The sequence below is a fragment of the Ambystoma mexicanum genome, chromosome 3p, assembly GCF_040938575.1.
Source record: "Ambystoma mexicanum isolate Mex_15411 chromosome 3p, UKY_AmexF1_1, whole genome shotgun sequence".
NCBI classification, from domain to species: domain Eukaryota; kingdom Metazoa; phylum Chordata; class Amphibia; order Caudata; family Ambystomatidae; genus Ambystoma; species Ambystoma mexicanum.
Genome location: NC_090925.1, coordinates 253,570,965 through 254,724,397, shown reverse-complemented (window position 1 = coordinate 254,724,397; position 1,153,433 = coordinate 253,570,965). Strand labels below are relative to the sequence as shown.

The window sequence follows — 1,153,433 nt, the reverse complement described above, 5'->3', positions numbered from 1 at the left end:
GCCTTTTCGGTGGCAGCCCCCAAACTATGGAAAACACTTCCTTTCATCTTGAGAGGTAATCTGAACCATCTACACTTCAGGTTTCTCTTGAAAACGCTCCTCTTCTGAAGTATAGCAGACTGTGTATTTGAGCTTGATGCTTGAGCGCCAAGATGCCTTTGGGCCTACTAGTGCTCTATAAAACATTTTAAGATAACATAACCTACAGTGATGGTTCATGCATCATCATTTTGGCTCCTGAAAATTACTGAAGTCATGTTTTATTTTTTTCTCTACTGTGAGAAACCTTAGGGTATCCTCATGCCTAGCCCCCTGGATCCTCTGTTCAGGTGGTCAGGGAAAGGCCATCACTCTTGGAACCCAACCCTGGGGGTGGAGTAGCAAGGGACGATCACCTGGGTGTATGCAGGGTCCTAGGAGATTGGGAGTGAGGCGCTCATAGGTGGGGCAAGTTATCCCCCTTTCCCTATTGTTGAACTAGCCCTCCGCTGACCTTTATGGGCTATTGCAAGATCTCTCCCTTCAATTCCCCACACTTGACAGTTGAAAGTACTGGGACGAGGAAGAGGAGACTAAGAGTAATGAACACTGCACCTACATTTTATGGTAATGTACGCATTTACCGAGTTTAAAAGTCCGACCCCACCAAAAGACCTAAAACACACATCACGAAAAGTTCAGAATACCAAAAGTCAGAACTTTTCATGTTATGTGTTTAGGTGTTTCAGTGGGGTTGGACTTGGGGCTGCGGGGGTGTTCCCCGCAACACCCCGCTCACTATGCTATACAGTATAGTGGGGGGGGGTTGCGGGGGACACCCCCGCAGCACAACTGAGGAAAGAGGAAAAAAAAAAAAACTGGCCTGCGCGGGTGTCCCCCGTATACTTTACAGTATAGTGAGCGGGGGTTGCGGGGGAAACCCCTGCAGCTTCCGAAAACAAAAAAAAGAAAAAAGAAAGGACCCTGCAGCTCCGGTTCCCGATCACGGAAGTGAAAGGGAACTGGCGCTGCAGGGACACAGCGCGTCTTTGAAGGTAAGTAGGGTGGGGTTATGTTGGGGGCGTGGCTGGGGGTGTGGGTGGGGATGTGTGTTGTGGGTGTGTTGTGGGTGTGGGTGGGGGTGTGGGTGTGCAGGGGTTTTAAATGTGTGATGGGAAATGTACAAACCTTTTGTGGTTCGTACATTTCACATGCAAACTTTTCCGTTGCAGACTTTTACGCGATGGAAAAATCACATAGAACCACATTTGATCACTCTGGTACTGGGACGATGAAGAGGCCTGTAGAGTATGGTGAGAGCCAGGCATATGCCTTTAATCAAAGTCAGGCAAACCTAATGAAGGGTTTATACCTGCATCTTGTTAGAGGTTTTCAGGTGTATAAAATGAGAGACGGAGAAGGGGAGAGAGGAGAGAAGCAGGGAGACATGTGGGAAACCATTTCCAGGAAGAGGCAGCCATGGTAGGACCTGTGGAGGAGCCAGGATGCCGTCCAGCAGCCCAAAGAGGGAGACTCTCTGTTGCTGAACTGTGCAGGAGGAAGGAGAATGCCGTCCGCATCTCTATTGAGGCAGCTGAGCCACCAGCGTGTGGGAGGCGGGCCCTTGTATGAGAGCAGAGCTTGCAGGAGCTGGCCCGCTGACCTACAAGGAAGAAAGAAGCAGCGGCAGCCATTTGGGAATGCTCGCCAAGTACCAGTGAGTGTCTCAGAGAGGCGCTAAGTGACCGGGCGTTCCAACGCGGACTGCTAGTGGGGAATGAATGCATTCCAGTTACCGAACTGCACAGACAGCTGAAATTAAGCAAAATTAACATTTATTGAATACCGAGCTAAATAACAACTTGAAATTAAATCATACCAAGTGTATATTGAATACCAAATTGAAGGAAAACTTTAACCAATGCATATCTATTGAATACTGAACTGGAAAACATACCAGATGCATATCTAAACATGAAAGTGAAGGAAAACTTGAAATCAAGTATAACTACTGCACATTAACCATCAAACTGAATTAAAGCTTACAAATAAGGAAAGTGAATATTTGTTGGATGTCGAACTGAATGCAGCCTTACACTTTCACTTATTGAATATGGAATTGAATAAGACTTTTTATGGGCAAAGCAGAGGACAACCAAAGAGAATGTGTCCATTGGAAAATAGCACATAGGAGAGAGTGCACGTGTGGAAAGGTGTTATAGCAAGGTGGGACATGAGCATGACCACCACAATGTGAACTTTATGGACAATTACAGTGTTAAAGACTGGCAAGAGGTGTGTGACACTTTGAGGCAGAGCCAAGAGGCTAATCAGGAGAAGCCAAAGGAGTGTGAACATTGCACACAAGCCAAGGGGCCACCAAGAGAGACTATCAGAACACAACTCTGTACACAAGAATAAGCCTGGAGAACCTGTGTGCAGCAAGGAACCTAGGGATCCCGGTTGCGTGACTTGTGATGGGTGGACCGTATGGTTTGATAACTGCACCTAGCCCCGTGAGCCCAGAACTATGTGAATCCAAAGACATTAGCCATAGCCATAGCAAGGGAGCCTGAACCAATCAAGAGGGGATCATTTATTAACTCACTATTTAAAATATTGGGTTAAAATGATACATTTTAGAGCACACTTTAAAAAAGAATTGAGTAAAAAGCCAAACAAGTTGCAATTGGCACAGGGGGCGGCTTGGTATTTTTTACTGGACGCGATTGACAGTTCCTGTATTTCTCTATGATCCATTAATGTTTTAAAAATTGAGAAGGCCACTGACACACAGTATGCTAAGGAACAGTTCCCTAGGTTACTAGAACATAAAGAGACTGAATGGAATGTTTCACTATGTCACAAGTGTGCAGGGTATGATGACCCTTTTACTCAAAGAGAACAGTATTGGATATACCTTTAAAACAGCCACAGCAATTTAGTGGGGTTTGGAATATCAGGAATCCATTGGGGGCTGCTGAATCCAAACACTGCAGGTTGCGTGCATGCTAGCCGTAATACTGCGGGAGTCTGTCCGAGTCTCGGGCGCATCTTATTGAGAATCAGTTCGCAATTATATCTGTTTGTACTTTGCTGTTTGTGTAGCACTTACACACTGGATATCCAAGTGCTTCCATCTTCTGTGAGTGGCTAAGATCGTGGCTGAACGCCAGGTGTTCGAAGTCCATGACAATTCACTGTCAGAGCAAATTCTTCATTGTTGAATCAGGCAAAAACCAGTCTGCGTTTTAGTTTTGTAACATGAACCTCTGCGTTTTAGTTTTGTAACATGAACAGACCATTATTTTCATTGCAATACAACAATAAAGTCTTTTATACCATTAAGTTTACTTTGAAGTAGGACATTTTATTACAAAAGATGTGTTCTCATAAGCAAGGAAATTTGTTCTCTTATCATAGGAGAGCAACCTCTCTTGCTTACACCTTCTCCGCATTTGGACAAGTACTATCACAAGCGTGCACAATTTGGCCATGTTCTATAAATCGCTCTATGATCCACCTCTCCGCTTCTGATCTCAATGATTTGTGTCCTTGCTGCTTCCCAGTGCCAATAAACCTGGCTACCCTTATAATGATTTAGAAATGTAGAGTTAGACAGTCTGTTTCCCGAATTCCCCTTTTGTACTTTGAGCAAAAATCAATTATAATTTACATTTCATGTCATTTATTTGTAAATGCTTACAAAGCTATTCTGTTTTCCTTGGTCTGAAATCTTCTCCAGAAACTTTGGGAAGCACTGGGGTACCTGGGCTATCCAGGCTTCAGGACTCTTTTGCGACCTCGGAGACACTCTTGCTATTCTTCTCTCTGGCCCGACTGGCTCTGCAGGGCACACCTTCAATGTTCTGATCTCCTCAGACCTTCCCCTCTCTAACCCTCTCACCACCCCTCTCTCTTGGAGTGATCACTTTCTCCTTTCCTCCCAGCTCTTTCTATCTATCCGTCAGGCCAAGCCGACTCCAGCATTGCCACCTACCTTCTTGGTCATTTGACCCAGGAAGCGGGTGGCAGTTGAGGCTTTCACCACTACTTTCTCTCCTCCTGCACCTTGTCTGACTCACACCCTGACACAGTCCTCTCTAACTTTCATCTCTCCATCTCTAACACTCTGGATGCCCTTTCCCCTGTCATGAGGATCCTCTTGAAGCCCAAATCCAAGTGCAACTCTTGGTATGATTCTGACCTCACCACCATTAAACGCAAGTGTAGGGCGGCGGAGAGGAAGTGGAGGGCCTCAGGCACACCCCCTGACAAACTGGCAAACCGATGGTCCAAAGGCAGTACAGACTCTCTGTCCTCTCTAAGAAGAGAGCCGACATCTAAGCCCGCGTCTCTGTGGCATCTAACAGTTCGGCCAAACTTTTCAAAATCTGAAAGAAGCAGTCCAATCCTGCTGCAGTCTCTACCTCTCCTGTTCCCTCCCAAGCCTTCTGCATAGCCTTGGATTCTCATTTCACTGCTAAAGGTCAGGACATCCTGTCCACCGTCTCTTCCTCTACTTCTTCATACTGCTCCTCTACCATTCCTGGCCCGTCTGAGGCCGTCACTCCTTCTTTCCCCTGTTCGCCCCTGACAATGTTTCTAGACAAGTCCGATCTATGAAAGTCTCATCAAAGCAGGTTCTCCCCTGCTCATCCAGAACAATCAAGGACCACATTGACACCCATGCTCTAGCCTTGGCCGATTTCTGCAATCACTCCTTTGCCACTGGAACTTCCCCTCCCCCTTAAGTACTCCCTTGGGCACCCCCTTCTAAGAAGCCCTCTGCCAATCATTCCTCTCTGGCTAACTATCGCCCTATCTCCATCACTCCTTTCCTGGGCAGACTCTTGGAAAAGCTGGCCATCTCACAACTTAATCTACATACTGAAACTGTTGGTTGCCTCCATGACCACCAGTCTGGCTTCAGAGCTGCCAGAAGCATGGAAACTGCTCTCCTGGACACATGTGAAGACCTGCTCTCCAATCTTGACTCTAATCTTCCTTCTCTCCTCACTCTCCTTGACATATCCTGTGCTTTTGACATGGTCAACCATGCCATCCTTCTCAAACGCCTCCGTGACAACCTGGGTATCACTGATCAGGCCCTGGCCTGATTTACCTCCTTTCTCACTGACCAACCCTCTCAGGCCCAACTGGGGTCTTTCCTCTCTTCTATCCCTCTCTCTACTTGTGGTGTTCCCCAGGGGTCTAACCTCTCTCTCTGGCTGTACAAACAATACCTGGCACCTCTTGCCCACAGCATTGCTACTTTCTGCTCTAATTCTCAGTGTTATGCGGATGACACCCAGCTCTCTTTCAGGCTCCCCTCAGCCACCTCTGCTCCTTCTCTCATACCAAACTTTCTGGCCGCAACTCAGGAATGGTGTGCCACCAATGGGTTCTTCCTTAATGCCAGTAAGACTGAGATTCTCCTCATTGGGACACCTGCTCCCTCCTTTCCTCTCTCTCTCTCTCTCTCTGGCCACCCACTCTGAGCCCTCTTCCTGCTCCTTCCTGTGAGGCTAAGAACATTGGTGTCATCTTTGATTCAACCCTCTCCTTCTGTGCTCACATCTCTGATGTCTCTAAGATGTCAAATTATCAGCTGCACCTCCTCAGGGGTATTCTTCCTTTTCTCACTTTCCCCCAGAAGCTCACTGTCTCTAGAGCTCTGGTCCTCCCTAGGCTGGACTACTGCAACAGCCTCTTTCTAAATATGCCTGCCTCTACTCTTCGACCTTTACAACATATCCAGAACAGGACTGCGGGACTTGTCCTTGGCCTCAAGCCCAGGGACTGTATCTCTTCAGAAATGAAATCTCTTCCCTGGCTCCCTGTGGCTGCAAGGATCAAGTTCAAAACCCTCTGCATTGTCCACAGGCTTTCTGGGGCCTGGGACCACTCTATCTCCAACGTTCACTTTCAAAACATCTTCCTTCTCAAGCCAAGCTCTCCGCTCATCCACCTCCAACTCTCTGAGGGTCATACGCTTCTCCAAGCAGAGTTGGGGGAAGATCTCTCTCCTCGGCTGGGGCGTCCCTCTGGAACAGCATCCCACCCTCTCTCAAATTTGAGCAGAACCACTTCCGGTTCCAGAAACAACTCAAGACCTTCCTTTTTGCTTCCGCTTTCTCTTTTCCTCTCACCTGCTGATGTACCTGACTGCTGCGCGCGCTGGTCACCTGGATGCTCTCTGAACTCAGGCCCAGGCTCCTGCTTATCCAGTTGCCCTTGCACTACATCTGGGCTCCCCCAGCACTTAAGGGTCTGCATTCCATCCTCACCGCACTTATGAGCCACCTGCTGGCTGCACTTATTGATCTACCTGCACTTCTCCCTTCCCCTCCCCACCGGTACTTCTCCCCTTCCATCTTCCCCGTTTTGTCCTCCCTTTCTTTCCCCTGCCTTGTCTTGTTGCGCCTAGAAACACTGGGCACGTTATAAATGCCATATCATATCATATCATAGTGTAAACTAAAGTCTTGGGGAAGGGCACCCTGAGACTCAAGGAATTGTGAACCTTCTCTTGAGAACAAGGTCTCAAGACCCTTTTTGCTTTTGACCTGTGTTGCTTGGAACGTGGTGAAGGGGGAGCTGGAGAAGAAGCTAAGAGCTGGATGAAGCTCAGAGCTTTATGTTGATCACCATTACTTTCATTGTTGACATCCCTACACACTGTTTAGCTTTAGTTGTGAGGGCAAGAATAGGTTTTGGACACAGACAGACTTTTAAGTGGAACTCTTTGACTCGGATTATCCTTAGTTTCAGTCAGGTAGGGAAATCCTACCTTCAACCATCCTGACATTTAAGTTAATAAATATCTTTTGTTTGAACTTTAAGTCTGTTGTCTGTGTCTTTCTTCATGATGCCTTCACACTACCCATTAGCGATATAATGGATAGGTCTGGCTACCATGGGCAAACCTTGGGAAGGGTCTATTTGAGGCGCTGCAATTGTTTTTACCTACACAATATTTAACTGTGTTTTGTTTCCTGGGGGACCAGCCAGCTTCCATGTAGAGAGGACGTGCCACCCTGGAGCTCCCGACAGATCCTTTGGTTTCATGTGTTTCCTGTAATTTTGAATCCTACATTGACCCTCAAGATCAGTGGAGCCTAGTGCACCTCCCAGGCTAGGCTTGTACTGAATAACAACAGCATCTGGGTGACTGGGTTGTGTGCCTGGAGCCCTGTAGGTGCTCCTAAGAGATACAAAATGGCACCCAAAGCAGATCCTGGGCACCAACGCACCAATGCTGAGGAGGAGTCTGCAGCTCACCCGGTACAGACAGAAAGCGGAATGAGAAGATTGGCTGCTTGACTGATGGAAAATGCAGAAATAGCAGAATGGCTGCAGAAACAGTTAAGTGGCTAAGGATGGAGGGTACCAGCAAAGGTTGCACCCTGAGACTGCCTTGTGAGGCCAAGAGAGTCGGAGCCCCGAGTGTTTGCTGATTGAGAAGGGATGCACTAGCAGTGCACGGTTTCAGCTGTGTGACATTGGGTGCAGCAGGAGAGAGGCCGGGTAAAGCCATCAAACATTGGCACAGGGATTGATGCGGAGCCGGGGGCGGACCACGGCCTCAGGAGGACATCGGAATCATATGCCAGGGTGCTGCTGCAATCCGGGGGAGTGGGAGAAGAGGAAGTTGGCATAATATCCGCACTGTGTTAATTCTGCTGGCGCTGCCTCTCCTTCCCAATCGCTCGCGGTCGCAAACTTCTTCGCTCACTCTGCAGCCTGCCGTTTTCCTTCTTCTTCAAGCCGAAGCTCCAGCAGGGCTTCAATCCTCCTGTCAGCGCTTGCACCATTCTACATACGTGCCTTACAGCTCATGTGTCTTGCTCAATCAGCATTCACCTTGGAAATACCCGCTTCACCTTTTGCCTCATCTGCAGTCTGTGAGGGGAGAAGCACCTTTCTTCCTCTAGTACAGCTATACTTTATTCAGTGAGAGATATCTACCTGCTTATCCTTTCCTCCGCATAATACACAGCGACTCAGGATTCAGGAGCACTCCTGTACAGCATTATTATTTTGGACTTGTCCTTTTTTCGCCAACTTCAGAGACCCTTCATCTGCATCAAAACACCCCAGGGATTTTTCAGCTGCAAGGCTTTTTCCCTGGTTGGGGTCAGCTCCTCTGAGTCCTCCTATGCCTGAGGTGTTTGCCACCTGGGAAAGTTGGCCTTCGGGGGAGCTCAGCCTTATCTATTCGACAAAAATGGAAGAAAGACAAGAAGACCTATGACCAGCAGAAGAAAGCAGAAGACAGAGTCCTCAGAAATCTCATCCGAAGAGCCAGGTGAGGAGGATCAAAGGGAAGGGTCACCAGTTTATGACAGAAGTACGCTCCCTAGCCACAAGGGTCAGTGAGACAAGAACGAAGGTAGAAGATGCAATGACTGCCAGGAGGGAATTGAGGTTGAAGATCCAAGGCCTACCATCGAAAGTGAGAACACTACTGGCGAGAGAGGAGGACAGAGACCATACCACCACCCTCTTCTGGAAGCAAGCCCTGGTATGATGATGCAGAGATTTACTGTGGAAAGGGTCCACAGGTCCTTGTCCAAGAGACCGCCTGTCAAGTTCCACAAGTTCCACTGGGTAGAGGTGGTATGAATGACAGATGGACCAGAATAGCATGGTACTATTGGGTCGAATAGTCATTGTTTTTTTTGTTTTGGAAGATTACATTACAGAAATGCTTGCTATCATATTGGGGGTCAAGGCGAGTGGGTAGTCAGAGCATCTGCACCAAGAATACACTACGACTCACCGTGGCAGAGGAGAGTCACTTAGAGGAGTGGCTGGTAGTAGCACACTAGACACTACGTTCCTGGCTGGCTCCATATTGGGGGATTATGTGGATCTGGGGGGGGGGGTATAATTGTACATTGAACCCCAGATTAGACAGATCTGACGACAAGCACATAAAGCCAGCACCACCAGCTAGAGTCCTAAGGAAGCTATAAGAGGACCTGGAGCTGGTGGATATTTTGAGGTGGTTGAATGGGAACAGAAGGGAATATTCACATTACTCAGACCTGCATAAAATCAACACACGTATAGATTACTGTTTTACCGGTCTCGAAAATATAGGGAAATTTGCAGGTGCCATATACGAGGGTAGGACACTTTCAGATCACGCACTGTTGTTTGCGAGCTGGGGGGTAAGCACGGGTCCTCCTCCTGTTCCCGCATGGAAGCTCAGAGCTCAGATGTTCAAGGATGGTCCCTTTCTGGGTCATATGGCTGATAAGAGAGAGGAATATTTCAAGGTTAATATGGGTAGTATGGGAAGAGGGAAGAGGTGGGACGCGTTTAAGGTGGTGATAAGGGGAGACACAATAGCCAAAGTGGGAGGAGTTAGGAAAGAACTACTAGGGCTCCTATCAATATCAGAGGCTTGTATTCAGCAATTGGAGAACTCACAAATTAAGGAAGGCAATGCAGAGGGTGAACTTCTAATACTTTTGCAAAATTGTATGGCAAATTGGGAGACGCTGCATAGTTACGACTACGCAAAATACACAGAAGGGTTTCACATAAAGGGGGACAAGCCTAGTAGGATGTTAGCCTGATTTGCACATGCTCTTTCCCCTTTCTGTAATGGCTTGACAGTCGAAGAACGATGGTCTGGAGGGTTGCCCAGAGCAATGCCAGTGGTTGAAATTCATTTTAAACCTTCCAGCCATCAGCTTTTGTTTTTCTATAGTCACCCCAAGGGGGACGGGTTTGCTCAGACATGGACCGGGAGCCTGCTGGTCCTAGAGACCCAAGTTACTCCTCACTGATGACATCCAACGAGACAGAAACATGTCTTGGGTTGCTTGTGGTCTCATGCAGAAGGGATGTGACAAAGCAGTTCTGGCTGGACTGCCCTTTTTGGGGTGGGACCAAGCTTGATTTGCATATGTCCTTACCCTTTCTGTAATGTCTTGGAAGGGTGAGGGAGGTTGCCCAGGGCAATGCCAGAGGTTCAGATCAAAACCTTCTGGCCGTTTTGCTTTAGTTACCACCAGTGGGACAGGTATGCCGAGACGTGGGTCACGTGCCTGCTGGGCCTAAAGAGCCAAGCTTTACATGCACATTTTACACATTAATTGAGTACAGCAACTGCTCAGCTATTTATCGTATTTAAAACAACTTATTCTTTTAACACTTTAAACATGAAGTTACACAATAAACTTGACACATTATGTTAAGGCTCACAGCTTGATTGCATACATGCTAGCTTTATCTGCATATTGTAGCTTAAACAGTACCATTTGTTTTGCACCCACATTTTTATTTGCCAGCTGCAGACAATTTTTACTTTGGAAACCCATATGTATTTAAAAAATGTGGAATTTGCTATGCCAAATTCAATTAACCCCATACTCATTACTATAGTTAGCAAACCAAGTTTTGTCCTGATCCCAGACAATGGTCATATTGGTTTTAGGAAGTGAAGTCCAGGGTCATATAGAAGAGGGAATGTGCCAAGCATGTTGTAAGGATGAGTATAGGTTCAGCTGAACAATGGCTCTTCCCGTTTAACGCCAATAAGTATTATAGCCTTGGAACCTCCCCCATACAGAAATTAAATTCATGATGTCGTACATGGGTGCAGGAAAGCAAATCAAATAACCCTCAAAAGCAAATCTGTTTCATATGGGATTTAGTTGGACAAGCTGCTGCAATTTGAATTTCCACACGTATGGGTTAGGGAAGCAGGATGCTTGGTAAGGGTTTCTTGGTTGGGGGTGCTGGAGAGGCAGGACATCAGGTATAGAGTTAGTGTTGTGGTGGGTGCGGAGACAGGACACTGGATATGGGTCTTGTTTTGTTGGGTTGGGGTGACTACATGCAGAGGTTGGGTCTTTTGATGAGTCGGCACATGTTTCCCTTGGCAGGCCAGTCCGACTGATAGGCTTGTCTATAGGTCAGCTCACCCCGTTAGGTATAAGCCCGGTGCCCTATCTTCTCCTTTCTCACAGCTGGGCATGACTTCCCTACCACCCGCCACCCACACCAGTATCCCTTTCACTTCCGATTTCATAATTTTTCTTTCATAACTGCTTTGGCATATGTTAACAGTGGGTGACGCCATCAGGCCCCTCCCCAACAGTCGTCATTACCTGCATCTATTGCATTATCCGTGTAACATTAAATTGCACTGTGCTTGCTGCTCTCATGCCAGGTCCCTTAATCCTATTTCCACCTTGTAACTTGCCATTTCCTGGAGTCTTCCAACCTTTTTTTTGTGGCCAACATAGGACAAGTACACTGAGGATATTTGGGATAACAGGCTTTATTGCCAAACAGGTGTACAACTAGGACACAGTTGCCTCACTGTGTTCTACTCTGGTAGATTACTGTTTTACTTGTAGTGAGGGGTGACTTACAGGAAGGACAATGATGCGGTGTTCATGCGGAGCGCCGGGGCTGCCGTGGCATCTGTCCGCTGCCTGCGCTCAGAATGCGCTTCTCGGGCCGTCTACGTCTTCCGGGTCGCGTCATTTTGCGAGAGATTGCGAGAGATTTGGCGCGACTTCTCGCAAGCTTGTAATCTCCACACTTTTCTCAATCATTAAAAAGATATCATTTATTTTTCAAATTTTGTTTTTTATGCGCACCCAAACTGATTCCAAGAGCAAATAATGGCAAGTTTTACGAACATTGTAAAAATCAGCCTCTCGATGGTGATGGAATACTCTTCTGGGACCTGAGTTACAAAGAGTTTTTCAGTGGGGAAATCTCGTTGAAAAATCACATTGTATATCACATTGTATATCAGGCCCTTGGTCTTTCTTTCTGTTTGGACTTTTGCTTATAAAACTCATCTACTGTTTCCTTTCCGTAGTCTAATGGATTGAGGGTCCCTGCACGATATAAGGCGCGGCTTTGCCTACTGATTCCTTCACCTTTTAATAATCAAAATACTATCTTGGGCGTACCAATAGGAAAAAACTGCAATGGCACCTTTGGCACAAACTGTTTTTGAATTGGGGAATATTTTCTGCAAATGCCCTGCTGGGGAGAAGAGCAGACCCTGCTACCTGGTCAGATGGCACTCGTACATCAACAATAGAATACATTTATATTAGAAAAAGCACTTATACTGGTTGCGCTCCTGGTATGCATGGTTTGATCACACATTTGTTGTTTTTCAAAAGTTTATTTGTTCGTATACATTTTCAATCTCATAATTGCATTAATTTTCATGCAGTTTTTAAATTTTCTCTCAACTCAATTGCATTAATTTTCTCTCAACACATGTTTCCCCACAGTGCTTAACCGTGGTTCTTCAGGAGAGATGCTGTTTGTGAATCAAAAAGAAAAAAGGAAATAATTTTTTAGAAAGTGAATATGAGAATGAATAGGAAAAGGATCCAGATAAATTTGGTTTTAGCCACTATCAGTACTCCTTGTTGACAAGAACAATATAAGAAATAATTTACTAACATTTTGGGCTCACTCATCCTTTTGTTCCATAATTTTTTCTTCCTAATGTGACATGTTGGTATTCATCTTAATTGTTGGCTTCATATATGTTCCCCATAAAGAATTGGTTTGGAGTTTCTTACTTTTTGTGACTAGTCTAAAATATAAAGGCGAGAACATAAATAATAATAATTTATTTTCTAAAGACTAGTTTTTCATCTTTCTAGCTTTTTGTATGAGGCAACTTCTGTTTAATTACAGTGTGTGCCTTCCTTCTAGCTAACAACAAAAAGTTGTATTTTTTAATTGAAATTGTTTTAGCTGAAACATCAACTTTTTCTATATATCAAATCTGTGATCACATATATTTTTTTCTTTTTTAGATATAGAAAAACAGACAGCTCAATAGTTTAAAAGATCAACATTATACAATTTAAAATAAATGATATAACTTGTCTTAAAACCACAACTAAAATCAGTTAGATTAAATCATTTGTCATATAAAATCATTAAGATAAATTGTGCAAGGTCACCAGCAATTATCAAGGTATCTGATTATTTTTCAAATTCAATTAATTAAGAAAGTGTACAGTAGCTATAATTAATGAATCCTTTGATGCATTAAATATGTCATTCCATAGTTGATCTCTGGTCAGCATCACCCTATTCTTAAAATACTTGAAGGAATGTTTTTTCCTTAGTTCAACCAGTGAGTGACACTCCGAGATTAGATGGTAAGTAGATTCCTCCTTCTTAGGTATGCTACAGAATCTACAAGTGGAGCTTAGTGTTGGAACTTTAGAATATTGTGCAAGTTTAATTTTGGTTGGGAGTAGGTTTAGCCTAAAACGTAAGAAAATATCAGCATAAGATTTGTCAGGGAAGGTAAGGATATCTTTGGGTATATTGTTCAGTGCTTTGATCAAGAAAGGACCTGCTTTGAAGACTGAGTAATGGAGACACTTTTCTCTTGTATTGATCCAATCATGTCTAAAAAGCTTAAGCTCAGCTTTGTGCGGAAATTCCAAAAGTTCCTTGAGAGAAATATCTGCATCAAAGAGTAGTTGTTTGCAATGCTCTGACCAAATCGATAGCGCATTATTGTTTACGGATTCAATCATATCTTTTACAGTAGGAAATATATTTTTTGAAGGATCTGTAGCAAGGAGCGCCTTTCGGTATAATGACATCATGGACCAAAAAACAACAATAGATAGGGATGACAGGCCTAGTTCATAACGAATTATGGCTATTGGACAGGTTAATGGAACCGGCAGAATTACTTTCCAATATACCCCTCTAGGTAATCCCAATTTACTTGCTTGGTCACAATTTTGGTCTGGCTCCCATAAGTGATTATAGGAACGGCTTTCTGTAAATAAAACATTTGAGCTGGCATCAGAGAGAACAAACCATACTTTCTTTGTAATGCTTTAGCTTGGGTTATTAGGAGTTTGATCCTAATAATGAGTTCTTCTTTATATGGTTTGTCAGCCAAATCTGTGTTGATATTAACTCCAAGATATTTGTATTGTTTTATTTTATCAAGAGGGTTTTTTGAGATAAACCAATTAAATTTAGTATTTGTTTTTTTCACTGAATGGTGAAAGATGAACATTTTCATTTTTTTGGTGTTAATTTCAAGTTAATTAACTTCAGCATATCGTGATAGTGCGGCTATTTTCCTCTGTAAACCTATTGGAGTTCTGTCAAAAAGAACCATATCATCTGCATATAATAAGTAGGGGATATTCAGAGACCCTACGCGGGGTGAAAAAAACTTGACTTCTTAGCTAGATTTTTAAAATAATATATGCCAGCTTCTTAGCTAGTTTACAAATAGTTTTACCTTAGAGATTCTTCTTCTGCTGCCCGGTACGATTGCCGGTAGTTCCGTGCGCCAGGATCCGCGCTGTCTGCTGTCCTTTCTGTTGCTATTTTTATAGTTCAGTATCGGCAGGTCATCAAGCATCATGCGTGATGACATAATACGTTCCGAAAAACGTATAGTGGCCATTTTGAGAGTATGTGCTGGGACACCAGTCATTCCTTCAGGATAGTTGGGTATTCGGCAGCCATTTTGAGGTGTTAATTCAGTCTTTAATTCTTACGGTGGCCATTTTTAGAGTATCTTTTTTAATTCTAAATGATCTTTGGCTGTAAAAGTACATACAGCGAGCATTTTAAAGTTGATATTGGGTCGCAAAATTAGATTAGGATAATTCCCTTGCATATCTCCTCAAATATACTGTTTCTACGTGTCATTCTGTATAAGGATAAATTAGGTATTAATCAAAAGATAATTACCAAGTTCATAATTGTTGGAAGGGAAATTCGAAAAAAGAGCAAAAACAAAAATGTTTGTAAGGTAAAAAGAAGGAGAAATAAAGACAATTTAAAGAGATTATGTACAGAACAGTCCCATTGCGAATAGAATAATGAAATACATATAGAAATTACATGGATATAAGCCTAAGTTCAAAATGTTTTGTGAAGTGAATACTACATTAAAGTATTGGTACGTATAAAGATTTCATTAGTACAGAATATGTTCCTTTGACAGTTATAGCCAGTACGACATCTCATTTTCTGTGTTAAGGCCAGAGTGGCATGTGTCCAGTGAACAAATCCGTTTTGCTTCTCTTCTTCGTAGCATTAATTCTCTATTTCCTCCTTTCCGGTATGTCCACTTTTTCTAGGCCCAAGAATTTGATGTTTTTGGTGTCTGACGGTTGGTGTTCTTGACTGTAATATATTGCCAAGGGGTATCTGGTGTCTCAATTTGATATGGCTCTCAAATGTTCTATAAGGCGAATGTTTAGTGCTATCATAGTGCTTCCTACATATTTTTTGCCACTGATGCAAATTATGGCATAAATTACATATTTCGTATTGCAATTGATGTATTTTGTGATATTTTGTTTTCTTCCATTGGGTAAACTTATTTCTCTTGTTCCATTTGTTATTTGGGTACAGATTGTACAATTGCCACATCTGTATGTTCCTGTTGGTGCCGGCACTTTTAGGAACTGGCTTAGACTGTCAGTTTTTTCTTCTTTGAGATGGCTTGGACTTATCTTTTGTTTTTAAAGTCTGTGTTTTTCGATAGACCATCTCTGGTTTCTCCTCTATGGTTTGCTTGATTGTATCATCTGTTTGTAAGATGTTCCTATGTTTTTTCAGAAGTTTCTTCATAACATATGCTTCACTGTTGTAAGTGGTGATGAAGTTCACTTTTGTATGTTTATTTTTCATTTTCTGTTTGTTGATTAGTAAACTTGTTCTGGGTATTTTTTCAGCTTTTCTTATTGCTCTGTCCACATCTTCTGCTTTGTAGCCTCTTTTTATAAACTTTTCTTTAAGATTCTGTACATGTGCTTGAAATTTCTCCTGTTTGCTACAGTTCTGTTTTATTCTTAGCATTTCCCTGTAGGGGTATTTTTTATAATGTGTCTGGCATGGTTACTTTCTGCATGTAGCACATTGTTAACCGCATTGGGTTTAATGAAAAGAACGTCAGTATTTTTTCTGATTTTGTCTGTAAATTTGATATTATAATTTTTGGTATTCAGATGTCTGATATAGTCTTGTAATTTAATTTTGTCTTCATTCCATATCATCAAAACGTCGTCAATATAGAGACCCCAATACACATTGTGTCTTTCATTAAATGCCGGATGTTGCCACGCATGATTGATCTCAAAGTGTCCCATAAACAGATTAGCATATGCAGGTGCAAATTTGGCACCCATCGCTGTGCCCTGCTCCTCAATAGGAACTCAAAGCCGACAAGGACTGTAATTCTTCAATAAAACAATAGAATACATATTTATGTCCAAAGCACTTATTGACATTGTTCAAGATTTTCACATAAGAAATACTGAGATGAGTGACCATAAGATGCTAGCACTCACTATGTTAATGACTGCGGAGAGGACTAGCAGAAACTATTATAAGGTACCTCTTACTGTGAACTGCATAAAATCGAGAATTGTCTGTCATGAACCTAAACTCCTTATTCATGTTGGATTTTATTGGCCAAATATTTAAAAGTAAACTCTCTTTATGTAAACATGACGGCTTTGGATCATATGTTGATTCATTAATAGAGAAATATGTTAAAAGACCTCCCCCTAAAGTTAAAAGTGAAACACACAAATTTGGTTTCAATAAAGATGTTCAAGGGAGGAAAAAAATTTGCCGTAAGGCTGTTTGCCAGATAATGAAAACCTGTAACTCTCTCGATGCAAAGCTTAAATTGGTCAGGAGGAAAAAATAAAAGCTAAAAAATTGGCTAAAGGGGCATCGCGTTTTTATTTACCAACATGACAGTGAACAAATGTTTGATGCTTTAAAAGATTGTAGCTCTAGGCAATTCTGGGTTCTCGTCAATGCCATGGAGTCGTCCCAGGCTCCGGAACAGACCTACTCTATTCCTGAGGAGGTGTGGGCAGTCATTTTGGATCACTATATGAATGTTAGACACAGACACAATTAGATCGGGAAGGCATAAAAAATTGTCCCTGGGAGGTAAGGTTCACAATTGAAGAAATTAAAAACCTCATCATTAGGGCCTGTCCTTCTAGAGCAGCTGGTCCAGACCAGCTAACGAACAAAACCTTTAAACGCAACCCTGTTCTGTGGATTAAGGGCCCGTATTTACAATTTACGGATATTATTTGGACTAGATGTATACCATCTTCCTGGCAAGTCTCATTTGTGGTTTCCATCTATAAAAAAGGTGACAGGTGCAGTCCCCAGAATTATCGTCCCATTGCACTGTTGGATTCTGACTCCAAAATATTTTCTGCCATATTTTCTGCCATTGTCCTAAAGTACATAGGGTACTGGAGTAATAGCAATGATATCCTCAGTTTGGTTTTAGGAAAGAAGTGGGCATGGATGTAGGAGGGTTCCTTGTGAGGGCATTGCAAGAGATTGCATGGGAGGAGAGTGGTCTAACAATTTATTTGGCTGCTATGGATCTCTCAATTGCTTTCAATTTAGTTGATAGAGCTACTCTTTGGCGCAAATTACTTCAATTGAGAATGCCGGGAGGATTACTATCCCTATTGATTCACATGCATGAGGGCTACCAAATCAAAGTTTTCCTAAATAGAGAGGCTCGTTTATCGTATTCTATACATTTACAATGGCCTCCACCAAGGATGTGTTTTTGCGCCAGCCATGTTTAATCTTTATATGGCAGACACGGGTAAAATACCGGAGGAAGCTACTTTTGTGTCACACAAGATTGAGGGGATTAAAGTCTGTTGGTCTGCCTATGTGGACACTTTTCTTTTTCTGGACCACACCCCTAGAGGCCTACAACATCTAATATCCGTATTTAATTAATATATCTTCTCGAATTGCCTGAAAGTGAATTCCAAGAAAACCGTTGTTATGCGGCTAAGCAAACGTTCCCAACCAATAGGTTAAGCCTGGGTTTTGAATAAAGAAAAACTTGCGACTAGGGCTTCCATGGTTTACTTGGGGTTACCTATTTTTGATAAACCAAAGAAATGCTATTATCGTAACTATCTACATGAGAAAGCACTCAAACAAATAGCCCAAATGAAAAACATGGACTATAAATATGGTACATTTTCATTGGTGCCACTGATGCAATTTTATTCGGCCAAGATCATTCCTCAGCTGATCTATGGCCTGGAATTATTTCCAGCATGGCCTAGGGCTGAGCTGAACAAATTCGAGGCCCTGATCTGGTGTTCTATTCTGTTCTGCCTACCCAAATCTGTCCCCTTAGCAGCAATTAGATATGAGCTGGGGCAATAATACATTGAAAGTTTGGTATAATGGCAAAGATTATACCTATGCCAAAAATTATACACTACTCCGAATAAGTCCATATATGCATTATTAGGCAAGGGACCATGGTAAGGTGGTGCACAGACTTGCTTTATATCAACGTTAAAGGAAGATAGCGTTCAGTCCCTAGCAAAACTGGGCTTGTCAATGGAAACCCTAATACTGCAACCTCAACGAGTAAAAAGATTCTTGCAATATAATGATTGAGCTAGAACAGTGGGCGCATTACTGGTCTCGAAACTGTATAACCAATTAGTGTGACCTCAAAAGAAAATGGGCTGTCTGGAACCCTACCTCAGGAGAATTCCAGATAAGATTCAGTGTCATAACTTCATGAGGCTTAAATTCAATGTTCTCAGGACTAGAGAGATCTTCGTAATAAGGGGTGAAATGAATATGGAAAATGTCCTTCTGCAGATTTTGTAAGTGTATTAATTGTAAGGAAACGCTCTGGGAACCTACTAACAGAATGCACAGCACTCAAGAAGGAGCAGATTGACTGTTTTAAAATGCTTTTAGTAAATTTAGACAGAGTCAGTTAAACAGAGTCCGTTCACTCGGGATCCTCAATACAGTTGGGTGGTTGAGCACATCTCAAGTACATCAAGCAACCAATTGCACTACATCTGAGTACAGGTAAGTGGTAGTACAAGTTATGCCATCTAGAAGACACCTCTAAAGTGACCACCATCTCAGCCCTACACTGCTCATCTTTTTGCACTTCCTCTTGCACGAGTTAGCCTTGAGAACACATCTGCACACCCCCTTGCCCACCTCCCACTGTGTGCTTCTTCCTCTTGCTTTCACCATCTCCCTCGTGTTAGGTAAGATTTTCATTTCAGTGATAAATCCTCCCGAACGGTGTCTTTTTGCTGTACTTTGTGATTATTTTTCCCTTATTCCTTGGTGAGTGGGAATCTTTTTCCCCTCTCACCCAGTCTTTTACTCTTTTTATGGGTGATCGTTTTATGTCGCTCCATAGTGTGTGATTGGAATTATATAGTTTCCCAATAACTTTGGACTGACTGTAATGTACTATGGCAGCACACGGCATTTTAAATGCAGTGGCTGCCATTTAATTATCTTATTATTTCTTGGCAGAACTACGGTTACCAAGGGGTAAAGTGGGATTTCATGTAGTGAGCCAGCACTTAAATTGAGTGCTGGGGAGATACCATGTATCCCCTTTCTTACTAACCTGGTAGAGTTTTTGTTACAATTACCAGTTTACTTGAATGGCTGGTGGCAGTGAAACTACTTTTATGGCTTTTAGTCATTATTACTTGCAGGCTGTCAAATCAGCCTCAGTAATGCACAGAAGGGCCACCATTCTGCTATAATGGTGGGCTTCTTCTTTTTTTGCCATTTCTCTTTTGCTTTTTGTTTCCTAGGTATTCTTCTGCCATTCTAGGTGGGAACGACTCAGTTGAAGTTTTGTCTTCGGCGAGAATCCTTTGTATTCTCTGCAAAGGCTCCAGAGTTTCTGAGAAGGCAGGAAGCGAGGGTGGAGTGCAAAACTCTGCAGCATATCGTCTTTTACTTTGCCTGAAAGGAATCAGTTCCCACTGGGGGGCTGGCGTCCTGATTGGACAGCCAGACTGCCCCTTTCTGTAAATGGCAGGGAGAGTTTGCAGAGGTTATGCTGTAGTTCCTGATAAAGACTCTGATCCTGGAAGCTGCTGACAAGTCAACCACTGGAGCTGAATCCAAAGAGGAAGATGGAGAAATGGCATCTGTAGCTATTTTCAGTGAACGGAGAGCCTGCAGTGACTCTTACCCAGAGGCTGATGAGCTCCACTAGTCATAAGAGGATCTGTAAATCGAGCCATCCCTCGATGTGCTGTGACCTTCCTGGGCTGATAAACGCCAATACCACAGGACCTCACGCCTGAGTGCAGTGCATGGTCTTCCGAAGTCCGAATCCTGCTGAAAATGTGATGGACTCCTGCTTGACCTCCAGAGACACAATGCAAATCCCTGAAGTCACCTCACCAGAGTGCAGGACCGAGAGAGTGAAGAGAATCCCACAGGTGATATTCATCCTTGACCTGGTTCCTGTAAAAAGGCACCAAATCCACATAGCTGTGATAAACTGGGAAGAATCCTTTGCTGGACGCCTTCTCTGGTGACTGCTGTTGCAAGTTCCCATCCAGTGTTCAGTTCTTCAGTCTCCAGACCAAGAATCCAGTGACAGGGTCCTGTGCTGCTGCATCCTGAAGGCATCCACCCAGAAGCTCTTCTTTTCTCCTAAGGTACTGCATTGGCTTGGGAATTACTTACCTTAAGCATTGTGTGAATCCTTTGAGGCTGAGTGGGTGATTTGTGTGGTTTGGAGTTTGCCCATACCATTCACCCAGGCCTAATGCAGGAACACATATAGGGAGCCTTCTGTGAAGTTCCTGAACACTTTTACCTAACACTAAAGCTAATACTTACTTGTTGAAGAAGATATCCACTGGAACTCTGACTTTCCTGCATCTGAACGCTATCCTGACCTGCCTACAGCCAGCTCCCAAACCACTAGTGTCCCTCTTCTGCCTCTGAGAAAATCATGCTATCAACTAGCGAATGACTACAAAAGATAAGGCGTCTGCCTTGAAAACTATAACAAGTGTAAAAGTTCTTACTTGTAAACGAGTTAGTTTTGCAACTGTATCTCTGGAATAGAATAAGTAACAAAGTGTCACACAAGTTATTCCTTACCTTTAAGTTGCTGGTTGCTCCTTTAGAAAGCATATAACTTACTTTGAGTAGTAGCACACTCTTCTTAAAAGTAATTTTGTTGGTACTGTTTTATTATTCTTAACTGAGTGTTAAAGCTTACCAATAGGGTTACCTACCTTGAATAACCTATTGTCATTCATGAAAGTGTATTATTGGGTTTTGCTTTCCCTGATCTGCTTAGTGCATTTCTAAAACAGTCTTGTCTATGCTTACCTATGCATTGCTGAATGCCCTTCTTAAAAGTATACATTACTTACCTTGAAATACATTGGGCCTCATTAGGACCCAGGCGGACTTCGCGGTGCTAAATGCACCGCGAAGCATGGCGGAAAGCCGCCGATAGCGCCATGGGGGTTGGCGGATTTACCGCCCCATTCCGACCTCGGCGGAGCGGTAAATCCCCAATCCCCATTCTGCCCTTCCCCATTCCCATTTTTGCCCCATAGGGTATAATGGGAGTGGGGAAGGAGTTAATTACGCCACCGTAAAATACGGTGGCGTAATTAACAACGAGGTCCCGTAGCGCCATGGTTTTCTCCGCCTGGTAAAACCAGGCGGAAAAGGCCGCCATGGCGCTACGGGAACTCGTAGTATGGCGGAGAGGTACGCCATGCACTACGCTGGCGTAACACCCTCTCCGCCAGGGTCCTAATGAGGCCCATTGTGTCATTCTAAAAGTGTATAACTGGGTTATGTTTTTCCTGTACTGCCCTAGAGCACTTCTAAAATAGTCATGAGTTCCTACTGACCTTAGTATTGTATAGCACACTTCTGAAAAGTATCATTGACGAAACTGTCTATTCCTATGCTTAGTAATAGTGTAATAGTTTAAACCTCAATAGGTTATACTGACCTTGAAGAGCTGCTGCCCTTCTAAAACTGTAATACTGGGTTGTGCATTCTCTGAACTGCTCTAAGGCCCTTCTAAAATTGTTTACTGTATTCATACCTATTTCTGAGTAGCTGTAGGCCTCTAGGTAGTGTACAGGTTAAGTTTCTCCCTTTAAACCGTGTTCTTAAAAGTGACATTGGTATTGTAACGTTATCCATTATTGAAAGAAGAAAAGTTAGATGTGTTGTAAGAGATATTTCTAGCCAGTGTTGGTATAACTAAGTGACTCTGAAAGTGAACAACACTATGTTTTAACCCATAGGGTTTACTACCCTTGATTTACTGAATGTAACCTAAAAGTGTGGTTTTACTCCCTAAGAATAGCTGAATGCCATTCTGAATGTGTTATAGGTTTGACTCACCTTGAACTGCTGATTGCTATTCTTAATAAGGTTATACTTTGGTTTGTATACCCTTAGTATTCAGTTGGGTTTTATAATTGGGGTTATATGATATGTTATAGTACTTACTTACCCAAGGGTTATCTTGGCCTACTTGTATTTAAATAAACCATTAATTTTTACAATACATAGTGTATCCGTTTCCTTTGGACCGTATGCATGCTACAGTTTCTTTGTACCCTCTCTTCCTCCTAAAATAAGCCTAGCTGCTCTGTCTACACTACCAAATGTTCTCAGTTGGTACAGCCTTAAGAGTGGAGTTTTGTACTGCATCAGATATGGTTTTATGAAGCCCTTAGATGGACTTTAGAAAAACTGTTCTAACACCTTTACAGACCAACGGCTGGAAACCCAGAAAGCCTCAGGGCCAGAGTTACACTGCAGTGGTAACTGGCACAGTTAGAAACATTTCCACTGATTGCTAAAACCAGGCACAATCCTTTGTAATCAATGGAGGCATGGCGGCAATTCTGATTCTGCTGGCATTCACATGGGCACGGCGGATTTCCTCCCAGGTTCACCTCATTGGTTGTGTGGTGCAGGGCATGGATATCTGGGCAGATATGCGGTTTCCGCACCCCTTAACCCACGCATGCATTGGACCACTGCTTCATCTATGCCATACGCAGCCATGGCTCAGAATGCAGGCAATGGGCCGCAGCGGTGGCTGGATCCTCCCAGCGGCCATTTCACTCAGATGGGACTGACCTGCATAGACCACAACAGTTTGATTGCAAACGTTTGCAGTTGGATGCCATATCTGTTATATGCAAACAGTGTGACTGTGCATGGTGAATGTTAGCTGTGGTTTCCCATCAATTCATGAGGAAGTTCCCCTAGCAACTGCACAGACAAACGCCCCTGCTATTGTATATGAAACTTTTCCCTTGGAAAATGTGTTTTGCAAAATCTTTGTATAGCACATTTTTCAATGCAAAAATTGTGCACCAGGCTAGACGAGGGATCAGTACTTTCCGTAACTATGAATTACCGTTTCGAATTGCGCACAGATCTGTGTGCTCGCAAATAAACACATTCAATGAACAAGGTCATGGTCTAGCAACTTGCTGATAAGTGAAAAGGCGCGCCCTGTGCTAACAGAGACAAGCAGGGCTCTTCCGGGGGAAGGGGGAACCGTTCAGATAATGAGGCCCAGCTTGACAAGCCTCGTAGACAGGCAGATCTGGAAAGCGGCGGTGTGCAGGGAGGCCTGTGTTGCAAGAGCTTTCAAGGGCAGGCTGGGCCCCTGCCAGGTAGGCCGAGCCATGAATGGAGCACCTGTCCTGCCTTTGTGAAGGGGCGCCGTTGCAACCAAGGTACAGTCTGACCTCAGAGTTAATTGAATTCCTTGGTGCAGAATGGAAAGCGCGGCGTCGGTGGAATTGTGGGAATGGCTTTTGATCCTGGGGCCTACGGGGGGGAAAAGACAAATAGAGTGATCGCGTGTGAAAAGCTATGAGAAATGAAAGTCAGAACTGGCATCCAGCAAGGAAAGGGCGAAGAGTCACAATGGCAAAAGGTATGGGAGAGGAAGACGCAAGAGTCCCAGAAAGGAGAATGAGCAGTCACGATGGCACACGGCAAGTGAGAGGAGCAAGTCAGAGTCACACTGTAGGAGATCGAGGAGTCACAATACGGGCAAGCCATTGGAGATGAGCATGCAGGAGTCACAAAACAGGAGATCGAGCAGTCACAAAACAGTACAAGCACGGGAGAAATTAGCACTCAGTACAGGAGATTGAGAAGTCACAATGCAGCACAAGGCATGGGAGAGGAGCAAGTAAGAGTCACAGTACAGGAGAACTGCAGTCACAAAATAGCATCATGCATGGGAGAGGAAAACTTAAGAGCCACAGTACAACAAGGCATGGGAGAGGATAGCGCACAGTACAGGAAATCGAGAAGTCACAATACATCGCAAGGCATGGGAGAGGACCAAATGAGAGTCACAGTACAGGAGATCACAAAGTCGCAATACAGCACAAGACGTGGGAGAAGAGCAAGCAAGAGTCACAGTACAGGAGATCAGCAGTCACAATGGCACACGGCAAGGGAGAGGAGCAAGCACGAGTCACACTATAGGAGATCAAGCAGTCACAAAACAGTACAAGGCACGGCAGAGGATAGCACTCAGTATTGGAGATCGAGAAGTCACAATACAGCACAAGGCATGGGAAAGGAGCAAGTAAGAGTCACAGTACAGGAGATCGGCAGTCACAAAACAGTATCATGCACCGGAGAGGAGCAAGTAAAAGCCAGCGATCAAGCAGTCACAAAACAGTACAAGGCACGGGAGAGAATAGCACTCAGTACAGGAGATCGAGAAGTCACAATACAGCACAAGGCATGGAAGAGAAGCAAGTAAGAGTCACAGTACAGGAGATCGGCAGTCACAAAACAGCATCATGCATGGGAGAGGAGCAAGTAAGAGCCAGCGATCGAGCAGTCACAAAACAGTACAAGGCACGGGAGAGAATAGCACTCCGTACAGGAGATCGAAAAGTCACAATACAGAACAAGGCATGGAAGAGAAGCAAGTAAGAGTCACAGTACAGGAGATCGGCAGTCACAAAACAGCATCATGCATGGGAGAGGAGCAAGTAAGAGTACAGAAGATCGGCAGTCACAAAGCAGCACAAGGCCTGGGAGTAGGAATATCATTGTGATCATTGTGATATATGCCTTCAATCAGCTTAGAATATAGTGCTTAAAAAGCAACTATGTACTTAAAGTGCTCAAAGAGTGTTAATTAATTAATTTATTTATTGGACATTTGTATGGCACCTATACACAAGTGTTTCTAGTCGCCACAAGGCAAGGAAAAGGAGGGGGAACAGCAGAGAAACAACAGGGCTCCAGCCTTTCTCCCTGGCTCTTTAGCATAGATCTTGCTCCGCTTGCACACCTAATTTCCACCTTCTCCCCTCACTTCCAGTGTTATGCAGATGACACACAACTCTTCTTCAAACTTCCCTCTCATCCTCTCCTTACCTCCTCCATCATTCCTGACTGCCTATCTGCCATCCAGTCCTGGTGTGCCTCCAATGATCTCTGTCTCAATGCCAGAAAGACTGAAATCCTTCCCATTGGAACTCCTGTTCTCTCTTTCTTCCCCTCACTCTGGCCACCCACTATGGGCTCTCCCACTTCCCCTTCATCTGAAGCCAAAAACTTTGGAGTCATCTTCGACTCCTCTCTTTCCCCCTCACATCCAGGATCCTGCCTAGAAGTCCCACTTTTAACTCCACCTCTTTGTTAAGATGAATTTCTAAACTCTGACCTGGTGGGCAGAAGTTTAGGAGGCCACCCTGGTTTAGTGGAACAGAGGAACCTTCTGGACAAGCGAGACCGATCAATGTAGCTTGGGGGGCGGTCAAGACTAAGTCTCAGGAGTGGTGAGAGAGATCGGAAGACCACAATGAGCACACACAGTAACGAGCCACAGAATACTCTTAGACAGGTGTGTATCAACAATACATATACATTTATTATAGGCCTTATAATCAAACACGAATAACCACAGTAATAGAGAAACATTCACCACACAAGCTTATCACTATTTGACATATATACAATCACATTTAGCCTAATGCAGGATGGGGGGGGCACATTCACAACCTTTAACATAAGGGGGGTTAACATAATTATTGCATTGTGCAGTCTTCAGAATCCAAACCCTAACTTAAGCAGTCCAACACTACAAATTGGGGAGCCTTGCTCTCAAAAGTACAGCAGTGCATTTAAAACGTGCTGTTGTGTGTAAGAAGCAAAAACAGTACCTCTTCATGGGTTGTAGCAGTTCAGGAAGGGGCTTCAGGTGATGAAGAATAAAGTCCTAATATTTGAGGAGGGTCTGCCCTTGCAGGCAGAGCGACTTTTGAGGTTTGTGAATCACTAGGGAGCGCAGGCTATCCCAGTCAAAGTGGGGATCTTAAAGGAATCCTTTTGCGTAAAAGTACAATGGATGTGCCAGGGGCCACCGATAAGTTAAGCAAGTACTTACCACCCCTCGGCACACTCTGGACCAAACTTCGACAGTGCAGTCCAGGTCGCTGGTAGATTTAAACACTGCAGTTGCTCGTCATTCCGGCTCTCATGGGCTGTAGAACAGGGCTGTCATGCGTGATGGGACAGTAGCCTTTACTCCGCTCATGAAGGGAGGATGAAGACAATTCTGGTGCAGCAGAACTCATGGCTAAGAGGAGCAGGCAGGTAAGACACCCAGAGTGATCGTCTCCACAGCGTAGTGACACAGAGACCGCACAGGCTTGAAGCATGGTGCACTCTCCTAATTTGCTACCCAGAGGAGCTAGGCCTTTGAAATTTGGCGGATGGGGCCGAAGACCACAAATCCCCAAATTCTAAGTTGCAACTCGGGACGGCGGAGCTCTTATGCAATATCCCAGGGTAAAGCTGGTCAGTTCACTGGACAGCCCTGGAACACTTCTGAGAAGGATCTTTTGGCAGGAAAGCAGGAGTTGCTGAGAGCAGCTGTTCCCACTACTCCAAAGGCTCGAAGTGCCCTTGCAGGCCTTCTAAGATCGATGACAAAGCAGGGGTCGGACAGGACAGCAGCAAGCTCTGGGTGGCAAATGTTCCAGCGTGTCTCCGGCAGATCCACGGGTCTGCTTTGGCTTACAGGATACTTGGCTCCTTTCGTAGTTCGGTGTGAACCATGGTAGATTGACCTGGAATGGATGCAGAACTCCTTCTCTTATCCAAAGTTTGGGCCGTGCTTGGATTTGGACAGCCAATGGAGGATCTGCTCTCTTGCATACACACCTGGCGTGGACCAATCATGGCCCACGGTGATCTCAGTCATTCAGGAACACCAGACATACAGGCACCAGTAGTGCTTCCTGGATACTTGCACACGTGACATGCAGGAGCCAGCGAAAAATGCGGTTTTCGCGGGAGGCTGCATGCCCAAATAAGGATGTCCTGGGTAGCTCGACATGGGGGAAGGCTAAGGGACAAGATGGCCAAAGTACAGAACAAAAGACTTTGTGGCAGGGCCATTTTTGGCACCGTCAGAGACCAAACGCGATAAAGGAGGTATGGTACGATGAAAAGAAGTAAAAATACCAGTAAAGTAAACTGCTGCCACCAGTTCCTTCTAGGCCCACTTGTCTCACCTCCAACAATTCCTTAGAGGGTGTCTAGGGCCATTAAATGAAAAAGACCGCTGTGCGCGGTACAGTAAGGTATTTGGCGCACAGATAAAAAGTTACCAAGAAATGGCAACAAAGTCAAAGACTAAGGGAGACAAGTGTCCGTTTCCTCATAACAAATTAGCAAAAACCCAGGCTGTGCTCCACTGGAAAAAGTCAGGTTAGGTCAGCCAACCGAAAGCAAAAGGTTTGGGGGGTCCATAATATGGAGGGAAAATTGCACTTAGGAAAGATTTCTCTAACACTCCTCAAAGCAATCCTTCCGTTTCTCATTTTCCCCCAGAAGCTCAATGTCTCTAGAGATCTGGTACTCTCCAGACTAGAGTACTGCAATAGCCTTTTCCTTAATCTACCCTCTTTCTCTCTACGACCGCTCCAGCTAATCCAGAATAGGGCTGTAAAACTTAATCTTGGCCTTAAGCCCAGGGATTGTATCTCTCCAGCCCTAAAATCTCTCCACTGGCTCCCGGTTGCTGCAGGGATAAAATTCAAATCCCTCAGCATAATCCATAATGCTGTCTGGGCTGGGGACCATGCTATCTACAAAAGGCTCTCACTAAATACTCTCCCTCCAGATCTTTACATTCCTCCGGCACCAACTATCTGCGTGTTAGGTGCTTTGCTAAACAGCAAGCTGGTGGCCGATCTCTTTCCTCGGCTGGCTCCCTCCTATGGAACAGCCTCCCCCTTCATCTTCGTCTTGAGCTGGATCTCCTCAAATTTCAGAAGCTCCTCAAGACTTTCCTTTTCACCTCCCTCCCCCTTGCGCTAAACCCTACAGTCACTGAGATTGGTGTCCAGGGCCCTTATGTGCCCACCAGTCACCTTCAGCCTCTGTCCGTCTCCAGCACTTGCCTTGCTGCCCACTGGCCTGTGCTATCACAGGCCTACACTTATTATTGGCAGTTGACCACTCATACCAAGTGATCCCTGCCAGTCACTTAACAATTGCTTGCAACTTACTCCTTAGCACTTCCCTCCGTAACACTCCTAGCACTTAACCCGCCCACCCCTTCCCACATCCCTTCTCTCTCTCTGCACTTGCACGTTCCGAATGCGCACAAGGCCTAGTAGGACGGCCTCTCTCTTTCATTCTCATGTTGCCTTTCATTCCCATGTTCCCTCCCCGTTGCCATGTGGGCGCTTTGAAACACAATTTACTTGCTGTATAAGTGTCTTACAAATGCACAATAAATAAAATAAATAAAAACGGTCCTACAAGGCCTTGTGACATTCGGACCGTGCAAGTGCAGCGACAGTAAGAGCAGCTGGAGGGGGCAGGTCAGCACAGAAGTGCTAGGATATGGGAAAGGGGATAGGAGAAGTGCAGGAAGGCGAGGGCTCGAGGGGCTGGGTAAGTGCTGATGGGAAGCCCAGGAGAGCAAGTGCTGGGGGAAAACAGGGGTAAAGGTTAACTAGTACAAGGACTGGGTGTATCTGATTCAGGTTAGTCAGGGAAAGGTGTCCGAGGGCAAGTGCTGGTTAAGGGGTTATGGGGGTAGAGTGGTCGAGAAGGGCCTGGCCCCTGCAAGATTCATAAGGGACCAGGCCCCAGTTGCAGTGGCAGGGGGACATTAGCAAGGGAGGGGGAAGGAGGAGGAGAAAAGGAAAGCCTTGAGAAGTTTCCGGAACTTAAGGAGATCCGGCTCAAGTCTGAGAGGGGCAGGGTGGAAGGGATTTGTATATGTATATGATTTGTATATGAACAAAAGAGGTTCCTATAGGAATATTAGATTTGTAGTGGAAAGCGACTTTTATACAGATAGATGAGGCTTTCGGATGTTATGTTTCAAACACTGAGAGAAGTGCTTTGAGTTAGCATTCATTTAACCATGTAGCTCATTGACAATAGCGAGGAGCTAGATAGTTCAGCCTGCAACATATATATCCACATATATGTAGTTTAGCTGGGATAAGGGTGTATATTTCAGACAACCCTTATTGGTATAATGAATGGCTTTATTCAGAATGCCAGCAGAGCAGGCTTAGGCCTCCTATTATATTAGACAGCTAGAATCACATTCAATGCCCATTATACATCTTGCTGTAGTATTTTATCAGTCACCTGAAGACCTTGGAAAGACCTTGGAAAGGGAACATGATAGCCAAAGTGGCGCCATATACCACAGGATTGTTGACACATATATCCAAAGATTACTGTTACATGCATGTGGGGAATATGAGGCATTACCAAAGACACTATTGTTGTTATGAATCTCAGTAGAAATAAGGACTCTGGAGTTAGAGGCTTGAGGTGGTTTGTCCGGCACTGGGTGACCTAATAGACATTCATATGTAAGAAGGGGTTTCCCCGGATTAAAAACCCTATTAAAATCCCTTCCTCCCTCAGACATGGGCTGATGCTGATTCTGAAAGCAGAGAGAAAGGGTGTTGTAATCTTTCGCTGTTTTAAAGTCATGATGGGTAATGAATATACAATGTTATATTTTCCATGCTGACTTTGATTTGCGGGATGTGTGATATTATACAATTAGCATTGTGCCTTGTTTTCTTATATTAATGTCCATTCTAATTCTGATGCTTTGAATTTATGAATTGCTATAGAAAGGTTTGATTGCCTTTCGCTGTGAAATGACTCTCCCTACGGAACAGTTGGGAGGTAATTACTAGCTGCCAGTGGATGATGTCTTCTTTAAGGTTTGGCCATTGAAGAAACCACATATTTTGTGATATAAGTGTTTTGTGACTCATCTAATGTGAATATCTGAGTTGTGGATATATTTAATTCTGTTTTAAAGCACAAGGCATGGGAGAGGAGGAAGCAAGAGTCAAAGTACAGGAGATAAAGCAGTCACAAAAATACAGCACAAGGCATGGGAAAGAAGGAATCAAGGGTCAGAGTAGAGGAGAACCAGCAGTCTAAATGAAACATTGTTGGCAGAAGATGGAAGCACAAGTCAGAGTATGGAAGAATAAGGAGCCACAATTGCAGAGGAGCAAGCTAGAGTCAGATTAGAGGAGAATGTGACACAAAGTGGGAGAGAGGGAGGGTTAGAGGGAATGGGGGAACACACACAAAGAGGATATGAGCAGATACAGGGAGTTAGCAGAAGGCAGGGTTAGAGTTGAGCGCATAAGCAGTGCAAGGAACACTGGCATAGAAGGGGAAGCATGTGTTGAGGTACAGGAGATGAGCATTCAAAGTGACACCAAATACAGGCATGGGAATAATCAGGAAGCAGGGGTACCAGAGAATAAGCATTCACAATGGCACAAGGCATAAGGTAGGCTAAGAGCACAGAGTCCGGGGTAGAACAGATGACCAATCAGAGTGACACTGGACACTGAAGAGGTGAGAAAACAGAAGTCAAGGATAGAAGAGAGCACACAGTCACAAGACTATGCATGAGATGGGAAGAAATAGGAGTACAGCGGTATAGAGGAAGAGCACTCACATTTAACCAGACATGAGAAATGGGAGGAAGGATATAGGAGATCAATTAATTACTTAATATTCTGTTAAATCTAGCTACTCCTCTGCATTGCACAGCTAAGGCCTGTCTCCTTCAATCTGTCTCCCTGCCAGAAGGATCAGATGGCAGTCCGGAGAGTGAGTTGTGTCCTTGCTCATAGAGATGGTCAAACTGGGGCATAAAATTGCCTTGGGCACCAATGAAAAATGTGTCCCACAGTTGCAGACTGAGTAGTACCCAAGGGGGTATTTCCTGGTGAAATGTTAAAACACGCGGCAAGACTACTAGCTTCACAGTGAAGTAACTCATGGAACTGGACCACTTTGGGCAAAACACTGGCACACTTTGACCCAAAAAATGGCCCCAAACTAACATGTTGGGCCTGCACTTTGGGCATTCCAGTGTTAGGGAGAATTCTCTGTAAGGCTAATTTCCCAAACCTAGTGAGTCTCCCAGCAGCTTTGCTGGATTTTTGGGGTTTATTTTTTTCTCTCCTGCTAAGAGTGAGATTCTTTTGCTCCCACTCTAAGACATGATTTGAGGTGTTCCTTTCACTTTCCATGCGTTTTATGGGCTATGGGGTCTTTTACTCCATAGGGTCTCATGTGTTTTTTTATGTGGGTTACACAGCACCCTCCGTGCCGTAACCCAGGGGTGTCGTAGCGACCCCCCAACATAGACTCCATACCCTGGGACTGACTACTGTCTCCCAGGGCATGTAAAGTCACCATTGGCTTTACTAGTCCCAAATTATGAACAGAAACCAGTACAAACCATCATATTGTGGACGTACTGGTCGGGGCAATTCGATTGCCCCGGGGTCTGTTGTTCGAGGGGGCACGTCTCCGTCCCCCCTGATCGAGTTTTGGCTGGTGGCAGTGGATACTACTTTTTATGTTCGACCGCGAATATATCTCTATGGGATTTTACTATTGTTCGAGGCTACCAACTTTAATTATTTAATTCTTATACCCTCGAACATACCGCCAGTTTATTTATTTAATATTAATTCACCGGTTGGTATTTTATGCCAGAACTTGATTCTAAAATGGCGTTTGTGTTCTCTTCTGTGACTCCAACCCGAGTCGAGCCCTTTGTTCCACTTTTTGGCATGCTTCTCCACAGAAGCCTCCAAAAGTGGTGCCACTCTGTCTGGGTACCACATGGGGTGTGGGAGGGGGTTTAGGCACCCTGGACTGAGTTACCTTGGTAACTCACGTCGCACTCTTGTGTGATTGGCCCAAGTGGTGAGCCGGCCGGCTCACCACTTAGCATGTTTGATTGACAGCTAGGCTGAGTAAATGGGGGTTTGCTGCATAAAAGCAGGGCTTTGGGGACTGGAACTTCAGAAGTCGCCACAGGACCTAAGAATCTGAGGAGGGAGAAGCTGAGCCGACCTGCAACGATGATACCACCGGTGGAGCCCTGCTGAACCGTCTCACCACTTTTCCCCGACGACAGAGGAGATCTCCAGCCCGGAGAGTCTTCTTCCTTTGACTGGTGGGGATAACCAGTTTCGCCTTCTTTTCACCTTCCTGGAGCATCTCGTGGCCGCCTTGCCCGTGCCAAGCACCCCGGCAACCGGAATACCACAGTTTACCACTACCGTGAAGAGAAGGGTAGTGCCTTTTAACCGGAGAACTCCGCGGCTGGTTTCTTCCCTGGCAGTGCAACAACCTTCATCTTTCCTCCACGGCGAGACCTCTTCTTCCTCTGGACGAAACACTGACTTGCACCTGCTGCCAGGAACAACTTAAGGTACTGTGTCCCGCCTGGCTTCCCTTGCGACAGATCGTTCGGGGTGACAGTAAAGCCTCGACTTTCTAACCTGGGCTGGCCTGGGACAACCTAGCTAACTTTTCCTGACTTTAATTTCATCCTTTTTGTGCAAACTATCTACAAAGACTCGTTGGGCATAACCCCACTGGTGAACCTGGACCCCTTCTGCTTGCTCTCTCCAAGACTGGGCCTTGCAATTGACTGCCTTGCTCACCAGTAGAACTCTGCCTATCCTGCCTTACTGTGGTTCTTTGAGAAAGTATTGAAACGTGTGTGCTTCTTTAACACTTCCTTTTTCCCTCCCTTTCTTTACAACTTATTAGTGTCATCTTATGTTAAGCGCTCACCTCTGTCTGAAAATAAGTGGTGTTTCTCACTAAGACTTGTCTAATAAGTGAATAGGGTTGCATATGTGATAGTGACTGTGTGCCGAAATTACTTATCTCTTTTTTTTGCTAGTGTGATTTACAAGTGTGTTTTTAAATAAATAATTATATACTTTTACACCAAAGCTCTGGTCAGTGTTTGTTTGTACTACTGTGTCTCTGTACCTATTGTGTATACTCTGCATACTGCCTTACACTATTTGAGAGAGGTCTGACTGCTCAGCCACAGCTACCAAGTGAATCTGTGTGGTACAGACTGCTAACAAGTGGGTTTACTGCCAAACACCTGTAGTCTTAAATCTTTTGCAGTGGTCCCTAAGGGAACTGCACAGGTTTCTGCCTAACATCCAAGCCTGCTCATAGAGTAAACAGAGACTGCTTGCAGGAAAGTGTTACAGAGGAACTGTGCACACCATGTGCGAACATCTGCTTAAAGCATACCTACAACTTCTTTTGGACAGTTAGAATTCCTGTTTCCTTTGTGGGGTGTAATCAAAGGCCCCAAACCAACGGAACTGAAGTGCCCACTGGGCAAATTACCTTCCAGTATTCAGAAACCTGCATGCTGAAAAGGGTCCTATTTAGGCAGACTATGTGGGTGTCCTTGTGCAGTTGAAATCCAGAGAAAGCTAAAACAAAATTGTAATCCAAGTGCAGATTGGAAAGACATCACATTACTGGCTGAGAAATAAATGGAGCATTTTCACTGCAACTGCCAACCATCAACAGGTGGTGCACTGTGACTAACGTTTCAGCAGAAAAAAGAACAGCAGATACTTAAATGTGTATTTTATTGATGACTGAAAGAAACAGCCCTGTACTTTCAGTGTGAAAGCAAAGTGAACCCTGATCCGTAAAACACACTGCATGTCAAAGATGTTAGAAGGCTGATGTTAGAAAATGCAATATGGGAATTCCTTTCATCCAAGGACAAATGGTGGGCCTCTGGCCAGAATTGTAATATTTGCAAGATAATCTTTACAACATGAACTCAAAGTTTGCAAACACCAGTTGAAGTGTAAATCCACTGACCTGTTCTGACGCTTATTTCGTGATGACTATGAGAAGCCCACCTGATGCACCCCTTTCTCTTCCACGGCTTAAATGGCCGGAAGGAAAGGAGCGTCCCAGCGAAACCCTCTGGCGAATAAAACCCTGTCAGCTCCGGAGTGTTGTTCAGTCCGTGATGCAGTGAAGAGCCGGGCATGGTTCCAGTGGTGTTTCAGGAATTCAGTGTCTAACACAGAGTAGGGAGATAAGGAAAATAGTTTAGTTTATGAAGGGGGTACAGAACAAAGTAAGATAAGAGGAAGGTAAGAATAGCTACAATACCCTCAAGGAGAATGGCACATTAAGGAGACCCCAGGTTTCATGCATTCTGCATTCTTAGCATACAAATTTGTGGCTATCGACAAAGAAGAGAGATCGGACCAATAAGTGAATATGGATTCAGATGCGTTGAGATGAAGGACACAGAGCTTTCTGTTTACCTGAAGTTGCGACTTGTTTTGACGGGACAGAAGCAAGAGTGTTGTAGGGGCAGCGGGAGAGTCTCGCAACCGCTGATGGCTGCTGGGAGTTGTGTACCGCTACACGGTGAAAAGAAAGGCAAAGAAGGGTAAATCCATAGAGAGATTAAATTCCTGGATTTTGTAAAGCTAAGAGCCTCAAACTCACGTACATCAACGGAACTGATCTCTCTGTGACTGAAGTGTAGGAGCGAAGCTTGGAGAGGGACGCAAGTCAGGTTGGAAGCGTGGGAGAGTTCCAGCGTGACTGGGGAGGGGTCGCGTGTCGTAAAATAAGCAGAGCAGGATGCTTAGAAAGAGGGAGCAACAAGAGGGTGAGGATTTAGATATTAAGGACAGAAATTAATGGTAGGCCTAGGTACAAACTTACGAAGTGCTGGTAAGGTACAGTAGCAATGCATCCATGCGTTGTCCAGGGAGACTGAAAAGCTGTTTCCTGCAGAGGGGGTGGAGCCCTGGCGTATGCGACGCTCTGCAGAGCTGGAATGCTGCATCAACTAACCCCTGCCATCTTGGAGGCAAAAACTTGTGCAGTGCAGATACGGGACCAACGGGGCACAAAGACCACTGCCTTCTGAGGGGTATAACAAGAATTCACAAATGACTCAACCAATGAAAGCCTGGCTTGTATGCCCACTATTTACAACTACAATAAAATGTGGCCTGCCTGAAGAGTGTCGAAAACCAAGTTTCCCTAGACCTGCTGTCTCTGAGGGCCGTTCTCTGCAGGTCAAATGTTGCAGGCTGCATGACCGGAATGTAGGGGGGAGGCGTGAAAACAGGGGCTGCAATCAAGGCTGAGCTCTGAATTTAAACAACAAAGAGGCTAAAAAGAAAAAAAAGACTCTGGTCACAGACTGGCTAAGAGTGGCAAATGGCCTGGAGGAAGGGAAGCTCATATTTACCCATATGAAGATTCCCTTTGTTTAAATGGGCGATCACAGTTGTTGTATTTCCCCAGAAACCACAAGTCACACTGATTACATATAGGTCTCATTTTTTAGATAATTTCCAGGCGATTTTGGTGAAATGAAAATTCATCCACCTGCTACTTCGGGAATTGTACTGACCAGCTAAAAATTGTTCCTGGAGGCTCTAAACATGTTCAGAATTTGAGAGTTGGGGAAGTGGTGGAGGGTAGAATTAGGAATGTGAGGAGTAAGTTGCATATGCATAACTATTATGCTTTTTGTTAAAATGGTGGAAAATTGACAAATGCTCGTGCAACATGGTGCGGATCCGGCTGTCCTTTTATTTCATTCCCCATGATTAGCTAACTCAGACAAAATATATATATTATGGCAGTTATAAGTAAATCACAACGTTTTTGACACATAACTAGATTTTTACCAAAAGTTCACATAAAAACAAAAAGAGGATTGCAAATGGGAATTGCCATATGTCTGCTCCAGACTACAAAACCAATCCTTAGAGAGAGGCTGGACATGGGAGTAGAGAGACGGGTAACTGTCTAAGTTCCGGTTGTGGGAATTCTTGCAGGGCATCGTCAAGTATTGAAATCTTGATGGTGTCATCACTGGTATATTAAGTCAATGCACTATGTGGAAAGGGGGGGAGCTGCTGAAATGTACCATCTGACAGCCACGGGGAAACACCAAAAGGATACTTTGCTGAAATTGCATCTGGTGGAGTGGTCTATTGCTGGGAAGGCCTAAAAGCTGACTAGTTCCTATGGTGAAGAGCTTGGGACCACCCTTGAGAGTGGAGTGACCAGAGCCCTGCCCTGTCCTCCAAGAGGGTCCTGGAATTCAACTGGCTTTCCTGAACTTTAAACAGAGATTTTAAATGTAAGTAGAATGGCACCATTTGAAACCAAAAGGTGGGGAAGTCTGCTTGCCTTAAATCCTTTTCCCTTTATAGGGGCCGGTGGGGCGTGGGGGCGGGGGCAAAACTGTGTAGATCATTAGCTTATTTAACTAAAAACATTAATTAATTTCCCATTTGGCAGAACACCACAGGATGATTTTGGTTAAAATTCCTAATTAACAAAGCTCAGTCACAGTGCTGAAAACTATAGCCTGTAATTTAATTGGGCAATCTTTCTGTTCAGCTTCCCCAACAGAGGCCTTTAAGTGGAGGGGGGGTCTGAAATCCAGAATTCTCAAATCATCCGTTTTTTCTTTCCAGCTTCCCCAACACAGGGGTGGGGGGTGGGAGAGTGTCTGAAAACAAACCGCTGAATCACCATGTGTTTATTTTAAACCAAAAGTGTGGGTGAAATCATAATGGAAATCATAATTTGTACCAATCTATAAACCAAACTGCTAGCCTTGTAAGTATACAGGAAAATCAAAATTCCACAGCACTACATATGTGAATTGCTTTGTTCCTTGACCAGTTTGATTATTTCGTGAAGTGAAATCTGCATAAAGTGTTGTGATTTAAGTTTTCCCAACTAACTTGCGTGATTTATTTGTGTTACAAGAAGTTTAATTTTGAGCCACAAAGACGGTACCTGTGTCATTTTAGAGGGATCTCTATTACCTATCTTCCAAATAAATACAAATATATTTCCTATACTCCGGTCTGGTTCTTGGCTCACTGTGGGCACAGGGGGCGGGGTGGGGAGGGAATTTGTGTGACTCTATATGAGTCTTTAGTAAAACATAAGCGAGTACTGCAGGGCTCCTTCATTGGGGGTGCGAAGGAACTCCCCAGGTTAAGGGTGGTCTCAATATAACACGACACCTTGAAGACATTAGCTTTGCACTCCCAGATCTTGTGTTTAGGCAGTCTGCGAAAAGCAGTTTCCGAGGTTAGCCTCAAGATGTTCCTGTGTCTGAAAACCTCACTTTGTACAAAGAAACGTGGATACCTGGCAACTGCACCCTGCCACAAAGAACAAATGCACACATGTAACTGCACCCTGCTACAAAGAACAAATTCCATACAGGCAACTGCACCCTTCCACAAACAAAAAATGCCACACAGGTAACTGCACCCTGCCAAAAACAACAAATGCCACAATGGTAGCTGCACCCTGCCACAATCAACAAATGCCATCCAGGCAACTGTACCCTGCCACAAACAACAAGTAACACAAAACCAAATAAACCATCAGCTACATTATAACATTGTCATAAGTGATTTATTTTCCCTAGTCACTGGGTGACCTTACTTGTCATTTTGTGCTTCTTTTCTTCAACAGTACAGTTAGTGTTTGCATGTGTTTGAGCAGATGCAAAGCATGCCATCTATGAATGTATATGAATGGCAGACCTCAAAGGTCAGACATTGATGTCTAGTAACTACTTCCAGGTTACGGACTACAGAATGGCAGGACTAACTTCACTGTTTCATTAGAATACGATTTCCTGACAGCAGGTGCATGCTTGTCTTGACAGTGCCTTGTGTGGAGTCATGCTTCTGCTTAACGACTGCAGTGCAGAACATACCTTCATTGTGGAAACTATAGCTACCTTATTTCAGTTCAGGCATAGCTCTGGGGCTTTGATGTAAGCTTGCAGCCATTCTGTTCCTCAAATCCACTGGAAATATAGATTTAAGGTATGTTGATGAAACTAATATGGGTAGTCTTTTGGGAAACCCATGTTTAATCTATGCTCTTTAGTGTTGTGCCAACTTAAGCTATTGGGTGTTATGTATCATGACCTTTGCCTTTTGAATGGTCACTTATCACTTTGGGTCCTGCAAGAGTGCAGCGTGCAGCAGAGCAATGTGGTTTTTGCGTAAATTGCGGTACAAACCAGATCGGAGAATCGGTTCACTGCTGCGTGTAAGCGTCTGTGTATTAAGAAACGTGGTCGTGTATGTGGGTTCCCGGGTGAGAACTCAAGATGGCCAAGTTGCTTCATGCCAGGCGGTGCCCATGGGCATATGGCCATCTTGTGTGAGCCTCATCATGAAGGGGTGTTCAGTTGCTGGTCGGGATATTGTGTGGAGGTGAAGGAGAAGCTGTTGGGGGTGAGTGGTTGTTGCTATACTTCAAGGCGATTGTTGCTGGGGTCACGGCACCTGGTCGCTTCCCTTAGTCATCTGCCCGGTGACACCAGCAGAGGCCGCTGCAGTGACCCGGGGCCCCCAATGTGTGGGTGGAGCACCAGCGAAGAGATAAAGATTCAGCCTGATTTGGGAATACCAACTAGAGTTACATGTAATGACCATCGTGCCCAGTATAGAAAACAGCTGCCCAAAAATAACATAATACATCAAAAAGAACGAATACAAAACATGGAATGAGAAAATAATAAGATGGAAAATGCTTCCCTGTAGAGCATATCCATTGCCAGGTCAGCACGAGACTGGGGACCGACCTGCCCTTTGTACCTGTGGCTGAAGGACATACTACTCACTTTGCCTATTATCCTTCCCATGTATGCAGCCATTTGACATGTGGCAGTGGCACATTTAATGTATGCGTGAGATTTTTGGGGTGTAAGTGGATAGTGCACTTGCTATGAGTGTGGCATCTGTCTGTTGAAGAGGGATAGCACCCTGACTACGAGAGTGATAGGTATTTGATGAAGAATGAGTGCTATGCTATGAGTGCGATATTCGCTTGAAGAGGCACCTCAGTGTATTATTTGTTTAGTTTTTTGGTTGGGTTTTTTAATAGGTCATATATTATGCGCCTATAGACCTGTGTGTCTCAAGGCACACACAAGGCAAGGGGGAGTGGGGTGAGGGTGGAACGATCCTACTAGGCCTGGAACATTCAGATTGTGCAAATGCAGGTTACTTATACAATGCGATTGGTTTCAAGCGCAGATTCGGGATTCGAACCTGTGTAGCTCAGCATGGTCTTGCTTCCAAGGACCGCCACAGAGCTATCCTCCCTTCACGTTAGGTGTATCTAGGTGGGGCACATCCTGTAAATGTGATGTTTGATTGGTGGAGAGCTCACGTGCACTGGCAATGGGTGTGGGATGTGCACTTACCCTGAGCATGGAATTGGTTTGGAGACGAAATATCTGATACTAGTGTACAGGCACACGTACACGGGCCAAAGTGCAGGTATTCATTGACACAGTAGGACCACTATATATCCTAATCCAACAGCTCCCTCTAGCGGTCACAGCAGGCGAAGCTAGGACCACATGGACAAACATACATCTGACCTTTTATTATATTGTTAGATTAGATGTGTGATAATTGATGCAGATGTTTAGTGCACATGTGTGTTTCAGGGGTAAAATGTGTTCAGTAAAGAAAGATGGGCCTCTTGTTAAGGGTGGGATTTGTTTGGTGAAGAGGGTGAGTGCACTTCCTATGAGGGTGGTGTTTGATGAAAAGGGGGCATGAAATTGCTAAGGGCACAATACTTGGTGAAGAGGGTGAGTGCACTTCCTATGAGGGTGGTGTTTGATGAAAAGGGGGCGTGCAATTGCTTTGGGCATAATAATAATTGGTGAAGAGGGTGAATGCAATTCCTATGAGTGAGGTGTATGATGAAAAGGGGGAGTGCAATTGCTATTTTTGTTTCATCATTGTATAGCACCTTTCACCATGGGTATGGCCCTAACACGCGAAAGGTTCGACACCCTCAGAGGGACCAAAATCCAGAGTATGGGACATTTGTAGGTGCTATAATGCATGTGTGCATACTTGCCCTCAGCGGCTATGTGGGTGGCAAGTCCCTACTAGCCACCAATGTTTAATTGGCATTTGAAGGGGTAAACTAGAGAAATAGCTTGAGGACGGAGTGCAAGAGGATAGACAATTATGTGTGTAGCTAAAGTTTGATATTTTTCTCGTGAAAAGTAGCTGCGTTCTTATGGAAAATTTTTAAACAAAGTGGCATTCCAGTTGTTTGTGAAAGCAGATGCATGTGGGAGTGTGTCCTCACCGTTGACTAATTCCATAGACGCGGAGTGCGAGGGGGAAAATGCACTTGTTATGCACAAAGGAATGCCTTGGATCGTGCACTCTGTGCATTCTGTGCTATTCACTTAAGTTTCGTGTTTTTGACTGTTTCTTTTCCTATTAAACTGTGAGTTTCAGGTTCACGGCACAGTTGCTGTACACAGCGGTACATTCGGCAAGGTTCTAACATCTGGGTTAAAATATAATGTGGCATCACTCTTTGTATTTCTTTTATTTTTATAGGCTTTATTGGATTGTGATTAACAGACCTTTTGCCTTTTATGTTACCATCAAATTGGTTCAAAAAAGAAAGTCTCAGATCAATTACAATCAGCAGCAATAGAACATAGAAAGAGAAGAAAAAAGAAATAAATACATTTTTCATTTATCAAGTTCTGTTAAGTTACTTGGTCGGTAACTTGTTGGTTTTTAAATTGTTGATTTTTTAAAAGATTTTCAACAAGAGTTTCACCAACGCTAAGGTAAGTCGTATTCGTTCTCCTCTCAGTAACTCAAGCCATCAATCTTCTGCTGTCCGTCCTACAGAGATGTTAGTAATCACATCCATTAGTTGTGTTCTTGTTGCGTCCAAGTCTGGACAGAATAAAACCAGATGCTTTAGCGATTCATTTGTTTCGTCGTTTTGACACAGTCTACGTTTTTGAGGCTGTTTTGATCTTGCGTTAAGGATATCTCTGGTGGGAAACAGATTCAGCCTGAACCTCAGATATTGATCTCTGAACAGCGCATTTGGGAAAATGTCTAGGTATTTTGGTATTGTATTTAGTTTTCTGCTTTCAGGAAATGATTTGCCATATAGTTTTAACTTTTGTCTTTCGTTATGTGTGTTGATCCAATCCATCGCATAAAGCTTCCTCTTGATCTTGTTGGGGTTCTCCATGAATGATTGGTCAGTTTCATTTAGGTCTGCAATAGTTGTTTGGCATATTATTTTCAATTCTTGTAATGTCAGGTCATTGCTTTTTGTGAGCGCGTTTTTTTTGCAGTTAATTCACTTTTCACTGGTGGGTCTAGACATTTGCGATACAGTGCTAGCAATTTCCATGTAATAATCGCCTTTAATGAGATTAAGCCCAATTCCATACGCAAGGCCTGAATTGGTAAGTTAAGAGGTATTCGCAACAATCTTTTCCAAAACAATCCTTTGATGACCGTCCAGCTGTCGGATCGAAATGTGAAGGCTGTTTCAGGACCATATGTTAGAATGGGAGTTGCTTTAAGCCGATAAAAGTCTATCAAGGGAGAACTCGCAATATCTTTTCAACAAGATTCTACCTTGACTAGCAAGGTTAATAGCTTTTGCTCTTAGTGAGTCCAGTCTCGGTTTATCGATCTTGCTAGTTTTGAGACTTACTCCTAAGTAAGTAAACGTTGATACTTGTAGGATCTTTGCTCCATTGATATGCCAGGTGTTATTTTTTTTCCACTTCAGCATTCCTGTTTGTTCTCCAAAGACCATCACTCTGTATTTGAGCGGATTGATTTTTAACCCGTTAGTTTGAACATAGGGTTGCAGTGCATCCATTTGGCGTTGTAGTCCTACTGGAGTTTGGTCCAGCATGACTACGTCATCAGCATACAGAAGACGACTTATTTGTGTGCTCCCAATATTGGACGGAAAACTTCTAATATGCTCAAATGCTTGGTCGATGTCCAAGATAAACATGGTAAACAAGTCTGCTGCCAATGGGCAGCCTTGTTTTAGATCTTTATTTCTTATTATTGGTTTAGTCAACATCCCCGGATGATCTAGTCGAATCTGTATTGAAGTGTCCGAGTGAAAGTCTTGAATTGCATGGAGAATAGGAGTCAGACAACCCCACTGTTTCAGTTTCTTCCAGAGTTTGGGTCTGTCAACTGAGTCAAACACTTCAGTGAGGTCGATGAATGCTGTATAGATTATGTTCCCGTTAGATCGTTCAGTTTGAGCCTTCAGGATGTTAATTGTGAAAAGATCTAAAGAAGTACCCACTCCATCATTCTGCATGCTATCAGCTATCATGAAGTGATACTTTCTAGAAACCCGAATTGATTTTAAAGGCAGCAATCTGCTGATACCTGGATTACCCGCAATAGACAGCTGTCAATAAATAGTGTCATAGGCTTGCTAGCCTCAAAGTGCAAAACATTGTTGTGAAGGCATCATGATGCAAGACACAGGCAACAGTATCAAAGTTCAAATAAAAGATCTTTATTAACTCAAATGTCACGACGGTGTAAGGCCTAACTTGCCCTATACTAAGGTGGGATTTCCCTACCTTAATAAACTAAGGATAGTCTGAGTCAGTAAATTCAACGTAAAGGTCTGTCTGTGTCCAAAACCTATACTTGCCCTCACAACTAAAGCAAAACAATGTGTATGGATGTCAACAACCAACGAAACAGTGTTCTAACTAATGTTCTGAGCTTCTTCCATCTCCTGGTTTGCTGTTAGCTCCTTTCCCCAAGTTCGAGACAGTTCCAGGAAAATGGCCTTGGGGTTCCCTTCCCCAAGTTCAACACAGCTCCATAGAATAGGCTCGGGGTTCCCTTCCCCAAGTTCAACACACTTCCACTGAATGATCTTGGGCTTCCTGTTCAACACAGTTCCACAAAATGATCTCAGGGTTCCCTTCCCCAAGTTCAACACAGTTCCCCAGGTTTAAAATTCACAGTCACATTCACTTGTTTAGTTTGCCTTCTGGTTTTGTCACTTTATAAGATATGATAAGATATGGCATTTATAACGCGCCTGTACACAAGTGTTTCTAGGCATGACAAGACATGGAGGGGGAAACAAAGGGAGGACAAAACAACAATCTTACTAGGCCTGTGTCATTCAGATCACGCAAGTGCTGGGAAGAGAGCAGGGGAGAAGTGCCGGGGAGGGGGTGAAGAGAGAAGTTCTGGTAACTCAATAAGTGCAGCCAGCGAGTGTCTCATAAGTGCAAAGATAACGGACTGTAGGGTTGCAGGTACAGACCCTTATGGCAGTGCAAGGGCAACTGGACATGTAGGAACCTGGGTCTGAGTTCAGAGGGTATCCATGTGACCAGTGCGCAGAGTAGTCAGGCATTTGAACAATCTTAGGCCGACCAGCGTCAGCCTCTAGACTTCTCTTGGTCTACTCCAAGTAAGTGCTCCTCAGTCTAGGCGCAGTTGTCAGACCACATGGTCTACCCATCACAGGTCGTGCAACCAATAACCATTGGCACTTTACAACAGTTAATTCTTTCTCATAGGACTTCCTTGACACCACAGGTTTCCTTTCTGAACCTTTGTCATAAGTACAAATATGCTTCTTGTTTACTTTAGCTGCTTCTTGCCTTTGCCAACCTGTGATTCTCACACACCGTCCTTTGTGGTATTTCTCCTGGTTTCCACCTTGCTTCCACACTATCCAGTAGTGTTTTGCGTTTTACTCATTGTACTTTGTTCACAATTGCTGTCCCTTAAAATTCACTCTGTTCGCAAATGCACATCACTTTTTGTTTCATTCGAGTGATATTCTCATCTCTTTTACTTTGTTCAGTATTCAATTCTCATTACGTTCTTGACAACTTGTTCAGTATTCAATATTTCACATTGGGTCTCGGAACCCCTTTTCCATAGACTTTTGCTTGACCGGCATCAGCCGTTACCCACACAACGCCTGTGGATCATCCGGGCCTGAGTGAAGCTTCCCTGTCACTCACCGGTGTGCGGCCGCTGCTTAGGGTGCTCTGGTTTTGATCTCGGGCTCTCAATATCTCTGTTCTCTCTACCGCGGAGCTCCGGCGAGCAGTGCTTGTGTCATCCAGACCTTCCGGCAGTGTTCAGCGGCTTCTCTTTCCCACTCCCAACAGGGAACACTCAGCAATGGGCTTCGCTGAGCTCCAGACCCTCTCCTTTTAACCGGCCCATACTCTACCTGCTCCAACTCAGCTTGCCGTGTTCTCCTGCCCCACTAGTTACCTGCTCTGCTTCTTTCCTCCTCTTTTATACACCTTCAACCATTTAGCAGATTGCAGGTGGAGTTCTTGATTCTCATTGCCTGACAATGGTTATTGTGACATGCCTGACCCTCACAACAGTCCTCAGACCTCCTCCTCGTCTCAGTACCAGACTGGTGAAATAACATGTAAGTGTGCACTACTCTTCCTTGTCCCAGTACTATCATTGTCTGAATGGGGAAACATGGCGGGAGATGGTTTGCAACAACCTATAAAGGCAGGGGGTGGGAAAGTTTGGTTCTCACCAGAAAAGGGGATACCATGTTTCGCCTGCATATATTCTCTCCCCAATCCCCAAGCACCCTCTGCCCAGTTGATCCTACCTCGCATCTCCACCCCCAAGGGCAGGATCCAAAAACGATGGCCTTTCCCCGGCACCTGAGAAGAGGATCCAAGGGTGTAGGTGTGGCGATACCATCAGATTTCTCACATTGCCCCTACTCCAAATCCATCTCAGGGCAAAATAAAAGTTAAGTGCAAAACATTAGCTACCCTTCACATTTCCTCCAATGTGCCATAAATCGCCTGCCCTGAGTGTTCATCTAAGTGCGGTACTCTGCCCACTCTCAAGTCTGCCCAACTGCAATGCACTACCCCCATCAGACAGTTCAGGTGCAGAGAGAAAGTCCAGCTCCACATTCATTAAACAGTATTACATTGTCCACCCCTAAAAGGTCCAAATGCAACTCATAGTACAACCTCAGATCCATCCAGGTGCAACACATTTCCTGCCCTCACGATTCAATCTCAGTGCAGTGCATTGTCCATCCTCAGTGTTCATCAAAGTGCGATACTCTTCCCACTCTCCAGTCCGTCCGACTGCAATACATTACCCTCATTATGACAGTTCAAGTGCAAAGACAATGCCTCCCACCTAAAATGCATTAAAGGGTAGTACACTGCACACGCCAAAACAATCCCAATGCAACAGAATAGTCCATCTGCAAATCCATCCAGGTGCAAGACATTGTCTGCTCTCAGGAATTGTCTAAGTGCAATATAATGCCCACAATCAAATCCATACAGGTGCAATATCTAGCCCTCTTCAGAGTTCTTACAAGTGTGGGGGGCTAGGCGTCCCAAGACTCCTCTGGGCGCCATACCGTGGCTACACTGATGCGGGGGGCGGTGGCACAGGCGGAGAGGGTGAGTGAGAGGGGGGAGCAGGACTCAGAAGAAAGATAGAGCAGTGGTGCAGGGAGGATTAACTGCTGAAGGTCAGTGTGTGTGTTTGAGAGGTGGCAGCAGGGTTTCAGGTTGAAGGGGGCAAGAGCCAGGTTTCAAGGGCCTTCCTGGAGGAGAGGTGGCCTTCTATGAGGCGGAGGGCAATAGGGAGGGAATTTCAGAGGGTGGATGCAAGGACGGAGAAGGAGGAGCCACCTAATATAGAGAAATTGAAAGGGGGTACCACCAGGAGGTGAGCAGAACCAGATTATTAAGATTTGGTTGGGGCGGCAGCATGTAAGTTTGTTTTGGAGGAATTCAGGGCCTTTCTTGTGTAGGGTGTGGTGTGTAATGCACAGGGTTCTAAAAGAGGCCCGGCGGCTGATAGATAGCCCCTGGAGCTCCCTTAGAGCAGGGGAGATGTGTTCTCTGGGGAAAGTGCAAGAAGGAGCCTTGCTGCAGCCTTTTGGATCCATTGGATTTTTCTCAATTGAAAGGCAGGGTAAGCCTAGATAGAGGGAATTGGCTAGTCTAGCGGGGTAGGATGATGGCCAAGATTGCAGAGATTCTTTGAGGGTAGGACAGATAAGGAAAGATCGGCTTGAGCATGCAGAGGTGGAAGTGGCATGATCTGGAGACGGCATTAATGTGACGGGATAGGGTTAGGTCTGAGCCGAGGGTGCAACACAGGTTTTTGACTGAGGATGATGCAGCAGGTGGGGGCCCTAAGGAGGGTGCCAAAGGGTGGGTTGGGTGAGGAGAGCAGTTTTGCCACAGATAAGGATTTTGTTTTGTCAGGATTGAGGAGGAGGTGGTTGTTCGTCATCCAGTGGTCTATGTCTTTTAGGCAGGCAGCAAGTTCTGGGAGGGGTGAAGAGGGGATTTGGGGACCTTGAAAATTATCTGTGTGTCATCGGCGTAGTTGTAGCATGTGAGGTTGTGGGAGCGGATGAGTCCGGGGAGAGGGGATAGGTAAAGGTTGAAAAGAAGAGGGGAGAAGGAAGCTCCCTGAGGCACTCCATGAGGGACTGGCGGGGGTGGGGGCTGATGAGAAAGGGTATTGGGTGGTGATTTGGGAGTGGTCGGAAAGGAAAGAGGATAGTCCCTGATGCCTAGGGAGAAGAGTCTGTTCGTGACAGTAGTGCAGTTGATTGTGTTGGCATATGAGCATACTACTTGGTGAAGGGAGTTAGTGCACTTCCTATGATCGTGGTGTTTGGTGAAAAGGGGCAGTGCAATTGCTTTGGGAATGATACTTGGTGAAGTGGATGAGTGCACTTCCATTATTGTGGTATTTGTTTGCTGAAGAATAGTTGTGCACTTCCTATGAATCTTACATTTGTTTTCCCAACTGTTGTAGAGCTCTTGCTCTGAGAGTGGTATTTGCTCTTTTAAGTGATGTAGAGCACTTGCTATGAGTGTGGTATTTGGTGAAAAGAGGTTGTGCAATCGCTATGAATGTGATAACTAATGAAGAGGGAAGTGCATTTCCTACGAGGGCAATGTCTATTTAGTGCCATATGTTACTTAAAGGTGTGACTTGGTTGTTGAATGTGTAAAAATAATTTTAAATGTTACAGAACATTTTGATCATCGAGTAATGTAAATATACCAAATTAAATATAGCAAAGGAAAAAGTGCCTTTGCATATGGGAGCACTTTCCTGATGTACCTCGCATGTTGTCAACAAGCCACTTGGTGTTGCGAGGGAGGTCCAAGGCACTGTGTTAGCCAGACCTAAGTGAAATGCATCTCATGCACCATCATTTCCACTCAATTGGTGTTAGTCACAAACCATGGAAACACACATTCACTTTTGACCCAAAAACCCTCAGACTTCACTTCAGTGGCAGCATGAACGGTGTTTTACATTTGCAGGATGAGCATTTCGCCCTTTCCACAAATCCACCTGCCTTCAAACACAGCTGGAAAGATCACCAAGGCGCACCGCAAGCATGCAAACTAAAAATGCAGGGTAGGCTTAGAAGTCTCAGTAGGCAATGCCATCAAGAGGGTGCTCCGACAAACAATATATTTATGTTTGGAGGATACAATTTACATCAATTTGAAACATGAAAAGCCTGAGTGTATCATGAATAGGCCCATATCAATGTTAGGGTAGTAGACTTGTATACATTGGTACCGTGAGAAGAATAAAGGGTGTGCACGGCTAAATGCAGCAGCTGAAGACATGCAAAAGGATCCAAGCTCAAATCATAACATGCGTGAAATAATAATGGTGGTTAAAGGATGGGTGTGCCATGCACTATCATATATCTGAGTCTTGCATTGTAATGTTAGGCTGCTGTGTTTGTCTGCTTTGAAGGGTATAGTTCGCCAGGGTCGAAAGGCACACTAGAGACTATAACGCGTGCCCTTACTTGTGGCATGCACCAGTAGGGGGTGGCCAATTCTTGAAAAGAAGATGGCGTCTGATAACTCATAGATCCTACTTTGCCTCAGCATGTTTTTATTGAACACATCAAAGATTGTTTTAAGCAGACATATGTTTTTGCACCTACAAGTGCTTTCTTAGGGCTATTATTTTCTCATAGACAAAATAAGTACAGTGGCCACAGCCAAAGGCCGTTCCTACTGGGCCCAAAACAAACCTATTGGTGCAACATGTACAGGGGCCACGGCTGAAGGCCATGGGTATTGTGCCCAAAAGAAACATGTATTTTCCACACACCTTCTTGCTGCGCCACAATTATGTATGAACAAAGTTCCACAATCACATGTGTTGGTGATCCAATTAGTTTTGTTTATTGGCCATGACTATGCCTTTTTCAAATCAGGGCATATCCTTCAGCGTTATTCATATATGCATGTTTGTAGAGATGTTGAGATAGTACTGGGGTAAATCCCATCTGCTGAAAATGTTTGTTTCTTGCAGCTCGCGTCGTGTAATCGGAAAGGACCAATGAGCAAAACTAATTGGATCACCAACACATGTGATTGTGGAATTTTGTTCATACATAATTGTGGCACAGCAAGAAGGTGTGTGGAAAATACACATTTCCTTACAAACAAACGGCGTGGGGGATCTCTTAGTCTGCGTCTTTCACACACCAATGCGATGCCTACAAATCTAAATTAAAATACTGATCGCGGGGGTTTCTTATCACAAAAAAAAACGTTTCCCTTAAAGAAACATATTGGTGCAACATGTACAGTGGCCCCCAAAGAAATTGATTTGTACAGTGGCCAAGGACAAAGGCTGTGGCCACCCGTGGCTAGTGTGCCCAAAAGAAACTATAGTATAACAAAACCCTTGAAATTCTGTGAAAAAAATGTTAGTTAAGAGAGTTAGGGAGATCAGATTTAACATGAAAAAACATAGCAATAAAAACTTTGAGTTGAAATTCAGTGAAAAACATTTGAGAGAAAGTTAAGGTGATCAGAGCTATCGCAACAAAACCCATGAAATTCAGCACACGCATTTGAAGCAAGTCCACCTTAACTTTGTGCCGCTTGTTGTGCAGCATATCACCACAATGATGACATCACTGGTGGCATGACTAATTGCATCATACATGGCATAAATGATGACATGAATGATGGTGTCACTAATGACATCATACACAACAACAATATTGAGCTCAATAATTACATAATATGTGACATTACTGATTATATACATTCTTTTGTTGATCACTTTTGATACATATTTTAATGTATTACAGTTAACAATACTAACAACATGACATAGAACAATGCAGTCATACACAAGTATCATATGATTACGTGTGGAGCATTCCTATGTAGTACTTATCAACTCACAACATTTAAAATAAAAATATGTAATGTTATAAACATGGTTTGAATTTCATATATTAGTAAGAAATTACAATACTTAATTGCAGGGAAAGTACTTGATCCAGCTAAACCTATTTCTGGTATTTCAAAGATAATATAATAAGTAGATGTAGTAGTAAAGAAAATAAGAAGAATAGATACAAGAAGAAACATATTTAAAAGTAATATAAAAATAGTCAATGTTAATACCTACATTTACAACTTTCCTTACTGTAATACTGTTACATGAACACATTTTTTCTAGATGTCAGGTTTTATAAAACAATAATCTCAAGTGAAAGAAAGTATGTGTCAATGTGCATTGTGATAGTATAGAATCTATGCATATGAAGTTTGGTTGATTTCCAACAATCATCATTTACTTATACTACATAATGGTATACCATATGTTACATTTAAAGAAACAAGGGCAGACTACAATGTACTGTGTGAGTATACAATATGTACATATATGGTATGTATCAAAGTAGAGTTGTCATATTTCAAAATATAATGACTCAAACCAGTGATATCAGTTATGTATGATGTAATTAATGATGTCACCAGTGATGCCATCACTGATGCCATTAGTGATATGAACATTGTGGTCATATGTTGCGCAACAGAGGGTGCAAAGTTAAGGCCGACTTGCTTCAAATGTGAGTGCTGAATTTCAGGGTTTTGCTGCGTTAAATCTGATGACCTATACTCTCTTAAAGTTTTTTTCACTGATATTCAAAGGATTTGTTGCTATGTCTTTTTCACGTTATACATATTCAGTGAAAAACCTTTGTTAAAGAGATGCTAAGGTGAAAACTTAATGCAACAAAACCCTTGAAATTCTGCAAACAATTCAGAAAAACCCACCTTAACGACTGGCTCCCTGTTGCGCAGTGTATGACTTCAATGATGACATCACAGATGACATCACGGGTGACATCACTGTTGGCATAAGTGATGGCATCAGGCATAACATCATATATGACTTGACTAACTAAGTTTAAAAGGTTTTGTTGCAGTGTATTGCTCATCTTATCTGTTTTCAAGCTAAATGTTTTTTCTGTGAATTTCAAAGTTTTTGTTGCTGTGTATTTTTATACATTACATCTGATCATCTTAACTCTCTATTAACTAAGGTTTTCTTCACTGAAATTCAAGGGTTTTGTTAGGCTATAGTTTCTTTGGCACCCACTCGCCATGGCCTTCGGCCATGGCCACTGTACAAGTTGCACTAATAGGTTTCTTCAGGCCAACTAGCCATGGCCTTTGGCCTTGCCCACTGTCCATGTCGCATCAATAGTTTTTTTTTGGGTCCCACTAGTCATGGCCTTTGGCCATGGCCAGTAGCCACGGCCTCACAGGGTGAGGTGGAGGGTATTTACACTAATGTTCTTTTAGCAACATTATGTATGCGTTTAGTCTGGTTGCATTTGTGTGATCTTTCTTTAATTGATAATCACTTTTTCGTGTGTATATATGTATATATATATATATGTGCATGTAGCAGGTTTTGTGTGTGTTATGCCGCATTGTGTGTGACATTTCTCTAAAGGTTTCATAAAACAGACAAGTAAAAAAAGGTTTTAAAGAAAAGACATTTATCTATGAAACAATAAACATATATATTGTTTTCATCATTTTTTGACCAATGAGATTTATACTCAAGTAACAGGTCTTTCGGCGTTCTCAAAGGTTGTGCCATGAAGTAAGGGGATCCTTCTGTGTAGTTGTCACTATATATGTCGCACCAATAGGTTTCTTCAGGCCCAAGAGCCGTGTCGTTTGGCATTGACCACTGTCCATGTTGCACTAATGCCTTTCTTTGGGGCCCACTAGCCATGCCCTTCAGCTGCAGCAACAAAAACTTTGAAATTCACAGAAAAAAACATTTAGCTTCAAAACAAATAAGCACCAATAGGTTTCTTCGGGCCCACTAGCCATGCCTTTGACCTTGGCCACTGTCCATGTTCCATCAATAGCTTTCTTTGGGGTCCAGTACCCATGGCCTTTTGCCATGACCAGTGGCCATGGCTGTCGGGAAAAGTCTTCTTTAGAAATAGGGTCAGAGAGGCCTTTTCCCAACCCCTTATTTGTTTAATAAAGTGTCTTTGTTTGAAAATATGATAACCTTTTGTCTGGCTCTCATTTCTGACCCCTCACAGCGTGTAGCATGGGAGAGAGGCCTGTCTCTTCAGAGGAGTTCCTCGGAGCAGCAATGGATTTGGAAAAAGGTATGAACGTGTTTTTTTGTACATGTGTGTGAGTGCGTGCATGCATGAAAGGGTGTGTGTGTATATGTGTATTATTGTAACATGTGTGAGTGAGTGCATGATGTATGGGTGGCTGGGTGTTGGAGCAAATGGTGGGTGGGTGCAATGTAAATGAGCAAATGGTGTGTCTGTGTTGAATACCTAGATTACTTACCTGTAATCTTCATTACACCTAATCCTACTGTTCCTTGTCCCAGTACTTGCCTATCTGTGGGGGATTTTAAAGCCTAAGGCAGACCCCACTACAACAAAACTTCATTTAGCAGTTACCAAGAAACCACGGTGGTGCTGTGTTTACTGAGCACCTATTCCCTGGCATCACAAAACTGCATTTAGTAGCTACCAAAGTAATGGCTGCACTTTGTTTCTTCATTCAAAGAAATTAAAGTAAATGAAGAATGGCTCTGCACTGCAATTGTCCTCCTTTCATTTTAAATCATCCCAAAGCTGTGCCCTTCATGGAAACCTACCCTGGCACTTGTGGGGCAGGCATTGTCAACACTGTAAACAAAAACGGGCCTGCATGGCCTCAGTCCCCTGAATGACAAACAGTTATGGGCGGCTTTGAAAAATGACATGCATTCCGGATGACTTCGCCCTGGTGACATTTTTGTTTTAAAAACAGCACAAAATTAATTTGTGTCTTGCACCCGAATGCCATGCAATCAGATAAACCCTGTAGAACAGCATTGTTTTCATTTGAGCAAGTCTGTGAAAGGCAGGAGTTACATTTCCGCTCGCATGGAAACAGTTTTACTTTTGCAACAATCTAACAGAGTCCAAACCCTTCAAGAAAAGCTCTCTCTCCTTTTGATTGATATCAGTTTCAGAGAGCCCTTGTGTTGGACAGATTTCTGTGCATTAGAAATTAACTAGGGCTATAAATAATGTTCAGACTGTAGATGCGAGAAAGAGCTGCATTTTGTAAAAGTGACCTCCAAGAAGAATTAACCCACGTGCAAAAGTCTGCTTTTGCCAAACAAGAAAATGACTTTTAAAAAGGTGAAATGTTAAACTAAGGCTTTGTGTTTGGATAGAAATGAAATAGAGATTTGCTTTATAATATATACATGATATTTATTTCAAAAGACTTGCTTTCTGGTTAAAGGAACAAAATAAATAAATTACTTTGAGGCCAGCATGGAACAAATCACCTTCCCCAAGTGGACCAGCCCCCTGGAAACTATGAATGGGCCAAGGGCGAGAATCTAGCACCTTCGTCAGACGAATCAGCAGTGTTCTAGCATGAGACAATGGACTGCCATGGCACACAGGTGTGAATTCCTGGTGACACTGCCCCTCAACTCAAGCTGAAAGACTTCAAAGGCGAATCCATGGCAACACAGGGCTAAAGCTGACCAGAGCATGACATTTGGCTGGGGGGTTTGAAGGAATGCCCATATTTGGAAAAACAAAGCCAGCCCCTTTGATTGCAGAGTGTTCAGATTATGTCATTTATTTTAGTAATCAAAAGACATATTAATTTGAAATTATGACCGTTTAAATGTCATGATTGCGCCATTAAAATAAGATGTTGTACGTGTTCCTAGCATTTTGGGGACGCAAACACCAGGAAATTGCCTTTTATGGGAAACACACACATGGTACAGCTTTGAGAATTAATGAAAATATGCCCTGTGGTAATATGTATACATATATAAAATGGTAGAATTTTAGGTGAAATGGTTCCCACTATAAATTCCAAAAGATTATTAGAAGGACTAAACAACATCGTACAAACTTGGGAGTTGAAATGGCAGGTCCTGTGTAAAATATGGAATCTGCCTATGTGATTTTTAAACGTGTAACAATTGTAGAAAAGGTGCATTTTTGGGTCATAACTGATTTTGGCAAAGGTAACTGTGGGATGGCCCGGTACATCATAAAGCACACACGATAAAACTGATGTCATGTCCCTGAATCCAACCGGCTAACAGGAAAACGGTGACATCCAAAGCTGACCTATCCGATTTTAAGAGGTGTGTTCAGCTTGAGTCTGCCCCATAGTAAAATCCTGTGATGTCATGCTCCTTATATAAAGGGGAGGGATAAGGAGCTCTGGACTCTCTTCTGACTTTTCCAGCTCCGGCGCATCCAGGGATCCAGACATTCCATATTCACCCTGCAAGATTCCAGATTACAGAAGCCAGGCCAGAGGTTGCTGATCATACCCAGACTGAACCTCTAATCCAGAATTAAACCCTACAAAAATCCCAGTAATTCGGGGAGAAGGGGGAAAGGCTGTGGAACCCTTTTTTGGGATGATCCAGTGACAGATGACTTTTTCCCCCCGTGACCTGCTTGCACAACTGATGCACCTCGCTGTCTCCAGTGACCAGACTAGGCCCAGCTGTCCGTTCTAGGAGAGTCCGCTGCTGCGCACAGACCAGATCTTGCCTCGCCGTCCAGAAACCCGGCTCGCTGTCCAAACCATCAAGTTCTTGGTGTCAGTATTTCCCTTCCCCAGTATCCACAAACTGCATCCCTTGCTTTGGTACCTTGTATTAGGTCCAATCCCATAGAGATCCTATAAGTATCCTAGTAAGAACCTTAAAATTGTCAGAATCGTCTGTGTATCCTGTCCTTTAATCTCCATGTGTTAGCGCTGTTCCTTCCCAATCATTTCAGTCTGTTGTATATGTCCTTAGCACTATTTTGAATAAATCAATTAATTCCCACATAACGAGACCCACTGCGTGAGGGGGTTAAAACTGCAGCTTAACCCTTTTTCACAGGCGGCGTTCCTCTTTTCTAGCCACTAAAATATGGTCTCTGTAAAACTTGCCCTTTCCTTTTCAAACCGATTTTCCCTGTGCAACTGCTTTCATTTTATAAAACGATTTTTCCTTGCCCTTTAAGAAGCCCATCCTGTCATCCATTCAGAGTTACCCTTTCAATCTCATATAATACCTGTGAGGTGTCTTTGTACCTTAGCATAAAAACTGTGTTCCGATTTTGCCTGTTTAGCCTAAATTCCAAGCGGTTTTGTCATTTCAAACCTGTGAAAATAAGCAATTGCATTTTCTCCACGTGTGCTTTTGCTGCACTGTGTTTCTCCTTCCAAAGTCGATTTTCTGAACCGTATGCCTGTTGTTAATACAGTGCCTTGTAGTTTGCTAGTGTTCTTACTTCTTTGATACAGTCATACTAATTTCTATCTCATTCATTCAACCGCACATGTAAAATAACTATTTAGTAATTCCGAGTGCTATTTTGCTCAATTTCAAGGGCTTTCAATCCGATTTTTGCCTCCCATTCAGGGGTGGAAGGACGGATTTTTATTCTGTTTGTTGCCTACTATACCTGACTCCTTGCTACTCCTTTCTACCCACACAAACCTCGGTTAACAGAGGTTTGAGGGAGTGTTGCACTGGGATATATTAACTGTCGTGCTATCAGAAAATACCACCCAAAAAGTAATCTTGCCTTTATTCATTTGTGCATTGTATATCTTATGTAAGAAAGTCAAACTAAGTGTATTCTATCAATTTACAGTGTAATTATCACCAGACTGGTGATAGCTGCCCTATATTACATTTGTGTGATTTTCATTGGAATTTAAAAATAAATAAATATTGTATTATTACACACCGGCTTGGTTCATGGTCCATTGCGATATGGGTATTTGTGAAGGGGGATGTGAGACAGGTTGAGTGCCTTCTCAAACTGAATTCGTAATAACTAAAATAAAAGTGTTTTTAATTGTGCGCTGCATCCTCGCCCAGTAGAAATAGTCCTAGTCTGGAGTGTACCATGCCTTTGAAATCCTTAACATATGAAGCACCTTGCTTCATACATAAGTACTGGGATGAGGAGATGGATGTGGAGATAATGCTGGGCAAAGGGACAGAGTTTGGGGTTGGGGGAGGACGGTTGAAGGGATAGGGGACGTGAGGAGGGTGGGGCAGGTGGTGGGTGCACCATCACATAATGGGCATCCATGATAAAGCAGGCATGACATGCTTTATTAGGGTCTAGACTCGCATATTGGTACAGTGAGTCTAGTCATTTCTTAATGTGGCATGTTATTTTTACAGGCCATCTATGATAAAGTATGCATGAAAAGTGTCTCTTACCTGTCTAGACTGGCATTTTGGTGCAGCCAGTCTAGTCATTTCTTACTGTGGCATGACATTTTTACAGGGCATCTCTGATAAGGTAAGCATGATAAGTGTTTATTACCTGTCTTGACTGACATTTGGGTGCAGTCAGTTCAGTCAAGTCTTACTGCGTCATGGCATAATTCTCAGGGCATCTTTAATGAAGTAAGCATCATAAGTGTTATTACTTGTCTAGACCAGCATTTTGCTGCAGCTAGATTAGCTATTTGTTATTGTGGCTTGACATTTTGTGCTGGGCATCTCTGATAAAGCAATCATGATAAGTGTAATTACCTGGCTAGACTGGCATTTGGGTGCAGCCATCCTTACTGTGGCACTGTATATTTTTCTGGGCAGCTATGAGAAAGTAAGCATGATAAGTGTAATTACGTGGTGTGATAAATCTGATGGTGTCATCACTCCTTTCGCGGATGTAGCCTCTCCTCATATGGCCAGGGGATGGCAGCCACTCCCTCATCCTGACAGTGTGGACCTCTATTTGAGGGAGGACCACATAGGGGGAGCTGATCCTCAGGGGGGAAATTAGGCATTGTCGGATGAGACATGGTATCCCCCTTTCCCTTTTTGGGATATCCCCTCTAATCCACATGCTTTGATGGCATATTTCTTCACTTCTAGCCTGGAACAAAGCTTTGTGGGACAGAACATTGCCACGGAACACCACCTAGTGCTGTAGGAGCAGCGTGTGCACTCCAGCTGATGAGGTAAGCCTAGATGAGCCGCATCTTGCAAATAACAACAAAATACAAATTTCTAACGACGCGCGCTCCTCTCACACTGCATTTTTCTGGAAGATCCCCTGAATGCTTTCTGTGACAACGCTAACCGTGGTGTTTACATTTTAAGTAACCTTACTGAGGCCAGTTGGGTTGTTTGAATCGATTCTCTTCCAACATGGCCGTCTCCTCCTCGAGCAGAGGAGTGCTCTCACTGCCACCACAGCTGCTTCACTGATTGGCCACCCTCACCCCAAAACAGGCAATCCATGGAGTCAGCAGGCAAAAGCAGGCCCCTTCAGCCATGACCCTCTCCTTATGCCCCTGTCTGGACCTTCCCGGAGCTGGAGGTTGCTCCTCTCCATGCCGCCTTTAAGTCGACAGGCCCCCTGGGCAGGCCATTCAAAGACTTAAACTGACAGTGATCAGGCACAAACGATTACAAAAAAACATATTTTTTCCTGCCTCAAGGCTACAGCCAACATGATAAGTGTTATTACTTGTCTGTACATTGTGCAGCCAGTTTTTTACATGCTTTCTTATGGTGACATTGCATTTTTAAAAGCAAAGTGGTAAGATAGTTCAGCAGGTTGGGGTCGAGCACGCGCTGCTGCGATCTGTGTGTGAGCTGCAGGTCGCAGGTTTAAATCCTGTTAAGGCCTACTCAGCTTTTCATTCTTCTGAGATTGATAAATGAGTACCAACTTTGTATATGAAAATGAGCTACAGCGCTTTGGCAAAAGCACTATATAAATAACAAATCATTATCTTTAAAGCATTAATGCTCCTGTATACGGACAGTGACTTGCATCTATTAGAGTTTTGGATACTGTATTATCGCAGCAACTGGCAATGTAGGGGATGTACTCTTCATATAATGGCAATAGCCGACATGCAGCTATAATTGGCATAATATGAAAGTAACTGGCCATACAATGCTGAAGTGGCCTATTTATGTTTTGTGTTCATAGTTTATTAAACACGTTAAGACACTTATAATCATATACTACACAACTCTTGCATTACAATGGCAACAAATTACTTCAAGCACAGCATTCTAAAAAAACATTGCAGACATGAATTCATTCAACACAATGCAATTTAATATCATATACTATATACCTATCAGGGCCTCCCATTCTAATCCCAAAGATTACATTTTCCACCTATTCCACAAATTACTCCCTACTTCATTATGATGGACTAATCGAGAAAAACATGTCCCCAACCTTTTGTGTGTCACTATTAAAATATTCACAAAAGCAATGGTCATTGCGATAGAGTATCCATACAAGAGCTAGCCCCCTTGACTTCACTGTTGAAATCCTCTAATCTCCTCATGAGCTTTCCCAGCCACATTTTCCTCAGCCCTAGTGTTGCGCCACAACTAATCAGCCAATGTTTTTAGCGTTTCTGCCTCCCCCGGCTTTCTACAGATCCAACAATTTCTTGCCAAGGGATCCCTCTAATGAGACCCCACCTTTGTAGGAAACCTAGTAAGTTAAGACAAAAGCACATTCTCATGTATCAATATTTTGGCCCTAGGAATCTCATCACGGAGGACTGGATCTCTTTATATGTCCTTGATGGGACATGCAAGGCCCTTCTCAAAAAGTCACCAGAAGCCTGGGCTACAGTACTAGAGCCACTGTTCAATAAAATAGGCAGTAGTGGCGCAATACCCGTCTCATGGAAGGGAAACATCATCCTTCCCGTTTACAAAAAAAGATCGTGGAAACTTCCCACAAACTACAGAATGCTAGCGATGCTGGACATTCCCGCAAAAATGTTCACACGTGTCCTACTTAAAGAACTAAATGAGTGGATTGATACCAATTCGATTCTTCCCATTAACAAAATAGGTTTTAGAATTAATTCTAGCAAGTCATAACTTGATATGTCTTGTCTCCACAATAGAATACGCGTTGGGATCGCTGCCAACTTCCAGTATATGCTGCATTTGTAGATTTCAGTGCAGCATTTGACGCGGTCATGAGGAACAAACTGTGCAACAAGCTTGTTGCATGGAATGTTCCTCATGGCCTGTTAAAAATGATCCAGCTGCTGTACACTGATACCAGGGTGAGAGTGAGAACTGCTGATAATTCTGGCCACCTTTCAAATCCTTTCAAAACAGTTTGAGGAGTAAAACAGGGATGTTTATTAGCAGCGACACTTTTTAACCTATACATGGCGGATTTGGTGACAATCTTCAACTGTCCAAATGCTTGGCCGATTAAGTTTGGGGCCTTGAAATATAGTTGGCTAGGTTACGCAGATAACTTGCTCAAAGCCGACTATGCACCCAAGGGCCTTCAGGTTTTGTTAGACGCCTTGAGTGAATACTCGAAGTTGAATGGCTGCATAGTAACATAGAAAAAACTAAAATGTTAGCCTACTTACACAAAGCTACGGTGCGGAAAAAACCCAAGGCAACATGGAAAATCGATGAGAAAGATGTCGAACAAGTAAAAAGCTACCGTAACTTCAGAATTATAATAGATGAGAGATTATGCTGGAAGGAACAATTGCGAGCCACTGAGAGGAAATGTATGAAAATTTCACAAACGTTGAGCAATTGTATAGGTCGCAAAAGTGGTATCTCAATTAAGACGACGCTATTGTTATACTCCTCAGAAATTGCATCATATATGGTATATGGGGCAGAAATATGGGGGCACAAATTTACGTACGAATTAGGTAAATTAGAAGCAAAGAATATGAGATTGCTTTTTCGGATGTCTTCATCTCTCCCCATTGAATCTCTTATTAGAAATGTGTCTTATGAAAATCACTGGAGTGTTTAAATACAAAATGTCCATAATGTATGATAAATTACAATGTCTAAATAACAAGACTATCAGGAATGTGATGGTGGATAGCTTTATGAAAATGTCTACCCCTGCTCAGACAGGGACTTTGGGTTTGCTCTTGTGAAACACAAGAAATGGGTTACTGAAAATCTGTCCATTAATAATACTATGGGCCTCATTACGAGTATGGAGGCAGCCATGCCCTAAATAAGGGCATGGCTTACTCCATACTGGGCTCCAATACCGGGTTCCTTCAATGAGGAATAACAGGGTCATTCCAACATTGGAGGACCCGGTAATTCCTCCTTGAAGGAACTGATCCCCATTCCCATTTGAGACCCCATAGGGCTCAATGGGAATGGGGGTGGAGCTAATAACGGGCCTGTTTTTAACAGGCCCGTTATTAGCTCCTTGGTCCCCTTGCAGGACCCGGAAAGGACGTCTGGTTTTACTAGATGTCTGTTCGAGGTCCCGCAAGGGAACCTTGTAATTGCGCATCCCGTAATGAACGGTACCGGTCCCGTACCGGCACCCTTCATTACGGGAGCGCAAGCCTTGTTATGAGGCCATTTGTCACTAGGACAAAAAAAATCATTGTTGTAAAACCACAATAGACGAACATTATCGTGAGAGAGACATAGTTCATTTAGCATCTCTGTCCATCAGTGGAACTTTTATGACATATTGGCTAGAGAGACCAAATCGAGGTGCTTATGTTGACGCATACAGTAATAGTGAAAGCATGAGGAATTATCTGTTGTGTAAGTTTAATCAGGCCGGAGTAATGGAAATCATAGGAGCACGTGAGCACTTGAAACGTGAGGAGCGTTCATGTCGTCTTTGTGGCAATCATTTTTTGGAAACTGTAGAACATATTTTATGTAGTTGTGAGAGCTTGGTAATCCTGCGAACAAGAACAATGCAAGCACACACAAATAGAGGTGATACCTTATCACCAACAGAGATGCGGTTTGAGTTGAGTTGATGTGTGGAAATTATATCAATTTAATCCATCATGTTATGCGCCTTTTTAAAGAGATCACTGTAATTTTTAAATTGCTATCTGTATGAGCTATTCAGTGATATTTAAGTCTTTATATTTTAAGGCAGATTGGTTTTAATTCATTATATTTTAACCTCCAGCTGTCATTTGATGATCTACGTAGACAAGTCATTATGTGTTGTATGTTATGTACGTAGCCCATTGTGGCTATATGTATTGAAAAAGAAAACATATGTTCTTGGGTGTGTGATTAACTCCCACTGCAGTTTATACAATGACAGTCTCTATATACCTTTCCCCGTGTTATAATGTTCCTTTTGTTGTACATCTACACCAGATTTTCCATCAATGTAAGCTTGCCCGAGTCCCTTTCAGCAAGAATCTGGTCCATGCACTCCCCAAAATTGCTCAATGTTTTGTTATAATTATTGCTTAAAGATATGTTAAAATCTTCAAATGGTGAACCCTATGGTGGAGCCAATATGTCCTCTGCCTATGTTGTACTATTGGGTCTAACCCTATTATATCATGACCCCATCCATGACATATGAAGGCAGCACCCTTGTTAAAATGTGGTTGGTATCTAAAATATTATTGACTGCTTCAGTACATCTTTTGCATGAGATTTTTTCTTGGCAGTTAAGCCATGAGTTTACTATATTAATGTATTTACTTAATGTATTGTGATTTTGGTTTTAATGGTGTTTACCAAATAAACTCTGTTTTATTGACTGAAAATGAATTCCTGCTGTAGAGGAGGTGCCAAGCTCGATTCGCACTCCAACCACCCATTTTGAAGTACCAGGAATGTTCACGCTGAAATATGTGACGTATGATGAACAAATAAACCAGCAGAGAGCCGCAGTGGGCCTCTGTCCAGTACTTATCAAATGAACAGCACCTGTTGAAGTACCGACACCTAAGAAAACCTGGACAGTGAGGTACCCATTGAGAAAACCATATCGACAAGTGAGACAGAAAGACGATTGTCAGAATACAATGCCTGAAGAAGTTAAAAAGATGCTGAAGGAAGGCGAATGATGACGTCATAAGAGCCCGGACTGACTCACATATAGAAGATATGATGACCTATGAACGATTAAAGAGACGAAACACCATGGATAAGTGACATCCTGAGCCTTACGAGAAATAAGTGATGTCAAGATGTCAGAAATTATGCCATATGCACAATGAAGATATTCAGTTAGTTTAAATGTGTGCATATGCAAAGTGACCATAAGAAGCACAGAAATCGTGAGGCTTGCTTATGCTTAGTAGTAAGATAGATTGCGGCAAGCGCCACCTATACATACATCTACCTCAAGGAGCACTTTATATAAGTATACTTCCACTATGCACAAGAGCAGAATCAACCAAAGGTTACTAAAGGTCTCACGAGAAGAGTTTTGAAGCAAACAAATCGAGAATTAAAGACAGAGACAAACTCAGACGAAGGCAGCCATGCCAAGAAGCCAAGGTCGTATCGTCTGAAATAGCCCAACAGAGGATACAATAAATGAGAAGAAGAACAGACTATCCTGTGCAGAAAGGTCAAGATAAGCCACAGATGGCAGACAACGGGCAGAATTAAATCAAATACACGAAATTGCATGAAGAATAAGACGATTTCATGGTGTCTGAATCACGTGACCAAGCAAGCAGAACGGATGAAATTTTCACACCTACGCATGGACCTTGGCCATGCAAAGATGCCTTAACTTTCCCAGACCAAGAAGCAGACTCGAGGCCAACCACAAGGAAATGATTGACACATGACCACTGAAGTGATGATTGATTGTAGCAATAATTGGAGGGAAGCTGGGGGTGCAGACGAACTCCGTGCACCTGACCGGCTATTCTGCACGCAGCTAAGCAAGTAGAAAAGTATAAGTGGGGTTGATGCCAACCCAATCATAGAGGACCATGTAATCTAGGGTCCTATAGTTAGTAGAACCAATGAGACGTTGTACTTTTAGTGATATTTACAGTATCCATTTTGAAGGAAGGGCTTAGTTGCCCCACCTGACATTATTTATTCAATTCCCTCTCTCCGTTACCATATAGAGATATAGTGCCTTTATTAAAGTTACCTTCCTAGAACAAATCAAGTTGCATGCTATGTTTTGAGAGTTACACGTCAGTGATGACGGGTTTTTGGTATAAATACTATGTTTTTCTGAAATTAATTGGAGTTGAAGTGAGAGAAGATCAAGCGATTGCTGATATTCATGAACTCCCCGTTTTTTGTACTTCTCATTAAAAGGACTGCCTTTGCCAAACTATTGAGTTGTCATTATTGATTTGATGCAAGAGTATTAGTGCCTCATTACACGGTAGGCGGTAACCATGGCGCTATTATCGCCATGGTTGCTGCCGGTATTTTACCGTGTCCGCCTTGGTGGATGGCGGAATTACCGCCCTACTCCAAGGTGAGCCGGGGCGGTAATTCCCCATTCACCAAGGCACTTCCCCATTCCCATTTTTACTCCCATAGGGCTCAATGGGAATGGGGAAGGCGCTAATGACGGTACCGCAAATTGCGGTACCGTAATTAGCACCAAGGTCCCTTTGCGGCATGCTACTTTAACGGCTGGTAAAACCAGCCGTTAAGGTTGGGTCCCGCAAAGGGAACTCGTAGTAAGGCAGTAATGAGGTCCTTAATCTGCATCCCCATCCATCTCAAGAGTGCTGCTACTCATCTTAAAGTGCTGTTGGGAACCCCCCAGTCCTATGGGCCGGCTGGGGTCCCTGCTCCACACTTGGTAGCAGAGATTGATGATTCGATTAGAATCGATTAAATAAGACACCCATTGGCCGTCGACATAAGTAAATCCGGGTCCTCGGCAATATCACAAGTCCTTTGCCATCCGGCTAAGTAGAATGAGAGGCTCCCCGTAGATAATAGATAGTCTAAGTAAAAACCCTGCAGGTTGAGGTCTGAACAAACCTGTGCTTTCCCCCACAGGCCCCTTCTCACTTCTACGAGCAGCTAATCGGACGAACGGTAAGGAGAGGCGGTAACGAAGCCGGTGATCCTGAGCATCCAGACAGGAAAAAAATGCGAAGGGTGAGTGAAAAAGACTAAATGCTTTGGCAAAAAGTTTCATACCTTAGAACAAGTAAGGGAACATAACGGAGGGAGGTGGGACAAAAATAGCGGCAGAATAAGAGTATAATATATATATATATATATAGGGAAAATATTGACTCAAGGGTGGCTGAGCAATAGAGAGATACCGGGAGGATACCAGAGAATAGAGAGAGATACCGGGAGGATACCGAGAGATAGAGAGATAAGTATACGCCCAGATACCTAGGTTAAAATAGCGCTAGAAGAAGCGTGCATTTAAAGGCCTGAAAAAAATAGGACGCTATAGGAGACCAAAACGATTAAAGACGTTTCTGAAAGAAATGGGCTTACATTCCATGTCAGAATAATGATGGGGGCATGAGATTTATGTAGCCGGCCGGAGTCTGTCTAGTCCATCGTGTCTGTCTTATGTTTTTTTTTTTCTCTGACGTCACGAGGTAAGAACATTTTTGGGGAAATAGCATGAAAATTGTGCGATTGCATAGATAACATGTTGTATGACATGAATTGATGATTGTTGTTTGAAAACGTAAAAGTACATTTTTTGTGAAAAAACGGGATTGGAGCTTGCGACGATTGGTGTTCGCTCATATTGTTGATTTTGTTTGAGAACCGTAAAGCATAACAAAGTGTTATATGAGGAGAAGGTAAACCGATTTAAGCATGGAAGACCTTACACCGTTAGTACACTTGTGCACACAGTTGCCAAAACATGCACCTAAACTGAAACAGTACAGTGCAGAATGGGTTAAAGGAACCGCCCACAAAATGTTTATGCCATGGCCCCAAGGCGGATCGCTAACTAAAATGGTCCTGCAACACATGACGACATATTTGCACGCCACGTATACTGGCAAAATGTTAGATAAACGCCTAGCTAGTTTAGAGCTTTGGAAGATGTACCAAGAGGTAAAGGAGGAGGAGCCACCATTAGATTGGATACTTAACATATGCACAGAGGGGGTGAAATGCCTTCTGCGCCACCCGCCCCGTCTGAAATGAGAAGCAAAGCCAGTAAAGACGAAGGATTATACCCGTTGAGGGAGCTTAAAGCAGCCACGGGATATAGCAACCCGTCATATGAGTCCCCTACACAAAGTAGTGACGAAAGCCCAGAGAAAAGCAGAGAAAGAGATATCACCTCCAATGTCCCGAGGGACAAGGAGAGGCACGAAAAAGAAAAAGGAGATCAAACACAAGCAAGTACATCTCTAGATACGAGTAGCGAGGGAAAGAGATGGAAAGGAGATGAGGACAGAAATGATGAGATGCCATTCACACAGAACAAATGGATGGGAGGTCAGATTTTATTGAAACTCGATGGTAAAGGCATTGAGGATGTGAGACAAAAGGGAGAGTCAGACGATTCAAAAAGGAAAGAGAAGGAAAAGGAAAAAGGATTGAGAGATGAAAAAATCAGAAAAAAGATAGAGACGAGAGCAGTTGTATCATGAAGAGCAAGAAAGGAAACGTGATCATAAGCCAAGAGCAGCTAATGATCAGGTCAGGCAAGAACAAAAGAGAATAGAAGAACAACAAAAGATATGGGAAAAGAGAATAAAGAGACAAAGGGATGAGGAAATACGAAGGGCAAATGAACGTAGAGATGCGAGGAAACAGGAAGAAGATAGGGTCAGAGAGGAAGCGCACAGAATTCGATGACGACATAGAATGTAAGCGAAGACAGAGAGCACAAGATCTTGAATATCTGGAAAGGGAGGTTAAAAAACCTGATCGAGTAGTATACTGGGAAGATATAGAAGAATTCTTTCCTGAGTATGATTCATACCAGGCACGTCTAGGGCAAATATGGAAGATGACTTTGACACCAGAAGCATCGGAAAGACGTTCGATAGAATATATGATGAAATGGGGCTAGAACAGGTACCCAAAGGGAAAGGAGAGGACGAGCGTCTGGAGATCACTCTGTTCTACGACACTGAGGACGCCTCCCGAAGAAGCAGAAATAGAGAACTGTCCCTAGATAGGTTGACGCTAAACAGGAACGAGAAAGATGAGAGGAGTTGCACGAGATGCAGCACAGACAATATCAGATGCAGAAAGAGAGGAACATGAGGAAAAGCAAGATGAGAAAAGACATGAAAAATGCTTCTCTAGAGGAAAGGGAATAAGGTCAGATTCTAGTGAGTCTGCACCTAAGGCATCAATCAGCCACACAAAGGAGTATTTTACGGTCAGAGGGAGTATCTCCACCACCCTATGTGAGCAGACTAAGGACATTGCAAGGTAGACGGCGGTGCAGGATTATTACCCATGCAGTGGATAGGAAAATGATAAGGGAAGAAAAGGAGTGCCATGTGTTACAATTCCCGTTACTCGAAAAAGGAGGAACGAGGCCACAGTATATACCCTGGCCACACACGGATCGAGAAAATCTGAAAAATAAGCTTCCAATGTTGACATCGGGAGCTGGAAAATGGATACATGAGTTTGAAAGAATGACGGGAGGGAACATGTTAGCTATCGGGGATATTAAGGGTCTTTTAATCACCATACTTGGTGATAGAGCTGACGATGTGTGGACATGTGCAGGTTACCCTGGCATAACTACAGTTAATACTGTACAAGATGGTGCTCTGTTTAACAATTGCAGAGCCGCGGTATGGAAAGCATTACGATTGCTTTACCCGGATACATCGGACATGGGAGCTATAATGACACGTAAAATGAAGGAGTCAGAGGATCCTTTGCTTTACATCCAGAATTTCCAAGATGCATGGGTGTTGGAAACTCACGAATCTTGGGGGAAGTCCATACCCGTGTTTTACCAGATATTATGCCAAGGGCTGCCAGATCAAGTACAGAAGCAGCTCAAGAAATTGGTAGGAATTGAGGCCAATCTGTCGTCTGAAATACAGTTGACCATAGCTCACTATTGCAGGCTGCTGCAAGAAAAAAATCACAAAAAAGAGGCTGCATGACAGTCTCAACAGTCACCGATGCAACTGTTACAGACAACAAGTACAGGACAGGTACTGAATTCTGGAATAGGAAATAACACTGGTGATGGAGGAAGTGCATTCACTCAACATGGGACATACATGGACTAGGACAGCACACTGGGAAACCTGATGTGTTTTATCCTATCAGTGACACCAAACCCTCACGAGGAACCAAGGGTAGATGTCGTTATAGGGGATAAAGAATATTCCTTCTTAATTGACGCAGGTGCAACACACTCGTGTATACGTGAAGGCAGGTTTTCCTTGTCCGCCGATGCCATAAATACTCAGGGCTTCACAGGAGCAACAAGTCATGTTCTTTTTACAAAAGAACTTCCAGTTTCCATAGGAGAATGTGACAGGAATGTGCCACTGCTATATTCAAGGCAAACCCCAGTAAATATATTTGGACAAGACCTAATGACGAAGTTAAACATGATAATCTCGTTCACGGAGAAGGGCATAGTATGTTCAACTCCAGGAATCCATCATTTGAATGTATGCGAAATGATTAGAGCATACGCAGGACAAACGACTATGAGAGCTGTTCCATTGGAACCAGAAATATTCACGTATGGAGTGCGTATATTAATGTCATGGCTACCAGGCATTACAGACAAACCAATGAGAACCCCAGATGCGTTTTTATTTAGACCAAGAATACCTATGAATGAGGAAAAGGGACAAGTGTTTCCCTTGGCAATACACACAGCCATAGTGCAAGGAAAGATGGCACTGATCGACGGTTGTGATGACGAAGGCAGACAATGGTGCACAGTAATCGCCATTGAGGAAGGATACAGCTTGACTGACGTCACTGATGACGATCTGCTTGAAGAACAAACAGGTGTAGATGAAACAACAGTTGGGGTTAATCTAATTTATTGGTGGAAATGATCAAAAAGAGAAGTGCCCCAGAAAATGATTCTGGCACAAAAACGTCATGAATATTTTGATGACGACATGGCAAAGGTGCCTGTCTCAGTGTGGACTACCGTCCCTTATGACGTAGCTTTGTTGAAAGTAGTGGGAGAAGTAAAGATTACATTGAAACCAGGAGCAATTTTACCAAAGGCACTACAATAGCCCATGTCTAGGGAAGCAGAGGAAGGGATTTTTAAAACAATTTCTGCTATGCTGGAGCAGGGCATCGTAGTGACATCAGAGTTATCATGCAACACCGTGGTTTATCCGATTAAAAAATCAAAGGGAGGGTCTTGGTGTTTAATCCAAGATCTAAGGCTGATAAACGATATTGTAGAGGCCGAGTTCTCTCTAGTCCCTAACCCGTCCACAATCCTATGTAATATACCTGTTGAGGTGAAATATTTCACGGTGATTGACTTGAAAAATGCATTTTTCTCAATCCCATTGCACACAGACTCACAAGATTTGACGTCATTCTCATTCAGACAAATGCGTCTGAAAAGTACAAGGGTACCTGAGGGGTACTGCGAGCCTCCGTCAATTTTCAACAGAGTACTTCAGATGGACTTAAGCAATATTGCATTAGAGAGTGTTGTCTTGCAATATGTGGATGACATCTTAATTTGCAGCACGACAAAGGAGACGTGCAGACATGATTCTATTCAGATATTGACCATATTAGCTGAGAAAGGATATAAAGTTGACAAACAGAAGTTACTATACTGTCAACAAGAAGTGCTGTACATAGGCCAACTGATCTCACATGAGGGGTAAAGGGTTACCCCTGTAAGGGCTGAAGCCATATTGAACACAGCTAAGCCACACACGATAAAACAAATGCAGAGTTTTCTAGGATTACGCAATTATGTCAGGGCATAGGTCTTTGACTACATCTCTTATACCAAGCCCTTGTTACAAGCCCTAAAGAAAGCACAGGGGACGAAAGAAAAAAACTGAATGGACTGAAACCATGGGAGAAGGGTTTAACAAACTAAAAAAGGCCATTTGCACGGCAGCAGTTTTAGGGATTCCCAATTTTGCAGAGGAATTCTACCTGTTTTCACACACGAATGGCAGTGTTATGACAGCAGTACTCACACAGAGAACCACATTGGGGTACAAGCTCCTGGCATACTACATTGGGAATTTGGACCCAGTGATGGGAGGTCACTTCCCGTGCGGACAAAGTTTAGCTGCCACAGCGTTCGCCATAGAGCAGGCCACAACCATTGTGATGGGATGCTCAATGACGTTGTTCATCGAGCATGCACTATTTGCCATACTGGAGAAACCGAAAGGCACATTGACATCTAAGAGAGCTTCTGCTTATGAAGTGATCATATCAAATCCGTTGATTAAGATAATTCGATGTAAGATAGTGAAACCAAGATATGTGTATAGCAGAGCCAGTCACTGAAGGAGAGCCAATCCATGACTGCGTGACTATGAAGAAATGTATGATGAGATTCCCAGAGTGAAAGAAAATGCATTGGCAGAAGGAGAAATTGTCTTTGTTGATGGTTCTTCGAGAATTAATCAAAATGTTGGGCAGAGATATACAGGCACCGCTGTGATGAAGCACACGGCAAATGGAGAATTTTGAGTACTCATTAGTGCACGATTACTATCTCATTATTCAGCATAAGCTGCAGAATTATTGGCGTTGATACTCGCACTTGAGAATCACGCAGGCCAGGAAGTGACGGTGTACAGTGACTCCGCCATTGGGACATCAACAGTGCATGCAGGCCTAGCACGCTGGAAAAGGAGGGGCTTCCTCGGAGCAGACAGCAGGCCAGTGCAGCATGCAGCCTTATTGGATAGGCTCATTAAGGCACTACAACTCCCAGTGGGCAAAGCTGTCATGAACTGTGCCGCCCAAACGAAAGGGACAGATTTTATCTCACAAGGAAATCAAGCAGCAGAAACAGAAGCCAAACGTGTGTTGACCAAAGGCGAAATAATACTGGATGTGGAAATAACTGACGTGCATGAGTGTTGTACGAAGTGAACCTGAGGGTATAGCAATATGGAGAAAACCCAATTAATGGAACTCCAAGGGGAGGCACCACAGGAAGAAAAGAACCTCTGGAAGTGGCAAGGGTGTTCTTAAAAACCCTCCGAGAGCTTGTGGTGACAAGACAGCACTGGAAAACCGGTGATGCCTATAGCCCTATTGAAAATAGCACTGGAACAGTTACACTATCCAGCACACATGACAAAAAAAAATCTAGCAGGGACAATTGCTGAAGACTGGTTTATACCGAACTTGGCAGAGCATGTTGCATTTTTTATGGTGAACTGTATAATCTGCCAAAAAGCCTAGTTAGCTAATTGCGCTTTCCAAATAGTCTCTTGTGCACATGTGTTGTGCTAAAAGACACATGCTCTACCACATTGGTTGTTGCATGTGTTGGCTGTCATCCAGATGAAAAATGAACATTAGTTTTAATAGGTTTTCTCTGGATGAACAGGTGCAGGTTAAAATTGAAACAGCAATGAAGAATTTTTCTACAGCTTTATTCTCTCTGAAGATAGTTACTGGGAAGACCCCTGAATATTTAGGCAGGGGGTCCTACATCCGAACGAGCATAACCTGTGTAGTTCATATTGTACACTAGGTGTGGTCGTTCTCTAGCCAACCTGTGTAGTTCATATTGTACACTAGGTGTGGTCGTTCTCTAGCCGACCAGTTTCTGTGGAACAAATTAGTGGGCCACATTCATCAGGGCTTCGCAGGGCATCTGGATACGTGCCTGCTGGGAATCACGTCTGTGTCTCTTCAAAAACACTCCCCGCTCCGTGAGAAACACACCTCTCGTGCGCGGCTCGTCACACGAACAGAGACGAACGCTCCAAGGTTCCGGGCCGTCTCACCCATCGTGCTAAGTTACTAGTCCACACGGAGCGGAGAGTGTTTTTGAAGAGACACAGACGTGATTCCCAGCAGGCACGTATCCAGATGCCCTGCGAAGCCCTGATGAATGTGGCCCACTAATTTGTTCCACAGAAACCGGTCGGCTAGAGAACGACCACACCTAGTGTACAATATGAACTACACAGGTTGGCTAGAGAACGACCACACCTAGTGTACAATATGAACTACACAGGTTATGCTCGTTCGGATGTAGGACCCCCTGCCTAAATATTCAGGGGTCTTCCCAGTAACTATCTTCAGAGAGAATAAAGCTGTAGAAAAATTCTTCATTGCTGTTTCAATTTTAACCTGCACCTGTTCATCCAGAGAAAACCTATTAAAACTAATGTTCATTTTTCATCTGGATGACAGCCAACACATGCAACAACCAATGTGGTAGAGCATGTGTCTTTTAGCACAACACATGTGCACAAGAGACTATTTGGAAAGCGCAATTAGCTAACTAGGCTTTTTGGCAAACTCCTCCTCACTCGATATAACTGTGTCCTCCACAGTGTGAAAACGATTTTGGGCAATACACAGTTGAGATACCCATAAGTAGTCCCCTTTGACTTTGTTGAGAACTGTATAATCTGCCAACAGTTCACAGCTGGACATACACTACATGTAATTAGAGGAGTCATCCCAAGGCCCGAATGGACCTTTTCAGCACTTGCATGTCGATTATGTCGATATGATTCAAGTATGTAATGGGTACAGGTATCTAATTGTTGTGGTGTGTCCATTCTATAGATCGATAGAAGCAGGTGCATGTACACACACCCAGACTCTACCTGTGAGGCCAAATTTCTGGTGAGGGAGGTATTTCCCAGATGGGGAGTATATGAGGTCAGATAATGGTCCTCACTTTGTTAATGCAGTATTTGAACAGATTAGCTTCTTGCTTGGTTTAAAGCACAAGATTTATTTGGCGTATCATCCCCAAGGAAATGGGATATGCGAGAAGCTCAACGGCTTGTTAAAGGAAAGGATATCCAAGTTGAAGCTTACTCTAAAGAAAGGATGGCTGCACTGCCTTCCACTGGCACTGTATGTGCTCAGAAACTAGCTTGGTTCTGACCACCATATCACGCCACACAAAATCGTTACAGGCAGAAGGATGCACACGCCACTAACATCCCGAAATAGAGCTAGATGTGATGCTCAGCCAACACGGTAAGTGTTAGGATCAGAAATGCAAAATTACTTGAATTAGATGACATCTTGTCTTACTGTAATTTCAAGACAGCTGCAGCGACGACAAAAAGGGTGCAGGGCAGCACAGAACACAGAAGGAGATACTTCAACAGACCATGTTCAGGGTTTACATGTTCCACAACTGTTCCCTGGGAAAACGGTCCTGGTGAGAAACCAAATGAGAAAAAAGTGGGACGAGCCAATGTTCAACTGTCCCTTCAGAGTGGAGGACAGCACTCCCTCTGCAGTCAAGTTACAGGGAAGAAGAAATCTGTTTGGGTGACATCAAGCCATATATTGGAGAAGACCCTCTGCCCTCACCCCAACGCGTAGATACTACAGAGGATGAGGAAGAACCACAGCACATGCAGACGAGATCCATGATGAGGAAGAAGGACACATGATCAGCAAAACAAAGGCAAAGAACTTTTGTGCAAAGTTGTAGCTTAATTTTGGACATTTCCCATGAGAAAAAAAGGGGATAAGGACATACACACGAACACTCTGTGTATCCTAGTTGCAGGGTGAAGAAGAAAACCACACATATAAGCCACAACATAATCTGTTGACTTTGAATTTTGGACTGAGGCACACTGAAGCCTTGATAAGAAAAGGATTTGCCAAATTTTGACCGAGGACACATAAATTGGAAGAAAATACAGTATCCAGACTCTTTCAATACATAGACTCTATTCAGACTCGCTTATGGTGTCGCAAACTAAATCCATTTCGAGTTAGTATTGAGATTGTACCCATCGTTAGTGGCAAGGCTCACTAATGTCACTGAATTTCTTCAAGATCCTGAAAATGAAAAGACAATAAGGAGGCTGCTCACTGTGATTGCAGAGCAGTTCCTTTTGCTTTCGGAATACAGGGAGAACCAGACAAATGTCCCTGTTGCCAGAAGATAGCAGATTAGCAAGAAACGTCTTCTTTCGCCTAATTAAGGACTTTTCAGAGCTTGTGGGGAGACCTGCCAGTGTTGACGTCCTCACTTTCATCAGAGACCCAGCGTACTCTACACAGATGAGCATGCTCCTGCATGGTATTGTGATTCAGGTCAAACCTTCTAATTATCATCAGAATTTTTGGAGAAGATTGTAAACTTTCCACCGAGGGACAGATCGAGGAAGTGTTGCCAGAGACTTCACTCTTGTTTATGCTGACAAGGACACAACATGTCTTCTGGAGTGAAACAAATAAGAGGCATTGACTGGGAGCTTGTTTATTTTGAAAACGCACGTTAAAGACTTGCTGAATTGATTACCTTATTTGACATTCTCGTAAATGGAAAAGAGAACTGTTTCCAGAGACAAGAGACAATCTATTATTCAGGCAAAGAAGGACAATCGTTCCAGTATCTGCAAACTACAAGCAGAAACAGCAGAATCCATAGATAACAACGGAACCTAGAATGGATTAAAGAGTTAGTGTTATTTCATTCGATGATCAAGATGGGCAACCAAAACAGCAATCTTGTCATCCCTCAGAAGGAGAGGCGCTCGTATTGTCCTGGAACTAAGTGTTGTTGGTTAACCTATAGAGGAATAATATACCTATGCATTGTATTCATCATTGTTTTACTGTCACTGACAATTCGAACTGCATTTTTTATTGGTGCACAAAGCGTTTGTTTCGATTCCAGTGCACCCACCTAATGATGTAAGCATGAAACCCACGAAAAGGCACCCGGACCTTACTTAGTCATTTCAGTCCCTAGAAGGTCTGACAGAGGAATGAGTGAACTTGAGATTGATGTGATTAGCAATGACACACACACAACACTTTTGGTAACAAGCAAATTGAAAAGCCAGAGACAGGGTCAGCAGGGCAAGCATGAGAAAAGGTTAATGAAAGGCACATACACGCAAACGATGAGTACACATACACCAGGTCTAGTGTCAATAACTGCAGAACCACAGTCCAAAGAATGTGAGAAGTTTGGACAACCTACAATAAGAAGTTCCACGCCAAGTGAAGCCAAAGGACAAATGGAGAAAACTGAACTTTTAAAGAGACAAGAGGAGCTGGAGAATACACAAACGGAGCATTGCCAAGCATCCCCAATCCAGCAATGAAAGGGGCAATTGTATAGCCTACAAAACTGTCACGTGCAGAGATGATAGCAGAATCAATATGGCCATTCATAGCCAGAGCCAGGAAAAAGACAAGAGGACAAGGAAAGAATTGCCAGACTTTCTCCTACTCAAATGGTACAGATGAAAATGCCTGGCCCATGGATGGAGATACCTGAGAATCCTCCAGCGAGAAGAAGCTATATGGATGCTATTAAGGATGTAATGATAGCCAACTACATGAAAACCTTGAGAATCAGGAGCAGCACACAAGAAGACAACAATGAACTAAATGACTACCTGGACAGCACAGCACACTTGGGAAATAACATCTAGTACCAACATATGAAAGAAGTTGGAAGACGAAATTCTGAGGAAGAATGCTTTGTTTGTGCACTTTCACCATACATCATGGGGAAGTCGAAGATCTTCGTAGCTGTGGCAATTGATGTCCAGACATCTCAATGTCTATCACACATAGCAATGTGCAAGACCAGAGGCCAGTTCAGGGGAAGTGATGCTTCACTCAAATGGGCAACGGAAGCAACTGATCCAAATGAAGACAACTATGTCCAGGACATAAAGACAAGAAACAATGGAATAACAAAGAACATTGTGTTCGGATATGAGAAGCCTGGAGTTAAAGGAGCAGAGATCAGAAGAGAGGCAAACCAAAAACTGAATGTTCAAGGGAAAACTCCAGAAGAAGCTTGGAGTTGGAAGAACAGAGGCCAAATACACATTTGGGGAACAGTGCTTTCACCAGATGGATGGGAGAAAGAAGTAATGAACTGCAGAGCATGGATGGTCATTGATCGTTACCAGGTTACTATTGACGTAGTACAAAATGGATGCAAGCCATTATGGCCAAAGCTTGCAAGACTGCTAACATAGGTCGAGGACAGAGGAGGACCCTTGCAGATAGTACCATTGGAGAGCCCGAAATTCTGCTTCAGAAATAATGGTACAAGAAAAATGGGAGAGAAATAAGAATTGTGGCCGAGTCTTTGACGCTTCAGGAATGGTACATGGTACTGCAGTGATCATGGATCATTATTGGGCATGTGGATCCAAAGCATATATCAGATTGTGGAAAAATTGGGGCGGTATATGCACACTGGTGAATGTCCATGTTCCAGCGTTGATGATTCCAAAAGGTGATTTGAATATTGACAGTTTTCCGAAAGCAGATGCTCACCTGAGGAAGAAGAGGCCTGTGGAACTGATGAGGCGAATGAAGAGAGAGAATTACTTTTCTGCTAAATCAGAAGAAGCCTTTCATGTGATCCTGTATGAACACAGGTTGTTCAGCCTAACCTCATCAGTGTTCACGACAATTCTGATGCCAAGAGTTCAGGTTGGAGCAAATACTAAATGGTTGCAGATAACCAGGTGGGAGTTACTGCAGACCATCAACATGACCATAAAAGGATTCAATGCAATCAAGGAAGAGTTAGGAGCGATTCGACTAATGACTCTCTAGAACAGATATGTCCATGACATGATCACAGCTATGGATGTAGGTGTTTGTGCAAAAATAGGAGAATCGTGTTGCACATTTATACCATCTCACCATGACGAAAATGGAACCTTAACAGAAGTCATAGGTATGCTGACGAAACTACAGAATCAGATGATTGATGACGCTGACAAAGTTGACGATAACAGCTGGTTTGGATCACTATTTTCATGGATTCCGCAATGGATGGCAGATGCATTTAAATTTCTAGGAGCCCTGCTGGTGATGATATTGCTCGGATTCTGTTTTATCAAGATAATGATATCTCAGTGCCAGAAAACTGCAAAAAAGGCCATAGGGATGAAGATAATGATTGGTGTTGAGTCAGGATGGAAGCCTAAGGACCTGACTGATGAAGAAATAAGAGACTTTGTGAAAGCCAGCATTTATGCACCAGAAGGAACAAAGTTTTGATATCCAAGGAAACATAGAAATTATGAGGGAAGATGGGTCTATTGTAGCCCAAGTGGACAATGTCAACTAATGACTTGGGACAAAGATGAGCATGTAAGAACAGCATGAAGCTTGAAGGGAGTAATAAAGATATGGACCCCAAAGAGATATTTCTTTAGACCTCTATATGTGTACCCAGAGGATGAAGTAAAAGTGGACCCAGAGGATGAAGTAAAAGTGGATCCAGAGGATGAAGTGAAGGTGGATAGAAAGGAAAATGTGAAAGTGGTTGATGAATCGCCCAGAGGGGAAAGTGTAGAGGAGGTGCCAATCTCGATTCACACTCCAACCGCCCATTTTGAACTACTAGGAACGTTCACACCGAAATATGTGATGTATGATGAACAAATAAACAAGCAGATGCCCGCAGTGGGGCTCTGTCTAGTACCTATCAGAAGAACAGAACCTATTGAAGTACCGACACCTAAGAAAACCTGGACAGTAAGGTACTCATTGAGAAAACCATATTGACAAGTGAGACAGAATGACGATTGCCAGAATACAATACCTGAAGAAGCTAAAAAGATGCTGAAGGAAGACAAATGATGACATCATAAGAGCCCGGACTGACTCACATATAAAAGCTGTGATGACCTATGAATGATGAAAAGAGACGAAACACCATGGATAAGTGACATCCTGAGCCTAAAGAGAAATAAGTGTTGTCAAGATGTCAGAAATTATGCCATATGCACGATGAAGATATTCCGTTAGTTTAAACGTGTACATATGCAAAGTAACTGCAAGAAGCACAGAAATCATGAGGCTTGCTTATGCTTAGTAGTAAGATAGATTGCGGCAAGCGCCACCTATACATATATCTACCTCAAGGAGCACTTTATATAAGTATACTTCCACTATGCACAAGAGCAGAATCAACCAAAGGTTACTAAAGGTCTCAAGAGGAGAGTTTTGCAGCAAACAAATCGAGAATTAAAGACATAAGAGAAACTCAGACGAAGGCAACCATGCCAAGAAGCCAAGGTCATATCGGCTGAAATAGCCCAACAGTGGATACAATTAATGTGAAGAAGAACAGAGTATCCTGTGCAGAAAGGTCAAGATAAGCCACAGATGGCAGACGACGGCCAGAATTAAATCAAATACACAATTGCATGAAGAATAAGATGATTTCACGGTGTCAGAATCACGTGACCAGCCGAGTGAGAAGGGATGAAACTTTCACACCTACACATGGACCTTGGCCATGCAAAGATGCCTTAACTTTCCCAGACCAAGAAGCAGACTTGAGGCCAACCACAAAGAAATAACTGATACATGACCACTGAAGTGATGATTGATTGTAGCAATAATTGAAGGGAAGCTGGGGGTGCAGACGAACTCCCTGCACCTGGCTGGCTATTCTGCAAGCTGTTAAGCAACCTGGCCGGCTATTCTGCAAGCTGCTAAGCAAGTGGAAATGTATGAGTGGGGTTGATGCCAACCCAATCATAATGGACCATCTAATCTAGGGTCCTATAGTTAGTAGAACCAATGAGACGTCGTACTTTTAGTGACATTTACAGTAGCCATTTTGAAGGAAGGCCTTAGATGCCCCACCTGACATTGTTTATCCAATTCCCTCTCCCCGTTACCATATACAGATATAGTGCATATATTAAAGTTACCTTCCTAGGACCAATCAAGTTACATGCTAAGTTTTGAGAGTTACACGTCAGCGATGACGTGTTTTTGCTATAAATACTATGTTTTTCTGAAATTAATTGGAATTGAAGATCGAGCAATTGCTGATATTCATGAACTCTCCGTTTTTTGTACTTGTCATTAATTGGACTCCCTTTGCCAAACTATTGAGTTGTCATTATTGATTTGATACAAGAGTATTAATCTGCATCCTCATCCATCTCAAGGGTGCTGCTAATCATCTTAAAGTGATGTTGGGAAACCCCAAGTCCTATGGGCCGGCTGGGGTCCCTGCTGCACACTGCCAAATGTTTGCTGCTACATGCTCATTGAAGTGTTGAACATTGTCTATGTTCATTGTTTCATTATTTCTAAACTTTATGTGCATACTTCTCATTAAATACACTATTTCCTGAGCACCAGGCCATACACACTGAGAGCCTGTAGTTATTATGATCTGCAAAAATCAGTCCATGATTGGTATGTATATGCATCCAGAAGTGACAACATACCACATTGCATTCAGTACACTCTAATTGAACTCTGTTTTATTCTTTGTATTCTGGTACTTGTAGTCAGTCCTGGATTTCCAGATTTATAAATCCAGGACTATGCATCTTAGTATGCAAAGAAAGAAAAATCTTGTCTGGTCTTGCAGCTCCAAGATGGAATGAGGCATATTGCATTTGTGTTCCATGTAAAGAACACATGCATATTGCTGCTTGTATAATACGAAAAACCCCAATGTTTCTGCCTGGAGTAGACAAGGGGGGGTTATGAGGGTTACTTGTTTTTAAACTTCCAACCAGCAGTCACAGAAAGACCTGACAATTCTTACAAATACCCAAATTCAATGTCCTTTGTAACAACTGATGAAACGGCAAAGGTACTTCTCCATTGAATCTGCATGAGGTCGACCCAATTCAAAATAATTGTGCCTCGCCCCTAGAGACCACCAGCAGGGCCAAACAGCCATATTAACAATGAATCTTGCACTGTTGAAAAACTGCCTAACACAACATAATCCCCTACTCTTCTTCAGCTACAAATCTCGACATCATCTATGACCCTTCTCACACCTTCTCTACTTTCATCTCCAAAACCGGAACAACAGCTCACGTCAACCACCTAAATATTAGGAAAGTCGGGCACATCCTTCCTTTCAACAGCACCAAGGTATCTCTTAACCACTCTTGTCTTCTCTAAACTGGACTACTGTGCTGCATATGCGTACAAAGTTCCTATAAACCTCAATCTTTTTTATTCTAAAACAAGCACTCAATCTTGGATCTTTATTTATTTTTATTTTTTTGTATGTGGTTTATAAAAGAAACCTTTACAAAGAAGTTAAGAAGAGGAAAACATTCATTACAACTAAATTTCGGATATACATGGTGTTTTTTCTTTAAGGTAATACATTAAAAACATAGATCCAATTTCCAAAAAGTAAGGGACACATTTTAAAAGAATCAGTGCAATTACAATTTGACATAGTAGTTTGAAATATAAAATACCCAATATATCTTCAAATAACTAAAAAACAGCTTATACCAGAGAGATAGCACACATTGAAAATTTCAAATAGACAGGCATAATCATAAAAGGGGGGCATACAAATCTAAAGCTTTAATAAAACCCGCCACAGCAAGCCCATCCTTAATGTTAGTAATAGCAAGACACTGTGACCAGATAAGATTGTCTGCCCCCAATTGACCAATCATATTAAATCTAGCTAAATATTTGTCCCTTAGAGTTATCAAAGCAGTACATTCTAGAAAAAGATGCTGAGAGGACTCAGTCACCCCCAAAGTTTTACAGAAGCGACAAGTAGGGTCTAAATCAGAAAACTCCTTCCTTTTATGAAGAACTTCCCTGGTGGGAAGGAGATTCCATCTAAGTTTGAGGAGAAGTGAACGGTAATATCGATTAGGGAATTGAGTCAGAATAAAAGACAACAAACCTCTTTTCTTATGATCAAATTGAAGGTCACTGAGAGAGGGATAGGAATGCGGTTTTTCAATTGTATTACTCCAGTCATAACTAAATAGACACTCCTTAACCTTATTGGGATTCGTTAACAAAGTGTCCCTATCAGTGGAAATATCTGACAGGGTCTTGTCACAGAGATCACTGAATGCATTAAGATATAGATTACTATCCAAAGGTCCCTGGGAGAGAATCGTATGACCCACGTCAACATAGAGGGTATCAGGTTTAGGAGAGAGCAGGGCTGAAAAAAGAGTAAGGACTCTCCAAAGAATCCTGGCTTGCAGTGAAACTAGCCCTAGTTCATATCTTATGGCCACTATTGCAATAGTATTTGGCAGTTTCAAAATTTTCCTCCAATAGATACCCTCGAGAGAGTCCCAAAAAGTCAAAAGTGCCGAATAGTGAAGTTCCATTCCATAAAGTAGCTTTGGGGTGACCTTACCCTTGTAGAAATCTACTACAGGTTTGAAAGAGAACATGCAATATTTATTGTCTAATCTTATGGATTGGGAGATGAGCGGGAGCAGTTTGTGTCTAAGAAATCATCTAAGTTCAATAACCGATGGTTGGGCCAGAATAAGAAATCCCAGATAGACGATTTTGTGTGCTCTGATGATATTTTCACCCCCTATTTTCCATACTTTGTTATTCCCTTTTCTCCCCTTTGAGAGGACCATGGTACGGGTTTTGATCGGCTTAATCTTCAGCCCATTAAGAATGGCGTATTCTTCAAATTTGCAGATGAGCCTCTGCAAGCCAACTTTGGTGTGATCAAAGAGAAGAAAATCATCGGCATATGCCAACCATGAGAGCCTGAGATCCCCCAATTTAGCGCTCACCATGCCTGTATTTCCCAGAAAATCACCCACATCTGCCATATAAAGGATAAAAAGAAAGGGAGCTAAAGAGCAACCCTGTCTTACCCCAATACGGGTCCTTATCTTTCTGGAAAGAGTTCCTGCCAAATCGATCCTAATATGGACCCCCAAGTTCTCATACATTGCCATGATAAGAGTTAGAAGACCAGCCGAAATACCCCATTTGGTTAACTTTTCCCAGAGTCTTGACCTAATTACCAAATCGAAGGCATTTGACAGATCGATTGAAGCAACATAAAGAGAACCGTCATATTTACCCCAAGTAGAACTTTGTAGGGCAGTAATGATGAGGCTGTTAAGATTAGTTGAATGGCCCACCCTGAAACATGTTTGTTGTTTCGGTAGAATATGATTTTCCTTGATCCAGACGTTAAGGTGGGAAAGAAGCATAGAAGCAAAAAGCTTGCTGTCCGCATCGATAAGAGAAATAGGTCTGTAATGTTTGACCAAAGTACGTAAACCTCTTTTAAAAATGGGAACAATGTGAGCGGTCTGCCAGCTAATGGGTACATTCCCAGAATTAACAACGTCTTGGAAAAGTAAGGAGAGGAGGTTGGCCCAAAGTGCTGGTTCAGCTTTGAATGTGTTGTTAGTTAGGCCATTAGGCCCGAGAGCCCTAGATTTCTTAGCTTTAGAAATAAGTCCAAATACTGTCTCAGAATCAATTACAGGCTTCCAGGAATTCTTTGACACATTCTTCCCCAAAGGACATAATTCTAATCCCTCTCCCCCGGTATCAAACAATTCAGTGTAATGCTCTACCCATTGAACCTCTGGGATAGCATTCAACTGATCGGCCTCCGCCACATCATCTAGGCTGGCCAAAGTAACCCAGAATGCCCTCAGGTCTCGTTTTATTAGTACTACAAGCATATGCTCTGCGTCGTTTTGTAGCATAGTGGCTTTTCTTGACTTACAGTAATTTTTATATTTTTGGCGGATAGCTTTAATTTTTATTTTTTATCAACCCACTCAGTATCTAGAGCTTGTACACCTCTAATAAGTTTCCGAGTGAGGGCCTTTTCATTAGCCAGCTCTTGATCGAATCTATGAGGATGAGATTTTTTGAAGATGCCCTTCCTCAGCAGGCCGTGAATACTGCTGTGAAGAGCATTAAGAAAACTGTCAAAGTGAACTGTATTGAAAACTGCTAATTTCCAACAGAAAGGGTATGATTAAAGGAAGAGATCAGTTTACAGTTAAGTAAACTAATATTTGTAGATGTCCAACGTACCCCTGTCCCTTGTCCCACAGTTTGGAGATGGCATGGTCCCCCAACGGGCAGAAACTTCATGGGAAAAGGACAGAGAAATGAAACCCACAGGATACCATGGTCACTCCATGGGTTGAAAAAGACCTTGACTTCAGACGAAAGAGGAGTCAGCGAATGATCTACATAGACATAGTCTAAAGTAGATGTTGACAACGATCTGCACCATGTAGGGCAAGGTGAGTTAGTGGCATCATAATAGCCATTAAGACAAATTAGACCAACCGAATCCAAAGCGAAATTCCAAAGACGACCTCGTACAAATTTCAGGCCTAGGTGAGAGTCATCCTCCATAGCCAATCCCAAGTCATCATATTTGGATTCAGAAGAGATAGAGCAATCAGAGTTAAGATCACCAGCCAGAATCAATTTCCCCCCAGGGTGCAGAGATCTCCAAGAAAGAAGCGTATCCGTAAGCCTTTGCAGAAACGGCTCAAGTGCAGAGATGCCCTTGTGCCAATATACATTAATCAGAAGGAGACTAACCATTAGATCAAGAGAAGTCACCTCCAGGGCCAAGATGCCAGAGGGAATATCCGGAAGAACCTTATTCCTAAAGCCTTCAAAAAAGGTAGCAGGCGCTCCTCTCCAGAAAGAACATGGCATGATAACCTGTTCTGAGATGAGAGTTTGCAGCTCACGCCTTTTGCTCACTGTACCTTTCACAGATAGGAAATATCAATTTGCATATCAGTTTTTGTCCCGCCCACATGGGCAGTCCAGCACCGAAATGCTATGGCAATTCCTCTCTGAACAAGAGTACCAAAAGCAACCCCATACACGTGTTTCAGCCTTGTTGGGCCTCATCAGTGAGGTGAAGCTTTGTCTCTCTGAGCACAGTGAGCAGGGAGTCCACATCTGGTTGCCCCCAGGTAACTCAGGGTGACCAACCCCAAGTTCCTTTGAAATATTTCAAAAAAGGTAGCAGGCGCTCCTCTCCAGAAAGAACATGGCATGATAACCTGTTCTGAGATGAGAGTTTGCAGCTCACTCCTTTTGCTCACTGTACCTTTCACAGATGGGAAATATCCATTTGCATATCAGTCTTTGTCCCGCCCACATGGGAAGTTCAGCACCGAAATGCTATGGCAATTCCTCTCTGAACAAGAGTACCAAAAGCAACCCCATACAAGTGTTTCAGCCTTGTTGGGCCTCATCAGTGAGGTGTAGCTTTGTCTCTCTGAGCACAGTGAGCAGGGAGTCCACGTCTGGTTGCCCCCAGGTAACTCAGGGTGACCAACCCCAAGTTCCTTTCAAATATTTCAAAAAAGGTATTCCTAAAGCCAAAGGAGGTTCTAATTCCTATTAGAAGGCCCCCAGAAGCCCTCCCTCCCAGACTAGGTTTAGCATTTTGAGAAAAGATATCAAATCCATCTAGAACGGGAATTGAAAGCATCCAGGTTTCCTGCAGAAAAAAACAGTGTGAAGCCCTAATCATAGTTACAGTGTCCAAATTCATAAAGAGATGGGAATTACCTCTGGAGTTCCAGGATAGAAACGCAAAGCTGTTCAAAGGGAGAACCTTAGTAGGAAGTTCCGATCAAATCGGATGATACTCATTTCCACAGACCTGAGCCCAGTTTCGAGAGTTTCCATTAAATCTGGGCGTAAATTGCCTCTGTTGGGGCTGAGGAGCTCTTTCCGGATGATATACCATAGTAAGGTTTCCCCTATACTCTGCACCCCCTCCATTATTACTGGGAAACTGAGTGGAGTCTAGTAGGTTTGCTTCAAAACCAAGCTGCATTAACCCTTCCCTGTGCCCCATAATCAGTTCCAGTACCACTCTTGATTTAAGAACGATATTACTCACATCTACGCGACCCTGAATAGGAAAAAAAATACTATCCATATCATAGCTAGAGATGAGTGAGAGCGAGGGTAATTGATGAACATTTTTTAAAATATTACCACTGTTAAGACAAATTGGCATGTCTTGACCCCAGAGACTGGTAAGCTGCAAAATATCAAGAAGATCTTTCGCCTGTGCTGGTTGAGGTAGAGAATCAGTGATCTTTTTAGTGAACTGAGTTAAGGAGTCAACCTCCAAATCAGTGCCCCTTGCACCCCTTAATATAGTCCTATTTTGGATTACGTTTGGACCCACAGGGAATCTTTCACATGATTTGAAAGACTTGCTATAATGGGCGAAATCAGGCGCAGGACGATCACCTTCACGGCCCGTAGGAGGGCCAACACTTGACATGCTTGAATGAACTAAATTAGGAGAGTTAGATGCAAAAGAACCCCCGGCTGATCAAACTCCCATACCACAATCCCTCAGAGTAGGCTCGGTATTGGCAGGATGACCCTCAGAAACGGAAGAAAAAAGGGGGTCCAAAGATAATGAAGGAATAGATGGAGCCCCATCCCGAGGAGAGATTATAATTGGATTAGGCACTACCCCACTAGCAATATTAGGAACAAGTAGTACCTGGAATAGATGTTTAACCATATCAATATTAACCAAGTTTGCCACAATCGGATAGAAAGTGGTCTCTGGATGGAGCGGATCTACCCCAGATATAGAGTTACAAGGGATAGTTAGGGTTTCCGCAGCTGGGGAGGAATCCTGCGGCTTGATAATAGTATTGGTGGTTGATTAAACTGAAGCGTTGGTAGAAATCGGCTCTAGTGAAGTTGAAACTAGTATCGGAGGGCTGGAGACCGAAATGTCTACAACCCCCTCAATATTAGGCCCCACTACTGGAGGGAAAGTATTAATGATGATAGAACCATCTACCAAAGCGTCAGGAGAGCTAGATAGAACTGGTATAATGGGAAGTGAATTGACTATGGCCGGAATGGCCACCATATTAGGAATAGAGGTCACAGAAACCACTGATTCAACAGGGTTCCCAGTCCCCTTGGAAACGAGAGAAGAGGTTGTAGGAGCTGAAGTATTTGCCAAAAATACATTTTTTTAAAATTGATTAGTATATGAAGTAATATTTTTCAAATTCTTCTGATTTTTAGTTTTCTTTATTTGCTGATTAGTTTTTTTTTCTTTCCTATGCAAAGAAAGCCTTTTTGATGTATCATTTCTTTAGTAAGGACAATAGGATCAGATGGATTCTCTGAAGTCGGAATGGATATAGAATCCATGGAAGAGGCGACGTGGACTTAAGTGGATCGGCCAGTTCTAGAGTCCTCCCCATGGGGGGAAGACCCTGAGGAATAGAATTGAGAGGATTGCCGAGGGACTCCTCTTGGACTTTCTCCTCCATTAATTCCGTAATGACTTTTGTGTGAGTGATAGGGAGTTTTACCTCCATGCCAAAAACCTCTTGCACACCCTCAGAAGTCATTGAAGGAATCATAGATGGATGATCACAAATATTCTGATCCGAGCATCGGGGGACAGTGGTACCCGAACCCATATCTAGAACTACCCCTTGTGTACTCAACGTTTTCCCAATGAGCACTTTATTAACCAGATGGGCATCAGCAGTTGACTGGTTAGAGAGGATGGGATCAGAGCCATGTGTAGGCAATAAAGGATGGTCTTCCTTAATATTTTTAACTAACTCTTCGAATCTATCAAGGCCCTCTAACCTGGAATAGATTTCAGAGAGAAGAAGAGAGTGTGATCTAACCTCTGACCATATGTTGTCATACAGGCTCGAAAAGGAACTCAAAACCATGTTCAGTGCAGAGAGAGTAGGTTGAGAAAGTTTTATTCTATCATCCGCCTCTTTAAGAGTATGATGCAGGATAGACTTGCTGCCATGATCCCTTTTTAAGTCTGGGAGTAGACTCCTTTCTCTCAACCAATTTACTTTTTCTGCATACTCATCAATAAAATTGATGAGATCAGAGGGAGAGCCCACATAGGAATCATCACAAATTTGCTGAGTGACATTATTTGTATTATTAGAGTTGAGACCCAGATGGCTCTCAGCGATTGCCTTATCAGCACATTCTATTATGCTAATATCGTCAATATCCTGAGCTAGGGGATCTTCAATCTCTAGTTTCTTAGCTACATCAACTAGATGAGTATGATCCAATGTGGCCACTATTGGAAGTGAATGTAGCGATTTAACAAGGGTGCTAGTTGCAGTCCTCTTTCCAAAAACAATTGAGATTTTTTTCCCTTGGATAGGTTTACCTTGGGTACCCAAATTAGATTTTGTTTTAGGGGTGAGATTAGAAGATGTATTAAGTGGAGTTTTAAACATAATGGATTTCACTGTAGGAGTATTAGGAATTCCAGCGAGATTGGCAGAAAGATTGACATGAATAGAGGAGTGTAACGCTCACCTGATTCCCGTAGAGGCGCCGGTCTTGACTGGGCGTATACCGTATCTTCAAAGGTGATGTGTAACACACGGCTGGCTCTTTGGGCTGGACCTCTGTGCACTGTATGTCTGACTCGAAGGGTAAGATGTCTGCAGATAGAAAATATGGGATTAAGGAACTGGGTTATTGAATGTCTCTCTCTTCTTCCCTTTCTCTTCTCCTGTAGAACCCCAAAGGTTAACACTCTCACCTTAGGTAAGTGAACGCCGTGCTCTCCATCTGCCTCGGGGCAGGGTGCTGTAACCAGTTTCTTCACTGGATAAGGGGAGCAGGCCTCTTGACTTCAGAGGACTGCTGTCCGTCGTTTACTGCACGAACGGTAAGTTTCGAGTAATTCTAATGTCTTTAAAGTCTTTAGTAATGATGTTTCTTGTTTAGCAGGGTTCCGGCGATGGCGGATGACGGGCTGAAGTGAGTTGAAGATGGAGCCCGTGTGATGAATAGAAGCGCCTGGAAGCACGTAAGTAAGCGCTTGTTGCCTGCTTCACGATGCGCTCTAACTGTCTTTTATTTTGCAGGTACAAGTTCGGAGCGGCTGCAGGGTGCCGGAATACCCACTGGGTTAGATGTGGAAAGGAGTAATGGCACGTGAGTATTAAAGTTCCCCAATGTCTTTAAACGCACCTTGTTTTGTCTTTCAGATGCGGGATGCAGCGCCGAAGGCCTCCGGAGCGTGCGAAGAGTTGGTAAGCTTTTGTCTTTCAGATGCCGGAATGCAGTGTGAAGACCTCCGGAGCGCACGAAGAGTAGGTAAGCCTTTGTCTTTCAGATGCCGGAATGCAGCGCAAGGCGTTGGTGACAGCCGATGGACCAGGTAAGTGAAGAGCTGTCACTGAACACCGTAATGCTAACCTGTTCTTTCTTGTCTTTATAGGTGTTGCTGAAGACTGGATTCAGGATGGTAAGCCTTTTTCCTTAGGCCCAGGATCAGATGCAGAAGACACGATGAGCGTTCTGCTGCAGAGGATGCAGAATAACGCAAAGCAAGATTCATCCATCGGGTGTGGTTTAAATAGCCTCCTGTAGTGCTTAGGTGTCTCCTTCCACAGCCACGCCTAGGTAAGAAAAGAGTTCCTGCTTTCCAGAAGAGTTCCAGTGTTCTGAATCTAGGGAGTGGCTCCTGCCCCACCCAACAGGAAAAGTAGTTCCAAACAGAAGAGGATCAGAGGCTCAACTGGCAGGCAAGTAAGCAGCATGGTCTGCTGCAGGTAAGTCCACCCAAGCATTATGAGCCCGGCGCTTCCAGCACTGGGACTGGGCATATTTATGAGCCTGGTGCCACTGGCGCCAGGACTGGGTCCAAAAGGTCCCAATTGGGACTGGTTGGCACTCGGAACCTGGGTTATGGATCTGCTTCCAAGGGAGTTGGGAAAACCCTGACCTTTTGGAAGCAGAGATCATGACAAGGAGGTATGGTTTACACCCCTGACAGAGGAATAAACATCCGGCGTAAATTTAATGGGGGGAATAACACCGTTCCTATTAACCACAGGGGGGGAGAAGCGATCAACAACCTCTTTAGTAACCACCGATGATTCTGTAGCATTGGCTGCAGAGTCATCCACCATAACAGGCAGTATAGGCATCCTAGGAAGTGATTGAGCAGGGGTTGAAAGCACAGTGTTAACCATATTGTTGTTAGAGTGATCCATATGGCCCCTAGCCCTCAATAGATTACCGCCTTCCTCAAGATTAGAGGCTATAGTAGCTGCTAGATGCTCTTCCTGTGTGTCTATGGAAATGTCTTGTTTTCCATTAAAGATGCAACTATTGTAGGCTGGTGTACATGGGCATTCAGTACCTCAGACCTATCCCTGACATGAATTTGGGCCTGGCCCAGAGATTTTAGGAGAGAGGAGTCATGGGAAACATCTACTGATACGTGAAGTGGATTACCCGGGGCAGCAGGAATGGAATCCCCTGGTAAAGTAGTGACTGGCGAAGCAGAGGGGAGAATTCCTGTAACAGAAGGAGTAAAAACAAGAGAAGCCTCCATAGCTGCCTGGCTTCGAAGTCCCTTACATGTCATTCAGACAGAACAAAAAGGGGGACTAGAGGGATAAAAGTGAGAAAACTAAACGCAAAGACTGAGTTTCAATATGTAGCAATTTAAACATAAACCCCCCCCCAAAAAAAGCATATAAACAGTCTTTGAGATAGTAAACACTAATATCTAAAATATTGCACTGTAAACAAGAAGCAGCATCAAGCAAATCTAAAACTGCCCCAAAGGCACTCTTAAATTTAAAAATGTAGGTAGAAATGGATCTATGCCCGGCAAATAGGAGATTGAGAATACAAATATGACATAAAATATACTTGTGTTAAGAATGTCCTTTATACCAACAAGGTCAAGTGAAATGATTTAGAAGTAACTTCAATCATCAGTGAAATCCGGTGGTGCACTTAGTCTCAGGGTAGGGAACGCCCGACAGCTTATGGAGCTGGCAGAGTCCGACTCTCCACTCCTAACCCTGAGAATTGGAGATGATAGTGCAAAGAAGTTTTCAGCTCTGGACCTCGGACTAATTTACTCACAGGTCACAGCCAAACAGCAAAATAGCGGCTCCAGCCATTACTGCCTCCAGGGCTTAACGCCACAAGGGTGGTTGGGCCGGCACTAAATGCGGGCTGTGAGTCACGTGATTCATCACGTGACTGCGACGAAGTCCGCCTCCTCCGGGAAGCCGAACTGTTGTTCAGCAAGAGCTCCGCTCGCAGTGCTGGAGGGGCGAGAAGTGCAGCAGGCAAGGTAAGTATGGCGTCCGCAGGGCAGCCCTTGCAAATAAAATGACACACGCCGCTCGGGCGGTTGGGCCGGCACTAAATGCGGGCTGTGAATCACGTGATTCATCACGTGACCGCGACGAAGTCCGCCTCCTCCGGGAAGCCGAACCGTTGTCCAGCAAGAGCTCCGCTCGCAGTGCTGGAGGGGCGAGAAGTGCAGCAGGCAAGGTAAGTATGGAGTCCGCAGGGCACTCCTTGCAAAGAAAATGACACACGCCGCTCGGGCGGTTGGGCCGGCACTAAATGCGGGCTGTGAGTCACGTGATTCATCACGTGACCGCGACGAAGTCCGCCTCCTCCGGGAAGCCGAACCGTTGTCCAGCAAGAGCTCCGCTCGCAGTGCTGGAGGGGCGAGAAGTGCAGCATGCAAGGTAAGTATGGAGTCCGCAGGGCACTCCTTGCAAAGAAAATGACACACGCCGCTCGGGCGGTTGAGCCGCCACTAAATGCGGGCTGTGAGTCACGTGATTCGTCACGTGACCGCGACGAAGTCCGCCTCCTCCGGGAAGCCGAACCGTTGTCCAGCAAGAGCTCCGCTCGCAGTGCTGGAGGGGCGAGAAGTGCAGCAGGCAAGGTAAGTATGGAGTCCGCAGGGCACTCCTTGCAAAGAAAATGACACACAATCTTGGATCCATTCCTCCACTCTGCACTTAAATGTTAATGACACACTTTACGCACATTCTTCTTTGCTGGTCGACCTCTGTAATGGTGCAGATGAGCAAAAACGTATTGGATGGAATAGAATGCAGATGAACACCCAACAGTTCAGAAGCATTGCCTTAAGAATTTGTACCCATCACTTTTCAGTTCCTACCCTGCCTGTATCTGGAGGATGTTCAGCTGTTGTCACAATGATTCCTTATATCTGGGGCATGTACTGCTGCTTCTTTAACATCTGCCAGAAGTGCATCTGCTACTAAAACACTGCTTCAGGACAGCTTATGCAGCTGATACCTGATACTGCTATTGTTATACACTTCTGGTATACCGCTGCTGGGACACATATGGTGTCTTTATGAGTTTGCTGGTATCCTTTCAGTAATTCCGGCGGGATACCAGCAGACGGACTCAGCCATTTCTGCTGCTTGATATCGCAGTATTACCAGATATTCCGGGTGGCGAAAACGCTGGTAAATCCCCATTCCATGCAGTCCCATAGGACTCCATGGAGGTAATTGCAGCATTTTTTTGCCCACCGGCAGCTCAGGGCTGGGATAAGACAGTGGCCACACTGGCAAACTGGCGTTTCCCTGGTCTGGTAAAATTGCTGGACCGGAAATACCTGCAATTTTACCAACAGTTTTTCCAGACAGGGACTAGTGTTTTGTTTACATGGGACAGGTGGTGTATTTGCTCCTGGATTTGGTAGAGAGAGAGTGAAGTGCTTCCTCCAGAAACATTGTACAAAAGTCTTATTGCCAGAAGTAGAAATCCTATTGCTGGGTGCTTTACAAAAGTGGCAAACGTGTGGATGATACAGAAACATGTTGATGGAACGGGGTGGAAGTGTGTAGCATTAAAAGGGGGCCGTGCATTTCCCACTGCCGTACTGTATCTGTAGACCATGTAAACATGCTGACACTATTTTGTTACATATTGTGACAGAAGTCGTGTTGTTTTTACAATGTTTCTGTACACAGATCTCAGGTACTCATTGGGATAGCACACTGTTCTTGTACTGCTGGGGGAGCTGGGCCACAGTTGGCATCACACGTTCCTGTATTGGTAGTGTTGGTAGTAGAGTTGCTGTCACATTGTTTCTTTTCACATTGACATTGTTCCCATAAACCTGATTTATACCTGCTGCTGCTTCCACGTGCTTCTCTACTCCTTGTGCCTGCAGTACTGCTGCCAAAAGAAAAACCAAAAGGTGATGGCTGGAAGGTTTTGAATTAATTATAACCACTGCCACTGTTCTTGGCAACCCTTCAGACCATTGTGTTTCTGCCTGACAAGCCATTACAGGAGGGGAAAGACCACATGCAAATCAGGCTTGGTCCCACTCCCAAAAGGGGCACTCCTGCCCAAACTGCTAGGTCACATCCCTTCTGCACGAGACCACAGGCATCCCCAGACATGTTTCAACCTTGTTGGGCGGCCAGTACTGTTGCCATCACAGTATGAAGTTATTACTTCTGCTGTCACATGGTTCTTATATCTAGTGCTGCTTCTCTACACCTTGTGCCTGTAGTACTACAATTGTCACACTGTTTCCATGTGATAGCTGCATCTGCCTCTACAGTTGCTACACTTTCTTTGTTTTTCATATATAAGTAACACTATTTTCTCTGTCTGTCTGTTTTTATACACCAACGGCTTGCAAAAGGTTTTTTCTTATAGCAGTATTTATACATACGTAGTTCATATACCACTGCTGCTGTCACACTGTGCCTGTACACCTGGTACTGATAGCGCTACTGCGGTCTCCTGTTTTCTAAACATTGTGTACAGGTTAGTGTTGCAATAGATCCACTATTCTGTTACATGCAGGGCTTTAAGTGGGCCGTGACTCCAGCAATCTCCAGAAAGGGCTAGCGAGCCCGGGCCCAGCCGGGGCCCACCCCCAACTAGCCTCAGCCAGTTGACACCTCAGGCAGCCCGTGTAGAGGCTGCATGGTTACACGAGCTGCCTGCAGGTGTCAGCACTTTGGTTTAGAAAAAAGAAAAGGTTTTGCCTTTTCTTTTTTTCTAAACCGAAGTACTGACACCTGCAAGCAGCAGGTGTAACCATTCAGTGCGAGCTGCCTGATGTCTATGTACTAGAAACAGGAGGAGGGCTGGACTGCCCTGCTCTCCTTTTGTTTCCGAGTAACTCAGAAACAAAAGGAGAGACTGGTCCCTCCAGCCCTCCTCCTGTTTCAAGTACAGAGACACCAGCAGCAGGCACACATTTCATTAAAGGAGCTAGTGGTTAAAGCGGGCTCCTTGAATGAAAGGTCTGCATGCGAGCTGGGGGCACGCTGGTGTCACACCTTTTGGTGCGCCCAACCCCTTCTTTTGTTTAAAAGGAGGGGCTGGGCGCATCAAAAGTAATAATACCAGTGTGCCCCACCTCCACCTCTTTTACCAGCCGCCCCTCCCCGCCCTTATTCGAGCGAGGCAATTGTTGGGGCGTGTCCTTAGGCCACACCACCTAATGATAGCCCCACCCCCCTCGATTTCCAATCCCACTTAAAGCACTGGTTACATGTTGTGACGGTGCTGGGGCTGCCACACTGTTCCTGGGTGCCTTCTGCAGGAAGTGCCGTTATGGGCATACTGTTTCGGTACACCTCCTGCAGGTAGTGCTGCAGGCCACATCCTGTTCATGTTCACTGCTGAAAGCAGCCCTTCTGCTGCTGTTCTATGCCTGAACGCTGGTGCTGATAGAAGCGCTGCTGTCACACTGCTTCTCGTGGGCGTTGCCCCCCCCCCCTCCCAACTTTCATGGCACACCATTCTGTCCCCATTCATTTGGCTGGGGCACCTTTTCTTCAGGTGTCATGTCCCCCCTAACATTTTCAGCAAAGTTACTCCACTGCTGCTTCTCTAAGCACTGTGGTGGTAGTACCATTGCAGCCTCCGAGCACCTCATGCGGGTGGTATAGCTACACGGAGCAACTGGCACTGCTTCTGTCTCACGCTGCTTGTACTCCTTGCTCATGTAATAGCTCTGCTTTCACAATATTCCCGGACACTTTGAGATGCTATGTTTTTTTTTGCGAACAGCACTACAGCTATTTCTCAGCACCGAGTCCAGAAGGTATTGCTTTGGTCACACGCCACTTGTGCACATGGGAAAGGTAGTATTGCGGCTGTCGTGCAGCTCGGGGATGGCTACTGCACTAATAAACATACTTCATGTGTGGTGTTCTATGTTGTGTACATAATGAGTTTGAACAATGCCCATAGATGTCCAATATATGCCTTATCTCACTAGGTCTATAATCAGAGCGATGAATCCTGTCACAGACACAGAGGAGGCTGGAGCAATTCTAGTGTATGTTATGTTATGCGTTGTTATGTTATTGGGATGTGTACCATGCACCACTCTTGTGGATCTGAAAGAGGGAAACATGGGAAGGGGTGTGGTTAGAGGTGTGGGGGGGAAACTGGATTGTGACATTTTAATGAACTCCTTAAGCACGTTGCTGCCTTAACTATGATCAGTCAATGCTAGCAGCCATGTTTACCTGTGCCTTATTGCCATTACTGTGTGAGCCCTATGTTTTATTGTGCATGTCCTCACCTCGAAGGCTTCACCGTCTAGTGCTGAGCAGTACTCGCTTCTACAGTTCTCACCTCTGACGTGTTTCCCTTTAGGCATACAGAAAAATGTTTTAGAGTGTTGTTTTCCTAGGCAATGGAGCGTTAGCAGACGGACGTTGGCATGTAGTAAACCGGCCATTATGCACCAAAACGTGTGGTAAAGGTAGAAGCAGCTTGCCCAGCAAGAATGGAAATGTACCACTAAATGTATCCCATCCTGATTATGCCTCCGTCCTGAGCGTAAGAACGTAGCCTCAGAGGAAGACTTGTATGCTGAGACAGTGTTCATGCACCTGAAACATAGTTGCTTGGCGATATCATGCTAAGTCTGAAACCTCCCTTTCCATTGAAATGCATGCGTGCTCTCCTGTATAAAGGCTCTGTGCCTTGAGGGAGGGGGACGGGGGTATGTGTGTTGCTGTATCGGGTCACGTTTGTTGTTGGGTTGCTGTTGTCCTGTGTTTGCTGGCTTTGCTGATTGCTGTTAAAAGACATTCACCAATCCACTGGGAGAGTCTGTGGTTGTTTTTCCACGACACAGGGAAGAGACAAGGTTTTGTGCTACAATGGTGCTGCCAGTATAGCAAGGAGTAAATGGTGTCTGTGTGGGTGAGTTCTGTAGGTGATTTGTGGTGTTTCCCTGGAGGTCTATGTTTCCAGTTAGGAGACTTGAGAGGGCAGGGCATCTGTGCATTGTGTGTGTGGGTATTAGCAGTTGGTTGCAGAGGTCTAAAGTTTTGACAAAGTTGTGATGGACCAAGATATTTGTTTTAGCTGTATTTTCTGTCGGCGAGTTAGTGAGCATGTGTTGAGTGAGGTGAATTTGTTAGTATTATGAAAAAGAGCTGGGGACCAAGGCCCTGAGTCACAAAGATGGTCGCTGAAGCAAATGAGAAGATGCCATCACCATCTCAGATTTTCACCTGGTTCCTTTTTCTTGAATTGTAATATATTTTGAACCTCTATTAAGTACTTATTCAGCCTTGGGAAGCAACAGAGCACCATTGTACATCCGTAAGCATTAGAGGCATACATTAGATCAGGCGTTTGCAACATGTGTCTCTCTCTAGATGTTCTGTACCTCAACTCGCATCAGCCCTTGCCAGCAAAGTCAATGGTGACGGATCACAGTAATCATAGGTTCGAAAAAGTGGGGGAGCCACAGGGTGATCACTCCTTCCTTAGATAGTTAGAGTGGGGTACAGTCATTCCAACCTAGTATTTATGACCGGCATACCAATTAGGGTAGCAAGAAAGAACAAACATTTACAGTTATTGGAGAATGTAATGGAACTAAACTGAGAGTGTGAGGGGTGCAACGAGGTTAAGAACAAAGGGTGGTCGTCAGGAGTGGTATGTGAATGTCAAAAATAATTGTCTTCATTTTTGAGCAATGAATTGAGCAAAAGGGTGTATTACAGTAAATCTTGCAAGACTAATGGACAGCATTCTGGCATAAGCCCATTCCCAACCCACATACCCGCTCAACTCTCCAAGCCCACTCCTTGAATCAACTGCAGGCGCTCGGCCACAAGATGTCGAAAGTCACTTAGCGGGCCTTCTGGCACACTATTGCCACCTCCTCTTGAACAATGGTCATTTTTGGTACGAGGGAGTAGTCCATCCTCTATGTCCATCTGCATAAGGCATTGTGTGGGGAATCTCTTCTGGGGGAAATATGACAGTGCTTACATTATTCTGGGCACATCGCCCTCAGGCGAGGGGCACGGGACCTTCACTTCCGTGACAACGTCCAGCATTGATGAACAACCGTTTATGGGGATGGGTCAGACTGGCACTATCCACTGGCACAGAATCCGCAGCCTTGCCCCAGTCAACTGAGGCAGGCCTGAATATTCAGACCTAGCAAGTTGGGCACATATGCACAGCCCAGACTACAGCAACCAGCAATGCCTGGTGACAGCAGGGACAGGAGGTACCCTGACCACCCACAGCCAGCACGTCATTTTCATGATTGTTATTATCATCACCCACTAATTGACTAGGGAGCTGCGAGCTCACAGGGTCTGGGGAGGTGTATCTTATGGGGTGTGAAGAAGGGGTTCCTTGAAGAGGAGACTCTTGATTCTTTTCATGGATTGCTTCAGGGTGGAAGGAAGTCTCAGGTGGACGGATATGAGTCCACAGTCCTAGGCAATCAAAGGAAAAGGTTTTTTTCTGGTTCTTTCCTTTTTTGGCATTCAGACTTCTTTAGTCTTGCCAGGTCTGGCTTCTAGTGATGCACTAACCACCGAAGATGTACCTCATCCTCTTGGATTCAAAGAACAAACCTGGAGCTCATCCGGAGATGCCTGGAGCATCTTTGCGATGCTCATGGCCGAAGCTTTGCTCAAAGGCATCTCAGCGATGCTGCAGGCTTCTCCAGATGCCTTGACACTTTGTGAGTCTGGCAAAAGGGAGAAGGTACACCTTGCTCATTTCCTAATTTTCTGCAGTGGCTCAGGCAGGCTCACAGTGGCCCATAGGGCAATAGGTCAATGCCTACATGGCTAGCCTAGCAGTCCAATGTAGGCCAGTATTTAGGGTCAATGTGGGTCACTTTTATGAATGGCCAGTTGGTAATTTCAACAATGTTACAGACCCCAATGTGCTCTAAGAAGTACCATTTCACATACATATTTTGCCCAAAGAAATGCAGCTGCAGGAATTGCGCAAACCTTAGGTCGTGGACTTCTTTTGTTGGTGCCTGGTCTATTTTTGGTCCCAGTCTGACCCCGGAATCAGGCCCGTAGTACGGTCTACAGGGTTTCAGAAGCTGGGAAAAAGGGCAGGAATACTGGCCTGTGTGTCCTTATGGTCAGAGGTGTTAGGTTATAAAGCACGGTACTGCATCTTTCTCCGCCATAGTGGCAGGCTCGGACTGGCCTATAGGCCTGGCAATAGGCCCATGCCGAACCAAAAACGCAAAAGGCTTGTGTGGGCCCGTTTTTTGGGTCAAAGTGGGCCAGTTTGATGAGTAACTTCACTATGCGGCTACTAGTTTGGCCAGTATTGCCGAGTAAATATTCTTTAAAATGCACAATTTGGATCCCATTTTATGAAAACATTCCCTCTTGGGTACTATTCCAACAGTGTCACAAAAAGGATATATTCCCATTTACAACTGGGGGCCACTTTTTCGTTGGTGCCCGCGACAATGTTATGCCCCAGTCCGACCCTGCATAGTGGTCGTTTGACACTAGTACCTTGTGCGAGAAAATGGTGAAAATGGAGAAAATGCTGAGTGCAAAGCGCGGGAGTGGCTCGTCCTGGCCCTGTGCTATGAGACAGCTGCGTTAACCCTCTGCCTGGAGACAAAGCAGGAGCCGAGCTGACATTCCACCCACAAACGGCAAGACAGAGGAGTATCATGTACTCTGACAGCTCACGTGTCTGGCATTTTTCTGTCACAAGATTTATGAGGTGTCTCCGGAGCACTGGAGTACGCTCTGACACCTCTGGGTGAAGCCTTTATGAGATCTTGGAGCGGGGCAGGGGGTACCTCTGCATCATGGCCTCCCTGGGATCCCCAAGGATCCCACTGCGGTCCCCTCTTTAACACTTCCAGTCAGAGGCAAGCTGGCATGTGGGGAAACCAGTAGATCGCAGGGTAGGACAGTGCTTCTAAGAGGCCTGTGCTGTGTGAGAAGGAGCGAAGACTCGCCAGGCCCATGCCAGGATTGCCTCAGCACACGACTATATGGCCCACCCTGGGTTGCATTTCAGAATCACTTGGCCTGCCTGTATGCCCCCCACTTAGTCGCCTCTAGGCTAAACGTACTCTGCCTCACATGTACTCCTACACCATCTAGCCGCACAAACTTTGAATCGTCCCCTGTAAAATCGTTGAATGTTTATTATTCAACACTGACAAAATGTGGAAGGCCAGGGTGACTTGTAAATATTTGCGAGTTGCCCTACCACTTTTCCCTCGGGGTTCAAAAGTGCAGTGCTAGGGTTTCATGCTGCCATCCCGACCCGTTAACAGCTCTCAATTTAGGACCACTCTCTTCAACCTTTGGCTCTGCAAGCGTTTACGACTATAACTCCCTTCAGCCGTAGTGTAAAGACTGGAGGGGGTATCTGTACTACTACCCACTATATGGTTGGAGTAGAGGCACAAAGACACCCCAGCCAAGGCTCTCAAATGGTAAATGTGGGCGAGCCACCAAGGCTGAGACTCAAGGGGGGTGATGCAGGCTGGTTCTTAGGCACAGTGAATCCACAGGCCCCCACAAAGGAATGTCCACAATCTACGTTAGGTTCAACCCTAGTTCTTTTATTAACTACGTAAACATTATTTGAATATATACAAATAAACAAGGGACACTGTTTACTCAGATATCCAATCAAATAGTTAACTTAATCTATACAGCTCTATGTGGTACCACGTTACCCTTAGATTCAGTTATAATGCACCAACTGCTGACAGTTATTAAAAAGCATTACAATTATTATGCACTGTTTAACCCCATAGGCATTAAAGTAGAAATGCAGGTAATTCTTAGAACATTGGCAGAATACTTTCTTTGGGAATAGAAATGCAATACTGTTTGAGGATCACCACACCTGGGCAACCTGTAAGAAAAAGGTATGTTGCACTTTGCTTTTAAAATAATGCCCAGTCCTTATATGTTCAGTAATTATCTGCGTTTGTTTCTACCGATCCCACCACCCCAGAGTACCTGGGAAGAACCAGGGGAACAAGGGCTAAGATGAATCTTGGACCCTTGGGTGAACCATGAGGACGGAAGACACACTTCCTTGTCACAGTACCTTCGGTGCCTTGGAAGACAAAGTGGTGGAATTACTTGGTTTTACTCAACAATACCCCTCAAGGATGGACACCCCCTGGATGAAGGAGTCACTGGGATGTCAGTGTCAAGCAGGAGAAAGGAACCAAGCAATGTTGGAAAGGCAGCAGTGGAGGTGTGTCACAGGGGTCTCCTTGGTCAGGTTGCTACGCCGGCTGTGGATATCTCACAAAGCTGAAACTCACTGTGGTCCTCAACAAGGCTTGGAAGGTGAGAATGTGTCCTTTGGATTTCATCGATGACCTTCGGTGGCGATGGGTGCAGTGACATAAGTAAGTGTCAGGTTTCAGTGTTTCGCGGTCGGCCGCCGTTCGGTTCTTCGGTGCTGCACCCGCAGCACAGATGACAGAATGGCTTCTGGCAACTTGGATTCGAGCACTGGACTTCTCTGTTGGCGACCGCCAAGTTTGGACCCTCGGGACTCAATTTTCGGTTTGGAATGGCAAGAAACCCACCAGCGGGCACTTCTCTGCAGTCAGCAACACTGAACTTCATCAGCCATAGAAAAGTGGACAGATGTCGTGGTTGTAGTGCTCTATGAATATTTCTTCAGTTGGTTGGAACTTGGCAAGCTATGGGCGTTGGGCAGCACTATGCAAGGGTACCCTCTCTTATATGTGGTACCCAGAGGTCTGGTTTCCCAGCGGTCACGAACAGCCTCCGGACAGTGGAAAACACGTGTGGATTTGTTGGCTCAAGATGTCCAGACACTCCTCTTCAGGACCCATCAAGTTACCTCTGCAGGATGGCAGGCACACAGGACTGGCTTCCAGGACACTTTGGGTGGAGAGCAGCAGTTGCCCGATGTTCCCTCGTAGCTACAGGAAGAGGTTGCCTGTCCAGGCCCATGCTGGTTCAGTCCTTGAATCAGCAAAGCAGCCTTTGGATTTGTTGAAGTGCTGTGGTCCCAGACTTCTTCCTCCAGCTGGATTCAGGGATACAAGCTTCAAGAATACTCCAGGTTTCCAGTTCTGACCTCTGACTTCAGCTTCTGACACAGAGGTAAGTGAGGGGCTCCTGATATACAATAAACTCCCCATTCACTCAGGCCTAGCTAGGCTCATTCAGCCAATTCATAAGGCAGCATCCAATCAGGCTCACAGGCATTTCGGCCATTCACCCAAAACCAGACACCCAAAGCTTGGAGGCAACTCCCAGTCTTTCAGAGCACACACTGCATTCATTCCAGTTTCAGTCAGGGCTGGCTCAGGCAGAACACAGTCATTGTGACACACAACCAGAACCAGACACCCACAACACAGAATGTGATATGACTCCACTCTCCATTCATTTCGGTCCCACCCCATGGGTGTACTCAAAACAAGCAGTCCCTGGGAAGGCTTATATCAGTCTAGAAGGGGCAGCCCCAGAGCCATGTATGGTCCTTCCACCCAACCTCCAATTAGGGGAAAGGAGACAGAGCCAATAGAAAGGCAGGAAGTGATGGGGCTTTCAGTGACTGTCTTGCCTTTGTTCAGGAATCCATTGATTCCTATGGCAGACCCAGGTATCCAAAAATGGAGGAGACCCAGAGACACTGTCAAGTCAGCATGCAGCTGCCACCAGCCCATACCCTGTTCTGTGGGCAAGACACTGGTGCACGAAAACACACACTGGGGGTGCAGGGGTGTAACCCTACCCATGGGTACCATAGGGGTATCCCATGGGTATTGTTCACCAACTATAAAAAATGAAGAGCTGCACTACCAGTGGTCCATACGTGAATCCTGTGCAGAAAAACATACAGAAAACACACACAGGGAAGTAGTGGGACAAGGAGGCCCTGTCCCTACAAAAGCATTTTCAGCATCACATCTAGCCAATGTAGTCAATGAAGTCAATGTTAAATTGGTAACTGTTTTAGTTCAAAACATCTGGTAAAATGCAGGTTGCAGACCACTGCTCTAGTTGTTTCCATGTACAATCATCAGGAATTATGCTGTGTGTGTTGCTGTAATAGGGAGGCCCTCTTTTTGCCATATGATAAAACTACTGTTTATTTTATTTATTTATTTATTTGTATACAGGAGGAACAATGGTCTTTTGATCACAAAATCACGTACAATAGATATGAAATACGATTTGATGGGAAGCAGTGAGCTTCTTACAACGGGGTGAGTTTGAGGGACATTCTGACCAGGTAGTCGAGAGGAGTTAATGGAACAATATGGAACTTATGTGGACAATACATAAGTACACATACATAGATTAAGGACAATGAACATTGGATATTTTCAAGTACAGGAAAGAGGTATGGCCAGCTATGCTCGGGACGTGACCATGATGGATGTAGTGCTAGAGTGGAGGCTGACGAAGTGAAGGGCAGAGGAAGGTCAGAGGCGAGGGAAAAATGATAGCTAGTAGGCAGATGAGAAGTAGGTTAAGAGAGTAACTCGGAGGCAAAGAGGCAGGCCTTTAGTTTGGTTTTGAGTAAATCCATGTGGACTGTTTCTCAGATGTCTGGGGGAAGAGAATTGCATGCAAGTGGAGCAAGAAGAGAAGGAGCGGAAGCGAGAGGAAGCACAGGGAGGCTGAGGAGTCAGAAGGGTAGTCGAGGAGGCAGAGCAGAGAACACGAGAAGGTTTGTAGAGTTGGATAGAGTAAGAGAGATACAGTGATGCCTTATCATGGATAGGTTTGTGAACCAGGAGAAGACATTTAAATCTGTCCCTGTTTTGCATCGCCAGTCATCCAGCCTGGTGACTGTACGAGGAAGTAGGTGTGAAGTGAGAGAGTTCAAAGAGAGTCCTGTTAGCGAAATGTATGATATTGTCAAGAGGACAGGAAGCATAGGTGGGGGAACAGAGGAGGATGCTGGAACAGTAGTCCAGTTTAGAGAAGACAAGAGCGGTTAAGAGATGCTTGGTGCTGTCGAAAGGAAAGAGGTGCCTGTTTTTCCTAATATTTAGGAGGTGAACATGAGCTGTTGTTCCAGTTTTGGAGATGAAAGTAGAGAAGGTGTGAGAAGGGTCATAGATGATGTCGAGATTTGTAGCTGAAGAAGAGTAGGGGATTGTGTTGTGTTAGACAGTTTTTCCACAGTGCAAGATTCATTGTTAACATGGCTGTTTGGCCCTGCTGGTGGTCTCTGTGGGCGAGACAGTTATTTTGAGTTGGGGCGACATCACGCAGATTCCATGGTGACGTTGCTTTGCCATTTCATCAGCTGTTACAGAGGATATTGAATTTGGGTATTTGTCAGAATTGTCAGGTCTTTCTGTGACCGCTGGTTGGGAGTTTAAAAACAAGTCACCCTCATAAACCCCACTTGTCTTCTCCAGGTAAAAAGTTAGATTTTTCATCTAATAAAAGTATCAATATGGATGTGTGCTTTTCCATGGAGCACAAATGCAATATGCCTCATTCCATCTGTGAGCTGCAAGACCAGACAAGATTGTTCTTTCTTTCCATACTAACATTTCTAGTCCTGGATTTATAATCGGGAAATCCAGGACTGACTACAAGAACCAGAATGCAAAGAAGAAACCAGAGCTCAATTAGAGTGTTGTGAGTGCAGTGTCGCATGTTGTTACTTCTGGATGCATATACATACCAATTATGGACTGATATTTGCAGGCCATAATTACTACAGGCTCTCAGTGTGTATGGCCTGGTGCTCAGGAAATAGTGCATTTAATCAGAGAAGTATGCACATCAAGTTTAGAAATAATGAAACAAGGAACATAGTAAATGTTCAGCACTTCAATGTGCATGTAGCGACAAACATGTGTTGGTGGCAGGAATTTATTATTAAGTCCAATTTGATTTTGAATTTAAAAAACTTTTTTTTAAATGTGTTATTTTTAGAATTTAAAGGAAAGATATTTGTTGCAATTTGCAGATGTGCCTTAATAAACGGCTCTGCACCAGGTCATTGACTAGGAACAGCACATCTACCAGAGTTGCAGGAAAGGCAACTGGAGGCAGCATGGCAGTCAGCTGGATGTGTGCTTTACCTTGTGGCATATAATCACTAAATCACAGAGGAACTGGTCTGCGATGTAGTACTGGATTTCTGGGTGTCCCCTAGGACACTCTTAAGTCAGGGTGTACTTCAATTTGTACGTTTCCAACCACGTGCCTGCCATTTCCCTGCTGTCCCTGCATGCCCCTAGAAGTACACTTCTCGTTAGGGGTTGCAGTGGTGTTGTAACGATTTATTGTACTTTTCGGTCAATGTATGTGATCGCCTGTTCTGGTAATATTATTACTATTATGTAACAATTGTTGTAATTCAAGCCAAAGCGCCCAGATACCCTTGGGTTTAATGCGCTATACAAGCAAATAGACTATATTATTACTATTATGTAACAATTGTTGTATATTCAAGCAAAAGCGCCCAGAGACCCTTGGGTTCGGTGCACTATACAAGCAAGTAAACTAAACCTTCTCTGGCCAATGAAAGGTTTTTTCACTAATCATAGTCATTTAGTCCTCTTTCATGAACTACCTCTCTGAACGACCCTCACCTCGTTGCATTGAAAGGGGGCATCGGAGTCAACCTTGAATGCCTTGTAGTTCTAGTTCCATTGGTAAAGCGCTCGTGCACTGCAAATGTGTGTCCACGCGCACAGGGTGTGTGTGCCATTTTGGTTACCCTGTTTAGTAAAAATATGAAAGCTGCAGGGTTGATGTGGTTCCAAGTCTGCTGGGGTAAAACCCAAGTGGGGCTATAACATGATAGCCCCTCTCTCCGCAGAAGCTGAGGATAGGAGTCGAGAATGCGCAAAGTACCTACTGTCAAATGTTTGCACAAGCAGCGGGGTGTGTTTGTATCCGTTTGCAAACACGGGCTATGTGTGTCCTCACACACATTGGGTGCATGCATATGTGTCTGTGTGTGTGTCAATTTGGCTGTATTTTGTGCTGAGACTCTTGGAACAAGTATACCCGAATAGTAGAATTATGAAGGTATGCCATTTAAATGTGTTATTGCTTATTGTGGTGCGTTGTACAGTGATTAATGCCACCTTGAATGTTGATGCTATTCAACCTCAACAAGTCCTTGTGTTATGGTCCTTGTAAGGCCATTTAGATAACGCCCGGAGGAGCCAGCTCTGCCAATGAAGGAGCAAGCCGTGCACTGCACTATAACCGCCCCTGTGCCCTGGAGGTCTGGCAGGCCTCAAGAACTGACGGGCAGTCCAGTCTAGGTCATTGCTCCCAAAGGATACACAGTACAAAGCCCACCCTCATTTGGGAGTTCCCATCCACCCAGCTTTCCTGCCTGCAGGCCCTGGGTGGGGTGGGGAGGGTATTACTCTCCTTTCATTGTGTGTTGTTTCAGCACTCCCTCACCAACAGTGGTGTTGCAAAAGGCCTCAACGCCCAAGCACCCATAGCACAGCTGCTCCACCCCTGGGTAAATCTTCCCTTCAGATAGCCCACCCCAGGCAAAGTAGCCTTCATCTCTGCGAAAGCCATCCGTGCAAAGAAACCATGTACATTGGGAAAGCTGTGTTTCTCAACTACTGCTCAACATAACATGAAACGCTGTAGCCATCTTGCTTAGGCTCGAACCCATGATTCCAAAGTTAAACAGATGAACAATGGAAAAGCTATGAATCTTTCTATTCTTCATAAGTGACCTAAGATGAACAGAGAACCCCTCCTTCTCCTCTATTCAGTCTACCATAACACGTCATTCCACCCGCTGCTGCTGTCATTTCTGCTGAACATTCCGGCTCCTGTTTTCTTCGCCCAAACTGTTTGGTGCAACGACTGATCCATTTCCTTCCCAGCTGACAAACTCAATCATCTGCCTCATTTTTCCCTAAGGAAGCGGTTAGGCGAAACACGTGTCGGCAATACAAACCAAGCCACCATCACTGGTGTACATGTTCAGTTTAGTTTGCTCACCATAAATAAATAAAAAAGTACAAACAATGGAAAGAGTAACAAACCTTTCTTTGCTAGAAACTTTATACACCAAAGCCGGGTCATTCCAGTGCACCCTCATATGTTTCTAGCAGGGAAACTAGTCAGTTAGCTGGCTTCTTGACCATTACCTCACCCATCCTCCAGTGCCCACGCAAAACCTAGCAGCAAGGTCAACTGGAAATCTCAGCCACTTCTTATGGTTATGAAAGTTAAACAGGCTTCCTTGATCCACAAATGCCTCAACAATGCCGCACCACGGTACCTCTCTGACCAGATAGCTAAGAAAACCACCAATCGCCTAACTAGGTCCTCCAAGTCATGCTACCTTAGCGTACCGCGCTTCAACCCAGCCAAATCTGGTGGCAGAAGCTTCCCAGTCATGGCAGCCCAAACATGGAACTCACTCCCTTACTCACTCGGGCTGATTAAACCTACCCTAGTTTTAGGCGAAACATACAGAAATGGATTAGAACCAATGACGCTCACCCCACAACTTAGTGTCAAACAATGCCATCATATAAGTTTGCAATTGAAATTAGACCCTATATTGCTCCCTGAATGTAACTGTATATAATGTAATGTAACTGTATATATCTTTAACTGCTCACATGTAACTTGTGAACCATAACTTCCGAACTGTAAGTATCGCCACCCTATATTGGTAATACTATGGGCCTCATTACACGGTAGGCGGTAAGGGTTTACCGGTACCGGTAAGGGCACCGGTACCGGTAAACCCTTACCGCCTTACTACGAGGTCCCTTTGCGGGGTCTACACCAGCCGTTAAGGTCGGGTCCCGCAAAGGGACCTTGGTGCTAATTACGGTACCGCAATTTGCGGTACCATAATTAGCCCCTTCCCCATTCCCAATGAGCCCTATGGGGCAAAAATGGGAATGGGGAAGGGCCATGGAGAAAGGGAGAATTACCGCCCCGCCAACCTTGGAATGGGGTGGTAATTCCCCTTTCCTCCATGGTGGTACCGGTATGGTACAGGTGGCAACCATAGTGCTAATAGCCCCATGGTTTACCCCATTCCGTGTAATGAGGCCCTATGTCTGTAATTCTATGTATCACCAAGCCTAAAGTCTCCTTGTACTGCTTGCGCCCAGTTACCTTTGGGTTTGGTGTAACAAACAAGAGTGCTCCGGTTTTCCATATAAAATCCATGTGATTTTCTCATGTTAAATGCACAATTAAAGGTCACAGGAAATCAAGTACAAACAAGCTTTAGCAAAGCCAACAGTTTGGGTATGGATACCAGGAATGGCTTTGGTTGTGCATGTCTCCTTCCACATACAAGGTAAGAGACTGGTAAGAGGCCCATGGTTAGTGATGGTTGCCCATGATTGACCATGGCCTGGTGATGGCCAATCAAGGTATGGCGATGATCGACCATGGGCTGGCAATGGTCGACTGTGGGCTGCCAGTGGTTGGCAATGGTCAACAATCATCTGCCAATGATTGGCCATGATCGTGCAAGTATCAACCATGTTTGGCAATGGCAGGCAGAGGGCGATTGTGGTTGGCATTCGATCCTGCTAGCATACATGACCACACAGCTTGACCCTAGAAAACGTACACCAATACAAATAATACCAAATGCCTACACTTAGGGCAGTGTAGAAAACAGTACCACTGGGGTATCTACTTCTGATATGCCAGCCCTCTACTCATCAATAGCATTAATTTTGGTTTGCATATGGGTGGTGGCAAATAGACAGCTAAATGGCTTAGAACGAACAAAGAATGATCGTGCTTAATATTGTGCAACTTGAGAGCGCTGCCGTATACTGCATTTTCAGACAGGTGAAACAGCTTGAGAGGTAGCTTCTGTATCATTTTGCTCTGGGACATTTCCAGGAGAGAAAAAAGAGCAGAATTTATCCCAGAAGCCCTTACTGTGTCAGTCACCACCAAAATGAACTAAAATCACCTATGTATTGTGGGGCCAGCAGGTGTGCCAGGGTTACACGGACTTACTTGGTTGCAGGGTAGGACCCTGTGAGGCTGTGGCTGTGGCGACACAGCCTGGGTGCCCGAGCACCTCGGATGCCGGCAGCCTCCTGGATGGTGGGTGCCTGGGCTGGACCCAGAGCACCAGGCTGGTCTGGGGGGCCCAGACCAACACGGACCTGCAGGGCTGCCATCACACAGCGTGGGCCTGCAGGATAGGGTGACCAGACGTCCGGGTTTTCCCGGGACAGTCCGGGGAAATCACCCTCCGTCCCGGGGTCCCGGGAGTTTTTTCATTTTTTTGGTTTGCATCTTTGGGGGCTACAGTAATAAAAACCGTAATTATTTTTCACAACACTTTCAGCATTTTGAAGTTGGAGGTTTGGCTCGAACCCCCAACCTCTCAGGTACATGTCAGAACACTTACTTACTGTGCCGGAGACTGGCTTGCAAATTGTTATCCAGCAGGCAATGTAATATCAATTAGAGCTAACGCTAACGCTCGTCTTGAATTAACATGCCACGATTCACAGACAAAACTGCACAAATGAGATTATAAACAGATTATAAACAGTTTATAGAAAGGAGAAGTGCTGGAAATATGGTTGGGGGGTGGTTGTGGGGGCGTGTTGGGGGAGGGACGGTAATAGGTGGGCTGCGATGGGGTAGTCCCTCTTTTATGTTGTGGGCGTCCCGGTTTTTTGTTTTGAAAATCTGGTCACCCTACTGCAGGACCGTGATCACACGGTGAAGGCCTGCAGGCCCAGAATGAGAGACAGAGACAACAGATGGTCCATGGTTGGAGTCTGCAGTCGTTCTGATGCACGTGCCTGCAGTTGTTCCTTTTTATTAGCTTGCATCATAGCCCATCTTAAAAGGGCAATACACGTGGGAGGGACACATTACATTAAAAGGGCAATACACTTGGGAGGTTCACACATCACACTATGCAATGGGCCTCATTACGACCCAGGCGTTAAGGGGTTAACGGCATCGTAAAAGGCTGGGGCGCTGTTAACCCCTTAACGCCTTGCTATGAGGTCCCTTTGTGGCTCCCAACCCTAACGGCTGGTCTGGACCAGCCGTTAAAGTAGGGTCCCGCAAAGGGAACTTGATGGCAATTTGCGGTACCGTAATTGCCGCCTTCCCCATTCCCATTGAGCCCTATGGGACAATAATGGGAATGGGGAAGGGCCATGTAGAAAGGGGGAATTACCGCCCCGTCAACCTTGGAATGGGGTGGTAATTCCCCCTTTCTCCATGGCGGACTCCGGCATGGACCATGGTGCTGATAGCACCATGGTTTAGCGCCGGAGTCCTAAAGAGGGCCAATGTGTCTTATGGTATAGCATCTATGAGCAGAAAGACAGTGCAAAGTACAAACGTTGTACCCTTGTTTATTTTTATTTTTTGTAAGGCTGGTGTCAAAATAGGGAAGTGTGCTCCATTTAATTGAATTAAAAATGTACAAACACAGATTTCTTGGCTAATAGACAGGCATTAACCCACCAGATCGCATTGCACTGAAGCAACCTCCATATGAAATGGCTCATTTCCCTAGTTTGCTCAACAGGGAATATTTCCGTACAGATTTCCGATTTAAGGGTTGCACACTTTCTATACTTTGCCAGTAACGTTATAAGAAAATTAACTTTCTCAGTTTATTTTTCAGATGTCGGAATGTTTCAGAAATTACATTTCTGAAAGACACATTTATTTATTTGTCCGGTGCACTGTGATAACGAACGGCCAATTTAACTACACATTTCACTTTGAGGCAGTTTTACTTCCTGTAATGTCACTTCTTTTTACATATGTGAATGTGCCCCCCTCCACGCTTTTTTAAGACTTGTGTCCTGCAGAAAATATACCAGCAATCAATTCTGCTTTAGTTAAAATAATACTCCATATAGCAGATATGAATGAGGGCAAGTCTGGTTAGGGGCAAACACATAAAGAACATCCAATCAGCACCAAATCTCGAGAAATGATGCATTTTTACCTTTACAGTTCATGATATAAGTGTGGAGGAGGTGCACTGTGAGAGCCCTAAGAGTGCCTCAGTGTGTGCCTGAGGATGGGCTTACAATTACATGCCGTAAGTGTGGAGAGTGATGCGCTGTGGCAGATGTGAGGGTGCCTCAGTATTTAGGTTGCACTGGCTTTCTGCTATGCTATACCATGCATAGGCACGTTTAGTCCATTTTGGTGGTGACAGACACAGTAAGAAAAGTGTGTGTGTGTGTGTGCGTGCGTGCGTGCGTGCGCGCGTGTGTGTGTGCGTGCGTGCGTGCGTGCGCGTGCGCGCTTCCATGTGTGTTTGTCTATACACAGGTCAGGGTAGTCTGAGGGAGCTCTTACAGGCAGCATTCTGCAATACTAAACCCAGCTTGCACAGTAGCACAGGCGTTTACAAAATGGCTGATCCTCGTAGTAATTATACTTATAAGGTGCAATGTTCACCCGGGGCATCTTGGCATTAGACAGCACTGGAGAGAAGAACTACCAAAGTCTGCTCAGAATCAGAACGAATGGGTTTTCAGAGAACGCCTAAAGGAAGGGTGGTCCTCAATGGTGCAGAGTAAGAGGGGCAAGCAATTCCATCTTTTAGTGGCAGCGATGGAGAACGCTCGACCCCCAATCCGCACATACTTAGTGCGGGGGATTGCAACAAGATAAAACTGTGAAGAGCGCAGGGCCTGCAGAGGGGCATAATGGAAACATTTCCGTTGCAGATATTCTGAGCCCCTGCCATAATTAGTGCGGTGGACCAGGCAGAGGGATTTAAAAGAGATCTGCTTGGCCACCGGAAGCCAATGCAGGCAACGAAGGGTAAGAGTGATATCGGAATAACGGGGAGCAAGCATAGCTGCCCTGGCTGCCGAGTTCTGAAGGACCTGCAGCAGGTGGATAAGGTAAGCAGGTTGGCCTAAGTATAGCACATTCGAATAAGAAGCCACCACCAGCACCCTGAATTGCGTGGATGTAAAAGGAAGAACCTTAACTGAGAATGTCCTTGCTGGCACAACGCACTAATCTGCTTGTCTGCAGACAGAGTGGCAGAGATTATAACCCAAAAATCCTTCACAAGTGAGGTTTGGTGGGAAACCAAGGGAAGGGGACCAAACCTTAGGGGTCCGCAGGGCAGCCGCAGATGGAGGGCCCACTACCCACACCTCAGTTTTGTTGCCATTCAGCATGAGCCAATTAGTACTCATGCAGTCCCCCACTGCTGCCAAGCATGCCCTAAAGCGGGATGCAGTCTCCACCGAGGAGAGGTCCAAATACTGTGCGAGGATATGAGTTTGGCCAGAGGCTGAATGTAGATATTAAACAAAATAAGTGAGATGGTAGACCCTTCAGGGACACCACAGGTAAGTGGGGAAGGGTAAGACCAAAATGGGGGAAGTGAGAGTGACAGACAAAAAGGAGCTGAACCATGCTGAGACGGCACCAGAGATACCTGCCCCCTGCAAGGCGCTCCAACAGGACTGAGTGATTGATGATATCAAAGGATGCAGAGAGATCAAGTAAGATGAGAGCTCCCATGCCGCCCTGGTCCTGAAGAAACACAAATGCCGTTTTGCTATATTTTCAGGGACCTACAAGCTTCTTCTTTGTGTTGCATGTGTATATGTGTATATAAGTCTATACGCAGGTCAAGGGAAACTAAAGGAGCTTTTACAGACAGCATTCTACATCCCTCGACCCATTTTACACAGCAACCTAGGCATTTACAAGTTGGCAAATCATACTCACACATATGCTGTTTGTTCAGATGTTCAGGTATTCACATGCTTATCCTTTGTGTTGCACATCTCCTGTTTAGATTTCTCTGCTGGTTTGGCATGAGACCAAGGGAGGACAATGTACCATTACTTTTGTGGTCAGTCCTCATAGGTACAGCACTTACGCCACTGAGCCAGGTAAAGTGGGTATCATTTTCAACACCAAGCCCTCACTAAAAACATGAATAGACCGTGTAGACTGGTAGAAACCACACCTCTAATTTCAGCTGAGAGATGCCTCAAACCTCACTCTAGCAAGCTCAGGTGCTTTGCTCAGTGGCCTGCAGGGACATTTGCGTTTTGAGGGCAGGGCCCTTCCCTTCGAGGCAGGGCAAGTTGTAAATCATGAATTCATCAAGACATTGGTCGGGGCATGCGCAAGAATCCCAACTCATTTTGCCAAGAAGTCTACCCTGCTATCGCCCCAAACACTTTTCACACAGTCCAACATGAAATCCCCCCCCCCCCTGCAACCAACAGACACAACTCAACAGGTTTGATGCAGCACCAGGCCTTTGGTATTTGAGTGATGCTGCAACCCTGCAGGGGATTATTCACAGTGAAACGAGGAGCAGAGAAGATGGAAGGTGGAGTGTGGGTTCCTCAAAATGTTGAAGAGGAACTGCCAAGCATCATCCACACCCTAGCCACCCCCTTCAAAGTGCCAGGTACGTTCACGCCAAAATATGTGACGTATGATGAAAAAATAAACCAGCAGAGAGCCGCAGCTGGGCTCTGCCCAGTGCCCATCAGAATAACAGCTCATGTTGAAGGAACGACACCTAAGAAAACCTGGACAGTAAGGTACCCATTGAGAAAACCATATGTACAGGCAAGAAATGACGGCTGTCAAAATGGGATACCCGAAACAGCCAACCTAGATAATAAAGAAAGACAAATGATGACGTCACAAAAAATCAGAATGACGTACCTATAGAAGATATAATGACCTAAGAATACTGACAAGAAGATGAGATACCATGGATAAGTTACATCCTGTGCCTAAAATGAAGAAATTGATGTCAAGATGCAGAAACCTATGCCATATGCATGATGAAGATATTAAGTTAGTTTAAACGTGTACAGATGCAAAAAAACTCAAGAAGCAAAGAAATCGTGAAGCTTGCTTATGCTTAGTAGTACAATAGATTGCGGCAAGCGCCAACTATACAGATATATACCTCAAAAGCACTTTATAGATGAGTGTAAATCCACTATGCACATAAGCAGAATTGAACAAAGGTTACTAAAGGTCTCAAGAGCAGAGTGCTGCAGCAAACAAATCGAGAATTAAGACGGAGAGAAACCCAGCTGAAGGTAACCATGCCAAGTAGCCATGGTCGTATCGGGCTGGAAGAGGCCAACAATAGATACAATTAAAGAGAAAAAGAACAGGGTCAAGATAAGCCACAGATGGTAGAAGACTGGCAGAATCAAATCAAATATACCGAAAATGCATGAAGAAGAGGCCAATTTCACAGTGTCTGAATCACGTGACAAGGCAGGCAGGAAGGGATGAGACTTTCACACCTACGCATGGATCCCTGCCATACCCATACTCCTTAATTTCCTCAGACCAAGAGCAGACGCGAGGCCAAACTACAAAGAAGTAATTGACACATGACCACTGGGGTGATGAATGATTGTAACATAATTGGAGGGAAGCTGGTGTGCAGACTAACTCCATGCACCTGGCTGGTTATTCTGCATGCTGCTAGGCGCAAGTGGAAAAGTATGAGTGGGGTTGATGCCAACCCAATCATAGTGGACCGTGTAATCTAGGGTCTTATAGTGAGTAGAACCAATGAGACGTCATACTTTTAGTGACGTTCATAGTGGCCATTTTGAAGGAAGGGCTTAGTTGCCCCCACCTGACATAGATTATCCAACCCCTCTCCCCGTTACCACATAGAGTTATAGTACCTATGTTAAAGTTACCTTCGTATAACCAATCACATTGCATGTTAGGTTTTTAAGATTGTGCGTCAGTGATGATGAGTTTTTGATATAAATAATGTATTTTTTCTTAAATAAAGTGGAGTTCAAGCGAAAAGGAAGATCGAGCGGTTGCTGATGTTCATTGAACTCCCCATTTTTTGTACTTGTCGTTAAACTGACTCCCTTTGCCACACTATTGAGTTGTCATAATTATTTGGTGCAAGAGTACGATCTGCATCTCCATCTATCTCGAGGGTGCTGCTACTCTACTTAAAGGGCTGTTTGGAGACCCCCAGTCTTATGGGCCGGCTGGGGTCCATACAGTTCACTTGGTAGCAGAGATTAGATGGTTAAGATTAGATAAGACACCCATTGACCGTCGACACAAGTAACTTCGGGTCCTCTGCAATATCCATCCGGCTGAAAGAACGAGAAGCTTCCCGTAGATAGTGGTTAGTTTAATTGAAAACGCTGCAGGTTAGGAGTGAAGGGACCTATGCTTTCCCCCAAGAACCCCTTCCCACGTCTACGAGCAGCTGATCAGACGAGCAGCACGGAAAGGCGGTAAAGAAGGCGGTGATTCCGAGCGCCCGGAGAGGAAAAATATGCGAACGGTGAGTGAAAAAGACTGAATGCTTTGGCAAAAAATTGCATGCCTTAAAACAAGTAAAGGGAAGGTAACGGAGGGAGGTGGGACAAAAAATAACGTCAGAGTAAGAGTATAATGTATATATAAGAGGAAAATATTGACGAGCAATATAGAGAGATACCGGGAGTGGCCGAGATAAGAGTATACGCCTAGTTTCCTAGGTTTTAAAGAGCGCTAGAAGAAGCCTTCATTTAAGGTCCTGAATTGATAGGATGACGTAGACCACCAGATTGATTAAAGATGATCTGAAAGAAATGATCTTAAATTCCATGTCAGAATACAAATTAGGGTCAGGATGCATCTGAGGAAGCAGATGGCATGATATTTGTGTAGCCGGCCGGAGTCTGTCTGTCTGTTTTATGTGTTTTTTAAATCTATGATGTCATAAGGTAAAAAGCTTTTGAAAAATAGCATGAAAATTGCACGATTATAATAAAAAAATGTTGCATGGCATGGATTGATGGTTGTAGTTAACAAAAGTAAAAGTGAAATTTATTGTTGAAAAAACAGGATTGGAGCTTGCGACAATTGGTGCTCACTCATATTGTTGATCTTGTTTGTGAAACATAAAGCATAACAAAGTGTTATATAGAGGAGAGGATAAACAGGTTAAGCATGGAAGACATTACCCCATTGATACACATGTGCAAACAGCTGCCGTAGCATGCACCCAAGCTTAAACAGTACAGTACAGAATGGGTTAAAGGAATCGCAAACAAAATGTTTATGCCATGGCCCCAGGTGACTCGCTATCTAAAACGGTCCTGCAGCACATGACGACATATTTGCACACCACGTATACTGGCAAAAAGGTAGACAAACGCCTAGCTAGTTTAGAGCTTTGAAAAATGTACCAAGAGGAAAAGGAGAAGGAGCCACTGTTAGATTGGATACTGAATATATGCACAGGGAAGTAAAGAGCCTTCTGCACCGCCCGCCCCGTCTGGAACGAAAAGCAAAGCTAGTAAAAACAAAGGATTACACACGTTGAGCGAACTTAAAGCAATAATAATAATAATATAATAATAACAGGGACCTAGGCTACCCCACCTGTATGACTCTGGCCCGGAATGGATTGCAGCACACTTAGTACAGATCCCTTTGGGTGGTCTGTATATCAAAAGAACACCCCAATTACTTTACATACATAAACAAATTTATTATCATGACTACTAAAAACATTACAACATTATCATCCGAAACCTTTTGTTTGCTCATGATTTCCAGGTGAAAATATACTATTCAAGGCTTCTCACATCAACCTTATGCAATTGAACTTAATCATACAGCTAATTGTGGTATAATTGTCTTCACATTTGTCTGACCAGTTGGGCACAAACAATATCGGACGCAGAAAGAGAAGAATGTGAAGAAAGAGAAGACGAGAGAAGAAGCGAAAAATGCTCCTCTAGGGGAAAGGGAATAAGATGGACGGATTCTAGTGGGTCTGCACCTAAGACATCGGAATTTGCCATACAATCAGATCGGCATGAAGAAATATCATACGGTCAGAGGGGGGTGTCTCCAACAACCTATGTGAGCAGATTAAGGACATTGCCAGGTAGACGGCGATGCAGGAATATTACCCCTGCGGTAGACAGAAAAATGATGAGAGAGGAAAAGGAGTGTCATGTGTCAGAGTTCCCTTTACTAGAAAAAGGAGGAACGAGGCCACAATATATACCTTGGCCACACATGGATGGAGAAATCCTGAAAAATAAGCTCCCAATGTTGACATCGGGAGCCGAAAAATGGACACGAGTTATATAAAATGACGGGAGGGAACACGTTAGCTATAGTGGATATTAAGGGTCTTTTAATCGCCATACTTGGTGATAGAGCTGACGATGTGTGGACACATGCAAGCTACTCTGGGGGTGACAACAGTTAATACTGCGCATGACAGAACGCCGTTTAACAATTGCAGAACCGCGGTATGGAAAGCGATGTGAGTGCTATACCCAGACACTTCTGATATGAGAGCTATAATGACACGTAAGATGGAGGAGTCAGATGATCCGTTGCTTTACATTCAGAATTTCCAAGATGCCTGGGTATTGGAAACTCATGAATCTTGGGGGAAATCTATACCCGTGTTTTACCATATATTATGCCAAGGGCTGCCAGAACAGGTACAGAAGCAGCTCAAGAAATTGGTAGGGATTGAGGCTAAGCCATGGTCTGAAATACAGTTGACCATCGCGCACTATTGCAGATTGCTGCAAGAGAAGAATCGCAAAAAGGATGCCGCAGGAAAAGGTGAAGAGGCTAAATTAGTGCAGAAAAGATTATCGAAGTATGCCATTGAGGGGGCAATGTTAACTAACACAGACAGATCAAATACACCGCAGATAAATGATCAAAGGCAGTTTGATCAAAGCAATAAGGAAGAGGTTTTCGAGGAAGAAGATGGCAGAGTAATCAGGGAGGCTTTCAAACCAATCAAGGAGGTTTTCAAAATATGCAAATCGGAAACCAGGATATGCAAAATGGGCAAATAATTAGACCCCCGCAAACATGTTGGACGTGTGAGATGACAGGGCATCTAGCACGCACGTGCAGAAGTCAAGGAATGGTGCAAAACGACCAATTCACAAGAGGAGGGACGGTGAATCCATCTGCGTTCTCGCAGCAGGGTGGAAATAGGTTTGTACAGAATCACACAGTGCAGCAGCAAGCGCCGGGAGTACAGCAAAGCTTGCAGCCACAGCAGAAGGTGAAATATTTTCCACAGGGACAGTCTCAACAGTCGCCAATGCAACTGTTATAAACAACAGGCACAGGTCAGGTACTGAATTCTGGAATAAGAGATGCCACAAGTGACAGGGGAAATCCATGCACTCAGAATGGGACGAGATTATATAAGGACTAGGACAGCTCACTGGGAGACCTGATGTGTTCTATCCTATCAGTGACACCGAACCCTCACGAGGAACCAAGGGTAGATGTCTGTGTAGGGGATAAGTAATATTCTTTCTTAGTTGACACGGGTGTGACAAGCTCATGTATATGTGAAGGCAATTTTTCTTTGTCCGGCGATGCCATAAATACTCAGGGCTTCACAGGAGCAACAAGTCGTGTTCCTTTTACGAAAGAACTTCCAGTTTCCATCGGAGAATGTGACATGAACGTGCCACTGCTATATTCAAGGTAGACACCGATGAATATATTTGGACGAGACCTAATGACAAAGAGAAGTTACACTATTGTCAACAAGAAGTGCTGTATGTAGTCTAGCTGATCTCACATGAAGGAAAAAAGGTTACCCATGAAAGAGCTGAAGGCGTTTCAAAAACAGCCAAGCCATACACAATAAAACAAATGTAGAGTTTTCTAGGATTATGTAATTATGTCAGGGCATTGGTCTTTGACTACAGCTCTCATACCAGGCCCTTGTTACAAGCCTTTAAGGAAGCACAGGCAACGAAAGAAAAAATCGTGTGGACCGAGACAATGGAAGAAGGGTTTGTTGAACATTTGCATGGTACCAGTCTTAGGGATCCCCAATTATGCAGAGGAATTCTACCTGTTTTCACATACGAATGCCAGTGTAATGACAGCAGTACTCACACAGAAAACCACACTCCGGTACAAGCCCTTTGCATACTACAGTGGGAATCTAGACCCAGTAATGAGGGGTCACTTCCCATGCGAACAAAGTTTGGCTGCCGCATTGTTCGCCATAGAAAAGGCTACAACCATTGTGATGGGATGCCCAATGACGTTATTCATTGAGCACGCTTATTTGCCATTTTAGAGAAACTGAAAGGCACATTGACATCTCAGAGAACTTCTGCTTATGAGGTAGTCATATCAAATCCAACGATTAAAATAGTTTGATGCAAAATAGTGAACCCAGCTATGTTTATAGCAGAGCCAGTCACTGAAGGAGAGCCGATACATGATTGCGTGAACTATGAAGAATTTTATGATGAGATTCCCAGAGTGAAAGAAAATGCATTGGCTGAAGGAGAAATCGTCTTCATTGATAGTTCATCGAGGATTGATCAAAATGATGGACAAAGATATACAGGCGCTGCTGTGGTAAAGCACACAGGAAATGGGGAGTTTTGAGTACTTATTAGTGCACGATTACCCTCACATTATTCAGCACAAGCTGCAGAATTATTGACATTGATACTTGCTATCGAGAATCACGCAGACCAGGAAGTAACGGTGTACAGTGACTCCGCTTATGTGACATCGACAGTGCACACAGGCCTAGCGCAATGGAAAAGGAGGGGCTACCTCCGAGCGACGGCCCGCCAGTGCAACACGTGGCCTTATTGGACAGGCTCATTAAGGCACTACAAAGAAATGCGCCGCCCACACGAACGGGACAGATTTTATCTCATGAGGAAATCAAGCAGCGGACACAGAAGCCAAGTGTGTGGCAACCAAAGACGAAATAATAATGAATGTGGAACTATCTGATGTGCATGAGAGAATGATTGTTGCACGAAGTGAGACGGAAGGCTATAGCAATATGGCAAAAACTCAGTTAATGGAGCTCCAAGGAGAAGCACCACAGGAAGTGAAGAACCTATGGGAGCGACGAGGGTGTCCTTTAAACCCCTCCAAGAGCTTGTGGTGACAAGACAGCACTGGTAAACCGGTGATGCCTATAGCCCTATTGAAAATAGCGCTGTAACAGTTATACTATCCAGCGCACATGACACAGGAGAATCTAGCAGCAACCATTGCCGAAGACTGGTTTTTACCGAACTTGGCAGAGCGCGTCGCATTTTTCATGGTAAATAATATAGCCTGTCAGCAGTTCATGGCTGGGCATACACTACGTGTAATTAGAGTTATCCCAAGGACTAATGGGCCTTTTCAGCACTTGCATATCGATTATGTCGATATGATTCAAGTATGTAACGAGTACGGGTATCTAATTGTTGTAGTGTGTCCATTCTCTAGATGGATAGAAGCAGGTCCATGTACACACCCAGAATCTACCTGTGCGGCCAAATTCCTGGTGAGGAAGGTGTTTCCCAGATGGGAAACACGCTTGGGAAACAACATATGGTACCAGCATATAAAGGAAGTTGGAAGACGAACTTCGGAGGAAGACGAACTTCGGAGGAAGAATGCATTGTGTGTGCACTCCTACCCTACAGCATGGGCAAGTCAAAAATCTTTGTAGATGTTGAAATAGATGTCAAGACGGCGCACTGCCTAACACATTTAGCAATGTGCACGACCAGAGGCCAGTTCATGGGAAGTGATGGTTCACTCAAGTGGGCAACTGAAGCAACTGACCCAGATGAAGATGATTATGTCCTCATAAAGACAAGAAACAATGGCAAACAAAGAACATTGTGATCAGATATGAGAAGCCTGGAGTTAAAGGAGCGGAGATCAGAAGAGAAACAAACAAAAAGCTGAACGTCAAAGGGAAATCGCCAGAAGAAGCTCATAGATGGAAAGACAGAGGTCAAATGCAAATTTGGGGAACAGTACTTTCTCCAGAAGGATGGGAGAAAGGAGTGGTGATCTGCAGAGCATGGATGATCATTGGATACTATAAAGAAACAATTGAAAATGCACAGATGATATGCAAACCATTATGGCCAAGACTTGCAAGACTGCTAACATGGGTTGAAGACAGAGGAGGACCCCTATAGATAGTGCCATTGGAGAATTCCAAACTGTGCTTCAGAAACAATGGCACAAGAAAAATGGGAGAAAATCAGAATCTTCGATGCTACATGAATGATGCATGGAAAAGCAGTGATCATGGATCATTATTGGGCATGTGGATCCAAAGCGTATATCTGATTGCCGAAAAATTGGGGAGGTGTATGTAGATTGGTAAATGTCCATGATCCGGCATTGGTGATTCCAAGAAGTGATCTGAATATTGACAGTTTCCCGAAAGCAGATGCTCACTTGAGGAAGAAGAGATCTGTGGAACTGATAACCAGGTTGAAGAGAGAAAACTACTTCTCTGCCAAATCGATAGAAGCCTTTGATGCAATTCCATATGAACATAGGTTGTTCAGTTTAACCTCCTCAGTGTTCACGACAATCCTGATGTCAAGAATTCAGAATGGAGCAAATACTAAATGGTTGCAGTTAACCAGATGGGAGTTTCTGCAGACCATCAACACAACCATAAAGGGATTTAATGCAATCAAAGAAGAGTTAAGAGCAATTCGACTAATGAAGCTCCAGAACAGATATGTCCTAGACATGATCACAGCTATGGATGAAGGTGTTTGTGCAAAAACTGGAGAATCATGTTGCACATTTATACCGTCACACGATGACGGAAATTGAACCTTAACAGAAGCCATATGTTTGCTAACAAAATTACAGAACCAGATGATAGATGAAGTTGATGAAGTTGATGATGACTGTTGGTTTGGATTGCTGTTTTCATGGGTTCCACAATGGATGGCAGATGCATTCAAGTTCCTAGGAGCCCTGTTGGTGATGATATTGCTTGGATTCTGTATAATCAAGCTAATAATCTCTCAGTGCCAGAAGGACATAGGGATGAAAATCATGATTGATGTCGAGTCTGTTTGGAAGACCAAAGACCGGACTGATGAAGAAATAAGAGACTTTGTGAAGGCCAGCATTTATGCACCAGAAGGAACAAAGTTTGGGTATCCGAAGAAACATAGAAAATATGTGGGAAAATGGCTCTATTGCAATCCAAGTGGAGAATGCCAACTAATGACATGGAACAAAGATGAGCACGTAAGAACAGCAGGATGCTTGAAGGGAGTCATAAAGATATGGATGTTACGCTCACCTGACTCCCACGGAGGTGCAGGCCTGGTTTGGAGTGCTGTTGCCTCTTCTATGGTGAAGCGCAGGACTCGGAAGATGGACAGGACCGGACCTTCAAATCTGGCTTGTCTGACTCGCAGAAATATCCTTCTGTGTGTGAAAAGGGAGCATCAATAATCTGCGGGATAATGTGTAAGCCTCCCACTCCCTTCTCACCCTCCACGAAACCCTTCTGCGATGCCCTGTGAAGTCTCACCTTAGGATCTGAAAGGACGAGCTCTCCATCCTGCTTCTGATGCAGGGGCGCGTTGTAATCCAGTTACTTCACTGGATCATGGATTGTAGAGAGTTCAAGTTTGCTTGACCTTCCCGGTAAAGTACTGTGAGAATTCTGTTTATAAGTATGAGCCCGAAATAATTATTGTCCGTTGTCTCTATTTCAGGTGCAGAATAAAGATTCCGAGATGAGCAATGGAACCGATGAAGGAAACTCAGGTGAGTTGTTCGATGAGAGGTTCCTTTAGAGTCCTTGCATTAATGCACTAATGCTTGTGTCTTTTTTCCCCATAGGGGCCGGGGTTCGGAAATGCCGGAGATATGGCACCGACCCGAAGTTAAAGGTGCAGTTCCAGTAGATATCAGGTAAGTCTTTAATGAGCGTTCAGGTAATGTCTTAGCATTTGCTCACTAACGCTGATGTCTTTTTTTTCCCCTTAGGGGCCGGGGTCCGGAAATGCCAGGATGAAGCACCGACCCGAAATGAAGTGGGAATGACCCAACAGGTAAGTCTTATGATGGCAAATTAAGGTTTTCTTATTCTCTTCCCTAGCTCACCTTTGTTCTTGTCTTTTTCTCCCCAGGCGCTGAAATGTGGTTGCGGATCCAGATGGTCGCTGATGAACATGGAGGCGCCTAGTAAAGGTGAGTGGAATACGGCGCTGCAGCGATCGATGCAATGTGCTTTTAAAATGAATGTCTTCCTTTTCAGGATCGTCGGCAAAATGTCTTCGGAATGCGGATTTAGCAGGTAAGGACTCTTCTTTCTCCTATTCTCTTCTCTTCTCCCTTTGCAGGTGTTCCAGGATGCTGGTGGGCGTGGCAGAAGACAGGATGCAGGAGCAAACACGGTGAGCGTCCAGCTTAGATGCAGAACAACGCGAAGCGTGAGTTGCTGCTTGGGCGTGGCTTAAATAGCCTTCAAAGTAGTTCCAGGTATGTATCCTTCCTCTCAGGTATGTATTCTTCCTCCGGCCACACCCGTGTGGTTAAGTAGTCCCCAAAGGTAAAGTAGTCCCATTCAGGCCTCTAGATGGCCCGGATGTTGCAGCATGGTCTGCATCAGGTAAGTTTACACCAAGCACCTTTAAACACAAAGTCATCTTTTATGAGCCTGGCGCCTATGGCGCCAGGACTGTTGTCCAATATGAGCCTGGCGCCAAAGGCGCCAGGACTGAGTCGAAAGGGCCCCTACTTGGGGCTGCTGAGACTTCCCTCGGGGACATGATGTCTGCCTCTGGGGTAGCTTGGCCCGGTCTGGCTCCTTGGAGGTAGGCATCATGACAGTACCCCCTTCCAAGGCCCCTCCCAAGGTTGTTCTCTCCGGGGGTTTTGGCTTGTTTGGGAATTTTCTGTGGAATTTTTGTATTAATCGCGGCGCATGTACATGGTCGCTTGGTTCCCAAGATCTCTCCTGAGGTCCATACCCCTTCCAATCAACTTGATAGAAGAGTTTTGACTTTAACACTTTGGAATCCAATATGTCTTTAACTTCAAATTCTAATTCCCCATCAATCTGAATTGGTTCTGGTGGTTTGATCAGTCTGGTTCCTGGTTTGCACCGGTTTCAACAGTGAGGCGTGAAAAACGGGATGAATTTGCATGTTCGCTGGTAGATCGAGTTTAAAGGCCACCGGGTTGATTATAGCTTTGATGGGATAGGGTCCTATGTATCTGGGGTTGAAAGTCCGCGGTCCTTTGAGAGGTAAATGTTTAGTTGCTAGCCACACCTGGTCCCCTATTTGGTACGGAGGTGCTTCACTTCGATGTAAATCAGCATTTTCTTTGTACTTTCTCTTGGCTTGCTGAAGATGAGTCGTAGCTTCTTTGAAAGCTCGGGTTATCGTGGAATGCAAATAATCTACCGCAGGCATTTCCAGGTTTTGAGGAGGGTCCAGGTCTGAGGTTCGAGGATGATGACCATACAAGGTGCAAAAAGGGGTTTGTCCTGTTCCAGAATGTACAGAATTGTTAGATGCATATTCTGCGATCTAAAGAATGTCTTTCCAATTGCTTTCAGATTGGTGCAACATACACCGAAGATATTGTTCAAGGGTTTGGTTAGTTCTCTCAGTTTGGCCATTGGTTTGGGGATGGTGACTGGTGGATAATCGTACATCAATTTGCACCAGTTGACAACATTTCCTCCAAAAATGGGAAATAAACTGGCTTCCTCGATCTGAGACTAATATGGATGGAAAACCATGCATACGAACTATGTTCTCCAGAAATTCCTTGGCCAAGATGGAGGCTGAGGGTAACCCTTTTAAAGGGATAAAATGGGCCATTTTGGAGAAGAGATCCACAATCACCAAGGTAGTGTTGTATCCATAGCAAGGAGTCAGGTCGGTAATAAAGTCCATCGACAAGGTGTGCCAAGGTGCTGGTGGAATATCCAAAGGTTGTAGAAGACCGGCCGGTCTTTTCTTTTGACCTTTATTTTGGGCGCAAACTCCGCAAGACATCACAAAATATTTTATGTCTTTTCTCCAGGATGGCCACCAGAATTGTCGTTTGATCTTTTCCTCAGTTTTAGCGATACCAGGATGTCCTTCCATTAATGTATCATGATAATGGGCAATAACGAGTTCTTGCAGTTCTTTGTTAGGCAGAAATAATCGCCCCTGGAAGTACGGTAAATCGTTATTAACGGAAAAGTGTGACCCCTTTTGGCTCCATTCTTGTAAGGCTGTGGAGTCTAATAGTTGTTTAACTCGAGTTTGAACGTCCTCAATAGTTTGTAAAGAGGTCAAACCCAAAATTCTCTGTTCAGGTATAATCGGTACAGGTTCTAAGCTCGAATTTGTTTCTTCCATCCCAATCCGGGATAAAGCGTCCGCTTTGCCATTCTTGCAACCAGGGCGATATGTGATAACAAAATCAAATTCTGCAAAGAATAAAGCCCATCAGAGTTGACGTGATGATTGGGCTTTGGCCGTCTTTAAATATTGCAAATTTCTGTGATCTGTAATCACTGTGATGGTGTGTCTTGCGCCGAGGAGGTAATGACGCCAAGCTTTGAAGGCGGACTTAATAGCTAGTAACTCCTTGTCGGTGATTGCGTAATTAATTTCAGGAGCCGAGAATTTTCTGGACCAAAAGGCTACAGGGTGTAGTTGGTTAGTTATTGGATCCCTTTGAGACAGGACAGCTCCCATGGCTAAACTGGATGCGTCGGTTTCAACAATGTAAGGGAGATCTGGGCGTGGATGCTTCAACACAGGTGCGGAGGTGAATTTAGACTTTAGGTCTTGAAAGGCCTGTTCTGCCTCTTGAGTCCATTCGAAGAGTTTATTCTTCCGTAAGAGAGCTTTGATGGGTTGGACCACTCGAGAAAATTCCGGGATGGATCTTCGATAAAAATTGGCAAAAACAAGCATGCTCTGAACCCCCTTCACAAAGCTAGCAGATGGCCATTTGAGGATGGCATCCACCTTTCGCGAGTCCATTCGGACTACTTTAGGTGTCAGGATGAATCCGAGAAACTCGACTTCTGTGGTATGAAAAACGCATTTTTCGAGTTTTGCAAACAGTTTGTGCTGGCGCAATTTTTCAAGAACTGCCCCGACATGTTTTCTGTGATCGGATTCCGAAGAGGAGTACACCAGGATGTCGTCGATATATACGATGACACAAACATTGATAAGTTTCCGAAGAACATCATTCATAAAGTATTGAAAGGCGGCAGGTGCGTTGCACAATCCGAAGGGCATCACCTGATATTCAAAGAGCCCATATTTGGTGCGGAATGCAGTCTTCCATTCGTCGCCTTCTTTTATACGCACCAGGTGATAAGCTCCCCGGAGATCTAACTTGATGTACATACAAGCATCTTTTACTTGGTCGAGAGGTTCAGGGATCAGAGGCAGAGGATAATGATTCTTAATCGTTATTTGATTTAGGGCGCAGTAGTCAATACATGTTCTAAGGTCGCCTTCTTTTTTCGGCACGAAGAACAGAGCTGAGGAATCAGGAGACTTTGACGGGCGAATAAAACCATTGGCAAGGTACTGATCTAAATACTGAGGCAAATGAAGGTTCTCAGGTTCAGTAAGAGCATAAATCCTACTGCAAGGCGGTTGAGCATTGGGTACCAGATTGATTTGACAATTGTACGACCGGTGGGGAGGTAATGTGTTGGCATGTTCTTTTTGGAAAACGTCTTGGAATTCTTGGTACTCAGCCGGTAGTTGTATAGTGGCGGAAGTTACTGAGGCCAGGCCCATATTTGGATTTCTTGGATAACAAGTTTGTTCACAATCAGGAAAGGTTATTCTCTTTGCTCGCCAGTGTATTTGAGGATTATGTGTTTCTAACCAAGGAATTCCTAGAATTACTTGAAACTGTGGGGCCTTGATTACGTCAAACACAATAGCTTCCCGATGTCCATCCTGACCCACTATTGTCACTTCTGTAGTGGAATGAGTTACCGGCCCTGAGGCTGTTTCGGTTCCATCAACTGTAGTAATGACATCCTTATTAGTTTTCGGACGGAGAGGGAGATTAATCCTGGAGGCCAATTCACGATCTACATAGTTTCCAATAGCTCCACTGTCGATGTATGCCTTTATAGCTGTTTCGGATCCACGAGGACCATTGGCATGATGAAATGCGAGGTCAAAGAGTTTGTTTTCAAGCTCGGCAAGCGGACCTCTACACTTGTCAGGCTTGGTCGTTTCCCGAATCAGGTTCTGTTAAATTGTTGTCAGTGGCTCTAACCACCTTCTTAGGTGGTTTTACCGGACAATCTCGTAAAAAGTGACCAGAAGCTCCGCAATAGAGACATAATTGCTTTTGCCGCCTTCTCTCCCGTTCCTTCTGCGTTAACGGTCCTTTAACTCCACCGATTTGCATAGGTTCTGAAACGTCGGTACTCTTGGGGTTAGCGTGAGTTTTGATCAACACTCTGGTTTCAAACTTGGATCGGTCTGCTTTTCTATTCTGAAGTCTGTGATCAAGTTGGACCACAAAGTCTATGTGCTCCACGCAGACTTGGGGTGGATTTACTATTTGGGCTAGCACGTCTTTAAGTTCTCCGCGCAGACCTCGATGAAATAATGTGATCCTTTTATTCTCTGGCCACCCAGTTTCCACAACCAACCTATTAAAGGTGGCGATGTAAGATAAGAGATCCTGGTTACCTTGTCGTAAGGATAGCAGTTCGTTGTCTAGGGCCTGTCCCTGAGAGTGTCTAGTAAATAATCTTTCCATGCTTGCCTGGAAGCCTTGAAAATCCTGGAGAATTGGGTTATCTTGATTTACCAAAGGAACTGACCAATCGGCAGCACTGCCGCTGAGATAAGATAATACAAAAGCTACCTTGGTCTGGTCATTAGTGAAGGCCCCAGGTCTGCATAGGAAGTGTAAGCGACTGGTTCATAAAAACGGCATATTTCTTGGGGTCCCCAGCAAAACGTTCAGGCGGGGCCAAAGGCATGTTTCCAGGTTGATTGATTTGTACCGGGTTATTCGAAATCATAGAAGTGGGATTACCCCGGAACTAGGTAAAGGAGTTTGTCCTGCCTGACCCTGCAACAACCGTTTGGCCAGGTCATCAGTTCTTTCCTTAGATAGGATCAGTTCTCTTTTGAGAGCGTTAGTCTCCTGGCGGGCGGAGTGTACTTCTGCCCGTAATTCCCCCAAAAGCTGGGCCAGCTGGTCTGTCTCAGAAGTTTCCATAGCGCCCGGGTGGGAAATTGTAGGTTGGCTTCGCGTTCTATTACGCTCACCTGACTCCCACGCAGGCGCAGGCCTGGTTTGGAGTGCTGTTTCCTCTTCTATGGTGAAGCGCAGGACTCGGAAGATGGACAGGACTGGACCTTCAAATCTGGCTTGTCTGACTCGCAGAAATATCCTTCTGTGTGTGAAAAGGGAGTATCAATAATCTGCGGGATAATGTGTAAGTCTCCCATTCCCTTCTCACCCTCCACGAAACCCTTCTGCGATGCCCCGTGAAGTCTCACCTTAGGATCTGAAAGGACGAGCTCTCCATCCTGCTTCTGATGCAGGGGCGCGATGTAATCCAGTTACTTCACTGTAGAGAGTTCAAGTTTGCTTGACCTTCCCGGTAAAGTACTGTGAGAATTCTGTTTATAAGTATGAGCCCGAAATAATTATTGTCCGTTGTCTCTATTTCAGGTGCAGAACAAAGATTCTGAGATGAGCAATGGAACCGACGAAGGAAACTCAGGTGAGTTGTTTGATGAGAGGTTCCTTTAGTGTCCTTGCATTAATGCACTAATGCTTGTGTCTTTTTTCCCCATAGGGGACGGGGTTCGGAAATGCCGGAGATATGGCACTAACCCGAAGTGAAAGGTGCAGTTCCAGTAGATATCAGGTAAGTCTTTAATGAGCGTTCAGGTAATGTCTTAGCATTCGCTCACTAACGCTGATGTCTGTTTTTTCCCCTTAGGGGCTGGGGTCTGGAAATGCCAGGATGAGGCACCGACCCGAAATGAAGTGGGAATGACCCAACAGGTAAGTCTTATGATGGCAAATTAAGGTTTTCTTATTCTCTTCCCTAGTTCACCTTTGTTCTTGTCTTTTTCTCCCTAGGCGCTGAAATGTGGTTGCGGATCCAGATGGTCGCTGATGAACATGGAGGCGCCTAGTAAAGGTGAGTGGAATGCGGTGCTGCAGCGTTCGATGCGATGTGCTTTTAAAATGAATGTCTTCCTTTTCAGGATCGTCGGAGAAATGTCTCCGGAATGCGGGTTTAGCAGGTAAGGACTCTTCTTTCTCCTATTCTCTTCTCTTCTCCCTTTGCAGGTGTTCCAGGATGCTGGCGGGCGTGGCAGAAGTCAGGATGCAGGAGCAGACACGGTGAGCGTCCAGCTGCTAGATGCAGAACAACGCGAAGCGTGAGTTGCTGCTTGGGCGTGGCTTAAATAGCCTTCAAAGTAGTTCCAGGTATGTATCCTTTCTCTCAGGTATGTATTCATCCTCCGGCCACACCCGTGTGGTTAAGTAGTCCCCAAAGGTAAAGTAGTCCCATTCAGGCCTCTAGATGGCCCGGATGTTGCAGCATGGTCTGCATCAGGTAAGTTTACACCAAGCACCTTTAAACACAAAGTCATCTTTTATGAGCCTGGCGCCTATGGCGCCAGGACTGTTGTCCAATATGAGCCTGGCGCCAAAGGCGCCAGGAATGAGTCGAAAGGGCCCCTACTTGGGGCTGCTGAGACTTCCCTCAGGGACATGATGTCTGCCTCTGGGGTAGCTGGGCCTGGTCTGGCTCCTTGGAGGTAGGCATCATGACAATGGACCCCAAAGCAATATTTCTTCAAACCTAGATGTCTAGATCCAGAGAGAAAAAGAACAGAGTATCCTGTTCAGAAAGGTCAAGATAAGCCACAGATGGTAGAAGACTGGCAGAATCAAATCAAATACACGGAAAATGCATGAAGAAGAGGCCGATTTCACGGTGTCTGAATCACGTGACAAGGCAGGCAGGAAGGGATGAGACATTCACACCTACGCATGGATCCCTGCCATACCCATACTCCTTAATTTTCTCAGACCAAGAGCAGACTCAAGGCCAAACTACAAAGAAGTAATTGACACATGACCACTGAGGTGATGAATGATTGTAACATAATTGGAGGGAACCTGGGGTGCAGGCTAATTCTCTGCACCTGGCTGGTTATTCTGCATGCTGCCAAGTGCAAGTGGAAAAGTATGAGTGGGGTTGATGCCAACCCAATCATAGTGGACCGTGTAATCTAGGGTCCAATAGTGAGTAGAACCAATGAGACGTTGTACTTTAAGTGATGTTTATAAGGGCCATTTTGAAGGAAGGGCTTAGTTACCCCACTTGACATTGATTATCAAATCCCCTCTCCCCGTTACCACATAGAGTTATAGCACCTATGTTAAAGTTACCTTCCTATAACCAATCACGTTACATGTTAGGTTTTTAAGATTGCGCATCAGTGATGACGAGTTTTTGATATAAATACTGTCAGGCCGATTTATGGAATTAATGTGCGCCGAAAATGGCAGCGCAAGCGTGAAAATCGCAGCGCAAGTGTGAAAATCGCAGCGCAAGCGTGCCAAAGCCGCGCACATCGATTCATGGAAGTGAGTGCGTGTGTAAATCCTGGGATGTGCGCTAAAATCGTGGGTGGCGCACACAGGCGCACACGTCATTAGACGGCGTGCGCTACGTGCACAGTGAAAGCGCACATAGCACAGCGCACACAACAAAAGTGGGCGGAACACGGGGAATGTGGAACAACACGTGAAAATGTGGGCGTTACGGGGGAAGTACAGGAGGTAAATGCTTGCAACGCCCACATGCGCGCCTACAACACGTATTCATGGAATCGATCAGGGGAACCGCGTGCGCCAAAAAAGACACGCTAATGCGGAAACACGTACGCCAGCAGGTAGCAGGCGTACGCGGCCCCACGCAGCATAAAAGTACGCACAAACAACAAACAAGCTCAGACGCTACGATGAATATACCGTTCCTCGCAGCAGTGGTCGTGGGACACCGCAGGAGGAGGATAGCCAGGCCCAGCATTTTTTCACCCAGGACCAGCCTTTTTGGGATGCCTGATGCCCAGGTGTATGGGAGGTACAGGTTTCCACCACACATAATACTTGACCTGGTGAGTGAGTGGGAGGATGACCTCACATCACCCACCCTGTGCTCCCAAGCACTGAGCCCCTTGGAAAAGGTGCTCAATGTACTGCACTTCTTGGCTATTGGTTCATTTCAGCGGACAAGTGCCATAGTGGGGGGGTGTCACAGGCCACGCAGTCACGCTGCCTTCACCAGGTGTTGGCCATCATGAATGCACGATCTTCAGTCCGCAGGCACATATACATGGTCAGAACACCTGCAGAAAGGCAGGCTGCCGTCCAGGACTTTTACGGGGTGGCACACTTCCCCAAAGTGCTAGGTGCCATTGATTGCACCCATGTGGCTCTACGTCCTCCCAAGGCAACTGAGCACATCTATAGAAACCGCAACCACTGGCATTCCATCAACATGCAGGTAGTATGTGATGCCAAGGGAATCATCGCCTCAGTATATGCCAACTATCCAGGGTCCACCCATGATAGTTTCATTTTCAGAATGTCAAGACTAAACCGGGACCTAGAAGCTGGGCGGCATGATGATACATGGCTGATTGGTGAGTATAAATGCCTCTGCACATGCATGCATGTCAGATACTGAGTAATGTGACAACCCCACTAATGATACCCATCATCACCTCCCCAGGGGACAGTGCCTACCCTCTGAGCACCCACATGTTGATGCCAATTCGGAACCCCACCACACCACCTGAGGTAAGATACAACACAGCCCATATTGCAACCCGGGGCATAAGTGGAGCGCACATTCAGAATGCTCAAGTCACGCTTTCGCTCCCTTGACCGCTCTGGTGGGCAGCTGCTATACGGGCCCCCAGTAGTGTGCGGGATCATAGTGGCAGCATGTGTCCTGCACAACGTTGCAACCCACCGGGGCCTGCCGGTGGACATGGTGGTGCCCCCACATCCCCAACCACATGCACGGCCGCTGTGCATGGGAGGTGAAAGGGCAAGTGGTGAGGCAGCCCGTACGCAGCTGGTAGCTAATTACTTCACCTAAAATCCTACCCCTGTGGAATGCACACAGCCCTGGCACATACCAGCTGACAATCAATGATGATGACATAAGGGACAGTCAACTGTCACAACCATACCAGCCTGGGATTGGTCACCTGGAAGTGTTACATTGTGTGCATCCCTACCTACTTAAAGACAACCAATGCTGTGTCACAAAAAAACACACCTTCATGCAGCATGAATGACTACCCCCTTGCAAAATACAACATGAAAATAGTGACATGTCACCCAACCCCTCCCCATCTCAGCTACTCAACACACCATGGCATGTCATGCAATGTGAAAGCAACCAAATGTATGCACAACACATGACGCAAGTGTCACAAAGTGCACTGTCCCAAATGTAAACAGGCCACAGACAATATGCTCCCAGTAATCAATAAGAAACAGCACACATGAACAAATACTTACCAGCAACACAAAACAGCAACACAGGATGAAACAGTGGCAAAATATGACAGTACAAAATCAAAGTAGTGCAAGCCTCACAACCTGACTAAGCCAGCCCATCGACCCCTTCCAACTGCAGAGTGTTGCTGTCAGGCAAATGTGTCAGTGTACTGCATACAACATGAACTGCATCTGCAAAGGAGACGGCCTTGTGAAGACATGAAGATGGTACATGTGAATAAGGAGAAAGACATGGATGCACAAGCACATATCAATACACCATGAAGTGTTCATTCCAACAACAATCCCCACTAGGGATGTACACACAGTTTTGACTACAGACTGCCCTCACAGCTCATGGGAGCCCAATGTCAGTGTGTAAGTTACTGTCACTTGGTCACATCCTTTGCAAGCTCATGGAAAGGGGAAGCAGGAGGGGCGTGTGTGTCAGGAACCCAAGCATCTAACCCAAAGACAGGACAAGCCTGCATGTGCCCAGCTGGAATACATAGTGGATGCCCACGGGAGCCACACAAGGCAACACACTGTAAAAATAAAAAATAGAAATATACAAAAATCAAAAATGGCTATGTGTGGACCCTGGGGGGAGGCCACCCAGGAGGTTCGAGGACAGGGTGCACCCCAACACCCACCTGCGTGGATGTTGTGGAAAAAAAATACCTCCATGGGCTCATGGCCTGCAAGGCTACGCTACTGTGGGAGAACTGCTGTCGCTCTTTTCACCCTCTGCTGCTACATCAGGAGGTGGCCGTGCTATGGGAGGTAGACCACGCAAAGCCCTGGTATGGTCCTCCATGGCAGCAAGCATGCGGGTGTGGAAGGTTTCGTTCTGGAGGATGATGGTACGGAGATCCCCATGCAGCACCTCACGGGTAGCCCGCATTTCTACCTGCATGGCCTCGCGTGATGCCCGGATCTCCGCACGGGTTGCCTGGAGCTCTGCTGAGAGTGAACGTGTGAGCTGCTCCAGCTGCTGTTCTGACCAAAAATTTCGGGAAGCCTCAAGTTCACCCAGAGTCTCCCTGAGGAATTGGTGTTCTAAGCTCAGGGCTTCCCTGTGGCCCTGTGACTCTACACATATGGCTTTGTGCAGAGTCTCCAGTGCCGCCAGTCCGTCCCTATTGGACGCCAACATGTCCTCCCTGTGTGATTGGCAAATGGAGTGGCCACCCTATCCATTGCCTGAGCCATCATTTCACACAATTCTCCCTGTTGTGCTGTTATACCGTACATGGAGTTTTCCCATTCAGTATTGCCTGGTGGCACATGGCCACCACGTTGGCGGGCACCACACCTGTTTGGGGGAAGGCGATCTGCACCTTGCTGTGCTGGCACTGCCTGAGGTTGCAGGACTGCATTCCCCCTTTGATCTGCTGGCCAAGGAACAGGGGCAAATGTTGTGGAGTGTGACCCTGCATCCGTAACCACCAAAGGCAGAGTTACCAACACTGACATCCCCATAGAGGGGTCTACCCCCGGTGCAGGTGGGTTGGACAGAACAGCATCCCTGCCAGAAACACTCACCTGCGACGGCACATATGTCTCACTGTCTGATTCAGCACCTGAATAATAGAGGTCTGAGGAGGTGCACCCAGAGACACCCGTGGACAGTATGGTCTGCAGGAGGATTGGGTTTTCACAACCAACACCCCACGTCCTCCACTGGTGCCCGGTTGTGGCTGAGATTCCTCCTGGGTCTGCACCATCTCCTCCACCTCAACAGCATCAAGTGCGTCATCACCTGCAAAAACATGAAAGACAACAAATGGAAAAAGGCATGAGCACCATAGCACACAAATAGGCCTGACAAGCCAGAGATCCAGTACATGAATTACACATGTCCCACATGACTATAACCCTGGCATGCATGCACTGTCAATGAGTTGGAAGGGGAGGCAAAAAGCAGACAATGAGGACTCCAAGATGGAAAAGCAACACATTTGCTGCATGCTGGACAGCACTGGCATCACACATTAGCCTGTGAGTGGCATGTCCAATACACATACATGACACATGCCAGCACACAGATGGCACGTAGCATAGCCATGGTACATTTGACAAGTACAGCCATATGTTAGTGAATGAGTACTGTCACCCATCCATGTGAGATGGACATGATGAGATGAAAAATGCAAAATAGTGTGACAAAATACGCATGTGCCACACACTGCAACACATCCAGTGTTCAATTATACAGTGATGGCAGGCAGATGGATACATCAATGGTTGGTCACTTCAACATGACAGGAGACAACAGTCATGTTCCACATTCAAACAGGGCCCAAACATTAATGTGAGCAGGACCTTACTCAATCAGCCTGAATGGTCAAATCATTCCCATAACAAGGTAATAAATGTGGGCCATTGTGGGGTGTAATCCATGACAGAAGCATGTCACATATGTGACATTAGGGCAGAAAAATGTGTTGTAAAAATGGGAGGATTGAAACAATCAGGCTGAATGAACACTGAAAATTTTGAACAATGTTGTTGCAAGATGACAGTTCAAAGGCAACTGCAGTAATGTGGTGCTAATTGGCTACTGTGGTCAGAAGGGATACTGTCATACCCAAATCCAAGGCCGGTGAATGGTTTGGAGGAAGCACATGGGTGACCCATACCACTCATGAGTACACACCCTCACCTGGCACTCATTCAGAACACATCACCCAAGCAACATACACATGGATTACACACACATGCATGGGCACTCACCGGACAATGCTTCATAATCTGGTAGGTCTCCCACGCCTTGGATCTGTTCCTTTGTGACGAAGGTTCCAGCAACAGACTCATGTTCAGTCAGTTGGTCGTCCTCTGGTGGAGACCCACCGCCAGTCACCAGAGTAGAGGCATGATTGGAAGCCAGCTTGTTCTTTGCTCTGCGTTTCAGGTCATTCCACCGCTTGTAGCAATCATCAGCTGTGCGCCTCACAAATCCAAGGGGACTAATGTGGTCCGTGATGGTCTGCCAGTGGGCCCTACGTTGAGCAGGCGTAGTCTTGCAGCCTGCAGTCACCACCATTTTGCGGCTATGTGCCAACACATAGGCCACAAGTGCATCAAGTTTGGCATCATTGAAGCTAGGCTTCCTAGACATGCCGGAGTGTGTAGACGTGTCTGGGGTTCCAGCCTGTAGTGCAAGAGCACCCTTCTTCTTCTTGGAAGGTGGTGTGGATCCTGAGTGGCTTATGCCGCTCCGGTCAGTAGGGGCAGAAGCGCAGGTGGACTGGGTACTTGAAGCCCGTAAAGGCACAATGACCAAAGGTCTTGGTGCAGGCATTGGCTGCAGGGTGATGTTGGCAGGGCCAACGTCGGTGTGATGGACCTGGACCGACACTGTCCCGGCTGGGAGACTCGGAGCTGGGGTGGATTTAGCTGCAGCTGCCCCTGCAGCCTCCTCACCCTGGCTACTTGGGGCAGCAGATGACATTGCGGCCCACACACTGGGCTCTAGGGGCACCCTGCAAATCCGGGCCATGTCCCCTACCGCGCCCACCACGCTCCCCTCTTTGAGCTTGGCCACCTTTGCCTCCCTTACTGCTTGGTCACCTCCCAACCATGGCACTGATGTTGTTGTGCATATGGGAGTTGCAGTAAACAATTGTCCTGGGAAATTGGGGTGAAAGGGGTAGGGTACTAGATGGAATTCGTACCCTAGTGCTCTAGGAAGGTTTACTGTGACCCCTGGGGGACGATGACGGGTCACGCAATGCACAGGCACCTCAAAAACAAAAGTACATGTGCACGCAACCCCTGGCAGACCACGTGCGTGGAAAAATGAACATGCACTACGCTGTGGCACCCAGAAACACAAAAATAAGCGTACGCGTGTTACACGCACCCTACAATGACCTCTGAAGGGGTACGTGACACACGAGAGCAACAACAGTTGGAAAATACATGTGCAACTCACCGTCTGCCTTGAAAAAGAACGTGAAAAAGACGCGCATGTGCATGTTGGCAACACCCCCGCCAAAAGAAGAAAAGAACGCAGTCTGAGGAAACAGGGGGTGCGAACTGGAAACGTTGTGAAGTAATCGCGTGTGAACCGACAAGAAGTACAAGAATCACCCGCGCGCTCTCCACAAAAAGCACGTACAAGAAAATAGCGTCATACTCGTACCTTTTAAGCCAGCCCACACATGCAACGTCACTTACGCGCTAAGGCCCTTTCCTCCAATAGCACGGTGATGTGCAGTTTCCTCACGTGCTGATTCACTATGCACCCGTGTTGTGGGGAATGCCCGCGCGCGTAACGTCACAGACGCGCTTACGCGCTAAGGGCCTTTCCTCCAATTTCACGCTGATGTGCACTTTTTTCATGTGCCAAATCACTCCGTATCAAGCTGGCCACGCAACAATACACGGAAGACCGCGCTACTGCCCAGTAGGCCATATTCCTGCCCTCCAGAGCCCCGAGCATGCTCCCACCTGCCATCTGCTGCTGCCTGCCTGCCTGCTGCCCACGTGCCCTGCTATTTGGTGCCTGCATGTCAGCCAGGGATGCAGTTGCTGTGACCACCCCTGCTGGAACTGAAGGCTCCCGACTGGGATACCATCGCTCCACAGCCCAGCCCCATGACCCAGTTGCCCACCCACACCTGCCTCTGGGGTTGCGATGTCAGACACTACACCATCTGGCACCACTGGCAACCCCCAGGCAGAGAGGCAGAGGGCCACCAGCTTCAGTGCCAGGGAAGTTGGTGTCCTGGTGGAGCAAGTCCTGGGGTAGTATGATGCCCTATTTGGAAGTTCACGCGCCGACAATGAAGGATGGAAGAGGATCTGGATGGACATTGTGACTGCCATCAACGAGGAGGGGGTGGCAGTCCGCGAGATCAAACATGTCCGGAAGCGCTGGGAGGACTTCAGGTCCAGGACCCTCAACAAAGTCCGGCACCTCTTGAAGGCAACGGATGCCAAGGGGTGCCGGGTCCACCTGACCGACAACCAGATGAGGGTCCTGGAACGCATACGCCCAGCGCTCCACGTCTAGGTCCTTGAGGGGCAGACCCATATGGAGTCGAGCGGTAAGTGTACATGCATACTGATCGGACACTGTGCGTGTTGTGGTGTGCCAGGAGTGTGCAGCTTGAACATACGTCTTTGTAGGGACATGTATGGCTGCGTATGTACAGGGATGTGAACCTGCCACATGTGATTCCTATCAAGTGTGAGACACATCGATGGTGTATGTGTTGGTAAGCATGCTGTGCAAATGTATGTGTGGGTGCACACATGTAATGAATTATGAGTATGTACTGTGTCATGGTTGTGGTTTCACACATGGATGCTGGTTCATGCTGCATGTATCTGCACTATTCACATGTGCATGTGGGTATATTTGACAAGTGTGCAACTGTGATGCAACATGGATGCATGTTACACTGACATGTAGAAGGCTGAATGCGAGATGTGACATAGATGGCGATCTCATCACTGCGACAGTTGGTGGAGATGTACACATGCATGTAAGTCTGGTGGTGTGTGTGTGCATGTGTTGTGCACTCCCCGTGTTTCATGTGACGTCAGGCTCACCTTTGGCTGCTCGTGCTGTTGTTTGTGTATGGATGGTGCTGCCTGGTGCAATATTCCTGTTGATTTGCTCATGTGTGTGAGTTGAAATGACATGTTTGTTGGGGAGTGTGATGCCATATCTGTAGTTTTACACTGCCACTCATGTGCAACTGTCATGTGTGTATCAGTCCATTGTACAGTACCCTGATGCCTGTGTTCTATCTCTCCCTGTCTGCAGCGTCAACTGATGAAGAGGGCGGAGAGGGTACTGTGGAGCAAAGCGGCAGGGATCGCACCACCAGCCGGAGACGCAAGGCTCGGCTCCCCTCCCACATTGTCATCTCGTCAGGGAGTGAGGAGTCTGGTGCCGCGTCCCAGGCCGCAGCTGCCGAGGGTATGTCCAAGAGGCGGAGGTCAGAGGTGGACTCCTCGGCAGCAGAAGGGGCAGCTGAGACCCCGCAGGGTCCGACGGAGGAAGATGGCATGGAGTCATCCAGGATGGTGGGGAGTTCAGTGGAGGAGGAGGTTGTGGAAGGGACACACACGGGGTCTGGAGGTGGGGATTCCACTGGTGCTAGTGGTGCAGTGCAGGGGCAGGGACAGGAGGCAGCACAGGCTGCCACAGAGGTGCCTGTGTGTAATCCGGTCCCTGATCCTGTGACTGCATCATCCTGCACCAGCAGGGATGCCTACGTCCAGACCTGTTTTCAGGGAGGGGATGAACGCACAACAACTGGCCTTCCTCTCCCTGCGGACGTGGCAATCCGGGACCGGGTTGAGCCTGTCCTGGCTGGGATTGTGTTGCGTCAACGGGACATGCGAGGTGACCTGCAGTGCTTTAGTGAAGACACTGCACGCCATCTTGGATGCCTCGTTGACCGCGTTGACCTACTGGGACGGGTCACCAGGGCTGGATTCCTCCATATGCTGGCCCTTATTCCGACCCCCTCCTCACCTGAACCCCCATGCTCCAGTCGTCCTCCATGCCATCTTCCCACCAATGTATCACCTGGGTACCCTGTGGAGCTGCCTCTGACCCAGCGGCCAGGCTGGTGGAGGACACATCCCTGCCACAGTCGGGAGTCGGACGTCCAGCAGGGGTGGCCACCACAACAACTGCACCCCAGCCGGAGGAGGACGTGCAGGCAGGAAGAGCTAGGGCACATGCACAGCAGCAGCAGCAACAAGGTTGGAGCGATGATGGCTCGGGGCCATCAACATCCAAGGGGCAGGCATCGGCCACAGGGCAGGTGGACCCAGGATTGGGAGTGTCTTCTGTATGGCAGCGGTTGGGCCAGGCCATAGATGCGGAGCGGCGGCGGGCAGAAGAGGCACGGCTCACAATGGTCAGGGCGGAGAACTCCATGCGGAGGGCGCTGAGGCGGGCCGAGTGCCTCAAGGCAATTCACAGGGAGTTGGAGTTGAACATGGCATCGTCCCTGCGAACCCTCGGGCCATGGAAGAGGACCGCCTCCAGGACATAGTGCAGGAATTCTATGATGCCCTGTCCCGGGGAATCGGAAAGTGAGCCGTCGGACTAGCCCGCCGCCATTGTATATAGTTTTTAGTGTTAGGTTTCATTTTTGTTTTGCTTTATTTTGGGGTGATTGGACTATTCCCCACACTTTTGTATATAGTTATTTCTTAGGTAGTTTGTTTGATGGGTTTCGATTTTTTCGTTGGGCTCCTGGACCCTTTGAACATTCATTGTACATAGCTGAACATTGGATTTGTGGGAACTTATTTTTTTTTATTCACCATGGATCAATGGATTTTACATTTAACGTTTCCTTTGGATTTGCTTTGGTGGACGGAGAGTTTGGACGAATATTCTTTTGGATTTATTTAGATTGGTTCTACATTTCATTTTAGTATGTTTTGGACATGCATTTCATTTCATGTTTGATATTTTTTATGCTTTCTTTTTATTACATTCTTTTTGTTCATAATACATTTTCATATTTTACTTCCATGTGTGGTATTCGCTCATTGGGTTCATGCATGTCAAAATGTGGGTTTACACAATCAATGGCACCCAGTTGCATGTGTGACGGACATGTGTTGATGTACTTAGTTGACTTTTGGTTTGTGTCATGAAATAGGCATGTCAGTGTGGGGTGCATGGGGAAATTCATTGCATCTCAAGACTGGGGAGGCGTGCTGTGTGATTTTTGTGGACATGAGGGCCATGATTGTGCATCTTTAGGACGTGTTGGGGGGGACATGAGTCGGGGCCTGACCCTCAATGCTGGGTGGATGGGGGTACTGGGGGACATGAGTCGGGGCCTGACCCTCAATGCAGGGTGGATGGGGGTGCTGGGGAACATGAGTCGGGGCCTGCTGGCAGGTGCCCGTCAATGCTGGGTAGATGGGGGTGCTGGGGGACATGAGTCGGGGCCTGATTTTCAATGCTGGGTGGATGGGGGTGCTGGGGAACATGAGTTGGGGCCTGCTGGCAGGTGCCCGTCAATGCTGGGTGGATGGGGGTGCTGGGGGACATGGGTCGGGGCCTGCTGGCAGGTGCCCGTCAATGCAGGGTGGATGGGGGTGATGGGGACATGAGTCGGGGCCTGCTGGCAGGTGCCCGTCAATGCAGGGTGGTTGGGGGTACTGGGGGACATGAGTCGGGGCCTGCTGGCAGGTGCCTGACAATGCAGGGTGGATGGGGGTGCTGGGGAACATGAGTCGGGGCCTGCTGGCAGGTGCCTGTCAATGCTGGGTGGATGGGGGTGCTGGGGGACACGAGTCGGGGCCTGCTGGCAGGTGACCGTCAATGCAGGGTGGATGGGGGTGCTGGGGAACATGTGTCGGGGCCTGTTGGCAGGTGCCCGTCAATGCTGGGTGGATGGGGGTGCTGGGGGACATGAGTCGGGGCCTGACCCTCAATGCTGGGTGGATGGGGGTGCTGGGGGACATGAGTCGGGGCCTGACCCTCAATGCTGAGTGGATGGGGGTGCTGGGGAACATGAGTCGGGGCCTCCTGGCAGGTGCCTGTCAATGCTGGGTGGATGGGGGTGCTGGGGGACATGAGTCGGGGCCTGACCCTCAATGCTGGGTGGATGGGGGTGCTGGGGGACATGAGTCGGGACCTGACCCTCAATGCTGGGTGGATGGGGGTGCTGGGGGACATGTGTCGGTGCTCAGTTGTGCGTGGTGACATGTGGGCTGACTGGGGGGCTTCGCCAGGCTGGATGGGCTGCCTGTGGGGCATGGCCAGGGGTGCAGTGTGTTCCCCTGTGTTGTGGCCTGCCTGCAGGCCCTGGGGAGGGGAGAGAGGGCACACCTGGGAGGACACACACTAACAATTCGTTGGGGCACCCCCGAAATACACATACCCCGCTTGCACAAGGCCAATCGCGGGTAAAACTTCCCGCACACCCCCGAAATACACGTATCCTGCTCGCCCAGGGCCAATCGTGGGTGATTCTCCCTGCGCACCCCTGTAATACACGTACCCCGCTCACACAAGGCCAATCGCGGGTGAAACTTCCCGCGCACCCCCGAAATACATGTAGCCCGCTCGCACAAGGCCAATCGAATACACGTAGGAGGGGAGAGAGGGCACACCTGGGAGGACACACACTAACAATTCGTTGGGGCACCCCCGAAATACACATACCCCGCTTGCACAAGGCCAATCGCGGGTAAAACTTCCCGCACACCCCCGAAATACACGTATCCTGCTCGCCCAGGGCCAATCGCGGGTGATTCTCCCCGCGCACCCCCGAAATACACGTAGCCTGCTCGCACAGGCCCAATTGCGTGTGATTCTCCCCACGCACCACCGTAATACACGTACCCCGCTCGCATTCGTGGTTGGGGGGCTGTATGCTGGTCCACTGGCCTGTGCGCCATGTACAGGATTTGTGCACTGTTCATGGCACAAGGGGAGGGGTTAGGGGCATAACTGGCGCTGCTGCAGGGTCGCTGCGCTACTCTGCGCCACGGCTGGTTATGGATGCTTGAATCCATGAATACGCTGTGCATGGAAATGGATTTTGGCGCACGCCGCTGGCGCAGACTTGCACATGCGCACACTGTACGCCAGCCGCATGTGCCACTTATGCGCTGATTTCTATGAATTACCCCCTGTGTTTTTTCTGAAATTAAGTGTAGTTGAAGTGAGAAGGAAGATCGAGCGGTTGGTGATGTTCATTGAACTGCCTGTTTTTGTACTTGTCATTAAACGGACTCTCTTTGCCAAACTATTGAGTTGTCATTATTATTTGGTGCAAGAGTGCGAATCTGCATCCCCATCCATCTCAAGGGTGCTGCTGCTCATCTTAAAGGGCTGTTTGGAGACCCCTTATGGGCCGGCCAGGGTCCATCCAGTTCAATGTGCAGCACCTTGTCCGTAAAATGGGACAGGGAGGTGCAACGGCTGCATGACAAAGAGCAGTGTGTTGGCAGTGACAGACATGGGTGTTGGGACTGGTGATATTATGAACTTTCCGAAAGGACTACCTGATGGCAATAGGCACTAAGGGCCCGATTCACAAAACATTTTTGGAGCAAGTGGTGGGATGCGCTATAACATACCTTATTTTGCTCTGAAAAAAGTTATTCCCTATTCAAAAAGGTCTTCAGAATGTACGCATCGTAAATGTGCATATTATAATCCCCCTGTTCCCTGTGCATAATTAGCCCAAAGCAGTGGGTGGCCGGCGTATTTATTCACCTCAAACAGGGATAGAAATGTGTTTTATATTTACACATTTCACAAGGACTGGCCCTTTAAGGACCTGCACTCCCAGCATGCACATGGGTGCTGGGAGCTAATCATACATTGCTCCCGACATTCATGTATTCAAGGTTGACAGGACAGTGTGTCATTTGTGCTGGCACAAGGCCCTCTAGAAATGTGCAGACCACCTTTGTGAAGGTGAAAAGCACATTTCTTAAAACCAGGCAAGTTATATTGTGAGTGTCGGTGGGTCCATAATGACCCAAGTACACCAGGAAGTGATGTCATTGTGAGGGGGAAACGTTTCCTTCTGTGCTGATGAGTATACCACAGTTAGTGGCCCGTTTCTCAAAGATTTGCTTTGGGGCAAATCAGGAGATTCCCAGAGCATGTAGGGTGTGCATTTCATACCTCACATCTTATTCACAAAGCCCAAAACTGGAGCAAACCTGGAGATCTCTGAGACGCAGTTGCGCACATCTTTGTGAATTACATTTACACGTGCGCATTTCAAACATGCTCCCGTCAGACCCAGATTTGCGGCAGCTTTAGGCTTTGTGAATGAGATATAAGGTAACAGGAGCAAATCTTAGATGCGCCAGGGTGCCTTTTGATTTGCAAAAGTGTTTGGCTCAAGTAATGAGATGAGCTAACGCACCTCATCACTTGAGTCAAAGAAGGAGCTGCCAAATTCACAAAGGCATCCAAATGTACACAACACGGCCAGGCTCATTCAGATGCCCTCTCTCTCCCCCCCCCCACCCCTGTCGGGGGGCATCCCTACACATTTAAAACCGCTTCCCAAATTCACAAACGGGATGTGCTTTTAAATGCACAGAAATTCGGGTCATCTCTCTGAGCCTATTGGTAACAGCCACAGGGAGAGGCGCAAATCATGGAAGAGTCATTTCTGACTCTGTCCTAATTTTGTATTTAATTGTGCCAGCTGCGGCTTAAACTGCTGCCATCACACTTGCATTTCCATCGCCCCAAACAGGGATGGGAATGGTTTTATTTTTATCTAGCATCTCACATGTGGTTGCTCGGAGCCTGCCATATATTAGTGTGGAGCGCCCACTCCAGACACTAATGTATGCAAGGGGGCGCCACAGCGTATCTCTGCCCTACTGTCCACCCCCTGCCCGTATGAGCAGGCCACCTTTTAGAAAAAGGTGACCCGCGCATTTTTAAAGTAGCGCAAATGAAACGGCCGCATTCTCTGCAATCCTTACATTGCCGGTACTTTTTGGGACTCTGTCCCTGTGTGGGACTGAAAGTGATGTTTGCTCTCTCCCGCTGCATACGCGCCAGTAAGGGGTGCAAGGTGTTCAAAGCAACACAGAAAGGGGGCAATTTGGAAGGCTGTGTGTTGGTGGGGCATGAGTCGCAGATATGGATGCAACCTAAACACATCAGAGCAGGAAGTGGCACCTACATTTTAGAAATTAAAAGCCCAGTCCCACTTCTCAACAGAATTAAAGGATTCATACTTTTATTTCTGTGAGTTTCTGTTGCGCCTCGTTTGCGAAAATGAAACTATGACATTATTTAGAGGTAAAAACAATTGGCCAGATTCTCAAAACCTTTTTGGGGCAAGGCATTGCTTGCGCCCAAAAAAAGCAGCTGGCCCGTTCTCAAAGCCAACTGAATGAGTGCACCTCAGATGCGCGAATTCAGGTGCCCCTTTTCACCCCTTTACACTTTTGTGCATATCAGGGGTGTTTCTGGGCATTTAAAAGCACATCCCAAATTCACAAACAGGATTCGCTTATAAGTGCCCTGAAATGAGGGGTCTCCTTCTGCGCCTGTGAGAACTGGCGTAGGTGGAGGCGTAAATCATGGCAGGGTCATTTCTGAAACTGTCGTGATTTTCTTTTGACTGTGACAGTCCAGGTTTAAACCACTGCTGTCACACTTGCATCTCAAGCCCCCAAAATTGGGATGAAATGCTTTTCTTTTTTTCAAGGATTTCACCGGCATGGGCCCTTTAAGGGCCTGTCTCTGTGAAATGTGCTCCCATCAGCCAGTTGGCTGCTGGGAGCCTGCAATACATTCGTGTTGCGAGTTCGCCCCCCCACCCACCCCCTAAAATGTACAGATCGCCTTTGAGAATATTCCAGAAAGTAGCGCAAAGTAAACTAGTGAACTCGCTGTGCTCCTTTCATTTGCGCTACTTTATGAAAATCTGACCCAATGAATTTAAAATGAAATACCTGTTTTAATATTTTAATAGTGACTATTAAATATAAGCTTTTCTAATGTGCTACTTAAATACAGTTTCCAATTTAACGCGGGGCGCTCAGTGGTCCCTGGATTCCCGCTCAGACAGCCCGTTTAGGCATTTAATTATAGTAAAGCAGTTTACAAAGTTACCGCCATTCCCAGCGATGAGCCATTTGTGGTGTAACACGGCTGTTGCGCCCTGGGGGCACAAAGCCTTCTAGATCCCCTGATCCACACGAGGCTTTCATGGCATGATGTCACGGCAATGCCATCCCAAGCTGTGCCCGTGCCAACCCAATGGTCCAGCTGTTCTTCCAGCTGGCACATCCAAACTTCCTTCCAGCGAGGCTAATGGACCGCGCTGGCTGAGGCTGAGGGGTGTTATAACTCGCATACCTCAGGAAGACCAGCTTCCCGCGCAGGCTGCGTCATCGCCATTCCGCAGCGGCTGCTCGTAACTGTGCCTGGCTCCTCGCCTGCCCGCTATTGTCTGCCATTTCCAAGTAGCTGCTACACGGCAACGGCTGACACAAACATCTCGAGCTTGAACATGTAAGAATGAAGAGACGGACCAGAACATGTAAGAATGAAGAGACGGACCAGGCGAACACTGAGCATAGGGTGAAGCAGGGCTCCAGAGAAGATGCGGAAGAAGCAGCAGTTTACCCACTGCTTTTTGAATTTTGGCGTAAAATAGTTTTATAGGTCGGTGAAAAAGTAACTCCCTCCCGTTCCCAATGGGTTGGGCGGTATTTGTGCAGAGGCCTAAAGGGGACATCTCCAGAGTTCCCTGTAGGCCAGTCCAGCTTTGTCTACAGGCAATGGTTGACTGTGGTCTGGTGATGGTCAGTCAAGGTCTTGTGATGGTTGACCATGGTCTCACAATTGTTGACAATGGACTTCTGATGGCTGATGATGGTCAGCCATGTTCGGGCAATGGCTGTGCATGTTCTGGAAAAGTTCGACCATAGTAGGCAGTCAGTGACTGTGGTTGGCTATGTAGCCAACCAGCATTCATGTCCACAGCCTGACCCTGAAAAACCTACATCAATACCAATAACTCCAAATGCCTGACCCTAAAATGGCTGCTTATCAAGGCTTAGGGCAGTGCAGAAAACAACACCAGGAATGTATGCCTGCCTCTGATATGCCAGCGCTTATGTCTACACATCTATAGCACTCATAGTGGGTCACATATGTAGGTGGCTCTAAAGTGCAGCAGCACAAACACCATACAAAACATTGCAACAACTATTGCCAATTCACCACGTGAAAGGATCTTATCTGTTGCAGTTATTGATGGTGTGGCAGCGGTACAAGTTTTGGATAAGTCAAAAGGCATTCAGAGAATCAAAGTCCTGGCTGAAACATTATGATATGATATGATATGATATGGCATTTATAACGCGCCTATACACGAGTGTTTCAAGGCGCGACGAGACAAGGGAGGAGGAGCAAAGGGAAGACAGACAACGATCTTACTAGGCCAGGTGTCGCGGAACATTGACTAAACACATTCAAAACTAGTACCGGAATAATAAAGAAACACACTCCGTGTTTGACACATATTACAAAACCTCAATCGCACAATAATAATAATATTTATTGTGTTTAGTTTCAATTAAACTTTTACAATAATAAAATCAAACAAACAACATTTCATTGATGTTAAATAACGCAATAACAATCATATCAAATTAACACAAACTCACAAATATAATAGATTTGATACGTACAGCCTCCATTTAACTTAACATTCCAGTTCATTATTACCAAAATGTATCTGATCACTACATTGAATAAACAACATAGTGACCTTTTCACAAGTGACAGAATGATTCGAAAATGCTTAAAAATTCTAATTTTTGTTCCACTGTTGGATATTTGACTGGTTATTCTACTATCTTATTTGAATATGTTGCAAAATAAAAAGTTTTCTATCAAAACTCCTACAAACCATGAAAGTTTGGCTATAATCCTAAAATAATTGGCATTCAGTCGCTTCTCATTCCTCATCTCCGTTTTCTATTTCTTAGGCTATTGGCCATTCTCCTTCAGATATGTAGCTCCCTTCTGCCACACCCTGTAAAGTGCTTTGTGCATTGTGTTAGAATCCGTATTGATGCAGTAAGCCCACAATTCCAATGATTTTATAGATTCAGCTATTTGTCATTTTTCCCAGGGTTGTCATATATACAGAGCCTAGCCTTGGGCATTCACTTAGAAGGTGGATTATAGTTTCAGTACATGATCGTATCTTGCAAATTCTGCAGAAACGATTATGCCGCCTACATTGCGTCCCATGGGTTGCCCGAACTGGTAATTGATTCGTGCAGAGCAAGAGGTGGAACCTACGCATCCATGGATATGGGCACTTCAGTAGATAAGGTTGAGGGACCATATACCTATGCACCACCTGCGCTATCTGAGGATAATTATGTAGTTTAGCCAGGTGGTCATAGTTCTCACTGCAATCTCATCTTAACATCCTTTTTCTGAAAAGCCTCCTTAATGTGTTGTAGTAATTACATCACTTAAAGTCTGGAGAGCAATTTATCATGTCCCACAACTCTCGTCAACGTGTTGTACGAGTCACCCTCTTTGTGCGAATCTGCCTGAATAAAATCAGCACCTATCATCCCTAAGAGGGGACATTTTGGGGATGTTATAGCTTTTATAAAGAATTCGCCTCTGAGTTTCAGCAGCGGAGCCTTCAAAGGCGGAATAGCCGGCGGCCAGTCAAAGGCCAGTACAAGGCCCTGTTTTGCCCAGTAGGAGCCACACGAGTTCCAGAAGTGGCGCGGGCAGGAGCCCCCACCAGCAGCCACCCACGCGCTCCAACTCCTGGAGGCAGCGCAGCGACCGCAACCACGACCGTGACCGCAACGGGCCATCCCTCCCACCCAGGCTCGGAGGTGCAACTACCAGCCCTGCCAGGGCCCCTCCATCTGCCCACACTGCCCCCACATGAAGACAAGCACCAGTGACCCATCTGGGCACGCACCGCACCGCGCCGACATTTCCTTCCTGAAACAAAATGTCGGGCGCGATGCGGCTTGAAATCGAGGCTCGGCTTCCCCCGGTCGCCTAGCAATGAGTTATTTTAAACTCGAACTTCCGCCGGCAGGCGGAATAGCCGGCGGCCAGTCAAAGGCCAGTACAAGGCCCTGTTTTGCCCCTGTTTAGCGCATGTGAGCACAATACCAAATCTACATTCCGACCAAAACATTCTGCTGTGTTGGAGAATCCAGTACAGAGTCGAGACCTTTCCTTGAAGGAGCAAGAAGGTTTCCTGACGGACCCCACAGAAAAGAGACAGCCTCCGCTATGCCGAGGAGGAAGCAGTACTCTCTACTTGCATTGTCTGGACTCAACCCACTGTGAGTAAAGCATAACACCCTAGTCGCTTAGTCTACCCTACGGTCCTCATGTTAAAGTCTACTGCTTACTGCTAGTATAAACATACAAACCTGGTGAATTCACTCTTGCTAACTATTTGTTACTTATGTGCACTATGCTATTGCTACTGCTCTCATGTAACATATCGCGCCGCGCCTCACTAATGCCGCCGCAACCGTGTTATGCCCTTTGGTCGCTCATAGACCACAGTAACTGTGTTGTGCCCTTTGGTCGCTCATAGACCACAGTAATTGTGTTGTGCCCTCTGGTCGCTCATAGACCACAGTACTTGCGTTGTACCCTTTGGTCGCTCATAGACCACAGTAACTGTGTTGTGCCCTTTGGTCGCTCATAGACCACAGTAATTGTGTTGTGCCCTCTGGTCGCTCATAGACCACAGTAATTGTGTTGTGCCCTCTGGTCGTTCATAGACCACAGTAATTGCGTTGTGCCCTCTGGTCGCTCATAGACCACAGTAATTGTGTTGTACCCTTTGGTCGCTCATAGACCACAGTAATTGTGTTGTGCCCTTTGGTCGCTCATAGACCTTAGCAATTGTGTTGCCCATGGCCATATATACACCATACTGCCATCTGTCTGCGCCCTAGGATCATTGCAACTTAACACTATGTGCCTGACCTCATTCACTAGATAACAACATAGCAGACTTAGCAGCTACTCTGCCTGCACTCTACCCAAAACTATAACTCTAGCCACCTATTTAGATACAGGACGCTCACACATCATACAATGCTCCTTATACTATCCTATCTAGTATACCTGGCCTCCTCACTCGCCCCATGGGAACGTCTCACCATGTCGCCTCTTATAGCAACCACAACACAACAATCCACTACACAATGTAACATAGCTGACAGAAACCTAAGACTACGAGCAAGACTACCCAGAATCTTTGATCCACTCATCAAATACGAAACTAACACCATTCGAGCCAAAAAGGAACCCACTCGCAAACCATTCACCCATAACTACATTAAGTACAACAACTACCAAACAAACAAAGAAACAAATGCCACTCCTAATGCTGCAATAAATACTGCTACACACCCTAACCACACACCTAAATTCAAAGGAGCCTTAATAAACGCTAGATCCTTAGTCGCCCACGCCATAGAAATATCTGAAGTTATCTTGACAGAAGACTACGACTTCCTAGCCATTACAGAAACTTGGCTGCATGAGGCATCAGGCCCAGCACTATCCCTAGCTGTGCCCAACAATTATACTATCCTCAGATCGGATAGGTGCGGAGCTCGAGGTGGCGGACTAGCCATCATCGTCAAAACTAAACTCGAGATGAGACTCACCCCCTCACCAACCATTGAATCTTGTGAGATAATGTCCACCAAGACACCCACAGCTAACTCACAAACTCTTAACCTTCACTTGATATACAGACCTCCAGGTCCTATCAAGAATTTCATAGAAGACTTAACTACCATCCTATCAGAAAACCTTAAAGATACTACTCAATCAATACTACTAGGTGACCTCAATATTGGCTTTAATGATATCAATGACTTACAAGCCACAGCAGCTTCCAACACCCTAACAGAACTGGGTTACACACAAAGAGTGCTTGAGCCCACCCATATCAATGGGAGAACCCTTGATTGGATTGCTGACCACAACTGCAATATAGCCACTCTCACCATCTCACCCCAAATCTGGTCAGATCACCATCTAATTTCATTCTCCTTGGACACTACCACCCCCAAACTGCAACAACCGTGTGCACCTCCTGCACTTACCAGAAACAAAAAAAACATGACATTAGACAAACTACTCCCCGGCATCATGCCCACTTTGGACGCTCTACCTGACAACCTTAACCCTAACAGCCTAGTGGAAGAATTTAACAACATCATGAACAAAACCCTTGACGACATCGCACCACTCAAGCTCAGAAACAGCAAGCCAAAGAGCCACCTGAACAACTGGTTCTCCCCTCTCTTAAAAAATCTGAGATTAGAAAAAAGGAAATGGGAAAACACGTGGAAAACTAACCCCAGTCCAGAAAATAAACTGAAACTAGTTAACATCTCTTCTCATTATAAAAAAGAAATCATCCTAGCTAAACAAGAGACCTACAATAACAGAATCACACAAGCCAAATCAAGTACAAAAGAACTGTTCGCCATACTCAGAGAACTGGAAAACCCAATAACACCTCAAGATAACTGTCTTAAAGATAAAAAGTGGTGCTCTGAAATCCAACAAGCCCTCTCTAACAAAGTCCGAAACCTCCAAAAGAAAATAGAACTAAAACGCGAGACCCTAGCACCCAATATATTACCGCCTATTAAGACACTTCCTAACTTCAAACCCACTACGCAATTCCACTTCTCCAAAGTCTCCATACTAGAAGTAGAGAAAGCAATACTCGGTCTAAAACCGTCCAACTGCAAAGGAGACTTATGTCCAGCACAACTCATCAAAGATGCCGCACGAGATCTAGCACCATTTATCACTAAGTTAATTAATGCCTCCTTTACCACAGGCATTATCCCCAGTAACTTAAAAGAGTCCTGGGTGCTCCCACTCTTAAAAAAGGCTACTCTAGACCCCACTATACCCACTAATTATAGACCTATTACTACGGTTCCGTTCCTTTTGAAGATACTGGACAAGGTGGCATATATCCAAATCCAGAACTTCCTGGAACAAAACCAACTATTAGGCTCCCGACAATCGGGCTTCCGCCCTCTTCACGGCACAGAAACTGCACTGATTGACCTGAAAGCCCAAATAGACAAAGTACGAGATTCTGGAAAACCAGCACTCCTCCTGCTACTAGACCTATCGGCCGCTTTTGATTTAGTGGACCATAAAGTCCTATGTAACCACCTAGATTCAGCAGCACACTTCTCCACTGAGGCTATAGCTTGGATACAATCCTTCCTTAGTGACCGCACCATGAGGGTTTTCTCACCTACAGCAGCTGCAGACCCCATCCCTATTACCTGCGGTGTGCCACAGGGATCATGCGTTTCACCAACGCTATATAACATATTCACTAAGCCCCTGTTTGATGACTTGGACCATCTGGGTATCACGTATACTAACTATGCTGAAGATACCCAGATCCTCCTCCCACTCACAGGGGTTTACGAAAAAGATCTAGCTATGGTGAACAAAATATACAGCATCGTTCAGGCATGGATGGCAACCCATGGCCTAAACCTGAACGATGATAAAACAGAGCTTCTTATCCTAGGCACTGCACCCCTCATCAATAAACTAAGCACAAATTACTCTTCCTTTATCATAGATGGGAACTGCATACAAGTTGCAAAAGAAGTTAAAACATTAGGGATCTACCTTGATTCTACCTTATCATTCTCCAAACAGGTAAACTCCCTAGCTTCCTCAACAGCCTACACATGTAAGCTCATTAGAGCAGGGAAACAATTCCTCTCCCAGCACAGTTGTCTAACACTATCCAGAGCCCTTATCATCTCTAAACTAGATTATTGTAACGCACTATACATAGGAGCCACTAAATCCATCATCAACAAAATCCAGATACAGCAAAATAAGGCCCTCCGAGCAGCATTGAACATCCCCAGGAGAGAACACATTACAGCAATAAGAAGGAAACACAAATGGCTCTCCACCCATGAGAAAATCAGACTCAAAACTGCATCTCTCACACACAAATCTCTACATAACAAAGCCCCTCAATACCTAAAGGACAGATTCACAAGATCACACCCCACAAGACAAACCAGACTTGCCTACACCAATCGCCTACAAGTACCACGCTTTAAACTGACCACCATAGGCGGAGCTAGCTTCCCAGTCAAAGCTGCTCAATTGTGGAACGAATTACCCACTACCGCGAGGCTAGAACACTCTTTTTCCAAATTCAGGCAAATTGTAATTAACTGGCTACAGGGCTGGACTGCCCCACCGGGACACCGGGACATCCCCCGGTGGGCCTCTGGCCTGTAGGGCCTCTTTTTGAGCGGAAGGATACATGTGTTACACATCGCGTCGTGTTACACATGCATCGCGTCCTCTCTGCTCCGTCTGGGTGGTTTGCGATGAATTGGCTGCCACCACTGGCAGTAACAAGCGTGCGGTAGAAGAGCGAAAAGAAAACGAGAACTTAAAAAAAAAGTAAAGTCAAGAGGAAAGCTAGGAGTGTTATGCTAAATTGACTTATTCCGCTACCAATTTGCATGGTCGCCAGGCGCCCACGTTGCTCTGCAAGAAAGGGTGGGTTAGTTAGTGAGAGAAGAGAGCGAGGATAGAGGTTGTGTGTTGATGTTTTCAGAGCCAGTGCTGGTGATTGGCCTCAGGCACCGTCATTTTTTTTTTCACAGCATCTGGGGCCTGGGCTGGGCCCGCGCCTTCGCAGGGCCCCCTGGGCTGGCTGCTGGGCACCAGATTGGAACCGCACGGCACGTGCCCTGCAGAGGCACCGTTTCTTTTCTTTCCTTCCCAGCAGCTGGGCTGGGCTGGGCCCGCCCCTGCGCAGGGCCTCCTCGGCTGGGGGCACCATTGAAACCACACGTGCCCTGCCTGCAGCCCAGGCCAGCCTGCGGCACAGAGTGCAGTGCACACATTAGCAGGCACTGCAGGCAGGCAGCCCAGCAACGGCGTCGGCAAGCCAGAAGATCGATCGATTGTTGTCAGCCTCAGGTAAGAAGGGAGACACTCACACTGCACGTTGATGATATGTATCTCGACTCGAGATACATATCATCAACGTCAGGGCTCAAGTCCTAAAAATTAAAGTGGGGGGACTCATCAACAAATGGAAGGGAATGTGACGTTTTGCCATAAATAGCAGCATCAATGTTAAATATGCATATTTCATTAAACCAGCCAAATTACACAGGACAAATGGCATTCCTTTCATAAAAACAACACACACGAAGCCCAGAGAGGATTTTTTCTTCTAATGGTGTTTAAACGTTAAAAGATATGTGTGGAGCAATACGAATGTTTTTCTGGGACTTGCAGTACCGAAATGAGACATTTTACCTTTAGTTATTTGTTATTTTTCATCAAGTTATATAGTGCACTGGTGAAGTGTCCAGCCTACTACTCTGACGACTGTAGTTCGATCCTCGGCTTTAATGCATAAATTCAAAGAAGACATTCAATGTTTCTCATTTTAGCTGGGGGGGGACTGAGTCCACCCTCTGAAAAAAGTGGGTGGACTCCGTCCCCCCACGTGTACCCTTGACTTGTGCCCTGATCAACGTGCAGTGTGAGATTGTCAGTAAAGTAAACTTGCTCCGCTGCCTGGCCAGCCTTCAAATAATTCCCCAGAGCCCTGTTATTGGGCCGTAGACAAAACCGACTCCCAAAGCCTGGATAATTATGGGATGCATGCTTGCAATTGCAGCTCAGTAATAAGCTGCACTTGACCTCCAGTGTCTGACATGTAGCAGGCAGCAGGGACCTTCTCCCTGGGGGACCGTCACCCTCTTCACTAAGCGCCCGCACTCTGCCGCTGGAGCACATACTAGGCTGTCCTTGCACCAGACTGGAGAATGAATATGATTTGTTTTCTTATTTGCGAAAAATCCTACCACTTCTTTCTTTTAACATTATCAAGCGGCCTGGTCTCTTTTTTCCACCTTCTGTCCCATGTTCGCACAGTAGTAGTGCTCCTCGCTACTTCTGGCACCAATTAATCTCTTGCTGACGTCACCTGCTCCTGACAGGCTCTGAAGAAGGTCTCGCGCCCACACTGCCCCTGCCCTCGCATTCGACCTCCTGCTATAGCAGAGAAGTGGGGCACACGAGAAGTGATGAGCTTATAATTAGCACCGGGCTCATTCCTATGTGTGGTTCCACAGGGGAGATGTTTTGCTTTTTTTCACAGCTCGTTGGAGATTGCGCGACAATGAACACTTACATTTAATTCACTACCTATCTTGCGGTGCAGTGGAGGCGGGGTCGATCAGAGGGAATCCAAAACACATCCTGATATATTTTTGTTTTTTTCGAAGATGGAAGATTTTAGCCGCTAGAAATGTTCCCTTTCAGCAAGCAGGAAGCGTGCAAGGTTTGTCACCCAAGCGCAGCAACATGGCGTGGCCAACAATTAGTGTGCAACTTCTGCTTACCCCCAAGGGCAGTCAGTCACTCACCTATGGCCCCGTCTGCAAGTTTAGGACTATAGCTCCTTGAAGTTCATGCAACGATCAACCTGAGGTCCAAGGCACATCAGTGCCGCAAGACGGGATAGGAGTCTGAAGAGATCTCGACTTCCAAAGCAAATGCAGTTGCATTTCGAGGCAGTAACTCCGCCAGACAGGATAGTTCCTTCAGTTTTATAGTGCTTGGAAACTCAGGCAGCATTTAGTCTACAATCCAAAGTTTTCTTCCGTAGTTGCATCTCTGACAGCAGAAATGGGTGGCGGTCTCGTCCCTGGATACGACTACATGTTGCGAGACATGAAAACCTCATCCAGACGTGGTGCATTAGCCTGCTAGTACCCACCAGGGCGGTGACACATCCATATAACGCCTTTTCCTGGCATGATGTAGATTGAATGAGTTCCTACTTGAAGGACACCTGGGTGCTGCGAAGGGTGCTGGTGTTTGTGTATATGGATGTCTGTCTGTGATGGTGTGTGTGGTGCCGTAGTTATGGGGCTGTAACACAACCAGCTGAGTTGTGTGTGTGTGCACAGGGGTAGAAGGACAGGGGTGTATTGCTGCAGTAGAGCACTACAGCAAACCTCGTGCTGAAGTAGGAGGGGGTTGCAGGTCAGGATATAGGCGCATTTAGGCCTGGCTACGTCACCTGTGGGCTGTCTGATGTCATGTGTGGTTAGAGAGGGACATTAGAGCTGGGGATGGCTGGGTGGTTGTTGGTATGGAAGTGGAGGCTTGGCTTGTGATGATTGAAGCAGTGTGTACAGTATGACCAAGCATATAGAGAACAAGAGGGCTGAAAATGTTGCATCATCATGATCGCAAAGGACATTGAGCGCGGTATTCAAATGTACATTGGATTATGTGGGTTTCAGTGTCTCTCTAAGTTTGCAAAAGGGAGGAAGTGACCGTAAGGGAGCTGTGTTCCTGAAAAAACAGTCTTTCCTGCGGGCCTGGCACATCGGAAAGTCATCCTTTGCTCAACAGCCCAAACTTAAACAATGAAACTGTCCAAAGCTGTATATATGTCATGAACTTACTTAAAACATGAATTTTTAAAATCCATATATGATTATAACATGGTTTAAATGTACTAATTTGGACTTATTTTATTTAAAATCTTCTTGGGGGGATACTCGCAATCCCCTCATAGAAGGGTTGGGCACGCGTGCTATGTACGCTCCTTCGAAGAAATATGGGGCCACTTTGAAAAAAAAATCCAGGGCCTCTTTTGGTTCCCAGTCCAGCCCTGACTGGCTAACGACAGTAACTGCTAATTGAACCTATGATAATGCTTACGCCTGTTTGCTACACAGCATCTGCACCATACGATTGTAAACCTGTATTGTAAACTTGCACTGTAACTGGTAATTTCTGTAACTTGTAACTGTAACCTGTAACTTATGCTCTAAGCTGTACATATTCTTACTTTCTGCACCCTTAGACCCCAGGGTCCGGTGCGCATAATAAATACTAAATAAATAAAATAAATAAAAATAAAAGAGAGCAAACCCACCTCGAGGCGGATCTACTCTATCGAGGTAGTGCTGGGTAATCCCAGAACCGTACGCCAGAAGCACCCCTCGATAAAGTTGAGCCATTTCACATCTTTTATGCCAAGTGCCTCCAGACCATACAACACTGACGGACAAAACCACTGTCGATGCAGAACTAATATACCCCCAAAGGAGAAGCCTGCAGATTCATTTGCAAACTTCCGGACAAACAATGTAATCTGTTTAGCCTTCCTTATTTTGTCTTCTTTTATAATCTTGTGTCCCAGCCCATTTGACACCTGCAACCTCAGGTACCTATAAGTGTCCGTGTAATCGATCGTGCCCCAGGAGATTTTTAACACTGGCCTGTTTATCTCCTTAGAGAATACCAGTATACCTTTGGTTTTTGACAGATTTATCGTTACTCCTTGTTCCTCCCGATAGATACCCAGTTCCTCTAACATTGCTTTCATCCCAATGTGTAATTGGTCAAAAAGAACCAAGTCATTGGCATAAAGCATCCTTGACACTACTGTCCGGGCAAGCTGGGGAGGACATTTAGACTTTGCAACCAAACGCGCCGGCAAGTTTGCATTGTACAAGTTAAACAACAGAGGTGCAAGAATACACCCTTGCCTTAGGCCTCTGTTTATTCTTATTGGATTTGAAAGTGTCCCCCTGTCGTCCAAACAGACCCTAGCAGTTGTATCCGAGTGCATTGCACTGACAATCTGCACCAGCCATTCTGGGCGGCCTATCTTCCTAGATTTTGTGCAATAAACATGTCCAATACTTTTATATTGTGCCTGGTACGAGACCCTGGTCGAAACCCTGTTTGGAAAGGACACAGGGTGTTATTATGGGTTACCCAAGTTTGTAAGTGATCCCAAACACAAGAGGCAAAAACATTTCCCGTGGTATCTAAAAGTGACAGTAGTCAGTAATTCTCGGGAGACAACCTGTCACCTGTTTTATACACTGGCACCAGTATTGATTGTCTCCATGTTACCGGCACTTGACCTGTATCACATACTTTGCCAAATAAGGTTACGAGCACTCTGGACCACAGCATCAGGTCCTCTTTTAGTACCGTGGAGGCCAACCCATTAGGTCCAGGTGCCCTAGAATTCTTCAATTTCATAATCAGCGATCTCACACTCTGTATGTCAAATTCCAAGGGCCATGGTTGTATGACCTTGGTTATAGATGCTTCTCACCACATGGCTCAAACATTCTTGACTCTATGTGTGTCACCCAAGTCTTCTCTGTGACTGGGTTTCACATCCTCAGGACTGATTTACCCTTCTCCACATTGATCTAGGGTTACCACTACTCACAGCCTTAATCATGCCTTGCCATTTTACATTAATTTCCTGCCTGTTTCTTCTTTTTACCCAGTTTCGGTATTTATTTTTTATTCTATTTGCCTCAACTAGTTTTGTAGCCTTAGAGTCACCATTTTTACCAACACACCTCCTCTCGCTATTCAATTTCCCCTTTGACTTTCGAATAACAAGGTCATAGTTATGGGCTGTCTTTTTATTCACAGTAACCAGAAAATTGCCCTTGGCAATTCTTGTCTTCAGTGCCAGTCCGGTTAACCATGACGACTCCAGTTCATCAGCCATTAAAAATCGTCTGGCATCTATAGCATCATCCGCCTTGATGCGCATTTCCCTACATGTCTTGCGTATGTTAACCGCCGACCACTGAATACGGTTTCCTGCCTGGTTAGAGATCAACATACCAGGACCATTATTGCCCTGGACCATCCCAGGGATATACAGTTTTAACTTTATTAAAGAATGATCACTGGAAGCCATGTCATGGACTTTTAAATCTTGTACTATCTCTAACAGAGGCAGATTTCCACACAGATAGTCAAGAGTAGCACGCCTTGTCCCAGATTTCCAGGTGGGTCTGCCCAGGGTATCACTCAAGGTTATCCCATTAATTATTGTTTTATCCCACTCCTCTAAAAACCTAGTCCATTGTCTACCCCTATTATTCACCTTTTTTGTTCAAAAATGCGTTTTGCAGAAATGACTCTATAGCTACTCTTAGCTGTTGACTCCTCGCATCGAGCATTGAAGTCCCCCGATCAGTACCATATTGTTTGCATTTTTACTACCCCATGTTGTCACAGTAGTGTCCACGTGGTTAAATATATTGTCGTTCCACCAAAACACTTATTTCTACTGCAAGCACACTTCCACTTGGTTCAAGGGGTTACGTCAAAGAGGAGCACCACTCATTTCTAACTCCCACTATTAAACCACCGTACGGTCCACCCTTGTTCACCAGTGTTTGATACAGCACATAACCATCCATGTGGAAGTTTGAACATAAACGTGTTTCCTGCAGCATAAACACAGAACATTCATAGAACACACTTTGGGAGGAACCCTCAATTATGAAGTGGCAATGGCTTCTGGTATTCCCAGATGCCAGTAAAAATTCTCAATTTTGTTTCCCTTGAATGGCTGGCAGTAAACTCTGGAGCCAATGCAATCCCTTAGCATTGTCAAAGACCTCAGACATTCCTGGAACCTGAGTTTGCCCATTCATCGTACTCCCTCCATTATTACATGTTTTGCAGTGGACACAATCAACCGGTACAGTCGAAATGGCGACTACAGGTCTATCCAAATCATAACCCAAATAGCTCAGTGATTCAAATTGATCTCTTATCATAGATGCTGTTGCTGATAGTACACAATGTATATGTGAAATTCCACCAAAACCTAATTTCAGGGGTTTGATGAACTCAAAGTCACAAGATGTCAATGTTTATGTGGAACACCAGTTACTGGCCACACCTGCAATTGTTGGCGTGGTCCTTGATGAAACAAAAAAAAACATAGGAATGATCCGAGCAAAAACGTGAATTCTGGTAAGTTCGTGAGAGGAGCAGATCAATCCAGGGATAGAGCAAAGAGGTCCGGTAAGACAGTCCTTGAGTCAAAATAGCCAAAGTTCCAGAAGAGAAGTGCCAAATCAGAAGGAGAAGACAAAGGAAGCCCGTAGTTCGAGGTCCGTGTTCGAGTTATCCAGGAATCAAGGTTTGAGTTGAGAGCGCCAAACAGAGTCGCAAAAGAAACAGCTGTGAAGCAATGTGCGCTTGCGAGAAATCGGCTTTTATCTCGTTGTCACGGGAAACCTGTCACGTGGGCGCTGTTTCCTTGTCACGTGACCCGAAACATGGTCACGTGATCGGGACCTCCTTGTCACGTAGTCCAGAAACGAAAGTGACCGCCTGACTCTGCCTGACCCAATACGCCACGGCAGTTGCAAATGCAGGAACGGATACAATCGGGACCGATTGTGTCCTCCACTGTAACGAAAGGTACCATGCCATAAATGAGGATTGCGGGCCCCAAGCTGCTCACGCGGCCCCCGTCCTGCATATGTACTAGAGGTGGAAAATGTTGGAATAGGGCGTGCTGCGAGGAATCTAGCGGGTGTGGGGACATGATGTATGCCAGACCACCCCCCCCAAAGGCCCACTACCCCGTGGGCAGGACAGATGTTCAAGGTGAAAACGGGAAACGAGGTGAGGAGCATGGACGTTCCCAGCAGGAACCCAGGAACGCTCCTCCGGGCCATACCCCAACCAATCCACCAGGTACTGCAACCCACCCCTAAAAAAATGGGAACCCAGAATACCAGAGACCTCGTACTCATCGGGGGTGTTCAGAGTAACAGGGGCAGGAGGAGCATGGAGGCGGGTAGGACCAGGGCAAGGCTTGAGCAGTGAGGTGTGAAAGACGGGATGGACACGCCAAGCAACAGGGATCGTGAGTCGGTAAGCAACGGGATTAATCACCCTAGACCCCACATAGGGACCAACGAACCAGGGCATAAGCTTGCGACAACCCGGCAAGCGGAGGTGGCGAGTGGACAACCATACCTTATCACCCACGGAATAGTCAGGGGCCGCCAATCGCTTCCTGTCAGCCGTGGACTTCAGGGATGCCTGGGCTTCTTGGAGATAAACAAGAGTCTGAGAATGGACAGTGGACAGATCCCGGACACAGGCGGCAGCAGCAGGATTGCCAGAAAGGGAGAGATCAGGGAAAAGCAGGGTGCACGGGTGCTGACCGTAAAGGGCATAGAAAGGGGAATAACCCGTGGAGGAGTGTGTGATGCTGGAAATGCATCGGAGGGACAGGGCCTCCGTATCCTTGTCCTTTTTCTGTTCTTATCGTGTGTTCTGTCGTGTTTTCCACGCAGAAGTCCATGCGGGACTCCTGGCGGTGCAGCTCTCTTTTTGGTTTGGTGAACAGACCCATGGGATACCCTTATGGCACCCATGGGCAGGGGTACAACCTTGTGCCCCTAGTGTATGTTTTTGGGCACCCGTGGGTGGCCCAGAGAGCCGGGTATGGGCTGGTGGCAGCTACATGCTGAATTTGACAGGTGCGCTGGGTATCCGCCATTTTGGGATACCCCGGCCCTGCCATTGGAATCAGTTGATTCCTGATAGGAAACAAGATGGCCCCGGTGGCCTCTTGCTTTCTATCCCCTGATACCTTGTTTTCCCAAAGTCCTGGGAAGCCCTGACTCTGTCCCTTCCCCCTGACTGGCTGTTGGGTGGAAGTTCCGTATATGGTGTTGTTGTGAAGGCCCAGCTAGACTTACTGGAGCCTTCCCGCTGACTGTATGTTGTGGGTACCTCCTGTGGGTGGGACCTGGGTGAATGGGGAGTGTGACCAATATGCACTCCGTGTTGTGGCTGTCTGGTTTCTGCCATGTGAGACAAAGACTGAGACAGCCCTGCCCGAAACTGGACTGAATGCAGTGTGTAGAGTTGAATGGCTGAGTACTTGTCTCAATCCACATTCCTTGTTGTGAGTGTCTGAGCGGGAGAAGAGTGGCCTGAATGCCCTGCGTGCCTGATTGGCTGACCGACTGCATGAATGCCCTTCTGTACGATTGGCTGCTGAGTGTGTGCCAGCAGTGTGGATGAGAGACCGAATAGTATATCTGGGGACCTCTCACCACTGGAAATTGTTCAGAAGCTGAAGTCCACTACGACGAGTAACTGGAGTAACTGACGCTTGACCTTGAGGCCCTGCTGGAGGAGAAGGATTGCCGTGGCTCTCCTTCACGATCTAAAGGCGGCTGTGTCTCCAAGGACTGACCCAGAGAGGACCTGGTAAGGCGCCCTCTTCCCGAGCTACGAGGGACCATCGTGCACAGCTGACCTTTGCCAACGCTCCCTGGTAGACAGACCTACGACAGGCTGCCGACCCGATACGGGGACTGCTGAGGAATCCCAAAGCGAAGCGCCCGGACTGTTGTCCGCCACTGTCGACGACCGCCGTCGCCGACCGGAGCCGCCGTGCTCCCGTTTGCCTAAGAACTTTAACTTGATCAACGGACGCTCTCGTCTGCATCGCCGTGCCGTCTCCTGTGGGAGAAGGCCTGACCGTCGACGCGCCGAGGAGTATCCACCGGTGGGTTTCCCGCCACCCAAGGGCCGCAGAGACGCCGACGACTCGACGCCCTTGCTGGGCCACAGTTCTTCTTCATCTCTTTGCGGTCCAGAACTATCGTCACCGAGGTGCCCCGCACGCCTCTTCCTTGCAGGACGCCAACGCTCTGTCGTCGACGAGCACCGCTCGGATCAAAGCCTGCTGCCTCATCGACGTCGTTCTACCCGGTTCACGGTCGGACGTTCGGCACCCCGTGTCTCCCGCTTGAAAGGGGCGACATTCAAGAAGGGCCGCCGATTCCCCGACACCGAACCCCGAGTCCGCGACGCCTCTCGACGATCCGTGGCTCCTGCCTTAAAGGGAGTCACTCCAGAAGGATCGGTCGACGCCTCGCCGACGAACTCTACTCCACCAGGTAAATTGGGGGGGTAAAACATTGTAGGGGAAAACGAGACTCTTGAACAATATATGGACTGGGCTTGTTTTATATCGTTATTTTACAGGTTGCCCAGGTGGGGGGATCTCCACTCAGAGCTGTGTCCAGTAGCACGGACCAGTCGTCTGCCTATTGTTTCATCCGTCTGCTTTCTCTCTTCTCTCTATTGCTGGTTTCATTGCTATTGATCCGTGTGGCATTCTCACAGCCTTGTTGATGCACTCTAATCGAATACTAGTGGTACCACTTTAGAATTGTAGATATTTACCATTGTTGATTTTCCGGAGCACAAAGTGCATTATTGTGATAAGTGTACATAACCTTTGAATATTAATTATATAAAGACTGTGTTTTCAGTAATACAGTGTGTGGACATTCCTTTGTGGGGGCTTGGGGATACACTGTACTTAAGAACCAGCCCGCATCACCTACTGAGAAGCTAGGCCTTGATTGCTCGTCCAACGTTACCATATCAGAGAATCTTGGCTGGGGTCCTCTGTGCCTTTCCTCTGCCATATAGAGAGCGGAAGTACAGACCCCCCCACCTCGTCCTGACAAGCTTGGTGGCAGCGGTGGGATGCTTATGGTTTTAAGAATCAGTGTATAACCGTGCCACTTACAAAATATCTGCACTTTATTGAATTAAGGTTTAGGTGTGTTCCAAATAACTGCATTACAAGCGATGGAGACCATTGCGAATGGTAAATTGACTCGGATGAGCTTAGAGGCTCTCCAGAGTGCTTGTGAAGCCAGGGAGTTAGACTTTGTGGATAAGTCTAGGGCTGAGCTGATAGCTGCCCTGGTGGACTACCAGACTGAGGGTGAAACTCTTGATGAAGGGGGGGATGCAACCAGTGAGGACTCTGCCCCTGGGGTTGTCGCTGAATCTGTTTCTGGGAATGCCGCCATTCCTGCTGCCTCTGTTCCGAACCCCAGCAATTCCATGGAACTTGAGTTATTAAGGATGAAGTTAGCCTTTGAATATCGCAAGTTGGAAATCGATGCTGAACTTAAGAAAGAGGAGTTGGCTCAACAAGTGGAGCTCAAGAATAGAGATCTTGAACTCAAAAATAAGGATCTTGCGCTCAAAGATAAGGACACTGAATGTCAGAGAATCCAGTTAGAGAAAGCTCGAGTGGAGACTTCAGCTAAACCAATTGAGAGTGGCAGGTCCCCAGCCACCAAGTTTATGAAAGATTTGGTTGGTGTGTTTTTGGAGGGTTCAGATATCCTCCAATGGATTGAAGCGTTTGAAATGGCTTGTGCGATTCATGATGTTGATAAAAGAGATTGGGCTAAGTGTTTGTTAAGTAGAGTACCTCAAACTGGATATGACTGTATTCTGAAGCTGAGTGTGGAAGAAAGGGGTCAGTATGAGTGTATGAAGTCTGCTTTAATTGCCAAGTTTGGCAAGACACCTACCCAATATCTTAAAAGGTTCCGGGAATTTAAGAAACGAGAGAATGTGTCTTGGGTTGACTGGGTGAGTGCTGCGCACATGAACATGATGGGGTGGATTGATGGGTACAAGGTGAAAACTTTTGCTGAATTATCCCACCTGTTGTTTTTTGAGCATTTTTCTGAAGCCTGTTCGCCAGAGCTGCGTCAGTATGTTGCTGACCAGAACATTTTGGACCCCTTTAAGCTGGCTAGGTTGGCTGACAAGTGGGTCTCCCACCGGGTGTCCCCTAAGGACTCCAGTGGGAAGGACAAGGATAAAGAGAAGGGGGCCTCTCAGAAAGCTGAGGAGTCCCCCAAGCAGTCACAGTCGAATAAAACAAAACCTTCCTCTCCTAAGAACCAAAAATCTAGTGGGGATAAGTCCTCTGTGGGTGGGAATAAGAGTAGTGGTCCACCTGCTGCAAAGCAGGCTCCCAGTGGTTCCAGTACCGTACCTCGCACTCCTAGCACTTGTTGGGATTGTGGGGCTCTGGATCACCGAAGGGGTGACTCCAAGTGTAAAGGTAAGGCACTTGGAGTACAGGCTGTCAGCCTGACCTACCCTTACCCCGTGTCTGAGGTGGAGGCCACCGTCCTCCCCTCCTCTACCGGAATCACATTTGGTGCTCCAGTAGAGATTTCCTTAGTGTCCCTTGGGGCCTGGGACCAGTACGCAGAAGTACTGGCGACTATCCCGCAGAACACCCGTAGGTTTTTGAGAAGTGTCCTCGTGAATGGCCAGCCTTCTACTGGTTTGAGAGACACTGGGGCAAGCATGACAGTGGTGGACAGGACCCTGCTCAAGCCAGAGGACTATGTAAGTGCTCCTCTGAGAACCACCAGGTTAGCTGGTGGGCCTCCCAAATTATCGCCTGTAGCCTTAGTCACACTCATGATTGGAGACAAGACAGCAAAGCTTCCTGTCCTGGTTCAGGACAATGTCCCTGCTAACATTCTGTTAGGTAATGATCTAGTAGAGTTGGGGTTGATCTCGGATGGTCTTCCCATGACTGCTGCTGCGGTCACTAGGTCACAGGTGACACCGGGTCTGGCTGTGTGTCAGGTACCCGAGCCAAAGGCGAGGCCTAAGGCGCGAAGAAGGAAGACCAAGAAGGCCACCTCTGTGGGAGGAACACCTTCTCTTCCTGCTGTTCCGACAGCACCCATTGGGATCCATGCTCCGGACGGGCTGGGTCCAGTGGAAAACCCGGACTCAACTCCTGTGGGAGAAGAGACAGAAGACTCTCCTGTGGGAGAGGTTCTCAACCCGGAGGATCATCCCGACCTTCAATGCTTGTTAGCTGAAGGGGGACCCTCCCGGGCGGACTTCTGTAAAGGGCAGAGAGAGTGTCCCTCTCTCGAGGGTCTGCGGACGCAGGCCCTGTCCCAGGCACAAGGTGAAGTGCCTAGGACATTCAAGATTTATTGGGAGGGTGAGCTCCTTGTTAGTGAGCCCACTAAGCCTGAACCTGGTGCCCTCAAGAGGTTGGTGGTACCCCAGGTTTACAGGCCCTTCCTACTGCAGTTGGCGCATGAGGTGCCCTTGGCTGGTCATCTTGGTACCAAGAAGACTAAGCAGAGGCTCTCTGCCCACTTCTACTGGCCTCGGATGGGAGTGGAAGTGGAGTCCCACTGCCGGACTTGCCCCACTTGTCAGTTATCTGGCAAGACTGGAGGCAGGGTCATTGCCCCACTGCAGCCATTGCCAGTGGTCGGCACACCGTTTGAGAGGGTGGGCATCGACATTGTCGGTCCCCTGGACCCTCCCACTTCAGGTGGACATCGGTTCATCCTGGTCTTGGTTGATCATGCCACCAGGTACCCTGAGGCTATACCCCTTCGGACTATTACGGCCAAGGTGGTTGCCCGGGCTCTCCTGGGCATTTTTACCCGTGTTGGATTCCCCAAGGAAGTTGTCTCCGACCGAGGATCCAACTTCATGTCGAGTTACATGAAGACCATGTGGAAAGAGTGCGGGGTAACCTACAAGTTCTCCACCTCTTACCACCCCCAGACCAATGGTCTGGTTGAGAGATTTAACAAAACTCTCAAGGGCATGCTAGGTGCTTTGGAAGAGCCCCTAAGGAGGAAATGGGATCTCCTCCTGCCATGCCTGCTGTTTGCTTACAGAGAGGTACCTCAAGAGGGTGTTGGTTTCAGCCCCTTTGAGTTACTCTTTGGACATCCCGTGAGGGGGCCCCTCGCCTTGATCCGAGAAGGCTTGGAAGCCACCCCTCCAGGTCCCGCCAAGCAAGTGGGGGACTATGTGTTAGGCCTCAGACGGAGGATGACACAGATGATGGGTCAGGCAACAGCAAATCTCAAGGCCAGCCAAGAATTGAATAAGTATTGGCATGACCTTAAAGCTTCGCAGGTCGATTGGACTCCGGGACAGGAAGTCCTCGTGATGGAGCCTACCAAGCCTAGAGCGTTGGCAGACAAATGGACTGGACCCTTCAGGATAATCTCCAAGATGGGCGAAGTCAATTATCTGGTTGACCTGGGTGCCTCCGGGGTAGCCCCTCAGGTATTCCATGTCAACAGGCTCAAGCCTTTCCACCGGCGAGCAGAGGTCTCATGTCTCTTGCTAGCTTCAGGGCAAGAAGAGGATGAGAGTGAGCCCCTTCCTGATTTGCTGCATAGCAACCCTCAGGACGGCTCAGTGGAGGGAGTGCAGCTCTCTCCCGATTTGACAACAGAGCAGCAGAGGGCCTGCCGGGCTTTGCTCCAGCAGTATGCCTCTCTGTTTTCGCTGACACCGGGCCTTACACCTTGGTGTAGGCATGAACTTGACACTGGTGACAGCGTGCCTGTCAAGAGCAGGTGCTACCGTATGTCAGATACCGTTAAGAACCACATCCAGGCTGAGGTCGCCAAGATGTTGGATCTGGGTGTAATTGAACCCTCAACCAGTCCCTGGTCCAGTCCAGTGGTCCTTGTCCCCAAGGCAAGTTCCCAGGCGGGTACCAAAGACTGGAGGTTCTGTGTGGACTACCGAGGAGTCAATGCCGTCACCAAAACTGACGCGCACCCATTGCCCAGGGCTGATGAGCTCGTGGACACCATAGGTGCTGCCAAATTTGTGAGCACCTTTGACCTCACCTCAGGCTATTGGCAAATAGCTCTGACGGACCATGCCAAGGAAAAGACGGCATTCTCCACACCAGAGGGACTCTACCAGTTTAGGGTCATGCCTTTTGGGTTGAAGAATGCCCCTGCCACTTTCCAGAGGTTGGTCAATCATGCGCTCAGTGGGCTGGAGGCCTTTTGTGTGGCCTACCTAGACGACATTGCCGTCTACAGTTCCACCTGGGAAGCGCATTTGACACACCTGGATAAAGTGTTGCAGGCCTTGAAAAGGGCTAACCTCACTATCAAGGCTACCAAGTGCCAGATAGCTCAGGGGAAAGTTACCTATCTTGGTCATGAGGTAGGAGGGGGTCAAATCCAGCCTCTTTCCAGTAAGGTACAGGACGTACAGGACTGGGAGACTCCCACTACTCAAACCCAGGTGAGAGCCTTTTTGGGCCTCACTGGGTATTATCGCAATTTCATGGCGGACTATGGGACCATAGCCGCACCACTGACAGCTCTGACTTCACCCAAACAGCCTAGGAAGGTTAATTGGACTGAAGACTGTCAGAGGGCCTTTGATGGCTTGAAAGAAAGTCTGTGCAGGGCACCCGTGTTGTGTGCGCCTGACTACAGCCGACCCTTTATCGTCCAGACGGATGCCTGCGACACCGGAATTGGAGCTGTCTTGTCCCAGTTAGATGACAAAGGGAGAGAACATCCTATCATATTCATCAGTAGACAACTCAAGGGTAGAGAACTTAGGTGGGCTACTGTTGAAAAGGAATGTTTTAGTATAGTTTGGAGCCTTAGGCGTTTTAGGCCCTACCTTACGGGGACCACCTTCAAGGTCCAAACAGATCATAAGCCCCTGAAATGGCTTATGCAGATGAAGGGTGAAAATCCGAAACTGCTCAGGTGGTCCATTAGCCTGCAAGGGCTAGACTTCACCATAGAGCACAGACCAGGGAAGAGTCACGATAATGCAGATGGCCTTTCCAGAAGGTATGTTGACCGTCTGGATGAGGGTGTCTATCCCGTGGGAGATTAGGCACCCTAACCTCAGTCTGGGGGGGGCGACTGTGATGCTGGAAATGCATCGGAGGGACAGGGCCTCCGTATCCTTGTCCTTTTTCTGTTCTTATCGTGTGTTCTGTCGTGTTTTCCGCGCAGAAGTCCATGCGGGACTCCTGGCGGTGCAGCTCTCTTTTTGGTTTGGTAAACAGACCCATGGGATACCCTTATGGCACCCATGGGCAGGGGTACAACCTTGTGCTCCTAGTGTATGTTTTTGGGCACCCGTGGGTGGCCCACAGAGCCGGGTATGGGCTGGTGGCAGCTACATGCTGAATTTGACAGGTGCGCTGGGTATCCGCCATTTTGGGATACCCCGGCCCTGCCATTGGAATCAGTTGATTCCTGATAGGAAACAAGATGGCCCCGGTGGCCTCTTGCTTTCTATCCCCTGATACCTTGTTTTCCCAAAGTCCTGGGAAGCCCTGACTCTGTCCCTTCCCCCTGACTGGCTGTTGGGTGGAAGTTCCGTATATGGTGTTGTTGTGAAGGCCCAGCTAGACTTACTGGAGCCTTCCCGCTGACTGTATGTTGTGGGTACCTCCTGTGGGTGGGACCTGGGTGAATGGGGAGTGTGACCAATATGCACTCCGTGTTGTGGCTGTCTGGTTTCTGCCATGTGAGACAAAGACTGAGACAGCCCTGCCCGAAACTGGACTGAATGCAGTGTGTAGAGTTGAATGGCTGAGTACTTGTCTCAATCCACATTCCTTGTTGTGAGTGTCTGAGCGGGAGAAGAGTGGCCTGAATGCCCTGCATGCCTGATTGGCTGACCGACTGCATGAATGCCCTTCTGTACGATTGGCTGCTGAGTGTGTGCCAGCAGTGTGGATGAGAGACCGAATAGTATATCTGGGGACCTCTCACCACTGGAAATTGTTCAGAAGCTGAAGTCCACTACGACGAGTAACTGGAGTAACTGACGCTTGACCTTGAGGCCCTGCTGGAGGAGAAGGATTGCCGTGGCTCTCCTTCACGATCTAAAGGCGGCTGTGTCTCCAAGGACTGACCCAGAGAGGACCTGGTAAGGCGCCCTCTTCCCGAGCTACGAGGGACCATCGTGCACAGCTGACCTTTGCCAACGCTCCCTGGTAGACAGACCTACGACAGGCTGCCGACCCGATACGGGGACTGCTGAGGAATCCCAAAGCGAAGCGCCCGGACTGTTGTCCGCCACTGTCGACGACCGCCGTCGCCGACCGGAGCCGCCGTGCTCCCGTTTGCCTAAGAACTTTAACTTGATCAACGGACGCTCTCGTCTGCATCGCCGTGCCGTCTCCTGTGGGAGAAGGCCTGACCGTCGACGCGCCGAGGAGTATCCACCGGTGGGTTTCCCGCCACCCAAGGGCCGCAGAGACGCCGACGACTCGACGCCCTTGCTGGGCCACAGTTCTTCTTCATCTCTTTGCGGTCCAGAACTATCGTCACCGAGGTGCCCCGCACGCCTCTTCCTTGCAGGACGCCAACGCTCTGTCGTCGACGAGCACCGCTCGGATCAAAGCCTGCTGCCTCATCGACGTCGTTCTACCCGGTTCACGGTCGGACGTTCGGCACCCCGTGTCTCCCGCTTGAAAGGGGCGACATTCAAGAAGGGCCGCCGATTCCCCGACACCGAACCCCGAGTCCGCGACGCCTCTCGACGATCCGTGGCTCCTGCCTTAAAGGGAGTCACTCCAGAAGGTTCGGTCGACGCCTCGCCGACGAACTCTACTCCACCAGGTACATTGGGGGGGTAAAACATTGTAGGAGAAAACGAGACTCTTGAACAATATATGGACTGGGCTTGTTTTATATCGTTATTTTACAGGTTGCCCAGGTGGGGGGATCTCCACTCAGAGCTGTGTCCAGTAGCACGGACCAGTCGTCTGCCTATTGTTTCATCCGTCTGCTTTCTCTCTTCTCTCTATTGCTGGTTTCATTGCTATTGATCCGTGTGGCATTCTCACAGCCTTGTTGATGCACTCTAATCGAATACTAGTGGTACCACTTTAGAATTGTAGATATTTACCATTGTTGATTTTCCGGAGCACAAAGTGCATTATTGTGATAAGTGTACATAACCTTTGAATATTAATTATATAAAGACTGTGTTTTCAGTAATACAGTGTGTGGACATTCCTTTGTGGGGGCTTGGGGATACACTGTACTTAAGAACCAGCCCGCATCACCTCCTGAGAAGCGAGGCCTTGATTGCTCGTCCAACGTTACCATATCAGAGAATCTTGGCTGGGGTCCTCTGTGCCTTTCCTCTGCCATATAGAGAGCGGAAGTACAGACCCCCCCACCTCGTCCTGACAGAGTGCAAGGTGTTATTGTAGGCGAACCCAGCGAGGTGCAATACGCGGAACCAGGACTGTTGATGTTGCAACGTTAAACAACGCAGGTATTGTTCCATAGTCTGGTTCACTTGCTCGGTCTGTCCATCTGTTTCTGGGTGGTAGGCCGAGGAGTAACATGCGTCTACACCAAGCAGCTTAGTCAAAGCCCGCCAGAAACGGGTTGTGAATTGGGAACCTCTGTCAGAGACCAGTATGGAGGGCAACACAAACAAACAAAAAATGGACTTGAAAAATAACCCAGCTAAAACAGGGGCGGAAGGGATGCCTGAGCACGGAATGAAGCGTGCCATTTTTGTGAAAGAGTCTACCACTACTCATATCGTGTCGAAGCCCTGTACCCGGGGTAGGTCAGTCACAAAGTCCATGGTAAGAGTGTGCCATGGTTTTGGGGGTACAGGTAAGGGTTGCAGTAGCCCTACAGGTCGTCCCCTATGATTTTTACACTGGGCGCACACTGAACAGGTGCTCAGATAACAGTCGACGTCCCGCTTCATCAAAGGCCACCAGCACCAGCGCTTCAACAGAGCTAGTGTTCGTCTCTGACTAGGATGCCCATTGATGGCGGTATCATGGGACCATTCTAATGCAGGATTACGGGTATCGGTAGTGGGTAGCACTAGTCTGTTCTGCACAAAGGGTAGGCCGTCGTGATACACAGGGTCCATTCAGACATTTGATCAGGGTGCTGGGCCACCCAGGTACGGATAGAGGTCAACATGGACAGGGGTGGGGTGCAAAGGCAAATGACGTTCTTCCGCTCCAGCAAGATCTCGGGAAACACTGGTAGGGAGACACCCCCAGGGGAACGGGATAATGCATCGGCTTTCCCATGTGCTAAACCGGGTCGATGCTTGATGTGGAAGTCATAGGCTGCAAAAAATAGATGTCATCGGACCTGTCGGCTATTGACACATTTCAGAGAGGCCAGGTCTTGGAGGTTGCGGTGATCTGTAAGCACGGTTGTTTGATGTTTAGCACCCAGGAGGTGGTGCCTCCAAACCTGGAACGCATCTTTTACTGCCATTAGTTCTTTTTCTGTGACTGTATAATGGGATTCCGTGGGGGTACATTTTTGGGAGTGGAATGCCACAGGGTGTAAACGACCGGATGAAGGGCATGCCTGAGACAGAACAGCCCCTAAAGCAAAGGAGGACGCATCTGCTTCCACCACAAAAGGCAGTTCTGGGTCAGGATGCTGGAGGACTAGAGCAGTGGTAAAGTTTTGTTTCAAAGATTCAAAGGCTTTCTGGTACTCATCTAACCAAAGATATGGGGCATGAGGACTAGTCAAAGCTGTGAGAGGGGCTACGATAGACGAAAACCCATAGATGAAGCGTCTGTAGAAATTCGCAAAGCCTAGGAAGGATTGTAGGGCTTTAAGGTTGACTGGTGTTGGCCAGTCTAACACTGCTTGGACTTTTGAACGGTTCATAGCTAATCCCCCTGGTGTGATGTGGAAACCCAGAAATTCGACATTGTTAACGTGGAATTGATATGTTTCTAGTTTAGCGAAGCGCGAGTGCTTACACAGTCGAGAAAGTACTTCAGGAACATGTGTTACATGTTCCTCCATGTTTTGGGAGAATACGAGGATGTCATCTAAGTACACAACAACATACACATCCAATATATCGCTAAATACCTTGTTCATGAAACGTTGGAAAGTGGCCGGTGCGTTGCAAAGCCTGAATGGCATGACAATATACTCGAATAAATGTTGTTTTCCATTCGTCCCCCTTACGGATTTGAACCAGGTTTTAAGCTCCTCTGAGGTCAAGTTTTGAGTACACAGAGGCATGTGTTAGTCGGTTTAGCAAGGGTGTGATGAGGGGTATCGGGTAGCGGTTTTTTATAGTGATAGCGTTTAGGCGACGATAGTCCATGCATGGGCCAAGATCGCCTTCTTTCTTGGGGACAAAGAATATTGGACTGGCTGCAGGTGATGTGGACAGACGTATGGGTCCTACCCGTAGTGATTTCTGAATGTATGTTTTCAAGGCCTGCTCCTCAGAATGGGACAGTGAGTATATGCGGCCAGTAGGTATGGTGGAATCGGGAAGCAAATCTATAGGACAATCATAAGAATGATGCGGAGGGAGGGCCTCAGACGTCCCCTGGTCAAAAACCTCCTGGAACTCATGGTAGACAATGGGGATGCCTGTAGCGACCGTCCCTACCACATAAGAATTGGAAGTAGAATCCTCAGCATCTTCCAAAGTGAGTTGTGCGACAGCACCCAAAACCTGTGGTGGTGTTCCGTCATCTTCAGGCAGAGTGAGACAGAAATTCTGGCATATTTCGGATTCAAAGTGCACTTGCCCTGATTTCCAATCAATACGCAGATTGTGTTCCTTTAGCCATGGGGTACCCAAGATGAGACAGAACTGTGGCATGGAAATCAAGTCAAAAGATATGGTCTCTTTATGGATGGTTGAATGATCAAGGTGATGGGAGCGGTCTGTTGTTTGATAGGGCCAGACACTAAGGCAGTACCGTCAACAGTTTGGACAGGTTCCGGACGTGGTTTTTTCACCAACGGGAGATTTAAAGACAAGACCAATGTGATATTGATGTAGTTCCCAGTGGCTCCGGAATCTATGATGATGGTGACTGGGCACGTGGTTTCTGGAGTTGGTTTCAGAACAGCTTGTACAATAACAGGTCTTATACAACCAAAAGGGGACAGTGAGTCCGAGGAGAAACAAGGTGTGCTCGATCCAGTCCCCGGATCTAAGCTCGAGCTATCGGAAAAACCTGGTTCTTCAACTTTGGGCGACGAGGACATTCTTTAATGAAATGTCCATTTAGGCCACAATAGAAACAGGCGTTGTCTGCTCTTCTATGTTCCCTTTCTGTGGGGGAGATAGGACTACGGATCCCTCCAACCTGCATGGGTTCCCTGAAAGAATCAGAAGATGATGTAGTAGGGTGTGTACCAGAAAACCCTGCTTCGGCCCTTCGTTCCGTTCGTCGGCGTCTACCTGCAGGGCCAAATCCACCAGGTCGGGGTATTGTGTTGGTAATGAAGGGACAACTGAAAGAGCGTCTTTCATAGAGTTGCTTAGTCCGCTATAAAACACCACCGCTTTCTTCCTTTTGGGCCATGAAGTTTCAACCGATAAATGATTGAAACGAGTGATGTACTCTATGAGTGTGCCTTTTCCTTGACCTAAATCTAACAGTTCTAGGTCACGTGATTGGGCCTTATGTCTAGTATCAAAAGCCCGGGTCATCTCTGCTACCAGTATATTGAAATCGTACAAGATTGGGCTGTCATTTTCGAACAGAGGGTTGGCCCAAGCATCCGCAGTACCTGCTAAATGGGACAGAGTGAATGCCGCTTTAGTGGTGGAGTCTGAGAAGGCCAATGGTCTGTACAAGAAATTTAGTTTGCATTGATTAAGGAAAGTACGGAATTTCCTAGGGTCACCATTGAACCTCTCTGGAGCTGCTAATGGAAACGGAGTGGGAACCACCACGGGGACGTGCGGTTAAACACTAGGTGCTGGGAGCTGTGGTGCAGCATCCCCGAATTCTGGGTCTGCGAGGAGAGGGTGTTGGACGCTTTGTATAGAACTAATGCGTTGGTGAATGGCAGTGGTGGTTGTTGCCATATCAATACCGTGATTGCTTGAACCAGAGAGGCCACAGGGTCTTCAGCTGAGCCCTCCATAATCTAGACGACAAGTGGCTTCACAGTCTGTCAAGACTTGATTGTCGTGAAGATTAGAGAGGCCTCTGTCCCCAAGTACCACACAGGGAGAGATAAAATTACTCTCTGTGCGATCCTTGAGGCCACAGGTGGGAGATGCTGGAACGCCGGAATCACGTAACACTGGAAAACCCCAAGGCCGTTGTAAGGCAAACAAGTATTAGTACAAATAATCACAGCAACGGTATACGGAATGGACTGGTAATGTTAGAGAAGAGGCTTACCTAAGTGTAGTAGCAAGGTCACTGCTAACCACACAGGGGCCTGGGATACAGTTGCGTGGGGGCGCGTGGGCAGCACCCTCAGTTGATCACAATGGTGACCTTGGAAGGGTAACCGGGGTGGTCACTGCTGTGTATGTGGAACACCAGTTACTGGGCACACCTGCAATTGTTGGCGTGGTCCTTGATGAAACAAAAAAACCATAGGAATGATCTGAGCAAAAACGTGGATTCAGATAAGTTCGTGAGAGGAGCAGATCAATCCAGGGTAGAGCAAAGAGGTCCGGTAAGACAGTCCTTGAGTTAAAATAGCCAAAGTTCCAGAAGAGAAGCGCCAAATCAGAAGGAGAAGACAAAGGAAGTCCGTAGTTCGAGGTCCGTGTTCGAGTTATCCAGGAATCAAGGTTTGAGTTGAGAGCGCCAAACAGAGTCGCAAAAGAAACAGCTGTGAAGCAATGTGCGCTTGCGGGAAATCGGCTTTTATCTCATTGTCACGGGAAACCTGTCACGTGGGCGCTGTTTCCTTGTCACGTGACCCGAAACATGGTCACGTGATCAGGACCTCCTTGTCACGTCGTCCGGAAATGAACGTGACCGCCTGACTCTGCCTGACCAAATACGCCACGGCAGTTGCCAATGCAGGAACGGATACAATCGGGACCGATTGTGACCTCCACTGTAACGAAAGGTACCATGCCATAAATGAGGATTGCGGGCCCCAAGCTGCTCACACGGCCCCCGTCCTGCATATGTACTAGAAGTGGAAAATGTTGGAATCGGGCGTGCTGCGGGGAATCTAGCGGGTGTGGGGACATGATGTATGACAGTGTCGCCTGGATTAATCACAATGGATTCAGCTCCAACAGTCTGATTTTCCTTCAATAACCAACTTGTTAGCTTCCCCGAATCCAGGCTAAAATGCGTCCTGCCATGTGTCTCTTTTCTTTGAACACTTCGACTTTAAGCGCAGGGAAGCCACTGATACAATAGTAGAGTTCATCGGCTGGTCTGCGACTCCATTTAGAGAAGTTCAGACCAATGCAATTACAGGTACCGTAGATTTATGTTGCCTCCTTCTTAATCTCCTTTCGGGTAGGGTACATGAGTGGTGAGGAGGCAAGTGCCTCAGTATCTGGCACAGCATCCACTGCTTCCTGAGACTCAATTACAATGGGCCTTAAATCAATGGAATCTACCAAGCAGCCTTTGGACGTACTGACTCCCTTTTCTGATATGGTATTAGGGTGTAAATGAGAACATAGGGATTCAAGCAGATCACTGTGCTTCTGGATATCTATGTGTATACGACCCGCACAGCTTCAGTAAAATTTCAATTGCAAAATGGAGCACACCAGGCGAAGGGACCACTCCCACATTGGAGAGGCATTTGGAGTGTGCCGTGGTCCATTTTTGTCAGCTCATCCTTGTGCACAAACGCCTGACCTTCATTAACATCATTGGGATGAGCTACTCGGGTAGCTGGTGATAGGTTCGGAGTGGCGGACACACGTAGGCTCAAGTGATCATTTGCCACATAGAATAGCATAGTGTCAGTAACAGGTTATCGTCAATATCACCAATTCAAGGGTAGTACCTTGCCACTTCCCAGTTCAACTACTGTATCCGATGTTGGTTTCCCACCAGACACTACCAGCTCTTTATCGCATTTGTTAAGTATATAAGGCTTAAAGTAGCCTGTTACATGGGCCGCATCTGAGTGTCGCAGGTGTGGAATTTCGGCTAGGGCAAGTACCTCCTGCTCACGTTCCCCGTCTGAATGATTTTCCACCTGCCGCAACTCCGGCTGGCCCTTCCATATCCATTTGTTTTGCCATGTGGCTTCTGAGTAGGTACATTATATTTTTAAGCTCCGCATGTAGCTTTTCCTGGCATATTTATGTCAGCAAGGTACTTTTTAAAGTAAAAGTCAATTCTATTATATATAACAAGGCGATCCTGCCTTACCTTACAGTCACGAAGTGAGACCGAAGGAAAAGGAAGCGTGCTCCCCCTTTGCCTCTCGTTGCCAGCTAACAGCTGCACACCGCAGTGCAAAGCAGGTATTTGGTTTAGGGTGGGGGTTGGGGCTGGAGCTGGTTATCAAGTTATCAAACTATCAAAAATGAATTAAAAAAAACAAATTAAATAAAAAAAGAAAGGAAATGTACTTAATCACGAGGCCCTCTCCAATAGGGCTGTGCCTTTTCCGCTGTACCTCACGTCTCGTCTGGAACTGATTGCACAGGTACTTTGTCAGGGAAAGGTAACATGGCATATTAGACAGCCTAAACTACAGTGACTGAAGACATCCTTGTGGTACTTAATTCACTAGGAACACTAGAAACAAATCTTGAACAGGTACTGGATAAACTGGATGTAGTCATGAAGTCTGTGAGCTCCGAATCAGTATAACTAATCTTCCAGAGTTGAACTAAACTATGTTTTCTAATAAAGAGATGAGCTGGGAAAAGTTACCTGTTGTGGTCTAGTTGAGCTGTTTGTAACCTGGTTGTGTCTGAGCATGGAATGTTGGGTCCTGGTTCAGGATTCCACCAGAGTCAATTGGAATTTGGAGCTTGAGCACAGAGGGACTGGTCGAGGTACATTAGGAGTAGGTACAGTATATTCAAGACAAGGTCATAGGTACTTTACTCTGTGTCTCTTAACTGCTGACACTTATGTTGGTGCCAAATGTGGAGTGGAGCTGTGCGGTTTGCTTCAGGTGGTCAGTGGGGTTTGGAACCCTGTTTTGTGTTTTGGCACAACTAGCTGTTGGTGGACGAAGTTGGACGGATATAGGTGTGATGCTTAGTTTGTTTTGGGTTTGGCGCTGGATGGTGGGCTGGTTCCCTTGTGTGAGTTCCCTGTAGGCCAGCTGCAGTACTGTTGTTGGTGCTGGTGGCGGCATAGCTATGTGGTTAGCTATTTTAGTGTGCTCTGGAGGGGAAAAGCTTTGTTGCTTGGAGCGGTGTGCTTGGTACGTGACTTCAGAAGGATAGTATTGAGTTTGTGGTTGTTACAAATTTTGAGTGGCGATTTTTCCTTCTGTTTCTTCCTCTGTGTGTATTGTTGTGGGGGAGATGTGTTGTGATCTATTTGAGCTGTTTGAAACCTGGTTGTGTCTGAGCATGGAGTGTTGGTTCCTTGTTGGAATGTTATGATGCAAGGCTCCTCAGGATTCCACCAGAGTCAGTTGGGATATGGAGCTTGAGCACAGGGGGGCCGGTGGATGCTTCTCTAGCTATGAACTGTACTTCTTTCTACCTATGACCCTGTCTTGAACATACTGTACCTACTCCTAATGTACCTACCTTCAGTCTATGAACCTAGTAAAGCTGTCTATGTCACTTGGGCTCCAGAGTCATCAGTTTCACCATAAAGGTTAAACGCAACATTACCCCTACAATAAGTGCGTTCGCACCTGCAATAAATAGAGTCAACTACCAGATCATGATATGGAATCAGGATAGCCTATCACGGCCTACAATTCCATCTCCCACTGGACATGAATGGGAGATGGATGAAACGTGTAGGGCAGAGAATTAACTTCCAATCTCTCTGAATTGCCTTGTGCGCCATATTCTGTTCTGCTGTTGATAAGATCTTTGTGTGTAAAGAACAGATGCAGACCCCTGTGTACATACATTAGCAAACAATCCACCTTGTACAGACTTGTACAGGCTTGTGTGAGTGTGGAAAAAACTGTGAAAGATGTGAAAATGATTCTCACACTGTCCCGAAATTAGCACCAAACAGTGAAAATAATATCAGCAAAGATGATGTTGATCACAATTTGTGACTTATTCAAGGACACTATACAAATAGGTTATCTCAAGTAATTAATTTCAGCATTTTTTTCTTAGTATATAATCATATGTAATTTAAAGTAATTAAGCAATTGTACAAATTCGGTTTCAGCATATGCATATGGGTATTTTTTTTTTTATAACACATTTTATTACATTTTGTGCAACAATGCAACATTGCATACAGGTGGCAGAGCAGTACAAGTAGGTATAGTTTAGATATAAGCAAAGGTAGAAACACACATGCTGTAAGGTATAGATGCGGAAAAGTCAGCGAATGGCCTTTTACATACTGGTCTTACTCAAGCAGCCCCAAAAAGTGATGTTATCGCGTGAGGTCTTTGCAGAGTTACGCAACAAAGCTCGTTGTCCATGTTGTATCTGAGTTATAATGTCTGTTCCCATTTCCCCCAGATTTTATCTGCTTTGCCCGGACAACCTCTAGCTTGATAGACTCGGCGTTCCATTAGGATGGTAGCATCCACATCTGATAACCAATGATCATATTTCGGGGTGTTTTCTGAACCCCACAATTGTGCAATGTTCCTTTTGGCAATTCCTGTGGCTGTTGAGATAGGTAGCTTTTCGTAGCGCGACATTTCTACTGTATCTTCAATACCCAAAAGAAGGAGTTTGGGGTATGTTGGGATCGGGCGACATATGACTTTGGTGAGTCTTGCGCTACATTTACGCCAGAAGTGTTGTATACATGCACACTGCCAGAGGATATGTAGAAGGTCCCTTCTTCTTGTTTGTAGCGTAGACATTTGGGGTCGGTCGTTTTGCCCCAATTGCCCCAATTTCCCCAATTATACAAAGCTACTCGGGGATAGTATATCCTATGGAGTATCTTCAGTTGAACCAGCATAATTCTCGCCGAGACTGCAGAGTCTCTAGGATACATCAGAGTCGAGTTCCAATCTTCAGGTAATATTGGGCCCACATCTCTTTCCCATTTCATCTTCAGGTTCAGCAGCCCTTTCGTGGCAAATGAGGAAATAGCGTTGTACATGGTAGACGTGACCTTCTTACTCACACTGTCTATGGGCCACATTACACGGACGGCGGTAAGGGTTAACGGTCACCGTTAATGGTACCGGTGACCATTAACCCTTACCGCCTTACTACGAGGTCCCTTTGCGGGTTTGAGACTTTAACGCCTGCTTTTTGCAGGCGTTAAAAACCAGCCCGCAAAGGGACCAGGGAGCTAATTTCGGGACCGCAATTTGCGGTGCCGTAATTAGCACCTTCCCCATTCCCATTATGCCCTATGGGGCAAAAATGGGAATGGGGAAGGGCAATGGGGGAAGGGGGAATTACCGCCCCACCAACCTTGGAATAGGGCGGTAATTCCCCTTTCCTCCAAGGCGGTGCCGGTATTTTACCGGCATGGACCAAGGTGCTAATAGCACCTTGGTCCACCGCCGTCCGTGTAATGAGGCCCTATGACTATGTTCCTTTCCATAGGTGTGCATTGTGGCATGTCCTCCAATTGGGCCCTGTGCAAGGTGAGTGCATGTTGTAATTGTCCATAGTGATAGTGCTCAGTCTCTGGGAGATCGTGTGATGCCACGAGCTCAGGAAACTGTATCAACTGGTTGTTCACGAATATCTGCTGGATGGTCTGTATGCCAGCTGTTACCCAGCTTGGCCATTTCGGGAGGTTACTGAGGCTCGAGAGGTGAGCATTATTCCAGATGGGTTGGACTGAGGTCATTTTGTTGTCCCATCCTAGATGTTTGTGTACTTCCTTCCACACCAGAGCTGTGTGTGCTACTATCGTGCATTCAGGCGGGCGGGTCGGTTTACAGTAGAGGCTTTCAATCGGGGACATGCCGTGTCGTGCACCTAGTCCGGCCTTTATATGGGGAATGGTCGGGTCCCCATGCAATATGTCATTGACTGTCGCCATCTGTGTCGCCCAGTAGTAGATCTGGATGTTCGGAAGTCCTATTCCCCCCTCCCAGACTGAGCGTTGGAGGATTTTGAGGGCAATTCTAGGGTGCTTCCCACCCACAGGAGTTTACATGTTGTGTCATCTATTCTGTGGAACTCAACGGTGGGGACATGGAGAGGGGCATTTTGAAGGATGTATAAGAACCGGGGTAGGGCCAGCATCTTGAAGAGTGACGCCCTGCCTAGCAGTGTCAGTGGCAGTGCTTGCTATTGGGCTGCATCTTGCTCGTATCTTTTAACTAGTGGGTGCAAATTTTGTTTTACGTAGCTATCTAGTCCATTGGTGATTAGAATGCCCAGGCAGCGGAACTGAGTGGTTTCAACTTGATATGGGGAACCTGATGCCGGTATGCAGTCTACCCCTTTTACCGGAAACAGCACGGATTTGGACCAGTTTACTCTAAGTCCACTAAAGGTTCCATAGTTAATTAGTATTTGGGTGACCACAGGGCAGGAAAGCGCTGGGTCGCCCAGGTATACTAAGAGGTGATCTGCATAGAGGGATACTCTGTCTTCCCAGTTCGGCCCCCATCTGAAGCCAGTCCACGTGGTGGTGTCCCATAAAAGGGCTGCTTGTGGTTCTATTATTAGTGCAAACATCATTGCCGAGAGCGGGCAACCTTGTCTGGTTCCTTTCCCCAATCGGATATTATGCGAGGGCCACACATTTACTCTAACCTCCGCTACTGGATTGTTGTAGAGAAGTTGCACCCATTTTATGAACGGTTCCCCAAACTGCATCTTGCGCATTATTGCCCATAAGGCCTCCCAATGAACTGAGTCAAATGCTTTTTCAAAATCTATGGCTAACAGAGCAAGTGATTGTTGTAGGGCCGGTGCTCTCTGTAGCTCCAGATGCAGCCTGCGAATGTTCATTCTTGTGGACATTTGGGGCATGAAGCCGCATTGGTCGGGGTGGATTAGTGTCGTGATGACCAATTGTAGTCTGTTGGCTAGTATTTTGGCTAGTATTTTGGCTTTACTGTTGATTAGGGATATGGCTCGGTAGGAGGTGCATTCCTCTGGGAGTTTGCCCTTTTTGGGGATCACTATAATGGTGGCCTTGCGGAGGTCTGGTGGGAGCTCGCCCTGGTTTAGGGAGTGTTCAAACACGTTGAGCAAGTGAGTGGGTATGTCTAGATGGCTTAGCTTTTTCCAGATGTCAAGCGGGAGCATATGGGCATTTTTGGTATCCAGTGATAATAGAGAATACAATTACAAAGAATGTGTAGTATCGTGGATGGTAAGAAGACATCTGGATTGAGGTAAGGCACAGGAGACCAGTATATATAAAAGAAGTACGTTTATTACTTAGTTACAGAGTTACAGGGCTAGTTATATAGAAAGGCAGGGAGCTAAACAGATGACATCCTTTCATTAAGGTTCTCCCATCCTGTGTCCCCAACTGTAGTTCTTGGAACCGTCGAGTCCCATCACATTCCATATGACATAGCTGTATTCTACTATCAGCACCACTGTGCGCACCCAGTGCAAATAGATAAGTACAACACTACAGAATGCTATAACAGAGAAACAAAAACAGAGAAAGAAACATTGAAACATTTTAAAAATCGATATGGTGATGGGGTAAGGGATAAACTGGGTGGGAATGGGTTTGGGGTTGGTTTAAGCACATAGAGAAACTAGGGGTTTGAGGGCGGGACTTATTGTTTTCGCTGAAAAAGCATTATCTGTTATGTATTCTCGGTAATCACATAGAACTGTATTTTTGAGATATTGATTTCAGAGTACATTTTGTTAGGACAATTTTTTGGGCCAGAAAATATCTTTCAAATCAAACTTTAGAATTTAAAATCTGTCCATCCCTAAACAATACAGATATTTAAGATTTTATTACCTTTTTTGGTTGCCATCATGATGGCATCATCATTTCTACCCACCACACACCAAAGAGTGAGACCATGTAAATTATTATTCGATTAGTACTTTCTGATGACACAAGACCAGTCTCACCTTTCCTCACCAAAACGAATGCACTACTGACATGATATCCAACAACAAGTAAAGTTTATAACAATTAAGAAAAATGAATAATTCTCTATAGATAAAAAGGATATGTATTTCGTCGAAGATCTGCTCCCTCTTCATCTCAGCTTGTCACAGGACATCCATACCTTATCCTTACACACACCTCATACACAGCGTGGACTACAGAGAGCAGGATGAGGAGGATGAGAGAACCACAGTGGTGAGTGGGGTGGTAATTCCCCATTCACCATTTGCCCTTCCCCATTCCCATTTTGGCCCCATAGGGCATAATGGGGATGGGGAAGGCGCTAATTACGGCACCGTAAATTACAGTGCCGTAATTAGCACCAAGGTCGCTTAGCGCCTTGGACTTTAACGCCTGCAAAAAGCAGGCGTTAAAGTATGAATCAGGCGTTAAGGGTTAACGGCGCCGACGGCGCCGTTAAACCCTTAACGCCTGACTTGTAATGAGGGCCCTAGTGTCTTGTGTCTAATCCCCCAAGATTGTTGCTAAAACCCATACCTGCATCCTTCAAACGGGAATTCAGCAGAAATACTGAGCCCTTGTGGATGCTGCTCTTAAATTAAAGCATTCCAACACATGTGATGGTTGCATGTCCCTCCATGGTGTATACCTGTAACTTCAATATATTGCGGCCATCTTGTATTGTGCCAAAAGAGACAACTTTAACACCTTCGCTTTATTTTCAATCACTATTCCCTATATTTCAATAAGGAAATTAAATTCTCCTTATTCTGTATTCTAGGTCCCGACGCGGGCCCCGATTCCCTCAACACCATCTAACCCCAAAAATTCCCCAGGTGACTGTCCCTGTACACTGAAAATGTTTGGTGCTTTAACACATGCCGACTCAGCGCATCAATGGTAGCGCATATACATTTAATCACTACTCCATTATGCTTTAGTCTCTATGGCATTTCCCTCGCTGAGCAGCGAATGTCACATTTGTTCCGCTAGGGGTCCCCTAGTGGTTCAACTCAGTAATACATTATTAATTGTAGTGTTCTCTTCTGTCCCTAGCAACTAAATATGTCACCGCAAATTCCCCCCAAATATTTATAAAGGCTCTGTTGTATATAGTGGCTAATGTGTATGGTACCAGCAGGGGGAAGGCAGCCCTAGTGGTACCGATCCGGCAAAGGCCAGTAGGTACCACAGGGCTCCCCAGCCTCGCAAGCTGGTATTTGTACTTGAAAATTCACATTTAAAAATCACAACTTAGTGACGGTTGAAACCCTTATGATCGTTTTTAAATCTGAACATACAGCCTTCATTACCATGCATTATCAACACGGATAACAGCCTGTCAGGTTTAGCCTGCACCCAATCTTGTAGTTCACTTCATGAAGAGGCTATTCAGCCACCTCCTCGAACCCAACATTAATCCCCCCGTCCCCAAAAGAATAAGCAGCCTCACAGGACTTGCCTGCTCACAATCTGGCTCCAATAGGAGTCTGGTACAAATATTTTAACCTAGATAAAGCAGGTAAAGTCACATTCGATGTGAATCCCCCTAAACGATCGATCCACTCGTTCTTTCTGCATGAGCAGCCTAGCGATATCTCCCCCTCTCTTTGGCTTGAGTACCTGTTCCAAAATTACACATTTCATCTCTGCTACAGTATGGCGAGCCTCTAAACAATGCAGACAAGCAGACACAATCTACTTCCATGGAAATCGAGGACTGAACTTTGTAGAGAGTTTTAAAAGCAGTTCGTCACAAGATACCCGTTGCGCACCCCACCGGAGGGAATTCAGAAGAAAAATCAGTTTAGTTTACCGTTGGGTTTTTGGTGCTATATAAATTCAATAGATTTGAGCTGATAGGGTTAACCTTCCTCGACAGAGTGTCACAACTGCAAGAGAAAGACATGGACTACTGTAAGAACATCAGGGCGGATGTTCAGAAAGAGTGCCACAGGGGCAGACAGGCAGAGTGATACTGCAGATGTGGAAAGCAGAACAGTGCATTTCTTAGCCATAATGACATATTGATGGAAACAGCGAACATTACAGTGTGCCAGGATTAAAATCTATTATATATGTGAGAGAGAAATGGAGAGTGGGAAGGACTGACAGCACTCTGAAAAGAAGAGAGCACCAGGAAAGCGGCAGAGATAAAGAGAGAGTCAGAGAGAGAGTTAGGGAGACAGTCAGATGAGGCTACAAGTGGGGTTGCAGGAGGCAGATTGTGTACCAAATATGTGTGCAGGGGGTGAGGGTTTGTTTCTCCATTGTTCTGCCATCACACTAAACTGCATGTGCATTTTGTAATGGAAAATCACTGGCGTACTTCAGAGATAGAAATAAAGTTTTAATCAGCAGCGGCCAAAAGAGGATTCTGGGTAACATGACTTACCCAGTAAACCGATTCTAACTGTGAAGGAGGAGGAGCTGGCATATAGCGTGTCGCCAATCTAACATCCACATGAGATGAAAAGTATAACTTTATGTCCATTATCAGGGGCGACTGGTGACATTTTTAAGTGTGGGGTTAAATGGTTGCCTCAATTATCCAGAAGCGACAGAGCATAGTGAGGGAGCATAACCCAGCCCCGGGTGGTTCAGGGGTCTTCTCCCCAGAGAAAACATTTTAAATAATGGGTTAAAATGGTGCGATTTACAGCACAATTTCTGTAAACAATTCGGTAAAAAGCCACACAGTTTCTAATCATTTTTGTATCATAACACATGTAAAAATCCAATAGGTGCAAGTCGCCAAGGGTGCGCAGGAGCATTTTCATGATGCCTTTGCCCACAATATATGTCAGTATTAAAACATGTTCATGCTGACTGTGCCTATACATGCCAGTGCAGACTGCACCACTATGTGTCAGTACTACCATATAATAACTTACTCCTGTTAACTTTGCCAGTAAAAAATACCATTCCAAAGTAAAAGAAAATGTCCAGACTCGCTGTACCAATGTCGGCCAATCTAGCTACGTAATAAGACTTATTATGTTTGCTTTAACCTTTGAAGGGCAGTAGAAAATGTCATGCCACAGTAAGGCATTATATCCAGACTGACTGTTGCAACGTTGGTCGATCTAGCCAGGTAATAACATGTATAAGGTTTACTTTACACATGAAGCCCAGTGGCAAATTCCATGCCACAGTTAGAAAACATGGCCAGACTGTCTGCACCACCAATGTGGGTCAATCTAGCTACTTATCATGTTTGCTTTACTCTTACTACCCAGTAATACCATGTCAAAGTAAGAAAACATCACCTGACAGTCTGCACTAGAGGCCTGCCATGTAAGGGAGTAGTTTCTTACCTGTAACTCCATTTCTCCAGCGTTGGTATCTTTCATGGATTCACATGCTTAGAATATTCCCCGTCGTCAGGTTGGGAACCCTCGGTATATTTATTAAGACGTTTTCCATAGGAAAAAACTTCGACACTACTGTGTCCTATCTACGTCGTTTTTGGGCTGCTTACGCATGACCCAATAGGACGTAGCGGTATAAATAGCCCCGCCCTCGCGGCTCCCTTCAGATTTTAACCCCCAAAGTAGTAGGGGCATATAAAGTTTTCATTCAGGGGAGGCCGGCGGGCGCATGTGAATCCATGAAAGATACCAACGCTGGAGAAATGGAGTTACAGGTAAGAAACTACTCCCTTCTCCAGCATTGGATCTTTCAAGGATTCACATGCTTAGAATAGATTATATAGCAGTACCCCTCACTTGGAGGTGTGCAATGCAAACCAAGATTATCAGAGCTGCACATGCAGTTAGGCATACGAAAAAAAAACCATCATGGCACATTAACAATAACCCAAATTATGGTATATTGACAAGAGAACACATCCCTCTGTGGGGCTTACCTTACTGAAACAGGTGTCGAAGGACTGCTCGTTCCATCTGTATATCCGCTGCATGTTGTTGCTCTAGGCAATAATGCGGAGTAATTGTGTGCCAGTGGGATTCCGGACCACAATGCCGCCGATGACGAGGCGGATCTTGTTGAATGAGCTTTTGGACGTCTTTCCAGAGGCTTTCCTGCTTTAGAGTGACAAAAAGCAATAGTTGACGACACCCAGCGGGCCAGTCCTTGTTTAGAGATTTGTTTTCCATTCACCGAAGGTCCATAAGTCACAAACAGTTGTCTCGTATGCCTAAACTCTTGACTACGACTGAGGTAAAACTTCAGAGCTCTTTTGACATCCAACGTGTGGAGAGCTTTTTCCGCAACAGAAGAGGCTGTCGCGAAGAATGTTGGCAAGATAATAGAAGAATGCTTGTGGAATGTCGTCGGAACTTTTGGTATGAAATGAGGGTTGGTTGCCAATACCACCTTATCTTTGAAAAACCACAAGTATGAAGGGTCAATGACCTATCCTTGCAATTCCGAAAGCCTTCTTGCCGAGGTAATGGCCACTAAAAAAAACATTTTCCATGACAGAAACTTCAACGATGATGATGACATAGGCTCAAAAGGAGCCTTCATTAGTGCTGACAGTACCAGACTGATACTCTAGTTAGGAGGACACTTTTTGGCAGGAGAAAAGGTCCGAAATAAGCTTCTCAGGAAATGTTTAACCAGTCGATCGCTGAACAATGGAGTTGAATGTCTTTTATGAGTAAATCTTGAAATGGCTGCCAAATGAACTTTTATGGAGAACAAAGCTAATACTCTCTCCACTAAGTGTAGCAAATATGGAAGAATCTTTTCTGACGCGACATTTAAGGGGTCCACTCCCGGTTGATCCCTGCACCACATACAGAATCTCCTCCATTTACATGCATATGAAGTGTTCGTGGACGGAGCTTGTGCTGCTTGTAAAATTCGTTGACACGCCGAGGAAATGTTCAGGTTCCCAAACTCGGAGAAGTCAGGAGCCAGGCCGTCAGGCTGAGGGCATCTGGGTTGTGATGCCAAACTGCTCCTTTGTCTTGGGATAGAAGGTTCGGAATCTTGTGGAATCTCACTGGTTCTGCTATCGACAGTTGAAGCAGGTCTGAGAACCATGACTGTCTCACCCAGTAAGGAGCCACTACAATTACACGACATGGGTACTTGCGAATCCACTGGAGGGTCCGTCGGATGAGTGGAAACGGAGGGAACGCATACGCAAACTTGTTCGTCCATGGGAAGGAGAATGCCTCCCCCAGAGAGCCGGGTTGTGGCCATCTGCTCGCGTAATGTCTGCACTTCTTGTTCTCTCGGGTTGCGAAAAGATCTAGGGAAGGATGACTCCATTTCTTGAAGATGTTTGTCAGCTGTTGATCATTCAATTCCCACTCGTGCAGTTGATTCATCTCCCTGCTGAGAGAGTCTGCTTGTACATTGCTCACTCCTGGAAGATGGTAAGCCATTATGCTTATATCCTGATTGATGGCCCAACGCCATACTTCTTGAGCTTCGCTCGAGAGCGTCCTGGAACGAGTGCCCCCTTGCTTCCTGAGGTAGAACATTGTTGTTGTATTGTCCGTCATACTCTTACGACTGATCCCCATATTCGTGGCAAAAAGAATTTTAGAGCCCAACGTACCGCTCTTAACTTCAGCACGTTGATGTGAAGAGTCGACTCTGCCAGGGACCATTGACTTTGAACTTGTAGGGATCCCAGATGGGCTCCCCATTCTTTCAGCGATGCATCTGTTACCACTGTTGATTGAAAATCCGGTTCCTGTAGGGGTATCCCTTTCGTCAAATTGTCCGAGAGCTGCCACCACTGACGTGCTCGTAGAAGCTCGCTGCTGATTGTCAACTTGTCTGACCATAAGCCTTGACTTTGGGGCCATCGGTCCACCAGAAACTCCTGTATTGGTCTCATGAAGAGGCGACAGTTGTTCACCAATGGGATACATGACGCCATGGCCCCCAGTAGTGACATCTACTTTCTGACTGACACTCTGGTGCCCACTTTCCACTCCTTCGCTTTTTGTTCGAAAGACAGCTACACTAGCCCTGATTGAGTGTGGAATTCCGCGCCCAGAAATATCAAGCTCCTTGAGGGAGCTAAGGAGGATTTCTCGAAGTTGATTGTGAAGCCCAAACGCTGCAGAAGTTGCCTGGTGGCTTCTAAGCTTGCCTGTGTCATTCTCGGTGACAAGCCCCTTACCAGCCAATCGTCCAGGTAAGGGTAAACATGATGACCTTTTCTTCGCAGCCAAGCTTCCACTGGAGCCAAGCATTTTGTGAACGTCCTGGGAGACGACTTTAGTCCCAACGGAAGTACTTTGAATTGGTAATGACTCTGACCGACTATGAACCTTAGAAACTTTCTGTGTCGTCTACGCATGGTAATGTGGAAATATGCGTCTTGTAGGTCTAACGACGCTAGAAAATCCCCCGGCTGTATGGATCGGATGACCTCCTGAAGCGTAATCATTTTGAACTTCAGGCTTTTCAGAGTCTTGTTAAGAGCCGAAGGTCTAGAATGGGTCGCCACTTGCCGTTGGGTTTTTGACCACGAAGTAACGGGAGTAAACTGCCCGACCTCTCTCGGCCACCGGAACGAATTCTATAGCCCCTTTTTGCAGCATAAGCACCACTTCCTGTTGTAATATGTGAAGATGGGGTTGCGCCGAATACACAGGTGGAATTTGTGACGGTGTCTCCTTGAACTGCAAAGAATGGTCTAGTTTTACTGTGTCTAACCCCCAACGGTCTGATGATATTCTTTCCCACTCATCGACGCGACGGGACACACTGCCTCCCAGGACGTCCTGAAGCTCATCATTGTTGGGCCTTTCACTGCTTGCCTTTCATGGACGACGAATATCCTCCCTTTCTCCTTGAAGCCTGGTAGTGTCAGCCTCTTCGTGTTGCTTGGACAGCACGCCTATAACCTTGGGAGGAGTTAGATGGCCTGCTGAAACTGCGGTCTCTGGATGGAGTAAATCGGGAATTCCCTGATGCTCCGCGGAAGGGGCAAAAGGACCGAAATGTTCTCCCGCTTTGTAGGGCTCCTAGCGATCTTGCTGTGTCTGTGTCCTCTTTCATACCTTTTAGGGCCTCGTCCACCTTCTCCCCCAACAACTGCTCACCCTCACATGGCATATCGAGCACCTTATACTGGAACTCCTGTCTAACGTTAGTACATTTCAGCCATGCTTGCCTACTCAAAACCACATCCTTGTTTATTTGCTTGAACCCGGATTCCGCCAAGTCCACAGTGATGTTGATCAAGTGGTTCGATGCCTCTTCCCCCTCACGGAACAGCAACATGACCGCTTTTCTGTGCTCCCCAGGGAGGTGTTCCAGGATAGGGGCCAAATGATGCCACATCTCCCGGTCGTATCTTGCCATGATAGCCAGCAAGTTAGCTGCCTTAACCGTCGTTGCACCTACCGACAACACCTTCTTACCAAAAGCGTCCTGCCTTCTAGCCTCATTGTCCGGTGGTGTTGTACATTTATGCTGCGACCTGGCTTTTCTAGCAGCTGCCGCCGACACTACCGACTCCAGGGAGGGCTGAGCGGTCAAACATTTAGGAGTAGAATCCGGGGCCTTGAATTTCTTTTCCAACCTGCCCTTTATTGCCGGTTCTGAAAATGGATGGTGCATGGTTCGTAGGCCTTTCTGTCAGACGTGGTCCAGAATGGGCACCGAGAAGACTGACTTCCTCATCTTCCCCATATGATTGAACAAGAAACATTCCTTCTTTTCTTCCTCCGAGGTCAGACCAAATTCAATACAGGCTTTGCCCATCATCGTGTGAAAAGAGCTGATGTCATCTGGCGGCGATGGTTGAGCCGGGCTTCTAAGCGCTTCCACTTCTGCCTCCGATTCCCATGTAGGATCTCTCGAAGGGGACGATGAAAAATCTGAAAAAGAGTCTCTAGGCCCTTGTTCTGACTCTGAATCTTGCAATTCCCCTCCTTCTGGGTGTGAGCGTGGAGGCTCCTCGCTAAGTGGCCGGGAAGCTGGCATCCCCGTCGTTAACCGCGGAGAGGCACCTGGCTCGTCGTCGGCAGGCACTGCCGGCATCCCTATAGGTGCACCTACGGGGATAACCTCGCATCCAATTGGCTCAAAAGAGACTGTAGTGTGGTCAACACCTGTAAGGATAATACTGACTGAGGGTTTAATAAAGACGATGCAACGGGGACACTTTGCACTCCCGAAATCGTCGACGATCCAAAGCCCTGCAATCCCAGATCCACTGGACCAACAATCTGTTCACGGTCATCTTCCATTGATGATATTGAGAAAGCTGCCTCCTGCTGCAACAGGGTCTCTGGCAAAACCGCATCATACACCTCCAGTTGCCAAGCCCTTGGAGGATCCACCGTCGACAAAGTCAATGTGGAAGCCCTTTCAATCGTCACTGCCGGAGTCAACGAAGCCACTGCAGGTATTACCTGCGCCGGTGGTAATGATCCCGTCAACGACGGAACCCCTGTCGACGGTGGTGGAGGCTGTGACGCAGGCTCTTTTGGCGATCCCTCCTTTTTTGAGCTAGACCTATGTTTCGTCGAGTCTCTACTCGAAGAAGACCTGTGATGGTCCTGAGGAGGAGGTCTTTAAAGGATCTTTCCCTTTTTTTGACGAAGATGAAGAAGAAGACTTCCCTTAATGGCGATCTTGTCCATGGCGATCTTGTCCATGTTTCGAAGAGGATTCTTCCGCCGGTTGTTCTCCGTAGAACGTGGCTTCTTCGTTGGAGGCTCTGCAGACACCGATCGGCAATGGACTACCGACGACTTATCCTGTGCTGATCCTACCTCCGATGAAGGGTAGGTCCCTTCATTTAGCCACGTCACCAGATGCCTATTCCGATCTTTCAGCGTCTTCTGTGAGAAACCCTTACAAATCTCACAACTGTCCATAGAATGATGCGGGTGTAGACAGTACAGGCAATCCATGTGCCCATCTCCTTCATAGACTTTCTTCAGTCCGCACGTGGCACATGGGCGGAACGCCTTTCCAGACATTGTAAAAGAAAGACTTGCAAGAGTAGAATTCAACCTTATACAGAGTAGAAAAAACATGAGGTGCTCCCGCTACTTTGGAGACGGTTGAAATCTGAAGGGAGCCACGGGAGCGGGGCTATTTATACCGCTACGTCCTATTGGGTCATGCATAAGCAGCCCAAAAACGACATAGATAGGACACAGTAGTATCGGAATTCTTTCCTATGGCAAACGTCTTAATAAATATACCGAGGGTTCCCAGCCTGACGACGGGGAATATTATAAGCATGTGAATCCATGAAAGATCCAATGCTGGAGAATTACACTTATACTGTTTGCCTTACCCATCATGCCAAGTAAAGAATTCCATGTTGCAGTTAGACTTGCTGGACCACCAATGTGGACCAATCTAGCACGTAATAACTCGTATCATGTTTGCTTTACTCTTCATGCCCAGTAAAAATAAGTGATGCTGCCAATAGTCTGCCCGCCCCCAATTTGAGGCCTGCTTCTCATTCACTCATGCAGCCACACCCACGCCCTCATTTAGCACACACGACTCATTCACAAGCGCATACATAAAACATAACTCACTCATTCATTCACCCACGCATTCATACAACATACAAGCTGTCATCGCATTCATACAACAGTTAGACAAGTATGCGTACATAGAAAAAAACTCACAAACATTCATACACTTACACACCAATACTTAACATTAATTTAGCATTTCACTTACCTGCTCACACCCTCAGCACACCGCGACACAGGAACAAGGCTGGATGTCCTGGCCGATGCGCAGAACATGCTGACTGACAGGAGATGGCTCAGTGCGCACTTCTTTAGTGCAATGATGAGTGGCGGCGGGACCAGACTTTCTATACCCCGAAGGCCTCTCATTATTGGGTGCTATGTATTTTGTGTTTTTCTTTCTTTTTCAAGGACTTCCCGTTGAAAAAAGAAATCACAACAATGTAGCGGGGTGACCCTGGGGCAAATAAAGAATCCTGGTGGACTGTGCTGCCTGGCACTGTGCGACGGCTTTGAACTGTGAGTCACAGTCCAAATCAGTAGCACTGTGGCACACCTCTCACCGAAAGCAAGGGTGCAGCGCCCGCCAACCTAAGGAAGGAGCCGCTACTGTCCATTATCTATGACGCAAACTAAGTGAATGGTAGACGGGTGTGTCTATGCGACACAACCGTCACGGGCAGTCAAGGGAGTCAAGATAACCAGGCTATTGAAGGCATCAAGCAGCAGCTAAATAGCGTCCGGCAAGTTTGATCCCTGTATCCTAATCGAAATATGGACTGAAGGTTTCTCTGTATACAGGACATTATCAGAAATCCTATAAAAAAAAAAGCACAGCATCACATGACACTTCAGGGATTATTTCTGGATAGTGCTATTCCCTGAGTGGTGTGATTTTCCATTCCATCCCAGACAAACATTTCATATCCGATCTTACAAAACTCCTTCTTAAAATATGCACGTTTAGAAGAAGTCAATAACTATTGGGGTGTCTTATAAATTCAGATCAAGTTCTAGGTATTGTTCCCAATGTCCCACTAGTTCCTCACAGGGTTTCCAAGCTATTCATGGGAGTCTTGAAAGGCGTTTCGTTTTGTGGGTTGTTCCAGTGGGGAGGTGGGGTGTGGGGGTTGCACCTAGGACCTTCCATTCCCCTTATCGGTGGGGAACATCTCAGAGCGGGAAGCCGTTGTGCCCGAGAACCCCCGTGGCATGTGACCATGGCCAGGAAAATGATTGGAGATTAATATAATGGCAGGAAGCACTGAGGGGACGGAAATGATTCTCTGTGTGCAGCGACTTTCCCAACTCTTGGCAGCCTTGGCCTGCGCAAGGGCCTCTTGTGGCCCCGGAGTTTTGCTCAAACCACAATGCGTGGCCAGGGGTCACTTCCTGCTATTTGGTTCCCTGAAGGAGGCTCGAACTCGCCTCATCTCACGAGGCAGGAAATGCCCTCCAGCCATGTTTGCTCGTTCGAGCAGTAAACACACAAACATCAATTAAAGCGAAGCCATCAACGAGGAGGGAGTATTTTTTTTTTCTTTTATGCAACAAGATGACATGGCAATTTGTATCAGATGAGACAGTGCGATTATTGCACCCGGCCTTTAGCTTTTCTTCAAGGTTTACTGGTTTAGGACATCGTTTTCACTTGTGCTCGGCAAGGCTTTGCTTGCTGCCTCCACACAAACACACTGTTCCAAAACACAATTATCCATGCCAGCTAAACTACCTACAATTCCAATTGCATATCCCTACCAACAGACATCCAACATAAGAATACTACACCTCTACAACCAACTTACATACCACATCCCTCCCCAATGCATCCGAGCACTGCCAGCACACAAGGGCTCCCCCCGCCCTTGACATAAATGCCTTTACGCTCACACCTAGACTCTGACCGTACACAACACAAAAACACAGCTTCCCTTGCACTTTCCCTCTCTCCCCACCACCTAACCCACTCACTCCCCTCTATTTCAGCTATGCCAGTGCCCCTGGAGAGCATGCACATGACAGTGGAACATGGTTTAAACCCCGGTAACATGACATAAAAGCTTGTGGAGGGTATTGGCTTTGCTTAAGACGTTTTCTTGTAGTGGATGGGTAACAGCTGAGCTACCAAATGTACAATATTTTCCTCCAAGTATGCTCTTTTGCTAATATTTCCTTATTGTCAGTATTATTTTATATTTGTTTTTAAAAACTTGAGTAGGTGCAGAGGTTTAAATGTGCACACAGGATGGAGTACGTGAGAGGCATCCAAATCGACAGAAAAACTGAAAATAAGAACCATGCAAAGAGATTTGCAATGCAAGTCGGATAAAAGGTCACCAAGGGACTTGCTCCAGTGCAGGAAGACCAAAGCTAGCAGCAGGGGAGGGCGGCTACGTCATGGCAGGGCCACAAGATAGCAGTGGCAGATTATCCATTAGGCTAAGTAGGCAATGGCCTATGGCCCCCACTCCTTTAGGGGCCCCTCACACACAAGTGCTTTATTGGATTTTGTATTTCACTTGGATTTAGTATTTAATTGCAGGCTGCGACACCTTCGAATTTTTTTCTGTGAAAATCCTTTGTCTCTGTCTCCCTGCGTTCGCGTGTGGGCCCTTCCTGCCGAGTCCACATTTCCAATTTTTTTCAGTTTCAATTTCTACTTGCGTACCCTTTTTTGCCAGCCAGGGCCCAAGCACACTCAGTGAGTCTAAGACACACCCTGTATAGTGCGCACGGGCTGGCAGGAGCACCGCAGCCAGCAAGTCAAGTCATCAGAGGCCCACAGAGGACGAGCAAATGTGAGGTGAGAAAGGGAGGACCGCAGGGAGACAACGCAGCAGAGACGGTGTATTACGAGAAGGTAAAACAATAATTGAAGGACATCTGTTTAGTGGCTGAGGACCAAGAGGGAAATAAAGCTGCTGTCCCCACAAGCTAAAACCTGCAGGGGTCCACAGGACTTTGCATTTCAAGATGCGCACAAAGGCCCTCTTATTTGCGCAAAGCCTGGAGAACAGTGGTCGTTTGATCGTGGGCATCGATGGGCACATCATTTTTGACGCAGGGGATGACACTTGCCCCCTAACATTTGGCCCAGTATTTTTCAGTGTACGCCGGCCTTTTCTTCGCATGTTATTTCTTAAAAATGTATTTGGTTTCTGTCTCCTAACGTTGAAACTTTTTGTCTTTCTTCCTGTGAGGTGTTTTGTTGCCATTTTCTTATTATTCTAGTTATCTTGCCTCGCCATTTATCTTAAAAATGACATGTGTTAGGTCCTGGTCCTCTGGTCTTACACATAAGCGTTTGGTGTGTGGAACTAGAATACGGAAAGTCTTTCCTACCCCACTTGACTGATCTGTGTGGTCCTGGGCAAATGTTTTTTCCATGCTAGACTAGTGGTTAAGTCATTAGTCTGTGAAACTAGGTGGCTTACATGCTGAACTATCCACTGCACTTCCCCAAACCGTGTGGTCCGGGGCAAATCACTTCTTATCTTTGGAATTTAGGAGTGTTCCTAAATAGCCCATGACGCCCGCATGGCCTTATTGTTCGGATGCTGCACATGGAAGGTGATCTACTGGGGGTTCTATGAACAAATACTGTTACGCAACCTGGCCCGGGACCACGCCTCTTGGCCTCACCCCCACCTTCCCACAGCCCCACCTCTCCAAAGAGGTGACAGTTCCCCCAATACATTTTTACCATTTCCAGCACTGGAGACAGGTGTAACCTGTTGGTATTTTATTGGCTGCAAGGAATAGGGGGGTCAGAGGGGAAGATCTTCTGGGGATTTATGTGTCGAGCTCACTTCATCGTGGCTTCTTTTTTTCTGACAGGCTGAGGAAAGAACCTTATGGTACTCCTCCCAACTTTTCACCTGACCCCGTAGTGTACAGATTGTTGTGCTGTTCCACACAGTGCTGTCAAGGGGAATGGTTCAACCCTCTTGAGAGGAACTTGTAAGCACCTGTCTGTTGACAGAAATGCTTGACACCCTCGTCTTGAAGAACTGTTCCTCAGATCAAAAATACATCCCGGATTCCAAGATGGCGGCCTTATAGGGAGCACCGTGACCAATGCGCTCCTGAACCCAGAGACCAACTAAGGGGTATCCCTGCAGCTGATCGACCACTCCCCAGGCGATTTGCAGCACATTGGAATGCCCATGCACGGAGGGCATTAAGGTGCAGAATCCCAGGATCTGACATCCAGAAGCGATCTTGACTTGCCTGGGAACCGAGCCACTGCAGAGCGGCCTGAGCAGTGCAGCCTCCGCTGCATGTGAACAAAGGGCAGACCGCCGAGCCACGGAAGAGCGGCCTGAGCGGAGCGGCCTACGCTGCATCTGAGAAAGGCCGGATGAGTGCCGAGACATCGCCTCTGTAGAGGTGCGAAGCGCCAGGAACCCGGTGGAAGCGGTCGGGAGGCGGTGAGGCGTTGAGAGGCTCTCTGGTGCCAGAGCACCGCGGGAGAGATCTAAAGCACAGCCCCCGGCAAGTGGAGGAGGGACATAGTCAGAAACGCAGCAGCAGCTGCGCATAGCAAGGTGAGCAAAAATAAGAGGTACGCGGACTAGCTGCACATGGAGGTCCACATAACAGCCCTACAGCGCTGGCGCTCCCCTCCAGCGCTGATGTCTATAAGTGGTGTGCCTCCACACACCAGGAAGCCGCTCCAACTGAGTTGGACCCAAGCCAGGCCCTGGGGTCCTCGGACCGGTGCCCAGTCAGCGGGACACATAAACGTTAAGCTGCTGAGAACGGGCCGATTAACCCACAGCGAGACCCACAGGGGCCTGACCACCTCTCCGGGGACCCTGCCCCACGCCCCCCGGTGGACCAGGGGCCTGGAATTCCTGGGGCTGCACTGGCGAGCTCCATATTGGAAAAGACACACAGCGACTAGTAAAGAGGGAGTGCGGGCCAGCCGCACTCGGAGGGTCACGTGGCAGGCCCCCAGCTTTGGCGACCCCCACAAACAACAGCACAGCAGTGAACAAAGCGGTGCACCACACCTCCATGCAGCGGGGTGCAAAACAAGGCCCATCAGCCCCCAGGCATCGGGACACGAGGATCCTATGGTGCAGTAAACAGTGTGCAACCCCCAGAGGGAACTACAAGAGCCCGACTGCCTCTCTAGAGGCCCCGAACCGTTCTCCCCGGTGGTCCATTGGGCCTGGGAAACCTGGGGCGTCATTGGGAGGCGCCATCCCACAAAAGGCAGGCGCCCCCCGTCCTTGAGGGGGCAATGTCAAACTCAAGGGGGAGGGACGCCCCGCATACCACAAAAGGCACTAAGAAAGCCCATGAGGGCAGCATCCAGAAGATGTGGGGGCGAGGACTGGCCGCCTCTCCCCTGTCGGGGCTCATGCAGGAGCAGTCAGACAGCTAGGACCCTCCACATCCTGAAACACAAGGCCAGGCACTTAAACATGCGGTCCTCAAGCAATTCTTCATGGAAATTGGCAACAAGATTGCCGATACCGTCCGAACACAAATGGATAAAATGATAGAGGATCTGGCAGCTGCACAAAAAGAATGAAAATGGCTGTAAGCAAAATCGAGGAGAGGGTGGACACCAATGAAAAGGCACTCCAGGAGTTGGCGGACGATGCCAGTAAATCGGAGGTGATGTTGGAATAACTGACTAACGCAACGCACAGACTCAAATTATAGACAGGGAACCTAGAAAATAGGTCAAGGAGATCTAACATTCTTATTAAATCTCTGTTGGAAGACGTCCTTGACAAAGACCTAAAGGTGGTGGTTCACAATATTTGTGCGGACCTTCTGGAGTAAGAGACAGCAACGGAGGTCCGACTGGACAAGGTACACAGAGTGGGCCAGCATAAATCAGAGCCGGGGGCTCGGCCAAGAGACATCCTGGTAGCTTTACACGATTATACCACAAAAGAGAAGATCCTGGCAGCCGCAAAGAATGCAAATCAAATATCCTATAATGGGGCGGGTATCTCTCTTTTTCAGGACTTATCGCTAACAAAGCTGGCAAAGAGGAAACAAATGGCCCCAGTAACTAGAGCCCTCCGAGATAAGGACATTCGCTATAGATGGACCTTTCCATTCGGGATGGTGTGTGAGTGGCAATGAAAACAGTGACAGATTGGCTCGCTCGCTGGTAGAGGGTGTAAAATTGCTGGACGTAGAGGATGAGCAGCAAGCAACGAGTGCACCTATTACAAGCGGCCAAAGCAAACCAAGAAGCTGGGAATGGTCAACAATTTGATCAAATAGAAACAGGAAGGGGGGTACAATCCTCGTTAGTTTGGTAGGTCATCTCCGTGGAGGGAACCCGCAGTAGTACAGGGGCCAACACCAGGGAAGGGATGGGAGAGGAGAGGGAGGAGAGAAGGGAGGGGGGAAATCAGAGGAGAGCTAAGGGTGGGGGGGCACATAGGAGCGCAGGACAGTGGCACATACAAAAGACACCCACGGGCTATGTACAACCTCGTGGTGGGGTGGGCACATGGGAAAAGATACACTCAACATTGGAAACACACTATGATGCCTGACACTTAATATCCAGGGTTTAAATATCATCAGTCTGGCTCTCCCAGCTTAATCTTCACACTGAATCTGTTGGTTGTCTAAATGACCATCAGGCTGGCTTCAGAGCTGCCAGAAGCACGGAAACTGCTCTCCTGAACATCCGTGATGACCTGCTCTCCAACCTTGATTCCAACACCCCCTGTGTCCTCATCTTACTTGATCTCTCCTCTGCCTTTGATACGGTCAACCATGCCATCCTGCTCTACTGTCTCCGTGATAACCTGGGTATCACTGATCAGGATGTGGCTTTGCTGACTTCTTTCCTCTCCGATCGACCCTCCCAGGACCAACTTGGGTCCTTCTTCTCCTCTATCTCTACCTGTGGTATTCTCCAGGGGTCTAACCTCTCTCCCTGGCTGTTCAACCAATACCTGCCACTTCTTGCCCACTGCATTGCCGTTCTCTGCCCCAACCTTGCCGTGCTATGTGGATGCCACTCAACTCATTTTCAGACTCCCTTCCGCTACCTCTTCTTCTCTCATCTCTGACTGTCTGTCTGCTATCAAGGAGTGGTGTGCTGCCAATGATCTCTGCCTTAATGCCAGTAATACCGAGATGCTCCTCAGCGGCACACCTGCTCCTTCCTTTCCTGTCTCTCAGGCCAGCCAATCTTGCGATCTTCCTGTTCCCACCAGTGAGGCTAAAAACCTTGGGGTCATCTTTGACACCACACTTTCCTTCTCTCCTCACATCTCCAACGTCTCTAAGAAGTCACACTACCAGCTGCACCTCCTCAGAGGTGTTCTTCCTTCCCCCAGAAATTCACTGTCTCCAGAGCTCTGGTTATCACTAGGCTGGATTACTGTAACAGCCTCTTTCTAAATCTGCCTGCCTCTACTCTCTGCCCTCTGCAACTCATCCAAAACAGGACTGCGAGACTTGTCCTTGGCCTCAAGCCCAGGGATCGTATCTCTCCAGGACTGAAATCTCTGCACTGGCTCCCAGTGGTGGCAAGGATTACATCCAAAACCCTCTGCATTGTCCACAAGACCTTCTGGGGCCTGGGCCCTCAATACCTTCAACTCTCTCTTCTTAAATATCTTCCTACTCTAGCTCTTCCCTCATCCGCCTCCAACTTCCTCAGTGTCAGTCGCTTCTCCAAGCAATGAGTTGGTGGTAGATCTCTTTCTTCTGCTGGGGTCTCCCTCTGGAACATCCTCCTTGCCTCTCTGAAACTTGAGGAGAACCATCTCCTGTTCCAGAAGCGCCCCAAGACCTTCCTCTTTGCTTCTGCTTTCTCTCCTCCTCTCCCCTGCTGAGCTCCAAGCTGAAACTTCACTGGGTACCTGGATACCCTCTGATTTCAGCCCCAGGTCCACTCCCCACCAGTTGAGCACCTGCTCTGACCCCCTGCAAACCCTTGCTCTCGGGGGACTGTTTCTGTATCCCTACAGCCCTCTACCAGCACTTGACACCCGATGTCTGCACTTTTATTTATTATCTTATTTATTTTACTATTAACCTATGTACTGCACTGCCCCCTCCCCCCTCCCTTATCCCCCACACTTTTCCTTTCCCCCTTCCCCTGCACTTGCGTGATCTCAATGTAACCTGGCCTAGTAAGATCGTCTCCATCTTCCCGCTGTTCCCCCTCCCTTGCCTCGTCGCGCCTCAAAACACTTGTGCATAGGCGCGTTATAAATGCCATATCATATCATATCAGTCAAAAGGTCTCCTATCTAAATTCCAACCTGACCTAGTGGCTCTCCAGGAGACCCACATTAGGAGGCAGGATAGACGCAAGCTGAAGCTAGGCCAATACCCCAAGATCTTGCAGACCAACGCGGAGGGGAAGAAGGAGGGGATACTTATTGCATTTAAAAGAGACACACATTCTGAAGTCTCATGCAAACACGGTAACATAAAGAGGAAGGAGGACTGTTACATGGAAAGGTAGGTCACTAGATTAGTTCCTTCAAATAAAATGTCCTATTGCCACCCAATTAAATTGAATTTAAATCTTCTCATATGAGAACCACACAGTGTCAACCATAGCATTTTTTTTGTCATATCTTATATTCAACACAATACAATACAACAAAAACATATAGGGGTCATTACGACCCAGGCGCTAATTGCGCCAACTTTACCACCATGGTGTAAACTATGTTTACACCATGGTGGATGGCGGATTTACCACCCCATTCCAAGGTGAGTGGGGCGGTAAATCCCCATTTCCCAGTTTACCCTTCCCCATTCCCATTTTTGCCCCATAGGGCATAATGGGAGTGGGGAAGGCGCTAATTACGCCACCGTAAATTACGGTGGCGTAATTAGCATCATGGCAGGTTAGCGCCATGGATTTTAACGGCTGCTAAAAGCAGCCGTTAAAATCAGAATCAGGCGTTAAGGGTTAATGACGGCGTTAACCCTTAACGCCTGGGTCGTAATGAGGCCCATAGTGTGTAAAAGCATCTAAGTATATAAGTACAAATATATGTGTAGAACAAAACAAAAAAAGTCAAGAAAAAATGTTTATAGACAAAATTATTCGTGAGCGAGAAAAGAGAAAACAAACATAATTTTACATTTTGCTTGACACAAATGTATGATCATCATCGGCTATAATTGGCCGTTATTAGTACAAACAATTATAAATTTGCACATAGCATAAAGCTTATGTCTACAGGAACTATTCCTTTGCTCCTTAAGCGGGAAGTTTCTTGAACCCAAGTATTGTTGTACACTCAAGTGAAAAAGCATGGGGTTAAAGATAAAGAGAAAAAGATAAATCAGTCCTCTTTAGTTTTCCAGAGCCAAGAAGAACTGGAAACCAGTCTGCCTACTTAAGCAGAAAGTTCTTTGAACCCAAGCACTGTTATACATTCAAATGAAAAAACATGGGGTTAAAGATAAGGAGAAAAAGATAAATCAGTCCTCTTTAGTTTTCCAGAGGCAAGAAAAACTGGAAACGGGTCTGCCAACTTCGGAGGGGGGCAAGAAAAGGAAAAAACCCTTCAAATGTTCAGACCCGTTATTGCTGGTGGCCCAAACAAGTGTTTGAATCTAGTACAAGGATCTTCAGTCCCCTCTCATAGCCATACGTTTCGGCGGTATGAACATATACGTTCCAATCCTTGATTAGGAAGATCCTCCTTCATCAGGGCAGTGGTAAACAGGACCCTGTAGGGAAAGGGAGGTGGGGAGAAAAAAAACTAATGAGAAAATGTGAAAAGCGGAAACAAATCACTGCTTGCCTAGGGGTGAGTTGACCTATGTGAGAAAAGTGGAAATGTACAAGTATAAATATATATCTAAAATATATATTTTATGATATTTTATGATTAGGGACCACTCAAAGGCTATATGTTCGTATCCTTGAAGGCTGGTGTCCTAACAGCATAAAATGAACACCATCAATTGGGAAAACAATTCCTAGCTATAGGGACCCTTTTCAAGTACAGCCACAAAGATTCCAGGCCGAGTCCTTTAAACAATTATGATTGCCATCTAGAATATTAAAACAGTTCTGGCTGTGAGATTAAAAAGAAGCGAGAAAATGTCTCACCTTATAGTCTATCCAAGTACCCGGCATGTGATGCACAAGGAAAAGTGCACATTGCAATGCAAGTCTGCTGACGCAGGGAGATTGAGTCGTCATGCATGGCCAGTTATTATAAACAGTCTGAGGTACCTGGAGTGAAGGAGTATCAGTGTCAATGGCCTACAGAGTTGGGGGAACCCATATTCTATAGATATAAAAGGCTGTTGTACCTTGATAACAGGAGAAATGATGTTGCTCAACGATCACCTGCTTTGATTCACGCCGCGTCTCAAGTGGACCCAGAGATGTAAGCAGGCACGGGCTGCTCTCACTGTAAAGCACCTGTGAGACACGAAAAATGCCAAAAAATCTGATGTAAATTGAAGGCCTGAGAAGTACCCCTTACAGCGACAAGTAAATAAATGCATGACTGCTGTACGGTCTCATGCATACGGTCATATCTGGAGGTTAATGCGAGGGGGCAACAAACGATCTCCGAGATGGATCGGGAGACCGAGTGTCGGAAAAAAAGATGGTGGTCAAGTCCCGTGCTGATGAGTGGCTCTTTGCGAGACATAAAAAAATTGCCTGTACGGGTAAAAACGCCATGTAGAGAGGTCATACCTTCCATGCTCCAAAGGCGATCTCTGCCCGGAGGAAAGTGAAGCCGCGGGGATACAGCATCTAATGGAGTGCGGAAGTAAATAAGAGCGGTTGCCCCGATGACAAGGTCACGTTTGCATGACGCCGTGTCCTGTGATTGGTGGACATAGGCAAAGCTGCAGGTTGAGCCGGGAAAGACCCGCTAAACACAGAATGCAGTGCATCGCAAATGTAAGGCAGTGGAACGGGCAGAGAGTTATTAATCCTACTGCGTGCAGAAGTAAAGCAGAATAATGCCGGCATGGGCCGCTACAGATCAGACAGGAATATATTGTATAACAACAAAGGTGGGAAATCCAGAAGCATGGCCACATCTGGGATGATGTGCCTGCACAGCAGGGGGAAGCGGAGGGGCACTTCCATTATAGTGATGACGCCCAACACACTATAACCCAATGAGACCCCTTGAGGTCACAGGGAGAACTTGAGTCCAACTCTAGGTCTCAGAAGGGACGATTGGAAAAACAGTAAGTACGGACTCCTGTCATATGCCTAAAGGATGCGATGTATGTTCGCGAGGGATGCCCAGTACGTGCTGAAGTGCTTAAAAGGTGTGCCTAAGGGGGTAACCCCCTCAGGAGGGGCATCTTGGATGTACTATGGCCGGGGGCATGCGGTACATGGGGTGTAGAGGCTGTATGTGGATGGATCCACGTTGGCCAAAAGTGCCCCATTGGTTTATTAAACCAGAGAGAGTTGTTCATTTAATCCATTGTCGAAAGGAATCTAGTCTATATATCCATCTCTTTTCAATATTGAGTAGTCTATTCTGTATGTTGGGGCCCTTTTGGATTTTATCCAAAACCCACCAAAGTATATCATCCGGTGTGTGATGTTGGTTCAGGAAGTGGTTAGCCAGAGGGGCTGTTGCATTTTTACATCGGATTCTAGACCGGTGTTCCGAAATGCGGGTCCCAACACTCCGCATCGTTTGACCTACATAGCGAAGGCCGCATGGACACTCGATGCAGTAGACCACTTGGTTACTCTTGCAATTAGATTGGTGTTTGAGAGTTCATAGTGTATTGCCAATCTCGAATGTTTGAATCTTTTTAGTAAATTTACATACAGAGCATGAGCCACATGGATAGTGGCCCGTGACTTTCCGTAAATCCCAAAGACCTTTGCAGGGTGTCTCCTTGGTGAATGCTGAGTGCACCAGATGGTCCTTAATATTCTTTGCTCTCTTAAAGGCAAACCTTGGTATGGGTTCATCCGAAAGATGCAGTCTCACTATGGGCCAATGTTGGCGAATCACTCTCTTCAGGTCAAAGGAATTTGGGCCATGGGTAATCACACAGGTAACTCTCTCTTCTCTGGGCTGGTTGGTATTAGCCCGCAGTATTAAGAGTTGGTCACGATTGGTGAACCTAGCTCTTTTGCTCACATTCTTTACCAATCTCTTGGGATAGCCTTGTGCTCGTAGCCTTGTTTCTAGGGCACTAGCATTGTCATAGAAATGTTCTAGAGAAGAGCAGTTCCTGCATAGCCGTAGAAACTGGCCATACAGAAGATTCTGTTTGATATGTTCTGGATGATTGCTTTGGAAATGCAAGAGAGTTTTCCGATCAGTAGCTTTCCTAAACAAATTGCACATGAGTTTGTCCCTTTTTCACAAAATCTGTAAGTTCAAAAAGTGTACTCGGGTATTGCTGTAGTCCAGGATGAATTGAATATTGTTGTTGCATGTGTTGAGCCATTCCCCAAATTCTTTAAGAGATGTCTCATCACCAGTCCAAATAAAAATAATGTCATCGATGTATCGATGCCAATAATCGATTTTTGAGCTCCATCAGTTTGTCTGGCTATATATAAACTTATCCTCAAAAGATGCCATATAGAGGATAGCTAGACTTGGGGCAAAAGTGGCACCCATTGCTGTCCCTTTTATTTGCACGTAAAACTGGTTATCAAATGAGAAAAAGTTTTTGCCCAGTGCCAACGTGGCTAATTCAACAATGAACTCAGGTGGAACTTGTAGTCGCCCATTCTCTCTGGTCAGATGTTCATAGATACAATCTATCGCTGCCTCTTGTGGTATCGACGTATACAATGACGTATACGTCTCAAGCAAACACTGCAGGATGTTACTTGTTTGTCCTCTTACAACACAGCCCTCTCACTCTCGCACACAGTGGCCTCGATCTACGCTCCGCATGTAGGCCAAGAGGGATTCCTGAAAATGGTCATCTCTAAACTGGAACACTAGCGTGGGGGACACAATTTTCCCAGGGGACTTGAACATAGCCTGGGACCCATTAAGGGATAGAAGCACTGTGACTAAATATGGCCATCCCCCAGCATCGTGGACCCTCAATGCGCGGTTTGAGAGACTGACCCTCAGGGATGTCTGGACCTCCTTAAGGGGGGAAGAGATCACTTACACACACTACTCATATGTGGACAAACTGTCTCCAGAATCGATTAGGTTTGGTCCTCGGCCACGCTCATAGGGAAATTCAGAACAATAGATACTTATACCATAAACATCTCAGACCATGCCCCGATTACTTTTGTCCTTGATTTACCCACTCAGAAATCTAAGCTATAGAATTTGTCTTTCCCAAGGGCCCTACTGTCCGATGAGCCCACCTGTGATTCCTTGGAAGGGAAAATGGTAGAATTCTTTGACATTAATTCAGGGGCGGATACTCCAGAGGTGGTGGTATGGGATGTGTTCAAGGCAACAATTAGGGGGGAACTTATCACAGCCGAGGCACATAGGACACGACTTAAGAGGAAACTGGTATCTGATCTCGAAGCAGAGGTGAAGCGGATCATGCACAGAATGGAGACAGAGTCCTCCCCAGAACTGCGTAGGCAATACAGATGCACCAAGGGGAAGCTCAACCTCCTCCATACGAAGCAAGCTGAAAGAAGCTTGCTATACTTAAAACAAAAGGTACTACATCAAGGCCAATAAGGCAGACAAGCTTCTCGGTAGACAGCTAAATAAAACAAAATGCGGCCCAAATGAGTTAGGTGATCGAAGTCGCACCTGGCAATAGGGTAACCTCCACAGAACACAGCCACACAGCTTCACACCTACTATTCGGCTCTCTATGCCTCGGATCACCCTGATCCTAGGTGTCAGCGTGAGTATATCGACTCCGCTCCCTTGCAGACTCTCACAACCTTAGACAGAGACTCCATTGAGAGGGACATCACACGGGATCAAGTACTATTTGTGATTGCGACCTCCCGCTGAATAAAGCGCCGGGCCCTGGCGGGTTCCCAGATTCTTTTTATAAGTGGTTCTGGGCGGCCCTGGCTGCTAGACTGGTGGTTCTTTTTAACTTCCTTGCATACACAGGAAAGATTACAGATACCGTGGAAGAGGACAAGATAGTTCTCTTCACCAAATCAGGGAAAGATCCCACCAGCTACGGGTCTTACCGCCCTATCACGCTCATCAACATGAACACTAAGATCTATATCAAGATCGCGCTAATAGGGTGGTGCAGTTGATGCCAACACTGATTCACCCGGATCAGACCAGGTTCATTAAAGGCCACCAAACAAACGACAATCTTAGGAGAATCTGTCATTTGTTAGAAAAAGTTGCGAAGAAAGGAGACCCGGCAGTGTTAGTGACACTGGATGCAGAGAAGGCATTTGACTGCGTCGAATGGTCCTTTTTCTTCAATACACTCTACAGCATGGGGTTCGGCCCTAAATTTATAGCGATGATACGAGCAAACTACGCTCTCACTCACTGAGCGCGGTGCTGCAGGAGCTGGAGGGGTTTTGCAAGTTTGCAGGTCTAAAAATTAACATTACGAAGTCAGAAATCCTAAACTCAGGAATATGTTTCTGGGGGAGGAAGCAAATCGTTTGTTACATGTAAAGATGAAATTGGTATACAAGAATCCCAATGCTTCCCATAGTACCAGGTCCGCCACTGGATTATGGCCCCTCTAACCGTGCTGCGCAATCAGATCACTTACACCTTTAAAAATGTTTCTAATATCAAATCCAGGGGACAAACATCTAATCTCGCAAATATACAGACTTCTTGTGGATGCCCCCCCTCCTAAACAGCTGTCATTCCAAAGCAGATGGGCGCACACATTAGATTGCACAATCTCAGAGGAGAGCTGGGCCTCGCTTTGGTCAGACATTCCTCACCTGACAACCTCAATTCATATTAGAGAATTCTGGCTGAAGCTCATGTATCAATGGCACTACACCACAGAGAGGCTACACAGATTGAAACTGGATATCTCAGATCTATTCTGGAGAGGGTGTGGTGCTAAGGGGGGCTGGCTTCACATGTGGTGCACCTGCCCGGCGCTAAAGGCCTTTTGGGAGGAAGTCAATAAGATCATTCGGGATGTATATGGCTGAGAACGGGACAGGGCGATTGGGGAAACCCTTCTGGGATGGCGGGCCTGAACAATAGAATGTGGCCAAAACACAAAAGGAAAGCCTTTTTCATCCTTCACATGGCAGCTCTGTTGGTTATTGCCTGTAAATGGAAGTCATCTACCCCCCGGTGCTGGCGGACTGGCTATATAATCTCTGGAAATGTGTCACCTTCGAATGGATTACCTACTCGATACAGGGGGACCAAGCCAATTTCTCGCTGGAATGGGCCCCAATACCTGACATTCTGCAGGGGGGAATTCTTTAAACAATACTTCCCGCACAAGATGCGTATTTTGGATATTTCATAACTGGTCCGATCACTCTTTGTGGAACTAGTGGGACAATGTGTGTGCCTGGGGGAGGGGAGGGGTGTGTGGGAGGGGAATGTTCGTGTTGTTGTTGTTCCCTTCTATGCAAAAACAAATACAAATAAGTTTAATAAAATACATCCCATTGTCAGTGACTTTAGGAGTTTGCCCCTGCTAACGGTTGACATTGTAATCATCTCTATTTCTATATATAAAATATATAAATCAGAAGATCTGTTTGTTCCTTATACAGTTATTATTATTATGGTATTTATTGAGCGTAGACCTAGCTTTGAGAAGCAACAGAGCGCTTTACAGAGGTATGCCACAATACAGGCACACAACAGAGCGCTTCACAGAGGTATACAACAGTACTGGTGCATTACAGAGTGCTTTTCAGTGGTAACAATAGAACAGATATACAGTGGGGGTTGGAAACAGAGGGGCACAGAGGAGGGGTACAACTGTACAGGGTGGCAGGGAAGACGGTGTGCAGTGAGTCAGGTGGTACAGGAGCGATGTAATGGCCTAGGTATTGAGGAGAGACTACTTGAAGAGATGGGTCTTGAGTTCTATGTGAAAAGACCTCATTACAAAGGTCTCGTAATGTACGATCAAAAGATAAACAGGCAATAAAAATCAGTCTTTTGATCAAGAGACCTTAATAATAAGGTCTTTTCACATAGAACTGTCCCAGCTGGTCTGAGATCTCTTAATTTTAAATGTAATTTGCACATGGTTTGCAAAGATACTTCAAAACCAACACCAGATACCTGCCGTCTGATCCAACCAACCTGGTTGATCTATTCAACAGCACAATCAACTCAGCCATTAACACAATTGCACCGCTGAAACTTAGCAAAGAAAAACCTCTAGATCACCTGAACACGTGGTTCACACCTAGCCTGAAAGCCCTTTGCAATAAGAAAAGACCAGCTGAAACCAGCTGGAAAAACAACCCCTCTGAGCAAAATAAAAACCTTCTCACCTCCCTGGCAGAGAAGTATAAAAAATAAATCATCAATACCAAAAACGAGACATTAAATTAAACAATCAAAAAAGCCAACTCAAATACTAGGGGAATCTTTTCCATACTAAGAGAATTAGAAACCCAAGTCACTCCCATTGACTCATGCATCAAAAACAAAACCTGGTGAATGGATATCCAAGATGCCCTCTGCAACAAAATATCCATGCTCCAAGACAAGATTATAGCCAAAATAATCCATGCTACATAGGATTGCACTAAAAACTCAAGAAGCCATCTTGCAAGAAATCACCAACAACCAAACTAAACCTTGTAGCCAAGTCAAATTCAACTCACTCTCAACAGGTGAGGTCGAAAATATCATCTCTTCCCTCAGACCCTCCGGATGCCTGGTGGATACATGCCGAGCTCCGATCATTAAAAAATCCGCAAAGGTCCTTGCTCCTTTCATCACCACCCTCATCAACTCCTCCTTCAAATTTTGCTGAGTCCCTACCAACCTCAAAGACGCTTGGGTACTACCATTATTTAAAAAAACTAATTTGGACCCCAGCATCCCCACCAACTACAGGCCGATCACGACAGTACCATTTCTCCTTAAAATCATGGACAGAGCTGCCTACCTCCAGATTTAATCCTTCCTGGAAATAAACAACTTACTAGGCACCCGCCAATCAGGCTTTAGGCCAAGACATGGGACTGAGACAGCCCTTCTTGACCTTAAGAACCAATAGGATGACCATAAAGACAAAGGAGAAGCATCCATTCTTCTCCTCCTGGACCTCTCTGCTGCATTCGACTTGGTTGACCACAAAGTTCTGTGCAACCACCTGAAATTAGCCACCCACTTTTCTAAGCATTCTATCGCAAGGATAACAACCTTCTTAGATAATAGATCTATTAGAGTATTCTCAACCTCGTCAGCAGCGGACCCACTACCAATCACCTGCAGAGTACCACAGGGATCATGTGGCTCCCCTACTTTGTATAATATATTTACAAAGCCCTTATTCGATATACTGGACAATCTGTGTGTCTCATACACAAACTACGCTGACGACACCCAGATTCTCATCCCCATCCACGGATACTTTGACAAAGACGTAGACCTGATCAACAAAATCTACTTAATTATACAGACCTGGATGACCACCCATGGATTATGTCTCAATGACGAAAAAACAGAGCTCTTAATCGTGGGATCCACCAACAAACTGAATAAACCCTCCCATCAGTACAAATCCATCACTGTTGACTGTATCAAGATCAAAGTCGCTAATGAAGTAAAAACCTTAGGTTTCTACCTGAACTCGGCACTCAACCTCAATAGACAAGTATACGCCACTGCCTCTCCCACCAGCTACACCTGCAAATTGATCCACGCATGTAAACCATTCCTGACCATTGAAAGCTGTACTACGATAGCACGTGCATTAGTATTATCCAAGTTGGATTACTGCAATGCACTCTATATGGGCAATACGTGCTATTAACTGGCTTTCTATAAATGACAGAATTAAGCTCAAATCACTAAACATCACACACAAATGCCTTTCCAACAAGGCTCCCATATACCTGAACGATATATTCACCAAATACATGTCAGAACGTCCAATTAGAAAGGCACAATCTAATAGTATTAGAATCCCCAACTTCAAACTCATCAAAACAGGAGGCACCAGCTTTCCTTTCAGGGCAGCCCAACTTTGGAATTCTATCCCTGATACCCTAAGAGCATTACCCTCTTTCCACCAATTGAAGACTAATGTTAAGAGATGGTTACACTCTACTGACAAGTGATCATCGCCATCTTAGCCCCTTAGATGGTCTAATAAACTATTTATGACTGTATAACGTACTATATATACATATTACTGTATATATATATATTGTGCTGCAACACGTTTTTATAAGTATGTAATGTCTCTGTATTTATGTATCCAATGTCCTTATTTCCTGTAACCTGTAACCTGAGAATTCTTTATAGCCCCCAGATGCCTGAGGGCCCGGTGCACTCTATAAATAAATAAACAATACAATACAATACAAAAAAGCAGACTAAACAGGTTCCCTTTGAACTAGCAATAACTATATCATCCGCCCCAACTTTACTGGCGTCCTGGAACATTCTGATCTAAATAACTGCCAATTCATCACGCATGGCACTAATAAATACTATCTTTCCATTACAGTGGGTCCTTCAGGATAGGCCCCCTTTGTCGAATGCGCATTATGAAAACTACTCATTGCCTGCTTTTGGGCACTCCATACCCCATTATGTCTGAATCGTATTTATATTTCATTTTGTGGTTTTAGCATTTTATCTTTCTACATGTGTGCAATCTAATATGCATCAGCTTTAATCAAAAAGGAACACTAAAGTAACATATCCCATTCATAATTAATTACACTTGATACATATGAAATTGCAACATCGTGCCCTATTTGCTGCACCCCTAGTCACAAATATAGAGCACAACGTAAAGCCTTTTTGATCGTGGGGACCTTTCCTGACCACCCCAACAGAGCTTGGGTGCGAGTCTGATTCTGACGGGGAGGAGGTTCCATAGTCTCTGGGCTTGTTTTCTGGTCCTTTCCGTTTTGCAGCGCAGGATTTCATGTCCTGGCTTATGGTGGTGCACTGTCCGCCGGAGATGCTGAGTTTCACCGTTACACAGCTGGGTGACTTGAGGGGGACTGCCTTATAGATGATGAAGCAAGACTTGAAGGTGATTTGTACGTGCAATGGGAGCCAGTGAAGGTCGATGAGGGCCAGGGTGATGTGGTTGTATCTGCGTAGACCCTTGACAATTCCTCACTGTTCCACTAATCTGCACCAAAATGGGCATAGTTATCTGTTAGGACCCTCTGGACATTACTGGCTAAATGACATGTGGATACCCTACCCCTTTCCCCAGATTTTAGCCCCTTCACACTGGACACGGTTGCCTGAAATCGGCAAAACATCAATGTGGTTGTAGAAGGACTGGACAAAACTAATTTTAAGCATCTCAATGCGAGAAATAAAACTCAAAGGATGGGAACCTCGAAAACCATGTTTCAAGGGACTAGGACGCACCGTTTCCGAAGCATTTGATGAGATTGTTATCATGTCTGTCTAAAATAAATCGGCATTGCAGCTCCCTAACATCTCTCATATTTGGTCTTAAGAAGACCCATATGTCCCAAGCTAATTTGGTACATACTTGTTCTGGCACAACTACTGTTGTGAGGGGGCAGTTAAAATATGTGTCTTAGACTTGCCACTGTATTCATATGGAACACAGTTGTATTCTGCATCTTGGAAGATGTTGACTTCATTCTCCATGTTGGGCCACCTTTTCAATAGCCCTTCTTTTGGTGACACTACATCTCTGGTGAATTTCATGGCCTAAGTCGATATTTTTACCTCTCAACAAGGCTGGCGGAATGATGCAATCGCCTCTTGCAGTTTCCCACTCTGTATTCTCTAACCCATCACTGCATTCTGAACACCAGGGACATGTTTAATTATCTCCTTCAACCCTCATTCCCTCACCACTTTGTGAATCGTACGAACTGCTGTGTCATTATCGCTAAACTCTTTCTATTCACTCAGGCTGATTACAGGTGAGGAGGAGCAGCCGAATGCCTCTGCAGGAAGTCCTGCCCCCCTCCTACCTATATGCTGGAAGCCTGAAATCACGCCATGTACGACACCAGTGATTATGACTATTCCCCGGAGAGCCTTCAAGAAAAGGTATCCACTAAGAAAACCCTATCTGATGTATCCCCGTACAGATGACAATCTCTTGGAAGAGGTCCCCAAAGGAATATGAAGACGAAAGAAAGAGAAGTTGGTGACGTCACAAGAGATTAGTGTGACGCACTGAGAAGAGTGGCTGAAGAAGAGGATGTATAGACTTTATCGAATCTGATGACTAAGTAAAGAATTGAGTAAACTTTCATATGCGAAGTGAAGATTGCAAAAGTGAAGAGCACTGCAGAAAATGCATGCCGCTTAATAACTGTACAGATGCAGCAATGAAAGTAGACTAAGTAATCTTCGAAACTGGCAATATATAGTGAATAGACTGCAGGTGGTGCCGCAATTATATAGAATCTAGACTTCAGTAACACCATTTTAGTAAGCATAAAACCATGGAGAAGATGGCTGAAAGTTGTGTTGAAGCAGGAAAGCAGCTGGAATAGAGAAAGGACCGAGAAGGCTGTCTGGCCTGGTATCAAAGGCTGAATCAGCCAAAAACTGGTTATCTATCCTTGAAGAACAGTGAACGTTAAAAGCGGAGGCATCCCTTGTTAAGGTGCAAAGAAAGAACACTATGAGTGCCAAGGTTGATTCATTTAATACAATTAAATGCTAGAAAATGAGCTGAATTGTGGACTCCTGTCACATGGGCTGTGGTTGGAAATAGAAGTTGGGCATGCCGCTCTAGACTTAAGGTAGCATGTGCTCACACTTCCATATATTCCCAGGAGTGAAAATACATTGCAAGGATAAGTTCAGAGTCAATCTCCATGGCAGAAGGCATGGACGAGGAGAAATGTTGGGCTAATTGGGTGGGGAAACATGGTCAAAGTCCACCCACAGGCACCTGGGGTACTAGTTTACGTGCTGCTAGTGAGCCAAATGTTCCAGAAGGGTACAAGCATGCCAACCAATTATAGAGGGCCATGTAATGAAGAGCCTTTTAATTTGATAGCCAATGATGAGCTGTGTGTCAAATAACTGTTGAAGATGTTCACGTGACCGTAGAGACCGAATCACAACCTGATCCCTTATAGAAAGTATACTTAGATGTTCCCTTTAAGCCTATCATAACCGCACATAGGTTTTGTCGTTTGCCATGTAGGGTGACGTCATGTATGATGAGTTTCTACTATATAAGTGTAATTTGTTATGAAATGCTTCGAGTGAGATTATACTATGTGACATCCGTTGATGTCCCTTGTAACTCCCTGTTTTAGACAGTTGATAATAAAACAGTAAAACGACTTTGCGTTCTTCCTGAATTGGTTTGATTATTGGTACCAATCCAGGGATAAAAAGAGGTTTTGAGCAATGATTGTTGGAGCTCACTCATATTTGTTGTTTTTGGTAAAGGTATTTTATAAAAGAAGTATTGATAGTCAATTGAAACCCGTCACAATGGGAGATACTCCTTGGATGCACTTATGTAAGACACTGCCAAAGCACATGTCCAAGCTCAAACAATATAGTGCGGAATGGGGGAAAGGCACGGCAGATAAGCTGTTCATGCCATGGCCACAAAGGGGATCACTGTCAAAAGCAGTACTGAAATACATGACCACATACTTGCATGCTGCGTACACAGGGAAGAAATTGGAGAAAAGACTAGCTATTTTAGAGCTTTGGAAGATGTACTAAGAAGAGAGAGAGGTTCTGCCACCTGAGGAGTGGTTGCTTAACCAGTGTAAGGAGGAAGGCGTTGAGCCCTCAGCTCCCCTTACCTCACCCGAAGTAAAATATGCTAGTACAGAAGAAATAGGGTTGTATCCTTTAAAGGAACTGAAAGCGGTGACAGGGTATAGTAATCCGATATATGAACCGGCCGCTTATAGCAGTGACGATTGTCCAGAAGAGAATAAGAGAAAAGAGGAGATCTATAAAATCATACAAAACAAGGAAGAGAAAAGTGAGCGATCGAATGTATCGATAAAAATAGAACAAGAAATTAAGAGATGGAAAAGAGAGAAAGATAAAGCTGACGAGGTAACGCTCATGCAGAACGAATGGGTGGGAGGACGGATACTACTTAAGCTAGATGGGGAAAGCATCGAGGAAGTAAGGCAAAGAGAAGATCAGGATGGACAGGATAGAAAAGACAGGGAACAAGAAAAAAGATTGAAGGAAGACGAACATAAGAGAAAGAGCAAGGAGCGACGAGAACAGATGTATCAGGAGGAGCAAGAGGAAAAAAAAGAATGGGCAGAGGAGCAAAGGAAGTATGAGAACAGGCAAAGAGCAATAGAAGATACGGACAGACAAGAAAAGAAGAGAGAACAGGAGGAAGCACAGGAATCAAGCGACAAAAGAATACAGAGATGAAGAGAAGAGAAAGAAAGGAGAGCAGAAGCAAGGAGAGAAGAACTAAGGCAAGAGCAAGAGAGAATTAGAAGGGAGGTGAGAAAACAAAGAGAATTAGATGAATAGTTAGAACGTAAGAGGAGACAACGGGAGATTGATATTAACCTCATTCAAAAGGAGCTAATGGGGCCAAGTCCAGCAATACGATGGGACAGAATGGAAGAGTTCCTTATGATAAAGGGAGCAACGTCAGGGGAATCTAGAGTAGCACTAGACAAAGGAAACTTTGATATAGGGAGTATCACGGACAGGATCGATAGGCCTATCTAGAATTAAAGGAAAGTAGCAAATTGGGAAGCCGAGGAAAGGGAGATCGATCCCTAGTCTTTCAGTTACAAGACGAAGGAGAACATCTGTTCAGACTCGAACACAGAGCCTTATCCTTAAGCAGACTGAACTTAGAAAAGGATGAATGGGACAAGAGTCACGCTGGTTGGGGACTAGACATGTCAGATGAGGAGAGAGAATCCTTGCGTGGTGATGAGGGAGGAAGCGCATGTACCCCAGAGGGAAGACTGCAGAGGGACAAGGAAGTAAGATGGCCCGATCTAGAGCAGCCTAAGGAAAGGACGCCAGATCCCATAGCAGTCACAGAGCATTCCAGAGGACGATCGTAGAGTGAGAAAGGAGAATCACCACCATATGTGAGCAGGTTAAGGTCACTGCCAGCGAGGAGATGGTCAGGGACCACTGCCCCTGCCATGGACAGGCAGATAATGGTAGCCGATTGCGGGTAAGGGTTCACACAGTTTCCCTTATTGGAAAAAGGGGGAGAAAGACCGCATTATATTCCATGGCCACAGATGGATAAGGATAATTTAAGATTCAAACTACCGAGTTTGACATCGCGTGTGGGAAAATGGATTTATGATTCTTGGGGAAAGAGCCTTTGACATATGGAGGAGAGCAGGCTAAACAAGTGTGACAGCATAGAACACAGCACACAATGGAGCGCTGTTTAATAATTGCAGAGAAGATGTTTGGAGGGCTGTCAGGGTGCAGTATCCCAACACGTCAGATATGGGTGCAATTATGACATGTAAGATGAAGGAAGATGAAGACCCTATTGCTTTCATTCAGGACATTCAAGAGTGTTGGACCCTTGAAACGAGGGAGCCATGGGAAAAAACGGTGGCATTATTTTACCACATTTTATGTCAAGGATTCCTCAAACAAGTACAGAGGCAAATGAAGAAGCAAGTGGGGATGGAAACAAAGCCATGGGCTGAAATACAACTGACGATAGTGCATCAGGAGAAAAACAAGAAGAAAGATGAGGTTAGGAAAATTGAGGAAGCTAAATTAGTTCTGATTAATCTAGTGTCTGAAGGACCAAGGAGGATATGGGTTTATACCACGAGGCAGAGGTATGGGATATAGAGGAAGAAGAGGATTCCAAAATAATCAAGGTGGGTTTCAGAACACACAGAATAAGAATCAGAATGTGCAAGAAGGATTCAACCAAGGGGACAAGTCATACAGCCTCCCCATGTATGTTGGACTTGTGGGATGACAGGGCACATTGCACACGTATGTGGGAGCCAAGTAAATGTTCATGATGGCCAATTCTCAAGAGGGGGTACAGCTTATCCTCCACCATATAGCACACAGGCTAGGGAAGGGTTTGCCCAAGATCAGACAGTGTATCAGACACAAGCGCTGCAAATGCTACAGACACAGCAATCACAGCAAGTGCAAATGAATCCACCACAAGGGCAGTCGCAACACACACCCATGCAGATACAACAGTATGCAAACACAGGACAATTACTCCTGTGTTCTTAAGAATGTAGTTCTTAAAAATATATTAATATATGTAACGATTTGAAAAACTAGGGTGCTTGCCATGTTGATAGAGTTTCAGAGTTTTAAACAGGCCGAGCCTACTGACAAATTGGGATGACAAAGCGTTCTCCTCTCACAGCTGTCCTGACTCACTCCCCCCACCTCCTTGTCCTGTTAGCACACAGATGGGGTGTGGAAAACCAACCAATCCCTTTCGCGTGAATCATGACAAATTTGCAATGTCATTTGCCCTATAAGTAGATCTGTGTGCATTAGGACTGAGTTTTTTTTTCTCACTTATTCCAGGAGGCAACCTCCTGCTGAACTCTTGCAAGTAACATCCCAGCAGAGAGGCCCAAATCCTGCATTGGAGACAGGAACCAGGAGACATAGAAGCTGACTGGGACCCCTTGGAGGATTTAGAAGAGACGCTCCTTGACTGACACCATTGTTGTCCTAGTGGTGCCCTGCTGTTCACTGATGCCCATTCCAAGGCCTCTCCTGTAAGTAAAACTATACCCAAATTCATAGATTGTATAGGCCCTGCATTTTCCAAGCATTGTTGTAGTGATTTCCCCATAGCAAAATATCCTGTTTGTCTGTGTAGATTCTTAGCATATTTAATTAATGAAAATAATGAATTCCCCTATAGAAATCACGGGATGGGTCTTGTTGGCATTCAAAACCTTTTGAGCCATTATGGACATAAAGATTTGCCAAACGAATTAATCTCAAAACCGTGTTTCTACGTGAGTGTGTAGGGTGCAAAACGAAATTCCCCATTGATCCCCTTAATTTGAAATCAAAAGTGCAAATCCTGGTAGTGCTGGTGCTTGTGCAGGGTGCAAAATGAAATTGCCCCCTTGTTCCCATTGTGCTCTGACCGAAACCACAAAGCCCTGCCTGTTCTTTTAGATGTGGCAAAACAAATTTCCCATTGCTTTTCTTTCCCTCATATTGCATCTGTGATTTGAATCCCAAAAACGATTTTCCCATTATGTTCTCCAATTCAGAGTGGTGATTTCTAATTGATGTTTGGAGGGTGGGGGTTGCTGGGAGAAAAGTATTATAACCAAATCAGCAATCACTGTGTGTCTTGAATTGTTATTTTTCTGTATTGATGGGTGATTTAAAAAGAAATAATTGTGACTGCAAATCTCAGTGTTATCTCTGTGTTGGTGCCTTTACGGAAGTCATTTTTGTTCTTGTGTTGGCACAGCACTGGTGGCTGATGTTAATCTATTTGTCAAATTTGGTTTAGATAAATTAATAATTCTACATTCTTACTATACGCCGGCCTGGTTCCTAGTCAATTGTGGCACCAGGTATTTTTTGGGGGTTGGGTGTGATATGTGTTGGAGGCCTTACCAAACTGAACCATTACAAAACTAATAGTACTTTATTGTGCGCCACATTCATTGGAGGGAAAGGAACTCTCTGAGTTGAGTGTAACCGTGTAATAAACCACGACAAAACTGGGGGCTCATCAAGGATTGGTAGAGAGTTTCCACTCGTGAAAATGCAGTAGTAGCAGACTATTCATTTAGGTGTAGTTGCATTTCAGTGGATGGAAAGCTCTGTTGCATTGTGAAGGCGCCATTCAGACCTGTACGCTGGGTTACATGGTGGTGTGTAGATAAAAGTGTTCATTGAGTGTCATTGTGAGTACAAACTAAGCAGGAACAGGGTTGACCTTTTGTCCTTGCATAGAGAGCATATTAGGTGCAGAACACATTTCAGAATGAGCACCGTACAAATCAATATGGCCAGGAAGCACCTTCTATCCAAAATGTTTATTAAGGGTGAATGGGTAGAACCGGAGCATGAAATGTGACAGGCTAGAATGATGCAGGAGGTTACCTATGCAAATGTTGTTATGTGGCAGGATAATGGGCTTTTACATCAGGCACTGACAGACTTTTATATGACAAAGACTAGCAGAGATGCAAATTAAAATGGCTCAGCTCACAGCATATATGTACTTCTGTAGAGGAGGTCCCAAATAAAGCCTGCACTCCAGTCGCCCATTTTGAAGTACCAGGAACGTTCACACCAAAATATGTGACGTATGATAAGCAAATAAACCAGCAGAGAGCCGCAGTAGGGCTCTGTCCAGTACCTATCAGAAGAGCAACACCTATTGAAGTACTGATACCCAGAAAACCATGGACAGCAAGGTATCCATTAAGAAAACCCTACCAGCAAATGAGACGAAATGAAGAGCGCCTAAGTACAGTCCCGGAAGAAACCAAAAAGGTCTTAATGGAAGATGAATGGTGACGGCACGAGGAATCCAGACAGACTCACAGATGGAAGAAATGATGACCCGAGAAAGACACAAACAGACTGTCGCAGTACGTGTCTGATCCGTCCGACCCACTTCCCTCATCCAACTCCTCACCTGTAGAACTGGAATCAGTGGCATATCTTGCGGTCTCCTGGTATTGGCAAGCGGTAGATGAGATAATCCCTCCTTGGTGTGAAGCCACAGCGGCTACCTGTAAACTGTGGCCACTGCGGCCCCGTCACCGAAGACAGGCAAAACAGGGGGAAAAGCCACCGGCGAAAAAAAATCCTCTACTCAGATGGAGATCTGATTGCTGGTACGTCCGTGGAGTCAGAGACGTGAGGTAGCCTTTGGAAGAAGCCCGGAGGCGCTGAAAGCCACAGCGATGGGTATAGCTAACTAATAGGCATGGAAATACGGAAAAGAAAAGGCTAAAAGAGAAGGGATGAGAGGAAAATGATAGCCCTGGGGAAACCGCACAGAGCAGCGGAGACCAACGGGAGCCAAGGGAGAGGAACGAACCCCACGATGCGAATGGGCGAAGTAGAAGAGGAGAGGGAACTAGGAGAGGAAGAGAGAGAGAAGTTAGGAAACAGCACCGAAAGAAGGAAAAATAACAGCATTGTGGCAACAAGGTAAGTGAAAGCGGTAGCTTAGACGTTGCAACGTGCCGACAGCCAGGAAGACCGGAAGTAAATACTTCCCGGCTTTCCGGCGGCCACAACGTAGAAAACATAAAAAAGACTAGACCGTCTCCCGTGCAATAGTAAAGAAGCGTGCTGGAACTCTAATGGCCGCTCCATCGAAACCGCTGCCACTTTTTCCATGTGCTTGTGCGCATGACAGTATGCCCCCGTCTGAAGGCCACCCCCCCCAGATTTACCAGGATGCAAGTTATGAAACCTTCTGAGTAACTTAGGGGCGTGGATGTGGGCCAGGGGTTCCCATGAATCCTCCGATCTGGGATACCCCTTCCATCCAATCTGATACTCCAGTCGCCCCTTGTGGTATCTGGAATCGTAAATGTGTGATACCTCGTATTCTTCTTCCTCAGTGACGGCCCTAAAATGTGCAAAGTTCGAAGTGGAGCGTCCATGAGACTGAGAAAAAGGTTTGAGTAAAGAAGTATGAAACACTGGATGAATACGTTTAAGATTAGGAGGAAGACGAAGTTTATAAGATACAGGGTTGATTTTAGCAAGGATAGAAAAAGAGCCTAAGTATCGGGGAGATAGTTTGGATGGATGGGTCCACCGGGGAAGATATTTGGTGGATAACCATACCTTTGATCCCACATTCCAATCAGGGCCTTACTGACAGTGTGAATCAGCCTGCCTTTTGTTGTACCGGGCTGTATCCTTGAGACTGGAAGAAGCGTTCAATTGGTCCTCTTTAACTGCAGTAAGAGTAGTTTCGATGGCTGGTATTTGTGATTGACTCACGGACACTGGATGGATGCTCTTTGGGTGAAGTCCGCAAGTGCAGTAGAATGGAGACATTTTGATGGCAGAGTGCCTGGCATTATTATAAGCAAATTCTGGTGTAGGAAGAAGTGCCACCCAATTGTCCTGTTGCAGACTGCAGAAGCAGCAGAGGTATTGTTCTGGTAAGGTGGCGTTCACTCTCTCCATCTGACCATTGGTCTGGGGATGAAATCCAGAAGAAAGTGCCCTTTCATAGCCTAGATGATGACACATTGCCTTCCAGAACCTCGAAGTGTATTGTGTCCCTCGATCGGAGATAACCTTATCTGGAATTCCATGCAGGCGGAAGATGTCGCAAAGAAAAACCTGATACATTTCCTCAGCTGATGGGATCTTTGGTAACGGGGAGAAGTGCACCATCTTGGAGAAAGTGTCCATCGTTACCATGTGCTAGAGCTGGAAGGTGGCAAATCAAAAATGAAGTCTGTAGTAACAGTACCCCAGGGACGAGTGAGAAGGGCAGACTGCTCTAGTAGACCTATAGGTTTGCCGGAGTGGTACTTGGCTTTAACACATACTGAACACTTCCGAACATATTCGGTCACATCTTTGCGCATCTGGGACCAAAAATACGAACGCTGGACGAGATCCAGGGTTCCAGCTACTCCCCGATGGCCAGCAGTGAGATTGTCGTGACATAACCGGATCACCTTCATTCTAAGTTCTTCAGTGGGAAGGCAGAGCTGCTGATCCCTGAACCAGAGTCTCTCCCTTTTGGTGAGACCAATAGACGTGAGTGGTTGTAATTGTTCCATGGCTTGTTTGAATGTGTTTACCGCTGCAATGTGGAGGTGATTGGGGAACATTCGTTCTGGACCAGAGGAAGTATCATTACCGATATTCGTGTTGACACATTCCATACCTTCTAGGACCTTAATGTTTTTGTGATCTGTACGAATCGTAAAAGGTTGAGCCCCGCCCTGGAGTAAATGTCTCCACGTCTCGCATGCCTGTTTACTTGCCAGTAATTCTCTCTCCAGAACCGAATAATTCTTTTGAATAGATGTTAAAGTCTTCGAGAGATAGGCAATGGGATGTTCTATCCCATCAAACGTTTGGAGCAGCACTGCCCCAATAGCTGCCGCAGAGGCATCCGTCTCGATGGTAAAGGGCAGAGATTGATCAGGATGCCTGAGTATCGGGGCAGAGCAAAAGAGAGACTTTAGATGCTGAAAGCTCGTTTCGGCCTCGCTGGTCCATTGAAATGGAAGCTGACTCTTCTTTCAGAGGGAAGTGATGGAAAGGACTTCATTCGAGAAATTTTGAATGAACCGGCGGTAGTAATTAGCTAGACCCAATAATCTTTGGACCTCCTTTACTGAGTTGGGAGAAGGCCAATCCAAAATAGCAGTGACCTTCCGTTCATCCATAGATACACCTTCTGGGGATAGAATGAATCCTAATTTGGGTATTGAGGTTACCCCAAAAAAACATTTTTCAAGTTTGACGAGAAGATAACTTTCTTGGAGACGATTTAGTACTTCGGAGACATGATGAATATGTTGCCTTGGATCTTTGGAAAAAATCAGCATGTCATCTAAATAGATGATGACGGTGATGAACATCAGATCGGAGAACAGGCGGTCCATAAATCTTTGGAATACTGCTGGAGCATTCACCAATCCAAAGGGCATCACCCTGTATTCGTAGAGACCAAAAGGGGTGCGAAATGCTTTTTTCCATTCATCCCCTTTTTGAACGCGGAGGAGATGATAAGCGCTACGCAGGTCGAGTTTAGTGAATATTCTGGCCCCTTGCACTGCTTCCAGAATGTCCGATATGATGGCATCGGATACCTGTCTCAGATGGTAACCTTGTTTAACCCCCGGAAATCAATACAAGGTCTCAACTCGTTCGAATCCCTCTTGGGAATGAAGAAGAGGGGAGGCCCTGCGGGGGACTTAGAAGGTTGCACCAGGCCGTTTTGTAAGTTACTATCCAAATAGGACCGGAGAGCCTGCTTCTCGGCCTGTGATAGAGAGAACATGCGCCCAAACGGCACCAAAGCTCCTGGAGTCAGCTCTATGGCGCAATCCTCAGGTCTGTGAGGAGGTAGTTCCAATGTAGCCTAGTCGGTGAAAACTTGTTTGAATTGGACATACTCTGCCGGTAAGGAATGGATGCCGATGGAAAGACTTGATGTAGGGTTGGTAGCCTGGATCTGGACTGAGCAAGTCTGCAGATTACAATGTTTTTTGCAATATTCAGATTCGAAGGTCAACTGATTTTGAGTCCAATCAATGCGGGAATTATGCCGACGGAGCCAAGAGATCCCAGGATGATAGGGAAATGAGCCGCTCTTATGATGTCGAAGGATATCGTCTCCGAGTGTTTGAATATCTTGAGATGGAGTTCTTCGGTCGAATGCTTGATCGGCCCTGAAGACAATGGGGTACTGTCTACGCCTTCCACCTCATGATCTTCATGTTTTTCGATCCGGTTGATCCCCATCTTGGCTGCCCAGTGAGTAACAACAAAATTTCTGGCTGCGCCGCAGTCTAGTAAAGCCAAAGCCTCAATCCATTCGCCTTTGATTTTGAGCAGAGCGGTGATCACCATTAGTCGGGAATCTTCAGTGATAGTTTGTGTAGAAGAAGAGACCGATAAAGAAACATAGGGACTGGAAGGGAATATGGTTCCTCGGCAGTTCATCCCTTTTAACTCAGAGGAAGCCCGTTTCCCGACCGACATGATGAAAGCTCCTCACAATTGTTGATGGAATGTTTTTCTGATGCACAATAGGCACACAATCCCTTTTGTCTGCGACGTTGTCGCTCTTCCATGGTGAGTGGGTCGTGTGTTATTCCGATCTGCATAGGTTCTTCTTTTTGGAGGGAGGAGGAAGAGGAAAGGGCTGCCTGGGAAGGACCACCAAAACATGATCAGTTTCTGTACCTACGACGCTCATTCTTTCTTTCCGCCAGACGGTGTTCAATTTGAAGAACTGAGGAGAGCAACTCCGCAAAAGAAGGAGGTCTTGGCATCCGGGCAAGCTCATCCTTGAAGTCTTCTTTCAGACCTCTTCAAAAGATTGCGTATTGTGCTTGTTCAGGCCAGCCTGCCTGAACTGCTAATGCCTTGAAACTTGAGATATAAGTTAACACGTCCATGGAGCCCTGGTGGGCATCCAAAAGATCTTCACATGCCGAAAAAGTGCTTTCAGGACGTTCTAAGGTCTGTTTGATTAAGGTACAGAACCCATCATATGGGCCTCATTACGACCCTGGCGCTAAGTGGTTAACGGCGCCGTAAAAGGCTGCGGTGCCGTTAACCACTTAGCGCCTTACTACGTGGTCCCATTGCGGGACCCGACCTTAGCGGCTGGTCTGGACCAGCCGTTAAAGTAGGGACCCGCAAAGTGACCTCGCAGGCAATTACGGTACCGCAATTTGCGGTACCGTAATTGCCGCCATCCCCATTCCCATTGAGCCCTATGGGGCAAAAATGGGAATGGGGAAGGGCCATGGGGAAATGAGGAAATACCGCCCCGCCAACTTTGGAATGGGGCGGTATTTCCCCATTTCACGATGGCGGACTTGTTACAACACCGGCACCGACCATGGTGCTAATAGCGCCATGGTTTAGCGCCGGTGTTGTAATGAGGGCCACAGTCTTGAAGAGTAAGATCTGCTCCTGTCACTAGGGGAGTGACCCATGACAAAGCATTGCCCATCATATTAGAGACCATGAAACCTACCCTAGCTTTGGTGGTGGCAAATAGGATATGTCTATACGTAAAGTATAGTTTACGAGCATCTAGGAATTCTTTCACCTTCCTGGAAGACCCGTCAAATTTACCAGAAGATAAAGGCATGGGTGGCAATTCCAGACTAGGTGGATTCTCTCTCGCGGTCATGAGTTGTTTGAGAACAACATTTTCAGCCTTCAGGGTCTGGACTTCTTGGGAGTGTGATTCTCAACCTTCAAGGTTTGCACTTCTTGTGAAAGTTTCTGTATTGCCCCTACTAACTCTTGGATTTGTGCCGAGGTAGCCATGGATGATTGGCGTTGCACACTGTCACAGTACGTGTCTGATCTGTCCGACCCACTTCCCTCCTCCGACTCCTCACCTGTAGAACTGGAATCCGTGGTGTATCTTGCGGTCTCCCGGTATTGGCAAGCGGTAGATGCGGTAATCCCTCCTCGGAGTGAAGCCACAGCGGCCACCTGTAAACTGTGGACACCGCGGCCCTGTCACCGAAGACAGTCAAAACAGGGGAAAAAGCCATTGGTGTAAAAAAAAAAACTCTACTCAGATGGAGACCTGATTGCTGGGACGTCCCTGAAGTCAGAGACGCAAGGTAGCCTTTGAAAGAATCCCAGAGGTGCAGAAAGCCGCAGAGATGGGTATAGCTAACTAATAGGCATGGAAAACCGGAAAAGAAAAGGCTAAAAGAGAAGGGATGAGAGGAAAATGATAGCCCGGGGGAAACCGGATAGAGCAGCGGAGACCAAAGGGAGCCAAGGGAGAGGAACGAAACCCACGATGCGAATGGGCGAAGTAGAAGAGGAGAGGGAACTATTAGAGGAAGAGAGAGAGAAGTTAGGAAACAGCACCGAAAGAAGGAAAAATAACAGCGTTGTGTCAACTAGGTAAGCGAAAGTGGTAGCTTAGATGTTGCAACGCGCCGACAGCCGGGAAGACCGGAAGTAAATACTTCCTGGCTATCCGCGGCCACAACATAGAAAACGTAAAAAAGACTAGGCCGTCACCCGTGCAATAGTAAAGAAGCATGCTGGAACTCTAATGGCCACTCCATTGAAACCGCTGCCACTTCTTCCATGCGCTCGTGCGCACGACAGAAACGAAACGCCATGAGTAAGGCTATTGCGGATTTATACAAAGGAATAAGGTCCAAAACGTAAGAGAGTTAAGCTGTAAGCAAAATGAACACAGTCGATCAGTTTACACCTGTACATATGCTTGGAACTGCAAGAAAGCTAAGAAAACAGTGTGGCTTGCTATGCTAAGTAGAAGAATAGTGCGGCAAGCGCCATTATACATAAATCTACCTCAAATGAAGTACTTTAGTATAAGTATATTCCACTTTGCAAACGAAGCAGAATCAACCCAGGTTACTAAAGGCTGAATGAGAAGAGATTCAGATTTAACAAAACGAGGAAGAGACGGCTGAATCGAAACTCAGCAGAAGCAACTCGTGCCTGGGAAGCGAAGGTCATACCAATAGACGATGCGAACAGTAGCTACATATAATTGAAACTTAAGAACAGAATATCCTGTCTCTGAAAGGTCAAGATAAGGAGGCGTACGCAGGTGACAAGCTAAACAAAAATCAAATACACGAATTGAGAGAAACTAGACAAATTCGTGACCAGCCGAGCGAGAAGAAGCACAGGTTCACACCTACGCTTGGCATCTGCCCAGGCAGAGATATCAGAACTTTTCCAGACAGAAGATGCAGTTGGTCTGGTGATGAAATCCAGAAGAAAGTGCCCTTTCATAGCCTAGATGCTGACACATTGCCTTCCAGAACCTCGAAGTGTATTGTGTCCCTCGATCGGAGATAACCTTATCCGGAATTCCATGCAGGCGGAAGATGTCGCAAAGAAAAACCTGAGACATTTCCTCAGCTGATGGGATCTTTGGTAACGGGGAGAAGTGCGCCATCTTGGAGAAAGTGTCTATCGTTACCATGATACAAGTGCAAGAACTGAAAGGTGGCAAATCAACAATGAATTCTGTGTTAACGGTACCCCAGGGACGAGTGGGAAGGGCGACTGCTCTAGTAGACCTATAGGTTTGCCGGAGTGGTACTTGGCCTTAGCACATACTGAACACTTCTGAACATATTCAGTCACAACTTTGCGCATCTGGGACCAAAAATACAAACGCTGGACGAGATCCAGGGTTTCAGCTACTCCCCGATGGCCAACAGTGAGATTGTCGTGACACAACCGGATCACCTTCATTCTAAGTTGTTCAGTGGGAAGGCAGAGCTGCTGATCCCTGAACCAGAGTCCGTCCCTTTTGGTGAAACCAATAGACGTGAGTGGTTGTAATTGTTCCGTGGCTTGTTTGACTTGCTGTAGGAATGTGTTTACAGCTGCAATGTGGAGGTGATTGGGGAACATTCTTTCTGGACCAGAGGAAGTATTACTACCGATATTCTTCCTGGATAGAGCATCTGCCAGTACGTTTTGACTCCCAGGGTGGTAAGTAATGTGGAAGTCATACTGGGCAAAGAAGTGGGCCCATCTGGCTTGGCGCATGTTGACACATTCCATAGCTTCTAGGACCTTAAGGTTTTTGTGATCTGTACAAATCGTAAAAGGTTGAGCCCCGCCTTGGAGTAAATGTCTCCATGTCTCGCATGCCTGTTTAATTGCCAGTAATTCTCTCTCCAGAACCGAATGATTCTTTTGACTAGATGTTAAAGTCTTCGAGAGATAGGCAATGGGATGTTCTATCCCATCAAACGTTGGGAGCAGCACTGCCCCAATAGCTGCCGCAGAGGCATCCGTCTCGATGGTAAAGGGCAGAGATTGATCAGGATGCCGGAGTATCGGTGCAGAGCAAAAGAGAGACTTTAGATGCTGAATGCTCTTTTCGGCCTCGCTGGTCCATTGAAATGGAAGCTGACTCTTCTTTAAGAGGGAAGTGATGGGAAGGACTTCATTCGAGAAATTTTGAATGAACCAGCGGTAGTAATTAACTAGACCCAAGAATCTTTTGACCTCCTTTACTGAGTTGGGAGAAGGCCAATCCAAAATAGCAGTGACCTTCCGTTCATCCATAGATACACCTTCTGGGGATAGAATGAATCCTAATTAGGGTATTGAGGTTACCCCAAAAATACATTTTTCAAGTTTGACGAGAAGATGATTTTCATGGAGACGATTTAGTACTTCGGAGACATGATGAATATGTTGCCTTGGATCTTTGGAAAAAATCAGTATGTCATCTAAATAGATGACGGTGATGAACATCAGATCGGAGAATAGGCGGTCCATAAATCTTTAGAATACTGCTGGAGCATTCACCAATCCATAGGGCATCACCCTGTATTCATAGAGACCAAAAGGGGTTTGAAAAGCTGTTTTCCATTCATCCCCTTTTTCGAATGCGGAGGAGATGATAAGCGCTACGCAGGTCGAGTTTAGTGAATATTCTGGCCCCTTGCACTGCTTCCAGAATGTCCGATATGATGGCATCGGATACCTGTCTCTGATGGTAACCTTGTTTAACCAACGGAAATCAATACAAGGTCTCAGCTCGGTCGAATCCCTCTTGGGAATGAAGAAGAGGGGAGCCCCTGCGGGGGACTTAGAAGGTTGCACCAGGCCGTTTTCTAGGTTACTATCCAAATAGGACTGGAGAGACTGCTTCTCGGCCTGTGATAGAGAGAACATGCGCCCAAACGGCACCAAAGCTCCTGGAGTCAGCTCTATGGCGCAATCCTCAGGTCTGTGAGGAGGTAGTTCCAATGTAGCCTAGACGGTGAAACCTTGTTTGAATTGGACATACTCTGCCGGTAAGGAATGGATACCGATGGAAAGACTTGATGTAGGGTTGGTAGCCTGGATCTGGACTGAGCAAGTCTGCAGATTACAATGGTTTTTGCAATATTCAGATTCGAAGGCCAACTGATTTTGAGTCCAATCAATGCGGGGATTATGTCGACGGAGCCAAGAGATCCCAAGGATGATAGGGAAATGAGCGGCTCTTATGATGTCTAAGGATATCGTCTCCGAGTGTTTGAATATCTTGAGATGGAGTTCTTCGGTCAAATGCGTGATCGGCCCTAAAGACAATGGGGTACCGTCTACGCCTTCCACCTTCTGATCTTCATGTTTTTCGATCCGGTTGATCCCCACCTTGGCTGTCGAGTAAGTATCAACAAAATTTCCAGCTGCGCCGCAGTCTAGTAAAGCCAAAGCCTCAATCCATTTGCCTTTGATTATGAGCAGAACGGTGATCACCATTAGTCGGGAATCTTCAGTGATAGTTTGTGTAGAAGAAGAGACCGATAAAGAAACATAGGGACTGGAAGGGAATATGGTTCCTCGGCAGTTCGTCCCTTTTAACTCAGAGGAAGCCCGTTTCCCGACCGGCGTGATGAAAGCTCCTCACAATTGTTGATGGAATGTTTTTCTGATGCAGAATAGGCACACAATCCCTTTTCTCTGCGACGTTGTCGCTTCTCCATGGTGAGTGGGCCGCGTGTTATTCCGATCTGCATAGGTTCTTCTTTTTGGAGGGAGGAGGAAGAGGGAAGCGCTGCTTGGGAAGGACCCCCAAAACATCATCGGTTTCTGTACCTACGACGCTCATTCTTTCTTTCCGCCAGACGGTGTTCAATTTGAAGAACTGAGGAGAGCAACTCCGCAAAAGAAGGAGGTCTTGGCATCCGGGCAAGCTCATCCTTGATGTCTTCTTTTAGACCTCTTCGAAAGATTGCGTATTGTGCTTGTTCAGGCCAGCCTGCCTGAACTGCTAATGCCTTGAAACTTGAGATATAGGTTAACACGTCCATGATGCCCTGGTGGGCATCCAAAAGATCTTCACATGCCAAAAAAGTGCTTTCAGGACGTTCTAAGGTCTATTTGATTAAGGTACAGAACCCATCATAGTCTTGAAGAGTAAGATCTGCGCCTGTCACTAGGAGAGTGACCCATGACAAAGCATTGCCCATCATATTAGAGACCATGAAACCTACCCTGGTCTTGCTGGTGGCAAATAGGATATGTCTATACGTAAAGTATAGTTTACAAGCATCTAGGAATTCTTTCACCCTCCTGGCGGACCCGTCAAATTTACCAGAAGATAAAGGCATGGGTGGCAATTCCAGACTGGGTGGATTCTCTCTCGCGGTCATGCGTTGTTTGAGAACAACATTTTCAGCCTTCAGGGTCTGGACTTCTTGGGAGTCTGATTCTCAACCTTCAAGGTTTGCACTTCTTGTGAAGGTTTCTGTATTGCCCCTACTAACTCTTGGATTTGTTCTGGGGTAGCCATGGATGGTTGGCATTGCAGACTGTCACAGTACGTGGCTGATCCGTCCGACCCACTTCCCTCCTCCGACTCCTCACCTGTAGAACTGGAATCCGTGGTGTATCTTGCGGTCTCCCGGTATTGGCAAGCGGTAGATGCGGTAATCCCTCCTCGGCGTGAAGCCACAGCGGCCACATGTAAACTGTGGCCACCGCAGCCCCGTCACAGAAGACAGGCAAAACAGGGGAAAAAGCCACTGGCGTAAATAAAAACTCTACTCAGATGGAGACCTGATTGCTGGTACGTCCCTGAAGTCAGAGACGCGAAGTAGCCTTTGAAAGAATCCCAGAGGTGCTGAAAGCCGCAGAGATGGGTATAGCTAACTAATAGGCATGGAAAACCGGAAAAGAAAAGGCTAAAAGAGAAGGGATGAGAGGAAAATGATAGCCCGGGGGAAACCGGACAGAGCAGCGGAGACCAACGGGAGCCAAGGCAGGGGAACGAAACCCACAATGCGAATGGGCGAAGTAGAAGAGGAGAGGGAACTAGGAGAGGAAGAGAGAGAGAAGTTAGGAAACAGCACCGAAAGAAGGAAAAATAACAGCATTGTGGCAACAAGGTAAGCGAAAGCGGTAGCTTAGAAGTTGCAACACGGCGACAGCCGGGAAGACCGGAAGTAAATACTTCCTGGCTATCCGCGGCTGCAACGTAGAAAACGTAAAAAAGACTAGACCATCACCGGTGCAATAGTAAAGAGGTGTGCTGGAACTCTAATGGCCGCTCCATTGAAACCGCTGCCACTTCTTCCATGCGCTCGTGCGCATGACAGAGACGAAACGCCATTAGTAAGGCTATTGCGGACTTCTACAAAGGAATACGGTCCAAAACGTACGAGAGTTAAGCTGTAAAATGAACACAGTCGATCAGTTTACACCTGTACATATGCTTGGAACTGCAAGAAAGCTAAGAAAACAGTGCGGCTTGCTATGCTAATTAGAAGAATAGTGTGGCAAGCGCCATTATACATAAATCTATCTCAAATTAAGTACTTTAGTATAAGTATATTCCACTTTGCAAACAAAGCAGAATCAACCCAGGTTACTAAAGGCTGAATGAGCAGACATTCAGATTTAACAAAATGAGGAAGAGACAGCTGAATCGAAACTCAGTAGAAGCAACTCGTGCCAGGGAAGCCAAGTTCATACCAATAGACGAGGTGAACAGTAGCTACATATAATTGAAACTTAAGAACAGAATATCCTGTCTCTGAAAGGTCAAGATAAGGAAGCGTAGGCAGGTGACAAGCTAAACAAAAATCAAATACACGAATTGAGAGAAACTAGACAAATTCGTGACCAGCCGAGCGAGAAGCACAGGTTCACACCTACGCTTGGCATCTGCCCAGGCAGATATATCAGAACTTTTCCAGACAGAAGATTCAGTTTCGAGGCCAACCACAGTGAAATAATTGACACATAGTTGCTGAAGCGATGATTGATTGTAACCATAATTGGAGAAAGGCCGGGTAACTAAGGGGCACCTCGCACCTGGCCGACCATTCGGCGTGCTGCTAAGCAAAGTGGAAGAATATGCATGGGGTTGGTGCCAACCCAATCGCAACAGACCAAATAATCTAGGGTCCTATAGTTAGTACAACCAATGAGACGTCGTACTTTTAGTGACATTTTCCATAGTCATTTTTGAAGGTGGGGCTTAGATGCCCACCTGACAGTGTTTACCCAATCCCCTCCCTCCGTTACCATACACAGATAGAGTACCTATATTAAAGTTACCTTTTCCTAACCAATAGAATTGCATGTTAACTTTTGAGTGTTAAAAGTCAATTATGATGAGTATTGAGTATAAATGTTACAACTTGTATGAAGTTTGTTGGAGTTGAAGCGAGACGGACGATCGTATCACTGCTTATTTCCATGACTCCCCGTTTTTTTTACTTGTCATTAACCGGACTCCCTTTGCCAAACCATCGAGTTGTCCTTATTGCTTGGTGTTGGAGTAATAAATCTGCACACCCATCCATCTCAAGGGTGCAGCTATCTCGTCTTAAAGTACTTCTGAGCAAACCTCGGCTCTATGGGCCAGCCGGGGGGGGTCTCGGTGTACACTGGTAGCAGAGATTGATGGTTATCGATTATTGATTAGAATAAGAAACCCATTGACCGTCGACATAAAGTAACTCTAGGTCTTCGGCAATATCACGAGTCCTTTGCCATTCGGCCGAGTAGACCGTAAAGCTCCCCGTAGACAGTGGTAGTGTAAGAAAAAACTGCAGACCAGGGTCTGAAGGGACCCGTGTTCCCCACATTATGCATTATCACAGCTGAGCAGGTGAAAAGCCGAAGAAGGCGGTAACAAAGGCAGTGATCCCGAGGGCCCAGAGAGGAAATATGAGAACAGTGAGCAAAAAAGATTGTGTGTTTTGGCAAAAGTGCATGCTTTAGAAAAAGTAAAGGGAAAAGGTAACAGAGGGAGGTGGGAAAACAAAATATAGTTAGAAGTAGAGAAGAATGTATATATATATATATATATATATATATATATATATATATATATATATATATATATATGGGAATAATGACTTGAGAATAATTAAGTAAATAAAGGCTACCGGGGAGGGCACCCGAGAATAGAGTGGTTACCGGGGAAGACGCCTGAGAAGTGAGAGGATTCACCTTATTGCTACACTTTTAATACAAGCGGCTAGAAGAAACGTGTACCCATAGCCCCAAAGAAAGGGGCACAAATAGACTACCATGGCGATTAAAGACGCCGTGAAAGAGGTACGTTTAAACTCCATGAAGGGGTAATGATTAGAGGCAGAGATACCTGTGACCAGCTGGTGTTCGTCTAGTCTGTTAAGCGTCTGTCTAACATGTTTTTGTTGTGACATCATACATCGAAAAATTTTCCTTGAGAAAACTGATTTCAATTTTACACGATTGAATAGCCGAGATAATATCGCATACGAATTGATGTTTTTTGAGTAAAATAGAAGGTATAAAAATGTTGGGAAAAATCGGGATTGGAGCTTGCAGTGTTTGGTGCTTGCTCATATTGTTGGAACTGTTTAAGTCACGCGAAAGTGTTGACAAGTGTTATATAAGGGGAAAAGGGAAAAGATTTAAGCATGGAAGACATAACTCCATTAACACACTTATGCAAACAGTTGCCAAAACACACACCCAAACTGAAGAAATATAGTACAGAGTGGGTTAAAGGAACAGCCCACAAAAGGTGTATGCCATGGCCACAAGGTGGGTCCTTATCTAAAGCTGTCTTGCAACATATGACGACATATTTGCCCGCCACCTAGACGGGCAAACAAGGTTAGACAAACGCCTAGCTATTTTAGAACTTTGGAAAATGTATGAGCAAGAGAAGGGAGAGGAGTCACCAGTAGATTGGATACTTAATGTATGCTCAGAGGGGGGTGAGAGGCCTACCGTGCCACCTGCCCCATCCGAACTGAAAGTTGAAGAAAGTAAAGACGAGGGGATTATACCCGCTGAGAGAACTTAAAGCAGCTACAGGGTATAGCAACCCTGCATATGAGTCACCTACGCAAAGTAGCGACGAAAATCAAGGGAAAGATAAAGATAAGGATATTACCTTCACAGTCCCAGGGGACAAAGGGAGACGCGATGATGAAAGAAGGGATCAAGCACAGACAAGCGCATCTCTCGACAAAGAGAGAAAAGGGAAAAGATGGAAGGGAAACAAAGATAGAACTGATGAGATAGCATTTGCAAAAAACAAATGGATGGGAGGACACATTTTATTGAAACTTGATGGCAAAGGCATTGATGACGCGAAACAAAAGAAGAGGTTAGATGATGTACAGAGAAAGGGGAAAGAGAAGGAGTTAAGAGATGAAAGAATAACAAAGAAAGACAGACAAAGGCAAGAACAGCTATATCGCGAAGAACAAGAAAGACAGTTCGATCGCAAACAAAGAGCAGCCAATGATCATGACAGACAGAAGCAGCAAAGGTCAGAGGAAGAACAAAGAATACGAGAGAAAAGAATAAAGAGACGAAGAGATTTGGAAACCCGAATGGCAGATGAACTTAGGAATGAAAAGAAAAAGGAAGAGGATAGGGTTAGAGAAGAGGTGATGAAGCACAAAGAATTCGATGACGATGTAGAACGTAAGCGAAGACAGAGAGCATGCGATCTTGAATATCTGGGGAGAGAGGTTATAAAACCCGCTCCAGTAGTAGATTGGGAACACATAGAAGAATTCTTTCCTGTGTACAATTCAGTACCAGGCACGTCAAGGGCAAATATGGAAGATGACTGCGACACCAGAAGCATCAGAGAAACGATCAATAAAATATATGATGAATTGGGGCTGGAACTAACACTCCAAGGGGAGGGGGAAGACAAGCGCCTGGAGAGCACCCAGCTTTACGACACTGAGGATGTCTCCCGAAGTAGTGGGAATAAGGAACTATCCCTGGATAGATTAGAAATAGGTAGCAACAATTAAGATACAAGAAGTTGCACAAATTGGGTACAGACAATGTCCGACACAGAGAGGGAAGAGAGTGCGGAAAATGAGGAAGAGAGACGGAGTGAAAGACGACTCCCAAGGGAAAAGGGAATAAGATGGTCGGACACTAGTGAGTCTGCACCAAGAGCATCAGAGTTAGCCACACAGTCAGACCGACATGCCAAAGTATCTCACGGTCAGAGGGGGGTGTCTTCACTGCCCTACGTGGACAGACTTAGGTCCCTAACAGGCAAACGACGATGTGGGAATATTACCCCTGTCATAGATAGCAGAACCATGAGGGAAGAGAGAGAGAGCTATACATCCCAATTTCCGTTACTCGAGAAAGGGGGAGTAAGACCACAATATATTCCATGGCCACACATGGATAGAGAAAATTGGAAAAACAAGCTTCCAATGCTAACATCGGGAGCCGGAAAATGGATACATGAGTTAGAAAAAATGACAGGTGGGAACACGCTAGCTATAGGGGACATCAAAGGTCTCCTAATCGCCATACTTGATGAGAGAGCAGACGATGTGTGCACACGGGCAGGTTACCCGGGTGTGACCACATTAATGCCACACATGATGGAGCTCCATTTAACAACTGCAGAGCTGCAGTATGGAAAGCGCTTTACCCAGACATTTACGATATGGGAGCTATAATGACATGAAAAATCAAGGAGTCTGAGGATCCGTTAATTTATATACAGAATTTTCAAGACGCATGGGTGCTCGAGACTCATGAATCTTGGACAGAATCTATACCTGTGTTCTACCATATATTGTGCCAAGGGCTGCCAGAGCCGGTACAGAAACAGCTCAAGAAATTGGTAGGAATTGAGGCTAGACCTTGGGCAGAAATACAGCTGACCATCGCACACTATTGCAGACTGCTGCAAGAAAAGAATCTCAAAAAGGAAGCTTTATGAAAGGGTGAGGAAGCAAAATTGGTGCAGAAAAAACTATCAAAGTATGTGCTTGAAGGAGCCACGAGATAACTAGCGCAGCTGAATCGAGCATGCAGCAGGTCAATAATCCGCAGCAGACTAATTAGGGCAGTACTGGGTTTTATCGTAGGGGAAGAGGATTCAGAGGAAGAGGATGACAGAGCAATCAGGGAGGCTTTCAGAATAACCAAGGAGGTTTCCAGAATATGCAAAATGGCAATCAATATATGTCAAATGGGCAAACGATCCGACCACCGCCAGTATGTTGGTTGTGTGGAATGACAGGGCACTTAGCGCGCACATGCAGAAACCAAGGCATGATGCAGAACGGCCAAGGGACAGGAGCAGGCATGGCGAATCCACCTGCAGTTTTACAGCAGGGTGTTGCACAAAATCACACGGTGCAACAACAAGCGCCAGGAGCGCAACAAGGCGTGCAACCTCAGAACATGGGGAATTTTCCACAAGGACAATCCCAACATCCACCAATGCAACTATCGCAGACGATGAGCACAGGGCAGACCACTAACCCTGGAATAAGAAATAACAATGGGAATGGGGGAAATCCACCAGCACGCAGTGGCCCAAATTTGTATGTGGACTAGGACAGCTCACTGGGAACCCTGATTTGTTCTATCCGATCAGTGACACCAGACCCTCACAGGGAACCTAGGGTGGATGTCTTTTTGGGGGATAAAGAATATTCCTTCCTAGTTGACACGGGTGCAACACGCTCGTGCATATGTGAAGGCAAGTTTTCCTTGTCCGGCGAGGCCATAAATACTCAGAGTTTCACAGGAGCTACAAATTGTGTTCCCTTCACAAATGCACTTCCAGTCTCCATAGGGGAATGTGAAATGAATGTGCCTTTACTATATTCACGTCAGACCCCAGTAAACATTTTGGGTCGAGATTTAATGACAAAGTTAAACATGACATTCTCGTTCACGGAGGAGGGTATAGTATGTTCTAATCCAGGGATGCACTATTCAAATGAATGCAAAATTATCAGAACATACGCGGGACACACAGCCATGAGGGCTATACTATTAGAACCAGAAATATTTGCATATGGTATGCGTGTGCTAATGGCAGGACTGCCAGGCATTGCAGACAGAATCATGAGAAGCCCAGATGAGTTCTTATTTAGACCAAAAATACTGATGCACGAGGAAAAGTGACAAGTATTTCCCTTGATGATACACACAGCTGCAGTACGAGGGAGAATGGCCTTGATTGATGGTTATGATGACGAGGCCGACAATGGTGCGCAGTAATCACCATTGAAGAAGGATATCGATTGACTGACGTCACAGATGACGACCTGTTTGAAGAGCAAGCAGATATGGGAGAGACAATGGTGGAAGTGAGTCTCAACTTTTGGGTGAAAATTATCAAAAGAGAAGTGCCTCAGAGAATGATGCTGGCACGAAACCGTCCTGAATATTTTGATGACGACATGGCCCAGGTGCCTGTCTCTGTATGGACCACAGGCCCCTATGACGTTGGCAAGGGGTTGGAGAAGTGAAAATTAAACTGAAACAGGAGCAATTCTACCAAAAGCCCGACAATATCCCATGTCCAGAGAGGCAGATGAGGGGATTTTTAAGACAATTTGTGCAATCATGGAGCAGGGCATCTTAGTGACGTCAGAGTCGTCATGCAATACCAAGGTTTATCTGATCAAAAAATCAAAGGGAGTGTCCTGGCGTTTAATCCAAGTTCTGAAGCCAATAAATGATATTGTTAAGGCCGAGTTCCCTCTAGTCCCTAACCCGGCTACAATTCTATGTATATACTCGTTGAGGCAAAATATTTCATGGTGATTGACTTGAAAAAGGCATTTTTCTCAATCCCGTTGCACCGTGACTCACAAGATCTGACGTTATTCATTCAGACAGATGCGTCTGAAAAGCACAAGGCTACCCCAGGGGTATTGCGAGTCTCCATCTATTTTAAACAGAGTCCTGCAGATGGACTTGAGCAATATTGCACTAAAAAGTGTCATCCTGCAATATGTGGATGGCATCTTAATTTACAGCACAACAGAAGAGCAATGCAGGCACGATTCTGTTCAGCTACTGAGTATACTGACTGAGAAAGGATATAAGGTTGACAAGGAGAAGCTACAATATTGTCAAGAGGAAGCGCTGTACATAGGCCAGCTGATCTCCCATGAGGGAAAGAGAGTGACCCCAGAAAGGGCTGAAGCCATACTGAACACGGCTAAGCCACACACGATAAAACAGATGCAAAGCTTGTTAGGCCTATGCAACAATGGCAGAGCATGGGTCTTCGACTATAGCTCTTACACTAAGCCTTTACTTCAGGCCCTAAAGAAGGCCCAAGTGTCAAAAGAAAAGATTGAATGGTCTGAGACCATGCAGAAAGGATTTGCTGAACTAAAAAAAGCCATTTGCACAGCACCAGTTCTAGGGATTCCCAATTATGCAGAGGAATCTTACCTGTTTTCACACACCAATGGCAGCGTTATGACGGCAGTGCTCACACAGAGAACCATATTGGGGTACAAGCCCCTGGCGTACTATAGTGGAAATTTGGACCCAGCAATGAGAGGACATTTCCTGTGCAAACAAAGTTTAGCTGGCGCAGCGTTCGCCATAGAAAAGGCTACAACCATTGTGATGGGATGCTCATGATGTTATACGTAGAGCACTCAATATTTGCCATTCTAGAGAAACCAAAAGGCACATTGGCATCTCAGAGAGCTTCTGCTTATGAAGTGATCATATAAAATCCATCGATTAAGGTAGTCCGATGTAAGATAGTGAACCCAGCTACGTTTATAGCAGAGCCAGTCACTGACGGAGAGCCAATACATGACTGTGCAAATTATGAAGAATTATATGATGAAATTCCCAGGGTAAAGGAAAATGCCTTGGCAGAAGGAGAAAGCGTCTTTATTGACCGTTCTTCGAGAATAGATCAAAAAGACGGACAGAGATATGCAGGCATCGCTGTGATGAAGCACATAGCTAATGGAGAATTTCGAGTACTTGTTAGTGTGTGAATACCATCTAATCATTTAGCACAGGCTGCAGAATTATTGGCGTTGAGACTCGCCATTGAGAGTCACGCAGACCAGGAAGTAACGGTGTACAGTGACTCCGCCTATGTGACGTCAACAGTGCACGCAGGCTTAGCACGATGGAAGAGGAGGGGCTACCTCCGGGCAGACTCCACACCAGTGCAGCACGCAGCCTTACTGGACAGGATGATTAAGGCACTACAGCGCCCAGTGGGCATAGCGGTCGTGAAATACGCCACCCACACAAAGGGGACAGATTTTATCTCACACGGAAATCATGCAGCAGACACGGAAGCCAAACGTATGGCATCCAAAAGTGAGACGATCATGGAAGTGGAAGTTATCCATGCCAATGAGCGAATGATGGTTGCACGGATTGCACCTGAAAGTTACAGTAATTTGGGGCAAACACATTTAAAGGAACTTCATGGGAAGGCACCACAGAAAGAAAAGAATATTTAGAAACAACGAGGGTGTTCTTTAAATTCCTCTGACAGCTTGTGGCGACATGACAGCAGTGGTTAACCAGTAATGCCTGTAGCCCTATTAAAGATAGCGCTGGAGCAGTTACATTATCTGGCACACAAGACAAAAGAAATTTTAGCAGCAACACTCGCAGAAGACTGGTTCATACCGAATTTAGCCGAGCATGTTGCATTTTTTTATGGTAAATTGTATAATATGCCAACAATTCACAGCTGGACACACATTAAAAGTAATGAGAGGAGTCATCCCAAGGCCAAATGGGCCTTTTCAGCACTTGCATGTCGATTACACCGACATGATTCAAGCATGTAACTGGTACAGGTACTTAATTGTTGTGGTGTGTCCATTCTCTAGATGGATTGACCAGGTCCCTGTAGACACCCAGACTCTACCTGTGCTGCCAAATTTTTAGTGAGAGAGGTGTTCCCCAGGTGGGGGGGGTGTAAAATCATGAGATCAGATAACCGAGCTCTCTTTGTAAATGAGACGTTCGAACAGATTAGCTTGCTGCTTGGTATAAAGCACAAGTTCACGCCTGCGTGTCATCCGCAAAGTAACGGGATCTGTGAGAAGCTCAACGGCTTGTTAAAGGAAAGGATAGCCAAGTTGAAGCTGACTCTAAGAAAGGGATGGTTGCACTGCCTTCCTTTGGCACTATATGCACTTAGGAACCAACCCGGTTCTGACCATCATCTTACACCACACGAGATAGCCACAGGAAGAAGAATGTGAACTCCCCTGACACCCCGAGAGCTAGATGTGATGCCCAATCAACAGGAGAAATTTTAAGGTCTGAAATGCAAAACTACCTGAACTGCATGACATCTTGCCTTACTGTAATTTCAGACCAGCTGCAGCGACAACGAAAGGGGTGCAGGACAGCACGGAACACAGAAGGAGATACTACAACAGACGCAGCCCAAGGACTTTGTATACCATCCATCTTCCCTGGAGACACCTTCCTTGTAAGGAACCATACAAGGAAAAAGTGGGACGAGCCAAGATTTAACGGTCCCTTCACGGTGGAGGGCTGCACTCCTTCCGCAGTGAAACTACAAGGCAGGAGAGCTTGGATTTTCCTGGGCGATATCAAACCCTACATCGGAGAAGGCCCCCTCCCTGCACCCCAACGAGAGGAGTCGACGAGCGACAGGGAAGAGCCACAGCATGTGTAGACGAGATCCATGACGAGGAAGCAGGACGCATGCCCAGCCAGACAAAGACAAAGAACTTTTGCAAATTGTGTCTTAAATTGGACACTTCCTCTAAGCAAAAAAGGGGATAAGGACACAAAAATGGGCACTCTGTGCATTCTAGTTGCAGGGTGAAGAAGAAAATTGCACGTATAGGCCACAACATAGTCTGTTGAACTTTGAACTTTGGACTGAGGCACACTTAAGCCTTGATGAGAAAAGGATATGCCAAATTTTGAACGAGGACACTTACATTGGAAGCAAATACAGTATCCTGACTCATTCCACACCGAGACCCTACTCGGTATCACTTATGGTGTCCCACAGTAGTGACATCCCAAAAGACGTGATAACTTATTTCAATATACTGCTAATATCATACCCTTCATTGGAGTGAAGGCTCACCAGTGTCACTGACTTTCTTCAAGATCCTGAAAACAAAAAGATAATAAAGACATTGCTTACTGTTATTGCCGAACAATTCCTTTTACTTCCTGAGTACAGTGAGAAAAAAACCAAAAGTCTCAAACACAGACGGAAATAAATGAGCTTATCAACACATTGTTGTTTCGTCTAATCGAAGACTGTCCAAATCTTGTCAGAAGAACAACAGACACACTCACATTTCTTCGAGATCCAGCAAATACAGAACACTTAAGAAAACTCCTAAATAAAATTGTGATCTTAGTTGCACTTTACACAAACGGAATGTGCAGACATTGTTTACATTAAGGAGAAAGTATACAATCCTGAAACTCAGCAAGACAGGATGGATGTCCCTGTCACCGGAAGACAGCAGGTTGGCCCACAACATCCTCTTTCGCCTAATCACTGACTTTCCAGAGCTAGTGGGGAGACCAACCGATGTTAATGTCCTCACATTCATCAGAGATCCAGCTAATGTTGCACAGATGGGCATGCTCTTGCATGGAATCGTACAAGTAGAACTCTCTAACCATCAACAGAACTATCTGAGGAGATTCTAAAAGCTTTCCGCCGAGGGACAGATCGAGGATGCAGTGTCAACGATTTTTCTATTGTTATTATTTTGCCTTTATTCTTCACACTGACCAGGACACAACATGTCTTCAGGACTGAAGCAAATCCGTGGCGTGGACTGGGAGTGACCTATTGTGAATATGCACAGTGAAAGGACTTGCCAAAGTGTTATTTGATTTGATTATTTCCATAGATTAGCAAAGGAACTGTATCCTGAAATAAGAGACAATTCATCACCCGCAAGAGGCGGGGGACACTTGTGGAGCACCTGACACTCTTAAACATAGAACCCGAAAGACACTATTGTTTAAAGGAGTACAGTAAAAATTGACATTTGGCAAATGATCGAGATGGGGATCCAGAGCAGCAATCTGGTCCTCCCGCAGGAGGAGAGACATCCACATTTCTCTGGAAGTAAATATGCCGCCTGACATACAGGTGCATAATGTATTTATGTATCATATTCATCATTGTTTTACTGTCATTAACAATAAGAACTGCATTTTTTATTGGTGCACAAAGCGTTCCAATTCCAGTGCACCCACCTAATGATGCATGCACGAAACCCACAAAGGCACCCCAACCTTAAATAGTCATTCCAGCCCCTAGAAGATCTGATGGTGCAATGAATGAACTCGAAATGGATGTGATTAGCAATGACACACACTTGTGGGAACAAACAAACAGAAAAGCTGGAGACAGGGTCGGTAAGGAATGAATAAAGAAAGGTTACTGACAACCACACGCATGAAAACACTGAATGCACACAAAATAGGCCAAGTGTCAATGACTGCAGAACCACAAGCCAAAACAGTAGAGAAGAAGAGACTGCCTGCCATAGGAAACTCCACAGCAGAGGTTGTGGAAAGACAAGGAGAGGTGGGGAGGACCCCAACAGAAGCAGTCACGTCCGAAACTCTTAAGAAAACAAGAGCCAACTCGGAGAAGCTCTCTGCACAAACACAACTGATAGTAGACTCATTATGGCCGTTCATAGCCAAAGCAGGGAAAAGACAAGAGGAACTGAAGAATAAAACCACAGAGACTGTATTGCCAAGAATAAACCACAGAGACTGTATTGCCAAGAATATTTGTTCCAACACAAGTGACCAGCACAAGTTCTACAATACAGCCATATACCGGACCAATAGGGCGTGGCCAGCACGCATGCCGTGAGGACAGACTTCCACGGAGCTCCGTCCGTGATCCTGAGTTAAACGAACTGCTTTCGCTTAACCCATGTCCGTAACGCTATATAAATACTAAAATCCCGCAGGGGAACTGATTGCCCGCACTCGACAGCAAGCTCAGGTGGAATCGGTGAGCATACGCCGGAGAACGGGAAGCCTGACGCGGAGCCCCCTGCGCCTTCAAGATGGCGGCGCCCACTGCGGAGTGTCACTGACCCGGACTCGCCCGCCCAGGCAATCCGGCGGACCGCAGCGGCTGAGGGAGCCAAGACGGAGGAGCTTGCTCCCTGCGCCACCTGGCATTGAGGTCCCCCGCAGCCGCGGAGGACAGAGATCGAAGGAGCGGGTGCGTGGGCGCGACCCGGAAGAAGGATCTCCCATCGAAGACCCAGGATCGTGGGTCTCGGAATCGAGCCCGAGCCGCCGACCCACCCGCAAGAAGGTGAGACCGGGCGGACCTCCGACTGGGCGAAGGCGCGGGGAGCGCAACCGCAGGCGGAGGGCCCTTGAACTACGCCGAAAGCGGGACTGGGCCCCCCTCTAGCGTCCGATCTTGCCTTGATTCCCCAGCGGCTCAAGGGTGAACTGAACGCCCGTCCCTGAGGCCCTGAATTAACTCCTGCGAGGGGGCCTGGTCTAGCCCAGTAGGGCCCCTGCCGCCCCTGATCCAGAAATAAGCAAACCACCCCCAAAAAATCTCCCATTGAAGACTCAGGATCGAGGGACTCGGAATCGAACCCGGGCCGCCGACCCACCCGCAAGAAGGTGAGACCGGGCGGGCCTCCGACTGGGCGGGAATCCATTCACAGCACTAAAGCCCAGAGAAGTAGGGTGAACATTATAGGGACCGGAGTCCCCAAGCTGCCCTGTTCATAGGAGGCGAGACAACATCTCCCCGCCGCAGACGACCCAGGAATCGGAACTCACCCGAATACAGACCGTGGTCTCAGACAGATCTGCACCACTGCGTCTGCAAGCCCGAGGACTTCCAAAACCCACGTCCACAAGCTCCTGTAAACTGGTCTCGGAAACGCGACCTACTCGAGACAGCGGAAGAGCCGGGGTTGCGTCCCTACGAAAACCAGCAAACAGAGGCCGGAGCCCGACCTGCACTCCGCACGAGACTGCATTTACAGCCTCCAGGGCAAGAGATGTCTCCCCTCAAGGCCAAACCGAAACTAGTCACGATGGACTCCTTCACAACAATCAGATCTCAAAGACAATCAACACAACAAGATCAAGAGTCCCCCGAAAATCCGCCTCAACAGGAAGAGGACCTTAAACACACGCAGGTCCTCCAAGCAATAGCTGCCCTTCGCACATCACTCGAGGGACGACTGGAAGAGGTGAAGTCAGATATACAACTCATGCGCCAGGATGCCCGCAACCTAACGGAACGAGTCACGGTGGCTGAGACCACCCTGCATGAAAATGTTGAAGTCACCCGAGATCTAAAGAAGACGGTTAGAGAGTTGGAACAAAAGGTGACAAGATTGGAGGCCCGCTCTGAGGATGCTGAAGGTCGTGCGCGCCGTAACAACATCCGTATACTGGGGGTTCCCGAGGATCTAGAAGGCCCAGACCCGACGACCTTCATTGAGACGCTCCTGCAACAAGAGATAGGAGCGGGAAACCTCTCCCAGGGGTTCTCTGTTGAAAGGGCCCACAGGTCTCTCCAGAGGCGTCCCCCGCCCGGATCCCATCCCCGGCCAATCATAGCTAAGATCTTAAACTTCAGAGATCGCGAAACCATACTTCGGTTCTCCAGAGAGGGCGGAGAGATAAAAAGAAAAGACTCAACAATAGTTATATACCCCGACTACACCCCGGCAGTGCAACAGGCTAGGAACTCCTACATTCCAATAAAAGCTCGGCTGAGAAAGCTCAACTTGAAATACATGCTGCTATATCCGTCACGTCTCAAGATTTTATATAACGGAAAAGCGACGTTCCTGGAGACCCCGGCCGCCGCCAACCTGTGGCTCGAGCATAATAACCTTGCGGACGACAAGGAAAAATCACTGCACCCAGATCAAAGATGACCGTTCACCCCCCGGCGGAAGCAGGCAAAGGATAGTCCCCCCCAAAATGAAAGTACAGGCAATAAAACGAACGGAAAACGAACTGCAGACAATTGTATCAACACGATAGTCCCGCTGTAAAGTACGCAACATCGGACGAGAGCTCGGAAAAACACACGAGCGGCAGACAAACAACCCACCCCACCAAGAAAGGTGTAAGCACTTTGCTCACACACAACCTGATCCGGAAGGCCAGGAGTGGCCTGGAAGGCTCAGGAACCCCTGAGCGCTGCAAGTTAAAAGCAACTGCTAGGGACAGTTTGAAAAGTTTTGTTTAGTTTTTCCCCATTTAACATGATGGGAGTTCCACAAGTTCAAAAATCTCCAACCAGCGAAAAGATTGAAGCCGGGATAGGGAGCCAGGCGGAGAGGCGGCCGGGACATGGCGAAAAAATGATAAAAGGAGGTCGGCAGGGGCCAGACAACCGTAAGTGTAACTCAACTGCCCTGACATGACGTCTAATGCAACCATAAAGATATTGACCTGGAATGTGAGGGGCCTGGGCTCTTACCTACGCCGAAATAGAATCAAATCCTATTTGACCAGAAAGAAAGTGCAGATAGCGCTACTGCAAGAGACACACTGTACGACGGAATCCCTGACGAGGTTGAGAGAACACTGGGGAGGTCAAGGGGTTGGAACTTCGTACTCCAAATATGCAAGAGGAGTATATACCTGGATTCACCCACAACTCCCTTTCCAATTAATTAAGTCGGAAGCAGACCCAGAGGGAAGGTTCGTAATACTATGGGGCAGACTAGAACAAATGGAGATTTGCATAGTGAACTCTTACCTCCCTAATACCAACATCCCAACCCACCTAAACTCCATGTACGCCAGGATTGCACCATACAGGCATGGAATCCTTTTCTGGGGGGGAGACTTCAACTGTGTCCACAATGCGAAACTTGACAGGTCCCTCCCGCACCCAAAGGGGCCCGTAGCGGCTACAACTGCCCTCTCCCTATTAACGCATAGGTTACACCTAGCAGACACCTGGAGAGAGTGCCATCCTAGCGCCCGGGGTTACTCATATTTCTCCTCCCCACACGGTCTCCATACGCGACTAGACTATGTCTTCATAAGCAATGAACATTTGTCTCAAATAGTAGAGGCCCAATACCTGGGCAGAACCATTTCCGACCACTCGCCACTCCTGGTGGATTGGAATCACACGGGCCCTAAGCCTCCCATTCCAATGTGGAGAATGCCGATAGACGCCCTTGATGACCTAGTATTCAGGGAAGATCTACACGAATTTATAGAGAGCTTCATTGAAAGAAACACCGGAAGCGTGGACCAATTAAGCACGGTGTGGGACGCCCTAAAAGTAGTGACAAGGGGAGAGACCATAGCAAGGGCAGGGGGCATTAGGAAACAACTTAAGGGTGAGCTTAGTCATTGGGAGCAGCAGATTGAACAACTGGAAAGTGCCCCGGTGGCCACAAAGCGAAGAGAGGCCAACCTCAAAGAACTTAGAAATGACACTGCTTTAGCATGGGATAGGCTCGCCAAATTTGACTATGCCACCAAAACCGACAGGATACATACCGAGGCAGATAAACCTGGTAGAATGTTAGCTTGGCTCTGCAAGAAAGAGCACCCCAGGCACACAATCACGGGGGTACAGACCGACGACGGAGGGATAGCACAGACACAGCAAGCCATAAACGAATTCTTTAAAGGCTTTTATGAACACCTTTACTCTCATAACGATCAGGTTCCCTTAGAACAAATCATGGATACGCTGGAAGAGATAGGACTCCCCAGGATACCCCCGGAACACTCTGAGGCCCTAGATGCAGACATTACACCTGAGGATATCTCTGAGGCAATTAGATCACTAGCCAACCGTAAGACTCCTGGGAGCGACGGCCTGCCCACTGAGTTCTACAAGGCGTACGAGTCCACCCTAACGCCCCTCCTACATGAGGTCTTTCGGGAAGCACATGAAATAGGGATTCTACCCGACAGCATGAGGGAGACCCTCCTGATCCCGATCATTAAGCCTGATAAGCCCCCTGATAGATGCGACTCTTACCGTCCGATAGCAATCCTTAACTGCGACGTGAAAATCCTGACCACAGTGTTAGCAAGCAGATTAGCCAGAATCATAGGGGACGTGGTACATGAAGATCAGTGCGGCTTTATACCAGCCCGAAATACTACCATGAATTTGCGCAGAGTCCAACACGTTATTGCCCAAACCGAAGATTGCACAGAACAGTACTCCCTGTTGTCCCTTGACGCCATCAAGGCGTTTGACTCGATTTTTTGGGAATGGCTAATACCAGTTTTGGAAGGGTTTGGCTTCGGCCCGGGGTTCATTAGGTGGATCAAGATATTATACACAAAGCCTAGAGCCAGGGTAAAAACCGGGAAATACATATCGGAGGTCTGGAACATATGCAGGGGAACCAGACAGGGTTGTCCTCTCTCCCCTATGCTTTATGTGCTGGGACTAGAACCCATCGCTATCTACTTCCGAAAACAATTTTTCGATGCTGGAATCCGACTGGGCAACTCGGACCACATTATTTCCCTCTATGCGGATGATGTCTTATTATTTGTCAGGGACCCATACAACAATGTGCCCACGATGTTAGACGTCCTAGACAACTTTGCGAAGTTTTCTGGTATAAAATTCAGCTGGGCAAAATCCTGTCTTTTCCCCCTGGCAGATCTTAAGAGAAAGGTGACTTCGCAACTACCCCTGATGGGAATAAAATGGGAGCACACCTCGTTTAAATACTTAGGGATACACATAATGCACTCCCCGGAACAAATGCATGAACATAACACTAAGGCTGCTCTTCCTGCCTTAAGGAAATCTATGGCCTTCTGGGCGAAACTCCCCCTATCCATGATGGGCAGGGCCTCCATAATTAAAATGATCGTCCTCCCCAGATTCTTGTATGGGTTCCAAAACGTACACTTCTATATCAAAGCCCCCTTTTTTCGCCTAATGGAAAGGATGCTGAGAGACTTCCTGTGGGGGAAGGGAAGACGTAAGATAGCACTTACTACTTTGTCATTACCGTACACCCAGGGGGGAATCCAACTCCCGAACTTTGAAAAATACTATCTAGCAGCACAGCTTGGCTTTATCACCAAGTGGCTGGCTGACGATGCCACATCGGAAACGCCATTCCTGCAGCCACTGATCTCCCCGTTGTATATGAAAGAACTTCCCTGGGCCCCCACCCACCTGATAGCAAAAGCACCCATGTTGGTCACCCTTGGCCGCAGAGTCTGGAGTAGGACTGAATCTCTTGCCCATGCCAAACATCAATACTCCCCGAACATACCGCTGATCTCGGACCTATGCAAATCCCCCGAGGACTTACAGCACCTCAGACACTGGGAACAAAAAGGGATATACACATGGGGGGACCTGTACACAGAGGGGGAGTTCAAAGAATTCAAAACTCTCCAAGAAGAAAATGATATCCACACAGGCCAGTTTCTGTGGTACCAAAAGTTAAGATTCACGGCAAGAACCAACTGGCCGACATGGCCAGAGGAACCAAATTCAAACCCCCTGATCACACTACTATACGAATTGGGTGAGGGAGGTAGACCGGTGTCTCAGATCTATAGCCACCTAAGCGACACCCCCAATCCACGCAGCGCTGGCCTAAAATCCAGCTGGGAAGCAGACATAGGCCGAGAATTAACAGATGGCGAATGGGAGAGGGCCCTGACATATCCTAAAACAGTGTCCAGGAACCATAGATTTAGACAAATACAACTGAACCTCTTGCACCGGACATACTTAACCCCATCCAGACTGGCCAAACTTCACAAGTCTCAAAATTCCAAATGCACATGGTGCGAAATGGACAATGCAGATCTGCTTCACGCATTCTGGCAATGTGCCAAGACACAGTCTCTGTGGTTCTTCATACAACAAACTAGTGAGAAACTGGGGCTGACCAGATACGAATGGTCTCCGGCGGTATGCCTACTGGGCACACATCCCAGACCAGCAAAGCTAAAGCACCTCGCCAAATTAATGGATATCATGTGCATCCTGGCTAAGAGGACAATCGCGATGTCCTGGAAGAAACCATCGGGGCCTCAACAGAAAATCTGGCACAAAGAACTGAAACGCTGGGTGCTAGCAGAAACAAAAGCCTGGGAGGAAAGTGTGGCCAGATCCGCAGAAGCCTCGAGCATGACCTTGGATGCCTGGAAAGGACTCACAGACCCCTTGTTCTACCCCTCTGATGATAAGCCCCCATGAGCCGGCACGAACCCACTATAAGAAGATCCATAGACTAAACTGGAGCCCCGGAAGCAGTCCACTCATGACTGCTCGTAGCCCCGACCGGAAGATCCCACCTCCCCCGAAGGGATTAGCCCCCCTTTACACCCCCATTTGGCACCCGCTTCTCAGGAAACGAAATTGGAGATAGTTAAAGTTCTAATGTCAAGTTGTTATTATTTTTGTTTTGAGATGCAATGCAATTCATCCTCTAATGGCAGCTGAGGTAACTGCCCTGTGGTTGTACTACATAACAAATGCCAATAAACAAATTTTAAAATAAAATAAATACCGGACCAATGTCAGGCTGGTTGGTATGGGCATTTGTAACCATCAGGAGAAAGATGTATGAGGAGAGGGAAAGAGATGTCCGACTCTTGTCCACTCAAATGGCGAAGATGAGGAAGCCTGCACCATAGACCAAGATACCTGAGAATCCCCCAGCAAGAAAAAGCCATACAGATGCATTCAGGGATGTAGTCATAGCCAACTACAGGAAAACACTAAGAATCAAGAGAAGCATGCATGGAGATGACAACGAACTAAACGACTACCTGGATAGCACAGCACATCTGGGAAACAACATTTGGTACCAGCACATGAAGGAAGTTGGAAGACGATGTTCAGAAAGGGAATTTTTTGTTTGTGCCCTCCTACCATACAGCATGGGGAAATCCAAGATTTTAGTAGCTGTAGAAATTGATGTCCAGACAGCACACTGTCTTTCACACGTAGCCATGTGCAAAACTAGAGGCCAATTTATGGGAAGTGATGCTTCCCTAATATGGGCAACTGAAACAGCCTATCCCAATGAAGATGATTATGTTGAAGACATTGAGACGAGAAACAGAGCTCATACTAGGAATCATGTGATCAGGTACAAGAAGCCTGGAGTTAAAGGAGCAGAAATAAGATGGAAAGTGAACCCGAGACTAAATGTCCAAGGAAAAACTCCAGAGGAAGCTCGAAAGTGGAAGAACAGAGCCCAAATGCAGATTTGGGGAACAGTGCTTTCACCAGATGGATGGGAGAAAGGAGTGGTGATTTGCAGAGCCTGGGTAATCACTGGACTCTACAAAGAAACTGTTGACATCGCGCAGAATGGATGCAAGCCATTATGACAAAGACTTGCAAAACTACTGACATGGGTCGAACACAGAGGGGGACCCTAACAGATAGTGCCACTGGAGAGCCCAAAGTTCTGCTTCAGAAATAACGACACAAGAAAGATGGGAGAGAATGAGAACTGTGGATGAGTTTTTGATGCTCCAGGAATGGTTCACGGAACTGCAGTAATTATGGCTCATGAATGGGCATGCAGATCCAAAGCATACATCAGACTACCAAGAGACTGGGGAGGTATGTGCACAATAGTGAACATCCATGTTCCAGCATTGGTGATCCCGAAAAGTGACCCGAAAGCAGAGGCTCACCTGAGGAACAAGAGATCTGTGGAACTGATAACTTGAATGATGAGAGAGAATTACTTTTCTGCTAAATCAGAAGAAGCATTTCATGATATCCCATATGAACACAGGCTGTTCAGCCTCACCTCATCAGTGTTCATGACGATCTTCATGCCGAGAATCCAAGTTGGAGTTAATACTAAATGGTTGCAGATAACCAGATGGGAGTTACTGCAGACCATCAACACGACCATAAAAGGATTCAATGCAATCAAGGAAGAGTTAAGAGCAATCCGACTGATGACTCTCCAGAACAGATATGTCCTTGGCATGATCACAGCTATGGATGGAGGAGTTTGTGCAAACATTGGAGAATCATGTTGCACATTTATACCTTCTCACGATGAGGAGAATGGAACCTTAACGGAAGCCATAGGTATGATGACAAACCTGCAGAACCAGATGATCGATGAAACTGATGAAGTTGATGATGAGAGCTGGTTTGGATCACTATTCACGTGGGTCCCACAATGGATGGCAGACGTATTCAAGTTCCTGGGAGCCCTGCTAGTTATGATATTACTAGGATTTTGTGTTATCAAGATAGTAATCTCTCAATGCCAGAAGACTGCTAAAAAAAAGCCATAGGGATGAAGATCATGATTGATGTCAAGCCAGGATGGAAGCCCAAAAACCTGACTGATGAAGAAATAAGAGCCTTTGTGAAGGCCAGCATTCACGCACCAGAAGGAACAAAGTTTCTCTATACTAGGAAGCACAGAAATTATGTGGGAAGATGGATTTACTGTAACCCAAATGGACAATGTCAACTAATGACATAGAGTAAAGACAAACATGTAAGGACAGTAGGAAGCCTGAAAGGAGTAATACAAATATGGACTCCAAAAAGACACTTCTTTAAATCATCATGTATAGACCCAGAAGATGAAAAAGGAATTAACCCAGGCGATGGAGTGAAGATAAATACAGAAGAATTGAGTAAGATGAATCCAAAGACGGAGGTGATTGTGGCCGATGAATCGCACAGAGGGGGGAGTGTAGAGGATGTCCCAAATAAAGCCTGCACTCCATTCACCCATTTTGAAGTAACAGGAACGTTCACACCAAAATAAGTGAAGTATGATGAGCAAATAAACCAGCAGAGAGCTGCAGTAGGGCTCTGCCCAGTACCTATCAGAAGAGCAACGCCTATTGAAGTACTGATACCCAGAAAACCATGGACAGCAAGGTATCCATTAAGAAAAGCCTACCAGCAAATGAGACGAAATGAAGAGTGCCTAAGTACAGTCCCAGAAGAAACCAAAAATGTCTTAATGAAAGATGAATGGTGACGTCATGAGGAAACTGGACAGACTCACAGATAGAAGAAATGACGACCCGAGAAAGACACAAAGAGACGAAACGTCATGAGTAAGGCTATTGCGGACTTAGACAAAGGAATAAGGTCCAAAACGTAAGAGAGTTAAGCTGTAAGCAAAATGAACACAGTTGATCAGTTTACACCTGTACATGTGCTTGGAACCACAAGAAAGCTAAGAAAACAGTGTGGCTTGCTATGCTAAGTAGAAGAATAGTGCGGCAAGTGCCATTATATATAAATCTACCTCAAACAAAGTACTTTAGTAAAAGTATATTCCACTTTGAAAACAAAGCAGAATCAACCCAGGTTACTAAAGGCCGAATGAGCAGGGATTCAGATTTAACAAAATGAGGAAGAGATGGCTGAATCGAAACTCAGCAAAAGCAACTCGTGCCAGGGAAGCCAAGGTCATACCAAAAGACAAGGTGAAAAGTAGCTACATATAATTGAAACTTAAGAACATAATATCCTGTCTCTGAAAGGTCAAGATAAGGAGGCGTAGACAGGAGCCAAGCTAAATAAGAATCAAATACACAAATTGAGAGAAACTAGACAAATTCACAGTGTGGGAAGCACGTGACCAGCCGAGCGAGAAGAAGTACAGGTTCACACCTACACTTGGCATCCGCCCAGGCAGAGATATCAGAACTTTTCCAGACAGAAGATGGAGTTTCAAGGCCAACCACAGTGAAATAATTGACACATATTTGCTGAAGCGATGATTGATTGTAACCATAATGGGAGAAAGGCTGGGTAACTAAGGGGCACCCGCACCTGGCCAACCGTTCTGCGTGCTGCTAAGCAAAGTGGAAGAATATGCATGGGGTTGGTGCCAACCCAATCGCAACAGACCAAATAATCTAGGGTCCTATAGTTAGTACAACCAATGAGACATCGTACTTTTAGTGACGTTTTCAGTAGTCATTTTTGAAGGTAGGGCTTAGATGCCCACCTGACAGTGTTTACCCAATCCCCTCACTCCGTTACCATATACAGATATAGTACCTATATTAAAGTTACCTTTTCCTAACCAATAGAATTGCACGTTAACTTTTGAGTGTTAAACGTCAATTATGAAGAGTTTTGAGTATAAATGTTACAACTTGTATGAAGTTTGTTGGAGTTGAAGCGAGAAGGACGATTGCGTCACTGCTTATTTCCATGACTCCCCATTTTTTGTACTTGTCATTAAACGGACTCCCTTTGCCAAACCATTGAGTTGTCCTTATTGACTGGTGTTGGAGTAATAAATCAGCACCCCCATCCATCTCAAGGGTGCAGCTATCTCGTCTTAAAGTACTTCTGAGCAAACCTTGGCTCTATGGGCCGGCCGGGGGGTCTCGGAGTACACTTCCATATGATGATCATGGAAGAAATATACCACGATAGTGTAGCCTCTGTGCAAAACCGATCTGAGCTTTTGGATCAAACACAGAGAGAATTGAAACAATAAGATGAAAAAGCGCAACAGAGCCAAAATTCAGAGTTGAAATTAAAAGACAGTATTCAGCAGCTAAGGGATGAGTTAGTGACACAGTAGCAAGCGAACCTAGAGCGTGAGACTCAATTTTCTGCACTGAAAGAGGAGTATCAAGAAGGTGTTTCAAACCTGAGAGCGAGTCAACACAAATTAAGCGAGCAGGTGGTTCACAATAGAGCCTGCTTAGAGGACATTTTTGCATTTTAAACACAGGTTAAGCAACTGAAAGATGAGAATAGCCTGTTGATCATTAGGGATGTCAATTCCAAGGCGGAATTCGATCAGATGAGCCAAAATCTGAGGACTCTGAAACAACAGAGGGAGCACCTAAGGGAAGAGAATATCAAATTGTGTCAGACGAAAAGTGCCCTGTGTCAGGAAGTGTGTCAGTTAAGGACAGACATGGAGAAAAGTGTGTTATATTCCAAGAACTGACTAACACAAGGATAGAAGGAAAATGAGTCCCTTTGTGAGGAGAACAAGGGACTCAGTTAACGAGTAGGGGCACAAAACAAAGTACTCAAAGCTACTCAAGCACTGGTATGAGAGTTAAAAGTTCAGGCCTCTATATATCACCAAGAGATAGGGACTGAGAAAAGAAATCTGAGAGATTGGCGAAGGAATTAGCCAAATACAAACAGACGTGTATTCATCTCTACCCAGATTTAAAAATACCCTAGCATGTACATCTGACCAGGAGTGCTCCTATGATTAGAAGATCAGGGAGTTAGACTGGCATAAACTAAAGTTACAAAGGGACCACCGTTTATGAAGTACAAAAGCCCTGAGAGAACAAAAATAACCATAAAAAACCCAAATCGTCAAACACACCTGCTGCTGCAAAGGTGGCAGGGGTGGAGAATACCCCCACATTGGACTTGGAAATGGGGGGGGCCTAAATATACTCCTCCCGCTAATATTAATAAGCAGAATGAGAGACAGAGGAGACCCTCTGATACAACCAAGTCAGGTGGTAGCCATGCAGGGTATCCGACCAACGCTCTATCTGACCCTGCCACCTATATCAGCCCAAGATACAAGGGTAACAGACCCATCTTGGGGTATGTATGGACTCCCCCGGCACAAGGGGGGTCCAATCAGGTAAGTACGGCCCTATGAAAACTACCTACCTCAAACCTTCCCTCAGAACTTCCCTCAAGATGGAAGAAATGCTCCAGCCCCCAACCTAAGTTTCTTTCCCAGATACCATTCAAACCCTAATTTCCTGAACAATCCTCCTCTTTCTCCCCACTTTCAGGGCAATAGATTCCCAAATCAAGGGGAAGGGAGACCAAGGATGGAGGGTTATCAGGGAAACTCTCAATACCCAAGCAACTCTAGGAGAAGACACAGCTACCTTTTCCGGGAGCAGCAAAGGTATGAATCTAGACCTCCCACCAACCAGAAAGGATGTCTCAACTGGAGCGCCAGGTCCAACATTTGACACAATACCTGGGTCGCATGTTGAGGGCTCAGCAGAGCCCTCAAATGGACATTGCTGTCCAGAACAGCTCAACATCCGGGTCTGGTGCCCCGGAGCAATGACGGGAAGAAAACCCTGACAACCAACAGGTTCCAGACGAGAGGGACAGGGTGTAGGGGTGATGGAACGCCCTAGATGAAGCTTCCTTTCTCACCAGAGCAAAACCCTTGGAAACCTCTGAACCTGAACACAAATCTCCTACCCCCGAAAAGCTGGAACATAGGGAACAGAGGGTAAGTAGGGCAAATCAAAAGCAAATGAGAACCCACTTTGTGGAGGAAGTCCAAATCTTCTCGTTTGAAGGGTAAGAATCCCTGGAGGATTCAGGGAAGAAAATCTTCTCTTTCGGGGATGGAGGGATCCCTCCCAAGGCACAATGGGTCCCAAAAGATCCTACCGTTTACTGGGTAAGTATGGAGACTGTCCCAGACCAACCAATTCTTGAACCCCAACAATGTCACCCTGATGACCCTGAAAGCATTGAGAGATCCTCCCCCAAACAGGTTCAGTAACTGTCTCCAAGAAAAGGGGGGCAGCAAAGAATCAGGGGGAAAAGGAGATTTCCCAATCCCACAGATATCTGGGTGAAAAATCTTCTTTACAGATTCCCGGACACAGAAAACTATCCATGGTCACACAGTGTCGGAGTTCAAAATAATAAATGAACCGCCAAGCTGGCACAAAATGCACATTTTCTTGGTCCCCTTGAAGAGAGAGAAGGGAAATTTTATGCCTCCGTCAAGATACAGAGTCAATGTGCATTATCAGCGCTGGTGGATACTGGATCCCAAGCCACTCTCCTGTCCAAAAAGGCCTTTGACCAAACAAATTCAGGAAGGGGGAGAGTCACCAAATTCCCCTCACACCTCTTCCTGGACAACTCCAAAACTTCGATGGAAATTAAATTTCCGTCGAAGGGACTGCAGATCTGGAGATCAAAATTGGGTGAAATAGGGTGAAATACTCAGTGATAATCATAATTCCAGAGGGCACACCCTGTCTACTGGGGAATGATCTCCTTCAGAGGTTATCACCCCTGAATGACTACATGAACAAGGTCCTCTGGACTCAGACTAACCGGCCAATAAAATACATGCCACATGATTGAACAACGGTCTGACCAAATATAATTTCACTTTAGGAACAATCACTGTCATCTTTGTAGGAGAATGGGAATCCTTCTCCGTTTTTGAAAATTAACCTTCCTACCAGTTTTAAATGGCATTCCACACTGGAAGAAATTGTATACCAATGCACAATCAGAAGAAAACCCAGATCCCATAATAAAAGATGATGAAAAACCAGCGCACAGTTTGACCTACATCCATAGAAAGGGTGAACAGCTGTTTTCCCCCCCTTCAGGTAAATGAGAGGGGGAAGCCTGTTCTCGCCAGAGTATGCCTGAATAACGGAAGAAGCTTCATCAGCAAAGCATTATTCAGGAAGCTCCCAAAAAATCAGACTATTCCCAGGTTTAAGTTGATTGATAAGTGGGAATAGTCTGCCTAGTAGGTGCATGCTAAAAATGTCCATTGGCAACAACAACATAGAACGTAATTGTTGGGTTGTGAGAAATGTCCCCTCTGCCTTTTACATACGCAGTGAGATTCTCAATCGATTTGCAATTAATTTGGGCCTAATTAATTACAAAGTCTGGTCCCAACTGGGGGGTAAGTAACCCCATGGGCTATGACAACACAGAGAAAGCATTTCTGCTAGCTCCATTGCTGCCGTATGCGGTTGAGTTCAAATGGGAGAAGAGGTCCCTATCCCAGGACCAGTACGACAATTTACAATTCACTTAAAAATTAAATGAGGATAGAACCTCAAAAACAAGGACGCTTATATAAATTAGAATTATCACCTCCAACAGCAAGGTTTGCATTTATGTCCGACACCCCTAGTTGACCAAGAACATGACACCATTCGAATATTGGTGGATAACAGCAACCCTAGAAGTATCACTTTGGGAGCAGACACCTTTATTGGAATAGCGGTTGATGCCCAACATTATTCTATTGACTTAGGTAATGAGATCATGGCAACAATTCCAAATGACTGTTACAATTTTGATGACGATATCCCTGTGGAAAAGATTTTCACCCGGCAAGGGGTTAATTTCTTGGTGTACTCCTCCTGCCCTTATGGTGGGGAAGAGGTAACATGTGACATCAGGAAGGATGAGGTGGTATTTCAAGTCAACTGTGACTACCTCCCAACCATGAAACCTCGTGTCCAGGCCAACACCATAACAAGAGATCTCTCCGGCCAACTGGAGGATACCGCAGAAATTGCAAAACCTGAGGTATTTCCAGGCTTGAAGCAGATGGTTGAAGAATTATTCAATCTCGCTGATGCCTGTGAGACCGAGGGGCAAAAGCAGAAGCTGAAACAGGTGTTTTCGGATTTTCAGGATATCTTTGCCATGGATTCATACGGCTGTGGTTGCACAGAGATACATCCAACCTCCATACCTACGGACCCTGTGGTGGCGCCCGGATTTGTGAAGCAATACTGGTTGCCTCTCGCGTCTATGGAGACACCCACAGAGATTATTAAAACCTTAGAATCCTGTGGGATAATTCATCAAGGCCACAGTACCTTTAACAACCCCATTCTGGTAATACTCAAACCCAATGGCCAATGGAGACTTTGCACAGATCTTAGGGAGTTAAATAAACGTGTCCACATGTCAAGATAGCCCCTTCCCTACATCGATCAGGGACTGGCCCAGATCCAAGGGTCAAAGGTGTATACCACCATTGACCTGACCAACGGTTACTGGACAGTGCCCGTGAGTAGGGAAGACCAGTACAAGCTTGCCTTTACCTTTTGGGGGACAGCAATACATGTGGACCCGAACCCCCTTTGGAAACATAAACCCTGGCAACAAATTTAACATCTTCTGGGGAAACCTAGCCTATGTAGATGATGTCTTAATCAAGAGCTCAACTGTGGACGAACATGTAGCTGAAATACGCTATGTTCTTACCCAGTTGCAGAAAGCCGGAGCAAAACTGTCTTTTCAGAAGGCACAGTGGGGTAAGACCCACATGAACTTTTTAGCGCATGAAATCCCCCAAGGGTCTCAGTCCCCAGGTGTAAAAAGTGGAGATGCAGTTCTACTTAAAAACATTTTTATGGCCCCTTTTGTGTTGAGAACAAAACCCCTTCAGCAGTGAAGGTCCAAGGGAGACAAGCTTGGCTTCACTTGGGCGATGTGAACGTTTATAAAGGTGAGAAGCACCCTCCCACTGTTGCCGACCCAGAAGCAAGCAAAGAAGAAGAATTTCAGTGCGTGCAGACTCGATCGATGACAAAGGAGAAGGATGAAAAGACGACTGGCTGATGATGCAGATTTTGCATTAAGACTGTGATCTAAACGGACACTCATTATAGATATTTTAGCAGGAGTGCAAAGCCTTGCAGAGTATCACAGGAAATTTGAAAAAAGAACTGTAGAAACCTGTTGACATATCAGAATTATGCCTAAACGTCACTTCTTGTTTAGAAATTGGAAACAAGCTCAGTATCCTGATTCATTTCTCGGTGCGTACTTGTTCTAAGCAGAAAGTCCTATGATTCTCACAGATAGTGATGTGCATAGGCTTGTGCTTGCTGTTTTTGTATTTATCCTTCAAGCTTATCCTGCTCTTGTCAGAAGAAACGTTGATGTTTGTACTTTTTTACAGGATCCTAAAAATAGGCCCTGTATTATAAGGCTGCTAATTGCAATTATTGAACAGGTGCTGCAATTACAAGAATACAATAATTTGTTAAATTGTATTAAAGATGAGAAATGTGGAAGCTGACATTGTTCTAGAGAATGAACAGGTAGCAAAATGTCACAAAAGGTGGATATCAATGTTTTGGTGCATGATATATGCCTGCAAGATTACCCTTTTTATCTTTCTTTTCCTCTTCATTCACAGTCTCTATCATAATAGTAATTCTATTGAGGTAGAGGTTACCATAGTTCCTCTTGTTACGGGAACTGCTTCTGATTTATTTATTTCCACTGAGATAGAGACTCCCATGGTCCTCTCCACTATGAGAACTATGTTTGACTTACATTATAAATATTATACACATTTCAATTTTGTGGTGAGACATAAGAGAAGTGCAGAGGGGGATAATGATGGGATCAACACATGAAAGATGTGGGGGAAAGAACATCTAAGGAAAGTCGCCACGTCTGCGCTCTCATACCCTATGCCATGAATGCCGCACAAACTTTTATTTTCAGAACACGATGCTAGATGCCTCATTCATCTTGCAGCATGCATGACCAGAGGACAATTTCAAGGAGGTTGGGCTACTTTGCGATGGAGGTCAAAATGGTTGTTTCCATTCCAGGATGATTATATCAAGACTTCATAGATGGAAACACAACCAGGGTGGGAGAGCAAGATGCTTGTTTATCCTGCAGATGGACATGAAGAAATAGTTATAAAAAGACATGAAGAGACTGAACTGCTCTTATAAAACAGAAGTAGCTGGATGGCCTGGATGTTGGGAATAAACTCAAGTCTTAGTTTATGGACAAGTGAAATCCAAGAAAGGATGGGAAGCAGGTCTGATGTTATGTACGGCTCATTTATTAAAGTCAGAATACGTGCAAGAAGTACGGAGAGTAAAAGATGGGTGTTTGAAGTCATGGGCGACGTATGCCAAATTGCTGACGTGGTTAGAAAATGAATCGGGTCTAGTGAAAGGCTGTAAAACTACAGTTGACGTTTCCAGAATGGGAGCAAGGACAGCTGTCCTGATGGATCAGTATTGGGCTTGTGGGCTCAGTGGGCTCAGGGCCTACATGAATCTGCCCAAGGATTGGGGAGGAACGTGTTCCTTGGTGCTCCTCCATGTTCCAGCATTAGTGATTCCTCAGAGTGACCTGAACATTGGAGAATTTCCAAAGGTAAATGCCTATTTCAGAAAGAGAAGTGTGTTTGAATTTCCCAATCGAACAAGAAGAGAGAACTACTTCTCAGCTAAGTCGATAGAAGTATTTGATGCCATTCCGTATGAACATTGGTTATTCAATCAGACTGCTTTGATATTCACAACTGTCTTCATGCCTGGGATCCAGATGATGGCCAATGCCAAATGGCTGCATATTACCAGATGGCAACTTCTGCAGACAATCAACACTACTAGAAAGGGATTTAATGCTATTAAGGAAGGGCTGAGGGCCATGCGAATGATGACCCTCCAAAACAGATATGGCCTTGACATGATCAGAGTGATGGAAGGAGGAGTTTGCGCCAAAATCTGGCCATCATGTTGCACGTTCATTCCTTCTCATGATGAAGAGAATGGAACCTCGCCAGAGGTCATAACGTTTCTGATGAATCTGCACACCGAGATGGAAGACGAGACAGAGGACATTACAGATTACAGTTGGTCAGCATCCATATTCTCATGGATTCCGCAGTGGATGGCAAACATCTTCAGTTTCTTGGAGCAGTTTTGGAAATGGTGATGTTTGGATTCTGTGTGATGATAATACTATTCGCCCAGTGCAAGAAGACAGCAAAGAAAGCAGTAGGAATGAAGATCATGATTGATGTTGAATCAGGGTTTGGACCCAAATAATTGACTGATGAAGTAGCCAGAAAATACATAAAGGCCAGCATCGTGGCATCTGAAGGAACATAGTTCATATATCCAAAGAATCATAAGAAGTACATGGGATGATGGGTCTATTGTAATCCGAATGCACAGTGTACCTACATAAATTGGAGTGTGGATGAACATGTCGAATCGGCCGGCACCTTGAAAGGGGTGATGATGATTTGGACTCCAAAGAAGCATTTCTTCAAGAGAAAATGTCAAGATGTGGAGACTGATGAAGAAGTGGTCAATGGATTGACCAGAGGGGGCAGTGTAGAGGAGCAGCTTAATGCCTCTGCAGGAATTCCCCCCCCCCAACTTTTGGTATGTTGGGAGCCTGAGATTGTGCCCTGCTTGACAACAGCAGTTGTGACCATACCCCAGAGAATTTTCAAAAGAAGACACCCTCTGAGAAAGCCCTACCAGATGTATTCCCAGAGAGATGAAAATCTAAGGGAGGAACTCCCTGAAGGAATATGAGAAAGAACAAAGGAGGAATTGGTGACGTCACTAGAGATGAGCATAACGCACGAAGAAGATTGACCAAAGCAAATGCATGTACCTTATAGAACTTGATGACGAAGTTAAGAATCAAGTAAACTTTCACATGCGAAAAGAAGGTTGCATGTGTGTAATGCACTGCAGAAAATGCAAGCCATTCAATAACTGTACAGATGCAGCAACCCATGTAGACTAAATGATCATAGAAGCTGGCTTTATGTAGTGAATAGATTGCAGGTGAAGCTGCCATTGTATAGAAACTGGACATTGGTGTCATGAAAATTAGTAAGCTCTGACCCATGGAGAGGAAAAGGCCAGGAACTGTGTCGCAGTAAGAATTAGCAGAGATATGGGCATGAGTAGCAAGACTATCTGGCCTGGTACCAAAGGCGAAGGCAGCCAAGACTGCGTATCTGTTCTGAAGGCAGTAAAACGTGAGAACAGGAATCATTCCTTGTTAAGGTGCAAAGAAGGAACACCAAGAATGCCAGGTTTTATTCATTTAAGATATTTAAATCCTGCAAATGTGTCTGAATCGTGGTCTCCTGTCACGTGAGCCAAAGATTAAAACAGAGTTGGGCACTGAGTTTCAGAAACTACGATAGTGTATGCCCATAATCCCTTATATTCCCAGAGGCAAGAATACACTGCAAGGCCAAGTTCAAAGACAATCTTCATGGCAGAAGGCTTGGGTGATGAGAAACGTAGGGCTAATTAGGTGGGCAAGTGAAGTCAAGTCCACCTCCTGGCACCTGGGTCTGAGTTCACATGCTGCTACATGAGACAAATGTTCCAGACATGGCACAAGCGTGCCAACCAATTATAGAAGGCCATATAACGAAGAGCATTATAGTTTGAGAGTGAATAGTTTACAGTGTACTTTATAAGTATTGAAGATGACTTGCAGCAGAGGCAGGTACAAGTTGTCCACCTGACAGAAGATACCCAATCACAACCTTATCCCTTATAGAAAGTATACTTTGGGATTCCCCTTGAACATATTATAACCCATCATAGGTTTTTCTTATTTGCCATGTAGTGTACCATCACGTATGATGAATTTTTAGTATAAAGATGTGGTTTTTTGTGAAATGTATTGAGAGACTCAAGCGAACGTCCATTGATGTCCGTTGTAACTTCCTGTTTTAGACAATTGATATTAAAACAGCAATCTTTGCCATCTTCCTTAGTTGGTTCGATTATTTGCTGTCAGAGTTATTCTGCATCCCATCCACTGCATGCGTGCAATCAAAAGGGCTCTAAGCTCAACCCTATTATTTCACCGTGGAGCACCAGAAAGAAAAAAACCGGAGAAACGTGAATTTACTTTCCCTGTTCCCCTGTGAAACAAATGTGGCTACATCACTTGGAGGAAGAGTATGTGAGAAACCTGAAGGTGTCTCCCTCGCTAGTCCCTGGGAATCTGTCATCCAGGTGGCCAGGCCACAGCAATCTCTATTGGATCCAGTTTCTGGGGTGGACTAGTGAGGAAAGATCACCTGGATGGGGGGTCCTCAGTGAGGGAAGATGCAGTATCCCCCTTCCTTTAAAACCTTTTCCCCATCCACTCACGTAGGACATTCCAAACCACTGCCCCTTTTCCACTGTGAAGACTTTTGCACAACACAATGGACAATGGACTAACACTAGAGCCGTTTACCTGACATGTCCCAATACCAGGGCCAGGCAAAGTCAGGCAATTGATCAGAATCACACACACCTGATGACTCTTTCCCTTCTCCACAGGGATAAAAGGTGGGGCCTGAGAGCACAGTACGAGCAAGGCGAGTACACCAGACAGCAGACGTGACGGCTAAAATGCAGCAGTTCAAATGAAGGAAAAGGTCGGGGGTAAATGAGAGGACGGTGAGGAGAGAAGTGACCTCATAATTTTCATCCCAGGCACACGGAACCTTTGTAGAGGAAAGTCTAAGGCCTCGAACATTAGTGCAAGTGTCTTTCAGCCGATGTCAATGGTACACAGGGCAAGCTTATGCTGAAAAGCAGGAGCAAGGGAGGATCCTGCACCCATGGTACCAGCATTGACTCCAGAAGGAGAAGCCAAGAGGTTCATCACAGCCGGTAAGCTGAAGGGAGAGCCAATAAGCACCGGGCTGTGTTGAGTGAGAATCGCAAAGTGGCAAGTTTAGAACCAAAACTATTGAACTTTGAATGAACTGTTACAAGTGTGAAGGGGAGAGCAACTGCAGAAGGAAAGCGGTACTACACGGGTACTAATTCGAGAGACTCTGGTCGAGCCCCATATGAGAGAAACTACAGGTACCAGAACGCCATAGGATGGGCCGGCAGAATAGGTCAAAGTGGTCATACAGAGGGTCAAGCAAAATCCCTGTGCAATCGAATGACTTTGATCTACAAGCACTGTGATAGAAAGGGAAGTGAATCCCATAGCGAAAATGAACATTGAGAAACCAAGGGAATTGATTCCCTTTAAAGTCAAGGGAGATACGTGTCCCACCCGAGGGAGATCCAAGGGGTGAAGCCAAAACCCTGTTTTGAACTTTGGAACACAATTGAGAAAGGCCAGCCCACAAGAAGGGGAGCCGGGGGTGAAGCCGTCACCCCTACGGAATTGTGAAGTACAACGCAAAAAGGGTCAGCCCAGAAGAGAAGGACCCAGGGGTGAAACCATCACCCATATGGAACTTTGGTAACAAACTTTCATTTGTTAAAGGAACTTTAGTTTTGGATTATCTGAACACATCAGGCCCGAAGGCAAGAGACTTTCTAAGCAAACAAGACTTGGCCATCGACGGTCCTGAGAACTGTTATTGGAACTGTCATCTTGTGCTAGAGAAGCCAGAGACTGTACTGTGCTCCAACAACTCCACCTTACCACGTGCTGAAAACGTGAGGAAGGGAGACCCAGGCTACCGCCTCCTGACTTATCATTTGAGAACACTCCTTTCTTTTCCTAGAAACTTAACCCCACGCCATTTTGGATTTAGCATAAGGAATTGGCAATAGGTTTTCTTAGTATAGGCCCTTTTTATTTGACACTACACAACTAGGACAACCATATTTTTCATTTGATGGTCGACACCCATCCCCATCTTAAATTTAGGTTTAGGTTAGGCATTTTTCCAACCCACATACCACTTTTCATTGTTCAATAAACACACTTGAGCTGTGATCACTTGCGCCTGTCTTACTTGTTGTCACCATGAGTTCCTCACACTGCAGACTTGGAGAGCCCAACTCCCTCCCCCAGTATACACGGAGGACTCAGTCAATGGCAAGTTCAAACTTCAGTTTTTTGCAAATAAAACCAACAGGGATCAATACAAGAACACAGGTGTATTCCAGTACCTCTCAACGTCTCCTGGCTGGCAGGCCAGTTTTAATCAAAAATTGTGTCATTAGCCCGTCATTCCCTGGGCCCTTCTTCAAAAAAGAATATCATTGTGTGGGATTGGTTATTGAGACCTCTTCTACCTATAGTGGACCCTGTAGGTGTTATTCTACTGGTCCTCACATGTCAGGTGGCTGGCCTGTCCCATCTCCAATTCACTATCTATTTTATTGTTGCAGAGTAGCGGGCCTACCATTGTTTTTTGTCCGTTGCCATCCACCTCTAGGATACTAAACTGTGATTGGTTAGAGCTGATCCCCCCAGGCGCCTGGGACTCAAACGAGTTCTCAGCTCGCTGTGTACCTTTTCATGGTGAACTTGTGTACACAACCTTGCCATATGAGAATATTCTCCAAACGGTAGCAACACTTGTTGCAATCTGTGTCTGGTTGCTTTTTCCCACTGTGGAAGACTGTACATTGTCTTGCTTGGCTGCAACATGTGTTCAGAGACCACGATTTCGAGCTCTGCAGCTCCTAATTATGAGGATTTATTCAGTTTCTCTGCAGCTGGTCCTGTTGTCGTCTGGGGATTGGAATGTGTCTTCATATCTCTTGACCTTGGCTGTGGGCCTCGTCACACATGTCTTGCTCCCTGTGCAGCCTGAAACAGCTTTGTTCGTCCTTTACTTAGTGGCTTGAGGCCTGCTGTAATTTTCCTAAACCTTATACTGCAGTTTCGACAATGTCCATGTTATGCGATGTTCTCTATGTGTTAGTCACACTTGGTTCTGTTAGGTTCCATATATATTCCCGCAGTTGCATAGGGTTATTTGTGATAAGCATCTGCAAGCTTGCTCACGATCTCGTGCTTTGCAGTTCTGCGTTACTTCATTTGGCTAATGACAAAATAATAAAAGCAATGACAGTATATATATGTATCTGTCCCCTAACTTAAGAACTGGGCACTCGTGTGTCTGTGTGGTGCAGTGTAGACTGCACGTGGGCGTCATATCCAATGCTGATATGTCGTGGTGTCACTAATGAAGTCAGTAACATGGCTTCTTGGAACTTAATCCAGGCTGTCCATATAGGTATCTCTGTTCATGGTCACAGACTCTTCTCCCACACATGGACAGATTTGTACTGGGTTTGGTCTGTATGGCTGGCTGAGAGGGTGCCTCTCGATGTACTTGTCAAATTTGGTGCATTTGGGATTCGTCCGAAATATGATCGGTGGCTGTGGTCATTTCTGTATTTTCGTCTTGTCAGGAACTTGATAGGGCATAGGGGTGGTCTCTGGACCCCAATTCCCTCCTCAACAGATCCCAAGGGACCAATCTGTGAGACACCCTTTTGGATAAATTGCTGCCAGTTGTGTTGCATGCCTCCCCTGCTTCTACAAACCCATGAAATGTGTCCCATTTTCCCACATGTCCAAAACTGTGTTGGAGGTCCTCTGAATCGTGGTTGTCCCCCATTGAACCCTTCTGCCCGTGTGTTGCTTGAAATCCAAACCCTTTGCCTATGGGTGCACACCCTCTTCCCCCGGGGTAATTATAGCACCCCCTTCCTGCAAAATGTCCATTAAACCCTTGCTGCATCTGCTGCATCTCCTGCCTGTTGCTGTTCACCCACATATTTGTTAATACAGCTCCTTCTATTGTCAATTTTGACTGCATCTTTTAGACCGATTTTGCTTCTTCTATCTTTCCTTCCTCAACCTTCTTTTTGTCCTTATCTTGTTGCAATGATGGCCAATAGTCAATTGTATCTCAGCCCATGGTTTTGCTTCAATCCCCACAATTTTCTTTAACTGCCTTTGCACTTCTTCAGGGAGTCCATGACATAAAAACGTGATTACAAATAGTTATCTTTCTGTCTGTAAGAGGATTCAATTCAACACTACAGCTAAGTCAATGCCTAGTCTGGGATACTGAATGGAAACCCTTGTTGATATATCTTTATGTCCAGTTCATGCGTTCTGGATGACTACCCCTATATAACACCCCTCTCTTGGAATCCCCCTGACCCCACTGAGCCAAGAAGTAGTTCTGTTTTGCAAGTTTAAAGGTTTATTTGATAATTTAAACAATATATATATATATATATATATATCACGCTTTATAATAAATTAATAATTGAATATCACACCTAATCTGAACAGTAATCAATAATGGATAGTCTGGCACTAGCACACTTGTGAATAGGAACAGAAGAATAAGGTGGTAGAGAATGCCTTATATAAGTTCAGATGGATGTAATGTTGAATGAAAATGCAATACAGAAAATACTCAATATGATTTCAACCAAACAATGTAATCACTTTTCTCTGGCAATCCCCTCCCCCCTTTATGCAATGCAAGGAAATGGAAGGAAAGCACACAGTTCTCAGAAATGCAATCAAATGTAATTCAGTTCACCCCAGCAAGCTTAGACTACAGAAGTTTGAAAAACAGGCCCAAAATGCTTTTATATGTGCTGGCAATCAAGTGAAAAATATGCTAAAATGCTTTTAATTCCCTCTAGAGGTTCAGGGTGAGTGGTATCTAGTTAATATTAGTCCAGGCTCACTCTAGCAATGATTCAGGGATGGTTCTTAAGAGGCAAACGAATTTAGTAGTTCAGGCAACAGCAGCTGTCTTTTTACAAGTAAAGAAATCGGGCCAAATCGCAAATCGCGGCAAAATTCGCGAATGCGAGAATCGTGATTACGGAGAAAGTATAAGGAGTAGCAAGTCGGCCAAGTTCCTAGCACAAACGGTTACGGAGTTATGAACGATATGGTAAAGGTTGTTTTTCCGATTTGAAATTTTAAAGTTCAAAGTGACAAGTGATAGCTAGCAACTAGAAATGACAGGTGACTGCTTTGCAAATGACAGGTGACAGTTAGGAGACAGTTCTGGTTAGATTAAAATAGATTGAATTATATTATTTTAACTAAGAGATTGGTTCTGCACAGTTCTGCTAGGTACTCACAATATAATTTTGAATTAGGCCTCGCCACGGATCTGGTCAGGTTTTAGACTGGACTCTGGTCTGGTCTCAGCACTTCACAGTGATCTGGGTCAGCTCTCTGGTTCTGCTAACAGTGGTCTGGGTCAGCTCTGCTCTCTCTGGGTACAGCACTGCTTCTGGATCTTTCTGCACAGCTTTCTCTGGAGATTGATGGATTTGAAGTCTGGATCTCTGGATGTGGTATGGTCCGGCAGCATGCTCCGCAGCAAATGGAATTGAATGTCCCTATCTGTCCTGACTGTCTGCTTTTATGTGTTTTTAAAATGGGTGGAGAGGCTAGCTTCCTAGGCCCTACCCCTCTCCACTTGTCATTGGCCACTTCCTCCTCTTCCCCTTGATTGGGGGAATGAAATGAAGTGTCATCATGATGAGGTCTGTTTATGATACAGAGAACCCACCCCTGTCAACTTTACACACAATCTATATTTGATCAAAAGACATATGTGCACAGGTACACATTTGTTTAAAATTACATGCACCCATCACATATCACAGGAGGTATCCCCTGTTCAAAATCTGCTCTTCCTGAGAGCTTGCATTGAGAAATGGCAACATATTTCACTTTTTGGTCAAGTTACCAATATCAGATTCTTACTCAAATTTACCCAAATGTGTGCAAGGCATGCAGGCATTGATTGATGACGTATCAGACTTTTCACATGCAGACATTTTAAGTAATACCCTCTTAACTGCTAGTTTGCCCCCAGATCATGCCACCGGTTCTAAAAACCTCTTAAAATGTGGGCAGAAAAATCACAAGAATTATGGTATCATTTAAATAATTATGACAAGTCCGTACTATGAGTTATTCATCTTTTTCTAAAACCATATTCTGGCTACAGGGGTGTGTCTTTTCAGGTCACATGGTACAGAAATCAGTCTTTCCACTTTCTTCTAGCTCAGCCTCTGTCTCCAGTTTCTCCCCCTCCCAGTTTCTGCCAAGAGGAAGCCATTTTTATTACCCCTGCAATAAACCATCTGCCTGGGCCCTGGAAGGCCCTTTGTTCAAGAGGAAGCCATTTATGGCCACTTCAATAAACCCTCTGCCTGGGTCCTATGTTTAGTCTCTAGCAGTCCCTTTGGTAATTCAATCAGAGAAGTGCCATATCCCTTTTGGGTGGGAAGAGCAAAAGGCAGGTAGGCCTGGGAACACAGCAGTTGTGCAATGCTCAACTCCTGTCGGGGGTAGCTGGTAGGCAGAATTCAGTTCCTTAAGCCAGCCCCCAGCTAATGTCACTTTTAGTTACCCAGTTTTCTGCATTCAAATAAAACTAACCATTTTACATATGCAGCTAGAATGCTGATTCTAAGTTTAAAACTATGACATTTAAACAATTGCAACCTATGTGACACTCAAAAGTAGGTCACTCATTTATTTTAAACATTTAGATTTTTAGTGTCTTTCAGTCCAAATTTACTTAAACAGCTGAAATCCACAGCTCAGCCAGTCTTGTTATAAACCTTCAAGTCACTTCAGAATATAACTTTACATTGGATCCACCTCTCAGTAAGTCTTTCTTTGGCCTGCTTTGGGTTCATTTATTCAGTTTTACACACAAAAAAAAGTCTGGTGTTGTTTTAAAACGCCGGCTTTCTGATAGTGGTGAGCACTGGTAATGCAACCATTTTTGGGATTTAAGAAAATTAATTCCCCACAATTCTAGGTTGCTTTTGGCAATCAGCATTGCCATTCCCAATGGTTTCAGGCTACTGTGTGGGTAGTCCAAGGGTGGTTTTAGGCAGTGCCCTTCTGTGCCCATAACATCGGCAAAATGGGTGGCAGCCTATTCTTCATGCACCTCCCTGGGCATTTTCTGTGAATCTCTGGCCATCATGATGTTTTCCATGTCAGTACTGCACAGTTTTGAGGTAGGGCTTGGATGCGTGGATAAAAACATCCCACAAGCCCCCCTCTTGCGATGGCCATTCTGTTTCACTGATGGGACTCGCAAGACCTGGGATGTTTCCTCATCTTCTTCCAATAGATGGCACAGTTCAGCATCTTTTCCTCCATCCGGTCGGATCGATCGGTTCTCCTCGCCGGTCCTGATGGGAGTATTGGGCGGTACACTGGGCCCCTTGCGTCTCTGCTCCCGGTCTCCGGATCGTCCTCCTTGGCCCGTCTCCAGGTTTTCTTTCTCCTAGGACGACAAAGGAAGAGCGGCAATACCTATTCATGGACATTTCTCCCCCACCATTGATATAGTGGGGTGGCATATAAATTTATAGTCAACACATATGAACTTGCACATTTCTTTTTGCATTCAAAAACGAAAACACCCACATTGAGAAACTCAGAATTTGATAGGCGATATGTCGGATATTTTAAGTTAGAACTGAATTAATCTGAGACAGTACCCTCTAGGATTCCAGAGGATTCCTCCAGTTGTTGCAGAGTGTGCCTGGGATGGCAACACTTCAACTGGTTAATGTGGACCCACTTGTCTTCCCCCTCTGGAAAACCGACTTTGGGGATGCAGATCTTGAAGGCCACAGGGGAGATTTTGTCTATAATCTCAAAGGGTCCCTTCCATGTAGGCAAAGATTTTCGCTGTTTTGCCTGGTTTCTTTGGAAGTTGTATAAATAGACCCGGTCCCCCACCTGATATTCCTTCCTGGAAGTTTTCAGGTCATAGTGGGTCTTCATGCTATCAGCTGATCTTTCTAGATTCCGCTGAGCGTAAGCAAAAGCATGTTGGAGGTGTTTCCTTAAATTCTCCACATACTCATGAGTTGTGGAGGCATTTATCAGTGTCTGCTCTTGGGTTCTGTAGAGCAAATGCTGAGGAAGCACCATCTTGCGCCCAGTCATCAACTCAAATGGTGACATTTTGGTTGCAGATGAAGGGGTAGATCTGATGGCCATTAGACCAGAGGTAATCGGATATCCCAACTTGGCCCAGAATCTGCCACAAACTTCTTTAATATGCTCACAATGGTTCGGTTATATCTCTCTACTGCCCCAGAAGAAGCTGGCCGGTAAGCAATATGCAACTTCCTTTTGACCCCCAGTATCTCCCACATCTTTGTCATTACTTCACTGGTGAAGTGGCTACCCCTGTCTGACTCAATCCTTTGAGGTAGACCGAAACGGGAAAAGATGTGGTTAATCATCAGGGCAGCTGCAGTTTCTGCCTTGAAATTTGGGGCTGGGAGACATTCCACCCACTTGGTAAACAAGCATGTCACAGTCAACATGTACTTATTCCTCCTAGCAGAGCGAATCACGGGGCCTACAAAGTCGATTTGTAAATCTGACCATGGCAGTGTCATCCCCCTCTTTTGGAGAGGCGCACGGTGCGTGAGGGATGATGGCTGAAATTGTGCACACACAAGACACCCCTTCAAGTATTGGTCGAGGTCCTGCCCCATGTGTGGCCAGTATGCAACCTCTCTTAAGATTTCCAGTGTTGTGTGAAACCCCATATGACCGGCGGTGGCCGCATCATGGGCGTGACTTAACATCAGGCTTCGGAATGAGGTAGGAACCACCCACTGATCGTGGCCAGCTTTGGATTTCCTTACCAGTAAACCGTCTTGGATTCGGAACATTTTTGGACATTTCATCAACACTCTTAGGTCCTCTTTCCCAGTGTAATCGGTATCCGTCAGGGGAAAGTTCTCAGGGTCCTCAAGGTGCTGGTAAAATTTACCAATTATTGGATCCCCCTTCTGAGCGGTAATCAAATCAGCATCAGGGGTCTCCTTACTCCATTGCGCAATTGAAAGGTCGTTGTGAGCATTTGTCTGGGACCTAGTGATAGCAGTGACCTGGATTTCCCCCAACAGGGACTCAATCTCAATTAGATCCCCTTGGATGGCCCCGGTTTTGGCCAGCTGATCAGCTAAGTCGTTTCCAGTTTTGTCTGGTCCCTCTATTTTGGAATGACCCTTGATCTTTTTCCAATAGATGGTCATCTCATTCGAGGTGACCAGATCATCAATGTTTTGGATCAACTTCCCATGTTTCAAGGGTTTGTTGTTAGCACATAACATGCCTCTGGTTTTGCAATTAACCAGGTGCTCCACGAACCCGTTCCGTACATAATCCGAATCTGTGATTATGACCAGTTCGTGGAGTTGATGCTGGACAGCAGTGAGGATGGCCTGATGCACAGCCATCAATTCTGCCACCTGACTACTTCGGGGACCAATTTTGTATCCAGCGGAGGGTTCTGGAGACTCATTCACCCATGCATTCCCTATGCCGGCCACCAGTTCTTTCTCCCCGTCGTTGTCGACATGGTAAGAGCATCCATCCACATACACAGTGGGCATTCCCTCACACGTGTCCTCTTCAAAGACTTTGTGGGGGGAATTAAGGTATGCCTCCATGTTGTCCTTTATTTTTAGACTTTTGTCCTCGAGACAGTTTTCTCTGGCACAATCATGCAAGTCAGCCAGACCTTGCGCGAGGGGACTCTTCTTGTTTTGGCCATATCTGACCTCCACAGGAAAGCCTTGCATTGACAGAATCCAGGAAGTAATTCGGGAATTACTCACATTTCCGGCCCGGATTCTATCACTTTGGAGATATTGCAGAGGCTGGTGTGGAGTCTCCACTATGATGTGTTCCCCCTGGATGAATGGGCGGTAATTCTTCAATGCCCACACCGTTGTCAGGAGTGCCTTCTCACAATCGTTGAATTTTTCCTCCACAGAGGATAAAGTTTTGCTCGCATAGGAGATTACTTTATTGACCTTGTCATGCTTTTGGTATAATACTGCTGTCAAGCACGTATTAGAGAACCCCGTCTCCAGGAAGAACTCCTTGTTTCTGACAGGGTAAGCTAGGCAAGGCGCTTGTGAGAGGCTTCTTTTGAGTTGTTTTACTGCCTCGGCTTGTTCTGGACCCCATTCCCACTTGACCCCCCCCTTCAGGAGATGAATCAGGGGTCTGGTGATCTCTGCGTAGCCCTCAATGAACTTTCTGCTGTAATTAGTCAGTCCAAGGAGGCTCCTTAGTTCCCGCAGAGTTGTGGGGTCTTTCAATTTTTGGAGGGCTTCCACTTTCTTTTCCTGGGGATAGAGACACTGAGGGGTAATCTCATGCCCCAAGAAATTAACACGGGTTCGACACCACTGTGCTTTCTGAAAGGAAAGTTTTGCTCCGGCGGCCCTCAACTGGGTCAGAACATAACGGATCTCCGCTATGTGTTCCTCCACAGATGAAATTTTGATGAAGACATCATCTACATAAGCCAGGTTACCCCTCGCACCCAGGTCGGGCATGGCCTTATGTAGGAAAATATTGAACTCATTTCCGGAGTTAAGGTATCCGAAGGGAGTCCGGGTCCATGTGTACTGCTGGCCCCCAAAGGTAAAAGCCAGCTTGTATTGGTCCTCCCTACTGACAGGCACAGTCTAGTATCCATTGGTCAGGTCTATTGCAGTGAATACCCGTGACCCCTGGATCTGGGCCAGCCCTTGGTCAATGTAGGGCAGAGGCCATCGGGAAGTATGGACCCGTTTGTTGAGCTCCCTGAGGTCGGCGCAGAGTCTCCACTGGCCGTTTGGCTTCAATATTCCCAGCACCGGATTATTGAAGGTGCTGTGGACGGGACGGATTATTCCCCTGGACTCAAGGTTCTTAATTATTTCAGTAAGGGACTCCATGGATGTGAGAGGCAAACGATATTGCTTCACAAACACTGGAGTCATGCCAGGGTCCGTGGGGATTGTTGTTGTGTGGATGTCAGTGCGACCACAGTCATATGAGTCTACCTCAAAGAGATCTTGGAAATCCAAGAAAACTTGTTTCAACTTTTGCTTTTGTTCCAGAGTCACACAGGCATCAGCTAGGTTGACTCTCTCTTCCACCATCTGCCTGAGGCCTGGAAAGACTTCTGGTTTGGCTATTTCAGCGGCCTCCTCCAGCTGGGTGGAGAAGTCCCTGGTCAGAGTGCTGATTTGGACTGGAGGCTTCAGGTGGGAAAGGCAGCCCTCATGGACCTGGAAAATCACCTCATCCCTCCTGAAGTCACAAGTCACATCTTCCTTACCATAAGGGCAAGAAGTGTACACCAGGAAGTTCCCCCCATGCCGGGTAAAAATCCTGTCTGGTGTTGTATTGTCATCACTGTCACTGTCAAAGCAGTCCTTGGGGATTGGCCCTAACAGTTCATTACCTAAATCTATGGAAAAATGTCGGTCATCAACCGCCATTCCAATAATGGTGCCTGCGGCTAGAGTAATACTCTTTAAGTCGCTGTTATCCACCTCTATTGGAATGGTGTCATGTTCTATGTTGACTAATGGAGTTGGGTTCACCCCCAACCCTTGCTGTTGGAGAGAAGCGTTTAGATGTATGTAAGCATCAGGGTTTTTCAACTCTTGTCCTCTTTTAACTTTCACTTCCAGGGAGAATTGTCGGGTCCTTTCTGGGATGGTGACTTCCTCTTTGATCTGAATTTCAACTGCATAAGGTAGCAATTGAGCTGACCTAAATGCTTTTTCTGGATCATCAAAGCCCATGGGATTATCCGCTAATCGGGACCAAGCTTTGAAGTTTATTAGGTCCAAACTAATGGCAAAGCGATTGAGAATGTCCAGTGCCTTAAGTGGCACTACAAATCGAGCCGGGGCTCATCCAGGGGGCGTGGCCTAATGGCTGGGTCCTGCTGGCCCATTAGGCCACGCCCCCTTGACAAGCCCCAGCTCAATGGGCTACTGGCACCCCTGCCAGGCAGCCTTTTGCAGAGATTAGCATCCTCTCCCCCATAGAGGATGTTCTCTTATATCCTAGGATATAAGAGAACACCCCGAATGCTAATCTCTGCATTTATTTTTTATAGGCTTGCCTGGCAGGGGACTGCGCCTCGCCTATTCAGCCTTAATGGTGGTGCTGCCTCTCACCAGCTGGGGAGGGGCAGCGTCACCATTAAGGCTAAAAGGGTGAGGCCACTGGAAGCAGAGGCCTTTTTCCTAAAGACTGAAACTCCCGCGAATCCGCAGGAGATTCAGTATTTAGAAAGCAATGCCTCTGCTTCCAGCGGCCTCACGTTTTCTCCATAATGGTGGCGCCGGCCCATGTGCATCCCTTGATTAAAGGGATGCCTCGCAGGTGCGGCGCCACCATTACGGCTGAAAGGTCTTTTATTCTGAAGCCTGAAGCTCTCGCACACGAGCGAGAGCTTCAGGCTGTAGAAATAAATGCCTTTTCGTGTAGTGGCCGGGGCTGCCAGGGGAGATTAGTGGGCCCTGGCAGGGCCCGCCTCAAAACGAAATTTCGGAGCCTGCCAGGGCCCAGCCCCGGCAGGCCCCGGCCCACTTAAAGCCCTGAGAATGTCACTGTCTAAGTAAAAGGCGGCAGTCACGTCTCGCACGACCCAACAATTATGGACTATGCTCTTGTTGCCAATGGAGATTTTGAGCATACACCTGCTTGGCAGGAGATGTTTGGAATCAGGCGCTTCCAGGTCCATTTCCCATTTGTCTATCAGTTTGAATGTGGGAATGGCTGGATCTTTTGGGAGTTGGCGGAACATGGCTTCACTGATGAAGCTCTTACCGTTGTTCACACACACACTCGAGCGAGAACAGAGTCCTTCCCATCATTTAATTGGACAGGGATGAACAACTGCTCTCCAATTTGCTGAATATCAGCCAGGCTCTGAGCTGATTTCACATCTTTCTGGACTATAGGAGTGGGAGTTTCTGATTGTGGATTGGTAAAGAATTTTAAGGTGTTTCCTTCCAGTGTGGAATACCACCTTAAACTGGAAGGAAGGTTGATGTTCAGAAATAGAGAGGACCCCCCATCACCAGTCTGTTGTCCTACTGCTATTACTGTCACGTCTGGAATTTGGTTGTTCTGGAAGTGAAATTCTACTTGGTCAGATTTTTGTTCAACCATGTGGCAGGTGCCGTTTAAACTAACATGGTTGACACTCTGTTTTAATTTTATTGGTCGGCTAGTCTGGGTCCAGAGGACCTTGTTTACGCAATCTATTAAGGGTGACAACCTCCTCAGGAGGTCATTCCCCAGTAAACAAGGGGTGCCCTCTGGAGTCACAACTATGACCGGGTGTTTCAACTTGTGTCGCCCAATTTTAATGTCCAAATCTGCCGTCCCCTCAACGGGAATTTCCTTCCCGTCAAAGTTCTGGAGTTGTCCAGGAAGTGAGGTGAGAGGAATTTGGTAATTCCCCCCCCTTCCTGCATTCAGTTCGTCAAAGGCCCTTCTGGACAGAAGGGTAGCTTGAGATCCAGTGTCCACCAGTGCCAAAATTGTACCCTGCCCCTGTACTTGTACCGGGGCATAGTATCTTCCTTCCTTCTCCTCAAGGGGGCACAGATAATGCACATTTTTGGACAACTGGTGGGCTAACTTTCTTGTTTTGGACATCGCTAGCGAAGAGATTTGGGCAGAATTCTGTGGAGAGCCTTGGGAATCTGAAAAAAAAAAATTGGCAACTGGAGATCAGAGCCATTGTGGGTTCCCCTGGCTCCGGTTCCGGGCCGCCCCCCCCCTTTTTGGAGGCAGTCACCAGGATGGGTTTGAACCAGGGGATTTTGGTATTTTGGGTTCTGGGATGAGATGATGGGCGGCGGTAGCTCAGTCTCCATATCTCCCCAGTCTGGATTGGAATTCTTTGAGACCCATTTTTCTTTGGGAGGAGTTCCCCCATCTCTGAAGGAGAGGATCCTTTTCCCAGGATCCTCTGAGGATCCTTCTCCCTCAAATTGGAAGACCTGTATTTCTTCCACAAAACGGGTCTGTTTGAGTACTTTGTTTCTCCTACCCCCCCCTCTGCTCCTTGGGAGGCAGGCTTTCAGGGGCAGGAGATTTTGTTTCCGGTTCCTGGGTTTCCAGGGGCTGTTTACAAGTGAGGAAGGAAGCTTCCTCCAAGGCTTTACACCCCCCTTCCCTTTGTGCCTCCTCCCTGGGAACCGGTGAGTTATCGGGGTGCTGCCCCCGTCATTGTTCTGGAGCACCAGGTCCAGAGTTGGGTGCGTTCTGCGCCGGCATGCCGATCTGAGGGTTCTGCTGAGCCCTCAGTATGTGACCCAGACCCCGCGCCATGTTTTGAACCTGGCGCTGTAACTGGGAAACCCGCTCAGGCTGATACGGGGCCCTGTTTTCTCCCCTGGGCTGATCCCGGGAAGGGTAGCTATCCCTTCTTTGGTAGTACCCCTGGTTGGGAAGATTTGGATACCCCTCCACCCTTGGCCTCCCCTCTCCCGGATTTGGTTGTCTGGGCTCAGGGAATTGGGGAAAGAAGGGTGGAGGATTTTGGGGCTGGAAGTTGGGTGGATACCTGGGGAAGAAGTTCTGCCCAGGGTTTGGTGATTTTCTGCCCTCCTGTGAGAAGTTGGGAGGGAAGTTCTCTGGGTTAGGTGCTTGGCTGGATCCCCCCCTTGGGCTGGAGGAGTCCACACATAACCCAGGATGGGTCTGTTTCCCTTGTAACGGGGGCTTACATAATCAGGAGAGCGAGGGACCCCATTTGTGGGGCTGCCTCCCTGGCTCCCTGTCTGTGACTGGCCCGAGGAACTTCTGGGCCTAGCATTATTAGGTGCAGGTAGGTTTTTAGGCCCCCCCATCTCCAAATCCAAAACGGGGGCAACCTTTACCTCTGCCACCTTGGCAGCAGCAGGGGTGCTGTTGGTTTTGGGGTTTTTAGGCTGGTTTTTGTTTTCCATTGGTTTCTGCACCTCGTAGATGCGGGTGGCTTGTTCAATGACCCATTCTAAAGATCTTTTCTCATGAAAAATCTCTCACGAGCTGGGTCATTATATATTTGGGCAAGGCATGGAAAAATGTATTGATGAATTCTCTGCTGTCTGTGCGCACCCTCCTGGTGGTCTGTGCAAAAGCACGCTTTAACTCCTGCACAAATTCTTGTGGGGCCTGATCCTCCCCACATTGTAAATTGTAGGCTGCCTTGCGAGCCTCTTGAGGGTTTCTATGAGTAGAAAAATGTTTCAAGATGGCCGCCTTATAGGTGGACCATCTTAAATGATTTTGGTCCTCCAGCCCCGCAAAGAAACTGGAGTATTCCGGGGAGAAGGTCCACTTTACATATTGAATACAGCTTTGTCTGTCTTTCAAATGGAAAGTCTCCATCATTTGCTCAAACAACTCTAAGTGCTCCCAAACAGAATACTTGGCGTTCTTATGATAAGGCGTGATGACGCTCCTGATTGCCTTAATCTGCTTTAAGGGGTCCTTAAGCAAGGCCCTTTTTGTCTTATTGGCCCTTTTGGTCCGGGTAAGCCTAGTCCATTCATCTTCTGACTCAGAGGCACTGCTCCCAGAGGTTCCCGTCTGTTCTTCCAGGTTTTCCCGGATTCTGCGAGCCTGGGAATGGCTGGCAGAATGTGGGGACCTGGTCTCCTGTGTCCTGTACCGCTCAGAGGAGTCTTCAGATCCCTCCTTGCTGCCAGGATTTGATGGGTACCCCCCCCACTGACCTAACTGGGCAGAGGTTTTCAGGATGCCCTTAATGGGCCTACTCTCCTGGGTTTCCCCATCAAATTGCACTGTGCTTGGGTGCCCATACCCGGGTGCCCGCCCCTCCATTCCTGGGTGGTACTGGCCTATGAGCCCCATGCTTCTGGCTGGATAGTAATCTGCCATCCCTGTGGCCCTGTGCTCATGTGCGCCAGGGGACATGGGGGTGGCAGAGTCCAGGGACTGAGAGAAATAAAGGCCTCTGGTACTAGGGCTCCTGGGGTTATGCTCAGGAGTTTCTCTTTCCCAGCGAACCTCATCTCTATCCGCCCCTGCTCCCTGTTGCAATGCAAGAGCCTGCGCCTTCAGTTCCTCAGTTAAGGCCTTACTAGACTCTATCAGTCTCTCCTGCATCGCTACCTGTTGTTGGAGTCTATCATTGTGCTGGCAGAGAGCCTGATTCTCTCTCTGCGTTTCCTGATTGGTCCTGGAGCCCTGGGCCAGTCTTTGCTGCAGGAGGGTTACCTCCTGAGCTGTGTCCCTATTGGCCTGCTCCTTTCTTGCCAGAGCATCCTCCACCCTCCTGGTGTGTTCTAACAAGTTCTGGTGTTCTTTTTGGAGGTCACCCAGCCCCTGGAGGGCCAAGTGATTTTCTTCTGTTTTTCTTTTAAAATGGCAGACTTCCTGGCCTAAGACGTCTCTTTCCTGACTAAGAGCCTGAATTTGTGCCGCCAGGTCGTCCCTCTGCCTTTGAAAGGCCCCAGCTTTCTGGCGTTCTTCATCAAACTCTGCCTGGGTATCCAGGTCTTTCAAAATCAGCTTGTTGCTCTCTGCCTTCACTCTATCTAGATGACTTTGCAGGGTGGCTACATGCTCCGTGCATGCCCTGTTAAAGTTTAATTGTTGCTCCAGCTTTTTCTGGCTCTGCAGTAGGGAGTCCAAACCTTCTTGGTTCTCCTTCTGCAAGGCCAGAAATCTGGTATCCTGGTCAGCCTTTTCCTGTTGCAGGATGTCCATATCCCTCTTTATTTTAATGATGTGCTGTCTACTCTCATTTTCTGACTCCTGGCTCCCCTGCAGCCTCTGCTCAGAAGAGACCAGGTCAGATTGGACCTTCTCTAACGCCATCTGTCGCTTATTCGCCAGATCTTGGCTTTCAGTACATTTATCCTGCATGTCTCCCATATATAGGTACAGGTATGCGGCTATCCTAACCATCTTGTCTTGTTCATCCTTAGCTTTAGGAGCCATGTATAGTTCACTCAGGGCCACATGTAGGGGACCCTGATCTCCCCATATATCTGACCCTGTTTCAGTGACCTGTTGCGTGATGGCCTGCAACCAGACCATGCGGTCCTAGTGAGTCCACTCACCTCTCACAAATAACTTATGTAAGAAGTGCTCTCTGGCTATTTTCATGTCTACTAAGGTTGCCATTCTAGGGATTGGTCTCTGTCCTGACTTACAGAAGTTTTTATTTTATTTTTGCAAAACAGACCTTTTCCTTAGAGCGTTCCTTTGAGGAGTGCTTTACAGCGTAACACAGCATGTGATCCGACCGGATATGTGTATATGGTCAGCTGGCACGCTGTATTAATCTGCACAAGTGATAGATCTAATCCAAACGTCCGGCACGAGCCCCCAATTTGTAAGAGGATTCAATTCAACACTACAGCTAAGTCAATGCCTAGTCTGGGATACTGAATGGAAACCCTTATTGATATATCTTTATGTCCAGTTCATGCGTTCTGGATGACTACCCCTATATAACACCCCTCTCTTGGAATCCCCCTGACCCCACTGAGCCAAGAAGTAGTTCTGTTTTGCAAGTTTAAAGGTTTATTTGATAATTTAAACAATATATATACATATATCACGCTTTATAATAAATTAATAATTGAATATCACACCTAATCTGAGCAGTAATCAATAATGGATAGTCTGGCACTAGCACACTTGTGAATAGGAACAAAAGAATAAGGTGGTAGAGAATGCCTTATATAAGTTCAGATGGATGTAATGTTGAATGAAAATGCAATACAGAAAATACTCAATATGATTTCAACCAAACAATGTAATCACTTTTCTCTGGCAATCCCCTCCCCCCTTTATGCAATGCAAGGAAATGGAAGGAAAGCACACAGTTCTCAGAAATTCAATCAAATGTAATTCAGTTCACCCCAGCAAGCTTAGACTACAGAAGTTTGAAACACAGGCCCAAAATGCTTTTATATGTGCTGGCAATGAAGTGGAAAATATGCTAAAATGCTTTTAATTCCCTCTAGAGGTTCAGGGTGAGTGGTATCTAGTTAATATTAGTCCAGGCTCACTCTAGCAATGATTCAGGGATGGTTCTTAAGAGGCAAACGAATTTAGTAGTTCAGGCAACAGCAGCTGTCTTTTTACAAGTAAAGAAATCGGGCCAAATCGCAAATCGCGGCAGAATTCGTTTGTTAAAGAGCTGAGATTCTAAGCTTTCAGGGGAAAGTTAAACCAAGTTCCTAGCACAAACGGTTACGGAGTTATGAACGATATGGTAAAGGTCGTTTTTCCGATTTGAAATTTTAAAGTTCAAAGTGACAAGTGATAGCTAGCAACTAGAAATGACAGGTGACAGCTTTGCAAATGACAGGTGACAGTTAGGAGACAGTTCTGGTTAGATTAAAATAGATTGAATTATATTATTTTAACTAAGAGATTGGTTCTGCACAGTTCTGCTAGGTACTCACAATATAATTTTGAATTAGGCCTCGCCACGGATCTGGTCAGGTTTTAGACTGGACTCTGGTCTGGTCTCGGCACTTCACAGTGATCTGGGTCAGCTCTCTGGTTCTGCTAACAGTGGTCTGGGTCAGCTCTGCTCTCTCTGGGTACAGCACTGCTTCTGGATCTTTCTGCACAGCTTTCTCTGGAGATTGATGGATTTGAAGTCTGGATCTCTGGATGTGGTATGGTCCGGCAGCATGCTCCGCAGCAAATGGAATTGAATGTCCCTATCTGTCCTGACTGTCTGCTTTTATGTGTTTTTAAAATGGGTGGAGAGGCTAGCTTCCTAGGCCCTACCCCTCTCCACTTGTCATTGGCCACTTCCTCCTCTTCCCCTTGATTGGGGGAATGAAATGAAGTGTCATAATGATGGGGTCTGTTTATGATACAGAGAACCCACCCCTGTCAACTTTACACACAATCTATATTTGATCAAAAAACATATTTGCACAGGTACACATTTGTTTAAAATTAAATGCACCCATCACATATCACAGGAGGTATCCCCTGTTCAAAATCTGCTCTTCCTGAGAGCTTGCATTGAGAAATGGCAACATATTTCACTTTTTGGTCAAGTTACCAATATCAGATTCTTACTCAAATTTACCCAAATGTGTGCAAGGCATGCAGGCATTGATTGATGAAGTATCAGACTTTTCACATGCAGACATTTTAAGTAATACCCTCTTAACTGCTAGTTTGCCCCCAGATCATGCCACCGGTTTTAAAAACCTCTTAAAATGTGGGCAGAAAAATCACAAGAATTATGGTATCATTTAAATAATTATGACAAGTCCGTACTATGAGTTATTCATCTTTTTCTAAAACCATATTCTGGCTACAGGGGTGTGTCTTTTCAGGTCACATGGTACAGAAACCAGTCTTTCCACTTTCTTCAAGCTCAGCCTCTGTCTCCAGTTTCTCCCCCTCCCAGTTTCTGCCAAGAGGAAGCCATTTTTCATTACCCCTGCAATAAACCATCTGCCTGGGCCCTGGAAGGCCCTTTGTTCAAGAGGAAGCCATTCATGGCCACTTCAATAAACCCTCTGCCTGGGTCCTATGTTTAGTCTCTAGCAGTCCCTTTGGTAATTCAATCAGAGAAGTGTCATATCCCTTTTGGGTGGGAAGAGCAAAAGGCAGGTAGGCCTGGGAACACAGCAGTTGTGCAAGTCTCAACTCCTGTTGGGGGTAGCTGGTAGGCAGAATTCAGTTCCTTAAGCCAGCCCCCAGCTAGTGTCACTTTTAGTTACCCAGTTTTCTGCATTCAAATAAAACTAACCATTTTACATATGCAGCTAGAATGCTGATTCTAAGTTTAAAACTATGACATTTAAACAATTGCAACCTATGTGACACTCAAAAGTAGGTCACTCATTTCTTTTAAACATTTAGATTTTTAGTGTCTTTCAGTCCAAATTTACTTAAACTGCTGAAATCCACAGCTCAGCCAGTCTTTTTATAAACCTTCAAGTCACTTCAGAATATAACTTTACATTGGATTCACCTCTCAGTAAGTTTTTCTTTGGCCTGCTTTGGGTTCATTTATTCAGTTTTACACAAAGAAAAAGTCTGGTGTTGTTTTAAAACGCCGGCTTTCTGATAGTGGTGAGCACTGGTAATGCAACCATTTTTGGGATTTAAGAAAATGAATTCCCCACAATTCTAGGTTGCTTTTGGCAATCAGCATTGTCATTCCCAATGGTTTCAGGCTACTGTGTGTCCAAAGGTGGTTTTAGGCAGTGCCCTTCTGTGCCCATAACATCGGCAAAATGGGTGGCAGCCTATTCTTCATGCACCTCCCTGGGCATTTTCTGGGAATCTCTGGCCATCATGATGTTTTCCATGTCAGTACTGCACAGTTTTTAGGTAGGGCTTGGATGCGTGGATAAAAACATTCCACATGTCCCACGCTTCCCTGGGCTCTAAACAACATTTCTTCTGAATGTCTCGTATATAGGCAGTTGGGTCTTCGTCAGGTCCCATTTTCTTAGTAAATATTGCCTTCTTATCTGATGTGTCAGGGAATTATATCCTAAGTGCCCTCTATACGTCTGCTCAACAGTTGTTTAACAGAGCACCGTTATGTTGGGTATTTTGTGCTGTCACCCCAGGATACCCTGCTCATTTCCAACTGTTGTTTGAATGTTCACCCAATATAGCAGTGAACAAGCTGTTTGTGTATCCCACAGCTAATGTCATGCCAGCTGTCTCTTTCCAGCTCATAAATCCACTTCGCTGCACCTGCTGTAAGCAAGGGTAGTTTTTAAATTAAGTTATTGTTGTCTGTCTGTGGCCACGGTATATACTGAGCGAGTCCCTTAACTTTCTGTAATACAGGGAATTGTGTCAGTCCAGTTTTCGTCCTTTTTGGTGCTTCTGTCATGCTAACTTTCTTCCAGGCCGATAAATCTTGTATTCTATTTACACAGTCTTCCTTTCTGCATGCCTCAAGCTCATCTCTGGATATTTAATAAGTTCTGGCCTTATCGCTGGTTCCTCTCAGTCTAACAAAGCTACTTCTTTCCCTGCAACTGTGCCCGTATTTCCCACTTTCTTCGTCATCATTGTGTCTTCTTCCTCTTCGTCCCCTATATCCTCAATATCTAGTCTTCTAAGGGGATCTATCTTGTATGTCCCACTCATTACCTCTTCCAATTTATCCCTGCCTTCCTCTTGCTGATATGTTCCCCAGCTTCTTCTTACGCTGCTATCATCTCTTCTGTTCCTGGGGACACTGTCCTTTTTTCTTCTAATGACATTTTCTTTCCCCTTGCCTAAAAATGTGTGTTTGCTAGGGATATCATGAACTTCCTTACAGCGTCTCTCCAAACTTCTCTCCTTTTCCCTTTCTTCATTCTGCCTTCTATCTCCTTCCTTTTCTTCCTCTCTCTTCATCTCTGTTCCCTTTCACAGTCATCCTCTCGTCTACTCTCTCCTCTTTTCTTTTCTCTCACTTCTTAAACCCGCTTCTCCTTCTCTGTCTCCTGTTCATCTCTAGCTTCTCTCACCTTCTCATTACCTTCAATGATGCTCTTTCCATCAGGTTTCAATACATTTTGCTCTCTTATCCATTTGCCTGACACAATCGCTATCTCATCTCCCTCGTCCTGCGTGCTTTTTGCTGTAAGATGCTCCTCATCTGTTTTCATTAACTTCACTTGCACCCTGCACTGCACATCAAATTCCCTATGTTAAGAGCACTGTTGTCTGCCTGCTCATCTTCTCGCCTATCATACAGTCTTCATCACTATATGCTGGGGGATACATATATGAGGTTGGAATACACTGCAGCTGCCTTTAATGAGTATAATACCTGTAAAACTGGGGATGGGTCACTTATTGGAGGAAGGTGAGGGGGAGGAGCCGTGGGCTCTGTGCCCGTTCCAGCATGCTGATTAAGCATCCATTCCTTTTTATTCCGTTCATCTTCCCCTTCCTCCTCAAACATTTTCCATAGTTCTATAATACCCAATCTATTCTGTAATTGCTTCTCCTTATGGGTTGCATGTAAATATGTACCCATGTGTTGCAGCGCTGATTTCAAATGTGTACCATCTTGGGGCCATGGCATAAACATTTTGGCAGTGGAAAGCGTAATGTAGTGATACATAGAGGGGCACTCCAATATGTTTTTTTTCAATAGTGATATGTATGCCTATTAAATTAAGTGGAATTTATAGATTTAAGAATGAAATTATCTAACTTCTGGTGCAGGAGGGTAGTGTCTCCTGGCCCTAGGAGACCCAACTAGAACAAAAACCCATATGACCTGTTGTCGCCAACAGGCAACCCCTATGTACTCTAGTGAAATTTGTTTAAACTTGAGTAAATGCTGTTCTAAAAACATGGATAATTGTGGGATTGTTACTTTGATCGGTACAATTGATAATTTCTCCTTCTTGTGAACACATGAAGAAACATTTAAGATTTGTTTGTGTAACTCAAGAAGAATAGGCCATTAGACCCCACTGGAGTGCATAGGGGTTGCCTGTTGGCGACAACAGGTCATATGGGGTTTTTGTTATAAACATTTTGCCAGCCATATTTTTAACCCAGTCGACGTGGTACTTTAGAATGTTGGTTTTGTATCTGGGAACTGTTTTACATAAATGAACAATGGGGGTGTCCGCCATGCTGACAATATAAAACACAACTTACCAATGATCAATAAATACTGCTTCAACCCTCGCTCACCTTCTTTCCACTCCTTTTCAGAACCCCGCCCCACAGTATCTTCCCCAATGTTACCACACCCAAATCTCTCCCTCAGACCAAATCCTCAATAACCCACAATCCTTCTTTTGAGCAGCACCACAAACTCCACTCAAACCCCAGACCCATTTACCTGGTCCACAACACCAATTCACTTTTCCTACCATCACAAAGAAAAAACACCTTTAAAATCTATATAACCCTGCACCACAAGGGTTGGTGCCAGCGAACATTAATACAAATACAAATAAGGCCGTCTTCCCTTATATATGTGGCAGATTCCTTCTTTTATCGCTGTCCCATAAAGAGGCTTATCACGTGTTCTTCCTCAACCCTTGTCGAAGGTATACAATCCATCAATATTGTTAATTCTCATAAATCATCGAACACACAAACCCGGACCCCCCAGTTTTAACGTGCATGTTCCAAACTCCCATCCACAGATCCTATGAGAGTCTGTGATGCTGAGTCTACTCTAGCTGCCTGCTCCTCTCTACGCCAAGCAGGGCGGTTTGCAGGAATCAGAAAGAACTTTTCTGTCAAGGGGGGTACCTGGCAACCCTTCTTCTCAGATGTGCTTTATATCTCTGCTCTCCACAGACCTCCTATGCTGTCCGAGGGGATGAGGCGAGAATCCCTCGAGTGTTTGGAAACATTAGAGGTCCATCCTCTGCTACCATGTGTTAAGGAGGTGCCGAAGATCACACAATCAGTGAGGAACACTACTCAATGATGGAGGACTCAGGTGCATGTCAAAACCAAGCTTTATTTAAACAACAAACCTAACGCAGGACAACCTACAAGCATTTCCTCTTGTGGCTTGTATATTCCAAACCATTACATGCTTGTTCGGTTATAAAATTACATCAGAAATAATGTCACATTACAATATCAATTTACAAAACCTATGGGGAGTTGGGGCTGATTAGTAGGTCAAGCTACATATAGAATGTTTACGGTTTAGTCACTTAATTGGTAGATGCCCATCTGATGGCTGCACCTAGGCCTATCCTACCTACAGATATTATTTCTAAGACATCACTATAGGGATGATTGATTGGTTGTCGCTATCCATCATCGGTGGTGTAATAAGGGGATTTATTATTGGTTGGCATCTAGCTTACCAATTTTGGACACTTGACAAGTCATGAAGAGATGAGCCAGACAGAGTAGGGGGCAAGAGGCCCATGGACTGCTCTCCATCCAATTAAAGGGTACCATCCCGCATCCTCAGGCCATGAGACCGGGCAATGCCTTTGTATTTAGCCTTGTGTGGCAATCCACCTCTATGTGTAATTTTAGGGAGTACTGCAGGTACCCAATCTGTGTTTGCTTCTAGTGACTGGCCAGTGTTTTTCATATCTGGGTCACTTGCTGGGACACTGTGTATGAGAGTGGATTTCCCTCTATTTATTAAGGTTTTAGTTAATATTAATATGCATGTTGCGGTTTCCCTTGCCACTGGGGACACTCTTGGGTTACTCTTTGTGGAGTCTTTTAGCTTACTGCTCTACCACACCTGACTAACAAAGGTTGTTTGCGCCTTTCTGAGGCCTTAATTAATCTGGGAGTATGCTACTTGCGTCTTGGGAACAGTTATCTTGGGCCTACGTTCTGCCATCCCAATCCTCCCTTGGTTCCCTCTTACCATGGCACTTGTTGCCAGCTACTGTCTGAGCTCTGCACAAATATGTGTTTCTGTAGATTAAGCCTTTTGAGTTTTCCCGAGGCTTTGGGGTCTATGCTCATTCTGAGACATGCTGCATTTTACATCTTTTGAAAGATGGCTGCCCAATTACACTCTTGCATCCATGCTAGCAATCAGATCCATGTTATCTTAATGTATATTGTAGACAGCAACATGAGTCTTGTTAGAAAATTGGTGGGGGCATGTGTGTGTGGCGGCAGACATCACATTAAGGGCATCAGGCCCTGGAATTGCGGCTCCGGGAGGCTGCAAACTACATTACCCAGGTGCCCCTCTGATTGTGTGGCTCAGTGCGTACTACGCAATCGTTGCACATTTAAGCTGCTGCCCACCTGTGCCAGGTGCAGATTATTGAGAATTACGGCACGGCGGATGCAGCGCTGGAGCGTGGCAGTGAGGGGAGGAATTGGCAAGCACCAGGGAGGAGAGTGAGGTCCTGGGCCATTAAGCTGTGGCAACGGGAAGCTCAGGTGCATTACGGCGTCCTACAAATCGTCCGGGCTCCCGGACTAAGTTAAGTACTTGCGCTGCAAAATTATTGTATTTCATTATTTTCTTTTTTCATTAACATACTTGAGGCCACCGGCTTCACGTGGTTGACTTACATTGTTTGTGCTCAGTTATGAATCATGAAAATGGCAAATTTCTTGGAACTTAATGGTTAATGACTACAGGTCTGCAGAAGTAACGTGTGGAGTTTAACATATTGCTAAGTTGGAGCGTGTGGAAGTTAACATGCTAACAGACAGCGTGAGCAGAGTTAAAAGAGGGTGCATGTGCTTGCAATAGGTTACATGTTTGTTTGCCTCTTCATGCAACGCTTTGCCTTTCAGGCCATGAGTCATGTGAAATCATGTGGGGACAACCCCAGTTGTTTGTTCCATTACGCTTGTCATGTCCATTATGTTGTTTCAGTTCATCCTCTTGTGCTCCTCGTGCTCGGGGCCTCAGTCTAGCTAAGGTTTATTGTTCATGTTGTATGGGAAATGCATGTTGCATTCCAGGTATGCAAGGTTAAGCTGCAGGCAATACTTGTTGGTGCTGGATAAGGTTGCTAATTGTACAGAGAGCAGGAAATATTTGATTTCTGGGTATTGAAAAATAATTTCAGAGCCTCTCACTGGTTAGGGTAAGAGTTGAATGGAAGAGAACGGAAGGTGGGGTGGGGGAGGAGTGAAAGAAGGGAGTAGATAGGAGGAGAGTTGTTAACAAATTTAGAGTGAGAGTGGTGGTAAAAGAAGAGGATCTGGGCGGAAGAGCATTTGAGAGAGGTGTGGGATATTTTTAGCCTAGGATAAATGAACTATAGGGCCAGGTTAGGCCTTACTGTGAAATGCGTTGTTCTTATGGAAAGGGCACATGGCTGATAGATAAATGGAGCATTTACATTGACACTGCCACTCATCAAAATGCTGTGTACTATGACAATTCAGAGAACAAAGTGGGCCTTGCTTGCGAAATTCAAAACTATGTTAAAATCTGTCATTTCAGGTGACTAAGGCCCACTTTCCAGCACAAAAACGGACATCATGTAAATAAAAATACATTTGTGAGTGACCAAACTGAACAGCAGCCCTCCCTTCAATTTAAGCTTGCCACACAAATAAAGCAAAAGACAGATTCTGTGTTAGCCAAAATGGCATTTCTACTGGACAGATTCTAAACTAACTGGCTTTGCTCAGGCTTCCCCAGCTGGTAAACAATTGCTTTGAACATTTCAAGCCCAAGCAGAAGGCTGTAGCAAGGGTGTTGCAGGTATATTGGTGGGCTGTATAAACAGAGGCTGTAATCAAGTGAAGCTGAACTTTGAAAAATACCCCATGAACAAATGTTGTGGACTAATTCCTGGCTTCACTGTGGGATGGCATGCCACAAAGAGAAGATACAATCTTTTCTGTATACTGTAGCTCAGCTTTTGGGCTTCACAAGAGTGATTGATCATTTTATTGCAGGCCTGAACCACTTGGGTTCAGGGAAATGAAAACCTGAAACTACCATTAATTATGTGGTCATTGACTTTCATTGCAAATGTAATTTAATTTAATAGTTTTGATTTCGAGTGATTTATGGGGTTGGGGCAGATCTCATTTTTTAGGCTAAATTTCAGGCGATTGTATTAATGTGACTTTCATTTTTATGCGATTTGGAGATTTTTAGTTACCTTGAAAAGGGTGTTTCTAGCTGCCCTGCAAATTTCCTGAATATGAAAGTTGGGGAGCTGATGACTTATGAAATCAAATATCCAATTAAGAAGTTTCATATTCCCAACTATGTTCATTTTTGAATATAGGGTGAAAAGCCATAATTTGCCCATGCTGTAGTGTGCCGAAATGAAAGTAACCCCTACCGATTAGTCATGAGGAGGAGAATATTAATATCTATATATCATGTAATTTATCAGTAAGTTGCTCAAATGTGTTATGTAGGGACTTTTGAGGAAAAAGGCTGTCATGTAAAAATAAAATGCAAATGATAGAAGGTGCCTCTTTCCTTTAATAATAGAACTCCCCTAGCCTATCCGCATGGAGGGTTTGGCTCTTCGGAGGAGGAAGAGAGAGTGATCCTCAAATGCGAAAGTTAGCACCAATAAACTGTCACCTCCTAATTGTAATAATTGGAGGTGTGGCTTATACATTTACAAGCATTTGCTCTATGGAGACAGGGATAAGACAAGGAGGAAAGCTGTCTAAAAAAAAACATCATTGAGGGAGAGCTGCCAAGCATCTCCCAGGACTTGCCCTTAATCCACCGGGGGGGTATCCTCAGAGAGCTGACTGACATCTTAGGTGGAGAGGCCTTAACATTGAGAGGCCTCAAACTTTGCCTGGGAGAGAGAAACTGGGGGAAGGCAACAGCTGACTAACTAGGCCCTGATCCTTAAGGAGAAGCCAGATGAGGGATGAAAGTTGGGACAATCTCTGATTGAAGTGACCAGACCCTATGCTATTGAAAGAGGAGCCTGGCTGTCTTCCACCGAGCGCCCCAAAACAGAGGTCTCATATAAGTATAATTGATCCATTTGAAACCAAGTGTGTGGGGGATCTGCCTGCCTTATTATCTTCCCTTCATAGTGGGAGGGGGGATAATTGTGTAGACCCTTAGCATATTTGACTGCATATTAATCTAATTAACTCCCAAATAGATTGGTGCGGGGGGTTTGGAAGAGTTCAAAACGTCCACCCTCTCTCTTAGCAGGATCACTATTATAGTCACATAAAGTAATTGGGGTGTCCTGGCCACAAAAACTAGATTTGTAATTGTCACCATTCCCAAACCTTGCGTTTCAAAGAAAAAGGTGTTTGTTCCATTCACAAATCTTGCCTTTAAAACAAAAGGTCCTTGTCCCAAAACGAAATTCCCAATTGTCCCCACTCCTTAAACATTGTATTTAAACAGAAAGGTGTGTTTGCCTAAAAACGAAATCCCTAATTGACATCACTCCTTCAACATTGTATTTAAACAGAAAGATGTTTTTGCCTGAAATTCAATTCCCAATTGTCATCACTCCTTAAACATTGTAGTTAAACAAAAAAGTGCCCTTGGCCCCAAATGAATTTCCTAAACTGTCACCACTCCCTATACCTAGCCTTTAAACAGAGGGGTGCTGCATATCACGGATGCATGGGTCTTTGGTACTGGGGGGAGAAGTGTTGGCAAAGAGAAATTAGTGTGATTTCAATTGAACAATATACACTCTCTCTTGAGAGCAAGTGGCCCTGCTAGCAGAACGATTTCAGATTATCTTTGGGTGAAAATGAAACAGGATGCTATTTGCCACATGCATTTGTCCAAATCTGTGTTTCCAAAACTGCAAGCATTTTTAAGTGTGCAGGAAATTAAACAAAGGACAGCATTTACAATGTGTAATGTTTTCTTGTGTTAAAACGATGCTTTGTTTTCACTCTAAACTTTATCAAGTGTTATTTCCCTGTTTATTGTTGAAGTTTGGTTCTATGACCCAGAGAAGGAGGCGTGTCTTATCATTAAAGATTCATTGAACATAAATTATAATTAAGTATATATTCTGCCTATAGTCCTGCCTGGTTCTTGGCTCATCGTTGGCAAAGGGCAGGGCTCTACGTGGCTCTTTATGAGTTATAGACAGGGAGTGGCGAATACCAACCAACTTTGTGTTGTGGTCTTCTTTAATTGGGGGTGGCGCCCTATGTTGAGTGTTGTATCCCAATATATCATTACAGAGGTAGAGGAATCCCATTTACTAGGGATAGCTCAGGGGCAACGTAATGTCTTGGAAGAAAGTCAATGCAGAGCAGCACATGTTCAAATCCTGATCCCGTACTTAGAGGCTGGACTCCGACATGAAGCGCAATATGAGAACCCCATTTTTTATAATGAGCACAATAAAGGTCGTCAGATCCAATTACTCATTGGCCTAATACCATGCCTGCTGTAATACTTTAGATATCACGTAGAAGAAGTACTGATGAAGCTAACAGGTTTGGCTCATATCTAAGCATTTTATAGGCAGTATCATCATAACTCGAGGCACTAATGCTAATTACCAGCTATTTCCATCATGAGCCCAGAGAGAACCACGTTTTGTCAGGTATTGTCATGACGTGCTCTTGTGCTCATACCATGTACCATATATTGCTACTCTATACCAGGTAATTACATCAATAGGACTGGCACTCAATATTTCAAGGTTTTGTTTTCTTATGAAAATTCTAGGTATGCATACCATTACCAGCTACTGCCTTGAATAAACCATTACCATTCATACCCAGGTATCCACACCATTGTCAAGGCTATGCAGAGTTAGTATAACAGTGCCAATCTCCATGATTCCAATTAGGAGGCAGTGCCAGGTTCCTTGCTGTCTAGATAGCGCAGCAGTGAAAGATTCCATTGCACCCAACTTGAACATTAATGCCAGCTTCCTTCCCCGAGGAGGGATTACAAGGTTTTTAATTGCTTTTAATAAATTACAAAATGACAGCCATTCTATTTGAATATTATTAATATTTAATTGTTATACCGTGCCACATGCCCAAGGGCGCACATAAAACAAACAAAGGGCCTAAACAGCCGGGGAGGCAAACTGGAGGGTGGCGGAGTAGTGCCAGTCAGCTAAATTGAACATGCAAGTTTTAGTAGCTCTTTTGAATTCTGCAAGTGATGGAGGCATACTTAGCAAGAGGGGAAGAGTGTTGCACCCCCATGGGGATTGAACTTCAAAAGTGATTCTGCCAAATGTAGCCAATTTAAAGCATGGTTGTATTAATGTGTGGTTATCATTAGATTGTAGTGTACGTGTGGGCTGCTTGATGATCAAGCGATTGTATTGAGGAGGAACCTTGTTCCAACATTTAGATGTTAAGGACAGTATTTTATGTTTGATCCTCTGCTTGACCGGCAGCCAATGCAGGGTCTTTCTTGATGGAGGAACATGGTCAAGTGTGGCCAGACCATAAATTGCTCCAACGGCTCCATTCTGTGCAGTCTGTAGACGACGTAGATTAACTTGTGAAGTGCCAGTGAGCAGACTGTTGCAATAGTCGAGCTGGGAGTTCACTGAGGTCGTGGCAAGTAGGGATCTATTATTGAGTGATAAGTACGGCCTGGTTTGATGAAGTGGTCTAGTCACATATCCACAGGAGGACCATAGGTGTGAAACCTGCTTTTTCATGTAAAATTCTGAGTCAAGGAGTACCCCCCGTGTCTTAACGCATTCAGCAACAGGGATCTTATTGCCCAGGATATTGAAAAGTTTATACAGGAGGTCCAATTTCTTTAGCCCGGGGCTAGTGGTGATGATGAGAAGCTCAGTTTTCTCATTGTTCAGGACCAGGGAATGTACAGCCATCCAGGATTGAATTGCTGGGTTACATGTCTTTATAACAAAACATTTTTTTTAAGAATGCACTTATATCGAATATTTTACAACTAAAAATGTATTGATTTCCTTTTGTTTTGGGGGTCCACCCCCATTCCCTATCCCCTAAAAACCCACCCCAACCATTTCCCCACAAGATTTAACCCTTTACCCCACACCTAAGTGCATACTTTACGTTATGAAATATTCAATATGAGTTTATATTTTCGATATAAGGACTGCATACCAATTACTGTATACCCCTTGTTTAGGGTCATAGAATCTTCAGAATGGGAACCGGGCAGCTCCAGGAGTGCCTGGGTGTCACCAGCGTAGTTTGTAAAATGGACACCCATAATATCTTTTAATCTCTGAATCATACAAGGAACATATGACTTAGTGACGTTGTGGGCTTAACATTACAATCTTTTCACTAACTTTGAAAATATGCTCTGGAGAAGGCCTTTGATTTCTCCTCCAGCCTCTGAGAGGTAGGTGGGAGAAGGTGCGGCAGCACCCATCTATACATTATTATTATAATTATAATTGTTCTTTTATAAAGGCGCTTAATACCGGGGACCAGTTTCTAAGCGCAAGCCCAGGATTCAAGCCTGTGTTACTATGTGTTGTCTTTCTCCCAAAACAAAGATGTTGCCCCTGAGCTATCCTCCTGCCCACTCACCCCCTACTCCACAGAACAGTGACCTTAATGGACAATTGAAAAGAAGGAAAGCACCGTCAGGTTACATTTCTAGCACTTGGGAAAATAAAGGTTTCTAAACAGAAGGGCGTGCTTCCCAATTGGAAAAATAATCAGTCTTTCTTTTCCCTTGCTCCAGATTCTGGGGGGGGGGGGGTTCAATCATATTGCATCCCCCGCTCCTTAAAATTGGGGGGGGTGTATCCTCCCTCACCACCCTATTTCCTATGCCCATGTTGGGGTGCCTCTTGCTTAGAGGGTAATAAGCAGGCACCAATGCCGCAATCTGGGGCTGGCATTGGTAGTTCGGTTTAGTGGGGTGCTAATATGCTGCAGCAACAGCGGGATATGCAGCATCCCTCCCTGAAGTTCAACTGACCACGACCTCTCCCCACTCTCTTGCTGCTCCCACGCCAACTAGCAAGCATTGAGACCCAGGGGGCTCCATGTGACATGAAGGGGATCTCAGGGGGACCCCTCCTCGCTCTGCCACTCAGAAATCCGTCACCCTCACCCACGTGGCCTCGCTGACCCAATGCACATATCCACACATGTGTGAAGGGTGCTTTGCGCCCTATTACAACCACTGAAATATATACACACGCACACGTGCACCTGTTCTAAGCTGCCTCTTTCAGTCAAGAAGCGCCAATGAACGCTGGTGTCAAGTGCTAGCGCTGCAGGCGCCGGTCCCTCATTCACACACTCTTACCCCCGCTGCCCCCCCCCCCCCGGAGGTGGGCGGGAGCCATGAGACCCCCCATGCTGTGTCCGGTCTCTGGGCATGTCCATCTGCTGACGGCCCCTAGGATAGCACAGCCTGCGGCAGTAATGCTGGGGCTCGAAAGGGTTAAACAGCGGAGGCTGTCAGAATAGCCAGAGCGGAGGCCTCCAGACCCCTACTCCTTTTCCTGGGACCTGACGCCCCTCCCCCTGGGCTCCTGGGGCCATCCCCTGGGAGTTGAGCCCCGCCCCCTGATTACTGAGAACCCGCCCCCTGGGTGCTGGGCCAGCTCCAAAGTCCATTGTGGTTGCAGGCTGGCAGCCTGGGAGTGTTGGGGGAGGGGTGCCGGGCGCAGGGTGGATGGCTCATCACTTGATTAGGTAGCCCTGCCTCCGGAGCAGCCCGTTCTGCACCTCTCGCCAGTTCCCAGAAGAGCAGCGGTCCGTGCACTTCTCCCGGCGCTGCTTCAATCTCAGCTGCACCCCTCCCAGCACCCTCTGCCCTTCCCGCAGCCATGAGCAGCACCCGGGGCTGTGCCTGCAGCCCGCCGCGGTAGAGGAACCAGTCCTGACTGCCGCCCCCCCCCCGTGCCCTTGTTTGGCCCCAGCCCTGGTGAGCGCCCAGCAATATACCCAGCGCCTCCTGCTCCTGCTTTGATAACCCGCTGCCACAGTCCGAGGGGGAGATGGCCCCCGGCCTGGACACCCGCCTGCTCACCGCCCTCCTGCTCAGCCTCCTCCGCTCGGCCCCAGGGCAGGACCTGCCCCCCAGCACCAACGGTGTGAACGGATACAGCTTGCACCCGCCTTACTTCAACCTGGCCGAAGGCACCCGGATCTCGGCCTCGGCCACCTGCGGGGAGGAGAAGGACACGGGCCGGGCCATCCCGGACCTCTACTGCAAACTAGTTGGCGGGCCCGCGTCCGGGGACCCCAGTCAGACGATCCAGGTGAGTCCGCGAACCACATGCGCCGCTGCCGCCTCTCAGCCCGCGGGATGAGGTGGCGCTACATGGCTCTAGGCACTATTGCGTGTATGTATGGCCGCGGGCGCCCTGTCGTGCAGCGCTCCATAGTGTGTGTGACCGGCACCCCCCCCCCCCCTTTGCTGGGTTGCAACAACCCAAGGTACTCGTTTAGGACAATATGGGCAAAGGAAGTGACCTGGAGTCTGGAGGGGTCGATGCATGCTTTCCATGGGATCCCAAAAGGACCACCCATGTATCATTGCAATCCAAAGCAGCCGGTGCATGGCACACCCCGCGCTATCCACGGGGCCCCCCGAAATAGCGCGGAGGTATCGCCTTCCTTTGCCATCGGGCCGCGCCGCGACCTGATCTGGCAGTGAAGTCTCTCCACACTGCACTCACTGCTCTACATCACTGCACGCGGGGCCCGCGCCTGTGGCCCCTGCACTCATAGTTAGCCGGGAGCCCTCCGTATGCACATGGGGGCATTGTCTGTATAATTGAGACAGCACCCCCCCCCCCGGCCGTTTCCACGAGGCAACATTGCAGTGGTAACTCTGCGGATCTCTGATGTCCCTCCACTGGGACCCCGGGCGTGTCATCCAAGTAGTGGTGTATGTACTTTGGGGGCCGATCCTGGCACTGGAGGAACCGCCCCATTGCCAGACCATCCGTGCCCGCGTGCAGGCGCCGCTGCATCTACAGCTGGTGGGCACCATCCGGCGGGTCCCTGTTACTTCCAGGGGGTGGGCATCCCAGGCAGGCACATAGCTCCAAGCATTCCATAGCGGCCACGCCCTCTCTTGGGGTGTAAGATTGTAGGGGCGCTGGGTGGTGCCTGCCATCAGGCTCGGGCTAGCCTATAGGGCAATAGGCCCAGGGCCACGCCAGAAACGCAAAATGCTGATGTGGCCCAGTTTTTTGTTAAAGTGGCCACTTTTTTTTTGCCAATTTGATGAATTCAGTCACTCTGCGGCTAGCAGTATTGACCAGCGTTTCTGAGTAAATGTTCTTTAAAATGCACAATTTGCATCACATTTTATTTATAATTTTTTTTTAAAAAATCCCCCTTAGGTACTATTCAAACAGTGTCACAAAAGGAATGACTTGCCACCCCGATGCCACTTTCTCATTGGTGCCCGAGGCACTTTTATGTCCCAGTCCGAGCCCGGCACTCGTGCGCCGAGGTTAGGACGTGTGCCTCTTGCCGTTCCAACTAGGCGCTATGTCGGAGCGAAGGGAGCGATCTGCGTAGTTTATTCGCGTGTGCGCGCCGGTGGCGTTCATGTATTGCATAACGACCTTCTCTATTGGGTCAGATCCACGGGGCGTTTATTATTTGAGCGAGTTGCGCCGTTTATTTGATCCCACCGACCCTCGTGTTCGTGCATTTTAGGAAGGCCTGGGTGATCTAGTTCGCGGTCCTTCGTGTAAATAAAAGGAGTCGCAAACCCCTCCTCCCTCTGTGGGGGTAAAGCTCGAGACCATGTTGGTTCTGTGAGGAAGACCAGGAGAGTCCTTCCTTCAAATCGCTTCCGCCGATCTTCTCAGAGGGGAAGGCTACAATTCTGCGAATACAGGGGGAGGGGGAGGTCTCCTCCGCCGACAGGGGCCGCGCCTAAGAGGCTCGTCCCAGAGATACAAAGGGAACCCGTTCAATTACCCAACACCCTGTACCCGCACGTTCCCCCACACACGGGCACACACGCATCCCTTGTCGCCCGCAGAGCGAGAGCTGCTTGTTTGGGAGACTAGAGGGGTTCTTGGGGAAGGGACGCCGTTTTATAAATGTTTACAATGTAAAACAAGTTTGATACTTCGCACAGTAAGTACTCTTTAAGCGCGCCCCCCAAAGCGATTGACAGCCGCCCTTTAATAAGCGGAGCCGGGCACAGCACGTGAAGCAGGACTAAGAGTTGGTGCAAGGAGGTGTGTACATGCGGGGCGGATAAAGCGCCAGTAAATTACAGTTCATTCAGCGGCACGTGCACTCGTTGCACTTGCAAAGCGCACAGAATGTCCGAGCGATTTGGGGCAAGGATAGGGGGGGGGGCGCACAGGGGTGAGGGGAGCGAGAGAGGGAATGCAGGGTTGTGCCCACGCGTTCTGGGATCTGGTGGCACGGCGAGGGAGTACGGGGGGAGGGGTGCAGGGATGGGCTGGCAGAAGATCGGAGGGGATGGGTGCTCTAAGGCGGGGCCGGCAAAGGGATGCCGAGAAGCCAGTGTTGGCGAAGGTGGCATACGAAGACCATTCTGGATGCCTGATGGTCCTCCCCCTTTTGGGGCTGTCATGTTCCTCGAATGCGTGGTTTCTGTTCATTAAAGGGGGGCTGCAATGTACCTCGTGGGCACAGCACGTGCCTTGCTAATAATGGGTCTCGTGCACACGTCTGAGATAGTTTACAAAAATGTGGGCTCCCCCACTGAGAACGGACATCGATCAAATAACCTGTTCCACTGGAGGTTTCCCACTTTGGGGGGGGGGTCGCAGCCACATTTGGGCTCTCACTGCAGGTGTCGCAGAGTAGAAATAACCATGTGCATGGCATGAAGCTGAGACTCTCTAATGCGCAAGTGACCTGCTACCTTTTTAGTGTAATATCGTTCAGGCGCCCCACTTTCAGCCAAGGGGACTAGTAGTTCAGCATTCTCCACTAGACGCACAGAACGTTTTCTTCGTAAAGCGGCGTGGCTGGTTAAGACCTTCTTTTTAATATGTGAGGCACGAAACACTAGAGGGAGTGTGTGGCTCTAGGCCCGGCTGCCTGGCGTCGGGTGCCTTGCAAAAGCGCGTACACGCGATGAATAGGTGGCACGTGACCTGGGAGCAGGAAGGTCACAGCTGTATAACCACTCCATGTCTCGGGCGGAGGGGCCGGTGCAGTGGACAGTGGGGGCAGTGGCGGTTGGGCTCGGTGGGGAGTAATGTTGTCCGAGGGGAGGGGTGCCTTTTCAAGGTGAGGCCCTATATGCGAGTCTACATTATAGACTCCTCTGCATTGGAGTAGCAGATCGTATGTAGATGTGCTGTGTAGTGCCCCCACGCCCCCCAACACACACTCCACCCTCAGAACCAACTCCTTTACTATATCTGCCGAGGGCCAGTCGACTGATACCTTTTAGAAGCACTGCTTTTAGTCTGTAGCACTGTAATTATATTAATAATGTGTTTTCTTTAGAAAGTGCTTCATGCTAGATTCCACCCACTTCTAAGCACTAAGTTTCTTTTAGTAACAGTCAGTGATTTAATTACCGAATTCAATGGTGCTCATTTTATCAATTTTGGGGAAAGTGAGCTCTGAAGCTATTCTCCTGGCTGAGATGTCAGGCCCACACCTGTAGTGCATAACACCAGAACTACAACTCCCGACGTGCAGTGCACAGGTGGCAGGACATTCTGGACTCTGTCATGGTGGCATTGGGCAGGCCACTTGGCAGTTGGTATTAACGAAATTCGAGACCCCCATTTCACCATGGGGGTGGGTTAAGTTAATAAATATGTTGGGGGGCGGGGGCTGCAAGGGGTCTCCCCCTGCATGTATTTATTTGGATTTGTAAAGCGCACGAACAGCCCAAGGGCTTCGAGGCGCTGTTGCAAGAAAATGAACATGTATTAATAGCGTGTGGTTTCCTTTGTACAGTAGGACCTGTGAAACGGCACTGTTTTTGGTGCTTTCCTGAATGCTCTGTGGTATTCCATACCTCTCATGTGAGGCGGAAGAGCGTCCCAGTGCGCTGCGGCTTGGACAGGGAAGCTGGACCCACCAGCCCGTATTCTGTGTTTTTGCCATGGAAATCCTATTGGCGTAGGCAGATCTTGTAGGTCTGGCTGAGGTTGTTTTGAAGACTCTTTGGGCGAGGTGTGCTGGTGCTAGTTTGTAGACGCATTTGTGTGTCAGCGCAAGGGTTTTAACGATTTTTCGGTCTTTAATGGGGAGCCAGTGCACCTGTTTTCTAGTTTGGGAGATATGTTCTCTCTTGGATATGCCAGTGGCAGCCCTTAAGGCATTGTTCTGCACGGTCTGTAACTCCGTCATGTGTTTTTTTTTTTTTTACTGATGTCCCTACAAAGGGGGTGTTACAATAGTCCAGGCAAGATCCAATAATTGCTCTTGCAATTGTGATACAGTTCTGTTCCGACAAGCAGGGCCTGGCTGCGCTGATCAGTTTAGCGTGGCAGGCTGAGGATGACGCTATGACCTGCAAGTTCATGTATATGTGGTAAAATGCACCACAAAAAAATCTGTATTTTGGGCTTCAATTTATTTTCTTACTTTTTCCCCCGCAGAATTCATAGATCTGTGTAGGCAGGAAAGGAATTGGACTGGAACAAGACGGAACTGTGCTCTGGCAAAAACTGTCTTGCTGGAGCGCCCTTCTGTTTAGATCGGGGAAGGGAGGAGGGGCTTTCCCCAGTGAATTTTTCTCAGTTTCTAGCACTGGGTTTATCCCCCCTCCTTTTGAGCTGCTGTTAACCAAAGCGCCTCTCTCCTCCAAGTAGTTCCACTCCACGCAGGGATACCTCCCTGTTCTCCTCGGTGGATGTTGGCGAACGTGTCTAAACAGCGCGCCCCAGGCGGGCCAGGCGATGCGCTCATGTTTACCTGATGCTCGAGTGGTGTTTAGTTACTGGTGCGCATTGTTTGCGTACTCGTCTGCAGCCGCTTGTTTACCTTGGGATGCCGTTTGGATGTGCCCGCTAAAATGCGTCCCCTCTGATGTCACCCCTGGATGGAAGGTGCGCGCTGTTGATGCACGCAAAGGCTCACCCGGCTGCTTGACTGTTAAGAATCCCGCAAGTAATGACACATCTGCTACATCAGGGGCCAAGCTGGCCCACCGCCCTTTGAGGGGGGGGGGGGTTGTGTCTCATCGAATATTAGAGGATTTATTTTCAATGTCTTACCTCTTGCACCTTTCCTGTGACTGGAAGTAGCGCCTAGATGCTTTGTGCGCTGCTATAAATGAAAAAGAACAAATGCAAAGTAAAAATAATGTAGAGGGGACCTTTTTTATATGTATATTTGGCTTGTCCCTTCCATTTTAAATAAAGGAGGCTCGCTCGCTCGTTGCAGAGATCCCCGTAAATGATGGTTTGTTATTTATGTAGCACATTCGCGAGATCGCTTTACATAAATATCTGTCGACCTCAGAAGGATGCAAAACTGCCTTGGCCATGTCGGAATTACAACATGCAACCTGCAGTGAGCACGCCACCTTCATGCAACCTGCAGTGAGCACGCCACCTTCATGCAACCTGCAGTGAGCACGCCACCTTCATGCAACCTGCAGTGAGCACGCCACCTTCTAAGCTATTTTGCCAGCATACGGTCATGAGACACATGTTCTGGGCTCAAACATGCATTGTTATTTACAGGGAAATAACAAGGGGGGTAATTCCAAGGTGGGCGGTAAGGGATACCGGGCACCAGTAAGGAGACCAGTGCTGGTAATCCCTTACCGCCCTAGTACAAGGTCCCTTAGCGGGTCCCACCAGGAACGGCTGGTCTGACCAGCCGTTCGGACGGGACACGTTAAGGGACGAGGGCGCTAATATTTGCGCCCTCCCCATTCCCATTGAGCCCTATGGGGGCTCAAATGCGGAATGGTTTGTTCAATGGGGACTTAACGGTCCCTCCACGGTTGGAATGGACCGGTAAGTCACCACTGAACGACGCCGGAGGCGGTACCAGTATGGGAGGCAGCCATGGAGCTAATTGCTCCATGGCTACCACCATACTCGGAATGAGGGCCAAGATCTTGAAGGGCGCCAAGCAAAGCTCTCTGAGCAACATGGTGGCTGCATGTTGTAAGTTCATGGACGTCATTTCACCAAAATGCCTGGGGTAGCTGAAGTGACATCACACGACCCTTGACCTCTGACATCACAGGAAGCGATGGTACACAGCCTTTCAACCGACGAAACAGGAAGTAGCTTAACATAGCATTGTTTCGGAGTACACTACGAAAAATGTTTACGATATCACTGTGAAGTGATACATATACAAGAATGGATCACCATATGTATCATTAATATCAGTGTGTATTGGCCCATATTACCAAATTACTGTGAATGCAAGAAGACGTCCACGGCCAAATGATAATGATATTATGTAGCACTTATGCTTAAGCACTTCATATAGAACAAATATACACACAATATCACCCCACCTGTGTTGGTACTCTTTATCAATCTCAGCAGGATGAGAGGCTGAGTTGACCTGCAACCTGCAGATCACACACACATTGCAGCAGCCAACGCTCAACCCACTGAGCTATCTTACTGCTATAGCCATCAGAAAACCAGCCACTCCAGAAACAAAGAGCCACATGCTGCTGGTCACAGGCCATGAGCCTCAATGTATGTAGGTGCAGCAACGGAGACCACAGGGGTAGCAGTTGCGACTGCTGGTGACCCCTAAATGACATCCATGTGTAAGTTGTTAGTGTCCAATTTCCAGTGTCTATTGGAGTGGTGCTGTGGACTGTCTGGGTAGTTGGCGGAGGCGGCCCTCAGCTAGAGGTCACAGTTGAGGCAGTACTAGATGAGCCACCTGGTGACACCCTTTTTTCTTTATTGTTGGGTAAGGTCTAGTTTGACATCCAACTATGTATATTTGTACCGCACACCATCACCACCAGAGTAGTCCCCTGGCGCTCTGGTGGCTCTGAAAAGGGAGGCGGGTGAGTTAGTGGGAGTGAGCTGGGAAAGTGTAAGAGAGCAGTGATGTGCTTTCGGCAGCCTCAACCCGGTTAACACCGTTGGCTGAGCTTGTGGTGTTTTCCAGTTGGTAGCCGTCATGTGCTGTTGTATGAGTCTGTGTGGTTTGTTTTGTTGTTGCAGTGCAGTGTAGTTTGTGCGGTTTGTTGTGTTATAGACCTGTGGTGGTTTGGTTAGAGTTTAAGAGGTGTATGCAGAGGGTGAACTTGTTAGTGGATTGGTTAATTGGTACTGGGGTCTGGAAGCGAAGCGCTACGCTTCCATATTCTCTCCAGGTGGGGCGTGCAGGCATCTCCGCACCTACATCCAGATCTGGGACTGGCCGACGCCCACAGTCCCTTCCACACATGACACCCACCCACATTCATAACCTTGTCCAAGTTGGCCCCGGCTACCTCTATCAAACTTGTCTGTATGCGGGGCAAGCAGGCGTTTGTGAGTCCATTAAAATCTGGCCCAGATAGCATTCCTAATCTAGTCAATACGCGGCATTGGTTAACCAACACTACTCCTTCCAGATGTGGCAGTGGTCAGAATTCACAGTCTTATCCAGCTGCTCACGCAGGTTACCGCTCATAGCCCCTTTGAAGCGTGACACATGCCAACGCTCGCAACTATGTCCATGCGCGGCACCTGCCATCATTCACAACTCCATCCGGGCTGTTGGGGAGAATTCTCAAAAATGTGCTAATTCCCTCCACCTTCGAGACCCCCAGCAACTTTGCTGGATTTGAGGACTTGGTTTTCTTTTTAACCTGGAGAGTGAGACCCTTTTTCCCATTCTCTCATGTATTTTGATGTGATTGGATGGATGGATAAATGGATGGATCTTGTGAACAAACAAAACACAGAGGCATTGAATAATATACCATGGACAGGCCATGGGCTAGGGGTGGTGGGTACTGTACACGGCCAACAGGGGGGTTGCTTTGCCCCCAGGAAAAGCCACGAGGCCTTCCTCGGGTGATGCCGGCATGTGGACGCATATGTGCTCGTTACTGGGGAACCGGGCCTCCAATGAAGAATACCAGGCTGGTTGGTTGTGGGCTTTCAATCCCTTCTTTATGCTGCAAACGTGCAAATAGTTATGGCTCACATTTCGGTGTGCGCACTGATTTAACTTACTGGCATGTGTCATGCTAAATGCAGTTAATGAAGCGCAATATGGACCCGAGGGTATCTTGGCACTATTAAGAACATTGTCTGCCGGAAGGCCACAACAAGGAGGGCAACAAAAAATACGCACTCAATCCAAACAAATAAGAGTCGTACGTTTTTTTTTCTTAAGGAAAGATGGTCAGCTGTGGTCCTCAGAGCAAAAGAAGAGAGAGTGCCAAAGAACCACAGCCACAGCTGAGAAAGCCAAACCAACAATGGTGCTGCTGGGCACCGGAGGAACAGAAGCAAAAGATCAGAACGCAGGAATGTAATTTCACCAAAATGCCAGGGGTAGTGGAAGTGGCATCGCATGACCATTGACCTCTGATGACATCACAGAAAGTGATGTCATTGGATCCTACCCCAAACTGACATCATGGGGAGCGATAGAACACAACCTTTCACCCCTTTTTAATGAGTCTAGCAATTATTGTATAGAATTCCAAAAGGACACATTATTTGTTATTCCTACTCTTTCTTGTTTAGGGTCACTGCTGAAAGGGCCACAGCCCAGGAGCTGCGACTTAGGCAGGCCCCGAGCCAGTGGAGCAGCCAACCTTTGCAGCATCTGCAGGCGCCGGGGCAGGAACGGGGCGTTAGAGTACCAGCTATGGTGGCAGAAGGCACCTGGTTCTCAGATTCTCTGGAATATGGGACATCATGTTCCACGATGTCTTAAGTTAAAATGGCCAGAGCTGCATCTGGCTCTGAATGGAAAGTGACAGACATGTTCACTACGTGAAGAGGCAGCACCAGGGCATAGAAAGTGATGTAGACATGTTCACTACGCGGGGAGGCAGCACCAGGGCACAGAAAGTGACGTAGACCTGTTCACTACGGGGGGAGGCAGCACCAGGGCACAGAAAGTGACGTAGACATGTTCACTACGTGGGGAGGCAGCACCAGGGCACAGAAAGTGACGTAGACATGTTCACTACGTGGAGAGGCAGCACCAGGGCACAGCCTCCACTCGCCTCGTGTGCAGAGATGACAGTGGGGTGTCCTGCCCCCCTTCTTTCCCCAGCAGGTGATGGTTCCGTGCAATAATGTCGCCACAAAAAACGGCCATTTTTCGGCGATATTTTTGCATGGCGAGATTTTTGTAGCGACATTATTACATGGAACCCTCACCTGCTGGGGAAAGAAGGGGGGCAGGACACCCCACTGTCATCTCGGCACACGAGGCGAGTGAATGCCGTGCCCTGGTGCTGCCTCTCCACATAGTGAACATGTCTTCGTCACTTTCTGTGCCCTGGTGCTGCCTCTCCACATAGTGAACATGTCTACGTCACTTTCTGTGCCCTGGTGCTGCCTCTCCACATAGTGAACATGTCTTCGTCACTTTCTGTGCCCTGGTGCTGCCTCTCCACATAGTGAACATGTCTTCGTCACTTTCTGTGCCCTGGTGCTGCCTCTCCACATAGTGAACATGTCTTCGTCACTTTCGGTTCCATGTAATAATGTCGCCACAAAAATCTCGCCATGCAAAAATATCGCTGAAAAATGGCCGTTTTTTGTGGCAACATTATTGCGGGGGACACCCCCGCAACTCCCAAACTTTTTTTTTATTTACTTTTTTTTTTTTTTTTTTTTTTTTGGCCCCTGTCACCATATATATGGTCACCCAAATAATATCGCCACGACATTTTCCCGGCGATATTATTTGGGTGACCAAATATATGGCGATATTATTACCTGATACCCAGGTGATCCACATAGCAGCCCACAGCCCCCTGCTGAGAGGGGACACTGGTGTGTACACGTGATTTCTAGAACCCCGCCCACCAGGGTGCAATGTGTCATTACAGGACACCCACCCCCTGCAGAGGGCCGCACACGCGCTTCACGCAGCTAGCCCCCACCCCACCCCCACCCCACACTGAAGAGGGGACACCGAGCTTGTACACAACCCCATTGGTTCTCGGGCACATTTAGCGCTGCAGGCTCTTTAATCCTGGCCGTTGTTCAAAGGATTCGGCTGCTTGGGTAGGTTTGGATAAAGGGACTTGCCACCGCCTTGGAAGCAACATGAAGTGTGCTTAAAAGGGAAGGAGGCAACAGCCTGGAGCCTGCCGGCTAATAACGGCCCGACCAGGAGATAATGCCTGCGTTAAAGGGGAAATGATGGTTTATTTAACCGAGCAAACTCTTACGGCGGGGGCGACTCGAGAAGAGCCGGCATTCCCGTGTCTGCACGCGCAAACGACCCCCACCTCAACACTTAAATCTCTCCACTGGCCCTGCATCCGATTAGGGGTGGGGGAGATCAGAAGGCTGTGTGGGGCGTCTTTGCAGATCCAACACAACACGGCTTCAGTATCCGGGCAGTGCAAGTCTGCGAGATATTCCGCCACAAATTAAGACGGATCTCAAAAAACGTCGCTGAAATGATGCCGGAACACCGGGCTTCCTTGCCCAAAAGCTGCCTTATACTAGTAAATAAGCGTCGATGTCTGGATATAAGGAGCACGGCAGAACAGGCCACACGTGGCTACACTGCAGAACAGGCCTCTGAAGTCCTCAGTGGCCCATCCTTCAACCCCAAGGGCGATAATTAATCGACTTCAAACCTCACCTTGGGTGAAGATTTATAACCTGATTGTCCTCAGCAGTAGGCCAGGAACACGGCTGTAATGTGTATTGTTCCGTACCCCAGTTCCTAGGCATGGTGGGGCTTTGCCCTTCAGTTTCATGTATTCAAAACTGCTCAGCCGGTAAAACAATTCGAAATTATGAATTCCAACCATGTCGCGGTGACATGACATATTCACTACCCCTTTTCCCCCAAGCCACCTCTTTCCCAGAAGTATGAGGAGGACCCCTGGCCCATGTATCCACTTTGGAGTCTGCACTTATGCAGACCACGTGGCCCTTTAACAGCCCGTTCTTGGCCAGTACAACATGGACAGCCTGCGCCACACAAGTCTAAAAAGGTCATCTTTGGCTCATCTAAACTATTGAAGACTATTGCCGGGCCAAGAGAGACCCGTGGGGACCTTTGGTCTGTCTTATTACCTCTATGCTGATGACGCCCAGCTTTTTCTATGCTTTTCTTACTCTATTCATGCCACCTTCACCTTCTGGCCAGCCATTATTGGATGGCGGACCACTACGTCTTTCTTAATCCTCCTAAGAACAAGTTTTTTTCCTCCCCTGCTTCAACAATCTTTCCTCCACTGTCTCCTTTCCTCCTTCCTCGCTTGCTATTTCTCTATCTGCCTGTAATCTTGGCGTCTACCTAGAGTCTTTTCTTTCTTTCATTGCCCTCATCTCGCTCGCTGTTGCAGGGTTCATCGTTTTAATATCCGCAAGGCCCAACCTTTTCTTACATTTTATGCTTCTAAGTTACTGATCTTTTCTCTTATCTAATCGTTTTGTCTATTGCTCTAGTCTCCTCTTTTGAGCTTCCTGTTTCTCGGCTAAAGCCTCTAAAATCCGTTTACAACTCTTCTATCCGCCTTCTCTTTTCACTTCCCTCATGATTCCATTACATCAGCTCTTTCTTCTCTTCGTTGGTTACCCTTTCACTCTAATCTTAAATTCAATTTCCTCTGCCTTGTCTTTCCCTCCACGACCTTGCTTGCTCTTAGCTCTCTTCCTTGCTCCCATTTTACTATCTCTCTTGTTCTCTCTGCTCCAATTCTCAAACGCTTAATATTTGTTCCCCCGACCATCCCGTTCCCAATCCTGTTTTTGTCCTTGCTCTCTTTTTGCCCCACTTTATTGGAACGCGCTCACGCTCTTTCCTCCTATCCTCTTTAGTTCTGGCCTTAAGCACCATCTACTTTTTCTGTAACATTTGGACTATCCTGTTATTTTAGCATTCTGCAATAGTTTTGATAAGCGCTCTGTGGTGTTAAACCATAAGGATTGGGCAGATACATTTAATATAACCCACAACTGCAACCGTTCTGTTCAATTAAAGAATGCACCCAACAAGATACGAGTTTTGGCATGATACCATAGGCGTTTTCCAAACGCGCAGCTATGGAGGAATTTCATATGGTTTAGATTTAACCTTTTGCCCACCAGAGACATTTGAAGTATTCGTTATCGGCTCCCGAAAGACATGTCTTATTGACGATTTTGCAGTAATGAAATTGATAGAACCACCTGATCATGCAATGTCCATCTTTACTTACACTTGGCACTCTGTTTTAAAAATTTAGCATATAGCTTGGACTTCAGAGATGTGGAAAACTTGTGGCAACGTTTGTTGGGAGGAAACCACATTTTAATGGCTTTATCTGTTCTTGGATATCTTGCGCAACTAAAGCTTTTCAATGATGTTAATGTTAAAGGCAATTTGTACCGAGCACTATCGCCACCGGAGTGGTCCTCTGGCGGATCTGGAAAGGAAAGTGGGTGGGGTGAGTTAGTAGAACCGAGCGGGAAAAGTGCAAGCGAGCAGTGATGTGCTGTTGGCAGCTTCAGTTCCGTTAACACCGTTCGCTGAGTTTAGGTGTGGTTTTTGGTGTTCTGTTGTGCGTGGTGGCTGTGTGATTTGTTTTGTTGCGTTGTCGTGAAGTTTGTTCGGTTTGGTGTGCTTTAGAGGTGTGGTCGTTTGGTTAGCTTTTGAGAGGTGTATGCATAAGGGTGAGATTTTTAGTGGGAGTGGGTTGCCTAGTGGCATCGCTATCTAGATGTGATGCATGCTAATTTCCAAATTCTTTCTAGATGTGGCGCGTGAATTCTCCAGTTCTATCTAAATGTGGCACGGGCTAATATTCACAATCGTGTCTAGATGTGATGCAAGCTAATATCCATTTCTTTCTGGAGTGGCTAGGGCAGTTGGGATACACTTCATCTAGATGTGAGAGATGGCTAGGCATTACGGATGACAGCTTAGTGGATATATATGGGGTTAAAAGTTGATAAAGAGTGTTGCGTCATACAGGCTTCAAGCTAATGGGTGGCGTTGAAGATAATGTAGGAGAGAGGTGGGATAGTTTAGTGGGGTGCAGTGATTGCTGTGCCCCCTGTCTCCACCACATCTACCTTGTCTGTCACTACTTGTTGACTGCTGCCGGTTTCCTGCTGACACCTGCCGACACCATCTGGAGCTGCCCTATTGCTTTAGTAAAGCACTCTCTAAATGCACAAAAGATACCATTATTCTCACCCAAGTTCATTATACTCTATGTGTAGACCTTAGTCCTGTTGAGGGTCTGTCGAGCACTGTGCCCGTCTCTGGTCATATCTTGAACTCCACGGCATTTCTCCCTGCTTTGGTAACAAGCGCACGAACATAGAGGGGGCGGTTTATTGACAAGAGTTTCGACCGGGTCCTAAATCACTAAACTGACACAAGAACCCTCTGTCAGTATAAGCCGAGTTTCCTTCTAAACGGGCAAATTGAATTATTGTGCCATGGCCCAATAACTGAATTGTCCTGCTTTGAGCAAACCTGGGTTGTTGTATTGACGGGAGTGGATTCTCGGGTTGGGTTCGTGCTGTGGTCACATCACCATCTCGCTACGTGACTGGCTGCTGCTGCCGCTGCGGCATGCTACTACCTTCACCAGCCAGTGACGTTCCACTGGCAAGTACATCAGCATGCAATGTTTCTAAGCACACTATCGATTGCATATGTTGGCTGGCGCACCGGCTTAACCTCAAGTCCCCTCTTACAGCGGCCGAAGTCATTTACCCCCACCTAACGGCTCACGGGTGCTCTGTAATCTTGAAATGGAGGGAGACCGTTAATGTAAAATGGTGGCACAATGCGTTCTTATCGTGTGCCCTAAGTGTTGGTGGACAAGTGTGAAAAGGTGGCCTAGCTGAATTGTTTAAAATATTAACCCTTTTAAACAAATGAGTTGTTTAAGCCTTTTAGACCAAGTGAGGGGTATTTAATGTGGAATAATTCTTGCCCCCCAAGTTATTTCCTACGACGAAGCTGAGGGTAATTAATTGGGTAGGGCATTATCCCCAGTGATCGACTCTGCCGGAGGCCGGCCGGGCTATTCGCACTTAGCGATTAAAATAAAAAGGGCGTATCCAGTATCTGCTATTGGGCCGCTGTGGAAGTGTAGAGTTTTTGGAGTTTGGGGTGAGGTCAATGCTGGGGAGAGTGGCTGCATTTCCAGCCTTCTGAATGGTTTGGAAGAGGTCAATGAGGTCTTTCCGTTCCGGAACGGTTTCTTTTTAAAATAAAAGTGTATGTATAGGAGCTGTAAAAGGTTATTTTTAAAAAAAAAGTAGGGGAGCACCGCTCCACTCACTTCGACCACTGGTTTTCTTGAGCCGGGATTGTCTAATGAGACACAATTGAACCAAATTTATAAAAATGTGGCAGCGCCTCTACAGAAAATGAACATGGCCCAAATAACCCATGCTATGGGATGGTCCCACTTTGGAGGTTCCACAGCCACATTTGAGCTCACTCTACCCTTCACAGAGGAGAAACAGTCATGTGTGTATAGCACTGTGGAATCGCGAGTCTTGGGTGGCTGATATGCAGTTCCTCTGAACACGAGTACTATCATTTGGTGCTTGGCTGCCCTTGTGGCTGGGACCAGACGGGTGTGCATATGTACATTTCTCCTCTGTGAAAGGAACCGTGAGCTAAAACCTGGTTGTAGACTCTCCTAAGCAGCAATTATCGCAAAGAATAGGTTACTTAGCCACGTTCGTTCCCGGCAAATAGACTCCCACATTTTTGCAAATTCTGTCTCTTGAACCTATTTGTGTTTCAGATTTCTGGGTTGGCAGCACCACTTGCTGACTATATTTAATGGCGCTTATATGTACCCTTCGGACTTTACGCCTGCTAGAAGGTAGCAAACCTGCTTTGTAGGGACTTTCTCTATGCTTGAATATTGCAATGTTTGTGGGAGGGGCGAGTCTTAGGCTCTCGCAACACTTGAATCATCGGCTTCTTTCTGAAGCCGCGTAGGCTGATGTCGTTGCAGAGATATTCTGGGTGTTTTATTCTTATGTATTTCACTTTTTGTTCTTTTTTCGGAGCCGTGTGATTTGATGGACTAAACTGGACGAATCATGGGTCCTCAATTCCCCCATCCAGCGAATGTCGCCCACCAATTCCCCTCTCCTGCGTCCCCACTTGTCGAACACTAAGGGCCCCATCACAAGTTGGGCAGTATCCTGGCGGAATTACGGCTGGGTTACCGCCTGCGCTAGTCCGGCGCTATTAGCGCCAGATCAAGGGTTGGGCGGTGACTGTAATTCTCCATTCCGGACCCAATGGGGAATTTTCGGCGCAATTTACACGCGCCAATTACGCCCAAAAATGGGAATTTTTCCGGCCCATTTACCCCCAGCTCTGAACTGGGGGTAAACACGCCAGACCCATGTTTGGGCAGCCCCTTATATGCAGCAGTAATAGCATTACCGCTGCATTTAAGGGCTACTGCCCATCTAGTGATGAGGCTATGTGCCTTTCAATCCTCTACCCCACTGCTGTCCTCACCATTGGGGTTAACCCACATACTCTCTCCCTGCTTCCCCACACCGCCTCTCGTCTATATGCTTAATGGGGGGGTGCACCCACCTCACACAATGCCCCTCAATCCCCGATCTCCCCCTTATCTGATTTTCCGTCCCGGCTCCACTTCCTGGCTCCACGCAGTGATCACTAGATAAAGAAATCGGACTATATGTTCTCACTTCTGTGAACTGTGTGGATCAGGTGGTGGCCCGGGGATTTGGCCACCCATATCCAGCTAAAATGCATTCGACAAGTTCATCTTTGCTGAATATAGATCGAACTGTTTCTTCAAGATGATTGGGACCGGATGTTGGCAACTCGGATTGCACTACACCTAGTGTCTAAATTGGAACTCAAGTTTGAGCAGAGACTCGCCTACTGGGATCCAAGGGGCCCATGACCAATTGGGCTCCATGGTGTTTTCTTATCTGGAGGAAGTTCATTATAGCATTGTCCAGACCTGGCGTTAAAGGTGGAAAGCCTAACCAGGGGCCACTGCGTATTGACGCTCGGGAGCCATTTCCATGGAATTTGGGTCCAGAGGCTGCTTTGGAGAGGTGGAAGGCTGCGGATAACCAAAGTTCATCGTCGACGTCTAGACCGGGACGGCGATGGGTATCTTTCAACTTTTCCGTTGAAATGGTGTTCGACTCTCATTCCGGGCCCCCAAGCAGCTACAGCATGTTGCTAGTCTTTTGTTGTAGCAAAATACTTCTTTGATTCAGCACATTTAATGTGCGCTTTGCAATGGGAACGTTACAGGCTGCATTTGCTGGTGCCCCCACCTCCCTCCAGGCTTTGCCGTATCAAGCAATGTTCTTATCACCTCATTGCATTTTTACTCGTGTTTCAGCTATGTTGGCACCTTGCTGTCAAAGAGCATTTAATCAATTTTCAGTGGATATTTATTGTTTTGGGTATCGGCTTGCTGCCTTACCCCTGACACTAGGCAGTTATTAACCCTCTTACTGTAGTCCTTTTATGTTCAGTTAAAATCTAAGCACCCCACAGGTGTCTCGGACTGTTGGTCCCAGCTGTAGGCAAAGGCGGCCCCCGAACAGCATGTTGAAATGGGGCCCCAGCCGCCCTGACACATCTTGAACCAGTCCTGCACAGGCGGTGTAAGGTTCTGGTGCAGTGCATAAGAGTATGTTCCTGGTGTGCAGGAGCACAAGAAACTGCACCACTTCTCGAGGACTCCTGAGCAGTGCCAGAGAAAGCATGGGCAGTGTGTTTACTAAGGACAGTGAATGGGAGTTCATTGCAGAGGTGCACCGGTAAATGGCTGTTGGGGCAGTGTCAGATCATAGCATATGAAACCCAGGAGCAGTGTTCTATGACCTGTGGGTGCATTAGGACACCTAGGCAATGGCATTGGGTGCCAAGAACAGTGCATACGGGTTCATTGAAGATGCATAGCGTCATATTTGGGGCTAAGGCAGGTGTGTGTTGGACTCTCACGTGAAAACCACTAGCATTGCTCCAGGTCCGATGGGCAGTGCGGGCCCAAGGACCATGCATAAGAACTCATTGCAGATGCACAGCGTCATATGGCTTTAGGGCACAGCGCGAGGTCCATCCTATGGAACCCACGAGCAGTGCTGCAGGGGCACAGCAGTATCAGGTGGGCACCAAGATCAACGCATAAGAGTTCAGTGCAGAGGCACATGTGTCTAGAGCAGGGCACCAAGGCCCTTCCCTGGTGTACAGGAGCATAAGGAACCCAGGAACAATGCTCCAGGACCCATGGGCAGTGCATAAGGGTGCATTATTAATGCACCGCGGCCTACGTCTCTAGGGCACTGAGTGATGTCCTGATTGTGTTTCCGCGAGCTGTTTGGTTTACGTTTCATGTTGATGGCTCTCGTCCCTAAACTGCAAGACTTCCTTTGCCGTCCATTATTTTTTTATGCCCGCGGTCGGTTATCACACAAGCCGCCCCCGCCGAGTCCCTTTTCCTCCGCTCATCGCTTTATAAGATCTGTGTGTTTTTCTCAGGAGCTGGATATCTGTGTTTTCCCAAGACTAACAACCACAGCATTCGCACACAGAGGGTTCTGGGTTGGGGACATGGGCCTATCTTAATCTACCATTTGATGAGAACTGCAGGTCCAGCTCTCTCTCACAAAACTATTTACTTTTTTCTATAATAACATAATATTATTTTTATGTAGCGCTACCAACCCTCAGTTATCTGAGCGCTGCTTATGGTGCTCATTTATCGACCTCAGAAGGATGAAAGGCTGAGTTTGGCCCTGCCGGGATTAGAACCTTTGCACGGATGTCAACTCTACTCGTTGTGCTATCTGACCGGCTATAACGTGTACAACAGACCCGAGGTGGTGAGTCTTGGGAGACCCTTTGAGTGCGTGCATGTGGCAAATAGAACACCAGGGCCTCCCCTGCTGCTCCTTCAGATAAGGACTTCCAGGCACACCTGGTGGGTTTCTCGTGGATGAGGCCTGTCGGACCGAACCAGTTAATTTCCGCTGGAGAGGAGGGCGATAAGGCCCGCCACTGAGTCCTCTCCGTCATTATGGCCGTGCTGGCTTCCCAGCTTCCCTCGTGCCTCTCTGGTTTTGTTACAGGGCGGGATGCCTGGCAGAAACCTTCCTGAAAGCTGTCTCTTTGTTGAACGCATAACGCCCCCACCGCCTCGAACCAATCTCCCGCAGTACCAGTCACTTGCTCTGGGATAATCGTCACCCCCGATAAATCACTCTATGGCTGCCCGCGCCTCTCTCTGGGCAGCTCGGCAAGGGAATCGCCCTGGGGCCCCGGCCAGCGCCTGGTGACCAGGACAGTGCACGCCCGCAGGGGACGCTGACGAGGGAATCCACATCGCTCGCATGTTCTGAATCGCGGGGAAGGCGCTTGGGGACATCCTTTTGTCATTCCTGGTAGGGCTGCATGTGATCTACGCCGAAGGAGGAGATGCCCCTGGTAGGGCAAAGGTCAGGGGTCCCAGTTCACCCCCTTCGGTCACACGGGTCAGCAGGAAAGAATTGGGGGAGTGAGAGATGACATTGATTAGATGGGAAGGAAAGAGGCCATCATGAAGTGGAAACCCGTGCCGGGCACAGTGGTAGCCTTGATTCTCTGGCATGGGGCACCGCGTATCACCGGCCCCGTCCTGCAGTTCTTTCTCTGCCCCCACTCCCCCCATCTAGTCCTCTTCTAATCGCCCTCTCCCCCATAATCCCAACTGTTTCTTCTCCCTTCCTTCCGGCTAACACAAACTCTCTTCCGCCATCCCCCTGGCTCTCTACTAATCCCAACTTTCCCACCCTAATTGCAGTTTCTCCCCCACCACCCCTATGCTCTTTCTTAACTTGCTCCCTCCTGCTGTCTGTCTCCTCCTGCAAACTCTCCTATAGCCATTGCCAGCACTTTCCACATTGCCATCTCCTGTGCCCTGCAGGGTCGGTTTTTACTTCCCGCTCTTCTTTGTTTTAGCCCCCCCCCCCCCCCCCAATGATTGAAGTACCAATTGCCCCTCTATAGACCACTCTATTTAGCACCGCTTACTCCCTGTTTTCGGCCATTTTCTTTATTGAGCTTGCCTGAGGCCTGGGCCTACCTGCCCCTGCTTCAATACTACAGTCACCCTGTCATTCCCCTAGCCTGCCCAGCAGTGGGCTGTAATACTGGAAAGCTGGCGGCAACCAGCCATTTCAGGCCCATAGAAATTAAAATAAACATGGGACTTGCGCAGGGCTTTAAGTAGGCAGGGACTAGCCGCAGCAGAGCCCCGTTAATCTCTGACAAGCTGCCGGGCTCCCTAAAGTCCCCTGGTAGCTCCAGCCTGGTAGTTCTCGCGTGTGAGCCAGAGCTTCAGGCTTTACAAAAAAAGCTCTTGGCTTGTACCGCCACTCGTTTTCTTCCTTAATTGTGGTGTCAATCCTCACCAGGCATCCCTTTAAGTAAAAGATGCAGGTATCATCACCCTCGCACCCCGGGTGAGAGGGTGACGATCACTGCTATGGAATGCCTGATTTGGGTCGGTGCCACAATGAAGGGGCAAATAACTTGTTTTTCTGGAACTTATAGAAGGGGCTATCTAAGGATGGTGGGGGGAGCTTCAGTGGGGTCGTGGTTGGACCAAATGCAACAGCACGAGGATGTGATCTGATGACATGGGCCTGCTTTAGTGGTACCAGATGATAACCTCGGTGGGGAGCCCTTGCAGTAAGGGAGGCAATGGAATGCAACCACCCATGGATGTTGGATGGGAGCCAGTCTTGGTCCTCGGCTCTGTTGGGAGTTGCAGGATCTGAGGCAAGAACTGCCATAAGGCTAGGGGGGGGGATTGCTTGACCAATGTGTACATGAGCAGTTGGTGTTTCCAGGGTCCAACATACACACTGCAGAAGGAGTCTTTGCGCCCTGTCTGAATGTGAAGATTTTGGCCTATGCATGCATGTATCACGGGTGGGGACATTCAGAGAGTAGTGGCTTGCAAATGTAGTTTTGTCTAGATGTTCTTTTGTTGTAAAACAGTTTATTCGCCACTCCCTGATAAGCCGACCGGGGAGCTCAGAATGCAGGCTTTGCATAATGGCAGCAGTTTCCTTTGGAATTCAAGTCCTTCCTTGAAGTCGTGTCATACTTGGTTTTGGGCCTAGACCGGACTGCTGCATTTCTACTTGATGGATGGTGCTTGGAGGCTTGATTCTGTGGTTCTCTTGCCTCCCCAAAACCCCAATGAATGTTAATGGGTGAAAAAGGCTTCCCCTGAAGATGGTTTCTGTTTAACTTGTATTTCTAAGAAGCTACAAAGTCCTGCAAAGAGACTAGAGCTGTATGCACATTCCACCTGTGCGGTGAAGATTCATTGTAACGATCGGATGTGGCTTTGGGTCTTCTGTGGGGAAATGCACCACCCCACTAAGCCATTGCACTATGATTCTTTTTATGGCGATCTCCATTGTTGCACCCTGCGCTGGAGAGACCGACCACAGCATGGGAGAACCATGCACTCACATCTGCAAAGGGCCTTGAACACAAGCCGGTGCAAGCCTAAATATTTATTACAGTGCCAGGAGGTATCAATGGCAGCTGTGGTACACTTAGTGACTCTGGCTGGTCCTGTATAGCCGCATTCCACTGGCCATGCCTGGACACAATCCTTGAGTACTCTGATCTCTGCTTCCGGTTGCACTGTAACGATCCTGCTGCCTAGCACATTACCTGCTCTCATGTAATCGCCCATCTTTAATTGGGCTGAACTGCTAGCAGCATCCCCCAGTTTCTGGGTGGTACTTGTGATGGGGCACACAGGCCACCACACAATTCCAAGTTGGGTACTAGGAGCTCCCTGCCTTAGTACCTACAGAGACCAGAACTGAAAGTCTCTGGAAGTTGAGGGAGGAGAAAGCATTTTGTTACACAATGATACGTTTGCAAGTAAAGCCTCCAGGCAGCTTTCATTTAAGGATGAATGATTTTCACCTATTGGTCGTACCATGTGCCATACATAGCACTTTGACAGTGCCAGCCTTACCTTGACAGAAAGTCCATTCTTTTGCCATGCAGAGACCAAGTTCTCTTAACCTTGTGGTTTACAGAAAGTCCATTCTTTTGCCATGTAGAGACCAAGTTCTCTTAACCTTGTGGTTTCGATCACAGGCCTAGGTTGGGGGGGGGGGTTGCTCAGTCCAGAGGCTGAGCGATGCATGGTCTCATCTTCAAAGTGGTTTGGTGGTCCCATTTTACCTGCTCTCTGGAGAGGATCATATCCTGGGCTCTATTAAAAGCTGGCTGGCTGGATGGGCCCTTAACACGGGCCTCAGTCTGGTCTAGAGGACTGGGGGTCTTGTCCCCTCCATGCGTTATCCACTAAAACGTATCTTGGCAGAAAGACCTAGTTATGTTCAACCTTTGATCCTCACAACAGCATAATTGGGGGTGGTGGGGGAGACTAAGTTCTATAAGTAGTCTGGGCCTATGGTCCAGGGATTTAAGCTTAGTTCATTGTTCAACTAGTAACCAGCATAGTGTTCATCCCTGCCAGAGGGTGATCCATTCTCCTCCAGAACACGCCGGGCCTGGCTGCCTGGTTTTGGATTCTCTGAATTGTTTTTGCAGGTTCCCCAGAAAGGAAAGACAGTCCTAAAAGTACCTGGGCTTCCCTGAATTCATACACACATGAGAATGCATGCAAAAGAGGGGGGGGGGGTCATTTCTATTCATGTGCTATTCTTTAAAGCGTCTGGATGAGGATCTTCCTTGATGACTGACTGGAAAAGCTTTTGGCGAAGTTCTTGCTAAATCACATGAGTGTTCTATATTTTTTGTTTTACTCGCTCACGGTTCGGGGCTGGAGTAAACCCGATTTGCTCGGATCCATAGCCTTACTGGCAGCCGAGGTGCTGCTCCTCAGTCATGGAGGACCACCATTATTTGAGGTCAGTGATTGGCTGAACATCGGCTCAGAGGGATTTCTTTGGTTCCAGTTCAGGAACACTGAATACAGAGCTGACCCTTGCATGTAGCCAACGAAGCATTTCTTCAGCTGTCTAATTTTTGTCTTTCGATTTTTTTATTTTTTTTTTTTTTTTTTGTTACTGTTCACATATCTGAAAGAGTGACCATGGTCCATTGAGCGATGCTTTATTTGTTGCATAGGGAAGCCAGCAGGCATCCAAGGTGCTCGCCCTCCCCCCGATTAAGACTACCCCTTGTTTCTATTGTTACTCTGGCTTTGCTTAAGAAAAGTGTGCCCAGTTGTAAGAGGATCCAATCCCTTTTTGTGTACTGAAGTCCACGTTGATAGCAGACCAAAGAGTTTGGACACTTAGTGGCTTAGATCTTCTAGTGAATTGATCTCCTCACCTTTGATCCCAGTGTAAAAGGTGGCTACCCGCTTGTCTCTGCAAGAGTTAGATTTCCTTTGTCCCTCCCAGCCTTGTATAAGTAGACCAAAGGGAAAAACGTCCTTTTTTGGAATGGAAAATCCGGGAGGGACCTCGGAGATCAGGGACCAAATGGCACCTTTCCTGACCCACATCATTGGATGTACCAGGTGATAGCAGATTCTTAGAATCCTAGGCACTAAACCATCTTCCAACCATTCTAGCGATGGAGGGTCCATTCTTGTCCACCAGGTCTCGACATAAGCCGAGCTTGGTGGTCAGGGTGTGACATGACATTTTTGCTGCCTCCTAGAGCACAAAACATCTAAAACCCACAATTGCCTGCATCATTTGAAGATTACGCAGCACAGAAGGGAGGTTGGGCTTGAAACTGGGTGCCTCCTCGCACTTACTTTACTTAAGTACTTTCAATCTAAGCTATATATCTTTGCTCAACTTTACAGTAGTACATTGAGCAGCTTGGGTGTGCCAGCTTGCATGGCTCTGGGTTTTCAAGGGGCAGTGGATCAATACTACACCATAAAAGGCATTCAGCAAGTTGATTTGGCATGATTTGAAAAAAGTGCAGTAACCGTACATTGCTTGTAGAATAGCATAACATATTAGAAGTCATAGATGGCTACCCCTTACTCGCAGACCATTAGGCCGCCCATTCAGGGAGATGTTGGTAAGAAAGAAAAGGGCAGCTTGGCTTCCGGTGGCATGCCTGCTGAGAAGGGGGCAGCTCCGCAGCAGTTTTGAGATGCATAGTTACAATGTTTGGTAGGCCATGGCAGGCCCCAATGTATCTTGACCAAAGTGACCGTGCGGGTGGAGTGTTGGAATTGTAGGATGTTTTAACTGGGCTTGCACATAAGGTCTATTTATTAACCAAATAGAAATCATTGAATCAGATTACAGATACATTGTTTCGTTAAAAAAAAAGCCAAATGGTCGAAATAAATACACACTAGTCACTTTAGTTTTCCATGCCCACGTATGTTAAAATAAACTTTTGTAACACACACTTCACCATATGTATCTATGCATTTAATTCACCCTGAGCATGCAGGCACCATAGATTGGATACATGAGAGTTAAGGAGGAAACCTTCATTTCGGAAAATAACAAAATGGAGATCATATCCCTGCCGATCCACTTCTCGCTACTTCCCCTTAATCAAAATACCACCCCCCCCCCTTTACTCAATAGACTGGTCAGAGTTTCAACTCCTTGTAAGAAGCTATTGGACCTTCGGGTATGTGAATGGCTTGTAAACGAAGAAAACGTGTGTTGGCAAAATTCCCTTCAGTGATGTTTCTATTCAGTCACCGGGTAAAATGTGCCTTTCTCCCTTTCAATGGGCACCTTGAACAGCAGAAAAAAATGGACAGCAAATAATCCCCATCTTAGTTTTATCTTGCCCATTCCTGCATTAATATCACTACTCTGCTTTTTGTAAGTATGCTCACAGTAAGATGTCCATTTAACTCCCCAAAACGTTTTCCGTGCTAGATTATTACACAGAGTGTGGCGGATTCCAGCTGTAGATACACCATGGGACCTAATCTATAAAATTAACTGTTTTTCTGAAGCACTTCTGTAATGTTCCCTAACTTCTCTGGATGCACAATGAATGCATCTATTCCCACCACTCGGTTCTAACCAATTATAGGGACTTGAAATTACCAGAATTTCCTTGATAGGATCACTCCACACAATTATTTCCCATTTAGATCATGCTCCCATCAGGATTTCTTTTGACTGAATCAGACAGGTGGGCACCCCCTCTTAAGGACTGATTCAATTCTCCCCTCTCGGAATAGATGGGCATCAGTCAGTAAGATGGGCTCAGCTTTTCTCCACAGCCTGTCTGCTTTCTTTTTCACTGAAGAAGGCCTGGGACTTGAACTCCTGGTAGGCCTCGCTTTCGGTCTCTACCAACAATACATCAAAGGAAAGCAATCTATTCCTTCTCCTTCCTGGTGTTATAAATTCTTCTTTCTCGCCATCGGTCAGGGAGTGTTTCTTCAGTAAGTGTCCATGAATGAGTGTTCCAGTGTCTCCTGTGTTTGACCTTTTATAGAAATGAATACCCCACCTTTTTGAGGTGTGTAAGTTTCCCCAATCTATTTGGTCAATGTATATGATTGGACAAGGTTCCAAAAGTGACATCAGAGTAGACCTACCCTTCCGCAGTCATTTGGCATATTGGCGAAGAGGGCAGAGTAACTTCAACAACCAGCTTCCCTCATTTAATGTGATGTAATCTTGGGGATTTGGTGCATGAAATATTGCCACATTTTTACCATTACATTCCAGTTATGTGACCACTTATCAGCACATAGTATTTCGCTCTCTGGCACAAATCGATTGCCAATTTTATCATTCTGACATTAATAATTTCTGAGTTATAGATATGTCCCTTTAACGCAGTTCTACATTTATATTCAAATAATGTTTCCATCTCAACGTAACGGGCTTGTCATTGTGAACGCAGGGATAAATGACACATCAGCATGCTTCTTTTCTTTGTGACAAAATACTAATGTGCCTAATTTGCATATTCAAACTACATTTAACCAAAATGGTGTGCCCTTCTAATAGAGTTTTTTTCAGCTGAACATTTTGACACCTAAATGAGCTCAAAGAGATTTGTTTCCAGAGATACAGGTGACATAAACAGTTCAATGTACATTTTAATGGGCACTTTCTTTGATACAAAAATATGGCATTACAATTACCATTCTTCTGCCTAGATACAACACAAGTAGCATGGTCATTTTCTATTGAGTCATGCCTCGAAATCTGCTCTTGTTGACTCGGGCCTGATGATGTGGGCTTTCTGGCTCGGGCCTGGCTGATCAGAAGAGCCTTAGTAATATGAATATCTGTGGATTTAGTGGGGCTTCTGTCTCCTCTTGAGAAGTTTCTAGACATGCAGCTCTGTCAAGTCTTATATTCTTCCCATCCAGAAGACCTGTTGGATGGTGTCAATAGATGTAGATAGATGACCACAGATTCAACAGAATTTAAAAAACGTTTTTTTAATGTTTAAGCCTAAGGTGCACAGAGGGCAAGAAATACAACTCTTGGACACTTAAAACTTTATGGCGTGGCTTGGTTTGCTTCCCCTGTTGAACAAGGATCCTTATCTGCAGTAAACTGACTTAAAAGAGTTTATTAGCTTTCAAAGTGGACTTATCTGCCCTCCCATCCTGCATGCTGGGGTTAGGGGATGTCTTTGCGAGTTGAAAGGATTCTCTTGTGTAAGAATTCAGTGCTGCCTCCATTTAAAGTTGGTTTCTTTTCACAACTGCAGCTTTTAATGTGCGTTTTCCTATTCCCCTAGATTAGTGATTTTTTTTTTCTCTCCCCAAAACACATGCATTAAATATGTATTTTTCTTTCTTTAAACTCCTGTACTTTCTCCTCAGGTTCCGCAGTTTCCCATTTTAACAAAAATGGCTGGATATTTTCTGGTACTAAAAATGTTCATCTCAGGCCTTGTCAGTGAGTTCTGAGTGGCTGCAATGAATTGCACGTTTCATTTGCGCATGTGCTTCCCAACTGCTATGCGCAGGCTGTAGCTTAAATGTGTTTTTTACGATGATGTCTTGCTCTGCATCTATTCTCCTGAATTCGATAGCCTGACACAATGCTGTCAGATGTAAGCCCCCCCCTCCCCCTCACGCCACTTGAGTAGTTTGCTGGCCATGAAATCATATCCTAGCATAGTGTAACCCATCATAGTCTAACGCTGCATGGTCTAGTCCAGCATAGACTGACCTAGTTTAACTAGGCATGGCATAGGAAGGCACATGCTGTCCATATATACGTTTGGCAGCAGTGTGCTTTGCTGCATTACGTTACTGGGTTTTATGTAGCAGTCCACTGCAATTTGCATGTTATCTTGGTGCTGCCAGCTGTGAAAAAGAGCAACCTGGGGTTTGGTTTGTGGGGTAAAGAGGGGGGGGGGGCGGAGGGGGATGTAAAATGGTGTCCCTGCAGTGTTGATGCATGCATTTCAGATTTACCCTTGTACTGTGTGCAGGTGTCTTTCTATGTGGTTTGTGTTGAGAACCCACGAGGTCTCTATAACCAAGGGGGAACCTTGTGTGACCATAGTGGAAGGATATATTGATTGGGATGGTTATACAGGCTGGTGCTAGGGATGTAGCGTTCTGGTGTTTGTTGTTTATTTACTTTGTGTGGGTAGCTTAGATGATATGCGTATTATGAGGTGGGAATATTCTATGCTATGACCGAAGTATGTAACCTTTTCAAATAAAACAAGTGAATGATTCCACAGCATCTTTTCAAGCTGTATCAGGCACCCAGTTCCCCATAGGAGGTCCTGCAGCCCTCGCCCACACAGGCACCCTTTGAACCACAGAACACTGCAATACCTGCATATAGCGCGCCTCCTGTCCCTCGATAGAATGTCACTCAATCATTTCCTGTAGCGGGCAGGCCCCTGCCCACAAGACCTACACACTCATGTCGTCCTTGTGCCTGTGAAGGGCAGCGGGTCATCCATAGGAGAGCTACACGTGTGCTTGGTGTCAATCCACGCATGAGACCACCGCACCCCAGCAGTCGCCAGGCCCAGTAGCATTTCCCCACCCCCTCGTCCGATGCAGCACTCAATTGATCGCAGTTAACTGATGGACTGGGCAGCGTCACCGTGGTTCTACTAGTGGGTGCAGCGAAAGGGGGGCTAGTGGGGAAGGTCCTGGTTCCTGTGAATGGCTGGAGAATAATTGGGGGGGGTCGGGGGGAACCGGTGGTGAGTTTCCACCGGGAGACTGGTCCCTCCAAAAGTGGATAGGTAGGGTGCATGCCTAACTTCCTCCTGAGGCCCATACCGACTACTTGGCACATTTTCTTTTAAGTGGCATAGACATAGTAATATATACGTTAATCAACTTTAAAGCTGCCTGTGTACACGCACCGAAAAGAAACCTCCTGGGAGAACAGTAAAATACACTTAATCGTGTCCCAAAATCTGTCTCACCTAACACACGTCTTCTAACCTACCATGAAGTAAGGGGCTGGGAGACAAGCTATAGGGCAACACTTCTCAAGGAACGTGAAGAGAGCGTGCCTACACCACAGGCGGTGTGGGGACTACACGAGGGTGTAAATGGAAGGGGAGGGAGGGGCAGGAGGGGTATAGGAATACCACCCTATGAAGTAGCATATCGTATGGGGCAAGTTGCCCTTCCCTGTACTGCAGTGTAGCTACTTTACGCGGTCCGATTGCTTGGCCCAGTGGCACCTTTGCTTGAAGAGTTTTCTGGCTAGAAGTCAAAAGGATGCCCCCACTGCTGAACAGTGGTGGATTGGAAGTGCAGTTGTCTTGCAGTTGGAGATGTGATTTCCGCGAGCACCTTGCTAACCTCTCCTCTTCTCCCGTTTAACAGGGACAGTACTGCGACATCTGCTCGTCTGCGATCAGTGATAAAGCCCACCCCATCACCAACGCCATCGATGGCACCGAGCGCTGGTGGCAGAGCCCGCCACTCTCCCGGAGCCTGGAGTTTAATGAGGTCAACGTCACCCTGGACCTTGGACAGGTGAGTCGAGCAGAGGGCACTCGCTGGGCTTGTGCAGGCACTTTTTAGATAAAATGAGTAATGTGGTGCATGGATCCGTCCCATATCATCCTGGATGGGTGCCCTCGATTCATGTAATGGATAGCGAGTTCTTTGCCTCTCAAGTGGAGGTTAGATGTATGGCACCCTGTCTACATTGCCCGAGCTGCGCAGGGGTAGCTCCTGCCTACTGGTGCCCAGGAGTTGCTTTTACTCCTGCCCATACAATCTTTATTTTCATCACTAGCTTTCTGTCAGTAGAGCTCCTAGAGGGCATTAATTGACCATAACGCACGTTACAGGCTATTTACGTTCTATATTCTATGCTCCGTGACTTTGTCCCGTGGTTTAATATCAAGCTGGCGGCACTCACACTGAAACTGACTTATGTGAGGAAATACACCGCCCCGGCCCCAGCCCACTAGTGGTTTTGGCTTGCACTGTGTTCAGAATGTCTTTAAATGCAATATATAGTTAAACACAGACTACAGAGTGGCTGGTGACGCATACCTGTGATGTGCTGGTACTGGGGGTGTGTGCACTGTACCCCACAATTTGGTACGGAGAGTCACCCCAGCTCCATCGATTAATTTTTTATTTGATTTTTTTGTTTTACCACATTTGAATTAAGAAGCTTTATCAAATCAAATACATCGTTGATGGTCACACACGCGCAGAAAAGGGAATTGGCAGTTCAGTTCAGGGGGGGTGTCAGCCACGGCCAGTTATGCTTGAAATTCAGACCATTTGTCCTTGGGTTTGGCGACACTAGACATTAAGGTGATCTACAATTCTTCAGTATAATTTGCCCAGACCATGTCCTTCAGTCATCTCTCCTTCGAGGGAGGCGGTTTGTGCATCCACCTCGTCAGTATTGCCCTCTTGGCCAACAATAAACCAAGTTTCAAGAGTCTGTGCTGGGGTACACCCATTCGACCAACGTAGCCAAGCATGCCATCGCTCCCTGATGAATCCAGCTGCCCCACTAGTATCTCGGTCAGACTGGCCTTTACGGTCTTCCAATATACATACAGTTTAGGCAGGACCAAAGCATAATGCAGTAACTGAGCATTGCTATCTCTGCACCTGGGACAAAGATTAATCTCATTGATACGGAACAAATTCCACCTCGCCGGACGGGTAGTATAGCCTGTTCAAAACTCTGAAATGTATAAGCCTGAACTTTGAATTCAGTGAAACCCTTTTTGTCAATGCGCAGTGTGCCCTCCACTGAGAGTCTGTGAAATCTACCAGAAGGTCTGTACCCCACTTGAAGCATGCATTACTTGGAGTGCCAGCGTCTAAAGATTGCATGTTTACATAGCGTTGAGATACTTTTCTTAGTGGTGGCCCCTTGTAATACGTATGATCGACATGGGTGTGATGGGGGGGGGGGGGGCCCTGGAAAAGCCGGCCAGTGTGCCTGGACCGCGACGCATCCGTAAATAGTGTCTACATACGGTTTCCTCGTACAGACGTCCTGAACACCTCCCGTTCTACAAAACGGCCATCCTTCTATAAGTCGCCAGCCGTGCGGACGCCCGCTGCACTCCAAGATATCCCACAGGGGAAGAAACCTGTCGTATAGTGGTGCTTGGGTTCCTCTACCCATTAGCCTCTTCCATGCCTCCCAGGTGGCCCACACCGGGTCTAACCGTTGCTGCGCCTCATGTATTCCGCCAACCAGAAGGGAGGTCAAGGACGCTGGACCAGCGCATACTTTTTCCATTCGTGAATATGGTAGTGTGTAATAGGACCTAGCCCAGTAGGTCGCATAATGCTCCTGCGCCAGAATAAAATACATTTCAAAGTCGGGCGCGCTCTACCCTCCTTCCTCGTATGGTCTGGTCAACTGTGCCCACCTAACTCGAGCTGCCCTTCCGGCCTATATAAAAGTAGTGCATTCCGTCTTAATGTTGTGGAACCGCTCTCGGCTTGGCAAAAGTGGGATACTGTGAAACATGTACAGTAATTTAGGAAATATCACCATTTTAATTTAAGGATACCCTCCCCGCCGTGGACATCGGTATTGTCCCCCACTTGTGTAGTTTAAGCTTGAAGACCCCCACCCCTCATGTCAGACCCATAGTTCAGTTCTCGAGTTTGACCAGGGGTATGTGCTACCACTAACCCTAAGTAACGAATCGAATGTGAAGCCAGTTTCAGCCCCATTGTGTGAGTAATTACCTCTGTTTCGGAGGTCAGGGGGAACATTTCTGACTGTTTTTAATGCTCTTTTGTTATTCAGCTTTTATACTGTGTCAGTCACCACAGTAGTGGTCGTAGGCAGCGCAGGGAAAGTGCCGGAACCCGCTAAAAAATGGCTGCACAACCCGTTCTTCTCGATGATGTGCGTTCCGAACACTCAGTACTGGGGCTGAATACAGCAACTGCCGAAGCCTCCCGTGCAGTTTAGGCTGTTAAAAGACCTGCCATTTTCAGACATCTCTTTATTAGGGTGAATATTATGACCAATCAAAACGTAAGTGTCCATTCGCTTGAAAGGTTTTCTTACTGAGTCACCATTATAAGACATGTTTAACGTTTAAAATTGTGGACATTATGTTGTTCCCATAATGCTCTTTTGTTTTATGCAAATCACCAGGATTGGGTAGAAACCTGCAAATGTACCTGCAACTAGCTGACTGTATTGTGCTATCAATGTAAAATATGTATATTGTACCTCCCTGCAACTCGCCCCCTGCAAGTAACAGCGCCACGATGCCAATGGGCTGTTTGTGCGCTATACAAATGTAAAAAATGAATATAGAGCTACTGTGTTGTGCAACCTGGTCGGGAGCCCCGCCCCTCCTAAGTGACAGTTCCCCCAATAAATGTTTTCCATTTCCAGCACTGTGCGGAGGAGGAGAAAAGGGACTAGGACAGGAACGGGGAAAGGGGAGCAGATTTGTAACCTCCACTGAGGGAGAGGGGTGAAAGGAAGGCCGGAAGGAGGGCTGTTTGTGATGATTTGAATGTCTGAGATCGAGCCATACATTTGATCAGAAAAAGGAGCACTCGTAATGCTCGTGAGTGAGAGTGTATAACTCATGAGGGAAGTTGCTAGCGTAAGTAACAAGCTAAAGTAAAAAGTGTGCTGGGTGATGGCGGGTTATTTATTATTAGCGACTTGATGTAGCACTGCATACCCCCATTGCTCTAGCTTCTAAGCACTCTACCAGGGCAAGCTGCACAGCATCGTCCTGCTCGCATAGCTAGCGTGTTGCCCCTGAGCTATCCTCCTGACCATTTTGTATGGTTGATCTTCCTTTGTTCATCAACCCTTCTGTATATTTTTTGGGGGGTCAGGGGCTATTGTGTTCCGTCATGCTGTGCCTGCATGTGAAGCCCCTGGGGCACTTATACTCCCATAGACCCCGAAATTGAGGCGGGGGAGGTGACTGTTGGCAACTTCCCATGGGGATGTGAAATATGCCTTTCAAAGTCAACTTTAATGAATAAATCGGGGCACTGGGGATTTACCCTGGTGAGTGTTCTGTAGGTTTTAAGCTGTGTGCGCAGTTTCTTACCCAAAGGCTGCAAGGGAACGAGGCCCAACCTTGCTCCTCAAAGACCGCCTTGTTCCTGCCCCGGTTTCAAGTCGTTCTTCTTGTCCTGGTGAGCACGCGTTGGGCAAAGAGGCTGCCGTGTGAAGCCTGGAAAGTGATTTCGCCACAGCATGCCACCCAAGCCTAGGGAGGCAAAGTGCTGCTTCGTGGTGCCTTAAGAAGCTGTTTGTCTTTGAGGAAGAATGGGCTTTATATCTTAGAAAAAAGGGGTCTGTCTAGGAGAACTTGAGGGTGTGGGGAGGGCGGCTGAGAGGGAAGGAGGGCACGGCAATACCTGCCTGAAGGGTTGGTAGCCTTTTTTTTTTTTTCGAGGGCTGGGCCCAGAAGTGTTAGGTTTCGAGCCCGGGGTGTAAAATGCCTTTGGGTTTGCCTTTAATAGATGGGCATGGTTTCTGCTCCCCAAGCCTGCAGTACACTCCACGCTCCGGCCCACCTCCCCCACCCCCCCATTGCTTGCCCAGGAGCTACTGTTTAGGATGGTGTAAGACCAGGGGATCGGTAGAAGCGAAGACGGCTGCGGCGATCATCTAGGCCGGCGCGGTCTGGAACTCTAAAGGCAGTGCTCGGCTAATGACTAGGGAAGGATGGCACTGCCACCTCGGACGGGCCTTACTGATGGCTGTGCCAAAAACTGCCTAAAAAGGAGCTGTGCCAAAAGTCTATCTTAAGAGACTGACCTTGGCAGAAGGCCTCCGCGTGGATCCGAATGCAGGAATGGTGCCCGAAGGCAGCCGGAGACGCAGAGCATCTCTGGCGAGGAAGCTGCCCATTACTCCACTAGCAGGGGCATGGCACTATACCAATCTGCACCATGTCTGTAGGGTGCGGGAGCATAGACTGGTCAGCTTGCCAAGGATGGCAAAGTGGTGGCACTGGCCTGCGTGCGATCTCCAAGGAGACCCGGGCATCACGTAGACGACCCTTGAGCTTGGTTGTGACCTTGATGTAAATAAACCAACTGGCATTATTCTTTGGGCACCTACGTACGCTCTGCTCGGCGGCGGTGCTGCCGCCTCTGCTCTAGTCAGCTCTTTATTCACAGATGGTGAGACTACGACAACATACCTGCAAAGCTTCCCATCGTCCTCTTTTCTTCCTTTTCAAAAAGTATGAAGGGATCCCGCCTGGCCTCATTTCTGCATTTCTATGGACTCTAAGCACACGCTGAATGCTGACGGCCTGAGTGAGCGGAATCTTAATGCCAAAGCCGCCTTGGCAGAGCTGTTGGCGTTTGAGCATGGCCGAGCATTCGCGTTACCCATGGCATCCCCTGGCAGAAATCCCTGGGCTGTGGACGAGCACTGTGTGTCCTTGTCCCTGAGGCCTGCCTGCCTTCCTACCTAGCCAGTCCCTTAAAATGGGTGTTTGGCAAAGCACCGCCTTTTAGACTGTTATGCGCAGGACTGCTAGTGCAACTGACTTTAAGGCGGGTCATGGGTGGTACGTCCTCCTCTCACCCTTTGCCCACCACAGTCTTGAGCCTCTGGTCATTTTGTGGTTGAACCTTCCAAGGGGAAACTACTGAACAGTGGTTTCAGTGCAAGCGGTGAGGATGAGCAGAGTGGGGGAGTCTGGAAAGTTGGGGAGGAGCTGCCTCTTTTAGAACGGGGGCTTGCATAGGACGGCAAGAAGGCGCACACGATGCAAAGCACATCGTATCCATTTTCTTAGCTATACTAGGAGCAGGATAGGTCACCGCTTCTGAGAACCACTGCAGGGGGCGGGGGGGATTGCGAGGCCTCACACAGCCTCCACTGTGTTCTTCCGAGGTTTATTTTTAGTTTATTTTTAGTTGGGGCTATTGGGTGGAGTTCACGCCCCCTGTAGGCAGAAACTATTGCATTGGAGTAGACATGGAGAGAAATGGCATATGAGGAGGGCCTCCTAGCTTGTAGGTGTTTGGTTATTTGCCAATCCATTGACTGCCCCTTGCCATGATAATCCCTATGGTAGTTCCTGACCCTCCCTGCCCAAAACACCTTCTCATGGGTACTCTTTGAGCTTGCTTTAGTCAAGCCTTACCATCACACTTTTCACTTGCAATGCCAGTGTTTTATTTTTTATTTTTATGCAGTCTTCTGACAGTGAATTGGAGCTGTAAATACTCAGCGGGTGCAAAAAAATGTCACCAGGTCTGTCTTCAGCCACTTCATTTATAAGCACTGAAGTCCTGTGAAAAACAAGCATTGGCAAAGCCAGCAGTTTTGGCTCTCGTATAAGTATTAGAGATAAACTGGTGGCATTGTGCTTGTTTTTCTTGGATTGCATGTTGTGACAAGTGCACGTTTCCAGTATGGAGCTGAAGTTTAAAGCTCTTCAGCAATTCCTTTACAATAGTGTAACCATTGTTCTGCCAAACGCCTAAGGTGCTGGGCTGGTGGCAAAGATTATTTAAGGATTTTCTTTTTCAATGCCTTTGGTGTAATCAGTGAGAGGTCAAAAATGCGAAGCGGTCAAGTAGAAGTTTTCTCACAATTAGCCATTTTATTGAACAGTAAGGGTGAAATAAACACCCAACTCTAACAAAATCAGAACTAAAGAAAACTCACCTAATGCCCAAATATCTGTCCCCCACACCCATACATACAAAAGACTCATAAAAGGTAATGTAACTGTTAAAAATCCAAAACATAACATGTATGTGCATTTAGAGAAAATATCAACATAAATCCTTGTATCCAGGGTTGAATCATCCCCTTCCCCTGGATCAGGTCAGAATATTTCCAACTTAGTCAAGATTAAGCAAGTTCTTTCAATAAAATTCCAATCAAAATATGGCACACAGTCTTGTTCTTTTCATAGAATCTTTGTTTGGCAACACAAATTGTCCTATTGTCCAATAGGGTTCCTTATTCTCCACGACAATTGTCAGTGTCAAAGGTATTGTTTGATAAATCAAAAAGACTTCTTCATTTGCAAACACACTTTGGTCAGGATGGTATCACAACAGTTCAAGCATGCCATCTGATATACTCTTGCTTTGGTTACAACCTGCAACCACACTGCGGTACTTCAACTTCTCCTGGTCCACTCGCCTACCAGGACTAACCTAAGTTCCCTTTCCTGGTTTACTCGCCTGCGAGGACAAAAACCTCTACAACTACTATCCGTACCTTGTGGTTAGGTTTGCTTCAAACTTTTTAAACTTTAATCTTTTACTGGGAAAGCTACATCAACAACTGTTTCAAATAAGTTTCACGCTGGTTCACTTGCCTGTGGCAATGCAGATTATACGTCTCTCCCCCTGGACAACTTCTCACAAGGAAGGGTTTCCTTCTGCCAACTATCTTCTTTGCTTGCCTCTTGTCTTAGCCAACGTTTGTTACAATATCATTCTAACAGTAACCTTTCACACACAGTACTGCACCTTCACCTTGTTGGAATATTGTTACCTCTTGGCTTTGGCATTGATGGTTACAATATTTTGTTTCACTTTGTTTACCCCACTAGTTCTTTTCACCTTTGTTAAGAATTGTCCCCTCTTGGCTTGGACAAAGGTAGTTACAATGTTTGTCAAGTCTTGCCCCTTCTGGGTTTGGACAATGGTGATTACAATGGTTCTCTTCACTCGCCCTCTTAAAGCGATAATTGCGCCCAATTCCCCATAGTTTATTAACCCTGTATTCAAAATCGTTCTGATCAGTTTGGTATTGGAAAGCACTACGCTGTATCAGTTGTCGGGCAAGGAATGCCCTGGGTTCACCCATGCATGGCCAACTCGCTGGTCTGCTTATGCGTCTCCTCTGGACCCGATCTCTGGTTTTCTGCTTTCAGTGGGGGCGAGGGGAGTACCCCTTTTCTTGACAGCTCCGGTCAGGTTTCCTTCTCTCGCCCTTCTGCAGAATGAACTTATTTCACTAAAGTACGCTCTGGTGAATGCCAAACACCAGAGCAACATGAAGAGGGGGGAGAACCTTTGCCTGCCTCCAGCAGTCCGTTTCTTTACTGCTTCCCGCTGTGCACAGGCTGCACTTCGCGGGACTCACAACTCATGTCACAGCTTTACCACAGCGTCCCGCTTTCACATAAGCGGCAACCTTCTCTCTTGCACTGCATTCAAACTACTGCTTCTGCCACCTCTCAGCTCCTGCTTCTCTTCTTGATGGCCTGCGCCTGAAGGGGGATGGCGGTACCTGGGGACAATCAATACATGGTTTTTCTTTCTACTTTGGCTGGAACAGTGGCACCGCAATATTTAAACTATAACCGGACAGAAAGACCAATTAGAAGTAACTGGATGCTCTCCTGATGATCTACTAGTATATAGTGGGGAAACCAGTGTAGAGGAAAAAAATAGTATTGTGAAGTAGGCGGGCTTGAATGAAAATAATAAATGGAATTTGTGTTACCATACCAATCAGTACATGGATGATTTCTTAGAGGACATAAATACGAACTAAGAATGGAATGAAACTGGCTGACCCTGTTTTCTGATAAGCTCTTACCTTGGCGCATTGGGAAGGGTATCAGAGAAAATTGACCTTTGCAAATCAGTCGGGTACTGCCACCAATGGACGCAGCCCAGCCTGAACTGGTAGACCAGATCCCCTCTGCACGGAAATGCAAGCAACCGCATACATATGGCAGCCTTGTTGGGCCTCATCAGTGAGGTGAAGCTTGGTTCCCTATGGCGCAGCGAGCAAGGGACCCACGTTCCAGCAATGCCAGAAGTTGGGATTCATTCCAAACCTTCCAGCCATCACCTCTTTTGTTTTTGCATAAGTCACCCTGAGTGGGACGTATATGCACAGGTCTGGGTCCTGAGCCGGCGGGGAACTAGAGACCCAAGCTACTGATCACTGATTCGGCCCAATGAGGCCGAAACATGTCTGGGGATGCTTGTGGTGTCGTGCAGAAGGGGAAGTGACCAAGCCGTTCGGGCTGGACTGCCCAATTTGGAATGGCACCAAGCCGGATTTACATATGGTCTTTCCCCTTCTGTAATAGCTTGGCAGGCTGAAGAACGATGGTCTGGAGGGTTGCCCAGAGCAATGCCAGAGGTTCAGATTAATTCAGAACCTTCCAGCCATCACCTCTTTTGTTTTGCATAAGTCATCCTGCACCGCCAGTTGCCCTCCTTCTGCTATCCTTAATGAGTTTGAATACTGGACGGAGCTCTGTCGTGGGGGACCACCTTAATGCCCATGTAAAATCCATGATGTTGGGAAGACGTCAAAGGAGCGAACGATGTCCCTGTGTGGAGGTGGTCCTTTGACAACTAATTAAATTAACAAACCAAAAATAACCACTTAACACGAACTAGTGGTTTAGCGTAAGGGGTACAGAGGCAACAGAGTGTACTCTTTATGTAGTGAACACTGTCAGCTGAAATGCTCCGTGGACTAAGCAGCATGTCTTGAGTGGCAAAGGCCATTTTTTTTTCCCAGGTACCCTTAAGCTGCAGTTGTAGAAGCCAACCTGAAGATCTGGGCAGTTGCAACACAGGAAATCCTACCCCTAACCTCTGGCGTGCATGGCTCAGATCCACCTTGCTATGATTTGCTGGAAACACCACTGGACAATTAATATCTATGAAGGTGGCATTCTGAGGGCACTGGCATATTATGGTGTGCCTGGCAAAGTGCTACATATGATATGATAGTTTATTTATATAGCGCCTATACACCATGTGTTTCAAAGCGCTTCAAGGCAAGGGAGGGAACAAGGGGAAAATACGATGACATACTTACAGGCCATGAACAGTAAGGATGTGAAATTAACTATCTTACTTGGGCCTGATGACATTTCCGATAGTGCAAGAGCTAAGACATAGTTATGGAAGAGAGGAAGGGAGGGGGAGAGTGGGAAGGAAATGGGAACAGACAGGTCACTACCATACTAGGCCTGATGACATTTCCGGTAGAGCCAGAGAAAAACAAAAGATGAAGAGAGGGGTGCAGAAAGGGAGGTGAGGAACAAAACAAGTGACTATCGTATTAAGCCTGACAACGTTTCAGATAGTGCTGGAGGGAGGAAAGGATCAGTAAGGGGATGGGGGAGCAACAGACGAGGTTGCTGTCATACTAGTTCCAGGGACAATTCTGATGGGATAAGTGCATAGAAGAAAGTAAGGGGAGGAGAGGAGAAGATGGGAAAAGGGAAAAGAGGAGAGAACAGAGAGTAAGCAGTCAAAAAGAGTGGAGAAGCAAGAGGGGGAGCGAATACAATTGCAGACGTCAGTAGTAACTCAATGTTGCAAGCCAGGATACAAGATGAAGATGGGAACGGCATGATTCAGGGCCACCATGAGTACAAGATGCAAAGGAAGTTCAGCATGAGAGTTGAGAAACAGTGATGCACCGTGAATGAATGAAGTCCATAAAAGTCAAATCCAGCATTGGCCACAAGACGGTGATGTATCAGGACAGACTCCTGCAGAAGTAGGCTGGAGGGAGTAGGGGGCAAGGTAGAAGAATCACGCAAACCAGGCAACACCTGTGTGCGGGAAGGGGGGCACAAGGGAAGAACAGGGGGGGCGCAGAGAGGGGGGGAAGGCCTGTGGGATAAGAGGGTGTAAACACATGTTGATGCATGCTTACCTGCCATCTTAGCAGGGGGTCGGACCCTGGATCCTCCTGGTCCGAACGGGTCCAAACAGGAATTGCCCTTTTCTTCATCAGCCCTTTGCTTCAGACGCCCGGGCCAGAGACACCCTTGATCTAAGAGTTAAGAGCAGGAAGGAAAAGTCAGGGCTAAGAAGGTGGGTGGTGCTTAGGCCAGGTGACCTAGATCCACTTGCACCTGCTCCCCAGCTGCAAAGGAAAAGAGACTGGAGGGCTCCATAAGTAGGGAAAAGAGCGGCACCCAGGAAGGCACCATGTGGGCAGGGCTTAGGCCATAGTGCATAGTGCTCTTCCTGGGTTTGTCTCGTGTGGAATTCCTCCTGGTTGCTTGGCTCATGGAAACACATTCTGCCCACCAGCCCATTACCACTCTGTCAATTACAAAAATAACCATGTATTTTCACCTAATTTACACTTGATCACTTGACTGTTGCAGAATGGATCACTGGTGATGTTGGTGTAGAGCAATTCCCGAGGAATCTTTCTGGCACTGCCAGACCTAGCACAAGGCAATTGTGGGTGAGTGTGACGGTGTGGCTGTGCAATGGCACAAGAAGTAGCAGGTGTGTGCCACTCGGCAGGGAAAGGCGAGTTGGCCAAATAACACTGCCCAGGGTGGCAAAAACGACCCCTCCAACCCTCCCTGCTAGAGTACAGTGGCTCCCCAATGAGTGTGGATGGTGTGTAGGTCTTCCAAATGGACGCTCTGCTGGTGTAGTGGGGCTCCCAGTAGAACCAGCTGGTGTAGTGGGGCTCCCAGTAGAACCAGCTGGTGTAGTGGGGCTCCCAGTAGAACCAGCTGTTGAAGAGTGGCTCCTAGTTGACCCCCTGTTGGTGTGGAGGGAAGGGGTTCATGTATTCCCCCCCCCCCCCGGCTGCTGCAGAGGGGGAGCTCCCTACTTACCCTCTGCGGGTGGGAAGTGGTTCACTGGAGTCCACACCTGTGGGTATAGGAGGGGGCCCCCCAGTCGGCCATCTGTTGGTGTGTGGGGATGGGGGCTCCCAGTGGTCCCTGTGTGGGTGGCGGAGGCTCCCAGTTGTCCCTCTGCGGGTGATATGATACCGCATTTATAAGGGGGCTCCCAGTGGTCCCTCTACTGGTGTGTTGGTAGGAGCCTCCCAGTAGTCCCTCTACTGGAGTAGGAAGGGGCTCCCAGCGGTCCCTCTACTGGTGTGTGGGAGGGGTCTCCCAGTAGTCTCTGCTGGCGTGTGGGAAGGGAGCTCGCAGTGGTCCCTCTGGGGGGAGGGGGGGGTCCTCCCTGTAGATCCGGTTAGTGTAGAGGTGGTCCCTGCAGAATACTGTGGCTCCGGTTGGTGCTTGTGGGGCTCGCTGCGCACCCCACTCTGGTGAGCAGAGCCCTCTCCCCCCTCCCCCTTCATGGGCTCCTCACTGCACACATAGTTGTGCAGAGGTGCTCGCTGGTGGCTCAGGTATGTCTCTGGAATGCCAGCCATTCGGACTATCGTCTGTACCTGGGGGGGCTTTTGAAATCTTTCCGGCCAGGACATAACTTGAAGGAAGGAAAATTCCTTTCCACAGAACGAACCCTTAAGTCTGCGCGAGGGCCAGCCGCTTCAGCAGTCTGTGTTCACAAAACGTAATTTCTTAAACTACCCCTTTTGCGGTTTCCCTTTAAATTAAGTAGGCTGACTTTTACAAGACTCCGACCTCCATAAAGGAGGCCAGCATCGTTAAAAGAAATAATTCTGGCTCAGTGTTCGTAGGAAATGTTTTTATTTTCGGTGTTTTGTTAACGCTTTGAAGCGGTTGCCTCTGTATGAGGTACTGCAGAAAACGCCAACAGTAAATGCAGTTTTCTTTATATAACATCAACGCTACAGAGGGGACTGGTGTGTGAGACCCTCCAGGATATTGCTGCATGAAATATTTTGCAGCATAAAAAATGCACGTTAAGCAGCACAGCATGGCAATGTTTTTACGGTGGCCTCTTAATCGGGCAGGGAGCACGTCTTAACAGTTTTGTATGGAGATATTAGTGATGGTACTGTTCTGGCATTAATGAGAGCAAAGACGGGGCTGGAAACTAAGCACCGTGTAAGGGAGGGAAGCAAGCTGTGAAATGGGGCTGCGAGGGGTTCGTTGATAATCCTCTGCTGTGTCTATTTAGCCAAATATACCAAGATTCAACTTCCTTCTGGGCCCCACAGCTGCTGTCCACGCACAATCAGTTTCCCCTTCAGACTCCCTTCACGCTGAAAGAGTGCCTCTTTTTCGCTGGAAGGCACACCCCACATGCCAAGGAGGGATGCGTCGAGTGGCTAGGAATGCACCTGGCACCATGTGCCTCCTATGCTATTCTCTTCTACCAAATTAAGGTTGCAGAGCTGCCAGAAAAAACTCCGGGGCAAAGACCCCATTTGGCTCCTGAATGCTACGCTTCCGGCGGAGCATTGGAGGCTCTGGAGCAGTCCCAGTTTCTTCTCATTGCTTGATCCGCTCTGGGGTCCTCTGTGTGTCACTGCTGGTTTGGGGCATGTTTTCACGGTCTGAGGACACGCAGCCCACAACCCAGAAAAGTGCTCCCTGGTCTTGGGGTGCAGGGCCTAGGCTCGACGCTGAGCTCATCTGTGACAGAATGTGGGGACCTTGTCCTTCTGCATCTATTCAGTCGCACTTTTGTTGGTCGTTCATGACTGAGTACAGGGCCCATTATAAACGGGTATAACTGGTATTGTCCACCTTCGTCCGACCTGCAAACACTACAATGGATCTGGCTAGTACCTTCATGTTGCTCCTGACTATGGACCGAATTCTTCTGACTGTTTGACTTTTTTCATTTTCAGAATCTTGCACAGTTTAGAGACTCGCAGGAAGCATGAGAGATTCTGCCAACTCAACCTAGCCATGCTCAAAAGAGCCCACCATGAGTCCGTTTCTCTCTCTTTCTCTCTTTCTCTCTCTCTCTCTTTCTCTCTCTCCCTCCTCTAGTAGTGCATCTTCCTACTGTTGTGCTCTGTGCTTCCTTGGTGAATCTGATGGACCAGACTTGTCAGGCTGCAATGGTGCCACTCTACTCTTGCATAATAATGACCGTGAAGCAGCACAGTGCTCCGGCAGTGCTGCTCTGTCCCCCAGACCCAGGGACTTGGCCACGACTCTCGCAGATCTGCTCTGAAGCCACGTTATTGCACGGACATGCAGTCCAGGCTTCATTCAACAAGCAGGCGACTTTCCGAAGAGACTGCAGTGCTGCCCAGCCTTCTGAGAAAGGGGTCTGCCCGTTGAAACGCAGGTTGTTTGTGTGTGTGATAACTTGGCTTTAGAACGGAATCCTCCTCCCTGGAAGCCGAGTTTATAACATACACGAGCAACCCACGTTTCAACAGACACTTTCAGCAGAGTTGGTATGGGAGACTGAATAGAGAAACAACCAAAGCCTCACATATTGCAGCTGTCGTCTTCTTCTAAATTATTGAATGCGTGGGCACACCCACGCAATTGCAGCTGTCAGAACTGGTGTATATGTCCTGCAATGCACATACTTTTTTTCTTAGGGTGAGCAGGGTGACTTATCAAAACTGCAGAGCCCAACTTCCATTATTCGCTGAAAAGGGTTTCTTATTCAATCACCATAAGACCATTTTCAGATTTAAAATTGTGGACGTTCTTATGTTCCCATGATGCTCTTTGCTTTTATGCAAATCCCCAGGATTGGGTTCTATGAAGACACTGTATTGTGTGAACTAGCCTCTCTTGCCGCAGCTCTGCCCCTCAAAGGATGAAGGGGTTTCCACGGTATGTTTAACATTTCCAGCGCTGCTGTGACGGGTCCAAGTAAATCTAGGCTGAGACTGGAGTGGGGCTGATAGTACATTGCAGAAGACTAACTACAGTGGTCACTGAATCAGAGCTTCTCTTAGTTACTATAACCATAGAATAATATTCGTGGTGTTTTATATAGCACTGGTGTCACCAGGAATCCAGTTTCAGAGGTTTTGGCAACATATGCTACTTATTACACACCGTGTGGTATTCCATTTATCGACCTGACCGGGGACTCGAACCAATGATAGATGGTATCCTGCTATTCCGAAGTAGGGCACATTGTTTGATTGCTCTTGAACTAAACCAATGGTAATCACTTGCTTGTTATAGAACATATGGTACAAGATTATTCGGACCTGTACGTAACCGGTGCTGCTATGATCCAATTTAGTGGTACTCAATTTATCAATCTCAAAATGAGCGCAAGTCCTGGCGCGCAAGAAGTGGAGAGCTACAGATTGCATACTCGCCTCTGCGGCAAGCACCCAAAGGACTGCATTGGCTTAGGGGAAACGGATGACTCAATGGAGAGTTGGGTGGGAAATGGAAACTGAACGAGAGTTGTACACTTCTTTAAAATCGCAATGGTTGTCCTTTGGAGTCAGCAATAGTTCTTGGTACAGTTGGTGTCCATGTAACAAATCTCCAAGGCTACAAGCAGGGGCTAAAGTGTTCCCAGCAGCTTTGATCTGTGCAGTCACCTTTGGTCCAACAGCAGGGCGATGCTACAATGCCCTTTACTAGCAGCAAAAGGGCACCGCATTGGTAGGGTATGGCATGGAAGAAGAACACTGTCACTTGGGCTACCTCACATCTTGACGAGAGGAAAGATTGGACGTGTTTCCCCCATCTTATGGGCACAATACGAGGCACTAATCGGACATGAGGTCATGGCAGTGCTTGGTACTAGAGGGCACTATCCAAGCGATTAATAGTCACCGTACCATAGTGAAATACAGTGCTGTGCTGAAACTAACTGGCATGCGTTCTATCCTGTTATAGACCGTGTAACCTGGGTAGGCAGGCGCGATGTGTGGGGTTGTAGTGTGCTTTGTAAGGCTATTTTGGACTAGTGTTGTCCAGAAGAAGCATTGATCCCAGTGAGCTATGTTAGGCGATACTGTGCCAGGGGAGTGATTTAGTAGTGAGGAGGAAGTGTGCTTGGCACCCAAAGAGTTATTTACAAACTGTGGGATGAATAAAACATGCCACAATGTATCGGTCAACGAAGAAAATGGCCCTTTGAAATATGGGGCGCACGGTATTCTTCTGGCAGCCCCTGCGTGCTGTGCTTTTCACGGTCTTGTGTGTGTTTTTTAATAGACCCAGCAGTTCCTGTTTATAAATCCTCTTTTATGTGAATTGTTACTTGAATCAATTTGTTTTCCGTTTAAAATGATAGCGGCTTATAAACGACACCGGATGAAAGCAATGGAGGCCCATTGGGTGATGAGAGGCTCCGTAGTGATGAACTGCTCAGCCTGTCAGATTCCACTCACTGTTATTAGGTTGTTGCCCTCGGCGACTGTGCATGATTGCCTCTGCCTTAATGTACAGAGTCTTGCATTGATGAACATAACCCTTCATTATTGAGCCTAGACCTTCATTCGCGGGCATGTCTCTACATAATTGTGGGTATTCCTGCACTATCTCACACAGGCTTCCTTACTGTGTATGCGCCTCCCTTTGTGCCCTACGCTCAGTGATGGAAATGGAAACCATTTACTAGGGGAACCATCTCATCCTTGGGATGGGGCTGTTGGGAGGACGGTGTGGGCCCAGGCTACGTCACCCAATACACTATAACTTCATAGAATCCAATCCTGGCGATTTGCATAAAAGCAAAGAGCATTATGGGAGCATAAGACTGTCCAACATTTTTTTTTTTATTTTATACATGTCTTGTAGTGATTCAGTAAGAAACCCTTTGGATTGAATAATGGAATTGGGCTGTGCAGTTTTGATTGGGCACACTACCCATCCTACGAAAAAAATGTCTGTACATTGCAGGCCATGTATACCAGGTTGGACAGCTGCAACAAGTATGTGAGGCTTTGGCTGTTTCTCTATTCCGTTTCCTGTGCAAAGCCTACTGAAAGTGCCTGCTTGTTGAAACGTTGTTTGCTTGTGCATGTGATAACTCGGCTTCAGTGCAGATTTCACTTTGCAGGGAATATCCTGTTCTCAAGCTGAGTTATCACACTCGCAAGCAAACTACGCTTCTACGAGAAGACCACTTTCAGATGTCTTGGCTGTGCTGCAGAGTTTTCTGAAAGCTGCCTGCTCGTTGAAGTGCACGCCCGTGCGATAACGTGGTTTCAGGCAGCCTCTGGGTCTCGGGACAGGGCAGCGCTCAGCAAGGCTTGTTTGCCGGAGCACTACTCCGTCTTGTTCCAAGCCATTTACTGCCTACACTTGTATTTAATATATATATTTGAAACAAAATTCATACCAGGCTTAAAAATATATGATCATCCAGTTTGGTTGCTTTTTATATAGTGAGCTACAGAAGAGGCGTATACCTTGGGTGCTCTTGAGTTGGTACACTATTTCCCTGATGACTTGTGAGTAGACCCACTGGCCATGCTGCATGCTAGACAGCAGGCAAACGAGTAGGCACAAGCGCACGTTCAAGCCTGCGCAGGGCATGCTGTCACGAGGTGGCCTCCACCCAGTAGAGCAGAGATTACTCAACTAGGCGCACTAGACACCATCTGGGCTCACGAGCCCGACAACTATCCACCCAGCAGCAGTGCATCCCCTTCACCTTGAACGATGGAAAACCCTTTCGTTAATGGAGCCCATAGAGTTAATGGGTGAACCATATGATGGCACCCAAAAGATATTGTATCTCGGACTCCTCAGTTGGCTTTCTCGTAAATCCAGTTTCTAGTTCGGTCGAGGGACAGCCCGTAACCTTCCATGGAGCTTATGCTTGATGGTCAGAAAGAGAGCCCACTGTAACCTTCCATGCTGCTGAGGGTCAATAGTGAGTGACGGCCGTAACCTTCCATGCTGTTCTCCTTCATGTTGGTCTGGTAGTTTCCATGATGCAAACTTGCATGCTCGCGGACTTCAGATCCTTCCGGCTACTAAGGGGGAAGACCTATGGCAGACCAGGCTCATTCATGTCTGAAATGCACTCGCTACCAGCAGGCCAAGGACTGGCTCAGATCCCGTCATGGTTCTGAAAGGCTACGACTTTTACCCAGTGCTGCTGAGAGGCATCGCAGGCAAGGCTTGGGCATGTACTGTGTCACAGGCCTAGCTCTGGCATGGTGTCGACAGGATCTATGTGATCACTACGACCACATATAATTGCAACGGCTGAAAATGCTGACTTTTTTCTTAATTGTTTTTTAATTAAACCCCCTTTACACCACATAGATATGGGGAGGGGAGACCCGCACAGCCTCCCAATATTACCATAATATCCCATACCCCTCATATATATATGTGGTGTAAAGGGGGGTGTTTAAAAAAAATCTCTGGTATTTCGGCCGTCGCAATTGTAAGGGCGACATTTTGGGCCATTTCCGTTTGGACGGATCACAAGCACAGCGCTGCCTCCTCGCAGTCCTACTCTCCGTCTCCCACTGTAATTGGCTCCCACGGACAGCCTGCCACGCCTGGGTTGGAAGAGCCGCCCCTCGCTTCTTTGGATGATGCAGTGGGTCGGAGCTGCCCGCGCTCCCTTCTGATGGAAGCTCCCTGCCTTGCTGCCTACGCCTTGGCCAGTATGTGTAACATTTTTCCACATTCGGCCTGCCTTTTCCCTCACCCCAGGGCCTGCTGAGGGAGATAACGGCGCTGCCCCTCCACGGCTCGCTCTTTGAAGCCCTCGCATGTTGGCACGGAGTGGGAAGGGAGGGCATTCCTGTTTGTGGAGGGCAAAGGGAGCTGGATGTTTATGTCACGGCTGTTGATTAGGTAGCCTTGAGTACACGCAGCTTTGATTGGACGCCAGTATTCTCGCCTCTCGGTTCTAGCTGGGGGTGAGGGGGGGTCCACATGGTATTTATCATTTATTTAAACACATTTTAATGTTTCTTTTGCACCAGGCCCGGCGCCGGCACACATCGCTCTCTGCCCTTAACCACCCCTTGCCACCCCACCTGCTGTGTACACTCGGGCGCACCCACGCACGCATTCAAACAAACCCACTTTTATTTCACATTCTTTTTGGTCCGGCGGGACTTCTGTCTGAGCTCCGATCCCGAAGTTGCCCCCAAGCTCGGGTATGTTCATCAAGGCTGAAGACGCCACCCCACTGCCTTGCAACAAGGCGCCTGCCCAGAGCCAGCCCCAGTACACCCGTTTGACTTAATTAAACAGGGTGCACCATCCGTAAGGGACCGGGCTGCCATGCTATTGCACCCAGAAAATTACAAAAGCCACTGCACTGGGACCATAAAGATGTGGCCTTTTACAAACCGATTAACTGGCCTCCTCTGGCGCCCACTCCAGAGTATGCCATAGGCGACCCCTGACAGAGTTTTAATAGAGCTCAGGCATTTGGGTGAAATGGGCCCGAGTAAGAGGCTGAAGAAATAACAACTGATCTACAGGAGGACAGGGGTCAGCAGCGGCTGAAGCACCTAACAAGCCCCACGCTGCTAATAAACCAGATGTGATCCCAGTGATGGAGGTGAAACGGGCGCAGCCCGACAGGTTTGTCTGCCGCCACTTCTTGTAATGTGGACCAAGGGCAGGTCTTCCGCGGTGGTACCAAAATAATGTAAAAAATCCAACCAAGTTTCTGTAAAAATAGGCTTTTTAATTAAGCTAGCACAAATACACAGCTAATACAAATGGAGGGTGGGGGAGGGCAGAGAAGCAGTCTTTCACAATGAAAGAGCACTCTGGGCTTGTATACTTGGATGCTCAAGAAAAGATTTCAGCAGCAAAATGTCAACTTTTAATCAATGTCTTTTAAAAAGTAGAGAAGGAGGCTTAAAAATCGCTAGGGTATCTTAAGGTGGACCAGGGGTACAGGTCTACTTCAAATACCTTTTTCAGTTCTTGTCTTTAAGGTTTTTCGGCATCAAACTGTGTCTAGGCCCTTTCGGTGTCTAGTTGGGGAGCAACATTGTTGGAATCCAATGACTGCAGTTCGAAGACCCTGAGGTAACAGCCGGCAGTGTATGTGGTCAGCAGCTCTGAAAGAATTTGCAGCCTCAGATGCGTAGAAGGGGAGACTTAAATTCAGTAGTGAGTGGACTCAACAACTGGCTAAGCATGGCATTGTAGTACTTCACCTGGGAAGGTTTGGAGATTGAAGAAACTGGTAGCTAGGCAGGTGGTGTCAAGTTGACCATTGGAAGAATCCGCGGGTCTCAAAAGCAGCCCAGCAAGGTTTCTGCAGCAACACTGGATTGCCAGTCATAACTGTAACCCCACTATAACAGCCATTGCCCCCCAAATATGGACAGACCATCACCTTATCTCCTTTACCCTCAACACTAAAAGAACCACAACTCTCACCCCTACCCCCGCCATACCCACTTTAACCAGAAATAAGAAAAATATCACAGTGGACAATATTCTGCCTCACATCCTACCCAAACTTAATTCTCTACCTGACCATACCGACCCAGGCATCTTAGTGGAGGAATTCAATAACGCTATGTCCACTGCCCTTGATAAAGTTGCTCCACTTAAATTTAGAAACAGTAAACCAAAAAAGCATCTAAACTCCTGGTTTACACCCCACTTAAAAAACTTAAGACTACAGAAAAGAAAATGTGAAACAGCATGGAACCGGCATCCTACCGCTGAAAACAAAACTAACCTAATAAACATCTCCTCACAATACAAAAGAGATATTATCCTAACTAAACAAGAAACCTATAACAATAGGATCACCCTAGCCAACTCCAGTATGAAGGAGCTATTCTCCATCCTAAAAGAACTAGAAACTCCTATCGCAGCACAGGACGACTCCATCAAAGATAAAACTTGGTGTACTGACATACAACTGGCACTAACCAACAAAGTGGCCAACCTCCAAACTAAAATTGCCCTAAAGAAAGCCTCATTACCAACCCAACCTCCCGTGGATAAAACCCCCACATCCAAACCTAAAAAACCTACCCAATTCCACTTCTCCAAGGTCTCAGTATTTGAGGTAGAAAAAACCATTCTGACTCTTAAACCCTCTAATTGCAAAGGAGACCAATGCCCCGCACAACTGATAAAAGACGCGGCTAGAGATCTAGCCCCCTTCATCACAAAACTTATTAATGCCTCCTTCACTACGGGCACCATCCCCCGCAACCTAAAAGAATCCTGGGTACTCCCCCTCCTGAAAAAACAAACCTTGGACCCCAACATCCCCACTAATTACCGACCCATCACCACAGTGCCTTTCTTACTAAAAATTTTAGACAAAGTAGCGTACACCCAAATCCAGAATTTCCTTGAGATAAACCACCTCCTCGGAACACGCCAATCCGGTTTCCGTCCGCAACACGGCACAGAAACTGCCCTGATTGACCTAAAGGCCCAAATAGACTCACTCGGAGACAAGGGCAAACTAGCTCTCCTTCTCCTTCTGGACCTCTCAGCCGCCTTTGATTTGGTGGACCACAGAGTCCTATGCAATCACTTGGACTCTGCGGCCCACTTCTCAGGGGAGGCTATAGTCTGGATACAGTCATTCCTTAGTGACAGGACCATGAGGGTGTTCTCCCCCGCAGCGGCAGCAGACCCGATCCCTATCACCTGCGGAGTGCCACAGGGTTCCTGTGTCTCGCCAACACTCTATAATATCTTCACCAAGCCACTCTTCGACGACCTCGATAATCTGGGTGTCACTTATACCAACTACGCAGACGATACCCAGATTCTCTTACCACTTACTGGGGTTTATGTTGAAGACCTGGCTCTGGTGAACAGAGTCTATAGCATCGTTCAAGCATGGATGGCCAACCATGGCCTATGCTTGAACGATGACAAAACAGAGCTTATCATCCTGGGCACGGCAGCCCGCATCGCCAAACTCAACCAAAACTACTCAGCCTTCATCATCGATGGCAACACTATTAAGGTCGCCAGAGAAGTAAAAACCTTAGGTTTCTACCTTGATGCAACACTATCCTTAACCAAACAGGTGAATTCACTGGCCTCATCTACGGCCTATACATGTAAATTAATACGCGCTGGGAAACATTTCTTATCAGATGACAGTTGCCTTATCCTAGCCAGAGCCCTCATCTTATCTAAACTAGATTACTGTAACGCCCTTTACATAGGCACAACCAAACAAATCATCAATAGAATTCAAGTGCTCCAAAATAATGCACTTAGAGCAGCCTTAAGCATCCCGAGAAGAGCACATATATCAGAAATAAGACGCAAACACAAATGGCTCTCTACTCAAGAAAAAATCAACCTTAAATCTGTCTCCATCATCCATAAATGCTTAAACAACAAAGCCCCCAGCTACCTTTCAGAACGCTTCAATAGGAAGAATCCCTCTAGACCCACAAGGACAGTCAGCCCTAACTGCCTCCTAGTGCCCAGATTTAAGTTTACCACTATTGGAGGTTCCAGCTTCCCAGTCAAGGCAGCTCAGTTATGGAATGCCCTACCACCTGCACTTGGATCCGACCAAACGTTCTACAACTTCAGAAAAAATACCATAAAATGGCTCACTGAGAATGCAACATAAATGGCACTCCACCTCTCGTACCTCCACTTACACTCTACCTGACTTGCTATCTTGCCCGCCATTGATTTGATTGTTTGGTGGTGCTATATCTGCACTTATACCTGTCTCACCTGTAGAGACAAAACTGCCTACTCTGTAATTTGCGTGTTCTGTAACTTGTAACTTCTGGAACCAAGCTGTAAACCTCCTTGTCTCTTGCGCCCTGCTACCTCAGGGTCCGGTGCGCACAACAAATAAATAAATAAACAAACAATAATCGAGTGAAACTCCGATACAGAGGTGGTCGAGCGTTGAGGTTTGAGATGTCTACATCGGTTCCCTTGCAGCAGCTTGGATGGTGTTGAAGGTGCCCAAACTGGCATAGACGCGGCTTGGAAATGCAGGGAGAGCCCAGGGGTTGTGCCCTTGGTTCTGTGGTTGCTGGGAGGCCCAGTCCAGGGTCTTTGAGGAAAGGTGGGTCCTTTCCTCTACCCTTCAAATACCGGCAAGGTTTGTAGAGAACACTTGCAGGGTACTGTCACTTCCAGTGAGTAGGGTCCTGGTTACAGTGTCTCAGTTGCAGTAGGTTTTGCCTAGCCAGCTGTTCATCCCAAATAGGCTTTTGGGATCATTCTGAAGAAGAGCTTTCCCCTTCATTGTAGCTACTTACTATCTTGAAGGTCTTTAAAGTGGACTGTACTCCCAGTTAGGTATCAGTGAATCCTTCAGACGTGTTCAAACAGTGAATCCACTAAGATGAGTCTACCTCTTATATAAAGAAAGCGCTGCACTGGATTTTTTTCAGGGAAAGCCTGTTACTCTGTAATACGTTTCCTTTACCTTCTGGATTAATGCCAAGAGTGCCTTGTCTTCAGGATGTGGGGAGGAGGGACAGGAAGTTTGGGATCCCTAGCAAAATTCAAGATGGTGAGTCCCCTCTGTGAACTAACGTTTTGTTTCGTATGGGCAACTCTAAATCTGACCCCTGCTGTGAGATGACCATTGCCATGACATGACCGTCTTTGAAGCACTGGTTCTCAGGGGACCTCCCTAGGAGAGTTACTGTTACCTATAGGAAGGTGTTGACCACCTTCTGTGGGATCAAAGAGTTGCCTGTGCTGAACCTAATGACTTCCAATGCTTGTGGCTGTACCAGAGGTGCAGGCGGTTAAAAAGCCATCTCTGCCTGTTGGAACTTTCAGTTCCTTCAGCTGTGTTCAGGAATTCATGTTACCATTGAACCTGCCCTGGTACCACCTCAGGACAACTGCTGGGGATGTCTGGAGACTGTCGCAGCAAGATGCATGTGTTCATTATGCTTTTTGGAATGGTGCATTATGAAAGTGGGATCTGATTATCAGATCTCACTTTCAGAAACAAAATGACGCCATCATTTTATAATTTACAGAAATTATATTTCAACCTCGCAGATGGCATTCTATCATGAGATCGTAATGTGAGGGGATCTGTGGGAGTAGTGGCACGTCCACAACCGGCAACCACGCTGTCACGCTTTCCTCGCCCGCCATTATTGAGAGGCTACAACTGCAGCAGAGTGCTCCCTGCAAGTCATGTTGACTGGTAGCTCAATGCATGAGTGTGCCACCTTGTGCATTCTGAGTCAGCGGTCCAGGCTCTCTAACTCTGCAGGCACAAGGTGATACTTGTGAGCCCTAGCCCATAGGAATCCAGCTGGTCTGGGCACTTCATGGCACGAAGGGCCATAGTGAGGAAAGCGGCGGAGGGTGCAAGCAGAAATAAAGGTATGTTTGAGGGGAAGTGTGTGTTTGTGTGTGCCAGCCACATTAGATAAAACGTGGGTATTGAGAGCAAAATGAGAACGCACTGTGGAAATGAGGGCCATATGGGTTTGAGCCTCGGCATTGACAGACATGTTGCGGCAGAGCTGGGCACATAAAGGTTATTGCAGCAAAACTGTGGCAGTGGGAGCCACATCAGGCAGAACTTGGTCACTCAGTATAAACATAGGGCAGACCTTTGGCACTGAGAGAGACATTGGGGAAGAACTGCAACAGTGAGGACCACATGCACTAGAGCGCGGGCACTCTGAGCAATATTGGGGCAGAACTTTGGCACTGAGAGAGACATTGGGGAAGAACTGCAACAGTGAGGACCGCGGGCACTCTGAGCAATATTGGGGCAGAACTTTGGCACTGAGAGAGAGATTGGGGAAGAACTGCAACAGTGAGGACCACATGCACTAGAGCGCGGGCACTATGAGCAATATTGGGGCAGAACTTTGGCACTGAGAGAGACATTGGGGAAGAACTGCAACAGTGAGGACCACATGCACTAGAGCGCGGGCACTCTGAGCAATATTGGGGCAGAACTTTGGCACTGAGAGAGAGATTGGGGAAGAACTGCAACAGTGAGGACCACATGCACTAGAGCGCGGGCACTCTGAGCAATATTGGGGCAGAACCTTGGCACTGAGAGAGACATTGGGGGAAGAACTGCAACAGTGAGGACCACATGCACTAGAGCGCGGGCACTATGAGCAATATTGGGGCAGAACTTTGGCACTGAGAGAGACATTGGGGGAAGAACTGCAACAGTGAGGACCACATGCACTAGAGCGCGGGCACTCTGAGCAATATTGGGGCAGAACTTTGGCACTGAGAGAGACATTGGGGAAAAACTGCAACAGTGAGGACCACATGCACTAGAGCGCGGGCACTCTGAGCAATATTGGGGCAGAACTTTGGCACTGAGAGAGACATTGGGGAAAAACTGCAACAGTGAGGACCGCATGCACTAGAGCTTGGGGCAGAGCTAAGACCTTGAGGCTCAGGTGGACACAAACGATATGGACCACAAGAACCAGGGCCACAAGAGGCACATGTGGCCAAACCAGGGGACAACGGGGCATGGCATCTCAGTATGTCAGTATGGTTCTACAGGACGGCTTAATCCTACAGCTTTTATATCTGATTTCACTAAAAATTGATCTATAAGATGTGCCCCATTTTATAAACCAGAAATATTGGGGTGGTATCGCCCCTAAACCATCCTTGTGTACTTATGTTAAGTCTGGCACAAAAATTAGTTGCTGCCACTTAATAAATACATCAGCCACTGCTGCAATGGGAGAATTGTCGCTCTGATCGAAGCTTTGCATGCGAATAGATTTACACAGGAGCGATCGATGGCACGTTCCAGATGGGGCAATTTTACAATTCGCCTGCGTGTTAGCCCCAAACATGTATTTTTTTTTTATGCCATGCATTTTTTTCAAATTCTTCCCCCTGCAACCTCGCATCGTCCAACCTGCATTGCACCTTTGCCTAAACTTCTTTGACCCACGAAGCCAATCGGGCATCGCATTTTATGAATGATCTTCCTATAGTAATGCCACAGTACACAACACTGTAGAAATGGAGCTGAAACTCAAAGGTTGAAAACCATGCTTAGTTGTGAGTTACCGGGGCTGTCTTGGCTTGCTGGGTAATCTGGAGAGTATGGTTTGGAGGGGGGTCATTTGGTATTGTTTAGGGTACTTTGCCCTCTGTGATGGGATGGGTGGACTGGTTTTAATTGGCCCAGTAGTGCCTAAGGTTGGGAGGAGGTGATGCCATGTAGATGAGGGGGAAGTAGAGTGGGGTGGGGAATTTGCTCTGATGGTGACGTGTGGGGTTTCCAGGGGTTGTGGTCTTAGGATGGAGATGTTTAATTATTGAGGCGTTACTTTTGTATTGAGGTTTGTTTGCAACATTGAGGTGCAGCTTCAGGATGTTTGTATCGATGCATGGGTTTTAGAATTGAAGTGTGATTTTAGACAGTGCTTTACCACCGTCTAAATGCTCTTTAAGGCACAGGATCGTTGTGAGCTTGGCACTGTGTGTTTGGGAGGGGTGAAGGGATGACCATTTGGATATAGTGTTATCTTTCAATGGTAATGCTGTTGTGGTCTTTGGTTGAAATTGTGAGGGTTCTGTTGGCATGGAGGTGTGGTCCTGAGATGGAAGGATGGTATTGGAAATTTCAGCCCGATCCAGTGTGTTCTCTAAAGTAAAAACCACTCATCTGATGACCCTCTGCACACTTGTGTACGAGCGCGATAGAAATAAATAAATATCAATCAATCAACCAGGGAGCAGACCCACAGTGGAAAAGAAAACCCCCTTTCAAAAATCTATTGCAGTCAACTGAGTGGAATGAATTTCTACAAGGACTTGGAAGAAAATGGATGAAATGCCTAAAGATTGTCCTGTTGCAGGTGTCAAAACTGGGGCGTTTCACCTGCAAAGGAAGGACCAGTATTGAGGTACAAAAGGCTACCTTACTTTCCCCCCCCCCCCCCCCGACGTGCTCGCCTAGGCAGCAAGACGACAGAGTAACACAGGTTCGATCCCCCGGGTCTGTGCCAATGGTCACGTTCCCTCCCTGCGTTTAACTAGAAGCAGTGGGAGCTCCTTACAATACTGCAACATGAGCACCCCCTCCCCCCAACCGCCCACTCGAGCCTGTAAACCTTTTTCTGTGTCCTCCAGCATTGGATGCTGAACTATTTGTTAAGGCTTTGATACCCTGCTTCCTGTCTGTTCAAGCACTGGCGGGCCTTCCGTTCACTGCAGTTGGGGAGGCCCCATCGCAATTGAAGCTTCTTTCTGAACTCTTTGTAATCGACCCTAGACCTGTCGGGGCTTGCATTTGCGGGAAGTCTAGGTTGGCCGCTCGCTGAGGTTGATTGCAGCTTTTAAAAAACCTATTTAGAAAAGTTGCAAACCTTAATCTAGCCTCTGCTGCTGTGAGCTAGAAGATCGTGCTCTTATTTGGGTAGCGGGGTGGGGGGTGGCAGCATGGGAGGCGGTGCCTACTTCAGTTTACTCCCTGCCTTTTGCTAGTACAAAATAAAAAAGAAATACCCTTTACTTGGTCTGACCTTCCAAGGGTATATTTGTAAACCTGTAACAACTCTTCATGTTTGAGGGCTTCGAAGGTCCACCTGAAGGGGATGGCTTCACGTCTATTTCATGATTTGGCTTGCTGGAGCATTTTTTTTACAGTGATTGTTTGCCATACAGTCCTCAAATATACAGCACAGTCACTTTGCCAAGTTTCCACCACTCTGTGGTGAACGCGCGCCATCTACACAGGCCTCAAAGGTGCGCTTGTACTGTGCAAGAGTTCATCGCAGGAACCAGGTTTGCTAGCGGACTCACAACAGACATCACTAAAAGGAAGCTTAGTTTCCCCGCCCATGTATTCTCGATCTGCTGCTGAGCGATCGGTCCCGGTTCTCTTCTCTGTTAGGGCCTATTGGTTTTGAAAGCCTGCTAGCCAAGAAGTGCAACCGGTAACCTGCTGGTGCTGCACAGACGATAGGGCGGTTCTGGGCACTGTGAGGACTTGAGGAGGCTTGGTGGCGTGCCTCCTCTCTGCGGCGCAAGGAGGAACCTATGATTTCCTGCAGGTTCTTGGCAGATCTCCATCTGTTCTTTTAGTTCTTATCAGGATGCCGGTTTGTGCGATTAATAGGAAATCTCTTTTCGATGTTTGTGGCAGGCGGCGGGGACAGCTTTTGTTCGTTGAGGCCGAGGGAAAAGGCTCAGATGCTTCACTTTCCTGTAGGCGAAATCCCCTTCCCGCAGAAGAGATGAGCTGGGCGAGATTTTTAATTCTCTTTTGGAAAGAATTCCTACTGCGCTTTCTTATAGTCTGGCCAATCATCTGTTATAAAGCCCCACCTTAATTGGTAATCCTGTATTTCGCGCCTCCCCACACCATGAATTCTTGGTTCTCCTGTTCCTCAGTCTCCCGTTGCCACCCACTTCCCTTCTGCTGGTCACATGTCTACATGGAGCCAGTCTGCATCACCCAGGACCCTCCTAAGGCATCTTGGGAGTTGTAGTTACGGTTTGTGGAATGGACTTGGAATGTTGCATTGAAGGCGTGTGTCAGGAGTCCCCTCTCAAAAAAATTCGAACGAGAATGCGACCAGGAAATGTCTTCTAACCCAACTGTTGCCAAATATGAATTGGCCCTCTGCCAAGGAATGGAGCTGACTAATGTGACTTTAGGGGCATCATTCTGGAATTGCATGAGGTCAAAGGCTGCAATCTGTTTTTTCTCCCCTGCTGCAGAAGCCTTAGTTAGACAGGTCAACTTTGGCCTTGACTGGGGCCAAAGCAGTAGCCAGGGTATGCGCTAGGCTCCGCCCACGCAGTGTCCGTTGGGGGACTACGTAAGCGGACTTGGAGAAAAGCGGCTGGCCCATTTTCGAAGCAACACTTCCAGCTTTTGCGGAATTAAAGCCACAACAAGAAGTCGGTTCCTGTCGCTGTGCCTGCCAGGTCCCGAGCTAGTTTGGAGCAAGAGCTCGCTGGCCGTGGCTATGGAAGTGGGTTCAGGGAGGGCGGCTCCATTACGTCTCCTCACCCTGGGCATGGCCACGGTCCAGTTTACTCATGTGCCGTGAGTACTCTGGGCTTTGCCCTCGCATGCATCCACCAGTTAGGGCCAGGGAAGGTAGTACGGACAGTGCTGGAAATGGCAAACATTTACTGGGGAAACTCCCGAAACCACCCACCTCTCAACGTAGGATTGTGCTGGCTTCTTTGCGTACAAACAAAGTGCATTGTGGTCACATAAGTGTCACAGCCAATGTATCAAACCTGCCTGTGCTAGTAATTCAAGCACGCATCCCTTCTGAGCATGCAATGTGAACTGGATGTGTTACTCATGTGATCTATCAGAAAACGAACCATAACAGTAAAAGGGGTGCAAAGTACAAGACCTATATAAACAGCTTTCTAACGTTTGACTGTTTGGGCTTCGGCTACATGGGTGGGCAAATGACGACTGCCAGATGCAGCCTGTAAATTAGCTGCGCGCCCGAGATTTCAGAAGCACGGTGTTCGGAAGACTGTGGACAATCTGGGGCAGAGAGCCTCCTCACCCGGGGGGGGGGGGGGGTTGGGTTTGGGCCTCGTGTGTCCACGGAACGGCGCTCCGTCTGGTTCTGGCCCAATTCCCTCCGGAGCCTACGTTGCTGGCGCTAGCCTGCGAGGGATTCTTAGCATGCCAATTCTGACTGCTTACGTACGTGAGGGGAGCAAAAGCCACCCACTGTTCTACCAAGCTTCCCGGCAAGGATACCAAGAATCCCACACATTCTCCGCGCAGGACTCTCCTCCAACCCCATGACAGGTGTGTAAGTAGCCTGCTCTGGCGCGTGCACCCTAGGCATGTTCTCACTGGTTTCTAGTGATTTTTTTTGAATGCCATTATCTCAAACATTTTGTCGAAAAAAAATAATGTTTAATTTTTATTGTTTTTAATGGGGGGGTTCCCCCCCAACCTCTGTTTTTTTTAACACTTTTTTTACTTACCCAAAAAATGTATACAATAAAAAAGAATACATTCGAAAAAAAAATTTCGACGAATGTTTTCGAAAAAATGCATTCGAAAAAATGACCGGATCCCCTTCTTGACTACTAACAATGCTGTTCAGTGAACAAAAGGCGATGCTTTGGTTACTCGGCTGCCTCTGGCTGGCTGATCTTTCATCCCCCCACAATCCCTTGCATGTAGATCAAGGCGCCTCTTTTCATATTTGCTCTTTTTCCTCCCCTTCCATTTTACACACCCGTCCCTTGACCCAGCGGCCCCATACGACGTGTCATGCCACAGCGTTGGCCCGGATGAAACTGGGAAGTGGATGATAAAAAGGCCAGGAAGGGCAATAGGCCTATGATTTAAGAATCTTGAAGGAACCAATAGGAGCCCCTCTCGAGCCTGTGGCCAGCCCGCACCTGGCGAGCTTAAATCCCGCAGCAGGCCCCACTCAGTCTTCCATCCTTCTTAGGTCCATAATGTGGGTGCGATTACATTCAATAATGACCTTTGTTATTACAGCGCTAAGAAGCGGGGGCAACTCGGCATGAAGTGGTATGTGTACAAGAGCACTAATGATTACGTTTAAATGACCTCGGAGCAGAGACTGCCTTTGCACATTTCCCCCCACCCCCACCCTTGGATCCGCAGAGAAGCCTCGATTGCTGTATTACCCAACCCCACTCAAGAGCCCCGAACTCCTTTCCGCTGGGGGCCCATCCCAGGTGCCTCGTTAGGAGAGGACTTCAAAGGGCCGTGCCGGCTCCTTCTCCAGCAGCTCGGCTCCTAAGTAGCCCCGCTGAAAGGCCGTGTCTTCGCCACTCGAGACCAAAGGCCGCCGTGGTGTTGACAGCTTTCAGCAGTAGCGTCCCCGACTGGGACCCCCAACCCACCCCCTTGTCCCGGCCATCACGCGAACACTTATTGTGGCAGACTCACAATATGGTCCTTGGAGTGAGTGAGTCGCTGCACTGGCGTGCCGGGCGTGAGTGCGTGCATGCCGTGCTGTTTCTTTGCAAGACTGTCAGGTGCTCTGCACATATTGGAACGCGCTTCTTGGCTGTGCATACAGGACGTCAGCTGGAGTTTGCGGTTATGAGCCACAGTTGTGTGGGCACGAGATCGACGTTTTGGAGGGGGGGGGGGTTAGCACAGCAATTAAAGCCCTTGCAAAAGCCCACTCTAAACTCTGCCTAGTGGGCTGTTGCCAACCAAGTTAGCGCCCCCATTTCCCTGGGCTGGACGTTAGCCTTTAATGTTTTTCGAATTTTCACTGGCCTAAGAAAAGTTATTTGCTCTCCCCTCGCGATTCTAAGTCACTCTACTGTGAAGGGGCAGTGGTTTGAATGGGACGTGTACTGTGGCGTCATTGTGAGCGTGATTAGAGTGATAGAACTCCGGATTTGTCTCGTGATGTCACTTTAATGGGATTGTGATGTAATTGGGCTGCCAGTGATCTTTAAGAATAGGGATCCACTCGCTTCCGAGATCTTTCTGCAACTGTTCAGATTCAAATTCACACTGCACCGACTCAGCCCTTCGTCCCAACGAAGTGAATAGATTGAGCACATTAGGCCAGCTAGTATAATGCTCCGAAGCAGGAAGAGGACCGCAGGAAGGGGCAGTGCATGTTATTTCAGGTGTCCGAATTCCCCCCTCCGGCCCCCCCCCCCGCCCTCCCTCTCCTCTCTTGTGTGGGTTAACTCGGTGTCCAGGATGAATGAGGACTAGATGAATAACCTTTGACCTCAGTTCTTCCTGCGATGGTCTTTCTTGTGCGGTGGGGGTCATGCTCCGTTGAAGGCTTACAGGCAACAAGCCTGTCCCCACTCCCCTCCAATCACCGAGCTGTCACCCCCTGCCAACAACATCTCGATTCCTGGAGTCTTCCTGCAACCCCTTGGATAAAGGGAACAGAGCCGGGTTTGTAGCAAGCCGCAGCAGACCTAGCCATTAACTGCGGCTGGGGGAGCCCCCTCTACCATTGCTGGGACCATCTGGTCTCTAGGACTGTAAGACATGCCAAGCTCACACCTGGATACCCCTTCGCAGTCTGAAGAACTCTTGCTACCAGGCGCCTCCTAATTACCAGAGTCTGCCAGCCCCCAGACCCCCCCGAATATCCTTGGACACTAAATCACCCCACATTCTTTAGTTTAGAGCAAGCCCAGCTCTGGACATACATGTACCTGGACCACCTCCCGCTCCCCTCTTCCCCAAGTATACTTCAATCTGGAGCAACCCTTCTATCCTAAAGTCTTGAACCCTGAAACATTCCCACAGAGACCTCCCTAAGTGTCGTTGATAAGGAGCACCCATTCCCAGTATCTTCATTCTAAAACCCAAAACACCCACTCCCAGCCACAGGGGTGTCCTTCAGTCTGGAGTTCCCAAACACTTCCACAGAGCACCTCAAGTGTCCTTCGTTCTGGAGCACCCCCTCCACGTCCTTATTCTGGAATCCTTCCAGTGCTGTCATTCAGTCTGGAGCCCCTACAGTTCCTCAAATGACCTTCAGTCTGGAGCTGCCCCCTCCATCTGGCTATCCTTCAATCTGGAGCACCTACTATCCTTGAGTATGGAAACCGGAAATGCTCCCTCCCAGCCCCCTGAAGCGTCCTTCAGTCTGGAGCACCCCCATATCCTTCATTCTGTAACCCCCCCTGTGACGAATCAACTTTAGGGGCACCAGTGGTTCAGGGAGGAATATTGGTTTCTAAACCATCAATCAACCCCACACCTCTAGTACACCAGAAGGGATCCAAACAGATTGGAATGCAAGTGAATTATAAGACCTCCTTGTCCAATTTTGGTAACGTGGACGGAACGGCAGGCTTATCTCTGCAAGGTTGTAGATCGTTGGTTAGTTGCAACACAGCGAAAATACAATTCACCAATGATAAAAGGGTCTGTCCAGTCAAGGGTGTATACAAATATCGACTTAATTAAGAGTTCTAGCACACTACAAAATACAGCCCAACCTGTAAAGTAACAGAGGACCAACAGTTTCACAAAGGAAAGGGATGCGCTCTGGATACTGACAGGAGGGTAGTTGGTAAAGTAATCAGTCATACTGTTCAATGTTATTCTGTTACAGCACCAAGGGGGCAAAGGGTCATAACTGTCTCTAGGGGCCTTCGGAGAAGGACCAGGGGGGCAGAACCGCAATGTACCTGGTGCCGAAGAAGTTCTTGGTGCTCGACAGCGTCAAGGCGGTACCAGGGTGCTTTGCAGCCCTTGAGACAGAGTTAGTGGTGGGAGACGGCTGCGGGTACCAGGCAGCAGGCAGTTCGGCAAGCAAGGCTGGACGGACATCTGCAGGTTGTCCGGAGCGGCGGCTTGGGCCAAGAATTGTTGTCTCTGTGCCGGTTGGCGTATTTGGAATGCAGGTCGATGCATCTCGGATGGATATGGTGACTGCGGAGTGACAACAGTCAGTGGTGCAGCCGGATGCAGTTCGAGGACTCGACTGCCTCAAATGTCCTTAAAATAATGCTTGTGTGGCACTCCTAACTTCTTTACAGGGCTCGTGGCCTTTCATGGAGGATGGCCCAAAGCTCAGGAGAGTGATTGCAGGCAACGGCCTTGTCCTTTGTCCAGAGACTCTCCGGCACTTCCCAACTAGGAAGCTTGCTAGCAGAACCTAGGGCACGCTGTGTGCTGACTGGGTACTGGTTCTGGAGCTGCTGGACAGGTCCTCTGAGTCTGGTATCTCCCTCTGTTGTCTGGGAGGTGTTTAGGGGAGGGATTGTGCTTCCCTCTTGGAACTCCTGTCCTTCCTTCCTTCACTGGCGGAAGATGTAAGGTTGACTGTACCTTCAGCTCGGGTACAAATGAGTCCTTCTTGCTCCTTTCGAAGTCTTCAGATCTGCTAAGTGAGGGGTTCAGCTCTCTTTTAAAGCCAAATGGGCCTACTCTCATGAACCAATCCTGGGTCCCTACCAACAATCTTCTGTTATGCATGAGGTCAGAACCGGACCTCATGCATGAGGACAGACAAGGGGGTGACAACATATACCCAAGTTCCACCCATCTCCCTGTCTGTTGTATATCAAAGTGTCTGGTTAACTGAGACCTCTGACTCTTGATTACAGCACAGGCTTCCCTTGAAGTATGTGCTGGGAGCAGACTTCCTCTTTCTCCCAAATCGCATCCTTCGTCCCTCTGCAGGGACATCTGCGGTAACTGCTGGACCCAGACAGGCCATTCACTGCCTTTCATACAGAGAGGTGGGAACCAGCTTCAAGTTGACACACTGCATACCAAAGGTGTTCGCCCTGCCTTTCCTGTTGTCTATTCCAGCAAACAAGCCCCTTCAGGCTTGCTTCAATTCCATCTCATTAGTATGCACTGCCACCAGCCAGAGGACATCCATGGAGCCTTGGATATTTAAATTAGGCTGCCCATGCTGGAGGAGGGTGTGCCCCCCCCCTCCTCCTTGAGATGCTTTGATGTACCCAGGGCTGTCACATCCCAGCTGAAAATGACTGGGGAAGACGGCACCTGTATGCTGCGTCTTCCCAGAGTACATGTGACTATGCGTTTTGTGCAGGAAGCAGATGGACTGGTTGCAGAATGGTCTCGCAGTCCTTGGCAGTTGATCTCCCATCATACATTTTCATTTATCAAAAATCCAAAAGCACAGGCGAGTGCACTTGCCCCGTGCGGATGGTCGAATTCCTCACATCCCCCAGCTATTGTTCCAAAGGGCCCCCTAGTCTTCATTCTGGAACCCCAATCACCCTTTTTTAGCACTCCAGGTAGCCTTTCCATAGCATGTAGTAGTAACATTTTGTGATACCATAGTAGGTAGGGTAAGGAAAAACAGGTAATGGCGCGCTAGGTCCCCAATATAGACCAGTGACCCAATGCAGCAGTAACAATAAGATGGGTTACCCTAAACCCTTCCAAACATTAAAGTATTCAACAGTAGGTTGTTGTTGATCATGTTTGAACATAGGATTGTTTGATTAAAATACACGTCGAGCAACTGAGCTGATTCTTTGGAATTATTATATTTTAACTCGCTTTAAGGACTTTTGGATCCCTGCGCAGATCAACAACAACCTACTGTTGACGACTATCTTTTGTGATAGTCCCGTTCTTGGACTGCACTGTTAGCCAATGAAAGCCTTCAAGGCCGCTGGACCTGACTGTATCTTAGGCCAAGAATTAGCCGGGCCACACTGTTCTGAGCATTTTGGACCTCGGTAAACTCCTTCTAAAAGACCTCTATAGATGACATTGCAGTAATAAAGTCTAGAAACTATGCCTACTAGGTTCACGACAGCCACGTGGGTGGGTACTGTTGTAGGTGATGTCGTTAATAGAATGTTTAATTGACTGTTTTATTAGGGTGGGGTATTTTAGGCCAGTGTTTTAGGTGGTTCAAGTGAATCAGGCCAGATGAGTGGGGAGGCAGTGGGTCCACTAGACCCATGATAAAGGCATCCAGCCGTTAAAATATATGCAGTTTAGTTATGTTCTTTTCTGGACTGTTATTAGCCAGATTGGTCAAGAAGGAGGTAAATCCAAGTGCCATGGGGCAGAAGTGCCGACCTATGCAGTGCTCTTCAACTATGGGGCTCAGCACTGCCACTTGTATGTTAAATAAGATTAGTGAGCGAGTGGCTCCTTGGGAAGCGACACTGGAAAAGCGGAACCCTATATTGACTTTGTTACTCAGGAAAGATGAGACCCACCATAGACCAGTCTTCGAATTCTGGGATAGAAACAGAGGCATTCAATCACTATGGAAATCAATGATCTGGAACGCAGTGCAGAGTTCCAATATGTGTGCACCAACTTCACTGCAATTGCACAGAGAAATGTTCTTACGTGTTTGTAGTGCGACTTCAGTTCCACAGCGCTATCAGAAGCCAGGCTGGATCTTCTGTAGCACGGTGTTGGGTTCCAGGTGGACAGAGTTGAGTAGTAACCATTGTCTGCAGGGACTTTTACCATACAGGGCAGGCCTGAGATGGGCCTTTTGCCTTTGTTTGAGGGGTCGGCGTTTGGCCTTAAGAGATGAAGCACATTTTTGCAGTTTGTGGGGGTGATGTTGCCAAAGAGTAGAGCAGCATTAATGCCGTGGGTTGTTTTATTTTTTTTTATTTTTTGCTCTAAAAGCTGAAAAACCTGTTACTTGGAAACCAAAGGGATTAAAAGCTCAAGGCTAGCTTTGTGTGACCTTGTTTGAAAGTCTGTTTAGTTGGATGTAAGATGCTCTTACGAAGGCTGGGGCCCTGGATAGAACCTTCTATCAAAGCTTGGCGTTAGCTGCCTAGGAGCCTCTCTGCCTGCAAAGGGACATCTCTTAAGCAGTAAGGCCCTGGCTATGTAGCTCCATACGATCCGACCTAAAAGCCCAATGTTTGCTCTATTGACTTTTCTCAGAGCCACCAGCTCCCATGGCATCCTTCCTGAAAAGTCAGCCCATTACTGGGAGGCTCGGAAGAGGTTCTGTGAAAGCCCGGTTCTTGCTCCCATTAGTAAGTGGCACGGAAGATGTTCTGTGAAAGCCCGGTTCTTGCTCCCATTAGTAGGTGGCTCCGAAGAGGTTCTGTGAAAGCCCAGTTCTTACTGAACAGTATCTTTTCTGAAATCCTGGACTAGCTGCATAGGATTCTCGCCTCAAAGATGCCCAGACTATGGGTGCTTTTTGGCTTTGGTGGAAAGCAAGTCTCAGGCAAGTGCCATAAGAGCTTGAGTCCATGCCTGTGCTTGCTGGATCAGTTTTACTTCAACAGCAGAGGGCTAGTTGGGTGGTATGATTTTCCCCCAAAATAGAGAAGTTCTTATCTGAAAGCCCAGGCCTACATGCATAGAATCCACTCTGAAAGCAAAGCTGGTTGCGGTGTTGGAGGCCACTCCGGTATGCGCCTTCCCTTCCTGTTAATCCACCCTCGCAGTCCTGGATGCCTGCTCACTGAGGGTGAAAGGAATCTGTTTAATATAATGAAAGCCTGTACTCCCACGGGCTGGTTGCAGCACTTAGTCAGCCACTTAAAATAACAGCGATTCATCTTGGTTTGTGTGGCATCGCTCTGGTTTCCCCTAGTAACCGGATGCGTCCCACCAGTCAAAGATGTGTCCTTCTATCGTCCAGGGCAAAGTCCGCCAGGGCTTGTGGAAAAGGCGGTCTGAAGAGGGTGGTTAGACGTTTGGTATTGTGACAAACGCGCCTGCATGTCAGTTGCGGGCATAGTGCTTACGTGTAAGGCTTCTGAAAAGTGCTGTAGGGGGGGGAGAAGAGAGGCTGTGGTGAAATGTGCGAGGTAGAAGAGGGGGAAATTGAAGGGAAGAGGTTGCCATATTTCCATGGCGAACCGGATTCACATGACCACGATTTAGGAGGCGGGGTGCTGGCAGTTCAGAGCAATTATCATCAAGCGCCCTCGGAACTCCTGCTGCTTCATGGTGCTTAATTGATTTTAGAAGTAATGGATTAGATTTCTTACATGGTGTAATGCCATTTGAACTTGTGGGTATGCAAATTAGCCCAAATGCCAGCCTTTTTCTCCAGGAAATTGCCTGTTTTATGGGCAGTGCTACTTATGCATAGCTTAATCAACTAATTTGCATACCAACAATGCTTTGCCACTACTAGGTGGTGTTGTGGAATGTGTGACTTAGCTCAAATGGACTATCCTACTTTTACATTCCAGGTGAAATTTTTTTTTCCCAAGCCTTTTTAAACCCACCATAACTTTTTTGGGTGATTATGTACAAAGAGAAATGTGTAAAGCAAGACTCCTGTGCGAAACGTGTGTTGGCTCATTTCTTTTTGGCATGCACGTTGAATTATTCAACAAAATTAGTTTTATTTAGTGACATTACTACTGTAAAGTACAGTCCCAATTGTCTGTGGTCAAAACTGTCATTTTATGTTATTGGGAGGGCCTGCCAGATGCTAGTCTAAGTGCACCCCCACTCCACGGTCTCCACATGACCACACATCGCCTATTTTTAGGTCCATGTCCTTTGTACTTTTCTTTTTTTGGTCCAACTTTGCTGGTCTAACGATGAAAGCTCTAAAATAATGATGGTTGGTGCAAAAAACGAGGCCATTTGACACGCCGTGAAAAAGGGGAATAATTCTATGCCTCAACTCAATTACATTGATGACCCCGGATAGAAGAGGGAATAATCCGGTTATATTTTGTAACGTTTGAGAGACCACCCTCAACACGGAGTTCCTTCCCACCCCAAGCCGGGTGTCTCACAATCAACTGTTTAATGTCAGTTCTTTATTCAAGCCTATTTCCAATTCATCTCATACCCCTTGGATCCCTCCCCCCTGAGCTACCAATGACCCAGAAACCAGAGCGGTGACAGGAAATACGTTTGTATTTATTTGAATAATAGACAATGGAGACCGCACAAAAACACACGCCACTTTCTTTGTGGCTCACAAACTTCTTATTACACAAATAAATCACACAAGTTGTTTGGGAAAAACACAAATCGCATTTCTTTACTTTATCCCAGGTTCTGTCAAGAAATAATCAACACTGGCCAGTGAACAAAATCAGTTTACATATGCAGCGCTGTACTATTTCGATTTTCCTGCATGCTTAAAAGGCTAGCAGTTTGGTTTACAGATTTGGACAAATGCATAGGGCAATTATTATTTCACCCACACTTTTGCTTTAAAATAAAACAGTGTGATTTAGCAGTTTGTTTTTAAGAACGCCCCCCCCCCTGTTTGCTTCAGTCTGTGTTGGGGAAGTCGGACAGAAAAATTGGAATGATTTGGGAACTTCAGATTTCAGATCCCCTCCACTTAAAGGCTTGTGTTGGGGAAGCTGCACCAATAGGATTGCCCAATTAAATTACAGGGTAGAGTTTTCAGCGTACACTGGGAATGAGCTTTAATTTCAAATTTTAACAAAAATCACCCTGTGGTGTTCCGCCAAATGGGAAATTAAATGAATATATTTAGTTAAATAGGCTAAGGGCCTGCCGTTTTGCACCCCCCAAACTCCCTCCACGCACTATAAAGGGAAAGGATTTAAGGCGAACAGACTCGCCCCCCCCTCCCAACTTTTGGTTTCAAATGGCTCAATTCAACCTGCATTTAAAACCTATGTTTAAAGGTCAGGAAAGAGCCATCTGCATTTCAGGACCCTCTTCCAGGACAGGACAGGGGTCTGTTCACTCCACTCTCAATGATTGTCCTTGGCCCTTCAGTGTAGGGCCCAATCAGCTTTTAGGCCACCCCAGCAACAGACCGTTCCACCCAGAGGCAATTGTAGCAGTTGTCTTTGGTATTTCCTTGTGGCTCTCAGATGGTAATTTTGAGCAGCTGCAGCTCTCCCCTTCTCTCATAATGCGTCATCTTTATATACCAGTGATGGCACCATGAAGATTTCAACTGCGGGCAGTGTCCTGCAAGAATTCCCACAACCAGGATTGGACAGTTACCCTTCTGTCTCTTATTCCCCCCCCCCCCCCCCAGCCCCCGGTTCGGCCTATCTCAGGATTGGTTTAGGAGTCTAGAGCAGAACAATGGCAACTCCCACTTGAAATCCCCTTGTTGTTTTCATGTCAACTTTGGCAAAAATCTAGTTGTCACACACTTCATAATTTACTATTAACTATGTGTGTGTGTATATGTATGTATATGTGTGTGTATATATATATATATAATATTTTTTTTATTTTTTATTATTTTGTTTATGGTTTATCACAAACCTTTACAAAAATGTTTCACAGAAAACAGACTATAAAAACAATCGAAAATTTCACATTTCTTTAAAATTCATAAGAAAACGAAAACCAAAAGATGAACAGAATACCAAAACCAAGGCATATATCTAACTTAATTCACATATTATTTTTAAAAAGGAAATTACACAAATAATCAAAGTATTTGAATATCCATTTCTCATTCTATACCAGATATATTTTGGATCCATACATAAGCTATTTTCAAATAGATCTAAAATATTCTGTTCGTTGTTTAGAACAACGAAGGACATCTTAACATTATATGTTCTAAGGTCTCCTCCATTTCAAACTCATGGCAGAATCTACACCATTTTTTTCATCCAATGGCTTTCTTATGTTAAGTATAAAATGAGTACGCATGACGTTCAATCTAAATCTCATGAGTTTCTTAATTTCCTTGAAGGAAATTTTGTCAGATACGTCTCCATAACCGGCGTAAATTTCCATAGAGTGGGCATCATTATACAATTTAGATGCTAGGACTTTGCTCTTAGTCATAGACCAATCCATTCTGTTTACAATCAGTTCACACTTGTTAGGGTTATTCATTACAGTACACTTAGCAATTCCTATTTCTGCCTTCATCTTATCCATTTCGTTATTTAAAGTGATCAAAAATGGACATGTAAGATCTAAACATGCTTCCGCGTATAAGTTACTAATCCTGGATAACTTACATTTTCTCCATAACATGAGCTTCTTAATAGCAACCACCGAATCAAGAGATGGCAAACCCAGTTCGTATCTCAGAACTTCCATCGGGATGCAGTTAGGTAGAAAGAATAAAATCCCCCTTCATATTATTCCCTCTAAAGTTTTCAGAAAGTCAGTAATGTCTGTTGGAAAGATTTCTAACCTATAGGTGATCCTTGGGATGACTTTCTTTAAGTAAAACTCCCCAATAGGTTTCATCGTGTATCCTCCAAACTTTCTTTCCAGCATTCGCATCTGCCTTAGTGCCACCTCGGTTTTCACCCCGAGTTGGTTTTTGAACATAGTCACAGATTCCGTACCGGTAAAACAGTATCCCAAATATTTCAAAGCTTTCTGGGTCTTGATGTGTTTGCCCTCACATACCCACGAGAAGGACTCCTGCTTCTTATTTGCACCTCCCATTCGGATAATAGTTTTAGAAGGATTAATTTTTAGATATAGATTGCGTATAAACAGTTCAAATATCTTAATTAGGCGTTCCACTTTTGTATTGTCTATAAGCAAAAAATCTGCATAAGCCAACCATGAAATGGCACTCCCATTGAGTTTAGGTGACGCCAAACCCCCTTTAGAAAAGACACTGTGCTCCACTAACATAAAGATTAAAGATCGTAGGGGCAAGCATGCAGCCTTGTCGTAAACCATTATTAGTTTCCATCTGGGCGGAGAGGTCCCCCGCAGAATTCATTCGAACCACTAACCTGGTGTCCGTACATAACTCGATGATGATATCATCCAATAAATTATTAGGCATATTTAAGGATTTTAATTTAAACCACAAGGTTGGCCTATCAACTAAATCAAAAGCCTTACTAAGGTCGATGGAAGCGACAAAGGTAGGTCTCTTCCCCTTGACCCCAGGCTTTACTTTGAAGGCAACGTAATACTAGACCACCACAGTCAGTGCCACAGTTTTTTTTGAAGCCCAGTTGGTTCATGCTAAGAATTTGGTTATCATTAATCCATTTCTGGACATTTATCAAAACTAGTGAGGCAAATATCTTGGAGTCTGAGTCCGCAATGGCTATAGGGCGGTAATTGCAAGGCAGCAATCTGGAGCCCTTTTTAAAGACTGGGATGACTAGAGAGACCCTCCAGGATTGCGTAATAGTTTTGAATACACAGACATCTCTGAAAAGAATACATAGAATTCTTGCCCATACAAGAGGATTGCCCTTAAATACCTTGTTAGTGAGGTTGTTCAAACCCGGGGCCCCCGTGTTTTTAGATTTAATAATCAGGCTTTTTATTACTTCAACCTCACAGGACAAAGTCCAAACAGAGGTCTCGCCCCGAGGTGAGTAACATAGGTCATTTTTCTTGGACACCTTCGCAAAATGTCCAGCCCATGTCGCTTCAGGAATAGGGTTAACCAGTGTAAAATTTTGAGTCAAATCCACATTAATTAGTTGCCAAAAATGTGAGGATGTAACCCCTCGCATTGCTCCCAACATACGTTCCCCATCCCGTTGAGCAATGATGGATCGGTGGCTGATCAACCAGTTTTTATAGGATTGCTTTAATTTTTGAATTATGCCACCAGTACCTGGGTCTAACATGCACATCTTTCGCATTTTACAGAGCTCCCTGTTAAGTTCTCTTTTTCTCTCGTAGATCTCAGGATCCATCGAGTGCTTATGGTAAGTCATTTGGGATAGTCTAACAGGTCTGTGTTAAAAAAAAAAACAACCTTAATTTTAGATCTAATTGTGTTATCAAATTCTTTTACAGAGAACATAGACATACGTTGTTCCAACTTTGTTTTCATATTCGCCGATCAGAGTAGAGGTGAATTTATTGGTAGCGTTAAAGGACCATTTTATTCTATTCTTTGAATAGTAAAGCAAAATATCTTTATTATAGCTCTGTTGGGCCCTCGCACTGATTATGGGTTCAAACTCTACCATCAACATACAATGATCACTTGTCAGAACAGTCTACTTCAAAAGTTGACACGGAGACGCTTAGTTTTGCAGTTAGGAAAATATAATCGATAGTAGACGGATACCCCCTAGCGTTCCAAGTGTGGTGATCATTTACGATCAGCTTAAGCCCCCACACCTCAGAAAAAGTTAACCACAAGAAACCTCTAAGTTTCTGGCTACCATTTCTGCAGGTCGCCATCTTAATGTACAGAATTTCTCCCACAGGCTGTCCACACTAAAATCGGCGTTTAAATCGCCCGCAATGATTATCTGACCGCATTTATTGGCTATAGTCTACAAATCTATTTGTTTACCTAAGTCAATTAGATCAATTTCCAGCTGTTAGTCAGACAATTCATTTGCGTACCAATAAACATTGATCACCAACAGGGGAAAACATTCACATCTTCGCCAACCAAATAGGTGGTTAAGAGAAAGGATTGACCTTGTTTCCAAGTACTTTTATTTAACGGACCTGAGGACTCTTTTGAGGCCGTAAGCATACCACCCTTTGGTCTGCCCCTCGGTCCTTTTGTAGCATATAGATCCTCTACTACAAAACCTTCCCATCCCGCATGAGTAGTCAACTAAGTTTCCTGCAGCAAAATTAAATCAAGAGTGTAGATGTTCCATAAGTAACTCATTATTAAAAAGATTGGAATTGCCGAAGGAGTTCCAGCAAAGCAATTTCAACTTATGTCGTCTTGCTAAGCAGGTTTACCCAGTTCTTTTAAATTACTGATTGCGTCACGTAAGGACAGGGCCAACCATCTCCAATCATGTTTCTCTGACACTTCTTCCACTCTGTGATTAACATGATAGCACAGGATAATCTTGAGAAGGTTGACTATCGGCCCACCTCTATCTGGCACTTGTACTAAACTTGTCTGATCTTTAAAAGGAAAGAGGTCGAAACCCATACATTTAAGGGCGTCCGCTTCCTTCAACATCGATCAAACCAAAAGAGATGGAATAACCAATCTTACAAAATCCAATCTTTCTTTGTGTATAAAATCCACAAGGTGGATATCTGCAGAGGTTATAAATTTCAGTTCCGGTATCACCGCAAATAGAGATAGAATATAGAATGTATGTAACGGTTGATTTCTCTCATCCTTAAATAAAGAGCACAAAATCAAACCTGGTAAATTTGCAAAAGCTGAAGGTCTGAGGTCATGTGCAATTTTAGTGTCATACAATGCATTTTCATTACTCACCCTCTCATCCCCCCCTTATATAGGCACGGTAATCTCGTTAATTTCTTTCTTCATCAACAAATCCAACATCTTTTTTTCGAAAGTTACACATACTGTCTTGATTCCTCAACTTTTTGTTTTCATCCAAAATATTTTGCACATTTCTCAGCAATTTGACTATATATATATATATATATATATATATATATATATATATATATATATAATTTTTATTTCTTTTTTTATTTTTTTCTGATTCAGCTTATCATGGGGAAGTAAATAAAACAGCCAGGTCTGCACTATGTTGCACGCGTTTAGCAATTTTCTGCCATTTTTACAAAAAGCATCATAGTTATGTACATGCAATTTACTCTCCACATACCTAATTTACACTTCATCCGCACGCCACTTCTGAAATGCGGGACATGTTCAGAGCAGCCAGAAACACATTTTAGCTTGCCATTACATTTACCTAAGTCGCAGGTGCACATGTTTTATTTCAACAAATCGCCTTGAAATTATCTAAAAAGGAAACCTACATGTATGCAGCATGACTTGTGGTTGCTGTGAAAATGCAACAATTGTGATAGTCCATTTAAACTAAGGGAAATCTTCATATGTGTAAATAGGAGCTCCCCTCCCCCAGGCCATTTGCCATTTGGGGCCAGAATGTGACCAAATCTTCCTGGGCTGTGTTTTCTTCAGTCTTGGTTGAAGTTAGCAGGCTGCTGGTCATAAATGCTTGTGAGGCCTTGGCAACACAGAGATCCCTACGCCCCACATTCCAGTCACACACTGGCTAGGACGTTTGTCCTGCACAGAACTGCCTTAAGAGGCAGCAGTCTGGAGATATTTTGTTTTTAACACCCTTCAGGCAGGCCACATTTTATTGCAGTTGTTAATGGTGGGGATGCACAAACCAGGCTTGTAGTGGGGGAAGCCATTTCGAATTCCGCCCAGAGACCCACCGATTGTCCTTTGAAAGGAACTCTGATTGCATTTTCTAGTATCAGTCTTTGTTTGACATACTGTGTTTTACTAATCAGTCCTGTACTTTCAGCGCAAAAGCAACATGAACCCTGTTTCAGCCATTAATAAAATACACTTTTAATTATCTGCTGTTTTTGTTTTTCTGCCAGAAAGTGTCTGAATTGTCACAGTGCACCACTTTTTGATGGGCGGCAGTTTTCCAGTGAAAATGATGCATTTATCTCTCAGCCAGCAACATGATGTGCTTTGCCAATCTGCACTCCGATTACATTTTTGTTTTAGCTTTCTCTGGATTTCAACTGCAGCAAGACACCCAGATAGAATGCAGGTTTTTGAGTGATGGCAGGTCATTCTCCCATTGGTTTGGGGCCTTTGATTAAATCCCACAACCTATACCATGAAAACACAACAAACCCCTTTCACGCAAGGGTATCAATTAATGCAATTCCCTGTTATTCATATAGAACGTGTGGTGGCATAAAAAAGAGAAAAACATAGTTTAAAAAATAATCCTTTTTACTAGATGAAATATTTAAACCGATTACCATCCAAAGTATTTAAAAAGGTTATTCAATATATGTTTGGTTAAAAAACCAACACATCACATACATGCATTCAAATTACGACACTTAATGTCATGCCACAATATATACAAAAAAAGTCTATTTTTTTTACAAAAACTTTAATATATCAAAACTGTTGCATCACCACACCCAGTGGTGTAAGTGTAACGACGCATCAGCCTTAATAAAACAATGCAACCACCATTGAAAACTCCTGCGAAGGACTGTAATTATACAGTTAATTGCAGATTGCAATAACAAATTGCTGCTGATCACTTATTGTCCGCAGTCACTTGTGCCCAGCATGTTTCTGTTATTGCTTATTGAGAACATTCTTCAGGGCGATCTTGTAAATCATGCAGGCCACAAGCATTAAACCGATGTTTTCTATTCCAATTGTGGCAGGTTGCTAGGAAAATCTGATCATAGGTCATGCCCATCTGAGCGTAAACGTCTGAGGATCTTCATGTACACTTATTGGCCATCTTCCTTGCGTGGAAATCCCCATATTGCCATCTCAGTGGCTTGAAGGCATCATTGCCCCTATCCTTCAGTAATGGAAATACTCCACGAATGTTACGTACAAACACTGCAAAAACGGTATGATGGTATGGGGGCGCTCGCACTTGTGCTGATTAATGCTATGCCCCCAGCCTGGAAAGGGTTGTTAATGTGGTCAAGGGAAAAGTTACCAATTCCTTGCCAGAGATGGACGTGTGGTGGTTGGGGGTGGGGTTCTGACACCCATTATTGAAGGGTATGGTCTGATCCGACCGGACTTGTTATGCCTTCTTGCATTCTCCGCACCACTATCGGACGGATGTGTAACTGTGGCCAAACTGGGTTGTGTTGGATCTTGCGACAAAGGGCAAAAATACTAGATTGACCCGTGCAGTCGAGCACTATATGTTGCTAAAGTAATGGAGACTATAGCATTGACACATTCCAGGGTATACCTCTGTACTCCACTTTTGACATTTAAAAAAAAAAATGGTGACTTCTCCAAATTCTGATTTTCAATGTGCTCCGCTGAGGACTTTCCTGCTATTGCTGGGCATAGATCTAGTCTTTTTTTTTTTTTTCCCCTTCACAGTACACTTCACTTGAGCGCCAAGAGGACATGGAAATGGTGCACATTGCACTTCACAAATGTCACATGCAAGTGGCGTAACACAAATGGGTGGGCCTGGGCTGCAAAATGTGCCCTTAAATGTGTTTGGTGACTGGTTCTTGGGATAGCATGTGCAAACTCTACTGAACTCTTCCTACCCCCAGGAGAAAACCACGGATTGGTCGTGCCTCACAGGACGAACTTTCGCTTCAGATTTCTGAAAACTTGAATGCGTGTTGGAAGAGTTCCAAAGCCAGTGTCCGGGAACAGAGATTCCCGGCCGGCAAGGGACTCCTTTTTAGGGAATGTGAACATACCCTGCTTTGCGGAATGTGGATTTTGGAACTCGGCGACTTCTAGGAACCCAAGGACTAGGTAGGAAAAGGCCCGGTCACTTGTTGGCCCATGCGAACATCTTTTCAGCAGGGCCCCTCTAGGTAAACTGGCCACTCTGGGGGCGTGCAGCCCTGCCCGCCCCCAGAGACTGGGCCTGTCATGGCCCATGCACCTGCTTCTTCCGCGCCAGAGACTTGGCAGGAACTTCCGAGCGGGTCACGTTTCAGGGCTTCGCGTGCAGGCCGCAAAATGCAGCTCTAAAGGGCCCCAGAGAAGCAGCGGCGGATCTAATGCCAGACCCGGCCAGTGAATCGCGGCACTGATGCTCACATTGTGCAGCAAGAAAAAAGAGATATTGTGGCACAAAAAATGTACGTTTTCATTATTTATGCTTAAGTAAAATAGTTATAGGGAGCTACTCACATGGGTGCCAACATTTTTGCTACGGGTGCACAAATTCCCACACCGAGTGAAGAGTGTGCCGTTCACAGGTTGAAACAGCCAATTTCACAGCAGATTTTGCAGTAAGAATTGGAAAACAAATACATTGGATTTACAGGCAAGTCTAAACATATAACATTTCAGCAACACCCGCCTAACCTTTTTTTCCTTCGTTCTTTTTTTGAGTACTGGCTCTAGCCATGGGCAAACGGGTCGCCCGGGGTGCCACATTGGCACTGTTGCCATGCCAGCCACGGGGACTCTTTCATGGGCTCCCTCGAGCTGATGTCGTGTAGACACCCTATTGAAATGAAAAGCACCCGCTCTAGTGCTGGCGTTAGGCGCTTTCAATTTCAATAGGGTGCTGCTACTACAACAGCATGGGGCAAGCTGCCTCATGCTGGCGTGGCAGCGCAAACCCAAATTTGGCATTCACCCCCTCCCTCCCCTAGCTTGACTTTTGCTTTGCCCTGGGTGCTTCCAGAGCAAAGGCCCAGCCCCGCTTCTTTTAGATCCCCCACCTTCATACGACCCGCCCCCTCCCCCTCATCCCAACAGGTGATTTTGCAAAGATGCCTGCCACACTACACTAAGCCTCAGCCCAGCATGAGAGGTGCCAGAAGCCATGTCACACTGACCGAACGTGTACAGCACTCGACCCCCCCTTTTTCCATTTCTGTCGCTACCCATAAAAATACATGCAGTATGTCCACATGGGAAAATTGACACTCCTGTCCTCCGGGTTCGAGGAGTACATGGGCAACTGCCTCCTCTACCCCCTGTGAAAAACCTGACAGTGTCTCCCTGTCTAGTCCTCCGGGATCTGTCATCCAGGTGGGCCCGACACGGCCATCGCCTTTGGATCCAGTTCCTTGCGATGGACCAGTGCGGGAGGATCACCTGGATGGGGGGGACTTTATGGAGTGGGACACCGATGGGTGAGACGCAGTATCCCCCTTCTTTGAACAACTTTTCCTCATCCTACACGTACTATATTCCAGAACACTGCCCCACCTTTTCCGACACAAACACTTTCGCGCAGCATGAAAGACAACAGACTTACACCAGAGCCGTTTACCTGACCAGTCCAAATAAAAGGGTCAGGCATTTGACCAGAATCACACACCTGACTCCCTTTCTGTTTCCCGCAGGGATAAAAGGTGGAGCATGACGGCACAATATGAGGAAGACAGACCACATGACATGAGAGAACTCAGCACGGCAGTTCAAGAGAAGGAGAAAGACGGCGTGAGTCGCAAGGATACCAAGGGGAGAACTGATCTTGCCTTTTATCGACAGACCAGTGAATCTTCAAGAGAAGGAATTGAAAGACCGCGAACAATAGCCAGCGCGTGTTGCAGTAGATGTCCGTGTTACCCAGGCGTCTCCTCCGCTGACAGCCAAGCTGAGGAGAGACGCATGGTCCAATGGTACCGGCCTTGACTCTACAGACAAAGCAAAGCAATCCATCACAGCCGGTGAGTCAAGAGGAGAGCCGATAAAGAAACCGACCTGTGTTGAAGGAAAGTAGCAAGCGGCTTCTTGAACTTTGCATAACAAACTGATAAGAAAGGGGGGGAAGCCAGCATAACGGAATCAAACACCACATGGGTGTTTACTTGAGAAATGCTAGGCGATTGCTCTGCTATTTAACTACAGTAACCAGAGGTCTTAGTAAAAACTGAAAGGGGGTCAAAGTGGTCATAAGGGGGGGTCTTGTCAAATCATCTGTACAGTTGAAAGTGTTAGATCGGCAGATGAATGGGAAACTCAGGGGAACGAATCCTGCATGGTATGAAAAGTACATGGTATGAAAAGTACATGAACATTGTGCTGACAGGAATGAACCCGGCGGAGAGATGTCCACAGTGAACTGGTTTGCAACAATTGGCAAAGTGAATCCGAAGGGATCGGAGCCCAGCCGAGGGAGATCCGGGGTGGAAAGTCACCACCCAAAGTTAGTTGAGAAAAGAACTGTGTAATTTGATTTTTCGAGCACGACTGTGAGGGGTCTTTGCCTGGAAGAGGGGGAATCGGGGGTGAAGCAGTCAACCTGCAACCGTACGTGGAACAGAACTTTCTGTTTGTTGAAAGATATCAGGCCCTCGACGGCAAGAAACTTTTTATTGAAAAGAGACTTGACCATCAAAGAACCCGATAGCTGGAACGGAACTGTCGGCACATGCTGGGAAAAGCTTGAGTGTGTGCTGTGCTCAGGAGACGCACCTTGTCCCGTGCTAAAAACCTAAGGAAGGGAGACCCCTGGTAATCACATCCTAATTTATTTGTGAACACTTCTTTCTTGAAAACCCTATCCCACTCTTTCTGTAATTAGTTAAAAAGGATTTGGCAATAGATTCTTTTTTTAAAATGTAATTTTTTAGTATAGGCCTTTTTAGTGTGACAAGACGCCACGAAGACAGTCTTATTTTGACACTTGCCCCCATCTTATATTTAGGTTAGGTTTTTGTCCACCCTGCATTTACAGTGTAATAAACACCGTTCAACTGTGATCACGTGTGTGTCTTTACCATTGCCATGATGAGTTCATACATCCCATCTACTCGGCGTCTATGGCTACTGAATTTACAGCATTTCATTTCATACAGTGAGGTGTTGAAATGAGGTGGTGTCCGGGGTCCAGTGGGTCGGAGGAGATGACGTCTTGCCGTATTCTGGCCCAAGTGACAAGCATAAGTAATGACAGGAAGTGGAAGGGAGTGCCCCTGGCCGGTAGACCAGTGGTCCTGTGGCAGTAGGTTGGCGCACATTGCATTGAATTGAGTAAGTGGCTCAACCTTTTGGGTCACTGGAAGGGAGATTGATTGCTGATTTACGTTGGAGTCCTAGGTTTGTCGTGGAACAGTGAGGTGGCATGCCAGTGGCTCTTATAGCGGCCCTCACCTCTCCATGAAAAGGGGGGCGGGGGCGGGTCTGGTCGGTGGTTAAGGGGTCACATATTTCCCTCAGGTCGGTCCAGGTGAGTGGGGGTATTAGACATGGTCACTCCGCCCACTCTATACCGTAAATGTTGATGTAATTGATGATGTAATGATGATGGTATTTATGATGGAACAGTGACGTAAGCTTTGTATGATGTAATTTATGTATGACCTTTGCTGCATTTGGTGATGTAAGGCATGCAATAAATGTGGCCTATTGCCTTGAACATGTGTTGTGTCCCTCACTGGCCCTGCTGCCTGCGTCGCCCATCTTTATTTTTCCTCCGGAATGAAAACTATCCCTCACAGAGGGAGTTATTTACATAAATGGTGTGTGGGCCTTTGGGTCACTGGTGCTGTTGGCCTTGAAAATCAGAAATTCACTTGGATTTGTCGATCGAGGTGGCAGATGAGTAAAATAATATATTTACTAACTTTTTGCAGCAAATTTAAAAATGACAGATTTTGCGATTTGTGTTGTTGCGAGCCACAAATCGTGATCAGCTGGGTGGTCTGTAAAGTATGGAGTATACACGTTTTATCAGAATGTCTTCCAGCACCAATGTATTTAGCACTTGTAAATGGGGCTCTGTTGCACTGTGCCCACATTGTGTAGTTAGATTACAGTTCCCTTTGTTTACCTGTGCGGGTTCTTGTTTATAATGGCGATTATCTTTGGTCTTGCGTTTATTATCCTTGTTGGTGACATTGGTGCAGCAAGGTGTCCTTGTAAAGGCATGACTGGCCCAAAGAACCTTGTTGCTTTTCTGCCCAGCACTTTGGTTGGTGTCTTTGCAGAAAGGTTGGTTCGCATTGTGAAAAAATATTGGGAGAGCAGCCTCAGCCAGCAGTGGACCAGCCTGTAGTACACCACACTTTCTTTTTTCTCACTTTAGTCGTTCATGGTTTTTGGAAATTGGCTGCTGTGTGTACTTTGACCAGTGACTTGGGGCCATTGCTCATCTATTGTAAGCACCCATTGCTCCTCTGAGAAAATAATGGCCTCCCGGAATCCTTTTTAAATATTCATTTAGTTTTTTATTTTCGATTTTTCTATTGCAGAAATTGCACCCTTGTATGCCTGAGCAGTAGACCGCAGTGATGGAAGTATTTTTGACAGTGAGGAAATACATATTTAAATGCTTCAGTGTTGCCTCATAGATAGTAGCAGCAGTGATATGAGGGTTGCTGCGAAAGGTGGAACACAAGCAGAGTTTGCTCCACAGGTCTTCTAAAAGAAGGCACTGCTCCAGTGACCACTTATACCAATTGTGATGGTGTAACAGTAAGACACCAAGGGTGGCGTTTTTCTGGAAACTGAATTTTATTAAAGGAGAAATGCAAGGTGGTGAAAGGCACTGCTAGCCCTAATGCTAAGAGGGCTTTCCCTGTCGGGATTAAAGGGAAGTCTGCCGGCGTGTCGGAACCATCACTCTCTCACCCTCACACTAATAACTAAATGCAAGGTGCAAAGGAGGCATCTGCTCAGCAAGGTCTTCTCAAAGTTCAAAACACAAAGCTCCAAATGGTGTAAAAATGTACAAGTTCTAACGTGTACAAAAACAGTTCGAACGTTGCAAAGTTCTCTGAATCAAAAGGAAGCAAAGTTCCAACTCCAACGCCAAGAGAATGACTCCATTCTCTTGGTCTCACTCAGGCTTCTCACTGTGGTTAGACGGCAGGTTTCTTTAGGCTTCCTGTAATGTCGAGAGTGCCTTCCTTCTCTTTCTTCACAACACCAGGGAGGATGCTTCCCCATGTCTCTTCTTCTCTCTCACCTTCTTTCAGCTTCCTTTCCAGCTGCTGGGGTACAGGTTCCAAACCTTAAGTGTCTCTTGTGATAGTGTGACAGACCTAGTTCACTATCCTGCCAAGTACTGCGACTGAAGATGACCGACAATGGTCCTCTTTATTGGGGGGCGGGTCCGAGACCTGTCTTCCTTGATTTGTTTTCTTGCAGGCTTTTGAAGGTTACTTTTTTTTTTTTCCCCCCTTCTTCCCCTGTTTGGCTGGGTGAGGGTATCCCGATGCTCCCTTCTGCCCCTACCAACTGTCCCATCGCCCCTGTACCTTTTTAGGGGCTCTCCTGCCAGCCATCTTCGGTCGGTCTGGGGGTCTTCCTGCTTTGGTTTTGGGCTTCTGCAGTCTCCCCCCCCACATCAGATGTTTTGCAGTAACTCCACAGCATGTGGTTCTCCTGGTTCCCTGAGGGAGGGTTAGGCTTTCTGTCGGGCCCTTTCGAAAGGTGATTCTCATGTGCCCCTCCCCCCCCAGTCGTCAGCACTTCGCAGGCATGCAAGTGTTCCCCTTCTGATGGAGCCTCTAGCCCACAGCTTCTTCCAAGTCTACTTCTGCTTCTGTACAGCATTCCTGCTCCTTGCTCCTCCAGGGAGGGTGTTTTGCTCTCTAAATGCACACGGACACTTCATCGCCAGTACATGTGTAGAGCAAAGAAAAATAATTTGAACGCAGGTAAGCGAAGCAATAACTCACAGGCAAATACGCAGTTAGTGAAATAATGAGCACTTATACGGCTATTTATTCATAGCTTGGAAGCAACAAGTGATAACCCAGAAATAAATCACAGAAAAGACAGAGAATTCAAAAGAAAATACATCACTGTGGGTGTAACTGAATCCCTCATCTCGCCAGAAGCGGCTGGAAGACCCCGGTAACAGCCAGGCCGAGAGCACAACAGCCCACAGGTATGTCGGACAAAGGCGTCCCCCTTCCGACTGAGGACTTTGTGCTATCTCGTCTGACCGCTGAGGGGTTCTGCATATATTCACTCCTCAAACAGGGGTGGCAATTTCTCAAACCTTCTAGAAATGCGCTTGCGCATTGATAAGTGTCCGTTGGTTGCCAGCTGGGTCAACCGACAGTAACCTCAAGGAGCAAAGCGCTTCCCTCCTCTCCTAAGAACAAACGCCACGGAAAACAGTTCCATAACTCATAGCAAGACATAACAAAACCAGCTTTCCCAGCAGAATGTCCTTGACTGGCTGCATACCAGGTTTGGAAAGCATGTTTTTTCAGCAAAGCAAATTCAGCTCTCAGCAAAGTACAGCTTTTCAGTGAGGCATGGAATAAATATGCATTATGGCTCTGAGTGCCCCCAGAATGCACTGCGCACCAGCGCCATCTTTTAGCTCAAGCATAACAGAGGGTTTGTCTCATACTTTGAGTCTGTCTTCCCTTTTATACTGGCTCTGGCCAATAGGCCTTGGGAAGACCCTAGGCCGCTTAACCTGGTTCCTATAGGTAATCCTAATGCCTCCACACTTCTCCCATGTCACAGTACTGGGAAAGGGATCTTCACTTAGGTAACTCCTATTCTTCCTCGTCCCAGTACTTCTAGGGTTATGGTAGGGTGACTACAAGTTATGAACTTATTAGGGAAGTAGTTGTTCTTGGGGTTGTAGGAATGAGCTGAGTTCTCCTTTAAAGGGGCTTCCCATAGTGTAAGGGGGACAACACCCACATACTCATCACACAATTCACTAACCGTGAGAGAGATCTTAAATTATCTGGGTGTGCGGGCCAAGACCAATTGCCCTGGTTCTTGAAGGAAGGGAAGGGGAGGCAGCCATCTATCTAATGGGAAGTTTGAAACGGGTGTAAGGGTAGTTTTGTATGAGAGGGTTGGTGAACGTGGGGGGGCGGTTTTGGGGGAAGGGGATGTCAGACCTTTCCCTTTTAGTTGATCCACTCTTATAGACTAGCTGAAGGATGGAGTACAAGAGCGATCAGAAGTCATGCAGCCCCACCTCCAGCTGAGTAAATGCCCAGGGTTCCAGGACTGGTTTGCTGCAGTGTTACATACTCATTTAAGTTCTAGATCCCTCTACTGGGCAGAGATTGCATGGAAGAGGTTTTGAACTTGTTGGGGGGGGAGGGGACAGCTGCCTATAATCCTGTTTTAATTCTCTCCCTCCTTACTTCCGGCTCTGTGCCCTGCTTCCACATCCCAAGCCCCCCTTTCTCTCTTGGCTTTGCCTTTCCTTCGTGCTCTCCTCTTATCGCTTAGTCAACTACCACTCCCACTGCTTTCCCTCCTCTTCTCGATATCCGCTCCCTATACGCCTGTCCTTTAGACCTGCCCGTCACCCAGAGACCTTGCCTCCTTCATCCGTACACATACATTTGTCCAATGACCTATATCTCTCCATCACCCCCTAGCTTTGTCGCCCTCGCTTTCCTTCCCTCACTGCTCGTCTATTCCTGTTTGCCCCATCACATCCTTTTTGTCTCGAATTCCCACCACCTGCCTTCCTCCTCATCTCCCCCCGCTGCTGCCCTTTCTGTAGTCTTGCCTCTCCCTCCCCCGCTCTTCTACCGCTCCCTTGGCTCACCTGTTTTTTGGAGATGTTACGTGTGTGTGTGAGAGCGCGCGCGCGCCTCCCTCCTGGCCTGCACAGTTCATTAGACTAACCAGTCTTGTGATCTCAAGTTCACATCATCAAAGGCTCGGCGTGCTCAGTTAGCAACCTTCAGCTCAGAAATAATCCCTCTCTGCTATGAAGAAAGAAAGCACTGCAATTCACGACGCTCTCCGCCCCCATCGCTCCATTTAACCCTTTCCTCCTTTCTTTCTTCCTGTACTTTGAAGTTTCTCACCTTACTGTTTTGTGCTACATCAATTTGCTTTTTCACCTCCTCTTACAGTCGCTTTACTCTGTTCTTATAGTCACCCACCCAGGATTGAATTTAGAATTCGGATCTCTCCCTCTCATTAAACAGAAAGGTAAAATCCCTGTTCCATCATTGGGTGAAGTCCTGACCACCCACACCTTTTCTGTTATACTCTCTACAACATCCAGATTACTTCTTTCAGCTCACTCTATAATCTTCACCAACACTCTATTGAACTTTTCTACCAACCCGTTAGCTTCTGTGCCTGTGTTCCACGGTTGCCAACTCTGAGCCCATGAGCGTGGAGGATCGATGTGTTTTCTGGGTGTTGTGCTCTGAAATGTCAGTGGGTGATTGACCAGAGGTGCTTGAGTGCTGGTGTGATGCTGCCCGGACCTTTCCCTTTTTGCCGCTGGAATCTGCTTGGGTAGCTATGTAGATAGACCAGCACCACAGCAGGTAGCTGGGGGTGTTGCTGTACTGCGCAAGGTTGTGTCCTAGTTTGGGTGTGCGTGGCCCTCCCAGTTAGCGGGGCTTCTACCATATTGCACTTGGCGTCCCCTCTCCAGAACAACTTCCAACAGACTTTTGGAAAGCACAGCTACAGTCTAGACCCACACCACGTCATGTTCCCAGCAAGTGAAACCACGGAGGGCCGGACATAGTGGCAGCACCGCCCTGGGCGAATTGGCACCCTACACCTCACCCCCCACCCTTGCTGGGCACCCCTGGTCAACAAGGGCAGCACTCTTAATTAGTTTTTTTTTTTCTCCCGCTCTCCCTGCTCCGGCGCCTGGCAATTAATCCCTGAAGTAGGGCACTCATACGCCCTATTCCACTAAAAACTGCTTTGCTCCTGCGTCGGAATGGGGAGGTATTCATCTCAATAGGTGGGTGCTGATGTAAGCAAGCATCAGCACCCTATTGTTGTTAAATGCACCCAGCCGCTGTAGAAGCATTTAATAACAAAAGGGCACATGCTGTGCTTTTTTTTTTTTTTTTCTCCCCCCCCCCCCCCCACTATGCCAGCTCGGGGAGGGGGGGCCTTAAAAGACTCCTCTGAGCTGGCGTGGTGGGGGGGCTAATGGAGCCCTGGCCAGTTGCCCGCCCCGCCCTGCGGCCGACCCTGAAACCACGCTCCACCGGCACATTGTTTGAACACACCCACACTAAAAATGGAACCCGGGCTCTGCAGAAGTCCTCAAATCCAGACCACCGCTTATCCTCACAATATTTTAATTCTATGGTAGGGTTCCTGGCCTGTAGCAGAGCTGCTGCCACACCTGCCGCCTGGGAAATTTTCCTGAGGGAACCCAACCCTGGCAAGCTATCCTCTCACTCTGTGGCAGTCCCGAGCAGCTAGGACACATTGAAACAGGGAATACTGCTTAACACAACCTAGGTCCTAGTATGTGTTGCATTATTGCATAGGTTTGCATTTTCTAAGAGTGTTACTACAAAGCAGACCGTGTGGTGTCGCAGTGCTGTATCCAGAGGACTTTGTGTGAGGTGTAGTGACTGTTTTGTAGCGGTGCAACTCCACAGCACTGCGTCATAGGTGTGTGTGTGTGTGTGTGTGTGTTATGATAATGCAGCTGCATAGAGCAGTGCACGTTATAAGAGTACAACTGCACACAGCTGTGTTCATTTAAAACGCACACACCTGCACAGGTAAGTGTACATTTAAGTATGTGCATGTGTTTATATAGTGCTGCACCTTTAAAGCGTGGACGAGTTGTGGACTACATCATGCTGGAAGACTGGCACCACGCTGACTGCCAGGTTTGCCATCACATCTCATGTATTCTTTAATTTGGCAGTTGGATAGCGATCATCTGTGTACATCTTTTTGTGCGGCTCAGCCGAGGGCAGTGAGGATCCGGGTCGCTCTTCTATGGGGCGAAAGCTATTCTTTGGGTTTCCTGCAAAAACTAGGAGGGCTTGCAAATAAAGCTGTAGTCTGAGTGGAAATATGCAGTGTTGCACCTCCCCTAAACTTCACGTGGTCCCATGAACTCCAGCTCAGTCTGGAGAAAAGGGGCTGTGCTTGGTTCTGGCAATGCGCAGCAGTGGCTAGTGTACTGCATCCAACTCGCTCCTTAGCAGCCACGAACAGCAACATAGGAAGGCTTGGTGGACCTACGGGCTCTTGTATGACGGTGGTCTTTGATCCATGAAACCAAGCACTGACCTGAACTAGGCTCCTGGAAGCTCTTGCGGCCTACTACATGCACCTTTCCGTAATGGCCAAAGAAGTGCAGGAGACTAAATCTGAGCTGCAAACTGTCTTTTGGAAGCTTTCCTCGTGATCAAGCCTTTTTCGCTGTTTGCGTTGCAGTTATTGAACTCTGTTTCCCTTTGAACAGGAGTATCTTGATTTCTAGAGGGGTCTAAAGGTATCTTAGGGGGTGGGGTGTTTTATTCAGATGAACTGCTAGAAAGCGCTGTTATTTGTACTTTTCAAATGTAACTATTGATGTAGTTTGGGCAGTGAGCATTACGTACTGGTGAGCAGAAGAGCCATTTTACATCTGTGGAGTAGCATGCAAGACCTTTGATATTTCAGGGTGTGAGGTAGCTGCGCTTGTGGTAGAGTCCATCATGGCGGTTGTTTCCAAATAGAGGAGAGATGCACGAGTTGTTCATAATTTCCAGTCGGTCTTTCATACCCCCCTTACATACTCACATTCGTTCTCCTTCTCTTGCGCTCTCTGTTCCCCAGCATCGCTCTCTAAATCTGACACTGGCCTTAACTTTTGGAGGACGCTAAGGAAAGCCTTTGTAATAGGGTGACCAGACATCCATCCTGCTTTTGCCAGGACTGTCCCGGAATTGGGTGCTCTGTCCTCCCTTTATCAAGATTACTTTTCCATTAGAAAACGCAGAGGTGCCGGTTTTTGGTAGTAGGTCTTCCTACCTGGCAGGAACTAATGCTCAATCTCGCACAGAGGAAATGCTGCTTTTTACGAATTCAGAGATTGGTCATTTTGTTCTAAATCAACTACATTATGTGTTTATTTCAACAGGAACACTTAAACCTCCTTCTCCTCCAACGCTACTAGAGTGTAGTTGACAGCCACTATCAAGAGTTAGTCCTACTTTTGTGTTAGTTGCCCTGTCCCGGTTTTTTTTTTCTTTTTACGTCCGGGCAGCCTACTTCATAAGTCTGTAGAAATCGCTTGCTTGGCGTGGGTAACGCCTTTGCTTTCCTGTGCGGCATTGGCGGGTAATGCTGGCCAGAGTTATGCGCCTGGCTGTCCTTTTTGTGTCAGTACGCGCCCTCACTACCCCGGGCATCCGCGGCACAGTGTGTGGCGCCAGGCACGGACCTTCTCTCACACGCACTGCGTGCGCCCGGATCCCTGGCGCTGGACCGAGGCCGCGTTCTCCCAGCCAGACGCCAGTTCCTAAGAGCGGCGAAATATCATTAGATCAACAGACCTCGAGTGGCCTCGGCGCGCCTTCCTCCAAAACGGGAGCCCGGGAACAAAGCGGGCGTTGGGAGTACAGGCCTAATCGCGTTGAGCTGCGGAGGCGCGCAAGGACACGGTGTCTCTGGGTAGGCGGGGCCTGCCCCGAAGGCGGCCATGTACTGTGGCCTCGCGGTGCGCACGTGCGCGGGACAGCACGCGCATAACCAGCCCTGTGTATGGGGGCGCGAGGCTTGCGCTGCCTCTGACAGTGCTACACCTGTTATGTGTGACAGAAGCTTGCAGGGCTTGGGCTGTACTGCTTACCTTTTTTTTTTTTTTTTGGGGTGGAGGGGGAGCTTTCCCTGGGAGTGCGGTACATCTGTTGTGGATGAAGTGCATCTGACAATCTGAAGAAGAGGCTTCCCTTTGTCCTGAAGAGCCCAGAGATGCCCGAAACATGCTTTATAATTAGAGCCATTACCACGTCTGGAGTTTTCTATGCCTGCAGGAACTAAACACAAAGCTCGCAGATGAAAGGAATGCAGAGCCGCAGGTGCGCCCGGGGAGGTGCCTGTCTGGAGGGCGTGTGAGTGGGTACTTTCAACAGAGGCTCCCGAGGGCGCCACAGCACAGCCCACCCCGGGCCCTTCACACCTCCTGCGCAAACACTCTGAGGCTTCGTGTGCCTTTTCCCATCTCCAGTGCTCTCAGTAACACAATGGGTCCTATTCTTCGCCGCGTGTCGACGTTGCACGCGCGCTTCTGCAGCGAGTTGGGACACGAGGCCCAGTGCAGAGGGGAAACCTCGTCTCGCAACCCCCCCCACCCCCCGCACCATGCGAGCAGCGGCGAAAAGGCTCGACGCCCCACAGACCTTCATCTCGAGCCCCTGGCATTCACGCTGAGCGTTCCAAGTGATGCCACCGCAAGCGCACAGCACCCATTGCTGGCTGGTTCATGGGGCTGCGAATGAAATGGCCAGGGCACAAGATGGCTATTAAGGGGCAGGCTGGTTCTGACCTTGACTCGTGGTGGCCATGGCGACTTTCTTCGGAGCCCAGTGAGCTGTTGCCGCTTGGTTGGTGTTCAGTGTCACAGATGAACACTTACAACTTGACAGACCTTATAGATCGCACTGGGGTTTGCTTCCGTCCACACAAATGATGGCCCTTCGGAAGCACTAGTTGTAGCTGATTATATAATCGATGCATCAGAGGGAGAAAGTGTGTGTTTCGCCAATGGGATGAACAGATTCTCACTAAGAGTCCTTCTGTAGATTGCATTCTGAATAGGAAAAGTGTGAAGGGTGGGGTTTGTTTCAAGATGAGACACCGCACCCTCTGTGGCCAAACATCCAGGACAGTCCGGCCCATTAAACGGGGTAAACATTCCCTGTAACTCTCGCTTTGGCTTCATCGGTTGTTCTAGTTGTTGCGTTATCAAGGATTGTGTCACATTGCCTTGCTTGCCCGAGGTGTGCCACAGCACTCTTACCACCACCAACTCTTTTTGGGGCCACATCCAAGGGTGTAAGTACGTTTTAATCAAATGCATGTTCATGCAATTGGTTTAGGTGGCCGGCGTGATACTGTCCAGTTGTAGCAGGAAAACCCTGATTCTGTTCTAGGACTTGAGATTCATCCAGAGTAGTCTGGTATTTATTACTCCACTCCATCGAAGTTGTTCCATGGACCTCTGTCTTGACTTATTTCTGCTGGCAATGCCACTTAAGACCTGGACCAGTTTCAAGCAGCAGCTTATGTGTCCTCTCAGCCTTTAGCCGTCCATTCCAGCCCTGCTTTCCAAAAGGTGCCCGACTAGGGCCAGCCCTTGTTGAATAAGAATAATCCTGTGTGCTTTTGCACCTTTGAGTCTCATGTGCTAGATGGAATTACCAATAATGATCTTGGACCCAAATAACCGGACAGACTGAAAGAATATTGCAAAGTACTAGTTTATTATCAAGATAAAGTAGGGCAATCTGGCGAATAACCAGTAATAATTCACACACCCAAATGTGATTATACAAAGGTTTTATACTTTGATGTGCGTCATTTATGATGTCATCCTACGTGGCAAGCTAAAACCTATTGGAGGGAGGGATTGGTTAGGGGAACATATGTACTTATAGTATACATAAGTGTTAATTTCATTGGCTGCCGCTTATCTGGTAGGCATGCCTCGAATTACCTTTACGCATAATACTGATTATAGCAGAAAAATGGCAGCGGGTTGGTCTCTGCAACAATGTGAACCTTGTTGCTACATAGACCCTTTGAATGGTTGACATGGTTTCCCAACCTTGCACTTTCGGCCCGTTAGCATGTAAGCAAAACAAAACTTAGGTGCTGCAAGCAACATCAGACTACTCGCCACTTTCCCAATTCGTCCGTCGTCTCATCGGTCAGGGCCCAATCCAAGGTTTCTCCTTTGTAGTTGACCTCAAAGCCTACTCTCTGTTCTAGGACATTCAAGGGAGCGTAGGCACACTATTATCTTAGTTTTGGCTTAATGAATGGTCCTTTTTTTCAACTTCTGAATCACCTGTGAGGAGACCACAAATTTGTCCACCTCAACCATTTTTTACTGCTATTTGATTCAATTGTCCTGGGTGTCATTGATACGATATGGCATTTGTAACGCACCTATACACAAGTGTTAAACTTCTTGGCCTCTGGAGACTTGCTCACTCCACCTTACATAGGTTTTCCGCATCTTTAATTGTCTAATGCTTGGCTCTTGCAGATTTTCTCCTTCGCTTATTGTAAGAGAAATGTGTCTTGTGTACATGGCTTATCCTTTTGACTCCCCCTGTGCCTTGCAATTATTCCTTGAAATGGCATCCTTGATCCCGGGCCAATAGACTCCTCTTTATCCCTTACACAAAGCTGTTTTCCAGCGTCTCCTGACTGCAGCCCTGGTCCGTCTCTGAGGTAGCTTGAATGGTTTTAATACGAGTCTGACGACCAGCTGTCCATCAAGGCCGCTCTAGCATTTTAGGCTTTCCTCGACAGCAAGCTTCTATGTCTCATCTACATTGCTTTTCTGTGTATACATGCAGTTTACATTTTCTTCGTTGCATAAGATTTCTTCATATTAGATTGCATGTTTCTCTTGTTACTTCAGTTAGATCTTTACTATTTGTGTATTTGCATATCGTTTCAGACAGTCTTAGTATCTCCCCTCTGACATCACTGCTCTTTTCAGATTTCATGTCTAGCTCTGACGTCCAATGGTGTGTGCAGACATCCTTCCACCCTCTCAGTGCAAGGGTACATTCGACATGGTTGTCTGGCTGCATATCCTCTCTCATAAACTCCATGCGGTATTAGGATGATACCTGGTGTCCCACATAGGGCTCTTTTCCTACTGTTCCAGTATGAAGGTGAGGGGGCGGGAGCTAGGGATAACATGTCCACCTGCTCCTCCACACCTACATTCACCTGTCTTTTGGAATCCTGTGACCACCTTCAGTCTGTGCTGCTTCCTCTCACCCACCTTCCCTTCTCACGTGGAAGAGCCACATCGACATCTCCTGCACTGGCACTGATGAGAGCCCTTTCCACGTAAGGTCTTCAGGGAAAGTACTCAAAGCACACGGCACGGTCACCTTGATGCAGCCTGAACCGCATTTCTACAATCTGGACTTTGCTCAGTCTAGCACTGAAAGCTCTTGTTGAGGCTTCCAAGACTACTGAGAGGCGATAGCTCAGTTCCTGCTGCAGCAATACCCTTGCTGCTTTCTACTTTGCTAAATCTTAAGAGCCTTTGTAAAGCCATAAACCGGAAGATGGTGAGCCACTAGTCAAAATGCTTAATTTTCCTTACACCTACTAATGAATACTGTGGGCCAATGACATTCTATTTTTTTTCTTTATCATATTCGATTATTTCCGTTGGTGATGAATACTACTTAACTTAAAAGCAGTGAATTTCAAGGTAGTCCTAGTGTACATTACTGCCATGCCCTCAACCCCGAGATGTATGCCTGGCCGTTGAGCCTCCCCTGTCCTTTGTCGCACAGTGACACTTGACACCACTTTTTTCAGTTTGGATCAAGGATGGAGATCCTGGGTTGTTCGGAATGATGATACGCTCCAGATTTCGGTTCACTGTTGGTCCCTAATCTGGTTTTACACCTTTCATTTCCGGCCTCCCACTATTCCCCACTCACTCTTTTCCTTCCTCTTTCTGACTTGCACACCCCTCCTCTGATATCGACATCCTGCTCACATAGAAACTTATTTCCACAGATCGCCTCTGGATCTGCCACTCTACCCTCTCTTCTTTGTCATCTAACGGAAGCATCGCTGAGCTATTGAAATGCCGTCCTTTCAGTGGTTGAATGCAGGGGGCAAAGGCATGGCCCCTTTTGGGCTTTAGCATGCCTCAGCATGTGGCTATAGTGCTGGGCTGGTAGGGAGCCCTTCATGATATGAAAACTGAGATGGCAGCTGCTTAGGCACTTGTTTGCCTCATGTGCATGACATTGGATTTTAAATACTACCCGCACGCAGCCTAGAACTTGGCTCTCAGCCTTCCACACTGGGGTGTAATTACAGGTCTGGGCAGCCCACCTGGTTCCACATCCTTTGTACATAGTTTCAGACAAATACATTTTCTGTCTGTACCGTTGCTATTCAACGGCCGCAGAGACTGATGTTTTTCCCACTGTTTATTGCGTACAGTACTCCCACCCCCCCACCCTCCATTGGGCTTGTCTATGGTACAAACAAAATGGATGTGAAATAGTATACTTTAGGCTTCATAACGAGTTAGGTGGTAGCCCAACTGGGAAACTGTCCAACTTTATTTGCGTTACGCCCACCCGTCCGGCGGCATTACGGCCGGATCACGGGTTGGGCACTAAACATTACTCCCCATTCCACAAAGGGGAATTTTTAGCGCAATTATTGTGCGGTAATACCGCCAGCTGTAATTGTGCTGAAAATGGGTTTTCTCGGTAAACATGCTGGACTCGCGATTAAATGTAATGAGGCCCTTTGTCATGAACAGACATTTCAAACTCTGCACTTACCTAGGACAGAATCAATCCAGTCCTTAAAATATGCTCTCGCCACTTGTCATTGAGAGTGGGAATTCCCTGCATGGCGAGTAAGAAATGGTGTGTGCATGTGGAGAACTGGCATTCAGCAGCAATGAGATGGCGAGTAGAGGCTTACTTAGCCCTCTTTAATTGGGCTCACAATGTCCTATCCTGTAGCTTTAGAGTGAGGTAGTCAAAATGCCTTCTTGACATAACGATTGGCTCACCTTTTCCAGTGCTGACCAAGCATCTTCACACCACCTTGAGTTCTAGGGATGCAGGTTTCACGATTTGAAAAGGAAATAGTTTGGAGTTAAATACCATAACGCCCAAACCCACGAGTTTTATGAAAGGGGAATACATGGCAAGGGCATCACACATGGTCCGTTTGTGATGAAATATTCAAAATGTCGGAATACTTAGAAGTGCCCAGAATAGCTTGGTGTGCCATGCACCGCAAGCAGGGCGGAAGGACTGTGGAGAAATCGGTCAACACCAGGTCACTGCTGCCAAGTTCAACTTTGGACTTGAATGACGCAAGCCCTGTTTTGGGCCTTGCTATTAAGGGGAAAACACGTACACTATTATGGATGGTGGGGAAGGAAGGTGAAGCCACAGTAGATTCTTCACTCCTTGATGCAGCCCCGAATGACATGATTCCCACCTCCAACTAGGCCCCTGCTGGCCATACCGGCCGGATATTCTCTCTGTCCCAACAAGATTTGGGAAAGTCTCTGCTGGGCCTTCTTCTGGGAGGTTCATCGAATGGGTGTCTGCTCTTCTACAATTCTTCTAAGGCTGGGCACAGTTCCACGAAGATATGGCTCTGTGGCCCTTGATCCCTTTTGCAATGGCGCAGATGGGCTAAAAAACAGTGGTGTGGAAAGTTGCCCAGAGGGATGCCAGTGGTTCAGATTAATTCAAAACCTTCCACCCATCACTTTTTTGCTTTCTGTGGCACTTGAGCCTGACCACGTACGGGGCAACTGGACTGAAGTTCCTTCAAGATTCTTCTATTAGCTGATTGCATATTGGCTACCACCCTTCCTTTCAGCAGTGCAGAATCTTTACATGCTGGAGAACCTGGTATACGGCATCCAAAGTGCATGTCACACTTCAATTTTAATTCCAAATCAAACTGCCTGTGACGAGTGCCAGCTCAGTCTCGGTTATACATTACTTTTAGTGTAATTATTTTACAATTTATGGAACCGTCCTCGAACCTAAAAGGGTACCCCTGTGCAGTTCTGAGGTTGAAAGTCCCTGGCCGTGCCTCTGACATGCGGTGGCTATATTTTTTCATTTTTCCTGTGTGGTTTGTTGACCCCTTACCACACCCTCCCTGAATGTTCCCCGAGAGGCCCCAGAGACGCCCTGCTTCCTTGCACAGGCAGCTGTGTGTGATCCTCTGGTTGGTGGCAGCTCTCTAGAGGTGGCCCTACAGGGAACCTCTGTGTAAATCCAGCACAGAGTCCAATATGTAGTTGCTATTTCCTACAAGAGAGCAAAGGTAGGACCAGAGATGAGCCCCCCTCCCCCCGCAACACTACGTATGTGAGCAATTGTGTGCAACAGCGTTGGTGCTAGCAATACATGTGGACATATTGTGGGTTAGCCTCCTGTAAACTGCAACTGCCGTGTGGAGGACGCCAACCTCGTGAATGGCAAGCAACAGATGCCCCTAGTCTTCCAGGACCGGCCTTCATTGCTTAACCAACATCTTTTATCTTTAACGTGGGATCAAATGTATTTTGCACAGCTCTGGGTGGATGTTGCTTTATTCAAAGTAGCATACTGTGTTAGTGTTACCCTGTATTCTTGTCTGCCCCCGCCCCTCCTCAGTAGGTGAGCCGAAGACATTTTAATGCACTCGTCCACCTAGGCTTAGGAAGTTGCCCTCATACGCGGAGCACAAGGACGTGATAATCCTGCATGGGACTCACTAAGCGCTGCACATAAGCACGTTCGACAGAATCCCATGGCCTTTGATCCTAGAAGAGGTTTGCTCCAGCGGCTCACACAGGGCAAGAGCCATTATTATATTGGATTTCCCTTGCAGCAGTGCGCTGCCTCCAGCTGTGAGTCGCACCTCGTTCTCCGGAAGGAGTATGCTGACCTCCCCACGGAGAATACCTGTGCATAGTATTCAGCCTTTTGTCCCAGGCCTGCATTAAGCCAAGACTTTAGGTGGCTTGAAAAAACGTACATTTCTCTGAAAGATCTCAAACATCCCATTTCAGAATCATGAATGTTGTAAGAACCCACCAGGAGATGCTATAAAATGAGGCACTTCATGGTTGCCACCCTTGAGATCTGTGAGGGTAACTCATGTTGATGCTGGTCTCCTTTCGCCGGGAATTCAATGAGTGAAAGCACAGGCCTAGACCCTCAGTGGAGGTGGAATACTGGGCGCTCAAAAAGGAAAATTAGGAGGTTCAGTTCAAGGGATGATTTTATTTTTTAATTTTTTATTGGTTCATCGCTCAGCAGCACTTTCCATGCCGATGGACATGTCGTGAAACGTCTTAAATGTGTGTTGTAATGAAGGTGTTGTTTCACTGAAGTAGGATTGTCATTTTCTAAGCCATACCTCAAGTGTTCAGCTTAATCGGCTTGTTGTGCCTGGGTGCTTTACTGCGCTCATGAGTCTCCTCTTCATCAACCTGTTTATGGATGCACGTCTATTTTCATTAGAGGCTAAGTTGCAATACAAGCTTCTTCAAGGCTAGTTGAAGCAAGGAAAGAGAAACTATTCATCGGTCTCTATATTTCTAACTCGTACAGAAGTATCTTTGCCACATCATTATTTGCAAACTTAACAGGTAAAGTGCCCTTTTTTACTTTTGGCTATAAATTGGTTCTTTAGCGCCACCTATAAGCTGAAATGAATGCAATGCAGTAGGGAGAGCTGGCTGGCATATGAAGACGGACACAATGTTTGTAGGCATTGTTTGGTTATTTACCCAGCCAATAACTTCCCATGCTAATGAATCCCTATGGTCATTCCCACCCAATTCCTGCCCCTGCCTGCCCAAAACACGCCCTCCTGGGATCTCTTTGAGCTTGCTTTATCGAGCCTTAAAAATTCAACTCTGCACTCTGCTTGCCAGGGTTTTTTCAAAAGCAGTGTTCCGGAAGCGAATGGTTTAATTGGTGCTGCAAACGTGCTACTGGTGTAATATAAATGCCTTAACCAGGTCTGCCTTTAGCCACTTTATTGGTAAGCAATATGCATGTTCTTCACTAAAGTCGTTAAAACAAACATAAGCAGAGTCAACAGTGTTTTGTGTAAGGCAGGCTTGTCCAACCTTTCTGAATGTGGGGCCGAAGCATTAACTTTTTGTCACCCAGTGGGCCGGTGAGCCAAAAGTCAACAACCTTACCCAAAGCAGTATATTAAAAAGCAATATTGCGTGACCTTTGACACAATAGCATCACAGGCAGTGATAGCCATGCAGTCCCAAAGATAGCCTTTGGTGTCGTAGGCAGTGTTCAAAGGTTAGTTGTTTGTGATTTCTTTCAGCGTCTATGTGTTCATATTTTTCTCAAATAGTGGGGAGCTATAAGGTTCTAGGGATGGTTTGGGGTGTCCCCCCCGCCCCCCCAAGAATTCTTTTTCAAATATGAGGTTGAAATGGTGCATTTTACAGCAGAAAAGGAGACCAAAAAGCCATAAGTTTACAATCGGTTCTAAAGGGGAACATGACAATTCCAACATTTTACAACACAACACATTTTAATGATCAATGTGACCACAGTGTAAGACAGCACTGTCACTGATGTAACACATTGTCATGCTGGGTGTACCCAAAATATGCCCCTGTAGCAACATGTCTATGCTGGTTGTTCCCAATTTAGGCCAGCATTGTCCTGTACAAAGCATGATTGATGCTGCCTGAGCATGTGCAGTGTGCCCAATACATATGGTAGCTTATCTCTGTAATACACATTACTTCTGTGGTGATGAAAGAAGCATAATTCAATTCAACAGATAAAATGTGGAAAAGCGATCACCCAAAGGTGAACTTAATTGAAGAAATGCAATGTGAGCACAATCTTAAAGTATGCAACCTAGCAGGCCTAGTGTACACTTTACCTTTTCTTTCACCAATAAATCGGGGGAAGAGCGCAAACGCAGCCCCCCACTACCAGAAATAATGCAGTTGTGTATCCCTCATTTGGGAACATAGCAGGGGTCAGCAAATCCGATGTGCAATGGGTAAGCCTCACCCTCCGAGATCTGCCCTTAAGATCAGATTCTCCCCTGCCAGCTAAGTATGAGTTGCGTGCAAGAGGGCAGGGGTTGGGTCAGTTCTGGGAAGCCCCGCTAAGCGAGGGTGAGAAGGCAGGCCCTGACCCAGCCCCAATCCCCCACCCCCTGGAAGCTCTGAGCGTCTGCGGAGCTGCCTGTCCCCCGTGTAGGGGAAGCTCCAGCAGGCAGAGCCCAGCAGAAGAGCAGATTGTAGCGCAGTTCCTTTCTCCCATCAGGCCCTGCTCGAGATTTGTATAAATAGCAGGATGGCTCAAGCAGGCCTGTTGCAGTCTGCCCACTGGCCTGTCGGCCCCACACGGGCCCATGGCCCTCCTGCGCCCTCCTGAGCAGAGCTGCTCAGCGCTGGCCCCATTGACACCATCATAATCATCCTGGACCTCGAGGCTCCACCACCCCTGAATCTCAGAGTTCTGTTCAATGACCATGCTGAAGTTTTGACATCTTTGCCGTAACCATATGCCGTGTTGTGTCAGCCGAGCCTGCACAGCGCCAACGGCAAGTATTCCCTTATCCGGGCCCAGAGGTCACTGAGTCTTCCAGCGCCATCCACTTGGCACGGCTTACTGTTCCCAGCCTTTTCTACCCACAAATCCGCACCACTGCCAAACGGAACTGCATCACTGGGGTCCATTGCTGCTGCTCTCCGAATTGACCCCAGCCCAGCGCAAAGGCACCCATGCTTCTGGTCTGATGCTGAAAAGCCTGGCTCTGCTGAGATCCGAAAGACAAGAACTAAGGTATTTTGGGAACATAGTACTATTATTTTTTGTGTTGCAACTGTATCAGCTCACACCTCTCCTGAAGGGTATAGGCTGCCCTCAGACTGCGCTACCAAAAGAGTGAAAATAAGTTATACCTGTTGGGCTTGCCTGTTTCACTTTTATGATTGGGATCACTGCTGCATGGGTATTAAGCGCGCTATAAATAACCTATCAGATCAGATCAGATCAGATCATATAGGAGACGAGGAAAAAAAGCACTGCAAAGGTTACGTTTCTTAGCTGATAAAGGTTAATCTTCGGTGACATTCGCAATTCAAAAGAAAGATTTTTGGGGCAGACAGCCTTTGTCGCCGCCATCCCTGCTAAACATATGTCCAGAGATGACAAACCTTGAAAGTAACTCCGCACAATGGCCCTCTGAGCAGCAGCCCACGGCTAATCAGGGGTTCAGGAATCCGCTGTGGTGCCCACGCCGAGAGGAACTCCTGCACAGCACCTGTCCACATAATCCTTCGCCCGGGCCAGCACTCTCTTCTCCTCACCTCGCCAACTCCTCCCTTCATCTCGGCTCGCCTTTTGCCCCTCGGAGCACCATGCAAGAGAGGAAAGGGCATGTCTGAGTCGGAGTCCGGTCCTCTCTTGCATGGTGGGTCCTACTTGCCTGAAATGGGATATTTAAATGCAAAGTAATTGCTACTATATTAATCCCATTGTTCATGGTTTGTGGGAGTACTGGGCAATTGTATGGACCCGCGCTCACTGAAAATGAATGGTATTCCCGAGGTAAACCTCACTATGCCGTGATACCAATTAGTCTCGCCTTCCTCCATCAAGTCCCAAGATCTTCTTGACGAATTTATTTATTTCTTCCGACAAATATTGCATAAATAAACGCTTTGTGGCTGAGGACTGTAACTACCTCTGTTGACCCCTTGGGGTCACCAGAGGAAGTTAGTTTTACACACAGGCACATTTAAAAACATACGGGCCGTATGTTGGACAACCTTGTGTAAAGGTATTCAATGGGTATATTGTAGCGGTGCCTGTCAAATGCCTAGGTACATGCACCATTTACTGGCTGCTACCATTAATGGCTAGTTAGTACCATTATGGCAATGCCTGCCAAATACCTTTCCCATGCAGGGGCTGCTAAAAAAGTCCCCATGTTATGTTATTGGGCATTTGTAAAACTCTTTGTACCATTGGTACAATTCCAAAGCGCTGTGGGTTGAATCCTCTCTGAGACCGCAATCCAGGTCAGTGGAGAAAGTAATGTAGTAAAACGGACTTGGGTGCACTCAGTATGTGTGGAATAAGTGGTGTGTCACTGAAAACTAGTTCTAGGTTTGGTGCGGTGGTTGTGAGAGATCAGTAGAATGTGTACAGCAAAACAATGGACTTGGGTATCTGCGTTCTGACGGCGCTGGAATTTGTGAATGAGATTGTTTGCAGCTAGGCCGAATTAATCGAGGGGTATTGCTGCATTCTATTGGTTGGTGCAGAGGATAGAGTTGGCATAAGGATGCGTTTGAGTGTCTGTGTGCTTTGCGAGGGTCCCTGTTGAGCTTCCAGTGCCTTTGAAGGGGGTGGTATCTCCCTTTGGGTTTGGGCTGTTAGGCTAAGGTCCTCCCTGTCTTGTTGAGTCAAATTGGTTTGGCGAAGACTGACGGGTGGTGACAGGCAGATCTGTTCCAACTGATGTCATTACTGTATATGTGCTAGATACGTCCTCGGTTGGTGGTTCTGCTAAATACATTCCCAGATAGTTGGGAATAGCGAAGAATAAGTGCTAGACAGTCCTCGGTATATAGTTCTGCTCAGAGATTTCGAGATGTGTAGGATTAGCAAGCAAGGGCATTTGCTGGACTGATAGCGTAGTGCATATTTGCAGGCCAATGATCAAGTTCACAAGTGCTATTGGTGCTTGGGTTGGTAGTTCTGCTAGATAGATTCCCAGTATTGTATTGATTTGTCATTTATATAGCACCCTTTTCCCATTGGTATGGCGTTCCATGTGGTTGGAACGCCCTTGGTGACCGTAGTCCATGTGTGGGAGATTCTGCGTTAATTTATAAGATGTGTGTGGGCTGGTTAAGCTCCATTAATCAGTCCGGAGGTCAGGCACATGGGCGGGTACTGTTGGGGGTTTAGGTTAGAATGCTAGTGCCAGAGTTTCAATGTGTGCCCAGTTAAACCTTCATTTTTCATAGGTTGTCTCTATATACTAATGGCAGTCGTGTTGAGGTACGTCCGGGGTTTCAGTGTGGATGGCTATGTGAGCTGCTAGACTGGAATTGCGCAACCATAGCTGCATTCTAAAGTGCAGGGATGGGTGGCCGTGGCTGTGGCCACAGACGTGGTGCAAGGTGTACATACCTTTAAACTCAGATGGAGTTCATCTTCAATGTCGGTTTTCTTGGTACGTGATTCTCGCTAATTGTGGTCTCCCTAGATTGGGAGCCTGAGCAGTGTGGATCGGGGCAAGATGGATGGGGGGAGTGCTATACGATTGTCTGTGGGTGAGAGGGGTCGTAGGCAAATTTATCACCTGGATTTGGGACAATTGGATAGAGGAGAAACGCCCAAAATGGGGGTACAACAGCAAATACAGAAACACCTATATTTGTGAAGAGCGCCTAAGATGGCGACCAAAGAGTTGATGAAATGGTACTTAAAGATTGGCATGCCGCAATGATGGGAATATGACTTATTATCAAGCAAACTTTGTTGAGCTATGTTACGAAGCTGAGGGTGGAGGTAGGGCTAATAGTCGTTGCTGTATTCCTCACATCCCTGGACCGCTGTTACCTTGTCAGTTGCCGCTGGTTGATGGCTACAGGCGATGGGCAAACACTGAGTAGAGCTGCTCAATGGGCAGCTACCCTCTGCCGGCTGCCCACTGCAAGACTGCCCTAGGGCTGATGTTGAAGATGTCTTCCAGGTCACAAGGGTCAGCCTAATCGGCCAATCACAGGTTGGTGGGTGGTGAGCAGGGATGCAGGAAGTGGGGGAAGGGGAGGCAATGCGCTAAGAACGCAACAAACCTGTAAAATAAAAATAATTTTGGGTCACTTCTGCCCAAGGGATCCACTCCCCAGCTCACCCTTTCATTGTAACATATAGGGACTTTCACACAGGTGTCCTTTCCTCGGCGGAGCAGGGGCCCTGGTGCACCTGCGTACTCAGCGCCCTTGTTCCCATGTACACACAAATGCCAAAACTGTTGGCTTTGCCGAGCACAATAATTGGTTGTGAAATATTTACGTACAGGGCAAGGGTGCTTGAGCTCAGGTCGAAGTCGCAGCATCATTTTTTTGTATTTTTTTTTTTGTATACATTACATTTACCACCAGTATCAACACAAAGAGTGTAGGAACAACAGAGTAAGTAGGCCTCACTCGCCTTCCTTTTTTAACTATTTGATCAGGAATCGCAACAAACGATGGAAGTCAGTTGGACGTCTCTGGGACGTGTCCTGCTCCAGCAGGAGCTGCAATCTCAGGGACATGTAGCGTGGATACAAGAGAGCATGCAAATGACAAGCCCAGAGGCCAGGTAGAAAAGTGAGCAGGGCAGATGGACTTGCATTCTTCAGCTGCTAAGGTAGCTCTGAGAGTTGAGCACTTGCTACAGAGATGAGTGCACAGTCTGATGCCACAGGCTTGAACCCTACAGGGCTGACTTAGGTCTTCGTCCTTGTGAAGTCGATACACTGAGTACAGTGAAGGATACAAATCAAAACGCTTATTACTACATGGCTTAGAAAAATTAGACCTTGGTTCTATGTGATAATAATCACAAATAATAAAGGCTGCACAAAAAAAAAAAATAATTCTGGCTGTTTTTATGCAGCCTTTAATATTCGAAATGCATCAATTTCACCACCAAACTCCCCTTCAACCTCTGCCCCATCCCTGCCTCGCATACATGCATATATTGTCTCTCTTTGTCCCCCCCGCCCCCAAACAAACACCGGAAACCTGTCTTGCCCGGTTCAGTCAGCCTGTGCGCGGTGACCGTTAAGATTCAGAGAGACTGCTGGGAGCATTCTCAGAGCAGTCTTTCATTGTCGTCTAAAGACACTTTCACTTAATACCCCCTAGTTGGCATGGTGCCAATTTATCGATCCAAGTCTGATACCAAAATCAATAATGTACCAGTGCTGCCACCCACTCCCTCTTATGGCAGGCACTCCTCTGCACAGCAGAGGTATTCAGAATAATGGCTTTCGGTAAGATCTCTGAAGAGGCCTATACTTTGGACTTTTAGACCGAGGGAGGAGAGGAGGCCTTCTTCTGGCATAATGACTGCATTTAAGTTATCGGGTTATACAAGAAGAAAACAAACCCACAACTACATACTCAACCCGAGAAGATGGAGTAATGAGGCTCAAGCCTCGGTATCCAAAAATCACTGCTGATGGATAAAAATCTATCAGCAAGAAGAACGAGTGCTGGGGGGTGGGGGTGTATGTTATCTGAACAATAAAAAACCCTCAGTGTCTAAAAGGCTATGTAATACACTAGTGTGTGCCATCCTGATGCTACTCCATTCAGAATGAGGTAAATAATATAGCGTTACCCATCCCATTCCAGCCCTTGGAACGGAAGGTTAATGCCCGGCTGCCCAAGATATCGGCCCGAGCAAAGGGAAGGCCTATGACGATGGCACCGGGCCATTACCCCACGTTCCAGCCCTTGGAATGAGGTAGATTGGGGGGGGAGGGTGTTAATGCTATTAGTACTCTGGGTTACCAAAGCGGTGCTGTGCGCGTCCCATTGAATGAATGGAAATACTTAACCAAAATGGCTGCCATGGTTATAGAAGGCGGAGCTCTGTACGGACCATGGCAGCCGGAAGCTGCTGTGGGGAGTGGGAGTGGGAGTGGGAGTGGGAGTGGGAGTGGGGATGGGGAGGGGAGTGGAGTTTTTATTTTTTTAAATTTATTTTTATTTTTTTTATTTTCTTTACCCAAAAAAACTAAATATGGTGGTCTGGGTGGGTTTGCGGGGGGAATCCGCAGTGGGAAAGGCAGCCTGTGGGTTCTGTGGAACGTGGTCTGAGATTTTCACCCCTCGATCTGCGGAACCTGATTCTGATCTGATAGGAGTTCGAGGCAGTCAACAATAACTTCCATGCACTAATAGTAGTTACCGACTGCATTCTGAAAAAAAAATCTGAATTTTCAATAGTTTGCTAATGATATTTGAAAGGTGGAACCATGCTTTTCATAATATTGCACTAATCATTTTTAATGAATTTTGGAAATGTTGCACTACAGTGCAAAGCCGAATTTATCTCTGGTGCAAAAGAATTGAAAGCTGCCCTTTTAAAAAAAATGTGTTTTCGGTAAATGTGCAGTTTGCACCTTTATGATAAAGTGCTGAAGTCGACACTTTTTTACTGGTCAATAAAGACCTGTTGGGAGCTCGGTTTAATGGATTTGCAAAATGTTGGTTCCCGCACTCGAAAGGTGGGGGGACCTGCAGGGATATGGAGTCTTCCCAGCCGAGCCGTAACTCGGAAAGGACTAAACCTGGGAGGGCGTCTGTGATGTCAGGTACTGGACTGGCATAAGATTGACTGATTAGTGGGCAGCGTTCATGACCTTTCAAGATAAAAATGTCCTGCAAGGGACCCGGCCCAATCGATTCTGCACCAGTTTAGCTTGACACGCGATTGACTCTGCCCCAGCCCGGCCAGCTGCCGGCTCATCTCAAGCTTTCCCTGCAATCCACTTTCAATCTTTTTAAAGCCACGTTTCATGGCCTCCTAGACTAAATCATGCGGCCCAAGGCCGTCGGTTCTGCCGATAAGGGACGTCGTATCCCACGGCTCGGGCTCCTTGGAGCACTACTGGCAGCTGCTGGTACCGAGGTTCCCTGGGAGATTAGCAAGCAGCTGCCTTGAGGGGGGAGGCAGCGAACAGGAATGAGTGGGGGGTGGAGGGGCAGCTTTCGTGTTGGATGAAGACGCTTTGGCTGAGTTGAGACATTCTTTGCTGACCGGGCTTAATGAAGAATACATATTTGTTCCCCCTTTATATTTTGTTAAATGTCTGCCTATCCCGAGGACGAATCCTGCCAATGCCTCCGTTTCCAAGATGTCCACCTGCTCCAAGGTTTTCATAAAGATGTTGGGAAGCATTCAGTATGGTTCCTTAGCACGCCCTGTTTGCCTATAAGGCACCAGTCCTTACCCTCGTTCTCCGGTCGGCACTTAAGGCATTCCTTTATTCAAGAGACACCCAGTTTCTGCCACTACATATGTTATGTTAAAGGTACTTGTATAGCGCACCGTCACCAACGGAATTGGTCCCCAGGCGCGCTGGCGGATCTGTGAACCGGAAGGATGGGTAGGGTTAGACCGGAGGAGGGGAGCAGGAGAGTGGGAGAAGTGGTGTGCTGTTGGCAGCTTCAGCTCGGTATACACAGAGTGCTGTGCTTTGGTGCTAGTATCTGATCGGGCGAGACCTCGAGTGTTGCGGGTGATGTTTGTGTTGTGGATGCGGTGTGGTAAAGTGCGTGCGGATTGCTGGGAGAGAGATGGTTGTGTGGCTTTGTGTGGTTTAGGTATGCAGAAGGTTGAGGGTTGAGTTGGTATAAACGAGGCTATCGGAACCCCAGTCTCATGGTGGCCACCAGACTTCGCTCTTGGGTCTTGCCATCTTAGATTTTGCTAGGGCTCCCAAACCTCCTGCCCCCCTGCACTTCTTAGAGACCAGGCACTCTGGATTATGGCATCAGAAGGACAAATGACACTTGTTACTGCAGCCAGGATTGCACCTCCAACTACAGGCTTGATGTGGACAATCCACTGTAGCCTTTTTCTATCTAATGGGGAGACCCTCCTCCCCTTAGTTGATTCACCTTTACACTCTGAAAGAAGAAGGGTTCACATGAACCTCATTGGGAGTATTGTCTACCAGAGAGGTGAAGACGCGTTCCAAGGAAGAGCAAAACTGTACTGCCCAAGGGCCTATATGGGCTGAATCTGCTGTGTGGCAAAGGCCCACCGCAACTGTGGCACTGATACTTAGGACCCGGCAACTGGAGGGAACCAAACCCCTGCCAGTGCCTTCTACAAACATTTCTGACTGAGGAGGACAGAAGAAAGGACTTCCCCTTCCCCCGAAACCATCAACTGCAAAGCCCAGAAAGTGGGCCAAAGCCTGCCTACCGCCCCAGGATGATTTCTCAGCCAGCTTGACTGTGCTCTACTCACTCCAAGTTGCTACGTGACCAGCAGTACTACCTTTGGCACGCACAGAACCTTGCTTCTTTTACATGCTTTTTGAGTTGTCTCCATGCCCATTCAATCCATTGAAGCGCATCGCCAGTCTCAACTCAACCGCTGGCTCTAATCTGTTGAAGCCACTGACTGCAGACTCAATTCAACAGAAGCACTGTCTCCACCCAACTGAACCTGCTGTAATACATCGACTTGCCCATCTCGAACATTGATTGAACCCAGCGGAAGCATCATATCGACCTGAATCAAACTCAGACACAAACCACTGTTTGCCCCGTCTCAGTCGTCTAGACGCTGTCACGGATGGCCTTGACTCACAGACTCTGAAAGATGGTTTGAGAGTATTTATTTTGAAAATAGTAAACGTGGTTCTATGGGTTTCTCTACTTCAACTTTTGTTGGGTTCCACCTTTTTAACCCACACTGTCCTAACCCCAGGTTTGACAATTAGCAACAGGTAACCCCTACTATCTGAACGCTAGTTACATGTGAAGGCCTGGAGCCTTATCAATTTTGGCTCCCCCGGGGATAGTTCTAAGGCTCACAAACCCAACACTCCCCAGGACTGCTCAATAGGAATGACTATTTTCTTGTGCAGGTAACCGACCCTCGGGTCCGTTCACTCGGGCACATGCTTCCGCTCTCCTTTCCCTGATCTCTGTACTCATTCTGCCTCCATCTCTGCTCTACTCCCCCTTGTCACTTTACCACCTCTGCCTTCTCACGTCTGCCTGTCTTCTACGTCTCCTCTTCTGTCCCCGTGATGTCTGCATTCTTTCCTTCCCTCTCTTTGCTTCGTCCTACTTCAATCACTCTCACATCCACTCCTGCATTCACAGTTCCAAACGTACAAAAACGATACCCGTCCAACAACAAATACTTCACCTAAACTCTACACTAACTACGCCACCAACTCTTCAGAATGGAGTTCAACCGTCCGTCTTCCACCTCGTCTATGCCTGCCTCCATGCCTCCAGAACTAACCCATACAACCCACACTCTGTCTCTCATTCACTCGTTGTACTGTTCTGTTCCTCAATCTCTCCTTTTATTCCAGAGCTCAACGGAATGGGACAATCTGTGGTGATTAATTCCACAGGGGCTCAGATACATAGTTGCAAAGCTTTAAAAAAAACCTTAGTGCCACCCTCCACCTCTAGGGCAGGGCTGACTTTCCCTTTCACCTTGGTAGGCCCCATGCCCCAGATTGGGAGAGTTCCCTGTTCGCTTTGTGAAAACAAGGAAATAATATGAGGCAGGGTAACCAAAAAGGAAACACACCAAACACAGGTTACAAAGGAACATACAAAGCACTTTATTTTATACTGAATCCAGTTACAAAAGAACAGAACAAAATTCAGATAGCTATCGACCGTACAACACAGCGAACTCCGGCGTGGTTCGGTGTGCTCAGTGAGTGCAAATATTCATTGAAACAGTCAGGCTTTTATACATTTCTCCAGCCTGTTGTCCAGCCTTTCTGCAGGTTAACCATTCCATAAATAAGTTACTGCTCTAGGGTCCCTTGCCAGGTCAAATCTAGTTCATCTTAGGTTTATACATTAACAAGAAGAAATGGTAATAATGTATGCTCTAGGCCTAACATTACAACGTGGGACTTAATTTAAACAATATAGTTAAGCAGGTGTTCTCATTCAATTATAGATCAGTTTTGGTGATACAGGTAATCCATTGCACTCAGGTCAGCAGAAGGACAAGGTCTCAGCTCATGACCCTAACAAGTGGCCTGCAGGCAAGGTATACATTAGCTGTACAGAGGTCATGACAATCAAGTTCTGTTCTGAATAACATGGGCTACCATTTTAGCTCACATGGTGACTTTATAGAGCAAGAAAACCTAAAATGGCGGCTTGACCCAAAATGACAGTTTACATGGTTTCTAAGGTCAGGACCTTGCAATGCGAGTTTATTCACATGTAGTTTATAAGCAGCTTGTTAGCAGCTTGGCGTAGGCCAATATACATATATTCATAGCAATAGGAGGCACGATATAATTTCTAGTTTGACAAACCCTCCTTTTGGCCTATGCCAAGTGCTAAACTACTTCTGATCTCCCTGCAAATAACTCCATGTGTCATCGTCCATACACCCTGAATAGCTGTCAGAAATATCTATCGCCATTAGATCTTTTACTAAGATCTCTTTCAGTACATACTCCTTAGAGGTTTTATCCGGGGCATACACTTTATGTCCTATTGTACCTATCGCCTGAGCGCAACATCCCCGTAGCATTGAACATATACTTGGTAGACATTGGATACAACAACAAAGAAATAGCAGAATTCCCAAAATAATCAGCAAGACTGAAAGCACTTTCCAACCCCAAGACCGCAAGAAGTCCCAGAACCAAGCGCTAAGATCCCAATTTCCCTCGGGAACATGCACTTCTGAACGAAGAGTGTGCAGATTCTGTATTGCCTTAAAAATAGTTGGGGAGGAATCCGGTATGAAAACACAGCAAGCGGACCCCACTAGTTTACATACTCCACCACGTTCAGCCAGAATGACATCTAATGCCATCCGGTTCTGAAGCGCTACCAATCTGATCGCTTTCTGCTCTAAAGTCATATTATAGAGTATATCTGTGGTCCGGTTGATGGTTCTCTCCAGTACTCTCGCTAGTTTCCTGATATCCTCGGAATTCGCTATCTGCCCAAAGAATGGAAGGAATGATTTCGCTACATCTCCTAAAACCTGTGCTGGAGTGTCGCCATTCTCGTCCCGCCGTGGACGAGCCTTCCAAATCTCTACAGTACTTGCTATAAACACCCCAGGTAACAGGATTCCTAGATAACAAGTTCCCTGCCAATCCCTGGGCAACCATGGAAATGCTACATTACCGCAAACAAAATAGATAGGTTCGCCTACATACAAAGGTCTGTCTTCCCCAGTCAAATTTGCAACGTTGGCACAACCTTTAAAATCTCCCATTGACAGGGTGCCATTCCTCTGTATGCAGAAAGAAACTGAATCGGGGCAATGGTTAACAGTATAAGGAGGAGGCACGGCATCCTTATTGCCTATCGGAGCCATTTTAAAGGAAATCAAAGATTGGAAAGGACGAGTCAGTCTATCAGAAGGCCTAATAGAAGCAATATTGAGCTTACTCCTATTTGCGAAAAGCGAGCATCCCACGGGAGTTAGAACACGTTTCTCAAAACTATTCAAATTAGTGCCATCAAAGTTACCTGAGATGCTATCGTTCCATCGGCCAAAGAACAGTGCTCTAAGTGAAGCATAACAAGCAGTTGTCAAAGGTAAAGGGTGAATATACCAACCTAGCCCCTTATCCCCATGTTGCGGTAAATGCGAGCAGATCCAACAATTAGTTCTGTTAAAGATTGCATGGGTCGCATTCATAATTAGAAGTAGAGTGTTATTTTGATAATTCCGTCTATGCAAAAAATCTCTAGGTGACAAGGTATGTAGTTGCACAGAAGGAGTGGGAACAACAGTTATATTTTCAACAGGTAGGAAATCATTCAAAGGGTACATTCTCTCCAAATACCAAAACCCACAACCAACAGTTACTAAAAGTCTCGCGATTATCACCAGTAGACAACAAAACGTTTTCGGGGCCCCCATACATATCTGCTCATTGTCTCTCCTAGTCACATTTTTGTCCAAAAGTTCAGTACGAACGGTAGCGGATGCGGGCATTGTCGTCTTCAATCGAGAAACACCAATTGTTCTTTGCTGGCGACTCCGGTCGCGCGTCTTCTTAATGTCTTTTCCCACAACCCTTAGCCAGCAGAACCCTTTATGCGATTGGGCCAAAAAAAGGGCAAGCCCTCAAATTCTTTCAATTGTACAGCAAGAGCCGTATTGCAAACCTATCTCCTTGGGCGGAGATTATACTTCACAGTTTCCGGTGCAAAAGAATCAGCAGACAGGATGTCGTCACTTCCCACAGGAGGTGGCGAGTGAACAGAAAGGGATCAGAAGATGGATGATCCACAAACGATGCAGTGGGAGAGCAAGGAGGCAAGATGGCCATTTTGTCGGGCCTTACAACTTCCAGAACGGCCTCCGATACTCTCTCTCCGCCGTTTCGGGTACGTTGGTTTCAATGTCGGAAAGGGGTTCTGCGTCTTCTGTATCGTATGGCACTGGGTGTGGGATCCATTTGGTGTGGCTGCCGTGTATCCAGTGGCGACGTCCTCCTACCCGCACCGCAGTCCCAGTGACCAGGAGCACCTGGTAGGGGCCCCTCCAACGTGGTGCGAGGCAAGACGCCCTATCGAAGGATTTGACGAGGATCCAATCCCCTGGTCATAGACTGTGACCGGGGCCCTCGTACCTCACCGGCAATGCCTCTTGCACCTGATGATAAGTTGAAAACAGGTTTTTAGTCAATTGGTTACAATAGTCGGAGAGAAGTACATTTTCTACATTGCGCAATGCGCAGCTTTTAGACAAACCCCAAATATTAGCAGGTCTCCCCATTACCACCTCAAAGGGAGAGAGCCCAGTCTTAGTTTGAGAAGTTGTACACATGGCTAGTAACCCGATCGGTAAGGCGTCCGGCCATTTTAGTTTGGTGCCGGCACACGTCTTGGCGAGCTTGTTTTTTATGATACCATTGTGTCTTTCCACTAATCCGGCGCTCTGAGCATGTCTGGCCGAATGGAATCGTTTGTCAATTTGCAATGCCGTACATATCTGTAGAATTACAGCAGCGATAAAATGCGGACCATTATCCGACCAGATAACTCTCGGCAAACCGAACCATGGGAAGAATTCCTTTAACATGATCTTTGCAGTGGTCATGGCTGTAGCGTCTTCAACAGGGAAAGCCTCGACCCACTTACTAAAGGCGCAAATGACCACAAGGACATATTTTAGATTGTTACATCGCTCCATTTCAATAAAGTCAAAGTGAATCACTTCAAACGGGACAGAAGGAGGCCCAAAGCTACCTCTTGGAGTTGCTGTCCCCTTTCCCACATTATGTTGTAGGCAAATCATGCAATTTTGGACATAATGCTGGGCAATTTTTGAAATCTTATCATTTACCCAGACTTTCTCTAACATTCTCGTGATCTGTTGAGCGCACACATGGTGGGACCGTGTGCCATGGTAACCACCATTACTATATAGGCATTAGGAAGCAACCATTTCCCTTCAACCATGTCCACCCAACACCCATCGAGTTTCCCCAAGCCCTCTGCCCACCTCTTGGATTCTTCTAATGTGGCATCGGCTTGGATATCCCGTACCGACCCAACACCCCCATCCATTGCATAGGCATCTACAGTCTCCCTTGAAACATACATCTCCGTGAAGAGATCAGAGGCATTTTGTCTAGCTATTTGATCAGCGAAAGCATTCCCTTTCCCTACATCTATAATCTTGCGATGTGCTGCGCACTTAATGATTGCTAACTGACTAGGGAGCGCAAGCGCTGAAAGCAATTGTACCATCAGGGAGCCATGTTGGATCTTGGTGCCATGCGAAGTTAAAAACCCTCTCTCTGACCAAAGTCTCCCAAAGTTGTGAGCCACCCCAAAGGCATACTGGCTATCAGTATATATGTTTACTGTTAGCCCTTCGGAAAGCTCACAAGCTCGAGTCAATGCTATAATCTCTGCGGCCTGCGCAGAGTTATGCGTAATTCTCTTGGTCTCCACAACCGTACTCAATGTAGTGACTGCATAAGCAGCTGTGGATGTACCATCCAGTAGTTTGAAGCAGGAGCCATCACAAAACGGCTCCACTTGTGGGTTATCCAAAGGAGTATCCCTCAAATCAACTCTGCCTTTTGTATCTTGTTCAGTAGTATACAGGCAGTCATGTGACTCTTCGTCACCGCAAACAGTATTTTGCGGGAAAGGTAGGAGTTCAGCCGGATTAAGAACGCAGCACCTCCTAATTTGAATGTGGGGAGCAAACAAGATTAATTCATATCTTGTCAGTCGTGCGGAAGTGAGGTGTTGCGTTTGGGTTTTGTTCAATAGAATATCTACAGAGTGAGGCACCATCAGGTTTAAATCATGGCCTAGGACAATTCCCTCACTCTGTTTTACAGACGCAGCAGCGACAGCGCGCAAACATCTTGGCAAAGCGCATGCAACAGGATCAAGGGCGGAAGAGTAGTAACCGCATGGCCTATTCTTTCCTCCATGTTCCTGCGTTAATACAGCCAAAGCACATCCATCACATTCATGCACAGACAACACAAAGGCCTTCTCATAGTTCGGTGTGCGCAAAACCGGCGCCGAACATAATGCAGTCTTGAGCAACTCGAATAAATGTTGATGCTCCGTATTCCATGGCAATGGCGAAGAAATGCCCTTCTTCGTCAAGGCCAACATCGGTTTTATCACTAGTGAGAAGTCTGGGATCCATAACCTACAGTAAGAAGCCATACCTTTCAAGGCTCTAACTTCCTTTTGTGTATTTGGGACAGACATGCCAGAAATTAGTTTTTATTCTCTCAGGTGTCAATCTTCCCTCCTTTGACAGGAGATAGCCTAAATATGCGACCTCCTGGCAACAATATTGAAACTTTTTGAGCAAAGCTTTGTGACCATGCTTAGCTAGATGGATGAGCAACAACACAGTGCCCTCTTTACAAGAGCTCTGAGTCAGCGGCTAAAAGCAAATCATCAACATATTGAAGCAACGTACAAGTAGGGGGCAATCCAAGGGTATCAAGCTGCTCTTTCAAAGCCCTACTATAAATACTAGGACTCTCAGTATAACCTTGAGGTGCACGAGTAAATGTGAATGAGCGTCCCCCTAAGGTGAACGCGAACAAGTATCTACTATCCTCCTGTTTAGGAATACTGAAGAAAGCATTCTTTAGGTCCACAACACTGAAGTGAGTAGCCGTAGCTGGAATCATGGTTAATATTGTCGTCACATCAGGCACAATTGGAAATTGCGGAGCGACGACTTTATTAATGGCACGTAAATCGATTATAAAACGAAATGGAATTGCATTATCACCTTTTTTGTACACGGGTAAAATCGGACTATTGCACAAACTTCCTGCAATCTCCTCAATCACCCCACGATGCACAAAATCGGAAACAATGCTCTTCAAAGCTCGCTCGCCTTCAATTGAGATCTTATACTGTGGAATACTGGGCAGCTTAATTCCATGTTTCAAAACTATTTTAACAGCTCAATATGCAAAACACTGACATCATTGTCATCAACTGCCCACAAACACTCTGGTACATTACTGAATTCTGGCGGCAAAGGTCTAGTAAAGAATTGCGAAACAGAACATTGCTATGGTGAAATCGTCAAACGCACTCCATCAGAAGAACAATGAATTACCGCATTTAATTCCTTCAACAGATTAAACCCCAGCAAATTCTCTCCACAATTCGAAGTCAAGAGAAATGGACAGTGGTCCGTAAAGGGACCCAAAGAAATAGGTACCGGTGAAGAAACCGGACAAACAACTGGTGTGCCAGAAAACCCTACAGAAACATTGGTTTGCCCTGACAGTGTAATGTTTGGAACCCGAGAATGATCAATGGAGCACTTCTGTGCTCCAGTGTCTATCAAAAATTGATGTTTCCTATTTCCCACTACCATTTCAACGTAGGGACCTTTCTGATTAACGGGAATAGGTGTAGGTTCCAAACCCTGCTTCGGGCAATCTTAACGAAACAAAATATCATCAAAAGGAAGCTCTTCAGATAGATATGCAGCAGAAGGATGATCAAATATGTTTCTAGTATCCACACTCGAAGTCTGATTATCTTGTGAAAAAGGTTGTTGGGGATCCTGCGAAAACTGGCCTCTACCAGGGCCCCCTACACCCGGGCGACCTCTGGATTGTCTACCCATATTTCCAAATGTGTTATTCGACCTCTGTCGAAGGACGGGGCATTGTGCACGCCAATGACCCTCCTGGCGACAATAGGCACACTGGTTAATATTCACAGGACCCAAGGGCACATTCCCTTGTGGAACATACTGACATCTAATCTGCGAACTACCCCCTCTGGGGCCTCTAACAATTTGCTGTAACAATACTTTAGTCTTCAAATCACCTTTTCTCTTCTCCACTCTATCTTTTTCATTATTGACACGGTTCTCGTAGTACTGAGCCATGTGCAGTACTTCTGATTGGGATTTTGCCTGCCAAGCGCTCTCAGAAGACATGATTTGTGACTGGATGTCAGGCAGCAATCCATGTACAAATTTGTCCACAAATAATCTTTTCCCAGACTCTGTGCCTAAGTCTTGTCCACTGAAATCCGAGAATACCTGTTCGAACCGATTAAAGAACTCGGTAGCACCCTTGGATTTTCCTTGGACACAGGCCGTAAGCTTGTCCCAAATTCTCTTTTCGGGGATTATAGTTTTCAGTTTTGCAATGATTCTGTCAGGCAAAGTTAGTATCACCTGAGGTGGTCTCTCACCAGCTGGCCTTTCCCCATCAAGCCTAACTATGTTAGCCCATGTATCTCCCAACCCTGGTACATCGTCTATAGTTCTAACTTGTTTCCACAAATCTACAGGCAGGAGTACAGGGAATAGCAAATCAATGTCGCCTAGGGTAAACACTGAGGACTGCAAAACGGACTCTTATCTCTTTATAGAACCCTGTCGGATTTTTCCTAATGTCAGGAATAGTTTTGTCTAATAGTATTCACTCCCTGTCGTGAAAACGGGACGTGAACAAACTGCGATACATAATGTGCAGGAATGTCCACAGCAGATGTACCTGCTGCAGCATTAGCAGGAATCTCAACCTTTGGGACAAATGTCGGAGGAACCTCTCTCATAGGCAACTGAGATGTAGGCAACTCCGAACGCTTACTAAGCAACAGAGCTAAGTTGAGCGCTAAAGCAGTTGAAGAAGTGTCAAGTGAAAAAGCTCTCTAATAAATGCTCAATAACTCTGTGGGACAACTAACCTTTCTCTTTAAACATTCATCCTGCAGGTACTCTACCATTACCTGTATCACTTTCCTCTGCATTTCTAGCGTATATTGACTGTATGTGTCGTATACCTCAACTGGAGTTATCGATATGTCTGAAATCCATCTAATCGCATCTTTTGTACAAATTCGCGCCTCCTCAGATGTCGATTTACGACACGGAAGAAATCGTTTCTGTACATACATACTTTCTTCTTCGTCATCCTCATTCCGTAACCTTTCCAACTCCTTTCTATACTCAAATATCCTCTCAACATGCTCATGTACCTTCTCCACAGTGTCTCTTGAAAACGCTAAAGTATTCAGGTCACTCAACCCTTGTGGGAGGTCTGCATTATTTAATTTACCCCACATTACACATAAATGAATCCCTAAACCTTCAATGAAAACATTTTTCTCAGGAAACTTATCCATATTAGAAAGTGTGGCAAGAACATTAGCTCGATCATCTCTCTCCATACAATGCTTAGCCCATGCAAACAAATCCTGTTTCTTTTCTATAGGTACAGTATTACGAGAAACAATCCTCAACCCCAGCTCCCTGATCAACTACAAGCGGTACAGAACTACTTGGGAGTGAGGATGCAGGCAAATTCAATGGAGGTACTATTACTGGTGCAATGGGAAGAGGCAGAGGAGCAGGTGGAGGAACAACAACCGGAGGAATAGGAACAACAGGTTGAGCAGGAATAACAGCAGGAAGAGGTACAGCAGGAGGAAGAGGAACATACAGAGGTGGTGCAGAGGCACCAGGCCTTCGTTCATTTAACAATTTGTCGATAAACTCATCAGAAACATGAAGATCTTTAGAAGGATAGATTTTCTGAATACCGAGTGAGAAAGTCCTGTCCATATTCCTAACCGACTCAGACTGTTTGTCCTGATCATATAACAACGCCTTTTCAGCATTTGTTTTATGACGGCGCACATGTTTTTCCCTACTTTTAAGCTGCTGCAACGCTTCTCTTTTCCAATTTTGCAAAACATCAAATTCTGCAGGTCTGGCCTTCTTTTTTAACAAGACTGACTCTAAATATTCAATACGAGGGATCTCAAAACTACCATTGACTGGCCACTGAAGTTCGGAGGCATGTCTGGTTTGTCTGTGCCAAATTTTATTAAATACTACACTTCCAATGCCATGCTTACAGTACATAGTACATGCCGGGGACCCCTCCTGTGGTGCCGGACGGCTAAATTCCAAAGATTGTCTATCGCTGCGGAATAATGCCCTAAAGCAGCTAGACAATTTCCCAGGCATTTCTCAAATACTCGGTGTTACCTGGTCAATAATTGTGTCTGCAGATACAATGCGCCAAATTCAAATTGTCAGGGTTGAATTAAGAGTCGGGTAACAACTCACCTGACCAAACCTAAGGAGGACCGATCGGTTTACAAAGGACTTACCTAACAAATTTTACCTTGTGTATGGTGATTTCGGCAAATCTGCCCGCCTCAAAAAATTGACCCTCGTCAAGATGCCGTCCCAGACCACACGGCTATCGTCCAGGGAACGGATCGTGCAGCGCTGTTGAGGTGTCGCGTCTCGTTCAGTCGGGCCCGTTATGTCACACCGTCCGATCCCGGTCCGATAGCGTGCGTCAACCTTCAATAATCCGGCATCAATCTTGAGGGTTCCTATTCCGGACGCCAACTGTGAAAACAAGGAAATAATGAGGCAGGGTAACCAAAAAGGAAACACACCAAACACAGGTTACAAAGGAACATACAAAGCACTTTATTTTATACTGAATCCAGTCACAAAAGAACAGAACAAAATTCAGATAGCTATCGACCCTCAGTACAACACAGCGAACTCCGGCGTGGTTCGGTGTGCTCAGTGAGTGCAAATATTCATTGAAACAGTCAGGCTTTTATACATTTCTCCAGCCTGTTGTCCAGCGTTTCTGTAGGTTAACCATTCCATAAATAAGTTACTGCTCTAGGGTCCCTTGCCAGGTCAAATCTAGTTCATCTTAGGTTTATACATTAACAAGAAGAAATGGTAATGTATGCTCTAGGCCTAACATTACAATGCGGGACTTAATTTATACAATATAGTTAAGCAGGTGTTCTCATTCAATTATAGATCAATTTCGGTGATACAGGTAATCCATTGCACTCAAGTCTGCAGAAGGACAAGGTCTCAGCTCATGACCCTAACAAGTGGCCTGCAGGCAAGTTATACATTAGCTGTACAGAGGTCATGACAATCCAGTTCTGTTCTGAATAACATAGGCTACCATTTTAGCTCATATGGTGACTTTATAGAGCAAGAAAACCTAAAATGGCTTGACCCAAAATGACAGTTTACATGGTTTCTAAGGTCAAGACCTTGCAATGCGAGTTTATTCACATGTAGTTTATAAGCAGCTTGGCGTAGGCCAATATACATATATTCATAGAAATAGGAGGCACAATATAATTTCTAGTTTGACAGCTTCCCATCCTCCACCAGCGGGGTCCAGTCCCAGATCCTGTTGCAACACCAACTTGCCCATTTTAACAAGGATGCAACTGCAGGAAAGCACCACGAAGCCTGGCTTGCCCCTATTGAGCCTCAAAGACCAGAGCATCATGTATTTGAAGAGGCTCTGGTCCTCGGGTCTGCCTTAAAGGCCCCTAATGACTTTTAAGCCCGCCTTCTTTACCTTTTGAAAGACCAACTCATAAACTTTGACATTTTGCTACTGAAATCTTTGCCTGATGTATATTTGATTTGAATTGATGTCATGGCTGTCGCAAGAAACTCACAAAGCCTCACAGACGTTCAAGGCTTTTTAATTATGATTTCACTGGACCCTATGGCCATCCCTCTTTCTCTTGTCTAGCAAAACACCGCCTCCCTAATGCTGGCGTCCCTGAAGACAGGCTATTAGATTTCTAAGTTGTAGAAGTCCTATTTTATGCTGGAGCTGAAGAGCAAAAAGCAGGTTGCCGTTTCTGTAAAACTGCATCAGAGACGCTTTAGACTGTCCCATTACCCCTTTAGACTACTAATTCCTGGAAAGTGTAGGATTTGTGATTTTCAGACCCTCTCCAACCCAAGCGCCAGGCATTCATCTCCCCCTTCCTGGATGTGCCGCTCCCACTACTCCTTCAAATTCAGCTGCCTCGACTTTGTCCACTCCGTTGGCCTTCCTGCTCTCTCCAATGTGTCTCACTCCTTCGAAGCCTCACCTCTATCCTTTGATGTTCCTACTCGCTTTACAACACTACCACGCACTCCTCCAGATAACCATTCCCTCCTCCACACTACATCCTACTTAGCCACCATCCTTTCACTCGCATAAACATTTAACATTCCCTCTCTACACTTCCTCTTCATACCACACTTGTTGTTCTCGTACAACCACTAACACAGTATCGCATGCACTACCGAACCAATACCTCACCTGCTCCAAAAATCACCTTCACACTCTGCTACTCCTTCCTTCCTTCTTCCTGCTGGTCTCTTGGTCTGCCGCTTCTTCCTCCTCCGACCTCACCCGAACAACTTCCTCCTTCCTGTTGCCCCCCTTTATGCTCTCCCTCCTCCTACCATTTGGATCACTTGCCCTGGCCAATCTCACCCTGTCTTGTCCACCTGGTAGGTGTTCGAGGAAAACCAAGCCCCCTTTTTTCTGTGTGGGGCCACTACATTGCATGATAGCAGCCAAAACTGTAAAGTGTCCAGGTTTGTGTTTGGGGAAGGCTACACCGAGGCCCCTCAAAGTAACCAATGTCCGCTTTGGGGTTTCTGACCCCTTTTGATGTCCCCGGTGGTCTAGGAGTTTGTCTGTGGTCCTGCTGGCGCTGGGAAGCGGCACTCGGGCTGCTCCTCGTCGGCCTGTGCAGTGTAGTGTTCTTGCGGCGCTCTCATTCTGTGGATGCTGCTTTGGTGACACCTGCATTGCGGCGCTGTTGGCGTAGGGCGCTGGTAGGCTGCTCTCTCTCGTGCAGCTCCAACACGCTGATTATTGCTGGATATGAAGATGAGGGAAAACCAGGCATATATTGTGTGGAAGGCATGATGCAAGACAATTGGGTACTGCTCATGTATAAGCTGGCACGTGGGGCGAGAGGGGACATTAACTGGGTCCCTATCAACTACCACTACCCCTCCCCACCGCCCCCCTCTGGGGAAGGACTATCACTGGATTTCTCCCTGGTAGGCCTCCCGTCCCAGGCTGATAACCATGCAAGAAATCCCTAACCTGCCTAGAAATCCAGCTTCTACTGTATTTTTCCTCCCACATCCTCCAAGATGATCTGACATGTTTACAAAGGTGTTGTTGAATGGTACCGTCCTGCAAGCTATGCCTGTTCCCATGGTATACAGCGTTTAATGCATTTTAAAATGGTTTGAATCTTTGTACAATTTAATACATTTTCGTACATTAAATGTGCTTGCATTACAATTTTTTTGAAAAGTTACTTCATTTAAATTAAAAGAATACTTTCTTTTATTTTAAATGTGATGACTTGTCGGTCGGCAGCATTTTAAAAAGAGCTCTGTCTGGCTCATTGCTGCGGCCGAAACCTGTGAGGGATGGGTTAGCATTACTTCTCCAGTGGTGTCTGCAGGATTTTAAAAGACTGCAACTTTGTCCCCATCGTAGAGTATAACCACAAGCATTTCCACACATGTTAATGGGTATTTATCCCGCGCACTATGTCCACCGGCGTGGTCCCCTGGTGCTGTGCTATACATGTGAGCACCCCTCCACTGGGGAAGAACCTGGCCTAATGACCTGTTTCATGGCATGTACCTCTTCGGCGGGGTCTGAAGTGGTTTTTAGGTCCCTGTTGCCCCAGCACAGCAGAGATATCGATCTGGTTCCACTTTGATACTGCACCTGAGCTGCCCACCACTGATGTTGCCCCACAAGGCGAAACCTGCGTCTGGGGTGGTTGTTGGTTCAGCTAAGAATTGCCTAGCATTTCGTTGCTAGACGGTCCTTGTGGGTGAAGATAGAGTAATAAGTAAATGGGTAGTAGTTCCCTTCTGGTATGGTACATAGAGCTGGAATTTGATTATAGACCTTCCCAAGTCTGCGCCATCCCATAAATGTCACTTGGCCATGTTCATTTTTCAGCAAAAGTGTCTCTCTCTTTTAGCCAACTAAAAGAGCAAGTCTTTAAAAATATGTACTGTCTCAACCCTTGCCAGCAAAGTTAATAGTGGGTAATCATAGGAGTTGTAGTCACAGACCTCTAGAGAACCAAAGGTTACAGGCCCATGTCCTAGACCCTAATTTGGTAAGGGTCAGATAGTGGAGGGGAAAAGGGCACCGGGCACGGACTATGCTAGAAGCAGGTGAGGCTGATCTTTCTCCTGGAGCTAATTAAGTCCACAAAGCCATAGCTGCCAATCACCCTGGGAAATTTCCAAAGCAATCTAGCTTGTGGCCCCCTGTAGCCGGTAGATGCCGGCACTGCATTTTGATAAAGGCATGCTCCCAGGTGGTGAGTCTGAAAGTTCACTCTTGGAACCTGCCAGTCCTCTGAGGCTAATGGAGCTGCATTTTATGGGGGCTCACTCATCCAGTGCCTGAAGTGTTGCTAACCAATAAGGAAAGCTGTTCCTGCTGCCTTGCCGCCCCACTCTTACCCTCTCCCACCAAGCTCGGGGCATGCTCCTGTTCTTTATGATGCCTCTGCTTGCATTTGTTCATTCTGACAGGTCAAGCAGAGACAAAACGTTAAGAACATGTGAGGAATTCGACCATCCACACGGGGTGTGCGCTCGCCTGGGCTTTTTTGATGTTTTGAAATAAAAATGAATGATTGCAGATCAACCTCAGAAAATGTGTGGGGCTTATCTGTACACTTTTTCATCTGCTCACTGCACAACAAACACAGTCCTATGTACTCCGATGGGACAGTATACAGGCGCAGTCCTCCCTGTCATATTTAGCTGGAATGTGACAGCCACAGGTACATCAAAGCATCTCAGAAAGGGGGAAGGCAACGCCTTCCTCTGGCCATGGCCGGCCTAATTAAAATGTCAAAGGGACCGTGGATCTGCCGTCTCTATTGTCTAAGTTCTGCTGGTGGCGGTGCATACTGAGGAGTTAATTGAAACAGGCCTGTGATAGGTTTGAGCGCAGAACTGACAACAGGAGACAGGACGTAACACCTCTTTGTTATGCAGTATTTCAACTTGAAGCTAGTCCCTACCCCGCTGGACGAAGGGCAGTGAATGACATGTCCGGGACATCTGTTTACTGCAGGGGGACCCCCTTTCAGAGGGAATAAGTATGTGATTTGAGGGAGACAGAAGTCTGTTTTGCAACAAACTTCAAGGGAGACCTGTGCTTTGATCAAGAGTCAGAGTGCTCAATTAACCAGAGAAACACTTTGATCCACAGCAGACTGGAAGATGGGTGGGACTTAGTAGTACATGCTGTCACCCCTTACCTTTCCTGTTGCAAAACACTCTAGTTAGGACCTCGATCATAACAGAAGATTGTTGGTGGGGACCCAGGATTGGGTCCTTAAGGTAGGCTTAGCCTGCACCAATCACTGGGGCCCATTTGGCTTTGAAAGAGGACTGAGCCCCTCAGATCATCCAACAACTTCGAAAGGAGTAAGAAGGACTCATTAGGACTCTGGCTGAAAGTACAGTCTGCCTTACATCTTCTGCCAGTGAAGAAAGGCCAGGATTTCCAAAAGGGAAGCAAGATCCCCCCCCTAAACATCTCTCAGGGAACAGAGAGATACCCGACTCGGAGGACCCCTCCAGCAGCTCCACAACCAGTACCCAGCCAGCACACAGCATGCCCTGCTAGGTTCTGAAAGTGCCATAGAGCCTCTCAACGAAGGACAAGGCCGTTGCCTGCAAACGCTCTTCTCAGCTTTGGGCCATCCGCCCTAAAGGATGACACGACCCCTGTGAAGAAGCTAGGAGGAGTGCCACAACAAGCATCAACCAGCATCCATCTTTAAGGACCTTTTCGAGGCAGTGGAGCCCTTGAACCACCACTGACTGTTGTCACGCTGCAGTCACTAAAGCCGTCGGATGCCTCAACCAACGTTCCAGATCCACCAACTAGCACAGAGACCATGATTCTTGACCCCGAGCTGCTGCGTAGGCCAGCCTGCAGCCTTCCGTCCAGCTTCGCTTGCCAAACTGCCCGCCACCTCATACCCGCAGCGGTCTCCCGTCTTGAACGCTGTTGCAGGAGCTGCAAAGCGTCCTGGAACTGACTCGACACTGTCGAGCATCAAGATCATCTCGCGCACCAGGTACGTTTCCCCCCTGGTCCTTCTAAGAACGCCCCTAGTAACATTCATGACCTCTTGCTCCTTTGATGCTGAAACCAAATAACCTTGAACAGTTAAGACTGATTGGATACCGACAGGAGGGTAGTCGGTAAAGCAAAGTGCATCCCTGTCCACTGTCTGTCCTGTGTTCCTTTAGAGTGGGTTGCATTTTGTAGTGTGCTAGAACTGTCTGTTGTAGTAATAATAAAGTAGATATTTTTATACAACCTTGACTGGACAGTCCCTTTTATCATTGTGTAATAACTGTATTTTTGCTGTGTTGCAACTAACCAACGATCCACGAACTTGCAGAAATAAGCCTACTGTTCTGTCCACGTTACCAAAATTGGACAGGGAGTTTATAATTACTTGTTTCCAATCGGTTTAGTTCCGTTCTGGTGTACTAGAGGTGTGGGGCTGATTGATGGTTTAGAAACAGATATTCATCCCTGCACCACAGGTTCCCCGAGTTGATTCGTCACAGAACATTTGCGGCCAATTTAAAAAATCTGAAGGGAGAATTCTAAAATCTAGCTACCATTGCCAAAATCTGCACTCACTGAGCAATCCTATATTCTCTCTGCAGGACAATGCTGCCAGCAGATACTCCAAAGGTACAACTACGTATTCCTTCCTGTGCAGCCCTCCATTACCATGTGCTGACTCTGCCCCTGTTCCCCACACAAGGTGCTCACCTTTCAGGTGGTCCTGCTTTCCCAAGTGGCACAGACTACATATTCCATGATCGGCCCATCTCTTACAGTCCTCACCCCTCAACACATGGCATCGGCACACTTCTCTAGTAGGCTTATGCTACAACTGTGGGAAGGGAGGACGCCGTTAAGTTGTAAGCATTCGTTCTTACTGAGGATACTGATGGGGAATTCTGCAGAACAAAGAGCTTTGTACAGGACTGATCCTCCATCCTTTCCTCTCTGTTGCACATTGTCTTCCTAGTGCACAAAAATTCACTCGGGTTTGTGGGTTGAGCGCCTGGCTCTTAGTTGTTGTGGATGGTTGCTTGGCTTTCCTGGAATTTGTCAGGATATCTTAACTTCCTCCAGGTAAATCTTGCCTCATCACCCCCAGTGCCTTGGGGTCACCTAAACCCGTGCCAGACCCTAGGATAAATGGCAAGATCGCTTTGGGGTCTTTGAGTTATTAGGTTGTTTTGGGGAATGCTTCTCCGGCAAGCTAGGAGTCTTTCCCTGAGCTCTGGTCTGATTAAGCCCCTCCTCATTCTGTCTTCCCTATTCCATGTCATTGGTTTACACCGCTGCTCCTCACTGAGGTTCTGCCCTGCTCTGACTTGCTGCTCAACCTTTCCCCTCTTTCTTCCTCTATCCCCCCTACTTTTTTTTTTGTTGAAATTTTAAAACCTGTACTCCTCCTCTCCGTTTGCCCCTCTGCCTACTCCTTTACTGCTCCCCTTCCTCCACATTCCCTCCTGCCTCCCTCTGATCTCTCCCTTCTACTTTCAGTTCACCTTCTCCATCCTCACACTTTGGTCTTCTCCACTCTCCACCCATCCGTTCTCCTCCTATTCACCTTCTACCTCGGCTCCTCGCTGTTCGGCCATACCCTGTCCTTTATTTAGTTTATTTTTGCATTTTTAAAGCGCTCACACAGCCCGGGGGCATCGAGCCGCTGTTCCAGAATTTGTTGTCTTAGTGGCATATTTATAACGCACTTAAATACCCAGAGGTTTCTAGGCGCGGACCCGGGGATTGAACCTTTGTGGCTTCATGTCCGTCTTGCTTCCAGCGCGAGCACGTTGCCACTGAGCTATCCTCCCAGGATCTTAGGCGTCCAAACCCTGACTTCCTCCACTTTACATCCAAGTGGGATAACCCACAGGACTCTTGATGCCCTTCACCTGCATGTGTGTGGTAAGCAAGCGCTGTGGTTGGAGTGCTTGCCAGGGAACTGGAAACCCCCATCTGTTGCTAGTTTGGCAGGCTAGCCAGTGAGCTACTTCCCCATCCAGTTTGCTTCCATGTTATGCTCCATCTTGGATCCGCGTTCCTAACTGTAGTGGACACAGCTGGCGCAGGCCCCCGAATTCTGGGTTTGTGGTGGATGTGCAAGTGAGCCCTAACTTGCGCTGGCTTTTGTCATTTCCGGCATTTGGAGTTCAGTTAGCCACCACCCAAAGCTACTGGCCAAATTCTTCTTTGAAACCAATCTTCCATAGCAGTGCTTCAGGCTAAGCGACAACCCGGCAGGTCCATGGCCTACTGGGGCCAAATCTGCTTTATTTGTCCTAATGAAGTCCAACTCTGGTTCCTAAAAGGCCAGGAGTTTCCAAGGGCCACAAAGAAGGCCGGCCACGCATGGATTAGCCAGCCTGTGTGATTCACCACATGCCTACTTAACAGAGCGAGTGGTGGCCCCCAGCTCCATCCGCCAGCCTAAGAATGGGACGCTCTGGCATGGCACCCTGCTCTCCACTCTAGCGCCTTCTATTTTGCCCCCATACACCCCTGCAGTACCCTTTGAAGTGTGCACACGGGCAGCACCTTCCAGCCAGAGTGCTATCCCTGGCCATGTGTGCTTTGGTTGGTTATCGGTAATCAATTACCGATAACCTCCCTGACTTTCTGATTCTTCATCTGTGCACCAGGACACTTGTAAAGTGATTTGAAGTCTCTTGTTATCGGAGCCTGTGTGCTGTGAGCTAATCCTTAAGCAGAGGGGCTTTACATTCCTAAATAATGACCCCACCAGGAAGGAAAGATAAAGGACTTCTCACCTCTCTCCCCCAGACACCAAGGAATGCGTCTCTGGTTCATGTCCCCGTTGGATCTGGGCCCACGGGAGATTTCTATGCCTAGAAGAGTAGGAGGCTGGGTGAGAAGGCAGCTGGTGCCTGACCTTGTGCTAGCAGCTCACGCCCACACTGATATGATATTCTACAACCATGATAATTCTGGGATAAGGGTGTAGAGATGACTTCTCGTGTGAAAGAAATGTATTCTAATACACTCTCCTGCCTCCCAGCACGCCTAAGGGATTTTCCTCTGCGAAGACATTTTGCATCAATCCGTATAAACTCATTTCTTGGTGTGCAAATCTAATGAACTACGGCCTCATGACTTCTCCACCTAGGCCTGGATGTTCCATTGTGTCAAGAGTCTGCAACCTGTGGCTCTCCAGATGTTTTCTACTTGGACTCCCCGGGTCCTTCACCATTGACTATGGTGGTAGCTGTAGTCTTAAAATAACTGGCTAGCAAACTCTTGCTGACCCCCCTGCATTATGTTCAGCAAACTTTGTTAATGCACACTGCAAACCCAATACAATTCAGGTGGCGAGGATTCAGATTTAAAACTGGTGTGCGAGGTGGTTGGACTCTGCGCTATGAAGGCAATGGAACGCAAAGTGCCTACTCTGAGGGAATGCAGCAAGCACTGTGGATCTGCAGAAGGCTTGGAGTCGAAAAATGGAGAGGTTCTCTTGGGGATTGTGATCCTATCATTTAGAAGTGGGCTGTCTTCTTGGACCGTCTTGCCTGGGCTTCTGCTTTGGAAGCATGGGCTCATCTTGGAGACTTGGTTTCGGGATCCTTGGCTGATTTTTAGAGACGGATGGAAGGGGATCCTGTTTGGGTGAAATGGTTGATCTTGAATCCGTTTTTTGTTTAGATACATAGGCTGAACTTGTCAAGCTGACACCTCTGTCGCTACCAGGAATGCATTTATGGAGCAAGACTTTCACTTTTGGCTGTCCTGTGAATGAATATGTTCTGGAGCCATGGTTTCATGTCCAAGACCTATACTGTTGCACTACTGAGGCTTGCCTTCAAGGCAAGACCTCTTCTGCTAGGGGAGGCCCAGTTAACCTAGGAAGAAATTAATCCAGGCATCGAGGCTTATGACTTGGTCTAGGCAGGAATTGATAGACTTTGGCACACAGGATACACTGCTAACTGGGGCTATAAAGGGATTTGGATGTATGGGCAACAATTCTATGTGTTTGCTACAGGAGTGTAGGATGAGGATGGGGCAAGCAGAGCTTTTCCTAGAAGACATCGGAAAGGTATTCATTAAATGAGGGATTTTGCAGGAGAAGAAAGTTCCGCTCGTTGGTTGATCTGGAGCTGGATTTGTTTTTGGAATGTCTGTGGAAGGAGGAGCGCCAGGGTCAGCGGACTTCATGTTCTTGGCAACTTGCATGAGGATGCTATGGTTGACCAAGCTGAAGACTACAACTAAATCGGCACCTTGCAGCGAATACTGGTCCATCATGCCAGACTTTCTCTGGTGCACTCTCGGTGCCATTGACGTAGAGGAGGGTAGATTGCATGCAGCAGTTACAGTGATGAATGTGGTCAAGGTGTGATTAATGCAGGCAGACCACAACCTTCTTCAGGCTCTTTGATGCTATCAGTTATGCACAAACCACCACAATCTACGAAGCATGTGCTACTTCTTTGAAACAGCTTTGTGTTGATGGATGCCTTCTAAGGAGCGGGTCAAACTCCTGATGTAGTTTCATTGGCTGTATAGTGGCAATGAGTGATTGTGATGGCTTTGTGGTTGAACCACAGCAGCGGCCACATTTTCTGACCAAACTTGCCAGTACTTTTCCCCCCCAAGAGAATATGGAATCTATGGCCCAAGGATGCTGCTGTTTCTAGTCGAGGTCAAGGAAGTCCGGGGTGTACGTGTGCTGGGGGCCAGTATGCACACAGATGAACGTCCCTCTTGTCAGAATGACTTCCTTTTGCTTGGTTGCTGGCCAAAGATTAAGCTGAGGAATGGGGCAAGGAACACCTTCTTGGGTTGAGCAAACGGGCAATGGGTTCCGTAACCGAATACAACTTGTATGGTTTTGTAGGTTAAAGAGTTTGGGACGTATTCGGGTAGGGAGGTGTGGCTGCCTCCCAGCCAATAAGGAAGTTCAGAACAGGGTCTTTACCACACAGTAAAGCCCCCATTCCAAGCCTCGTTGGTGTGGGAAGCAACTTTCTTCCCCCGCTGGGACTGAAGTGAGCCACTGGACTCCCTTGTCCCCTTTCTCCTCACCCCCCTTTTCCACATATTGAACCCCCCCATTCCCACCCCACTTACCTGCTGCTCCCTTGTCCCTCGCCGGCACCGGGAATGCTGGTGTTCCCTGCACATCCTGTCAAGGCAATTGCTGCATGGAAAGGGAGAAGGGGCTAAGTGTAGTTCCCTTCTCCCTCTTCCATGGTGGCCATCTTGGATTATAGGTTTTTCAATTTGAGAAACAGTCCATGTGGGGGACCCCTAGTTCAGAAACAGCAAACAATTAGCATCCCAGTATGACATTCCTGGATGCTAATGGCAATAAACCCCTCCCAGGGGGCATTTCTGGTCAGGTGATGGCCTGATTAAGTAATTGGTTTTATTAATAACCAATGCAATGCAATGCTACTAATGTATCAACCCCAGAAAGAGAAGTCTGACAAGCCAGGCCACAATTTGAACTTGTGACTGCAGGTTCCATTCAGATTTTTGTGTAAGCTTAACTTGCAGAGATATCTTAGTTGTTTACCTTACTAGTCACCATATTACCCAGAATCCTCAAGTGAACTGGTCCTAAAGCGATTTGAGCCCATTCCGTTTCATCAAACTGACATGGATTGCTCAAGCTCCTGACTCGAGCTGCCAGGAGGCAGCAATCTCACTGTTTGCTTCCCAAAAACCCTAAAATGTTTGGGCTGGTTGAGATAAGGGTCGAGTAGAATGTTGTTTTTGCTGCTGTTGTCGAGCGTTGGTGGAACACTGTTTGCTGTAGAGCAGTCGGTGAAGGTGCAGTTTCTCTATGGCTGAGGTCTCCAACCTTTTGGCTCTCCAGATGTTTTGGACAATGACTCCCATGATCGCACATTCACTATGCAGGCTTGGGTTGTTGATGGGAGTTGTAGTCCAAAACATTTGGCTAGCCAAAAGTTGAAGATCCCTTGATTTGCATTCATCACTCCAAACTTGAAGGTGAACCATTTGTAATGTTGCCACTGTCTCATCCTGGGCTGCAGCACTGACTGTCTGATTTTGTTCAAGATTTTTGTTACAAAATGTTCAGAATGTACTGCTCGCCTGATTCAATTGATTTCTAGAATTGAACAAACTTGATGACAACTCTTTTGGTGTTATACAATGCGACGCATAGTTATAGCAGAAACTGGCTGAGGTGATCATGAATCTCGGCGTAGTGCCAAGAAATAGCGCTGTTGTGGGGGGCAAGAGGCCATTGGGATACGACTGATTCACGATTTTATCCCTGCTCCACTCACCTCCCCAGGTCAATGTCTGCTTGATAGACCTACTGCTCAGAGCTCTCAGCCACCAACCCTACTTGCTTTATCCCTCTGGTTTATAATACCAACCCTTCTTGGTGTCTGCCACCTGCTCGAGCTGTGAGACCACCAAGCCCCTGTGGTGTGTCCCTCCTGCTCCAAGCTAGAAGACCACCAAGCCTCCTTGGTGACCAGCTTTGGAATGGGCACTCGGGGAAACTGTAGGAAAAAGGAACATAGCCTCTCTCACTGCTAGGAGTTCCATTACTCCTGCCCCAAGGCTGACTGTTCTCAATCCCACCAATGCTGAGAGTTGCCGCACTTTGTGTTGGAGTCCTCTTTCTGTGCCTCTATCAATCTGCCTTGTCTCACAACCCTATGCTCGCCTCCCTTTCGTTCTCTTCTACATCTTTCTTTCCTCTCAATCTTTCTCACAATCTCTTTCTACTTCTAATTTATCCATTCTTTTTTTCTCCTCTACATCCCTTGCTCAGTCTCTTATTTCTTTCTTTGGTCCTCTGTCTCTCGGCCTTTCCAAGCGTTTCGCTCTATGGACATGTCACCACCCTGCAGTGCCCCTCAGCAGTCTACCTGTTTCTTATCATCTTGGTTTGCAGGTCACCCAACCTTTTACCTGCTGAACGGGTAGCTGCAGGTCATCTGGCCCTTGGCAGGCTCCAGGATCAGCTGCAGGATCTTTTCATTCAAACAGGTTCCTTGATTTCCCCCACACCAGCCCCCACGGCCCAAGGAGCTCCTCCAGCCCTTCCCAACCCAATTTACCCTCCAAAGCCGCACCTCCCCTATACATGGCAGCAACATCCATTCAGGAGACGCTAGTCCAGGCTTGGTTTTAACTTTGCATACTGGGATCTGTAGTCCTGGATTTTCCTATTTAAAACCCCAGGGCTACAAATCCCAGAATGGAGAATGTTCGCATCTATGCTGCCAATCACGAGAAGAAGGCTTCATGGGGCCTAGACGCATTGTGGATTTACGGGTCCGGAGCAGTCTCCCTGTCCTTGAGCAGCAGTCTCCCTGTCCTTGAGCAGTCTCCCCACTTCAGGCATCGTGTCCTCTCCAGCCTGTCTGCTTACTGCCTTGCTCCAACAGTCTCTTACATGGTGTGTGCTATTAATAGACCCGTTTATGGGATTTTGGTACGGGTCCAGGGACTCCTGCTCATTTTTTCTCTTGATTAAAGGTTATTCAAATAATGATGCAGTGAAAGCGGAACATTTTTATTTTTGGTTTTGTTGCTAAAGAGCAGAGCGGATAGGCGCTCTCAAGAAGCCCAAAAGCCGGGGAGGGGATTGTCCCAGCTGAAGTTTCCGTGCATCTAAGTACATTTGGGAACTGTTCCTGTCTTCTGTGCAAGATTATTCAGCATCTGCACTTGCACTAGTTTGCAACGAGACAGTTGAATATTTATAGAACGAGACCGTACGCACGAGTTTTTCAGAATTAATGGGTCTGCGCGTATGTTGACGCAGGCGTTTACCCCGGCTTCTCTTCACTGGGTCCTATCACTGGGCCCAGTCTGAGCTGCGCCCTGGCTGAGCTGCGCCCTGGCTGGACAGACTAAACACCGCCTGCAGTTACTGCGTCATCCGAGCTGCTGTTGAGCAAAACATCCAAGGTGACGTGAAATCACGTGCCTTTTAATTATCCAAGGCCCTGTGTATGCTCAGATCCTCTTTGCGAGGATAAGGAGGGCAGGGGCTTGCTCTGTACGAATTCCCGCGGATGTGCAGGCTTTCTTTTGCAAGATCTGGGGCATGTCTGTCTAATCGATTAATGAGTTCAGGCTCAGACTGCACGTGTGGAGGGGGGTGGGGGCGAGGGGTGTTACTAGGTCCAGGGCTACGCTAATATCAGGCCTCGGGGCTAACCTTTTGGTTGTAGCCCTTGAGCTTCTTTTCTGGGCTACAATCAAAAGACCTGGGGCTATACGCCCCTCAGCCCCCCCCTTAGCAACGCCTATGCTATGTGGCAATGCCCGAAGGGCCCAAGCTGGTGTGGGCCTGTTTTCTTTGCCCAATGTGGCCTACTTTGATGACTCACTGCATTTGCACTGTGAAGTAGGTTGTTTTGACCAATGTTGTGTACCAAATATTCTTTAAAATGACCCATTTGCAACATTTTACCAAGTGTTCCCCATTGGGTAGCACTCAGTTTGTCAGAGTAATACATTTCCATTTGCAATTGTGGGCCACGTTTTCATTGGTGCCCAGTCCCATTTTATGTCCCATTCCAACTCTGTACGAGTTCCTTCTACCTGTTGCAAATAAGGCCATAACAGTGACTTATCAACTGGATTCCACCAACATTCCATCTTGACACCACCCGTGGCTGCAAGAGAAAAATGAATAATGCTTCCAGGCTGTCATGGCCACTGGGCAGGAACCACAGTTCACACCCCCTAAAGGGTCCAGTTGGACCCAGTCCTGGCGCCTTTGCCCCTTTGGCCTTTGGCGCCAGGATCATAAAGTGTGCTCTGCACACTTTTTTTCCTTGGGCACGTGTTATTCCATCTCATATTAAGCCTCCACGTGCATCTGGGCTGGGCGTGGCCATAGGAATACATGAAACTGCACATGCAGCATCTGGGAGTGGCAGGGTGGAACCATCTAGCAGAGCAAGGGGGTGTGGCAGGGACCAGACATTTTAAGCCTGCCCCGCCCGCAGGCCAACGCTTTGCGTTATTCTGCTCAAGCAGCATAACGCTCACAGCCGCCTGAGAAGCATCTTGCCTGGTTTCTAGCAAAACCATTGCGGAGGCGCAACTTTCCTGTTTTCTCCAGCAGAATCATCGATGAAGCATCTTTTATCTGCTTGCAGTGACTCCATCCGCGATCGACCAGAGCGCACTTACCTGGTTCTCGGAATACAACTACTGGCAGCGCGCCTTACCTGATCCGCAGCTCGGATACCAACTTTGGAGTTCTACACGTTCCGCTTCCTCGCGGTTGCAGGCATCCTTCACCCGCCGACAGGGCCATGCACCACAACTCTTCTCCAAGCGCCGCCAGACTATACCTGCAGGAGGGAAAGAACAAATGAGGTTAGAAACTTAATAAGGACATTTGCTAAGATCGCGCGCATTTCATCTAGCACTTACCATAAGACTCCAACTTATCTTCTTGGGAACACTTTGGGCCCTCCACCGGTAAAGCGGCTCCGCTGGGCCTCCATCATTTATAAGAGAAAGAGACATTATTAAGGATGCAAACTTAAGTCATGGGACAAGACATTAATAACTAAGGAGAACAATAATCATCACTAAAAACTCCTACCTTCAAAGTGGTTTAGTCACAGCCGGCCTGGGCCGCCACATCCATGGACCAGTGAAGAGACTGGGTCATCTTAAAGCGCCCCTGCTGATGAGAAGCATGATGGAGAGCTCGCCCTAACAATCTATCGGGTGAGCCTATATGGGTAAACGCTTACTCACCTCATTTTGGCACGAAAGGTCTGAGGGGAGTCACGATACCTCCACTCCCTTCTCATTGCCTCTCGTTTTCTCGCAGGGGCATCGAGAGCAGTGTACTTGGCTCCAGTTGGGGGAGAGAAGCGATCCAGGGGAGCCAAATCCAGGGAGGACGCCAACAGTGCCCCAATGTCCCCGCAGAGACCAAGTGAGCGTAACACAGGCCCCCATCCCTACAACTTTATCTAGATCGTGCTGAACTCCCCTGGGATGTCACTTCTTTAGCATGTGGTGAAAAATCACCACATCCCACGCTTCTCCCGTCTCTGCCCTCCAACTCCTAAATTAACAATGTGTACGGCAGGATCACTTCCGATTTCATCGTTTTGGCTACAATAAAATTTGTATCTGGATACATAATCCGGAAGGCCCCCCCATAACTGTGCCCTGCAATTTAAAAGTTGCTCCATTGTGGACATTTGTATCCAACTGAAATCTCGGAGACCCCAATCTCCTCCAAAGCTCAGGTGACCGCTCCCCCATTAGGGCCCTGAATAAGCAATTCATGTCCCCTATGGCCAACATGACACCGGAAGTGTTTCTCTTATGCATAAATCCACTTCCCCGCCCCTGCAGTGAGCAAAGGAAGTGTCCTCATTAAGATATTCCGGTCCATGTGTGACTACGGGACATAATGCAGCCTTCCCAGACCCTTCTGGAGCAACAAACTGATTTTCACCCTTTCAGTTGGGCTTCCCCTATCTCTTCCTTGTTACGGCCATGCAAGTACCCTGGCATGTCTTACGACCCCATGGTGTACTCTGTCGCTGCTAGTGGAGCAGGTGAAAGGGTGGCTACACCATGCTCGATTCCCATTCCTCTTCATCTCCTGCTACTCTTTCTCCTAACACTTCTCTAGGCACGGAAGGATACTCTGCACTACCGTAGGGTGCCGGCTCCGGTCCTTCATATCAAATCTTGTACCCATGGCAATATTTCTATCCTCCATGTCCACAATGACCTCCTTGATCACTGATTTATCCAACCTGACAAAAACATGTCCATGCCTCCACCTTCCTTCCGCTACATCCTTTACCTAGCTCTTCACTACTTCCTGCTCTTCATTTATTTGCTGCTCTAACAGCACTATCTCTTCCTCCATGCTTCTTCCATTTGTTCATGCTCCTGCGTCTCTACCACCCTACACAGCCTATCCTCTATCCTAGCTGGAAAAGGCCTATCCTCCTCCTCCTCCTCCTCCTCCTCCTTCTCCCTTGTTCTCAATCCTTCATCCACTTTTCTAGCCGCCGGGCTCACTCTCTTTCTTCAAACCTTAATCTATTTGTTAACCTAGCAGTCGGGGTTGCTCCCTTTCTGCTCTCCATTCTCATCAGGCTTTCTCTACCTGTAACCATTGAAGGAGTTACCCTTCCACTTTCCTCGCTATCCCATTATATAGGCATCGCAGCTGGTGGAGCCATCACCTGTGTCCATCTCGCAACCACTGGAGTGGCCGCTGGGGAAAACTGAGGTTCGAACTCTGGGTTTGTGTGCCTCTCTGTGGGCGATAAAGGATAGAACCCATATAGGGGCAGTGCAGAAGGAATTCCAGCACCCTCTATTTTCAGCCCTTCCGCCATGATTTTGTGCAGTAGCACCTGGAGCATATCCAGTACTAAACAGGATTACCATAATAACTGATTTCAGATCCAAATAAGCAGACCGACTCAAAGAATATGGCAAAGTACTACTTTATTATCAATTCAATAAAGTAGGGAAATCTGGCAAGCATAACAAGTCGCAGCTTACACAATCTCGAATACATTCCAATTACACATAGGCTTTGTACCCCCATGTGTCAGCTATGATGTCCTCTGACGTGGCAAATAGTAAAAACCTATTGGTTAAGGGAACATATATACCTATATCTTATTTAGGTGTTAGTAACATTATTGGCTGCCCCCTACCAAGTAGGCACGCCTGGAACTACCTCTAGCTTAGTAAAATACAGATACTAGTAGAATAACCGCAGCGGATTGGCTTCTGCAAGTGTATTGTGTAATGAAGCATGGAGAACTGACAGGCATCGGGCTTATGCATGCACACTCGCACATTATCTTGATTATACAGAGGTCTTATACCCCAATATGCTCCATCTATGATTTTATGCTATGTGGCAAATCCTAACCGATTAAAGGAAGGGATTGGTTAGGGGAACATACATACATATAGACTATGTAAGAATTAATACATCGTTGGCTGACCCTTATCTGTAGGACACGCCTTGAACTACCTCTAAATACATATATTACTGAGTATAGCGGACAAAATGGTAGCAGATTGGTCTATGCAACATTGTATAGCAGGTTATCCCTTGGACCCACTGGTTGGTTGGCATACTATCCGAACCTTGATCTTTTGTCTCTTTGCAGCACGTACATGAGACAAAACCTAGGTGCTTTGAATTGTGTCGGATTACTCCCCATTCTCCTAATTCATCAATCATCCCCCCATTGGTCTGCCATAAGCCGAAGCCTTCCATCTGTAGTCAACCGTGTAGCATGCTGTGTGTCCTGGAGCATTTGAGGCAGTGTGAGCACACCACTATCTTCGTCTGAGGCTCTAATTAATAGCCCTGGTCTTTCGACTTCTGAGTCACATGTGAAGAGACCCCGAATTTGTCCATTTCAGCCTCTTATTTACTGCTATTTGATCAATTATGCAGGGTGCTGTTGCTCCTCTTGACCTCTAGAGCCTTGCTCACGCCATCTTGCATATACTTCATACACTTTTAATTGTCCAATACTTCGGCTGTTGCAGATGTTTTCTTCTTCCTTAATCTTCAGAGATTATCCATGTAACTCCTTGTGACTTTTAAGTATTTCTTAAAATACCATCCTTGACCCTAGGCCATCCTTGACTCATCGCCGTCTTGCACATAAGCTGTATTGCCAGCGTCTCCTGATTCTGCAGCCTTGGTCTGTCTGAGGTAGCTTTGTTGAATTCGACATGCGCCAGCGTCCATTTTCTTATCATGGGCGTCCTTGCCACATTATATATTTCTCTATAGCAAGCGTCTATATGTCTCGTCTATCTTGCGTTACTGTGTATTTGCAGTTATTAACAAGTAAGTTACTTCATTCTTCTTTATATCCATGATTACTTTAGCTTTAGATACATATTTCTCTGTGCTTCATTTACATCACCACTCTTGGGTATTTTCATATTGTTTCAGCATAGGTTCCTATAGCTTCTTGTTATGTTAATTTGCATTTATATAGCGCCTTATTTATCATTGGTATGATCTCAAAGCGGCGTTAGGTTGAACGCCCTCGGGAACCGCAGTTCAAGTCAGTAGAGAGGGATAGGGAGTCATAAGGTGTGTGTGGGTGCACCGGCTATGTGTGCAGCTGGTGTTGCACTTGTATGATAGCTGCTTCTTAGCTGTAGGTGTGGTGGTTGGGAGGTCAGGAATGTGTTCATTTTGGTGGGTTGATACCCAGACTGATTTCTGCCTGCGGAAGCCATGAGGAGACGCTTAGGCTAGTGGTGTGTGCTCAGCTAGCTGTGTTTAATTAGGATGATGAGGAGTATGTGGCGGGTGTTAGTATGAGAACAGCTATACCGAATGTGTCACAATACCGCTGTTTTCTAGTTGAGTGATGGTGTATAGGACAGAGTAAGCTGGTGGTGTGATATGGTGGGCTCCACCAATTCAACATCCACTCCCTCCGTTCAACATCCGCTCTATTCGTTCCATCCATCCCATCCACATGGTGAACAGGTGTTGTCTCTATCCGCACCATAGATGACGCTATTGGGCGCACCTTCTAGATTCAACTTTAACACAGTGACGCTATTAGGCATACTTTCTACAATAATAGAAACTGCCACGTTGCCAGGGGGGCCCCCTCAAGGATAAAATGGGATTAACTGGTTGAACCATACAGTATGGGGGGGGTATCGCGGTGCCGGACTGTCACTGTCCACGCCTGGTCCTTGATCTACAAAAAGCTACAGGTAAAGGCACTGTATGACCCGGAAGCCTCACTATGGAATTTCCCCAGAATCTCACCCTCATTCAATTGTGATCTGCAGAAGACATGGGATCCCAATAGGGAGATATAAATGCGGGACATGTTTCTGAATGGAAAGTATGTGACCCTTGAAGAATTTGTTGAGTCGTGGGAGCTAAACTCTGAATACTCCAATACCATTGCATGAAAGCAGCGCTCAGCGCTAAATGGCCGCTCTTCCCGGATGAACCCATCTCATGAATGCATTAGTGTTGTGACCTCTGGGACAGGATCTGGCATATCCGTGATGTATGCTATGATACAATCACACTCCCATTTCTTGAATATAATTAAAGCTACCTGGTGGGGCAGACATGGGTGTGACTCTCACCTTGGGTATATGTAACTGGCTGGTGATCTCTGCCATGTTGGCCAGGTGGCGGTTCAGTCGTAGGTTTCTGCCTAGAGATTTTGCTCGGCATTGTGGGCAGGAAAAGTTTCGGTCATAATGTTCCCAACAGCAAATCATGTTTTCCTCGTTAGATTACACTTAACGCTCCATGATGTGCCTAGGTGAATGCTGACGTTCTTTCATAAGGCATCCTTCCACACTTTCAGTGCGAGGGTACCTTCTATATGGATGTCTGAGTGCATACCGTCTCTCATGCATTCAATGTGGTAGTGGGATTATACAAGGGGTCCCAGCCATATCCCTTTGTCTACTGTTCCAATATTTCGGTGGTGAGGGGGCAGGAACTAGTGAGAGAGCAATTACCTGCTCCTCTACAGTATGGCCCACCATCACATAGGCCATCCTAATTGTTTGGCACTCTTCCAGCCTTTGACATTCTGCTTGTTGGCAGCATGTAAGCAAAAAGAAACCCAGGTGCGGAGAACATCAGACAACTCCCCAATTGGCCAATTAGCTTACCATCCTTCATCAATTGGGTCCTAAATCAAAGGCCTCTTCCGTGTAGTTGACCTCGCTGACTGTTCTCTTCACCTGACTTTAATGGGAGTGAAGGTACATTGCTATCTTTAGCTGAAGCATTAGTAATAGGCCTTGTTTTTTAGTCATGCCACCATGTGTGAGGAGACCATGATATTGTCCATCTTATTCAGTGCTATTTGATTGCATTATACTGGGTGCTATTACTCTCTTCTTGGCCTCTGGAGACTTGATTGCTCGTCTTGAATATGCTTTCTGCAACTTTAATTGTCCAACATTTGACACTCTCAAATGTTTACTCTTTGCCTAATCAAAGAGAAATATGTCCTACGCACATCCTCTTCCTCTTCCACACTTTTTGTACCTTGAAATTGCTTCTTGCGGTGGCATCCTTGATTCTTGGCCAAACAAATATTCTTTTTTCTTGCATTAATCTGTATTTCAGCACCTGTCCGCTCTGCAGACTCGGTCTCTCTCCTTGGGGTTTTTAGCTTACTATTATACAAAACCGACATCCATCCTCTCAACATGGCTACTTTACCCGTGTTATATTTTCTATTGTAGCAAGCTTCTATAGGTCTCATCTACCTTGCGTTTCTGCAATTATACATCTGCATTTTTCCTCGCTTATCTTCTCAGTGAATATGATTACTTTGCATTTGCATGCTCACTTACTTTGTTACTTCAGTCCGATCTTTCTTTGAGTTTTCTTATATATCGTTTCAGTGCGTCCTCGTCTCTTTGGTTCATGATGTCACTTTACACCGGTCAACTTCACTTATAGCTCTTGTATGTTCAGTGGTGTCTGCAGACTTCCTTCTATCACATCAGTTCGAGATTGCATTCGGTACGATTGTGCATATGACGTCTTTCATATCTTCAATGCAGTATGGGGATGATGCAGGTGTCATGCAAAGTGCTTTCTTGCTGCTCTTCCAATATGACAGAGTTGAGGGGGTGGCCTCCGTGAATGACGTGTATATCTGATTCTCTACAATTTTACCATAATGGCCTTATCTGCCTTTTTCATATATCCTCCATAGCTCTAACATATTTTAACTGCTTCTCTTGTTTCCATCCCTTGTGCCTTGTAGTCAAAGTATGCAGGTTCTCCAATACCCCTGTATCCTAGGTGCACTCGATAGGCCAAGAATTGAACATTTTCCCCTTAATTTCCCGCAGCCATTCCTTCCCTATGGTACTTTAGAATTGTTGCCTTATAGCCAGGAAGTACCGGACAAAAATGATTCAATGGAGTCTCAATACTCCAACCCAATTTACCCAAACTAATTTCACCAAAGATTGCACCGATGCAGAACCTGTGGCAGTAAATATTTTCTCGTCCAAAGAACCCCTCTTTTTACCCCCTTCTTGTTTCCTAGTTGCTACCGCAATCACGTGCCGTTCTTGCTTTCACTGCAATCCCTTCAATCTGCTACTTTCTTTAATTTTACTTCTCACTCTTACACAGCGAGTACTCTGCCCGCACAGTCCATACAGTATGAAAGATGCCAAGGGTATACTTCAGGAAGTTATCTACAGGTGGTCTTACCATAAGATGGCACCTCAACTTTAGGTGAGGGCTCCCGCCAACTAGACCAGCAAACTGAAGGGTATTGGGACAAACCTTATGGGCGAGCTGGGTGGGCTACCACCTCACACTGCAAACTAGGTAAAAAACATATACAAGGAACTTGCAACGTAGGACTGTTCAATCACTCATTCAAAGTACTCACCCTTTCAATCCCTGTAACCTCGACTAACTTCACACACATACTCTGACTACCCTCACCAAACCCCTTCAATCAAAGAAACAACCCTCTTTTACCCCCATTTCCCCTCTTGCTTTACCCCCGCCCCCGAAAGTGCACTGACATGAGCCCGAAGCGCTCCGATGTGGTGCTCAATCAAGTCGTCCTGCTCAGCCGGACCATGGTACCACAACTTCAAGGAACAAACGGGCCTTCAATCGATATTGTGCCCGCAAACCTCTTTTTCACAGTGAATGGAAGACTGGTCCCTGCAGTGAGGTGCCGCAGCCAAGCTGTGCAGACAGAAGACCCCCAACATTTTGGAAAGCCTGCTCCCTTTGTGGTCCTCAAATTTGTGAGGTGGACCCCTAATTACCTAAAATCAAGTGGGACCACCACCTGAGGAATGGGTGCACGTTTTGTAAGCAAAACAAGTTTATTGTACAATCGTCTGGGGAGCAGTTAGATGACGCTGTGGAGTCACACTAACCCATGTCTCACTGGACCACAGAAGTTGACACATACATTTTTGTAACAGTTAAAACACTCCCAACTCTGTTATTACAATCCACCCCCACACGTGATTGGCCAAAACCTCTTGAAAGAAATTCCATCTTTCTAAAATTCGAACATTCTCAGTGGTAGCAGTTACCTTAACTACCATATTCAACTCGTGTGTAAAACGCACCTCCTTTTAGGATTTGTCCATGGTAGGTCATGACATCATCAACCAGTTAAACATTTGTGTGCAAACATAATTCATTACTAGTAATAACTGGCCTGAGCCATTTTAACTCTAACTCTTAATTGCACATGGTTCACATAAATACTTCAAGCAATATGAAGAAGGCTGAGTAAACAGGTTCTCTTTGAACTAGCGATAACTATTTCATAACCCCGTTCCCATCTACACATCTTGGGAATACAATTGAAACTCCTGGGTTTCAATTACATTAACCTTCAGCATCGATTCACCTCATGTTTTACTGTTGGCCAAAAACAAATGGCGAAAACCCTCTGTCAAGCTCCCATGCATTCAAGAGATTACATCTGCTTTCTGCAATACTTATCAGACCATAAAAACCATGGTCAGCTCCTTCAGCTGAGTTGACCATCGCTAAAGTCGTAGTTACTTATTCACCCCTCCTCTGGCCTTTGAAACTCAGGATAACCAGTTTCTCAAATGTCAAACCCTGACAGCTGTGTTTTATTTTTTTATAAAAGAGCCCACTACATGTAGATTCATAAATCCCCTTTGTTTTCTCAGAGCATGCATGTTTAATAAATACTATCTTTACTTTAGAGTGGGCCTGCGCCCTTTTTCCCCGCATGTGCTTCTGGGCACTCCATAGTACATGTCTGATTCACGTTTATATTTTATTTGGTGGTTTAAGATGTTTGTCTACATGCATGCAAGTCTAATATATATTAATTTAGGCAAAAAGTAATGCAACATTAATATCCTATTCATTATTAACTACACAGGATACATATGAAATTGCAATATTGCACCCTGTTCGCTGTACCCCCAGTCACAAATATGGTGCGTGCAACGTAAACCCCTCTTGATCCTGGGGATATTTCCTGACCACCCCAACATTGTGGTATAGGGTAGTCATATTTGTTAAATGGCTAGGTTTTTGGGAGTTTTCTAAAGGAGTTATGAAGGTTTGTTCCTGGTGTGGGAGAAGAGTGGATTCCACAAGGTAGGCGCTGTGACGCAGAAGCTGATACCTCCAGCTCGTTTGAGGTTAAATCTGGGTGTTTGAAGAGCAAGCCTGGAAGACGAATGAAGAGGACGCACTGCGGTTTTAGGTGAGATGCAGGGGCAAGGTGAGCTATGGTTGTAGAAGTGGGATGCGTGTTTTTATGAGCAAATGTACCTACCGAGTAACCTTGCCCCATCTATAGCAATAATACAACTTATAGTTGCAATAATACTAGCAGTAATATTACTAGCTGCAATACTATCAGTAGTAGTAATATTAGTGGTAGTTCTAGTATCATTAGTAGTATTAAAAAATACTACCAGTAGTAAATACTACCAGTAGTAGAAGTAGTGATGGTGGCACAACCATTGTAGTACAATTCCAAAATGTCTTTCACATGTAGTAGTATTACCACCGTGATAATTTGTAGAACCACGAGTACTAGTCATACTACCAGTTGCAGGACTTCTAATATGACCACTGCTGGTGGTAGTAAATGTGGTTCTATTATTACTACTACTGGTGTGACAGACTCACTCCAAACTGATGGTGGAAAGTAGAGGCAGATGCCACATATAGCATTGCCCATGTGCCGCTATAACGAATCGGCGCCTTGCACGCTTTCTCCTCTGATGTAACTTCCTCTTTCAGGGGTTAAAGTCCGCTCTCACAATCGACGAAAACAGGAGAAAAATGATTCTAACATTTTACAAATAAGACCGATGTTTCACTTGTGAAAAAGGCATAAAAGATTAATGGTAAAGAAAACGGGACGATGCCTGATCTGAACTATTGATTACCATAGCTTAGCAAATGACACACAAACGCCCCACCCCACGCCACCCATCCGTCCCACCCAGTGATCATTCGCAAGGCGGGGGGAGGGCTGATATGGTCCCGGATGAATGGGGAAGTGTGTTTGTTGGTGTGGGATATCCTGCTCTGGGTCAGGGCCTGGATAACAAACACCCTGCTGATAAGGCAGCCGGGCATCAAAGGCCAGCAGTTACAGGGGGTCAGCGGCAGGGCCCCTGGACCTGCTTCACGGCTTCATCGGCACAGATTGGCATCTCTGGTGCACACAAGTATCGTCTTTACTGGTAACCTCTGTTAGTGCAGGGGGTTTGGCTATTCCCAACCACTTACACACACCCTTCATGTGTCTCGACGCGCTTGTTCGTGTCAACATTGTCGATCGCAGTTTTGTGGGCGGGCGAAAATAGCCTTTTTGTGCTGAAGCAGGCAATCGACACCACGTTCCCAAAGCACTGAAGAAGAGCGCGCAGGGAATTCTCTTAAAAATGGCGAGCAAGATAGTGTCTATGAGGTGTCCCGTTTGAGCATATGTAATGCAGGATGCCATGTCATGGGGGGAGTGGGAGAGGGGGCGCGGGTTCCGTCCTGTGCTTTGATTTCCCCAACCACTGACTTGCATTGACTTGCTGTGAGTTTGGCGTATTTGGTTACTTAATAATTATTGGTCTGGTCTACTGCGCCGAACCACCACCATAGTGGCCTCAAAGCGCATATCCGTGTCCGAGTTTAAGGGTGTAGCGTGACAGGGATCGCTATACCTGAAGTCTGTCCTTTTTTTTTAAATTATTTTTTTTTTTATTAAAGCACATATATAATATTGGAGGTACCCAAGAAGTTCTGTTCCCCCCCACCCCCCCCCCCCCCCCCCACAGCTGTGGCGAAGCCCAGGCGTGCGCTAAACCTACATATCACCATAAATGTATCCTTATTTATCAGCTGATGGCTTTGACGTCACACACAATGAATTCGAAAGGCATGAATCTGAAAAACGTGTCGTGACTTTAATTAGGCATTCTAGTAGCAGCTATCAGCAGTAGGGATTGTGCTGAGAGCTGACTTTCACACGGTGTGATGTCATCCCTGTATATCTGTGATATAGTGAATCAATCCCCCATACTATACGTCATAAAGATCTTGCGAGTCGCCAAGGAGTTCCTTGACCAAATAGATGAATGAGACTGTAGATCGAGTCTCATTGTGAGGCACAGAATTTGGAGGTTGCCTGCAATATCCATTCTTCCTCTGGTAAGGCTATTTTATTCCTTATCATATTTCGGCACACAGTATCATCTTTTTTAAATAAAATCTAATCTCTTCTAGTTGTTGATCTATATAATCCATGTCGAATCTCTTTTGATGAAAAGACATTGAAATGCAAATTGTTGCGCAAAAATAGTTTGGGCTTAATAAAATCCATCTAAAAGCTGATGCGTAGCTTACGTGATGGCATGCAGTTAGATTGTCGCTCTCCTGCGGTAAAAACCAGCAGTTCCCCAAATAAACTTCTTCATAGTATAAAAGGCCAGATGTATGTTTGTCCCATGCCATCATGCGCAGTAGAGGCTGCCCAAACGCACAGAATGCTCCGCTAGAGGGAACTGTTGCATTAGGATAATCAGTGGTCCAATTCGCATTGCTGCGCCTGTTGTCACCGCTAGAGGGAGCTGTAAGCTTAGGATATACAGTGGTCCTACTGCGTTAATGAAGACGTGCACTTTGGCCCGTGTACGCAAGTTTTACGATAAACTGTTACTTATGAAATTATTGCTCTTAAGTGTCGTATTTGTATTTTAGAAGAAGGGAATTTGAAAAGCTAGTCAAGCTTTTGATAAAGGTTTACAGATGGGTACTAACATCCCACCGCCCGCTGCTTGAGCCAGCGCAGAGTGCAATTCCAGCGGTCGCTGCAGAGCTTCATTACAGGGGCCCTAGTGATATTGTGTTGACAAGGCCCCAGATGAGCTTTTGGAGTGGAAGTATTCTACTCCCCATGTTTAGCCCATGGCCCTGCTAATCCTTATGGCCATATGGTCATTCCCATCCATTTTCTGACCCTCTCCGCCCAAAACACATCCTCCTCAGATCTTTGAGCTGGCTTTTTCAAGCCTTGCCATCAAACTCTGTGCTGGAAGTGCCTTGCAATGTTTTTTCAAAGCAGTTTTCCGAGAGTGAATGACTTAATTGGAGTTGGTAACATGCTGCTGGTGTAATAAAAATGCCAACCAGGTCTGCCTTCAGCCACTGGATTTATAAGCTCTCGAGTGTCCTTCAATGAAGTCCTGTTAAAAACCAGCATTGGCACAGCCAACAGTTTTGGCTTGTGTAGAAGTATTAGCCATTGTCCAGCCACTGCTATTATATTCCCCATCTACTTTCACCATTTTGAACCTGCCACCATTGACGGTAATACCACCATGGCAGTGCCTGGCAAGTGCCTTTCCCATACCTACACAAAAACCAACCCTATTGTTGCCAATGCTTGTTTGACGTTGGTAGTAAAAGATTTGCAGGGTGTTTAACAAAATCCCATTACAAATGGGAGTATTTTTTTTTTTTATGTAAGTGAACCTATACTTTAACACTGAGCTGTTTTTTCGTAATCCATACCACGTTTCTTCCACGTATTAATGCAAATGAGAAGGTGTTTTTTTACCCTCCAGTTCCTTGTCAGATAAGGAAGTTATGCTAGAGTTCCCTCCTCTGGCAGTGTCCCGCAGGCAGAACTCATCCGAGCAGATCTGTAGAGGGGTGGGGTGGGGTGGTGTCTGTGTGTGTGTGTGTGTGTGTGTGTGTGTGTGTGTGTGTGACTGTGTGTGACTGACTCCTCCTACGTCTGCGTTACGTAATTTTTGTACGGGGTGGAATGTATCTAATTTTCAAGGAGTATCTTTAGGGATGTTTGCTAATCCAGGTAAGTAGTGACGTCACAGCTAGCCTGCCAGGAAAACGAAAGAAAGATTGTTAGCTTTTACAGATTTTTCAGTCTGCCTTTTACTATAGGAATGTATATTTTGTGTGGTGCTTGTATAGTGCTTTACCCCGCTGCCGCGTGTGTTTCTAGGGGTGAAGGGAAGAGTAGAAGGGGGATCGTACGAGTGGTAATGGGAGGAATGGAGTGAAGGGGGTGGTCTTATGTAACCCATTGAAGTATACGTGGTTTCATTTTTTGAACTCTAAAAATGGGCTCCCATGGGCCACAGTCGTTGTGGTTGGGAGGAAGCTGGACTGGCATGCGAGGGCAGCAGGAAGGAAGGAAGGAAGGAAGGAAGGAAGGAAGGAAGGAAGGAAGGAAGGAAGGAAGGAAGGAAGGAAGGAAGGAAGGAAGGAAGGAAGGAAGGAAGGAAGGAAGGAAGGAAGGAAGGAAGGAAGGAAGGAAGGAAGGAAGGAAGGAAGGAAGGAAGGAAGGAAGGAAGGAAGGAAGGAAGGAAGGAAGGAAGGAAGGAAGGAAGGAAGGAAGGAAGGAAGGAAGGAAGGAAGGAAGGAAGGAAGGAAGGAAGGAAGGAAGGAAGGAAGGAAGGAAGGAAGGAAGGAAGGAAGGAAGGAAGGAAGGAAGGAAGGAAGGAAGGAAGGAAGGAAGGAAGGAAGGAAGGAAGGAAGGACCCTTTGCTACCCCCTTCTATGTCTCTGCAAATCAGCAAGGACGCGCAATTCTTATGACACGAATTTAAAATGCGTCAAATGTAGCACTTTGAAAGTATAATACAATGTATAATAATTCTCATCCAATGCATAGTAGGGGCTGGGTAAATACCCACCTAGCGTGTTATTTGGGTATTAATTTATGAACATGAAGTGGGCCTTTGGGGATTGCCAATGCATCGTGGGTGTCCTGTGGTAATTGGGCTATTGACCTTCGGGGTGGGGATTCTCAGATTGGTAATTGGCACTGGAGTCCGTAACTTGGTGTTGGGAGTGAGTGCGGGTCGGAGGGGGAGGGGGAGAGGGAGTGAAGGATCGGAGTGATCTAAGGTTGCTGGCAGCTCTTTCCGGTCATGCGTTTTATCCCCTTCCGGACTCAGTCCTGCAACCAATGGTGAAAGAGTCCCTGCCTGTGTGATACGTATGTTTCCATCTCATGACGCACGAGCTTATTTCTGACAGAAATAAAGCAGACCATTGAGAAAAATTTTACTCCGTGCAACCTTTCCCCGTGAAGCTCATTAATTGCCTTAAGAAACGATGAGGTAGTAAATTTTTTTTTTATGCAGTAAGTAAAAGTTGTCTTTCTCTTTTTGTGTTAATAAACGTCAATCCTCTTTAGGCAATCCACAGGACGCCGGTATTTAAAGAGATTCGGACTGGGTACACTGAAATAAAACTATGCCGAAATCGACTCGCTATGGCCCTCGTACCATTGTTAATGACATGCTGTGCTCTGCTGATAAATCGGTGCAAACACGATCACAATTTATGAACGATACCTGTTGCTCAATCTTGCTACCCACGTATTTTATTTGTCTGTATTATCCAGGTCAAACCCCATCACACATTGCACAGTCCACAAACCTATTTCGTCAACTCTCGATCCTCACTAAGAAAAACCTAGTTATTTAATATCATATTGGTTCTCATATATTGGAAAGCAATGTCTCCTGATTTCTTGTGGCTGCTCTCTCCATGTGTAACCTTTACCCGACACGTTTCTATCCCTGATGCTTCTACTGCTTGAACATTCATCAGGGGATAAGCTGTGTAGTATTGAGTCAGACTGTGACTGAAAGTGCGTTGAACTGAATGGACAGAGGCATTTTGGAGATAGAGAACAGCACAGAAGAGGTGTAAATGTAAAGAAAAGATACTTAAGGATGAAGTCAGGTGAATCTATTATTGAATATTAGAAGGTTTGAACTAAACCAGCCACTAGTATTGAGTAGTCGCTCCACACGCCTCACTCGGAGACCAGATTCAATGGAAAGAGATCAGGAAGCAATGATTTCAAGCTACAGCAATAAGGAGGATAATACGAATTTCCTTGAAACTGATATATTTCTTTTTGACATACTAACAATCAGGTGTGACTCCTCATTCCACACAACCAAGACAACATATCACCCCCCCCCCCCCCCCCGCCTCGATGGATTTTCTATCAGTAGAAGCATTATGAAATGAACACAAATAGTTTGTGTTGGGGTGAAAATAAAGAGAAATGAGCGGGTACCACAAAATGTTAGTTACTCTGTAAAGACTTTAATCTTACTAGTAGCCCATAGAGTACATCTTATTTGGTGATGCCCAAAAAAAACAGAATTACACCTTTTCAGGCAATGCTAAGCAAAAAGAAACCGAGGCAATCACTTTAAAAAAGTCTTGTTTGCTTCTCAGTATTAGACTTTTTTTTCCTTCTTTATTCACTCTGCTCCTAAGGCAGAATGCATACATGCGGGTAATGCGTTTTGGACGTTTGGTCCCTCGCCTGGGCCAAATCTGCATGTACACTACGCCATTCGTAGGCTACCAACACCTGCTTGTCTTCGATAATAGTGACGTCATTTCTCTCTCGCGGCAATGGAGCGGTCACAGCTCTGTTTTTTCTCACCAAGCAAGCCGCATTGTGGGTGACCCGTGCTTGTCAAATACAGGCAGGTGTTGGTAGCCTATGTATTGCATAGCAGCCTGTACATGCAGATTTGGCCCTGACAGACTATTGGTCTGAAATGCATGGAGCAGTTACTACCAGGGTGAGGCCAAAACGCTGAAGGGGCTCCCTTGGTTTCTTCACACATTTGCATCTCATTTGCACAGGTGAGATGCAGCACGCCGAATGCTGTATAGTTGCAAAGTCTGTTTTTTTTAGCTGTCAATGTTGCTCATCCTTCCCACTCCTGTTGGTTTCAATATTCATTCCTCCATTCCATCGCTCCTGCCAGTTGCTGCAAGATGAAAATGCTCTAAACCCAGGCTAATGTCACCTTGTTTCTTGATTTCCAGCTTTTTCACGTGGCATACGTCTTGATCAAGTTTGCAAACTCCCCTCGTCCAGATCTCTGGGTGCTCGAGCGATCCACGGATTTCGGCGTCACCTATCAGCCTTGGCATTACTTTGCCTGTAAGTATCCCCTGAGTGTCCGCAACATGTGTCCGTTTTAGATGACTTCTGCCCGTTTCTGCTTTCAGTTGTGCTTTTTTAATTAAATGTTGTTTGTCCTAATTGATACCCACCTTTTCCCAAATGTCCCCCCTCTGTCCATTCACTAGCCATAATGGTTCTCCAGTAATCCTGAAAAGGGATGGATGGATGGATGGATGGATGGATGGATGGATGGATGGATGGATGGATGGATGGATGGATGGTTTTGAATTAATCGTAAGCCACTAGCTATTGCTCTGTACAAACCTGTAGACCATCTGCACCATTACAGAAGGTGCCAAGCCGGATGTCAGCAGTCCAGTCCAAACCGCAAGGCCACGGCCCCTCTACACAGGGACTCCAGCAACTCTGCAGGATTTCAGCCCTCTTGGAACTAATCAGGGAGACGTGAACCCTGATAACCGCCACCAGTTTGCTGCTGAGTTTGGGATCGCTTGTGCAAGGCACAGAACTGTGTGCAGACTGCTTAAGTGGAAATACTTGGTGAGGCAAAAGGTCTCAAAACTCTACCGTGCAACTGTGCCCAGCACTGACTGGAAACTGCCTGAGGCGAATGTGCCCTCAACAGTCCAAAGCCCAATAAGGGCATGGGCCATAAAAGCTCTGAATGATGTACAGCAACCGTAGACTGAAAATACTTAAACAATTGCTCCTTGGGATTACACATGCAACTGATTCCCTGATTTTGATAATGAAGTACAAAATATTGTTCTCACTTAAATCCACTGAAGGCACCTGATAAAGGCAAAGTCTAATTAATGATTTTGTTGCCGGAACTAGTTATCCCGATTTTTGTGTAAATTGTATATATTTTATAACTCAATTGGACTTCTTATATAAAATAATGTCCTTTTTTAAAATTTGTATTTTTGTCGCTGCTGGACAGATTTTCTTTTACAAAATTTGCTTTTTAGTCATTACTACTATCTTTATTTTCCTTCAGAAATTGTATTTTCCGAGCTACTGAGCACACCATCGACACTTCTTGCCAACTACACATTCGACTCCAAACTACTCCCTATTTTTCCTCCGTTACCATGTTGCATGCTGTCCACCATAATCTGGCACTTCCATGGACTCCTCTTGGCTTTGGCTCCCACAGTCCTCCCACCTGATCACTATTTTGTTTCTTTCCTCTAAACATCCCATTTACTACTCACCACAAGATCATTTTAATCTCATTGACCCACTCTTTTCTCTTTACTACAACCCCCTCTCTTTCCTCACGTTCTCTCCCACTTGCTGACCTCACGATCTGCTATGGAATGTGCAATCCTGCTGCAATAAAACCTTTTTTCATACACACCACTTTGACTCCCACCGTCCACAACAATCCGTGATGGCAGTGAAGGAAAAGTGGTTTGAACCCCACAACACCGCCATGTTAGCAGCCCTATACACTGAATCTGCTATCTCCCCAGACACTCCTTGCCTTTCTAAGTGAGGTGGAGGGTTAAGTCCAATGATCAAACATATTCCCTCTTCTCCTGTTTTCCCCACCCTGTATTAACTTCTGTCCTCTTTTATGCACATCAGGTTTCAACTCCTTGCTCCCACTCCTCTCTCTCCTTCATCTTCCACCCTGCTGCCATTCTCCAATCTCTCCTATGACCTCGATCTCGTTATGGAATCTCTCCCCTCAGAGTCCAACCCTAGTCCTAGGTGGCCTTAACCGCCCTTCCTTGACCAAGCCATATCCGCTTCTCCAGACTCCTTTCTCTCCAAATACTCTACTCTTCCTTAACTATCCACCCATGGACACAAACTCTCTGGACTTGATACTTCCCCTCATCCTCCCTTCTGTTCTCATGCTCCTCCATTGATGCCTCCACTATCTCCCCTGCTCAAAGTGTCTATCCCGTACTGCTACCTTCCACCAAGTTGGATCCCTAAATGTAATGTTTATCATGAATTCCTACTACCCTACGTCGATTTGGTGATCAACTCCCTCCAAGCCCTCTCACCCCTTACACCTGCTCCATTGAAACAGCATTTCAGGACTTTTAAATTGTTCTTGCCTCCCCTTTTGACCAATTATATTCTGTTTGCTCCTTTTCTCTTTCCCTCACACCCATCTCCAACCCTGGATCTCCCCTGCCATTCAGAAGGAAGGACTAAAATGTGATTACACCTTTACTGACGCAAATCTTTCTCCCCTTCCCTCCTTACTTCTTAAAAGGAGGCTCGCCTGTCACTCTTTTTGACCTATTGAGCCCCGTATAAACAGGGTGCTCTTTTTCTTCAAGAGAAGATGATCCTCTGTCCCAACCAGAAATCTCCGTTCAGCAGGCCATGGCTGTCTGGTCATGCCCAGGTTTAAAAAGAAATTGGTTGGCGGCAGAGCTTTGTCTGTTGCGCCCCTTCTCTCTGGAACACACTTCCTCTGGCACTGAGGTTGACTGAAGATCATGGTAAATTTCAGAAACTACTTGAGACCTTCCTCTTTCCCAGGTAATACGTATTTCACCTAGTCCTATCTGAAGGTTTTCCTGTTAAGCACCAGGTTTCCCCTGGGTGGCAGTGCACTCTACAAACAAACTTAAACATAACTCTTCTCTGCCCTGAACTCTGCCTACTGCACCTCCCTAATTTTCTCTCACCTCTCACCCCCGTAAACTTGTCAGAACCTTCTAGTCTAATGGATTCCTTCCTGCCACGGATTCCTCATCTATGATCTCCTCATCCCAGCGCAGCTGTTCTCCGAAACATTTGCAACGCAAGGGGCGCTGCGCGCTGTGTGTCTGGTCCATCTGACTCCTCTACATGCCCCGCACCGGAAATTACATCAGGGCCAGTAGAAGTACTGGTGCCGCACCCCATCACAGCAGTTGCTTTTTTCCGCCTACTCTCTTCGCTTATTGGGAACGTGCTCATTGAGCTTTTCTACGTGATTCACCATGCCGACTCCGTCAAATACATCCAGTTTCAAGCCACACGCGGACTGCTGTAGGCTGATCCCGGTCGCCGATCTGCACTGTATTTGCTTGTACTTACTGGGCGAAGACCATGACGCCCAGGACTGTGGGTTGTGTAGGTCGGTGCACCCAAAGGCCCTTGAGGAGCAAGCAGCAACATTTCTAACCTTCATCCAAAAGGACAAGTTTCCGCGGTCGAGGTTGCAGAGTGCAGATCATTGTTCTGAAGATTGAATGGCTCTGTTTGTGGAGAAGAAGAAACACTGCAAGAGGTTGCGCTCTCCAAGTGAGTCTTTTCACCAGCTCTTTTCTTTAATGAAAAAGAGCCAACGCTGTAAGAATTCTTCGGAAGCGGTCGGTGCAGGTGCCCTTCCCAACCCAATCTTTCACGAAGGAGGGATAGGTGCATTTTCACCTGAAGATGCTTGACATCTTCACAAAGGCACCAGCGGCGCTGGCCCTGGCACCTCTAGTGCAGGCAGGGGCACTGCTGGCTTCAGCCACAGTGCTGATGGGTCCACCTGAGTCTTCTGCGACCGGCAGGGTGCCCTAACACGGCCACTCGTGCACGCTTACGAGTTTGGGCCTGGTCCACATGGAGAGCGAGACACCCCAGCGCCGACAGGCTCTGCTGGAATTAGTCAAAAAGGTATGACATTTATGACGAAGAAGGCAACCAGGTCCTATTTGGTTTGGAACCCATGGATTCTAGGGAAGAGGGACTTTCCCGAGGAGTTATATGGGAGTGGTGACATGCTGGACCTGGCAGCTGATCTGCAAGCGGCCAGCGGTCTGGACACGTCCCAAAGCTGGACATTTTGCCAACACCAGATAGATTTTAAGCTGCTTTTCAGCACCTGTTGGCAAAGGTGGCCAATACCCTGCGTCTCCCAGCGCTGTCCAGATCCAGAGTTCAATAGGAACTGCTACCCTTCAACGTGGTGGTGGAGGCTACAGTGTTGAAAGTGTGTAAGAAATCTGCCTGTGTTGCCCCAGTGGGCAGGGATCTGGCAAGGAAGCACCATTTTTCACCTTTGGACCCAGCTTTCCTCTCTGCCCACGCATCACCTGAAAAACTGGTGGTACAGGCCGCTATGGCGAGCCTGAAGCCCTCTTCCTTTCCGTCCCTTCCACCGGACAGGGAAAGAAAAAGGCTGGACACATTTGACAAGAAGGTGCTTGCTTCAGGCAGTCTAGTCCCGTGAGCCATGGATGCATCTTGTGCCATGGCGAAGTTCTTCTTTGGCCGTCGGGGTTTGCGGATGACGCCCACTCGAGGCTGCTAGATATGCCTTTTGACAGACCGAACCTATTTGAAGGTAAGTCTGACTCCTTCCAAAACGTCCATTTGTCTAAGGCGACTGCCAAGTCCTTGGGACTCATCGTCCAGCAGCCCACTATGCAATCCTCATCACGGGCCAGGGATTTTCACCCCTATCCCGCATTCACCCAGAGGGGCTGTGGACAACCTGCCTCAGTAAGGGGCCAAGGCAGATGCTTCCAGAGAAACACAGGGAGAGGTTTGCAGTGAGGATTGAGCAACAGCTGAAGTCCTGTCGGCTCCCCAGGGCACCAAACCTCAGTGATGGGCTCCAGCACCCGTCGCCGGTGGGGGAAGGCTATCCTTGTCGGAAGGGAGTGGCTCGAGACCTGTATGGCCCAAGCATTGAACATGGTCATCAATCGGGGCTATTGCCTTCCTTTTCTCTAACGTCCACGGTCCACTGGCCATCACTCTCTTCGGACCGCATCCTTGTGATGGAGGTCCATCCACTTCTGGTGAAGAACGCTATCAAACTAGTACAGCGTTTTCACCAAGCTGCTGGCAGTGGCGAGACTCGGTAGAGAGGGCTTTTCCCTTACCTGGGTGACTGGCTGGTCGCTCACGGAAGCTAGTGTTGGAACATCTACTCTGTACATGCACTCTCGTGCACAGTTTGGTCTTTTCCATGAACTTCAAAAAGTCTCAGGTCCTGCGTCCCAGTCTCTCTAATTTATTGGGGCAGTTTTGGACACTCACCTGGGTAGGGCTTTCCCGCCTGAGGATTGAGTGATGAACATTTTCCAGATTGTCAGTGTCTTGCAATCCGACACCATCCGGGGCTCTTCCTTCCTGTGCCTGCTGGGCCTCATGGCCTCCTGCATCCTAGTTGTGCCGCAAGCAAGGCTGCGCATGAGATCGCTTGAATGGCTTCTTTGTTGCCAATGGTCTTTGTTCCAGGGCCACATGTTGGACCTTCTGGAGGTCTCGAGTCGGGTTGCTTAGGACCTAGCATGGTGGGCCGGGCAAGGCAATATGCTGAAAGGCACGTTGTTTGGGCAACCTTGGACCTGTGTGATGGCAGTCACAGATGCATCTCTGACTGGTTGGGGTGTTCACTTGTCAGAACTTAGTGAGCAGACTGGTCTCCCACAGCGTCTTGGGAGCCCATCAACTTGCTGGAGCTGAGAGCGATTAGGCTGGCCCTGGTCGCTTTCCTCCCCTCTGTAAAATGAAAGACCATGCTGATCCCAACGGACAACACAGTGGCCATGCACTCCCTCAACAAACTAGGTGGAGCCCTGGGGCAGAGGAGCAATGAGACTGTAGTTCTGGGCTCTGGAGAACCGTGTTTCCCTGGAGGCGGCCCATCTGGCTGGATGGGAGAATGTCACATCAGATGCATTGAACAGACAGACCTCGGACGCCCATGAGTGGGAGCTCTGTCATGTCCGGAAGTTCTGGAGAATATCTTCTCTCTTTGAAGGACCTCAAGGCAGGTAATTTCACCAAATTACATGGGGTAGTGGAGGTGATATCACCTGACCCTTGACTTCTATTGACAACACAGGAAGTGATGTAATTTGACCCCCACCCACCCTGAAGTGGCATCACAGAAAGTAATGGAACACAACCTGTCACCCCTTGACAAAACAGGAAGTGGCATCACATAGCATTGTTCCGAAGTACACAACAAAAAAATATGGTTAAGATATCAGTATAGTGTGATGTACATTTCATACAAGAATAGTTTGCCATATGTATCATTAATATCAGTGTGACAAAATAACAAATTATTGTGAATGCAAGCAGACGTCCAAGGCCAAATGATAGACACTTGCGCTTAAACACTATACATTCACTATGCCCCAACCTGTGTTGGTACTCATTTATCAACCTCAGAAGGATGAAAGGCTGAGTTGGGGTATTAAAGAACAGACTAAATCAGTTATTCATCCTGTGAAGTGTGCCTGAAATAAACCTTTAATGAGTCTAGCAATTATTGTATGGAATTCCAGAAAGACAATTATTTGTTATTCCTATTCTTTCTTATTTAGGATCACTGCTCAGTGTTACACTTGTGGACCCCCCCCCTTTTTAAACATCTTTTTAAGTGGCCTGAACGAGAGAGCCAGCCACTCCAGAAACCAAGAGTGCTTGCCTCAGCCCAGGAGCTTACATAAAAAGTTACTTTAAAATGTTTAGGGGTAGCAAGGGAGATCTCTGTGGTCCCATCTGTGACCCCTGTTGACCCCCAAATGACATGCCTGCCTCAAGTGGACCTCTTTGCTTCCAGTGTCAACTGGATGTGCAAATTGTTCTGCTCTAGGGAATTTGATCATTAGGGAGCTTTGGGGGATGCATTGATGGTTGAGTGGACTTTCAACCTCCTAAATGCATTCCCGGTGATCCCTGACATCCTGCTGGTCCTCAGGACTCTACGTCTGTTTAGAGCCATGCCTATCCCAATCGCACCGGACTGGCCTTGGAGAACATGCTACCCAGAGTTGCTGGACATGTCCATCTGCCCTCCCTCACCTTCTGAGGAGCCTTGATTTGCTCTCCCAGTCGGAGGGCGGGTCCTCCACCCGAACCTCAGAAGCCTCAACCTTCATGCTTGGCTATCAAGAGGCTGAGCTACAAGAAGTGGGGACTTGTCTGATGACATACTGAGTTTCTTTCAGCTCTCAGGCCCGCTACTAATCCATTTATGCCTGTAGGTGGTGTATGTTTTTGATTTGGTGCTGGGAGGGACCTGGCTCCTTCATCCTGTCCGCTGTCCCGTGTAGAATTTTCTGCTTCTTTTGCCCAAGCGGGTCTGCAGATTGGCACTGTGAAGGGTTACCTCAATGCTGTTTCTGTGTTGAAGATTTCCCCAGATCAGAGCTCATATTTCACAATCGCCACTGTTATGCAGTTCTTGTGGGGTTTGTGTGATTTTTTTTTTTTTTTTTTTTTTTTTTTTTTTCTCCCTGCCAATTTGTGGTTCCGGCGTGGGATTTGAATTTAGTTTTTAATATTTCTTGTGGGCGCTCCATTTAAACCCCTTTATTCCTGTTATATTAGATTGCTCACCCGTAAGTTGATTTTCCTGGTTGCCATAACTTCCGCAAGACGGGTGTGTGAGCTCCAAGCTTGGTCTGCTTTACCTCCCTATTGGTTTTTTTCCAAGAAGGTGATTTGTGAGTGAGACCCATTGTTCTGTCGAAGGTGGTCATTTGAATCTTTTTCAGAAGAGCCATCTTCCTGTGTTCTTCCCTCCACCTCGCCCTCCCAAGGCAGAGGAACAGTTTCATCGACTAGACCCAGCATGGGTCCTTAGGTTCTAGGTCTCTCGTAGTAGAGCCTAGGATGGATGACCAGCTTTTTGTTGGTTACGCTGGTGCTCATGCTGACAGGGCTGTGACCAAACGGACCATGTTCATGTGGATCATTCTTTGCATCTCAGAATGCTACGAGCTGGCTGGGAAGGATGTGCCCGAGAGTCTCTGGGCTCATTTTACCAGAGGAGTGGCTGCCACCTCTGTCCGCAGCGGGGCATGCAGGGCCTGTCCTGGACATTTTCCAGGCAGCAATGGGGGCATCTGTGCACACGTTTACTAAGCATTACTGCTTGGATTCCCTTGCAGGCCAGATAGCTGGTTTTGGTAGGGTAGTCCTTCAGAGTTATCTGGGGTCCTTGCTTTTGGCCCTTCTACAGGTCACATACCGCTTTTGGTAGTCCATCATAGATGAGGAATCCATGGCAGGGAGGAATCTACAGAGTTAAGTAATTTGTTCTTCTAATAATGTTTTTCTGATGGATGTTCCTGCCATGGATTCCTCATCGCCCTCCCTACCAGCCCCTCTTGTGGGAAGCTAGTACACGATCGGTTCTAGAGCCCCTCAGCGTCTGAGTGCTAGGGAAACCACATAGAGGCGTCGACACAACACAAAGCGAAGCGCTGCGGCACCCTCCGGAGAACAGTTGCACTGGGATATGGATATCGTAGATGAGGAATCCATGGCAGAGACATCCATCAGAAAGAACATTACTGAGAGGCAAGTACTTTGTTTGTCCATGTTGCCCGTCCTTGAGCACTCTGCATTACCACCTATCTCTAGCGAACAACTTTGCCTGTTTTGTCTTCTGTAAAGTCTCCCAAATTTGGGATTGAGATTTACTCTCCACTCTCCTCCCTCATGCTACACAGGGCCCTCTCCATCCTTCTGGTTCTCACCTATGTATACAACGCTTACTACCCTCTAGCTGGCCAACCCCCCACTGCACCCCATTGATTAATGTGTGCTCCAAATTGTAAAAGAACCCCATCCTCCGACCACTACTCCTCTCTCCTCTGTGTCCCTCTCCTCTGGAAAGTAGCTACTGTGCTTCCTATGCTAAAAAAAAACCTTCAGCAGATCCCAAAAACCCTGCCAATTACCCACGTGTATTCTCTTCTCTCTCAAAATTCCAAGAAGCTCAAGCTTCTGTGTTCTTCAACCAAGTCACATCGGATCTGGAAGCCCATGTCCTCAACCATCCTAATGAGGCTGGCTATCAGTCCTCACTCCACTGAACTGCCATCACCCATGTCTCTATCATTCTCACTTTTGCCCACACCTCCAACTGTCATCCATCCTAGTCCTTTTCGATCTGTTTGACTTTTGACACTGCGGGCTACTCATCTCAAAGACTGAATTAATCTATCTTCTAGCCTCTTGGGACGTTCCTCGCCTCTGTTTTTTCCATGGATACACTCGCTCTTCTGTTCCCCATGGCTCATAACCTCGTGGTCCTCTTTGACTACGACCTCAAACTCGAGTAGTTCATGACCGCAGCCACTAAAACTGCTCTGCTTATCCTATTGAACATCCAAACAATTGGCCCCATCTAACCTTCCTCTCTGCTAACACCCTCATTTCCATCCATGGACTACTGCTCCAGTCTCCTCATGGGCCTCCCACTGCTGCTTCATTCGTCTGGAAAAGATAATGAACATTGCTGTTTGCATCCTCTTCCTTCTGCAGCCACTGACTCCAGCTAAGGTGGCTATGCCAGGGCAACCACTCTCTCTTAAAACCCCTCCTACTTGCAGACACAATCCATTCATGGCTAGGCACTACCTACCTGTCTGCCTTAATTTCTCGACACATACTCCCACCCCCTGCACTCTACCTTCTGAAGCTATTATCACACTCTATGGCTCGCCCCACCCTGTGAGACCTAACGCTTCAGCACCCATTCCCTACTTGCTTCTCACCACTGGATCTCTCTGGCACCACACATCAAATCCATCAAATCCATCCCCACAGTGGAGCTTGCAAGGTGGCTGTAAAAAAAAAAGCACCTTCTCTTCCTTAGGGGTGTGTAACCCCTCTAAACTATCAAAACGTAGTCATTGGTGGTACCCCTCGAGAGTCCGCAGCCACACTTCAGCTCACTGTACCTTTCAGCAATGGGAAATATCGCCCTTAACTAGTCCCATCCTCCCCATCCCTCACCTTGTACAACATGTGAACAGGTACCGTATACATTATACATATTCCCCTGCTGACCCTTCTCCGTGCACATAAGGTCTGGTCTGTTTTTGTCCCTCCTAGCTGTATTACCACCCCTTACTGCAACTAGTTTCTATTCAGTCCTTCATCAACCTGTAACATTGTAAAGCACCTTTGTTACGTTCAGGTGCCGCACAAGAAGGGCACCGAGGGAAACGAGGAGCCAGATGCAGCTTGGCTAGTAACGCTCTTTATTCGTCAGTTCCTATCATGGGGGCTGCACCGTGTCCGGCCGCTAACGTCCATCAACCGTCCTGCCTCCTTGCACCATGCCGCGGCAGCGCAGGATTCAAACCCTGCACTCCATGGCGCAACGCAGGGAAGTGGCAGCATAGCGCTCGAGGCACAGCCCACAACACGGCGCAGCAAAGCTTGATCCCACTACAACCCCCCCCCCCCCCCGGCAATGCAGAGACATCGATTGGGGGTCGGCAGGGTTCACAATTGCAATCCATGGCAACTCCTGTGCAACCCTTGACTCTGGAACCCTTGAGGCCTACAGAGGCAGAGAGAAACCAAAGTGTAAAGAGGGCTCTCACGTGAGAGCCCTCTTTTTCATTCATTGTTTTGAAGTTGGTCTGACTTAAAAATGAAATTATTTCCGTTACAGAAAACCGTAGTAGAAACCATTTCTTTTTGAAGTTTAACTGACGGAGCAGCAATGGATTTGGAAAAAAGTAAAGTGTTTTCTTTGTGTGTGTGTGTGCAGAGCCGGCCATAGGGGGGGAGGGGGGAGCCGGGTGACCGGCCGAGGCGCCACAACCCCCAGGGCGCCATATGCCCCCATCACGCCAGCTCGGGGGAATCTTTCAAGGGCTCCCCCGAGCTGGCGTGGTGACAGAAGGCGTGGCCTCATTGACATTGAATGAACCTGCTGTGGTGGGCTCATTCAATGACAATGGGGTGTTAGCGCTGCTGCCCTTAAGGGGGGGGGGGGTGTGTGTATATTCTGTGTGAGTAGATGAGATACGGGTGGCTGGGTATGTGAGTGAATGGTCACTCAGCAAATTTTCCTCAGTCAAGTGTTGCGCTGCAGCCAATCGGCCAATGTTTTTTAGCGTTTCTGCCTCCCCCAGATTTTTAGAGCAGACAGTTTCTTTATTGCCAAGGGATCCCTCTTATGGGACCCCACCCTTGCAGGAAGCTTAGTAAGTTGAGAAGAAAGTGTATATAAATGTAACAATAGTTTGGCCCTCTGAATCTCATCAAGGAGGACTGCAGTTCCTTCTATGTCCTCGGGTGTGTGGTTACCTCATTTTGTAGTTTATACAACGATATGCTGTGTATATCCTTTTCCATTTTAGAATTTTTATTTTGAGGTACATCTTCACTGGGCTTGCCATCAATATAAGCATGTCAGAGTCCATTTCAGCAAGAATCTAGTCACAGCACTCCCCAAACTTTCTCAACGCTTTGCCATAATTATTGGTTAAAGATGTATTCAAATCTTCAAATGGCGAACCCAATGGTGGAACGAATATTTTTTTGGTCTATGTTGTACTATTGGGTCAAAACCTTTTATATCATGACTCGCACAACCCCCTGACCCCCATGGCATATGAAGGCAGCAGCCTTGTTAAAATGTGGTTGCTATCTAAAATATTCTTGTATGCTTCAGTACGTATGTGGTATTTTAAATGGTTTACATTTACACACTTTTTCTTATTTCCACAAACCACGTTTGGTAATGGGACCAGGGTAAAAGACAAAATGACATCCAGGTCAAATGATGTCATGAGGTCTGTGATGTCATGAGGTCTGTGATGTCATGAGGTCTGTGATGTCACTTCCACTACCCCTGGCATTTTGGTGAAACGACATCCCTGTGGGAATTCCTGGTTTCAGTGTATACTCTGTGCAATTTTTTCAAAACTCTGTCCTGTAATTCTGTAAAAGTCCACATTCATGCAGTACTTAAAACACAAACACAGGGACGTCATTTAGTGTCCCCGAGGGGTTGCACCTGCGACCCCTGAGGTCCCCCATGCTACCCCTAAAAACAGGAGAGAAAAAAAGTTTTCATATTTTAGTATTTTATTTTTTTTTTTATTTTTTAAATAGTGGCTCCTGGGCTGTGACCAGCAGCATGTGGCTCATTGTTTCTGCAGTGGCTGGTTTTCTGTTTTCTGACAGCAATAGCCGTAAGAGAGCTTACTGGGTTCAGGGCTCGCTGCTGTACTGTGTGCGATCTGCAGGTTCGACACCCGGCAAGGTCAACTCAGATTTTCACCCTGCTGAGGTTGATGAATGAGTACCAACACAGGTTGGGTGATATTGTGTGTATATTTGTTCTATATGAAGCGCTTAAGCGGAAGTGCTATATAATACCACATCATTATCATTGGGCCTTCGACATCTGCTTGCATTCGGTCAAAAAATACAAATTTTGTAATATGGGCCTATATGCGCTGATATTAACGATACGTATGATGATCCATTCTTGTATGAAATATATATTAGTGATATCGTAACCATAGCTCAGCGGCAACGTGCTGCCTTGGAAGCAAGACAACACGAAGCAACACAGGTTCGATACCTGGGTCCGCGCTTAGAAACCTCTGGGTAGTTAAGCGCGTTATAAATATGCAACTAAGACAAAAAATAAACAATTACGCAACTAAAAAACAAACAATTCCTGTAACAGCGCCTCGATGCCCGCGGACTGTGTGATCGCTTTAAAAATGCAAAAAATATATATTTTTCGTATTGTACATAGAAACAATGCCACTTCCGGTTTTGTCAAGGGGTGAAAGGTTGTTCCATTGGTCCCTGTGATGCCAGCAGAGGTCAAGGGTCATGTGATGGCACTTCCGCTACCCCAGGCATTTTGGAGAAATGACGTCCCTGTACATGAACCTACCTCATTACACAGTGTCAATGTGAAAAAAATGACCCATTAAAGGGATGGGGGACTCAAACGGATTTAATTGGCCCCATATTCCTTCCAAGTTCAGGCATTGGGGTGTTAAACATATGCATAGTGTCTGTGTGCATTAACCCCGTTCTGATCCCTTTTCTGATCTTTGATCAACTTTGGCACGACAGCAACACTATGGACTTTGAGACCTCTCATATTCTTGGGGCCCTGCGTGTCCAAAGTTCATGACGACTTTGGGGATCCAGTTTAGGGTGGGTGCATGATGCCACGGCTTGTCCCGAGAACTCCTTGCCGTGTGTTTACTGAGCCTCTGGCACCTCCAAGGCGCCATAGCCTCAATGTCTTCAATGACTTGTCCTATCCCTTCATTTTGCTGCTTTTCTCGTAGAATTAACACATTTTCCCATCCGAGCCCCGTAATCTGTGCTTAGTGTTGCGCCTTTGCCAAATGTTTGCCCTGGGCCTCCATGTTGCAACTTCACCCTGTGCTGTCCCGCTTGCGCAGCGCATTCTGGAAGGATCATTCCTCCTCCTCCTCCTCCTCCTCTCATCCGCATTCTAAGAAGCCTGGAGGAAAAGAGGGAGGTTTTGTAGGGCGATCGTTTTAAATGAATGTCAGATTTCATTTGAATTTAACAGTCACGTGCAGTTTGTTCCTCACTGTACCCCTCCATGACTGAGTATTCTAAGCAGTGGCAGACCCCCTTACACAGTTTAGCTTTTGTTTTTACTTGTATGAATATACCCACGGCTAGTGCAATTGTGATGCGAGTTGCTTTCACCCAACACGAAGTGTGTCGCGTGCCATGCGATTTCTGACGGACACCCAGGCATTGCCAACGTTTTGAACGTTTCTTCCATGCTCACAAAACAAATTCCGTGTTTGTGATGGTGCGGGCCTGCCACGCTGCGTCAGTGATCCCGGCGTGATGTCTACCAGTCACTGCTTTGCGGCCTCCTTCAGTGAACTATTAACCCTGTATGTGCCGGGGCTCGCCCTGCTTCCAGGCTCTGTGGTCTAACGCAGACGGAGGAAAGTTTGGGATTTTGTTTTAATGCCGTCAGGCTGAAGGGCCAAGACAAGTATGTTTAAATACCAGAGAGACCACTTGCTCCCCTTTCTCCCAACTTGCATTGCCTCATGTCCGAATGTGATGCAGCGACTTCTTCAATGAGGACGCCACCCAGGCCGGATTTGAACCAGGCATACCTGTGCATATTTTGTTTTAAGCCAGGGCAACCCTTTGAGCATACCTAGATGCAAACGCCTCGCTGAATGTTCCCTGACATAGTAGCGAGGACACTCTCTCTTCTAGATGATGAGATTGGCTGGCAGCCCACTTCTCTTGAAGACCTGCTGAACCAGCAGCGACGGTCTGGAGCAGCCTCCAGTGTCATTGAACCTCCTCACTGCCTGCTGCAGAGCGTCTGAGGCCAGCCTGGTGGCAGCCATCCCGTATGCCTTCTGCACTGCTGGAGAGCTGCAGAGCCCAGCCTGGTGGCAGCCATCCACCATGCCATCTGCACTGATGCAGAGATGCTGAGGCCATCCTGGTGGCAGCCATGCAGCATGCCATCTACAGAGCTTCTGAGGCCAGCTTGGTGGCAGCCATCCCGTATGCCATCTGCACTGCTGCAGAGCTGCCGAGGCCATCCTGGTGGCATCCATCCAGCATGCCATCTGCACTGCTGCAGAGCTGCTGAGCCCAGCCTGGTGGCAGCCACCCCGTATGCCATCTGCACTGCTGCAGAGCTGCCGAGGCCATCCTAGTGGCAGCCACCCCGTATGCCATCTGCACTGCTGCAGAGCTGCCGAGGCCATCCTGGTGGCATCCATCCAGCATGCCATCTGCACTGCTGCAGAGCTGCTGAGCCCAGCCTGGTGGCAGCCACCCCGTATGCCATCTGCACTGCTGCAGAGCTGCCGAGGCCATCCTGGTGGCATCCATCCATCAGCATGCCATCTGCACTGCTGCAGAGCTGCCGAGGCCACCCTGGTGGCATCCATCCAGCATGCCATCTGCACTGCTGCAGAGCTGCCGAGGCCATCCTGGTGGCAGCCACCCTGTATGCCATCTGCACTGCTGCAGAGCTGCCGAGGCCATCCTGGTGGCATCCATCCAGCATGCCATCTGCACTGCTGCAGAGCTGCTGAGCCCAGCCTGATGGCAGCCATCCCGTATGCCACCTGCACTGCTGCAGAGCTGTTGAGGCCAGCCTGGTGGCAGCCATTTGCAGAGCTGCTGAGGCCAGCCTGGTGTCAGCCATCCACCATGCCATCTGCACTGCTGCAGAGCTGCTGAGCCCAGCCTGGTGGCATCCATCCAGCATGCCATCTGCACTGCTGCAGAGCTGCCGAGGCCATTCTGGTGGCATCCATCCATCAGCATGCCATCTGCACTGCTGCAGAGCTGCCGAGGCCATCCTGGTGGCAGCCATCCCGTATGCCATTTTCACTGCTACAGAGCTGCTGAGCCCAGCCTGGTGGCAGCCACCCCGTATGCCATCTGCACTGCTGCAGAGCTGCCGAGCCCAGCCTTGTGGCATCCATCCAGCATGCCATCTGCACTGCTGCAGAGCTGCCGAGGCCATCCTGGTGGCATCCATCCAGCATGCCATCTGCACTGCTGCAGAGCTGCTGAACCCAGCCTGGTGGCAGCCACCCCATATGCCATCTGCACTGCTGCAGAGCTGCCGAGGCCATCCTGGTGGCATCCATCCAGCATGCCATCTGCACTGCTGCAGAGCTGCCGAGGCCATCCTGCTGGCATCCATCCATCAGCATGCTATCTGCCTTACTGCAGCGCTAAGGAAAGTCTGGTGCCAGTCACCCTGCACGCACTACCGATGTTAAGTGTGGTGACAGCTCTGTGGCATGCTGTCTCCTCTCTCAATTATATTCTGCACCCAGTCATGCAACTTCCTTGCATGCAATGCAGCGAGCGGCTTCCTAGGACCGCCGTGGAGACTGGTGTACAGGCGTTGAAGGCTTCTGGACTTCGAAGGCATCTTGGTCGGGTAATGTTGGACCTCAGTAGTTATCACTGCAGCAACGAAGTAAAGATGTACTAGGTTTATTGACCTTAATATACGCTTTAGAGGCGTATTTGTGAAAACGTGTGGTTTTTAGTTGAATCGGTGTGTCCCTGCTAACCTTGTCATGTGTGTATGTCTCTGCAGTGATTTAGAAGTGCAGTACTCGTTTTATTTCCCAGCTGATAGGACATGAGTATTACCGCACAAATACATAGAGGATGGCAACCATCGGCAGAGCATCGACTTGGTGGAGCATTATGAGTAACCCTACACCTAGGATGGGGACAAGAAGGCCCCTGTCGACCCCTGTTGTTTTCATTGAAGTAAGCGTGTTATAGCCCAGACACTGCTGCTACTATCTCGTATATAAAGACCTTATTTGAACAAATCCTCTCGTTTGGACACTGCCTTGTGTTCCAAAGGGACTGTCGCCACTCTCTGGTCTCCCACCCGGCGCTGGCCTCTGGTCTCCCACCCGGCGCTGGCCTCTGGTCTCCCACACCGGCACTGGCCGCAGTGCTCAGCCTCGTTCCAAAACAGGATCAGGGTAGCCTTGCCCCATGCTGCCTCACCCACAATGCTTGTAATGCAAGTGGGTCTTGAATAGATAGCGCAACACCTGCCATTTTGATGGTGGTCTCTTGCTCGAGCATTGTAGGGCTGGAGCTATTTAGCTCCAACGTGTAGCCCTAGGCTGGTGACCCTGTAATGCGCTTAGTCCCCTGACTCCTATTCTTAAAGGCTTCTGCTTAGCCCTTGTAATATAGCCCTTTCCCCAGCTCCCAAGAGGAGCAGAGATCATGGCTGCTGGTGGCCTGTGCTGCGGCAGTTCGTCCTAATCATGGAATAGGAAGGAGTGGGAGGGAGCTTGCGATGTGCCCTGGAAACAGGAAGTGCCCTGGCCCTCCTAGGGACGATGAGCTGTAGCGCCTCTGACGTGAGGGCGTGGGTCCTATCATGGCTGCTTTGATGCAGAGCGCACTGGAGCGCCTCTGCCCCAGTGACCGAGTGCAGGGCAATGCCGCTGAACCCGGTCGGGATGCAAAGGGCCGGGTATTTAGTGCTAATTTTGCAGGAAACTGCGCGCCTGCTCAGGAAATGACCTTCCGGGTAATGAGGGGACTACTTGTAATTGCTGTCTTCCTGGGGTCTCCTGCGGGCTAATGGAATGTTTCCCCCAGGGAGGATCAGCCTCTGAGTGGATGAGCATATGGACACGATGGCCTCCAGAAGGAATCCGTGAAACGGCGGTGTGTGGGGTCTGCACTTCACTGGTAGGCGCTCGTGCTCACCGCCCCCTCATTGCTGGCCCTGTGCCGAATGCCTTAACGACCATTGGCCGGGCAACCTTTCACTGATGCCAGGGTTAGACTGGGCACTAATGGGCAGACTTCTCCCACCTCTGCCAAACTGGAGAGGCACAAAGGTTTTTTAAAGGGCAGAACTTCAGAGACCCCCACCCTCCTTTGGGGCGCAGTCACTAATAGGAAAGTGTTGTGAATTCTGCAGGAACGAATTTCAATTCCGATCCCACTCCCCCACACCATCGCCTTCCACACAATCTTACCCACATGACTCTGTGCTTCTCTTCCATGTGCTCTGCTTACCACAGATCACCCATGACACCCACAACATACGAGCCTGTCCACACCCCCACACCCACACCCTGTCTCCCATGCACAACTGTTGGACCCATATGGAGCAGACTTACGTGTGTGTGTGTGTCTCATGCCTTACAGCCCTTGCCCCCCCCCTCATGAAATACTACACCACAACAATTTGGTCAAGTGTTGGCAATAAAAGGCTGTCGGTTTTTATTGATACAGATATGGTTATGGAACATAAATAATAATCGCATATCGTAATAATCTAGTAGTTTTGGGCACCGGGTCCTGAGGGTACCCCTTCTGGCCTGTGCCGCCTTTCTTGAACCACGACTTGTTGTGGCCACCGTACAGTGTCCTGAGTTTCTTTCCGTTGTTCCTTCTCCCGTTTTCCGCTGCGAACACACCGAACTTCCCTCAAGTGTTTGGGTCCCTGTGCAGGGTCCACAAGCAGATTGTGCTTTTTGGAGCCGCAAGAAGCTCATTATATAGGACCCAGGAAGCCCTTGGGTCTTTGTAGTATGTGTGGGAAGGACTGTACACCAGCCCCTGAAGCCCCCCCCCCCCTGGCCATCCTGAAGCTAATCTGGTTCTCCTGGGTGCATGCACCCATAGATTTCTCATGGAAGGGTGAGGTATTTTTATTCCCCCCCACCTTTCCTGTGCTTTGAAGCGCCAGACCGTGCTATCTCCCTTATCTGCAGGGAGCAGAGGGGAGCTGACCCTGGGGAGGGCTGCTGACCCTGCTGCCATGGGTCAGCAGTTACCTGGCCTCGCCTGGGGAAGGGGGCCTGCAGCGTTTCCCATCACTCTTACTTTCCCAGATCACTGCCCACTATTGGGTCTAGTCCTATTCCAAAATCACCACTTCCTCACCCACCACTCCCCGTCCTTCACATCACCACATGCCTAATAAAAAGGCCCTGGTAGGTGGGAATGGCTGAAATGACTCCAGGCTTGGCCGTTGGCTGGGGCCGCTGATAAGCTGGTGAATCTGAAGTCCCAGCCCAGGCGACCTTGAGCATAAGCAGTAGATCACAGCATCAAATGATAGCAACTCTCGGGTTATGATGCCGAAGCGTGCAGCCTGTCTCGGATGGTGTGAAGCGTGCAGCCTGTCTGGGATGGTGTGAAGCGTGCAGCCTGTCTGGGATGGTGTGAAGCGTGCAGCCTGTCTGGGGTGGTGTGAAGCGTGCAGCCTGTCTGGGGTGGTGTGACGCGTGCAGCCTGTCTGGGGTGGTGTGAAGCGTGCAGCCTGTCTCGGGTGGTGTGAAGCGTGCAGCCTGTCTCGGGTGGTGTGAAGCGTGCAGCCTGTCTCGGGTGGTGTGAAGCGTGCAGCCTGTCTCGGGTGGTGTGACGCGTGCAGCCTGTCTCTGTGACCCTGTCTCAGGAGGCGTGTAGCCTGCCTAGGGTGGTTGGAAATACACATTCATGAACAGTGAGACCCACTCCCTAGGTAGCTCATTCAGAGGGAGCAATACTGCATGTAAAATAATCTTTGGAGATTTGTAAGATTTACTGTTTGTGTAAAAAGCAATCTGTCCTGATGCTGTGTTGGATACGCCCATGCCACCAGTGCCATACTGTATATCATGGCAGAGGGCCAGATGGTTGAAGGCAGCACAGAGATCTAGTAGGATTGTTCCCTGATAAGTAGCCTGTCCACATCCTTTGTGTCCCCGCCCACCTCCGTCCCTCAGGATTCATTAACTTTCCTCCCCGCTACCTTTGAGCCTACTTGGACCGATGGACACAGGGGGTCTTCCCGTGATGCATTGGACCCAGTTCATTAACTCTTCTGTTTTTCTCCTTTTGGCAGCCTCTAAGAGGGATTGTATCGAGAGGTTTGGTCTGCAAACGGTGGAGCGCATTACCAAGGATGATGATGCCTTCTGCACCACAGAGTACTCCCGGATTGTGCCTTTGGAGAACGGAGAGGTGAGAACTTTTATTTGCACCCCAGCATGACCTCTTGGCAGGGATCACATCTCCATGTCCTCGCAGGACCACTTCCCTTCACACCAGAGCATGACATGGTGGGGCCAATAACGTTGGGTTTATGAAATCAGTGCGCTGTAATCAGGTGGCAAAGCCTGTACCCCATGTACTTCAGAGTTTTCTGGGGCAGATATTCCCAAAACCATGATGCCTAATAAGAGGGAGCTTTTGGCACCTCCCAATCTTGAATCATTCCAAGTAAAGCACGGCCCCAGCCATAACCTCTGCAGCTGCTTTTCTACGGGGTCTCTCTCCCTAGCCCGAGTGGTTCAGGCCAGCATTTGAGGAATACCGCATCCAGCAGGCACAGTATTTCTTTGTGAGTAGGTCACCCTTCATGGATTTGGGTCACCCTTCTGCGGGGGCCACACAACCTTTTTTTTCCCTCCTCCCTTTTTATTCTATCTACTTCTGAAACTAGCCAACTTAGGGTATGGAAGATGCGAGTATTATATGCACAACTTTTCATAATTGGTTAATACAACTCTGATCACAGTAGTACACAGAAGGGGTGGAATTGCCTTGGCAATTTGTAGAAAGTGGCAACTGTTTACAGAGACGGCATGATGAAGTTCTTCATGCGTGCCTGACCATTCCTTTACTGTAGGTTTTGAGGGTCATGTATGGTGTACCACCCGAGACCAAATGGAAGGGGTGTGCTACTGCCACATAGCCCTCTTAAATTCCAGATTACCACAATTTCCCTGTGTGATCAATCTAATCCTTGATCAGTAGCTTGTTTTAAGCATGCAATTGGGTGCTGCGCCTCATCCTTAAAACCTACCAGCATGACCTGAACTGTTCCCCCTTTGGTTTCCGGAAAATGTGTATGTGCTTGTCCTCACCTTTGCCACACTAGACACTGTTTGCTTCTACTCTTGTATCTGCTTGTATGAGTTGTAATCGCGTAACTGTCTTCTATTGATGGGTCAGCGGTTGTTCATGCTGTTTTTCATCTTCAAATTGGCAGATTGTGGTCTCTCTGGTTAATGGGCGTCCTGGAGCCGCAAACTTTTCATACTCTCCTCTTCTGCGAAACTTTACCAAAGCCACCAACATCCGGCTGCGCTTCATGCGGACAAATACCCTACTGGGCCATCTGATGGGCAAGGCACTGAGGGACCCCACGGTGACTCGGCGGGTGAGTAACGTCACCAGTTCTTCTGTGTAAATATTTAATGTCAAGACCTTTACAAGGTCCTACTTACCCACTTAACTAGGAATCGGGCAAACAATTAAGCCCCGCTTCTCTTGCCCTTCTGGCACTTAAGAATTTTCCTGTTTTCTGCCTGTAGTAGAAAAACCTGTACAAAAGAAGTACAATTATGTTGGGTTTTAAAATAAAATGGTATGCCTTTAAATTGTTTATCCGTTTTTAAATTGCGTAATTGCCATCAGAGTATGGAACATACTGCATTCTGCGTCCATTGCCACGAGGCCATGCGTATATGGCTCTTTTGGGGCGATTTCTCCATCCTTCTGCCATGGTCCCTTTCCGTCAGTGTGGTTCCCTGCTCTACCCTTTTTACACAGCCTATTCCTGGCTCTATCACCTGGCAGTTGGCTTGCCATTCCGAGATTATATACCCAAAATATGCAGCAGGCACCTAAACAAAAAAAAAGGCCAGCTGACCATTCTAGCGCCCACATTTCAAGCGTTTCCCGAGCACTTCTCTGGACCATCCACCCAATACTAATTAGTGCCTCTTTAACGGTACCAGAAAACAGCAACACTCGAAAATGCAATTACCAAAGTTTTATTTTCATTTTTTGTTTTTCTAACTCGGCATTGTGTCAGATTGATCGCCTACCATTGCACACGTACCCCTACTTATATAGTCCTATGGCCGCTACCGCAACCCCATCTAATCTTCCCAATTGACTTTCTCTGTGTTGCCCTGTCTTCTTCCTCCTTCTCGCCACCTCTACTGTTTGCCCTGTTTCCCTTTCTTCTGCCTCCACAGATAAGGGTGTGACTTGCTGCCTTTTTCCTCAGACCAGGTACCTGCAGAGTAGGAGCTGGTGACTGGAGCAGTGTAAAGGCAACAGGACCTCTGCAACAATTCCTAAGGAGCTGGTTTCTCAATGTGAAGTTGCATTGATCAAGGATTTGGCCTTTTTGGCCAATGGCAACGTTTTAAAAGGCTTTTACATTTTTTTATTGTTAGATTATTTGCAAAAATGGCTACCGGCGCCCAAAAATGCAAAATGCTAGTGTGGGCCAGTTTTTTTGGGGTCACAGTGGGCCAGGTTGATACTTCACCATGCAGCTGGTAGTTTTGACCAGTGTTACTGAATGAATATTCTTTAAAATACACAATTTTGCATCACGTTTTATCAGAAACCTCCCTCTTGGGTACCACTTAAAAGTCTTGATGCAAAAGGAATGAATTGCCATTTGCAAATATGGGACACTTTTTCATTGGTGCCCGAGACCATGTTATGCTCCAGTCCGACCCTGCCCGAGTGCTGCATACTCTACCAGTAGAAGAAAAAAGACCTTCCTGAAACATATACAAAATGTGCTTTAATGGATGTTCCAAAATATGAATACATTCAAGGATGAATAGCTCCAACAGAATATTCAAAGTCATTTATTAAGTATTGTAAAATAGTAAAGGAAACCGAGAAAACGTGAAACGAATGCATTTCGGATGTCTGGGCTGAATCAACATACAAAAAAACCCAGAAAAATAGAAACAATAAAAGACACCAAAAAAAAAGTAATTCATCATGAAATACACAAACCACATAAAACATCTAGCATTTAACATGTACTTCGCTCCACTTTGCTCCTCTGCCACCAACTCTTTGAGTGTGAAGTGTTTTGCCCAACAGAGGGCAGGGGGTCCCTCACTTTCCTCTGCGGCTCCCTCCTTTGGAATAATCTCCCCCTCTCCCTGCGCCTGGAGCAGGATCGTCTCAAATTCTGGAAGCTTCTTAAGATGTTCCTCTTTTCTTCCTCCCCTCCTTCTCTCGTCTGCTATTCCCACAGTTGCTGAATCGGTGTCCTTGGCCCTTATGCATCCTCCGGGCCTTGGCCTCCCGCACCAATATGTCTTGTGTTTTTTGACACCCTGCCTACGTGAATACATATAGCTGTGTGACAATTTGGCAAGGACTCAATAGCACCCGGGAGGTTGCTAGTATACAACCTTTATGTGGAGAAGGCGGGTAGCTGGTGGTGGAATTGCTTTGTGAGACATATGTCGATTTCCTCAAACACCCCAGCCCCCTGACAAAAAGAGGAAGAATTTAGTATGTTGCTCGGTCAATCTATAGATCAATGTATCCTCTACACATTGTAGCCGGTGCTCCAAACATACTTGCTTCCCCTCTTGCTAAACATAGGTATAGAATCATCGCAATAATACCCAGACCAATACCCTAAGTAAGAAGAAATGTAAACCACAAACTTGCCTATTCAAGTTCCAATAATCTATAGTAGGGGATTATTTACAGAAACCTGCATTGGACAGGTCAGCGGATCCGCAACTGCAGATGGACTACATCTGCTTCTGGAGCTGGGTCTACCAAAGGCCCGGCGGACAGAGAATAGAGACCCAATAAAAGAAGACCAGAGTATGCAAGAAATAAGCGTCATTAATTAAAATGTGCTATATACGTACAGGCTCATAGATGTACCGAAGTAGCAATGGCAGGGGTTATACACTCTGTGCTCCAGCCGAGAGACGGCGCACGGTGTAAAAGAATCCTTTAAAGCATGTAATGTATCCATTAGCACGGACGCACTGCGTGATGTGATGACGTCATGACAAATAATTATTTTAACTATTTCCGCAAGCAGTGGTGCCCACCCAATCGCCTATAGTTGGTTCTATTATTAGAGCGCCAGGAGACTGCCCCTGGGTGGTAGCGGTGTGCGGTACAAATCAACATCACCTTATTTAACACGTCCTCGAATGATCTAGCTTTGAAAATAAGCATTGTTTAATGAAAATCCACCAATATGAAAAAGGAATAGTAGGAAATCCAAATAATTCCTTGAAGGAGTTGAGAGCCACGCCCTGTGGCTGTGGCTATTCATGCTACCCGTCACTGCCTGCTCATCTGTGTGAGGAGCTCATCTGGAAGGTGTAGGGGGTGACGCATCCTTCCTCCATCTGCTGGTAGGATCTCCCATTAAGTTGCTTCAGGATCTATGCTTGACTTGTATTCTTTCAAGTACAGTGGGCAGGAAGAGCAGATCCACACTTTATAAACTGACACAGTTCATAGATAATGGTAATGTCGGGGCGAAACTTTGAGCCTAGCCAAAGAATGTCCCAGATGCTGCAGTCCAAATGCCAATTTGATGCATGTTATGGGATTGTCCAAGATTGACTGAATTCAGTGCAGAGGTTTGCCACGCATTGGGGGAAATACTGAGCCGACAATTGCAGCTCACGGCAAAAGACTGCCTGCTAGGTGACATGGGGGAAAATGTCTATAGTACAACAACGTTTCTTCATCTGGGTCTGCTCCTCGCCAAGAGTGACGTCCTAATACGATGGACCTGGAAGGATGAAACGAAGCTGACGAATTTGCTGAATGATGTGATATGGACTCATATGGCGCCTAGTAGCTGCCATCCTAATTTGCAACCCAGAGTGCCCCCTTACCTTACAAAGTCTGCATATTCTACGTCTTCTCTTACAGGGTTGGGTTATTGGTGTTTTTTGTTAGTTTGGATTTTTCTTTGAATTAAACGCCCATGGGTTGTAGATCTTTGGTTGGACGTTCTTTTATTTTGGTTCCCCTGTCCATTGCTTTTTGGAATCGTCTTTGCTAGCTCACATCAACCTTGAAGAGTTTAGCCTGCCCTCGGCCCACGCTGCCACAAGAGACCGAGGTATACCTGCCAGACTGGCGGTTTCATCTTTGATTGGCATCACGGATGGTTGAGTAGTAGTGGCACTGAGTAGGAGCTTTTTACATATCACATCCCTGTACTCCTGCAGAGCAGTAGTCCTTTCGTCACATATAATATATCAGTAACATGTTTTCATTTTTGTGTTTGTTCCGATGGATTTCTTTTACTGGGTGGATTCAACTTTGGTCATTTCGAAGCTGCCAGATGAGTAAAATGGGAAGCAAAGCAAATATATTGTGAAGCAATAAGTAGTAAGTGGGATGAAGAGAGAAGGTTCTGGAGAGATGCAGCACAAGCGCATTCAATAAAGCAGTAAAAACCCAAAAGAATTGTCAGAACCAGCAGGCACAGTCTACCGGAGAAAGAGCATAGCTGAAAAAAAAGAACCTGGTATTTCTCATTTTGGCCACTGCACTGCCATTTCACTGACCGTGGGCTCTGGAGCAAGGTAGAGGTCCGACCCACGTGGCAACCCAGGGAGGTAAGCTGGGAGAAGCAAGGACCTGTGAGGGAGTCGTTGTCTGTGTGGTCCAAATTCCTTACCACTTTCCTCCTCTGGGCGAAACGCTCTCCTTGCAGAGGGGCTTTAACATTCGAGACTTCCATTGTTTGCAGCGCTGTAACCTCTTGAGTTCTGCTCAATTCTCTTGGGACCCCTCGCAGCATTTCTGGGTTATTATCCCACGGTAGAGCCTGAAATGACAGCCTTTGTTCAGCAATTGGTCTCAGCCCTGGATGCCTTTCAAAAACAATCACCAGTGCAACCGCTAATTCTCAGGTCAAGTGCAGAGCTGAGAGAAAGCTGATGTCAATACACATTAAACTAGACACCAAACATTGGAAGAACCCGGTCTGTAGCAAAATAGGAATAACTGGAACCTAGAAGGGACAGTGACATAACCTTGATTCCAAGCACAACCTTCAGTCGGCAATGCTGCATGAAGCACCCATGCGGGGCTGCCTAAGCACCGACAGAAGGACCACAAGGTGATGATAAAACCCACTAGAGGTGTGACCTACAGGCGTTGGCTGAAGCACCCAATATGTTCTTCAATAAGTTCAACAGAAAAACTAAACACACTGGAACTAAGCAAAACTTTGTAAAGTTAAACATGCCAGATCTCAACTAAGACGAAGCTTGGTAACCGGGCTAGCATAGAGCGCAAGGGCTGGTTGGCACTTCACATATGATATACAATATTTATACTGCACGATAACCACCGAACATGTTTTAGGGAACCTGGACTTGTCCGAAAGGTGGCATATTGTGACCCGCCAGTGTGTGCCAGACTTTAGTCTGTAGAATGATTAATATATAAATGTACGAAGTGCAGTAATGATGTGTTCAACCAAAAGTAGACCATATACATTGAATGCTAACTCGAGGTTCTCTAGGCATTAACAGATGAACTAAAACATTCTAATACTAAATGTGAAGGAAGAAACCTTTTCCCAATTGGTCGCTCTAGTAGGTTTATACAATTTGCTGAGCCTGAATTCTGTTTTAGAGATGCATGAAGCGTTGTGGCCTCTTCTAGGCATCAGCTGTATTTGTCTGACTGGTTGCTACTTTGGAGGAATTCTGAAAGACAGTGACGGGTGGAGTGTACTCCGATTGGTGGAGTCTGGTTTTAAGGCAGATATTCATTTTTTGGGGTTCTGATGTGGCATTTATGTGACCCAGCCCCCACCCCCCAGCTTTTTGTTTTTCTCCCTTTTGGTTGCATTTTAGGATTTGTGGCTTATTTTGGGGTTAAGGACTTCTACTGAAGCCCCCTGCAACACTTCATGTTGGCCCTGGGTTGACAACCACCATACATTGGTTTTGTGGAGCAGGACAGTGGCAGATGTGTTTTAGTTTTGGCTTAATCGAGTATCCAGGGATTTCACTGCATTACTAGCCCAATAATCTACCTTTTTGGTAGACATTGGGGTACTGTTGGATTGTTTAAGCTCTACTCTACGCCATTTTGTGTTTTGGCCTGTCCTTTGTTTGGGGAAACCATGAGGCAGGGCTATAAAATGGTCGTTGTGCACAAATGGGCTCACTCTGATCCCAGCTCTGCACCCTCTGTAGGGGTTTGCACTGGTTTATACTGGTCTCTATCCCTAGATAAGCCATACACTTACTTTGTCGGTGGACCTGGGTGTTTGGTGGTTTTTATGGTTGGACTGATTGGCTGGTCAGCAAAACCTTTTTGTGCGTGTCCTTGTGTGTGAGATTGGAGGGCTGGCTTTAGGCCAGCCTATGATAACGTGTGTGTGTGTATATAGAAAGGAGACCCTAACCATCCTCATTTCTGATACGATTTTAGTAGGTTTTCTTACCTGCTGCTAGAGGATTTGTACAAAAACGGTGCTACTACATTCAATGTCCAGTTTTGGCCATAATGGTTTGGTCCTGTGTCCTTTACCTTGGCTCTGGTTTTCATTTTTGGCTGCGGACGACTTGCCTGGTTTGTCCTTCGCCCTTCGCATGTCCTACACACTGGATGGGCTGGAAGTCCTGTGTTGGCTTCTTTTGCAGCCATTTTCCAGGCGACTCTTGAAATGCCATCCTGGTTGCGTACCAAAAGGTAAAATGCTGCTGCCTTCCAGAAGGGTGGTGGGACACCTCTACTCCACATTTGGGCCATGCTGGTTCTCCTCTCCAGTTGTTGTGATCATGGGTTTGTTTTCTGCTGGTTTGTTTTCTGCTGGATGTCTGCCCAGTCTTGCCCTCCGAGTTGTCTGGATCCACCTGATTGGGTTCCTCCACCATCCTGCTGGATTCTCTCCCATTGCTTTCACCTCTGGTCACCCTCCTGGGAAGGCCGATTCTTCTTTTGCGTCATGCTTGGTCTGGGGTTCAAGTCCTGGGGGGACCGGAGTCTGTCATTCTACCTGCAACAGATAATCTTTACTCACTGGGTTGTTATGCTGTTCCTGAGCCATGTTCTCTGCAACCAGCCTAATGAGTATGAACATTGTAGAGGAGGGGCCAAGCACCCCTACTCCACCTACCCTGCCTATATTCCTGAGAAGTATGAACCAAAGTATGTGACATATACTACACCAGTCAGAAGGCAAGAAGAAGAGCAACGACTCTGTGCAGTACCCATAAGAATAACTATACCTAAGAGATATGGGAAGTTAAGTATCCATTAAGGAAACCATACCTACATCCAAGACAACATGATGGCCATTTAAATGTGATTCCTGATGAAATAAAGAAATTGAATGACCAGGATGAATGGTGACGTCATATGAAACTTAATCGATTCCATATGTAGAAGATAACAAGACCAAAGAGACAGACGATTATGAAGAATGAAGAAGTACTAAGGATAAGTGACATTTTGAGATCAAGATAAAGAGATTTATGCCATAAGCATGATGAAGATACTTAAACGTGTACAGATGGAATGAAACGCAAGCAGCAAAGCAATCATGAAGCTAGCCAAATACTTCTAGTAAATGGATCGCGACAAGCGCCAACATATACATATATACCTCAAAGATACATATGGATTGAATAAAAAATGAAGGTTCCACTACGTATATATAGCAGTCTTGAACAACGAGGAAGGCCTCAAATTCCGTGTCGCAGTAACAAAAACAATTAAACCAAATATATTTCAGCTAAGGAGTTGGATGTGCCAAGGTCTTATCAGAACTAAAATTGGCTGACATTAGACACAATTAACATGAAAGAACAGAAGCTCCTGTTCAAGAAGGTTCAAGTGAAACAGACGTCAGAAGACTATTGAGGAATATAATCAAATACACAAAAAAGGCTCAAATTGTGGTGTCCAGACACATGATGGAAGAAAATTCGATGCATGAGGAGATCACACCTACGCACAGAAGCCAGACAGTACCCATACTAATTTAAAAAATGATCCCAGAGAACAGTACAGACTCGAGGCCAACTTCAAACACTGATTGACACTGAAACATTGATGGAAATTAAGGAAATGTACTTTTTAACTGGTGGGAAGCTGGTATCGAGACAAGCTCACCCGCACCTGGTTGTTCAGTCTGCATGGTGCTCACGTAGGTGGAAAGTTGACGGGGGTTAGAAGCCAACCAACTGTAGAGGACCACGCATTTGGGGAATGGGGTCCCATATTTGTGTAGCCAATGGGACGTCGTACATTTAGTAATGTTCATAGTGGCCATTTTGAAGGCAGGGATTTTTTGTCCCACCTATTGTTGAATATCCATTTCGCCATTACTCTATACAGATATTACACCTATGCTTAATAGTCCACTTGGAGCTAATCCCGCTTCCCGATGGGTTTTAGAAGTTTGCCACGTAGGATGATGTTGGTAATGACGCAAGTCTACACGTCAGGTCTACACGTCAGTAGTGACACATTTGGTGTATAAAAATATTGTTTTTTCTTAAATGAGTGAGTATCGAGCGATTGCTGATGTTCGTTGTACTCCGTGTTTTACTTATTAAACAGGCAAACTTTTTGCCAAGCTCTTTGTGTCATCTGAATTATTGATGTTTAAAATCTGCATCCCCATCCATCTCAAGGGTATTGCTACTCATTTTAAAGGGCTGGAAGTCTCCAGTTCAACATTGTGACCCAGAGTTTGAGGGTCATACTTCAAACTTACTTTGGGGGACCCTGTGCTCCAGTGTTTCTGCAGTTCCCATTCTACCGTGATTTGCCATTGGTTATCGTTGGCCCGAATCCTGCTTATCTGCCTTCTTTCTCGGGCTTCTAGGTCTTGGAACTGGAACTCTGTGAGGAACTCCTCTGCTGTCTTGTGGGGTTGTTTGCGATCTTCTCTGCACCTGTGGGGTAAAACAGACTTACTTGACTTTTTTCCCATAACTGCATCTGTGCCTACAGACTTTGTCCTGTTAATTCCTCCGGGCAATTTTTCATACCCTTCAAACCCCTGAAAATTGGTACTTGCCAGTACGTGGACGTGCTTCTTGGGTGGGGAGGCCCCTTGGATCTCTGTAGTTTTAGGCCTAAGAACTGGATTTTTAGCTTGTACCATTGATTTAAAAATTCTGCATTACACCCCTGTCTATGGAAATGTGTTGCTACTGGATCTAATTATTGGCTACTTTTGTATCACAGAATCTCTAGGAGACGAACAAGACCTTCGGGTCTGGCACTATAAGATTGATCTAATTCTAACTTTTGGTGGCCCTCTATACTTTGTTCACTACATTCGGACCAATTTTCTTCCCTCTTTAATGCATAGTGTACATTGGTAACATTAATGCTGCTAGTGGATGGGAATGTATTGTGACATTTTCTGTCTTGATTGACTTTTTTTTTTCGAGACCAGCTAACTTTTCTCCCTGCCCCATAGCCTTTTGTTTTGTGCCTACCACCAGGTTGGGGACAACACATTTAGCTTGAGAGAGAAGTGTCTGGTGTATCCTATTACTGTTGTAATGGAATCTGTCTGGGACAAGCTGACTTTCTAATCCAGTGGCTTCAACCACTCCAAAATGCCACCGCACGATTAGTTATCGGCACCACTTATTTGGTCCATTCTCATGATCTCCACGCCCAGCTTCACTGGCTCCCAGTTAGCAGTCGCATCAAATTTAAAGTGCAGGGTATCTTCAAGAAAAACGGACTCCTTATGCCCCCGTTAGACTACTTCGCTCCGATTCACAGAAGTTGTTGGTAGTTCTCAGATTTTAGAGAGCTGGAGCGGAGGGTTGGGAGGGCGGGGGGCAGAGCTTTTTCTTGTCTTGCTCCCTCGATGTGCAACTCCCTCACATGCCAGCTCCACGAAATTGTGGATCATCTTGGATTTCGAAAAGCTTTGAATCTTGTTCTGAGCTTATTTTTTTTTTTTTTTTTTTTTTTTTCTTTGGTCTGTTCTTCTGCCGCCTGGTCTCTCTCCTTCTTTAGTGCCTAGATGTGCTCAGGACATAAATTGCGAATAGAACTTATTTGAACTTGTAGATCGTTTTGTGACCTTTTTCTAAGGGTATATCTTTTCTGTCTGGTGCTTTCTCTAGGGCTAACTATTGGGACTTACTGTACTTCACTCCCAGCCTCCCTTCTCCCTAGAGTTAAGCCCTACTGCTCTGCCATAGCTGCCGCTTCTATTGGAAAGCCGGTCAGTCTTGCATTAAGGTTTGATGGCTTTACATCTCTCGCCGGATCCCATCATAAGACTTTATTTTGAAAGTCATAATTTCAGTCATGCACTTTTGATTAAATCGACCAGTTGGTATATTGGGGTGGGTGGACAGTATGGGGAGACCTAGTCCCCTCACCTGCCCCCCCCCACCCCGCACCAAAAACCATGTGTTGGATTCTTGTCGATCAAAATAAAGACTTTCTTGAAAGTCTTAAACACGTAAAACCCCCTCACCAAAGGGCTGTGAAAAAATCTCCATAACACCAGGTCGCTCAGGAAAAGGGAGGTGGTCCATGTTCTGTCCAGGGCCCCTGGGAAGCGGCAATGGCAGTGCTTCAGTTTCCCGGGCCTATGAAAACTTCTAAAACGGAACCATAAACCGGATTTAGGTTCTTGAATGCAGTCTTTTAAGCCTGTAATGCGAACAGGCAACGAAGAGGCTTTTCATACCACATGGTAACCTTTTAGGGTCGGTAATGACAGTAGGTGTCAATGGGCTTCTACTACCTGTCTCTGCCCAAACAATCATAACACAAAGTAGACAGTAGTTATTTAGTAAAAATAATTTATACCTGGATCTAAATCCCTATTGGTAGGTCGCTGGCCCTATGTGTGAATATCTCATGCACCAGTAGTGTGGCACAACCATCCCTAGTTAGCGATGGTGTGCCGCCTACAAGAGGTGTAGAGATTCTTGCCTTCAACTCTCTCACTGCTTTCCTCAATCTAGAAAGATTAGGTGCACATTTCATGGAGGTTGGATTGCTTTAGTACCGCCCCCAGTCTATGCGTCTTATAGTTAAGAAATGTTTCTGGCCGAATAGTCAGAAAATGATTTAAAAAATATTTTTATCAATCATTATGTTCAACTTGTACTGTTAGATAAGGTTAAAATACAATTTATAGAATTGAAGGGCTGATGACCACAACTCCGAGACCCAACATATGCTTGAGGAGAGGGCTCAATTAGATTCACACATCATTGTATTTTAACCTTATCTAACAGTACAAGTTGAACATACTGATTGATAAAAATCTTTTTTTAAATCATTTTCTGACCATTCGGCTAACTAGGGATGGTTGTGCCACACTACCGGTGCATAAGATATTCACACATGGTGCCAGTGAGCTACCAATAGGGATTTAGCTCCAGGTATAAATTATTTTTACTAAATAACTACTGTCTACTTTGTGTTATAAAACCTTTTAGGGTCACCACTGATTGCTCGGTGCTACCACCTCCTGACCCAAATTTCAAACCATAACTGTAAAACATGACAAACTGAGCAGAGTAATCAGTTTTCCAGCTCTGTGGGAAGTCCTAGAAAGAGTCTGTCCAAGAAAACAAGATGAACACCCCCGACGCCTGCAGCCAACGGGATCACATGTATTGGCTTTCTGTTGCAGGGAAGTACCAACTCTCATTACTCGTTTCCCGCTTCCAGTGCAGATTTCTATCGCGTTTGTAATATGACCCACTCTCATGATTGGCAGTAATGTCCTCGCCCCACTGAGCTGCATCTGTCAAAGACCGGTATTCAGTCAACCAGCTATGGCTTCGGCTGGACTGCAGAATTTCCACTGGTGGTTAGAATGTGTTTGTTTTATGGTGTGTCTTTTGTACTGTGCGCAGACCCGCTGCCTTAAAGTGCTGAACCTTGCCCGAGTAGAGGCGAATTGTGACCCCTGTCCCGGTTGGCAGCAAGCCAGAGCATGGTCTGTGAGTTGAAAAGGAACCTCCTAGGAACTCTTGAGTACACCGAAGGCCACTACGCAGCCACAACATGACTTATTATAATACTACCACCACACTAGTGATTGCCTCCATGAATGTTCTGCTGGCCAATAGGGGCAACTCTCGTCCCTTCTCTTAATTACATCTTCTCATCAAAACACTAAAAACTATGCACACATCCCAACGATCATTATCACTCAACCATGTTTTATTTTCCCCACATGTTCTGCCTCCTCCCCCGCTGACAAAAATCCGGGTTCTCATTTGAATGAAGCCTGAAATGCTGCCAGGGGGAGGTCAAGCAAGGGTCCCAAAATGGGATATTTTATGATGACACAAGTGGCCGTTCTTTAGAGAACGGAGTGGTCTACTCTGTGAGGAAAAGGCGCGTCCTCTCTCAAAGGTTGTCGACTCGTGTATGGTAGGAATTCTCTGAAAGCACTTGCGAACTTGCAGCTCCTGGAGTTTGATGAACGGGTCCATAATATGCGTTCTCCTTTCTTCTTAGTATTACTACAGCATCAAGGACATCAGCATTGGAGGGCGCTGTGTCTGCAACGGCCATGCGGAGGCGTGTGACGCCCGGGACCCTAGCAACCCCTACAGGTGAGATGGCTGCATGCTGCGTTTGTGCTGAAGAATGGGCCGAGATCTAGCCTGGCATCAGGCAGTCCTCTATCATGCATTAGAGCCACAACTTCATTTTGAATCCTGTGGCCACATGGTACTGTAAATCAGGTTCTGACCATGCTGCGTCAGTCACCTGGTACTATTCGATCAGCGAAATGAACACACATAGGGGGGGTCCCCCAAATGAACCATTCTGCAACTAATTTACTGGCCCAGTCTTAACTCATACTGGGTCCCATTCTATAAGCTATTTAAATCACCACACAGAATGTTACACACAGTAAAAAGTATTTGTCATTTTATATTAAAATAGTTATAATTTATTACATAGGCCATTGGTCCTCCAGGAATTTTTTTTGTGGATCAATTTGCAACATACAGAGATCAAATTTATGATTAGCTCCAGCACAAAAGAGATCCATTTTCTGGACCTCAGAATATATGTGAGGGATGGCAACCTAGAATGTTCACTTTTTAGAAAACCGACGGATAGAAACACATTACTTCACTTCTCGAGTTTCCATCCGAGGGGAGTGAAAGAGAATCTTCCGTATGGCCAATTTTTGCGATTGCGCAGAAATTGTACGTCAATTACTGAGTATGCCACCCACGCGGATAACCTTAAAACACGCCTGGTGGCAAGGGGTTACCCAAGCAAATTGGTCTCTAAGGCGGCAAAAAGAGCAAGATTTACCCCTAGGGAATGTCTTCTTACTCCGAAAGTACACACCACGGTAGAAAAACTGGTCTGTGTCCTGCCCTATACCACGCATACTTATGCAGTTAAGAAACTGATTAAGAAATGTTGGCCTTTGGTTAAGTTGGAATTGACCGATGAACCAATGCCACTATTTTCAATGACCAGACAGAAACATTTGAGGGATCTGTTTGTGCATTTGAAATCTCAGGTATCGAGAAACAGAACCACGGGTTGGGATTTACGCCCGTTGGTAGTACACTTCCCTTGTGGAGGTTGTTCAGTTTGTAAGTATACCAAGAAAATCGGGGAGTTTCAAGTGAGACAGAAAATGGGACATTTGTGCCATGACCAATTGTAAGACCCCTAATGCCATATATTGTATCCAGTGTCCTTTTGGCCTCAAGTATGTTGGCCAGACCTCGCGACCAATTCATATACGGATTGTGGAACACAGATTCCGTATTAGGTGCAAAAACATCAATGCACCGTTAGTATCTCACTACATGGAATATGGTCACTCCCCTGAGGACCTTTACTGGTGGATCTTGGAAGCTCTCCCCAGGAAAAAGATCTTGCCATGTAGTCTCAACCTGGCGGAGGCTAGGTGGATACATCGGCTAGATACTATCGAACAGGGTTTAAATGAAAGTAACCCTCAACGTTGGTGACTTTCCCCTGTTTTCCATCTTAGGCCCCTTATGATTTAATTGTGTCTCTTTATTGCATATACTTTGTGGCGCTAGGGCGCCGTCCCTTTTCCGTTTCTGGTTTTGGGGTTTTCCGTTCTCTTTGCTTGTCTCCCCTTTACTTCGTTCCCATTTTTGGGTAAGCTTTTCGCTTAGGGAGTCTCCTTTGGGAGGTTTTTTGACTGTTGGTTTCTTATTACGGATTCCCCCTTCTTTTATTCCTTTATAGAATGCCTATTAGTTACTGGTTGCCATCTTTTTAGCAGTACGAGGCATTGGGCTACAACTAGTATAACTAGATACTTCATTATTACTTTTTTGTATCCAGGAGTGGCCCATCTTGGGTTTACTGAGTTTCTCGAGTGGGCTAGCAGTTGCCCTTATGAGACTCTGGTAGTCCCAGTAGATTAGTCTATTTGTGGCTGTCAGCGCTACTTTTTAGTCCTATTTTCTATTCTATGAATGGGTGGCCGATTATGAGGTTTTTTCCTAGGCAGTTTTGAGTCCTTTCTTTGTTTCTCCCCATTACATGACGGCGCGCATACACCGTTTTTGTAGTGGTCTGCGCGGATGATGTGAGTGTAGACGTGGTGGGTACCACTCGGAAGGTTTCTCTGCTTCGGCGCCATATCCGAGGTCTGTAGGAGGCACGTTCAGGTAGGTGCCTTGATCACACGATGTGAGCTGTCACAGTCCGAATCTGTTGTACGTGATACGCGGTGGCTATTTTGAGTTACTGCATCTCGCGCCTTCTGTGGACACGCTTTTACTTTGCTCGATATTTATTTTGAGCCGAGTAGTGTCGGCAACAGGTCCTGTGTCGGGCTTCTTTGTGCTGTTTGGATCTTTGATCCTTTACGTTTACTTATATGGCCATGCTGTTCTGTTTCTTCCCTTTTCCAGCTTGGGAATGATGACTTGATGACAATTTACTTCATAATCGTCCTGAACACCTACATTTGGCGATACCGGCCATAGACGAACGCGACCGTCATTAGAGGGACATTTATTTATAATATGTCCAGCCCTACCATTAAGGTGAGCAACTATGTGGACCCTTGCATGTCAAGGGGAAGGCAGATAGTGTTTTCTATGTGGCCATCTCTTTGGTTAAGGGTTTCAACGTACGTTGGTCTTCTTCTTTTTTGTCTCCACACATGCAGGCCTGGAGGTTTTATTTTTTATTTATTTATTTATTTCTTCCTTCTTGCCTTTACCGTGGCAGCGAAAATATTTTTGGGGCATTGTTCTACCCCTTAAAATAAGTATGGGGCTGACATAGTCCCCCATACATATGGTCTCGGGCACTGCGGATTACATAGTCTTGGGCTCGGTCTCTGGGGCTCCCAGCTTGCTGGCACTTGGGCACAGCATTACCGCACATAACCATTTGGGGGCATAATAATAATTCTTTTATTTTATTTCCCCTCTTTCCTTTGCTCGCGTTTCATTTCGCGGCCCCTTGCCCGGTCTCGGGTTCGGGTCGTGTGAATGATACGTGCAGGTGGAGGGTTTTTTCAAGCAGGTGTCACCACTCTGGCTAGGTGTGGGTTCCCACTTACACACAGTAGTTTGGTGTTTTGTTGGTGGAGGAATTTATCTCTCTACGTCTTTATACATTACTTTTCCAGCAGCTAATTTTTGGTTGCTGTGTCTTTTTTTAATATGCTTTCATATGGCAGTAAATGTATTATTTATCACATCCACAGAGCTCCATTTCCCTTGGGGTCCTGATGAAGGCAGTATAATTGATGTCCTGCCGAAACGTCCCCTGCATTACTCTGTGCCATCGAGTTATGCTATATGGTTCAACAACGCCACCATGGACGTAGACCTGGGATGTGTTTTTTCGGTCATGAATAATCCATTTTAGAATATGAAATAGGTGACACCGATTTATTGAAGATAACTGTGACCTATTAGCCAGATAGGGCCAGGAAGATAGTGGTTGTGCCCGCCTTTCTCCTCATAATAGAATTTTTTCTGTGTCACCTTAGGTTTTATGATTCACTCATAAAATGATATTGGATGTATGCATACATTTTCCATATTGACAAATGCATTTATGTGGTTTGTTTTACTCTGTAAACATAGGACCAATGGCCTATGTAATAAATTATAACTATTTTAATATAAAATGACAAATACTTTTTACTGTGTGTAACATTCTGTGTGGTGATTTAAATAGCCTATAGAATGGGACCCAGTATGAGTTGAGACTGGGCCAGTAAATTAGTTGCAGAATGGTTCATTTGGGGGACCCCCCTGTGTGTTCATTTCGTTACTCATTTGTCCCCTTTATGCCTTTGAGTATCTATCCCTTGTGTGACACTATTCGATCAGCGAGCACCTCCTGTCGCACGAGAATACTGTTCTAGAGCCCCAGCAGTGATGTCAACACTCTGCAACACTTGCCCACTTTTCCTGCGATAGGGACTCTGTGGTGATGAATGTATCTTTTTGCAAACATTGGGGTAGAAATAAGAAATACGTGCTTTTACTGTGGAAAGGGTGCATTTCCTGAAGTGCAATTCTACATTTCTATGTAAATGGGATGAAAAGACATGGGCTATGATAGCTCACATTTCAAAAGCACTTTTTAGCCTAATATCACAGGAAAGTATGGGTTGCAGGACAAAAGGTGGCTACCACGCGAGCAGAGTAGCCATATTCCCCACTCCAAAAAGTCACGTTTTGGTGGCATTTAAAAAAAATCTACAACCATGACTGGGAAAGTGATGAGTGCTTACTCTAATTCTAATGTAAAAGCAAAGTATTTCCCTTTTTTAATATGCATCTTGTGGGCTAGGTATAGACTTCTGTGGCATATTATTAAAATTAATCTGACAGACCACTATATAAAGTTAATCATTTTAATTATGACTTAAGTGCGATGGGGCTGAATTCAAATGATTTTCTCTGGTTTTGAGTTTCCACTTGAGCTCTTTATGGAGTCACCCTGGGAGCCTTCACTTCAATGTCCAGCATGCAGTATTTCTCTGGTCATTCACTTGCTCATGGGCTCTAGGAATGTTGCCTGCAAGAGTTCCTCTTGTTACTCAGTGGCGTTGAGCACCAGGCCTTCAGGCTCCAAACTGAAATCTTTATCTGCTAATGCTTTCTTCTCATTATTCGTTGTTGGTCTGTGTGCCTCAGACCCCTACTCTAGGCGGCCGCCTGCCCATCCCCCGTTTGTATCCCTCTGATAGGCCCCTATCCTTGCTTTGGGTGTTCCACCTTCTCCTCCACATCTCCAGGCAAACTCCTGGTGCTTCATCTCTGCACTGGCTAGGTCATGCGCACACTTGACTTTTGCTCCGCCTGTCCCACTCACCTCCCCATAACCTATTCCTGGCCTCATCCCCCTTCGTGCACATTCTTGAAAGAACTCGACCACTTCAGCAGCTGGTGGCTTTCCTGTGCCCACGGAACAGATCCTCTCCGCTAGCCCTCAACTTGCCCCTCTCCTCCGGTGCCTCTTCCTTTGTCCTCACTGCTGGCTAAGACTGTGCGTCATCGTCCAGTGTCACCCAACTGGAACACTCTGCTTGTTGGCTACAGGCTTCACTTTGCCTCTTCTCCAAATCGGCATCTGCAGGATCTCCCCTCACCCACGCTTATGCATGTCTCTCCCTGCTTCTCTGTCTCTTGCGGGTCTCACGTGACAGACTTCTGCAGTCTCCGGGCTTGACAGGGGGCAGAAGCCACTTCACCGTACTGCATTGTCCTTTTTAGTTTTGGCTAGTAGGTGGTGATATAAGCGCTGTCTTTAAGCTGAAACTATTGTCGTGTAGAGTGATGGGATGTGAGAAGGAACGCCGCAATCTGTGGGTGTTTTGGCTTTTTAGCCACCCATTGAGCAGCCATAATCATTCTACTTTGGTTACCATCCATTACCTGTCCCTCACCCACCCAAAACACCCATCTTGGAATCTTCGTGCTAGTCCTATGTCCTAAACTGGCCTTCCGAAAGGGCTTAGCAGTTTGACTAGAATATAAAAACAAACATGGAAATAAATGGCTGCGGTCAGTGACTTTGACAAACTTTTCCGAGATCGCTAACTGTGGACCATGCCTATGGCTGCCTGGTTTTCATTTGCTGATCATTAACATAGACTGGGGACTCCACTGAACCTTTTCAGCCAAGTAAGCCATCAAACTCTCCATGGATCCAATGCTCTCGGTCCTAATTGATTGGCGAGAAATCTGCGTGTTTGCGCTTCATTACTCTTTATTTCTTGTTGTGCCTCATGCTTTTGGGTCATTTGTTGAATGTGTCAATCTCGGCACATCCTGTCGCTGGATCTTGTTGTGTGCCTTTGGTTCTCTGACTGCCTGTCTCTTCAGATCCGGCTTCTGCGTCTTGTTTTATGCCTTGAGTTCTCTGTTCGTTGACTGTGTCGGTCTCGGTACATCCTGGGGCTGGGTCTTATTTAAAGCCTTCCGTTCTCCATTTGTTGATTGCACCAGGGTTGCACATACTGTTGCTCGGTCTTGTCTTGTGCTTTGGGTTCTCCATTAGTTGATTGTGCTCGTCGCTCTGCACCCTTTTGTTCTGTTTTTGTTTTATGTCTTGGGTTCGGTTTTCGTTGATTTTGAGGGAGTGGCTGAAGTCCTCTTGATGTTGGGCTTGTCTATAATGAGGAACAAGCGCATTCACCATTTCTGGGTGGCTTGTCTCATGTACTTTTCCGGGCCCTAGTCACATCTGCCTTGTTTATAGATAGCCAGTTAAATTGAAGCCAGCTGCAGGAAGGCTCTATCCACACACGTTGATGATGGCCTGAGGGATTTCCTCTGAAACAGTTGTTTGGGTTGCAACAGATCAGAATGGTCCTTGGTCGATGAAAGAAGTTTGCAAATGGTCAGACATGTTGTCTCGTGAGCGGATGCATTATACAACATGCAGGGTAAGACATAGTAGGCATTGTCCACTGTACGTAAACTAGACCTTACTTGGTGAAGGTCCTGTTAGGTTGCTGTAAGTTTTTTAATTTTCTGTGTTAAAATTGCATCAGGAAAGTGAGGATTAACATGCGCAGTGTCTGTTCTGTTGATTACTTCTGTAGAGCTTTATGCTGCGGTCAGTCTGTCCCTCTCAAAGTGCTGAAACGAGCAGTGGTAGTGGCAGCTGGGGGAAGGTGAAAGCATGCTATGGTGGCTGCTTGTATATATGGTCATATTGCGGTTAGGCGATCCAAGGACCCTGATCCAAGAAGGTTAGGCTATCCAAGGACCCTGATCCAAGAAGACCAGAGCGTTACATGGAGGCACTTAACCTGCTACAAGGAGGTGTTTTCCAATCCTGAAGAGCAGCACAAAGCTGCATTGGAAGATTCTTCAGGGACCAGAGATCGCCGCTTGGTAAAGAGAGGGCAGCAGAAGCCATCCTGCCCTACTCTCCCATTAGAGGTACAGCCCCTTCCCAGCCCTTTCTCATCAAGGGGAACAGTCTTGGGGCACATGGGGCAACTACATGAACATGAGGAACCTCCTATGCATGGGAATGACTTCGGCATCCATTATGCGGCACTTTTCATGTACAACAGATACAATTTCTGAATTCTCCTACGCACGCTATACTCTGTGGAATTCAGAAAGTCACTGGCAAAAATAGAAACAATGCATCAGGCCTACACTACCACATGGCTAGTTCTTGTGAGAAGTACACAAGTTGAGAGTCGGACAAAAAACTGATGGGCACCCCCAGTCGCCCCCACCTGCCATATGAAAGTCATGCAAAAGACATGGTGGGATAAGGTACAATCCATTTCTCACTACAAAGAACTACGACAAGGGTAGCCCAATAGTGAATCATGTGGCCCAAATGTAAATCCCCCACCCCCACCCTCTTTAGAGTTTGTCAAGGAAAATCGAATTGGTCAAAATGTTCACCAGGCATAAATTAGTTATTTATTCAGTGATAAATGAGAAAGCACAACCAGTGTGTTGTTCATACTGGCTGTGATAATTGTTCAACTAGTTCATGAGCGTAAACATGTGGTGGTATCCGTTTACAAACCTGAAGAATCTCCAAAAACCAGAATGGATTTAATCCAGGAGCCAGACTAACTTGCGGGTGCATAAAGAGATCATCCCTTCTGCATCCAGAAAGCAGGCTTGGCAACCAGTTGCTCGCCAGATGTTTTGGCCCGACTCCTACCTGCCCTAGCCACCGCAGGTAGTGGTGAGGGATCGTGGAAGTTGTAGGCCAAAACATGGGGCGAGCAACAGGTCTCCTTACCCCAGCGCTTTCGTATCGATCATCCTACTGATGTTGGCGACACGGAACATACTGACATTTGGATATGTACTAGTCCACGTCCCCATCGTACAACGACAGACTACATTTCAGCTGGAAGAATTGAAACATTCTATATGTGTACTAGGAAGTAAGTTTGGACACGGCATCGTGGACAAGCAAGGACCAATACATGAAATCTTGATCCAGTGGCAGGAGCACTCTAAAAGTGCACAGCCACAGTAATTTGTGGGGTGGGTCAACCTTTTTCAGGATGATAAAATTGCTCAGCTGTGGGGATACGATAAAGCAGGAAAACCTTGTTGGTAGCGCAACACAGGGTCGTTAAGAATAGGGGGCATTGGTTTTTGCACATTATGGTTTGTTTTAGGATCAATCGAGGGAGGATTTTTACTGCGGCTGGGGGAAAATGAGCGAAGTGGGGATGTTGGAACTTCTTATCTTTGTTCAGCCTGCAGAACACGGGCTTGAATCCTGGCAGGTCCATCTCATTATTTTATCCTCATGAAGATGATCAATTAAATGACAATATATTGTGTAATAAATGCTACAGTGCCTAGAAGTGTGAAGAATCCGACATGAACCCCTATTTCAAAACGTGATATTATTAAACATGTATTTTAACTTTTAGTTTTCTTACATTGTGACATGAAATGTACCCGTTCACTCCACATTTTCACATTGAACCTTTTCAATTCACGATTGAAACTATTTGGCATAATTCAAGATTTCCACGTAACCAGGATGGGTTGGGCCGTGCTCATAGTTCAGGAGGTCTGTGGAGAGATGCTTTGTCACACTGCTTCCTTTGCTGTGTCTCTTTAGGTCTGAAAGTACAGTTATGTAAAACGCACATTTTAACGCCCACATTCATTTTCCCCTTCTTGACTGGGAAAATATAACTACAATTCTACTTTTTGCTTGGTGTTTCTACAAAAAATGTGTGTAATTGGCAGTGTGGAGTATTATGATTGTGTCCACTTTTCAAATCCCTTATAAAACACCATTGCCTTAAGTGCTGAAATCCAACCCTTAATGCATAGTTGTACCAACCAGAGCTGAGAATATATGTGGGCTAGAGCAAAAATTGCAGACTGCTTTTACTACATGGCTTGCCACTCCAGTTCATCAAATCCTCAGTGTACAATCTTAAACAAAATAATCTCGCATATAGTTAAATGTGTGGCTACCATTGTTAGGAAAGATTTCGCTTGCAGCAACTTTCTCACCATAGTTTCTATGGGCCCCCAATCTTGTTGCTTGGTTTTTGACCTGACTTTCTGAGGTTAAGTAACGCCTTCAGCTTCGCTTCCCCTGCCTTTTGTTAATTTGCTATGGGGAAACTGACCAGTCCTCCAGACTATCAATACTGGTACTGTTTCCTTTCTAAAATGTACACTTTTGTAACTTTTTAACATTGCACACAGCATTGTACAATGCAGTGCAAGGGGGATACTGTTGTATCACCCTAGCCTTTTACAATTGGGATTTTTGGTTACTTTTATATGTGCCTTACGAGAACCTGGTGGCAGCAATTCTATTTTGCCATTTTTGTGTTATTTCTAGGGTGCACATTCGCATTTACTGCGTATGGTTACTAAATGTGGCAAGTGACCTAAAATGGCCATGCCACGAGAATGTTGCTGTTCTTTGGCCATATTGTTGTTTGGCCGCCTTCCTGCCTTGCCAGGTCTTGAAATCCCATATAAGGTCATGCACTTGCCTGGGCGAGTGGGGGAGGGGGAGAGGGAGAGATTTTTCTCCCCACCCGCCCCCGTAAGGGGGTAGGACTGTCTGGTTCCACTTCATATCCAGGTGCCAGTGAGTCTAGTTGTGGGGCATGAGTGAAGCCAATAGTTGTCCCTGATTGGACAACTACTGGCTGTTTGAATGGTGCAGATCATTACCATTGGCGGGCTTGTACTTGTTTCCAGGCTGGATTTTGGATAAGAAGGACTCTTGAAGCAATTTCTTCACCCCCAGATCTCCCTCTGCTGGGCTCGGACCTCTCTCGACTGCTAGTACTTGGATGATGACTTCATCTCTGGCTCCTCCCCTTCGGGTTAACTCTTGCTATTTCTTAGCATGTTTTCACTTTCCTCATTCTAGGGGTAACAAGTTTTCACCCTTGGATCCCCCTCTGCCAGGCTCTGAACCCTCTCGAGTCTCAGCCTCCCTTCACTTGGTTTACTGTGGCTCTCGGAACAGGGTGATGGTGGCTCTCCTCCTGACTCCCCCCTCTTTTGGGCACTGACCCTTCTTTACTTTCACAGTTCTACTTCTATACAGTTCAATGTTTGCGGGATTCACTTCCCTTGCTTTTCAGCAGTGTGTAGATCAAAGTATTACGAACACAGCTCGGTTCTTATCGATTCTCCCCTCGACTCAGCGGCTGTGATGAACCACTTGGTTTTTGGCTTTCTTGGAGTCAAGGCCGGTACCATGGCCGCAGGAGCTTCCCTCGCTCCTGCTTATCGGCATAAGCTTTCCCTGTGTACCATTGACATCTGGTGCAAGACACGTGCTATTGTTTGCGGTCTTAGGCTCTCTTCCACGAAGGCTCTGCGGTCTGGGACGAAAAGGGCAAGGCCACTTCTCTCCTCACCACCCTCTCGATTCCTGCCACCTTTCTCCTTCTCATGAACTGTCATGTGTTAGCCATCTTGCCGTGCTGTCTGCTGTGCACGCCTTGCTCATCCTGAGCTCTCTTGTGCCACCTTTATCACTGTGGGGGAAAAGGAAGGGCCGTCAGGTGTGGTTCAAGTTAATTGCCTGACCCTTCTGTCAGGACATGTCAGGTACACCGTTCTATTACAAGACCATAAACCAGCATTCATGTAAGAAAAGAAAGGGTAAGGGGTTATACATGGAATTATAGCCTTTATATTTGGGGTGCTCTTGGAAAGGGTCGTTTCTAGAGGCTTTGTTAAATGGACGAGAATAACCGGGATGGAGAACAGGGGGGGATTGTGGGAACGGTAGTGTTCTGTCGTAGTGGATTGGTTGTTGGGAAAATGAATAACAATCGGAGGGACAGGCTTGGTAGGGTTTGTGGGGCAAACGGAATAGCTGGGGTCGTGAGATAAACCAGAGGGATTGTAGAAACTGTAGTATTTTATCCGAGTTTTCGGGTAGAAAGTGGGAAAGCAGGGTTTCTGGGAGATGTGGTTTTGAACTCTAGTAGGGTTCATGTTCTTAAGGGATTTACTAAATGTTTTTTTTTCTTTTGGTAGATTTTAATACGGGAGATTTTATGGGAGAAAGGGGGCCAAATGTGACACAGCCCACAAAGGTCTCGGCCATCTCACCATCCTCGCCTTCTTCCCCAGTAACACACCGTGTCTCACCAGGGGCATTCCCCTGAGTTTAACTCCTGGGTACCCCTATACAGGTGATCCGCCCTCGCTTGTCCACCCCCAGGGTTGGGATTTGAGAGAGTAAGGATTTCCCGAGGTCTACTTGGGAGAACCCGCTCAGGTTTCTCACATGGTGTTTTGGCTAAGCTCTCAAGAGTTTCCCTGTGAACTAGAACTAGGGTGGCGGTGGCCTCCTAAAATCTGCCCTCCAGGCTAGATTCTAGAAATCCATCTTAACAATCATTACATTAACTTCATATATTGCACATCACAAACCTGTCTCTTCGCTCACTTATCACAACTTATTTTAATGTAATGTTCATAATGTCCCACGAGTATCACATCGTGATGTCAGTTGCGTCAGTACATATGCAAATTAGGGCACGCTCAATTTGGCAAATCCTGGGGTTGGCCCTTTGCAGCCATGGCTGCTGTTATGCTGGGTGGGAGGCTTTGAGAGGAGGTTGGGGGCGTGAACATTTTAGTTTCAAGTGTCATGGTCATCGATCTAAATTTATAGAAGTGAAAATGTGTGGGGGTGTGGCTTGGCGAACCGTTGTTCCTTTTACAATTCCACATCAATTCAACAATTTGCACCACATTCTGGATAGTTACCTGTTAGGACCCTCCGGACATTACTGGCTACCTAACATGTGGCCACCCCAACCCCTTTCCCCAGATTTCAGCACAAGTGAAAAGTTGTTTATGGGTTTGTCTCTTAGTGAAGCATTGTTTCTTGGGCAATTCCACATCAATTCAACAATCTGCCCCACATTCTGGATAGTTACCTGTCTGGACCCTCCGGACATTACTGGCACATAACAATTGGACACCCCCAGCCCTTTCCCTAGATTTCAGCACCTTCACCCATGAGACTGTAGCCTGAAATCATCGAAACATCAATGTGGTCGAAGGACCGGTCATCAATCCTAGATTGCAAGGTTTCTGGTACATTTGCATCGCAATGCACCACAACGTACTGCACCACACCAGTGAGGCAACTGGTGGGGAAGAGGGCACAGTAGGTCCCAGTATGTAGCAACCCACCAACTCTCGTCTCCCCCCCAACGTCTGCTCCAGGATATGTCAGCCAGTCACACCCCCACCCCCTTCTCAGAACAGTTTACTTCACAGTGCAAAGCACATCAAGTTATGTTATGTTACTTTGCATTTATATAGCGCCTTATGTACCATTGGTATGGTCTGAAGGCCCTGGTAGGTTGAACGCCCTTGGGAACCGGAGTTCAAGTCAGTAGAGGGAGTAGAGAGAGTCAAAGGTGCGTGTGAGCACCGGATATGTGTGCAGCTGGTGTGGCATTCGTGTAATAGCTGCTTCTTAGCGGTAGGTGTGGTGGTTGAGAGATAAGGAGTATGTGTTTGTTCTGGCAGGATTTATCCAGACCGAATGTGGCTGCGTTAGTCCTGAGGAGAACGCCTGGCTGGGGGGTGTGTACCCAGCAGTGTTTACTTAGAGTGATGGGGAGTATGAGGCAGATGTTGGTATGAGAATAGTTATACCAAATGGTGTCATAGTATCTCTGTGTTCTAGTTGAATGGTGGAATAAAGAGAGTAAGTGTGGTGATGTGATATGATGGGTTACATGCTCTTTCAAACATTCCATGCACTCCAAAACATTCCATCTAAGTCGCGCAATTCTATGCACTCCAGTCCGCTCCACGCACTCCAGTCCGCTCCACGCACTCCAGTCCGCTCCACGCACTCCAAGCAAATCGAAACAGCGACCTACAGCATTATTGATTTTTCAACAATTGAGGAGTGTTGTCCTGTCTGGCCATAGAACCGCCCACCCCCGCTCTCATTGGGCCGTGAGCCCGAGCTGGAAGGGTCTAGCGACCCTCCTCGCGGCGGCCCCTGCATTTCTGTGCAGGCGGCCGTCGCGAGGTAAGGAAGCCCTCCGGGCATGCCTCCATTCATAGAGCCAAGTAGGCCCCCAGGCCCTTGGAGCGTCCCTCTCCCACCCCGCACCCTCTTCCTGTTCCCCGCTCCCCTCCCGCCTCCATTCATTGAGCCAAGTAGGCCCCCAGGCCCTTGGAGCGTCCCTCTCCCACCCCGCACCCTCTTCCTGTTCCCCGCTCCCCTCCCGCCTCCATTTCATTGAGCCAAGTAGGCCCCCAGGCCCTTGGAGCGTCCCTCTCCCACCCCGCACCCTCTTCCTGTTCCCCGCTCCCCTCCCGCCCCCCAACCCGCCCACCCCCGCTCTGATTGGGCCGTGAGCCCGAGCTGGAAGGGTCTAGCGACCCTCCTCGCGGCGGCCCCTGCATTTCTGTGCAGGCGGCCGTCGCGAGGTAAGGAAGCCCTCCGGGCATGCCTCCATTCATAGAGCCAAGTAGGCCCCCAGGCCCTTGGAGCGTCCCTCTCCCACCCCGCACCCTCTTCCTGTTCCCCGCTCCCCTCCCGCCCCCCAACCCGCCCACCCCCGCTCTCATTGGGCCGTGAGCCCGAGCTGGAAGGGTCTAGCGACCCTCCTCGCGGCGGCCCCTGCATTTCTGTGCAGGCGGCCGTCGCGAGGTAAGGAAGCCCTCCGGGCATGCCTCCATTCATAGAGCCAAGTAGGCCCCCAGGCCCTTGGAGCGTCCCTCTCCCACCCCGCACCCTCTTCCTGTTCCCCGCTCCCCTCCCGCCTCCATTCATTGAGCCAAGTAGGCCCCCAGGCCCTTGGAGCGTCCCTCTCCCACCCCGCACCCTCTTCCTGTTCCCCGCTCCCCTCCCGCCTCCATTTCATTGAGCCAAGTAGGCCCCCAGGCCCTTGGAGCGTCCCTCTCCCACCCCGCACCCTCTTCCTGTTCCCCGCTCCCCTCCCGCCCCCCAACCCGCCCACCCCCGCTCTGATTGGGCCGTGAGCCCGAGCTGGAAGGGTCTAGCGACCCTCCTCGCGGCGGCCCCTGCATTTCTGTGCAGGCGGCCGTCGCGAGGTAAGGAAGCCCTCCGGGCATGCCTCCATTCATAGAGCCAAGTAGGCCCCCAGGCCCTTGGAGCGTCCCTCTCCCACCCCGCACCCTCTTCCTGTTCCCCGCTCCCCTCCCGCCCCCCAACCCGCCCACCCCCGCTCTGATTGGGCCGTGAGCCCGAGCTGGAAGGGTCTAGCGACCCTCCTCGCGGCGGCCCCTGCATTTCTGTGCAGGCGGCCGTCGCGAGGTAAGGAAGCCCTCCGGGCATGCCTCCATTCATAGAGCCAAGTAGGCCCCCAGGCCCTTGGAGCGTCCCTCTCCCACCCCGCACCCTCTTCCTGTTCCCCGCTCCCCTCCCGCCCCCCAACCCGCCCACCCCCGCTCTCATTGGGCCGTGAGCCCTTCAACACAGGTCCTCCCAAGGCAGCCCTCTGCCCGGCAGCCCCCAGCGGCTAAGGGCCCCAAGGCCAAGGGCGGCTCCAACAGAGGCGGCTCCAAGATGTGTCTGCAGGTGTCCGCAGGGGAAGCAAATGAAGCCAGCAACTAACAGACACCACCAAAAAACCGTGAGTGTGGTGTGGGTGGGGAGTGGAGCAATCACTCCGCTCCTAAAACCCCATGCCACTCTATCTTACATCCAAATAACATAGACTGCCATAATGCTTGCATGTCCACTCTTGGATGGAACTGTGAAAGTTAGCATGTCCACTCTTAGATTGAACTGTGAATATTCGCATGCCCACACTTGGTTAGAACTGTGAAAGTTAGCATGTCCACTCTTAGATGGAATTGTGAAAGTTAGCATGTCCACACTTGGTTAGAACTGTGAAAGTTAGCATGTCCACTCTTAGATGGAATTGTGAAAGTTAGCATGTCCACACTTGGTTAGAACTGTGAAAGTTAGCATGTCCACTCTTAGATGGAATTGTGAAAGTTAGCATGTCCACTCTTAGATGGAATTGTGAAAGTCAGCATGTCCACTCTTAGATGGAATTGTGAAAGTTAGCATGTCCACTCTTAGATTGAATTGTGAATATTCGCATGCCCACACTTGGTTAGAACTGTGAAAGTTAGCATGCCCACTCTTAGATTGAACTGTGAATATTCGCATGCCCACACTTGGTTAGAACTGTGAATATTCGCATGCCCACACTTGGTTAGAACTGTGAAAGTTAGCATGTCCACTCTTAGATGGAATTGTGAAAGTTAGCATGTCCACTCTTAGATTGAACTGTGAATATTCGCATGCCCACACTCGGTTAGAACTGTGAAAGTTAGCATGTCCACTCTTAGTTGGAATTGTGAAAGTTAGCATGTCCACTCTTAGATGGAATTGTGAAAATTAGCATGTCCACTCTTAGATTGAACTGTGAATATTCGCATGCCCACACTTGGTTAGAACTGTGAAAGTTAGCATGTCCACTCTCAGATGGAATTGTGAAAGTTAGCATGTCCACCCTTAGATGGAATTGTGAAAGTTAGCATGTCCACTCTTAGATGGAATTGTGAAAGTTAGCATGTCCACTCTTAGATTGAATTGTGAATATTCGCATGCCCACACTTTTTTAGAACTGTGAATATTCGCATGCCCACACTTGGTTAGAACTGTGAAAGTTAGCATGTCCACTCTTAGATTGAACTGTGAATATTCGCATACCCACACTTGGTTAGAACTGTGAAAGCTAGCATGTCCACTCTTAGATGGAACTGTGAAAGTTAGCATGTCCACTCTTAGATTGAATTGTGAATATTCGCATGCCCACACTTGGTTAGAACTGTGAATATTCGCATGCCCACACTTGGTTAGAACTGTGAAAGTTAGCATGTCCACTCTTAGATTGAATTGAGAATACTCGCATGCCCAGACTTGGTTAGAACTGTGAATATTCGCATGCCCACACTTGGTTAGAACTGTGAAAGTTTGCATGTCCACTCTTAAATGGAATTCTGAATATTATCATGCCCACACTTAGTTAAAACTTTGAAAGTTAGCATGTCCACTCTTAAATGGAATTGTGAATATTCGCATGCCCACACTTGGTTGGAACTGTGAATGTCCGCATGCCCACACTTGGTTAGAACTGCGAAAGCTAGCATGCCCACTCCTAGATGGAATTGTGAAAGTTAGCATGTCCACTCTTGGGTGGAATTGTGAATATTCGCATGCCCACACTTGGTTGGAACTGTGAATATTCGCATGCCCACACTTGGTTGGAACTGTGAATATTCGCATGCCCTCACTTGGTTAGAACTGTGAAAGCCAGCTAGATGGAATTGTGAAAGTTAGCATGTCCACTCTCAGATGGAGTTGTGCGTATTGCCATGTCCACCCTTAGATGGAGTTGTGGATATAGGCATGTCCACCCTTGGATTGAATTGTGAATATAAGCATGTCCACCCTTAGATGGAATTTTGAAAGTTAGCATGCCCACACTTAGATAGTACTATCAATAGTAAATTTAGAAGTATACCCAACTCCCTCTCTGTGAAAAGGGAATTAGAAGTGTACCCAACAGCCTCTCTGTGAAAGTCAATTTAGAATTACATTTAGAAGCTGCATTTAGAAGTGTGCCCAATAGCCTCTATGTGGAAAGTAGCATTTAGAAGTACATCTAGAAAGTTGCATTGAAAGTGCATTTAGAAGCAGCACTTAGAAGTGTACCCAACAGCCTCTCTGTGAAAGTGAATTTAGAAGCATACCGAATATCCTCTCTATGAAAGTGAATTTAGAAGTGTACCCACTCTGGGATAAGAACTGTCAATAGTAAATTTAGAAGTATACCCAACTGCCTCTCTGTGAAAAGGGAATTAGAAGTGCACCCAACAGCCTCTCTGTGAAAGTTAATTTGAATTACATTTAGAAGCTGCATTTAGAAGTGTGCCCAATAGCCTCTATGTGGAAAGTAGCATTTAGAAGTACATCTAGAAAGTTGCATTGAAAGTGCATTTAGAAGCAGCACTTAGAAGTGTACCCAACAGCCTCTCTGTGAAAGTGAATTTAGAAGCATACCGAATAGCCTCTCTGTGAAAGTGAATTTAGAAGTGTACCCACTCTGTGATAAGTTGAATATAGAATTGCATTAAAAGTGTGCCCAATAGCCTGTCTGTGGAAAGTTTAATTTAGAACTACATTTAGAAAGTTGAATTTAGATGTGTGCCCAATAGCCTCTCTGTGATTCTAGAAATGTGCCCAACAACCCGCTGAATCTAGAAGTGTGCCCTGTAGCCTCTCTGTGAATTAAGAAGTACGCCCAAGAGCCCCCCGTGGAAAGTTGAATATAGAAGTGTACCCCATGTAACCCATCATATCTCACCAACACGCTTACTCTCTCCTTACATCACCACTCAAATAGAACACAGAGATACTATGACACCATTCGGTATAACTGTTCTCATATCAACATTTGCCGCTCACCCCACATCACTCTAAGTAATCACTGCTGGTTACGCACCCCCAGCGAGGCGTTCTCCTCAGGCCTAACGCAGCCACATCCGATCTGGATAAATCCTGCCAGAACGAACACATACCCCTGACCTCTCAACCACCACACCTACCGTTAGAAAACAGCTATCACACCGATACTGCACGAGCTGTACACATACCCGGTGCTCACACGCACCTTTTTGACTCTCTCGACTCTCTCTACTGATATGAACTTCGGTTCCCAAGGGCGTTCAACCTACCAGCGCCTTCAGACCATACCAATGGTATATAAGGCGCTATATAAGTGCAAAATAACAATAACAATAACAACCCGTTCAGAAAACGGGTACTTTTTACTAGTGGAATAATAAAACCCTCTACTTTCTGCAAATGATTTGAATCGGTGGTTTCCGAATAAATAGGCGTGGTTATTATGTTTCCCGTGCGTGTCTGCATGTGGAGTGTTGTGCCACAGGCGGCAGCCGCGCCTCGGTTGTTGCCTCGTCTCTGCGAGTGAGTACCTGTGGTACGGGCAGATATTGGGATCCGGTGTCTGGTGGCGCCCAGAGACAGCTTCAGGCATCCGCGCGGGCCAGGATTCCCCCCACCTGCTGCAGCTGTCACTGCCCTGTCATCTCCTTATAAGTATGTGCCCCTCTCTGACCCCTGAGCGCGGGCTCTGACAGCACAAGTCGTACCATGCAATGCCGTGGCAGGCCTGCTGAGAGGTGCAAGCACGGGAGCAGCTTGGGGGCTCGCTCTGTCATCTCAAAAGTCCTATTTAAACAATACACGCTGCTCGGCATCTGAGGGTGGGGATAGCGGCTGCTGCTAGCTCTGTGGGCTGGAAGCACTCTGTCAGTTCTCGCGACCCTGAACTGTTCGCTGCAGGTGAAGAATGTGCGCTCCTGTGGTCGGATATCACAGAGGAGCGAGCCATGAACTCCACTTGTCGAGCAGGCGCCTCTTGAAACGGGGGCTTCTATGCAGCGTTTTAAGTGGGATACGCTTTGAAAGGGGTATTAAATACAATCCATGCGCACTCCAAAAAAAAAAACATCAACCCAAAAAATCTATTAACTTATATAAAGTCGAAACCCAATCAAAATCTATCCGATCAGTGCAAGTCCAAACCCTGCAGTACTTGAGAAAGAAATCCATGATTCGTATGTCTTTATTGCACGGCGCCCTCCTGCTGTTTTTGTGGTCCTCCCAGGCGGGAAGGCATCCACATTCTGTGTGCCTCTGGCTCTGTGGTTTTTGTTTTGAGGTGACACTTTATCAGCAGCGTTGGACTGGGGCATACAATTCTCAACATGAGAAGTAGCCCACATTTGCAAATAGCAGTTCATTCCTTTTGTGAGAGACTGTTTGGATAAGAATCCAAGGCGGAGGTTTTTTGATAAAATGTTATGCACATTTTGCATTTGAAAGAATATTTATTCGGTAACACTGGTCAAAACGACTAGCCACATAGTGAAGTAACTTTTCAAACTGGCCCACTTGAGCAAGAAAAGTGGCCCACTTTGACCCAAAAAACACACTAGCATTTTGTGTTTTTGGTTTGGGCATTGCCCTATAGATCTGATATAAAGGCGCTCTATATCTGGTTTAGCCGCTGATGAGGGGGATGGGGGTGGGGGGTAGTGCTGGACAGGTGAGATTCATCAAAGCTCAATTAATGTTATTGCGATAATTGATGGGCAGCAGGTGGCCGTGTGGGGGGATTTGTGTGCATTGTGGTATTAGATTTTAGATGACAGGACTTCAATACACTATGTTGCTAAAATCAATCCATATATTCTACTCCCCTTCCCTTGATTGGTAGAAAACAAACATTCGAATTCCCCACAAATGATGGTGCTTCTAAAGGAGGCCTATATGGATATGTACTGGCAAAGAGCAGCATAGTCACTCACCTTTTACATTACTTTAACAAACTAGTAAATTAGTTCGGCGAAGCCACTTTGTGAAGCCTGGCAGAGCTCTGGTTTGAGGGCCATTTTTAGAGGCTGCCGTATCGAGACCCGGGCTAGCATCCGCCCACTTAAAGCTCTGGTGCTGTGGACAGTTTGGGTGGACCTATGTACAGTTTTGCGAACATTCTGCTTAGCATAACTGGGTATTGCCACAGATCAGACCGGCTGCAGGACAGCTCAACCTGGTTGGACTTCAGCGCAGCTCTTCACATCTTGGCACATCCCAGGCAGGCATTGCACACAGGTCTGAAACCCTCGGCACTGGACAAGTCAGCACAGCCTCTTCGCTGCTTACATGGTATAGGCGTTGGCCATTGGGAGGACTGAGGTGCCCAGGTTGTCCTTGTCAAACTGCACAACATGAGCGTGTTTGAGTGCAGCTTGACCAAGAAGTGGCACAACTCAAAGGTTGATCACAACATAGATGGATACAGCTCGAACAGATCTTTCTGCAACCCTCGTGAGTATCTCAACTACTCTGTCAGGCCTCTGCTCAGACTGGGAGGTTTGACACAACTCTGGCGAGCCTCTGTGCCCCCTCAGTGTGGGTGGGGGGGGGACCTTCACCCCGGCACCAGTGATTTTTTTTTTTTATTTTTATTTATTTATTTTTTCTTAGAACTTGCATGGGACTCTGCACAGTGCCGGCAGATATCACCATGGCTCTGGGCCACACCTGTGCCCAGCTTCGCCAGCCTCTGGGCAGCTCCTGTGGCTGTAAGCACAGTTTGCATCCACCTCGCCAATACTCCACTGGGTCAGGACACTGAAGGTGAGCCTTGGTACAGTTTGTACAGATCCTAGAATAACTTTAGCGCAGCTTGGGTGCATCTCAGCACAGCTGGGCCGGCACCGCTCAAATGGTCTCTTCACCGCTTAAGTAGGCTGCAGTGTACATTTTTAAAGATTTTTGCAAAGCTCTCCAGAGTCCTGTACAGAGGTGCTAGGCTCAAGTCATTTATTTGTTCATGGTTCTGAGAAGTGGTTTTGGACCGAAACCAGGAGCTTGCTAAATGATTTGCAATTTGGTTCTACTTTAAATGGATGTATCTAGAGACTTACAATCTTTGCCTGCATGTGATGGATTTCAATGGGGGAGGTTGATCTAGAGAGGGTGGTCCAAGCAAACTTTTTTTTTTGTTTTTATTATTTATTTATCTTTTTATTTTTATTTTTTTTAGGGTTTTTAGTATCAGTTTTCTGTCTTTGTCCAGGACAATGTTTCTTTTTTAGAATTCTTTTCAGGAAATTGACAAATTAAAATGTAGTACCGCATTGACAATTTGATTGGAGGTTAGCATAAGGTACACATTGAAAATATCTCCTAGGTTCCTGACTGATTTATTTGGGGCATTGGTGTTGTCATTGATGAAAGGGATGGGCAAAAGGAGTTCAGCCCGGAGAGTCGGTTATTGACCAAGGTTAGAGGATTGCACCATTAAGGTTCAGTAATGTTTCTCCCCTCCATATCTGCCCGTCCCATCCATATCTGCGAAGCCATTCGTTTTCAGTAAACTTTCTCCCCTCCATATCTGCGTGTCGCATCCATGTCTGTGGGGTCATTTGGTTTCAGTAAACTTTCACCCCTCCATATCTGTTTGGCCATCCAGTTTCAATAAACTTTGTCCCATCCGTATCTGAGCGGCCATTCAGTTTCAGTAAAACGTCTCCCATTATATTTGCATGCCTAGAAGGCATTTGGCCATGTTCACATTTGACCGTCCCCTCTTTCTTGTCTCCAACATTGCTCCTTAGTATGAAAGGCAGTCTTTCAACTCCTGCAAGGGAATGCTGAAGTGTCCTGTGTTTCTATCTTCTTTTTGGGCGGGGTAGATTTACAAATTAAATTGTTTTGCAGACGGTGCAGACCATTTGGGGTACTTATTCAAAAGGAAGATAAACTATGTTGGAGGTGAACTACGAGTGATTCACTGTTTTAAAGCGTGTCCTGTGCGCAGTCCCGCAAATCCTAGCGTTTTATATCAGTAGCATAGACTAAAGGAATTTCCTAGTCTGAATCCTGATTGTAGGTCATCTAGAAGCTTCTCTTTGAAGTGGTAGTGTTGAGGGCTGTCCAGCTAGATACCATTTATGTGACAATCGTCGAGACCAATGGGGAGATTGGCAATATTAATATAGTCGATGGGGTGCGGTTTACGCTGTATATGCGTGGATTTAGAGGAGCGTGGTGTCTTAGTGGCTGATTTGATTCATCCATCTTATTCTGCGGATTTGTCAATACTTTTTATTTGTATTTAACTTCTTTTAGAAAGCACAAATATGTTAGCTGAGTGCCGTGATGTGGTGGCCCACGATTGGTGTGCATTCTTTAAGTACCGGTGACGAGCTACGTGTGACGGAGGCGATTTTGGTATTTAAGGACTGGTGAAATGCTCTTTCCATTTTGTGTTCGAAGGCAGGCCCGTGGTTACGCAGGCGCTTGTTTGGCACGGGAAGAACTGTGGCTTCTATTGTTCTATTTATTAGAATGCACTTTCTGAAGAAGGCACTGTCGATTGGCTACATTGGCTGAAAGGGACCAGTACAAACTTCATGCAAATGGGTAACAACTGCACAAATATTATTAAAAACATTCTTGTATTTATTTGAAAATCCGTTTCTGGGTTTATTAGGGCCTATTTTAAGTGTTCATGTTTTCTTGTCTTACTTTGAGCTGTTCTCAACCTGGTTTTGACCTTTAGAGCACATATCCAATGGTTATATTTGTGAATGAAGATCTGGAGTCTCCCGAGAAGTTGTAACTATGTTGCCAGGGTCTCTCCTGGCATGAGAGGAGTTACTGTTAGATTCCTCTGGGCCCCAAATCCCAGATGGGCCCAGAGGAATCTGAGTCAATCCACACCAGACTCAATGACGGAGTAGACAAAGTGCCTGGCAAAACCCAACTTTATTAACATCAAAACAAAGCTGGAATAGCATACACACATTCAAGTCTCTCTGCTCTCAACATATCAATCAAAAACACTGGGGTAAGTACCACAAACTCCTCATCAATGACGTCATAACAATATCAGTGTACAAAACCTATGGGATAGGTTGGTGGTTTTGGTTACATATAGATTCCATAAGTGTTAAACATTTTCATTGGGTTACACTACACATAAATAATGGCTCCACACCTATATTGATAAAGGTTAAACTACATCTTCACAGCAAGGGTTTGGTTGGCATACTGCTTGATGGGCGGCATGACTAAGGATTTTGATAGGTTGACACATTGCTAACCAACCTTGACCAGTTTGCAGGTCAGGTCATCAGGATATGAGCCAGACATGGAGGAGGGGGAGAGAGGCCCATGGAACATTCTTCCTCCAATTAAATAGCCATCCCTCATTCTCGGGCCACGAGACTGGGCAGTCCCTTTGTACTTGGCCTTGTATGGTGTCTCGTCTGTCTGCGTTCAGGGAGTACTGCAGGTGTCCTATCTATGTTCACTTGTAATGAATGGACAGTGTTCTCTAATTATGGGTCACGTGCGATAGGAACAAGTTTGGAATAGATTTACCTTCTAGTTACTGAGGTTTTGACTAATCTTGGTGTGCGTGTTGTGTTTTCTTTTGCCATTGGGAAAACCCATGAGTTATTCTTCATGGAGTCTTTTGGCTTACTGTTTTGTTGCACCTGGCTAACAAAAGCAGGTTGTGCTCTTAATCTGGGAGAATACTGTATGCGTCTTGGAAATTGCTATCTCGTGCCTTTATTCAGCCGTTCCAATCCTCTCTTATTTCACTTTAACCAGTCACTGTCTGAGCTCTGCAAGGATATGGATATCTGTGGATTCAGCCTTTTGGGTTTTCCCACGACTTTGAGGCCTGTGCTCGTTCTGAGACGTGCTGTCACATCCACTTTTAAGATGGCTGCCTAACTACCCTCTTGTTTCTATGTTATCGAGCTATATTTGCATATCGTTTATGTTGCATTCACCTTATACATTGGTCATGTCGATGTTAATTTCTCTGGATGCTATGTTAGTTTTCTTCATGTCTAATATGTATATATTACCTATTGTATGTGTTCTTCATGTGGAATGCGTTTTTGCTTAATGTCTAATGCAGGCACTGTTACGTTAGTTTGAATGCTTTTGCCATCTTCAGCTCACACTGTCCGCAAGCCCTTCTGTACCTGTGGAGGATAAGGGCAGAACCACTGTCTCAATGAGTAAAGTCTCTCACCTTTGCTGTATTGGTGCGGGGGCAGGGCTGAAGCTATGCACGACTTACTCCTCTGCCTCCCAACGTTACCTAGAAGTTAGATTTCCCAGATGTCAAAGGGTTCGGATGCACAACTATTAAGTGTCCAGCTCGTCAGCTCAGTAGTATTTTTTTCGCCTGTGCCCACATCAGTGGCGCCATTTTGTGAAAATCAATGGGGATGATGGACGAGGTGGCATCACATGACCTTAGACAACCGGGATACCCCAGGAATTGGCCTCACTTGATGTTTGATCCCATTAAAGGACATGGTATGTTTTAATTCAATTATGTTTTTTAAAAAAACAAAGCCCACAGATGGCTAATAAACAGTTATTGATTAAACGCAGATACCCAATTTACCGGGCAGCAGAAACAGAAGGCATGTGTAATTACTGTTCAATTCTGTGACCGCACTCCCTCCCCACCTCTCCTCGAGGGGTTCTAATCTCAAGGGGTAGCTGTTGCTAAAACCATTTCCCCTATATTGTTTCCCATAGCATCGTCCAATTTGCATTCATGATTGAATGCCTGTTTCGGGTTTCCCGTGCCTTGCTTAGGACCTTCTACCCAAGCTGTTTGTGGGGGTGCTGTAACCGTGTTCAGGAAACGGGCTTCCTCCCTGCCCCTCTCCTCTGTGGGGGACTATTGTACATGGGGATGCGATGAGGTCATATGGCGGGAGGAAGGACCCCTTATGGGATTTCAGGATCCCGTGCTGGACGGCCTCGGTCCAGACGAGGAATCCCAGCTCAGCAATATGATTTCCAGGGATGCTGGTGGCAGCTGTTGAACAAATGCCTCTGTTTGCCTTGTGCAGTCTCTGCGGACAAGCGTGTTTGCTCTCCAAGTGCATCTGTTCGCCCTTTCCACTTCCGAACAGTGGCTGCCAAATCTGCCACCTGCAGCCGGATGGGAATACAATCTGCACGAATCAGAGGCCTTCGTGTCGCAGCCCCTTGCCCTCTAGGCGTGTCTCCTGTCTGCAAGCTATAGCTGCCATCCACATAGATTAGCCTGCGAGACGTGCCTTCAGCGGCCCGACTCCTGAGAGACTAAGGGGCTGATTCAAGGAACTCCAACTTAGCCCCGACGAGAGAGAATTTGCTGCACAAAGAAGTGACTGGGATAACTCCAATTTACTCCCAAACTACTTTTAGAAAGAAAAGTTGAGTTTGACTTACTCCTTGTGTTCCCTTACAGCAAGAGGCACGCAGGGATCTAATGGGTATTACGACTCCTTCTAGGAATCACGACGGCAGCAGGGGAGAGGGAAGAGCTGGACGAGAGAGTGTGGGGGTTGGGAGCTGGATTTAAGAAAGGAAGAAAAAGGTGAGATTCGAGAGGGCTAGATTTCGATGGAGAGGGCTTGAACAAGGGCAATTGAGAGCAGACCAGGTTGTTTTGCCTCTGAGGCATTTTTATGCTTTGTTCTGAATTTTTGTTTTGCCTCGCTCTCTGTGGCATGATAAATTGCACCTATCGCGCACCTGTGCACCATTCAACTATGTACTGTACTACTCCCTAGGTGTCCCACTGGAACTCTGCCTGCTGGCATTTTCTCCCATACGCCCCACTGCAATTTTGTTCCTTCGACACATGCTCTAACTTTGCCCCACTTCTGTTTTGCTCTTGGGAGCCCCACTGTGGTGTTATCCCTCGCCACAAGGAGTTTTGGCCTTTGGTATTTTCAATGCACTGAGTGCCTTACCATGATTTTGGCCGCTTAATTTGCGTTGCTGGCTCCTACATATCTCACTTTCTTCTGTGGGTGCTGAGTTGCTCCTCTGGAATCCTTACTGTGACATCTCCTTGATAACTGCTCACCTACTCTCTACTTGGTAGCCTTTGCTGTGTGTTCTGCTTTTCGTCCTGTTCCCAGTCTTTCCCCAATGTCGTTGTACAGTGTCCCCTGCCAGTGATGCCAACCCACATTAGGATACCTCAGGACATCCCCTCACCAGTACCTTAGCTGAAGGGCATTACTACCAAACCTCGTCCAAGGGCTCCTCCTAACTAGAGGGCACTCTGGATGCTGCAGGTTTCCCTAGGCCCTCCACTAATCTCCCCGGACTGACATTCTCAACCTCTACACCACACACTCTGTAGTTAATCAGCTAAGCCACTCGCACACAGCAACTGAATAACCCTCAAAATGCTCGTCAAACCGAATGCTACCACTCCACGATAGAATGTATTGCAGTCATGGGCAAGGCATCCTAGCACCATGGGCGCCCTTGGCTTCCCTCGATTGGCTCGACGTAAAACACCTAGAAACAGACCTGCACGCAGAGCTCTGGCTACTTCTGGTCTGCACACACCACACAAAAGAAAAGCTTTCTTGCATTTTGCCACTCTCCCCACTAACCCAACCTTCCCGCCTCTTTCAGTTCCGCCAGTAATCCTGGAGACCATGCAAAAGGCTGTGGTGCGTGGTATAAATCCGGGTAACCCAACTTCATGTGCCCCTTCTTCCCTTTCCGCTATACCGCTCGCTCTTCCCTCTTTTGGTCCCACCCTCCCTGTACCCACTCGCCATCAGTTGTTCCGTCGCAGCGCTTTGCAGCTGTATCAGGGCGTCATAGCCTAGGCCCGCTATAAGCAAAGTACATGGCGTAGCATAGCCTAACAGAATGTCTGTCGCCCACTTGCTGCTGTATTTTCTTTGACACAGGACTGCTTTTGATTGATGTGTTTTATAGGTCCAAGGCTGTGGCCACTTAAGCCTCGCTCTAGAGCTGTACTTGTTTGCCATCTATTTTACAATTCTCCAGACTCCAATAAATGGGTTTGACATTTGCGGTAAACCTCGAAGAATCTGGTATTTTGTTTTCGTGGTAAATGGTGGCTAATAAACCACCAGTGTTGCATACTGGGCTAGAGCAGCTAAACGTGCTAGCGATGGACCCTGCGTCGACATCTTTTGTTTGCAAGTGGAGTTTTAAAAGATTCCAGTGCTCTTCTGGTTCATGGCAGGTATGCAAAGATGCTCACGGATTTGAGTGCTGGTTTATATGTTGGTCGACTACTGGCAGGTGCACATAATAATTATTTGCATTTATATAGTGCTACGAACCCTCAGGCCTCTGAGCGCTGCTTATTAGCCACGGAGTGTGGTGCTCATTTATTAACCTCGGAAGGACGGGATTCAAACCTGCATCGGCAGGATCTGCACAGATGTCAATGCGAGCGCTCTACTCGCTGTGCTATCTGACCAGCTGGCACATTCCTGCCCCTATTGGTAGGATGCAGAAACATCTGGGCATGTTTGAATTGTAACCCAAACAAAGGTTTGGTGGCAGGGGGAAAGGGAAGTGTGCAATACTGCTTGCTTGACACTTTAGACAGAGGTCAAAGTGGGTGGGAACTAATGGCTACGATGTTCCCTTACTTTACGAAGAAATCCGTCATCGTTCCCTTATTCATTCGACCCAGTGCATCGTTCCAGGAAGGCAGTAAAGAACACATTGATTCATTTAACTTCTCTCATATGGGGATTTGAACCTGCTGGTAACACACGTGTCACACCGTGTTGCACCATCTTGCAGGTGCTGGGTTGCTCGTGCTCCTTTGTATGGCCTGCCTGGCAGATCACACTTATTGTCGAGCAGTCACTAAGCCCCATTCGGCAGTGATCTGTGTCTTCTGCAATTAAACATGGATTGCTGCAGACACAGGATCTGTATAGATAATGGTTGGGGTCTTTGGCTATACCCAGGGCTTTAAGTGGGCCGGGGCTAGCCAGGGCTCAGCCCCGGCAATCTCCAAATATTGCCCTTGAGCCGGGGCTCTGCAGGGCTCTCCGAACTGACTTTCTCCAACCAGATCGCTTCCAGATCGCTTCCTTGCAGTAATGTAAATCACAAAACGGAGTGACAATACTGCTCTTCAGCAGTAGAGGTCACTGTCATGTTTATAATGCCAACATAAGTTTTAATACATTTTAATCAGGTTGTTTGCAAACTGGTTTGATTATTCCAACAGGATCGCTGGTTTCTTTCAAAGAATATTTGGGACTGCATGGTGCAGCGACCTATTTGGATTTGAAGTTCTATTTCATATATAAATACATTTATTTTGGTCATTTTTTTAAGCACCTTTATTATATTTCATATGTATTTTAAAGTTGAATTTACTGTTTCATTGCACGTATGAAGACTCATTTGGGTCTGTTAGGTCACTTTTAATTATGTATGCCGCACTTCTTTTAAAGGCTTTCGGATTTGAGGGTGCGCCAGGACTTTTTTTTTAGGGCACACCCTCGACAATGTGCAACACGGCGTGCTAGAGCCCCCTCTCGATTTCTTACCCTAATTAAAGCGCTGGCTATAACCCTAGAGGTGTCCCTTAAGAGGTGGGAATGGTGGGTGACTGGAAGGGGAAGGCTGCTTAAAGCTGCATGCTGGGGGCGGGGGGGGGGGGCATGACGCACCAATGGGGGTTATTTAAATGCATTTTCTTTCCTTGTGGTTTTGTGAAAGGGGGGCATGGTATTTGATTTGGGACGGCATGGTGCAGCGACCTATTTTGGGTTGCGAATGGGGTCCGTGGGGAGAGCTAGGGTAGGAGAGCGAGTATAAGCGGGCGGGGCAGGGGAAACCGAGTTACACTACTTTTTGTTTTTACCAATTCGAACACAGTCTTCACAGGGGGCGCAGCTGACCAAACATTACAATGTAGCCCAGGCCCTGCCAATCATCGGTCTTTAACCATTCTGGGGGTTCTGTTCACTAAATGGCACAGGCATATGTGTAATTCACCATTTATAGTGTCATTTCATAATGCAATGAGCCCACTGCGGCTTATTGGAAAATCGGACCCATGCAGCAAATGAGACCATCCGCACGCTCCCCCTGCCACCTTATGCTCCGTACATCCAAGACGTTCCCAGCAGCAGCAGCAGCAGCTCAGTCTCTCGCGCAAGGCCCTCCTGAGGCTATCCAGTCTTTTTCATCCCACCTCATTTCACCTCGTCTCTCCCTCTGTGCCGATGACCTGCCATGCACCAACCCTTGCAGAACCTGCCGCAAAGAGGCTGCAGGAAAGGCAGGTCGTGCTATCCAGGGCCCAGTTACATCACGTTGCAATGGCAGACTAGCTCTCCCAGAAAGCTGCACAGCAGTAATCGCTGTTTGCGAAGCATGGGGTACACTGGGGTGGGTCTCGAGTGCCACAGGCATTGCTGTGCAGAGATGTTCGTGGCGCAGGGTGCCTGCCCTAAAGTACAGGTGCGTGTACTCCACGATCAAAGGCAGCCCGACGGTGGATCCCCGCTAAGCTCGGCTTGAACTTCACCTGCAGGCGAGAGAGGGAGCCGCCCCCATCCGACCTGCCTGGCCCCAGCACTCCCTCCAGGGCTGCGCAACAATGTCATTTTGTGTATTTGTACAACATCCCGCTTTAGTTTGCTGTACTCGCCCCCTAGGTTGAGGTTACCTTTCTAAGACACCTGTTTTATGTTTCATCGGTTATCTGTTGTGCATTTGTTCACACCGTTGTTAACTGGCTCATCACTGATTTGTGTGCTGTTGTACAGGGGTATCTAGTCATTACATCGGTGGAAAACACATTTTTGGTGTCAACAATATTGTTTTTTTTATCCTCTCACTGTCTAGCACTTTCTCTGCATACTCTAGGACTGGAGTATGTTTATATAATCCTCCCAGTCCTAGAATATGTTGAGATGGCTGCCTAGGAGAACCTCGACAATGTGTATGCCACCAGTTCTAATGACAGAACCTTGCACAAGCGCTCTCCCTGGGAATTCCTGCGCCATATGTAAATTAGCTACGGTAAGTCATTTCTCATCGACATTAGCATCCCTGTTATTCAAATAAATATTAATACACATTCTTTCCAGTATGTTGATCTGCTGCACGGGTGGGGGAAGGATCACATAAGATTAAAGGGAAACCTGCTGCAAAGCCAGTTAAAAGCATTGCTTTAGACGAGCCCTTTTATAGGCCACAGCAGTGGCAGGTAGAGGAGCACAAGTGCTATGCGAGTACGAGTTGCCTTTCTGGGTTTAGCTGAATGAAATGTTCTGTTGCATGCCACCACTGTATTATTGTCGGTCGCGAACCATTATTACATTTTGATAAAATAAAAATTAATTTCTGATACCTTTTTTTCAGTATTTTTTTTCTCCATATATTATTGTAATAAGTAAATGTGAAACTAGACAAGCACGTTCAGAGAGATTAATTGTTAATCTCCTATTGAGAAGCTTGCTCCCTTATAGATGTGGACCTTATAGGAGGAAGGCCATTAGTACAACCGGTCTCATGGTTTGTTGTTGAGCTTCGAATGCAGGGAAGACCGGTTTGTTTTTGCTAACCCTGGTGGTCCCATTAGTCCACTAGTGGAAACATTTCACACCAGGTTTTCAAGATAACCACTGACCTTTCAGTTTCTTGCCCTTGAGATTCACTATACTCGAATGCATTTTATGTGGATGTCCTGAAAACAAGGCATGGATTTGGGTTTTCGTAGGATTTGGTTTATCGAGGGCCCTGATGTAAGAGAGGTGACATCACAAGTGGCTACGCCAATAGATGCTTCCCTCACAGGATGAGGAGCCCACATGCAAGGAATTTACGTTTAAGGAAAATTGCATCTGAAAGGAGAGCAACCCCTAAGGAAAATATGTACCCAAGACCTGTGCTGTTAGCCCATTGGTGCCTAGAGATGACTTTATTTGTAGTATGCGCCCTACAAGCAACCGAAATAACATTCCTCTGCAACAAGACGGAGTTGCGCCACTTCAACCGTGCATTGTGATCAAAAGCAGGGACGAGCTCACTCCATGCATGTGTCGCGAGAGACGTGGCTCTCTGGTATTTGGCCATACGAAGCAATGGCCAAATCACACCGTGCTCAGAAAGTAGACGGTAACAATCCTGAAAAGCCCAGTCCAAGAGGGCAACAAAGTGAACGGAAACAATGGGTAGAGGAGAATATTTGTATATACGGTAGCATGTTTGGGGCCGACCACCTTCTTTTCACATGTGGCAGCGGGCAGCCTCTGACCCATCCAATCACTACGATGATGAGCGCAGTGTGAAAGCCTTTCAACAAAACAAGTGGCACCCAAAAGTGCTAAACCCGTGCATGCAGCTGCTCCCGGTAAGGGTTGCTTGGAACGCCTCCTTCTGATGGACTAGTGAAGACATGTGCACCTCTTTCCACCTCCGCCCATGATCCTCCGTGCACAAGGTGCTGATGCAGGAATGGTGGTCTCCATTGCGCCCCCTGGAGGGAGAGGGCCTAGCGGATGCTGGGCACAATGAACACCACAGCCATGCATCGCAGGCCAGGAGAAAAGTCTGGATGCTTGAATTTACCACTTCATGTTTGGAGAGGTGCTCAAAGAAATGGGATTTCACTTCACCGGTCATGCCATTCACTCAGATGGTTGAAGAGTGTAGGTTTTGGCATATTTAGCTTACTTTGACATCTTTAGGGAGGCAGGTATTGCTGACCTGGTGTTCTTGTCCAGCTTTTGTGCACATCGCATTCATGTTGCGCTGGGCGCATTGATGGCTGCACAAAGTGAGGGTGGGTGTTCTTCCACTTGTCTTGGACGGAGTACATGCATGTTGCAGTGAGTGCACTGATGGCTGCTTTGGAGGTCATGTCGGTCTGCATCCTTCGGCTGAGCTTGGCAGGTCGTTTCTTTGCACCGGGTGGCCGCTTTGGTAGTCAGCGTTGCATGCAAGTGCAGAGCGCATCCTTGCGGTGCCCGGCACCTGGATGACTACTTTGTTAAAGTTGTGCTCGTGCGGAGTTCAAAATAGTGCATGGAGGATGCTGCTCCCAAGATATAGTCGGCCAACATCCTTGTGTACTTGGAGTGCATGCAGGAAGTCCCCGGTACAGGGAAGGCTGTTTGTGGGGTCCAGTTAGCAACGATATGTGGAGTTTGGCCAGAGAGCTGGTTTGGAGGTTGGGTTGGCACCCATGTTCAGGGCTTGAATGGAGTACCCGTTTTTCCAGATACAGGGATGGCTGTCTTGGAGGTAGAGTTGGCATTGGTGCATGGTGTTTGGCCGTTGTGTGGAAATACAGCTGGCTCGGAGGTAGGGTTGGCACCCTTGCACAGCGCTTGGATTGAGTGCTGGTTGTCCCGGTGATAAAGATGGTTGCCCGAGGTGGCGGGGGGGGGGTGAGGTTGTGTTGGCATCCGTATGCTTGGCTTTGGATCAAATGCGTGAATGATCTACTAGTGCTTTGATGGCCCGCAACATTCCATCCTAATGAATTATACACACAGTGCGCAGAAGTGCCAGTATTTACATATTTGGGAGATGAATCGCGCTCTGCAGTCGAGAAATGTCACCATGCTTGGCAGAGACTCCTGTTTCCATGATGGCTCCGCCATGGCATACAGCACAGGAATCTCTCATTTAGGCTGCTGCAGCAGCTGAGGACATGCCAATGTACATGGCCCCAGGGTCCCACTCACGAGGTGCCAAGTTAGCAGGTCCGTAACCCTCGGCTGTGAAAAATGCTGCAGATGATGTAATGGTGGGGTAGAGGAGCAGGTTTCAAGGTCAACAAGGCAAACTCTTTGAGGAGATTGGTTGCTGGAGGTTAAAGTTCGGAAGAGGCTTCAAGATTTGGAGCCCAAGGGTACCTTTTACATGCAGGAACGTGGTGGAAGGGGGCTTTCAGCGCGCGGTTTAAATGAAGTGGGTGGAGCCCACCCTGGCAGGTAAATCCCTGAAGGGCACTTCTTCAGTTGGGGAACCCTTTCATAGTTCAAACTCATTAGATGTGTTTGTTTAAATTAATTCTGTGTGCACTAACCATGAAGGCAGCTGGCTGCTGTACATTAAAGCACAGTCCCAACATATTTCACAATTTCTAACAGAGTAAAAAAGAGAAACGTGACCAAACATTTCAGTGGTAAAGAAAAAAACGAGGAAAGATTAAAGGGATCAGTAAAAGCTGAAGTACGTCGATAACTCGCTGTGTTTAGTTATTGGCTTGATTTCGGAATGCAGATGGCCGAAAACAGCTGAATGGGCAGGGAATTCCATGCCCGAAGGTCGGCTGCCGAGAATGCCTGCTACAGTGCTTGGACGAGTTGAATTGGGCAACATCCAGCCTTATTAGATCAGGTCTCCATGGGACACTGCTCCCCCCCACAATACACAACTTATTTAGAAGATAGGAAGGGGAGCCCAGGTGAAATAAAATGGGGGTGATAATATTGAAATTTCGGACACCCACAGCCAGCTGGGCAGCAGAACGTACAACAGATTTTCAGATTTTTTTGGTTTGTTTGTTTTAGAAACAAGTGCGCCTACTGGATGCCCCTAGAGAAGTGCACTCCCGCTTTCCACTTTTGCAATTACGGGAAAACCTTCCTTCCTTCCTCCTCAGTTGGTGGTAAAAGCATGAATAGTCTTAAACATGTTTAAAAAATAAATATCTACGCATGGTTCAACATTCAGGGGAGCTAGGAGCTATTTAGCTTCTGTTGGTAGCCTAAGAAGAGCCTAGTTAGCTTGACACCAACTACCAAGAGCTACTTTTGGCTCCCCTCGCCATCTGATGTTGAACAAACTATGTGAATTTAACTCTGCATTTGCTCTAATCTATAAACATTGGGACACATCTATATATTTGAAGCGTAAGGGGCCATAAATGATGAGGAAAATGTTACATTAGCATCTTCGGTGGAAATTAGATTTACGGAGCGCTATCTACTAGCTCCTCGTTCCCCATTGGTAGTTCCAGGTCCCTTGTTAATGCTGGACACCCAGTAGCTGCGTTTAGCTCCTGTTTATGCAATCTTAATTTCAATCCCAATGTAACGGAGAGGTGGACATTTTAAAATGCTTTTAAGGTAAGACTGTGACAGTGGACTGAAAGAACCATTGTGTCATCTGCATGGTGGATGGTGTGGACCCCCAAACATTTTGCTTTTGTTTTTGAACCCGCCCTGGCTTTTTAAAGGGAAGTGAAGCCTTCAGCTTCACCCCCCCTGGCCTTTTGCTCATTTTGTTATGAGGAAATCGAATAGTCCTTCAGACGATCAGGACTGGGAAACTATTTCCCTATTTGTCTTTTTACCTTTTTGGTAACGTTTCGAGAGTGCACACAGCATCTTACAGTGCAGAGCAATGTGGATACTTTTGTATCACCCTAGCCCTTTTTATTTGGGATTTTTGGTTACTTCTAATAACGACAAGTTAGTGGCAGCAGATACGTTTTTACCATTTTTGCATTATTTATATTGTGCACATTCGTGTTTACTGCATATGGCTACTAAATGTGGGTACTTCTCCAAAAATGGCAGTGATACAAGAATTTTGTAGTTTGGCCTTCTTCCTGCCTTCTCAGATGAGGCAATCCCATATACAGTCATGCACCTACCCGAGAAAGCGCGGGCTAGTGATGCCTTTGTGTGCTTGGCTGAGGACGGGGTGAGACTGTCTGGTCCCAATCCACATCCATGGTGCCTAAAAGTCTGAGGGCGTGGACATGAGTTAAACTGACAGTGGTCCCTGATTGGACCACTGCTGGCTGTTTGAATTGTGAAGACCCTTACAATTGGTGGGCTTGGACTTGCTTCCAGCCAGGGTTTAGGATAAGGACTCCTGCAGCCGTTTTCTAGAGATCAGCGTTGGAGCCAAGTATCCTGTGTAGAAGAGCAGCCGACTCCATATCCGTGGATAACTCCTGAAGAGGCGCAGGATCCTCTTCCTGCATTTGTCCCGGTGAAGCCCTAACTGATCTGCGAAAGCACTGAGCAATGCTTCAACCCTTGAACTGGTGGGACCAACCAGTCTTGATGCATTCACAAGGAGCCAGGCATCCTGAGCCTTAGACAGCGTCCTTGGACCTCCCAGTGGACTCGCCAGCTCTCCAGAGGGCTTCCTTGGTACAATTGTTGCCATTCTGGGTGCATTGGCATTACTTCAGTGGTTGCTAGCTCATGTCACAAGTTGCCTTCAAGACGAGTTTCAGCTTCAAGGGATCCTGCTATGGAAGGCCTTGTTCGACTGCAACATGAAGATGCCTGCCACTGTCCCAATGCTGTGACCATCAGTGGAAGTCTCCTCTGTATGTCCTGTGAGGAGTCCAGAAGAGTCCTGCAACTGTGAATCCTGCTTGCCGCCTTCGCCAGGGGTTGCATCCTGCACCAGCAGACAAACCGAGAAACCCTCGAACCCGCAACCGATAGACATCCTGCACCAGCGAAAAAAACGACTGGAAAACCTACCTTCATCATCACCCCCCCCCCTCTTATCCACTCCCCATTCCACACAGTCGACCCACCTAGTCATTTTGGAAAATCTGAAGGGGGGTGGGGGGAATACGGGCAAGTAATATCATTTTACCTACCTTTTTAATATTGTTGAATATCTTATGGAAAATTTCACCAGCACAGGAACTCTACCTACACCAGACCTTTCTCCCGAGAAGAAGCTTTGTGACTTTTGGGTACAAGGCCTCATACATCATAGTGATTGGACTTATTAAGTTAGGGTATCATTCTTGCTCTTTGGTTTCACCCTATCACTACTTACCTTGTTTTTGTTGTCCAAGCTATGGAATGCATTTCTAAGAACCTAAAGATGACTGCGTATATAATGTATAATTGAGTGGGGAGTAATATATGATCACCTGATTGTTTCATTTCCGTGTGTCTTTTGGGCCTAGAAGAAATATAGCATCTTTGTACTAACAGACTAAATTGAAGAATTAGTTTGAGCCTCACTGTGTGGACTCGCTGTGGACCCCCGACCCACCTCACTCTCCTGAGAATAGCCTTGACCACTCTCCAGGCTTACCTTGACTGGGTTTGGCTGACCTCTTGAGTTCCCCCGTTTACTATAACCAGGGTGGCCTCCTAAAATCTGACCACAAAACCAGATTCTAGAAATCCATCTTAACAGATGGCCACACCCAACCCCTCCACTTCTCCCAGTGGCTCCATGTAGATGTTAAATAACATGGGCAACAAGAAATTGAGGATCACCACAATCGACTGGAATCAGATGCGGTCTGGAGGGCCCTAGCTGAATGAACTGTGAATGGACCTTGAGAAAGGAAAGCAACCACTCCAGGACATGGCCCCACCCCCTCAACCTTCAGCCATGTGCCAAGATGTTTCAGTGCCCCGTGGTCAACCATGTTGAAGCTGCTGACGAGGAGGCCGAGCAAGCGCACGCCACCTCCATCCAGTATACACAAGGCATCATCCACCAGTTGACTGCTTGCGGTGCTACAGGCTGTTGGGAAGCCAGATTAATGGGCCCCAAGTAAGCAATCTATGCATAGGTGTACACCCAGATGTGAAACTACATGGCGCTAAAACACTTCGCCAGGATATGGCAAAGCCATGATGGGGCTAAAATGAGTTAGGCCCAACCCAGGCTTTTCAGTAACGGACGGATTTGGACCATTTGAAAAATGGATCAAAACATTAAATGCTGGACATAATGACACGAAGGAGGACATTCCTAAGATGTTAAACACCAAGCTATAATTCATCCAGGGGCCTGCTCACTGGCAATGACTGAACTTCTCCAATGAGGACACGAGGGTTACAGAGCTATGCTACTGTATCGCATCACTTGGTTTGGAATCGTGCGTGTGATTGCAAACGACTGAGTGTCACTCTGATCTTCAGCAACCGTGCCATCATCTCCTTGAGCCACACCTTTGTCTGCCCACAGTAGATGCTAACTTTGCATATCTCAACAGCCCGGAAGCATCGGCCGAAAGACTTTGTAACTTTCCCTTGGTCTTTGTTCAGTGTGTGAGATCACAATGCTTCATGGAATTCATTGGGTCCAAGGGTACTCCTGGTGATGCAATACTGCCCCTTCATCGCGACCCTTGTATTGAGAGCGTACTATACATTATGGCGTGTGCCTCTGCCTGTGATTTTACGGCGTCCATATTCTCGCCTGTAGTGCTCTTGCATGAAAGTTAACCCCTGGCAGCAGAATATGACACAATGGCCGAGGGCAAAAAGTCTGAAGCCCAAAAGTCCGACCCCCTATTTGTTCATATATATGTTAATGAAAATGTATAGGGGTAGGTGGGGGGGGGGAATGTGAGGAGTCTCCCCTATATATACGAACAAATGGGAGAAGAAAAAACAGACTTTTGGGACTCAGACTTTTCCATTCGGTAATTTCACACAGATCCCCTGCAGCACACACCCATCTCTGCTAAGCGTATTGTTCAATTAGTTATTTTTAATTGTATGCGTTTCCCACAACTACTATTTAAAATTGACGCACTATTGGTTGCTATCTTGGTAGTTTTACCAGTGTTTTGGTACTTGCCTTCTGATTATGCATTCTTGGAACACTTTTGCCCCAACTTGCGTCTCCACTCCAAAAGCCTCTTGAGACTCTATAAAGATTTCTCCTTGGGACTAGTGTCTAGCCCCACTCACCTTTATCCGGGGGAAGTATTGGGGCAGGGCCTTATTTATAAGGCAGGTTATTGTGTTTCATAGTAGTATAGTTTGGGTGAGCTTACAGCTTGCAATGCGCCAAAAAATAGTGATGAGAAAATCTTGATGTGGTCTTTGATCCATAAAGGCTATAATTCCAATACGTCTAATTAAAAAGAATCGCCAAAAAAACCACATCAAGATTTTCTCATCTCTTTATTTTTCGGCGCATTGCAAGCTGTAAGCTCACCCAAACTATACTACTTTGAACAAACGGAGTTGAGGGTCTCTATGTCTCAGTAGTAGCTGACCTGGATGCGACGTTGGATCTTCCATTAATATTGTCTCAAAAAATTCCAACACAAGCTGCATCAGGTCGCGAGGTACTCGCAAAGGTGTCAACCAAAAAGTCCCTCACCAGCTTTTTATTGTGTTTCATATACCGTTCCTTGGCTTCGCCATACACATTCTGCTTATGGTTCCTAACTGAACTGATCTCAATGTTTTAAAAGTAAATTAGCTCCCTAGTGAGAGCCGCATGGTAAATGTGTACATGGATACCATATTCGTGTGGTAATAATACTTACCAATTGCTTTTATTGCATTGCATAGTGTATGCAGTCCTCATAAAGGAATGTATCGTTTATCTGGTTTTATTACAAGGCTCGGTGTGTGACTAATTATATCACTTCAGCGCCCCCACTATTTCTCAAGTCAAAGCCTTACTGCTCAGCTTGCTACTTTGATAGAGTTTGACTAGACCGAAGTGTCCACCCTGATCACTATAATCAAGTCCCCCCCCCCCTTCCAGGGCTGATTCGCCGGTGATACCATAGTCCTTGGTTGGCCGCCATCCATTTGGGCTTGGTTGCCAGTCAAGTTGGCCAAGGTCACAAGTGATACCGCTGGCCTGGGCGTCCAGTGATGGTGATACCGCTACCCTGTGTCACTTATGCCATTATTAGCCGTAGTCGCCAGCGTTCTTGTGTACACCACAGAAGAGTGCAGCTAACCGGTTGCCTCAAGTCCTGGTCACCTTTGATACCATTAGCTCTTGTGATCAGTAGTAGCATTCGCCTTGAACACGTGCAATCCTGTTGGCCCTGAACACACATACTGTTTGTTTTGTTTGTTTCTTTATTTGTAATGCGCTCCATACCCAGAGGCAGCAGGGCGCAGCAGGAAGGAGAATGCGAAGCTTACACTCTTACAGAGTTATACACTTATGCATAAATATACAATATACAGTACCCTGAACAGAATAATAGTTGATATAGAAGCACAGTGCAGTAAGATATATGTACAAGGAGGAAGCCTAGGGGTTGTTGGCGTTCAAGTGTTTGATAAGGTTCCTTCTAAAGTGTGAGAAGGGTTGGTCAGCTTTTAGGTTATGTGGTAAGGAGTTCCAGAGGGTGGAAGCTTTCACGGGGAAGCTATTGCTTGTAAATATGCCCTCACCAGTGTGATCTTTGCATGACTTCTGACCCTGAATCATACCCCGTTTTTCTCCGACCTTCTCTTTTCCAGGCTACATTGTGAATGCCAGCACAACACCTGCGGGGGGTCATGTGATCATTGCTGTCCAGGCTTCAACCAGTTTGCTTGGAAACCGGCTACGATAGACAATGCAAATGAATGCGAACGTGAGTTCTTTTCCAACTTTTATCACAACAACCAACCTGCATTCACTCGTTGGGTTCACATCTCATACAGCCTATTTTCTTCAGAGTGCTTCTTGTGTTCGCTGTCAGCACCTCTTCATCAGTAATGTTTCATAGTTGGGGGAATGGTATCTTGCATGCAAGCAATCCGAAATGCCTAGGAACACCTATGGATTAAAGCTGGATCCACACGTAATCGCCTCAATTTTATTGGGCCACATCTATCTGCGACGAACGATGTAGCTCTGTATGAAGCCGCAGACATTGCGGGGGAGGGTAAGGGGGGGTTTGGGATTATCACGTTTGTAGGATGTGGTAGTCAAACACTGGACGGAAAATCAGTCTGCAATTCCAGCTATGAAAACATCCTGCTTGGAAAATGTTGTATATTCATCGCCTTCAGACAAGGGCAATGACCGCCAGATAGCACGACTGATGGTTAGGCATGACTAATCAATTTGTTAACCGCATTCCCTTCAAACATATAAAGCGTTCCACGACAGAGTAGAATGGTGAAGTATAAGAAAGGTCATTAATGGGAACAGCCATTTGAGTGAACGCCATGGAAACGTGCCAGCTTTTTTAATGGTGTCATAGAGACGTACCAGTGCTCCAATGCCGGACATCACTAGAATGGTTCTTCCCTTGGCTTGAGGAAGCGAGGCCTTTTGGCATTCCGGAGCCCTTCTGTCTGCTGTAAACAGAGGCATTCCTTCCCCAGGGAGTTCATGTTCAAGGCCATGTTTGGAGATGGATGGAAATGCCTGGGATTCTTGGTACCTGCCTGGACAGGAGAGGGGCTGGAGGGATGGCCTACCCAAGAGCGACCTGTCAGTTCTGTGTATACCTCTCCACTGTGGAGGCGAACAGCTGCTTTGCTTACAGGCTGTCCCTGAAACCTGCCAGCTATGGGAATTCCAAGCCCTGTGTCGAAATACTGATTGGTAACAAAACCAGTTGGCAGTGAGAAACGATTGCTCTGAACACTGCCGCAGGAGGGGTTGCCACAAACATTGTAATTTGCAATGGATTCTGTGTGCGATTCAGAAATCCACCGCGTAGCTAATTTATTTCTTTTGCCTGTTCAGGAAGCTTTAAAGATTTAATAGAACCGTAGATGTGGATCACTTGTAAAGTATGTACTGTATATTTAAATTGTTAAAACAAACCTGCTACCAGAACTAATGTAAGGAGCAATCCAAAATGACTCCATGGGCCCGGTATAAGAAATCAACCGAGGTGTAAATATGAACAGATAAATAGGCAAAGGGATACAGTCCAAGCCAGTTTCGCGATTGCTAGTAACCGGTTCAAGCGATGAGGTTGGCGCTGCAGAAATCACCTGGCTGTAACTGATTGAGCCCCAGGTATTTGGCAAGTTTTGGGGGCATTTCTACCGGCTATAGATCAGGGCTTTTGTAGCCACCGAATCCATTCGACTTCTGAGAATGACTAATACATCTACATATAACCTCCAGTGAAAGCCATTTTATGTAAATATTGCCAGCGAGTGGAGTGATTGGCAATTTTTGTCAACTGTCGAGAAGGCTCTGAGCAGGCCACAGTATTTCCACTCGGCACTAGCCATTGGGGAGTCCAAATTCTTCTTTGGTGAGGAAGACCTTGTGTTTGTGGGGAACTGGCTTTCATGCTTTTTAGGCCTGGCTAGTAGATTGCAAATTGTCCTGTTCCATGCATCCACACCGTTTAACCATTCATTTCTAGGCAACTGCCATGCTAACTGGATGCAAGGTGTCACTGCAGGACTAATGTGTGGTCTACAGTCCATACTGAGCCATGTCCACGTGGTGTCAATGTTGCACTAGTTCTAAGGGCAAGATCATGGTCTGACCGTCCACTAAGTGGGTCTTTTCTAATCATTCTGCCCTGGCTCCAAAAGCGGTACTGCTGCACCTGTGTTGCAGCTTTTGTATCTTCTATTGCATGCCAAGTGTTGTAATCCTCTCCTCTCAGCCAGTGTTTGCCTTTTTTTAGCCTGCCACTGTAACAGCCATGCGCAGGACTGCTATTATGATCCCGAGGTGGAGAGTCGCAGGGCCAGTATGAACCGCCACGGGCAGTATGCAGGGGGAGGTGTCTGCGTGGACTGTCAGGTAAGAATCCTGTTGGCTCGGATTTAAAGGGTCTACTGGACGCCTGCATGGCTACAGGCTGTGAATGCGGACAATGTGCTGTGTTTGAATCTTTTATAAAACATTGCCCCAGGTATTGACTTGCTTTTTCATTCTCTGCCATTAGCATCACACATCTGGCGTAAATTGCGAGCGCTGCATATCCGGCTACTATAAGTCGCCCGACCACCCTGTAGAGTCGCCGTACACCTGCTACCGTGAGTATTATTGAGAAAACCTTGCATCAGTCACATCAGACTAGTGATCTTTGGAGCATGCATGCCCCTAACGTGAAAGTATACTGGGGCATCTTGGATAACTTGGCCTAGTGCTAAAGGCCTAGAATGAGGCTTTCCATGAGTTGATTTCTATTCAGTGACATTCCTATTAATATGAATGGAATTTATTGGAGTGTTAATCTTCTCATTAAAGATTGTCTGAACATGCCTACTCTGAGCTTTACGTCCTTCGTTGGGCCCACCCTCAATCCTAGTAATTTGTAATAACATTGCCAGTTGTGTTCGATTTTTGTCTTCTGTGCAGCTGAAGAGGTTGTTTCTCAGTCCCAGCCATCACCTCCCAGCCTGTCCATCTTGCTCTAGCACTGCCCTTGTTATTGAAGGATCTGACTCTGTTAATGAGGTGCCCTCTGGCCAGATTAGCATCATCTCTGTAGCTACGCCTGTAACCACAGGATGTTTATAATTTTCATTGTAGGCTTGTTTAATCCAATCTGTTTGGATCCCTTCTGCTGTATTAGAGGTGTGGGGCTTATTGATGGTTTAGAAACCAATATTCAACCCTGGTACCCCGGAATTTGATTAGTCACAACCGTAGAGGTCCACCTTATGCAGTCAGGTATAAAAAGGCCACTAGAACGCTGGAAAAATACCAAGATGCTCGCACCTGAAGCAGAGCGGCGGAAGACCTGTTTTTGTAAGCTTTCTTTACCTTCTTTCTGTGAGATGTGGCGTCAGCTGGGTGGCACTGCATATTGACCCTTCGGCACACGTGAACAATGCCCTCACACATGTGCACTGGCGTCCATTCGCCCACTCCACAGCAGGCAGTCCATATCCAACAGAGCAAGCAGCAATACATCGGCTTGATCATTTTCCAGGCCATGCCGGGATGCGGATATCCGAGCGTGTCCTTGAAAAGTGCAGCGACACCACTGGGATGTGGTGCCGATCGTCTAGGCAGGGTTCTGTCCTCTCTATTGGGAAAGTCATGTGCCATGGAAGGCATCTGCCCCCAAGAAAGGAACCTCCGTGGGTGATGTGGTCTCTGATCAAGGTGGAGGCATAGAAGCCCTGCTTGACTACCGGACCCCTCAAAAGGTCCCAACATGCAACTCCATAGCACTGGAAATGCATACCTACAAACCGCACATTTTAAAGAAGGAATCGTGAAGTTACAGACAGCACTTCCTGTGTGGCCGGATGATATATTAACTAAAAACCTATTTTAATTAAACCCATTCACATGATTTCTTTACACACGGAGCACATTTTTATATAGCTATGCATTTGTTATTTCCTGGTGCCTTGACCTCGAGAATCCCCTCAACTCGACTGACTGTCTCTGATTAATTGGGGGCATCCTTGGCTTGTAGTTACTTGCTCAGGAGAAGCAGTCCTGATTACGTTTGTGCTGTTACCGTGCATGCATTTTTCTCCAGTTAGGACTGGAGTCTGACTTGTGCTTTATCCCATTGGTTTAGCCTCACCAATGTGCCTAGTGCACAACAGGAAAGGACTAGACCACTTTTAGAAGATTTGGGGATTGCAGCAGCGCTGATGTCGATACATTTTAATGTACTCTTATTTGTCTTTTATACTGCTCTTCACAGGCTGTGTCTGTGAGTCTGAGTTTATGGACGGAACATGTGAGGATCTCACTGGCCGCTGTTACTGCAAACCAAACTATACTGGGGAAAACTGTGACGCGTGTGCAGAGGGATACACCGACTTTCCACAGTGCTACCGTAAGTGCATTAACCTGCTGGAATCCTGTGCAGTTCTCGGTCTCCTTGTACAGTACTGCTGTGTCAATACCCTGAACTAGGGTTCACCTCAATCCTTACTTCCATCATAATCTCCCATTGATCAGTCAAGCACCCAATTGAGCCTGCTCCCCCCGTCCCCATTAACTCCAGTTACTTGTCACAATGAACCAAACTAATTTTCCCATTGAGGCTTGAGTTATCAAAGATGTCTTATGATTGTCACGCATCAAACCCATATGGTTCATGCATCTTGAAGCGAGAGCACAGGCAATTCTCAGTCGCACTGCGCCCAAGAATGCAATATAGGCAGGTGTTGCAAGTAATTGAAGAGAGATGTGGTTATCAGTCCGATGGATTTATTTGCAAAGTAGCCTGACACGTGTTTCGAGTCTAAACCGACTCGGGCTGCTTCCTTTCACATCACTTTGGCTTTTCCTGCTGTGCTGAAATTACTGCAATTGCGAAGCCGTGAGAGAGTTTTCTGGCACTGTCCTTCATTCAATTTATCTTAGGTCCCATCTTCCATTTAGAGCCTCGGATGAAGAGTCGGTTTAGACTCGAAACACGTGTCAGGCTACTTTGCAAATAAATCCATCAGACTTATAACCACATCTCTCTTCAATTACTTGCAACACATGCCTATATTGCCCTCTTGGGCGCAGTGCGACTGAAAATTGCCCGTGCTCTAATTGTTTCCACAACAGTGGTTTGTACTTGGCAGTACACCACACCGCTCAGGCACCTGCAGCTTATGTGCACTCTTAATATTTATTCATACAAGCGCTGTGGTTTTGTGACAAACCTGTGTTTTTCTTTTGCATCTTGAAGAGCCCTGCCCAGGGACTGGTCCCTGCAAAGCTTTGTGTTAGATTTGTATGTGAATGTTTGTCTCTTACCACCTGGGTGTTGTCTTGTGTTGTTGAAGGGGGAAGATGTGTTGTGTCTTGCCTTTCCCTGCACCTGCCCTGTAGACATGGAATGCTGTGAGTGACTGACATGGAATGCTGTGAGTGACTGACATGGAATGCTGTGTGTGAGAATGTTACGTTCTGAATGGTTCTGTGAATGTCAGTTGAGAAGATGGGTTGACTGAGAGAGGATGACGGTGGATGTCTGTCCAAGTAACTTACCCGATGTGGCCTAAATGTAACCCTGCACCCTGTGCCCAGAGCTGGGGCTGCAGTAAAGATATTCCCTGTTTCTACCACAGTGTCGGTGTCCTGCTTGGCCAAGACAAAACACTTTGCCCAGTGACCCCTGCATTGAGCAAGTTCACTTGTCAATTTGAGTCCTCTGAGAGAGGACTGGTACAGTATTTAATTTTGCTTCTGTGGTACGTGACCTAAGCAGTTTCTGTGTCCATTCTTAACAAGGGCACCCTAGAGCACCGATGGGTGGAAAGTCTTCCTCTCCACTGACTCTCCTCAAAATCTACCCTTCACCCTTCCAGAAAAAGCAGGACATATTTTTTCCTCTAATACTGTGTCTCATTTTTGAAAGCACTGTCAATTGGGTTTTCCCTTTTCCTCCTAGCATCCCTTTGTGTGCCAAACTAATGATTTACCTCTCGGACTGCCTTCAATTCCCCCTGGCTCACTATGTCCTGGCTAATGGTGTGTTTCTCACTCTGAAGCAGTGTCCCTGAGTATTGCTGTTTTCAACCTTTATGGAGTAGTGTGCCTAAATTAATGTTCTGTCGTCACCCATCCCTCCCTCTGACCCAGTGTCTGTCCTGGGTAATGTTTCCTCACTCTGCAGCAGTGTCTGCTTGCCACCTGTACGTAGCAAGCATCATTCTGGCTGTGGCAGATCATTTTTTCCTATGGAGCAATGTGTGCTGTATATTGTGGCGTCCTCCTCTGTGGAGAAGTGCCACCCTGATACTGCTGTCTTTTCACTCCCATCGAGCAGTTGCCCTGCGTATTGCAGTGTTTCAAGTGCCATGAAACCGTGTCCAAGCTAATGCTGTGTTTCACCCCTCTCGCCCAGTGTGTGTACACTAGCTAATGCCAGGTGTGGCTAAGTCTGTATCTAAGCTAATGCTGTGTTTCCTCCAAGCTTCAACCCTGCCACGGCCAGCGCCATTAATGTGCTCTAGCACCTTGAAGCGTCTCTTGTGATAGATGGAATTACCAATAAAGATCTCAGACCAAATAACCGGACAGACTCCAAGAATAAGGCAAAGTACTTCTTTATTCTCAATTTGATAAAGCAGGGTCAACTGGCAGACCGATTTCCGATGACTGATGCTTGCACACTCACACACAAACCTGATTACACAGAGGTCTTATACCCCAATATGTATCATCTATGATGTCATCCTACGTGGCAAATTGTAAAACTAATTAGCGGTTAGGGATTGGTTAGGGGAACATATCTACTTCTATAATACATAGCGGGTAGTACACCATTGGCTGTCTTATATGTGATGCATACCTCAAACTACCTCTCAATCTACATATGATACTGATTATAGCAAACAAAATGGCAGTGGATTGGTCTATGCAACATTGTATAGCAGGTTGCCCCATAGACCCACAGATTGGTTGGCATTCTCACCCAACCTTGGACTTTCGGCTAGCAGCACGTAAACAAAACCCAGGTGCTTGAATCACGCCGGACTACTCCCCACTTTCTCAATTAGTCCATCTCTCATGAGCCAAAGTGTCCCGTCTGTAGTTGACCTTGTATAACCTGCTCTCAGTTCTGGGGCATTGTAGGGAGTGTAAGCACATCACTATCTTCATTCGAGGCTTCATGAATAGCCCTTGTTTTTGACTTGTGATTCACATGTGAAGAGGCTACGAATCTGTCAATTTCGATACCTTATTTACTGCTATTTGATTTAATTATCCTGACTGTCTTCTTCTCCTCTAGAGACTTGCTCACTTTACCTTGTATAGACTTTATGCACTTTTAATTGTCTAATACTTGGCTCCTGCAGATGGTTTCTTCTTTAATCCTAGAGAAATGTGTCATATCCATGGCTTATCCGTCTGCCTCCCTTCGTGCTTTGCAGCTATTCCTTAAAAATAGCATCCTTTATCCCAAGCCAACATAGAACCCTCATTGTTTTGCACACAAAGCTGTCCTTCCAGCGTCTCCTGACTCTTCAACCCTGATATGTTTCTGAGGAAGCTGAATTGAATCTTGACACAAGGCAGTGTCCATTTTCCAATTATGGCCATCCTAGCCACGTTCTATATTCCTCTATAGCCATCTTCTTTGTCTTTTCTACCTTGCGTTACTGCACATTTAGACTTATTGGTCAACAAGTTCTTTTTGCATTCATGATTACTTTCATTTTGTACATGTTTCTCTTGTCACTTCAGTTACATCGTCTCAAGTATTGTCATATTGTTTCAGTATGGCTTTGTATATTTGCTTTATGCCATTACTCTGCCGTCATCAGGTTTCACTCCGCGCTCCATGATGTCCAATGGTGCGTGCTGACATCCTTCCACACGGCATCCTTCTAAATTTTTCAGTGCGAGGGTACATTTGGTGCGGCTGTTTGAGTTCATATCGTCACTCGATGTGGTATAGGAACAACACCTGGTGTTCCATGAAGAGCTCTTTATGACGGCAGTCAGGGAGCGAGAGTTGGGGATAATGTATCCAACTGCTCCTCTACACTAATAAAGGCTTCATTGATACACCCTGCTCTTTTGTTAGGGCCTGCCGCTGGTGGCAGTGATCATTAGAGGGTACTTCAAAGAGGCCCAAATGGGGTCTGGCTGCAGAGGTTAACAAGGAGGCAGGAAAGCCAACAACGTTTAATATGTAAATGTGTCAACCTAAAGCCAGCTTCCACCCTCTGTATCGATGACGGCGAGCTGTCATGTCTGGGACTGTATGTTTACAGTAGGCCACCCTGATAATGGGAACGCATTCATAAGGTATGAGAATGTGGTTTGCAAGAGCCAGTGAGTCTGGTCTTGTCGCAGCTTCAACGGAGACCTGCCGCTTTAATCGGGAACCACTGAGGGATCCATTAACCAGAGAGACACTTTGATCCGCAAGACAAGAAGACGGGTGGGACTTGGTATCACAGGTTTTCACCCCTTTACCTTTCCTGTTGCAAGGCACTCTGGTTATGAATGCATGCATACAGGAGATTGTTGATAGGGACCCCAGGATTGGCTCACTAAGGTATACTTGGCCTACACCAATCACTTTGGCCCACTTGCCTTTAAAGGACGGCTGTTTGCCTCTTTTGCCAGATCATCTGAAGGCTTCACTTGAGGTAGCAAAGAAGAACTCAACCATAGACACTGGCTGAGGGTACAGTCTGCCTTACATCTTCCGCCAGTGAAGAAAGTCCAGGATAACCAAAGAGGGAAGCAATATCCCTCTCCTAAACGTCTCCCAGGGAACAGAGGCAGATACAAATCTGAGGACCCTCCAGCCACTCCAGAACCACCTGTTCCTAGCCAGCACACATCGTGCCCTGCTAGGCTCTGCAGCAAGCTTCCTGGATAGGAAGTGCCAGATGGTCTCTGAACCTTCAAGCAAGGACAAGGCAGCTGTCTGCCCTTCACCTTAAAGGACAGCCCATTGAAGAAGCTGGGATAAGTGCCTCAATGAGCATCCTGTGTGTGTCTGTGTGTCTGTCTGTCTGTCTGTCTGTCTGTCTGTCTGTCTGTCTCCTATATCCTGGCTAGTCCTATATTTCCTCTCTGCAGTAGCTCCTCCTGGCTAATTTGATACCTTCTCTGCAAAGGACTGTGTATCCTGACGTTTGCTATGTTTTCACCTCAATGGAGCACATGCCTGGCTATTGCTGAGTTTCCACTTCTATTGATTGGTGTACCATAGCCACTGCATTTGTCCCGCCTCTGGGGAATGGTGTGGATTTTGCTAATGTGTTTTGGCCTTTCCCCCTAGAGCTGTGGGTATGCCGGCTAATGCTGTCTTTCATCCTTTTAGCTGTTCCATCCACCTCTGATGATGACAAAGGAGCTCAAATACGCCCTGCTGGTGAAATAATCAGTAAGTAGGATGTTGCTTTAGTTTTGTATAAAAGTATGAGTTTTTATTTGTTGGGTGGTCAGGAAAGGTCTCCATGAATACGAAGAGTTCTTGTTGTGTGCGCCATATTGATGACTGGGGTGGTGTCAAACTGGGGGTGGTGCTTCAATTTCATATGTATCAAAGTGTAGTTAATTATGGATGGGATGTTACTTTTAGTGTTACTATTTGTCTAGAATTGATACATATTCACGTGCACGTGCACAGTAAGAATGTAAAAAACATACATGTACATGAATACAAATACATGGGGAATTTATGAATCCCAATATAGTGGGATTTTCACAAATTAATCAAAAACACTGTAGTCGGGGCTGTTTTGCAAAGTGAACTTTGAAACAGATTCTCTGAGGTTTTAGAAGTCAGGGGATGGGCGAATAAGTAACTTCACAACCTTTACGGTCAGCTCAGCTGTAGAAACTGGCCATTAGTTTTACGATCTGATAAATATTGCAAACAGAAAAGGTAATCTTCTGATGAATGAGAGCGTGACAGAAGGGGTTTTTCTATTTATTTTGGCTAGCAGTAAAACACAGGGTGAGCCAATGCCCAAGGCTAGCTAATGAGAAACCGGATATTGCAATTGTATTTTCAGATATTCTATGTTCGATAAAGTGGTGATATGTAGATTAGAATTTTCCAATGAAACCAATGACCTGGGTAATGAGAACATCACTTACTCAAAGAGACATTATTTACCCAGCCTTGCTCCTATTGCTGGGAATATTCATGCGAACCATGTGAACATTTAGAGTTAAGGTTTAAATGGCTTAGGTCAGTTATTGCTAGTAATGAATTTGCATACGCTTGCTTTACCAAATAATGTCATGACCCACCACAACGAATCCTAAGAAGAGGTGTGTTCTACACATGAGCTGAAGATGATAGTTAAGATAGAATTGGCCAATGAAAACGTAGGAATTGGAGAAAGTTGGGATTTCTTTGAAGAGGGTTTTATCCAATCCCATGGGGGGTGGATTATCGAGTTTGTTTTCTGTTGCAAAAATGTATAAAAGATGTCAACTGATGCGGTTTGTTGAGACATGGGTTGGTTTGGTCCTATGGTACAATCCAACTGCTCCCTGGAAAATTATACAATAAACTTGTTTTTTATGTACAAAGCGTAGACTCGTTCTTCAAGTGGTAGGCCACTTGGGTTGAGGTGATTAAGGGGCCGCCCATACACTCTGCTGATAAGGGGGGGGGGGAGTTAAATTTCTGCATAGCTTGAGCACTGTAAACTAGTGGTACATGTCCTACCTTGTGTTGCTCTCTAGATTGAATAGCCAAAGCTATTTAACAGGGTTTGACAGTGATGCAGTGCTGCATTATGTGCTAGTGACCATTATTGTACGTTTTGGTAACAAGGAGTTGCAATGTGACCCAGTGATTTGAAGATGGTGTGCCCAGTGATGCAGAGCTACATTGTGCGACAATGATGTGGAACTGCAGTTATGCAGAAATGCATTGTGCACTAGTGATGCAGAGATGAAGTGTGTTTGCCAGTGATGAAGGGCTGTACCTTGTGCCAATGATGCAAATTTGAGCACCGGCCAGTGACTTCGTGCTTCAGTGCATGGAATTGATTTGGAGTTGGTTTGTACCAGTTTTTTTGGGACTGGATTTTTTTTGCCAGCAATGAGGGTCTTCAGTGTTTGCTGGGGATGCACAGATCATGTGCATCGAGGACATAGCTGTAGTGTCAGCAAGTGATGTAGACTGGCAGTGTGTGACACAGACGTGTGCCAGAGACAGGGTTGCAATGTGTGCATGTGACCGATGACCAACCTGTTACATTTACACATTCTACTGTGTGCCAGTAATGCAAAGCTGCAAGTTCCCAATGGCTTGTTGGCGCCTTCATTGCATTGAAGACCATAGATGTTTCATAACTGCTTACTCCACTGTGTATTCACTGGCATCACTTTCCCTGTTAGTTTCTATCCTGTTGCATCCCGCCTCATCTGGCCCCTAACCATATTGTGTTGGTTCTTTCCCCAGACTGTGACTGCAGTGCTGCAGGGACGGTGGGGAATGCCTGCCGGAAGGACCCACGCATGGGGATCTGTGTCTGCAAACCCAACTTTCAAGGACTTCATTGTGAATCCTGCTCACATGGGCACTATGGACCCTACTGCCAAGGTGAGTGATTATCCTGCATATCATGGCCTTATGCTAAAGTGAGTAACCAGCGTGAGTGCAGTCTGCTCCCAAAATAGGTGACCGAGCTATTGCAACAGTGAGGTTTGTGGAGTCACGCAGCTCGTCTAATCCCTCCGTCTATGCCGCCTCCATATAGCCAGTCATTAAAACTATATCTGGATTTGTGTCCGCAGATGTTTTATTGAAATTGACCACATGTATTTTCATCACTTTCCACCAATCATATGTCTACCCTGCACTATAGAATTAATATATTCTAAAAATGTGCAATTTATTTTGTGGCCCCAAATAAAAATGGCTGCCTCTGCTTGTGGGAGCAGTGAAAGGGCGTAATTGTTAATATTATATTTCTGCTAAATTGGTGTCTTACTGTCGCAAAGTCTACCAGCTGAGCAGAGATATTGGATCTGTATTTGATCTGTTGTAAGAATTGAGATCTTTTTTTGGAGCAGGAGCTAAAAGCTACTCCTGGATATCTAACGTCCGCCAGTAAGCCTGTGCGTTGGGGCAGAATTCCGATTTTGGGGTTTCTGCTGTCTCATTTAATGAAACACGTTTCCCTGTTTTGTTCTCCTGGGTCGTTGGCCTTATATTTGTGGTCTGAGGGACTCCAACTGAAGTCCCCAGCCAGTACAACCCTTTTTTTTTTTTCAGGCACCACATTTTGGACCCACTGTGATATCACCCAGCACGTGTGTTATGGAGTAGGCTGGTGGCAGCTGTAATTTATTTTTGAATTCACTAGTAGTGCAGATAGTTTTATCGCATAAGCATCTCAATGTAGTACAGTTGCGTACTTCCTGCATTTTATTTCTGGGCATACTCCGTGGGAACTACGAGGCAGGCCCTACAATGGCCTATGTCCAAACATGGGCTGACCCTGAACCTAGCTCTGCACCATCTAGGGTGATTTGGCCTGTTCTATCCTCCCCCCCCCCCCCCTTACCCCCCTCCTCTCAGACAACACAAGTGCATGCCCAGTGTGGGTGGACCTGAGTTTTAGGGCCAACCTGATTTTCCGGCCTCTAAAACCATTGGGTGTCTGCCTGCTGTGTAATTGGAGGGCTTGTTTAAGCCTGGTTGAATGTGCATATATAGGGAAGAAACTGTGCATTCCTCAGACCAGTGAATGCTACCTGAATTGCTGGAGCTGGGCTGCTGAATTTTAGTACCATGTTTTGTCATTTTAACTGAGCCCCGGGTCCTTTGTCGTTTGTTCTGGCTTTTCTTTTTCTGCTAGAAGTCCTCCCGGGGCTGTTCTTCCTACACCACATTGTCAACCTAACCACTGGACTGAATAGCTTGTGGAGGGACTGCTTCTGAGCCGTTCTCATGTTGCCTCCCTGTGTAACGCTTTGAGGTAGGGAGCGCCCTCCTCCTGCATAGTGATAAGGTACCACTACTCCGGTTCTGCTTCTTCCTGGGCAGCCTTGTGTCACCTCCACTGTTCCTGCAATCGTGGGGACTTTTCTCTGCTGGCCGCCCCCTGTTTGTCCTTTGAGCTGTGGGGATCTGCTTTGTCGTGTCCCTCTGTCTTCCATGAGCCTTCTTCGTTGTGGATTCAGCTCCAGGCTTGTTGGCCATCCTCGTGAGAAGGCGGATTATTCATTCCTCTAGGTCTCCTGGGCCACATTGCATGGCCAGGTTGGCAGCCCCTCAGACAGGATCCGCTGCATCATGCCTTGTGGAGGAAGCTATATACCCATCAGCTTGTTTTGCCCTTTCTAACCAAGTCCTCTGGCACCAGGAGTACGTGTCCTGAAGTTCTGGGTCCCCAGGGTCTTGGTGTGAAGGGTCCGCCATTGAAATTCATTGCCAAAAATCCTGTTCTGCTCCCTTCCCACTCTTGCTGGCTGGGTCTTGATCCTGCCTCTTGAATTCTTCTAAGTGATATCCTATGGCGTGCTCTGTAGTTGGTTTACCTGCACCTGTGAGGTAGAACATGTACTCGCCATCCATTTTCCCCATAACGGTGCCCCTGTATTCCTATGGGGAACATGTGCACACTTCCTAAACGCCAGTAAAGTGACGTATGAAGGTGCTTGCCTGAACATTGACATTTTTCCAGGGACCCTGGAGTTTTCTGCCACAGAATGGAATTGTAGCTATTGACAAGGATTTTCTAAAGATTTAACTAAATTGAATCTTAATACTGCGCTCTTTCTATAGAATTGTATTAGGATAGTGTTTCATGGTCTGGCTATATTGCATCAATCCCTTTCTACAAGTGTAATGAGACGCTACTGGTGCTGTAGTGCACGTCTAGGCATATTATGGCTTTTGGTGGCCCTCTGGGCATTGTTGGGGAAAGTGGTAACCCATTTTACTGCCTCTAGGTACTGTATTGCGTAGTTGGTCAATGTGCATATTTATAATTTTGGAGTACTGAGTTTACCACCAGGTAAGTCGTGCCTTTAGCTTAGGAGTGGGAAGGGTCTTTGGATAACTGTTTACATACCTACACATACGGTTTAGTGAATGTTTTGGGGTAGCTATTTGGGACTAATTGTACCTGGCCACCACCCTTCTTGCGTCCCTTGAATGAAGCCTGACCCCTCTGCTGTAGCTACCAATAAAGAGAGTTTGGGCTAGCTTTGGTTGGAACCCGGTGTATCATAGGATGGAAGGTTTTATATCCCTCATGAGAGGGATGTTGTGAAATCTCCCTAATAATGGGCTACATCTGGGGAACGAGGAGATGGCACATAGCGTGACGCATAGCCAAGTTCCACATGTGATGGACATAGTAAACCTTTCCGCCACTAGATATGACCAGATATGCATGAACATCCTCTGAGTAGGTCCCAGAGCCTCTTCGTGCTTTCTGAAAGACACATTGTTCATGTCGCATAGCTATGTGTGTGTTAGTGTTAGGGCTGTGGAGTCAAAAGTAGCTCCTATTGTAAAGATAAACAGGCTTTTCTGGGCTACAAGCAGTAGTTTGGAAGCGCCCAGCGATTTCGAAACCTGCTGTCGTCTGTCTTTTGAATCCTAAATGGCTTTTTCTGTAGAGACTGTTAGTAAAAAAAAGAAATGGTTCATGCCCCTCCCCCACACCACAGTGGTGCACACAATCCAGCTACGGTTGATGGTAGTAATGACACACTTAGCTGCTCCACAGGCACTCCATCCTTCCCCAAGTAATGTCGCGCCACACTGCAGCAGTACCTCCTCATCCTCTAGATCATTAAAAGAACATGCTGCCCCTGCCCACAACTGTCCCTCGCCTCCCCACAAGCCCTTCAAAACTCCCACACCAACCCAGCAACGTGTTTGACTGAATACACTGCCATGAAACGCGGATTAATGGTGCCATGCCAATGAAAGAGACCCATTTTGCCTGTTAAGTTAACCAGCTATTGGAGGGTCGGGGCAGGGGTGTAAAAACACCCTGTGAAGGGCAGGTATTTTGTATTCTCTGTAGCCTAAATCCCAGTCCTGGTAGTACGCTGCTTGCGTATGATGATGGCAAGCACTTGATAACTTGTCTAGCAGGGAGTATGGGGTGCCTTTTGGGATATCCCAGGTTTTCTCCATCACTAGGTGACCTCATTATTTGGCAGTTTTCACCCTTACAATTGGATGGTGTTCATAGGCGGTGTTGCTTGACCAAGTGCAGTACAGCGTTAACGCATGGCGGCGCTACACAGCCGCAAGCCGTTCCAGTCGTGTAAAGCATCACACATTTGCCTGATGATTTTTTTCCCCCCTCCTTTAGCTTGCGAGTGTTCCGGCCCTGGTGTGTTTGATGGCAGCTGCGACAGCGAGAATGGTCAGTGCGCGTGCCGGAGCGGGTTCCAAGGGGTCACATGTAATAGGTGTACCCCGGGATTCTTCAACTATCCTCTCTGCCAGCGTGAGTATACCCCTCCAGTGCTTGCCTGCCCTTCCCTCTCTGGGTGCATGTTCGGGAGAGGACCGTGGTACTCACTAATGGAATTGTTCAGCTTTATTTTCAATTCTCAGTCTAATGTTTGAAAGCAAAGTGCTTTCCGCAATCTGGGGAAGCAATCACCATTTCCCTCTCTGGGCTGCCTTGGGTCTGGCAATACTCTTGCTCGGGCTGAAAACAGGTACAAGGTTATGTTTACAGCTTCTTTGAACAACATGACAAGCAGCAATGAGCCAGGTACTTGCAATCCACCCTGCCAGGCACACGCAGAATGACGCAAGCTTTCCCGCGTATGAATGTAATGGCAATAACCTTTGCAATTTCACTAGATCACTCCAGGGTCAGGTGCAGGTCATCTCTAAGCCAAACGTCAAATGCGGCAGCTCATCCCCGAGCCACCGGGGGCAAGCTGGTGAGATGAGTCCACTTTCCTGCTGACCAGTGAGACCTTTCACTTTAATATTGCAGCCACGTTTGGCTCCATGAGTGCCAGTGTCAAGAGATGCTAGGGTTGACCGGATGTAGGAGCTGATCTACCCAACGACACTTTTTAGTGTGGTTTTGGGCCAGTAAATTGCTTTGTGGTCTTAAATGAAGTCTCACATTTGGCCATGTCTTTCACATTTTTAAAGAAAAGCTCTTATTGGGTCCCAGGTTTTGGAGGACTCGGCAAACCAAACACCGGACCATTGGTCAGAAGTTTGTTATAAAGCTTTTACACTGTGCCAATCATCACCGTAGTGGTCTTATGACACCATTACCTTGCCCGGAAAATTGTCCCTGCCCATGGTTACCAGGTCATGGTCTTTAGAGGAAGGAAAATGGGCAAAAGTGGGGGGAGGGAGAAGTGATAAAGGGAATGTGCAAAACTAAAAAAAATAGGACAATGTGATGGGTTTCAAGAAGAAGGAATGTGATTGCATAAGTAGGGATGCCTGGTTAATGGCAGCTAGTTGGTCAGACCTAATGCTGATACTTGGAAAGAGAAATGAAGATCTCTAATGATAAAGAGCATTTTCAGTGATGGCGGTTTCTAGTACCTTGGAGCGAAGCACTAGAATTAGTGGAACCATTGCTTCATGATGGTGCTAAGATATGCTCAGGCAGCCGTTGAAGTGTGGAGACCACACTTGTCACTTAGTGTGGTCTAGTTGCCCCTGAGGATCCCATAGATGCCATCAGGACTGCTAAGCAAACTGTCGGAAGTGACCGATCCAAGGATTGGCTGTGTTAAAAAGGTGAATGTGGGGAAACCGGTATGGGGAGCTGGAAGGGGGGACGTGAGAAATCACCCAACAAAATGCAAGGGTGCCTGGCTGTACTGGGTGCCCTGGGCTAGCCCTAGGATTTGCAGGGCCCTTAGTGGCAATACGATTTGCAGTCTCCCTATTTTGCAGACATAGGGACATCACAGAAAATTGCATCGCAAAATGAGTCTTTAATACTCGAGGGCATCATGGGACCTTAGAATAAAAGAAGTTGCCAGGAGCAAGCCAACTGGCAAGTAAACGTCTTGAGATACAATGTGTACATGATCACATAGATGCAGCAATAATCATAAGTGAGGCTTTTTGGGACTGGTGGGCAATAGGGATTTCTAATTTGGCAGATAAAGTATAATGACATCAAATGGTTTACTCTGGGAGCACACTCTTTGGTCCAGCGGTAAGCACAGTGTTTTAAGCCATTCTGCAAATTGGGCACTTGAGCACATCTTCACGGCTGTAGTTTGTAGAAATATTTTCTGCAGGTCTGTTTACAACTTTGATTTGAAAAATCCATTTGACTTTGGAAGTCGGTGGAAACCAATAGTGTATAGGTTTTGCGAATTGACGTTACAGCAGTTTCACGATTACTTTTATTTTTATGGTGTTGATCTTTGGCAATATTGTCAAAATTAATATGTTTTTAAATGAGTATCTACAGATGAGGGTTTTGAGTGTCAAAAACAAATGAACCACCATGCATTTAAAAAAGAATAATCCTCTGGTTCCAAGGACGTCTGGACAGGGATTGGGCTGGGGCAGAGCGTGCAAGCTGCAGCTCGTTCCCTCTTTCTGCCCCTCCGCTCCCCCTCTATCTGATCCACTGCATATGGCCAATCACTGCCCCCTCGCCACAAACCCCTCTTTTTTGAAACAGCCGTTTTTGCAAAAAACGGCAATTTTCGTGGCCTGCTGGGAGGAGGTTTGCCTATAATACAAACCTTTACTGGGGAGAGCTTTAGAATGCAATCTAGTCTGGGGCTCAGATAATGTCATGTGTGTTTTGTAAATTTACTTTCCAAACTTAAATACTCATAACAAAAGTTTTTTGTTGTTGTTTTTAATTGTCTGAAAAGTCTTCATTAATGAGGTAAAATTTGACATTGTCCCCAAAAAAGCTTTTTGGTAAGGGAGAAAGTTTAACACTTTTGTGTGATGTATTTTAATGGTCTTGAAAGAAAGCATACATTTAAGCAGCCAACTGATTCTTTGTGTGTACTTTCTGAATAAAAATGTCCCTTTTGCATTTGTCATCATTGAAGCATTAGGAACTACATCTAAAACACTTGTTTCTTAAATGAACCATCTCTTATGAGTAGCCTCCACTTTCAGGGCTCCACCATAAGAAAGACGGTGTTAAAAAATGTATTTGTGAGGTCCCAATGAGACCTGCAATGTAGCTTCTGCTGACCTGCTCCGCTGGTGGGAGGATTTGTCTCCACGACGTCTGAGGGGATTGAAAGGTGAGACGGGAACCCGCAGAAAAACAGCCTCGTGTCTGGATCAGTGAAGCCCTGTTAGAATTCAAACTGTATCACTTGGTATACAAATGACCAAGAGACTGTCTCAGTTCTCCTGGCCGTTTTATAGTGTTCACAAACACCAGCGGGAATGACTCCCTTCCCCTGACTTCTTTATAGGTATGGGTCCTAGACACTTCCTTCTGTATTTTAGTCCACCTGGTTTACTAGCCTGCCAGGTACTGTGATTGAGATGATTACATTGGAAGCCTGGATTGCCTTATGGGTGCAGGTCCCAGGCTCGCACTTGCTTTCCTATGTATTTGTCCACCAGGTATACTAGCCTGCCAGGTACTGGGACTATGATGATTAAACTGGAGGCCTGGATTGCCTTCCCAACTGCTTCCACTTCAATAGTTAAGGTCCCCGACTCTTAGTTTCTGCTCTTTGTTGCACCCTGTACATACAGCATTGCTTTGGGCCCTCTGCATCTCCTATAACACCTGTGTACCTTTTTTCTACTGCGATTCTTGGGGCTTTTCCAATACTTCTGGACTGCCAAACTGCTTTGTTTGCTGGTCAGCACTTTCCTGCAGTCTGCAGCAGCTCCGCGAGGGAAACTGAATTTAGGCTGGGTTGTTGTCTGCTCCACGCGTCTGCCGGCTACCGGGGACGCCAGGAACCTCTCGTTCAGCCTTCCTAGAGCAGTCTCTTCCCGCTGGACCCTCCTTGCGGTGTCGTGTTCCTGTCTCAGCTTCCTGGTCTGCCTTCTATTTGCTTCCTGCTTCCACGACCTTGCGGTTCCTCCTGGGAGGGCTCGACGTTGGTTTGAGTCCTTCCGTGGCTTTTATGCATACACAAGATCCATATTGACTAGACTGTCGGTATTGCTCCATGCCTCTTCTTTGTCGCAGTACCTTTGATATTACTAGCTCCTTCAAAGTTGTTCTCATTCTTCCTCGTCTCAGTCTTAGTCTTGTAAGGAAGAGGCATGGTTTATCTTACACAGACATGTAAGGGGGAGGGACTGGGTTAGTGGGTAGAGGGGTATTCAAATACTGCGCTCGCCTCACACTATCAACCCTCGTTCCATAAAAGATTTCCTAGCCCATGTGATCCTCTCGCAGGGCATCACGCCCCAGGGGGCCTATTGGACTGTGACCGCACCACTCTGGCCCCATGGGAGGTGTCCTCCCCTACGGGAGAAGGGACGAGGTCTATGGACTTGTCACAGTTCCCCATGACTGCCCTTTGTCCCATGTGTCGTGGTTTTAGGGCATGAAGCCCTGCAGGAGGTTGGGGGAGGGGGGCAAATTCTCCTTTAACTGTCAGCATTTGGGGTAGCTTAGGTCGGGTGTTAGTTTGTCGTCTACAGGTTCCTGTGAATTTTTTCTCTTATAGACTTTGAAAAAATCCCATAAACCATAATGTTAGAGTGGAATGGCGTGAAGACTTACAGCAGGATCATGGATGAACATGGTGTTCTTTCATGGTTATAGCCCTACATTGTCATTTAGAAGCTCCAAACCAATGCTCCAACTGCAGTTACCATTGCCTTTCACTAGGCACTCTCGGGCATAGTGCCACATCGGGTCGAAGACTACAGTAATTAGTGTCTTGCAGAGGTTGGCACAGTCGGGTGAGACAATATCACCTGCTAGTTAAAGAACGGGGGTAATCTCGTGCCTCTGTGGTTCTTCCAGCGAATGTTGCAGGTGCACCAGGGAGCACCAAACACTGTTTCGGCAGACAGGACAGTTTAGCAATGTGGCAGGTGGTGAAGATGTTCTGAAGGGTTTTGGGAAAGGCATGACTGCCCTGGTGGGCCATTTACCGCTTCTGCAGTAGTGGGCATCAACGCTGACATGCATGCAAAGCCTTGCAGATTAGAAACAAGTATATGGGGGGGGGGGATTCACTGATTGGTACTGCTAGTTCTCTTCTTAGCCACTTCCTGCACCACAGATGCTCCACTCTTACCCAAGGAAAGGGTTCTAGAGTTTGCAGTGTTGCATGGCCAGTAATGGGTTTTCTTGCAATAATCTCAGCTGTCCGAATGGAGACCAGCATAGAGTCCAACTTTATTGATCTCCAGCAAGCCAAGTTAAATAAGGTTCAGGCATTTCTTAAGCTTCTGTTCTGGGCAAATCCCAATGGTGAAGAGTGGGGGGGGGTGTTGGGAGCAGACTCCTGTATCCCAAACCCTGTGTGGGCAAGCCAAGGGTTTCTATTCACAAACTGCCCTTATGAGGTAGGACTTACTTGGGTTTCTCACTGGCATCTTTTTGCACATAAACCTGTTGGGCGGCTGTCGAGAGTAGCGTGCTCTCCAGATTTAATCTTCTGCACCCTTCCCGCTCCCTTTGAAGTGAGGATGCCTAACAGTCATGCACTCATTCATTAGCCTCTTATAGGTGATTGGAAGGCTGCTCATAATTTACTTGGTCTCCTTTTTGGATAATCTCCCATTTTCTGGGTGGGCATAGTCAATGGAAGAAATCTAGAACTTGCTGCTGATGGACATGGCAAACCTTGAGTGATCCACCTTTGTAAATGTGTAGAGACACAACAGCTGTCTGATTTCCCCCCCCGCCCTCCTCCCTTATTGTCCTATAATTGACATTTGGATGGCAGATTGCTTGTGGGAGCTGACAACAGCAGCCTTTAGAACAGGGGTCTGCAACATGTGGCTCTCCAGATGTTTTGTACTATGACTCCATGATCCCTCACCATTGACTGTACCTTGTGACGTTGATGGGATTTGTAGTCCAAAACCTCTGGAGAACTAACTGTTGCATAATCCTGCTTTAGAAGGAAACGGCTGAAAAAAGAAGTCCTTCCTTTGAGCTAGTCTGTTCCCCCATCATGGGGGTCTAAAGAGGACGAAAAGCAAAAATGGGTGTCCAAAGATCTTGGTTAATTTACCAGACCCTCACGGTTTTGGCTCGGATTGGAAGTCTTTGTGTTGCGTTAGTTTCAAGAATCTTTTCATATGTAAAAGAAATGGCTCTGAATTTCCCATTTGATGGCACTTCTGCTCATAGCACAAAAGCATACAAAATGAATATAGAGCACCTTTCTGGGCTAGTCAATTGTGTGATGGCATAGCTTGATGCGTACATTTACTACATTTGTCAGGATGTGTGCGTGCCGCCATGGCACCCTGACCCGTTTCTTCATCTTCTAATTCTCGCCATCTCCTTGCAGTGTGTGGTTGTAGTGTGGTTGGCACTTTGCCCGAGATGTGCGACCCAGCTGGACGATGTTTCTGCAAACCAGAATATGCCGGACCACAGTGTGACCAGTGTGTTTCTGGCTACCACTCTTACCCGTTCTGCCAAGGTATGTTTAGCATTTCCTGCTTTACTCCTGTGGGGGCGCTGGGGACCTGTGTGTGATTTGGGAAGCAGAAGAAAGGTACTGTGTTGATCAGTGCATGCGTTCCTAAGTGTTGCCCAGGTTTACAGTATTTTGGGTGCTACAAATGATGGGGCCGATGGAATTGTTAATGGACTAGTTTGGGTAATGGGGAGACATGAATGTACAAGAACGTAAGGTCTGGTGTTAAGCCAGTTTTTGTACAACCACTAACCTCAGTGGGGGAAAGCACCTAACCAAAAAGGAAGCCAAACCCCTCTTAAAGTTAGGCAGAGTGGCAGGGCGGAGCGATCAAGCTTCACTCGAAGGAAGGGGTAGCAGGTTGACACTAAGGTAAGATTATGCCACAGAACTATCCATAAACAATATACCCCACGGATACTGACAAATCTATACTTCTGTTACGTGTGCTTTCCGGTTGGTAGCTGTCGTGTCCTGTTGTTCCAGGCTATGTGTGATTTTCCTTTGTTGGTGCGGTGTAGTGACGTGTGTGCAGTTTGGCGTGCTTTAGAGGTGTGGTTGTGTTTGGTTAGAGTTTGAGAGGTGTATGCAGAGTGGTGAGATTTGTTTTTGTGGGTTGGTTAGTGGCATCGCTGTCTAGATGTGCCGCACGCTAACCTTCACTTTTCTTTCCCGATCTGGTGCCTGCTAATCTTCAAAATTCTATCTAGATGTGGTGCCTGAATAGCGCCACAGTTCTGTCTAGATGTGATATCTAATATTCACAATTCTGTCTAAATGACAGTATAAAAATACACACTATATATATTTTAAAGTACATTTCTCAGTGGGCTCACCTCACTCCCTACACAATATAGGTCCAATATCTAAAGATGGGCACACAACACATGGTGGCAAGGAGGTTGGGGAGAAAAGGGCACCAGTCCTTATAAACCTAGTCAGAAATCGCTCGTGCCTGCACTCCATATAGTAACCATGTTCAACAAGACACAACCCGATCCTGTAATATTTAGTAGGTCCACTACCTGGTGGGAGGCGAACAACACACATAGAAAAGTGGAAGGAAGAAAAAGTAGCCAGAGATTTTAACACACAGGAGAAATTTCAGGTGCGCGCCTATACTATTTGAATACTACAAATGCACATGCCACATTCCTAGAGTGTGGCAAACTATCGGAAAGCTGGCCATAGGCCTGTAAACAGTCCAGATGCATTCTAGACCCAGGTACCCTTGCAACAGAATGTTCAAGTTTGCAGGTGGAAATAATTGGATGTATATAGATGGTGTGACGTGATAACTGGTACTGCATGCTAGGATACTACTGTGATGCCAATGGTACTGGGATGCACAAGTCAGACATCCTTTGCTGTGCATGTTGGAGCATAGAAAACGTGTGTTACAATTGGAGGACCACCTTGTAATGTATTCAGCAATGAGTCATAAAAGTGGTGAATAAAACATGCTTTCCAATTGTGTGATCCAATATAGTCCCATATCGACATGCTAGCATTTACGAGGTCGCTGAACCCCCGTTCTGTGAATCGCCACCAGCCAGTCACACCTCATCCTGCACCTACTTAAACGCCTTTGCGGCACCTGAAGCCAGGATCTAGCATCGAGGCCCTTTTCCTCACTCCTGCACTTGCACCCTTGTTCTCGTCTTACTCTGAAAGCGCAATCCTGCCCTTCTGCTGTTACTTTGAATTTACACCAAAGTCTTGTCTATCAAGTCTGACTTGGCACACGCTTCTAATAAGACTCTCCTGCTTTTCTTGTGGTAATGTCCTTGTCCTCTACTTTCACTCAGGGGCACACGCACCCACACACTCCTTCCATAAGAATCTCCCACTCCTGATTTCATGTCCTTGTCTGTTGGCTCTGGTTACTCCTAAATGCATGCCCGTATCTTTGGGACTTGATAGCAGCACATCCTGCTTTGAATGGCTACGTTCTCACGTCTGGTTCCCTCCTTGCATTGCAGCATGCTCTTGTGACCCCCGAGGTTCGGTGGAGAACACCTGCAGTTCGACTGGTCATTGCCAGTGCCATTCCAACTATGCTGGCCTGACCTGCAACCAGTGCGCCCGAGGCTTCTATGGCTACCCTAGCTGTTCAGGTGAGCAACGATCTGGCTTGAGTATCACAGGGCCAATATTGGGCAATAGGGTGTAACTTTCACCCAAGTGGTTCAGTCAAGCAAAGACAGTCTAACCTTTGCTCATATTAAGTAACATACATTAATGACACAGATGATTGCTCTGGTTGCTGGAGTGACGAAAGGGGTAGATTCAAGCCCACACCACTCATTGCGGGTTCACTAGAAATGTATTACATTTTGGTATCGGGTGAAATGGGTGCTCACCAAATGTTGGACAACACACGCTCCTGCTCTCCCATGTGAAGATGACCATCTGGCTGAACTCTTTTCTTTTGAGAGAGATGGTGTGATAGGCACATCCCTGTCAATGGCCATTTTCTCTTTGGAACAAGATGGCTGCAATACTCCAGACCAATCACTCGATGGTATCAATATGCATTGCATCTGACTGTAAGCATACACAACACCAGAAAGACTGTTGCTCGGTAAGGGATGTTTCCTTTATAAAGCACACTGAGCCTGCGAATCCTAGGCTGACCGTTCTGTGCACATTTGAGGGTTTGCCAGTCAGAAACACTACTGTCTTCGTGCTCCCTGAAATTCATCACCTTTCAGTGGCCACTCAAGTTTTGTGCACCAAAGGTCCCACAATATTATGCAATTGGAATGTCCCTAAGATAATTGTGCATTAGAATGAGTCCATTTTGAAAGTATGCCAGTGATTCTGTTCAGAGGAATTTTCGGCTAAAACCATCAGAAAGATTGTATAATATGTTCATCAGAATATTGTGCCAGCAAACATGTTTATCGGCCTATTGTGCCAGATAATGTGTATCTGAATATTGCACCGGAGGCAATTACCAGCTCAATATTGCACCATGGAAATATGCCCATTGGCAAATTGGGCTTGCAAGCATTCCTGAGAAGGTTGTGCAGTAGTGCATAGATGGACCTGAGCCAATGGAAATTACTGCTGTCTCGCATATTGTTACTTTGAGTGGCAACGCATTTGTTTTGCAGTGCTCAATAATTCACCTAACATTGGCTGCCTTCCTTCACCCTGGGACCCCTCGCCCACTGTACGTTATTCTCTGTTAGCAATATTGTGCCTCCTGTAAGACGGGACGTTAGCCAGCTTCCTATGGCACCTCACCCAGCAGTGCCAGTTACCCATGCTGCAATCATTGACTGTGCCTTAGCCCAGCTCTCTTAAGAGGTCGGCTCTGGGAGTGCTGATGCCATCTGTGTGGCTCAAAGCTCCCTGGTCCCAGGACCTTCTGACGTGACTCTCATGAGCAGCTTTTCCTCTGAGGTACTCCGTGGTTCTAGCTGCAGATGTCCTGTTGAGCACATTTATAAGGCTTTTTGTGTCACTATTTTGCAGCGTGTCAGTGCTCCATGGAAGGCTCCGTGCATAGCATATGCGACTCAGAGACTGGAGCCTGCAGCTGTCTTCCGAAAGTCACTGGTCAACGTTGCGACACCTGTATACCTGGAGCCTATGGATTTCCACGCTGTGAAGGTAGCCTCTTGTTCTCTAACTTGCTGTGTTGACAGGCATGGTTCTAGGTTGAGGGAAGGAGTTAATTTGGGTAGGGGGCCCTGCCTCCATTCCTGATGGACTGGGCTCAGTCGGACTTGAGAAATGTGTTGTGGCCTTCCCTACGAGCCGGTGTGCTCTCTACCAGCAAAGCAAATGTAGACTTTGTACAGGCGCGTTGACATATTCGACAAAGGTGTGCATGTCATGTTCAGGCGATTGCATGGTATTCATTGTGCTTGTGTTCTGCATGTAAAGTATAGCAGAGCCCTCAACTGTAGACCATTGGCCGTACTCATTGATGATGGACTGATTCATACTAGCCCCTAGAATACTGCTGAGTCCATGAACAATTTGGTTCAGCTGTCACATAGTCACTGACAAAACAATCCACTTTGCGCCTAATACGGCTCGTATAAGGGCACTACAAAAGTCATCTCTGCTAATAAATGAGCTGTCACGTGATACTGTTTTCATGCATTATAATGTTCTTTTCATTACATGTCTGTTCAGACTATGGTCTGCCAAAGGGACATTCATCCCACAGTGCTTCGAAACCAGAACAATGGCACTAAGGCGCTATACAAATCTAAAATAACATTATTTAGCAGGAATTGCTGAAGGTAGAGTGCCCAACCCCAGTAATAATTTCCCTGGTCATAACTGGACTATTGGCAGTGCTGCGGGTGAGCTAGGCCCACCAGGATCCTGCCTGCTTCTCTTTTCAGCCGTCCTGTATCTGGTCAGTCAGCAGTAGCTCAATAGGAACCGAGGTGCCGCGACTCAGAGGTGCAGATAATCTCCCTTATGGATTTGAGCACAACTGGAATCTGCTGATGTCGGTCGTGGACACAAGTCTCACTCAAAGGTGTTGATGAATTCTCGGGGGAAGGAAAATGCCACCAGAGTCATTGTGCCGCTTCTTCAGAACACTACGCGGGTGCCCACTCTGCAGGGTACACAAAGTGCCACTTCTATTGATGAGTCTGAACTTGCCATTGCTAAGTGATCTTTTTTCTATTGCAGTGGGTTCTTGTAATCCAGCTGGATCCACCAACCTGGAGTTGTCTCCATCCCCGGTAAGCAGAAACACTCCTTTCCATTGTACTTTGTCGCTCCCATTGTACCTTGTCTAGCCCTGCCGCCAGACCATGCCTAGCCTTCTCCGTGACCTTTGGCTCTCCCTCTCTTTTGTCCGTCCTCCACGTACCCTGTTTGTATGTATGTTAGACCTACACTCTCCTGGAGTGTACATCTGTCCTGTATCACGGTATTTGCTACCCTTGAGTACGTCATGCTTTGCCTATAATCTTCTCTTGGAAGAACCAGAGGGTTAAACTAATGTAATTGTCCGATTATCTGACTGGAAAGGCAGGGTCTGCGAAGGGAGGGTATGTGTTCCATCTCTGTGTCCACATTGACTATAATTTGGGATAAGCTGTTCCATGTCTGACCACCTGGAGCAAACAGGCAGACAGTGAACTACTGTCTTCTCAGCTTGTTCCGCCTGTCTGTATGGTGTGGCCTCCCTCCCAGCAATTCTGCAATTGCATGAAGGCAACCTGACCTACCCAGAGAATCCTCATAACTGGCACAAAACTGGCGTTGCCATTCCCTGTCCCTGCAGGAAGATCAATAACTGAATGATAGTTGAGTCTGGACTAACTCCTCACCCATTTGAGGCGAGCAAGCTGGCAAAGCTATGCATGGTTTTAGACCCCCAATGTGCGTTGGTCTACTTGCATCGTCAGTTATGTAAAAAGTTATGCTGTCAAATTTTACCCCTTGTCAGTGAAGCCCGCTGAGCATTGGAACAGCCAGACAAGATCAGACTGTGATGGTTAGAATGGGGCTTAAGTCATTTTAAAGAAAAAATGTCCACATTTTGGTCACCATCTGGCTCAAAATGTGCTAGTTCACGATCGCATTTGGTTTCTTGCGGCTCTGTTTACGGCAGGTTTACGAGATGCAAGTCCCCTCACCAGAGCTAAGCTGTTTACCCCGCTCGGGGTGTCTTGTGGAAGTGGAAAGCAGGCCGAATTGGGGAAGGCCGCGTGGGAGACACCAGGCAGAGCCACAGTTTTAGGTCAGGGAATTAACAGATCCTAGTGTGGTGTACATTGTGTATGCGGACTGCCCCTCCCACCCCCCAACCCCCCACCCCCCCACCCACCTCTGGCAATAACAGGCAGACTACCCAAGAAAATGAGAACACAAAAGAAGGCACCAACGTTTTTGCAGAAATCAGGAAACACCTTTATGAGAGATGGGAAGTAGGCTTATTGCCAGCAGACTAAGTTAGGCACACCAGACATGGGTGATTGTCTGCACTCGGCTGCGAGCAGGTTGGGGAGGAAGGAGCACAAGGGGATGGAAACAGGTGTAGGCCAGATTGGGAGACGTGTACCTGCTAAGGGTCTCTGTAGGTCCCCCGCCCCCACCCACGCATCCAGCACTGCAGCCAAAAAGAGACCCAGCCCTGGTTCTCGGCTGTTGCTCCACCCCTGCAGAGCTGCCCACAGGGTCCAAGGAGGAAGGGAGTGGGATGACTGGGTATAGGATGAGACATGCAGGAACAGGTCCCCCCCTCCTCCACAACTGTTGCTCACCCCCAACACCCCCCCCCCCTCCCTAGAGGGGAGTAGAAGCGTTTCACAGGAGGTCAAAATAATTCCCAGGATCCAAGTGACAAGAAAAAGGTGGAGATTCACGGGGGGGGGGGTAGGCTGATGCATGCAAGGGATGGAGGCACCCAGGAGGAAGGGGCGGGGTGGCGCGAGAGAGCCCAGCCAAGATGGCAGCCCTTCACTGAGCCCCGTGAGGTGGGTCCGAATTAATCCTGAGAATCGTGACATTCAGTCGGCCCGGTGCACACAGCTGGTAGAGTGAAGAGCGTAGTGTGCCCCCCCCCTCGCCCGCACAGTGCAGCTCTCGGCCTCAGCAGACACCTGGGAGGCAAGTTATATCTAGTGGCGTCCAGTGGGCTGCTGCTGGCGCAGACTCTTGTGGCGGACACCAACGGAGGAGGCCGGTGGTGGAGAGAGCTGGCGCCCCTCCTCCCAGAGTGGCGAGAGATCTGCCCCGGATCGGCACCCGACCGCGGGGGCTGTGCAGCGGCACTCCAGGAGCAGATGCAGTCTGGAGCCTGCTCCCGGAGCGGTGTCCATTGGGGCTGGCTCTACACACCCCAGGCCCTCCTTGCCTGTGTGGACCATGTGCCTTGGCGGGCTCCTGTCGTCCCTGCAACGATGGGGCTCACTATGGCAGAGCTCTGGGGAGCAGAGGCAGTTTGGAGCCTGCTCCCAGGACAGTGCAGATCTGGATTCACATTACGCATCCATGGCCCTATTGCCTGGATGCCCTGCGTGTCTCGGCAGACCCTCCTTCCCTCTGTAATCCTGGTGGGGTGCTGGTGGATGCTCCCCCACTTTTTTTGTCCTGTGAAGGCCACTGGGCTGGTCCTGGTGAGATGGCTGCAACTAGGTGGGAACCGGTCCAGACTGTGCAGCCACCAGACATCCTTTTGGCTGGCCAACCTTGAGAGAGGGCCACACTGAGCAGCCAAGAATATTGTGGGACCCGGCCGGAGGATACTGGGCCCTAGCCTGGAGGCAAAGACTTTGAGGGAGCAGGCTCCCTGCCGGCCATAGTGTCAAGACTTGATGGTCGTGTAGGCGATGATACCTCTGTCCCCAAGTTCCACTCGAACAAACAGTAAATATATTGTCTGAGCAGCCCTTGAGACCACAGGTGGTGAATGTCGTCAGCCAGAACCAGGAATGCCGGAAGATGTTTCCCCTGACCACTGTAAGGCAAACACGTGGGTTAGATAACAATTACACCCTGTGCACAATCCTAAATGTTTACCTATAAGGAGCTTACCCTGAGTGGTTGTCTGGAATGTGATGTAAGGTGTCTGTCTGAGGGGCCGACAGGGTTGACGACAAGGTTGAAGCCTGGCAAACCCTTGATGGATGGAATCATCACCTGATGCGGAACCTGGTACTGTGAGCCAAACAAAATGGCACGTGATGCAGAGAGTTCAAACCAAAGGATAATCCAATTGCAGTCCAGGAGAAAAGCCATGGTCGGGTCCAGGGGGAGCAGTTCAAGACAAGGTACCAAACAAGGGAAATCCAAGAGGCAGTCCGTGGGAATAGCCGAGGTCAAAACCAGGAAGAAGCAGATCCATGCGAGATACAAGAGCAGCGTCCGTAGTCCAACCAAGATCAGCTGTGAAGCGTGGATGGAAGTTCGCGCGTCACTTTTAAATGCTCGCTCCAGTGATCACGTGACTCACACACGTGATTGGCGTACACGCGATTGGACGCGTGGAGGAAGAACGTCCAAGCGTCGGCAGCGGAGACGCGGAATGCTCATGGCGCGTCTCCACGGCAACCGCCAATGCAGGAATGGAGAGCGATGCATACCCCAGCGTCGCAGAGTTCGGCCAGCCCCTTGTCGGCAAACCTGAAGGCGAGAATGTGCAATGGTGCGTGTGGTGTCTTGTTGTGTACTATGATTCTGCCGGGATGCAATAGGAGGGCTTGTGGATGTGGATGGGGGCGTGACACATAGTCTCCCATGCCCCTGTTATACCAGGTGAGAGCTGCCCCCCTTGGGGTGAACTGCCCCCCAATATGGGGAAAACTGACAATGGGACAGAGGAAGCTAAACCTCGAGAGGGGGGGGGGCATCTTCCAATACCCCTGAATCACAGCAGCAGGCAGAGGCGTCTGAACCTGAGGGGGTAATGGCAAAGCGGTCATTGGGGGTGCTTGACCTCAAACTAGACTCGCTCTCCTCCCAGGTTGACATGCTGCAACATCGGCTGGATAAAGACGGCGACCACCTGGATGAAGTGGAACAGAGTATCCGGCCACGAGGATGGATCAACATCGCTGGAGGCCAGGGTATGGACCCTTGAGGTGCGGCTCAAGTCGGTGGTAGCTAAGAATGAGGACTTGGAGGGGAGGGCCCACAGAAACCATATTTTCTTGGTTGGTAGCAGAGAACATCAAGGGCAGATACACATTTTGAATCAATGTGCAGAGCGGTCTTTTGAGGGCCCAAGCCTTCTCCCATATTTGTGGTCGAAAGGGCCCACTGCATTCCAGCTGCACGTCCGGTATCTGGGACGGCCCCCCACCCCATCATTGCTCACCCACCTGCTGAACTACAGGTGGGAGACTATTCTTCACCTGGCCAGGCAGAAGGGAGACATCCAGTATGGTGGCGACAAGGTCCAGATTTAGCAGGACTTCCCTGCGGCGGTGCAGGCATCAAGACGGTCCTTTATGTTGCCTCAGAGATTGCAATATTCCTTACTTCATGCTAGTCCCTGTGAAGCAATGTGTCCAGCACAATGGGAAGACCGTTCTTTAACTTCCCGGATGCGGAAAGCTCCTTCCTAGATGAGATTGGTGGCCGTCCCCACTCTGACAATTATGCACTAGTTATGGTTTGTAGAGGTGGGGAGGGTAACATTCGGGTGGGTTGGTGGTTGCCCGTGAGGATGGCTGGGAGTGGGGCCAAGGAAGGCTCAAGGGGAGGGCGTAGGGTTGGGTTACAGGGGTTGGCAGGAGGGATTGGGATGGGTTGGTTTTGTTTGTTAGGAGTCAGATTCATCACCTAGTGTCTTGCTATCATATCATTGCAATATTCCTTACTCCATGCTATTCCCTGTGAAGCACAGTGTCCATCACAATGGGAAGACACAGTTCTTTAGCTTCCCGAGGGCGGAAAGCTGCTTCCTAGTTGAGATTGGTGGGCGTCCCCACCCTGATAGAGCGAGGCCCCAGAACAGGTCTGGGACCAGGGTCATGGGGACCAGAAGGCCCCATGAGCATGGTCTCCTGACAGATGACACGGGGAGAGAACTGCAGGAAGGTCCAGCAACTGTTTACGTACTGAAATCCCATTTGTGTGCTAACCCGGGCTGCCAGGAAATATTTTTATTGCAAAGGGGTAGCCGGGCCGAAGCGGGCTTGGCCTTAGCACCCTGAGCACAGCACTAGTTATGGTTGGTGGAGGTGGAGGCGGGGAGGGCAGGGGGTAATATTCGGGTGGGTTGGGGGTTGCCTGTGGGGATGACTGGTTGTGGGGGCAAGGAAGGTTCAAGGGGAGGGGGTTTGGTTACAGGGGTTGGCAGGAGGGGAGGGGACAGGAGGGGAGCAGAGGGGGAAGGAGTGGTTGGTTTTGTTTGTTAGGAGTCAGATTTGTCACCTAGTGTCTTGCTATCATATCCTTCAATCGAAAATCTTTGGTGAAGATGACTTTCCAGGTAGGCACATGGAATATTAGGGGGCGGGGGACAGCCCCTCCAAGATCAGGAAGGTTGCACAATACCTCCGAAGGCACTCGGTGGAAGTGGCCTTCATCCAAGAAACCCATCTTATTCCCCCCTCCGAACACAAATGGGTGCCCATTGGGGATGTCACAGGTATTCCTCGTCTTACTTCACTTATGCGAGAGGGGTAGCTATCCTGATGGTTAAGGGGGTCAAGTTTTGTCTCTTCTCGACAGTGAGAGACAATGAAGGGAGGGCTTGCTTCTGTGTGGGGGTACTGGTGGCACTGGTGAATTCATACAGCCCAAATGTCGGGTGATGGTGCAGCTGGCTGGGTGCCAAGGTGCCACCATCGTGTGGGGCGGGTCCCTAAACACTGTGATGGACCTCTCAGGAATAGATCCATGGTGGGCCAGGCACCTGGGTCCAGGGCGAGCTTGCAGATGCAGGAAATATGCAGGACATAAAATCTTGTAGATGGGTGGGGACGCCAACACAGGGATGAATGAGATTACACCTTCCACTCCTGGGTTGACGGATCCAGCTCTAGGCTGGACTACGTAATGGTGTCCCATGTGGGGAAGCTCACGTGGGGTGTCTGCTGGATACTCCCCCAAACACTCTCAGATAATTCCCCTGTGCTTCTTGATTGTGGGCTAGGAGGGTAAAGAGGGGGGTCATTTGTGGCTATTCAAACCTGGTGCAATTCAGGACCCAGTGTTCTGTCCGAAATTACGGGAGGAGATCCAGTTCTTCCTTCAGCGCAACAAGGGTTCTGTCTCCTCGGCTGGGACACTCTCGGAATGCCTTAAGTGCTACATCAGAGAGTGTGCATGGCCAAAGAAAATTGTATTCTCTGGGGCATCAGAAGGGTCCTTACGACTGGGGAAGCTCTGCTCAAGAATTTGGAGGCTGAGTACGCATCCACGACAGGCCCCCGGACTCTGGCAGAGCTTGGAGAGGAGCTCGAAAGGTTCAGGGCCAATTCTGATCGGGAAATTCGGTTTCTGGGTCGGGCCATCAGATATGTCAGTACAGGGAGGGGCAGAAACAAGAGGTCTTGCTGGCTCGGCTATTAGCGGCCGTTAAGCACCCCCGCAAGTAAAGTGCATTAGGGACCCCCGGGGTGAGCTTGTGTACACGGGAGAGGGTATTGCTGCAGAATTTCAGGCGTTCTACAAGAGTCTGTTTGAATCTAGGTACTCACAGAATTCTGATTCCCTGCAACAGTATCTAGAGGAGGTCGAACTGTGCTGAGTGGAGTTGCAGCTCTGTGAACCTCTCAACCAGAGGGTCTTATTGGAAGAGATTCTGGCCGTGATCAAGGAGCTCTGGGGATCAAAGTCTCTGGGGACTGATGGCTTAGCCAGAGAATTTTATAAGGCATATGCTCCCATCCAGGCTCCAGTGCTGTGCGGGTATGAGGAATTGCTTGCCATAGGGACACTCCCCCGCCCCACACTGCATGAGGAAAACTTAGCATTGTTAGACGGAGTAAGCCGGCTGAGGACTGCGCCTCGTATCGGACAATTTCTCTAATTAATGTGGATAACAAAATATTCGCTAAGTGCTTGCTAACCAGCTGCTCCCTCTGATGCCCAGCTTGCTACTGGCGGACCAGGATGGGTTTGTCCCCAGGAGGAACACCACGTTTGGCCTTCGCCTCTTCTTCGGGGTTCTTGCGGTGCTTGAACAAACATCAGCCTACTGTGCTGTTCTAAATCCAGGTGTTGCATTTTAGCCAACTGTGTTGTGCCAAATCGAGGTGTTGCATTTTAGCCTACTGTGCTGTTTTAAATCCAGTTGTTGCCCTGCCTGTGCATCCTAGCCTAACTGTGTTGTGCCAAATGTAGGTGCTGCATCTTAGCCTACTGCAATGTTTCAAATCTAGGTGCTGCCCTGCCTTGCTTGCGCATTTCAGCCTAACCTTGACGTGTCCAACCTAGGCGTTGCCCTGCCCTGTGCTTCTCAGCCTAACTGTGCTGCCTCATTCTTAGGTGTTACCCCAGTGCATCTCAGCCTATTGTGCTGCTCCATACCTTGGTGCCACCCGTGTATCTCCTCGGACCACCTATCTCCCAGTTATCTGCCACCTAGGCTTCTAGCAACACTACCATGCTCACTAGTGCGTTCCTTATACTGTATTACACGCTGACCTTACAGGTTGCCTCTGTCACACAGCTACCTACTGCAACAACTCTCCCCCTAGGGGTAAAACCCTTCCACTCTTTTGATAGTCCGGTCTGTCTGAACCCACATCTCCAGGTACTGTCCTGTGTGATCCCTACAATGAGCCCTGCAGCCACTGTTACAGGGTTACACTACCCCAGTGACCACTTCAACCAATACCTCAATGACCCTGCACTGTGGTTGGAACAATATGCCAAGAAACCTACCCCTAACCAACCCTGCTCTCTTCCTCTCAGAAACCAGAGATTAGGTACCAGATTCCGCATTCGACACACCTGCAGCAATTCCATCAAGCAAACCCCTCATACTTCACCCCTCGCACCTTCACCCACAGCTACCTGCAAACCTACTGACACAAGGGAGAATCCACCTCTAATCAAGGGCGCTCTTATCAATGCCAGATCCCTCCCAGCTGACGCACTCAATATTGCTGACCTAATCACCTCCTCTGACCTTGATTTCATTGCTTTATCCGAAACTTGGCTACACGCCGCCTCTGGCCCTTCACTATCCTTGGCCCTACCGCATGACTATGGCATCACACATTGTGACCGTACCACTGCCCAATCCAGGGGCGGTGGTGTGGCCTTCATCCATAAAAACTCCCTCGGCCTAAGAGTGGCCTCTGACTCCAAACTAGAAGCAGCTGAATCCTTATCTGTCAAATTATCACTAACGCCTAATCAAACTGCCACCATTCACCTTATTTACAGGCCTCCTGGCCCAGCACCATCTTTTGTCGGTGAAATAACCACATTCCTCCTTGACAAAACCAAAACTAATTCCCAAACTATCATACTAGGTGACCTTAATCTAGGTCTTGGTGACCCGAAAGATTGCGCCGCATTAGACTTGGAGAATGCTCTAACTGGCCTTGGCTTCACCGTGTACATTCAAGAACCCACTCATAACAAAGGCAGGACCCTCGACTGGTTAGCCAGCGCTAACTGCAATACTAATGTCCTCGCCAATACCCCATGCTTATGGTCTGACCATCATAATAACTTTTAACATTGAAGCTACCCTGCGGGCCCCGACCCTGATAGCCGCAGCCCTCTCTACTAGAAGAAAAAAGGACATAACTAAGGAGAAACTCCTCCCTCTTCTACTCCCATCTCTCAACGCCACCACAGACACTTGCTCCGATCCCACCTCCTTAGCAGACATCTACAACAGTACTATGCTTACAGCTATAGACTCCATCAAACTTAGGAAGTCTAAAACACGAGCACATCTCAACTCCTGGTTCACCCCACAGTTAAGAGTGCTCCGCAAAGCTAAACATGCTGCTGAAAATCACTGGAAAAGCCACCCTTCTGATGAGCACAAAGATGGCTTCTTTCTTGCCTCACTCACCTACAAAGATGCCATTATCACTGCCAAAAGAGAGTCCCTTAACTGCATCCTGCAAGCTGAGTCGAACACAAAGGATCTCTTTAATATCATAAAAGAGCTAGAAACTCCAGCCCCCCACCATCCCCCTGACACCTGCACCAAAGATAGTAAATGGTGTGCCAACATCCAGGCAGCCTTATTGAATAAAATATATATGCTTCAATCCAAAATCAAAGACGAGCAAGACAGTCTGAAACTTGACAACCAACTCCCCCCCCCCCCCTGCTAGGTGCCCTTCTCTAGACTCGGCCAACATTAAACCATTTGCCTTCTCGCCACTCACTACCACTGAGGTAGAAAACATCATCTTGAGAATGAAACCATCTAACTGCCAAGGCGACCCTTGCCCAGCCACTATCATTAAGGACTCTGCTCACAATCTAGCCCCTTTTATCATGGCTTTCATAAACTCTTCCTTTAAATCAGGTATTGTCCCTGACAACCTCAAGGACGCTTGGGTGATCCCATTGCTTAAACCATCCCTTGACCCCAACATACCCACCAACTTCAGACCCATAACCACTGTCCCATTTTTGCTCAAGATCCTAGACCGCGCAGCATACCTCCAGATCCAAGACTACCTGGAATCCAACAATCTACTAGGTCTACAACAATCAGGATTCCGGCACAGACGCGGGACCGAAACGGCTCTGATAGACTTAAAAACCCAAATTGAGGTACTGAAGGACATGGGTAAATTAGCACTGATACTTCTCCTCGACCTTTCTGCAGCATTAGATCTAGTCAACCACCAGATCCTATGCAGTCACCTCCACTCTGCTGCCCACTTCTCCACTTCAGCCACGGCCTGGATCAAATCATTTCTGAGCAATAGATCCATGAGGGTCTTTGCTCCGGCCGCCTCCGCAGATCCATCTCCCATTCATTGTGGCGTTCCACAGGGATCATCCGGGTCACCCACACCCTATAACATTTTCACGAAACTCTCTTCGATGTGCTTGACTCTCTGTGTGTCTCCTACACTATGCAGACGACACACAGATACTCATTCCCATAACAGATGACTATCTAGCTGACTTTAAGGTCCTCAACGACGTCTACCTGGTAATCCAAGCTTGGATGGCCCAACACCAGTTATGCCTAAATGACAAGACTGAGCGCCTCATCTTGGGCACGTTGCAGCGCCTTAGCAAACTAGAGCCTGCCTACAAGTCTTTTGCCATTGACGGCAACACCATCCAAGTCTCGAAGGACACCAAAACTTTAGGTTTCTACCTAGACGCCACCTTATCCTTATCTTGACAAACGCAGTCCGATCAGCCTCTGCATGCACATGTAAACTCATTGCAGCCTGCAGACCGTTTCTGACCACCCCCAACACTGTCACATTAGCTAGAACCCTCATCATGGCCAAAATTGACTATTGTAGTGCCCTCTACTTAGGAACCAGCCAAGAGAACCTGAATACACTTCAAACAACCCAAAACAACGCTATTAGAGCTGCCCTAAACATCCCTTGAAACCATCACATTTCTGAATCCAGAACCAATCTAAAGTGGTTACCTGTGAAACAGAGAATCTCACTGAAAGCACTGGCCCTCTCGCACAAATGCTTGACGAACAAGGCCCCCCCCCACCTCTGCTGCCGGTTGTCCCGCCACTCGACATCCAGACCTCTAAGAACCGCCCAGACCCACTGTCTTGCGATCCCGAGGTTCAAACTCCAAAGAGTGGGGGGCACAAGTTTCCCTGTCTTAGCTTCCAAGTTATGGAACGCCCTCCCCGTTACAATCAGATCTGAAGACTCTTTCAATACTTTCAAAACCAAATCCCGGCTCCTCAACCAGCACTAGACTCGCTCCTCACGCCTTGCCATCACACTCCTTTTATCTACATAGACATTTGCCATGCCCCATGTCTTACCTGCATTGTAATTTATGTATATAGATCTGCTTGCTTATTCTCTTATGTTTTAGTCTTGTATATGTATATATGCGCTGAAGTGCAACCTTGTACATACTCGTAAATCTTTTATGTATATCTTTATGCTCTGTATGTAACCTGTGCTTAAATTGCGCCCTGATGCCTCTGGGACTGATGGTTTGCGCGTTATAAATAAACAAATACAAATCACAAGCGTTCACGGCTTTTCTGAATTCTGAAAAGGCCTTTCACTCTGTTGAGTGGCCCTACCTGTTCACGGTCTTCCAGAATCTAGGGCTCAGCTCTTATTTTATTAAACTGGTTTCTCTACTATTTATTAACCCCCTGGTGAAAATTGCTGTGGGTCAGGCCATCTCCAAAAGATTTGAAATGGGAAAGGGGACGCTGCAAAGGATGCCCCTTTACCCCATTCTTATTTGCCCTTGCAATGGAGCCTCTGGCGGCGATCCTGCCAGAGCGCCATATTCAGAGAGGGCTGAATCTTGGTCCGCACAGGCTGATTTATCTCTCTGTATGCGGTTGATGTGGCCCTCTATATTGACAACCCTGCTAACAACTTGAGCCCCGTGATGTGGGAGGTGCAGCGGTTTGGGAAATTCTCGGGTCCGAGATTCAATTGAGACAAATCTGTGGTGCACCCCCCCCCCCCACCACCACGGAGGGGACAGAGGTTCGAAGATGATTTCGGCCTCAGTCTTCCGGGGTCTGTTACCTTAGGGTCAGGTGTCTCGAACTCTGGATGACCTGTTTCACGACAACTACGGGAGAACAATTTGGAAGCTCCATGAGGCAGTGACAAGTTGGCGGATGCTCCCGCTACTAGGCTGCATTTCCATTGTCAAAATGATTGTGCTCCCCACATTTTTGTACTTTTTTTTAATTTCTTTTTTTTTTTCCTCAACGTTCCCATGCTGCAATCGGGTAGCTTTTTCCAGTGTTTGCGTGGGCCCGTCCTCCATTCGCTGTGGGCTGGGCTGCCGGCAAGAGTGGCCTATACCACGCTAATACAGCCAATGGCAAAGGGGGCTTGCTTTAGCAGACCCCAAACGGTACTATTGGGCAGCACAGGCGCACTTTCTCGGGCAATGGTATGCCATTCACTTTGTGAGGCCACATGTGCAGGTGGAGAGGGCGCTTGCCGCCACCAGACCTGCTGTGTGCAGTGATTCTTGGCGCATCGCAGATTTCGCACAATATCCTGAACATTGTTCAGATCACCTGTGCGGTTTGGAAAGAAATCACTGGGAAAATTGATGTTTCCATTCTGCACTCTCCTCTCCTTCCAGTACATGTGCCTGGGTTGGCCATGACGAGCGAGCGCGCCTATCTGCAGTGGGTGGCCAAGCCTGGTATTATCTTTGGGGATTTCTTTGTCAGGGGTGAGTTTCTCTCCGTTCAGCAGGCAAGGGAGCGACTCAGCGCTAGACGTCTTTCTCTATTTCTGTATATGACATGCGTTCAAACCGTTCTTTACCATGTTTCCTAAGCAGCCACCCGCATGGCCACTGTTGCTGGGGGTGATTCAATCCCAGGGGGAGGGCTGCTTGGTTTAGCAGATGTATACAGCAGCACTATGTCAGCCGTGCCGTGACCGTGGGAGGGGGAGACACTGAAGAGATGGTGGAGGAGAGCCCTGGGCAAGACCATAGAAGACCAGGACTGCGCATATATATTGAGACAGACCCAGAAAGTGTCACTAAACTCTAAATTCAAACTACCACACGTAATTTCCTACATCAAGTCTCACTTCCCGGCCAGGCGTCGTAGATCCTTCCTGCCGCACCAGCTGCTTGTGCCAGATGCGTCTATACACCGGCAGGATTTCTCCATCTGGCCTGGGAGTGTCCACGGGTCTCCAACTTTTGGTCAGGGGTACTAAAGGAAATCTCCTTGATCACTGGGGAACCATTGGAGGCCGACCCGATGATGGTGCTTCTGGGGTACACAGGGGCCCTGCAGCCGGGGATTCAGCGCTTAGCGAGGCTATTGCTCATGGTAGCTCGCAGGAGGGTAGCCATGGCATGGGGGAAATGCCCCCCCAGTTAAAGAGGTCACTTCAGGATGTTGCATATTGCCACGATGTGGAGACGGCTTCTATTAGAACTTTGCCACTACATGCCCGCCCACCAGGTTTGGGGCCCGTATATTCAATACTTCATTACAATAGCCGACTGATGCCGTAGGGTGGAATGGTGGTGAAACCAAAGTCTTATTTATTGCTGATGTGCACATTGTTATGCGCAGTGGGTGGGATCGGACTCCTTATTTGTTTGTGTTTGGTTGGAAAAAATAAAGTATCATAAAAAGGAGGAAGGGGCAGGGACATGACAGGTGGGCAAACATCCCGTAACAGCAAAGGAAGGAGATGGAACCCCCCTCCCACTCACCTCTGTGGTGACCACAGCTTTTCTCCTGAGTCCAAGGAGGAAGGGGCAGGGATCACAGGGGGTAGCATGGGCAGGAGTGCTGCAGTAGCTACCCTGAAGTACCCAGCTATCCAAGTGACAGGGGGAGGTCATAGGATGGGGGACAGCTGGATACACATGCAGGGACTGGGGAGGGGAAGAATTAATCAGGAAGAGGTGATTCACTGGATGTAAAACTGGCAGCTGTTAGGGGAACAATTATCATGTAATACATTGAAATGCAACAATCCCCTGTGTCTGGGCCAGTGCAGTCCCATACAGTGAAATACATTTGTGGAAATTAGAAGTCATGCAATCCATTAAAATGCAGCACATGACGCATAAGAAACACAGGTATGCAATACATTAAAATGCAACAAGAAGCATATAACCTATATGGGAAATAATATAGGCATCCAACACTTCCACAGTCTGGCCTTGTCTATGCAATGGTACCCCTCTGCCTGCATTTTGCTTTCCCACTGCTGGTGAATGAGGGCCACTCAGACTTCTCCTGGTAATTTACTACCCTTTTCCCCGTTCTCTCTACTTTGTGGTTCCTGATCACAATTTCCTCATGTTCAGCAGTCTACGTACCTTGGGCAGACATGGGCTATAGTCGAATGGGACACCAGACCAGTGTCTGGAAATATTTTAATATTCTGCAGACCCTGCATGTGCTAGTTACGAAGACCATCTTCCTAGTCCTGCAAAAAAGAATGATGCCACAAACCCACATTCAGGATCTGTGCTCATTTAGTAGCAGAAATAATAGCTCATGCTTAAAGATGCGGAAAAAAGAGATTTACGATTCTATTGGTTCAGTAAGTAGGTTCCAAATAATAAAGCTTATTGCAGTGTTCCATGATTCGTATTTAATCTGATGAAGATCCATATAAACGCTTCAGATACTTCCACAAAACGCAATGCCTCAATCTGCTCATTTTCCTGCAAGATCAATGGACCTCCTTTCTTCAGTCACAAATAATAATGTATTGGAACCCACATATAGACAGAAGTTTTGGATGAGGGCCCTTCATAAGGGGCATGGACTCCAATGTCTGGACACCACGTGGTTCACACCTGCTCTTAAATTACCTTGATCTGATCTTTTTCTTGGATGAAGTGAATTGTGGTGCTGTCGTGTTTGTGAGGGGCCTGTCGTGTAATTGTGAGGGACACCTGCTGTGGGGTATGTGTGGGGGTGCGCCACCTTGTACTTCTCATTAATGTGTGCCCTTCTTGTTGCAGACCCAGGGATCCTGCCAGTGCCGAGTATTTGTTGAGGGTCCTGCTTGCGACAGATGTAAGCCATTGTACTGGAACCTAACACCGGAGAATACTGAAGGATGCACAAGTAAGAATGGCCTCAAGGCGTCTGAGCTGACTCTGAACGGGTTACAAGCCAACACGTGAGGGAATACAGCGCAGAGGTTGAGTGTGCAAGATCGAGGCCAAAGGCGGTAGAAGCATAATATGGAGAGGGCCTGGGAGCTGACACTAAGGGGATTATTGAAATCGACACTAAGGAGAGCCTAAAGTGCCGAACCTAAGCAGAGCCTGAAGAGCCGACACTAAGACGGGTCCAAGGATCTTACACTAAGGGGATAAAGGGATCCAACAATAAGGGTGCTTGGGGAGCTCCCTGAGGGGGCCCACAGCAGAGACTGAGGTTGGCTGGGGAATGAACACGGAGGTTGGTGATGCTGATGAGGTCTCACTATCACGACTGCAGGTTTGCGTGAAGGGGCCCATTGTGGCTGAGAAAAAGCGGGTCATAGAGGCAACACTGTTTGGAGTGACCCTAGCACCTACACTGAGGTGGGTATGGAACTTGCACTGTGCCAGGTTAGAAAGGCTACATAAAAAGTGCAGTGCTAGATATTCCTATAGATCAGATGAGCCTGGTCACCCTGCCTTCAGTTGCCCAATCTTCCCATGTTGAGAGGGGAATTTGTACCATGTGCTCAGGCCACAGTAATATACCGTAAATCCAGCTAATATTAGGCGCATCTTCAGACTTCTTGGTATAAATAGACTTTTCATTGTTCTGGTGCAGCCCTTGGTCACATCGCCTCTGCTTCTGGCATGATGATGGATGTACTCCCCATAATAATTAGCCTTTGGCTGGTTTGTTATGAATGATGGCAGGAAACCCCAGTCTTGGCAGACATGGCAAGTGTTACCTCCCTGTTATCTTGGAGGGAGTTCAGTAAGCTGGCAAGCTTCCAGAGTCTCATGGAGCGATTGCCACAAGCTCACTACATGCAACATTTCTATTTCTATTAATACTTATATAGCACCATTAAACAAACCCACAGGCATCGGGGCGCTAAAAAGAAACCTACACCAGGGAAGCTGTAGATCTATGAGCCAAAATGTATCCACTGAACAAGTATGTCTTCAGGGATTTCTTAGTCCTAATGACTCACATTGTCGGAGGCAGGGCGTTCTATAGATTCGGGACTTTCACATAGAATGCCTCTGGCTAGTCACAGCGAAGTTGACTCTTGGCACCTTCAGTAGGTCAAAGCTATTGGATGTCAACACTCTGCTGTTAGGTGCCCAGGTGAGTGTCTACCAGATGCTGTGGCCATTTCTCATCAATATATTTATGCGCCAATGTTGGAACGAAAAATTATTCTAGTCTCTACTGGTAACCAGTGTAGTGCTTTCCTGGCTTGGGTTACAATGATCTCCATGATCTATCCGCCCCAAACCAGTTACTGCTCGGAGTGCATCATTTTGACTCGCTTGAAGTTTACTCTGTTGCCCTGTGCCAGTTCCCAACAATAATATGCCACAATAATCCAGTTTGGCGCCCAATATAGCCCTTGCAATACTGGTGCAATTCTGCTCCTATAGAAATGGGTGAATTTGACATAAGAGCCTAATAGAATAGGCTGAGATAGAACTAACATAATTCACCTGCGCCTTCATACTACTCGTTCGATCAAAATACACTACTAGCGTTTTTACTTTGTGCAATGTATGTATAAAACAACCTGCAACAATGAAATGACTATACTCATTGCCAAGCTTTTTCAATCTAGCATCCGTCCCCGTAATCCATTCTGTTTTGGAGTTGTTCAGTGACATACCGTTCTTAAGCACCCAAGATTGGAAGATGGCATAAACCCCATTTCTGATGCTTGTGTAATGTGTGTGAATGATCCCCCTTGGCTCAAACGGTGGTAACCTATAAATATTATAGAGGGAAGGGGACAGACATGAGCCCTGAGGAACTCCACACGGAACCTCGATGGCATCTGCTTGAGCACTTTTAATATAAATTCTGGAAGTTCGATAAGTCAGGAAGGGCTTTATCCATTCCAAGGCAGAATCTGAAAAATGTGCGGAAAGTAAGCGCCTTTTGATCAAAATGTCATGGACACCAGATCAAAGGTGGTCGATGGGTTTAATAGCATCAGTATCAGCATTTCTCCTTTATCCACAAAGTGCAATATATTATCCTTCAAGGTCAAGAGTTACGTTTCGGTGTCGTGTGCTGACCTGAGTCTGGATTGTTGCTTTCTGAAGATCATGTTTGCAGTCAGAAAATCCTGAATCTGCAAGTGCACTGTTCTATCCAAGATCTTAAGTAAGAACTGCACGTTAGTAATTGGTAGATAATTTGCCATATCCGCAGCATTCATTGATGACTTCAGCAGTGGCAACACCCATGCTTTTGGCAAAGGATTTATTGATGAATAAAGCAGGAATAAGGGGGAAGCACATGATTTCACTGCAATAGCTGCACAAGCATCTCATTTACAGGATGTGGGTTTCAATCGGGCCACAATATTTCCGACCGCCTCTTCTGATACTGATCTAAAGGTAAACCATTCCTGTAAATGATCTGCCCCAGAGTCCTTCGGGATATCATCTGAGAAAGACATCAAGTTATTATTGCCTTCCATTATCTGTTTATTAGCAATGTCCTCACATATTTTTTGGATCTTAGTGGCCATAGCATTTTGAACGGGGGTAAACCAAGCATTAGCCTTTATGATGTCATTTTCTGCCCCCAATGGTTTCTCCAGTTCTCTAAGCACCTTTAAAAAGCTCCCTTGTGGTGTTCCCTAACTTACTGATTGGGACTTCGTATTCTGACTTTTTTGCCTCCAGTATGGCAATTAATTATTTTTTTGCCACTGGGGCAAAAAACATAGAATAACCTACCCCTGTAAGTCTTAGTCAGCCGTGCCTCGCTCCCTCTGTAGAGACTGTCCCCTTAATAAGAAAATTGTAAGACTTCTCATCAGGTGTGTTGCTAGAGCTGGAAAAGATCAGGGGCTAAGCTGATGACAGGACTGGTGGGATTCGGGGCTAGCTATAGCCTTTTGGTTGTAGCCCCTGAGCTTCTATCTGGGGCTACAACCAAAAGAACGGGGGCTATAGTCCCTTCTGCCCTCCCTCCACCTAGCAACGCCTCTGCTTCTCGTTCATGGGAGTGACTCTACCCCGGCCTTGCAGTACTACTTGAGGCACCAGCATGTGGAGGGACATTTTCTGTTAATGTGCTTGAATACATTCTACCTCCCTCTTGCTCGGTGACCCTTCGCTAACTCCATCTTGCCCATTTCTTTCCATATCTCTCCAGCCACCTCAACCTCTCAAACCTTTTCTTCAGATTCTCTCGCTCTCTGGCTCTTTTTTCTTGTTTTCTCTTGCTTTGTGTCTCTCTCGCTCCCTCTCATCGTCCCAGCCCATGCATCCCAGGGCTTGTCTGCAAGTACGGTAACACCCATTGTCTCCTTTTCCTAAAGCTCAAAAAAGAGGTGATGGCTGGAAGGTTTAGATTGAATCTTAACGACTGGCAATGCTCGGGGCAACCCTCCAGACCATCGTTCTTCGCCTGCCAAGCCATTACAGAAGGGTAAAGACCATATGCAAATCAGGCTTGGCCCCACCCCAAAAGGGGCAGTCCAGCCCGAACTGCTAGGTCACATCCCTTCTGCACGAGACCACAAGCATCCCCAAACATGTTTGCCCTTGTTGGGGCTCATCAGTGTGGAGTAGCTTGGGTCTCTAGGCCCAGCAGGCACGGGACCCACGTCTGGGCATACCCGTCCCACTCGGGGTGACAAAGCAAAAACAAAGAGGTGATGGCTGGAAGGTTTAGACTGAATCCTAACCATTGGCAATGCTCGGGGCAACCCTCCAGACCATCGTTCTTCGCCTGCCAAGCCATTACAGAAGGGGAAAGACCATATGCAAATCAGGCTTGGCCCCACCCCAAGCTCCTTTTCCTAAAGTACCTCCCTTTCTTCTCCTCCCAACGTTTTCCCTTGTGCTTTCTTATCCAATAGCTATTTGAACTAGCCTCTGAGCTCTATATAAGCAACTCAACGTGCATTCGTACATCCATATATATTTGTTCTCTCGGAGTTCTGAATATTTTCTTTTCATTTGACATTCCCTCGCTTATCTCACCTTCTCATTTTTTTGCACAGGCTGTCTCTGTGATTCCCAAGGCACAACCAGCGGAGTTGCAGAGTGTCACCAGGTGAGTTCCTTGCAAACACACCACATATATTCTATGGGCAGAGGAGGCGATGCTGTTGTCACCGCATGTATACCAACACCTAGAGATGGTCCAGAGGCGTGGAATGTTTGCACAGCGCTAGCTCTACACTGAGGGTCTTGGAGCACTTTACAAGGTTCAAAAGTTTAGAAGGTGGGCGATGGATCAAAACGTACAACAAAAAAGGCTATTAAGGCAATGGCAGGGGAGGTGGTGTGGCTGGATTAGGTGTGGTGATCTCTGTAAGTAGGACTCATGAGTTTGTGAAATGCCTCACACATGCAGAGTCAATGATAAGGTGTTGCATGTCCTTTGACCCTCCAGTTCATTTCTGTTTTCAGACAAGATTAGCTACTGTGTACTGCTGTTGGGGAAGGTTTTGTTGTTGGCGAGAAACTTGTAAGGCTTGCACTGGGGCACTCCCCATTAAGGTGCAACTGAAAGAGAGGGCGTTATTTTGCCTGATTTTGTTTGCGATCAAGCTGGTCCTGCAACTTAGTGGTCGTTTTTATAGCTTACCATCACATGGCCATGGTCTCCAATGGAATAAACTCTGGCCATGCTGTACAAGGGACAGGATTTCAAGGCTTTGGACAGTAAAGGCATATTTTATGTCGAACAGAGAAACGAAGAATAAGTTCTGCAACGTTTGATGGAAGACTGTGGAATAGCAGAACCCCCCCCCCCCCCCCCATTGAGAGAAAATTGAGCTATATAGAAATGCAGACGGTTTTAACCAAGCAGATGAATTTTAATATGTGAAGTGCTTTGCACTAGATTAATAAGAATTGGATTAATGGTGAAATACAATTTTTGTATGGCTTCCATTGGAACCTATTTCCGTTTCCAAAGCTTGTATCCTGCTAGGCATCTGCCTTTTGTATGGTGACACTGGGAAATCCTTTAGATTTCTTTTTAGGTTTAAATACCTTTTCTTGGTTGAACTCCAGTTCCCAAGAACAGTAAAGTAAAATTGACTTTACTTACCTTTCATCTTGGTAGGTTCAGCACAACCCATCTTATTTGGAGTGCTGAGGGTTTACCTTGTAGCCCCTTATCCTACATTCTCATGTAACATTTTTATGTGACCCTCACTACTTTAAATGGCTGGTGGCAGTGTTTTACTTTTTCCTACCATTGTGCTTTTCTACCGCAGGATGAACCCTCAGCTGAAGTACAGTACCCATGGTGCCCATTTTGTCAAATGGCACGGTCTTCTTTTTTCGCCATTGTCTGCTTGAGAGGCCTTTCTTGGATTTAACTCTGTGCATTGAGACATGTTTGAGCCCTTTGTTTGTCTTGCCTTTGGCGGCCTTCAGCCCTGAAGCCCGCCCCTGGCTCCAGTTTGTCTGGAAGGACAGGATGTGAGGGAGGGTCCCGAAACTAGTCCTGGTTGGTTCGCTGGCCTTTCAGGACAGCCACCCTGCTGTGTGGTTGACAGCCTAGGCTGTGCATGAATGGGGGAAAAACCTGCTTAAAAGGTGAGGGTTTCGAGACTACAGGCAGTCAACCACTGGGAGAAACACCCGACGCAGAAACTGTGAACGAAGCTTGCTGCATCTTTCTGGACCTTTGACTTGTCCGGTGAAGCCCTGCTGCTGTGATGACCTCCTTTTCACCTCGACAGAAGCTCTGGATGGAACGACTTCTCCCCTTGGGTTAGTGGGACAAACTAATCCAGAGACGAACTCCACTGGACCACCATCCCCGACTTACTGTGCTTCTCAGTTGCTGTGAGAGCCCAATGCCAGGGGTCGAGTGTCCATAGTCTAGTGCAACATCTGCCGCAGAATGAATCCATCCAGAAGCTCCAGGAGGCTCCTAAGGATCATCCAGAAGTAGGACCTCCAGATCCAGAGTCCCCTCACTAGAGTGCAGGTCCGAGGGAACGAAGAGAGTCCAACCGCTGCCCAGGATCCGCAGTGGTGCTGTTAAGTGCTGAAACCGCGAAGTTCCACTGAATTGTAGCTGCCAACGACCTTCCATGTACCGCCGCAGGAGCCCTCCAGATGTCCTCCCTCTTGTCCCCACGACTGAGGCTCAGGAACATGGGGTCTGCACCGCTGTAGCAAGACGGGAATCCAACTGGACCACTCTTCTTCTAACCAGAGGTACTGTTTAGTTTTGGAGTACTTACCTTTTTGATTTTAGCCGTGCTCTTCTCACTTGGGAACTGCATTGGCTTACCTTTTTCGAGTTGATTTCAACTCCCTTGCCACAAGTTTAGCAGCTTGTGGCCCTACAAGTGATTTTACTGACCTCTCTAAATTTGTGCAAGACTGTGATCCAAGAAGTGCATCAGATCCATAGACTGTGTTCCAAATGACTTTGGCTGTCTTGGCACCCTAAAGACATTCTTCTAAATCCATTGACTTTGATATTGTTTGTCCCTCATAGATGGTAGCTTGTTGTGTACTGGTACTGCTGGGAAAAGCTTATCTAGACTTCATTGGAGGATTTAGTTGGCCTCACATGTACTGAGAAACTGTTCTAATCTTTTTGCTTCCCTTAACCTTTCCTTTCTACAACTCTGAAACTGCAAAGTATAACAGTGTAATCTATAAATGCAAATACTATCCTTGTGTTTGAAGTCACCTCCGGGTGTAGGAGAAGTGTATGAAGCATGTCCACAGATTATTCACTGGTTTGTTTGATTCTGGAAAGTAATAGTTTATTTGTATTGTTACAATCTGTTTAACTTTTTAAAGAATGCTTATTTAAAGCTGAAGTAAAATAAATAAGTAACCATTTATAACTGAAACCTTGAGTGTAAGTGTTACCTGGCTACTTGTATTTACGGATTTCATTTGTACAGCTCACATTGACCGCTCTTGAGATGGGTCTGGCTGCTCAGTCACACTACCAACTTGTGTAGTACAGACCTATACCAAAAGGTGGGTTACCTAATACCGAGCATATACGTCTTGTGTAGTCTCGCACAGTGGGACTACCCCAATTCTTATTTAACAATGTCAGTGTCAGAACGCTTTGGGAAAACTCCCCTAATAAGCACCATGGGAGATGGCTCTATGATTTTGGGAGAAGGGGGGCACCCGCTTCTCCAAATAGTTTAAAAAGTACTGTACGCAGTAACCCCAGACCCCAAAGGATCACGAGTCAACGCTTCATGCCCAAGTTGTTTCAGACCTGGTCCAATTCAGTCCAGCAGTTTTCACTGTGCGGTCCGACAAAAAATAATTTCCTATGGGAAAATTAATGAGGACTAGGCTGACATCTTTTTTTGGCGGGGTTGGGGGTTAACAGATTTTTGCCAAAATGTCCAGTCTGGGGGATGCGGGGAAAATGTGTGCATACACAATTGCCTGCAAATATCAGCCAAATTCGTTCTATGATTCAAAAGTTATTAGCAATTCATTTTTTGGGTTTGATGATGCTCAACTTAATTATAGTTCTTATGAAATCACTGTTTTCTAGACACTACACATGTGTTCCATAACTTTAGTATCCCAGAATGCATCTATGATTACCGAACGGATTTAGAGCAAATGTGCATTTTATCGGAATTAGCCTGCTACCTGGTTATTAGGTAGAAAATGGAAGACCAGTGCAATCGGGCTTCATGAATAGCTTGTAATATCCTTGTATCACTTACTGTAACCTGTAAGACTGCCATCTTAATTTGCTTTTTTCTTTTCTATGGGCTTCAGGGCAGTGGGCAATGTTTCTGTAAACCCAACGTATGCAGTCGCAGCTGCTCTGTTTGCAAAGATGGATTCTTCAAACTGCAGAAAGCAAATTACTTTGGCTGTCAAGGTAAACCCAGATCTCCCATTCCTGTAAATCACACAGCTGGCAGCCAGCTCCATAATATCGCTGTTAAACAGTCCCCTGTCAAAGGCTACGAGCCCAGGACTGGAACATTAGTCTGTTACCGCTATCTCATCTGCATGACACTTGTTAAAGTACGCCATCATTTTGTAAGGGTAAAGGAAAATGCCGTTTATAACACTATTTCTGCCTTTGTACGCAGAATAAGAAGACCTTTTTCAAGTGAATGTTGTTTCTATGAAATTGAAGGTGTGCCCTTGTTAACTCCTCACCCAACTCTGGTATTTGCAATTCTCCTTATTTGGGGCTATTGTTTAGATATTTGATTCACCCAAACTTTGTTTAAGGTGCAACAAAAACAGGCTGCTTATTGCTGTGCCATATCTGGGGCTGTGAAGGTGTCCGAAAATCTCACACAAAAGTCCTCTTAAGGGGAGTGTTTAAAACCTGATTTATTCGGTTAAAAACCCTCTCTTCCCAGCCATGGCTACTGTGTACTGAATTGCCACCTTTTAGTGTCCTAACAGGGCAAGCATTTCTTGCCGCAATGAGGGGCCGCCCCATGTTACTGAGGATATGGGATGCAGGAAGAAAGCTGCTTTCGGTGGACAGAAGTAACCACTCTGTTATTTCTTTGTGCAGGTTGCCAGTGTGACACCGGGGGCTCCATAGGCCTAGCGTGTGATGAACGGACGGGAGCATGCCAGTGTCGTCACAACGTCCATGGACACAAGTGCACCCAGTAAGAGCAGGGGTGTAAAAACCCTCTAATAGCCTTAAAACAATTAGATCACATGTTATTTGTTCAAGGAAAACGTGGCCAAATCGCCTTGGAAAACATTTAAATTCCTTTTAGTCCAATCAGCAGAGCTGCCTTACCTTAACTGAACTTCTTGGTTAGTCTTTACTCAATTGATTGACCTTTGGAATCATTCTTTGATGGCTGCTATGGACCATCACTGGAGGGGAAATCCCAGCTTGTTATTTCAGCCTTGTTCCAGAAAAACAAGATTTTCATGCACCTCTTCCATTCATGGCCCTGCTTTGTGTTCACTTGTGAGTTTCAGGGTGGCTCCAGGTTCATATGCAATGAGTATCGTTCATGGCTGAAGACCCTAATATGATTAAATGTTTCCGTGACGCGGTCCTGGGCCCTTCCCTGTCCAGTCGCGCGGATCAGCGGTGTGGGCCGGTGGCAGCCTCCGGTCTGATGGGTTAGCTGTGCCTTCATCGCATCTTCTCCCTTTTCCTCCAAGGCCCAAGAGGGACCACTATATTCCTGACCTCCACCACCTAAAGTTTGAAGTGGAAGAGGGGACTACTCTCGACGGCCGGGCCGTCCGGTTTGGCTACAACCCCCTGGAGTTTGAGAATTTCAGCTGGAGGGGGTACGCTCAGATGTCTCCCTTTCAGGTAAGGCAACGCCTTTGCGCCCCTTTCACAATAGGGCGGTAGCTTTAGCATAGGGGTTCAGCAGTGTGCGGTACAATCTTTCTTCCTTTACCCATTTAGGCAACAGACTATCTGTGCAACTGTTGTAGTTTCCTGCATGGTAGCGATTATTACTGTACCAGAACTTGTATTTTTCAAATGCTGTGGCAAGGCTACTTCAGGCAGTGTTGGTTAACTGTTTGCGTGTCCTTGGGACGTAAATGTAGTATGTACGTGAAATGCTCAGCAATTCAGTTTTTTCACCGTTGTAGCGTTCCCTTGTTGAGTTTTCTCTGTCCCTTTAACCCTTGGGCGCCCCACTGGAAAGTTATTTCCAGCATTAAGCTGCCGCCCAGAGTTAACGGGCAGCTGGTGTGTAACATCTGCACGTATTCGTGTTTTGTTAACTTACAAAATATAGCCCTACCTATGGCGATTAACCCATGATGGGTTGTTACATGAATGGTGTTGATGAATGTATTATGTGTGATCAAAAGGTCAGTGTTTGAGAATCTCTGCGCGGGATTGGACCAGTATTGGTGATCAGATAAATTGTGTGCCGGCAGGTTGGTAGGATGGATATGCTTGAAGTAGTGTTTATGAGCTAGATTTTGAATTGAAAATATCCCAGTGCTTTGCTCGGAGATTGTGAAAAACATAAGCCTCTGCTATGGTTCCTGATTTCTGTGTTCTCACTATCCAAATTGCCCTTTCAGTTTTAAGACCCGAAAATCTTTAATTGCACGTACCCACGCTTCTAGCCCATTGGCTCCCTGCAAGGTACCTTTTTATCTGTAGTATGAGTTGCGGTTTCGAGGCCCGTCACGTTCGCGCTAGACACTGTTAATGTCAAGAGGGAGTTCTCTCTAAAACAAAAAAAGGCTTGTGGAATCTTAGTCATTGAAACATAGGTGGGTGTTTATTGAGATTTGCTGACATGTGTTTCAACCATACAGGTCATTTTCAAGGCTAATCCTAGCATTTGTTACAATCAAATTGTCATCCCCCATATGTGTGTCATCAGAGTTGTGTGCATAAGGTGGTCATGAGGAAACATACATTCAAAACCCGGGGGAATGGTTGCACATGTGTAGGTGGGTGAAGGGATGAATTATTCCGGTGCAGGGTTGACATTTAACAAAACAAACTGGTCATACAAGGAGGGAGATGGAGGAAAGAAGGGAGGCAGGGAGAGGTAAACTCTAGGAATTGACGGTGGAGCTGCACCTTGCAGAGAATTAGTGCATTAAAGATATTGGAGTCTTACCAATATAAGTTCAGGGGCAGGTATAACGCCATAGGACTCCAGGGAATGGGGACACTGGAGCAGCGGCACCCTTGCTAACGGTGCCGGTACTTCAGTGAAAACACTGCCGGTAGAGGCCTGAAGTCCCGGCAGTTCAGAACTGCCGGCAGACCCGTAGTTTTGCGGTCCGGAAAGGGTGCCAGTATGTTGCTACTGGCACCCTTCTTGCCGGACCGCCAAACTTCTAATGAAGCCCAGAATCTCAAGTTAATTTTTCCTGCTATTAGAGTTCAATTTAAACCTATGTGGGAATCTAGCACAAATGACACCTGGGTTCCTTGCAATCTGTGCTCCGGATTTCTGCATAATCTCTATGATGCTTAAAACTGGTTTTATGCTACACCACTAGCCCAATATAAGGGGGATTGTCTGGGTAGTGGGTAGCACATGGGCGTTTAGCGATGGTTACGGGGGTCTTAACTGATGGTGCGGTTCTGATGGGAGGGAGTTATGGAGATCACGAACCATAATGATAATGGGCAGTGCAGGTAAGTGGCGTTTTAAAATGTTGTCTCCAAATCCCTCTTGTTCAGATTGTGTACATTTTAAAAGGCTGATTGATTTCTAGACAGTCCGCTCTTTTGCCAGGCATGTGTTTAAGTCCCTAGACGATGTGCTTCCCTGTCCTGCGCTGCCCATCCCCAACTACTGAATGCACTTTTCTCTGGGAGCTGCTAGTTATGTGTCTGTAGATGGTTTCTGTTTATAGACTTGCATGTGTTGTTTTGCTGAAGTGCGTAAAGCTAGACCTACTGCCCTTTTATCATTGAACTAAAGACTGGAACACCACAGAAGCTCTTTGCCAGTCTTTAGAGCAATAATGAGGCCCCGTCAAAGATGGTTGTATGGCTAATATAAACTTCAGAACATTTTAGAAATGCCTAAAATGCTTAACCAAAACGCCTTATGTTATCCATGCTAGGCAAGCTCACCCTTGCACTCTGTTGGCACTGAGAGGTCTTTTAGTTGTAGAATAGGGCCTGCTCATGGACCAGTCAGAGGGAAGAGTTGGCTTGGCGAGGCTGGACCTCTCTGTGTGCTGGCTTTTTGCCTCGCTTGCCTGTGCTGGTGGTGGTCGTGACTTAAGGTGTGCTTTGCTTGTCTTCCTCTCCCCCTCTCTGCCTCTTACCCCCTCTCTCCAGGCCAAGGTTGTGGTCACTCTCAAGGTGACCTCACCAGACCTGTTCCGCATAGTCTTGCGCTACGTGAACCGAGGGCCGGCCAGCGTGGAAGGGAAGGTGTCCGTCCTTGAAGAAGGAAGGTTTCATGTTTGTGGCAACTGTAAGTGCACCTTCAACTTTGCAACTAACCTCTATTTCCTTCCGAGCATTCTGTCCCTTGCCTCTAAGCACCTCCTCCCGCCCAATGAGATGGTGACCCAGTGGAGTGTGTACTAACCTGCAGCAGGGTATCTTAGCCTATGTGGCGTTGTACTGTTGCCCCAAGGAAGACTTGTGCGGAAGCGTGGCTTGGCCTGGCCCTTGCCAAAGCCAGCCCTGCTATGATGATTCCCAAATTTCCTTTTTGCTTTTTACAGAATAAGGTGAGAGTCAGAGTCACAGTGAAAGGGGCCGAGCTCTATCTATTCCGGGTCATCCTGAGGTACATTAATTCAGGAGGTGCCACTGTATATGGCAGAATTACTGCATATCAGCCACGAAGCCCAGGTAAGAAGCGGCCCCCAAGCCCCACCCAAACCACCCCCTTCCCTACCTTGCTCTGAAATCGCCACTAATGGCGAGCTTCCCAGCTTCTGCCCAGCAGTCGGGTGGACGTTTCACAAAATAAATCAAAAATGCACATGTCATATGGCACAAGTATATGGGAATGAAACGCATGTTTGAACACTGCCTTCATATCATCAGCTGTATGTGCAGAACCTTTAACCATCTGGAAGCACAATCTTAATGCCCGTGGTTAAAGTGTTGATTACAAAAATATGCTTGGAATTTTCTGGGGCTGCTTTGGATAGGCCGCCATCTTGCGGTTGGTGCAGAGTATTACATCATGCTGTTTTTCAATTACGAAAATGTGCGTCGGCAAGGGGGCTAGGAGGTACCTGCCACAATCCCTACCCTATGTATGCGAGTAGCCATTATATTTCACACATCAATGTCCTCAGATTGTTTTTTCCACCATTAAGGCTGGACGCAAAGTGTGTAGTTTGTTAGTTAGAACTGATCGCTTGAGTCTGGCGTGGCCTTTCGACAGCGATACATAGTTAAGGTTTAGACTCTCTATGCAGTTTCCGAAAATTAATTTTCACAACTTCAGAACACTTACATGAATACATCTGAAAATATTCTGCCGTGACATTTCAAGGCATGGGCAATTTCAGAATTGTACAGTAACAGCTTCATAGTTTTAAGATGTTTACTTTGTTCGTGTTTTGAATAGCTTTTAACATTGGGTTTTCCATAGGAAAAATATATATATTTATTTTTTCCACCCCAAATATCTTAAAATTGGCCAGAGCAATCGTTTTTTTCTTCTGTTTTTTGCATACGCCTAGATTGCATCTGGAATTGGTGACTGAAAACATATTTTGAAAATTGGTCAATTTTGGGGTATTAAAGATTTAAGATCTAGCTATATATGACGCATGTGCTGAAAGAAAGCTCAATTTGCATATGAACTGTGTGCAGACGTATGAGTTTAACTGTTCATCCATTACACAATTAACATCTTCTAAAAACTTGCATCAAAGGCAAGTTACAGCTGACTTTGTCAATTTTAAAGTGATGGAATAAATATACACTTTTCACACAAACTGTACAGAGAGGAGCAGGTGTTTCACAGTTTGTATATTATGGAGTTGACAATACACCTCGAAATGAGTGCTGATTTTGATGTTCGTTATCGGGGGATGTCATGAAAGTAAATTTTTCATATGAACTGTACCAAAGATCGTATGAGATTCAGTCTTCAGATTTACATCTTTGAGTTGGGGATTAGTTGTAAGTTTTCAGGAACTGTAAATTGCATTCAAGTACGAACTGTAGAGTCATAAAAGCATCTGTTTGTACATTTCGCAGTTTACAACTGAAAACTCACATCAAAGTTAGGACTGAATTTGATGTTACTTTTCAGGGCATGTAATGTAATTTGTTCCTACAAACTGCACCAAGGGACGTATGATTTTCACAGTTCCTAGACTGTGCAATTTACATCCTTTGAAAACACATGACAGACGGGGCTTACTTTCGACATCCGAAAACGCATCAAAATTAGTGCCGATTTTGATGTTAGTTTTCAGGGATGTCATGAATGTAAATTTTTCATATGAACTGTACCGCAAGCTGTAAATTGAATATAAGTACGAACTGGAGAAGTCCTATACGTCTCTCACACATCACAAATAGACATTAAATGTCAAATTAATTTCAGTGTGAGCGTTCATACGTACAGAAGGCATACCATGCATTATCAGAATAAATTTACATTTTATATACAAATTCTACATGATGGCTAAATAAACAATTTGTTAATATGCACTAACATACCTCTAAAAACTTCACATAACATTCAGAAATAACGTGGTCAATTGTATTTAAATTTCGTATGTGTACGAACTGTAAATGTGCTTTTAGATAAGGATTCTCCACTTGAGACAGTCCTCTAAAAACAAAAGGGCCTCCTTAACTGAACATTTTAGGAGATAGGAGAAATTAACTATAGAGCAGGTGTTGAATTATGAGATCAGGACACAGGATAAATTAACTCCTTACTATAGAGCAAGTGTTGAATTATGAGATCAGGACACAGGATAAATTAACTCCTTACTATAGAGCAGGTGTTGAATTATGAGATCAGGACACAGGATAAATTAACTCCTTACTATAGAGCAAGTGTTGAATTATATGAGATCCCTCTCTATTTTTGTTTCGTGTCAAGGTGTTGAAGAGATCTTCATTCATACCCGTTTTTTGTGAATTTATTAAATGACCTCACTTATGAAGTTCCTTGGCAAAATAAGTTGATGTTGAAGCATGCGTTTACCGGACATTCGAATCTGGTTTTCGTTGATAGTACATTTTCTTTATATTTTTATCACTGGGTCTCCTCCTCCCCCTCTTTCTTTTCCGCACATTGGAAGGTGCATGTTTTTACTCCTGTCTTATTTCTTTGCACCACAGAAGATTTGATGCAATAACATTTTTGTACAATAAGAATACATTTCTTAAATTTGTATACACAGTGTACTGTAGTGCTCATTAGACAGTGTTGGTTGAAATGTGTAAGAACATTAATGTTCTAATATTTTACACCGTTTGGTCTAATTAACGATCAACAATGCAACACATCTTGTTGGCAGGAACTTTTTGTTTATCATTTCCTCTGGCCCTACCTGCCACCAACTGACCAAGGCTCCCATTTGTTTTGTACAACAAAGTATAGGAACAGTATTTTTTTTTTTTTTTAAAGTAGAGGAGCACCGCTCCCACCCACTCCGACCACAGCCCGCTTGGCTTAGGGGATAAGGTTTTATATCTGATACGCAGGCTCCTCGACAAACCAGTCGAGGAGGCATGCATGTTTGGTTCTGCTGTTGATGAAGCTCTTGCAAAAGCGAAGAGAGAGCATGAAACAAGTCTACGCCAGATTACTGGGAAAACCTTTCAACAACTGGGATGTTAATCTGGTAGGCAACCCTCTCTGCCCCAACCAGTCAGCCAGCAGGACCCGCAAGTTATCCACAGGCGTCTTTTAAATACCAGATCTCTTTTGCGCAAGGAGCCGGGCTCTATAAAGCCGTCCGCAACCACGTAGAGGCAGGGCATGTTGCAGAGGCAAAGTCTCCAGGGGGGCAGCCACATACGCTAAATGACTCCAACGGTGGACCCCTCCCATAACCCCGGTAGGAGGTTGCATAACTTCAGGCATGTGGGGGTTAAGTACAGTCAAGGAGGGGGTATTGCATGGAGCTGCTATCAAGACCACGCAGTTACTTGCAGAGAGCAACATCAGTACCACAGGAACATTTAAAGTTACTTGAAGAAGGAATCCAGGTGCTCCTCTTAAAGGGAGCCATTTTTATATTACAAGCTTTCTCATTTCAACCATAAACCTATAATGAACATAATTAGTTACACATAAAAACATCTAATAAAATAATCACATTTCATCATTATTAATACAATCGGATACAATAAATCTGAAAATTACTTCAAACGTATCCTAATCCCTAAAAGAGAACAGTTTTGAGTCCTCCGTAAAATGTATTCCATTATTTACCAAGTTTACCTGTGGCCTTCACCCCTATGCAACCGTGATAGTGCTATGTGCATAGATTTGTTTCCCGTATTCAAACAATAGGATCAAAAGGTGGGACTTATAATGCTGTAATAGTTCCTTACCAATGAGCCTGAAATGCTCATGTAAAGTAGACCATGTTCCTGACATTGTCGGGACATGGCGAGCTGTTTCCTCTTTCCCTATTATACCACACATGCAACCTGTCCTGTGTTCTTGCTATTGCGAGTTCTGAGCCTATATTCGCAAGTACAGGTAGTCTATTTATTCTCCGCAGCAGCAGGAATCTGAGCAACGCCAGAGATGAACAGAGCTTGAGATAGTACTGAGAGTCTATCCATTTATGGGCTAAGTTTTTTTTTAGTTTCTGAATAATTACACAAATATGACAAATGGGTATAATGTGTTGCCCCATCCCACAGCTCTGATTTAGTAACACATTTAGTTTGTAATGCTGGGGATTTCTTCCCAGTTGGGAATCCAGTCAATCGCCTCAAAAGTCATTGTTCGGGGAGTTTTCCCAAAGTCCACTGTTAGGTAGTCTTTACAAAACCATCCCAATGGTTTGTAGATCCCCCAACTCTTAGCATCAGTCTGGTCTACTCATGGAACCTTGGTAGAGTGGCAGAGCAATCAGGCTGATCATACGAGGAAGATGTGAGCTGTAGGTCAGTACACTGAACCTAGTTAGTAATGCATATCAAAGAAACACACATACATTTATATTAAACTATGGTTTATTATATTAACACAAGAATCAATTTTAAATACTTAGCACAATAAACCAAAACATTTTAGAATACTTTAGGATAATTTTCAAAGGCCACTGCTTAGTTTATAGTTGCTCGCGGATACATTTGTTACAGCTTTTGACCGTAATGACAGTTCTATCGTATTCTCGGTAATAACACAGATTCGGAATCTTAGCAGAAATACAGGAAGACATTTACTCTACATACACATATAAGATGGTGACTTTTGGGAAAGAGAATAGTTGGGTAGCTTTATACTAGCAAGGCTTAAGGTTATATAGGCAGTTTCTTCGCACGGCAAGTCTTTTAAGTTCCAAAACGCAACCCTAGCTAGAGGCAGTTCGGAGAGGGATTAAAGTCTTGACAAGCAGCAGTAAACGAAAAGTTCCTGTGGACACTTTAGAGTCTCTACTCTTTAAGATGTAGCAAGATCAAAACTAATGTTGCAGATCCTGTTAAGGACTTGCTAAAGGGACACAAGCAGCAGCTCAGCAGCTTGTATCAGCGGTAAGAGGGTGTTGCCCTGGACACCTCTATGTGCACTGCAATGCTCTGGAGCGACTTTTCGGATCAAAGTAAGCAACACCTTTTACCCCAAAGTACCTTAGGTTAGAAGAAAATATCGTGGCTGGATTCACCTCGACGTGGCAGCGCTGGACCCGACCACTGGATTCCTTTGTCTGATGACGAAAAGCAGGACAATGGATGGGATCTCTCAGCAGCAGTCTTGAGGGAGGACCTCTGGTATGGCTTTCAACAACTTCTCTAGTCACTCTGTGGTTTTGCCGCCTTTTCTGCAGCACCAACTAAGAACGTTATTCACCCAGACAATCTTTGGTTCCAGAAGTCCTGCACTGTGAGGGGGACTTGGACGGGTCTGAGTGTGTCTCTGGACGTTCACCTGGAGCTTGGCAAAGAAAAGACTTGGACGGATTTAGACTTTCCATGATGATGCACTTACAATTGTGTCGGACCTCTCCTGGTATTAGGGTTCTGCAGCTCTTTAGAGGCACAGCCCCTCGGTAGATGGCTCAGTTTAAAGTTCATTTTAGGACTGGTTGTTCACAGCAGTCAAACTGAAGGCGTCAACCTCTTCGGAGTTCCTGTCACACAGAAAACGGGTCAGGACTGCAGTGGTCGCTTCATAGTGTTGCAAAGGGTCTTCAGGCATCGCTGGTCATCTCCTTCGGTTACTTCAGTTTCCAGTGGTCGACTTGCCTTTCACCTTGGGAGCCTCACCTTTTATACAGTTCCAGCACACATTCCTCTGCAATCTGTCTTAGCAATTTACAGAAAGGGGTGAGTGGCAGGCCAATCAGGACAGCCAGACCCCCAGTGGGAGCTGGTTCCATACAGGCACTCGGCAGACAAAGGACAGGGGGAGGTCGAAAACTACTCCCCTCCGCACCCCCTCCCCACACACTTCCTGCATGGCCAGACACACGTTGCCTAGGCGGGGACACCGAAGGGTTCCCACCAAATGCAAAACTCACACAGGACTCCCCTACCCAAAACGGTAGAAGGGCTGACAAAGAACAACCATGCTAGTAATGGTAAAAAAAGAAAGTAGCCCACCAAGTTAGTACTCGGGTTACTCTTTTGTGCACTACCGGGGCTATGGACATAGCCTGCAGTAGGAAATTCACACAATAGTTGGTAGGACACGACCATTACCACTAGGAGATTCTCTGACATAAGTCACAGGAGCAGAGAGAAACGGGATACTAAATATCCCCTTGGCACTCCACATAAGGTGGTGTGTGCCAATCTCAGACTATAACGTTTTAGCACAGATACCAAGTATCTGTAGTTACTCTAGGATATAGGAAAGACTCTCAAGGGAGGACCAAAGGGTCCCCACGAACACTGCCCATAAGGAGCTGTATGCTGCAATAGTAAATACGTATGCCTTAAAAGGGGTATGGAGGAAAGTAGGATCCATAGGACAGTAAAATACAAAGAACAGAGTTCCAAAAGACAGAGCACATAAGAATGAATGAGTGGAAAAAGGCTACACTTATTCAGGATTGAAAGAAAAGGTTCAGATGTCCATCAAAAAGTGCCGGGGGTCTCACTAGGAGAGGGGATGAAGCATAACGGTGATAAATCTCCCTAACAGTCATGTTCGCTAATCTAGCATATTTGCTGTCTGCGGCTTCTTCACCCAACAATTTTAACAATGGGCACCTGGGCGCTGACCTTCATTTTATAAATAGCAAACACCCTCTTTTCAAGGCCTGTGCCGTTAAAGATATTAGGCCCATTTCCAGCCTTATTTTTTCAATGGGAACATTCGGCCCATCCCCAGAATCTTTCTCCAGAGATTTCTTTCTATAACCTTTAGCCAGATTAGATGCCGTATACCCAAGGCCTCAAGACCATACAGCATGGTTGCACAAAACCACTGCTTCTAGAGCACACCACAGCCGGAGACTTCTCTGATGAATCTCGATCATTGCCATCAGAGCTACATTTTTTATGTGCTTCTCGGCAATGATCAAGAGAATCGCATTTGGACGTTAACTCTAAACCCAGGTATTTGAAGTTTTTTACATGCTCAATAAGATTTCCTGCAATCATGACCTTGGGTATTTTTATTTCCCTGTGAGCAAAATGCATCACCTTGGTTTTTTCAGAATTTATTTTCAATCTGTTAGGGTTTGCATGCTTTTGCATTTCCGTCAGTGATCTTTTGAGGCCAGAAAAGGTCCGGTCACACAGTACCAGATAGTTAGCCTATGAAATGCACACCCCTATTTCTCCAACTATCTTGGGGGCGAGGGGGCAATTGTTTACATGCCCCAACACCCTTGGAGGGTCTGCCATAGAGATATTGAAAAGCAGGGCTGCCAACACGCATTCCTGCTTCTCCCGGCCCCCCTTTACAGGTGGTTGAGGGCATGATGGCACCCCGGCTGTCCATCTTTACCTGCACGGTGGTATTCTCATAGAAATCGTGCAAAGCTTGCTACAGGTCTTCCAGGAAGCCATGCGACTCCTTTTCAGCTATTATCTGTCTTTCTACGGTATCAAAGGCTGCCCTGAAGCCAATTGTGCCACATGTAAATAAGGATTTCCTTTAATGTTAGACTGCGTGGTAAGGGTAGCAATAAGTCTAAGACGGTGGCCTGTTCCCGACCCTGCTCTAAACCCCATTTGGAACATGTCCAATTGATTGATTGAATTTACCCACTTTGTCGGTTCATCTAGTACGAGAGATGCAAATATCTTACTGGATGCATCAAGCATCACTAGCAGTCTTTTTTGTAAATCTGGACCAACAAAGATCTCTGCCAGTAAACCGGTATACAGGAGCAATAGAACAAATTCCAAACAAAATGGTTAACACTGGAATTTACTCTTGTTTATTTTCTAGTTCCAAAAAAAGACCAGACAAACGGGGCCAGTCCTTTGGACCTAAGGCCAACATTCAATATCTAAAACCCCAAAAATTCAGAATGAATACTCTACAGGAGGTCATACAGCACCCAGAGAAGGGAAGCTACATGACCACATTGACATATGAAAGTCTGATTCTTTCACGTCTAATGTTCCCAGGTCCTCGCAAATGCCTCACATTCCAAATAGTAAAGAAACATTTCCAGTTCAAAGTTCTTCCCTTTTTGGATTGCATCAGCACTGTATTCACCAAGGTGCTCAGTTGTTTGAGCGCATCCGCACCGCAAGGCAATTCCAGTTTACCCTTATTTGGAAGACTGGTTACAGGAGAGGGTGCAGAGAGTGTCTACATCACACACAACGGGACAGTGAATTTTCTACAGTCTGGGATTGTTAATTAAGAAAGAATCCAAACTTTTACCAAGTCAGAGATTTTTTTTTTAGGAGCAGTTCTAGACACTCAAAGTCTAGAATTAACACCAGAAAGAGTTCAAGCATTCAAACACTCCTGTAATGTTATGTGGGTCAAATGATAACTGTCCAAAAGGTCATGAAACTCTTGGCTATGATGGCTTCATGCAGATTTATAATACCCCACACCTGCCTCATGATGCCCCAATAAAACCGTGTCTGGCAGAGCAGTGGCCTCAAGGGACAGGAAAGGGGGAGGATCTAGTGGCGGTCTTGCAAAGGGTTCATGAAAGTCTTCAGTGGTGGTCAGTGGAAAGTGTGGTGAAGGGAAAGACTTACTATGCAGCCTGCACAGATCACCATAATGGACCCATCCCGAACAAGCTGAGGTGCACATTGCCAAATTGTTACTGCTCAGGGAACGTGGTCAAATGTTAAAAGCAAAGGACCACATATTGGTTGGAATTGCTAATAATCAATATGGCCCTGTTTTCCAGATTAAAACAATGGGAAAAAGTATTCTTGGAAAAAACAGAGAACACGACAGCATATTTTACATCAACAAACAAGCTGGCATGAAGGCAAAGCAACTATTGGGGCTTGCACAAAACATTTCGCACTGGTGCATCCAAAAGAACATGTTCATCCAAGCACACCATTTTCCAGGGTAACACAACTGCCTCGCAGACACCCTGAGCAGGGAACTCAACAGCAAGACACAACAGATGTTTGCTTAAATTGGGCACAAACATTAATCGACCTGTTTCAGGCGCAAAATAAAATGCCAAAACTTTGCTTCCAGGTTCCCACAACTAGGGTCCACAGGCAATGCACTATGGATGAGATAGTCCTAGATATTTGCATATGCTTGCCCCCCGCCCACACAGCTTATCTGCAAATTAATTCACAAATGACACCAGAAGAGTCTAAAATTGATACTCGTTACACCAATCTGGGCGAGACAACCATGGTACCCGTACCAAATAAACATGTTTCTCTGTCCACCAATCAAACCTGAACCACTTCAGATCTGCATATGCAGAATCACAAACTGATGACGCATCCAAACCCTCTTACAACCAACTTAGCAGCTTGGCGCCTGAGGTCATAGTTTGAACATCTACAACTACACAAGATTTATGGATACATTACTAAATGCAAACAAACCAAACACTGTTACATCAACAAGTGGAACAGATTTGTAATTTGGTGTAACCAGAAGTAAATCAATACAATATGTTGCTCAGCAATACAATTGGTTGTCTACCTTCTGTATCCGCTAGACTTGGATCTTGTGTACAATTAAATTTGAGTACATTTAGCAGCCTTTGCAAACTATACCACATCCCAACACAAGGTATTGTGGCTGACAGTACCACTAGTTAAAGCCTTCATATAAGAAGTAAAAAGAATCTATCCCCCAGTGGCTCAGCCCCCGCCAGGGTTGGATTTAAACACTGTACTCTTAATGCTAAAGTTGCCCCCTTTTGAAATTATGTGTTCGGCAAGATTGTATGCAGTACCTTTTGGGTGCATTACAATAACCTTGACCTCCTGGCAATAGGGACCCAACCTTTGGTGTAAGTCTGAACTACACAGGTTGGTAGTGTGGCCGAGCAGCCAGGCTCATCTCAAGAGGAGTCAATGTGAGCAGTAAGGTTGTGACAGTTTCACAGTAGCAGTTATTCAAATACACACTTACACTCAAGGTTTCTTGATAAAATAATTATTCATTTATTTCAGTCAGTTGTATAAGCCTTCTTCAGAAGGGAGTAATATGTAAACATTACAATACACTTCAAAACACACTCTTAGTTTCTCTAAAACAGATGATACCCATTGGGGATGGCACACAGACGCTTCCTACACCCTCAGGTGACTTAAATAGCTAGGATACTGTGGACATTGATTTATCACTGGTACATTTAGAGCAATACAAAGGTTAACAAATAATTCATAAACAGTTAAGTACTTTTGATACCTTTCAATGCAGAGTAAATTAACCCTTTCCTATGGGAAAGGCCAAAGTAAAGAGTCAGAGGTAAAGAGGAATCGCTCATGGAGCCAGGACAGCCAATGTTAATTGCACAATGTCAAGGGGAGCTGAAGATCGTCTTTGCAGGTAGGTAAAAAGTAGTGCACAAAGTTTTCAGAAATGTTTGTTGAAAAATAGAAACACTTGAAGGGCCACAAGCTGGGAGGCTTGTGAGGGGCAAAGGTTTAGCAACCCTGCAAGGTAACCAAGACAGGTCTCAACTGAGAGCAAGTAAGGCTACACAACAAGAGGTACGGTCTCTTCGACTCTACAGTACCTCTGGTTAGAATAAATGGTTCCAGCTGGCTTCTGTTCCTGTACAGCTCTGCAGATCCTGTTGTTCCTGAGCCCCAGTCGTGGGGACAAGAGGGAGGGCATATTGGGACTCCTGCCCTGCAGTGGGAAGGTCAGCGGCAGCAATGGGCAAACTTCGATTCAGCGGTTCTTCAGTGTTTCAACTCCTCGCGTCTGACGGCAAATGGCAACACCGCAGTTATCGGATACCACTCTGGACTTTCCTCGCATATGGGGTCCAGCACTCTGAGGTGGCACAGGCTTGGTCAGTCCTGCTTCAGAGAAGTCCGGAGGATCTTCCTGACGCTCGGGTCCAACTTAAAAGCAACGCACACAATCTGGTGTTCCTCTCCCTGGCACTTCGGTTCCAGCAGTGGAAGTACAGCCAGCTCAGAGAGGATGTCCAGACGGGCTTGCTTTGGAGTTGATTGGTCCCACCAACTCAAAGGGAGAAGTCGTCCTTGCAGGGCTTCTCTAGTCGAGGCAAATTCTGAGCTTCAGCACAGCAGCAGGGCTTCACCGGACAAACCAACAGTCCAGGAGTTGCAGCAAGTGTCTCTTCCAAGTTCTTCTTCGAATTCCTTCATCCAGTGGTCACCTGTCTTCCAAGCCAAAAGCCTTGCCTTTTTATGCAGGTTTCTCCCATTCATTCGAACCTAGCTGTCAGACAGCATGCTGGCTGTCCTTGCCAGACAGCCAGCCGGCCAATCACCTTTTGGGTGCATTCCTGTAACCAAGGGGATTAAGCACAGGGAATTTCGGGCACCTCACTCACTTCCTGCCCCTGCCAGACATACTGGAGCCAGAGGCAGGCTTCACTCGTGAATCCCGCCAAAGACAAAACAAACAAAGGGACCAAACCTGGTTTGGCGTGCAGAGTACATCTCAAGAAGGATCTTTCTAACAAGAAATGGTGAAAAAAGAAGACCAGGGCCCTTTTGACGAAATGGGCACCCATGGGTGCTTTACTGTGGTTGCGAACACAGTCTGCGGTAAAAACACAAAATGGTAGTAAAAAGTAAACCACTGCCACCAGCTATTAATTGTAGAAGGGGTAACCTAAAATAGTTACTTGAGAAACTAGACAAAGGGCATACTAAGTAACCCCTCCTGCACCCTAGGGTAAGATGGTGTGTTCTGGGTCTAGAAAGTTACAAAATGTAAGTAAAATCTATTTCACTTCACTGCTCTTGGAAACAGTAGTTTATCCAAGAGAATGTATTTAAACCATTGGGAAATCTAAGAGACTTCATGTAAGTGGTGTTTCCTATTGCTATCGCATCAATCGGAAGGATTAGGGAGCTTCAGGCCCTTTCGGTGGCCGAACCTTTTATAACAATTCATAAACATAAGGTTGTCCGAAGGATGCACTTTAGGTTTTCACCTGAATCAATTTCTAAATTTCACATTAATCGATCCATTGAGCTACTGGCTTTCTTTCAAAACCCAAAAAGTAGGGGTAGGGGTTGGGGATAGGGTGGCTCTACAAATGCTTGACGATTGTCGAGCCTTCATATACTACTTAGAAAAGGGACTCCAAAAGATGGATCAATTCTTTGTATCAATGGCAGCATGAAGCAAAGGCAACCAATTGACTAAAGCAACCATTGGAAGATGGGTTGTTACGGCAAACAAATGTGCTATACTCTAGCTAACAAAACTCCCCCGTTTACCCATAGAGCACATTTCACAAAGGGGTACTGACGCAACCTCAGCGTTCATAGCCAATGTTCCCTTGGAAGCCATTGGTAAAATAGCATCATGGAGTTCAGTCCACACTTTCACACAACACTATTGTGTTAACACACAAACAAAAGCCGATTCTCAGGTGAATCGGGCAAAATTGGAAACATTTCTTTGCACCTGCTCCTTCCACTACCCTCCACCAACAGGGAATACTGCATGCCAATCTAGGCCAAGCATGTGATCCAAGCCGATTAAGAAAGCCAAGAAGGTAAACGTACTTACCAGTAATCCTCTTGCTTTGACTTGGATCTGCTTGGAATTGCATGCGCCAAACCATCCTCCTCACATAGAAGCATATACACTGTCACTTCCAACAATTGTCTAACAAGTCATGACAGAAAAAAAAGAATTGGAGGACGTTGGCATGTGAATGATCTTGGGTAACCTCATATCTAGAGTAGAGATCATGTGGCAGGTACGCCCCTGTTGACGCCCATTTTCAAAATCGAAAAACCTCAAGATATGTAATAGTCTTCACCAACCACTAGAAGGTGGCCTTTGCAAAGCATGTGATTTTAAGCAGATACAAGCCACAGAACGACTATTTCTGGTAAGAAATATTTGCCCTACAGTGCATCAGGTGTGCAGCCAGAACCGTAAATCTCCCAGGTCAGTACATAAAGTTGCCACTGCTGTATAATCATTGGCTTGAAGCTGTGAGTGGCTCCAACTTTGTATTGCTGCAAAGTGGTTATGAGCGTTTCTGCTTCAACCCTGAGAGTTCTTGCAGCACTCGCGTTACTGTTGCAGCTTCTTTGTGACTCTGTGCTGTAGCTCTGTAATTGCTTGGACCATTCCTGCTATGCTGCTGGAATAAGTGTGATCTTCCGTGGCATCAGGGAGGCCCTGAGCATTCTAGCTGTGCCTTTGTAGTGGCTCTGAGACTACCTGACGTAAGTAATTCTGCTGCAGTGTCATAATTGCACAGTTATCTGCTATAGCTCATCTGCTCCAGAGCCACAGCAGGTGATCACGGTCTTCATATCAACTTGTTTCAAGGCAACCAAGTATTTGAATGATGGTAAAACCCTTAAAAAGCAACGGAATGCCCAGCTGGGATACTTTAAGACACACCCACGTCCTATGCTAATCCTCAAAGTTCTATAATGGCTCCATGTGCAATAGGGATGCTGCTACGAATGTTCCACTGGAGGCTCTTTCATGCGCTATATTATGCATCACACCTCGTATTGGTTTGAGACCGTATCAACAGAAGTCAGACGCAGCACAAGAACATGACCAATAGAATGTTCAAGCCAAAGTTCATTTCAAAACTTTGGGGTATGACTGGGACCAACCATGAGGATAAGGCTTGCCAACAACGTGCCAAGGGTAGAGAAATTAACAGGTGCCCATTTGAAGAGTCCTTCATTGTCACATTGTCGCAAGGGCAAACCTACACATTGGTGATCGAATTACCTAGTTCCTTTATTGCAAGTGCGAGTGCCAAAGCCTCCTAGACCAGTGTGGATCTTGCAGAGAAAATGTCCTGGCCAGAGCCTGTTTTTTTAATAGGCTAGCAAGTTTCCTTTTTCTCCGGTTTGTAGACTTCAGGCACACATTGGTTGCAAAGACCTCTGGCCAGTAGGTTCTACTTTGTGGGATTTCTTCAGAAACCTCTGTTGTCCAATGGCAACAGTGATGGTGCCAACAATTAATTTAGTGGAGGAGCGAAGTGCAATGCCTCAAAGGATGCGGACAAGGGTCCCTCCTCGTGGTTCCTTAGCGTAGTTTATCAAAAGACGACTCTTCCTATATGTAACTTGTAAGGTTTGGGAGGGATATCTGCCACAGGTTTTACCTAATCTGTAAAAAAAAAATGTACATCTTGGCAGGCAGACTCTATTTAACAGCTGTGGTGTCACTGTGATAGGGCCGCCCAGGGTGTTGCTAGGCCTTCTGAGCTTCTATCCGGGGCTATAACCAAAAGACCCGGGGCTATAACCAAAAGACCCAGGGCTATAGCCCCCCACCCCCCACCGGCTCCCCCTAGTAACGCCTCTGGGGCCGCCTATGGGCTATGAAGGATGTCTGGCGCAAGCCTGCTGTCTTCTCTGTGTGAACTCTGCTCAGGTTGCAAGTGGTCACTAAAGTGGTTCATCCTTTCAAGGTGAGCTGCTATGAAACAAAGCTGCAGACCTCTCTTGGCACCTGTGCAAGAAAAACCTAAACGCTTAGTCTAATTCATAATTTTAGTGCGCAGTTTTGATTGAGGGTGGTGGTATGTCATGATCTCACAGGAATCCAATAGCTTCCTTCTCCCCCAGGGCAAACGTATTTAGTGAAAGAGTCCGCTCAAAGAAAATCCTATCGGTGGAATCTTCCAACCTTGCTTTTCTACACCACCAGAGGTCGCTGTAGCTCTGGATCAAAGGGAGCTCCACTTAGGCGTACCTTACACATATCAGACTGCAGAAGTCTCCTTCAAACGAAGGGACTCTCGAAGGAGTGATCTGTCTAGCTAGTGAAGCAACCACTGGCTCCTTTCCATGACAATGTTTATCCGCTTTACTGGTACTTTAATGACATTACTAGCAAGTTTTTGCTCCAGTCTGGGCTTCTTCAATCTCTGCAGACTTCAGACCCAAGCTACCACTGAGTTTCAGATTGACTGGATGACTATGTTGTGATGGGCACTGTTCAGCAATCACTCTACATTTCAGACAGGTCCATAATGTAGCCTTCTACATTTGTTCGAAGCTCTTGCTCTCAAAGAAACATGCCATTTTTAATGAAAGGGCAAATTGAATAAAGGATTGAATATCTGCCACCAACCTGTGATGGTTCATTTCCTCGAAAGGCTAAATTATTAACTTGGAGCCTGGAGCTCTGTGTGGGGGCCAATACCAGAGAGGGTCTATCGTGCTATTAAGGAGATTTCAGCCGATTAAACCATTTCCTATACACTAGCTCCATGTAAAGACTAAATTTGATCCCCCTCAAATTTTCTGCTGGACTTCATCTCTCCATTGGGAACCATCGCCATGACCATCTCTCTGCTTCCCCAAGACCCCCTGGTGTCAGAGTTCTATGCAGTAATTTCCTTCTATCATTCCTCCCTTGCCGCAGGTTCAGAACAAACCAAGGAGATTGTCTTCGCCCCCAGCACAGAGCCAACATTTGTCACTGTACCTCAGAACAGCTACAGAGTACCCTTTGTTTTGAACCCCAACACATGGTCTGTGATCATCGAAGCAGAGGGCATTCTACTGGTAAGCGCCTTCTGGTCCTTTTTTACATCTGTGTATGTTTTCTGCTCCCTTTTTTCTGCCACTTCCTATTGGGCTCCCTTGAATGAATAAGTGTGGCTCTTATCTGTTATATGATGGTATAAGGTATGAAATACATGTTTTGCCTACTTTTGTGGTCCACCTCCCCCTTTTTGCTTGTGTTCTCTGGTGCTCTGACTATTTTCACGATTGAGTTCCATCCCAGTCCTCAATGAGTGCTTGGCATATATGTTTGTGGCCATCTGGGGACCATTATGGTGGCCAAAGATGTTGGCTATTTCCGACGTTCCTCCTAGTCTATGGGTCTGTAACCAGGCCCCTCTCAAAATGTACTGTACAGTTGTGAAATCCAGCAACCAGATGACTGTACTTTGATTCTCTTTGTGCAATTGGACGGAGAACGGATATGGCCATTTTCATGATGTGTGGTGCCACAAGCCTAGCACACAGGATAGAGCGGGTGTGCCTGTAGGTGCCAGGGAACTGGGGGGAATGGCGTTCTAGGATTCCTCTGTAATCCCTATCCCATGAATTTGTCGAGTGAAATACCCAGGAAAGTTAGTGTGTGGTGACCAGCACTGATTGGCTGGCTCCCAAATGTTTGAATGGTAACAAGTGTGTGTTGGAAGTTTAGGGTGATCCTACATCCTTTGGTTTGGGCACAGAAGTTGACATTCTGCTCCAGAGCTTTACTGGGATTTGATCCTGAAGCATCCAGAGGGGCGACTGAATGCCGACAGGAGATCTACTGCAGCACCTTTTGGACTCCAAATTGTGAAACTCTGCCTCTCTAAACAGTTGGAACATTAAGATGGCAGGAACAGCTGGATCGTTGGGCAGAACCTGTTTTCGTGTGTCACACTGCTTCTTGGCCCCGGAAACCGAGCAGCACATCCTCCTGGCTTTCCAACATTCTTGCCCCACTGGACGCTCTGACTGTGTAGCATGACTCTGGTAGCATTCACCTGGCGTGGAGACCTCCAGTGGTATGTCTGATCGCACTTCTACCAAGCTGCAACCTCTGACCCATGACTAGTGTCATTGTTGTTTTAACTAAGATCTCAATTCTGAGCCCCCATCAGCCTGAAGGCTTATTCCTTTAGTGTCAGGGTCTGTTTGCTGTCCTTGCCCGCCCCCCCCCCCACCCCGACTGACAACTGCCACCATCCCAGCTGCTGTTCTAAAGACTCCACACTGCAGGCTCCTCAACATTGTTGCTCCAACTTTGTTTCTTAACAGATCTTCTTGAGGTCCCCGGCCTTTGCTTCAAGTGGTGGTTCCATTTTCTGGGTACTACAGAGCTCCTTTACTGACCCTTGCCCATCCACTGGCAAGAGCAACATTGCCTGCTATTGCTCTAGAAGGCTACCTCTGCAGGCTGAGAAGCCTAGATGTTCTCGTGGACTACTTCAATAAGATCTCCTTTGGGGGACCCCTCGTTACTTGCCTCAGGGCTTTAGTTCTGTCCCTCTGTTGCCCTAGGCCTCCTGTAATTACCCTGTCCATCCAGAACAGAAATGTGACAGTCCCTTCTAATGATTTCATCCTGAAGAATGGTGAGTGGAATTCTGTGACTGGGGTTCTTTAAAGGACTCCAGTTCCCACTTGTCTACACCCCTGCCACAAGTTTTCTTTGGGTTCTTATGCTTGTGGGTTCCCTGGAGCATACCTCCTTACCCCCGTTGGTTGGCATTGGGACTTGGGAGTGGTGGGGTGTGTATTGGTTCTCTCAGCAGTCTTTGTTTGAGCAACGTTAAGACCATTTGGGCTTTATGCATTAGTGTGAAAAGGAATTTATTTACTTGACTGCTAACATTTTGTAGTTTTAGCACAGCTTTATTATTACGTTACAATTCACTTAACATGAATTTATCCTGCATTTACTGTACTTTTCAAACCAGCGCTTTCACCTCCCAAACAGTTGCCTAAAATACTCCTGCTCTGCTACCCCATGGAGAGTCAGTTTAACATCAGAGCAAAGACCCAGTATGCCAAGTATGTGGACGTGTTTGGGTCCCAAAAATGTTTAATAAAAATCACCCTCACAGATGTGGCCTTTGGGGGCGGGGTGGGTTTGCAAGAGGGACTGAATGTGCGGCATCTCCCAGGCTGAACTGGGTGTTCTCCTAAAGATTGGTTGTCACAGTGTTGAGAAGGATTTTTACTTTTGGCACCTTTTTAAGCCTAATTGCCTGTAGTCCAGGCCGGCTTTTGTTTTTTCCAGCCACCTTTTGTAAATTAAGGTGCTTTTTGCACCCCATTTGCCGCTGCAACTCACGTCTTGGACAAGTACCTGTTAGCCTGTATGGCCACTGTTTGGGAGATGTTCAATAAGTCCTGTGGCCAGGGTCTTTAGGTGCATCTTCCTAACAGTGCTAATGATTTCTGCAAGCTCACCGGGTTCTCTAGTAGTAGCCATACCAGAGCCGCTGAGGCCTAACTATTTTGAAAAGGATTCCGGCTCGAACACATCTGCTAGCCACTGCTCATGGAAGAGTTCCATGCATGGCCCTTCTGTTTTCTCAGGAATGCCGAGTATACGAACGTTGTTACACCTGGATCTCCCTTCTCCTTCCTCGACTCTTGCCTCTAGAGTCTTTAGCTTGGCTTTGACTCCCTAGAGGAGTTGTTGCAAGTCGTGTAGCCCATCCTATGTGTTGGAGATGCGCTGTTCTGCCTCTCCAGTGCACGCTGATAGTTTTTGTAAGTCATGTCTGAGGAGGGATACATTCAGACTTATTCCGTCCATCTTCTGGTCCATCAATGAGCGGGAATCCGCTATTGCGGCCATGACGTCGTTTAAAGAGAGCATGTGTTCAGGCTCTGTGTTTCCAGTGAACAGTGGCTGGAGTTTGGGGGCCTGCAATGGGGGTATGGTGTATTGGTCAATTCTGTTTTGCATGGGGGGGTTTCTTGGCTTTTTCTTTCCCCATGCTTGCTGCCAGGCCCTGCAGGCGTATTTCTGTTATGAGATTCCCTGTTTTGATGGTCGGGAGGCGTGCTGTGTGCAGCCCGATCTCTACTTGGTAGCCGATTATCCCACAAGTGGAGTTTCAGTACTTCTGGGGGGTGGGGAGGGGTATGGTTCTGCCCCGTATGTTGTCGACCCCAGATCGGTGACAGTCTGCAATGCCGCGTTTCTGTTTGCTGCTGTGATGCCCGGCCCACCCCCCGCCGCTCTCGGTGGCTGGGAGCGTTGGATGGTGTCACATGAGGTTGATGTCACCTCCATGGGCCGTGTGCCCTGTTAGGCAAATATGCCGGGTTCTGTCGCTGTACCGCCAGTCATCCAGGCCTTATTTAGACTGGGCCGCAGTCTCTGTCGTGGCCCAGCGTGTGGGACTGTAGCTTCAGTTTTCCCCAGTGCGCTTGTAGGGGGATGGTCGTTCCCTCCGCTAGAGTTGTGGCAGGCAAGCATATTTTAAGGTCTGCTTGTTTGACAGAAAACACGGTTTGCTTTTTGGTAAATGTCAAAGGTTTTTATGCACGTTTATAAATGAAAATGTCACAAGCCATTGTTTTGGAAGTATTTAAAGCTTTAAAATACAAAAGACAAACCCAGATTAAATATGTTAAATCACATCGATTGGTATGCTGGTTCTTATATACTTCCCTTGATGATGGAGAGAATGAAGCTAGAATCATTCCCATTTTGCATAAAACCCTTCCACAATATTTTGTTTCAAAATGGTCATGTTTGGTAACGTGATTTGTGTACTTTCCTAGTCCGTTTTTTTATAAAATGAGATTGCTTTAGTTCATGGTGAAAACTAGAAAATAAATTTTCAAATGCAGCAATTGCGGAGTTGGCACACATCCCAGCTTCACCCCTTCACCCCTTAACCAATGTGTGATCCTGGCCATCTCATTTAATCTTATATTGCCTAACCTCCCAATATTGCCATGACCATGTGAGTGATTTCCTTCTCATGGTATGATCTTCATAAAAGCCTTATTCATGGTTTCCCTGTGTTAATAGTGAACATATTAATATCTCACACCACAGGCATTTGTTATTTTGATATCTAATGGCAACACTATTTGAAAACCATATCCCACTTCTAATCTGTTTGTCTGGATAAAGACACCTTCCTGGTAGCTTCTAATCTGCCTCCACTATCCATGCTACGGTATGAGCGTTCCTTCCAATTGGTGGTCTCTATCCATGCATGAGCACTCTTGCATTCTGTGAGGCAGCTAATGTGAGTTCTCTGTCTATTATGGGTTACATGTACCTATTACATATGGTCCTGCATTAGTACTACATCTACCTTCCTGGATGTTATTGATAACATGTATCCTGTATGTACTAGAACAGTAACCCCTTTGTAGACTGCTAATGGTGGTCTTCAAATGCTACTTTATCATTCTGACCAGAGCAAGAATGAAGAGGGCACGGGGACTTAAAGGGAGTAAACTTGCTTACTATGCTGCAAGACAGCATATCAATCTATAGGCTGTGAGTGTGAAGGGTGGGGACAATGGAGGAGGTTAAAAATGACAAAGCCAGCTGAAGTAGATTCCACCTAGTGGAGCCATTTTTTTCAATGGTGACAAAAAAGAAACCACCTGCATAGCCACTTGACTAGCAGAGAAACGGTACCTTGTGTGAGACACTATGGTCCACATTTGGGGTACCCCAGCCTTAGGAATTATAAGGCATAGCACACAAAAATGGAGCCACTCTGTCAAGCTTTGATTAAACCTGACTGGGAGAGAAGCAAAGTCCCACACCCAGAAAAGCAAGCAAAAAGAGCAGGGAGCTACCACACATGATAAACGTGGGCTTTCTAACATTTACCATTACAGGGTAACATGCTCACCCACCTTTTTACCTTTTTGTGCAGCACAAACTCCTCCCTTTTGGAGACTAGTATGGGGGACCCTCTTGTCATTTCTTTTATAAAAACCTTTTCTCACTCATCTCTTAGTACATATTATGTAGGTTGGTTGCATTCTCTTTACTTTTATATTTTGGATGTGTGTGTTACTTCTCTGCACTTTTATTTTTTACAGCTAAAGTGCTTTTTGGCCACTAAAAATGGCTGCCCTTGTTTTTCTAGCACCATCTCTGTAGACCACAGCCTTTGCTGGTCGTCGTTCTGTTTATGGTAGGACATGGACATATATGATCCTGCCTCATTGCACGCTCAGTCTAGAGATGAGGAAGGGCAGTTGTGTGCTTGGAACTTGTGAGGACTACTTTAGGATCCAGACATAATACACTTTGTCACCTTGGCTGGCTTAAAATATTTTGTATATTTTTAGTGTTTTTGGTTACCAATTAACCTTACACAAATACATAGTTTACAAAGAAAGAAAAGAAAGAGAAATTATAAATCGTGGACAGAGGAGAATGGTAAGCAGGAAAAAAGCCAAACTGGTTTCGTCAAGAAAATAGGAACGAATGTGAATCGATTACTGTCGAGTATGATAAAATATGAAGCAATAACTAAGAACCATCAGGTGTATGCCATCTTTATAGACTTAAAGATGGCATTTGACTCTGTCAACAGACAAAAACTTTGGACCAAACTAACAGCATGGGGTTGTCCACCCTCCATCCTGAACCCGATTAAACAACTCTATTCTAATACCCCTGTCAGAGTCCGGTTAACCAATGACGGTATGGTGACAAAGCCAATCTCCACCTGTAACGGCTTGAAGCAAGGGTGCCCCTTGGCAGCCTGCCTATACAACTTGTACACCTGGGACTTCGGAGAAAGGATCCAAAACATAGCGGCCAATCCTCCAGTTTAACAACAAGCCTGTTCAAACTTTAATCTACGCCGATGATATCATCATCTTAGATAAAACTCTATCAGGTCTACAAAAAAAACCTTAGACAAAGCACAAACCTTCATGATGGAAAACGAGTTGCTGATAAACATTAATAAAACTAAGGTAATGAAACTATCCTCACAAAAAATAAAAACCAACATAATTTAAAGATACACCTAGAAAGTGAACAGATCAAATATCTGGGTGTCATGATTAATCACTCCTTAAATGAACAAGAATGGAAAGACCACATTGAGGGAAAAGCCAGATCACTTGCAAGGCAAGGTAGTTTTTTTTCATCGAAAATTCGGAACATAATCAATAAAAGCTACAATTGCCCTGTATAAGCAAAAAGTAATTCTGATCTTGACGTATGCCAGTGAATCACTGATCAACCAACAAACACTAAATTGGCCCAGATATGAGTCACTATTTTGGAGGAAAACAGTATCTCTTCCCAGATCATTCCCTATGCCAAGAATTCGTTACGAATTAGCGATTCAATCCACCCAATCGATAGTTCTTTGGAAGCAAATGGATCTCCACAGAAAAATAATATCCCAAGACCAAAATACCATCGTTGGAAATCCTTAACTAGCGTTCCAAATCACAGCCCTTTCCTTCTGAGATTAAACAGAAAATGCATACAAAAGAAATCTCTGAAGAAATGCTGATGAACAGACCACAGTATGCGAAACGCAAAATACGGACCAATGACTGGATTAAAACTGTGGCCGAACAAAGCAAATATGAACGCCACCTTAAGTGCGAAACTGAAATAAGGGCCCTTCACGAACTGCCAGGCTACTTGAACTATTTTCCAGACCGCAGCATCCGTGACCTGTTTCTGCGTTTTCGGTTCAATATCTTACCGACTCATGATTATTTAACTATGACGGACAAATCAGCTAACATAACTTCTGATTGCCGTTTCTGTAAAGCGTTAAATATCCCTGAAACTCTTTTTCACCTGATCATGATCTGCCCGGCACTGAAGGAAAAAAGGGCCTTAATCAGGGACTTCGTTGGGATATCCCACAAACAACTGACAACCCAAGAAAGATGGGACAATTTATTAAGAGGACAAGAAAAACGTCTAATTTTCACAATCAAATTTTGGTTGGCGATCAACAAAGAAAGCAATTTGAACGATTGAAATGTAGATATTGAATGCTTCTTTTTAGAAATGTAATGTAACTGCAAAACATAAATGAAAAGTTTGTAAAATCAAACCAAACATTTTAAATAAAAAAAGAATCCTCTTTTAAAAATTACATTCTTAGTAAACTCATCCCAATAAAACATTTCCCCAAATCTACCATCCTACTTGGTCCATGCCACTGACTCATTAATATAAAGTCGTTCACAAATCACATTGCTCAATATAAAAGAGGGGAGGGTACAAACTGACTAAAAATCATCACTCTTGTTTCATTAAGACAAACGCAAGTTAACATTAAATGTTTCAAGGTTTCATTCTCTTTACTACAAAACCGGCATAGGTGAAAATTCTCATCATTTCCATTCCATCTAGCCTTGTTTTGGTGTGTTTCTATTAGATTAAATCAAAACGTAAATAGTAACATCTCATATTTGGTGATGGAAAGTACATCAAATACTTTGACATGGTACCTAGCTTCTTATGACCCAAACCCAAATCTCCATACTGTTTGTACTCCACATTTTCCTACTGGATTCATTCCTGTCTCATTGAAACGTTATTATTTTTTTTACAGTTGCATATTTGATAAGCCTTCTTCCAATGGAGCACTGATCTGTACGGCCGCACTTTTACAAATCTGAACATATTTATTGCTCTTTCCTGAGACATTGTTTCACAGTTTACAAGTAAAGAGGATACTGGTGGATCATAGATCTTAGCACACAGTAGAAATCTCTTCCATAATCGTTAATTCATTGAGACCATATCTAACAAGAACCATGGGTAATTTCTTTTTGTTTTGGTAGTGATGAAACATACTTCCAAATTAATCCTTCCAGAATGGTCAGGTCAAATGTTAATAAAGATTAATGAACTTCCAGCCCATAAATCAACGCTGTGATCACTTTTTTCCCCTCATAGAAATATTTTGTTGACATCACTGTAAATTTCCGATATTTACCTAGGAAATGCCTCATCTGGGATGCTAAGTTCATTGCTTTTTTCTAAAGGATCAAAATGTATATACGTTCTACTAGGACTCTGTGATTGTCAGCCCCAGATATGTCTACATATTTACTTGTTCTACATTTTGGTTTAGCTCACACCATTTTATTCTTCTTTCCTGCAGAGAAATGTATCACCTTGGTCTTTTTTTCATTTATCACCAATTTCAAATATGTTGAAGACCAACTCTAGTGTGATCAAACAGCATGATGTCATCGGCATATGTAATCCATGCAATTTCCACCCCGAGCAACTTCGGAGTTGCCAATGAAGCTTTACTCATCCCCCAAATCTGCCATGTACAAATTAAAAAACAAAGGGGTTTAATATTCAGCCTTGTCTTAAGCCACAGAATATTTCAATTGGTGCTGACAGCACCGTCCAGGTCAAGCCTGACCATCAATTTCGTGTTGGAGTGCAATCTATTTAATAGTATCAAAAGCCCATGATAGATCTATTGTTAATGTTAAAGAATATTAGTGCATGGTACAATCACCACCGGAGTGGTCCCCTGGCGCTCTGGCGGTTCTGAAAGAAAGGAGGGGTGGGGGGAGTTAGTGAAGAATGAGCTGGAGAAGTGCAAGAGACCAGTGATGTGCTGTTGGCGTTCTCAGCACTGAATTACGTTGGCTGGTCTTGGGGTGTTGTACTGTTGGAGGGCGTTGTGTGCTGTTGTGCGAGTCTATGCATGCTTTGTTTTTGCAGTGTGATGAAGTTTGTGCAGATTGTGTTGTAAGTTTGTGGTTGTGTTTGGTTAGAATTTGAGAGGTGTATGCAGAGGATGAAGTTGTTAGTGGGTTGGTTAGTTGGCATTCAAGGCTTGAAGTGAGGCGCAAATTCCGTATTTCTAATCAGGTGGGGTGTTGGGCGTCTCCGTGTCTATGTCCAGCTCGGGGGCTGTACCGCACTCACGGTCCCTTTCCAGTATGGTATCCGTTCATATGCATAACCTTGCACAGGTTGGGCAATCGGCTGCCTACATGGCCCCTGTTTGTATGCGGGGCGGGCCGGCGTTAGTGCGTCTCTTGCAGTCTAGCCCAGAAAGCATTCCTAATCTAGTAGGAGGATCTGCATTAACAGGCCCGGGTTTACTCCCATGTGTTGAAGCTTGCTCGGCATTCATCATCTTATTTGGTTGCTCATTCAAGTTACCGCTTCTACCCTGTTTGGTATGTTGAAAAGCTAACACTTGCACTTATGTCCAGGGGCGGAGTCTGCCGGCATTCACCACTCTCTTTGGTCCATGCCCCGCCAATATCTATAGCTTAATTAGCGTGGCAAGTGCTAATGTTCACCCAACTTTATAGAGGTATGATCTATTGTAGCATTTATCGAGCGGGTGAAGGTTGTTCACTGGGAGTTGGCTAGTGACGCTGGAATCTGTCCTTATGGGTATCGTTTGTGTCCTATTGGACAGTGCCGTCTCTCTTTTTGTAGTATTTGGTTTTAGATGTTGTCATTGTCCTATATTTGTCATCCTTTCCATTGTGTTTATCGTTCAGTGGGTTTGGTTTTTCAGTTTGCATCTGTGATGTTGAAGAGCCAGGTTTTTATGAATTTATTAATTTCCTGAATTGTAAGTGGTCTGTGATGTTTCTTATTTCTTTCGATGTTGTTCCAGGTTTTTGCAGCTAAGTGAGAGAATTAGGTGCCCCCAAGTTTTTTCTTAAGGTATGGTTTTTCTTCCAGAAAGATTTCGTTGCTTGATCTGAGGTTTGATATTGTGACTGCATAGGTGATCATAGATCCCTTAAGGAAAGCCATATTTTGGAAAGCATCAAACCATACCCGGGATTAATGTCCCAGCTCTCTTTCTGAAACATGTTTGGTTTGATTTAATGATGCCTCTATTATCCGCCCATCTATTTAATTATTTTAAAAGCAATGAGGTGCAAATCTTTGCTTCGGCATCCAGCAGCACTATCCGGTGATAATTAACTGAATCCAACTTGTTTCCCTTCTTAAATATCGTCGCAATATGTGCCATTGAACATGTTTCTGGAAAGCATTTGTTTAACTTTGAGCTAGTTATCCAGGATTGGATAATCTCTCAAAGTTTTAATAGTGCAAGTTTCCCAATATGGATGGGATCATCCCAGCCCAGCCTTTATTTTTGTATTTCTAGACATGATTTCGAGCCATTCTTCAGTTAACCGGTAAAATTTGAAAGCATGAAGTATGATCCTGATTGACACAGAGGATGTTGCTGAAACTGACATTCGCCAAGCCAACTCCTGTAAGAATAGGTTCTGACTCGATTGACCAAGGGAAGCCTAAAAGCTTAAGCGGAAGAAAGAGCAAGAGAGTAGTGATGTGCTGTTGGCAGCTTTAGTTTGGTTCCCCCGTTTGCTAAGCCGTAGGTGTTTTTCGGTTGGTAGCCGCCATGTGCTGTTGTGAGGCTATGTGTGGTTTTGGTTGTTGTGGTGTAGTGAAGGGCAAGCGTTTGTTGTGCTGTAGAGGTATGGTTGTGTTTAGTTCAGAGTTTGAGAGGTGTATGCAGAAGGGTGAGTTTTTAGTAAGGATGGTTAGTGGCGGTGCTCTTTCCTACCCTCGCTATTATGACTAACTGTGGCCCATATCCCTTTCCCTGTCATACGTTCTAGTGTGCTGCAGTTGTGTATTAAGAAGTATGGGTTTTTGAGTAGGGTTATTCAGTGGCAACACCTTCTCTAGACAGTGTTCTGACCAAGTGCTGCACATCTCCCTTCCCCTCTAGTACCTTCTGGTGAGCAGCAGCCACCACCCCCACGGGCCCCCATGGGCTCCTCCAGAGGGTACGGGGGGGGGGCACCCTGTGTCCTGCGGTCCATCTGCCAAGTGGGAAAATACGCTGAAATCTGAGACCAAACAACAAGTAGAAAATGCCTAGAATTTAGATATCTGGCAAGTGGGGAAAAACACCTAAATTGAAGAGCCACCTACAATTGAGACACAACAGTGATTGGGAAAACTACTTATTAGCTGACTAACATCGGTGTGCTTTGTGATGTAAGTGTAAGTGTGGTAGAGTTTTAATGGAATACAGTCATTGCTGTACTCCCCACCCACACCACACTTACCTTATCAGTCATTTCTGGTTGACAGTGGCTGGCTTCACATGCTAACATAGGGCAAACACGAGTGGAGCTGCTTAGATGGGAGCTGCCCTTTGCCTCTGGCCCTTACCTGATGGATGGCTGCCCCGGAAATTAGCTTGAAGAGGATGGCTTCCTGGTGCAGGCAGCCTATCGGAGTCCCAGTGGGAGAGGAATGGAGAAGGGAGGGTGGGGCTGGTGCATGCATGGTATAGGGGAAAAGGGAAATCGGACCTCAAAAAAAGACTCGGAAAATGGCCTAGAAATATTAAAACCCAATAAAAGGAAAGCATGCGAGCCATAATTAAATAAATAAAAGAGGCGTGATAAATAAATTTAGAAGTCGGTCCACGAAATTAAGTAACAAAAGGGAGAGCGAGGGAATGGGCGCCAGACACAGGGGGTGGAAAGCAGATGGAAGTGCTAGCAAAGCAGGCAGAGGTGAATCTACTGCCATAAAGAACCCAGGAACAGGTAATTGAGGTTTCGGTAGGGCACACGGAGCCTGTGACACTTTGTCCGGAGTTAATAAAGAGAAGGACGTTTGCAGGTACAAGTAGTTCCTTCCAATGCCAAAGGGGATGAGTGGGGGCAGGGGCAGAACGTCCATTCTCCTGTCCCTTGAAGGCTGCACCAAATCAGCCTAATAGATCCTGCATTTGTGGTGTTTGACCTTCAACAGGCAGAGTTTGGGCAAATATCCAATCATTTCTGAGGCCACTTGAAAGATTCTCATTTCTCTGTAGTTTCCAATTTTAACAGTGTATCACTTGTGATACGAAGTTGTACATGGTTTCTGTCTAAAGGGAGAGTGGGTTCTCTTTTAGACATATGACACTGGGGGAGCATAGGGTGGGAATGGGGGAGAATATTATTATAGTAATAACCTCCAATGCACATTATTCTTGTTAGATATGTATGTAAACCTGTGTGGACAATATTTGGCTTGGTCTTCTTTGAGAGATCTGTACCCTATACTAGTGTTTACCTATCCGAAGAGTATGCCTTAATGTTTGGTCACGTTTATCAGGGAGATTTGCTCACCCTTTTGTGGGAACTCTGCAGGTCCACTAAAGGTTGATCTGCAAACTCCACATCATTTTTGTTTTTAAAGGTTTCAACATAACCACCCGACTGTGTATTCATACTTCTGGGACCTCCACTAGTAATGACTCTTGGTTGTACTGCCTCCCACTGGTTACAGCATTGTTGAGCCTGCTCCATGTTTCCTCACCTATTCTTACTGGGCCTTCACTGACCACAGTAAACATGTGTCCCTTCTGCCACCCACATTGTCAACTCATTGCTCTTTTCCTCCTCACAGGACTACCTGGTTTTGCTGCCCAGTGCTTATTACGAGGCCCCCATCCTACAGCTGAAGGTCACCGAGGCCTGCATGCACACAGCGCGCCCAGAGCAAACCAACCAGAAGTAAGGCAAAACTGACTTTCTGCTGTCTACGGGTTGAGGCAATTATAGTCGGGTAGGTTTAGTAAAAACATGGCTCCCTGCTCAAGGTATTTCCTGTGGTACGTATTAAGATTACAAGCAAAGGACGATGTACAGAAGGTGACTGGACAGTCCTGTTACTTTGCAGCAGGATGAGCAAAGCTTGTTGTATTATGGTATGGATGTGGGCAGAGTATTTATCATGTAACCTATCCCCCTGGTTCTTCAACGTCTATATGGGTGCCCTGGCATGGGTGATTGCCACCTTCACCTCTAACTTCCAGTGCTATGCGGATGACACGCAACTATCTTTCAGCCTACCATCAGCCGCCTGCCTCCTCCTCGCTTATATCAGACTGGCTGGACGATATTCAGTCATGGTGTGCTGCAAACGACCTCTCCCTCAACGCCACTAAGACTGAGATTGTTGGCATTGGGACCCCTGCTCCCGCTTTCCCACTTTCACTCTGGCCGCCCCGCACCCACCTGCGAAGCAATAAACATTGGGGTCATCTTTGATTCCACTCTCTCCTTCTCCTCGCACATATCTAAAAAGTAACACTTCCTCAGAGGTACTCTACCCTTTCTCACTTACCACAGAGGCTCACTGTCTCCAGAGCCCTGGTTCTCTCCAGGCTGGACTATTGCAACAGCCTCTTCCTAAACCTCCCTTCTTCCCTGCACCCTCTGCAATTCACCCAGAACAGAACTGCAAGATTTATTCTTGGCCTTAAGCCCAGGGACTGGATCTCTACGGCACTGACATCCCTCCACTGGCTCCCTGTGGCTGCAAGGATCAAATTCAAGACCATTTGCATTGTTCACGAGGCTTTCTGGGGCATGGGACCCACCTGCCTACCTAAATACTGTCCCTCACAAGCCCTCTGCTCCTCTACCTCCAACCTTCTGCGAGTGAGCCGGTTTTCCAAGCAGAGATTTGGAGGGAGATCCTTATCCTCAGCAGGTGCCTCCCTCTGGAATAGCCTCCCTGACACCCTACGTCTTGAGCCGGATCTCCTGAAATTCTGGAAACTCCTCTAGTCCTTCCTCTTCTCCTCTTCCTTCTCTCCCTCTACCCTGCTAACCTTGTTCTGTTCTCTCTCTCGCCCTCCAATTCCTTACAGCATGCTGACTGGCCGCCTGGTGTACCTCAGTCTCCCTGGTCCCCGGCATCACTGCCAGTCCTCTCTCTCGCACGTGCCTCGGGGCCCTACACCCCACCCGCACTCAATGCACTGAGAAATTAACCCAAGAGTGGGTCAGTCTGCACTTATCCCAGTCTCAACCGACCGGGTGCACTTGATCCTTCCCCTCCCTGTTACCCTCTGTGCACTTGCTCGAAATCGTACGAACAACGCCTCTAGATGATCTGTCTGGTCTCCCTTGTCTTCACCCCCTAATTGCACTGTTAAACTGCAGAATCGCCGTCAGGCATATTTGCTGTATCCCATACTGTTAAATGTACTTTTTACGTACTTACTCTGCCTGTGCAGAGTATTATCATCTCAGATTTTCAAGGGCCCTGAGCGACTGTTTTTTCCCCATGTTCCTACACTCCTTGAGCGATTTGAAACACTTGCCTGTGTATAGGCGCTATATAAATAAACAATACCATGGCATGGGGGTTGGGCTTTGGCAGAGTGATTGAAAGATCGAGTTCCAGCGGCTGATGGACCGAGCTCTTTTTCTGATGGAGAATTGTCTGTTATTACTGGGATTCATACCACATACTGCAGCTGTTAAGAAAGATTTCTTTACTGCGCCTTTGCTTCCATCCTTATGGAACCCCCAAACTTTCTGCTTTTATTGTTGATTCTACTTTTTGCAGTGCAGTGGAGCCTTAAGCTTCACTGCACAGGATTTTGCTCATATGTTATGGGGAAACTGACATGTCCTTGAGGCTGTCAGTACTGGGAAACATTGTTTCCCCTTAGTTGTGTTGCTGTGTTACTACTTTTGGTTACTTTTGTATCACTTGTGGTAACTTTTTATCATTGTAGGATACAGCTTGCTCTGCAGTAAAAAGGGGTACATTTCTGTTTTGCCCTAGACTAACAGAGGATTTTTGTTTACTCTAGGAGGGATAAGCTGGTGGCAGTAGTGACTTTTTCCCACTTTTCGTTTTAGCCTTATCACTTTTGGCTACTAACTGTGGCTATTGGTCAAACATGGCCATGCCATGAGATTTTTCAATTGTCCATTTGCCATCTTGTTCGTTAGCCTTTTTACTGGCCTGTGAGGCCAGGAAATCCTCATAAGGACTTCAGTGCCCGGGATGCATCCATTCACACAGATCTTGGAGAAACCTGAATGAGCCAAGAATCCTATCCAGCTGTGAGACCTGCAAAGAAACCGGAAACCCATTAGAGGAAGGCTTTGGCTACCAACTTCTGCTGCTGTCCTGGAGGAACCCCGTTTTGCTGAAGATCATTGGCAGTCCTGCGAGGGAGCTGCAATTCTGGGAGTGGAGGGAACATCCATTCCTGATGTCTGCTCAGTACCCTGCAACGAAGTGTCCTGGGACCGTCCTTGTGGCTGACCAGCTCTGAATTTGGGCTACCGTGCTGCCAGCATCGCCATTCAGTTTCGACCTGGAACTTGGGGGCTCCTCATTTGGCCCTACGAGACTAACCTCTGTGCAGTGTCGGCGTCCTAGCATCACGGGATGGGAGGGAAAGTCTGACCGTGGCAGTTGAGTCCCTTTGCGTTGCCGTGCTGCAGTGACCACCATCCAAAATCTCTTACCTGCCCCGAGACCAGTCCTGAGAGGGGTTCTGCATCAAGTTTTGCTGCATTCTTGAATTGAGAGTCCTTGCAGCCGTGAAAGACACCAACCACAGATCAGCTAGAAGATGCAACCCCTGCAAATCAAGGACTGTGCCTTTCAGCTGGAAAAGCAACCTTGGATCCTCTTCCTTTGTCCTGCCAAGTCTGGGGAAGAATCTGACTACAGGGGTAAATTACAGAGCTTCTTACCTACCCCTATACTCATTATAAGTCAATGGGCTTATAATAAACTTTATTATAACAATACTGGCTTTGCCATTGCTTGCTTGCGCAACACTTCTGAAAATTGGGCCTACTTCTGTTGGCTAGTTAGGGAGACTTCTCATTTCTGTGCTAATTCCCTTCAACCTTAGAGACCCCAGCTCTTTTGCTAGACTTTGACTTTTTAATTTAAACCTTGGACTGAGAGACCTTTTTCTCACTCATGTGTTTTGACCTGATTGGGATTGTGTTTCTTCTGTTTTTGGAGTCTGACAAACTCCATAGGCCATCTACTGGTTGTATGGTGAAACGCAGAACCTTCAGTGCAGTGCCACAGAGAAATCCTTTAGATTTCTCATACGGTTTAAATATCTTTTCTTGTGTGAACTACTGTTCCCAAGAATAGTAAAGTGAAATTGACTTTACTTATTTTCTCTTTGTAGGTCCAGCACACACGATCTTATGTGGAGTGCTGGGGGTTACCTAGTAGCCCCTTATCCTACATTCTCATGCAACATGTTTTTATGTTACCCTCACTACTTTAAATGGCTGGTGGCAGTGGTTTAATGTTCCCACCATTGTGCTTTTCTATCGCAGGCTGAACCCTCCGCTGCAGTATAGCACCCATGGGTGACCATTTTCTCAAGTGTCCCGGTCTTCTTTTTCCGCCGTTTTCTATTTGTGAGGTCTTTTTTGGGGTATTACTCTGTGCGTTAAGCCAGGTTTTGAACCATTTGTTCATTTTGCCTTTGGCGGGCTTCAGCCCTGAAGCCCGCCTCTTGCTCCAGTGTGTCTGGAAGGACAGGAAGTAAGGGAGGATCCGGAAACTCCCCTGTCCTGTCTCTAGGAATGCCTGAATGCAACCGGTCCTGATTGTCAATCACACCCTGCTGTGTGATTGACAGCCTAGGCTGTGCATGAATGGGAGAAACCTGCTTAAAAGGTGAGGGTTTTGGGACTAGAGACAGTCGAACACTGGGAGAACACCAGACGAAGAAACCATGAAAAAAGCTTGCTGCTTCCTCCTGCACCTTTGAATTGGCAGGTGATGCCCTGCTGCTTTGCTGAAACTCCTTTTTCAATTCGACAGAGAAGCTCCGGAAGAGATGACTTCTTCCCTTGGTTTAGTGGGACCAACTAACCCAGGGAAGAACTCCACTGGACCATCTTCCCCGACTGGCTCTACTTCTTCGCTGCTGCAAGAACCAAGTCCAACGTCTGAAATCCGGCCAGAAGCTCCAGGAGTCTCCTAAGGACTCTTCAAAAGCAGGACGACCAGAGCTCGAGTCCCCTCACCAGAGTGCAGGACCCAAGAAGTGAAGGAATCCCAATCGGTATCTGAAACCCGTGACGGTGCCGTTTGCCAAGCGATGAAACAGTGAAGTGTCACTGAACCGAAAAGAGTAGCTGCCGACAACCTCCAAATTACTGCTGCAGGAGCCCTCCAGATGTCCTCCCTCTTGTCCCCACGACTGAGGCTCAGGAACAAGGGTCTGCATCGCTGCAACAGGACAGAATCCAGCTGGACCTCTCTTCTTCAAACCAGAGGTACTGTTTAGACTTGGGGTACCTGCTTTTCTCAGTTGAGACTTGCATAGGCTTTCCCTTTGTTGATTCCTACTCTGCTTTTCACAGGCTTAACAGCGTGTGAGCATGTGATTTTTTTTTTTTTTTTTTTTTTTTTTTTTTTTTGTTTGTTACAAACTCTTTGCCTTTGTGCAAGACTTTTTATCTGGCCTGGCTTCTCAGTCACACTACCAACTTGTGTAGTACAGACCTATACCGAAAGGTGGGTTACCTAATACCAAGCAGATAAGTGTTGTGTGTTACTACATCAATTCTTACCTAACACTAGTTTTACTTGTACACTTCACTGGACCCCAGACTTCCTACCTACATTTTTTCCCGTCTCAAAGATTCTGTGGAACTTTACCTGAACAATTGGGCAAAAACCCCCAAACAACTTGGGGCTGGACAATTTTAGTTGCAGATCATGCTCTGTGGACCTATGAGGAGTACATAATATTACCTTTCCTTTGCAGGAGTTTGTGTTTAATATTATGCCCTTTTAAGAAGGGAATGTACATATATATCGAATCTTATTAGTGGTCTGTGATCACTCTACTTGCTAGTAGTCATTTTTCTATAGTGTGCTTTGGCCAATAAATATTAGCATTTTATACATCATGTCGAAGTGTAATCTGTGATTCAGATTGTGGACCCTTTACAAGCTCCTCACCTCAGAAGAACTTGGCCTAGACCGCCTGTCACTGCTACCTGAACTGGTTTGGCTACAGTTCCCAAGAGTTGTCCCTGTCACAAGCTAGTTTGGCCGTCTATACATCTGTCCACCAGGCCAGAGTATAGAAAATCAGTCCTAACAGCAGCCATTTCCATGATCTCCAGGCGCTGCGGCAGATCTGAAAGGAGAGGCACGTGGGTGTGGCTAGTGAGGAAAGAGGGAAGATGCAAAAGGGCTTTGCTGCACGGACAGGGCGTAGTCTAGAGCTTTAATTGTGATTCGGAAAGATACGTGATTTAGTTGGCCAGCGGGAACAGAGGAGCACGTTTTGTTGAGGTAGCTGATTTGAGCAGGTTTTTGTCTGACTGGACTGGACATACCTTTGGTTTTGGTTGGAGGGGTCAGGGAGTGCAGAACGTAATCCTAACGATTTGGGCAGAACCTGTTTTTGTGAGGAATGGGTAATGTTCGTCTTCTGCTTGCACGTGGGCTTGGCATCAGTCACTTGAATGGGCAAAGGATGTGTTCTGTTGAGATAAGTAGAGAGGTTCTGGCAAGGGTGGAAGGGCAAAGCTCTCTATTGAGCTCTTTAGATAACCTGCAGATCACGAATCCCTGGATGGCTTACTCGGCCTTTAATCCTTAAATTGGGTAACAGTACAAACTGCTGTTATTTACAGCACTGCTAAATGGCAAATAAATGCAGCAGCAAGTGCTTTATAAAAATGCAGATTATAATTCTTATTGGTGGGTTTTGCATTTTGTAGACGAGGTAAGTGCAGTTGTGTTTTAGTCGCGACTGAGCAGAAATTGTGTTCTGCTATTTGGATGTCTAGATTCTCTTCTCCTGGGGAATTGAGGCAGAGATTCTGTTTGCATGAGGATTTGGGCAGACCATTTAGTACACGCAAACCTTTTTTTTTTTTTTTCTGGCTGGAAATGAGCATTCTGCTCCCGGGTGAATCATTGGTGAACACGGGTTCTGCATTGTGCTACCGTGCAAGGCGGTTGTGTGTATTTGCTTGGTTGCTAGATATGGCAGGGCTGGGGTTTCTGCATGCAGCACACTCATCCTTCATTGGTTAAGCAGCAACTCTCGTGCTCAGCCAGAGTATGGCAATGTTGGTGTCCTGTCGCAAACTAGACTCTGCATCCGAGGTAAGGAATGAGGCCTAGGGTTCGGGTTATGGGCAGCTCGGCTCCCGGATTGCTTAGTGTTAAGCTGATCTGTAATTCCCTTTGTTTGCTCTACTGTAGCTCCTAAAAGTTCTTTAATTTACCTCTTCACTTGTTAATGGTGGTGACAGACAGTCTCAAAAAATTCTCAGCACAGCACATTCTCCCGGCCTCACCTTTTTTTTAATTTCATTATTTCTCCTAAAAAACATTCCACAATTACTGTTTAATTGTCCCAAAACTTTGTGTGGTCCACGGCCAGACTCTCGGATGTACCTGCCTCTAACCTTGTGTGCTTCACTACTACACTATTTTGTGGGATTTCTTGTGTCCCACTCTACTACTAAAGCCGTTTAGGGTAAAACGTCATTTCCTGTTTGCTTTTGGGGTTGGGCTGGATTTCGCAGCTCCTACGGTGCTTGCTGTTTGGGTAGCTCAGCAGTCTGGCCCGCTGACATGTGCCGGCAGCTTTCAATACCACAAGTGCACGCCAAGGAATAACTGGGCGCAATGGCTTCATCTTTCCCATTGGCAACGTTCCTGTGCTGATGGATTGCCAGTGAAACGGAACCCGCACTGTGGGGTCCGCAGAGCCACTTATTGCAGTGTCAGCGTTCAGCCTCTAGCAGCAAGCAAAGCGGGAGGAGGGGGGAATTCCTGTTACTCATCCCATAAGGCCGTGGGAGGCGAACAGGTGCCTTCCTCGCCCGCTCCCTGCCAGCCCCCCACTACTTCCCCTCCGCCCCCCCAACACCAAGGAAAGACATGAATATTATTAGTGGCCCTTCTTCACACTTGGCTCACCATCCTACCCACGTTCTGCACCATGCAAGCAAAAGGGAGCTCCATAGGCGTCTACTTGTGTATGGTGACACACAGCACCATCAGTGCAGTGTGACAGAGAAGTCCTTTGGATTTCTCTTAAGGTTTAAATGCCTCTTCTTGGGTGAAATTGACTTTACTTTTTCTCTTTGTAGGTCCAGCCACACCATCTTATGTGGAGTGCTGGGGGGTTACCAAGCAGCCTAGAATTTAATCCGACATTCTCATATAACATTTTGTTATCCTCACTACTTTAAATGGCTGGTGGCAGTGGTTTAATTTTCATACCATAGTGCTTTTCTACCACAGGCTGAATCCTCAGCTGCAGTATAGCACCCATGGGTGACCATTTTGAAAAATGGCCCGGTCTTCTTTTTTCGCCATTTCTTGTTTGTGAGGTCTTTCTTCGGTTTTACTCTGCACGCCAAACCAGGTTTGAGCCCTTTGTTCTTTTTTGCCTTTGGCGGGCTTCAGTACTGAAACCCGCCTCAGGCTCCAGTGTGTCTGGAAGGGCAAGAAGTGAGGGAGGTGCTTGAAACTCCCCTGTCCTTTGTCTCCATGGTTGTCTGAATGCATCCAGTCCCGATTGGCTGAGTGTCCTTGCAGGACAGCCACCCTGCTGTGAGCGACATCTAGGCTATGCCATGAATGGGAGAAACTTGCTTAAAAGGCGAGGCTTCTTGGACTGAAGACAGAGTCAACCACTGGGAAGAACAACCCAACGAAGACCCCGTGAGCGAAGCTTGCTGCATCCTCCTGGACCGTTGAACTGCTCGGTGAAGCCTTGCTGCTGTGCTGAAACTCCTTTTTTTCTGATTGACAATAGAAGCCATGGACGGAATAACTTCTCCCCCTGGGTTAGTGTGACCAACTAACCCTGAGACAAACTTTGTTGGAAGACCTTCCCCAACTGGATGTACTTCTTTGCTGCTGCAGGAACCGAGTGCCCGGGGTTGAGAAATCCGTAATCTAGTGCAACGTCTGTAAACCGGCCAAAAGCCCCAGGAGTCTCCCGAGGATCCTCCAGAAGCAGGACAACCCAAACTTGAGTCACCTCGCCAGAGTGCTTGACTCGAGGAGTGACGTAAGCCCAACCAGTATCCAAGACCCGCCATGGTGCTGTTTACCAGCTGCTGAAACTACAAAGTGCCGCTACTCCAAAGAATGCCGTAGCTGCGGCTGACCTTTGAGTAGCTGTGCAGGAGTCCTCCAGGCATCCTCCCCCTTGTCCCCACGACTGAGGCCCAGGAACCCAGGATCTGCATCACTGCAACCATACAAAATCCAGCTGGATCCTCTTATTCTAACTGAAGGTACTGTTTTGACTTTGGGGTACTTCACTGTCTGCAGCCTGCTTTTATCAGTTGAGATTTGCAGTAGCTTTTTTCTAGAGTTGATTTCAGCCCTTTCACAAGTTTAACAGCTGATGAGCCAGCAGTGATTTTCTACAACTCTCTTAATTCTGTGCAAGACTTTGTTATCTATGAAGTGGCTCAACTCCATAGACTTTGCTCCAATTGACTTTGGCTGTCCTGGCTCCCTGCAGAATCTTCAATTCCATAGACTTTGAGTCTTACTGTCCCTCATAGATGATGCATTGGTTTCTAACTAATATTGCTGGGAAACATTTTTATCTAGACTTCATTGGGAGATTTAAAAGTGCTCAAATGCTCTGAGAACCTGTTTAACCTGTTTGCTTCCTTTAACCTTTCCTTTCTGCCAACTTCAGAATTTACCAACTACAAAAGTGATATATAAATGCCAATACTGTCTTAGTTGGTGAAGTCACCTCAGGGTGTAGGAAGTGTGTATGAAGCATCTCTAGAGAGTATCTACTTGCTTGACTTGATTCTGAGACTATTTTGAAGTGTATTTTTATTGTTGCACATTGCCCTTTTTAAAGAATGCTAATTTAAAACTGACTGTTAAATAATTATTTTACTTGAAAACCTTGAGTGTAAGTGTTATTTGGATACTTGTATTGGTGAATTTCGATGCTACAGCTCGCATTTTCCACTCATGACGTAAGTCTGGCTGCTCAGTCACACTACCAACTTGTGTAGTGCATACCTATAACGATAGGTGGGTTAGCTAATACCAAGAGGACAAGGGTTGTGTAGTCTCCCACTGGGTTACTACATCAATTCTTGCCTAACAATTGACTACACTTGTCCTGGAAGGACGACTGAGGTTAGAGTGCAAGTAGAAACTACTGAAAGTGAGAGAAGCAAAATCTGTCTCGGCACTTAGTGTTTCTGCGCTCCCATGTTTTATTTAAACAAAAAAAATAAGTTTTATCTCCAGACGTTACCAACCCTTTTCTGATAAGGATTCTGCAAGGAAATCGGAAACAAATCATGGCTCCCCAAGCCTCTTCAGGATAGGGTGCCCCATCGGCACCCTATAATTCTGTTTCATTCTTCCTTGGAGAGCGAGGGTTACAGATTCCAGGTGTCGGAGCTGCACGCATCCACCAGTCCCTCAGACCTTCCATACTCTAACTTGGGCCCCAGTGTCGCTGCTGCACCAGGGCCATTCGCGTCTACCGAGGAATTCGGAAAACCTCAGTTGGCATACGATTTGAACATGTAAAGTCACCCAGAAATGTGATCTCCTTTTTACCAAATGCAGACCTAGTAAGACCCAATCAAAGTTGTATTACCTGATATTAATTAAATCCAGTCTGTCATGTACCCTATGGTTCACCCCTTGTGTGGAGCTGTTAAATCTCCTAAACATACACATTGAATAAAAGAAATTAAAGAAATGCTTCTTGTGCTACTTGCCCCTGTTGGCTTTTAGTCCGTCTGTTCAAACCTCCCCCTCGGGCATCTGCTCCCCCCCCCCCCAGTTTCTAGTGCATGCACCAGATCTTCCCTCAATAGTCACTGTCCATATAGTTTCTTTCTGCCTCTTGCATAAGGCTGCACTTCTGTTGGAATTCCCTCCCCCTTCTCGCTCCTCCAGAAGCCTCCTACGGGTCTGTCCCTTTGTTGGAACTACCCACACATGGCATTTCTTTCCTGTCTGTGACGTTCCTCCAGCTGCCACTTGGACCAGTTTCTACACTTGCCCCCGCCACTCTCCCTCCATTCTGACGGCCTCCACCAAACGCCTTTCTCATTTCTCGTTCCTCCAGCTGCCTCTTGTACCAGTTTGTCCCTCTGGATGGTTTCCCCGCCTCTTTGGCCAGCGATGGGGTTTGCAGATTGGACAACAGCCTACCGAGGCCATGCCATGCAGAACAGGTCACCCCCAAATGGCCACCTGTCGTGGCCTGTAGCGGAAATGATGTAAGTATTCACTCAGCCCACCTTGGTGGTCATCTATCACTTTTTTTATTTTTTATTTGTATTCAATCAAAAAGATCTTTACAAAATTGAAGGATGCTGTCAATCGATTAATCACTATCTTAAAGTTCTTGAAGTTCTGTTTCAAATTTAAGGTTCAATTTAAAAGTAGGTTGTGTCGATATCGTTGGATCAAAGTGAGTTAAGACTGGTTGATTCTTATGCCAATCACAGGCAGAGTCAACCTCAAGTCACGATGGATTGATTAGAAGGAAATTTTATATGCTGCATAATTTTGTAGGTCGCAATTAACCATTTTGTTGACTCGCCGCTGATCAATCTAGACCAGCATGTTGGTTCGTCCATCAAGGCAAAGTCTGAGAGGGTGTTTTTTAGGTAACACGATCTGATCTGTTGGTTCGCTGAGCACTGGAGCAGCAGATGTCGTACAGTTTCTTTTTCAGTTTTCGAGTTACAGAAATGACATAAATTGGTTGTTGGTAGGCCTCTGATGGCCAAGATTTTGTTCGTGGGAAGCAAGTTGAGTCTTGCTTGCAAAAGGAGATCTCGTCCCTGTTTGTTTGAGAATTTCTTTTATGAAGCTCTGGAGCTCATTCAGTTTAATTTTTTTGTATTAGGTGGTAGGTGAGCTGTCAATTTATTTTTATCCGCTGCTTCATCTATTTACATGTTTATTTTGCAAATGTTAACAAAACTATTGTATTCTGGAAGTAACCTGTTTAAAGAACTTTTAGAACCTAATTTTGCAGTGGTGCAGGGAGGTTGAGTGCTGCATGTCTGGTAAACCCTTGTTCAATAGTCATGTGCTTTTAGGAAAAATACCTTATTTACTTAACACTTGTGCAGAAAAGGGAAATGGAGGCTAATGTTAATGGTTCCCATGTTCAGGAGTATAGTTGGGTCACAAGACAATGTCCTAATGAGATCTTCATTCTGTTGGATGGACAGTGCATGCTAGGCCACCTGCAACTCTGGTGATTACGTTCTACCCACATCCGTTGGGATGCACCACTTTTTGATCGGTCTCTATCAAAGCCCCAATTTCCCAGGCGTATCCATGCCCGGTAAGTAAAATGGGGACGGAGATCTTGGTCGCTTTGACGGTGGGACCCTTCATGTAAAGGTAGGTTTTCTGTAAAGCTGAAACGAGCTGGCCAAGTGCCTTTTGGGAATGGCTCATGCTAAATGCATGTCACAGGATGGATTCAACACTGGGCGCTGCACTGGTGCTGCCAAAGGTGGCCAGAGACCTACTTTGGAACATGAATGGAGATGTCATGTGAATAAAAAGCAAAAAATGCTTTGAGCTTCTTGGCTGGATGTTCCCTAGTGCCGGAACCTGCTTCCTAGTCAGTCTGGGCTTTCTTCAACCATCCTGAGAGGACACTTTCCGTTGAGCGTGTCCCAAAAGTTGGAACGTCTAGTTACGGTCTTCCGTCTTTAGCCCGGGTCTTTTCATTTGCCTTAAGATTGCCCAGTGGCCATTTCAGGAATGTTCTATAAATTGCTTAGAAGTCGGAAACCATATAACCACATACCCTTTTGTAGAGCATGTCAATGTGAATAAGTAATGCAAAGGGGAACTCTTTGATTTGTTGCTAGCGCCTTTGGGGATCTGCGTGACGGTGACTGTTTCCGCGGCTGTCAGCCAAGTGCTGTGGAGCAGTGGAGTCATTCCTTTTCTCTTGCCCCTTGTCAGGTGGACGTCCAGCTCCAGCTCCCGGTCACCCGCCCAGGCCGATACGTTCTGCTGGTGGAATATGGTAATGAGGCGGGATTGCAGACTTCTGGGCTGGCAGTGAATACCCCGCAGCTGGGCCCCCAGGAAGCAGAGTTCATCTTTTACCCTTGCAGCTACAGGTACGGAACCTCTGCCTTTCCCCCGGCCTCCAGAATTGCACCTTCTCTCAGCAGCTGATGGGCTACTGTGTGTAATTGAAAAGTCTTCTTTCCACCCCTCGGCCAGATGACCAAGAACAGTAGTCCGAATGTATTCAAAGTTTTGGGAATCGCTACATTCATTTTAAGTTCAAGGCGAGAGTGGCCAAAGAGTGTTTGCCTTTCTAGCTCAGCCTGACGTATCTGTTGATGAGGCTGGGGTGGGTCAGTTACTGCTGCTTGTTGGCTAGTATCCAGAGGAAGCATTGAGACTAGTTAGTCGACCCGGGATCCCTTGGCTAGACCTTATCGGGTGAATGATGGGGGAGCTGCCATCGCAGCCAAAGATTGATGTCTCCATTGGCTTAAAATAGGCGCCAGGCGTGGATTTTGTTCCGCTGGATATCCTTTGGAATCGAGCCTTCCAACAGGAGGACTGGCCATAAGCCAAAAGGAAGCCGTCCTTCTGCAGAGCGACGTTTCTCATTTCCCTGACCCTGCGTTTGTCCCCGATGTGCTCACCAGAGCTATGCTTCTCTCTTGCAGTTTCCTGTGTCGCGGCGTGGCCCTGGACTCTCGCAGCCAAGTGGCCATTCTTGAACTGACGACGGAAGCCAGCGTCCGCTTCTCAGCCAATCAGGCACAGTTCCTTCTGGTATGCCTGCCTCTCCTACTGCACTTTTGCTCAGCTGTGTGGATTCAAGAATTGGGCAGTTGCGCCAAGTGTTCACTGTGGTTAAGTGGGTGCCACCCAATTCTAAAGTTGACAACTGTCAATTCTTTTGCAAAACGTATTGCCAATAATGATGTGGTGCTCATGGTTTGTCTGCAGTTCCTCTGATGTAATTGTTGATTTATCATTGCAATACTTTGAAAATGGGCTTGCAGCCGTGAAAAACACTCACGCCTAATTTCTCCCAAGAACAAATCTGAGGGAGAGGCAAGAATCAAGATAATGATTAAGCGATCTAGTGCGTCACATATTTCCATGTCTACAATGCCAGTGGCGGAGTGAGGTGACGCAGGGAAGTGCCTGCAGATGGGAGGGAGGTAGGTGCAGGGCGCAGAAGGGTTGGGAACGTTTGCATCCCTGGCACTAGTGCAGAAATGAGGATGCTGGACACCTGGGGGGGGGGAGATGGCCGTGGAGAACGTGAGCTTTCATTGGCCTCCGAGTGCGTTCTGCACCATCTGATTGGCCAAACTCTTTCCCGAGGTGCTAATATATTTTAACTCTAAAACAGATGGCTTTTTTTTCAATGCATACTCCTTTGTCCTAGTGGTTCATTTGAAAGATGTATGTTGACCTTAAAGTTCCTCTTCTGATTAGCCAGTAATATGAGTACAGTTCCTTCCTGTGACTCCGCTCTGTTGGTACTACTGATCTGGACACATCCATGTGGCTGTGTGGCTGGTAGCAGAGGGCAGTCTCCAGTAATTTTCTGTTTTTGTTGGGAGTAGCCGCTTTGCAGGACTCCAGACTGACGCAAATAATTGTTTAGGCGTCCGCTATTTTTTTTTGGGAAAGAAAGGGTCAAGTGATTGCTCTCCACTAGAATGAGCGGCAGTAGTGCCCTAGCCGTGAGCACGCAGTTCAGGCTAGTATGTACACATAAGGGGAGCTCGGCTAAGGGCAAATCGGGCAATTCCAGAGAGGCTGGTGCCCAAGACGGGCCAGTGTAGCCGAGGCACAATTCCATACACTAGTCTCCACTTGGGGAAATGTTCAACAAAAGACAGAGGCATGGTGGTGTCTCGCTAGCAGTAGTTGCCTGTCTGTCTGGTACACAAGGCTGGGCAAGGCACTGTTCCTTAACCTAGCCCATATTCAGGCGAAAGGCACAATCTATGCCTTTCGCCTGCGTATGACAAGTGCGTTTGTTAAGGAAAAGTGATTTATCCAGCCTTACCCTTGTGCGATAAAGGTAAGATTTTGGCTGAACAGGAATGTGCGTGAACACGCACACACCCTAGAGCACCAGTGGCTTCTAGTGCCCAGCCGGTACATGCATCAAATCTCATTTTACCCTGCCCTCACATCCACGAAGTGCCCTGCCACTGATTGGAGGAGCTTGCTTGCTCAGAATTTGCAATGACCAAATGCCCCACCACATAGTTTGGTTGTCCACAATCATGAGCGGTGGAAAAGCTGTCCAATAATCTCAACCCTGCGGGAGGTTCCATACTATGGCATTCATAATGCATTGTGGGTGAGGGCGGGGTGGTGGGATCTGCCATTTACTGATACACCCTGTCTTGTTTTCCTCTGCACCCGCAGTACAAAGTGTTCCTGATCCCCTACGAGCAGTTCACCATGGAGTTTGTGGAGCCCAAGGTTCACTGCATTAGCAGCCATGGGAGCACCACAACCAGCAGGTAATCCAGCATCAGTTAAGATTTCTACAGCGCACGGCTGCCATTTGCATGCTTTCCTGACGCTCTGGTGGATTTGGAAGAGAGTACGGGGGGGATTTGGTAGCTGGGAGGAGAGAGGGATGCAAGATTGCAGTGGTTTGTGTTGAAGGTGCGAATCGGAGTGCCCTTGGCTCTGCATGCTTGTAAGCTGTCTAGGTGTAATGTGTAGGAAGCATCGAAGGATTGGTCTATTGGGGCGGCCTCGTGCCTAAAGCGGGGGCGTGTTGCCCAAGGGCCAAGATTATCAGTTGTAGCTGGAGGTGTAAGTTTGTGATGTGTTTGTTTTTGTTTGTTTTTTGTTTTTTTTTTGGGAAAAAAGTTGTCTGCAAGTAGTTGGTTTGAGTATGTGTGAGGTGGTGGTGAGTAAGGTGGAGAGAAATTGAGTGTTAGTTAAAAGATGGCGAGTGTTCTTTGGGTTTACATATAGCTTTCACATTTTTGGTCTGTGTTAAGACGAGGTGGGGTGGGTTCATAAAGACAACAGGAGAAACTGTTGTGAGTACAGACTATTTGCTCATCACCTGAAGGTCCAATAAAAGGTGAAATGAACTTCAGATTCATAGCATCCTATTTTATTGAAACAAAATAAAGTTCGACTGGACAATATAGCGTGTTCTTAAGCGCCTTCTTGGGCTTCTTTAGATGGTATACCAGTGTGAACTTTTGAGAGGGGCTAAGTCTAGCAAAGAGATTTTGTTAAAATTCGGAGACTTCATAAACTTTTTTGTTTGTACTGCCCATTGATGTCCTAAGAATCTACCGGGGGTATTCAAAGGTTTGGATTTCATGGTGGGGATTCAATGTAAAAAGTAATTCAAAGGCTAAAGTAAAAAAGTAAGGCAGTTGGAATTTAGAGATGGGGAACTGATCAGTGAGTGGGCGACCACCAGGGATGAAGCATCAGGGACTATTACCCAGGTAAGACCTGAAACTAAACTCTGGTCTACGGTCTCAGCATGTTAGTGTGGCTGCTGCAGAGTTTTGTTTAGGCCACTGGTTGTAAAGAATCAATCATTCCATTTGCATGTAAGCGATGCATTGAATACTATGGAGTTGAGTAGCTGAAATGTAATGTTGGTAAAATGTCTTGCATTGACATCTGTAATATTACAGTGGACAGGCCATGCAAGTGCCTCTGAAAGCTCTGTATGGCGACATAGGCAAGCTTGCTTAATGCAACCATTCGCCAATTTGTTTTTGTGTAAATTGGTGCCTTTGAGGTCTAATGTTAGAGCCTGGGGGTTCTAGAGACTGCAATATTATTTTTCCACTGAGAAGCACACAGCAGACTTCTCTCTGTTGCAGCCTTCAACTGATGATACAAATATGAGCCCAGAATTCAAGAAGTAGACCCAGCATCTAATGTTTTAGCAGAGGATAGCTCGGGGGCAAGGCGTTTGTCTTGGAAGCATGACAACGCATAGCAACACAGGTCCGAATCCCAGTCTCGCTCTTAGAAACGGGTCCCCAGTATAAAGCACGTTATAAAAGAACAATTATTATAAGGATGTTGAGTTAAACTGCTTCAAGCATCATGCACATTAGTTGGAGTATCTCTGCAGATGTGTGTGAGTATGTCCATTGAAACATATGCAATATGCATCCTAGATATAAATGCATTTGTCCCGATTAAGGTCACCTGTTCCAAGCAGAAGATTCATGAATTGCCTCACAAAAGGTCAAAAACTAGTGTCAACATAATGTGCGCTTTTACAACCGATTTATACAGATGAACCGTGTGGTAGATACTTGAGAGACGACCAAGAGCAAAAAGATACAACTGGGTTGAATGTCTATTGTGTATATTCTAACGGAGTTGCTCTCCTAGCTCGGCGCGTTTAGGTTATGAAGAGGGTGTTTTTAATTTCATGTTGTATAGTCACTGATTTACAGATGCAACCTTTAATATGTGATCGAGTTTGTGATTTAGGTCTAGTTCTTAAGCTTTTGTGATGTTGAAGACATTTTTTTTTAATTATTTATAAGATTTTCAATTATAAAGTATCAGAAGTCCAAGGACTAGAGATGCAAAAAATAAACATGACAAAGCCAATTAAGTAAAGCACATCTATAGCAAAAATAATCAGGAGAAACATAAAGCAAAGAGGAAAGAATGGGGGGGATAAAGGTACACTGAGCCAAACTACAAGAAATGATGCACACAATATTTAAAAACCGTTCACACATTGTGTTTTTTTAATGAAAGATTTTTTTCTAAATATTGAGGTTGGAGTCTGCATCTTCTTCAATGGTAGGTTTCGTCTAAACATTTTGATGGGAAGTAATTGTGGGTATCTACTTAATCACTTCTTGCATATAGGAATGTTTGCTCTAAACTGAGGGAGACCCTCTTGTGTAGGTTAATGAAAATCGGATCACACCAAGTGGGTGGTTTTCCACCGCATTTGGTTTGAGTATGCACATTCGAAAGGCCAGTACACACACATATCCAGACTCCTGGTGCTTTGTTTGATGGAAGAATCTTGCAATTTTATGCTCTATCCCAGATAAAGTTCCAAAACTGCGCCCAGCAGTCACTGCTGAAGCGCCTTTGCCTGTGGCTGGCAGCAGGCAGAAGCCGCTTAGACCATGTTAACCTACGGTTTAAGGAATCTTTCAGTAAGCTGCAACCTGTCCAGACTTAATCAGAACTTCCTATGGGTTTGTGGTTTATATCAAACTCCATATTCCCTGAAAATGACTGCTGCTCGGAGTTCACTCAATTGTGTTCGTTTCTATTAAAGGGCTGTTTGTCACAACATGCATATATACCTCTGTATCGGGTGCTGGCTGACACATATGAAGGGATATTTCCTTAATTCACAGTGTGAGAGGAAACAGCCTCGCCCAAGTAGGTTCTCACTTTTATTTTATTTGTAGCTGGAGTTTCTCTTTGCAGACAGCCATTGTTGACAAAAGCCCAGGCAAAAGAGAAACGTTGCGCTTTTCAAATAAATCATGGTAGAACATTACACCATTCTGCTGGCGAAGTTGCTTCTGAATTATTTATTTAATTTATTTTTATTTTTTGGGGTGGGAAGTGTGTAATTCGCACATTAATCCAGATCTTTTTTCCAGTCTGGCATTGCTGGTTTATTTGGACGATTGTGTGTTTTCCCTTGGATGTTGAAATGCTTAGTCATCAGATGGTTGGTTAGGTCTTAATGCTCTCTTCTCTGCACTTGTTTGGATCAGTTCTACCGCGTGTGTACCATCGAGGTTCCAGATGCCCTCGCAGTTCATGCTGCTTAAAGAGGCACAGACTGGGATGCTCCCAACCAACGTGCCACTCTCCCAGGGCTTCAGTCCTGCTGTGTCTCCAACCGGACCTGGCCAGTCCCCTCCTCGTCCTCCGACCGCCGTGGACTCCAGCGACCTTGTCCTGCTGCATTCTACCCAGGTGGGTGCAGGGATTGCTGAGTATTATCTGCTTATGGAACGACAGTAACCTTTCTGCCGCTTGCATTGCCACACCGGATTTGAGTTCAACTTCGGCAGGGTCTCCTCTGTGGCCTCTGAAAACTGTGTAGTCCTTTCAGCGTTAGATGCTTAAATTCCATTTGTAGTCTGTTTTTCCCCTCAACTTTGTTCCTGTCTTTCATCCTTCTCTGGCTTGTAAGACAAAAGTATTCCATGTCCCTGTGGGTAACGTGTTCTTCACCCATACAATCCATTCAGTCATGATGCATTGGTATCGCAGAGATGTGTTCCGAGTTAACGCTGAAACGGACCATTGCTGATCTTGTTGTGTACCAAATAACAAGTACCTTACTCCCATTGAGCTCATAATGTTTTGCTGATATGAAACTGATCATGCACCCAATCTTTCATGTTCTGATAACCGCTCTTTCTCTTTGTGGTCTCACTCATGTAGAATGTTGTGGTATATCGGTATCGGATCCAGACTCTCGGACGCCATTCTTTCATTCTGCACTACTACCAGCCTCATCACCAAATGTTCTCGGTGGAAGTTCTGGTGAATGGTGGTCGGCTCTGGCAAGGTGAGACTTTGGCAGCAAGTACGACTCTTGGTCCCTCCTACTTCAAAGGGAAACATGGGACTGTGATAAGGAGGAAGGCAGTAGTAAAGTTTGGTTTCAGTGTAGGGAGGAAATTGGTCAACTTGAAAGGGGAAGAGTGTAGCAGACAGAAAATCAGGAAGTGTTGAAGGGAATTCTTGACGAGTCTTGCCCAACAGTGCAGGCTACACTCAGAAATATTCCAAGCTTTGCTACGAAGTTCTTCTGTCTAATAAAAGTTGACAACTCTGCTGTCTGTTGTACGGTCCTGGCTCTGTGCAGTTCAGACCAACCCCCTATATGACATGGTCATGTGTCTGATAAAAGCATAGCTAGTGGGAAAACTTTAAATTCTGAACAATATTCTTAGCTTGAGAGGTAGAGAGCTCTTCATAAATAATATCCTTTCTGCAATTGGTTAAATTGTACAAACCTGTCTGTGAATGACCCACCTCGATTGCCATATTATGGATTGTAGAAGTTGGAGGACCTTTCTGCGGATCAGTGAAGATCAATCTGTGAGAGAGGTGGGTGGAGAACCACAGAAGTTGGCAACGAGAAATTTAGGGGTCTGTTGGTGGCAAGAAGATGTAGAAAGCAGAGGGTTATAGATAATGCATCGTGTGGAAACCTGAAATATCGGCTATGTTGCCAAGTGGTTATGGGTAGAGTGAAAAGGTCCACACTGCCTTAGGAGGGTTCCATATAAATGTATCAAACGTGGGATCGCCCTTCAGGACTCCACATCCAGAGAGCTAGGAGGCTATGCACAGATCTGCAACAGATGACTTCAGGTTTCGACTAAGTTATGTTCTCTCTTTCAGGCCTGTCAAACGCTACTTTCTGTCCTCATGGATATGGCTGCCGAAGCCTGGTGATCTCCGAGAACCAGATCATATTAGATGTCACTGACAATGAGCTGTCCATAACCATTCGCATCCCACATGGGAAGACGCTCTGGCTGGTAGGTGACCAGGCTGCGATCAATTCAGTCATCACACGTATTGTCAGCTTTGCAATTGTTCGTTCATGGGGCACGTCTGCTATTCAAGCCAAACGCTGTCTCTGGAGACCAAGAGCATTCATTGAAGGCCTCCTTTCGTGCCTGTAGTTTCATTGACCTTAATTTTATAGCAGATAATTACTTTGTCATTTTTATTCTACAATTATCTGTTTGTTCGCCCTATTTTCTAAAATGCAAGTCACTAAATTAGTCACAGCTTTTCATTTTTTAATTTTTTTTTACTTCCTACCGTGAAACATTAGCTTAGTGTGCAAGATAGATTTTTAATTCCCCTTTTGGTCTTTTTTTAAATGAGGGCACCACACCATACTCTTTGTCCCCATGATCACCCGCCTGTTGACATGGATTTCTAGAATCTGGCCTGATTACATATTTTAGGAGGCCATCCTAGTTATAGTGAAGAGGGTAACTCTGAGAGGTTAGCCAAACCCATTCAAGGTAAGCGTGGAAAGTGGTCAAGACTTTTTCTCAGAGTGTGAGTGGGGTAAGAGGTCTGCATGAGTCCCCACAGTGAAGCTCACAATTCAATTTAGACAGGCAAGTACAAAAATACTATATACATCCTAGACCCAAATACACACTAGAAAATGAAACGAGCGGGTGATAATATCACACAACACTTAATTATCAAACATATATATATATATATATATATATACATATATAGTCCCCTTTAGGTTTTTGCACAAAAAGAAGGTAAGTAGTGATGCAATAGAATGAAACTGATTCATAAGAATAATACCCTAACTTTGAGTCCGATACCCATTCTGTACAGTGACTTGTGCCCAAAAGTCACAAAGCTTCTTCTTAGGAGAGGGGACCGATGTACGAAGAGTTCTTGTAGCAGTGAAGTGTTCCAGAAGATATTCTACAAAGTTACAGGTAGGTAAAATGATTTTCCAATGCATTTTTTATTTTTTTAAAAACATGTTTTTAATTTATTAATTTTTTAGATCGAGCTTTTAGATCCGACGATCAAAAAGCGATGGAATGGAATAACCAAAGTTTATTCTAAGGACAACAGGGGGAGGTAAATGCATCCCAATTACTTACCCCCCCATGACTCAGATTTTCCCAGATGACTAGGTAGGTCGACTGGGGGTTGCTGGAGGTAGGTTTTCCCACTGTTGGTTCCAGTGAGGGGTGCACAGGAGCTGCGAGTGCAAGGATTCTTTTGGTCGGTCCAGGGGAAGAGTGCAACCGTTTTCAAAGAAGAAAAGCAGAAGGCATTGATGCAGACCTCTTCAGGACACTTAACCAGACTGGGGAACGCAAGTTCCAGCGACAGCCACTGCACACAGGCAACAGCAGGCGTCCTTCCAGTCGCACAAGACCTTCCAGAGCAGGATCTCTTGAAGATGGGAGGCTGAAATTCATAAGGAAGGCGGCTTATACCACGAGCTGGTGACAACCGAAGTTCTGTTGACGAACACGGAACAGCGACTATTCTACCGAGGTAGCCCACTGGAGAGCTGGCCAGTCCAATGGGTGGTCCAAGGACACTTGACGGCAGAGGACAGCTGGATCCTCGGGAATACATTGAGACTGGTGGGTCCCACCAGTCCAAGGATTGGTGCACCTCTCAGGCCTTTGCAGATCAGGTAGTCCAGCAGGGCTTTACCGGGTCAACAAAGGAAGGGATGCTGGCCTCTTTGGGAGTCATCCACAGCTCTTCAGTCTGCTGCTTGTCTACACAGGATAATTGGCTCCAATGCTGATCAGAAGAAATGGCAGCAGGAGTCCTCTTCTTATCCTAAACCGTGGCTGGAAGCAACTCCAAATCCACCAATGGAAAGGATCTGCACCATGCAAACAGCCAGCAGTGGTCCAATCAGCCACTACTGTGGGTTTCACTCATGCCACATACTTTCAGTCACCACAGATGTGGAGCGGGACCATAGTCCCATCCCTTCCTGGGCAACAGCACACAGCAGTTTTCCTGGGCAAGTGCATGGCATGATATGGGATTTTCTGAACTAAGATGGACAAGCAAAAATATGGTGAAAAAAAACAAGCAAAAATCTCAAGGCACTGCCATTTTAGGACATTAGCCACGTTTATTAGTCATATGTAAGCACATATAAAAGTAGCCAAAAATCCGAAGTGTAAAAAAACTAGGGTGATACTAGACAAGCAGGGTGCAATGTTTAGAGGGCCGTTTAAGACATCAATAGCATGTTCGTTTAAGATGCACAGGATAAAGCTAATGCACAGGTGAGTTGCAACCAGTACACAATCTCGAGGAGGATAGCTCAGTGCTAAGTGCTCGCCTTGGAAGCAAAAACGACAGGAGCAACACAGGTTCGACCCCCGGGTCCGTGCTTAGAAACCTCTGGGTATTAAGCACGTTATAAATAACCTATAATAAAAGGAAACACATTAGAAGATATTACTGTCCAAAGCAAGAATTTACTAACCACAACGCAGGGAAACCAACCCAATGAAAAGGGGACACGTGTGAAATAGCCTCCACTTTTCCAGTGAAGTAAATGGGATTAGTTGAGCTTGATTAATTCATATGGAAACTACCATGTCTGTAGCATGGAGCCGAAAGCTCACCAGAAGGGCAGGTCCACAGGTTGAGTTCACTCTGGGGTCCACGAAGTGTGGCAGTCCTGCATCGGTTTCAGTCAGAATTTCTTAGACGAGGAAAAAGCTCACAAAGGCCCCCATCTTTTGGTATGCAGTGAATACTCCCCACCCCGGGAAAGACACGCGAGTAGTGTTTTTGATTTGTTTCCACTGTTTTATGAGAGACAGTCTAGGTCATGCCCTGGTACTTGTAAATGAGTGAAGTGCCCTGTATATATTCGCAGCTCCTTAAGTATCCCTTCTAGGCAATGGCTTTGGCCCACTCATCCAAATCTTCTAAGAGCTGTAGAAAGTTCTGGGATCTCCTTGAGATTGAGCTCCAGGCTCATACAGCCTAGCAAGCAGTTTCCAACAACAGTTCTTTAATTTCATAAAGCAAATTTGATATCCAAACAGTATTCTGCAACTATTCGGTTCTGTGTCTACGGCAAACCCCATAACCACTCGGGTAAATGATTTGCAATCGCTGCTGCCAGGAAAGATAACAAGACATCAAGGTCTTTCAAATTATAAAAGTGGACCCTTGCATCATAAGTCACCTTGGGCGCAGCTGGGTGCCTTGCGCTCATGAACAAGGAGTGGCTGTTTTGACATTTGAGGGCAGTCACTTCCGAGGCCTGTAAACCTACCTGGGTGCCCACTTATTAAACCAGCCCTTGGGTACCCATTATACCAGGCTCTAAAAGCAGAAATTGTCATTATACAGAACCAGGAGCAAACTAGGCTAGGCCTGCGAGGCCCACTCATTGTGTGCGTTTGTGTGCATTGCATTGTGCTAAGAGCATTAACAGCAGAGCTCATGGAAATCGAACATTAAATAACATTGAGCTGAAGATATCTTAACCTCCCAGAAAGGCTTGCTAAACAGATCCCACAATATGTCACTTGATGTGGCCATCGTACTGATGATGGCCATTTAATTGCATGGCCACCTCATCGGTTTTTAGAGAATTTACTTTCTCTGCCTACTCTTCAATCTGTATTGCAAGTCGGTTACAGGCATAGGCTGTTGAGCATTGGTGATTTTCTGATGTGCGGACTTCCCACACTCCCATCCCATATGAAAGATTTCCCCTCCCTGCTCCTTCTTTGGCTTTTAGCGCTGTCCACATTAATCTGTTTTTTTTTTTGGTTGGATTTTGAGCCCTTCCTTTTCTGTCTTTTGTCCTTCAGGTGCTCTGCTTGTACATTTTAATTCTCCTTTATTGAGCCACATTTAAACTCTGGTGATGGCTTTTTGGTAGGTGGTGGGTTGCATGTAGACTACAGAATCTGTATTGCCATGTTTGCCTGGGGCTTGGTCGTTAAACTCGGTACATTACTTTCGCTCCCAACACTGTCTTTCATCAGAGGCAGACTGTTCACCACGTTATAAACTGGCTCAGAGCCTGAGGCTAATGATGCTGCTGCTGTGTGGGTACTGATGAGCTGAGTGGGAGCTGAAACTCGTGGCCGTTCAGGTGAGTTTGTGTGGATCAGCCTTGGGCACCAAAGACCTGATCTTCAAGTTGGCAAATGCTTTACAGTGTCTGCCTCCAAGTTGCTTCATCCCGAAAGCACTCCCATGTGTGATGGATGGATGGGTGGTAGCAAAGGCAGATGATCTACTCAAACCAGAGTCAAGCTGGTGGGAAGGGGCCTAAACCCAAATTCTGCAGATGCCAGCAACTGTGTACTCCACTGAAATGTCATTGGTGAAGAGCAATCGTAGACTGATTGTCTGTTGTTTCTGTGCAGAGCTACGTCTTGGTGGTTCCTGAAGACAGCTACAGCTCGAGCTACCTCGTGGAAGACCCCCTGGACAAATCATACGATTTCATCAGCAGCTGTGGCACCAATGGATTCCGCATAAAGTGAGAAGTGGGGGTTTGCAGCTTCGTGCTCCAGTAACATTTAAAACCAAATATTTCATGGAATTTAATTGTAAAAAGAGCTTCACATTTAAATCCGGCAACGAACACAAACCTCATCTGTAGAAATTAGTTTTATATTAGTTCAATGATAAATTGTCTGCTTAAGATTACAGAATGGAGCCACGGATACATTTATTTTGGGTGGTATTTAGATATTTTATAGGTCTATTCATGTATACACCATGAATGCGTGCCCCCAGTTTGCCCTCAAACAATATTTATAAGTGTTCCAATTATGCACCAAAAAAAGGAAATGGCCTAGAAGGGTTTGCACAATGTCAGTGCAAAGATTTGCACAAATGTCTGGCACAGGGGTGTTCAAACACCATGCCGCTGAAAGGGTTAATTGCCAACGTGTACACCCATGACTCCAGAGAGCGCTTCTGTTAAGCAGCGCTTAATCTCTGTGTTGCCACTATATGTACCTCTAGTGTAAAAGTAACCGCATGACTGCTCACCCTGTTCTGTCTCCTAGCTGAACCCAAGTGCAGCAGCATTGGGCCAGTGTTTACACTTTGTAGATGGGTCAACCTCTCACCCTCGTTTAAGGGAAGCACGTGTGCCACGTGGGGGAGCGTGGCGCCCTAGGATTTAAGGCAATAACGTTGAGCAAAGCGCTTAAGATGGCTTCAGCCACCAGGACACCCCTTTGTTTCTTCTAGTTCTAAACGTTTAACACTTCTATTGAGCCAATCGCTCTGAAGCTGTTTGTAGTAGGAAAGCTAGTACCGGAGCCTAGATTTTTGGTAACATGGAGCTGTGCAGTGCAGAGAACTGCATCCTTTAAACCTGAAGGTTCCTTGGTCAGTTGTGGTGCGCAATGATATCGCCACATATAGGACCTCATCCTATATATACATGATATAGGACCTCATCCGATTATATAGTTGTGGTCTAGTTTAATCTAATGCGAATATCCATAGCAGAAACTCAACTACCAGATGTATGTTTGTTTAATTAGTTATTATGTGTCCCTCAGACCCTTTGAACTACAATGCCCATGATCCCTCACCACTAATTGTGCTGACTTGAGAGTTAAAGCCCCAGACGAATGGCGCGCCACATAATGCACACCTGAATTAACGCTCGTGGGTGTAATTTTCTCAGGAGAATTAATTGGTTGACATTGCCTGCTACCTTATGTTCCTTTCTGAGCCACTGAATAGTTAAAGAATAGAATGTCTGAAGCTTGTGAATCTGCTTTGGTAGATAATATTTGTCATCTGGGCTATGTAGTCATTACCATTAGCCTTTTGATGTATCTCACGATTTCCCTGTAGGAAGTTCATCTGAGTCTTCCTCCGGCTTCTGTTCTATTCTGCACTGATCGGAGAAAGACTTGCTATGTCTCAATGGGTTCTTATGAAACGGGCCGCTTGTGATTTCCCCCCCCCCTCACCCCCCGCCCTGTTCACATTGATGTAAATAAACATACAATTCTGTGGCCTGAAACCATATCAAACAGGCAAACGGCGAAGCCCCTGGGAGTTCCTTCCGCCGAGTCTGAAATACATGGGCTATGAAGTCTGCATTACAAGGAACATTAACCTCTCCCTGTTCTTTTTTCAGCCCTGTGACCTCCTCAAAGTTCTGCAGGGATTCCGCCATCTCACTCTCCCTCTTCCACAACAATGGGGCCCAGGCCTGTTCCTGCCATGAGGTGGGTTCCACCAGCCCCTCCTGTGAGCCCTTTGGCGGCCAGTGTACCTGCAAATCCAACGTCATCGGACGGGACTGTTCCCGCTGTGCAACTGGCTATTGGGGCTTTCCCAACTGCAGACGTAAGTGTCCCCTCTCGGAGGTATTTTTGGGTAGTCTACATACCCCCATTTATTGTGTCTTGGGCATGGTGGTGGCATATGCCAAGCAAGCGTGAGCAATGGCAGAGGATTCTGCCTTCAGTCACCAGGTTGTTGTGGGTTAATGGCAGTGCTAGGCTACTGAACATTATTTTTTATAGAAGAGTGTTGCGTGTTTGGGTTTCGGGACGTCCATATGCCACACGCTGGGTGTGTTCACAACCTTGCACCACAGCTTCACAGATGGCCGGGCGCATACAGGTGAGACCGAAGAGTTTGACGAGCACGTCTCAGATAATGTTCAAGGGCAGTTATTACCCTCCAGATATGCTTATTTTATTTAGTGAGCATTTGTTAGGCACCTGTACATCAAAAAGGTGTTCTAGGCAAAGTGGGGGTTGGGAGGAGCAAGGGGAGTAAGTAACAATGACAAACAGTAAATATACAATCCTGGTCCTACTAGGCCTTGTGGCATTCGAACGTTCAAGTACAGTGAAGAGAAGTGCAGAAGATAGAGGGGCGGAGCAGCAAATGGGCAAGTGCTGGTGGGAGCCCGGGAGGGAAGTGCCAACGGGTGTGGAGGGGATGAGTGGGGAGCGGCGAGCAGCGGTAGGGGGGGGCACTGGCTAAGTGCTATGGCGGTAGAAACTCTAGGATGGGATGTGCAGCCGCCAAGCAGGGGACCCGCAAAGGCAGTGCTGGGGTATGGGAGGGGAAATGGGATCGACTGGATAGAGGGCCTGGTAACCTATGGGATACATTACATGGAGGGCCAGGCTGCCAGTCTCCGTGGCAGTGGGGGTGATTAGCGTGGAAAAGAGAAGGAGGTGGAGAAGAGCAAAGTTGTGAGCAGTTTCTGGAACTTAAGGCAGTCCAACTCAAGTCTGCGAGGGTCAGGGGGGCTGTTCCAAAGAGAGGCACAAGCCGAAGAAGAGGATCTGCCCAATGTTGGCCTTGATCGCCCTCCACTCCCCTTTCTTTGTGGGGCTGATGGGATTAGTAGGCCAAAGCATGTGGTGGGGTGACAGATTGGCTACCCCTTTTCAAGGGAATGAGATCGCTATAACATGGTAAGAATATACAAACACTCCACCTCCTTGGATGCTTAAAGAGCATTGTGATGCTTGGTGACTGTGGTGGCTCACAGACCGTGGATGTGCGGTAGTAGAGACGGGGGAGCTTAGAGACTAGAGGTGGGGGTAATAGATTGGGGACATAGAATCTTTGGCTCAAAGACAGACCGTGGCATAGAAGCTCAGAAGAATTTGGAACTGGGTTGTCACTGAAAGACTGGTGGTTGTCTAGGTAACATGCAGTAAGGCTCGGACAGGGGTGGGCTTGGGAGACTTGGGGTGCAGAGACTCGGGTGCATGTCAGTGTGATAGACTAGTGTATACACTGGGGGCGGTGTGGGAGGGGGTGCTTAGGAACGGGCAGCCAATAGATTGGGGGCATAGATGCTTTGGCTTATAAACTGGGAGGCATAGATGCACAATGGCCTAGAAGAAGCTTGGAACCTTAACATCGGATTGTCACGCGGGGACAGGAGGCTGTGCATGGCTTGAAGAGTGATTGTGGGGGGTGGGCTTGGAGGCTAGGCTTTAGGCTGAGAGACACAGGTGCATATTGGCATTTGAGGCTAGGCGTGCGTACAGGTACACTTACATTTGGGGGCGGGGGAGCTAAGAATCTGGGAAACTTAGTCTGGTGGCTGGGTCATATATTGAGGGTACACATGGTTTTGTGTATCGTCTGGGAGGCACACCCAAGCTTAAAGGGGCTTACAAGAAGGTAGGAAGCACACAGATGGGGTTGCTACGTTGAGACTGGCAAGACTCTTCGACGGTGGGGGCTCGGATAGTGAGGGTAGGTTTTGGTGACTGGCAGTGGGTGGCTGGGTCTTGGGTTTTGGCCTTTGGAGTCTTTGGTGCATTCCCGGATCACCGGCTGCTGCTCATAGACGGGGGGTAGGGGTTCTGACACTTGTTTGGTTTTAGGAGGTTCGAGGTGGCGCTCTGGGAGACTGGATTGGTTCTCAGACTGGGTGGGTTTATATTTGCATTTTTAAAGCGCAACACACAGCATCGAGGCGCTATTACAGAATTCTTTTTTTGTTGTGGTTTTAGGTGCATATTTATAACGTGCTTAAATACCCAGAGGTTTCTAAGCACGGACCCGGGGATCGAACCGGTGTTGCTTCCTGTCTTCTTGCTTCCAAGGCGAGCACGTTGCCACTGAGCTATCCTCCCGGGACTGGATAAAATGAGAGATTGAGTGGGATTAGGGGTTGGGTGTTTGGAGGGATAAAAGCCAACATGAGGAGCAATAAGGAGAGCACAATCCCACAAGTAAATTAACCCCTAGAAGTCTGTGCCCTCTGGGGATGGAGCCCAAAGAGCACTAAGGAGAGGTCGAGTATATATTTTTAGTGTCCCTTTCACCACCTCTCAATGCACAGACGGCAGCTCATAACCAGTGGAAGCATAACAATCCGGCTGCTTGAACTCCTTTTAAAGGGACACATTGTGGGGAACCTGGACTCGCTGTGCGTTGAAAGGCACGGTAGCCTGTCCAATGTTACATTTGCACAGCACTTCCTTACTCAGTTAGTTCAGAACATGATATCTTAACTGGCATAACCTCCTTTTGAGCATTGTGTACATGCAAAACATGCTTTGAAAAAGAACAGTTGCTTTTGCCAACTAAGGGCAAAAGTGTAGTTTTTTTTTGTTATGTTTTGTTAAACCTACTGTATGAGCGCACAGCTGAGGTTTTAGTTTTATATATGCATTCCTGCTAGAGTTCTGATCTTAAACTTAAAGCGACTATTCGTTTGCACCTACATGGTTCAGTTCCTCTCACGCATTTTGCTCGCGCTGTGCAAACGTTGTAATACATAATTTCACATCCATTACGGCTCGTTTGCTACAAAAACACTAGAAGGCCTCTTTCTCTGTGCCAACCCTATTAGTAAATTATAAGGAATCCGAATATTTATTTTGTTGGCCGGCACACATGCTATAGAGCAGAGAAATTCCCTAGTAGGATTTGCTGGAATTGTGTCCGCAATTTTGGGGCAAATGGATAGGTGCGTTTTATTTTTTTAATGGAAATCGCCCTTTTATTTTGTAGCCTTAAACCAATTCTGTTTCTATTTGCACTCAATCGCTTCTGTAAAATAAAATCAAGGTCGGGACATATACCCAAGGTTGCCTTAAACCTGTGACCCATTGGGACATTTTAACTTGCACTTTGGGATGTTCCTTTAGGACGTCACTAAGCAGCACTGGTTTGAACCATTTCTAAGTGTCTGTCTTCATGTGCCAGGTTCCACGGGTGCTCCTTGCTTGAAGGTAATGAGGCCATCTCTCGCTTGCTCTCTTTGCAGCCTGTTCGTGCGAGACCCGTCTGTGCGATGAAGTGACCGGTCAGTGCATTTGCCCGCCTCGCACTGTCCAGCCGGAGTGCACGGTCTGTGAGCCGCAGACCTTCGCTTGCCACCCTCTGATTGGCTGTGAGGAATGCAACTGCTCTCGCTCTGGGGTGGCGGAGCTAACCGACCCTGGCTGTGATCTGGAGAGTGGCCAGTGCACGTGAGTAGTGAACCTCGGAGGTTTGGTTGGGGTGCATCACATAGCTCGTGGCCAATGCCTGGTCCTTTCCCGATGCACTACATTGCTTTGGAGTGTGCGCGTATCCTTTCCTTTCCTCAGAGACCATTTTGTTAGGTTTTCGATTTATCCTCCTCTAAAGCTTTTTTTTTAAATTATTTGCATTTATAAAGCGCTCACACAGGCCGGGGGCATCGAGACGCTGTAACAGGAATATGTCTTAGTTGCGTATTTATAACGCGCTTAATACCCGGAGGTTTCTAACTAAGCACGGACCCAGGGATCGAACCTGTTAGTTTTCCTGCTACGCTATTTTGAAAGTACTGCCATTTCACATTAGTCGTGAAACTATTGAAGCAAAATTAACCTGGTATTTGCCGGTAGCAATGTGCGCTCCAGACTAGGATTTTTACCTATGGCATGCTACACTCCATCTTGGTCTGTTCTTCATACTGGTATATGCCCCCTTTGTGACGCAGCTGATGGACCCCTTCTGCACTTTACATTAATATGTCCGGTTTTATTGTCCTTGAGACTCCTGTATCTGAGACGCAGCTTGTTATTGAACAGAAGGAGTACATGCAAATCTATGACACTTTTTTTCTTGTTCCTTGGATTGGAAGGGACTCTCCTCGATAGCGAGATGGTCATCGCGCTTGGATTTTAAGAAATAAAGTACGGTCTAACGCATGAACAAACATGTAGGCCATCCTCGGGGGCTGTAAGCATGCTCTCCCTTTAGGAGCTCCCTTGTGCCGAGCTACTACCTCTTGGGAACTATTATGCATTTTTAATGTCTTATCGACTGTGTTTTTAATGTTTTATTCAATTTTGTCTTGTTTCCACTACCTGCGATATTGTATACCATACCTTGGTTTGCCTAATCCCCTTGTGTATTGGTCTTTGTTATGCCTGTATGTTTGCTAGTGGTTTTAAGCTGAAAAAAAGCATACACATTTCTTTTATTAAAAGCTATCCCTTCTTTCATGAGTGTGAGTCAATGCTGCAAAGTGGAAGAAACAATGTAACACTCGGGCCTTGTGTGAAAGATTTCTTCAAACCTCAAAATTGTCCATCCTGATTGGAGGTCTTGTAGGGAAGGCTTCTCTGCACTGAGCAATCTAGGCCCCAGTCCTTTTAAGAGTACAGTGTGGCCCTTCTCCAGGGAGTCTGATCCAAGAAAGAGGGACATCTTGAGAGTTTGACTATACTGGGAGATGGTTGTTACTGAGAGGTGGGAAATGAAAGGAGATTGTCCTTGGAAGGTGTCTATTCCCAAGATGTGTGGTTCCTGTGTTTGCAGTTCTTTTCATGTGTGATTTACCGACAGGTAGTGGGGGATTTGGGGTCAGGGAAAGGGCATTAGCATTTTCCTGTAAGTGGTAACTCCTTGCAGGGGGAAGTTCCTTTTGGGTTGTGTATTTTGGGAAGGTGTCGGAAATTGGGACATTGTTGGTTGTTGTAGTATGGGTGTTGATGAAAGTGCTGACAAAGGGGTGTCGTCATGATATGTACTCTCTGGGGCAGACTTCCATCTCCCCATACAATTATACTTGCCTCAATCAGATTTTTCTGTGTAGGTGCAAACCAAACATCATGGGCCGGCAGTGTGAACGTTGTAGTCCTGGCTTCTACGGATACCCAAACTGTAGGCGCTGTGACTGTAACAGGGAAGGCAGTCGACCCAGCATCTGTGATCCAGTGACTGGCCAATGTCATTGCAAGGTTAGTCCAGTCTGTACCGGGCTTGTACGTTCTCCCTTATAACGCGATTTGCTGACCGGAGAGATTGTCTGGAGACCATTCCTTCTGCATGCTACACAGCTTTCTCATGTACAGTAGAGGGCCGCCTAGAAGTGCCAGTATTCTATCATGTCTTATTTTATTTGGTAAAGTGAAACAAATTTTTTTATGGCTTATTGGCCAGCGTGAGGTTAGGAATGGAGACGGCTGCGGCAGCTGCTGTGTGCAGCATCTGCCCTAGCTCCACGTCTGTGTGGGAAGCATACACAGCCAGTCAGTTAATTGCTTTTTGTTGTGGTGTTCCTCAGATGTGAGGTGATAATCCTGACCTACATGAATACAGTGCATGCAAAAGTAGGGTCAGGATTCGGTCCCAGTGCCCTTCCAGCCTCCGCTGAGCCACTCCCATCCACTCGTCTCACCCATAGAAAGTGACGTTACTCCTCTTCCTTCAAAAGGATGCTTTGCAGGGATGGCATCAAATCTATGGAGATGCCAATGTCCACCCTCAGTAGAAGCCAAGATGAGGCCAGCTGTGGCCAGGAAAGGAAGTGGGACTCGCTCTACGTCAGTTGATTGTCATTTTGCTCCAAATGTAATCGCCTAGATCACAGAAAGGACTTGTACAAGCATGCATGTCTCCTGGCCACTCAGTAAGAGCACTGTGCTGGATTACGAGCTTGCTATTCTCTGATTTCCTGTGGAAGACTGAAATGGATGACCAAAAATAGCTTTGCCTTTCTTCTCGACAGCTCTATTAGCTTCCTCTTTAGCTATACAGGCTACCCACAGAGTGATCAGAGATTTACAGCGCCGACTGATACGTTATGATGCTGTGTGCCAAAAGAATGAGCAGAGAGGTTTCCGATGGATAATATGTTGTTAATGGTCCTGCCATGTTGAAAAAGGTGTCTGCAGTGCAGAATGATGTGTTGCTAGTAATGGTTTCACACCTATTAGCAATGTCTGCACTGCAGAATGTTTTGGGTGTGGCAGTATGTTCTCTGCATCGGGTTGTCCCAAGCGTATGCAGTACAGCTATGCTGTTCTGGAATAGTATGGATCAAACGTGCCATTACTTGGGATCAAGGAATGTGGTCTTGATTTTTTTTCTTTCTAGGAAAATGTGGACGGCACCAGATGTGACCAGTGCCAGCTGGGCACCTTCTACTTGGATCCTGCCAACCCCAAGGGGTGCACACGTTGCTTCTGTTTTGGGGCGACCGATCGCTGCCACAGTGCCTCAAAGTATCGCGTGGAGGTAGGTCTAGAGTGCCACTGCTGTAGCTTTGTACTATTCAATGTAGCCTTTTATCACCATAAACTGTGACCGCGCCTAGAAACACTTGTGTACAGGCGCCTTATAAATGACTTATCATATCATAACACTATTGCATGCTAGGTTTTTTTGTTGCCTGTTGTTAGGGCAATAACTTGGTGAACATTTTTGAGCTTGAAATTAATTTTACAGTTTTTAAAGAAAGTACTTTGTTCAAAATTGGAGAATTGCATACCAATCAAATCACAAGTCGCCCTCTTGGTCACTGCACAGTCTCTTAACGTGGTGTTGGGTTATGTTAAAGGTACTTATATAGCGCACCGTCACCAACGGAATTGGTCCCAATGCGCTCTGCTGGATCTGTAAACTGGAAGGAGGGCGGGTAGGGTTAGTCAGGAGGAGGAGAGTGGGAGAGGTGGTGTGCTGGTGGCAGCTGCAGCTCGGTATACACAGAATGCTGGGCTTCGGTGCAAGTATTGGATCGGGTGAGGCCTCGTGTGCTGTAGGTGCTGTTTATGTGGTGGTGTGGTAAAGCGCATGTGGATTGCTGGGAGAGAAATAATTGTGTTTTGGGTGGGTTGAGTATGCAGATAATTGATGGTTGGGTTAGTGGGGTCTGTATCCTAGTTCAGGTACTTCTGGTTCCGTTTGAGCTGTATCCCTGTGGATGGGATTGTTGCTGGTTCCTTATGGGCTGTCTCGCTGTGGTGCTGAGCGGATCCAGCTGTATCATAGTGAGTATTGTATGGGGTGGTATGCGAGTCTGAACCTTTTCTTCGGGTGTGGAACTAGGTTGGTACGATCTATTCTCTTGTTATCTAATGTGACACTGGTCATTTGAAGCTTTGAATTGCTCAGGGTCGGAGTGCTGTTGAGGCATCCTAGTGCGTTCGTCTTGGTCGGCAGTCGTTAGTTTCCTCCTATCATGACTGTCTTTCAGTTGGTTCTATGGTTTCCGTGGGGTGACTTCCTTGGTTATTATTTAGTTGTGGTTTGTGTGTCATGGCGCATTGTCCTTCCCGCTGTATCTTGAGCATTGTGTGAAGTGGGTGCTTATTCTGTTTCGCACCCTCTGGATTGGAACTAATGGTACGGGGTTTCCTGTTCCCTAGCTCTCTGCCGTGATTGATTCTGTTAGGAATGGCTATAGTTTAGGGTCAGGGTCCTGTTGATGAGTCGCCCTGCTGTTTCTGACTTCGTCTTATGTGTTCGGTCTTTGGTCCTACTACGGCTGTCTCGGTTAGTCGTTTGCTGATGCTGTTGTCCTCTCCCTGATTCCCTAAATTTCGAGTTTTACTACCATTCTCCGAGCGTATGTTATGATTCCTCACTTTTCCCGAATGCAACCAGGCCGAATTAATTTTAGCAGTTTTTTTTAAATCCACTTTCTTACCACAAATCTACGTGGTAAGTTTGGGCTTCGTCTGCAGAACGGCAGGGTGTTTAAGGGCTAGAAGGCAGTGCGTCTCCCCTCTGCTTTTTTGTGGTAAAATCGGTCCAAATGTGTTGGCAAAGTTGAATTCAGTGTAATAAATGTGATTAGACCTCATAGATCCCATTTAAAACTGGTCGAAAGGTGGTGTTTGTGGAGCGAGGAAGGTGGTGCTTGTTTAGCACAGTGAATGGCTGTCATTGTGGTATGTGCTCTGAGGCATGCTTTCCCACAGTGTTACTGGAAGGTGCTATTTCTGCTGCAGGGGTGAGGGGTGGAATTCCTGGCGAGAATGAGAGGAGGTTGTTTTCTGAGCGGGTTAAACGGTAACTGTCATGGAGCTGTTGCACTTGGTTATTTATAACGCGCTTAATACCCAGAGGTTTCTAAGTGCGACCCGAGGATCGAACCTGCGTTGCTCTGCGCCTTGCTTACAAGGCGAGCGCGTTGCCCCTGAGCTATCCTCCCGAGACTAAACGGCTGAGGTGAAAAGTGGTATGCATTGAGCCGCGACTACATGCATTTACCATTGAGGAGTACTATTCTCTGAGGAGCTTTAACTTGTGTTTTTTCTTTCGCATGTGATTAGCGCTACTGGGTAGAATTGAGAACTCTGTTTTAGAGCGCTCTATTAGAAGAATTTTCCTACACCATATATTTAGGGTTTAGGACAAACCAGCCACACCTAGATTACAGGTTTTCTCTGTATATGCTGAATTCTGCCACCAGTAATAGGCCTACATGTATATTTTAAAAAGTGCAGCTCCACAGATAACAATCGGAGGCGGCGCAAAACATGACGCGTTTCGGAACTACCAGTTGCTTGGTCACATGGTTTGCACAACATATCACACGTGTACCTAATATGTGAAATAAAAGGAGGAAAGTGCACATGAAGAAAAACACCATGCGTGAGTCTCCACTGAGTCGACTGGACATAGAGTATTGTAAAACACTGGTGTCAGCCACGGGGCGCACCTCCTGTGTAGTTCCACATCTGGGGAATTTTCCCACATGATTTTGTGTAATTGAGGTAAGACAACATTTGTATATATATATATATATTGCTACAACGTACAATATTGAAGTGCGGACGTACACTGCAAAATTACATAACAGTGAGTCCCTCAATGACAACAGTTTACGGTTGCCGTTGACATTTGGGCCAATCAGCTAAAAGCTCCCCAGTGGTAAAGTGCATAATGCTCAGTGCAAAAACTGCTATGCAAGGTTCTGCAATATGCACTTACCTTACGTGTGGTTCTACATCCGGGAATTGAATACACATGCACTCATGTAATGGAAATGAGGCTTTATTATTGGTGCAATGCTAAAAGGCACAATGCTGTAGTGTAAACATGCTGTGCAATGTGATGACTATATCCCTGATCGGCACCACCATCAGCTGGGAAGTCCACAGTAGTAAAGTGCATAGTGCTCTGTACAAATCTGCTGTGCACATTTCTTCAATGTGTGCTGTTCGTCCTCAGCCTATTAGTAGGGTCTAGAGTACCAGAAGTCCAGCTTTGCCATATGTGCAGTTTGATAGGCTTTTACTCTGTACAGCGTGCAGAAGTGTGCTCATATAGACATAGTGTCAAGCTTATGTCTACTAAAAGGTTACAACGGGCAGGGGGTAAAGAGATGCATGTCACTGTTGTGTTAGGCAAGATTGCGTGCAGTACCCTTTGGGAGACTACAGCAAGAATGTCCTCCTGGCAATAGGAACCCCAACCTTTGGTATAAGTCTATACTACACAGGTTGGTAGTGTGGCTGAGCAGCCAGGCTTATCTCAAGAGGGGTCAATGTGAGCAGTTGGGTTTTTAAACAGAGATTCACAATGACAAGTATTCAAATAAACTCTTACACTCAAGGTTTCTTGATTAAACAAGTATTAATTTATTTAACAGTCAGCTATATAAGCCTTATTCAGAAAGGAGCAAAACATGTAATGCTTCAAAATATACTTTAGAACATTTAGTTTCTCTAAAAAATCAGTTGATACCCATTGGGGATGGCACACAGACACTTCACTTCCTACACCCTCGGGTGACTTAAATAGCTAGGACACTGTGGACATTGATTAATCACCGGTACATTTAGAGCAATACGGCGTTTGGTGCAAAGGTTAGATTGGGAACTAAAACAAAGGTCAACAATTCATAAACTGGTCTTTCTGAACCCTCCAATGCAAGTAAATTAACCTTTCCTGGGGGAAAGGTAAAAGCACAAAGTCAGAGGTAAAGTTAGTTGAGCAAAGTCTAGAAGAGCTGAAGATCTTCTTTGCAGGTAAGTAAAAGTATTGAGCAATGTCTTTTAGAAAAGTTTGTAGAAATAAAATCACTTGAAGGGCCACAAGCTGGGAAGCTTGTGAGGGGCAAATCTGCAAGCAACTCTGCAAGGGAAACCAAGACAAGTCTCAACTGAAAGCAAGTAAGGCTACACAACCAGAGGTAAGTCCTCTTAGGTTAACAGTACCTTTGGTTAGAGGAAATGGTTCCAGCTGGCTTCTGTCCTGTACAGCTCTGCAGATCCTGGTGTTCCTGGGCCTTAGTCGTGGGGACAGGAGGGAGGACATCTGGGGACTCCTGAACTGCAGTGGGAAGGTCTGCGGCAGTAATGGGCAAACTTCAATTCAGCGGCACTTTGCGGTTTTAACTCCTCGCGTCTATAGTAATGGCAACATTGCAGTACTTGGCTATCACTTCACTTTCCTCGGATCTGGGGTCCAGCACTCTGTTGCGGTGGCTCAGGCTTGGTCAGTCCTGCTTCAGGGAAGTCCGGAGAATCTTCCTGGTGCTCGGGACCGACTTGAAAACAATCCACTCCATCTGGTGTTCCTCTCCCTGGCACTTCGGTTCCAGCAGTGGAAATTCAGGCAGCTCCGAGAGGATGTCCAGACCAGGGGCGCCCCCAAGGGGTGGCCAAGGGGGGCCATGGCCACCCTTATAAAAATGCTGGCCCCCCCACCGGCCACCCTGTGAAATTTGAAAAAAAAACTTTTTTCTTTTTTCTTCGCACTGAACTGTGCATTGAAAATAGCATGCCCAGCAGTTCAGTGCGAACAAAAAAAGTATTTTATTTTTTTGCTTTTTCTTTTTTTCTGCGGTTTGCCGAAGCCCGCCGCCCACAGTGGACGAACATGGAAATAAATACAGCCTGAGCCTGGAGGCGCGCATTTCTGCTTTGGCAATTGGCTCGTGCTTCCCAGGCTGTATTTATTTCCAGGTTTCCAAAGTTCTGGTTGCATGTAGGTTGTTGTGCCGTCTGCGCAGCACATACTGTGTTGTTTCACACCATGACCAGGTTGGCAACCCGAAGCTGCATCTGGAAACTCACAGGGACTGTAACTAGCCAGGTGCTTTTCGATGCATAGACACATTGCTGTAATTCTCGAGGTCAAGCATAATGCAAACAGCCCTATTTTGGACAGCTGGTAGCTCGCCTTCTTGGAGATGTTTAGGAACATAGCAGAGCAGTATAAAACACAAGATAAAGGGACCGCCTGTAACTAGAACGTTCCATGCTGCCTACTTAAGATCTGACATGGTGTACAGACAGACAGTGGGAGGATTTCACCAATCTCTGTACCTATGGTTGCAATGGCAGAAGCGTATCAAAAAGTAACCCTCCATGGCTAACCTACTATACTGACTTGGGTGCGGTCACCAATGGAAGCAGAAAGAGAACTACTTAGCTGGCACCCTGATCTCTGTTCATAATAACAGTGCATCCAGGGCATTGCCGCCTCAATAATCCCCATCGCCCAGTCAAGGAGACTACTGTAAGTATGCCACTGTGTCAAATGCTAATGATGTTGCGGATGACCTCTACCCCTAAAACATACTCATGTCCTATGCACATCCATAATGACAGCTTCAGAACCATTACCTCTGAGTCAATAACTACAGCTGTGAAATGAAACATTGATACGAGCTTATAGTTTATGGGCCCTCAGGATGGATCTAAATTGTGTTTCTCTAATTATGGTAGGACAAGGCTTTCTTTCACAAGTTGTTGATAACTAAGCATTATTGCTCAGAGCTACACAGGCTATTATGAGCCCAGAAGCCATGCAGGTCCATGGCAGTAAAGCTATTAGCAACTGGACGCAGTGCCAGGTGCTAAGCTGAAGTGCCAGTTTGGGGCAAAGTTAACACGCTGCCAATATTTTTGGATTGGTGGCACTGCAAAAGGAGATGGAGACCTGTGCTGCCCTGCGGCGCCGAGAGATTTATTTCCACCACACTTCACAGAGCTGAGGTAAGCAGAGGGTGTCTGTGTGTGGCACCCTGACCTTTTGTTACTTTATTGGATGATATATGTCCAACTGAGCCAGACTGCCGAGCCTTTTTTTCCCACAATAGAATCATAACTTAGTCAGTTGGGAATCTTTCCATTTATGGTTGTCAGCAGCCCTGTTTCTTGGCCCGGGCGCACAACAGACCAGATGGCAACTCAATGTCACTTGGCACCTTGACTAGGAAAGTGGAGTTCATTGTGTGTCACCATGCAGACAGTAGTCCATGGCAAATCAATGCAGTGATGTGTGCAGCAATAATTTGTGTGCTGCACAAGTCACCACCCTGACCCTGTTGGTTAATGGTGTCAATGTGATTGTCCCTTATGCAACAGTACATATACCTGTTTTTGTCTGATATGCCTAATGTCCATATAGGACACACCGGACTGTTTTGTGTATGTGACTCTGACGAGCATGCCATACTGTCCCCACACTTAAACAAGAAGCAAAAGAGCCCTTGTATGGTGTACCCCATTTGAGTGGCTGATGTTGCAGCCATTTTATACTTGCATCCAAAAATGTAAGCTGTCCAAATGAGCATGTATGGTTCAAGGTACAAACATTTAATGTTAGGGTGAGTATTGTGAACCCTGATGTGAACAACAAGACATCCATCAGTTATGCATTTAGAGATTCACACATACAATCCTTTTATCACAGAGTTGTTTATCAAATGTAGAGATCTCTGATCACTGTTATAGTCCTGAAAGGCTCTGTGATTTAATGCAAAGTATACAGGAATCCTCATTGGTGCTATTTGTCCCCTTTCCCACTCTCAGAGAGGTATTTTGAAAGAGCACAATAAGAGTGTACCAGACTGTCCATCTTGGAGTTATAACCTTCTATCAGAAAATAATTCATATGGTTAGTCTAGTATTGCCCCTTGCGAAAAATACAAGTGAGGTGATACGAACACAACACCTGCAACACAGGGCCAGGTCAGTGGGCCCTCAGACCCCTATAGGCTGTTCACACCGCAGTGTGCCAGTACGGACAGTTTAAAACTGCATTCAGGCAAGGCCTTCCCTAAGAGCAGGTGACAGAAAAACCATTTACTTGGGCAGCAACAGCTGTGTTTTCACATTAGAATTCTTCTGTAAAGTACTTGAATTACAATGTAATGAGACCAGCTTCATTTATATAGCATTATTTATTCATATTGAGGAGGGGTTTTGTCGCACAGCAGAGGTGTAGTTTGGGAGTGACATGTGCCAGTCAGTGGGGTGGGGGCGCATTCTGAGGTTTCACCTTGGGCACCAAGTTTGCTAGAAACTACCCTGGCTGTCAGGCGAGGTGTCTCTTGAATGTGCATATGAAACGTGGCTCCCATATAAATGACTAGGGTATTTTCTATAATTTTTGCAGCTAGGCTGTAGCAGTTCTGTTTTTTTTTTTCAAAATGACTTTTATTGATTGTTTTCAAAGCGTATGTAACTGCACCTCTCTTGAACAGTGCTCAAAAATTAATCTCGGCAAAAGTATCAGTTTGGGTAACATTTAAAATTTAACTTGATTTTAACTCCCACCTCCCTCCCTTATTCCCCCCTTGCCCCGCAATGGAGACGAGACAGGCCGTGAGTTTTGGTCCTTGGGTCACGGGCAAATTGTTCAATGAGTGTACTTGGGGCTCGGGCTATTCATTCATTCCTTTGTAGGCTTCGAGGAAGGGAGCCCATTCCCTTTCCCTGCTAGGGGATATATTGTGCATGGCCCCCGTAATGTTTTCCATTGCGTAGAGTTCTCTGGCTTTTCTGGCCCATGTTTTCTCTGTCGGAAGGTCCTTCTCTTTCCAGCCTATGGTGATACAGACCCAGGCGGCCAGCAGGAGTCTGTATCACCAGTGAGTCATATGCAGAACTTTACCCTGCGCCCTTCTTGTTCCTCAAGTCTGAATAACACCAGCTTTGGGTCCCTGACCCTGGTAATCACTTCTATTTTCCTTATCCAGGCCAGAACCTCATTCCAATACGTTTGGGATTTGAGACAAGCCCACCACATATGCTAGTAATCGGCAGGGCTTCCACACTCCCTCCAGCACAAGGGGCTAGCATGACTGAACATCTTTGAGAGTCTGAGGGGGTCGTACTGCCACCAGTGCCTTCAGACCATGCAGTTTATATTGCGTTGAGATAGATCTTTGTTGCACCATTTCACACATCTTTGACCACAGTTGGTCTGATAGTGGGGGACCTAGATCTTTTTCCCATCTCTTTTTTAGATTCTCCAGGTTGTTTTCCTGTTCCACTATCATGGATCCGAATAGACGGGAGGTGAGGCCTTTACTCGAGTGGGTGTAGCTAAGTATCCGTTCAAAATTGGTGAGGTCTCTTTGAAGCTCATCTTTCCACTCACTCTGATTTCGTGAGCACACCTTTCAGTTGCAGGTATTTGAACACATCAAAGGATCTCATATGCAGTCCTGCCTCCAGGTCCTGGATTGACATGCATCCATCTCGCTTTAGGATTTGCCCCACTCTTTCTAAGCCCGCTTTATACGATTCCTGATACCGGTACTGTTCATGAATTCTGTCTCTGATGGGTGGAGCCCAGATACAGCTCAATGGGGCTAGGCCAGGTTGTAAGACCTTCGATCTCTGTTTTGTTCCACCATAGTTTCAAAAGGGGTCCCATCAGAAATTGCTGCAATATACTATTAGGGAAAGACTTCTTAGGGGCCCATAGCCACTCACCCAGAGACACCGGTCTAAGTGGGTAGTTCTCGATGGCCAGCCACTGCTTAGCAGTTCTGTTTTTAATATTAAGGACCCGTACTTGAGAGACCTGATGGGGTAGAAAGTATCATACCTGTTACTCTTTTCTAACAGATTTGCAATTCTTAGTTTTTGACACATGGTGAAACTGTGACCAAAAAAAAAGGCCATGGAACCTGAAAAAAAGTGGACCACATTTGTCAATGACAGTTTGGACCTTTTTTGCATCTATCTTAGATGCGTAATAGAGTACAGATGCTAGCGGTCAATGGTCGAAGTGTACCCAAAGAAGCTCCCACTGCCCACAAACATCATTACCACGCCCCCTCCTATGTGCAGTTATGCGTTTGTAGTTGTATTTTTTTATTTATAAAGCGCCTTACACCAAGGCGCTTTACAGTGGAACAACTTAATACATAAAAACATAAACAATATAACGTTGGAAGCAAAATTACAATATGAATCATTCAACAAAACAGTGAAAAGAACAATTAACTGAAGGGGAAAGGGGGAACAGGGGAGTGGGACTGGGTGGAGGGGAGGGGTGGTGATGAGTTGGAGGAGGGAAAGGGAAGGGAGAGAGAGGGGAGGTGGGAGAGGGGAGAGAGATAGTCAAGGGGAAAGAATAAGGAGGGAGGGGATGCAGAGGGGGGAGGGGGTTTCAAGGAGGAGAATAGAGGAGGAGAGATTTAAGGGAAGTGCGGAATGAGGAGAAGGTCGAGGTGGAGCGGATTGCGAGAGGAAGGGAGTTCCAGTGCAGAGGCGCTAGGAGTTGGAAGGAGCGGAAACTGGAGGAGGCACAGGGGGATGGAGGTACAGTGAGAAGGAAAAGGTCAGCGGATCGAAGGGAACGGGAGGGGGGTAGAAAGAGAGAAGGGAGGAGAGATAAGGAGAGATTTGTGTGCCACCCCAAGATTTCCTATGGCCTCACCAGGCCACCCCTATAAAAATATTCTGGGGGCGCCACTGGTCCAGACGAGTTCACTTTGGGGTTGATTGGTCCCACAAACCCAAGGGGAGAAGTCGTCCTTGCAGGGCTTCTCTAATCGAAACTAATTCAGAGCTTCAGCAGAGCAGCAGGGATTCACCGGGCAAACCAACGGTCCAGGAGCTGTAGCAGGGGTCTCTTCCAAGTTGTTCTTCGGATTCCTTCGTCCAGTGGTCGTCTCTGCCTTCCAAGCCAAAAAGCCACACACATCACACAGCAGGGTGGCTGTCCTCCAAGGGGAAGCCAGAGGTGGGTTTCACCAGTGAATCCTGCCAAAGACAAAACAAACAAAGGGACCAAACATGGTTTGCGGCGCAGAGTAAATCTCAAGAAGGACCTTTCCAACAAGAAATGGCAAAAAAAGACGACCAAGGCCATTTTGTCAAAATGGGAACCCATGGGTGTCTTACTGCAGCTGCAATTGCAGCCTGCGGTAAAAACACACACTGATAGTAAAAAGTCAACCACTGCCACCAGCCATTCATTGTAGAAGGGTGACATAAAAAAATGTTACATGAGAATCTAGACAAAGGGGATTGAATTGAGATTTTATTTCTATTGTGCTCGTACACAAGTGTTTCAGAGCGCGGCAAGGCAAGGGTGGGGAACAGGGGAGAACAAAACAACAATCTTACTAGGCCCAGTGACATTGAGAAGGTGCAAGTGCATGGGAGAGGGGGAGGGGAAAAGTGCATGGAAGGGGGAGAAGTGGAAAGTGCAGATACTAAGTAACCCCTCCAGCACCCTATTGTAAGATAGTGTGTGCTGGATCTAGAAAGTTACAAAAGGTTTGTAAAGTCAATTTCACTTCACTGCTCTTGGAAACAGTAGTTTCACCAAGAGAAGGTATTTAAACCTTTGGGAAATCTAAGACTTCCCAGTGCCACTGCACTGAAGGTGCTGTGTGACACAATGTAAAGATGATGCCTATGGAGGTTGTCAGACTCAAAGTAAAACGAAGTCCAAATCACAGAAAAATAGGTCTCGCACTCTCCAGGTTAGAAATTAAAGTCCAGCAAAAAAAAGCTGCGGGTCTCTAAGGTAGAGGGGAATTGGCACCCATTTGAGAATTCTCCCTAATAGAATACCTAAACATTAGCAGCGTTTGTTTACACAATAGCTCAGCTTATTCTATATTCTAAACTATTGAGTGCAGGATGGTATAAATCGTCAGATGGCACTGGGAGTAGGCGGTGAGCTGTTTAGCAAGATGACTAATTTTAAGTATACATTGGTAAGGGGTGACTCTGCACTGCAACTCGACAACTAGCCTTCACTGAATGGAACACCGTAGGGCCCAAGTATCAAGATGTCCCTCACAAAAGTATTTAGTAATACTCGGTACTTCTCTACCATAAATAGAAAAAGGGTCTAATAAATGGTTGCACAGTGCGTGATTCCAAAAAGCCTCCGGATTGAAGATCTGTGTACTTCTGTCTGGGGTTTGAAAAACCCCTACCTTTTATATGTATAGTGTAAGGCTCATAATGCAGGTTGCTGGTAGTGATGAAGAGAGATGAGCTGTGTCAACCCAATTACCGTATACCGACAAGGGACAGGGCAAGGAGGTCAAAGAATGGCTCGTCCTCACACAGATCCAAGATGTTATATCTATGAGAAAGTAGCATGTGTTTTGTCTAACATTAGTATGGGACAACCCATGACTCTTTGAATCTAGTTATACTATTTTGGAGTTAATTGAGAACAGTACTCTGTTTCAAAAGAAGACTACAGAACTTAATCAAAAGAAATAATCTAAAATGAAAATTAAGAAAGCCCCCCCCAATAAACAAATGATGACAAGTAAATGATAGCAAAGTAGATTAGGCCCTACAACCTCTGGTAGTCACAGGATGATTGATGGATTCTTGAGACAAAAATATAAACATTATTGTAAAAGAGTGGTCGATGTTTGCACATTCTCTATGTATTGAAATGCTTGTGGTATAGTCAGAATAAGAAAAGACCAGAAAACAACCAGTAAAAGACCAGATAGTACCCAGAAGAAAAATCAAAGGAAGTCATCCTTATGCAAGGTATATGTATGTGACACATTTCAGTATAGTGCAGGTTCATCTCTGTGTGGGTTCATTCGTTCAGGAAAGTATAGAGTTTTTTTGTCAATATTATGTCCTGTAGGATTCTTTGTTTCAAAATCGAGAATGTTTCTTGTTGGCATAACAACCGCTCCCCATCGCCTCCTTTGGGTCCAATGGTGATTCTATGGATCGATCCCAAAGAAAGAAAAATCATCTAGTTTGCCGTTCTGCTTTTCTTCAAAGTGTTTTGCCATCGGGTATGCTGCATCATGATTCTTGATGGCTCTGACGTGTTGTAAGATTTGTACCTTCAGTTTGCATTTCGTACTGCCAATATACCACTTATTACAAGTGCACTTCAGTACGAAGACCACATGATCTCAGTCAGATGTAGTCTTGCTGTTAATTCTAATGTTTTTTAGCATGAGATGCTGGTACGTTTCACAGTTGAGGGCAAACTGACAGATCTTACATCTGGTACTTTTATGGATGCCTTCAGTAGTCCTACCTAGCCATGTACTGGCCATGCTGTATTCTTTCTCCATAATGCTGTTTAATACAGTACCCTTAAAGGATGTACATTTTCAGAAACTAATGTCAGGATGTGATTGCAGTGCAGAATTGAAGTCAGGATCAACTATCGAGATCTTCCAATGTCTGTTGAGGATGTTACGAATTGGCAAAGCATGTGTTCCAAAGGTCAATATGAGTCGGGTCACACAATTCTTCTTGTCAATTCCCTTGATGTGCTGATTATTGGACAGAAGCATTGTACGTTCAAAGAGATGTGCCTTTTATGTACGCTTGTTTGATAACTCTTTTGGGGTAGGCCTGCTGTTGAAACCCCCATGCTGTGACTTTGCTTTCTCTGTCATAAGTCTCAGTCTTTGAACAATTCCGTCAAAGTCTAATAAACTCGCCATAGGGGATGCTCCAAATTAGGTAACTTGGGTGACCGCTTGTGGCGTATACCGGAGTATTCACACCCGTTGGTTTGTGATATAATTCACTCTTAAATCGATCACCTTCTACTATGATCATAACCTTTTGTTGGCTATGTGTTTCTGAATATGAGGATATGGGTATTTTTAATTTATAGTTGGACAAATTCTATCCACTCATCCTTGCTTCCTCTCCAAATAATGAAGTCATCAATGTAGCGGAGCCACATTGCAATTCTGTCCCTTAGTGCTTCATTTGTTTCCTGCCAAACCTCAAACCTCTCCCAGTAACCCATAGTCCCATTTGTTTTGGAAGGCGCAGATGTTGTGACCATAGCTGTGCCTTGGGTTTGTCTTAAGTATTTGTTAAATAAGAATACATAGTTTGTTAGACATAGCTTGATCGTTGCCAGGATCCTTGCTGTGTGCCGCAAATAATTGAGTGACTGAGTATTGAGAAAGTATTCACAAGCTTTGATGCCAAATTGGTGTTGTATCGATGTGTACAATTACACTACATCCATCGTTGCCAGGATATAATCAGGTTCCCGAGGTAGATCATCTATTTTGGCCAAAAAATCCTTTGTGTCTCTGAGGTAGGACGGTAAGCAAGAAACAAAAGGAAACAATGTCTTGTCAGTATATTTCAACATGTTTTCAAGTAAAGACTCCCAACAGAGTCACAATAGGTCTGCCAGGATGTTTATTCATACTTTTGTGTAGTTTGGGAAGAAAGTATATGGTGGGCAGAGTGGAATGATGCATGAATAACAATGTTAGGATCATCTTCTTCAAATGTCCCCTTATCTGCCTGTTCTAGTAGGAAGGTTTCCACCTTAGTTTCCAGTTCCTTCATGGGATTATCCTCTAGCTTCTCATAGCAGATCTTGTCATTCAGTTGTTTCCCTGCTTCGTGGATCTGATTGCTTCTATTCATGATGACGATGTTACGTCCTTTGTCGGAAGGTTTGATAATACATTGTGTGAGAAGGCTTAGTTGTATATATCTTTTCTTATGCTTGTGAATCTGCTTAGAATCACATGCTGTGCATATAGTCTGACATCTAGTGGTAATCTCAGAGTATTGCAGCTTTTTTTCGAAGATTGAAAAGGGATGTCTGTTAGGACAGTTTTTCTGAAGTTCAACTAAGTGCTTAGTAAAAGCATCCAACTGAGGCAGTACAAGACTCCACTCCTTAGTATAAGGCTGTACCACCTGAGTTCAGGGAAGCGTAGCCCGAGCAGCCAGGTGTATTTTAGAAGGGAGAGAGGGCTGTAGAATCAGTACAAAGAAATTGTATTATACATATGGTCCAAAGAAACACTGACACACTATGTATTGGAAAAAGTAAGGGTTTATTTTATATACAAGCAGATCAAGAGATTCTTGGGTAAGTAAGTACTATCATAAAGCATATACACTCATTATAAAAACACAACGCTATGCTTTAAATACACGGATCAAAGCACAATGCTTATTTAGAATACCTAACCCTATTTCTAAGGGGGTAAAACAATAGATTACGTTCTGATTACTTTCAGTAATACAAGGGTAGTAGACCATGTCAGTTATGCAGTGTCACTCAGCAAGGAAATCATAGTCAACCAACTTGCAAATGTACTTTTCCGAATAGTAGAACACAGATTCAAGGAACAGTATATACCTCTACTACTTTTGTGATAAGTTATACTAGGCGAGTACGACCTTTTTTGGTGTAATATACAATTACAGCTGCTTTTCAGCTCAGTGGAACACAAGCTAAAATAAGCAAGAACTCTTTACACTAATTTTGAATGTACCAGGGAGGCAAACAAAGGATAGCTACACCTAAAAACACCTTTCCGGAATGGAACACAGCTATTCTAGCCAGGTGAGACCTAAGGTTGTGATATTCTATTACAGTTGCGTTTCAGACCAGTGAAATACAGATTGAGTTGAGCAATAACTCTAACTTGTTTTTGGATGGCATGCAGCTAACACAAGGTAAATAAGACCCATTTACTTTTTAAAGGAGATATCAGCAACTTAAGAGATAAGTATAACCTAAGGCAGACTTATTCTGAACAGGCTAAGAGCAAGTCAGAGGAAGCAAGACCCAATTGTGGACACTTATACATTTATCCTAACAAGAATAGTAAAGTGAAACCAACAGCATTACTTTTGGGGAAGAGGCACAACCAATTCACAGGGTAACTTAACTTTTATATATACTTTTCAGAATAGTGCAACACACATTGAAGGGGCCCCTAGGGGACCCTCGCGTAGTGGAAACGAGGCAAATCACCACACACGAACTGACACGCCAGACACAAGGTTGTATTCCCAAAAGCTAGGGTTTATTGCAAAGCAAATAGTCTCAGTTGGCCAACTCGGTCTCACGCCCTGCGACGTGTCTCCAGACCTCGAGGGACGCAAGAGAGCAAATAATGTACATCAGTTACATATATACAAAATGGACATCCTGCAATCACTCATGACCTGTTCATTACGCCCATTGTATAGTTTCTTTCAACTGGGTCTGATGATTGACAATTTCGACGAATATGACACCTTCAAACATCCATTTTAGCAACAATATGCAACATTGCGAGTCTAAAGACATTTCTTTGTTGAACAGACACAGTGCTTCTGTTCTTGCAGGCAAGCTGCGTACGGTGGAAGAGTCGCATTCCAGGCCTTGCTATCTCCTATTTGCTATTCGTGTCCTGGGAGTCCGCACGCTCTGCTGGGCTTCGGAAAGAGGGGCCATAAGAAAAGCATAATTCAAGCCTTAAGTTGTTTCTTTCTAGCATATCTACCATATTAACGAGACTGCCTGGCATCAGTGAAATTATTAAATGCCGTGTTGCTCTCCTCCAAGGCTATATGCGGGAGGGGATTGGGCATTCCTCTCTGGGGCTGCCTACGTTATGTTTCAACGAATAACTCCCAGCCTCGCGGCCTTGCTCTTTCGCTTTGAACAACAAAGTAATCAGTGAAGCAGAAAAAGCAGAATAAGCAGAATAAGCTTTCGGCTAAGCAGTTTTGAACAAAAAGCAACGAGCAAACGTTAGAGAACAAAATGGCGATTCTAGCTACATCAAAATGGCCACAAATTGGTCAAACTTATGAGTCTGTATTTCTGACATTTAGTGCATGAGACGGTTGGTCGTCGGCCAATATGATACATTGCCATTGGTCGTGAGAGGTATCTATTTTTCTAGACTGACAACATTCAAGGTAAGAACGTTTGTAACTGTTTACTCTCAGTTACAGTTACCAACCAACCTATTGTACAAGTAAGTAACTTTTGAGCACTAGTTATTCTTTTCCAAGGCAGAAACCTCTTCTTACCCAGTCCTTCCCTTATTCTATACCATCAGTTCAATCAGGGGCAGTAGAGGGACCCTAGTGGTCTGGGTGCCAGCTGTAGGCAGGGTGAGATGTTTCAGTTGCAGGCAAAGCCAGAGTTCCAGAGGAAGACTATTCAAACAAGTAAGTATTTCACTCTAAAGTTAGTTGAGGGTCCAGGGACTTCAGAGAAGACACCCTAGAAGGACTCCACAGTGTGCCTGGGCAAACTGGATCAGTGGCCTCCCAATCACAGAAATCACCCCAAAGCTATACAGAAATCACAAAAGCTTAAGGTAGGTAAAATGCAGCATGCCAACACAGTACCTCAGCACAGCAGAAGAGTTGCAGCAGGAAGACTTGAGGATATGCAGCCAAAAACTCAGTCGATGGATTCCTTTGTCAACAAGACGGAAGACAGGACTTTGGAAGGACCTTTGCAGCAGGAATCGCAGGAGAAGGCTCCAGGCAAGAGTTTCCTTGCGACTGGATGCGGCTGTTGATTTGGCGCCTATTTGGGGGTACAGAGTAAGAGCGAATATCACTGGTTGGATTCCCGACATTTGCAAGGTCCAGCAATCTGGTCAGATTTTTTCAGACTGGAATCGTGCCTCTGGAGATCAAGCAGGGTGCCCACAAAGTTTCAGCGACATTTGGAAGACCCTGCACTGCACAATGGCTCGAGGTTCCCGGGGATAATGGGGTATTGCAGCCCTGCAAGGTCGCAGCACAACAGATGGCTTGAATTGCAGGTCTTCTCTAGTCTAGTGGGGTTCCACCAGGCTCTGGGTCGGGGGTCCTTGTTTTTTGGAGTCCCAGGTCGATTGGAAGGAAGGGCTACAGCAGGCTCTGGTTACACAGCAGGCTCTCCTGTCGCTGGAAATAGTCACAGCTGCAGTTTCTCCATCTTCCTCTTCGGTTTTGGTTCCAGTGCTCGACTACCTTTTCAGCTTCCAGGATCGGACTTTTATGCAGGAACCCAGCCAATCTAACAGGCAGCCATGCAAACATTCAAACTTGGGGGGGGGGCAAGGGAAGGGGCGGGGGTTGGCCGTCCTTTCTGCACAGCCAGCCTTCCAGTTTGTACTGGATTCTCGCAGTCAGGCTGGAAAACATATGGCTGCAGAGTTTTGGACTCCTCCCTCGCTTCCTGCTTTCACAGACACTCTGGAGCCTGAGCGGGGAATACACAATTCCTGCTGAAGATAATCACACAAAGGACTTTCCCACCCTGGATGTCAGGAGAAGGAACAAGAAAGGACAAGGAACGCTGTCAAAAAAGACGACTGCCCACTTTGGTATACAAGCACCCATTGGTGCCTTTACCAGGGCTGTGGAAGCAGCCCACAGTAAAGGTGCATTGAATTAATGAAATGTTTCACTGCCACCAGCCATTAATGGAAAGTTTGTCCTTGTAACATAAGTGTTACATTTAAAATAAATGAAAAAGGGGATACTCTATCTCCCAGCACTCCACATAAACTGGGGGTGATGGTCTCCCCTAATAAAATGTAAAAGGGATCCTTTCTACCCTTGGGAAGTGTAGTTCTCACAAGGTTAGCCAGAGAAAGTGAAAAGGGGAGCCCTTAGGGCAACACAGCAACAATAGGCACTTAGTGCCAAAAAGTTGTCGGAGGATAACTTTTAAAAGACACTATAGAGTCATAAAAATGACACGCATAAAAAGAGTAAAAGACTCTGTGCGTGGAAAAAGATGACCACTCACTGAGGTATAGATTTAATTTTTCCTATCAGTCCAGCAAAAGGTCCTGGGGTTTACACCGGTCGGGAAGATTTATCATGGATATGAAAATCTTACCCAACAATGTTGACCTGGCTGGGTCTGTAACACTATCTCTACAATGACTTGTTGTGTACCCGTTATCCCTCACGTGTTGAGGTCCCCTAGATTGTGTTTTCACGCCATACTGGTTGGTAGCTTTAATGCAGAGCTCGTGATAATGAGATTTATTGCTATATTCACTGCCTCTTTGCATACTTTCGACGGTTTAATCGGCACTGTTTCCCGTATCCCGTCCTGTGAATCAATGTTTGGATTCTTGATGGCTCGTGCCAGCCTTCACCATCAGGCTTCGGCCTTTACAGTATGGATGGTGGGGAACTGAATTCTCGACATTACTCTGTGAGGCAAGGTTGTATGCAGTACCCTTTGAGTGCACTTCAACAACCCTGACCTCCTGGCAATCGGAACCCAACCTTTGGTAGAAGTATGTACTACACAGGTTGGTAGCGTGTTGAGCAGCCAGGCTCATCTCAAGAGGCGTTAATGTGAGCTGTAGTGGAGTTGCACAGAGATTCACAGTGACAAGTATTCAAATAAACACTTACACACAAGGCTTCTTGGTTAAACAATTAATAATTTAACAGTCAGTTTTAGTGAGCCTTCTTCAGAAAGGGCAATATGATAGCAACACACAGGCACTCCAAAATACACACTTTTAGTTTCTCTAAATCAGCAAGTACCCATTTGGGATGGCAGACAGACACTTCCTACATCCTCGGGTGACTTAAATAGCCAGGACACTGTGGACATTAATAGATCACTGTTGCATTTAGGGCAATACTTGGGAGTATGTCAAAGAAAAAGCTTATTCGAATAAAACAAGAGATCACAGAAATATTCTGAAGCAGGTAAGTACTTTTGGGAATCCCTAATGCAAAGTAAGACCAAACACAGTCAGAGGGAAGAAGAGTCATTCAGGGAGCCAGGCCAGGCCACGGTCAATTGGACAAAAGTCTAGGTGAGCGGAAGCAATTCTTGCAGGTAGGTAAAAGTCTTGCACAATGTTTTAGAAGTCTTTGTAGAAAAGAAGATATCAAACTAGGGCCACAAGCTGATTAGGCTTGTGAGGTAAAGAACAGGGGCGCCCCCAAGGGGTGGCCAAGGGGGGCCATGGCCACCCTTATAAAAATGCTGGCCCCCCACCGGCCACCCTGTGAAATTTGAAAAAAAAACTGTTTTTTCTTTTTTCTTCGCACTGAACTGTGCATTGAAAATAGCATGCCCAGCAGTTCAGTGCGAACAAAAAAAGTATTTTATTTTTTTGCTTTTTCTTTTTTTCTGCGGTTTGCCGAAGCCCGCCGCCCACAGTGGACGAACATGGAAATAAATACAGCCTGAGCCTGGAGGCGCGCATTTCTGCTTTGGCAATTGGCTCGTGCTTCCCAGGCTGTATTTATTTCCAGGTTTCCAAAGTTCTGGTTGCATGTAGGTTGTTGTGCCGTCTGCGCAGCACATACTGTGTTGTTTCACACCATGACCAGGTTGGCAACCCGAAGCTGCATCTGGAAACTCACAGGGACTGTAACTAGCCAGGTGCTTTTCGATGCATAGACACATTGCTGTAATTCTCGAGGTCAAGCATAATGCAAACAGCCCTATTTTGGACAGCTGGTAGCTCGCCTTCTTGGAGATGTTTAGGAACATAGCAGAGCAGTATAAAACACAAGATAAAGGGACCGCCTGTAACTAGAACGTTCCATGCTGCCTACTTAAGATCTGACATGGTGTACAGACAGACAGTGGGAGGATTTCACCAATCTCTGTACCTATGGTTGCAATGGCAGAAGCGTATCAAAAAGTAACCCTCCATGGCTAACCTACTATACTGACTTGGGTGCGGTCACCAATGGAAGCAGAAAGAGAACTACTTAGCTGGCACCCTGATCTCTGTTCATAATAACAGTGCATCCAGGGCATTGCCGCCTCAATAATCCCCATCGCCCAGTCAAGGAGACTACTGTAAGTATGCCACTGTGTCAAATGCTAATGATGTTGCGGATGACCTCTACCCCTAAAACATACTCATGTCCTATGCACATCCATAATGACAGCTTCAGAACCATTACCTCTGAGTCAATAACTACAGCTGTGAAATGAAACATTGATACGAGCTTATAGTTTATGGGCCCTCAGGATGGATCTAAATTGTGTTTCTCTAATTATGGTAGGACAAGGCTTTCTTTCACAAGTTGTTGATAACTAAGCATTATTGCTCAGAGCTACACAGGCTATTATGAGCCCAGAAGCCATGCAGGTCCATGGCAGTAAAGCTATTAGCAACTGGACGCAGTGCCAGGTGCTAAGCTGAAGTGCCAGTTTGGGGCAAAGTTAACACGCTGCCAATATTTTTGGATTGGTGGCACTGCAAAAGGAGATGGAGACCTGTGCTGCCCTGCGGCGCCGAGAGATTTATTTCCACCACACTTCACAGAGCTGAGGTAAGCAGAGGGTGTCTGTGTGTGGCACCCTGACCTTTTGTTACTTTATTGGATGATATATGTCCAACTGAGCCAGACTGCCGAGCCTTTTTTTCCCACAATAGAATCATAACTTAGTCAGTTGGGAATCTTTCCATTTATGGTTGTCAGCAGCCCTGTTTCTTGGCCCGGGCGCACAACAGACCAGATGGCAACTCAATGTCACTTGGCACCTTGACTAGGAAAGTGGAGTTCATTGTGTGTCACCATGCAGACAGTAGTCCATGGCAAATCAATGCAGTGATGTGTGCAGCAATAATTTGTGTGCTGCACAAGTCACCACCCTGACCCTGTTGGTTAATGGTGTCAATGTGATTGTCCCTTATGCAACAGTACATATACCTGTTTTTGTCTGATGTGCCTAATGTCCATATAGGACACACCGGACTGTTTTGTGTATGTGACTCTGACGAGCATGCCATACTGTCCCCACACTTAAACAAGAAGCAAAAGAGCCCTTGTATGGTGTACCCCATTTGAGTGGCTGATGTTGCAGCCATTTTATACTTGCATCCAAAAATGTAAGCTGTCCAAATGAGCATGTATGGTTCAAGGTACAAACATTTAATGTTAGGGTGAGTATTGTGAACCCTGATGTGAACAACAAGACATCCATCAGTTATGCATTTAGAGATTCACACATACAATCCTTTTATCACAGAGTTGTTTATCAAATGTAGAGATCTCTGATCACTGTTATAGTCCTGAAAGGCTCTGTGATTTAATGCAAAGTATACAGGAATCCTCATTGGTGCTATTTGTCCCCTTTCCCACTCTCAGAGAGGTATTTTGAAAGAGCACAATAAGAGTGTACCAGACTGTCCATCTTGGAGTTATAACCTTCTATCAGAAAATAATTCATATGGTTAGTCTAGTATTGCCCCTTGCGAAAAATACAAGTGAGGTGATACGAACACAACACCTGCAACACAGGGCCAGGTCAGTGGGCCCTCAGACCCCTATAGGCTGTTCACACCGCAGTGTGCCAGTACGGACAGTTTAAAACTGCATTCAGGCAAGGCCTTCCCTAAGAGCAGGTGACAGAAAAACCATTTACTTGGGCAGCAACAGCTGTGTTTTCACATTAGAATTCTTCTGTAAAGTACTTGAATTACAATGTAATGAGACCAGCTTCATTTATATAGCATTATTTATTCATATTGAGGAGGGGTTTTGTCGCACAGCAGAGGTGTAGTTTGGGAGTGACATGTGCCAGTCAGTGGGGTGGGGGCGCATTCTGAGGTTTCACCTTGGGCACCAAGTTTGCTAGAAACTACCCTGGCTGTCAGGCGAGGTGTCTCTTGAATGTGCATATGAAACGTGGCTCCCATATAAATGACTAGGGTATTTTCTATAATTTTTGCAGCTAGGCTGTAGCAGTTCTGTTTTTTTTTTTCAAAATTACTTTTATTGATTGTTTTCAAAGCGTATGTAACTGCACCTCTCTTGAACAGTGCTCAAAAATTAATCTCGGCAAAAGTATCAGTTTGGGTAACATTTAAAATTTAACTTGATTTTAACTCCCACCTCCCTCCCTTATTCCCCCCTTGCCCCGCAATGGAGACGAGACAGGCCGTGAGTTTTGGTCCTTGGGTCACGGGCAAATTGTTCAATGAGTGTACTTGGGGCTCGGGCTATTCATTCATTCCTTTGTAGGCTTCGAGGAAGGGAGCCCATTCCCTTTCCCTGCTAGGGGATATATTGTGCATGGCCCCCGTAATGTTTTCCATTGCGTAGAGTTCTCTGGCTTTTCTGGCCCATGTTTTCTCTGTCGGAAGGTCCTTCTCTTTCCAGCCTATGGTGATACAGACCCAGGCGGCCAGCAGGAGTCTGTATCACCAGTGAGTCATATGCAGAACTTTACCCTGCGCCCTTCTTGTTCCTCAAGTCTGAATAACACCAGCTTTGGGTCCCTGACCCTGGTAATCACTTCTATTTTCCTTATCCAGGCCAGAACCTCATTCCAATACGTTTGGGATTTGAGACAAGCCCACCACATATGCTAGTAATCGGCAGGGCTTCCACACTCCCTCCAGCACAAGGGGCTAGCATGACTGAACATCTTTGAGAGTCTGAGGGGGTCGTACTGCCACCAGTGCCTTCAGACCATGCAGTTTATATTGCGTTGAGATAGATCTTTGTTGCACCATTTCACACATCTTTGACCACAGTTGGTCTGATAGTGGGGGACCTAGATCTTTTTCCCATCTCTTTTTTAGATTCTCCAGGTTGTTTTCCTGTTCCACTATCATGGATCCGAATAGACGGGAGGTGAGGCCTTTACTCGAGTGGGTGTAGCTAAGTATCCGTTCAAAATTGGTGAGGTCTCTTTGAAGCTCATCTTTCCACTCACTCTGATTTCGTGAGCACACCTTTCAGTTGCAGGTATTTGAACACATCAAAGGATCTCATATGCAGTCCTGCCTCCAGGTCCTGGATTGACATGCATCCATCTCGCTTTAGGATTTGCCCCACTCTTTCTAAGCCCGCTTTATACGATTCCTGATACCGGTACTGTTCATGAATTCTGTCTCTGATGGGTGGAGCCCAGATACAGCTCAATGGGGCTAGGCCAGGTTGTAAGACCTTCGATCTCTGTTTTGTTCCACCATAGTTTCAAAAGGGGTCCCATCAGAAATTGCTGCAATATACTATTAGGGAAAGACTTCTTAGGGGCCCATAGCCACTCACCCAGAGACACCGGTCTAAGTGGGTAGTTCTCGATGGCCAGCCACTGCTTAGCAGTTCTGTTTTTAATATTAAGGACCCGTACTTGAGAGACCTGATGGGGTAGAAAGTATCATACCTGTTACTCTTTTCTAACAGATTTGCAATTCTTAGTTTTTGACACATGGTGAAACTGTGACCAAAAAAAAAGGCCATGGAACCTGAAAAAAAGTGGACCACATTTGTCAATGACAGTTTGGACCTTTTTTGCATCTATCTTAGATGCGTAATAGAGTACAGATGCTAGCGGTCAATGGTCGAAGTGTACCCAAAGAAGCTCCCACTGCCCACAAACATCATTACCACGCCCCCTCCTATGTGCAGTTATGCGTTTGTAGTTGTATTTTTTTATTTATAAAGCGCCTTACACCAAGGCGCTTTACAGTGGAACAACTTAATACATAAAAACATAAACAATATAACGTTGGAAGCAAAATTACAATATGAATCATTCAACAAAACAGTGAAAAGAACAATTAACTGAAGGGGAAAGGGGGAACAGGGGAGTGGGACTGGGTGGAGGGGAGGGGTGGTGATGAGTTGGAGGAGGGAAAGGGAAGGGAGAGAGAGGGGAGGTGGGAGAGGGGAGAGAGATAGTCAAGGGGAAAGAATAAGGAGGGAGGGGATGCAGAGGGGGGAGGGGGTTTCAAGGAGGAGAATAGAGGAGGAGAGATTTAAGGGAAGTGCGGAATGAGGAGAAGGTCGAGGTGGAGCGGATTGCGAGAGGAAGGGAGTTCCAGTGCAGAGGCGCTAGGAGTTGGAAGGAGCGGAAACTGGAGGAGGCACAGGGGGATGGAGGTACAGTGAGAAGGAAAAGGTCAGCGGATCGAAGGGAACGGGAGGGGGGTAGAAAGAGAGAAGGGAGGAGAGATAAGGAGAGATTTGTGTGCCACCCCAAGATTTCCTATGGCCTCACCAGGCCACCCCTATAAAAATATTCTGGGGGCGCCACTGGTAAAGAAGCTGTTAGCAACTCTACAGAAGCAACCAAGACAAGTCTCCACTGAGAACAAGTAAGGTTGCACAACAAGAGGTACGTTCTCTTAGACTGTACGATACCTTTGGTTAGAAGAAATGTTTCCAGCTGGCTTCTGTTCCTGTGCAGCTTCCGTGTTCCTGGGCCTCAGTCGTGGGGACAAGAGGGAGGACGTCTGGAGGACTCCTGCACTGTAACGGGATGGTCAGCGACAGAAAAGGACCAACTTCTATTCAGTGGCATTTCGCAGTTTCAGCTCCTCGCGTCTCAGCAAATGGCACCACCGCAGACTCTTGGCTGTTGAGATGGGCTTTCTTGCATCTGGGGTCCAGCACTGAGGTTGCTCAGGCTCGGTCAGTCCTGCTTCCTGGGAGTCCGGAGGATTTTCCTGGAGCTTTTGGACAACATAAAAGCCACGCACACAATCTGGTGTTCCTCTCCCTGGCTCTTTGGTTACAGCAGCAACTGCAGTGGAAATAAAACCAGCTTCAAGAGGATGTCCAGGTGTCTTACTTTGGAGTTGGTTGGTCCCACCAACTCAAGGGGAGAAGTCATCCTTGCAGGGCTTCTCTAGTCGAGACTAATTTGGAGCTTCAACATAGCAGCAAGGCTTCACCGGGCAAACCAATGGTCCAGGAGTTGCAGCAGGTGTCTCTTCCAAGTTTTTCTCCGGATTCCTTTCTTCAGTGGTCGACTCTGCCTTTCAAGCCAAAAAATCTTACCTTTTATGCAGGTTTCTCCCATTCATTCCAGCATAGCTGCCAGTCAAACAGCAGGGTGGCTGTCCTTGCCAGACTGCCAGCCGGCCACTCACCTTTGGGTGCATTCCCGTAACCAAGGGGATTAAGCACAGTGAGTTTTGGGCACCTCCCGCCCCCGCTAGACATACTGGAGCCAGAGGTGAGGTTCACTCGTGAATCCTGCCAAAGGCAAAATGAACAAAGGACCAAACCGGTTTGGCACGCAGAGTAAATCTCAAGAAGGAACTTTCCACAAAGAAATGGTGAAAAAAGAAGACCGGGGCCATTTTGACAAAAATGGCCCCCTTGGGTGCTTTACTGCAGCTGCGATAAAAGAACACCAGGGTAGTTAAAAGTAAACCATTGCAACCAGCTATTCATCGAGGAAAGGGTAACATTAAAAATGTTACATGAGAAGCTAGACAAACGGGATACTAAGTAACTCCTCCAGCACCTTATTGTAAGATAGTGTGTGCTGGGGTCTAGAAAGTTACAATGGAAGTAAAGTCAATTTCACTTCACTGCTCTTGGAAACAGTAGTTTAGCCAAGAGAAGTTATTTAAACCTTTGGGAAATCTGAAAGACTTCCTTGTGCCACTGCACTGAAAGTGCTGTGTGGTGCAATGTAAAAGATGATGCCTGTGGCGTTTGGCAGACTCCACAACCAAAAGAAACAGTGCTCAAGTCATAGCAAAAATACATGAGTGGAGGAAAAAGGGTCTCGCTCCCTCCAGGTAAAAAATTAAAGTCCTCAAAATCCAGCAAAGGAGCTTGGGGTCTCTAAGGTAGAGCGGAATTAGCACATTTCTGAGAATTCTCCCTAACACACCCAGTCCTGATTGGCTGGCTGGCTGGCAGCCACCCTGCTGTGTGAGTGACAGCTAGGCTTTGCATGAATGGGAGAAACCTGCTTAAAAGGCGAGGGTTTTGGGACTGAAGACAGTTGACCACTGGGAAGAACACGACGAAGAAACGCGAAGGAAGCTTGCTTCATCCTCCTGGACCTTTGAAATTCCCGGTGAAGCCCTACTGCTGTGCTGAAACCCCATTTTCTGATCGACAAGAGAAGCCCCAGAAGGGACGACTTCTCCCCTTGGGTTAGTGGGACCAACTAACCCCGATACGAACTCCACTGGACCATCTTCCCCGACTGGCTGTACTTCTTTGCTGCTGCAGGAAGCGAGTGCCAAGGGTCGAGAAATCCATAGTCCAGTGCAACGTCTGTGATCCGGCCAGAAGCTCCAGAGGTCTCCGCAGGACCCTCCAGAAGCAGGACGACCAGACCTTGAGTCCCCGCACCAGAGTGCAGGACTCGGAGTGAAGGAAGCCCAACCGGTGTCCAAGATCCATGGCGGTGCTGTTTACCGAGTGCTTAAACCGCAAAGTGCTGATGACCTGAAAAGAGCCCATAGCTGCTGTCGACATCTGAATTGCTGCCGCATGAGTCCTCCAGACGTCCTCCCTCTTGTCCCCACGACTGAGGCCCAGGAACCCAGGATCCGCATCATTGCAATCAGCAACCAGACAAAAGCCAGCTGCATCACTCTTCTAACCAAAGGTACTGTTCTGACTTAGGGTACTTACCTCAGTGTCTTTAGCTTTGCCCTTCTCAGTTGAGACTTGCAGTAGCTACTCTACTAGAGCTGGTTTCTGCTCTACCATTCACAAGTATAACAGCTTGTGACCCTACAGTGATTTTCCTTCAACAAAATATCTACCTTTTGTGCAAGACGTTGCTATCTAAGAAGTGCCTCAGCTCCATAGACTATGCTGCAATTGACTTTGGCTGTCCTGGCTCCCTGCAGGCTCTTCTAGTCCATTTGACTTTGCTATTTACTGTCCCTCAGAGGTGATAACTTGGTTTTTAACTATTATTGCTGGGAAAGGTTTTTGTCTAGACTTCATTGGAAGGTTAAGTGCTCCCATGCTCCGAGAACATGTGTAACCTTTTTCCTTCCCTTAACCATTCCTTTCTACCAACCTCAGAATCTACGAAGTGTACTAGTGATATATAAATGCCATTACAGTCCTAGTTGGTGACGTCACCACAGAGTGTAAGAAGTGTGTAAAAATCATCTATAAAGAGTATCTACTAGTTCTGTGTTGATTCTGGAAAAGTAGTTAAAATTATATTTAATTGTTACATATATTGCCATTTTTAAAGAATGCTTATTTAAAAACTACTGTTAAATAAATAATTATTTATAACAAAAACCTTTTACTTGGCTATTTGTATTTGTGGAGTTCATTGCTACAGCTCACATTTACTCTTCTTGAGATAAGCCTGGCTGCTCAGTCACAGTACCAACTTGTGTAGCACATACCTATACCAAAAGTTGGGTTACCTAATTTGTATTTGTATTTTATTTGTAAAGCGCTCCTGGCCTGGGGCATCTGGGCGCATGTCTTACAGAAAATAGCATCACAAAAAATAAACAATCTTGTTCATGGGTTACAACATGAAGTCGGGACAATACACAATATTGAGTTAATGCCAGGTTAACGAGGATGCACCGGATTATACAGGAGGTACAAAGAGAGAATTCAGGCAGGTACAATAAACTGGTAATACCAAGAGGACAAGTGTTGTGTAGTCTGCCACAGGGTTACTACACCAATTCTTGCCTACCACTGCCCACCAAGCCAGAGTATAGAAAATCAGTCCTAACACCAGGCAAACATATCTTTAGAGTTTACCCAGCCATCTACCTGAGCTACTTATCATAGTTTTGGTACAGAGGTTAATAAATTAAATGCAGCCCCTGCGCTACAGAGACTTGGTTGTCACTGCAGCTATCAAATTAGCACCTGTGACCTCTGAACCTGATAACTGCCACTGGTACTTCAAATCCGGATACTGATGCAGCAAGGCACAGATACACACTATGCTTTTCGCGTGGAGTTTATGAAAAAGGAATCTGATTAGCAGATAATTATTTCTGAGATGGAATTACATGCAGGAATGTATTATTTCATTTAAAAAAAAGATGGGCTCTACACTCTTGTCACAGTTGTCCAATCGCTAGGGGCTGCCAGATTCAACTTTTGCTTGCTGATCCCTGGGGTTTCTTTACGGTGTGGACCGATTTGAGCGCCAGTCCTATCTGAGGCAGGGTGCGGGCAGTCAAATATGGCCACATTACGCCACTGAAGTGCACGTAGGAACCATTTCTGGCTGCGGGACTAGATAGTTGATTCCCATGGGCTTCTGTTGCGGCATCCAGTGTTACAGCAGGCTGTACCCCACTAGTATCATAAACGCTTCCACTAATTGGTGAAGTCCATGCCTTCAGTTCTGCAAGTAGACTTGCACAGGGAAATTAAATCCTGCAGGACTAGGGTGTCCCAGGGCAAAGTCTCTTAGGGTATTTGATATCCCTTAAAAGTCCTCTGAAGTTGACTCTTCTGTGAAAAGTGGGATAATAAAAATAAAGTAGGGGGATAATAAAAAATAATACTCTGGGCTTTGAACTGGAGGGTTAGTTTGGAACTTGGCGTTGTCTCCAGCATTGGATCATTCACAGATTTGCAACCCATCTAGCCTACCCTGTATTATGATTCTTGCATTTAGAAGTAAAAAAGTTTCAACAATCATTGCTTTGCATTTTGGATCCCATCACGCTACGAAGCTTTGAGGGTTACACCTTTAGCCGTGTATTTAACACATATAAAATTAAGGTATTTGAATACCATTTTATACACCAAAAACTGTAAAATGTAAAAACAAAAGAATGGGGAAAACTGTATGCATGTATGGGATCAACTGGAAAGCTAACTTGGAAGCAAAGGAGCACTGTACATAAAATTGAGTGGAGCAATCGCCAATTGGCAAGATGTTCTTTGAAGAGTAGGCTCTTATTTTTGTAGATTAGCTGCGGTGTGTCCTATTCGTGCAGCATTGTAGAGATGCGTCACTCCAGAATGTTGGGGAGATGCACAGCTTGAGTGGGGAAAGATGCGTTGTTCTTGGTTGTGCTCCTGAAAATTAATCTCACTCTCAATGTTCTGAGCTGAAGTAAAATGGGATGAATTGTGCCGAAGCCTGCGTGAAATGCATCATTCTGTTCCCAGGGGGAGATTCTGAAGCCAATGAATCTCTCTAGTCTGGGGTCGATAAACTGCTTTCCTCTCTTCCTCAGTTCATGGACATGAATGGCTGGGTTCTGTTGGGTGGAGACCATCAAGAGCTTGAACTTTCCTTCAAGCTGGATGAGGCTCTGATTGAAGCAGATCTGAGTGATGTGCCCGATGTGTACCAGGAGCTGTACTGGCAAGCTCCGCGCTCCTACCACGGTGATCGGGTAAGAGCACACCTCTCTTCTAAACTTACTCGACTAAATATGAGGTCTATGCAGGCAGTCCTGTTCACTATGCCTTCCTTGGCGTGGATGTTTTGCCAATGCTGATATAAGTTTTATTTATGGCAATCAACGCAAGATATTGTGTATAGTGTCGATAGATGGCCATTACAAACTAATTTGCTTTTATTACTGCTGAACATCCTAATGTGACGTCATGGCAGAGGGTTATGGAATTAAAAAATCAACCACTGTGACATCAGAGTCGCTAAAGCATTCTTTTTCTGCCAGTGATTTCTTTTATTTTGTATTATGTTGTGTGTGTGTGTGTGTGTGTATAGTCTCCCCATGCTGCCACTCTACAGCTCCCTCTAATGCTGGCTTATAAGGGACGCATTGATGGGGGAATGGAGGCAAGGGGGGGAGAAACGCATGGTGTACATCGGTAGTGTTCCCCTGAGGGCACTGCACCTCGGAGTTCGGTGCGAAATGATCGAACACTTGTCTGTCCATCGTCTCTCACGCAACGTATCGCTGCAGTTCAGGGGAGTTGCTAGGTCTGGAAAAGACCCGGGGCTAAGCTGATGTCGGAGCGGTTGGGGGGCTAGCTAGTCTTTTGGCTGTAGCTCCTGAGATTCTATCCGGGGCTACAACAAAAAGATCAGGGGCTATAGCCCTCTTAGACCCCTCCCCCTAGCAACGCCCCTGCTCTAGTTGTCTGCCCATAGGACATTCTGCTTGTTAGGGTCATTGTGTTTGTGCTGTGAAGTCTTACATGATCTCCCTTTACATTCACTTATTACTTTGCACCTTCGCATGTTTTGCATTTTGCTCCCAACATCTGCATTAAAACGTTGAGCAACAGGCACTGTTAGAAACTCCTGCAAACATGCCCTGATTTTCCTAGCTCTATTTAGAAACTAATCTAGATATTTTGCTAAAAAAAAACACATTTAATATGTATTCATTAACATTAAAACACTTACAAGCACAACATCTAGCCCGACGGAGAAGTAGGGCTCTTCAAAGAAGATAGCTGTGCTATAACCATTGCTCATTCTAATGAATCTTGAATGAATGCAGTGGAAACGGCCATTGTTTGTGTCCACGCTGTGCCCAAGTAAAACGTATAAAGGCGTGGTGGCAGGCGAGAGGGGATGCGTCACACCATCAATCTCCTAATTGAATCACAGAAGTGAAGAGCAAGTAAAGCTCCTACCACTCCTAGAACAGTGATGCATACCCTCTCACCCGCATAGCCCTGGCCAGGTTCTCATCCCTACTACCTAGCTGATTGCCTTGATCTGAAGGGCACGAGAGGGTATGCACACGTGTCTCTTCATCCCAGTACTCGAGTGCATTGGCGCAGATCCAGAGGCAGGTGTTGGTGTCAGTCCAACTGTGCGCTAAGAATAGGGACATATTACACAGTTGGGTTGCTACCTCTTCCCATGTCAATGGCCCTATGTCGCTTTCAGTCATGCATTGGCTTCCTTGAACAAGCCTGAGCCATAGGGCGGACTTTCGCTCTGACCAACCTCCCAGGCCATACCCTCATCTGTCCTGATAAAGCCCCTTTAAGCTGGGGTTGTTCAGCTGTGGAAGGCATTTTGTTTGATGACCTGGGTGAAAGTAAATGCTTATTTCAGTGCAGACTAGTGTGATGTACAATACTTTTCTGAGATGTGTGCAAACCACATTGTGTGAATCTCCCCTACTGAAGCCATGACTGCACCAAACTCCTGACCAATTCCTCAGCTGCACACGGGCTGAACGGTTTGGGTGGTCGAGGAGAAGGTGTACGAGTGACCTGGCTGCCCAGAAAGATTGCGTTTACACTCCCTAAAAGCTGGTCACAAAAACTGCTGTAGTAAAATGAAGTTCTAGTTTATAGGCAGTTTGGGAATTGCAGGGGCTAATGCTGGGGATTGTGACTAAAATCTATTGAAAAGCAGTCAACCCAATACATGCACACCTTTTCTCGGACACCAAAGGGCAACAAGCTGGCTGGTTTGTGGTTTCTTCAAAAGGTCTACTTTTAGTCTTCCCAAGGGATGGCTGGGCTCTGCTTCGGGCGCTCTGAGACTTTCGGGTGTGTGCTGTCTTTCTGTACAAGCCGATAATGTATTGTCTTGTGACTTTACCTGAAGGTTTCCTCATATGGCGGTTACCTGCGATACCAGCTCTACTCGAAAGCCATCCGTGGTGATGCAGTGGACATCCCGGTGACACCACGGCCCGACGTCGTCCTGAAGGTACAGTGCCAACTGACAGGTAGACTGGTCCATGGCCCAACAGAGAGGAGTGAGGAGGAGCAAGGCACGGGATTGAAACTCCTGGATAACACTTGCATTTTCTACTTGCAGGGAAACCAGATGAGCATCGCCTTCAGAGAGCAATCCTACCCACGGCCCGGCGTCAACCACGAAGGCCGCATCCAGCTGGTAGAGGTGAGAGAAACAGACTAAGGGCTGCTATACAACGTGCATCTGTTATAAATGTGCAGACTTTACATATGCTGTGTCGAGTGCTTCGTCCAGAATTGTCACATTTTGTACGATACATTTAAAAAAAATAACTAATAACATGGACATGCCTGTGATGAAACACTATGGCATTGGCCACTCTCTCCCACAATAGCAGTGGAATAGATGCTGTATTTGGCCGATGGAAAGCAAAAGGTAGGATTTTTTGGAAGATGCATGAGATTAAATGGCTTATTTTAGCGACGATCTGTGGCAACCCAAATAGTAGATCTGGAAATGACTACTGATATATTTGTACATTCCTGAGATTAAGTGTTTAATATGTTATGTTTAAGGAGAACATCCTATTTATTCAGTATATCATGTCCAATACTAGGCACTCATGCATTGGGTCTTTAATTTAAGAACATGCTTCTTTGAAGATTCCCTGAGGTTGAAGGGGGAATAACTTTGCTCGCAGGTCATCTAATTTAAAATTCACACAAAAATACACTAAAGGGACCATATTTTCATTGGACTGATAAATACAGTCTCCATTTTTTGTTTTGTTTTACTCAAACGGCACAGACAACTTTGTGCACTACTTGCAGGAGATTCAAACCAACGGTAAAATATTGGGAAAATTCTTTTTTTCGGTGGATGGCTCTGCCGAGGCATGAGTACTTGGATGGAGAAATACAGCAATATTCTGAAGAGTACTATTAATGACATCAGTCTGGAGAGACTCCTAAAAGGCACCAAAACATTTATTATATATACCTAAAACAGCCATCAGTATCCCAATTGCCTGGACTAGTAGCTCCATTAAAGCTCTGTAGAGTGTGGTGAATCCTACAGATTCTCACAAACTCTGCCTAAATGCTCCTCTGAGGTGGCCAGGGAAAGGCAGACTCTTCCTGACCTTGGGGGGTGCTGCTCTGCAGGAGGATCACTTAGGAGGAGGAAAGGCCTTGGAGGCCTGTCTAGTGGGGGTGGTTGGAGGGGAGTCCAAGCACAAGGCAGCAGGTTCCGGAGTTGGAGTAGGTGACTGCCAAGGGTGAGGATCAATGGAGTCCGGGTCTACTCCCCAACCCTCAGTGGGGTCTAAATGGATCTCCTCAGAGTCGACAAATGGATCATAATTTTGAGCCTCCTCCTCAGTGAGGTCATAAATGTATTCCTCTTCTTCCTCATCTTGAGTAGGGTCAAAGACCCTCTGCAGTTTAGCCACAGGGAGAGGGGGATTTTCCTATCTAGAACTTTTGGGTGTGGACTTCTCCGAGTTCCACAAACCTCTCTAGCCTGTCCATACATCCTTCAAATCTTTCTCAGGTCCAAACAGATGAACCAGAGCGGTCCAGGGGTGGAAAGGGCTCATCTATTGGGTTCCTTGTCCGCAAACGTTGAGATTTCTTTCTTAAACGCCGAAGAAATCTCTTCAGGAACTTCCGAAAAAAGTCTTTTCAGGGTTCTGACAGTTGACGCGTGTCCTTCTGTGTCTGTGGGCTTTTCCGTAGGTTCCGGTAAATTCTTCAGCCTATCCTTGGATTTCGACAAATCCTTGTGCTTGTCCTTTGGTTTCGAAGAATCATTGGACTGTTGCTTGTAAGAATCCGCCGAAATGAAAATGATCCTGGCGATGCTTTCTGTAATCACTTCAACATCAAGAAGTTCTAAAATACGGGCTTCCGGTTGTGCAACTATTTTCAGCGCAAACAGAGCCTTTTTGGCCGTGGACGCCTTCTTCCGAAGCGTCTCGACGGAATGGTGGCTATTGGGGTCAGCACCCTTTGATTTAGTAGGCCCAGTCGCACCTAGTGTGGCGGAGAGGGTTGCGACCTTGACGGTCGGTGGGCAGGGCCGAAGTCTTCGGTGTGCCCGTTGCCGCTATGGACCGCTTCGACTGCTTCGTTGCAGACGTCCCTGGGGTTGTCTTTAGTGTGGGGAACATGTGCGTCTATGTCACTGGGGTGTACATTCCCCATCGCAGGACCTGAGTCTTGCCTAGCCTGGGACAGACGACGCAGAGCGAGAATGCTCCGCCGAGAGTGTTGGGGAGAATTCTCAAATATTCTAATTCCCTTCACCTTAAAGACCCCCAGCAACTTTGTTGGATTTTGAGGACTTTTTACCTGGAGAGATTGTGACCCTTTTTCCCCACTCACTCGTATTTTTGTGTGTTTTACTCTTGTGTACTTTGATTATGGAGTTTAAGACGACTCCATAGGCATCATCTTCATGTGTGTCACAGCACCCTCAGTGCAGTGACACAGGGAAGCCTTACAGGCTTTCCAAGGTTTAAATACCTTCTTTGGGATAAAGTACTGTTTCCCAGAGTAAGTAAAGTGAAATTGACTTTACTAGTCTTTTTAAATTCCTAGACCCAGCACACCCTATTTTACAATAGAGTGCTGGAGGGGTTACTTAGTATCCCCTGTGTCTAGATACTCATGTAGCAGTCAAATGCTACCCTTTCCTCTCTAAATGGCTGGTAGCAGTGGTTTTACAACAAGCTACCATGATTTTCCCGACCGCGAACATCGTTAGCGTTAAATCGCGGGAGCCATGTTTTTCAAGACGGTGTCTGAGCCCCCTTTGTTTACACAGGTCCCAGTCTTCTTGCTGTGCCATTTCTTTTTGGAATTGTCCTTCTAGAGTTTCTCTGAGCGCCAAACCAGGTTTGGTCCCTTTGTTTCATCGCCTTTGGTGGGCTTCAGGACTGAAGACCGCCTCTGGCGCCCGAGTGTCTGGGGTGGGCAGGAAGTGAGGGAGGTGCCTGAAACCCCCTGTGCTTAGTCTCCTAGGAGACCCAAATGCACTCTGTGGTGATTGGCTGGCTGACTGTCCGGCAAGGACAGCCAACCTGGTGGTCGAGTGACAGCTAGGCTGGAATGAATGGGAGAGAACTGAATAAAAGGCGAGTCTCTTGGCATGGAAGGCAGTCAACCACTGGACGAAGGAACTGAAGAGCTTGAAGAAGACGGCTGCTGGAACTCCTGGACAGTTGGTTTGCCCGGTGAAGCCCTGCTGCAGGTCCGAATCGCCAAGTTCTAATCGACATAGAAGCCCCCGCAAGGACGACTTCTCCCTTTGAGTTGTTGGGACCAATCATCTCAACAGTAAGCCACCTGGATGCCTATCTCGGAGCTGGTTGAATATCCCCAGAGTGCTGCAGGAAATAAGAATAAACAGGGAGAGTGACACCAGTTTGTATGCTTTGCTTACAGCCACTAAAATTGAAGTGTACCAGTTGCGAGCCTTTGACTGTCCCAGTGCAGTGCAGGAGTCCCCCACATCCTCCCTCTTGTCCCCACGACTGAGGCCCAGGAACAGCGAGATCTGCAGGAACTGCCAGGAACAGAAGTCATCAGCTGCCTCTTTCTTCATTTGTAAGGTACTGTAAAACAGGACTTGCCTCTCGTGGTGAAAGTGCTTGAAACCTTTGCAACTCGCAGGCTTAATCAGCTTGTGACCCAACATATGATTCTTGGTCCTACAAACTACTTCTAAGAACTTTGGCAAAGACTTTTCCGTTTACTTACCAGAACTGCTGGATCCTATCCAAGACTTTAGCCCATTGACTTTGGCCTAGCCTATTGAATGGAATTGACTCTTCTGGTGAACTCAAAATATGTGCACTGTCTAAGAATAATTGTATCCTTTTATGTTCTAATAATCTTTTCCCTTTTACTCCTCTTTGAAAGGTTTTCTGAATGCCAACAGTAAGATATTAATATACCCAGCACCCTTGTTACTAAAAGTTACATGTGATCATAGGTTGTGCCTGTGGGCCATCCCAAAAGGGTCTTATCTGATTCAGAAACTTAGTGTACAGTATTGAAGTATATTTGTTATTATTTCTTCCTTCTATTGAATGTTTTATAACTGTCTGGTTAATAAATTAATAAGATTCTAATCAAAAAACCTTGAGTGTAAGAGTTTATTTGAACACCTGTGATTGTAAACCTCTCTGTAACATCATTACTGCTCACATGTCCCCTCTTGAGATAAGCGCGGCTGCTCAACACGCTACCAAAACTGTGTAGTACAGACTTATACCAAAGGTTGGTTTGCTTACACCTGTAGTCATAGTTGCTTGTAGTGTTCCCAGCGGGTACTGCATTCAAACTTTGCCTAACAGTAGTATACCCAGATGTCAAACATTTTTGAATAAGTAGGCCTGGCATGGGAGTAAACCATGTCGAAGTGCTGTAAAGTGGTCCTAACAAAGACAATCTATGTTTGTGGGGCTGAAGGAAGAGCTGTATAAACCTGCTGAAGAGGAGTTACATTTCTATAAAGGTTTTCAGTTGTGCTAAAACATCCTGACAAAGACCCTCATCATTGTTGTTTGTGTGAAGAAGATAATTCTGAGGCTCATTCTTATTCCAAGAAGAGAGAGAACATTCTGCTTTGGTAGATCAGTGCAGTGTTGGAACTTTCTGTTGTCCAGTTGACATTAGAAAGAACTGTGTAACCCTGCTACAAATCAGGATTTCCTTATTTCTTTTTTTAACTGTGGAGCAGCATCTGACTTTAAGCTGGGGAAGGGGAATCCACCCAGATCATAAGAATGAACTGTGGTCATATTACGACTTCACATTGTTACATTATAGAGTTGAACTGCCATGCATTTCCTTATTGCTTGAATGGATAAGTGTGAGGGACAGAGATCCTTTGCTAGAGTGTTTCCTTTAGTTTATTTCAGGCAGGGAAATTTTCGTTAGGGTAGGGATAGTGAGGCGTTTATCCAACCTTTTCTATTTAATAAAATTGCGAATGTTGAAAACCTTTTACCAAGTTGTCCACCTCATATTTCTGACCCCGCGCAAGAGTCTATCATCATCTGGAAAAACAATAACAAAGTTGAAGGCCCCTTGTAAGCAGACAGCATGTTAAAGGCCTCTCGTTTCCAAACTGTCTGCCCCAATGAAAAGATCAATTTCTACGATGACACCGAAAATCTTACACGATTAATAGCGAGTAGTGAGCAGTCGTCTTCAGCTCCAAGAATGATGATCTCTAGGCCATCTGGCAAAATATTGACCCCGAAACAGAACACATCCGACTCTTACCCGGATTCAGGTCTTTAGGATGTTTTGATACTGATGTTGGGGGACAAAATCAGAAAAGCAGCTTGGCAGAAGCATTAAATGAACTTAAGAGACTAAATTAGTACAGAATCATTACAAGCCTGTTGAAAGAAATCCCATTATTCTTATCAATGAGAGCCAGAACCTAGTAGTGAGCAGGGGCTTGAACAACCAATTCCTATTACTTAGGCTTTATTACATGAGAGAATGAGAAGATCCTTACATTGAAGGACACGCCGGGTAATGTAAGGGCCTGGGCACAGCTGGGGTCCCTTAACGTAGGCCGCTATGCTGTTACTGACTGGGTTGACACACCTTGCAAGATAATGCCATTTAGCACTTGCGATGACCACCCATGGGTAGAAAAGGCTCTTTTTGTATCGTACAATAAAAAAGGAACTAACCAGAACCACTGGTGTAGTCCGTGTTGATGAAGAGGAGGTCATCCACACAGAAAAGGGGCTTTAGTGGGACTTTGGAAATGGTGCAGGTGTTGAATGTTTTTGTAGAAAATGAAAACCACCTTTACCCATCTGCAGGTGAATAGCACCGGCTCTAAGGAGAGGGCAGGAGGCTGACTGGGGGCATGCAAGAGACTGGCAGCAAGGGGCAATGGCCGCACATCTGAAGCTGCTCATAACCGGTGAGGCTTGTACAAGAGAATACAGCCCATGTTCTGAGCATCCAGATAGGCAGCGTGGCTGCACAGGGCGCTAATGAGGAAAGAGAAACCACAAACCCTGGCGCGTATGTGTCTGAAGACTTAGCGCAAAAGAGTATGGCAGAACCATAAGGTTATATCGTCCAGGTAGACTACCCGGCATTGTCATTGCCAGTAGGTCATCCTGCATCTTGCAATGCAATTGTTAAAGGAGCATTTGCAAGGTCTCCTATTAAATTTCAGGATGAGGAAGCGGATTTCTTGGTGCATGTACCTCAGAACAATGTCTTTTTACCCAATTTAACCTAAGCGTTAACTGACCTGCATGATATTTTGAGTAAGCAGGGGAAAGTCTCAACTAAATGGTAGGATCAGTGAAGGCTTATCCTTTACTGGATGAGGTCATGTAGAATCTGAAGACACATTGGGGCCACCACCAAATAACCTAATGTTAATTCTATGACATGCTTTGGTTTTCCTGACTCTTTATCCTTGGATTGAAAGGATCCTCAAAGTCAATTTCGTGTATAAATAACAATTCAAACCACGTGCTGCTGGTCCTGTTCTAAATGTGTCTGATATTGGGTGGAGCAGAATGTGTTTGCATTCTGACCAGGTGCGTACGTGATGATGCAATGGCCAGACTTTGCACATTATCTTGTTGCGACTAGATGTCCTTGAAGAAGGGCCAGCGCTGTGAAGAGAGCACTCAGGGTACAAGGGCCCAACACTGAGCTGCGGTGCCATTTAAAGTGGATGCCAAGAAGGTGCTTTCACTCTGTAATCTCAAGAGTGAAAGGCATGATAGCTGCAGAGACCACTCATCGATAAGCTGAGAGCATTCCAGCTCGGAGAGCCGCCGCTATAAGGCGCTGAAGTGTCCTTGAGGCCAGGTTAGAGAGGTGGAAGAGGACCCTGGCATGTGTGGGAAATGGATAATGATATTCTGCAAAATCAACACATTTTTTTTCCCAGAATTCTTTCAAACTTTGTCTTTTTCTTATCTACCAGTAATACAGTTAACACACGATTCTGGTTTAGGTTTTTCTGACCTGCATAATCTTGACATCTTAACTTTGATGCGTCTGCTCTGGCACAATTTTAGACCATGGCAGCATTGGAGCCTTTTGCATTTAAACAAAATCTCCTCACTTTGGCTGACCTACTGGAGGACAACCAGTCATATAGCAGTGGCAGCCAGTCTTCTTGCTTGTGCCTGCCTGGAGCAGCATTTACGTGTGTTAGGGCAGAAATCAATTTTTGGGGTTCCCTTATCCCTTCTAATGAAACATCTAATTGATTTGCTGGCTTCCCTGGTTTTTAGTTTGGGCTATTAGGTGGTGTTTTAGGGCTACCTCTAAACCAAAACGATTGCATTGGAGTACAGCTAGGAGGGAAGTGGGATACGAGGAGAGGGGGTACACAGCTTGCAGGTGTTTGGATTTATCCACCCATTGACTTCTCATGGCAATGCCAATCCCCTTGATCCCTCCCACCCACTACCTGCCCCTTCCTGCCCAAAACACTCCTTGGCTAGTTCTGAAATGCAGTAATATCAAAATATGTGCTCTTTAAGGTCAGCCAGTGTTATTTCTAAGTAGTTTTCTCAGAGTTGATGGCTAAATTGCAGCTTCTAGGGTAATACAAATGTCTTAACCAAGTGTGCCTTCATCTACTTGATTCATTAACAAGCACTGGCAAAGGTATAGTTAAAAGACTGGCAGGAACATCCATGCCGGGGTGCTAAAACACTTTCAAGCTGTGACCACCTTACGACCGGGTAGTACCATTCTGGCAGTGCCTGGCAAATGCTGTTTGGTGCCAGCTTTGCCAATGCTTGTTTGACTTGACTTTTGTGGCCAGAAGACTGCTACGCAAGCCCCCTAAACCAGCCATTGCAAGTCTTTTTATTTTTTATATGCTTCCATAGTAACCATCTGGCTACCATGCCAAGCGCAACCCATTTTTGTCCCTTCGAGTGGGTTGTGGGGATAAACTGGTGGCAGCTGTAATTTTGTTTCAACTTTTTTGCAATGATTTTAACTGTATTAGTAGCCCAATTTACCAAGATAGTATCCATTGAGGCACTCATATATTTATTAAGCCCTGCTGCTGGTCATTTTGTTTTGTGCCATCCATGTCTGTGTGGACCACGAAGCAGGCTTAAAATAGGATAGCTGGCTTTCTGCAATAGATGAGCCTAATGCACACCGTGTGGGTGGACCCTGGTGACTGACTGGTGTGTTATTGGAGGGCTGGCATAGAACAGCCCCTGAGTGAGTGTGTGTATCTAGGGCAGTGGTCTACGACCCGTGGCTCTCAAGATGTTTTAAACTTCGAATCTCAAGATTCATCAGCATTAAAAGAAAGTGATGGCTAGGGCTGATCTGAGTTGTAGCCCAAAGCATCTGGCGAGCCAAGGTTGCAGACCCCTGATCCCTGGGAGACCACTTGCATTCCCCAGATTAGTAGATTCTTACCAGAATTGGAAGGATGATAAGTTGTTGCGTTTTGAGGACATGGTTTGTCCATATTGGCTGAACCCTGGCTCCTTTGCCTTTGCTCCCAGTTTCTTTTTTGGCTGCTGGAAACCTCTGCTGGGCTTTTACTTGCTGCCCCCCGGGCCCTCCTTGCTGGCTGTCCCACCCTTGCTGGGACCATTTCTAGCTTGTTGCACTGCTGACACCCAACGAAATCCTTCTGAATGAAGCACCCATAGGTTGGGAGTCTGCTTGGCTTGAATGAGTGGTGGGTCATCACTCCACCACCTAAGTTCAAACTTGGGCCATCCAGGGTCAACTCCATCGATTGCTCCCATCGTAGGACTGCTCCTTGCTGGCAGGCCACCCCTTGGTCAGGATCCTCTGTGATGCCTTACCTGCCACTGCTGCTTCTGGTGGGTCACGGTGGATCGCCTGGGGTAACAGATTCTTCTTTTCATCTCTCTGGTTCGTCGCTGATCTGTGCTTCAAGACCTTGGCACTGAATCCTTGTCATTCCAGATTCAGGCTGCAATCGGAGGAAACTAGGATACTACACATTGCCCAAACCATGAAATGCAGAAGAAACAAAATGGCTGAGCGCAGGACTTTACTGATGCAATGGCTACCAAAATGGTACATTGGACTACTAATGCACTAAATCGACTTGCACCCCTGGTGAAGCCAAAGTTAAATTACAGCTGCAACCAGCGGAATCGTGAAACCTATGTCTGGTGTTGAAGCCACCTTAGGGCACAAATGAGGTCCTTAAAAGCACGCCTGTCACAGGAGCCATATGAGCTACCAGGGAGACTATATGCTAAAAAAAAAAGGTTAGCTGTATGTGGAGGATCAAGACGAGGTGGACACTAAATACATTTTCACTGTATTGCTTAGTTAAAGTTTAATAAGGTCGGTCTTTCCTTATGACTACGGGGTGTTCTACCTATTTTACTAGCTACGGTGCTAATCAGTGTGCAAGTCGTCCACTATCCAAAACGAACCTGTCCAACCCTACCACTAATATAACGAAGGCCAAGAGAAGGACTCCCTTCTCCTGGTAGCTGTGTTTTGTAACAGGGTATTCTTGATTCTATTGTTCCACTCAGTAGACCATTTGTAAATAAGTTCTAGTTATCCTCTGGATTAAGTTCTGCAGTTTAGGGGACTGGTATTTTCCCTTCTCCCTTTCTTAGAGATTGATGGATGGGGTAAAGGTGTTCCAGGGTAGGGGATACCGCGTCTCGCCATCCGGTGTAACTCCCCGAAGACCCCTCACCCAGGTGATCATCCCGCACTGGTCCACCCCAGCAGCTGGATCCAAAAGCGATAGCTGTGTCCTCCTGGCCACCTGGATGACAGATCCCTGGGCACTAGCGGGTGAGACACCTTCAGGTTACTCACACTCTTGACCTTCTGGTATTCCTGTTCCGCATATTACCTTCGGTTTTCAGGTGTAACGGCGCTAATGCCTATGGGACGTTGGACTCTCTTGCTTTCTTCATAGCTCTACAGCTTACTTTCCACAGCATCGCTCTACTCGGCGTCCCGCTCTTGCCTTCTGGATAGCACTAGTGCCATGACTCGGATCCAGAAGTTCCTTCCTTCCCGCTGATGGTATCGTGTACGGGTGTGCTGCCCATCACGATTGCTTTGTGGTCACGCCACCACAGAACTCTGTTCCACTGTGTCTGGATTTCCTCCACTTTCAAATGCTGGTTCCCCAGCATTTCTTGGTCCCCGTCGGAGCTGCTCTGGTTTACGTTGGCTCGATGTTCTGTGACAGCCCTGCCTCCTTCTGCTCTGCTACGTATAAGGGATCCACGTTGTTCTCTCAGCGCCTTGCTCTCTCTCAGCTTTCTGACCTTTTTCTCTGATTCTTTGGCATATCATCCCTTTTCAGTATCGTCAGCACACTCCATTGGAGACTTTGATTTAGAGGGATAGCCTCAGTTTCTTGACGCTAATGTAGGTTCACTTTATCATCATGAAACTGATAACATTCTGTTGTATTACACAAGTCCATATAAGCCATCACTTGGAGGGCAATATGGAGTTCCTCACAGGAAGTTGATTCCTTGTCCCCAAAGTGGGAGTCTCTCCCAGTGAGGCCCCACTTGCCTCATCCCATAGGGAGGGTATTACGGAGCAGGCTCACCTCCCTAGCCTCAAAGGGAGAGAGGGGGTAGGCCCTCCCACTCGTGGAGTAGTGTCTGCTGCCCACAAAAAGGACAAATACACCGCAATCCAATGGTGGGAGCAAGCAAAAAGGTTTGGCAGTCCCATGAAATTCTGCCCTAACAGTTAACAGTGTATGTATATATGTAGATTTTGTTATCCGTAAGAAGTAGTAGTTTTGATTTTTAATACATGTGACTTCTTAATTAAACGGTATATTTTATACATCTCTGTGGATATTCTTGTCAAGTCTAAGCATTGCTTAGCCAATGCTACTCGGGGAGAAGTCCGCTATGTTGAATTCTCAGCATGCCACCCCAGTGCTGGTTCTAAAAAACCCTTGCAGCAGCTAAGTTTTTAGAACGGACAATGGTGACATGTTTAAGAAGTTGGGAGCTAGACCTTGAGCAAAGGAGGCCTAGACAAATGTGGGTAATGCTGGCTTGCAGGGTTTGAGTACTATGCTTTGAGTAGCTACGTAATGTAGCCTATATTTGTTTTCAAAAACGGTTAGCAATCTATTCACCTGTATGAACTTGGGCAAATCTAAGTTGAGATGGTGTAAGGGACCAGGCATAGGCGGAGAAGGTGGAGGGAGGGGGCTGGTGCACAACACGATGGTGGTCAGGAGCAGATTGGGTGGTAGAATCTGAGTAGGCAATGGATTTATTGGAAGTTTAATATGTTGTGTGTGAGAGAGCCAATTGGCATTGGGGGTGGGGGCTGAGGTATGTCACTAATTACGTACATGATGTCCCTTCAGAACAACTATCTTGCAAATAACAAAGTATGTAATCCCTTCCTAGAGTAATTTCCAACACACAGAAACCAATAACCCGGTGTCCCGTGAGGAGCTGATGATGGTTTTGGCGAATTTGGAACAGCTGCAGATACGTGCTCTGAACTCCCAGCCATCCTCCTTGGTGTCCCTACGCAAAGTGGTATTGGAGATCGCAACAGAAACTCAAGATGACGGCAGCATCCGGGCAACAGACGTGGAGCTATGCATGTGTCCTGCCAACTACAGAGGAGATTCATGCCAGGTACAAGGGCGGTGGTGAAGCCCAGGCCTTCAGGGATATGCTAGGCAGGTGGCAGGTCTTGGGATGGGTTGCCACATAAGGAAAGGGGCAGCAGATGGGCATGGTGATCACCTGCGAGGTAACCAAAACCAAGGGAGGCACACAATGGGTCTAGTATTGCCTGCAAAGTTAGGCATGAATAATGAGTTTCCAACCAAGAGGTGGTGGTGAGTGGGGAAGGAGGGGATGTACAGGGGAGGTACCGGGAGGCAATTTATTAGGATGATGGATGATTCCTGTGCGTTATCCAAATTTAGAGGTTGTGTATAGGGGTAATGGTGCAGCAGTGAGGTTCTACGAGCTCGATCACCTGTATCCCACAGCTCGGCAGAGTATGGAAAGCTCATTTGGTGTCCTATAATCCCCAAATGCAAAGCTTCCTACAGAAGTCCCTTTGGGGTTTGCTAATTAACAACCGGAAAAAGTGACTTGGGGGCGGTTAAAGCAAAAAAAAACTACTTTCTGGAAGAGTGGGCATATGGGTTTTGTTAAAATCCAGTTCTAAGTTTGGAAAGTTTCCTTTGGATTGCGCAGGTTTTGAATTCCACATTAGTTCCATTGTGTTGCACTTGCTTATTGTATATTTGAAGTGTGAGTTGTGGCATGTATTGAGTGTATGTCAAGAGTGGAGTGGTGTCCTGAGGTTCCTTTTGCCTCTCTTGTCTCATTTGGAATTTCTGTTCTGATGTTGTTTTTTGTCACCTCCTGATTTATGCCTTGGCTCTTGTGTCCCACTCCAGGAGTGTGCTCCCGGCTTCTACAGAGACACAAAGGGACTCTTCCTGGGAAAGTGCATCCCCTGTAACTGCAACGGCCGGTCAGATCAGTGCTTGCCTGGCTCAGGAGTGTGCGTTGTAAGTATGTCTCACTTTGGGGTGTCATCCTTTGTGTTGAATTGTTAATATGCATTCTTGCTGATTTCCTCAACATTTATGATTTAGTCTGTCAGTGATTGATAAGTATATATTTTGTAACTTTGTAAGACTCCGGCCATCTGTAGATCTCTAAAATCAGCCTGTGCCCCACTTATTCAAATCTAAGAGTTAGGGGTATACAAGCGCTAAGCTTCTATATTCCGAGTACTAATTCAAGAGTTCTTATTCTAAGTGTGAGGGTGCAAGGCCTACAATGTACCTCTGGCAAGACACCCTGTACGGTCTTCTTTTTTCCTAATTTACTTGCCCTTTTTCTCAGATGAGCCAGAATCTGCAGACTTGTGGGGTGCAACCCCTTGATGTTGCCCTGAAAGGCATTTGGTCTCTCAGGGGTTAAGTTGTCCGGTTGCTGTGCGAGTTCTCGCACAATGGACATGGGGTCATGTGGCTTTGGCTGTGCACCCATTTGTTGGAAAGCGAGTATGACTATTGTACCCTTATGTTCCTTTTGCGTGAAAGGAAACAAACCGATGAAGGCATTAGATGTTCATGGCTTCTGCCTGCTTTGCAAGGGGAGCGCAAGACCAGATCTCGCCAGATACTTGAAAAATATCTGGAATTTCTCAGTGGAATCCAATTGGAGTGTTTGCCCAGGAGCTTGCGAATATTCACTAGTGACTGGGTGGCAGCCCAATGATTGAAGGGGTGCACCCAGGCCTCCAGAGAAGTGTCACACTACATGTTTAGGCATTCAAATCTTGTAAATATTACACACCAGTTGAGAGCAGAGGGCAGGTGACTTGACAGAAACCAAAACGCATCTTATGATTTTTATCTGCATGAATGAAATTGCAAGCCATAGAGGGAGCAGACTCCAAGCTGCGTGCATACAACATATCCAAAGGAAATGGCACACATTGAGATAAAGAAGGTTTTCTTTCTGTTCAACCTATGCTGTGCTTGCATGGCCCCAGCAAGTGTCTGTGGATATTCCTGGAGAGGAGAATTAAACTTATTTATATTCCTGATATTGTAGGATGTTATCAGTAGTAAGGTGAAAACCCTAGTTACAATTGGGAAATGTCCTCTGTAACAAATAAGTTCTGTTTGCTTTGTGTAAATAGAAGTGATTGAATCTGCAGACCTTTTGTAAATATTGAGCGACATACCCTGCATAGTATTAACATCCCATTCTGCAACATACTTTAGGTAGTGAACCAGCTGTAGAGTAGCTGGGAATTGTTCCACAAAACATTTGTTCCAAGGTCGAATTTCCTCTAATTATGGTTTACTGAATTCCTACTCCATAGAGCTTTCTGTTTCCAGGAGCTGGGTTGGCATACAGATTTGAACTAGTCCCTGTGAGGTTACACTGCTGAGGCAATTAACTGTTCATGGTCTATGTCCGTGTTGCTCCCACTGCCCTGGTTATGCTGTAGCTTTTCTCTGTGAGAGGAGCTTGGATTGCTGAGGCCCTATTGGGCATGATTTTGTGATGGGAAATTGAACTGTTGAGTCCTATGCTGTTTACATTCCATGCAAGTGTTGCTTGCATTGCTGAGGCTCTTCATTTGCGTTCGGCATGGGAGTGCTTGCACTGCTCCATGCCATGCAGTTCCTTATCTATGCGAGTGGAACTTCAACTGCCTGGGCCCACAGCTTATCTGTTATGTGTTATTTTACACTGTTGAGACCCACAATGTTCCTATTCTATGTGGGGAAAACATGATCTACTGATGTCCATGGCATACCTTTTTCTATACCCGGTGGGGAGTGTGCAGCCTGCAGTGTACCTGTTCTGTGCGAGTGGATGGTTCCACTACTGGAACCCATTCCTTATCTGTTGTGTGTGGCATCTTCTACCATTGCTTCACTTTGCACCGATCCACCTGTTCTGCACGCTTGCATGACTGTTGCCCTGATTTTGCATTTTCGGTTTGGAGGACGGAGGCCTACACTGCTTCTGCTCAAGCCGCCCTGTTCTATGTAAGCAAAGCATTAAAAATCGTATGTTGCTGTTGAGATAGATTTCCAAAATCAACCCTGGGTGTGACTGGACAACGTATTCTGGTAAACATGGAAGATTAAGTCTATCCAAACCGAATCAATGTAAGGTAGTAGAGCACCAATGCTTGGACTCTGGTGGAGGGTGAGAGTGATCTAGGGATTCAATGAGTTCCCACACAACACCAATAATTCCTGTTAGACTGGCAACTACAAAAATATGCAATGGTTTATTAGGCCTTTAAAAAACACACTAAGTCACTGAAATCTCTAGCCACATATTGTCACACACTTACTTTAAAGTTGATCTATACATTCACCCTTAGGAGATGAAAGAAAGCATATATTACCAGCGTAAAAAAGGTAAGTAGTTGGATCCATAAAGTTTAGTGGAAGCACTTAAGAGTAACCATAAAACCGTTCCCTGACACTTAGTAAGTCCAGCCCTACAAAGGTTTGAGGCCTTGTGGCCTAAAGTCCTCAGTTCCAAAGTTATACTTGTCAGGAAGGTGTACTATGTGACTGGACAATGCCAGTGGTTATGATTATAAAAGTTCAAAAACGTAAGTAACTTGCTCCATCCCAGGCACTAGGATGGGCTTAGGAAAGAGTTCTTGCCCAGGCCTCCACCAACCAGTCAGGAAATAGTGAGACAGCAAAAGCATTGTACGCCCATGTAATCCTATGGAGAACACTTACCCCCTGACTCTGATTTCTCTAGAGACCACTGCTGAGGTTCCGGATTTTGTTGGAGACCATCTTCTGTGCTTGGTCCCATTGAGAGAGACCCAGATGTCACAGGAGTAAGCGTTATTTTTCGGAGTCTGGATTTAGTTTGTCGGTCGTGGCGCTCGAATCTCAGTTCCAGGCACCCTCCAGCTTAATAGCCTTATGAAGAAAATATGAAGACTTCTCTGGAGCAGATGACCCCAGGACACCTGCAGGGAGCAAAGAAGACCGAATGCAACAGGAGTCACCACTTTCAGGCGGCAGCACATGATCTTCAATGGACTAACAAAGGCGCAGGCCCTATATGGCTTCCGTTGATGCATGAAGGCTGAACATGCGTATCCCGTCGTTTTGCCAACAGGAATTCCTTCGATGTAGTGTACTTTGAAGGAATTCTGCCGAAAAACTCATCAAATTATATAGGGGGTGGGGGATAGGGAGTGAGGAGGAGATTGGGGTAGGGGGACTAGTATAGGGAAAAGGGGGCTTGGTAAAACGCCACCAATAGGCACATTTGTGAGTTTTTTCAGCAGAATTCCTTCGAAGTAAATTACTTCAAAGATATTCCTGTCGGTAAAACGACAAGGAAAAGAATAAGGAGCTAGACAGCTAATCCTACTATCTACTGAACTGTTCTATAGTTGAGGTCCTAAAAGCTGCAGCCTTTTCTACCTCCCTCTGGGAATTCCTAATCATCAGCTACACTGGTATTCTCCCCAGATACGGATGGAAAATACTGATGGAAAAGGTGTGCCTGTTACCTCTCTTCTCACTCTTGTAATCTTTTTTCTCCTCCCTACTCTCTCCCTCACTTGCCTCAGTTCCCAACCATTCCTTTTCTCTCTCCCATACTCTCTACCACCCCTCCCTTTGTTCTCCTTCCTCCCTCGCCCTTCTCTCCCTCTCTCAACTACCCCTCTCTCCGTTTATCACTCTCCTCCTGTCCTTTCTCTCTCTCTGCCTATCTACCACTAGGAGACCCACAGAAAACTTTCCAGAAACCCTGTTGCATAGTTGGAGGAGGGAGGTGGGGGGGTGGCCGCAGGGGCGGTCAGTGTCCCTCACACCTGAACTTTGTGAAGTGTCCTATGAAGGTCTGATTAATCAAGCCCTGTGTAGTGTCTTTGTACATAGACATGGACACTTCTGGTTAGGTGAGAGTCCAACGACCCTGTGCTCCCTCCGACATACACACTCAACTGCCTCTTTAGCACTCACTCAACATCCTCACATGCACCATACATTCCACACGTCACACGCTCATTATTCCAGTTAACACATTGCACACACCCCTTCTGCTAACAAAACAAAGGAAATTAACATAGTGGAATACAATCAGAACATAAAGCAGGGACACAAAATTCTCCAATATGCGCTTAAGGAAAACCCTCAAGAGTTCATGCAAAGTCCAGTGGAAGAGTCCCTCCCTGTCGGTACATGAGTCTTTTGACCAGACAGGAGGTTTCTCATTCTTCCTACTTACTCAACAACTTGGTCAGTCATAACGACCTCCTTGTCTCTTGAATCAGTAATTTTCCTCTACAATCATGTTCTCCTCAGCTGCAGCATCCACATCAAACAACCCATTTCTACTACAACCTTCAATTCCAACAACTTCAGCACCCACACTCGCACTTTCTCATCTCCAGCTACTAATTCGATGCATATTTGGATCCATCCTGTATTCTGATGCATTGTGAAACACTTCCTTTACTCTCACCGGCCTGAAATACCTTGAATCTCCATTTTTCACCAACCTTCCCTTCTTTATCCTGGCCAAATCACCAGGCACCACACGACCCTGTACAGAGCTGTCCACTTCTAATCCACAGAATTTGGTACACTGGTTTCCCCTAGACTTCTTTCCATTAACCCATACAGGATTCAAAACTGTGCTAGGCGCTCTGCCCCTCATCAACAGACTGAGGCTTTCCTGAGTCAGCTTGAACAGATGTCCTGAGACTCCATAATTTCTCCTCCATTGCCACCTCTACCAACATATTATTCCTGATGGTGTGTTCCACAGCTTCAACAACTACTCTTATACCTTTCCACAAGCCCATTGGTTTGTGGGTGATAGTTAGCTGAGAACTTCCACTCAATGCCAACCAACCTAGCATTTTTTCAACCTCTCACTACTTCTAACCTGTACCCCATTGTCACTAATGACCGTTTTAGGGTAACCCTCTCTTCTGAACACCTGCTCCAAGTTGACACCAGATGCACCTACTTGAGTACCATTTTAATCAAGCATTTTGAACCATAATCAACCATGACAATCAGAAACCTCTCATCTCTACCTAGATTGCTATATGGGCCCACAATGTCAGCTCCAACTTGTTCCCATGGTTCCTCTGGCCATCGCGTACACGCCGGTTCAGACTTGCATACCTTATAACTTTTTGTCTGAGTTTTGACAGGGCCAACAACATCTCAAAAATCTTTAAACTTTAAGGTCCATACCAGGCCACCAATGCTTGGACCGGACATTCCGCTTGGTGCCTGTTGAACCCCCGTTTCCCTGCTGCGCCCTCTCGATCAAACCTCTCAGACTCTGAGCAAGTATCAACTTGTCACCTCTCACCAACAAATCCTCTTCAATGGAACACTAATTTCTAACCTCTGGAAACCGGAGACATGTCTCGTCCAACGCTCTTATTGGGCCAACCTCTCACTGTAAAATCCATAATCTTTCACTAGTGTGCAATCACCCTGCAGCTCCTGCATCCACCTTTCTCTGGGAATAATATCCAACACAACAGCAACCACCTCCAAATCATCCATTTGAGCTCCTCCTTCCCCCTTCAGGGACAACCGCAACAAAAAAAATCTGCCACCTTATTCCTATTACCAGGCACGTGCTTGACCTCGGAATGGTAATACTGTAACCTCAAATTTAGCCTTGCAAGCCTGCGTGTTGCTTTGCACATTCCTCCTACCAACAGGACGACCACATGAGGTTTGTGGTCGGTGCAAATCTTAAACGTATTGCTCCATACATACTTTCTGAAATAGTTTACCAGCCAGACACACACCAATAACTAGATTACCGAGTATCTACGCTCCCCTTCTTTTACAGCTTTGGATGCATGCTGAATCACCTGCGACAACACTGCCCCTAGCCCAATGCCACTTGCATCGACAATAAGCTTAGTCTTCTACCAATCACAAATCCGCCAAGATTTAATGATTCGCACAAACTGTTCTTTTCTTTATGCGCTCGGCAGCGTTCACAAATTTGTGACAACAATATGGTTCAGCCATTGAGGGTTCCTAGTCAAGGTTTCGAATGCCATAGTTTCAAATGGCAAAATTTTGAAAACAATAAAAAAAATGTATGGGGTAGTCCCCCTCTAACCACTGTTTTTTTAGCCCTTAAAAACCACTATAGTAAAAAAAAAAACTTTACCTACCAAAAAATGCATTTTTTCGATGCATTTTTTTTTTAATTTGGTATTCGAAACAATGACTGGATACCGTCATTGAGACAACTAGATTCTTTCAATGATCCATTCCTTCTTGAGTTTATTTAGCTCCGGCTTGACACCCTCTGTTAGGAAAGATTTCTCTTTACTGCACCTTTCATTCCATCTTTATGGAACCCCCAAACATTTAGCTTTTATTTTTGAATCTGCCCTGTGCTTTTTGCAGTGCATTGAATCATTAAGCTTACACTGCAGTACGATGGGGTACATTTTTGTTTTGCCCTAGACTAACACTCAGAGTATTTTTTGGTTACTCTAGGTGTCCTAAAAGGATAAGCTGGTGGCAGCAGTGACTTTTCGTTTTAGCTTTAGCGTTTGGCTACTAACTGGGGCTTCTGGTAAAACATGGCCGAGCCACAAGCTTTTTCACTTGTCCTTTTGCCATCTTGTTCTTTAGCCTTCTTCCTGGGAATTGCTGTGGCTTGCCTTTTAAGAGTTGATTCCAACTCTTTCCACAGGCTTAACAGCTTGTGACCTGACAAGTGATTTTCTACAAACTCTCTAACTTTGTGAAAGACTGTTTCGAATCTAAGAAGTGCCTCAGCTCTATAGACTGTGTTCCAATTGACTTGGGCTGTCCTGGCTCCCTGAAGACTCTTCTAGTCCTTTGACTTTAATATTGTTTGTCCCTCATAGGTGGCAGCTTGTTTTAGACTGTTATTGCTGGGAAAGGCTTGTCTAGATTTCATTAGAAGATTTAGTTGGCCTCACATTTACTGAGAACCTGTTTAACCTTTTCTTCCTTAAACATGTCCTTTCTGCAACCTCAGAATCTGCAAAGTAACTAGTGTGATACATAAATGTCATTACTGTCCTTGTGAATGAAGTCACATCAGGGTGTAGGAATTGTGTAAGAAGCAAATCCAAAGAGTATCCACTAACTTGTTCTGATTCTGAAAAGTAATTTTAAAGTATATTTATAGTGTTACATGAATTGCCTTTTTAAAGAATGCTTAGGGGGCCCTTGGTGTGGATGACTTGATCCCTGATCAGCTCATCCAATGTGATACCAGCACCCAATCAAAGGGTGGGCAAGCTTCTTGAGGACTAAGACATTCTCCTCTACTGATTCTGCCTCTTTCTGAGGCATGGTATAGAATTTTATCTATTGATTGTGACCTTCATCTCTGGGGCATAATACTTATCCAGTTGTCTTAAAGCCCGTTCATGTTCATCCAAGTCACCAGATAATTCTGGCAATTCTGTTTACATTGGCCCTCTGGCTCCATGCCATGCTACCGCGGTGTCAAACCTACTTCCTCAACAGTTTTGAATGTAGTTGTTCCAATACTCTTTCCACTCTGGCCAAAATATAGCTGGCTGACCAGGATTAGGTAGAAAGATCTATTGTGGGTGTACAGTAATAACTTGCATGTTGGGTTGTGCTCTCCCCTAATCCACTAGGCAACGATGTAGTGTCTTAAATATTTCAAGAAGAGAAATGAACGCTAAAGCAATATGCTGTATACAGCGGCATTTTATTTAGAGGAATGCATTCTGAAGTGTGGGAGTGAACCTTGTGGTTATGGTTTTCTCATTTTCAAGATCCTCTAAAAATCCCCCCTGCATACCTGTGCAATTATCTGAAGGGAAAGGGCTCAAGTCCAAGGCATGTGTCTGTCCCTTGCTTTCTTTGTTGGTGGTTTTGTAGATTTGTTGATGGTTGTATAGCTGTAAACTGTGATTATTGTGTTTTTTTTCTTCCTTTTTTCTTTTTTTAAAGAACTGCCAGTACAACACTGAAGGGGATCACTGCGAGAGGTGCAAAGGGGGCTTCCTGGGGAACACTACAGTGGAGAAGCCCTTGCAGTGCATTGGATGCCCATGCCCCCTATCTGTGGCCTCCAACAAGTAGGTTCTGTGGAACAAGACTGCCATGCAACCTTGAGTTCTTCCCTCCTGCCTTTGCTGAATGATTAGAAGTATGTGTGAGTGCTGGGGATTTCAGATGGAACTGTAGGCAAATGGCGATGGCGATAAGCACCATGGGAGCTGTCATCTCCAAATGTGACCACTCTGGGACATCAATGGTTAACGGGATCTGTAAGTCCACGATTTCCTCTCAAGTATCATTTTATATCAAAGACTGTCCAACTACAGGATTCTTGATTTATGCCGTTTGAGGACCCTCTTGGAAAACCAACAGTTAAGTTTCCACTTCCTATTTTTGCTCTTAGTCTGGGGCCCTGTCGAGTGCAGTGTAGGCCTAGCAGTGCCCAGGCCTCTGCTTGCAGTGGTCTTCTATCACTGCTCAGAGATCATGGCTCCGCCCCGATAAAGGCATCCTTTTAATGCTCATGGATTAGGGTTCTGCTAATACTGGTGTGGGCGGCAATATGGAATGGTGCCGCTTTACCTTGGGAGGTCATGCGGGGTACTGAGAATTGATGAGGTGCCCTGACGAACCTTCGTGCTCTGGGCAGTACTCGCATTTCATGGTTCACAGGCTACAGACCATGGAAGTACTGGCACACCATGGAGCACTGTGAATTTCTTGTTCTAACTAATGTTGGAGAGTATAGATGGAGCATTACACCAAGAAACGTGTATTTCTACTCCACCAATAACTCCTTTACCTACCTGTAAGCTGTCCCATCGGTGACAGTAATGCTCTGCTTTCCTTACTGGGGTGTGTGTTTTAGTCGACCCGCCCCCTCCCCGCCAAACTGGTAGTTCTTTTCCCCTCAAATCTTTGTTAATGTGTTTACAACAAAAATGATAGATGGTGGTTTGGGGTTGAGCAACGTTGATTGGAGTGGGGAGTGAGTGGGTGGGTGGGTTAGTGAGGGGGTAGGTGTGTCCCTCGACCCCCGTTCTGTGGTTAAAAAAATGAGTGAAAACCAAGTCCCCCAACAATTCGACCCGTTGTGATTAGATTAAAACACGTACATCGCATTACTGCTTCCTGTAAGGAGGGCACTCTTCGCATTGAATGCCCTCCTAAGCTGAAGGCTTGGCTCATAAAGTTTTTGTTGGGTGGGATGCGAGGGCGAGATCTTGCTGTTGGACAGTTTACCATATAGGTGCCCTCTTGTCTTTCAGTTTTGCCATTGGATGTGTCCAGAAGGGGTCAGTGACTCAGTGCCTCTGCCACCCCGGTTACGCTGGGGCCCAATGTGAACGGTAAGCACCAACCCTTATCCTGCAATGTATTCTCTGTTTATCTGACAGCTGGCTGTGATGAAATAATCGGTTTGCTTCTATTCTCAAAAGGTGTGCCCCTGGTTACTATGGCAACCCAATGGTGATTGGCAGCTCCTGCCAGCCTTGCAACTGCAGTGGAAACACAGATGGCAACGCACTTTTTAGCGACTGCGATTCTCGTACGGGAGTATGCGTGGGATGCATGTTTAACACAGCGGGCCCGCACTGTGAGCTTTGCGCTCCTGGCTACTATGGTGATGCCGTACAGGCCAAAACCTGCAGCAGTAAGTTGTGTTGTGTATACCTGGATATTCTGTAGTACTGCCATGTTCATGCTTTGCTGTGATGCTCGGAAAAAGACCTTTTGGTCATATACAAATGGAGCAAATACCTTGCATTTGTGAGCGGGCTTCTCAAAAGAACCACAAACTCACTTTTCCCCCTCTTCTCCTAACTTAAATCATCCTGACATTTCATGGAAAAAGGAGTTACTGGATCACCTTTTTTACCACAAAGGGTGCCAGAGTTCAGTGGCTTTAAAAATAGAGGAAAAAAATCTCTATTAACACAAACCGAAAGCAATAAAAGGATGGCATGATTTAATTGTTCAGTGTATCAACATGGAAACTGGTGAGGATTGGCAGGATGTTTTTCTGAAGTCCCCTGGTGAGGGGTTCAGGAAGACCGTTTCTTAGCAGGTGTGCATGGACTCCATAAACTTGATCCAAACTCTCACAATGATGAGGTGATCCTGGCTTGATGAAGGGGTGATATAAAGTACACACTCCCTCAAAAGAATGATCCTCGTAACATAACGTAGCTTTAAAAACCTAGCCCGACTGCCCTGTCGGGAGTTATGGGCCCTGAAGACAGCCGAGGGCAAGGTCAATAAAGCTATTTTCTGATGTTTGTTAATCTGCTTAGAATCACATGCTGTGCATAGGTCCGACATCCAGTGGTCACTGCGGAGTATTGCATTTTGTTTTTCGTAGTCGAAAAGGGGACGTCGACAAGGCGTGTCTGTAACACTATCCCTATAGTGACGTGCGTTGTACCCACAATCCCTCACGCGTCGAGGTCCCTCAGATTGTTTTTTTCCGCCCAGTTTCTGGTCGCCTTTCGCGGAGCTCCTAGAGAGACATTGCTATACTTACCACGGACCTCGGTCCTTTTGTCATAACTTAATATACTGGTAACGATCCCTCCCCCTCGACGTTAGCTGTGAAGCTGTTTCTCCGCCGAACTATTTTCGACGGAGAGGAAGAGCGGAGGAGATCCTTCGGCGCTGCCGAACACGTGGCCTGGCCTCGACGGCCAACTTACAGTAGGGAGAGTGGGGGTTAGAACTTTGTCTCTTCTCTTTGAGAATGTCTTTCTTTCTCCCTTTTCTTTCCCTTGGGGTTGTTATCGCCAGCTATTATTGCCTCAGCTATGGAGAGGACACCATTTAAGTTTTGCCCACGCTGCAGGGGCAAATATACTTGGAAAGATAAGCACAAGCTCTGTAATCGTTGCTTACCCCTCGATCACATAGAGAACAGCTGCGCAGCCTGCAAGCTCTTAAAACCCAGGACTCTTAAAGAACGTAGGGTTAAGAGGTGGGCAGACTACGCGATGTCGAAGTCAGTTTCCTCACCCGCTGCCGCTGTTACTGAAAGTGACGAGGAGTGCGATAACTCGACGTCCGTTACGGAAGTCATGAACCCCCAGAAGGAGCGCTCACGCTCCTCGTCGTCCGTCCCCGGCCCCGACGGGCTCGGCTCACGCCCTGCTTATGGGGATGAACACCCCGGCGACAAGGACGCACACAAACCCCATAAGGCTAAACACACTACCCACGGCTCTTCTTCGTCGAGAACGAAGGATCCATCAGCGCCGAAGGGGACGCAGGGCACTCCGGCGTCTACCGCAGACCGTAAAGGTCACAAGCCCCACCCGCAAACGCAGCCGCGACCAGCGATTGGGCTTCCATCTAACACGGGCGCTACCCCAAAAACATCCGACGCAACGCTCCATAGAGCGACCGTCGAGGTACAACGCGCAACGCACACAACGTCGACACCAAAGCCCTCGACGGACAAAATCGTGGCCGAGAGCCTAGCGAGAATTGTCGCCGAAGACGAACGTACGCGGACGACGAAACAAACGTCGAATACCGCGTCGAAAAAACACAAAAGTAGCCAGGAACTGCCCCTTTCTCCAAAGGACGCTTCCGAACTACCTGAAGGCTTTTCAGAAGGAGACGGGAACCTCTCGTCGACGCTGTGGGAGCGTTCGAAACGATTCGAAGGCGAAAACACTAATTTTCCCCCTCTAGACTATTCAGGGGTACCCCATGAGACCCTTGAAAGACTCCATTCTTGCATGGAGAAAATGGAAAGGTTTCTAGGAAACCAAGACCCACCCACTCACAAAAGACAAAGAGAATGGCCACAGGATGACCCTAGAGTCAAGATTCCTAGGCTGGTTGACCTCACTGAGGAGGAGCAATACCTCCAAGAAGATGAGGAGTGTTTGGGTGGAGAAGAAGAGGTAGAACTTGAGGAAGAGGGCTTCGAAGAAGATCCTTACACCACTCCTACAGGGTTTGAAGAGGATACAGCTACCTCGCAGCCCTGGCATTCACCGTCAGTGCAGCCTTGGCAATCCCCATCAGTACATTCAGACCCTGATGCCTTTCTCCCTTCTCCTCTCAAGGATTCACACGGGAACTCCTCTCCCATAGATGACCAACCTTCCCTCAATGCACTATTGCGCAAGGCAGCAGCGCATTTTGAGATTGATACAGGGGAAACTCTTCCAGACATCGACTTTGTAGAAAAAGTCATCAAAGAAAAAGCCCCTGTTAGCCAATCTATTCCTCTCCTGGCTTCTATTAAAAGAAGAATTTCTCCTTCCCTTACTAACCCAGCTCTAGTAAGAGGGGTCAACCCTAGAATAGAAAAGCTCTTCAGCCCTTCATCCTCTGACCCTTTATACATCAGAGGACACTCTATTCCAGACTCCCTTGTGGTTACCAACACAAGAAAAAGAGCAGGGGTGCCACTATCCACTAGTGAAGCACCTCCAGACAAAGAAGGCAAAAAACTCTACGCACTGGGGAAGAGAATCACGACCTCCGCCGCCTTCTCCACTAGAATTGCTAATAACAACTCACTTTTAGCTAGCTACGCAGATGCACAGTGGAACAAGCTGCGCAGCGAAGCAGAGGAAGCACCTGAACCTCTGCGTTCTCGCCTGCTAGCTATAATATCAGAGGGCACACTGGTAAACCAGGGCATCGTTAAAAACTCCCTAGATGCCGCTGAGACGGCTGGCCGCTCCCTAGTTCAGGGAATACTTCTCAAGCGCCACGTTTGGCTACGCAATTCAGGTTTTAAGCCCGAAACCCAAGCCTCCCTCATAAATAAACCCATTGAACAGACGCATCTGTTTGGGAAAGCAGTAGATGAGGCCCTAGAACATGCTAAAAAAGAGTTTGATACCATCAAAACTCTTGATCAAATTTCTAGGCCCCCTAACAGGCGAGGCTATGGTAATAAACGCTCCTTTCGTGGCCAAAGACAGCAGCAGAACCAACAACAACAATATTACTCTGGCTCCAACTGGCCCACCAACCAGGGTAACACCCAGTTCAGTCAAAGAGGCCAACGCCGTGGCAAAGGAAGAGGTCGTGGCTCCAGCCCCAGAGGTTCCACGCCCAATACCAGCAAATGACCCGAAAATTCGGGTCCCCTCCCATGCATCACCGGTCGGGGGCCGGCTAACATCGTTCCTTTCAGCATGGGAGGGAATCACGTCAGACCGTTGGGTATTATCCACCATAGCCCACGGATACTGCATCGAGTTCAACGGTTCCCCGAAGTACAAACCCCCACGGAACCGGCGCATGACACCGCAACACCTCTCCATTCTTCTTCAAGAAGTGGAAGAACTACTGAAGAAAGAAGCTATAGAGCCCGTCCCCCTATCACAGGTAACAGAAGGTATTTATTCAGTGTACTTCCTTGTACCCAAAAAGGACTTAACCATGCGCCCTGTATTAGATCTGCGCCCAGCGAACATATTTGTCAAACCCCAAAAGTTTCGTATGGTGACCTTACAGGAGGTAATCCCACTGTTATCACAAGGGGATTACATGACAACACTGGACATGAAAGATGCATACTTTCATATTTTAATGTTGCCATCGCACAGAAAATACCTCAGGTTCAAAATAGAGGACAAACACTACCAGTTCAGAGTACTACCCTTCGGGATAGCATCTGCACCAAGGGTATTCACGAAAGTACTGGCAGTGGCAGCGGCCCACCTGCGCAGATTATCCATCCCGGTATACCCTTACCTCGACGACTGGCTCATAACAGGGGATTCTTACGAAACATGCTTCTCCAATACCCAAAAGACCGTAGACCTTTTGTCCCAACTGGGCTTCTCCATCAACGAAAAGAAGTCCAGCTTAGACCCCAGCCAAACCAAACAATTCCTAGGGGCTCTAATTCGAACAAGGGACGGCCTCGTATTCCCCTCCAACGAGAGGGTCCAAAACATGCTGTTTCAAATTCCCCATTATGTAGCAGGCCGAGAGGTGACGGTACGCAAAGCAATGCGCTTGCTAGGGATGATGGCGTCATGTATTTATTTGGTACCTCACGCGCGCCTGCGCATGCGCCCAATGCAAGAGTGGCTCTACAGCCAGTGGTGTCAGGCCAGCGGACAATGGGACGATCTAGTGGTGGTCTCGCAGGCCTTGGTTCTCTCGCTACGGTGGTGGACAAAAGAAAACCTGTTATTAGGGAAAACTTTTGCCACACCCGCAGTGGAAGCCACTCTAACCACAGACGCATCCCTTACAGGATGGGGGGCTCACCTATCCCATCAAACGGCACACGGAGTGTGGACTCCGAGTTTAGCATCCAAGCATATAAACCTGCTGGAACTACTAGCGGTGTTCAAAGCACTGAAAGCCTTTCAGGAACACTTACAAGGAAAGACAGTGATGGTCCTCACAGACAGCACCACAGCCATGTACTACCTCAACAAGCAAGGGGGCACTCACTCTCCAGGACTGTCCAAGCTGTCCCAGAATATATGGAAGTGGGCTCTCAAACACAACATGTTCCTACTAGCACAACATGTACCAGGGGAACTCAATCTGCTAGCAGACAAACTCAGCAGAGACTTCCCCCTGCCCGAAGAGTACGAATGGCAATTGCACGAAGACATCGTCTTAGACATCTTCACGCAATGGGGATTCCCGGAAATAGACCTGTTCGCAACCCTGGAGAACTCACAATGCCAAAGTTACGCCTCCAGGTACCCCCAGAACCAGTCCAAGGGGAACGGTCTGTTGATTCAATGGTCAGGGAAATTTGTTTACGCCTTTCCCCCGACTCCCCTTCTCAACAAATTGGTGCACAAGATGCACCAGGAGCAGGTTACCATGATACTAGTGGCCCCAATGTGGGCACGGCAACCTTGGTTCGCTCACTTGATGGAGATGTCCCTATCTCCCCCAGTGAAACTTCCCTGCCCGTACAACATGCTGTCACAAGACAAGGGCAGGACACTGCATCCATGCCCTCAGACCATGAACTTAGCAGCCTGGCTCCTGAGATCATAGAATTTGGACATTTACAACTCCCACAGAGATGTATGGACATCCTCAGGGAAGCCAGAAAACCTAATACTCGACACTGCTATTCTAGCAAATGGAAAAGATTCGTTATCTGGTGTAGAGGTACTAGCATCAACCCAGTTGACTGCTCTCCTACTGACATTATTCTATACTTGACCCATTTACTGGATTCAGGTTTAGTATTCAATTCCATTAAAGTCCACCTAGCGGCACTTTCTGCATACACCACTTCCCAACTTAAAGTGTCGTGGTGGAAGATACCAGTTATCAAAGCCTTCATGGAGGGGGTAAAAAGGATACACCCTCCGATAGCTAACCCAGCTCCCGGATGGGACTTAAATGTGGTACTTTCCAGACTCATGGGCCCTCCCTTCGAACCCATGCACAAGGCAACTCTTAAAGATATCACCCTTAAGACTGCTTTCCTAATAGCTATCACCTCCATTAGGAGAGTAAGTGAACTACAGGCTCTTTCTGTACTAGACCCCTTTGTAACAGTTCACAAAAATAAAGTGGTTCTACGCACACACCCAAGGTTTGCACCTAAATTCATCTCGAAATTTCATGTAAACCAAACTATAGAACTACCAACGTTCTTTCAAAACCCTTCCAGCTCGGGAGAAAAAAGTCTGCATACACTAGATGTACGCAGAGCTGTCATGTTCTACATGGAAAGAACCAGACCACTGAGAAAGACTAATCAGTTCTTTGTCTCGGTGGCAGCAGGAAGAGAAGGAGATGCGGTCTCAAAATCCACTATATCTAGATGGATTGTTCAATGCATCACTCTCTGTTACACTCTTGCTAAGAGAGAACTACCCTTCAAGCCAAGAGCACATTCCACTCGAGGCACTGGGGCTTCCATAGCATTCATTGCAAATGTTCCCCTTGAGTCCATCTGCAAAGCGGCTACCTGGAGTTCTGTGCACACCTTTACAAAACACTACTGTCTAGATGCACACTCTAGATCTGACTCCCAGGTGGGACAGGCAGTATTAAGACATCTTTTCTCTACTGTTCCTTCTCATAACCCACCGCCAACTCCGGGTACTGCTCGCTAGTCTATGCACAGCATGTGATTCTAAGCAGATTAACAAACATCAGAAGACAATGCATTACTTACCGTAAAAGCATTTCTGATGGTTGTATCTGCTTAGATTCACATGCGCCCACCCTTCCTCCCCGCTCGGATGGAAGGAACATAGACTTCCTTTATATCTCTCTTTTCTGTACTCACTCACGTCTATAAGGCTCCCTCAGGGCAGAAAAATACAAACAGAGGGACCTCGACGCGTGAGGGATTGTGGGTACAACGCACGTCACTATAGGGATAGTGTTACAGACACGCCTTGTCGACGTCCCCTTTTCGACTACGAAAAACAAAATGCAATACTCCGCAGTGACCACTGGATGTCGGACCTATGCACAGCATGTGAATCTAAGCAGATACAACCATCAGAAATGCTTTTACGGTAAGTAATGCATTGTCATCCCAATCACAAAAGAGTTTTAAAATTTAAATAAAGAATTGTTTTAATTTTTTCTTGAAATATATCTAAAAATAAAATTCCTGACACATAGATAAATGAATGCTTATTTTTAATAAATTATCAGCCATCAATTTGAACAAAGGTCAAATAAATATGAAAATGTAATTTTCAGTTAGGCCACTAGAGGGGGGTGACGTACTGGTACTGCTCTCACTGCGAGAAATAAAATACGAAGCAGGACATTTGGCCGCCAGCCTTTTCGGTGCAGTTACTCTTGAGCGTGCCCTGTCTCCTAGGCCAACGGGGCGCAGGGACTTAACAGTGCCATATGTTCCCTTAAATATACTGTCTGTCAATCCGAATACTAAACGTAGTGGTTAGGATGACCGTATATTTAAGGAATGCACGGCGTTCTCAGTCAAAGGGCACTCCATTCACATATCGGTTGCTGTGCTTTACATTGCATAGCATGCGGCACACAGCAACCTATGTGTGAGTGGGGTTTTCAGTTAAAATGCAGCTCTAGCTGCTGAGCTTGCTGTGCGCTCCTTCAATATATGGTAGAGCGAGACTAAACCGCTCCAATCTCCATCCCAGTCAGTTCCAGCACACACAGCACGGACTGTGCAGGACTCCTGTGCCAGTGCATGCCCACATACAGCAATTTTCATTATGAAGAGGCAAAAAGGCGGCCAAGATGACAGACTGGCTTCAACTACGAGGGGCAACCAACACAAGTATGTTGTACTCAAAAAGGGATTATTGCAGTTAAAAAATACAACTGCACAATAGTGCATCGGTTCAGTGCGCATGAATCTGTTCTGTGAACATCACAAACCTAACTAAAGTGTTAGAGAAAATAAAATATCCCAGCGGCACTCCACTTAAGATACCTGGGCATGCAATGCAAAAAGCAGCAGCCACGTTTGGCATAAAGACACAAGAGTTTGATTATTTATTTATGGTTTTTATATTGCACCTTTATCCAATGATATCGACTTCTTGGAGGACACAAGGCGATCTCCTCTATTACACCCCCTTAATGCAGTGGCATTCAAACATTTAATGCCGAGTGCACCTTGAGTAAAAGTATTGTTGCTGGGCCCCCCAGATGCACCATCTGCTTATATTTCCTATCATAAGCAGTCATGGTAATGGCTTTTTGAAAAGCCTTGCATCCTCCACACTTCCCCCGTCTCCCAACCCCTGGGCATCCTTCCGGTCTCCCACGGGTGGCCAGCCCCACAGTTTGAAGACCACTGCTTAATGTAATCCGTCAAACAGCCTCTTCTCTTTTTTTAAAATCAGCATCAATTAGCGCCGTAAATGTTAGGGGTGATAAGAAATCTAAACCCTCGGCCTCTGACTCCCTATGCACCCAAAGACCCCCTACACAGGATTGCCCTGTGCTCACAACAGCTAGAAAGAGGTGTCTGTTTCGGAGCACACTTCAGAAATGGAGAGTGGAAAAGAAGGAGAGTAGTCTGCTAATCCCATTTCTAAATATGCATTAGATGTGTGGAGACTGCAGGGCTAGCAGTGGGTAAGCATGCATTGTACTGGATTCAAACTTGAGACGCAGGCAACCTTCATTTAAGAATCACTACTGTTTGGAAAAGCTATAGAGGACGCTCTGGAAAAAGCCCAAAAAGCGTGTTTCTGCCAAAAAAAAGGACAGATCTCGGGGAAAACATTCCAATGCAGAGGGTCACTGTTTAGAAGACGCAGTTTTTGAGGCCAAGGCTTCTCCTACTCTCCCTGGTAAGCCCTAAGACTTCACCAGTGTAACCAAAATCAATGAGATGACCCGCTATATGAAGCAAAAAACTCTACTTACCTGAAAAATGGGCACGACTTTCAAGAAGTAGACTGTTGTGCTGGGGGTCCAGGAAATATGTTCTCTTTGACGCTTTACCTCCATAGACATCTATGGAACTACCTCCCCAACTTTTATGCTGTTTTGTGCCGATCGTTTGGAGGCAAATTAAGCCTTTTTACTTCACTTGCCTTGCTAAGTTAATCTGTTCTGGGGGCACTCATCAGTCCCTATGGTTATCAGTGCATGAGACATCTGTTCTGCAGTGTGAAATTCCCTGTTTGTTTTACCCTGCACTCTTCACCTTACAGAGAGGAGCGGGCGGGCTAGTTTGTGTCACTTTAACTTTATTTCTCGCATCATAATGGTTGCTTGCATGATTTGTCCGAGATTGGCTGGTAGCAGCAGATCTCTTTCTGTCACGTTTCTTTTAATTGTCTCATGTACTTTTGCATTGTACTGCTTAATGCTTTTTAGAGTACCATACACTCTGAAAGGGCTGTTCCACGAGATTTTTGTCCTTTAGAAATCTAGTATTTAAACCCACTTCCTGCCCTCTCAGGGCCAGAATTGCAATATATGGTAAGCCCCTTCCCAGTGAAAGTTCCAGCTTTCCTGAGCAAAGTGGTGTTAGCAAAGTTTTTCTCTTGGGCAAATTTCACGCCATATTCTATAGACCCCCCAAACTTGTTGCTTTTGTTTTACACCTTGGCCTGAGTTTTTATAGAGAAGTGAAGTCGTCAGCTTCACCTCACTGGTCTTTTGCTCATTTGTTATGGGAAAACGGACTAGTCCTTCAGACTATCAGTACTGAGAAACTGTTACCCTTTTATCTTTTGACATGTTACCTCTTTGGGTAACTTTTTCATTTTGCACACAGCATATTCCAATGCAGTGCAAGGGGGATACTTTTGTGTATCACCCTAGACTTGATATGATATGGCATTTGTAACGCGCCTATACACAAGTGTTTCAAGGTGCGACGAGGCGGGGGGGGGGGAACAAAGGGAGAGAGACAACGATCCTACTAGGCCAGGTGTCATTCAGACCGCGCAAGTGCAAGGGGAGAGGGGACTGGGAATAGTGCACGGGGAAGGGGAGAGGGGGGAAAGTGCTGTACATGGTTGGTAGAATACAAGATAATTAATAGCGCCAGGTGGTGGCAAGTGCAAGGTAAGTGCCGGGAGAAAGGGGCTGTGGGATACAGAGACAGTCCTGTAGTGCAGGTAGGCAGTGCAGGAAGAGTGGCTGGGCCAAGGACTGAGATCGGTGAGTGGCCCAGTTGCAGATTCAGTGAAGGTTCAGTGATTTTAGCAGGGTAGAGAGGGAGAGAAAGCGGAGGCAAAGAGGAAGGATTTGTGGTGCTTCCGGAACCGGAGATGGTTCTCCTCAAGTTTCAGGAAGGCTGTTCCAGAAGGAGGCCCCTGCTGCGGAGAGAGATCTACCCCCAGCTCGTTGCTTGGAGAAGCGGCTGACCCTGAGGTAGTTGGAGGTGGATGAGTGAAGGGCTCGAGAAGGAAGATATTTAGGAAGAGAGAGTTGAAGGTATTTTGGCCCAAGGCCCCAGAAGGCCTTGTGGACAATGCAGAGGGTTTTGAACTTAATCCTCGCAGGCACTGGGAGCCAGTGTAGTGATTTCAGTCCTGGAGAGATACAGTCCTTGGGCTTGAGGCCAAGGACAAGTCTCGCAGTCCTGTTCTGGATGAGTTGCAAAGGGCGGAGAGTAGAGGCAGGAAGATTTAGATAGAGGCTGTTGCAGTAGTCCAGCTTCGAGAGAACCAGGGCTCTGGAGACAGTGAGCTTCTGGGGGAAGGAGAGGAAAGGAAGGATACCTCTGAGGAGGTGTAGCTGGTAGTGTGACTTCTTAGAGAGGTCAGATATGTGAGGAGAGAAAGAGAGTGTGGAGTCGAAGATGACCCCAAGGTTTTTTGCCTTGCAGGAAGAGGGCCAAGGGAGGCCGGCCAGAGAGCTGCAGGGAAGGAGGAAGTGGGTGTGCCGATAAGTAGAATCTCAGTCTTACTGGCATTAAGGCAGAGGTCGTTGGCAGCACACCATTCCTTGGTGTGCCGCAACGACGTTGGCGACTTACACCAAAGGGATCTGTGAGTACTTCTAAATGTGCCTAAAGATAACCTGGTGGCAGCAGTTAGATTTTTACAATTTTTGCTATTTTTTTACTTCCCTCATACATATTTGCCGTATTTGGCTACTTACTGTGGCTAGTGTCCGAAGATGGCAGTGCCACAAGATATTTTAACTTCTTTGACCATTTTGTTATTTGGCCTTCTTCTTGCCTTCTCAGGGCAGGAATTCCCTTTAATGGTCATGTATTTGCCTGGGAAAGCTGCCTGTTTTCGCAGGCTAGTTCATGCCATGTGCGTATGGGCCTAGGAAGTAGGCTGGGACTGTCTGGTCCCAATACACAAACTGGTGCCAGAGTGTCTAATGTGCATGCATGAGTCAGTCCTGCAGTGGTCCATGGTTGGACCACTGCTGGTGTGCATTTGTGGGACAGATCTTTCTATTGGAGGGTTGAGTTTGAGCACTCACCTGAATTTAGGCTAAGAGGAGACATGTAGCCATTCCAGCAGATCAGAAGAGGAGTCAAGTATCCGGTGTAGCTGTGCAGATGGCAGAAGACCCAAGGACGAATTCTGAAGAGGCCTGCGACAACTCTTGCTGCTGTCCCGGTGAAGCCCTGCTGAACTACCTGATCTCAGAATACCCTTGCTAGTGGTTCGACCTTTTGGACTGGTAGGACCAACCAGCCTCTGCATACCAGAGTAGGGATCCTGAGATCTTGCAGCCTGGAGTCTTCAGAAGGGTCCTTGGACCACCCAGTGGACTGGCCAGCTACGTTTTTAGGTTACCATGCCAGAAGCATTGCCGTTCTGTGTTTTTGCCTAGAACATTTGTAGAACTAGCTGGAGATCTCCCAGTCATCTGCCAAATTTCAGCGTCCCAGCATCGACTAGTACTGTTCTGGAAGGCTGCTCTTGTTTGTGGCTGGTGCAATGTGGTGAGGGTCTTCACGGACAATACGACCACAATGTTTTACATCTGGAAGCCGGGGGCACCAGATCCCCCTGCGCTCTCCAAAGAGGCGCAGGATTAGTGGCACTGGGCCGTCGTCCAGGGGATGTTCCTCATTCTGTTTCACCTGGCAGGGGTAAAGAACACTGTAGCCGACTACCTCAGCAGGGAGCTGCGCTCTTGCCAAGAGTGGGAGCTTCGGCAGGATCAAGTGGACAACCTTTTCCTCAAATGGGGCAGTCCCCAGATTGATCTATTTGCGACGGCGACTAAAACCAAGTGTCGGAGGTTCGCCAGCAGGTTTCCCCAACCGGGGAACATGGGGGACTCCTTCTCCTTGCTTTGAGAAGGCCCGTTTCTATACGTGTTGCCTCCAATGCCACTACTACTTCAAGTCATCAGTCAACAGTACCGGTGCAGGATGATCCTCGTCGCACCAGCGTGGCTGAGGCAGATCTGGTACCCGGACCTTCTCAGCACGTCAGCATCCCCTCCAGTCAAGCTGCCAGTGGTCGCGGATCTCCTCGCCAGGGAAGGAGGTGCAGTTCTGCACCACGACACAGGATCGCTGAACCTGAATGCCTTGCTCCTGCAGCATTAGAGTTTGGTGGTCACGAGCTTCCGGCGGACTGCAGGGAGGTCCTCGCCAGGGACAGGGCTTTGTCGACTTTAAAGTGGTACGGACACAAATGGAAGAGTTTTGCAACTTGGTGCTGATCGCAGAAGATCAACCCTCTGAGGGTCACAGACCCTCAAGTACTTCCAAATTTGTCATTGGCTAAATCGGGGCTGGCGCAAGGCTCCATCAAAGTACATCTGGCGGCTATCTCCCACTATGCCAGGTCTCCGTGACGGTCTTCTCTGTGATCACACCGTCTGGTCAAAGAGTTCATCAAGGGACTGTTCTGCTTGTTCCCGCTGGTGAAGGCTCCAGCGTGGGAGTGCAACGTGCTGCTGACTAGGCTCATTGGGGCCCCCATTCAAACCTCTGCATTCAGCTCCACTCAAGTTGCTGTCAAGGAAGACAGCTTTCCTCATGGCCATCACCTCTGCAAGAGTAGGTGAGATCCAGGCCCTATCCTGCAAGCAGCCTTATTTGACTTTCCACGAAACAAGGGTGGTGCTGAGGACGCACCCCTCCTTCATGCCCAAGGTTCCGTCAGAATTTCGTCTAAACGACGTGTTTTTCCAACGCCTTCGTCGCCGGCTGAAAGGACTTTGCACTCGCTGGATGCGGCCTGAGCGCTGAAGTTTTATGTGGCCCGCACAAAGTTTCTGGAAAACCTCTCAGCTTTTTGTGAACTTTGGTCCTGTGAACCATGGTCCTGTCCAAGGCTTCCATTTCCATGTGGCTCTCCGGCTGCATCACTCACTGTCACCGGTTGACAAACCGACCGCTACCTTGCATCCAAGAACGCATTCTATCATAGTGATCGCTGCTACGATGGTGTTTCTATCTGGTGTGCCCCTGCTAGACATTTGCAGGGCTGCTACGTGGAGGTCAACCCACAGCTTCACAAAATTCTACTGCGTTGACCGGGATTCCAGGCAGGAATTCAGAGTCAGCCAAGCAGTGCTGCGCAACCTGTTTGCTTGGAGGTGAGCCTGGTGAGGAGGTAAGAGATTGCTTCTGTTGAGCCTTGCCAATTCCCGTGCTTGTGCATGTATGTACTGTTATGCACTCTTTATTCATGAGCATGTGAATCCATGCCAGACCCCATGCTGGAGAAGGAACAAGTTAATTAACTGTAACTGTTGTTCTCCATCATTGGTCTGGCAGGTGAAGGCCTGGATTCACCTGCAAACCCTCCCGCCTGCCCCTCTGCGGCTCTTCTCTTGGTCCTACTGCCATCAATAACGCCTACTAAGACGTCTATCCCGAACTTCCATGCTAAGCCAGATTTTGGGTCTAATAGTATGTAACACCCCAGAGGGGGAACTAAATCTGTAGGAATTATTCCTCTTTTCCCAGGGGGAATAATGGCTTCCCTACTGCTACAGATATCAAACCCTATTGATTCCTTGGTGGCAATGGAAGGGTTGGAGGCCCTCTGACGACGAAGCTTTTGAAATTGTAGGGTTCCCCAATTTCTTTTAATTGAGTCACATCCCACCATGACACCATATGTGAGGAACATATGGTGGCAACAAGTAAGACGGACACAAGTGATCACATTTCAAGGGTGTTTATTGAACAATTCGTTTGGTATGCAGGTTGGAAAAAACGCCTATTCTAAACTTAAATTTAAGATGGGAGCAAACGTCGACCATCAAATGAAAAATAAGGCAGTCCTAGTGGTGGTGTCAAATAAAAGGGCCTATACTAAGAAACTTATTGCCAAACCTTACAACTAATACAAGAAAGTGTGTGGGATAGTTCTCAAGAAAAGAAAGAGGAGTTCTCAAATAATAGGTCAGGATGCGATTACCTGGGTCTCCCTTCTCCACGCCTGGAGCACTAGGGTAAGGTGGTATCTTGGAGCACAGTATGGTATGATAGGTAATGTTTATAAAGCGCCTATACACAAGACAAGTGTTTCAAAGCGCTCATGGAAGGAGGGAACAAGGGGAAAAAAACAGTCATTCAGAGCCCTTGATTTGCTGAACGATACAAGTCTGCACAGGCAGAGTAAGTATATAATACAATTAACAGTATAGATAACAGCAAATGGGTCTGACCACTATTCTGCAGTTTTTCCAAGTGCATTGAGGTGCCACCATGCAAGGAGGTGGGAGACAGGGAAGATGGACCATCTTCTAGGCATGGAACGTTCAGATAGTGTAAGTGCTCAGACTGTACAGGTGAAGGGGTGGGGTGGGGTGGGGTGGGGTGGGGTGGGGGGGGGGTTGACAAGTGCAAGGGGAGTCCAAGTGTGCCAGTCAGTCAGAAACTGGGGTAAGTGCAGAGAGAGGCAACTCTTATGGGTCATTGACCAAGTGCAGTAATGAGGCAAGTGCAGGCCCGGAGCCAAGTGCGAGAGGACTGGTGAGGGTGCCAGGGACCTGTGAGACTCTGAGGTACACTCGGTGGCCAGTCAGTAAACTGTGTGGAAAAGGAGGGAGAGTGGGATAGAGGCGCAGAGAGAGAAGTTAGCAGGGTAGAGGGAGAAAGAAGGAAGAGGAGAAAAGCAATGTCTTCTCAGTACAGTACAGTTTCTGGTTTCTCCAGCACAAGACAGTTCTAATGGGAGCTATCAGGACAGCCGATGGCTAAGTCTCGTTTCACTTGAAAGTCTCTTGCATTCGAGGACCCGAGGTCTTCAACTAACAAAAACAAAAGTTCCTTTAACTAACAAATGAAGTTCAGTTTCCAATGTTCGCTGGGTGATGGGATCACACCTGGATCCCCCTCTTCTGGGTGCTGAACCTTCTCACCTCTCTTTAGCGGGATTCATTTCCCTGGTTTTCTCAATGTCTTTTCAAACAGTTCATAGAGGACATCCCTCTTTCAGGTTTTACGTCTGTCAACACTGTTGCTTGGGACTTTAAACTTTGCCCCCCCCTTGGGACTCACTTCCCTGGTTTCCTCTCACTGTGGGACTCAGTTTCTTTTCTTTCGCTTAGTTTGCAGATTGTACATGGATTTTGCTTGACCCTCAGTATGACCACTATGACCTATTCCGCTGTCTCTCCTATGGCCTGCTGGTATCTGTCGTTTCTCTCAGATGGGGATCGACCAGAGTCTCTTGAGTTAGTACCCACGTGGTGCCGGTTTCCCTCTGCAGTTGTCTCCCCTTAACACTTTACAGTTCTTTCACAGTTCCTCGAACTTGGTTAAAAATTTGACACTTTGCGATCATCAATTTAAACGCAGCCCAGTTCATATTGGCTTTCCCCCTCGACACACCTGCTGTGATGAACAGCTTGGCTATCCTCTTCATTGGAGTCAAGGCCGGTACCACGGTCGCGGGAGCTTCCCTCGCTCCTGCTTATCGGCGTAGGCTTGCCCAATGTACCATTGACATCTGCTGCAAGACACTTGTGCTATTGTTGGCGGTCTTAGGCTTTCTCCCTCGAAGGTTCTGCAGGTCTGGGACGAAAAGAGAAAGGTCACTTCTCTCCTCTCCACCCTCTCGATTCCTGATGCCTTTCTTGTTCATTTGTACTGCCATGCCTAAGCCGTCTCGTCGTGCTGTTCCCTGTGCTTTCTAGCCTCCTTGAGAATGTCCATGCATCTCTGCAGGAGTTGTAAATGTCCAAATTCTATGATCTCTTGAGCCAGGCTGCTAAGTTCATGGTCTGAGGGCATGGATGTAGTGTCCTTCCCTTGTCCTGTGACAGCATGTTGTACGGGCAGGGAAGTTTCACTGGAGGAGATGGGGACATCTCCATCAAGTGAGCGAACCAAGGTTGTCTGGCCCACATAGGGGCCACCAGTATCACTTGTTCCTGGTGCATCTTGTGCACTATCTTGTTGAGAAGGGGAGTTGGGTGGGGCAAAAACAAATTTCCCTGATCATGGTATCGATAGACCGTTCCCCCTGGATTGGTTCTGTGGGTGCCTGGAGGCATAAACTTGGCATTGTGAGTTCTCCAGAGTTGCGAACAGATCTATTTCTGGGAATCCCCATTGTGTGAAGACGTCGAAGACGATGTCTTCGTGTAACTGCCATTCGTACTCTGAGGGCAGTGGGAAGTCTCTGCTGAGTTCGTCTGCTAGCAGATTGAGTTCCCCTGGTACACGTTGTGACAGTAGGAACATGTTGTGTTTGAGAGCCCACTTCCAGATGTTCTGTGACAGCTTGGACAGTCCTGGAGAGTATGAGCCCCCCTGCTTGTTGAGGTAGTACATGGCTGTGGTGCTGTCCGTGAGGACCATCACTGTCTCCCCCTGTAGGTGTGCCTGGAAGGCTTTCAGTGCCTTGAACACAGCTAGTAGCTCCAGTAAGTTTATGTGCTTGGATGCTATGCTCGGCGTCCAGACTCCGTGAGCAGTCTGATGGGATAGGTGAGCCCCCCATCTTGTGAGGGATGCATCTGTGGTTAGAGTGGCTTCCACTGCGGGGGTGGCGAATGTTTTCCCTATTACCAGGTTTTCCTTCGACCACCACCGTAGCGAGAGAACCAAGGCCTGCGAGACCACCACTAGATCGTCCCATTGTCCGCTGGCCTGACACCACTGGCTGTTGAGCCACTCTTGCATTAGGCGCATGCGCAGGCGCGCGTGAGGTACCAAATAAATACATGACGCCATCATACCCAGTAAGCGCATTGCTTTGCGTACCGTCACCTCTCGACCGGCCACATATTGAGGGATTTGAAACTGCATGTTTTGGACCCTCTCGTTGGAGGAGAAGACAAGGCTGTCCTTTGTTCGAATTAGAGCCCCTAGGAATTGTTTGAACTGGCTGGGGTCTAAGCTGGACTTTTTCTCGTTGATGGAGAAGCCCAGTTGAAACAAAAGGTCTACAGTCTTTTGGGTATTTGAGAAGTATGTTTCGTAAGAATCCCCTGTTATGAGCCAATCGTCGAGGTAAGGGTATACTGGGATGGACAACCTGCGCAGGTGGGCCACTGCCAGTACCTTCATGAATACTCTTGGTGCTGATGCTATGCCGAAGGGTAGCACTCTGAACTGGTAGTGTTTGCCCTCTATCATGAACCTGAGGTATTTCCTGTGCGCTGGCAACATTAAAATATGAAAGTATGCATCTTTCATGTCCAGTGTTGTCATGTAATCTCCCTGTGAAAGCAGGGGGATTACTTCCTGTGGGGTCACCATACAAAACTTTTGAGGTTTGACAAATTTGTTCGCTGGGCGCAAATCTAGTACAGGACGCATGGTTAAGTCCTTTTTGGGTACAAGGAAGTACACTGAATAAATACCTTCCGTTAGCTGGGATAGAGGCACGACCTCTATAGCTCCTTTTTCTAGTAGTTGGTCCACTTCTTGAAGAAGGATGGCGAGGTGTTCTGGCGACATGCGCAGTCCCCTTGGGGGTCTGTACGTAGGGGAACTGTTTAATTCTATACAGTAGCCGCGGGCTATCGTTGATAGTACCCAGCGGTCTGATGTTATACCCACCCATGCTGGAAGAAAGGATGTTAACCGGCCCCCGACCGGCGAAGCCTGGGAGGGGACCCGAATCTGAGTCATTTGGTGTTGGTGGCTTCCCTTGCCAGGACGTTGTCCTCTTTGGTTATATTGTCCACTGGTGCCTTGGTTAGAGGACCAGTTACCTGCAGAGTATTGCTGCTGCTGTTGTTGCTGCTGCCGTTGACCTCGAAAAAAACGTTTGTTGCCATAACCATTTTGGTTGGTGGGAGGCCTTGAAATTTGATCTAGTGTCTTGATTGTGTCAAATTCCTTCTTTTCGGTCTCTAGTGGCTCATCCACCGCCTTACCAAAGAGGTTTGCATCTTCTATAGGTTTGTTAATAAGAGATGCTTGTGTTTCGGGCTTAAAGCCTGAATTACGTAGCCATACATGGCGTTTGAGTAGAATTCCTTGGACTAGGGAATGCCCAGCCGTCTCTGCAGCATCCAGAGTATTTTTAATGATGCTTTGGTTGATTAAGGTCCCTTCAGTCACCGTGGTAGAAGGCGAGTACGTAGGGGTTCCGGTACCTCCTCAATGTCCTTACGTAGTTTGCTCCATTGTGCATCTGCGTAACTTGCCAGCAAGGAGTTGTTGTTGGCAATTCTTGCGGAAAAGGCAGCTGAGGCTGTAATCCTCTTTCCTAAGGCATACAATTGTTTACCCTGTTTATCTGGTGGTGCCTTGCTAGTTGACAGCGGGACCCCTGCTCTCTTCCTGGTATTTGTCACCACTAAGGAGTCTGGTGCAGAGTGGCCCCTGATGTATAACGGGTCCGATGGAGAAGGACTAAATAATTTTTCTATCCTCGGGTTGACCCTCTGATCAACGCGGGAGTGGATAGTGAAGGAATAATTTGTCTCTTGACTGAGGCGAGGAGGGGAATGGTTTGGCTGACAGGGGGTTTCTCCTTAATCATCTTTTCTACAAAGTCGATGTCAGGAGAAGTTTTCCCGGACTCGATCTCGAAATGCGCTGCTGCCTTGCGTTAGAGTGTATTAAAGGTAGGTTGATCGTCTATAGGAGATGTATTCCTAATAGGTGAGTCTTTGGGTGGGGACAGGTTTATGGCTTCAGGGTCTGAAAACGCTGATGGGGACTGCCAGGCCTGTGAAGTGCCTTCTTCTGGGTCTTCCCCGAAGCCCCCATCACCCATATCTGGGTTGTTTTCAAAACCTTCCTCCTCTAGGTTTTGTTCCCCTTCATTGCCTAAGAATTCGTCATCCTCCTGAAAGTGGGGGCCTCTCCGGTGAGGTCATATAAATCTACATCCTCTTGGGGGGATCAAACAGCCTGGGATACTTGGCCCTGGGATCCTCCTGGTCCCTCTCTTGATCTCTTGGGTGTTGGAAGGTTCTGAGTCTCCATAAACCTCCATTTTGTCCATACAGAACTGGAGTCTCTAGGGTTTCTTGAGATACCCCGGAGCGGTCAGGGGGAGAAAAGGGAGGGCCTTCCATTAGAAAACGCTTCGACCTATCCGATAACGTCGAAGACAGGTTCCCCTCGCCTTCTGAAAAGCCTTCTGGTAGGCTAGGAGTTCCTCTCGACGGAGCGGGCGGTTCCTGCCTTCCTTCTGACCTTTTCGGCGTTTCCCGGGCCTTTTGAGCGGTAACCGACATCTCTTTCGCCGTCCGCCTCTGGCAATCGGTGGAAATAATCCACGCCAGGCTCTCGACAACTAAACTGTCTGTCGAGGGTACATCCGGCGTCAACGTTACAGGCGTTGCTTGCTCTACGCTGACGGGCGCTCTCTGCCGGTGCGCGTCTGGCGGTTTAGTGATGGCACCCTTATCTGGGGGTAGCCCAGTCGCTAGTCGCGTTTGCAGTTTCGAGGGGGGCTTCAGACTCTGACGGTCTGAGGAGGCCACCGGTAGGACCTGCGTCTCCGTTGGCGCTAATGCTCTCTTCGTCTTCGACGAGGAAGAGCCGTGGGTTGTGTGTTTATGTGAGTTTTCTGTGTGCGTCCTTGTCGTCGGGGTGTTCATCCTCATAAGCAGGGCGTGAGCCGAGCTTGTCGGGGACGGACGACGAGGAGTGTGAACGCTCCTTAGAGAGGTCTACGACTTCCGAAATGGACGTCGGGTTGTCACATTCCTCGTCACTTTCGGTGGCGGCGGGTGATGAATCAGTCCTAGACATGGCGTAGGCTGCCCACCTCTTGACCCTACGGTCTTTCAAAGTCTTCGGCTTAAGGAGCTGACAGGCCGCACAGCTGTCTTCTTTGTGGTCGAGGGGCAAGCAATGGTTACACCGTTTATGCTGGTCTTTCCAGGTAAATTTGCCTTAGCAACGTGGGCAAAATCTAAAGGGTGTCCTCTCCATAGCTGAGGAACAGATTGCATGTGACAACAACCCCGAAGGAAAGGGAGGAGAAAGGGAAACGCATTCTCAAAGAGAAACAATAAATGTCCCACGACCCCACTCTCCCTACTGTATTTGGCCGTCGAGGCCAGGCCACGTGTTCGGCGAACGCCGAACAACCTCTGTCGAAGGCACAGCCGTCGCAGATCTTGATCGACGGTGAACAGCTTTGCAGCTACAACGTCGAAGGAGGGATGTAAGTAATAATATAAATTAAGGGCGACCAAAGGTCGAATACATTTTTTTGCAATGTCTCTCGAGGAGCTCTGCGTATAGGTGACCAATATCTGGGCGGAAAAAACAATCTGAGGGACCTCGACGTGTGAGGGATTGTGGGTACACTGCACGTCACTATAGGGATAGTGTTACAGACACGCCTTGTCGACGTCCCCTTTTCGACTACGAAAAACAAAATGCAATACTCCGCAGTGACCACTGGATGTTGGACCATGCACAGCATGTGATTCTAAGCAGATTAACAAACATCAGAACAACTGTTTTGCACCAAGAAGCAAATAATCAAATGATAGATTCCACTATTTCCTCTGATATGTCATACATAAGATCGAAAAATACCATTGCACCAGCCTATGAGACTTCTTTGGCTGCTATGAGTACAGGGCTTTACAGCCTGACAAAAATATAATAACCTATAGAAATAAAAATGGAACAACATTCCAAAACAATGGAAAATACAAATGTTAATTTTGAACAAGTTAATGCAGTACTTAACCATATTCATTTTACGACTACTGGAAATGAGTCATGCCATCATCTAAAACTGAAACTAAAATGAAGGTCAAAATGGGTGGGACCAATCAACCCCAAAGTGAACTCATCTGGACATCCTCTCAGAGCTGGCTCTATTTCCATTGATGCTGCAGGAACCGAAGTGCAAGGGAGGGGAACACCAGATCGAGTGCATCCCTTTTAAGTCGGACCCGAAGTTCAGGAAGATCCTCCGGACTTCCCTGAAGCAGCACTGACCAAGCCTGAGCCACCTCAACGGAGTGCTGGAGCCCAGATGCGAGGAAAGTCTACAGTGGTATCTGAGAGACTGCAGTGTTGCTATTTGTATAGACGTGAGGAGCTGAAACCGTGAAGTGCAGCTGAATTGAAGTTTGTCCTTTGCTGCCGCCGACCTTCCCATTGGAGTGCAGGAGTCCCCAGACATCCTCCCTCTTATCTCCATGACTAAGGCCCATGAACAACAGGATCTGCAGAGCTACACAGGAACAGAAGCCAGCTGGAATCATTTCTTCTAACCAAAGGTACTGTAAACCTAAGGGGACTTGCCTCTTGTTGTGTAGCCTTACTTGTTCTCAGTTGAGACTTGGCTTGGTTGCCATTGCAGAGTTGCCTGCAGCTTTGCCCCCACACAACCCTCCCAGCATGTGGCCCTTCAAGTGAATCTTATTTCTACAAACCTTTCTAAAAACATTGTGCAAGACTTTTACTTAACTGCAAGAAGAACTTCAGCTCCCATACTTACCTCAACTAACATTGGCTGTCCTAGCTCCCTGAGAGACTGTTCTTACCTCTGACCTTGTCCTTTTGCCTTTCCTCCAGGAAAGGGTTAATTTACTTTGCATTGGAGGGTTTAAAAAGTCCTCATCAGTTTATGAATTATTTGTTAACCTTTGTTTTATTGCCATTTCTAATCCTTTACACCCAAACTCAGTATTGCTTTAAATGTACCAGTGATAAATCAATGTCCATAGTGCCCTAGCTATTGAAGTCGCCTGAGGGTGTAGGAAGTGCCATCCACAATGGGTGTCATCTGATTTAGAGACAAAGTGTGTTTTGAAATGTATTATAAGTGTTACATGTTTTGCTCCCTTCTGAAGAAGGCTTATGTAACTGACTGTTAAATAAATTAATAATTGTTTAACCAAGGAACCTTGAGTATGTGTTTATTTGAATACTGTCACTGTGAACCTCTTACAACCTTACAGCTCACATTGACCCTTCTTGAGATAAGCCTGACTGCTCAGCCACACTACCAACTTGTGTAGTACAGACTTGCACCAAAGGTTAGGTTCCCTATTGCCAGAAGGACAAAGTTGCTGTAGTCTCCCAAAGGGTACTGCACACAATCGTGTTAAAGGTAACATGTCCAAAGACAAAAGGGAAACCTAGTTTCCTAGTAGTGACAGTCTGAAGGACTAGCCAGTTTCCCAATAACAAATGAGCAAAAGGCCAGCAGTCAAAGCTTCACTTCTCTGCAAAAAGTCAGGACAAGGTGTAAAACAAAAGCAAAAGGTTTGGGGGGGTCCATAGAATACAGAGGGAAAGTTGCCTAAAAGATATTTTCTAACAGTTAGCATTGCGAGTATATTTTCGTTATATAATGTATGGGCATGGCTTTATTGTATGCTGATGTGTTGACAAACTTTATTTCATAACCACTCCCTTTTAATTTGAAGAATGAGGTCTGGCTAGTTGGCCACAGCTGCCTCTGTGTGAGACTGGAGTAAGTTGCTACACGTCCCTGCCTGACACTACAGTTTACTGTGCATAGGTCCTCACTACTTGACTTTCGAAAAACGTGCCAATAAACAAGAACTGGCTACTCCTTTTTGGGATGCATGCATTCACTTAATTATTTAACACATGGTACTAGAGGAAACTGTTCTACACGCATACTGGGAAGTTTAGTTCTGAACAAAGACCATTCAGAAGGGATGTGTTAGCACTGGTCTGGATAAACTGGGTTAACTGTGCTCTTAACGCTTTCTCTTCTTCCAGAGTGTGACTGTTCTCCATGTGGGACCAGCGCATGTGACCCCAGGAGTGGGCAGTGCTTTTGCAAGCCAGGAGTGAGCGGGGTGCGCTGTGACCAATGCCAGGTAAAGCCTCATTCATATCGCGCTGGTGTCTACTGAGCTCCCTGCCCCAATGTTGCCGTGGTTTGCACAGACATGATTATACCTACACTGCAGTTCCCTGCACAGCAGCCGCAGAGATGCTTTTGTAACACTTGCAGCTCTTGCTGTCCTTATAATGTTGAGGTATTGAGAGCACACTCGCACTGCTGTGTATGGGTCCAAGCAGTATTGAATTTTAAATACTGCCAAACACTGAACCATGCTTCTACACGCAGAGAAGCGGAACCCCCAGTCATTCCATGGTCCTCTGTTGCCAGCAAATACTCAGTCTTGCAGTCTGTGAATACGTTTTCTCCGTGCATGATTGTATCCCCAACTGTCACCAGGAGTTGGGTTGTATTATTGTGGCAGTACGGCTTCTTGCATGGCTCCTGCAGCCGGTCACTGATAATACCTTGGCCCCTTTCTCCAGTGCCCAAAAAATATCCCTCCCTGTAGGGCCATTACAGTGCTTAGTCCTGAAGAGTCCTCCCACGTAGATCGTGTGACTGCACCTTCATGTTTCTGAAGAATTGTCAGCCTCCCGTTTTCCATTGGGGTTCTCCTGCATGGAGTGGGCAATGCCCCCTACTACCAGGAACTTTACTACAGGGCTCTGGCATTGTCCCAGGCGAGATCCATGGCATATTGTTTAAATGCAGCTTTTTATTCACTCTCTTCATTAATTAAACACTGCAGTAATTAACATGCTTTCCTTATTCCCTAGGGTGGATACTTTGGCTTTGACGGGTGCACTGGCTGCCAGAAGTGCAACTGTGATGTGGCGTCTATGGGCCCAACTTGCCATTCTCAGTCAGGCCAGTGCAGCTGCAAGCCTGGAGTGAGCGGACCGCGCTGCCAGCAGTGTGCCCCTGGCTACTGGGGATTTGGAGCCAATGGCTGCACAAGTGAGTATCACCCTTGCACCACATCTCGTGAACATTTTAAATCCGGTCCATATGAAAGGAAGGGATGCCCTTGGTTTTAAAGGCATCTCAGTAAAAAGCAGTTTTGTTTGACAAAACTATGGGCCTCATTAAGAGTTTTACGACATCCCCAAACTATGAGGCTCTTAGTCCTAACTATGCAAACCTCATTTTGTTTCAAGCTTAAAAGAATACCTACTTGTGTAACTTTTTTAATGCCTCAGTCCAATCCATAGCTAATTGTTAGGCAAGATTGTATGCAGTACCCTTTGGGTGCAATACAACAACCCTGACCTACTGGCAATAGGAACCCAACCTTTGGTACAAGTCATTACCCCCCCCTCGCCCTCCCCCAATGCAAAGTCAGTTAACTATTTCTTAGGGAGCCAGGCCAGCCAATGTTAAGTTAGCAAAAGTCAAGGTGAACTGAAGCACTTCTTGCAGGTAAAGTCGTGTACAATGTTTTAGAAATCTTTGTAGGAAAAGTAGTATCAAATGTAGGGTCACAAGCCGTTGGGCCTGTGGGTAGTAGAAGATGCTAGCAACTCTACAGGAGCAAACAAGGCAAGTCTCAACTGACAACAAGCAAGGTGGCATGATAAGAGGCAAGTTCTCTTAGACTGTACAGTACTTTAGGTTGAAGAAAAGTGTAGCAGATGGTATCTGTTAATGTGCAGCTCTGCAGATCCCGGTGTTCCTAGGCCTTAGCCGTGGGGACAAGAGGGAGGACTTCTGGGGACTCCTGCACTGCAATGGTACGGTCACCGACTGTAACCGGCAATCTTCAAACAAGTGGCACTTCGGTGTTTCAGCTCCTCGCGTCTACCGCAAATGGCAACACTGCGGTTCCTGGCTGTCGAGATGGACTTTCCTTGCATCTGGGGTCCAGCACTCTTTTGAAGTGGCTCAGGCTCTGTCAGTACTGCTTCCTGGGAGTCCAGAGGATCTTTCTGGAGCTCTTGGCCAGCTTAAAAGCAACACACACAATCTGGTGTTCCTCTCTCTGCCTACTCTGTTCCAGCAGCGACTGCAATGGAAATTTAACCAGCTTAGAGAGGATGTCCAGGTGGCTTACTTTGGAGTTGATTGGTCCCACCAACTCAAGGGGAGAAGTCGTCCTTGCAGGGCTTCTCTAGTCGAGGAGTATTTGGAGCTTCAGCACAGCAGTAGGGCTTCACCGGGCAAATCAACGGTCCAGGAGTTGCAGCAGGTGTCTCTTCCAAGTTCTTCTTTGGATTCCTTCGTCCAGTGGTCGACTGTGCCTTCCAAGCCAAAAAGCCTTGCCTTTTATGTAGGTTTCTCCCGTTCATTGCAGTCTAGCTGTCAATCACACAGCAGGGTGGCTGTCCTTGCCGGCCAGCCAGCCGGCCAATCACCTGAAAGTGCATTTCTGTCTCCTAGGAGACTAAGCTCAGGGAGTTTCGGGCACCTCCCTAGCTTCCTGCCCCCGCCAACGGCAAAACGAACGAAGGGACCAAACCTGGTTTGGCGCGCAGAGTAAATATCAAGAAGGACCTGTCCGCAAAGAAATGGTGAAAAAAGTAGATCAGGGCCATTTTGACGAAAATGGCAGTCTTGGGTGCTTTTACTGCAGCTGCGAACTCAACCCGTGGTAAAAGCACACCACAGTATTTAAAAGTAAACCACTGCCACCAGCCATTCGAGGAAAGGGTAACATAAAATTGTTACATGAGAAGCTAGACAAAGGGGATACTAAGTAACCCCTCCAGCACCCTAATGTAAAATAGTGTGTGCTGGGTCTATAAAGTTATAAATGTAAGTAAAGTCAATTTCACTTTACTGCTCTGGGAAACAGTAGTTTATCACAGAGAAGGTATTTAAACCTTTGGGAAATCTGAAAGACTTCCCTGGGTCACTGCACTGAAGGTGCTGTGTGACACAATGTAAAAGATGATGCCTATGGAGTTTGTCAGACTCCACAACCAAAAGAAACCGAGTACAAATCACATTAAAATACTTGGAGAGAGTCGGAAAAAGGGTCTCACTCTCTCCAGGTTAAAAAAAAATCCAGCAAAGTTGCTGGGGGTCTCTAAGGTAGAGGGAATTGGCACATTTCAGAGAATTCTCCATAACGGTATCCATTTTCGAAAACTGTTTGCTCTATTCTGGATCTAACCACTAGATGGCTGAAGTGTACAAACCCTGTGTATCTACACCAGATTTACATGACGGACAACCTGAAGATAATTTTCTGTATGTCAACACAAGCTATATATTTGTGAGAAAATACCAACTAAATAGGATTGAGATACTAGCAAAGATTTTAAGTACCAACGCAAACCGAGTACATTTACAGATGAATACTGTCAAAAGATGGTGTTGCTTTGAAAGTTCTTGCAGATGTGGGGGGGTCTCAAGACAAACACCTTCAAAGAGACACATGGTGGTAAAATGTCCATTTCCATTGGGGATGTCTTGTATTGAATGTTTTCCTTTTTTCCATACATGTTTACCAACCTTTTTCCATATAAGCCTATTTACATAATCTTAACCATGAGGTGACTGCTTTGTACCCCCATAAGCCATTTAGGGTTAGGGTGCCCCATAGACACTGTTCACTGTTTGAGTAACAGTACATGGATATTTGTGAGTGCTGCACTTGTTGGGGCCATATGTATATGTATTTGTATTTGTGACAGCTTGCTTTAGCCCAAGACGTGCTCTGGATGGTGCACCTGTGTTCAAATCCAGTAATGATTAACATAGCTGAACTGTTTAAATGAACGGGACATTGATATTGCCAAAAGTATGGTCTTGGCTGCAAACCTGATAAGAATCCATACACTAGTTAGGAAAGAATTGATGTAGTAACCCTGTGGTTGCTACACAACACTTACCCTCTTGGTATTAGGTAACCCACCTTTTGGTAGTGTGACTTTGGTTTTGGAGTCCATAGGTATCTACTTTTTGTATGGTGACGCACAGCACATTTAGTGCTGTCTCACAAAGAAATCCTTTAGATTTCTCATAAGGTTTAACTACCCTTTCTAGTGTGAACTACCGTTCCCAAAAATAGTAAAGTGAAATTGACTTTACTTACCTTTTCTCTTTGTGGGTCCAGCACGCACACCATTTTATGTGGAGTGCTGGGGGTTACCTAGTAGCCCTTTATCCTACATTGTCATGTATTATTGGTTACGTTACCCTCACTACTTTAAATGGCTGGCAGCAGTGGTTTAATTTTCCGAACATTGTGCTTTTCTACCGCAGGCTAAATCCTCAGCTGCAGTATAGCACCCATGGGTGACCATTTTGTCAAAATGGCCCATCTTCTTTTTTCGCCATTTGCTGTTTGTGAGGTCTTTCTTGGGTCTTACTCTGCGCGCTGAGCCAGGTTTGAGTCCTTTGTTCGTTTTGCCCCGCCTCTGGCTCCAGTGTCTCTAAAGGCAGGATGTGAGGGAGGTTCATGAAACTCCCCTGTCCTTTGTCTATAGAAATGCCTGAATGCAACCAGTCCTGATTGGCTGGCTGTCCTTTCAGGACAGCCACCCTGCTGTTTGAGTGACAGCCTAGGCTTTGCCTGAATGGGAGAAACCTGCTTAAAAGGTGAGAGGGTTTTGGGGCTAGAGGCAGAGTCGACCACTGGGAGAAATACCTTTTTGAATTGCCCGGTGAAGCCCAGCTGCTGTGCTTAAACTCCTTTTTCTGATCGACAAGAGAATCTCCGGAAGGGACGACTTCTTCCCTTGGGTTAGTGGGACCAACTGACCCGAGACTAAGTCCACTGGACCACATTCCCCAATTGGCTGTTGTACTTCGCTGCTGCAGGAACCGAGTGCAAGGGGTCGAGAAATCCATAGTAGAGTGAAATGTCTCAAATCCAGCCAGAAGCTCCAGGAGTCTCAGGACCCTCCAGAAGCAGGACGACCAGAGCTTGTGTCCCCTCACCAAAGTGCAGGACTCGAGGAGTGAAGGAAGCCCAACCTGTATCAGAGATCCACAGTGGTGCTGTTTACTGCACGCTGAAACCGCGAAAAGCTGCTGATCCGAAAAGAGCCCATAGCTGCTGACCTCCAAATTGCTGCCGCAGGAGTCCTCCAGACGTCCTCCCTCTTGTCGCCACAACTGAGGCTCAAGAACCCAGGTTCTGCATCGCTGCAACAGGACAGAATCCGGCTGGACCACTTTCTTCAAGCCAGAGGTACTGTTTAGACTTGGGGTACTTACCTCAGTGTCTTTAGCTCTGCTCGTCTCAGACTTGCATTGGCTACTTTTGTTGGAGTTGATTCCAACTCTGATTTTCACAAGTGTAACCGCTTGTGACCCTACAAGTGATTTCTACAAAACTCACTATGCAAGACTTTTATTAACTAAGAATGCCTCAGCTCCATAGACTGTGCTCCAATTGACTTTGGCTGTCCTGGCTCCCTGCAAACTCTTCTAGTCCATTGACTTTAATATTTCTGTCCCTCATAGGTGGTAACTTGCTTTTAGACTGTTATTGCTGGGAAAGGCTTGTCCAGACTTCATTGAAAGATTTAAGTATACTCACATGCCCCGTGTTTAACCTTTTTCCTTCCTGCAACCTCCAAATCTACAAAGTGTAAGACATGCATTACTCGCCGCAATCGCATTTCTGATGATTGCATCTGCTTAGATTCACATGCTGGGCATATAGTCCGACATCTAGTGGTAATTGCGAGTATTGCATCTTTCAAGGATCGAATGAGGAACACTGGGTTTTGCTTTCCCTGGTCTGCTTCATACAGATTCTAAAACAGTCTTAGGTTTTATACCTACCCTTTAAGGAGCAAAGTAGCTGGAGGCTCCTTAAAGTATATATGTCTTACTCACTTTAATTAGCTGCTGCTCTTCTAAACCTGTAACCAGGGTTTTGCTTCCCTGAATTGCTTTGATGCTATTCTAAAATAGTTCTTAATTACCTTAGAAACTGTAGTATACACTTCTTACAAGTATACTGGGTATAACTAGCTATGATGTAGAGGATAGTTATGTACCAATTGGTCAATTACCTACCTTGAAATACATTGAGAGTTTCTTAAAAGTGTAATAGGGTTTTGCTTTCCCCGATTTGCTTAGTGCATTCTAAAATAGTTATTGAGTGTTTGTACACCTCATTGAGTAGCTTAAGGCCCCCTCAAGAAATGAGTTGTTTTACTAGCTCTGAACAGAGTTCTAAAGTAATGTTGCAAGGTGTATACTTGTTACTGGGTTGGTTCATGATGTGATTTCATAACTGTCACTGCAATCCTGAATTACTGATGGTATTCTAAAAGTATATCTATCTATATATGTATGTATGTATTGTAAAAAAAATAAATGGTTTATTTAAATAAACAAGTAGGCCCAGATAAATCTTGGGGGGGAATAAGTACTTTCACAGATCATATAAACACATAATAAAAACACAACATTATGCTTGCAGGTACACAGACCAAAGCACATAACCTTATTTGTAACACCTAACAGTAGTTCTAGGGAAGTCAAAACCAATAGTTACTTTTGGATTACTTGGAGTAATAGAGGGTAGTAGACCCTAATAGTTGTACTGTGACGCTCATCAAGAAATCGCATTGTAAATCAACTGGACAAACTACTTTTCAGAGTAGTGGAACACTTGTTCCACGAGTAGTATAAACATATGTTGGATAAGATTTTCATAGAAATGGTAAATCTTCCGGACCTGTTATTTTTCCTTAATACCTCTGAGTGGTAACCTTTTTTCACACTCACAGAATCTTTAACTTTTTTTTATGGGTGTCATGTTTAAGTCTCGCAATAGTGTATTTTTAAAGTTATTCTCTTAAACAACTTTTTGGCTATTTGTATTTTATTTATTTGTATAGCGCACCTGGGCGCATTATTTAAGGTTACAGTGACATTGTATGATGAATACATCAACAAAACATTCAAACATATTTACAGAAAACTTATTTACAGGATAATTCCAAGATATTTACACAGGAGTTACTTAGTCTGTTAAGGCTTAGCAGTACAGTACAGAATCTCTTATAGACAGTGTAGGTTGCTTACGATCCAAGAGGCACGTGGCTGTTTGGACAATCCTGCGCTTTGAGCTACGTTTTGGCTTTACTCTTGAAAGAAAGGAAGGTTCAGTTCTGATGTTTGTTAATCTGCTTAGAATCACATGCTGTGCATAGGTCCGACTTCCAGTGGTCACTGCAGAGTATTGCGTTTTGTTTTTCGTAGTCGAAAAAGGGACATCGACAAGGCGTGTCTGTAACACTATCCCTATAGTGACGTGCGTTGTACCCACAATCCCTCACGCGTCGAGGTCCCTCAGATTGTTTATCTCCGCCCAGATACTGGTCGCCTTTATGCGGAGCTCCTAGAGAGACATTGCAAAATAGTTTCTTCGACCTTGGGTCGTTTGTCATTAATATCAATAACGTAGATCCCCCCCCCTTCGACGCAGAGCTGTTTCTCCGCCGAGCAAGACCTTCGACGGAAGGACGAGCGGAGGGGATCCTTCGGCGCTACCGAACACGTGGCCAGGCCTCGCCGGCCATACACAGTAGGGAGAGTGGGGTTTTGTGGTCTTTCTTTCTTTTTAAGAATGCCTTTCTCTTTCCCCTCCCTCTCTTTCGCGGTCGTAGTCATACTTATTGCCCTCAGCTATGGAGAGGACGCCATTTAGGTTTTGCCCGCTTTACAAGGGTAAATATACCTGGAAGGATGAGCACAAACGGTGCAAACGTTGCTTACCCCTCGATCACCAGGAGGACGGCTGTGCGGCCTGTAAATTACTAAAGCCCAAAACTCTAAAAGACCGCAGGGTCAAAAGGTGGGCGGCCTACGCCATGTCTAGGCCTGACTCCTCGCCCGCTGCCGCCGAGTGTGACGAGGACAGTGACTACACAGCCCCCGTAACGGAGGCTGTAGACCTCTCAAAGGAGCGTTCACGCTCCACGTCGTCCGTCCCCGGCCCCGACAAGCCCGGCTCACGCCCAGTTTATGGGGATGAACACCCCGGCGACGCACACGGAAAAAGAACAAAGCACATACCCCCCGGCACGCATTCGTCAAAGACGAAGGCAGCCATAGCACCAACGGGGACGCCGGGCCCACCGGCGTCTTCCGCCGATCGTAAGGGTCGTCAGCCCTCCCCGCCACCGCTTCCGCGACAGACGACTGGGCATTCTAAAGATAAGGGCGCTAGCACCAAAACCTCAGGCGACGCGCATCGCAAGAGCGCTCACGTTGCCAACAAGGACTCGTCGAGCAAAGGCTCGACGTTACATAGCGCGACGGTGACCGATCCCTCGGAAGAGAGAATGATCGCCGAAAGCCTCGCGCGCATAGCATCTAAGGACGGCCAGAGACGTACGGCGAGTGAGACGCCGAAAACCACGCACAAGGCCAAAGATACGCTGAAAGCGCCGGAAAACAGATCAGGCCAGTTCCCGACGCCGAAAGAAGGCCCTAGCCAGCAAGAAGGCTACCCAGAAGGCGAAGGCTCACTTTCTTCGACGCTATGGGACAGAACCAGACAATTACAGGAGGAAGAAACTCCTTTTTCATTCCCAGACCGTCCTGGCCGACCTCAGTGGACCTTTGAAAGGTTCCAGACCTGTATGGATAAACTAGACTGTATGGTTCATGTCCATCCCAGAAGACAGGGCACCCAAGAGACCAAGGGAGGCACCCCTGGAGAGTCCAAGGGCTAAATACCAAAAGTTTTATAACCCCATACAGGAGGACATATACTCTTACAATCCCACTGAGGAAGACACCTTCTTCCAGGAGGAAGATGAGTTCACCTCTGTTGAAGACCAACAAGAAGAGGAAGGTTTTCACGATGAAACTAACCTATGTGAGGAGGGATTCCAGGAGGACACAGGCGAGGGTGACCCAAATCCCTGGCAGTCACCGGCTAGGACGACAGACACAGACACAGGCAGTAGCAGTATAGTCATCAGGTCTACTGAAACTACACCAGTCAGGAACCCTTCGCCTGTCGATCAACCCACCTTGAATGCACTGCTGAAGAAGGCAGCAGCGCATTTCGAAATTGAAACTGGGGAAGTCACCCCAGACACCGATTTTTGTGGAGAGGATTATCAAGGAAAACCCCCCCACTAGCCAAATTATACCCATCCTCGCCTCAGTTAAGAGACGTATTTCACCTTCTTTTTCCACCCCTGCATTGGTGAGAGGGGTCAATCCGAGGATTGAGAAACTGTTCTCTCCCTCTCAATCAGACCCATTATATATTAAGGGTCATTCAATCCCGGACTCCCTGGTCGTGACCAACACCAGGAAAAGGGCAGGAGTCCCACTATCTATCAGCGAGGCACCCCCAGATAAAGAGGGGAAGAAGCTGTATGCCCTAGCCAAGAGAATCACCACCTCTGCAGCATTCTCTACCAGAATTGCCAATAATAATACCCTATTGGCAAGCTATGCCGATGCTCAATGGGCTAAGCTCAAACAGGACATCGAAGAAGTTCCCGAACTCCTAAGAACTTGTTTGCTGGCTACAGTTAACGAGGGCTCTCTGGTCAACCAAAGCATCGTCAAGAATACCCTCGATGCAGCAGAGACGGCTGGCCGCACTTTGGTACAAGGAATTTTACTGAAGCGTCACATCTGGACTCGCAATTCCGGATTTAAGGCAGAAACACAAGCGTCCCTTATTATATAAACCCATAGAGGAGTCCAACCTCTTTGGGAAAGCAGTGGATGACACGCTGGAGAACGCGAAGAAAGAATTTGACACAATAAAGACCTTAGACCAAATTTCTAAACCCCCTAACAGGCGGGAATTTGGTAATAAGCGCTTTTTTCGTGGACAACGCCAGCAACAAAACCAACAGTATTCTGCCAGCAACTACCAGGGTAATAGTGGCCAGTACAATCAGAGGGGTCAACGCCGTGGCAAAGGGAGAGGCCGGGGTTCCACCCCCAGAGGCTCCCAAGCCACCATCATCACCAAGTGACGTGAAGATTTGCGTCCCCTCCCATGCAACGCCGGTCGGGGGCCGATTAACATCCTTTCTTCCAGCATAGGAGGGTATAACATCAGACTGCTGGGTACTTTCCACCGTAGCCCGCAGCTACTGTATAGAGTTCAACAGTTCCCCAACATACAGACCCCTGAGGGGACGCCGCATGACGCCAGAACACCTCGCTATCCTTCTCCAAGAAGTGGACCAACTGCTGGAAAAAGGAGCCATAGAGGTCGTGCTTCTATCTCAGGTAATAGAAGGTATTTATTCAGTGTACTTCCTTGTACCCAAAAAGGATCTAACCATGCGCCCTGTATTAGATCTGCGCCCAGCGAACAAGTTTGTCAAACCCCAAAAGTTTCATATGGTGACCTTACAGGAAGTGATCCCACTGCTTTCAAAGGGAGATTACATGACAACACTGGACATGAAAGATGCATACTTTCATATTTTAATGTTGCCAGCGCACAGAAAATACCTCAGGTTTATGATAGAGGGCAAACACTACCAGTTCAGAGTGCTACCCTTCGGCATAGCATCTGCACCAAGGGTATTCACGAAGGTACTGGCAGTGGCAGCGGCCCATCTGCGCAGATTATCCATCCCGGTATACCCTTACCCCGACGACTGGCTCATAACAGGGGATTCTTACGAGACATGCTTCTCCAACACCCAGAAGACGGTAGACCTTTTATTCCAACTGGGCTTCATCAACGAGAAGAAGTCCAGCTTAGACCCCAGCCAAGTCAAACAATTCCTAGGGGCTCTAATTCGAACAAAGGACGGCCTCGTCTTCCCCTCCAACGAGAGGGTCCAAAACATGCTGTTTCAGATCCCACAATATGTGGCAGATCGAGAGGTGACGGTGCGCAAAGCGATGCGCTTGCTAGGAATGATGGCGTCGTGTATTTATTTGGTACCTCACGCGCGCCTGCGCCCAATGCAAGAGTGGCTCAACAGCCAGTGGTGTCAGGCCAGCGGACAATGGGACGATCTAGTGGTGGTCTTGCAGGCCTTAGTTCTCTCGCTACGGTGGTGGACAAAGGAAAACCTGGTAATAGGGAAACCCTTTGCCACACCCGCGGTGGAGGCCACTCTAACCACGGATGCATCCCTCACAGGATGGGGGGCTCACCTATCCCATCGGACTGCTCACGGAGTGTGGACTCCGAGCGTAGCATCCAAGCACATAAACCTACTGGAGCTACTGGCGGTGTTCAAAGCACTAAAAGCCTTCCAAGAACACCTACAAGGGAAGACAGTGATGGTCCTTACAGACAGCACCACAGCCATGTACTACATCAACAAGCAGGGGGGCACCCACTCTCCAGGACTGTCCAAGCTGTCCCAGAATATATAGAAGTGGGCTCTCAGACACAACATGTTCCTACTGTCACAACACGTACCAGGGGAACTCAATCTGCTAGCAGACGAACTCAGCAGAGACTTCCCCCCCTGCCCGAATAGTACGAATGGCGATTGCACGAAGACATCGTCTTAGACGTCTTCACGCAATGGGGATTCCCGGAAATAGACCTGTTCGCAACTCTGGAGAACTCACAATGCCAAAGCTATGCCTCCAGGTACCCCCAGAACCAGTCCAAAGGGAACGGTCTGTCGATTCAATGGTCAGGGAAATTTGTTTACGCCTTTCCCCCCGACTCCCCTTCTCAGCAAAGTTGTGCACAAGATGCACCAGGAACAAGTTACCATGATACTAGTGGCCCCAATGTGGGCCCGGCAGCCATGGTTCGCTCACTTGATGGAGATGTCCCTATCTCCCCCAGTGAAACTTCCCTACCTGTACAACATGCTGTCACAGGACAAGGGCAGGACACTGCATCCATGCCCTCAGACCATGAACTTAGCAGCCTGGCTCCTGAGATCATAGAATTTGGACATCTACAACTTCCGCAGAGATGTATGGACATCCTCAGGGAAGCCAGAAAACCTAAAACTCGCCACTGCTAGTCTAGCAAGTGGAGAAGATTTGTCATCTGGTGTAGAGGTAAGAGCATCAACCCGGTTGACTGCTCTCCCACACATATTGTTCTGTACTTGACCCATTTACTGGATTCAGGTCTAGTGTTCAATTCCATTAAAGTCCACCTGGCGGCACTTTCTGCATACACCACTTCCCAACTTAGTGTCGTGGTGGAAGATACCAGTTATCAAGGCCTTCATGGAGGGGGTAAAGAGAATACACCCTCCGATAGCTAACCCAGCTCCCGGATGGGACTTAAATGTGGTACTTTCCAGACTCATGGGCTCGCCATTCGAACCCATGCACAAGGCAACTCTTAAAGACCTCACTCTTAAGACTGCTTTCCTAATAGCTATCACCTCCATTACTAGAGTAAGTGAACTACAGGCTCTTTCTGTTCTAGACCCCTTCGTAACAGTTCACAAAGATAGGTGGTTCTATGCACACACCCAAGGTTTGCACCGAAATTCATCTCGCAATTCCATGTAAACCAGTCAATAGAACTACCAACGTTCTTTCAAAACCCTTCCAACTTGGGAGAAAAAAGTCTGCATACACTGGATGTATGCAGAGCTGTCATGTTATACATGGAAAGAACCAGGCCACTGAGAAAGACTAATCAGTTCTTTGTCTCGGTGGCAGCAGGAAGAGAAGGAGATGCTGTCTCAAAGTCCATTATATCTAGATGGATTGTTCAATGCATCACTCTCTGTTACACTCTTGCTAAAAGAGAACTACCCTTCAAGCCAAGAGCACATTCTACTCGAGGCACTGGGGCTTCCATAGCTTTCATTGCAAATGTTCCCCTTGGGTCCATCTGCAAAGAGGCTACCTGGAGTTCTGTGCACACCTTTACAAAACACTACTGTCTAGATGCACACTCTAGATCCGACTCCCAGGTGGGACAGGCAGTATTAAGACATCTTTTCTCTACTGTTCCTTCTCATAACCCACCGCCAACTTCGGGTACTGCTCGCTAGTTTATGCACAGCATGTGTTTCTAAGCAGATTAACAAACATCAGAAGACAATGCATTACTTACCGTAAAAGCATTTCTGATGGTTGTATCTGCTTAGATTCACATGCGCCCACCCTTCCTCCCCGCTCGGATGGAAGGAACATAGACCTCTTTCTACATCTCTCTTTTCTGTACTCACTCATGTATAGAAGGCTCCCTCAGGGCAGAAAAAATACAAATGGTGGGACCTCGACGCGTGAGGGATTGTGGGTACAACGCACGTCACTATAGGGATAGTGTTACAGACATGCCTTGTCGACGTCCCCTTTTCGACTACGAAATACAAAATGCAATACTCCGCAGTGACCACTGGATGTCGGACCTATGCACAGCATGTGAATCTAAACAGATACAACCATCAGAAATGCTTTTACGGTAAGTAATGCATTGTCATCTAAGATGATTAGGTAGGCGAGTACCAGAGTTTGGTGGCGAGAACTGGGAAACTGCCCCCCATGCCCTGCTTTCTGAGGTTTAAACCTCGGTATTGAGAGACAGTGAGCCTGGGCTGCTCTGAGGGGGTGCGGCAGTGTGTGGTGTGAAATGGTTTGCCAGATAATTTGGAGTTTGGTTGGCCAAGCATTTGTAAGAGCGAGAGTTTTAAGAGATTCTTTGGGAGACCGAGAGCCAACATAAGCTGCGTCTGGTGTCGGATATAGGCTTGTTCCTAGGGATATTTAGGGCAGCCCTAATGGCGTTGTTTTGTGCAACCTGTAATTTTCTAAGGTTCCGTTGACTGGGCCCTAGATAAAGCGCATTGCAGTAGTCGAGTTTCGACATGAGGGTTCTGGCCAGGATGGTGCAGTTGGCCATGGAGAGGAATGGACGACAAGCTGTGATAAATTTACATGTGTAAGCTGAAGATGAGATTACTGCGTTGGTTTGTCTTGTGAAAGATAGGGTAGAATCAAGATAAATGCCTAGTGTTTTAGTATCATTGGATTCCTTAATGGTATTACCGTCAATGATGAAAAATTTGAATGATGAATCTAATCTATTTAGTCTGAGGTGGGAGCCAAGGATGAGTAGCTCTCTTATAGTTAAAGAGCCAGTGCTGAGCCATCCATGCCTGCATGACCGGGTAGACCTCATTTAAGGCTTTGGTGTCATCTGAATGGTCTCCAGTGATGGGGATGAGAATTTGGGTGTCATCAGCGTAGTTCGTCTAGGTGACACCCAAATAGTCAAGAATATCGAACGGCGGCTTTGTAAACACATTATATAGTGTAGGTGAAACGCACAATCCCTAAGAGACCCCACATAGTACTGGCGAGAGTTCGGCAGAGGCCGAAGGGGAGAAGACCCTCATAGATCTGTTCGCCAGGAAGGATCTATTCCATGTAGCAGCTTTGTCTGAAAAATGGGCTGCAAATTTGAGATGTTGGCAAAGAATTTGATGGTTAACCAAAAAAATGCTGCCGATGGATCAAGCAATAGTAACAGGGCTAGCTTGCCGTTATCTTTTAGGACCTCAATTTGAGTTTTTAGATCAAGAAGTGCAGTTTCTGTTCCATGCCTTGGTCAAAAGCCTGATTGAGGCAGAGTTTATTTGATTCTAAATACTCCCGGATCTGAAGATGGGCAGCACGATCCAGGATTTTTAGAAGTAAGGGGACAGTGGTGATGGGCCAGTAATTAGTAGGGGTGCTTGGGTCTAAGGAGGGTTTTTTGAGTAGTGGGATAACCCAAGCGTCCTTTAGGTTATCAGGGACGGGGCCTGTGTTGAATGAGGAGTGTATGAGGGCAGTAATGAAAGGTGCTAATTCATGGGTGGACTAATGGGGGCTGCGCATGTGTCACCCTGGCAGTTGAAGGGTTTCAGTTTACTAATTGTTTTCTACCTCTTTAATCAATAGAGGCAAAAAGCTAAAGGGTTGATGGATGTGCGTCGAAGTGGCTGTTATTCCAGTGGGAATAATGTGCTGAAGGTCAGTCAGTAGACTGTTTTTTTTTAAATTGCTTTTATTGATTTTGGTTTGTAGTGTGGAGATTTTGGTGAGGAGCGCTTTTTTTATATCGGTGCACCATGTACTGTCTTTGCTACAGGTGTCCAGAGTGGCTGAGGGTGTTTCTAGTTCTTTAAGTATCTTAAAGAGCTGTTTAGTGTTAGATTCTGCTTGCAGAATTCGCTCGTTGTAGGTGTCTTTTTAGGCATGGAGAATAGCCTCCTTGTAATTGAGGGATGCTAGAATAAGGCTGTACTTATTCACGTCAGAAGGAAGGCTTTTCCAGCGGGCCTATGCAGTTCTCTTCTCCTTGCATAGTACTCTTGGGTGTGGCGTGAACCACGTGTTGAGGTGTGCACGAGGTTTGGGTTTCCATAGTTTAATGGGGGCAATGGTATTTATGGCTTTAAGAATAGTTTGATTGTAGGGATCGACAAGGACTGTAGGGTCTGTGCATGACAACGAGGTGTTGTTTAGTAGGGGTAGGATAAGCGTGAGCAGTTTCTCTTTTGTTATATCCTTTTTATTTCTCGTGCTGATGGATGGGGGAATGTTCCGTTTAGAGCATTGGTTGTTGCCTGCGATGTTAAAGGCAATCGTTTGATGATCTGAGCAGGCACAGGGTGTGTTTGCCCTTCTGTTGATGCTGCAATTCACGTTGACCAGCCAATCAAGGGTTCTCCCCTTGTTGTAGGTGGGGTCCTGAATACGAAGGGAGAATCCCAGACCAGTTAGTGCACTGGCTAAGTCCAAAGCTTTGTGGTCATTTGGATCTTGGAAGCCAAGATTGAAGTCCCCAAGTAAAATAATTTGAGAGTTGGGCTTGGTGTTGGTGGCTAGGAGGGAGGTAATGTAATCTGCAAAGGTGGAAATGGGACCTGGTGGCCTATAGACAAGGTGCATGGTGATAGTGTGGTTGGGAGAAATGGGCATTCTGACACAGTAACTCGGCTGAAGGAATATGCTGGTTAGGGATGAGTCTGAGGTCAAGAAGGCTTCTGAATATGATGGCAACGCCTCCACCTTTGGATTGGTTGGTATTTCTGTCACATCTAGTGATGGAGTAGCCATTGGGGATAGCGAGGGAGAGAAGTGGGCCGGAAGCTGTGTAACCAGGTCTCTGTAATGGCTAGGAAATCTAAATCATGGGCTGCTATGTAGTCTGTGATATCCTGCGCCTGGGCAGAGCGGGACCTAGCATTGACAAGGGCACCCTTAATCAAGGAACCTTTGGCAGAGGTAGGATTAATAATGTTCAAGTACAAAGGAACTTTAGGAATTATGTTGTTGATGCCTGGTGACTTAGGACTGTGTGTGTGATTGTCATGAGTATTGAATGTTTTTGCCGAAGTAGTGAGAGGGTGAGGTTGACCGGTTGCGTGAGAGAATCTGGAACCTAGTCTGAAGTTCCTGAGATGCAAGGTTGATTAGGGGTGGGTTTGGTAGCAAAGTGATTCAGCCATAAGGCAGGAGAGTTTAAGTAGGGTTTTGGGGGTGGGGGTAACGCAGTGGTAATGGGCATGGACTCTGACTGTGGTGAGCTAGTGGTCTGTGCAAAGCACAGCATGGTAGGCCGAGATTTCTCAAGGATGGTGGGTAGGGTAGATGGGACACTGTTTATAGATGGGGGAGGCCAGGCAAACCAGTGTAGTGTATCGGGAGTGTGCAATATATTTTGTAAGGCATGTACATAGTGAGATGGGATCTGGGCATGTGGGTAGATTGGCTATGTGGAGGAAGTGCCACTACTACCAGTGGTAAGTAAATGGATGACTATATATCAGTCATAAAAGCCACAACCTAGTAGTGAATAGAGTGAGGCGTACAACTAGTGTGCATAAAGGCAGTTTGGTAGGCACCACTGAATCCGGTGGGACATGCTATCAAGTACTGTCAGAATCCCTTATAGCTAGAACTGGTAGAGCATGCTATTAAATACAATCAGATCGTGGCATGTAGTTCAGGTATAGCAGTCTATCAAGTACAAGCAGAATGGCTTGCAGCTAGAAAAGGTGGATCACGCTGGCATGCGACATATTCAGGTAGAGCATTATAACGAATACAGAGTGGCATACAGCTAAAATAGCTGAAGCACGTGTCTTCTGTGGTGTCGGAGCACAATTAGTGTGGCAGTTATGTAATGCACGTTAATTGGTAACATATAGACGGGGAATGCGACCTATGTCGGGAGGGCAGCAGTGCATAGTTAGTACAGCTGGCTGGCTCAAAAGGAGGCAATCGGTGCTGAGAGGCTACGGCTAAGCAAGGAAGCAGTAGAGGTCAAATAGGCATTTAAGCACTGTTAATCTAGCAGGCTGATAAGACGGAGATAGCAAGGATCAACACAGCTGACGAGTCGAAAGGCAGCGAGAGGCAGTGCTCAATTAAATTCCAAACGATACTAGCAGTAAGCGACACTAATCGGATCAAGTGGCAGCAATACAATGACGCACAGTCTAATACGCTGATAAGAGGAGACAGCTAGCGTGAGATGGGTATGTCCGTCATGACACGTGCAGTGAGTATGAGTCAAGTGGCGGAGTGACTGTAATAACTGGTGAAAGTACGGTAGGAAGCTCAGATCAAAAGGTACAGTGTTTTATCATCTGTATGGCTAGGTAATAACAGACATTAGTACACATATAAGGCAGCGTTGCAAGTCCGTTATGGTGATGAACGAAAGTCACGTCGGCTACTATATGCAGAATGGTGTGGCACACAAGGAGAGCAGCAGGGGGATCCTCGTTAGAAGGGCAGATGAGGACAATCACCAAGGCTAGACTGTGATTGCAAAGGCACACGTAGAGTGCTCCGGACAGAGTGTTTAATGTTTGAGGACGTAATTGTACCTTGGTATAGTTGGAGGGTGGTTGTTGGAAAGGCCAATTCTAGATGATGCATCCAGATCGGCAGGCTGGAAGAGCAGAGTCTCCGGCTGACGGCGTGTGTGGCTGTGGACAGGCTAGGAACAGGAAGCAGCCTTCGTTCCTGGGCCTTAGAGACATGGGCCGGTTTACGCCTGCCGGCGTGTGATTGGTGCTGAAATGGCCCACGGTGACCAATCCAGAGTCTTGCTGCACAGCCTGGGCCAGGTTAGGCTGAGGGTGAAGGGGCAATATGCAGGGCGGCCATCTTGGAGAGTGCAGCCTCGTGGTGCACAATGGAGAGTGGAAGGGTACAGATGACTGCACAATCAAGACAAAAGCACAGATTCAAGATAAAGGATAATAGTGCATGTCTCAGTCGCGTGCCTGTTCTTGCTGGGTTGCCCTGGGGGTTCCCATTTTCACTTTCTCTGGCTAACCTTGAGAGAACTAGAGTTCCCAAGGGTAGAAAGGATCTTTGGATCCCTTTTACATTTTATTTGGTAAACCAGCACACCCCACCTTATGTGGAGTGCTGGAGCTACAATGTATTTCCTTTCACACTAAAACTGTAACAGTTCTGTTACAGAGACAAACCTTACCTTCAATGGCTGGTGGCAGTGATATCTTTTTACTAATTTGGTGCACCTTTACTGCGGGTCTGTTCAAGGCTGCAGTAAAGGCACCTAAGAGGGTGCTCATTTTACAAAAATGGCCCCTGTCTTCTTTCACCTTTTTAGTATTTCTTGTGCTTTCTTGTTCCTTCCCCTGACGTCCAGGTGGGAAATTACTTAGCGTGATTTTTTTTTTGTTGATTTTTTTTAAATCTTCTGCAGGAGTCCCCGGTACTCCCCGCCCAGGCTCCAGTCTGTCTGTGAAAGCAGGAGACGAGGGAGGAGTCAAATCTCTGCAGCCCCTTGTCTGGCTCCTTGCCTGAATGGGGACAAATCCCAGTGGGGGGGGCTGGATGTCCTGATTGGACAACCAGAACCGCCCCTTGTTGAAATATGCAGGGAGAGAATGCAGAAGTTGTTCTATAGTTCCTATTAAATACTGCAAACCTGGAAGCTGAAGACAAGTCGACCACTGGAACCGAAACCAAAGAGGATGATGAAGGAAAAACAGCTGAGACGATTTCCAGCGACTGGAGAGTCTCCTGTGTAACCTGAGCCTGCTGTAGCCCTTCCTTCCAATCGACCAGGGGGACTCAGAAAACGACGACCCTGACCAAGAGCCTGGTGAGACCCACTAGACTCAAAAAGACCTGCATTTCGAGCCATCACACGCTTTGCTGCAACCTTGCAGGGCTGCATTACCCCCAATACCGTGGGACCACGAGCAATTGTGCGGTACAGTCTTCTGAATTTCGAATCTCGCTGAAACTTCGTGAGCATCCTTCTGGATCTCCAGAGACACAAATCGAGTCTGAAAAAGTCTCCTCACCAGAGTGCTGGATCCTTGTAACAACGAGAATCTGACCACAACATTCTGTCTTCTGTGCTCCTGTAAAAGGCACCAAATCCACAGAACTGCATCGAGCCATGAGGAAACACCTGCCTAGGGCATTCGCCATTGATCCCTGCTGCAAAGTCCCTAGCAAGGTCCTGTTTTCAGTCACCACAACAAGGAATCCACTGACCAGGTTTTTGGCTGCAGATCCAGAAGTAGTCCTGCAAAAATCGTCAATGCTGAGGTACTGTGACTTGGGTATGTACTTACCTTAAGTCTCGTGAGATTCCTGTGTAGTTGTGTGGTGTTTTCTGTGATGGGGAGGCCTCTCGTCCAGTGCACCCAGTCCCGCTGCTAGAATCCTCCTAGGGTGTCTTCTGTAAAGCCCCTGGACCCTCCACTAACTCTAAAGTAAAATACTCACCTGTTTGAACAGTCTTCCTTAGGAACTCTGACTTTTGCTACTTAAGAACCTATTCTGACAGTCTGTTGGTCACTAGTCCCTAGTGACCCCCCCCCCCCTTCTGCCACCGAGAACACTCCTGCTCCAAGAATAAGGGAAAGACTTTTAAGGGATTGGGCCTTTTGCCTAGAAAAGAGAATAAGTGTTTAAAAGTTACTTGTAAAAGAGTTGGTTGGTAACTAACTCTTACAGTGAACAGTTACAAAAGTTTTTACTTACCTTGAATGTGTGATTCACTATTCTCAAAACTACGTTTAACATAGTTCTTTCCTTAGAAACTGTTTTGCCATTCTAACAGAAAGTAGATGCAAGGGTATATTACTCTCCTGTGATCAGGTTGTGCCTCTTCCCAAAAGTAATGTGTTGGTTTCACCAGATGATTCCTGTTAGGATAATTGTATGAGTGTCCCCCAACTGGGTCTTACTTCCCCCTGACTTGCTGTTAGCCTATCCAGAATAAGTCTGCATTAGGTCTTACCTACCTAGAACTACTTTGAGTCATTCAGTAAAGTGTAACATTGTGTTTTGCTTTCCCTGTGCTGTTTTAGACAGACACAAAAAGATTCTTAGGTTTATACGAGCCCCAAGTTGCTGATAGCTCCTTGAAAAAGTATATGGGTTTTACTTACCTTGCATTAGCTGTGTGCCATCCAAAAAATAAGTGAGTGCCTGCTTATCTCCATCTGTGTTTCACTCATCTCAAAAGCACCTGTAATTGAATATTACATCCTTCGGTTTTACTCACCTAGTATAACTGTGTCTTATCACAAAAGTAGGTTTTAATGTTCCTAGAATAAGTGTTCCTCTATTCACAAAACATATACTGTCCAGTTGACTGTAATTTGTTGTTGAGCGCTTGGTACAACTGGTAGGGTCTACTACCCTTGAATTACTTAATGTAATCTGAAAATAACCATTGGTTTTTACTGCCCAATAATAGGTGTGACATATACTGAATTTGTATGAGAAGGTTTGACTTCCCTACAACTATTTTTAGGTGTTCCACATAAGGTTTATGCTTTGGTCTGTGTACCTTCAAGAATAGTTTTGTGTTTTTATAATTGTAATTAGATATAATGTGATGTATCTGGGCCTACATGTATTTAAATAAACCATTTATTTTTTACAATGCATAGTGTTTCAGTGTTTCTTTGGACCATTTGTGTTACAATTTCATTTGTACTGATTCCACAGCCCTCTCTCCCTCCTAAGATACGCATGGCTGCTGTCTGCTCTACCATGTACTCCGGTGGTACAGCCTTATACTAAGAGTGGAGTCTTGTACTGCCTCAGTTGAATGGTTTTACTAAGCCCTTAGTTGGACTTCAGAAAAATTGTCTTAACAACCTATAACTCTGATTCAGGATTACACAATTATTCTAGGGGAGTTGGACCTTGGGTTGTAATATACACTTACACTTAGTTGTTAGCTCAGTGGAACACAGTCCAAGATCAGTAAACTTTTTATTTTACACTAGTTGAGGATTGCACTATGCATAACAAGGTGAACTATAACTAAAGAACACTTTTCAAGAAAGGCACACAGCTATTCTAGGCAGGTAAAACCTAATGTTGTAATATACTATTTCAGTTTGCTTTTTAGATCAGTTCAACACAGATTAAGACAAGCAATAACTCTTTAATTTGTTTTAGGATGGCACACAGCTAACACACGGTAAGAAAAACCTATACACTTTTCAAAAGGAGCTATTAGCAACCTAGAGGTAAGTATATAACCTAAGGCAGACTTATAGACCTATTCTGGGCAGGCTAACAGCCGGTCAGGGGAAGCAAGACCCAGTTGGGGATACAGAGTTTCTTCACGGCTGGATACAGCTCTGTGGTTTTTGCGCCCTTTTAAGGAGTCAGAAGAAGACTGAATTTGGCTGGTCGGATTCTCGTTGTTTGCAAGGTCCAGCACTGTGGTCAGGGGACTTTTTGGACTCTATTCACGTCTCTGGGTGTCCAGCAGGCTGCAGCCAACATTTCAGCAAGATTCGGTGCTTGGAAGACCATGCACCGCACAATGGCTGGATGTCCCAGGGTATATGGGTATTGCGGTCCGCAAGGTTGCAGCATGACGTGGATTGGCTCAAAATGCAGGTCTTGTACCACCTAGTTGGTCTCACCAGGCTCTGGGTCGGGATTGTCATTATCGGAGTCCCCAGGTTGATTGGAAGGAAGGTTAAGAGCAGGCTCCGGTTACAGGAATCGTTTGGAAATCATCTCAGCTACATTTCCTTCGGCATCCTCTTCGGTTTTGGTTCCAGTGTTCGACTACCTCTTCAGTTTCCAGGATCGGACTTCTATACAGGAACCCAGCCAATACAACTGCCACACAACATTCAAACTTCGGGGTTGGGGGGGGGGGGGGTTTGGCAGTCCTTTCAGGACAGGCAGCCGCCCAGTTTTAACTGGATTCTTGCAGTCAGGCTGGAAGACAAATTGCTGGAGAATGTTGGACTCCCCCCTCGCTTCCTGCCTTCACAGACACTCTGGAGCCAGGGCGTGCAATCCAGATGTCAGGGGAAGGAACAAGGAACACTGAAATGGCGAAAAAAGAAGACTGGGGCTGTGAAAACAGGCTGCGGTAAAGATCCACCAAATTATTAAAAAGGTTCACTGCCACAGCTATTAAATGTCGGTTTGTCCTTGTAACATAAATGTTGCATTTAGAATTGGAAGGGGGATACCAAAGGTCCTTTCTACCATTGGGAACTGTAGTCCTCACTAGGCTAGCCAGAGAAAGTGAAAAGGGGAGCCCCAAGGGCAACCCAGCAACAACAGGCAATATGTGTCAAAAGTTGTCAGAGGCTAACATTAAAAAGACATTATGGAGTGTCTTAAAAAAATGACACATAAAAAGGGCAAAAAACTCTGTGTGTGTGGCAAAAGGTTCCCACTCACTAAGGTGTAAGGAAAAATAATCCACTAGTTAAGCAAAAGTTCTAAGGTTGACACAGGTCAGAACAGCCAGGCGGGGGGGGCGCGGGGGGGGATAATGGGTTATGTTATATATACAGAGGCAAATAATTATTTAGAAAGGTAAGTACTATTATAAACAATAAACACAGTATAAAACCAATGCAATACTTCTGGTAAGTAAACAACGGTGTAAGAGACTTGGAGAATGGTAGTATGCAATTTAACGGTAAAGCCACTTTGTAGTAACTTTTTAGAAGAGTACACACAGTTCAAGCAATAACTTGGCAATTACTTTTCAAAAGGGCAGTATGCAATTCAAAGGTGAGTAATCACTTTGTAATACACTAACACAAGGTAAGTTACTTAACAATCTTTTCATACAGTCTAGGCTTTAGGTGTACTTCCCTATCTAGCTGAGTCTTTCAGGGTCAGATTGGAGGTCAGAAAGGCACGCATAAGCTGTAGAAGAGTTCCTGTGGATGTCTTCTGTAGCAAGGTAAGTAATAGTTTTTGTGGGCAGTTTTGTGCATTGTGCATCCCCCATATATAGCCTACGATGCCACTGTCCCAGAGTCTAGGGAGGGTGGGGTCCATAGCCCCTAGTCCCACTGCACTGGTTGACCTCATCTCCAAGCAGGGGATATTGTTGTACTCGCCAAGCTATTCTTCTAGAACATTAGGACTTTTCTTAACTGGCATCGGAATGACTACCTAAGCTTCTTTTGATGTAAATGCCTTATAATTATTATGCATATTGTTTTGCATTGTTGCTTTATAATTGTAATTCTGAAGTGTTGTCTAGCCCCACCTATTTGGGGCTACACATTGTGTACATATATGTTTAGGTAATTGAGTGTGCAAGTAGCCTTGATTTATACCTATATACGCTTTGGCCTAATAAATAGTATATTTGTTTCTGATGTTTGTTAATCTGCTTAGAATCACATGCTGTGCATAGGTCCGACATCCAGTGGTCACTGCGGAGTATTGCATTTTGTTTTTCGTAGTCGAAAAAGGGGACGTCGACAAGGCGTGTCTGAAACACTATCCCTAGCTTCAGTGCCTGTTCATACTTTACAGTCTGTGCTAATTGGACCTTCATACCAAACCCCTGTTCTCCTAAGTCTAAGCCTTACTGCTCAGCCTACACTACACAGAGACCGTTTGGTTACACGAAGTGTGAAAAGCCCTGGTTTAGCAATGAGGTTGGCATTTCAGAAACACACAACTACTGGTTCTGAAAATCCCTTCAAACAAGAACTTCCCACAAGGCCCACAATTCTCCTCCCAGAACCCCTCACAGATTTCCCAGCGATGAAAGTACCATGCATGGCATGTATTTTCTCCCAAAGCATAATTAACACTGTTTATCTGAATTTGATGGAAATCTGCTTTCTTTCCTATCTGCAGAGTGTCTGTGCAAGGGAGGCTCATGCGACCCCCGCACTGGGGAGTGCAGGTGCACAGAAGGGCTAAAGGGGAAGCAGTGTGATACCTGCATCCAGCAACATGCCATCCCAGTTTCCCATGGACCTGATCTCGTGAAGTGTGAACGTAAGTAATCCTGAGTCCTGGCCTTCTCTCTTCTCTGAGCTCTACAGGGTTTAGAATGTAGAACTGCCTCCCAGTTCGCATCTCAAATTCCAAAGCTTGGTGATAGCTACTCTAAAAATATTCATTTGTAACTCAACACTTCAGCAGCATAGTACTGAATGATGCTTTCTAGGTAAAGAACAGAGTTGTTTTTTGAAGACACATCCTAGTCATGCGTAATAAGACGACTCTTAGTTTTCGGAATTCTAGGGCCAATGTTTTTGCCCCTCAGCTTCTTTTTCTCTATTGTATTGAATGACTGACATTTTTGATGGCAGGAGAGGGACTGTTCCTGAAGTCCCCCTACCATCGCAACCCTTTTTACCGAACCTATGGTATATGGTATTGGGTCAACCCAGAGAAACTCGGTACCAGGGGTGCCTTTTAAAAACCCCATGTACACCACAGTGTGATTATATCACCCTACATTAGTTTTAGGGAGGCCGTTGGTTGTAGCTGTACTTTAGCCTTGACTTCACCTGGGGTGGAAGCTAATTCACCACATTGGTGGCTAATGTACCCATTTGGTAGCCATTGGGGCACCAATGCGTTTTCTAAAATATTGCTCTCTGCTAGTTTGCCTCCCTTTGTTCATGGCAACCACAAGGTGGGCTTAAATGGCGGTTTTGACCATGTAGGATCTTTGGGTCGACAATAGCCGTCTCCATGTGACTTTTAACCAGTTTTGGCCAGTCCTTTAGCGCTCCCTTTCTCTTCCTGTCAAGGTGGTTAGGCAGAGTGGCAGTCCTAAACCCCAACCAGAGTGGTTGGTCCTCTGACTATTTGCCACTTGCCCGCTCTAGTGATTGGTGAGCTGGTCTTTTGTGAGCTCTGTTTGATAGTAGTAATTCCTCTCTAAATGTCCTGTTCCCTTCCTTGGAGGAAGCAGGTCTGCTGACCTTCTTAATGAGATTTTCCAGTGGATGTTGCTTTTTATATCATTTACTTGGCCATATCAGCTAGGTATATCCCGGTTTGGGTTTTTTGCCTCTGGCGGGGGCCAGCCTCGGCTTCCTCAAGTCTCCTGCTGACTCCACACATGTGCTGAGTCGAGCCCTCCACATTGGAATCATTGTCTGGCAGTTAACAGCCACCACCCGCCCCATGCCAAAAGTATCTCTGCTTAGCTGTAGATCGTTGTTGCTGTTCTGAAGGGGGTTGAGGCCTCAACGCCTGCCAGATCTTCAGAATGGGATGGGGATGCCTCCAGCCATGATCACCGCCCTGGAATAGTTTGCTGCTGTGCTGCCTTCATTCGATTTCAACCTAGCCACCAGGAGCCTTTTTCGCGGGTTCCCACGTCTTCCTCATTGAGTGTTTGACATCCAGCGTGAAGGTTGATGGTAAGGCAGAATTCTTTTTTGGGGATTCTGCAGTCTCATTTTATGGGACCCTATACTCTTTTACCAGGTAAGCAATCAGTGTTGGATAACTAATATGTAGCGGATAAATACCAAATTAAACTTTAAGGTGCAACATACTACACCTTAAGTCCTTCCCTAGCTAGAAAAGAGCGGGGGGGCCTAGTGCCCTAGAGTCACAGGTACCAATTAAGTTCTCTTCAGAACAAGTGTTTGGCAAAGGCAAGAGACAGTTTGTAAGGCTCTCAAAGTTAATAAGTAATTGAAGAAAAGTTCTTAGCAGACCCTCTCCCAGTCCAACCACCTTGGGTAAAGCACAGGGGAGGATCCATGCCCAGTACCCCAAGGGATAAGGGACGACTTCTTCCCTTGGTTTAGTTGGGCCAACTAACCTCGAGACTAACTCATTGGACCACCTTCACTGATTGGCTGTACGTCGCTGCTGCAAGAAACGAGTGGCAGGGGTAGAGAAATCCATAGTCCAGTGCAACGTCTGCAATCCAGCCATAAGCTCCCGGAGATTCCCCAGGACCCTCCAGAAGCAGGACAACCAGAGCTTGAGTCCCCTCACCAGAGTGCAGGACTCGAGGAGTGAAGGAAGCCCAACTGGTATCCAAGATCCGCGGTGGTGCTGTTTACCGCACGCTGACACCGCGAAGTCCCACTGATCCTTAACGACCCTGAAGCTGCTGACTACCTCCAAATTGCTGCCGCAGGAGTCCTCCAGACTGCCTCCCTATTGTCCCCACGACTGAGGCTCAGGAACCCAGGATCTGCATCACTGCAACAGGAAAGAATCCAGCTGGACCACTCTTCTTCAAACCAGAGGTACTCTTTAGACTTTGGGTACTTGGCTCAGTGTCATTTTGAGCTGTGCTTTTCTCATTTGAGACTTGGATTGGCTTACCTTGGAGTTGATTCCAACTCTGCCTTTCACAAGTGTAACAGCTTGTGACCCTACAAGTGATTTCTACAAAACTATCTAACTTTGTGCAAGAATTTTAGTATCTAAGAAGTGACTCTGCTCCATAGACTGTCCTCCAATTGACTTTGTCTGCCCTGCCTGCTCAGTCACACTACCAACTTGTGTAGTACAGGCCTATACCAAAAGGTGGGTTACCTAATACTGTCCTGTCCTGCCTGCTCAGTCACACTACCACACACTACCACATTACCTAATACTGTCCTGCCTGCTCAGTCACACTACCAACTTGTGTAGTACAGGCCTATACCAAAAGGTGGGTTACCTAATACCAAGCAGATACGTGTTGTGTAGTCTCACAGAGTGTTACTGTACTGGAGAATTCTCAGAAATGTGCGAATTCCCTTCTACCTTAGAGACCCCTGCTCTTTTGCTGGACTTTAGGACTTTTAATTTTCATCCTGGAGAGAGTGGGACTTTTTTGCCACTCTCTCGTATTTTTCTTTAATTTGAGCACTGTTTCTTTTGGTTTTGGAGTCTGACAAACTGCCTAGGTATCATCTTTTTACATTGTGACACACAGCGCCTTCAGTGCAGTTTCACAGGGAGTCTTAGATTTCCTAAAGGTTTAAATATCTTTTCTTGGTTAATCTACTGTTTCCAAGAACAGTGAAGTGAAATTGACTTTACTTACATTTGTAATTTTCTAGACCAAGCACACACTGTCTTGCAATACGGCGCTGGAGGGGTTACTTAGTATCCCCTTAGTTTCTCATATAACATTTTTGTTACCCTTTCTACAATTAATGGCTGGTGGCAGTGGTTTACTTTTTACTACCATTGAGTGTTTCTACCGCTGGCTGCAATTGCAGCTGCAGTAAAGCACCCATGGGTGCCCATTTTGTCAAAATGGCCCTGGTCTTCTCTTTTTTTTGCCTTTTCTTGTTGGAAAGGCCCTTGAGATTTACTATGCGCGCCAAACCAGGTTTTGTCCCTTTGTTCATTTTGTCTTTGGCGGGGCTCACTAGTGACGCCTGCCTCTGGCTCCAGCGTGTCTGGCAGGGCAGAAGGTGAGGGAGGTGCCGGAAACTCACTGCGCTTAATACCCTTAGTTACAGGAATGTACCCAAAGGTGATTGGCTGGCTGGCTGGCTGTCCTCAGAGGACAGCCAGCCTGCTATGTGAGTGACAGCTAGGCTGCAAATGAATGGAAGAAACCTGCAACCCATGCACCCTACTACACCTTCCTCTCTCAACTGACCTGTACTGCGATCCCCAAGGGCGTTCAACCTACCAGCACTTTGAGGTCCTAGCAATGATATATAGAGCGCTATATAAATGCCAAATAACATAACATAAAAGGTGAGGTCTTTTAGACAGAAGGCAGAGTCAACCACTGGATGAAGGAATCCGAAGAAGAACCTAGAAGAGACGCTTGCTGCAGCTCCTGCACCATTGGTTTGCCCTTTGAAGCCTTGCTGCAGTCCTGAAACTCCGAATTCGCCTCGACTAGGGAAGCCCTGCAAAGGACGACTTCTCCCCATGGGTTGGTGGGACCAATCGACCCGAAGACTTACTCATCTGGAAATCCTCTCTGAGCTGGCTGTACTTCCATTGCTGCTGCAGGAACTGATTGCGAGGCAGAGGAACACCAGAATCGAGTGCATCGTCTTTAGGTCGGACCCGAGCTCCAGGAAGATCCTCCGGACTCACATAAAGCAGGACTGACCAAGCCTACGCCACCTCAACAGAGTGCTGGACCCCAGATGCGAGGAAAGCCCACAGGGTATTCGAGAACTGCAGTGGTGCTATTCGTGAGAAGCTGAAACCGCAAAGTGCTGCTGATCTGAAGTTTCTCCATTGCTGCCGCCGACCTTCGAATCGTGGTGCAGGAGTCCCAGACGTCCTTCCCCTTGTCTCTGACTGTGGCCCAGGAACAGGATCTGGAGGACCTACAAAAGGAACAGAAGCCAGCTGGAACCAATTTCTTTAGACCTAAGGTACTGTGAACTAAGGGGGACTTACCTCTTGTCGTGTAGCCTTGCTAGCTCTCAGTTGAGACTTGTCTTGGCTGCCTTTTGCAGAGTTGAGTGCAGCTTTGCCCTACACAAGCCTCCCAGCTTGTGGCCCAACAGCGATTTCATTTTCTGCAAAAACATTGCAAGACTTTTTACTTAACTTCAAAAAGTGCTTCAGCTCCCCTAGTCTTTGCATAAGTGACATTGGCTGTCCTGGCTCCCTGAAAGACTCTTCTGACCTCTGACTTTGTGCTTTAACTATCCCTCCAAAAAGTCATACATTCTTTACTTGTATAGCTGGGAAAGGGTTAATCTACATTGCATTGGGGGGTTCAAAAGTACTTAGCTGCTTAAGAATATTTGTTAAACATTGTTTTCTTCCCTAACCTTTTCCTTTTGACACCAAACCCAGTATTGCTCTAAATGTACAAGTGATATATCAATATCCAGTGTCCTAGTTATTTATGTCACCTCAGAAGTGTCTGTGTGGCATCCCAAATGGCTATCTGCTCATTTATTGAAACCGAGTGTATTTGTGAAGTATATTTAAGTGTTACATATTTGCTCCATTCTAAAGAAGCCTTATTCAGACTGACTGTTAAATTAATATATAATTGTTTAATCAAGAAACCTTGAGTGTAAGTGTTATTTGGATACTTGTCACTGTGAAACTCTATGTTGCAACCCTACAGCTCACATTGAGCACCCAGGCTTATCTCAAGAGGGGTCAGTCACTCTACCAACTTGTGTAGTCTACCAACCAAGAGGACACGGCTGGTGCAGTCTTCCACAGGGTACTGCATACAATCTTGCCTAACGGTTACTACACCAATTCTTACCTAACATGTGCCATCCTAAAACATGTTAGAGTTATTGCTTATCTCAATCTGTGTTCCTGAAAAGTGTTCCTTGAGGTGTAGCTGACCTTGGTCTGCCTGGAGCATCCAAAATTAGTGTAAAGAGTTCTTGCTTATCTTAGCCTGGGTTTCACTGAGCTGAAAAGCAGCTGTAATTGTATATTACACAAGAAGGACTTGCTCACCTATTATAACTGTGTCATCACAAAAGTAGTAGAGGTATATACTGTTCTTTGAATCTGTGTTCCACTATTCAGAAAAGTATATTTGCAAGTTGGTTGACTGTGATTTCTTTGAGTATCTGCATAACTGACCGGGTCTACTACCATTGTATTTCTGAAAGTAATCAAAGTAATCTATATTCTTACCCCCCTAGAAGTACTATTAGGTGCTCTGATTAAGGTCTGTGCTTTGATCTGTGTATTTAAAGCATAGTGTTGTGTTTTTATAGTTTTACAAAGGTAGCGGGCGCCCCTCTCTCGCAAGAACAGACATGATAACCTGTTCAGTGGTTATTAACCACTTGAGAGTTCGCAGCCACTGCTTTTACTCACTGTGCCTTTCACAGATGGGAAATATCCATTTGCATATCAGTCTTTGTCCTGCCCAGGGGCAGTCCAGCACCGAAATACAATGGCAACTCCAATCTGAACGAGAGTACCACCAGCAACCCCATACACGTGTTTCACCCTTGTTGGGGATCATCAGTGAGGTGAAGCTGATGCCTCTCTAAGCACAGTGAGAGGGAGACCACGTCTGGTTGCCCCCGGGAGACCTAGGGTTACCAATCCCAGGTTCCTTAAAAAATAGTTTTACAAAGGTAGCGGGCGCCCCTCTCTCGCAAGAACAGACATGATAACCTGTTCAGTGGTTATTAACCACTTGAGAGTTCGCAGCCACTGCTTTTACTCACTGTGCCTTTCACAGATGGGAAATATCCATTTGCATATCAGTCTTTGTCCTGCCCAGGGGCAGTCCAGCACCGAAATACAATGGCAACTCCAATCTGAACGAGAGTACCACCAGCAACCCCATACACGTGTTGTGTTTTTATAATGTGTTTATATGCTTTGATAGAACTTACTTACCCAAGAATCTGTTGGTCTGCTTGTATGTAAAATAAACCCTTTATTTTTACAATGCATAGTGTGTCTGTATTATACATATGGTCCAAAGAAACACTATTTCTTTGTACTGATTCTACAGCCCTCACTCCCTCCTAAGATAAGCCTGACTGCTCGGTCTATGCTACCATGAAAATGGGTGGTACAGCCTATACCAAGAGTGGTGTCGTGTACTGTCTTAGTTGAATGGTTTTACTAAGCCCTTAGTTGGACTTCAGAAAAACTGTCCCAACACTCATAACAGGCGAGACTCTGCAGTCGTTCCTAGAAAGCACACAGAAAGCACACAGAAAGCGATAAACCTATTAAACACTCTAGGTTTTGCCAAGTTTAGTCCATATACATTAGAAGTCCAACCCTAAGATGTAGTGTCGAGAAATCACAGGTTCCAACACAGTTACTCACAGGTATGGGTTCTCGAAACTGATGCAATGGGCTTGTGGTGACGATTCTATGTTATGGGGAACTTTGTGTTGGCTTCCTTCACCTACATATGCTAACTATGTAACCTTTCCTTCCTATCAACAGCTTGTGACAGCTGTGTTTTGGTTCTCCTGCAAGATCTGCACAGGATGGGTGACCTGTACCCCTTGATACGGGACCAGCTGGGCAACCTCAGTGCCAGCTCGATTGCCTGGGCCCGACTGGGAGGCCTGAACAGTTCCATTGAAAATTCTACGGTATGTGCTTTAGGGAGATGCTATTCTTGAAAATGTACATCACGCCTCTAGCTCAACATTGTCATTCTCTTTGCCAGGGCCTCCTGCTTCAGTACAAAGACCTGATCAATGCCGCCAGGGAGGAGACCAACGAGCTCAAAAACCAGACTGGGATCTTGACCCAAGACATTGATGCCATGCAGCAGCGGGTGAGTCGCATCCTACAGTGCTGGCCTCCTGTTTTTGCCACATCAACTCATCAGAGTTTCGAAGAATATGTTGGTCATTTCCACTTTCTCCCAAGCCAACTTTGTTACAAAGTTAAGCGTTTCTGATTAAAACAGTGTAGTTGTTCGGCCAGGCTTGGACAAATATTGTATATCCTCTCAGTCTTCCATTTAGAATCCTGCTGACCCCTTGGTTTCCTCCATCTAATTTTACTGCCAAAAATGAGTGCTGTAAAATTATATATTCTACACAGCCCAACCCCCACATCCATCCATTTCTAAACTAATCTAGAATCATGAAGCAGCAGTTTTGTCTGCATCTTCCTTCTAGAAGAACAGGAGCCAACATGAAGCAGGTTCAAAAGATTAACCAATATTACCCAAGGATAAGCCCTGCTCCTGCCATACAAATAAAAAAAGATGTTAACTGTTGGGGAGATTTATCATGTTTATGATTCATCCCCTCTCCTAGTGAGACCTCCAGCACTTTCTGCTGGACTTCTGGAACTTTTTCTTTAATCGTGAATGAGTGGAGCCTTTTTCCACTCATTCATTCTTATGGTCTGTCTTTTGGAACTCTCTTCTGTTTTACCTGTCCTATGGAGTCTACTTCCCTCTATCTCTTTAAGGCATCTGTATTTTACTATTGCAGCACACGGCTCTCGTTATGGGCAGTGTTGCTGGGAACCCTTTGGCTTATCCTTTTGAGATTATTTTGTTTATCCGGGAGTAACTACAGTTCTTAAAGACTAAAGTTTCTTAAACTTTATATTCTGAGAGATTGACACACCCCACCTTATGTGGAGTGCAAGGGGATGCCTAGTACCCCCCTTCCTCTGCTTCTGTGACGTTTTAGTCACAAGACAGCCTTCTAGTTAAGGCTGGTGGCAGTGGACGTGTTCTACCGACTATTGTGCTTTTTTTTTTTACCGCAGACTGTATTCACAGTCCCGGTTGTGCACAATAGGGGCACCTAAGTACTAACATGTGGGCTTCTTTCTATTTTTTGTGCCATTTATAGCATGGTTGTTCTTTGTTAGCCCTTTTCTACCATTCTGGGAGGGGGGGTATTTTATTTTGCCTCTGGCGGGAACCCTCCGGTGTCCCTGCCTAGGCTCCAGTGTGTCTGGGCAGGCAGGAAATTAGTGAGGAGTTTTTCACTCCCCTACTCTGTCTGCCTGAGGCCTGAATGGAACCAGCTCCCACTGGGGGTCTGACTGTCCTGATTGGCCACCCGTTTCTGTAAACTGCTGAGATTAGAGGAGTCTGCTGAAACTGAATAAAAGGTGAGGTTCCTGAGGTGAAAGGCAAGTCGACCACTGGAAGCAAAAGCAACCGAAGAAGAAGACGACCAGAGACGCATGCAGACCCTTTGCAACACTGTGAAGCGACCACTGCTGTCCTGACAGTTTTCTGTGTGACAGAGGAACTCTAAGAGGCAGAATCCTTCCCTTTGACTGATGGGAACAACCAGTCCCAAGACTAACTTTAATCTGAGCCATCTCCCGAGGTCCTGTGTCTTTCCAGAGCTGCGGAACCCCAATACCAGGAGACCTTCGACTCAATTGAAGTGCATCATTGTGGGAAAGCTGAATCTGTTAGTCTTTGCTGAGCTCCAGGTGAACCTCCAGAGACAGAGGTCTTACAATCACAGTAGTTGAAGTAGACACTTACACTCAAGGTTTCTTGGTGAAACATTTATTTATTTATTATGCAATCATTTAGAAAGCATTCACTAGGAGGCAACTAAATATTAAACACAAACATCAATAACAAACCAATGAGTTTCTGAACAAATTAGGCTCCCCTGAAATAGGAGCAAAATGGTATTTCAGTTACTTTCAATGGGAGTAAAAAGGCACAAGTTAATAGACTAGATCACAAATACTTTCTTAGGCAGTGCAAATAGTTTCATTTCACTAGAGGACTCAATTCAGTTCAATATGCCTAGGCGGGCCTTGCTGAACGAGCTACCACAAACTGTGTAGTACAGACTTATACCAAAGGTTGGTTTTGCTTACACCTGTAGTCCTAATTGTATGTGGTGGTCCCAGAGGGTACTGCATGCAATTCTGCTTAACACTGGTGGCAAGCGGTGAGGATAAAGTATAGTTGTTACATTGAGTGTGCTGCTCTTACTTTTGTTCAAATAACCTTCACAAGGCTAAGCACGACTAGAAAAACTATTGTTTTATAAATGCCAAATATGGATAACTTCAAACAGGAACCCCTGATAATTCTAACAGTAGATCAACCGAAAGTTATGTGTACAGTCAGGTATCTCTCTGTTAACGGTAAGAAAAATTAATTGCTTGAGAAAATGTTGAATCATCAAAGACTGGGAGGTAGAGCTATAACCCCTATCCCCTCAGCAAATGTGGATAGTGTTGATGAGGATGATAATGATTCAGAGCCTAACTCTAATGTTATTGATGAGCTAGAAGAGTCAAGAGTCTCAGGATGTGAGCCCCACCGCACCTCTACCTGCTTTAGGCCCTCAAGCTAAAGCCACAGGGACCCTACCAGGTCCAGTACTGAGTCCAGAATTTGTCTCTCTTGCAAAAATGAGACTTGAGTTAGAGTTCAAAAGGCTCCAAACGCAAACTGAAAGTAACCATCAAGAAATCAAACTCCGAGAAATGGGAATGCATCATGCTCTTGAAATGAAGAAATTGTCTCTTGAAAATGGTTCTATCCCAGAGTCTTCTAGGTCTTCCAGTCCTAAGAGGCCTTGCATGCCTAAAGAAGCTGTGAGTATGTATGAGGTAAGACTTGATATTTTGGATTGGTTGGCTGCTTTTGAATATAAGTATGGGATTCAGGGTTTCACAGGGAATCAGTTGATTCCTTGGCTTTTGTCCAGGCTCCCCCAGGTTGCAACTGATGCTGTAATGGAGGTTGGGGAACTTGAAAGATTGGAGTAGGAAAATGTCTATCTAGCTTTGATGGCTAGATTTGGGAAAACTCCTTCCCTGTACCTTAAGAGGTTTAGGACCCTCAAAAAGCATGATGGCACCCTTTGGGCTACCTGGGCGTGTGAATGTTTGAAGAACTTAGATGGTTGGATAAAGGGTTACAGAGTTAACACTTTTGAAGGAATGAGAAATCTATTTTTGTTAGCTCAGGAGAACCGGCATCAACATTAAATTCTGAGACAGCACTTGGCTGACTCTAAGGAAATTGTTCCAAATAAATTAGCAAAGGCTGCTGACTTGTGGGTTGCCAACAAGGATTCTGGGGCAACTCAGAAGAAGGATGATGGGAAGCAGCAAAAGAAAGATGACAAAGAGAAGTCTAATACCTCCAATCCAAAAGAGGGCCCCAAACATAGAAACGGTAAGCCATAAGGGAAACTGAATTAGGCTAGTGAACAATCTGGTATCAAACCAGAGGAGGTCAGCAGAAACCCCCATTTGTCAAAACGTTTGAAAATGTTATGCTTGTGGGTCAACTGACCATGTGAAAGGGGATCCCAGATGCAAGGGTAAACCTTCAGGGGTCCACACTGTCTCCCCAGAGGGAGAAGTCCAAATGGCAAGTGGAAACTCAGTTACTGGCTGAAGACCCCATTGGAGTCTCTGCCAGTGTTTCTTTAGTGTCCCTGGGTCTGTGGGAACAGCAGAATTTAGATGTCTATAATTCAATTCCAGATAACTCAAAAGAATATTATAAGGACAGTGTACTTGTAAATGGTCAGGAGACCCCTGCGATTAGATGACACTGGGGCCAGCATTACAGTGGTGGATGAATCTTTTTTCAAACCTGAGGATGTTGCTAAGGCACTCAAAGGCCTCACTAAGCTTGCTGAAGGCCCTGTCCAAATGCTTCCTAGATTACCGGCTCTCATCCACATGACTGTCAAAATACCTGTTAGTGTACAATGTGAGGTGCCTGGGAGAGTCCTGTTGGGGAATGACCTTTTCTCAAGCACCTCCAGGCCTCACAGAAAAGGAAACGGGAGCAGACGAGGAAGGCCAGGGAGAGTATGTTAACTGACTCTCTAGTGGATGTTAGAGGAATCTATAACATCCAGTCCACAGGAATTACTAACTGCTATTTCTAAGAAGAATGAACCAAAGGGGAAACCCAAGGTCTCAAAGAAAAAGCCAGAAAACACTCCTGTGCTACCAACAAGGACATCCCAGAGAGGACTGGCCAAAGGCGCACCTGTGACTGCTCCGCCTGCTGAGGCTGAGTAACAACCAGGAAAGGTTGAATCAGCTGCTGAAGATTCAGAGCTGGAAGAAGACCTTACCCTTGTTAGAGATCTGGCACCTAAAGACCATCCTGAGCTGCAGTCTTTACTGGCAGAAGGTGGCCCCTGTAGGGCAGACTTCAGCAGAGGTCAAAGAGAGTGCCCTACTCTTGAAGGTCTTCGCCAACAGGTAGCTTCCCAGCTGGAAGGGCAAGAGCCCGGGACGCATAGGTTGTACTGGCAAGATAGACTCAGTTGGTTCAGTGTAGAAGAGGCTATCTCAGGGGACTACAGAAGCCTTTTAGTGCTTCTAGAGACAAGACACCAGTTCCTACAGTTGGCCCACGAGATTCCTTTGGCTGGTCACTTGAGTTTCAAGAAGACCAAGGAAAGGCTTTCTCTGTATTTCTACTGGCCGAAGATGGGGTCTGATGTAGATGTATTCTGTAGGAGCAGTCACACTTGTCAGATATCTGGCAAGAGTGGAGCCAAGAATGTGGCAACTTTAGTGCCTCTCCCAGTGGTGGGAGACCCTTTTGAGAGGGTAGGAATCGACATTGTTGGCCCCTTAGACCCTCCATCCTCTTCAGGCAATCGATTTATATTGGTTGTAGTAGACCATGCTACTAGAAATCCTGAAGCCATACCCATCAGGACTGTTACAGCTCAGGCTGTTGCTAAGACCCTACTTGGTATTTTTACCAGGGTAAGTTTTCCTAAAGAAGTTCTCTCACAGGGGATCCAATTGTATGTCCCACTACATGCAGGCCATGTGGAAAAACTGTGGAGTGTGACTTAAAGATTTTCAACTCCCTATCGTGCCCAGACGAATGGGTTGGTAGAGAGGTTTAAACGTACTATGCAGAGCATGATGGGTGCTTTAGAGGAACCCCTTAGAAGAAATTGGGACCTTCTACTGCCATGCCTTTTATTTGCTTATAGAGAAGTCCCTCAGGAGGGAGTTGGATTTAGTCCCTTTGAGATTCTCTATGGTCATCCGGTTAGAGGTCCATTGGCCCTAATTAAGGAGGGGTTGGAGAGTGCTCCTTCTCCCAAGCCAGTGCGTCACTGACTATGTGTTAGGTCTCCGGAGGAGAATGACACAAATAATGACAGAAGCATCTGATAACCTAAAAGCAGGTCAGGCTCTGGTGAAGCATTGGCATGACCAGAAGGCCAACATGGTTGAGTTTACTCAAGACCAGCAAGTTTTATTTCTGGTACTTACAAGGCAGAGGGCCTTGCATGACAAATGGATTGGACCATTCTAGGTTGTGGGAAAACTTGGAGAGGTCAATTATCTTTCACACCAACCGTCTAAAAGCCTGTGTCTCAAGACCGGAAGTGGTAGCTTTGCTTCTAGCTTCAGCTCAAGAGGAGGAAGAGAGTGAACCTCTACCTGATCTCCTCAGGGACAACCTTTAGATGAGAAAATAGGAGTTAATCTCTCTTCTAATCTGACACTGGAACAATAGGAGGAGTGCAAGTTTCTGTTAAATCAGTTTGCCTCCCTGTGTTCACTATCACTAGGCTTGACCCCCTTTGGGGCCAGCATTATATTCTCACTGCTGACTGTTACCTGTTAAAAGCAGAGGTTACAGGATGTCAGATCATGTAAGAACTCACATAAAGGAAGAGGTCAACAAGATGTGTGATCTCGGGGTAATAGAACCCTCTACCAGTCCATGGTCTGTACTAGTGCCAAAGGCAGGATCCAAGGAGTTGAGATTCTGTGTGGACTTTAGAGCTCCAAATTCAGTCCCTAAAACTGATTCCCATCTTTTACCTAGGACAGATGAGCTGGTTGACAAACTTGGTTCAGCCAAGTACCTCAGTACATTTGACCTAACATCAGGCTATTGGCAAATAGCCCTGACAGACCATGCCAAGGAGAAAACTGCATTTAACACCAGCAGGCCTTTACCAGTTTAAGGATATTGGATTAAAGAATGCACCGGCAACATTCCAAAGAATGGTTAATCAAGTTCTGAATGGGACAGAGGACTTCTGCATGGCATACTTGGATGACATTGCAGTGTTCAGCCCTACTTGGAAAGAACATGTTGACCACTTAGGATATATTTTGCAGGCTCTTGAACAGGCCCATCTGACCATAAAGGCCAGTAAATGTCAAATTGGTCAGAGCAAAGTGGTCTACCTTGGACATGAGGTAGGAGGAGGTGAAATAAGGCCATTGCCTAGCAAAGTACAAGCTGTACAAGAATGGGCCACCCCTACTACTCCAACTTAAGTGAGAGCCTTCTTAGGTCTCACTGGTTATTATATGAACTTTATAGAGAACTATGGGTCCATAGCTTCTCCTTTGAACGTAGTCTCCTCACCCAAATTTCCTAAAAAGGTCAGGTGGAATGAGGGGTGCAACAAGGCATTTGAAGGACTTAAGAAAGCCCTTTGTCAAGCTCCATTCTTAAGAGCTCCTGACTACAGCCAAACCTTCATTGTGCAAACAGATGCTTCCAATACAGCTATAGGTGTAGTTCTAAGTCAGCTGGACGAGAAACACAGGGAGCAACCCATCTGCTTTATCAGCAGGAAGCTGAAGGAACCAGGTGCGGTGCAACCATTGAAAGAGAATGTTTTTCTATTGTGTGGTGACTGAAGAAGTTTAGACCATACTTGTATGGATCTACTTTTGTGATTCAGACTGACCACCAACCCTTGGGATGGTTAATGCAGATGAAGGGGGAAAATCCTGAATTGTTAAGATGGTCAATCAGCCTACAGAGGCTTGATTTTACCATTGAACACAGGTTAGGGTGTAATCGCCAAAATGCTGAAGGTCTCTCCAGAATGTTTGACCGAGTAAGGAGATTCATCCAGGGGTGGATTAAATCCTCCTGTCCCTTAGTCTGGGGGGACGAGTGTTAGGGAGAAATCTCATAAATGTGCTAATTCCCTCCACCTTAGAGAACCCCAGCATCTTTGCTCGATTTTGAGGACTTGATTTTTTTACCCAGAAAGAGTGTGAGCCTTTTTCCCCGCTCTCATGTGGTGGTCAGTGATAATGTCGAATCCAATAATGTCGACAGTCAAAATTTCGAAATAAAATGTCGAAAAAAATTATGTAGAAAAGCAATAATGTCGAATTTTTTTCAACATTTTTGTAAGTCGACATTTTTTTTTTACATTATCACTATGAACCCTTTCATGTAGTTTGATGTGTGCTTTACTCTTGTGTTCTTTGATTATGGAGTTTTAAGATAACTCCATAGGCATCTTTGCATGTGTGTTACACAGCACCCTCAGTGCAGTGACACAGGGATGTATTTTTAGACTTCCCAGAGATTTAAATACCTTCTCTGGGATAAACTACTGTTTCCCAGAGAATGTAAGGTTAAATTGACTTTGCTAGTCTTTTTAAATTCCTAGACTCAGCACCCACTATCTTCCTATAGAGTGCTGGAGGGGTTACCTAGTATCCCCTGTGTCTAGATACTCATGTAGCAGTCAAATGCTACCCTTTCCTATCGAAATGGCCAGTGGCAGTGGTTTTACAATGAACTACCATGATTTTCCAGACCGCGAACACCAGTAGTTAAAAATCGTGGGAGCCATGTTTTTCAAGATGTTGGCCTTAAGCCCCTTTGTTTAAACGTATCCCGGTCTTCTTTTTTCACCATTTCTTTTTGGAAAGGTCCTTCTAGAGTTTCTCTGCACATCAAACCCGTTTTGGTCCCTTTGTTTCTATGACTTTGGCGGGCTTCAGGACTGAAGACCGCCTCTGGCGTCGGAGTGTCTGGGGTGGCCAGGAAGTGAAGGAGGTGCCTGAAACTCCCTGTGCTTAGTCTCGTAAGAGACTCAAATGCACTCTGGCGTGATTAGTTGGCTGACTGTCCGGCAAGGCCCGCCCATACCTTTTTGTTTTTGTCCGGCAAGGACAGCCACCCTTCTGGGTGAGTGGCACCTAGGCTGGAATGAAAGGGAGAAAACTGTTTAAAAGGCGAGTCTCTTGGACTGGAAAGCAGTCGATCACTGGAACGAAAGAACCGAAGACTAGCTGGAAGTGGGCGGCCGCTGCAACTCCTGGACCGTTGGTTTGCCCGGTGAAGCCCTGCTGCAGGTCCGAATCGCCAAGCTCACCTCGACAGAGAAGCCCTTCAAGGACGACTTCTTCCTTTGAGTTGGTGGGACCAATCAACTTGTAAGCCACCTGGATACCATTCTCTGAGCTGGTTAGGTTTGGCCAGGGAGAAGGACACCAGCTTGTGTACTTGACTACAGCTACTCTAACTGAAGTGACTCCAGTTTGTCAGCGTTTTCTGATGATCCTGTGCAGTGCAGGAGTCCCAGACGTCCTCCCTCTTGTCCACACGACTGAGGCTCAGGAACAGTGAGATCTGCAGGAACTGCCAGGAACCAACGTCTTCAGCTTCATCTTGTGCCAACCCGATTGAGAGAACGCCTCTCTCGCGGTGAAAGTTCATGGAACTTTCCCTACTTGCAGGCCTAATCAGCTTGTGACCCAACATGATTATTTTTTTTGTACAAACTACTTCTGAGAACATTGGCAAAGACTTTACCGTTTACTACAAGAACTGCTCTTTCCTATCCAAGACACTAGCCCATTGATGTTGGCCTAGGCCTATTGAACTGAATCGAGTCCTCTAGTGAACTGAAACTATTTGCACTGCCTAAGAAAGTATTTGTGATCTATTCTATTACCTTGTGCCTTTTTACTCCCATTTAAATTAACTGAAATGCCATTTTGCTCCTATTTCAGGGGAGCCTAATTTGCTCAGAAACTCATTGGTTTTGTATTGAAGTATATTTGTGTATAATGTTAAGTTGCCTCCTTCTAGTGAATGTTTTCTAAATGACTGTGTAATAAATTAATAAGTATTTTACCAAGAAAAGTTGACTGCAAGTGTCTACTTGAACCACTGTGATTGTAAGACCTCTGTGTAACATCATTGTACTGCTCACATTCCCTGTTGAGATAAGCCTGGCTGCTCAGCTCGCTACCACAAACTGTGTAGCAGAGATTTATACCAAAGGTTGGTTTTGCTTACACCTGTAGTCCTAATTGTATGTGGTGATCCCAGAGGGATGCATGCAATTCTGCCTAACAGAGTGAGTCCTGGAACTGTAAAAATGGTGAGGCTCCTGAAGTGAAAAACAAGTCCACTACTGGAAGCTGAAGTAACCAAAGAGGAAGCCAACCAGACACACCTGCAGAGCCTTTGTAACACTTTGAAGCGACCATTGATGTCCTGACCCCATTTTCTGTGAGACTGAGGAACTCTGAATAGGACGACTCCTTCCCTTTCACTGGTGAGAACCACTCCCAAGACCAACTTTGTTTTGAGCCATCTCCCGAGGTCCTGTGAGTTTCCAGCTGCCGAACCCCAATACCAGGAGACTTGCTGCCCATTTCGAGTGCATCGTCGTGGAAAGGCTGAATTCGTCCAAGTCTTTGCTGAGCCCTCAATGATACTCCAGAGACCCAATCCAACTTGTCCAGATCCCCTCATCAGAGTGCGGCACTGGAGTAAACGAAGAAGATTGACTGGGAAATCGCGTCCTCTGTTGGTGCTGCAGAAAAGCGTCAAAACCGCAGAGTGACCAAAGATGTTGAAAGCCGTGCCAGAGGTCCTCCCTCGAGGCTGCTGCTGAGATCTCTTGCCCTGTCAACAGAACGAGGAATCCAGAGGTCTGGTCCAGAGCTGCAACATCGCGGAGCATCCACCACAAACATTTTCTTCAAACCTAAGATACTGTGGGGGGGAAAGGTAGTGCTTACCTTAGTCCATAAAGTCGCTCCAGAGCATTGGAGTGCACGTAGAGGTGTCCAGGGCAACCCCCTCTTACTTCAGACTCAAGCTGCTGCTTGTGCCCCTCTAGCAAGTCCTTTAACAGGGTCTCCAACGTTGGTTAAGTCTTCTTGTATCTTCTTTCCTAGAGACTAGAAAGTAGCCACAGGAACATTTAACTTCTGTTGCTTTTCAAGACTTTAAGCCTCTCAACTGCCTTTTAGCTATGGTTGTGTTTTGGACAAGAGACTTGCTGTGCAGGAAAAGCACCTCTAGAACCTAGAGATCTCCTAGGACAACACTAACCAACTGTTTTCTTTGACAGAAATCACTATCTTATATGTGTATGCTGACTAAATGCAATTACCGTATCATTTTGTGGGTGCGCGTTATTACTGATAGTACGGTAGACCTGTCAAACTCCTGTAACAAATGTACATGTTCAGCAAGTACCAACTAAGTGGCATTTTGAAAGTAATGAAAAGTATCCCTTAGTGTGTTTTATTGTGCTAAGTATTTAACAGTGACGCTTGTGTAAATATAATCCATATTTTAATATAAATGTATGTGTAAGGGTTTCTTTGATGTGTATTACTATCTAGGGTCAGTGTACTCACCTACAGCTCACATCTTCCTCTTACGATGAGCCTGACTGCTCTGCCCCTCTCCAAATGTATCTGAGTAGTACAGACTGATACTAAAAGTTGTGGATCTACAAACCACTGGGATAGCTTACTAAAATCTTACCTCCAAGTAGGACTTAAAGATAACACCCCTAACAAGAGGCCCTGCTCCAAGACGAGATAAAAAGACATGGCAACTGTGTCGTCCAATTTCACTTTGATTGATGTCCCAAAAAAGCCACCGCTTCTTCAAAGGTGGTAACAGATTTTCAGATGCTGGTTCTCTCCTCTGGAATGTCATGTTCTTCTCAATAAGAGCTTGTCCAAATCTTGCAGGTTCGAAGAAAATCCTTTTTTCTTCTATCCCCAAATGTCTGCTTGACCTTATACGTGGGGATCGTGTGTAATAAAGCTCCTACATGATTTCTCAAAACAAATTGATTTCTTTGCAGGCATTATTGGCCAACCAAACAGCTAATGCCATCAGGGACAATACAGATGCAACCCACAAGAATGCAGACACCCTATTGAAGAAAATCCTGAGCCTTCACAAGCACATCCTTGGTAAGTGTGCAAGCAATCATGTGACCTTGTCTGAGACCTTCCATTAGTCACTCTTCATGCTAAGAATGATAACAACATGGAGGTTGTTACCTATTGATATAAAGCCTAAGTGGATGGGGCTGCGCCTGAATTAAATAAAACGGGCCTGGATTTCAGTCTGCCTGTGAAACATAGGGAATGGTTCACCCTACAATCATGAATGTATTTGTGATTGTCTAAATAAAATAGCAGAATGCTACTTTTTTTGATGAGTCACCAGGTGCAATTCTTGGGCTATGGTGTTAGCGATTCAACCTATGTTTATATTTGCTTGGTTTTATCTGCTCTCCTGGGACACCCGTTAGCCCCACTCCATGATACACAACATGCTGTGTCCAGAGAGAACAGAACTGAAACATTTTGAAACTGAATGTTAACAGATTACCGGATTCCATTGGCCCCTCCTCCACCTCCATCCTGTCTGTTTTCTTATGTGATCTTTTTTTTTAGAAAATCCACTTTGAAGCTAAAAAAACACTTTATACTTTCAGTTTTATGGATTTATTCAAAGTTCCTTGGTCCTCTGTATAGTTTTAATGTTAATGTTCATGATTAAGGACATTTATACCGCGCACTATCACCACCGGAGTGGTCCACATGTTAGTTAAGTATGCTGGACAACCACAGTAGGCTACTTTTCTGTGAACAGAGTCAACATTCCCTTCCAAGCAATCAGTAAAATATCACTAATCTAGGAGAGGAGAGGAGAGGTAGAATTATAATGTATTTAAATAGCGCTTTCCTCAAAGCGCTGTACATAGAACATATTAACATACAATTATCACACAACCGAAGATGGTACTCATTTATCCACCTCGGAAGGATGAAAGGCTAAGTTGGCCATGCCAGGATACAAACCTGTGTATTAGGGAGAATTTTCATTTCTGTGCTAATTTCCTCCCACCTTAGAGACCCCCAGCACGTTTGCTGGAATTAGGACTTTTTAATTTTAATTCCTGAGTGAGTGGGAACTTTTTCTCACTCCCTCTTTTTCCCTGATCAGGAGGATTAAATGTTTTCACTGTTTTTGGAGTCTGACAAACTCCATAGGCATCTACTTTTTGTATGGTGACACACGGCACCTTCCGTGCAGTGTCACAGAGAAGCCGTTTGCATTTCTCTTAAGGTTTAAATACCTTTTCTTGGGTGAACTACAGTTCCCAAGAATAATAAGGTGAAATTGATCTTACTTGCCTTTTTTTTCTTTGTAGGTCCAGCACACACAATTTTATGTGGAGTGCTGGGGGTTACCTAGTAGCCCCTTATCCTACTTTCTAATGTACATTTTGTTTTGTTACCCTCACTACTTTAAATGGCTGGTGGCAGTGATTTTAATTTTTACTACCAGTGTGCTTTATTTACCGCAGGCTGAACCCTCAGCTGCAGTAAAACATCCAAGGGTGTCCATTTTGTCAAAATGGCCCCTGTCTTTTTTTCACCATTTTCTGTTTGAGGTCTTTGTTGGCTTTTACTCTGTGCGTTGAGGCGGATTTGAGCCCTGTTTGTTTTCCCTTTGGTGGGATTCAGCACTGAAGCCCGCTCCTGTGTCTGGAAGGGCAAGAAGTGAGGGAGGGTCCTGAAATTCCCCTGTCCGTTGTCACTAGGAATGCCTAAATGAAACCAGTCCTGATGGGATTGACAGTGTGATTGTGTGACTGTGTGATTGACAGCCTAGGCTGTGAATGAATGGGAAACTTAATTAAAAGGCGAGGGTTTTGGGACTAGAGGCAGTCGACCACTGGAAGAAACATCCGAAGCAGAAATCGTGAAGGGAAGCCACCTGGACATCGTAGTACCTGCTGCTGTGCTGACCTTTTTCGAATCGACATAGAAGCTCCAGACGGAACGCCTTCTCCCCTTGAGCTGGTGGGACCAACTAGCCCCTCGACTAACTCCACTTTGGCGCAATCTCCAACTAGCTTTGCCTCTCCAGTCTTGCAGAAGCCCAATTCCAGGGGGTCAAGGTTCCACAACTGAGTGCAACGACGTCCGCGGAACGAATCCTGCCAAAAGCTCCAGAAGCCTCCTAAGGACACTGCAGAAGCAGGAAATCCCGATCCAGAGTCCCCCTCACTAGTGTCCAGGACCGAGGGAGCAAGGAAAGTCCAACCGGAGATATTCGTTATGCATCAGTGCTGTTTGCGAAGCGCTGAAACCGCCACGTGCCACTGAATCGAAGAGCCCGTAGCTGCCGGCGACCTTCCGGAGTACTGCTGCTAGGAGCCCTCCCTCTTGTCCTCACGACGTAGGCTCAGGAACCAGGGTCTGCTTGGCTGTAGCAAGACAGAATCCAGCTGGACCCCTTCTAACCATAGGTACTGTTTGGGCTTGCAGTACTTACCTTCTCGCCTTAAGTCGTGCATTCTCACTCAAATTGCACTTGCTTAACTTCCTGAGTTGATTGCAACTCCCTTTGAACAGGCTAAACAGCTTGTGTACCTTGAGTGATTTTTTTTTTCCTGAACTACCTAACTTTGTGAAAGACTGTATCCCAGAAGTGCATCAGTACTATAGACTTTGTCCAAATTGACTTTGGATGCCCTGGCTCCCTAAAGGGACCTTTCTGAATCCATTGACTTTGGCATTGCTTGTTCCTCATAGTTTGAATTTTGTTGAACACTTTCTGCTGGGAAAGGCTTACCTAGATTTCATTGGAGGTGTTAGACAAAGTTTGAATGCAGTACCCTCTGGGAACACTACAAACAGCTATGACTACAGGTATAGGCAACCCAACCTTTTGTATAAGCTTGTACTACAGTTTTGGTAGCGTGTTGAGCAGCCAGGCTTATCTCAAGAGGGGAAATGTGAGCTGTAGTGGAGTTACACAAAGATTCACAGTTACAGGAATGCAAATACACTCTTACACTCAAGGTGCTTTGCATACACAATTAATAATGTATTTATCAATTATAAAGCCTTCTTCAGAAGGGAGCAAAAGAATAGTAACACACAAATACACTTCAGTACTGTACACTCTGAGTTTCTGGATCAGACAAGGCCCTTTTGGGATGGCCCACAGACACAACCTACACCCACAGGTGACTTCACTCACAAGGGTGCTGGGGACATTAATACCTTACTGTTGGCATACAGAATACTCTTTAAAAAGTAAGTAAAAGGCAAAGGTTATTAGAACACAAGAAATACAAATAGTCATAAGCAGGGAAAATACTTTCAGATCGCTCTGAAAAGAGTCATTCAATTCAATAGGCTAAGCCAAAGTCAATAGGCCAAAGTCTTTGTATAGGATGCAGCACTTCAGGTAAGTAAATGGAAATGTCTTTGCACAAGTTCTTAGGAGTCTTTGAGAACAAAAAGAATCAAATGTAGGGCCACAAGCTGATTAGACTTGTGAATTGCAGAAGTTATAAGCACTTCCACAGTAAGAGGTAAGTTCTCTTAGGCTAGTTTTTACAGTACATTAGTAAAGAAGAAAAAGGTGCAGCTGAAGACTTCTGTTCCTGTACAGCTCTGCAGATCTCACTGTTCCTGGGCCTCCATCGTGGGGACAAGAGGGAGGACGTCGGGGGACTCCTGCACTGGCACAGCAGGCAACCAGCAACCTTTACTTTCAGTGGCCGTTTCGCATTTCAGCTCCTTGCGGTACAGCCAATGGCAATAAGCACGGTTCCTGGCTGTGAAGGTGGACTTTCCTCACATATGAGGTCCCGCACTTGACTGAGCACAGGGTCAGGCTTGGTCAGTCCTGCTTCGTGGGAGTCTGGAGGATCTTCCAAAAGCTTTAGGCCAGCTAACCAGCAACGCACACAATCTGGTGTCTTTCTCCCTGGCTCTACGGTTTACTGGCGCAACTCTGAGGAAATTCAACCAGCTCCGAGATGGGTGTCCAGGTGGCTTACTTGGGAGTTGATTGGTCCTACCAACTCAAACTGAGAAGTCGTCCTTGCAGGGCTTCTCTGTCGATGCTAACTTGGCAATTCAGACCTGCAGCTGGGCTTCACCGGGCAAACCAACGATCCAGGGTTGCAGCAGCCGTCCTCTTCAAGATCTTTGGTAACTTGAGGGATAGCCCCAAAATCGGACAGGACAATAGGGCATATACAAATATTTAGAACAGGGGGGTGGTCCTGACCTCAAACATTTAAGCTACAGTTATTTACTATAGACACAATTTTCATACATCTCCAAATCCAGTACTGCTCACTTAACAGATTATGCATTTTGGGAGGAAAAACATACAAATCCAAATTCTGAAAGGGCTGGAAAACCAGTTTCTTTACCTTTATTACTTAAGGTTACAACATAGCGTCCCCACTGTCTCATAAGTTCTCAAAGGAATAGTAGACAAAAACATTTACAACTTAATCATCAATATACTCTGTTTTTTATGCAACAAAGATTAGAGTATTTGAATAGGGGGAGAGAAATAAATGCAAATTTTTGTATAAGCGTACCAGATTTGAGCTGGACTTTAAGCATTCGTTATACATTTTTCAAAAAGAACACATTGTAGAAAAGAGGTGTAGTTTGTTGACTTCACAATACTACTTTTTTCAGGAAAAGAAACTCAATTCTATTACCTATATATTTAAACAAAATATTGATTCATATTTGTCATCAGCGTTTTGTACCAAACCAACATTTGCTTAAGAGAACCTGAAAATAAGGTCAACACCTAAAAATAGGAACTGCTGGGAGGCTAAACAAAATATTGATTCATATTTGTCATCAGCGTTTTGTACCAAACCAACATTTGCTTAAGAGAACCTGAAAATAAGGTCTACTAAGAGGCAACACTTTTGTGGCCAGTATTTTGTACAAAACGTTTTTTTGCTTCGTGACACCTAAAAATAGGAACTGCTGGGAGGCGACGTCCACACTGGAGGTGGTAGAGTTAATGTCTGTCGTAGGTCTTAATGTTGGACCGTGTGACGTAGGACGTTTCGGCTGTATAGAGATAGCAGCCTTCTTCTATGGCCCAGATTAGCAGGTCTTCCTATAGTTTAAAAAAAACAATATACAGGATATTGTTGAATATCCAGAATGTGGATTTTATGTACAAACATTAAAAAAGCCCGTGAGGGGTTACACGCTGTGGATGAGCCCTCCGAACCCATATACTGACCTTGCGTTAGAAGGGGTGGTGAGCTCTGGAGTGGGCTCCCGGGGGCGATGTTGGAGACCCAAAGGTTTGGTGTGAGGATGGGTTGTCTGCAAAGAAATTTTCAGCATATGATGCGAATTACACACGTGGCTGACATACCAAGTACTGGAGCAAGGGTATAGGTAAGGATAAAGTACCTTCTTAATAGTGCTCCAGGATTGTGGGGTGCTGGGGGGGTCCCTCGGTGGGGAACCGCTCGGTGGAGCGAAATATCCTATCCCGAGGTGGGAGAAGTTCAGGCACACGAACCTGTGTGGAGGGGATGGGGGGGCAGGGAAAAGAGAAAAGGAACAATTCCTAGTCAACAAGCGTTAAGAGAGTTGTAGGCGGAAACAGGTGGGTGGTAGGAGAGGCCCCAAGGTGGGCTTTAGCTTACCTATTCCATCGTGTATGGGCACACTGAATGTGCTGTGTCTCGTCTCTGTCTCTTGAATGTGGACTGGAGCTGTACGAGTGAGACGTGGAGCGCATGCGCGATGGACATACAAACACCCATCGCGCATGCGCCCGTGCCCCGCAGGTCGGTGGCCTGCGGTAACACGGGCGCACGCGCAAAGGTCGAACAGACACCCACCGCGCATGCGTATGAGTAAGGTGGTCAGTTCCCATGTGGGAGCGGCCGTGTATAAAAAACCGTGGCGCAGCCTTGAAATGTACTGGTGGGATGTGGGTATACTCGGGAGGGGCAGCCCTAATAGGGGTGCGAATTTAGCAGCTCTGATTTACGTGAGCTCTGTAGGAGAACCCATCAGCCTGACGTTCTGATACATGACGCAGCACCAGCTGTACAATCGACAGCTGTGCATGTGCGTGAGTGCAGTGGCCAGTTGCCATGGAGACAAGGACGCGTGCGGACTCTTGCCCCGGTTTTACATCACAAAGGGTAGATGGTAGGTGTATTCATAAAGGGTAATAAATACTAGGATGTTGGTGCTGCAGAGCTGTTGGATATAAACTCTGTAGGGGACCTGTCAGCCTGAAGTGCTGAATCGGAGCATGGTGCTGGCAGATCAGTGCTGGTTCCAATGGCGGGGGGCCAGATGCTTATAAGTACTCAACAGGGGCAAGTTCATTCAGACCATGAGTTGTGGTCTGTAATTTAAAGATCCACCAGGATTCTTTAAAGTTAAGAGCATTGGCGGTATTTGAACTGTCACTCACTTTATCCACTATCCACCATTTAAAGGAGTCACAGTTGTGCTGATATTCGAGGAAATGTGAGACTAACGGTGCATTATGGATCTTACATCTTATTCTCGACTTGTGTTCTCCAATTCTTTTGTTGACTGGCCTCGATGTTTGTCCTATGTATCGTAGGTGACAAGGACATTCAATGAGGTAGATGACATTCGGTGTCTTACAATTCGAGAAATGGCGAATTTCCCATTCTTTGCCATCCACCGGGAAAGACCGTAATTTCATAGTTTGACTGCAAACAGAGCAGTTGCCGCATGGGTGGTGCCCCCGAATCTCCCTCATATTCCACAGAGTGGATCTGGAGTCTTTTCGCTTGTTCCTGGCATGTGTTAAGAGATCTTTTAGATTTTTAGATCTTTTCAAAGCCATTCTAGGCAAGGGTTCTCCTGGCAGGCTCAACTGGACAATGGGCCATAGTTTTTTAATAGTTCCTCTGAGTTTGGATATATTGGCGTTGAAGGTCGTGACGCAAGTCATGGTGTCTTCAGAATCTGGATTCCGGATCTTGGGGGTCAACAAAGCTTCTCTTGGTGTGTATAAAGCCCTTTTCTTCGTGTCTTTCAGAAGTTTTTTGGGGTATCCTCTATTTTCAAGTTTAATTTGTAATTCAGATGCGTGTATTTTAAAATCCTTCGTGTCAGTGCAGTTGCGTCTGATTCTAAGGAATTGTCCATATGGCAGATTGGTACGTAGACTCTTGGGATGGTTACTTCTGTAGTGTAGGGTTGTGTTGCGGTCCGTTTCTTTTTTGAAAATTGAGCATGAGATTTTCCCGCCTGTGGCCATTATATTGAGGTCCAAAAAATTCATTTTCTCATTATCATGGCTCATTGTGAATTGGATTTCCTGTGTTAAGTTGTTAATCCACTCTAAGAAATTGGCCAATTCTTGCTTGCTGCCATGCCATAAAAAGACATCATCGATGTATCTATACCATAAACGAATGTTATTGTGGAATGGATTGGCATTGTTAAGTATGTAGGTTTCCTCATATTCGGCCATGAAGATGATGGCTAGGCTCGGTGCATACGCTGCCCCCATAGCTGTGCCACATGTCTGTTGGTAAAAAGTCTCATTAAATGAAAAGTAATTATTAGTTATTGCAAAGTCCAGAAGTTCAGAAATAAAGTTAGCTGGAACTCTTTTCTGTATCATGTGTCGGACTAGATGTTGTCTTATGCATTCGACCGCCTGTTCCTGAGGGATACTCGTGTATAGGCTCTTGATGTCCATAGTGACAATTTCTTCCGTGCTGGGATCAAAAAGTTGATTTTCAAATATGCTGATAGTCATCATGGTATCCTTGAGGTATGTGGGTGTGTTTTGGCACAGAGGTTTGAGAAAGAAGTCTATGAATTTACACACAGGTTCAAGTATGGAGCCACAACCTGAGACAATCGGTCTGCCTGGAGGCAGGGTCATGTTTTTATGAATTTTGGGTAAGGCGTAGAACGCCGGTATCCTCCCCTCCGCAGTATTTAAGAACGCCTCTTCTTTGTCGGAGATCCAGTCTCTTTCGACTGCGTACTTTGTCATTTCTTTTATTTTGTTTTTCAGCTGGTTTGTGGGGTCTTTTTTGAGTTTTTTATAGTTGTTGTCTTCATTTAGTAATGCCATGACCATTAACGTGTATTGCTCTCTACTTTGTATCACAATGCCACCGCCCTTGTCTGCCATTTTTATCACGATGTCGGGATTGTTTCCCAAAGATTTGAGTGCCTTTTGTTCCCCAGTGGTGAGGTTATTTCTGTGATGGTTTTGTATATCCTTGAGTTTTTTTATTTCCTGTCTAAGGCATTTTTCAAACGCAAGAAATGTAGAAGGGATGTCACTATCCCTTGGGTGGAATTCACTTTTTGGTCTTAGTCCTGTGTCCTCTGTTTCTTGAGGTGCATTTTTATCCTTGAAGAAGATTTTCCTTCGGATCGTACGTAAAAAGGTGGATATTTCACCATCCAGTTGGAACCAGTCAGTGGTTTTCGTTGGTACATAGGAGAGGCCTTTGGCCAAGAGTGAGGTCTCTTCTCTGGAGAGTGGTATATTAGACAGGTTAAATATGGGGATTAAGTCTGATGTCTTCGGTTGCCCCTGCGTCTCCTGCCTGGATAACCCCACTGTGGGAAATTGTAAGGCGGCATTTGAAAAGGTGGAGGGGGTCCCCAGAACCCGCCTCTGGGGCCCCCTTGCCCTAAAAAAGGCATCTGAGGAGGTGGTAGGAATTGACCATAGTTCGGGTTGTTGCCTCCCGAATTGCTTTGATCTCCCGATGAGGATCCTGAGCTCGAGTTGTCTGAGCCCGAAAAGGAGACGCCTTTGCGGCGACTTCTATTAATTCCCCCTTGTTTGGCAATTCTTTCTTTTTCTTTGATGTCTTTATAATCTATTGCCAGGTAAGGGTAAACATTTTCTAGTTTAAAGTTTTTTATGTCCTTGGTAAGTTTTTTATGTTTTCTTTCTAAAGTGAGGGCTGAGAAAGTGGCAAGGGTTGCATCTATTTCTTTAAGTTTCTCCCTCGCGTTGGCAATCGATTCATCATTGAGAAATTTGTTTTCCTCATTTTTAAGGTCCGTCATCATTTTGATGTGTATTCTCTTAGCTGTTGTAATAGTAAGAGCCATTAGGTCTCTACTGCATTTGGTGGAAATTTTGCTGAAGTCCTCCATATATACCCTGTCATCTAGAAAAAGGGCTGGCTCATTACGTATTATTAGGCCTAGTGGTACCATGTTTGCTCGTAAATATTCACATAGGAAGTGACCATGTACCTCTGTTCTGAAGACCCGTTTTTTAAAATTAAGGAGATCCTCACCTGTAGCGGTGGAATCTAGATGTGCTTGGGCCCCTTCCATGTTGAAAAGTGTGGGGCCCCGAATTATGTCATTGATTTGATCCTCCGAGAAGCTGAGTGTATGCTCCATGTTCGGACGGTTTATGTAATGCAAGTGTCGGTTAGGGTAAAAGGAGGGGGAGTCCACTGTGATGTAACGGCAGTGGTTAAGTGATACTCACGGGTCTGGGAACAAATAAAAACCAAATTTCACTTTCGTGAATATATAAGACCAATTTATGATCCCTATTATAGCTAAGCTATATCAGCAACTTTGGTAACTTGAGGGATAGCCCCAAAATCGGACAGGACAATAGGGCATATACAAATATTTAGAACAGGGGGGTGGTCCTGACCTCAAACATTTAAGCTACAGTTATTTACTATAGACACAATTTTCATACATCTCCAAATCCAGTACTGCTCACTTAACAGATTATGCATTTTGGGAGGAAAAACATACAAATCCAAATTCTGAAAGGGCTGGAAAACCAGTTTCTTTACCTTTATTACTTAAGGTTACAACATAGCGTCCCCACTGTCTCATAAGTTCTCAAAGGAATAGTAGACAAAAACATTTACAACATAATCATCAATATACTCTGTTTTTTATGCAACAAAGATTAGAGTATTTGAATAGGGGGAGAGAAATAAATGCAAATTTTTGTATAAGCGTACCAGATTTGAGCTGGACTTTAAGCATTCGTTATACATTTTTCAAAAAGAACACATTGTAGAAAAGAGGTGTAGTTTGTTGACTTCACAATACTACTTTTTTCAGGAAAAGAAACTCAATTCTATTACCTATATATTTAAACAAAATATTGATTCATATTTGTCATCAGCGTTTTGTACCAAACCAACATTTGCTTAAGAGAACCTGAAAATAAGGTCAACACCTAAAAATAGGAACTGCTGGGAGGCTAAACAAAATATTGATTCATATTTGTCATCAGCGTTTTGTACCAAACCAACATTTGCTTAAGAGAACCTGAAAATAAGGTCTACTAAGAGGCAACACTTTTGTGGCCAGTATTTTGTACAAAACGTTTTTTTGCTTCGTGACACCTAAAAATAGGAACTGCTGGGAGGCGACGTCCACACTGGAGGTGGTAGAGTTAATGTCTGTCGTAGGTCTTAATGTTGGACCGTGTGACGTAGGACGTTTCGGCTGTATAGAGATAGCAGCCTTCTTCTATGGCCCAGATTAGCAGGTCTTCCTATAGTTTAAAAAAAACAATATACAGGATATTGTTGAATATCCAGAATGTGGATTTTATGTACAAACATTAAAAAAGCCCGTGAGGGGTTACACGCTGTGGATGAGCCCTCCGAACCCATATACTGACCTTGCGTTAGAAGGGGTGGGGAGCTCTGGAGTGGGCTCCCGGGGGCGATGTTGGAGACCCAAAGGTTTGGTGTGAGGATGGGTTGTCTGCAAAGAAATTTTCAGCATATGATGCGAATTACACACGTGGCTGACATACCAAGTACTGGAGCAAGGGTATAGGTAAGGATAAAGTACCTTCTTAATAGTGCTCCAGGATTGTGGGGTGCTGGGGGGGTCCCTCGGTGGGGAACCGCTCGGTGGAGCGAAATATCCTATCCCGAGGTGGGAGAAGTTCAGGCACACGAACCTGTGTGGAGGGGATGGGGGGGCAGGGAAAAGAGAAAAGGAACAATTCCTAGTCAACAAGCGTTAAGAGAGTTGTAGGCGGAAACAGGTGGGTGGTAGGAGAGGCCCCAAGGTGGGCTTTAGCTTACCTATTCCATCGTGTATGGGCACACTGAATGTGCTGTGTCTCGTCTCTGTCTCTTGAATGTGGACTGGAGCTGTACGAGTGAGACGTGGAGCGCATGCGCGATGGACATACAAACACCCATCGCGCATGCGCCCGTGCCCCGCAGGTCGGTGGCCTGCGGTAACACGGGCGCACGCGCAAAGGTCGAACAGACACCCACCGCGCATGCGTATGAGTAAGGTGGTCAGTTCCCATGTGGGAGCGGCCGTGTATAAAAAACCGTGGCGCAGCCTTGAAATGTACTGGTGGGATGTGGGTATACTCGGGAGGGGCAGCCCTAATAGGGGTGATCTTCTTCAGTTCCTTTGTCCACTGGTTGACTCTGCCTTCCAAGCCAAGAGACTTGCCTTTTATTCAGTTCGCTCCCATTCATTTCAGCCTAACTTCCACTCACCCAGCAGGGTGGCTGTCCTTGCCGGACAGCCAGCCAATCACCACAGAGTGCATTTGGGTCTCCTAGGAGACTAAGTATAGTGTGTTTTGGGCAACTCCCTCACTTCCTGCCTACCCCAGACACTGGAGCCAGAGGCGGGTTTCACTCCTGAAGCCCGCCAAAGGCGAATGAACAAAGAGACCAAACCTGGTTTGGCGCACAGAGAAACTCGAAGGACCTTTCCACAAAGAAATGGCGACAAAAGAAGATCAGGAACGGTTTTAACAAAGGAGGCTCAGGCGCCATCTTGAAAAATATGGCTCCTGCGATTTAACGTTACCGGAGCTGCAAACCGTTCGCGGCCGGGGTAAATCATGGTAGTTCACTGTAAAACCACTGCCACCAGCCATTCTGAGAGGAAAGGGTAACATCTGACTGTTACATGAGTAACTAGACATAGGGGATACTAAGTAACCTCTCCAGCACTCTATTATAAGATAGGGTGTGCTGGCTCTAGAAATTTACAGGACTAAGTGAAGTCAATTTCACTCCACTCTTCTGGGAAACAGTAGTCAATCCCAGAGAAGGTATTTAAACCATGGGAAATCTGAAAGACTTCCCTGTGGCACTTCACTGAAGGTGCTTTGTGACACAATTGTAAGAGATGATGCCTATGGAGTTGGTTGGACTCCATAACCAAAAAGAAACCGTGTATAAACTCACATCAAAATACACGAGAGAGTGGGGAAGAAGGCTCACCCTCTCACCAGGTAAAAAAATCAAGTCCTCAAAATCCAGCAAAGTTACTGGGGGTCTCTAAGGTAGACGGAATTAGCACATTTTTGAGACTTCTCCCTAACGGGAGGATTCTAAACTGTCTTACTTTCTTTTAAGTATGTTCTAACCTTCATATTCTTCCCTTAAGTCTTCCTTCCTGAAACTCAAGTCTAAACAGTATATTTGTGTTCTATATAAATGCAATACTATCCTGGTTATTGAAGTCACTTCATGGTGTAGGAGAACAGTGTTCGCATATCCAAAGAGAATTCACCAACTTTATTGACTGTTGAAAAGTTATTCCAAAGTTTGCTTGACTGTAACAACCAATTGCCTTTTTAAAGAATGCATAATTAAAACTTGATGTAAATAGTTATATATTTATAACTGAAACCTTGAGAGTGTAAGTGTTACTTGGTTACTTGGATTGACGGATTTCATGTGTACTGCTCTACAACTCTCATTTGCCACTCTTGAGATAGGCCTGGCTGCTTAGTCACACTACCAACTTGTGTAGTACAGACCTATACCAAAAGGTGGGTTACCTAATACTAAGCAGAGAAGTGGGACTGCACAAATTCTTAACTAACACTGTGTCCTGCAGAAAACACACAGATCGCAACAGTGAGCTTTCAATCCGCTGAGCTATGTCACTGGGGGATTGTTTCGCATGGTTTAATGCTTCAGAAAGTATTAAGAATATGGGCCTGAAGGGATTTGGAAGAAACAAGATTCCGCACACCAATCTTGATGCGCTGCCTATGTCCCATGGAGCCGAATGTGTGTAATTTGCGAATCCATGGTTCAGAGGTTTATTAAATGTGTCAACTAACAAGATTAATTGCTTTGAGAAAGGAGGTGTAGGGATTTTTTATAAATTACCTGTTTATTTCGAAATTATAATACTCCAAGCACCGTAATCGCAGTCAACGTTTTATAGATGGTTATTGTGCCCAATAGTATGACCCCCTTCTGCGATTTGGGGCTAGGCAAGGACAAAGTCTTTGTTTGCATATATTCTGATAACCTCTTTGAAGACAAACTGGATCAGGCAGTGGGCATCGCAATTCTATTTTATATTTGCCTGTAAGGAGGGCACAACTGTTCATATGTGGATGTGAATTGAGGAATAAACGCTTTTTCTTAGTCCTTGTTGCCCAGTACTGGAGCCCTTGTATCTTCTTGACTCTAACAAGTGACATCTCTGAATTGTAGACCTGTCAGACCAGATGAGCAGAGTCGGGGAGTTGGATGGCACCAATATAACCTCCTCTGAAGAGTTCCGGCAGAAAATGGCAGAGGTGGAGAGGATGATGAAGGAGATGAAAGAATTGGACTTCAGCAACCGCAGGGATGAAGCAGAGACCGAGCTGAGGGAAGCTAAGAAGTGTGAGTAGGATTTGAGAGCATACTAGGCAAGCCCAATGGTTCTGTGCGCAGCAGAGAAAGGGTTACTTAGGGCCAAGTTGAGGTTCTGTGCCTTTTGAAATTCAGGGGAACAGGTGGATGTGTCAAATGTGTTTTTGCTCAAACAAGATGTTGCCCCTAAACACTGTCCAAAGGGGAATAAGGGCGGTTCAAGGTGCAGTACTTCCTGTAATGCTGACTGGCACTTCTCAGATGTTTATGGTAAACCCAAAGAACTCCAGAGAGGGTTAGGGTTAGCTCAGGTTTGCATTATGTGCGTTAAGGCCCGACTGTCCTCAGCATCCCTTGGAGGTGTGACGAATCCCTGGATGTTGTCACTTCTCCCCTATGGGGATCCCCTTCCCATGAGACCAGGGAGGTGAGGCCACTACCAAATAGTCCCCCTAGGGGTGGTACCGAGGTGGAGGGTCCCATGGGGAGGGAAGTCCCCTCGGGGATTGGGGACGACCTAGGGACAACATGGTATTCCCATAGCCCACCTAACCCGAACTCCCGCTGTGGAGAAGCAGGCATCCAGGCCACAGAAGCAGTTGCAATGCGTGGTTGACAGTAGCCGCACAGCGCACGAAGAAGCAAACACTGCAGTGCCACCGTAGCACACTGGAAAGCAGCAGAGACAGCGAGTGGCCCAAAAGGAAACCGAGGAGAGCCCATGACCAACAAAAGAACTCTGGCAAGCGCCTTTCAGGTACTTGGGTTGCTGGGATGGTTAGTGGGCCTTCAGAAAGGCTGACAAGTGTCCGAACACAGGGCAGGGCCCTGCACCCTTTTATGAAGAGTAACCCAAGTCATCTTCATAGTCGCAAAACCTGGCGGGATAGTGAACCATGTCTGCAATACCGAAAGGGGAGCATCCCACGGTCTGTGACCCTCTCCCTTTTGTGGAGAGCAACCCAAGTCAACTTCATAGTCGCAGTACCTGGCAGGATAGTAAACCAGGACTACAAAGACAAGACCAGAGAAATACACTGGTCTGGGACCTGCATCCATCAGATTTGTAGCGCATGTGAACCGAACTTTTTAAGTACAAACCAAGCCCGGGGAAGGGAGCCGTTCCGCCTGGTAATATTGAACTGTAAATTGTGAAAGCAAAAAGGGCAAAGAAGCCAGGGGAAGGGAGGCATCCCTGCTGGCAGTATGAACTGCATGCTAAACTGTGAAGCCGAGAAATATCAGGAAAAAGAAGGAATACCTTCTGGTGTTTTATCCTGTGAAGCCTAGGAATATTGTGTATCGTAAAAAGCCAATCAGAAGAGGTTCCGGGGAAAGGAACTGAGACCTGGAGAAGGGAGTCGTTCTCACAGGCGAAATTCCCCCTACGATTGGAACTGTGGCTCATCGTCCAGATGAGGGAGTCTTCTGGACCAGGAAGATCCACTACCTTTTTCTTATTAGTTACAAGTGTGAGGGATAGAAGTAGGCATTTTGACATAACTGGGGACTCTTATTTGTTTGGACATTCTGCCAGATTCCCGAGTTCCTTAGTAGAGGCAGGGAAACCCCTCTTAGATAGGTTTCCTCTTAATGTTTGCCTGAATAAAAGTCTTTGCCAACCACATGCCACCATTGTTCAGTCCATACTTCTGCACCCTTGCAGAGGCTGAATCTTTGTCCTCAATGTATGTGAGAGGTTAATGGACTACACTGATTTGCATTGGAAACTTTCCCTTTAGGCTAGGGGTTGGTGCAATATAACCCATCCACTTTGTCACTCCTCTCTGTGCACCTCCATGTGAGCGCACCCAGTAAGAGCTATATTCTCATGTGAGATAGAAGCTGGATCACACTTAGTAGATCTCTGCCTGCATTGTATGCCAGGGTCTGCTTTGCCTCAGCTCTGGTTACTCCCTAACCTTATGCCTCTCTGACTCTGAAATTGTCAATTGACCTCTACTCCAAAGGCTTATTTCATTTTTCATTTTGTCTTTGAGTCAGTGCTCAATCGGGTTAGGGACGAAATGTTCAATAAGGTGGATGTCAACCAGGATCTGGTGAATGACATTAGAGATCGGCTGTCCAAGTACAGTTCAGAGCTGATGGACCTGCGAGATGCACTGAATGAAGCTGTAAACCAGACGAGACAGACAGACGACTTAAACAGCCTGAATCAAAACACCCTGGAAGAGAGCCAGGTGAGTGACTCACTCCCTCTACTGTGCACAATTTCCTTTAATGAAAAATCGGCTACATGTCATGGTCATTTATGAGACCTTCTTATAAAATGCAACAATGTCTGAATGCCAATTGCTAGAAATGATGTCCAGGTCCTCATTAGAATGGTCAATTGTTTATCTTAAATACTTCATTTCTATTCAGCAAAAGAACAAGGATCTTCTAGAACAATATACACAGGTGCAGAATGCAGTGCGGATGGCGGAGGATGCTCTGATCCAGGTGTCGGACCTGCTCCAGATGATCGAAAGGGTGAAGGAGGTGAGGGAACCGTATGTGATATGGATATTCTGCATAAAAATTCATCTGCACCAGGCAGAATGTGACTCCAGTCCCTGCGCCAGTACAGCCGCATGTTGGGAGGTTATCATGTCGATCAAGAGCAGAAAACTCTTGACTATGATCATTACAGCTGTGAATAAATAGTCCTAGCTTGTCCATATCAAGGAAGAGCGCTTGGGGCATGTCTTTCAGATTAGTTTAAGGGTTAACTCCTTGTGAAATATTTTAGATGGAGGCTGTGATCTGCTAGCGTCGCCTACATAACCTACGGGTTGTTTTCTGATTTCAAAAGCTGCGTCTGCAATATATCTCATGACTTGTCTTGTGCTACGAAAGCCTAAAAACTGATCTGAACTTCTGTTATCAAGACTGCAAAGAGGCCCGGCACTAAAACCAGATTCTCGTGGCTATAGAAGGATTGACTAACAAGAGGGTCTGTGACCATTGCAAAAGAAAGGGGATGCTAGTCCAACACATGACTGACTGCTCCCGGCCTAGTAACCTTTCAAAAGAGCAGTTACATTGCCTATGGTCTACATTTCCGGTAGTCCAGTCCACCTCTAATAATGTGCTATAGGAGCCATCCTGAAATGAGAACAAGTCCTATGCTGTCGCTTTGCAGGCAGTGTCACTTTATTTTTCTGTCTCACTGAAGGGTTTCCTGAAATTTTCTAGGAGTCTGGGTCAAAGAAGGGTTGGTGTCAGCCTTTCTCTAATTCTAAGATGTACTGTTTTGTGTATGAGGGGTGCACCAGCCAGCTGACCTACAGAGTAATGCAGTGAGACATCTAACCACTGGGCAGGCTGCAACATACAGTTTCTGGAAGCATTCTACTGTGCTTTCACAGCTGGGGTTAGGGAGTGGTTGATGATTGTCAGGTACGGGAGGAGTGCTTCAGTCGGAAGCGTCTTGAGTATGGAAGCAGGGTGTTAGGGGAGTTTTCCTAAAGTCCTACTGGTAATAAGACTTTAGTAAGCTATCACAGAGATTTGTAGATCTCCAACCCGTTCTGTAAAAACTCAGGACCTTGGTAGAGTGGCAGAGAAGTCAAGCTTATCTTAAGAGGAAGAAGTGAGCTGTAGGTATGTACACTGAACTTAAGTTAGACATGCACACCAAATAAACTCTTACATGTATAATTTATATAAAAGTATATATTTATTATATATGCAACAGAATCATTTGGGCGACCATCTTTATGACCCACTGGTCTGAAGTTATTCCCTCCCATGCCGTGAGGAAAGATGTTAAGCACCCCCCGACCAGGGTGACATGGGAGGGGACCTGGATCTGATGGTCATTTCTGAACAGAGGCTGCGTTGTTCTGACTTGCACGTGACTGCCCTCGAAAGGACCGAGAATTACCTCCCCTGCCGGGGGAAGCTCTTTGAGCAATTTGTTGCAGAGACTTAAGAGTCTCATGCTCTTTTTTGGCTGTTTCTAGGGCCTCATCGACCACCTTTCCGAAGAGGTTAGTTTCTTGAATGGGTTTATTGATGAGAGCAGCTTAAACCCTGAGGTACGAAGCCAAGCGTGCCTTTTAAGTAAGGTCCCCTGGGGGGGGGGGGGGGGGGGGGGGGGAATTAAGGAGGGGAATGACCTGACTAGAAGGGGGTTGCGCCTTCAGAATGTCTTCCACAAAGTCCTGCTCAGGCACCTCCTCTTGAGTAGTGATTTGAAAGTGGTCTACTGCCTTCCTTGGCATGGCATTGAAGGCCGGTTGGTTTTCTACAGCTGAGGCCTGGCAGGCCGGGGTGGACGGAGGTGAATCCATGGGTCCCTTCCCCCCCCCCCCCCTGGTGTGTTTCTTTCCAATTGTCCATGACATCCTCCTGGTCCTCATTGTAGCCCTGTTTCTTCACCCTCACTGTAAATGTCCTGATAAGTATCCATTTGTATGGTGTCTTCATGATTGACGGGGACTGAGGGCTGATCCTCTAGAAACTGCAGCAGATTGAAGATTAGGTTCTTCACAAGATCTTTTTTCAGGGAAGGATGTTCAGAAAAATGTTTTCAAGACGATCCATGCACCCTTCAAATTTTTCCCTTATCCATTTAGAGGAACTAGAAGGGCCAACGGGTGGGAAAATGTTGCCTTCAAGTCTGGACGCTGAAATTTGTCACTCAGGGTGTTGGAAATAGGCTCCTGACTGTCCTCCTAGTAATCGCGAGAATCGGGGCACCATGGCGTATCTATAGATTTGTCCGTGGCCTGCCCCATGTTTTTCGACGGAACAGGTAGAAGCCCAACCGCCGAAGTAATTCTAGCAATAATGTGCTCGATTTCCATGGACTCGGCGTGAGATAGTGGTTCTGAAGGTCTATCAGTAGGTTTACCGCCTAACGCAGCATTAGAGGGCATAGCGGTAGGTTTTTCGCTGTGAGGCCTAGTCTTAGTTTTTGGGCCTACCGGGCCTTTCGGGACCGTCAGAGCATCAAAATTCCACGCTTCGACATGTAAACTTGATTTAGGGGTAGTGCCCTTGTTTGTTTTGGGATGCCCAGTCGTCAAACGCGGCTGCGGGGAAGGCTTTGGATCTGAATGATCCGAGGAATCCACCGAAATTTTCGCCGCCCCTGCTGGCACTTTCACCTTTTTTTCGACATACCCGTCGAAATAGGTAGAGGGGTTGTGTGTTTAGTGTAATGTCTTTGTATGCCCCTGTCGCCGGGTGTTGTCCCTGAAGCGAGACCGGAGTCAGGCCTTGAAGGATCAGGGATGGGTGTGGTGGACCTAGAAGTGTCTGCCTCGAGGTCTATCACATCCGCAATGGATGTTTGGTCATCGGAGGTACCCCCGTCACTTTCGGCAGGTGTGGCAGTGGGGGTGGAAGGGTCCGCCCGCGACATACCGTACACGGCGCTCCTTAAGGGTTTTAGGCCGAAGGAGATTACAAGCCGCACACCGCTTTTCGTCGTGATCTAAGGGGAGACAGGAGTTGCACGTCCTGTGCTCGTCCTTCCACGGGTATCTGACCCTAACTTAGGGCAGAACCTAAAAGGAGTCCTTTCCATAGCAAAAGGGAAAGATGACCAGACCTATAGGGTAAAGAGGGGGAAAGAGGAAAGACATAACAGAAATATGGCCACCCCGTAAATGCTGGCCAGAGGGCCCGGCCACGTGGATGATTCAGCCGCTGGATCTTTCGGTGCCGAAATACACCGCCGTAGACCATTCCCCCTTAGTCTTCGTCGAAGTTTTCTTGCTGTCGAATTTACTTAAGGGGAAATAACCGACAAGTCGGTTTAGGATAAACAATGTCTCTTATGGAAGAGCTCCGCTATAGGGCGACCAGTTCTCTGTTTGGAAAAAAACAATCTGAAGGAACTCGGCACGTGAGGGATTTCGGGTACACTACACGTCACGATAGGGATAGTGTTAGACACGTCTATGCCGATGTCCCCTTTCGGTCCCCGAAAGACAAGATGCAATACTCCACGGTTACCACTGGATGTCAGACCATATGCACAGCATGTGAATCTAAGCAGATTAACAAGCATCAGAAACTATCTCACAATATAGTGCTGGAGGGGTTACTTGGTATCCCCCTTTATCTAGCGTCTCATGTAACATTTTTGTTACCCTTTCCTTGATGAATGGCTGGTGACAGTGGTTTACTTTTTACCATTGTTTGTTTTTACCGTGGGCTGCATTCGCCGCCACGTTAAAGCACCCATGGGTGCCATTGTTGTCTAAATGGCCCAGTCTTCTTTTTTCACCATTTCTTTGTGGAAAGGTCCTTGAGATCTACTCTGCGCGCCAAACCAGGTTTGATCCCTTTGTTAATTTTGCCTTTGGCAGGATTCACGAATGAAGCCTACCTCTGGCTCCAGGGTGTCTGGTGGGTGCAGGAAGCGAGGGAGGTGCCCGAAACTCCCTTTGCTTCATCTCCTAGGAGACAGGAATGCACTCTTAGGTGATTGGCCGGCTGGCTGTCTGGCAAGGACAGCCAGCCTGCTGGGTGACTGACAGCTAGGCTGGAATGAATGGGAGAACCCTACATAAAAGGCAAGGCTTTTTGGCTTGGAAGACAGTCGACCACTAGACGAAGGAATACGAAGAACTTGAAGAGGACGCCTGCTGCAACTCCAGGACCGTTGGTTTGCCCGGTGAAGCCCTGCTACTGTGTTGAAATTCCAAATTCGTATCGACGGAGAAGCCCCTGCAAGGACGACTTCTCCCTTTTGAGTTGGTGGGACCAATCAACTCCAAAGTAAGCCACCTGGACATCCCCTCAGAGCTGGTTGAAATTGCACTGCAGTTGCTGCTGGAACCGAATAGCCAGGGAGAGGAACACCAGATTGTGTGCGTTGTTTTTAAGCTGGCCAAGAGCTCCAGGAAGATCCTCTGACTCCCAGGAAGCAGGAATCACCGAGCCTGAGCCCCCTCAACAGAGTGTGGGACCCCAGATGCAAGGAAAGCCCATCTCGACAGCCAGGAAGTGCAGTGGTGCTATTTGCGGTAGACGTGAGAAGCTGAAACACTGAAGTGCCACTTGTTTGAAGATTGCTGGTTGCAGTCGGTGACCGTCACATTACAGTGCAGGAGTCTGCACTCCTGTCCCTGTTAGGCAATGTTTGAATGCAGTACCCTCTGGGAACACTACAAGCAACTATGACTACAGGTATAGGAAACCGAACCTTTGGTATAAGCTTGTACTACACAGTTTTGGTAGCGTGTTGAGCAGCCGGGCTCATCTCAAGAGGGGGGAAATGTGAGCAGTAGTGGAGTTAGAGAAAGATTCAGTTACAGGTATTCAAATAAACTCTTACACTCAAGGTTTCTTGCATAAACAATTAATAATTTATTTATCAGTCAGTTATAAAGCCTTCTTCAGAAGGGAGCAATAGAATAGTAACCCACAAATATACTTCAATACTGTACACTCTGAGTTTCTGAATCCGACAAGACCCTTTTGGGATGGCCCACAGACACAACCTACACCCATAGGTGACTTCAGTAACAAGGGTGCTGGGGACATTAATATCTTACTGTTGGCATTCAGAAAACTCTTAAAGTTGGTGGAAGGCAAAGGTTATTAGAACACAAGAAATTACAAATAGTCATAAGCAGGGCAAATACTTTCAGATAGCACTTAGAAGAGTCATTCAGAGGCCACCAGGGGGCGCACAGGCAATGGCTGCCTGAGTGCATAGCTCCCGCCGAGGCCCGGGTATCCCAAGGGATTGAGCCCCCCCCGATATCCCCCGCGAGCACAACTGGGGCGACCGACTCGGCGCCCCCCCCGCCCCCCAACGAGAGAAAGAACGGAGCACGAGCTCCCCGGGGAGCCGGAGCACGAAGCCCGTGGTGCCGGAGCGGGAGACGCAGCAGGAAAGGAGCGGCCTCGGGACCGCGAGCGAGGCGGTCTCACCCCGGGCGCACACGGCACCCCGGTCCGACGGACCTTCGCTCCCCCCACCAGCACCCCCCCCCCCAGGGTGCGGAGAACGACCCGGCCGGGGTCCGAGCCCCCGGGACTTCGGGACTTCGGGGACGTGGCAGGGGGGCGGCCCTCTCCACCCCTCCCCCCGCGGCCCAGTCCAGCGCGAAGAGCGCCGGGGCGGCCCGCGCGACGAGGAGGCGGCATCAGGGGGATCGGAGCAGGGCGCCTGGGAGTCGGCGCCCCCCACCCCCGAAAGTGAAGATAAGGAGCGGGGCGGCTCTCCGCCCCCTCCCCGGGAAGACAGAGGAAACCAGGTCTGCGGAGTAGGCGGCACCCTGGGGCCTGGAGCGGTGCCCCCGGGGACTCAGAGCCCTCCCCCCCGGGAGTGAAAGAAAGGAGTGGGGAGGCTCCCTCTCCCCCCTCACCCTCGGGGGTTACCAGCGCCGGAGCCCAGCACAGCACAGCAAAGCAAGGGGAGCCCCGGCGGGCCGGGAACCCGCCCCCCCCACAGGTGAGTGCCCCGAGCGGGGCGGAACCTTAAAAGCAAGAAGACCAAAGGCGGGGTCTGTGGACCAGGGCCCCCCCCCCGGAGGCAACAAGGCCCGAAGTGGGGGTGACGGGGGTGAGAGGCCCCCGCCAGCAGTTGGTGGGGCGTGTGCCCGCCCGGAGGTGCCCCCCCAGGACCCATGGAGCGAGCCACAACGTCCCCCCCCCCTTATTTGGATTGGAAGGTTGGGCCCTCTTGATCCACCACCCCCCCCCCACCCCAGGAGACCGGAGGAGGACCCAGAAGACCACGAGGCATTCGAAAAGGGTGTGAGGCCCCTGCCTGAGAACAGGTGGGGCGTGTGCCCGCCCCCCCGGACTTTTCCCCCCCACTTGGGTCACCTGTAGAGCGCATACCCAAGCAAGGAAGGACGGGCCAGTAGGGGACCCCCCGTCGGGGCCGCGGGGACCTAGACGACAGGACACAGGGAAGAACCATATGAGCTGGAGGGAAGCCTTGCAGAGATACCGCTTCCGGGGGGTTGAAAGAGGTCACAAAGGCTTAACCCGCGAAGGAACCATGGCCCAATCGGGGGAAGCTTCCCCCTCCTCGGCGGCAATGGAAAGGGGCTTTGCCTCGATCCTACAAGAAATAAGGGACATGCGCGACGACATTGCCCAAAAATTTGAAAAAATGGACCAGAGGGTGGACCAGATTGAGGACAGGCTCCTACAGGTCGAGTCCAACCAATCCTCCATAGCAGTCCAAGACATACAATATAGCATGAGGTTGGAGGCCCTGGAGAGGAGGGACGAGGAGAGAGCTTGGCAGATGGACGACTTCGAAAACAGGGAGAGGAGGAACAACCTCAGAATCTTTGGGGTGCCCGAAATAGAGGGGGAAACGGAGAGGGACGTCACCGGAGCAGTACGAGACATCATTACGCTCCTGTTCACGGAGGAAATGACAACTGAGCCAACTTTTGACAGGGTGCACAGGGCGGGGGGCAGGGCCGGGGCCCCCCGGTCGATTCAGGGTGCACAGGGCGGGGGGCAGGGCCGGGGCCCCCCGGTGTGCCCCGGTCGGAGGGACGCAGACTCAGAGGATTCACCACTATCAACGTCCCTACGACCTGCAAGTAGGTGGGGTCCGCAGAGGGGTCACAGACGCGAGAGATCTTAGGGGGCTCAAGGAGATGAGCCTCTAATGCAGATTGCCTGGCCGAGGTGGGCAGGCTGGTGGTTCGGCCAAAAGCCAACAATGGCAGAACTACTTGGCTGGACGCCGGGGCGGGGGGTGAGGGGGGACCACGGGAGTTGGGGAAGTTCAGTTACGGTTTGGGGAGGGGGGGCAGTTGGGGTTTTGTTTTAAGCCCACCCGGGGGGAGGGCGCGGGAGGAAAAGGGGAACACAGAGTCGAAATAACGGAGCACACGGGGAAGAGCGTAGGGGAGGAGTTGACCGAGAGAGAGAAAAATAGAGACTATGGCTGACGGGCTGCCCGCCCTGGGAGTGGGCTCACTTAATGTCCGTGGGTTAAACACCCCCACCAAGAGGTCCTTGCTCTGCAGGGAATTTAGAAGGGCACACCTGGATTTTCTCTTCGTTCAAGACTCACTGGCCACAGGGGAAGGAGCCCAAAATGCGGGGAGGGGGAATTGGCGAGGTCCACAGTGCATCCCACAAGTGCAAAAAAAGAGGGGTCGCCATCCTGGTAGCGAAACACATGGGCTTCGAGAAAGAAGCCACGCTGAAAGACCCGGGGGGCCGTTACCTGCTGGTGCGGGGGTCCCTGCAGGGGGCCCCATTGACCCTAGCGGCCATCTATGCCCCAAACGAAGGCCAAGCCCAGTTCTGGGAGGAGGTGGGGGACAAACTCAAATATTTCATCCATGGCACGGTGGTGGTGGGGGGGGACTTCAACATGGCTCTGGACCCCACCCTGGACAGGAAACGAGCAGGCCCGCAGTCCTCTAGGGCTGCGGATGAGATCATGGCGCGCACCTTTCAAAAAGTTAACATAGAATTGGGCCTGTTGGACACGATCCCCATCCCCAGATCAGACTCCCCCTCCTTTACATATTACTCGGCCATCCACACGTCGTTCTCCAGGATAGACTACCTCCTGGTAGACGAGACCCTCCGTCCATTTGTCTCGGGCCACAGGGTAGACCCCGTCCCCTGGTCTGATCACGACTTGGTCCGAGCTACAATAGCAAGGGGAGGCCTACACGAACGCAGAGGGAGATGGAAGTGCAACGACACGACTACCTGTTAAAGGACGAAGTCCTATCCCAGGAGGTCCTAGAGGCCATCACGGAATTCTTTGACCTTAATGACAATGGGGAGGTGGGTCCACATACCCTCTGGGACGCCTTTAAGGCAACCTTACGGGGAACCCTGATTAAAATAGGAGCCCAGAAAAAAAGGCAAAGGGAGGGCCAGGAAAGGTACCTCAGGGAGAAAATCGCCCTACTCCAACCTAGGGGTCTCCCCACGGTTCCCCTAGACAGCGAGCAGGTGACCGCATTGGACGACTACAGTCTCCAATTGAAGGATCTCCTCCTCCACAAGACGGAGAAGAGTCTCCAACTGGTCAAACAAAAGTACTATGAAAAAGGGGACAGGGCGGACAGGATTGTGGCTTGGAAGCTGAGGGAGGTGCAGAAAAGCCGATTAGTGAAAGAGGTTAAGGACGAGGTGGGAAAGGTAGGCCACGACACACCCCACATTGGCGAAGCCTTCCGCCGATATTATGAGAAATTATATTTGTCCGAGTACAATGGGGAGGAGGCGGAGATGGTGGGGTTCCTGAATTCAATCCAGATCCCGGCCCTGACCAGGGAGATAGCGGAGGGGCTGGAGGACCCGGTGACCGAGGACGAGGTAGAGCGTGCGATTGAAGGAATGAAGGTGGGCACTTCCCCGGGCGAGGACGGGTACTCTGTCTACTTTTACAAAAGGTTCCGCTCGGCCCTCTCCCCCCATTTGGTAAGTGTTCAACGCGGTGCTGGAGGGGGGGCCCCTTCCGGACTCCATGATGGAGGCAATTATTGTGGTGCTCCCCAAGGATGGCAGGGACCCTAGGGAATGCTCCTCCTACCGACCCATCTCCCTGTTGAATGTTGACATGAAGATTTTGGCCAAGGTGCTTGGGGGACGGTTGGAGGGGGTCTTGCCGAAGTTGGTCCATGGCGACCAGGTAGGATTCATTAGGGGGAGACAGGGCTCAGACAACATCTGAAAGACCATAGACCTGATGCACTATGCCCAGAGGTCAGACCTGGACGCGAGCGTCCTGTCCCTGGACTCGGAAAAGGCATTCGACAGGGTGGAGTGGAGATTCATGGAACTTACCCTCCAAAAAATGGGCTTTGGTCCACACATCAGGGAATGGGTGGCGGCTTTATATAGGGCCCCGAGGGCCAGGGTCCAAGTCAATGGTGGGTTGTCGGAGCCCTTCCCCCTGTCGCGGGGGACAAGACAGGGATGCCCACTCTCCCCTCTAATCTATATCCTCACCATGGAACCGCTAGCCATAGCAGTCAGAGCCCACTCGGAGATTAAGGGGATTAAGAGGGGGGAGGTGGAATTTAAGCTCTCCCTGTTTGCAGATGACATCCTGGCTTACTTAGTAGGCCCAAAATCCTCGCTCCCCCCGCTCCTCTCCTTGATGGCTACCTACGGGCGTTTCTCTGGTCTCAAGATCAACGCGTCCAAATCAGTCCTGCTCCCTATGAGAACCCGGGACCCGGGCTTGGACGCCCTCGCCAGCCTGGAGGGAATATCGGTGGGAAAGGCCTCCATTTGATACCTGGGAGTCCTCCTTACTCGGGACCTTACCAATCTAGCCCCTGCTAACTACGACCCCGTTGTGGCAGGAATCACTGCAGATTTGAGGAGGTGGAGGTCTATGATTCTGTCGTGGTACGGCCGCATGACGGCTGTGAAAATGAACATTCTCCCGCGACTTCTATATCTTTTCACCGCCCTCCCATCTGTAGTCTCTGACCGGTCCTTCAGAGCTCTTCAGAATGCAGTGCGGGAATTCATATGGCAGGGTAAGACCCCGAGAACTGCCAATAAGGTCCTGACCTTACCGAGGGAGGAGGGAGGGTTTGGATTACCAGACTTTCATCTCTATTTCCGGGCAGCCCAACTATGCGTCCTCCTAGAACATATGAAAGAGGGGTTGGGCACTTACTGGTCATACCTGGAGGACATGGACGCCCACCCACTGAAGATTCGGGACCTCCTTTGGGCCCCTAGCAAGTTTATTCCAAACAGACTCAAATCCCACCCAACCCTGGGAGTCCTCTGGACGATCTGGAGGGAGGGTCCCCAGACGGCACACCTAACATCATGGCCATCACCGATGTCCTCTCTTTGGGGTCACCCCCTCAAACTGGGAAGCAGGGGGTTCCGCAACGCCGAGTCGTGGTCAGACAGGGGAATGGAGTGGGCGGGGCAGATGTTCAGAGAAGGAGAATTCCGGCCATATGAGGAACTAAGGGACGCCCTCGGTCAGGGGACCCTCTCCATATTTGAATACATCCGCCTGAAGGGTATTCTATGCTACCAGGCCTGGGGCCAGAACCTGAAAAGACAGCTGACCCCCTTCGAGAAGCTCCTGGACTCGGCAACCTCCAGGAAGGGTGCGGTATCAGGGATGTACAAGCTACTGAACACGGTCAACCTAGGGGAGAGAAGGGGGTTCCGCTCGTTCTGGAATGACTTAGCGGGGGATGTGATCTCGGAGGACGCCTGGGCGAGAATATTTAAAATAGCCTTCCATGGGAACTTATTCACGGCGGATATGGAACACAACTTCAAGATTTTACAGGGGTGGCACAGAGATCCAATGAAGTTGGCTAAAATGTACACTGGAGTGTCCCCCGCATGCCCAAGGGGATGTGGCCAGGTCGGTACGAGAGGGCAAATGTGGTGGCACTGCCCGAAAGCCCAGGCATACTGGGAGAAGGTGAGGGGCTGGATCGCCGAAGTTTCTGATGAGCTTCTCCCCCAGAACCCCCTGACAATGCTGCTGGGCCTCCCCCCGGAGGACTCGGACATTCCCCAATACCCTAGGATGTGGGAGACAATGCTAAGGGCGGGAAGGGTAGCACTGGCCCAGAAGTGGAAGAGCCTGGAGACCCCATCGAAGGAGAACTGGCTAAAAAAGGTAAAAAACATGTACCTGATGGATAAACTGACGGCAATGATGAACAATAATTTGGGCTCTTTCCACGCAAACTGGTACGAGGCACAGCAGACATGGGGTTGGGATGTGCACTGATCCTCAAGGGGGACAGGGAGCGGACAGGGCCCCATAGTGGCTCCCCAGCAGAACAGCTCTATGAGGACTAAGTTTTTTTTTTTGGTTTTTCCCTTTTTTGGGGGGGGGGTGATGTTTGGGGTGGGTGAGGGGGGGGGGGGTTTGGGCCTGTTAATCGCACAATTTGTGAAAATGTTCTGTGCCCTTTTGTTATATTATGAAAATGCCAATAAAACAAAGTTGAAAAAAAAAATAAAAAAAAGAAGAGTCATTCAATTCAGTCAATGAGCAAAAGTCTTTGTATAGGATGCAGCACTTCAGGTAAGCAAATGGAAATGTCTTTGCACAGGTTTCTAGGAGTCTTTGATAAAAAGAAGAATCAAATGTAGGGCCACAAGCTGATTAGACTTGTGAGTTGTAAAAGTTACAAGCACTTCCACAGCAAGAGGTAAGTTCTTAGACTTGTGTTACAGTCCCTTGGTAAAGCAGAAAAGATGCAGCTGAAGACTTCTATTCCTTTACAGCTCTGCAGATCTCACTGTTCCTGGGCCTCAGTTGTGGCGACAAGAGAGAGGACACGCCAGGGGACTCCTGCACTACACCAGTACTGTCAAAACTGGCAACCGGCAAACTTTACTTTTAGTGGCTGTTTTGCGTTTCAGCTCCTTGAGGTACAGCAAATGGCAGTAAGCGCAGTTCCTGGCTGTTAAGGTGGACTTTCCTCACATCTGAGGTCCCGCACTCGACTGAGGGTCAGGCTTGGTCAGTCCTGCTTCATAGGAGTCCAGAGGATCTTCCAAAAGCTTTAGGCCAGCTTACAAGCAACACACACAATCTGGTGTCCCTCTCCCTGGCTCTACGGTTTCCTGCAGCAACTCTGAGGAAATTCAACCAGCTCCGAGTTGGGTGTCCAGGTGGCTTACTTGGGAGTTTATTGGTCCCACCAACTCAAAGGGAGAAGTTGTCCTTGCAGGGCTTCTCTGTCGATGCGAACTTGTCAAGTAGTCACTGCAGCAGGGCTTCACCGGGCAAACCAACAGTCCAGGAGTTGCACCAGGTGTCCCCTTAAAGTTCTTCTTTTGGGCACCTCACTCACTTCCTGCCCACCCCAGATACTCGGGCGCCAAAGGTGGTCTTCAGTCCTGAAGCCCACCAACGGCATGAAAATAAAGGGCCCAAACCTAGTTTGGCGCGCAGACAAACCCTAGAAGGACCTTTCCAAAAAGAAATGGTGAAAAAAGACAGCGGCCAGTTTAAACAAAGGGTCTTAAGGCGCCATCTTGAAAAAACATGACTCCCGCGATTTTTAGCTACCGGTGTTCGAGTGTCGGGAAAAATCATGGTAGTTTGTTCTAAAACCACTGCCACCAGCCATTTCAATAGAAAAGGGTAGCATTTGACTGCTACATGAGTTTCTAGACAAAGGGATACTAGGTAACCCCTCCAGCACTCTATAGGAAGATAGTGTGTGCTGGGTCTAGGAATTTAAAAAGACTAGTAACGTCAATTTAACCTTACATTCTCTGGGAAACAGTAGTTTATCTGAGAGAAGGTATGTATTTAAACCTTTGGGAAGTCTAAAAAGACATCCCTGTGTCACTGCACTGAGGGTGCTGTGTAACACACATGAAAGAGTGCCTATAGTTTTAAGATAACTCCATAATCAAAGAACACCAGTGTAAAACATACATCAAAATGCATGAAAGAGTGGGGAAAAAAAGGCTCACTCTCTTTCCAGGTAAAAAAATCAAGTCCTCAAAATCCAGCAAAGTTGCTGGGGGGTCTCTAAGGTGAAGGGAATTAGCACATTTATGAGAATTCTCCCTAACATATTTTTATTGTTGCATATTGCCCTTTTTAAAGGATTATTTAAAACTGGCCGTTAAATAATTTTACTAGAAAACCTTGAGAGTAAGTGTTATTTGTATACTGTATTTGTGGATTTCAATGCTACAACTCTACAGCTCTCATTTACCCCTCTTGAGATAAGTCTGGCTGCTCAGGCACTCTACCAACTTGCTTAGTAAAGACATGTACCAATAGGTGGGTTACCCAATACTAAGAGGACACGACTGGTGTAGTCTCCCACAGGGTTACTGCATACAATCTTGCCTAACCTTGTTTCACTTTTGCAGCACAACGCATCCTATTTGCAGTGTTTCTTTTGGCTCTCCTTTTTATATTTTTATTTTCCTTAAGAACTACTGTTCTCAAGGATAGGATACTTTTGATCCTTCGTTTTTGCTTTTGAGAAATCAGCACAAACCACCCTATGTGGAGTGCTAAGGGGTTACCTAGTATCTCCTTTTTCTCAGCTCCTGTAACATTTCTGTTACAGTAACAACCCTATAGTTATGGCTGGTGGCAGTGCATGTGTTCTGCTCACTTCAGTGCTTTTTTACTCACAGGCTTTATTCACAGCTGTGGCTAAGCACAGAAGGGTGACCTTTGTTCCAACATGGTGGCTTCTTTCTTGTTTTGCCATTTCTTGTGTTCTTTCTTGGTCCTTCTACCATCCTTTGAGGGGGCAGTCCTGATTTTAGTTCGGTCTTCGGAAGAAACCCTTTATGTAGCCCGCCGAGGCTCCAGTGTGTCTGCAAGGACAGGAAGCATGGGAGTATCCCGAAAATCCGCTATCTTTTGTCTTCTGGCGTGCCTGAAAGGAATCAATTCCCACTGGGGGGTTGGCTGACCTGATTGGGCAGCCACTTGCCCCCTTCTGTATACTGCAGGGAGAGTTCGCAGAGGATGAGTGTGAAATCCAAATAAAAAGGTTAGGTTCCTGAGGCAGAAGGCAAGTCGACCACTGGAACAGAAAGACCAGAGACGCCTGCAGTCTCTTCCAGCAACCACGAAGAGACCACTGCTGTCCTGACCCAGTTTTCAAATCTCAAGAGGAGCTCCGAAGAGTTTGACTCCTTCCCTTTGGCTGGTGGGACAAACTAGCCAAAAGATGACCTGCAGAATGAGCCATCCCTGACGTGCTGTGACCTGCTGGGCTGCAAACTGCCAATACCAGGGGACCTCGAACCCCATTACAGTGACTCATCTTCCCGTGAACAAATCCTCCCAGAACATTGGTGAGCTCTAGTTGGACGGCCAGAGGCAAGTCCCCCCCCTTCCTCAAAGTCCCCATACCAGAGTACAGGACCGAAGAACCGAGGCGGATTGACCGGGCAGTAAACTTTCATCCTTGGAGCATATGAAAAGGCACCAAAACTGCAGACCGACATGTATTACGTAGAATCCTTTTCTGAGAGTCCTTTCTCTCAACTGCGACATCCCTTCCAGAGTCCCTCCTTTCATCACCACGGCCAAGGAACAGGAGACTGGGTCCATCGCTATTGCACCATCGAAGAAACCAGATGCATCTTATGCATCACTCCTCGGGTACCGTGGACTCGGGTAGTACTTACCTCAAGCCATTTTGTCACTCCTGTGTTGCTGGAGTGCTGATTCTGGTGTTTGGGTGTTCATCCATACCGTTCGCCCAAGCCTAATGCTTGTATGCTTTAGGGAGCCTTTCCAAGGTGCCTGAAACCTGTTTAACCCTCAAAAGCACCATACATACTTGTAACTGAAGAATCCTTTGAAACTTTGCCTTTTCCGCTGTTGTGCCTTACCTGTTTTCCCCCCAAACTGACTTTGAAGAACTCATACCTAGTTCGGAGTGGACTGCTAAAGCCTTTAGATCATTGAATTAAGTCTTTGAAAGTATTGAACTGCTATTACTGGTGCTGAATAACACTTATTATTCCTACAACAGAACATTTCCTGAGTGGCTATGACAAGTGATTTTACTTGCATTGAACTGTATTCTTGAACTGTAAATTTCCCTACCAATGGTTTACTCACCTGAATTATTGCTTGTTTTCCAGTTTGTCGATTGGTTGGAATAGTACTTACTTACCTGAATATAACTTTGCCTTGTGTCTATTTTACTAACTACAAGTGTGTATGTGAGTTTCTTTGGTACTATGTTATTACTGAGTTTATTGTACTTCCCTTAATTCTCAGGGGGTATTAAGCGTGTTATAAATAACCAATTACACCCTACAGATCGTATCCTCCTCATAAGATAAGCCTGGCTACTCTGACAATCTACCACACCTTTGGGTAGTACAGACATATATTAAGAGTTGGGGCCTGTATGCCAAGGGATAATTTTGTAGAGTCTCACCTGTTGGTAGACTTTGGGAAACCTCCCCGAACAGCCTCCATCAGTAAATCTTCAATTTCTTCATCGCCAGGGGTTACATCTTGTATTTGGACCTGACTGGAAGAATCCTTGCACTGCAGCTCCTGGGCACATTGCACCAGAGCCAACGGGAGGGCAGGGGGGGTGTAAATAAACGCAAAGCATTTGGAACCAGTCCCTTTGTACCTTAATCTTCCATTGCACTGTCGTCTAACCTGGGTAGCATTCCTGAAACACTAAGGACACAATATACTTACTTAGTAACCTTGTTGAATATCTTCTTTTGAACAATCACCAACACAAGTAAAATTTGATTTTACCTACAGAGATTACATTCTGGAATTGTTGCTCCTGTGACTTTTGGGCACAAGGCACCATTCCCCTTATGAATTGAACTGCTGAAGTTTGGGAAATTCCGATATATCTTGGTTACATCTTTACTGCATTCATTTACTTACCTCTTCTATTTATGAAGTCATTTAATGCATTTTAAGAATCTATGGTGAATGTATATTTGTATATGATTGAGTACTGAGCGATATCGCCTGCTAGTTTCATTTTTTAGTGTGTGAGAAGGTCTAGAATAAATATTTGCTTTTTATACATTGCTGTCTAAATGGACTTATTGGTGTGCTTCACTGTGGACTCATTATGGACCCCTGACCCCACTCATTCTCTCCTGAGATTAGCCTTGATTGCTCTCCACGTTTACCTTGAATGGGTTTTGGCTAACCTCTGTTTCCTGTTCACTATAACTAGGGTGGCCTCCTAAAATCTGTCCACCAGGCCAAATTCTAGATCCTCATCATTGTGGAGTAGGCTGGTTGTAGATGTAATTGCTTTTTGGTTTCACTGGGGTGTAGTAATTTATGCCACATTAATAGCCCAATTCACCGGTATGGCAGTCATTCGGGTACTATTGTATGTATTTTTTAAAGTCCTACTTCTGGCCATTTTGTCTATTTTACTACTCTGCCACATACTCTTACATCCCATCTCCTTTCCTCCAAACTGCATGGGTGTCCCTCGCAAGGGATGGGAGACGGAACCCTTTTCACCAGAAAAATCTTCTTCCCCTCTAAATTTAGAGGCACGGCCCTGGGAGCATCCACTGCCTTGACTCCGCCCTCCGGTGCCACACCTCAGTCCCCTTTTCCGCACCGACGGGAACGGGCCGAATTCACCAGCGCTCCTGGGTTTGGCTTCGGCCATGTAATTTCATTCACGGATTCTTCCTCTATCGTCTTGTCTTTTTGTTCAATAGGTACTTGGTCCTCAGACGCCACAGCTCCTCCCCGGCATATGTTGACTTCAACAGGGTTCAGCAGGTGCCCATCCTGCAACAGGCCTTTTCCAACTTCAGACCCCCACGCCCTCTGCCTATGTTACCTTGGCCCAGCCCACGGTTGGCAAGCCTGTTCGGCGTGCGGCTCTCTGTCCTCGAAAGCGCTGAAGAACAAACTAGCCAGGTGGAGGGAGCTCTTTCAGCGGTCTCCTTCTGAGGACCTCAAGAGTTTCGCGAGACGTTCCAGGCCAGAGGTAGGGCCTATATTTTCATATGCACCTCGCAAGGGAGGTTCCTTCCCAGGGACTCTCCCACGCGGGAAGGACCAGTCAGATCCTTTTACCAACTCGCGCACTGAGGCTGTCACAGCTATCGGCCTTCGGGCTGAGGGGTCCTCGGATCCTCCCGGTGCCAGGGTTGAGAGGCCGCTAGGCTCTATTACCGGGCTTGTGCCTGAGGGGCTCCGCCCATGTACCAGCATCATGGCCGAGGGGGGGCTACGCCCTGTTACCGGCAGTACGTCCTAGGGGGCCCTTGAACGCAGCTCTAACGACCCTCGGGTCGAGGTTGATGCATCTACCGGGGCAAGTTGCGTGCCTCACACAAGAGATTTGGGAGAGGCTGGCCCAAGCAAGCCGAGCAACACATCGCAGCCACGTGGTAGGCAGCTCAACAAAATGGCTGACGTGCCAGATAAGGACACCCGTTTGATGCCTCTGCATGACTTCGGCGAAGAACGAGTATCAAGGTGGGACTGGCATCAACCAGGTACGTAGCCGACGGCCTACCCTTCTTATGCGCAAGGCTGTTTTCCTCTGCATCCATATGTACAGGGTCGGCAGCGGCCGCAGTTGCCTCTAGTAACCCCCTCAGTGCCCTCCTCCTCCTTCGGCCAGCGAGGTCCGGATCTTTGAGAGGTTCCTCTGCCTCATGAAGTCTCCTGATATGGGGGCTATCATCAAGGACGCAGTCAGGGAAGTCCTTCCCGCTATGCTAGCGGCACCACAGACTTCTTTGCTGACGCCTGTGGCCCCAGCGCAGCCGCCTCCTCCGGCTCCTCAGCCTACTCCACAGGCGGTTCCATACCAGCCTCCGCCTCTTCCTCAGCCTCCAGCGGTGGTCCCCGTGCCCCAGCCTCCAGCTCCGGATGAAACTCCTCCTCCAAAGAATCCCCCAGACTCTCAGGATACTGATGAGGAGGAGGATCCTGACACACCATCATCGACCAGGGCCTTCCACGAATGTATCGCGGGCCTGGCAGAATACCTGGGCCTCCCACAGCCTGAGGTCGAACAGCCGGCAGAGGGCATCCTCGCTGAGGTCCTCATGAGGCACCCTTCTGCCAGAACGGGAATTCCACTGCAAACCGATGTAGTCTCCCTCGCCAAGTACAGGCAGATGGAGGGGGATACACTCTTGCTCTCCTCCCATCCTCAGCCACACTCCTCGGTGATCACTGCAGCATCACTGTACTCCAAACCTTAGTCGTCCTCGTCTTCATCGACGGCACTGTTAGGCAAGGAGGAGAAAACCTTGGAGGCATACGGTAAGAAGCTGTATTCCAACGCTTCCTTGCACCTGCAACAGGACAATGCAGATGCCATGCTGGCAGCCGCTAACCAGAGATTATGGTGGGAAATTGCCGAGTTCCTCCCGGAACTCCCCTCCCACAGCCAATCACATTTCAAGGCGGGGCTAGCCGAGGCCAAGCTCGTGGCGCAGGATATCATGGAGTCCACGCTAGCACACATCGATCCTCTGGACGTGCCATCTGTATTGCCATGGACATGAGAAGGATGTCCTGGCTCCGGGCAACCAAGTTCAACCCGGATGTCCAGGAACGGATTCTAGATCTGCCCTTCGAGGGCAGTGACCTCTTCCACTCCAGCACAGACGAAAGAGCTGGATGAGAGGAAGAATAGCTCTCAGACGGCTAAGTCTTTATCCATTCTGACAAAGGCCATGCCCAAAGCGTACTCCCAGTCTCAGCAACGCTTGGATAAGGGTTGCTCATCTGGAGGCTTCCGCGGCTTCCAGGAACGGAGGTCTAGGCAGCCGGAACACTCGCCGACCCCCTAGCCTGCGCAATCATCAAAGTGGGTGGGGGAAAGGGGCTTTTTCTTGTCCGCCTCTGCCTCCGGGAGGTAAAAAGTCATGACAGACCCACTCGGGACCCCTGGATCCTGCCAGTAGTATCCTTGGGGTACCGTCTGCCTATTCCTGCCTCTCCTCCCTCCTCTCACCCGTTTCCGCAAGTTGGGACAGCAATTCTTTTGGCTGAGATTCGGGAGCTCGTCCTGAGCCAGGCCATAGAGGAAGTCCAGCCTCCGAGCGGGGCTCGGGCTTCTACTCCAGGATCTTCACCATTCAGAAAAAGAACCAGGCTGGCCTGAGAGTTGTACTGGACCTTTCCACTCTCAACCCCTCCTTACCTCTCCAGAGGTTCAAGATGGTGACGCCAGCTTTTCTTGCGGACACTATGCAGGGGAGACTGGATGTGCTCCCTGGATCTGAAGGACTCCTATCTGCACGTCCCGATCTGGCAACCCCATTGGTCTTTCCTCCGGTTCAGGATCATGGGATTCCATTTTCAGTACAAGGTCCTCCCTTTTGGCCTCAACTTGGCCCCCAGGGTCTTTACCAGTCTCATGAATGCAGGTGGCAGCCCTCCTCCGGGCTCAGGGCCTCGATATATACCCCTCCCTAGACGACTGGCTCGTCGGGGCTACATCTCAGGAAGCAGTTCACCACTCCTCCCAGGCACTGATGAACATGCTACACGACCCGGGCTTTTCGCTCAATCTCAAGAAGTCCCAGCTGGAATCCACACAGTTGTTGACCTTCCTGGGCCTCATCTGGGACACGTGGTCCGAGAGGGTCTTCTCCTCGGAGGACATGATCTCGGCCATCAGGAGGGCCACGACCCACTTTCTCAGCCGAGGTGCTACTTCGGCTTGGTGGTAGCAGCTTTTGCAGCGGTACTGCTGGCTGTCCCCCACACAAGACTCAGGATGAGAAGGATTCAGCTCCACTTCTCAGCGTTGTGGAACCAGGAGAGGGGATTGCAAGCCGAATTCATCAAGATCCCCACCTCTCTCTCCACCCGGACCTCACATGGTTGTCTGAGGACTGCAACCTGCGGACAAGCAAGCCCTTCAGGCCCCCCGTCCCACAGGTGACGATTACCAGACTCATCCCTCGAGGGCTGGGGAGCCACCCTGGAGGACCTCTCGGTCCATGGCACGTGGTCCCGTCAGGAACAAGATTACCACATAAATTGGATGGAACTGAACGCCATCTGGTTAGTGCTCAGAGCCTTCCTCCCACGTCTCAAGGGAAGGGTTGTCCTCATCCAGACATACAACTCGACCAGTATGTACTACATCAACAAGCAAGGGGGTGGGGGGGAACCAGGTCCCCTGCCCTATGCAGACTGGCGATCAACATGTGGGAATGGGCCTTGGAGAACGGGATCTTCCTCATGGCAGTCCACCTTACGGGGGAATCCAACCTGGAAGCGGACAGGCTCAGCAGGTTGGGAGCAGACAACTACGAGTGGCAGCTGAACGACCTCGTTGCACAGGAGATCTTCCACAGATGGGGCCTCCCCCAGGTGGATCTCTTTGCCACCAGGCACAACAAGAAGTGCCCCCAGTTCACCTCCTGACTCCATGGGCGACGCCTAATGGATCAAGTGGAACAGCATGTCAGCCTACGCCTTCACGCCCTGATTCAGAGTGCTTTGCAAGTTCAAGGAGTCTCACCAGCTCAACGTCATTCTGATAACTCTGTGGTGGCCAGCCAGGCCTTTGTTCTCGGAGCTGCTTAGCCTCTCAAAGGTCTCTCCAATCCACCGCCTGATGGGCCCAGCACATCTTCTGACACAACAGGGGGGCAGGGGTCATCCACCCCGCCCCTCAGAAGCTGGCCCTTACAGCATGGTTCCTGAGCAGCGACGGTGACGCTCAGCCACCTCAACCTATCCCAGGCCAATCTGAAAATCATACAAGGGGCTAGGAGCAGGGCTACCAGAGCCCAGTATAAAAGTAAATGGACCAGGTTCTGCGACTGGGCCCACTCCAAGGATATCGACCCGCTGGCTTGTTCGCTGGACGACCTACTGTAATTCTCAGCGCACCTCGCCAACTCTGGCGTGCAGGTGGACACCTGCAGCACATGCCTCTCAGCCAATGGGGCCTACAGGAATTCGGAGGAAGGGGTCTTCTCCTCCTCCAACCCGATTGTCAGACATCTGGCCGGACTCGCTGGACTCTACCCACCCATCAGGAAGCCACACCCCGTGTGGGATTTGAACCTAGTCTTGGACGCCCTCGCGCACAAGCCGTTTGAGCCTATGGCGTCCGTGGACATCAGGCTAGTCACCATCAAGACGGCTCTACTAATCGGCCTCACTTCGGCATGCAGGGTCAGCGAGATCCAGGCCTTAGTCGCCTCAGAGCCGTACACTACCTTCCACAAGGATAAGGTGGTCCTGCGGACCCATCCGGCATTTCTACCTAAAGTGCCATCAGCCTTTCACCTAAACGAGGAGATCATCCTTCCCACATTCTTTGCTAACCCAAAGGACGAGCCTCAGAGATTTTCTGCAGTGCCTAGATGTCAGGCATGCCCTGAAATTCTAACTGGACAGGACCAAGGGCTTCCGCAAGTCAGATGCCCTATTAATCACTTTTGGAGGCGCCAGGCCATGAGGCCTCAAAAGCCTCCATTTCCTGCTGCATTGTCTCTGCCATCAAGGAAGCGTACGAGGGCCAGCATAGACCCCTTCCGGCGAACATGCATGCCCACGCGTTCAGGGCCAAGGCAACGGCCATCGCTTTTCAGCGCCATGTCCCCTGGCAGGTTATAAGCAGGGCGGCCACATGGGCTACTCCATCGGCTTTCTGTAAGCATTACTGTTTGGATGCCGGCTCCAGGTCGGATGCGGCTTTCGGACAGGGGGTTCTCCAGAACCTGTTTGCTTAAGAAGGGTCTCCTCTCCACCCTGGGGCTACATTCAGTTGTAATCGCCCAGGCAGTATGGAGGCAAGAGGACAGGACGTAGGAATAATTGGAAGTTACTCACTGTAGTGACCAACGTACTCTTAGTCCATAGTCCCCTTTCCGCCATACGTCCCACCATCCTCCCCCCTAATAATCTGGTGTCATTAGACAATGGTAAATCTATTGTCGACGCGTCTTTGGGGACTGAGGAGTGGCGCCGGAGGGCGGAGTCAAGGCAGCGCATGCTCCCAGGGCCATGCCTTCTGCGCGCCTCTAAATTTAGAGGGGAAGAAGATTGTTCTGGTGAAAAAGGTTCCGTCTCCCGTCCCTCGTGGACTAAGAGAATGCCGGTCACTACGGTGAGTAACTTATAATTTTACTACTAGGGGAGTCTGGTGAACTTGAGGGAAAGGCTGCCTAGATGTGTAGGGACTCCTCACACCTTGAACACAGAGCTGAGGAAAACCCTCAATACCGTAAACCTGCTTTCAAAAGGTGCGAAATATGGAAAGGACTTTGAGGGAATTAACCAAAATTTAGGCAACTGTTTTACAAAACAAGTGTGTAGTTTCTGCAACAGTGCAGACCTGCAAGATAGCTTTATAGATGTTTTCCTGGTTTGAAAAAGTAATTTTTTGTGTTTTCCTGGCAGATTTTGGGCCCAATCTGAATTTTTATTTTCTGTTTCCCCACTGCTCATTGATATGGGCACTGTCCTCTGACTTTAAACTCACTGTCATGTATGATTCCCTTAATTTTCCCACGCCGATTACTCTTCCATACTCGCTGCCTGCATTAATGGTCTCCTGAGTGCTGATCGCTCAAATGATTCACTTCGAAGTAGTGTGTTACAAGCAACCAACACAACACAAACGTATTCTCCGGGGGATACAAAAGGGCGCTGCTTTCATGTTATTAGACTGAAGGGAAGGGGCTTCAGATATCGATGGGACTGCTGTGTTCATTTTAGGGCTCTGAGTTGGGTTTGGGCTTTGTAGGACATTCACAAGCAGGCCTCAGGCTGGATGTGTCAGAGGGCGATGACTCCTGCTCTACTCATAAACAGTCATGCACCTTTTGAGGGGTTGCCTGGGGTTCCATCTCATTGGGCTGGGGCGGTCTACAAAAGCCGATGGGACCTGCAGCTCTTATTGACTCGTAGAGCTTTAAAGAATTTGGGAGCCCATCAGTAGACTCCTGGGACTCTAGTTGGGTTCGCTAAGGGTAGGGCTTTGGGATTTTGTTTTGGGTTTGGAGGAGGATGCGGGAGGGGGGGGTTACAGTATAAAGTACTGGGATTGCAAGGAACAATGGCACCTGCTGCTCGAACAATGACCCATGGACCTTTTTGAAGAGCGTTTTGGATCCATGACTCTTGTTCCATCTTCCCAACCTGTAGTATTTAGGGAGGGATCAATACTCTTCTCACTCTTCATCTCCCCATCCCACAGGAGTATGAGAAGCTGGCTGCCCGTTTGGACGGAGCCCGAGTGCCATTGATGGAGAAGGTGAAGCGGTTCTCGCCTGCCAGCAGTAAAATCCCCATTGTTGAAGAAGCAGAGGAGCATGCACGTCTGCTAAACGAACTCGCAAAGAATCTTTCTAGGTGAGTCTGGGCATTAGGGAAGGAAAGCATTTGGAAAGTGAGGTTCAGACCTGCACATCTGCACGTAACTTTTATCTGCAGGTCCTGACTGTTAGGACTGATTTTCCATACTGATGGACAGATGTATAGAAGGCCAACTTGTATTGTGAAAGGGACAACTCTGGGGGCTGTAGCCTAACCAATTCAAAATGGGAAGTAGAGAGGTCTAGGCGAAGTCTCAAGAGGTGGTGAACTTGTAAGGGGTCCACAATGAGCACACACAGTGAAATAGTCAAGGAACACACTTAGACAAACAGGTATAAAAATACTTCTTTACTTATGGCCAAATAACATTGAAAAATGACTACCTTCACTCAATACTAAAAATTAGATACATATATACACTTACTGGAGTAGGGCAAAATACATACCAATTCCCCTGAAAAGGAGGTACGGATTAGTATTGGCACTACTGTGTGAACAAGCAATGGCAAAGTCAACGTAATCTAAAAGTAATCTAAACACTTTTAAAAGGGAGGCAGGTAAGTATTGCTATAACTCATCACCCATACTCCAATTCTTCACAGCACTTGGTAGGTCGATTGAAGAGGGTACTATGGTTCTTTTCCCGCCGTCAGCCTCGGACCTTAATTCCCAGGGGTTGCAGGTTTGAGCAGTTCTCCGGTCGTGGACTATTGCTGGTGCAAGGTCTTCCAGTGAAAAAATTCAAAAGAACTCGATGCAGGGCCCCTCTCAGAACAGGAATTGATGCATGTAAGCATTTTCCGACGATGGCCACCAATGCACGGCGATGCAAAAGGATTCACTTGCTGAGGTCAGACTTTCCCTCCTATCTCGGGTACCCTTGATTCTAGGAGCATTGAATCTTGCAGAGGTAAGTCTTGTTGCACAAGCTGATGATTCCCCCAACCCCCAAGTTCCTCAGAACGGAGAAGTCTGCAGCACTGTAGCCCAAACTCAGAGTTGGTCTGCCACAGGGCAGATTTAGGGCACTTCCGAAGGTTCTTCTTTGTAGGACTCTGAGCTGGCGTTGAGAATGGATGTTCCCTCCAATCCAAGGGTCGCAGCTCCTTTGCAGGACTGCTGGAGATTCTCCACAGGACAGGGCTCTACCAGGGCAGCAGCAGAAGTTGGTCGCCAAACCACCTTTTAACAGGTCCATGGTCTCCTGCAAGTCTTGTAGCTGACAGGAGTCTTGGCTCCTTCAGTTTCTTCCAGGATATCTCCAGAGTGGGTTCAGGGGTCCACTTCATATCCTAAAAGCCAGGTAAGCACAGCAGCTCCCACTAGCCAATGACAAATATCTCTGCTCTTTCTCTCCCCTCTTTCTCTTTCTATTTCGCTCTCTCTCGCTCTCTCTCTCTCTCGCTCTGTCTCTCTTCCCCCCTCTCTCTCTCTGTCTCTCTTCCCCCCACGCTCTCTCTCTCTCTCGCTCTCTCGCTCTTCCCCCTCTTTCTCTCTCGCTCTCTCGCTCTTCCCCCTCTTTCTCTCTCGCTCTCTCGCTCTTCCCCCTCTTTCTCTCTCGCTCTCTCGCTCTTCCCCCTCTTTCTCTCTCGCTCTCTCGCTCTTCCCCCTCTTTCTCTCTCGCTCTCTCGCTCTTCCCCCTCTTTCTCTCTCGCTCTCTCGCTCTTCCCCCTCTTTCTCTCTCGCTCTCTCGCTCTTCCCCCTCTTTCTCTCTCGCTCTCTCGCTCTTCCCCCTCTTTCTCTCTCGCTCTCTCGCTCTTCCCCCTCTTTCTCTCTCGCTCTCTCGCTCTTCCCCCTCTTTCTCTCTCGCTCTCTCGCTCTTCCCCCTCTTTCTCTCTCGCTCTCTCGCTCTTCCCCCTCTTTCTCTCTCGCTCTCTCGCTCTTCCCCCTCTTTCTCTCTCGCTCTCTCGCTCTTCCCCCTCTTTCTCTCTCGCTCTCTCGCTCTTCCCCCTCTTTCTCTCTCGCTCTCTCGCTCTTCCCCCTCTTTCTCTCTCGCTCTCTTGCTCTTCCCCCTCTTTCTCTCTCGCTCTCTCGCTCTTCCCCCTCTTTCTCTCTCGCTCTCTCGCTCTTCCCCCTCTCTTTCTCTCTCGCTCTTCCCCCTCTCTTTCTCTCTCGCTCTCTCGCTCTTCCCCCTCTTTCTCTCTCTCTCTCTGGGAGACTGCACCAGCCTTGTCCTCTTGGCAATAGTTAACCCAACCTTTGGTATACCCAAGTTGGTAGAGTGACTGAGCAGCCAGGCATATCTCAAGAGGGGTCAATGTGAGCTGTAAGGTTATAACATAGAGATTCACAGTGACAATTATCCAAATAAACTCTTACACTCAAGGTTTCTTGATTAAACAATTATTTAAGTCAGTTTGAATAAGCCTTCTTTGGAAGGGAGCAATATATATAACACAAAAATATACTTCCAAAATACACTCAGTTTGAATAAATCATTAGATACCCATTTGGGATGGCATACACACTTCCTACACCCAGAGGTGACTTAAATAACTAGGACACTGTGGACATTAATATATCACTGGCACATTTAGAGCAATACTGAGTTTGGTGTCAAACTGTAAAGGTTTGGGAATAAAACAATGGTTAACAAATATTCTTAAGCAAGTAAGTACTTTTGAACCCCCCCAATGCAAAGTAAATGAACCCTTTTCCCAGCTACATACGTTATAGAATGTGACTTTTGTTGAGGGATAGTTAAAGCACGAAGCCGGAGGATAGTCATTCAGGGAGCCAGGACAGCCAATGCTAGTTGAGCAAAGACGAGGTGAGCGGAAGCACTTCTTGAAAGTAAGTAAAAAGTCTTGCACAATGTTTTAGTCTTTGTAGAAAATAGAATCACTGTAGGGCCGTGTTAGGCAAGATCGTATGCAGTACCCTTTGGGTGCACTACAACAATCCTGCCTTCTTGGCAATAGGGACCCAACCTTTGCTATAAGTCTGTACTACACAGGTTGGTAGCGTGTTGAGCAGCCAGGCTTATCTCAAGAGGGGTCAATGTGAGCAGTAGGGGAGTTAGAGATTCAGTGACAAGTATTCAAATAAACTCTTACACACAAGATGTCTTGCTTGAACAATTTTTAATTTAACAGTTTGAGTAAGCCTTCTTCGTAAGGGACAATATAATAGTAATGCACTCCAAAATAAACACTCTTAGTTTCTCTAAATAAGCAAGTACCCATTTTGGGATGGCACACAGACACTTCCTACACCCTCAGGTGACTTAAATAGCTAGGACACTGTGGACATTAATATATATCTGTGGCATTTAGAGCAATACTTAGAAGTATGTCAAAGAAAAAGGTTATTGGAACAAAACAAGAGATCTCTCAAATATTCTGAAGCAGGTAAATACTTTTGGTAACCCCCAATGCAAAGTAAGTTAACCCCTTCCTGAGAGGAGGACAAAACACAGTCAGAGGGAAGAAGAGTCATTCAGGGAGCCAGGCCAAAGTCATTTGGGCAAATGTCTAGATGAGCTGAACCAATTCTTGCAGGTTGGTAAAAGTGTTGCACAATATTTTAGTCTTTGTAGAAAAGAAGAAATCAAAGTATGGCCACAAGCCGATTAGGCTTGTGAGGTAAAGAAGCTGATAGCAACTCTACAGAAGCAACCAAGACAAGTCTCCACTGAGAACAAGTGAGGTTACATGTTACAGAAATGTGCCCATTCCCTCTAGCTTAGAGACCCCCAGCAACTTTGCTGGATTTTGAGGACTTTATTTTTTTAACCTGGAGAGTGAGACCCTTTTTCCCCACTTTCTCATGTATTTTAATGTGATTTTTTTTTACTGTTTCTTTTGGTTGTGGCAACTGACAATCTCCATAGGCATCATATTTTACATTGGGTCGCACAGCACCTTCAGTGCAGTGACACAGGGAAGTCTCTTAGATTCCCCCAAGGTTTAAATACCTTCTCTGGGATAAACTGTCTCCCAGAGCAGTAAAGGGAAATTGACTTTACTTACATGTGTAACTTTTTAGACCCAGCACACACTATCTTACAATATGGTGCTGGAGTGTTTACCTACTGAAAAACACAAGCGGGGACGTAGATGACCTCCAACTACAGACCAATCTCCAACATCCCCTACCCAGCCAAACTCCTCGAAACCTACGTATACAAACTAACCCAAGAATACGTTGAAGAACACCACCTGCTAGACCAAGCTCAAGTCGGCTTCAGACCCACAAGAGGTACAGAAACAGCACTACTATCCATCTGGGATGACCTAAAAACAAACGCAGACTCCAACACAACATCTGCCCTTATCCTGCTCGACCTCTCAGCAGCCTTCGACACAGTTACCCATGACACCCTAACCAAAAGACTAGAAGACATAGGCATAACAGACATAGGCTACGCTGGACTAAATCATTCCTAGCAGACAGAACTGAAACCGTCTGGATCAAACCCTTCAAATCCACCCCACGAGTCAACGACTGTGGAGTACCACAAGGATCCTCACTATCTCCATTGTACTTCAACATCTACCAAACCCCTGTAATCAGAATCTTCAAGAAACGCAACATCAAATGCTACAACTATGCAGACGACACTCAAATCATCTACAAGATCGAAGACACCCAAGCCGATCATTCAAACCTAACCGACTGTCTAAAAGAAGTCTTCAACTGGATGAATGCCAACAACCTGAAAATCAACCCAGGAAAAACAGAAATCATGATCATATCCAAAGACCAAGAGAAGGAAACCGCCATCCCGTGGCCAACGGAAATGGGATCTATACCATCACCATCTAAGGTAGTAAAAAATCTGGGAGTCCTGATGGACAACACCCTAACCTTAGAACCGCAAATAAACGCAACAGTCAAGAAATGCTTCTTCCTCCTCCACACGGCAAGAAAAATACTACCTTTCCTCTCTTTCACACACAAAACACTCACCATCGTCGGCCTCATCATGTCGAGTATCGACTATGCAAACAGCCTCTACCTCGGTATACCGGAATACCTACTGAAGAAGCTACAACGGATCCAAAACACTGCAGCCAGACTACTCCTCAAACTATCCAGAAGAGACCACATCACCCCGGCCCTAAAAACACTACACTGGCTCCCAGTAAAACAGCGTATCATCTTCAAAACAATGTGCATAACGCACAGGGCAATCAGCGGACAAGGAGCTGAATTCCTACAAAAAAAAATAACAATCTACAAGCCAACGAGACCACTCAGGTCAACCAACGAAATCCGACTGGAACAAAAACCTTACATCAAGAAGAAACTCGGAGGCACCGCTTTCTACCACCTAGCCGCGAAAACCTGGAACAACATCCCAAAATTAATAAGGAACACCAAAGACCACCTTAAATTCAGAAAATTACTAAAAACCTACCTCTTCAACACCGGAGACTAAAACCGAAACAACAATAAGACAAACGAATCATCAAAAAAGGACAGTGACAAACCGCTTGAACCGACAGAAGTACCCGGGGCACCAGCAGGGCTGACGCTGGACACAGGGGTCCACCCGCGAGACCCAGAGAAACGGATACAACTACTCCAACCAACCCTTACCATCCCCCACCGCCCTTACAGCCACAACTAGGTCCCACGAGGCTGTGGAACAGACAACATACCAACAATCATCACACAACCGGGTATATGGACACTAGCAGCGGCGCCAGTCATGTGGAAGGGGGGAGGAGCATGCAAGGTTATTAAGGGAGCGGGCGGAGGGGACAGCTAGATCCTCAAACGGCCTCGAATGGAAAATCGGGCACATACCTCCTGAGGCTCAAGGTGTACAAGCATCCCGTCGGGTAAGATTACACAAGCCCAACCGGTTCAGTCCAGGATAGAGATGACTAACGAATACCATTAACAATTTCCTTCTCTGCATACACCTCTCAAACTCCAAACCAAACACAACCACAAACCTCTAGCGCAGCAAACCGCACGAACTTCACTACACTGCAACAACAAAATAAAAAAAAACACATAGACTCGCACATCAGCACACGACGACTACCGGCCGCATACACCCCAGGCCCAGCCGACGGAACCACCGGGCTGAGGCTGCCAACAGCACATCACTGCAATCTTGCACTTTTCCAGCCTCCACCCACTAACCCACCACCCCCCCCCTCTTTCAGAGCCGTCAGAGCGCCAGGGGACCACTCCGGTGGTGATAGTGCGCGGTACAAATGACCTTTAACATTAACATTAACATACTATCGTTTTTGTCTAACTTCTCATGTAACAATTTTATGTTACCCTTTCCTCACTGAATGGCTGGTGGCAGTGGTTTCGTTTTTACTACTGTGGTGTGCATTTACCATGGGCTGCGTTTGCAGCTGCAGCAAAGCACCCAAGAGTGCCATTTTTGTCAAAAGGCCCCAATCTTCTTTTTTCGCTATTTCTTTGTGGAAAGGTCCTTCTTGAGATTTACTCTGCGCACCAAACCAGGTTTGGTCCCTTTGTTCGTTTTGCCTTTAGCAGGATTCACGAGTGAAGGCCGCCTCTGGCTCCAGGGTGTCTGGGGTAGGCAGGAAGTGAGGGAGGTGCCCGAACCTCCCTGTGCGTAGTCTCCTAGGAGACTCAAATGCCCTCTGTGATTGGCAGGCTGACTATCTGGCAAGGACAGCCACCCCGCTGGGTGAGTGACAGCTAGGCTGGAATGAAAGGCAGGGAACTGTATAAAAGGTGAGTCTTTTGGCTTGGAAGGCAGGGTAAACCACTGGATGAAGACTAACTTGTAGAGGACGCCTGCTGCAACTCATGGACCATTGGTTTCCCGGTGAAGCCCTGCTGCAACTCATGGACCATTGGTTTCCCGGTGAAGCCCTGCTGCAGTGCCGAAACGACAAGTTTGCATCGACATAGAAGCCCCTGCAAGGACGACTTCTCCCCTTGAGTTGGTGGGACCAATCAACTCCAAAGTAAGCCACCTGGACATCCATCTCATAGCTGGTTGAATTTCCAGAGTTGCTGCTGGAAAACATAGAGCCAGAGAAAGGAACACCAGTTTGTGTGTGTTGCTTTTAATTTGGCCAAGAGCTCCAGGAAGATCCTCTGGACTCCCAGGAAGCCGAACTGACCAAGCTCCTGCCCCCGCAACAGAGTGCGGGACCATAGAAGCAAGGAAAGTCCATCTCGACAGCCAGGAACTGCAGTGTTGGTATTTGCGGTAGACGGAGGACCTGAAACACTGAACAGCCACTGAAAGTGAAGTTTGCCAGTTGCACGTTTTGACCGTCCCAGTGCAGGAGTTCCCTGACATCCTCCCTCTTGTCCCCATGACTGAGGCCCAGGAACAGTGAGATCTGCAGAGCTGCACAGGAACACTTTGGCTTAGCCTGTTTTAACTGAATGACTCTTATTGGGGGATCTGAAAGTATTTGCCTGCTTAAGAAATATTTGTCGTAACTTATTTGCTCTAATAATATTTTCCTTTGTACTTGCTCTTACTAATTCTGAATGCCGACAGTAATACATTAATGTCAACAGCACCCTAGCAATTGAAGTCACCTGTGGGCGTAGGTCTCTACTGTATGCTATACCAAATGGGTATTTACTGATTCTGAACTAAGATTGTGTAATTTTGAAGTATATTTGTGTGGTGTTTTACAGTGCTCCCTTCTGAAGAAGGCTTACATTAACTGACTGGTAAATAAATTGTTTTATCAAGAAAACCTGTGTGTAAGTGTTTGCTTGGATACTTGTCACTGTGAACCTCTGTAACTCCCCTACAACTCACATTGACACCTCTTGAGATAGGCCTGGCTACTCGTCCACACTACCAAGCTGTGTAGTACAGACTTATACCAAAGGTTGGGTTACTACTGCCAGGAGGTCAGGGTTGTTGTAGTGCACCCTATGGGTACTGCATACAATCTTGCCCATCATTACACAACAAGAGATAAGTTCTCTTAGACTTTACAGAACCCTTGGTTAGAAGAAATATGGTTCCAGCTGGCTTCTGTTCCTGTGCAGCTCTGCAGGTCCTGTGTTCCTGGGCCTCAGTCGTGGGGACAAGAGGGAGGATGCCTGGAGGACTCCTACACTGCAACGTGATAGTCAGCAACTTCTATTCAGTGGCACTTCGCGGTTTCAGATCTTCGCGTCTCAGCAAATAGCACCAATGCAGACTCTTGGCATTTGAGATGGGCTTTCTTTGCATCTGGGGTCCAGCACTCTGTTGAGGTGGCTCAAGCTTGGTCAGTCCTGCTTCCTGGGAGTCCAGAGGATTTTACTGGAGCTCGGGTCTGATTTAAAGACGACGCACTCGATTCTGGCAATCGGTTTCTGTAGCAGCAATGGAAGTTCAGCCAGCTCCGAGAGGATTTCCAAATGAGCTTGTCTTGGGGTCGATTGGCCATACCAACCCAAGAGGAGAAGTCGTCCTCTGCAGGGCTTCTCTAGTCGAGGCAAAGTCTGAGCTTTAGCACAGCAGCTGGGCTTCACCTGGCAAACCAACGGCCCAGGAGTTGCAGCAGGTTTCTCTTCCAAGTTCTTCTTCGGATTCCTTCGTCCAGTCAACTCTGCCTTCCAAGCAAAAGTCCTCGCCTTTGTATGCAGGTTTCTCCCATCCATTCACAGCCTAGCTGTTACTCGCACAGCAGGGACGGCTGTCCTCCAAGGACAGCCAGCCAATCACCTTTTGGGTGTATTCCTGTAACCAAGGGGATTAAGCACGGGGAGTTTCGGGCACCTCTCTCACTTCCTTCCCCTGCCAGACACGCTGGAGCCAGAGGTGGGCTTCACTACTGAATCCCGGCAAAGACCAAACAAAGGGGCCAGACCTGGTATGGCACGCAGAGTAAATCTCAAGAAGAAATGGCGAAAAAAGAAGACCGGGGCCATATTGACAAAATGGGGGAGTAAAATGTAAACCACTGCCACCAGCCATTAATTGTAGAAAGGGTACCATACAAATGTTACATGAGAAACTAGACAAAGGAGATACTAAACCCCTCCAGCACCCTATTGTAAGATAGTCTGTGCTGGGTCTATAAAGTTACAAAATGTAAGTAAAGTCTACTTAACTGAAACTGAAGGAGTGCATTTTTGAAGTATATTTTATTGTTGCATCTTGCCCTTTCTAAAGAAGGCTTATTTTAAAACTGACAGTTAAATTAATAATTATTTTACTAAGAAACCTTGAGTATAAGTGTTATTTGAATACTTGTCACTGTGAATATGTTACACCTCTACAGCTCACATTGACCCCTCTTGAGATAAGCCTGTCTGCTCAGTCACTCTACCAACTTGTGTAGTACAGGCCTATACCAAAAGTTGGAGTTACCCATTGCCAAGAGGACAAGGTTGGTGTACTCTTCCACAAGGTTACTACATACAATCTTGCCTAACATAGACCCTATTGCCTTTTATGTTTTTGTCTTGGTGTTTTATATATTACTACCCTGCTGCCTTGTGGCTGCTTCTGATCGATTTGACACACTGCACCAGGCTGAAATGGCAAGGCTCTGACGGTGGAAAAAAATTCAATGAAATGAGCATTCATTTATCGGTCATTGGTTTGACCGTTGGGCTTTGGCACTGTGGCCCTGGGCAGGCCACACACCCATAAAAACCTTAAGACACCCTGTGGATGATCCTCAGTTTACAAGCTTCCAGCTGAGTGCAATCCCCTATTCCTGATCTTCCAGGTCTTCTAGTTTGCTTTTGGGGTTGATGTGGTGCTGTGGAGGCAGAACTCCTTCTAGGAATACTCTTCTCCCCCTCCTCCCCCCGCCTATTACATCAAGTGTTACATTTTGCCCTGTAGGCGCTTAATTTTACTGCATGATATGCTATTGTGTGCTGTTAACATGTGATTTGGTCTCCATTGTCTTACTTTGACATGTCGCGTGATGCTGACCTTGTGTTTTTTAATCTGTATTGTTGCACCAAGCTGCCTTTTTTTGCATGTAAGGGCTCGGAATGATTTAATATTTGTCCCCTGTGCATCATTTCTTCATTATGACCTGCTGTTTTCTCTTTGCTTTTCAGTGTGATTCGTGATACAAACCAGGATGGGTTCATCCAGAGAGCAATCAATGCTTCAAATGCTTATGCCAGTATCATCGATGCTGTGAAGAAGGCAGAGAGGGCATCGAATGATGCCCGACGGGCCGCTAATGATGCTCTGATGGTAAGCGTGCACCTTTGGATGCGACCTGATAGTTCTCGAATAGGTGGATGGAACATTCAGAATGAAGCAGGTGCTGTGGATGTCTGGTTTTTTTTTTGGTTTTTTTTTGGGTTTTTTTGGCAGGTCATTTTTCCTGAGGATTTTTCAACCTATGATTCTTTGACTTGTCTCCTACTAGCCTCTTGTTCCCGCTGGTCCTGGAGTGTGTGGCCTGTAACATGCATGTTTCTGCAATATTTTACCATTCGATGGAGTACAAGAACAGCAGCTTGATCTTCCTAGAGTACGTTATTATTTATTGGGTAATTATAAAGTGCCTATACAGCAAATGCTGTTTCAAGGTGCCACAAGACAAAAAAAGGGCGTGTGGGGCAAGGGGGAAAGGGAACAGGGAATAAAAATAACAATAACAATAACGGTCCTACTAGGCCCTGTGTCATTTGGATTGTGCAAGTGCAATGACGACAAGTGTGAGGGAGTGGGCTACGGAGGGTGGGGGGGGGGATCGCCGGTCAGAGCGGAATGCGATAATCCTAGGGTGGGAAGTGAAGGGCAGAGTAGAGATTGTGCAAGTGCTGGGCAGGGGGGGGGGAGATGGCCCAAGGGGCTAGGCAAGTGCTAAGGGGAGGCTAGGTGGACAAGTGCCAGGAAATGCAGGGAGTGAAGGTCCACATGCTGCGAGGACAAGGGTGGACTGAGTGAGGGGGGCCTGGTGCCCTGTAGGACTCGGAAGGAACCAGGCAGCCTGTCAAATGAGGCACACAGGGACAGTAGCAGGGGAGGGGGAGAAAGACTGAAGAAGAGAAAAGGAGGGTCTTAAGGAGGGAGGCTCCTGCGGAAGAGATAACTACCACTCACTCTCTGCTTGGAAAAGCAACTGATCTGCAGAGAGTTGTAGACAGAAGACCGAAGGATTATAGCAGGGGGGTATTTAGGGAGAGACAGTTGGATGTAGCAGAAGTCCTTGTGGATGATGCAGAGGGTCTTGAGCTTGATCCTTGCAGCAAACGGGAGAAGAGATTTTAGGGCTGGAGAGATGCACTCCCTGGGCATGAGGCCAAGGAGAAGTCTTGCAGTCCTATTTTGGATTAGTTGAAGATGACAAAGAGAGGATGAAGACAGATTGAGGCTATTGCTGTAGTCCAGCCTGGAGAGGACCAGAGCTCCGGAGACGATGAGATTCTGGGGGAAGGTGAGGAAATGGAGAATGCCTCTGAGGAGGTGCAGCTGAAAGTGGACCTTCTTGGTAAGGTCCGCGATGTAAGGCGAGAGAGGAGTCGAAGATGACACCAAGATGTTTTGCCTTACAAGAGGGGCTAGGGGACCCAGGGAGGGCGGTCAAAGGGAACTGGGGTCCCAATGAGAAGGATCTCAGTCTTACTGGCATTAAGGCAGAGATCATTAGCAGCCACCAAGCCTAAATATCTGTCGGACAGTCGGGAATGAGACGGGAAGAGGAGGAGGCAGTGGAGGGAAGCTTGAAGGAGAGCTATGTGTTGTCTGCATAACAAAGGAAGCGAGGCAGAGAACAAGTGGGCCAGAGGGGCAAGGTAGATGTTGAAGGGCCACAGCGAGAGGATAGAGCCCTGAGGGATGCCACAGGTGGAGAGTGTGATGCAGGAATGAAAAAGGGCCCAATTGAACCTCGGAAGGACGGTCAGAGGAAGGAGGTCAACCAGTCCAGTGTAAGGTCTGTGATGCCTAGAGTGTCAGATGTCTGATAAGGGTGGCATGATTGACCATATCAAAAGTCGAGGAACGATCAAAAAGGATGAGAATAGAAGGCGAAATGGAATAGAGATTGGAGAGCAAGTTTTCACGGGTGTTCAGGAGTGCAGCTTCCATGGCTCTGGCTGCTCTGAAGCCAGACTGGTGGTCGTGCAGACAACCATCAGATTCAGTGTGGTGGATGTGTTTGCTGATGACCAGCTTCTCCAAGAGTTCGCCCAGGAAGGGGGAGTTTTTCAGTTTCTGTGCTAATTCCCTTTAACCAGAGAACCCCAGCACTTTTGCTGGGCTCTGGACTTGTTAACTCCTGAGTGAGTGGAACTTGTTGCCACTCGCTCATTCTTTTCCTCTGACTGTAATTTCTATTTTCACTGTTTTATGGAGTCTGGTTAATTTCATATGTTTAATACAGGCATCTGCTTTTTGCTTTGTGACACCCACCTCCCTATGTCCAGTGCAACTGAAAAGTCCACTGGACTTCTCTTTATGTTTAAATACATTTTCATGTGGGAACTACAGTTCCCAAGAATAGTAAGATAACGTATTTATCTTTTTCTTTTGTGGGTCCAGCACACACCACTTTATGAGAGGTGCTGGGCGGTTACAATGTAACTCCTTCTCCCACTCCTCATGTACCTTTGTTACAACTGACTTAAATGACTGGTGACAGTGGTTACTTTTTATTACCTTTTGTGCAGGTTACTGGCAGGGTGATTTTTCAGTTGCAGTACAGTACCCATGGGTGACCATTTTCCCCAAATGGACCCTGTCTTCTTTTTTTGCCATTTTTTGATTCAGTTCCTTCTGGGCTTTTCTTCTATCCTGTAGAATAGATTTGAGTCCTTTGTGAGTTTTGCCTTTAGCGGGCTTAGGTCCTTGAGCCTGCCCAGTCTCCAGTGTGTCTGGGAAGGCAGGAAGCAAGGGGCAAGCCCAAAACATTGCTGGCCTTTGGCTGTAGGTGTGCCTGGCTGAAACCAGATCTAACTGGGTGGCTGGCCAGGTGATTGACATCTCTGAGTGTGTGAAGGGCTGGGATCCAGCATAAAAGGTGAGTATTTTTGGACTACAGACAGTCGACCACTGGAAGAAGGGATCCGAAGCAGAAGACTAGCACAGATGCCAGCAACACCTTCCAGGACCGCAAAAACACTGGTGAAGCCTTGCAGCTGTGCAGACCCCATTTTCACATCGACAGGGAAGACCCGCACTTAGGCTAGTGGGACCAACTAGCCTCAAGACTTTCTTCATTTTGGGCCATCACCTGCCTTGCTGTGACTTTCCTGAGCTGCAGAATCCCAATACCCGGGGTACCTGGACCATTATTGAGTGCATCTGCCGAAGATCGAATCTGACAAACTTTGCAGGCATCCGTGTGGACCTCCAGAGGCAGGAATCCTTTACCAAAAGTCCCCTCATCAGAATTCAGGACGGAGTAATCGAAGAGAATACGACCAGCGATATTCATTGTTTCTTAGTGGGAAGAAAAAGGCACCAAAACCACAAAGAGCTGCTGGAGTGAGCTGAATCCATTGCTGCCGACCCCTTCTCCTGAGTGCTGCTGCAGAAGACCGCCAAAGGTCACCTCCCCCTTTGTCACCACGACCAAGGAGCAGGAATCCGTGTCTGCAACGTTGCACCTATAAGGAAGCCGGCTACAATTTCTTCGACACTTTAAAGGTACTGTGGGGCTTGGGTTGTAATGACCTTGTGCCATTTTCGGTGCTTCTTAGCTTGGGAAGTGCTGTTTTCTTCAATTGAGGACTTGCAGCTTGTGGGCTCCCCTTGAGCTCCTGCGTTTCTTCCAGAACCACTGACTGATCAACTTCATCTGAAGATCTTCATCAGAACTGGACTATCCATTTGCCTTTGGCCGTCCTGGTTTCCCAAAAGGTCCATCCTCTGAACCTGTTGGCTTTGGTAATGCTGGTTCCTCCATTGGTTTTAATTGTGAACACTTTTGATGCTAGGAAACAGACTGCCTATACCCCTCTGGGAGAGTGTATTTGTTATTTACAGTTGCTGGTTGTGTTCTGCCTAACTTTGAAACTTTTCCTCCCATCTCAATTTTGTAAAAGGTGATGCATACAAGTGCTGATATTGACCTTTATCGATGTCACTCTTGTATGCTGGATATGTAAAGCATAGAAAGGTATTTACCTGCATTATCGTTTCTTATATTATTGATTCTAATAACATTCAATGACATGGTAGTTGCTGCATTTTAGATTTGTGTGTGTGTGTGTGTGTGTGTATATAAATAAATATATTAGGATATAACATGGTGAGTAAGTGTTTCTTGGATGCCTCTGTGAACTGTTTTCATTGTACTGCTCTACAGCTCACATACCTCCCTCCTAAAATGAGCCTGGAAGCTCAATCACTCTTCCGACTTGTATAATAATAAATGGTTGAATGACCATTTGATCGATGTAAAATGGTCACAAAAAAAAGGCCGAATTTTTTTTTTAATTTATGGGGGGGGTTTCCTCCCAAACCCCTTTTTCTTTATTAAAAAATATTTTTTAAGCAACCAAACTAAAAAAAATATATAAATAAATTCGACCTTTTTTTTTCGACCATATTGATTCGATCAAATGGTCATTCAACCATTTATTTTCGACCAAATGACCGGACACCGTACAGGCCTATATTAATAGTTTGGTCCCTAATACCAAGACATAAGTCTTATGAAGTCCCACACCAACTTACCTAACACGGGGGTAATGGGATATGGCAGTAGTTAGCCAGGCTTTTTTGAGGAGAGGGTGCACAAGGGGGTGCTTGAGGGGTAGCGGGAAGGAGCCATTGGCAAAGGAGTGAATGCAGAAATCAAGAGCGAGGGAGGCAACTTTGTCCTGGAGGAGACTTCCATAGAGAGGACACCTCATCCTCCTTTGAGGTAACTCGATAGGAGCATTTGACAAGGGTATGGTGCAAGAAACCCCTATTCATACATGGGTGTTGGGGTCTGCAAACACACCCCCAGCCTCCATTCAGATGCACTGCACCATTCAAAAATCTGGCCACCCAATCCGGGGTGGTCGCCACATCAAAAACCTTAAGCTTCTTCCGGGTCTAGCATTCAGGAAGTGAATTCAGAAGTGAATCCTGTACACCCATTCATTCATTCATACATACAGCCAGATGTGGTCATGGCTACTCTGAGCTCCCAACTTGGTGCTCCAGGAAGGCCATGACCACACTTGTTTTCATGCTTACCAGATCATGGCAGCCTTGTTGAGTTTTATTGATTTTCTAAGCAAAGTTAACCAATTAAGGGGATCTTGCACAGAACAAATTAATTGTCACAAAATGGCTTCAGCACCACGATTCCTTCTTAAAACACAAAGGAGCTGCCACCAGCCAGTGAGTTAGCAGAAGGAGCCATTCAGGGCAGCCTTCTTGGGATACAGACTACAGGATATCGTTGAGGCACCTTGATCTCTGGTGATGCGATTTATGGGGCCTCATAAGTGGATGGTGCAGTAAAAATGCAGTGATGATACCATTACTGCCGCATTACAACACCACCAAACTGAGTTTGGGGGTAAGGTGGAGGAAAATCCTCCAGCAAGATGCTGGAGGTAATTCCGCCTCCTTACCACCAAAAGCCGCCCAATTTGGCAGTATTACTGCCAGCAGTAACACTGCTGGAACAAGTGGCGTAATGGTAAGTTTGTTGGTATCTCTGCGAATTTACCACCAAACTTGTAAGGAGGCCCAGTGTAAGTGTCCGTGGATATAGTGAGCACCTGGATGGATACTCAGTGGGAAAACGCCAGTGAACAGTGAGGCAATGAGCCAAAAATTGGAGATGACTCCATGTGTCACACTTTTGGACTTTCATCATGACACCCAGTTGCTCAGTTGGTGTTGAGGTGGTTTTTGTACAACCCTCTAGTAGGGGCTATACAAACACTAACCTTAAGGTGGAGTAGTGAAGCCAAACCTCTTATGGTAGGTAGAGCTGCAGTGCATTTAGGCCAACTCCGGGGACACAGAGGTAGCTAGTCCAGTTTTCCAAAGCAAATACACCATGCACCTTTTATTAAATTACGCAATTATATTTCATAGGTAAAAATCCCATGTGTAAAAAGATAGGGTGATACATGTAGCCCCATTGCAGTGCACTCTACAGTGCTCTGTGCAACGTTAACTGTGAGGGGTCAGAAATGTGAGGCAGACAACTTTGTAAAGAGTTTTCAACTTTAGCCATTTTATTATTTAAAAAGGTTGGATAAACGCCTCACTTTTCCTGCCTAGAATAAACTAAAGGAAACACTCTAACAAAAGGATATCTGTCCCTCACACATGTACATTCAATAAAAAAAATAAGGAAATGTATGGCAGCTGAATTGAACAAATATATATAGCATATGATCAGATTGACAATATAACCAATGTCTCTTATCATAACCTGGGTGGATTCTCCTTCCCCAGATCTCAGCATGTTTTCGCTCCACAGTTCAAAAGTAATCAGGAAAATCAGCCACAAAGTTCCAACACAGTATTGAAGATTTAAACTTGATAACAAAATTATTTTGTCTAAATGTTAGGAAAGTGTTTCTAAAGTCAACTAAGGGCTCCATAAAACCATACAATTTAGGCAATACAGAATCTCCAACTCTTAGTAAAAGTCTGTACCACCTGAGATGGTGGTAGCATGGATAGAGCAGCCAGGATTACACATTAAAAAACACATCCCAGACACTCTGGGCAAATCCAAGATGTCGAAGCACACAAAATCTTTGACATCCCTACCCACAATAACTGCTATTTCAAAGGATAAAGAATACTCTGCCCCTAGTGACAGCCTTTCTGGGGCAATGCTCCACAAACAGTCCTCTACATCAGAGGCTTTTCCTACCCCTGTTCCACAGTTTTCCCAAGCGCCACACAATGGCCCCCTGAATAATTTGGATAGAGTAATGAGAATGTCTAGCTTTGTTAATTTTTATTTTTTATTTAGATGATTCACCCTGATCAACTGTCCAGCTTGCAAGGGTCTGCTCAAGGGGATGCAGATAAAAAGCAGCTTGCCGCCAAAAGACCCCATCTGGACACTGCCCAGCCTAGTACCTCAGAAAACATTCCTGGGGACCTATACTACATTGACACTTCAGGCTCGCAGGACCTTGGTACAATAGCAGACCATAGGAGACCAATGGGACCTAGATGACACTGACCAATAGTTTGATGGTGTATGTGTTTGTGTGTGTATATATGTATATATACATCATACAATCTCCGGACCATCATGACCAACCCGTGGCTGATTCCCCTGTGGAAAATCAGCTGCAGTATAATGAGCTCCACTTAAAAGTTGCAGAACATTTTAAAATCGATACCCAGGAGGCACAATTCGACAAGGACTTTGTAGAGGACATCCTTGGGGTTAAGAGGTCTGCAACACAGTTCATACAACTCCTGCAGTTAATGGAAAGGCGCATTCAGCCTTCATTGCCCCTAACCTTACAAAGGCAGTTACCCTCGTAACTAGGAAGATGTTCAGACCAGCCCATCCGACACATTATACATCAGGGGTCAATTAAAGCCTGACTCTTGTCGTGACTCCAACAAGAAAGCACAGCCAGCAGGCACACCTTTATCCTCTACCGAAGACCCTCCTGACAAGGAGAGCAAGATAATATATAGACTTGGGCAGAAGAGTAGCTTCCTCTGCTGCTTGCCAAGTAAGGATAGCCAATATCACCACGCTCTTGGCAAGTTATAATTGCCACAAATGGGACGAGATCTCACAACAAATCGACTGTCCCAGAACGCCTTAAATCACAGCTTTTTAAAACAGTAGCTGAGGGTAAGCAGGTGGCAAGTTGCATCCGAAAGGATAATCTGGACGTAGCCGATAATGCAGGCCGTATAGTAGCTGAGGGTACCATCATTAAGCGCCATGCATGGCTACGACAATCCGGTTTTAAACTGGAAACCCAAGCCACCCTGCTAAATATGCTGATTGAACCAAAGGCCTTAGTTGGGAAGGCAGTCGAGGATGCACTGAAGTGCTAAAGTGAAGTCTGACACCCTCAACTCCTTAGGACAGCTCACACATAAACCTTTTGTGCAGAGAGGAGCATTTAATACACAGTTTTCGAGGACAGAACTCCCAGCGGTCCTCTAACTATAAAGCAGGGCGGACAAGCTTCATCTTGGAGTTTCTCGCAGGGGCAATCCTCCCAACAAAATTTTCAAAGGGGGCACAAAAGGTCGAGAAGTAGAGGCTGATCCTTCTCCACCAGAGGCTCCACCCACCAAAGCAATGACCGCCCACTCCAGGTCCTCTCTCATGCTTCTCCAGTAGGAGGTTGCATTTGTCATTTTACCCACGCATGGGAGTAGTCTCGTCCGACAAGTGGGTACTTTCCATCGTGGCGGGAGGCTATTGCATAGAACTCATACAGTCACACCCTACCACCTGCCAAGACAAAGACAGACAAAGCAGGATAACACAGCGCATTCTGCTAGAAGAGGTCAAAGCACTGCTGGAAAAGGATGCCATAGAGATTGTCCTGGCAAACCAGGTAAACGAGGGTATCTATTCAGTGTACTTCCTCGTGCCAAAAAAAGACCTTACAATGAGCCCTGTCCTAGACATGCGCCCTGCAAACACGTATATCAAGTCACAAAGATTTCGCATGACAACGCTACAGGAAGTAATCCCACTGCTAAAACAAGGGGACTACATGGCAACATTGGTCATGATATGCTATGATAGGTTATTTATAACGTGCTTAATACCCAGAGGTTTCTAAGCGCGGACCCGGGGATCGAACCTCTGTTGCTCCGTGTCATTTTGCTTCCAAGGCGAGCATGTTGCCCCTGTGCTAGCCTCCCGAGATGCATACTTTTATATTTCAATGTTCCCAGCGCACTGAAAATTCCTGTACTTCAAAATAGCAAATCAACACTACCAATTCAAAGTGCTACTCTTCGTTATAGCCTTCGCTCCAAGGGTATTCACCAAGGTATTGGCGGTAGTAGCAGCGCACTTACGCAGACATTCCCAGTGTACCCTTATCTGGACGACTGACTGATAACAGGGGATGCCCCCCAAATTTGCAAGCAAAATACCCAAAAAGCAAACAACCTTATGTTCCAATTAGGTTCTCAATCTACAAGAAACAAAATCAAGCCTTGGTCCAAGTCATACCAAACAGTTCCTAGGAGCTATAATAAAGACAAGAGACGAGCTAGTCTTCCCCTCCAAACCATACTGCTGAAAATACCTAATTATCTGGCCAGTCGCCAAATAACAGTACGCAAATCAATGCGCCTGCTCGGTATGATGGCTTCATGCATTTATCTGGTTCCACACGCACGATACTGCATGCGCCCAATGCAAGAGTGGTTAGCGAAACAGTGGTCTCAGGTGAGCGGTCAGTGGGACAATCTAGTGGTTGATTCGCTAACAATAGTACAAGCACTCTGCTGGTGGTCAAAGGAAAATCTGTTAAAAGGGAAACCCTTTCACAATCCTCCACTAAATGCAATAGTTACAACAGGTGCCTCTCTCTCCGGATGGGTAGCCCATTACCTGCACCACAGAGTGCATGGCCTGTGGATACAAATCACAGCCCAAAACCACATCAACCACCTAGAACTACTGGCAGTGCTCAAAGCCCTGCAAGCTTTTCAACCGCATCTAACAGGCCAAACAGGGCATGTCCTAACAGACAGCACCACTGCCATTTTCTACATAAACAAGCAGGGAGGCACACTCTCAAAGTTTGTCCAGGCTGACCCCGAAAATTTGGAAGTGGGCACTCAAGTGAAACATGTTCCTAGTGTCTCCACGTTCCAGGGGAACTCCATTCTCTAGCAGACACTCTAAGCAGAGTTCCCCTACCTAAAGAACACGAGTAGCAACTCAACAGAGGAATTCTAGACAATATCTTCTCCCTCTGGGGTGATCCTCCTTTAGACTTGTTCGCCATAAGCCTAAACGCACCATGCCCAGACTTCGCATCTAGGTTTCCACAACCCAAATCCAAGGGGATGCCCTATGGATGAGCTGGTCAGGGAAATTTGCTTACGCTTTTCCACCAACACCACTCCTGAGCAGGATAGTACACAAGATGCACCAGGAACAAGCAACTCTAATCCCGGTTGCTCCCATATAGGCAAGACAACCCGTGGTTTCTACATCTGCTCAGTCTGCCGATGTGCAAACCAATCAAACTCCCGTGCTCCCACAACATGCTCTCCCAGCACAGGAGGGACACCATTTCACCCACACCCACGATCTATGAATTTGCTAGCTTGCCTTCTTAAGTCATACAGTTTGGACATTTAAAGCTACCGCAAAGGTCTATGGAAATCATTAAGGAGGCACGCAAAGATAACACCAGGCACTGCTACTTCAACAATAGGATTTGTAATATGGTGCCAATTAAAGGATGTAAACCCTATTGAATGTACTCTTTCACACATTCACTACTTCTTCCACTTACTAAACTCTGGCCTAGTATTCAACTCCATCAAAGTTCACCTAGCGGCTCTATCCGCGTATACCAATTCACAGAACAAGGTGTCCCGGTGGAAAGTCCCTGTTAAGGCTTTCATGGAGGTAGTTAAGAGACTTTACCCTACTCCCCCATTCCCCAGTTTCCGACCCGACACCAGGTTGGGATCTCAATGTGGTACTCTCAAAGCTCATGGGTCCTCCCTTGGAGCCTATGCACAAATCCAGCCTTAAACACCTAACATACAAAACCGCTTCTCTGGTAGCCATCACCTCCATAACAAGGGTTAGTGAGCTACAAGCTTTCAGTGCAAGACCCCTTCTTTGTTATCCACAAAGACAAGTTGGTATTAAGAGCACACCCTAGGTGTTCACCTAAATTCATATCCAAATTCCATGTTAACCAATCCATTGAACTACCCACTTTCTTTCAAAATCATTCAAGCTCAGCTGAGAAAAATCTCCATACACTGGATGTAAGGAGGGTGGTTCTGTACTATATAAACAAAGCAAAACCGCTACAGAAAACAGATCAACTGTTTGTCTCCAAAGCACCTAGCAGAGAAGGTTCTCACGTTTCAAAGAACGCCATCTCCAGATGGATAGTGAGCTGTATACAGCTCTGTTACTCCCTATTAAACAAGACTCTGCCTTCCACACCAAGAGTTTACTCTACCAGAGCTACTCTGGCTGTTATTTCAAGTGTCCCTCTGGACGCCATTTGCAAAACAGCTACATGGAGTTCCATACATACCTTTTACTCAGCATTACTGCATTGACACACATTTTAAAGCAGATTCACAGGTGGGACAAGCGGTGCTAAAACATCTATTTTCTGCCGTACCTTCTCATAACCCACCTCCTTCTCCCAACACTGCTCGCGAGTCTATGCATAGCATATGATCAAAGCAGATCCACAAGCCTCAGAAGGGATACATTACTCACCGCAATCGTATTTCTGATGCTTGTATCTGCTTATATTCACATGCGCCCACCCTTACTCCACTTTGGAGTAGGTGATGCATAGATGTTTGCTGGCTTTATCGACTATCTGCTTTATCACATCTGTACTCGCGCTACACTTTATGCTGCCTCATGTCAGAAACAAAACATTCTAAAGTATTGTGAAGTGTGAAGGACCATGGGTACAGTGGACGTCTCACTAGGGATAGTATTACTGGCGCGTAATACTTATAATAAGACCATATCCTGGTCATTATTAGTGACCAGGATCTGGTCTTACTCTGGTTCTGTTTTGGCTTTGGTAATGTGTGTTTATATCATTGGCTGATTTTGTATTTCACAACAAATGGGGATCCCACTATTCCCCTCTACCCTTGAGCAATGTTTGTTATATTGGTATTGCTGGGTTTTTAAAACCTCTTGGCCTGGGTGTCGCTTGTAAGCTTTTGTTCGTACTAAAGCTTCCCTGCAGGGTTTTTGGGCCTTCCACCAGCTCACACGCTTGCTTGCACAGTCACTTTGGTTCAATGGGAATAACGTTAGTTGTTTTCAAACAGTTCAGTATTTACAAATCGCTATTACTGCTTCTTTCACTCATACGCGAGTGAAACTACCTGCAGTGAACGCGCGGATAGTGTTTGAGCGCTCCAGAGTCACTCGCAAGATGCGAACTCACCGGGTAAGTCTTTCAATCACGCTCTGCTTGGTGTTTGCAGGTTTTCTATCATTGTGGCTCCTCGCGGTCAGGCGGACAGCCTCCTTTGGTCAACCTTAGCCTGCGCCTTGCTAAAATTGAGCTTCTTTTGCTCCGGAGAGGCTCAGGTGCAACCCAGCCACCTACAGCCTTTAAATCCCCTAGCACTTGTGGTCTGTATCTGCAACCCTACAGTCCTTTCTCTATGCATTTATGAGACAGCCGTTGGCTGCATTGTTTGAGTTACCTGCACTTCTCACCCCCACCTCCCTTCCTCCTCAGCACTTCTCCCCTTCCACTGCCCTACAATTGCGCAATCTGAATGACTCAGGGCCTAGTAAGATAGTTGTTTGTCCTCCCTATGCTTTCCCCCTCCTTGTCTTGTCACGCCTAGAAACACTTGTGTAAAGACACGTTCTAAATGCCACATTTTATATCAAAGAAGGCACACGTCCCTCAATACTGCTTTCCACTGCGTGATCTCTGCACAACAAGCCTTCAATAGGCAAGCTTCCTTTTCTTGCGCTTCCTACTGCGCAACCTCTGCAACAGGGATAACTTGAGGCAAAGACCCTCTGAGGACCTGCCACCACCTTTGAGTGGTTCTGGCGCCTTCTCTCCAGCTTCACTTTCCTCTGCATACACAGCCTGAACTGCTTTCTCCTCTTCTTCTCCTCCTGCCACTATTGCTGCTTCTGCTGCTGCTTTTGCTATTCTACTGCCTGCACCTGAGGGGGCTTTTTAAGCCTCTGTCTCCCTCAGGTATATGCCGTTTTCACAGTATTCCTCTGCATCACTCTTCATCGTCCCAGCACTGAGGGAATTATGGGACTAAGTCCCTGCCAACAAAGTTGGTTTTCCTAACCTTTTAAACTTTGCAATAACCCATTAGTAGTTTGGTGTTTCAGGGAAAATTAAAAGAGGGGGTTTCTCCCTCCTCCTGACCTGCCCCCCCCCCCCCCATGTGATCCTTCTGCAGAACACCACACCCAGGGTCGGGATCAGGAAGCATCTGCCTTCCTTTTGCCACATGAGAAGGGTCCCTGGCCACGATTCGGGGGGGGGGGGTTAAATCACATGTGATTCATCCCATAACATACAAGAATTCAACAGGGAAACAGTTTCCCAGTGCTGATAGTCTGAAGGACTAGTCAGTTTCCCCATAACAAATGAACAAAAGCCTGGGAAGTGAAGCTGAAAGCTTTGCTTCCCCTCAAAGTCAGAACAGGTTAAAAAAAAAACAAAGCTAAAAAGATTGGGGGTCCATAGAAACTGTCGAGAAAGTTGCCAAAATAAATCTTTCCTAACCTAACACCAGTGCATATGTTTTAATGTTGCAGAAGATCCTCGGAGCAAGGGGATTTCTGGTGTGCACTATATATATTAGTTAGAAGTCTACTAGATCATAAATTAACAGTTAGTGGTGCCCTCTCAAACTACATTTCTCTAAACATTCCACCCCCATAACATGGCTAAGAAACAGTACAGTTTACATGATGCCTAAAACAGTTACATGTGTGATCTGGTGTCTTCTGCCCTGTACCATATTAATACTGCATGGGTCTATATGTAGCAAATGATCGAAACTGAAAAGGAAAAGTAAAAAGTGCAGTGGACAGACCTCAGTTGTTCATCAATTCCTTTTCCAATTGAAGATGGCAAGAGACAGGCTCCCAAATCTTCTACTACTGATGTTGGCATGTATACGTTTCTTTTTTGCAGAGCGTCATGTCCGAAGACCTTGATAAAAAAGCTAAAGATCTAAAGAAGTCCAGCCGGGCACTCGAGGACGCTGCAAAAAAGGAACATGGCCTATTGAATGGCGGTATGCATGAAAACCTGTCCGTCTGAGTAATTCTTTATGAACTAAAAACACACATTCTGTATCATATAACTGTATTCTCAGGTAAAGGGGAGCAATCTTTGGCTATCTGAGACAAAAGTACCTCCCATTAATCACTGACGAGAAAAGTGAGTCCATTGGTCCGTTAATTAGGTAGCAAACCTGAAAAACGTGTAACTGTTACCAGATTTCTCGAAGTTAATGGTATTTCTGAAGCACGTTCTTCCTGACTTCTGGCAGTGAAGGATGCCATTGCTGTATCTACTACTGAGTAATATTGAGATGAGACAGATCAGCAAGTTATGCGCTTGCCTCTAACTTATGCTACCACAGATTTGCATCCGAGCAGGGCCGACTTGCCATTTGTCCATCAGTGGTCAATGGGCTATCACTAAATTGGGAAATTTGGGGAATAATACCTATTATGAAGCTGCTTGGAAGCGGTAGGAATCCAGCACAGTCATTTATAAAAACATGATATTAATATAATTTGTATTGTTATGTTTGGACTTGTGCTTTTGAATACACGGGCTAAGCTTTGCACTCCTGTCTGCCCTCTCTATTCTGTTGTGTATTTGTTCTTAGTGAAATGAAGGAGGCATGCTTTGTGTACTGTTCAGTTCTGAGCTTAAATGTGTGGTGCTTGTGTGTTTGTGTGTGTTGTAAGAGCTGGCTTTAGTGCTCTTGCAACTCTTGTCTCAAATACTTCAGCAACCAGGGTCTTGGTTAACAATCTATTCAGGTGCCATAACTCTACAGGCTTTTAAAGTCAATGAGGTCTCCTTGCGCACATTTCTTTTTATGCATCCTGTCCCTTGGGACCGAATATCTTGGACCCATTTGCTTGAGGCAAGGGGAGACCTGACGATTCTAAAACATGCTGAAATACTGTTGCACCTTTATTGGTAGTGCCAGAAAGTCGTGCTATCTGTTGGGACACTCATGGACCTACAGTCTAGTGCTCCTTCTAATCTGCTTGGTTTTCAAGCCATTTCCTCCCGCTAATGAGTCAGTATTAGTCAGTCATTCCTCAACCTCCCGCCTCCCCCACACTCTAACACCATACTCAAAAGAATTGTACTCAAAAGATTTGGAGAGGTGGAAGCAGAGTAAGAATAGTGCAAGATCTAATACAATGGAGAGGGAAGGCATTCATAGTTAAAGATGGCAAGGTCAACTGTGTAGGCAAGCCAGCCTGCCTCTGAAGATCAATTATGGTTGAGTGGGAAGGAGCGTACCAACATTTCCACTCTTGCACAGTTTGACAGTAGGAGGATTTGGTGAACATTGTAATCTTCTTTACAGATGTGAAACAAAGACTACAAGAAACCGGGGGACGGTTGAGAGATGCTAAGAAGAAAAAGGATCAACTTCAGAAAGACCTGAAAATTACACTGGACATGCTCAATATAAACACAGGTGGGTATTGCTTCTTCACGGAGTGTGAGAGAGATGCAGACGAAGGGGCAAAAACAAGCTCTCATTCTGGTAATTTGAATTCCAAGCACCTAGGCTCCAGACACCACCTTTTGTGATACCAAGGGGTGTGTGTGTGTGTGGCCCTCCTTTTTCGATCATGGGGGCCTATGTCATGAGGGCATATAACAATGTTTTTTGACACAGGGACATAGGCTACCCCACCTGTATGACACTTGCAGGTAGTGTGGTATCGCACTAAAGACTATGGCATTTGGTCTTTACATAAACAAGAGTTCACCAATATTCATTTTCATATGTGACAATTTATTTTGCAGTTAATATTGTTTTTAAAGCCTGTATAGGCTACTGTGTGTATGTCACCATTTCCAACTCACTTTGCATGGAGAATTACATACAAAAGTCATCATATTATATCTTCATATGACTAACAATTCGTAGTACTGATATCTTTGTGAGGGTTAGTACAAGTTGTAACTTATGATGTGGTTAATATACATTTGTCAATGAATTGTTATATTTTGTTCCAAAGGTGATGTGGCAAATAGTCTCCAAAGTGCCAAGACATCAGCGGCTGATGCAAATGCCAAGGCCACTGCAGTCGACAAGACTGTGAGCGACATGAAAAAGAACCTGGACAAATGGAAGGAGAAATACGGGAACATGACCAACGATGACCTTAACAAAGCGGTCAAGGAGGCAGATTCATCTGGTGAGTAAATGGCACTTTGTACACAGTAGCTGCAAGCTCCAGGGGATAAAGGGCCTGCAAAATGCTATGATATGGAACTACCGGTTTTGTGTGGCAAGGAAATGTCTTGTCTGTGCTCATACCCTAAATATCATATCTGCTTTCACATGTGGAGTAATTATGGCTTTTATTCTCATCTGTGGTAGTTAAGACAGAATTCATATTTTTGGGCTTCCAAGGACTTCTTGGTGCCCCTCAATCTTTTTACTTTTCCCCCATTATTTACTGGACCAGACATCTTTTTTTTTTTTGTCAATTCTCCTGAAGTCTCCCTATCATTACAACCTTTTTGTCTTACTTAAGGTATATGGAAATAGGTTGTCCTTCAGGCACTGGTTGCCTCCCAGGCACCCCATATTTGCCATAGGGTGTTTCTATCACCCTACATTGGTTTTAGGGAGTACGTTGGTGGCTGCTGTAGCTATGTTTTGGCTTCACAAGGGGTGACAGCCATTTAACCACTATCGTAGCAAAATGTACCTTTTTGTAGCCATTGGGGCACTGATTGATTATTATTTCTTTATTATTTTTTTGTTATCCCGTTTTCGGGCATTTTGTATTTTGGGACTCCCTTTGTTCAGGACAACCACAAGTAAAACACAAAATTGCCATTCTGACAATTGTGAGCCCACATGACAGCCTCCAATTTCTTTAAACTGGTTAATGTACCTGAGCTCTCCCTTCCTGTGGGGAATGGTCTATGCTGCATGGCAGCCCTATTGACCAACCAGTATGATCTGACGCTTTATCCCTAACCTTTTCTAGTGATTAAATTGTTTCTTTTTATGTTGGTACTTAAAACAGTACCTGGTTCCTGCTTCCCTCTCGTGCTGCTGAAAGCTTTTCCTACCTACATCTGCTGGGTCAAGCCTTCCATGCTGGAACTGTTTTGTGGGGATCTTTACTGGTGCATCCCACCATTTGCCGCCAGGATCTTCAGTGTGGCTGTGAATTTCTGCCATCTCCAAGAAGAATACTGGGATGCCAAAATCCTGTCAGAGCTATTGCTTCGAACGTTTGAAGCTGTTATACCCGTCCTGTGATTGTTTTCTACTGAGCTGCCATTCTTCTTACTGTGCTAAGCCACTGGAATCCAAGTTCACAGGTTCGCTAGTCTTCCTCTCCAGATTCTTTACTCCAGGCTTAAATGTTGACATTTTGGGAAGGCTGTTTGTTCCTTTTCTGGGTCGTGAGGGTCATCGCAAGTACTTTTATCTCTTTGGTAGGAGTATCACGTCACTAAGCGCCCAGCAGCTAGACCACAAATTGGCTATCCAGCATGCAGCCCCACAGAAGTTCCATCCGTTACCAAATCCACTACTAATTATCTGCCTTGTTAAAGACCATGGTCATCGGCTTTCGTTTCACCTCACATGGCCATGCTGCCATACATTGATACATTGATGCATGTACATTATTATTTTAAAATCTGTATGAATACAAATCAGCAGTGACGTGTCTCTAATTCAAACAATCTGATAAACTCAGATAATGGTCATCTCTTAGAGTCAGGACAACAACCAACTGCCAGTGCCTTCAACTAAAAAGGTTTGTCACCTCACCCAGCAACTAACCTCTCGGGAACCTGGAGTTCTGGTTCTCCGACAAACCATGTGGCAGGCTGCAGGCCATATTACAAACGACCACTAATACTCCTCACCTGCGCAGAGGACCGCTTATCACTCCAAACATCCTGAACCTACTTTTATCTCTGTCTTGGAGTGTGTGATATAGGGAAACTCCCCCTGAGGGATCCCTCTGGTCCGAGGTCCAGATTTATTGGTGGCAAGTTTTAACTGAGTTTACCACTGACTTACATTGGGGTTCTCCTGCTCTGCTGCATCTTACTCTGGGACTTCAGGTTCATCCTCAAAACTCTGCATCTCTTCTTTGGGGTCTCCAATGGTCCTCCCTGGGGTTGTTTGCTCTGTAATCCACACCTGTAGGTTGGAATAGATTTACCTCCATTAAATCGGAAGGCCCATTTTCTTTATACCTTTGTTTCCTATGAAACATTATACCTGTAATGTAATAGTCCTGAATGGACTGTGCGGTGCTTACCTGACCCTGGGCATTTTTCATGTGTATTTTTCATTTTTGGAGGTAATGATATACATTACTCACCGTAATCATATTTCTGATAATTGTGTCTGCTTAGATTCACATGCTGTGCATATAGTCAGACATCCAGTGGTAATTGTTGGGTAAGAATTTTGATGGTCACACTGTGAGACTACACAACACGTATCTGCTTGGTATTAGGTACCCACCATTTGGTATAGGTCTGTACTACACAAGGTGGTAGTGTGACTGAGCAGCCAGGCGGATCTCAAGAGATATAAATGTGAGCAGTAGAGCTGGACAAATGAAATCCGTAAATGCAAGTAGCCAGGTAACACTTACACTCAAGGTTTCAGTTATAAATAGTTATTTTATTTAACATCAATTTTAAATAAGCATTCTTTAAAAAGGGCAATATATCTAGCAACCAAATATACTTTAAAATACTTATCAGGATCAGCACAAGTTAGTGAATACTCTTTGGATATGCCTTTTTACACACATTCACAAGCACAGTAATAGCATTTATAGATCACTAGTTACTTTGCAGATTCTGAGGTTGCAGAAAGGAATGGTTAAAGGAAGGAAAAAGGTTACGCGGGTTCTCAGGGCATGGGAGTATACTTAAAACTACCAATGAAGTCTAGACCAGCCTTTCCCAGCAATAACAGTCTAAAAGCAAGTTACCACCTATGAAGGATAGAAATATCAAATTGAATGGACTAGAAGAGCTTGCAGGGAGCCAGGACAGCCAAAGTGAATTGGAACACAGTCTATGGAGCTGAGGCACTTCTTAGATAAACGTCTTGCACAAAGTTAGAGTTTGTAGGAAATCACTTGCAGGGTCACAAGCTGTAAAGCCTGTGAAAGGAGAGCAGAAATCAACTCTCAAAAGTAGCCAATGCAAATCTCAACTGAGAAGAGCACAGCCAAAAAGACAATGAGTTAAGTACCCCAAGTCTAAACAGTACCTTCGGTTTGAAGAAGAGTGGTCCAGCTGGATTCTGTCCTGTTGCAGCGATGCAGACCCTGGGTTCCCGAGCCTCAGACGTGGGGACAAGAGGGAGAACATCTGGAGGGCTACTGCGGCAGCAATTTGGAGGTCGTCGGCAGGTACTGGCTCTTCGGTTCAGCAGCACTTTGCGGTTTCAGCCCTCGGTAAACCGCACCACTGCACATCTCGGATACTAGTTGGGCTTCTTTCACTCCTTGGGTCGTGCACTTTGAGACTCAAGCCTGGGTCATCCTGCTTCTGAATGGTTCTTAGGAGACTCTGGAGCTTCTGGCAGGATTTCAGACGCTGCACTCTACTACAGATTACTCGACCCCTAGCACTCGGTTCCTGCAGCAGCAAAGAAGTACAACCAGTTTGGGAAGGTGGTCCAGTGGAGTTCGTCTTGGGGTTAGTTGGACCCACTAACCCAAGGGAAGAAGTTGTCCCTTCTGGAGCTTCTCTTGTCGATTTAGAAAAAGGAGTTTCAGCACAGCAGCAGGGCTTCACTGAGCAATTCAAAGGTCCAGGAGGATGCAGCAAGCTTTGTTCAGTTTCTTCGTTGGGTGTTTCTCCCAATGGTCAACTATGCCTCTAGTCCCAAAACCCTCATCTTTTTAAGCCGGTTCCTCCCATTCATGCACAGCCTAGGCTGTCAATCAAACAGGGTGTCTGCCCTGAAAGGACAGCCAGCCAGCCAATGAGGACTTGTTGCATTCATGCACTCCTAGATACACAGGGGAGTTTCGGGAACCTCCCTCACATCCTGCCTTTCCAGACACACTGGAGCCACAGGCAGGCTTCAGCGCTGAAGCCTGCCAAAGGCTAAATGAACAAAGGGCTCAAACCTGGCTTGGCACGCAGAGTAAAACCCAAGAAAGACCTCACAACCAGAAAATGGTGAAAAAATGAAGACCGGGGCCATTTTGACGAAATTGTCACCCATGGGTGCTATACTGCAACTGAGGATTCAACCTGTGGAAGAAAAGCACAATGGTAGGAACATTTTAAACCACTGCCACCAGCCATTTAAAGCAGTGAGGGTAACATTGTGATAGTGCTGTGAATATTAGTCTGTGTCGTACCCCTAGAGAATTTCTCAGATTGACTTGAATCACATCTGGAAGATGCCACACTGTGATAGTACTGTGAATGTTGGCCTGCACCACACTGTGATGGTGCTATGAATATTAGCCTGCGCTGCAACCTTGGAGAGATGTTCAGATTTACTTGATTCACATCTAGGGGGTGCCACACTGATAGTGCTGTGAATTCAGCCTGTGCCACACACTTCGAGATCTGCTAATGTTGCACTGAGTCACACCTGGAATGTGCCATACTGAGAGAGTGCTGTAAATAATGGCCTGCACTGCACTCTTAAAGAATCGTCCATATTACATAGGCTTCTCTCCTGCTCTGATTCTTTATTCTAGATGTTCTAACTACTGACTGCTACTATTTAAAGCCTAGGCCTTTCTCCTGTTTGGGTATCTCAAATCTAGCTGCTCTAATTACTGCCTGCTACTGTTTGAAACCATGACCTCTCTCACTGTCTAGGTCTCTCAAATCAAGGCATTTAAGTACTGCCTGCAAGTCTTGACACCCATGTCTCTGACCAAAATCCAGGTCTGTCAATTCTAAATGTTCTAAATACCACTAGTCCTCTGTGAATCCCAGGCCCTATTATTGCTAAACAGGCTTAGCAAATTTAGGCATTTAATTTCCACCTGCCCATATGAGAAACACTAGCCTCCCTTTCATTATCCAGGTGTACCACATCCTGGTTATCGACTACTGCCTGCCATTCTGGGAAGCCAGGGCCTTACCCCTGTCAACTAGATCAGGAACTAAGATGCTTAATTTATTGCTGGGCTGCGCCAAACCAGATCCTGTTCCAACACTCAGAGATCCTAAATCAAAGAATACCTCAATTGTAACATTAGTGAAACCTAAGCTCCCACTATCTTGTCACTCCAAACTTCTGAGCATTCCATCGTGTTCGACCTTATTGAATCCTAGGCTGCCAGGCACCCAAGAACACCCAGCAATCTCCAAAGCTAGTATTCTCCAGCATGGGGTCTGGCATGGATTCACATGCTCATGAATATTTCCTTGGTAAAGAAAAAATCAGTATCGGTTTCGTTTCTGATCTGTCTTTCTTAGTAGTAACCAATCACTGATCTCTGGGTCATACTGCCCCCAGCCAATGACTGCCCTCTCCCTAAGCCCCGCCTCTGGCAGCCATCCTCAGATTTTTACTGCATGCTCAAGTGTTGGGAGTCCTCGTGTTTACCTCAAGTTTTTTACTGTGTTTTCACATTTTTCAGGAGATTTTCTCATTCTTTCGGTTTAATCGAGCCTCAAGCTCCACCATTTCTACTTCCGATAACGGGGACACATTTCGGAATTCTTCTACGCCCCTCAAGGGTGAAGTTTTCGTCGAGTTTATACTTCTTGGAGGATTCCGGAAGATCTGCGGCCTACCTCAATGGGCATGGCCCAGGACAAGGGAAGCTCGACGCCCGGATCCAAGCTGTTCAGGTGCTGCCCTGGATGCAGATTACAGAACGTTTTCAAGGAGGACAAGCTGCCCTGGATGCAGATTACAGAACGTTTTCAAGGAGGACGAGCATTCGCGATGTCTCTACTTGCTTCATGAAGACAAGACGCACGTGGAGAAAGACTGTGCGTTCCGCAAGAACCTTTCGGAACGGACCAAACAAGATAGTCGTTCCCGCCTCGCCGCCTGGCTGAAGAAGGGCACAGCAGGTGATAAGGCGAAGAAGAAGTATGAGCAGGCTTCTAAGTCCTGTGAGGGTGCCCCGGCGACGGGGGCCCAACAGAAGGCCAAGCACCGCGAGTCCGCGGTCACCGGGAGCGCCGAAAGGTCAGGCTCTTCGGTTGCCCGGCACGTTCGACCACGAGCCAGCGCTCTGGTTCGGGGAAGAGGAAGTCCGAGAACCCGGGTAGGCCGCTGGAGCGGACCCGGTCGATCTCGAAGGGGGAGCGAGGCGCTGACCCTCCCCCTCCCCCCCTTCAAGGTGAAGGCCCAGGACGCACCTAAGGTGGTGACGGCTTTGATCCAACCGGCAAAGGCCTCTACCGAAGTGGTCGCTGCGACCCTGGCGAAGCCGGCTGAGACTACGCTCGTGGAAACGCCCTACGGGCCCAGAGTATCCCTGCCACCGCGGAGGGATTCCTCTTTCCAGCCCATCGCTAAAACCCCCGTGAAGCCCCCAGCTTAAAAAGAGGGGGGGTCCGGTAGCCATTACACTCGGAATCAGCCTCTGAGGAGGAACTGGTGGAAACTGAGAAGGGCCTCAACGAAAGGTCCTTAGGCCTCAACGAGAGGTCGTTAGGTTCGAGAAGGTTCGATCGCAGGGGGCGGGCCCTGCTGACGTGATCGAAGATTGCAACGACGACGAACAGGGCCCAGTGGAGCGGCCATCCCGTCCGTCGCAGCCATTGCCCGAGCCCCAGGATAGCTTGGCGGCCGTTTTGTTGTCAATGCAATCCTTATGCACCGAGATAAGGACGAGATTACCACGGACTCCGACGGAGGATCCAGAACCAGGCCCGTCGGGAAGTCCTCCGAACAAGCGGAGGAGAGTCCACCCCGCTCCGCCCTTCGTGCCTGCGAGACAGGTGGACCCCTCATCCCCCTCGCCGGACCCTAGAGAGGATACGGCGACGGATACAGCGACAGGGACGGATGATGACAGCGGCGATGACACAGCGGACATCCCGTCGTCACCCCCCCGCAGGCGTCTCAGCCGACGAAATTGGCTCCTTCCACGCCATGATAACCAGGGCATCCGAGCTCTTCCAGCTCTGCCCTGAAGAACAGAAAAAGGAGGGGTTTCTGTACCAACGACGAGAAGCCCAAGAGGAAGTCAGTACTCGCGGTGCCTTTACTCGACATCTGGGACGAGGGGCTTGCTGTCCTCAAGAACCCTTCCACAACACCAGCCAAAAGGGACAGGTACGAGAAGAAGTACTGAGTCCCCGATGCAGGCCCTTTGTGCCTCAGGGCCCAGCCCACGCCGGACTCTGTCTTCTCGACAGCGGCTAAGAAGGCAGCGGGTGCAGCGGCTTCAACTTCCACTTCCCCGCCGGACAGCGAGGGCAAGAAGTTGGACTCTATGGGAGCTCTGGTTCAAGATAGCTCCCCTGCTAGACTTCCAGCCTGATGACAAAAGGGCAGAGGCCCTAGAAATTCTGCAGGAAGGCGAGGTGGCGTCGGATCACGCCATAACGGTGGCAACGGACATTGCCGATACCGGATTTCGCCAACTGGGAAACGGAGTTTGCCTCAGACTTTCGCCAGGACGTCCAGATCAGGGTGTTGGACATGCCGTTCGACGGCAACAACCTTTTCGGTAAGACGGTTGATGAGTCCCTACAGGCCATCAAGACCGACTCGGAGACGGCCCGGGCCCTGGGGGTGCTTCAACAGCGACAGCCCTTTCGGAGCTCCGGAGGCAGACAGAATGCCTCCAAAGGATCCAGCGGTGGCTCCTCCACTTACCGCCAGGTGGCCCACTCCTCTTCCCAGGAGGCCTCCAGAGGTCGCGGCAAGCAAGGGGGGGGGTCCCGCCGCCGTCACCAAGGAGGCCAAGGTGGTAAGGCCTCCTCCAAGCAAGACTGACCCGACCGAGTTGTCAGGCCCCCACCAAAGCACCCCGGTGGGAGGCCAGCTGACAAAGTTTGTCAGCGTGTGGGAGTCCATCTCCGCCGACCGTTGGGTGTTGGACACCCTGGCCAACAGGTACTCGTTGGAATTCCAAAAGAAGTGCCCTCGCATTCCTCCCGTGGCCAGGAAGGAGAATCACGTCCCTCAACTACTGTAGGAGGTAAATGCTGTGCTCCAGAAAGGTGCCATCGAGCGCGTCCCCAGAGGGTTCCGGGGCTCCGGAGTATACTCAAGGTACTTCCTCGTCAAGAAGAAGACAGGCGGTTGGTGCCCCATCCTGGACCTGCGTCCCTTAAACAAGTACAACAAGGCGCAGAAATTCAGGATGGTCACCCTCCAGCACGTGCTGGGACAGCTGGAGGAAGGCGACATCCTATCGTCTTTGGACCTGGAGGATGCTTACTTCCACATCCCTATTATAAAAAGGCACAGGAAGTTCCTAAGGTTCGTGGTTCAGGGACGCCACTACCAATTCAGGGCTCTACCGTTCGGATTAAAGTCGGCACCCAGGGTTTTCACCAAGTGCCTGGCACCAGTGGCGGCGCAGCTGCGTCTGCAGGGGATCCACGTTTACCCCTACCTGGACGACTGGCTAATCTGGGCAATGACAAGGGAACTCGCCGTCGAACACATGGCGAGGACCGTCCGGTTGTTCATGGAGCTGGGGTTCGCCATCAACTACCCCAAATCCCACCTGGTTCCATCGCAGATAGCACTGTTTCTGGGAGCGAAGCTCGATACAGTGGGGCAATTGGCCTCCCCTTCAGGGGAGAGGACCAAGACCATCCTGGGTAAGGTGTGGCGCCTGCTAGCCACGGACGTGGCCAGGGTGAGGTCCATCAAGTCCCTCCTCGGGATGATGTCCTCATGCATCTATCTTGTACCCCTTTGCAGACTTCGGATGCGTCCGCTACAGGAGTTCCTCGATGCCCGCTGGCTTCAGGCGAGGGGCTGTTTCGAGGACAGGCTCCCTCTCGACGACGAGTTCCGTCGGGTGATCTTATGGTGGGGTGTCCGTGCTCACCTCCTGACAGGCACGCAATTTCAAATCCCGGCGTTTCAGGAGACGGTGACGACAGACGCCTCTCTGGAGGTCCCACACCGGGGACCTCCACACAAGAGGCCTTTGGCTCCCGGAGGAGAGGTCTCTCCACATCAACATTCTGGAGCTCCGAGCAGTGTTCTGGGCTCTCAAGTCCTTCCTTCCTTCCCTCAAGGGCAAAGTGGTGAGGATCTTCACCGACAACACCACCACAATGTTCTATATACGGAAGCAAGGAGGCACCAGATCCCCAGCCCTATCCAAGGAGGACCAGGATCTGTGGCACTGGGCCGTCACCCAGGGGATGTTTCTGGTTCCCTTCCACCTGGCAGGAATAAAAAACACCATCGCGGACTCGCTCAGCAGGGAGCTGAGCTCATGCCACGAGTGGGAACTGCGCCAGGACCAAGTGGATCGACTCTTCCAACGATGGGGAAAACCCCAGATCGACCTGTTCGCGACAGCGACAAACTCCAAGTGCCAGAGGTTCGCCAGCAGGTTCCCACAGCCGAGGAGCTTGGGTTATGCTTTCTCGTTCCCTTGGGGTGGCCTGTTTCTATACACGTTGCCGTTGCTGCTCCACCTCATCAACTAGCTCAAGAAGTCCAGGTGCAGGATGATCCTCGTCACACCGGCGTGGCCGAGGCAGATCTGATTCCCGGACCTTCTGGACTTGTCAACGTCCCCACCAGTCAAGCTGCCGGCGCCATTCTCCATCATGACACAGTCGCTGAACTTGCAGGCCTGGCTCCTGCAGCACTAGAGTTTGGAGGGTACGATATCCCGGCTGATTGCAGAGAGGTTCTTGCAAAGGCCAGGGCGTCCTCAACTCTCAAGTGTTACGGTTATAAATGGAAGAGATTCTCTGTCTGGTGCCGTGCACAGAAGATTAACCCTCGGCGGATTACGGCCCCTCAAGTGCTGCCGTACCTACTATCGTTGGCCAAAGCCGGACTGGCTCTCGCCTCCATAAAAATACATCTGGTTGCCATCTCCCGATATACCAGGACTACGGGACGGGCGTCCTTGTGGTCTCATCGCCTGGTAAAGGAATTTATGAAGGGACTATTCCGATCATTCCCGCCGGTGAAGGCCCCTGCCCTGGCGTGGGAGCTTAATGTGATGCTGACCAGGCTCATGGAAGCCCCATTCGAGCCTATGCATTTGGCGCCTTTGAAGTTCCTGTCATGGAAGACAGCGTTCCTTTTGGCCATCACCTCTGCACGACGAGTGGGAGAGATTCAGGCCCTATCTTGCAAGCCTCCATACTTGACTTTTCATGACACAAGGGTAGTGCTGAGGATGCACCCCTCCTTCATGCCCAAGGTGCTGTCGGACTTACACCTCAACGAGCCCTTGGTGTTACCAGTTTTCTTCCCGTCGCCTTCGACGCCGGCCGAGAGGACTTTGCACTCGCTGGATGTAGCTAGAGCGCTGAAGTTCTACGTGGACCGCACAAAGAGTTTTTGGAAGACGTCACAACTGTGAACTTTGGGTCTGAGAATCAAGGGAAGGCTCTCTCCAAGACTTCCATTTCCAGATGGCTCTCCAGCTGCATCGTGCATTGTCACCGGTTGGCAAACCGACCGCTGCCCGGACGCTCGAGAGCCCATTCGACCAGAGCGATCGCTGCTACCACGGCGTTCCTGTCTGGTGTGCCCCTGCTGGACATCTGCAGGGCTGCTACGTGGAGGTCGACGCACACCTTCACAAGATTCTACTGCGTCGATCGGGACTCCAGGGTCAGCTGCGCAACCTGTTCGCTTAAGGTGAGCCTGGTGAGGAGGTAAGAGATGCTTAATGTTGCGTTGTTGTATTGCTTAATGTTGAGCCTGTTACCACCTCCGTGGTTGTGCATGTGTATACTGCTATGTATTCTTTTATTCATGAGCATGTGAATCCATGCCAGACCCCATGCTGGAGAAGGAACAAGTTACTTACCGGTAACTGTTGTTCTCCAGCATGTGTCTGTCATGGATTCACATGCGAACCCTCCCTCCTACCCCTCTGCGGCTCTTCACTTGGTCATACTGCCACTTGGCGTGCTACCAAATCTGAGGATGGCTGCCAGAGGCGGTGCTTAGGGAGAGGGCAGTCATTGGCTGGGGGCAGTATGACCCAGAGATCAGTGATTGGTTACTACTATGAAAGACAGATCAGAAACGAAACTGATACTGATTTTTTTCTTTACCGAGGATTCCCAGCCTGACGACGGGGAATATTCATGAGCATGTGAATCCATGCCAGACCCATGCTGGAGAACAGTTACAGGTAAGTAACTTGTTCCTTACCTCAACCACCAGCCCCGCTAACCTCCTCCCCAAATAGCTGAGCCACACTCCCAACTCCTATCAATCCCCTACTCCCTTGGACGGTGCTCCTATAGAAGAGGAACACCTTACCCAACCGACGGAACGGACAAACTGCCTTTGACATCACCCATGCGTCGCAACGTAAGAGGAAAAACATCAATACTGCACAATACATGACAAGCGGCCAATTTGCCTGTAAACTCTATACCGAGACCAACTCTCGCCACTGAGGACCCAATTGGCCTGACACAGAAATGGAGGCCGACAAAGAGAGCGGGATCTTTGGAACAACTAATATGGATACACAAATTCAAGGTCAGTGTCCAAACATGCCACCGAAATCTACGACCTATGTGACAGAGGTATCGACATCCTATTTGTAACTGAAACATGGCTAGATTACAACTACAAGATCACCCTCAACAATTGCCTGTTTGACTTCAAATGCATCCAAGCAAACGGGAAAACCAAAAGAGGTGGTGGATTGGTAATCCTCCACAAGGAACATCTGGAAATCCAACTGGAAGACCCATTAAACATCAATAAATGTGAATCCCTCACCCTAGACCCATCAGCAAACCCCAGATCAAACACGAAAGTCATATTTATATATAAACCGCCAAGTTACGATGCAACCTTCGTAGACGCCTTCACAGAAGCAATCTCCAACATAGGCATCAAACACAATCATCTGATCGCTGTTAGGCAGAAACCTGTGCAGTTCTCTTAGGGACCACTGCAAAAGATTTAAGGCTACAGGTGTTGGCAGTAAACCCACTTGGTAGCAGTCTGTACCACCCAGATTTACCTGGTAGCTGTGGCTGAGCAGTCAGACTTCCCTCAAGAAGAGTTAGGCAGTATGTAAAGTATACTCAATAGGCACTCAGATACAATAATACAAGCAAACACTGACCAGAGCTTTGGTATCAAAGTATATAATTATTTATTTAAAAACACACAGTTGAAACACTCCAGCACTCTTATTGTTAAATATTCTAAACACAGTTACTATTATGATATATACACCCCTTTTCCCCTATTTAGAAAATCACAGTAAAACACCACTTATTTTCATACAGAGGTGAGCGCTTAAGTAGATTGCACTCTAATAAGTTTGTGAAAAAGGGAGGGAAAAAGACAGAATATGAAGAGGTACACCACTCTACGATTCCAGAACACTGTTAGCAAGGCAGAGAGCAAAAAGTCACTGGTGAGCCAAAGTCCAAAGGTTGGGCCCACTCTTAGAGAGAGCAGAGCACAAATGCGCCCAAGATCACACAGTTACACTAGGCTTAGAAAGTCTTGCAGAGGGTTCAGAAAGAGTTTAAAGAGGCTTAAGAAAGTTTAGCCAGGGTGTCCCAGACTAACCCAGGTTCGAAAGCCGGGGGCTAAATCTACCCCGTACAGTCGGTAGCAAGGGAAGCCAGGCGGGACACAGTACCTTAAGAAGGACGGATCCTCCAGCGGTGGCAGTTGTTCCTGATAGTGGGTGCAAGTTGCGTCGTCATCCAGGGGAAGAGAAGATCTCGACTTGGTGGAAAGATGAAGGTCGTTGCACTACCAGGGCAGAAACCAGCCGCAGAGTTTTCCGGTTAAAGATGGTACCTTTGTCTCGCGGTCGTGGTAAAACATGGTATCCCGGTTGCCGGGGTGCTTGGCACGGGCAAGGCGAGATACGTCGGGAAAGCAAAAAGAGGGTGAAACTGGTTATCCCCACCAGTCAAAGGAAGAAGACTCTCCGGCGGGAGATCTCCGCTGTCGTTGGGAAAAGTGGTGAGGCATTCCAGCAGGGCTCCACCGGTGGTGGTGTCGTGGCAGGTCAGCTCAGCTTCTCCCTTGTCAGATTCTTGGGTCCGGTGGCGACTTCTGAAGTTCCAGTCCCCAAAGGCCTGCTTTTATGCAGCACACCCCCATTCACTCAGCCTAGCTGTCACACAAACATGGTAAGTGGTGAGCCGGCTGGCTCACCACTTGGGCCAATCAGGACAGAGTGCGACTTGAGTTGCCTAGGCAACTCAGTCCAGGGTGCCTAAATTCCCCTCCACCCCTCCTAAGTACCCCAGAAACAGTGGCACCACTTTGGAGGGCTTCTGTGGAGAAGCCCGCCAAAAAGTGGAACAAAGGGCTCGACTTGGGTTGGAGTCACAGACGAGAACACAAACGCCATTTAAGAATCAAGTTTTGGCAAAAAATACCAACCGGAGAATTAATATTCATTAAATAAACCGGCAGTATGTTCGAGGCTACCGTAAATAATTAAATAAAGATAGTAGCCTAAAACAATGGGAAATCCCATAGGAAAATATTTGCGGTTGAATATAAAAAGTAGTATCCACTGCCACCAGCCAAAACTCGATCAGGGGGGACGGAGACGTGCCCCCTCGACTAACAGACCCTGGGGCAATCGAATTGCCCCAGCCAGTACGTCCACAATATGATGGTTGGTACTGGTTCTGTTCAGAATTTAAGACTAGTAAAGTCAATGGTGACTTTACATGCCCTGGGAGACAGTAGTCAGTCCCAGGGTATGGAGTCTATACTGGGGGGTCACTATGACACCCCTGTGTCACTGCACTGAGGGTGCTGTGTAACACACATCACAAAAACACATGACGCCCTATGGGGTAAAAGACCCCATAGCCCATTAAACACATCTAGATTCAAAGAAACACACTCAAATCATGCCCAAGAGTGAGGGTAAAAGGGTCTCACTCTTGGCAGGAGAAAAAAATAAACCCCAAAAATCCAGCAAAGCTGCTGGGGGACTCACTAGGTTAGGAAATTCAGCCTAAACAGAGAATTCTCCCTAACAATCGCCCTCAGATTTCAACATCTGGTTCGATGAAGAAACCACAGCCACACACATCTCTAGCCAGTCAACTAGTAGCAATGAATCTACACCAAATAGTCAAAGGAGCAACCCACATGGCAGGGCATACACTTGACGCAATCTTCGCCAACAAAAAACTCATTACCACACCACCACCACCAATTCAAATACTCTGGAGTGACCACCACATCATTCCCTTCATAATCACACTGACCACTCCAATAATCAAGAAACAAGACAAACCACCGAACCTCATGAAAAGAAATTGGAGAACCATCAAAAACTCCAACCTAACCGAACATCTGGAACTCAGCAAACCACAAGCAACAACTATGGATGAAGCTGACCTGGACAAAAAAATAGCTCTACTCCAAAACTGGATCACAACAATGATCGATGAAATCGCCAAAGAAAAATCTTTCACCCCTTCACGCAAAAGAGCAATGGAAAAATGGTTCACCCCACTGCTCAGCGCCATGAAAAGAAATAAACGAAAACTGGTACTAGAATGGAGGATCAAAAACGACCCCGGGGTAAAAAAATGCAAGTTTCAACAACAGATCCGATCATACAAAAAGCACATGCAAAAAGGAAAGTCTACGACTTTGAAAGCACCAAACACCCAAAAAGAACCCTTTAAAATCATAAATGAAATAAAAAATCCACCGGACTGCAACATGCCTATACCATCGAAGAAACTGTGCAATGACCTAGCAGACCACTTCAAAAACAAAATCATTACCATACAAAACAGACCATGTGAACAGACAACAAACTCTGAAGCTTCCCTGAAGTATCAGTGGAGACTTTCATCAAACTGATAAATCAAAACAACAAAACAGGCTCCCCTGCGGATCCCTGCCCTCCGGACATACACACATGGAATACCATAGGATTGTCTTCGACCTTTCAATCGGTGTACATCGGGCCTCTACTTAATGATACAGCAGGAAATGTAGAGGACCTCTCCAATTACAGTCCCATCTCCAACATCCGGTATCCAGCTAAACTGCTTGAAACGCACATATACAGAACAACCAAAGAATTTGAAGAAGAGCACTGCTTACTAGACCAGGCACAAGTAGGCTTCAGACCAATGAGAGGAATGGAATCAGCACTCCTCTCAATATGAGATGACCTAAAAAGAAACACTCGGACAACAGTACTGCTTTGATACTTAGAAACTTTTCTGCAGCATTCGACTGTTAACCACGGCATCCTCATCACGAGACCGGAAGAACTTGGAATCACCGACCGTGCCCTTTTGTGGATCAAATCCTTCTTAACAAACAGAACAGAGACCATATGGATGAAACCTTTCAAATCCAACCCAAGGGAATCCTCATGCAGAGTATGACTAGGATCATCCTTCTCCCTGCTATTATTCAACGTCTACCTATCTCCTAATCAAGATCATCAAAAGACACACTCAACTGCTAGAGCTACGCTGACTAATCACAAATAGTCTACAAAATACAAGCCATTCAAGAAGAAAACAGAGAACTACCTTCATGAAATATACAACTGGATGAACTCTAACTATCTCAAACTCAACCCCGGCAAAACAGAAATAATGATCATCACAAAAAACTGAGGCGACAACCACTACATCCCTTGGCCAAAGGATCTCGGTACAACCCCAGCCCCAACGTCGATTGTTGTACATCAGGACTCCCAGGTGTTTTACAAACTTACTGTAGAGCCACAAGTAAACGCTCTAATGAAGAAAGGAACAAGTTACTTACCTGTAACTGTTCTCCAGCATGGGTCTGGCATTGGATTCACATGCTCATGAATATTCCCCATCAGGCTGGGAATCCTCGGTAAAGAAAAAAATCAGTATCAGTTTTGTTTCTGATGTGTCTTTCTTAGTAACCAATCACTGGTCTCTGGGTCATACTGCCCCCAGCCAATGACTGCCCTCTCCCTAAACCCCACCCCTGGCAGCCATCCTCAGATTTGGTAGCACGTAAAAAAGTGGCAGTATGACCAAGTGAAGAGCCGCAGAGAGGTAGGAGGGAGGGTTCGCATGTGAATCCATGCCAGACCAATGCTGGAGAACAACAGTTGCAGGTAAGTAACTTGTTCCTTCTCCAGCATGGGGTTTGGCATGGATTCACATGCTCATGAATATAAGAATACATAGCAGTACGCACAACCACGGAGGTGGCAAAGGCTCAACATTAAGCATTACATGAACTCAACATTAAGCAACTCTTACCTCCTCACCAGGCCCACCTTCAGGCGAACAGGTTACGCAGCACTGCTTGGCCGACCCTGGACTCCTCCCTGGAATCCCGGTCGAAGCAGTAGAATCCTGTGAAGGTGTGTCGATGTCCACGTAGCAGCCCTGCAGATATCCAGCAGAGGCACAACAGACAAGAATGCCATGGTAGCAGCGATCGCTCTGGTCGAATAGGCTCACCGACAGCTGGGCAACGGTCGGTTTGCCAACCAGTGACAGTGCATGATGCAGCCGGAGAGCCATCTGGAAATGGAAGCCTTCGAGAGGGCCTTCCCTTGGTTCACAGGTCCAAAGTTTACAAAAAGCTGTGATGTCTTCCGAAAACTCTTCATGCGGTCCACGTTAAACTTCAGCGCTCTAGCTACATCCAGCGAATGCAAAGTCCTCTCGGCCGGCGACGGGAAGAAAACTGGCAACGCCAAGCGCTCGTTGAGGTGGAAGTCCGATGGCACCTTGGGCAGGAAGGAGGGGCGCGTCCTCAGCACCACCCTCGTCTCGTGGAAAGTCAAGTATGGAGGCTTGCAGGATAGGGTCTGGATCTCTCCCACCCGTCGTGTGGAGGTGAAGGCCACCAGGAACGCTGTTTTCCACGACCGGAACTTCAATGTTGCTGAATGCATAGGCTCAAATGGCGGCCCCATGAGCCTGGTCAGCACCACGTTGAGCTCCCACGCCGGGGCTGGAGCCTTCACCGGCAGGAACGATCAGAACAGTCCTTTCATAAATTCCTTCACCAGGCGATGAGACCACAGGGATGACCGTCCTGCAGTCCTGGTGTATCAGGAAGTCGGTGCCAGATGTTTCTTGATGGAAGCGTGAGCCAGCCTTGGCCAGCAACAGTAGGTACAGTAGCACTTGAGGGGCCATAATCCGTAGAGGGTTACTCTTCTGTGCACGGCACCAGACAGAGAACCTCTTGCACTTGTGTCCGTAGCACTCGAGAGTTGAGGATGCCCTGGCCTTTGCAAGAACCTCTCTGCAGTCTGCCGGAATATCGTACCCTCCAAACTCTAGTGCTGCAGGAGCCAGGCCAGTAAGGTCAGTGACTTCGGGTGGTGATGAAGGATGGCACCTCCTTCTCTGGAGAGAAGATCTGCGTCCATCGACAGTTTGACTGGGGGGGACGCTGACAAGTCCAGAAGGTCCGGGAACCAGATCTCTCAGCCACGCTGGTGCGACTAGGATCATCCTGCACCGGGACCTCTTGAGTTGGTTGACGAGTCGCAGTAGCAACAGCAACGGAGGAAACGCATACAGGAACAGGCCGTCCCAGGGGAACTAGAAAGCATCACCCATGCTCCTCGGCTCAGGAAACATGGTGAACCTCTGCCACTTGGAGTTCATCGCCATCGTGAACAGGTCGATCTGGGGTTTGCCCCATCGTTGGAAGAGTCGATCCACTTGGTCCTGACGTAGTTCCCACTCGTGGCACGAGCGCAGCTCCCTGCTGAGTGAGTCGGCAATGGTGTTCTTTATCCCTGCTAGATGAAGGGCTACCAGAAACATCCCCTGCGCAACGGCCCAATGCCACAGATCCTGGGCTTCCTTGGATAGGGCTGGGGATCTGGTTCCTCCCTGCTTCCGGATGTAGAACATCGTGGTGGTGTTGTCGGTGAAGATCCTCACCACCTTGCCCCTGAGGGACGGGAGAAACGACCCGAGGGCCCAGAACACTGCTCGGAGTTCCAGGATGTTGATGTGGAGTGGCCTCTCCTCTGGGATCCAAAGGCCTCTCACGTGAAGATCTCCGGTGTGCGCTCCCCACCCTTCCAGGGAGGCATCCGTCATCACCGTCACCTGGTGTGCTGGGGTCTGAAAGTCTGTGCCTGCCGCGAGATGCGCACGGGTGCCCCACCACCGAATTGCTTGGCGGAAAACTTCCTTGAGTGGGATCTTGTCCTCAAAACTGCCCGCTGCTTGCATCCAACGGGCGTCGAGGAACTCCTGTAGGGGACGCATCCGAAGCCTGCGTAGGCGCACCAGGTAGATGCATGAGGACATCAGCCCAAGAAGGGACTTGATGGACCTCAACCCGGCAACGTCTGTGGCCAGCAGACTCTGCACCTTGCCCAGGATGGCCTTCATCCTTTCCTCCGACGGCGAGGCCAATCGCGCTACTGTTTCGAGTCTGGCTCCCAGAAACAGTGCGACCTGCGACGGAACCAGGTGGGATTTGGGGAAGTTGATGGAGAATCCCAGGTCCGTGAGCAGCTGGATGGTCTTCGCTTTGTGCTCGACAGCGAGTTTGCACGTGCTGGAGGGTGACCATCCGGAACTTCTGTGCCTTGATATATTTGTTTAATCAACGCAGGTCCAGGATGGGACACCATCCTCCTGTCTTCTTTCTGACGAGGAAGTATCTTGAGTACACTCCGGAGCCCCGGAGCCTCTTTGGGACAAGCTTGATGGCTCCTTTCTTGAGCATCGCCCTTACTTCTAACAGCAGTTGAGGGACGTGGTTTTCCTTCCTGGCCACGGGAGGAATGCAGGGGCACTTTTTTAGAAATTCGAGTGTGTGCCCGCGGGACAGGGCATCCAGCACCCAACGTTCGGTGGAGATGGACTCCCACACGCTGACTAACTTCGCCAGCCGGCCTCCCACTGGGGTGCTCAGGTGGAGGCCCGACGCTACGGCTGGTTCAATCTTGCTTGGCAGCGGTCTTGCTGCCTTGGCCTCCCTGGCGATGACGGCGAGATCCACCTGACTTGCCACGTCCTCTGTAGGCCTCTTGCGACGAGGAGCGGGCCACCTGCCGGTACATCGAGGAGCCACCGCCAAATCCTTTGGAGGCAACTTGCTTGCCTCCGGAGTTCCGAAAGGGCGGCTGTCGTTGTTGCAAAACTCCCAAGGCCCGAGCTGTCTGTGTCGGTCTAGATGGCCTGAAGTGACTCATCCACTGTTTTTCCAAACAGGTTGTTCCCATCGAAGGGCATGTCCAAAACTCTGGTTTGCCCGTCCTGGCGGAAATCTGTTGCCTTGAGCCATCCCCGCCGTCAAAGGCAAACGCTGTTGCCCAACTGGTGGAAACCGGTGTCGGCAATGTCCGTGGCCACCGTTATGGCATGGTCCGCCCTCTCACCTTCCTGTAGGATCGCCAGGGACTCTGCCCTCTTGTCGTCCGGTAGGAAGTCCAACAGGGGGGCGATCTTGTACCACAACTCCCTGTCGTAGCGGGCCACAATGGCTACGGCGTTGGCCACCTTAATCGTCGCCGCAGACGAGATGACTCGTCCAGTTTCTTTCCCTCGCCGTCCGTTGGGGAAGTTGAAGCCGATGCCCCCGCCGCTTTCTTCTTGGCTGCCGCCGAGACGACTGAATCCGGGGTCGCCTGTCCCCTAAGGCACAAAGGGGCGGCATCAGGGACCCGGTACTTCTTCTCTTACTGGTCCCTTTTGGCAGGCGTCGTGGATGGGTTCTTCAGAAGAGCAAGTCCCTCGTCCCAGATGTCATCCAGCAACGGCACCGCGATGACCGTCTTCCTCTTGGCCTCGCGCCGTTGGTAGAGGAAGCCTTCCTTCTGCTGCTCTTCGTGGCCGAGCTGGAAAAACTCGGATGCCCTGGCAATCATGGCGTGGAAGGAGCCAATTTCGTCGGGCGGGGCAAAAAACCTTGGTAATCTTCAACTCCACTCTCCTCCTTCTTTAACATCTGACATCCCAAAAAAGTCTATCAACTACACCTCCTCCAAGGCACTCTACCTTCTCTAACTCTTCCGCAGCGGCTCACTGTCTCCAGAGCCCAGGTTCTCTCTAAGCTGGACTAATGCAACAGTCTCTTCCTCAACCTCCCTGCTTTTTCCCTGCGCCCTCTGCAACTCATCCAGAACAGAAAAGCTAGACTTATCCCTGGTCTCAAGCCCAGTAAATGCATCTCTCTGGCCCTGAAATCACTTCACTGGCTCCTGTGGCTGCAAGGGATCAAATTCAAGACCCTCTGCATTGTCCACAAGGCTTCCTGGGACCTACTTACCTTCAACGTTGCCTTTCTGAATACTGTCCCTCCCGAGCCCTCCGCTCATCTACCTCCAACCTTCTGCGAGTGAGCAGGTTCTCCAAGCAGAGATTTGGAGGGAGATCCCTTTCCTCAGCAGGTGTCTCCATCTGGAACAGCCTCCCTGCCACCCTCTGTCTTGAGCCTGATATTCCTAAATTCTCTTCCTTCTCTTACCCTACCCTGCTAATCTACCTCTACGCTTTTCCTTCTCTCCCTTCCACACAGTTTACGGACTGGCCGCGTGGTGTACCTCAGAGTCTCACAGGTCCCAGGCACCCGGCCAGTCCTTTCTGCACTTGCCTCGGGGCCCTGCACCCCACCCGCTCACTGCACCACTGGCATAACGGGGGGGCCTTGTGTGTCCCAAGCCTGGGTGTACTTCAAGAAAACCTAAAGCGCAAGCTCTGCAGTGTCTTAAAAAAAATAAATGAGCAGGGCTTTTTTCATACGTGGAGCTCGCGCCTTTCTTTCGCTTACCAGTAATGGTAAGCATGTTCTTTTTGTTGTGAGGCAACCTTGAGCCCACCCATGCACTGGTCAACTGGAGCAGAGCATGCCGGATGTTGACAGCGTTATTCCATGCCCTGGACCCAGACTGGAGGCAATATTTCTGCAGTTGAAGGCCAAGGACTGGTACGTTTAAAAACATGTTTGCAGTGCTCGAAGTGTGCGGTAGCAGCTGGGAGCAGTGTTCCTCTACTTTTTTTTAATTACGTTTTACTGCTCCTACTATACTTTTATTTTAAAAAGAAATCATTCCAGAATGGATTTGTTTTCAAATAAAAGCATAGGAAGAAGTTGAACATGCACTTTCACTGCACTGAACGTTCCCTTAAACAGTGCATGTGAGGTGGCATGGCAATGGAGTTTGTGGGGAGCAGGTGCAGGCGATTAGGGAACATAGTTCCACTACTTCGTTTCGTACACTTAGACCACCACGGTCACACCATTAGGCTCTAGGCCCTCCGCATCCCTCCAGAAATTCTGGGACATTGCTAAAAGGGCCTCTGACCCTCACAGCTGTCGCGAGTAGGACACAATGCAGACTATGAACATCATTCAGATCTGCATTTCAACCCCACAGTGCAGGCAGCATTTATGATCGGTTTTGTGTAAATTCTCACATTGTACAGAGGGGGCTGCTTACATGCAAGTGGCTCTATTTATGACATTTCAGGGCACAATCAAAATGTGCCCTTGTGGGATTTTGGCCACTTGGGGTAGCTGTTATTTTTTGTTGAGGCATAATCCCGAGGGCAGGGTGGGGGGGAGGGGGGGATGGGAGATCTGATGTGTGTGTGTGTGTGTGTGTGTTAGCTGTGACTTTTGAGGCAACTGGCATGTCATTAGGTAATGGGCAATTTACAACCTAAAGACCTTCCTACTACTCTACTTAACTAGGAAACGTGTCTGCTTCCAACACTATGTAAGTGAGCTAAACAGCAAAGCCACCTTTTAAAGATTGGCTTATCCCATGATGTCCACAACCCTGATGTGCAAAAAGTGGGTTTGTTTTTATTTGGATATCAAATGTTCCTAACATCGTGCATTACATTGCAGCTAGATATGCACCATGAACTGGCAAACGCAATTATGCACATCTTAATCATGGCAGTACCATGCTGGCAGCTACCATCAAAATTTGCATTTCATCTTTAAAACCCGTTTTTGGCCAAAGCTACTTTCCCAATGTGCATTAAATTGTGCAATTGGTTAATAATTTGACACTCTTTTTCCAAAATATTCCTTTGGGACAACGGAAATGAGTGCACCATACCAGTAAATTTGCCCTGCCCTCGCAAAGTCTTTGCAAAGTCTTCTACCATTTGACACGTTAGTCCCGCGCCCCAGTATGTGTGTTGGTGTGCAAGCGTGCAGTGGGTCGGTTGAAGATGTGTCGTGGATCAGTGAGGCCAGTGGTTTCGGTGGGATATGAAATCGAGCAGGGCTCTGAAAAGGGGGTGTGACAAAATTGTACTGAGCGTGGTAAGTGAGGGGAAAGGGACTTCGGCATGGCCACAAGGAGCCCACATGCATCTTCAACCGGCTATTGAATCCTAAATGGGTGTTGCACAAAATCAAAAGGTAAATATCACATATCCATGACATTTATTCAAACCGGCACCCCTCTTCTGAGCTTATAACACACACAGGCCTTTCTGCTTATTTTATATTTAACAACAACCCTAATAGTAAAATGACTGCAAACCTGGAGTGATCTATAACTATTTGGACACACGACCTTTCGGAGTCGAGTGCTCGCTTCTAGGTATGGATTTCTGTCCCAACCTGTTTGTCAGCTCGTGACCCGAATCATCTATGCCCATGCGCTGGCTGCTTTTTCACAGGAGAGCTAGGGGCTGGGGGAGCCCCGGCTAATGGGTGGCTTTTGGAGACTGCCAGGCTGTGCCCCGCCTAGACCCCGCCCGCTTTAAGCCCTCGTGTGGGCCCCATTTCAACATGTTTCAGGGTACGTGAGCATTTGCCTAGATTGGAGAAAAGCAGTCTATGCCACCAGTGGCATGCATACATTGTAGTAGATGCAGCCAGGGGCCACTGGTGGATGGCTGCAGATTATCACATCAAGGGCAGCCACCGGAGAGCGGAAACACCAAATGTCCACTCAAAGCTATTAACCAGCCTTTGTCATCAAGGGGCTAATGTAGAAGAAATCAAAGTAAAAAGGCACCAACGTGATAGGTGTTAGTAGATACCACAGAGGTAAGTGGGGGGTGGGGTGGGGGTGACGTCCCTGAAGGGCTACAGCAAATGCAGCTTGTAACATGTACACTCCAGGTGCACATTTAATGTGCCCAATGAAAGAAATATCTTGTAGTTTCATAGGACTGTCTGCCATCATATGGGCAGCTGCTTGGCACCCATGTCAACTGGAAGGGTTGTAGGCCCCTAAGTGCGTACTTGTGTGCAGGCAGGGATGGCCAGCAGCTGATGCATGCTCTAAATAATAACCAGACCCTCCAGCTTATTGCGATTTTGCGATCCCGCAAAATGCCGCGAAAACGGCCGTTTTGCGCAAAATGCCGCAAAAATGGCCGTTTTGTGCAAAAACAGCATCTTTTAAAAAAAAAAATTTTTCTTTTTTTTTTTTTTTTAAGTAATCTGCAAAAATTACTGTTTTGAAAAAAAGAATCCTCAGGGTGCCAGGTGCTCAACTTTTTTTTTTGTTTTTATTTACACAAGAAATGAAATCACTTGCGCCCCAAAAATTGCAGCCCAATCCACAAGGGACACATGAATGGGCACATTTTATATGCGCGCCCATTCAGATGGCCTTTTTCACCTCCTTGATCAAATAAAGTGGCGTTTCTGTCAATTTAAAAGCACATCCCTCATTTCCAAGCAAGATGCACTTTTAAACGTGCAGAAATTGTAGGCAACCCTACGCGCACGGGATGTGGGGCTGCCACTGCATGACAGGGTCTTTCCTGACCCTGTCATGCATTTCTTTTAAGGTATGAACCGCTGCTGAGTTGCTTGCATTTCTGTTCCTCAAACAGGATAAAAATGCATTTTTTGGGTCACATTTTACAGCGGCAGGCACCTAGAGTGCCTGTCCCTGTGAAAGGCGCTGGGAGCTTGCAGAACACTGTCGGGAGAGCGATTCTATTCAAAGTACTCCCCATTTTGATGACAAAAATCTATCGAATGTTACAATTTGACCAATTACGTGCAGTACTATTCGATCGATTTTTATAAATACTGAACATGTGTTGCGGGGGTGTCACCCGCTCCCCTTGTTTAGTATTTTTGGTCTAGGGTGGTTGCAGAAGTGTTTTCCCCTTTTTCCTCAAAATTGGAGGCGGGGACAGAAAAAAAAGGAAAATAACGAAAAAAGGACCCTGCAGAGTCGGATCCGACCCGCGTTAGAGGGACGGATCTGGCACCGCAGGGTTGCAGGGGAAGCTGCAGCGACCAAGCGGTTAAGTAGGGGAGGGGGTTGGGTGGTGGTGAAAGGTACATTTTGGGTTGTTTGGCTGAAGTGCAAATCAATTTGCAGCAAAATTGACTACGGTCAATTCCGCCGCAAATAATTACACTTCGGTCAAACAACCCAGAACACCATTCAAGGCAGCTGCCAGCGCACAATTTGCGCTACAGCTCAAGCCTGTGGAAATGCGCCGGTCACCTTTGAGAATAAGGTGACCTGCTCATTTCCAAAAATGGGTTGTCTAAAAATAGCATATCCTCCGTTCTTTTTTTAAATGCCCCCTCATTTGAGGAACTGGGACAAAATCTACATTTTAAAAAAAAATAATAAAAATGGTTACACTATGAGAGAGAGAGAGGGAGAGTGATGGGTGAGATGTGAAGTGATGGGCAAGAAAGCAGAGGAAGAGCAGTGGGTCAGAGGAGGAAGTGCTGCACAAGAGAGCAGAGGAAGCAGTGATGCGGTGGGCCAGAAATCTGAGAGCGAGCAGAGGTACAGAAAGTAGAGGAAGCGGTTGGCCAGAAAGAGGCAGTGAGCTGCAGATTGGGAAAAAGGATGAGGGAAGAATGTGATAGAATGGGAGAAAAGATGCAAGATGCAGAAGCAGCACAAAAGAATGAAGGACTGTATATTGAGGGAGGAATTGTAGAGTGTAAGGTGTGAGTTGGGAGTATGATTTGGAGTGTGGCAGGGCTGGGCAGTGCAGATTGTGACTTGACAGTGTGCCATAGCACGTGAGTATTTGTATGACAGAGTGAGAGGTTAAGGAATGTAAGTTATGATGGAGAGTTGGTGAGATGTTTGTGGGTGTTTGGGGGATTGGAGAACATAGAAGGGGAATATTTTCAGCATTACAATTGATAATGATCAATTTAGTTAATACTATTAAATAGGCATGAACATTAAACCAGAAATGTAGCCAAATCAAACACTGTTCTGCCAAGCCAGAGACATCTGGGACTCTTCCTATTAAATTAATACAAAAGACACATAATAATGATACCCTGGCTCTCTTCTAGCCTTGCACTCTACCTATTTCCTGCAATGTGGCAATCTTACACCCTCCAGTTAATACAAAATGTCCTGCAAAAATGCCGCAATAAATAAAGGTTTGTGCCGCAAAATTTGCCATTTCATGCCGCAAAATTTGCCATTTCATGCCGCAAAATCCTGGAAGGTCTGAATAACACAAAAGAAAAGTGCAGGCGCCACGCCTTTATTTCCTCCGTTTGTCTGTGTAGCATTTTAATTTGTGTAATAAATATGGGGAACAGATTTATCATTTTTTTTGTTATCCCAGCGCACCAATTTTAAAATTGCATGTCATTTTACCCCATTCTTCTCAAATTTTGCTGTAAAATGGTCCATTTAAAAACATTATTTTGAACCTTTTCTCAGAAGAGAGCTGCACCCATACCTCCTACATTCCTAGTGCTCCCTCGCTACGCTCAGTCTCTCACTAATTCATGTCAGATGGTAATGCTCCTGCGCTTAACATTAGTCAGCTGCGCCCACTGACCTAAAATTGTTTAAAAAGCCACTTACTGCTCCGGATACACCCACCCTCTTGGCACAAAATCTGCCTCTACCATTAGCAGGTGCATAATATATTTACTGGTTCTTTGGGCACCAGGGGACGGACACTGCCACCTATTTGTTGGTACACTGGGTGAAAGATGTAATTTAGAAAACCTACATCTTTCATCTTGTGCACTGCTCAGCTCCTCCAGTTGGTAGCATGGTTGTGTGCTTTGCCCATGCCTTGTGGCCCAGGTCTTCCTGAGGAGTCGGGTGGCGCAGCCTGTGCTTCCTTGAGAGGTTTGGTGGGCGTGGCCCCCATCCTTCGGTAGGGGTTCCCCACATTTTTTGTTACACCACTGAATGCAAACAGCATCTCTGGGTTTTGATTTTGAAATGTAGGCAGGTCTCGTGCCATGTCTGAAGGAGATGTCTTGGACAGCTTGTTTCTTAATGTCCTGCCACGGACACGCAGACTGCTAAATCCCAGATTAGACACATTACAGCACAATGAGAAATGGCAATTGCACTGTCTGCTCTGCTTTTGAACAGTGGTTTCACTGCATGATGCTGTATTCCCCAGATTTTGTGTGCTCAAATGGAAAGGCCAGCACCTGTGAAAAACATGCAAGGCAAGACTGAAGCTGGGCAAAAAGTCCTGTTTTTAATCAGTGGTACAAGTGTATCGAACAAAATAGTGCAACTGTGACCTTAAAGGTGGAAGGGGTAGGCAGGAGCATAGTGCAACATGTGATAAGGTATTGAGATCAGGCGGGTTGATGGCCAAGTGGGTGGAACAGGTGAAAGAATGTGGTGCCCCGGTATTCTATTCTTTTCCTTTTCTTTATCGGTCACATTCAGTGGAATCATTTATATATTGCCTAAACTCGCTGACAGGATCTCCATGAGAACCTTTACCTAACATCGAACTGAAAAGATGCCACTTCAACAGAGGCACATACATAGAAATAGCTTGCGTTCTCATTAACCGAATTTGGTAATTTACTCCGAACCCTGTGTCCCAAGAATGGAAGTCTGATCACCTCTGGTTTGACGGAGCTTTTGGGATGAATAGTCTGAGATCCTCCATAGAGCAAAGTTTCCACAGGAGAGGAGAAAGAAACCCTACTACAACTAGTGATTTAGATGAGCATGGAAAGGAGAACGGGTGAACCTATGCCCTCTGCCCCCAAATACTTGGTACCTATGGGCAGGGCATATGGTGGTAGGCGTGGTCTAATTTGGTGGACGAGGTATACCGATGTTGGGGGCAGAGCTTAGGGGCCCCCATTGGAAAGTCTTGCAGGGGGCCACATTTTGTTAGGCCACTGCACTGCACTTGCAATAAATCCTTGAGCTTCTCTCTCCGCACTTCCCCAGTCTCTACCAACTAGGTGCACTTGGTCCTCCTGCCCCTCCCTGTCCTGTCTGCACTTGCATGATCTGCAGACAGCTCTGCCTGACGTTCATTCTGTCTGTTCTTCCTTGTCTCTCCCCTCAATGTGCACTTGAAATAAACTGCAGAATCGCAGTCAGGCCTATTTGCTGTATCTATACTGTTAAATGTACCTTATTCACTTAATCTGCCTGTGCAAACAATCGCTTCAGAAATTCAAGGGCTCTGAGCGACTTTTTTTTTCCCCCTGTGTTCCCACCCTCCCTGAGTGTTTTGAAACACTTGCCTGTGTATAGGCGCTTTATAAATAAACCTTACCATACCATACTAGAAATAACGCCAACATTGTAAAAATATAACTGCTGCCATCAGACTGTCTTTAGGCACTAATGAAAGTAACCAAAAATCCCAAGTATAAAAAGCAAGGGTGATACAAAAGTATCCCTGTTGCACTGTATTGTAAGATGTTGTGTGCAATGTTAAAACGTTACAAAAATGTAAAAGATAAAGGGGAAACATAGTTTCCTAGTACTGATAGTCTGAAGGATTGATTATTTTCCCCATGGCAAATGAGCAAAAGTCACTGGAAAGTGAAGCTGAAGGCTTTACTTGTGATCAAACATTTCAGAGCGGGTTAAAAAACAAAGCAAAAAGATTGGGGGTCCATAGACTATGGTGAGAAAGTTGCCAAAAGAGAACTATCTCCTAACAATTAATGAATTAAAAAATACAAATAAAAAGTTAATGTTCGTCTCTACAGACAAGTTGTAACATGGGCACCTAGACCCCATGTTAGGCAAGATTGTATGCAGTACTCTGTGGGTGACTGCACCAGCCTTGTCCTCTTGGCAATAGTTAACCCAACCTTTGGTATAAGCATGTACTACACAAGTTGGTAGAGTGACTGAGCAGCCAGGCTTATCTCAAGAGGGGGGTTAATGTGAGCTGTAGGGTTGTAACATAGAGTTTCACAGTGACAAGTATCCAGATAAAACTTATACTCAAGGTTTCTTTATTTATTTGACAGTCAGTTTGAATAAGCCTTCTTTAGAAGAGAGCAAATATGTAACACTTAAATATACTTCAAAAATACACACTCTCAGTAAATCAGTAGATGCCCATTTGGGATGGCACACACTTCCCTACACCCTCAGGTAACCTCACTAGTTAGGACACTGTGGACATTGATATATCACTGGTACATTAAAGGCAATACTGAGTTTGGTGTCAAAAAGAGAAAGGTTAGAGGAAGAAACAATGGTTAACCAGTTTCTCAAACGGGTAAGCACTATTAAAACCCCCAATGCAATGTAGATTAATCCTTTCCCAGCTATACAAGTAAAGAATGTATGACTTTTGGTCAGAGGATACACGAGGCTTCAGGGAGCCAGGACAGCCAATGTCAATTGATCAAAGTCTATGGGAGCTTAGGCGCTTCTTCTTGCACAATGTTATAGAGCGTTTTTGTTCAAAAAGAAATCACTGTTGGTCCACAAGCTTGGAGGCTTGTGATGGGCAAAGCTGCATGCAACTCTGCGAATGCAAGTCTCAACTGAGAGCTAGAAAGCTACACAACAAAGAGGTAAGTACCCCTTAGTTTACATTACCTTAGGTCTGAAGAAATGGTTCCAGTTGGCTTCTGTTCCTGTTGTATTATGGCAGATCCTGTTGTTGGCAGACCGTGGGAGAATGCCATTATCAGCAAGGCGACCCCAGGTGAGCTGCAGGGACCCTCCATTAGACTCCTGCCACCTCGTGGCCATGCTGCCCCAGACCCCCTCGTATGGATCCCTTTCCCATTCTCCACGGCTTCCCCTTCCCCTCACTCTGCCCTCCTGGACCTCCCTCCCCTGTGATTGGCCAATCGGGCCTTGCACTGTTTTGGCCTGCAGCTTCACCGTGGGAGAACGCCATTATCAGCAAGGCGACCCCAGGTGAGCTGCAGGGACCCACCATTCCACTGTTGCCACCTTGTGGCCATGCTTCCCTGGACCCCCTCGTATGGATCCCTTTCCTGTTCTCCACGGCTTCCCCTTCCCCTCCTTCTGCCCGCCTCTCGGACCTCCCTCCCCTGTGATTGGCTGACTGTCTGGTCTTAACTGAACAACCAAGGCAGTCCTCTGCCTGGCAGCCCTGCGGCTAAGGGCCCCAAATCAAAGGGTGGCTCCTGCACTGACGGCTCCAAGATGTGTCTGTCAGTTTCCACAGGGAAAGCAAAGGAAGCCAGTGGCCAACAGACACCAACAAAACTGTGTGTCGGGGGTGGGAGGGGGGTAGAGCAATCACTCATCACTATACCTTACCATAACGTTGACTGTCATAAAATTACAACATGCATACTGAAGAGATTAATGACCACTGACCGAAACACACTCTTGGCTGGACTATAGATGTTGCACCGCACTAACATACTGCTATGTTTGCTACTCAGCATTTATATAGCACTCTATATATCATTGGTAGGTCCACAAAGCCAATGTTAACTAACCTATAGAGAACGGTCAAGATCAGCCTATGTCACCTTAGGCAGGTGTAATAATCGTTAGCATGTGTCGCATCAAGATAGAATTGTGAATGTTAGCATGTGCCACACTTAGATGGATTCCTCAATGTAGCCTGCGTCACATCTCGATAAAAATGTAATTCGACGATTGATATACGACTCTTTTGCCAAGCCTGGACCAAGCGTGCAATCCATGAATCAATAACCAACCTAATAACAATTTCACTCCTCTGCATAACCCTCAAACTCGAACCGAACACAACCCACAAGCCTTAAACGCAGCAAACCGCAAAAACTTCACTACACTGCAACAACGAAACAAACCGCACATAGACTTGCACAACAGCACACAACGACTACCGACCATAAAACAACCCAAGCTCAGCCAACGGACCCACCGGGCTGAGGCTGCCAACAGCACATCACTGCTATCTTGCACTTTTCCTGCTCACTCCCACTAACTCACCCCTCACTCCCTTTTTTCAGAGCCGCCAGAGCGCCAGGGGACCACTCCGGTGGTGATAGTGCGCGGTACAAATATCCTTTAACATTGTTCCTGGGCCTCAGTCGTGGGGACAAGAGGAAGGACGCCTGGGGACTCCTGCACTACGGTTTGAAGGTCGGCGGCAGCAATGGGCAAACTTCAGATCAGCAGCACTTTGCGGTTTCAGCTTCCCGTGAATAGCACTGTTAGACAAGATTCTATGCAGTACCCTTTGGGTGCACTACAATAACCTTGACCTCCTGGCAATAGGGACCCAACCTTTGGTATAAGTCTGAACTACACAGGTTGGTAATGTGGTCGAGCAGCCAGGCTTACATCAAGAGGGGTCAATGTGAGCAGTAATGTTGTGACAGTTTCACAGTAGCCGTTATTCAAATAAACACTTAGACTCAAGGTTTCTTGCTAAAACAATTATTAATTTATTTCACAGCCTGTTGTAAAGCCTTCTTCAGAAGCGAGCAATATATGTAACAATTAAAATACACTTCAAAGCACACTCTTAGTTTCTCTCAATTAGATGATACCCTTTGTGGATGGCACACAGACGCTTCCTACACCTTCAGGTGACTTAAATAGCCAGGACACTGTGGGCATTGATGTATCACAAGTGCATTTAGAGCAATACTGAGTTTGGTGTAAAACATGGAATAGAGGAATAAAACAAAGGTTAACAAATACTTCACAAATGGGTAAGTACTTTTGAAAACCTTCCAGTGGCAAATACGTTTAACCCTTTCCTGGGGGAAAAGATAAAGCACAGTCAAAGGTGAGAAGAGTCTCTCAGGGAGCCAGGACAGCCAATGTCAATTGCACAATGTTAAGGGGAGCTGAAGATCTTCTTTGCAGGTTGGTAAAAAGTCTTGCACAATGTTTTTAGAAATGTTTGTAGAAAATGGAACACTTGAAGGGCCACAAGCTGGGAGGCTTGTTAAGGGCAAACCTTTAGCAACTCCCCAAGGTAACCAAGACAGGTCCCAACTGATAGCAAGTAAGGCTACACAACAAGAGGTAAGTTATCTTAGACTTTACAGTACCTCTGGGTAGAAAGAATGGTTCCAGCTGGCTTCTGTTCCTGTACAGCTCTGCAGATTCGGTTGTTCCTGAGCCTCAGTCGTGGGGACAAGAGGACGTCTGGGGACCACTGCTTTGCAATGGGAAGGTCAGCAGTAGCAATGGGCAAACTTCAATTCAGTGGTTCTTCAGTGTTTCATCTCCTCGCGTCTGACAGCAAATAGCAACATCGCATTTCTCGGATACCACTTTAGACTTTCCTTGCTTCTGGGGTCCAGCACTCTGTTGAGGTGGCTCAGGCTTTGTAGGTCCTGCATCAAGGAAGTCCGGGGGATCTTCCTAGCACTCGGGTCCGACTTAAAAGCAACGCACACTGTCTGGTGTTACTATCCCTGGCTCTTTGGTTCCAGCAGCAGTGGAAATACAACCAGCTTCGAGTGGATGTCCAGACTGGCTTACTTTGGAGTTGATTGGTCCCATCAACTCAAAGGGAGAAGTTCTTACAGGGCTTCTCTAGTTGATGCGAATTCGGACGTTAAGCACAGCAGCAGGGCTTCACCGGGCAAACCAACAGTCCAGGAGTTGCAGCAGGCGTCTCTTCCAAGTTCTTCTTCGGATTCCTTTTTCCAGTGGTCGACTCTGCCTTCCAAGCCAAAAAGCCTCTCCTTTTTATGCACGTTTTTTTTCCCATTCATTCCAGCCTACCTGTCGATCACACAGCAGGGTGGCTGCCCTTGCTGGCCAGCCAGCCAATCACCTTTGGGTGCATTCCTGTAACTAAGGAGACTTAGCACATAGTTTGGGGACCCTCTCACGCTTCCTGCACTGACAGACAAGCTGGAACCAAAGGCAGGCTTCACCAGTGAATCCCGCCAAAGACAAAAAGAACAAAGGGACCAAACCTGGTTTGGCTTGCAGAATAAATCTCAAGAAGGACCTTTACAACAAGAAATGACGAAAAAAGAAGGCCGGGCCATTATGATAAAATGGGCATAAATGGGTGATTCACTGTAGCTGCAATTGCAGCCCGCGGTAAAAACACTCAATGGTAGTAAAAAGTAAACCACTGCCACCAGCCATTAATTGTAGAAAGGGTAACATAAAAATGTTACATGAGAAACTAGACACAGGAGATACTAAGTAACACCTCCAGCACCCTATTGTAGTATAGTGTGTGCTGGGTCTAGAAAGTTACAAAGGTAAGTAAAGTCAATTTCACTTCACTGCTCTTGGAAACAGTAGTTTAACCAAGAGAAGGTATTTAAACCTTTTGGGAAATCTGAAAAACTTCCCTGTGCCACTGCACTAAAAAAGCTGACACAATGTAAAAAGATGATGCCTATGGAATTTCAGACTCCAAAACAAAAAGAAACGGTGTTCAAATCAAAGAAAAATACACGAGAGAGTGAGGAAAAGGTCTTACTCTCTGCAGGATAAAGTCCAGCAAAAGACCTGGGGGTCTGTAAGGTAGAAGGGAATTGGCACATTTCTGAGAATTCTCCCTAACACTCCATGTGTAGTTTCAAGCAGCTTGACTGGCAGCTATCATTAGCTGATGAATCGTGAGTTATCCGCTTCTTTGCCTGGATATTAACACCACATAAGAAAAAATACTCCTCAATATTCAGCAGATTTTCTTGACCCTCTCAGGTAACTCCCCTGAAAGCAAAGTAGGTTAATATGTCTGGGACCGCTAATACGGACCTAATGAAAAATTCCCAAATGCTGTTGAGCCAGTTGGATTCCTCCTAATCTCAAGGACAGTCATGCATGGCGTTCTGCTCCCTTTACTGCTTCACTTCTCCTGGATAGAGTTCATGGATGTATTAGTTGAGAAAACGTTTTGGAACTCATTCTTTCACCTGTTTGTTTTGTTAGGTTTGTCGGCAGCTTTCGACACGGTTGACCACTCCATCCTACTATCCCGCTTAGCCCCATTTGGTATAACGGGGCAAGTATTGGCTTGGTTCACATCATTCCCGGCGGATCGTACTCGGACCCTCTCTATGCCGCCATTTCTATCAGCCCCCTATCATCTCAGCTGTGGAGTGCCTCAGCACTCCTCCCTGTCTCCAATTTTATTTAATATCTATATTTGGGCCATTGTGTGTCTGATCCGCTCCTTCGGAGTCAAATGCTACTCATATGCTGACACCCAGATTCTTATGCGCTTTGATTTAGATCCAGAGGAGGAGGGGTTGTTGTGCCTGCGGGAGTGTGGCGGCCGTAGGAGAATGGATGAACTGCAATTGGCTCAAATTAAATGGAGACAAAACTGAGGTGATGGTGGTGGGCTGTCCCCCCAAACCCACACTCTGGGTGTCATCCTTCTGGCCCAAAACTCCGGGCCCTCTTTCTGTTCCTGTCAGTAAAGTAAAAAACCTCAGTTATTCTTTCGGCTGCTCGGACTATGGACAAACCGATTACAGCGGTCTGTCAAGCTGGACATTTCCATCTCAGAGTTCTCAAAAATGTTCTGCCTTTGATCCCAGTCTCATTACGCCCTCCTGTGGTGGCGGCTATGGTACTATCGCTTTTAGAATATTGCAATTTGCTGTATCTGGCTCAACTCAAGGGCCAGATCCTGCGACTGCAACGCCTGCAAAATCTGACAGCCCGGCTTGCTACTGGCTCCCCTTATGGGGCTCATATTACTCCGGTGCTTCGCACTCTCCATTGGCTTCCGGTTGCCAAACAGATTGAATTTAAGGCATTATGTATAGTCCATTGGGCTCTCCATGGTCATGAAGCTGAGTACCTGCAGACAAAATTCAGCCGCTACTTCCCAAGCCGTAATCTCCGATCAGCTTCAGCTGCTTGTCTAGTGGTACCAAAGTTTAAATGGACTAGGCTGGGCAGCCGGGCTTTCTCCATTGCTGCAGCAGCTCTATGGAATAATCTTCCGCTGCTGATCAAGAACAACTCGAACTACCTTGCCTTTAGAAAGGCTGTTAAAACCTATCTATTCTAGTCCTAATTAGTTCTGCTCCGGTTGCCTCCCTTTCTCTAGCGCCAAGATACCTTTTTGGTGAAGGTGCGATCTACACACTTCTTTAACATAACAACCTGTGCTCGGCTAATGGCAAACTGTAGGTCTTGGCAGACCTTCTGTGTCCGCTATGTTAGGTCGAACGCATTTCATCCACCAAGGGATGGAGTAGGACACTTAGCTAAAAAACAAAGCCCGAGAGAGACCCCCCCTCACATGAGCAAGAAGAACCCAGTAACAATATTTTTATGGGGGTGCAGCATGTGGAGGCATACAGAATGGGAAATGGTGGGGTGCTATACATGAGCCTTTGTTTTTAGATGATCATGAATGCCTCTGTAACCAATGTGCCTTGCTTTGGGTTTCAACATAACTACAATTTGTCTACATTTATGGCTTCTCGATATCTGACTAGGCCCTGCAATCCTGTCATTGTTATCAAGTGATATGCAAATGAGCATCTGATAATGAGAGATTTGTTGCTTTTCCTTTTTTTTTCCCATTACAAAAAGTTTCCAATCTGGCCAGCACAATTCCGCTTCTTCTGCAGAAACTCAATAACTTGGATAAACGAAAACACCAAAATGGAAGCATTTCTGACAGCATCCAACGGATCCGGCAGCTGATCTCGCAAGCCAGAAACGCTGCCAGCAAGGTAGGGTCACAGCAGATATATCCCACAGAGGAGATCATTGGAGGACAGACTACAAAAGACACATGCTACAGGGGACAGGAGCTACATTGCATAAGAGGTGCAGCGTTTGGGCAAGGTAGACCAGGTGTTGTGCAGAACACCCTAGCTGGAAAGGACACTGTATCTGTGGAGTGCCAGGGTTGTAAAGGAGACGTGACTCGGAGGGCAAGAGCTACAGACGTGACTGTGTGTGTGAGACAGGAGGACAAGGGCCAAGAGAGGCCAAGATCTACAGAGGACAGGTGATGTGGAATACAAAGTAGGAGATACTAGGGGGCCTTGAAGGAATGAGGCCCATTTGGGCAAGAGCCATAGAGGCCAGCAACAATGGAGGATAGAGACCAGAGAGAGGGTGCGCGTTCGGATCTGAAGGGGATTTCATCCAAGAACTAAGGAGCTATCGTGGAGACCAAATCAGAGTCTTGAGCTTTGCTGAAATCGTAGGTGGCAGTTATGATACACAGTGGCCGTGTCAGCTTGGTGTCTGAGAGCAGTGGAAATGGAAGGTTGAATTTGAGGAGGCGGCAAAAGTGATGATTATTATTTTGTTGGAACGGCCTGGGGGTGATGTAGGCCAGAGACACAAGGAAGTGGCAGTGGTCCATCCATCTTCTTGCGGTCTTTGTTGGTCACTAACGTTTTATTGGGCTAAATGAAAGTTACTTTGGTATGGCTTTTGGGATGGACAGGTGGATGCCTAGGTGAAGAGGGGTTAGTCTTGTTTTGTTATTGCAGCATAACTCAAGTTTATGAGCTTCAGTGAAAACGCAATGGAATAAAGGGAAAAATGTAAAGAGGTAGGTGTGCCTTTGGTTGTGTTTGACAGGAGAAAGGTAATTCATGTCTACTTAGTGGGAATTAGCATTAAGCTGTGAGTGATTATCCGGTATTGGATGCATTAAGGAGTGAATGAGTGACTGCTTGGTTGCTAAGGGAAAGGCTGTTATTAAAGAATGAAGCGAGTCAATGAAATGCGGAAACTGGACGATGGACAATATATCACCACAGGAGATGGGCCAAGGAGGAATCTTGTCAGGTACATACTGATTTGCTTAGTCTGGTGCAACCAATCCTAGAGCGAGCTCAGAGGGAGCAAGACATGTAGGAGTGTTCTCCGATGATGCCTGAAGTTTACTTTAACTGGGTTGTAGGTCTGAAGATTGATTTCATCAACAAACTTGATCTGACATGTTCATTTTTTCAGAAATGTAAGGATGAAAGAGGCGACCTAGGGAGGATTGTGATCGCAGATGTTGCAGGCATGGGAATCTGGTCTCAATGAAATGAATATTTAATTATCTGAACTGTACTGGATGAAAGGGTGATTGGCAGTATTGATGTGTGTGGGGTTCTTAAACTGAATTCTCGTAGGGATTTTCTTTCTTTTCAGAAAAAGGAGTGCAGGTCACAGCAGTTATGAGGTGGGGAATGAAGTGATTAGTAAAGCAGGTAAAATAGGTTCCGGAGAGGAGGTAGACCAATGGTTTGTGAGACATAGGGCTGCAGGGGTACAGGAGGTTTGACTGATTGGAACATTATGACAGGTTTTAGAGACGGGTTAGAATGTCAGGATAGTAAGTGGTTTAATGGCTTATGGGTGGAGTGAATGATGCGGTAATGGGAGGAGGGGTACATTGGAAAATAATGTCCTGCTTGTTTGGACTTCAAATGTGTTTACCTCTTTGCAGGGCAATGGGTTTCTGTGACACAACTAAATGAGCTAAACAATTGAGCTCTTGTCAAGAAAGATGGGACGGCAAGGGATTGGTGAATGTGACTTAGGTAGCAATAGATGATGTAGGTGGACTTTGTACTTCTAGATGAGGATAGGAGTGGTTGCCTTGGTGGGGCATGGGTTTGTGTTATGGGTGACACAATATGAAGGCAACGGCTCAAATTGTAATGCAAGGGTGTTCATTGGTGTGAGGAAAAGATGATGGCAACTGTGGATTTCAAGGAAGGAAGGAAGGACTAGTATTTGTATTTTATTGAATTTATATAGCGTTTTATCCAAAACGCTTTACAAGAGGAACAAGCAATATACAACAAACATTAGCTATAACAAGCATTAGATAACACATTGTTTCTTCTACTGTTTTCTGGTTTTAATCAATGTACATTATAGATGAGGATTGGTGAGAGAGAAGAACAAGGTGTGAGAGGGAAAAGAGGTAGGAGTAGTGGTAAAAGCAGAAGTAAAGAGCAAGCAAACAGTGAAAGGGAGAAGAATGGAAGTGATAGGAATTAGAGATGCTGGAAGTAGGGTAGGATGGAGTAGAGTGGAAGGGTTAGGGAGGTGAATGGAAGAGATAAGATTTTAGAGGTGCGGAAGGTAGGGTAGGAGGGAATGGAGCGGATAGAGAGGGGCACTAGCAGAGTGGATTTTCATTCCTGAGCTTGGAAATGTTTGTCCATGTTAGACACACCGGCAAATGCATGGGAGGGTGTCCGTGAGTAGGGAGACTACATAAAGGATGCCTATGAAGTGACAGCCCCTAATGATGCAGTCTGCACAGAGCCCCACATCAGTGATGGGAGGGGCCTGCCAGCTGATTCTCTGTGAACATAGAACGGCAGTGGAATACATCTTTATGGCCCTGCAGAGATTGGATATATATGGATATATATATATGCAAGATTGTGCAAATTATTTTCTTAAATTGAGGGGAGCAGGCCCTGTGCGCAAGTTCCATTAGACCCCCGAAGAGTATTGGTTTTCAAAGGGGAACCGGGCTGGTTCTTGGTCTGCTTGAGATAGCATGCAGTGAATAGGTCACAAGATAAGCTACTTTTCCTGTCAAGGAGTGTTTGAGAAGTAGAAATGTAGATTTTCAATGTATCGGATGTGAAGGTGTGGCATTCTGTAGATGCATAAATAGGTGTTTTCAACTGTGAACAAGAAACCAGTCCAAATTTGGCGTTTTTAGTGAGAGCTGTTTTGAATGATAAATGGATAGACCAAGTGATTATTTGTCCCACTTCAATCTATTGAAAGCATAGGTTGTTTGAGGGCACACCCTACGACCTCCTTCAGTTGACTGTCCCTACTTTCTCTTTCTGTAGGTGAAAGTACCAATGAAGTTCAATGGGAACTCTGGCGTGCTAATGCGAGCACCCAACAACTTGGAAGATCTCGCAGCCTACACATCTCTCAAGTTTTACATCCAGAACCCTGATTTCAAAACCAAGAAGAGGCGTCAAAGTGAGGATGCATCTGGGAACTTCGTCCTCTATCTTGGCAATCGTGATGTACGTACCACCACCTCGCACTGTACCTGTCTGGGAAGAAGAGTTAGGCACTTCTCACTCCCGAAATATCCTTGATTTGCTGATGTTTCATACCATTGAGTGCCAATGTCTCCAGGAGATGGGCATGGCCAAGTCCGAGAATACTATATTGATATGAGGTTTTTCTGACGTTCTCTGGTGAAAGCTTAGTAAAACCAACTTTTAGTGTGAGCAAGTCAGTCCAAGCTCTTATAATAGTAAATGAACAGAGCAGTCTGGCTTCACATTAGGAGGTGAGAGGGCTGGTACACACCCAAAACCCTGCACAGTAGAGACCTAGAAGCATGCACTATTCCATGATTTGAGTCAATCTGTTCGGGAGATTTGCCTTATGCCCTGTGGTCAGGATCTTTAGGTGTATCGTTCTGACTTGGTTACTCTGATTCTCTCTAGCTCACCAGGCTCTCTTAGTGGTAGTCTGGGGAGAGCGGCCCAGACCTAACTCTCAGGAGGTCGAATGGGATGGTTAAAAGGTACAGTACCCACATTTCATATATATACACCCAATGTGAGCAGTCCACGCATGTTTTATAAAACATTATCTTTTATGTGAAAAAAAGCACAGAGAAATAGCACTTAACTTACAGGTAAGTAAACTTAGTGAAACAAAAGGTGCCACAATGTATAAGGTAAGTAAAAAACTTTCAATACGTATTTCAAAGAAAAGAAAAGAAAATGAAGTAACAGGTTAGCAAATACCTTTTTCCTAACTGGGCCAGTAAGATTAAAGAGTCCAAGGGAGATCAGTAGTGCGGACTGGGCACAGTCTTTGGTGGCAAAGTGTTAACTCTGTGCAAACGTGTCCCAAGGAACAAATTCTGGAGTTCAAGTTGAGCTTGTCCCAAAATAGGCCCTTGATGGAGGTCCACGGATGAAGAAATGCATGAAGGAAAGGCTTGCTAGCAGTGCCAGGGAGACAGGAAAGCAATACTCTATTAATGAAAACCCCCCATTTTCTTTAAAAAAAAAAAAAAATTGCATACTGAACTATAAAATATATAAATAAAGCATTCAACCCTTTTTTTCCATCCTTTTGGATTCGAAAAAAGGGCATTTTTTTCGATCCTTTGGCTGGACACCAAGTCTCAAGAGGTGGTGATCTTGTAAAGGGTCCACAATGAGTAAGCACAATGGTAATCACAGATTACACTTAGCCAGTATGTATAAAAATAGAGTTAATGATTTATGGCCAAATATCACTGAGCAATGACTATTAACAGGTAGAAATATTACATAACAATAATAGATTACATATAAACAGTCGCTGGTTAAGGGATCATACAAATCAAACCCCTGTAAAAGAAAGTACAGATTAGATTATGCACCAATGGTCCACAGAGAGTTTACCCCTAATTTCAAATGTCCTTCCCTAAGTAGTCTGGGGCGTTATGCCCCAAAAGTTCATGAAGCTTCTGACAGTTTGTGATGCAGGAAAAATTGAAGGTAGGGTCTCTGAGGTCCAGCGAACAGTTCCAATGGTTAGCGGACAATGTATTCTAACTAATAGAAGTGTTCTCACCTTTCGGAATGCTTGCGCCAGTAAGCTATGGTAAAATCCAAGTATAGTAAAAGTTTTGTAAAAGTTAGGAAAACTTTTAAAAGGGAGTTTAGGGGCAGGTAAGAACCACTGTAACTTACCCCACATACTCTGATTCTTCATTCAGTCGCAGTCCTCGATTTGCAGTTTAGAGCTGATTTCCAGTTGGTGTCTTTCACTGGTGCAAGGACTCTCACATAAAAAATGCAGCAAAACTCGATGCAGGACCCCTCTCATACTGGACTTGGGTCAGGTAAGCTGTTTCGGACGGTGGTCTCCACAGCATGGCGACGCAACGGGCCTCACAGACTTTCCCTCCAATCTCAGGTCCCTTTGAAGCTAGGATACAGAAATTCCGCTGAGGTAAGTCTTGTAGGACAACCTGAGGATGCCCAAACTCCAGGTCGCAACTCGGAACTGTGACGTCGGCAGCATGGTAGCCCAAACTCTGAGCTGGTCAGCCACAGGACAATCCCGGGACACTTCCAAAGGCTCTTCTTAGCAGGGTACTGAGCAGATGGCAGGAATGGGTGTTCCCTCCACTCCAAGTGTCACAGCTCCCTCTCAGGACTGCTGAATATCACAAGCAAGATAGGGCTCCACCAAGACAGCAGCAGATGTTGGTCATCAAGCCTCCTTCAGTCGGGTCTCTGGTCTCTTCACACGTCTCACAGCTGGACAGGAGTCTTGCTTGTGTTAGGCAAGAATGTATGCAGTGCCCTCTGGGAAACTGCACCAGCCTTGTCCTCTTGGCAATAGTTAACCCAACCTTTGGAATAAGCATGTACTACACAAGTTGGTAGAGTGACCGAGCAGCCAGGATTATCTCAAGAGGGGTGAATGTGAGCTATAGGGTTGTAACATAGAGATCCACAGGGACAATTATCCAAATAAACTCTTACACTCAAGGTTTCTTGATTTAAACAATTATTTATTTAACAGTCACTTAAAATGAGCCTTCTTTAGAAGCGAGCAATATATGTAACACAAAAATATACTCAGTTTCAGTAAATCAGCAGATACCCATTTGGGATTGCACACACACTTCCTACACCCTGAGGTGACTTAAACAACTAGAACCCTGTGGACATTGATATATCACTGGTAGATGTAGAGCAATACCTAGTTTGGTGTCAAAAGGAAATGGTTAGGGAATAAAACAATGGTTAACAAATATTCCTAAGCAGGTAAGTACTTTTGAACCCCCAATGCAAAGTAAAATATCCCTTTCCCAGTTACACAAGTTATAGAATGTTTGACTTTTGTTGAGGGATAGTTAAAGCACAAAGTCAGAGGATAGTCTTTCAGGAAGCCAGGACAGCAAGTGTTGAGCAAAGTCTAGGGGAGCAAAAGCATTTCTTGAAGGTAAGTAAAAAGTCTTGCACAATGTTTTAGAAGTCTTTGTAGAAAATGAAATCACTGTAGAGCCACAAGCTGGGAGAGTTGTGAGGGGCAACTCTGCAAAAGCAACCAAGACAAGTTTCAACTGAGAGCTTGCAGGTTTACACAACAAGAGGTAGGTACCCCTTGGTTTACAGTACCTTAGGTTTGAACAAATTGTTTCCAGCTGGCTTCTGTTCCTGTTGTAGTATGGCAGATCCTGTTGTTCCTGGGCCTCAGTCGTGGGGACAAGAGGGAGGACGTCTGGGGGACTCCTACACTACGGTTTGAAGGTCGGCGGCAGCAATGGACATACTTCAGATCAGTAGCACTTTGCGGTTTCAGCTTCTCGCGAATAGCACCATCGCGGTTCTCAGGCACTTACTAGACTTTCCTTGCTTCTGGGGTACAGAACTCTGTTGAGGTGGCTCAGGCTTGGTCAATCCTGCTTCATGGGAGTCCGTAGGATCTTCCTGGAGCTTGAGTCCGACTTAAAGACTCACTCGATTCTGGTGTTCCTATCCCTGGCAATAGGTTCCTGCAGCAGCAATGCAAGTACAGCCAGCTCCGAGAGTATTTCCAGATGAGTTAGTCTTGGGGCTGATTGGTCCCACCAACCCAAAGGGAAAAGTCGTCCTTTGCAGGGCTTCTCTAGTCGAGGCGAATTCGGAGCTTCAGCGCTGCAGCAGGCGTCCCAAGTTATTTGGATTCCTTCGTCCAGTGGTCAACTCTGCCTTCCAAGCAAAAGACTTTGCCTTTTATGCAGGTTTCTCCCATTCATTTCACAGCCTAGCTGTCAATCACACAGCAGGGTGGCTGTCCTCTGAGGACAGCCAGCCAACCAATCTCCTTTGGGTGCATTCCTGTAACCAAGGGGATTAAGCATCTCCCTCACTTCCTGCCTCTGCCAGACCAGAGGTGGGCTTCACCAGTGAATCCTGCCAAAGACAAAATGAACAAAGGGACCAAACCTGGTGTGGTGTGCAGAGTAAATCTGAAGAAGGACCTTTCCAACAAGAAATGGTGAAAAAAGAAGACCGGAGCCATTTTGACAAAAATGGGCACCCATGGATGCTTTACTGCAAGTGCAGCCTGCGGTAGAAACGCACAATGGTAGTAAAAAGTAAACTACTGCCACCAGCCATTAATTATAGAAAGGGTAACATAAAATGTTACATGAGAAACTAGACAGATACGAAGTAACCCCTCCAGCACCCTATTATAAGATAGTGTGTGCTGGGTGTAGTACAGGGAAATACTTCCCTGTGCCACTGCACTGAAGGTGCTGTGTGATGCAGTGTAAAAAGATGATGCCTATGGAGTTTGTCAGACTCCATAACCAAAATAAACAGTGTCCAAATCACAGAAAAATACATGAGGGTGAGAAAAAGGTCTTCCTCTCTCCAGACAACAAATTAGGTCCTAAAGTCCAGCAAAAGAGCTGGGGGTCTCCAAGGTTAAAGGGAATTGGCACATAAATGAAAATTCTCCCCAACACTCGTCCCACCCCCCACCTCCCAGACTAAGGGAGAAGAGGACTTAATCCACTCCTGGATGAATCTCTTGGTCTCTCCAGAAAGTATGAATGACGGAACATCAGCATTTTGGTGATTGCATCCTGGCCTATAAGCTCAATGGTAAAATTGGAATCTGAAAGACCATCTAAGTAATATAGGATTTTCCCCCTTCATTTGCATTAACCATCTCGAGGGTTGGTGGTCAGTTTGAATAAGGAAAGTAGAACCATACAGGTATGGCCTAAACTTCTTCAATGACCACACAATGGCAAAACACTCACGTTCTATGGTTGGCCACCTTGTTTCACGGTCCTTCAGTTTTCTACTGATGAAGCAAATGGGGTGTACCCTGCCTTTCTCATCCAGTTGGCCATGGACTGCACCTATTCCTGTATTAGAAGCATCTGTCTGTACAATAAAGGATTGGGTATAATCAGGAGCTCTTAAGACCATTTCTGTGCTCATTTCCTCCCACCTAGAGACCGCCAGCTCTTTTTCTGGATTTAGAACTTTTTAATTTTAACTCCTGAGTGAGTGGGTCCTTTTTCTCACTCCCTCCTGTGGTTTTTCCTGACAAGGATTTTATGTTTTGACTGTTTTTGGAGTCCAACAAACTCCTTAGGCATTTGCTTTTTGTATAGTATCACACAGCACCCTCAGTCAGTGTCACTGAGAAGTCCCTTGGATTTCTCTTAAAGTTTAAATACCTCTTCTTGGGTGAACTACTGTTCCCAAGAACAGTAAGGTGAAATTGATCTTACCTTTTTACTTTGTAGGTCCAGCACACACCATTTTATGTGGAGTGCTGGGGGGGTGGCCTAGTAGCCCCTTATCCTTCTTTCTCCTGTAAGATTTTTTGTTACCCTTACTACTTTAAATGGCTGGTGGCATTGATTTACATTTTACTACCAGTGTGCATTTTTACTGCAGGCTTCAGCTGACAGTACAGCTGCAGTACAGAGCCCATGGGTGACCATTTTGTCAAAATGGCCAGTCTTCTTTTTCCACCATTTTCTGTTTGAATGGTCTTTCTTGGCGCTTACTCTGTGAGTTGAGCAGGGTTTAGCCCTTTGTGTGTTTTGCCTTTGGCGGGATTCAGCCCTGAAGCCCGCCCCTGGCTCCAGTGTGTCTGGAAGGACAGGAAGTGAGTGAGGGTCCCGAAACTCCCCTGTCCTTTGTCTCTAGGTGTGCCTGAACGAAATCAGTCCTGATTGGCTGGCGGGCTGGGTGATTGACAACTTAGGGCTGTGAATGAATGAGAAGGAGCTTAAAAGGCGAGGTTCTTGGGACTACAGGCAGAGTCGACCACTGGAAGAAACATCCGAAGAAGAAATTGTGAAGAGAAGCCTGCTGCAACCTCCTGGACATTGAAGTGCCCGGTGAAGCCCTGCTGCTTTGCTGACCTCCTTTTTCAAATCAACAGAGCAGCTCTGAACTGAACGACTTCTCCCCTTGGGCTGGTGGGACCAACTTGCCCCGAGACGAACTCCACTTTAGCGCAACCCCCAACTTGCTGTGCCTCCCAAGTGCTGCAGAAACCCAATGTCGGGGGTCGAGTGTCCATTACCGAGTGCAACATCTTCCGCTGAACGAATCTGGCCAAAAGCTCCAGAAGCCTCCTAAGTAGACTCCAGAAGCAGGAAATCCCGATCCAGAGTCCCCTCACCAGAGTCCAAGACCGAGGGAGAAAAGAAAGTCCAACTGAGGATATTGGTTCTGCATTAGTGCTTTTTGCGAGGCGTTGAAACCACAAAGAGCTGCTGAATCTAACTAAATCCGTAGCTGACTAAGTCCCCTCTTGAGTACTGCCGCAGGAGCCCGCCAGACGTCCTCCCTCTTGTTCCAATGACTGAGGCCCAGGAACAAGGCTCTGCTTGGCAGTAGCGAGGCAGCATCCAGCTGGAACACTTTCTTCAAACCAGAGGTACTGTGGGGGCTTGGAGTATTTACCTTATCGTCAAAAGTCATGCTTTCTCACTTGAGAAGTGCACTGGCTTACCTTTTCGAGTTGATCTCAACTCCCCTTGCACACGCTTAACAGCTTGTGTTCCTTCAGTGGTCTTTTTGAACTATCTGACTTTGTGAAAGAATTTATCCAAGAAGTGCACCAGAACGATCGACTTGGTCCAATTGACTTTGGCTGTCCTGGCTCCTTAAAGGCATCCTTCTAATCGATTGACTTTGGCATTTCTTGTCCCCTCATAGGTTGTAATTTGTAGGACATTTTTACTGCTGGGAATAGCTTACCTAGATTTGATTGGCGAATTCAAACTGTCTTCCTGTTATAAGAAAGTATGTTCTAACCTTTCTATTTCCCTAAACCTTCGTTACTGAAACCCACAGTCTAAAAAGTATATTGGTGTTTAAGATAAATGCAATACTATCCTTGTTATTGAAGTCACTTCACGGTGTAGGAGAAATGTATTCGCATGTCCTAAGAGTATTCACCAACTTTATTGACTTTGTAAAGTGATTCCAAAGTTTGCTTGACTGTTACAAACAATTGCCCTTCTTAAAGAATGCTCAACTAAAACTGATGTGTAAATAAATATATTTATAACTGAAACCTTTTAAGTGTTACTTGGTTACTCATAATGACTGATTTCATCTGTACAGCTCTACAGCTCACATTTACCCCTCTTGAGATAGGCCTGGCTGCTCAGTCACACTACCAAAGTGTGTAGTACAGACCTAAACTGAAAGGTGGGTTACCTAATACCTGGCAGATAAGTCTTGTGTAGTCCCACACAGTGTAACTGCACCAGTTCTTATCTAACGTCTGCATCACGGTAGCCCAACCTCAGAGCTGGTTAGCCACAGTCCTGGGGCACTTCCGAAGGCTCTTAATCATAGGACTCTAAGCTGGCATTGAGAATGGATGTATCCTCCACTCCAAGAAGGACAGCTGGAGATCTTCCACAGGATATGGCTCTACAAGGGCAGCAGCAAAGGTTGGTCGCCAAGCCTTCTTCCGATGAGTCCACGGTCTCCTTGCAAGTTTTGTAGCTTGACAGGAGTCTTGGCTCCCTCTGTTTCTTCCAGGATCTCTCCAGAGTGGGTATAGGGGTCCTCATACTATCCAAAAAGCCAGATAAGAGCAGCAGCCCCCACTAGACAATGACAGATCTGCCCCACACACACCTCAGCAGCAGCAAAGCTCATTCATTCCACCCCGACACACTGGCACCAGTATGTCAATTGGGAATGGACAGTCCCAGCCTACTTCCTGGCAGCAAACACACATAGCCCTTCAGTAGCCCGCAAAAAGCTTTTGCTTTCCCAGGCACTGGAAGTCCACATAAGGATTTGCCATGCCCTAAAAGGCCAGGAAGAAGGCTAAAAGACGAGATGGCCAAAGGACAAGTGAAAAATCTCTTGGCATGGCAATGTTTGACCACCAGCCACAGTTAGTAGCCAAGCGCGGTAAGGCTTAAAATGAAAAGCACCAAAAAATTGTAAGAAGTCCCTGATGCCACCAGCTTGTCCATTGAGCACACCTAGAGTAATCAAAAATCCTCTGAGTGTTAATCTAGGGCAAAACAAAAGTGTACCCCATTGTACTGCATTGCAAGATGCATAGTAAAGTGATAAAAAGTTACCACAAGTGATAAACAGTTACTAAAAGTAGCAATAAAGTAACAAGACTAATGGGAACAATATTTCCCAGTACTGGCAGCCTGAAGGACATGTCAGTTTCCACGATCAATGAGCAAAAACCAAGTCACTGCACTGTAAAAAGAACAGGTCAGATGCAAAACGAAAAGCAAAAAGTTGGGGGTCCATAGAAATGGAAGGAAAGGTGCAGTAAAGAGGAACCTTTCCTAATAAACGGTTCTCGGCCCGGTCGAGTCGCCTTGCTTTCTTGGTCCAGCACTCTGATGAGAGTACTCCAAGGAGTGGAATCTTTCCTCTGGAGGTTCGGAAGGAGTCCAAAGTTTCGTGAGGAATCGATCTTCAGAAGATAAGGCACTGCGCGATGGTTTCAGGCCCCAGTGTATTTGGCGGTTCGCAGCCCAGGAAGGTTCCTCTAACTTGCTTTCTTATTTGCTCTCATCTGATCACCCCCTCCTAAGATCTCCTGTTTAGTGCACTGCTACAGTAAAGTCTTGTTCCATGAAAGAGGTGCATGTCAGACATCCATGGTTCTGCCTGACTGTATCACAGATTTACCCTACTGCTGCCCGAATTTCTGGCTGCCCCGACACATCGCTGATTGTATTTGAGGCAGCTCCATAGTTTGACTTGTTACTCTAAGCGCTGAAAGTCCTGATATTCAATTCCGATGGCGCTGGTGGAATGTTTTCTGGCCCTTCTACTCACAAAGTTTGCATTTGTGGTTTCTTTCCCAGGCGTCTGGAGACTACATGGGAGTAGTGATGAAAGAGGGGAAGGTGCAATGGATCTACAGGCTTGGAGATGAAGACCCCACTCTTTTAATGATTGACGAGGAGATCAGCGAACAATTTGCCACCATCAGTATCGAAAGGTAGGATGGGAGCTGGCTGTGATAGGCCATTATCATGGGTTTCAAAGATAGACACCAATTCCTGTGCCTATGGACAGTTGGTGTAATATCCAGTATGGAGCAATTATGCAAACATTCTGGTCTCTGGTGATTTCTCAGGCTGTTTGGTCCACACTAGTATCCCCAAGCAGCGCTTAAGAATAATGGCCCAGCATAGGCAGAAATTATGAGAAGTTGTAAGGTTAAGATAAGCGCTGCAAGCCGCTCCTGAACTTTATGCACAAACAGGCATGTTTCAGTCCCATACTCTTGGCCATCCTGACGGACAACTTTGAGGTCCTGCAAGATGACCATATCTCCAGACCCTCTTTCCTGAAGTCACAGGGTTAGCAAAAGCTCCTGGATGTTCTCAGCAAGAACGCATTTCTGCAGACCATTGAAACACTGCATCAGTTACTGTACTTGGACTTGTCAGTGTTAATCGCATAAGAGAACCTGATATGCCTATGCAATAGAAATTGAGAAGATTAATTGATTGAAAGAGTTTGCCCTGTCATGTTTGTGAAAAAATAACAGGCGATGAGCAAGCTGAGGCAGAATCTATCCACCATTTATTTAAAGTGCGAACTGAGTTTCGATGCTGTTATGGCAGGGAAGGAGCCAGATAAGTGAGTGTCCACACTTAAAAATGTCAAGTGTTGTTCTCCATTTATTCTGCAACCATCCCGCTTGATTTTCTCTTACCACACATCTTACCCCTTCCTAACACTTTCCTCTAACTTGCTTTCTCTTATTTGCTCTCATGTGATCACCCCCTCTCCCGTTTCCCACCACTCCCACTGCAGGATTCTCCAGTATGGGCACATGTCAGTCATTGTGGAGAAAAAGCAGAACTTGCATGAGACGAAAGGGGACAGCACAGCAAAGGGCAAGCAGGGGCTGCTCAATCTGAATCCCAGCCAAGTGGTCTTCTATGTTGGGGGCTACCCCTCGTCCTTTGTGGTAAGCATATTTTATGGTTCATACTGATTCCTTGTAGGGAGCATACGTGAGTTGTTACTGGTGGTGCTCCATGACAAAGTGCCTAGACACAAAAGGACAAAGCATTTTATTTCTGTATGATCGCAGCAAATGATGCAACACTGGTGTCTAGACACCTACGAGGAACCTCTACCGCATTGCATTCCTACTGTTGCACAGATACAACAAAAATTAATAGGCCTAACGGTTATCTGTCAAAGATTACAATTGTATTTATATAAAGGGATCTCTGCGAGGGCAGACAGCATGTGCAACAGTTGGGCTCAGCTGGCCAAAAACTCTGCACAGGTGGATTGGCAGACTCTAACGGGAGGTGGAGGAGGCACTATACATTTTTTTTTCAATTAGGCATTCTTTTCTCATCTTGTGTTGTGCAGCCCCCTGCCACGCTGAACTATCCCATGTACCGCGGCTGCATTGAGATGGATACTCTGAATGAAGAAGTGATCAGTCTATACAACTTTGAAGAGGCCTTTGACGTGGATACAGTACGAGACAAGCCCTGCAGCAGGTACCTCATGAGAGATGTACTTTATGAAGGCAAGAGTTTAGGGTACCAGGGGGATCTTGGACTGATTTTGTATTTTCACCAAATGCCCTGTTTGTTGTGGGTATTGATCCGATCCAAAGCTGTTGTAGCGGAATCTGTTAGGGGAGTTTTCCTAATGTCTTACTGGTACTAAGACTTTAGTAAGCTATCCCAGTGGTTTGTAGATCTCCAACTCTTAGCATCAGTCTTTACTAATTCAGGACCTTGGTAGAGTGGCAGAGCAGTCAGGCTTATCTTAAGAGGAAGATGTGACCTGTAGGCAAGTACACTGAACCTTAGTTAGATATGCACACCAAAGAAACTCTTACACTTATTTATATACAATTTTATATATTTTTTTTATATATACACCAGAATCACTTTAAATACTTTGGACGTTTACACTAGAACATTTTGGAATACTTGAGAATACACTTCAAAGGGCACTTTCACTTTTGTGTTTGTTTGCGGTTACATTTGTAGTAACGTTAGAAAGGGAAAAGACAATGTTATCGTATTATCTGTTACTACGCGCACCTGCAGTTTTTAACCGTTCATACAGTAATACATTTACTCTGCAAACACATATAGTAAGTCACTTAAAGGTAGGAAAATGGTTAATTAGTGTAACACTAGCCCGGTTCAAGGTTCTAGAGAGGGCTTCTTCGCCCAGCAAGTCTTTTAAGTCCCAAAATGCAACCCTAGATAAAGGCAGTTCGGAGAAGGCTTAAAGTCTTGACAAGCAGCAGAATACGAAGAGCTCCAGAGGATTTCTTCCAGTCCCTAGTGTTACAGAAGACCAAGTTAACTAACAAGGGAGACCTGTAAAAGGACTCAGTGAAGGGAGACAAGCAGCAGATTGAGTCGGAGGTAAGAGGGGTGAGCCTGGACACCTCTAGGTGAACCTCGACGCTCTGGAGAGACTTCTTGGAAATGGGTAAGCCATACCTTTCCCCCCACAGTACCTAAGGTTAGAAGAAAACGTTTGTGCTGGATGCTCTGCAATGTGCAGCTCAGGACCCGACCTACGGATTTCTTGGTCTGATGACTGAAGGCAGGACAATGGACGGGGTCCCTCCGCAGCAGTCTCGGCAGGACCTAGGGCATGACTTTCAGAAACTTCTTGGTTCACTCTGCGGTTCAATCTGGACAGCCAGATCCCCTCCAGACCCCCTGGGGGAGCTGGTCCTATTCAGGTACTCTGGCAGATGGAAGACAGGGGGGTGGAAGACTCCTCCCCCACTTTCAGCCTGCCAAGACATTCTGGAGCTTAGGTGGGCACACCCAAGTGTTCCTGCTAAACACAAAACGCACACACTGACCTCCCCCTCCCAGAATGGTAGAAGAAGGGCTAACCAAGAACCACCCCGCTATGGTATAAAAACGACAAAATAGTTGGTAGAACACGTCCACTGCCGCCAGCCATAACTAGGAGATTGTCTATGTGACTAAAAAGTCACAGGAGTAGAGTGAAGGGGATACTAGGTATCCCTTTGGCACTCCACTGAAGGTGGTGTGTGCAAATTGGGTAAGAATTGGTGCAATCACACTGTGAGACTACACAAGACTTATGTGCTTGGTATTAAGAAACCCACCTTTTGGTATAGGTCTGCACTACTCAAGTTGGTAGTGTGACTGGCTGAGCAGCCAGGCATATCTCAAGTGAGGGAAATGTGAGCTGTAGAGCTGTACAGATACAATCAGTCAATACACTTAACACCTATATTGATTTATTTACAAATCCGTATTAGTTGAGCATTCTTTAAGAAGGGCAATTGTTTGTAACAGACGAGCAAACTTTGGAATCACTTTACAAAGTCAATAAAGTTGGTGAATACTCTTTGGACATGCTAATACACTTCTCAAACACCCTGAAGTCACTTCGATAACAAGGATAGTATTGCATTTATGTTAAACACCAATATTCTTTTTAGACTGTGGGTTTCAGGAAGGAAGGGTTAAGGAAATGGAAAGGTTAGAACATACTTTCTTATAACAGGAAGACAGTTTGAATTTTCTAATGAAATCTAGGCAAGCCTTTCCCAGCAGTAACAGTAACCTATGAAGGGTCAAGCAATGCCAAAATCAATAGATTAGAATGGCGTCTTTAAGGAGTGAGAACAGCCAAAGTCAATTGGACCAAGTCGATAGTTCTGATGCACTTCTTGGATAAAGTCTTTCACAAAGTCCGATAGTTCAAAAAGATCACTGAAGGACCACAAGCTGTTAAGCCTGTGCAAGGGGAGTTGAAATCAACTCAAAGGTAAATCGGTGCACTTCTCAAGTGAGAAAGCACGATTTATGGTAAGGTAAATGCCCCAAGCCCCCACAGTACCTCTGGTTTGAAGAGTGTTCCAGATGGATTCCGCCTTGCTACAGCCAAGCAGACCTTTTTTCCTGAGCCTCAGTCATGGGTAAAAGAGGGAGGACGCCTGGAAGGCTCCTGTGGCAGTACTCGGGAGAGGAATTCGTCAGTTACGGATTTTCTTTGATTCAGCGGCTCTTAGTGGTTTCAGCGCCTCGCAAACACCACTGATGCACAACGAATATCCCTGGTTGGACTTGCTCCCTCGGTACTGGACTCTGGTGAGGGGACTCTACATCAGGATTCTTTGTTTCTGGAGTGTCCTTAGGTGGCTACTGGAGCCTTTGGCCGGATTTGTTGTGCGGAAAACGTTGCACTCTATAATGGACACTCGACCCCTGGCATTGGGCTTCTGCACCACTGGAGAGGCACAGCAAGTCGGGGATTGTGCCAAAGTGGAGTTCGTCTTGGGGCTAGATTGTCCCACCAGCCCAAGGGGAGAAGTTGTTCCGTCCGGAGCTTCTCTGTCGATGCGAAAAAGGTCAGCATAGCAGCAGGGCTTCAACGGGCACATCAAGGTCCAGGAGGTTGAAGCGTGCTTCTCTTCACGATTTCTTATTCAGATGCTTCTTCCAGTAGTTGACTCTGTCTGTAGTCTCAAGAACCTCACCTTTTAAGCTAGTTCTCATTCATTCACAGCCCTAGGCTGTCAATCACCCAGCAGGGTGGCTGTCCTACAGGACAGCCATCCGGCCAATTGGGACTGGTTTCGTGCAGGCATACCTAGAGACAAAGGACAGGGGAGATTCGGACCCTCCCTCTCTTCCTGTCATTCCAGACACACTGGAGCCAGGGTTTAGCTTCAGAGCTGAATCCCGCCAAAGGCAAAACACACAACGGGCTAAACCTTGCCTCAACTTACACAGTAAAAGCCAAGAAAGACCTTACAAACAGAAAATGGGGAGAAAAGAAGACCGGGTCATTTTGACAAAATGGTCAACCATGGGTGCTGTATTGCACCGGAGGGTTCAGCCTGCGGTAAAAATACACATTGGTGGTAAAAAGTAAACCACTGCCACCAGTCGTTCAAAGTAGTAAGGGTAACAAAAAAAGTTACATGAGAAAGTAGGGTAAGGGGCTACAAGGTAACCCCCCCCCACCCTCCCCAGCACTCCACATAAGATGGTGTGGCCTGGACCGACAAAGTAAAAAGGTAAGTAAGATCAGTTTCACCTTACTATCCTTGGGAACAGTAGTTCACCCAAGAAAAGGTATTTAAACCTTAAGAGAAATCCAAGGGACTTCTCAGTGACACATATGGATTTTCATACTCCAAATCAGGTAAAGACACATGAGAGAGTGATTAAAAAGGTCTCACTCACTCCAGGGTTAAAACTAAAAAGTCCTAAAGTCCAGCAATAGAGCTGGGGGCTCTAAGGTTAAAGGGAATTAGCACAGAAATGAGAATTCTCACTAACAGGTGAACCGTTGGTTCCCTTAGCAAGGCCAAGACCGTAAGGATCGGAGGACCGTGAAGGTGCACCAGGACTGCCGAAGCCAATGAGGAAAGCGGAGCTAGCTACCGACAAAGAACACATCCCCGGAAGAACCAGTGACGTGCTGCATCCCATGAGAAGGTGAAGGGAAGCACGTGAGACATGGTAGGGATACGGGGGAGGCAGAGAGAAGGACACAACAGGATGTTACTCACCCCAGTGGCAGTTATAGTGCTATTGGGGAACAGAACTGTGGAGAGTGCATCAGGGTAGACCACCTTCGTCCCAGTAACAATGAGGCAGCTACTGGACAATGGAAGAGTAAAGCAAGTATCTTAGGAGAACGTCCCTGCCGCAGTGGCAGCCATAAACCCACTAACCCGCAGAGAAGGGTTTGAGACCCCAACACAAGAGATTTTAGAACCAGAGGAGAACTTCCTCTGTGAATTAGCAAGGATAAGTCCATTAACCAGCAGAGGTAAGTTAGGGGATTTGCTGGTACCAAGAAAGAGTGGGTAAACCTACATCAAGATGAGAAACTTGAAAGAGAACTTTTTAAATACCAGGAGAAGGGCATCATTCTTCTGGAGATGACACAAAATATCTTGGGATGTAATCAAGAGACACCAGGAGAATGGAGCCATTTCCCCTAGTCCTGTTGTGAACTGTACTGCAGACCAATACCAGGACAATGGAGTCATTCTCCTGGTCCAGTGCCTTGACTTGTGAAAAGACTGTGTGGATCCCACACGCCGGGGGAAGAGTCATTCAACCATACACTTTTTGTGCAAGAGAACACCACCCGGATACCGGAAGACGGGAGTCATTCTCCTGGGGAAGGAACTTTCTGTTGCATCATACTAGTCTTCAGTTGTAGTTTACTGGATAGAAGGAGGTTGTGACACAGGACGGTGGACTTTGATTTCAACGGACATCCTGACAGATCCATTTAGTATTAGTTTGGGTCAGGGAAACCCCTCTTAGGTGACTGGGATAGGGAGGGTCTTTTTCCAATAATGAATGTCTGAAACCACAATCATACCACCTTTGTGTCGGCTCCCTTCTTCGACACCCTTACAGTACCCTACAGTGGGAAGTGATTTAGAAGTTGTGGGCTTAAACTTACTTCACTTTGCATGCAGTGGCTATTCCTACTTGAAATGTGTTTTCTGTATTGCAGTGTATCAGTAGAGTGTTTAAACTAAGAGAAAGTGACCCATAAACTGTCTCTCACTTCCCCTGCTCAGGTCAAAGTCTACTAGTGATCCCTGGCTGACCGACGGGTCTTACTTTGATGGAACTGGCTACGCAGAAATTAAACTGGGTAATCCGCTAGGGAGTAGAAAGCGGTTCGAAATGGAGGTTCGAGTGGTGTCTTACAATGGAATAATCTTCTTCTTGGAGTTTGAGGTGAGTAGGGAGTCACTGACAATTCTTTCTTTGGCAAGCCTCCTCAATAAAGGTCTGGGTCTGTGTAGCGTCAGCAAATGACTCACGAGGGATATGATTTGTCCAGTCCTGGATTTTCACACAACATAATGCATATGGGGGTTGTGTAGTCCTGCGTAAGTGTCACTAGCCATTTGTAAAAGCAAAGCAAGAAAGTGGAAAAGTGGTGGTCTGTTGACAAGTGATATGAGTGTGTACCCAAGTTTGCATATCAATTGTCTGACAAATTCTTCTCTTGCCTGATCTCCCAGAACTCACAGTAGATTACTGTTTGAGAGGCTTTTCTACAGTATTTTGGTGACTGGTATAGTGAGGTCTAATCTTTGTGAAATGGCAGGGTGTCCATAGAGTGTCCATTCTCTCTCAATTGTTAGTGTGGCTGAGCAGTCAGACTGCACTCTATGGGCAAAGTGCAATTCGGCCCATACTCTACAACCTCATGAATGTAGTATAATAGACAAATCCTAACATGTAAGTACTAGACAAATGCTAGGTGAAATTCATGGCAAAGGGGTTCATCAAGTGGCCAAACCATGAGTCCTCACTATTCGGTAAATATTATGTTATTAGTCTACTGTGCAGACCGTATGAGATGTCATTTATAACACCGCTGTACACAAGTGTTTCTAGGCGCTAGCTTTAAGACTGTAATCGTTAGGCAAGATTGTATGCAGTACCCTTTGGGTGCACTACAATAACCTTGAGTTCCTGGCAATAGGTTGGTAGTGTGACTGAGCAGCCAGGCTTATCTCAAGAGGGGTCAATGTGAGCAGTAATGTTGTGGGAGCTTTACAGTAGCATTATTCAAATAAACACTTATACTCAAGGTTTCTTGATAAAAACAATTATACATTTTTTCCCAATCAATTGTATTAGCCTTCTTCAGAAGGGACCAATATATGTAATACCTATAATACACTTAAAAACACACTTAGTTTCTTCAAATCAGTTGATGCCCATTGGGGATGACGGACACTTCCTACACCATTAGGTGACTTAAATAACTAGGACACTGTGGACATTGATTTATCACTGGTACATTTGGAGCAATACTGAGTTTGGTGTAAAAGATAGAATAGAGGAATAAAACAAAGGTTAACAAATAATTCACAAACAGGTAAGTACTTTTGAAAATCTTCCAATGTCAAATAAGTTTAACCCTTTCCTGAGGAAAAGATAAAGCACAAAGTGCAAGGTAAAGAGGATTCTCTCAGGGAGCTAGGATAGCCAATGCTAATTGCACAATGTCTAGGGGAGCTGAAGATCGTCTTTGCAGGTAGGTAAAACACCTTGCACAATGTTTTTAGAAATGTTTGTAGGAAATGGAACACTTGAAGGGCCATGAGCTGGGAGGCTTGTGAGGGGCAAAGCTATAGCAACTCTGCAAGGTAACCAAGACAGGTCTCAACTGAGAGCAAGTAAGGCTACACAAGAGGCAAGTTCTCTTAGACTTTACAGTACCTCTGGTTAGAAGAAAAGGTTCCAGCTGGCTTCTGTTCCTGTACAGCTCTGCAGATCCTGTTGTTCCTGAGCCTCAGCCATGTGGACAAGAGGGAGGACGTCTGTGGACTCCTGCGCTGGAATGGGAAGGTCAGCTGCAGGAATGGGCAAACTTCAATTCAGCGGTCCTTCAGTGTTTCAGCTCCACGCGTCTGACAGCAACACTGCGGTTCTCGGATACCACTTCAGACTTCCTCGCATCTGGGGTCCAGCACTCTGTGGCTCATGCTTGGTCAGTCTTGCTTCAGAGAAGTCCGGAGGATTTTCCTGGTGCTCAGGTCCAATTTAAAAGCAACACACACAATTTGGTGTTCCTCTCCCTGTCACTACGGTTCCAGCAACAGCAGCAGAGGAAGTACAGTCAGCTCCTAGAGGATGTCAAGACGGGCTTACTTTAGAGTTGATTGGTCCCACCAACTCAAGGGGAGAAGTCGTCCTTGCAGGGATTCTCAAGTCGAGGCTAATTTGGAGCTTCAGCACAGCAGCAGTGCTTTACCGGGCAAACCAATGGTCCAGGAGTTGCAGCAGGTGTCTCTTCGTTCTTCGGATTCCTTTGACCAGTGCTCGACTCTGCCTTCCAAGCCAAAAAGCACCTCGCCTTTTATGCAGGTTTCTCCTATTCATTCCAGCCTAGCTGTCAAACACACAGCAGGGTGGCTGTCCTTGCCGGACAGCCAGCTGGCCAATCACATTTGGGTGCATTCCTGTAACCAAGGGGACTAAGCACATGGAGTTTTGGGCACCTCCCTCACTTCCTGCCCCTGCCATACAGACTTCCCTGTGCCACTGCACTGAAGGCGCTGTGTGTCACAATGTAAAGATGATGCCTATGGAGTTTGTCAGACTCCAAAGTCAAAAACACAGAATAAATCACAATAAAAATATATGAGAGAAAAAGTCCTAAAGTCCAGCAAAAAAATCTGGGGGTTTCTAAGGTAGAGGGGAATTGGCACATTTCTAAGAATTCTCCCTAACAGTAATGGTCTTAAAGCGTGAGCATTGTCCACGTGTAGGGCAATTTTTACCTTACCCATGGTAGCAAACAGATTGTGGTCTGTGGGCTGAAAAGGAACTGTCGCAAAGGAGAACAGGAAAGGAAAGAGTGGGAAAAGTCAGGGAGACTATAGCAAACGGACTTAACTCATAACATGTAAAGAAATTAAAACGTATCCCCTGGCCCGATGTGGGCGCTGCTTGTGCGGGCTACATGCTTGTTCCCGGAGTGAAAGTAAGAAATAAAGACAATGTGGAGTAGCATTTTATTATTGTGCATTTTGAGTTTGACTGAGTGCTGTGACAAATTGTTAGGTAAGACTTGGTGACACTGTGAGACTGCACCAGACTTGTCTGCTTGGTATTAGGTAATCCATCTTTTGGTATAGGCGAACAAGTTACTTACCAATTGGTAATGTTCTTTCGATTGGATATTCCTCCAACGTATTCCACATCTTTGAGATGCAATGTCCACAGCTGTGTACTTGAGAAACTTTTTTGGCAGAGGGCGTCCTGCGTCAATGACGTCGGGTCAATGTCCCTCGAAGGCCTCCCTCGAGGTTGACGTCACCGGATGTCATAAATAGGACGCACTGCGGCCATAGCCGGTTTGTTTTTCCCCCCCATAACGTGTGACACCAATCCAACACCTGCTTAACTACACATAGCCTTGCGGAAACGTAAGCTGCAATTGCATAGGAAATTCTCCAGAGGGGGAGGTTGGGAGGGCGATGTGGAAAACGTTGGAGGAACATCCAGTCGAAAGAATGTTACCAGCTGGTAAGTAACTTGTTCTTCGAATGCATTGTGTCCTCCAACGTATTCCACATCTTTGACATACTCCCAAAGAAGTACCCGAAAATGGAGGAGGGAAAAGAATTGAGTACCCAATCAGCGGAATAAAGAACCACCTTACCAAAGGCCATATCTTGACCATGGATCGTATCCAGGGAGTAATGTTTAACACTGGTGTGGATAGAAGCCCATGTGGCTGCATCACAAATATTCCTAATAGGAACTCCCCGTTGTAGGGCTGTGGAAGTAGCCACGCCCCTAGTGGAATGAGCTTGCAACCCTTCAGGAGGGTCCTTACCCGCCAATATGTAACGTTCAGTAATGGTGAGGATAATCCACCTGGACAAGGTCTGCTTGGTAACAGCCTGGCCCCATCGGGGTCCAGTATATCCCACAAAGAGTTGATCGCCCACTCTGACCCTGGACATCCTAGAAATATAAAAGCTCAGAGCTCTCCTAGGATCCAACCTATGGAGACGTTCCTCTTCCTTACCAGGGTGAGGCGGAGGATAGAAAGATGGAAGAACCACTTTCTGGCTTAAATGAAAATCAGACACTACCTTAGGTAGAAGGGAACTTGTGAAACACAGTAAAGGGTGAATTAGATGAAAGTGCCTGCAATTCACTCACTCTGCGAGAGGAAGTAACCGCAACCAAGAACACTGTCTTGAAAGCCAACAGTCTCAAAGGACAAGAGTGCAAAGGCTCAAACGGAGCACCCTTCAGGAATTTCAAAACCAAATTCAGATCCCAAACCGGCACCTGGAAAGGGGACGGTGGGAACACATTAATGAGCCCTTTAAGAAATTGGGAAATCAAAGGAATCTTAAAGTAATAACTTTCTTCAGACGAGCGCTTAAAGATAGACCGTGCCACCAGGTAACCTTTAATGGTACCCACTTGAAGGCCCCTGTGGGCCAAAGAAAGCAAGAAAGACAAAACCACAGGAATGGAACAGGAAAAGAATCAACATGTCCCCTGCACCAATCGCAAAATTTACACCAACAGTACAGGGATTTTGTACACCTCCATCACATCATCCGGTAGGTCCCAATCCATATACCTCAACTTTTCAGATACCAAGCATGAAGGTTGAGAGTCCTGACATCTGGATGGAGAACCTGAACGCCCAGTACTGCCAAACCCCCCACACTCCCTGATCTTGAAAAACATGGCTCCTGTGATTTAACGCTACCAGGGTTCGCGGTCGGGAAAAATCATGGTAGTTCGTTGTAAAACCACCGCCACCAGCCATTTTGAGATGAAAGGGTAGCATTTGACTGCTACATGAGTTTCCAGACATAGGGGCTACTACGTAACACCGCCAGCACTCTATTGTAAGATAGGGTGTGCTGGATCTAGGAATTTAAAAAGATTAGTAAAGTTCATTTCACTTTACTTACTCTGGGAAACACTAGTTTATCCCAGAGAAGGTATTTAAACCTTGGGAAAGCCAGAAAAGTTTTCCCTGTGCCACTGCATTGAGGGTGCTGTGTGACACAAATGAAAAGATGTCTATGGAGTTGGGTAGACTCCATAATCGAAGAAATAAACACATTGAATGAAAAAGTTCAAAGTCCCAAAGTTTAGCAAAAGAGCTTGTTGGCTCTAAGGTGGGAGGAATTGGCACATTTATGATAATTCTCCCTAACAGGTACTTACTGATTTAGAAACCTAAGAGTGCGTGTTTTGAAATATATTTGTGTGGTGTGTGGTGTTTTATATTGCTCCCTTCTGAAGAATGCTTATTCTAACTGACTGATGATAAAACAATGTATTAATTTATTCAAGAAACCTTGTGTGTAAGAGTTTATCTGAATGTCACTGTGAATCTCTGTGTAACTCCCCTACAGCTCCTCCGTTATGCAGGAGCAACGTCTTGAAATGAAATATAAAGTTTTTAAAATGCCTCTGTCCCTATTCTAAGAGGTATTTCCCTACCTAAAAGAAACTAAGGGTCTGTCCTATGTCAGGATGGGCAAAGCAAAATGTCCTGTGTCCAAAGTAAGATTCTGGCCCTCACGTTCTAGAAATTACCTCCAAGGTGAAAAGGGAAATTGTCTTTGGCCTTGAGTAGTGTACAAATGTTCAAAAAGGAAATGTGCAACTCCACACAAGTTCCAGAAGTATAAGGTTCACCAGTCCAGAGGATGGTTACCTCCCCCTGGATTTCTCTTCTCTTAGTACTTTAATAAAACAAAACAACCTGGCTGTTATTCTGTATCTTGATAGGATACCTGGTGTACTCTCCTGCCAGGTTTCTTCTCCTCTTTAATATATTTCAACACAGACTTTGGTTATTCACGCGTCGAAAGAACCTTTGACACACTCTTCAGGCGCATCAAACGCAGAAATGTATTCATAAACAGGTCCCTAAGACGCTAATGTGTCAATCCTCTAGTTTTTTGACTGTCAAAACACAAATGCCACACAACACAGGAAACGCACTATACACCTGAGGATACCCTTTCAGGGGCTTTACGCCATAAAAGGCAGACTTATCTTCAGGAACCCTCTCCTTCAACACCATCTCCTTTTCCAAGGTCCATAGAATGGACACCAGAAAAATTTGACAGGGTAATTGGAAGAATCTCATGCTTTGTAGACTTTATGGATCGGCACCCAGAAGAGTTTAGACACCCTCAAGGTACTGCACAGGATGGAGAGGTAACTAGTGGAAACCACCTTCAAAGGTGTTAAGACTGGATAGCTCTCAAACCAGCGCTTCCACAGAGTCTTCACTACACACATCAAGACCACTCACAGGACCTATATATTGTTGACCCTCGTGACCTGCAGGATCCAGTACAAACAAAGTCAAGATCAATTTTATGACTACCCTGACATTTACATCATGCCGTCCCCGGATGACCAAGATCAGCCTGTCGCTGACTCTGCCATAGACAACCACCTGCTACTCAAAGCTGCACAGCATTTTTAAAAAGTCACACAGGAGGTCCAGCATGACACTGCATTTGTAGACTACATTTTGGGGGGACAAATGATCAGTAACCCAATGTATCCCTATTCTAAACTCAGTGCAGAAATGCATCCAGCCATCTTTACTTATGCCTAACCTTACAAGAGCAATCAACCACTGCATCGAAAAAATATTCAAGCTGGCACCAACAGACCCCCCTTTACATTAAAGGTCAACTAAAACCTGATTCTTTAGTTGTTACAACAACCAGAAAGAGGGCAGGCACACCGCTAGCTTCCGCTGAGGCACCTCTGGACAAGGAGAATAAAAGAATCTGCACTCTAGGCAGATTCCTGATATGCATCCTCAACTGCATATCAAACACAAATTGCAAATAACGCCACCTTACTGGCCAGCTATAACTGCCATGTGTGGGATTCCCCCCCAACAACAGATTGATGCTGTCCTTGAGCCCTTTAATGCTGAGCTCTCTAAAACCATCTCCGAAGGGAAACTGGATGAATGATGTCCCATGTGTGCCTTACCGCAGCTGCGAATGCAGCCTGCGTTGTAGGTTTCCAAAATTGTTAGAAAAAGTATTCACTGCCCCCAGCCACTCTGATTTGTTACTGTAACTTAGAAACTTGCTGGAGAAGTGAAAAAGGGACACTGTCCCCTCAGCACTCCACACTACAATAGGAAATCACAGATGCCATAGCAAAAGATTGAGGAAGGTAAACTCCATCAAAATGAACCTGAAAAGCAGTGCCCAGAGTACAAAACAAGAATGAGTGAGAGGAAAGAGTCCCACTCACTCATGAGTCAATGAAAAGTGTGGGGAGAGTCACCAGGTGAGGAGAATATCACGCAAGATGGAAATTCTACCTAGCACCGGTTTTCCGAAATTATCAGGGAATTGGCCAGGATACCCACCTCCACTTAAACATGGATTGCAGTCTCTGTACCTTTTCTACTCCGTTCCCTTTTTATTATTTTTGTATTGGTTATTTGTAATGCACCTATACATCACATGGTGTTTCAAGGTACAGCAAGACAAAGTTGGGGGTGAGGGGGAGGGGGGACAAGGCAGCATAAAAAAATAAAAACAGAAAACGTCCCTACTAAGCCTTGATATTTGAGGGATGAGGAGAACACATAGAAAACGCCCATACTAGGCCAAGGCCCATTCGGAGAGTGCAATAAACAAAACAGCAGGGGAGATGGGGCGGGGCTAAGTGCAGGTAAACGTAGGAAAATACAGCATTGGAATTACTCCCCTCATAGTGCAGGGAACTACATCAATATGCAGGTAGTTGGTAGAAAATGCAACATTGGAATGGCCATAGAGGTAAAATGCACTTAGGAGAGCCGCACAAGCAATGTGACAAGGTAGGCCTGATGGCATGCAACTGGAAAAGCCTCACCTCATGGCATGATGGGATTACATCAGGCATGCAGACGGCAGGTGCGCCAAGAAGATAAGGGATGCAATAATTTTAACAAAGAGACAGCATGCGGCTAAGTGAAGAGTGAAGATTAGAATTAACGAGCAGATAAAGAGCGAGCATAAGGAACATGAAGGTAAGGGGCAAGATTGTAAAGCCTCACTACATAGTGCCTATTCTCCTATCCCGTGTTCCCTATTTTTACTACTTTTGTTTTAATCCCAGTTATCTCTTCCCTTTCTCTTTTCTTTCCATGCCTGCCACACTCCACTGTCTGCTCCTTTCCCTCTACATTTACCTTTCCATGTCCATTTACTCTATAACCCAAATACTCTCTTTTGCTCAGTCTTTACCTTGTCCCACTGTTGATCAATACATTAGACACCACTGTTCTTCCTTTTCATTTTTTTCCTCATTCCCTCATTCTCCTCTGTGTATGCCATCTTTCTTCCAACTCTTTGGTTGGTCTCCATCTCTCCCTTTTTAAACGGACGCCCTTTGCTAAACCCTGTCTGCCCCTCATCCTTTCTCACACCTAATGAATTTTCCTTCTTTACTAACGCAGCTCTTGTCCCAGCCCATTCCAGGTATTGATTGATGTTGACGGTAACTTTTATTTACATGTTTCTTGCCTTCTGCTTTTTTAGTGGGGCCCATTGAAGCCTGTTGTAAATAAATGTATAAATGTAGAATTGACTGTGTGCCTAGGGTCGTCTGGTGGGTGCTCTGGCTGGGGCCACTCTGTTATCAAATAAAAGTGAGATCATGCCTGACAGTCTTTTCTCTCCTCCAGGGGCAGTTCCTCTGTTTGGCAGTGCAGGGCGGGAAGCCAGCACTTTACTATGATTTTGGCGAGGGCATTCAAATGGCCAAACCAAGCGTTGACTTAGCCACTGCCACCATCAGTAGCGCCACCAATAAACTGGTAAGAAGATGACGGCTTTTCCATTTGAAACATCCCTTCGAGGGACGTAGTGCCACATATTAGTCTGTTCAATGTTAGGAATGTTTTCTCTATGGAGGAAAAGTTGCTCAAAGTCTATTGATCGCCACACATGTTGCTTTTGTTTTTACACGTTCTCATGACTTTTTACAGTGAAGTGAAACCTTCAGCTTCCCTTCACTGGCCTTGTGCTAATTTGTTATGGGGAAACTAACCAGTCCTTCAGTCTGTCCCTACAGGGAAACTGTTTTCCTCTTTCTTTCTACATGTTATTTGATTTGGGTTTCTTTTTCATCCTCCACATGCATCTTCCAATGCAGTGCAATGGGGATACTTTTGTATCAACTCAAAGGATTTCTGGTTACTTTTAAATGTGCCTAAAGACAAGCTGGTGGCAGTAGTTAGATTTCTTATTTGTTCTGTATTTTTAGCTGGCCTTCTCACATTTACCGTGCTTGGCTAACTGTGGCGAGTGTCCTAATATGGCTGTGCCACAAGGTTTTTTGCTTGTTCTTTGGCCTTCTTCCTTCCTTCTCAAGTCAAGATTTTCCTTTTATGGCATTTGCCTTGGAAAGCAGTGTTTCTTTGACAGGCTAGTGCAGACCATGTGTGTTGGAACAGTTTTTATGAAGTCGAACTAAGGGCTTAGTAAAACCATTCAACTGAGACAGTACAAGACTACACTCTTAGTATAAGGCTGTACGACCTGAGTATATGGTAGCATAGACAGATCAGCCAGGCTTATTTTAGGAGAGAGAGGGAGCTGTAGGAAGGTACAAAGAATGTGTAGTATACCAAGGGTTCAACAGAAACACTTACAACCTGAAGTATTATAAATAATAACGGTTTATTATCAATACAATTAGGCCAAGTTAAGTCTTGGGGGGTAAGTACTCTGTTATAGAGTTATAAAACGCAACACAATGCTTGAAGGTACACAGACCAAAGCATGAACCTCTTTCAAATTACTAACAGTATTTCTAGGGAAGTCAGACTTTTTCAGAACACATTTAGTATAGGACGCATCTATTCACGGGGAGCAGAGGCGTTGCCAGGGGGTGGCTAAGGGGGCTATAGCCCTTGGTCTTTTGGTTGTTGCCCCTGATAGAATCTCAGGAGCTACAACCAAAAGGCTAGCTAGTCCCCAGTCCTGACAGTTCTGACATGATCGTAGCCCGGGGTCTTTTCCAGACATAGCAACACCCCTGACGGGGAGTAAAACCAAAAGTTAATTGATATGATATGGCATTTATAACGTACCTATACACAAGTGTTTCAAGGCACGACGAGGCAAGGGAGGGGGAACGTAGTTACTAGGGTGAAGTCGTAACAAAGGGATACTCTGCCAGTCTTTCCAGGAAGCAAGATAAACCCATAAAGAAGAGGTCTGTGTATAGAAGCTCTGCCAAGATCAGTTTGATGGTGGTGCTCAATCTGGTGGAACAATTGAATTCCATGTCGCAAGCATCTGCAGTTTCAAAGAACGCCTTTGTTAGCAAGATATTGCTACAGCACTCAATTAAGGGTTGTGAGAACATCGATCACAAGGGTAAACTGGGTTCCAATCACGAAACAGACCAAAATCACACTGTGCGGTAGCAGTGGCAGAGCAGACTTTGCTCCACAGAGGGAACAGGGGTTGGGGGAGGGTGCGGGGGGAGGGGGGGGGGAATGTGTCTGATAGAGGAGTACAGTTAGTCCGAAAAGATAACCCAAGAAATTACTGACAGATATACACTCTATAGAATGACACATCAATACATTACAAATGTAGACATTAGTGACACTACACACAGTAAAAACGCACGTCTTATTTCAGATTGAAATCTTCCTTCATACAACGGCAGACAAGAGGAAGATTTTTGTCCGCCGGGAACGAGTGACCATATTTACTCTGGAACACGAAGCCATCAAGCTGTACTCTGCAACTAACTGCTACCTGGCAGGAGTTCCCATGGAAAAGCTACCAGACAGGTGAGCATGCATGCCCGGTAAAGGATTGAGCTGTGGCAGGTCTCGGAAAGCAAAGGGTTCTGTCACTTTTTCGATTTTAAACGGCTCCCCCCTACTGGGATTTTTCATGGGTTCAGATGTTCTTCAATATTCTCTGACCTTCAGAAGTCCTTACCGTCTCATTTGTTAATATTTAAAAGCATGGAAATGCAACCTTTGTTTCGCACCTCTTGCGTTTTCCACGGATTCTCATGGTTTTTACTATTTCCACAACATTTAAGGTCTTCCTTTTACTCGGGGAAATATTGAATAGTAAGTGAATCGAAAATATGAGTGATCCATGAAAGTAACATTAAAATACAACGTTGCTTCTTTCTGAAGTTTTACATAAAAGAATTTTTTTTGTCAACCATGTCTAGGGGAGTAGCATGAATGGACCCTTGCCTTTGCATCAGGAAATGTTCAAAAGTAGCAACATCTTAGGAAAGGTATTGGTGCTGGGGGATGGGCCTTAGCCTTTGAGGCCTGTGCACTTCTGACTGATTGCTGGACATGCTACTTTGCTAGCTAGATCGCACATTCTCAATTATAACTACACAAAAGCAGTTTTTGACTGTTTTAGTCACAGATGGCACAATCTGAGTTGGACAAAAATGCAGGAATTCAATTGAGCAAGTACTTCAGCGGATGAGTATGGATTTGGCACAGATGCAAGAGGGTACATGGTTAGCTACCTTTTAGAGGGAATGGCTCAGAGTTTTAGCATTGAGGCATGGACTGTGTCAAGAGTTAATCAATAATGTGGGATTATACCCAGGATGGGTGCTGTGAAACTTTTTTTAAGGGTTGGACTGATGGTACAGATATTGTAAGGATGTATGAAATGTGCATAGGCTTGGTGCTCAACTGAAGGAGTTTCTTTCCACTGTGGGCGAGGTAGTTGAGGATGTTAAGCCATTTCTATGGAATGTCTCATAACCTAAATCCTTCATTTATAGTTTGTTGGCCATATTCCCCACTGGGGGATCGATCCGGGGCTGTATGAGAGGTCTGAAAGCGTTGGACAAACACATTGACTTGAAGCGTGTATTCACGATTGGTGTGAGCTACAGTTGCACCTCTGATCTCCTGGTAAGTATTGGACCACAGACTCCTTCCAGAAAGATTTTTAAATAATGTGTACACTGTCCAACAGACCACGTCTCTTATTTTCATCCTAGTCTAAGGCTCTGCTTTTCTGTTTGACTTTTTCCTCATCTGTATTCCATACAGCTGACTTTTTCTGCAGGACATTGGTTTCTTCGACATTTTTCGACACACTTCCTCTAGTTTCTAATAGAAGCGTTCGATTTGAAATCTTTGTTTCTAAAATGTACTCCAGAATTGGGACTGCAGCAGCAGATTAATGCCCTCTATTTCTTTTCCAGCCAACAGGGCTACCAGGGAGACCACTATGCCATATTTGATGTCATTATAGCTAATGGTACCAAGCCAGTTCTGGCTCCTTCCAGACCCTTTTTCCCTTCCCGTTTTTCATGAAGCAGTGTTGCATGCCATGCGTTCATATACTAATCAATGACAAAGTGTGTTTGACATAAGAGACTGGTCATCTGTGCAGTCATGTCCCTGGATGAGGAATCCACCAGCAGATCGGGTTAGGAAATATTTCTCTTTTGGCAACTTTCCCACCATGGCTTCTATGGTCAATCTTTTTGCTTTGCTTTTTAACCTGTTGTGGCTTTTTGAAGGGGATTACCAGGTTACTCACCGTAGTGACCACCTTACTCCTAGTCCATAGTTCCCTTTCCTCCATACCTGTGGACATCTCTCCGTCCTGTGGAACGGGACCAGAGCACTTTGTAAAAAGCATCCACATTTTTAAAAAAAATGTGTCCCTCTTTCCTGCATGGGAACCGGCGCGCGGCCGTAACCCCGCCCACCTTGGCTCCGCCCCACACATCGTCCATCAGTCCTTTTCTATCGCCAGGTTAAAGACCCATTAGCAATAACAGAACAACCTTATTAGAGGGGACGGCGGGCGGGCGTATGGAGGAAAGGGGACTATGGACTACGGGGACTAAAGGGGACTAGTAAGGTGGTCACTACGGTGAGTAACCTGGTAATACTCCTACACCCCGTCCCCTTTCCTCCATACTTGTGGGAGATTCCCAAGCACTCCTTACAGGAACTACGGGTGGATGGAAATACCGCTTACTGAAATGGTTCTTCAGCACAGCCTGACCAAACCGAGCGTCAGCTCTTGAGCTCATGTCGAGCCAGAAATGCTTACAGAAAGCATATGGGGAGGCCCAAGTAGCTGCCCTAGCGATGGACTCCCAGGGGACATATTCCTGAAAAGCCACCGCGGCTGCCTTGCCCCGCACCAGGTGTGCATGGATACCCTTAGGAGGTTTCAGCCCTTGGACGGTGAAAGACTCTGTGATGCAGGCGGCGATCCACCTAGAAATAGTTGCCTTAGACGCCGAATAGTTGCCCTGAGGGTTACCGAAGTTCACAGGTAGAACTGAAGAGCTCTTCGGACATCAAGACAGTGTAGAACCCTTTCAGCCTCTGAGGCAGGGTTCGGAAAAAAGACCGGAAGGGAGATAGACTGATTCAGATGGAATTCGATCACCACCTTCGGTAGAAAAAACTGGGTTTGTCCGAAGGACTACCTTGTCCTTGTGAAAGACCAAGAAAGGATGCTCCACCGACAATGCCTGGGGCTAACTCACTCTCCTTGCTGACGTAACGGCGACCAGAAAGGACACTTTCCAGGACAAGTACTTGAGGTCCACCGTAGCCATTGGTTCAAAGGGTTTATGGCACAGCGCCGTCAGGACTACATTTAGGTCCCATGGCGGGTGCGAATTATGAACCAGAGGGTAGAGGTGTGTAAAGCCAGCAAAATGCCTCTTCACCACTGGGTTAGTTAGAGAATAAAAACACAGGTCTGTAGAAACCGCTGAGAGATAAGTCCTGCATGACAGAACATGAACCCCTGACTCTACTAGGGAGGACACGAAGGATGGCACCGTGTCAATCATGGCCACCCTCGGATCCAACTTCTTCTCCAAACACCAATGACAGAACCTGAGCCATTTACTCTTGTATTGAGATCTGGTCGAGGGTTTCCTGGCTGCCTGGATAATGCGCATGTTATCGGCAGACAAACTCAGATGCTCTAAAGACTTGAACTCGGGCACCATGCCGCCAAGCTGAGCGATTGTGGGGAGGGGTGCCACATCTGTTGTTCCCCTTGGTGAAGAAGATTGGGAGTTACTGGTAACCTGATAGGCGGATACACCGACAGGTGTTGAAGTTCTGAGAACCAAAACCTTGCCGGCAACCACGGGGCTATGAGTAGAAGGGAACAGTTTGCAGAGTTCTTCAACTTCCAAATTGCACGGTGAACTAGAGGCAGAGGCGGGAAGGCGTAAGCTCTCATGTTGTGCCATGGAATCTCAAGAGCATCCCCCAGAGATGAGGCTCCCAGCCCCCCTCTGGAGGCATACTGAGGAAGCTTCTTGTTCACCGCTGTAGCGAAGAGGCCCACCTCCAGTGTGCCCCAATGCGAGAAAATCCATGAGAGGACCTCTGCCTTCAATTCCCACTCGTAGCTGACCACTTTCCGCTGGCTGAGGGACATTCAGCTGGCCCAGGATGTGCACTGCAAGCAGCCAGACACCATGAAGCATGGCCCACTCCCAAATCTGGATGGACCGGTCCACGAGGGGGGGGGAGACATTGTTCCCCCTTGCTTGTTTATGTAATACATTGACACCACATTGTCCGTTCTTATGCGGACCACCTTGTTGACAATGAGTGGTCTGAACGCCCTGAGTGCTAGGAAGATCGCCAGAAGCTCCAAATGATTTATGTGCAGGAGCTTGTCCTGAGGCGACCAGAGGTCCAAGACCTGAAGAAGATCTAATGTTGCACCCCACCCTAGAAGGGAGGAGTCCGTCATGATCGTCACCATGGGGACCGGGTCCTGAAACCCTGGGCCCCCAGACAGATTGCTGAGAGATGCCCACCAATCCAGGTCCACTCTCATGGAATCCGGAATCATTATCCGCATGGAATCTGGATCCACTGCCTGATGCCATGAACTCTGAAGAACCATCTGGGTCCATCTCATTTTGAGACGAGCAAGAGGAAGAGCCAGTACACACGAGGCCATGAGACCCAGAAGCCTCTGGAACCACCAGGCCGACGTGCTCTCCGACTGCGCAAACATCTGACACAGGGCTAACAGATCCGCCATTCTGTCCTCGGTCAGATGCACTCTGCAGTCGATCGTGTTCCAACGAAAACCCAGGAAGATCAAGTCCTGTGAGACCGTCCTGGAGGATTTCCGCCTGTTCACCGACAGCCCAAGATGGAACAGGAGCTGAAGGAGAGACTGGAGGTTGCCCGCTGCTGCCAGCGGACAAGGGCTGCGTAAGAGCAGTCGTCCAAATAAGGATACACATGGATACCCTGGAGACGAAGATAGGCCGCAATCACTGACATAATCTTCGTGAAGACACGCGGCGCCGAGCTGAGGCCAAAAGGAAGTGCTCCTCTCCCAAAGAGAAGCGGCGATATCTCCTGTGTGGATTCCAAATCAGGATATGCATATACGCATTCTGAAGATCCACAACGCTGAGCCAATTGCCCATCTGTAAGGAGGAGCGTATCTGGCTGGGCGAGATCATCTTGAATTTCTCTTGGGGTAGGAAATGATTGAACTGGGAAAGGTCTAGGATGGTGCGCAGGCCAGCCTGGTTGGGCTTGGGCACCGTAAACAGCCGGGAGTAGAAGCCCTCCCCTCACTCCCCAAGGGGAACGGGTTCCACAGCTCTGAGGTCCATAAGTTTCTGAACTTCGGCTTTGAGGGAGGGTGAGCCCGACAGCTAAAAATGGAGGGTTGAGGGCTGGGGTAGGGGGTAAAGAAAAGCGGTAGCCCGCTCGAGCGAATGACAAGACCCATCTGTCTTCTGTGATGGTCTGCCATGCCTCCCAATGAGACGCAATGCGTCCTCCCACCGGGGGTCTCGTGCGAGCGTGGAAAACCCTCATTTGGCAGGTTTATCTGTAGCGGTGCCACCGGACCCTGATGAGGAGGCTGAGGAGCGGGAGAAAAACCGCCTGCGTTGTCTACGGCGGTTATTCCCCGCAGGAGTATCTACTCTGCGAGATTTGCGGTCGAGGAAGCCCCTAAAAACAGAGGAGGGTCGACTTTGCGACAACGGTCTCTGGGATTTGAAAGGAGATTTGACCAGAACAGACAATGATTTAGCCGTCTGAGTGCTATCCTTGGTCTTGGTGAGCTCTACATCAGTAGTAGAATGAAAAAGCTCCTTACCATCGAATGGAATGTCCAACACCTTGGGGGTCATTCTGAGGTTGGAGGTAAGGGTTAACGGTCACCGTTAATGGCAACGGTGACCGTTAACACTTACCACCATATTCCGAGTTCCCTTTTGCGGGTTGGCATTTAATGCCTGCTTTTAGCAGGTGTTGAAAATCCAACCCGCAAAGGGACCTTGGAGTAAATTACGGCACCGTAATTTACGGTGCCGTAATTTACTCCTTCCCCATTCCCATTGAGCCCTATGGGGGCAGGAATGGGGATGGGGAACCGGTATGGTGAATGGGGAATTACCGGTCCCTCCAACCTTGGAATGGACCGGTAATTACTCCATTCACCATGCCGGATTTCCATGGAGTAAATAGCTCCATGGTTGCTTACCATGGTGCTATTTACTCCATGGATAGCGCCAGCCTCGGAATGAGGCCCCTTGTCTTGTACTTCCTTAGAAAATTTAGTGGCATACAGCCACTCCTGCCGTGAGGTATCAACCCCAAGCATCAGGCCCCGAGCCGAGGTGTCTACGTTATGAGCCGCAGCCTCCAGGAGATCCTGGGCCAAGACCCTGGCATCGCAAAGGCCTCCTTTGAAGTCTTCCAACTTCTCGACCGGGATGTGCTCCTCAAACTCTGACAGACCTTTCCACATCTGCATGTTAGCTCCCGCCAATATCAACTCAGCATTGGCCTGCCTGAGCTGCAAGGCTGAGTTGGCAAAGATTTTCCTCCCTAGGGAGTCCGGAGCTTGTCCTCCTTTCCCAAGACCTGAGTAGCCGCTGTGGACGAGGATGCTGCAGGTCTGGATTGCAACGTAGCCGCAGCCACCACTGTGGAGGAGGGAGGCGGACAAGACAACAGGGCCACCTCTTCCGAAGAATGCAGCCTGTACCTCGCGTCAATCTTCTTATTGACAAAAAGTCCCGAGTGTGGCTTTTCCTAAACTCTTCGGACCTCGGCCAGAACGTCCTTCTGCAGGAACAGGCCGGTACGCTCCAAGGGAGACAGGGTGAACGCCCAGAAAGCATGCCCTCCTGCGGAGCGGGTGCCTCGGGCACCGGAACATCTAAGAAACTCATGTCCAGTACCCGGTCATGAAAGGCTCTGATAGAGCGGGGAAGGTCCTCGTTGTCCTGATAGCCTTGAGGGTCATCTGACAGGTCAGGATCCTGCTGAACCATGTCAGGCACTGCCTTGTCCACTGGGGACAATGGAGGCACAGGCGGAAGAGCCGGGGGAGGCACCACGGGCAAGGGAGGCGCCGGCGGAACCACCGGAGGAACGGGTGGAGCCAGAGGCGCAGGTAGACATATCTCCTTGAAAAACTCTTTGAAATATTCCCTCATGGGGTCGGTGCGCATAAGCGCTTGAAATGTACTGAAAAAGGCATCCTCAGGAGATTGCTTCGGAACCTGAGGAGGCCTCTCATGAGGTGGACAAATCCAGGGACTTAACGGGGAAGGGTGCCACACCGGCCCCTCCACCGACGTATCCACATAAATCAAAGGAGCCGCCCCCGCAGGCAACAAAACATTGTGCGGAAGAGGCATCCGGGCATTCCAATCATAAACCGGCTGGTAAGGATGCGCACAAGGGACCTTAGGTTCTCCCAAGGGACCGAGCCCTACACCAGAGGCCGATGGCGTAGTTGTAGGGGTAGCACCTAAAATGGCCGCCGTGGTCATGGCGGGAACGGGCGCCATTTTGTCCTCATCTAAGGGGAACTGCGGCACGTGAGGAAGTGAGGCAGGGGTCCCCGTCGATGGATCAGTGGTCTTAATGTTAGCCCTAACATAAGCAACCTCGGCCGTGCCGGTACTATGAGGCCTGGAATGTTTTTGTGACATACCAACCGCCAACTGAGCCTTCGAAGGAAGGACCTCGGCACTGCCGGTAAAAGAAGAACTTTGCTTCTTTGCCCCCTCAACAGATCCGGTATCACCACAAGAGCGGGAACGGTGAGCAACCGCTTTAAACGACAAAGCCTAGTCCGGCCTCTCAGAACTGTTGGTAGCTTTAGTCTCTGAACGAGGGACCTCGGACCCAGGCCCAGCCTTATCTGCACGGGCCTCGAACATGCGTTCGGTAACAACCAGCCAAGGCCTCGGGGCGCTCCCGGTCTTGTTTTTGAGGGAAGCCGACAGAGGCCTCAGAGCGAGCTCCGGTACCCCACGATTCAGTAGAACTGGGTCTACAAACAGCCCCCACAGGAGGGGCCTCGGAGCGTACTCCGGTGTTCACAGGCCCCTTACAGAGACTCCGGTAGAATAATTAGACCCAACGCGATCAACGCCCCTCCCGGACCGAGAGAAACCCGGAAAGGTATCCCCCGGCCGGAGTCCTCTGAAAAGTAAAGAACTTACCGGGCGCTGCTTCTCGTCGATGAACGCCTGAAAATGCGAAGGAGGAGTTTGTCGGAACACCTCCTCCCACCGCTCCAACCGACGTTGAAGTGCCCGGACCGAAAGGGAGTCACAGTAAAAACAGGAGTCCAACGGTGTTCCGGACCCAAACACTCTAAATAAAGAGGATGGGGACCCACCCTCGCGAAGCGACGGTGACATGATGAACAATCTGGAAAGTCTAATTTGAAAGACATAGACAGACTAGTAAACGAACGCTAGCGAGATCCAGAGAGGGAAAAAAGGGAAGAAAATCTTCTGAGGATGCAAGTGCGTCCGGCCCCGATCGAGCAGAGAAAAGGACTGATGGGCGAAGCGCGTGGCAGAGCCAAGGTGGGCGGGGTTACGGCCGCGTGCCGGGTCCGCGCAGGAAAGAGAGGAGGGACACATTTTTTTTAAAAAAATTGAATGCTTTTTACAAAGTGCTCCGGTCCCGTCCCACCGGACAGAGAGATTTCCACAAGTATGGAGGAAAGGGGACGGGACGTAGGAGTAGTAAAGACATCAGCGTCGCTTCCCTTTTGCTAATTTGTTATGGAGAAACTGATCAGTCCTTCATACAGTTGGTAAAGGGAAACTGTTTATTTTGAACCTTGCACACAGCATCTTACACTGCAGTGCAATGGGGATCCATTTGCATTATCCTAGCTTTTTAAACTTGGTTTTTGCTTACTTTTATATGTGCCTAAAGACAAGTTGGTGGCCGCAGATGTATCTTTACCATTTTTTTAATTATTTTTAATATGCACATTTGTGTTTACTGGGTATGGCTACTACACGTGGCTAGTGCACTAAAATGGCCATGCCAAAATATTTTCGCTTGTTCTTTAGCCGTATTGTTATTTGGCCTTCTTCCAGCCTTGCCAGGTCAGGACAGTCCTTAAAGGGTCATGCACTTGCCTGGGAAGGCTGCTGCCTTCACAGACTAGCAAATGCATTGTGTGCGCCCAGGAAGGGGGTGGGGACTGTCTAGTCCCATCCTCATCTGTGGGGCCAGAGAGCTAGGTTTGGGCATGAGTGAAACCAACTGTTGTCCCCAATTGGACAAATTCTGGCTGTTTGAATGGTGCAGATCCTTACCATTGGTGGGCTTGGACTTGCTTCCAGGCTGGAGTTTGGATAAGAAGACTCCTCCTGCAGCCATTTTTTCAGATCAGCATTGGGACCAAGAATGTCATGATCACTGCTTCCAAGGAGCCAGGACCAGCCCAACGTCCTTGGAAGCAGGCCCCTAACCCTAATCCTAGGCACCAGCCGGTCCCTACTGGGACCTTTTGGACCCTGTCCTGGCGCCGGTGGCACCAGGCTCATCAAAACCATCGGTCCCGGCACTGGAAGCGCCGGGCTCATAATTGGTGTGAAAGTGCTTGGGTGGACTTACCTGCAGCAGACCATGCTGCTTACTTACCAGCCACTTAGAAGCTCTCTGTGAACAGGAACTACTTTCTTACCTGGGTGGGGCAGCTCCACTCCCTGGATACAGCACTGGAACTCTTCTGGAAACTGGAACTCTTTTCTTACCTAGGCGGGGCCGTGGAAGAAGATGCCTCATCACTCCAAGGCTATTTAAACCGCACCCGATAGATGAAAGGTGCTTCGCGTTATTCTGCATCTGCAGCAGAACGCTCACCGAGTCTGTTCCAGCCTTTCTTCTTTTGATCCTGAACCTGCAAGAATTATACTTACCATTCCTGTATCCAGTCAACATCAGCACCTGCAAAAGACAAGAAACAACAGGTTAGCAAGACGAACTTTACACGCAGTTCTTACTCACCTGATCCATCGGCAGCGGCTGTGTCTCACGCTGCACCTTCGCCTGCAAAGACAACAGCATTGTTATACTTACCGGCACGCTGTGCATTCCGTATTTCTTCATTCCGCATCTTTGCCTGCAAAGACAAAAGCATTGTTATACTTACCGGCACGCTGTGAATTCCGGATTTCTTCATTCAGCATCGTCGCCTGTAAAGATAAAGAGAAAGACATTAAGCAGGTATTTACTCACGCCCATCACGCTCGTTGCAATAAAACGCCTGCGAATACTCCGGCGTCTCTTTAACACGAACTAAGCTGCAAGGAAAGAGACAGTTAGAGCGCTTGCCATATTTACGAATTTCCAGGCGCTTCACTCCATCTTCCATCTCACGGGTCCTGCAATACATAAGGGAAAAACATTATACAGAGTCTTCAATATTAACGTGCCATGCATTTAAAAGACTATAAAGACAAAAGGTGTCCAGAAACTTACCGCTCGTGCAGATAGCGACGGTAACCATCCTCTGAAGTCAAGAGGCCAATGTTTCACCAGTGAAGGAACTGGCAATGGCACCCTGCACCAGACGCAGATGGAGAGCCCAGCATTCACCTATCTAAGGTGAGCACGTGACCTGGGGGGGGACTCTACAGAAAAGCTGGGAAGAGAGAGAGAGAGAGAGATCGAGAGAGAGAGGGACATTCAACAACCCAGACCATTTCTTTCAGACCCCCATATTCTTTCACCTGCAGAAACCTCACCCTTCGAGTTCGACACACAGTGCGAAGAGGTTCGACCCCAGAAGCCAAACGAGTCCTGCACATCACTTTTCGAGTCACAGACACCTTCCTGCCAAGACCCGCGTCTCCGTGGGAATCAGGTGAGCGTTACAAAGAATCCCTCGTAGACAAACAGTCTACCTGTTGGACTCCGTGATCTCTGAAGACCCTAAGGGATGCATCCAGCCTTGGACTAGTGGGTCCAACTAGTTTCCACCCCTTCTCGAGGATCCAACCATCCTGAGCCTTCAGAAGTGTCCCTGGATCACCGAGTGGACTGTCCAGCTTTCTCGTGGGCTACCTCGCCCGAAGTGTCGCTGTTCCGCGGTTGCACCCCGAACATTGTTTGTCGCCAGCTTTTTGTAAAAGTCGCCTTCCCTCCAAATGTGTGTCCCAGACTCAAGGGATCCTGTACCAGAGAAGCTTCTTCAAAAGCTTTGAAGCACTTCACCTGTGTGGAAGTGCTATATAAATGAACGATAAATAAACAGCAACTGGAAGGACACCTGCCATCTGTGTGCGGTGGCCGTCCATGGAACTTCACTTACCCCATCCTGAAGAGGCCTGCTTTGGTGAATGTTGTATTTCTTAATCACCAGGGGATGCATCTTACATCTGGACTTCACCAGAAGAATCCCCACACTCACAGCTCCTGTCCATCTCATCAGAACTAATGGTGAGAAATTCAACCTCCAGTGACCCTCCCCTCCACACCCTGCCCCCTGATTTCCCACCCTCATCAGTCGACCCATCAAGTTATCTGGGAAAATACGAAAACATTGCAAACCAGTCCCTTTGTGTCCGAATCTTCCATTCTACTGCCTTTTGGTCGACAGACCTAGGTAGTATTTTCCAAGAGATAAGAACACAATTTACTTACCTAGTTTTCCTGTTGAATATCTTATTTGAACAATCACCAAGACAAGTGAAATTAAAACTTTCCTACAAAGACTACATTCTGGGGAGAAGCATTGTGGCTCGTGTGACTTTTAGGAATAAGGTCCAGTCGTTTTAGGGATTGCACAGCTGAAGTTGGGGGAATTCACTTGTGACTTGGTTTCATCTTTACTGCATTAATTTACGTGCCTCCTGTGTTAATTAAATAATTTGAATGCATTGTAAGAGAATGTTGAGTGGATTTGTTTTATCATTGATTATTGTGTGATAAAATAATTTAGTAGTTTAAATGTTTTCTATGGAAAGGCCTAGAATAAATATTTGGATTTTTATACATACCTGTCTAAATTGAATTATTGTACGTTACATTTTGTGGACTCATTGATGACCCCTGTCCCCACTACTGCTCTTCATGTTTCCCTTGATTGGGTTTTGGATACCCTCTCAGAGTTCACTATAACAAGGGTGGCCTCCTAAAATCTGGCCACCAGGCAAGATTCTAGAAATCCACCTTAACAAATGGGTATAGGGATCTTTGCTTTCCCTTCAATATGCCTGCACTCTTGCTGAATAGTTACTTATCAGTTTGACTCTCTTAATCCATGTCATGCATGCAGTATGATTTGCTTGTTTGAATATGAAGGGGCCCCTGCAATACACAAATGTTTTGGTAACTAGGTATTTCCTTAATTCACAGATTTCACGTTCGGTCAGTTTCAATGGGTACGGCTTCCTCACTATGTCTCTGAAGAACATTCCTGCACTTCAGGAAAGCTACTATACAGGATTTGGCTTTAGGACGAACCAGAACAGTGGACTCATGTACCATCACGCTACTGAGGTAGGATACAGCGCTTCTCCCTTTTGTATTATGATCTGCTGTGTGACCTTAGGTTTCTGTTGCTTCCTTATCTATCAAAACATTGTTCTGTACCACTCTTCCACCGTGCTAGACAGGCCTTGGTGGCACGTCTCCCTTTTCATGGAATTATGTAGTGCCATGCAACTGAAGTAGGCCTCCCTACAGCAAGGAGCTCCCTTTCCTGTCCCTTTCCTTGCCCCCTTCGACCACCCCGAAGGTATATGTAGGCTTCTGGAAGCTCCCTTACTCACAGAGGGTGCCTCACTTTGGCGCCGTGGCTGGGTCTGCTTGGAGCTCCCTCTTTCACATTGCCACCTTCAGCACCATGCTGCTAAAGTAGGCCTCTGTGGCCCTGTTTTCCTGGGGACTCGTATGAGGGAGGGGCCTATAAGTCTTTCCTTTGCCTTATGTAACACCATGTCACTCGGCAAGGACTCTGGCTTTCCTTGCTGTTAGAGCAGAATTTATTTTTTGGGGTTGCTTTTGCGAACTCTAAACTCTCCCTATTAGTTTCCATTCTAGGTTCCGGTTTACCACCATGCCACGTGTATGTATGTATGCGATTTTATATAGTGCAACCAGTAGATTGCTGTATAAAATGGGTGCAACATAAACTTGTCGTGGGCCCCTTGAGCTTCCCGAGATTCTTAACACCTATTTTTAAGTGTTTGTGTGAAACCATTACACTGAGATGTCCTGCTGAAAACGTTATTTTGAAATTACTCGGTCGTGAAATGGCTTGTTGGATGCAGTGAATTCTTTTCCACTGTGGGGTGTTCTCACTGTTGCTTGTATGTTTGTGTTTGCTTCTTTAAAGGAAGGATCTTGTCAGGTGTCCATGAAGAATGGCAGAGTCGCCGTGAAAGTTCTGAAAACCGAGCTGACCTCAAGGAGTCCATACGCAGATGGCGTGGGTCACTATGTGGCCATTTACAGCAATGAGGCGGAGTGAGTGGTGCATGGCATGGGGAGGGCAAGGGTGAATGCACATATTAGTCGGCCTCGGTTTCATCTTAGCCACCCGTACACCGGGGAGATGAGGAGGGGGCGGTGTATTGGGCAGGAACAAGAGGGAATACACCTCTGGCAAAGTTTGTCTTGCGGGAGCGCTGTTCCATGCAAGCATGAGGCCCAACCCAAAGCAGTAATGCAACAGGCCAGAAAGAAGCTGCAACTGCGTGCTAGCCTTAAATGCAACTGGCAGCTTTGCCATTCTCTAACAATCTTTACACGCCAGGGCTCAGTATTAAGGGAGCTCCGAGGACCTTTTACAGTCAACTGTTCTGTGAAACCACACCATAAAGAGCAGAACAAGTTGTAGATTAAGGTTAAACCAAGATAAACTACATCCGTAATATATTTGTTTTTGTAGAATTGGCACCAGAGCAACATGCTACTTTAAATCGACCACATTCTCTTACTTAATAAGAGCTAAAATAGCCATAGTGATGGTGTTAGCTATTCATCCGCGCCTGCACAGGGTGATGTAAAACACTGGACTCCATACAGAGAATTGTTCTCTTCTGATCTTTGACTAAGGTGCAGGTTTCTGTGTAAACATGATTAGGTGAAAAAGGTGATTATCTTTTCTGTGACTATACAGACTGAATCAGGATTTGTGGAAAACTACAACAGGCCCCGAGATCAAGGCCAAACTTATTTTTGAACTTTGGCTTGAAATGTGTATTTATGCAGTTCCAAGCATCTGCAATGCAAAATTAGGTGGAAAGCTTTAGCTACAAAGCTAGTTTTAAATCGAATTAACAAAAAGCTTGCATAGAGGTTAGAGGTCAAATTACAAAAGATGCTTAAAAATGGGAACATATATGAAAAATATCTGGATGTGTGGGCACAGGAGTTCTCTGCTTGATGGGACTTAAAAGACGTTGAAACAGGCCGCATTTTGGAGCAGCCACTCTGGTGAAACCACCATAAACGATAGCCATTCTTTCCCTGTAGCTATGCCCTACAGACGGAGGTGAAAATCATAGAATGTCCGCGTGTTTCTCTTAATATAGGTACGGAACGTGCGGTATCCAGTAAGTTGCACAGCCGGTGGGGGGCAGCATTGCAGAGACATTACTGGCTCAGTAAGCCAGGAGTACGCAGAGCAAGTCTGCAGTGCGCCAGTCACCTTTTCCAAGTAGTGCGGCTGCTGAGCTTCGCGACACCAGCACAATGTCTGCAGCTCCCTGCTCCAGCTCCAGATGTGACCGACTTGGATTTGTGTTGCACTTTACAAAACGGAGAAACTAAAAATAATGTATCCTTAACGTTAAGAGTTTGAACTCCATCTCACTGCTTGCTCATTGCAAGGCCTATTAAAACATACCATATCACAATTCCCCAATATACCAGACCGCTCCCGTCTTTTGAAAGAATTGTGCATGTAACATTGACGTTGAAAAGAGCCATGTAGGCAGGCAGTGTGTTCTACGTTACATAGAAGAATCGCCTTGATTGAAATTCCAATGCCCTCAGTTAGTCACTATGCCTTCCTATGCAGATTCTAAATGGCACTTTGCCGGCTTCTTTTCCTAGACTAAATGCGCCCCTTTCCCTACTGCTTCCATTTCCTCACCCTGTATTGATTGGTTCCTACTGCGAATACCCTTCTAAACACACCATTTTGCCGAGGCACGTGCCCTCCACATGCCTCTGCTTGCTTATCTTACTCTTAGTTTTTTCAAAGCTTGTTGTCAAGACCGTAAATAACTGAAACTTTCATGCAATCCACATAATTTGACATTATTGCCTAAAGTGTTTTTACTTTTGCACCGTACGAGTGAAACTCGCAACCCTGTGTGGCATGCAAGGAAAGCCTTCATCTCCCCTGAAATGCAAATCACCCTTTGAGTGATTTTGCTGGTTTAAAGTGAAATATCCACCCTCTTCTCAGCAGCCTGTGTTTTCCTCTTCCAGTCTGCAGCTGTATGTGGATGATCAGCTGCAAGGCACAAGGCGGGTACTGGATCCAAGTAAGAGAAGCAAGCGCCAGGACGAGCCAGGTCTTGTGAATCTCGGTGGCTTGCCTGAAGCGGGTGCCGTCGAAAACCTCTCTGGCTGTATCAGCAATGTCTTTGTGAAGAGGTGAGTGTACGGTGCTGTGAAATCTACTGAGGTTGGGTTTGGGCCAACCTGATGCAGCCTTCATCCTGTCATGTTATAGTTTATAGTTTCTCAACCCATTGGACTCAGGAGAACGTGTATATTTATTGCATGGACGAACCAGCTTTCGTTGCCTCCTTCAGCCAAAGCATGCACCACCTCTCACCTTGCATAGTACTCTGTTAAGACTGAAGTCCACATCTTTGACTAACAGTGAGTGAGTCCCCTGATATTTTTGCTTATTCCCCTTTATGCTTCACTGACCCCCTTTTCGCCGGTGAATCCCCATGCAGTCTTGCACTGTCCATGTGTTCCTGAAAGTCCTGGTTCATGGTGACGCAAAGGTAATCGTTTTCCCATGCGCAGGTCAGCTTCCTAGGCTTCTTGTGTTGCACGCTGCTGCAGTCTTTTTTTGTGATCGGGCAACAGACTTGTTTCCTGCAGGTCCCCATTAAAATGGTGACCTGGGTTCGGATGTCCAGTGAGACTCCAAAAGAAACCGGTTTACTCCAGGTAAGCATGGAAATCAACATGTGCCAAATAAAATTCATAGCCTTCCCAAGACTCCAGGTTGTTTAGTGCATCCATGACCAAATCTAGTCCAATGTATGACTGGGTGTCTGGGATTCTTTGTTGAATCCCTGTAAAGTTTGAATGCGGCAAACATTTTTGTTTGCATGGCCGCCAAACTAATAATTTGTGCAGTGGGCCTCATCGGAGGCTGAATGGCCATGCAGTCCACGAGATCTGTATAAGAACATCTAAACCATACATTTGTTACTCGCTGGGGTTTGCCCCTGCTGGAGTTTTTTTCCACAGCCCTCTGAGGTGAGGTGAGGGATGTGCTATAGACTAAGGCAAAATATGGCTCCCACCAAAATAAAAGTCAACACCCCTGTATAGCAGCAGGTGTGGCAGTGCAGTCAAACGTAACTCGAATGAGGGAGTCTGACATTGAGCAGAAATAATCCCTTTATTTACCTCAAATAATTCTACTAATCCAAGGGAAAAATCTCTCTCAGTTGGCCCGGGCACGGCATCGCTTTGGATCCAGTCCCTTGGGGTGGACCAGTGCAGGAAGATCACCTGGGTGAGGGATCTTCGAGGAGTGGGGTGAGGCAATCGATGGTGACAAGCAGTATTCCCCCCCCTTTCCCGTTCCCCATCCTATTTTATAGGATGTTCCAATGTCCCAACTCCCTCCAGTCCCCTTTTTCTACACAAACATTGGGTCGAGGAAGAGGGTGTCTGAGAGTAAAGAGGCTAACCCTTACATATCCCATTGGACATGTCCCACTAATCGTGTCAGTCAGTGTCGGGCACTTGACTTTAATCCCATACATCTGATACCCATTAGCTCTCCCCACATGGATAAAAGGCGGAACATAGAGACACACTCTGAGCAAGGTAGCACACGAGACAGAGCAGATCTTTTGGGGGCTGAAGGCAAACCTACTGGAGCAGGATGACCGATCGGGGGACAAGAGAAAACTTGAAGTTCCCTGCAGGAGGTTGTTGACTCCGGGAAGCCATGAAGGAGACAAGGAGTAAAATCGCAGACAACAAGAAACCTGCATTGGTTCAAGGGTGCCAGTGACCCTCAGGGGTGAACGACAGAGTTGCGGAGGCGAGGCCAAGCCTGTGGTATTAACCTTGAATCAAAGCCGCAGAGACAAGAGGAACGCGTACAACTGGCGAATTAGTGAAAGACATCAAAGGCCGGTTTGTGTCAAGGAAAGATTGAAGCTGCAACAGTGTATCTCCCAAGTGAAGGTTGCATACATGCTGATGAGACGCGAAAGAAAGCTAACCAGTGATGAACTTTTACGTGGCTGATAACTGAGAAGCCAGTGATAGAGCAGCAGAGTGGTCCGGTGAAAGGAAGTGGCCAACTCGAAATTCTCTGCGAAATGTTTTGTTATAAAGCGGCAAAGTGAACAAACTCTGAAATGCGTAATGGTTCAAAAGGGGAAGTGAAAAGGTGAATGCTTGAAGAGAAAGATTTCTTTGAACCTTTGTGCTTATAGTGCTCAACTACCAAGACCAAGGGACACTCTGCCAAATAACATAAGAGTGTGAGCTGAAGAAAAAGTCGAAGTGGTCCTGCAGAGGTCTATAGTAAAAGCTTTGCCCGTTCGAAAGTCTTTGACATCAGTAAAAGGGCTGAGCCCGACCGAGGGAGATCGGAAGTGTGATAAATTGGGGGTAGGGAACCCCTAACAAATGAGAATTGAGCTTGGGGAAGGGAACCCCCAGCAAGTGCTGTGATTGAGAGGTCTGAGCCCGGCTGAAGACTTGCGTGAACTTTTTGTTGAAATGTGAAAACCTTTGGAACGTTGGAATAAGTGACTTGAACGTGGAAGGCCAAGCAGGCCTCGATCCACATTTTGAACTGCCTTTGTTTTGAAAACCTGAGCCAGAGTGTCTCATCCTATCTACGGGAGCCGCCTTACTCCATGCTGTCCAATGTGGGGAGGAGAGGTGACTCAGCCATCCTGATCTTTTCTGTTATAACACTGATTTTCCTTTGCATACATATTCCCCATTACACACTTTTTGTATAGGAGATGGGGCAAGCATTAGGTTTTGTTAGAATAGGCCATTTTGATTTGACACTGCGCAGGATTGTTTTCTTATTTGATGGTAGAGACTACACCCATTATAGCTATAGGCAAAGCAGGAGTTTTTCCAAACCCCGAAAATTGAATAAAGGTTTTGAACTTGTACCTCTTGTGCCAGTGTCTGTCTTGTGCTATCATGCCTTCCTTAAACCTGCCTTAATATTCCTCATCACTTCTAAAGCAGGGGTATCCCAAAGTTAATAGTGTCCCAGGGTACACCATGTAATGTGGCTATGATGGTGGTTGCTTTTTGGTCCTGTATAAAATAGTTCCACTGGGTGAAAAACATTTTACCTGGCTACGCCCTTTTTTGACCACCTCGATTTCTCAAAATGGAAGTTGTCTTAGTTTGCCTCAAAGACCGGAGGGAACTGTGAGAAACCTGAAGGTGTCTCACCCACTAGTCCCCTGGGATCTGTCAACCAGGTGGCCAGGACATGACCATCGCTATTGGATCCAGTTCCTGGGGGTGGACCAGTGCAGGTGGATCACCTGCGCATGGGGGGCATGAAAGTGGGACACTGAAGGGTGAGAAGCGGTATCTCCTTCCTTACGCCTTTCCCCAGGATACCCAGAAACTTAACCCTCCACCCCCTTTTCCGACACACTTTCTCACGGACAGTTCGAGAGCGACAATGGACTAACATCAGAGCAGTATACCGGACATGTCCCAACACAAGAGTCAGGCAATTACTGATAATTGGAGAAAAATGGTTGGTTGAGAGGGCACTGCCTGTTTACAATTGTTTATGTAATAGTTCGAATTCTGTTTATTAGTTGTGGTATAGTTAGTAGAGTGCAGCCCACTATATTGTGCCACCGTCCGAGACACAGAAATATGACTGAAAAAAGGAGACCTAGGCTAGATAGACTTCGGTGTGAGCTGCACACCCTTGTTTCCCACTAGGGGTTAGTTAATTTTGCACTTTCTCTAAATGATGATTTGAAGACTGTAAATGGTTCTTCAAACTGCGTAGTTGTATTCCTTGATATTTGTTATTATTCACCAGAGTATCTTCATACAGTGAAACACTGAGATAAGACTAGGCCCTGATGAAGGATTGTATCCGAAATGCGTTGGCCAATTAGTCATTGTTTGCTGAGATCGATATTGAAGATACTCTGATGAATAATAACCAATATCAAGGAATACAAATACAGTTTGAAGAACCATTTACAGTCTTCAAGTCATCACTTAGAGAAAGTGCGAAAATTAACTAACCCCTAGTGGGAAACAAGGGTGTGCGGCCCACGCCGAAGGCTATGTAGCCTAGGTCTTCTTTTTTCAATTACTGATAATTACACACAACTGACTTCCATCACACTTCTCCACACAGATAAAGGGCGGAGCACGAAAGCACACTCTAAGCAAGGCAAAACGCACAAAGAAGCAGCAATTCCGAGATAGCAGTTTAAACTGAGGAGAAAGGCGGCGAAACCAGAGAGGACGGCAAAGAGGGAATTACCCTTGCCCTTTTCAAGAAAGCACCACAACTTTCAGGAAGCTTCAAGGAAAAGAAACATAAGACCAGGAATTGCAGCTGACGAACAGTGTAGTGTGTGTGTCAAAGGTAGACTGGGCCCTCCCGCATTGATAGCCAAGGCGGGGAGAATCAATTGCCACTCTGGTAGTGTCCTTCACTCCGATAGCCAAGCAATGCCAGCGAGTCCAGCACAGCCTGTGAGTTGGAGAAACTGATAACTGACCGGACTGTGTTATGCTCAAGGTTGCAAGCAGCAACATTGTATGAAGAAATTGAACTCGTATAGGATTGAACTTTCTGAAACTGAAATAGGTACCAGATGCAGAATGGTATGGTGCCACGTGGGTGGCCTCTCGAAGGTCTGTTTGGTATCCCACTGAGCACATAAGAATTACTGAACTGGAAAATCGATGCAGGTACTGCCGCGGGTTAAGTTGAAACCTGTGCACATTCGAAAGTATTCGATTGCCTGTGAACTGAAATTGGTCTGAGCCCGGCTGAGGGGGATCCAGGGTGAACTGTAAGTTACCCGAGGTGATCTTGTTTTGTCAAGTGTGAACCCAACTGAGGGATGCCAACAAACTAAAATTGGTGTGAGCCCGGCTGAGGGGGACTAATGGTATAAAAGGCGATCTGAGCTCGGAAGAGGGAGGTCCTGGGTAAACAGTAAAACTCACCCGAAAAGATATTGTTGTGGCAAATGTGAACCCGACTGATGGATGCCTGTGAATAAAAGTTTGTCTGAACCCGACTGAGGGAGGCTAATTGTGAAAGAAGAATCGGGGCCCGGCTGAGGGGGATCCGGGGTGAAGAGTGAATCGCCTGACTTGAATATTTGGAAAATAACTTTTCTTTGTTGTTTATGGTACATCGGCTCCTCTAAAGCAAGAGACTTTGAACAAAAGAGATTTGGGCACAGAATGCCCTGATGTTGGTAAAAGGAACTATGACCTTGTGCCAAAGAAGCCCAAGAGTGTGCTGTGCTCGAGTGACCCACCTTGTCCCATGCCAACGGCCTAAACATCCTGATTTACCATTTTGTGAACACTTCTTTCTTTTTGTGAACATTATCCCACACTATTTTGTAGAATAGTGGTAATGATTGGATATATATATATTTTTCAATCATAGGCCCTTTTTATTTGACTAGACTCCACCAGGACTGTATGATATGATAGGTTATTTATAACGCGCTTAATGCCCAGAGGTTTCTAAGCGCGGACCTAGGGATCGAACGCGTGTTGCTCCGTGTCATGTTGCTTCCAAGGCGAGCACGTTGCCGATGAGCTATCCTCCAGAGACTGTATTATTAAATAAGCTAATGTATGACTGGCATGGTGTGCTCTACCCACTGGTTATACGTAAGTCCAAATTCATGATATTACTAAATAGAGCTTCAATATACAGTTAATTGGCACTTTGTCCGAATATTTTTTATTAGCAAAAGAGGTCAGGCGACACGTGTTTCGACAAGCGTCGTTCTCAAGGCAGTCATCCAGGATTGATAGGAAGAAGTTGGTTGGAATATATTCGCCAAAATGGATTCGCAAAGGATAAAATACTCCAATTTAATGAAGATTCATAATTCTTCCGTTATGTCCCAATATGTGCAACAAATTGGATGCCTGGTAGTATATCTTGGTGTAATCCAAAGATAAAATAATATTCATATAATAAGAACCCGATTGTTGCGAATGACTGTCTCAGTCTTGATCCCATGCACGCGAGTGCGTCGAGCCCAAGACGGCCATTGTGATCATGTGTCTGTCTTACTTTGATACCATGCCTTCCTTACTTATGGTGTCAGTAGTGGGATGTGATTCAACTTATAAAAATTGAAACCCATGCTGATAATTGTCGTGCCACCAGGAGGAGAAAATAGGAACGCCTTGACTCTGACCGTGTATCCACGCTAAGAGGTTTTGCTCTCAACTACGTATCCAGACTGGTCAGCAGGATCTGTTCTTTAAAACTCAAGTATTATTAGACATCCTTCCTCTCTCCCATTATAATATACAATAGTTGGATCAAATAATAGTGAACGTTCGACCAGCCTTTACCTTTTATTAGACCTAGTGCTTTAAACCCCCCAATCCGCTCCACCCCCTGCCTCCCTCTACTCCTGAACCTTTTCTTTTTGGTACCCAATTTTCATCCTTAGTGGGGCCATCGGGGATAGAGATCAACCGCCAATGTCAATTCCTTCGGCAGAATCACAAGAATCAGACGACTTCAAAACTTTACCCAAGGGAGTCGAGACCGGTTCCTTTTCTGATTCGGACAAAAACACAGAAGGGACCCTTACACCACTGGAAAAAAATTGCTGACCTAGCCAATGTCATCGCCAAGTTGGCGACCCATCAAATGCAGGCCAAAGGTAGAATCCAAGAAAATGTAACTAAATTAGTTCAATTGCAAGCTAGACCCTTACTACCACAGGGGGTACTTTGACCATACCTAGAGGATGAAGATCTAGGACATGATTTCTTGAATTTGAACCCTAAAATGTACTATTTGGCACCTCTGTTGAAAGGTGAACTACAAACCGCCATAAACTACTTAATCCTGCCCAGGGAGCCACCTTTCTATCCATCAAGAAAGGGTTGTTAAAATAACAAAAAAAAGAAAGTGGGGCAAACCTGCAATTTGTATCAGTAGAAGTTGAGGGCCATTAGATTAAACCTGAGAGAAAAACCATTACACTGTAGCCCTGTGGATCAATAACAAGTCCTTAGAAGAGCTGACGGAGATGATCACCCTAGAACAGAGGTCTTCAAACTGTGGGGCGCAGCCTCCTCCTGGGGAGGGGTAGGGGGGAGGTGGGTGTGAGGCGCCAGAGCCCAGTATGAAATGTAAAAAAAAAACATTTTTTTTTTTTTTTTTTTTTTTAGATTGGAGGAAATGGGAAGGGGCAGCTCACATGGTCAGACTGGACCATAAAACGGCCTTGGGCACCAATGAAAAAATGGCCAGCAGTTGCAAATGGATATTCGGTCCTTTAGTCAGACTGTTTGAATAGTACCCAAGGGGTTGTTTTTTGTCGAAATGTAAACAAATTGTGATATTTAAAGAATATTTATTCGGCAACAATGGTCAAAACTACTAGCTGCATAGTGAAGTAACTCCTCAAACTGGCCCACATTGTCCAAAAAAGTGGCCCATTTTGACTGGCCTACACTAGCATGTTGCATTTTTGGTACGGTCATCGCCTTATTGCGCTGTAGGCCAGTCCAAGCCTGCCGGCTCATCCATAAATGGGTGAGGGGGCGTCCACCCACTGGCCCCCTCGCCCATTATGGAGGAGCCGAGGAGCCAGCCCAGTGAACACTGAGCACTCCCTCAGCTGCTTTTTCCAGCAAAAACCAGGCGTTAAGGAAGGACCCACAAAGGGAACTCTTAGTAGGGCGGTAAGGGATTACCGGAACCGGTGCCCTTACCGCCCACCTCGTAATGAGGCCCACTGTTTGCCTTTGACAGTTCATTTCCCCAGCCGCACATGATCACTGAGCCACGCAAGGCTGGGGGCGTTTTGCTTCGCTACCCTCACATAGCTCATTGGAAATGCTGACTGGGGCACTGCATGTATGTATGTGCGAAGGGGTGCTCCTGCGTCTCCTCGCACATACGGGCAGAGCAACCTGGAGCGGGGCATTTTAGCAACGACACGCAGGCCCTGCAGAAGGTACGTTCATGGCGATTTATTTTTTATTTAAATGTGTGCATGCTTGTGTTATGGGACTGTGGTGGGAGCAGGATTGGAGGCAGCACTGGGATAGTGGTGGGAGTAGGGTGGGGAGAGCCCAAGGTCTGTACTGGGAATAGGGTGCGGTGACAGCACGCAAAAGTTCATAGCGATTTCTACAATACTGTCCATCTGGCACTTTTGGGGGGGCCTGGCCTGCCCAAACTTTGCTCAGGGGGGGCCCAGGCCAAAAAAGTTTGAAGACCACTGCCCTAGAACAATTCACTAATTCCTTACCTCCTTTTATGCAAAAGGCAGTTTTACAGTTAAGTCGAACTGCCATGGCCATTGAAACTGCACAAAACCACTCAGATGCAGCTAAACATTTCCACTAGGCACATCAAGGAGAGGAGCGTAAGGATTATACACCTATCCACCGACCTCAACCTCAGGGAATGGATAAACAAGGGGGTGGGGGGCTGTATAGAATCAAGGAAGGGATACAAAAAGGAGTAGAAATCAAAAGGTCTGATCCTAAAACTAAAGACGAAGGGAGGAAACCACCCCCTCCTGTCTGTTTTTCCTGTAGAGAAACTGGGCATTTAGCAAGACACTGCCCTAAGATTCTAAGGGACGGACCTATGGAAATAGGCTGTTTTAAATTGTGAAGAGTGGGAAGAACCAGAAGAGCTAGAGACCTTTAGCTTACGTTTGTCAGTCTTCTGCTGACTTACTTCACATATGAAAAGGCTTTGGGGAATGGGAGGCAAGTAGGGGCCTTAACGACTCAGGTAGTAAGCAAACCGCTATACGAACTGATTTAGTCACAACAAAGGACCTCAAACGCTACCCTAGTTATTGTATTGTATTTATTTATATAGCGTGCCAAGCCCTGAGGCATCTGGGCACATTAATTTCTTATGATTTCATAATTACATAGTTACGCAGTTACAGAGACTGTATTTACAACTTTGAGTTACAAGAGGTATGAGTTACACACAGTTACACACAGTTACACACAGTTACAAGTTATACAGTTACAATGTATTGAATACCGAGTTAAAGTTGCAGTATACATTAGCAGATACGACGGTGAGTATTTACAATAGAGATGGCTATGCACAGTTAGTTAACTGTGTTCATAGGGACAACGAAGTGTACCCCAAAATACACGTACACATTAATATTCAGGGCGAGTGCTGTGTAATATCTTCAGCCATCATTCCTGGACTCCCCGAGGTAGTTATTCTGGGTCGGGATTTCCTTACCTTCTCTACTCTTACAGGAAACCCACTTCCCTTGGAGATTTTCTACCGCAGAATTGCTGGCAGTCCAATTACTACTCCCAAAACTCACCAATATGGGACTGGGAAAAATCTGAACCTATGAAACCTGAGGCAGCCCTTAGAAACCAATTCATAGTTTACTGTAGGGAGACCAATAAAACCACTCCACCTACACCGACCAAAGAAATTCAATGGAATATGCACAAGTTCTTGGACATCTCTCATCCCTGTTCTCTCCCAGGTCATAACAACGAAGAACCTGGACAAAGAACAGGCATATCCACCTCACATAGGGGAAGTCTATGTAAGAAACCTGAAGGTGTCTCACCCGCTAGTACCCGGGGATCTGCCATCCAGGTGGCCATCGCTTTTGGATCCAGTTCCTGAGGTTGGACCAGTGCGGGAGGATCACCTGGGTTAGCGGTCTTTGGGGAGTAGAAAACTGGATGGCGAGACACAGTATCCCCTTCCATGTAACACCTTTACCCCATCCTACCAGGTAGGATACTTGGAACTCAACCCCCACCCTCTTTTTCCCAACATGAACACTGTCTCCTGAACACCTCACTGCGAGACAAAACAGACTAACACCTGAGACATATACCTGACATGTCCCAATACAATGGTCAGGCAGGCTCAGGCAATTACTGACCATTACACACACCTGACTTCCATCACACTTCCCCATATGGATAAAAGGCGGAGCACACTCTGAGCAAGGCAAAGCACACGAGGCAGCAGTTCCAAGATGGCAGTTTAATGCAAGGCGAAAGACGGAAAGACCAAAGAGGATTGCAAGGAGGGAGGTGCCCTTGAACTATTCAACTAAAGACTGTTGCTTTCATGATCCTTCGAGAATAGGAAATGTAAGACCAGGAATCAAGGCTGAAGAATCGTGCACTGTGTGTCATAGGTACTCGGGGCATTCCTGTGTCGATAATCAAGGATATCATGGATGCAGGTTTCCGCCAGATGGGCAATGGCGTTTGCCTTTGCCGTTGTGGCTGGCTCAAGGCCAACAACTTTCAACAGGAGTTCCAGACAAGGGTGTTGGACAATCTTTTTGGGAAAGCGATGGATGAGACCCTACATGCCATTAAGGCGGACACTGAGAAGGCACATGCACTGGGCATGTTACAGCAGTGACGGCCATCCTTTCGGTCCTCAGGAGGTAAGTCTACCAGATCTTCGAGGGGGTTTCGTAGGGGGCTCCTCTTCTTGCCACCAACCCTCCCGCTCCTCTGTTGGTTTCTTGACCGAAGTGCTCCAAGGCCTTCGGAGGAGGATGCCATTGTCGTCAGGGTCCCCATAGCAGCCCGTCAACCTCAAACCAAGAATGAACTAGCCAAGGCGCTGGGACCCCACCCGTGCACCCCGGTGGGAGGGTGGCTGGCCTCCTTCATCAGCGTGTGGAAGTTTATCTCCACCGACCATTGGGTGCTGGACGCTCTCGCCCACGGACAGTCTCTAGAGTTCCAACAAAAGTATCCCCATATAACACCAGTGGCCCGGCAGGAAAACAGTGTCTCTCAGCTGCTGCTGGACGTTCGGGCCAAGTTAAGGAAAGGGCCGCTAGTTCCAAAGCGGCTCCGGAGTTTACTCAAGGTACTTCCTCGTACAAAAGACGACCAGCAGCTGGAGGCCCATTCTCGACCTGCGACGACTGAACAAATACATAAAGTCCCAGATGTTCCGCATGGACACTCTTCCTCGACGCCCGTTGGATTCTGGTGTCCGGAAGCTTTCAAGAATGGATCGCACTCAACGAGGGGTTCCGCTGAGCAATAAGGTGGGGGGGCATGTGCTCGCACATAAACAGAGGTGCGGATTTCCACGCCCCACAGCACCAGGAGACGGTCACGACAGACGCTTCCATACCGGTTTATAGTGATAATACCGAATGCAAAAATCTCAAACAAAAATATCGAGAAAAAAAAGGCCGAAAACAAAAATATCGAATTGTTTTTTATGACGTTTTTTTTCGAAATGGGGGGGGGTTCCCCCCCAACCCCCCTTTTTTTTTACTTACCTGACCCCAAAAACACATATAAATAAATAATTAAATTATTCGATATTTTTTTTTTCGAGATTTTTGTTTCGAGATTTTTGTTGTTCGGTATTATTATTTCGGCCTTTTGACTGACCACCTTCCATACCACCACAATGTTTTACTTCAGGATTGGGGGGGGGGGACCAGAATCCCCAGTGCTCTCCAAAGAGGCGCAGGACTTAAGGCCTGTTCCTGATTCCGTTTCATCTGGCAGGCGTAAAGAACACAGTCGCTGACTCTCTGAGCAGGGAGCTTCGAACTTGCCACAAGTGGGAACTTCGGCAGGACCTAGTGGAGAACCTTTTCCTCAGATGGGGCAATCCCCATATCAACTTGTTTGCGACGGCGATGAACACCAAGTGCAGGAAGTTTGCCAGCAGGTTCCCTCAGCAGGGGTGCATGGGGGTCGCATTCTCATTCACTTGGGAAGGCCTCTTTCTATATGCGTTCCCTCCGTTGCCATTGTTACTTCGAGTCATCAGTCAACTAAGACGGTACATGTGCCGGATGATCTTCGTCACACAAGCGTGGCCGAGGCAGATCTGGTACCCGGACCTTCTCAGCATTGCCAGCGTCCCCACCAGTCAAGCTGCCAATGGTTAAGGATCTTCTTGCCAGGGAAGGAGGCACCATTCTTCACCACGATGCAGGGTCTCTGAACCTGAAGGCCTCGCTCCTGCAGCATTAGAATTCGGTGGCTACGATCTCCCGGCGGACTGCAAGGAAGCTCTCACCAAGGTTAGAGCATCGTCTACTTTGAAATGCTACAGACTCAAGTGGAAGAGATTCGCTATTTGGTGCCGGTCCAAAAAGATCGACCCTCAGGGTCACTGCCCCTCAGGTGCTTCTAAATTTGCTGTCATTGGCTAAATCGAGGCTCGCTCACGCCTCCATCACGGTTCATCTGGCGGCTATTTCCCGCTACACCAGATCCCCAGGACAACGCTCCTTGTGGTCGCACCAGTTGGTCAAGGAATTCATCAAGGGACTATTCCGCTCGTTCCCGCCGGTGAAGACTCCAGCCCCGGCGTGGGAGCTCAATGTGGTACTTAATCGGCTCATGGGATCCCCGTTCGAGCTTATGTTTTCTGTTCGACTCAAGTCTCTGTCGTGGAAAACAGATTTTCTCGTGGCCATCACCTCTGCACGACGAGTGGGTGAGATCCAGGCCCTATCCTCTAAACCACCCTACTTGACCTTCCACGAGACGAGGGTGCTGCTGCGGACGCATCCCCCCCCTTCATGCCCAAGGTGCCGTCGAATTTTCATCTAAACGAGCCCTTGGTGTTACCTGTGTTTTATGTGACCCGCACAAAGAGTTTCTGGAAAACTTCTCAACTCTTTGTTAACTTTGGTCCTGTGAACCATGGGAAGGCCCTGTCCAAGGTTTCCATTTCCAGGTGGCTCTCCGGCTGCATCACCTACTGTCGCCGGTTGGCAAACCGACCTCTGCCTGGCTGTCCGAAAACCCATTCCACCAGGGCGATTGCTGCTACAACGGTGTTTCTGTCTGGTGTGCCCCTGCTAGACACTGCAGGGCTGCTACGTGGAGGTCGATTCTCAACTTCACGAGATTCTACTGCATCGACAGGGACTCTGCGGGGGGGGCGTCCAGAGTCGGCCAAGCAGTGCTGCGCAACCTGTTCACTTGAATGTGAGCCTGGTGAGGAGGTAAAAGATGCTTGTTGATCCTTGCCACCTCCCGTGATATGATATGATAGTTTATTTATATAGCGCCTATACACAATGTGTTTCAAAGCACTTCATGGCAAGAAAGGGAACAAGGGAAAATACAATGACATTATTACAGGCCATGAATAACAAGAATGTGAAATTAACTACCGTACTCGGCCTGACGACATTTCAGATAGTGCAAGAGCTAAAACAGATAGGAAGGAAATGGGAAACAGACGTGCGGCTACCGTACTAGGCCTGACGACATTTCTGGTAGAGCCGGGGATTAACAAGAGGTGAGGGAGGGGGGAAGGCGGGAGGAGAAAGAAAGGAGAGGAACAAAACAAGTGACTATCGTACTAGGCCTGACGACATTTCATATAGTGCTGCAGGGGGGGAGCAAGTAAAGGTAGGGGGGGGCATACACACATTTGTGGTTGTGCATGTGTGTACTGCTATGCATTCTTTATTCATGAGCATGTGAATCCATGCCAGACCCGATGCTGGAGAAGGAACAAGTTACTTAACTGTAACTGTTGTTCTCCAGCATGGGTCTGGCATGGATTCACATGCGAACCCTCCCACCTACCCCTCTGCTGCTCTTCTCTTGGTCCTACTGCCACTTTACGTACTACCAAATCTAAAGATGGCTGCCTGAGGATGGCTTAGGTAGAGGGCAGTCATTGGCTGGGGGCAGTATGACCCAGAGCTCAGTGATTGGTTGTTAGGAGAAAGACAGTTCAGAAATGAAATTTCTTTTACTGAGGATTCCCGTACTGACTGGGAATATTCATGAGCATGTGAATCCATGCTGGAGAACAACAGTTACAGGTAAGTAACCTGTTCCTTATTAGCTCCCTGGTTTCTACAGACAATTGTTTTCATGTTATAAGTGTGTGAAAGCAATTTTTTGCTGTATACAGTAGACTTAAACCTAAAGAACTGTGTCCTAATCAGCACAAATTAGATTTTTAATTTAGGGTTGTCAACGAGACTGAGGCAGTAAAAAAAAAACAGTCATCCCTCTTTGAATCTGTAGACCACATTTGCTGTTTTTAACTCCCTTCTTTAATTCCCAAATGCCCAATATTGGCTGCTTGTGTTCCAGCAATGTCCAACACAAGTACTTTCATTCTGTAACCTTGCATGTTTAATTGTGAACTAGGAAAACGGATGCTCAGATGGTGGAGGACCTGCAAGAAAACATCGACAGAAACAACATCACTATGAAATGTCAGAGCGAGATGCAAGAAAAGCCTCCACAGGAGATTAGAGCACTCATGAGAAAGGGAAAGAGAAGACTGAAGGTATTCCAGTGAGGGCCGGAGAGAGGGGTGAATGCGGGCATGTTTTTGCATGTGTCTGTACTGTACTGCCTCTGCTTCAAGAGAATGAATAACAGAATTAAGGAACTTTCTCTATCCTTTCACCAATCCACAGTCCGACCACCTTCTATTTCTCTATCTGCAGAACTCTCCAGAAATCCACATAGGTTTATTGGCTGCAGCCTCAAGATTGTCCTCAACAGGGCACCTGCATACTGTGAAAGCCACCCTTCTTCATGGTCCCTCTTTCAAACCTACTATAGAACTGGTAGTTCTGGGAGGAGGGGCCTTCAGTGCTGGCCCAGGGTTGCACTTGTGCTTACATTGTTGTCTTGCAGCTGGAAAGACCACCCTCCCCATACTTCAGGGCTGAGAGTTGGCCTTACAGTGGCATAACACAATGTACAAGCCTTCTTTTGTAACAGTTCTGTGACACAGAGCTCACTCACACGATATATATTCTCCGAATATTACACTATACCCTCCCCCTGCACTCATCCCTCAGCATGTGACTTCCCAAATATAGCCCTCTGGGAGATGGACCGCTCATTTCTCTTCACATGCGTATCCACCTCATTCGCCTTTGCACACAGTCCACTGTGGGCTTGGTCACTTCGTCGGAGCATTTGCACGGCAAGCCCAGATTACATTATATTTATAAAGCGCACTATGGGCCCGTAGGCATGAAGGCGCTAACAAAAAGCAACAAGACATACAACGAAAAGGGTCACCTGTACTAGCCTAAACAAGTCCTGTCAAGGGTGGTCACGATAAGCATGCAATGTAGTAATTGCCGCCTAGATGCCTACGGGCTGTGAGCACTGCTATAAATGTACAAATAAATACATTGCCCTGGGATGATTCAGGTTACATAACCCCTAACAAACAAATTGCCATGCTGCAAGTGCACGCTGGAGAAAATCTCATGCCCCTCACGCAACCAATCACTGACTAATTGAAATACTTTCAGGAAAACTAAACTACCAACATTTGCTCTTTTCTGAGCACTGCTAGGCTTAGACTTTTCTCGCTGACTCTACAGTCAAGCTAACTATTACACATTCTATCCCTACTCCTCATTCCGTTCTTACCTCTATGCATCTTTCACATGCATTTAACCTATCGCACAGCAAGTGCCGGAAACCCCTTGCAAGGGAAAAATACATCACCCTCTGGATAAGCCTTGGCACTGTTAGACCCAGATGTTGGAGTATGGCACAGTATAAATTCTTAAAATAACATCCTCGCATGCACCTCCCTGGCTCACATTTCTACCTTCCTCTGCACCATTCGATCTCCCGTGATCACCCCTACCTGTCTCTTTTGTGACTTCGACTACAGCTGGTTCTAATCTCTTCACCAGAACCCAGGCCTGGTAATGCCTGGTCATACCGCCCTCAATCGTCGTTATTTCTATTCCAAGTCAAATCTCTTGTTAGTCTCTCGCTCATATCTGCACTTGGTTTCCCACTTAGTGGACACCCTCTCTTAACATCCTTCTTCCCTGTTTACATTTGAATCCCCCATCAAACTCCTATCACCCTAACTGAATTTGGTTTTGACTGTGTACATGACAATGAGTGTGTGGCTGACTTTGCCCCTCCCCACTGCCCCTTGGAGCTGCTCTTTAATCTTTGCACCTTCCTATTTTACAGACTCAGCCAGTATTGAAGGACCGCAGACATTCTGTCGACCGGTTCTGCCACCACTCCCAAAATCCCAAGATGCTCAAAGGGGCATTCCGGTTTGGGGGCACCCCTACAAGTCACCTGGAGTTTGATGACATCCCAGGATCCTTCAGCGAAAGGTAAAAGTGACCTCATTAAAAGGGTTTTCCAGAACATACTATGTAAGGTCCTCTGAAAAGTCAAATTGCTGGTCCAACAAGTTTTACACTAAATTATAACCAAACTCTCAATGTTGAGAGTGGCAGAGCAAAACGGTTTCGACTCTGGGGGGGGAGAGGAATTTGGTGCAAAGCACAGTTGACACTCCTAAAAAAAAATAGTAATTCACAAAGGTGAAAACAGAAGGTCAACGAGTGAAGGTTGTTAGGCAAGATTGTATGCAGTACCCTTCAGGTGCACTACAATAACTATGACCTCCTGGCAATAGGGTCCCAACCTTTGGTATAAGTCTGAACTATTTATCTCAAGAGGGATCAATGTGAGCAGTAATGTTGTGACAGAGTTTCGCAATACAGTTATACGAATAAAAACAATTATTAATTTATTTCACAGTCAGTTATGAAGCCTTCTTCAGAAGGGAGCAATATAGGTAACGATTAAAAATATACTTCAAAACACACTATTAGTTTCTCTAAATTAGTTGATACCCATTGGCGATGGCACACAGACACTTCCTACACCCTCAGTTGACTTAATTAGCCAGGACACTGTGGACATTGATTTATCACTGGTACATTTAGAGCAATAATGCTTTTGGTGAAAAAGATAGAATAGAGGAAGAAAACCGAGGTTAACAAATATCTCATAAACAGGTAAGCACTTTTAAGGAAACCTTGCAATGGCAAATACGTTTAACCCTTTCCTGGGGAAAGGACAAGCACATTGCCAAAGGTAAAGAGGAGTGTCTCAGGGAGCCAGGACAGACTATGTTAATTGCACAATGTCAAGGGGAGCTGAAGATCTTCTTTGCAGGTAGGTAAAAAGTCTTGCACAATGTTTTGAAGGGCCACAAGCTGAGAGGCTTTTGAGGGGCAAAGTTTGAGTAACTGCAAGGTAACCAAGACAGGTCTCAATTGAAAGCAAGCAAGGCTACACAACAAGAGGTAAGTTTTCTTAGACTTTACAGTACCTCTGGTTAGAAGAAATGGTTCCAGCTGGCTTCTGTTCCTGTACAGCTCTGCAGATCCTGTTGTTCCTGAGCCTCTGTCATGGGGACAGGAGGGAGGACGTCTGGGAACTCCTGCTCTGCAATGGGACGGTCAGCGGCAGCAATGGGCAAACTTCAATTCAGCGGTTCTTCAGTGTTTCAACTCTTCGCATCTGGCAGGAAATAGCAACACAGCAGTTCTCGGATACCACCTCAGACTTTCCTTGCTTCTGGGGTCCAGCACTCTGTTGAGGTGGCTCAGGTCAGTCCTGCAACAGGAAAGTCTGGAGGATCTTCCTAGTGCTTTGGTCCGACGTAAAAGCAACGCACACAATCTGGTGTTCCTCTCCCTGGCTCTTCGGTTCCAACAGCAACTGCAGTGGGAATGCAACCAGCTTCGAGAGGATGTCAAGCGAGCTTACTTTGGAGTTGATTGGTCCCACCAACTCAAAGGGAGAAGTCGTACTTGCAGGGCTTCTCTAATCAAGGCAAATTCGGAGCTTCAGCACAGCAGCAGGGCTTCACCATGCAAACCAACACTCCAGGAGTTGCAGCAGGCGTCTTTCTTAAGTTCTTCTTTCAGTGGTCGACTCTGCCTTCCAAGCCAAAAAGCCTCGCCTTTTATACAAGTTTCTCCCATTCATTCCAGCCTAGCTGCCAATCAGACAGCCAGCCGGCCAATCACCTTTGGGTGCATTCCTCTAACCAAGGGGATTAAGCACAGAGTTTCGGACACCTCCCTCACTGCCTGCCCCTGCCAGACATAGTGGTGCCAGAGGCGGGCTTCACTCGTGAATCCCGCCAAAGACAAAATGAACATGGAGACGGGCTTCTGTAGCAGCACTCGGGAGAAGGGGTCGGCAGCAATGGATTCAGTTCACTCCAGAAGCTCTTTGTGGTTTTGGCACCTTTTCCTAAGCACCAAGAAGAAACTAATATTGCTGGTTGGATTCTCTTTGATTGCTCGGTCCCGAACTCTGGGGAGGTGACTTTTAGTGAAGAATTCCTGCCTCTGGATGTCCACGCCGATGCCTGAAAAGTTGCAGCTGGATTCAATCGTCTGAAGACTATGCACTCGATAATGGTCCAGGTACCCCGTGTATTGGAATTCTGCAGGCCAGGAAAGTCGCAGCAAGTCAGCGGATGGCCCAAAATGAAAGTCTTGAGGCTAGCCGGTGAGACCGGCCTAAGGGAGGGAGTCGTCCTTGGCAGATCTTCCCAGTCGATTTGAAAACGGGGCCAGCACAGCTGCATGGCTTCACCAGGGCTTCCGCGGTCATCTTCTGTTTTAGAGTCCTTGTTCCAGTGGTCGACTCTGCCTGTGGTCCCAAAATCCTTGCCTTTTATGCTGGAACCCATTCATTCACACTCATAGAGCTGTCAATCACCTGTGGGGTGGGGGAGAGGTAGGGGGGGGGGTGGCTGTGCTGCAGGACAGCCAGCCACCAAGTTAGAACTGGTTTCAGCCAGGCATACCTACAGACAAATGACAGTGATGTTTCAGGCTCCTACCTCACTTCCTGCCTTCCCAGACACAATGGAGCTTGGGCAGGCTTCAGGGCTGAAGCCTGCCAGAGGCAAAACTCCCAAAGGACTCAAACTTACTTTAAATGATAGACAAAAAGCACAGAAGGAACTGACAATTGAATTGTGAAATAAGAAGACTGGGGCCATTTTGAGAAAATGGTCACCCATGTGTGCTTTACTGCAGCTGAGAAATCAGCCTGTTGGCAACCTGCACAAAAGGTAGTAATAAGTAACCACTGCCACCAGCCATTTAAGTTTGTCAGTGTAACAAAAAGTGACATGAGTGGGTGAAGAAGTTAGAATGTAACCCTGCACCACCCCACACCCCACATAAGGTGGTGTGTGCTGGACCCACAAAAAATGAGCAAGATAAGTTATCCTACTATTTTTGGGAACAGCAGTTCTCACAATAAGATGTATTTAAACATAGAGACGTCCAACTGACTTTTCAGTGGCACTGCACATAGGGTGCTGGGTGTCATAAAGCAAAAAGCAGATGCCTGTATTAAACATATGGAGTTTAACAAACAGTGAAAAAAAAAATCCCAGTCACAGAAAGAGTGAGTGGTAAAAAGTCCCACTCACTCGGAGATTAATAGTCGAGCAAACGTGCTGGGGGTCTCTCAGGCTAAAGGGAATTAGCACAGAAACTGAACATTCTCCCTAAGAGGTACTATGGACTAGGAGTATGTTATTCACTGTGGCGTGTAACATTTTATGACTCCAACGTCCTGTACCCTTTCCTTGATACTTGTGGGAGATTCACATGCACTGATGTATAGACAGTGGGTGGCTGGATTAAACGCTGCTTGTTGAAAAGCTTTCTAAGGACCACTTCACCAAACTGTCATCTCTAGAGCTGAGGTCAAGACACTGCTTGCAGAATGCCGAAGTAGAGGCCCAAGTGGCTGCTGTGACAATGATTTCCCAGGGAACATATTTCTAGAAAGCCACAGAGGCTGCTTTATCCCACGCTAGAGGTGCGTAGATTCCTTTGGGGACATGTGTAGGCCTTGCACTGTGTGGGCTTCCGTAATGCTGGAAACTATCCAGCTGGAACTTGTGGCCTTAGATGCCTGTTTCTTTTTTTTTGCATTTGTGAATGTCACGAAAAGGTGAGAAGAAGCTCTGAAGTTCTTTGTCCTACCAAGATAGAATTTGAGAGCTCTCCTGACTTCAAGGTTGTGTAGGACCCACTTTGCTTCTGACTAAGGGTCCGGAAAAACATTGGCACAGTGATAGATTGATGAATATGAAATTCCAAAATAATTTTAGGGAGGAAAGACTGCTGTGTGCGCATCAGCACCTTATCCCTATGGAAGGACATAAAGGGTTCTTTAATAGAGGGCCTGCAACTCGCCTAGCCTTCTTGCTGAAGTGATGGTGACCAGCAAGGCGGCCTTCCATTCAGCCCTCCAGATAAGGTGCATATAAGGCCTTTTTTATGCACAGAAATCTTGTCAATACAGCCCTTTTAATTGTTCCTTGCATACCACTTACACAGCCTATTTATGGCAGGACCCCCATACATCATGGAGCTCAGTGGTGACAGCCTGGCCAGCAACAGCTTACAAATGCACTCTTTACTTAAGCAATCCACACAGTTCCTTGAAAGAGGCAACTGAGATGAGTCCCGTTTCATTTTTTTAACACTCTCCTCTGTTAATGATTCTATCAAGGTAATACTTTCCGAGTAAAGTAAAAAGGAATTTGTGTTTTGTTCCTTTTATTCAACTGCCTGCATTTTATAGGTTACAGTGTTATTAAAGCATCTTGAATCGTGAACATGCATTTCACTTTGCTTTATGATACAGGTAGTATTGTGTAAAATTAAATTTGTCTTAAACGACGGCTGCATTTCTGCTTCATTTTCATTGGTCTTAATCCGCTTTAATAGAGGCAGCACAGTTGCAGCAGCATGGGCATTTCATACTGTGTATTCTTTTCATCACAGAAGCACATCAATTGCAATCAATGAATTGGGGTTCTTGATCTCTAAGTTTTTAGGGGTGCCTCCCAGCAAGCAGTTGTTTGGCTTTTGTGGAAAGGAAAAACCTTATTTGGTGTTCTATATGAAGATGTTTTTTTTTTTTGTCTTAAGATTGCCTGTGCTTGCGTGCATGAAAGAGCACTATACATAGTTTGTTTTCTTAGAGAGCAACAAATAGCTAGGAATGTGGGTCTGAACTTTAACTCCTTTTCTGACCACCCACCGCAAGCAGGAATAAAGGATACAGGTAGAAGCAGTGCTGTATATATTTTCAGTGACAGATTGTACCTGTACCTCTCAACAGGACTGCTATACGCAAGTCATGGCACAATGCCAAATATTCACAGGAGGGCTGATTGCATCATGCCCACATTTCTTAGCAGGACTGCTGTGTTTTGGGACAGTACCTGAATTTCTTAAAAAGAGCTGCTGTTAAAGCACGAACATGTGTTGGCATTTTCTGCAGCGAGCTAATGTACTGAGCAAGAACAGTGTCTGAGCTCTTCCCACCAACCTCCGACAGTGTGAGAAGATGACGTTGCCGTCATACACTTCAATACCTTCTACTCAGTCTTGCACTTTTCAAAACCTCTGCTTCTCCCATGTCAGATTACCGACTCCCACTTTGAAAAATCGAGCACATTTCAAATCCTCATTATGAATTTCCTGACTAATGTAGGATAGTCCAAACAGGCTTAGAACTTTTGACAAGACCATTATATCAGGAACGCCTCACAGTGCCCTAACCAAATGTGCCCTTCTGTGTTAGCCTGTTGGGAAAGACAGCCTGTTGGGAAAGACAACTCAGTGGCTCAATAACCCTGCTGCAGAGAGTATCGTGTAACCTATTCAAATCCTGTTCATAGGTGAGTTATTGAGTCTGCATCAGAGAGATGCATTTAAGATGCAGGTAACATTCAATTGTAGCAGAGTTTCTGTTGCTTCTGTAATCTGCTTAGATCACATGCTATGTATAGGCCGACATCTAGTGGAAGCTGCGGAGTATTACAGTTGTTGTTTTTGAAATTCAAAAAGGGACGTCGACAGGGCGTGCCAGTAATACTATACCTAGTGTGATGTCTGCTGTACCCATGATCCCTCACGCGTCGAGGTCCCTCAGATTATTATTTTCCACCACTGTGAGCGGTTGCTAATAAGCGGAGTGCATTTTCAGCTTACGCATTGACTTATAAAGTGTTTAATATTAGTTTATCTTCTGTCCTTTGTCAACGCTGTGCATCGACGCTGTGCCTCGACGCAGCAAAGAAAGGACAGGACTGACCGTCGAACGGAGATCTCGACGGAACCACCCAGCCTCGGAAGGCCCACTGGGCCTAAGCCTTAAAGTAGGGAGAGTAGGGGGTGGTCATAACATGTATTTTCCCACCCCTTCCCTGGGTCACACGGCTGCCAACTCCCAATATGGAACGTAGGCAATTTCAATTCTGCCCGTCCTGCAATGAAAAGTACACATGGGTCCACAAGCACAGGCTGTGTAACCTTTGCTTGAATCGGGACCACGACGAGGCTCATTGTCGGCCTGTAAACTGCTCCGACCCAAGACCCGCAAAAATAGAAGCAAGAAATGTTGGGCCCATCACGCCATGCAGGCCGAGGCCGCCATGGATATCGAAGGAGCTTCCAGCGGCGGCAGCGATGCCGTCCTCTTGGACGGTGAGGGTGATGGGGAAACCTCCGCATTCCCCGGTGCAAGCCACCGACCCTAGCAGACAGGCCAGCAGTCCTGTTGTGGGGATGACACCCGGAGACAAAGGCACCACACTCCCCCACACCAGCACATACCCCGTGGCAATGTGAGTGTCACACGCTAAGAGCCGAAATCTAAGGGAGAATCTTAGGATTCACGGTCCTCTGGGCAGCCCGAGCGGCTAAGTCAAAAGACGCCGGACATAAAACTCCCTCTCTCAGCCTTCCAACGTCGAAGGACGCGGCGCAAGCTGTTCCCGAAAGTTGAAACTCGACCCACACCCGGGTGAAAAGCCCAGGGAGTCGGGACTGTCCCGTCCAGTGGAGAAACATGTCCCCAAGGCCCCTACTACATTCTCTAGCTCTAAAAAGTCAGCTTCTAAGAGCACAGATCATAGGGAGAAACATAAATCCAGGGATTCCACTCAGAAAGAAGGGAGCACAGACAGGCAAGATAAAGGGGACAAACCTAGGGAAGAGCCGGATCCTGATCCTATAAAGGAGGATGAGCCTGATCCTATCATGGAGGAGGAGGAGTTTTACAGTAGCCTACCTACCCCCTCAACCCCTGCCTCTACCTACCCAGAGATTATCCCCAGTTCAGCAAACTGGTCTGGCCAGGATATAGATAGGGTTATGAAACTTATGACCTTTCTTGCAAAAAATTTCAAAGGACACCCCCAGGCTCTTCAAAGGCTAGCAAAAACGCCTCCCACTACCCAGGCATCAAGCTCTAAGGCTTCACCTGTAGCCTTGCAGTCCCGTTTGTCTACACACCCGTCAGGAAAGAGATATCACCCCCAAGAGGAACTGTATGAAGAACCAGTCCAGAAGGCACCACGCTTCTCCACTGGCCGTTACGACCTAGATGTAGGAGCTGATGAGTACCCAGATGAACATACCTATTATTATTATTATTATTGCAGAATCAGCACCGGAACCACTCAAATCTAAGCTCTCCCTTGTGGCTGTGAAGGCAGAGCAACAGCAAGCGTCCTACTGAAGAACAATTTCGATGCAGCAGATAACACTGGACGCGTTATTGCTGAGGCGACAATCCACAATCGCAATGCCTGGCTTAGGCAGTCTGGATTCAAATTGGAGACACAGGCTACCCTGCTCAACATGCCTATTGAGCCTAATGTTTTATTTGGAAAGTCAGTTGAGGACGTGCTGAAGTCCGCCAAGGATGAATATGAAACACTCAAGTCCCTTGACCAACTAACAAACAAACAAGCCAAAGAGGAGGCAATAATTTTCGGTGGTTTCGTGGACAAAATGCACAAAAAGGCATCGGCTATAGTCAAAGCCAGGGTTCCTCATGGAACAATAACCAACAGGCATCTCAGGGTTATCTCACGTTATCCCAGGGGACAGTGCCGAGGTCGCGGAAAGAGGAGCGGATCCCCCACCAGAGGTGGAGGAACACCCTCCACGCAATGACGCCTGCTACTAGTCCCCTACCATGCCTCCCCAGTCGGGGGGCGAATTTCACACTTCACCCATTCATTGGAGGTGATAACATCAGACAAGTGGGTGTTATCGACGGTAGCGGGAGGTTACTGCATAAGACTCCAGGGAATTCCATCAAACCTCCCCCCCGACCACCCCGCGCCAGAAAAGACCATCAAGAGAGGAACAACTCATCTTGGTGGAGGAAGTCGAAGCTCTACTCCTCAAGGACGCCATCAAAATTTTGCCGAACAACGAGGTAAACAAGGGTATTTATTCAACGTACTTGTTCCAAAGAAAGATCTGACCATGTGCCCAGTATTAGACCTGCGCCCTGCAAACAAGTTTGTCAAGCCACAAAAATTCCTCATGGTAACGCTACAAGAAGTAATCCCTCTGTTAAAACGGGGGGATTACATGGCAACATTGGACATGAAAGATGCTTATTTTCATATTTCAATGTTCCCAGAGCACAGAAGATTCTTGCGATTCAAAGTAGCAGACCAGCACTGCCAGTTCAAAGTGCTGCCCTTCGGGATAGCCTCGGCTCCAAGGGTGTTCACCAAGGTACTGGAAGTGGTGGTGGTGCACCTTCACAGGGAGGAAATCCCAGTGTACCCCTACCTGGACAACTGGTTGATCACGGGAGAATCCTACCATCTTTGCAAGATAAACATGCAAAGAACCGTAGACCTTCTCTTCCAATTGGGCTTCTCAATAAACGAGAAAAAGTCAAGTCTGGTACTAAAGACATCAAAACAGTTCCTAGGAGCAGCCTTCTCATCCATGGAAAGAGTACAAAACATGCTTCGGCAAATACCCCAGTATCAAGCCGGTCTCCCGATAAGCATAGGCAAAGCTATGTGTCTGCTAGGCATGATGGCATTGTGCATTTACCTGTTCCCCCACGCGCGCCTGCGCATGCGACCAATGCTGGAATGGTTGGCGAAACAATGGTCTCAGGCAAGTGGTCAGTGGGACGATCAAGTAGTTGTTTCGTCTACACTGGTTCAAAACCTATGCTGGTGGTCAGAGAAAATCTGCTCAAGGGGAAACCCTTCCACGAACTGAAAGCGCTAGCGGTCGTCACAACAGACGTGTCACCTTCCTGGTGGCGGGGCACTACCTTCAGCCCACAGCCTGTGGTCACAAGTTACTGCACAGAACCACATCAACCTACTAGAGTTATTGGCGATCTTCAAAGCACTGCAAGCTTTCGAGAACCGCCTAACAAACCAGTCGGTACAAGTCCTGACAGACAGCACCACCGCAATATTCTATGTCAACAAACCGGGATGTACACACTCTCCAAATCTGTCCAAACTGGCTCAGAGAATATGGAGGTGGGCACTCAAATGAGGGATGTCCCTGTCCGCTCAACATGTTCCAGGGGTACTCAACACTCTAGGGGGACTCTCTCAGCAGAGATCCTCTACCAGAAGAACACAAGTGGCAACTACACATGGATGTGGTAGACCACATATTCTCTCTATAGGGCTACCCCTCTACAGACTTGTTTGCTACAAGAGAAAACGAGCAATGCCCAGACTTCGCGTCCAGGTTCCCCCAACCAGACTCCAAGGGGGAACGCCCTATGGATGAGCTGGTCAGGGAAATGTGCTTAGGCTCATCCTAGTTGCTCCTATGTGGGCGAGACAACAGTGGTATCCACATCTGCGCAAGCTGGCGATGTGCAATCCCATCAAGCTCCCGTAAAAGGTTAACCTGTTGACTCAACACTGGGGGGACGATACACCCACAACCTCACTCTTTGAACTTGACAGTATGGCTCCTGAAGTTCTAGAGTTCGGACATCGCAATCTTTCACAGCGGTGTATGGATATCCTAAAGGAAGCACGGAAACCAAACACCAGACACTTATTTCCTCAAGTGGAAGAGATTTGTCATTTGGTGCCATCTAAAAAATCAACCCAATAGAACCCAATATCTAACATACATGCTCCACTTGTTGGATTCGGGGTTGGTCCTTACTTCTTTAAAAGTCCACCTAGCAGCTTTATCAGCCTACACCACCTCTCAAAGTAAAGTAGCCGGTCAAGTGGCACAGCGATTAGAGCGCTCGATTCGACATCCGTGCAGAGCCTGCTAACGCAGGTTTGAATCCCGGCAGAGTCAAACTCAGCCTTTCATCCTTCCGAGGTCGATAAATGAGCACCACACACCGTGGGTAATAATAAGCGGCGCTCAGATACTTGAGGGTTCGTAGCGCTATATAAATGCGAAATTATTATTAAAGTCTAATGGTGGAAAGTGCCAGTTATTAAAGCATTCATGGAGGGAGTAAAGAGACTACACCCTCCAATCGCTAATCCCCCGCCAGGCTGGGATCTCAATGTAGTGCTAGCAAAACTGACGGCCCTCCCTTCGAGCCTTTGCATCAAGCTACTTTTAAACACATTACTTATAAAACTGCCTTCTTAGTGGCTATTACTTCCATAAGAAGAGTCAGCAAACTCCAAGCCTTGTCAGTGCAGGACCCGTTCTTTATCATCCATAAAGACAAATTGGTTTTACGGACTCGCCCTAGGTTCTCCCCCAAATTCATTTCCAAATTCCACGTAAACCAATCGAGCTTCCGGCCTTCTTTCAGAAGCCAACTAGCTCAGCTGAGGTCAAACTCCACACACTAGATGTGAGGAGGGCGGTTCTCTACTACGTAAATGAAACCAAACCGCTTATGAAGACTGATCAACTGTTTGTCTCCATGGCTTCAGGCAGACCAGGAGAGCGCGTATCCAAAAGAGCCATCTCCAGATGGATAGTCAAATGTATACAATTATGCTATTCATTATCAAACAAGACACTGCCTTCTACACCAAGAGCCCACTCCACACTGGGCGCTAGGGCTATTTTGACCTTTATTGCAAACATCCCCTTAGACAGCATTAGCAAAGCCGCACATGGAGCTCAGGTCACACCTTCTCTCAGCACTACTGCATTGACAAACATTCCAAGACGCATACACGGGTGGGACAAGCGGTTCTAAAACATCTATTTGCCGTCACTCCTTCTCAGAACCCACCACCCTCTCGCAACACTGCTTGCTAATCTATGAATAGCATGTGATCTAAGCCGATTACACAAGCAACAGAAGGAATCCATTACTCACTTTAATCATATTTCTGGTGCTTGTATCTGCTTAGATTTACATGCGCCCACCCTTCCTCCCGGAGAAGGTGCATAGATGTTATACGAGCTTCTACATATGTCTGCTTGGACACAACTGTACTCACATAACTCATGCTACCTCATGTCAGAAGAAAAACAATCTGAGGGACCTCGACGCATGAGGGATAATGGGTCCAGCGGACGTCACACTAGGGATAGTATTACTGGCATGCCCTGTCGAAGTCCCTATTCGAGTTTCGAAAACTGTAATACTCTACAGCTTCCACTAGATGTCGGCCTATGCATAGCATGTGATCTAAGCAGATACAAGCACCAGAAATGAGTACGGTGAGTAATGTATTCCTTACTTAACTTTTGACTTATCAAAAGGACTACTAAATGTTCAGTGATTCAGAACACACATTTCTTCCGGGATGCTCTACTTGTAATGGTTCAGAACACACACCTCATCAGGGCTGCTATACCTGTGATGGCTCAGAACAGAGACATCTCATTTTGGCTGCTATTCTTGTAATGACTCCGAGCACACAGCTCATGTGGGCTCTTATACTTGTAATGGCATACAGTGTTGGTAAATCATAGGCATTCAAGCAAGTGCTGCATCTGGTCAGACAAACCTCCAACTCTATAATTCCCAGCCCAACAGTAAAATAAAACATGACAGAGAAACAGACCGCAAAACGTGGCATTGCAACACTTAATGGTGAGAGACAGAGTATAAAACTGGGAGACAGGGGAAACCGAGTAGCAAAAGGAAGGAGAGATGGACTGTCAAGCAGGTAGTGCTAGGCAGCAACAGTAGGCCCGAGAGGCAGAGAAGGGATGCTGGTAGAGTGAGAGTGAGGGACTTGATTTATGAATCACCCGATTTAAAGGATAGTTCCGGGACTTTTTTTTTTATTGTCCCTACGGTTCGGCCATGTGTTTTTAAGCATAACTCGGTAGATCGTAGAAAACTTTCCTATGGACCTTACCCGACTTTTCGTCCATCAGCCGCCATTTTCTGATAATCCTATCATTTCCCCCCATCGACCTGGCTCACCTGCTTTTGCAGCACTAAATCAAATCCCCCGCCCCTGAAACAGACTTTATCAAAACATTCATATTCCCTGCCTCTATCCGTGACGTGACTGTGCTGCGTAGGCAAACGCGCCCAGGCGTCTTCTACGCGACTCCACACAGAACCCGGAAATCAACACAGATCGGCTCACAACACAGCGCGCCACAATTGGGAATATGAAACTGTACTTTTAAATCAAACCGCAAGATTGTAAATTTGGTAAAGTACATTTATTTGGCATCAAATGTTTTGAGAATATTCAGCGATTTTCATTTTTATTTGCTCACGTTCCAAAAAGTTCGTTTTGAGGCACGCGATGTTCCTTTGCTGTACACAGGGTCTTAGATCATCTCACAATACAGCGCCACAATTCGGAATATGAAACTGTGGTTTAAAAGCAAACGGCAAGATTGTACATTTGGCAAAGTACATTTATTGGACATCAAATGTTTAGAGAATATTCAGCGATTTGCATTTTTCGTTGCTCTCGATCCAAAATAGTTGAGGCAAGCGATGTTCGTGTGCAGTACACAGGGTGTTGGTTTACGATAAAATAAGCTCTTCGGTCGCACTGATAATCGCATGGCTGTTCCAACAACGAGGCACTAGGCCAACACAACGGTCTGTATGTTGCATCTAGCCGTTAGTACCGCGTAAGGGCATACTTGTACTTGGCGATCGTCCCATAAAATGGTCAGGGTGGTAACGTTGTTCACGCGGAGAAGCAACTGGCGGTTGAAAAAGCCATCCGCCTGTGTCTGGTACTCGTGACACATACAATAATGAAGGATGTACCTGTTTTAAAAACATAAAAAATGAAATTAGTCTCACCATCAGATCTTTATTAAAATTATTCATTTTATATATTAGGTCGGGAAATTATTTCATAGCTAGGACAGTGCAACTGGGTATTATACGTTATTTCCAGTAACCCACCCCCTCTCCTCTGCCTTTTTCAGAGCCGCCTGAGCACCAGTGGACCACTTCGTCACTGATATGATATAATATGGCATTTGCAACGCGCCTATACACAAGTGTTTCAAGGCGAGGCAGGGAGGGGGGGGGGGCACAAGGAGAAGACAGACAACGATCCTACTAGGCCAGGTGTCATTCAGATCGCGCAAGTGCAGGGGTAGGGGGAAGGTAAAAGTGCAAGGGGAAGGGGAGGGGGGAAGTGGAGTACAAGGTAAGTAGCATAAAATAATAAATACATAGGGCCAGCTGGTGGCGAGTGCAAGGTAAGTGCAGAACAAGTGCTGGGAAGGGGGGGCTGTAGGATACTGAGACAGTCCCCCAGTGCAGGGGTTGACAGCGAGGCAGTGCAGGTGGAGAGTGGAAGGGCCCAGGACCGAGGTCGCAGACAGTGGACCAGTTGTAGCAGGGGAGAGGGAGAGAGAAAGCAGAAGCAAAGAGGAAGGTTTTGAGGTGCTTCCGTAAAAGGAGATGGTTCTCCTCAAGATAGTGCGCGGTACAAAACAATGTGCCACATAGAACGAACAAGTACAACTTAACCCGTCTTTAAAGCTACTGTATAGTAATTAAATTGCGGTATAAACTCATCTAAAGAGTTACTTACATTATATTTGCATTTTCCATTGTGTCTGTGCGTAGGGCAGCCCCGAAATACAACTCCTTCTATGCCGACGTTATTTCTTCTAATGAACGAACATTAAATGGCTATCGTTTCTGAAATTTTATTCATTATCGTTTCTTACGTTATTGCACCACACCCCCAAAAAGAAGTCTTTCGGGATGGTCCCGGCCTGTCAAGGTCAAATAACAATAGAACCTTATACTGAGTCGTGGGCCATTCCAGCACCCGAGCAAAAAATCAAAGCAGCTGACCTTCACTTTGAACGAGCACACATTCCTAGTTAGCTACATTCAGTGTAAGGCCCTCTCACAGGACTTGAAATTTACACTCCATCTTTGCATTTTGTCTGCGTGCTTTGCAGCCCCAGAGAACCATAAATACGGAGACATTCTATATTTTTTGAAAAATGATTTATATTACTGTTTGGTTTAATTTAATGCGCAAATGAACAAGGTTGGATAGACACATTGCATGTACACTGAGCAATCACTTTTATTTACACAATACATAGCTACACATATTCAATGGGCCTGCGACATGAGGAGACTCGAGAGCAAAGTCACAGGTGACACCCGGGTGGTTCGGACTACTGCACGGTGAAGGGAGGGGCAAGGGTGGAGAGACACATTGCATGTACACTGAGCAATCACTTTTATTTACACATTACATAGATACACATATTCAATGGGCCTGCGACATGAGGAGACTCCAGAGCAAAGTCACAGGTGACACCCGGGTGGTTCGCACTACTGCACGGTGAAGGGAGGGGCAAGGGTGGAGAGACACATTGCATGTACACTGAGCAATCACTTTTATTTACACATTACATAGATACACATATTCAATGGGCCTGCGACATGAGGAGACTCGAGAGCAAAGTCACAGGTGACACCCGGGTGGTTCGGACTACTGCACGGTGAAGGGAGGGGCAAGGGTGGAGAGACACATTGCATGTACACTGAGCAATCACTTTTATTTACACATTACATAGATACACATATTCAATGGGCCTGCAACATGAGGAGACTCGAGAGAACAGACAATCAAATTACAATCATTTAAACCGTGATGTGTATTTCTCAATGAGCTCTGCTTTAGGTGGACATGGAACAGAGGCAATGTTGGGTGGCAATGCAGTTGTCCCCTGCACAGGTTCGTTCACAACTCCATGTATGTGCCTATCTAGGACATCAACAATAAGTCTCTCAATAAACTCATATTGCATATCCTCAAACACTGGTTTGATCACCCATTGTTTACTTCTTTTAGTGAAGGCCTTATTGTAGCGAAGCGTCCCTAAAGTTCCGGTCGTCCTACTTTGTTGACGGCCAACATTATGGTTATGTGCCAAGACCGCTAGAAGAGTCCGATTTATCATGCCCTCCATGCCAAAATGCAATCGTTTTGGCCTGTACTTTAGGCACATATTGTGGAACACCTCCAAATCTCCTGTGTGGCAGAATTCCGTGAGTCCCCTCAAATCTCTTTATCAAATACAATCTTTTCAATGGCTTTGTGAGTGGGTGATGAAGGAATCAACCACTTCTTCTTCCGTGCCTCCTCTGTGGACAAATGGCCATGTTCACAATTGTGGAAATGTTCGTTTGTGGTCCAGCGGTGAACGTTGCTACAGTGTAGCATTACTGACCGCCATTTTTCCAGTAGAATTTCCAACGACCCTCCACATGTTTTTGAGCTCCACCAAAGATGGTTGCTGATTGACTTGGACCACTGTGAAATACCTTGCATATCTTTTTTTTTACCTGCAGCCGACATTTTTTTATTGATTGTTTTTGCAAGATGCCAAATGTCAAATTGGTGATTTATATTTTTGGACTCTTCTCTCATTGTCTTGGCAATTGAAACATGTCTGTCCGTGGCTATCAGGTCGATCACCATTCCCCGCGATTGTAGTTCTTGCAATGATGCTACAAAGCCAACTTTCTCCATGGCCACTGAGGATGTGCTTTGTGACACCTGCACGACCACCGAACTCACAATTTTCTTACTTTCCATGTCCTGAAAGTGGTAGGTGCAGTACTTGGCTGAAAATCCTGGGCTGTCGCACTGTCCATCACCGGCTAGCCTGAACCGTTTGCCCGCGAATGTACTATCAATAGACATTTTTTCCATTCTCCAAGCTTCGCTAATGGCTGGAAATAGATAATCGGTTTGGTATTTGTAGAACTGAGTTTTCGCAATGAAATGGATTCCCACAAACTGAAAGAAAGACTCTAACTTTTTAAAACTTGAACCACTAAAAAGTGCAGCCGCTGCACAAAGTAGATTGCCTGCTGGCAGTTGCCCCAGCATGGGTTGTGCAGACCATGAGAAAGGATGATATTTTGTACAGGTGGCATGTATTTTAAGGTTAGTGCCTCGAATTGCATGAGTCACATTAATCAATGGCTCCCCACATACTTCCCCACCAACCGAATGCCCACATTTCATCCGAATAATATCAATCAAACAACTATCGAATACAATGAATTTGGCCTCTTTCCTTATACTGTCACTCTGCATCCCAGCTGGTTCGGCCTGTAACGTTGAGGACATGTCACTCACATGAAAGGTAGAATCTCTGATATCGTCTTCCGCTATGTTCAGTGATATTGATGGTGTTTCATTGTCGTCCACTTCATTCTCTTCCATTGCAACATCTGTTCCTTCTCCGGCGATGGGTGAATAAAACAATTTCTTCAACTTTCTCGCGGTCTTAGTTTTTGCGGGTGTGGATTCTGTAAATTGATCTCCGACTGCATCCGAACTACCAGGAGGACATTCACTATCAATGGCTGGTGGTGGTATAGCTCCGTTGTCAATCACTTCATATTCTTCCCATTGGCACGATGCATCTCCAGTCTCAAGTCCCTGCCAAAAGGTTTGACAAGCAACATCTCTCGTTCGCTTCACTGTCTGTGTAGATCTAGTTCGTACACCCACTCGCAACTAGAGGACAGATTGGAAAAGGGATGTTCAGTTTAAACACAGCTTACAGTATTGAACTATTAACAGTGAAAAACAACATAATATAGTGACCAGGACACTAACCTTCTTTTGCTTTCTTTTCTTTGAAACTTTCTTGCCTCGAACTTCAACATCAGGACGCTGTTGCTCCGACTCGTGTGTGCATGTCTCCACTTCCTCTTGCGCTGCAACGACTATATTTTCATGATAAGCACATCCATCACGCACTGACGCTCCATCGACTCCCTGAAACATAGAACTTTCATTAGTATGTATAATAATATTGAAAACACAAAATGTACTTGGGGACCAATACCCACGTACATCTCAATAGCAAAACACGAATGAACGCTTTGTGTAGAACATTCAAATGACAATTATTCACGCATAGTTGATCTAGTTAGATGGAACTGTCAAGATCCATACCTCGGGCTCCTCATAGACTTCCATTGATATTATTGAAGATGATGCTTCAGTAACTCCCTGAAACACAGTAATTGCATTAGTATGGTTTTCTATTTTGTTAAAAAGAACATAAACTTTGTGCAGGCGTCAACGGCTCATCTAAATAGACCTGCACAAATGATCAGTTGTCTAAAATAAATAATGGATATGTAAATATGATTCGATTTGCTTGATCGTATGAAGTTTCACCACCCAGAGATCTGCATCAACTACTAGGGGTGATGTTCTTGTAGAAGAAGCTCCATCATCTCCCTGAAACATAGTACTTGCGTTAATAAAGAAGGAAGTATAGCGGATGTAATCACGTCATATGATTTCACTTGATCGAACTGTCAGTATCCATACCTAGAAATGCATAAGAACATCAAGGGACGATGTAACTGCGGTGCACACTTCTGCAAGCTGTTGCGCCGACCCGTAACTGCATGCTCCCCCTTCTTCTTGGACTAATGCTCCATCGACTCCCTGAAACATAGGACTTTCATTAGTAATGAACACAATATTGAAAAAAGAAGACACATAGGAGGGCGACGACAGAAGGACATATCAATGGCTAAAAACAAAAGAAACATTGTGTGTAACAATCCCGCTACAAGAATGCAAGATCTGATGATCTCCATCGATGGAACTGTCCGGAAACGTACCTCGAGCATCTGAGTGACATCAACGGTTGTCGTCAATACGTTGGACTCCTCAGCATCTCCCTCAAAGACAGTACTTGCATTATTTTGGATAACAATAATTATAACTGAAAACAAAGACTAGAGGACGAGTACAAGGGTGTACCATTAGGTAAAATAATTACACGATAAATTAAAACTATTGATTTACATGCCTAAAACAAGTCAGTGGCAGAATAGCCAAGTAAGATTACCCGATAGGTGCTTGAAGTGGCTGATGACTGCAATAACGACACGGATGGAGAATCTTCCGCCTTCATATTGAGTGGATACATAAATGGGGAAATTATTGTTAGCTAATGCTACACACTACCGCAAGGCCGAGAGATAAATACGTAAACTTGACTCACCAGTGGAGGGATGTGGACGAATAGAGTGGGAATAGCGGTTGAGAGCAATTTTCGCCTCGCTCGCGGTGTGTTCTTCTTTATTAGCAATGATGTGGAGTACATGTCTGAGCTAAAGTGCCTGCTGCAGATGCGGTATCGATCACCCCTCTTGTCCGCAAAGACTTCTAGGACTCTACTTTCAAGCTCAGACGGTGGATATCCGCAATATCGGACCCATTCTCTTATCTGATCTATTGTCTTAGGGAAAACATGCATTATAGTACCTTCAGATTTATTATGGGTCTTCGAAGGGCAACCGCCAATGGAACAGGCAGGCATTGTGGAAAGTTCTGAAAAGTAAAGATCAACAATTCTCTATGAATACCAATGTGTTAAAAAATTAAATGACACATAAAAGGTTCAATGCAAGGTTCGTTTTGGTTCTTGGAACTATACACGTTATTCACATGCGGATAAGTATTTGAATAACTTTAAAAAAATAGAAAAATAATTTGACTAAACTCAGAACATGTGACTAGTTACTTGCATGTACTGTCTTGAACGAAAAGAAATTGGACGCAAAATGATTATGGTACATGGCCTTACCTTGACGAACAAACAGTTAGATGCAGGGATCAGAGTAGTTTCTTGTCGTAGAACAGGGAGCAGTTCACAGGTTGCAAACTGACGAGTTTCCTCGAAGTGGTCACGGAAATTCACAGAGACGAAGAGCAGATAACCAGCACCTTCACGGGTTGACTAGCAAAGCGCAAAGAAGTTCTCATTAGAAATATGAAGTGGGTTATAAAGAATTCGAAACAGGGGTGTGTTTGTGAATGAATGACGTGTATATGTCGTGGCATTATGCGGTTTGCAGGGGGCCGTCCAGCGTGAGGGGGGATGCTTGGCAGGAGACACGGGGTCTGGAGGTATACATGGGAACAACAACCCATGCTCTATAGACCACTTTGAAGTGTACATGGTCTTTGGCACCTCTTGGCCTTTATCGCTCCCTGACAGCTCCACTTGGCAGCACAAGTACCCCGGTGCGAACTGCCTTTGATAGGGCGGGGGGTAGATTGGGGCGGTGGTCGTGCAGACAAGACACAGGAAGACTCGTGAATGGAGACACACTTATGTGGATTGCAGGGGGCCGTCCAGCGTGAGGGGGGATGCTTGGCAGGAGACACGGGGTCTGGAGGTAGACATGGGAACAACAACCCATGCTCTATAGACCACTTTGAAGTGTACATGGTCTTTGGCACCTCTTGGCCTTTATCGCTCCCTGACAGCTCCACTTGCCAGCGCAAGTACCCCGGTGCGAACTGCCTTTGATAGGGCGGGGGGGTGGATTAGGGCGGTGGTCGTGCAGACAAGACTCGTTTGCCGCAGGGCCTCACCAAGGAGAGGCCATCTAACTGCATGTAAGAGGCAGGCTGCAGGATCTAGTACATGGAAGGCAGGGGGGTGAGTTTATAAATACCTCACCCTCCCAGGAGAATATATGGGTGCAGTTCACCCTGGAGACCCTGGATGCCTAGGCAGTTAGTCAGCAGCAGGCTGGCCTGTGGTGGCAAGGCGGCACGGGCCAGAGGGGGTCATCTCTGTACCCGGTGCCCAGAAGGATGATTTATTATGATCAACCATATTGATTATTTACCTATAACCATGTTTTGTATCAATAAAATCCAACGGCCTTTTATTGCCAACGCTTGAACAAAGTGGTGTGGTAAGTATTTTTGGGGGAGGAGGCAAGGCCGGGAGGCTTGATGCCAACCCGCAAAATAACATATGTATGTCTGCTGCATATGGGTTCAACGGTTATGTGGATTGAAGGTGGGCGGCCAGCGTGAGTGAGTATGCTGGCCGGAGACATGTGGTGTGACAAGACAAGGCACAGGAAGACTATTCAATGGAGACACACTAGATTCATTTAAAAAATCAAAACAACCATTGTTAAAATATATGTTGGGTTTTATTTTAGATCTTAATTTCAATTGAACATAAATAATAAACATTACACATTGTAAAGTTCCGGTTGCAGCACATCCAGGGAAAATCCGCGGTATTGTCCACTGTCGCTGGGGAAATGTTGTCTAATGGCAAGTACCGCACAGGCAGGTATTACTCTCAGAACGCGGTGTCCGAGCCTCCCGTGAAGCAACCAAGTGAAGCAACGATAGGCCACCAGCCTGTACCACCTGTGAAAATGAAAGATGCAAACTGTATTAAAATGACAAAACTTTCTTATCACTGTCGATTCAGGTAAAAAATGTCATTCTGCTTTGAAAAAAATTCTATCTAGAAAATGCACAATATGGAACCAATTTACATGCATTCGAATGATATGTAGATGTAATTTTATATGTGGGAGACGACCATGAAATAGTAGTGGCATCACTGACATCACAACCAGAGTATACTTACTCGTTACTCGGATTACGCGGACGAACAGTGCCGCGAAGTTCGTGCATAAGCACCATCATCATCATCCTCAACACGGTCCGTGAGAGGCAGGCTTCCCTGAACTCTGGCAGCTCGGTGATGCATTGCGGACTTGGCTCGCCTTCCGAAATGTAGGCCAAGCACCCGGAATTTTCACGGCAGCAGCAGTTCTCCTCCTCAGTTGGCATTAGCTCGCACCGATTGCACGTGCACCAGGTGGAGACGCCGTCCATGCGACATGGTCCAGGCTCTTCATCCGTTGACTGGTCCTCCCAACTGCCGTCCGAATCCCCATCGTTTTCGCGTGCTTGCCTTTCCAGTAGTTCCTCCTCGGTGTACTCGGGCTCGTACATATACGGCATTATTGTAGCTATTGTGTGGTAAAGAAAGTAAAATAATTTACAGAGATGGTACAGGTGTTCACAAGGCCTAGAAGCGGCGAATGTAGCTGACCAGAGCACAGAAACGAGTCACAGAATACTCAAAGTAACACAGAGAGAGTAATGGAATCGAAAATCTGCTGCTGCGTGTTGTGAAACGGTGTGTTTATACTTATTGAGGAAAGAGGCGTCCTGCCATTTCCATGGCGACACTTCATTAGCTGGGGCGCAACGATTGTTGACACGAAACGTGCTTTGGCGTTGGGAAATGGGTGGTACGCGTCTGCTGATGTCAGTCTCAGGGGCGGGGGATTTGATTTAGTGCCACAAAAGCAGGTGAGCAAGGTCGATGGGGGGGAAATGATAGGATTATCAGAAAATGGCAGCTGAGTTCGAGTGCGTTAATGGACGAAAAGTCGGGTAAGGTCCATAGGAAAGTTTTCTACGATCTACCGAGTTATGCTTAAAAACACATGGCCGAACCGTAGGGACAATAAAAAAAAAGTCCAGGAACTATCCTTTAACTAGCTGGCATCTGTAGTAGCTCTTAACAGAGTTTGTGCCAAGTATCATGAAGATGAAGCTGGGTACTATGCATCTACAAGGTTCTTGTATGGGGAAAATGGTTTCCACAGGTGCAATACATTATTTAGAACCACTTTGAAATACAGCTGTTTTGTCACTAATCTTTTCGAACAAGTTTTAATTTCCCGCGCAAATTGGATAGTTGTCAGACATTTTTTACTCTCTTGCGAAGGAGGAAACGAATTTTTACTCTCTTGAAATTTGGATTGGCTCTCTAATTCTAAAAATTGGGAGTAAAATACTTTTTCCAAAATCCTATCTGGGGCCAACCAGTCTTCCAGGTGATCAATTTTAAGTCCACCATCGCCATGGGCTCTAATGGTTTATGGCGGAGCGCATTGAACACCACATTGAGGTCCTGTTTCGCCTGGAGAGGCTTGATGGGAGAAAAGCTATGTAGAAAAACTGCAAAATGTCGCTTAATCACTGGGTTTGTGAGCGTGAACGAAGAAGAATCGGTATTGAGATATACCCCAAAAGCCGAAAGGTATGTACAGCAAGAGTGCATTTGAATGCCCTTAATATGCAAGGTCTGAGATAAAGGAGAGGATGCAATCCACCGAAGCTTGACGACGATAGATCTGTTTGTTTAAGCACCAGTGACTGAAGCAGACGGAGCCAGTTTCTTTTTGTACTGAGCACTGTGAGGGGTCAGACATGAGATCCGGACACACGGGTGTCAGGTTTTTACCAAAGATATTTGTTAAAAGAAAAGGGGTTGTAAAAATGCCTCTCTGACCCTATGCTAAAGAGGAGTTTCCCTATCTATAAACCAGAACTAAGGATCTGTCTGTGTCAGGATGTCAATAACTGAAAAACCGTCCTTGTGTCCAAAACGTCCCACCCTGACTCTCACACTATAAACAAATGACACTGTGTAAGGAAAATATCTTCATCTGGCCAAAAAGTCTTCACAAATGAAATAAGTATAATTCCAACACACATTTTCTCCAAGGTGCAGTTATGTTATTGTGCATTTGTATAGCGCCTTACATACCATTAGCATGATGTCAAAGCGCTGTGGGTTGAACGTCCTCTGGGACAGAAGTCCAAGTTAGTGGAGAGAGTAGGGTAGTAAATAGTGCTTGGGTGCACTCAGTATGTGTGCAGCCAGCGTGGTTTATGTGGTGTGTAGCTGTACTCTAATACGAGGCATGGTGCAGTGGTTGTGTGAGGTCAGTAGAATGTGTGCAGCACGTCTGTTGACCTCCAGAGTTTGCATTCTGGCGGTCGTGAAGCTTGTGTATGAGATTGCGTGCAGCCAGGCCAATTTTTCTTTCGTGGGGGTATAGCTGCATTCTAAAGACTGTTGAGGTGTTCATGGAGGTGTGCAGGTATGTGCGCAGCTAAGCCGAAATTGATCGAAGGGTATAGCTGCATTCTATTGTTTGTTGATGTAGAGGCGAGTGTGAGCATATCGGTATGTGTGAGTGTCTGTGCAGATTGGTGGGAGACCCCTATTTCAGATTACCTTCCAGTGCCCCCGCTGAGCTGACCGAATCTATTCTAGAGGTTCTGAGCATTGTTTCTCGAAGATTCTCTGTCTAACGCAGGGTTTGTTCTGATAACCGGGCTTGAGTTTGTCTTTGCCTGCTTGGCAGTGTCATCGGTGTTGAGTTGCCCTATTCATAATCTTTAGATTAGTTAAGCGATTTGCACGTCTATGGTCATCCCTGTGTCCTGTTGAGAAAGCCATTGTTTATTAGCAGATACCTTCACGTTGCACAGTTACATCCAGGACTATTCTATCGGACTTACAAGTCGTAGCTAGATCAGATGACTGGTATTCAGTGGACTCCGGGACCAGCAACAGCCACTATGGTCCTCCCTGTGTCTTGTTGGGTCTGTAGATTGCTTTTAAGAGGACACCTTCTCCGTTTGCATTTACTTCAGTACAGTTCTATCGGACATACAAGTACATCCTAGGTATGAAGACCGGTACTCGGTGAGCCTGAAGGTGAAGCAACAGATCAAGCCATGATGTAAGTGGTGTCTCTGAACTGGCAGTGTTATATGCAGCGGGAGTTGGAGTGTTCCTGATCTGGTGTGCGTTTAGAGTATTGATGACAGGCGGCAGCACCTCTGTCACTTGCAGGAGCTTGCCTTGCCAGATTCCGTGCCTGATTCAGAGCGCATCCCCTTGAGGTGGAACAATCACTCCATTGCTGAAGCTCACTTATAAGTGCCACTGGGCCCTTTTTCCAGGTCCCAGGTAGTTGTTTATAGTGGGTGGATGGGTATTCCTGTCGTAGTTTATGGTTTGAATTGCTGAATAATATGGTATAATTTCCCTTCCGAGAGCTAGGAGTGCTAGGGAGCTCATCTGATTGGACAGCGTAGTGCATGTTTGAAAGAGAAAAGACCCACCCAAGCATACTTGATACTGCTCCCCGGGTGAAGGTGGTTATGGCATCAATTCCCAGGCAGATCAGGGTAGCATGTCTTGATCAGAGACCACCTTGGATAATCTTGACAATTCTATCTAGATGTGATGCATGGATGTTCTTTGCAAATCTACCTAAATGTGATGCATGGGTAATCTTCACAGTTCTATGTAAATGTGACGCATGGCTAACCTTCACAGTTCTATTGGGATGTGATGCATGGCTATTCTTCACAGATCTACTCAAATGAAACTCATTGGTAATCTTCCTAATATGTCTGTTGTAACACATTTCCTGCCTGCAAAATACAATTGGTGTAACACATTTCATTACCCGCAAAATACATCTAAAGCGTGCATGACGTCTGCCCCCCAGTATACATGTAGATGCAACACGTTTCCTTTCACAATTCAGTACAATGGCTAACTATGAGGCCTATCACAATGGCCGACTATGGAGGGTAGCATAATTCAACTTAGAGGCCAACTATGTCAGCACCATTGGAGTAGTAATAGTGTAAGAGTGGCTGGGTTTCTGGAGCACAGGAATGGTTGTGCTTCCTGCCAGTATCGCCTTACGATGGTTAGTTACAGGGCGTGGCAACGTTCATCACAAATAAACTATGGTGCAGAACATTATGACTAACTATGGGGCGCACGACAGTTAAATCTCAGAGCACAGTAGAGGCATATAACAAAGCTATACCAACAGTTTGGGCGTAAAGTATGGCGAACGTATGTAATTTAGGCTCCATCTAGAGTAAAGCTATTTTACACACTTTGACTGCATGCCAAAATGGCTACCTTACAAAATTAGGCGTGATAACAGATAATAAGAGTATTGGAGGATTTCTGGAGTAGGGTAATTGCTGCCCTCCTCACCCACACCACACATACCTTACCCGTCGCTGTAGGTTGTCTGCATCAGGCTTCCCAGGCAAACACAAGCAACCACGTAGTGGAGCTGCTACTTCCGGAGCTGCCCTTTGCCTCTGGCCCTTAGCTGACGGCTGCCTGGGCCAGGCTGCCCTGAGAGGGCTGGTGAAGAATGGCGTTTCCTGGTCGTGTTGCCAAGGACACAGGCCAATCGGAGGGAGTGAAAGCAGGCTGTGGCCTAAAATGTACAAACTGCAAGCCAGGGAAAACTACAGACAAGGGAGAGGCACCCCTGACTCCCTGAGCCAATTCCCATCAACCTCTCTTTTGGACTCAATCTTGTGATCATGTTTGTACTTTATGAAGCTTGTTTATTTCTGATTGTATTGCAAACTTTATTGGTGAAAATAAAATGTATAAACCAGGAAGAGAGAGGGGGCGGGGGGTGCTGTTGCGCACGCTGCCGGATGGAGCTTAGTGTGTTAGCTCTGCAGACAAGCCGAGGTCCGGAGACAATATCCTGCAAAATACAGCCTGGTTTTTGATATCCAGGAGTATGAAGCTCCTGCCTATCCACCCACCAAGTATGGAGAAATTTGGCTCAGCGGTTCCAGCGTAACACTGTGCTTTCGGTGTGACCCCGAGAAGCCTCCCGGCTGGCCCAGTTCACTACATGAGGCTGCATGCAGCAGCGCTGTCATCGCCACAGCATAACGAGGGACCAGTGACCGCGCAAGTGAAGAGTCACCGGTAGCCGAGACGCATGCTGACTTGAAGAGCATGCGGGCGCTCCAGTAATCCACTGTAGAGTGCCGGCACATGCACGGCTACCGTAGGAGGATCTGCTGATAGTGCTACGTTTCCTCTCAATGGACATAACACATAAGGTGAGGCCGACCCCGTCCCCCCCTCCACCCCAGAACCAACAGACGAACTATCAACACACACTGGCCGCAGGGGGCAGACGGCCGGAATAACTTGGACGCGGCATACTAATCTCCTAATATGGGAACAATACAGAGCGTCCTCCTCGCTATGGAAGCACGTTATGTTAGAATCCCTCCCCGCTCCAGCATAAACTATGAACGCCATACTGAATCCGGGGCACACACGTAATTGAACGATCTGCCCAAATCGGATGGGACTCCGCAGGCAACCTTCAACTCAGCTCAGCTGAGAGGGCTGACTCCCTTGAAAATTGAGAGGCACATATTTAAAGTTTGAACCACTACGGCCTCGCACACTACCCACGCCCTATGATACGCTGGGATTCACCCACTATGCTGCAACATAACCACAGAAGACAGACACAGAGGCCCCCTACCCCACACAACCTATTATTACGACTTCTACGACAGATTACCAGGGAGCGATGGGCACGTGCGCAGAGGAACACACCACTTGCTATTAAGACCACCGAACAGCCTGGCACACCCGACCTGGGCAGACTAACTGCGCCTTGTGGGCAGGGCACTAGCTGGAAGCAAACGCCCCCACTGGGACAAAAAGATACCAGCCACAATCACGAGCCAAGTCCTACACTAAGGAAAACAATGCGGGGAGCCCCGGGGTATGATACAGAGCCAGAGCTTGGGCGCAACCCATAGGGCGTTTAATCCAGTGACTGATTGAACCAACTGTAGTGAAGGGCCCTGAAGTTCAGGCCTGCAGGGGCTAGACAACTGGACATATTCTAACACTATAAACCTCAGAGACTCTCAAACTTGGGTACCTACCAGTGCAAGAAGCTCAGCCAGAATACCACAACATCACGGTACGTCCACTCGACCATAATAAGATACACCCCACTCCCCAAGGAAGGCTGAGCCCAAGACATAATGGACTGCTGAGGGTACGGCCATCACCGTACAGGCTGGTGATAGTTAAGTTTTCAGGACAGATCACGGATGCCCAGTACCTAGCGAGGAATGGCGCCTTGCACATAGTGGGCACAGCAATATACCACGTCCGCGGCCTGGAGACCAGAATCACAATCCTATACTCCCATTGAAACGAGGCTCATCCTCGTACTGCAGACCTACTGACCAGAAACCGGGGTCTCTGGAGCACAGATCCAATATCCTGCTGAATACACCGCTTATCCCGGACACTGCGGTGAGAAGACATACAATGACCAAAGGGGCAGCGCCCAAAAAAGGGGTAAGGTGCCATCGAGAAATACACTATGCAGACACCTAAAGCAAGCGACGGGGCCATCACTATCCTCGGATCAATGATACAGAACACACCCACAGCCGCGCCAGCCACCATGGACCCTCAGGCGGTTTTCGCCTCAATGCAACAAGGTTTTGCAACCTTAAACAATAGACTTGATGGAATCCATGCAAATGTAACCGCAACCAGGAACCAGCTTGAGAAAGCAACCACTCGCATCACGGAGACCGGAAATCGGATCAGCACTGCTGAAGATGCACTTGAGAAACTACAGAACACTACCAGAAATGGCTAAGGGTCTAGGAACAGTAAAACTCAAATGCGAAGATTTAGAAACCAGATCCTGACGCAATAACGTGCGCATAGTGGGTGTGCCTGAAGATGCGCTGAAAGGCCCGATGGAAATAGCAGTGGAGGAATTGATTAGAGACTTGCTGGGTGACCCTGGCTGGTCCGCAATGTTCGTAGTTGAAAGGGCGCACAGATCCCTAGCACCTCGCCCCAAACCAGGGGCCTACCCTAGGCCCATTATAGCCGGACTGATGAACTATGGGACAGGGACTTTGTGCTTCGAGCAGAGAGAGACAAACAGGAATTGAAGCTGGGTTCCAGTGTCACTTGGGTATTCCCAGACTACACATTGGCAGTTCAACAGGAGCGACGCTCATTTACAGGTGTCAAGAAAATGCTACGCAAACGGGAGTGCCTTACGCAATGCTATATCCTGCGAGGCTTCGCCTGCAACACTAATAAAACATACTACTTTACTTTGCCTGAGGAAGCCGCCACCTTTGTTGAGTCCTACATCCCGTTGCCATCCAAGCAGTCACTCGGAATTACTGGCGGGAGCGACGATGCCCCAACTCTGTCCAGTTGAGATGTTCAAAACAATCTCCTTCAAGCACAACACTCACTATTGTCGCCCTAATCATGTCAAAAATCGACTATGCAAACAGCCTCTACCTTGGAATACCAGAATAACTCCTAAAGAAACTGCAACGGATCCAAAATGCAGCAGCAAGACTACTATTCAAACTATCCAGAAGAGGACCACATCAATCCACCCCTAAAAACATTACACTGGCTCCCAGTAAAACAACGCATCACCTTCAAAACAATGTGCATAACGCACAGGGCAATCAGCAGACCAGGAGCAGAATTCCTACAAAAGAAAATAAGTCTACAAACCAACGAGACCCCTCCGATCAAGCAACGAAATCCGCCTGGAACTCAAACCATACCTTAAGAAAAAACTTGGAGGCACCTCCTTCTACCACTTAGCCGCAAAAACCTGGAACAACATCCCAAAAGAAATAAACACTGAAGATCACCTAAAATTCAGGAAATCACTAAAAACCTGGCTCTTCAACACCACAGACCAAATCTGGAAACCTAAACCGGAAAAAGGACGACTAAGCCGGAGAGGACACGGATATCCCCGACCCAAGGGGGTAGCTCCCACGGCACCTGGGCGGATGACGCCGGATAGATTGGAACACAGGCGGCACGCACAGAGACTGAGTCAACTACCCCAGACAATCCCACCAACACTATCGCCCGCCCCTTAGTTACCGCCAGGTACCACAGTAGCGTGGAATTGTCGAGATATTGGCTATCACCACACTACCCGAGAGGTTGACATAGGCAGGTGCACTGGCCACAGGAGTAGGAAGGGAGGATAAGGGGAGCAATGAGGGAGCATGTTAGAGGTGGGGGCCAGAGGAGTAAGAAACCCGGTCTACCAGTCGGACCCAGATCAGTACAGAGCCGCATCAGGGGAGACTACGCAAGCCGAGCACCTCAATTCAGGATAGAGACGCAAACTAACCAACCCTACTAACAATTTCCCTTTCTGCATACACCTCTCAAACTCCAAACCAAACACAACCAAAACCTACAGCACAACAAACCACACAAACGTCACTACATTGCAACACCAAAACAAAAACACACATAGCCTTGCACAACAGTACACGACGACTACCGGCCGCAAACACCCCAAGCCCAGCCAACGGACCCACAGGGCTGAGACCGCCAACAGCACATCACTGCTCTCTTGCACTTTCCCTGCTTCCTCCCACTAACTCAACCTCCCCTCCTCTTTCAGAGCCGCCAGAGCGCCAGGGGACCACTCCGGTGGTGATAGTGCGCGGTACAAATGTCCTTTAACATTAACATGTATAACAAGACCTGACGGGAAAGTGGTTACCAATCAGGAGGAAATAAGGAAAGTCTTCTACAACTTCTACGCAGGCCTGTATTCTCCCCAGAGTGTCGCCACAGAGGACGAAATTGATAGATACTTAGCCGGGATACCGACCACACTTCTATCACCCAATACAAGAGATGCACTAGCAATTCCCTTGAACCAGGCAGAGATAGCGGAAGCAATTAAATCCCTACCGAATGGGAAGGCGCAGGGTCGGATGGGTTGAGTGCCGAATTTTATGAAGAATTTGCAACGACCTTGGTACTTAGTCTCCTTGCAGTCTGGACCAAAGCTCTAAACACTGGCGAACTACCGGAAAAGGCTAGGGAAGCAATCATTACTCTGTTAAAGCCCGGGAAACGGCCTGAAGAGTGCGGCTCCTACAGGCCTCTCTCATTGATAAACACTGACGCAAACATATTCACCACGATATTCGCCACACGATTTAAACCTCTATTGCTGCATATGGAGGACCAGGCCGCCTTTATACTGGGCAGGTCCACAGTGACTAATGTACGCCGCTGTTATAACATCCTTGCATCGATACCCAAAGACACACGAGTGGCATTGGCACTAGACCTGCAAAAGGCCTTTGACACGGTCTACTGGCCCTTCCTATTTAGGGTACTCAATAACTAGGGATTCGGGCCGAACTTTGTGCGATGGGTAAGAATACTATACACAAAACCATACGCCAGAATCTGCATCAATTGGATCTTCTCAGAGATCCTGGGGTTGGCTGGAGGCACCAGACAGGGCTGTCCGCTGTCACCTTATTTGCTTTAGTCATAGGACCTCTTGCAGATTTACTGAGAGCTCGACCAAGTAGGATGGGCGGGTAAGATTGAGATCATTACACTCTACGCAGACAACATAATGTTGTATTTAAAAAATAAACTGAAACTAACCTTGCTGCAGTGCTGGGATCAGTCAAGCAATTCGGGGAATACTCTGGGCTGAAGCTGAACTCTATCAAATTAGAGATGTTTCCCCTTAGAGTCCACTCCCAAATGATAGGCTCCAATGGGCTCCCACACGGGTTAAATACCTAGGTGTCCAAATAACGCGTAGTAAACAAATCGTCCGCGCCACGAACTACACAGCCATTGCAGACGTACTATGTGCCAAGCTTGAACGGTGGCAGATCTTGCCAATCTCGCTCATGGGTAGGCTTGCCCTGATCAAAATTATCATCCTGCCCTAACAATTTTACTTGTTCAGAACTGTTCCAGTATGGCCGGGTAGGTCATTCTTTAATAAAATTCAAGGAGCATGTATGTCATTTGTCTGGAATGGCCAACCAAGAGTGAGCTGGCGAAGACTTACCCAAACGTACCCTCGCGGTGGCCTTTCTGACCCAGATTTTGAATTATATTTTCTGATGTTTGTTAATCTGCTTAGAATCACATGCTGTGCATAGGTCCGACATCCAGTGGTCACTGCGGAGTATTGCATTTTGTTTTTCGTAGTCGAAAAGGGGACGTCGACAAGGCGTGTCTGTAACACTATCCCTATAGTGACGTGCGTTGTACCCACAATCCCTCACGCGTCGAGGTCTCTCAGATTGTTTTTTTCCGCCCAGCTACTGGTCGCCTTTATGCGGAGCTCCTCGAGAGACATTGCCAAATAGTTTCTTCGACCTTTGGTCGTTTGTTATTAATACCAATAACGATAGATCCCTCCCTCGACGCAGAGCCATTTCTCCGCCGAGCAAGATCTTCGACGGAAGGACGAGTGGAGGAGATCCTTCGGTGCTGTCGAACATGTGGCCTGGCCTCGCCGGCCATACACAGTAGGGAGAGTGGGGCTTTGTGGTCTTTCTTTCTTTTCTTTAAGAATGCCTTTCTCTTTCCCCTCCCTGTCTTTCGAGGTCGTAGTCACACCTATTACCCTCAGCTACGGAGAGGACGCCATTTAGGTTTTGCCCGCTTTGCAAGGGTAAATATACCTGGAAGGATAAGCATAAACGGTGCAACCGTTGCTTTCCCCTCGATCACCAGGAGGACGGCTGTGCGGCCTGCAAATTACTAAAGCCCAAAACTCTAAAGGACCGCAAGGTCAAAAGGTGGGCAGCCTACGCTATGTCTAGGCCTGACTCCTCGCCCGCTGCCACCGCCGCCGAGTGTGGCGAGGATAGTGACTACACGGCCCCCGTAACGAAGGCTGTAGACCTCTCAAAGGAGCGTTCATGCTCCTCGTCGTCCGTCCCCGGCCCCGACAAGCCCGGCTCACGGCCAGCTTATGGGGATGAACACCCCGGCGACAAGGACGCACACAGAAAAACACCAAAGCACATACCCCCAGGCACACAATCGTCGAAGACGAAGACAGCCACAGCGCCAACGGGGACGCCGGGCCCACCGACGTCTTCCACCGACCGTAAGGGTCGTCAGCCCTCCCCGCCACCGCTTCCGCGACAGGCGACTGGGCACTCTAAAAATAGGGGCGCTAACACCAAAATTTCCAGCGACACGCATCGCAAGAGCGCTCACGTTGCCGACAAGGACTCGACGACCAATGACTCGACGACCAAGGACTCGACGAGCAAAGGCTCGACGCTCCATAGCGCGACGGCGACCGATCCCTCAGAAGAGAGAATGATCGTCGAAATCCTCGCGCGCATAGCATCTAAGGACGGCCAAAGCAGTACGGCGAGTGAAACGCCGAAAACCGCGCACAAAGCTAAAGATACGCCGAAGGCGCCGGAAAACAGATCAGGTCAGTTCCCGACGCCGTCGGAAGGCCCTAGCCAGCAAGAAGGCTACTCAGAAGGCGAAGGCTCTCTTTCTTCGACGTTCTGGGACAGAACCAGACAATTACAGGAGGAAGAAACCCCCTTTTCTTTCCCAGACCGTCCTGGCCGACCTCAGTGGACCTTGGAAAGGTTCCAGACCTGTATGGACAAACTAGATAGGTTCATGTCCATCCCAGAAGACAGGGCGCCCAAGAGACCAAGGGAGGCACCCCTTGAGAGTCCAAGGGCTAAATACCAGAAGTTTAATAACCCCATACTAGAGGACATAAACTCTTACAATCCCACTGACGAGGACACCTTCTTCCAAGAGGGAGATGAGTTCACCTATGTTGAGGACCAACAAGAAGAGGAAGGTTTTCACGAGGAAACTAACCTATGTGAGGAAGGATTCCAGGAAGACACAGGCGAGGGCGACCAAAATCCCTGGCAGTCACCGGCTAGGTCGACTGACACAGGCAGTAGCAGTATAGTCATCAGGTCTACTGAAACTACACCAGTCAGGAACCCTTCGCCTGTCGATGATCAACCCACCTTCAATGCACTGCTGAAGAAGGCAGCAGCGCATTTCGAAATCGAAACTGGAGACGTCACCCCAGACACCGATTTTTTTGGAGAGGATTATCAAAGAAAAACCCCCCACTAGCCAGGTTATACCTATCCTCGCCTCAGTTAAGAGACGTATTTCACCTTCTCTTTCCACTCCTGCATTGGTGAGAGGGGTCAATCCGAGGATTGAGAAACTGTTCTCTCCCTCTCAGTCAGACCCATTATATATCAAGGGTCACTCAATCCCGGACTCCCTGGTCGTGACCAACACCAGAAAAAGGGCAGGAGTCCCACTATCTACTAGCGAGGCACCCCCAGATAAAGAGGGGAAAAAGCTGTATGCCCTAGCCAAGAGAATCACCACCTCTGCAGCATTCTCTACCGGAATCGCCAATAATGATACCCTATTGGCAAGCTACGCCGATGCTCAATGGGCTAAGCTCAGACAGGACATCGAAGAAGCTCCCGAACCCCTAAGGACTCGTTTACTGGCCACAGTTAACGAGGGCTCTCTGGTCAATCAAACCATCGTCAAGAATACCCTCGATGCAGCAGAGACGGCTGGCCGCACTTTGGTACAAGGAATTTCACTGAAGCGTCACGTCTGGCTTCGCAATTCCGGATTTAAGGCGGAAATACAAGCATCCCTTATTAATAAACCCATAGAGGAATCCAACCTCTTTGGGAGAGCAGTGGATGACGCGCTGGAAAACGCGAAAAAAGAATTTGATACTATAAAGACCTTAGACCAGATTTCTAAACCTCCTAATAGGCGGGGATTTGGTAATAAGCGCTTTTTTCGTGGACAACGCCAGCAACAAAACCAACAACAGTACTCTGCCAGCAACTACCAGAGCAATAGCGGCCAGTACAATCAGAGGGGTCAACGTCGTGGCAAGGGAAGAGGCCGGGGTTCCACCCCCAGAGGCTCCCAAGCCAACAACACCACCAAGTGACGCGAAGATTCGCGTCCCCTCCCATGCAACGCCGGTCAGGGGCTGGTTAACATCCTTTCTTCCAGCATGGGAGGAAATAACATCAGACCGCTAGGTACTTTCCACCGTAGCCCGCGGCTACTGTATAGAGTTCAACAGTTCCCCAACATACAGACCCCCGAGGGGACATCGCATGACACCAGAACACCTCGCCATCCTTCTCCAAGAAGTGGACCAACTGCTTGAAAAAGGAGCCATAGAGGTCGTGCCTCTATCTCAGGTAATGGAAGGTATTTATTCAGTGTACTTCCTTGTACCCAAAAAGGATCTAACCATGCGCCCTGTATTAGATCTGCGCCCAGCGAACAAGTTTGTCAAACCCCAGAAGTTTCGTATGGTGACCTTACAGGAAGTGATCCCACTGCTATCACAGGGAGATTACATGACAACACTGGACATGAGAAATGCATACTTTCATATTTTAATGTTGCCAGCGCACAGAAAATACCTCAGGTTCATGATAGAGGGCAAACACTACCAGTTCAGAGTGCTACCCTTCGGCATAGCATCTGCACCAAGCGTATTCACGAAGGTACTGGCAGTGGCAGCAGCACACCTGCGCAGGTTATCCATCCCAGTATACCCTTACCTCGACGACTGGCTCATAACAGGAGATTCTTACGAGACATGCTTCTCAAACACCCAAAAGACTGTAGACCTTTTGTTCCAACTGGGCTTCTCCATCAACGAGAAGAAGTCCAGCTTAGACCCCAGCCAAGTCAAACAATTCCTAGGGGCTCTAATTCGAACAAAGGACGGCCTCGTCTTCCCCTCCAACGAGAGGGTCCAAAACATGCTGTTTCAGATCCCCCAATATGTGGCAGGTCGAGAGGTGACGGTGCGCAAAGCGATGCGTTTGCTAGGTATGATGGCGTCGTGTATTTATTTGGTACCTCATGCGCGCCTGCGCATGCGCCCAATGCAAGAGTGGCTCAACAGCCAGTGGTGTCAGGCCAGCGGACAATGGAACGATCTAGTGGTGGTCTCGCAGGCCTTGGTTCTCTCGCTACGATGGTGGACAAAGGAAAACCTGATAATAGGGAAACCCTTTGCCACACCCGAGGTGGAGGCCACTCTAACCACGGAAGCATCCCTCACAGAATGGGGGGCTCACCTATCCCATCAAACTGCTCACGGAGTCTGGACTCCGAACGTAGCATCCAAGCATATAAACCTTCTGGAGCTACTAGCGGTGTTCAAAGCACTAAAAGCCTTCCAGGAACACCTACAAGGGAAGACAGTGATGGTCCTTACAGACAGCACCACAGCCATGTACTACATCAACAAGCAGGGGGGAACCCACACTCCAGGACTGTCCAAACTGTCACAGAATATATGGAAGTGGGCTCTCAAACACATGTTCCTACTGTCACAACACGTACCAGGGGAACTCAATCTGCTAGCAGACGAACTCAGTAGAGACTTCCCCCTGCCCGAAGAGTACGAATGGCAATTGCACGAAGACATCATCTTAGACGTCTTCACGCAATGGGGATTCCCGGAAATAGACCTGTTCGCAACACTGGAGAACTCACAATGCCAAAGTTACGCCTCCAGGTACCCCCAAAACCAGTCCAAGGGGGACGGTCTGTCGATTCAATGGTCAGGGAAATTTGTTTACGCCTTTCCCCCGACTCCCCTTCTCAACAAGGTGGTGCACAAGATGCACCAGGAACAGGTTACCATGATACTAGTGGCCCCAATGTGGGCCCGGCAGCCATGGTTCGCTCACTTGATGGAGATGTCCCTATCTCCCCCAGTGAGACTTCCCTGCCCGTACAACATGCTGTCACAGGACAAGGGCAGGACACTGCATCCATGCCCTCAGACCATGAATTTAGCAGCCTGGCTCCTGAGGTCATAGAATTTGGACATCTACAACTCCCGCAGAGATGTATGGACATCCTCAGGGAAGCCAGAAAACCTAATACTCGCCACTGCTATTCTAGCAAGTGGAAAAGATTTGTCATCTGGTGTAGAGGTAAGAGCATCAACCCGGTAGACTGCTCTCCCACGAACATTGTTCTGTACTTGACCCATTTACTGGATTCAGGTCTAGTGTTCAATTCCATTAAAGTCCACCTAGCGGCACTTTCTGCATACACCACTTCCCAACTTAAAGTGTCGTGGTGGAATATACCAGTTATCAAAGCCTTCATGGAGGGGGTAAAGAGAATACACCCTCCGATAGCTAACCCAGCTCCCGGATGGGACTTAAATGTGGTACTTTCTAGACTCATGGGCCCTCCCTTTGAACCCATGCACAAGGCAACTCTTAAGGACCTCACTATTAAGACTGCTTTCCTAATAGCTATCACCTCCATTAGGAGAGTAAGTGAACTACAGGCTCTTTCTGTTCTAGACCCCTTCGTAACAGTTCACAAAGATAAGGTGGTTCTACGCACACACCCAAGGTTTGCACCAAAATTCATCTCGAAATTTCATGTAAACCAGTCAATAGAACTACCAACGTTCTTTCAAAACCCTTCCAGCTTGGGAGAAAAAAGCCTGCATACACTAGATGTACGCAGAGCTGTCATGTTCTACATGGAAAGAACCAGACCACTGAGAAAGACTAACCAGTTCTTTGTCTCGGTGGCAGCAGGAAGAGAAGGAGATGCAGTCTCAAAGTCCACTATATCTAGATGGATTGTTCAATGCATCACTCTGTTACACTCTTGCTAAGAGAGAACTACCCTTCAAGCCAAGAGCACATTCCACTCGAGGCACTGGGGCTTCCATAGCTTTCATTGCAAATGTTCCCCTTGAGTCCATCTGCAAAGCGGCTACCTGGAGTTCTGTGCACACCTTTACAAAACACTACTGTCTAGATGCACACTCTAGATCTGACTCCCAGGTGGGACAGGCAGTATTAAGACATCTTTTCTCTACTTTTCCTTCTCATAACCCACCGCCAACTCCGGGTACTGCTCGCTAGTAAATGCACAGTATGTGATTCTAAGCAGATTAACAAACATCAGAAGGGCAATGCATTACTTACCGTAAAAGCATTTCTGATGGTTGTATCTGCTTAGATTCACATGCGCCCACCCTTCATCCCCGCTCGGATGGAAGGAACATAGACCTCTTTCTACATCTCTCTCTTTTCTGTACTCACTCACGTATAGAAGGCTCCCTCAGGGCAGAAAAAATACAAACAGAGGGACCTCGACGCGTGAGGGATTGTGGGTACAACGCACGTCACTATAGGGATAGTGTTACAGACACGCCTTGTCGACGTCCCCTTTTGACTACGAAAAACAAAATGCAATACTCCGCAGTGACCACTGGATGTCGGACCTATGCACAGCATGTGAATCTAAGCAGATACAACCATCAGAAATGCTTTTACGGTAAGTAATGCATTGTCATCTCGCAGAACAAGCTTATTATGCCACACACTGGATAGAAGGAAACCCCCGAGCACCACACTCTGTGATTGAAACAAATACACTGGGCCCACTAGCTTTTACACAAAGCAGCAGAGGCCAATGTCAGGAATGACAACACCATCAACCCAGCGCTGCGGACATGTTCGACCTGGACTAGAATGGCTGGACACGAGATTCTGTATCACCCTAACATGCCACTGTGGGAAGCCCACTACCTTAGTCCCCCCCCACCCCCCGCCCAGGACAAGATCCTCTCCACACATTGGAAAAACAGAGGAATTCATCTAATTGGTGATCTGTTTTTAGATCAACAATTCGTCAGCTGGGAGGAGATAAGCAGGACCATAGGGGGTAAGCCTCTGCAGAAATTACAATACCTAAGGCTGCGTTTAGCCATGGCAGCAATATGGGCTGTGTTCCCTAGTGAACAGCAGATACACCAGGGCTTGGGGTACATGTTTATCACCAGCACTACCAAGACATTCATCTCTACGCTATATAAAATTGCACAATCCACTAGAGAAACATTGCCCCCAGAGGACAAAGGGAAATGGGAGATGGACCTGGGCTACACCATCACTGACCAGCAATGGGCTAAATTGTGTGCGTTGGCAAAGAAGGTCTTGTACAATTATCATTATCGACTAATAAATTACAAGGTACTACATAGGGTCTACTACACCGCTGCCAGGATCAAAGCTTTATACCCTGCAACCAATGGGAAATGCCACAGATGTGGAAATGAGGAGGCTGCCTTGTTATACATGTTGTGGTCGTGCACGTGGCTGACTAAATACTGGGCTGAGGTGTGTGACGTACTTGATGAAATGGCAGACCAGCCGATTGTATGGGATCCAGGTTTATGCATGTTGGGTACAGTTGGTAAAATGGATCCCACTCTGCATAAATTGCTCAACCTTAGCCTGGTACTTGCAAAGCGGACAATATTGATGCGATGGAAAAGTTCAGAACCACCTACAAAAAATGTTTGGAAAAAGGAACTTGTCATGGGCCAATGATTGTGAAGAAACATGCTAGCTTACTACCCTTACACAGCCGCCCAAGAGACATATGGAGTAGGTATAAGCAATATTTGTCCGATAAATGTGCAGGGGAAGGTGACTCAGAAGTGATATAATAGTGAATGTAAGTGTACCAGTTTGCTATGGAACAGAATGATGACAATGATGTTCTTTGTAAGTCAAGTTATGTCTTTGCAAGTTAAAATAAAGGAGGAGAGAGGAAAAAGGAACAGAAACAAAGGACTACACCCCCAAGGCAGTCCTCCCTAGAAGTTGAACCAGCAAAAAACGATTTGTAAAATCCACTTAACTCTGATAAAACCCTCCAAAAAGAACCCAAAGAATCTGGAAACGTATTCCTGCTGTACAGGATGCCTATGGATTACTAACTGCAAGCCAGGAAACTACTGACAATAGGCAGGCACCCCATCGGACAAAACGATTTGGAAATTCAACTTAAATCACAGATAAAACCTCCCAAAAAGACCACAAACAGACTGGAAACATCTTGCCATGTGCTTGCTGTACAGGATGCTTATGGATTACTAACTGCAAACCAGGGAAAACTACAGACAATGGACAGGCACTCCTGACTCCCTCAGCCAATTGCTATCAACATGGAAGGTGAGAAGAAAAAGGAACAGAAACAAAGGACTAAACCCTCAAGGCAGTCCACTCGAAGTTGAACCAGCAGAAAAAAAAGATGTGTAAAATCCACTTAAAACTCAGATCCACCCCCCCCCCCAAAAAGAACCCAAACAAGCTGGAAACATCTTACCAGGTGCTTGCTGTACAGGATGCCTATTGATTGCTAACTACAAGCCAGTTAGTAATCTGTTTCACCTCTACTATGGAGTCTGCTTTCCGCCTTATCTCTTAACGGCATCTGTGTTATGTGCAGTGTTGCTGGGAACCCTTTGGGTTCTCCTTTGAGATTCTTTAATCCTTACCAACTACAGTTCTTAAGGACGGAGAGATACTTTGTATCCTTCCTAAAACTTTACAGTGAGATTAGCACACACCACCTTATGTGGAGTGTTAGTGGGATACTTAGTATCCCCCTTCTCTCTGCTCCTGTAACTTTTTTGTCTCATAGACAACCTTAAAGTAATGTTAAAGGTTTTTGTACCGCGCACCAATGCCACTCGTGTGGTCCTCCCAGGTGCTCAGGCGGCTCTGCAATGCAATGAGGCAGGGTGTATGGATGGTTAGCAGGATATCTGTCTCTAAAAAGTCAAACTTCCTACTGCACCTCCTCAGAGGTACTCTGCCTTTCCTCCCCTTCCCCCAGAAGCTCACTGTCTCCAAAGCTCTCGTTCTCTCTAGGTTGGACTATTGTAAAAGTCTCTTTCTAAATCTACCTGCCTCTACTCTCAGCCCTCCGCAACTCATCCAGAACAGGACAGCGAGACTTGCCCTTGGCCTCAAGCCCAGGGATCGTATCTCTCCAGGTCTGAAATCTATGCAATGGCTCCCAGTGGCTGAGAGGATTAAGTTCAAAACCCTCTGCATTGTCCACAAGGCCTTCTGGGGCCTGGGGCCTCCATACCTTCAGCTCTCTTCCTAAATATCTTCCTTCTCGAGCTCTTCGCTCATCCGCCACCATCCCCCTCAGGGTCAGCCGCTTCTCCAAGCAACGAGTTGGTGGTAGATCTTTCTTCGGCTGGGGCCTCCCTCTGGAACAGCCTCCCTGCCTCCCTTAAACTTGAGGAGCACCATCTCCGGTTCCGGAAGCACCTCAAAACCTTTCTTTGCTTCTGCTTTTTCTCCTCCTCTCCCTTGCTGACCTCCTGGCTGACACCCTCTGATCCCTGGCCCAGGTCCCTCCCCTGCCAGTCTCACACACCTGCACTGCCTGCCTAGCAACCCCCGCACTTGGGGACTGTTTCTGTATCCCTACAGTCACCCTACCAGCACTTGACACCCGATGTCTGCACTTACCCTTGCACTTGCCACTTACTGGCAGTTACTTTTACTTATTGTTATCTTTTTCCTTGTACTGCACTGTCCCTTCCCCCATCCCACGCACTTGCGCAATCTGAATGACACCTGGCCTAGTATGATCGTTGTCTGTCCTCCCTTTGTTCCCCCTCCCTTGCGTCGTTGCGCCTTGTAACATAAATGCCATATCATATCAAGTCATAAAGATGTATGGGTCTGTGACCCGCACCCACAAGAAAAGGTTACAAACCACTTTTCGTGTCCTAGTACTTGGCAGGAGAGTATACCAAGTGAACTGGAGAAAGAAGAGAAACCCAGGTCAGGGACTCTCTATAATTGGGTCTTAGTTTGCTAAGAAAGGCCAGGTGAAGGGAGTCTAAAGAAGACCAAAGGAAAGGAGCCATTCCCTCTGGTATTGTAAACTGGGAAAACAAAACGAACAAGGACCAGGAGAAGGCAAATTGCCCCGCAAGGAGGATCAAAGCAGGAATCCAGGGGAAGGGAGTCATTCCCCCGCAATAAAATGTCTTGAACTTTGTGACGCAGAGTGTTGAAGAATCTGCATCCTTTTTGTTTGTATAGTACTTTAATCGAGGGGAAGGGAGCCATTCCCCCTGCTGGAGAACATTCAGCCAGATCTGTGCCACCCAGTCCACGAGGAGGGAGTCTTAAGTGTAAAGGACAGAGATTGGAACATGTTGATCCATGACAGGGGACTCTTTAAGTTAATTACCATTTTAGTTGAGGCAGGGAAACTCGTCATAGATATAGGGAGAGGTAGGTTTTCTTTTATTTTCATTGCAAATAAAGGTCTATAGCAACCACCTTGCCACGTGTGTCAGTCTCCTTCTGCACCCTTGCATTGCTCAGCCACCATACCACTAGGTGAGCCAGGGAAAGCTTGCAGAAATTCCTGTTACCTAACTGTCGGTCAGTCTCAACTATTGATGCACTAAAGAAACCACTCCACCAGTGTGGTACACAAAACCCTTTTGTTTGGTCTTTCTTCAATTTGGTGAGACGAAGATAGGGTAAAGCTGCTGGAGCCATTGCAGTGCCTCTTGCTCTTTCTAAGGAGGAAAGAAGATTCTGGGGGCACAGCTTCAATTGGCATGTTCTGCATTTCCAGTGGAGGCCAATGTTTGTGATTTGACAAACTCCATTGTGTCATTTTTCAGGTCCCACTTCTCCCTGGAGGTGCAGCTGAACTCTTCTACCGGCCTACTGTTCTATGTGGCCAACCATCAGGAGAGCAACCACATGGCACTCTTCGTCTCCCAGGGGCGTTTTGTCTTTGTGGTGGAAATTAACGGGAGCAAGCATCGGCTCCGCAGTAAAGACAAGTACCAAGATGGGAAGTGGCACACGGTAAGTGCTTTTCTGCATTCCCATGTGTTGCCTTGGGGGAGGAGTCAGGTTCTGCTGCTGGGTTGGCTCACCCGCCTCTCTATTTTACCATTTCTTAGCTAATGTAATAGTTTTACACTTTTTGTACAGTTTGATAAAGGGGCGATGTCCTCATTTCAGTACTAAGACATTTGTGCGTTGTTGGGGACAAAAAAGTATCATTTTAAAAGGGCCGTTTTTTGGGGGGTTATTTTGCAATTAAAGCAAAAAAAAGGAAGGAGGGAAATAAAAAATGTAAGGAAAAAAGATTTGTGGTATCCCTCTAAAGCAGGGAAAAAAAACCTGCACATTCGTTGCTGTACTTTGCTCCTAATGGACTGTTGGGTAGTGTTACAAAGACATATTCACGTGGATCTGTATAATTACATCATGTTCAGTAGGCCAGACTCCACGGCTAAGACCTAGTTTTCATTGCCAACATCTGAAGCAGGCTAGCCAATGTGGAAATGGAAGAGACAATCTCGGCTAATAAAATGGGAATCCTAACTGTGTTGTGAATGTCGCTGTTCTCTTTTAGGTCTTCTTCAGCCGTGACAAGAACAAGATCCACCTTGTAATAGACGGTCTAAGGTCTCAGAGCAGTGTTGTGCCATCCGGCTACAACTTTGTGGTGACCAGCCCGTTTTATGTAGGTGGTGTCCAGGAGGGCAAAGCGAGGACTCGTGTTCCGGTAAGAATCAGGCCATAGTGACTGATGTCTGCCTTCTTCTGAAAGGGAAGACTACATGAGATGAGCGAGTTAGACAAATGCCCAATGGGATATGGTGGGGTGATGAAGGGAGAGGGCAAAGGCCAAGATCTAATTTCTTCAGATTCCAAGCTAACTTGAAAAGATGAAGTATGTTTTTTGGGTACGTGGCTTAGCACGGGACTGTCAGTCTGGAGGATTCCCGGATTCAATTAGCTGAGGGAGTCCTATCAGACTGCTATATATGATTGATTACTGGTACAGACTTGCGACATAACATGCCAGAATCTTGTGGAAACTTGTGACTGGCGCAAACTTCCAGGAGTGTACTTAGTCTGATGGTGCAGACTCATTTCAGGCACATACTTGATTAAAGTCGTACCAGAACATTGGGGTAATTTGTGATTTGTGGTGCAACCATGTTCAAGATTGGGTATTATAAAACAGGATTAAGGGGTATTCAACAAATTTGCAACTGAAGGTGCTTAATTACAGTCAACCAACACACTGCATAGGCCTGGTGAATGACTGAGGCAATCGCAGTTATGCTGAAGATGAGCAATGATGTGGGGCAGCGCTCTCTGCTTTGATAGGCTGCTACTACTAGCTATAGTTCCTGTGGTTGGAGTACAGATCCCAACTACCCATCGCACTTTTTGCACTTGTGAGCTGATTTTGAGTGCATAAATAACTGTATGGGTTGTTAGGGTTAAATTGGCTTTTTGCGTCCCCTCCATAGATTTCAATCAGACTCCCAGCATGGTTGTCTGTCGTGGACCGTTGCCTGACTTGAGTTAAGTAAAGACTTTTTAGCTTTGCTTAGCTGCTCGGCTCATTTATTTTAGGAGCTCTTCTCAGCCCTTACTGAGCCTGCCCTACCCCTCTTTCCTTTCAGATCCAACTGAGTGCATGGAAACCATGAAAATGGCAGTGGTGCTCTGCATAAATCTCATTAACATAACCCCAGCACTCCTCCTTTTTTTTCTTTGCCACTCGCAACAGGGCACCAATATAGTGGCAGAATGTTGCTATACAATACCACTTACGTTACATTACTGTAACTGTTAACCACCCCAACCAACTCCACATGCTGATAGTTAGGCCTGGGCTGCTCTGCTACTCTACCATTAGCGAGCCTGAGGAAATCGCTAACAGTACTTAAGTCAGGAAGAGTCGCCAAACGACCCTTTCCACAGGGCTTAAGGAAAATCTCCCTAGCAGAAGCTCTATATTTATCTGTGGACTTCTAGATGGATGGACGAATGGGAGGGGATGTCGATGTAAATTTAGGATGCCTTGTGGAATCGTTGGGTGAATGGATTGGCAGACATTAAGAACAGTGGTGCAGTAAATACTTTTGAATGGGTAGAATGATGCATTCAAGCATGGGTGGGGGGCAGATCAGGACATGGATGTACATTTGTTACGGGCAGGAGAATGGGTTTACAACTTTGGGTGTAGGTGTATTGGATGTTGGTGTATAGATTTGTAATGAAATGATCAAGTGTCAAGATACCTACCTATTCCTTCATTCTGTTACTGGAGGGAGAGGGGTGGTGCTGCTGAGTCCCCCCCCCACCCCCCTTTATCTAGAAGGCACAGTAGTAGTGCATCAAGGCCCATGTCCTCTGCTGCTTTCTTATTCTGCTTCTTCTTCCCTAGGAGGCTTCTCTCAGAAGCATTGATGGCTGCATTAAAAACCTGAAGCTAGATGGGCAGCTCCTCGATTCTCCAAACCGCATCTTCGCTGTCACACCCTGCTTCGAGGGACCCCTGGAAAGTGGTCTTTTCTTTGCCCCTGATGGTGGATTCCTTGCCTTGGGTAAAATATTGTTGTCTTGTGGGGTCGGGGAGATTGCATGTGGGGTTTCACACAAATTGTTTGCAGCCCTTTGCCATCTTTCCTGAGGGGTGATTCCTCTCAACTGTCCTCGGTATCTATAGCACGCATCTGAGTTTTTTGTAATTTTTCAAGGCTGATTAAGCAGAAGGATGTGGGCTTTTTATTCTACAAAATGAGCATGCATGTGTTCTAAGGTATGTTATAAGCTACACTTGCCAGTGTTCAGCCAAGCAACAGTGAATGTCTGAGCTTCCCTTTTGAGTTTCTTTTCTAGAAGACCTCTGATGAGGGATTCAGGGAGATCCAAATTGCAGGGTGCAGGGTTCGAAATTGTTGGGAGCTGGGAATTATTTAGCTACTGCTTGTAGCTTAGAAGAGCCTGGTTAGCTTGACACCAACACCAATCTAGAGCTTTTGGCTCCCGTCACCAACTGATGCAAAACACACACACATGTGAATTTAACTCTGAGTTTGGGATAATCTACAAATCAACATTAGGACGCATATATACAACATTTAAAGCCTAGGGGTCATCAATGATGGACAAAATATATTTTTGCGCTTTATGCAGAAGTTAGATTTGCAGAACTCTGTTCTAGATCCTTGTCCCACTGGTAACTCCTAGTTAACGCTGGATACTGAAGAGCTGCTTTTAGCTCCTGCTCATCGAATCTTAATTTCGATCACTGAGAGTGGATGCATGCATTTCCAACAAGTTGTTGCAAACTCGCTAGTAAACGTGGCCTAGGAGTGGAGGAGACTGTTATAACGTATACATCACACCCGCACACACATGCAGTTTTTAGGTAAAAAATTCAAAACTATATTAACACACTTTAAAGACTATACAGTTGCAATTGTTATAATTTTAAGCACCTATGTACAGTTTAAAGTGGGAGAAATGTTTGATAACCTGTGAGAAAGGATTAAAATTCAGTGCAGTGACCTTAGAAATGTTACTGCATGTACCTGGGTTTATGTTCAGTCAGAGTTCACAGATCGGTGATGATTTTTGTTACTTTTAAGGTGTCAAAAAATGTCTTCGATTGGATTAGATATAACTGTCTGGGCCAACCCAATAGGTAAGTTGCGGTTTAAGTGAGACACAAAATACGTTTTCTTACATTTCTATGGGACCAAAACAAAGGCAGCCACCCAGCTGAGGAGTAAGGAGGACCCCACAGAAGAGTCTGTAGCTCAGGTTCCAACACCAACGGTGAGCAGGTATGGGTCAAGCACTATAAAGAAAGATTGCAGCCAAGGAGGCCTTTTTAAAAGGGATATGCAAGCAGATTTAAGCAGCCCCGCTGTGGAAGACAAATTATTTTATGGAGGGGCTGGAGGTGAACTGCTCAGACCAAGGAAAGCGTTGGAGAAGGCCCAGGGGTGGCGTGTGCAGAGGTGAGTTTCACTGTTTGGATTGGGTCTGGCCAGAAGTCTGATGTGGTCTCCAGTTGGGAATTCAAGAGTCTAAAAAGATGACCTGGGCAGCATTTCAGTGTCTGCTCCAGTGAATAACATCCAGCAAACAACCCAAGATGAAGGGGACCAGCAAATTTAACAGCAGGTCATAGGTGACTCCAGAGGAGACACAGGCCACAGCACAGGCAGGCAACTAAGTGCAATGACAAAGAGCATCCGCAGGGCCATAAACCAAGATGTCCCATGTTGGAGTCAGCCAAGAACGTGAGCAGCCACAACTCCACTTCTGTTCCAAGCACAAGCCCCCCTCCCGCCCCCACTCAAGATGAGCAGCACTCTGTTCCAGTAGAGAGAGGGTAGCTTCAGCAAGCTGTGAATTGCGATGAATCAATTGTGCCCACTAATTAAGGGAGAGAATCGCCTTTAGGCTTCCCGTGGGCAATAAGAAGCTGGGATTTGCCTTGAGGAGGACAGGTCATCAGCTTCACACCTTCCAGTAGTGCACTCTGCAGCCCTCAACTACCTCACAATCTGGTCCAGTGGTCAAAGATTCCCACCATATATACAGCACTGCATGGCTTAGGGTTATCTCAGCCCTCCAATCACTGGCTGCACAATATATAAAGAACTAGTGGGCATCCAATCCTGACGGGCCAGTCATTTCCTCTTGTGACATCAGATACACAGGATGTGAATTAGAGCATCTGGAAAACGATCTAACCTAATCTACTTCCCATTCATTCAGCTTCGCTTTGTAGGCACTATGCAGAGCCCACGACTGGTAATAACCATATATGCTCCTTCTCAGCGACAAACATGAGGAAGAAGGCCAATAAAGTCAGTGGTTTGGGTTGCAGGGCTTAAAAACGAGCGAACTGTTTTGGAGACTACACAGGCAAAGGAGGCTACCTTTCGGTAAAAAAAGGGGAGGATGTTCTGATGTAGAATGCCGTGTTTATGATTCCACTAAACTACGTGAACTTGAACAAGATGTATCTCATTATTATTATTATCTGATCATTATACAACAGAGGAGATCAAAGTGCAGCTCCAAAGCAGCAAGCAAACATGAACATCTTTCCGAGCATTCCCATTTGGGCCCATTTACTCCATCGCAACGCTCTGTTAAGTGGAACTTAAAAACGCACGGGTAGGAAGACGAAAGTTACAGAATGCTTTAAGATGTCACAATTTGGTTTCTTTCTAAAACATTGCCTGAAAGTGGTTTTAAAAACCATACTCCATATCCGCCCATTCTAAAAAGTAGCGTTACAGCATGAAGTGTGTGTGTGTGGGTTCTTTTTGAGACCATCTGTGTATTGTCTACTCCATGCCTTCGTGCAGGGAACACAGCCCATTTTATTTAACTGTACGGTTTCAATTACATCTTTGTCCATTGCACTGGCTTACATTCATTTAATCAGCCCCTTGTTTCTCCCCATTTTTAGGAGACGTGGATGCCATCGGAGAGGATTTTGAACTGGTACTTGAAATTCGCCCTCAAAGTTCATCAGGCCTGATCTTCCATGTGGGCAAGAAGGGGCGCTACCTCACGCTGTACACAGACAGTCAAAAGGTAATCGCCTCAGTATTTCACACCACAGAAAAACACATGATCTGCTGACTCCATTTGTAGTTATTTGTGTAAAACTTTTGTGAATTGGTAATACTGTACTAAACTCATATCACAGGTCGCCTTATCCTCTAGTTCCCACAGTTCTTTGCCAAGCGCTTATCCATGATTCTGCTTATCGGGTGCATTTGTTTTTCATTTCATGTACTTGATAAACTCCTACCTCCTTTAACTAGACTGGATCAGTTGGATTCACACATGGCCTTTGGCTCCTATCTGACCCCTACTTTGGTTTGTCCCTTCAGGTCACTGTCCATGCCGATAACGGTGGTGGGGACTTCCAGGTGTCGGTGACTCCTCGGCAGTCGCTGTGTGACGGCCAGTGGCATACAATCCGAGGTAAGAGGATGGCTTATGTTGCCACTGAATATGCATTTAAAAAAGGAATACTACAATCCAGTATTTTACCTGTTGGTCTGCTCTATGTACACACAAACACACACACACTACAGTTACTTGCGCAAATACTGCTAATTCCCCACATTGTGCTCCTACTGAATAAAGGGAGCTTTGTAGTTCGGCCTTTTATAGCGTTTGGAAATGTTCATGAATGCATCTTTGTGGTAGAACCCCATGTTCCTTATTTATGTTTTTCTGTTACGGTGGTGGGGGGCGTTGTTGGTCTCCTTGTCCTGTGCACAGAAGTCGGCATTCCCTTTCCAAACCTAGGCAAACCTGCTACACCCTTGCCTCTGTGGCTCAACTTTTGGTAGCAGTGGTTGTGGGATCAATGCTATCCCGCAGGAGGAGAGTGGGAATAAGCAAGATAGAAGGAATGCCCTCACAGAAGTATACATACAAATATAGTTGATGGCTTGTAAAATGTAAGTAAACCTGTTGGTGCAGCCTACAGGTAAGTAGTACGTCTTTACAAAGTGTCAAGTCTTTGAGGAAAGTGCCCTTTGCCTATAGCAAGTGTTAAGGAGAATTCTCAGAAATGTGCTAATTCCGCTCTACCTTAGAGACCTCCAGCAACTTTGCTGCATTTTGAGGACTTGAATTTGAATTTTTAACATGGAGTGAGGGAGACCCTTTTTCCCACTCTCGTGTATTTTAATGTGATTTTGATCTGTTTCTTTTGGTTGTGGAGTCTGATGATGCCTATGGAGTTTATCTCTTACATTGGGTCGCACAGCACCTTCAGTGCAGTGGCACAGGTAACTCTTGCAGATTTTCCCAAGGTTGAAATACCTTCTCTGGGATAAACTACTGTTTCCCAGAGCAGTAAAGTGAAATGGACTTTACTTACATTTGTAACTTTCTAGACCCAGCACACACTATCTTACAATAGGGTGCTGGAGGGGTTACTTAGTATCCCCGTAACGTAAAATGTTTGTTACCCTTTCCTCGATGAATGGCTGGTGGCAGTGGTTTACTTTTTACTACCATTGTGTCTTTTTATTTGCGGGCTGCGTTCGCAGCCACGGTAAAACACCCATGGGTGCCATTTTTGTCAAAATTGTCTGGTCTTCTTTTATCGCCATTTCTTTGTGGAAAGGTACTTCTTGAGATATACTCTGCGCGCCAAACCAGGTTAGGTCCCTTTGTTCATTCTGCCTTTGGTGGGCTTCACGAGTGAAGCCCGCCTCTGGCTCCAGGGTGTCTGGCGGGGGCAGGAAGCAAGGGAGGTGCCCGAAACTCCCTTTGGTTAGTCTCCTAGGAGACAGGAATGCACACTTAGGTGATTGGCCGGCTGGCTGTCCGGCAAGGGTGACTGACAGCTAGGCTGGAATGAATGGGAGAAACCTGCATAAAAGGTGAGGCTTTTTGGCTTGGAAGGCAGTCGACCACTGGACGAAGGAATCCGAAGAACTTGAAGAGGACGCCTGCTGCAACTCCTGGACTGTTGGTTAGCCTGGTGAAGCCCTGCTGCTGTGCTGAAACTCCAAATTCGTATTGACAGAGAAGCCCCTCTAAGGATGACTTCCCTTTGAGTTGGTGGGACCAATCAACTCCAAAGTAAGCCACCTGGACATCCTCTTGGAGCTGGTTGAAATTCCAATGCAGTTGCGGCTGGAACCGTATAGCCAGGGAGAGGAACACCAGATTGTGTGCGTTGCTTTTAAGCTGGCCAAGAGCTCCAGGAAGATCCTCCGGACTCCCAGGAAGCAGGACTGACCGAGCCTGAGCCCCCTCAACAGAGTGCAGGACCCCAGATGCAAGGAAAGCCTATCTCGACAGCCAGGAACCGCAGTGTTTTTTGCTGTATACGCGAGGAGCTGAAACACCGAAGTGCCACTTGTTTGAAGATTGCCGGTTGCGGTCAGTGACCGTCCCATTGCAGTGCAGGAGTGCCCAGAAGTCCTCCCTCTTTTCCCCATGACTGAGGCCCAGGAACACCAGGATCTGCAGAGCTGCATAGGAACAGAAGTCATCTGCTGCACTTTTCTTCAACCTAAAGGTACTGTAAAGTCTGAGAGAACTTACCTCTTGTTGTGCTACCTTGCTTGTCCTCGTTGGAGACTTGTCTCGGTTGCTCTGTAGAGTTTCTTGCAGCTTCTTTACCTCACAAGCCTAATCAGATTGTGGCCGTACTTTGATTTCTTCTATTCTACAAAGACTTTATAAACGTGAAAGACTTTCTACTTACTTGCAAGAAGTGCTTCAGTTCACCTGGACTTTTGTTAACTTAACATTGGCTGGCCTGGCCCCCTGAATGACTCTTCTCTCTTCTGCTTAGGTATTTTGCCTTCCTTCCAGGAAAGGGTTAACTGACTTTGCATTGGGGGGGTTATTTTGAAAGTACTTACCTGCTTAAGAATAACTGTGTGAATACTTGTGTTATTCTGAACTCTCTTCTCTTTAGCACTACTCCTGAATATTCTAAATGCAACAGTGGTAGATTAATGTCAACAGAACCCTAGCTATTGAAGTCACTTGAGGGTGTAGGTAGTGCTTGTATGCCATCCCAAATGGGTATGTACTGATTTAGAAAACTGTGTGTGTATGTTTGAAGTGTATTTGTGTGCTGCTTCATATTGCTCCCTTCTGAAGAAGGCTTAGTCTACCTAACTGATAAATAATTGTTTAATCAAGAAACCTTGTGTATGAGTTTAATTGAACACTTGTCACTGTGAATCTCTGTGTAACTCCCCTACAGCGGACATTGACCCCTCTTGAGTTGAGCCTGGCTATTCGACCACACTACAGACCTGTGTAGTACAGACTTATACCAAAGATCGGGTTCTTATTGCCAGGAGGTCAGGGTTGTTGTAGTGCACCCAAAGGGTACTGCATACAATCTTGCCTAACAGCATGTTAGCTAGTGTCAAGCCTAAGTTCAACAACCATCACCATAAAAATATGTATTATAGGGTGTCCAAGAGGTACCATAGGGTGCCCGCAAGGGTCTATAGGGGCTGTATTCTGTAAATTGTGGGTTAGCCTCCCATATGAAATAGTTGGGCAGACGCAATGGAATATTGATTTCCTAACCAGGATACTGGCACTGATGCCACAGGGACTCCCTGTGTCAAGTATAGGTCCAACACTAAAACAAGCAGCAGCAATGCCAACAGTTTGGACTTTTGTATAGGCATTATAAAGGCACTTAACAGGCACTGAGTACCTGGGCATATAAGAGCAGTGCCTGGCAAATTCCTAATACTTACACATAATCCAAAATGCTTGGCATTGCCAATGCTTGTTTTTAACGGGATTTCCATGAAGGACATGCATAGTGCTTATAAATTGTGTAGCTGAAGGTAGATCCTGGTTAAGACATTTTTATTACACCAGTAGCGGGTTTACAGTTCCAATTAAATCATTAACTTTCAGAAGACTGTTGTGAAAAAGCACTGGCAGGTAGCTTGAATGCACAGTTTGATGGTAAGGTTTAATTAAAGCAAGCTCAAAGAGTTCCCGAGAGAAGTTGTTTTGGTCGGGGAGGGGCAGGAGCTGGGTGAGATGGGCCATAGGGATTAGCATGGCCATGGTCAGTCAATGGGTGGACACATGACACCGACAAGCTGTTCCCCCCCCCTTCTATGCCATGTTTCCCTATTTGTACACTAATACAATAATTTCGGCTTAAAAAGGACCTGGCATTGGGACCATTCAATCTCTTTACAATAAAAGGCTATCAATATTTAGACGGTGTCCGGTCATATTTTCGAAAACGTATTTTCGAAACGCAATTTCGTCAAACATTTTGCCGATATTTCTTTTTCTAGTTTCGTTTTTTTTAATTTGTATATTTTTTTTGGGTTTCGTTAGTAAAAAAGTGTTTAAAAAAACAAGGGTTTGGGGGGCCTCCATTTAAAAAAAAAATGATAAAAACATTCACTTTTTTTTCAGCAAAATGTTTTCAAGAAATTGTCATTCGAAAATAAGCCATTCGAAATAGTCACTATAAACAGTTTAGACACATCCAAAAATGTACAATGACTGAGCAATAGAGGATATTATCATTGGACACCGCAAAGTTAAAAACAGAAAAGTGTGACTGAGGCGGCCTTGATGCAACGCTGCTCAATACGCGTTACATTCTCTGAGGTGAGGCTTGACACGGGTGGCACAGTTGGATGCGTCCGTACTTGCCTACTCACGCCGTAGGGTCCTTTCCTTTCCCTTCCTGTTCCCAGATCCTCGGCTCGGACGGCTTACAAACGGTTCGCAAGCCTGACTGTTGCACCAGCATACCAGCACATATCTGTTTACGAGTAAGACCCTCTGAGAGCCTCGGATCCTCTGAGCCGGTGAACTCCAGGTCCCTGATCCCTGGTGGTGTCACTGGTGGTGTCACAGGGTACGCAGGGGCTGGTGCGGGGCATATTCACGGCCCTTCTGCGGCGGGTGTGTCACGAGGCCCGAGGCTCAACCAGCAGAGCCCGGGAGGAAGGCCTGCAGCCTGAGATTTGGCTTTGCCTCCTATTGTGGGTAAGGAGCTGGAAAAAGGGGGAGGAAAAGACCCACACTATATTGCCATACTGTTAAGAGTGAAATAAGGGTGTGCTACCGGCCTTACTGCTTGGGGTGGTGAATTGAGTGGCAGCAGCTGGGAGGCAGCCGGGGAATCGGGGAGAGGAGCCTGACCCTGAGTAATACCTTGAGTACGGGGCGACTGACTGAGTTCTCTCCCCCTATTTACGACCTACCCTTCCCCTTTGCCCTCCTTTTTCTTCCCCTGATCCTCCCGCTGATTGACCACCATCACACTTAGTGACAAGAGGTGGGCACGGGAGTGGTCAGAGCGATAGGGAGGGGATGCAAGGGGTTCTCACTGAGAGACAGCCGGGACGGTGTTCTTTAATACCTGCCCTACTCAGCCTGTTGGGGCCGTTGGCTATTATCTGATGAACTGCTGGCAACCCGGGGGATAAAACAAGGTGTCTCGGTTATTCCCTTTAGCAAGACTGGACAGAAAACTCTGATCCTTAACTAGGGGGATCTGAGATATAGTAGGAGTGAGATCATACATCTGTGGAACTACCCGGTACCATAACATCAGGAGACTGCAGGCCTAGTGCCTTTGATCCTGATGGGGAAGGGCAACGGGTTGTGCTAAAGTGAGAGCTGTTGACAGAATCTAGTCAAAATGAGATTGAAAGCCTGCAGGTGTTGAATTGCCCGGCAAATTAAATGGCCCACTGTAAGGGGTATATCTGGTGGATCACTCAATGCAATCAGCAAAGGAGCGGAATCACACCACATACAACCTAAGAAAAACCAAGGCGAGGGTAATTACCTGTGGCCTCGTGAATAAGGAGGTTGAAATGGAAAAATCGAAGTCTAAAACAAAACCAAAGAAAACTTCTCCTGTCAATCAAGGTGCGATTACTAAATTCTTTCCATTAAATCCACCTCGGGAAATAAATTCCACTACGATTGAGGAAGAGATACCAGATCAATGTGGAAATGCCTTATTGAGTGTATCTAATTTCAATGACATAGATAATAATTCATTATTAGACCTATGTCTAAATATTCAAAGAAGTATGACCCCCACAACCTGAAGTAAGGCTGAGTAACAGCGGAATACAGGCAGGCATACTGATGACCACACCGCCAGGGCTAGCTACTTCGGGAGGAGGTTTGGATAGATTATCTATTTCACCAAACCTAGCAATGGTCTCAATGGAGGATGATCCCGACGTCGAAATAGAGTGCTTAGACAAACCACACCCAGGGGCAGCCGAGAGCTAGTCTTCAGTAGCATTGTTACAATTTGCACTCAAGATTTTGCTCAAAATGTCGGGGCGAATTCTAGCTAATACGAACGCACTAACTATGGAAAAAAAAAGGGGAGATTGATAACTCCAGAAGATGCAGAAGCAAATCTGTCTGAAGCCATCCATATTGCAAACGAAACCGAAGAGCAGCAAAACTCGGAAATTGATCAGGATGGTGGGCAGCCCTGATCCATTCTTTTCCAAAAAACAGAAGAGGTTAGCAAGAGGGGCTGGTAAGGGTAAAAGAGTCAATCCTACGTTACCAACGACGTCCGAACAGAGTGCGATGGGAATGCCCACCAAGAAGATCAGGAAAAGACTAGCAAGAGCCAAGAAAAGGAAGGCAGCCAGCGATGGCTATCTCACCAGTTGGCTGCTGCCTGAACAAGCCGCTGAACATGAGTTGGAAGAGGGTACAGAGGCCGTGGAGGTGGAGGAGGTATGCAATGATGAGGCTACCGACTTGGATACGGCTTTAAGTCAACCATAGTGCTGGAAGGTCCAGGAATTAAAGCAGCCGCCACCACGGACAACAAAAGGGAGACAAAAGGAAGCCGCATATGTTTGATCAAGAACATATATCAGAGTAAGGTCAGCAAATGGCTATCACGCTCCGAACGTTTGACAAGACTCTACTCAGTTCCACAATTGCGGGTTCTCAAATCAGACGACTTTCAATTTGTGGAACCCCTGTAAGGCCCAAACCCTAAAGTATCTGCATTACACTGTAAGTTTCTAGCCACTGCTGAACTGTTAAGAATCTATAAAGAGGAATTAAAAACAGTGGACGTTGGAGTGGATGCCGATTTAAATAAAATTGAGCTGAGTAGCCCGGAGGAAGAGGTAGCAATCCCTTTAACAGTAGACTGTTCAAGTGTATCAAACAAAAAGAAGGTGGGAGCATCCGATGTCCAACAAGTGTTAAAATGGTTGGTAGATGTTCTTCCTGAGATTCTATCTAAACAATGAGATCTATCCATTCTATCCTGGAACTGCCGGGGCTTCGCGCATCTCCTCTCTTCGGAGGGCTTCACTAAATTGCTTGATAAATACAGCTGCTTCTGCTTACAAGAGACATGGGCCATAGACCCCCTAATTTTAGACGGCTAAGTGTTATATTATTTGTTAGCCAAAAGAGGTGAAAAAGGCAGGCCGTCTGGTGGTTTGATTACAGGAGTGATTAATTCTTTGGGCTCGAGGCAGATTGACTGCAACCTTGAAAGCAATATGATCGCAGTCGAAGTGATCCTAGACAGCAAGGACTCTATGGGATCATTTTTGCTGGTGAGCCTATATAATCCACCTGGGTCGATATTAAGTGAACAATTGCAAGACTCTCTCCAGGATTTATTGGCGAATTGGCTGTCTATAACTACTGATGCTGGGATAATTGTTGGAGACTTTAACTGCCACATGACAGGGCGGGAGTGTAAAATGCCGAATTCCAAACTGAAACAAATGGGAGCTATGGATCACAATAAAAAAAGTCCTTGAGGGTGGAGCATGGGAATACTTGTTTGAGTCCTGGGACATGGCTATGCTCAACGGCAGAACTATCAGTGACTATCCTGGGCATCATACATGGTCAAACGGTAGCTCTTATAGCACGCTCGATTATTTATTTGTATGTCCTAGGCTTCAACAACAGGTAGAAGACATGATAGTTATTCCTAATGAATGGAGTGACCATGTGGTGTTGAAATGTGTGATTAATGTTCCCAGAGTACAGTCCTTACCCAGTAATATAGGTATGGTGAAAACTAATAAAGCAGGTACCAGGATTTCCTGGTCAGACAAAACCATATCACTTGCCGTTGAAGCTCTGGGGGCAGTAGAAACCAACAAGTTGCCTAATTTTAATATGATGTCCATCAACTCCATAGAAGACTGGATCTATGCTTTCGTAGGTAAACATGCAGCAACATCTATGGGGGTTATGTTGGGTCCTGAGGGGAAAAAATTGCCATTTGATAAAGATCAGAGACATGAAACGGAATCTCAGAGCAGAGCTACGAAAGGCTAAAAAAACTATGGCCCCCGGAGAAAGATATTTTGTAAAAATCAGGGAGATTAAAAATAGGTATAGGTTGGCCATTAAGGCAAAAAAAAGGGTGGACAAGGCACTTTCCTGGCAAAGATTGATCAAGACCATATGTGAAGGAAAGACCCGTAACATCTGGTCCCTTCTGGGTGAGGCGCGAGGTGCTCAGAAGGGAGCACTAGCCAACCCCATTGAGGCTAGCGTATGGGTAAAATTCCTGGAAAATCGGAATATAGAGGACAACAAACTAACAGTACTGGACAGTCCCCCTTTAGTGGCCCCGATTCTCATATCACACAAACTCATTCTGAATAAAATTGGAGATAATCCTCAGGAGCACCGGGACCCAACGGACTGGCCAATATTGTTATGATTTCGCACACTGAGTTTTGGGCGAGCCTGTTGGGTATATTATCTGCGAAAGTTTTAAAATCAGGTAAAATACCCTGCTCTTGGCAAACAGGAATATTAATCCCTGTGTTTAAGAAGGGAAATAGACTCTACCCTAGCAACTATAGGTTGCTGTCAATGCTAGACGCAACGGGGAAGATATATGCCTCATTTTTGCTTAACTAGCTACAATCTTGGGTAGAGGGCTCTGGTGTAGTGTCTAAATTTCACAGTGGGTTCAGACGAGGATATTCTACCTCCCATAATATAATGGTGATGGACATATTATGAACTAGAGCATTAAGGGGGGGGGCTGCTCCACTAAATGCCCTATATGTAGACTTCACAGCAGCATTTGATTCCATACCTAGAAACCGTCTGTGGAGTAAATTACAACTAATGGGATGTCCGGAAGGTTTAATATATTATCTAAGACTCCGCCACCATAATAATTCAGTCAAACTGAAGTTAGACCAGGTAGGGCATACAACTGATAACGTTGCCCAAAACAGGGGAGTAAAACAAGGTTGTGTCACGGCGCCTCTAATCGACAACCTGTATGTCAATAACATCCCCGAAGCAATAATTACAGCAAGTAACTGCCCTCCTAAAATTGGCAAAGCCATCTGTCACGTATTGGCGTATGAGGACAATTTGGTGATATTTGATTATACCATTAGTGGGATGCGAAGATCGGTGGCTGCACTATGGGTGTATGCAGAGGTGAATGGCCTTAGTATTAATCTAGGGAAAACGAAGGTCATGAGATTCACAAAAAAGAAGGTATCCCGTGTCCACCTCACAGTAGGTTTGGTGAACATCTCCTATGTCCCCCCAGTATCGATATTTGGGCATTGATTTTGAAGTTCCTGGTGATTATGCAGCTTGCAAACAATTGCGCAACATCAGAGCAGCACAATTGACTGCCCTATTCCATAGGTTTACTGTTAAACAGGGTGGCTTTACATTGTGGGGTACACACCAACTTTACATACAAGCTTTTTCCCCAGCAATAATCTATGGGCTGGAAGCTCTCCTTGAATCTGACCTAAAGTGATTACAGGTGATAGAAGGTAGATTTTGGTGTTGCATCCTTGGTCTATCCCCCTGTATCCCTATGGCCATTATCAGATTAGAACTTGGCGTGACTTCTTTGAAGGCATTAGTATTAAAGAAGCTGGCCTCGTTGTATCTGACCAGTACTCCAAAAAATGGATTGTTAACAGCTGTCCATCAGGAAATGGACAAGGAGAATTCGATATACCCAACTATTGATCAAATGGCCAATCTGTTTCATGAAATAGATTGGCAACCCAGGGAGGGTTGCTTTTCAGATGAAGCAAATAGAGCTCTGAGCAAACGTATAGATCTCTGGGACTGGCTAGAGAATTTTGAACATCTAAGTGGCTTGAGAAGCTATCAATTTGTCCAACATAGATTATACGAGTTTAAGAAACTCCAGCGATACCTAAATATCTGCCCATCAGCCAGACTCAGGCGGTTTATATTATTGCACAGATTGGAGCAACTACCCACATTTATGATCACGGGGAGAAAAAATAAGATTGCTGTCGAGTTGCAAACATGTCGCATATGTAAAATCCAAGAGCAACCGGAGACAGCAAAACACCTTTTGACGGAATGCCCCGATATGGCCAGTACAATCAATCCTCTCCTTGGCAGCTTTGTCCACGAAATTAAGTATATCAAGGACGACTGTTTTGGCACCATTGTATGAACTCGAACAGTATGTGCCTGTTGACAGCTCTTTATACCATTTAGCTGAGAGTTGAAGTTAGATTGGGCATAACTCTTTAGGCTAATTTTGTATAGATAACTGCGAATCAAATGTATCTAATATATGTGAATAGATTTTATATGATCATTTTCTTTCTTTTTAGGTAATGAATGTTCTTCTTTATTTGTATTCAGATTTGTATTTGGATTATGTATTAATTTTTATTATTTTAAAGGTTTGTGTAAAGTTTATAATTTAAACGATAACACAATAAATATTATTATTAAAAACACAATTTTAAAATGCCATGGTTAAGTTACTCTAAAACTGGGGTCATGCTAGGACAGTCCAAGGCAGACTAGTTCTCGTTTTAATTAGAGGGTGTCTCTTGTTTTCCAAGCAATTCGGAAGCCGAGAGACCGGCTTTAACTAGCATTAAAAAGCAACATTCCAATCAGTGCGATCAGCTAACCAGCGTCAGTAGAAACTCGTGCAAGAAGCCAATATGTGCAAACATGGTCCCCAAGTTCAAAGGCAGTCTAGTCTTTCCTAACCTTGTCTCACTGAACCTCATGTCCATGTTTGGTATACACAGGGCTTTAAGTGGGCTCTGCCCTAGCAGTCTCCCAAAACTTAAGTCAAGCGGGACCCTGCCAGAGCTCCCTCCATTCCAACCACCCCAAAAGAAATGAAATCCGCTTTTTCTTTTTTTTCTTCACATTTTAGATGTACCTTTCCATTGCCGCGATTCCAACACGAGCCCTGCTGGTGACAAACCATTGTCTTACCGCACTGTACTTTTTGGTAGGTGCTGGACTTCTTTTGTTTCATTCAGTAGAGTGCTTGCCACATTAAGCCCGTTACAGACTTTGTGTCAAGCAGTCTATTGAATGAAAGAAAAGAAATCCAGCACCTAGCGAATATAGTGCTGTGCTATTTCTTAGGTGCTAAATTTCTTTTGTTTCATTTAATAGCCTGCTTGACACACAAAGTCCCATTATGGGCTTTGTGTCAAGCAGTCTATTGAATCAAACAAAAGAAATCCAGCACCTACCTAATAGCAGTGCGATGTGGCGCTGGCTGGTCACCGGCAGAGCCCAGGTACCATGCCCCAGCACTGGAGAAGAAAAAAGTATCATCTTGCTGTTGGTGCGAGTGTGGTGGGTGATAAATAGGCATTTAAATGCCCACCATGAATCTGTCATTGTGCACCAGAGCATGCACTTTTATGCAGTCTCGCCTTCGGAGGCAGCATAAAACTGCATTCTATGGGAGACAATGGCAGACTAATAAATGCATATTCTTTAGGCTAGTTCCCCCACTCATTTTATTTTACACTTGGAACACTGAGGAAAGCCTGCGAGTGACGAGAGCGCAGCAACACAAGAGAGAACACATATGAGCAAGTTCCCAAATCTAGCTGCTCACTGCATAAGAGAGATGTGTGCTCTAACTTATTTGTTTTGCGATGTTTCAAAATAGAATGAGACTTACGCAGTTGTAAATACTCACCAGCACCAATCTGCACACATCATTAACATTTAATGATGTGTGCAGATTGGTGCTGGTGAGTATTTACATTTTTAAAAATGTTTGGGTTCCACACCTTGCCCCTACATGCAAAGCACACTTCATGCCACGTCCATCATTTAGATGACAGCCCCCGCCCCCCTCGATTTCTCACCCCACTTAAAGCACTGGGGGTACAGTCATGATGAAGTGCTTGTTCAGCGCAAATCACGGGTATGGCTTCGGTCTTTTCGTATGCATAACATTGGTGCTGGCTCTATTTTTATTACATGACCTTTGTCCAGGTTAGAGGCTCTCTCCTTCAGCTCGGGACCACTAATATATGTAGAATCTGAGTGAAGCAGATTTACTTATGCACCATTTTCATACATCTTTCATGTTCTATATTCCATCACACTGTCTGTAATGGAAAATGGAACCTGTCCTTACAGACTCTGTGAATAAGCGCCACTTTTTGAACGTAAGATTTCTTTTCGTGCTTCCAAAAGTTAAGCATGTTTTCCATTTTTGCCCACAGTTGTAAAAGGAAAGCATGTCATCCAGCTGATTGTGGACACAGAGGGGAACCACACGGCGTGGCCCAGCAGCGTTCCCTCGGCCAGTGCGAAGGAAGCCCTGTATGTGGGCGGAGTGCCTGGTGAGTATAGAGCCGCCGCCGAGGGACATGGCATATGGTCTAGGCCAGGGACACTACATTTCTGCTTTCAGATGGGGCGCAGAATAGTTTTGCTGGCAGAGGATGTGTTCCGCCTAGATTGCTCCTCTTCACACATGCGTCCCTAGATGTTCTGCCAGCAACAACTGTAATAGTCATGTATGTGAATATGTCCTATGTAAAGCGTTTTGGATTAAGGCGCTATATAAAAAAACAAATGATCATATATTATTATGCACGATTCCCGGTGGCAGAACTAAAGTTTTATTTTTCGCTTTTGGAGTTGCTGCCATGGCCCCAGATCAGCATGCTACTGATTTGATGTTCATCAAATCATGAACGGAGCAAGGACACCTGAACAGTAATCTCAACTGATATATTGTTTAAGGGTTTGATCTGTGAAAACAGTCCTGTGAACATGATAGAAAAAGTAACGTTTCAGAAACTGGTGCTTTTATTTCCCTAATGTTGTTTTCGGGGTCGTGTGGGTGGAGTTGTGGAGCAGGACATGCATCGCCCTTTGGCCCACTATGTCCCAGGCTTTGCAGACATAACCTCCCATAATGGTGGCAGAATCGCTGCAGAGGATGGTAGTCCTTGTAATTGGCTTTTAGTATCAGTGGCCCATACCATGTGTGATGGTCGGGATTGTTAGATTGGCATTTCCACAAGTGTTTTATGATCGACTAACCTCTGGTTTCTCCTTGCAGACACGGTCGAGGTCAGTGTGTGGCCAGAATCCTCCCACCATCGCCCCTCCTATGTTGGATGCGCACGGCACCTCGTCATAAACCGGAACCACATGGATATGTCCCGAACAGGAAGCATCACAGGATCAGTTGGTGCAAATGGATGCCCAGCGTTATAACATCCTTGACACTGGTGCAGAAAGCTGCACCACACCCTGTAACCTGCCCGATGAAGTGACGTCCTTGGATTTGGCATGCAAATCTATGGTGTGTACCTGCGCCAAACCTGTGTCTCGACAGGTCTGGTGCTTTCGTCCCTCATGGAGGATTGACTGCACTTTGGAAGCTGAGGGCATGACTTTTGGTGTGTGCAATCAGGGGCAGAAAATCTGCTTTGGGCTCTATTCAGTCTAGTAGATGGGACTACTCCATTATATAGAAGGGACTTGCCCATCCAACATGCAACTGGCACATCCCTTTCCAGCCCACTGCAGCATCCACAGCAGCTTCTTGGTTTAACCGTGCTTTTTACATTCCTGATATAGACTACAGTGACTTTGTTTCTTGAAAATCCTCTGGGCCATTGTCGCGTGGGCTTCCAATGAAGGAGATTAGGGCATTAGTTCTGTGTCACTTTTTATTGTCACCTTGGTGAGAACAAGTAATATGTCCAAACTAATGTTTGTTTTGATTTAAAATTTGTGTTAATGTTTTTATTTTAAATTTTTTTAAAAGTCGTTTTTAAAAAATATAGGGTATTACCTCATTCTATTCAACTTTCAAATGAAAATAACAAAGCATTAAATATCTCAACTTAGCCCCAGGAAGTGCTCTCCAATTTCACGTCATTACTTCTGCCTAGTCCAGTTCCAATCTTCTGCCATCCACTACCATCCCCCCCTCACCCTGTGGGGGAACCTATTGGAAGAAATGGGACAAATATCCAGAGCAGAAGTTATTTTGGGGGATTTGTAAGTGACTTGCCCCTTCCTTAGCAGGATCCATGTCGATTCTGGCATTGCCACACAGAAGGGGACGGGTTTGCCAGTAAATCAGTGCTTTTCTAGGCAGACCAATGCTACCGAAATGACTGTGGGAATGTCTGACGCATGTCTTGTTCTTGAGATGTGGCTAACCCAGAGAGACTGACCGGTCTTTTGTCTTACCTTTTTTGCTTTTTTAGCGTCTGATTCAAATGTTCATCTTCAGGTCCTTCCTTGTATTAGTCTGTGGGGTGCTTGCCTAACAATGACTATTACTAAAAAAGCAAGAACACACATGTTCTGGTTGTAAGAAGTTAATCGCTTTCAGAACAATACTTGACCACCTCCTTTTCAGTGTCGGCTTTATTTGGCATGGCCTACCCTGGAGCTTTGCCAAGCAAGTGTTGAAAAGGGTAATTTTAGATTTTTTTATACATGGCAATTTGACACTGGTTTAAATGCTGTATTGACTACGGAGAAGAGGCAAACCTCAGTTAACTTTGCGTAAATTTAGTTCATTTTGGGGTCGTTATACCCGTTTGAAGTCTATGGCGTGAATTCGCCACAAGGGCCGCCTCTGATTTCTCATGTCCGGTTTCCTTGGTAAGTTCCTCCCCAACCCCATCCATCTCTGCACAGTAAAAAAAACAGATTGTCCAGCTGAGGTATGGAGGGTTTCTGCTGAGAACTTTAGAAGGCACACTCCTTGTTTGTTAACCATAGCATCATGGAAAACTGGGTAGAGCTTATACAATATATCATTGCTGCGTAAAGGGGTCGGGTCATGGCGAACTAAGTCGCATGGATGTGCTTCAGCCTTCATGTAAATCGTGCATCCCGCACCCACCACCCACTATGACTTGGGGACACCACTTTTGTATTGAGTGGCACAAAAAAAACCTATTTGGCCTATGTTGACACTACAGAAGATCCTCAGTACAGCGCACACATGTGGGTTAATTCACGGAATGTTTGTGTAAACCCAAACTCTTCACCCATGTTCTGCCCCTATGGATTAGATGTGTATGTGATCTTTGCATTGGGGATCTAGTTTAAGACAGACTTGGAGCACTGGATCTATCAATGCCTTACATTTGGCACCCTCTGATATAAATGTCGAGTGTTCTCTTTGTTAAACTAAGCCATGCTGAAGCTTCAGCCAGGCAGGCACCTTTCTCATCTGAAAAATGTCCTTCAAACCATGTAATTTCAGTGTGGAATCTGTTGCTGTAAATTATATAAATCTGTGTCCCTTTTAATTAACATCACAGTCTTCAACTGAATGTATGACTGCATGCAGAAGTGAGTGCTCAGAGAGTTTGTGCTGGACCACGAATGCTACCCCTTCTAAGCACACTGTTTGACACTGGCCAAGCTGCTCTTCAAAGTACTTCCACAATCAAGAATGTGCACAGCCGACACCTACGATTGGCTTCTTAGCCAGAACCTATCACTGGAGTGATCTTTTCCTATGTGCATTAACCTTTCAAGATGTATTTATTCTGTTTATTTTTCTTCTGCCGTCCTCCCTACTTTGTCCTTGTGAAAGATGCGGTGCTTTGGCTTCTGTTTGAAGAAAGACCAGCTCATCTACACAAACTATTCGTTCACTTGTGCACTTACACATTTAAAACAAATCTGTTCACCGGTGTATATACGTTTCTATTTTATGTAGGCACACGCAATCACAAGGGGACAAAGTCTTGCTTCAAAAATGATTTATAAGTTATGACATTATTATATGGATGTTTTTATACTAGAGGGTGAATAGTGTAAAATTGTTTTTTATGTCTGATTCATAAGGTGCTTCAACAGAAATATGATAACCCTCACCACCTTTTTTTTATTTTTTACTGTATAATGAAAGGTCCGTCTTTGAAAATCATTGGAAGATATTGTATGTATAACAAATAAAATGTTATCTTGTGCAGCCATTTGCGGATATTGTTTAATTGGCTGATGCTTTTTGGGTAACTTTGGACAACGGCATTTTCTGAATTAACCGAATTGAAGGTGACCACCACATTCCTTAGACTCACTTGTTTAGTTTGGTTTCTCAGGGCTCAGAATTAACACTTATATGAAAAACTGGTTTTGGAGGGAAAGCAGATACTGTTGGCCTGCTGGTCCTAGGAGATCTGAGTGCATTCATACCTTGTGCTGCTGACCTTGGATGGAAAACGGATTTCTGCTTAATGAATAGAAGTTCCTAGTATGTGAGTGAAGACCAGGCTTGAGAGGTATAAACGGACCTCTTTCCAATCTTTAATTACGACTTAGTTACTTGTTAAGGCTGACACGTGTTTCACACTCTGCTTTGTAGAGGTTTATTTTTAGCACGTTTTTAGATTCAAAAAGTCTATAAAAATGGAAGAGCACAATTCAGATGTCTACAAAACCATGTAGAATTCGAAGGTGTTAACAGTTTGAGAGATGTTGTCAAGCAAAGTGGTGTGCTGGCAACTAGTATGTGATATCCTTGGTGGGTGGGGTGAGACAAAGCTACAGTACAGTGCCGCTAGAGGGCTCCTACCATAGAGATAGAATGGAGCAGAAATGCGGTTCAGCACCTCTACCGCGAGTTGGGAGACAGAGGGGAACGGGATCGATCTCCCTGCGTCACGCAATGGTGCCCTGGACTGGGTCACAGACTTTGGTTGCCAAAACGCTAGTATATGGTAAACAGGCAGATAATCAAGTAGGAGTACAGGGAAAATCGATCAGTAGCAAAATAGGTGAAAGAGGGTGTCAGGCAGGACTAAAAAAATCCAGGAGAAGGAAAAGAGGGTAGGAATACCTGAACCCAAAAACCACAAGGAACAAGGACTAGGAAGGAGAGCGAATTCCGCAACCAGTAGACGGTCAAAAAGAGAAGCAGGAAGAGAGGAAGCACAACAAGAGGTTTTGAGAATGCCGAGAAAGCCTGTCTACTTTGATAATGAGGTAGAGCAGGGTCGAGTTTCTGATTGTTGTTGCCCTAGAAACGCTAACATGCTTTGTATTGTGATTGCTTCATGTCGTACCAGCGGTCACCCATGCCTGCGCTGTTCCGGCAAGATGGCAGCACCCATGGTGACAAGCCGAGTTGTTGCAGGACACCAGTTGAGGCGCGGCTCAAACCTCACTGTGTACCCCCAGCATGCACCACTGACTGTAAGTACCCCCAGGCCCATGTGCATGGGCACAGCACCTAACCAATTTGATCCAAGTTTGGGATTTTGTTCCAAAATAGTATCTTTCAACTCTTCTATGGAAGGAGTGAGTCCTTGTTAGTATCTGGGTCTGAAGTGAATTGTTAATCATTCCCAATCCTGTTCACACAGAACTACGGATGAAAAGCTGCAACGGCCTATCCTGGAACCTGCAATCCTGAATCAAGATTGAAAACATAATGTCACCCTCCAGATGAGAGGGAAACAAGTCACACAACCATTTTATCGCATACATTAATTACTCACAGTAATCCTATTTCTGATGCTTGTATCTGTTGATATTCACATTCTTTACATAGGCCGCTACCTAGTGGTGCATGTTATTGCATGACTTGTTTTCAAAAGTCAAAAAGGGAGGTCGACGGGGCGTGTCTAATACTATCCCTAGTGTGGCGTTCGTAGTATTCATGGTCCTTCACGCGTTAAAGTCCCTCAGATTGTTTTGTTTCTGACATGAGGGAGTATGAAGTGTTTGTGAGAGTACCTAATAATAGGAAGTGTAAGGTATTTGATGTCTATGTACCTTCAACTCCAACAGGGGAGGAAGGGTAGGTGCATGTGAATCTAAGCAGATACAAGCATCAGAAATAATTACAGTGAGTAATGTATGCCTTCTGAGGCTTGTGGATCTGCTTAGAATCACATGCTCTGCATAGACTAGCGTGCAGTACCTGGAGAAGGTGGGATGTTTGAAGGTACAGCAGCAAATTGATGTTTTAATACTGCTTGTCCCACTTGTGAATCTTGTTTGGAACAAGTATCAGACAATAATGCAGTGTAAAGGTACATATGGAACTCCAAACAGCTGCTTTGCGACTGGGGTCTAAAGGAACATTTGCAATAAAAGCTAAGGTAGCCCCTGTTACATGTGTAGAGTGTGCTCTGGGTGTGAAAGGCAGAGTATTGTTAGACGGGGACTAGCAAACCTGAATGCATGTGATTATCCACTTTGAGAATGCTGGCTTAGAGACAGGGTCCTCTTTTCTTCCTGTTGCTATGGACCCAAAGAATTGATCAGTCTGTCTGATTGGCTTTGTCTTGTTGAGGTAATACAAAACAGCCCTCCTAACATCTAATGTATGGTGGCATTTTTCTGCAGAATTGGTTGGGTTTTTGAAAAAAGTAGTACGTTCAGTGGACTGGTTAACCTGGAACTTTGAAATAAACATAGGTGCAAAACGTGGGTGTGTTCTTAGCACCTCTTTGTCTTTATGGATACTAATAAAGGTTGAACTGAGAGTGCTTGTAACGCACTGACCCGTCTGATAGATGTAATGCCAATAAAAAAGGCAGTCTTGTAAGTGAGATTTTTAAGACTGATTGTATGCATTGGCTCAGATGGGTGATCCATGAGCTTTGAAAGTACAACTTTAAAATCCCATAATAGGAGTTGGGTTTGAAAAAGGTGGGAGTAACCTTGTAACCCCTTCCATAAATGTTTTAACCACTGGCACTTCCCCCAAGAAACCTTTGTTTGAGAGGTGGTGTAGGTGCATAGTGCAGCTAAGTGGCCTTTGAGAGTTGAAAACTAACCCTTGCCCAAAAGGTAAAGCAAATATAGAACGAGTGAGGGATAGCAATCAATTTAGCACCAGATAACTATTCTTTTCCACTTATTATAGTAGTAATGCCTGGTATTAGGTTTGTGTGCCTCTTTGAGAATGTCCATACATCTTTGTGGTAAATTTAGATGACCAAACCCTATGACCTCGGGAAACATGCAGCCAGGTTCAGGTTCTTTGGGCATGGATGATATATTGTCCACTGTTTTTGGGACAGCATGTTACACATGGGCACGGGAGTTTCATTGGTGAGCAAATGGACAGGTAGGTGCGAGTACCATGGTTGACGTGCCCACATTGGAGCTATCAGAATGAGATTGACTGGCTCCTGGTGCATCTTCATGATGATTTCGGTGAGAAGTGGGGTTGTGGGAAAAACATATGCAAAAATCCCTGACCAGTTCATCCACAAAGCGTTCATCTTGGGCCCTTTTTGGGGGAACCTGGACGCATGGTTTTGGCATTGTGCATTGTGCTGGGTTGCAAATAGATCTGTCTGGTTGACCCAAATTTAGGAAAACGTCATGTAGAATGTCTTTGTTACTGTTCTGATGGAAGCTGTAAGTCTCTGCTTAGGACATCGGCCAGACAGTTGTGTTCCCCTGGAACGTGTTGGGACAGGAGGAACATGTTGCGTTTTAGCGCCCAGCTCCATATTTTCTGTGCTAGTTTGCACAGACTTGGAGAGTGTGTTCCCTCCCCAATCCCTCACTGCTTGTTTAGTTAAAACATGGCTGTCATACTGTCTGTTAGGACTAAAACTGTTTCTTGAATTACTAGTTAAAAAGCTTGGAGGCTTTTGAACACTACGAACAACTCTAGAAAGCTGATGTGTTTCTTTGTGAGCGCTTGCATACATTTGCCATGAGCAGTGTGGTTGATGAGATGTGCTCCCCATCCGGACATTGATGCATCTGTGGTAAGAGCTGCTTGAACTGCAGGGGTGGTGAATGATTTCCCTTGCAGAGGGTTCTCCTTTGTCCACCACTGCAGAGAATGAACTAGGTTCTGTGAAATTATCACTAGATCGTCCGACTGACTGCTTGCTTGTGTCCATTGTTTCGCTGCCACTATTGCATCAGATGCATGCGCAGCCTGGCATGAGGTACTATGCAAATGCAGGAGGCCATCATCCCTAGTAGGCGCATGGCCTTTCGTATCTGATGATTATCTGATGACCAGCAACATTATGAAGCATTTGCAAAAGGAAATGTTATACCCTCTTGTTGGAGGGGGGAAGACTAAGGCGTCTTTCATCTGGATTTGTTGCCCAAGAAACTGTTGTGTTTGACTGGGAACGAGACTTGATTTTTTTTTCTCGTGGATAGAGAACTTGAGTTTGGAAATTAGTTTGTTTCTTGGGTGTTTTGATGACAACCTTGACATGTTTTCCCCATTGTTAGTCAGTCGTCGAGATAAGGGTACAGTGGAATAGACTGTCTGCGCAGGTGGGCAGCTGCCACTGGGAGTACTTTGGTGAATACCCTTGGAGCTGAGGATATGCCGAAGAGAAGCACTTTAAACTGTTAATGAGTTGTGCCGACTTTGAACCTGGGCTGGGATATTTCCTGTGAGCTGCCAACATTGAAATATGAAAGTATGCATCTTTAATATCCAATGCTGCCATGTAATCCCCTTGTTTTAACAGTGGGATTACCTCCTGAAGTTTCTTCATTCGAAACTTTTGTGGTTTGACATGCATGTTTTCACACAGGAAACATGGTGAAATCCTTTTTGTTAACAAGTTGAATAAATACCCTTGTTTACCTCATGAAGTGGGACCAGTTCTACCGCTTGTTTTTGAAGAAGTGCCTGGATTTCTTCTTGAAGAATGTGTAGATGTTTTTAAGACATCTTGCTCTGTTTTGGAGGATTATTCTGAGGCTTGGATAGGAACTCTATGGAGTATCCCTCTGTTACTTTAGAGAGCACCCACTTGTCAGATGTGATCCCCTCCCATATGTGGGCATAAAGTGATATTTGGACCCTATCGGGGTAGCATGGGAGGGAACTTGAACTGGAGCGTCATTGTTTTTGGGCAGTGGCGCCTTTAGAGGCAGCCATCCAAGATCAGGCTCTACCTCGCTTAAACCATCCTTGATAGGTGGGCTAAAAGGGGGTGGACTGTGCCGTGGCCAGATACTTGTTGTGGTTGAATGTAGGTTGAGAGGCTCTTGGGTAACCTTGGCCCTGAAAAAAACTGTGTATTGAATACCCCTCTTAGCACGTATTGCTTATTGGAGATTTTTTTCCTAGAGACTTTAAAGTCTCCTATTCTTATTGTGGCAGTCTCAAGGGCGTCCTCTACTGCCTTCCCAAAGAGCACATTAATATCATGGGGCATATTTAATAGTGTTGCCTGAGTTTCCAACTTAAACCCTTACTGACGTAGCAAGGCATGGCGTTTTAAAATGGTACTCTCAGCAACAATTCTGCCTGTATTATCTGCTGCATCGAGGTTGCCTTTAATGATGTTATTCGTCACCTGTCTACCCTCATTGACAGTCTTTTAAATCTCTGTACAAGCTGGTTCCGGGATAGTCTGAGTTTGTAATTTATCCCAAAGGGACCTATTATAGCTGGAGAGCATGGTTGTTATTCGCAATTCGAGCCTGGAATTCGGGTAATGTAGCTACCTATTTCCCTAATGCAAAAAGCTTCTTGCTCTCTTTTTCTGGGGGTGCCTCTGCAGAAGCTAAAGGTGTCCCTGCTCTTTTGCAGCTGGTGGTGGTAACCACCATGGAGTCTAGTTTAAAATGACCATTGATGTACAATGGGTCAGAAGGTGCAGTTCGAAAGTATTTTTTCTATTCTGGGGTTAAGTTAACAGCTCGGGTAAGTGAAGGTGAAACCAGGGACGGTTGTATCATATCATGTATTGACTGTAGTAAAGGTATACATTGACCTACTGCAGATTTTTCTTCTAGCATGTCAACAAAATCTACATCCTGTGGAACCTCAAGTCTGTATTTTTAAAAGATCTGCTGCCCTCCTCAGTAGATCTCGTATAGGACTTGATCATGCACCAGAGAGTCAGCAACAGGCTGATCAACATGTGGTGATGGAAAGTAAGAATTGGTCGGTGGTAGGTCAAAGGATCAACAGTAAAAGGGTCGGGAGGTCAAAGGATCGAATTCTTTTTTTTCACATTTCTTTTTTTTTTGGGAGGGGGTTGCCCCCCCAAGCCCCTTTTTTTCCCTAAACGAAAACCCAAAAAAATATATATAATTTAAAAAAAAATCCGATCCTTTGACTTGTCAACCCTTTGGTGTTGATCCTTTGACCTGTCGACCCTTTGGATTCGATCCTTTGACTAGACACCGAATTGGTCATCTTCAAACTGATCATCTTCATAGTAGTTAAGATCATCTTGATCTAAATCAATTACCTCTTCTTCTGAAGAAGTGGTGGCATGAGATTGTGAGTCTTGTGACTTGGAGGTCTTACATGGAGGCTCACCCTGCCTTATTCATGTTTTTCTGAAAGAGGACACTTCTCCATAAAGTTTACAAATGAAGTGACCTTGTCCATGGTTTGTATGAATTTGTCTTTAGTCCATGGATTAGTAGAATCCTATAATGAGAATGTAGCCTCTTCAGGGGTACGTGGACTAAAGCCAAAAGCCTAAAGCTTGGGACAAAGGAACAGAGGCTTCTGTATAATGTGATATTTTCTGCGATTTATAAGATTTCGACAATTTGTGAATGCAGGCATTTCGACAGTTGTCTTTCGAAACCCGTTCAAGTTGTATGGGTAGTAATGGGAACGGGCATGGGCGTAGGACATAGGGCACAGGGGGGACAAACCCCCTCACAATTTTAAGTGGGGGGATATAATGGCATTTATCCCCCCAGAATGTGTTTTGACGTACAGTGTAGTGCACTGTGTCTCTGCACTGTCTGCAGTTGCATCATGCAGCATGTAAAAATACGTCTGCAGCCATCAGCGTGCAAAAGTACAAGTTCTGCAGGCTAACTCGCTGATGCATGCCGCACCCCTGCGCATTTGGAACATGCCCGGGCCGAGGAACAAACTGCACGTGCCCCTACACAGTGCACTGCTGCGCAGCCTCAGCCTGCATTTTCCCAGAATGAAATCAAGTTGAGGAGCAGCTTGGCAGCAACGCATGCTTGTGCTGACTGAGAAGGCTGGGCCGGATTATCAAGGGATTGAGAGACACTCGACTCGAGCTACCTAAGGTAAGTGTCATAGTGTGTGTGCAGTGTGTGTGATGTGTTGGGCCCTAATGGGCAGATACAGTTGTTTCATAGCTTTAACCATATCTGTCTGCGCATTGGCCCTAAATAAATTATACACAGTGGCCACCCTCTTCCAGGTGCGCCTAGCATGTGGAGGATTTATTCGTTGTAAACACGAACCCATGAGGGAAGACAAATATTAAACGGCAGTTACGCGCTGTGTATTAAGTGAGAGCGGGACGTCCATGGGATTATGTAAACCGAGAACTAACGTAATTGAATTAACATCCATTGCATTACCAGAGACTGTTCTCAAAGTCACGCCAATGGTGGGCTCTGACGCATGATGCCGGCCCATTCTAGGAGTATGATGCACTGCACAACCATGCATGTCAGCGCGTAACCCAATTGTTCTATGTGAATCGATATACTCCTGACCCTGGAGGTGGTTGTGTTGGGGTTTGGGGCCACCCCAGGAACATAGCCTTTAAGGGAGTCTGGGGAAATAAAGGTCCATATGAGGTGTATTTTGAGAAGTTTCTTTGATAAGGTCATGTGTTACTGATGTTTTGCCAAAAGAGGCAAACGTGTTCCAGTGGTGCTGCCAGAATCTTCTGTGTTCAGCGTGGTCATAGGTTAGGGATGACCAGCACTGGCACGTGACGTTCTCTACATCACTGTGAACTTGTTACACTCCAGTCCCCACCTCTGAAAGCTTTCTGCACCTGCCACGAGTACAAGGCTGCGTCCCTGGATACTAGTAAAAGCTTTCACACTACCCACCAGAGTAAAGTCACTTATAAGTACACACTCTCACACTGCCCATCCGTGCAAGCTTCTCACAAAACCAACAAGTGCAAGGTCGTCACACTGCCGACCAATGCAAGGGTATCCCTATTTGCCAACGAAAGCTTTTCAGACTGTCCACCAGTGCCAGCTTTTCACAACATCCACTTCATCCATGCCATTTTTTTATTAGATTGCCCATGTGGGCGCAAATGAAAAGCATTTCTAGTATATTTGTTTGCAAGTGGCCACTTCCCATTATGGGCAGGTGGGCAACCCATGTTGGTAGACCTCGGCTAGGGTGGAGAAAGCATGACAGCACCAGTATTTACACTGAGAACTCTACATACTAGTGAATTCTTATAAAGAAATGTAGGTGAACTTAAATCACACCATGCCCTGTTTGGAACAGTGGGTGATTTCAGGTTTGTCCTCCATGTTAGAAGCTTGTGTTCTCATCCTAAGGTGTGTGGTGGAAGAGTTCCGGAGTCACAGCGCTGGGCCACAAGGCAAACACCTACTCTGTTTGAGCATCATACAATAGCGGCACAGGATGAGGAGATTGGATGGGTTGAGGTGAGGAGGTATCCGGGGGATACCATATTATTTTGCTGTCACTGTGTCTTAAAACTGTCCATTGAACCCATGTATGTATGATGAACAGGGCACTGAAGCACCTAGTGCTTTGACCTGAAGCCAGCACACATTTTTCTGGGTAGGGTGGCCCCTTATATTTCTCTCTTGGTGTATGAGGATAATACACCTATCTAGGTGTCTGGTATTATGGCACCTATTTGGCATTATGGCATCTGAGCATCCGGGACAGTGGCAGCTATGCGAGTGTATGTGGCTACATTATCTGAGCACTTGTGACTATGGCATCTGACTGTCTTGGAAAATGGCACCAATCTGGGTCTCTGGAACTACGGCATCTGAGCATTTGTCCCTATGGCTCCTATAAGAGCATCTGAAACTGGCATATTACTGGGTGCGTGGTTCGATGTGATCTATCTGGGCATCTCTGGGACTAATGCATTTGGATGTCGGGGGCTATGGCATCAGAGAATCTCTGTGGCATCTATCTGGGTGTCTGACAGTGATCATTTTTCTGGCTGCCTGACATCAATGCATCGGAGTGTCGGGTGGTCGTTGATCTGATCTATAATGATTCTGATCTGGGTACCTGAGACTGTGTATATGAGCATGCGGGACTGTGGTGCTTACCTCGGCCTCTGGGGGTAAACCAGCAGCTCTCTGGGTGTCTGAAATTAAGCCATAATTCTGTGTGCGTCAAACTAGGAAATCTCTCTGCATACCTAGGACTTGAGCACCTAACCGTGGTCTGGTGTAAAGACACCTATTGGGAAACCTGAGCATGCAAAAGCACCTGTCTGGGGTCCGACTGCAAGATCTTTGTGGGTATAGAGCGGCCGCCATACATTAAACTACAGAGCTTTATTTCCGACGCCTCAAAGGCGCAACCTGGCCCGCTTCGAGTTTATAAACAGGCGGGTTGGCTTAATTTTGCTTATGGATTTTTTGGACGCGCAATTTGCTTGATGTGGTAGTCGGGTGGTGGACCTTTACGTTTTGTACTACTGCAAATTAATTTCTCTCCATTAGATCTTTGCTTGATTTGAAAAGGTTCAGGTTGGGGTCGCGTTCATATGAACAATAAAAGAAATGCCCTGGAGTATTAGTGAACTAGCCCCTCGGATCTTTTTTTCTTTGTCTATAATTTGGTGTAATCAAAAATGTAATATATTTTTCCACCAGATCCCCCTGTCCCACCAGATTTTATGTGTCTCCTAGGCCCCTGGGAACGGGTGTCTGTTTTGGCGCACATTTCTGTGAGTGCGCTTTAGAAACTTGCGGGCTGTGTTTTATGTGCGCGGACAGTCGTTCGCTCGTTGTTGGTCTCTTCGGACTGTCATGGCACAGAGGCATGAGTTGAGGCAGAACCGATGCAGGAGCATTTCTGCTCCGCGTAACCATGCTTCGACAAATGTTTTGTCGAAAGACTTTGGGTTGCGTGCTTATTTTTTATGATTGTGTGTTCCCCACTGTCGCCGGGAGTGGTCTCCATAGCGATGCCGCTGGCATGCCTTTCGGAGGGGGACTGGCTGCTACTCCTGATGCGTCGTCTGCATCACTTTGTGCGGTCAATGCCTCCCATGATTCTTCGGCACCTTCTGGCACCTCTATTGCAGCCTCGGCCTGCATGACGTGTGCTGCCCAGCGTTTTGTATGCTGGCCTTTGAGTGTTTTGGGTCAAAAAAGCTGGCAGGCAGCACAGCGCTTTTCGAGGTGATCCCAGGGAAGGCACTGATTGCACACCTTATGGGTATCCTTCCAGGGATACTTCTTATGGCAGGAGGGGCAGAATTGCAATGTTTTCCATGATAATGGGACTCGCAAGGGTGTAAGTAGTAAAGAGGTGTAGTGAAGGGGTAGGCATTCTCTAAGGAACACTTGGAATTAGACCCCCCCCGCCCCTCTCCTTACTGGGAACATTAGCCTGCATCGCATCTAGGCACGATTGTGAATGATAGCAAGTACCACATTTAGATAGAATAGCGAATATTAGCCATTGCCCTCTAGACTGCATTGCCACGGATCAAGCAGGAGTTGGTGAGAAGATCCACACACACACGAGAAATCAGCAAGTGGTTCACAACCACCTCCCGGTCAGAGAGCATTATGCAAACAAGCTGGCATAAATGGGGTGCAAGTCCTGAAAGAAACGAGTCTTCCAGGATAATGCGACAACCGTTTGCTCTGTACGCGGCTGGTGAAAAAAGGAAAGACGCAGGAAGCCAGAAAACGCATAAGGTGTGTGCTCCTACTTCTGCTACTGAAGAAAGTACAAATGGAGTGTTAAGTCTGTAGAAACAGAGTACAGCAAGTTTGTTTCCTTGTGGGTGGTTGTGTGGCTCTTAAACATGTAAAGGCACTTGTAGTAGAAAACTTTCAGATTCAATCTGTAAACCTATTTCAGTGTAGCAGAGCTTCAATCGAAACGCAGTATAGCGACTAAACTCTTCCATGGGCACCCCACTGCAGTTAGGGCCACAATCGTGACATATGTCCACAGTGGTCATGGACTCCTTCTAGGCAATCCATGTAAAGTTTATCCCTCTAGGGCCAGAGTTGGACACCCCTAACGGGCAAATGTATACACTCTAGAATTTCAACATGTTTAATTATATGGCTCTGCACTGCAAATAATGTTTGGCACTGTAATTAATATGAGAAACCACCATTAGGGTGGTGATATGCCAGTGGTAAATATCTATGTTCAAAAACTTTAAAACTAATGTAGCAATATGAGTCTCCCTTGCCACATGATTTTGGTCATTTTAGTCCTCTGCTTTCCTTCATTCACAACCTAATTATTTGCCGCTGCAGGCCAGAAAAGCATCCCAGAGATGCTGGAATTTGAAAAGTGAAAGGAAGCCTTATCTCACGTGTATCCAGTATCCATGCACCTAACCCCTCAGTACCAGTTACCACAACTCAGGCTCTGAAGGCAATCCACTTTGGATTCACAAACATTGCTTTCTATATTGTTCGCTCTATGGCCCTCGCCTTCCTTTGAATCCCCCCCCCCCCACCAGCTCCCTAACTATAACATTTTAAAGTCCATTAAAAGCCTTCACTGTGGGGGCGTTGTAGCACGCCAACTAAGATGGCCGCCTAGGTGCAGAGCTGCGCCGCAACAAAAATCCTACAGTAAATATCCTGCGGAGCGGGACACTTCTGAAGGTTGCCATGAGCATCTACTGATGTCGGAACACCTCAGGCATTATTGCGTCGTTTCCTGAGGATAACCGGAGAACGAAACAACATAAAAAAAAACAAAGAAAGCACTCTGCGCATTGCCGGACCTGCTACACCCGCACAATAGGTGACGCCGATCCACACGGCCTGCCTATCTACAGGACAACCACGAACCTGCGCCCACTACGAAACGGCCAGTAGGAGAACAGGGGGCTCCTACGCGGTGAGCGCTGTACCGGGCGGGACTGCCCCTTCATTAACCCTGGCAGTCGGTGTGGTGCGAGCAAACAAGGAATGAGTGGAGGTGGAGTTCACCGGCGGGCTACGTCGGAGGGTACGAGCGCAGCACAGCACAGTGGTGAATGCAAGCAACCTCCGCGATATATGAAAAGCGCCCTGTTAGGCAAAACTTGTATGCAGTACCCTTTGGGAACAGTACAACAACTCTGACTGCAGGTATAGGAAACCCAACTTTTGGTATAAGCTTGTACTACACAGTTTTGGTAGCATGTTGAGCAGCCAGGCTGATCTCAAGAGGGGTCAATGTGAGCTGCAGGGGAGTTGCACAGAGATTCACAGTGACAAGTATTCAAAAAAACACTTACACTCAAGGTTTCTTGAATAAACAATTAATAATAAATAAAATAATAAAGTTAGAATAAGCCTTCTTCCAAAGGGAGCAATATAATAACACACAAATACATTTCAACACTGTACACACTTAGTTTCTAAATCAGTAAAGATCCTTTTAGGGTGGCCCACAGACACAACCTACACCCTCAAGTAACTTCAGTAGCTAGGGTGCTGGGGACATTAATATCTTACTGTTGGCATTTGGAACACTCTTAGAAGTTGGTAAAAGGAAAAGGTTATTGGAAAAAACAAGAGACCACAAATATTCTTAAGCAGGCAAATACTTTTAGATCCCCTAAGCAGTCATTCAGTATAACAGGCTGAGCCAAAGTCAATGGGCAAAAGTCTTAAATAGGATGAAGCACCTCTGGTAGGTAAGTAGAAAAGGTCTTTGCACAATGTTTTAGAAGTCTTCGAAGAAAAGAAGAATCAAATGTAGGGCCACAAGCTGTTTAGACTTGTGAGTGGTAGAAGTTGCAAGCAACTCTACAATGAGAGGTAAGTTCTCTCAGACTTTACAGTACCTCTGTATTGAAGAAAAAGTGCAGCTGAAGAGACTTGTGTTCCTGTGCAGCTCTGCAGATCTCACTGTTCCTGGGCCTCAGTTGTGGGGAAAAGAGGGAGGATGTCGGGGGACTCCTGCACTGCAACGGGACGGTCACCGCTCGCAACCCGCAATCTTTCAAACAATTGCCACTTTGGTGTTTCAGCTCTTCGGGACTGCCGCAAATAGCAACACTGCGGTTCCTGGCTATCGAGATGGCCTTTCCTTGCTTCTGGGGTCCCGCACTTTGAAGGTGCTCGGGCTCGGTCATTCCTGCTTCCTGGGAGTGCAGAGGATCTTCCTGGAGCTCTAGGCCAGCTTATAAGCAACGCACACAATCTGGTGTTCCTCTCCCTGGCTATATGGTTTCCAGCAGCAACTCTGTGGTAATACAACCAGCTCCGAGAAGGATGTCCAGGTGGCTTACTTTGGAGTTGATTGGTCCCACCAACTCAAGGGGAGAAGTCGTCCTTGCAGGTGCTTCTCTGTTGATACGAATTTGGAGTTTCAGCACAGCAACAGGGCTTCACCGGGCAAACCAATGGCCCAGGAGTTCCAGCTGGCGTCCTCGTTCTTCTTCGGTTCCTTCGTCCAGTAGTGGACTCTGCCTTCCAAGCCAAAAGCCTCACCTTTTATTCAGTTCTCTCCCATTCATTGCAGCCTAGCTGTCAGTCACCCAGCAGGGTGGCTGTCCTTGCCAGTCAGTCAGCCGGTCAATCACTACAGAGTGCATTTGGGTCTCCTAGGAGACTAAGCACGGGATGTTTTGGGCACCTCCCACACTTCTTGCCTACCCCAGACACCTTAGAGCCAGAGGCAGGCTTCACTCGAGAATCCCGCCAAAGGCAAAGCGAACAATGAGACCAAACCTGGTTTGGCACGCAGAGTAAATCTCAAGAAGGACCTTGCCACAAAGAAACGGCGAAAAAAGAAGACCGGGCCATTTTGACAAAAATGGCACCCTTGGGTGCTTTACTGCAGCTGTGAACAGGGCCCGCAGTGAAAGCACACCACAGTAGTTAAAACGAAACGACTGCAACTAGTCATTCAGTGAGGAAAGGTAACATAAAATTGTTACATGAGAAGCTAGACAAAGGGAATACTAGGTTACCCCTCCAGCACCCTATTGTAGGATAGTGTGTGCTGGGTCTAGAAAGTTAGAAATTTAAGTAAAGTCAATTTGACTTTACTGCTCTGGGAAACGGTAGTTTATCACAGAGAAGGTATTTAAATCTTGGGAAATCTGAAAGACTTCTCTGTGCCCCTGCACTGAATGTGCTGTGTGACACAATGTAAAAGATGATGCCTATGGAGTTTGTCAGACTCCACAACCAAATGAAGCGCAGTGTTAAAAATCACATTAAAATCAAATCTATCATGCAACTTGCCAGATAAAGTCTTGTAGGGTGGGGGGGGGGGAGGGGAAGACGGAGATCACTGTCAACGTTTATTCATAGTCTAAACGGAAGTTAAATGCGAACGGAAAGTTCACAAAAGTATTGTTGAAATGTAGAATTGGATTGTAATTGTTTTTGTTTAACAACAATACCATTTTTTGATGCCTGTTAATTTTATAATGGAAATGCTGTAACCTGTTTGACATAAAATCAAATAAAAACAATTTAAAAAAAAAATCACATTAAAATACATTAGAGAGGGGGGGAAAGGGTCTCACGCCCTCCAGGTAAAAAAACCAAGTCCTCAAAATCCAGCAAAGTTGCTGGGGGTGTCGAAGGTGGAGGGAATTAGCACATTTCTGAGAATTCTCCCCAACATGCCCGTCTCAGTAGAGACACAGAGGGTGAAGCACAGAACACAGCAGGGCACAGGTAGCACGGTGCTGTGGGGATCGAGGTCAGGCAGCCGTGGGCAGAACCTCCTGGAAACAGCTCGGTCTGCCAGCAGAGCTAGGGCAGCCGTATGCGGCAGACCACTCCTGGTTGAAACGGATAGCAACAAGATCCAGGGAGTGCACAACCACCCCCCACCCCACTATCCCCCTCCTCAGCCGTATCACCTGAATACAAGCCAGGCTGAGACAGATGGGTACCGGCAACAACACTAAACTTCCATCATAATCGGCAAACAGACTACCGGACCACAGGGCTGTGGGCTGAAGATACACGCAGTGTGCCTGAGGCCGTGGCACAGGCCAACTGTACACGCCCAAACAGCAGGCTGACAACACAGCCCAATTCTCTCAACAATTCGTAATTGAGCGGGCCCACAGATCACTCAAGCTGCCGCCCAAACCCTGCGCCCCGCTGAGCACAATCAGGACAGAGATCTGATCCTCCGCTTGTCCCGAGAAAAAGACACTATTATGACTCGACAAGGATTCACATCTACCCAGACTTCTCAAGCAGGGTGCAGGCTGCCAGACGTACCTTTGACACAGAATCTGTTGGTTGTCTTCATGACCATCAGTCTGGCTTCAGAGCTGCCAGAAGCACGGAAACTGCTCTTCTGAACATCTGCGAAGACCTGCTCTCCAAACTTGACTCTAACACCCCCTGTGTCCTCATCTTGCTTGATCTTTCTTCAGCCTTTGACACCGTCAACCATGCCATCCTGCTTAATTGTCTCTGTCATAACCTAGGTATCACTGGTCAGGCCCTGACGTGGCTGACTTCCTTCCTCTCTGAATGACCCTCCCAGGTCCAACTTGGGTCCTTCCTCTCTGATATCCTTTTCTCTACCTGGGGTGTCCCCCAGAGGTCTAACCTCTCTCCCTGGCTCTTCAACGAAAACCTGGCACTCTTTGCCCACCTGCTGCACTTTGCCCCAACTTTCAGTGCTATGCAGATGACACTCGGCTCATTTTCAGGCTACCTTCGGCCACCTCTTCTCCGTCACTCATCTCGGTCTGTCTGCTATCGAGGAGTGGTGTCCCGCCAATGACCTCTGCCTTAATGCCAGTAAGACTGAGATTCTCCTCATCGGCACATCCACTCCCTCCTTTCCTGTAGCTCTCTGGCCGGCCTCTATTGGCCCTCTTCCTGCTCCCACCTGCAAAGCCAAAAACCTCAGGGTCATCTTCGACTCCACACACTTTCTCTCCTCACATCTCTGACATCTCTAAGAAGTCACACTACCAGCTGTCCCTCCTCAAAGGTATTCTTCCCTTCCTCTCCTTCCCCCAGAAGCTCACTGTCTCCAAAGCTCTGGTTCTCTCTAGGCTGGACTACTGCAACAGCCTCTTTCTAAATCTTCCTGCTTCTACGCCCTCTGCAACTCATCCAGAACAGGACTGCAAGACTTGTCCTTGGCCCTAAACCCAGGTATCATATTTCTCCAGGATTGAAATCCCTGTACTGGCTCCCAGTGGCTGCAAGGATTAAGTTAAAAACCCTCTGCATCGTCCACAAGGCCTTGTGGGGCCTGGGGCCTCGATACCTTCAACTCTCTCTTCCTAAATATCTTCCCTCTCGAGCTCTCCGCTCATCCGCCTCCAATTCTCTCAGGGTCAGTCGCTTCTCCAAGCAACGAGTTGGTGGTAGATCTCTCTTCTGCTAGGGCCTCCCTCTGGAACTGCCTCCCTGAAACTTGAGGAGAACCATCTTCGGTTCTGGAAGCACCTTTAAAACCTTCCTCTTTCCTTCTACCTTCTCTCCCCCTTTCCCTGCTGAAGTCCTGACTGATACTGGACTGGTTACCTGGCCACCCATCTGACCTCGGGCCCTAGCCCTGCCAGTTGCACGCCTGCACTGCCTCCCTGGCAACCCTTGCACCTGGGGACTGTTTTCTGTATTCCTACAGTCCCCACACCAGCACTTCTGTCTGCACTCACCCTGCACTTGCCACCAGCTGGCCGTTCTTTTATTTATCTCGTTATTGTATTATCCCATGTACTGCACCCCCCAGACCCCTGCACTCCCCCCCCTCCCTTGAACTTGCGCAATCTGAATGACACCTGAGCTAGTAAGATCATTGTCTGTCTTCCCTCTGTTCCCCCTCCCTTGCCTCGTCACGCCTTGAAACACTAGTGTATAGGCACGTTATAAATGCCATATCATAGGGAATATTACCAATGCCACATTTAGATAGAATTGTGAATGCTAGCTTGCTTCGCATCTAGACAGGATTTTGAAGGTGGGCCAGTGCCACATTTGGATAGAATTGTGAATATTGGCATGCGTCATATATAGACAGGATTGTGAATATTAGCCAGTGCTGGATCTAGATTGAAATGCAGAGATATTCATGCGGCACATCTAGAAAGAACGTGGAAATTCAGCACACATCACTTCTAGATAGCGAGGCCAATAACCAACCCACTAACAATTTCAACCCTCTGCATACACCTCTCAAACTCTAACCAAACACAACCATAACCTTAATGCACAGCAAACCGCACAAACTTCTCGGATCTGCGTGATTTTTCCGTCGCGGAAATGTCAGCGACTGAGAAGTATGCATGAGAAATGTGCAAACCACAAAAGTACATTTCCCATGCGAACACGCATTCAAAACCCCTACATACCCACACCCCCACCCACAACACTCTCCCACCCACACCCCAACATAAACAAACCCTACTTACCTTTTTTACACGCTGAATCCCTGCAGCGCCAGTTCCCTTTCACTTCCGTGATCGGGAACCGGCGCCGCATGGTCAGTTTTTTTTTCGTTTTTTTTTTTGGGAGCTGCAGGGGTGTCCCCCACAACCCCCCCTCACTATACCAGACAGTATAGTGAGCGGGGTGTTACGGGGGACACCCCTGCAGCCACTGCAGTCTTTTTTTTTATATTTACCTACAATGCTACCACCAAAGGTTCGAACTTTTGGTGTTCGAACCTTTGGTGGTAGCATTTTTCAGACTTTTTGTACGGTCGGACCTTTTTTTCAGGCCAATCGTACAATTCCAACTTCACTACACCGCAACAACAAAACAAACTACACATAGCTTCGCACAACAGCACACGACGGCTACCAACCGGAAAGCACCACCAAGCTCAGCGAATAGTGTTAGCCAAACTGAAGCTGCCAACAGCACATCACTGCTCTCTTGCACTTATCCCCCTCGTTCCCACTAACCCACCCCCAACCCTTTTCCTTTTCAGATCCACCAGGGGACCACTACGGTGGTGATAGCACACGGAACAAATATCCTTTAACATTATAGATCATAATCTGAGGTAGGCCGAAAGGGCGACTGTGGTTGACGGGGAGTCTCTCAGTGAAGATCTTCGTCCGTCTAACGCGTCATTGAGAAGAAGAAACTGTGTCAGTCGCGGAACATATTAATGTTAGCAATAACGAGAAGAAATAATAGCTAGAAGCCACGAGCTCGGCAACTTGCGACTGTCCACTATGGTGGAAAAAAACAATCTGTGGGAATTCGACGCGTGAAGGACCATGGTTACTACGAACGATACACTAGGGATAGTATTACAGCCTCGTCCTGTCAACAAAATTTGTCGTATTTTGAAAACAAGTCATGCAATGTTCTACAATACTATGCACGTACCACTAAATGGCGGCCTATGCAAAGCATGTGATTCTTTGCAGATCCACAAGCCTCAGAAAATATGTACTGTATTCCAGCTTTCTACTGGATTCTTTCATCCCACGGATTCGTCAACTATGATATCCCTATCCCAGGACAGCTGTTCTCCGGAAACCTTTTGCCATCCGGATATGATATCAGGCCAGTAAATATAGCAACGCTGCACCGAGTAACCTCGGTTTCTTTTTTCCACTGACTCTGTTCGCGAATTGGGAACATGCTCGTCAAGCTTAACTATACTCTCCAACACATGCCTACTCCGTCAAAGACCTCGGGATCCAAGCTGTGTGCAGATTGTGGCCGATGGATGAAGGGAAGGGAAGGGGAGGATGTGCTGGCACTGGCAGAGGACCTGCAAGGAGCCAGCGGCCACAACACCTCCCAGGAGATAGATTTCATGCTAGCTCCCACACCAGGAAAACCCTAAGCCACGTTCCAGCGCTTGATGGCTAAAGTGGCCAATACTCTGAAATGGTCTACTCCATCCAGGTCCAAGGTTCAATATGAACTTGGTGACTTTCTGGATGAGGTGCCCAAGAAAGACGCTCCTGCCCTTCAATATGGCGTTCTAAGCACCGGTACTGAACGCGTGGAAGAAACCTGCCTCTTTTCCGGCTATGGACACAGACATGGCAAAGAAACACTGTCCCGTGGTGAACTATTGAGCATCAGTTTTTGGGAAACATATGGTTCAGTGACCTGTAATGGGTGGACCGTGCGGTCTGACAACTGCACCTAGACCTGAAAGTTTCCTAGTACAAACATTTTCAGCATCAAGACTTAAAGCACATGTGGTTGCTGGTTGCGTGGCCTGTGTATGGGGGGACAGGTCTCTAGGACCTCCCCTCCTCCACATTGCCCACCTACGTGATGCTCATGACTCCCCACAGCCCCCAATGCACCTGGGCCCGGGAGGCAGGGTGGCTGCGGATCGACACGTGAGGCTGCATGGCTCGCCTTGTAGCATAACATAGACACCATTTTGTAACACACAGACTCCATTTTGAGTATACTGAACCCAGGCCTCAGTAGAACAGCCTGCGTACAAACGCTGCAGCTCAGCCCCCACAGAAAGTCCTGCACTTCCCCCCCAGCCTCCACCCCATGGCAGACGAGCAACTAGACGTGAACGAGTTTCTCAGTCTTATCCATGCTGCTAAGATGTGTGTTAAAAAGTGTTAAAACGTATAATGCCAGTTACTCGTATTAAAGCGAGGTGACCCCCGCCCACCCCAAGACACCTTCGTGTTCTGATGCCTAATGTATGACCACTCGAAAATCCGCCTTGTACTGACTGTTTGCTGCTATTGTAAAAAGGGTAACGAAAAAGCAATATATAAAATGCTTGCGTATGATGTGATGCAATATGTTGTACTGCATGTAAGCCACCTATGGTATTGAGCCAGTTTTTACTATAATCAAAATGTTAGATTAACACGTCGTTTTCTTGATCCTGAGTATATAACCCTACCTGGTACTCCCTCACGTTTGTTGTATGTTCACCTTCCTCATGAGTTGCAAGCTTCAGACTGACTAACGTTATGTATTGCATGTGCCAATGAAAAACTTCCATTTTATGAACCTAGTAATGTAAGCACATGGAAACGGCAGACATGTGCACTTTACCTAATGCCCCCCAGCCCAAGCAATCTGTCCTCTCTAATAGTATTTGTGCAGCCCAGTGAATAGAGACTCGTACAAAGTTACAAGGCCATCTCCCCCTCCACCCGACGAGGCCCGCCGGGGCTTGCTGGTGTTCAAACAGCACAGCTTCACCTCCCCGCATTCCTGCTGGACGCGTATCAAGTATTTACCTCCCCCATGTCAGAGGCCGACAAACCACTGTGCACTGCCATGGCCAGGCCAAGTGAATTATGAGCTACCCGGTCCTAAATCCCAGCACCCCACTGACCTAATGGTATTCTGGTTCACCCCAAATTCAACGGACCACGAAGACAGTTATCAGTCCTTGTAAAAACATCCCCCAGAGCCATCATTTACTACATCTAACAGGACAAAATGATGATGGTAGCTTGACCCGTGCCCCCTGATAAGACACCTGGACCCATGAGACTGGACCCTTTGTTAATGACAACTTTACGATGTATGAAGAAAGCCTCATTGCATACTGTTTTTCTGTGCCCCTACCCTGGTACCAGATTGATGGTTAAAGGTTTTACATAACAACTTGGTATAGATGAATGTGACAAATGTGTATGAATAGCCACAAGGGCAATTTTCTAGAACCAAAGTGGTGAATCTCCATTGACAGCCAGTGCCCTGGAGCTCCACCCCGACAAGCCCAGCTGACCCAAGCACTTCGTGATGCCACCATGTGGATCCCCGCCAATCATGGAGCACCGAGCATATAGATAACATAGTAGCTAGACGTCGCATTCCAATCCCCAAGACTGTGGCCCCTATAGCTTAGTTCATGCATTTTTTATTTTTTTTATTACTTTATTGGTTTTAACAATATAACAAATATAATCGTCATCATTTGTGATATTTAACGCAAGTCAACAGGATTGCGCATTCCCACCCTCTCCCAACCCAAGACCACTGTCAACATTATTGTCCATTCATATCGGACCGGATTGATGGCTAGGACAGTCCGAACCATCCGAGATATCGACCATAGTGTTAGGATGAAGTAATGGCACTGTTAACGCCACCCAGCGATGCAGTTCCCCACTAGAGTCCAGCCTCTGTTCGTGGATTGCCGTTTCCCATGCACCGGTCTCTGCCGTTATCCATTTCGTAAGGTCCCCCCACCACTAGCTAAGTTCATGCATGACGTGTAATTGTAATAGAACTGACTGTCTTTGCTATTGTCAGACAGAGCGCTCTGAGTTTGCAGAGTCCTTTGCATGTCCTATATCGATTTAGATAAAGAACCTTTTACTTTTAACCGCACTTGGTCGTGGTCTCATTCCCTCCTGGGGTGTGTCCTTTATTGCCTCCCATTGAAGGGGGTTAATGCCTTATTGGGGGACGCTTACGTTCAGTGATGACCCCTTAGACGTGATTCGTCTTTATTGTCCCCTTTTGGCACGAGACGTCCCCGGCCACAGTGGAGACGCACAGCGCGCCCCCTCAAGAGAGCTGCCCGCCTACGGCAACTGGTACGCTTAGACGTGCGCACGCAGTAGGGCGAAAGGGTACGGGTCTCGCTCCAAAAAACGAATAGTACCGCTCGCCGGGGGCGGCCATTGAGGGTGAGGCAGCGCCGCCTAGACGGACCGGTTCCGGAGAGTCTCGGATCAAGACGGGCACGTGAGTATTAAGTGCGGGTGACAATAAAATGAGGGGGATAGAGACCAGAGTGTACAAGGTCAAGCCAGGTAGAAAGGGGTCTTCTTGGGGGTAAATAGACTGGTACTTTAACACTTTTTTCTTTCTCTGCATATGGCCATTAGGATAACAAGGTGAAAAAAGGAAGACGGGAACCTAGCTCTGCAAGGGGGTAGAAGGCGGCGCCGCATAGTGCTATCTTGACTAGTGCCGGGTAATAAGTGAAATAATGGAGAATAGAAATAAAGGTGTCTGAGAAGGCGACACTGTGTATAGATTAGAAAACGCTTTTCTCTTTTTCCGTATTCTGGGTGAAATTATATTAGGGAATACTCTATAAACTTTAAGGGTTGCAGGGAAGAACTGGGTAAGGAACAGAGGGTCATTTTCAAAGAAAAATTATAGGGCAAGGAAAGGGAGGGTCTGTGTTATGTGTTGTTAAATGTTTGTTGGATGTCTATCATGTGTTGAATACGCTATGCTTTTTCCATTGAACAAATTGCAACGCAAGGTTATAATTCTAAATTAATGGTAACAAGGGTTTTGTGAAATGGTCATTGTAAGTGTGACCCGGTAAGATTCAGGGCTGAGGTATTTTGCAGAAATATTTTAGTGTTTAAGAATTGCTAGTCACACACACGCACGCACACGCACATGCACGCACGATAGTCACAGGTAACACAGGAGAGTGAACAACGAGAGAATAACATGGGGGCTGAAACACCCCTGGCCCACATTTGTACAAATTTACCAGGCTAGGCAGACCGCATAACCAAGTATCATGACCAGTGGGTCACGGAATTGAAGGGAGAAGGGCTACCCCAGGTATGGCCCCAAGGAGGGTCATTCGATAAAAGTGTTCTGGACATGGTAGCCACATGCTTATTCATAAAATACAAGGGAAAACAGTTCCATAATAGAAGAGAAATACTAGATTTATGGAGGCTTTTTGAAGAGGTGCCCCCACTCAAAAGGAAAGAAATAGCGCAGGAGCAAACCACCACTACCACCACTCCCCTGGCAGCAGAAAAAAGTGAAGGCAAGGGTAGGGGGAAAGAGGGGTCCATAGAGGTAACTCGGTTGTACCCCCTCCTAAATAAACCAGTGCCCGCTGAGGGGTATAGTGATCCCGTGTATGTGTCCACACCTACTCCCGCAGCTGTCCCACGACCCACTGCACCGCCACCATATGATTGCCCCGGAACTAGTGGGCAGGTAAGTACTCCTGCAGTAGATATTGAAAAATTAACAGTAGACTTAGATTCCCCAACTCTCAATGGCCCGGAGTGAGCTATCTAGAATACGGAACATATGTGAACAAGGTGGGACAAGCATGTCAAGAACAGAGCAAACACCAAGGGCACAAACACTTGACAGGTCCTCTGGGGAAGGGTGGAAAAAGGGGGAAATACTATTCCGAATACAGGAAGAGCCAACTAGAATAATAGAATTGGAACTACATACACTCGGAGAAAACACAGGGGAGGGAGAAATGGCCACTGGAGGAATGGAAGAGCTGTGGTGTGACATAGAGGACGATGAGCGGGAAGCAGGGAGACTGGGGGTAGCAGCAGGGGGAATGTCGGAAAGGCTGAATGAGACACCTCTGGGGAGAGGGCCATGGAAGAAGAGTGGACTGGGAGATTAAGGAATAGAATGGGAAGAATGGCCACATTGGGGAGAAAAGGGTCAAAAGTGAGTATTGGGAAAGGAAGTAAAAAGAAACTGCAGCTTCCGCTGATACATAGAGTGGGTGGGAGGCTAAATTACATACACGGGGTTCAGATGGATAAGGCCAACTTATTAAAGTTATTGCCCCCGCTGTCGGGAGGAGCAAGTAAGTGGAGATATGCATTCGAGAAGCACACAGCGGGGGTGCCATTGGCAGTGGGTGATGTCAAAAGTTTGTTGGTATCGGCAGTAGGTGACCAAGCAGACCGGGTCTGGGCAAAGGCTGGTTTCCCGGGAAGAACATGAGATTGTGACCGCCATGATGGAGCTTCTTTCAATACAGTGCGTGCAAGGATATAGGATGCTTTGAGAGACACATTCCCATACACCCCTGATTTACAGTCAGTAGTGCAGTGTACCATGAATGATGGGGAAGATGCTATGGATTTAATTTTACGGGTGCACGAGATGTGGAGAGCGGAGACGGGTACGGCCTGGGATCAATCAATATCCCTATTTTACTTTATAATAAAGAGAGGGCTCCCAAAAGAAGTTCAGAAAGCACTCGACAAAACAGCAGGGATTGAGGCGAAGGGCTGGCCCGAATTTCAAAGTATAATAGTACACCACTGCAAAAGAATCAAAGAAAGGGAGAAGGAGATAGCACAGAGAAGGCTGGCAGACGAGGCAAAGTTAATACAAACGAAACTGGTGAAGGTCGCTGCAGCCATAGCAGCACTCCCCACAGATAGGGACATGGAGGAGGAGGAGGGATCAGTAGTGATACAAGGAAGGATGGCAGCAAATTGGGCTGGCAATGGGCAGTCACAGTGGAATGGACAGGAACAGTACAGAGGACCGCAGTGGCAAGTGTGGAGCACCGGGGGAGGAAGAAGTGGGTACAGAGGGCGCAGAGGGAGTGGTCCAGGGTATGGAGGAAATGGCAGGTATGGGGGGCAAGGACCTAGAGGAGGACAAGGAAATTGTTGGAACTGTGGGAGGTGGGGGCACTTCTCACGAGAATGTAGAAGCAGGCCAAACAATAATTACCAAGATGACCAGCATTATGGTCACCCCCCACCCAGGGAGCCCATACGGGTTACCGATGGGAGGGGGACAAGGACAGCAGGAGCAAAGGTGCCCAGAAGAGCAACCACATAATGTCCAACAGCACCCACAATGCCGCAAACACATGCCATACACACAGGGTAACCCCTTCGCCTCAACAGCAAATGGTGCACCTGCACCATATGGAGGAGTGGCGGTGGTATCAGGAAATGTTTTCAGCCAAGGGGGGACCACGAGGTACCCAGCATAGGACAGCCCACAGAGAGCACTTGCTCCAGAACTATCGACGACCCTCGATGCAGCAGAGGAACCATTGATAGGGGCGGAGATAGGGAACAAACAATTCATTTTTATGGTGGATTCGAGAGCCGAAAAATCATGCCTACGTGAAGGCAGGTTTCTGCTATCTAATCGTAAATTGGAGACGGAGGGTTTCTCTGGGGCAGTGGTCGAAGTTCCTTACACAGAAGAATTGGATGTTACAGTGGGGGGGAAAACAGTAAGAGCACCCCTATTGTACTATGAACAATCACTGATTAACTAATTGGGAAGGGATCTCCTCAGTAAGCTTAACATGACTATTTCCTTTACAGAGAGGAATAGTTTGCACAACACCGGGGATTTGCCCTATGCGAGTGATGCTGGTAGTGCACACACGAGCGACAGCGCCAGAAGTGCGCAGCATACCCGTGGACCCAGATATGTTCATCCAGGGCTTAAAAACATTGGCACGGGTGGTCCCAGAATTGAAGCGCCCAGAGTGGAGGGTGCCTGCAGAGTTTGTTTTCCGCCCCATAGCACGCCCAGAGATAGTACCAGGAACAGTGATGTCATTAGATTTACATGCCGGTCCGATCTCAGCACAAAGAATAGCGGCCATTGCAATAGACCTAAACGGCTGCGAGTGGCGCACACTGTTGTGCATCAATGCCGACATTGCACTGCGAGATTTATCAGATGAAGACCTCTTCACAGACTCAGATAGTGATGGGGAAATAATAATGGAAATAGACATCCCCTGTGATATGATACAGACAAGACAAGTGCCAGTGCAACTGATGGCAGCGGTAGGAGCACCACCTTAATTCTTTGACGATGACATGCAGTCAGTGCCGGGTGACCTGTGGACCACTGGCCCCCATGATGTGGGACTGTTGCATGGGGTGACACCAGTTAAGATAAAACTCAAACAAGGAGCTTTATTGCCCAGAGTAAAACAGTACCCCCTGTCCCGGGAAGCAGAAGAGGGGATAAAAGAAACAATCACCGCATTGTTAGCACAGGGAATAATCGTGCCATCAAACTCACCATGTAATACCTGTATCTATCCCATTAAAAAAGTAAAAGGAGGGGCTTGGAGGATCCAAGATCTGCACACACTCAATGACGTCATTCAAAAGGAGTTCCCTTTGGTTCCCAATCCTGCATCAATCCTATACAGCATCCCAAAAGATGCATCTCACTTCACAGTGGTCGATTTGAAGAACGCATTCTTCTCAGTACCACTCGCGGAAGAGTGTTGATATCTAACAGCATTTACATTGGGAGGAAAAAGGTATGAGAATTGCAGACTACCCCATGGGTACTGTGAAAGCCCAAGCATATTCAACAGAATTCTACACGAAGATGTACGAAATGTGACCACAGCCAGCACAATTATTCAGTACGTGGATGATTTGCTGATCTGCGGAATAAATGAGGAGGAGTCCAGGAAAGATTCTATTACCCTCTTTACATTGTTGGCCCACAAAGGTTACAAGGTGGATAAAGGAAAGTTACAATATTACCAAAGAGAAGTGTTGTACCTGGGACAGCTAAAGATGGTAAGAGAATCATACCAGACAGAGTAGCTGCCATTACAGCAGTAAGCAGACCAAAAACAGTGAAGGAAATGCAGAAATTTCTCGGCATGTGTAACTACTGCCGAGCATGGATATTAGATTATGCAGCATACACAAGGCCACTACTGCAGGGACTAAAGGAAGCCCAAAGAGAACACACAGAATAACAGTGGTCAGCAGAACTGGATGATGCATTCACATCACTCAAAGAACTAATTTCAAGCGCACCAGTACTCGCGGACCCAGACTATGAGCGCGAGTTTTATCTGTTCTCACATTGCAAGGGGTCACTCATGACAGCAGTACTGACACAAAAAACATCTTTGGGACACAAGCCCCTAGCCTACTGCAGTGGCACACTGGATGCAGTAATGCAAGGGCACTTCGCTTGCGAGCAATCTCTCGCAGCCGCAGTGTTCGCCATCGAGAAAAGTGCAACAATAGTGATGGGATGCTCCGTGACACTGTTCGTGGAGCACTCCCTATTCGCTATACTGGAAAGATCAAAAAGTACACTCACAATGCAAAGAGCCACAGCGTATGAAATAATTCTGTCCAGCGCAAACATACACATAGTGAGATGCAAGAAATTGAACCCTGCAAGATTCATTACAGAAACATGCACAGTGGAGGACATGCAAGTGCACGATTGTGCAATGTACAGAGGTGAGGTGGGAGACACACCCATGGTGAGTGAAAATGCACCGATTGAAGGAGAAGTATTCTTCATAGACGGGGCAGCATCTATAAATTCAAGGACAGGAGAAAAACACGTGGGAATAGCTGTTGTAAGTTTAGAGGAAGATGAGTACGAAGTGCTAATACAGCAGCGCCTACCCGCCCATTACTCAGCACAAGCTGCAGAACTAGTAGCACTCATTGAAGCATTACATGCAGTAAAGGGGTGTGCAGTTACAATTTACACACTCAGCTTACATGACCACCACTGTACACAGGGGATTGGCGAGTTGGGGACGGAGAGGGTTTCACAGAGCAGATGGGTCACCTGTACAACAAGCAGAGCTTCTTAAGAAACTGACAGAGGCTATAAAAGACCCTACTGTGGTAGCTATATTGAAGTGCCAGGCCCATACAAACAATACAGATGTCATCTCTTTGGGAAACGCGGATGCTGCTGCCAAGGAAGCGTCTTACTTAATAAAAGAGAGAACAGGTGAGTACCTGATACAAAAACATGTAGAAGAGGATCTCCCAGATGGCTATAATGCCATGCCCGTATCGCAAATATTGGAGCTGCAAGACGGGACAACGGAAGAGGAAAAAGAATTGTGGGAAAAAAGGGGGTGCAGCCAGTCATCAACAGACATCCTATGGCGTGAAAACAGCACAGCTAAAGTAGTGATGCCAATCAAACTATTAGAAATAGCCTTCCAACAACTACATTTTCCAGCACACAATGCAAAACAACATATCACCGCAGAAATGCAGGAGAATTGGTTTGTCCCAGGTTTTGCAGGAACAACTTTCAAAAATGGCAATGGAATGTACAACGTGCCAAATATATAATTCAGGAATGACACTAAGGACATTGCGAGGAACAATACCAAAACCAACAGGCCCCTTCATAGAGCTGCACATTGATTATGCAGACATGGGAGAGCGGTGCAATGGGTCACGTTACATGATAGTAGTGGTTTGTCCATTTTCACGATGGGTCGAGGCAGGACCATGTGCACATCCGGATGCCAAGTGTGCTGCAAAATTCTTAATGCGGGAGGTATTCCCACGCTGGGGAATTTGCAACGTAATTCGCTCCAATAATGGCACACATTTTGTCAATGGCCTCTTCAAAGAAGTAACAGCTTTGTTAGGCATAAAACACAAACTATGCTCAATTTATCACCCGCAAAGTAATGGAGTAGTTGAGAAGATCAACTGCCTCCTCAAGGGGAGGTTGTCGAAATTGTGTTTCTCACTCAAGAAAAACTGGGTACACTGTTTGCCCTTGGCCTTGTTCGAGCAGAGAAATCAGCCTAGCAAGGACCACCATCTGTCACCACACGAAATTGTAACAGAAAGGCGCATGCGCATGGCAAACTCCCCACTCCGCAGACATTCAGACGCCCATAGAGGCACCACTGTACCAGGTGAAGAGTTTAATGAGTACTTGACAAAACTCACAAAAGTGGCTCGAATGATAGCAAAACAGCTTGCGCCCCTGTTCACAAATGAGGAAGGAAGCGAGCCAATAACGCTCACAGAAGAGAACCCAAAAGGTCAGCTAATGCCAGGGTAGATGGTGTATGTAAGGAGTTTCGTACGTAGGTGGAATGCCCCAAGATTTCATGGCCCACACGAAGTAGTGTATTGTACACCAACGACAGTTAAGGTGAAGGGCCTGAGATATTGGATACATTTAACAGACGTGCGAATGGCCTATGATGTCACACAAGGACAGGACGAAGGAGTACAAGAGAAAGAACAAGTATCACAATAAGTGAAAAAAAAGAAAATGTAGCTGCCTCCTATCATTAGATAGTGGTATAAGTTAAAACGAAATTACTGAATAAAATAACTAACATTCAAAATGTATATAATTTTGAAAATGCAACACAATCTCTCCAAGTAATGTTAGGGCAGATAGAAATGGCAACGAGAATTTTCATTTGCGTAGATATTCATATGAGTGTGGTCTGTTTGTATGCACTGTTATATTTTTTACAATGATGTTTGGACTACTTTTTTATTGGGCTATCACATTCATCTCTATCGATATGAATGAGGGGGTAGGGAATGGAACCAACATGGGGAATGGAACGAAGATGGTCAAAGAAGGGGCCCATTTAATATGGGATGGCTTTCAGCTCATATGGGGATATGACATTCACCCTGATCACGCACAACACTCAAATGACACCAGCAATAGGCTGACCCCACGTCCCACTTCCCCGTACAATGCCTCTGAATATAGTGTCTGTGGTTTAAATGATCGGAATCCTTCTGTTTTATCATGGTTATATGACGCTACCGCCACCCCGGTCACACCAACAGTGCATCCATCCATAGAATCTGAATCCCTCAAAAGTATACAGGAAGAAAATACAGAAATGACTGACAGATTCTTGGCCCTATATGATGAGTGGGAAACGGGGGAGGGGAGGGTAAACAGGGCACAACACTACAAGCAGCAAGAAAATACCTCAAGAACAACAGAAGGAGGAGGGAGCTAGGGAGGAGGAAATATGACGAGTATTCTGGCCTGGGGCTAGACACAATAGAAGACCCTAGACACCCACATCAATCAAATAAAGGGTATGCAGATATGAGCTCCACAGCAAAGCAAACAACTAACGAGAGCTGTTACGTATGCTCCTCGATTACCCACGCCTCAGGCACACCTAAGGTACTACTGCCTCAAGAATTGTCTCTTGCAGACGCCCAGTGTCTCCTTCATCTCACCTTATGTAGAATTAAGAACACCTTCCAGGCACACGCAGTATCTTTTGAAATGCTGCAAAATGAAAAGACCTGCTACTCGAGACCCAAAGGAGTGATATGTTTAAAAGAACCGTTCTTAGTGATTAAAGGAACATTGTTTCCAGAAAACAAGTGGAAAGAGGAAGTAATAACATACAAGCAGAATCGCTACAAGGATTGCCAGAAGAGAAACTAAAATGGGTCGAGAAAATATGCACACCAGTTTGGACCAAGCATATCACAAAGCTAACCTGGGTGACTGCCATAGAAAAACCTTTCAAACTGCAAAAAGAAAATCACATATGAACTATGCTTCCTTGGCGAGTGGAAAAACAACCTGGGCACAAATAAGAACTGCAATAGAGCGCTCATTAAAGAAAGGGACAGCAGCCCTTATGGATACTTACTGGGTCTGCAGTAAACAGGCATACTTGCACCTCCCACAATCTTGGAGGGGCACATGTTCTTTGGTGATGCTGCACTCTGCCCTGATGGTGGTCCCGGAGAATCACATCGAAGGAGGAGAAGGACTGCAAGCTGCCCATCGCCCAGAAAATTTACAACCAACAGAAGAACCTCCAATGTATGTCCTGTCCGCAGACAACGCACAAGGTGTGATATCAAGAAAGCGGAGATCATCCAACTACATATCCAAGGCCTCCACAGAACTGTTGGCACCAATTCCTGACAGGTTCCGGCTATTCAACTCCGCTGAAACATTCTTTGCCTCCCTCGTCCTTAGCATCCAGGCGCGAGCCAACGCAAAGTGGCTGCAAATCACGCGCTGGGAGCTGATCCAATTGGCTAACGACACTGAAGAAGGGTTCAACGTGATCAAGGTGGAGCTAAGGGCCCTATGGATGACAATGCAGAACAGGTTTGTCTTAGACCTGTTAACGGCGATGGATGGAGGTGTTTGGCAAAAAATCAGGAGCGCATGCTGCACATTCGTGCCTTCTGCATATGCAGACAACGGAACACTATCACACGTTATTGTGGCAGTGCACAATTTGGGGGAGCGGATGAACAATAGAAGGTGGAGTGGGCCCGAGCTCTTGGTTCAACAACATTTTTTCCTGGGTACCATCCTGGCTAGGATTGACTGTCAAAATGCTGATACCCATCATCGTACTTTTTCGCCTCATTTTTTTGGGTGTGCCAGCTAGGTCTTCGGTGCTGCGCAAACGCAGTTCCTAACGGTGCAATGATGATGGTGACAATGAGCAACACTAGAGGAGCAGCACAAATTATGCAGGAGGCACAAGTGCAAACAAGTTAGGATCCTGAACCCAAATATAGAATGGTGGCATTAAACTATGACAGGGACATAGTGGATAGGTTATACCACACAATAAAAGAACCTCTGGAACGAGAATGATATAAGGAGGTATGGGTAGACCTGGAGGGGGATGGGGGAGGCATATACATGACCTGCACACCGGATGAGTATGCTAGGAGGGGGGAGAGTCTCTGAGGGGTGTGTAGAGCCTGGATGCCTATCAAGGGGACACCAGCGTGGGATGAAGCAATAGCTAATGAAAAAGAACGCCAAAGGTTGGGTGAGTTACAATATTTGTTACTTAAGTAATGAAAGGGGGGACATGTATGGGAGGATAGGCCTCTAGGACCCCCCATCCCCCACATTGCCCACCTACGTGATGCTCATGACTCGTCGGCAGCCCCCCATGCACCTGGGCCCGGAAGGCAGGGTGGCTGCGGATCGACACGTGAGGCTGCATGGCTCGCCTTGTAGCATAACATAGACACCATTTTGTAACTCACTGAGACTCCATTTTGAGTATACTGAACCCAGGCCTCAGCAGAACAGCCTGCGTACAAACGCTGCAGCTCAGCCCCCACCCGACCGTGCACAGAGTCCTGCACTTCCCCCCAGCCTCCACCCCAAGGTAGATCCGCTGAAGGCCCGTTCTCACGAGCAACTAGACACGAACAAGTAACAGAACAAACACTTTATCATTTACCTTCCGCAGTACATCATTGCCCTAGAAGTGACCGGACTTGTAGTTGGGGTCTGGGAAAGAACAAAAGTCGTCCCTATCAAGTATACCCCGACCCTGCGCCTAACCCCACCACGTGGATCCCCGCAAATCATGGAGCACTGAGCATATAGATAACATAGTAGCTAGACGTTGCCATCCAATCCCCAAGACTATGTGGCCCCTATAGCTTAGTTCATGCATGACATGTAATTGTAATATAACTGACTGTCTTTGCTATTGTCAGACAGAGCGCTCTGAGTTTGCAGAGTCCTTTGCATGCCCTATATCGATTTAGATAAAGAACCTTTTACTTTTAACCGCACTTGGTCGTGGTTAACCAAAGGAAGGGTCAAGTAGGCCCCATGATCTTTTGTGAATTGGTAAGATAAAGAATCGAGTAAACTGTTGAAAGTAAATCTTGGGGAAGAGAATCCTGAGAACAAAACATGGAGAAAATTCATCTTGGGGAATGGTATCCCAAGACCACAGTGTTGTGTATGAACTTTGTTACCCTTGGAACTTGGGGAAGGGAATCCCAAGACCACAGTGTTGTGTGTACTTTGTTACCTTTGGAACTTGGGGGAAGGGAAACCTAAGACCGGCAAGTGATGTGAACTGTGATATTTGTGAACCTGCAGATGGTAACCTCAGGACTTCATCAGTCTTTGTCATAAAGCTACATTGGTACTGATCTTGAGACAGAGCTTTAGAAGAATGTACGTTGTCAATTATTGAATATTTACTTTGGAACACTTATATGTTGAGAGTATTTCCCCACTAGTTTTGGTTGTAGTTGTGAGACCATGCATAGGTTTTTGACACAGACTTTTGTTTTAGACTTATGGGCCCTCATTACAAGTCAGGCGTTAAGGGTTTAACGGCGCCGTCGGCGCTGTTAACCCTTAACGCCTGATTCACACTTTAACGCCTGCTTTTTGCAGGCGTTAAAGTCCAAGGCGCTAAGCGACCTTGGTGCTAATTACGGCACCGTAATTTACGGTGCCGTAATTAGCGCCTTCCCCATCCCCATTATGCCCTATGGGGCAAAAATGGGAATGGGGAAGGGCAAATGGTGAATGGGGAATTACTGCCCCACTCACCTTGGAATGGGGCGGTAATTCCGCCATCCACCATGGCGGAATCCGGCATGGACCATGGTGCTAATAGCACCATGGTCCACCGCCTGACTTGTAATGAGGGCCATAGACACAGATTTTCCTTAGATTTCTTTAGGCAGGAACATCCCACCATAGCATAGGGTTAGTTAGGCGTTACGCCATCCTGATTATTAATACAGCTTTGTTTAAATAGATCTGTCTGTGTCATCTCTCTTGATACCATTTCAGCGACTTGTCCCGTTGGAGACCAGCACTCTAATACATAAACAGATTGGCGTCTCTGATTGATTTAGTAACCCCAGACATGTGCCTTATTTTATTTTCAGGACCCTTATTCCCTTTTGAAGCAGTGTGAAAGTAGGGCTCTATTTACATAAGAGTCCCTCCACAGGTCAGTGCAGTGACCCATACCTACTTTTTGACTACAATCTAGTGAAATCATTTCAAAACTAGTTTTCCTCACTAAATAGTATTTATTTTCATAACATTTTCAGAAAGAATATACCAGACATCCATACCCAATGAAGGGCTTTCGGCCCGAAACGCGTAGCAGAAGATAGGTGGACGAATCTAGTTCCTCCCGTCTAGGATATCAGGAAATGTCCGCTCCCTTAGAGAACTATGATTTTAGCTTTTGAAAATTGTGTAAATTCAAAATTTCTTTGTACAACTTTACTGATGAAAGTGATGTAAATGATTTGTTTTGTATTATTATTGAAAGACTGAGATGAATAATTATGGTATTTTGATTTGAACTGTAATGTTAAATTGTGAAAACATACCATATTACATTCGTTTTTGTGAATCATACCATTCTAAACATATTTTTGAGTCTTAGTTATTTGTTTGAAATTTCTAATCAATAACCTTTACAGCTGTCTATGTTGTGCCCTTGTTTGTATCCCGAGGTGTTCGAGATACTATTCCTTTCTCCAGCAACCAGAACCACTGCTGCATCACCTCTCTGCAGAGGGGGAGGGAGCGCACGCCACCTTGCTTGTTCAGGTAGTGCATGGCAACAGTGTTGTCTGACAGAATCAGGACATGCTTCCCCTTGAGAGACAGGGCGAAAGCCCTCGGGGCTAGCCTGATGGCTCGCAACTCCAGCCTGTTGATGTGGCACCTTGCTTCGGTTGCTGACCAAAGACCACTCACTGTCACCAGCCACCCTTCTTGCCGCTTTTGGAAGAGATGGTGTCTGCGGCGCCATTGAACATTACATCACACATGGCGTGCGTCCCTCATCTGTCTGGTCTTTTCCATCTCTGAGCTGAACAAGCCTTCATAATCGCTGCGCGACTCGGCCGCAGCCCGTTGCAACCCACTTCATCCTACCTTGGGTAAGACTTGGTTTTCTGCTGTGTGCACTTCGCTCCTTCTCTTGTTTTCTGTGCTCTGCTGGCCCTCGCGCCTTCTTGCTTCCCTTGGACTCTCTCTCTGTGCTCTGCTGGCCCTCGTGCCTACTTGCTTCCCTTGGACTCTCGCGCTGTGCTCTGCTGGCCCTGAAGCACTCTCGCTCTGTGCTCTGCTGGCCCTCGTGCCTACTTGCTTCTCTTGGACTCTTGCACTGTGCTTTGCAGGCCTTCGCATCTGCTTTCTTTACTTTGTCTCCCACATTGTGCTCCACCAGCCCTCACGCCCCGCTTGCTTACCTGTGGACTCCCTCAACTTTGTGCTCCCGCTCCTCTGTTCGCTCTCTTGATTCCGCTGGCCTCCCTTGATCCTGATATACTGCAAGTGCCTCTCTTTTTCTTCGCTTTGGTGGAAACTTATATCCTGTTACTGACCTACCTTTGGTTAACACTTGGAATCCTCCTCTTCTTTATATGGTGAACACCTTAAAACCACTACCTGCTACACACCACGTACTGGATTCCGCTGCAATACTCCAACAAGACTCATCGCTTTGGAGAAGGTTTTTCTTTCCTTTCAGGCAGGATTCTATTGCTTGGACTATAGTCATACAGGCATAGTGACTTCTCCCCTAGATTGGCCGTACCTCTTCGAGGCCCGGAAGACTTCCAAGAAAAAAGGAACCCCACCACCATCGAAGAGACTGCCTTGCAGCTAAGTTCCGACAAATCAGGTGAGGAGGGGGTTGGAATCTGACACCGCTGATACTAACCTGCAAATCCTCGCAGTGACCACCCCAACTCCAACTCTACGGAGCGGCATCCATGACCACTCAGGCCTGAGGCCAAGGAGGACAAAAGGATTCCCCCGCCATAAGATTGCAGCAGTCGGTCCACCAGCAGAGGTCATGGACTGCTAGAACTGATTTCCTATACTCTGGCCTGGTGGACAGATGTATAGAGGCCAACCTATATTGTGACAGGGACAACTCTGGGAAGCTGTGGCCAAACCAGTTTTGGTAGCATTTTCAGGTGGTCTATGCTAAGTTCTTCAGAGGTGGTGACCTTGTAAAGGGTCCACAATGAGGTCACACAATGGGAACCACAAATTACAGGATGTACAAAAATAGTTATTTATTTATGGCCAAAACCCACTATGAAAAATGACTACTAACAAGTAGAGTTATCACACAAGACTATTAAACTAAATACATGTATGCATTTACTTTGTTATAGAGCATAATACACATCAGAAACCCAGGATCGTGGAGAAGGCACACGCCCTTAACCCCATCTCTGCGACACTGCTCAGCTCAGCCACAACCCCTTCCAATGCTGCAGGAGCAGCAGAGTGGCTGTGTGCACCGTCCTGTACACCTTCCATGAAAAATAGAGCATGCACGTGCATAGTGTTGCCTGCATTCCGGCCCTGTGATCCACAGATGTGGATTATTAATCTGCAGCCTTCCATTGGTTATTCTACTGTAGCTGCCGCCTGTTTTGAAGATAGCCGCCTGCCTCCGTATGAGGAGGGTGTTGCTAAGTAACACAGCCTTATTTAAATTAGATACATCCGCCGGCTGGCGGAAGCCGGCCCGCATCAGAGAAGGCCTCTGAGGAAAAGGCCCTGTTTGCGCGCTCATTCCTTCCACTCGACCCAGGATCGTGGAGAGGGCAGGAGCCCTTTCCCCCACCTATGTGACACTGCTCAGCTCAGCTGCGACCCCTTCCCATGCTGCAGGAGCAGCGGGTTGACTGCATGCACCGTCCTGTGCACATTCCATGAAAAAAGGTGAGCACGCACATGCATTGTGTTGCCTGCATTCCAGCCCGGTGATCCACAGATGTGGATTATTAAACTGCTGCCTTCCCTTTGTTTATTCTACTGCAGCCGCCACCTGTTTTGAAGATGGCCGCCTGCCTCCGTATGAGGAGGGCGTTGCTAAGCAATGCGACTTGTATTTAAATTACATACATCCACCGGCTGGATGAAGCCGGCCCGCATCAGAGAAGGCCCGTGAGGAAAAGGCCCTGTTTGCGCATAGGAGTGAAGAGCCGGTATCCCCCCAAGTTTGTGCTCTTGAGGTAGGCTTTGTTTATGCCCACATGGTTACGTACCCACCCTCCACATTCCAATGTATTCCACCACGACGTCCCGGCCACCACACATGTTCATGTACCAGTACACGCCTTATACCACACTCTCACTACAACTCCTCACTGTAATAGTACTCACATTAGCCACTTTCTTTCACACAGATTCAGCGTCACTGCTCACTTCCAACACACACCTTCCCCACTACCCTCCTCTCAAGCTAGCAAGGCTAGCCAACACTGCCCCCATGAGTAACCTCACTGCCCTTACAGGCCCCCTAACCCACCTAGGAAACAGGAGCTTTAGGCTCAGAGCATGCATCAAGCCCTTACTGGAACCTGGCCTCACCAACCCCACGGCCAGACAGAACCTCAAACTAGGCTCCTGCATTCCCACTGTATACTCACCCCCACACAACACCTCAGCCAAGCTCACTCATGGCAGGCATGTTCCATCACTCCGGACTCCACCCCGAGGCCTCCCCACACAACCTACCTGCAATCTTTTATCTCCTACAACATTTTATTTTTTTTATTTTTCCAATTCACCGTCCCCACCGAACCTAGCACTAAAACACTCTCCTGTGCTCCCCCGGCTATGATCAGAAGCTCCAAAAAATTTACAAAGGATAACCTCCTTCCCTATCTGGCTATCCAGGAACTCAAACCCCCTTTCGCTTGTGATCATAGCGCACTCGCTGACATCTACTATCATACCTTCACCAGAGCCATCGACATCATAGGCCCGATCGAAGCAAAAAAAGAGAAAATATCCATGCACACCAACTCTTGGTTCATGGATGACTTACTAGCCCTTCGCACCAGTAAATGCATAGCTCTAGCCAACTGACAGTCAAGGTGATTCCTCCATGGTAGAGTTCAAAAGGCTATCATCGCAATATAAAAGAGCTATTTTCAATGCCAAGTCTAACGCCTTCAACCAAAGAATCTCAAAAGCCAACTCCAAATCTAAGGAAATGTTCTCCCTGTGACCTCATCACCCCATCCACCAGCCCCGATGAAATCATCAAAGATGAAGCTTGGTGCTCTAGCATACAGGCAGCCCTGCTAAACAAAATTACTCTTCTCCAAGATAAAATACAAACACAAATCAAAGCACTACCCAAACCCGACCGACAGGCCATGCCTGGCACCACCCCCCCCCCCGCATAAGCCTCCCACCCCCTCTCTTCTCCTTTAGAGACGTCTCAGAATCGGAATCAGAATCGGAAGTCAAAGATCTCCTCCAACACCTCAAACCTTCCACGTGTAAAGGAGACCTCTGTCCACCCAACATTATTAAAGACTGCTCTGACTCCCTGGCTCCTCGCATCACGGTTTTCAGGAGGGGAAGAAGTTACTGACAGGCCCATAGGTCAGCGCTCACCCTCCAGAACTTGTAAGACAAGATAGCTGTACCATGTGAGGACAGGGGGTGCAGGATTCACTTACTCCAACACGACTCAATAATGAGGACATGGCAAAGGGAAGTCCGTTTAATGACAATTACATCAAACAGAGAAACCAATGGAAATCAGCAGCATTGCGATCACCTGTCTCGTTCCGACTTCCTCGAACTTCAGTCGGACAGCACTTCTGATAGGCAAAAATAGTCATCACTGACGTCTAATTTCTATAAAAATCATCATGCAATATAATTGGTTAGGAAAGGTAACTTAAGTATAGGTGTTATATCTGTTTATGATAAGAGTTATCCACTCTGCATTCCCTATTATCGGGTGGGCGTCTACGCCCATCCCTCTACATCACGTGTGATAGACGTCACTACAACGTCCAATTGGTTACAATATCTATAGGACTCAAGATAACTTGGTCCTTTGTGATTGGGCAGGTTACACCCCTAGACATAAATTTCCACTTTTAATTAGCAGCATGCAGAATGGACACTCCTGTGCCTGGTGTCCCAAGTTTCACCCTACCTCCCTTCCATCAATCAGTGTTTTAGGGCGACGTATCAATTAGTTGGCGAAGGATGGCCTCGAAACTGTAGTCTCTTATCGGGAAAAGTTATGGCATCGTCGGTTCCTGGATGACATCAGGCGATGGTACTTCTCCCCGCCTGGCTGGTCACGTGTTAGTTCACCATGAATCTGCTTAAGTTTCCAGCTTTTAGTGCATTTAATTCTGTCAGCCTAGCCACCTGCGTAGGCCCCCTCTTATCTCGACCTACATGAGGCAGGCTGGTATGCTCTGAAATTGGAGTCTTGTGAGCTGACGCTCTCCTCCCCTTCTCTGGTTCACCTCGATTTCCTAGGCCTGAGCCGCTCTTTGTTGAGTTTTGATTCCGCTCCTTCTCTTGCCTTTGGCTGGGTTTCGAAACTTGGCCTGTCAGGCCTCTGGCCGCCTGGGTACCTTTCTGCTTTTACAAAATGGAGTCGCACTTGTATAATGTGCCTTATTGAGGTAGATATATGGTTCGCGTTTGCCGCTCTATCTTCTACTTAAGCATTGCAAGCAATATTGATTTCTTAGCATCTTGCGTTTCAAGCCTATTTACACACGTTTAACAGGACGGTTGCTTCCATCTTGTCTCGTAGCACTGTTTCCTCACATTGTAACATTGTCTCCTCTCTGTGTCTATTCCATTGATTTTCGTAGTTACTCGCACTGGCGTGTTATCTTCGACAGCTGCTTTTCTTCATTCACGGGTCTGTTCAGGCCCTTGTGTCATTTCCACTGGCCTTCCATTAAGGCTTTGGGGTCTCTTCGTGGACTGTGTGTAGGTACTCCTCATTTCGTATCAGCGGCTGGTATGGCTGTCTGATAGGGTACCGTGCTGCCCAGGGTTGTCTGGTTATGGGTACTTCAACCGGTATGGATCTTCTGATGTATACTGGGCAGAGTCCCAGAGCGGCTCTCTGCTGGTTCATTTGCTCTTCATGCGTCACACACCTTGGCGAGTACCCTCCTGGTAGCTCGAAATGAGGGGCAGGGGTGCAGGTCATGTCTGGGATCTCCTTTACACTCCCCCCTCTGGTCGGTTCATCGACCATTTCTGCTTAAATTTTTTTCTCCATTTCCTTTGATTATTCAGTGTTTTGTTCATTGTCTTCAGGGTTGGTACATGATGGCGTGAGCATGTGTGTCTTTGGAGTCCATCTCTTTATCAAGCCTTTCAAGCTCCCTGATGTTTTGACATGTTCATCTTTGTTCCAGGTCATCAGCTGGCATTGTTCATTTGGACTGCAGTAAATCCATTTTCCTTCCTACTTTCTTCGTTTCTTAGGATATGTGAACTTTGTTCCCTCTGGCGCAAATTTGCTGGCTTTTACAATGTCTCTTATTTCTTCATCAGTCAGGTCTCTGGGCTTCCATCCTGAATCGACATCAATAATTATTTTCATCCCTATGGCTTTCTTCGCAGTTTTCTGGCACTGTGTAATGATTAACTTGATAACACAGAATCCTCGCAATACCATTGCTAGTAGAGCTCCCAGAAACTTGAATATATCTGCCATCTATTGTAGGATCCATGAGAATAGGTCTCCATACCAGATGTCATCGTCTACTTCATCACTTTCATCGATCATCTGGTTTTTCAGGCTTGTCAGCATGCTTATGGCCTCTGTCAGGGTTCCGTTTTCTTCATCATGTGATGGTACAAATGTGCAACATGATTCTCCGATTTTTGCACAAACACTTCCATCCATTGCAGTGACCATGTCAAGCACATATCTGTTTTGGAGGGTCATCCGTCTCATTGCTCTCAGCTCTTCCTTGATCGCTTTGAATCCTTTTATAGTGGTATTGATGGTCTGCAATAACTCCCATCTGGTTATCTGCAACCATTTAGTATTCACTCCAACTTGGATGTGGGGCAGGAGTAGTGTTGTGAATACTGTTGAGGTGAGGCTGAACAGCCTGTGTTCGTACGGGATTGCATGGAATGCCTCTTCTGATTTGGGAGAAAAGTAATTTTCCCTCTTCATCCTGGATACCAGTTCCGCAGTTTTCCTTCTTAGATGAGCATCTACTTTCGGGAAACTGTCCAACTTTAGGTCATTCTTGGGGATCACTAGTGCGGGAACGTGGACGTTCACTAGTGTACATATGCCTCCCCAGTTTTTCAGCAGCCTTATGTATGCCTTGGATCCACACGCCCAGTAATGGTCCATAATAACTGTGGTTCCTTGTGTCATTCCTGGAGCCTCAAAGATTCGCCCGCAGTTTTGATTCTCTCCCATCTTCCTTGTGCCATTGTTTCTGAAACATAGTTTCGGGCTCTCCAGTGGTACTATTTGCAGGGGTCCTCCTCTATCTTCGACCCATGTTAGCAGTTTTACCAACCTTGGCCACAGAGGTTTGCATAACCTCTGCAAATTCTCTATTGCTTCCTTGCAGGCTCCAAGGACCATCCATGCTTGGCAGATTACTACTCCGTCTTCCCATCCATCTGGGGAGACCACTGACCCCCAGATCTGCATTTGGCCCCTGTTCTTCCAGATTTGAGCCTCTTCTGCAGTCTTTCCTTGAACATTCAGTCTCGGGTTAACTTCCCATCTTATCCCTGATCCTTTGATGCCAGGGCTCTCGTACCTGATCACGTGATTCCTTGTATGCGCTCGGTTTCTTGTTTTAATGTCCTGGACGTAGCCATCTTCATCCGGGTAATCCTTTTCATTGGCCCATATCAACGAGGTGTCTCTTCCTATAAATTGTCCTCTGGTGTTGCACATTGCTACATGTGACATACAGTGTGCTAGGGACATCCATTTCTACAGCCACGAAGATCTTGGACTTTCCCATGCTGTATGGTAGGAGGGCATAGACAAGCATTCGCCTTCCGACTGCCTTCGTCCTACTTCCTTCATGTGCTGGTACCATATGTTGTTTCCGAGATGGGCTGTGCTGTCCAGGTAATCGTTAAGTTCATTGTTGTCTTCGTGCGGGCTTCTCTTGATTCTCAGCGTTCTTCTGTACCTTGCTATGACTGTCTCTAAATGCGTCTGTGCTGCTTTTCCTCTCTGGGTGTCTCGGTGGAGCAGGCTGCCTCGACTGCATCGCTGTGGTAGGAGGAGGATGTGTGCTTCCTTCCCTTCCCTTCTGTAGTTTGCCATAAACTTCCCGTAACCACCGTTGGTTCACCAACTTCCCAACTCTCTCTAGTGGTTCACTTAGCTCCTCTTGAGTACTACCACTGTTTTCTGGAATAGACTGTTCGGCATGCAGTCTCCTCTTCTCTGCTGCTTTCGTTGGAGCCCCTGTAGCCATTGACACTTGCCCTTGTCTGTGTGCATTCTGTGTGTGGGTGCGTGCAGTGGTCAGTGCAGCATTTTCATTCATTCCGTGCTGACCCTATCTCCAGATTTTCTCTTCATTTGTTACCTCAAATGTGTCTAAATCATTGCTTATAAAATTTAAATTGAGTTTGTTACTTTTATCATCAGGTTTTCTTGGGACTGGGATGACTATATAGGGTCTAGTTGCTTTCGTAGGCCCCAGATGTTCATTATCTGGTGGGTGCAATGAGATTGGGGCACTTTGCGCACCAATAAAGAAAGCAGTTCTGATTGTCAATGACAGAAAAACAATAATAACTATACATATACAGACAATCGTTCGGAACGACAATTTGCAACATTTTCTTCCAGGGAAGTGCCCCTCTGTTGGGGGTAAAACCAAGTTACTGTTCTGGGCCCACATTTCAAATGAGTTCATAGTCCATTATTTATTCCTTCTTTTGCTCTGGTCTCGTATTTCGAGAGTTTGTTACTATTAGACGGACGAGTGCTTCTCCAAATGTCCCCCCTCACGTGAGTGACGATGGTAGTCTCTGGGTACTCAGTACAGTTCCTGCGCTATACTATGGAAAAGGGTTAGGCTAGCAACTTTGGTACATCACATTAATTATGCATATTGATAATAGGTGAGGTCCCAATGCACGCCTCGAATTTGCCTTGGTCCTGAGGACATGCTGGAATTTGCTCAATGTGAACGAATGAAAAGATGGAACTGCTAAAAATCACACAAAAATAAAATGTTGTAAAAATAAACTAAAATAAAAATAAAAGTGAACATATGAAAAAATAGGAAAAAATGAAAAAAATGAAGAAAAATGAAAATAAGATGGTGAAGTTCTTGTGTCTGCTCCTTTCACTCGGGCTCTCTGCGACAAGTTGAAGAACAGTGTCCCTCTCCTCGATCTGCTCCACGGCGGAAGGATGACGAAAAGTTTTATTGTGGATCTCCACCTTCTAAGGCTCTCCTTAGCATTGGATGTCCGTAATTGCTTCTCAGTTGCATTATGATAGCTCTCAGGAGGTTGTTTAATTGTGCGTTATTTACTGGGTCTCTGAGGAATGTGGATACGTCAACATTCTTTGGTCTGCCCACTAGTTCTGGAAAGTTCTCAATGAGGTGGAAGAAGACTTGGTACGCGTATCTGCTGTCTTCTGGTGACAACGACATTCGCTCTGATTTTCTGGTCTCTAGATCACAGGCCTTTCTTGTGACATGAACAGTTTTTACACTTTCCTGCTGCGTGGATTGTGACCACGTAATTCAGTTTGTACCACACTTGGTTGGAATTCGTTGTTTCTGGGATCTCTGATAAAGGCTAGGGTATCTGTGTTTCTCCCGACAAGTCCTGGGCACTCCTCTATGATTCGGAAAAACAAGGTGTAAGTCAGTTCATCGATGATCACTTGAGGTGGAAGCATTTGTGTCCTTATTGCCAGTACTCTGGCACTTCGGAAAAAGCCTCTGCGAGGACCGTCAGTAGTTGCCGTATTATCTTCCTGTTAGCTGGATTTTGAATGAAATCTGGGATGCTGGTGTCTCTCCCTACAAGTGATGGATATGTCTCTAATACTAGCCGAAAACAGGAAAGCACATCCTTTGTAATATTTATACTGGGGGATACCATACATTTTATGACAAAGTCTTGGTACTGGTTGCTTCAGGATATCGTTTTTGGTTCTCAGAAATGTCTTCTTTTCCGCTTGTCAAAGTCTTAGGGCTTTTACAATGCTTTGTGTGGCTTTACGTTCATATGAGTAGCGTTACTGCAGCTTTGGATGTGCAATTCTCTTCTTTTGCTCTGCAACTGCACAGAACGTCCATATTAGTGTCCTTTTATCATTCTTCACTTGGTTTGAGAAAATGTCTTGTTTTGAAAGCCACAATGTTACTGGATCCGTTTGCCATTTTTTCTGCCGCTCATGCGTCCTTCTTCCTCACCATGGATCTTGTCTGCACGTGCTGAGGTTCTTCCCCGTTGTCTGTAGATTCTCCGCAGTTAGATGTAACTAGAGGGTTCTCTCCTGCATAGGGTTTAATGTCATTTAGAAAGATCCATGCTCTTCTGCCCTGGAGCTTGACAGCGGACGGGGTGCAGTCCTCTACGATAAAGGGGCCATTAAATCTTGGCTCGTCCCAACTTTTTCTTGCGGGGTTGCTCACCAATACTGCATCACCAGGGAAGACGAGGGGCGCACAAAGGATTTGAGCTGCGCCTGCCTCGGCACTTCCTGTTGTGTTTTGTGCTGTGCTGTCCCCTTTCCGCCGTTGCTGCAGCTGGTATGTAATGACCGAGGCACTGGATGTCATACAGTTAAGATAGTCTTGCATCTCTGTTCCCAGAATCTCCCTAGTAGGCAATACCTTCTTTAGTGTGAGCTTCAACTTGGCTATCCTCTCCTTAAGCAAGCCGTTGATCCGTTCACATATCCCGTTCCCCTCAGGATGATACACCGATGAGAACTTGTGCTTCATACCAAGCAACAAGCTACTCTGTTCGAAAACTGAATTTACAAAGTGAGCCCTGTTATCTGATCTCATTACTTCGCACACCCCCCATCTAGGGAACACCTCCCTCACTAGGAACTTGGCAGCACAGGTAGCATCGGGGTGTGTACAGGGACCTGCTTCTATCCATCTGGAGAATGGACACACCACCACAATTAAATACCTGTACCCATTGCACACTTGAATCATGTCGACGTAGTCGATATACAAGTGCTGGAATGGTCAATTTGGTCTGGTAATGATTCCTCTCACTACTTTTAATGTGTACCCAGCAGTGAACTGCTGGCAGATAATGCAGTTCACCATGAAAAATGCAACATGCTCTGCTAAATTCGGTGTGAACCAGTCTTCTGCGAGCATTGCATATAGATTTTCTTTTGTCATGTGGATGGGGTAGTGTAGTTGTTCTAAAGCTACCTTTAGACTGGTGACAGGCATTACTGGTTTACCAGTGCTGTCTTGCCTCCACAACCCGTCAGATGGGTTTAAAGAACACCCTCGACGCTTCCACAGATTTTTCTCCTCCTGAGGTGCCTCCCCCTGGAGCTCCATTAGCTGAGTCTGCCCCACATTGCTATAGGCTTCTGGTGTGGTTCACGCTACCATCATCCTCTCATTGGTACGTGCCACCTGCACGTCCATGATTGTTTCAGTTTTGGATGCCATGCGCTTGGCTTCCGTGTCCGCTTCATGATTTCCACGTGACACGAAATCCGTCCCCTTGGTATGAGCGGCGCATTTCACGACTGCTATGCCCACTGGGAGCTATAGTGCTTTTATCAGCCTGTCCAATAAGGCTGCATGTTGCACTGGCATGCCGTCTGCTCAGAGTTAGCCCCTCCTTTTCCAGCGCGCTAGTCCTGCGTGCACTGTGGACGTCACATAGGCGGAGTCACTTTACACAGTTACTTCCTGGTCTGCATGATTCTCAATGGCGAGTATCAGTGCCAGCAGTTCTGCAGCTTGCGCAGAATAGTGGGATGGTATTCGTGCACTAACGAGTACTCAAAACTCCCTGTTCGCCAGGTGTTTCGCCACGACTGTATACCTTTGTCCGTCTTCTTGGTCGATTCTCGAAGACCCGTCAATGAAGACGATCTCTCCACTCGCCAGGGCATTTTCCTTTAACCTGGGGATCTCATCATAGAATTCCTCATAGTTCGCACAGTCATGTATAGGTTCTCCCTCTGTGACTGGCTCAGCTATGAACGTAGCAGGGTTTACAGTTTTACATCGCACTATCTTGATCGATGGATTTGAGATAATCACCTCATAGGCGGATGCTCTGAGATGTCAGTGTGCCTTTTGGCTTCTCTAGTATGGCGAACAGTGAGTGTTCAACATAGTCTCATGGAGCACCCCATCACAATGGATGGCGCCTTTTCGATAGCGAATGCGGCAGCAGCTAGGTTTTGTTCGCATGGGAAGTGGCCCTTCATGACCGGTTCCAGACTCCCGCTGTAAAATGCTAGGGACTTGTACCCCAGCGAGGTTCGCTGCGCGAGCACTGCCGTCATAAAATTACCATCAGAGTGTGAGAACAGGTAGACTTCCTCTGCATAATTAGGAATCCCGAGAACTGGGGCCTTACAAATTGCCCCCTTGAGTTCTGCAAACTCTTTCTCCATTGCCTCAATCCATTCAATTTCTCCTTTTGTTGCCCGGGCTTTCTTTAAAGCCTGAAGCAAGGGCTTGGTATACGAGCTATAGTCAAAGACCCATGCTCTGACATAATTGCACAGGCCCAAGAAGCTCTGCATTTGTTTTAATGTGCGTGGCTTGGCTGTGTTCATGATGGCTTCAGCCCTTTCTGGGGTTACCTTCTTCCCCTCATGAGAGATCAGTTGCCCTATGTACAACACCTCCTGTTGACAGTACTGCAACTTTTTCTTATCAACTTTTTATCCCTTTTCAGCCAATATAGTCAACAGCTGGACAGAGTCGCGCCTGCATTACTCTTCAGTGGTGCTGCAGATCAGAATGTCATCTACGTACTGCAAAACGCTGTCCACCGCAATATTGCCTAGGTCCATTTGGAGGACTCGGTTGAAAATAGACGGGGACTCACAATACCCCTGTGGCAACCTCGTACTTTTCAGGCGCACTTGTCTGAAGGTAAATGATGTCAGGTCCTGAGTGTCGCAGTGCAATGGAATCGAGAAAAACGCATTTTTTTAAATCGATCACCGTGAAATATTTTGCCTCAGTGGGTATATTGCATAGAATGGTAGAGGGATTCGGGACTAGAGGGATCTCTGCTTCAACTCGTAAATCTTGGATTAAACGCCAGGACCCTCCCTTTGATTTTTTGATAGGGTAAATCACTGTGTTGCAAGGTGATTCTGACGTCACTAGGATGCCCTGCTCAATCATGGCAGAAATTGTCTTCGTGATCCCTTCATCTGCCTCTCTGGACATGGGGTATTGTTGTGCTCGTGGAAAAATTGCTCCTGGTTTCAGTTAGATTTTTACTTCGCCTGCCCCCTTCAGGAGGCCTACATCATAGGGCCCTGTAGTCCATAAAGCGGCAGGCATTTGGGCCATGTCGTCATCGAAGTATTCTGGACGTACCAGCGCCAGCATCATTCTCTGTGGCACCTCCCGTCTGATCATTTTGACCCAAAATATGAGACTTACTTCCACTCTTGTCTCCTCTAGGTCAGGGTGCTCTTCGAACAGATCATCATCGGTGACGTCAGTCACTCGATACCCTTCTTCGATGGCGATAATCGCACACCATTGTCTGCCTTCGTCATCATATCCTTCGACCAATACCACTTTCCCTCGCACTGCAGCAGACTGTATTATTAAGGGAAATACTTGTCCCTCCTCTTCGTACATGGGTATTCTTGGTCTGAATAGAAACTCTTCAGGGGTTCTCATAGTTTCATCTGCGAGGCCTGGCAATCCCACCATAGGCACCCGGACGCCATACGCAAAGACTTCTGGTTCCAACGGTATAGCCGTCATAGCTATACGTCCTGAGTATGCTCTGATCATTTCGCACACGTTTGAATAATGCATTCCTGGGGTGGAGCATACTATGCCATTCTCAGTAAACGAGATGGTCATGTTTAATTTAGTCATCAGGCCCCGACCCAGAATATTTACTGGGATCTGACGTGAATACAATAGTGGTACATTAATTTTGCGCTTTCCCACTGAAACTGGGAATGTGTCTGTAAAGGGAACTCTACTATGAGCTCCAGTGAAACTCTGAGTATCTATAGCCTCGCCGGACAAGGAAAACTTGCCTTCTCGTATGCACGAGCGCGTTGCACCCGTGTCAACTAAGAAGGAATATTCTTTCTCCCCTATGGTGATATTCACCCTTGGTTCCCTGTTAGGGTCTGGTGTCACTGATGGGATAGAGCACATCAGAGTCCCCTGTGAGCTGTCCTATTTCATATATAAGTTCGGTCCACTGTATACTTGTTGATTTCCCCCAGTCCCAGGGTTACCTCCCCCTCCAGAGCTAGTGCCCTGTGACATTTGCGGTGGTGCCTGCTGGGGTTGTCCCTGCGGCAAGTTCCCCATGTTCGGTGGTTGAACCACTTGCTGTGCACCTTGCTGCACGCCTGACGCCTGCGGCTGCACTGTGTAATTTTGTGCCCCGCCCGGTTGCGGGACAGCAGGCTGATTCACCATGGCTGACCCCATCCCTTGGATGTTTGGACACGTGCCTTGGCTTCTGCACATGCGCGCCACGTGTCCTGTCATTCCACACAGCCAACACGCTGGCGGTGGTCGGGCCATCTGTCCCTCTGGCATAGCTGGACAGCCCATCTGCGCGTTCTGAAAGCCATTTTGATCATTCTGAAAGAATCCCTGGTTACCTCGAAACCCTCCTTGATTACTCTGCCATCCTCTTCCTCCAAAACCCCTTCCTCTTGGGTAAAATCCTGTGTCACCCTGATTATTCTGCGATGGGTTGGTCGCTTGTTGTGCGCTTGGTTCGGCTGGGCTGGTGAGAATGGCTCCCTTGAGAGCATACTTCGAGAGCTTCTTTTGCACCAGCTTCGCCTCCTCCTCCTTACGAGTTGCCTCCTTTTTCCATTTCTTTTCTTGCAACAATCTACAGTAGTGTGCGATTGTCAACTGTATTTCGGCCCATGGTTTTGCTTCTACTCCTACCAATTTTTTAAGCTGCTTCTGCACCGGTTCAGGCAAACCTTGGCATAATATGTGGTAGAATACAGGGATCGATTTCGTTCAAGACTCATGCGTTTCGAGCACCCACGCGTCCTGAAAATTCTGGATATAAATCAACGGGTCCTCTGACTCTTTCATTTTTCGAGTCATTATAGCCCTCATATCAGAAGTGTCTGGATATAGCGTTCGCAGCGCTTTCCACACTGCTGCCCTACAGTTATTAAATGGCGCTCCGTCATGGGAGATGTTAGTTAGGGTTACCCTAGGATAGCATGCCCGTTTCCATACATCATCTGCTCTTTCACCAAGTATGGCAATTAGGAGGCCCTTAATGTCCCCTATAGCTAAGGTGACGCCCCCCGTCATTTTCTCTAACTCGTGTATCCACTTTCCGGCTCCCGATGTCCGCATTGGAAGCTTATTTTTAAGGTTCTCTCGGTCCATATGTGGCCATGGAATATACTGTGGTCTGGCTCCCCCCTTTTCTAGCAATGGGAATTGGAATGCACAGTCCTCCTTCTCTTTCCCCATAGCTCTCTGGTCTGTCACCGGGGTGGCATTCCCGCCTTGCCGTCTACCTGGCACTGCCCTTAATCTGTCTGCATAGGCAGGTGCTGACGCCCCCCTCTGACCGTGGGGTGTTCCTTCATGTTGGCCGGACTGCGCGGCAGACTTCGGTGCCCTACTTATAGACCCGCTAGCGTCTGACCATCGTACCCCTCGGTCCCCTGGGAGCCGTTTTTCGCACCGTCTCCCTTCATGTGCCACATCTTCCGTTTCCCCACCAGAGTCAGATTCTGAGTACTCCCAGTTTACACAACTCCTAGCATCTTCTTGGTTTTGCCCAATCTCCAGCCTGTCTAGGGACAGTCCCCTGCTCCCACTACTTCGGGTGACATTTTCGGTGTCATATAGCTGAATGCTCTCTAAGCGCTCATATTCCCTTCCCCCATCGGATATCTGCTCTAGCCCCACCTCATCGTATATGTTATCGATTGTTACCCCGATGCTTCTGGTGTCGAAGTCATCTTCAATATTTGTCCCGCTTGTACCTGGTACCGCATCGCTTGCAGGAAAGAATTCTTCTATGTGTTCCCATTCCACTGTAGGATTGGGTTTAATCACTTCCCGCTCCAAATATTCAAGATCCCGTGCCCTGTGTCTGTACTTGCGTTCTATTTCCTCGTCTATTTCCGTCCGCTTCTTTGCTTCTTCCCTAGCCTTATCTACGTCCCTCATCCGTTAATTTTGTACGTTCCTTTGCCCTTCTACTTTCCTCATCTTCCCGCTTTATTACTTTCCTTTCGTGCACTCTCCTTTCTTCCTCCAACCTTAACATGTTCTGTCTGTACCTTTTATAGGCTGCGTACTGTGTGCAACTGAGCAGTATTCCTTGCTCTTCGCGATATAGTTCTCGCCTTAGCCTATCTTTCTTTCTAGTCCTTTCATCTCTTTCTTCCATCCCTTTCTCTTTCTCTCTCCTTTGCGTCTCATTAGACTTCTCCCTTGGCCTCAAATCATCACTACCTTTTCCATCTAACTTCAGTAATATTTGACCTCCCATCCATTCATTCGTCTTTCGAGATTGCTCTCATATCACCTCTACCTTCATTTCCTTTGTTTATTTCCCTCTTTCTCCTTATCTGGAGGTGCACAACTCCGTGCCCAATCTTTCTCTTTATCTTCGCATCTCTCTTTGTCCCTTGAGACTGCGGAGGCGATATTGTTTTCCTGTTCCTTTAACTTATTATCGTCACTACTGTACGTAGGCGACTCATGTGCGGGGTTGCTATACCCCGTGGCTGCTTTAAGTTCTCTTAGTGGGTAAAGACCCTCTGACTTGCTTCCTTCAATGACTGGCTCAGGCGGGGCTGGTGGCACGGTAGGCATCTCACCCCCCTCTGTACATACATTTAGTATCCAGTCTGTGGGTGGTTCTTCCACCTTTGTTTCTTCAAACATTTTCCACAACTCCAGAATAGCAAGACGTTTCTCTAACTTCTTGCCCGAATATGTGGCATGTAGGAAGGTAGTCATGTGCTGTAAAACAGCCTTAGAGAATGACCCGTTCTGGGGCCACGGCATAAACATCTTATTAGCGGTACCCTTAACCCACTCCTGGCTGTATTTCTTCATCTTTAGTGCATGCTTAGGCAGTTGCATGCACAAATGCGCAAGCTGGGTAACGTCCTCCATTTTTAATTTCGTCACTAACAGTATTTACACAGTTCTTCAACTCTCCAATGGTATGAGCTAGCACCACATACGCAAGTTCCAATCCAATCTTTTCCCACCAAAATTTATACCAACAATTTACTCAAAACCCATCAATTCAAAGGCGATTCCCTCTTAGTTACAGAATCGTGCAAAGCCAAAATGCATTTCAACCAATAATTAATACAATTATTTTACATTTGGCATACAACAAGACACATATGACAGACACTCGACAGACTAGACGGACACCAGCTGGTTATACATATACCTGCCTTCTAATCAATACCCCGACATGGGATGTGAACGAACCCCTTTGATGCCGTCTTTAATCGTCACCGTAGCCTGAATTGTCCCCCCACTGTGGGCTCTGGATTCACGTTCCTTCTGACCACACTTTAAAGCGCAGGAACAAGGTGAATCCTTGCGTTTTCTCAGGTGACCCCCTGGTAATCCTTACGTTTTATCTCGGGTGTCCCCCTGGTATCCACTCTATTTCTTATGCTCGAGCCATTACCCTCTTTATATACAGCCTTCTCTACTTCTAACTACTTTATTTTTCTCTGCCGCCCACCGTTACCTTTCCCTTACTGGCTCTAATGCCTACACGACATTTGCCAAAGTAACGAGTTTTATTGCTTCACTCACTGATCGCATCTTTTCCTCTCTGGAACTTCGGAATCACCGCCCTTCCTCTTCCTGCTTTTAAGGTTTTCGTCCGATCCGCTGCCTGTGGGAATAAGAAGGGTTATGCTTGGAAAGGCGGGTTCCTTCAGATCCCGTGCAGATTTTTGAAGTTTTACTCTATCATTGTCCACGGGGAGCTTCTCAGTCTACTCAGCCGGAATGGCGAAAGGACTCGTGATCTTACCGAAGGCCTAGAGTTACTTCGTGCCGTCGGTCTAAAGGTGTCTTATAGCTACATCAATCGATAATCGATGGCCGAAACCATCCTCACGCTAGCAAGTGTTCGGGAGGGGAAGAAGTTACTGACGGGCCCATAAATCAGCGCTCACCCTCCAGAACTTGTAAGACAAGATAGCTGCACCATGTGAGGACAGGGGGTGCAGGATTCACTTACTCCAACACGACTCAATAATGGCAAAGGGAAGTCCGTTTAATGACAATTACATCAAACAGAAAACAAATAGAAATCAGCAGCATTGCGATCACCTGTCTCGTTCCGACTTCCTCGAACTTCAGTCGGACAGTACTTCTTATAGGCAAAAATCGTCATCACTGACGTCTAATTTCTATAAAAATCATCATGCAATATAATTGGTTAGGAAAGGTAACTTAAGTATAGGTGTTATATCTATATATGATAATAGGACATACAGATTGGATAACTCTTATCGGGTGGGCGTCTACGCCCATCCCTCTACATCACTTGTGATAGACGTCACTACAACTACAACGTCCTATTGGTTACAATATCTATAGGACTCCAGATAACTTGGTCCATTGTGATTGGGCAGGTTACACCCGTAGACATAAATGTCCACTTTTAATTAGCAGCATGCAGAATGGACACTCCTGTGCCTGGTGTCCCAAGTTTCACCCTGCCTCCCTTCCATCAATCAGTGTTTTAGGGCGACGTGTCAATTAGTTGGCTAAGGATGGCCTCGAAACTGTAGTCTCTTATCGGGAAAAGTTATGGCATCCTCGGGTCCTGGATGACATCAGGCGATGGTACTTCTTCGTGCCTGGCTGGTCACTTGTTAGTTCACCATGAATCTGCTTCAGTTTCCAGCTTTTAGTGCATTTAATTCTGTGTCAGCCTAGCCACCTGCATGGGCCCCCCTTATCTCGACCTACATGAGGCAGGCTGGTATGCTCTGAAATTGGAGTCTTGTGAGCGAACACTCTCCTCCCCTTCTCTGGTTGACCTTGATTTCCTAGGCCTGAGCCGCTCTTTGTTGAGTTTCGATTCCGCTCCTTCTCTTGCCTTTGGCTGGGTTTTGAAACTTGGCCTGTCAGGCCTCTGGCCGCCTGGGTACCTTTCTGCTTTTTCAAAATGGATTCGCACTTGTATAATGTGCCTTATTGAGGTAGATATATGGTTGGCGCTTGCCGCTCTATCTTCTACTTAAGCATTGCAAGCAATATCGATTACTTTTAACGTTTAACAGGACGGTTGCTTCCATCTTGTCTCGTAGCACTATTTCCTCACGTTGTAACATTGTCTCCTCTCTGTGTCTATTCCATTGATTTTCGTAGTTACTCGCACTGGCGTGTTATCTTCGACAGCTGCTTTTGTTCATTCGCGGGTCTGTTCAGGCCCTTGTGTCATTTCCACTGGCCTTCCATTAAGGCTTTGGGGTCTCTTCGTGGACCGTGTGTAGGTACTCCTCATTTCGTATCACTGGCTGGTATGGCTGTCTGATAGGGTACCGTGCTGCCCAGGGTTGTCTGGTTATGGGTACTTCAACCGGTATGGATCTTCTGATGTATACTGGGCAGAGTCCCAGAGCGGCTCTCTGCTGGTTCATTTGCTCTTCATATGTCACACACCTTGGCGAGTACCCTCCTGGTAGCTCAAAATGAGGGGCAGGGGTGCAGGTCATGTCTGGGATCTCCTTTACAACAGCCTTCATTAACACCTCATTTACCACAGGTACTGTCCCGTCCAACCTAAAAGAAGCCTCTCAAAAAACCCTCCTTAGATCCTACTTCCCCATATAACTACCGTCCTATCACCACCGTCCCATTCCTCCTTAAAATCTTCGATAAAGCTGCTCACAACCAGATCCAACAGTTCCTAGAATCGAACACCATCCTAGGTAAAAGGCAATCAGGATTCCGTAAAGGCCATGGCACCGAAACCGCCCTCCTGGACCTTAAAAGCCAAATACCCGAGATAATGGACAAAGGCAAACCAGCCCTTCTAATGCTCCTGGACCTATCAGCCGCGTTTGATCTTGTTGATCATAAGATTCTTACCTCCCATCTCACCAATGCAGCTCACTTCTCTAAAGAGGCCTCCTGCTGGATAACCTAATTCTTAGAAGGTAAAGCCATGAAGGTCTTCTCTGATCAGGCACACACAGCTCCTATCCTCTATAACCTGTTTACAAAGCCCCTTTCTGACAAACTGGACTCCCTCTGCATAGCTTACACCAACTATGCAGACAATACACAAGTTCTCCTCCCTCTCACTGGATCTTACAACCAAGACTTAGAAGCCCTCCTACAAATATACACCACCATCCAAGCCTGGATGGCGGCCAACGGACCTTGCCTCAGTGGAGACAAAACAGAGATCATCATCATCATCATCATAGGCCCTAAAGAAATACTGCCCAAACTTAACCAAAAATACTGCAACTTCCTCATCGACCACACCATCATCCGTCTCCTCCTCAGTGAAGATCCTTGGGGTTTTCCTAGACTCCACGCTCTCTGACTCGACAGGTCAATGCCATTGCCTCCGCATCTGCCCACACCACCAAAGTTATAAATGCTATAAAACCATTGCTTTCAAACCAAAACTGCCTCTCCATCGCCCGAGCCACAATTGGAGCGAAGTTAGACTATTGCAATGCTCTTCTAGCAGGCACCTCAGCCAAAAATCTTAAACGGCTCCAAATAGTCCAGAACAACGTGCTCAGAGCAGCACTCAATATCCCCAAAAGAGACCATATCACTCAGGCTAGAAGGGCTGCCCACTGACTCCCAGTAAAAGAGCGAATCACCTTTAAGACCCTCACACTAACACATAAATGCTTAAGCCTCTCTGCCCCTCCGTACTTATCTGAAACAATCAGAGATACCTCTTTGTGTCCCAAGAGCACTCACTACACCAACCAATTGCACATCCCACCCATTAACAGGGCCAAAGCTGGAGGTGAGGGGGGGGGGGGTTCGACTTTCCTCATTTAGCACCCAAACTTTGGAACGCCCTGCCCAATGCACTCAGAGCCGAGACATCCCTCGCAGCATTCCGCAAAGGACTCAAAACCACACTATTCAACTAACTCTCCCCCTACCCCCATGCCCATCGGAACTCTGCATGTTTTTTTGTACTGCCTTAACAAAGTATGTATATCCTAACACACTGTCTTGTGTATGCTTTTTTGCTCTGTAACCAGAAATGTCTATCTGTAACAGCGCCATAATGCCTTAGGGCTGCTGTGAGCTTTATAAATGTAAATAAATAAATAAACTCCTGCAAATGAAAGGTTAGAATAGTATTATGCACACAAGGTCCTCAGAGATGATCCCTAACAAAAATCGTCCAGCCCTAAATTGCGTGGGGCCTTTTGCCCAATTGTTCAGGTAAAAGCTCCACAAACGTTATGAAGCAGGAAGAAATGCAGGTAGGGTCTCTGAGTTCCAGTGAAGGGTTCTTTTGGGTTAGGGTAAGTTAGACTAATGCCCAAAAGTAGCCCCAACAGTCAGCAAGCAATGGCAATGACAATAATGTTAGAATTAAGGTTTATTATAAGCCCATTGACTTATAATGGGAGTATAGGAGTAGGTTAGAAGCTCTGTAACTTACCCTCCGATTCTTCCCCAGACTTGGCAGGACAAAGGAAGAGGGTCTGAGGTTGCTTTTCCCACTGAAAGTCGCAGTGCTCAATTCACAGGAGTTGCAGGTTCGAGCTGATCTCCGGTTGGTGTGTCTCACTATTGCAAGGACTCCTAATTGAAGAATGCAGACAAACTCGATGCAGGACCCCCCTCAGGAGTGGTCTCGGGTCAGGTAAGGTATTTCTGATGGTGGTCACTGAGCACGGCAACGCAAAGGGACTCAGCAGCTGCAGTCAGACCTTCCCTTCTATATCTGGTCCCCTCAATGCTAGGAAGCCAAAGGTTAGCAGAGGTTAGCTTTGTAGGTCCGGCTGAGGATCCCTCGGGTTTCAGGCCGAAACTCGGTACAGTGACGCCAGCAGCATGGTAGCCCAGAAGCAAAGTTGGTCAGCCACAGGACGGTTCCAGGGCACCTCTGAAGGCTTCCTTTGGCAGGGCACTGAGCAGACGTCAGGAATGGATGGTCCCTCCACTCCAAGGATCGCAGCTCCTTTGCTAAAGATCACGAGCAAAACAGGGCTCCTCCAGGACAGCAGCAGAAGTTGGTTGCCAGGCCTCCTTCAGTCAGGTCTCAGGTTTCTTTGCAGGTCTCACAGCTGGACAGGATACTTGGCTCCTTCAGGTTTCTCCAGGATCTCTCAAGAATGGGTGCAGGGGTCCTCTTCTTATCCTAAAAGCCAGGTAAGAGCTGAAACTCCCACTAGCAGGACAAGCCCACACACACCCCAGCAGTGGTTCAATCAGGACCACTGGCGGGAACATTCATGCATACCACTCACACTGAAACCAGTTTGTAGATTGGGACCAGACAGTCAGTCCACATCCTGCCAGCAAACGCACACAGCCCTCCAGTAGCCCACCACAAGCTTCTGCTTTCCTGGGCACTGGAAGTCCTTATAAGGATTTTCCTGGCCTCTCAGGCCAGGAAAAAGGCTAAAGAACAAGATGGCAAAAGGACAAGCGAAAAATCTTGTGGCACGGCCATGTTTGACCAGTAGCCACAGTTAGTAGCCAAACGCGGTAAATGCACTAAGGCTGAAACGAAAAGTCCCCAAAAGTGGGAAAAAGTCACTGCTGCCACCAGCTTATCCTTTTAGCACACCTAGAGTAACCAAAAATACTCTGAGCGTTAGTCTAGGGCAAAACAAAAATGTACCCCATTGTACCTCAGTGTAAACTGCATTGTACAATGATAAAAAGTTAACACAAGTGATACAAAAGTAACCAAAAATAGTAACACAGTAACACGACTACGGAACACAATGTTTCCCAGTACTGGCATCCTGAAGGGCATGTCAGTTTCCCCATGACATATGAGCAAAAGCCAGTGCAGTGAAGCTTAAGGCTTAACTGCACAGCAGAAAGTACAGGTCAGATAAAAAAATAAAAGTACAAAGTTTGAGGGTTCCATAAAGTTGGAAGGAAAGGTGCAGTAAAGAGAAACCTTTCCTAACATGGACCAACTTGGCTGGACACCTTGAGAGGATTTGTGGCACACTCTGAGGTACTGGGACCACTGATCTCTTAGGAGCCATTGTAGAGATCTTGTGCACAGCCTAGCCTCTGGCACTAGAAAAATACAAGAGGCCATGAGACCCAAGAGGCGGTGGAAGTAAGCCTCTTGTAAGGTGGCGTGATTCGGGAACACGTGTACCATCTGTGTTATGCTGTCGACTCTCTCCTCTGGAGGTAAGGCCTTCCCCACCCGGGTGTCTAGGACTGCTCTGATGAATTGGAGCCTTTGGACTGCCGTCACATAGGACCTCTTCAAGTTCAGAAGAAGCCCAGCCTGTGCAGTATCAGGCAGGTGTCCTCCAGATGAGACAAGACCTGCCTTGCCAACTTCCGTTGGATCAGCCATTCATCCAAGTACGGAAATACATGGACCCTGGATATCCTGAGGTGAGCCGTGACTACGACCATGAGCTTGGTGAAGCGAAGATTAACCCAAAGGGAACTAATAGTGCTCATCCCCTATGAGGGACCTCAGGAACCTCCTAAAATAAGCGTCCTTCAGATCTAAAGACACCAGACAGTCCTGAATTTCAAAAGCGTGGAGAATTTGTCTCAACGTCCCCATCCTGAATTTCTTTCCTCACAAACCTGTTCAAGGTCCTGAGGTCCAGAATGGGACAGAGACCTCCTCCCTTCATGGGTACCAGGAAATACCGGGAATACCAGCCCGAATCTCTGATCGGGAAGTACCTCTTCCACTGCACCCTTCAACGACAGGACTCTCAGTTCTTCCTGGAGCTCCCGTCCTGGTTGGATTGGAGGCTGTGGGGGTCTGTCTGGTGGTTTTCTTAAGAAGGGCAGACAATGACTCCACTGAATGAGCTGCAGGGCACAGGCATTGGATGTAATGTCCTGCCACTGGGGCCAACGTTCTGCCAACCGTCCACCAACCGGTAAGTCGTGGGAGGGGAAATCAAAGCGGCTTAGAGGGCGGTGCCACCTCACCCACTGCCATTGTTTGCTGGCCTCTGGAAGCTCCTCTGCCCCTTCTGGGATGCAAGAAACACTTCTGTCCCTGCCTGGCCCGTGGGAGCTGCATTTTCCTGCTGTAAAGCACATAGCGCCTGTAGCCTCTGTCTTTGGAGGCAAGGCGAAAGGCAGGTTTGGCCGACTGCTCAGCTAGGCCCAGCGATTTTGCAGCTAATTTAGACTCTTTAACTTTTCCAGAGAGTCATCAGCCTTCTGGCCAAAAAGAAGCTCTCCCTTGAAAGGCATGTCCAGTAGTCTATTCTGGACATACGGGGAGAAGCCAGAGGTTGTGATATAGGCTTGCCTTCTCAATACTACCACCAACCCCATCGAACGGCCAATGCAGTCAGCCACATCCAGGCCTGTCTGCTTGGCTACCTCCTGCCCATCTTCCACCAGCCATGTAAACCCATCCTACATTTCACCTTCGGGGATGTACTGTGCTGCCTGCTGCATGGCTTTCCATAAACCAAAGGTGTATTTTGCAAATCCACAGGCCACTTTAATGGCTTTTAACGCCATGCTGGCAGAAGTAAAGACATTCTTGGCCATTGCATCCAACCTTTTACCCTCTCTGTCTGGAGGCATATACGAAGTGGATGCCGCAGGTCTGGTGGTGATTGTGGCTCCCTGCACAACAATCCCTTCTGGGGAAGGGTGAGAAGCCAGAAAAGATTGATCTCCTCTTGCCGGCCTATACTTCCCCGTTAAATTAGTTGACTATGGGGATGGAGCAGGAATCTTGCCATGGTTTAAGCAGCATGTTATGCTCAGTCACAGGACCTTTATCTAAGATGTCTGTCAACTCGTAGCCCTGAACAGGTGCTGAGGAAAACTTCAATTCTAGGGTGTCTACCACACTTTCTACTATGGCCCTAAACTTAGCATGGGTGTAGGGTTAACCCTACTGAAATTCCACATCTGGAGACGTGTCCAGGCAGCTGACATTGTGTAATCCTTGGGCTAAAGTAAACCGGTCTGCTTGGTCGTCAAAAAATTGACACCTCCCGACCCTGTATACATGGGATCCATGTCCCTCTGGTCATCGTCCTGGTCAGCGTCGAAAATCGATGGCATGGTCTCGAAGAATCCGGGCCTGGAGAGCAGGGTGAAAGATCTGTCACCGATAGTTGGTGCCAATGCTTTTTCTTTTGACGCTGACTGAACGGTTGTCAGTGCCGGCCGATTGCATCGACGGTTTGGCATGCATGGAGTCAGGAGTGCCGAGACCCACTTTTGCTGCTGAGGAATGCTGTTTGGGGTCAGGGAGGAGTACGCGCACCTGCAGCAGCCTGATTCTTAAACATGTCTAACATTTATTTTTGGAAAACTTTCCCACTCTTCTTGAGTGGTCGGCCCAGCCGAGGGCTTACCTTTTTCCAATGACAAACTGGACTCGTGTCGATGGCAGTGGCGTCTCTTTTTCTGACGCGATGAAGATGAGGAGGAGGTGGCTCCTTGAGTATGATCGTTTTTTGGCCATGCACCAATGCTTTTCCTTAGCTTTTTTGAGGGTGGGTGGGCCTTCCTTAGCTTTTTTGGGGTGATGAGCGACCGCGCCAAATATTTTGGGGAGGGTCATAGCAAGTTTAGCAGCACCCTCACAAATTGAATTTGAATGCATTTTGGAGCATGGGGCACATCCCTCTGTGTTGTGATCCTTACCCAGACACCACAGACAAATGAGTGCGGGTCGGTCACCGACATTTTGGAATGGCAGTCACTGCACCTTTTAAAGCCTGAAATCCGGGGAGCGAACATTGCGGTTGAGGTTTTATGAACAAAATATGACAGCTTTAGTCAAACGCAGAGTCGAAGACTCGATGTTGTGTTCCAGAAGCAAGGTGCAAGCGCTCGGAAAAAAGGAACTGAGGTAAATATACCACTTCACTACACCCCATACGACACCTGATGTCACGTCCGGAGCCGACGATCGCGCACCGAGCAAGAAGGATCGCCGATCGGCTGAGTCGAGATCCACTAGCCCCCTGTCGAAAGTTTTCTGAGCAGCAGAGCTGGATGAGGATATCTATCAGATGAGGAATCTGCGGGAGAACAGCAATCAATTGAAAAGCTCATCAGGTAGGGTTAACCTTCCGAACCTTAACTATACAGACCATCCTCCCTATTAGAAAATCTGTGCAAGGAAATGATTATCATCTCTTCTGCCCATATGGGTGTTGGATACCATGGAGAAATAAAATAATAGTTTCCTTGGGCCCACAGGTTTGTGTACGGAGGGCACTCGTGAGCCCCGCCATGATGGCTGCTTTCAAGTGAGCTCCCCGTTTACCCCCAGTAAATCCGGACAACGGGCTTCATTAGGAGTTCGGCGGTCTAGAAATAAGGGTGCTGGTATCAACGTACTGGCACCCTTTCCAAACCACCAAACTACAACAATGCTGGTACGGGCCACAAATCTCCCGGCAGACCTGACAGACCGGGTTTTCAGGCCCCTAGCGGCATGGTTGTCACTGAAGAACCGCCACCGTTAATAACAGTGCTGGTGCTTCAGTGTCCCCATTCCCGTGGAGTCCTAAGGTCCTATGGGACTGCACGGGAATAGCGATTTACCGTTCCCGCTGCATGCCATAATATCCTGGTGGCACCGTGAAGTCAGGCTGCAGAAACAGTGTTACGGGGTGGCTGGCACCCTCTGTCTACTGGCAGGTTTTACCGGCAACCCTGTAATGAGGCCCAACATCCTGTACCCTCGGCTTGGGAGCAGCTTCACAAGCAACAAATGTGTGAGCTGGCGGTCCCTAGCATGTGGTGGCGACTTTGAGCCTGAAAAGTGACTGCATAGTGAACAACATGGCTATTCCTGATGGGGCGGCTTGGTGTGGAGAGGGTCTGCTCGGATGCAGAGCGGGAGCGTTGACAGCTGGCTCGAGGTGGGGGTGTCCTGGTCCAGTGGCATGCGTAAAATGTGACCCCCTTGATCGCCACGTGAGCAGCACTGTGAGGGGTGAGATGAGATCTGGCACGTGCCTCCAGTAAAGTGTGCACAGCGGATGAGACCGCCAGGACCCGCCCAGCGTCTGGCTGCCTGCAAGCTCCAGCGTCGCATTGCGGGAAAATCACCACAAGAATGGTTATTTACCCCCATCCTGCCTGTTACACATGTCCCTGGGATCCCACTGACCAGCGAAAGGGTTTATATACAATGCATGGTGAGATTGGGAATTTCTTGTTGGCAGGACCTCTTTCCTGTGTCGCAATTCCTCACAATTGATGAGTTTAGAGGTGCGGGGCATTTTGGCGCTTAATGTGTTTTTATATTTTAGGCTGTGGAACAGGTTGAAAGACTGGCTCTCTACATTTCCCATGGCACGCCGCACAGCGTGGTGTGCGATTGGTGTCTGGGATGTATGCAAAAATAGTGGACATTATTGTGGGGGGGGCTGACGACTCCCATGAAACCCATGAAAAGTGGGAGAATTCTCTATGCATCACTATCCCAGATGATGTGTGGCATTATTGCTGTGCTCAGACGAAAAGGGTTGCCCTCAATAGCAGCTTCAAGCTGATCCACCTTACATTTTTGCACCAGTTCTATTATACCCCGGCTGACCTGCACAAGTTCTTGCCTGAGAAACCCAAGCCATGCTTAAGATGCAGTTTCACTCCAGCTTATCATGGCACTGCCCCCGGGTTAATGCTTTTTGGAAACAAGTCTGTGAAACTGTAAGTGATATGGTGGGAGAAGGTGTTGCTCCTTCCCCTATGGTTGTTCTGTTAGGGTACACAAAGGAGATGGCAGGACACATCAAGAGGCTGATCGGCCTGCTGCTGGCGAGACTGAGAATTGCTATTGTGTGGGGTAGGGCTAGCCCTCCACTACATGATCTGTAGAAAGCTGCCCTTTGTCCTGCCATAATGTGGAGACTGAGTACTGTGGCACCATGCATCATTCCGCGAGACAAAAAGAATATCTGGGGGTCCTACGTGGCCTACTTGATGTCAGGAGCGAGTCGCTCCCCCAATGCACCAGAGACTCTGCCAGATAAGTGATGTCATTGATACTGTGAGAAACCTGAGGGTATTCTCCAGAGTAAATCCTGCGAGTCCCTTATTCAGGTGGTCAGGGAAGAACTGACCCTCTCTTATCCAGACCCTGGGCGTGCCCGGGTGAGGAAGGGTAATCTGGGTAGCGGAATTCGGAATGGTGCTTGGGGAAATAACCCAGATGAGATGCAGTATGGTACCGCAGAGGAGGGAAAAGAAGGCAAGATCCCTAAGGCCTTTATGGGCCTTTATGGGCTCCATTCCTTGTATTTAATCTCTGACCCAGTTCCAACGCCCCTCTGTAAATAACAAGTACCTAGGATCCAAAAACTCTAATACACCCAGAAATGATCTCTCCCAGAATCCCTATTCTCCTTTCCGCTCCTATGATTATCATTTCCCATACTCTCGCTCTGATCAGACAAAACCCTACCAATCTCACCTTTCCAAATTCATCTACTCCCCAGGACAAAGAATATAATTACCCCTTCTTATAATACCTTCTCCCCATACTAACACGCAGAATATGCAGGAACTCTACCTCCCCCCCCCTTTCCGACACGAACACTTTCGCAAACCACGAAAGACAGACAAACACTAAAACCGTTCACCTGACATGTCCCACCAGAAGGGTCAGGCAGAGTCAAGCAATTGACCAGAATCACACACACCTGATGGCCCTTTTCCTTCCCCATATGGTTAAAAAGTGGAGTACGAGAGCACAATACGAACAAGGCAGACCGCACGACGAGAGAGCGAACTCAGCACAGCAGTTCAAGAGGAGGAGAAAGACGGTACAAACCGAGAGGGTGCCAAGGAGAGAAGAGACCTTGTCCTTTCCGACCAAGGCCTGTGAAACCTCAGCAGAAGAAATTGTAAGACCGCAAACAATAGCCAGCGTTGTGTTGCAGCAGATGTCAACAGTACACAGGGCCCTCCTCTACTGACAACCAAGCCAGGGAGAGACGCTTGCCCCCATGGTACCGGCCTTGACTCCAGAGACAAGAAAAGCCAAGCGGTTCATCACAGTCAGTGAGTTGAGGGGAGAGCCAATAAGAAACCGAACAGTGTTTAACGAAAGTAGAAAACTGCTAAAAGAACTATTGATACGCAAAGGGGAAAGCCAGCTATAGAAGTGTCTGGCACCACGTGGTGGCTCACTCGAGAAACTCTGGGCGATTACCCTATTGTAGAAACTACCGTTACCAGAAGGCCTTGGGAGATAGGCGAGAAAGGGGTCAAAGCGGTCATACAGGGGTCTAGTAAAATCCTCTCTACAGTCGAAAACCCTTTGACCAATCAGAAGATTGAGCAGCTAAGGGAAGCGAGTCCTGCGTAGTAAAAACTGTTTGATAAAGTTGGCAAGAGTGAACCCGATGGAGGGATGCCGATAAAGAGGGGACGAAGCCAAAAGTCTTGATAATAAATGTGTTGACAAGGGTGAACCCTGCACAGGGATGTTCACTATGAACTGAATAAGAAAACAGTGAGATTTGTGAATGTCACAGATTATTTTAAAAGCCGTAGTGAACCCGGCGGTGGGAGGCTAACATTTGAGGAGGGTCTGAGCTTGGAAGAGGGGGATCCAAGGGTGATGAGCTATCACCCAAATACAAGCGGAGACAATCAGAGAAGAACTTTGGAACTTTTGTTAACTTTTTTGTTTATTATTTTGAGCCAATTATAGACCCTCAGAATCGAGAAGCTTCTATACCTAAGGACCTAATATTTCTAAGAACTTCTTGTGGATCTGAGCCCAGAAGAGGGAGATCTAGGGGTGGAAAAGCATCACCCAACGTGCAAGCAGAAAGGAACTTTTGTTTATTCATTTTTGAAGACATCAAGTCTTCAGAGGCAAGAAACTTTTTGTAGAAAAGAGACTTAACCACCGAAGGCCCTGATAAGCTGAGAGCGGAATTGTTAGCTCGTGGTGGGGAAGCTTCTACCGTGTGCTGTGCTCAGGAGCCCCACCTTGTTCCATGCTGGAAACATGGGGAAGGGAGACCCTGACAACCGCATCCTGACCTATTATTTGTGAACACTTCTTTCTTTCCTGTGAATCCTATCCCACACTCTTTGTTGTATTTAGTGTAAGGATTGGCAATAGGTTTTCTTAGGATAGGCCCTTTTATTTGACAAGACGCCACTAGGACTGCCTTACTATTATTTGATGGTTGTAGCTTGCTCCCATCTTAGATTTAGGTTTATATTAGGCATTTTTCCAACCCACATTTTCAATTTAATGAACAACCTTGAACTGTGATCACTTGTCTGTCTTTACTGTTGGCACCATGAGTTCCTTACAATACTGCCTGCTATACCGCTGATGTATTTTGTTCTGCATGCTTGAAGAAGAACTGCTGTCCTTATTCTTCTTGTTATGGTTATGTAAACTAATAAAAAGAGTTAAAACAAAATTGGTTTGTGTATAATGCCCAAAGAGCGGACTGGGGTAGATTTCCATACTTCAAGTGTTTTCCAGAAAGGGCTGCAGATGCAGACGTTGTCTTGTGGGTATTGTGGTAGTACAGAAGGAGACATACTCATATTTAGTCAGAAAGGTGCTTATTAAAGAATAAAGCCTGTCTTTCCCTATTCTACAAGGGTCCCTACCTAACGGAACTAACTCGAAGAAGAATGCCTAGATCCAAGCCTGCATCTCTGGGGCCACTAACACAGCTGAACTGTTCAAAATCAGCAAGAAACTCACCAATCCTTCTGCAGCCTCCACTTCTCCTCTACCATCCCTGACTCTCTGCACTGCATTGGCCTCTCACTTCATAACCAAAACTCAAGACATCCTATCCTCACTCTCCTTTACACCCCTCCCTTCTCCCTCACCTGCTCTCAGGCCTCCCTTGGCCCCTCTGCCCCCTTCCCTCCAGCTCTCCTCTTTTTGACCCATATCACCGGATGAGGTTTCTAGACAAGTGCTCTCTATGAAAGTCTCCTCCAAACAGGTGCTCCCCTGCTCCTGCAGAACTATCAAGGACAACATTGCCTCCCATGCTCCAGCCTTGGCTGATTGTAGAAATCATTCCTTTGCCACTGGATCCTTCCTGCTTCCCCTCCATCACTCCCTTGTGCACCCTCTCCTCAAAAAGCATTCTGCAACACCCCCTTGTGCGACCCCTCCTGCCCTATCTCCATTACGCCCTTCCTGGGCAAACTGTTGGAGAAGCTGGTCATCTCCCAGCTGATCCACCACACTGAATCTGTTAGTTGTCTCCACGACCACCAGTCTGGCTTCAGAGCAGCCAGGGCACGGAAACTGCACTCCTGAACACCCATGAAGACTTGCTCTCAAATCGCGATTCCAACTCTCCTTCTGTCCTCATCCTTTTTGACCTTTCCTCTGCCTTTGATATGGTCAATCATACCACTCTTATAAATTGGCTCTGTGATACCCTTGGCATCACGGACCTGGCACTGGACTGGGTGACCTCCTTCCTCTGTGACCGACCATCCCAGGTTCAACCTGGGCCCTTTTCTCTCCTCCTTCACACTCCACCTGCGGCATCTATCCTTTTGCTGTGGCTCTTCAGCATCTACCTTGCCCCTCTAGCATATTTGATCTCTGCCTTCTCTCCTCACTTCCAGTGTTATGTGGACGACGCACACTCTCCCTTCAAGCTTCCTTCCACTGCCTCCTCTTCTTCCTCTCTCATTTCTGACTGTCTGACTGTGATTCAGGCATGGTGTGCTGCTAATGATCTCTACCTTAATACCAGTAAGAATGAGATCCTTCTCATTGGGATCCCAGCTCCCTCCTTCCCTCCTAATCTCTGGCTGCCCTCCATGGGCCCACTCCCCTCACCCACTAGTGAGGCAAAAAACCTAGATGTCATCTTCGACTCCTCTCTCTCCTTCTCTCCTCACATCACAGATCTTGCCAAGAAGGCCCACTTTCAGCTGCACCTCTACAGAGGCATTCTCCCTTTCCTCACCTTCACCTACAAACTCAATGTCTCCAGAGCTCTCTCCAAGCTGGACTACTGCAACAGCCTCTTCCTCAATCTGCCTAACACCTCCCTTCGCCCCCTTCACTAATCCAGAATAGGTCTGCAAGACTTATCCATGGCCTCAAGCCCAGGGACTGCATCTCTCCAGCCCTAAAATCTCTCCACTGACTTCTGGTTGTTGTGAGGATCAAGTTCAAGACCCTCTGCATCACCCACAAGGCTTTCTGGGGCCTGGGACCCCGCTACATCCAACTCTCTCTCCCTAAATACCTTCTTGCTAGAGCCCTTCGGTCTTCTAGCTCCAACTCTCTGAAGATCAGACGTGTTTCCAAGAAGAGTGGGGGTAGATCTCTCTCTTCTGCAGGAGCCTCCCTCTGGAATGGCCTCCCTGCCCCTCTCAGACTTGAGCCGGATCTCCTTAAATTCTGGAAGCTTCGCAAGACCCTCCTTTTCTCTTCTTCATACCCTCTCCCCTGTTAATGTCCCTCTCTGCTGCATTTTGACTGGTGGCCTGGTTCCTTCTGATTTCATACAGGGCACCAGGCCCTCCTCGCCCAGTCTACCCCAGCACCTCTGTCTCCCCTGATCCCTCCCACCCCCAAACCTGCACTTGCCCTACCAGGTCCCCTCCCCTTGTACTAGCCTGGCAGGGCCTACACCTCTAATGAGCCCATCTAGCCCTGTCCTCGCACTTCGCATTTGGACCGTCATTCCCTGTACTCCCTGCTTTCCCCTGGCACTTGTCCACCTGGCCTCCCCGTAGCACCGCCACTCTTCCCCCCGCCCCTGCCCCACAGCACTTGTGTGCTCTCCACTCTGACCTTCACTTCCTTTCCCTCCTTAGCACTAGTGCATTCTGCTCTGACAGCACTTCCCCCCCCACCTCCCCATTCCCTGCACTTCTTGTTACTGCATTTGCACGATCCGAATGTCACAAGGCCTACTAGGACCTTTTTTGTTATTTTTGTTATTCTTCATCCCTTCTTCATCCCTGTCCACCCCCCACCCTTTTTGACTTGTTGTGCTTTGAAACACCATTTGCTGTATAGGAGCATTATAAATACCCGTTAAATAAATAAATATGGTGCTCATCAGTGAATGTCTATAGATGAAACTGTCCACTGTCCAACTCTAACCTATCTGACCCCACCCCTATTTGAACAACTCAAAGTCGGGAGAATAGCTCCCTTCTCCCGAGGTTCGATGACTTGTCTGTCAGCCACTTTTTAATACAGGATCTCTAGATACTCATCAGTGATTACTTTTATCAGTTCATACAGTTCCTTTATTAGAGTCTTGGACTCCAGCTTCTAACAGGGCCTTTGACCCATGGTCGTTTTCAGTGGAGGCGCTCCCACACTCCTTTTCAATTTTGTAAAACTTGGGAGTTTTACCCTACGTTACCAAGGATAATCAGACGTGGACCCCTTGCTCACTGTGCCTTAGAAAGGCTCTGCTTCAGCTCTTAGAAAGGCTCTGCTTCAGCTCACTGAGGAGGGCCAACAAGGCCGAAACACGAGTCTGGGGTTGCTGATGGTACTCTTGTTCAGAGGAGAATTGCCTAGCATTTCAGTGATGGACAGCCCTTGTGGGTGGGACAAAGACTGATATGCAAATGGATTTGTCTCCTCTGTAAAGGGTACAGTGATCTAAAACATGGTTGTAGACCTTCCTGAGTGGAAGAAATTCCACAGAAGAGGATATTTGACCCATGTGCATTCTCAGTAGAGGAGCTCCCACACTCCTTTTCAATTTTATAGAAGGTTTATTCACAATTACTGTACTATTATAGTTTGCCTTACTGATGAACTTAAAAATGTTGAACCAGAAAAATGTAAGTGAAATCAATAAGGCCAAGCCTGCTTTAATGCTCTCAAGCAGATTCTCTGTAGTGAGCCAGTTCTAAAAGTAGCTAATTTCAATAAGGATTTCATATTAAAGACAGACGCATTCCAAGTTGGATTAGGGGCAGTTCTCTCCCAGGAATATGGCATTGAACATCCTCTTCTTTTTATTAGCCGAAAGTTTTTCCCACAGGAGAGAAACTATGCCAAAATTGAACTCCAGGCCTAAGCTGTAAAGTGGGCTGTCTTATTTACGTTATTATCTCACAGAGAGGAAGTTCTGTTTGACAACTGACCATTCCCCTTTAACGAGGATCAGTCTCCAGAAAGACACTAATACCAGAGTCATGTGCTTGTTTCTAGACCTACAGCCCTATTGTTTAAGTATAGAACACTGGAAAGGAAAAGAACAGGGCAATGTGGATTACTGTTCCCGTTTTCCAATAGATGTAGGAGAAACCAGCGACCTGAGGGGAAGGGTATGTGATGAATCCAGTGATGTCATCACTTCCTCTGCAGGGAAACTCTCTTCCCATGTGGCCAGGGAAGGGCAGCCACTGCCTGATCCCGACCCTGTGGTGGCTTTTAGGGAGGACTACATGGTGGGGAGAGGAGCCTCGTGGGAGGAAAGGAGACTCACCGGTAGAAACATGGTATCTCTCTTTCCACTCAGGGTATGACATCCCCCTAAATTCAAAAACCTTTATGGCCTATTGTAGCACAGATCCAGTCCAAAGCCTCAATACTGAGAACAGGGCTCTTTTTGACAAATTCGGCTAAAACATTGAGACAAGGAAGAGCCTGAGAGTAAAGCAGAGCGCAAAAGCCTTGGAACTAGAGATGCGCTCTAGTGGTTGGAAGCATCCGATAAGTGCCAGGGCATTTAAAATCCCAGCACTGCAAGGTAGATGGAGATCCACGGTACCCAACACAGGTCGGGAAGCGAGAAGCAGATCAGCTACAGCAGGGAGAAGAAAGGCTCCTATTGGCGCAGTCACGAGAGGTCCAGAGAGGAAGGTTTCACCATACGCAGACCTGCAGCAAGTGAGGCTGACCGAGAGGAGGTCCAGGCACGGCGAACACCTAAGGACATGCAGGTCGCTAGCAGAAGGAGGAGGTGCACCGCTGGAGAAGCTGAGAGCTGCGGATAACACCAAAGCCACCAGAGAACACTGGCGAATCCAGAGAGGAAGTGGCACACTGGGGCGCTTCAAGGCATATACAGCATGCCGAGGGAATGCCGAGATACTCCCAGGGCGAACCCAGATGAGGAAGCTGGGACGCTAAGTACATTTTGAAGGGAGACAAATGTAAGGGGTTCAAAGACCCAGTACCTGAAAGAACTGAATTGTAACATTTGGAAGAAGTCCTGGCAGGAGAGTACACCAGGAAGCTGGTTGCAAGTCTGGGACCTGCACCCAAAGAGAAAGAGAACATTAAGAAAGCCCTGACAGGAGAGTATACCAGTCAATGTGACTGCAAATCAGGAGACCTAAACCCAAAGAGAACCTCAGGAAAACCCTGGGAGGAGAGCCCACTAGGCAATATGAATGCGAGTTATGAGACCTGCACCCAAAGGGAAAGAGAACATTGGCAAAGCCCTGGCAGGAGAGGATACCAGGCAGTGTGGTTGTGAGTCTGGGATCTGCTCCCAATTACAAATAAGAGGTTTACAAATAAGAGGTGCCAGAACTGGAAAGGGACCTTCTTGAAAGTGTATGAAACCCTGGGGAAGGAACCAAACCCCCTTGGGCTGGAAATGTGATTAAACTGTGGAGAGCAAAGCAAGTCAAAGGGGGTGGGTGGAGAATCCCTGATTGTGAGAGGTCCAGGGGGAAGGGAGCCATACCCCCTTGGAACGATTGTGAAACCTTGTAGAACTTTGATCATTTATTTGTGCTACATTTGCACTTTGTGTTTGAACATTGGAACGCCTACAGATGGCCAATTGAAAGACTTTGCCCCTTTGCACAGTTCTTTTAATTTAGCTTGTAAGGGTCAGGATAGGATTTTGGACACAGGACAGAGAACTCTTTGTTTGTGGGCATTCTGAGACTGACATCCTTTAGTTTCGTCGAGGCAGGGATAACCCCTCAAATTGATAGGGCGAGATACAGGTTTCGAAATAGATGGGAGCTATTTATCTCCTACTTCTAGCCTAGGAGAGCCTGGTTAGCTTGAAACCAGGAGCTACGTTTGGCTCCCCAGACATTTTGTGCCATACAAACATGTATTTGTTACATTTATTTATTTTGACATTTGTAAAGCGCACTAAGCCCAGAGGCATTAACGTCAACTTTGAGTATTTGAAAATGCTAAAAAAAGAATTAGGACACATCTAGTATACATTTAAACGTAATGAATCATACATGAAGGACAAAAAGTTAAAGTGTGCATCTCATGTCGAAGTTAGATTCACGGTGTACTGGATGCTTGCTCCTGATACCACAGGGGTAGTTTCTGCCGACAGTGTCATGATGCCTACCCCCAGGCATCTGGACCAAGCCCATAAGCCCCGGGAGCAGGCATCTAGACATTTAGTAAAACCTCAGCAGCCCCGGCTAAGGGCTATCTGGGTTCAGTCCTGGCACCTTAGGCGCCAGGCTCATAGTCATTACTTACCTCAGGCAGACCATGCTGCAAATGACTCCAATCCAACATGAAGACTGAAAGGGACTATTTTTCTACAGGGACTATTTTTTACTCGGGTGTGGTTCTAGGGACTTCTTACCTGGGACTACTTTTTAGGCTATTTAAACCACGCCCGACCAGCAACACACGCTTTGTGTTATTCTGCATACAGCAGCATAACCGTGCCTGCAGCCTGCATCCAGCCTTCTGCCACACCCGCCTCCTAAAACAGAGGAAAGAAAGGGACAGGGTTAGAAAACAAACTTATTACTATTCCACACCTGATTCTGGATCCATCTCGTCTCCGGACCTGTAAAGAACATTGTTTCTGCATGCGCCGCACCTCCAGCTGCAGCGCCGCGCCATACTCACCAGTCTTCACAGCATCCTTCGGGTCGGCGCTGCCTCCATCATTTCTTCGCCGAACTTCGGCACCTAGGAGACAAAAGAAAACCACAAGGTGAGCCGATGGAACCAACAAATATAATTCTTACCACCATAGACTTACCTGATTTACCACCGGAGGCATCCTTTTGTGACTCTCCATATTTTCACGTGCCGCATCTGTAAAGAGAGACAAAACAACATGTTTTCCACGTGCAACATTTACCGGACAGCGCCGGGTAATAGACTCTTACCTGAGCGCCACCAGCTGCCACAAGAGCATCTTTTCACGAGCCAGCTGCAAGACAAGAAAGGAAGGGGGGGATCAAGAGTGAACATCGGACATATTGAACTCTATGAACTTAATATTTACCTGTCCTCACCAGGAACCTCAGAGTCAATACTCTCCGGAACTCTCCCGAGCCTTCAAACCAGTGAAGTAACTGGAATCTTTCAAGAATATAAGGTGGGATTGCTGTGAGGGCATTTCGGAGGTGATTAGTTGGGGAGGACTGTGGGGGTGCCATCACTTGAATCCACAAGTGGCTAAATCCATCTCTCCACTTGCAGGAGAATATTTCTACGGGTTAAGCAGACAAGATTAGGAGGGCAGATCCAGTCAGTCATCGCTGCACTACGCATCACGTGGGTGGAGACCGCAGCTGTCCGGGTCCGACCGACGCCCCTGTGGGAGCCAGGTGAGCGTAACAGAACGCGAAGCCTATCTACAAATCCCCACCCGGGCGTTATGGAAACCTCAGAAACCGACCAACTAGCCCTATTGTTAGGGGAACTTAGGGCAGAAGTGCACTCCGCGTGCCAAGAGGCTAATGCCCTCAGGAGAGAACTGATTGTGTCAAAGGAGCGCACTGAGATTCTTGCTAGACAATTACTGCAAAACCAAGCTGGGCAAACACCATTACCGGGATTCGGGGGGAATCCAACTCCTGTTTCATCGAGCAATCCTGTGCAAATGGTTCTACCAGGGAGCAATCCTTTAGCTCCACCCGAACGTTTCGCTGGGGATCCAAAAAAGTTTGCCGTGTTTATGAACCAATGCCGTTTGCACTTTTTATGCAGACCTGGAGCTTTTCCGAACGACCAAACCAAAGTAGCATTTGTACTATCATATCTTAGTGGCAGCGCAACGGATTGGTCTATTCCATTAGTTAACCAGGATGACCCTCTTCTTCGGGATTTTCAAGGTTTTCAATTGGGCATGGAAAGACTATTTGCCAGACATTCACAGGGACAGGCCCTGGATAACGAACTTTTATCATTACAACAAGGTAACCAGGATCTACTAACCTATATCGCCACTTTCAATAGTGTAGTGGTGGAAACCGGATGGCCAGAGGTAAAACGAATTACATTATTTCATCGTGGACTTCGGGGTGAACTCAAAGACGTTTTGGCCCAAGTTGTGAACCCACCTCAGGATTGTGCAGAATATATAGACTTAGTGGTCCAGTTAGACCGCCGACTTCAGAATAGAAAGGCTGATCGAGCTAAATTCGAGAATCGGGTATTGGTTAAACCCAATGTTGCCCACAAAGGAACAGATGTATCAGAACCGATGCAGATCGGGGGGGTCAAGGGACCCTTAACTCAAAAGGAAAGAGAAAGAAGACGGCAGATGCAATTGTGTCTGTACTGTGGGGCCTCAGGACATTTTCTACACGATTGCCCAATAAAAACATCTAAAAGAGTAGTCGGAGTTGCTGATAAAAATCAAACAGAGCCTGATTCGGGAAACGACCACGCCCGACAAGCGTAGAGGTCCACTTGCCGAGCTTGAAGAAGGATACTCAGACCTCGCACTTCATCATACCAATGGTCCTTATAGATCCAAGGCAGCCATCACGTATGCACGCAGTGAGGGCATACATTGATAGCGGGGCCATAGGAAACTATGTGGACCATGAGTTGGCTTCTAGGATGAATCTATCTCTCAGTCGATGGAACTGAAATTGCCTCTGAGCCTGTAACTCATTCCACCGCAGAGATGACACTATTGGGTCAGGATGGGCTTCGAGAGACTATTGTGTTTGATTTAATCAAAGCCCCGCAGTTCCAAATAATACTGGGGATACCTTGGTTGGAAACACATAATCCTTGTATTGATTGGCGAGAGAAGAGAATAACCTTCCCGGATTGTGCACATACTTGTTACCCGAAAAAACCCTTGAACCAAGGCCTGGCCACAGTCGCTACTCCTGTCGTGCAGTTACCTCAGGAATATCAAGAATTCCAGGATGTTTTCCAAAAGGAACAGGCAAACACCCTACCACCTCACAGATCATACGATTGTCAAATCGATCTCATACCCGGTGCACAACCTCCATGTAGTAGGATCTATGCCCTTACGGAACCCGAAAACCTTTACCTACGACAATACTTGGACCAATACCTTGCTAACGCCTTCATTCGTCCATCCAAGTCCCCTGCATCTTCAGCTTTGTTCTTCGTGCCTAAAAAGGAAGGTGACCTCAGAACGTGCATAGACTACCGCGCATTAATCTCAGACCACGGTTAAGAACCGATACCCAGGGTGGCATGGCTAACTGCCATGTAGAGCGGACGTGTCTCCTGTGAGCTCTGCGCTGATGTGCCACCATAAGCTGTTTTTCATGTATTTTTGCTAACTTTTAAACGTTGCAACTTGCACCATTCGCCGCCGGATCCTATCCGCAATCGTTTGATCCGTCTTTCAGTTGGCTGGGGACAACTAACGCCGTCATACGCCGAGTGAGCAGTACCGGAGCAGAGAACTAAAATGGCGGCTCCCATGTCTTGAGTCTCGAGGGACCGGAGTGCGCCTGCACCGCAGAGGACGTCGCCCACCGGAGCACACAGGGGAGCCGGAGCAGCCAGCCTGCGCTGGGGTCGAGAGAGAGGAGCGGAGCAACTGTGCTCGCAGATGGAGCGGGCCGGCCCCTGGGCCTTCATCCAGCAGCTTTCTGCCCGCGGAGCACGGCGGAGCCCCGCGGAGTCCAGCGGAGCCCTGACGGGACCAGCGGCCAGCCGGTGCCGTGAAGGTAAGCGGGGCGGGGGTAACTAGCCCTGACTCTTGCTTTGGGAGCGGAGCGATAGAGGACCCGCGGTCGCATAGTGCTCTGTCCCCCTGCTGCGGGGCTGGCCTCCCCGAGTTGCTGGGACCTCGCCCCGCCAACGTGAATCGACATCAGGGAGAGTCACAGCAGTGGATCCCAGTAGTCCCCCGTCGCCTGGAACCGTCTTGCGCCCTGCATTCGACACCGAGGGCGGCCCAGTCCCGGCGCACTGTGCACCTACAAGAACTGGTGAGCCCACGGGCGGCCATAGCTGACCCGCCGCCCAACATTGACTACACCCACAGGACGGGGTGTGGGCACTGCGCAACTCCCCGACCCTGCCACCTCGGATGTACGGAGCCCCACCTTGGCGCTGCTCACTCACCATGGAAAGGGGGTGCCAAACAATTGTAATACGGCGAGGGATCGGAGCATAACCACCTTCGAACAGCCTGCGTATTACCCTTTCCTTGACATCTGAAACGGGCGCTGTCTCCCGCCTCACTGGGCTGAAGTTTCTTCCCCCTCTACAGCGACCCCTGGGTCCCCTTGGGACACCCGAGCAGCCTCACAGCATCACCTCGGCCCCGGGCGGTACGGCCTTGTGGGCCCTGCAGCAACAGTGAGAAGCACCCCTCCGTGACTGTGACTAGCGGCCTACCACCTGCGCCCCCGGCGCCCTCGGCGTGAGTGGACTGTGTGCTCACAAGATGGCTGGTAAAAACGGCAGGCCCAAGCAGCGACAGACCGCCATGGACACTTACGCAGCCAGGGAATATCCGAACCTTGAGAGCTCGAATAGAGTGACCACAGATGTTCAATCAGACCCTACGGCAACAACGACACCCGAACCCAGTAACACCCAGCTCCTCGAAGCCATCAGACTACTCCAAACAACGATGGAACATAAAATCGATGCCGTTGCCATAGACCTGGGCCTCCTGCACCAGGATGTCCGCTCCCTGGCCGGCAGGACTGAGGTGCTCGAAACACAAGTCAAAGAAAATACAGAATCCAAAATGCACCTCCTCCGAGACGTCGACGAGCTCCAACAAAGGGTCAAGAACTTGGAAGATAGGGCAGAGGAAGCCCTTCGTAACAGTATTCGTCTCCTCGGGCTGCCGGAGGGTTCTGAGGGCTCCGACCCCACTAACTATATAGAGAACCTCCTGCTACAGTAGGTGGGAGCTGGTAAACTCTCCCAAGGCTTCACCATTGAAAGGGCCCACAGATCCCTCGCTAAGAAACCTCCACCAGGCGCCCCACCCAGGCCGGTGATAGCAAAGGTTCTTAACTACAGGGACCGAAAGGTAATCCTGGCCTTTTCCCGAGCAGGTGGTCAAATCAAACTGGACTCCGCCACAATCGCTATCTACCCTGATTACACCTTCCAGGTTCAAATGAACAGAGCCCAGTTTATACACACGAAGGCCAGATTGAAGGCAGCTGGGTTGCGTTATATGCTCCTATACCCTTCAAGACTTAAAGTGCTTCACAACAATAATGCACACCTGTTCGACACTCCGGAACAGGCCAGAGACTGGATGGACGGACTGCAAATACCTGATGTCGAGGAAAGAAAGCGGAAACCGAGATAACGTTTCTCCCGCCATCTTGATAGGAATCATGCAGCCTCTACCCACCGCCGGCGGGCGAATTGAGCTTCCACACAGCTGATCAGATTCTAACATGGAGACACTGGAGTCAAGGTTCACTCCACCCCCTGGAAAATGTCTTCCCTTTTTTTTTTGGGTGTACATACCCACCCGTATGGCACCTGGAGACCTATGCACGGTCCTACGGAGCAGAAACGGGATTGTCATAACGAGGGTGACCTCTCTGGGCTAGTTCTATGTTTGGGTTGTTTACAGTTAAAGGGGGGGGGTGGGAAACAGGGAGTTATTATTACAGTTGGGAACTACAAACGGAAATTACCGAGACCACAGAAGCCCTTGATATGCATTGCTGCACTAATTAGATCCCGAGTCCTGCTGGCCCCACACGTCCGTCTACGTAACACCTATGGCTGACACAGTAAAGATCGTTACTTGGAACGTTAGAGGCCTGAACAGCTTCGTCAAACAAAGACGCGTCCAATCCTACTTGAAGAGATGCAGGGTCGGAATCGCCATGCTCCAAGAGACTCACCTAACTGCCAAAAAGCTAGATGCCCTGGCCAAAACCTGGCGTGGTACCCTAGTGAGTTCCGCTTACTCCTCCTATGCCAGAGGGGTCTTGATCTGGATTGCCCCCACGGTCCCCTTCAAGCTTACTAGTACTAAATCGGACAACGAAGGGAGGATGGTTGTGGTTTGTGGCTCTATCGAGGGCAAAGAGCTATGCCTAGTTAGTACCTACGCACCCAACCACGACGCAACTATCTTCTTCCACTCCCTCTATACACGGCTCACCCCATATATGGATAGAATTATGATATGGGGAGGCGCCCATAGCTGCACCCTTGACCCTCTACTGGATAGATCCGACAATAAACACAATCGTCCCTCCCCCCCGGCCAAAATACTTTCCAAACTAGTCCAACAGTTGCAACTCAGTGATATTTGGAGGGACTAGCACCTGGAGCAACGCGAGTACTCCTACTCCCCACCACGTGCCGTGCATACCAGGCTAGATTATATTTTTCTCAGCCAGATACAACAGTCTGCATTTGTTGACGCGCACTATTTGCCGAGGGTACTGTCCGATCACTCTCCCCTGTTGGTCACCTGGGAGGTGTTCCCACCAAGACCCCCCATTCCCACGTGGAGATTGAGAGCCGAAGCCCTACTTGATACAGCATTTAGAGAGCGCATAAGAGATGGTACTGATGAATATTGGCAGAACAACCTACATAGTGTTAAATACATGAGCACCGCCTGGGAGGCATATAAGGTGGTCATGAGGGTTGAGATGATCGCAGCAGTTGGGGGTGCCCAGAGATCCATCACAACCCTGTTGGAACGAGCCGAGAGAGACCTGTGTGCCCTCGAGGGCAGGGCTGACCCATCCCCTGATCATTTACTTAAAATTACCGAACTTAGACAAACCTGCCTAAAGCACTGGGAAGCCCTAGGTAAACTAAGCTACGCCAAACATACGGAAAGAGCCCATGCCCTGGGGGACAAACCTGGGAAACTCTTAGCCTGGCTCTACAAAAGGGAAACCCCCAGGCCACCCATTTGCCACATACTCACACCAGATGGCACTACCGTGCATACCCAACAGGAAATTAATTCAGTTTTCTCTAACTACTATCACAACTTGTACTCCGAGACCCCCCACCCCTCTGACTCGGGGATCGAAGACGCCCTCGATGTCATCGACTTGCCTAAACTAGACTCGCATATGGCTGAGACCCTTGACGAGCCCATCATTCCCGACGAGGTCAAGGTGGTAATTAGATCGCTACCAGCTGGAAAAACCCCGGGCTCGGATGGCCTCCCCGGGGAGTTCTATAAAACCATAAAACACTCACCCCTATATTAGCTCAGGTCTATAATGAGGCCTTCGAGCGTGGCGCTCTCCCAGATTCCCTGAGCGAGGCCGTGATAATACCCCTACTCAAACCAGGGAAGGACGGGGCGGATTGTGCCTCATACCGCCCCCTCTCTATGCTAAACGTAGACTGCAAGATCCTCACAGCACTGCTCGCTAACAGACTACGCAGAGTGATCCAACTGTTGATTCACCAAGACCAAACCAGATATGTCCCCGGACGATCCATCACTGAGAACCTGCGTAGGTTACATCACATCATTTATAGTACCGAGGCAAGACCACAGAAACTTGCGGTGGCGTCACTGGATGCCACCAAAGCTTTTGATTCCGTGAGGTGGGAATGGCTATATGCTACCATGGCAAAGATGGGAATAGGTCCCGTATTTCTGAAATGGACCCAGCTGGTTTATGCCAACCCCACTGCAAGGGTACGAACCAATAGAACCTTTTCTGCGAAATGGTCCCTACACAGAGGCACCCGTCAGGGTTGCCCTCTCTCCCCCGTGTTGTACATCATTGCCGCTGAGCCTGTAGCAGCCTACCTGAGACAGGAATATGGAGATGGGGGCATTAAAATAGATGGGACGACTCACCTCATCTCTATGTACGCGGATGACACCCTCTTGTATTTACAGGACCCTGAACACCTCCTACCCTACATTCTTGAAACCCTGGACAGCTTTCACAAGCACACCGGGATCCAGATTAATAAGAGTAAATCTTGCCTCTACCCCCTAGCTGCACTACACAGTGAATATTATGGGTCTCTCCCTCCCCTAGATCTCGAATGGCAGGCGACATCGTTCAAATATTTGGGGATAACTATACATCGAACCCCGGCACGGAACATATTCTTAACACCGTTGGGGGCAAATACTCTCTCTTAAAATCCAGGGAGTTTTGGGGGCGGCTCCCGCTTTCGGTGGCCGCGAGGGCGGGCCTCCATAAAATGTTCGCCCTACCCCGCCTATTGCATAACTTCACTAACATTCCCTTCTACATCCCCCCGTGTTCTTTAAAGACCTCAACAAACTCTGTAAGGGCTTCCTCTGGCAGCGAGGCACGCACAGGGTGGCATTGGAGACTCTCCAGAGACCATACGAGAGGGGTGGGCTGAAGATCCCCAATTTCGAACTCTATTTCCTTGCTAGCCAGTTAAGACACATAGTGCGGGGGATGGCCGACGAAAGCACAACAGACACTCACCTCCTCCAGCCGGCCCTCCCCCACCTATTACTTAGGGATTTGCTGTGGACCAGGAAGAGTGCCCTCGAACAATGCCCTTACCTCGTTAAGCTGGGGATCCGACTCTGGAAAAGGGCCTGCAAACTGGTCGGGTCCGAGGATCCGTACTCCCCACAGATCCCCATTGCATCACTCATGTCCAATCATCCCTGGGGGCAACTTGAGACTCGTACACAATGGGAGCCCTTCGGGGTGGCCACACTGGGGGACCTAATCCAAGAACAGGCGGTTTTGGCCTTCCCGGATCTCTGCGATGCCACGGGCCTTCCGGCCGGGCAATTTCTGTTGCACAGAGCGGTCATACAGGCCTTAAATAGCAGATGGCCTATCGCTATCGACCAGACTGATGAAAATGAATGTATCGAAACGATACTGTATGCTGCTGAGGGGGGCCACGAAACCTCACGTATCTACGAGGCCCTACTATGGGGCTCCACCAAAGATGACCTCAAATGCCGGGACAAATGGGAGTCCGAATTAAACCTTGTTTTTGAAGACAAAGCCTGGGGTGATATAACCCACTACCACAAAAAAATCTCCCGAAACGCCCGCTTACAGCTCATCCAACTGTATATTATGAACAGAGCGTACCTCACACCGGAAGATATATCAAGATTTACCGGTGCGGGCACCCAATCATGTCCCAAATGCAGTGAGCCCAAGGTTGGTATGACCCACATGTTCTGGGGATGCCCAGTGATCAGAGAATTCTGGACACAAGTGAGGGAAAGAGTGGCTGGTGCAGACATTGACATGGAAGTGGACGAACCCTCGGCATGTATCCTGGGAGGGTATAGGCGCAGCAGGGAGGACAAACCCCCCAATAAGCTCAGGGACCTTATATATATATGACGGCCAAAAGGCGTATAGCTATGGGGTGGAAAAGCCCCAGAGGCCGGCTTATGCCCCTATGGTGGGGAGATCTTGCGAAGTGGATCACAGCCGAAACTGCGGCATGGGAGACGGCGAGCCAAGTGCAGAGACTAGATTCTAGCGAGGAGCTACACCGTTGGGTGGCCTTAACAGTACCCCTGCTCCACCCAGAGTCGCAGGAGGGTGAGACAATCTGTGAAGGCGACCCAGACCCGGGCATGGACTCATGATGAACATAGAACTAACCGTGGTCTTGGAAGGGAAGGGGTGGGTGGTGGGGAGTTGAGGACTGTATTTTTTTTATTTGCTTGACCTATTACCACTGATGCCAGTTTTGTTTATCTTATGTTATGAAACTAATACAATATATTTTTTTTTAAAAAAGAACCGATACCCATTGCCTCTGATCCCCGAATTACTAGACCAAGTAAAGGACGCTTGCATCTACACTAAATTAGATCTCCGAGGGGCATATCATCTGGTACGTGTAAAGAAAGGCGACGAATGGAAGACTGCTTTTCGCACTAAGTACGGGTTATTCGAATACCAAGTGATGCCCTTCGGGTTGTGCAATGCACCAGCAGCCTTCCAGTATTTTATGAACGATGTCCTTCCTGAACTCATTGATGTCTGTGTTGTTGTATACATTGACGATATTCTAGTGTACTCCTCTTCAGAATCAGACCATGTGAAGCACGTTTGTGCAGTCCTTGAGAAACTACGCCAGCACAAGTTATATGCAAAATTGGAAAAATGTGTTTTTCATGCTACGGAAGTTGAATTCCTTGGATTCATCCTGACTCCAAAAGGAGTCCGAATGGATCTTGAAAGGCGGATGCAATCCTCAAGGGGCCATCACCCAGTTCAGTTAAAGGGGTACAAAGCATGCTTGGATTTGCTAATTTCTACTGCAGATTCATTCCGGATTTCTCACATGTTATACACCCTATCACAGCACTTTTGCGAAAAGACAAACGCTTCTTGTGGACCGAAGAAGCTGAAAATGCCTTCCAAGAGCTGAAAGCGAAATTCACGTCTGCACCTATCTTAAAGCATCCACGCCTCGAACTTCCATACATAGTTGAAACTGATGCATCCAGTTTAGCCATGGGAGCTGTCCTGTCCTAGAAGGATCCTGAAACCGGTCAACTTCACCCAGTAGCATTTTGGTCCAGAAAGTTCTCGGCACCCGAGTTAAACTATGCAGTTACCGATAAAGAATTATTAGCCATCAAATCCGCCTTCAAGGATTGGAGGCATTACTTCTCGGTGCCAGGCATACCATTACGGTAATCACTGATCACCGGAACTTGCAGTATTTAAAAACAGCCAAGGCCCAATCGTCGCGTCAACTTCAATGGGCATTGTTCTTTGCCAAGTTCGATTTTGTGATCACTTATCGACCAGGTTGTAAAAATGGCAAGGCAGATGCCTTATCCCGAATAGGGATGGGAGAAGCATATGCGAACCCGGAACCGGTGCCTAAAATTTCAGAACAAAGAATTCTTGGCATAACCACTCTACAGACACTAGAGGATATTCAAGTAAAGATCCAACAACTCTTCGATCCAACAGCGGTGCAGGACTGGGTGAAGAACGGCTTGGACTACTCAGTCATCAATGACCTACCTTATTATCAAGGGCGACTATTTCTACCACACAAGGAACTACAAGAACTAGTCATCTCCAATTATCATGACACCCTGATGGACACCCAGGTATTGCAAAAACTGAAGCAAAAATTAAGAGACAATTCTGGTGGCCCACCTGGCGAAAAGACGTAAAGTCATTTGTAATGTCTTGTGGCATTTGTGCCCCAAAACAAAAGTCAGAAGAAAAAACCAGCTGGCCTCTTACAACCTTTGGATATTCCACCTACACCATGGCACACCTTATCGTTAGACTTTATTACAGATCTACCTCCATGTAATGGATTTAACGTCATTCTAGTTATTGTGGATTTTTTTTCCAAGATGGCCCACTTTATTCCTCTAAAGGGATTACCTTCTGCTTCAATTCTGGCCAAGGAGTTCCTCGAAAACATTGTTCGAATACACGGATTTCCTTCCGTATTGGTCTCTGACCAAGGTAGTCAATTCATTTCACATTTTTGGAAGAAATGTTGTCAACTGGCGCAAATCGACGTGAGGTTATCAACCAGTCACCATCCCCAGAACGATGGTCAGACGGAGAGGACCAACCAGACCCTTGAACAGTACCTACGTTGCATGCTACACCAGACGGAAAGTAATTGGAAAGATATTTTATGGATTTCCGAGTATGCATACAATAACTCTGTACAATCAGGAACCGGACAAAGCCCCTTTTATACCATATATGGACATCACCCTCGAACCTCAGAACTAGATTCGCCTCAGCATTTAGAAATGCCTGCAGTTAGTCATTTGCATTCTACTATTGCACAAGCCTTTAAAGAGGCAACAGAACATTTGAAACAAGCAAAAGAGAAATATAAGAAAAATGCTGATCAACATAGAAGTGAAACTCCACAATACCAGATTGGGGATCAAGTTTGGCTGGCTTCAAAACCCATACCTCTGAAGGGAACTCGGACTTTTAACCTTAGATATTTGGGACCTTACCCTATTAAGGCCATTATCAACCCGGTAGCCGTCAAATTGGAATTACCCTCTTATATCTAATAGCCTATGTTGCCCAACAGTTGATTTCTGCATTTAGCCTATTCTGCTCAATGGTTGATTGTTGCATTTAGCCTATTTTTTTAACCTATAACTGACTGCTGCATTTAGCCTATTCTGCTCAATGGTTGATTGTTGCATTTAGCCTATTTTGCCCAACAGTTGATTTCTGCATTTAGCCTATTCTTCTCAATGGTTGATTGTTGCATTTAGCCTATTTATTTTAACCTATAACTGACTGCTGCATTTAGCCTATTTTGCCCAACAGTTGATTTCTGCATTCAGCCTATTCTGCTCAATGGTTGATTGTTGCACCTAGCCTATTTTTGGACCTATAGTTGACTGCTGCATCGAGCCTACACTGCCTAATACTCAGCCTTCTCTGCCTAATATCCAGCCCATGTTGTCTAACATTTGATCGATACATGCAATAGCAGGCTCTAGCTATAGCACTAGCTATAACACTATATACTCTTACCTGCCTACCTCAGTCTATCGAGCATCATTCACCAACCTGATAGCCCTATTTATTACCACTGTCTATATCACCATGCCTGCCACACTGCCCCCAGAGGGCGTAGGAGCCTCGCATATGCAACTTATCTCTAAATCCCCTTGTAGCATAGCACAGAGAAACCATAAACTCCGGGAACGACTACCCAAAATATTCGAACCTGTTAACAAATATAACATTAACCTGGATCACCTTCGACCGAAAGGTCCTCTGGAAACCACCATTCTTCCTAGCCACAAACCCCTCCTTATAAGAAATAAGACCACCACCAACCGACTTGCCACCACTAACCGGAGTCCTACACCACAGCAAGAACCCGATTTGAAAGGTGCATTAATCAATGCTAGATCTATAGTCGCTCATGCTACAGACATAGCGGACACTATCCTGAACAACGACCTCGACTTCATCGCCATTACTGAATCCTGGCTCCACGAGGCAGCAGGTCCAGCACTAATGCTAGTAGTCCCGGACAACTATACTATCCTTAGAGCTGATAGACTAGATGCACGAGGCAGAGGAATAGCGATCATCGCCAAAACTAATTTTTCCATGAGTCACCTCTACACCCAACCTTAAATCCTGCTAGTCTCTCTCCATTAAACTACCCACTGCTAACTCTCAAACATTAAATATCCATCTCCTCTGTAGACCCCCAGGCCCTATCAGCACCTTCAATGAAGGTATTACCACTGTTATCGCTGAGAAGTTAAACTCCTCACAAACCTTAGTGCTAGGAGACTTCAACCTAGGGTACAATGATATCAATGATCACCAGGCCACCGCCGTAGCCAACATCCTGACAGAACTAGGCTTCTCGCAGAAAGTGAACATGTCCACCCACACCAAAGGGAGAACTCTTGACTGGATTGCCAGTCACAACTGCAACCTCTTCATTACATCGATTGCCCCCCAAATATGGACTGACCACCACCTAATCTCCTTTACTCTCAATACTAAAAGACCCACTGCTCTAATACCCCCCCTTCGCCGCACCTACACTAACCAGAAACAAGAAAAATATTACAGCAGACAATATTTTGCCCCATATCCTACCGAATCTTAACTCTCTACCAGACCATACTGACCCAGGCCTTCTAGTGGAGGAATTCAATAATGCTATGACCACGGCCCTCGACAGCATTGCTCCACTTAAACTTAGGAACAGCAAACCAAAAAAGCATCTTAACTCTTGGTTTACACCCCACCTAAAAAACCTAAGATTACAGAAAAGAAAATGCGAAACGGTATGGAATCTACATCCAACCATAGAAAATAAAACTAAGCTAAGAAATATCTCAACGCAATACAAAAAGGATATCATCCTGGCCAAACAAGAAACTTATAACAATAGGATTACCCAAGCCAACTCATGTATGAAGGAGCTCTTCTGTATCTTAAAAGAATTGGAATCCCCCATTGCAGTACAGGATGACTCCATAAAAGATAAAACTTGGTGCACAGATATACAGTTGGCACTAACCAACAAAGTAGCCAACCTCCAAACAAAAATTGCTCTAAAGAAAGCCTCCTTATCATCCCAAACCCAAATTCACCTGATCAAAACACCAATAACTAAACCCAAAGAATTTACTCATTTCAACTTCTCTAAGGTCTCAGTGATCGAGGTAGAGAAAACCATTCTTGGACTCAAACCATCCAATTGCAAAGGTGACCAATGCCCAGCACAACTGATCAAGGACGCTGCTAGAGATCTAGCTCCCTTCATCACCAAACTTATTAATGCCTCCTTCACCACTGGCACTATCCCACGCAACCTAAAGGAATCCTAGGTACTCCCCCTTCTGAAAAAACAAACTTTTGACCCCAACATTCCCACAAACTACAGGCCCATCACCACGGTGCCTTTCTTACTAAAAATACTAGATAAGGTAGCATACACCCAAAATCAGACCTTCATTGAGGTAAACCACCTCCTTGGCGCCCGCCAATCTGGGTTCCGCCCTCAACATGGCACAGAGACTGCCCTTATCGATTTAAAGGCCCAAATAGACTCACTTAGACGAGGATAAATTAGCACTTCTCCTACTAGACCTCTCAGCCGCCTTTGACCTGGTGGACCATAGAGTCCTGTGTAATCACCTGGACTCTGCAGCCCACTTTTCAGGGGAAGCTATAGTCTGGATACAGTCATTCCTCAGTGACAGGATCATGAGGATGTTCTCCCCCTTAGCGGCAGCAGACCCGATACCCATTAATTGTGGAGTGCCCCAGGGATCCTGTGTCTCACCAACACTCTACAATATCTTCACCAAGCCACTCTTTGACGATCTTGACAATCTGGGTATCACCTATACTAATTACGCAGACAATACCCAGATTCTCCTACCTCTTTCCGGGGATTACGGGGAAGATCTGGCTTTGGTGAACAGAGTCTATAGCATCGTTCAGGCATGGATGGCCAACTATGGCCTTTGCCTGAAGGATGACAAAACGGAGCTCATCATCTTGGGCACTGCTGCTCGCATTTCTAAACTCAACCCAAATTACTCAGCATTTATCATCGATGGTAACACTATCAAGGTCGCCAGAGAAGTAAAAACGCTAGGTTTCTACCTCGACTCGACCCTATCCCTCACCAAACAGGTAAACTCACTGGCCTCATCCACGGCCTATACATGTAAATTAATACGCGCCGGGAAACAATTCCTATCAGATGACAGCTGCCTAATCCTATCTAGAGCCCTTATCTTATCAAAATGAGACTATTGTAATTCCCTCTACATAAGGGCAACTAAACAAACCATTAACAGAATACAAGTGCTCCAAAATAATGCACTTAGAGCGGCCCTAAGTATTCCTAGAAGAGTACATATTTCAGAAATAAGACGGAAACACAAATGGCTCTCTACCCAGGAAAAAATGTACCTCAAAGCTGCCTCCCTCATCCACAAATGCTTAAATAACAAAGCCCCTCGTTACCTAACAGAACGTTTTACTAGAAAAATCTCCACTAGACCAACAAGGACAGCCAGTCCTAATTGCCTGCTAGTGCCCAGATTTAAACTGACCACTATTGGAGGGTCCAGCTTCCCAGTCAGGGCAGCTCAACTTTGGAACTCCCTACCTCATGCTCTTAGATCCAACCAAATGTTCAACAAATTCAGAAAGAACACAATAAAATGACTCACTGAGAATGCTATGTAACCCGCATTCGCCCTACGTATCCTCTGCATGTACTGTACTTATATAGATTTGCTATCATGTAAAACGTCAGCTGTATGATGACTTGCTGTCTGCACACCGTATTGTATATGCACTTTACTGCCTTACCTTCACCCTGTGGAGCCAAGAAAACTGTTTTTACCATGCTCTGTATATTTGTAACTTCTGTAACCAAGCTGTAAGTCCTCTTGTCTTATGCGCCCTGCTACCTCAGGGTCCGGTGCGCACAATAAATAAATAAACAAACAAACAAACAATATGCGCATTCATCCTATCTTTCATGTTTCACTTTTAAAACCAGTTCAACCAGGAACAAGATTAACCAAACCACCCGACCCCATCTTGATAGATGGAGAACCTGAATTCGAGGTAAAAAATATCCTGGACTCCAAGATGGTTAAATCAAAACTTTATTTAATCGATTGGAAGGGCTACGGACCCCAAGAAAGGTCATGGGAACCTAGTGACCACGTCCATGCACCTCAGTTGGTGAAAAGATTCCATCGGAACTTCCCAGACAAACCAGGACCCAGGGGAAGAACAACTTTAAGAGGGGCCTTGGGGGGGGGAGTGCTGTCATGATGCCTACCCCCAGGCATCCGGACCAAGCCCATCAGCCCCGGGAGCAGGCATCTAGACATTTAGTAAAACCTCAGCAGCCCCGGCTAGGGGCTATCTGGGTTCAGTCCTGGCGCATAAGGTGCCAGGCTCATAGTCATTACTTACCTCAGGCAGACCATGCTGCAAATGACTCCAATCCAACATGAAGCCTGAAGGGGACTATTTTTCTACAGGGACTATTTTTTACTCGGGTGTGGTTCTAGGGACTTCTTACCTGGGACTACTTTTGAGGCTATTTAAACCACGCCTGACCAGCAACACACGCTTTGTGTTATTCTGCATCCAGCAGCGTAACGCTCACCGTGCCTGCAGCCTGCATCCAGTCTTCTGCCACACCCACCTTGAATCCAGAGCTCCTAAAACAAAAAGGAAAGAAAGGGACAAGGTTAGAAAACAAACTTATTTCTATTCCACACCTGATTCTGGATCCATCTAGTCTCCGGACCTGTAAAGAACATAATTTCTGCACGCGCCGCACACAGCATCCTTCGGGTCGGCGCTGCCTCCATCATTTCTTCACCGAACTTCGGCACCTAGGAGACGAAAGAAAAGCACAAGGTGAGCCGAGGGAACCAACAAATATAATTCTTACCACCATAGACGTACCTGATTTACCACCGGAGGCATCCTTTTGTGACTCCATATTTTCACGTGCCGCATCTGTAAAGAGAGACAAAAACAACACGTTTTCCACGTGCAACATTTACCGGACAGCGGCAGGTAATACAGACTCTTACCTGAGCGCCACCAGCTGCCACAAGAGCATCTTTTCATGAGCCAGCTGCAAGACAAGAAAGGAAGGGGGGGAACAAGAGTGAACATCGGACATATTGAACTCTATGAACTTAATACTTACTGGTCCTCACCAGGAACCTCAGAGTCAATACTCTCCGGAACTCTCCTGAGCCTTCAAACCAGTGAAGTAACTGGAATCGACACGCCCCTGCAAATCCACGCAGGATGGAGAGCTCATCTTTCAAGAATATAAGGTGAGATTGCTGTGAGGGCATTTCAGAGATGATTAGTTGGGGAGGACTGTGGGGGTGCCATCACTTGAATCCACAAGTGGCTAAATCCATCTCTCCACTTGCAGGAGAATATTTCTACGGGTTAAGCAGACAAGATTAGGAGGGCAGATCCAGTCAGTCATCGCTGCACTACGCATCACGTGGGTGGAGACCGCAGCTGTCCGGGTCCGACCGACGCCCCTGTGGGAGCCAGGTGAGCGTAACACTGAGTGATGCATGACATGCAGGAGCTGGTTTTAGCTCCTGCTCATTGAATCTTAATTTTGAACCCTGTAGATAGGTCCTTCTCCAACTCTACTTTTACTTTAATAAAAGTCTATAGCAATCATCACAATGCATCTATGTCTGAGTCTTAATCCTGATTCATTACAGTAGCCAACGTGTCTCTGAGTTTTAAGTTTGTGGGCTGTTTTTTCATACCCCAGGCTCCTCCCCATTTTGGACTGATGTAGTTGTGGGGCTTCCCCTGCATTAAAATGTGTTCCTTTTTCTCTTTCTCTGGTGGATGATCTTCTCCTTCATACGTCCTCTTTTTCGTCCCAGAGGAATGGGGGTTATCAAGGAGGTTTTCGACTGTAGGTTGGCAATAACACATAGCCTTTTAATAACAGATATTGTTGTCGGGAAGTCTTAAAGATGGCACTTTGGCACGTTCACTATGGAGTTCCTCTTGGGAACGGGAGTCCTTGTTCCCTAAGGGAGAGTCTCTCCCGGTGAGGTCACACTTGCCTCTACACCTATGGAGGGGTATTGCAGAGCCGGCTCACCGCCCATCACAGTTGGGGGGATACCCCTTGGGGAGAAGGGACGAATTCCCACAATGCGTCACAGTATGCAATGGTACAGCAGTATTTTGAACGCAAAAATACTTTTTCGGCAGACCAATTAATACAAGGGTGATGGGAGACGTAGCCACTGTAACCCTAGTAAAATCGGGTAGTCTGCTGTCTTGATCAAATCAAAGGTGAGCTTTTCCTGGTGATTGGCGATAATCATCTCTAATTCTTGGGTTTGTTCGGTTACAGGACCCAAGACCAAGGGCCGTCATCTACTCCCTCCACTGGAAGCGCACATTCCTTAGGCTCCCGTCGGATAAAGTTATCCCTGGCCCATTGATCGTCCATGAAAAGTCCTTAGTCACACGAGTCTGCTAGGGCTTCTGCATGGAGAACACAAAATGCATCAGTAGTAAGGGTAACATGAAGAATAACTAGCCCACCTCCATGGAGTTCAGAATCATAGGATGGCAAGGCAGGGCAAATCGTTGTCTTCTCCCGATCAGACACCCTTCTTAAGACCAAGAACGGTTCCCGAACGACGAGGCAGAGCAATGGGACACTTTAGGACTAGGTGATTTTTGGAAGCAAGGTACACGCATATGGCTTGAACTCGCCAAAGTTCTTCATCGGTTAATGGTCCTCGGGCCGCTCCAATCTTCATTGGCTCAGCATCGACTGCCTTCTCCACAGGAGTAAAGGTCCTTTGTATGGGTTCAGGCAATTGTCTTCTATATTTACGTTTCTCCTGTCTTTGTTCAACAAGACGAACATCCAATTGCAACACCAATGTGATCAGTTAATTTAAAGTATTGGGATGAGGAACACAGGCAAGTTCATCTTTTTGTTCCTGCCTTAAACCATGATGAAACAGTGGGTGAGCTTCCTCCAGCCCCATAGTTTCAGTTGCGATCTGCTTGAACTTGGTCACATAGTTTAAGATGTCTTGCTCACCTTGACTGAAGGCAGTAAGGTTTCTTGGCTAGGTATAGGAAAGTTCTGGCCTCCCAAACAGGTCTCTTAAATTGGCAATAGGGCTATGGGAGCTCACCAACAGAGTAGCCAAGGCAATGCCAGCCAGGTTAGACATAACATAACCAATTTTCGCCTTATCAGTGGAAAAGGACTGTGTGTGAAATGTTAATTGCACGGGACATGCATCCAGAAACTCTTGGAGCTTTTTAATGAGACCCTTTGTATTTGCCCGAAGATAAGGCATCCAATGTAGGGTCATGGTTGACGGAGTTTCTTACAGCGACAATATGTGGCAAGGTGGCATTTTCAGTCTGTTTTTTACCTTTGTTGTGAGTGCTTGGACGGCAGCCATAATCTGCTGCACATGGTCCATTTCAGAACTTTCTTTCTGGCGTATTAATTCGTCAGAGATCGGATATACCTGTTCCACTTTGCGCTGATCTTTATTGGGATAGTCTTGTCTCTGCTGGAAACTACAATGTCCCCAGGGGTTTAAAACTGGGAAATATGTGCAATCCAGAGCAGCAGCCAAAGGAAACACCTCATGGGGAATAAAAACCTCTAGGGGCTTATCAACGACAGAATGGAAGTCAGTGCAGTGGTTGACAGAAGGCATCACCGTAACAGGAGCTGGATGACAGCAGCACTGTAACAGAATGCAAGATGTAGGAGGGGCAGGATGAAAGAATGGATAAGGACTGGAGAGGAAAACCGGAGTAACGCCAGACAGGAGGTAAGACGTGTCTGAGACTCAGAAGAGCACCAGTAACGGACAGAAGGAGCAAGGGAGGAACATCAGCTAGTCTTAGCGTTGAGACGCAAGAAGCCTGACTCTTACCAGTTAAATAGCTGATGTTCATCAGCTGCATCCTGGTGTCTGGTGCCATCTTGCAGTGAGCGTCACATCACAGGGCATAGCGTGACCAGCATGCTGCGGATGCCATCTTGAGATCGGCACAACACACATCGTAGACCCGCCATGGTGCAGAGAGAAGTGCCACTTGTCCCATGACAACACCAGAACTCGACGGACAATTTTGTTAAAGAAAGTTATATGAGCTGCAGAATACCCGAGCAAAGTCATATGAGAGCATTAATATGGGGCCAATCAGGACATGGAAATTACCATCTATTATTCCTACAATTCCAAGGGTGTTTCTAGCCCACACCTAGAAGAGCAATTAAGTAGATTGTTTGCATGCTTAGGACCTGAGATGGTCAAATATCTTTTACAGTTGCTCAGTGTGCAATATTGCATCGACCCCTCTACAGATGGAGTTAGTTACATCATCCAAGAAAGATAAAATCCCACAAAATGCTGCTATATTAGTCAGTGAATCAATCCATATGCCCACGACGACCTCACCTTGCAAGTTGGATAAAACATTAGAAATGACTGAATTTAATGTCCACATGAAAACTAAAGACTTCATGGAGAAATGTTTGCTTTGTACTCTGGTGCTACCCTCAATGAATTCCATGCTCTCTGTTCAAGAGCCAGCTGAAGAGTCGGGAGAATCTCTTCCCAAAATAGTAAATGTAAATGTGATATGATTGGTTATTTATAATGCGCTTAATACCCAGAGGTTCTAAGCGTGGACCCGGGGATCGAACCTGTGTTACTCTGTCTCGTCTTGCTTCCAAGGCGAGCATGTTGCCCCTGAGCTATCCTCCTGAGACTGAATGAGAATGTGAGAGAAAAGAGCCTGCCTACTAAAGATAAAGAATTTCCAGCCTGGTGCATCGCTCCTTCGTCCCCTCGCAGATTTCAATATCATTCACTGTCAAAATACAGGAATCACCCTATTTACTTATTAATTTATTTATATACAGGAGGAACAATGCTCTTTTGATCACAAAAGAACGTACAATATATAAGAAATCAGATTTGACCAGAAGCAGTGAGCTTCTTAGAATGGGGTGAGTTTGAGGTACATTCTGACCAGCTTATGGATGGGAGTAAATGGAACAGTCAGCTGGGGGGGAGGAGAGAAAGGAGAGAGGGAGAGAGGGAGAGAGAGAATATAAATATATATCAGCCAGCCTGGTGCCGGTACGAGGACGTACATGTGAAGTGAGGGAGTTCAAAAAGAGTCCTGGTACCAAAGTTAATGATCTTGTTGAGAGGACAGAAAGCATAGTTGAGGAGACCAAAGAGGATGCCTACATGGTAGACCAATTTAGAGCAGACAAGAATGGTTAAGAGAGGCTTGGTGGTGTTAAAAGTAAGGAGGTGCCTGATTTTCCTAATATTTAGGAGGTTGAGGCAAGCTGTTGTTCCAGATTTGGAGATGAAATTAGAAAAGGTGTGAGAAAGGGCATAGATGACGCTGAGGATTCTAGCAGAAGATTAGGGGAGAGTGTCAGGTGGGAACTGGATAGGCATATGAAGAGATGAGAGCTGTTGGCAGGGAAGAAGAGTACCTCTGTTTTGCTAGAGTTTAACATCTTAAAGTTTGAAGCCAATCAATATTTAATGGCAGAGAGACAGTTTGAAATTTTGATTAAGAGATCAGAGGAGAGTTCAGGAAAAGAGAAGATTTGGGTGTCGTCTGCGAAGAGTTGGTGCGAGAGCCCAAGATTAGTGCCCCAAGAGCAGAGGTGTAGAGTATAAAGAGGAGCGGACCCAAGGCAGAGTATTGTGGAACACCAACAGTTAGAGGAGTGAGTTGAGAGGTGTTGTTGCTCATTTACCTCATTGGTAAAACTCTGAAGAGATTCACAAGAAAACTACAACTCATGCTACCTTATTAATTGTCATTATCAACCTGGGCATTAGATGTACGTTATCCAACGTGGCTTGTAATATTTCTGATCACATTTTGGAAGTTACAGAGCAGAATGAGTCCATGGATCATGCAAGGATTGGTGCCCCTTCTCTCCTTATGACTTCCTCTGAAGCCTGTAATTTTGAGTAAGAACAGCGGCCTTATTTGAAAGAGACCCCTGTAGAGGTGTCGAAGAAGGAAGCTGACACAAAGGTGGTATGATTCTGGTTATATAATATTATTTTGAAGTGAAAAGACTCCTTACTATCTCTAGCTTCTAAGAGGGGTTTCCCTGCCTCAAAACTGATACTAAAAGGGAAATGTGAATAAGAAGGTGCAGATGTAGCTAAGTGCCACAGTGCCAGTGCTCTAGATAAGATTTTGAAGTGGGAGTATTTTACTCCTATTTTTTGAAGTTGGGAGTAAAATGGTTTTTAGGGAGTAAAAATGTAAGTCCAATTCCCAATGGGAGTATTTTATAATCGAGTAAAAAGGTTTTCACTGGAAAACAGAAATGTTTTTGTAATTCCTTTGTATCTAGATATTCATACACATTAAAAGATTCACATTTACTTCTTCCAATTAGGCAGTAATAACAGTAGTTTCTTCCTGTGGTATTACATGCACGACTGGTCCAAACATATCCATGGATCCATGTGAGTGAATGCAGGTCCTAAGTGTCTGTTTCCTATTATTTGTTGGGAGTATTTGTACTCCCCAATTTTATTCTTTGCGAGTATTTGACTATTTGTAGGGACTAAAAGAGTAAAAGTGGCAGCTACACCCCTTATCTGTCGGGCTGGCACAAGCCCTACTTGAAGTTATACAATTCAATTGTGTAGTACACTATTATTGAATTGTATAACTTCAAGTAGGGCTGGTGCTGTGGCACTTAGCTACACCTGCACTTTCTTTCAAATACAGCTGACAGCCCACACACATTTATTATATGACCACTTATAGTTAAATAGGGATGAGGACACAAAAGCCCTAATCACACCAAGGGGTGACACGTACAACCCCTTTATCAATAGAAGGGCCAGTGACGACAGCGATAGTAACTGAGCGCTGCAGACAACCAGCACAGCTGGCAGCCAACCAGGCAAAATGTCTTTTTTAGACCAGACACAGAGGTATCGAAAGGGAACCATCCTCCAGTAAAACAGGTTCAATTTCAAGATCCCGTACAGACAGATATGACAGCAGCAAGAAACATTACAGAGGTAAGAGAGGTTGGGGCAGCCCCAACAGGTGGAGAAGAAATAAGAATAGGGATGAGAACCAGAGCAGACACAGAGATGAACTCACATAAGGATCAAGATATTAACTTAATTAAGAATCTTTCAAATTAAGTCTTGGATGCACACAAACAAGCCGTGATTAACAAGGGACTGTCTTTTGCACCATCAATAGAAAGTGACCTTACTCAGGTACAAACTGACACATACAAATTTGCGAGAAAACTAAAACTAAAAAAAAATGTCCCACCCCCAATTGGAAGTCAGCCAATGAAAGATTTCACCCTGAAATCACGCCTCTTACTGTGAAAGATCTGAATAATACCAAATTGCTTATGTATATTGAAACTGGGAAACCTATGCCAACAGTACAAGAACTAGGCATAGAAAGCACTGTCATGAAAGATACTAGGCTCAAACCCACATCCAAATGTGTCCCACCACCATTACAGAGCGATCTAAATGATTAATTTCACCAGGCAGTGATTAAAGACATTCATGCACTGGGGAAGTTGAACACAGCCAAAAACAAAAAACACACTCCTGCGAACCTTACTAACAGGAACATAATACATTACATAGATTAGAAAAATATGACATCATGATGAAAAAGGCTGTTAAGGAAGGCAATATAGTTGTTACGCTCACCTGGTATCCACGGGGACGCCACCCAGCCGGGTTGCTCGCTGGTATACTTCTCAGTGGTTCCCAGATGTGGTCTGCGGGGAAGGTTCTGCCTGAAAATACAGCAGGACTGTGTTCAAGACTGGCCGATCAAGGTAAGTATCCTCCCTCCACCCAGTATGATTTCAGCCCCTCTGGGCCCTCTCCTCACCTTGTTGTAGAATTAGGCGTGCTCTCCGTCCTGCCTGCCTTTGCAGGGGCGCGTTGTCTTTCATGGGCGTGTGCGGTCCAGTTACTTCACTGACGCCGGCCCGTTTGTCTTTCAGGTAGGTCTTATTGGTGTTTTTTCGTATTGTTGTTTATTCCTGCATGCCTTTCTTTGTTTAGTAATGTCTCTTTTTTCCCTTAGGTATGTAGAGCCTCAGTGTGGCGAAATGGCTATGTTGGGCCTCGCCGGTAAATGATGGCGCGTAATGAGCGCTATGATGCGGTAAGTAAGCGCTATGCGCAGCGCTGCGATGTCTTGCCTTTGCTAACCTGTTTTCCTTCTTTTCTCGTATGTCGTAGTGTTCTTCCAGGGCGTGTGGAATTTCCGGAGCGATGCCAGTCGAGAGGCGACCAGCCAGGTAAGCCTTTTGAGCAGTTCGTAGTTTTGCAATGTCTCTAATGCCTTCTTTAATGTCGTCTTTACCTTCCTCTTTCAGGTCTTCCGGTCCGGGAGGCATGCAGATCCAAGGAAGCTGTTCACAGGAGCTGCGAGCAGATAAATATGAAGATTGCAGGTAAGATGCTGCTGCTAACGATATTCCTTTTGTCTCCTTGCAGGTTCTGCTTCTCCGAGGCTCGTGGGTATAGCTGGACACAGTGAGCGTCACGTTGCAGACTGCAAAGTAACGCAAAGTGTGTTGTCTTGTTCGGGTGTGGTTTAAATAGCCCCAACAAAGTAGTCCAGGTAAAATAGTCCCTCGGCCACCACACCCAAAACACTATACTGCATAGCTTGGTTCCTAGGAGCCAAGCTATGTGGATTCCTCCATGTTGGCTGAAAGCCTCAAATAAAGTAGTTCCCTGAACACGTCTTTCACAGTGTATGAGCCTGGCGCCATTAGCGCCAGGACTGGCCCCAAGAGGGCTTTTGAAGTGGATACCAGGCCTTAGAGACCCAAGTCCTGATCCCACCTGGCCAATGGGCTTGCCAGTGGGGATTTGAGACGAGGGTCGTGAAAGCACATCCCCCCTCCCCAAGACCCCTCCCACGGTGTTCCTTCTGTCTGGCCCAGGTTTAGTTGGGAAGTTCTGATGAAACTTCCTGATTAGATGTGGTGCGTGGATGTTCTCACTGGGCTCCCAGGATCTATCTTGGGGTCCAAATCCCTTCCAGTCGACGAGATAATATAACTTTGACCTAGAGTATTTAGAGTCCAGGACATCTCTGACTTTGAATTCTGGTTCTCCGTCAATAAGTATGGGCTTTTATTGGTGTCCCAATCCGTGTACCGGGTTGCATTGGTTTTAAGAGGGACACATGAAATACTGGGTGGATTTGTAGATTAGGTGGTAAATCCAGTTTGACGGCTCCTGGGTTGATAATTGCCTTGATGGTATAGGGTCCTAATTAGCGGGGAGGAAAGGTCCGGGTTCCCTTGATGGGTACAAATCTAGCGGCTAACCAAACCTGGTCTCCTACTTGATAGTCATGGGCTTTCTTTCGGTGTTGGTCGGCGAATTTCTTTTGTTTTTCCTTGGCATGAATAAGATGTTCCTTCACCTTTTTGAAAGTCTGAGTGATGGTTGTGTGAAGAGTCTTTACCGCTGGCATTTCCAAGATGGTTGGAAGGTCTAGTTCAGTGGTACAGGGATGTCTGCCATAAAGGGTATAGAAGGGTGTTTGTCCTGTGGTTGAATGCAAGGAATTGTTATATGCATATTCGGCTATCCATAGTAAGTCTTTCCAATTCCTTTGTTCATGGTGCAGCATGCACTGTAAATATTGCTCGAACGTCTGATTGGTCCTCTAGAATTTGGCCGTCTGTTTGGGGATGGTGACTGGAAGATAACCGGACGTCAATCTGCGCCATTGCACAACATTTTCTCCAGAAGTTGGATACAAACTGGCTGCCTCGATCAGAGACCAGAACTGATGGGAAGCCATGTAGCTTAACAATGCCCTCCAGGAACACTTTTGCTAAAGTGGATGCGTCTGGGAGGCCTTTGAGAGGAATAAAGTGTGCCATCTTTGAGAATAAGTCCACGACTACAAGAATGGTGTTGAACCCTTGACTGGGAGGTAGGTCAGTGATGAAGTCGAGGGAAAGAGTGTGCCATGGAGCGGGAGGAATATCCAATGGTTGTAGGAGACCAGATGGTTTTGGTTTTTGTGATTTATTTTGTGTGCAGACACCGCAGGACTGTATAGAAGTTACGCTCACCTGGCTCCCACAGAGGCCTCGATCTGAACTGGACAGCTGCGGTCTCCACCAATGTGATGCGTAGGGCCGAGATGACAGACTGGACTGGCCCACCTAACTTCATTTGCTTGGCCCGTAGGAATATTCTTCTGCAAATGGAGAAAGGGAATTAACCACCCATGGAGTTGAGCATAAATCCCCCACCCCCGCTGTTCTCCCCACAGATCACCTTTGATGTCCCCTCTTATAGTCTCACCTGATGGTTTGAAAAGATGAGCTCTCCATCCTGCATGGAGCGCAGGGGCGCGTTGATAACCAGTTGCTTCACTGGCTCGAAGGAATTGGTGAGTTCCAGAACAATATTGACTCCGAGATTCCCGGCAAGACGCCGTAAGTATGAAGTTCGTAAGAGTTCAAATGCCTGACTTTCACTCTTGTCCAATTCCTTGCAGGTTGCAGCTTGACCCTAGTGAAGAGTTCCTCGTGGCAACAGGTAGTATTCTGATAAGGATTTGTATTTTACAACACAGTTCGATAAAATAATGTCAATATGTAACCTGTTGCTTTCTCCCTTATTCAGGCACTGAGAGAAAGTATGAAGTCTCGGGGAATAATACCTCCGGTGGTAAAATCAGGTAAGTCTATTGTGGAGAGGAGGGTTCCCCTTCTTAGTCCCTTTGTTTCACCTTGCTGTCCTTTTGTTTCCCCTTAGGTGCCGGGGTTCGGCGAAGATGCAGTGGAAGCTGCGCCGACCCGTGAAGAGGAATAGTACCCCCGGTGATAAAATCAGGTAAGTCTATGGGGGGTAACTAATATTCCTCTGTGTATTCCCTTGGCTCACCTTGCTGTTCGTGTCTTCTCCTTAGGTGGCGGAGTGCGACGGGAACATGCAGTGGAATGTGAAGATGCTGCGAAGGCCTGTGAGTTCAGCGCGGCGCTGCAGCAGGCGAGGCGACGCGTATCAATAACTTCTTTCTTCCAGCTCGAAGGTGCGATGGATCGGGAATTCAGGTAAGGATCAAAGGTATTGCTCTTGTTCTAACCTTTTCTCCTTCTTTCTCCCTTTTTCTAGGAGCTCCAAACTCGAGGCGGGCGTGGCAGAAGGCTGGGTGCAGACTTGCAGGCACGGTGAGCGTTACGCTGCTGGATGCAGAATAACACGAAGCGTGTGCTGCTCTTCGGGTGTGGTTTAAATAGCCTCCAAAGTAGTCCCAGGTAAGTATTCCTCCCCAGCCCCGCCCGAGTAAAAAAATAGTCCCTAAGTAAAGTAGTCCCTTCCAAGCTTCTTTTGGCTTGGAGCTCTTGCAGCATGGTCTGCATCAGGTAAGTTTGCAGCATGGTCTGCATCAGGTAAGTTTTAATCTATGAGCCTGGCGCCTATGGCACCCGGACTGACTCTCCATATCAGCCTGGCACCATAGGCGCCCAGGACTGGACCCAAATAGCCCGTAGCAGGGGTTGTTGGGCTTGCTTGGGATAACTTGATGTCTGCTTCCAGGGTTGCTGGACTTGGTCTGGGTCCCCGGGGGTAGGCATCATGACAATATACTGGATGATGTCCTTACGCCAGGTAGGCCACCAAAGGTTCTGTTTCACCTTAGCTAGGGTTTTGGCGATCCCAGGGTGCCCTTCGATCAGTGAGTCATGATAACCTGAAATAATATGTTGTTGTAATTCCTTCTTGGGTACATATAGATCCCTAAAAAAGGGTAAGTGGTCCTTGATGGAATATTGTTCTCCTTGAGTTTGCCATGCAAGGAAAGCATCAGGATTCATTGTCCGTTGAATTTCTTTTCGTAGTTCTGCTTGTGTTAAGGCTGTCATGATACCCAAGAGTTTGTCTTCAGGTATAATGGGTACTGGGTCTGGAGTTGTATATACCGTTTCATCAATGCCCATACGAGATAAGGCATCAGCCTTTCCATTCCTGACCCCTGGTCGAAAAGTGATTACATAATCCTATTCGGCAAAGAAAAGGGCCCACCGCAATTGGTGCGAGGACTGGGCCTTGGCTGTTTTGAGATATTGCAGGTTTCGGTGGTCCGTGATGACTATAATGGTGTGTCTGGCCCCCAGAAGGTAGTGTCGCCACTCTTTAGAAGCGGATTTGATAGCCAGAAGTTCTTTGTCAGTGATGGCATAATTAATCTCTGGAGGTGAGAACGATTTTGACCAGAACGCCACAGGATGTAGCTGGCCGGTTTCTGGGTCTCTCTGTGAAAGGACAGCCCCCATTGGCATACTAGAAGTATCAGTTTCAATGACATAAGGGAGGTCTGGACGAGGATGTCGCATGATTGGAGCGGAGGTAAACGTTTGTTTAAGTTCCTGAAAAGCTTTTTTTGCTTCTTCGGTCCAAGCAAACCTTTTATTGTTTTTTTGTAACAGTACTGTGATCGGGTGCACAACCTGAGAGAAGTCTGGGATGATCCGGCGGTAGAAGTTCGCAAAGCCCAGCATATTTTGTACCTGTTTCAGAGACGCCGGTGATGGCCATTTCAAAATGGCGTCTACCTTGTGCACGTCTATTCTGATGCCTCCGGTAGTAAGGATAAAACCAAGAAACTCTACTTTGGTGACATGAAAAAAGCATTTCTCAAGTTTTGCATATAAGCGATGTTGGCGAAGCTTGGTGAGGACTGAACGAACGTGCCTGATATGATCTTGTTTCGAGGCTGAGTACACTAAGATGTTGTCTATGTACAGCAGCAATGTGTTTGCTTGGTCCATTCGGAAAACATCCTGGAAATCGTGGTATTCACTTGGCAAAGTATTAGTTACTCTCAGGGTAGATACTGTCGCTCCGGGAGTCATGGAGATAGACGTCAGGTTTCTGCTCTTGATAATAGCAAGCAGGGGAGCAGTCGCCAGGGAAGGTTAATTTCTGTGCCCGCCAGTCTATCAAAGGGTTGTGAGCAACTAACCATGGCATCCCTAGTATTAGCCGGAACTGAGGTGCCTTGATGAGATCGAACGAAATAGACTCCCGATGTCCATCCTGGCACAGCAAGGTTACCCCGGCTGTGCACTGGGTTACTGGTCCGGAAGCGATTTCTGTCCCATCCACAGTGGTTACCTTGTCCATGGGTGGCTTGTAACATAAAGGAATCCCCATCTCTGCTGCCAGCTCTTGATCAATATAATTTCCAACTGCTCCGCTATCGATGTATGCTTCAACGGCATGCATCCTTGATGACAGTTGGTGGTTAATTAAGATCACTGGTATTGCAAAGTGCGAGGTCAGCGACTCTTTCTTCTCACTCGACAAACTGACCTCTACGTTTGCCGAGCTTGGTAGTTTTCCGATTCCTTAACTTCATCCTTTTCTGTGGCCCCGACTATCCTCCTTGGGGGTTTTACTGGGCAGTCCTTCAGGAAATGTCCTGGTTTTCCACAATACAAACAAAGTTGTTGTTGTCTTCTTTTATGCCGCTCTTGTTTTGTTAATGGAGGTCGCATCCCTCCGATCTGCATGGGTTCTACAGCGTTTTCTGGCACACGTGATGTGTTGTCCCTTGGTCGAACATACGCAGCCCGAGGGTCCGTTTTAGACCGGTCTGCTTTTCGGTCCTGCAAACGGTGGTCTAGCTGCACGACCAAATTTATAAATTCGGTACAGTCTCTGGGGGGGATCAACCACCTGGGCTAAGACGTCCTTTAATTCACCTCGTAAGCCTCGTTGGAATAACGTGGTTCTTTTGTTTTCTGGCCACCTATCTTCGGCAACCAGTCTATTGAAGGTAGCAATGTACGTTAACAAGTCCTGATATCCCCTGTCGAAGGGATAAGAGTTTGTTGTCTACTGCTTGTTCCTGGGTATGGCGAGCAAAACGTTTTTCCATTTCTCTCTGGAACCCCCCAAAGTCATGTAACAGAGGATCATCATGGGTCACCAACGGCACCGACCAATCTGCTGCGCTACCACTTAGGTATGACAAAACAAAAGCTACCCGAGCTTGGTAGTTTGGAAATGCTCCAGGCCTACAAAGAAAGTGAAGGCGACACTGATTTATGAATGCTGCATACTTCCGTGGGTCGCCTGAGAACCTTTCTGGTGGTGCCAGGGGATCTGTTCCAGGTAACGTGATCTGTACTAGAGTGAGGGTAGTGGATGGTAAGGTGTGGTTTTGCATCAGTGGGTTTCTCCCAGGCAGAGGAGTCTGCCCTGCCTGTAATTGCAAGAACTGCCTACCGATCTCCTCAGTGCGATCCTTGGTCACTACTAGGTCTCTCCGGAGGGCATTAGTCTCTTGTCGGGCAGAATGAACCTCGGCACGAAGTTCCTCTAACAACTGGGCCAATTGGTCCATTTCTAATGTCTCCATGGTGCCCAGGTGGATTAGTTATGGTAGGCTTTGCGTTCTGTTATGCTCACCTGGTATCCACGGGGATGCCACGCAGCCGGGTTGCTCGCTGGTATACTTCTCAGTGGTTCCCAGATGTCGTCTTCAGGGAAGGTTCCGCCTGAAAATACAGTAGGACTGTGTTCAAGACTGGCCGATCGAGGTAAGTATCCTCCCTCCACCCAGTATGATTTCAGCTCCTCTGGGCCCTCTCCTCACCTTGTTGTAGAAATAGGCGTGCTCTCCGTCCTGCCTTCTTTGCAGGGGCGCGTTGTCTTTCATGGGCGTGTGCGTTCCATTTACTTTACTGACGCCGGCCCGTTTGATGTCTTTCAGGTAGGTCTTATTGCTGTTTTTTCGTATTGTTGTTATTCCTGCATGCCTTTTCTTTGTTTAGTAATGTCTCTTTTCTCCCTTAGGTATGCAGAGCTTCAGCGTGGCGAACTGACTATGTTGGGCCTCGCCGGTAAATGATGGTACGTAATGAGCACTATGATGCTGTAAGTAAGCGCTATGCGCAGCGCTGCAATGTCTTGCCTTTGCTAACCTGTTTTCCTTCTTTTCTCGTAGGTCGCGGTGTTCTCCCAGCGCGTGTGGAATTTCCGGAGCGATGCCAGCCGAGAGGCGACCAGCCAAGTAAGCCTTTGGAGCAGTTCGTAGTTTTGCAATGTCTCTAATGCCTTCTTTAATGTCGTCTTTACCTTCCTCTTTAAGGTCTTTCGGTCCGGGAGGCATGCAGATCCAAGGAAGCTGTTCACAGGAGCTGCGAGCAGATAAAGATGAAGATTGCAGGTAAGATGCTACTGCTAACGATGTTCCTTTTGTCTCCTTGCAGGTTCTGCTTCTCCGAGGCTCGTGGGTATAGCTGGACACGGTGAGCGTCACGTTGCAGACTGCAAAGTAACGCAAAGCGAGTTGCCTTGTTCGGGTGTGGTTTAAATAGCCCCAACAAAGTAGTCCAGGTAAAATAGTCCCTAGGCCACCACACCTAAAACACTATACCGCATAGCTTGGTTCCTAGGAGCCAAGCTATGTGGATGCCTCCATGTTGGCTGAAAGCCTCAAATAAAGTAGTTCCCTGAACACGTCTTTCACGGTGTATGAGCCTGGCGCCATAAGCGCCAGGACTGGCCCCAAGAAGGCTTTTGAAGTGGATGCCAGACCTTAGTGACCCAAGTCCTGATCCCACCTAGCCAATGGGCTTGCCAGTGGGGATTTGGGACGAGGGTCGTGACAATAGTTGTGTTAAATAAATCAGACTACATCATAATGGCAGAAAAGAATTTGACAATACCGCAGTGTTATGAAAAAAATCAATCTTAATTGTGTCCCTAGCATTAACAAAGCCATGTAAGAACTAATTGACAAATGGCACCGTACCACACTACTGACAGATGACGAGGAAAGCTTTTTGAGAACAGACCATCCCAAACTACCCACTATATATTTCCTACCTAAAAGTGCACACAAACTATGATATACTACCTGAGGCACGTCCCGTAATCAGCGGGAAGGTTGGCTGACTGAAAATATGTCAATATATATAGACACAGTATTGAGACCCGAGGTATACAAAATACCATCCTATAGAAGAGATACTATGTATGTGTTAGATATTCGCAGCAAAATTGTATGGAACAGAGATTACTGTATACTACGGACGTGAAAGCCCTAAACACATCCATAGAACACAGTTTAGCTCTGACTACAATAGACCTCTACTATAATTTTTTGCATTTTTTTATTTACTTGTTTGAATCGCACTGCGATTTTTACAGGGTGAACAATGATAAAGTGAAAGTAGATGTATAAGAAGTAAAAGAAAAGAAAAATAAGACGTTTCATTTTTTAAGACCAGTTTCCAAGTTTTTGTCATCTTCTGTATTTCAAATCCAGAGGAGGATACATTTCCTATTTGCAGTTGTCGACTTTTCCCTCTTGCTGTAACGCTCACCTTATATCCACAGGGACGCCACCCGACTGGTCTGGGATGCCGGGGACTTGCGCTGCCGAGGGCTTGTTCTGGAAGACAGGAGTTTGGTTTTAGCTACAACACCTTCTTTCGGAGCCCACCTTCCCCGTGCTTCCCTTGTGACACCTCTTGGAGCCTTTCTCACCTTGTGTTTCGATAAGGTGCGCTCTCTGTCCAGCCATGCTGAGCAGGGGTGCGTCGTAGCTGGGCACCGTTCCGCCGAGTTACTTCACTGGCGTGGCCCGGAAGTCCACACCGGCTGCGACTCCACTCTTGAGGTAAGTCTCTAGTCTGGTTAAGAATGAATGTCCGTAATTGTAGTAGCCCCGGTTGACCTTCACCTTCTTTCTTGTTGATGCAGAAGGGGTGAGGGAGAGGTTGAGATGATATAGAAGGCTGAGCTCGAGAAGGTAAGAGAAAGCGCAGAGCGCAGCGCTATGAGCGTCCTTTGTATAAGGCTAACCTGTGCTGTCTTTCCTTGCAGGTCGCTGAAAGATTCCTGGAAGAATGTGGCTAGATGGAAACAGGGCGTTGGATGGAAGATGCCCGCACAGCGGTGGACTTCCAGGAGAGCTTGGTAAGTAAGCGGAGCCTGGAGGCGATGGAGCAGATGGATGATTGCTTACTAATTGTCCTCTTCTCGTGTCTCCTCTCTAGGATGTTGCTGGCGGAAGATAACAAATTCCAGGGAAGATTCCGGATTGACAGAGGAGCAGGATGCAGAGCAGGTAAGGATGAATAACGTGGTTCTTCCTCTTCTCTCGCCCATGCAGGCCAAAGATGCTGAGCAGGACCCGGTGAACATCACGCTGCAAGAGCAGAATAATGCCAAGCGCGTGCCTCAACTTGGGCGTGGTTTAAATAGCCAGCAGGTATCCAGGTGCCTTCGGGGCGGGCCATGCCCTGGATGCTAGACTGCATGCTGCAGTTCCACGTTGATCCTTGTGGGGGCATCCATGTTGGTCCACTGCCCAATGGAAACTTCGCCTGCCATATGAGCCTGGCGCCAACGACGCCAGGACTGGCTCCAGGGCACCAGAGAGGGGCATGATTGGGCCCTTGGGACCTTGTAGAAATACTGTGGCGAGGGCCAGAGGCCCTGAGTTCCCTGGCCAGGGTTTAAGGTCGTGACGCTTGGTTAATAGTCTCTGTTCCATGATTTTCGCCGTCGCTGTAACCCATGCAGTCTTTTCCCCGCTGATCAGGCGAGCCCATCAGAAGTCTTCCTCAATAATGTATGAAGGGGCAAAAAGACTTTTCAGGAACGGTGTTCTGATGTTTACTGTTCCAGGGCAAAGCAGCAGGAGGTGCCGTGTTTCAATCTGATCCTTATTCTCACGAAATCTACACTTGTTTGACGCTGAAAGACCCCTGTTCGCCAGGATTTCATTTGTCGCCAGAAGGTTCAAGCGCACTCTTATAAAGATGTTCCTTAGTGCTCTGTTTGGGTATTTTTTCATGAATTCCTGTATTTCATTGTTTCCTCGTTTGTGGCGGCAGGTGGGTTGTCAGTTTGTATTCCAGTGCTGAGTCTAAGGTGTGAATCCAATCTAGTTCTTCCATTTTTCTTTCACCTTTAGTGGATTTTTGATCAAATCCTCTTCCGAGCATTGGATTTCCGACAGTTTGTCCTTTAATTCTTTTTCCCACACATTGAGCATTTTGCAACATCCTCCTGCTAATTCCACGTTTATCAGGGTGAATATCCAAGGGCGGTTTTGCAGCAGGGTTTTTCTATAGAACATCATGCGGTTACTCGATAATTGCCTGCAACAACTGTTGATTAAGTTTGCGTCTGATCAAGACCATTGGGGTTGATTTGGGCAAGTTGAGAACAAATCTCGAAAAATAGCTTTCCAGTGTTGCCCAGATGTTTTTTGGTATATGAGGCTTGGATTCTGCTCCGTAAGATATGGACGGTACGACCTTCGCTCTGTAGAAATTAATGACTGGGAGTATTGAAGATCGGCTGAACTTTCTGTCGACCGCTTTGGCTTGCAATGTAAATTTTTTCATTTCCTCATGTAGGACACGCTGCATAGAGGTTTCCGATTTAGAGCTGTCCAACGTGACTCCAAGATATTTAAATTCTGTCACTTTTTTTATTTCAGATTCTTCCAGGTACCATTTTAGTTTTTCTGCTTCCTGCTGGATTTTTCTAGCGCCATAATTTTGGTCTTCCCTTTGTTGATCTCCAAGTGATTGTAGATGATATACTTTGAGAGGTTATCAAGCTGTCTCTGTAGACCAATTGCAGTGTGATCTAGCCAAATCATGTCGTCAGCATACAGTAAACGAGTTGTCTTGGCTTGGCCATTTGTTGGGGGAATGCTCTTAGCCTTCCCTCTGTGTTTTTAAAGTCTCCCAGATATGCGAGGAAAAGAGCAGAAGCTAGGGGGTAGCCTTGCTTTACCCCTCTTTTTGTGAGCATCTCGTCAGACAATGGCCCTGATGGCTTAGGCGCACTCGCATTCTTGTGTTTGTATGAAGCGCCATTATTGGACCCAACATTTCTCTGGGACATTTCCATGATGACAATTTCTTCCACAATTTCGCTCTGTTGACCTGGTCGAAGGCTTGAGTTAAGTCAATGAACCCGAGGAAGACCCGGGGTCCGCCTTCTAAGGTCTTGCTCTTAAGAATGCTGAGTAGCATGATGTTCGCGCTGGTGCCAATATTTTTATTAAAGCCTGTCTGAAAAGGGTCTGCACAAGGGGATTCACATGCCCATGCTTGAAAGTGGCTTAATAGTAGGGAGCCAAAGACCTTCCCAATTACATGTAATAGTGCAATGGGTCGAAAGTTTCTTGGATCATCTTTGCTACCCCCTTTTTAAAGATCGGAACTACTATTGATGAGGTCCAGGATGCTGGTATGTCCTTGTATTCTGTGCATCTTTTGAAGACTGAACTAATGAAGGATACCCATTCCTCTAGGTGGTTCTTTATATCAATATTAGTGATTCCGTCTGGGCTGGCAGCTCTTGAGTTTTTCAACTTGGGAAAATGTCTGCGATAGTCTTTGTCATTTAAGTCGGCCCAGTGTGTGGTGTTCTCGATCTGAACTGGGGAGGTTGCAGATGGTAAAGAGTGAAATAAGTTTTTGAAGTGTTTCACCCAAGTTGCTTCTCCAATGCTGTTTAAGGGTGCATCATTAGTTGATCGTTCTGTGGACCTTATCAAAGACCAAAATTCACGCAGGTTATGACTGCTGAACTGTCTCAGCATTTCCTCCGAGTCCTGATGATATAGGGAGAGTCGATATCCTTTCAACCAAGACGTGTATTTCTTTGTTTCTTCAAGCACCCTATCTCTATTTGATTGGGTATTTTGTCTAAGTGCCATTCTTTTCATTTTTCGCAGGGCTCTTCTTTTTCTACCAGGGTTTTGTCAAATGTGTGGTTTTTTAGTTTAGGCGCCAACCCAAATTTGTTCGTTTAGACCTGTATGCCACAAGCAGTGGCCGGTAGTCAGAATGCCAAATTGGAAATTTCAACAAATCGACCCCTTCAGCTCCATTTAAAGTTTTTGTTAGGTGTACAATGTTTCTTGCACTCAGCTTAAGACAGTTTCCCTGTGTGCCTTCCCTGTGTTTTAGCCTCCAGTTAAGTAGATGTTTTCAGTTATTTTATGCAGATCGACCTCCATACAATAGTCAGCAGGTTGTGGTCGCTTGAATTTGTTTTTATAACCTCAAAAGATGTTTTTACTGGTAGAATTGGGTGTGATACGAAGATATAGTCAATTGTTGCGAAGGATTCTCCTCATTCCCAAGTTGGCATACGGTATGGGCATTTGAACGAAGTATCTAATTCAAAGAGGTTTCTTGAAGTCATTAAGTTTACCCAGGCGATACCTCTTTCTTCTTCTGGAGAAATATGGGCTTCTGGAGTCCTCTTTGACTATTGTTTTGGACATGTTGCGTTAAGGTCACTGCAAATAAGTAGGTGGGACACTTGGTGTCAGCGTGTGCGTCGTCGATTCCGGTTTCCAACATCGTTAGAAAGCTATTGTTAGACATGGCCTGTGGGTTCCAAAACGTGTTCATGATTAGGACTTTTCGCCTGTTTCCTTGTTGTTCCCAACTCCCTCATGATGCCAGTAGGAGTAGGTTTGCTATCAAGACTTTTTCCAGGTGGATTCCGCAACCTGAGAAAATCTCCAAAAGTAAACCTGAAGAAGGGCGTTCTTTTTCCCATTTTTTGGCCAGTGAGATCGCTATGACAAAGCCACCCAGGCTTGGCTTTTCCACCAACCAAGTTTCCTGTAAGCAAAGCATGTCAAAATGCCCCAGGTCGATGCCGCCAGGAACCGTTGGGTGTTGAAAACCACGCGTATTCCATGGACCTAGCCTCAGCTCTGTAGAAGATGGCATTTGATGGAGTGTGGCCACTAGCCTTGGATCTTTACGCTTCGGGTTTGCGGATTGCTATTGTCGTAGGCGAGTCGATAAGGCCTTTGAGATCCATGCCCAAAATTGTTGCAGGGGAGCGTTTTTCTCTTTTGCCTGTAGGTTTGAAACTGCTAAAGAAGGACCCTGGACAATTGTCCTTTTTAGTTTTATCATCGGGCCGTTTGGAAATCTTCCGATCTCGAGAGGAACTTTGAAGGTTAGAGTGTCTGTATTCTCAGGGGGAGGAGGAGATGTCAAGAGGGCTGAAAGTTCTTGCTTTTGCTCCGTAAAAGGCTGCGGCGCCGTTAACCCCTTAGTGCCTTACTATAAGGTCCCTTTGCGGGACCCGACCTGAACGGCTGGTCTGGACCAGCCGTTAAAGTAGGGACCCGCAAAGGGACCTTGATGGCAATTACGGTACCGCAATTTGCGATACCCTAATTGCTGCCTTCCCCATTCCCATTGAGCCCTATGGGGCAAAAATGGGAATGGGGAAGGGCCATGGAGAAAGGGGGAATTACCGCCCCGCCAGCCTTGGAATGGGGTGGTAATTACCCCTTTCTCCATGACGGACTCCGGCATGGACCATGGTGCTAATGTCACCATGGTTTAGCGCCGGAGTCCTAATGAGGGCCTTTGACTTTACCCGTTTTCTTTTTAATATATTGAATAGTCTGTTTGAAACTTTTGGTTGTTGGCGTAATGTCAGTTTTTTTCTTTAAAAGTCGCTTTCTTTGTGAATGAAAAGGTTCTGTTTGTTTCCACAGTCACTTTTGCCAGTGAACTTTTGCCAGAGACTTTTTATTAAGTGACCCCTTTGTTTTGCTTTTAATGTTTTAGAAGGGGAATAATCTTAACAGCTGCTGAAAACTTCAGAGTCTTTGTGAGCGTTGTTTATATGACGTAAAGATTGTAAGTTCGGCTCGTCATTGCAGCTTGAGTTCAGTTGTGAATTTGTGCCGGAGGGCTTTGCATGCACTTGGATTTGTACAATTGAATAAGACCTTACCGGAATGCAATGTCTCCTTGCGCCGCTCCTTTTCCATAGTGGCAGAAGTTGAGACCGCCCATCCTGTTTCAGTTTCCCATTCGGCCGACAAGCGGTCAGGATGGCGGACGGGTGCCATGTCACACATCGCCTGCTCGAGGAGCCCCGCCGGAGACACCTGCCCACCCAAGCGGTGCTCCATGGGTCCAGCTGGAGCATTCGCGGTTGCACCAAAGACCGCGCCCAGAGCCATCTCCAAGTCAGACGCCACCCCAACCCACCCGCCGTGGCCAGCTCTGTCTCTCCTCCGACAGACGGAGCGGGCTCGCTACTTTCAGGTAAGGGAGTGGGGCAGGGCAGGCCAGGAAAGCCATAAAGAGTCTTCAAAAGGGCAGTTTTGTCTTGTTTCTCAAGTGAAACGGAAGCCAACGGTGAATTGTAGGGGCTTCCGGTTTTGTTCAATGAGAAGTGTTCACCGCAAGCGAGGTATTTTCTCCTGGCTGTGAACTCGCTGCACTCGTCGTAGTAGAGCTGCAGGTGATCTATGGTGCATTGAAGGGGAGGGTGCGGCAGAGCTCTCCCATCCGAGGCTTTAGCTTCTAGTTTGCCCAAAGTATTGGCAAGGAAAGTCGGTAGGCAGGGGGGTGCACCACAGGCCATTTTTGCAGATTTAAAGCAGAGGGGGGGGGGGAGGGTGCTTTTGGGCAAGTCCCAACTCAATTTTGTCCATTTTATCCTCTTGGCACATACGCGAGCTTCGGTGGCAACAGCTTTCTTCCTCCACGGTGGGGCAGTGAGAAGCAGCGTCTCGGGTGTCCATAGCGGCCATAGACTGCTACTCTGCCGCTATTCTACGGCTGCTACACGGCTCCAGGTTTTTTTTAACAGTGTTCCTCCCCCAGCACTATTAGACACAATAAGCAGACTGGAAAACAGAGTTCAGGTAGAGAGTAGCTGTCAAGACTGCTACTCTGCACCCCTACTATGTTGAAAAATCTGCTTCATTTGCGTTACAAATGGAGATGTTGAAAGAACTCTTGGCCTTAACACTCAAGAACAACATATTCTTGTTCAACAATGTACTATACAGGCAAACCAAAGGGGGTGGCCATGGGCGCCAGCTATGCACTCTCAATGGCCAACTTATTCATAGGTGTCTATGAAGCTGAGCATGTCTCGACTCATCCTGATTTTGTGGATAAAATCCATACTTGGGGGTCAGATTTACTGACAAAATATTTCTTATATGGAAGGGAACCAAAGAGAAACTAATGGGTTTTAATCACTATCTGAATCAAAATGTGTTCGTTATTCAGTTAACACTGGAAAAAGGTTCCTGCCATGTCACCTACCTAGATCTGCACATTGAGATTGTAGAAGACAAAATTGTGACTCATACATTTAGAAAACCAACTGAGGTGAACGCAGTTCTACACTCCATATGTTGTCACAAGAAATCGGTACTGACTAACATCCGGAAAGGTGAACTAATAAGGAGCGAGGAGGAATTGAAGTCTGGACCTGAGCTATCAATATGAAGCACAGATTGTACAGCAAAGATTTGCAGAAAGAGGGTACACCACTAAGTGTGTAGGAGATGCGAGAAGACAAGTTAGAAAGGACCACCCTGCTCTGTCCTAAAGAGAGAAACACATAGGTTGACAAAAAGACACGTATGATCACCAGATTCTGCAGGAACAACAATGACATTCAGAAAATCTTCAGGAAACATTGGGACGTGTTACTTCTAGATGAAGATATGAAGGGCTATATATCCAGCCGTCCAGATTGTGTGTTCACTAAAGCCTGACACTCAAAACAAAACGAAGTCCCCGTTTTATGACAGGAGCGAGCACACCGACACTGACTAATGTCATTACAGGACAACATTGAAAGGATTTGACAAATGTATGACATGCACTTTGTGTAAGCATGCACTCAATGTACAAACATTTGAGACTAAAGATAAACAAACATAGTCATTGAAGATCTGATTAATTGCAGAACCAAATTTGTGATTTACATCATCATTTGCATGTTTAACAAACTGTATGAAGGGTCTATCATCAGGGAATTACGCCTAAGAATCTGAGAACACCTCAATATGAATGTGAACGAGGCCACAGAGAAGAGACGTCCCTTAGAAGAGCACTTTAAATGGATAACAAGGACGGGATCAAATTTGTGGCGGTCAAATACATCCAACAAGATGTCAGATTTGGAAATCGGAACTAATCCCGAGACAAGAAGAATCAACAATAGTTTGTAAACTACAGAGCACAATCATTGAACTCAATAAGGTTGATGTGCAGGTCTTTCTATGAACCTCTATTTCAATGAACTTTATGTCTGCATTACTCCACAGATTCAAAATAGAATGGGACTGAGACCAATGTATACAATTTGAACAGATGTGTTGATCAAGATGGGTATATGTACCAGAGAATTTTATCAATGAGGATGATGCTATGTAGGTCTTTCTCTGACCCTTTCAATCAATGAACTCCATGTCCACAGAACTCCACAGATTCTAAATATAGCGGGTCATAGACCAATGGATATAATTTGACTAGATGTATATTGATTAAGATGAGTTTAACAGAGTATTGTCTTGTAAGCAATGGGAGGTGAGTCTTATTCTGATTGAGGTTACTAAGTCTCAGTTAGAAGAAAATACACAAGATTGCATCATGAGGAGTGGTAGGAGATAATTTTATTCAAAGACCACTCTAGGCACTCATATCAAGGGAGCACGAAACTGGGATATCCCAATTATGACTGCTGAATAAAGAGATGTATTGGTTTCCAAATGTAATTACTAACCAGTTAAACGACTCGGTGGGTCATGATGTGTTACCAATAGTTGTAGAGGACACGATTCTGGCGTATTCTAATCAGACCATTATCCATCTCAAGGACATTAAAAGGTTTATATTTGCCAGCATGATTGACGACCCACATTGATGTATTCTAATCAGACCATTTTTTGTTTTAAGGACAATAGAAGGCTTATACTGGCCAGCATGATTAACGCCCACAAGCCCCAATTGGTATTATCAAGTGGTACACATACAATGGTGTTGTAACTCATCAAGTACAGCAAGTTTACTATTTAATCAGCTTGTTGATCCACGTAAGATTAGGTATACACATTGATTTAGAATGGCAAATTATTTATGCAAAAGATAGAGGCCAGATGAAGACAGGTCAATTTGTAATAGGGTATGAATATTTTATTAGCAATCACGGTCCGCACCATTCAGGAATAATGTTTATGCACGTTCGGGGCGCATAAAACATCAAACGTGACGCAATGATGTCATGCTAGTGTGGCGAAGTCTAGCCATAAGAGGCTCTTTCAAGATTGCAGCGGCAGAACCTGAAAGCGGAACACTGCTGTCTTCAAAGAAACACAAGTGAACATTAGAACGCAGGTAAAAGGGAGCCCTTGCAAGTCCTCAGAGCCCATCTCATATAGCCCAGACAAGTATTAATCAAGTATATAATTACAGGTAGCCCACCAGAAGGAACATTTTAAATGTACTTGCAAGAATGAGGAAGTTGCTGATGCTACACACAGCCTAGGAACTGACCATTCCCCCAGTGGGAACACAAACTTCTGAATTCACAGAAACATAGGTAATTAAAATAAGAGCACAGAATAGATATCGCACTTATGTTGCCCCAAGTTAATTTACAATGAAACATATATATATATATATATATATATATATATATATATATATATATATTGTTTATAGGTTACCCACCCACAAAGAAAATTTGGGGGTAAAAAGCACATTGACTGAATGAAGAATGAGCTACCAACTCATTGGTTAGAGAACCGGAATCAAAGGAAGAACTGGGTGGTTTGCTATCCAGAAGTGTACATAGCACTTATTCAGAGGTAAATATCAACAAGGGGAAATACAGAATTCAACCCTTATGCGCAGACAGGCCACAGTATTGAACTACTCGAATCATCTATTTTTCAGGAATGAAACACTTGATAGCACTATTTGACCTATAGGAAGAGTGCCATTACCTATCAACGTACAGAAATTGAACAAAGGAAGACATGTTTTCACAAGTAAGATATAGCAAGCTATATATGCAATTTCTGTCACAATTACTGGTATAGGGGACCTCACACACGAGAATAAGACAGACTATGTGGCAACGATTGACCCTGTAGGATGGGGTCACCATGAGACTCCAGAGGAGCTAACACGGGCATTAATATACAAGGGAACCCCTGGGGTTCTATATACCACATTTCTACGAGGGGTAGAGATAGAGCAAGGAAAGTCAAAAACACCAGTACGGATTGGGTAACTCAAAACACATAAGGCCACCATCTGCTTAATTTTGCTATATGAAAAGAATGATAAGTTGCCCATTTCTTCAACTCACACACTTTTATCTCACTTTTCAAATTCTTTCTCACATATGAAAATCTGAATAATATTCGAACAATGTCAAGTAATCAAAATATTGTCTGTTTTGTTATGTTAAGAGCATTTATGATAACTTGGTTTTAGATCAGGATTATTCAAAAAAACAAACGCATAGGGTTTCGGAATTTGTAAAGGATGAAATGTGTTTGAATGCAGTGGTCTGTCAAATGTGAACAGATACAGACTCAGGAAGTACTAATATTGTGTGAAATGATCTGTAATAGACTAGGCATTCTTTGCATAGCCCAGAGGAAGCCATATGATTGGCGAAACAAGGGGTACGTGCGCCAAATGGTAGTTGTTGGCTAGTTTATAAGATTGCATGTAACACATGGTTAAAAGTGAACAAAGTTGCATGTAGTAAACTGAATATGAACCAATATTCTCAGACAGTACCAATTTAATTAAAATAGCTTAATTGTGAAACATAGCTGTTGGACTTATTTCTGACTCTGACACTGGGTGCCCTATTGTGGGGGGGGCAACTGATTTTCCTAATACTAAAAGGGTTTGTCAGATCATCTGTCATAGTAAATTCTACCACCCTGTGTCAAAAACCTACTTCTGCCCCTCACACAACAACTAAAAAGGTAACTAACAGAAAGTTATTTCTTTAAGAAGGGCTCCCTTCTCCTGCTTCTTGGATTGGGTTCCACAAAATGTTCCTTCAAAACCAAATATACAAGGTGGGAATGACCCCCTTCCCCGGGCTTACAGGTTACAGTCTTTTCACAATGTTTTCTACAGGAGAATGGCTCCCTTCTCCTGGTTTGGCTCTGTACAATTTCCAATAGAACCAGGGGGAACAACTCCCATCCCCTGGTATGGCTTGGTACAATTCACAACAAGGCCAGAGGGAATAACCCCCTTCCCCTGTCTTCTTTACATGAACTCTCAGTTCAGGACCAAGAGAATAACTACCTTCTCTTGTTCTGCTTTAGCATAGTTCCACACAAGGCCTGGGGGAATGACTCCATTCCCCTGACATCTATCGCAACTTCTGCTTTGGTAACAGGAGAATTACTCCCTTCTCCTAGTATAGCTTGATGCAGTTCCCTCTTACTGCTTCCAGCTTGATAGTCACTTTGTCTCTGTGGCTTGTTTTCAACAGTGCCCCAAATCTTGGTAGGATCCCAGATCCTTCTCCGAGTTCTAGTGGTCACTGCTTTACCACTGTGATGAGAAATGAATCGCTTGTGAGTTTCGCTCATTCGCCTTGGGGTCCCAGATCCTTCTCTTGTAACTAGTGGACTCATCTCCACAACTATAGTGAGGAAGTATTCTTCTGTGCTTTCGTTCACTTCTGTTGGAGTCCCAGACCCTTCCCTGGTGGCCAGTGGGCTTCTCTTAACCACTTTTATTGTAAACAGAGTCCCAGATCCTTTCTCTGGTGGCCAGTGGGCTTCTCTTAACCACTGTTATTGTGGACAGGGTCCCAGACCCTTCCCTGGTGGTCAGTGGGCTTCTCTTCCCCACTGGTATAAGGAGGAAGAGGTTGGAGGCACTCTTGGCCCTTCAGGAGTCTGTCACCGTTATGCCTTGTACAGAACCAGGTAAGGATTGCTTGCACGCCTCCGGCCTGCGTCCCCTCCGCATCTCCCGCACCACCTTTAACCTACTTTTGGGATTCAGTACGTCCCCGTGGCTTCGGGGATGGCGGTCCTTCTTCTCGGCTGACTTGCCTTTCCCCGTCTCCAGCTCTGCAGCGTCACCAGCTGCTGGGCTGGCCGACTCTTCTGGTCCTTAGCATTGTGCACAGGTCGACTCCTACGGAACCTTGTGAGGATGCACGTGACCGACCGCCGGTGTACTCGGTCCTCCTTCTCCTTGGGTCTGCAACCAGATTTTGGATTTCCCACACCGAACGCTCTCTGCGTCTGTTGCTACTCCCTGCAGGCGCTGCAGTTGAGCTGAGCACTGGAGTTGACGACTTTGAAAGTCCATTGTCAGTTTTTATACAATGTAGCCTGTACATGAGCGGCGGGCTGTCAAAGTCTCTTGTTACTTCTTATATGTTGAGCTCTATGCCTCTTCAGGGCCACCTCGTCTTAGTACCTGTATTGGGAGCAGACTTTGGGCCTCATCGCGAGTTGGGCACTAGCCCTTCAATGAGCGATAACGCTATAACTGCCTCATTTAAGGGCTGGCCCTATTATGAGTTGGGCAGAAAGTTTGGAGTTTTACCTCCAGCTTTCTGCTGGAGGTTAAAATTCTGCTTTCTGCCTGTTTTTGGCGCTATTACCACTGGCGCAATTACCGCTGGGAGTAATAGCGCCCCTCAACCCCATTCTGTCCATTGGGTCCTATGCACCCAAGGGAGGATGGGCAATGACCGCCCAACCGCTACTCGTTATCTGGCACTAATAGCGACGGACCGAGCAGCGGTAGCGCTATTTGCGCAGGGATGCCTCCAGACATGTGATGACTCCCTCTATGTTTTCTGTGTTCTTTCTTGTCTTGGTGTTTGAGGCCATTTGTTTCTCTTGCATCACAGTAATATATGACGCTACTTTCAACAAGAAGTTTGGGGAAGGAAGCATGGGCTAGAGAATGTGTAGGTGTTTGATCATTCCCTAGACTAATCCCAAGATGGTTGTCCTTGTACCCAAGAACGGAGTACCCCCGCCCATGAGGTCCTCCTGCATTAAACCACCCCTAAGGGGACTATTGGGTAGCAACCGCACCTCCCTAGCCTCATGAGAAGGGACTCCCCTTGGGAGACGTGACGACACCTTATGAATCATCACACCCCTGATAACAGAAAGGAGAAGGACCCTATAAACACGATAATTCTAAAACTTTCTGATAAACTGGCTGAAGAGGGCACTAGCAATGATGTACGTCAAGATAATTGTTTTAAAGGTAAAAAGAGCAAAACTAATAAACCTTCCAGAGCTGCTCTACAGATGGATTTGGTGTCTGGCATCAAACAGCTTGACATTCATGATTATTTCCAAGCTAAGCCCCCTCCTCTTAATATGGGTTCCATTAGGAGGACTAATTAAAGTCCTGTAGATGATTCTGATTCGCAGGAGGGCTTGAGCTTATTATTTGATTCCAATGAGAAAAGCATGGCTGGCACCCCAGTAGTGGTAAGTTCCCAAAATAATCGAGGTGGAATTGACCGTTGTCAATTTCGCTGCAATTTGACTTCTGTAAAACAACCCAAAAATGATTATACAACCCATATTCAACCCCCTCTACCCCCCTGCCCCCCCACTTACCTTTTTGCTGACACCCCTGCAACCACAGAAGCCGAAAATACTGAACATGGGGAGCGGTGGACACTGGTATTTTTGGTATTGTATGAATGTACTGGCCGAATTCAGTCAAATGTACCATTCGTACAAAACAATTATCCAATACTAGATAGATGGGAAGCCAACTTGGAAGGGGTGCCATGCGGAGGCTTTTACAAATGAAAAGGATACAAAAGGAAGGGCTCTGAGACTACAAAGCCTGGTTCCCTCCCCATCACAATATACATAGGGTTGCTATTTTGAACTTATTTCACCTCAAACCGCACCTGCGTATGATCGACACAGATGATATTGCAACTGTTGATCAACTAGAGGAAATGAATTAGGCCACAGCCTTCCTTTATTTCTGCTCGGAACCTGTATTGTCATCTGTACTGTCAAATGGGTCTGCATTCATTAAATTGGGTTATGAATGCACTGAAATAAAAATAAATGCTAACATTCTGGATTCTGAAATTGTATCTATGTATCCCCAGCTCGAGATCAGATCTCTATTGAGGGGCCAGAGGATGGAAAAAGAACTGCAAAATTGCAAACATTAATATGGCTGGATTTTCCGCCTTGCACGGCTACCCACTATTCTACAAACTCAAGCTGACAAGCGACCCTAGCCATCAGCCCTCGCTCTTGTCCTGCAACACTAGGGGCCATGTCCATTATAGGGCTGAGGAAGGATCATGGTCCTCATTAAATGATTTTGTACTAGTGGCACTATAAGAAACTCTGTTGTGAGGGAAGAAATAGCATGCAGGTTCATGCAATCTATGGAAACAAGGGGAGAACTAAAAGGGGAGGGGGGCTCCTTATCGGTGTGAGAAATGACTTTAGGATACACAAACTTTCCGTATATTCAGTATATTTACAAGTGGGATTATTAATGGAAGGATGGCTGGGATCCCAGAGCGAACTCCTAATTATTAACTTGTATGGCCCTCCTGGTCTGGTTAAACATGAGGAAATCAAGACTAGTTTGGCACTTCTCTCCGAAATGTACTACACAAGAAAGTCCCGTCATCATCTTTGGTGACTTTAATGCCAAACTCCCCCCACTGAATCCATTGCTAACCCTCGATGACTCTGATGCCGATTTGAACATTCCATCAGCTTGCCTTAAGCAGTGATCTAGTGATAACAAACGAAGTGGCAACATGTCTTTAGTAGTCAGGGATTCATTATGCTAAATTGCAGATGCAAAGGGGATATCCCAGGAAAATATACCAGAGTTGCCTCTGTGAGTGCCTCCGCACTGAATTATTGCTTTGTTCAAGCTAGCTTTTTCGCCTCATTTTTAGAAATGAACAAGGTAAGCAACGATGAGAATGACTACTACCAGCTGATTGTTACTTGCATGGTGGAGTCTCATTAGGCACATTAAAGTTAATATGGGTGCTATTCGCATTAGTTGGAGACACCCTAAACTACATAAAGCTAATGCTCTATTCACAGAACAGGGTCTCCAGATCATTATGACCCTGCCACAGGAGTTTGCAGGCATGGGTGCAGTGAGATAGGAACTCGCACCAACCGAGGAAAACCATACTCTGCTCTGCACAGCTTACTTAGAAAATTATGAGTCTAGCTTGAAGAATGTGGTGCAATGGATATTTCCTATTAAACAAGCTGTAAGCAGCAGGCTTCTTAATCCTTATGATTACAAAAGGTCACCACAACTCTTTCGATATTGACATTAGAAATAGGAAAAGGTAACTCTGAAGGAATCGCTGTAATGCAGGATTGCGGTATGTGAAAGGGGTGGCTCTGGCTTCCCTATGCAAATTATTGAAAGCAAACTATAAGAACTGGTGTAGAGCGATCGCGAGAGCCCCGCTCTCGCGAGACCTCGCTAGCAAACACGGCTCCGCCCCCGCGCGCTACGCGCGCATTACGGGACGAGCTCAAGACGCGAGCAGAAGCGTCTCCCCGGCTCCTCCGAGCACGGGACTTTAAAGCATCGTATTCATGCAGCCTGAGGAATCCTGAACCTCAGCACAGTTGGGCCCGTTGGCTATTGTTGTTGCAGCTTCAATTCGTTATTGCACTCCAGCACAAATAAACCACTAGTGCAATTCAATTACGGCTCCTGTCTTCACTTAAGGGAGGTAATATACTACAAAAATTGGCGACGAGGATCACCACCAGAACCCGCACGGAAGCATGCAAGGAGCCACGCCACCGCCACCTTTTCTGCAAACGCCAGGTAGGCCTGCTATTCCATGGCCACAATGGCAGCCCCTGTTTATGACATACGTGGAGGCTATGGGCGGAGCAGGGTTTTCGGCGACAAGACGCAGGGCCATGTTACTCAATGCCCTAGGAGTGGAAGGGCAAAGAATATTCGAGGGCCTTACCCCGATTCCTGTAAACGATGACAATGATGATGTGTTCAAAGAGGCGGTCAGGAGAATCATTAAGAGATTCGCCAGTAAGGAGAACACAGTGCTCCACAGAATACGGTTTTACACTCGGAAACAAGAACAGTCTGAACCCGTCGATGACTATGTCACCAAATTGAGGGAATTAGCAGCCTTGTGTAACTTCGGCACCAATGCAGAGAACCGCATATGCGATATGTTGGTCGTACACACTAACAGTCGTAAGGTCCAAGATAAATTTATCCTCGAAAAGGAGCTACAGTTAGAGAAAGCCGTCGAGATCGCCAGGGCGGTGGAAGAAACGGCGGGAAGAAGAAAGGAATTTGCAGGGGCCCAGGGTCCCGCGGAAATTCAAGCGGTGGGCTTCCACATAAGAAAAGAAAAGTCGACAGCGGACACGAGAGAGGTGAGAGGAAACAAGAAAGAACCACTCAAGTGCCACAGGTGCACCAGCACGAAGCACTTGGCGTTTGACCGGGAGTGCCCAGCCAGAGACAAGGAGTGCTCCATCTGCAAACGCATCGGGCACTTCTCCCTAGTGTGTCGATGGAGAAACAAGAAAGTCACCAGCCTCACCACAGATCGAACAGTGGTAAGAGAATCCTCCTCAGAAGATGAAGGAAGACCCACAGTCATTATGGTGAACAGCACAAGGGCCAGGAGAGAGAAGCCCCATTGCCTAATCAAAATCGATGGAAAAGAGACAAGGGTCATGGCAGACTCCGGGTCAGATCTCACCATTTTACCCCTGCGAACATACAAAGAAATGGTGGGAAAGGAGAAAGTGCAAGTTCTCACCACGCGACACAAGCCCACTGTGTTTGGAGGGACGTCAGTTGAACTGTTCGGTTACATCAATGGAAAAGTCGAATTCAAAGGGAGAGAAACCACCACCCGAGTCTATTTCAGTCACGAAGGTCCAGCGGTTTTGGGCTGGGACGACCAAGACAAGTTAAAAATCAAACTAGACCCCAGTACAGAAGATCAGGTCCTGTCTGTCGGTGCAAGGAACGGGTTAATTGTCAAGAGCGATTATCCAACACTTTTCTCGGAGGAGCCGGGGCACATCAAAAATTTTCTTCACAAAATTGTGCTCAAAAGAAATGCGGTCCCAGTCAAACACCGGGTGAGACCAGTACCAGCCACAGCAAGAGACACTCTAAAACAACTGCTGGACAAAATGAAAACGGAAGGGGTAATAGAAGAAATTGAAGCATCCGAATGGCTGAGCCCAGTCGTCCTCATAAAGAAACCCCAATCGCAAGAATTAAGGGTGTGCATAGACCTGCGCAGTTTAAACCTAGAAGTCATTACGGACAACTACCCGCTCCCGAGCATTAATGAACTCATTTTACTAATGAAAAAAGCCAAAATATTCTCTAAACTGGACATGAGAAATGCATACCACCAATTACAGCTGCACAAAGAATCAAAACCCCTTACGGCATTCATCACTCCTTTTGGTACATACCAATTCACCAAAATGCCTTTCGGGCTGTCGTCAGCTGCATCTGCCTTCCAACGCATGATGGATGTCCTGCTACGGAATGTTAAAAACGTGGTATATTTCCAGGATGACATCCTGGTATATGCTAGAGATGAACAGATGCACAATGCCACGCTCAAATTAGTTCTCAACAAGTTACAAGAAGCAGGAGTGCGCCTACGCCACGATAAATGTTCATTCGGGGTGAAAGAAGTCGAATACTTAGGGTACAAGATATCGGAAAAAGGGATCAGTCCCAAACAGAACCTCCTGCAGGCCATCACCAAAGCTCCGGAACCCACCACTAAAGAAGAGGTGAGGTCATTTTTAGGATTGGCCGAATACTATGCGAAATTCATACCCAGGTTTTCAGAAATCACCACCCCTCTCCGAGATCTGCTCAAGAAAGGGTCGGAATTCACGTGGCGAGAGCCCCAGAAGAGGGCGACGGAAACCATAAAACAGCACATAGTGAAAGCCCCATGTCTTCAACCTTTTAACCCAGAGTGGGAAACAGTAATCACAACAGACGCCAGTGCGTACGGACTAGGGGCAGTGCTAACGCAGAAGAGAGGTGACACCGAACATGTAGTGGCCTTTGCCTCAAAGGCACTGTCAGAGGCGGAACAGAACTATTCCACCATTGAAAAAGAAATGCTCGCATGCGCATGGGCAGTCGAACATTTCCGAACATACGTGTGGGGGACAAAGTTTAAGCTGGTGACAGATCACAAGCCGCTCATCCACATGCTCAGTCCAGGAGGCACCAAGGCATCCACGCCCAGACTAGCCCGCATCGCAGCTAAACTACAGGAGTACACATTTGAAATCCAGCACATCTCAGGCTGGAAAAACTCACAAGCCGACTGCATGTCGAGGCTGCCTGAGGGCAAAGAGGAGGCTACCACGTTCCTACGTGGGGAATGCATAGTTGCATCTATCACAGACATAACGGCACCAGAGTACCTGGAACTCAGCGAAAGGCATTGGGAAGAAGAAGATGGGAAAGACCCCACCATGGCAAAGATTCGCGGATGTATCAGGGAAGGGTGGCCCGATGAAAAAACGCTGCCCGAAGGCATGAGACCATATTGGAAAGTGCAAGATGAGTTGTCGGAAACAGAGGGGATAATCTTAAAGACTGACCAAATCATTCCCCCAACAGGAATGAGACGCACTATCCTCTGTAGGGCCCATGCGGGACATTTGGGGAACACGATGACACGTCGCAGGGTGAGAGAAGCCTACTGGTGGCCGTCTATGGATCGAGAAATTCGTGCTATGATAGAACGCTGCCACGAATGCCTGAATAGCGACAAAAGACTGAAGGTTCGCCAGGCACCCCTCATACCCACAGAGATACCAGAAGCAGTATGGTCCAAAGTGGGCATCGACTTCATAGGGCCCCTGGAGGCGATGGCGACTGAACACAGATACGGCATAGTACTTGTCGACTATTTATCCAAGTGGGTGGAAGCAGAGTTTGTACCAAACATAACTACTGAGACAGTCATAGAAGTACTCACAGAATTTTTTCAAAGGGAAGGCCTCCCCAAAGAGGTCGTCACGGACAATGGTGTACAACTAGTTTCCAAAGACATGGAAGAATTTTTAAAAAAGAACCACATTAAACAAAAGAAAGCGGCCCTATATCACCCCCAAGCCAATGGACTCGTCGAGAGGGCAAATAGATTCATAAAGGGCGCCATCCAACTGGCCACGGCTTCCGGCATGGACCCGCTCAAAACCACCAAAGAAGCCATAGCGGCCCACAGGCTCACGCCAAACGGAATTACATGAATATCCCCGTTCAAAATGTTGAGAGGGAGGAGTGCTGCATCTACGCTCATCCCACCATGGCTGTCGAAAGTAAGGGAAGATGAAGCAGTGAACATGGCTGAAGTAGTATGGCGCATTGAGAAAAACAAGTCACGCATGAAATCGTGGAGCGACGAAAGAAGGCGGACGAAGCAAGCGCCCAACATAGGAAAAGGGGACTTGGTGAAAATAAAACTACCAAGAAAAGATCAAACCACAGGATCCCGGTATAGTCAGCCCATAAAAGTAACTCACAAAGGGACCAATCATGTCCGTACAGAAGACGGGCGCGCATGGAACTTTGAAAGAGTAGCATTATACCAGAGGAGGCAAGAAAAGGCGAGAACCCCAGAGACACCACGTGTAGAAGCCGAAAAGGACTATGGGGGAAACGACGAACGAGGACCCGAAGGAAACGACGGAGAAAGAGAAGAAACCGAGACACAACCAGAAGAACCATATCCAAACCCAGAACCTGAGCAGCAGGGACCTTGCCCTGGAACCGGTGAGAGACCCAGAAGGGAACACAGAAGACCGGTGAGATACAATGACTATGTATTACAATGAACTCGTTCTGCTTTGAAAAAGGGAGGTGTGTAGAGCGATCGCGAGAGCCCCACTCTCGCGAGACCTCGCTAGCAAACACGGCTCCGCACCCGCGCGCTACACGCGCATTACGGGACGAGCTCAAGACGCGAGCAGAAGCGTCTCCCCGGCTCCTCCGAGCACGGGACTTTAAAGCATCGTATTCATGCAGCCTGAGGAATCCTGAACCTCAGCACAGTTGGGCCCGTTGGCTATTGTTGTTGCAGCTTCAATTCGTTATTGCACTCCAGCACAAATAAACCACTAGTGCAATTCAATTACGGCTCCTGTCTTCACTTAAGGGAGGTAATATACTACAACTGGCTGCGCATGCATTTGCGCAACCAAAAAATACAAAGTTGGCAGAATTTAACAGAAATATGCAATACGAAAGATTTGCGGTCATTCTGGCTGCTGGCGAATGGTAAACATTCCTGGCCTCGCCTCCTCAAAGGGGCGTTGAGAGAGGCACGGGAACCTTTAATTACACTATTGGGAAAGAGACAAAAAAACATTTCTGGGGTAGGTAGGTTGACTGTTAAAAGTCCTATAGCCTTAGCGAAGAGGATATCGGAAGCATCATCAAAGGTATGAAAGATTCTAGAGCCCCGGGATCTGATGGAATATGCAATGCCTTAATTAAAAAGATTCCCTGGGTATGAGGGAAGGTTGTGCATTTCTTATTCCTTACTATAAGTCTTACTCGGAATGTCCCGGAGGGCTGGATCAAAAGAATGACTGTCCCTGTTTACAAACGTGGACCTAGCGATGATCTGAAAAGCTATCGAATTCTGGCCATGCTGAATGCCCCAGCAAAGTTTTGTTTGCTAGAACTTAACTGAGTGAATCAGCAGAAAAATAATGCCACTAAACCAAACAGGCTTTAGGAAATCTTCATTGACTATTGACATCATATTGGCAATCATTTATATCATTGAGCGTGCTTGACGTCATTATGGGCAGCCTGTTTGTGACCTTTGTTAACTTCAGCGTGGCATTTAGCACTGTAAATCAAGGTAAACTCTGGTATAAATTACAGGAGTGGGTATCCGTCTGGCACTCCTTCAAATAATAATAGAACTATACCGAAATACCTTAGTAAGTGCTAGATTGGGCTGATTTGGAGTATTGACTGATCCATTATCTACCTATAACAGGTTAAAACAGGGTTGTATATTGGCACTGTTTAATCTTTATATGGCTAATCTGACAACATACATAGCTTCTGTTCACAAGTACCATCCAAAATGAGGAACCAAACAACTACAGTCAATGGGTTATGCAGATGACCTAATTCTCCTGGATCGAACACCTAAGGGCCTACAAGAACAGATAAACAGGCTAACCAACTATGCTAACCAATATGATCTTAGAATTAATATTAAGAAAAACAAAATCATGCCCTTTTGTCTTTTTTTACCTGGGACAAAATGCCAGAATAACAATGACGCCTGGAGGCTGCTAGGGCTGCCGGTTGAGAGGGCATTGAAATATAATTATCTTGGGGTACTCGGAAGCTGTTTTGCTGTGGATTGTGTTGACTGTGCAGCGGGAAAGGCTCTCTCTGTGTTCAGAGCCGCGCCGTTTAGTGCTTGGTGCCCAGTGTCTCAGAGCCTGGTGAAATCATTCACGCGGCACGAAAGAGGAGGCAGCGTACAGGAGTAGCTGTAGCTGTCGGATCATCTGTTTGTTTTGTAATCAGAAGCCCGGGAGGAGACCATACCTTCCAGGAAGAGGAAGGACTTAAGCCATGCCCCCAGCCCTCGCAGCGACAAGCCTGTGCGCGAAAAGGGTGAACGCGTACTCAGAAGCTGTTTTGCTGTTGTGCTGGGTTGCTGGGCTGTAGCTGCAACAGACTCAGGGATCAAGCAGGCTGCTGAACAATCAGAAGGAGAACAGTAAGCCCTTGTGTACATCACAACTATAACAACAATCGTGGTGAGCGGGAGACTGCGGGAGTTAACTCCTTTGGTCCCGCTTCCCTGAAAGAACAGACTAGACCGAAATAAAAGCACTACAAGATTCACCTTGCCTACAGCATCACACTATAGAGACTCGGCACATTTATGGTATCCTTGTATTGAACTGCCAGATTGTGGGCCAGTGGGGGATAGAGTGGTGGCTTGTCTAAAACCCTGACGCGAGCAGTAATTGACTTGGGGAATTTAGACAAGCGTACGTTGAGAAGAACTTATTGTGGGCAGCTCGTTCTTGACCCCCGTTTAGGGCACATTTTTAAACCTCTAAACTGGGTTTCTATCGGGACACTGGTAATGAAACTGCGCAGCATGAAAGAAATGGAGGGAGAAGGGGATGGGTTATATCTAGGTAAGAACTATGGAACAGATATATCCACTAACCCATAAACTTCGGAAAACATACATTCAAATACCCCTGAGCAAATTCAGGTCCAAATACATCCAGAAGAAATACCCAAAACATTGGCGGACAGTCACAAAGAGAAAAATCTGAGTACTATATTAACAAACAAGTGGAAACGGGGACTAGAGCACACAGTAACAACAAAAAGATTCCAACAAAAAATAGAAAATCACTTTGGTAAAAAAACACACAAAAGTCACAGTGACGCTGAAGGAGAATCACTCATCCTATGGGAAAATCCAAGATGATCCCAAACTCCGTCCTCAAGCACAGAAATTCTCTTATCACCAGCAAAATTGGGGAATGGTATCTCCATATTAAACGGGGAGGAAGGAGAAGTGTCACCTTCGCATCTAAGTATTTGGTTCCCTAAAAATATAAACCAGAACTCAGAAGAGCGGAAAGATTCAGCTCAATGTGAAGAATCTACGGAAAAGACCGAACATAACACTGAAACATTAAAAGCATTAAACTTTGTTTTAAACTCATTAGTATCGGTCTTCGAAATGCTCAAAATGGAGGTGCAGTCACAAACTGGCACACTCCTGGAAGTGACAAAAGAGGTGGCATCGTGTGATTCGTCTTTGGTTGGGCTAGTGGCTGCAATTAATATTAATATGACCTTACCGCTTCGAGACCTCAGTCTGGAAGTGGTAAAACAAGGGCTTGATATTTCCTCTATACAGCATAATCGGAAGAAAAAAAATGAAATGGAAGAACAGAACAAGCTACTGGGAGAAGTTCTCCATCTTTTGAAAGGAAACCCAACGTCGGATCTAACAGAGGGAAAAGAAGAAATATTCAGGAGCATTCATTTGATGACACACCACTTTCAGAATCTGTGCTGGAGGAATTCAGAAGGCTAACCAATGCAGTAGAAGGAGAAATGGAAACTATTGAGGCGATTTCAATGATTTATTCAGAAATGATTACTGGAAAACAAACGGAGACAGTCTCAGATTGGCAGCATCCCTGCGCCCGGACTTCAAGAAGCAGGAGAAATATGAGAAAACGTCTAGCTGGAAGGGAAAGGTCAAAAATAGTACATCCCAAAACAAAGAAGAATCGAAAGAAGGGGGGGAAAAACAATAAAAGTACCAAAAATGCAGCGGAAAAGGTAACTTGTCAGCTAAGCCCAAAAACCTCTGGAAATGTTGAGGCAACAGAAAATCTAGTAAGCAATTCTCTCAAGACTTAAGTGGATCCTTTGGGAAGAACATAAAAGCTAAGGAGAAGAGAACCCAGAAAAAAATCAAAGAGAATATCGAAAAAGGTCATAATGGGCAACTGTGAGAAACCAGAAGAAACTGTTGCAATCACAAAAGTAAGCATTGGCCTCCAAACTGACACTAAATTAGGAGCGAGTAACAAGCTAAGAACCAACACAGAGGAGACCATCCCCAAAAGTCAAACAAGCACAGAAGATCTACAAACTATGAAAGCATTAAAAAGAGTTCATCAAAAGGACATCGCACCAAAAGCAATAAAATGGGCACTGATCTTTTTACGAAAAGATCCACAGTCCTCGAGAAAGAGTAACAGTCCTAGTGATGCTCCGATAGTACACAGCAACTCCAGTATAAAAATAGCACCAATTTTCGCAACAGCAAGCCAGAAGATCAGTAAAAAAGATTGAGTTCTTTTAAAAACTCTGATTACTGACATAACTTTGAACTCTGCAAAATTGAAAGCAACAAAAGCAGATAATGTCCAAAATGGTGAAGGGAAGTGGGTTATATTAAACGACCAAAGGAGTCAAGAGGTTGTTTGCTTGGCAATACAGACATCATCAAAGGTTTCTGAACGCTCGAGTCAAAGTATTCTTAAAGATTACACTATCCCAAGGGTTTGACTGAGATTGTGCTCCAACACTGGGCATCACAAATCGCTGAGTCGCGCAGTGATACTGGGCATTATAAAGAAAGTAAAAAACCTACATTCTTTTTCATCAGAAGATATTGAAAGTGTTATATTTCCGATGTCACAGGACTCCTTTTTGGTCAAACTAGTAGGTAAATGCAAAAAATGCTATGCTGAAAGAATCCAGGGAGTTAGAATCTTATGGGCTAGAAGTCTCATTTAATGATTCAGAAAGTAGTACTATTGTTACCCATTGTAACTCTCCCATTCAAAATAATATGGGAGGGAGAGTGTCAAATGAGTTGAAATCGAAAACGGGGGGAAAGGGGGGAGTAGAGAGGTGGAATTAAGTCCACAGGAAAACACCCTTTCACTCCTTCCGGAGATTCTCTCTCAAGTGCTGCAGAAACTAGGGTTAGGTACGCAGCAACTTTAGAAAGGAAGATTTAAATGTGATTAGTTGGAACTCGCGGGGCTCTAGTACTATAAGGGCAAAAGACATGCGGGCACATTTGTTTAACCAGGGAGACGTTGTCTTATTACAAGAAACCTGGTTAGTGAACCCATTAAACATGGAAGGGTACACGGTACTATGCCTGCCGGCATCACAAAAAGCACAAGGGAGACCATCAGGAGGTTTGCTCATAGCTTTAAAAAATCAAATATTTAAAAATATAGCCCCAATTTGGAAAAACACATTAGGTATTCAAGCATGTAGAGCAGAAATACATCAAAAAGGACAACCCTCAATTTGGGTACTGATTAATATCTATTGGAACCCTGCCAGTTCAAAGCTAAATATATTCTTAGAAAATGTGGGCTTCCTACTGGAAGCAGTGAAATTGGATTGGGTCTGTAGTAATATAATCTTGGCCGGAGACCTTAACACAAATTGCTTACAGTGACAAAGTAATGATTTAAAACATTGTGCAGCTGCGAAGCTAAGAAGGGGAGAAATGTGGCTGGACTTCATGGAACGCTGGGATCTCAAAATGGTAAATAGTTCAACAGGGGGAGACCAAGGAACACATACAACATGGCATAGAGGGAAATCGGCTTCCACACTAGACTATATTTTTGTTTCCCAGAGACTGTACACATTACCCTCAGTTCTTGCCTTAAAACAAGATGGGGGCAGTGGCCACAGTAGATTGGAGTTATCGTTCTCTAATATTCTTGGACTTGTGTCAGATGGAGAAAACCAGAAATTGGAGGTTAAAAAAGGTAAAATCAGGGTAGTGAAATATAAATGTGGAGGTGTAAAACTCAACGAGCGGTTAAAAAAGATCCCGGAGTACCTCCGGAAATCAGAATGTGACCCCCAGAGATTTACCAAATTTCTGTGGGCCACTTTAGCACCTAAAGATCTAGTAGGGAGAGCGAAACAAAAGCATCTCCATGCATTTGACGAAGTAACCCAGAGGGAGTATAGGAAAGCCCTGCGAGAAATTAAGACAGCAGGGCATCTAGCAGAGATATATAAAGTAGAAATAAAGAGAGAGAAAGCCAACTATAGATCTTGGTCATTCTTACAAAAGGAAGCCCGGATGCAAAAAGACGGGGAGCATGTACTTAAAACTCTTAGAGAAAATAACACCAAAAGTTTCTGGGAAACACTAAGTCAATTTGAGGGGGGAACAGGTAACTCTCTCTGTAATCTAGTCTCTGAAGAAGGCTGGATTGAGTATTTAACAGAGACCATAGCACTTGTCAATTTGTGATAAACCCAGATATACCCTGGCAACTTAACTTTGATGAGAAGGAAATTTGTGAGATCATAACAAACTCTTTGACCTCCAAAGCATTCGGACTGAACGGCCTGATTTACCAGATACTTCGGAATGAACTGGAATTATGGTCAAAACTATTGTCTCGTCTTTTCAGGGAAATCCTTAGGAAACGGGCAGTTCCAATTTCTTGGAAAACGGCGTTGGTTATACCCTTTTAAAAAAGCAGGGATCGTTGAGAACCAGCAAATTATAAACCAATAGCTCTGCTCAACATAGAAAGTAAAATATTAATGAAACTCCTGCTAAATTAAATTTCAAAATGGGTAGAAGAGTTTGATATCTTATCACGTTTCCAAACAGGGTTCCGAAAGGGCATGTCGACATCAATAAATGGTCTGATCCTAAACCTGTTGAATGAACAGACAGAGAAAAAGAAATCACTCCCATTGTATGGAGCAAGGATCGATTTATCTAAAGCTTTTGATCAAGTGGAAAGAGCATTACTCTGGCAAAAATTGCGAGGGTGGGGCATGCCAGAAACATTATTGTCTATACTGGTGGAATTACATAGAGATACAAACCTGAGAGTTTGTCTAGATGTAGTGGACCACCTCTCAAAACTAATAAAATTAAATAGGGGGTTAGACAAGGGTGTTTAGGAGCACCCCTTTTTTCAATTTGTTTTTGGCAGACATGGGACCTTTTTTGGAATCGTCTGCGTTGGCCAGCCCCATTTTGAATGGGAGAAAGATCTGTTGGCTGGCCTACGCAGACGACATAGTACTTCTCGACAGAACACCAATCGGTCTTCAGCGTCTGCTTATGATATTGAATGAGTATGTTGGGATCAATAGACTAACAATTAATCCTGCCAAGTCAAATATTCTTATTTTTAAACATCCCCAGAAAAAAGTTAAGCATATTAGCTGGAAACTGGGCGGAGAAAATATTAAAATTGTAGAAACTGTAAAATATCTGGGCTATAATGTACATGCCTATCCAGCCTTATATAAGGCAGAAACCGAGGCCATGAACAAAATATCACAAGCTGCGTCACAAATGATCAAACTGAACTACAAGTTTTGCAAATGTTCCATTCTTCTGCTAGTTAGGTACTATCTAGCTAAAGTAGTCCCAGTGATATTATCGGGTTTCTGGTCAATAAACTGGGAAATCTTTGAAGGGCGGCTGTGGAAAAAAGTCCTGGGACTCCCGAGTTGTACACCTATTGGGAGTTTGAGATTTGAGTTAGGCATAAAATCTCTAAAATGTATGGTGGATTGGAAATTGATTTCGCTTTTTCGAGAGATAATTACAGGAAGGGAGTCTACTCTCTATGGTGACCTTAGGTGTCAAAGGTTGGGGGTAAATCAGCAATTCTATCAGTATTGGGGTGAAAAGTAATCAAAGCTCTCGCAAAAATTGACCTCGATGAGGAAACTCTGGTCTCAAATCCACTTAAAATCCAAAGAAACTGGAGCTTTTAGACTGGATTGAAACAGTAGAGAAGGTTAGATTGGTCCCAGTTCCAAATCCATTCATTAGGGTGGAAAAAGAACTTGGATGCCTTTCGATTTATTTAATGAAATTCCCGCATAGGAAACTGCATACAAACTTCCTCAGAATGAGGCCAAACTTGGTCCATTGCGGGGAGGTGTTGTAAAAGCGCAATCAAGGGGACAAGGCAAAGAAATGATGTCCGATTTGCACAAATCCAGCCAAACAAACATTAAGACATTTATTAATGGACTGTGAAGGATCATGGAACTATCGTTCAAGACTTTTCAGGAACTTTGTACGTCGAGAGGAGGACATTATTTCAGACTTTTTGTGGGACAGACTCATCTCAGGTACAAATGTCGCATTATCATCGGCCGCAGTCCAGGTGTTAATCAACTGTGAAATTAATATATAGGATTATATGTTCTCGACACAACAGTTCTTCACTAATGCTGACCTTTTAGAAGCATGATGAGAAAACAAAGATCAACAGTATAAATGCCTTAATAAATCAAAATAAGTAGCTGGGTAAAAATGAGGACGAAATGCATGAAATGAGAAATTTAAATTGAAACTGTTTATACACAAAAACGTTTATCTGTTTGTTTTTCTTTTCTTTTTTAAAGGCTCACTGAGTCAGAAACAAATAAATAAAACATTTAAAAAAGAAAACAAATTATCTTGGGGTAATCATTGATCACCAACTTAAATGAATCTTCAGTGGGGAAAAATGAGAGTAGAAGTGCATCAGCAAGTGGGGGCAATCAGATTATTAGGGGCAGAGCATGGTGGATATTCAGTGTCTTCCCTGATTACCATATATATATATATATATAAAACGAAAATAACCTGAGCAATTCTGTACGGGATAGACTCGGGGGTTATTGGTCAATTGAAGGACCTTAAGAAACTGGAGAGCAATAGTGACCTTTCCTCAACACCTCCCAGTTGAATGTCTCCTGGGTGAATTGTTATTCAGAAAAACATATTATTTTAATTGATCAAAGTATGAAAATAAATTCACATATAGAAGAACATACATGAAAGGCAGACAGCAAAAAGGAAAGTAAATGGGCTTAAAAAAATTAAAATCAGCCCAAAAAAAACACAACAGGACAAACATCCCAAATGGACATTCTCCTCATGCACACACCATTCATAAACCCCCTACTAAACAACCAAACAGTTCAATGGCAATATTCACAAGCAATGAAAGAATTAACCAACAAACTTAAATGGCCAAAATCATACAAGATGGCTTCAACTTGTCATATTTCCATCTTTTGACCAGAAAAACAAATCTTCTACAGCATCCAACCGGTTGAATAATTTGTCACGTCTTCATCAAGGGATTATTTCTAAACACAAAGGAACCACAAAAGTGAATGGATGACTATCTGCCCCCCAACCCAAATTACTTTAAATACAAACCAATGAGATGAAGCTAAAAAGTATTAGTGTGCTTCCAATTAAAATCAATGAATAGTTTAATTCACAGGAACAGTCCCTAAGAAACATGGTTAAACAGTGTGGTGGTGACCCCCTCAAATGTGTCTAAACAGGACAGCAAGAGCCCTACACACAAGACAACCTAACAACCCCTTGCAAGTGAGCATAGCTCCTTCAGTGCCAGAAGTAGCCACATCCAAAAAGAAATATATTACCTGAAGGACATTGAATGTATGTACACAGTGCCAATATGCAAGCACGTGAACCTAAAGGGAACAATAGTGTTTGTCAATAAAAAGCAAGCACATAGCAAAATCCAAGGGACAACCTATGGTGCAAAGCTGCTTACCAGCACTGTGATCTCCCTGTGGCACAGTCAAGATTTTGGTGAACTCCAATAAATGAAGTTACCGAAGCAGCATGGATTACTTGCAGATGGGGTACCTAAGGCAAGCCAAAAATATATGAAATTAGTGGCTGCTCTTGCTGACAGAATAATATAATAGTATAATGTTACTGAGTGGATTGTGATAGAAATTATCCAAGCCCTCACCTCCGAAATTGACTACGCAAGATGAACACCTTCAGACATGCGTCCTTTGTCCCAACGTGGCTGGTGCATCTGTGTATCACAGCTGCCTTGACCGTAATCAACTGGCAATTACTATGTAGTCTGTAACACCCAGAACACTTGGCTAACTAGCGCGTGGTTCCCGCAAGCCCAATGGTTAATAATGTAATCATGGGAGGCCGGGTCATTTGATGGAAATGGCAAAGGGGCGGAGGAGGGATGTGGGGAGACTTGATTGGCCAGTGGCCATCATGAGGGTTGTAGCGCCTATGTTGGTTAAATATACAGGGTCTACTACTAAGGTATAGCAGTATGTGTACCAATTAGATTGTATTTTATTAGCCCCATTTTTTACTGTCAAAATCACCTCAATAATATGAGGGCACACAACCCAGGCAAAGTCTGTGGACGGCTAATTCACAGAGAATTAATTTAAGGATGGAACACACCTGACCTAAGAACTGTGCAGGTACAGCGATCCACGAGAGACGGAATATGCATCCCCTCCTGCTACTTCCTGGAAGAGCCTGAGTGGCTGGCAGCCATCTTGGAATTGTGTTTGTGACTGTGAGAGGTATGCTGGGCAGTCCACTGGTCAGAGAATGGATTAAAACACACTGGAAACATATGCACGAATTTACAGAAATAGAAATGATCTACGTGTTCAAATAGGCAGGCTGCCATTCCTCCAAAATATTAAGGCCTTGCTCAATTGTTTTTAGATTGACAATCCAAAGCGGTTCCTTGTATGCTAGTTTTCTCTCACGCATTTCATTATTCCTCCCACGTACCTTCTCCACAAAGAAGCAAACCAATCCATCAACTGTATGGCCCTGTTTCATGTAATGTGGAGTTAATGGAGCTGTTAAGGTCCCTGTTCTAATTTTGGAGTGGTGTTCATTGATTATAAAATGAACCGCTCATGTAGTTTTTCCAATGTGGATTTTGACACAAGGACAAACGATGGCATAAAATGTGAGAAATTATTGTGGAAACCGGTTGGATGATGTAGAAGATTATTTATCTGGCCAAAAGATGGAAATAGGACAAGTTGAAGCCATCTTTTGTGATTTTGCCCATTTAAGTTTGTTGTTCAAATGTTTTAATTGCTTGCAAATATTCTCATTGAACTGTTTGGTTGTTTGGTAGTGGGTTTATGAATGATGTGTGCATGAGGAAAGTGTTGTGACGGGTATCCCGTCATAAATAACCATGCTGACTCTTGTGAAAAATCCAAGGGTGTTTATTTAAAAACGTAATAGTCAGAATGGCTGCTTCTGTCCTTGATTCTTTGGGGTCTAAGGGACTGGGATGATTGGTGCTAGGGCCGTACCTTTCCTCTCTAAACTTCCCCGGGCCTACGACCCACCTCCCAGCCCCAGACGTCCCTAGCAGGCTATTAGTCACTACAGATCGGTAACACCTATCTGTTCTTCTATGATTATAGGTGTTTCCCCTAAGACACTGGCTACCTGTCTCCCTATGAAACTTCTAACTTTCCTTCTCCTATCGTTGGTAAGTCTCTCCAGAAATAGGGAATGGTGCCTTCTTTCACCCTGCGTCACCACCTCTCACACCTGACCCTTTTGCTGTACTGATCCCAACATCTGTTCTCCTCTCACTACGTCACTGTCCCTCCAATCTCTCACTCTGCCTTTCCACCTCCACCTTTCGATCTTACTTCCTTTCCCACTCATATTCTTTACTACCACATGTACTTCCAACTAAACCTCTACCTCGGTTGATTCTTTTCCCTCCTTCCTCTCACTTTACTCTCCCGCCCCTTGTAATTATTTCTATCTCAATCAATGCCAATAGCTACTCCTATTCTCCCACTCACTGTCGCTCTTCCGACTGTCCCTCAACTGCTGTTCCTATTTCCTTACTACACTACCTCTCAACTACCTTTACTGCTCCAAGACACCGCTCTCACTGTTACGGAACCTGGGGATGTGGTGCCCCGCTCACCCTCTACTGGTCCCTGTTCGACCCTCAGGGATTCTCGGAGCTATGGTGCCCTGTACAGCCTTTTCGGTACTACAAAACCCAGGGATATGGTGCCCTTCTCACCCCTGTACTACCGTCTACCACTTATATTCTTCCCTCGCTACCTTTGGTCCCAACAACTACTACTTCTACTGCCTCCACTCCTGCTGCTATCCCACTACTCCTACTCTGCCTCTACTGCTCGCACTCCTCTCTCTCACACGAACACTCTACAGACCTCCTCCTTGACAATAACTTCTCCACTCCTTCCGCTCTCGCCTCCTCTGGTCTCTCGTGCATCCTCGACCACCTCCTGTCCTCACCCAACTAACCCACACAAAAACATTCACAAAGGTTTACTTAAATACCCCACCCCCTCCCAGGATTGCCCTGTCCAATCACTTACCTGGCTCCAAGTGGTGTGACGGGGGATGGCCAGGAGAGGGCTTAAAAGGGCTAGTAAGCCCTGCCCCTTTTCCAACATGGACCTTGCTGGGGTCCCGGGACACTGGAACATAAAATCATAATTATAATCCCTGGTGGTGTAGTGGATAAAGGCCTCTGTGGGGCCTTTACTCCATGGAAATCCCCAATCCCTGGTAGTATAGTGGTGCAAGGCCTTCATGGGGCCTGTTAAAATTCCCTGATTCCCTGGTGGGCTAGTGTTGGCTCCCTTTTGGCTGCAGATTCCAGCAGACAGAGGGCCTCATCACGGGTTGGGCGGTAACGCCGGCGCGCCAAACCCCCGGCGATATCAGCGCCGGATCACGGGTTTGGGGGAACAGTTATTGCCCATTTCCCATTGGGCCCATTCGGGAATTCCTCATTCCCCATTGGGCCCAATGGGGAAAATTCGCGCTATTACCGCCGGCGATAAACACGTCGAATATCAGCAAATTTTCCACGAATTTGCCCCCAGCTCAGAGGGGAAATCCGCCAAGGTCATGATCTGGCAGACCCTTAAATGCGGCGGTAATAGGGTTACTGCCAGACTCGTGATGAGGCCCAGAGTCTGCTGGAGCCTGCCAGTGTTGTGAATGACGCGGCACCCCTTGCTGCTGTGTCGACCCTTGCTGCGTGCTGCAGCCAGTGTTGTGCCGTTCGCGGCACCCCTAGGTAAAGATGCTATCGCTGCATCTCATCCTCCGGCGTCTTGCAGCTCCACATCTGCTGGGGCTGCTGCTTTGGCCGCAGCGTCCATTTGGGATGTTTGTCCTGTTGTGTTTTTTTTGGGCTGGTTTTAATTTTGTTAAGCACATTTACATTCATTTTGGTGTCGGCCTTAGATGTATGTTGTTCATCTATATGTGAATTTATTTTCATACATTAATTAAAATAATGTGTTTTTCTAAATCTCTCAGGATCACTTTCTGAAAGCATATATTGTTCTCTGTTTCCAGGGCAGTAGGGAACACTGCTTTCTGTTACACCCTGGGGGAATTGGTCATTTGTTCTATTAGAACACTTAGCCTGTCGTTTTATAGGAAATTGCCCACTTCCTGTAACAAATTCCTTTTCAATAGCCAGTTAGAACATGTGACTAAGAAGGATGGGGAGCCAAAGCAAACCACGTGTTTACTTATTCTGAAGGAGGGGTCTAACTGGTGCTATCATTTAATTTAAATCTCGATCCATTGAGGATCTCAGCGCCTAAATTCAGAAGACTCATGGAAAATGAAATAGTAGCACTGGGAACAAAACTGGTATAACCTTGCCATTTAAACACTAATTAGGGATTAGATCACACATAGGCCCACCATTTCATTCTCCTATGTACGTAAAGGAGTTTCCCAGCTTACTTTTACCACAGATTACGTGTGAGCTGAGAGCGAGTGTTTCCCTAAAGAGAGAGCTTCGACATTCTACATTGTGTGATGCATTAGCTGTGGAAATTGCTAAACATTTGATATGCATGTGTAATGTACTGACAAACCGGCGAAAGAAACATTTGATAGCGGTGGGAGCTTGGAATGTTTTTTCCTTGCGAGGACAGGTTATGGAAAAGTTATGTGGAGGGAAATAACATTGTGTAACCCGCATTTTCTGTGACTTTCAGTATTGCGCATGGGCTATGTGGCACGTTGTGTTCGACTGGCATGTTTGTTCATTGTCCTTTCTCTATGTTCGTTTCATTTTTGCTGCTCGGGTTTTGGTGCGCAGTGTTGCCAGCAGAGAGACATGGTAGGCTCCACCAGCAGGGGGAGCGGGGCTGACTCTGAGGTGATTTGACCTCATGACCGGCGAGCCCCCCTGCTGGCAGAGAAAAGTGGAAAGTCCCCGGGGATCTTAAGAGCGTCAGGGCCGCCTGCCGACCGTAGGCCTTTCCATACTGGCATTCCTCTACCCCCACCCGGGGTCGAGAGTGCGTGACGGTGTACTATATCCGAAAGAGAACTCGGGAGGTGCTTCACCCGGCCCGCCACCCCTAGAGTGAGAAAGAGCGGAGATGAGTTTAGCGCTGCGTCTTTGCAGTCAGGTAGAAAAGGGGAAAGAGAGAAAAAAGGACACCATTCCCTGTGTGTGCCGGCTTGTGGTAACACGTAGGCGGTGGAGGATCATTAGGAAACTATTATTATCCGCGCCTGTCCTGGTGGCGCTGAGAGGCTGTTCTCCGTCAGTCGCTCCGCTGGGGTGTGGGGATTATTTAACTTGCCTTATAACGAGGTGGGTTTTATCCGACTCAGGGTACTCTATGTGTAAGGCACCATGGTGCCCATAGGGGGTTTGTTCACCCTTGTAGTTGAAAGGTCCTACTTATTTTCCAGAGGCCCGCCTTGGTCCGCGGGTTAGGTTTGGTACAGTTCCATCTCTCACGGTTTTATCCGTACTGGGGGTGCTTGCCTAGTTCAAATTAGAGGTGGATTACGGCCCGGTAGCCAGACTCGGTGATTGCTGTGTTGTACGTCCCTGTGGCATTCTGTCTCCCAGCAGTGAGGAGACACTGGTCAGATCTATTTAAGTATTTATTTACCAAATGTGAATGCACTGGTTCTCAAGTGAACCCACTGGTCTATATACATATTTATTTACCAAATGTGAATGTGTTAACTCTCAAGGAGATCCCACAGATCTATTTATTTATTTATCAAATGTGAATGCACTGGTTCTCAAGTGAACTCACTTGGTCTATTTAGGTATTTATTTACCAAACGTGAATGCATTTATCCTCAAGGTGATCCCACTGGACCTACTTCAATATTATTATAGCTAATGTGAAAGTGTTGACACTGAAAGGGATGAAAGGAGAACTGTAAAGTATTGTTTTCTTTCAAGTACTAGCAGATAGCTCCTCTTTTAGGAGCACCGTATTGTTGGGATTAGCCTTCCTTCCTCTGGTTTCACGCTGAATGCTGTATGTATGGGGTGATGTCAATTGTGGAATGTATGAGGTAAGCTTGGAGTGTTTGTGTATGAATGGGTTCTAACCCAGGCAGTTGAGCTATGTGAGCCAGGCTGGTGGGAGCCAGTGGGTTTCCTTCATGATTTCCTCCTAATCTTCTTCTGGACTTGATGAGAACTGATTGTAACTGAAGAACTGAATAAAGCATCTATGAAGTATACCTGCCACTGTATCCTTTTTATATCTTGATGACTGACAAGTAGTCATAACACATATGTAATATTACACAAGTGTACAGAGGATTTATTTGACAGATTTCTATTACATAAAAAGAAGCGGTCCATGCTTATTATAAGAAATGAGGCTGTGTCTGTTTATTAAACCAGGGGCACCAGTTTAGCTGTCAGTCATCTGGGCTGATCGACATGGGACTCTCAAGAGGGTCCATCCAAAGTCCCCCTGGGTTTTCATTGTTTTGCACATATGTGCAGTAAGGTGTTGTACTCCTATGCTCAGGTCTCCTACAGGTTGCGGCTCAATCATTCCTACAGATGAACAGGGGAGAAACACCTTACACTTTTGGAGGCACTGCTGAGATCCCGGGGGGGCTTTACCAACAAGAACTTGATCAAAATCTTAGTGGATGTTTACACATAGTCAACATGGCGCATGAATATGTGCTACACTGGATACAAGCTGAAGGGCTTAGCCCTGAGGCATGTTTCATCATAGGTGAGGTCCTGTTACACATTACAACAGATGAAGTATTAGCCACGACTGGTCCCTTAGAATCCGTCACTGGTAAAGTGAAAAGTGCGGGCCGCATACCTAGGCCACATACCAAATGTTACATGCTATGTTATGGTGGAGTTTCTCTTACAGGTAAAACATTGCCCTGGGAGATTCAAGGCAGGGAACCATTGTTTACCTGATACTTGGCCCGGAATACCTCTCCGCCCAAAAGCTACGACCCCCACCAAGGATGCCATTGTCATTACTGCTGCAGTGGCTGAAGCAGTTAGAGTAACTATGGAGCATCAAACACTGTCACCTTGGATTAGTGAACATGGGGCCTACACCCGCTTGCGCCCCTTTTCAGGCAAAAAACCTGTGCCCAAAGGAGAAGAGGGTTATGATGTATGGGCTGACTTCGCTCACCTTATGCTACATGACTGGAAAGTGTCAGATCAAGAAAAGAGGAGACGAGTGATAGAGGCATTGCGAGCACCTGCACTACTGACGGTACAGTCCCTGCGCACACTGAGTCCTGATCCGACTTCCCTACAAGTGATGGGCGCACTGGAAGGAGCATTTGGCACTACTGAAACCAGGGAAGATTTTATGAGGTTTCATGCCACCTCACTGAAGCAGGGAGAGAAATTATCTGAGTTCCTAGTGAGGAATGAACACATTTTGCATCTGGCACATCATAGAGGAGTAGAGATTTCCCAATTGCACCAGTGTCGTTTGAAGCAGATACTTAAGAGGAGCCGAAGATGTTGCCATACCCATTCTCCAGCGGAGGCTATGTGAAAAACTGGACATACTCCCTCGTATGAAGATCTACTAAGGTCAATAAGGGCTTTGGAAAAAGAAACTGGCAATGTCAATGTACAGAGTCACCCTGTTCAAAGCAATATCCCAGCACCCAACCATGCCCTTATTCAGCAGAAACAGATTGAGGAGATGCAACAACTGGTAAGAAAGCTACAGACCTAACTGCTACCCAGGGAAAATCTGAATGCAAATCAACAGCGAGGCAGAGACTTTTTTCCCTCTTCACGTGAAGGAAAACACCAGGTATTTAGACAAGCCCAAGAGCTTCGAGAATGTTTTACCCAATCATCTGCACCTTTACCACCACGGCGATTTTGCCATCGAGGTGGGGATGACAGCCACTCAACTCGTCTGTGTGACCAAGACTATGCCCGAGTAGCTGCTCAATTCACTGCATTGAAACCAACTCCAGCCCGAGCATTGTTGAGAAATGCCTAGGAGGTTGTATTGGAGGAGCAGCTAGAACCTCGAACCCCGGAGTAAGCTCCACTGTCAATAACTCACGTACAACCCTAAGGACATGAAATCCTGAATTCCTAACTACCAAGCACCAAATTAAGGCTCAGGAGGGTCCCACAGCTGACCATCTCCAACTAGTCCAGGAGCTCTGCAACTCTAAGAGAATGTCACTAGCAACCTGCAACAGACTGCAAACACATGCTCGTCTTCCCAGAGGCATCCCTGGGCCACCCATGACCATCCCAGTTGAACTTGAAGGGCGAAGGATTACAGCACTACTGGACCGTGTCTCCCAGGTCACTATTGTCCATTAGCGCTACTATCGGCAGCATGTCACACCTGCCCTTAGAACCGCTGGAGAGGCAAAATCTGATGGGAGTCAGAGATGCCGCCTGCCGATATCTGGGGTACATCTGCGTGAAGATCCAATTAAATCAAAAAATGGCTGGAGTAAGCACCACTTTGACCACCCTGGCATTAGTGTGCACCAACATGAACCTGTATCCGGAGGTACCCCTGCTCATGGTCACCAACTCTGCCCTGTTTGGTACGCTAGCCCGGATGTGTATGGCGATGGCGGGTCCACAGTTTGCACATTCTCTTACGATGCACCCAGCTTGCCAACAGGTCTACCTTAAGAAAAGCCTGGAGAAACCAGCGCAACCCGACAGGGCCGTGGGAGAGGTGACCACCACTATCCAGTCAACTTAACATACTGCCAGGTCAGACAATAATGGTGCCTGGCCGTGTACACCTCCTAATTCAAAACCGTTACAGGAGATAGGTGATGGAGGCTCCTGAGGTGAAGAACTGCCTGGAGGCCTGATGGTCCAACGCACGCTTATCAATGATATCGGCCCAGGAGTGACCCACATTAGAGTCCCTATCACTAATGTCACTGATAAAACTATGCATCTACCTGGAGGCCTGACAATCGCACAGTTCCACATTGCTGACTAAGTGGCACATATGGCTGGAACCCAAACACATATCCTCCCTTGGATGTGGACAAGATAATCTTTGGGGAATCCCCGTTGTCGGAACGCAAAATAAATAATCTATGAGACCAACTGGGCCTGAGGGCAGATGTGTTTTCAACTAGTGACTGGGACTTGGGTGAAGCTAAGGGAGTGCAGCACCACATCCGTCTGAACCATGTCACCCCCTTTAGAGAAAAATCGCAATTGCTGGCACCTACAGATGTGGAGGACGTCTGGCGTCATCTTGAAGAATTGCTGCAGGCAGGTATAATCCAGGAGTCGAGAAGCCCCTATGCATCCCCCATAGTGGTGGTGCGAAAGAAGAACCAGGATGTGCTGCTGTGCATGGACTGCCAGCGGCTAAACAGCAGAACCGTGCTAGACCAACATACCACCCCCCGAGTGGATGAGGCCCTGGAATGTCTGGTTGGGAGCCAGTGGTTTTCAGTCTTGGATCTCCGGAGTGGGTATGTTACCTGAGCATAAGGAAAAGAGAGATTTTATCTGCCCATTAGGATTCTACCAGTTTACCCGAATGCCACAGGGATATCGGGAGCGCTTGCCACATTTCAACGCTTAATGGAACGAACAGTGGGGGACATGAACTTACTTCAGGTGCTGGTTTACCTAGACAATGTGATAGTGTTTGGGAGGACCTTGGAAGAACATCACCAAAGGTTACTGAAGGTGATGAATCGTCTCCACCAGCAGGGGCTGAAAGTATTGCTCGAAAAATGCCCGTTTTGACGCACCAGTGTAAAGTATATTGGCTATGTGGTGTCTGCTGAAGGAGTGAGTGTGGATCCCGCCAAGATGGAGGCCCTCAAGACTTGGCCCTGCTCGCAGAACTTGCAGAAACTGAGAAGTTTCCTGGGGTTCTGCAACTATTACGGAACTGACCAAGAGTTATCCGGCCCCACAGAAGATGGCGGTTAGTAGAGGGAATGAGTCCATGACTCAGTTTCATCCTAAAGAGAACTTTGGTCTGCGATGGAGTGAGAAGTGTGAACAAGCTTTTGTCCAGTTAAAAAAAACATACTGAAGTGGCTGAACTGGCATACGCTGATCCACACCTGCCCTATATCCTACACTTGGATACCAGCTCTGACGGGTTGGGCGCCGTACTCTATCAAGAGCAGCAGGGAACCGTCAGACCCGTGGTGTTTGCCAGCCGGCGGCTGAACCCCTCCGAATTGAACTACACCACCCCCATAAACTGGAGTTTTTGGCCCAGAAGTAGGCAGTGTCAGAAATGCTGCATGACTACCTGTATGGCGCAACTTTCACCGTGAGAACAGACAACAGCCCACTAACTTACATCCTCAAGATCGCCAAATTGGATGCTACCAGCCATCGATGGTTAGCAGCGCTGTCCGTCTACAACTTCCAGTTGGAGTATCTGTCAGGTTCTGCTGGGCAATCTGGTTTTGGTGGGTAATTTTATCAGATACTTGGTTGGACTTAACTTTCCCTTTTCAAAAAGTAGGCAGTGTCCCAGACAAAGATGGAGGTTCTATGTAAGCATCTTGATTGGCTGGAGAGGTCAGGTGGGAAGACAATGGCCATTCTAAACTGCCTTTCATTGTCAGTGAGTCCAGCCGAGAAGACATGTCTCAAGATCTCTCCTGTTCTAGGCCCAAGGAGATGTAGGAACCCAAGTAGCAGGAAAAGGAGTCGTTTGGGATTTCAGGAGAAAGGAGCAGGAGTTGAGTTTTCACCCTCAGAAGCATTCCAAGAAGTCTAAGATAAGTGACTGAACTTTATCTGTGGGTTTTCATTCAGTAGTGAACAAAGGATTAAGGGATTTGGAATTCTCTATTTTAAAGTGGTGGATGTAAAAAGTACGAACCAAATAAAAAGGATTCCTTCAGTTGTGTGAGCATCTAGCTTCAACTGCAAAAGACAATAAGAGTAAAGTTAAAGTTAACTCTGTGTAAGAGGCCAGCATCTCAATTCCTAGCGGGATGCTACAAGTGATCTCTTAAGTCTAAATAGTTCGTAAGAAAGACATACGTCAAGAAGTCCTTTGAGAGACAGTTTGCTGAGCTTTGTCCCAAAGTTGTGAGACGCTGTTTATAGTTGCGCGCATGCGCGGTAATCAGCAGCAAAGTCTTCGTTGTGTAATTGTAGCTGTGCGTGTGCAAAGGATAGCCCGTTTCAAACCTGAAAATAGCACGCGTGCGCGTGGCCAGGCAAGTCAGGCGTCGTTTACTAGTTGCCACGTGTGCGAGGAAATGAGACAATAGCGTTCCTGACTAATGCGCGCGTGCGCGGGGCGAGGCAAGTCAGGCATTGAGTCGTCGTATTACGCATACGCGGACTGGATTTCTTTCCCTTCGGTTCTGCAGTCGGTTTGTGCGCATCTTCACCTGTGTAGCTGGAGCGGTATGTGTGTAGTATTTCATATTTCACACGTCGCGCGTTGGTAATTGAAGGGAATATTGTTTTGAACTCGAGTCTAAAATAAACGTTTTAAGGAGCCAAATTGTAATTACTCATAAACAGATGCCAATGTTTTCACAGTTTTCAGGAACACATGATACTCATTGTATACCTAGTAGGATAAAAAAAAACTGGGGATTGTGACTGTGGGTTCTTTCCACAAAGAGACTTTGTATAGAGACAATCATGCCAGCAATAGTAACTGCTAAGACTGCTTATCTGAGGAATGAACTCGTATCACACAGCCTTTTAGTGCATTAATAGGAAGTGAATTGAGTAAAGCCAGAAGTACAGAGAGCAAGTATTTATTTTCCTCTAAGCTATCTGCAGAGGAGTACCGAGTATGGTCTTTTGTAATGCACGTAGGGAGCTGGGAGGTCTTTCAGGCCATTTTTAGACAGTTTCTAAAAAGTGAAATGTTCTCTATTCCATGACTGCAGGTTCTTTGGAGAAACAGTTTGAAGCACCTTGGTGTTTTCTTATTTTGTCCCATTCCCCCTTTCACTTGGGAGTGAAACATGCAGAGCTGTAGGTAGCTCTAGTTCCGTGTGTTACACTTTTGGGGACTTGTGGAGGTTCAGCAGCCTCTGCGGACCTTGATCAAGATCACTCAGCCTGACAGTATCACCCTGGAATAAACAACGTAGATGTTGATGCACTGTCCCGAAGACCCCCCTCTGACAACAGCTCCGATGCCATCCCTATCGAGATGGCATCTGTGGCCGCAATGAAAGCCATTGTTCAACAAGGAACTTGTCAGACCGCTGAACCAACACGTTTTATCGACTACTTAGGAGGGATCGAAAAGGTCTATTGCTCCGCAACCAGTCTAATGGCTCCTGATCTGCCGCACCTGAACCAGACAGACAAAAGCAGTTGCAAGACTTGGAAATACGAGAAGTACTGCATAGCAAAGAGAACGGCGCTAAAGGGCTACTTGAAAACAGACATGCCCCATTACCAGATCTATTGCAAAGAATGGAAATCGTTAGTGACGAAAGGAGGAGTACTGTACAAGGAGAGTCGAATCCAAGCGTGCCTCATCATACCCCGGCTTGTGTTGCCGTGCTTATTACCTCCACTGGCCCTGCGCACTCTGAATGACCAACATGGACACCTGGGAAGTGAACGGACATTAAAATTGGTACAAAATCGGTTATACTGGCCTAGTCTGTGCCCTGAAGTAGAAGAGTATTACCACACCTGTGCCCGATGCATCGCCTGAAAAACCCTCAGTCATCCAGCTGCAGTACTTCCAACATCTACAGAGCTCTGGACCCATGCATTTTGTGTGGACTTCCTGAGCCTTGAAACTGACAACGGAGGGATTCAGAACATCTTAGTAGTGACCGATCACTTCACTCGATATGCCCAGGCATATCCCACCCGAGATCAGAAGGCGACTACCATAGCGAAAGTACTCTTGGACAAATTCTTTGTGCATTATGGCTGGCCTGCTCGCCTACATTCCGATCAAGGGTGAGACTTTGAATCCAAACTCATCAAAGAACTCAAGCAGATGATTGGGGTAAAGAAAACTAGAACCTCCCCTTACCACCCACAAGGGGGTGCACAAGCCGAAAGTTTCAATCGCACATTGTTGAGTATGCTGGGGACACTGTGTGCCAAAGAGAAACTGAAGTGGAGCCTACATGTGTCCACTCTAATTCACGCCTACAACTGTTCCAGGAATGACAGCTGGATTCACTTTATCAACTAATGTTTGGCCAGGATGCCTGACTACCCATAGACTTGAACTTTGGGGCCTCCTCTGATGGGACAGGGGTAGAAAACTACCGCAAGTACATGAGGGACCTTCAGGGCCAATTTTCCCAAGCTTTCCAACTAGCGCAAGCCACTGCCGAACTTAATGTGCATCAAAACAACAAAAGGTATGATGATAAGGTCTGGTTCCACAACCTGCAACCAGGTGATTGGGTGCTCATTAGGAGTTTAGGGAAGAGAGGGCGAAACAAGTTGGGAGACCGCTGAGAATCGCAGCCCTATCTGATTGAGCGACAGTTGACAGGGTTGCCCGTATTCAGACTGAGAAGGGAAGGCCCCCTGAGGAAGGTGAAGACCCTCCACAGGAATCATCTCCTGCCCATAGGGGATGGTGTGGAAATGGATCCGACTGTTGCTGAAGTTCCTTTTTCCCCCCAGCAAGAGGAGCACCAGAAGTCATCAATAGGAATCTGTCCACAAAGAAATTCTACAACCTCCAAGCCTCCAAGTCAAAAGAGAAGAGAAATGCAGAGGATAGCGAACCTCCAACCCCTGAAATGGTCCAAAGGCTTTCAGACATTTTGACCAGTCCAGAAGGAGTGGAAGGAGATGAAAGTGCCGAAGGTTTAGCCAAAGGATACTGGTATGGAAGTGAGGATACAACTCGAGGACTCGCAGATCAGTCTGGGACTAGGAGAGAGGCATTGTGTTTTGGGGACTCAACACGTTATTCCCAACACAAGAAGAAAGCCTGCAAAGGCCAGACTCTGTGACTAGAGATGGACCGCCTGCATCAATAGACCCTCCAGAAATAGCGACAGAGGATCATTCAGAAGTCATTAATGAGCTCAGGCAATCTCAACCCGAGGTCAGGCCAGTCAGAATATTGAGCTACGATGCTCCAGGAGCCCAAACTGAAATTATCAGAAGGGGACTGCCTGTTCACACCATTACATGTACAGATGCTTGTACTAATGAAGCAATGGGTTATTCTAAACAATGGTGGACTATGCCATTGCTATGGAATGACAAATGTCATATTGTATTGTATGAACTTCAGGAGCAGAGAGACCCTTAGGGACAAGGGTTTTTGAAGGGGGTGAGTGTAACCTGCATTCTCTGGGGGTTTCAGTATTGTGCATGGGCTATGTGTCACGTTTTGTTCGACTGACCTGTTTGTTTATTGTCCTTTCTCTATATTAATTTCATTTTTGCTGCACAGGTTTTGGCGCGAGGTGGGAAGGCTGCTGAGAACCGGGGAGCAAGGTGTGACTGGGGAAAAAGGATTCAAGATGGCATAACACTGTACCACATGTTTATAGATATTGAATCACCAGCTGAAACAAGTTAATTGTTGCCAGCAGAGAGACATGGTAGGCTCCACCAGCAGGGGGAGCGGGGCTGTCTCTCAGGTGATTTCACCTCATGACTGGCACAAGCCCCCCCTGCTGGCAGAGAAAAGTGGAAAGTCCCCGGGGAGCTTAAGAAGCCTGAGGGGCTCGTGAGGGAGAGAGCACCTGGAGATACAAGGAGAGAAGGGAGCTTCAGACTGACATGGAGGGCTCCCAGGCCCTTGGTTGTGTCAGGGACGACCCGCCGCCCGTAGGTCATCTGCCTTTCTAGGCCGGCATTCCTCTCTCCCCAACCCGGGGTCGAGAGAGTGTGCCGGTGTACAATATCCAAAGGAGCACTCGGCGGGGGCTTCACCCGGCCCGCCATCGCTCGAGTGAGAAAGAGCAGAGATGGGTTTAGCGCTGCGTCTTTGCAGTCAGATAGGAAAGAGTAAAGAGAGAAAAGGGGCCATCGTTCCCTGTGTGTGCCGGCTTGCGGTAACACGTGGGCGGTGGAGGATCATCAGGAAAAGTATTATTATCTGCGCCTGTCCTGGTGGTGCTGAGAGGCTGTTCTCGGTCAGTCGCTCTGTGGGGGTGTGGGGATCATTTAACTCGCCTTATAACGAGGTGGGTTTTGGCCGACTCAGAGTACTTGATTTGTAAGGCACTGTGGTGCCCGTAGGTGGTTTGTTCACCCTTGTAGTGGAAAGGTACCACTTATTTTCCAGAGGCCCACCTTGGTCCGCAGGTTACAGTTCCATCTCTCATGGCTTTATCCGCACTGGGCGGCTCGCCCACTTGGAAAACTGATAACAAGTGTGGGATCTCTCCCTATACCGAAATATTAGCTTGTGGCTTGTCCATGGCCAGAGGATTGTCAACATGAAATCCCATTCTACATTCAACCTTGGATTTAGCTTGCCAACTAAAGTGGAGGCTGTTGGTTTCGGTGGGCACCAATAGATTGAATGAGAGTGCATGTTGCTTAATATTATTTCTCACATAATAAAGTTCTGCATCAAGACCAATTAGCCTGCAAACTTCGTCCTCGCTCATGTACACACTGAGGCTGGTCCCCGGTGGAGCCCTCCCAGCCTGACCCCCAACCCCGTCCAGCAGCAGGGCGCCAACCAGCGGCAAGAGGAGCGGGCCCACTGTAGGGGCGCTAAGGAGACCCCGACCTCCCGAGCAGCACTCTGCTCACCTTGACCCCATCAGGAGAATAGAAACAGAGATGAGGAGCCCCCCGTGCCTACATACAGCAAGGTTATGTCTCACCAGTGCCCAGGGCCAGAACCCCTGGTCGTCTCAACTGATCTAACGACAAGCATCCTGGTAAACTGATTAGTAGTAATCTACCTTTTGTTGTCATTCCACCTGACTTGCCCAACCCTCCTGGAACCATCTGGCGATCTCTGCAGGCCAAACATTCCCAGTACCCTGGCTGTGCCCACGACCTAGATGATTGGTCCCTTGCTCAATCGCTGCCAGCACTAGCCACGACACACCCCTTCCTGATTGTCAATACGTGCTGCATATCATTCTACCGATGCAAGCATCGCAACGCCATTAACTGTATCCATCAAAAGCCCTTCCCTCCTTTGTTCACCCCCTGCTTGCTCCCTCTTGTTGACACGTGCCTGTAGCCATTCGCTGCATGCATATTTACCTCATCTCAACATGAGGCTGTACTGAATGTGGCATTTCATCATTGCATATGGCCCACGTGTAGCTGTATTGCTCACCAAGAGTGCACGGACAGTTATTTATCACCAGTACATTTGCAGAGCAGAGCAAATACTTTGAACGCAGGTAGACGGAACAATAACTCACAACCAGACACGCAGTTAGCGGATAATGAGCACTTATACGGCTATTTATTCATAGTTAAGCATACATAAGCAACAAGTAATAACACAGAAATAAATCACAGAAAAGATAGTGAATTAAAGAGAATACATCACTGTGGGAGTAACTGAATCCCTCATCGCGCCAGAAGCGGCTGGAAGACCCCGGTAACAGCCAGGCCGAGAGCACAACAGCCCACAGGAAGGTCGGAACAAGGCATCCCCCCTCCGACTGACGTCTTTGTGTTTTTACACCCGACCTTTCCAGAGCTCCGCATATATGCCTTCCTCAAAAAGGGGTGGCAATTTCTCAAACCTTCTGCATTGATGGGTGACCATTGGTTGCCAGCCGGGCCAAACACAGTAACCCAAAGGAGCAAAGCTCCACTCTTCAAATGCACCACAGAAAATAATTCCATAACTCATCTTCAACCTTGGCACAGGAATTACCTTCTTATCGGGTACCAGCCGGCACCTGTGAATCCCAGCTTTCCCAGCACAGTTTCCTTGACTGAGGCATACCAGGCTCAGCAACGAATAACATTGAAAACAAGTTTTTCAGCAAAGCAAGTGCAGCTTTTCACTGAGGCATGGAATAAATATCCATTATGGCTCTGAGTGCCCCCAGAATGCACTGCACATCAGCGCCATGTTTTAGCTCAAGCATCACAATCCACCCTTAGATATTTACCTTCCATAGCCCAGTGGTAGAGGAGCCGGTCTCTGAAACCGACGAAACATCAGAAGTAAGTTGGGAATACATTGAATACAACAACAACCAGTTATTATGATAGCCAAAATAATACAAATGCAAGCAAAGGCGTAACACAGTGTACCCCCAATATCAGGAATCCATGAAAATAACCAATCCCACCAATTCCCAGTATGATCTTGAGACACTTGGGAAATTAGTTCCCTCAAACCTCTAATATGACTTTCAATGGATCGTGAATGGTCACTTAGATTGAAACAACACATACCTTCAGCTGCGTTACAGCCCAAATTATGTTTCAGCAAGAGATAATCAACGGCAGCCCTGTTTTGTAAAGTTGCTTTTCTAATAACTTTTCTATCAAGGAGCAACTCTTCTAATGCTTGAGAAGTATGATTAAGTCATTTTACCACTAAACATGCTAGTTTAATTAAACATTTGTAACCCCCAGCGGCTAAACCCCAAACTCCCACTAATGAAAGGGCTAATGCTAGAACCTCAGCCTTTGATAACCAATGCACATGTGAATCACAATCTGGGGATAGACCCACAGCTTCAAAAGTTGACCTTTTGCTTCGAGACATTGTTGGGTGTAAAGGGAACATCATTAGCCCTAATCGAGTTAAGGCACATGGACCTCCGGAAATGTTAGCTGGAATGTAAGTGTATGTGATGTTGCCACATGAGAAGAGCCATCCTGTTGGAAGTTTCACATGATTTAGATGACTGGCAGCTATCACTGTATGATTGCAAGACATAGTATTATTCACACTGGTACATGTGCTTGGAACTCGTGAACACAACCGTTTCTCAAACGCAGTTTGATTTTTCTGTTTGGTTAAATTCAGCTGTTGGCATTTGCCCATTTCTATTACATTGCAGATCATAAAGTAACACACATCGCCTTGAGTTATATTGTATGTTATAATACGTGTCAGGTTTCTCCACTTGCAATCTGTTTCCTGGCAAAACCTGCAGTACTTATAGACTGAAAAGGATTGTCTGATATCGGAATCTTGAACTGCAGAATCATTGTGCATGACACCGAAAATAGGCCTCAAGATTGGAGCAGGCGTTGGCACCGCTACTAAACAGGTAGTCAGCAAAGCTTCCGCATGTTGCACGTCAGTAAGGCAAAAGTGCGTAATGCTGAGTACTTGCTGTGCCAAATATGTCCACATATTCTCCATTTGAGCAATCATTGTGGAATATCTTCGCCGTCCTAAAGATATCTCCTGCATAGCTGGCATCAACGTTGTTTGCGCTTGCACGTGATGTGTTTTTTGAATTCACAAATCAATTTCTTCGGTCTGTCTGGCTTTTCAGCATCGGCATAGGGCTGCTTTCAGACATCCTTGCTCATCATCTCGGTTTCCCATGGATCGCTGGCACAGATGTGACATTTTTCATGGCTAGCAACATGCTGTTTGACTCTCCCAAACGAAGTCCATTTAGTCCCACTATTACACCAGCCAGACACAGGATCTACAAGGCAAACCCAGAAAATAGATATCAGTGTAGAAAATCACTCTCTTAGGTAACATTTGTCTGCGGGCACATACTGCCATTTTTCTTTACCGGGTTCCATTACTAAAACTACCTGGTCTTTGCCTGATGCAATAACATCTGCGGGCACTGGTGGGCCACTTCATCTTTCAACCCACACCTTCGCACCCGGTACCATACTGTCTGAAGAGCCAAAACCACAATCCCGACGGGTAGTTAACACTGTGGGAGGCTCCCCCTTTTTAATCATGGACAACTTAACAGGAACAATAATGAACTGGGCCACTCGATCGCCCTTATGGATCGGTAACACTTGGTCACCACTATTCATCAAGATGACTTTGATCTCGCCTTGATTTTTTTTTGTTTTTTTTTAAAAACTTTATTTTTGGGTTTTACAACTTCAAACACATACATCTGCACCAACTGGGTGCAGTCATAACAAGTACAACGTGCCATCCGTTTTGCTCATAATACCACCCTCCCCCCGCCGCACATCGTATCTGTACATAGTTCATTGCTGGTTCCCCTTATCTTGGTCAGTTGTTTGGGCCCTCCTTGGTTGGGTTTCCACTTCCTCGACCGAGCATGGAACTTGAGTTTGGGAGTCTGATGACACGACGGTGTTTAACAAGTATGATGTGTAGGGGCCCCAAATGTCAGGTGGACGCGCATGCAGCGGTAGTGTCTGTATGAATTCGGTGTCCATATCTTGACAATATAGGATGTCTTTTTTCCATGCTGAAACAGCGGGGGCCATCCACGGCCCCATGCCATTGCGACCCTCCTGCGTGCCAGTACCAATAAAAGGGCTGCTAGTTTCCTCACTGCAGGTTGTAGGTTTTTGGTCAGACCAAGAAGTGCTATCAGTGGGGCAGCGGGTAACTCCTCACCCACCACCTCTGCTGTGATTTGTAGAACAGAAGACCAGAAGCGATGTACCCCGGGACAATCCCACGCTAAATGCATGAAATCTGCGACCGCGGCGCCGCACCTCAAGCATTGTGGTGACAGTTCTGGGCGGTGTCTCTGGCTTTTTTCTGGGGTGTGGTAGGTCTGGTGTATGAAGTTAAAGTGAATTTGTTTATAGCGTATATTGAATGCGACCTTCTGGGTCTGACGGAGAATGTATGTCCAATCCTCATCAGGAATTGTTGCCTGAATAGCGGTTTCCCACCTTGCCTTTGTTCGGGGGTCAGTGCTGACTGTGTCTGTTAATAGAGTTTTGTACAATAATGACACTAACCTCCCTTCGCCTTTTGCCTGAATTACGTTATGGAGTAGATCCCACGTTGCAGGTTGTTTGGGGAATGATGGGAACATACCTTGCAGTGTGTATCGTAATCTGAAGTATAGAAACGTGTCCAGGGGGGTGGTACCTCCCCTTTCTTTGGCCTTTTGCGGGGTCAGGAACATACCCTCGGGGAAGAGGTCGCCGAGAGATTGGATGCTTAGTTTGATGAGCCAATTGAGAAATACTTTTTCCGCTGTTAGGGGAATCCCCGGGATAAATTTGGCTGGTAGCAGGGGGGAGAACCTTATATTCACAGCGTACTTCTGCGCGATCTTTTTCCAGATTGCATAGGTAGATAATACCGTGTTCAACGTGTTATGTGGTACTGGGATGTGGCTGATGATGACGGCTCGCAACAAGTTGGGGGATGCAAGGGCGCGTTCCACCTGGACATGTGGACGTAGGAAGTGTGTAGTATACCAATGACTTAGGAATTGTGCCTGGGCTGCCCAGTAGTATTTCTCCATATCTGGAAGTGCGAGGCCGCCGCTTGATGTGGGTAAGGTTAATGTTTTGTGGGCAACTCGTGCTGGTTTCCCTGCCCATAGAAGTGACAGTATGAGGCTTTTGAGTTTTTGGAAAAATGCCTTTGGGAGAAGTATCGGAATGTTCGTGAATAGATAAAGGAGTTTGGGAAGTATAACCATTTTGATGAGTGAGGCCCTACCCCAGAGCGTCAGCCGGAGAGACTTCCACCTTTGGACCCGTTCTTGTAAGGAGTTAAGTGTTGCCATATGGTTGTCCTTGAATATATCGTTATAACTAAGGGACATATAAATACCTAGCTAACGGACCCTTGAGCTTTCCCACTTGAAGCCATGATCGTCTGTGAATTCAACGGTATTCGGCGTTAGTCGGAACACCACTGATTTTGAATGATTAGTTTTGAGGCCAGAGACTTGGCTAAATCTGATCACTTCGCACATTATCGGGTTAAGATTATTTTGTGGGTCACTGACAAACAGCATGACATCATCAGCATATAGGGAGACCACTAGTTTGTGGGGACCTAGTGTAAGGCCTCGATGTATTTGGTATTCTCTCAATCTGGAAGCCAGGGGCTCCATCACCAGGGCGAAGGTAAGGGCTGAGAGGGGGCATCCCTGTCTCGTACCACGCTCTAGCCTGATACTGGGGGATCTAGTATTGCCAAGACTGATGTAGGATGTCGGATTGTTATAGAGCAGTGAGACCAGCTTAAGGAAGAAATTCCCTAGCCCCATTTGTTTGAGCATTGCAAAAAGGAAGGGCCATTCGTCCAGAAGCACAGCTATTACCTGCTGTGTCGGATCCAGTGCCTCAATGACGATGAAAAGCCTTCTAATGCCATATGTCGTATTGCGTCCCGGGATGAATCCGGCTTGGTCCCCCAGCACAAGTGCTGGCATTATAGGAAGCAGCCGGTTTGCTAGGATTTTGGCCAGAATCTTGTTGTCCAGGTTAATCAGGGAAATTGGTCGATAGGATGCACATTCTTCAGGGGGTTTCCCCTCTTTGTGTAGTAGTATCACAGTGGCCTCTCGCAGGGTAGGTGGTAGAATTCCCTGCTCTGTGGCTTCTTCGTAGACCTGAAGTAGAAGCGGAGCTATGATGTTCGAGTGTGCTTTATAGAATTCTCCGGTGAGCCCGTCTGGGACGGGTGCCTTGGTGTTCGGGAGCTGTTTGATTGCCTCATGAATTTCTTCCAGCGTTATTGGGGCGTTCAGGGGTTCACGTAGCTCCTCGGCAACCCAGTACAGCTCGGTGTCGTTTAGAAAGTCTCGGAGAAACTGGGGGTCGGTGCTGCCTTTGGAGCTATATAGGTCTTGATAAAAGTTACGAAACACCTCGACAATGCTTTCTTCCGTGTAGACTCGGTTGCCATTGGCATCACGGATGTATTCCACCCGAGTGGGCTTCTTGTCGATTGTCAGCATCCGGGCCAGCAGCGCTCCTGGCTTCTGGCCCTCACCATATTGCCGGATCTGGTGTCTGTGCCCGAGGAATTTCCATTCTCGTTCCGCTTTCTCTTTGAATCTCAGTAGTTCTCTTTTCAAGTTTACAAGAACAATTTCTTTCCCAGCTAGGAGGCCCTTTACTAGCACTGCTCTCCCCTCCGTGTCTTTCTTGGATTCAATCAGACTGAAATTGGCTCCCCTGTCTATTAAGATAGCCACCCCCCTGGCGTAGGACGAGTATGAAGAGAAGTACCTATGGCATCCCCATGACCGGGCCCATTGTAACTCTGCGGAGGGAAGAAGGTGGGTCTCCTGTAGCATAGCTATGCTGACTTTGTGTCTTCTGAGGTATTGGAGGATTTTCCTGGTTTTTGTTGGTTGGTTGCCACCTCGGATGTTCCAAGTGGCAACTTTAAGCGGCGGCACTAGGTGACAGGTGGGTAGAGGGTGCTGTGCCGGGCGTGTTCGGTGGAATTCGTCTGGGGATCGAGTGTGTCCATTGTCTCAACAGGAATTTGTGATCTTGGGGTGTGGTATGAGGTTGTGGTGATTCTTGATTGAGCAGATGATGGCGGTTCCTTATTACTACTTTCCCTCTCTTGCGCGGGCAACACCCAACTGGCCCGCAGTGACCCTCCCCTGATAAACAACTGAATGAACGTGGCTGCGCTTGGGGCGCCAGTAGCCCTCCAAGAGGAATATGGCTCCCGGAGTAACAGGAGAGTGACGCTGTGTCATTGGTTTACTAGTGACTGCAGCAATTGGGTGGTTGCTCTGATTGTTGCGTTAGGTATCTTAATTTTATGGTGGGTCCCTTCTCGGCCGGTCTCTTCGTTGTGGTCTAGCATTGTTGGGTCCGGGTCTGCACCCGGCTCGGTCAAGGTAATCATTGGCTTCTTCTGGTGTGTTGAAGAACTGAGACCTCCCTTCGTGTTGGATACGGAGTTTGGCAGGGAAGAGCATGGAATATTGAATTTGGTTGTCCTGTAAACAGCGTTTAATGGCTGTGAATGTTCTTCTTTGCGCCTGTACTGCTTGAGAGAAGTCGGGGAAGAATTGGATCTGATCTCCATCAAATTGGAGGTTGCCTTTTTCTCTCGCCGCTCTGAGGATTGCATCACGGTCCTTGTAGTTTAGGAGTTTTGCTATGATGGGGCGAGGATTTGTGCCTGGAACTGGTCTGGTGTTGGGTACTCTGTGCGCTCTTTCGACGACAAACCGTTGGGATAGGACCTCGTCACCAAATAGATGTTTGCATATCTTTTCCACGTGTTCTTCCATTTTGCCCTGAAGCTGCTGTTCTCTGATCCCCACCAATCTGATGTTATTTCTCCGTGAGCGACCCTCTAAATCTTCGTTCTTGGCACACACTGCTTTCATCTGGGATTCCAGTGCCGATACCCTGGGGGATAAGGAGGCTGCCCCGTCTTCTAGGTCAGATATGCGTTGCTCGGCTGCGTCTAATCTGTCCTCATGTCTGTCTAGCCGATGTTGGAGCTGATCGACCTTTGAGGACAGCGTGTCCAGTTTGCAACTCAACCCTCCGATTCCCGCTTTTAACTCAAGTAGAATCCCCCTGATATTGAAATTCAGCGGCTCTTCATCAGCTTGGGGGGCCTCTAGTGTGGGTGATGATGGTCTGCTGTTGGGGTTGGGCATTTTTGCTGAGGAGCCAGCCTCAAAGTTCAGTTTTCTTTGGGACTTATCTGTTTTCCCCATGGCTGCTCTGGCAGAGGTCGTTACTGGGTTGGCGGCAGTGCTGCAGGAGCGCTTGTGCGTGGTCACCGGTGTTCTGAGACTTGTGTTGGGCACCTCCAATGTGGTTGTGGATTGTGTGGCCTCTCACCACTGGTGGCTTATGGATCTTCCTGGTGTGCTTTGGCGCTTGATTGTTGCCATGCGGCGTGTGCTCGCAGTCGTTCAAGGGGCTCAGAGTTATAAGCACCGCGCGTACACTGGTGGCTGATTCGAGCCTTTGTCAAGTGAACTAGGGACGCAGGCTGACCAGCGCCAGGCTGACTGGGGCTGGAGCTAGCTCTCGCGTATGCATTGAGGTTAATAGACTTGCGGACCAGTACTCTTTACGGACGTGTTTATTTGTTTTGGCCCCTTTCCTGTTGGCGGTAAAGCTGGCTAGGTGGAACAGTGGATCAGCGATCTGCCCCACCTGCCGCACGGCGTGGATCTGTCTGAATGTGATCTACGGAGGTAGAAGGCAATAGTGAGGGCAATGGAGGTTTGAGCTGTAGTTCGTTATGCCCCGGTTTGTAGCAGGGTAGGCCGCGGGGATTGCCGCCACACTGGTCTGGGGCGCTTCGTAGACTGGGCCCCAGCGGACGGGGGTGACTTATTTTGCCGCCGCAGGACTCACGCGGTGGCTGTAGATCTCGATCGAGGGCCCACAAACACTCGCCCAAGTGAGGGGGGCCGGTCGGGGCTCAAGATGCCCACCAGTGCCCGCGGCTCGATCGCGTCGTGGGGCTGTGGCGGACCCGGGACGCTCCTACCTTAGCTTTATCGGGAGCGGATCCGGGGTCTCCATACCGATGCTCCGCCTCTTCGGTATGCCCCTCCACCGACCTCCAGACCGCCCGCGCCCCCAGGGCAATGTCGGGTCTCGTTCGGCTACACTTCGCTATCGCCACCAGTCGCTTCCTCTGGGAGGCGCGTAGTACGCGCTCGCTGCTCGGCCGCCTCCCCGTGCCACGAGCACTGGGGCCGCCGTCGGCTGGGTCGCAGTGGATCTAGGGCTGCGTTTTGAGGTCTTCTGTGCCGAGACGAGTTTCCCACATGTTCTGGGCAGCACGCAGCAGGCGAGAACGGTGTCACAGCAAGGGATTTTGACAGGATTTATAGGGAGCCACACGGAGCTCTCTAGGAAGCCGCCATCTTGGACGGCTCTCTAGCGCCCTGATCTCGCCTTGATAATCATCGTCAATGACCCCTCCCAGCTCTTGAACTCCCTTCAATGCTAGGCCAGATCTAGGGGCAATCCATCCCATATGCTCTGGAGGAATTTGTACCCCAATCCCTGTTTCAATCACAACAATCCCTCTCGGGTCTAATCTAATTTCTTCATGAGAATGCAAGTCTACCCCTGCTGACTCTGGAGTCGCCTGATAGGGAGCTAAACAACCTGGGTTAATTTCCCAGTACAATAGGGTCTCTCTAACTGAGTTGGGTTGAATATGTAAAGGAGTCATTAGTCGCAATAATGGAGTTTCATGATTATTCACAGGCCTATTGTTTAGCACTTGCATTGATCGCATCCAACACACGATCACGCCAGCCTGCTAAACTGTCATCTCCAGATTTGCGCAGCTGTTCTTTCAACAAACCATTGATCCTTTCAATTAATCCTGAAGCTGCGGGGTGGTAGGGCACGTGGTAGAGCCAATCTGCAAAGGCACCCCGTAATGCAACGTGATCTGATCCAACAACTTAATGGTGTTCAGTTGTGTGGCACGTTTGCACGGCAAAACCATCATATATCCAGAGTATGAATCCACAATGGTGCATGCATACTGACAGCCTTTACTGATTGGCATAGGGCCGATGTAATCAATCTGCCAAATTTGACCTGGTAATTTTCCTCTTCGCAACGTACCCTGGACAATCTGAGGGATAGGCCTATTCTGTTGGTGTTGGCACATTGAACATAGCAAAATTATTGTTTTCACTACCTCTAAAGGAATACTGATTCCTCGAGCTTGTGCCCACCTGGTAGTACCCTTTTCTCCAAGGTGCCCACATTTCTGGTGCGCCCATTGGCCAAACTCTCCAAATCGTCTTCCTGAGCCTCCGCATCCACAGATGAAATCTTGGTGTGTGTCACGACCCTCGCCCAGAACCCCCTCTGGCAAACCCATTGGCCAGGTGGAGTCAGGACTCGGGCCTCTAGAGCCTGGCATCCTCTTCAAAAGCTCTCATGGGGCCAGTCCTGGCGCCTGTGGCACCAGGCTCATACACCATGAAAAAACAATGTGCTTGGGAACTACTTTATTGTATTGTCAGCCAACATGGAGGCATCCACATAGCTTGGTTCTTAAGAACCAAGCTATGCAGTCTAGTGTTTTGGGTGTGGCAGCCTAGGGACTACTTTGACTGGACTATTTTGTTGGGCCTATTTAAACCACACCCGAGCAAGACAACACTCTTCGCGTTACTTTGCAGCTTGCAACGTGACGCTCACTGTGTCCAGTTATTCCCTCGAACCTCAGAGAAGCAGAACCTGCAAGGAGACAAAAGGAACATCATTAGCAGCAGCATCTTACCTGCAGTCTTCATCTTTAAACACTCGCAGCTACTGAGAACAGCTTCCTCGAATCTGCACGCCTCTCGGACAGAACGACCTGAAAGAGAAAGATAGAGGCAACATTAAAGAAAGCAGTAGAGACATTTACAAATTACGAACTGCTCAAAAGGCTTACCTGGCTAGTTGCCTCTCGGCTGGCACCACTCCAGACATTCCACTCACGTTGAAGAACACCGTGACCTACAAGGGAGGAAAACACAGGTTAGCAAAGGCAAGACTTTGCAGCGCTGCGTATAGCGCTTACCGCATCATAGCACTCTTAATGCCCCATCATTTACCAGCGGGGCTCAACCAAGCCAGTTCGCCGCGCTGAAGCTCTGCATACCTAAGGGAGAAAAAAGAGACATTTTAAACAAAGAAAGGCATGCAGAATAGCAACAAAACTAAAGAACAGCAATAAGACCTACCTGAACAATATCAAACGGGCCGGCGTCAGTGAAGTAACTGGACCGCACTTGCCCATGAAAGACAACGCACCCCTGCAAAGAAGGCAGGACGGAGAGCAGCCTAATTCTACCACAAGGTGAGGAGAGGGCGCCAGAGGGACTGAAATCATATGGGGGTGGAGGGAGGATACTTACCCCAGTCGGTCAGTCTTGAACAGTCCTCCTGTATTTTCAGGCAGAACCTTCCCCGCAGACCACATCAGGGCAAAGCTGAGAAGCATACCAGCAAGTAACCCGGCTGGGTGGCGTCCCTGGGGATACAAGGTGAGCGTAACAGAACGAGAAGCCTACCATAACAAATCCACCTGGGCGCCAAGGAGACATCAGAAATGGACCAATTGGCCCAATTATTAGGAGAGCTCGAGCTGAGGTTCATTCTGCCCGACAAGAGACTAATGCTCTCTGGAGAGACCTAATAGTGACCAAAGAACGCACTGAAGAGATTAGCAGGCAATACTTGCAATCACAGGCAGGACAGACACCTCTACCTGGAAGCAATCCAATGATGCAAAACCCCGCCATACCACCCACTCCAGTACAGATCACGTTACCTGGAACAGTGCCCCTGGCACCACCAGAAAGGTTCTCAGGCGACCCACGGAAGTATGCGGCATTCATCAATCAGTGCCGCCTTCATTTTCTTTGTAGGCCTGGAGCATTTCCAAACGACCAAGCTCGGGTAGCTTTTGTCTTATCATACCTGAGTGGTAGTGCAGCAGATTGGTCGGTGCTGTTGGTAACCCATGACGATCCTCTATCACATGACTTTGGGGGGTTCCAGAGAGAAATGGAAAAACATTTTGCTCGCCATACCCAGAAACAAGCAGTAGACAATGAACTCTTGTCCCTCCGACAGGGGAATCAGGACTTGTTAACTTACATTGCTACCTTCAACAGACTGGTTGCCGAAGCTAGGTGGCCAGAAAACAAAAGAACCACGTTATTTCATCGAGGCTTACGAGGCGAATTAAAGGACGTCTTAGCCCAGGTGGTTGATCCACCCAGAGACTGTGCAGAATTCATGAATCTGGTTTGCAGCTAGACCACCGGTTGCAGAACCGAAAGGCAGACCGGTCTAAGACGGACCATCGGACTGTGTATGTTCGACCAAGGGAATACACACCCCGTGTACCTGAAAATGCTGTAGAACCGATGGAGATTGGTGGGATACGGCCTCCATTAACAAAACAACAGCGGGACAAAAGAAGACAACAGCTTGTTTGTATTGTGGGAAACCACAACATTTCCTGAAGGACTGTCCAGTAAAACCCCCAAGAAGAATAGTCGGGGCCACAGAGAAGGATGAAGCTAAGGAATCGGTAAATTACCAAGTTCGACAAACGTAGAGGTCAGTTTGTCAAGTGAGAAGAAAGAGTTGCTGACCTCGCACTTTGCAATACCAGTGATCTTAATTAACCACCAACAGTCAACAAGAATGCATGCCGTTGAAGCATACATCGATAGCGGAACAGTTGGAAATTATATTGATCAAGAACTGGCAGCAGAGATGGGGCTTCCTTTGTGTTCTAAGCCAACTATGGACAAGGTAACCACCGTGGATGGGACAGAAATCGCTTCCGGACCAGTAACCCAGTGCACAGCCAAGGTAACCGTGCTGTGCAAGGACGGACATCGGGAGTCTATTTCATTCGATCTCATCAAGGCACCTCAGTTCAGGCTAATACTAGGGATGCCATGGTTGGTTGCTCACAACCCTTTGATAGACTGGCAGGCCCGAAAATTAACCTTCCATGGTGGCTGCTCCCCTGCCTGCTATTTCCAAGAGAAGAAACCCGATGTCTGTATCCCCAAGACTCCCGGAGCGACAGTATCAACCCTGGGAGCAACTAATACCTTGCCAAGTGAATACCATGATTTCCAGGATGTTTTCCGAAAGGACGAAGCCAATACCTTGCCGCCGCACAGGCCCTATGACTGTCAGATCGACCTTGTTCCTGGTGCATGAATCCCTTGCGGCAGGATCTACGCTCTCATAGAACCAGAAAACCTTCATTTGAAATCCTATTTAGACCAGTACCTTGCAAACGGATTTATCCATCCTTCGAAGTCCCCCGCAGCCAGTCCTTTGTTCTTCTTACCGAAAAAGGAAGGAGACTTGAGAACCTGTATTGACTACCGCGCATTGAACCAGATCATCGTGAAGAACCCTACCCCTTGCCACTTATCCCTGAGATGCTAGACCAAGTTAAAGATGCCCAGATGTATACCAAATTGGACCTTCAAGGAGCGTACCACCTGGTCCTGGTCAGAAAAGGAGATGAATGGAAAACTGCCTTCCGTACTAAGTACGGCTTGTTTGAATATAAAGTCATGCCCTTCGGGTTATGCAACGCTCCTGCGGCATTCCAGTATTTCATGAATGACGTCTTAAGGGAGTTAATTGATGTGTGCGCCTTAGTGTACATAGACGACATCTTAGTATACTCAGCCATGGAACAAGATCATGTCAGGCACGTTCGTTCAGTCCTCACCAAGCTCCGTCAACATCGCTTGTTTGCAAAGCTTGAAAAATGCTTTTTTCACGTCACCGAAGTAGAATTTCTTGGTTTTATCCTTACTCCAGGAGGCATCAGAATGGACGTGCACAAGGTAGATGCCATTCTGAAATGGCCTTCACCGACGTCTCTGAAAGGGATACAAAGCATGCTGGGCTTTGTGAACTTCTACCGCGGGTTCATCCCAGACTTCTTTCAGGTTGTGCACCCAATCACAGTACTATTACGAAAAAACAATAAAATGTTTGCTTGGACCGAGGAAGCAGAAGAAGCCTTTCAGGAACTTAAACAAAGGTTTACCTCCGCTCCAATCCTGCGACATCCTCGTCCAGACCTCCCTTATATCGTTGAAACTGATGCGTCCAGTCTTGCAATGGGGGCTGTCCTTTCACAGAGAGACCCGGAAACCGGCCAGCTACATCCTGTGGCCTTCTGGTCGAAAAAGTTCTCACCTCCAGAGATTAATTATGCCATCACAGACAAGGAACTCCTGGCTATCAAATCCGCCTTTAAATCCTGGAGGCACTACCTTCTGGGGGCCAGACACACCATTACAGTCATCACAGACCACCGAAACCTGCAATATCTTAAAACAGCCAAGCCCCAGTCTGCGCGCCAATTACAGTGGGCCCTTTTCTTTCGCCGAATATGATTATGTAATCACATTTCGACCAGGAGTCAGAAACGGAAAGGCGGATGCCTTATCTCGCATGGGCATAGATGAAATAGTATATACAACTCCAGACCCAGTACCTATTATACCTGAAGACAAACTCTTGGGTATCACGACAGCCTTAACACAACCAGAACTACGAAAAGAAATCCAACGGACAATGAATCCTGATGCCTACCTCGCATGGCAATCTCAAGGAGAACAATATACCATCAAGGACCATCTACCCTTTTTTAGGGATCGCCTTTATGTACCCAAGAAGGAATTACAACAGCATATTATTTCAAACTATCACGATTCACTGATCGAAGGGCATCCTGGGATCGCCAAAACCCTAGCTAAGGTGAAAGAGAACTTTTGGTGGCCTACCTGGCGTAAGGACATCATTCAGTATATTCAGTCCTGCGGTGTCTGCGCACAAAATAAATCACAAACAAAAACCATCTGGTCTCCTACAACCATTGGACATTCCTCCAGTTCCATGGCACACTCTTTCCCTTGACTTCATCACTGATCTACCTCCAAGCCAAATGTTCAACACCATCCTGGTAGTTGTGGATTTATTCTCAAAGATGGCCCATTTTATTCCTCTCAAAGGCCTCCCAGACACAGCCACTTTAGCAAAAGTGTTCCTGGAGGACGTGGTTAAGCTACATGGCTTCCCTTCGGTTCTGGTCTCTGATCAAGGCAGCCAGTTTGTTTCAAACTTCTGGAAAAAATGTTGTGCAATGGCGCTGATAGACGTTCGGCTATCTACCACTCACCTTCCCCAAACGGACGGCCAAACCGAGAGAACCAATCAGACACTCGAGCAATATTTACGGTGCATGCTGCACCATGAACAAAGGAATTGGAAAGACCTACTATGGATAGCCGAATATGCATATAACAATTCTTTGCATTCAAGCACGGGAAAAAACGCCCTTCTATACCCTTTATAGCAGACATCCACGTACCTCTGAACTAGACCTTCCAGCCAGCTTGGAAATGCCAGCGGTAAACACTCTACACACGACGATTCCTCAGGCTTTCAAAATGACAAAGGAACACCTTATTCATGCCAAAGAAAAACAAGAGATTCACCGACCAACACCGGAAAAAGGCCCCTGATTATCAAGTAGGAGACAAAGTTTGGTTAGCCGCTAAATTCGTACCCATCAAGGGAACCCGGACCTTTCATCCCAGATTCTTAGGACCCTATACCATTAATGCAATTATCAACCCAGCAGCCGTGAAACTGGATTTACCACCTAATCTACACATCCACCTGGTATTCCATGTGTCCCTCCTGAAACCAATGCAACCCGGCACACAGACTGGGACACCACCTAACCCCATACTTGTTGACGGAGAACCAGAATTCGAAGTCAAATATATCTTGTACTCTAAATACTCTAGGACCAAGCTATATTATCTCGTCGATTCGAAAGGATTTGGACCACAAGATAGATCCTGGGAGCCAAGTGAGAATATCCACGCACGTCTAATCAGGAAATTCCATCGGAACTTCCCAACCAAACCTGGGCCAGACAGAAGGAACACCATGGGAGGGGCCTTAGGGGGGGAGTGCTGTCACGACCCTCGCCCAAAGCCCCCTCTGGCATACCCATTGGCCAGGTGGAGTCAGGACTCGGGCCTCTAGAGCCTGGCATCCTCTTCAAAAGCCTTCATGGGGCCAGTCCTGGCGCCTATGGCGCCAGGCTCACACACCATGAAAAAACAATGTACTTGGGAACTACTTTATTGTATTGTCAGCCAACATGGAGGCATCCACATAGCTTGGTTCCTAAGAACCAAGCTATTCGGTCTAGTGTTTTGGGTGTGGCAGCCTAGGGACTACTTTACCTGGACTATTTTGTTGGGGCTATTTAAACCACACCTGAGCAAGACAACACGCTTCGTGTTACTTTGCAGCTTGCAACGTGACGCTCACCGTGTCCAGCTATTCCCTCAAACCTCGGAGAAGCAGAACTTGCAAGGAGACAAAAGGAACATCATAAGCAGCAGCATAATACCTGCAGTCTTCATCTTTAAACACTCGCAGCTACTGAGAACAGCTTCCTCGAATCTGCACGCCTCCCGGACAGAACAACCTGAAAGAGGAAGATAGAGGCAACATTAAAGAAAGCAGTAGAGACATTTACAAATTACGAACTGCTCAAAAGGCTTACCTGGCTGGTCGCCTCTCAGCTGGCACCACTCCAGACATTCCACTCGCGCTGAAGAACACCGCGACCTACAAGGGAGGAAAACACATGTTAGCAAATGCAAGACTTTGCAGCGCTGTGTATAGCGCTTACCACATCATAGCGCTCTTAATGCGCCATCATTTACCAGCGAGGATCAACAAAGCCAGTTCGCCGCGCTGAAGCTCCGCATACCTAAGGGAGAAAAAAGACATTTTAAACAAAGAAAGGCATGCAGGATAGCAACAAAACTAAAGAACAGCAATAAGACCTACCTGAACAATATCAAACGGGCCGGCGTCAGTGAAGTAACTGGACCGCACTCACCCATGAAAGACACCGCGTCGGAGAGCACACCTAATTCTACCACAAGGTGAGGAGAGGGCGCCAGAGGGACTGAAATCATACGGGGGTGGAGGGAGGATACTTACCCCAGTCGGTCAGTCTTAAACACAGTCCGCCTGTATTTTCAGGCAGAATCTTCCCCGCTGACCACATCAGGGCAAAGCTGAGAAGCATACCAGCGAGTAACCCGGCTAGGTGGCGTCCCTGTGGATACCAGGTGAGCGTAACAGTGTGTTCATCCGCAAAAGAATTAAACCAACGTTCTAATTAATCTGTAGCACAATGCGCATCCACATGATACACAGTGACTTCACTTTGTGATAACATTTCCGCAATATCTTGCCACAGTTCTTTTCCCCACAACTCTTTTGAATGAATCATCCACCCATTCTTTTGCCAGGTTGGCAGCCACACCGCCAATCCATTCGTCACCGACCATGAATCTGTGTACAAATGACATCGACCAGGGTTCTCTTGTTTCAATGCTTGGTAAACTGCATAAAGGTCTGCAAACTGACTGCTCCTCCCTTTCCCTGACGTTGTTAAAATCTTTTTAGTCTTGGGATTGTATGACACCGCTTTCCAGTATTGCTCAGTTCCCACATATCGGGCCGAGCCATCTGTAAACCAGGCATGCTCTGTCTGCTCTACGGTCAGATCGCCATAAGGTACTCCCCATTTCACAGGAGACTCGCGTTTCTCAGACACTTCCGGTGGTATGTAATCTGAGGGTGGTATGTTGGCTACTTGCTCATGTAATTTTGCAACCTCACCCTTCCCTGATTTAACTCTGTCTTGAATGTACCATCCATTTGATTATGCTGGCTCCTTGCCATAGCGTGTCCTACTCTGTGAGTTTTAGGAGAGCTCAGCACCCATTGCATAATCGGGATTTCAGGCCTCATCAACACATCATGCCCCACTATCATTTGCGCAGTATCGACCAGGACCCAATAACATGCCAGCAACTGCTTCTCGAACGGAGTGTATGAGTTACCAGCATCGGGCAACTTACGACTCCAGAACCCCAATGGCACACGTTTCCTGTCCTGTTTCTGCCACACACTTCAGTTAGCGTAATTGTCTTGCACAGACACATTCAACTCCACTTCGCCTTCCTTCAACGTCCATAAATCAAGCACCTGCTGCATGGTGTCTTTCGCCAAATCGAATGCTTTTTGCTGCTCCTCCCCCCACTGAAACTCATATTTCTTTCATGTCACTTTGTAGAGGGGAGCCAGTATCTGCCCTAAATGAGGAATGTGCTGTCTCCAAAACCCAAACAGCCCTATGAATTGCTGAGCTTGCTTTTTGTTCATTGGAGTGTTGAACTCAAGAATTTTCTGTCGGGCCTTTGGCACCATCTCTCAATGCCATTATGCCACTGAATCCCTAGGAATATCACGGTCTCAGCTGGCCCTTGAATTTTGTTCGGGTTAATCTCCCACTCTTCCTTCTTCAATCCTTACATAATGACTTCTAACTGGTTTTGCACACTGTGCTCATCCTTGCCCTGAATCAAAATATCATCATTGTAGTGAGAAATGTGTATGTCAGGTTTACACGGTATCTTGTCTAAGTGCTCTGTCACCAGCCGGTGACAGAAAGTCGGGCTATGTATGTACCCCATAGGTAACCTTGTGAAGGTGCACTGACGCCCGCTCCTAGAAAATGCAAACTACTCTTGGCACTCTTCAGCAATTGGCACAGAGAAAAATGAATTGGCTAAATCTACCACTGCATACCAGGTCCCCTCAAACTTTTGGACATTCTCAATCAAGGTAATGGCATCTGGGACTGCGAGCACCAAGGGAGGAGTGTGTTTATTTAACTCGTGGTAATCCAACGTCATCCTCCAAGACCCATCCCCTTTTTTGACAGGCCAGAGTGGGTTGTTCCACGCGGTAGTAATAGGGCGTAACACACCCGCCTCTACGTACTCTTTGATGGTGTCTGAAATGTCCTTGTGCCCCCCGGGAATGCGGGATTGCTTCATCGCTACCCGTTTGGTTGCCATAGGCAGCTGCACTGGGGGCATCTTCAATTTACCTACGGTAATGGGTGTGCAGGTCAATGCACTCACCCCAAACTGATATGTTTTACCTCCAAGTCCCAAAGTGAATCCTTTTAGAATGTCAAAGCCCATTATGTATTCCGGTATTGGGACCATCAACACTTGGTATTTCTGCCTAGTCAAATTGCCTATTTTCATATCCACTTCTGTTTGTACTGCGGGGGTCTCTTCACCACTAGCCCTGTAATGGTAAAGTGTCTGCCTTTGAATCGTGTTGGATTTCCATGAATCCGAGAGGCCTCTGCCCGGTGTCTATCAATGCTCGCACCCCTTGCGTATTTCCCGGCCCCCAAAAAATCTTAACACTAACATGGGGCCGCCTATCATCTTTTATGTGAGCGGACGCTGCCGGAGCTTGGCCGTAACCCTGGTCAAATTTTGAATGAGTGTAACCTGACTCTGCCTCTAACATTGCACTCACCACCTTCCTCATATCAGCATATGTTGGCAGGTACAGGGAAGGAGTCCCCATAGACCCTTCTTCCTGTTCTTCCTCAGGAGAGGCAGAAGGTGAGGTGTCCCTCTGTGGCTTAGTCACCACCTGTTTCTTAACCTGTTTATAGCGCTCTTTGGCTGCAAGCCCTCTCTTTTTGTATAGTTCATACATTACCCTGGTTTCAATGCCATCAATTGCTTCTCGTGGCACACCATCCTTTAACAAAGCCAAAAACATGTCCTTTCTGGACACTTGGGAGTCTCTACTATCCTGCCTCCTGCCTTCATTTCTTCTCTCACTACACCCCTCTCGCTCCCGTAGATTGTCATCACTCTTGTCCCACTCCCCTAAATCTGCCAATTGCCGGATGGCATCCACTACTGCATCAGTGGTTTTGCCCGTCATACCTACGAGCAAAGTCATAATGACACTTTTGTATGCGGGCGGAGCAGTTCTGATCACCATATTCCTGGTTGAAACTGAGAGCGGCATGACCCCCATGTGTCCTGGTGCATCTACATGAATTGCCTCCTTCATAGCATGCTCTTTGACCTTTTGAATCGCCTCTTTCAAAGTGTACCACTTATTTTCCTCGCTAGGCCAATCTGTGGTAATAGAATACAGTTACATGCCTGGGCTACTAGGTGCATCAAAGACACCTGTGAATCTTGCCCATTTTCATCAGGGGGCGGCCCTGCCCTTAAGACCTCTTGTACATTGGTGTCAGTTGACAAAGGCAAAAAGCGTGGCGAGTCTGTGGACTCTACCAACAACCCTACGGCGCCCCATCTAGCAATCTCACCATCCATGTCAGTAAAGGTTCCCCTGACTTTTGCCTCAAACGAGTAATGATTTCTCCAACCTCCTGCTGGGTGTAATCTTCCAGCGTGGTTAAATCCACAACCCTGCCTGCAGGATTCTGCTGGTGGGTCCAGCACGCCGTCTCCTAACTGGCTTCACTGCCACTGTCTTTTGCTTCAGTTCTGCATTGTAATCTGACTCATTTGCCGAGCAACTCTCTGGGCTTGTTGAGTCAAAAATGTCTCCATCCCACTTATCAGGGTCCCAATCCACACCTGCAGTAGCGATTACAGTTGCCACTTTCCTTTAGTTGACCCCCCTCGCCTCTTTTTATACTTGTACAGAGCTATCCTAACTGCGCCCCGCTCTGCCACAGCCTGATATTTATCAGCCTTGTCTTTAAAAAGTGTCATCTGAATTTCCTGCATCAACGCTATCTGCTGCTTGGCAGCCAACTCTTTTTCTAATTGCAAAATATGCTCTTTCATTTCTACATTTTTTTGATGTATTTTCCTATAGGCATGCAGGAGGACCCACCCCCGCCTGCCCAACGCGGCGCATTCCTTTCCCCTCTCTACTGAAATCTGTTGTAAACAAAACATTACTTCTGACGGAGCAGCTTCTCCCAAACTACTGTCTCATGTTTCACTCAACCAAGCTCCACACGCCCACACCTGGGCTAACTTAGCCCACCCTGGAATCATAACCTTGGAACATTCACCGGCAGCAGGAACACCCTTTTTCCTGAACAAACTATTCATCATTACAGTAATTTGCGAAACCTCTTTTTATTTTTCTTCTTTCCAGTCTGCAGTCACTCGCGCAAGCACGCACACACAAAAAAAAACAGATTAACACAGTCCAACACTCACTGCCAAATGAAAACAAACTTTCGCTTGCAATGTAAGCAAAGCCTATCTGCGTTCCTCGTCGCCAAAAATGTATTGCTCGCCAAGAGTGCACGGACAGTTATTTATCACCAGTACATTTGCTGAGCAGAGCAAATACTTTGAACGCAGGTAGACAGAACAATAACTCACAACCAGACACGCAGTTAGCGGATAATGAGCACTTATACGGCTATTTGTTCATAGTTAAGCATACATAAGCAACAAGTAATAACACAGAAATAAATCACAGAAAAGATAGTGAATTAAAGAGAATACATCACCATGGGAGTAACTGAATCCCTCATCTCGCCAGAAGCGCCTGGAAGACCCCGGTAACAGCCAGGCCGAGAGCACAACAGCCCACAGGAAGGTTGGAACAAGGCGCCCCCCCTCCAACTGAGGTCTTTGTGTTTTTTCCACCTGACCTTTCCAGAGCTCCGCATATATGCCCTCCTCAAAAAGGGGTGTCAATTTCTCAAACCTTCTGGCATAAGCGCTTGCGCATTGATGAGTGACCGTTGGTTGCCGGCTGGGCCAACCAACAGTAAACTCAAGTAGCAAAGCTTCCCTCTTCTAAAGCACCACGGAAAACAGTTCCATAACTCATCTTCAACCTTGGCACGGGAATTACCTTCTTATCGGGTACCAGCCGGCACCTGTGAATGCCAGCTTTCCCAGCACAGTGTCCTTGACCGAGGCCTGCATACCAGGCTCAGCAACAAATAACATTGAAAACATGTTTTTCAGCAAAGCAAGTGCAGCTTTTCACTGAGGCATGGAATAAATATCCATTATGGCTCTGAGTGCCCCAGAATGCACTGTGCATCAGCAACATATTTTAGCATCACAATAGTCCATCATTTAAGTGCCTCCACTTGATTGCCGCATTTGATAGTTGCATTTAACCCATGTATAGCCCACATCTGAGTGCCCCCATTTGATTGTTGCATTTGATAGTTGCTTTTAACCCATGTGTAGCCCACCATTTGATTACCTCCATTTGATTGTTGCATTTAACCCATGTGTAGCCCACCATTTGAGTGCCTCCAGTTGATTGCTTCCATTTGATAGTCGCTTTTGATAGTTGTATGTAATTGAAGTGTATCCTGCACAGCCCATTCACTATGCCTTTATAGGCTGCCTATCCATGCCTACGTTTGCACATTGCTTGCCAGACCAACCTGTATCTTGCCGCACTCTCTTGGCTACCGTACTGACCCGTTGATTAAGTTGACAGCTCCCGGTCTTCCTCTACTTCACTCTACCACTGACTTAGCCTCTAAAAATGTAGTGTACTCTTGGTACTCATCCACACTATTTATCCTCATTTACTAGAACATTAAAGTACACACACCTGTCTACCTTACATCTCGCCACGTACTTACTGCTCACCCTTCAGGCCGTAACCTCATCCCTATCACCACCCGGCACCATGTCTCGCCCTCTCCCTCTCCATCAACCGGTACAACAACACCTCACGAACTACCTCTCGCTCTCCTCATGACAGGGCCCAATCCTTATCTAAATGAGCCGGCCCTCTGGTTACTACATTTCGCCACCAAACCTACTCCTAATCAACCATGCCCCACTCTCACTAGAAACTCTAGGCTCGGCTCGCGCCTGCGCCACCCACCACCCTGCCAATCTACAACAGTCAACAACATAGCTACGCCCGTCAGACCCCATACTGTGCCCGAAACAGGTATATTGAATCCTGCTGTGAGTTCTCCCTCCTCTCTAACCCAGGCACACACCGCTGCCAAAAGACCCCCACTGTCTCACCGCATCATATCGACCTCACCAAACCTATCCAGTCAACCATGTGCCAGCTCAGTTAGAAACCAAAGATTAGCCTCCAGATGTCATAACTGGTCATACCACCTTAACAACCCATCTATCGACAAAATCTACAATTCTAGCAATAACAAAGCTACTGCCCCATCGGCTCCTAAAATCGACTCCGCCCTTCTTGCTCACAATACCTACACTGCCTCAAAACTCAAAGGCGCACTCATCAATGCAGGTTCCGTCCCTGTACATGCCCTAGATATTGCTGATCTCATCGTCACAATTACGGAAACTTGGCTGCATGCGGCCTCCGGCCCTGCCCTGACCTTGGCCATCCCTGACAACTACTCCATTATCAGGTGTGACAGGGACACCAATCAAACTAAGGGGGGAGGTTTAGCCTTTATATTTAAGAGCTCGCTCAATCTCAGAGCTGTCAACAGCCTGCGGCTGGCATCAGCGGAAGTACTCTCTATTAAACTCCCTATCTCACCTAATCACACTGCCACAGTGCATATCATCTACAGGCCCCCTGGCCCTACCTCCTCATTCGTGGAGGACATCTCATCTATCCTAGCTACTAGCACCAAGCCCAATTCCCAAATCATTATACTGGGGGACCTCAATTTAGGTTACCTGGACACGCACGATGCCAAAGCCATTGACTTAGCAAGTGCTCTGGCCAACTTCGGCCTTACCGAACATATTAGTGAGCCTACCCATATCAAGGGTCGCACTCTTGACTGGGTCGCAGACATGAACTGTGCGCTTAACGTAACATCTGTGTCCCCTTGCGCTTGGTCTGATCATCACAAAATATTATTCTCCATTAACTCTAGCCTACCTACAGATTAACCCAACCTTGCACCTCCCACCTACACACGCAACAAGAAGGATATTACGGCTGAGAAACTACTCCCACTTATCCTCCCTCTACTGAACACAGCGTCTTCCACTTGCTCGGACCCCACAGTTCTAGTAGATACCTACAACCGCGCCATGTTAAAAGCTCTCGACACCATTGCCCCCCTCAAATTGCGCAAACAAAAACCTCGCCTCCACCTTAATTCCTGGTTCACCCAGCACTTACGTGACCTGCGTAAAGAAAAAAGAAAAGCTGAGGCTCATTGGAAAAGCTCACCTTCTCTAGTTAACAACAATATCCTCACCACAGCCTCCCTTACCTACAAAGAAGCCATCCTAGCTGCAAAAAAAGAAGTGTACAACAAAAGGATCATACAAGCCCAATCAAATACCAAGGAACTCTTCAAGATCCTCAAGGAACTAGAGTCTCCAGTTGCCCTGCTTGATACGTGCACCCCTGACACTGAGTGGTGCTCCAACATTCAAACGGCACTGCTAGACAAAATTGCCTTGCTCCAAGCCAAAATTAATACTAAAAAAAGCTACCTTTCTGATTCAAGGGGTAACCCCCGTCTTACAAAAAACCCTCACCTAAACACTCCTTCAAACCTATTAGCTTCACACCCCTTACCATTAAGGAAGTCGAAAATATTATCTTGAAGCTCAAGCCTTCCAATTACCAAGGTGACGCCTGCCCTGCAACAGTCATAAAGGAAGCTGCACATGATCTCGCCCCATTCATTATTTCATTAATGCCTCCTTCAAATTGGCACTGTACCTGATGTGTGGGTCATCCCATTAATCAAAAAACCTAATCTCGATCCCAGTAACCCCTCCAACTACAGGCCCATCACCATGGTGCCATACCTACTTAAAATTGTGGATTGAGCGGCCTATATCTAAATCCAGGATTACCTCGAAACCAACAATCTACTAGGGCTTCAACAACCCGGTTTCCGTCCCAGACACGGCATGGAGACAGCCTTAATTGATCTGAAAACCCAAATCGAGGACCTGAAAGACAAGGGCAAACAGGCGCTCCTGCTCCTCCTTGATCTTTCAGCAGCCTTTGATTTGGTCGATCATAAAATCCTCTGCCACCACTGCAAGATTGCTGCTCACTTCTTGGACACAGCCACATCCTGGATCAGCTCTTTCCTGGCAAATAGAACCATGAGGGCCTTCTATTCCTTAGCCGCAGCCAATCAAGCACACGTCCCGTGCGGAGTCCCACAAGGATCCTGTGTATCTCCCACACTTTACAATGTGTTTACTAAACTGCTCTTTGATATACTTGACTATCTGGGTGTCTCCTACACTGATTATGTGGACGACACCCAGATACTCATCCCTATCACTGGCGACTATGTAACCAATGCCAAAGCACTCAATGCAGTCTACACTGTCATCCAGGCCTGGATGGTACATCATGGGCTCTGCCTTAACGATGAAAAAACAGAGTTACTCATTCTAGGCTCTCACTCCAAACTAACTAAACTTGACCCCAAATACAAATCCTTTATTATTGACGGGAATGACATCAAAGTCTCCAACGTCACTAAAACACTTGGAATCTACTTAGACTCTACTCTGTCCCTCAATAGACAAACCAATGCAGTAGTTTCAGCGTCATCTTATAGCTGTAAACTGATCACAGCGTGCTGCCCCTTTTTGACAACGGGCAACTGCCTGATCCTCCCCAGAACCCTCATCATGTCTAAAATTGACTATTGCAACGCTCTCCACTTAGGGACCAGTCAAAGAAACCTTGATAAACTCCAGGTCACTCAGAACAACGCCATCAGGGCAGCTCTCAACGTACCCAGGCGTTCTCACATCTCCAACACTAGACGCAAGTTGCATTGGCTTCCCATCACTCATCGCATATCTCTCAAAGCTCTCGTTCTAACCCACAAAGCCCAGAACTATGCAGCCCCTGCCTACTTATCCACACGCTTTACTCAACATACAGCAACCAGACCCCCGAGATCTGCTTAGGCGCACACATTGTCTATTCCCAGCTTCAAGCTACAGACAGCCAGAGGCTGGAGTTTTCCAGTCCTCGCGGCTAAGCTCTGGAACACCCTACCCAATGCTCTTAGAAATATTCCATAAATCCACTTCTTCAAAACTAAAACCAAACTGTGGCTACATGAACGGGATGCCCTGGCCACCTCTCTATAATCCATACAGCTGTTATTCCTCTCACCTGCGAACTGGCTGTTCGCTGCTTACAGATTGCTTTACTGTATACCTAGATCCTATCCGCTCTTCTCTATTCAATGTTCTTAAATGTTTGTGTATATGTGTAAATTGTATCTATTGCTGTAACCTGTAACTGCCTTTCTAAAAATGTGCCCAGATGCCCCGGGGCAAGGTGCGCACTACAAATAAAATAAATACAAATAGAGGTGGATTACGGCGTGGTAGCCGGACTGGGTGATTGTTGATTGTTGTGTTAAGTGTTGTACATCCCTGTGACATTCGGTCTGCCAGCAGTGAGTAGACGCTGGTCAGATCTATTTAAGTATTTATTTACCAAATAAGAATGCATTTATCCTCAAGGTGATCCCACTGGACGTACTTCAATATTATTATAGCTAATATGAAAGTGTTGACACCGAAAGGGATGAAAGGAGAACTTTAAAGTATTGTTTTCTTTCAAGTACTAGGAGAGAGCTCCTCTGTTAGGAGCAACCTATGTAATATTACACAAGTGTACAGAGGATTGATTTGACAGATTTCTATTACATAAACAGAAGTAGTCCACGCTTATTATAAGAAATGAGGCTGTGTCTGTTTATTAAACCAGGGGCACCACTTTAGCTGTCAGTCATCTGAGCTGGTCGACATGGGACTCTCAAGAGGGACCATCTAAAGTCCCCTTGGGTTTTCATGGTTTTGCACATGTCTGCATTAAGGTGTTGCACTCCTATGCTCAGGTCTCCTATTGGTTGGGGCTCAATCATTCCTAAAGATAAAAAGGGGAGAAACACCTTACACTTGCATTATTTTATCACTAGACTAAATTTTGGATAGTGGTTAAGGAATTATTAAAATCTGCCACTGGGGGGAGTAGAACTGACAGAAGATGTTAAGTCGTAAACCCGATTTGTTATTTGTTTTTTATCTTTTCTATTATTATATTTATTGGAATTGTGAACTCTTGTAAGTATAGAAAGTCATGTTTTTGACTCTGTTCTATAACAATAAATACAAGTTAAAAAAACGATATGCAAGTGATACTCAAACCCCACCACCACCCCCCCGCCCCCTGTGGATTTCTAAGCTCCGTTGAATTCACCTGTGCTGCAGAGGGAAAAAATGTATACTCAACAGAGCTAAAAAAAATACCTTCTGATAGCTGTGCTGAATATATTTGTTTTCACTCACAGCACACATGAATTCCCACCCTGCTTTTTACTTTGGGCTAGAAGGTGTCGCTTGCCACCTATAAGCCGAAACTATTGCATTGGAGTACAGATGGGGAGAAATGGTATTTGAGGAAGGACAGTGCTGTTTGGTAATTTGCCCACCCATTGACTGCCCATGGCTGTTGTGTGCAGGCCCGTACCTCGGGCTGCACCGCACACGCACTCGCTCACACGCATCCACACAAGGAGACACGGGACACGCGTGTGTGCCTTACGGCGTCCCCGCGGCAACTGCCCGCACGGATGTTCTTTATTCTTGATGCGCATGCGCGGCCCGGAACGAGGCTCCCGCATGCGCCGTTCATGCTTGCAACATCACATCCCTTTTTTTCTTCAACCAAAAATAATTTAACATCAACCAGAATTAACCATATACCTGGTAAACATAAACATATAACCCAACGTGGTTCGGCCGGCTGCTGTACCCTCGGCTCAGTCTCCCGAGTCCAGAACATAGTCCTTGAGGCAAGCCAGCAGTCTGCGGTTTCCCCGCACAGGGTACCGAGGGGTGCTGTGCTGAGTCGAGCCGGGACCATCTGCATGTGGAATGTCCTCCCTCTGAGCGTCCTCCGCCTGAGCTTCGGGGGCCGCTTCGGATGAGGTGCTCTCGTCCGGTTCACTGTCCCTCATTGATGTGTCCACTTTTCTGAAAAAGGACCTGTTGCGGGTGACAGTCCTCCGGCTGCATGCTGCCGTGACCATGGTTCCTTTCACGTGCGTGACTTTCTACGGGTGAGGTTCGTAAGGTAGTGATAGTTTGCCTTCCGGGTGACAATTCCGCATCAGCACGGAATCACCTACAGCCACTTCCTTGTCTTGGAGACCTCTCCTCTCACTCTCTCTCTGATTGCGGGCTGCCCGCTCCTCCCTCACTTTATCATTGTCAATGACCCCGGGTATTCTTCCTTCTACCTCCGGTATCATGCCGCGAGGGCAGCGCCCGAATAGCGCTTCAGCAGGAGCTACGCCCGTCGATTGGTGCGGCGTGGTCCGATACTCTCGCAGGAATTCCACAACCTTCTTTGGGAGGTCCTCTCCTCCGCTTGCGGATATTCTCAGCACCTTGTTAAGCGTGCGCATGAGCCTTTCAGCTTCCCCGTTCACACGCGGCCACAACAGGGATACTCTCCGGTGATGGATGCCCCTCGCTTTGAGATACTGTGCGAACTGGCTGCCCGTGAATGGGGGACCATTGTCTGAGCATAGTATTTTGGGGAAGCCATGGGTCGCAAACATTTTGTCCAGGGCCCTAGTGGTGTACTTGGTGGTGGTGGACTCTACGATCTCCACCTCGGGATATCTGGACCATTGGTCTACCACCGCTAAAAAGTACATGCCCCGACCCGTCGATCCAAAATCTGCATGGACGGTTCCCCAGGGCTTTTCGCTCCGTTCCATTGAGCTGATCAGTGGAGCTTTATCCCCGGGATTCGCCACCTGACACGGCAGACACCTTTTTATGAACAGCTTGACCATTCCCTCGAGTTCAGGGAACCACACCTTGGGTCGAAGACGGGCTTTGGTCTTGGCCACCCCTTGGTGCCCTATGTGAGCTAATTCCAACACACGATTTCTCAGGGCGTGCGGGATCACAATTTGCCTCCCCCTCAACAGTAGTCCGTCGTCGGAAATGGATAGTTCATCCCTCACCCTCCACAGCGCCTGAAGGTCTTTCTGGGCGTCAGCCTGCCGCCTTGCATTGTTCTGAAGCACCTCTCCCAGTCGCCGCTTCTAACCGCCGTTTTGATGATGTGGAACACCTCATCTTTGGACGATTCTGTCGCTATGGTGAGCCTGGACAGCGCCACCAGTAATGCACCTTCCACGACCTGACAGAGCAGCCCCCTACAAGCAGACACCTCCTTGGTCTTTTCCCGGCTCTCTGAGTTTGGGTGTCGCGACAGATTGTCCGCTGGATTATTGGTCCCTGGTCTGTACACCAGTCGAACCCCATATTCCATAAGGGCTAGCCTCCATCGTTCGATTCTGGGTGGAGGTTTTGATGACACCCCCGCCAGGATGGGCAGCAGGGGTTTATGATCAGTTACGACTACGACCGGCTTGCCGAGGATGTAGAGATGAAAATGGCGACAGCCCCACAGTATGGCCAAGGCCTCTCTTTCTATTTGCGAGTAGCAGTGTTCTGTGTCTGTGAGCGCCTTGCTCGCATACGCAATGGGTCGCATGTCCCCTCTCTTGTCCGCTTGCATCAGCACAGCACCTACGCCCTGGCGTCAACAACGATCTCGGACTCGGCGGTGGGGTCGAAGTACGCCATGGTGTCTCCGTCGGACAGGGCATTTTTGATGACTTGAAATGCCTCTTGTTCTTTTCTTTCCCACACCCAGACAGCATCGTTCTTGGTCAGCGCTCTGAGGGGTTCCGACAGGGAAGCCAAACCCTTAATGAAGCGCCCACAGTAGTTCACCATCCCCAAGAAACTCCTTACCTCTGTTGGGGACTGGGGTGCTGCGGCCTCCCGAATGTCCTTGATCTTTGCAGAATCGGGCGACAGCCGCTGGCATGAAAGATGAAGCCAAAGAACCCAATTCTGTCTTTGAAAAATTCACATTTTTCACGGTGTAGGGTAAGCCCCAAATCCTCTAGCCTCTTCAGCGTGCACTCCAGTCTCTTCATGTGTTCCGCCTCTGAGTCTGCAAACATCAAGATGTCATTGCTCATATTCAAAACACCTTTCAGTCCTGCGAACGCCCCCCTGATGGTGTTCTGAAAAACTTCTGCAGCAGATGAAATGCCAAAGCTCAGGCGCTTGAACTGATAGAGGCCATCATGCGTTGTAAAAGTCGTGATATAACGTGAGCCCGGGTGGAGCTCGAGCTGATAATAGCCCGCCCTCAAATCTAACTTCGAAAAAACTCTCGCCCCCTTGCAGTTCTCCTATGTCATCGAGATTGGGTGTAATGTGTCTCTCCCTTTTGATAGCTGCATTTGGGATGCGCATATCGACGCAGATGCACACCGCTCCCGGCTGTTTTGGCTTGGGGGCCACCACTATCGGTGAGACCCAGGGCGCTGGGCCTTCCACCCGTTTGATGATGTCCATTCGGACCAGTGAGCGGAGTTCTTCCTCAACCTGCTCCCGGAGATGGAACGGGATCCTCCGATGTTTGAGAGCCGTGGGCCTGATGGTGTCCTCGATGTGTAGACGCACAGGAGGAGCTCTCAACTTTCCCACTCCTTCGAAAATACCTGAGGATCTGGCTAGTAGCTGCTCAATGTCTACTTGATAGACTGCAAATGCAAAATGCACAAGGTCCAGTGCCTCCGACGCTGCACAGCTAAGCAGGGAGTGGGGGCTCACGTCGGTGACGAAAAATTGTGCTTTTATGGACTTGCCGCCCTTTGAAACGGGCACCACAAAGACACCCTTGATGGGGAGTGGTGTGTCGCCGCCGAACGTGAAGATCTTCGCCCTCGAGACATCCAGCGGTGGTGGTCCCGGGATCGACTGGTAGTGATCGGAGGCCAGCACACATACTGAGGCTCCTGTGTCGATCATCACTTGTGTAGGGACCCCCTGGATGTCCACTATGCATTTGGGCTGCCTCTTTTTCCGTTCCCCTGTGGCTATGCTCGAAATGAAGAACACCTCGTCCTCCTCTTCTTCCTCCTCGGCCATGTTCAGCCTCTGCATATCCTGTTCCACTGTCGCAATGCTCTTTTGCCCCCTCGACCCACTGCCAAACAACCTGGCCGGACCCCTTTTAGTAGGCACCGGCGCAGGAGCGCGGCACATCCGGGCATAGTGTCCGAGTCCGTTGCATCTGCCACAGGATCTGGATTTGGCGGGACATTCCTCGGAGTGCGGCAAATCGTACCCACAATACTGACAAATGGGTGCCACTCCATGCGTCGGGCTTGCTTCTTGGCGTTTCTGACTCCACTTACTCTTTGATGCAGACTGCCTCCCTACCGGAAACGCCTCTTCTGACCTGCTGGGACACACTGCCGCGTCCATTGTGGCAGCCCTCGACTCGGCCAGTTCATATATTCTTCCGCTGTCCAGGATCTGTGTCAGAGTCCACCCTGGCTCCCTTAACACCTGTCTGCGGAGTTTGCCTGAGCCACAGCCTTGGATGACTTGGTTCCTAATCATGGACTCCTCGTTGTCCCATCTGCACGTCGTGGCCATTTGTCTTAGGCGGGCGCAGAATTGATCAAGCAACTCTTCTTCCCGCTGTTTTTCACTGTTGAACAGGAATCTCTCATAGTCCACGTTGGACAGCGGAATAAAATAATTCCTTAAGGCAGTCTTAACCGCATCATAGGTAACTACTTGCAGGTTAAGGGACTCATAAATGCGTAGGACGTCCATACCCGCGGAGTATAGTAGAGTTGCCCTTTTTGCGTCGTCATTGGTTTCTCCTGTTGCGGTGAAGTACATGTCCAATTTTCTTATCCACAGAAACCATTTTGGGCCCAATTTTGAGGGTGGACCTGACGTGTCGAATTCTTGCATGGGTAACGGCGATCCCTGTTGTCTCCTCCTTACCGCCACCGGCGCTGTCCCTGCATCTTCGTCACTCTCTGCCATATTCACAGGTCGCACTAGCACCTCCTTAGGGTTTGGAAGCCACAAACCTGACTTGTGCAGACAGTCGACGTATCTCAGGCCGCCGCGTGGTGTGGATCAACATGGCCGCGAATCCGTCCAGTTACCACCGCTTGAGGGACAGTCGTCTTGGATGTTGATGACTGTCAAGATTCCAAAAATTAGTTCACTGTGGTTTCTGTGGAACGTGAGCAGCGCACGAGCACCTTTTCAGGCCGCTACTGCCCTGTGTCCTGCGTAGAAGCTGATCCGCTTTGCTTGCGCTGGGTTCGGGGGATGCTCCATTCGCATCCCGCTTCGTCGCCAGATGTTGTGTGCAGGCCCGTACCTCGGGCTGCACCACACGCGCACTCGCTCACACGCATCCACACAAGGAGACACGGGACACGCGTGTGTGCCTTACGGCGTCCCCGCGGCAACTGCCCGCACAGACGTTCTTTATTCTTGATGCGCATGTGCGGCCCGGAACGAGGCTCCCGCATGCGTCCGTTCATGCTTGCAACATCACAATGGCCATGCTAATCCCTATGGCCGTTCCCACCAGGTTCCTACCCCTCCCCGCCCAAAACACTTCCTTCCTGTCCTCCTGGGAACTCTTTGTTCCTGCATTTATCAAAATTTCACATCAAAGTTTGCTTTAAAAAAAACACTGGTAGGCACTTCGAGTGCAAATATTCTGCGAGTGAATGACTTAATTGGAATTGTAAAAATGTCCTATCCAGGAGTGCCTTCTGCCACTCGATTTAAAAGCACTCTGCATGTCCTTCAATTAAGCCCTGTTAAAAACAATCATTGCTAAGCCAACAGTTCTGGCTTGTGTACAAGAATTAAGCATTTGCCAGGCACAGCTATTAGGTGCCCAGGTACTTGCCCCTGCTCACATCAATGGGCAGTTAATACTAATCCGGCTGTGACTGACAAGTACCTTTGCCATGCCTACACAAAAGCCCAAACAGTTTCCACATCCAATGCTTGTTACTTGTTTCTTAACATTACACCGCGCTATTGAAATTGAGGGGGAAACGGGCACGGTGCATGAAAACGGTGTAAACGACCCTTATTCCCGCCTCTGCATTGAGAGAACTGTTAACGACGGGTAGAAAACCGATCAAAAAAACGAGCACAGACGGAGTGCTTGGAGAAAACCGCCATCCCCTCCTGCGCAAGGGTGCCGTGGAAATTTAGCTCTCAGTCTGTGTCGCTCGTGAGAGCAGGCCACGTGGTGGGACTGTAGTAGTGAGATCCAGGCCCATGATAGCCTGCAACTACTCCTGAAGCCCTCTGGGATCTATATCTATATCTGCCGTGTGTATCCACGATAAAACTGGAGATGGGGTGGGGGGGCTAAACTACAATAAACTAAATTCCACTCACCAGTTTCACAATCTCTTCCCCGCTCGGTTCCTGGGTTATTGTTTATTGTGTAAATCTAGAGCTTGCGTGGCACCTTCTAGATCTTTCTGACTTCCAGGAGGCCTTCTGCTGCGTGAAGTGCGCGAGGCTTGGGTCTGGCCTGCGCAGAAGAGTGGAACTTTGCTGCTGCCAGCAACGGGTGCTTCGCCGAAACCGATTCCTGACGACCCTTTTCTTATTGGCTACATATTATATGAAAGTGTCGTTTCGTTCCACGACTGAAGGACATTTTCAGTTTTTTACATGGGTTTCAGAATCAGGACCTCTGTGTGAGCAAGGATCATGCATGTAGGTATTGACCTCGGTCACGGAGGCAAAGCGGGAAGGTTCAAATCATTCGTTGTCCCTGAAATAAAATAGCATAGTTCATCTAATACTTATGTTCTAACTTAGTTTAGTAAGCTATCCCATATTAAGATAGGAAAGGCAGGAGGATTGTTGAGTGAGGCTACTGTTGTGTAGAGAAACCTCTGTGGTCTATCGCCCCTTTAAGGGGTTGGGTCCCTCCCCCATGTATTGCCCTTTTAAGATGGGCCATGATGTCGTCATGGCCCAAACAAATAAAAGGGAGTCCGGCAGGCACGTGTGGGACATGGCTGCGGACACCATGACAGAGTAACTGGTGTGTGTCCTTTATTGTGGCCTGCAGGCCCGCCCTGAAGACACAGGGCCTGCAGGCCACGTTGCCGTGGGGTTCCCTGAACAGCATGCACGGCAGGATCGCATGAAGTGGCACGGCCAGTCGTGCCACTCACTGAGGCTCTGGAGCCTACCCAGTGCTGGTGTCCCATAGCACTGTATGGTGTGGCTGGTGCGATGTGCATGGCCAGCCCCCACCCTTGCAACCTCTGAGGCCCCGAGCCTCCTGATGCTGGTGTCCCATAGCATCCATCGGGGGAGCTGGTACAATGTCCCATGGCCAGCTCCGCCCCCTAACAGCTACCAGCTGGCGAGCAGAGGGAGTAGCCTCTGGGCAAAACATTTATTTTTTGTTAGGTAGCAATGTTGCTGCCTGTCTTAGAAGCGAAGTCACCTCGGCTAGAAGGAGGAGGTAATGCCCCAATCAGTGGTTTGCCTCACCAGACTGACAACATCTCGTGTGACACGTATTTGTATGTACTTTATCACATTCCAGCAAGTCAAGGAAAATGTCACATAGGAGAGATGGCAGAGCAGATTTAATAGTAAACCTAGATATATAGCTGATACTATCTACAGATAAACCGCAATCTTGCCTTCTACATGATGTCCTTCCATAGCCCCCTTGCCCTATCCTTACACCCAGAAAACCAGCTGCGCTCTGCTATCCATTGGATTTGCTTCAACTGGAGGCATCAGGCGTCTTCCGCCCAACCCATTGAAGTATCACATAAGCCCCTACATGGTCACATTTTGGATAACCTGGGAGGGAGATTTTATCATGGAAAGGGGGAGAACTTGAGTTAGGCATATTTTAGAAGGGAGAAAGTAAACAATATTAAACATTTTTACAGAAAAACAGGCAGTGTTGCACCTAACTCTGTAGGGTAGCATGTATGCAAACCTCATACTAAAAACGAAAATGCCACTATAATACCATTGAACACATGGCATTACCATGCATAAACATTCTGAAAATCTGGCAGCTCTGCCACACATTTGCAATGTTGCCAATTACTCCCAACTGCTCAATCTTCATGGTGTTGACAATTATCTGCCTGGTAGCGGTTATATGTGATTTAATTCTTCCTAAAATACCGAAATCACAAAACAGTGGTGAAATAAAAGGTGTACCTTTCACAGTGTCCCTATGTAAACAATGGGCTAAGCAATTTCATCGTTGAAAAAATAAATAGCGCAACCATGAGTAAGGAAGGATCATAAATCATGTTAACCAGTGCTAATGTATTTCACAGCACATAACACAACCATTTGCAAGAGGCATCCACAAATGTTATGAAATAATTAATACCATAATTTAAAGCCCAGTGAGAAAGAGGAATTGTCAAATGGAACAGTACTGAAACTAATATACCATTTCACATTGCAAAGCATTGCATTTAACATAAAATACTGATATAATAACATAGGCATGCGTTTCAATACAGTTGCACTGGTTTTAAAAATATAGAAAACATGGTTAGATTTTGAAAATAGGCCAAAAAAAAGGGTAAACTTACCGAAGAATGAGTCCAGAAGTTCCAACAAAAACCGAAATTGAAAAAAGGCCATCCAAGAAGAAATTCACACATCCAAGATTGAGAAGGGGAAAAATACCCATCCAAACCAAGTCGAACCAAGGTACAAAGAATCCCCAAAGTAAAAACAAACAAGAAAGTGATCAATGTAAACAAAAGATCCATCCAGGGGCCATAAATCCATCCATCCAGAGACAGTGAAAAGTTGAACAATCCATCCAAAAAAGAGTAATCCCTAACCCAATACATCCCAAAAGAAGGAACATTCTGATTTTGCATACTAAGATTATCGAAAGTCAAGATTCTATTAAAGACACAGAGGCGAAGGATTATGCTTTTTCTCTTTACTTTTAAACTCAAGCAGCATTGAAAACTATTACAACCATATACAAATTTCACACAATAAAAACTACATTTCCCAGGAAAAGTCTTTTTGTGTAGTCAATTTTTTGATATGATAACAAAAACATGTGACATTTCTAACCAATCCTGTCACTCATAGTCTCATATCTTCCTTTCCATTCTTCTGTCCTTCCTCTTTCTTTGTCTGTCTTAAACTTCAAATCCTGCGCCCCAACCAGTAGACGTTGCATTATGCCAGGGCACTCTCTTTCCTGCTCATGATCCTGTTGTCTTCACCTGTTCCTTTTGTGTAATCAAAACAACAAGCTGAGGCTAGCTACAATGGGGTGGGCAATCGTTACGATACAGCAATTTTCCACAACATAGTATATCATCAGCATTATATTTATTTAAAAAAATGGTATATAATGATTGACTGGGTGGGATAATCCTTTGCCTTTGTGCCTTTAATAGAATTGTGACTTTCTATGTCAGTATGGAAAATCAGTATTCTATGTCAAGACCGGATGCTCAGATTATGCTTCTTCAAAACGTACTCCCCACCCACGTAGACATCTGCTTTATTGGTCTAAAGTAAAATAGTTTGAACGTTGACTCCCTTCACCAGTATGCTGCCTTTAGAATGTCCTATCTAGGGGGGCGTGGCCTGGAGCCAATGGCATTCGGAGGCTAATCCGCCGAGCTCCGGCCGAGACGCCGTTTCCAGATCCTCTACCCCGGCTCGAGCGAAGCTGCATCAACAATAAAAGACCTCGGAGGTGGGGGAAGCGGATCCCGACAAGCCCAGCTCGCTTAATCGGAGAATCGGACCCCTGAGACGACACCAGCGGCCCCGAACTGCACTCCCCCCCCGCCTCGCAAGAAATCAAGATGGCGCCGCGCTCCACGTAACGAAGCCGCGGAGCAGCGCCAGCGCCGGCGGTCACTGCCCGAGTACGAGGCAGAGAACCAAGGACTAAGGAACCCAAGAGCGGAGGCAGCCTGAGGCTCACACCAGTTTCCGGAGCCACATCGGGCGGCCCCTCTGCTCTGCGACTGCAGTTCCAGCGGAGCCGCTCAACCACATCTATCCCGTGATACGCGGACGCCGCCAGCGCCGCGAACAGCCTGAAGAGGGATCGCACGGTCCCCGGGCCCACGCCCGACTCCTACGAGGCGGCTGACTCGGCGGCGGGACCACGGGGGAGCAGCACCTGCGGCACATCTCCCCCCCGAAACCCCTGGGTGTCCCGGGTGCCAGGAGGCGGAAACACCAGAGCTACGGAGGAACCAGCGCGGCAGGACAGCCCCCGCAGCACCCACGAGAGGTAATCACCCACAGCCCCCTTGGCACTTGGGGTCACATACAAGGGTGCCAGGGGCCACAGACACCTGACGAGTTGCCTCTACAACCCCCCAATACCACCACCATCATCACCCAGTGCCTTATAGTCATCAGTAGCCCTCAAGATAGGGGGACAGGCAACGGCCCCTAAGTAACAGAAGCCACTCATTTGGATCCACACAACGGGGATTGGGAGCCCACGCAAACCCAAGGACAGGCACACCTAATCACTCCTACCATCTACACTGAACTCACAGCCCGCAACAACCCTCTGAACACCAACCAAGCCCTGGCAGTAGGGAATCGAATTTTCACCCCAACACAGAGCCCCAGTCACAACACTAGAGCCGCTCTAAAATGGCCGCCAGGAATAAATCCAAAGCATCCACCATGGACTCCTATGTTGCTGCCAAGCCGAAAACACCCACCCAGGCTAGACCCAGTGCCGAAAACACCCAAACCAAAGAGGGCGAACCCATAGACAATCACTCTCAAATACTGGAAGCCATTGCCTCATTGAGGACCCATATAGACTCCAAAATAGATGAATTCAAAATTGACATTCAACTCATCCCCCAGGATGCACGCAACCTGACGGAGAGAGTGACGATTATTGAGAACTCAGCAGAAGAAACGGCCGGGGCAACTGCATCACTACGCTCTGAAGTTGCCGATCTGAAACGGAAAGTTCACGCTCTCGAGGAAAGGGCAGAGGAGGCTGAAGGTCGAGCCAGACGGGGCAACATCAGGATCCTGGGGGTTCCCGAGGGAAGTGAAGGCCCAAACACCACAAGCTACGTAGAATCCCTACTATTGCAAGAGATTGGAGCCGGTAAGATGACACAGGGATTCGTGGTCGAGAGGGCCCACAGATAACTCCAAAAACGCCCCCCCCCGGCTCGCATCCCCGACCAATAATTGCCAAGATACTAAACTTCCAAGATAGGGAAACCATCTTAAGACACTCCAGGGAAGAAGGTCCCATCGAAAGGGGAGACTCTAAGATAACCATATACCCGGACTACACCCAGAAAGTCCAAAGAGAGAGAAATTCTTTTGTTCCGATCAAAGCAAGACTCCGCCAGCTAGATCTGAAATACAGGCTGCTCTACCCCTCACGCCTGAAAGTTATACATAAAGGACGAGCGATATTTCTCGAAAACCCTGAGGCCGCCAACATGTGGCTCGAAGAAAACAACCTTGCCGACGGCAAGGACACTTCACATAACAAAGACTGAGCTCCTCAGATTACCTGAACAGGACACACACGGCGCAACGATAGCCCAGCAACAATCGAACCCGGATATCAGAAGGTAATCCAGTTACAGCATGCCACATGGAAACGACCCTCGTTCGGCCTCCCCGCCGGGCCCCAGCCCAACCCCCAGCGAACAACCCTCCCGGGTCAGGCCAACACCAGACCCAACTCGCGCCCGAAGCCCGGATGGGCCCAGACGGCTCGAGAGCGCCTGAGCACCACGACACGAAAGTAGTCGCTGGGCGCACCAGTTTGAGTTATGTTGTTTGTTCCAACAGTTACACAGTCTTCAAACCTACACTGCCGAAGAAACATAAGCCGGGTGCAAGAAGTACAATGAGAAGTACAAATTTAGATCGCCTCTGTCTCCGACCCCCTGAATAAGGACCGTTGTCACTCCAGGCCCCAAGGATGGAGCCCCCTCCCAACCCCGAAACACTGATCCAATGGCGTCACAACTCAACGTGATGACGTGGAATGTGAGGGGGATGGGCTCGTATCTCAGACGGAACCGCATACAATCCTTCCTCCGAAGGAAGAAAGTCTCAATTGCGCTCCTACAAGAGACACACCTCACGGAAGATGCCATGGCCAAACTAGCGGACCGGTGGGATGGGACGCTGAAGGGATCCCCCTACTCCAAATACGCAAGGGGTGTGCTCACATGGGTAAACCCGAATGTCCCCTTTCAGCTACAAGGATACGAGACTGATAAAGAAGGCCGCTTTGTGATTATGTGGGGCACCATCGAACAAATCCCGATATGCCTAGCTAACTCATACTTTCCACCCCACCGGATACCATTGCACCTCGGAATGATCAGTGCAAAGCTGGCTCAACACCGAGACAGAACCTTCATATGGGGTGGCGACTTCAACTGTGTTGTGGATGTTACCATGGAGAGATCAGGACCTCCTCCCCAAACAAAAAACCCTGCATCGTGCGCCATGCAAGAGGCACTATCGCAGCTTCACCTATTGGACATATGGAGAGAACAACACCCCTCGGAAAAGGTCTACTCCTACTACTCAGCTCCACACAGAGTCTACACAAGAATTGATTACCTCTTCGTTGATAGGGAACAAATGCAATTGGTGGAGTCTTCCAAATATTTGGGCAGATCGGTCTCCGACCATTCACCACTGATCATGCAATGGCAGCTCAAAGGACCCAGACCCCCCATCCCTATGTGGAGGATGCCTGTTGCGGCCCTCGAAGACTCAGAGTTCAGAGAGGACCTCGCCGAAAAACTTGAAGAATACGTTGACACCAATAAGGGCTCAGTATCCACCTGGAACACACTGTGGGAGGCCTTGAAGGTGGTGGCAAGGGGTGAAATAATATCGAAAGCTGGCGGTACTCGCAGGCAACTAAAGGCGTCCCTAGATGCACACGAACTGGAGATAGCACGCCTGGAATCTTCCTCCAACACCACTCCAGCAATTGAGATGCAACTGAAAGAGCTCCGCGAAAACTGCCAATCCTCCTGGGACAGATTAGAGAAATTCGACTACGCAACGTACACCACCAGATCCCACAAAGAATCAGATAAACCTGGTAGGTTATTGGCTTGGCTATGCAGGAAAGAACATCCTAAGCAACTCCCCACCGAGATACTAGACGAAGAAGGGACATCTCACAAGACGCAGACGGGAATTAACAAAACATTCGCCAGATTCTACTCCAGGTTGTACACTCACGACAAACAAATTCCCAGAGAGGAAATCATTGATACACTGGAAGAGATAGACCTCCCCAAGATCACCAACGAACAGAGAGATGAACTAGAGAAGGAGATCATGGCCTAGGACGTGAAGGCAGCAATTAGATCGCTTGCCACCGGCAAGACCCCCGGAAGTGACGGCCTCCCACCTGAGTTCTATAAGACATACGAATCCACTCTCACTCCAATCCTGCACGAAGTATATCAAGAGGCCTACACAGACGGGATCCTACCCAACACCATGAGGGAGACAATAATCATTCCCATGCTCAAGCCACATAAAACACCCACTGATTGCGACTCCTATCACCCTCTGGCCATGCTAAATTATGACATCAAGATCCTCACCACCATATTAGCTGGTAGACTCGCCAGAGTGCTGGGTTCCATAATCCACGAAGACCAAAACGGGTTTGTTCCCGGTCGCAACACCACAGCTAACCTGAGAAGGCTTCAACACATCATGGCAGAGACTCATGAAAGGGATGAAGACCTAGCGGTACTCTCACTTGACGCCATCAAAGCCTTCGACTCCATCTACTGGGAGTGGCTTATCGAGGTACTCAGAGGATTTGGGTTTGGCGAGGGCTTCATCAGATGGATCACGGTTCTATATAACTCTCCAACCGCAAGAGTGAAGACAGGTAGAACGGTGTCAGAACCCTGGCAGATACAGAGGGGCACTAGACAGGGATGCCCTCTCTCGCCTATGCTATATATACTTGGCCTGGAACCGATTGCCATATATTTCAGGCAACAATTTTTTGATGCTGGTATCAAGGTCGGCAATACCTACAACGTAATTTCCCTCTACGCTGATGACATCCTACTGTACCTAAATGACCCCAAGGTCAATGCACCGACCACACTGGAGGTACTGGACAATTACTCGAAATATTCTGGAATACAATTTAGCAGACACAAATCCTCAGCATTCCCACTGGCTGGCTTGAGAGGCCTAGCAGAGAACGATCTCCCGGCTATAGGAATAAAATGGCAACTCGACAAGTTCAGGTACCTAGGAATTAAAGTGGGCCACACTCCGATGCTCACACATGAACACAACACGGAAGCTGCCATACCAAGCCTTCGCAGATCCATGAAATTCTGGTCTAAGCTCCCGCTCGCAATGGTTGGTAGAGCGGCGATTGTCAAGATGATAATTCTCCCCCGGTTCCTGTATTTCTTCATGAATATATGCTTCTACATAAGACCACCCTTCTTCAAGAAACTAGAAGCGCTCATAAGAGACTTCATGTGGGGCCCCAACAGGCACAAACTGTCCCTGGCCACACTATCTCTCCCACACAAGGAGGGAGGAATAAAACTACCGGACCTTCAGCTATATTACCTTGCGGCGCAGCTTAGCCACATCACGAAGTGGCTCTCAGATGAACCATCCGCTGAACTGGGACTCCTGAGTCAATTCTCCACCAAATTAACACCCAAGGAAACCCTATGGAGCCCCCTACTACATACCCCCGACCCTCCCTTGGTCATCGGTCTTGGCAGGCAGATATGGGCCAGAACCTGTTACATCAGGCAAGTGAAACACCCGTACTCCCCAGACAACCCCATCCTGGGGGATGTTTGCAAATCAGAATCTGACCTATCCACAGCAAGAAGATGGGAAATGGCGGGCATTTACACATGGGGAGATATGTTTGAGGAGGGCGAATTCAGAGAACTCGAGTCACTACAGACCAAAGAAGGGCTTTCAAGTGGCCAGTTTCTCTGGTACCAACGCATCAAACAAACCAGCAAAAAAAACTGGAAAGGCTGGCCAGAAGAGCCCGCTCCAGACCCGCTACTACAGGAAATGCACGACCTTGGGGACGGATGGAGACCGATCTCCAGGCTCTACAACAGACTCACTGACAAACCCAACCCCAAGGGAGAGGCACTGAAGGCGAAATGGGAAGCAGACATCGGAACCACGCTCACAGACAAGGAATGGGAAAGAGCATTAATATACCCCAAAAAAGTGTCCAGGAACTCCAGATTCGGCCAGATCCAGCTGAACGTCCTTTATCGAACGTACATGACTCCACACAGGGTGGCTTCCTTCAACAGTCAAGCTTCCCCGGCATGCCCAAGGTGCGGGAACGATAGAGTGGACCTGATCCACATGTTCTGGACATGCACCAAAGCGATGGAACTGTGGTCCAAAATCAAATAGACCTGCAAAGATGTAGGTATGGAAAGATACAAGTGGACACCGGGAGAATGCTTACTGGGCACCCACCCCAGACCAGCTAAATACAAACACCTTGTAAAAATGATGGACATTTCATGCATTTTAGCAAAGAGAACCATAGCCATGGCATGGAAGAAACCAGCCGGTCCCAGACACGAACACTGGTTGAAGGAGATGTAGAGATGGACAGCAGCTGAAACCAGAGCCTGGCAAGATGGAACCAACTCCACCGGAGACATGGCGAGTGGCACCCTAGACTCCTGGAAGGCCCTACTGAGAGACACATCCTTCAGCGCAGACCATAAACCCCCTTGACAATCCCCAACAACATGTCACAACTGAATGCTTGATACTACAGAAGACTCCACCGGTTCCCCGAGACATGCGATTCCTCTTTACTCACATTCACCCGAGAGACATGCACCGCACCTCATGGAGACTGTCTTTTTTATGTTCTTGTTTTATTTATTTTTGTTTTTTTCTCCTTTTTTTTTTTTCTTTTACTTGTTATTGTATACAGTTTATATGTTTGCACTTGTATGCGCTTAATACAAAACACCTATAAATTATGTTTAAAAAAAAAAAAATAGAATGTCCAATCTAGCTCCTGAGTTATTTGCTTTTGACGCCATAGCTCCTCCAATGGAATGTGCCCCGTAAGTTCCAATGTCAATGCCTGCCTGTATCATACACCATTTAATCCATCTGGCTAGGGTCGCCCCCACTACGGCCTTGAAAGGTTTCCTTAGTGAGATCAATAATTGAGTTTCCCTGGTTGCTCTAAGTACACCTGTTAGTTCTTCGTAGGCTTTAAGACACCAGACCAGACATAATTTGGGTTGGTCCGCAAAAGCTGAGTAGGTAACTATTCTGATACCTGTCTTAGTTCTCTTGTTAATGTAAAATGTGACCCCTGGAGGGCTAAAGGACCTCCTGCCTATTTCCATTGCGTTTACATCAGACACTCTTTTGCAAGATATGAGGCATAGCAGTGTAGTGAGCTTTTCCGGTATTGCTTTCCTTGTCAAATGTTCATTGTCCGGCCAGTTAAACAAATGCAGGACCGATTTCACGGTCTGTGAATATTTGGGTAAAAGTGGTCTTAAAAGCCTCACTCCTCTGAGGAGTCTACATACAAGTGGGTGTTCCCCTACCGCCACATTTTCTATCTTGGGGTGATCCGCAGATATGGCTGATCTACATGTGTTTACTATTCTGTAAGTCTTACCCTGTGCTGCCAAAGCTGCTAGAAAATTCACTGAGTTGCATCAGCTCTAGTGGGATGTATATATCGTTCCACACACCATTTTTTCCACCGTGCCTAGGCCAATCTGTAGGCCTTCCTGATACCCGGTGCCTAAGCTTCCTCAATGAATTTCTCAGCATTTCCCGCAAGTCCTACCTTCGGCCAGACTGTCCAGAAATCGCCACACAATCAGTCTCAAGTCCCATTTCTCGTTCAGCGGATGACTCTCCCCCACTGGATTCCGTATCAGTTCCTTGAACCAGTGGTTTGTCAACTGACAATTCGAGAAGGTCTGGGAACCATACCTGAATCTTCCAGTCTGGCGTTACTTTTATTATATTCGCCTGCTGCCTCCTGACCTGCGCTACCGTTCTCGGAATCATTGCGAATGAGGGAAAAGCATAATCCTTGTCTGGCCCACAATGCGTCTGTTGCCTCTGCTGCTGGATCTGGCCTCCAGCTGAAGAAGCGACTCAGTTGAGCGTTCAGCCTGGATCCAAAAAGATCCGTCCTGCATGGTCCCCTCATTTCCATTAGTGATAAAAACACTGTCCTGTCTAGCTGACAATCGCAGGCATCTCTGAGATATCTTGAATGCCAGTTTTGCTACCTCGTTCTGCAGACCCGGGAGATATTCTGCTGTAATGCTCATCTTGTTCTCTAGGCACATGTGCCAGAAATCCTTTGCCAGCACCGCCAGCATCCTGGAATTTGTCCCGGCCAGCCTATTTATGTAGCATACTTCGGAGACATTGTCCATTTTCAGTAATACGCAACAGTTCACCTTGTCCTGGGTCCAGCAGCTTACTGCGAAGGACTCCGCCATCAGTTCCAGACAGTTGATGTGGAACTCTAGTTCCTTCCCTGACTACCTGCACCCATTGTCATCTCTCTGCAACGGGCCCCCCAGCCCCAACGGCTGGCATCTGACTCTATGATGAGGTCCCGGGAAGAGCCAAATATCGCTTTCCCATTCAGGCCTCCATGTGCCTGAACCACCACCATACTTCTGTTCTCGCCTCCCAGGAGATAAGGATTTTCTGTTCGTATGATAACCCCTTTCGCAAGTGTTGGATCTTCAGGTATTGTAGAGCTCTGTAGTGTAGTGGCCTAAGAAAGATCACCTGAATGGATGATGCTAGTCTCCCTGCTAATCTGGCTAGCTCTCTGAGCGATAACTCTTCTCTCGCTAATATTGAGCTGATCTCTTTCTTGGTCATGTTCACTTTGGCTATAGGTAGGCTGAGCGTGGCTGTTCTCATGTCTATCACAAATCCTAGAAACTCTCTTGTCTGTACTGGTTCCAAAGCAATTTATGAGAAACCCCAGATTCTGCAACAGATGAATTGTTACCTCAGTTTGTTGCTCCATCCTCAACCTGTCCTGTCCTGTCCGACAAAAATCGTCTAGGTACACTATCAGTCTGATGCTCTGTTCTCTCAGGTGACTCACCACTGTCCTCATCAGTTTCGTAAATGCCTGAGAAGCTGATGCTAGACCGAATGGGAGGCATGTGAATTCCCACTTCTGACCTCCCCACCAGACTCGGAGGAACCTGATGTTCCTTCGCTATTGGGATCGTCAAGTAGGCATCTTTGAAGGCTATCCTGACCAGCCAATCCTCTGCCTGTAACACATCTCTCAAGAGATGGATGCATTCCATTTTGAAATGTCTGTATATCATGAATGCGTTCAAACTTATCAAGTTTATCACTGGTCTCTGTTTCTTTTTGCCCTTTACCAAGAACATATTGCTTACAAACCCGTTTGATGAATCGGATACTAGTGCAATGGCACCCTTCTTCTCCAGATCTATTATTTCCTTGTCTAATAACATTTTGTCATCCTCGCTGAACGTTAAGGGTTTCGGGTATTCTACCTGTACTGGCTCTTGCCACAATTCCAGCTGGAAACCCTGCACCGTCTTTTCTACCCATGTATCTCCTGATAACTCTCGCCAGCTTTCTAAGAACTGTGCAGTCCTCCCCCCTATTGCTGGGGTCCCTGTATCTACTGGTTGATTCTGTAATGTTGTGATCAGTCTCATCTGTGTTTGCCTGTTGCCCTCTGTTATTGCCTCTTCAGCCTCTGCCTCTACCCCTTCCTCTCGACTGAAAGAAGGGTTTGGGTCTGCGCTCTTCTTGATTTCTCCAGTCAATTCTGCTATTGTAGTTGGGCCTGTATGAGGAGTAGTGGCTGGCCAAGCGGCCCCTTCCTCTGCCAGCCCTTCTGAAAACCTTATGCCCAAAGACTCTCTTTAATTATGCCTCTGCCTTGTTTATTGCGGCATAAGTATTTGCGAGCTTCGCCATCTTCTTGATAAATGCATCCCCAAAGAGTCTGCCTTTACTGCTGGATGTTGATTCTGCTGTGGCCAGCTCGCTCATTTTGGGGTCTATTTTAACGAGGATGGACTTCCGTCTTTCTGTTGTTAGGGTGTTGTTAGCATTGCCAAGCAGGCATATTGCCCTCTGCGCCCATCCCGCTAGGATCTCCGGGTTTACCTTCTGTTCTGGCTGTCTTGGCTCTTCTGCCATCTACCAGATTTTTGTTATTGGGCTTAGGACATCCAAGAGTTTATCCTGGCATGTTCGCCTGGATCTATCTATGCCCTTCTTGATGTCCCTACCGTAACACTCCAAGAAGGATAACATCTTCTCTATTTCTGGCGCTTTTGCCATACCCTACGGCACTTGGGGCCTGGGGCATTCCGCCCAGAGCTTGCTCCTGGCCTCTTTCGACAGGGGGTTACAAATCCTCCTTTTTATATAATTTGCAATCTTGGCGGCGGGCTCCCTCTCTGCCGACCTGGGATGGACAGGAGACTCTGGTTTTGAATACCCCGCCCATCTCTTCATCCTGCCTTTGTCTTTTCATTTTCCTGGCAGCCTTACGCTTGTTAGGAGGGCTCAGGATAATATGACTCGCTCTTCCGAGCTTTCTTCGGACGTCTCGTCCCACTCTTCCTCGTCCAAGTCTTCTGAAATGGACTCCTCATCCGTGTACACCTTGCCTCACCTCACCCAGGACCTCACTCTTTTCTCATCCAAACGCCTTCTGTGTGGTGTGCCCAGGGTATGTGGCTGCTGCGGCCCCTTCAGGCTTTCTTTCTTTCCCCTTGCCCCTCTCGGTATCTATCTGGGGCTTCTCCTCTCAGGGTCTCCATCCCTTGGGAGAAAGTAATTAGGTCTTCCACCAAGCTACTCCCCTGGGACAGTGCACCCAATCCTGTCCCCAGTACCAGTGGGCTTGAGGGGGGTAACCCCCCCCCCCCGAATTTTTTAAAAAACAGTGGCAATGTCTTTTTCAAATGCGACCTTCAGAAAACAGAAAACAGGAAAATGACATAGAACCGAAAAATCCATCAATTTTAACCCGAAGAAAGTGCCGGAAACAATGAAGTAAATGAGCAAAAGCGTCTAGTGGTTAAGCTAAGTACCTGCATTGATTTTATTCGGTACGAGGACCTTCAGTGGTGGACACTGGCAACTACAGTTAGTTTCGGATTAAATACAATTAAAAGAACACTTACATTTGAGATTATGATTATATATTTTTTGGCGATGAAAATGTTTTTAAATGTTAAAATGTTCAGTATTATTTCACCACAGAATTTGTCATCTCTATTTTTTAATGCAGCATTATGACTGGTTACCCATGCGAGCAATCCCAAAGTAGAGCTTTTCAATTGAATTGAGGTACCAGGGTGCTCCCGGGAGCCAATTTCTGTAGGCCCTATGCCCAATGATTTGTCGCGGGATGGTTCCTCAGTCAGGATTAGTCACCTGATAGAGAGTGGACCCTTGCCTGGTGGATCTTCTCAGCATGTCTTTGATTTGTTGAAGTCCAGAGAATGGCCTCTTTCTGTCACTATAGAGTAGCATTTGCAGCTTATGAGTTTATCGAGGGGCGCAAGGCAAGAGGGCATGGTGCTAATCACCCAAACGCAGAACTGCCAATTGCCAGACATGTATTGTTTGACACTTAAGTATTTGAATGCACTTTCCCGCATTCCATAATCCAAAGCAAAATCCCACACATAGGAGAGGTGTCCAAGCAAGCGCATAAGAATGCCTTGATGAAATGCAGATGAAAACTGCTGTTCACCAGTAACTTCTCCTTCTCCAAGATGCCCCTTTTTTCGTCCTTATCTGCAACATGGGGAAGGAACCCCTTATATCTACGCAGCAAACCCTGCAGTCCAGCTGCTCTCTGCCACATTCTGTTCAACTTTTGGCATTACCTTGTGTACTCCCCAGGCCCCATCAAAATGCCACAAAAATATGGAAATATCGCACCACACAAGTGCATTGCCAACGGTAGCGCATTCTTTTGCTGACAACAGTTTGTTCAAGTAGTTTTCTCAGAAGAAATTACTTCGAAAAAACGAATTGAAATATATAGGGCTGGAGTGTGTTGGGGTAGGGGTTATAGTATAGGGAATCGGGGATTGAGGGGAACTCCTAAACCCCCCCCCCACCACCAATGACTCGGAAGAAAATGACTTTAAAAAAAATAGTTTCGGCAAAGGGACATAGAACCTTGCAAACATGTAAATGACACACATAAACAAACTATAAACTTGGCAGCTCTGCACACCATCTATGTCGCAAATGCAACTATACACTGACCCACTCTGCATCAGCACTTAACCAAAAGTCCTGTGACTTTGCATTCTTATTGGCGGTAGCATCTTCACAAAAGAAGCGATTCGAGTGAAACCTAACCTTCTCCCGCCTCGTGAAACCTAACCTTCTCCCGCCTCGTGAAACCTAACCTTCTCCCGCCTCATAAAAAACAAAGGCAGCCTGGATTGGCAAGTAGACTCGGACGTTTGTTTAGCAACTTTAGCATCCGTTCAACCTAAACAAGGTGGTCAGAGTGGCTTAAAAAAGACACCACAGAAAGATGCCGTCCCTTAATCCAGGAAGGCAACTTCACTACAGCTGATACGAAGCGCACCCGATTCTATCTATTGATGTATTAGCAACGCAAATACAGCAGATTCACAGCAGGTACCGAACATTATAATATTTAGGAATTGCCTTTAGGTACGAGATCAGCCCCAAAGGTGTGAAAACAAATGCCTTTCTGTAGTTCTACATCAGAAGAGATGGGAATCCAAAAAGTGATGATTGGTTAGTAATGAGGGATTCAACAATAGAAATAAAATTAAGTTGTCATGATTGGATTCAGATCAAAAAGCTAATTATTGAGTACAAAATGTTTCAAGAACACAGTCTTCAATTTAAAATGGAATGAGTTACATTATTATTTAAGTTTTCAGAGCACTTGTATCATTATATTTCCATGCGTTTCCACTTCACTCGTCTTTGCTCTTTGGAACTAATTGGTCTTACTCCCCCTTTTTCCCCCTCCCCTCCCCTCCCCTCCTTGTACTTCCACTATTGGGCAATTCAGTAGCCCATATCTGTGGATAATGCCAACATTAAGTGGCCCATAAATGAATATAAACCTTTCATGCACAGAGGCTGCTCTCTCAACAGTCTTACACACTCAAGGGGGTTCTACAAAACCGGGACGATTTCTAAGGTTCACTTTTGTGCTTTCTCTTTCCCTAGAGGACGGAGTTTGCGCTAGATCCGCACCCGCTGACTTAGCTCCCTCTGGGCACATTGGAACTAGGAGGTCCTACATGCTTTGTACGTGTAGGACATGAATGTTTTAACTATCCAGCACTAGGTTTGTTATTCTAGGAACGCCTCATGGATTTGGGGGATTAAAACCTTACAGAGAAATTCCTACGTGGAGCTACCCCCTATTGATATAACTCAGAAGAGACATGCCCTAATGTAAACAGTCTCTCATTGTACCTGTACTGGTACGGTTTGGTATGGTTTGTAGATAAGGGACATATCTCTCACCATCCCTTTTAGATAGGTGGTAGAGCACTGTTTTTCCTACGGAGAGCTTGCCTTGACAGGGTCAGGGTGTGCTTCTGACAAGGCACAGTTTTTATCCGTGTGTCTCAATAACAGTAGTTGGGTGAGGACCACTCACCAGGGATACATACTCCTGTGCCTGTTCTTTTGTGATACACAAAGTGCAAAGTGATGCCATAAGGATAAGATACTATGATGCACAGAAACTATATAAGAATACTATGAAGATGTAACTGAAGAAACAAAGTAAACAAATATACAAGTAAGAGGAAACATATATACAAAGAAGAGAAGTAACCAGATGAGATATAAATGTATATACGCAGAAACGCAAGGTAGATGAGTCACATAGAGTAGAACTTGCTTCAGTAGA

At 46.6% G+C, this 1,153,433-nt stretch overlaps 1 protein-coding gene and 1 non-coding gene across 3 annotated transcripts; one reads left to right on the top strand and one right to left on the bottom strand.

Annotated features, from left to right (window-relative positions):
* Positions 1-287,570: 287,570 nt before the first annotated feature.
* LAMA5 (laminin subunit alpha 5) lies at positions 287,571-958,217 on the top strand. Of its 2 annotated transcripts, none has more exons than XM_069650738.1 (80): positions 287,571-288,199; positions 315,829-315,981; positions 431,253-431,370; positions 450,467-450,585; positions 451,616-451,786; positions 463,873-463,970; positions 502,473-502,588; positions 504,602-504,720; positions 504,866-504,956; positions 506,591-506,725; positions 511,676-511,738; positions 513,779-513,919; positions 517,659-517,796; positions 523,765-523,899; positions 525,879-526,013; positions 527,380-527,517; positions 528,562-528,614; positions 542,971-543,076; positions 547,176-547,228; positions 550,915-551,020; positions 551,678-551,777; positions 552,292-552,448; positions 555,310-555,439; positions 570,732-570,874; positions 583,239-583,345; positions 593,731-593,884; positions 595,602-595,762; positions 596,327-596,435; positions 598,059-598,156; positions 601,391-601,595; positions 602,070-602,196; positions 603,039-603,178; positions 607,568-607,683; positions 609,313-609,524; positions 612,931-613,135; positions 614,734-614,878; positions 616,017-616,157; positions 644,785-644,946; positions 647,094-647,198; positions 647,310-647,393; positions 658,627-658,863; positions 659,643-659,756; positions 667,719-667,846; positions 669,038-669,118; positions 669,209-669,423; positions 692,266-692,366; positions 693,112-693,292; positions 716,321-716,464; positions 723,314-723,465; positions 723,543-723,653; positions 734,713-734,824; positions 748,180-748,353; positions 750,328-750,524; positions 750,709-750,825; positions 773,934-774,088; positions 784,034-784,175; positions 797,762-797,864; positions 799,188-799,301; positions 799,852-800,031; positions 834,622-834,764; positions 837,867-838,052; positions 846,875-847,011; positions 847,836-847,992; positions 848,409-848,542; positions 853,609-853,771; positions 862,257-862,388; positions 864,226-864,380; positions 865,358-865,490; positions 876,240-876,383; positions 877,222-877,352; positions 879,327-879,494; positions 893,475-893,616; positions 895,290-895,441; positions 936,273-936,462; positions 937,019-937,171; positions 938,852-939,011; positions 941,903-942,030; positions 942,333-942,426; positions 954,474-954,593; positions 955,322-958,217. In XM_069650738.1, exons 1-80 carry the CDS (start codon positions 287,936-287,938, stop codon positions 955,477-955,479), a joined length of 11,091 nt encoding a protein of 3,696 aa, XP_069506839.1. In that variant the 5' UTR covers positions 287,571-287,935; the 3' UTR covers positions 955,480-958,217. The 2 variants fall into 2 exon arrangements, with proteins under 2 accessions (XP_069506839.1, XP_069506838.1); XM_069650737.1 differs by lacking the exon at positions 555,310-555,439 and adding an exon at positions 554,915-555,053 and having other exon boundaries at positions 287,572-288,199.
* LOC138581549 (U1 spliceosomal RNA) lies at positions 382,085-382,246 on the bottom strand. Its single transcript, XR_011304620.1, has one exon. It is a non-coding gene; the product is annotated as a U1 spliceosomal RNA (small nuclear RNA).
* Positions 958,218-1,153,433: the final 195,216 nt, after the last annotated feature.

Coding starts and splice junctions, on each gene's coding strand:
- LAMA5 (XM_069650737.1), top strand. CDS start 287,936: ATGGCCCCCGGCCTGGACACCCGCCTGCTCACCGCCCTCCTGCTCAGC. Junction 862,389..864,225: donor GTAGCGCCACCAATAAACTG/GTAAGAAGATGA, acceptor GTCTTATTTCAG/ATTGAAATCTTCCTTCATAC. Junction 893,617..895,289: donor AGGGAAAGAGAAGACTGAAG/GTATTCCAGTGA, acceptor CCTATTTTACAG/ACTCAGCCAGTATTGAAGGA.